Source organism: Globicephala melas, chromosome 6, assembly GCF_963455315.2.
Source record: "Globicephala melas chromosome 6, mGloMel1.2, whole genome shotgun sequence".
NCBI lineage: Eukaryota > Metazoa > Chordata > Mammalia > Artiodactyla > Delphinidae > Globicephala > Globicephala melas.
The window spans coordinates 48,261,246-49,207,476 of NC_083319.1; the positions used below are offsets into that span (position 1 = coordinate 48,261,246).

The 946,231-nt window shown below is 39.3% G+C and overlaps 3 protein-coding genes, 1 long non-coding RNA gene and 1 pseudogene across 10 annotated transcripts; 2 read left to right on the plus strand and 3 right to left on the minus strand.

The window, feature by feature from the left end:
* Window positions 1–253,437: 253,437 nt before the first annotated feature.
* TRPM3 (transient receptor potential cation channel subfamily M member 3) lies at window positions 253,438–776,625 on the plus strand. 7 transcript variants are annotated; one of them, XM_060300853.1, is made up of 28 exons: window positions 253,438–253,853; window positions 505,006–505,085; window positions 506,511–506,715; window positions 523,777–523,990; window positions 526,505–526,629; window positions 540,215–540,386; window positions 558,167–558,241; window positions 583,588–583,762; window positions 604,111–604,234; window positions 650,193–650,265; window positions 672,634–672,734; window positions 674,131–674,265; window positions 680,080–680,130; window positions 687,312–687,347; window positions 687,506–687,646; window positions 689,023–689,052; window positions 689,847–690,136; window positions 690,790–691,018; window positions 693,193–693,360; window positions 698,077–698,217; window positions 704,858–704,986; window positions 709,464–709,715; window positions 715,758–715,932; window positions 755,725–755,875; window positions 755,996–756,195; window positions 758,153–758,285; window positions 768,251–768,534; window positions 768,761–768,921. In XM_060300853.1, the coding sequence occupies exons 1-28, from the start codon at window positions 253,677–253,679 to the stop codon at window positions 768,778–768,780; spliced, it is 4,086 nt and encodes a 1,361-aa protein (XP_060156836.1). In that variant the 5' UTR covers window positions 253,438–253,676; the 3' UTR covers window positions 768,781–768,921. The 7 variants fall into 7 exon arrangements, with proteins under 7 accessions (XP_060156836.1, XP_060156831.1, XP_060156832.1 ...); XM_060300852.1 differs by lacking the exon at window positions 768,761–768,921 and adding an exon at window positions 770,198–776,625 and having other exon boundaries at window positions 253,439–253,853; XM_060300848.2 differs by having other exon boundaries at window positions 768,251–776,625.
* Window positions 556,373–556,800, minus strand: LOC115863824 (transcription and mRNA export factor ENY2 pseudogene; annotated as a pseudogene).
* Window positions 647,573–653,203, minus strand: LOC132597475 (uncharacterized). Its single transcript, XR_009564319.1, has 3 exons — window positions 653,163–653,203; window positions 652,870–652,962; window positions 647,573–648,311 (listed from the first exon to the last, which is right to left on the minus strand). It is a non-coding gene; the product is annotated as an uncharacterized lncRNA (long non-coding RNA).
* Window positions 776,626–873,611: 96,986 nt separating the features above from the next.
* On the plus strand, window positions 873,612–898,920 carry KLF9 (KLF transcription factor 9). Its single transcript, XM_030877018.3, has 2 exons — window positions 873,612–875,106; window positions 895,505–898,920. The coding sequence occupies exons 1-2, from the start codon at window positions 874,602–874,604 to the stop codon at window positions 895,732–895,734; spliced, it is 735 nt and encodes a 244-aa protein (XP_030732878.1). The 5' UTR covers window positions 873,612–874,601; the 3' UTR covers window positions 895,735–898,920.
* Window positions 898,921–929,000: 30,080 nt separating this feature from the next.
* LOC132597526 (small ribosomal subunit protein uS8-like) lies at window positions 929,001–929,420 on the minus strand. Its single transcript, XM_060301394.1, has one exon. The coding sequence runs from the start codon at window positions 929,406–929,408 to the stop codon at window positions 929,001–929,003; it is 408 nt and encodes a 135-aa protein (XP_060157377.1). The 5' UTR covers window positions 929,409–929,420.
* Window positions 929,421–946,231: the final 16,811 nt, after the last annotated feature.

The following is a 946,231-nucleotide window of genomic DNA, read 5'->3' on the forward strand; positions in this document are numbered from 1 at the left end:
TTAAGTCTGTTTGCATTTTTTTTAATAGTTCTGAAACTTGAATGTTTACCTCCTTAAAAGCATATTTTGGTAGCACCCTTAATACTTCTATTTATAATTTAGGAAAAAGTTTTTCTTATTAGGTTGTCTTTAACAGGTCTAGATAAGTAGAAAAATATTTTTTATATGTTTGAAGAATAATAATTAGATAATTATATCATATTGAAACTTAATTATGACTGTATCAGTTTCTTGTGGCTAATATAACAACCACAAAGACAACAGAAATTAATTTTCTTGTAGTTCTGGCGACCAGAAATCTGAAATTAGTATCACTAGCCGAAATCAAGGTGTCAACAGGGCCGTACTTCCTGCAAAGTCTTTAGAGGAGCATCTGTTCCTTGTCTTTTCCAGGTTCTGGTGGCTCTAGGCATTCCTTGGCTTGTGGCCACATCACTCCAATCCTTGCTTCCATGGCCATGTTCTCTTCTGTCTAGGTCAGATTTCTCTCTGACCTAGACAGACTTGTGACTTCATTTAGGGCCCACTCAGATAATCCAGAATCACATCTGCAACGACCCTTTTTTCAAATGAGGTAACATGTACAGATTCCAGAGATTAATTAGGACCTCATATCTTTGAATGTCATTATTCAGGCTACTGCAAAGACCTAAAAAATGAAGCTTGCTATGCCGATTATATTGCTCTTTTTCCTGTCATTTCAAAGCACATATGGTCTTTCCTACACATTTAGTAGTTTAAATATATTACTTATTTACCCCAAAAAAGACTATTTCTGTTGTATAACACACTGTCTGTTGTCATTTACAATAATCAGAAGAATCTTAGGTTTTCTCTGCCTTATGAGTTAGTGTCCTGTGTCTCCATTACAGTAGTAAAGATTTTGAGCACAAGACCTATGTGATACTATGCCGTGTATTGTGAACCTGAGAATTTCACTGATAGTATTAATTTAAAATATTCAGTCCTGTTGTTAACCAATGTGTTTATTACATGCTAAATTTTTGATTCAGAAAATGTGATTGCTGTATACAGACCATCTGATAGAGTAGAACTTTTAAAAATATCTGTTCAAGAGAATAACGGCATTTCAGTTTTTTAAAGCTAGTTCACCATATCCCATGTCTATTTTTTTTCATTTTGGGAAAGGAAGTAAAAAAGTAATCAATGAATAAGCTGTTAAGAGTGGCAATATCAACTCTGTTTCACAACATAAAATGATAACAGCCTATTGTTATGATGAAACGATTCTTGTAATAAGGCATTGATGTAGGAAAAAAAATCCATCATATTAAAATTTCATTTCCATGGTTTCACTTAGATGCTGACATCTTCCCTCAAGTGGTATAATATTTTTTTTCATTTTAACAATGTCTGTTAGCCTTGTAGGCCACAGAACATGCTGCTTCTGTGTGAGAGGTCAGAGCTACCCTATACATCATAAAGAATGGAGCTACAACAATTGCAGTACAATAGGACAAATTAAATTTTATTTTTACACAGCAAAATTAGAAGGTTATATTTCAGTTTAGCCTTATGAATATTACAAAGCAAAGGGTCATTCTTGGGAAGCCATTTTTAGAATAGTGTCCATCGATGAGGTGTGGTGAAGTACCGAAGAGTGAAAAGTGAGCAGACAGTATACAAGCCAGTGAAGAGTATGCACTATTCATTCATCCATTGAGCAAATATAAAGAGCCCTGTACAAGGTTGAGAGGCTTGTTAAGGGTGTAGTTTGGGGGGCCTGCCCGTATGCATACAAATCACATTGTGACTACTTACTAATTTTATGACCTTGAGAAAATTATTTAATCTCAGCTACCAAAGTCTATTTTCTTCTCATCTATAAAAAAGAAATAGAAATTATCTCATACTTTTAAAAGTTAAGTTAGATGAACTGTAAGAAGCACTTAGGACTGGCACATACTAAATGTTTAACAATATGAATTACTGATTTTCAGGGTCTGAACTAGATATAAACCATATAGGAGATAATAGCCAGTTTGATGAATTTAAGCCATGACCACACTCATACAAATTAATAAGTAGGCCATATTCAATGCATATGACCAACAAAAGTTTTTCCTTCACTGTGGATCAGAGTTTCTTTGCAACTTCCAAACTGGCCCTCAAATTCCTCACATCAAACCTAATCATTTCTCTAAACCTGCAGCCCTAAAGTCTGAGTTCTAAAACTCCAGACCACTTTATTGTCTTTGAGTTCAGTCCTTGATCCCTCAATCAATACCATTATTTCCGTTTTTAAAGAGGACTAAATACCTCGAAACAAAGTCCCCTAATCCAATGGAAACTGTTTGTTATGGTTCATAAAGGTAGTGACACAAATGACGTGACTGTAACAAAAATGGTGGAACAAAACAAACACATTTGGGTTGTGTTGATTTCAGGTCACTCTAAATATCTGGAGAAGTTTCAGCTACATTTTTTCCATGGACAGAATTTCCATTTTCTTTCTGTCAAAACAAAACTAATTTTTGCTTCCTGTGTATGTGTATTTATGTGTGGTGTGTGTTGTATTTTTTCTCTTGGTAAATTGATGTAAATGGTTTTCTTATTTAGGAAGGCAGGCTCTAGCTAAATGCTGATGTTGGAAATGTTTAAGTTAATTCTCTGATGTTTTCTTCCCTTGGAGTTACCCCTTTCTAATATATCTGAATGTTCTCTTATTCCTTGAGGAAAATTTTGGTCTACTTTTACTTACATTTTTCTTTTCTACAAACTATATCTCTGTAGACAGAGGCCATATTGTGTGCCTTCTTCCATGCTCTACATTCATCTCTTTAATTCAACAAATAGTAAGCACTGCCTATATCCCAGGCATTGTGCTAGGTGCTAGGAATACTACAGTAAACAAAATAGACAAGGTTGGATCTTTTTTTTATAAGGGGAGCTATTTACCAACTTCTTACTGTGTTAAAATAATGACACTGTATTCAGTAATGGAAGCCTTTATTTTTCTTGTTTTCCTCTGTTACCTTTTGAGTATTTATGCACTTAGGTGTGAGGCAATGAAGAATAGGTACAGAGATTTTTTCTTAGCCTTTGGCATCCTTTAAAATATATTTTCGTCTTGAATATGTATTAGTTGTCATCTGCCAACTATTAATTACTGTTCTTTGAAGCATGCCTGGTACAGAGAATAAAGACAAATAGAGTTGATAATTTTGCATAGCACTGTGAAAAAAGGAATCATCAGAAGGAGATGAAATGCATAAAAGGACATTTTTGTTATAAAGCAATTATAATTAGATCTCAGTATGTACAAAGCAAACAAAATTTTTCCAACAGAGCTCTCTGAACTTATGGTGGTTAGAGTGGTTTAAGCTTACTTTTGTCCTCCTCTCATTTTCCAAAAGGAAAAGACACAAATCTATTGGTATAACATTGACAAGCAGGAAAAAAAATCCATGTTTATGGTTGAAGTTTCAGGATAAGATCTTGTTTACATGGAAAGAAAACCTACCAATTATCTACTACTGTTGAACTACCTCTGGGAATTGGGAGGATGTGAGCAGCTGGTTTGTGTCTCCACCTATTCTAAACCCAACGTCTAATGATTATTTGTGCCCTTTCCTAAATTCCTAGAATTTAGCACAGGAGGAAAGATCCTATTTCTTTTTGACTTTGTATATTCCACTGGGCACAGGACAGGGCCATACATATGGTAAGGAAGTGCTAATTTCTAGTAGACTCAGAATGAAGTTGTTTTTATATGATGGTAGAATCTATGTTGACAGTAAGACAAGGAGTAATTATCACTACATTTGCCAGTCGACAGATATTTACTAGTAATTAGATAAATATACCAAGTGTGGAGGATATGAAGTCAAATGAAAAGAAACCTCCAATTTAGAGGTTCCCACAGTTTAGGTGTGACCCATGCATGTTAATTATAGTACAATACAGGAATACCAACATGTAGATATGTACAAAGTACTGCAAGAGCTGGAAGGGTCACGTACCAATGCTGCCTGGATAAGTTGGAGGGCCTTACAAAGCACAGAGATATTTGGTTTAGGCCTAGAAAGATTTTCTGGGTGTCGAACACGACAAGGGCCGATGAATCTATTTTGTGGGGAGGTGGCAGAAATTGAGGCAGGGTAGTTAGATAGGATGCGTCTTGGGGGTTGTGTGAAAAAGTTCAGAATTCAGTCTCCATACAACGAGGAGCCATTGGAGGTTCTAAGACGACCAGTGGCATCATTTTAAGACACCCATTGGTCAGTTTCGAGAACAGGCTGGAGGAGAGGAAGAGACTGATACAGCTAAAGCCTTCAGAAGGTGATAGCACCAGTCCAGTCAAGAGATGACCAGGATCTACCTGACATAAGGACAAGAAAGGGAGGAGAGATTTAAGATTTCATAAGGTAGCTTTGAAAGAAATTGGTGAGTAATTGAATTGTAGGAAAGGGAGTGATGAAAGATGGGTAAGAGAAAGGCAACTGGAATAATTTCAAAGTCAGAATATTCCCATGTTATGCTACGTTGCTCAAGTGGAATGCATCTGATTAAGGTTGATATTAGCTAAATTTATTTCCTAATGAAAGTCTATTAATGTAACAAACAATCATTGAACACCTGTTTATTTCTTATGTGTTGGACACTCTTTTATCCTTAAAAATCCAATAAGAAAAGCTAGCATTATTGAGCTACTACTTTGTGTTAGGCATGGTGCTGCACACTTAGATGTTTCTATCTAGATATCTTAGATATCAGATGTTTCTATCATTCTCACAGTCACCCTGGGTTGTGTGTATTATGGTCCTAATTTTATATATAAGGATGCTGAAACTCTGATATCTAGTTTTCTGTGTAATTGAACTTATAAGAGGTTTACTAGTTGAACAAAAACTGGACATTTCTGATTCTAAAACTGTTCTTTTCATTAGCTTACTCTGCTTCTCTGTCAGAATTTCATATACCCTGCATTTTCAGGATTTTGAAAGGAGAAATATTCCCAGTTGGTCATTAGGAAGCACCAACTTGCTGACATGCTCTAAATTCCTTTAAGTCTTATTCCTGTGGGTTCCTAATTCTTATTAGGAAAATGCACGTGTCCTTTATCCTATAGGAGTCTGTGGGGTTCCATAAGTCCTACCTCTTTGGATCGCATCTCCCGAAGACTTTGTGGTGATAACTGTTTCATACTTGCCTTACTAGTGGTATAGAGCTATAGGAGTTATACCGCCTGGGTTCAGACCTCTCCTCTGTCATTCATTAGCTATGTAACCTCAGTTCCGTTCTCTCTGCATCCATTTACTCACTTATAAATGAAGGTTATAGTTTTACTTCACAGGACTGTTGTGAAACTTAAATGAGGTAATGAATGTGAAAGGATTAGTAGAGTAGTACCTGGCAAAAAGCAAACACTAAAAAATGGTAGTCATTATTAACATTTTTTCAACTACCTACGCATGAAGTGCTTTGTAATCTGGTCCATGGTTATCCCTCTAGCCACATTCCTCCCCACTCCCCAAGCACACTCTGTGTTCTAGCTACTCTGAGCCACAAACAGTTTCCTTTGAAACAACCAATTTTTTTGTCACTCTGCTATCTTTGCACGTGGTTCCCTTCCAGGATGGCCAAATCCTATCTCCAAATCCTCCATAGCCTCTTTCTCTAGAACAAGAGTTGGCAAGTTTTTTTTGTTTTTGTTTCTTGCAAAGGGCCAGACAGGGCCTATTTTAGGGTGTGGTATGTGGTATCCATAGCAATTACTTAATGCTGCCATTGTACCATGAAAGCAGACATGACAGTAATCGAAGGAATAATTGAGGCTATATTCCAATAAAGCTTTCTCACAAAACAAGTGAGCTGGTTTTACTTGTAGGCATATTTTGCCAACCCCCTTTCTGGAAAGTTCTCTGGAAGCTCCCAGTCTGAGGTGGGTGCTCTTCTAGATGAGCCTTTACCCACTCATGCTACCTGTAACCAAGCATTCTTTACCCTCAGGAAATTATTTGTCTCTCTGTCTCTCATAAGACTGAGAAATGTGAGAGCAGGGATTACATCTTGTCTTTTCTGGCTTTTTATACCTTTCCAAGGGCAGAGAAGTCTCATTAATGTTTCTTGTGGAAATGGATGAATCTCATTAACAAGATGCTGTGCACTGACTTTGTGATTCATTTGCTCTTTACAAAATCTGGCCTAACCTGATAAGATTACTGTAAGGTTCAAATTGAGGCCAAATCAGCATGGCTCATACTTTCAGAAGGCGTGGCCTCTGTCTTATAGATAACATGAAATTGGCATATACCACTCCTTTCTGTTTGCTGTATTTTCCCTATAAAAGAGTACAACTTTCAGAGGCCATTGAAGTGAAACAATTTAATAAAAACTGTTTGTTCATTTCTTAGTAATGGGGTGATTCAGTTAAGTGCAATTTTAAATTTAATGATGTGGGGAAAAATTTGGAAAGTGAGTGTTGATTGTATGCTTTGGAAGTACCTGTCCTATAAGATTATTGAAGTAGGTAGAAGAAATACCATGGACCTTTGATACATCCATACAAGCCCTTAGGGCATCTTCAACATAGCTGACTGAGTAGGGAGGAGGTTAAAGATAGGAGTTACCAAAATTATCAAAGAATTATCTGGAGAAGATGGCAAACCAGATATCTTAAATTTGATAATTTTCTATCATTTCCAATTTCAGGAGATTGTGTACATTTCTTATTGTTGACTACTGAAGCAGCAAGGTTTTGTGGCATCTTTTCAAATTTTCATTAAGTTATCTTGACACATAAAAATGAATCCAATATCTAAAATAGCTTTGGATTTAAATTTATTTTAGCATATGTAAGCAGCAAAGTGACAGACTATGTAGACTTGCATGCTGATTCTAATTTGTGATAAGCAGTTGATGACAATTTGTTTGAGTGTTCATTTCTCCATTTCAACCTTGCTGGTTAAAAGGTGGCTGAAACAATTCTGGTATGTAGGCTAGCCATAACTTTATTGCTTACATATTGATCATGAAGGGTGTGCCCTTTTAGAACTCTTTCTCCTAGTAACCCATGAGAGTGATCTGAGGAGATAATATTAACTCGAAATTTCGATTTTTGCCTCTTCCTCCTAACGGCTGTTCAGCTGGTTAAGTCATTTACTTGAAATAATTCTTCAGTTATTCAATTATCTGTGGTCAGATTTGAGTCTAAGCTTTATTTTGACTTAGCCTAAGGAATCTTAGGCTGTGTCAATCTTTTCAAAGACTGTTTTGAAATGACAAACAGGGGCTTTGCCTTCCTCCCCATTATAGCTGTCATCACTCAAGTTCATCTCTTTAGCACTTCAGCCTTACAGCTCATTTCCCATTCTCTGATTACTCTCTAACCACCCTGTGTATTACTTCTGCTTTCAGGATATCATTACCTGTTCCAGAATATTCAATGAATCCTTGCTATGCACATCATCAAGAGCAAACTCTTCAACTCTTTTTTTTTTTTTTTAATTAATTAATTAATTTTTTGTGGTACACTGGCCTCTCACTGTTGTGGCCTCTCCCGTTGCAGAGCACAGGCTCCGGACGCGCAGGCTCAGCGGCCATGGCTCATGGGCCCAGCCGCTCCGTGGCATGTGGGATCTTCCCGGACCGGGGCATGAACCCGTGTCCCCTGCATCGGCAGGCAGACTCTCAACCACTGTGCCACCAGGGAAGCCCTCAACTCTGCTTTTAAGACTGCTAAAATCTAGCTCCATCCTGTCTGTCCAACCCTCAATTTTCTTTCACCTAACTTAAAGCACTATTTTTATATCTCAGCTATTGGGAAATAATGCTGCAGTGAACATGGAGTGCAGATATCTCTTGTCTAACTCATAGAAGTAGAGGGTAGAATGGTAGTTGCCAGGGCTGGCGGGGAAAAGAGAAAATAAGGTACAAAGTTATACAAGAGGAATGAGTTCTGGAGATCTAGCATACAGCACGGTGAAAATAGTTAACAGTACTGTATTGTATACTGGAAAACACACACACACACACACAATTGTAACTATGTAGAGGTAATAAGTTATTTAGCTTGATTGTGATCTTTGCACAATGTATGCATATATCAAAACATTGTTATATACCTTAAATAATATAGTATTTATACATAGAAGATATAATAAATAAAGTTGTTTTTTAAAAAAAACCCACTATTCCCAACAGATGAATTATTTACTGCCCCTTAGGCCTGCCAAAACCATGTCCCCCATCTGCTTGCCTTTTCTCTGTCTGCTCATATGAATCCTGGGTGCCCTCTGAACCCCTCCAGTTCCCCACATCCCCTAACTACCCCAGCCTACTCTGATATCCTTTTCTCATCTTTATCCTACTCTATGTCCATTTGTTTCAATTAAATGGAACTCTAAGTTCCTTGAAAGCAGAGGTTAGTGGCTATATCATTGATTCTTAATGAATATGTGATCTTTTTTTTTAATGAAAATTAGAAACCCCTTCTTTGAATTTTTTTTTTTTTTTTTTGCTGTACACGGGCCTCTCACTGCTGTGGCCTCTCCCGTTGCGGAGCACAGGCTCTGGACGCGCAGGCTCAGCTGCCATGGCTCATGGGCCCAGCCGCTCCGCGGCATGTGGGATCCTCCCAGACCGGGGCACGAACCCGTATCCCTGCATTGGCAGGTGGACTCCCAACCACTGCGCCACCAGGTTATAAAGTTTGTCTTTTTCCTTGTTAAGAGCTCTGGCAAATAAAGTATAGGAGTAAAATTAACACCTGTTTTCTAATTATCTGAAGATAACATTGTTCTCACTTTAGATTTCCTTGTATTCTTTATTTGAATACATATAATACATAACATAACTACAATCACTGTGACCATATGAAATCTACAATTTATCTAGTTATTTCCACTTCGACTCTAAGCTCCTTGAAGCAGCGAGTTTGTCTGTTTACTCTCCACTCAGCTCCCAGTGCTTTGAAAATTCTCAGCTGTATGCTGGGTGTTGACAAGGACAATCCCCTCTGCTTATTTCCACATTAAATAGTCTTCGAAGTCCTGATGGTTAATGGCTTCATTATATTCCTGCTTACAATTATACTATATTATTTTAACATCCCCTGTTTTTGTGCATTTAGGTTGTTGCCATATTTTTCCTTATAAAATTGCTGCTATGAAGCTTCTTGAACACAGATGTTTCTGTACATATTTGGGTGTTCTTAAATGGTAAATATTATTGTTTTAGAATTGAGGCAAAGCTTATGGCCAAAATTCTTCTATTTAAAGGCAAATTATGGGTATTGTTAATGCCCTTGATAAATATTATCACTTTTGAGATTGTTCTCTTTCTGTTTAATGAATAAAAGGAGAATTTTAAAGCCTTCATTTCTTATTTATGAAATTGAACAGTTTCCTAACATTTATGGATTATATTATCAGTTGCCTGTTCATGCCATGTGGCCTTTGTTTTATGAGGACGTTCCTCACATTTCTCACTGTACATTTGTGTAGTGATTTACAGACTCAAAGTACAGATGGTCCCTGGCTTACGATGGTTTGACTTACAGTTTTTTGACTTTACTGTAGTGAGAAAGTGATGCGCATTGAGTAGAAACCGTACTTCAGATTTTGGATTTCGATCTTTTTTTCAGGCTAGCAATCTGAGGTACAATGCAGCTTCCAGTTAACCAATGCTATCATGGGGTCAACAACTGATATTTAGAACCATTCAGGGACTTCCCTGGTGGCCCAGTGGTTAAGAATCCACCTGTCAGTGCAGGGACACGGGTTCGATCCCTGGTCCTGGAAGATCCCACATACCACGGAGCAACTAAACCCGTGTGCCACAACTACTGAGCCTGTGCGCCACAACTACTGAAGCCTGCACGCCTAGAGCCCGTGCTCCACAACAAGAGAAGCCACTGCAGTGAGAAGCCTGTGCGCAGCAATGAAGACCCAACGCAGCCAAAAATAAAATAAAGATTCATTACTATAAAAAAAAATTCAGTTTTTCCCTTTCAGTATAGTATTCGCTAGATTACTTTCGATAATCAACAGTTTATTATAAAATGAGCTTTGTGTTGGATGATTTTTGCCCAACTGTAGCCTAATTTAAGTGTTCTGAGTGCCTTTAAGGTAGGCCAGGCTGAGGTGTGATGTTCAGTAGGTAAGTGTATTAAATGCTTTTTTGACTTTATTTTCAATTTATGATGAGTTTATTGGGATGTAACCCCATCTTAAGTCAAAGATCTGTACACATAGCACCTTATTTACTCATTGTAACAACCTTCTTGGAGAATAGGGCCATGTATGAGCCTTATTTTATATACGAAGAGAGACTCAAAAAGCTAAACTGCTTGCTCAGGGTAATGGGCTAACAGATGCAGCTGGGACCAGAACGTGCCTTTTTACTGTTATCCTAAAGCTTTTCCCTCAACAGTACTCTGGCCTAAAGAAAACCTTTTCAAAGGAGAGATCCTTGAACTTGTAAAGAAAAATTAATACTATGTGAGAGTATCAAGTGTAATTAAATGTATCATGAAGCTTATCACGACACAGACCAGTGTTGGTCAACTCAACAGTCTTATGCCAGTGCCTGACACAGGTGATGCACTTCATACATGGTTGCTGAGTAAATAAATGGGCAGAGTCTATGTTGGATAAACTGGATAAAGTTGCTGGGAGCATGCTTGTTTTGATTGAAAATCTAACCTGTTTGGATGGGAGTTTGTCTTAGTAAAGAATCCATTCTATTTATCAGGCAATGTTCAGACCTACATTTGAAAGCAATTTTTGCCAATTTAAAGAATCTGTAATGTGGAGTTGATGAGGTTTGATGGACTCAGTATTCTGGAGTATATCTTATAGGTTCTCCATCTTTTTCAGTCTTTTTCTTTATGATGTAAAAATGAGTTCTAAAAATGCATTGTAATATTAGACTCATGAGTTCAGGTCACTGCATTTCAAATTGCATAATCCTCTTCCACAATTTCATTTCAAACTCCTCTAATTTAGGTGGGCGGATTTTTTTTTTAAATTTATTTAATTTTGGCTTGTTGGGTCTTCGTTGCTGTGCGTGGGCTTTAGCTAGTTGCGGCGAGCGGGGGCTATTCTTTCGTTGCAGTGCGCAAGCTTCTCATTGCGGTGGCTTCTCTTGTTGCGGAGCACGGGCTCTAGGTGCGCCGGCTTCAGTAGTTGTGGCACGTGGGCTCAGTAGTTGTGGCTTACGGGCTCTAGGGCGCAGGCTCCGTAGTTGTGTTGCACGGCCTTAGTTGCTCCACTGCATGTGGGATCTTCCTGGACCAGGGCTTGAACCTGTGTCCCCTGCATTGGCAGGTGGATTCTTAACCACTGCGCCACCAGGGAAGGCCCTGGGCAGATGTTTAATGCCAGGGATTTAACTCTTTTGTCATTCCTTGTGCTTCTGAAAAAAGGTATCAGAGAACTATGGGGGACAGAGGGTTTTTTTTTTTTTTTAGGTTTAATCTAACAAACATTCATTGTGATGTTTTATGTAATAATCAACAGACCTTAGGGTATCAGAAATCAGTTATTAAGGTATGGTTTATAAGATTATTTGATTCAGAAATACTATAGAGTAAAAAGGAGAAGCAAAAATCGAAGAGTGGTTATACCTAAAGGTCTTAAAAAACAGACAGTAGAATAGTATTAGAAAATATATGCCTTATAAACAAAACCTATTATCCCTGGCCAGTACCCTCCAGATAAAGGCTGTACTCTTCTGGCTGTAAAGGAAATAATAGTAGCTTGAAAAGTGGTCCTTCTCTAAATTGAGACACATTTCATCATTGGACGAGCATGGTTTTATCCTGGTTACCAACTGTACTATTTTATTTAGAAATATCTTATTGTACTACATGAATGTTATTGAATTTTCTACATTGGAGACACAGCTTCTATTTTATTTGTGATATGAAACTATTTTTCCTGCCTAATTAACATAAATTAGATGTGAACATTGGCAAAACAGAGCTTGTGTATGTTTTTATTCAACTGTATATGTTGAATTCTTTTTCTTACAGAAGGATTTTGTTCCAAAGATTGATTTTAATTTCCTAGACATGGTTCTTAAACATCTATCTTCTGAGCTCATACTCCTATGATTGGAATTTCCCAAGTGTAAGGTTATAATAGGATGACTCACATATAAAACTGGCCCTCTGACTTTAAAATATTCTGTCCCATAGCAACAAACCTATTGCTTTAAATGAAAACGAAATCAAAGTTTCTGTAAATTATGATTGTTTTACAGCTGTTTAAGACCAAACTGTATCACTCTCTGGACTCTTAAAAGTGGTTAAATAAAACTGTGCTTTGATGACCATAATCATTACTGATGTATAAACGTGTACCCCAAGAGTATCTTTTTAAACAATAGTTCTTAAAAACAATGTATAAAGTTAAATATAGGAAAAGTATATCTGCTAAACAGTCTGTGATTAATTCTAAATATCATGAGCCAGAGCAGAAAACAATTTGCAAAGTTATTTCTGTTACCAGCCTGCTTGAATCCATTTTATGGCTCTAGGAGTTGTTTTCCACTGGTCATGGAATTAAGACCAAATTACCAAACTCTTCTTCAACGTAATCCTCTTACTTTTGTTAACTTTTCCTATTTTCATTTTTTTTCCATTTTTGCTTTTCTAGGTGGTCTTCCTGAACATTTTCTTCACTTGATTTTTTTTTTTTTTTGGTTCCCACTCTTACCCTTGTTCATTCCCCAAATTCACACCCAGTGGAAATTGTTCCCCCTGCTTTCAGACTGTCAGCTTCTAAAAATTTACATTAATTCTGTAATTCCATTTCTCCCACTAAATCTTTACCAGTTAAAGAAGGGCATTACTTTTCCCTCCAGCTGTGTCTTTTCCAAAGCATGCAATTTCTTCTTTGTTCCCATCTTTTGCTTCAAGGCTCTCTCTCCTTGACCCCCTACTAAAAAACCTTAGGTCAATTTTAATTGGTATGAAGCTTGCCCAGCACATGAACCTAATAAGTTCTTCTGATCATAATGATAAAGAATGAACTAACCTAGAGTTTAAGACCTTAATCAAGATGTCTAATCCAAATGTTGAAGTAAGCTTTCATTAATTTTCTAGCAGCTAGAAAAATCAGAAAGGGAAATAGTTAATGTTTGATCATCTACTGTGGTACCAGTATTACCTCAGCACAGTACTGCTATTGTCAGTTATACCAAGTTAAGGTTAACAGTTCAGCTCAACATGTGCTTGTTTCTTTAAAAATAACTCTTCCTAGAAAGTCTGAAGTTTTTGCAGTATTTGACCTTTTTCTATATAACGTATTCTGATTTGTTGACATAGAGTTTAGCATTTCCTAGATGATAGTACTCAGAATTTTCCTAGGTGACCACACACTCAGGACCTCAAGGTTCTGTTTAGGAATGCAAAGCATTTATATATGAAGTTGTTAATCCTTATATAAAAAACATAAGTACCAAACTGAGTACAAGAGATGGAGATACAGAGAAGGGATGCGAATGAAGTGTTTGGGGGAAGTTTCATAGAGAAGATGGATTTGGACTTGAGCCCCATAGGAGAATAAGAGTGTATGGGAAGAACACAGACAAAGGCTTAGTGTTTCTCAGTAGAAGTGCTGTTGGCATTTTGGCAGTACGGCTCTTCATCATGAGAGACCGCTCTGGTCATTGCAGGATATTTAGCATCCCTGGTCCTTGGGTACTAAATGACAGCAGTATTCCAGTTACAGTGTAATCAAAGCACCCTACACAGGTCCAAAACACTTGCATGGGTGCTGTGCTGCCCTTGGTTGGGAACCACTGTGGAACATGCCATCCTCTTATGGATGGTCCTGATTTTGGCTTTCCCAGGCAGAGTTTATGATGCCAAGTAACAGGAAGTAGAGGTTTATTTATTCACACTGTAACATATTTTAGAAGGTGTAGACTTGAGTATTTTTAAAGGATAGGTTGGATTTTTCTCTTGAAGTTATTTCGAAATGAGTTTTTCAGTCACCCAGGAGAAACCTTTTTTTAGGTTAGAGAAAATCATGTGTGAGATAGGTAGATCATACATAATTTAAAAGACTGGGATGTGTGAGGACAACATAGACACCAATAAAATATAATTTTCTGAAATTGGTGAGTTTTGGGACTAATCATTTTTGGCTGATATATCTACACAGGGAAAATATCTTCACTTTTAATTCTGGAAGCCTGTACTCTCCATGTATCTTTATAAATTATGTACACATGTACAGATTAAGTCTAAAAAGGCTAAAGCAATACATGCTTACTTAAGAAAATTTAGAGAACACCAAACATTGTGGGGAAGAAAAAACTAAAAATTATAACCTCAATAATGAGGGATATTTTCTCAATGTTTTCTATGGTTCATACATACAATGTAGTTTCCTGCTTTTTTCCCACTTAAAGTTCTGATGAAAGTATTTTACATATATATTGAACTCTTCATAAGCATATTTGTCATGCATCAATAGAATATTTAATATGAATGATTGAGTCAGTTGTAGTACATTTTGTCTATTATCAGTTCTATGAAACCTCTCATGTTAAATGAATCCTGGCAAGTAGGTGTCATTGATTTTTTTTTTTTTCTTTTAGCAATGGTTCTTAATTTCTTGCATCCTACATCTCTTTGAGGGCCTAAGGAAGTCAGTGGATCTCCCCTCAAAAAAAGGCATATATGTATATGCTCAGAAATTTCTAGACCACCTGAAGACTCTCTGTGGGTCCTTTAAGGAAATATAAATATTGGATTACAAACTCCTATTTTTCAGCATAAACTTTCTCTCAAATGTGGGAAATGTCAGGGGAAGAATGAATGCCACTGTTGAGATGTCTGTCACTTGGTGGTCTCAGTGGAACTTAATGACATGAGTGTGCTGTGTGGTGTGCTATTGCCAACTGTTCTGAACCCTGAGGCCATCTAGAGTTCGCTTTTTCCAGGCCATTGTACCAGAACCTGTTTATTGATGGAACTGGCTGTGTAGTGTTGGAAGGGATATGAAGAGTCTCTAAGTTATTAACGTAGGAAGAACTGAAGTCCACATTTCCAAAGAGTCTAGAGATAAGGCTTTTTCTCTGAGCACTGCTTATTTGCTGCAGAATTGGGTAGTATCCAGATTTTTGTTGGTGACTTCCCACTTTTCCTTCAGGTGTTTTTGTTCCTTCTGTTTGACATTGCATCCTTAAGTTAAGCTCTATTGCAACTCTCCCCCGCAAACACCCTTAAGTAGCACTTACCAGCATCTCCTTTTTCATTTCTTGCCCCATCACAATCTCATCTGTTTTATTCTTTTCAACCTAGGCCAAATTCTGGAACACAAGAATGAAAATGGATACTATTTTCTCAATACGTGGAGCATTTCACCCCATATTATGCTATTCAGTATCTATAGAAATACCTAGAAAGTGGTGTTCTCAAACTTAACTCTGTGCTTCCCCTTGGCTGTTTTATTGCCATAGAAACTTTAACAGATTTAAAAGTTAATTCATTTATCTCACTCCCTTGGCTTGAATCTGTCTCTCCTTTTCTTACTGCTACATTATTTCAGTCCCCCCAGGCTCAACTGCCCGGTCATCTTTGACACCTTCATCTCACTGGCCGTTTAGAACTATGGTATCCTAATTCCTCCTAGAAAACAAATCACTTCCTCCTTTTAATTCTGACTACTACTGGCCTAATTCAGGACAATAATTTATGTCCTAGATTGGTTTCCTTTCTGTATTCTATATTCCTACCTAATCATGTTCTACAATATTACTTTGACCACATTACACATGTACTCTAAAACGCTTAATGGCTTTCCCATTTCCTAGAGGGTAAAGTGCTTTCAAGTGAATAATTATTCAACTAACATGTCTTAAATGCCTTTCTCCATGCTATATAGCGTACAAATGTGATATAGATATAGTCACTCAAGAAATTGTTCAGTAGGAAAACCAAGATGTGCATAGTTAACTATAATGCTAGATAGAAGATGCTCTAAATTTTGAGAGGTAGAAAGTTATAGTGAATTTGAGAGGAGAGTGCTGATGTTTCCCTCTGACTGAGAGAAGTAAGGAAGGCTTGTTAAAGCCAGAACTGAAAGAATGAATGGGATATAGATGAGGGAGAAATGGGGCAATATGCTTTGAAAACAGGGAGAATAAGAATAAAGACTGACACTGAGCCAAGGCACATTTGGGGAAATTCAAGTTGTAGTTTAAACTTAGTCTTGGATTGAGGGCCTTCCAGACCTTGGCTCAACCGTCTTTCTGGTTAACTTAACTCCTTTCATGTCCTTAAATGCACTCTTTGTTCTAACGAAATTGGCCTATACTTTATCCTATGACAAATGCCTTGATTTCCCTGTCTTCATGTCTTTGCCTTTGTGTTTCTGTTAGTAGGCTCTTTCCCATTTTCTCCATAACCAAAGTTCAGACTATCAGTTACAGGTCCTGACTCACTTCTGAAGATATGTCTTGTTTAGCAGGTACAATGTTTGTTTTTAAATTAAACTTGAATGCCTGAATGTGGGGCACATATGCTCTCATTCACTGCAGTTCCCCTAAATTCTCTCGTCATATTTTTTTAAAAAGGCTTTTCCTTTTAGTTCCCACCCAGGCCCTTGTCAGCATTTGAGTTTGCAATCCCTATGAACTTGTTCAAATCCCACTGATTTTTTTCTTTAATGATTTTCCAAATTACTCTAACCAATGGAAATGACTTATATCTTTAAATTCTCTTCCTTCTCTGAACTTACTGTTTTATCTCCTTCAGTTGGAAATTAGGTACTGCTTTAAAATGTCTATGGATTTAATGATTAAATTTGCAAAGATGTTTAACTATTATACCCAGTATCTTCAGCACTGGGTATGTAGGAGCTAGAAATGTTTTACAAGTTCTTCATGCCACATGAGTGGCATTCAGCATGAGTGCAACAAATATTAGGTTGAACCATATGAAATTGTTATTTGTGTTGGTCCAAATGGTTGAATATTAACAATTTCAAACAGTTCAACATAAGAAAAATCAAATTTGATTTTTAAATTTGCAAACTTATGAAACTTCCTAAAATGAATTTTTTAATTGTATAGGTTGATTTATTTATCATCCTTCATGTGGAAAAATTCCAGTAACACTTAATAAAGCTTGACCATTATATTCATGAATTAGAATTTTAAAAAGTCATTTTAATCTAAGTATATGCATAATAACCATTATTAACCTATACTTATAATAGGAAAAGTTTTGAGGAAAGGTAATATCATAGGAGAATCACTTTATATATTTTACCTATGTATAAATTTTTTTTCTTCAAGAAATAAAGAGGTAGATAGATGTAGTTGCTTTTGTATTATTGTAGAATCAGTTATCTGAACTTGATTTTGGGTTCTGAACAAGTCACTTCATCTTTTTAACCTCAGTTTTCTACTGTATGAAATAGAAATAATGGTAATAATACCCCTCACAGGTTTGTTGGGAGGATCAAATAAGAGAATATACATCAAGAGGCCAAGGATGGTGCCTAGCGTGTAATAGATGCTCATGTTGGTTTCCTTCCTTTTGATCTTCAGGCAGGGATGGTCTTAGGGAGTATGTTGATGATAAATGAGGGTAATTTGTAGTCATCAAGGCTATGGGGAATGTTTGCTTTTTTATTTATTCATATGTTATTCATTTGGATCTGCCGAATCTCTCTGGCCTTGTGTTCAACACCTTTTACCTCTTCATTATACTGCTGTTCCCTCTGTTCTAGCCAACTCGAGGTTATCTTTTAATCTTTGCTCGAACTATAGTCTTCCCCATACTCAATGAGGACAGTTCTCCCAGGACTCTGCTTTCTCCCTCGTAGCATGTAACCACAACTGCAGTGAAAAGCAACCATGTACTTCAGTGTTTATTATCTCCTCCTTCACTAGATTTAAATCTCCAGTACCGTGACCATGTCAGTTTAATTTACCACCATCACTACAGGGCCAAGCATGGTACCTGGTCCATAGTAGGGTAGGGTTCAGTGTATGTTTGCAGAATCTATGACTGACTGACATCTAATTAGTGAATGTCTAGATCTAAAGTGGTGCATGTACAATCAGGATGGAGGAAGAGTCTGTTAGGTGGTCACCTCAAGGTAATTTGCCAGCTTAAACTGTGTCTAAAAGAGGACTACTGATTCTTATTTATGGAGCTGGTAGAAAGGAGAGTCCTGTCTTTAGCCAAACCAATGATTGTGTTCTGCATTTCAAATGGTCAGAATTTAAAGATATGCAAGTGACTGAAGCTGAAATTTAGACAACTCCTAGAAATATAACTGCTGCTCAGATGACAACAGCCAAGTTCAATTGTTGATTGAGATGAAGAAAGTTATTTAGTTGTTTGTTATGCACATAAACAAGGGAAACTTAATACTCTCGACATAGCACACTCATTCCTTTCTCCAGGACACTCATTCCTTTCTCCCTCTCATTTCCTTTCTTCCTTTAAATAAATGGGCTCCTAATAGTTTTACCTCTTGTTCTCTTCTGTGTGCCAGTGAGATCTATTTATCCATCTCATATGGAGAATGTAGATGAATGTATGTATGTGTGTATACATGTCTATCTGTGTGTGTATATATGTCTATCTGTGTGTGTGTATATATAGTCAATGCTGTCTTGTCTAAAATATTAAGTCTTCTAGATGGGTTGTTTGAATTTTATATAGGGTTGAGATTATCTCTTATTTTTATCACATAACATTTTGTTCTCCTTTTTTGCTCTAAGAAGCTGTTGCTTTGCTATAGTTCTTACAGCACGATAAGACTTTTCAAGTGGCCAAATCTATTCACAGCAGTTCAAGTCCCCAGAATCCTCATTTTGATTTCTCTGAAAAACAGTAGACTGTTGATCCCTGGGCTCTGGACTGCAAATGTGCATTTCCTCAAACTGTTAAGAGTAATCTCTCCTGGGGAGCTGAAGCCACATTAGGGAAATTAAAGACACAAATTCTTTTTTTGTTCTTGAGTTTTAAATGACTTTGCTCTGAAGATAAAGTCTCCCTTGACTGGTATATGTGGAGAATTTAGAGGCTAGTAAAATATGCCTGTAGACCCTAATATACTGTGTCAGCTATTCTCTAGGCTGAAATAGGTGGATGGGGCAGGAGCATGGATTAATTTCTGCTTCAGCGGCAAATGACTTACATGTTCCTTAAGGGATTTTTCATACTGCCATTGGCTTTTCTACACATATCCCATATTATGAGGCCAAGATAATATACCAAGTGCCATGTATGTACTCTTAAGGTTTTATCTCAGAAATTTTGTGGGGAGGGATTTGTGGCAAGCTTTCCTTCTCATTTGTTCAATTTTTATTTTAAGTCTTTCTCATAGCCCAGACTTAATTTGATTCTCTCAGACAGACATAATTAAATAGCCAGACTTTATACTTTTCTTGAAAAAAGATGATGCACTTTGACTTTTTTTATTCCTCTAAATTTTGTATACCTATGTGTGTTTCTGTGTAAGCTTGTAAAAATTAAAAGTATGACCAAAAAAGCCCAAAGGCAAGGTTTTCCCCTCCTGGTTCTTCATGTAGAATGTTCTCTTCTAGCCATGTAAGATGGGTGCTGCCAAAATCTTCCAGACAGTGGCACAGAAATCGCTGACTAACGAGCCCTTGATTTCTGTGGCTTCTTTGAAGAAAGGAAAAGAATCCTTCAACTTCTTAGAACTGGAGCTGTCCAAAAAATATTATTTGGCAATGGAAAAGTTTTTGGAGAATATAGGTGAATATATATGTGTATGTTATATATATGGAAAATATGTTTACAATGTAGGATTGAGTGGAAAAACATTTTACAACATAGTATCTAAAGTATGATCTTATTTTTATCCAATGAGAGAGGAGTTATATGTGTTTGTATCTGTGTGTGCCTGCATGTGCATTTCAGTGCTAGTAGCAGTTATCTCTGGAGACGGTGCTTTGGTTTTTAGAAAACTTTTATAGTAGAAGTAGCTGCTGGTAGGTAGTCTTGACTACTATGTGTCAGGCATTGTTATGCCTTATCTAAATTATTTCACTTCTCATATTTTGTAATATTATACATATTTTAATAAGACACAAGTAATATTTAATGAAAACAATAAAAATTAATGTTTCTAAAGAATGCTACCTTTTTCTTTTCCCTATTTTTCCACCTATACTAAAAGTGATGTATATAGTTATCAAATATTTAACTTGGAAAGTTGTGGCACTAACATTACTTTTCATAAGGATTCAAAGTCTATCCTATTTCCTTGTAGTTTAAGAACCCTCTTCATAGACTCAATTTATGGATGTAAAATACCATGGTTATTGGTAAAAATAAAGATGGTATTTAGAACCCTGTCACTTCTACTTATCTTTGGATCTGCCCACACTGGGTCCTTCCCTGATAGATATCCCCCACAGATTATTTGTTATCAATCAAAGATTAGGTTCTAATATCTGATTTCATGTGACCATGAAGACTTAGAATTCAGAATCATGTTTAGCATGATGTTTGGCAACTGTCAGCTCTTTGGTGTCTGGTGGTCTACAATTCAGTGGTTGCTGAAGCTGTTTAGGAAGCTTCTGAACTGAGTTTAGTCATATATTCAACCCAGATGGTCTCAGCAACACCTTATTCTTTCAAGGCTATGTCCTTGAAATGGCTGCTAGCATGGGAACAGTAGGAATATATATCCCAAGGACAAGTGATGGGGTGAGGAGCCTCGATTGCCAGAGTCCAGCTCGTGGGTCAACCAGTAGTCACGTCCTCTTGATGACCTCCTCCAACACTAGTCATTCTGATGTGTAAGGTAACCTTAATGAGTGTAGGAACCATCAGTTGAGTAAATGCTGTCTCTGGGAAAAGCAGCCTACAAGTACATTTTCCAGTATTCTGATTGTTATTCAGCTGTGTGCTCTCAGTGCCACTGGAGAAATGGTGCTCTCACTAGAAAAGTAAACGTTTTTACTTTGTGTATATGTCTGTCAGTCAAGCCACATGGTCAACTAAGAATCAAATTGAATTTATAGAATATTTTCTATAAATTTTCTATTGTCATTTTCTTCAGAAATTCTGTAAGTTCCCAGGTTTTAAAATATTTAAGTTATTCCTATAAACTGAGTCCTTATCCATGGCTTAAGCTACAGGCCAAGTATATATTGAGTGATAGTATCACGATGAACAATATTATGTAGTATAATTTTCTAGGGATTACCATTACTAGCAGCATGAAAATTAATAAAGGTTAGCTATATATATACACACACTCCCAATATCCAATTGGCTACCTGATGTATCTGAACCTCAATATTGCACAGGTACTATAAAGCCAATGATTCTAGATTTATGCTCATTAATTCTGTTACCTCTGCCCCTCTGAATGTATCCTCTTCCTGTATTCTCTATTTTAGGTAGTAGTGTACCACTCTTCCCCTTTATCCCCACCAACCCAGAAATCTCAGTCATTCTTAGTTCCCCTCTTTCCCTTGTAAGTTCCAAGTGGTGGTAGTCCAATCAGCCACCATTTCTTACTGATTTATATGCCTATATATTCTAAGAATTACTTAAAAATAACAGATAATCTGTGAATGTCAGTGTAGTGACGAGTATGTTTTTATTGTAGATAGGGCTAGTCATTTAACTTGAGCATCACAGTTTGGTTGTAAAGTGATTGGGAATGGCAGGGATTGTGGCAAACTGAATAGTAGCCATGCAGAAGTGCAGACTCCGAGTTTTCAGATATTCCAGTATTTTAAGAGAAGCTGGAAATCTGAATCTTTGTGTCAACTCCTGATTTTTAAATGTAAGCTTCTAGTTTAAATAAAGAATATGCCAGGCTAGTTAATAAACTCTGTAAATCCAGTTTATCCTCTGGGTTGCCACCTTTAGATCTATGCATATAGATCATGTTGGGTACTATGTTTCATATACATTCAAATTGGGTTTTTTCCTAAATAGTTATTAAAGAAATAACTTCTTTTTCAGAAAAATTCATTTTTCTAGATTGATATTTTGAGAATACTGCAGAGACAAATGTGGAGATAATATTCTACCTCCTTATATTCTGGAACCATTCTCTGGGACTTCAAGGACAAACTTCCATAATCCAAATTTAGGGCTCTCCGTGTGCTGCTCAAAGTTTTTAGATATTTTCTTTGTCTTTCCTTTTATCAAAGGAAGAGTTTAGTTTCACTCTCGAAATGGAATGGGCGATAACTGTGTCCCCATTATCTCAAGAGATTCAAAATTTTATAATTCCTTGGTTACATTTTGCCAAAGGAGTTAGACTTCAAATTCTATTATATCAACTTTTCTTCTCCATTATTCAAGAGATTTTTATTAACTGAAGAATTAATACCTTTTATAACTGTTGATTCTTCTTAAATGACATTATAAATCTTCTATTTAACAATATTGAGAGCTCCTGAGCAGTTTTAAGGCTCACCTGGGATTGTATTAAAATGAATTCTTGCTCATACTGTGTTCATTGCACAGCATTCAATGACTAAAATTGTTACATTTAGGTACAAGATACCAACAGTGTTTTTTCTTTGTTTTCTTTTTATTTATTTTTTCTTTCTGGCATTGCCAGAAAGCCCTAAGACTGCTAAAGCCTAAGAAAATCAGAGCGGAAAATTCAGTGTTATCTATGAGAGAGTCAAGGAATAGAAAGGCTAGTGACTGGCAGTTTCCATGGCAACAACGGAATTTTCGGGCTAAAAAGATGTGTACGCTACACCATCAAATGTGCCAGAGATTGGTCTCCATGACGACAGCACTGTGAATGGGGAAATGTACGCTCATGAGATTTTGTTTTAAAAGCCTGTTGGGTTATTTTAGAAGAAAATCCTTGCCAAATCAATATATTTTTCTATTATTATTTCCCTAAAAAATACATAGTCAAAATAAGGAATTCCATTTGTTCCAATATTTGAGAAAGTAACATTCTTGAATATTGGTATTACGAAAGGGGTTACTGACGTACAAATAACTCCTTTGGCAGCATGTCTGAGATAAAGAACCCGAAGAGTACAGATTTTTCGAATGTATTTACTTTTAAATTTCAACATTTATTTCAGAGAGCAGTGCCTCCAAATGTGAAAATAACTACAGTTATTTAACTTGTTTCTGAACATAAATCAACAGCCAGAATGCATGATGTATTAAAGCTTTCCTCCTGTTGTATCAGAGAGACAGGATTTATTACAGCAGTCATAGAATAAAAGAATGCTCAAGACTAATTACTACTCAAGTTCTTATGCTTCGATTTCTAAGAGCTCTTGGCGAATTTTCCTTGTTGCTGCATTTTGTAATCTCTAATGTAAGCACTAGGGAAACAGACCATGCGGTTAGTGTGTTGTGTGCGTAATTAAGGACTCATATACATAGTGTTAGTTAAGGATCGATTCAACCATAGAAAAAAACACTGGCTTTCTGCCTAAGGTTTAAAACACTTGGTGAACACATTTTGTTTTCATTTCACGGGCAGATGCTTATGTAACCATTTTTTGAGACCTGCTTGGTAAGATTGATTTGTTTGTATTAGTGAGGAAATGTAAAATTTATGAAACTGTAAACAGGGTTGAGGAAAAAGGGATAGTATTCTCTGGGCTGGTACTAGCTGGAAGCATTTAGGCTAACCAGGACAAGAAGGCAATCCCAGAACTTGGAGAGAGGAGCTGCTGCACTTTTGTAGAGGGACACAGATAACTAACTTGGAGCAGCCTAACAGAGCAGGAGCTGAGAGTAAACACCCCGAACGCATTTTCCACCCTTCTCAATCTCTCATTCGTGTTTCCCATTGGCTGATCCCAACAGAGGTCAGAAGGCAAAAGTAGCAAATAGTCTCTGAAGGTCAATTGCCAACGGCACAGAACAGGGAAGAGAAGGGTGGAAAATGAATCTGGAGGGGCAAATACAAGATATCCAGCACTACCAGAAGTGAGACATTTAAAAGTGTCAAGAATAAAAATTAGCTTGATTTAAAAATATCACAACATACATGTATGTATAGTAGTTTGGGTTAATAGTGTTGTAAATATTGATGTAAAATGTTAGAGAAATCTTTTTATGCTCTGTTTTTTTAAAAAAGCAAAACTGAATAGTAATACAGAATATTGATGAATGTCTTTTTAAAATGAGTTCTATTTCATCATTGTTGATAGTCATTTATCTAGTATCCATATATAATATACAATATTATTTGGGGTTTATACAAAGTAAGCTAAAAAAGTCCCCTTTTTTAAAGATCAGTACTGTAGAACTGAAAAGGATTATCAGACACTATTTTCATGTTTGTTCTCTACTTTGAGACAATATGTAATATCAACTCTCAGTGAATTGATAAATAAAATGCATATGGTCATTTCTGAGTAAAGGTGAAAAAGGAAGTATGAAACATTGCTTTGCCCTTTAAAGAGCTAAAGATTTAATTGAGAAAGAAAAATGTGTATTCGAGAGACTAAAGGACATTAAAAGCAATATGGGATAAACTGCAAAAACTATGGCTTTACAGACATAAGAGTTCCATAACTGTTTTGAGGTGGTTTTTTTTTTAAGATTTTCAAACAAGAAAAATCAGGATATCACTCATTTCAGGGTTCATCTGGTGCTTTTGCTGGGTCTACGCAAGGCAAGCATTTTCTGTTAGTTCTCCCTTATATAGTCTTACGTGTGGATTTTTTTCCCCCCTCTCTTACTGTTTAAATTCAATTCTAAATACCACGGTACTTAGAGTAAAAAGAACCAAAACACAAATTCACATCTTGGTTTTACCATTTTCTTGTAGAGTGGTTTGGATTTTTAACATTAGCGCCTCAGTTTCCTTATCTGTAAAATGTGAACTTAGAAGAAAATAATAAATGGAAAGGTTTTTCACATGCAGCTGTTGCACAGTAAACCCTATAAATGAAGTGGAGCCTGTCCTTTTATTTATCAGTTAAGCACTCAGTCAGGTTTTTATGGAGGGTTAGAGAAGCAACCATTTCAAAAGTTTAATTAACTAAAATTCTCATTGACTTTTCTAGTCCATGACTCATTTCCCCCTAGGTGTGAAGCAAGTAGTTCCTTTCAAGGACTCAGTTTAATAACTGAATCTTTAGATTGGCTCCATGAGTTATACATACTTAGCTTCTTGTAAACTTACACAAGTATTTCGAGTTCCAAGTCTATAGAAACTATGAATTGGTTTTCTTGAATTCACTGACCAGTGTGGTAATTGTGTACATTCATGAACAGTGAGAAAGGTGGACATTTGTTCATGTTCAAACTTGTTAGTGCTTGTGCCTAGTGGCACGGAAACGCAGGTCTGTCTAGACTTTAGACCACAGGACACCACCACTTCTAACACCAGAATGACAGCAATTTATTGAGTGCTTACTCAATGTCAGATACAGCACTGAGTGCTTTACATACATGACTTCACTTAACCTGAATAGGGACCCTGTAACTCCTAGGCTTTTTGATCCTCATTTTATGGATGAATAAACTGGAGTTTTGAGAAATTACTTACACAAGGCTGCGTAGGTAATAAGTGACAGAAGTGGGATTCAAAATAAAGTCAGACACTAAAGCAATGTTCTTAACCAAAACCAGTTTCAAATACTTAATTGTGTTAAAGGGCACACATTTATTTATCCATCTATTCATTTATTCAATCAACCGTGGCATGCGTCACAGAATACTGTGATTGTTTATTTTCTCCTCTCTCCTGTGGGATCTGTCAGCACTGTGAGGTCAGGTCTAAGTAGAGAGGAGGTGCTCAGAAACTGTAGAATCACTCAGCATTTACTGAACCCAGCCTCTTCTCTAGTTGTTGGGGACAAACAGGAAGGATGAGGAACTTAGAATATTTAATAATCCCTCTGTCCAAGAACTAAAGCCATCCCAATATTAGAGAAAACCGTGTTAACATAATGAATTGCGTGGGCTCTGAAATAGACATACCTACTTTCACATTTTAATTTGCTTATTAGAGTGAATTTGCTTGTTTCTGTGAGCCTCAGTTTCCTTACCTGTAAGTTGTGGTTAATAGTGCCTACATCATTATGTTGTCCTGAGCACTTGTATGCTGACAAATATGAAGCATTCAATAATAATAATACTTCAGTGCCATATATTTTTCAATTCAGCCACAAATATTTTTTCAGCTTTGAACTTGGTAGTTGCCTAGAGTCCCACTTAATCACTGAGAGTACTAAATGACACATGGGGCCTTACCCGGCCCCATGAAATGGCCAGGTTCTGACTTGACCATACTTACAGGACTCCGGACTCCTATTTCTTCCTACTCTGTTTTCTTCGGGGATGTACTCACCTGCTCTCTTCTACCTCTGTGGTTTTGATAATATTCATCCTTATGTCTGGGATGATCATCTTCTCTGTTCCCCCATCTGACTGTTACTAGCTCTTTAAGATTTAATTCCAACTTTCATTCTTCTAAGAATTTTTTTCTATGCTCTAGTGTTTATTGATGGCTGAGTGTTCTAGTCTCTACCACATAATGCAACACTATTTTATGCTGTCTGAGGTCATCTGGTATCATTCCATATGCATGAGGCTTAAGGGCAGTGATTATGTCTTACATTTCTTTAGTCATGGTTGGTCCTTATTTCAACCTGGGGACTGACCTGACTCTACTTATCTAAACCTGTGTGTGTAACATCTTTCCAGTGGGTTACAAGATAGTTCCAGCTTTTCATTCTTCAATCTTCTATTCCCTCGTACCTAGGGGCAAGATGCATAATAACTTCTTCCCTTGTAAGTTTTAAGCAGTTCTGAGTTGAGATGTTGAGTGCTTCAGAGTCGTCTTGGCCAAAGATCAGGGGAGTGCATTCTCCCTGTCAGGCCCTAAGTTACTAAGTAGGTTTTATTTATGATGTAGTGAGTGAAAGATTTAGAAATCCAAGAGACAAAACTCAGGAAAAATGGATTTTTTTTTTTTTAGTAAAGTCACTTATTTTTTATGTAATAGAATGTTCAATAATAATAACCAGATATTGGCCATACAGTACTGGTTTCTCAGCTCTTTGCTGATGAAGGTTCTTTCCCTGGGAAGAATTGTCTTTCTTAGAAGGGGGTGCTTTAGGGAGGTTGATCCATGGTTCAGCCCTGTGAACTGAAGTTGGTTACTGCTTCTCCAGGGTCAAAATGACCTGCCTCCCTCCTTAGGCAATGAAATGATTGACAAAGATGAAATAAAGTTTGAACTTTTCCATTCTTAATTGTGGTGCTGAGAGTTGGGATTCTTTGTCTTCTAGTTGATAATATTACAAAATCACAAGCATGCATAATTTCTCATAACATAGGACAAGATTTAAAGTGTTTACGTGCTATTTCATATATTCTTCTTCTGCCTTGTATGTATTATCCTTTGGGATTGGAATGGCCAAGGACTTACTGTGTGAAGCACAAAGAACATCAATGACATTTTATAACCCTGTCTTTTCCTGGAAAGAAGAATTTCCCTAGGCAAATAACCAAGAAGACCACTGCACATTGAGGAAAAATGACAGTCCCTTCTAATTTTGGGAGTGTCGGACACTAACCTTTTAAATCAAGATTTGTACTTCTTGGGCTTCCCTGGTGGCGCAGTGGTTGAGAGTCTGCCTGCTGATGCAGGGGACAGGGGTTCGTGCCCCAGTCCGGGAAGATCCCACATGCCGCGGAGCGGCTGGGCCCATGAGCCATGGCCACTGAGCCTGCGCGTCCGGAGTCTGTGCTCCGCAACGGGAGAGGCCACAAGAGTGAGAGGCCCGCGTACTGCAAAAAAAAAAAAAAAAAAAGATTTGTACTTCTTGAATCTACACATATTAATAAATTGACTATGTTGAAGGATTGTGAAAGCAGTGAAAATTAATGCATTGCTTTTACAAACCTGGGCAATCATTATCTTGTCTTAGAAAAATTGATAATATTTAAAATATTATTCCAAATAATGCTCTTTATATTGGCATAAGACCTGCTTGAATAATGAAGATCTGTTCTGTCATGTCATAAAGATATGATTAAGCATTTATATCATTTATATTCTCATAAATATGCCACTTGATATTTTACATTTATCTAAATTGATACAGCCACTATGGAGAACAGTATGGAGGTTCCTTAAACTAAAAATAGAACTACCATATGACCCAGCAGTCCCACTGCTGGGCATATGCATATGCATATGGCAAAACCATAATTCAAAAAGACATGTACCCCAACGTTCATTGCAGCACTATTTACAATAGCCAGGACATGGAAACAACCTAAATGTCCAATGATAGATGAATGGATCAAGAAGATGTGGTGCATATATACAATGTAATATTATTCAGCCATAATAAGGAACAAAATTGTGTCATTTGTAAAGATGTGGATGGACCTAGAGTCTGTCATACAGAGTGAAGTAAGCCAGAAAGAGAAAACCGAATATCATATATTAACACATATATATGGAATCTAGAAAAATGGTACAGATGAACCTATTTGCCGGGCAGGAATAGGGATGTAGACATAGAGAATGGGCATGTGGACAAGGTGGGGATGTGGAGGGTGGGATGAATCAGGAGATTAGGTTTGACATAAACACTACCATGTGTAAAATAACTAGTGGGAACCTGCAGTATAGCACAGGGAGCTCAGCTTGGTGCTCTGATGACCTAGATGTGTGGGGTGGGAGGGAGGGAGGTCCAAGAGGGAGGGGATATAGGTATACATATAGCTGATTCACTTCATTGTACAGCAGAAACATAATATTGTAAAGCAATTTTACTCCAATAAAAAAAAAAGAAAAGAAAAAATAAACAATGTGCTTAGTGATTAAAAAACAAAACAAAACTCCAACATTTTGAAAAAAATTAAAAAGTCAAAATATTATTTAAGTATTATATGATAAAGAAAGAGAAACATGGTCTTATTTCCATGTCCTTTAAGTCACCCCAAGTAGTTGTAAATTTCTGTGATGCAATACTGTACCTAAAATGGAATTTAAAAAATAAGACAATTATTTTTGCTACTTAAAATTTATGCTCCTTTAATATTAATATCTTCACATTCATATCACATAGCAGTTCTAATTTTACTATCATTAGACTTTTAAGAACAAAGATATATCTAAATTACACCATTGACTGTTTCAGCGATAGTTGTACACACTGTATATTATTATTCAGTAATATCTAATGCTGTAATAGTATCTAAAGCAAAGATGGACATGCGTAGGTTCTAGCAAAGGGAATTTTTTAACAAACAACTTGTTAAAATTTTACATAGATGGTATTTGAAGATATTCACTCAAAAGGGCATCGTTAAAGTTATAGTCTAATGTTTTGATAATTTGAATAGTGACAACATAGAAACATCGCCCAAAGTTTCCAAAGGGCAGCAAGAGGAAGCATCTCAGCATGAAAATATGAGGGAAGAACTAAGTTGGAGTCTTATATCCTCAGAACCTGGTACAATGTCTACGACTTATTAGGTATTCAGTGTTTGACTGAATAGCATTTCCATTTTGCCCAAATCAAGAAAATTATGGCAAAGGTTTTCAGTGCCTTGGATGGCTCTAACTATAGCATTATTAAATAAGGAATATTACAGATGGTGCAACTATGAACACTTTTGCTAAATAGTTTTTTAAAGTAGTTACACCAATTTACAAAGTGGTTGTATCAGCAGTGTGCCTAAATTCTAATTGTTCCATTTTCTTGCCAGTACTTGGTATTTTCAGTTTTTTTCCACTTTAGCCATTTCAGTCTGTGTATAGTAATATCTTATTATGTTTTAATTTGTATCACCCTGATGCTTAGTGAAACTGTAAGTCCTTTTGACATGTTTATTGACTATTTGCATATTTTTTGAAGTACCTGTTTTAAATCTTTTGTTCCTATTTCTATAAGGTTATCTTTTTTTTTTTTTTTTTTTTTGCGGTACGCGGGCCTCTCACTGTTGTGGCCTCTCCCGAGGCGGAGCACAGGCTCTGGACGCGCAGGCTCAGCGGCCATGGCTCACGGGCCCAGCCGCTCTGCAGCATGTGGGATCTTCCCGGACTGGGGCATGAACCCGTGTCCCCTGCATCGCCAGGCAGACTCTCAACCACTGTGCTACCAGGGAAGCCCTATCTTTTTATTTTTGATTTGAGTTATTCATATATTCTGGATATGAGTCATTTAGACCTGTGTATGGCAAATATGTTCGCCCACTGTGAAGCTTGCTTTTTATTTTTTGAATAATGTCACTTGACAATCCAAATATCCATTAATAATAGAATGGATAAATATATTGTGGTAATTTCATACAGTTGAATATTATATAGCAATGAAAAAAAAGGGCTGCAGCTACATGGACAACATATTGGGTTGGCCAAAAGGTTCATTCGGTTTTTTTCCATAAGATGGCTCTAGTAGCACTTACTTGTCTTTAATTTCATTCGAAATAATTTTGTTAGATTGTATGCGACAGCTGTCATATCAGCGTGCATTTAAAAAAAGACATTGAAATTGGTGACTTTTTGTGTAGCCATTTTAATATTGAAGATGGAAGAAGAAAAGCAACATTTTCAGCATATTATGCTTTATTATTTCAAGAAAGGTAAAAATGCAACTGAAACACAAGAGAAGATCATGCAGTGTATGAAGAAGGTGCTGTGACTGATCGAACAAGTCAAAAGTGGTTTGTGAAGTTTCGTACTGGAGATTTCTCACTGGACAATGTTCCACGGTCGGATAGACCATTTGAAGTTGATAGCCATCAAATTGAGAACAATCAACATTATACCCTGGGAGATAGCTGACATACTCAAAATATCCAAATCAAGTGTTGAAAATCATTTGCACCAGCTTGGTTATGTTAATTGCTTTGATGTTTGGGTTCCATGTAAGTTCAGCGAAAAAACCTTCTTGACCGTATTTTTGCATGCAGTTCTCTACTAAAATGTAATGAAAATGTTCCGTTTTTAAAATTGTGATGGGCGTTGAAAAGTGAATACTGTACAGTAATGTGGAATGGAAGAGATCGTGGGGCAAGCAAAATGAAGCACCACCGCCAAGGCCGGTCTTCATCCAAAGAAGGTGATATTGTGTATGTGGTGGGATTGGAAGGGAGTCCTGTATTGTGAGGTCTTTCCAGAAAACCAAATGATTAATTTCAACAAGTACTGCTCCCAATTAGACCAACTAAAAGCAGCACTCGACAAAAAATGTCCAGAATTAGTCAACAGAAAATGCATAATCTTCCATCAGGATAACGCAAGACCGCATGTTTCTTTGACGACCAGGCAAAAACTGTTACAGCTTGGCTGGGAAGTTCTAATTCATCCGCCATACTCACCAGACATTGCACCTTTGGATTTCCATTTATTTCGGTCTTTACAAAATTTTCTTAATGGAAAAAATTTCAATTCCCTGGAAGACTGTAAAAGGCACCTGGAACAGTTCTTTGCTCAAAAAGGTAAAAAGTTTTGGGAAGATGGAGTTATGCAGTTGCCTGAAAAATGGCAGAAGGTAGTGGAGCAAAAGGGTGAATACGTTGTTCGATAAAGTTCTTGGTGAAATTGAAAAATGTGTCTTTTATTTTTACTTAAAAACTGAAGGCACTTTTTGGCCAACCCAGTAGCTGTGTCTCACAAACAAAATGTTGAGTGAAGGAAGCCAGATACAAAATAGTATGTGAATGTTATATAAATGGTCTGATACAATGCAAACAGGCAAAAGTAATCAATGGGAGACTAGTAATGTTCTGTTTTTATATCTAGGTGTTGTTCACATAAATATTGGTCATATTGGTGTGTTTACTTAGTTAAAAATAAACCTTATACTCTAATGATTTGTATACTTTTCTGTATATATGTATGCTTTTCTATATGTATGTTATAGTTCAATAAAAACTTTACATAAAAGAGGTACACACTAACCCCACTTATAGAAGGATAATATATCAAAAATAGAAACTCTTTAACAGATGAAGAGTAATGGGCGTGGTGATTTATTATAGATCTACCTTATGATGAGCTGGTTCTGGTCAGGGTCACATCAAAATTTTGGCTACTGAATACAAGCAATTCAATGGAACCAATATTTCATATTAAGCTTAAACTTGAGATTTGGTCTAAAGAAACTTAGATGAGAACCTCCATATGATTATTTCCTTCTTGTCAAATGACTCAAATGATTATCTTTGGATAGTGGTTAATACTCCATCTCTCAGGTTAAAGAATAATTAGAATGTTTTAATGCCCATATATCTCAGGTTTATTATAATAATCTGTTACCAAAATATCTTTGGTTAATAGGAATTTCTAATAAATGGCTATTATATTTAAATATTTTATCAGTACGAGGCAGTATAGCAGGGTGGAAATAAAAAAATGACTTGGCATCTCCAAAAAGTGGTTTGAAACTCATTTCTGTCATGTATCAGTTGTTCGCATTTGTGTAATTTCCTTAATTATTTGAGCCATTTTTCAGTTGTGTAGTACTCAGAGAAACACCTTCATAGCAAATAGTAGATACATGATAATTGGTAGCTATTATGCAATTTTTATAGACTTTTGAATTTAAATTCCATTCTTTGAGAGAATCTTAATTGCAGTGATATAGATGAAGATTACATTTCATAAATAGCATTGAAAAAAGAAAACACTTTCAAATTTAACTTAAATATTAAAGATATATAAATTTTCAATCCATGATTCACTGTGCCTTTGTGAATAGAAACACAGAATTTCAAAATTTTCGGTTTTCTTAGCATGTCATTAAATTCAAATAGCACTGAATGTAAATCATATTACCTATTTTTGATGACTAGAACCTGGATGTATGCATTTAAATATGGAAAAAAGGAGTTATGATTCTAATGATAAAGGTGATAATGATGATGATAAAATAGCAAGCAATTATTGAGCCCTTACTATGTGGCAGGCACTGTTTTATTAATTCTATATGCATTTTCCTATTTAATCCTAACAACTTGGGTAAAATAGAACATTTATATTCCTACTGTACTGACAAGAAATGAGTAAAGTTAAGACATCATTTAAAACATGCTATAAATATAGAACTCTTGGAAAATTGCTTATGTAGCCATTTACTGATAATTATGAAACAGTGTTGTAGATTTTAAATCTTACTCTATTAAGGAGTTTCATGTAAATCACTTGGAGGGGAAAGTTGTTTTCTCGAAGTTGCAAGAGTTGGCCTTAGAATTCTGTTATATTTTGTCTGATCTCCCATAATCCTAAATGAAAATGAAATATAAAAGTTTATTTTTTCCAGATTTCATTTAGTTTAATTCAGATTTTTTACTATAACTCCCACCCACTCACCACTCAGTGTTAGAAATTACTATCTGTGAGTTTGGGGAAAGAGATTGCACTCTTGTCAGGAAGTATCTAGTTATATAATTTTTTAAAGAAATGTTTTATTGCAGTGTAATATATGTGAACAAACAACAAATTATAGGTGTAGAGACTGATTGAATATTCACAAAGAACACATTTGTGTAACCATAACCCCAATCAAGACCATTATCAGCAAGTCAGAAATCCCCCACTAGCCTACTCTGGATGTAGCACTAGTATATCCCCCTAGATGTAGCACTAGTATATTGTCTGTCTTCATTTAGTTTCTCTAAGTTTTGATTTTTTTAAACAAATGTGTCCTTTTATTTATATTTTCAAATATATTGGCATAAAGATCATAATAGCCTCTTATTTTTTAAATATATAGAGTATTATCCCTTTTTAAATTCCTGGTATTAGACTTAGTATTTTCCCTCTTTGTCTTTTGATTAGCATTACTAGAAATTTTATTAGATCTTTCAGAAAAACAAAGTTAATTTCTCTTTTTATGTTTATCCTCATTTCATTCATCTGTGTTCTCTGCTTTCATTTTCATTATTTTTTTCCTTTTACCTTTTTAAAGGATTCAATTTGTATTTCTTTTTCTAAGTTAAGATGGATAGTTTATTGATTTTTAGCTATTTTGGTAATATACATATTTTTAAGACTATATCCCCAGTAAGCATGGTTTTTTCTATATCCTACATGTTTTGGTATGTCCTATTTTTATTATTCAGTTTACCACTTTTTAAAATTCTGTTGTGATTTCTTTATTGACCTGTTTTTTTGGGTGGGAATTTCTGCTTGTCATACATTTTATTTTCACTTAATATTTTATTCTGAAAAATTGAGTGGATTCAACAGAAGTCCATTATTACAAATTGTCTAGCTTGCTTGTTTTAGTATTTATCTGGTTGTTTTGTTATGGATCATATAGGAAATATTTGATTCTTTTCATGAACCAGAGCCAAAGCATTTTGTTTATTGCCTAAACTTAGGTGTGAAAGAACATTTCAGAACAGTAAATCACTAAAATTATTCGAAGCAATTACATTAAAGCTAGAGACAATTATACAACAAAGGTATTATAAATAATACCACATATTAAGCATTACCTATTTTGATTTGTTGTTTTAGAACCTTAATACTAATATGGAATAATGGAAGATTAAGCTCATTTTAGCCTGATATTGAAATTGGTGGGTATTTGGAGCTCTGCTTAGGGTACTAATGAAATTTAATTTATAAGGGACCAGAAAGAAACTTTATTTCAATGCTATGACATCTAGAAAAACATAGATTAAAATTAATATGTCATCTTTAAAGTGCTATTTAAATTTTACTAATCAAGTGAAACTTTTGGCCCCAAAAGACAGAGTGTTGAAAGTTATATTAAATGCTTTAGAGGAGCAATAATAACAGTAATTGGTGAGTCATGATCTTATATTTCTACATATCAAAGGATAGTTTAACAATTTTTATGAGGCAGTAGCATTTCAATAGTAAGAAAAATCTTAAAGGTAACCTAAAATCTTGACTCAAAATCTAGTATCATATTATATATTTTGACCTAAAGTATACAATGCCTACAATGAAGAATAACATCATTGTTAGGAAGAAAAATCAGAGGATCCCTACAACAGGGTAAAGTGATAAGACTCTAAAAACAGGTATATGGATATTCCTATAACAGCTGCATGTAGTGCATTTTCCAGTTCCTGGTGAGGAATTTGTGAATGTTCCCAAAGCAATACTCTAGGTATATGAGATAATAAAGTATACGGGAATTTTAAAAGTTGCTATTTGAGTAAATGAAAATCCTTTTTATTTTAAAAAAATGTGATGTTTATTTGTACTGTATTACCAAACCGAACGTCTTTAGAATTTGATAATTATGCCTTCTTTTCTCTTAGCTTGAAATTATTGGAACTTTTTGTTATACGTTGTTAAAGGGACTTACTGATATGTCTATGCAGGTTGTACTGTAGGCTCAGTGGGTGTTTTTTTTTGCGGGGGAGGAGGAAATTTCTTAAAATTAGAGATTCCATTAAAATAAGAGAAGGCTTCCATGAAATAAAACACTTTAGCTTGTATTTAGCATGTATGAAAGTGGGAGGTGGGACCTTATAATCCTCATACTGTGTTACTTTTTCCAAAGCACTTCTTGGGGTGACCAACTATGATTTTACTTTGTTGTGTTGTAGTGAGTTGGTTTCTTCATGATGAAATGGCTTCGGTTAGTTGAACTTGTGATTCTTAAACCTCTTTTAACTTTAAATTTTCTTCTAGCTTTAAGATCCTAGTAATTAATGGGTAAAAAAAATTTTTGTCTGACCTTATTTCCCTTTTTTAAAGGACAGTGGATTAGTAAATACTACCTGAAGTCTACAAATATGAAATTTTAAAACCTTTATTTACATGAGAATATGGTTATAAATATGGTTATATAGGTTTTTATTCTCTGGCTGCCATTAGATTGTATTCCTGTGACTACTGCAAGCAGGCATTATCTAGATAGCCAATGAACTAGCAAGGTAACCAACCAGCAAATTTAGCTACTGAAATTCTTTTCAAAGAGAAAATGAAAGTGAAAGTGAAAAGAAGAAGAAAAAATAAGTGAGTCAGTTAAACCAACAGTGTGGTTTAAAGTACACAGGGCCACATATGTGTATATTTTGTGGCACCTCTTGCTAAAGATGCATGTCATGTCTGCGATATGCAGTGTAAATACTCATGCTTCCCATTGTAGTAGGTTACAACATTATGTGATTTGATTAATGCTATTAAGCAGGAAACTCCAGGACACACAGAACTTAGGACAATTGAGAGTTGTAGGAATTCCTATGATTTGTGTCTCTAAACTTTATTGGAAAAAGTCATGGCATAGATAATAAAAATATTCATGTATTATTTATGAATTACCCTAGAGTACATATGGGACTCTAGCTAGCTATAATATTTCTTTGCCTTCTTTCCTCTTTTTTCCTTTTTTTCTTTTTAGACTCAACTTATGTACTTTCAGGAGCTCTGTATAGTATAGATGCAAAGGACCCTTCCCCTAGATATACATACACATTTTATTGCAGGTCTATTCATTTATTAATTTAATAAACATTTTCCAGACCACATCACTAAATGTAGGCCTTCTGCTCCACACTGGGCAAACACAATTAAACAAGATAGACGGGGTCCTTGTTGTCAGGGCTTTCCATCTACTGGTTGGGGGCACTGCTTTACTCCTTAGGTATCAAAAAAAAAAATCCAATCATGGAACTTTTTTCCTATAGGCTTTGGGATAAAAATTTCCTTGTTGTCACTAGGGTTCACATGGGAGTTCAGGCCTGGAGTTTGGCCAGGTGACTGAGGATTATTCTAATCCTCAGTTTGTCAGTAAAAGTTTCAAGGTAGCAGTAGCTCCCCTGAGCTAATGGATAAACTCTGTAGCTGTCAAACAAGTAATCAGAAGGTCTAAATCAGCTTCTACAGTTGTACTCACAATCAGAGGGAATAGCGCTGTTGGGAGTCTTCATCACATTTTACCAAAGAAAATTATTTTAAGGTCAGAGTGGCACATCTAAAATCTTGGTTCTCTCTTTAATGGTTGCAGATCCATCCCTGGTTACGGATAGTTCTTTAGTCAGTTAACCTAACACACACACAGACACCCACACACACACACTCAGAGGAAGATACTATGACAGCAAGTAGAAAGACCAGGTATTTAAGACATTCAAAGTAGGAGAAACATATCTATTAGGAGGATGTTAAAAAAGCAACCTCAGACCATCCTAAGAGTAACTGAACATTTGCCCAGGACCTGGGCAGACACTAATAGCACATATTCCCCAGGAGATGTGACAAATTCCCCATGGGTATTCTGCCAGTAACTTAGCAACATGGAGAAATTGCTAATTCCTCATGTCTGTTCTCATCTGTTTACAGAGCACTTTTTTTTTTTTTTTTTTGCCGTATGCGGGCCTCTCACTGTTGTGGCATTTCCCGTTGCGGAGCACAGACTCCGGACACGCAGGCTCAGTGGCCATGGCTCACGGGCCTAGCCGCTCCGCGGCATGTGGGATCTTCCCGGACCGGGGCACGGACCCGTGTTCCCTGCATCGGCAGGCAGACTCTCAACCACTGTGCCACCAGGGAAGCCCTACAGAGCACTTTTGCCTTTATCCTTTTATTTAATGGTTTTGGTGAGTTTGTACCTGCACTAGATCTTTTTGGATGAGAAAACAGGCTGGGGGAGAGTAGTGAAACTGTAACTAGAGCTCAGGTCTTCTTTCTCCTCCTATTACTGTTTTTCTGCTACGTGACTGTCTCTGATCAAAACGTCACAAAATGTTATAAACTTTTATTGTGTAAACTATAGACAGCTTATTGAACTTCAGAAAATTTCCATTTCCCTATCTTCCAAATGGAGATGAAAATAAAATCTTCATCATTGAGTTCTCCTGAGGATTAATGGCCTTATCCCCAGCACCTCGAACAGAGGCAAACACTCCAGAGGGGTCAGCTGTTATTATGCAACATGTTCCAAAATGCTTTACTGTGTGTAGTCTCTTTTCATTGTTTATATACATCCTTTTCGAGTTGTGCTCTTAGCCTGGGGTAAAGCATTGCTAATATCCCCAGATTTTTCAAACTGTTGTTTTAAGGAAGAAAATTTGATTCTGAGATTGCACTGAATGTTTTTCTTATGATCACTTTATTTTGTTTATCCATCTTGTTAGAACAAGACAGTTCTAAAAAAAATCTGCAGGAAATCCCTTATGAATTCTATTCATCATATACAAGCTAATGCCCTCTGTCTGCCTGGCACTTTGAAACAGTCAATTAAATAGGTTCATTCGCCTTGTAAAAATCTTCCACTTCTTTCAGTTGGTGGAATCTCATCTATAAGAAGTCTATTTGAATTTGTAATGATCTTTTAAATTTCAGAATGTGCAGATTCACCACTGCCAAATTATTTCTACTAGAGAGTAATCTAATCTGCGTTAGAAAGAAACTTCTTCTCATGACCCACTGCCCTATGGAATAAATTATTCGTAGGAGAATGCTCTCTTGGAGATAATACTTTAAGACAGCACCTGGCCCTGTGCCCTTAAAATACAAAGAGAATTACAGTGACTCTATAAGGTCAAGTCCTAAGCAAGTTGGTCACATAGGTGGGCTCAGGTGTGGACCCCATATTTCCTTCTGTCCTCCCCACACCACCTCAGCCTCTCTTCATGCTTGTTCCACAAGACTCCAGGCTGTCTGCTGAGCTGCTGAGCCTAACATGGTCCTTTCCTTCCTCGGCCAGTGTGTGTCTCAAGCCCCATCCACCTCCCTGCTCTTTTCCCTGGTACCATCACAAAGTGTCATTCCTTTAGGTTCTCTAACTCCATTTCTCCTGTTTTGCAAGGAAACAGTAAGAGGATAAAGCTGTCCATGGTAAGGTGCTTGTGCGTGCTTTTGTACAAGTAATAACACTTGAGTATTTTAATAACATGGGCCTTAATAGAAAAGAAATAAACTTATAGTTTTGTTCTGACACCTACTGTGTTTGAGTGCTTACTAGGTGCTAAGCGTTGACATACTAGTTCCTTTATTTGTAAAAATTTGTATAACGGTTAATCTTTGGAAAGCTCTTTTAACAGCTTTCACCTCACTTTAGTCACATTATAGTTCCAGAGTAACCTCCAAAAGACCTTCCAAAAGATTTTAGATAGCATGGCACCCTTTATCCCCCTTTTCTATTTCATTATGTTTTATATCATTTATCACATTGGTGTTATATCCAATATTGATCATATGTTTGTTAATATTCTGTCACATCAACTAAAATGGTAGTCCGATGAGGGTATGACCTTTGTTTTGTTTGCTACCATTTCCCTGTATTTATAACAATAGGTATTACATGCATATTTGTTGAATGAAGTTGGACATTATCCCTGTTTCCACAGTTGAAAAAAACTGGGCTTTGAAAAATGAGCTCAAAGTCACACACTTAGAAAGTGCATGGAAATGGGTGGGAATCTAGGCTTGTTTGGGCCCAAATCCTTCATGTCTTATTTACATCACGGTGCAACTTTTCCCACCCCCACATACCGAGGAGGGATCCTAACTAAATAAATGGCAGATGCCACTAGCTCTTCAAGAGACAGTTCTTTGTTAAGTCACACCGTTCAGAATCCCTAAAATCATAATGCTTAGGTTGTTATCAATTCTACTCGTATAGCTAGCCCAGTTCATGTTTCTATTGGGGGAATTTTAGACTCTAAAGTGATGTCTTGAGTGAAATGAAGTGAAAAGTAACATTACAGGATGAGAGAAATAATATGAAGATCAATATGTCACCTGGACATTGAAAATAGAAAAAATATCCCTATGGCCTCTACATGGGGTCTGGGGTTTCCTTAGTAGGAAAACAAAACTCAAAACCATGCTATTTCTCAAGAAAGAAAAACGGAGCTGGAGGAATCAGGCTCCCGGACTTCAGACTATACTACAAAGCTACAGTAATCAAGACAGTATGGTACTGGCACAAAAACAGAAATATAGACCAATGGAACAGGATAGAAAGCCCAGAGAAATCCACGCACATATGGTCACCTTATCTTTGATAAAGGAGGCAAGAATATACAATGGAGAAAAGACAGCCTCTTCAATAAGTGGTGCTGGGAAAACTGGACAGCTACATGTAAAAGAATGAAATTAGAACACTCCCTAACACCATACACAAAAATAAACTCAAAATGGATTAAAGACCTAAATGTAAGGCTAGACACTATCAAACTCTTAGAGGAAAACATAGGCAGAACATTCTATGACATAAATCACAGCAAGATCCTTTTTGACCCACCTCCTAGAGAAATGGAAATAAAAACAAAAATAAACAAATGGGACCTAATGAAACTTAAAAGCTTTTGCACAGCAAAGGAAACCATAAACAAGATGAAAAGACACCCCTCAGAATGGGAGAAAATATTTGCAAATGAAACAACTACCAAAGGATTAATCTCCAAAATTTACAAGCAGCTCATGCAGCTCAATATCAAAAAAACAAACAACCCAATTCAAAAATGGGCAGAAGACCTAAATAGACATTTCTCCAAAGAAGATATACAGATTGCCAACAAGCACATGAAAGAATGCTCAACATCACTAATCATTAGAGAAATGCAAATCAAAACTACAATGAGATATCATCTCACACCAGTCAGAATGGCCATCATCAAAAAATCTACAAACAGTAAATGCTGGAGAGGGTGTGGAGAAAAGGGAACCCTCATACACTGTTGGTGGGAATGTAAATTGATACAGCCACTATGGAGAACAGTATGGAGATTCCTTAAAAAACTAAAAATAGAACTACCATATGACCCAGCAATCCCAGTACTGGTCATATATACCCTGAGAAAATCATAATTCAAAAAGAGTCATGTACCACAATGTTCATTGCAGCTCTATTTACAATAGCCAGGACATGGAAGCAACCTAGTTGTCCATCGACAGATGAATGGATAAAGAAGATGTGGCACATATATACAATGGAATATTACTCAGCCATAAAAAGAAACGAAATTGAGTTATTTGTAGTGAGGTGGATGGACCCAGAGTCCATTATACAGAGTGAAGTAGATCAGAAAGAGAAAAACAAATACCGTGTGCTAACACATATATATATATGGAATCTAAAAAAAAAAGTCATGAAGAACCTAGGGGCAAGATGGGAATAAAAACACAGACCTACTAGAGACTGGACTTGAGGACACGGGGAGGGGGAAGGGTAAGCTGGGACAAAGTGAGAGAGTGGTAGTGTATATATGGACATATAAACACTACCAAACGTAAAACAGATAGCTAGTGGGACGCAGTCGCATAGCACAGGGAGATCAGCTCGGTCCTTTGTGACCAGCTAGAAGGGTGGAATAGGGAGCGTGGGAGGGAGGAGATGCAAGAAGGAAGAGATAGGGGGATATATGTGTATGTATAACTGATTCACTTTGTTACAAAGCAGAAACTAACACACCATTGTAAAGCAATCATACTCCAGTAAAAACGTTAAAAAAAACAAACCATGCTATTATGTGATTTAATGTAAAAAAGCAATTCATTAGGAACCAGTGGTGGGACGTTTTTGGTAGACTCCATTTGCTCATTTATTCCAGGGACCCAGGGTCATGGAATGGAGTGGGAAGAGGGGTCTTTGCCTGTTGTCTGCAGTGACCTCAAGGAGTAATCAGCTCTTCTTCTCTTATACCCCCTATCAGTTAGCTTATTTCCTTCTGTACCTTTTCTTCTTCTTTTCCTTTTCCTTTCTGACCTGGTGTCACTAATACTAGGTCTTTCTTTTTTTGTCAGTAGGTCTACATTGTTAAAATGAGCAGATTCTAATGAGAAATAAGATTGTATCTTATTATTCTATTTCTTTTCTGAAAAATAGATTCTTTTCCCCCAGGCAAATGTCTATGAACATTCGTGTGATTATTCAGTTAAAAAGAAGAGGGATGTATTCCTGTGTCTGAGTAGATCTTTAGTGATTCACAGTTCATGGTTTTCTTAATTGTAGCCTTCTCTGTCGTCACTTTTAGTACCCTGGGTCAGTAACTTCAGTCACCCAGGATGGTAAAAGACATTTTATTTAATGAGACCCACACACTACTCTCAAGCTGTAGGTATAAATATTCTTTTATTGTCTCATCCATAGGATCCTTACCACCTTCCCTCTCCTAGGATTTGTGAAGATTTTAAAATCACTTCTTTGTCCCAGTTTAGCTCTGAACCTCACGTTAAGTTCTAATAGGATTTATAATTGTTATAGTCCTTAGGAATAAGCAGTCGGTTCTGCGATAAGCAAACAAATTAGCCAAGCTTCTTCTAATGACTCTCTCCCTTTTGCACGGACACTGCCAAAGGCAGATGTGTTAAGGTAATCTGCCCACCACACACGTTTTACCCTGACCAATTAGTGGCTGAAAATGTTCAGAAAAATATCCCATTTAATTAGGCAAAGATAAATGATGACTGCATGTGTCTCATATCTTTGAGTGCTCAGGTTTCCTTAAGTGATTAAGGAATTAGTTTTCAATATTGTTTTTGGAATTGATGTATTCTAATAGTGGTGAACAGAAATATTAAGGCTGCCCCAGGAATGGACGATGTTCTCTTTGTATATGGGAGCCCAATACTTTATTTTTTCTTGGTCATATTCCATGTGCTCTGCTTCTTATTTATTTATTTTTTGCATAAAGATGTCTTACTATCCTACTACGAGATAGCACTAAATCTTTTTTCCAGTCCTATTATTTTTCCTGGTTGGCATTAACAAATAAACAGCTTTCAGGATTCAAATGAACTTCAGTACCACAAGGTTAGCATATTATTTCATCCATTTATTTCATAAATATTTTTGTACATTATTGTACGTGCTAGGCCTGGGCACACAGTGGGGTCTAAGCCGTGTTCAGGGTCTACTCTCACAGAGAGTAGCAGTTAATTCTGGTGTGATGTATTCTGGTAGTGCATGGGAGCTATGGGAACATGTGTCGGGGTCCTGTTCAGGGATCAGGAAAGAATTCCCAGAGGAGGTATGTTGTAGGCTGAGAAGTGATGGGTGAGAATAAGTTAGCTTAGAAAAAGAGATTGTTACAAAAATACATTTTTACTTTTTATGCTTATGAGCTTCTAGTTCCGACAAGTATATTTTATGAAGATGGCTAGGGACAGAAGAGTTGTTTCAAACGAAAAGCAACTCGAGTTGAAAAAATAAAACATAATGAAACCACATGGGGCAGTGTGGTGACATGAAAATGGAATGACATTAAAATGATGGGGGCTTGGGTTCAAATCGCACCTCTGCTGTTTATTAATTGTGTGTCCCTGGACACATTAGTTAACTATGGCAACCCTCAGTTTTCTCTTCTCTACCTAGGGTTTGTTTGGATATAATAATGAGGTATAAAGTATCAGCATACAGTAGCTCTTGTCTACATGGTATCATTTTTGTTACTGATTCAGGACTCAAAGCAATCTATCACATTAAACATTTGCAAATAGGGTGAGCAAACTAGTCAACTGAAAGGCATTTGATTTGAGTGACCATTTTTGCTCTCTTATTCATGACATGGCATGGGCACCTTTTTTTAAGGATAAAATTACCCAAGCCAGGAAAGATGGTGATGATCATTGAAATTTTCTTCAGTTAGTAGTGAATACAAATGAAGTTAGCTTTACAAACACAGTGAATTTTATATGTTCTTATTGGACTTAAGAACCTATGCCAACATTTTGGAGTTGTCATTGCTATGTGGTTTTCTGGAGCACAGCTTTGGAGTTCTGTGTTTTATTCCTTTAATTTAAAAATAGATGAACTTGATGGAATCAAGAGTATTTATTTAACAAGCTCTTAATCTAAATTCTGTGGAGAGCATTTTCATGGCACATTACATTTAAGCAATATGTATGGGCGTCTGCATGAGAAGCAGTCACTATAGTGCTGGGGACCAAGATTTCAGAGTTACCCTGACTGTTCTAGTTCTGGCCCTGCTACATATTTACTTGTACAAGTAAATATCACCAACCCTCTCTTTCCCCATCTCTACGGTAATAATTATAATAATAATAATAGCCATCTGATAGTAATTTCTGGGTCAATTAAGATAATGTAAGCATATACTACATGCTTAGCATAGAGCAAGGGCTCAATTAATGGTAACTATAATCTCTCAATTTGGTTTGTAACATAAAAATAAAAAGCACAACCCCAGGTCTATTGGCTGGTGGACTGCTTATATATCTAGTATAGACAGGACTTAAGACAAAATTAGTTATTCCATGATCATACCAGTAAAGGATGGTAGAATGGTGTTATTAACCTGGAAGTGATGGCAGGTATCCTCTTATTTAGCTGAGTGTTTCCCTTGATATAACTTTCCAGTAGTTATTTAAGTTCTAGCAGAACCCACATGCAGAAATTTTGGCATATGAAAATTTTATCAGAATGATCCCTCAGGAGTAAGTAGTACAGGTAGTAAAATGAATAAAATCAACATTTCTGGTTTCTTAATCATAGTACTGGCAAGGCTTCTTGTTTTCAAAGTATTGTTCTAAAGAAGATTTTGCTTTTTTAGCTTGCTTGTTTTAAATGAAAGAATTGCTCTTTATGATCTTAAGCAATTCCAATGAAATGCCAGTGTGTTTTCCCAAACCCATGCTTACTAAGCTTAATTCCTAAGATGGTTATTATTATTATCTTTATAAATTCTGGCCTAAATTTTATGCAGTTGTTAACTAGAGCCATAATCTGTGTTCCCAAGTCACTCAGCTTTAGTAGATACAGGTACTGTTTAATTTGAAACTTTAGATCTAATTTATTATGTTAAAGAAAATGTGTTTAATTAAGTTTCAAGAATTGTTATCCATTATGTTCAGGAGGTTTATCTGTAGTCATAGAGACAGGCAGTAATATTAAAGAGAGAGGATCATTCTGGATGTTGGTAGTTTGAAACTTTAATTTCAACTCGTATTTTTAGAATGTGTGAGTACAAGGGCTACCCTTGCTGAAATTTGCTTTAAATAGATAAGAGTAAAGTCCTTCAGGGCCAGCCGCAGGGGAAATAGTCAAGTTGACAGTTTTTCTTGGATCCAGTCACAGCTTCCTGTTCTACAACTCTTCTTGCTGTTCTGAAGAAAGCCCTGAAGTGAGCACTTTTGACTTCCTATTCACTGGACCCTGCCCTTCCCAAGGTCAGTATCCTTTGTTCTGGGCTGGCTTAATGGCTACGGGCACACCTCCTCCCAGGGGAACTGGGTTTGTAATTCTTTATTCCTGAACAAGGCAACCTTTAAGAAGCCTTCTCTGAAATGAAAGATGTTCAGGCTGTGAACAGGCCTAGACGGGGGATGGAGGAACCTTGCCTGAAGTTTCTCCAGCCATCCATATATACGTGTGTGGCCTTATCCATGGGCATCATTCATGCGGTGAAGAGCACTAGGGGAGTTTGTCCAAGGCCCCATCCCAATGTGGCTTTAAGTAAGGTGTGATGATCTTGAAGCAAATCGCCTCCTAGCTGAACCTTGGATCTTTTGCCGGCAAAATGAAAAAGCTTCAACTTGAACATCCTGTGATTCTGTAATCTCTTTCATGTCTTTTTGCACACTTGCTTCCATTGGACTGCAGGAAAAAAAAACAATGAAAATGTTTTATTTTTCAAATATATTTGAAACTGATTAGGGAGAAATGACTAGTCTTTCAACTCAACAATAAATCCAGTTTAATTAGTGTCACCTTTTGGGTAGAAGTTGTAGAGTAGTGTAGACTTTGAAAAAAAATTGGAAGAATTTCATAAAGAATAATTCATAGTCACTAGAAACAAAGAAAGCCATTTTTACACACCAGAATTTCTCCATTGCTGTGGCAGTGCCATAGGAATAACCACCAATAAGTAAGCAATCTGGTCAAAAGAGTGAGCTTGGGTGCAACACATATGTAAGAGAAAAACTTGCTCTCTTTTCCAGCTAGCTTGCTATACCTGAGCCCCTTGTACGTAAAACTTCTATAGCTACCACTGTCTAATCAACAATTTTGGTATGGTCAACCACAAGGACTGCACATGAACCAGTTCCTGCCATAAGTATTTCCACCTCAGGGAGGTAGTGTTTTTGGATAAATTTTTCCCGTCCCTTTTGTTTCCTCTGTCTCTAACTTGTCCCTTTCATTTTGCTGAAGATCTTTGATTGAGAGTTAAATTTATTATTCTGTGATCTTTCAAAACATCATAGGGACATTTTCATATATTTATCAGTTTTTGGAAATGCAAGGCTCATTTCAAAGTTACATTAGAGTTAAGATTTGTCAATGTCTAATTTTAAAAAAATTATTATGAAAAATTTCTAATATACCCAAAAGAAGATAGTATAATTACTCCTCACATATCTATCCTCTAGCTTCCACAATTTTAAACATGTTGGCAATTTGCTTTCTTCCTGACTATTTTTCTGGAGCATTTTTCTACAAACTCCACTGCTACAGTTAAAAGTGTTGTGATATAAAATGATGTTGTGCTGGGCTCTGGCTATTGAATCTCCTAAATTAGAAATTCTTCTAAATTAGAAAAACTCTGAATGTACAGAAAACTACAACTAGGCTGTGTTGTCTGATTCCAAAGAGATGATGTTATGATGACGCTATGCAATCATACAGTCTCTCAGAGTTGGTATATGAAACTATCCTGTTAGTGAATCATCTACTAGAATGCAAGTTTGTGAGAACAGCTTTCTTTTTTTTTTTTAAAGTGAGTTCACAGTATTTCGATTGTGGTTTTCAATTTAGATTAAATTTAGAAATTGAATGAGCTTTTGTTACCCTTTTACATCCAACTATAATACCTAATCCAACAATTTATGGGGAAATTCTAATTTATTTTAAAGCTGATTGCAGTGAAATTAAGATACCATTTTGAAATTCATAACATTTTTATTCATTGTTTTAGCTCTTGTGATCTTTGTACCCAGAAATGTTAATAGCAAAACTGTGATATTTATCATACCATTCTATCAGTTCATTGATTACCAAAATGGTAGAGACTTGTCCAAGGTTAAATAATTGTGTGTGGTTGAGTTAGAACTGGACTCCTGATCCCTGACTCTTAGGCCAGGACATTTACCACTATCTCATAGTGCTTTCTAAAATCCAGCGGGAAATTAGAGGTTAAATAACTACCTTGTGGTTACACAGCTAGAAAGTTAAGATTAGGACAAATATGATGATAAGAACAATACTGATGAAAATAACAACCAACAATTATTCTAGCTATGTGTCAGCTACTTTTCCACCAACATTGTTCATTCTTTCTCCTTTATTTAATAAATGTGTATTGAATTCCTACTAAGTGCCAGGTACTGTTCTAGCTGCTGGAATGTAGCAATAAGTAAAGCCCCAAATCCCTGCTCTCAGGCATCTTCTCTTGTAGTAGTATTCTATATAGATCATTCTATTTGAATTTATACAGCAACTTTACAGATAGCTACTCTTTATTTTTCCCATTTTATTGTTGGGGAAATTGAGTCACAGAGAGTTGAAGTATCTTAAACTCCAGGTCACACAGGTAGGATGTAACACGCAGAATCTGAATACAGATGGTTTGGTTTCAGAAACCATTATTATAAGCATCATGCCCTATCGTCTCCATATTGAGCTCCAAAGCCCTTATTTGTGATCCCTCTGCTATGCCGCACCTCTAGTTCTGCATTTCTTACTGAAGTTCTTAACTTTTTCTAAAAAGTGAAACATGGATGGCAAACAGATTTTATGTCCCTGTGATTCAACCTGTTTCCAGGGAACTTCTTTTGGAGGCAAGGGGACAGTTGTATCTCCGTACTTGTTCAGTCATTGGTATGTTATGTAAGATCCTCAATTATGATTTTTCTGATTGTAACACAGAGTGCTGGCTTCTTTCAAAATCTGAGCAGCTTTATTCCTTGGGATCAGTCTTTGAGCTGCCCAGCTGAGATGCCCTAAGTCAGTCAATATAAAATTGGATTTAGAGGGAAGGAAAATGGACTTCTTAAAATATCATTACCACATTTTAAGTACTTTTTTTTAATTTCTAAAAGATAGCTCTCCTATGGGAGAAGAAAGTAGGAAATAAGAAGAAATTTAGCATATTTCTAGTACTCACTCATAAAGAATATATCAGAACGCGAGAGACTTAGTAACCAGCCAAAGAAATGAATTAAAGCAGCCAGATATTGACAACATGGAAATTAAGAATTTGCTTTTAACAACAAAAGCATTTTCTTATAGTGTGCCTAGAAAATATGCCAACTGATGAGATGTTTGAACTTAAAAAGTAAAACAAAGGCCTTCAGAATCGAAAGTTAGGTTTGTTTCCCTATTAAAGGCTTCATACAGAGTAAGGGTAGTTTCCCTCCTTAGTGTGAGCTATTAAATATAAGTGTTAAGGACATTAAGTTGGGTCTCCAAGGCCCTAAATTGCAAAGGCTTCTATGGAAGAATCCATGGGTAGAAATAGCCATGAAGAGTTCTGAAGTGGATTAAAACCATTAAGACATCGAAGGCATTTGTGTTGTGACCAAAATCGAGGGTGGTGCCTAATTTAAAATTTTAACATCTTTCATGAGCCATCTTTTTTTTTTTTTTGCGGTACGCGGGCCTCTCACTGTTGTGGCCTCTCCCGCCGTGGAGTACAGGCTCCGGACGCGCAGGCCCAGCTGCCATGACTCACGGGCCCTGCCGCTCCGCAGCATGTGGGATTCTCCCGGACCAGGGCACGAACCCGTGTGCCCTGCATCGGCAGGTGGACTCTCAACCACTGCGCCACCAGGGAATCCCCTCATAAGCCATCTTGACACTCTTGCTTAGGAACCAAGAAATACTCCCTGTGTGCCCCTTCTATTAGCCTGAGTCCTGAAAATAATGAAATTTTCTTCTTAATGTGAAACTCTAGGATGGAAATATGCACTGAAAGAGAAAATTACTAAGAATATACAAGTTAAAATTTTAAATATTGGCATAATAAGAACTATGGGAGGTTAACCATAAAATTTGTCTCCAGCAATTAAATTGACAAGTTAATGCAGTGGGTTTAAAATTATTTATATCTTAGAATAAAAGCATTTACTTAGGTGCATTTCAGAATTTTCTGTCAAGGTTTCAGTGACTTCTGTTCAAGATTTCCTTTCTTCATGGGTGCAGCTATACTTGATCACAGATATAGCTCACAAAACAGGCATGTTTCCCTTTTTCCTTACTAACCATTTCTTGACTCTTCACCAAATGGATTGTTTAAATTCTAACAGATTTATTGCTTCACATTCAAGCACTAAGCCTCCTCTTTCTTCTGCATATTGATTGTTATCCCCTAATTCTCTTTCTTTGGGTAGAATAGGATAATTGATATAATTACTCCTCCCCTAACCCCAGTTCTTAACATTTAGGTAAATGACACCTAGCCTTCGTTTCAAGGCTCAATGAGGCACCATATCATCAAAAGAAATATGACTGTATTCTTAAACAAATGGTCAATAGAGTGATTTAAATTTATTTTGATGTATAAAAGTCATAAATTATTTTTAGAAAAATTTAAAAGGCCTGAGGTATAACTGCTGCTGGCAGAAAGTTTGGGAATTACAGGCTATATCTGTACATTCCTTTAGCAGTAGCATCTGTGTGTTACAAGCCATGATAATTCCCAAAGGTATGCAATTTCCATAAAACATAGCCTATAAATGTTCTTCTTAATGACTTGTGCATTACAGGTCTGCTTGAAGAAGTCTTTGTGACACCAAAGTCACAAATATATTCTCCTACATTTTCTTCTAGTAGTTTTTATGATTTTTTCCCCCTTCCACATTTATATCTTTGGTCTATTTGGATTTAACTTTTGAATTTGATATGTAGTATTAATCTAATTTTATGTTCTTCTGTATATAGAACTAATTTTCCCAACACTATTTACTAAATAGTTCATTCTTTCCAGATTGACACATTCTAAGTTCCCGTGTAAATGCTTCTGTTTCTGTATTCTATACTATATTTCCTTGTTCTATTTATCTGTTATTGTTCCAGAACTGTGCTCTTGTAAATTCTGTGTATTTGTTATATGACTTCACATATGATAGGGAAAGTCTTCTGCGTTTACTCCTCTTTGAAAAATTGTTTTATCTCTATATTAAAAACTTTGTTCTTCCATAAAAAAAAATTCTAGATCTGCCAGTTTTATTTCCTTCCCCTATGATCAGATACTTGGTAAAAGAGAGATGTCACATCCCAGTTTTAAAGCTTCTGCTGACTTCCCCATTCACCTTGCTTTGTTATCTGTTCTTTCTGGTCTTCTGACCACACCCTATTTTCTATTTTCAGTACCTTTACATTTAGGATCTGAAATTTGAAATATCTTGTAATTAGAGGGATTGTCAGTAGATTGTAAAACATTTCTGTTTATGGTCCATTTAATCTGAAGAGAACAGAAAGCTTGAGTAAATAGGGATGCTTGGAGCCCTTCATTTTGGAGTATATTCTAACCCACAATCTCTAGGGTAGACTCCTTTAGTTTATTTTAATCAATTTTTATTGGAATATAGTTGACTTACAATGTTATGTTAGTTTCTACTGTACAGCAAAATGAATCAGCTATATGTATACATATATCCCTTCTTTTTTGGATTTCCTTCCCATTTAGGTCACCACAGAGCATTGAGCAGAGTTCCCTGTGCTATACAGTAGGTTCTCATTAGTTACCTATTTTATACATAGTATCAATAGTGTATATGTCTCCTTTAGTTGTTTTGCCTTACTGGTGGTGGGTTGTGTTCATCTACCTGTGCATCTCACTTGGCCCTGCGGGACAGATAATGCACATTTTCTAAAAGATTGTTTTAGGCTTAAGTGTCTGTGCTCTTGAAAGTGATGTAGAGTTAACAGAACCATGTGGGGATTGAGCCTATAACCTTGGCCTCATTAATCCCTACCAATGAGTGAATTGTTTAGATAAAGAAAAGAAGAAAAAGAGAAAACAACAATAACAACAAACACTGTTGGGAATTATAATGTTTAATAACAAATTAAATGGATGTTCTGGTAATTACTGAACTTTCAGACTGTTTTGCCAAAAGTGAGATTTGAGCCCAAATTTATCTAGTTTATTGAAGATAAAATGCCTGCTACCTTCTTGTCAGTAATTAGGTTCTGTTGAGGAAGTATTGTATTCTCTTAAAATACAACAGATATTTTACCTCCACTGTATTCATTTGTTTCGACACTTTTTCCTACTCCCCAAGGCCCTTGTTGCATTAGGATATGGGACAGAAATGTGGAGTGAGTAATCTAGCCCATTTTGATAAACTGAAATTTGTTTGCAAGAGTATTATCTTTCAAATTGCTTTCCAAATGCTTTTGGAATCACTTTCCTTCATCACAGGTTCATGGGAAAAGCTTTAGAACTGAATAGTTATTTGACTCTGGATCTCTTTATAATGATTAAAAAAATTTTTTTTCTTTCAAAGATAGCATATCACTTGAGTATGAAGCAGTTAAGCCTGCTTTGAGCCTAGTTCCAGTGAACTGAGGGCATGATTTGTATTTCAGAGAAGGTCAGTCAGTTTTGGTGTGTGACATCACAATACAGACAGTGTTCCCAGTTCCAACAAAACAGCTGGCAAGTGCATGCTGTTGTTAGAGACTAGGCCAGAAAATGTTGATGGATGCAAATTCAAGCCAAAGTGAGCGCACAGTAGTGCTGTCTTTGTGAGTGACAGAGTTGTTATGAATGTCAGCACAATAAAACGTGTCTGCTTAGCTTTGCATTTGGAACTCCTGAGCTTGGTTCATTGTCATGTTACACATCTCTCACTGTTTGAGCAAGTGGCACTTGAAGAACGTGAACATGCTTTTTAGGAAATACTACATTTTGGTTTGAAGATAAATGACATGAAATTGTATCTTTACATGTACCATTTGCTTCTTTAGAAATAACAGACTACACAGAAAATATTGGTAATGCAGCAAGAAGTAAAGCTTGTGATGTTTGAAAATGAGTCAAAGAAATCAATTTTAACTGAGTAGTGTGTTCTTTTTTTTTTTTTTTTGCGGTACGAGGGCCTCTCCCGCCGCGGAGCACAGGCTCCTGGGCTTCCCTGGTGGCACGGTGGTTGAGAGTCCGCCTGCCGATGCAGGGGACACGGGTTCGTGCTCCGGTCCGGGGGGATCCCACGTGCCGCGGAGCGGCTGGGCCCGTGGGCCCTGGCCACTGGGCCTGCACGTCCGGAGCCTGTGCTCCGCGGCGGGAGAGGCCACAGCAGTGAGAGGCCCGCGTACCGCAAAAAAACAAACAATTTCCTTCCATAGCAAACCTAGCATTGTGGTAATCCTAAATGCAGTGGTATGCTGGAGGGTGGGCTCTCTGTTCATATACATCCTGTTGTCCCTGTTCACTATTTTGTTTTTCACGGGTGCCATCAACAACATGGTTTGCCAACTGCTCTAGAAGAATTTTCTTGTCTCCATTTGGTCCAATCATGTGGTTCCTGCCCTTCCACTAGCCTCTCTGCTTGGGGCTCAGGGTTGGGATACGGAAGGAGTAAGAAAGATTAAGAAATAAATATGCATGATAAACAAAGTGGTAGAAAGTCTCTGGGTTTTGTGCTATGTCAAAAAGTTACATTGTTCATAAGTAACAATTGAGCATCTCAAGCATCGACTGAGAATCTACTATGTGCTGGACACTGACTCAAGCAGTTCCCATGGATTATCTCATTTAATTCCCATAGCAACCTAATGAAATTGTTATCCCCATTCTATAGCTGTGAAAACTGAGGTCTAGCCAAGTGAAGTAACATGCCCATAAAGGTGGAAAGAACCTGAGATTTGAATTCAAGTACATCTTCCTAATCACTTCTCTATGCTACTATCCTATAGTATAGACACGTTAACCTCTGAATTTCCTGGGTCACAGACCTCCCATGAAAAGAGTTCAGTTAAAAGTACATGATCTTCTGGGCCAGTGTAGCTGTTTTCATTGGCTGAATGGGTAGTCACTTACTTGGCATGATTTCATGTGTGGCAGAGAGACCCACTTGCTGGTTATTGCCTGAAATTTCACAATTAGGGGTTTTCTCCAGGAGTGAGAACACATTGATGCCTAATGAGCTACTAACTGGCAGATTTTGTTTTTCCTAAAGTGTGCTTTTTCTAAGTGCCGTAGTTTAGATCATTTGGACTTTAATGTGTTAGCTCTCCATTAAAAATCTTAATTTTTTTTCAGTGTATTCTCTCCTTTCAAAGGCTTATAGTAAGTGTAGCCCCTAGGAAAACCAGGATAGCCTGCATTATGCTGTGATAAAAATATCCTAACTATAAGTGGTTTGCAGAGACAAAGGTTTTGTTCAGCTCATGCTGTGTGTCCATGTCCATTGTAGGATTTTAGGGACCCATTGTATGAGGGAATGAGAGATTCTGGAGCGTCTCACATCAGCAGTAAATTGCTTTTCCTGTAAGTAATACATGCACTTCTCCTTACAGCTTATTGAAGAAAAATAGTCACATAGCCCCAAATAGCTATAAAAGGGCCATATTAGTTTCCTACAGCTGCCATAACAATTACTACAAACTAGGTGGTTTAAAGAAAGAGCAGTTTACTCTCACAGATTTCGGCTAGAAGTCTGAAATCCAGGTGTTGGTAGGATTGGTTTCTTCTGAAGGTCTGAGTAAGAATCTGCTCCATGCCTCTCTCCTAGCTTTTGGTGGTCACCAACAATCTTCTTCGCTTGTAGAAACATCACTCTAATCTCTGCCTCTGTCTTCACATGGGATTCTTCCCTGTGTGGGTCCAGAATCTGTGTCTAAATTTCCCTTTTCTTATAAGAACAGTAGTCAGTGGATTAGTGCCCACCTTAATCCAGTATTACTTCTGCAAAGATGCTTTTTCCAAATAGTCACATTCACAGGTACTAGGGATTGGATTTGGACATATCTTTTGGGAGGATAAATTCAACCCTCAACAAGGGCCATGAAGTACAATTAGACCATGAGGTTAGAAAGGAAGAGACATGGAAATATATGGCAAAGGGCACTAGCGATGGCTGCACTGCTCTTTGAAATTTGAAGAGGAGACACTTCTTTTCAGAAATAGCTAGGAGTTTAAGAAAGGTTAGCAGCTCAAAGAACTAAGACTTGACTATGGATGTTAACCATACTGACCTGCTAAGAATGTATGAATAGCAGAGGGATACTATTTGGGAAAAGAACACAAAGATATTATTTATAGTCTCAGTAGTTTGATGCCTCTGCATTTCTACCTATGTCTGCCACCTCATGGAAGGAAGTGAATCAGGGCTTTTGTGAGCATAGGGGCAGAAATAAAAACGACGTCTTTTACCTAACTGGAGCGTTTTGTGTAGGATATGTGTGTTCTCTTGGTGGTGATTATAACAGAAGATAAATTAGAAATAAGTAAGATAAGACATTTTGGTGCCAGGGATGTCTCAAGATTGAGGATTTACTACAAAGAACACAGTTTAATTACAAACAATGACTGTATAAACTAATGATAAAAAAAATTCAGGATTAATTGAAAAGTTGACAAGCTGTATCTTTTGGTTAATTAATACTCAGGTATCTTTTAAAATAAAATTGCTTTGTGATTAAATTCTGCAGTTTAAAAATGAATTATATTTGGATAAATAAGCTGTGGGAAATGCATAGAAATAAATGCCTTTGGGGTTAAGAAGGACGCCCCATCAGAAGCTTGTTTAAAGTATCCATGAGTCAGTTCCATGGGGTTTGGATCATGAGTTTAGTGTAAAGGATGACACTGAATCCATAAATCAAAGTGGTAGCAACATCACAAGAATACTGCGTACCTAACCAGTATGTGGGTGGTTGGGATGCAGGGAGTACGCTTAGGATCTGCCAAGTGGCATGATACAGTCATTGAGATGGGGGCATCTGAAAACAACCTTTATCTAGGGCCATCTCTTATTATAGGATGAATCTTCCTGAACCCTCCTCTGTGGCCTTCTACAGCTTGACTGTGTATTTCCCGATTGCCAATCTCCCAGTTTTGGGGGCTAGGAATTGGTGGCGATGAGAACTTTCATGCATGAAAATCTCAAATGTCAGCAAAAAATGACACAGTATTTCAGAAGTAGAGAGGGTGAAGCATGTGGAAATAACAGAAGGGCTATAGCTATGGCCTATGGTGAGTGGCCTAGATCTTAAAGAAGTCAGCAGTTAATCAAAATGAGAGGCCAGGAGATGGAGTGGAAAGACTGGGAGAGAGAAGAGCTGGGTTCTAGGCCAAGCTTTGTCACCAATCATTTATGGCTTAGGCAAATCACTCATTTTCTTTAAAATTGAAACAGGTATTTCCTAAATTCCTTTCTAGCTGTGAAGTACTATGATTAAGGGCATTTTCATCTTTCTGTTCATCAATATACGTGGTCAGTGATTCACGGCAAAGAGGCAGTCCTCAACATTGGGGGAAAGCTTTCTTTCCTAAAACTGCCAAATGTTTGTAAAGGAGGGGTATCTCAGGTTTGGTATCAGAACTGCCATACAGCAAACATAGGAAAAAATAATATATTTACTGAGTGTAAAAATAAATACTTATTAACAGACACTGTTCTGTTTTCTCTGCAATTAATCTGCATACAGTCCTAGAAAAGGAAATGGAACTACAGAAGTTGCCCGAAATGACACAGCTAGTGATAAGGTGGCCTGACTGTTGAGGCTTCGTACCTTGCTCCTTTATCATAATTCCTGCCATGGATAAATACATAAACATTAGGTCAGGGGAAAAAGCCAGGGTTTCATAATGCCCTTGGACTTCACTTAAATATATGCATTCGCTTATTTACTAAACATTCATCTACTGTGCACTTGCTGAGTGCCAGTCACTGTTCTAGACACTAAAGATATAATTGTGACCAAGAGGAGCCCAGTTCCTGCCGTCACAGTATTTTCAGTGTAGTAGAGGAACACACAGAGTTAGACAGCACTTAGAATACAGTGCAAGAAGTGCTGATATGGGACCAGGTACAGTTAAGAACGTGTGTGTGTGTGTGTGTGTGTGTGTGTGTGTGTGTGTGTGTGTGTGTGTGTGTGTGTGTGTGTGTGTGTGTGTGTGTGTGTGTGTGTGTGTGTGTGTGTGTGTGTGTGTGTGTAGGGAGATCATCCCAGAAGTAACATTCAAGTTGTACATTGAAGGATGCACACCAGTGAAGGGAGAAGAAAGAAGGTAAAGAGAGAAAAGTGTTTGTAGCAGAGAGAACAAGTGAGAAGAATCTAGAGCTAGCCCTTAAACTTTGGACAGGTGCTGACGTAGCAGCTTAAGTTTCACTTGAGATTCTGATTTGGCAGGTGTGGGCCTGGGCATTCATAGTGTGAACAGAGTGGTTTGAATGTCAGGCTGGTTTGTGAACCCTTTTAGGTTTTGGGCTTCAGGAACCCCACATATTCTAAGGTCCTTCCTGGAGGTTCTGAATCATTTTGGAAAAGCGCAGGTAAAGAACCTGGTTGGATGCCAGAGATTACAACCTCCAAGGTAGCTTCCTGCTCTGGGTGGATTTGGGTCGTGTTTGAGACAGACAAAGGCTGGACCTTCTGAGGGCATTCTGGGAGTGGCTTGGACCAGCCAGAGGGCATAAGTTCAAGGAGTTGCTGAAGCAACATGAGAGGACCTTTTTTCTTCTTGTTTGAAAAACTGTATTTGGGGAAGTATTTCATTCTCAAAGACTTGTGGCAGAGTTAAGTCACATGATGAGTGGTGTTCTTTTAGGTGCCCTCTCTCACATGCGAACCATGTGGCAAGTGTCTGTTAGTTTTGTTACAACATTTGTAGATATTTTGCTTTAATGTCATAGGCCAAATGCTGTGATAGCTTATCCCATTCTTATCAACAAAAAACCATAAAGGAATATAAATGGGACCATCAGTTTTGGTTGTCTCAGTGACATCTTTATGCTATTCTTTCTAGGAAAAAGGTTCATTATGTAATCTAGTGAAAAAAATCTCTGAAGTTATACTGTATTTGAGTCACTTTCAAAGTATTCACGGGAGAAGTTCTTAAGTCACTTTTCTTTAAAAAACTGATTTTTTTCTTTCATATTATGGAACTTTTCTAATATATAAAAGGGTAAAAATAATATAATGAACACCTATATGTATCCTATTCACTTTAAAAATCTTCCTGATTTCACTTCCTTCTCCCTTCTTTTTATCACCCAACCCCTCCCATAACACTTCTTACTGAACTTGGTGTTCAGTTTCAGTTGGTGTTCAATTTAAATAACGTTTTAAAATGTCCAAATTACTACATATTTTATAGTTATACCCTTACATAGTAAATGATAACATCTAGGGCATTTAAAAATATTTTTCTATGTAAGTGTATGACCCTAAAAATATATAGTAATTTGGACATTTTAAAACATTTTTAAAATCATAGCTTCCTGTACGTATCTTTCCACAACTTTTTTTTTAGCCCAACATTACACTTTGAAGATCTATCACTATTGGTGTGTATCACTACTTCATTCATTTTCGTTGCTTTATAGTATTTCACAATCTAAAAAGACAATGATTTATTTATTCTCCTATTGATAGGCATTTAAATTAGAAACAACCTATCAAGTTCATGACTAATTATACCTATAACTTAAATTATTCAATCTTTGCCATTTATAGCTGCCTCCTTCCTCCATGTTTTCAATGATCATCTAATGTATACAGCCATTTTTCAGGAAGATTAAAGAAAAACAGACAACATTGCAATAACTAAATTTGTGTGAATCTAATTACAACTTGAACCTTGTGTGCCTAAGCTTACAATTGGAACTAATGATGACTTTCTAAATGGAGAGGAGCCAGTGAGCCATAATAAAGCTGAAGCTCTGGTCATACTCCCTAACTTAATATTTTCTAGGTCCAGTGAATTTGTTAGAGGCCAGTAAATTGGTAGGTATCTACAGGAAAATATTTTCATATCAGCTTCTTCAGGATTGCCCAGCAGATTCACCTTCATAGAATTATTTATTGTAAGAAATGGTCACCCAATCAGATCCTGTCACACTCTGGGTCTTTTCAGTCTTGAATTCTAAATTTTAAAAAGCCTGTTTTTAGCCATTCCTAATTCAGAAAATTTTAGAAATATTTGTTTCATGAGCATGGAGATAGCTCCATATGGTGATTAGGCCATATTGATATCTATCATCCTCTCCCCAAAATATCTTCAATATCAGTTATCACTGATGTTTCAAATGGTCTCACCAGAAGACACATCCTTTCTGCTGTATGACTAAAGATAGCACGTGTTAAATTTGAGTGATATAAATGTTTGTTAAATTTGGGTGACATAAATTTTGGCAAATGATTTGTAGGTTAGATGACAGAGGTGGTAACTTCATGCACTTGAAGGAGAAACCCAAGTCAACAAAATAAAATCCCATTTTAAAAATTGCCTTGTTTCTTTTTCTCCCAGTCTGTCGGCAGCCTTTTTCATTCTCTTAATATGGTATTTTTTGCCATGTAAATCATTTTATTTGTATATAGTAGTCAAGGTTATCAATCTATAATTTTATTGAATATAGATTTTTGAGTTATAGTTTGAGAACTTTTCTTACACTTAGGTTACAGAGGAATTCACTCATTTTTCCCCTTCTAATATTGGCAGTTTTATTTTTAAAGTTTAGATCACTTATGTTTGGAGTTTATTCTAGTATGTGGTATGAGGAATTGATTCGGTAGACCCAATGTTACCTTTTTCTACATGGCTATACAATAATCCCAATACTATTTACTTGAGTATGTTTTGCCCCAGTGGTTTGAGATGCAACCTTTATAATATGCTAAATTTCCATAAGTTGTTAGGTCTATTTCAAGGCTTTCTGTTCTGTTTTATTGGTTTGTCTGTTCATGCACCAGTACACACACTGCTTTAATTTTGGAGGCTTTGTAGTATGCCTAAATATCAGGTAGAGCTAGATTTTCCTCAGAGCTCTTTTTTTTCACTGTTTTCCCAGTTTTTATTGCATATCTATTTTTTCCACTTAAACTGTAGTGTCAACTTGTCTAGCTCCAGGAAAAAAAGATTTTTATTGTGATCAAATTAAGTTTATGAGTTGACTTTGAGAAAACTTACATCCTGATGCTATTAAGACTTTAAAACCAATAAAAGGGATGTTTTCCATTTACACAAGTCTCTGTTTATATGTTTTTTGGGTGTTTTTATAATTTACTTCATAAAGGTTTTGAAGTTAACTGGCTAAGTTCATTTCCGAGTATTTATCTTTATTGTTGCTACTGTGAATTGTTTTCTCTTCCATTTTATCTTCTTAGTTATTATTGGTTGTATAAAGGATATTGATTTTTGCTTGCTAATTTTGTATCTGCTACCTTGTCTAATTCTTTTATAATTTGAGCTAGTCTTAACATTGATTCTCTAGGTGTTTCTTGGTGTAGTGGTATGTTACTTACAAATAAAGATAGTTTTATCTCTTCTTTTCTCTTGTCTAATTGCATTAGTTAATACATCTAGTACAATGTTAAATAGTTTTGGAGATAGTGGGTATTAGAATCCTTGCTCTGTTATTGATCTTAATGGGAATGTTTATGCTGTTTCCTCATCAAGTAAAATGTTGACTCCAAGACTGAGGTAGGGATGGGTGTGTGTGTGTGTGTGTGTGTGTGTGTGTGTGTGTGTGTGTGTGTAAGAAAGTATCCATCCATTCTTCATCAAGGGTTTTATTAGAAATAACTGTTGAATATTTTCAAAGACTTTTTGGCTACCAATTAAATATTTTATTTCAGACAGTGCTTTTTTTTTTCAGTTCTAGGATTTCCATTGGTTTCTTTTATAGTTTTCATCTCTCTCCTGAAATCCCCATCTCTTTACTCATAAATTCATCTTTTCTTGGAGTTTAACATTGATCAAATGTTCTTTTTTGTTTTCTAATTCTTGTATGTTAATTCCAAAGTCTGCCTTGTCAGTGGATCTGTTTATATTGACCTTCTTTCTTTTGACCAGGAGTCATATTTTTTTCTCTGATAATATACAGGGCATTACATATGACACACTGAAGAGATTTGGGTTCTGTCATATCCCTCTGAAGAGTGTTGAGGGTTGTTCTCGCAAGCCCTTACATTACTGGCAGATCACCTTTATTTTCTGGAGGCTTGGTTTTAGGTTTTGTTGGAGTGGCCCTATATCAATTTTTCCCTTAATCTAAGGAACGTCTTAGTCATGGAATATGATTTATACTCCTCAGGTAAACTGAGACCTTCAGTGGAATGGCTGAGGTGTTTACTAAGCCCCTCTGACTTAGTATAGTAGTTCTCTCAGTATTCTGTGTTTTTTTTTTTTTCCCTTGGGCTGTTTGGGGTCTTGCCTTTAATCATGTACAGTGCAGTTAGAAGTCACCCAAACATCTTGAGAGAAAATTTCTTTTTTTTTGAGAAAATTTTATGCAGATTTTGGGACTCTCTACATTTTAGCTCCCTCCTCTCAGGGAGTTTCCTCCTTGATTTATAGTTTTTCTGGCAACCCCAAACTCTGACATTGGACTCTTCACTTCATTAAGATTACCGTTTTCTGCTTGAGTTCTGCCCTTGCTCTGGAAAGAATGGACTGTGTTTGCAGAGGAAAAGCTGTATTCATGTGGATCTCATTCAGTGTCATTTCTTTTTTCAAGGGATGGATTCTGTCCAGTTCCTATCTATTTTTCAGCCACTTTCCAGTACCTCCAAACACGTTAAAAATATTTTACTTAGTTTTTTTATCGTTATCGGCAGGATACAATATAGTCTGATACAATGACTCTGCCATTACTTGAATCCAGAAGTACAGAACCAAGATTAATCCCAGTGGAATTAACTCCACAGTGTGTGCTTGTTCCATTTTACCACACTTCACTACCTATTTTATTGGTACTTCCTAGGTGTGAGAAATGACTTTTATTATTTTCTGGTCATTTTTCAAAGCTAGATTGCCAGAAGTAGTCTTCTTGGAGTGTGGTAATAAGCCAACAGTTTGGCTGTTTTTTTGTTTTGTTTTTTTTTAATTATTTACTTATCTACATTTTGGCTGTGCCGGGTCTTAGTTGAGGCCTGTGGTCCCTGGTCGGGGAACTAGATCCCGCATGCATGCCACAACTAAGAGTTTGCATGCTGCAACTAAGAAGCCCACATGTTGCAACTAAGAAGTCCGCATGCTGCAACTAAATTTGGCTGTTTTTAATGAATTGATTGGTAGTTGTTTTTTTTTTTTTTGCAGTACGCGGGCCTCTCACTGTTGTGGCCTCTCCCGTTGCGGAGCACAGGCTCCGGAGGCACAGGCTCAGCGGCCATGGCTCACGGGCCTAGCCGCTCTGCGGCATGTGGGATCTTCCCAGCCCGGGGCACGAACCCGTGTCCCCTGCATCGGCAGGTGGACTCTCAACCACTGTGCCACCAGGGAAGCCCTGATTGGTGGTTTTGAGGAGTAACTACCTTGACTGTTTTCTCCTGTACTGATCAGTCTCACTGAACCCATGGTAATTTGCCTGACTTTGGTAAACCCCTCTCTTGATTTTATGTTGTTTATATGCAGAATCTGAAGTCAAAGAGTACCATATCTTGCCACTTCTAAAAGGGTTAAAGATATTTTGTACTGCAACCCCAAACTAGTTTACGAATGTTGTATTTGTTAGCATCTACTTGATAATAGACCTTTCCAAGATGTTCCTCATGTTTATAAATTTAATGTGAAGACTTGGAAAGTATATGGTATGTCTGTAAGAGAGAAACTCATTTAAAAAATGGTTATTTGCTTGTTCTTTCAAGTAACCCAGTTTATTGGTCCTAGAGCATAATACTGACTAACTTATGATTTCCTTCTCATTATTTCAAATGGAAAAGTGGTGAATTTAATTTTGGCAGTTGTCTTCAGAATTGTTTCATGTCAATGGTGAGGAGATACTTTCATATGCAGCTTCATCAAGTTATAAAGTGTTGGTATGAGTCCTATAATGGGAAGATTATAAAAGGTGTGTTCTGGGCTTCCCTGGTGGCGCAGTGGTTGAGAGTCCGCCTGCCGATGCAGGGGACACGGTTTCGTGCCCCGGTCCGGGAAGATCCCACATGCCACAGAGTGGCTGGGCCCGTGAGCCATCGCCACTGAGCCTGCGCGTTCGGAGCCTGTGCTCCGCAATGGGAGAGGCCACAGCAGTGAGAGGCCCGCGTACAGCGCCCCCGCAAAAAAAGAAAAAGAAATTGATTTGCCAAACTTCTACCCAGGGTTTTAGGGGAGAGTTTAGGTTCAATGAAATCTGTGATAATCTATGCTAAATAGCAAACCTTGCCAAAAAGCAGAGCTAACTACAAGTCCCCAGTGAGCCATGACTGTGACTCATGTCTGCAAACTTATTAATATGCTTTCATGTCACTAAAATTGATTATAGTTGCTGTTATCCATAATTTTTGGTTATCCATAATCTCCTTCCTAATATCTTATAGTTCATTTCATCCTGTTATGGTGGTTAAAAATTCAGTTGTGATTGCATTTTGTAATATGGGGCAAAATTCAATTATATTGTCATCAACAATTGATATTCAGTGACATTTTAAAGAGTTCGATATTGGTATGTATGTATAGTATAAATTAATAAAAGGGTGAACAGTTGGAAAGAAAAAGATGAATAGAAGAAAATGACATAGTAATTAGGGTGTTAGTTGGTGAGGGTTTGAACCCGCTGTCATTCTTGTAGAAATATAAAGGCAGTAATGTTTAAGATAATTAGATTAAAGAAATAAAATGAAGAATAATTTGACTTGGTAAGTGGATGAAAATGGCTATGGTGGAGTAGTGCAATGGGGAGGCAATTTGAGGAGAAAAATGAGTGTTGAATAAGAAATAGAATAGCTAAGAGAAAATACAATTCGAGATAAAGGATTGTAGTTTAAGGATCTGGCCAGGGATGAAATGCATATTTGAGATTCATGCTCATCGAAGTGATAGATGAAATGTTGAAAGTGAGTAAAATGGGATTAACCATCATCCATATGAAAGCAGATGATGCTATGGTAATTCTGTGGCACAAATTTATAGAAACATTCTGTCTTAAAATATTTTAGTATGACTTATATCCCTGAGTACATTTTTATATTAGAAATTGGCCTCTTTTTCCTAGCAGTTAGGAACTCATGTATATTAACCATAGTATAGGTTTTTAAATTTAAAAAGGAAAAAATAATCCCTTGGGTTTACTTTGCTGCTTGCTTATTACCATTCGGTAGAAACACATGAGCCAAATTTTAAGCAGCTTTAATATTAGAGCTTTGACTGATTTAAGGTCTTATCAATGCGTGTTCACTTTTGGTCATCATCTCTGGCATTTCCCTTGTTAGTGTATCAGAAACTGGAAATTTGTAATCCCCTCTAGCATTCAGATGTGGCTACATATTTATCTATTAAATGAATTGGTTTTCAAGTTTTAAAAGTTAGGAGATTTCACACACATGAATCTGAATTTCCAGCTACTTTGGAAAAATTGGAAAATCTGGTGACACTCTGCATTAGCTGTTTAACGCAACAATGTTTGTTATGTCAGTTTCTGTGGGTCAGGAATCCAGGTGCAGCTTGACTGGCCCCTCTGGCTCAGTGCCTCTCACGAAGCTGTACTCAAGGTGTGTACTCGGATTGCAGCCATTGTTAAGATTCCACTGGGAGGATCATCCAGGCTCACTGCCAAGGTGGTTGGAAGCATTGAGCTCCTCAGGGGATGTAGGTTTAAGGCCTCCGTCGGTTCCTTTTCATGTGGGCATCTCCATAGGGCAGCTCATCACACGGCAGTTTGCTTCGTCAGAACAAAAATGAGAAGAGACAGAGAGAGTACCAGCAGGACTAAAGTCACCATCTTTTGTAACCTAATCTTGGAAATGCCATCCAGACACTTTTTTTTTTTTTTTTTTTTTTGCGGTACGCGGGCCTCTCACTGTTGTGGCCTCTCCCGTTGCGGAGCACAGGCTCCAGACGTGCAGGCTCAGCGGCCATGGCTCACGCGCCCAGGCGCCCCGCGGCATGTGGGATCTTCCCGGGCCGGGGCACGAACCCGTGTCCCCTGCATCGGCAGGCGGACTCTCAACCACTGCGCCACCAGGGAAGCCCCATCCAGACACTTTTGCTCTTTTTTTTTCCCCACTGGACACAAGTCACTATGTCCAGCCCACGCTCAAAGGGAGGGCATTACCCAAGGGAATGAATGCTGTCATGAGCTGTTTTAAAAGTCATCCATTGCTTCCTGTTCATGAGTTTTCACAATACAAGCATGTGTTAGAGCTGAGTCGCGACGGACTCCTTATGAGTGGGTCATGAACTCTCTGGTCCAGAGCTGACCTCGTCCAGTCCCCTTAACCTTTTTATGTTCCCTACTGGGATTCTACGTGCAGTTGAGTTAGTGACAATGACATTAAACAGGAATCACAATCTTTTTTGTAGAGATGTTTTCCACAGTTCCAAATTCTTCCCTTCTCTGCTCTGTGGAGACAAAATAACCACATGAAGTCAGAATAGTAGATTTGAAAAGGACCAGATTTAATATAGACTAGCTGTTTAAAATATACCACTTAGTTTTTCAGAAGTTCTTTAGGTATTCTCCAAATTTTGAATTAAACTTTATTAATACAGATACTTCAATAATTTAAAAACTGTTTAAGTAAACTTACTAGAGGTATTTAGTAAAAGTTGTCACACTTAGAAACCAGTAAAGCTTCATTTGCACATACATTTTAAAGTATTCTAAATGTGTTATTAATTAGAAGCTTGTGACACTGCACTGATTTTTTTTTAAAAAGTTCTGTGAAATTCTGCATGAATGCTCAGTGGTATGAAGCATTTAGGTAGAATGGTATGAAGCAAGCTCTTCATGAAATTGTGCAACTAAAATATATTAATAAATTGATGATGAAGTTGATATAACACTAACTTTAATACTCTGATTTCACATTTTGGGTTTATCAGATCAATGTATCAATGTATTCTCATTGACTTTATAAGTAAATTTTTAAAAACATGAACTTATGTTAATAAAATGCCACTTTTAGCTCAATTACAGTACTGTGTAAGAATTCACTTGAGCAAAGAGTTTCACTCCTAAAAAGCATAAACAAATAACATTCAAAGCTACTGATGTGGAATAATTTTCTTTTAGGTTAAAGAAACTTTAGCAAGAGATATTTCCAGTAAAAGCTGTATTATTCCTAAACAAAATCATAAAATAGCCATTTAGAATAAAAGATATAGTGGAGCTGCATATTTAAAATACAAACTCGGAGGTGCAGCAAGCTTCTGAAGTGTCTTTTTTAATCTCCAAGATTTAATATTCATAGTATAGTTTATACCTTGAAGAGATTATCAGTTACCCAGATGTATTATTATGTTACCTGACTACCATATTCAATTAACCAGAATTTGCTATTACCTGACCTGTAGAGTTTATTTTATAAACACTTTGTCTACACAGTAACTTATCTAAATACTTATTTTATTTACCATGTTTATTTATTACTATTTTTAGGATATTACTTTAATGATAAACATAAAAAATATGCTTAGATCTCCTGAGATTCCTCTTAGGTATTTATCCCCCCTCCGGGTAGAATTTAGTAGAGAATTGTGGCAGCTATATGTAGTAACAATGTTAGCAAATCAAATGTTAGTTAATCATATTTATTATAAGTCTGTATTCTTCAAGGATATTTATTACTTATGCATCAAAATAAATATGTGGCTAGTTTATCCGAACATTAATGAAAAGTTTATTGTGCTTTTAAACATAGATATTTTAAGAGTTCACAGTATAACTTTTTTTGATACATTTCTGTTGCATAGTATTTGTTTTTATTTCACTCGATTTACCACTCCAATATGGAAATGGCTTTATTGTATTATCTATAGATGTGCCATGTGGTTAAGGAACCTGGTACCCAAAAGAATTTGCCTCATCCCGTCTTTCATGCTAACCCCCCTGACACTCATAAAAAGCCCCTCAGGAGGAGGCCACCACTAGAACTGGGTGTATTAGCAGCCTCCTGGTTGAAACTCTCGAGTTCTATCTGAAATGGCAGATAATTAGTGACAGGCATTTGTACATGGATATGGGAATCCAACTGCCATTTATAATCCTTTGCTACAGTAAAGTATGTTCTAAATGCTAGCTCAGAGTTGAAATTTTAGAAGCCCACCTATTAAAAGTTGAAGACTTGCTGGTACTCTGGTGTTCAAATAGGTGTGTTATTATCTCGTCAATCAATACTTCTAATACAGGCGGAATCCTATTCTCAGATTTCCCTTTTCCAATTTGAATATATTTGTTTTTATAAGAAGTTTTATAAATTCGCCTATTTGGATGGACAGTTGGGATGGTTTTCTTTCTTCTCACACTTCCCCTCCACATCCTTGTATCCACTGCAGCCTTTAGCACATGCCTCAGTGTTAGCTTTCGAGATACCCATCACCTTTGTTCCTGCTTCTATGAGATGGAGAAATCAGAAATGTATTCTGGGCTCTTTCTGTTACACCATATTGAGAATTTCCCAGTATTACAAAAATATTGGCAAGAATAAATTCTAAGATTTCAGGGATGTTGTGATCATTAGTAATATAATACTTGTAAGTGACTGGTATTCAGTAAATAATGCTCATTATCCTTCTATTAGTGCAACTAATTAGTATAAGATTCTGAATTTTGGGAATGCCATTTATGTATGAATTAATACAATGACTATAAAAAACACTTTTCTCTCATTAAAGCAGGTCCCACACTGAACTAAAAACCTTTTGTTAGACTAATTGAGTTACTGTGTGTCCTTAAGTAATTAAACTACATAACATAAAAAAATTCTGCAATTTAGTTTTTCAGAAATCCAGACTACAATTATTGCTCTGATTAGGCAACATTAGTGAGATGTTCCTGTTTGTGGTCTGACAGATGTGAGTTGCCTGCATGAAGGATGCACTAGGACTGTGCATAAAGAATGTATTTTTGGGTGCTATGTTGGGAACTGTGCTACAGCTGCTACCAGGCTATGATTTGTGAGGGGTTAGCTTTCTTCTATTGTCTTTCTAAATATGGGTCTTTTTTTCTCACTATTTTTTCCTGGTGTGCCAGCTTACCTCCAACAACTCCTTCAAATTAAAACTCGGAATATGATGCTTCCAAAAAGTTTTCTATATGTGTATAAAGGTTTATGAATACTTGTGTTTGAGGTATTGGATGATCAGCACATAGTAGGTGCTCAGGAATGCTCGTTTAAAAAATTCAGGACTATAAAACACATTTTTACCTTTTTATATAGGGAGACAGTATCCCCCAAATTCTGGGGTCGTGCATATATCTCTTTTTTTTTTTTTTCCTTGTGGTACGCGGGCATCTCACCGCCGTAGCCTCTCCCGCCGCAGAGCACAGGCTCCGGACGCGCAGGCCCAGCGGCCATGGCCCACGGGCCCAGCCACTCCACGGCATGCGGGATCCTCCCGGACCGGGGCACGAACCCGCGCCCCCTGCATCGGCAGGCGGACTCTCAGTCACTGCGCCACCAGGGAAGCCCCGTGCATATATCTCTTTTCCTCAGAATGCAGGAAGAGTATAGATGAAGATCACTCTAGTATTTAGAGATAAGTGGTTTGATGCAAGATATCTAAGGTATGTATTGATTTGTCTTTAAGGTGGCATATCATTTTGATTACCCATGGCAATGGTTTTCAACTCCTCTTTAATTCTTCCCCTTTTACCCAATTTCAATTTCATTCAGATCTCCACATTATAAAGCATATAAAATAAAGCTTCTGGAGTTGAATCTCCTTGGCCACTTTGAGCCCTTTGCTGTATCCCCAAGGTTCAGCTCAGCTATATGGCTTTGGGAGACTATGTACCCAACTCTTCTTGACCAATTGACGTATTGAAGAATCATCAGATAATTAAAACTTTTTTATTCTGACTACTGTATGTTTTAACTCATATTAGATGCTGTACAAAATATAGAAAATAAGACCCAGTCATGTTTCTCCAGATGCTAACTTAAGAGATGAGATAAACATACATGAAATAAGGGTGAAAAATCAAGGCAGTAGAAATTAAGAATAACTTTATCACAGTTCTGGGGGTTCTTGCTGTTGATACTCTTCATGGATGCTGCAAAACCCAAGATAACAAATAGTGGCTAACTTCTATTCAGTAGTGTCAGGTACTTTTCTTACCTTAACCTGTTTTATCCTCATAACAGCTCTGTTGTCACCTCTCTTTTACATATGAGGAAACTGAGGATCAGAGAGGTTAATGCCTTGCCCATATGCACCAGAGCTGAGTTTTAAAACCTGCTGTGTTCAAACTATTGATAGTTACACTTTGCTGGCATTTAGAGTTGTCCATATGTGAGTATGGAAGGTCTTGGCCTCTGGGGCATGGCGATAGGGATGCATTTCTTAGTCTGACAGCGTTCAAGGTAGCGTTAAAATATAAATGAGATCTGTGCTATAATGCAATGCATGAGACATAATAAAAATAACAAATCAGCTGAATAATCTTTTGAATTTTGAAAGCAGCTTTATATACATTATCATAGATATGAATTTTTCATGATAAGCTAATGTTGTAACAGGTATTGCTATGCACATTGGAAAGATGAGGAAGTATACCAAAAGATCTTAAATGACTTGTCCTAGGTTACAGGGCTAGGAATAGATCTAGCAATAGAAATCAGTATCCTGGACTCCTATCCACCAAGGTTTTCTTCAGAATTGGGAGACAGAGTAAAAAATGGGTATTTTTGTGGACTGCCTGAATATTTTTACTAATAGCAATTTTCAGTCTGTAACAATGATTCATGTTTGTCAAAGAAGTACTGGGTGGGAATTTAACATTAATTGCTTGGACATGGATATTTGATTCATACCTATTTATCATTTTTTTTTAGTAATCTTTCAAATTCTCCTGGAATTAAACTTGAACCTCTTAATATTTGATCATATTCTTCCCCAATAGCAATTGTAGAGGAATTCAAAACCTGCTTGCATGAAACCTAATTGCAGTCACCCAGCCAGTAGTAGTTACTGGCAATCTTTAGACTCTTGTGGTCAATCAGTTCTTGAATATTAGTAAATTAGTTAAAAAGATTTTTCCCCTTGGCTCAGAATTTCAGAGACGCTCCATCTCAGTCACATGTTGAGCTCTTGATCATTTGATACCCCATGGCCTGATAGAGGTGAGGAGAAGATCAGGGTGAAATATGAGGTGTCCTAGTTAGACACCCTACTCACAAACCTGACAAGTTGGGCTTCCAGAGAGATAACAAAGATGAAAGAGAAGCCAGAATATAGATAGGGGATTGAGGACCCTTTGGCCTCTTCATTCTGGTCACTTAGGTAGTTTTTACTCAGCAAAGCATATCTTTTCCTTGGCTAATGCATCTGTAGTCATTCCCCACTCTTTTTGATATTCAGAGACTCATCATCACTCCCAAATAAATCCACCTCAGTAGTGCTGTAGAGCAGCCAGCACAGCTTCAGACAGGAGGACTGCTCCTTGAAGGGCTGCATTCCCATTGTGCTACTTAATGTTAAATACCACACGTAGCTGACACTCATGAACTGATTCCCCTTACATCCTTTTTGGAAGCAGGGAAGAGATAATGATTAATACATTACAGCATTTTTAAAACATTGGTAGAACCTCTTAGGAAGATGTTAGTAGGTGCAGATTGTTTCCAAAGCAAAGCTAACTTCTGATGGGAATTTAGAGGTTGTTGGAGAGATAAAAGAAGAGTTGAGGGAACCTAGGAAGAGTGTGTGTTTTCTTTAAGATACACAGAATTAAAAACCAGGCTACATTATTTAAACCTTTTGAAACACTGATTTATAGCTTTTGGTTTGGAAACCAGTGGGTGACTTGTTCTGCACTCTTCCATTTGGTTATAGTGTTAATATCATATTTCATATTTATCTGGTGAATTTTGTCTCAGAAGCTGTAAGTGTGACTCTTATTGCGGATACAAATCCTTCTGTATCCCTGGAAAGCCAATACATCTCTGCTGGAGGCAACATTAGCTGGGGAGGCAGAGTGTATGGTGTGGCTGATCAGTTAGCTTGTTCTAGCATGCTAGGTGCTTAGACATCCCCAGAAGTACCACCATTGGATGGTTGTCCATTGCTCTCCACACTCACCTTTTTTTCAATGATCTTTTGACCCCTGTAACATTTAAACAAAATCCCAACTTTGATATCAAATCTTCGGCATTCCCTTAGTAAAAGCTGAGACCTCCAGCCTCAGTACCACAAGAAAGCAAATGTTGTGGTCCAAGGAAGATGAAGTAGTAACATAACTACAAACAGCAGGTCCTAGTCTCAGTGTAAAATCTTGGATCTGTAACTGAGGAGAGTTTTCCATAGTAGTAGATGCTCTGCCAATAGCACACACAATTGGTCTGGCCATGCAGCCTTATCTAGAGAGGCAGTCCTGATGTCATTATGCCAGGTGAATTCATCATCAGTGTGTTGGGCACCTGGAGTGAGAGAGTTGTAGATAGCTTGTTTTCCTACTGTGTGCCCTCAGGAGGACCAGGACTTGGGAGCCACACCAGGGACACTAGCCCTGTTTCTTGTCTGCTGGGTCAGAGGAGGTCATGAGAGGGGACCCTCATCCATTACCAGGGCTCAGAGTTACTAAGGATGTGAAGATATTTCTGGGTTTGGGAAAGCTCCAGTTGTCTATTTCTCCTGTTGATCTTCCCTGTCACAAAAGAGTGTTCTTGGGCTGCTTTGCCAGCCAATCAGGAACACACCATGACAGCATCAACCATGGTAAAAAATTGCATTAAAACAACAATCATCTCCTTATTTGCCTTTGCTATAACTCATGCTTGAGGAGTTTGAGTTGCATTTTACAGATTCTTGACTCATTCAAACAATACTTAATAGCACACTCTTGCTGAGTCAAGTAAGTTGTTGGGTGCTTTGGATACAAAATGAGTGAAATGCATAGTCCCAAGCTCATAGCCAGCTAAAGAAATAATTGCAATGTAAAGAGCACCCGGTAAGCATTACCAACCTGCCAGTCACCTGGGAAAGCTTTAGTTTCCTCATCTAAAATGGAAACGTTGTATAAAATGGTTTCTTGGTTCTTCTCTAGTTGGATGTTCCCTGATTCCTTCTGACCTGTTATCAATAAGTGTCATTTTTAGGAATGCAGAATATTTTGTTTGATAGCCTCAATTTGTTGGTTCAATTACTACATGTGCTCTTGCCCACAGTTACCAAATACTTGAACAACAATATTATGGTAATAAAATACAATGACTATATTTTAACACTTTAAAACCTGAGAAGTAAAGATATTTTCTCACATGGGCAAGTACTATTGAATTGAAGGAAATATATAAGTACCATGCAATATTTATCATATGGCTGGAATCTGATCTTTAGAATGGACTTCTGCTATAGTAGAAATATCTTCTGAAATGATAGTCTTAGATTCTGCCCAAGCTGGCCACAAATGTTTAAAATCCCTAAGTGAATTTGGTTATGGTTAGCAATTAAAAATATAAGCAGAGTGAGAGAGATAAAATCCCCAAGGAAAATCATCAAGTTACCATGCCCATTTTTAATGAAGTATGTGGCAGCATCTGGATCACTGTGTGCATGTGTGTGTGCATGCGTGTGTGTGTGTGAGAGAGAGAGAATATGAGAATATGGCTGGCGTCTTTGAGAACAAAGAAGGGAGAAGTTGCAGCTTTGTTGACTTGGTTATTGCCATGACCTTTCTGCCTAAGCGATTCTTTCATTCATTAACAAACTTAATTACCTGTTATGTGAAAGGCAGTTCTTCAAAAATGTGTCTTGTCCTCTCTCACATACGGGCAAAGATGTATTTGAAGTTATGTGATGTTTCTTCAATTCTTAGTTTTATAACTTAAAATTTCTGTGATTCTAGACTTGACATTTGCTCTCTCTGAGCCTTAATTTCCTCACCTATGAAATGGGGGGACACTTTCCTCCCAAGATTTTTGTGAGGACTTAACAAGCATATATGTGGGAAAAAAAGGTCACACATATGCCAGTAGCCTTCAAAGATGACATGTGATAATAAACTGGTGCTCGAAGACACGTCAACACCTTTTCTTACCATATCAGCTCTGTCGATGAAAAATTAATCCGTCGATCTAAGAAAAAAATAGAAAATTTTATTTGAGCCAAATTGAGGATTATAACCCGGTAACAGCCTCTCAGAAAGCTCCAAGAACTATTCTACCCGTTAGAAGTCAAAGCACAGTTATATAAGTTTTTCGAGATGGAGGACTGTGCGTTAAATGACGTGTTATTGACAGTTCACACAATCCAGATCTGCAAGTACAAAGTGGTAGGTCATGTGACCACTTACAAGATCAAGAAGGAACATTATCTTTAAAGGAGTTGTCTTGTTGGTGCTAGGAGAATGTTGCTCTTTATGGTTGAGCAGGTATTTCTGCCGATGGGTAAGTTTGTTTGATGCATACCACAGATATGCGACGCACAGTGAAGGGGAGAGAGGAGCCCAAAGGGCAGAGAAAATTTTTTGTTTAAATTTTTCTTGTCTTAGCATAAACTATGAATTTTTATTTCACAGCTCTAAATGTAGACATTGGCTTCTGTTGATATTAGTCCTGTTTCACAGTCATGTGGAAGCCTGTTTTAAAATTTTGTGCTAGGGAAGGTCTGCATTTATGGTTTGGGTTGCAGAAAATTGCATGAGTTTGGATCACATATTCAAGAGACCTGTGTTTTCCAAGACTCTTTTCATTTACATATTTTCCCTAATTATTTTCCGATTATTATTTTCCTAATTATTTATATATATAATAATTCTATTATATTAATAAATAAAACAACAATAAATCTATATATCTCTATATAGAAATTGAATAGAAAGTTATACCAGTGAGCACATTCTGACACTATTTAAGGCTATCAAAGAAATAGATTCCATAAGGAAGAGCAGATTCACAATTTTGTGCATGACAAAGAGCTGTGGGAATAAAATCCAGAGCATGATGGTTCCAGTTAGGTCTCTGTTTTTTAGTCAAGGCAGTTTGGATTGTGACAGAGCCCACTCTAGCTAGCTTAAGCAAAGGCATTCATTGTCTCTAGTAGTCAATTTCATTGTCATCCAAGATCAGGAAGTAAAGTACAGCCAGACCTCATGGGAATCAGAATTGGAAAGCCAGGTACAAGATTCTTTATCTCTTCTAGGTTGCATGGTTCCTTTCATGTTTTCTCTCTGATATCAGTGTGTCAACTTCATTTTATTTTCTTAACCATTTTCTTTGGCTTGCTCATATTTGATATGGCTTAACAAAGTCATTTTTTCATCCTTGAGACTACAGTGTGGACTTTGATTTTTGATGCCTCATCCAACTGACAACAGTCTCTTTGTATCTTGGTTCAGATTCTCAAGACAATCTCATGGGTTGTTTGGGGTCAAATATCCATGCCTGATCAGTTTAGTAGTTTTTGTTGGGAAGGGTACAGACAGCAAACCATATCCAGTAAAACCCTTACTAGTTTAGTAAACTTGGATAAGATTCAGATAAATTTTGTCATCTGAAAAAATGTGGATAACACTACTTCCTTCAAAGTATAATGTGAGAATCAAAATCAAATATTGATAGGTAAAGTGTAAAGACTTCTGTTTAGGGGTTAATGGATATTGGGTAAGTTGAAGTGTTTGGCAGCTAGTATTCGTGAATCTACAGCTGTTCCCCTTTACATCCACTCCAACTCATTTCAAGGACTTAGGTCCCAATCGTGCTATAAGACATGAAGGCTGATGAAATGGTATCTCTGAAGAATGAATAGAGACCACAGTGTGTTTAAATTACTGGGGTGTGAAAACAGGACAAATTAGCTTGAACTGCAGAGGAGAAAAAATAACTGTGTTCCCAAATGTTGAAGTATATTTAATATACATCCAATCTTGACATTTAGAATGTATCACCTTTTTTTATTATAAAAGGCAAAAAAGAGTTAGAAATATTGCAAAAAATGTGAATGGAGTGGCAGATCTTTCTGTCAGCAAACACACTTTTTTAGATGAACTATTACCTTTAACTTGAACTACTTCTTTTTATCAAGTCAATGTACTTAATTTGTGGTTTGCCTTAAGAAAATTTTTTTTGTTGTTTTTTGGCTTTTTTTGTTTTTTTTTTGTTTACTTTGGAAATGATGGAATCTAGGAAGAATTGCTTAACTGTGCAACTCATCATTTAGAAAATATATCAGAACTTAGAGGTCAGCCAAAAAAAAAAATAATTAACTGGTTGATATGGTGCTTTTACATGAAATCCTGGGCTAAATGTCTATCTAGTGTAGTTTATTTTTTAATCGTCTCCATTGACCTCATAAAATATAAATTGGAAAAAACTAACTGCTTTTTTTATGGCTTCTTCCTAAAATGTTCATGAGAGAGGACTTGACATTTTCATTGTAACCACCTCACTCACATAGAACATGCTGGCATAGTCTAACTCTGCTGTAACCTGAGGTAATATGACTGGCTGAGATGTCATTTGTAGTGTAATGTATCAGGTTGACTAGCTAGTTATATATGAAGATGCTTAACAAATTTACTGCCATCTTACAAGAAATATTTTGAATAATAATATTTCATCCCAACAACTATGACATGATCATCTGATTGTGTGAATCATTTGAATGATTTCTCCAGATGTGAAATATCTGGACAAATTCACAGGCCAACATTCATTTAACATATCAGTGGGTCGCAACCTTAGTGGTTGCATCGTTTGCAAATATTTTCTCCCATTCTGTGGGTTGTCTTTTCGTTTTGTTTATGGTTTCCTTTGCTGTGCAAAAGCTTTTGAGTTTGTATCAGTTTTCTGTTGCTGCCATAACAAACTCCCACTACCTTAGTGGCTTAAAACAATAAAAACTTACTACCTTAGGGTTCTGTAGGTCAGAAGTCTGATGCAGGTTTTGCTGGGCTAAAACCAAGGTGTTAGCAATGCTATGTTTCCTTCTAGAGGCTCTAGGGGAGTATCCATTTCCTTGCCCTTTTCAGCTTCTAGAGAGCTGCCCTGTATTCCTTGGCTCATGTCCTCCTCCCTCCATCTTCAAAAATAGCAAGATAGATTCTCTCTGTAACCTCTGACTCTTATCTCAGCCAGAAGTGTTCTTTTAAGGAGTCATGTGATTAGGCTTGAGCCCACCTGCATAATTTAGGATAATCTCCCTTTCTCAAGGTCCTCAACCTTAGTTGCATCTGCAGAGTCACCTTTGCAACTAAAAGTAGCATAGTCACAGGTTTCAAGGATCAGGGCATAGACATCTTTGGGAGGCCATTATTCTGCCTCCCATAGGGTGAAATTCTAGAACAGTTAAGGACTAAAACAAGGGCAGGGAGAGATTGAATTAATGGATATGTTTTTGGAGAGTATCTATTGGTGTGGTCTTCAACAGAAGAGTCAACAAACGAAAAAAATTATCAACAGATAGAAAATCAGGCATCAGGATAGCAGTTTGAGTTAGGAGTTGCCACACTTTGCACGTAAAAAGCAATCCTCTTTGTTCAGTCAATATTTAAATAAGCTAATTACACGAATGGGCCTGTTCTGTCATCTGTTTTTTAATCTGGTAGCAGATACAACTCCATCACTTAGGTACTTGAAGTTCTGTAGCAAACATTTATGAGAATGAGTTGACAATTACTAGTGTAAAAGCAAAGCTAGGTTAATACCATTTTTAAACCTAGAGTTTCTTGCTTAGGATGTATTAAAGATAAAGAAGATTAAACATTTAGAAGATGTTTTTTACTTAAATAGATAAAACTGATATGTGAACATCAATAGGAGTGCAAGATTAGTTCTAGCTTTTAAATTAGCAAAACAAAAAAATTCCAGTTTTCACAAAACTCAGTTGATGAGGAAAGGCAGATTATACTTCAGGAATCTTTTAAAAACACTGCTGGATAATCTTTTAAAAACACTTCTTTTTGGGTTAGTTGATTAAATACCTTTAATTCCTTACAGAATCCTTTCAAACTGTATTTTTCTTTTTTAAAATTGATTTTAATAAATGGGCTGGCTAAAATTAGTATTCAATTGAATCTAATAGATAGCTGTAAATATAGCTAGATTTGATGGTCTTAAAATTAATTGTAGTTTGAAATTTAGAGCTCAGGCTATAAAATCAGTGACAGGTGAGTAAAGCAGAGATCCAGACAGAGTGGAAAGATAATTTTGTGTGTCATGGGAAATTCCTCAGCTTTAAATATGTAGAACGTTTAAAAAATGCTCTCTGATCTTTATAAGGAAAAACTGGTTTTACATATAACAAATAGCTGAACTGTGCAGTAGAACTATTTGGTCTGTTTTTTAAAGTTAACTCTATGTAGTTGTAAATCAACACCATATTTACTTGTATAACTCTCTTATTCCACCTCCTGGAGTGGGCTAGACACCTAGAAAGAATCCAGACTTTGCTTGATTTCACTCTTCCTTGAGCCTTGGAGGAGAAATGGGAAAGATTGAGTGAAGTCGAGGCCACTGGAGGCAGGGAAGGGAATGAATGCTTCTTACCACCAACTGTGTACTAGGTACACTGCTTCATGCTTTACATGTATTGCCACAACTTTAGTTATTATCCAAGAAAGAGAAATGAAACTTACAGTGGCCAAGAATTTTGTCAAACATACCCTAGGCAATAAAGCCTGACTTGAACTCACGTACACTTGACTCCAAAGGTTTGTTCTTCTCATTGTCTCTATGCTTCCTTCCTGAACCTTGAGACCCATTTTTCTGATTCCTCTCCTTAAATAGAAGGCACTGTGTACCGAAAAGAAAGGCAGCTCCCTCAAAACCGGTGACACTGACAGGTTTACAGGATTCCCCAAAGTATCCCAGGGCCCCAAATCAGAAAAGCCTTCAAGTCAAGGAGCCATTCTTGTTATAGTTGTGTGAGCCATCTACTCCTTTAACCGAAGGCCTCACTTCCAAGTTATGAATCTTCTCCAGGAACAGATGGACTTTGAAGTCAGCCATGCTCTCTGCATGGTGACAGGGCATGGTTATACTTCACCTCGGATCTTCCTGTCTTATTGACTCCCATGCAATTTCTCGGAGGACTCCTGCTTCCCTATCTGTTGCTCCCTTCCTTATAATCATCAGGGGTTAACAGGATAGAATGTGGGGCCCAAATCATTTTTCCTTATTTTAAAAGAACTTCAATAATGTGGACTGAAGTTGAAACTAGAGAATAAAAGGAATTATCACACAGGCTACTGAAAGGGGATAAAAACCTCTTACGTGTTGTGGAGTAAGGAAGGCAGGAATATGTGGAAAATATGTTTGATGAAAAGGATGCAGATCTATGTGATCTTTGTATGTGATAAAAAATAATATAATTGTGTTCGTGGTGTATTTATCACAGATATATTTTATCTTTAAGGCCAGTATGGTATCATTTAGAAAATCACCTATGGGGGAACTTAAAATATAGGCAGGCTTTACTGTGAAAAGGTATTGATTACATCATAATGCCTAGCAACAAGAAAATGATTGTACCTCAATGTGATATCCTTAGTCTTTAACACTGATGTTTATAAAGAGTTAATAGTGATACAACAAAAAACCTTTAATATTTTAAAAACAAGATGGAAAGTTGGGGATATGATTTTTCTTAATTATGAAATTGCATAAAATTCTAAACATAACTGCTTAAATGTTAACAGTGTTTGCCTGGGGAATTCTGGTTTATTGCTGTTTTTTTTTTTCTTCTTCATTGTATTTTTTCCAACACTTACAAGCAGAAAAACAAATAAGTTTCCATGATGAGAAAAAAAAAAAGCAGAAGATTTTATGAGTATTCTCAAGTGACCAGTGAGGAAACAAAAGATCTTCCTGGCCAGATGAGACTTAATATTACTACAAGTTAATTGATTCAGTGATCCTTCTGTTTAGATTAAAGCTAGTAGAAATCAGATGGTGACTGTACACCTAATTATCATGTTATTTTAACAATAGGAAAAAATAATAAGCGAAGTTGTGCAACAGTTGTTCAACTATAATGAATCAAGAAAAGGCATGTCAAGAATCATATAAGGCACATGTTTTAGACATTAAAATGTTTGTAGAAACAATCATAAGTCAATTATGTAATTTTGAAGTAAAATATGAATAGTATGTAAATGCATTTGCTATGTTCTACTTTTTGTAATTTCCTTTGATATAATATTAGCTCTGTCTAAAGAACCACACAGGTCATGTAGAAATTTGGAAACCAGCTATCAGGTGTCAGTTCATCCTTTTTAAAGCTATTAAAGTACTATATTTAGGGATTAACATCAGTAAGCAATGAGTTAGATTATGTAAATTCATAAATATATTACTTTTTAAATTCTTAGTGTTTTATTTCTTTTAAATAGACTTTGTCAGAGCAGTTTTAGGCTCACAACAAAATTGAACAGGAAGTATGGAGAGTTCCCATATTTCTTTACACCCCTTTCCCCCACATAAATACAACCTCCCTCTCCCCACCATCATCATCCCACACCAGAGTGGTACATTTGTTACAATCGATAAAGCTACATTGACACAACATTATTACCCAGAGTCCATAGTTTACATTAGGGTTCTATCTGGGTGTTATACATATATATAATGATATGTATCTACCATTATTGTATGCAGAGAAGAGTTTCACTGCCCTAAACATCCTCTGTGCTCTGCCTATTCATTGCTCCCTTTCTTTAACCCCTGGCAAACACTGACCTTTTTACTGTCTCCATAGCTTTGCCTTTTACAGAATGTTATATAATTGAAATCATACAGCATGTAGCCTTTTCACATTAATTCTTCCACTTAGTGATGTGCACTTAAGTTTGTTCCATGTCTTTTCATCTCTGATAGCTTGTTTCTTCTTGGCGCTGAATAATATTCCATTGTCTGAATGGAGCACAGTTTTTTTGTTTGTTCACCTACTGAAAGTCATCTTGGTTGCTTCTGAGGTTTGGTAATTTAAAAAAAAGCTGCTATAAATGTGTGCAGGTTTTTGTGTAGATGTAAGTTTTCAAATCTTCTAGGTAAATTCCATGGAGCATGATCACTGGATCATATAGTAAGACTATATTTGGTTTTATAAGAAACCGACAAACTGTCTTCCTAAGTGACTGTATCATCTTGCATTCTCACCGACAGTGAATGAGGGTTCTTGTTGCTCCACATCCTCATCAGCATTTGGTGTTGTCCATGTGTTGGATTTTGGCCATTCTGTTAAGTGCGTTTTAACTTGAAGTTCTTTATTGACATATGACTTGGTGCATCTTTTCAATAAGCTTTTTGTCATCGCTATATCTTCTTTGATGAGGTGTCCAGACCTTTGGCCCATTTTTAATTGGATTGTTTGTTTTCTTATTGTTGACTTTTAAGAGTTTTTTGTGTATTTTGGATAATGGCCTTTGATCAGATATGTCTTTTGCAAATATTTTCTCCCAGTTTGTAGCTTGTCTTCTCATTCTCTTAGCAGTGTCTTTCACATAACAGAAGTTTTTATGAAGCCCAGCTTATCAATTATTTCTTTCATGGGTCGTGCCTTTGATGTTGTATCTAAAAGATCATCGCTGTACTTAAGGTCATCTAGATTCTCTCCTATGTTATTTTCTAGGTGCCTTATGGTTTTGCATTTTACATTTAGTCTATGATTCACATTGAATTAATTTTTGTGTAAGGTATAAGGTCTGTGTCTAGATACATTTTATTGCATGTGGATGTCCAATTGTTCCAGCACCATTTTCTGAAGAGACTATCTTTTCTCCACTGTATTGCCTTTCCTCTTGTCAAAGACCAGTTGACTATATTTATGCAAATTTGACTATATTTATGCAAATTTGACTATATTTATGCATATTTATGGGCTCTCTGTTCTCTTCCACGGGTCAATCTGTCTATTCTTTCACTAATACCACAGTGTCTTGAAGAGATACTACTTTGAAACTAAAAGAAGGTATTAGAGTTTTTTTTTACTTGACTGTGATACATATTTTCTAAAACATAATTGTTCTTAAGAACATGTTTCTCTAATGCTGAAATTAGTTCTCATATCCTAAAGAGCTTAAATTGTGTTGAAAAAATGAATTTACAGAAAAATACACTTTCCTAGTGACAATTTGGTTTCACTGTACATATTTGTATACAAGTTTTAAACTACTCATTTGTGCAAGGATAGACATGAAATAATTATCAGAATGACATTATATTTTCTTTTGTGTGTGTGTGTGTTTTCTTTAAAGTCACTCTCCAAAAAGTATGTAAGGAAAAATAGATGAAGAAAGAAAAAGTATAACATTGTGGTTTCTGTTCACCACAGTTCCAGAGTAATTGTTCTAATAATTTTTAGTAGAAATTTATATTGAAGAATAAAACTCAATTGAGGAACAGATTGAGAAGTTAAATCAATATCAGATTAGAAACTGTTTCAATGATTTATTATAATTTCTTAAAATTTTGAAAATTGTATCTCTTATTTCACCTCTTATTTGACTGGCTCTGTGATAAAGATAAACACATCAAGCTGTTTCAGGTTTTGCCTTCCTTGGTGCCAACATTTTGGTAAAGAAAGTTATTCAAAATATTGTTCTATGCTTGAAATCTCAGAGCATGTCTGTTCAGCTAGAGGTGATACAGCCTGAAAGATTGATTTGTATTAGCCAAAGTCACAAGAGACTGATTTATAAGTCTTAATGCCCACTCATTAATTTACAGTGGGAGCTACATTTAGAACAATAACTGGATCAGTTATACAAGACACTCCCATTGGGTGAGTAGATGTACTCTAGTGGCCAAACTATAGATAGGAAACTTTCTTGGAGGCTATGAAATTAGACCAATGGGAATTGAATATTAATAGATATTTCTTTCCAGTTAGAGGAGGCTGATAATTTGCCCTTTGCCCCTCTAGGAATTTTTCTATTATAATAAGAGATGTTGCTCAGATCTTTCCTTAAATTTTTTTTTGACCTACCTCTCCTTTCTCTAGATTGTGTAAGGTTACTGAAACATACTGTCATGAAATCATCCTTCATGAAATGTTGGTTTGTATTTCCAAGATTATAGTATGTTTCTCATTTGTTTAATTTTACTATGAGTTAGTTCTGCTGACTCCTGGAGACAGATCTTCCTCTAAAAATAAACTATCTGAAAATAATCGTATAGTTTGCAATGAATTCCAGCTATTGTATGTTGATTCTTACCTCCATTAATTTCAGAGATTGCTATACTTTGATTTAGGGTTCTGCCTTATTCTTTTGGCTTTTTCTTGTTTCCCTGTAGCATATTGAATGATAGATTATACCTATGATCTGAATTTTAATTTTATATTTTATTTTTATAGTTAAAAATATCAGTAGTATAGCATTTTTGCTATCTACCTTAATAATATGTTATACTCTTTCTTTTATGAAAGAAATTCTTTTTAAAGTTTTGTTCTCCATTATAAAGTTCTTTCATAATTTGGTTTATGGGCAGAATGATAGAAATCCTTCATTCAATTTTAAATTCCGTAAATCACCTTCAGAAAGTAAAAAAGTATGCTGAGGGAATTTTTTGCTGTAATATTTGTCAACTCTGCCATGATATTTTCATGATATTTTGATGAAAATGAATGTATATTTTAGTTGCAAATTAACATGTCAGTATAAAGGTTGTAGGAAGAATGTCATTCTAAGAAAATCGAAACAATGAATTAAATATTCAAGTTGTGTTTTCCCCTGAAGTATTATTAAATACAGTGTGTTTGTTATTCCTTTGTACATTATTTCAGAATTACAGAGTTGTAAAATCAAGAAAATAATGACAGATCCAGCATTTGAAAAATGAAGTTTGGTGGATCTTGCCAAGCATACTTTATTTTTGAGTGATACGTGTTTACAGTGATGGCTGGAATACTTTGTGTCTACTAAGTAATTAAAATGAATTTGTCTTTAACCATTTGTGCTGGGAAATGTCTATTTTGCATTCATTGAAAATGAAAGTATTACATTGGTATCTTTATGGAAAAAATATGAAAAATGTTTATTATTACTTTGAGCCTGTTTGTATTAAGACTGTTCATGAAACAAATAGAAATTTTGCCACGAATATAACACAAAAGTGGAATATTTATTAAACTCACCTCAGAAAGTTTAGATGTCCTAAAATTATAGCTGTAAGGAAATGGGCAATAGCCTAGAGTGTTTGTTGTGAGTCCTTTTGAAAAGGATACATAATCTGAGGAAGCTATGTTATTCAATGCCCATTAAAAAATTAAAAGTGAGTTTCAAATGTTGATGTTTCTATCTCTCACACTAAGTTCTGTTTCATAAGGTGACTCCTGTGATGCTTTGGAACATGTAGCAGGATCTTCAAATATTGACTAGACAAGAGTGCCAGTCAATCTTATAGTACGATGTCGCTTGATGCTAGAACAAAATAGTCTCTGGTAAACTTGAAAGAGAAATATTTAGGGAAGTATATAATTTAATACCAGTACAAGATCTCAGTTCATTAGAATGGGCTTCATAATCTTATGTTCCTAAAGACTGGGAAAATCGGTCTGAAGCCCATTGGTCTGTATACCTTTTCATTGAAAGTTTACCTTGGTTTTCTGCTTCTGTGGTTTCATGGTCTGTCTTTGAGCTTCAGTTACAGAGCGCAGAAGTACTGTTTATGTCAAAGCCCCCCATTACTTTGCTGAAGTGTAAAATAATTTTTATTCTGAGCCAGAACAAGTCCTACCTAATCTCCAACTGGCCTCAGAAAATAAAATGACTAGGTTCTTTAATTTAAGGGTGTTAAGTACTACCTTTAGGAGAGGAATTTTAATGAAATAACTGATCATTAAATAGTTTTGACAACTATACATTCTGACTGAATGTGCTAATAAGACCAGATAAATGTAGTAATCACAAATCGGTGTTTAAATTATATGTCTAAACAACCTTATTAATCTTCCCCTCGGTTCTACTGGATTCATGCTGAGAAAATCTCAAATAATTCTCTATGCTCAGATGGTGACAATGTGTAAAAACAAGTAATCTTTTTTTTTTCTGAGATAAATATTTCTCAGTTATCGTACTTTCATATAGACTAAGTATAAATTATTTTTATTGATTTTGAGAGGCAAGGATGTTAAAGTATATTGAGGCTTACATAAACCTTAAGCATTTAATTATTAAAATATGAGTAAAAGTTTTAGATAAAAACAGTTTTAAATAAATGGTGGTCAGTTTGGGTGACAAATTTAGTTAGATGCACATTTTGTACAATTTACTACAATAATTTCCAAAGAATTAAATTAAAATAAATACATAAATAAGAAAAAATAATAAAATTGAGTGTTAGCTCTTAGTTGAAAAAATAATCTGAATTTAAAAGTTCCAGAAGAAGTTTAAAAGGAAAAAAATTAACAAATTTAATTAAATAACTTTTTAAAAAAGGTAGGCACCCTAAGGAACCAAAATAATTAGGTAACTAAGTACAATACATGAGAAATGTTAAGAGCAAATAGAATTTTTCAAAAGACAATATATTTATATTAGTAATATATAAATATATAATGTATTTATAAAATAAATGTATTATGTAAATATCTAATTTGGTAAGAAAAGTATTTAATCAAGTAGATAAAGGACCAAGTCTAACATAAGATTCATAAAAGAGGGGCTATATTGAAAAATAAACATGAAAACAGAAAGATCAAAGCATTATTATATTAGGAAAAATTAAAAGAACAAAGCTAAAAGAAATTTTTAAAAAAATAAGAAAATGGTTTCTCCTGATGAGGTTGCCATGAAACCACTAGTCCCATGTACTGCTGCAACCAGTCCACATAAAACTAACTTCAACAATTATCAATATTCACTGAAGTGTGCATAGCCTTTGGCCCAGTAATCCCACTCTGGCATCCCAGATTAATCTAAATGATGATAAAGCCAAAATCATTAGACTTAAAGATGCATGAAATGTTTAGCACAGCAACATTTATTCTAGTAAGAATATTGGTAGCAAACTAGTGAACAATAAATGAATTGTTAAATTATGTTTCATTGTAATGTCAAGGGAGTCTTTTATGGACAGTGACAGTGATACAATATAGAGAATATCAAAATATCCTTGAATAGATACTTGAAGTTTTTTTAACTATCTCTATATTTGAAAAAAAATATAGAGAAAACTTAATAGATAGTAGAATAGTGCTTATATATATATCCCACTCTGTTTGCCAAATTGGATTTTGTAATATAAAAAGAATAAACTTTAAATTGAGAGAAAAAGGGAAACTTTCCAAATTGACTATGTCTGTTTATTACTTATAAAAATATGAAACTAAGCAAAAAATGAAAAAGTGTTCATATGGATGTTCCTCATTCAATTCAGGTAGGGTTTTCACTGCTGAGTGGTGCCAGTTACAAATGTAGGCCCTGGAGGCCAACAGAAGTCATGGCTGTTGAGTCTAGCAAGAACTTGTAAGAAAGGAGAGATAGATGGTCCAGTCATGTAACTGGAAAGTTAACAGATCTGCATGGATTTCCTGTTCAGTCCAGAATTTAGACTGCAGGATTATGATAAGATCTCAGTAACCAGAATGTTTCTTTCCACCTTCTAAACTATAACGGACCAAATATGTTTATGGTAATAACAAGTAGCAAAGCAAGGCTCCTGTGCATTTTTGCTTAAGAGACTATGCACTTAAAACAATTATGTATATGCATGACAATCAAACATCCTTTTTATTAATGGCAACCATAAAGCCCTACAAGAGGATTAAACTATCAATTTGAAATGCAGAATGGGAATATCTAGTATACATGAGGCACTTTTCTTGGATGTTCTCCTTACAGTTAGAGAAAATTGCAAAGAGACATTCTGATCAGGAATAAGCCATGATTGCATAAAGAAATTTCCAAAAGAAATAATACTGGCATACATAAATAAGGTAAATCCTCGTAATAAGATGATACAGCTGTGAAGAATAGTCACCATGATCTGAAGAAAGAGAGAAAGCAGGACCACACTAGCTCTTTGGAATTTCTAAAACCTAGTCTGAGAGCTCATATTCTATGTCCTCACGTATTCTGTAGAATGAGTCTCAAGCCTGACTGCACATGAGCGTCACCTTAGAGTGCTTAAGAATTCCTGACACCCAGGCCATGACAGAGCAATTAAAATGGAATCTCTGGAGGTGGACCCAGGCATCATTATTTTTAAATATCCACAAGGGATATAAATATGCAGCCAAGGCTGCGAACCAGTGCCTTAATGAAGTGTCAGTGGTTTAAGACAGTTATGTTTATTTGCAACCCCTATTTTATGAAATATCTATGGGGTCCTGATAGGTAGTGCAAATGAGTAAAGCTGACCAGGTTTTTTTTTCATAATTGTGTCTTCAGTAGTATTTTTTCAAAGCCAACAATTTGCTTACATATTAAATGTATAGGAATGCTTTGTTCTTCTACCCAGCCCCCTGCCAAAAAAAAAAATGTTTTCCTGTGTTTTTATTAAAATACATTTGGGTCTGTTTTTGGCTTGGGCCTATCTTTGGTTTGGCCAATTTTGATAGAGCTCAGCACAAGAAATATTTCACTTTTTACTTTATTGTATGAAAACCTAGCACTAGGGTGATAATAAAAGACAATCAACATTTGTAGACTATACCATGGCAGCTGCTCTTCAACCTTGGCCTTTGGTTACCATGCAGGAATGTAGATCCAATCATTGCCATATTTTTCGGATATTTCAGAAGACAGAGATTCAGATTTGCGTATGAAGTCACTCAGTATTTATATATTGGCAATTCAGTTTAAAAAAAAGACTCAGTGTACATCAACATTGCAAGCCAAAGAACACATCTGTGAGCTTTTTCTGCTCACAGACTAAATCTGGCCAGCAGGGTGGCAGTTCATATGTTTTGGTCTAAGGCAAATCTATTGAGGCTGCATAAGCAGTTGACCGTATTGCATCATTTCAGAAAGAATCTGTTATTGGCTAAGCAATAAGCAGGGTCCGGATTCAGTTACAAAAGATGCCTTGTCTCAAAAATAAGGTCAAGGCGCTAGACTTAAGGCACGTGGTCAGATTTAGACTACTGGCCAAAGAGATTTGATAATGAGTGACTCTATAGTAACATTAAATCAGCTCTTACCAGGGGCAGGCATATTCTATAGACTCTGGCAGGGTTTAGTGGGGAAGATGAGAACTGTAGGAACTAACATCAGTCAGGTCTGAGGCGTTGGAACAGATCTTTGCACTGTTGACTCATCCTGTGGCTTGTTGATACGGAAATCTTGTCTTCCTCTTGTTACCACCATGATCTAAACAGCTCACATAATCTGCCATATGGCCTTTTCACCAAGTTGGTTCTTGGAGAGAATTTGGGGAGAAAAATGTTCTCCTTTGGCTGGCTAGACAAAGATTGATGTTATATCTGGAGAGCAGTGGTTCTCAAACTTCAGTGCACATCAGAATCATCTGGGATGATTTGTTAAAACACAGATTGCCAGGCCCACCCCCAGAGCTTTTGATCAGTAGGTGTGGAATGGGACCTGAGAATTAGCATTTCAAACAAGTTCCCTGCTGGTGTTGATTGCTGCTGGTCTGGGAACTACATTTTGGATCCTTAGGTCTAGGATCTTTAATTCTCATTTTCCCACTAACCTGTTTTTGTACCTTTGTCTCTGATAGTGGGAAATGATGTTCTTTTGGTGTGTGTGTTAGAGTTCTCCTTTGAATAAAATAAAATACAAATGTTGAATAAATATTATAAAGTATTTTTTCATAGGGCCAGCACTGATCTTCAGGTTCTATTAATTGACAGTTGTAGGAGCCACTTGAGATCCTTATCCTTTAAGTTTTCTGTGGCAATCAATGGAAGCCGTTTCTGCACTTCCAAACTTCCTGGCATGTTGACGGGGATGGTGACTGGGGAACCCCAGAGCCTGTACCTCATATAGTCCAAATACGGGTTCTTGGATTGTCTGGTTGAAAGTGTGGTGTCTGTCTTTTCCTTGTCTTTGTGTATCTGGTGTTATCTTCTAAGACAGTTGAATCATGAGGCCCATCCTGGAAGCTGCTTATGATTTCCTTGTTATTATGATGTTACTTACTGGAGCTGCCATTTGTCAGGCATGGACCTAGTAATTGAACTCTCTGGAGGTCAGAATTACTGAGAGAGGGAAAGCATAAGTGTATTCAGTTCAGCCAGATATTTTTTCTGTATTATTTTCTGGGAAGGCTACCATTTGGAACAAATCTTAAAAGAAACAGGCCAGTGATTCTTAGCTGTGGCTGAGACATCAAAAAATCCTAGGCAACTTCGAGGTGAGAGGCTGAATGCTTGGACCCCCAACTCCCACCCCAGACTAATTAAATCTGATGCTCCACGGGTGGAACCTGGTCTTGTTATATTTTCAAATCTCCCTAGGTTAGTGGTTCTCAAATTTTGGCCTGCATCAACATCACCTGCAAAGCCTGTTGGAGATTGCTGGGTCCCACTGTTAGAATTTATGATTGAGTAAACCTGGGTTGGGGGCCTAAGAATTTACATTTCCAACAGGTTCCCAGGGGATGCTGATGCTACTGGTTTTGGAACCATACTTTGAAGACCACTGCTTTGATGATTACAGTGTACGACTCTAGATAGCATGGCTGCTCTGGGCAGAGGTTGCCTTTTCTCTGAGCTCAGCTGTTAGCTACTTCATTAACCGCGGCTTCCCTAGCAGGCTAAATAATAACTCTCAAATCCACTGTGAACCTTCTTTTTTTTACAGACTGAAGTATTTTTTGGGGGTTGTGCTCTTAGTTACATTGGAGCCCATTAAATTATATGGCAATTTAATTTTGTTAAACAAAAACTATATTTGTATCAAATATGTCACTTTAGTTGCTCTTAGCTGTATCAGTGAGCTTCAAAGAGCTCCATCTTTGCTGATATTTTTCATTATATTTTCCTGTAATTTTATTTACCAGACCCTTAAATTGAAGAAAAATAGCAACCACAGCATAAGCAGGCCTAAAATAAATTAGATCTTTATGGGCAGTTCTCTGCATTATACTCCCCTGGTATGATAAATTCAGTCATCATTTTATGAGGCTCACCATTCCTGGAAAGGTTATTTTTTACCAAAAATGTCTAAAGAGCATCTTCAAACCCAGTGAACCTTAGGAGTTCCCAAATCTTGGTTCTTGACCTGATCCTGCAGAATTCTGAATGTATTTTAATCATAATTATACCTTTTAAAACAGGTATGTACATTGGCTTTCTCACTGTACCAAATGTTCATGCCTCTCTTGCTAGTGTGATAAGAAGAGCAAGGCCTTCACAGACATACCTGTATTACTATTACTAGCAGAGTAGGTTGGGCAAATTGCTTGGTCACTCCCAGCCTTAGTTTTCTTATCTGTAAAATGGTTAGGAATAATCCCTGTCTCACAAGGATATTGCAAGATCAGATATGAGGAGGCCCAAGTCCCCAGCATAGTGCCTGCTAAAAAGTGCTCTATAAGTGGGAGCTGTTTTTTGTGGTGTTGATGGGGTCTAAGAAGCTCTTGGAATCCTCTGTGTGGGGAGAGGATGCCATGATCAAAACTGGATATTCACCCAAGCCACAGAACCAAATCAAACAAATCATATGTAACTCCATTGTGTCTACACATGAATTCACCACATGTCTACATTACTTTTGTACTTTATTCTAAAGTATTAAAGTGTGTCAGTGGAGAACATTGCAGGTCAGAGTCCTGCTCTAAAAAAAATAACTTGTGCAAATATGATTGTTGACCTAGTTTTTAGTACTGTCTTTCATTTTTACATGGTGGCGTGATATGTCTGTTAGGCACTATTTTTAATGTGGATTCTTGGCAATAATTCATTTAGGCTTAATTAAAAATGGAACTTGATTTAATTAAAGGATTACCTTCACAATAAAAGCTAGGGCGGATTTCTTTGAAGTTTGTAAATCTTCATTCTAATGATCATATGGCTGATGCCTTGTGAGACTGTGCTTATTTACAGCTTAAACCAGTCCTTGCAATACAGACTTCTCATTTCCGTGAACAAAAAGGGTTTTGGAACTTTACCCTCCATTGAATGAAGTGGGTGCACCAAGCAGGCTACTGTAGTTTTTCAAAGTCAGTGCTAGTTTGGAAGAAATAAAGTCCATGTGAAAAAACAAAACCAAAATCAAAACCACACCTGGAGAACTCTAATTATTCTTATCTTGATATGTTAATTTAACAAGGTTATGATATGATTATATAACTATATAATATCATTATGTAAATGTATAGTTTAGTTTAAGTCCATTAGGCTCAACTTGTTGCATCAATTATGTGTTCAGTTTCTTCAAGTTAGGAATTTTCTATAGTGGTTCCCAAAATGTGTGTGTCTCAGTCTTTACAGGTGTTTTGATGTGTGTGTTTTTGTATAGATCTGTGAGCATTTTGTTTGGTTGTTTTTATAATGCACAAAAACAACCCTTGAATAATCATTGTAGTATAATGACCATAAAGCATAATTTTGCTTTCCTTAAGTATTTCTGTTAAAAACCCATTTAAAATAATATAAAAATCGTTATATTCTACCTTTTCTCTTGGTCTTGATAATAAAAATTTCTGTCTCTTTTTATTTTAATAAGCTAGTGAAACAAGTTAGGCTCTTAGATTTAATTTTGCCCAACTCTAGGTAAGGGTTGAGCTTTCTTCTATAGGGTGACCATTCCTCTCCTCTCTTCCTCAAGGAGCTCATCTCTTCTTCTCACTGCTGAGCTAAAAACTTAATAGTGATATGCCAAAAAACACATGGGATTAAGACCCCTGGATGAGGATAGTCCCCACATCTTTTATATGTATCCACTGGGCCTCTTGCCAACCTTCTACTTCTCTAGAGATTCTTATTGAACATTTCTGCTACTCTCCTCCGCCAGTGTTCAAAAGTTAACCCCTAGGAAAGCACTGTCATCTATTGGGATTTACACTGTAGGATGTACATGTACAGAAACTTGACTTTGTTTTCTGTAATTGAACTCGATTTGATCATGAGCTCCCATATCTGCTGATGGTGGGGGAAAATAAACTTTTACTTTTTCAAAATAATTTGTTTTCTTCCTTTATACAATTTTGTCTTTAGATAAGGCAGTGGGTCCTGGATTGTTTCCTACCATCCCCTTTCTCTTTCCTTGTTTTGAGAAAGAGGGGAAAGCTTATCGAACCTTATAGTAGTGAGATGGAATGGGTGGAGTGTTTAGGATGTCTTGAGTCTCCTTCTGGCCACTGTGGGTGAGGTAACCAGATTTATTCACCTCTGAGTAGTGGTCAGCACCACTGCTAGTGTCCCTGGAGTCTGTGATAGAATCAGGCCTCAAAGTTCAGCAACTCTGTAAGCGTCTACTTTAACTTCACTGTGGCCACCAGGTATTCTCCTCTCAGGGCCCCAGATAGGAGCCAGGGCACAATCCCTCTCTAACTTCCCCTTCAATCTATCTGTAGTTTATACAATTTCCCCTTGGACCGTCATCTTCACCCCAGCCAGGGTTTCTCAGGGACATAGGTGGTATCTTAATGCTAGACTTCTCATTTTACACTCTCTTCATTCTGCAATACAGCTTGTAAACAGCTTTAAAAATACCTTTTTTTGGTTAAAAAAAATTTTTTTTTTTTTCCCCGTATTCTGCAGTTGACCTTATTTATCTCTGTGTTGAATATTCCAGCTTTGACTCATTGGTCCTCTGAATGCATCCTTGCAACAGTGCCTGGCTCTTACAAAATAAAAGCTTTTGCTCTCAAAAGTGTCATCTTTAAAATGGACATTAAGAGCCTTTTTTGGAATTCAAAAGTAGAGTATAATTTTATTTTCTCTGCTGGATTCTGCCTTTCTCCTGAACCAACCGATACCTCAGCTTTAGGGAGCACAGACTGAGGGTTAGCAATAATTAAATAAATGAAATTATATCAAATAACATTTCAGAATTATTTGATATTACTACTTCAAATAAGCTTATGTGCTGCAGATCTTACATAATGATTTTGTCCAGTATTGTTTCAGAGACTATTTTGGTGGGTTTTGGACTTTCATATCAATTAGATAGCCCTATTTACTCAAATAGTCTGTTGGCTTTTCAATTTGATCATAAAATAGTATGTAATGAGGATGCATAAAATATTTACTAATATTTATTGGCAAATTTCTATGATCCCAGACATATTAAGGAGTATCTGCAATGACCCTTATTCTCACTGTGTGATTTAAACAACTATGGTTTATTTTTTAACTGTGTAGGTTTTTAAAACTACAATTACATAGAAAGCAATTAAAAAACCTACTATGTAGGAGTTCATTGTGACACTAAATTATATATATAAAACAAAAATAAATGTGTATTTGGAATTTGCTCTATTATTCCAAAGCTATGGCAATTATCTCTAATGGTTCATAGTAAAGAAGGGCAGAAACACACAAGCCCCTAGGGGTAAGGCAGGAATAAAGACGCAGACCTCCTAGAGAATGGACTTGAGGTTATGGGGAGGGGGAAGGGTGAGCTGTGACGGGGCGAGAGAGAGTCATGGACATATACACACTAACAAACGTAGTAAGGTAGATAGCTAGTGGGAAGCAGCCGCATGGCACAGGGATATTGGCTCGGTGCTTTGTGACAGCCTGGAGGGGTGGGATAGGGAGGGTGGGAGGGAGGGAGACGCAAGAGGGAAGAGATATGGGAACATATGTATATGCATAACTGATTCACTTTGTTATAAAGCAGAAACTAACACACCATTGTAAAGCAATTATACCCCAATAAAGATGTTAAAAAAAAAAAAAGAAAAACACACAAGCCATTTCTTTTTTATAAATTTATTTATTTTATTTATTTATTCTCTGGCTGCGTTGGGTCTTCGTTGCTGTGCACGGGCTTTCTCCAGTTGTGGCGAGCAGGGGCTGCTCTTCCTTGTGGTGCGTGGGCTTCTCACGACAGTGGCTTCTCTTGTTGCGGAGCACGGGTTCCAGACACGCGGGCCTCAGTAGTTGTGGCACACAGGCCTAGCTGCTCCGCGGCATGTGGGATCTTCCTGTACCAGGGCTCGAACCCATGTCCCCTGCACTGGCAGGTGGATTCTTAACCACTGCATCACCAGGGAAGCCCAAAAATGCATGTTTCACAAGGATACAGTGAAATAACCTCAGCCCACATCCTCTTTCCTTTCCCTCTACCACTTATCCTTATTTACACTCTGATAGTGAATTTTTATGAATGATTTTTAAAAAAATTTTCTCTAATATAATAATCCCATTAAAGAGGCTGTTTCAGAGATTTTCTGTGGTTTAATATCACCCAGAATTTACTCCTGGAATACTGAAGCCATATCTGAACTATCCCTTTGTCTCCAGTTTTGGCATCTCCATCCTTTCTCCAGCCAGCTGCCAGGGTGATCTTTTTAGAGAGTACATCGGAATCATGTCATTCTCCTGCTTCACATCTTTCCATGGTTCCTCATTGACTATAGCCGTGGTTCCCAAACTGTGTGCTAAGGCACCCCAGGCATGGCAGTTAACTCACATCAGTACCATGGGATATTTTAAATATTTGTGGGAAACAAAGCAATCTATCCCTTAAACACCCTCTGTAATAGCTCGAGGTAGTTCAGTTTCAACATTAGATTGGCTCCATTCCTTTTGATGATGTCATATTTTACAAAGCTGAGTTTTCAGTGGTTGCTGTGATGTAAAACAAGCATTGTGTAAAAAAACAATGTAAAACAAAAAAGGTGGCAGTGTTCAATCTGATTCCAAAATCTGTGAAGATGTGCAGTGCCCAAGCAAGAATGTCCCATTGGTAAGTAATGTGGCTACTTAAGGATGAAATAAAAATGTTAATTTTCTTTTAAATTTATGTGTATTATGTTTTCAAATGGCTACTAAGTTTTAGGACATAACTATTTATTGGGTTTTTTTAGACATAACTACTTAAAGAGAACTGTTATTTATCTCTTTTGGCCTAGAGTCTCAATGAAAAAAAGTACTGACACTAAGAGTGCTGCAAACCAAAAAACTTTTCACATATCTGGTCAAAAATTAAAATTCAAACTCCATGGCAAGGTATGGCAGGCACAGTCCTTCAAAATCATTTTTCTGACCTTAAAATGAAGAAGTAGTACCATTCATGCTTATTACATTTCTAGGTTTCAAATTCCTTATCTATAAGGTTGGGATAATATTAGTACCTAATATATATTAAGAGAGTTGTTGAAATTAAATTAACATGTACTGGCACTTAGCACAGTGCCTGGCACATGGTAAGTATGCAGTGAAGTTTTGGTGATTAAATTAAGCACAATGATATTTGTTCTTAAAATTAACATCATCTCAGTCAAAACAGATACAGACTTAGAATCTGAGAGCCCTAATAGTCTTAAGAGTCCTAGTGTTGGTTAACTTGCTTAAGGTAGTTCAGCTAGTTAGTGGCAATGTGAAAACTTGAAGTCAGATATTTTGAGTCTGTCTCATCAGCCTTTCCTCTACTCTGCAAGCAAAATCAGTGGTTTTCATCCTTCAGAAGGTGTGCATTATGAAGTACCAGTCATGAGTAGAAATAAGTTTTCTAAGTTCAAGGAGGACATTAAGAAATCAAATCCAATAGTATCTTTTTATTTTTTACTTATCTTTGGACAAAGATTTATCTGGTATTACATTTGTGAAAATGGGAAGAATAAAATACTGAGTTGTTTGCCTTACCTAGAAAAGTAGGACAATGTGGGCTATAATTTGAATTGATTCTTATTCCCATATTGCTTTTTGCTTCTGTGTCTTTTTTTCCTTAAAAGGGAGGGTTCTATAAAAATACTCATATTTATTCTGCAGGTGGAAACACCTTGCTTTAGTGACGCAAATACCCTGAAGGTGGCCTGTTTTGAGCTAGAGGGAAGTGTAGAAAGATCGTAGAGGTGACATTGGAAGGTCTTTCCTGTGTTGCTACCTGCAGTTTGGTCTTGGGCCCTGGCCAAGCAGAGATAGGGCATCTGTTTAGGCTTTGAATTCCTAATATTGAGAGAAACAAAACTAAAACAAAAAGGAGTAGATGGTGGTGTCAGGATTAGTGAAGTACCATACTAAGCATTACTGCTGCTGAACAAACTTAAAACTGTGAACCCTGATTTCCTCATCTAAGTAAGAAAAAAATATATGATCAGATTATTTCTAAAGTCCTTTCTTGTTCCATGATAATTTGGAGGATCAAATTTATTGTCCACAGGGCCATAAACTCATATTCTACCCCTGGGGCTTAGAAAGGTCACTTAGCTCAGTGCATGAGTTTCCTGATCTGTTGGATTGATCCAGCTGGGTCTGCGGATTATATTTCCTGATATCATGCAAAACAAACAAGCAACAAAACCAAACAAATCCCTTATTCTAGATCAAATAAGTTCAGCATATAATACATCCTATATTCCTCTTAGAGATTCATAATACACATTATTATATTAAAGACTCAAAGTATCCTTCAGTAAAGATAGGTTTATTTTACTTACTGTCTTAAAAGAACTTTTTTGGTGACACAGTTCATTGACATACCATGGACTGACCACTCTGGACTAGAGTATTTCTAAATCCCAACTGTAAACATTTCGATGCTATGTTTCCAAAAAATAATTCGAGATCAGATGAGTTGGTAGCCAGCTCTGTAAGTCTGCTGAGCTATGCCTTTCACCTTTTATTATATGTGAGGGTCAATTACATTCTAGGTGTGCTAAGTAAACCATGAAATTATTGCAGTCAAGTGGTCCAGAATAAAGATAATGGAACCAGACTGCTTGGATTCAAAATTCAAGCCCTGCCTCTGCCACTTACTCGCCTTGAGAACTGGGACAAGTTAAGAAGCTCAGTGCTTCATTTTCTGTCATCAGTTAAACGGACATGATGATAGTACCTACATTGTAGGGCTCAGACCAGGAGCAGGGGCTGGTACATAATAAGTTTTCAACAAACGTTACTACTACTATGATGATAGTGATGATTGCTAAGGGAACCTGCAGACTTCTCTCCTGGAGATATTGAGAAGGAATGGAAAGAGTTTCATCTCAGGTTCACGCATTGTTAAATTTTTATCTCCTTAAAATTTCTCCTCTCCATAGTGTTTGCCATCTCAATAAATGGCATTAGCCTTCAGTCAGTAGTGCAGGCCCCAAACTTAGGAGGCCAATTAGTAAGTTCTTTGTCCTCCAGCTTCAAAATATCCTTCAAATTATATCTCAAAACCTGTTCTTTTGAGATATTTATTAATATTATCACAGTGCAAGCCACCACCATCTCTTCCCTGGAATCCTGCAATAACCATCTAATGATTTGTGATCCCCCATAGTCCCTTTATCAGTAGCAACTAGAGTGCTTATTTAAAACTTACATCAAATAATTTGCCTAGGGCCCCATTGCATTAGAATAAAATCCAGACATCTAACCATGATCTTCAGAGTCCCTAGCTGCCTCCCTAATCTCATCCCCTTCATTCCCAGTGCTTTGGACATCCTGGCGAAACACAGAAAGTTTGTTCTTACCTTGGTCTTTTGTATTTGATGTTCTTTTTGCCTACGGTATTCATTCCACAGATTTTTATACGCCTGGTTCCTTCTCTCTATTCTGGTCTGAGTCCAGTGTTACCTTCTCAGAAAGACAATCTGCCATCACTGTAGTAGCCCCCAACACACTATCTGAATTTTTAAATTTGTTTATGTGTTTATTTTTCCATCCTTCAACCAGAAAGTAAAGCTGCACGGGGGTAGAGATCTTGCAAGTCTTGTTCATGGGCATTTAGAATAAATTTTATTATTTCCATTTAAGTATATATTTAATGACTGAATGAAGTTTTGTTTGAGGGTCTAATGGTACCCATCTCACAAGCTTGTTTTGAAGGTTAAAAGAGAAACTACACATAAAGCAGCTGAATTCAGTACTTAGCAGATGGAAGCTGCTTAGTATCTGCCCTTAGTATTCCTTAGTATTTTTATGCCACTTCCTCATTTTCCTGTTCTGTCCCCTCAGAGGTACTGAGAAAGAGGCTCAAGAGACTCCCCTTCCCCCTAATATCTGGAGGGTGCAAAGAAGCAGAGTCAGGTCCAGGATGTCTCTCACTATGTCACCAACTTCTATGGTAAAATTTATTCAGCATTTAAGTTTTAAGAGACATTATATATATTTCATACTCCATACAAATAATTCTTTTTAAAGAGGAAGGAAACCACAAGAACAGATTTGAACCTATGATGGAATTAATTCATTATCCTGTAATCATTTAAAATGTTTAAGATATAGCTAATCATCTATATTTTTTCACCTCTTCTACGATCCAACATTTGGATTGATTTCTCATTCTATAGTGTTATACTCAGTCTACTTTAAATCCTAATGTAATTAAAATTTTTTATTTCCAAGCTGAAAGTGCTGACCATAATTATGTATCATTTTCCCTACCTAATCCGTATTCTACCCTTCTGAGCTTCATGTTATTTGCATACTGAATTAGCAAGATTCATATTCAGGTACCTATGTTACTGATTAAATTGTACACAATGAAAAGTGTTGAGATATATCATATGTACAAACGTGTGTAACATGAGCATTTATATACATATATATACACATATGTATATATATGTATATATATATAGTTTAAACAATAACAAATAAGCATCTTTATTCACCATGCAGGTTATAAAAATAGAACATGATCAGTACCATTGACATTCCCTGTGTGCCCCCCTCTATTTACAGAATTTGGTAATAATCATTTCTTTGCTTTCCTTTATATCCCTAAACAATATAAGTTTAGTTCTGCCTATTTTTGTTCACTTCATACAAATGGAATCATACTGTATATATTGTTTGGTGACTTGCTTTTTCACTTTATATTATGTGTTTGAAATTCATCCATGTTGATGAATACAACTGTGATTCAGTCAGGCTCACTTTAGTACAGAATTCCATTGTGTGAATAAATTAGAATTTATTTCTCCCCCCATCTTGTTGATTTGAACTGTTTACAGTTATTTGCCATTATGAACAGGGTTGCTGTGGACAATTTCTTATGCTTGTTAGTACATGTGTGCAAGGGTTTTTCTAAGGTTTATACCTAGAATTGGATGACTCTGTCATAGGATATTCTCATATTCAGCTCTCCTGTTTTAATACCAACTTGCTTTCCAAAGTGATTATATCAAGTTACATTTCCCTCCAGTGGTACACAAAAATTCACGGGGCTTTCTGTCTTCCTGAACATTGTCAGGAAGACTGTCAGGCTTTCAAGTTTTGCCAGTTTGGCAGGTGTGAAATGGTATCTCCTTGAGACTTTAATTTGCATTTCTTTGCTTACTAAAGTCACTGATCATCTTTACATATATTTATTTGACATTCCCATTTTCTCTTCTAAGAAATGTTTATTTGTGGGTTTTTTTTTTGTATTTGTCTTATTGATTTCTGAGTTCTTTTTACATATTCTAGGTACTACTTTGTCATATGTACAACAAACACCTTTTCCCAATTATTTGGATTGTCATTTCATGATTCCTTTTGATAAACAGAATTTTAAATTTTAATATCGTTGAATTTACCAGTATTTTCCTTTTCTAAAAATTGGCACATACAACATTCTCCATATTGATGTAATAAAGATATTCTCCTACCTTTTCCAAAAACCCTTAATGTTTAACTCTTCACATTAAAGTCCTTGAATAGATTTTGGTATGAATTCCAAGGAAGGAATCTTGTATTTTCATGTGAATTTGTAATTATTCAGGCATAATTTATTGAATACTGTGTACATTTCCCACAGATGTGCATTACCACTTCTATCATATATCAAGTCTCCAATTATGCATGAGTTTGTTTCTGAGCTCTCATTCTCATTTTGTTGGCCTATTTGTCTATCCCTGGGATAATGCTATAGTTTTAAAATTGCTCTGGCTTTATAATAAGTCTTAATAACTGGTAGGGCTAACCTTTTTTATCATTTTCTTGACTCCTACATGAAGATATTTAGAATCATTCTGTCAAGTCCTATAAAATGTCCCATTGGGATTTTTATTTAAATTGCATTGAAAGTGTAGATCAATTTGGGGAAGGGGGTTGATACCTTTACAACATTGGGTATTTCTATCCATAAAAATAGCATCTCTCTCCATTTATTTAACTCTCCCTTAGGGTTTTTCAATAAAGGTTTGTACTTCCTACATAAAGAATTTGCACATCTTTATATGAAAATTTTTTCTAGGTACCTCATCTCTTGGATTTGTAAATGATGTATTTTCAAATTGTATTTTCTAATTTCTTCTATTAAAAAGCAATGTACTTTTATTAATTTTGATAATTAGGAAATGCTTAAGTTTTCTATACATACTATGATGTTATCCTGAAATAATAGAAGTTTTATTTCTTAATTTACAAACCATTTGTATTTTTTTTTTTTTTTTTTTTTACTTATTCCACTGATTCAAAAATCAAAGGTACTGTTGAATAGAAGTGATAGGGGGCATTTTTTTAATGTAAATTCAAAAGGAATGATTTTGATATTTAACCACTGAATAAGATGTTTGCTCGAATTTTTTTGTAGGTATACTTTTCAAGATAAGAAAGTTCTTTGATTTCTAGTTTTTAAATAATTTATTATGAAGGGATGCTGAATTTTATAGAGTGCTTTTACTCGTTAATCAAGATGAATATGTAGATTTTTTCCCTTTGAACTGTTAATATGAAGTATGTTTCTGATTTCTAATGTTCAACCAACTTTACGTTCTTGAGATAAACACAATCTGGTCATAAAAATTTAGGGTTTTTCTGTGCATTGCTGTGTTTGTCATACTATTTTAAATACTTTTATTATTTATTTAGTTACTGAAGTATAGTTGATTTACAATGATTAAGGTTTACAACAAAGTGATTCAGTTTTATATATATATATATGTTTGTGTGTATATATTCTTTTCCATTGTAGATTATTACAAGATATTGAATATGATTCCCTGTGCTATACAGTAGGTCCTTGTTTATCTATTTTATGTAGTAGTGTGTATCTGTTAATCTCAAATTCCCAATTTATCCCTCTTTGCCCTTTCCGCTTTGGTAACCATGTTTTCTATGTCTGTGAGTCTACTTTTGTCTTGTAAATAAGTTCATTTGTATCATCTTTTTTTAGATTCCATATATAAGTGATATCACATGATATTTATCTTTTTCTGTCTGACTTCACTTAGTATGATAATCTCTAGAATACTTTTATTTCTACAATTAGCATTGGTCTGATATTTTTCTTTCCTATCTGCTTGTCTGGTTTCAGTGTCAAAAGTTACTCATAAAATTATTTGGAGATTGTTTCTTTGCTTTCTATTACCTAAAATTAATAAATACGAGATTATTGATTCCTTGAGGATTTGTAGAACTTGCTTTTAAAATGCTCTGGGTATAATGTTTTCTTGAAAAGAAGATTTTTTTTTATAGCTGTCTTTTTTTTTTTAAAGTGTTATTAGCATTCAAATTTTCTCTCTTCTTGACTCAGGACTAATAATTTGTACAGTTCTAAGACTTTATCCTTTCTACTTTCTTTTCATATTTAATTGTATTTTGTTGTTTATAATGTCCTCTTATCTTTTAAATTGTTTCTTTTAGTCCTAAAATTGTTTATTTGTGCCTTTCTTTCTTAAAAAAATCTGTCTTTTTCTGGAGATTACTCAGTTTTATTAGCCATTAAAAACTAAAAAATTTGACTTCTCTAATCCTTTCTACTGTATCTTTTTTTTCTATTTTCCATTCTTTATTTTCTATTTCTGCTTTTAATTATGTTGTTTTTTTACTGCCAGCTTTAAAAAAATGAGTTCCCTTTTTTACAACTTCTTAAATTCCTTAGCCTATTTTAACCATGTATATGTGTACATATATGCATTCTATACTTTTCCTTCTAAGTGTACTTTATAAGTTTTGATACATTGTATTTTTATCATCTTTGAGTTTTAAGGATTTTATTTTCATTATGCTTTATTTTATACATGTGCTATTTAGAAGTGTGTTTCTTTAATTTCTATTTTTCTTTCTCCTCCTTATTCTATTTGCTCTTTTTGTCTTCCACCTCTTTTTATCCCTTCTATTATTTGTTTCTACCTTGTTTATAGTAAGAGAACATGATCTATATGACACTGATCCTCTGAAATATGGTGAGATTTTCTTTGTCCTACATTGTGATCAGTTTTCCTTAAATGCCTCATGTGAACTCGAGAATACATACCCTTCAATTAATGATTGTCCATCAGATCAGGGTTCTAATTATGTTATTCAAGGCTTTACTGTTTTCACCAGTTTTGTTAATATTCCTTTATAGTATCAGTTATACTTCATAAGTGAAGTATATCAGAACTTCCCACTATCATGGCAGATTTGTCATTTTCATGTTTCTATATTTTTCCTTTTGTGTTTTTGAGGTTCATAGAAATTTGAAATTGTTACATATTCTTGGTAAGTTAAACAACTTACCAATAGATAGTGACAAACTTTTACCTCTGCTAAGATTTTACCTTAGTCTATTATGATTAGTAATAATAAATTGCATTAGCTTGGTTCAAGTAGTATTTTACTAATATAACTTTTGTTGCCTTTTTTCTTTTAACTTTTTATGTCTTTGTAAACACATATGTAAATTTTATCTTTTTTGAATCATCTGATATTTTTTATTAATTGGAGATTTAGTTCATTTATGTTGAATATTTCAGGTGTATTTGTCTTCATTTCTAACATATTACTTGTGTTTGTATATATTTTTTCACTTGTCTTTTTTTTCCAGAATTATTTTCTCATTCCATTATTCTCTTCCTTGAGTTTAGAATTTATGTATGCTTTGTCTATTCTTTTAGGTCAGTACACTTTAAATGCATATTTATCAGAGTCTAATGTTAATCCATATTTTATTATCCACCCAAATAATAAAAGGATTTTAGAATGATTTAGTTAGTATTTTCTTTCTGACTTGTATAATTGTCCTAGCTTATCTATATTTTGATTCTTTTAACACCAGAAATAAGGCATGCATTTTTTTTCACTAGCTTAAGTAATTTATTTTTTAAAGGGATCAGTATTTTGATTCTTCCTTTTTTTTTAAGGCGTGTATTATTATTATTATTATTATATACAGTGTCACACATATGTTTGCAAATTTCCTTTCTTCATCATTTCTTGAATCTTATATATTCCTTTTGAGATCATTTTCTTTTTTCTAACATATAAGCTTTAGAAGGGCCTATAGAGAGAGTTTCTTGATTCTAAACACTGTTTCTATCGATTAGTCTGTAAATCTTTATTCCACCCTCATTACACTGGACGTTCTTGGTTGACTTTTTCTCTCTCAGTATTTTGAAAGTATTATTCCAACTACTGGTTTCCACTATTGCATGTAAAAATCATCATTCAATGTAGATTTTTATTTTAAATCTATTTTCTTTGTTTATGGTATTCTGAAATTTCACTATGACATATTTAAGTATGTATCTCTTGTTTTTTCATGGGATATCTTGAACTTCTTAAATATATAAATCACTATCTTAGAAATACTAAGTTATTATCTCTTCAAATATTTCCTCTGTCCCATTTCGTCTTTCTTCTTTTTTGTGAACTTTGAATAGATCTGTGTTGCTGTTTCTCATTCTATTCTCTAGCCTTTTAGCCTCTTTTATATTTTGCCCCTCAGTGCTACCTTAGAGTAATTTCTTTAGATTTATCTTTTAGTTTCACAAATTTTTTGTCAGCTTTGCTCAACCTCCTGTTAAACTCATTTATTAAGGTTTTGATTTCTATTATAGGTTTTTATCTCTAGGAGTTTTATTGCTTTCTTTTGCAAAACTCTGTGGTTAATTGTTTTTTTAAAAAAATAAATTTATTTATTTATTTGGCTGTGTTGGGTCTTTGTTGCTGTGCGTGGGCTTTCTCCAGTTGCAACGAGTGGGGGCTATTCTTCATTGTGGTGCGCGGGCTTCTCATTGCAGTGGCTTCTCCTGTTGTGGAGCACGGGCTCTAGGTGCGTGGGCTTCAGTAGTTGTGGCACACGGGCTCTAGAGTGCAGACTCAGTAGTTGTGGCACACAGGCTTAGTTGCTCTGCGGCATGTGGGATCTTCCCTGACCATGGCTTGAACCCGTGTCCCTTGCATTGGCAGGCGGATTCTTAACCACTGCGCTGCAAGGGAAGCCCTCTGTGGTTCATTTTTGAAGGTCTCTTTTTCCTTTGAGATATTCTCAGTGTCATCTTCTATTTGTTGCACTGAAAGCATTTATAGATGCTAAATATTTCTGGGTTTTACAGGACTGCCCCTGCAGTTTGTGTTTTCTGCTGACTATTTGAGTCTACTGCTGCCTTACATGTTTGGTTAACTTTTTTCTTATGAGCTTCCTGTTCCTTGGAACTTCACCTGTGGAAATTCTCTCAGGCCTGGTTTTACAGTGTGTTCCTCTAGAGAGGATTTGAGTTTGCTTTGTGTGTGGTGTTAGAGACACTACTCATCCGTCCCTCTTTAAAGTAAATGTATACATTAGGGATTCTTGAGCGAATCAGGTTGTACAACAGGATGTGGGATTAGAAAGTCTCAGGGAAAAGTTTTTCTCTCATTCCCACCTATAGTTAAGAGCATGAAGGGATGATACCCACTGTTGCCCTCTGCAGGAGGTTTTATTTTTCTCTCAAACACTTAAGAGATTCCAGCTATGTGTACACTGGTCTTCTGTCTGACCTCCCATCTACTTAGGCCTTAAGCTTTTCCCCTGTATTTTCTGGTCATGCAGTCTTCAAAAAACCAGGCTCTGGGGAGCTATGGTTTGGCTGATACTCCCAGAGTAAACACTGGCTTCAGTGCTATCTTACCTCTCTGAATTCATCCTTTCTTGTCATTTCTCTCCTTCAATGAATTCTCTTCATTTCTCCATCAACTCAGCCCTGCACTGAAATTAATTTTTAAAAATCTATCATTTTTAGTTCTGTATTATAAAGATGTCTGTGTGTGTGTTTAAAACTAGCCTGCCATACTACTGGAAGGTAAATGTGCATAGTTTTCACTAGAGAACTTCTTTTTATATTCAGATGAACTTTATTTTTATTGTCTGTGTGTTTGTGTCTCTCTGCATATACATGTGTTTAACATATACAAATATATGTTAAACAATTTAAAGCTATGGATAAATAGCATCATAAATTTTTATTTTGCTAATAATCAAACAATTTTAGCTCTACATACAGAAAATAACATATACTATGGATGGCATTGTAGATTTAGAAGTTGTTCCTGTGCTAACATGTCTTCTCCTATCCCCAAGGTATCTCTCTTTTTGATTTCATAATTTAGATAAAATTTCAGGCATTTAGAATGAGGAATGATGGGGGGAAAAACCCTTCATTTTCAGGAAATAGCAAATCTTATAAAGTTTCCATCCAGCCAACAAAGGATAAGCCAATTTAACAAATACTTAGGATTGGACTTGGTCACAGAAAACAGACAGTTAACATAGGCCTTCTATCTGTTAGAAAGTTTAAGTTCAGGGCCATAGGTACCCATCCTTGGCAGTACCTGTAAATAAGCAAATTGGCAGAGGACTTCTCAGCAATGTGACCTTGCCTGCAGAGCTGGCTTCTAGAGTTAAAATGCCAGTTCTTATTATACAGGTGACATTGGATGCCTTTCTTAACCTCTCTAACCACCATTTCCTCATTTATTAAATGAATTTAATGAAAATAATAAATGTGTCTGTCTCATATAGCTGCTGTGAGAAATCAAATAGTTTATTCAGTTGGATATACATTTGTGATTAATGTAAAGTATTAATAGGCCAGTCTAATTTTTCTGAGTCAGTGACAACATGTTCTATGATTCTGAAATTTTAGCCTTTTTATGCACTGAAATCCAGCAACTGAATTTTGAAGGCCTTCCTGCCTATCCCCCAAATTGAGAACCTACACTTGTCATGTTCCCACTTTTCTGAGGTTGATCAGCATTCAAAAACATCTTGTCTATTACCAGGAGCACATGTAGATTTTTGTACCCAGGTTAGTGTTTTTTCTATACTCCACATAAGGTGGAGTTTGTGTGCCAACCCTATAGTGACTTCCAGTTTTAAAATCTGTTTGATATGCAGCCACGAAAGCACAATGGTGCATATTCCAAGATTTCTGAGACTCAGGAAGGAAAAGCAAGTCATCGTCTCTTCCCTGAATGCCTATAATTCTTCCTCTTGACATTTGTACAATGCATCCAGGTATTGTTTTTCTCAGTACTGTATTTCTCAAATTAGGTGGTAAATCTCTAGAGGGTGGGTATCCTGAAATGGTTTTCTTATGTTAATTATTCAATATATATTAAGTTTTTGAGAATAATCATATCCCTAATTCATTCATTTAACAAGTATTCATTAAGCACCTAAAAAAAAAAAAAAGCACCTAAAAGAAAAGTTCTAGGTCCTAGGGTATGCATGTCAGTGAACAAGAGATACAAGGCCCTGTTCTCATGGAATTTACATCTGCTTAAGAGAGACTGGAAAATAAACAAGTAAATTACAATGGATTATAAATAGTGGTAAGTGCTATGCAGTCATTAATGGATGTGGGATGGGAAGGATCACTTTGGCTAAGGTGGAGGGAAGGCCTTGGTAAGAGGTGATATTCGAGCTTTGAGTTAAACAATGAGGAGAAGCCAAGCATGTGAGGATATGAGAGAAGAACAATCAGGCAGGGGAAAGAGGTTGGCATTTTGAAAAACAAGAAGAAGGCCATTGTAGCTGGAACATAACAAACAAGGCACATAGACTGGTACTATATGAAATCTGAGAAGCTGACCAGGGCTGGATCATTTAATACGTGATTTTTACTAACAGTATTCCAGGTGCAATTGAATAGGATTTACCATATTGACTTCTGTTTCATTTTGTTTCTTCTCCCTGTAAACTTGCTGCTATTCCCTTTGCTTAAGCTATCTATGCCAGTGAAAGTCTCTTTTCCTGTCTCAGCCTTCCACACATAACTCAAATGGCCACAAAAGCTAGTTTGATTAGTAAGGGATTAAGGATTAAATGTATTAAGGTCTGGATTCTCTGGGAAGAGATTTTCCCTCTGAAAAGTGAGCTTTGCACATGAAGGGCAGATCACAGCAAGATTCTGGCTTCTTGCAATAAACAGATCACAAATCTGAATAAATTACATGTCCTCCCTTGGCTTAGCTTAATTTGAATTACTATTGTCTAATATGAGTTTCCTGAACTGTTAATCATGATTTATCAACAAGTTGATTGTGAAGCTATTAAACTATCTCTAATCTGATGACACAGCATTTCAGTGGTTACCACACCTTCCTACCCATAGGAAGAGCTTATGAAAGGGGATTCTTAGGAGCTTAGGGGACATCGTTAAACCTTCTCATAACCTTCTCATAGATGCAGGGCCCTTGGTCTTGTGGCTTATAGGTCTCTAGAAGTGTTGACATAGGGCCATTCTTTTCTGACAGTCGCATGGCTTTTTGCATTGGAAGAAATAAGTATTTGAAGGAAAATTGCAAGCAAATATGAATAATTTTGTCTGTGGCATTATCAATCTTCTGCTTTTGTAAAATGGATATGATTACTATTTTGAAATTATGGGCATAATGGTAATTTGCACCTGCAGGGTGACTGTCAAAGGGCGTCTAGTTGGCTTTGCTCCGTGAGACTTGATTTTGAAATTTGGTACAAACCCCAGCTGGGAAGTTAGGCTACAGAAAGCAGCAGGAGCAAGCTAAATGTGCATAGAAACTGGTGGTGTTGGCGCTTGTTCTCAGAAGAGAGAGCCTCGTATGATGTCTGAGCACTTGAGAGATTTGGACCAAACAGCACTGGCATTATTTGATTTTGACTAAGTAGCCCTGGGATGAAATGGCCTTTCATTCAACTTTGTTAAACTTAAGGGCATGCTGGGCCTTGCTTCACTCTGAGTTTGCCAAGGACAGGGTTGGCAGCTGCAGAACAGAGCAAGACATTTCTGCCACATCAATCTCTTGATGGCAGCTGTATGCAGTACGGTCTAATAGGCACCTTTTCAACTCTGAGAGTTAGACTGCTCAGTGTTTCCTTGCTTGTCTGGGTACACAAAAAAAGAATAGAAAGACAAGAGGCACGGAGCCTCTTTTTACATAATGTAGCTGGCGCCCTCTAGTGGGTGATGGTAAGTATGCAGGTAATTTGAACTGCAAGTCTGGAAAAATAGGATTATTTCTAGCCTTCAGATAAAATGATGCATACCCAGGCAGGATTGGGTTTGGGTTAGTGGGGCCTAAAGCTTATACAACTTAGGGGCCCCTTTTAGAAGAAAATGCAAAATATCTTGTTTAAGTTTTACAAAAACCGGCAAACATGTAAACACAACTAGGATTCCTCCCTTATCACCTAAACCTCATGAAGTTCATGGTAGATCCACCTCTGTATTTACTGGATTCTGTTTTTGCTGATTTTAAATAAAATATAAATTATGGAGAATATATTTTTTTAAATGTTTGGGAATTACAGCTTTTTAGTCTATAAAAGTTTGGACAATATTATAATATAGTTTTTAAGTACAATACAAAATTCAGACTTAATCCTTTCTTTCTTAGAATTAGTTAATCCAGGCTTTATAGCATTTCTCAGAATGACTATTCTTCTATTCCCTAGCTGAGTTCAGAACTATATGTGCTAAGTAATATATAACACATTAGTCTTTAACCTATAAAATCTTACTTGAGTATGGTAAAGTACAAAGTTAGTAAAGGTTAGTAAATAACTTTGCCTTCATTAACCTGAGGGGAGAGTATTTTAGTGAACAGCATATTCAACTTTGCTTATCCATTGGTAACTCTAGAAATAGATGAATCTCATAAGCAGAAATGTTGGAATTTGCAAATTGGCTTGAAGATCCGAAAAGTGGGAGCCAGAACCTGCCAAGTACAATGGAATAAGATTGATTCAGTCTTGAAGTGCAAAAACATTAACGAAAGACATTTCCCACTCAAACTAGGGCCTTAAAAAGTCCATTTTCTGAAACAAAATAAGCAATCCAGTTTTGACTGTTTCCTTGAATTAAAGGGGATATAGATTTGTGGTTTTGTGCTCAATTGCAAGCTCTTTCTTAAAAATTAAAGTGCCAAGTAAAGTTACTAAGTCACAGAGTTTTCTATACTAAAAAGTTCCTAGATAATGATTTATAGATAAATTTCCTTTTTCAAATAGTTGAATTTGTGAATGGGTTTTAAGCATATAATGTGCTTCTTTATCGCCCGAAATATGCAGTCTCACCACTCAAAAGGACCGTAGACTAATAAAACAGTAAAGAGTTTTTTGGAATCAGATTCAGAGAGACAAGAGCCGAAAAAGAACTTGTAAGGCCGTCTCGTCCAGTCTCCTTTTCCATTAGACAGGTCAGGAGTTGTGTTCTTCATGTTTTCTTCACATGTAAGGATGGCTGATTTTAAAGAAAAACTTAAATTGAACTTCTCTGTCTTCATAAACATTGAGGCAAGCTACCTGAAGTATTAAAAACCCTGGACTTTTAACCAGAATCACTAGCTATTTTTATATAGAAATATAAGTTGATTTTATTTTCTCAAAGATAATGTATTCCAATTTAAAATCTAAGGTAATAATGGCTAGCCTTTTTGTTTGGTTTTTAATATATCAGGCACTGGTCTGTGTATTACTATAGTGCTTATGCTTCTCGTGTATTATTTCCCTTTTATCCTTACGACAACCCATTGAGGCTGGTGTACTGCAGATGAGAAAACTAAGGGCCGTAAAGGTTAAAGAAATTGCTTAGGGTAATTTAGCTAGCAAGTGGCAGACCAGGGCTCATACCCAAGCAATCTGGCTTCCTGATATATTATCTCCCTGTCAGAAGACTTTGAGGAACCCACTGGAGCATGTGACAGATTAATGCATTAAAAAAGAAGGAATACAGATTGGATTATAAAACACAAACTTCGGAAGACAATAACTGTACTCACATAGATGTTGGTGTATTAGAAAGTGCACTCAGCTTGGAATCTTAAACTTCTGAATAGTGGTGGTAGTTAAAAATGGAGTAGACAGCCATAAAAAAAAGATGAAACCTTGCCATCTGTGACAACATGGATGGACCTTGAGGGTATTACGCCAGGGTGAAGTAAGTCAGACGGAGAAAGACAAATAATGTATGATTTCACTCGTATGTGGAATGTAAAAAAACAAACATAACTTCCAAATAATGAACAAACCAAACAAAAACAAACACATAGATACAGAGAACAGAGTAGTGGTTACCAGAAGGAAAGGGGTGGGGTGGGAGAGGGCAAAATGGGTAAAGGGGTTCAGCTGTATGGTGACAAATGAAAACTAAATTTTTGGTGATGAGCACTCTGTAATGTATACAGAAGTAGAGACATAATGTTATGCACATGAAACTTAGATAATGTCATAAACCAGTGATACTTCAATAAAAATTAAATTTTAAAAATATAGGAGTATGAGAAAACCATAATTCAAAAAGAGTCATGTACCAAAATGTTCATTGCAACTCTATTTACAATAGCCAGGACATGGAAGCAACCTAAGTGTCCATCAACAGATGAATGGATAAAGAAGATGTGGCACATATATACAATGGAATATTACTCAGCCATAAAAAGAAACGAAATTGAGCTATTTGTAATGAGGTGGATAGATCTAGAGTCTGTCATACAGAGTGAAGTAAGTCAGAAAGAGAAAAACAAATACCATATGCTAAAACATATATATGGAATCTAAGGAAAAAAAAAAAAAAGGTTATGAAGTACCTAGGGGTAAGACGGGAATAAAGACACAGACATACTAGATCATGGACTTGAGGACACAGAGAGGGGGAAGGGTAAGCTGGGACGAAGTGAGAGAGTGGCATGGACATATATACACTACCAAACGTAAAATAGATAGCTAGTGGGAAGCAGCCGCATAGCACAGGGAGATCAGCTCGGTGCTTTGTGACCAACTAGAGGGGTGGGATAGGGAGGGTGGGAGGGAGGGAGACGCAAGAGGGAGGAGATATGGAGATGTATGTATATGTATAGCTGATTTGCTTTGTTATAAAGCAGAAACTAACACACCATTGTAAAGCAATTATACTCCAATAAAGATGTTAAAAGTCTATATATAGGAGTAGATACAATTTCTAAGACAGGAATTCTTGCTAAAAGTGGAAGGGTCAGAATGTGGAAGCTTAGGGAACACCAGAGAAGAGGAAAGGTGGCCTGAAAGTGACACTACAAAGGAATGGTCAGTGGGTTGGGAGGGCTGCTGTCTGGCAGTGCCCCGGGGGAGGGAACAGACACTCTCAGCAGCTGAGGGCAGATGGTAGTGCTGGCCGTCCAACACACCACACACTGCCTCCTTGAATAAGAACACCTGATGCCTCCTTGAATAAGAACACCTGAAAGTGACCTAAAGGTGTCTGGTCACATCAGCCACATTTAGAGTCTGATTATACCCTATAATCAGACGGAGTCTTAGGCTCAGTCTGAAGTACCTGAGTTACTTCACAGGGGGTGGGGGCAGGGTGTTAGTATTCCTTAGATAAGAACACTGATACAACAGGTTATAAGTTATCCTGTTGGTGAGCCTCAAACAAGAAAGAGCGGGCTGCTACTTTTGATGTTGAATTCCTATACAGATGGTGCTAACAGATGTTTCCAAGCAACAGACTTCTAAAAATCACAACTCTACTTGAGGCTTCAAACACAAATACACACAGACTTTGTAGTACTTTGGCATACCTCGTTTTAAAAATAGTACCACACTCTCAACCCCTTGGGGTGAGCGGAACTCTGTATAATTACCCTTTTCACATTTAGATGTACCTTACTATGGTTGAGAATGTTCATGTACACTTAAACGTGGTTTTCCTGTCTTTTTAATGGCTTTAACGGGATATGAACAATATGATGGCTCATAGATCCAGCAAATTCTAGAATAATATGAAAAGCACACTTCCCCAGCTTAGAAAACTACAATCAAAGAGATGTAGATAACAAAAGTGACAATTAAAAAAGACTTTTTTTAAAACCTCCAGCAGGAGAATTCATGCAATCATTAAATATTTGAGTACATACCAGTTATCTATGTGGGGAGACAGCAATGAAGAAATGCATTCCCCTGGAGCTTTATTCTAGAAAATAAAATAGGTAAATAATGAATAGTATGCTAGGTGGAGGTGAGTGTTTTGGAGATAAGGGGACCCAAGTTTGTTCCTGATCCTTTAAGAGTCTCAGGGTGCTTTTTATTTTTTTAATTTATTTTTATTTTATCTGTGGTTGCATCAGCTTTTTTATTTTATTTATTTATTTATTTATTTATTATTTTTGGCTGTGTTGGGTCTTCGTTTCTGTGCGAGGGCTTTCTTCATTTGCGGTGAGTGGGGCCACTCTTCATTGTGGTGTGCGGGCCTCTCACTGTCGCGGCCTCTCATTGTGGAGTACAGGCTCCAGACGCGCAGGCTCAGTAGTTGTGGCTCACGGGCCCAGTTGCTCCGCGGCATGTGGGATCCTCCCAGACCAGGGCTCGAACCCGTGTCCCCTGCATTGGCAGGCAGACTCTTAACCACTGCGCCACCAGGGAAGCCCCTCAGGGTGCTTTTGTACTCTTTTTAAAGGTCATTCTGGTTCTATCACTGTCCCTGCTGAAGTTTGCCTCTCCTCTGTCCCCTGTGTCCTGAGTTGCTGCTGCCTTCTTGGCTTCGTCTATGGTGTAGGTTAACCTGGTAAGGTTACAACAAGCCAGGATAGGTCTTTATCATATTGATATACCTCTCAATTTCTCTTTTGGGGTCCTGATTTTGTCTGTAGTGGTTCTTCTTCCCCCAGTGTATTCACTGATCATTTCAGCAGATCTATATTGAGAACACATTATATGTCAGGCACTGTGCCAGGTGCTTGGGGGCACAGTGGTAAGACATACATGGTCCTTGCCTGCATGGAGCTTATTGTCTGGATAGGGGGAAGAGAAACAAACAACATAAACATGTAACCACTCAAGTGAATCGGATAAGTTCTATGAAGGAAGCAAAGAGACTTCTGAAATAGAGAATAATAAGACATGGTGGTCAGGGGACTCCTCCTAGAAAGTGTACCATTTATCCTGAGATTGGAAGAAGGAAAGGAATCAGCCTTTTAATTTATGTGTTTGTGTATTTGTGTGAGGGGAAGATGGAGGGTTGCTTTTCAGGCCGTGAGAACACCACGTACAAAGTCCCTTAGCCAAGGGGAGTAAAATCCGGCGCCTTCACGGATCTGCACGAAAGCTTTGGCAGGACTGAGTTGGAATTGGAATACTGAGTGCCCTGAATCTGTCTCTTAAAGCAAACCTGATGGTAAAGCCTTATTTGACTCCATTATTTACTTTTTCCTACACACCCCTCTTTCAGGAACTTGGGGGTTATTTCCATCCATGCTGGGTATTGGTGCATTTGACAAAGTATGAATCAGCACTGCTCCCAGAACCACCTCTCCCTGTCTAGCTTGAGTCCCACCACCTAGACTCTGTTCTCAGAGATTTGTTTTCTGAGCATCGGGGCGACCAATACTTCCAAATGTTCCCACCGCTGTTCTTCCTAGGAAGTCACTGAGTCCCCATCAGTCTCCCGTGTCATACCAGACCTCCTCAGAGGCTTGACGCCCTTCTGAGACACTGGTCACCAACACACATGTTTGGTAAAAAGAGACAATTTTAATTTTTTTCAGTTAGATAAAGTTTTCCTTTTAAGTCTAGATTTTGGTTTTCCTTTAAAAATACTGCATTTTTCTAAAGTTCCAGGTAGACAAATATTTAACTACACTCTGAATTGCCTTGGTAAATCTCAATTAGCCAACATACCTTGGAGCTCTGTTGTGTAACTGTCCATATTTGGGGTTTTCTTTTTTTTTTCCATAGTATATTTTTTACCCAGTGGGTAACACTCCAGCTGTTGATACTTTCACAGGAAGGAGTTACCCTCTTCTGCCTGTGTGAACATTTTGAGCTTAGTAGCTGGGGCAAAGGAAATACTTGTGGTAAAGGACAATCTGTTAAAGAAACTAAGTTACTTCCTTTCATTTCCACTATGGGGTATTCAGCAATTTGGAGAAACTGGAAGAAAATAATACACAGAAATGGTCATCGGGTGTTTTTTGTGCTGAAGCGGGATAAGTTTAGTGAGAAGAAAAATCGAGAAATAAGTGTAATCTTTGCCAATCTGATGTCCAAAAAGTAGCATCTTACTGTTTTAACTTGCATTTCTTTGGTTACTATTGAGATGAATTATCTCTAGGTTTACTTGTTGTGCATAGCTTCTTCTTGTCTCTTAGCCGTTTTTCTTTTGAGGCTTTACTTTTCTTATTGATAAGTAAGATTTCTATATATGTCACATATGGATATGTTAGTATGTAATCATTAACGCTCTTGTCATATATGTTTCCATGTTCTTATTTCTGGTCAGATCTATTTCTTTATATCAAGTTGAACCATATGCTGTTGCTGTTTCTGTACTTCAATCATGGTTAAAAAATAATGTAGAAATTACAAATGGTTCAACCTAAATAGTTTATGACTTAGAGTTTGTACTCACCCCAGATTATATTGTTTCATATGTACTTTTTTTCTCATGCCTAATAACCTATATAATCCTTTAAAAATTGTGTTTTTTTGAAAATAAGTACTTTATTACTCCTTAGTGTATTAAAAACTCTCTCTTCTAACATGGACTGCTTTTATCTGATTTGGTGCCTTTTGCTTTTGTTCTAATACAGTGGTGTTCATACCCTTCCTTAACTCTGTTTAGCTTCAGCTTAGGAGTTGCCCCCTCTGGGAAGCCTCCTCTGACCCCCTTAGCTTGGTTTGGTGCTAATGTTCTGTGCTTTGGTGGGACTATGTATATCCTTCTCCCCTGAAATTTACGACATTTACTGGGATTGTTGATTTCTCCACCTCCAATCTGTGACCACATTTTGTTTACTTCTAAGTCCTAGGATCCAAGATACTGGCTGCCTCATAATAAATTTCCAATTAATGTTCCTTTTACCTGAATTAAACTACTTGAGCATGAGTTTCCCACGGATCAAGGAATAGAGTCGTTATTTTTATAGCTGACGTGATATAAACGCAAGTAGCCTTTTCAGCGCAGCACTGATACACATAATAGGACCATGAGAACAAAATGTGCTGAATTGCATTGTGATCCTACACTCTTTCTAATTAGATCTCTCTTCCTTTTTCTTTCCTTCTAATTTATTTTCCTTTTTATATTTTCAAAATAACCTCCTTCCTTACATTGCTAGTCTCTGATCTTGTCTCTACATCCTTTTCCTGAAACCCATCTGTTGAGTGCAATGTTTAACTATTTCATGTGCATGTGTATTACACCATGATGAAGTGTTTTCCTATTTGAATATTTTACTCTTCATTTTACTTAAATATAGGCTAGATGTTTGTTGAAAAAAATGTAATTAGAAGAGTCATATCATTATATTCAGGCTGGACTGTAGGCATTTTCTATTTGGGGAGATGCTCTGCATTTTACCTGATCATAAACATATTGTAGGCCATTAACCTCATTCATAGACTTCAGAATTTCCCACTTTGTACTGTTCTTTGCTGACCACATCTTTCTTTTTCAAGCCTGTGTGAAAAAAAAATCACCAAATCCAGTCATGCTACTTTGATTTATCACACTAACTTTTCCAAAACTTTCCTCTCATAAATGTTGTCTTTTACATCAAGTATAAATAGTTAATCATAAACTCTTTTTATTTATTTTAATTTTATTTTAATTAATTAATTTTTTCACATCTTTATTGCAGTATAATTGCTTTACAAATAAACTTTTTAGAAGGCAAAAATTTTAAAAGTTTGTTATTGAGGAATAATGACTACATATGAAAAGGCACAGGAAAATATGAAGTTTAAATCAATAAAGAAATGCATATCTCTATATACTTTACTCAAAGCAAGAAATTTATTTACCATTTCCATCTTACTCTCATCTTTTATCTGTGCAGGCCTTTGTGGGGAGGGTCATTATCCTGAATACTATTGTGTTAATTATTCCCTTATTTTTCTTGATAACTTTTAGAAAACAACCTTTCTAGGAATTCTGACATATTATATTGTTTAGTTATCTGTTTTTGTAATTTAGGTAATTACAATAAAATCATACCACATGAAGTTTTAGGTGATTTGATTCTATCATTCAACGTTATATTTTTGAAATGTATCTATTTGATGAATGCAACTTACATTCTTTCTTTTTCATGGCAACATAGTATTTCATAGTATGGATATATCACAACTATTTTTCCATTTTCTTTTGAGGAACACATAGGGGTTTTCCAGTTTTATTGCTATTTCAAGCAGCATAATTGTAAATATACGTATTTCCTGGTGCACATGTGTGAGAATTTTTTCCAGGGTAAATACCTAATAATGAATTTTCTGAAGCATAGGCTAGGCAACAAGTTCAACTTTCCTACATGATTTTCCAAAGTAGTTTTACCCATTATCATACCTAGTTTCAATGGATGAGAATCCTCTGTGTATATTCATGACGACACTTAGTATTACCCTGCATTTACATTTTTGCCAACCTTGTGGGCATGAATTGTATCTCATTGTGCTTTTAATTTACACTCCCTTGATTACTGAAAAGGTTAATATCTTTCAATACGCTTTGGGGCCATTTGTTTCTTCTATTTTGAATTCATGTTCATTCCTCTTTCCCATTTTTCAATAGTGTTGTTTGACTTTGTCTTATTAATTCATAGAGTTCTTTATATACACTGCATAGTAACCCTTTGATTATGTGTTTTAAGTGTCTTATCCAAATTTATAGCTTGTATATTTATTTACATTATTCTTATATTTATATATTTATATATATTTTATATTAATTAAATTTTGTATTTCTTTTAAAAATATAATTGTATTTACCAATTTTTTCCCTTCATAATTTGCCCATTCTGTGCCTTGTTTAAGGAATAATTTTCTATCTCCTAAGGTAAAGAAAAAATAAATCTTTCCTAAATTGCTTCTAAAATCTTGTCTTTTACATTTAAGTGCTTAATTCATCAGGAATTGATTTATCTGTATGGCCTAGAAGGGGATATTTTTTCTTCCCACATATGTAGTCAGTTGTCCCAGTACAATTTATTTTAAAAAGTTCATTCTTTCTCCACTGATCTGTATTATAATCTCAGTCATATATTTTGACTGTGCAGTCATCATTGTATTTCCAGGCTCTCTATTTTGGTTGGTTGCTCTATTTGTTAATCCCTGTTCCAATACTTGACTACCTTTATTAATATGGCTTTATAATAAAGTTTAGTATCTGGTAGTCAAGTCCCATGATATTATTCCTCTTCTTCATTAGTGTATTAGCAATTATTGGAACCTTGAAATTCCTTATATATTTTAGAATCAGTTTTTCAAGTGTCACATATAAAACACACACACACACACACACACACACACACACAGAGTTGAGATTTTGATTGGAATTGAATTTATAGATAAATTTTTGATCAAATAATATTTTTGCAATACTGAGTATTCCAGTCTGTTAATATAATATTTCTACTTTTTAAATTATTCTTTCATGTCTTTCAATAAAATACTATAATTTCACCATAGAGATTTTGCATGTGATTTTTTATGCTACTCTAAGTGGTGACTTATTTTTAAGTTGTCATTTTCTAAATTTTGTTGTCAGTGAATAGAAATTCAAGTTTGTTTGTGTGCACTGATTTTTATATCCAGTAATTTTGCTAAGTGTGTTAAAAGTCAGTAATTTGTTGTTTGAATCTTTTTTTTATTGTCTACAACCATTATCATATCATGGTGAATAAAGATAATTTTGTTTTTCCTTTTCTAATTCTTATGCCTTTATTTTTTCCTTGCCTTACTGCTAAGAACTTAAGAACAAGGGCAAACAAAAATAATTTTGTTTTTCCTTTTCTAATTCTTATGCCTTTATTTTTTCCTTGCCTTACTGCTAAGAACTTAAGAACAAGGGCAAACAGAAGGGGTGATAACATGCATCTTTGCCTTTCTTTGCAAACTCAAGAGATACTTTCAGTATTTCAACATTGAGAATCAGATGGGCTCTCTCTGTCTGCACTAGATCTTAATATTGTGTAGGCCCCTAAGTTGAGATAAATCACTGGAGGCAAAGGAGAGAATGCCAGCTTAAATTTATATTTCTGCCACAAAGCATATTAGGACCTTAAAGTAAAAATTAATTTCTACCAGAGAAAAATAAAATGATGTTATTTCTTGTACATCTAAGTTTGTAGACTAAGGTACATTCCCACTACATAGTGAATAGATTCAAGAAAATGATACTTTTTCCAGTGAGGAAAATACCGTCAGAGCATTTTCCAGCTCTCTCAGTGGACAATTTCTTAAGGAATTCCTTTGCAAAAATTCTCCCTATTAGAGAGCAACACAGTGGGTGACAGATTAACTAGTCATTGCAGCATTTCCTGGAGGAAGGAAGGTGACAGGGTGCTTGCAGTTCCATTTAACTGTCCCAATAAGTATATGAGGGACCTGGTTGCTCTTTAACCAGTACTTTACTAGGTAAGTGTAAGTGATAGAAAAAAAAAACAGGACAATTGTACTACACAAATGTCTCATTCTAAAAAAAAGAAAAAAAACCCAGAGCCTCTGAAGTCTCACTCAGTAAAACCACTCAGTTCCATCCCAAATAAAAACAGAATACGTGATGCTGGTCCTGACATAAAGAAGGCTTTCTGTGTAGTAGACATTCATCCTCCTGAAATCCACTTGGAGGCTTTAGAAGTCAACCCCAGGCATAGCAAATCTAGGAGCACCTCTGGTTGACACACCCCTGTCTCAGTGAAAGTGCCCTGAGTCACAGGAGCAGCCTGTTGCTTGGGTGAATATGGACAAGGGAGATAGTTTATTCACAGCTCCAGGGAAGGAGAGGATGAACATTATACAGAAACCATTGGTTACAGATGAAGAAATATGTTGGTTGTAGCCATGGGCATATGTTATTCTTACACAATTGCTCAGAGATAAGAGATGGCATATCCAATATTGTCAGGAACTAGAGTTGAGACACACAGGTTAACTCGGGAGAGCATCTCGGGGAACAATGTGTAGGCTATAACTGGGATGTTGGTTGGCCTAGAAAACATGTTTCATCATGGCTAGTGGACGTGCCTCTTGGGCAGAGTAAGCCAGGCTTTGCTCCGGGCACAAACATGAAAAAGATGCAGAAACTTGAAATGTTTTTTTAGAGATTCATCATCTCTCCCAAGAGTTCCAAACCCATTATGGGCACAACATGCTTAATTGGCACTTTAGAGAGTAGATTAATAGTAAACATTGTAAAGTTCCCAGAATTACATAAAGTCTTCCTTTTGATATTGTAAACTTTTAATGTATAACTTTACTGACATCCTAATGACAATGCTAACAGGGAAAAATGCAAGGCATAGTGATACTTTATCAAGTTATCATTTATTGATATCAACTTGGCTTGCCAATGCTATCTCCCTGTTCTTGTGATAAGAGATGAAAGGGAATAGAAGACAGGAAAACAGGATTGGTGGTGAGAAGTCAGATGGCAGGGCCATCCTTCCTTTCTTCTGATAACGTGTTGTCATGTTTGTTGTCAATACCACAATGCAGTGATTGTGGCTTTGCTCTAGTAACCACTGTTGAAGGACTGTATAGATGGAACTGAACATGTCTCTGATGGTGAAGGGGGACATAGAACAAGTCAGATTTGATTTTTCCCTTTTAACTTTAAGATTGTGGTCATGTAAAATTATTGTTAGGGAATTAAACATGCTTCAATATCATTTCTATCTTATAAATTCATGTAAATTTTTTAGATCCTGGCTCTTTGCTTTCCTAGAAATGTACATCTGAGCTCTCTCTACATAGAGCATAATTATGAATAAATACTATGACTCTATAATAGATGATCACATAAAATGATAAAATATATAATATGAAATTTTAAATTTGTGTGATTCCTATTACAAATGGGCTAATTGCACAGCGTTAGACTTGAGGAATAAAGTCTAACCAAGTAGACCAAGCATGTGAGCTTGGTCTGCTGGATACAGGTGCATTTAATCTTTTCATTAGATTATACACTTCTGAGTCTGTTTCATCGTTGTACTTCCCAAGCTCCTTAAGTACTTATTGAATGAATAAATACATGGATGAGTTAGTAAATTAATAAATGAGCTAATACATAAGTACATAAATACTTGGTATTTCTCTAGGAAAAGTGGTTAGTACATATTGGCTTATTTGGGCTTTGTGCACTATATTGCCAAATAGACTTTCATTATTTTTATACCCCTTACATCAGTGTACAAGGTTTTGTATTTTTAACTTAAAAATTTTTTGTTATTGTTTAGAATCTAGCTATGTGAAGTTGTAATCACCTTTTAGAAATGTCAGTTTCTTTCTATGCCACTTCTACTTTCTTGATGTCTTCATCACTGAAAATTTAAAAAGAGAGAGAGAGAAAAATCAAACACTTCTCTTCCATACCCAGGCACTGTTTGAATAGGATGCTCTCTCATTCAGTTTACTACCTGCAGGGTTCATTTGCCAAGATTCCTTTGAAGCACAGCTCTTAGCTTTCTAAGTTGTGAATTAAAAGGTATTCCCTCCGTTACCCAAAATTATGTCTCAGATGATCCAGCTGGCAAAACAAGGCTGGGATAAGTGGTACAGGTCTGCTCTTCATAAGACAATGGATGAGAGCCACTAGTTTGGCCCCCCAGGGATAGAGAATGAATAGATCTTTATCCTTTTCCTCCTCCCATCACACTTCTGTTCACCCCTTTCTGTCATGTCTTTTGATAGAAGGAGACAACTTCTGTTACTGTTCATCAAGTGGAAAAATGGCTCAGTGTGTTTGGGACTTCGTTTCTAGGGCTCCGGGAGACAATAGTGACACCTCCCATTGAGAGGTGTGTTTGCCTGTTTAGTCATTTTCCGAATCAAACCAGGTCCCTCTGTGAGCCCCTTCTGATTCTTTTATTTTATTTTTGACTTTTGCTTTTGTTTTTTCCACAACCAGACACTCTTCTTCTGCCTCTTAAGTGGAACTTGTATTCCTCACTTATCATGGTCTCTCAGAAGCCCACTCTCCTTTTCCTTGTTGTAAGAATGACCTACATTTCCTTTACCCATGACCATGATAAGCTGGTGCTAAGTTGCATCCATGGTGGAGAAATCCAGAAAATATATTAAGTCAAAAGATAAGAGACCCTTTCCAACTGTGATTCTCTTAATTCAGTAGTTAAGTTTTGGAACTAAAATAGGCTTAATAATTTTGAATATAGGGAAATTCTTTGTCAACTTTGTTCTTAGGTAGGAAAAAGGGAAAAATACTCATACTTTTTTATACTTGTCAACTGGGACTCATTTTATTACTAGCACTTATTGTAAATTATAGGGTTAATATGTTTATTCAGAACTCCAATAGCTCCACTCCCTGCAAAATTTCTCTCTTAACTACATGGAAAATACTCTGCACATCAAATTTATGAGAACTGTATTTTATTTCGTCTTAAATTTTGATTGGAATTAGACACACTGGATGGTTTGTGTCTTTGTAGGTACACGAATGCCATTATACTTCCCACTGCAGCACGATTGGGAAGTCACACACACAGGAATGCATTGCAAGTATGTGAGGGTGTGAGGGGGTATAATGTTGCTTCATTTTTGAGAGCTCTGATTAAACAGACACGTTCTGTGGCTGTGACTTTGTACAGATGGCAGGACTAAACCAGAGAGGCTGAAAGCGCTTTCTAAAATGAAGCCAAGAAACAGATCTAGTTTTCTCCACTGAAAGTTTGGGGAAAACCACATGAAAGTACATGCTATTTGCATGTGCATGCATGCTGGATGTGTGTAGATCTTTTACCCCTATTTTTGGTCATGGAATTGTATATGCCACACCTACTACCTACTGGTGAAGTTTTAAACCATATACATATTATGTAGAAGTTTAAAAAAGGATGTTTTATTTAACAGAGAAAGTGGCTGGATATAGAGCAGTTTTCCCTGCCTTGGCTCTTTGAAACTGCTTTGGACAACTTGGGTACAAATCTTTTAGAAGGTCTAAAGACAGCCAAAAGATTACCTCTATTACATTTGTTTGAATTGTTTTCCACCTCATCATATTTTTCTTTTTCCTTTTTTCTTTTTTTTTCTGATGATCATCTCTTCTACCTTAGCTCTGGTCCTCTAATATTTTCCCCAGTTGGTTCTTGCTTAAAAAAAACCTTCTTGTCTACATCATGTACATTTCTACTAGATCTCCATATTCTCTGCCCTAAAATCTTCGCTAAATAGTGGCTATCACACAAAATAAAACAAAACAAAAAATTTTACCCTTTCTGCAGTTCAGAATGTGCAGTTTTGCTCGAGGGATAACCGAGCCCCTGGTTCCTCTTCTTGGCTGGGTTCAAATACTTCTCACTCTTGGATGGAATCTGAGCCACCACATAGGTTGGGAGAAGGATTCAACTCACCAACCTCTTATATGCCTTTGGAGAAAAAAGTGAAATCAAATTTTCACAGAGGGCTAAGTTATTCTCTCCACAGGTATCTATGGAGCATCTACTCTAGTTGACCCAATTCTTGGCATAAACATTGGTAAATCGGGCAGATAAAGTTTCTGTCTTCAAGAAGCTTACATTCCAGGACTTCCCTGGTGGTCCAGTGGTTAAGACTCCCGCTTCCAGTGCAGGGGGCGTGGGTTCGATCCCTAGTCGGGGAACTAAGATCCCTCATGCTGCGTGGCGTGCCCCCACCCACCCAAAAAAAAAACCCTAAAAAAAACCCTTACATTCTAGTGATGGGGAGACAAGCACTAAACAAAATAAAAATGAACAAGACAATAAGCTATGGATATGTGGAAGAAAGAAAATAAAATGGAGTAATTTCATGAAATGTGACAGGGTCTTATAATGTGTAGAGTCTTGGATTATATGTCAGGGGAGACCTATATGAGAAGACATAATAGTTATTATTGCTGTGTAACATATCACCCCACATCTAACAGCTTAAAAACATTTATTGTATCACATGATTTTTGTTAGACAGGAATTCAGTGATGACTAAAATGGGTAGTTCTATCTCAGGGTCTCTTAGGAGATTGCAACCATCTGAAAACTTGACTGGGGCTAGAGAATCTGCTTCCAAGATAGCTCACTCCCACTACTGTTGGCAGGAGGCCTCAGTTCCTTCCCCTGTGGATCCTTCCATAAGAGCACATGAGTGTTCTTGTGACATGTTGACTGATTTTCCCCAAACAAATGATCCAAGAGGGCAAAGCAGAGTAGCGATATATTTCTTAGCCTTGGAAGTCGCATGATACCACTTTCTGTGCTGTTGGTCACACAGTTTAATGCTGGAGGACACTACTATAAAGGTGTGAATACCAGGATGTGAGGATCATTTGTGGGGTGGGGGGACATTTTGGATGCTGGTTACCACAGGAAGGGATAGCTGAACTCAGGCCAGAATAATTAGAAAAAATCTGTTAGACGAATGCTCAGGGGGAGGGCATCCCAGCTGGCAGGAGCAACAGTTCGTATGACACTGAGGCAGAGAATACTTGGTATTTTCAAGGAATAGATACAAGGCTAGATTGAGTAAATGGGAGAGTTGCGTAAGATGAGTCCAAAGAACAAGGGCCAGATTACATAGGACCTTACAGGGGTTTGGAATATATTCTGAATGTGGGGAGAAATTGTTGGCAGGTTTTAAGCAGAGGACTAACCAAATCACATGAGTATGTGTTGAACAAAAGTACACTTTGAAGAACTGAATTGGCCCTGAAAAATTGTAATACTGAAGAGAATGAGTTTGACTAAGACTTTCGACTTTGACTCTTGATGGTCATACTGTGCAAATGCATCAAAGATGTGACGTGTATTTATTCAACTCTGTTGAGTAATAGAACAAAATTGATCCAGAGATTTAAGCATAAAGTGTGAGCGTCTCTGAATTAGCCCAAACTCTCTATTCTGTCATCAAAAGGAGGCTGTACTTTTGACCCCAACCATTTATAGGAACCAAAACCCACAGGGAATTTCAGGCAGGAATATACCTATTGAGGTATTTTATAAATGTTTCAAAGGCCAGGTTGAATTCCTGCTGAAGCAGTTGGGTGTTTTCCCCTTTGTTTGCCAGATAGAATGTCATTCACTCCGATTTCTCCAGTTCTTTTTCGTGCTGTTAAAAAGCAGGAAACTTTTCTAAAAATGTTCTCATTTTTAGAAAATTCACTTCAGACATAAAAGAATAGCTCTTTCTTCTCTTGACACCATGCCCCACCCTCTCAGCTCACTGGCCAGTGATGTCTTGCCCTTTAGAAGGTGATTCTAACCTACAGAGAAAACACAGCATTTTATTTTAAATGAGATTATTCTGCTCCGTTGCTCTGTGCGGGTGCTGAGATTCTGGCCATGGTTCACTGACTTGGAGGAGGGATGTATACAGTTTTTCTTAACTACCTGCCATGCCCCTCAAAACATTTCAACAGTAATAGAATGTATTTTATGCACATGAAAATGTTCATAGTCGGGGCGTCCCTGGCGGTGCAGTGGTTGAGAGTCCGCCTGCCGATGCAGGGGACACGGTTTCGTGCCCTGGTCTGGGAAGATCCCACATGCCGCGGAGCGGCTGGGCCCGTGAGCCATGGCCGCTGAGCCTGCGCGTCCGGAGCCTGTGCTCCACAACGGGAGAGGCCACAGCAGGGAGAGGCCATAGCAGTGAGTGGCCCGCGTACTGCAAAAAAAAAAAAGTTCATAGTCTCTGATTCTGATTATGTACACAAAATTAACCTTTGCTCCAGGTCTAATGGTTTGATGTGACATTCTTATCTCTTCACTGCTTACATTTCCTTCTTTTTACTTAAGAACAGGAACTTTTGACTTGCATATAATGTACCAGCTCCTCAAATACAAATCTACTAAATTTTGCGTGTCTTTATTAAATATTTCTAACAGTTGGAATGTACCTGCATTGTGGAACTGAAAACCCATATCTTGGTTCACTCTCCACCTGTGCCCACACCCTACACCCTATGCTGTTAGTCACCGATAAGTATGCCATGTACCTGGCTGTCTTCACTCCTTGTTCCTGTGGTTTGCTCTGCCTGAAATGTCCTCTAACCTTACTTCTGTCATGAATTTATATTTCTCTTTCAAAGTTCAATACAAATATCACTTCCCCTGAGAAGCCTTCTCTGATCCCTATAAGCAGATCTATCTCCAATTCCCACCATAAACCCACGCTAGGACATTCAGGTCTCTGCAAAGAGCATTTAGTTCTAAGTACCATAATTGCTTAATGACGTAATTCAATTCATAGTCTCTGATGTATCATAGGCTCATAAATATTTATCTTAACCAGTCAGCCCAAAATCATTTTAAGTAATCAATATAAAGTATTTCAGTGTTATCAAGCAAATATGCTTCTGTGTCCTTTGCTCATCAGAATCTTGTAACAGCTTCAAGAAAAGGAACAACTTCAGGGTGACTGATCTCAAGGGATTTTAAATCCACTGAGATGGAAAGTAATTCCTGACTTTTCTTATATACCCTACAAGCTTTGGTAGCAACAGTCAGGAAGATCAGAGGCTCATATTATTTGTGTGATGATTGTTCTCATATCATCATTTATCACCCCCTGGGAACATTATCAAACATGATACTCGCAAGTTCATCTTCTGTCATGTCCATTTATTTAGATTATGTGGCAGGAAACAAATGCCGACTCACATCTCTGGGCATTCTAAAAAGTAAGTATAATTAATCACACAGAAAGAGTGAGCCTTGGCATTTAAAGTGGGATACGGGCTGTGGAGTTTTAGGTCCTCTGAGGGGAAGAATGGCAGAGATGATGAATAGAGTCTGAGGCGTCTGCCTGGGACTTTTGAATTTCTCTGTGCCTGGGGGAGTGACAGGAAGCAGCTGCAGTACAGAGTCCTTAGGGAAATTATCATGTGTTTACTTATCTGTGTATGTGTTTATTCATGAATTCAGCAATCATCTATGGAGCTCTCTCTATGTGAAGTCACTGTGCTGGGTACAGTGATAAATGAGACAGAAGCATATTACCCTCATGTTGCTTCCAGTCTAGAAGGGAAGACAAACATGATTACATGAATAATTTGTCTACTATCCTTTTGATAAATACCATAAAGTAATATTCTGGGTTGTTAGAACATGTAGTAGCGGTTAGGGTCTTAACTTCTTGCGGTACGCGGGCCTCTCACTGCTGTGGCCTCTCCTGTTGCAGAGCACAGGCTCCGGACCCAGCTGCTCTGCGGCATGTGGGATCTTCCCGGACCGGGGTATGAACCTGTGTCGCCTGCATCGGCAGGCAGACTCTCTACCACTGCGCCACCAGGGAAGCCCAGGGTGTTAACCTAGTGGGGGCCCTTAGGAGGCCTTCCTAAGGAGGTGACAGTTAAGTTGAATTTTAAAGGATAAGGTAGTCAGGCAAAGAGAATGGGACATGGGGAGAAGGACAAGTAGGCCAGGATGGGGGAGAGAGATCAAGCTCCAGGTGGGTAGAACCGCCTCTCGGGCACTCTCCGTGGATTAATTTGCCATAAAAGATGGACAGAGTTAGGTTTCTTGCTTTTTTCTAAAGTTTGAGTTATGTGGAAGTAAAATTTACTTTTGACATGACTTTGCTTGGGGAGGGAGAAAGATATGATATTCAAAGGATTCAAATTTTGTTCGTTAATAAAAATACAGAACACACTAAAACAATTTTTGTTTATGCTTCTGTGCTCATTCTGCGATTTATGGAGAGAGTTAGGAAGGGAGAGAAAGAGAGAAAAAAGGAAGGAGAGGACTCCTAGAAGGAATTACTGGAGAGACAAAGGCAGAGAAAGAGAAAATAGCAGGATAAAATACGAATAGAGTGATGCATTGTTTGTATCAGCGATTAAAAAATGATTTTGTCCTTTCTTGCTGGAACATCAAGGTTTAGATCACTATTTTTTCTCATTCCTTCATGATATAAAAGTTACAAGGTTAGTCTGTGTTTACAGCCCTCAACTTTATTTTCACATCTTCAGATAAATTATTCTCCAGGTTTCAGTGCCCAGATCGCATAATTTTGAGAGCAGGACAAAATGGAGGCAGGGCTCTAGATGGGCTTCAGGTCACTAGTCCTGTCAGTGGAATTCAAAGGGGTGAGCTAGGATATGAAAATGTCCAGGAAATAGCAAATATCTTAGGATTCTGTCTTTGGCTGCAGTAGAGTCCCTAGGTTTGAGAGGCCTGATAGGCCTCAAGCACTCACAGTGTTGGCACTATTGAGAGACAACCATTCCCTTTTCTCTAGCCTGAGAGGGGACAAGCACAGCACGTTGGTTGACACTGAATGGTATGATAAGTTACTTATATTCAAAGAGAAATCACGGTGCAACATAAGTTGATAATAACCGCAACAGTTTTGAATTTTAATTGAGTGGGTCACTTGAATTTAGCATATGGGGAAAAAATGGTGAGAGAGGAAGAGAATAGTCACTGGTTAGGAGAGGTGACCGTGTAAAGGAAGAACTACAGCAGTAAATAGCCAATTAACTCAGCCAACTGTTGGGCATTAGAAAGAAAAATGTGAATACACAAAAGATGTTGTTTTTTAATACCAAGAGGATTTGTCCTTGATGCTTGAGCACTTGTAATAAACTTATGAATACCCCTAGGCTACATATCATGGAGGAGTGAAATCAGTTAAAGAGCTTTGAGCATCTTTTAAAAACATATGAGGTAGGTGAGGAGGGATTAGAAAATTAGTGAAACTGAAATCAAAGGTGTCTTGAACTCAGTTAACTTGATGTATGTACTCAGACAGGACAATAAAGCAATAGCTATTTAGCACACACATTCACTTACACCTCCCCAAATGTCACTCATTTCAAAGAAGGCTTTTAAAAATCAGTCTTACTAATTTTTAGTTCCATCTCTTATCCAAATGATTCTCTCTTCTAAAGGATGTGAGAGAAAACAAGTTTAATAAGCTGCATGAGGAAGTTAATGTCAGAAAGATAACCCAGGATGATAGTCTGTGTGACTACCATAGGACATCTCGGTATCATTATGCTCAAAGAAAATTTAAAATTACAAAATAATTTTTTATATTTTAAAAAGACATTTTATAAGTAGCATATGAGAATGGCTTTATTAACCTTTTTCTTTGTGTCAGAGAAGTTCTAATTCATGTTTTCCCTTAATTCATATTGAAATAATAAAGATCCCACACTTGGACTTAAGAGAGCTGAGTGGGTGTGAGTGTTGCATATTATAAAAATATCTTTCTTTGCTATCATCCAAATTAAATGTATTTCTTTGTTAAAACACCTTGTGGTAAGGTTTAAACATTCTTTTCTCTAGTATTAATGGAAATGATATGCCCACACACAACCAACATACTTCTAAGAATTTTTTTTTTAATTTGGAATTAAGTGGATTTTCAAAATATACCTTACCATAGAAATCTCTGCTTTGGGACACAAAGGCTAGAAGATGGAACACTTCTATAATGTGGGAAGAAAGGAAGACAGAAATGAAGCTTAAGGAAAGGCAGAGAGGCACGATGGATATGTGTGCAGGTCTGAAGTACACTTGTCTGGATTCTTACTGAGGCTCCATTCAAGGGCAACCTTGAACAAGTCACCCAAACTTTCCTAGCCTCAGTTTCCACATCTGCAAAATGGGCGATAGTGGTTCTCCCCTCATAGGGGTTTTGTAAGGATCAAATAAGTGAATGCAAAGCTCACATAGAGACTGCACATGGTACAGCCTCATTACTGTAAGCCTCATCTATTATTTTCTTCTAAGAGGAGGGCTGTTCCTATGCTGATTTGGGGACTTTCCTTTGGATCACTTAATGTGACTGTGGAAACAGCATTCACTTTGTTGTTTCCTGGGGATAGCAGGCAGTAGAGAAGGTAAGGGAGGTCAAGCCCACTTGTAGCAATATGAGTTCTCCTCTCTACCCTCTAGACCGACATACCATCCCACACTGTTTTTCCTTATTCAGCTCTTTACCCTTTTCTTTCTCACTTTTGTTTCCTTTACCTTCTCCTGTTACTTCAGAATCTTAACAGTTGGGTCAAAGGTAACAGCATTAATTGTGTGAGCCAGAACAAGGAGTTAGGGATTAGTTCAAATCTGAACAGGGGGAGAGGGTTGCATGTTTGAGATCTGGGGTGGTTATTCCCTTGGCTGGTTCTGTCACCCTTGTACATATTCATGGGCACAGTATTTCCGGACTCACTGTGATTATGCCAGAATTAACACACAGCTTTACTTATCTCTTCTATGCAGAATAATCTAAGTGCTAAGAGTATTAGAGAAGATAAATAAGACAAGATCACGTAGCCTAAGGAATGTGTCATCACAGGCATACATGTTAACTGACAGTGCCATGGAGATCTGTGATAAGGGCCATGAGAATTATGGCTCAAAGAATTGAAAGATGAAATAGATAGTTGTAGGCCCAGAAGTCATCTTATCTTTTGGGACTTTTTTTTCTCATGCTCTTGGAAGTAAATTTCAAGCAAAATATGCAGTCTTTTGACTGCATCATCTCCTGCTCATTTTTAAAGTTTAATTTTATAGAATTAACCCCAAAGAAGAAAAAAATATGCATAGATTTAGTTACTGTAACTTTTATTTTTTATTAAAAAAATTTTTTAAACATCTTTATTGGAGTATAATTGCTTTACATTGTTGTGTTAGTTTCTGCTGTATAACAAAGTGAATCAGCTATATGTATACATATATCCCCATATCCCCTCGCTCTTGCATCTCCCTCCCACCCCCTAAGCGACACCTCTAGGTGGTCACAAAGCACCGACTCATCTCCCTGTGCTATGCAGCTGCTTCCTACTAGCTATCTATTTTACATTTGATAGTGTGTATATGTCCATGCCACTCTCTCACTTTGTCCCAGCTTACCCTTCCCCCTCCCCATATGTTCAAGTCCATTCTCTAGGTCTGCGTCTTTATTCCTGTCCTGCCCCTAGGTTCATCAGAACCTTTTTTTTTTTTTTTTTTAGATTCCATATATATGTGTTACCATATGGTATTTGTTTTTCTCTTTCTGACTTACTTCACTCTGTATGACAGACTCTAGGTCCATCCACCTCACTACAAATAACAATTTTGTTTCTTTTTATAGCTGAGTAATATTCCATTGTATATATGTGCCACATCTTCTTTATCCATTCATCTGTCGATGGACACTTAGGTTGCTTCCATATCCTGGCTACTGTAAATAGTGCTGCAATGAACATTTTGGTACATGACTCTTTTTGAATTATGGTTTTCTCAGGGTATATGCCCAGCAGTGGGATTGCTGGGTCATATGGTAGTTCCATTTTTAGTTTTTAAGGAATCTCCATACTGTTCTCCATAGTGGCTGTACCAATTTACATTCCCACCAACAGTGCAAGAGGGTTCCCTTTTCTCCACACCCTCTCCAGCATTTATTGTTTCTAGATTTTTTGATGATGGCCATTCTGACTGGTGTGAGATGATACCTCATTGTAGTTTTGATTTGCATTTCTCTAATGGTTAGTGATGTTGAGCATCCTTTCATGTGTTTATTGGCAATCTGTATATCTTCTTTGGAGAAATGTCTATTTAGGTCTTCTGCCCATTTTTGGAATGGGTTGTTTTTTTGATATTGAGCTGTATGAGCTGCTTGTATATTTTGGAGATTAATCCTTTGTTAGTTGCTTCATTTGCAAATACTTTCTCCCATTCTGAGGGTTGTCTTTTCATCTTGTTTATGGTTTCCTTTGCTGTGCTCTTAAGTTTCATTAGGTTCCATTTGTTTATTTTTGTTTTTATTTCCCTTTCTTTAGGAGGTGGGTCAAAAAGGACCTTACTGTGATTTATGTCATACAGTGTTCTACCGATGTTTTCGTCTAAGAGTTTTATAGTGTCTGGCCTTACATTTAGGTCTTTAATCCATTTTGAGTTTATTTTTGTGTATGGTGTTAGGGAGTGTTCCAGTTTCATTCTTTTACATGTAGCTGTCCAGTTTTCCCAGCACCACTTATTGAAGAGGCTGTCTTTTCTCCATTGTATACTCTGGTCTCCTTTATCAAAGATAACGTGACCATGTGTGTGTGGCTTTATCTCTGGGCTTTCTATCCTGTTCCATTGATCTATATTTCTGTTTTTGTGCCAGTACCTTGTTGTCTTGATTACTGTAGCTTTGTAGTATAGTCTGAAGTCCGGGAGCCTGATTCCGCCAGCTCCGTTTTTCTTTTTCAAGATTGCTTTGGCTATTCAGGGTCTTTTGTGTTTCCATACAAATGGTACAATTTTTTGTTGTAGTTCTGTGGAAAATGCCATTGGTAGTTTGATAGGGATTGCATTGAATCTGTAGATTGCTTTGGGTAGTATAGTCATTTTCACAATGTTGATTCTTCCAATCCAAGACCATGGTATATCTCTCCATCTATTTGTATCATCTTTAATTTCTTTCATCAGTTTCTTATAGTTTTCTGCCTATAGGTCTTTTGTCTCCTTAGGTAGGTTTATTCCTAGGTATTTTATTCTTTTTGTTGCAGTGGTAAATGGAAATGTTTCCTTAATTTCTCTTCCAGATTTTTCACCATTAGTGTATAGGAATGCAAGAGATTTCTGTGCATTAATTTTGTATCCTGCTACTTAACAAAATTCATTGATTAGCTCTAGTAGTTTTCTGGTAGCATCTTTAGGATTCTGTATGTATAGTGTCATGTCATCTGCAAACAGTGACAGTTTTATTTCTTCTTTTCTGATTTGGATTCCTTTTATTTCTTTTTCATCTCTGATTGCTATGGCTAAAACTTCCAAAACTATGTTGAATAATAGTGGTGAGAGTGGACAACCTTGTCTTGTTCCTGATCTTAGTGGAAATGGTTTCAGTGTTGCTCCATTGATAACGATGTTGGCTGTGAGTTTGTCATATATGACCTTTATTATGTTGAGGTAGCTTCCCTCTACGCCTACTTTCTGGAGCGTTTTTATCATAAATGTGTGTTGAATTTTGTCAAAAGCTTTTTCTGCGTCTATTGAGATGATCATATGGTTTTTCTCCTTCAATTTGTTAATATGGTGTATCACATTGATTGATTTGCATATATTGAAGAATCCTTGCATTCCTGGGATAGACTCCACTTAATCATGGTTTATGATCCTTTTAATGTGCTGCTGAATTCTATTTGCTGGTATTTTGTTGTGGATTTTCACATCTCTGTTCATCAGTGATATTGGCCTGTAGTTTTCTTTTTTTGTGACATCTGTGTCTGATTTTGGTATCAGGGTGATGGTGGCCTCATAGAATGATACTGGGAGTGTTCCTCCCTCTGCTATATTTTGGAAGAGTTTGAGAAGGATACGTGTTAGCTCTTCTCTAAATGTTTGATAGAATTAGCCTGTGAAGTCATCTGGTCCTGGGGTTTTGTTTGTTGGAAGATTTTTAATCACAGTTTCAATTTCAGTGCTTGTGATTGGTCTGCTTATATTTTCTGTCTCTTCCTTGTTCAGTCTCAGAAGGCTGTGCTTTTCTAAGAATTTGTCCTTTTCTTCCAGGTTGTCCACTTCATTGGCATAGAGTTGCTTGTAGTAATCTCTCATGATCCTTTGTATTTCTGCAGTGTCAGTTGTTACTTCTCCTTTTTCATTTCTAATTCTGTTGATTTGAACCTTCTCCTTTTATTCTTGATGAGTCTGGCTAATGGGTTATCAATTTTGTTTATCTTCTCAAAGAACCAGCTTTTAGTTTTATTGATTTTTGCTACTGTTTCCTTTCTTTTTCATTTATTTCTGGTCTGATCTTTATGATTTCTTTCCTTCTGCTAACTTTGGTGTTTTTTTGTTCTTTCTGTAATTGCTTTATATGTAAGGTTAGGTTGTTTATTTGAGATTTTTCTTGTTTCTTGAGGTAGGATTGTATTGGTATAAACTTCCCTCTTAGAACTGCTTTTGCTGCCTCCCATAGGTTTTGGGTCATCGTGTATTCATTGTCATTTGTTTCTAGGTATTTTTTGATTTCCTCTTTGATTTCTTCAGTGATCTCTTGGTTATTTATTAGCATATTGTTCAGCCATGTGTTTGTATTTTTTACAGTTTTTTTCCTGTAATTGATACCTAGTCTCATAGCATTGTGGTCAGAAAAGATACTTGATACAACATTAATTTTCTTAAATTTACCAAGCCTTGATTTGTGACCCAAGATACGATATATCCTGGCGAATGTTCCTTGTGCACTTGAGAAGAAAGTGTATTATGCTGTTTTTGGTTGTAATGTCCTATAAATATCAATTAAGTCAATCTTGTTTAATGTGTCATTTAAAGCTTGTGTTTCCTTATTTATTTTCATTTTGGATGATCTGTCCATTGGTGAAAGTGGGGTGTTTAAGTCCCCACTTAAACTATTATTTAACACAATACTATTATTGTGTTACTGTTGATTTCCCCTTTTATGGCTGTTAGCATTTGCCTGTGTATTGAGGTGCTCCTATGTTGGGTGCATAAATTTTTGCAATTGTTATATCTTCTTCTTGGATTGATCCCTTGATCATTATGTAGTGTCCTCCTTTGTCTCTTGTAATAGTCTTTATTTTAAAGTCTATTTTATCTGATATGAGAATTGCTACTCCAGCTTTCTTCTGATTTCCTTTTGCATGGAATATCTTTTTACACCCCCTCACTTTCAGTCTGTATGTGTCCCTAGGTCTGTGGGTCCCTGTGGGTCTCTTGTAGACAGAATATATAGGGGTCTTCTTTTTGTATCCATTCAGCCAGTCTGTGTCTTTTGGTTGGAGCATTCAATCGATTTACATTTAAGGTAATTATCGATATGTATGTTCCTAGTACCATTTTCTGAATTGTTTTGGGTTTGTTTTTGAAGGTCTTTTTCTTTCTCTTGTGTTTCTTGCCTAGGGAAGTTCCTTTAGCATTTGTTGTAGAGCTGGTTTGGTGGTGCTGAATTCTCTTAACTTTTGCTTGTCTGAAAAGTTTTTAATTTCTCCATCAAGTCTGAATGAGACCCTTGCTGGATAATCTTGGTTGTAGGCTTTTCCCTTTCATCACTTTAAATATGTCCTGCTACTCCCTTATGGCTTGCAGAGTGTCTGCTGAAAGAGCAGCTGTTGACCTTATGGGGATTCCCTTGTATGTTATTTGTTGTTTTTCCCTTGCTGCTGTTAATATTTTTTCTTTGTATTTAATTTTTGATAGTTTGATTAATATGTGGCTTGGTGTGTTTCTCCTTGTATTTATCCTTATGGGACTCTGTGCTTCCTGGACTTGATTGACTATTTCCTTTCCCATATTAGGGAAGTTTTCAACTATAATCTCTTCAAATATTTTCTCAGTCCGTTTCTTTTTCTCTTCTTCTTCTGGGACCCCTGTAATTCATATGTTGGTGCCTTTAATGCTATCGAGAGGTCTCTGAGACTGTCCTCAATTCTTTTCATTCTTTTTTCTTTATTGTGCTCTGCAGTAGTTATTTCCACTATTTTATCTTCCCGGTCACTTATCCGTTCTTCTACCTCAGATATTCTGCTATTGATTTCTTCTAGAGAATTTTTAATTTCATTTATTGTGTTGTTCATCACTGTTTGTTTCCTCTTTAATTCTTCTAGGTCCTTGTTAAATGTTTCTTGTATTTTCTCCATTCTATTATCAAGATTTTGGATCATCTTTTCTATCATTACTCTGAATTGTTTTTTAGGTAGACTGCCTATTTCCTCTTCATTTGTTTGGTCTGGTGGGTTTTTACCTTGCTCCTTCATCTGCTGTGTATTTCTCTGTCTTCTCATTTTGCTTAACTTACTGTGTTTGGGGTCTCCTTTTCACAGGTTGCAGGTTTGTAGTTCCTATTGGTTTTGGTGTCTGCCCCCAGTGGGTAAGGTTGGTTAAGTGGGTTGTGTAAACTTCCTGGTAGAGGGGACTGGTGCCTGTGTTCTGGTGGATGAGGCTGGATATTGTCTTTCTGGTGGGCAGGACCGAGTCGGGTGGTGTGTTTTGAGGTGTCTGTGGCCTTATTATGATTTTAGGCAGCCTCTCTGCTAATGTGTGGTGTTGTGTTCCTGTCATGCTAGTTGTTTGGCATAAGGTGTCCAGCACTGGAGCTTGCTGGTCGTTGAGTGGAGCTGGGTCTTAGCATTGAGACAGAGATCTCTGGGAGAGGTCTCGCTGATTGATATTACGTGGGTTCAGGAGGTCTCTGGTGGTCCTATGTCCTGAACTTGGCTCTCCCACCTGTGAGGCTCAGGCCTGATACCCAGATGGAACACCAGGACCCTGTCAGCCACACGGCTGAGAACAAAATGGACAAAAAAGAAGAAGGAAAAATAAAGTAAAATAAAATAATTAAAATAAAAAATTAAAAAAAATTATTAAAATAAAAAAGTAATTAAAAAAAGAGAAACCAAACCAATAAACAAATCCACCAATGATAACAGGTGCTAAAAACTAAACTAAGATAAACATATAAGTCAGAAACTAGTCAGTTGCATACAGCAAACCCCAAGTCTACAGTTGCTCCCAAAATCCACCACCTCAGTTTTGGGGTGATTCGTTGTCTATTCAGGTATTCCACAGATGCAGGGTATATCAAGTTGATTGTGGACCTTTAATATACTGCTCCTGAGGCTGCTGGGAGAGATTTCCCTTTCTCTTCTTTGTTCGCACAGCTCCCGTGGTTCAGCTTTGGATTTGGCTCCGCCTCTGCGTGTAGGTCGCCGGAGGGCGTCTGTTCTTCGCTCAGACAGGACGGGGTTAAAGGAGCAGCTGATTGGGGAGCCCTGGTTCACTCAGGCTGGGGGGGGAGGGTGGGGTATGGAATGTGGGGCGAGCTTGCAGCGGCAGAGGCCAGCATGACGTTGCACCAGCCTGAGGCGCACCGTGTATTCTCCCGGGGAAGTTGTTCCTGGATCACGGGACCCTGGCAGTGGCGGGCTGCACAGGAGGGTGTGTGTGGATAGTGACCTGTGCTCGCACACAGGATTCTTGGTGGCTGCTTAGCAGGCTTAGCATTTCATGCCCGTCTTTGGGGTCCACGCTGATAGCCGCGGCTTGCGCCTGTCTCTGAAGCTCGTTTAGGCGGTGCTCTGAATCTCCTTGCGCACCCCGAAACCATGGCCTCCTGCCTCTTCAGCAGCTCCACACTTTCTCCCAGACTCCCTCCCGGCTAGCTGTGGCGCAGTAGCCCCCTTCAGGCTGTGTTCACGCCGCCAACCCCAGTCCTCTCCCTGGAGTCCGACCAAAGCGCAAGCCTCAGCTTCCAGCCCCGCCCGCCCCGGCGGGTGAGCAGACAAGCCTCTTGGACTGGTGACTGCTAGTCGGCACCCGTCCTCTGTGCGGGAATCTCTCTGCTTTGCCCTCTGAACCCCTGTTGCTGCGCTCTCCTCCATGGCTCTGAAGCTTCCCCCCTGCCACCCCCATCTCCGCCAGTGAAGGTGCTTCCTAGTGTGTGGAAACCTTTCCTTCTTCACGGCTCCCTCCCAGAGGTGCAGGTCCTGTCCCTATTCTTTTGTCTCTGTTTGTTCTTTTTTCTTTTGCCCTACCCAGGTACCTGGGGATTTTCTTGCCTTTTGGGAAGTCTGAGGTCTTCTGCCAGCATTCAGTAGGTGTTCTGTAGGAGTTGTTCCACATGTAGGTGTATTTTTGACGTATCTGTGGGGAGGAAGGTGATCTCCATGTCTTACTCCTCTGCCACTTTGAAGGTCCTCCAGCTACTGTAACTTTTTTAAAGTGTTTTTTAATTGTGAACAAACTAAGCCCAGATGTTTGGAAGAAAGTTAACTAAGTTATAATGTCGACTAAGTGAAATAAGATGACCCATTAAAAATGATAATTATAAAAACACATGACATAATGTTAAGTGAAATCAATATTATAGTTTTAGAAAGAAGAGGAAAAAAGACAATGCTAGTCAGTGTGAAATGTAGGATTATAGTGATTTTTAGTTTTTTCCTGTTTTCCTTAAGTCCACTAAAGTTCTTACAAATGTAGTTTTAAAATAAAATTGAGCTCAGGTACCCAACTACAAGTATCACCAGGAAATAAGTTTACAAAGACACCTTGATCCCTAAAATAGTAAGAAGTCTGTAATTTTTAAAAATTGCAGTATATTTTGTTTACAATATTGTGTACAGCATAGTGATTCAGGTGTACACGTGTACAGCATAGTGATTCATTTTTCTTTGCAGATTATATTCCATTATAGGTTATTACAAGATGTTAGATATAATTCTCTGTGCTACACGGTAAATCCTTGTTGCTTATTGTCTATTTTATATATAGTAGTTTGTATCTGTAAATCCCATACTCCTAATTTGTCTCTTCCTCCCCTCACTGTCCCCTTTGGTAACCATAAGTTTGTTTTCTATGACTGTGAATTTCTGTTTTGTATATAGATTAATTTGTATTATTTTTAGATTCCACATACAAGTGATATCATGTAGTATTTGTCTTTCTATATGACTTATTTCACTAAGCCTAATATTCTCTAGGTCCATCCACCTTGCTGCAAATGGCATATTTCTTTTTTATGGCTGAGTAATACTCCGTTTTATATACATACACACACACATACACCACATCTTCTTAAGCCAATCGTCTGTTTATGGGCACTTGGGTTGCTTCCATGTTTTGACTATTGTAAATAGTGCTGCTGTAATTTTTTAAGAGGACAACTTTCTGGATGCTGAGACCAGGGAAAATTTCTTTACCCCTTTGATTCTCAGATTTCTCATCTGTAAAATAATCTGTGGATGTTGGGAAGATTAAATATGATGATGCATGTAATGCAATTACCATGGTACCTGGAAGTCAGCAATCACACAAAGATCTTAATGAGTTGGTATATTTAGGAGTATTGATGTAATTAATTAAAATATAAAAACATTACTTCAAGGGATAGAAATTCAAAGTGAAAGTTCTGCAAGGTAAATACCAATTTATCGTTATCATGAAAGTCATTTATTTTTGAATAAGAAAATAAGAAATAAGAGGAAACTTTTTCTCAGTATAAAAAATCCAGATCATGGATAGATACAAAATCTAGATGGATAGATTTCCTACAATAAAAAGAATTCATGGGAACAGTGGGGACACCTGCTTGAAAGGTTAATGCTAGACAAGTACAAATAAGTGATGGCCAGGGGGTCAAGAGCTCAAACTCTTAGCCAGTTTGCCTGGGTTCAAGTCCCAACTTTGCTGCATGAACTTGGACACCCTACCTAACTTCAGTTTCACCATCTATAGAGCAGAATTAATAACATCACCTACTTGATACTGTTATGGTAGGAATTAAATGAGTCAATACGTGCAAAGATCCGACAGCAGCACTTGGTACATTAATGAGTGCCATGTAATTTACTTAGAAAATGTGATTATGAAGTTTTAAGCCTTATTATAAGTTTGTTTCCATAATTTTAGCCATTCATCCAGTTTTGATTGGATAAGAAACCACTTACGGTATTAATAAAATAAAATATCATTCTTGGAAAATGTAAGCCTTAATGCTTTTAGATGGTGAAAATCTTCAGATGTGTGTTCTCGAGGTGTAAATACTTATTGAATGAGTATAAGCAAGTCATTCCATAGAGCAGTTTAACACATAGTGACCATATTACACTACCCCCAATTTTATGTCTCTTATAAAGAAATACCACTTCATTCTCAGAAGTGAAGCCATAAGACCTCTGGATGAAAATTAAAACAGTTCACTCAGTTGCTAGGATATTAACTGGAATGGAGGAGTATTGACTGTCAAATGATATTATCAGAAGACTCACCAGCACTCTGCTTATCTCAGATTTAAAAATCAGCAAGCATTCAGGTGCAGACTTAGTACAAATGCATTCATTTGTGATTACAGGTTTTATGAAAGTATTTCCCTGAGGATTTCTATAAATAATTTCTCTTGGTGTAAGTCAACTCCATTTAGATAAGTTTGTATATATAAATATGTAAAGAAAATATGTCTCAAATAGCTCAGTCAGACCCATACCTTTGCTATTATGACGAAACATATTTCATATGTAATAATTTAGTCATCACTGTCACATGGTATTATTGACCAGCCATTGAGCCCATGGCATGAAGGTTTTCACCACATCAGCACAAGATCATTATTTGCTCCCAACTTGCTCTTATTTCCCTCTTTTATCAGATGACCCCACCATGTATTAAGTTACCCTGTTTGATAACACAGGGTCCATCTTCTCCTCATCTTCCTTACACAGTACCCACCTCCCATCCAGTCAGTTACCACACTCTCAGAAGTCTCTCCCCTAAATCTTTTGCTATCCTATTAAAGAACTTGTCATCTTCATCTGTACCATTATAGCACTTTCCTACCTGTTTCTTCCTCTAGTGTCTAATAAATTACTTTAGAAGATGACCTTAAAGCAACTCTTCTAAAATGCAAATTTAATTACAGTGCCAGACACTTCCCATATTGCTCTGCCCATATTCATTCTGAAGGATGTTAAAGATGTTACATTTGGGAAATTCTGGGTTAAATCATGTTGAAACATGATTTTTCATCGTAAGACTTATCAGGGCTTTGGGGATTTATACATTATGATATCCAAAGGGTGTTTTAAAAAATTTTTTTATTTTAATTTAATTCAAAAAACATTTTTGGCCTTGCGGCATGTGGGATCTTAATTCCCTGACCAGGTATCAAACCCACGCCTCCTGCAGTGGAAGTGCAGAGTCTTAACCACTGGACCACCAGGGAAGTCCCCAAAATGGTGTTTTAATGTGTAATTTTTCCTAAACTGTACTGACCAAAAACTTTTTGGAGGGGGGCTGGGGTATAGTACAGAGAGGACTGATGTCCTTCGGAATGGACTTTGTGAAATACCATTTTATTTGCCTCTCTAAATCCGCATTAACCTGTAAGATAAAGCACAAATTCCTTAACATAACTTATAAGAACTTCTACGGTCAGCCTCCTGGTATCACCTTAGCTCCATTTACTGCTCTTGCACACACACTTTTTGTTCTGATCCTGTCAAACTATATTTAGACCCAGTGTCCTGTGTATTGTTATGCCTTACATGCACTGCTCTCTCTCTACCTGAAATATTTTCTCTTACCTTGCCTGCTGGATGCACTCCTCTTTATCCTTCAAGATGAGGGATGGGGTACAAATGACACCTACTCTGTAAATGTTCCTGGACAGACCCAAGCAGTCAGTCTCTTTCTCCTCTATACTTGCTGGTACTTATCTCTCTTGTAATTCTAATCAAATTTTATTAAAAATAAAATATTTGTATATAGTCCCCCTTCTGTACCAGACTAGGGGTTCCTTAATGGTCAGTATTCTTTGATCCTGTGTCCTGGCATCTGGTCCATGATTGATGCTGAGTAAGAAAAGGAATGGTGCTTCTGTAGAGGTAAATGGACACCCTGTTGTCAGAGGAGAGACATACAGTGTAATCAAGTTAAGACTCTAATGAAATCACAGAGGCAAGACTGTGTTTGCTGATTAATACATGGCAACTTCAGACATGAAAACATTTTCAGCAGAAACAGCATCTGAATACCAGTGCCTTTGTCTACTAACAACGATGTCCTCAAATCAAATGGTAAGCATTTGTAACATTGAAGGTTACTTCCTACTTTTTTTCTGCTTTCCTGATCACCATATCTCTGAATAAAAGAGAAAAGAACAGAATGGCCTTCAGAGAGGCTGGAATCGTTATTGAATATGTCACATCTCAGATCTTGGAAGGAGATCAAAGGAGAAACAATAAATAGGGTTTCCCCCCTTTTGATTTAACCACTCACTCTTGCTTAGCTATATAGATCATTCATTTTTGAAATCAAGATAATTGTGGCAACAGCTCTCTGTAAGAAGCAAATAGCAGAGTTGGCTTTATCTCAGGACAAAGTATATTCAGAGAGTAAATTTACTCAGAATAATAGCATTAGAGTTTTTACAATTAAAAGGGGCAAATAGAACCCATATTATTACACGGAAGAAAATGATGCTGGAACAGGGTAAAAGACTTGCCCAGGGTCACAAGAACCAAAAATTTACTTTTTCTAAGTTGCAAAGGTATGTTTTTAGTCATGTTTAAAAATACAACTCACATAAGACTAGAGAAATAAAGCAAAGTAGACTTTAAGATCAGCAGGCAAAATCATATTGTCAAGCTTTTGTCTCTTTACCTTTCATTTGTGTAGAGCATACGTCTTTTAAGTAATTTTTACACTAACTGATGTTTTACAGAGATGCATGGAGAGGGTATCAAGGAAGGATTTAGGAAGAGACGGGTGGTGTTTGTAAATTGGGGCAGGGTGGGCAAATGCTTGGCCAGCCATTGGGGGTGATGGTGGATCACCATCTTGTAAAAGTTTTGCAAGATGAATCTAAAGCATTCTTCTTAAATTTTCATTCGTTTTCGTTTCCTAGTACAGAAGACCACATATTATTGACTCACCACTTAGCATTTTCTTTAAAGTGAGCATTTAAAATTTTGTTAAAAAACAACAGAAAACTTTACCATTTATGGAAGCAGGTTAACTGAGAGATGAGGCAATGGGAAGACAGACGTGAACAGAGATGGTCACAGTAGTAGCTTCTGGTCGTGTTTGCTTAGAGCAGGCCCAGAGATGGATTGGTGGTAGCTGTAAGGACTTTGACGTAATCCTTTTGTGGACTCAGTTGGCTGGCTAAAGGAAGGGCACAACTCCAGGGCTACCGAAATCAGCCACCAGGGTGTGCCTTTGCTGGGATGAGGGCTATCTATGAAGGAGGGAGGGGCTTTCTTTTGATACTTGGGAAGCTTCAGCCAACCTTATCTGAAGGAGAGGTAGGAGGGATAGTTTATCTTTTCTCCTTGCCCTTACCTCCTCTGCACTTTAGAGGCTGCATGAGATTTGATCTTACCATTGTTAGATCAAATCCAGCAACAGTAAAAATTAAAACCAGATCAACAAAATAGTATTTGTTAATAATTTATTGTGCACATAAGAAGAGTTCATGAACTGGGAGCTTTCAAACCCCAACCTGATGTGAAGCTTACAGAATGGCTTGTAAAGTGAAAATGAGAAGTTGGTTAACCTTTATAAAGATTGGTTATTACAGTGGGAATTTCTAGAAGGAAGGAGATTGGTTAAAAGTGTTTATCTTATACTTTAAGGAAGATGACTTTAATTTCTTTTATGATTGCCAGAAACATTTACCAGTGTTTACCTAAATTAAATTTTGCTTATGATTTAGTTTTGCTTACATGGCTTAAATGGTTTGTCTGCTCAGGGGATTTTCAAGTTGAGTCTCCACTTTATATTTTACTTTATTTATTTATTTATTTATTTTACATCTTTATTGGAGTATAATTGCTTTACAATGGTGTTAGCTTCCGCTCCACAACAAAGTGAATCAGTCACATATATACATATGTTCCCATATCTCCTCCCTCTTGCGTCTCCCTCCCTCCCACCCTCCCTATCCCACCCTGTATTTTACTTAAGCACCATCCACACATAAAGCTTTACAAACTATCTAAGGGTATACAAGGCCAGAATGCTAAAGTGCTTTTGCGTTCAACCTCTTAAAAATACTGTTTTGATAGATCATAAGACTTTGGGTAAAACCAAAGCAGCTTCTAGGAGGATAAATTTGGTGGCTGCTGTTTCATTTTAATATGTGTGAAAAGTAATTGAAACTTTAACCTAAAGGAGGATGTCTCAATCTTGGCACTAGTGACATTTTGGACCATACAATGCATTGTTGTAGGCGGCTGTTCTGTGCATTGCGTAATGTTTAGCAACATTTCTGTCCTCTACCAACTAGATGACAGTAACACAACCCCTGGCCCGCCCAGTTGTGACAACTAAAAATATCTCCAGATATTGGCAGATGCCCCCTGGAGGCCAAAATTGCCCCAGGTTGAAAATTACTGACCTAAAGCAGAATGTATTGTTTCCTGCTTACTATGAAGTGAAAACTTGCCTTTGAGTCAGGAAACGTTCAATTAGTGCTGAAATCTCTTTTTCTTTATCCATCACACATGTGTTGAACATCTTACAATTAATCAGATCCTGGGGATACAAAAATAAATAAGAAATTGCCCTTCTGGACTTACATTGTGGTAAGGAAGACAGGTATATGAAATAAATCATTACTGTATAGAGTTCGAGTGTAATTTTGTAGAGGTAAGTTGTGGTGCCACGCAAGCTCCAAGAATGCAGAACCAAGTTCGGAGTGAAGAACTCAGGGAACTTCTGTGATGAAAGGCATCTCTGGATAATTTCAGAGCTGTTTCTCCTGTGTTAGATACATTCCCTGGGAGGTGAGGCCCCTCTTAGCCCCATAGATGCAGGAAAGTCATTGATTTTAGTTATAAGAACCTGCTCCCAATAAAATTGCACAATTTTATGCTGGAAGAAGTTGGTCCTGGTGTGCGACTTTCACAGCACTGTTCTGTGTTGATGTGGCGAGTCATTGTGACAGAGGTGGTCGATATCACAGACTTTCATCATTTTGAGAAATGTGAAATAAGCAAAGTCAACATCAGGCAGTGTCATCACTTTAAAGACAATGAACTGAACTCATGTTACATAAATTCCCAAGAAAAACTATTGTTACCCTAAAATACTGTGTTTCCCTTGTTTAAAGAGCTGAGCGGTCGAGTTAATGAAAAATCATGTGTTTTACCTCCATTGACTATAATTAGAATATCTGAAAGAATAATGTTTTTCTTTTAAGTTAGAAAAGCTGACAGAATAAAGAAACTCAAAATAAAGTTAGCTTGTATCTGAGTTTTCCTTTGCGGAGGCGAACGTTCTAATTTTAAAAATTAAATTTCTGTGTTACAGTGAATTAGTATTATATGTAAAATTTTATTTAGTTAAGTATTTATTGTATAGCTACCAAGTATAAAGGACAGTATTGTGGGACTGTAAACAATGAAGAAGACAGTGTTTACTCTCAAGCACTTATCATCTTGTAGGGAAGATGAGCACTAAATAACCAAGCTAAGTCATCAGAAGGTAAGATTAGTGCTGTAATAGGGGAGTTCAGATGAGAAAGTGAAGAATTATAACTGGTGAATGAAGAAAAACGAGCATCAACCCTTTATCTTTCTGATTTCCTGAGCACAATAATATATATCAGGAATATTTGCAGGTCAAAAGTGTCATCCTTGGGCTTCCCTGGTGGCGCAGTGGTTGAGAGTCCGCCTGCTGATGCAGGGGACACGGGTTCGTGCCCTGGTCCGGGAGGATCCCACGTGCCCCGGAGTGGCTGGGCCCGTGAGCCATGGCCAATGAGCCTGCGCGTCTGGAGGCTGTGCTCTGCAACAGGAGAGGCCACAACAGTGAGAGGCCTGCGTACCGCCAAAAAAAAAAAAAAAAAAAAGTGTCATCCTCTAGTATTAGTAAAGCTGGTAGAAAGCTATGATATGGTTTTAGTAGATTGTTCTCAAATTCAGTTTTCTCTTCAAACAAAACAGTAACAGGAAACTTCCTCTAAAAATGCAAGAATACCCTCTCTTGCCTTCCATTTTTCCTTCCAATTATTCTGCCTTTTTCCCTATCTTAGGACCATTTCATATGCACCTTCAGTTCTGTCCCTCTGCTCTTGGCTCCCGCACGGCACTCTGCTGGCTCCTTCTCATGTTTTACATCACAGCTTAAATGTCACTGCCTAGAAAAGGTCCTTATTTACATTTATTCACTTCCTCCATTACACTTCAAAGCATTACGTGAAAGTAGGATCCTTGTCTATTTTGTTCACTAATATATCCTTGAACAAGGCACAAGAAATAGTGTATACTTTGAATGCGTAGACAAATACATCTCTTCAAGTGTTTATCCCTACACTAGATTACATATAAGCTTCTTAAGGGCAGGATAAATGTCTGTTTTGGTCACCGTCGTATAACCATTACCTAGATCAGTGCCCAGTTCAACGAAGATTTTAAAGAAATATTTTTTTAAAGATGGAAATGAATTAATCAAGGTCTAGTTCAGGTAAAAAGCAAAAAAGGAAAACAAGGGCAATAATAATAATAAAAACATATGATCCTACCAATAGCTTGCCAATAGGTATGGGAAGGAAAAGTAAACATTTGATTACGCAATTTTAAAAAAGTATAGCTTCAAGGTTAAATACATGTAATCATCTCAATTTGAATTTATTATGGTAAAATTCCTTAAACATCATTTATTAAAGCAGATGTAATAATTTTAAACATACTCCCTCTCCACCATAGAATTGCGGCTGATAATCCATTATTAATATTCCTTATGAATCTCTCATTACTCTAAGTTAAATAATCAGTGTTGTTAATGGGGTTTACTCTGTTAATGGCAGTGGGGAGTTACCAAGCCTTAAACTATGGACCACGTGAAAGACCGATATTCACATTGTATAGTTTTATCAGTCTAAAATGATTCTCAATATTGGCCACCAGATGGCAGTGTATGGGAAAACTTTCCCACTTCAAAAAGAATTCTTTCTTCAGCCACTTGATGGCATCTCTTCATTGTTTTCAAGAACTCTTGACCCACTCATCTTGATTCCTTTTGTGTTCCCTGTCTGCACCGCTTTCCTCCTGCAGTTCTTCCCTATCACATGGACTCCCACGTGCAATGCTAGTCATGCATATATCCCTAAAGAGAAGGTCTTTAGGACATTCCTTTGAATGATATTCATTGTGAAAAATTTCCACTCTAATTGTTTAAAATGTACTTTAAAGAAGAATTTTTTTCTTGTATTTTAAAGGCAACAGAAAGCTGCATAGGATTCTTTAAACATTATGAGAAAATTATATATATATATATATATACACACATATATACATATATACACACACACATGCATATTTATAATGGAAAAAATGTGTGTGAGCAAATGATGTTTTTGTTGAAAGGCTTTAGGATTAGCTTGTACAATAGCATCACGTTTTTGAACTATAATATTATGATTCCATATAGGGGCTTTAAGCTCTGCCCTTCATAGGAAAATATAGACTGTTTACACCTCTTTGGCCTATTAAAAATTCCTGATTAAAAAAAAAATTAGGGTGAAATGTAGAACTACATCAGCATTCCAGTGTAATTTAGACTTTGATTTTATAGTGTTTGCAGGCAAATTAACCTTTTAAAGTATGTATATATGTGTGTGTGTGTGTGTGTGTGTGTGTAGGTATTTTTGAGCCTAAGCCCCACCCTCCACAGCCCCCAGGGCCTTTTCCAGCCCTGTGGGTCCTGAGCATTGGCCCCACCCACTGTCCAAACCTCGGCCTTGCTTAGGCCCCGCTCTCCACAGCCAAGGCCTTTTTATCGCCCCCCATTTTTTTTCTTCTCCCTCCTCCTCTTTTTTACTATGGTGGTACTGTTGTACCTTCCAGTTGTTGATTCATCTATATTTTTATTTTTAAATTCTTTCTAACATATCTGTTAGTTTCCTAGTCTAATTTTATTTTTTCTTTGTTATTGTCTCTCTCTCTTTTTTTTTTTTGCAGTACGCAGGCCTCTCACCATTGTGGCCTCTCCTGCTGTGGAGCACAGGCTCCAGACGTACAGGCTCAGTGGCCATGGCTCACAGGCCCAGCCGCTCCGCGGCATGTGGGATCCTCCCAGACCGGGGCACGAACCCGCGTCCCCTGCATCGGCAGGCGGACTCTCAACCACTGCACCACCAGGGAAGCCCTCTCTTTTTTTTTTTTGCTACCCCACACGGCTTGTGGGATCTTGGTTCTTGAGCCAGGGCTCAGGCCGAAGCTCCTGCAGTGGGAGCTCTGAGTCCAAACCACTGGACTAACAGAGAACCTCATACCCCAGGGAATATCCATCGGAGTGAGGTCTCATGGAGTTCCTCATCTCAGCACGAAGACCCAGCTCTACCCAACAGCCTACAAACTCCGGTGTTGAAAGCCTCAGGCCAAACAGCCAGTAAGACAGGAACACAATCCCACTCATTAAAAAAAAAAAAAATGAGATGGCAAAAAAAGATGTCACAGATGAAGGAGCATCTGAATGCCTACCTTGTAGGCAAGGTAAAAGCCTACAAGACCAAATAAATGAAGAAAAAATAGGCAATCTACCTGAAAAAGAATTCAGAGTAATGATAGTAAAGATGATCCAGAATCACAGAAATAGAATGGAGGCATGGATTGAGAAAATACAAGAAATGTTTAACAAAGATCTAGAAGAGAACTAAAGAACAAACAAACAGAGATGAATAACACGATAACTGAAGTGAAAAATGCACTGGAAAGAATCAATAACAGAATAACTGAGACAGAAGAATGAATAAGTGATCTGGAAGACAAGATGGTGGAAATAACTGTCAAGGAGCAGAATAAAGAAAAAGAATGAAAAGAATTGAAGACAATCTCAGACACCTCTGGGACAACACTAAACACACCAACATTTGAATTATAGGGGTCCCAGAAGAAGAAGAGAAAAAGAAAGGGACTGAGAAAATATTTGAAGGGATTATAGTGGAAAACTTCCCTAACATGGGAAAGGAAATAGTCACCAAGTCCAGGAAGCACAGAGAGTCCCATACAGGATAAACCCTAGGAAAAACACACCAAGACACATATTAATCAAACTAATAAAAATTAAATTCAAAGAAAAAATAGTAAAAGCAGCAAGGGAAAAGCAAAAGATAACATGCAAAGGAATTCCCATAAGGTTATCAGCTGATTTTTCAGCAGAAACTTTGCAGGCCAAAAGGGAGTGGCAGGAGATACATAAAGTGATGAAAGAGAAAAATCTACAACCAAGATTACTCTACCCAGCAAGGATCTCATTCAGATTTGATGGAGAAGTCAAAACCTTTTCAGACAAGCAAAAGCTAAGAGAATTCAGCACCACCAACCAGCTTTACAACAAATGCTAAAGAAACTTCTCTAGGCAGGAAACACAAGAGAAGAAAAAGACCCACAAAAACAAACACAAAACAATTAAGAAAATGGTAATAGGAATATACATATTGATAATAACCTTGAATGTAAGTGGATTAAATGCCCCAACCAAAAGACACAGACTGGCTGAATGGATACAAAAACAAGACCCCTATATATGCTGTCTACAAGAGACCCACTTTAGACCTAGGGACACATACAGACTGAAAGTGAGGGGATGGAAAAAGATATTCCATGAAAATGGAAATCAAAAGAAAGCTGGAGTAGCAATACTCGTAACAGATAAAATAGAATTTAAAATAAAGACTGTTAACAAGAGATAAGGAGGGACACTACATAATGATCAAAGAATCAATCCAAGAAGAAGATACAACAATTATAAATGTTTATGCACCCAACATAGGAGCACCTCAACACATAAGGCAAATGCTAACAACCATGAAAGGAGAAATCGACAGTAACACAATAATAGTAGGGGACTTTAACACCCCACTTACACCAATGGACAGATCATCCAAGCAGGAAATAAATAAGGAAACACAAGCTTTAAATGACACAATAGACCAGATAGATTTAATTGATATTGATAGAATATTCCAACCAAAAGTGGCAGAATACACTTCTTCTCAAGTGCACAAGCAACATTCTCCAGGATAGATCACATCTTGGATCACAAATCAAGCCTTGGTTAATTTGAGAAAACTGAAATCATGTCAAGTATCTTTTCCGACCACAGTGCTATGGGACTAGATATCAATTACAGGAAAAAAACTGTAAAGAATATAAACAGGTGGAGACTAAACAATATGCTACTAAAAAACCAAGAGATCACTGAAGAAATCAAAGAAAAAATTAAAAAATACATAGAAACAAATGACAATAAAAGCACAATGACACAAAACCTATGGGATGCAGCAAAAGCAGTTCTAAGAGGGAAGTTTATAGCAATTCAATCTCACCTCAAGAAACAAGAAAAATCTCAAATAAACAATCTAACCCTACACTTAAAAGAACTAGAGAAAGAAGAACAAAGAAAACCCAAAGTCAGTAGAAGGAAAGAAATCATAAAGATCAGAGCAGAAATAAATGAAATAGAAATGAAGAAAGCAATAGCAAAGATCAATAAAATTAAAAGCTGGATCTTTGAGAAGATAAACAAAATTGATAAACCCTTAGCCAGACTCATCAAGAAAACAAGGGAGAGGACACAAATCAATAAAATTAGAAATGAAAAAGGAGAAATCACAACTGACACCACAAAAATACAAAGGATTATAAGAGTCTACTACAAGCAACTATATGCCGATAAAATGGACAACCTCGCTGAAATGGACATATTCTTGTAAAGGTGCAATTTTATAAGACTGAACCAGGAAGAATTAGAAAATATAAACAGACCTATCACAAGCAATGAAATAGAAACTGTGATTAAAAATCTTCCAACAGGGCTTCCCTGGTGGTGCAGTGGTTGAGAGTCCGCCTGCTGATGCAGGGGACACGGGTTCGTGCCCCGGGCTGGGAAGATCCTACATGCCGCGGAGCGGCTGGGCCCGTGAGCCATGGCCGTTGAGCCTGCGCGTCTGGAGCCTGTGCTCCGCAGCGGGAGAGGCCACAACAGTGAGAAGCCTGCGTACCAAAGGAAAAAAAAAATCTTCCAACAAACAAAAGTCCAGGACCAGATGGCTTCACAGGCGAATTCTATCAAATATTTAGAGAACTAACACCCATCCTTGTCAAACTCTTCCAAAAAAATTGCAGAGGGAGAAACATTCCCAGATTCATTCTACGAAGCCACCATCACCCTGATACCAAAACCAGGAAAAGATATCACATAAGAAGAAAATTATAAACCAATGTCACTGATGAACATAGATGCAAAAATCCTGAACAAAATACTAGCAAACAGAATCCAACAACACATTAAAAGGATTATATACCATGAGCAAGTGGGATTTATACCAGGGATGCGAGGATTCTTCAGTATACGCAAATCAATCAGTGTGATACACCACATTAACAAATTAAGGACTAAAAACCATATGATCATCTCAATAGATGCACAAAAACTTCAGACAAAATTCAACACCCGTTTATGATAAAAACTCTCCAGAAAATTGGCATAGAGGGAACCTATCTCAACATAATAAAGGCCATATATGACAAATGCAAAGCACACATCATACTCAATGGTGAAAAACTGAAAGCATTTCCACTAAGATCAGGAACAAGACAAGGATGTCCACTCTTGCCACTCTTACTCAACATAGTTTTGGAAGTCCTAGCCACAGCAGTCAGAGAAGAAAAAGAAATAAAAGGAATAGAAATTGGAAAAGAAGAAATAAAACTTTCACTGTTCGCTGATGACATACTATAAATAGAAAATCCTAAAGATGCCACCAGAAAGCTACTAGAACTAATCAATGAATTTTGTAAGATTGCAGGATACAAAGTTAATGCACAGAAATCTCTGGCATTCCTATACACCAACAATGAAAAATCAGAAAGAGAAATTAAGGAAACACTCCCATATACCACTGCAACAAAAAGAATAAAATACCTAGGAATACACCTGCCTAAGGAGGCGAAAGACTTGTACTCAGAAAACTATAGAACACTGATGAAAGAAATCAAAGATGACATAAACAAATGGAGAAATATACCATGTTCTTGGATTGGAAGAATCAATATTGTGAAGATGACTATACTACCCAAAGCAATCTACAGATTCAATGCAATCCCTATCAAACTACCAATGTCATTCTTCACAGAATTAGAACAAAAATTTTTACAACTTGTATGGAAACACGAAAGACCATGAAAAGCCAATGCAATCTTGAGAAAGAAAAACAGAGTTGGAGGAATCAGGCTTCCTGACTTCAAACTATACTACAAAGCTACAGTAATCGAGACAGGATGGTACTGGCACAAAAACAGAAATATAGATCAATGGTACAGGATAGAATGCCCAGAGATAAACTCACACACATATGGTCACCTAATTTACGATAAAGGAGGCCAGAGTATACAATGGAGGAAAGACAGCCTCTTCATAAGTGGTGCTGGGAAAACTGGACAGCTACGTATAAAAGAATGTTATTAGGACACTACCTAACACCTTTCGCAAAAGTAAACTCCAAATGGATTAAAGACCTAAATGTAAGACCAGACACTATAAAACTCTTAGAGGAAAACATAGGAAAAACACTCTTTGACATAAACCACAGCAAGATCTTTTTAGACCCACCTCCTAGAGTAACGAAAATAAAAACAAAAATAAACAAATGGGACTTAATCAAACTTAAAAGCTTTTGCACAGCAAAGGAAACCATAAAAAAGACAAAAAGACAACCCTCAGAATGGGAGAAAATATTTGCAAGTGAAACAACAGACAAAGGATTAATCTCCAAAATATACAAACAGCTCATGGAGCTCAGTATTAAAAAACAAACAATCCAATTAAAAAATGGGCAGAAGACCTAAATAGACATTTCACCAAGGAGACATACAGATGGCCAAGAGGCACATGAAAAGATGGTCAGCATCAGTGATTATTAGAGAAATGCATATCAAAACTACAATGAGGTATCACCTCACGTCAGTCAGAACGGCCATTATCAAAAAATCTGGAAGTAGTAAATGCTGGAAAGGGTGTGGAGAAAACGGAACCCTCCTGCACTGTTGGGAATGTAAACTGATACAACTGCTATGGAAAACAATATGGAGGTTCCTTAAAAAACTAAAAATAGAACTGCCATATGACCCAGCAATCCCACTACTGGACATATACCCAGAGAAAACCATAGTTCAGAAAGAGACATGTGCCACAATGTTCACTGCAGCACTATTTACAATAGCCAGGACATGGAACCAACCTAGATGTCCATTGACAGATAAATGAATAAAGAAGATGTGGCACATATATACAATGGAATATTGCTCAGCCATTAAAAGAAACGAGGGGCTTCCCTGGTGGTGCAGTGGTTGAAAGTCTGCCTGCCGATGCAGGGGACACGGGTTCATGCCCCGGTCCAGGAAGATTCCACATGCCGTGGAGCGGCTGGGCCCGTGAGCCATGGCTGCTGAGCCTGCGCGTCTGGAGCCTGTGCTCCACAACGGGAGAGGCCACAACAGTGAGAGGCCCACGTACCGCCAAAAAAAAAGAAACGAAATTGAGTTATTTGTAGTGAGGTGGATGGACCTAGAGTCTCATACAAAGTGAAGTAAGTCAGAAAGAGAAAAACAAATACCGTATGTTAACACATATGTATGGAATCTAAAAAAGAAAATGGTACTGATGAACCTAGTTGCTGGTCAGGAGTAAAGATGTAGACATAGAGAATGGACTTGGGGACACGGAGTGGGAGGGAGAAGCTGGGGCGAAGTGAGAGTAGCATCGACATGTATACACTATACCGAATGTAAAATAGCTAGTGGGAAGCAGCAGCATGGCACAGGGAGATGAGCTTGGTTCTTTGTGATGACCTAGAGGGGTGGGATAGGGAGGATGGGAGGGAGGCTCAAGAGGGAGGGGATATGGGGACATGTGTATGCATGTGGCTGATTCACTTCAGCGTACAACAAAAACTAACACCGTATTGTGAAGCAATTTTACTCCAATAAAGATTTATGTTAAAAAAAAAAGATGCTCCAGATAAGTTTAGCTATTAACCAGCAGTTTGCAAATAAATGACCAAGTTTTGCAAATGCTGTTTTTAAGTCAGAGAGTGTATTCCACATGAAACATTATTTGCATTGCCTACTGTTTAAAAGCAAATCATAAACATCTTAAAGCTCATTAGAGTTGATCTGCTTTGAAATAAATCTGTTTTCATATTCTTCCCTCATGAAGATTTTATCTGTGTATCCTCAAATGGCTTTTCTTTGTACTTTGTGCTATAAGGCTCTTTTTTTCCACAATTCACAGAACTTGTATTTATGATCTTGAGGGCTCTTTCAAAATGTTGGTGTTTAGGGAAGTTGACAACCCTAGGGAGCTATGTAAGTGCATAACAATAATTGGATGTGCATTATAACACAGACCAGGGCTCTGTTAAAAGTGCCTTGGAGACTTCCCTGGTGGTGCAGTGGTTAGGAATCCGCCTGCCACTGCAGGGGACACAGGTTCGATCACTGGTCCAGGAAGATCCGACATGCCGCAGAGCAACTAAGCTCGTGCACCACAACTACTGAAGCCTATGCACCTAGAGCCAGTGCTCCAGAACAAGAGAAACCACTGCAACCAGAAGCCCGCGCACCACAACTAGAGAAAGCCCGCGCGGAGCAGCGAAGACCCAATGCAGCCAAAAATAAATTTAAAAATAATAATAATAGTAAGTTTTAAAAGTACCTTTGCTGAATGGGAGAATCAATCAGAAAATGAGAGACATTGGTAATTAGCTGAGAATAGGAGCTTTCTCCTATGCCCCGCCCCTTTAAATCAGTTAAGATGGGATTTGCTTCAACTAACAACAAACAAAAACTTAAAGTAACGTGTAAGAAAAATGTGTTATCTCATATAGAAGAGAGGGCTGAGGTGTGATGTTTCCAGGGTTGGTTAACATAGAACCTGACAGATATCCTTTCTGTCTTCCCCTTCTAGCATTCCCAACCTGTCAGCATTGTCTTCTGGCTTGTCCCCTCACGGTTAATAGATGATTGTATCTTTCCAGAAGCCACATTCAAACACCAGAATGTCCAGAGAAAAAAAGATAATGTTTAACCATACCCAGAGGTCCTGCAGGCAACTCCCTCAGGTCTCATTGGCCAGAACTTGTTGTATGTATACTCCTTTCTAAACCAATCCATTCCTGCTATTTCCTCTGCAAAGCAATTTGATTTCCATGATGGCTCAGACTATTTAGTTTACCACTGAGTCACATAGTGGAGGGGAGAATTTTCCAGTGAGAAACAGACAAGAAGGGTGGATGGGCTTAGGGTAGACAACCAATAATTTCTGGTGCCCTACCTTTTTCTCACTTGGTGGAGGTGTGGGAGAGCTTGGAAAAATTCGGTAATCAGATAAGAGGGAGAGTTTGCTTAAAATCTCAGTAGTTGTAATGTTCTTGGCTCGTGGACCCTTTGGGAATGATGATCCATTAGCCTTTGAGATTGTGCTGTCAGCTCAGGAAAAACTGGTCTCCTATTTATTCCCTCAAATATTTCGCTATTATATCAGCTTTAAAATCTTCACTCTAGCTAGTAAAATAGAGTATTTATAAAATGAAGACTTGGGATTCTGGGCCTCCTTGTTTTAAACCCTAGTTCATAAATGTTGGATTTCATATTTCTGCCAGGAATGGTGATTCTAGACCATCAGTAATTATCAGGCAGGAGAAGGGAATCTATCCTGTATTCCACTAGCCAGTTTCCCACAGCAGCTGTTCCCTCACACTGGGCTGATTACCTTGTATCCCTGAGAAAATAAAGGTCAGCTCATAGGTTGATCCTCCCTTTGTCATTTCTGAGTCTCTCCTCCTTCCCTCTCATTTTCAAGTATGGAATACCTCTCCTCCCTTCCTATTTCCTCCGCTAGTGTTTTTGATTCTTTTCTTTCCTGACTCCTTGAGCTCTGTCATTCCAGTCCTTCTCCAGGTCACCTGGGCTGGACACTTTGGACTTTGACCCCCACATGCAATGAGGTGCCAATTTCTATTCTTCTCCTCAGGTATCACTCATTCCTTCCTGCTGCCACTGTTGTCTCGTACTGAAATAATTTTAGGTTCTTGGAGCTCAGATTATGTTCCTTTAATCGAGTTGTGCAGTAGTCTGGCATTTGAAATAGAGTTTCTATTTTGCTATTTTTTATCTTTATTAAGTATTCTGAGAGGTAACCTTTTGGTGAGCTATATTTGCTTTGCAGTACACTAGAATTGCAGGATGCACATAAAACCTGAAGAGGCTGAAATGGTAGCAACTAACTACCAAGTGCAGAGAGAGCACTGATTAAAGTGTCTTACAATTAAATCTTCCTTATATTAGGGTAGATAAATTAGAACTGTGTGAATTTACAGGGGCCAATTTTGAGATGACAAAATAAATCCCATTATTATTTACTCCCTAAAATTAGATTGATAGTATTGTAGGCAAATGTCAGTTAATTTTGTGAAACCAGCTATTTGTCTAAATGGCTATTAAATAGGGCCAATTCAATTCTGGGTGCTTTTCATTAAAGCCATTGTTTACTCTTCTTTTTTTCCTTTTAGTTGAAAATCTCAATCCATTTTATATTATTGCCAAGACTGAAGGGCTTGGGGAAACATCTCATTTTCCAGAACCATATGCTAAAACGTGTAAAGGGGAAGAACCTTAAGTAATTTTATTTAGTTTGTACACAACTCTCTGTTCACTGTTCTACTCGTTTTCATTGATTTCATCCATTCACAAATCCAAAATATGATCAGTCTTATTTGCAGACATGACAAACATGCCTTTTTTCTAATTGTTTCTAAAATATAAATACTTTGAAAATTAAAAAAAAATCATTTAAGTATCTACAAACTCTAGAGAAGAACATAAAACATTCCGGCAAAACCATTTTAGTGTTAGAACTTTTATTGAATTTACTTTTCCACCTATCAGTGGATCAAGTAAAGGGTACATTAGGCAACCAAATAAGGGTCCAAATTATTCAGCAATCCATTTCCCAAACCCTCATTCAAGTCCCATAATTTTAAAAGTTTTAAAACTATTTAAAACCCCAGCCCTACTCTAATCCCTTCCTTCTCAACTGATGATCTTGGATTCTGCTTCACTGAGAAAATACGAGCCATTCTTTATTAACTTCATGAGATGTCCTTACCACTTCTTTTCTGTAAATCTCTTTTCCATTCTTTCCCTCTCTGGGGAAGTTGAGCCCTCCTCTTTTCCAACATAAACTCCAAACCCATGTATTTGATAACATTTATTCCTGTCTCCCGAGCCTTTGGCCACTATCCTTCTAGTTGTCCAGGCTACACACTTCCAAATCATTGTCAGCCCCGATTGGGAGCCCCTTATCAAGTGATTACTCATCCCAGTTTATTCAACTTCTCCATAATTCTATCAAATTCTTTGCATTTCCACCACTACTGCCCTGTGTAAAACCCAGCTCATCTGCACATCCTTGGCACTACTAATTTATTCTTCTTACGAATTCCTTCAGCTATGTTCTCAAAACAATTAAAATTACGTTATTCCTTGCCTCAACAAAATTCATCAGTGCCTCCCTGTGGTCTAAAGATAAAATTCAGATGTCTTCACATTTCATTCATACTCTTGCTTAGTCTGACATAAAACTACTTTTCCAACATCTTCTCCCAGAGTATTCTTCATTCTACCCACCTTGGACTTGCCCACGATGTACCAGTCACTCTGACTGTCCTGCCTCTGCTCATGTTGTTCTAGCAACCCAGGAAGTCCTCCCCACCAACCTGAACTACTGAAGTCCTACTTACCTTTCAAGATCCACTTCAAATGCCATCTGGAGTTTCATAAACTCCTTCTCTTGATCCTTCGTTGAGAATTAACCCAACATTCCCTGTACTCCTAAACTAAATTTCTTATAGTGCTATCAAATCACTTCACTTATCCTGCTTTTTATTGTATCCAATAGTACATTTGTATTTTCCTCCATGAATGACACATCTTTTGAAGATGGTGACTATATCTGATTTATCTTTGTAGCTATTCTCACTTCCCTGCCCCAAGCACTTAGCAGAGTGTTTTGTACAAAGCAAGAACTCAGTAACATTTGCTGGAATGAAATTACCTGTTATTCAAATAGTCTGGCTTACATTTTGATGTGATCTTTATAATTTCATGGCATTTACAATGAAAAGTAAAGCACAGTGTTCAACCTTCTAGTGTTCAATGCACTGGTTTGCCTCAAATGATCTTTGATATGTCTGAATACTGATCGTCTTAGCATTCAAGGCAGCATGACAGGGCTTAGGGTACCTTGAATGATTTACCCCAATATGCATTACAAACATTGTCATTTGCTATGTTAACTGTGATTTGAAATGGTTGTCAGAGTGCTTAAAAGCATGGGTATTGCAATCAGAATGGCTGGATTTGAAATCAAACTGCCACTCACTCTTTTAAGGCTCCAACTTTTGAGTCTTAGTTTTAGTTTTAGACTCGGGTGAGAGGGGTCCCTGCTTTAGAAAGCTCTGCTTTTCCTCTGGCCACACCTTTCTTCACAAGATGAAGAGTTCATGCGACCAAAAGGATGTTCTTACCTGGAGCCTGTATCTCCACTTTTAGAACATGCTTCTGGATTCCTGAGGCCTTTTATGCACATGACCTTGTACCCACTTCCAGGTCCTGCAAAGGCCTCTCTCCTCACCTGTCTTCCCATGGATAGACCACAGGAACAAAGTGTCCGCCAGGGAGAGCTATTTGATGGGGCAGGGACTGAGCTTGGACATGGGAGCTGCGCTGTCCACAGACCCTTGCAGTATGGGACATGGCCTAGGGTGGGAGATAAGGGAGGTAGGCTGGGGAGTGGGGGTCCAGAATGATCTTTTCCCATATCTCTGCATTCTTGTGTGGAATCCGAGGAATTAAAAAATTCAAGCCTGATCTTACGTGTTTTTGATGTTATATTGCCAAGATAAGAGTAGAGAACGTATTTTATTTAACAGTTTATTAGCTTGGTTTATAACTTTTGAGTATTTGGACTCAAAGTGTCTGGGTCCCCATTTGTCTTCCTCCCTAAGCCTTGCATATGTTATAGGCTATAAAACTGAGATAATTAACACTTCTTCCCTTACAGTCTGACACTGCAGATTAATTATGATAATGTAATCACAGCACATTGGTTCTTAGTAAGTGATCAGTAAATACAAGCTCCCATTAATAATAATTTATTCCTCCATTTGTTTGTTCAAAATATTTTTATTGAGTACTTACAATGGATTAATCACAATTTTATGTGAAAACAGACAAGATTCCTGCCCTCATGAAGTTTATATCTTAGAGAGACAGTGAAAACTTGAACAGAAAAATTGCAAGTTATGCCAAAAGCAATAAAAAGATGAGATGATAATCTAGAGAGTGATAGCACAGCACTGGGCATCCAGGAAAGTACTCCATCAGGAGGTGACATTTGAACAATGGAAATGACAGTAGCTGTCAGGAAGCTCCACCCAAAGGCTGGGACGTGAGAATTCCAGGTGGTGGGAACAGCAGATGCAAAGGCTCTGGGACCCAAATTAGTTCAGTAAGATTGGGGGCATTGAGGGCCAGTGTACAATGAGCTGTGCCTTCCCCTGTACCCCAGCTACACTAGTGTGGTATGATATTGGTAAACAGGGACAAGATTATTCATATTTAACAGGATCAGCAGCTTGCATTTTACTTTGAGCAGATGGACAATTACTGGAGGACTTTCAGCAGAGGTGTGATAAGGTCTCATTCATACTTTTTAATTTTGTTTGAATTTAATTTATTTTTTTATACAGCAGGTTCTTATTAGTTATCCATTTTGTACATATTAGTGTATATATGTCAATCCCAATCTCCCAGTTCATCACCACCACCCCTACCCCCACCACTTTCCCCCCTTGGTGTCCATACATTTGTTGTCTACATCTGTGTCTCCATTTCTGCCCTGCAAACCGGTTCATCTGTACCATTTTTCTAGATTCTACATATATGTGTTAATATATGATATTTGTTTTTCTCTTTCTGACTTACTTCATCTGTATGACAGTCTCTAGATCCATCCACATCTCTACAAATGACCCAATTTCGTTCCTTTTTATGGCTGAGTAATATTCCATTGTATATATGTACCACATCTTCTTTATCCATTCGTCTGTCGATGGGCATTTATGTTGCTTCCATGACCTGGCTATTGTAAACAGTGCTGCAATGAACATTGGGGTGCTTGTGTCTTTTTGAATTAGGTCTCATTCATACTTTTGAAAGCTCAGTCTGGTTGCAGTATGGAGAATGGATGATAAAAGTGATGAGGGCAATGATGGATAATGAAAGTATTAGAGTAGAGCTAGTAAAATTAGTGGGGAGGCTATTACAGAAGGCCCAGGCAAAGAGTAGTTGTGGTAATGATAACAATGGTCATAGTAATAGAAGTAGAACTAATAATAATTATAAAAAGTAACATCAGCATTAATATCAGTAATAAGAGCAATAAATAACAGCAATGATGATAATATAGAATTATCTTTCTTTGTCAGGTTCTGAATTGAATACTGTAGAATTAAATTTTTAGGTAGCCAACTTAAATTGATTTCTGTTTTTATTGAAGTATAGTTGATTTACAATATTAATTTCAGGTGTACAGCATAGTGATTCAGTGCTTTTACAGTTTACATTCCTTTGAAAGTTATTACAAAAAACATAAAAGTTATTACAAGATAATAACTGTGATTCCCTGTGCTGTACAATATATCCTTGTTGCTTATCTGTTTTATATACAGTAGTTTGTATCTCTTAATTTCATCCCCCTGTCTTGCCCCTGCCCCCCTTCCCTCTCCCCACTGGTAACCACTAGTTTGTTTTCTATATCTGTGAGTCTATTTCTGTTTTCCTATATAAATTCATTTGCAATACTCTTTAGATTCCACATATAAGTGATATCATACAGCATTTGTCTTTCTCTGTTTGACTTACTTCACTAACCATAATATTCTCTAGGTCCATCCATGTTGCTGCAAATGGCAGAATTTCATTCTTTTTTATGGCTGTGTAATATTCCTGTGTGTGTGTGTGTGTGTGTGTGTGTGTGTGTACACATCACATCTTCTTTATCCGTTCATCTGTCTGATGGACATTTAGGTTGCTTCCACATCTTGGCTATTGTGAATAGTGCTGCTGTGCACATTGGGGTGCATATATCTTTTCGAATTAGCGTTTTCATTTCTTTTGGATATATACCCAGGAATGGAATTGCGTCAAGATCTAAGTTCCTTCATTGAAATGTTGTTCTGTTAACAAAAGTCAATCTTAAATGAATAGGTCATTTTCTCTATTTAACCCATTAAGGATCTAGACTTTTCAGAGCAGGGCTATACAGTTATAGAGGGTGTTTGGCTACGGGGAATCATACACTTCCTCAGCTAACTGATCATTTCACAGGGTCAGCCTTTTAGAGCTGAAACTCATCCTGTGGGTCCTGTGGATCATTTGCCAGTGAACAAACTGCCTCTGAGGATTTAGTGACCTAAGCTGGAGATGCCCCGATTTCTTTGTGGCTTCTAGTCTGTATCACAGCCACCCTCTGTACATAGCCCAGTACCTTGTGCTGCTGAAGGACAATGGAAACTTATGCCTGAAATATTGCTTTCCACATCTGTCTGCCACAAAAAAACTATTTAAAGCTGTTGAGAGGCAGTGATTTCCCAAGTTGACACATATGCAAATGTGAGAGATGCTTTTGTCTTAAAGTCTCCTTCCAAAAGCAATGTATATCTGAGTCATCCTGATTCTGTGTGCTCAGTGTTGAAATGAGCATTGCTGCTGGATGTCTGATGAAATGAATGTCCTGAATAAAGTCACATGAGATGGATTTTCGCTTAAGAATATTTTAAATCAACACTAATTTGCACAAAGTCCGTTTCTTAAACCTTTACTTTTAAAATGAGTCTGCATACATAATGTTTATTTCTATAACTTGTTTTTTTCCAGTTGAGTTTAGATTTCATAGCATATCAAATTAGTAAGCTTATGAGGCATTCATACATTGCATAATAGAATTCCAGTATATTCTGTAATGCATTTTTACATGAACCCAGGCTTCAAACCAGAATTATTTTCAAAGTGTTGAACCAATTGAATTTTCTGGCTAGATACGGTTAAGAAAAGGCCACCAGAACTATAGTGAAAAGAGCTATGAGGGTATAAGCAGAAAGAACTCTAGCAGCTTTGCCATCATTACCACTGAAGAGGATTTTAAATTTAAAGGTGTGAAACAAGAGAACTGGTGAGTGTGTGATTGCCTGAGGTTCAAGGTCTGTTTGAAGAACTGTGCATGTAGGTGAAGGAATGTATTCTGCTATTAACTTTAAATCTTACAAAGCAATCATTTTGAGGTATTTTCCTCCATTTGCATTTCTCTTGGAATCTAAGAAACTTAGAGCATTTTAAAAGCTTTTTATATCTTTGGAAATAAAAGAAATAGTTTAACAAAGACACAATGTTCAGAAAAGTTCTAATGATCAACTAATAATATAAAGCAGACTCTACATTGTAGGAAATTTTCAACCCAGAAAATTTGGTATCCTTCTAGGAACCAAAAACGTTCAATTAAAATGTTATTCCTGGCATGACCTAGATACTACTATGAATTCCTTGTAGCAGACCTAATCCTACAATGGGTAGACTACAGACTTCTGTTTTGTTTTATTTTGCTTTTTCTCAAAAATGTTGGTATTCCTCCCTCCCTTTCTCACTCTTGTGTCCTTTCTCTCTCTTTTTTCTTTACTCTATTCCTTCTCCAACTCTACCTTAAATACTAAAAATGTTTTTGTAAAAGCATTAAGCACAAGAAATTGTTTTTTTTCAAATTTGTTTTTGGTTCCAAAAATGAAAAAAATACACTTGTTGTTATTGTTGTTGTTTAATTCTGGGTGTTTAATGCAAACATTTAAACTTATATTGACACTTTCAGAAACTATCTATATTAGAGTAAATGTAGACTTAGATAAAAGATGTTAAACTAATGGGTAAAGTCGTATGGTAAAAATAATGCATCCCATTGGCTAAAAGTCATGGCTAGATTTACAATGCATTTATTCGTTCACTCATTCAAGATAACACTTGTTATTGCTTACTCGGTAAATGGGATGCCAGGGATAAAAAGATGACTATGACCTAACAGGAATTTGTAATCTGGCCAATCTCTTTTCCCCTGATGGTTATTTTGAAGAGTATGACAATAACTTAACATTTCCCTAAATGAATCCAAATAATTATTCAGTGTCTATGTAGAAAATTATTTTTAAATTTACAAAATAAATTTCCAAAAAAGAATCTGAAACAGGTGCAAAAGTTGGTATATGTAAGGCTCATCCAGTTCCAATGGGAAAAAAACTTTACATTTATGTAATGAATTTCAAGATGCGCTAAATTATTCCTCTGAGCTATATTTAGATGCTATAAAGTTCTCTTCAGCTAATCCTTGACAAAAGAATGAAACCTTTTAAGCGAATAAATTCTTACATAGCAAATGTGAATAAATTCCACAGGCTGCCCTAATTAATTCCATTTTCTAAATACAATGAAATCCCTCTTCTAACAAAGATCTAAATAGGCAAAGTAATCTTTGAAAACCCCAATCCATGAGGCTGAATCTTGGTGATATTATATAGTTTCAGTGCATAACTTTTATATTTGGCATATTTAAGGACTTGGAGTTGATAAATTGCATGAAAACATATTTTCCTCTTTCCTATTTAACTAAAAAGAAAAAAACAGGCCATCAATAACTTATTCTAAGAAATGCATAGTATATTATCATTCTAAGGAATGAATAAGTATATTATATTTCCTGTTGAATTATATTCTGAGTTTATGTCAAAGGAAACATGCAAATACTTCCTGTAACTAATTCAGTCCCTCTTTTGATTCATGACTTTTGATGTAGAAAGGTGATTTTGTTTTAAATTTATGCTACTTTTTAGTGAAGTTTATTTTCTTCAAAATATTTATTTGATGATTTTTGAATGACAAATTCATGGATCAGTGTAGTTGTATGTTTTCCTATAGAACATTGAACTATAGTGATTGTAATTTAATATTTCAGTGATTTAGAAGTGCCCTGAAGATGTTTGAATTGCAAGAGCTGTGCACTTTGAAATGTTCATCTGTGAGAAACTTTTCAAAATATACTAATAGTAGTGGTAGTAAACCTATTCTGCCATTCTGGTATGAGAAATGCTATAAATAAAAACGTATTAATATGGTTAAATTTTACTGCATGAAATGTTAAAAATTCCACATTGGATTTGTAGCACGAGATTTGTAAAATTCTGTCATTTTTTCCCTTCTTCAAGGGAAGGAGGTAGGGAAGGCCATCTCAAGAAGAGAAGTGCATTTGACACAATACAACCATATATATTTTAGAATATTCTAATCTGAGATATTTTGTACCACATTGTACAGTTGGTAGGGGGCCATGTCAAAGAGAATATTAATATCTCTTAGAACAAGGGTTGGAAGTTTTTCAAAAGTGTTCTTCAAAAGTAACGTTAATATTTTTGAGGTGTGCTAGGGAAAAAGAGAGCCCAATACCCTTCTACAAGGAAGAGTAGATGACTGTGAGTTGTGATTTAAGTAGCACCAAGAAGATCCGCCTTTCCCTAAGTTTTCTTGACAATCTCACATACTCTCATTGCTTAAAGTTCTACTGATTAGATGTACATTGAGTTTATGAGTAAACGGCCCTTGAAGAATAAAGATGTGTAATGCCAAATTTTATATTCATGGTACCTTCATTTAATCATAACTCCAGAAAGAGGGCTTCCTTAAACAGTCAGTAGATATTGGAGCATAGGAACTTAAGAACTGAAACCCGAGAAATAAAGGCGCAAAATGGTCAGAATTAACTGAGGACAAAATCAAGGAGGACATCAGAGCCTGGTTTCACTTTGAATGTTTTTCCTGTGGTTGAGCTGATAATTTAATTTACATCATTGTGTAACACTTGGATGGGGAGAGATAGTTGTCATTTTACCTGACTTTAGGGAATGATACATGGAGAAGGAAGCCAGACTGACTTCCTGAAATACTGGGCATCATCTTTGGCAGACATTGTTCATGATCCATGTGAGATGGAATAAAAGTAGGTTTACTGAGGAGAAAATGGTTATATTAATAATTTAATGCTGCTACTGCTTTTATTTTTCATAGAAATGTACTTTGGAAATGCAGAAAATGTGTTACTTTGAAAAACATGTTGAATTTCTGCTAACCCTTTATTGTAATGAGCCATTAGAAATTTGATAGGTATAACCTACATGTCCCAATGGGGAATATGAAGGTGAAAGATCTGCCAATCACTTTTTGGTAGTCTTCTAATCTTTTGCTTGGGAGATTCATCTTTATATTGAAAATGGCATCAAAACCTAAAGAATTAAATCCTATCAGAAGTGCCTAAAGACTTTACAATGGAGTTCATCTTCCAGACCACCTAATAAATAAAAGTATAAAATTTGGGCTTTCTATTGCTACCCATACCTCCTCCCCCAGCCACTTTGTAAGAAATTGAAGCAGGTTTCTGAAACAGTGTACCTGGATGAAGAAATACTACCTAAAATCCCAAGAGGGAAGTATTTTGAAAGGATATGATTTAGACAAATGTCAAAGTCATATTGGACATGCTCTAGAACTATGTTCACACTATCATCACCTCATTCAGAGAAAAGCAAAGAATATTTGATTCATGAATATACTAAGAAGGCTTTAGATAGGTCAAGTTTGTGAATCAGGAAGTGTGAAAACCACACAGCCTAATTGTATCCATTTCTGGTATAGCTCAGAATTAAACTATTTGAACATTTAGCAACTTTTATATACAGAATTTTTTTTTTTTTGCTCGGAATGTACGAAAAGTTTTGCACAAAAGTTGCTGTAGGGAGAAACACATTGTCATATTGTGAACAATTATTCAGCATTCTAGTTAGGTAATTGCTATAAGACATAAGATATATGATCCTGCCTCTATCCTGAGGGGACTTAATTAATGTTTGTGACTAGGGTGTCATATATGTGGAGAGTTGAAATTATGAAAGTCATCATAGCTAATTGAATGCCACCTGCCTTTGTTTTAACAGAATTAAGAGTGCTGCTTATTTTCCTCCAATTGAACCATCAATTGAATTGTGTATTGTATGACTACTCTTATGACATGAAGTGAGATAACTTAAACCTCCAGAAAATCTTCTAGGGATGAATTGGGAAACAGCAGTTGAAGAATGAATAGTACCTTTCTTTTGATTCTTATTAAGTGAAATAAGATTATTTGCTTATATACCACTGCTCTTCCTAAACTTTTCCAGTTACTTCTTTTTATTTATATCTGCAAATCTGAAGGTAATTTATTACATAATGATAGGTAATTAGTATAATAATTAAAGGAGAAAGGACTCACCAAGATAGCCATATTCCTTCTTGCGAATTTCAAAGTTGATCAGTGGGGTTTCATTCAGTCTGAATTAAAGGAAAAGACTTTTGAGCTTCACTGCAAAAGAAATCCGAAGCCTAGAATGACATTTAAAAGGGCTAACTGAATATTTGGCTAGGGTCTTGAAAGTTGAGGTTCTTAAAAACTCTGAAAGACCTTCTAATGCTAATAATAACACCTACAGTGTATTACCTGTAATTTAAAACACATGTTCACATGAGTTTAGTTTAATTTGGAAGGTGGCAATTATTTCTGCAATTTCCTAGAATTTGCATAGTGGTTTTCCAAAATTATCAAAGCTGCTTTCCCATGGGATGATGTATAAGATGATGTTTTTGTTTTTATGGCATAAATGATGCCTTTGCAAAGTAAAATAAGACTCTCTCCCATTTTAACATACCTTTTACTTTTGCATATACTACTTATACCAAGAAAGGAGCAAATGAAGATATCTGCATATAATTAAAGCAGATATGTTGATTGAAATATGAGTATTTGGTATTGAAACTCAACCTGAATTATCAAAGTGTAATTTGGAGACAAATGAGATGTCTGTTGGCTGTAAGTGATTGCAGCTTTTATAAAATGAAAGCATGGAGTCTGATAAAGTTAATATGGATTGATAATGCTCCTTTTGAATTTTTTTAACATCTTTATTGGAGTATAATTGCTTTACAGTGTTGTGTTAGTTTCTGCTGTATAACAAAGTGAATCAGCTATATGCATACGTATATCCCTATATCCCCTCCCTCTTGTGTCTCCCTCCCACCCTCCTTATCCCATCCCTATAGGTCATTGCAAAGCACTGAGCTGATCTCCCTGTGCCATGCAGCTGCTTCCCACTAGTGATCTATTTTACATTTGGTACTGTATATATGTCAGTGTTACTCTCTCACTTCGTCCCAGCTTACACTTCCCCCTCCCCATGTCTTCAAGTCCATTCTCTACGTCTGTGTTTATTTCTGTCCTGCCCCTAGGTTCATCAGAACCTTTTTTTTTTTTTTTTTAGATTCCATATATATGTGTTAGCATACGGTATTTGTTTTTCTCTTTCTGACTTTCTTCACTCTGTATGACAGACTCTAGGTCCATCCGCCTCACTACAAATAACTCAATTTCGTTTCTTTTTATGGCTGAGTAATATTCCATTGTATATATGTACCACATCTTCTTTATCCATTCATCTGTCGATGGACATTTAGGTTGCTTCCATGCCCTGGCTATTGTCAATAGTGCTGCAGTGAACATTGTGGTACATGTATCTTTTTGAATTATGGTTTTCTCAGGGTATATGCCCAGCAGTGGGATTGCTGGGTCATATGGTAGTTCTATTTTTAGTTTTTTAAGGACCCTCCATACTGTTCTCCATAGTGGCTGTATCAATTTACATTCTCACCAACAGTGCAATAGGGTTCCCTTTTCTCCACACCCTCTCCAGCATTTATTGTTTGTAGATATTTTGATGATGTCCATTCTGACTGGTGTGAGATGTTACCTCATTCTAGTTTTGATTTGCATTTCTCTAATGATTAGTGATGTTGAGCATCCTTTCATGTGTTTGTTGGCAATCTGTATATCTTCTTTGGAGACAAGTCTATTTTGGTCTTCTGCCCAGTTTTTGATTGAGTTGTTTGTTTTTTTTCATATTGAGCTACATGAGTTGCTTGTAAATTTTGGTGATTAATCATTTGGCAGTTGTTTCATTTGCAAATACTTTCTCCCATTCTGAGGGTTGTCTTTTCATCTTGTTTATGGTTTCCTTTGCTGTGCTCTTAAGTTTCATTAGGCCCCATTTGTTTACTTTTGTTTTTATTTCCCTTTCTCTAGGAGGTGGGTCAAAAAGGACCTTACTGTGATTTATGTCATAGAGTGTTCTGCCGATGTTTTCCTCTAAGAGTTTTATAGTGTCTGGCCTTACATTTAGGTCTTTAATCCATTTTGAGTTTATTTTTGTGTATGGTGTTAGGGAGTGTTCCAGTTTCATTCTTTTACATGTAGCTGTCCAGTTTTCCCAGCACCACTTATTGAAGAGGCTGTCTTTTCTCCATTGTATACTCCGGTCTCCTTTATCAAAGATAACGTGACCATGTGTGTGTGGCTTTATCTCTGGGCTTTCTATCCTGTTCCATTGATCTATATTTCTGTTTTTGTGCCAGTACCACACTGTCCTGGTTATTGTAGCTTTATAGTATAGTCTGAAGTCAGGGAGCATGATTCCTCCAGCTCTGTTTTTCTTTCTCAAGATTGCTTTGGCTATTCGGGGTCTTTTGTGTTTCCATACAAATGGTACAATTTTTTGTTCTAGTTCTGTGAAAAATGCCAGTGGTAGTTTGATAGGGATTGCATTGAACCTGTAGTATAGTCATTGGGTAGTATAGTCATTTTCACAATGTTGATTCTTCCAATCCAAGAACATGGTATATCTCTCGATCTGTTTGTATTATCTTTAATTTCTTTCATCAGTGTCTTATCGTTTTCTGCATACAGGTCTTTTGCCTCCTTAGGTAGGTTTATTCCTAGGTATTTTATTCTTTTTGTTGCAATGGTAAATGGGAGTGTTTCTTTAATTTCTTTCAGATATTTCATAATTAGTGTATAGGAATGCAAGAGATTTCTGTGAATTAAGTTTGTATCCTGCTACTCTACCAAATTCATTGATTAGCTCTAGTAGTTTTCTGGTAGCATCTTTAGGATTCTCTATGTACACTGTCATGTCATCTGCAAGCAGTGACAGCTTTACTTCTTCTTTTCCAATTTGGATTCCTTTTATTTCTTTTTCTTCTCTGATTGCTGTGGCTAAAACTTCCAAAACTATGTTGAATAATAGTGGTGAGAGTGAGCAACCTTGTCTTGTTCCTGATCTTTGAAGAACTGGTTTCAGTTTTTCCCCATTGAGAACGATGTTGGCTGTGGGTTTGACATGCTCCTTTTGAATTTTAAAAGAAGGAAATAAAATTGATTTGATTTGAAAGGATATCCCCTCTTATCTAGGTTTTATAGGTTTACTAGGTTTGTTAATTCAGTTGTCCTATGCTCTTTTAGGTAAGGATTATGTATCCTGTTGGAAAGTAAAGCAGGATGGTAAAATGAAGACTCTGGCTTGCCTTTTCTGGGCTACATATGGCACTTACACATGTAACCCCAGACAGAGCCTGGGGCTGGAGGCAGGCCACTCCTTGATAGAGGCTGAAGACAGACAGCTGATAGAGTCTGCTTATGGAAGCAAGGTGAACCCCATGTTCCCCCAACACAGTGGTGTGATAATGGGGGCTAGAGAGTTAGCACACCAAAGCAGAGGGGCAAAGACACTACAGTGCAGGGAGAAGAGACAAACTTAAGTTGTAGGCCAGGAAGAGAGATGGCACAAGTTAAAGAATAGGTACCTTGACACTGAATCCAATTTATAAATGCATTAGAATATGCATCAGGAAATGGACAGGGTAAGGAAAATGAACAGGCAACCTTCTCATGGTGAGTACATGGGAAGCAGGATGGTAGAGCATTGATAACATGCACATTGGAGTCATATCAGCTTCAGTTTAACCTCTGGTTCCACACTTTACTAATCAATAGTGTGATCTTGGCAGGTTGTTATACTAGTGCAACAAGATACCTAGCACAGGCCAGACTAACATGCAAGAAGTACAAACAATGTTGGTTCTAGTCTTATTCTAGATTGGAAGCTCAGATTGTTTATATTTGCTATATTCTTTTCCTTCTTAGCATCCACTCCACTTGGTATCAACATTTGCTTGAAATCCTGTTCTCTAAGGCTATTTATTTTTAATTTGTAAAATATGGTAGCTTATAACTAACAGACATCTTTTAAGTCTCCAGTGGAACACAGTGCCTTTGGAGTACTTTGAGTTGAGCTCCTTGAAAGGACTACTATAAATGTAACATTTAAATAATACCTGATTTTTAAATCTATTATTCAAATGTAATTGTGTTTATATAATATGTATGTATTAGTTTCCTATCCCTGCTGTTTGACCACCAACTTAATGGCTTAACAAAGCACACATTATTCTCTTGCAGTTCTGGAGGCCAGAGATCCTAAAATAAGTTGGCAGGGTCATGTTCCTTCTGGAGGCTCTAGAGGAGAATCTGTTTCCTTGCCTTTTCTATCTTCTAGCAACTGCCTCAATTTCTTGGCTCACAGATCGACCCTCCATCTTCAAACAGAGATGACAGCACCTTCTAATCTCACTCTCTACCTCTTTCTCTCTCACACTCTCTACCTCTCCGCTTCTATCATCCCATCTCCTTCTCTGACTCTAACCCTCCTGCTTTCCTGTAATAAGAACCCTTGTGATTACATTAGGTCTACTTGAAAAATCCAGGCTCATCCACTCATCTCAAGATCCTTAACTTCATCACACCTGCGAAACTTGTTTTGTCATGTAGAGTAACATATTTACAGGTTCTGGGGATGAGGACATGGGTCCCTTTGGTGGGCCACTATTCAGCCTACTGCAGCCCACTGACTGAAAGCAGTCAGGTGGAAGGAACTCTCGTTCTGTTCCATTCAGGCCTACAGATTTAAATGTTGATCTTTTCCAGAAACACACTGACAGATACAACCAGAATCACGTTTGACCAAATGTCTAGGTGGCCCAGTAGCCCAGTCAAGTTGACACCTAACCATCATAGTTATGAGTATAGTTCCTATTCTATCTTAATATATTTTAATTACCCATTACAATGTATGGATATAGTCTTTACTGTCCTAATCAAAACGCCTCCACACTGGAGAGGTTAAGTAGCTGCCATATTCCGTAGAAGAACACTGCTTTTTACCCTGTGTCACTCTTGGGGAAATTTAGCTAATACTGGTTAAACTGTGGCTCTGAAATCTAGTAAAACTGGAAAGCAATAAATAAATATTTTCTCCTGTTCTGCAACAAATACTTTCCTGTGATATGAGCAGTTTGAAGTTTGCCTTTCAAATGTGGAAGACAACACAGAAGCCAAAACAGAAATATGTGCTTTAGAGACACTAGGCTTGAGAAGTGACAGAACTGCATTTGCAATCCCCCAAATCTTGGAAGCTTGACTGTACCCTTAGGTTGTCTTCAGTTCATGTCCAATTTTGAATCTCACTGCCTGAAAGCTATGCTGATCAGGCCCCTAATTTACTCAGAGTAAGAGCATGAGCAATCTCGACCAAGTCAACTTTTTGAGTGCAAAATTTGGGACAGAAATTGGCTGAGTTGGTCTAGAAGCACCTTTGTATTAAGTTACTTTGCTATAATTGCCTGTCTTAATTATTGGAAATAATACATATGGGTGACTTATGGTCAGGACTCCCCACTGCCCCTCCCAAAACAATCAACCAAAAGAGTAAAGGGTGACTTCAGTTAACAGAATGTTTGCTTTTAGTCAATGGAACTTGATTTCTTTAGCTTTTGGACTCTGATACTTATTAAACTCTAAGCATCCTGGGGAGATCGAAACTATTGTCAGTCACTGAAAACTGGTTCATTATCATATTTTAAGTCATTCATGCAGACAATTTTTTATTCACTATCCATTTATCGACAGTATACTGCTTCAACTAATATATTTCAAGCACAAACTAAGGGCCAAGCACTGTGGTGGGTACCATAATCACATAAGAAGATGAATGTAACATAGCTTTTTCCTTTCAGAAGCTAATGATCCTTTAAGGATATAACAGATGTAAGAATTATTTCAAACCTAAGTGGTAGGGAAGTGGACATTTTATTAAACTGCAAGCAACTGTGCATACACACTTACTTGTTGCAGCTCTGGGCAGCTTCGTCTTCTGGGGCTATTATGTCCCTTCATCCTTTTCCCTCAGGCATATTCTAACTTTCTTGCTTTTAATCTTGCTGGGTTTTTGTTCCTTGATTTATCTCACAGTGTCTCCCGAGTTATCCATTGCCTGACGGGGTTCGCTGAGGTAATCTGCCTATGTTGAGATCAGTGACGTGGCCAAAGTCTGATCACACAGCCACTTTTATCCTCATGATGCCACTGGCACATGTGGACCTTTAGAATGGAACTGTGCAATATGGCAGCCACACGTGACTACTGAGTACTGGCAATGTGGCTGGTTCAAAAGAAAGTAAAATCTCTCACTAATAATGATTAATGCTTTTAAATATGTTGGATTAAATAAAACATTAAAGTCTGTTTTACTTTTTTAATATGGCTAGTAAAATTATGTATGTTTATATAATACCTATATTATATAACATTTAAAATTGAAAATTACACTGTGTTTCTGTTGCCCTGCTCTAGGACAGAGGTCAACCAACTTTTTCAGTAAATGGCCAGATAGCAGTGCTGTGGGAGCACAGAAGGATGTGGTGTGGGCACAGGGCGGTGCCGATAAGTTTGTTAGCTTTCCCTTGAGAGCACTTTTTGATTTTGATGGGTAATCACAGATTTTTGTGTGCAAGCACATATTATCTTATTTACTCTTCAAAACCTGTGAAGTATGTTATTAAGACCATTTTATAAGGAGAGAGTGGCTGAGAAAGGCTAACGCATTGTTCAAAGGAACATAGTTTGTGAGAGGCAGAGCTGGGGTAGGAACTGGGGCTGTCTGAGACCAAAACTCATATTCTTTTGTTGCTAAGTTGTACTGCTTCCTGTGACGGTCCTAAATGTCTGAAGTTGTGTTGAAATCTCAGAACAGGGCATAAACTAAGAAAATTTCAGTTGGCCCTTGAGTTAGCTAATAAATTAAAGGCTATTGGGAGCAGGTGGTGTGGGATCAGTTTTTCTTCCTTAACTTACCTATTTAGGTCAGTTGGTAAACTGAGTACCAAAAAAAAAAAAAATCAGACTTTCTCAAAATTAAAAAGCACTGCATGATAATATTCAGGACAGTGGACAAAGAAGGAAGTAATTATATCTACTATCAATTCTCTTAATATCCCCAGGGCAGGATTTTCTAATCTCGCATAGTGTAGACATGGCCTTGATAATACGGTGGCTGGTGTCAAATGTGAGATTAGTGATTCTTCTTAAACGATGGTTGACCTTTTGTGTTCAGTTTTGGGGTTTTTTTTCCTGTTTTTTTAAAGCAATACTGGAGAAGCTTTCAAACAGGGAACTTCATGTGTATATTTTATTGTACAGTGAACCAGGCAAAAATATATACAATAAGCAATGAATTCTGAAACAATGGAGACCTGATATCACCTTCTTTCTCACTAGTGATAACTGTTAGCCTGATGGTTTTTAACCTTTTGGGGGAGGTGGAGAAAGGAAATACAAAGATTTTAATACAAATCAGTCCTGGACAAATGTAGCTTTGACCACTTACACACAGTTTTGTACACAATATCAGGCAGTTTATAGATCCTTGAAGGCCACCCATAGATGGAAATTTAAGACACTCTGATGTGTGTTCATTGTCCCACATCCTCTGTTGGGCAAACTGAGTTGCTTAAATTTACCCAAGATTCCCTGGTTCCCAACTCCCACACTAATGTTGTTCACATATTTCAGAATCTAAGACACAGTTGTTGAGACTGGAAAAACGTATGTGATATCTTTTAGCATATGCTTAAATACTTGTGTCAAGAAGCATGATGGAAAAATAAGTGTGCAAGAGTACGTGATTTTTAGTTATCCTCAGTTAGTAGTAGATGACAACAGTTTCTTTTCTCAATTCAGGACAATTTTATTGGTTTCTTGGATGGCAGCTACTTTTCCCTGTCAGTGATATAAATATTTTAAGAATGACTAGGCTGGCTTAACGTATCCCTTGAAAACTTAAGCTATAGATTTAAATAGCACAGAGTATCATCAAACCCCGCTATAGCTAACTATAAAGAACATCAGAAATATGTACGCAATTTTAGAGATTAGAGAATACACTGATGTGTGCTATTTTGTGTCAAGTTGATGGCACTGTATGCATGCTCTAAATATTTTGGAAGGTGCTTAAATAACGATAATTCAGACCCATGAATTAATTTACTCTCTTACCAACATTTTTTTGACTTGGTTCATTTAAATAAATCCACTGCAAAGAAATAGAAATACAGCCTGTTCTCCCTGGAAAGTTTTGAGTGAAGTCATAACATAGCCAGGAAACCACCAGTCAATGTTTCTCATCCTTTTAGACTCGGTTAAATTATCACTCACTGTGTAAAAGTTTCCTTGCCTTGGCAAACAGTCACCGTTTTCTGTGCTCCTATAGCACTTTGAACAGATTATGCAGCATGTATTGGAATTATGAGCCTGCCTTTCCCAGTAGATTGCAAACAGTGTTGTCCATCCTTGTATCCCCAACTCTAAGCACAACGCTTGTGTATAGTATGTGCTCAACAAATGTGTGTTTAATGAATGAGAGAATGGGTAAACCTCTATAAGAAGGACCAAAAGCATATCAGGTAGCCAAATGAAACACTGAAATATCTATGCTGGGAATTAAAATTCACTGTTGGTGATATTCCTTGGCAAATTTTATAGATGACGAAGAGCTTTAGCAGTATAACTTAGTGGTTATAAACAGGGACTCAGGAGCTAGATTGGGTGCAAAGCCTGACACTACTGCTTACTAGCTGGGTGACCTTAGGTGAGTTATTTAACTACACTACATTTCAATCTATTTATCTGGAAATGGTTATAAAAGTATATCTACCTTATACATGGTGTTGGTTATGTTACTGTTTGATTAAATGAGTCAATATTTGTAGAGTGCTGACATGTAAGAAGTACTATATGTGTGTTCTTTTTGTCGTTAGTATTAAGTCTATGTATATTTGCAGTGACGAGGAATGAACAGACAATTCACATGCCCTGTTCCACTTCTCAAAATTCCCTGGATAAGTGGGATTATGTGGATGGGGAAAGTTAGAAATGTAAATGAAATGTAAATAACCAAGTATCTCTTCTCTTATTTTGTCTTATATAAAATTTGTTAATAGATGATGAAAATCAGTTAAGCAAAGCCATCCTGTTCTTATTGGAAAAATTTATTTATAAATAATTCCAACAGTCTGTGATCCAAGTGGACTAATTTGTAGTTTGGAAAGGAAATGTTTAGATGGAAACAGTGGTTCCTCCTTTTCCAGGTTCTAGTGGCTCCAGGGTTATAAGTTAGGTGGTAGAGGGGCTGCTGTCAAGTACAGTCCAGCAGAAGAGCCCTGGAGAGGACACTGTGGTCGGGACACACTGCTGCTTAAAGCATTGTTCCTCTGACGCCAAGTGTGCTGGCTTCGTTCCCAAGTGAGCTGTCTGGCTTGGGAAGCAGAATGATCTGGCCCAAAGAACATTGGATTTAGTTAGGAGAGCTAGATTTTAATCTAAACCTCAAAACCATTGCTTTAAACCTTTAGATGTCACAAGTTTTCCATTCATCCTTAGCCTGATATGTTATTAAATGGCATTAATTAATCAATAAATGTGTATTATGCATATTATAAGAATAATAATGTACAAAATACCATGGACATAAATTCTGACTTCAGAGAGGAGTGATGAAGGTGTCTGGGCAGAAGACTGCTCTGCTTAACTCTTTACTTGATCATAGAGGACACATATGAAACATTCGTCAGTTTTCTCTCCCTACCCTTGACACACACATTCTTTAGTGCCTGTAAAAGTATAACAGGATGACTGTTGCGTGGCATGTCTTTGTTAAAAGTATGACCATGAACTCCGTTACACTGTCTAGAGTCCATAGGAGAGACAGTGTTCTAAGAGAGGCCCAAAGAATATGCATGCACAAAGCGGATCTCACAAAGTACGGCTAGGGTGTGCTTATTGAATATTTTCATGAAGTAAATTTTCTTGGGTGTCAGTGAGGAAGTATTTGCTCTTCCCCAAGGGGTAAGGCTAGAAAGCTCATATTCAGTTCAATGCTACAGACAAGTATTGAGCTCCTAGTAAGATAGAGATTCATCATTTCTTTAAAAGAATTTACAGGGAAGAGGATCTAACTAAATTTAAATATTCCATGTATACTGGGTTCAATGCAAACATGTTCTTTGCTTAGCTCTTCACTTTCCATTCAGCCCTATAGAATAATTAACACATTAGTTACCTTTCCCTGTACACGTGTCTAAAAGGCATTATGGGCCTGTGTACTGGAATGTGAACACAAAGGTCCAAAGCATAATTTCAAGCCTTGTGCCAAAGAAAAGAGCTATATTTATTATTTTATGTAGATTAAAGTATAATAATTGGATTAGCCCTTTTAGGCAATTGCAATATGAAAGTGATTTATAATCTTTGATTCGTTTACCGTAACTCACCAAGAACTAGACAAATATGAGACAAATAAGCATAAATACCTCGGAATCCATTTTAATCTGTTTGACAGGTATCTGTGAGATCAACTCATTCTAAGATGTGCACAAATGAGTAGAAGAATGATTAGTATTGTAAGTTAATTGTTTGTAGTAATTACCTTTTAATAAAATCACATCTGTTATTAAACAACCAAGAATTTTTACAGGTCCCCTTAGCTGAGAGCAAAATTCTGTCAGTAATTTTATGCTTCAGTTACAGTCAAGGTATAAGTTCTCACTTAAAGCAATCAAATTATTAGCTTTCACGATAGATGCCCACTGGACCCTTTTTTGCAGACCTCTGCTGGCTTCAACCTATTAACTTCTGATCCATCCTCAGTATAACATGTGCCTCTACTCTCCCATCCTGTGAGCCCACCAGGGGTAGACATTCCCATATGTTACAAATAACTTTGAGGTGTCCCTGCTACTTAGCGATATTAACTTCCTTTGTTTTGCACTGAAATGCCTATTCATCCTGACATTAAAAATAAAAAAAAGAAAAGCCATGGAAAACTCTATTAAACAGTACATTAGCAAGTGCCTTATGCAATTAAAACCACCAAACAAAAGTCTTCAGTTCTTTCCCAAAGTGGAACTGAGTACTTTAGAGATTCCATTCAATTTTATTTCACACTTAAGTAAACCTGACTCTTAAATTTGCCAATTTATTTTTCTTTTCTTTTTTTTTTTTTTTTGCCGATTTCTTAATAGTAGTCTTACTTTGGACTACTATTTGAATGTCGAGAAAAGTTAGTGCATCCATTGGTAGTGGTCCAATAATACATTTAGTTAAGACAAGATCAAAGCAAAAAAAAAAAAATTAACTGATTGCTTCTTGAAGGAATCTCTTAAGCTGAAAAATAAGAGGCGTTAAAAAGTTCTGTAATTCCATGAATCCTAGCATTAAACTCGTGATCCTGGGCAAAAATGAATTGCAAAGCGGAGCCCCCAGTCTAACTTAACTTTGGAGGCTTTCACAGAGGAGGTGACAGAGAATGCCTATTGTAATAATACAAACAGATGCCAGGAAACAATGGTATTTGTCTTCACTGTTGGTTTATTGGCATGCTTGTTTGAAATGACTACTTTTCAATTGTCTCCTCCAATGCAAGCCAAATTCACTGTCTTAAGATACATTAAGAAGTAAGGTTTTTAAAAAAATGTTGCTTTCTAATGAAAATATGAGCTATGTTCAGGGATATTAGTCATTCAGCTGATACTTTATGAACCACAACTTTTTGTCAGGCATCTGTATTAAGCATGAATAAGGCATATTTCCTATCCTCATGGAGCTTACAGTTTTGAAGGTTTCGTGTGTGTGTGTGTGTGTGTGTGTGTTGTTGGCAACAGTGGACAGATAAATAACAATAAAATCTGTCATAAACAATGACAGACTTATGACAGTCATGAAGAGGCCAAGCTGTAGAAAAGGAAAGGTTTTTAAAGGTGGAAAGAGGTTGAAAAATAGGAAGTTACTAGCAAGGAATGCATTCTTTCAGAGAAGGTCACCCTCCAAAGGGGAACAGATTATCCTTACTAGTGCTGACTAGGTAATTCCAGGTTGATGGGTTAAATGTTACGTAACGGGAGGGACTGCAGTTAGGTTAGATATTAAGTCTTTGTTTGCTAACGTGGGATTTAGCACAAGTGACTCCATTTGGGGCCTGCTGTCTCCTTTTTCACAAGACTTAAGTTTTCAAAGTAAATACAAATTTGTACCAGGCTCTACTGTGGCAAACAGGTTCCATTGTGTGTTTGTGGTGTCAGAAAAAATGAGGCGTTCTTGACTTCTGGTCAGAATTTAAAAGTTGGAGATCTTTGTAATATCTCTTGAACGCACTCCCACTTCCTAGTAGCCTCAAGAACTGATGTTTCCCATCTGTGTCATATTCCTTTATGTTTATAAGAGTTTATAATTCATGTTTATGTAGTTATTTATTCTGAGCTTAAATGTAATAAAACAAAGAAAGAAATAAAGTGAATATCCAGTTTAGTGGTCGGCAAACTTTTACCTGTAAAGTCTCAGCTAGGAAATATTTTAGGATTTGTGCACCACACAATCTTGGTCATAACTGTTAAACTTTGCCATTGTAGTGCAAAAGCGGCCAGAGACAAAATGTTAACAGATTTACATGGCTGTGCTCCTATAAAACTTTATTGATGGACACTGACATTTAAATTTCATGCAATGTTTGTGTTGTGAAGTATTCTTTGTTTGATGCTTTTCAACCATTTTAGAATGTAAAACTCATTCTTATCTCATGTGCATACAAAACCAGATAGTGAGTGGGATCTGGCCTGTAGGCAGCAGTTTGCCTCCCCACCATGGACAGTTCCCCTCCTCCTCCATCAGCAGGTGTACTTAGCCTCTCCCACAGCTTTTGCCAAGCTCACTATTGTTCTTTGTGCGCCAACAGTACATATTTGGTAGATGTAGGGGAGCAAATAAGATGGGCTCCACTACCAGGTATTGTTTTGCTTGAGATTATTTTGAAAAAGTTTTTTTTCTTTTTGTCCAGTCGATTTATATTCATGTTAGAGGAGACAATGTGTTCTTGAGATTGACAGAAAGACAATGTGTTCTTGATTCTCTTGTTCAAGAGTGTCAAATTCTCTTCCTCTCCTCTCTCCCTCTTTCTCCTCTATCTCTGTCCCTAACTCTATCTCTGTTTCTCCAGTTTAAATTCCCTTGATTTGGTTAGATGTTTTAACTCAAAAAAATTACTTTTGGAACTGGCTCCCTTAGACAAGAGTTAAAACTTAAGAAATGAATAAACTTTGCTTATGAAAATATGAATGTTCACTTCCTAATATTGAGAAATTATAAGCTTACTCCTTAAAAACACAAGCAGTTAGTTTTAGCAACCATTATGCAAAATAGAAATGGGATATCAATTTGCTAATTATTCTTTCCCACTCTAACATCAGCTAGAATTCACTTTCTAGCTATGGCATATGAATAATTAAAAGGATTGAAGTTTCATGATTTACGTTATGTCTGGATGGGCTAAGATATATGCACTTAAATTCTTCACAAGAAAATAGTTTCAGGGACCACTACTAAAAGTCTTGATATTTTCACAACTGGACAGATTTTAGGTTTACTAGGGTTTCCAAGATATGTAATAAAACTTCATAGGAACTTTTAAATCACTGAGGGTTACATTTATGTTTATATTTTCCTGGCCATTTCAGTTTTTACCTTGGAAAATAGGACAATAAAGGGAGAACTGTAGTGCCTAGTTTAGCAGATATCATAAAAATATTTAGAGATGTTATTTTGACCATGAGATGTACTTCTATGATGGTAAGTATTTCTGATGAGATAATTAAAATTTTTTTCATGTTAATTATAGGATTAATAAATTTGATTGACTTCAAAGACCCAAGTAAATTCTTGGTTCTTTCTTGGAAACTGACCTCACAGTCAGTGTTAATGAATGCAAACCAAATTAGGCCTTTATAAAGCAATTTGAACTATTTATTCTTAACACACGCACCACCACCACCAAATGTTTCTATATCTTCTACTTGCAGTAATGTTTTCTATTGACTTTTTTTTTTTTTTTTGCTGTATGCGGGCCTCTCACTGCTGTGGCCTCTCCCGTCGTGGCGCACAGGCTCCGGACGCGCAGGCTCAGCGGCCATGGCCCACGGGCCCAGCCGCCCCGCGGCACGTGGGATCCTCCCAGACCGGGGCACGAACCCGCGTCCCCTGCATCAGCAGGCGGACCCTCAACCACTGCACCACCAGGGAAGCCCTCTATTGACTTTTATTCCAGGTTTTAGGTAAAGGATGAAAGTCAAGGTCTAGCATTTCACTCAGTGTTTCCAAAACTTTTTAATACCTAAATTATTGCTATATTTTGTGAATGTTTTATTTAAAATGAAAATTTTAAACTGCAACAGTAAGTTGTGTTCTCACCTTTCCCCTTACCCCAGCAATATCATTTTGTGCGATTATTCAGTGGTCAGTTCCAGCAAAGGTCAATATCAATTACTGGTTGGATAGGCATGCTAGATCAAATTAATTAGCTTAAAATACAAATGTGTCTACGCTGTTTTTCTGGAAAAACACCAAAATTCTTTTTTCAGGAGCTCATTCCTTGTCCTTTACAGGGCTAGAAGTGGAAGAACAAAATTGAAATAATTTTGGCCTTTTCTTGTTTTGTTAACTGCCCTCCCTCCTCCTTATCCCTTCTGATATAAGATGCCTTACTCTATTGGTCAAGTGTGGACCTAAGAAAGGGAGGCTTTGGTAATAAGGAAACAATTCCTATCAAAGAATGGATCAGCATAATTTTGGAGCAGTTAAGGAAAAATAAAAATTTAAGCTATATTGGAGAACTGATGAAAATTTAAAGCACTTGACATGCATCAACTCTTTTTGTTCTTTCATAGTGATTTTTTTCAAAAGGGCAATGAAGATCTGTTGAAAGGCATTAAAATAGACCAACGGGTTTTCTGTGACATATTTAAAGATACTTTAAAGTTCATTCTCATTTTGAACAATAACTGATTCAGGGAGTTTCTGTGATTACACTATCTATTACCGTATGGAAATTTTATAGTACCACACTATAAAGTGCCAAATTTCCCACTGAAGAATTAACCAAATGGTATGTAATATTTATTACAAAATATATGTTGAATATTTCACATTTATCTTTTATGCCAAAAATCAATTTAGGGAATAATGACCGATTTGACTTAATTGGGCACACTATTGAAGCATCTCAGTATATTTTTTTCATTTAAAAGAGGTAAGATACATAAGAGATGTATTATTTATTCCAGAAAGTAGGTCTGTAATTGTTAATAGCATGTTAGATGTCTTTATAGTGTCTTAATCCTTTTACTTAAGAAAAAGAAATTTTAGCAGAAATCAGCTGTTTATTCCATAAAATTTCAAGGAAGGAAACTATCATTCCTAATCAGTTTCCAAGTATATAGCATGGATTTAAAGATCAACACTTTATTTTATACTGGTAGCTACTTCTTCAGTCTTCTTGTTTAACTTCTGTACCCATTTCGACTGCTGAAAAGAAGAACATCCCAGTAAGACCATCTTTGAGATAGCTTCGGGGTCATGAATTATTCTTTGAGGTAAGTTAGAGAAACCTTTTGGTACCTACATAAACCATTTTTGCCCTACAAGGCTTTTGGCAAACTTGTGTACATTAGTTCCCCCTTATCTGCAGGGGATATGGTCCAGGACCCCCAGCAGATGCCTGAAACTGCACATAGTACCCAACTGTATACAGGTGACTCCTGAACACTGAACTAATAATAAAATAGAACCATTATAACACTATACTGTAATAGAAGTTTGTGAATGTGATCTCTCTCTATCTTTCAGAATATCTTATCGTACAAATTTAATGCGTTTTCCATCTTAACTAAGCACTTAATCACACACTGTGGCTGTAACTTGTAGTTTGAGGTGTGACAGCAAAACTAGCACAAATTTCCTTTCCCTTGAGGTGTGACAGCAAAACTAGCACAGTTTCACAGATAGAAGATTCATTCTGACCCTAGATCTTAGCAACCTCACCATACGATTTTTTTCCTTTCCTTATTAAATCAGGAACTTCCACCTTTTCACTTAAAGGAAGCACTTTACTGCTTCTCTTTGGCATATCCGAATTGCCAGCATCACTACTCTTGCGCTTTGGGGCCATTATTAAGTGAAATAAGGGTGACTTGAACACAGGTACTGTGATGCTGTGACAATGGATCTGATAACCGAGGTGGCTGGAATAGGCTGGACAAAGAGATGATTTCACATCCCAGGCATGATGGAGTGTGACTGCGCAGGATTTCAGCACTGCTACTCAGAACAGTGTGCAACTTAAAGCTTATGAATTGTTTATTTCTGGAATTTTCCACTAAATATTTTTGGATCTCAGTTGACCAGGGATAACTGAAAATGCAGAAAGTGAAACAGTGGGTAAGGGGGGGAACTATTGCATTTATTTTACTTGGTAAGCTTTCTCTTTACCCCAGCTGTCCAGTATCCTTCATCTTAAAACTCCATTTTCCTTTCAAGTTCCTGAAAGAGTGTTCTTAGAATGGCAGGCAGGGCTTCATTTGCTGTTTCCTTCCGCTGAGGTAACTCTTTCACATTCTTATTTTTACTGAAACCGTAGTGCGCAAACACAAGGATTCCTGTCATTTCTCATGGAAACTACCAGGAGATGGTTCAGTTTGTTCATTGCAGTCTTAGGTAAGAGATACTTGTTAATTCACGTGAATGAATCACTTTTAATGCTACATGAAATGTGAATTTGAGAAGGATGAGTAATTACTTCTTGAGCTGATATCGTTCAAACTACATAGTATATAGTTCAAAATGTATCAGCATATTTTTTAAGAAAATGCATAATTAGTAATATACCTTTATTTTGTCCTCAGACAATCCCTACTGTGTTTTAACGTTTCACACAGCATTGCATATAATTTTATTTTAAAAGTGTTTGCCCGACAAACGACATGGGTGCCATTCCGTCTTCCTCACCCTCCTGTCCAGCCCTATTCCTCCTCAACCACTGTCTACCCCACTAAGAAAAACCTGGGCAGGACACTCATAAATTCAAGCAAAGTAGAACAAGTTAAATTCATTTTGAACTCAATGAGTAGCTTTGTTTTTAAGCTTTGAGAATAAAGACTAATATGTATTTTCATAGAGGTGATCTTTTTCCTCCTTTTATACTCAAATCTTTGAAATGGTATTAGTAACAATTCTACTGCTATCTGTGGCACCAAATTGCATTTAAGATGATGATAGTTGATGTTAGCTGATACTTTCATAATGCTCTTCACACTGTACCAAGCACTATCCAAAGTACCATAGGTGTATTAATTCCTTTAATCGCACAACAACCCTCAGAGGTAGACACAACTATAATTGCTGTTTTACAGATGAGGAAACTGGGACACAGAGAGGTCAAGCAACATGCCCAAGGTCACACAGCTAATATAGTTGATAGCAGAGCTGGGATTTCAAACCAGACAATCTGTCGCCAGGGTTATTCTGCCTTTCTAATATCATTAGCACTCAGTTTTACCCAGCCCCTACTGAGACTTTGAGACGTAATTTTGGCTGAATAAACACATGAGAAGATAAACGCATAGACAGGAATTTGCGTCTGTTGCATTTTGGTACAAAATTAGGAATGGTAGGTTTGGCTGCAGCTTACTGAAACATGTTAAAAGGGAAAGGTGGGGGTAACAATAATACTGAATATGCATTATGAGCCACGATGGTCCAGTAAGGGGGTATTTTTCAGATTTGCAGGTAAGGGAGAAGGAAGCCAAGAAAGGTTAATAAATGTGCCCAGAGTGACACTAAAGTGGTGAAGCCAGCATTCTAAACAGCTCTGTCCTGCTCCAAAGCTTTCTGCTTCTCTGGAACTAGACCTTCCTCAGAGAGTATGTATCAGTGTCAACCAGAGAAGCAGAACCAGCTATATATCTATACTGGCTAAACCAAACACTTCTGGGGGCCAACCTGCAGGCCACCAATTTGTAACTTGGCCTTAAATAATTGATACTGTTTTCATACAGTCACTGCAGTGGGCCTACCATAGTATTACTTGCCTATTTGGGGATTTCTCTTTTACAAAAAGAAATGCGTAATTCAATATTTATAATGTCCTTACTTAGAGAACATTTTTCGAATACCTATTATGTATCAGACACTGTTTGAAGCTATTCACATACATTTTCTAATTTAACCCTCACAACACATTTATGAGGTCAGCTATACCATTAGGTTCATCTCACAAATGAGGGTACAAAGGAGGAAAGGACATTGTCAGTGGCATAGTTGGCATTCAGATCTGAGCAGTCTGGCTGCACAGTCTGAGCTCTTAAAAATGATTCTTTGCTAAAGTGTTACAACCAAGAACTAACACATAATCCTACATTGTCCAACTGAGTACCTGGGCCCATCGGTCTTCCCCATGAGGCTTATATGTACCTGCCACGCTATACCTGGAAAGACACTCAGAGCAAGCACAAAGCAAAAGTCAGAAAGTGTTAAAAATAACAGCCTGGGATCTCTATCTGCCTATGAAGTCTGTGCCGGAAAACTCTATAAAAAGATCGTTTTAAAATGTTAATAATCGAGTTCTCTTGTGAGATATACACAAGGACCTAACTGTGATCCATCCTGCCTCATAACAAAGTGCTGTGCAGTGTCACGTGTATGCATAAACAATGGTTTAATCCCCTGTTCATATCTTAGTTTTCTTTAGAAATATATGAAAGTCTTATAAGTATTACTAAATAAAATTTAAAGAAGAGGAAAGCTCCCTCTTAATGCATCTGATACTTATTTGGTTTACCAGGAATTTAATTGCCAGCTGTCAATGAGGAAACCAAATATTGGGGATGATTTGGGGTGGAGGTGGGGTGAGGTGACAGCAGCAGGATAGGTCAATATATAGGGAAAAAGGAGGCAATCTGGTGAAATACACATGACATTTGTAAACAGAAAATGTAGACTATAAAACTCCACTTATGATACTAGGGTAAAAATGTAAATATCAAATATGCACATGAACAAGGACCAAAGGATGATAAAGATTTTCAACAATGCAATTGAGGATGTGAGTATGAAGTAATTTTTTTTTTTTTTTTTTTTTTTTTGCTTTCTGTTATTTCAATACTATCTGAAATGAAGTATTAAAAAAGAAGGGAAGGGAGGGCTTCCCTGGCGGCGCAGTGGTTGAGAGTCTGCCTGCCGATGCAGGGGACGCGGGTTCGTGGTCCGGTCCGGGAAGATCCCGCATGCCGCGGAGCAGCTGGGCCCGTGAGCCATGGCCACTGAGCCTGTGCGTCCGGAGCCTGTGCTCCGCAACGGGAGAGGCCACAGTAGTGAGAGGCCCGTGTACGGCAAAAAAAAAAAGAAAAAAAAAGGGAAAGAAAACAATTAAAAAATAAAAATAAAAGAAAGGAAAGAAACATATATTAAAGATCAAGAAATTGGGAAGCCAAATAAATACACCACAAGTAGAGCAAATAAGATACAGAACACTATTTTGTGGGAATTTTTTAAATGCATGTATCTTTTATAGTAGTCTTTAAAGTGACAGTCGGTGCCTATTATAAATTGCTTATTTTTAGTTAACTCAATGAAATAACACATAGGGTGTCAGTGTTTCTATGGGTAATATACATGTCATTGCTCCTAGTGAATTATCTACTTAGAAATTGGTTCAGGGTGATTATTCTTGGTGGTTTTTGTTTGTTGTTTTGGGGTTTTTTTTTTTGATATTGTTGTATATAGTTTGGTAACATTTGATCCCCTTTTCAAGTCTAGCTGAGTTCTCAGAACTAATTGAAATCAAAGTGTTTTCTTTTTTTTCTAAGTAACTTCAGCACACTTCCAACTGTATACTTTTAATATGATCCATATACAACTGGTCCTACTCTAAAAATATTTTCTAATGCATGTATATTAGTTAAGGTAAAGCTTGCTGATGTGGCAGATAAATTTAGTGGTTTAGCACAATAGGAGTTTCTCTCTCACACGTGTCAGAGTTCAGTGAGGGTGTCCCTGGTTGGGTACCTCTTCTCCAAACAGTAATTCAGGGCCCAGGCTCTCTCTGTATTGTGATTTCACTGTCATCAGTTTGACACCAAGGCTCACCTTGGGGGCCATATTCACTCCAACCAGCCAATCGCCTGAAGGGGTTTTTCATGGACTGACAGGTTTTGGAAGTAGAATGCATTCTTTTGCCCAATTCTGTTAGCTAGAATTCAGCAACAGGGCCACACCTAACAGGAGGTTGGGAAACATGGTGTAGCTGTGTGTTTGTTAAGGAAGAAGAGAAGGATTTAGTGAGCACATAGTCTCTGTCACCATTGATCCTCTTGGTCACCATATCTTTATTTCACTCTTCCTCCCATACATGGAACATTCTCACCCCCTTCCCATGAGAAATCCTGAACTATTAGAGCCAATAATCACTTACTGAAAATTTCAGTGATCTGTAATTGTAAGTTCAATTTTCTAATTTAGCAGAAACAAAGTGAGGGAGAGGGGAACCTGATTCAAGCTACCGGTTACAAAAATCACAAAATTACAACTACCAAGTTACAAAAATTGCAAAAAATATCACCCCTTCAATAAAATGAGACAATTTCAGCATCAACTATACTTGTAAAATATATCTATCTATTCTTTTTCACAGTCTTTTCTATTATAGCTTATTACAAGATATTGAATATAGTTCCCTGTGCTATACAGTAGGTCCTTGTTGGTTATCTTTTTTATATATAGTAATGTGTATCTGTTAATAATGAATTCCTAATTTATCCTCCACCCCTTTCCCCTAAGTTTGTTTTCTATGCCTGAGTCTATTTCTGTTTTGTAAATAAGTTCATTTGTATCATTATTTTAGATTCTGCATATAAGTGATATCATATGGTATTTGTCTTTCTCTGTCTGACTTAACTTCACTTAATATGGTAATCTCCAGATCCATCCATGTTGCTGCAAATAGCATTATTTCATTCTTTTTAATGACTGAGTATTATTCCATCGTATATATGTACCACATCTTCTTTATCTATTCATCTGTCAGTGGACATTTAGGTTGCTTCCATGTCTTGGCTATTATAAACAGCACTGCGATGAACATTGGGGTGCATGTATCCTTTCGAACCATGTTTTTCTCCAGATATATACCCAGGAGTGGGATTGCTGGATCATATGGTAACTCCATTTCTAGTTCTTTAAGGAACCTCCATACTGTTCTCCATAGTGGCTGTATCAATTTACATTCCCATCAACAGTGGAGGAGGATTCCTTTTTCTTCATACCCTCCCCAGCATTTCTTGTTTGTAGACTTTCTGATGATGGCCATTCTGACTTGTATGAGGTGATACCTCTTTGTAGTTTTGATTTGCATTTCTCTAATAATAAGCAGTATTGAGTGTCTTTTCATGTGCCTATTGGCCATCTGTTATAAATTCTTTTAAAGAAACTTTCATTCATTTACTAGTCTCCTTTAGCCTGGACCTTAAACTGCCAAATTGCTTTCAGAGACAGAAACCTCATGCCTTATTTCAGCCCCATCCCCACCCTGAAGCCTAGATTTGGAAGAAGAGAACATTAAAAATGCTCTAAAAAGGAGAGAATCACCATGATACCCATTGGAATTTCTGTTCAATAATTTGTGCTTTTGCTATATTTACATAAAGATTAAAAAAATAGATTTAAGATAGTGTCTTCCTTTAGCTTAGAAATAAATGTTACCGTATATTAAATACATTTTTCTTAAAAAAATTTTTTTATTCCACTACTGAAAAGTCAGCACAATAAAGTAACAAATCTATCAGAATGTTGCATTCATTTCTATGTGAGGGAATAAAGCAGTCAAAGGCACCTTCTCACCAGCCCTCCAGGTCAGAAAAGGGAAAGGTACTGTGTCTCACAGATACTGTATTACCCTGAGGCCAAGGCTCCCAGCGGCTGAATTCACACTTCAGTTCTCTGATCCTTGATGATGTGGTGGGTTCAGAAATTTGCTATTCAGTTGTTTCTTAAGGAAACAAATACAGATTAAAGTTAAAATAATAGTTTGTCCATAACAAAGGATACAATGTTTACATGTGAAAAAGAAGTGCTCCAAATTGTCAAAACTTACAGTTTTTATCTCATAGTTACAGGCAAGTAGTCCAGCACAGAAAATGCCTGTATCAGTTATCACTGGGGGGCCAGACATTAAGCTAGATGGTGTAAAGAATTCAAAGTTTAAGAATTAATGAGACCATGAGAATAAAAATAAGTGAAACAGAAGGACAACAAATACATAAATGTTACAGGGAATTTGTGTATTAATTATGATTTTCTAGTATAGACCATGAATTAAGGAGAGATTGAGGTGAGCTGCTAAGCATTATGGAAGAATGTGAACTTGAGAAAGGGGTTGAAGGTTGTAGGTAGGTAGATGGGCATTTCCAACATAGTCAAAAAGCAAACAGACAAAACCCACAGGATCTTGTTTTATTTATTCAACAAAAATCTATTGAGTGACTACTATGTACCCTACACCACGCTGTCACTGAGGACAGAGACAAGTGTTGAAGTCAGAAATTACAGGCCTATTCAATACAGCTTTAGGCTTAAGAAGGCTTGGAATAAGTATTCAAACACTGGCAATGTTATTTTTGTTCTGTATGGCCTTAGAAAAGTTACCTTATCATTTTAGGCTTAAGTTTCCTCATCTCTAAATATATATAAAAAAAAGAAAAAGGCTCCCTCGCAGGGCAGTTGTAAGGAATAAATGAGAAGAATAAATGAGAAGATTTATCTCAGCTATTAAACAGTGCAGGGTGTGTATGTAATAAGAGCTCAGTAAATAAGAATTGCTCTTCCCTGGATTGAAGCTTATATTTAGTGGAATAGTAAGCAATGTATCCAGGTGCTTGGTTGAGAGACAATCTGTGAAAGGATTTCAATGCCAGTCTGGGAATTTGGGCATGTTCTATAGGTTGTGGAGAGTCTTGCTCAGGGAATATCATGATCACTGTGGTGTATAACAGGTGGACTAGATCAGAGGGGCAAGGTGACTGGCTGGGTGGCTTTTTTTTCAAGCTTGATGTCCCAGAAAAATGATATTGTGGTCTTCTGTGTTTAGGTAGATGTGGAGACTTCATAAGGAAGTGCATGTTATAAATGTGTGGAATATACGACATTACCTGTAGGAGTTTATAAACTGTTGAACATTCCCTTTACCCAGTCCTTCATTATCCTACCCATCCCCTCTTATAGAGAGGTCTCAGATGCCTGGAAGTCTTGAATGTTTTCAGATATTTCATACATTAAATAAAATAATTGGATGTGCAAAGAGGATTGTTGTCTTTGAGCTAATTCCATTAAATCTCTGTGGCAAGAGTTTCTTCAGTTTGATACTCGGATATGTGTGGGAGTACCTTCATTGGTGAGAATATGAAAAGGATGGGCGTTTACTCAACAGATATTAACTGAGTGCTTAGTACTTAGATTTTGTGCAAGTTCTTTAGAGGTAAGCTGGACTGAGCTGCTTTGTTCAGCATATTAGATATCACTTGTAGATCCCAAGTCAAACGGGATTTCAGTACCACTGCTGCCTTGTTTATATTGAGCAACTGTGCAAAATGACATGATGTGATTACTGCTCCTGCTTTATGTACTGAACTGTCAACACAGCCAAGCCCATGTACCTTTAATACAAAAGTCAAGGCAAAGGGCAAGGTGTTAGATTTACTCTTTCAAATTCTTACGTCCCTTATGGCCATTGGGGAAATCAATTTGTAACTTAAAGTCTATAAAAATGACACCAAAATCAGTCAAGAGGAGAAAAAAATCCTCTGCTGATTTTGCAAATTCTTTCCTAGTTATTGTGGGCCACGGATGGATTTTTATGTGGATAGTGCATGTGAGTGGAAGCGCTATATATGTCTGTTGATATGTAAACTCTTGGAGATAAAAGATTTAAAAATCCTGGACACCCCAGGAATCCCAGAAATCCTGGACACCAGAGAGAGGCTGTTGCTGATTACCTGATTTTTGGAAGCATCCTTACTGGCATGGTGTTGGCACAGATTGATTTGAAACCACTTCTAGGGGACTTCCCTGGCGGTCCAGTGGTTAAGACTCAGTGCTTCCACTGCAGGGGTCACGGGTTTGATCCCTGGTCAGGGTAAGATCCCACATTACACGTGACGCAGCCAAAAAAACAACAAAAAAAACCACTTCTAGGTATTACATGCTCAAAGTTTGGGGAAGAGAACAATCAGTCTCTTCCTTTCTTGAATTTGTAAAATAGGTCCTTTTTTTCTTGGTGGACATGTGTGCAAAAAAAGCACAGTAACATAAAAATATAAATTTTATACATTTACTGTATGCTAAGTGCTGTGCCTATTACTTTGTATACATTATTTATATAATTTAACATAAATTTTAAGAGATAAGTATCATTTATTATGTATAGTTTACAGAAGAAAAAAGCAAAGCGTAGGGATGTTGAGTAGCTTGTTCACTGGCACAAAGTTAGTGAGTAGCTACATAGATTCATGTGCAGGTGAGGTAGCATGGTGGCTCCTGGGTCATGACGGAATATACTGGGGTGTCTGCAGACCGTGCTCAGAGGTGGGCTGAGAGCAGTTCTGTAGGTGTTTGAGAGACAGGCACTTTTCCCCTAGCTCCTGGGCTCTCTAAGATCCTGTCTCCGAGCGCACTTCAAAGTCTACAATTAGGAGTTTCTACTATGCAGCGTTATAATAATAAATATCACATGGTAACATCAAAAGTATCATCTAGCAGATTAAACAAGGAGAGAAAATATGAAATTGCTTGTACAGTCTTGTTACAGGGATAGAAACCTATCGAGGGACATGGTTGGCCTATGCATGTCAACTATAGATGGCCCTGCTGTTGTGTCGATAGGATGTTTTAAATTAAGAACTTCTCTTTTCCTGATCAGATTGGAAAAGATGAAGATGTTGGTGGTAGCTGGTATGGGCAAGGATGTGGGGGAACGTGCACTCTCACACTGTGCTGCCAGGAGTGTAAACTGGTATAGCTTTAGAGGTTTCTCATTAAAATTAAAATGGTGCAAAACTTTTATTCAGTACTTCCTTTTCTAGAAAGTTATTGTATAGGTATACTTGCATTTGTGTCCAAAGGAAGGTGTATACAGATGTTGATTGCAGTGGTTTATAATAGAAAAAATGGAAGCAAACTAAATGTTCGTTGAGAGAGAAATGTTAAATTATTTTAACTATGTAATTGAATACTGGTTAACGTAACCATATCTCTGTCTATATATATGTAAAGGTTTGTGTGTATATGGACGTGAGGAGAGATGGTATGTTCAGAGAAGAGGGTATTGTAGAATAACATGTAAAATATATTCCTTTTTGTGGTGTAAAAAGTATGTGCCCTTGTATGATCTTATATTCTTGGAAAATGCCTGAAATAACAAAATTAGGAGTGGTCCGCTTTGGGTAATGGGGAAGCAGGGAGGGGAGCTTTTAAGTTTTGCATAATATTCTTCTGTATCATTTGAGTATTTTAACTTTATGAAGAGGATGTTGCTTTTTTTTTTTTTTAATAAAAATGAACATTAGGTTTAAAAAAGTCACTTGATTTTGTTATGATTTTCTCCCTAAGACGATCTGTGTTTCCCACTTGAGTGGTACAATGTGTATATATGCCTGGTTAGGATGACCAAGAGAGCACATCTTTCCTCCTTCTCCTTCCTTCCTTCTTCTAGCCTGTAGGCCTAGAACAATAAGAGGTGAAATAAGAGGTGAGCAAGAATTTGTTGCTGTTGTGACTGGGAATTTCCTGGAGGGAAGAGGAAACTTCATACTGTGTGTTGAAAGGTAGTTCAGTTGGAGCAAACTATGTGGAAACAAAGATTGTGATGCCAGCATATAACCTCTAGCATGTAGATTGACTAATTAGAAATGAGGGAATAATTTAACTTAAATTGAACTAAAGTTTAACTTTATGTGATCTATGAGAAGAGATTTGCCGAGCACAATAGTACTGTTATAAAGATAGCCAAAGGCTTGTTTTATCTGCTCTATAGAACTGTTAACAATTAAGTGAGCTAATTATTGGTATGCAAAGGTACTAGTAATTATAAATCAACCTTATCTTTTAATTAAAACTGGCCCAGAACTGTATGCTGGCATGATAAAGTATTATGCACTATTGCAGATGATTTTTAAGAAGAGTTTTTAACTGATAGGGGAAAACATGTTTATGAGATGTGTTAAAAACCCTGTGGCATTCTCAGATTTGCTCGTAGACGCAGCTGAGGTAGAATGAGATGGTTAGACTTTTGCTAGCTCATCTTCTTATACAAAACATTAGTCAAGCAGCAGTGCATGCGAGAAAGGGTTGAAGATTTTATAGACATTCAAATCTATTATTTTTAAAAGGAGCTAAGTATACCAATTAATAGCAAATTCTGCCCTTAATATATTTCCATTTAGGAATATTACAAATTTTTATAGGATTTTAATAGATCTCATTCCTGATCTTAGTCTGGGCTGACCACATAGTTCCATGATTCGTTTATATATTCTCTCAGTCAGACATAGTTCATCATTGGACATTAATCAGTTGCCTTTCTGAGGGATGATTTGCAAACAAAATACCTTGGAGATAGGAAGTTAAGGTAGGCAAAGAACTTGCCCTCAAAAAACATACAGTCTAAAGACAGAGAGGATATGAATTTAAGGAGAAGTAGAGGCTTGGGTGGCCTTTATAATATAATTACTTAGATTTTTCTAAGTTTGCAGTTAGAAAATAGTTTAAATTCATTGGTTAGTTAATCTCTGCAATGTTGTTAATATAGTAAATAACCTAGGAACTAAAGCATTTAATTAGAATGATTTTCCCATGAATGCGAGATTGTGATGCTTTTCACATGCACGTGCTGTTTTCTCTGCAAAGTTTTCCTGATACTCAGAGTGGTTAGTGATCCCAGGGATGAGTTACCTTATCTCTATGAGCCTCAGTGTCCTAATCTGTAAAATATTTAGACTAATACCTAATGGCATATTAGTCCACACATGTAACACGGAGGATGGAGCCTGGAGCCTGGCACATGATGGATGCTTCAGAGGTACATGTGAATTCTCGTGCATTCCCTCTCTGTGAGTTGTGCAGGGCAGAAGGTTACTCCCCAAGAGCCTTTGTCTGAAGTCTGTCCTAATTAGTGTCTGAGTAAGAGAAGCCAGGTCTATGTCAGTGATTGGGTTTATTCCCCATTGGTCCAAACAGCTTAGCAGGAAGCGTAGAGGGTCTATCTATACTTCTAAAACAAGCTTCTTTGGGTTTTGTGTTGTTGTTGTTGTTTCTGTTTTTTGTTGGTGGTGGTGGCGGTGGTCATTCCACATAAAATATATAGATACTTTTGGAATTTCTACAGGTTAATATCTTTGCTTTAGGTCGGATAGGATTATGCTTTCAGTGGTGAGAAGCAGAGAAGTAAAGGGTAGAAATGAAACAGCTGTGGTTGTTCTAAGTTTTGTACCCAGGGTTGCTCTGAATTGATTTCTTTCATAATGTCTCCTCTTTCCTTACATGTACCAGTTGTACAATGAATTTTTATTACTGTAGTTGTAGCTTCCCCACAGCAAGTTTTCCCAAAAGTTCCCTGTGGTTCGTTCGAGAGCACAGTCTTTGAAAAGTCACTTGGTTTCTCTGAACATTTGTTTACCCATCAGTGTATGTACTTTCATATCTACTTGTTATGAAAGACCAACAAATCTTAAGGCAGTCATCCTGTATCTTGATAACTGCTGTTGTAATCTGTGTGTCTGTTTGTGTGTGTGTGTGTGTGTGTGTTGACAGTCTTTTACTTTCTCCACTTTTTTTTGTGTGTGTGTGTGAGAATGAAACAAACTTCTTCATTAGAAATAGAACCTAAGTGTAGATTCTTCGGGAATGTGCAATGCATGGAATTAATTGGATGAGCATACAAAAGCTGGTGTCAGATCCTTACTTGCACTAGTGATTTTTTTTTAATGGATCAGAGACTGAAGTAAGCATAAGGATAAAGATTGGGTCAGCAAGACAGGAGGGGCTTCCCTGGTGGCGCAGTGGTTGAGAGTCCGCCTGCCGATGCAGGGGACACGGGTTCGTGCCCCGGTCTGGGAGGATCCCACATGCCGCAGAGCGGCTGGGCCCGTGAGCCATGCTCGCTGAGCCTGCGCGTCCCCTGCATCGGCAGGCGGACTATCAACCACTGTGCCACCAGGGAAGCCCTTGCTTACTTTTACTATCCTTAAAGAATCTGGGAGAAGATGAACAGGTGGTGCTGAGAATGAGAAAGCACAGTAAATGCATTGGACTTGACTTTGCAGGGCTGGTGGACTGTGCGGATCTAATTCAGGTGCACATCAATAGGTCCTGGATCCTGAATACTTATTTGATTTTGGGTCACCCAAGTGGTGAGTGATGGATAATCTCATAATATATCCTTCTATTTACTAAATTCTCTATTTACTGCCTTGCCAGGTACATTCTGTCTGTAACATCACCAGATAAATAAATGTCTTTTTTTACCCCACTTGAGGAATGCGTAAAATCATTCGATTCCTTGATGGAATGAACTGCTTGTTTTAAAACTTTTCAGTAGTGAGCATTTTTGGTCATATAAGTAAGCCATTATACTATTTTGTGTTTTGTTATGTTTAATTCGATCAAATAAGCTTCAGAGTTGCTAAAAATATCTTTTAGGACAAATTGACTCCTTTATGTTTTTGATAGATATGTATAAATTTAGGACCATTTTCTTCATTGAGGTTTACCTGCCATGTTAAGATAAATTTAAAAAAAGAAATGATCAGATTTACTTGGCCATGTAGAAATATTTAAAGACTCAGAGGAATCCAGATTCCTTTCAAAGCCTTGGAATCCTGGAGAGCTACTCTTCTTCCTGTGACTATCTTTTGAGGAGGGAAATTCAATGAGACCAGAAGTATTTACATCACTATTATGTGTGGCCTGATAGATTAGCAATATTTATCACACAACCCCCCTAATAGTTGTTTTCTTTCCTATTCTCTGCTATGACTTCAACTTAATCATCTCTGAAATCTTAGTACCAAATTATATTTAGGTGTGGAAAGAAAAACAATTGAACGTTTATTTAACACACACTCAAAGTGCCTGTTATATGCTTGTCTGAGTCTGGTAAAATATGGTCCGTATAAAAAAGAAACAAGAAAGCTGAGGATGATAGGCAAAAGAGAGTACAGAGCATGAATCATGTAGATGTTGTGGATTTCATCATTCAGTGTGCTTAAAAATGGCCTGTGGGGCTTGTCAAACATGCAGATCTCCATGCCCCCATTGATTCTGGTTCTGTATGAAGTGGCTCAGGAATTTGTACTTTCACAAACACATTGGGTGATTATGATGCAGGTGGTACAGGAGACACTGAGAGGGTAATCTTAAACTGTGCTTTATGTTGACCACTGTGAGATAATCTTTAAATTGTTACCTGGGGCCAGACATTTGAGCAAAAGTTATATCTAAGGATTACTCAGCAGCTAGTTCAGCTATAGCAATCCCACATGAGTGAGTGTGTATGGCAAGATACAAGAATATAGAAGTGAAAAATGACCTCTTATTGCTAAAGGACAATGGTAAGTTTGACATTTCGTTTGTAAGTTTCAGAAAGAAAAACTGATCTGTAGAAATGCAATATTATAGTATTTATCTCATAGGGAGGATTAAACATGATAGCGATTGTAAAATACTTCATATAGTATTTCACATAATGTCTAATACTAAGTTTAATAAACACGATATATTCTTCTTGTTATCATTTAGTTATTATATAGGCTATGCATTTCCTATTCTCTGTTTTATTTTTAGTAAAGTAAGTTGACCTAAGAGCTTGTTGGTCATCTTGTGGTTTGAAGAGCTAGGTTTTTTCTGCATCAAAAGAAAATAGCAGTTACTGACTCCATTATTCTTTTGAAAAATAACAAAAGTATTTTGATTAAAACAGGAGTTGGAGTAGAAAAAATGCTTACATGCTTTTACTTATAGGGTTCCAAGTTGTAGAGGGATGTGGTAATAGAAGATCAGTTTCCATGCAATTTAAAAGAGAACCTTAGATAGTCTGAATGGTGAATGACTGGGATAATGCCTTTGTTCTCAGGAAGATCACAAGCTCTTTCTTGCTCTATAAAGTAGGAGTATTAAAAAAAAAAGGCATATTACATTAATTTTAATGGAAATGAATCCAATTTCTGAAGCATCTGGGTCCTCAGGTAAGGGCAGTCTTGTCAACCCCCTGTGACTAAATTAGCATGATGGAAGTAAACACTAGAGCCTCTATGAACTGCTTGCTTCTATTCTAGCAGCTTAATTCACAGAGGACTGAAAGGCCAAACCTTTAAAGAGTACTTCTATCCTATAATTAGAAAATCCAATATGCCAGAATTTGGGGGGAGATGAAAGGCCTCTCTAGAAGAACTATTAGTCTTTTATTTACTCTAACTGCCTAATCTTGGGATTTAGACGTTTAGCTGGGGTCAAATCTTATTTTACACAAGAGAGAAATTCCTAGGGATTTATGCTTTCTTCTTTTTGGTAAAAATTTTCAGAATTCGTTAGGCAACAAAGAGAACACGTGGTCTAGGACGTCTGCCACTCACTACTAGTTTTAGTGGGGAGCATATAGCCACTCCGCCCCCTTCCTTTATATCCAATAGGACATGTTTTCAGAAATTAATCTGACCTTAGAATGTCTGTTATGGATTCCCATGTGAGGCATTGCAACTCACATTTCTCACTAAGTGTAGTACTTAACAGAGTGTAAGTTTCTTTCTGTTGATAGAAATGGGGTCAGGTCATGGCCCACACACCTTAGGGAATTATATCCAGGTTAAATTCCTATTCAGATGAACTGAATTTGAAGTACATTGGAAATGATGTCCCTTTCTAAGAAAGATGGATGATAAGGATCTCCCCTTCTGTTGTGTAATGTAAAATCTATTATATTCTACTGAGAGAGAGATGATTTCCAACATGGTAGTTCCAACAAAGCAATCTCCTACAACGACGAACACCAGCATCCCACACACATTAATGCCATATGGTGAGTCCTGCTGCTATGGCCAGGTGAGCCACTAAAATTTACTTCCTATTCTGGGAGGCAGATTTGATTAGGAAGTCTCGTTATGATTTTAGAATTTTGTTTACACAGGATGCTTATGGAAAAAAAATTCCCCAAATGGGAATATATGTTGGTGATGTTTAATTGGTATGACAAGTAAAGCACTTCTGGATCACTACAAATCACAGCTGTCTTCAGCTAAGTCAGCATCCTGCCCCTTCGGAAAAAGTGTAGAGTCTGGTTTCCTTACTGCCTTGCCTCCTTCAGGACAATTTTGTTTTATGGTCTCAGTATTTACTAAGTAGATGCCATTAAAAACTGACTTGTTCAAAATTATCTAAACTGATCAAATTCACCAAAAATTAGCAGATTCTCCATTTTATTTCACATAATATGCATTGGGATTTGGTTCTTAATAAAGCAAAGCAACGTCAAGAACAAAAAACAGGAATATGGGGCACTCTCTTTGCCTGCAACTTTGAATGTGGTGTACATTTTGCTATTTTGCTGGACAAATAAATGTTTGATGTCAAATAACTCCCTTTAGAATCATGAATGGTGATGGCCCCTGCCTTTCCCTTTCCCTCTTGATGATAGGCTCATCCTATCACTTCTTTTAGGCTCAGTCTAACTAGTCCAGTCCAGGCCCTCACTTTGGAACTAACAATGCATGGTTAGCTGGCACACTGCATTTCACATCAAATTGTTCTCTGTTTCAAGTGTGTTCGCTTTTTCTCCTAAACTGGGTTATCAATTCCTTGAAAGCAGGGGAAATGCTGGGATTAAGAACTAAGGAAAATCAAGGTTCAATATTTTCTGGAAGTTCTCCTTTATCTAGTTCATCATTCTAATGTATGAAATTTCTATTAATAAAAGTTTAAACTGTCCTCTTAAAATATTTTTAAACAAAAGTTAATTTTTAGAATCTAGGCTCCACGGCAGCTGCAGTGTCACTGAGGGAATAAAATAGGTTAATTACCTTGACTTCCTAGAAGTAATTCCTTTGAAATAAGAAAGCAGCCTTTGCCTGTCAGGGTTTCAGAGTGAAGGATGAAGGCGTTTTTAACAGCAGCTTGGAATAGCAAGGACCAAGGGATGATGACTCTGATATAGTTATGGATGCTATAATATTTATGTCTTGTATTTATTTGGGAAATATTCTTAGAAACTGAATAAATCTTATAAAATTGCTATTTCCTCTTCATGCATATTTTCATCTTATAATTTGCCTACTCTTAAGTGATTATTTCTTTAAATACTATCTTCTAATACCAGTAACATAATGTCTAAAAAGAAAAGGTGCCTACAGTCTTACAGAGTGAGAGAAATTATATTTTGTTTTTATACTCCTTTTGATTTTATTTATTTCCAGCATTATTGACATATAATTGACACATAACATTATGTAAGCTTAAGGTATACATGTTGATTTGATACATATAAATGTTGCAAAATGATTACCATCATAGGTTAGTTACCACCTCTACCCCCATCACATAGTTACCATCTCTTTTTCCTCATTTCACTATAAATTGCCTGGGTGTGTAACCTACTCTATACAGAAGCTTTTATATTAAACTACTATGAGAAACATATTATTATGTTTATACTACCTAAAATAAAACATATTGAATTTACATACCCGCTTTCTGTAATATTCTCCACTCTGTTTTATTTTAAGCTGTAAATATGTATAACACATGCATAAGAATTCCTCCTTGCAAGTCTTATCAATATAACTGCAATAATACACTGTAAATCATATATTACCCATTGCTACATTTGCCATGTGTAGGTTTATTGCACTCTTTCTACAGTGTGGCTATATGATAAAAATCTTATCTAGAGGAAAATGAATTCCAAAAATTACCAAACTGAATAATTCTTATACTGAGTTTAAGATCATATCTTGGTTTAATATAAAACATTTTCTGTTAGCAAAGGCAGGTTAGTTAGAAGCATTTTTGTTCCAAACTATCCTTTCCATTGTGGTACAAAAATACAATCTCCCGGGGGCTTCCCTGGTGGCGCAGTGGTTGAGAGTCCGCCTGCCGATGCAGAGGACACGGGTTCGTGCCCCGGTCCGCGAAGATCCCGCGTGCTGCGGAGCGGCTGGGACCGTGAGCCATGGCCGCTGAGCCTGCACGTCCGGAGCCTGTGCTCCGCAACGGGAGAGGCCACAACAGTGAGAGGCCCGTGTATAGCAAAAAAAAAAAAAAAAAAAAAAATACAATCTCCCTGTTAGCTTAAGGAACTTAAGGCAACAAAAAATGAAACCTCATAAAAGTCAATTAGGATAACCCTATGTGGTGCTTCCATATGACTAAAAACTAAGCCTTAGTGTGCTAGTCCCAGAGGCAGAGGAGGCAAGAGCTAAATTCTAAAAACCCAGTGACATTTGGGGTCCGGGTTTAGTAACTTTAAGAATATTTATAATATCGTTTGGGTCTTTTTTAAGTTGAGTATTTGTGTGTGGCAATAGCTGGGTCTCCTAATGCATGAATGACACTGAATCCTGTCTATGTGTGTGAAAACTTGGGTGTTCAGTGTGCTGATTGCTTTTCATACCTTCTGGTATTTCTCCTCATGGCTTGGATTTTTAATGCCTCTCTTATCCGTGTCCTTTACCTTTTGATGATTTCAATTTCTATGTTAAAAGCCATTTGATTCCTCCATCACCTGGCTTTATGCCTTCTTTGATAGCACAGCTACTTGGCAGCAGCCCAGACACTAAGTACAATGAGTATTGCTTTGCTTCAGAGATCTCTTCTTGGTCCTCTTTCTTTCCCTGTTATACCATCCTCACAGCCTACCACCACTGAGACCAGCCTGCCTGTCACATCTACATCACTGGCTGCCTGCCAGCTCATCACACTCCTCCCTCTCTTTTACCTCTAGTCTTCATTATATTAGAAATTTATTTTTTCTACCCACATTTCCCTTGGTCTGCCTCATTGTTTCCCAAATGTACTGATAACGCCTGCAACTGTTTCAGCTTATGTTCTCTGCTCTTCTGCTCCTCAACTGCCAGGCTTGATGGGAGAGAAGCATAGAATTGTACAGGCCGAGCCTATTACAGGTTCACACAAATGCAGTTTGACTATCATTGCAGCTCTGCAAGACATTTACTTCTCTTCTATGCAATCCTAACCTTACTCTCCCAGAGGCTACTTGTGACCTTTTTTCTCTTCTTTGAATCCCAATCCTGCCTTCCCTCACTTCCAAATTCATGGCTAAGATCATTACAGTCTGGCAGGAGCTGCTCTGCATCTTCCGTCATGTTTACCTCCATCGGTTGCGTCCTTCCTCCCAGTCCTCTTCTCCCTAAACTCCCTGTCCCCATGGTATTTGGCCCACCTGCCATTCTCTTAATGACTGCTTCAAGGCTCTCGGTCTCTCATCCAATCCCAGTAGCCCCAGCTGCTCCTCTTCTACTTTTAAGCAAGATTAGCCCTCAGTATCTGAAAACAAAACAGCCAAATGTGTTTTTCTTGGCCTCGCTCTCTAATCTTAGTACTCAAACATGGCTTTGTTCCTTCTGTTGAGCTGTTAGAATGGGTGGTCCTCACCTGATGGCTGCATCACCTTCATCAGCAGCATCTCTTAATGTTCTTGGACTCTGACTTCTAAACTTGCTTTATCCAGATTCTGCCCAATAAATAGTCCTGCCCTGTTTTCCTCCTGTTACCTGATAGCTCCTTTTTACCCTTTAGACTTTAAATATAAATATATTTTTAAAAAAGTTTATCCTTGATACTTTTCCCTCCTGGTTCTTTGCTTGGCATTCCCCAGTTCCAACTATCAACTGTATTTTCATGATGCCCCAAGATATGTCTCCACACAAATCTCTCTCTAGAGTTACAACTCTATTTTCAAAGGCCTACTGGACATTCCAACTTAATTTTCCTATGCTTGCTTCCATTTAGCTTGTCTAAAAGTTAATCAGTTATCTTTTTCCAAAGCCTTTCCCCTTTGACATTTTTTTCCAAATGGCTTTTCATTTCCAAATTTATTTTATTTTAATTTTTGAGGGAAGAAATATAATACTGGCAGAATCATACTCTTTTGACTTGGTGCCAAAATAATCATATGCAGACTCAGTTATCACTTCTGTAGATTATGAAATATTTTCCTTCATAGGAAGTACATTGTATTGCAGGTGATTATTGTGATCTGGTTTATCTTGGAGTACAGTGAATGTAGAATGATTTTATTTTTAGCAATTTATAATGTAATGCACTGCCCAGATCATGTCAGTTATTTGCTGATCAAATTCATTGTATTTTTACAAGTAAAAACTCACAAGTAAGAACAGTAATTTCCGGAAATAAATTGGTCTTCCTAGGTAGTACATCTAAAAACAAATTAAAAGGTGACTCATGCTGTCCTCCAGCTGTTTCAATATCATTCTTACCTTGAATGAAGGTAGAAAAAAAACATTTGGACAATTTGTGACATGCTTGTCTCCAAAGCTCATTTACAGGCAAGTAGTAATCTTTCTCTCCCCTCAGCACTCCATGGAATTTTCCATAAAGAACCCAGACACCTCCATCAGTGCACAGCCATGGACCTACCTTCTCCCAAATGTAGGGAGATACTTGCCAACTACGTTTTAAGGAATAGCATTTTTGCAAAGTATAACTTGTTTCTTTCATCACCACCAAATGTAAGATTCTAAGGTAAATATACTGCCTTTCCATATATGTTCCATAGGAGGGGAAAAAGTTTTCCTCTTTTCTCTTAGGGTTCCTGGCTAGATCTGAATATTAAACTGGCAAAGACAGATTAACAGGAGAAAAGCATGCACATTTATTTAATGTAAGTTTTATGTGACATGGGAGCCTTCATAAGGAAATAGAGACCCAAAGAAACAATTAGCCCTGAGTATTTTTATGCTAGGTTTGATGAAGAGTGGTCAGACGTGGAGAGATATGATAGGTCAAAGAGTATGAGGTAAGTATAGTAATCTGGGGAAAAATTAGCAAGACCTGTTTGTTCGGATTCTTCTGGGCATCCTTTGTCTCCAGAGATAAGGATGCTCCTTTCCTGGTATAGAGGAGCATCCTTATCTATACCATCCTCATCTGTACCTCTTACATGTGAGGATCTGTAGTCATAACCTGTTTCAGGGGAGAAGTTGTAGGGAAAGGTCAGAGTGACCTTCCTGCTTCTACTGTTTTCTTAAACTCCCTCAGCTTACAGTATTCAACATACTAAGGTGACATATTTTGGGAAAGTATGTACTGAACCCCATCATTTACAGTTTACCTCCTGCATTCTTTGTTTCTCTAGCTGTCCTTATTTTTCTGTAATTAGGAAAACTTACTTATAAGACTCTACCAAGGGGGCTTCCCTGGTGGCGCAGTGGTTGAGAGTCCGCCTGCCAGTGCAGGGGACACGGGTTCATGCCCCGGTCCGGGAAGATCCCACATGCCATGGAGTGGCTGGGCCCGTGAGCCATGGCCGCTGAGCCTGCGCGTCCGGAGCCTGTGCTCCATGGCGGGAGAGGCCACAGCAGTGAGAGGCCTGGGTACCGCAAAAAAAAAAAAAAAAAAAAAAGACTCTACCAAGGAAAATGGGTGTTTGGAACAGGAAAGTCCTTTTAAACTGTTGCAAAGTGTTTGTATGGAAATTTGAAGAATCTGGGGCAAAGTTAAATTGTGATGCATAAGAAAGTGGTAGCAGTATTAGGGGCAGAGAAGGAAGATCAGGGAAAAATGATAAATATATTGCCCCAGTATATTCCCCCAGTATGGGAAACCCCAGTAGGAGGCTGGGTGAAGGGACTGGAGGAAAAGGAACGTGTGAAATGAGGATTTAGGAAGTGGGCTATAGGGAATAAGACACAATGCCTTTCTCCAGTTATACTATAATATGTTCAGGGAAGTCAACTTTGATCACTAATCCTTTTCAGTATAAGTAGATTCTTTCTGGAAATGCAAAGAGTCCTACACACTGATGGCACTCCTAAAGACTGCATGGTGGTGGTTGCATAGGGTGGTGTTACACAACTCACATAGCAGAAAGCAGTTGTGATGCCATTGTTTTCTATTCATATTCATCATCAACATATATTCAAGGCACGGGTTGATGCTCGAGGCACTATGGAAAATGCAGTTATGAGAGAAGGCACTTACAAGTCTAGTTATGAAGAGAGAACAATTATAAAAGCAATTGGGTATCATTGACAAGTGGGTGGTCCAGTCAAAAGGTGTTCAGAGGAGGAAGACATGGTTTGCAGAAAAACCATGTCTACCAGCTGTTCCTTCCTTCCCACATCTATGTGACTTTCTACTTTGTCACGTATTAATATTTTGTAAATACCTTTGCCCTTTAGATACCTCTGTTTTCCATGTATGATGTCCTTGCAAAACTTTACACCATCTTTAGTTTTTGTGTTTCTTATGCTGCACCCTGATTCAATCCGCTTTAGTTCAATGAGAAGAACCTACTTAGCTATTCTGTTTGGGGAGTTCTTTTACGTACATCACATTCAGTAAATCTGGGCTACAATGAGAAAGCTTTGATTGTTCCTCTCTGAGACTTCACAACTAAAGATATGACTTGTTATTTGGTGGCAAATGTCCTTTAAGCATAACAATGATGAAACTCTTAAGGACTTGTAGTCTGTTTTTTTTTTAACATATTCATCTCACAGGAATGAGGTCATCCCTGTTCCCCTCCATCTCTCTCCCAACAAGTATCTGTGTAGCTAAATTCTTCTGATACTTTTTTTTTTTTTTTTTGCGGTACGCGGGCCTCTCACTGTTGTGGCTTCTCCCCGTTGCGGAGCACAGGCTCTAGATGCACAGGCTGCGGATGCACAGGCTCCAGACTCACAGGCCCAGCGGCCACGGCTCTCGGGCCCAGCCGCTCCACGGCATGTGGGATCCTCCCGGACCGGGGCACGAACCCGTGTCCCCTACATCGGCAGGAGGACTCTCGACCACTGCGCCACCAGGGAAGCCCCTCTTCTGATACTTTTAAGACTTAGTCCAGAAGCAGCTTCCTGAAAAAAGCCTTCTATGATGCCATACTGTTCTCATTTTGATGTTAGAAGCTGCCACGTTATGCAGTTCCAGGGGACGCCATTTACTTCCAGTCTATGTGAGTGCTACCTCCCGGATTTACGCAGCTCACAGCCTGAGCAGCAGTACACAGCAGCCTGGGGTGCTTCTCCCATAGTACCCTATGCCTCAACTATTACATTATTGTTCCTTTCTATTTATGATTCTGTCCCCTAACACACTGTAAGTATTTTAGAGACAGAAACTGTAACTTAATTCTCCACCCATAGTAATTACAGAGTAAAGGTTTATTTTATTAGTGAAAAGGAAAGAAAGAAGTTGAATGGAACCTCTTTGTAAAATTCATACCTTAATGATGTCTCTAAAGACCTATGCTTAACTCACACTGTTGTTACATATCCTGACTCATAGGTGTAGCAGTCCAGACTTTCTCCCCAATTCTGACTCCTGATCCAAAATACCAGGGTTTCCATTTTCTAAGAGCCTTGTACCCTTCTGACCCCATCTATTCCCCGTCCCTTTCTCTATCTGCTGTAATCTTGTTCATTGGCCATTATCACCTTATTCCCCTGACTCATTAACTTTATGGAACAAGTACTGGAGAATCTTTTGAAAACTCTACCAACTCCAGTTTCTCCTCCAGGTCTTTCCCCCTCTTACTTCTGTTGTGCATCTCTCCCCTCCTCCTCCACACTTGCCACCAAAAGTTAGAAATTCAGCAATAAAGGTTGAAATTAGATTTTTATATCACTATATATTTTTCTTCTCTGCCTTCCTCCCCAATTGGGAGGAAGGCAGAAGAAAAATCCATAGGTTTAGTAATATAAATTAGATATCAAATCTGTTTGTCTAACAGAATAACTGATTAGGGTGCATGCCTCTTAAATAGGTTAAAAATATTTTTTTATTTTTAGAAATAGGTTTTAGGTGATTTTCCTAATCCACCCTTGATCAGTATGTGTGGCCTCATTCTGCACATCATTTGTCTATTGCATATAAACAACATTCACCTACATACTCTCCCCTTTCAAGTCTGTGTTTCCAATTTTCTCTTACATAGAAGAGATCTGGGGGCTCCTGTTTCCAGCCACTGGTGAACATGAAGAGCAAGCCTTGCAAACTGGGGTCTTTGACCTGCAGATGTGCTTTATTTAGAAAGCATACTACTTGGAAAAATTGTTTTTTATTTAACAAATGAAATTGGAAGATTTCACATAAGAATTCAACTTTACAAGTTTTCTTTAAAACTTGTTTTGAAATCCAACAGATGATCCGCTTTACGACATGGTAAAAATCAGTGGGGCTTAGTAGCAATTACTTCATTTATACAGATATCCACTCCCCATAGACCACAGTCGTCACCACTCTTCATTGTCTCCCTAATGTGGAGATCCAATGCATCTCTGCTCTTCCAGTGTATTCTCTTATTGTGGAGAAATACTTCCTTGTATCCCTGGTTTTGTCAATTATAGGGAAATGAAAAATGACTGGAGAGGGCAGTTTATTTCATGCAAAAAGTGGAAGTAGCTTATGTCCTTGTGCCAGTGACACATATTTTTATATATCAAATGCAAAAAAAAATGTGTTTGTGGAACTTTAACCAGGCATCTTCACTCATTTAAGTTACTTTCTTGTTCTTGTATACATATTCTGTGACCCTTGAAAAATAAAAAGAACGATATTACTAAAATAATGACAACATTCCAGGAAGTAACTCATTGCCAATGGCATAGGAGAATCCATGTAGAAAGAAGGTCAGGGTTAAAGAAAGGTGTTGGAGATGTTGAAGTGGCAAACAACAGTGAAGCAAGGCTCTGACTTAAACTCTTGCAACTCTAGATCCCTGTGTAATACCCACTGCTGTCTCATCCTCTCCACACAAGTGGAATATGGGGCCTGGATTGGGAGAGGACAGATAGCGTAGGATCTGTCTTAATTTACCCTCTGGATACTTAGAAATCCAAGTGAGTGAAAACTAGACCACAGGGAAGACAGCACATAAGTTTTATTTTCAGAATCATTGTAGTCTGTATGCCATTTGGAAGCAGAAGTGTCTTGGTGGCTTCAAAGCCATATAAACAACACCAGTAAATAGTATACAGTGATGGGTGGTAGCTGATAATTTGGTTTGCTTTGCCCATTAAAATACCATTTTTGGCAATCTATTTTTGTATTCTCTGTTAGATGATAACAATATTTTTTCTTCTAAATGAGGTATGTCATAGTGCACTTATTTTTAGCTTCAACAAAAACAATTCCATAGCAGTCTGTTTGTCATGGTATTGTGCAGCTGTTGGTGCGATAACCATGTACCTAATAAAAAGTATTGTTTTATTTCCTCCATTCTCCCACATCCTGCCCTCCACTTACCCCTTCTAATTTCTCAATTTTTTCTTCTGCAGAGTGAAGCTAGAATGTTGTTAGAGTTTTAAAAAAATTATGCTGTCATGATTCCCTCCATAATTAGCTTATTGGGAAAGTTTGGGTAAATATCTCATAGCTCAGCAGGGAAAACATTAAAAAAACAAAAACAAAAAACTCTTACTCAACTCAACTTGTGCAAGGGGTGAACTTACTAGGGAGTTTTAATTGAAACCTCAACCATGAGCGTATAGTTCTCAGAATTCTGAAAACTGCTAATTAGGTTCAAAATTAACTTCTGCATGGAGTAGAAGACTATATTGAATTTAGGAATGTATTGTCACTATGTGGAAAAGTGATATCTATAAATAATCCAAAATGAAATGTGTCATGAGAGAAAGAAGTGTGTGTATGTTTTTGTTTTTTGTTTGTTTGTTTGATTTTTTTGGCGGGGGGGCAGGAGATAATTGGTGCTTTCATTAGTTTTATGGACAAAGGAGGTATTATTCTGGTAAGTTCACTCTTGTGTTCTAGAATAAAATATGGGCATAGCAGAGAAAAATAACAATGAATTTTAAATAAAAGATAACATCTTTTTACCATACTCAGTGTTCTTGAGGAAAAACACGTGAGGGAGTTAAGATAAATAAATGAGGAAATCATCCAGGTAGGTCAGACTGAAATGAATACATCTTTTTTCAGAATTATCTGGATATTGTTCTACTGCCTTTTAATCAGTGGCTTTATAACAACCACTGACTAGCCCAAATAATGTCTTTCATTTGACTCAAATTTTTGAAATAATAGCTGTAATAAATAAATTTTATTTTTGCTTTTCTTTTTATTTTAGATTTGTTTTATTCCTTGTGGTGCCAGATATTTGAGAGAGCCTAGTACATATGTATTGGTTGAGAAATATAGTTTGGCATAAGAGCGTAAAATGATGATCTCTCTGATATAAGGGGGAAACTTGAAAAAAAAATCATTGAAACAGCATAAAACATTTAAAGAAAAAATGTGAACCAACTATATTTTAGAGACCAACTGTGATACTTACTTGGTATAATATTGGAATATTCAATGGAGTTCTTGAATCCCTTCTGCAATTTACCTCATTTTTCTCAAACAAGATGATGAGAAGAGATTAAAGTGATGTGGACAGTACCTGGGGTATTTCCATGTTATTCACCATAATTCCTTTAATCAATTTAAATTAATCAGTGTATGATTCCAGTCATTTGTATGAACCTTCAGTCTGTGCAACACATTATTTTACATTGTTGCTGTCTTAAATAGTCAATTTCCAAATATTTTATGCTTGATAGCATGGCTAAATTTACTTTTTTATGATGAAAGATATATTTAAGTTTCACTTTTGCGCCTATACGTTGATGGTCCGTGAGTCCTTTTAATTCTTCTCTTCAAAACACTGTTTTAAAGAATATACAGGGCTTCCCTCGTGGCACAGTGGTTAAGAATCCGCCTGCCAATGCAGGGGACACGGGTTCGAGCCCTGGCCGGGGAAGATCCCACATGCCACGGAGCAACTAAGCCTGTGCGCCGCAACTACTGAAGCCTGCACGCTTAGAGCCGGTGCTCTGCAACAAGAGAAGCCAGGACAATGAGAAGCCCGCGCACCACAACGAAGAGTAGTCCCCGCTCGCCGCAACTAGAGAAAACCCGCGCTCAGCAACAAAGACCCAATGCAGCCAAAAATAAATAAATAAATTAAAAAAAAAGAATATACTAACATGGAAACATTATATTTTTATTTCTTTAGCCACAGCTGTCAACCTACTGTGTTTGTTGGATTTCCTGTTTCCTTCCAGTCCATTTTGGCCAGTCACCATCACTTTCTGGTCACTTTGGTTTATTATAATTAGTCTAATCCTGTTTAACTTCCAATATCATATCTGATTTCACTGTTTTCTTCCCTCCCCCCAGCTGCAGATTGTGATCTTGGCTACTTGGACTTTGGAGAGTAGGAGGGTCTGCCTTTTAGATCTTCATTACCTCTTCCTTTTCAAGGTCCAGTCTCTTGAAAGAGGGAGAGAGAGGAATAGTGGAAGCAAAGCTTGTCTGTAACTAAGCTGCTCTGATTCCATCTGTGATCTACTCAGAGAATGGTCTTCGTGTAGATGTTACATTTAGGTGGGGGTGGGGGAGTGAGGGCTTTGTTCATCCTCCTTTTGATGACCTCTATTGCTGACAACTCCTGCAGAGAAAGACAGCTAGTTTCCCTTGAGTGCTTCCAGAAGGCCATGTTCCCAGTTCCTTCTGGTACTTCCTCATCTGTCTCTGCCCTTCCTCTGTCTTCCTTGCTCTTTCATATGGGGCCACAGGAGTCATAGGCTTCTTCTGTCCCCTCTGATGGCCTCTGGGAACTTAGAAGGGGCTGCCCCACCATTTTTCTTCACAAGTGTAATGGACATTAGTCCTTTTAAGACTTGCTGACAATAGACTACTCTGAAGACCTTTCTGCTTTCGGACAACCCTAGCCCAGAAATGGGCACCAGGTTCTATATTTATTATTATCCTACATTTCAGGGGGTGGATATTGACCTCACCTGAGAACTTTCTCACTGTTCTCAACTCCAGCTCAGGAATCAGCCAGCCAGGTTTCCTCACCGACTGCTGTACATGAGTCTCCTCCTCCCCTGACATGCTTGGCTTTAGCAAAAAATTATTCTTGCCTTTCTCTTATGGTTGGGACAGGCATGAGTAACCTCTAACCACAAAGAGTGCATAGCCATTAAGTCTAAGGCTGACCCTCAGGATCGTTCATCTATGCACTTGGGGGAATAGAGGACAGAGAAAAAGTTAGTGAATGGGGGCTCTGGTAGCTGCTTCTGCCTCTCTGAGAAGAGGAACATATCTGGGGGGCTTGTTGTTAGTACAATATTGCGCCCTCCCTGTAATATAAAAGGTCCCTCTCAACATGCTGTTAGGGTGTATGTGTGTGTGTGTGTGTGAGACAGTCTCTCTCTTCCATGAATTTTAAGCTACTTTGAGGCAGAAACCATATATTGCAGCTTTTTCATCCCTTCTAACTACCACTTTAACAATAAAATTGATATCAAAATGGTAATAATAATAGTAAAAAGAGTAAATGGTGCTTACTTTTTAGGTCAGGCACTGTTCTAAAAGATTTATATATATTTATGCATTTAATCCTCACAAACCCTATGAGGCCGGTATTGTTATTGCTGCAATTTAGCTTGTGAAAATAGGTTATGGAGTGGTTAAGTAACTTGCTGAAAGTCACACAGCTGATAAGCGATGAAGCTGGGGTTGGAACCCAGGCAGCCTGGCTCTGAGGTTTATCAATACTGACTGTCCTCGTCACAAGCATATGGCCTTACTGTGAACAGGTGTTGGTAAAGTTAATTAGAAACAGGGATAATTTGCTCAGTCTGATTTAGTATGTGAAGGAACATATTAAATTTTAATTTAAGTGAATTATTTTACTTAAGAGAAAAATCAGATTATTATTTATGCATGCAACTTCATAAATTATTGTTGAACTCAGTGAATATGAAACTTTATAGATTAAATATAAGCAAAAATTAGTCCCGAAAGAATTGAGAACATTAAAACAATTCCTTCTAAAGATGAGTCAGAACAGTTACTTAATGAGTGACTGTCCCTGAATATATTAGATATGTTTGTAAAAGTAAGTTTAAAAAGTTCAAACCATATTGGTTATCTAGTCTCAGATGCTATCTGGTATCTCTTTGTTGGTAAGAAAATAAAAATCAGAGTTCAGAACGATGAAGTCCATTGTTCTCGCCTTGCATCTCCTTAAAATCACTGATGATCTTCTCCCAGATTTAAACAGATGCTTTTCAGACCATATCTCTCATACTCCCCTTCCCTCTCCTCCTCTGTCTCCAGCTCTGCCCCTCGTTCTCCACCCACTCATTTTCCCCTCAGTCTGTCCACTGCACCAGCTCTGAGGTGCACTGAGTCTCTTCTCTGCTCTCTTCCTGCTGTGTGTTCTTTGCCCTCTACCCCTTCTCTGGCCAGCTCCCTGCAGTTCTAACAATGGGTATCTGGGGCAAATTCAACTCTCTTGACAATGCTCTAATGGAGAAAAAGAAAGAAAACTGGTCAGCTAAAACATGGCATAAATTTTTCACAAGCTCTTATCTCTACCCTATCCAATACACATTTCTGTAAACCATTTCAGATTGTTAAAAGAAGCAAGTATTTCCCTTTCTGACTTACTTCACTCTGTATGACAGACTCTAGGTCCATCCACGTCTCTACAAATGACCCAATTTCGTTCCTTTTTTATGGCTGAGTAATATTCCAATGTATATATGTACCATACAAATATCGTATATTCATATATGTGGAATCTAGAAAAATGGTACAGATGAAACTATTTGCAGGGAAAGAATAGAGAATGCAGATGTAGAGAATAGATGTGTGGACGTGGGGAGGGGAGAGGGGAATGAATAGGGAGAATGGGATTGACGTATGTGCACTGCCATGTGTAAAACGGATAGCTGGTGGGAACCTGCTGTATAGCACAGGGAGCTCTGCTTGGTGCTCTGTGGTGACCTAGATGGGTGGGATGGCAGGGTGGGGTGGGAGGGAGGTCCAAGAGGGAGAGGATATATGTATACGTATAGCTGATTCACTTCGTTGTACTGCAGAAACTAACACATTGTAAAGCAACTACACTCCAATTTAAAAGAGGAAAAAGAAACAAGTAGATTCAGTGAACTTGTTATTTGGTGGATTGACTTTCAGCAATCCAGCCTTAAATGAAGTGGCCATTCAGTCAGCTGGTAAAATGGTGAATTGTCTTTTGAGATATTGGCCCTGAGGCTGCCCTGGTTCCTGCCTTTCTGGTTGTTCAGCTTGTCCTTTGATACCATGACCTATCCCAGCATGCTTTGTGCTTAAGCTGGTTGGCTTCTGTGACTTGATGGAAAGGACCCTGACTGCTTTGAACCTTAGTTCAGCTAGTCTCTGAGCAGGTCTGTTGGGAGTAGCAGAAGCAGAAAACTCTGGGGCCATCTGGCTCTCCTGTTTTCAGAGTTCCTATGATCACTTGTGGTCTGTGCACCTGTCTTGCTCACAGTATAAACCTGGACTTTTTAATATGTATATTATATTGTAGATACACACTGATGGGGTTAGGATTAGGGTTAGAGTTACGGTTATGGTTAGCTTAGTGCTGGATTTTGGATTCTCTGGTGAGATTCCTCTGGTCACAGAGACTATTGACCTCCATATGGCCAAATCCAGTAGCTACAATTCTGTCATTATACTTCCTGATAATCCTATTGATTTTTGCAATGTTGAACATTCTCTGCTACTTAAAATCTTTTTCTTTGGTTTCCAGAATCCTTCTTTCCAGGATTTGTGGTTTCTCTTTTAATAATAAATAAAAATTTATTTTTTAAATAAACTGTTATTTCTGTCATCTTTACAAATCTATCTTTAGCCACCCACTCCCTTTAATAATGTGTTTCTTCAGGACTCAGGCTCTGACGCTCTAGTTACCTTACCTTACATTCTATTTTTTTAAATTATTTATTTATTTATTTACTTACCCGGCTGCGCTGGGCCTCAGTTGCGGCACGCAGAATCTTTGTTGCCGCTTGCGAGATCTTTGTTGCGGCATGTGAGATCTTTTTGGTTGTAGCATGTGGCATCTTTTTTTTAGTTGCAGCATGTGGGATCTTTAATTGCGGCCTGCGGGCTCTTAGTTGCGGCATGTGGGATCTAGTTCCTTGACCAGGGATCGAACCTCGGCCCTCTGCATTGGAAGTACAGAGTCTTAACCACTGGACCACCATGGAAGTCCCTACCTTACATTCTTAAACACGCTTATCCATGCCCATGACTTCAACTGATACATCTCTACTTAAAATCCCCAAATTTCTATCTCTTGTTTTGGCCTCTCTACTGGTCTCTAGACACGTAACAACTGTTCACTCATTTCAATTTGGTTATTTCACAAGCACTTCAAACTCATCATCATCCAAATTTTCCTCTTCGACATTGCCCATCTGGTAAATGGCACCACTGTTTACCCACTCCACCCAGCCTTCTCTGTCATCCCATTCAGTCACCAGATCCTACCATTTCCACCTTCTTCACCACATCCTACCATTTCCACCTTCTAAGTCAGCATCAACCACTCTCTCCCTCTTTGCTTCTCCCTCTTCTTTTCCCCCTCTATCTTTCTTTTTCATCACCATTGCTCCTGCCTTAGTGCAGAGCTGCATCTTTTCTCTCCCAAATCATTACAACTGTTTCTGAATAATTATTTTCTTTCCAGTCTTAACCTCCCTTCAATCTGTCCTTCATACTGTGGCCTTGGAGGGAGCTTCTGAGGTGCTGTTCTGATCATATCACTTCCTTGGGTAAACCTTGTCATTGATGTCCATTCCCTTTAGAACAAAAAGTTATCTCATTAGCATGAACATGTAAGCTGGTGACATGTAACATGAAACCTTGTAACCTAGCCTCTGCTTAGCTCTCTAACATTTATTCTTTTGCCTTCTAACATGTATTCATCACTCCAGCAATAGCAAACATGGCATTTCCTAAATGTGCCATGTACCTTAATGTTTCGCACCTGTTTGTAAGACCCATGTGAAGCATCACCTCCCCAAGGAAACCTTCTCTGAACCCTCAGCTTAACATAGATGCTCTTCCTTTGTGTTCCTACAGCCTCGAATACACATATATCTCTGCCTTAATGCTTATCATACCCTTCTGGAATAGTCTATTTACTTTTCTGTCTCTTACACTAAGTCCAAACCTATTTACTTTATCTCCCCCAAACCTAGCTCAGTACATAGGAGGTAATCAATAATTGTTTATTAAATGATTAATATATTAATGAATGGGTGAAATATAATAAGAAAATTAAAACAGAAGAATTTTTCTTATTTAAAAATACAAGTGATTCCTCTGAACAATTTCATTTACGTAATGTTATTTCTATTTTAAAATACTCTTTTGCATGTTTGGAGGGCAGTTGCATTCTTGGTAATTACATATTTCAATTAATATTGTGTAAAGCTAGTTATGCCATGTAAAGTATGCCCATTCTATTGAATAAGAATATAATAAAATACGTGCTGCAAAATGTTGTAGTCCAAATGATTCAGTCTACATTGTTTTTCTGTCCTTTATTCATTGTTATGACTGTCAATTATTATTATACAGTAGATAAGGAACCTGTAGGTCATGAGAAAGTCAGAAGTATTATATTTTATTATGAACTAATCTTGCTCTAATCCCCAATGCAGCTACTTCCTTCTAATAACATTGTTTTAAAAGATCTTCTGACATCTGCATATACTCAGTAACGTGAATATAGCAAACTTTTAGGTATTTCACTCATCTCTGTGCAGCATATTAAATTACTAAGAATGTCCTTTTGGAATCATTTCCTGGAATATAGTATCTTTCTTAAAGTCTAAGCCTTTTTCCTAAAACAGTCTCCCTTTCCCCTAGAGGCTGAGTAATCAGAGGCTCCCCTATTCACCTTCTCCTTAGCATGGTACCAGATACTCAGCAAGTTCTCAGTGACTGTTTCTTGAGCCTACATCCTTGAAACTCTTCTCCCTTTCAATTGTACCACATTTAGAGGATTTTCAACCCACCAAAGCCCCTAATATATTCTCTACAAAGCCAAGGGTTTATTTAAGGGTATAATACAGCAGGGAACAGGAAGTAGAGTGAGTGTTTCTTCATCTCCTTGGAATTGTGGGCCCCTTGAGAATCTGATGTAGTTCTCTCTCAAGGAAAATGCACATACTCATATACTCACAAACGTTAAAAGTTCAGGGGGTCATAGAGCTCTAAAAGGATTTCATTGACTCTCCTGGGTCCATGGAACTCAGATTAGCTCTGAAATCAGGTTTGATTATGGCTGGAGTGAAGGATGTTGTGTTAGGACATGGTAGAAGATGAGGCCAAACCAGAGGTAACCAAGAGATGGAGAAGGACTTGGATTCCATGAAAGCAGTTGTGATTTCTTCCTAAGGAAGCATTAAAACTCATGATAACTAAATCGAAGGATATTTATAAAAGCAAGACTACCAAGCCAGAAAGTAAAATTTCCATTTATTTTATGGGGAAGATAAATATAATTTTGCATAAGCATCACGGGGGAAATAATGAGTTCCTAGTGTTGCCTCTTTGCTCAGTAAAATGCCACTAAGTTGGAAATCTCATATTTCAGCAGACCAAATCTATTTGCACTGAGTTGGCAGTAGTTAAGTACCTTTCTCTACAAAGTATAAGGCTTACTTATATCTAATATTTTGTCTAGTAAAAAAACAAAACCAGAAAGTTATGGCCAGTTCACTCTCATACATATAGTTGAGTGACTATAAAGGGTCAGGCACTATGCTAGGCTCTAAGAGGAATATATAGACAATTTTTAGAAGACTAGAGAGCTTCTTGAACAGCCTGAAAAAGAGATGCACAAATAACTGTGGTGAATGCTGTAACTAAGGTCCAGTTATAATGGGAAAGAAGAAAAGAGGATTTGATCCTCCCTAGTGGAATCTGGGAAGACTTCACAGAGGAGGTGGAACTTGAGCAGGCTTTGAAGACAGTTGGATTCTGACAAGTGGAAGTGAAGTACGGAGACCACTGTAGTTAAAATATGTTCAGAGGGAAAACGTGGAAGTTAGGGAGAGCAAGGAGAATGGTGAATAGGCTCCTTGGGTTGGCGCAGAGGTGTCAGGATGCATGGTAAGGAAATGCCCTATGTGGCAGAACATGCTCTGCATTCCACATTCAGCAAACCTTGAGCACTTACTATGTGCAAGTGGAGAGAGAGAAATGATAAGCCATAATTATAATAGGAAAGTTATAAAGGATTTGATAAGTGATAATGTGATTTTTAAAAAAAGAAAAAATAAAGCAGGGTAAGGGGGATTGTAGTGCCTTATAGGACGCAAGTTAACATTTTAAATTGGGTGGTCCAAGCATAATTCATTGAGAAAGTGACCTTTGAGCAAAGCCTGGAAAGGGATTAGGGAGAGAAACATTCAGATATCTTAGGGGAGAATGCTCCAGGAAGAGAGCGATGAGGCCAAAGTGTGCTTGGTTTGTTCAAGGAATGACTTGGACACCAGTGTAACTGGAGCTGAGTGCAGAGGAGAGAAGTAGAAGACACAGTCAGGTAAAGTGGTGTGTGATGCAGGTGGGGATGTGTCCTATAGGGTCTAATCGAAGGTTTAGGACCTTTCTTGCTTCCTCTGCCAATATTTTCCCCAAACACTCTAACAGTTCCACAGTTTTGGAATGTCAAAGAAAACATGGAGGCAGTGTTCCCTGGAAGGGATGTAGTGATTCATCTATTCATAGCACAGTGTATGGAATCAACATAGTCTATTTTATTTCACATTTTTTGACTCAACCATACAGATCTCTGGAAGGGAGATGATTTTGCTAGACTTCAAATAGGAAGGAAGCAGTACTTCTGATTGTTACACGTCCCCCATGATTGACATGGTTCTAAATACTTTCGCTGCAAGCATCTTTGCTGCAAACATTTTCACCACATAACTAATTGGCTGTAAGGCAGTTTTTCCATAAAAGATACAGTAACAAAAAATAAAAGAGGGACATTTAAAAGGATGTAATGAAATATGAGAAATGAATAACAAAATTTAAAAACTTGTGAAATATAAAATATTTGAATACATTTAAAATGTGTTGATTCATGGCAGTTCTGCATAAATAACTGATTTTATTTTGTGGGTTGTACCTAAGCACTTGTCTTCCAAGTATTTTCTCCTAGTATTTTCTGCATTTTTTTTTTCTTGTTGATTCATGTCCTTATCTGGCATCACACTTTTTCTTTTTTGCCAAAATTTTCATTGAGAGGTATCAGTTTCCAAATACTAGGATGTATATTTGTACCTGAGCTTTGTATTGCATTGTGAAAGCCTTCTACACTGTTGTTTGTTCTTGGCATATTGTCACATGTCCGTTGACAGACATTCTAAAGTCCTGTAGGAATCTGCATTCAACTCTGCACCTTGGAGGCCCTGGCCTCTTTCTCCTCCAATGTAGTGTGTTTCAAAATAAGAAACCAACTCTTGAGGCAAATCATCCTCATCTGTCAGGTGGACAAAGCCATCAGTAACGTCGCTAACTGGAAGAAATGCTAATGTATTTCAACCAATTGAAACCAAACTGTTGAAACAAAAACTGTCAACCAATTGTATCTTTCACGGCAAAATTGCCTTACGGCCAATTAGTTTTGCGGCAAAATGCTTGAGACAAACGTTTACGGCAAAGAAGCTTATGGAAAAAATACCGGGCTCTGAGGCACTCCCATGTTGCCTTCGATATAACAGGTAGGAGTTATTTTTCATTGGAAAATTTTGACTTCAAAAATATTCAAAGGGGGGCTTCCCTGCGTGGCGCAGTGGTTTGAGAGTCCGCCTGCCGATGCAGGGGACACCGGTTCGTGCGCCGGTCCGGGAAGGTCCCACATGCCGCGGAGCGGCTGGGCCTGTGAGCCATGGCCGCTGAGCCTGCGTGGCCGGAGCCTGTGCTCCGCAACGGGAGAGGCCACAACAGTGAGGGGCCCGCGCACCGCAAAAAAAAAAAAAAAAAAAAATATATATATATATATATATATTCAAAGGGAATTTTTAGAAAGAAAGACGGTAGTTATGAAATAAGTTTCTTGGGACTTCCCTGGCGGTCTAGTGGTTAAGACTCCACTTTTCCACTGCAGGGAGCGCAGCTTCCATCCTTGGTTGGGGAACTGAGATCCCGCGTGACAAGCAGCTCAGACAAAAAAAAAGAAAAAAACAAACAATTCTGTTAATAAGTTTCTTAAAAACGAAAGATGGAGAGAAAATATGTTTATAGGTTTTAGGTTCATTAGGATTTTTAAAAAAGCGTATATGTATTTTTTTTGGCCAGATATTGAAGTATGCATGCTTGATATAGGTTTTTTTTTTTTTTTTTTTTTTTTTTTTTTTTTTTTTTTTTTGCGGTACACGAGCCTCTCACTGTTGCGGCCTCTCCCGTTGCGGAGCACAGGCTCCGGACGCTCAGGCTCAGCGGCCATGGCTCACGGGCCCAGCTGCTCCATGGCATGTGGGATCTTCCCGGACCGGGGCACGAACCCGTGTCCCCTGCACTGGCAGGCGGACTCTCAACCACTGCGCCACCAGGGAAGCCCATGCTTGATATGTTTTATTCAACATAATGACATTTGGGTTTCCTCTTTAATTAACAGAGATGATGTAGTCAAGCCTTATTTCTTCACGTGACTCTATCTACGGCAAGGATGTACAAAAACATAGTTTTTGTGTTAATGGCCCTCTCTGGCCCATTGTGTTCACTACTGTTTGCACTATACTTTATTTCCTATCCTTACAATGACTCTATAAGACAGAGATTTTTAGTCAAATTTTCAAGAGTTACCTGAAGCTTACAGAGGTAAAATAATTCTGCCCAAGTTAACAGTCTATTCGTTGTGGTGCTGTAATATTAGTTCATATTGCTCTGACCCCAAATCCTTTGTAATTTCCACATGATTGAATTGTCATCTTCTTTTTAATTCCCTTTGAACCATATGTAGCTAGAGTCCGGAGAAGGAATAAATTGTTAATAGGGTAGTAGCTACTGGGTGTTTATCTCTGCCCGATATGGTATCCTAATTTAGGTAGTAGGCATTTAAAAGTCCTGGATTCAAATGCTACCTTCCCTCTATGAATGGTATGACTTCGGTCAAGTTACTGTACAGTTTTGAGCTTTCATTTCCTGATCTATAAAGTGAGGATTCATGGCTACCTTGCAGAGTTGTTGGCAGAATTGAATAAGTGCATATTTTGGACTAAGTAAGCTTTCCGTTTTTGCTAGTTGAATGTAAGACCTTTTCTTTGTGTGGTTGGCAGAGCGTATTTTTATATCAAGGATTAATAGTCCAAGCTATGTCACAGCTTTAAGATTGCATGTATTGCTCCCTGTGTAATATTATAATTAGGTTTCAATTAGAAAAGTTCACAACCAGTCTTGCATGGCAAGTTGTGTTAACCTCATTTAACCCAGTCAAATGTTCTGTGGTACCAAATGCAAAATTTTTTTGACAATCTGTCCTCATAGTTTTTGAAATAATTTCATTATTTCAGTTTCAACAATCTGTGTGCTCTTCAGCTTAGGTCTTCTCTTACTAAACTACTTGATTCCTCCTATCCATGAAAGAATAACTAAAAATAGCATATCTTTAACCCAATTCCTTTATTACTTGCTATCTACCCTCAAATATTGTCGCTTAAATATTAGGCCATCACAGATCTATAGTTCTTGTGTCCTGGTCATACTTAAAAACAAGAATGATGTAGCAAAGCATTTGTAAGCTAATAGCTTGGCCAACTTTGATTAGAGTTTTAAGTTTCTGAAAAAATGTATTAATGGAATACATATAGACATATATGTATTCCATTAATACATTTGACTTATAGATTTTGACTTATAGATTTTAATTGATATTATCTTTGTAGTGTAATAAGATTCCTTAGAGGGTGCCCTTGGTTTAATTTTATCTTGCTCTGACTATGAAAGAGGCAGGAGTTGGGTAAATGATACTGTAGGGTACTGTAGGTGACTGTAGAATAGAAAGTAGTAGAACTAACATTTTTTGAAATTAGTAGCTATAGCCTTTAAAACTTTTTGAAGTAAAAGGTAATACTTTTAAAGATGTTTAGATAGCATTATAGACACATTTATGGTAATTTGCTTCTGATATTTTTAAGCTATGATACTTTGCTATTTGTTTAGGCAAAATATTCTTTGCCTTCAGAACTGTAACATTTGTTAGCTAAGCAAACCAAAATGTTCCCTCAGCATTGTGTAGGTGTTATGCTTTTTGTTTATAATGTACTATTATTCATCTTCTATTTATATTTGGAAAATAAACCTGGAGTCTAAGAAAGTGTGTGTCCAATGTGGATTATTGCAGTCAGGGAAGCCCTCACTCATCCATGTGTGTGGGAAGCAGGCAGAAGTCAAACATTTAAATATTTGATCAGATATGCTTTATGGAAATTATACTGGACTTTGACATTCTTGGACACAATTTTCATGGAAGCCCCTTTGTAACAAGGGTTATGACTTAGAGCACTTTCAAGTGATTTGGCCTTGGAGAATGATTGTCTTGAAGATGCTTATTATGACATCAAGCTGTGATCATTTTTCTTTCCAAAGCAATTTGGAATGCGTTCACAAGTGACATCTAGCATTCTTGCATAAGGGTTTGCAAATTTTTAACAGGGTGAAATTTTCCTGATCCTATATTAAGAATAAGTCTACAAGTCTCTTAAGAATCCTGAAGAATGCTTATTATAGCAAGTTTTCTTAAGTACGGTGATGAGTAATTTAGAAATTTAAGTACATTTTTGTCTTTCTCATAACTTGAAAAGCATTTAATAACATCATATGGGATTATATGGGCAGCAACCTAAGCACAATCAGTTCTTCTCATTTAAATCTATAAAAGAGAGCAAGAAATTTGACTTGCTTTAAAAAAAAAAGTAGATTAAAAGACTAGGCTAATCATTTAATTATTAATAATCATAGTTGGTATATACTGATCAGTTACTATGTATCTGGTGCAGTGATAAGCTGATGAACAATGTATATACTGGTGGTATACTTATATTCTGTATAAAGAAACAAAGGCTTAAGAATTTAATGACTTGCCCAAGTCTGATGACAGTATTCAAACCAGGAATGATCTGACTGCAGAATTCAGGACCTCAACCAGCAGACGCCATGGCCTTTCTCAAACTCCCAATGTACCTGAACTAACAAACATCAGCCTAGGGTTGACCACTAGGGAGAAGAATGCCAACACACAGTCTGGTTACTAGATATGGCAGTTTCTAGATTAACTTAGAACAATGGCTTTCAACTCTCATTTTGTATTAAAATTATCTGTGCAATTTTAAAACATCCTGAGATTCTGATTCAATTGGTCTTGGGTGGGACCTGGACACTGGTATTTTTTTTAATTGCCCTATAATTGATGTTAATGTGTAGCCGAGATATAGATGCATTTATTTAGGGCAGACTGTGTCTTGTAAGACAGCAGCGTTCAGTGGAAATACTTCAATTTTGTTTCAAGTTTAATTTTTAATATATTTGAACTATTAATTAAAATAAAATATACAATCAGTTGTATTAACTACAAACCTTAAATCTCAGGATGAGCCAAGCTCATTTTAGCCTCAGGGTCTTTGCAGTTGGCCTGCAATACTTTGAAGCTTTGCCTGGATGGTTTCTTCTCTTTATTAAGGTTTCCACTCTGTTGTTCCTTTAGAGAGACTGTGAGTGTCTCCCAAAATACCTCCCCTGATTTTTTATCTCATTGTTTTTAAAGGTTTTCATTAAAACACTTTAATTTCCTGAAATTATGTTATTTTCATTTGTTTTTTGTTGGCTTCCTTGCAAAATGTAAACAGAGATCTTGTCTGTCTTGTTTTAACATGTGTCTATCCCTAGCACAAGGAGTAGAGTTTGGCATAGGGTAAGTACTCAATAAATGTCTGTTGAATGAATGAATGAACGGTGAAAATTTAGCATAGATTTTTGATTAGTCCATCTGTTTATAAGCTAAACTGACTCTCCCAACTTTGAACACAAATTCTGTGTACCTTACTTCCTAGATAACTGGAAAAAGAACACACCTGGTACACAGGTAGAGGTATTCTGAATTCAGTTTAAAATAAAGGTGATTTGATAAAGCCTTCATTCGTAGCTGGGATTGTGACTCTTACTTGATGATAAAACCATGTTTCTGGAAAATATTAATTGTGTTTTACAATAAATTGACATCTCTGATACGTAGCAAGTCTAGTTTTTTAGACTATCCAGCGAAAATAAAAGTCTAAGGTAATGCTTTTTGAGTATGTGATTAGTACACTGGATGTACTTCTGCAAGTCTGTACCATTTTGAAGGGAATCTTGATTTTGAATCCTAGACTGTATCATTCTTTTCTTTGATAACCTTGGCACAATATTCTTTGGATAAAATAAAACTATTGATATTTGGGAAAGTTGAGTTTCTAAAAATGGGAACTTGGATAACAGGGAGTTATTAAAATACCTCATAACTCTTGGCCTTTGTCTGCTTATCCAGGATGGCAGTTCTTAGAAACCGCTGAAGCAAGTTCTTAGAATAATATAAAAGGAAGCTCACTTCTTGATTGACATTGGCTTAGTACTTAATGTGAGAAGGGGAAGTTTTCTTCAGTTAGAATATTTTGAAGGAGGAAGGTCAGTTGGGTTTCATCCCATGCAAGTATCTTTTGACCTGCTGCTGATTATAAAGTTTGTTAGCTTGCAAAGTAGCAATAGACTTAAGAATCTTTAAATGTGAAGAAGACTTACGTACCGTTTAGTTCAATCACTTTATTTTACATCAGGGAAACTGGGGCCGAAATAGGAGAAGTAAATGTGGAACTCTATCTTCCCTCAGTAATTGCAGTGTAGCTACATGCTCTGCCTTTCTAGCAAATGTAGTGAAAGGTTTGCTCTTGTATCTTTTGGTGTTTTATCGAGAAGTGTTTTGCTTTGTACGTATAAAGGCTAAAAATACATGTTTTAAATATATTAATAATTATATATGTATAAATGCAAAATATCACTGGATAAGAGATCTAAGGCATAAGCAATCATTTGAAGTGCCAATTTGAAGCTAAAGTTTTTCTGTGGATCTATCTAAAATAGAATAACATTTACTTGGAGAATTCAAGGAAAATAAGCTCCAAAGTTTTTTTTGTTTTTGTTTTTGCTGTTTAAGACTTGAACTTTGCCATTGTAGCTTCCCTCAGGTTCACTCTCACAGTGCCAAACTAAATTTACTCCTGGTGTTTTTAACATTGGCCTTACAGAAAAATGGCTACATAAACCTCAAATTGTGAAACATTAAAGGAATTTGAAAGAAAATATTTTATTTGACTATGTGCAAGTAAATCAGGTTGCTAAATTACAAGAAAAAATGAAGGTGCTTATTATACTTGTTGGGTCCCATTTTAGCGGTATAGAATTCCAACTCCTATGGGAATGTAGTGAAAAAGCACAGACTTCAGTCAGGTCTAACAGGGTACAAGTCTCACTACTGCTTATGAGCCAGGGCTCTAGGGCAAGTGACAGAATATCCCTGACCCTCCTTTGGCTTAGCTGCAAAATTACCCTGAGATAAAAAGTACAGTGAAGTGAACTAAACAGGGAAGGGTGTGTCCCAAGGCACCAATGTTAAGGGAGTACAAACCTTTTAAAAATTGAAATTTTAATGATGTCATTTAAAATACTGTAACATTTGCATATTGACAGCATATGCACTGAGCTTAGTACCTAATTAGCAAGAAAGAGTAATTAAAACAGGAAGCTACCATGTGACAAGTATTGTTACCGATACCTGCACCTGAGGCACATTACCGAGATGATCTGATGGTTCTACTTTCTGTGGGCTCAGTATTGCCAGTGACCGCCCTGATAATGCCAACTTCACAAGGGCGTTATAAAGATTCCATGAGGTAAAATGCTGCTATGACTGTATAAATGGTAGTCATTGGCCATTGTGACAGGAGCTCTTTCTCAGGTTTCTAAGTTTAGTATTATGTTGACTTTCTTATCAACCTGATATCTCTTTTACTAGACTTTCTGCAGGGTAAGGTCATTGTACTGTTTTATTCTTTGAGTCTACCAAGTAAGTGCCTGATGTGGAATAGGTCCTTTTTGAAGAGTTCAAATGAATGTATACAGTCATCTAAAAGTTACTTAACTGGGGATCTTGTTATCATTTTGAGAGCTCTAATCTCTGTCCTAATAGGACAGATGAGCTAATAAAGGAGAGTTGAGTACCAATTCTACTCCCCAGATGGCCTCACCCTTCTTGGGCAGCAGTAAGGTCAGGAAGAGTCAGTGGTGATCACTCCATTGTGAGGACAGACTATATCTAATTCTGCTGGCTCTCCCCTCTGTATTTCTGTTCATCGGCAATATAATGGGTTGGAATTCATAAAATAAAGTTCTCACTTGTTTATATTACTTTCATTGGACATTAATGATCCAGTTAAATGGAAAATAGAACTTTTGTTTTTTTGGGGTTTTTTTGCGGTACGCGGGCCTCTCACTGTTGTGGCCTCTCCCGTTGCGGAGCACAGGCTCCGGACTCACAGGCTCAGCGGCCATGGCTCACGGGCTCAGCTGCTCCGCGGCATGTGGGATCTTCCCGGACCGGGGCACGAACCCGTGTCCCTTGCATCGGCAGGCGGACTCTCAACCACTGCGCCACCAGGGAAGCCCGGAAAATAGAACTTTTTTGAGCGGGGGTGTGTTAAAGGTGTATTTGCTCTCCCATTTAAGTATTTCCTTGAGATTGAAACCTTTTAATAATGGTTTACTCATATAAGTACAATACTGTTATAAAGAAATTTGTTAGGTCGTTAAGTCCTGAGGAGCAAGGTACAAGGCAGTCAACATCCAGCCCCTTTTTTGAGAATACGTAACATATACCCTCTAAAGTAACTTGGTTTTTAGCCGTGGCCTTGACTTGAGAAATAAATCTCCAAGTTACACTGTGCCACCAGGGAAGCCAACAAGCCATAGTTCTTATACCTCTTTTGAAAGGAAAGGCATATATATCACAGAGTGGTTTTTATAATGTACATTTTTCAGTTGTTGATGGCAGATAGTTGAAGCAAAAACCTCAGAACAGTCACACGAGAGTTTAACACATAATTTTGTAATAACGGAAGCATGGTTGTTTTCAACCTTTTTTTTTCCCACTGGGAGCCCATTCCATATTAGTGTGTATAGAATTACCTTTTACTTTTTAAGGGATAGTAAATTCCTTTTATTTGGATTTATATAATGTAGTCAACCATTCTCCTATGGATGGAAATTTATGCTGTTTCCAAACTTTTGCTGCTATAAACAATGATGCAAAGAATGTCTGTGTCCATGTCATTGAGCGTTTGGGTGAATACTCTGTAGAATAAATACCTAGCAGTAAAATTGCACATTTTATTGCATTTTTTATTTTTGATAAAGACAGCCAAATTGTCTTTCATAGAAGTTGTATTAATTTACACTCTCACCAGGGGTTTGAGAAGATACATAATTCTTCACATCAAGCTTTTAGATCTTTACCAACCTGATGGGTGAAAAATGGTATCTGAACACGTTTAATTTACACAGCTCTTGTTACAAATAAGAGCATTTGAAGTTATTTATATTTCATTTTCTATGAACGCTCTGTGTATTTTCTGTTCTTTTTTTAAATCTTAGATTGTTCTTTTCTGATTTGTTGAAACTCTTTCCATATTGGAAAACCTATGCCTTTGTGATAGGGTTTGCAAATATTATTTTTCCTCATTTGTCTTGAAGCAATCTAGTGATATGTTTTGTCATGAAGAAAATTTAGATTCTTTTTTACCTATTCAATTTATGAATCTTTAATTTGATGACTTCTCATTGCAAACTCTCCCCCCCCAACACACACATAACCTCTCTCTCTCTCTCTCTCTCTCTCTGTGTCTCTCTCTCTCTCTCTCCCCCTCCCTCCCTCCCTCCCCACCTCACTCACTCTCTTTCTCTCTCTCATTTGTTTGTAGGGTTTTATCTGGAATTTATTTTGTTATGAGATAGATATCCAACCTTAGTTTTTCCCATATGATTTCCTAGTTGTCTCAATTTCTAATCTAGTTCTCCTACATTCCACTTACATCATAAACTAAAGTCCCACATTTATTTGGTTTTATGTCTAGACTCTGTTCTGTTCCATCTTTCTGTCTTTCATCACAATATTTTAGAAGCAGTAGATTTATAATAAAACTAGTTTTCATTCCACCCCCTCTTCTTCATTAGAATTCTTTTCTAAAAATTTCCTTTTTGTACACATTTATTTTCCACATGAATTAAATAAACAGCTTGGTATAGGTCTAAAATATATGTTGCAGTTGTATTTAAGATTTGTGCATCTATTTTCTTAAGTGTTATTCATTTGTGATTTTAGTGGGAGGCTATTTCGTTGGATTTTAGCATCCATGTTATACTAAATTCATATAAATTAAAAGATTTTCTTCTTTTTTAATGCTTTGGAACTGTCTCAATAGTTTTGGAGGTATCTGTACTTTCAAATTTGATATGGTATCAGAGCTATTTACTCTTTATAGACTTTTTTCTCCTGGGAAAATCTGAGACTTGTGCTTAAAGGTATAAGAGGGGGTAGAGGAATCACTCTTCTGTGTTTCCTCGATTTTATTTTCACCAATTAAGATATTTATATATTCTGCTTATTTAGATTAGTGGTTTTATAAAGGCTTTATTTTTTTAAGAGCAGTTTTAATTTTACAATAAAATCGAGAGGATGGTATAGAAACCCTCTGCTCTCGTACACACATAGCCGCACCTGTTAACAAGATCATTCACCAGAATGGTACATTTTTTCACCAAGGATGAAGCTACATTGATACATCATCGTAGTTCACCTTAGGGTTCTTGGTGCTGTACATTTCAGTGGGTTTGGACAAATGTATAATGACATGTATTCATCATTATAATATTACACAGAGTATTTTCACTGCCCTAAAATCCTCTGGGCTCTACCTATTCATCTCTTACCACTCTAGCTCCATTTTTGTAAAATTATATTTTCCTAGTTAACCATACATTTTATACAGATTTTCAAATTCATTTTCAAATTGCTGAATATAATAGCAGTCTCTTATTCTAATTTCCTCTGTTGGGATTATTTCCCCTTTCACCGTGTGCATGTATATATGTATGTGTGTGTCTACATCTCCCACTTTTCCTTGCTTGTGTTTATTGTTTATTCAATTGTAGTTTTAAAAAAGACTCATCTTTTGTATTTTAAATTAATTCTAAAACATTTCTGTATTCTAATTATTTGGTTTTCATTTCTCTTTACTGTGTTTTTTTTCTTTTTTGTATTGCTTAGTTTCATTTTCCTCTTCTGTTTGAAAATTCTTATGTATTACCTGGATAATTATTATTCAGTAATTTTCTTTTTCATTATTACATAAACATTTTAAGACTAAATTTTTCTCTTAAACCTGACTTTAGCTATTTCTTGCCATTTTTAAGATAAATTTCATTATCTATGTTTGCTAAGTATTGTGTAATTTTTAATTTATTTCCTCTTTAACTCACATGTATCTGTACTAATTATATTTGGGGGAGATTTATTTAGGTTTTCTAAATGGCCTAATACTTGGTTAATTTTTTTGTGGCTATTCTGTTATTACTTTAAAAGAAGTTATTTTGTTTGTTTAAAGATTATAGAAATTTATATCAATTACCTTGTTAATTTTGTCCCTTAGGTATAAGAAGACCTTGTTTATTTCTGTTCTACTTGCTCTTTTGTGAGTGGGGGAAAGGAATTCAAATTCCCTATCACTGATGTGATTCCATCTATATCTCTTTGTTTCCACTAGTCTTTGCTTTATGAATTTTAATGTTATTTGATTCACAGATATCATAGCTGTAAACCTTCAGTTGGTTGAAATCATTATCACCATCATTGAATGCTTTCTTTGTTTTTATTTAATGTTTATGGCCCTGAATTTAATGTGTTTGGTACTAGTTCATAAACCCTTAAACCTCTTTTGTTTACATTTCTTCGAATACCTTTGCTCACCCTTCCATTTTCAACCATCCCTAATCACCTTGTTTTAAGTATATCTCTTGTGTACCTCATATAGCTGTTTTGCTTTCAAGAATATCTGTCTTTCAATAGACAAGGAAATTCTTTTTACAATTATATATAAGACCAATTTGTGTGGCCTGATTCTGTCACTATATTTAGTGCTATATGTGCTCCTTCTATTTCTTTAGACAATTTATTGGCCCTCCTCTGTATGTGGTCTTTAAATTCGTATACTTTCACTTTGTCTCACTTGCCTTCCCTCCTGTCATTCCCTTCACAATTTTGGGTGATTACATTTTAACTAGTCCTGAAATTTAAATTATATCTTTGAATATCTTCTCTTTCTGTTATTTGATTTATCAGCTGTATATGATGCATTTTGAATCTCCAGCTCTAAAAAGAGAGAATATCAGCATACATCTACTACCGTCTCCTTCTTTCTCATTTAAGTTTTGGTAGTTATATTATTTTTACATTTCATATTTCTATTACCATAATGGCCACAGGGTTGCATTTTTTCTTTATCCTAGAATTAGATGGCTTCAGTAGCCTCTGCATTTGCTGTTCTTACTCCATTTTCCTCTTCTTCAGCTGCAATTTAGCTTCTGACTTTCAAGAAATTTCAAACTCCTTCAAGAAAGCTTTCTTGGAACAATGATCTCTGAGTTCTTATATGTTCAGAAGTGTTTTTCTGTGGCCTTTATACTCAAATGATTGCTTAGTTGGGAGTAAAATTCTTGGTTCATGCTTTTCCTAAGATCTTCCCAGGTATCACTGTACTATGTGCTAGTTATATATTCTGCTCCGGAGAATCGTGTGAACAGTTGACAGAAGGACAAGAGAGGAGATTTTTAAAAATCATAAAAATCTAAAATAAATCCCCTCCATAGCAAAGCATTTCAAAACAACATCCAATACACCTCAGTTGTATCTAAAAACATTATTGTAGCATGTCATGTGATAATGATATACATTACCATGTCCCAGGGTGTTAAGAAAAATGTAAATTACTTTCAATGTTATTTATAAAAATTCAGGCAAATGTAAATTTGTTTATAAATATCCCTCTACTGATTAATTATATTAATTAGTATTAATTATATTAGTCTAATATTTTAAACATCTGGTAATTTTAGCTGATTAAAAAGTTTAGTTCTGTGAAATTAATTATATCGTAAGGACTGAAGAAAAATACGGTGCTTCTGCCTATAACAGTTTTTCTCAAATGGGAGTACAACTGTCATATTTACTTGAGAAGATTTTTAAACATTAGACAGTTCCACCACTCCCTGTCATTTCTGTTTGAGAATTGGTAATTTAGTACCAAATGAAATATGGTAGGGAGAAGGAGAGGGAACATTGTTGGACTAAATTTTTTAAGGCAAGCTTCTTGATGAGGTGACTCTGGACCTGTATAGATTTTTGTCAAGGTAGAAGGGAAAGGGAGCATATTTGTAGATCCCTGGAAAATGAAGTGTTGGTCAGAAAGTGCCACATAATCAATACTGCTTGTAAGGGTCCTGTTTATAGTGTTGCCACTTTTTCCGGCTGGTCTAAGATATGAGTTGTGTACCTACCTTTGTCCAGAGGCAGCATTTTCTGTCTCTGAGAACTTGAATCAGCAGGATTGGCAGCAAACGAAGTTATTTTTTCAGTCAGTTATGTGATTAGAGCACTTGAAACAGGCTAAATTCCAAAATGCTATCTTAACCTGATTTCCATTCAGACTGGAGGTTGGTTGAAAAGAATCACTGAGTGATTCTCAATTCAGATCTCTTGAGGGTTTCTGTCAAGTATGGGCCTAGGACTTCAGAGAAGCTCTGGGAAAAAGTTCCATTATGAGGAAAAACAGTTGAATTTGCTTTCCATTAACCAGCCAGCACAATTTTTATTGTTCTGGGTGTGTGTGGGGAGGTCAGGGGGAGTATTTAATGACAGGTGTGTATTTTGTTTTAAAGAAAAATAGTTATCTGAACTCCTGTTTAGTATTTGAACTACTATTTTAGTAGTTTCTGTATGGAATTTCTGTTCTAAAGGTTCCAAGGTCTATTTTTAACACATGAAGATTTTAAAGCAGGAGCAAATTAACCCATGCCTTGCAATACACTGTGAATCTTTACAGTAATTTCTAGGCTTTTCTGTTTCCTAAGGTACAGCTAAAGGTATGTTACATATTTTAATTCTTTATTTTATTCAACAAACATTTGTTGAGCATTGTGAATTGGAGAAACACAGATATATAAAATACCTCCCATATATTCCAGAATCCATGGAAGCAGTTGTCTACAGAGACCAAATCCATAGGAACTTTGGGAAGTACATGGAACTAAGTGGGGACTCTGTGGCGTGTTTGGTATTTCCTGGACTTAGGGATTCTTAAGCATCCAATATCCATTACCCAAAGTCTTTGGCCTCCCTGTGACCATCATTAATAAGTCAGGCCTGTGGCATGTCCTTCTTGCTGCACCTTTACTTTCTAATCAGTTCTCACTCAATACAAGAAAATTTTAAAATTTTCATTTATTTTAGGTGTAGTTTATGAAATGTTTATAAACTTATGATTTGTAGACAGAGGGATTAGAGACAAATTGCATCTCTGAGCCTTATTAACTGTGTGACATTAGGCTCTTAATCTGATCTGTAAAATGGGAATGATGTGAAGGGTCCTTATGAAGATTAAATGAGGTAACATAGGTAAAGGACTTCGCAAAGTGCCTGACATATAATAATTTGTCAATAATTATGTGTATGTGATATATATTCCTCTCACAATTATTGTTTTCAATAAACTATGAACTCCTTAAAGGCATGAAATAAGTCTACTCAGTTTTTTTATCTGAGAGTTAGGAACAGTGTGTTGCATGAGACAGTAATGAAACAAATGTTTGTTCATTATGAAGGAATATTAATAAATTATGCAAGCCTTCCAGCTGCTGAGATCTTCAAGAGAAAGCATGTGCTTTCAGGGTTCCAAGGACATGGGTGATGCCTCATTTCCTATAATCAGCAGTGTCCTCTAGGGTATATATAAGTCAGGTGCTGAGTTTGAAAGGCCTGGGGTTGATTGTTATTGTATCATTGTGTAGATTGTAAAAGAGAAAAGAAAAAAAATCCATAGGATTATAAAAGAAAAAAAAAATTCATCCATAGATGAATGATGATACATCCACTTCAGTGGAACTATTTAGCATTTAAAAACGGATGGATCAATATATCCTGACACTTAAAGGAGCACTGCAATGTATTGATAAGCAAGTGGAACATGATGCAAACACATACAACCATACATAAAAGGACTCAATTATTTTGAACTATATATAAACTACTTCTGTGTCTATTCATTTACCCACATATCCACTCATCAATCTGTTATTTTTATACCTACATCTATAGAAGAGGCTATATATCTACCTATTCATTAATCCAACTATCCATTTACCCTCTCTCTCTCCATCTTCTCTTTGTAAACATGAAGAAAAAGGAGTTCTGAGGATACAGACTAAACTGATAAAAATGGATATGGTGGATGTTGGAGTGGGCAAGGGAAACTTTTGCTCTATCTGCAACATTGTAATGTCTTATAAGGAGAATCATTTAATGAATTTCTTGTTTTTAAGCTCTATTGAGTATTAAACAAGAAATCATGGGGTTATCTCCTTGTTGAAAATATTGTATCCTGTGTCAGAAGATGTTTTGCCTATGTTCTCTTCTAGGAGTTTTATGATGTCATGTCTTATATTTAAGTCTTAAAGCCATTTTGAGTTTATTATTGTGTATGGTGTAAGGGTATGATCTAACTTAATTGATTTACATACAGCTGTCCAAATTTCCTAACGCCACTTGCTGAAGAGACTGCCTTTTCCCCATTGTGTATTTTTGCCTCCTTTGCCGAAGATTAATTGACCATAGGTGTATGGGTTTATTTATGGGGTCTCTATTCTGTTCCATTGATCCGTATATCTGGTTTTGTGCCAGTATCATGCTGTTTTGATTACTGTAGCTTTGTAGTATTGTCTGAAGTCTGGGAGGGTTATGCGTCTTGATTTGTTCTTTTTCCTCATGATTTCTTTGGCACTTCTGGGTCTTTTATGGCTCCATATAAATTTTAGGATTATTTGTTTTAGTTCTGTGAAAAATGTCATGGGTAATTTTTTTTTAATTAGTTAATTTATTTATTTTTGGCTGCATTGGGTCTTCATTGCTGTACGCGGGCTTTCTCCAGTTGTGGCGAGTGGGGGCCACTCTGTTGCAGTGCGCAGGCCTCTTATTGTGGTGGCTTTCTCTTGTTGCGGAGTATAGGCTCTAGGTGTGTGGGCTTCAGCAGTTGTGGCTTGGGGGCTCCAGAGGGCAGGCTCAGTAGTTGTGGTGCACGGGCTTAGTTGCTCTGCGACATGTGGGATCTTCCTGGACCAGGGCTCGAATCTGTGTCCCCTGCATTGGCAGGCAGATTCCCAACCACTGCACCACCAGGGAATTCCTGTCATGGGTAATTTGATAGAGATCACATTAAATCTAGCTTGCTTTGGATAGTATGGCCATTCTAACAATATTAAGTCTTCCTCTGTTAGAAAATTTTAATCTGAAATTTAAATTCCGTATTTTTTTAATTAATTTAATTTTGGCTGCATTGAGTCTTTGTTGTTGTACGCAGGCTTTCTCTAGTTGTGGCAAGCGGGGGCTATACTTTGTAGTGGTGTGAGGGCTTCTCGTGGCAGTGGCTTCTCTTGTTGCGGAGCATGGGCTCCAGGTGCTTAGGCTTCAGTAGTTGTGTCACGTGGGCTCAGCAGTTGTGGCTCCCAGGCTCTAGAGTGCAGGCTCAGTAGTTGTGGCACACGGCCTTAGTTGCTCCACGCCACGTGGGATCTTCCCGGACCAGGGCTCGAACCCGTGTCCCCTGCATTGGCAGGCGGATTCTCTACCAGTGTGCCACCAGGGAAGCCCTAAGTTCCATATTTTAAGCTATGTTTCTTTCAATGCTTTTTTTGGTATGTTACTCATAATAATATATTAACAGTAGTATACTTTTCCTTTTTGATTACACAAAACTAAAATTAGGATTTTACATGAAAAACTAGACTTTGGAATGCTCGTTCTGTCCATTCTTCATATTATGTCTGTTTTCTTTTCCCAGAAATGCAGTTTTTTCCTGCAGGTCACCTCCAGGCTTCACAGCAGTTTACTAGGGCTCTCAAAGTTGGCTGAGAAAATACAAAATCATGACGTGGTATTTAGTGCTTTCTTAACTTATAGAGTATTCCAGAATCCATTCTCAAAGTCCCGTATCTAAAGGAACCTACATCTCTTACTGGAAAAAGGAAAGAGTAGCAGAAGTCCTTGCCTGAATGCCCACATTCAGTCATTTTTCTATTGTTATTCTCCTCTGGAGTATATCACCTCTAGGGAAGTTGCCCTATCAGATTTCCAAATGGAGTTCCATCTGGTATCTAAGATAGCATTTACATTTTCTCATATTTTCATATCCTTTTTGACTTCACAGTAGTCTGAAGGATATGTGACCCTTGACTCTTTGGTCTTCATTATAATTATGATATTAAACAGCTTTTCTAGTTTCTCATTAAGAATGATAATCAAAACTTTTCATAATTTTGATTTGCTGTAAAGATTTTTTGCTGGACTATTAGCTAATGGATGTTTATGGAAACATAATTTTATCTTATTACAGTGTTTTAAATAATTTACATATTCCTGGTAACATAGCTATTTGAAACTCAAAAACGTAAACGTAGGTTGTCATGGATACATACATGAAGAAACTTACTTCATACATTTATTACAAAACTACCTGTTTATTTTTATATGTAATGTAGTGTAATCCAAAAAACTGCTGCTGTAATTGAGGTTCATTTTCGTTTTCACTAAGGTTATCTTATTAAGCATATTGCTCCTTGTTTTTCTTTTGATTTTTTTATTTCTCTAAAGACATTATATTGCCAAAGGGCACAGTTTAAACTTTGTGTCAAAATGACTGATCAGCAGTCTAGGTTGACTTTTGCTGCCTTTCGTTTCTCTGGCTGATATGTCAAGTCAGGTCTATATATAACCCTCAGAATAATGCTTATTATAATGTGTCAGACCAACTCACTAGGGAGCTCATAGAAATTTAATTGACCCAGAGGGGAAAAAAAATAAAACCCTAGCTCGCCCTAAAAAAAGTCAGCAAATCTCCCTGTGCTTTGCCTTTTAAGGGTACAATAACAATTACTAAAAACAGACCAGAAGCAAAAAACACATTGAAACAATTATATTTTGGGGTTTTTTTGTTTGTTTGTTTTGGCCGTGCCATGCGGCATGTTAGTTCCCTGGGATCTTAGTTCCCTGACCAGTATTCGAACCCATGCCCCCTGCGTTGGGAACACAGAATCTTAACCACTTGACCACCAGGGAAGTCCAAAAAACACATTGATACCTAAGAAAGTAGGGGAAAGAGAATGAATGGATGGGTAGGTGGAAACAGTATAGGTCAGGTTGCCCAGGAGCAAAGAGTTAGATAAAAAGAATTGGGAAAGGTTTTTTTAGTTTGTTTGAGTAGACCAAGATTGCGTAAGACTAAAATTAAAATGATCAGATGAAACTTTGTTGAAGTAACTTGCTTGGATAAAACATACTGCTGCTAGGTACACAGAAGTTTAAAAATCATGAACCTTATGAAATTTAGAACTCTTAACTCATTTTTGTACTTTTTTTTCCCCACAGGGTTGGCCATAAAGTAAGGGATATTTTGGTGAAACATAATGGAGAAAATATACATTTTGTTTGATAACTGACAAATATGAAAAGAAGTTTAGAATACATATTTTTAAAAGCCAGCTCTATTAACTAATATAATAGCTAATGGGACAAGGTTCTACCAGTGGAAAAATACAAAACTGCTTTGAAGATTGTGTACTATTTATATAAAGTAACAGAATCTGACAGTGTGTGAAAAATGCATCTTCACATAGGCAGAAGAGACAACTTTAATATAAATTGCAAGGCAAGCTTCTTTTTTATAAATTATCAGTGAAAAATAAATCTGAGAATGTTACCTTTGTTAAAGTTAGTGTGCTCAAATTGGTGTTTTTTGATAATCTGATTTTAATATTAAAAATTAAACATCTGATTTGATCTCAGGTTAAATTATACATATAAAATATGTAGAAAAATGGAAAAGTCTTAAGCAGCACAGAGCCTTAAACATATTAGGTAGACATTCAATATATGCTTGTTGGAGCTGCTACTGCTGGATGAATTTTACAGCGTGGCTCACCAAGTTTTTGGTGTTATGAATTTGATAACAACATTAAAATGTCAGCATAAACTGTTCCACTGTTTCAATGTCTAAATAATTTGAGTTACAGACAGGGATGGGTATTTGGCATAAGCAACTGTAGTAATTTCTGCGTGCTCTGTTTCCTCACAGAAATTAGGTAAGAGACAGCTTGGTGAATGTTAAATTTTTACAAAAGAACCACAGGCTTACCCAATAGCATTGCTCAAATAGATGTAGGTAGACTACTAAGCTAGAGATAGAAAGAACTTAGAGTTTAGTGGAGATAGGCATGCAGTGCAATCATTCCTATAATGATGTATGTGGTACGACAGAGCTCGGGAGTCAAGGGAAGCTGTGCACAGATGATATAACATTTGAGCTAGTTCAGAGGATGATTACAAGTCTGCCAGGTAGATTGGGAGAGGAGCATGGGAAGGAGTGGTGTAGTAGATTCCACCTATGTCCTTTCAACCCATTTTCAGTGCACTTTGCCTCAGCATAAAATTCCTCACATCTGTATCTCTTTGCTTGATAATGCTGGCTTCTAGAGCCCTGCATGGCAGTATGGAAGTGCTGGTGAATAGAACCCTCCCCCCTCAGTAGCCCCCAACCAGTGACTGACAGGCGTTGGTGTACAAATGCCCTGGCTCCCTCAGCCTTTGGGTAGGATAACTCTGGGAAGCAGGTTCGACATCATACAAAGCATCCCAGTGAAATGAAGCTCCAGGTACTCACTGTGGTAACTTAACATCCTCATTGTCTTTCCCCTAACTGGTTTCAATTCCTTCTTTCCTTCTTTGTTTCCTGGGATAACTACCAAACAAACTGCTTGGGCTCAAATTCTTGTTCCAGGGTTTGTTTTGGAGGGAGTTCAACCTCAAATATTTAAGACATTTCAGAACAAGTGGACACCATGTCCAAAGGCATTTAGAGATGCGCTGTCAAGAAATTTCCCAGCTTAAGCTCTTCTCTTGAGGAATAGGAAACTGGAGGTCTAGAGAGATTGATGCCTGGTCCAGTGTCACAAACATTAAAGAAAGAATTCTACCCTTTGGACTCCAAATTTAGTGTTTTGACACTAGTCAACATATATATATATAACAAAGGTAAAGCTTAATATAGAAATCCTGCAGTGGTAACAAAACACTTTCTGTTCAGTTTTGAAAACATTCAGATATTATATACTGGTGTTTTTGATGATATCCTTCACAGATAAGGACCTTGACTGTATTACAGACCCAGTGAATGGAATTTCAGAAACCATCAAAATACAAGTATAGTAACAGGGTATTAAAGATGTTATTGTGGATGAAGCAGCTTCATTTCATGGGAAATCAAAAGGTCATGCCAACATAATTGGGATTTTGCAGGAGAGCAACTAACAGAATTACAAACATGAGTGAAAATGGTATATAAAAAAATGTAGTCAGCCTATGAAATGTAATAAAAATTTATTGTAAGTGGTAGTAATATTATTAATTCCATTGTTCAAGACCTCACAGATATGCTTCAAACACTGTCATGTTTTATTGCAGATTCAGACAGTCAGATGTTGTCCAAGTAATCTCATTAACGCAGAATATTCCAGGTTTGTGTTTGAAAAGTCCCTTTAACTCAATAAATAATGCATGGAAAAAAAGGATGTCTTGGAACTAAAACATGAGTGAAGAAAGACCTACTTGAAATCATCGGAAAAAGAATAGAATCAGAATCAGAGGTCAAAAGGCAGAGTTATATCCATCCCCAAATTAAAAACTAGGTGTTCACAGTTTGTTACAATCATTTTGAACATGAAAATCCATCTTAAATATGAGTTTTAGTATTTTTTGTGTTTATATTAAGTACTCAAAGTATTTGTAAAATGTGCGACGATATCAGAATCCCAGTCAACTAGATGCTATTTAAAAAGATGTCTGAAGCTAAGTGCATTGGTAAATTTTAGTACTTTTAATACAACTAATTAAATTGTAGAAAGTAGCACATTAAGAACCAGAAGCTTAAGAACATGCTAATAGTCTAGCTTTCTTAGGTTTCTGTGGAAATTTTAATTTTACATGTCAAAGTTAAATGTATCATGTTCAGTGTACTTGATTTTGGATCTTGTAAATATAAAAAGGTAAAAATGGGATATATATAATTTTTACATTTAAACATTACTGAACACGTGACAAATGAGTTCGACATCAAGGGTGTAATCTGCATACTTCTGAGCATAGAAACTAATTACATTTGAATATGATATAGTCCAGCTCAAGCACACCCTCTTGAACCCCTGAGATGACCGCAGACAGAGCCAGTTGCTTTATTCCTCTGCTAAAATCATAGCTTGTTTACATTTATTTTATTATGTTTTTCATTGTAATCTGTTTATACAATATGTTAAAATACAGTATTTTCCTGTATAAGTGCATGTATGATTCAACTGTTAGACACAAGTCCTGTTACTCGTATCTCAGGGCCAGGCACATAGTGGAAGGTCAGTAAATGTTTGGGTGGATTGATGGATGGATGAATGAAAGAATGAAAAATATGCTAATTTAGAGCAGTCATTGAGGAACGTTATGTGCCTGTTGGCTTTAAAGGTACCATAACATTAAAATACTTTCAAACATTATTCTAGGGTGGCACAAAAGACCAAACTTGAGTAGATGTCAGGATGCCATATTGAGGAACAAGAGGAGATTAAAAGAGGTAGAATTGGAAAATATTAGGAGGATGAAGAAGAAAAGGGAAGTAACTCTGTTTTCAAACACCATGCAGTTTCCTTTGGAAATGAAAGGTGTTGTAGAGCAGGGATTTAAGACACTGGAGACAAAGTGCCTGGGTTGAAATCATGTCTCTGCCACTTCCTAGCTGTGTGACTTTGGGGAGGTCAGCTTTTCTGTCCTTCAGTCTCTTCATCCATAGTTTGCTTCATAGGGCTGTTTATTCTAATGCATAAAGCTGCAAGTAACAGAAGACTTACTAGCTGCTTAAATACTGAAGGCACTTAATTATATAGTATAAGTAGAAGTCTCAGAGGTAGTAGATTGTAGGTTGGCTCAACAGCTCAGGATATGAAGGCCCTGGATGCCATGTCTGTCTGTCTTTTGACCTCTCACTCATGGCTTCAAGATGATTGTTATAGCTCCAGGCCTCCCCTTCTCAAATGACAGCATCCCAAAGGTAGGGAACAAGTAGAGGGACAGTAAGTGACTTGGCATAGGGGCTGCAAGAGAACTTGGTGCCTTTCTTGTTTTTCATAAAGGGAAATCTTTCCCCTAACACGCACATCAGTTCTTTCCCTTTTTGACAAGAACTAAAGGTGAGGGAAGCTTAGAAAACAAGTATCTTTTTCTTAGCCTTTCCAGCAGAAGGACAAATAAGAAAGTGGTTAAGAATGGGAACTGACTTGCCAGCCAAGAGTATATGTCACTTTTGTTGTAAGGATTATTACTGCTTAGCACCATGCCTGGCACAGATTTGATGTTGTTATTATTACTATTATTATTGTTATTATTGAATACTTATTTGATACATATTACAGTTATTATTATAACTACTCTGGAATGCATTGAAGAGAATAAATCCAGTATTATTAAAGGTTTTCCAAGGGAATATAGACTCCTTTCTACCACTTACAATTATTTTTATAAATTATTTACAAACTCAGACATTACTATTGTTCTCCTCTTAGTATTATCCCTACCCCTACCCTTTCTTTATCACACCCCTACTCTGATTTGTGTAAATTGCCAACTTAGAGAAGTCATTTTTTCCTGTTTTCAAGACTGAAATGTAAACAGTGGTTTTTCTAACATATCAGTTAAGATGAATGGAAACTTTTGTTTTAATTATTTTTAATATCCTCAGGAATTAAGGTTAAATTTTACCTCAGAGCTTCACAACTAATAAAATTTTCATTGCAGAGAACCTCTTGAGGTAATAACTTGCCACACAGCCATTTCTATGTGGACTGTTTAGCTAATGGGAAAATTCATGTTATATGCTATTCTCATCAATTTAATTTTTGAGGACATCACTTATTTCAGTTACAACATGAATTGTAGTAAGAGAGGACAGCATTTGGGGAAGATTAAATAGCATGTATTCAGGGAATCAAGTAAGAATGCCAAAGAGGTTAACAAAACAAACAAAAATGAAAAATGACCTCTAGAGAAGAGACAGAAAGATGAAAGTAATAAAATCTACATCACAGTTTTTATGCTAGCAAATTAGGAGACCTCTTTCAATGTCCTAATCACTAGTCTTTTATATTAAACAAGTTATATACTAGTATAACTTGCAAAGTCAGAAGCCTTGAACAATAGTATTTTTCATGTTTCTATGTAGAAAAGCAAATAATCACATTTTAAAAATCAATTTTTATATTGGAGCAAGCAGAAACATACATGACTATTTGAAATATATGTCACAGGTATACGGAAGGATCAGAAGCCCAATTAGAGGGAGAGTATCTCCCCAGGGAAACCTGATGTGATTTCCGTTTAATAAATGGTTGAAATATGAGGAAAATGGCACTAAAACCCAGACCTGTTATTATTTGTATGCTGTATTGTTTCTTTTTTAAAAAGTTTTATTAAGATATAATTTTTATACCATAAAATTCACCCATTTGAAGTATACAGTTCAGTGGTTCATTCTATTATTTTTAAGCGAAGCAAACTGAAAAAAAAAAAGATAAAAGATAAAGAGAGAATGCTTGGAAAATGCTGATTTCCAATTAGAAGTTTATGTAAGTACTAAAAAATCAATTGGAAGACAAATTTTTCGTTTAAAACCCCAGAACAAATTAGAAGTAATATTTATGCATTGCATCATTCTCTGTATCCTGAGTTCAGGCAACCTTAATGTTAGCACAGGATCACCTGCCTGAGAACAGAAAACCACTAGTTTTTCTCCTCAGATGACTGGAAACAAATATAAACTAAGAGAAAGCTGGGAGGAGAAGGAAATAGGAGAGACCTTTGATGTGGAACCAGGTGTGAGAGTTTCAGAAAGGAGGTTTTTGTTGCCATGCTTCATTTTTATTTTTTCTTGATTTCTAATACTTCCTCTTTCCAAAGTTTCGTTGTCTATTTCTAACTGCAAAAGTTCCTTGAACATAGATTTTCAACTGTTTAAATGATGTAAAAAGGTTACTTTCCTAAAAATAATACTTGAAATGTGTCATCCAAGCCTGAAGCTTCCTTTTGGACATTTTGCAGAACTTGAATCTTTTGCATATGAGTCCTTCAGTGACATGTCAAAAGTAAGGAACTGATGAGGATTACAGCTCAAAGTCATGTGCTTCTCCGCGTGGAAAATTAAAGAGAAATAAGATAACCATCTTTTTAAAAAAAGGATTAAAATAATTGGAATTGCTTAGCCATTTTACTAAAGTTTATGTTGACACAGTTGCCAAATATGTATATTGTCTGTAATCCCACTAATGAATCTTCAAAACTCAGTTATCATTTCTTCATGTTACTGTGTTATGCTCAGACAGGCTTGTCTTAAGTATTTACTTAAGTGCTTAAGGTCATCTATTCACTTGATATTTGTTAGACTATTAGATTTTTATTTGATACTCGTTTTTTTTTTTTTTAAACAGAGGAGAAGCTATATCAGATGTAATAGAATTTTGCCTTAGTCTGAAGCTGTGAAAATGGGGGCATTTCATCTTTATTTCTTTGAAGTAATATCTTTGTCTATTTTGTGTGAATTTCAGTAGTTTTTTAAATTAAGTTTTAAGGAAAAGCCACAACATAAAAAATAACTTTTTGCATTATGAAGCACATGCTTGGAACATTATGTTTACCTCCATTCTATAAGAAAATTTTACCTTTGGGTCTAGAAGTTAAAGGAAAATTTGGTATCAACCACTAAAAACTGAAGAACTAATAATTTTCTATAATTGACATGGTTTGCTTTCCTTCCTCTTGTTTTGCCCCACTCTGATCTGTTTTCTACGGATAGTAGAGTCATTTTCTAAAACACAATCCTGATCACAAAACCTTAAAACCTCTCCCACCCCATCCAATTTAATGATACAGTTCAAACATCTTAGTTCAAACTGTCCCCATCCACCCCCAGCCTATTGTTGTGCTATACAACACTTCTTATATTCAGAAAGTACCATGGGGCCTCTTACTTCTTTGCCTTTACCAGAGTGCTATCTTACTCTCATATCTGTGGCTAAATTTGCCAAACTCTTTTGCTTCCAGAAATTTCGTTTCTCTCTGTGCTCCAGACTGAGAGGCCACCCCGAGATGCTCCCTTTAGCATTTTGTGTGTAGCCCTATCTACATCTGGATTAAGGAGCAAACCTGGGAGTACCTACCTGGTCCCTGTTCTGTAATGGGCATTTGATTTCCTTAGACATACATAACACTGAAAATGTCCCAAGGAGGAGGATATTACATTTATTAGAGCTCCTTTTAAGGAGACTAAGGTATGTGGTTGGGAAGATTTGATTGAAAAGTAAGTAGGGTTGAAGAATAAAAATCCCCAGGAAGTAGATTACAATCACAAAGTGGTCCTAGTCCCAAACTACCTTCTCAGGTATATGAGTCTAGTTACCTGTGACACTTTTGCGTTACCAGATGGAGCATCCATATTTGGTGTTAGAGCTGAACAAATCAGGGCAAAAGAGGAGAGGCTGGGCCTAGCAATCTTAAATCATTCCCCACATGACACTCACCTTACTCCAAAGTAAGGTTTAAATGATTAGCCCTTCTTGAGCCACTACGTAAAGAATTTATGTCTTGAGTTTGTCTAGGAGGCTGTCTCTGTCCGGTCTTGCCTTTAGTCTGGCACTTACCATGCTATGTGAACTGCTTGTTTTCTCAAGTAATGTGCTTATGTCATCATTGTGTGGACTATATACTAATCGTTTTATATCCTCAGCACCTGGCATAGTTCTGGGCACATAGCAGACATTCAGAGGGTAGTTAGATTAACAAATCTGTCCAGTGAGTTGGTAAATGTTAATTATATCACTTTTAAATGGTGTCTTCATAAATTTGCTAAAATCTTAAATTCAGGGTTAGGCTGCAAGTGTGGCACCAAACAAATTCTAGACCTAGGGATAGATATTTATGTAATTCCTCAGCAAACAATATGTAGTATTTGTATTATGTTAACAGCCCTTAAAATTCTGCTCTATTTTACTGAGAAAAATTAAGACATCTAAAACTTGTGGATGTTTTTCTTTTTTCCTGAAGATAAGCATATGCTGAGGTATATCCGGCCCAGATATTTCATAGCATAAACTCCAGTAGAATAAAACTCTCCAATTATATCTGTGATGCCAGTTGGCTCTGGGTGAGTTTATGAGGCTGTCCTATTACACAGACCCTATAGTAAGTGTTAGGCAGTATTCACTTTTTATTCAAAATGGGTAATGCTGAAAATGATTTATTTGTGGCACAATGAAATAGATGGAAACTATCTAGGAAGGAATTAGTATTAAAATCTAAAATGTTAGCTCTGGAAAAAACTCAGCACAGCATCAACATCACTCTTATTATATTTTAAAATTTATTTTATTGAAGTATGGTTGATTTACAATGTGTTAATTTCTGCTCTATAGCAAAGTGATTCAGTTATACATAAGTATATACATTATTTTCCATATTCTTTTCCATTATGGTTTATCACAGGATATTGAATGTACTCCCCTGTGCTATATAGTAGGACCTTGTTGTTTATACATTCTATATATAATAGTTTGTATCTGCTAATCCCAAACTACCAATCCATCCCTCTACCATCCACCCTCCCCCTTGGCAACCACAAGTCTGTTCTCTATGTCTGTGAGTCTGTTTCTGTTTCACAGATAAGTTCATTTGTGTCATATTTTAGATTCCATATATAAGTGATATTGTATGGTATTTGTCTTTCTCTGTCTGACTTACTTCACTTAGTATGATAATCTCTAGGTCCATCCCTGTAGCTGCAAATGGCATTATTTCATTCTTTTTTATGGCTGAGTAATACTCCATTGTATATATGTACCACATCTTCTTTATCCATTCATGGACATTTAAGTTGCTTCCATGTCTTGGCTGTTGTAAATAGTGCTGCTATGAATATAGTGGTGCGTGTACCTTTTTGAATTACAGTTTTGTCCAGATATGTTCCCAGGAGTGAGATTGCTGAATCATATGGCAACTCTAGTTTCGTTTTTTGGCGGAGCTATCATTCTGTTTTCCATAATGGCTGCACCAATTTACATTCCCACCAACAATGTAGAAGGGTTTGCTTTTCTCCACACCCTCTCCAGCATTTGCTCTTTGTAGATTTTTTTAATGATGGCCATTCTGACTGGTGCTAAGTGGTACCTCATTGTAATTTTTATTTGCATTTCTCTAATGGTTAGCAATGTTGAACATCTTTTCATGACCGTCACTCTTATTTTATACCATTATCCTGGATCCAGAGGAGGGGGGTGCCATCACAAAATTCCCCACTCCTACTTAGTGGTACAGCCTGGAGAAGAATCCAGCTGCCTTGGCTTCCATACTACTCCCATTCTACGTAATCACGTCTCTGTGGCTTCTGCTTCTCGCCCTCCTCTCTAACCCCAATCAGAACTGGAGGTGACAGATGGCAGATTTGTGTTGCAGAGGGAAATAGCTAAAGGGTGACTGAAAATTTGCTGTCCAGTATATGGGAAAGATGCCAACAGAAGATGACCTTACAGATGAATGCTTAAGGAGTCACATAATTCGAAGAGACTAAAAATTGTCATAATTGATAATTCCAGAAATTTTGGATTTAGCTAAGTATGTTTTTATAAGGTTGTGTTACGATGAGTTCCTTTTGTTGACTTTCTTCTTTGTCATTTTGCCTCTTGCCCATCTTTCCTATTGTTAAGGTTTAGTGAGTTTTCAAGTTGGATTTTTCCCCAACTGGTTTGCTACCAGTTGACAGCTCTTAGAAACAGATGTTCTCCATTTTCTGGCTACTAGTCCAGAGAGCTTAGTTTGAGGTATTGACTCTGATCCTCGAAGTCTCTAGTGGCTTAAGTTCTGGCAAACTCAGAAATCCATGTTACATTTATTCAGTAGCCAGGCAATAAGGTACATTCAATTCACTCATTGCTTTTACCAGTCATTTTTGTGGCAGAGATCATAGCCACATTGAATCTGCAGGATTGCATCTATCAGAGACTGGGATGACAGAGATTTCATGGCATTTGGATCCTTTTATTCTATGGAGATAGTGATTGTGGGAGAGAAAAGAAGCCTTAATACTTTGAAAATATGAAGCAATAAACTTCATTTAGAACAGATTGTGGATTATATCATAGAACAGAAGATCCCTTTAGTCACAGTTGCTGTTTAAGGAATTTTATCGCACCATTTGGATGGGCCTCTAATAAAAAGAGTGATATAGGATTGCAGTTTGGTTAAGTATCAGCAAAGAAATGTTACTCCAAATAGTTTAAATATAATGAGAAAGAAAGAACTTGAGACAGGCGTGCATGTGTGTGTGCATGTGCACACACACACAGACTTTTATAAATAGTACGCAAAATAATGAGGTCACAAAGGAAGGTGAATGGACCAGAGATGGTGTTGAGATGCTAACGGACTATGGAACAGCTATAAGAATGTATAAATGAGTATTTATTGGAACCTGGGTCAGGGATGACCTTCCTTTAGCCTCACGTGTATCATGGGAGCTACAAAGGAAATGACTGCTAGATTTGAATGTATAAATGTTAAAAAAATTTTATAAGTTAACAAAAAGAACATAAACAAAATTAAAAGACAAGTGGAGGGACTTCCCTGGCTGTCCAGTGGTTAAGACTACATGCTTCCACTGCAGGGGGGTGCGGGTTCGTACCCTCATCAGGGCACTAAGATCCCACATGCCTCGCAGCACAGCCAAAATATATTTATTAAAAAAAAAAAGTGGAAAACTGTAAAAATAATAACTCATCTGACGACGGGTCAATACCTTTAGTATAAAAAGAGCTGTTATGGCTTAAGAGGAAAAATAAAACTCTGTTACAAAGAAGAAGCAATTTACTAGAAGAATTACAATTGGCAACAGGAAAAATGGAGCTTTATAAGTTACTCAGTGAGTGCACAATACACTTCTTTTTCTGTGATCGACTTGGTATATTAATGATATACCTGGTTTTGTAAATGATTCAGTAATGACATTTTTATCTATTGCTGAAGGGCATGTAAAATGGTACATTTTTCTGAATAACAATTTGGAAATACCTATCAAGAACCTAAAAAAATATTCATCACTTATGAACCAGTTATCCTTCAACCTAATTGTATCTTAAGGAAATGATCAGAGATGTGCACAAAAATGTATGAGCAAGTTTATATATAGATAGAATTATTTATTACAGTGAAAATGGAATCAGGCTGATAACTTGCAGTGAATAAACACAATAGGGCTTCCCTGGTGGCGCAGTGGTTGGGAGTCCGCCTGCCGCCTGCCGATGCAGGGGATACGCGTTCGTGCCCCGGTCCGGGAGGATCCCGCATGCCGCAGAGTGGCTGGGCCCGTGAGCCATGGCCGCTGAGCCTGCGCGTCCGGAGCCATGGCCGCTGAGCCTGCGCGTCCGGAGCGCGCAGGAGAGGCCACAGCAGTGAGAGGCCCGAGTACCGCAAAAAAATAAATAAATTAATTTAAAAAAAAACCACACAATAAAATTCTATATACCAATTTAATATTATAATTTCTAAGAATATTTGATAACATGGAGGTCAATTTATGATATCATCATATTAAGTTATATATCAAGTATAATTCCTAAAATACTTGATAAAATTTTTTAAGTCACATCAATAGTTATTTATGGGTAGTGAAATTATAGGCATTTTTAATTTTTGATACTCCTATGAATTAAAAAAATTTTGTGTTGAAAAGTTCTTTTTTATAATCAGGGAAAAAATATATTTTCCCCAGCTTTATTACATACAAAAAATTCACTAATTGTATGGTTTGATGAATTGCAGTAATTATATGCAGTTGAGTTAACTGGCATTACATTCAAGATATAGAACATTTTCATCACCCTAAAAAATTCCTCATGTCCTTTTGCAGTCAATTCTATCCTCAAACAATTCCTGGCAGTCTCTGTTCTTTCTGTCACTGTTGTTTGTCCTCTCTAGAATTTCATATATCATTTTGAGATCCATGCTGCTTATATATGCCATTTTTTTGTTCTAAGGATTTTATTTTGAAAGAATATTCAGTATGTGGTTCACTCCAAGAATTAACCCAGGGGTGAAGAGGTGATGGGGCATAATGAAAAGAAGAAATACTGAGGCTGGAGAGTCTGGATAAGTCATCTACATCTTCTGATTCTCAGTTTGCTCATCTCTAAGATGAGGTTAAAAATAACATTTTCCTTACCTATACTTCAGCATCATTATGGATAACAAATTAGAATATGCTTGTTAAACCACTTTGTGAAGCATGTGTATCAGTTTCTGTCTTAATTATTATTGTGAGTATGATGATTATTGCTGATGTGTAGGTCAGTGTACCTATCTCCTTCAAAAGGAGATTTGCCTTTATGTGAAATAGAGGACTGCCTTCGTAAAGGTATATTCTGACATTAAGTTAAGCCCTAATAAATTGATATCATGGGAGATGTTTGAGTATGGACTAGACTGTCACAAGTGGTAAATGATTGAATTCTCTAGCATGAGTTATTTTCAGATTCAGGTCCTGATATCTATACTTTCCCCCTTTCCTCTTTCTCTTTTCCAAATCCCTCTACATTTAGAGCTTGGTCTCTACTAGCAGGTTAGAGTATAAGAATGTACTCCCTTTATTAACTTTTTTGATATCTAATAAGTAATTCTTAGACTTTTCAAGGGAATGGAGTTAAGATTTGGGGAAACAAAAAGCCAGTGAAACCCAATACATGTGCAACCCAGTTTGCAGATAAGCACCATGAAATAACTTTAAATAACTTGAAAGAAAGGATACAACAAACATGTCTAGGTCATTCATTCATTATTTATTCATTGTACAGTCACCAAATTTTGATTGAGTTTCCATCATGTTCTAGATGTTCTGTAAGACCTGGGATATAGTTGGTAATCGTCCTAATAGAAATTACAATCAAGTAGGAGACGAAGACAAAAAATAAACAAATCATTAAATAGTTACAGATTCTGATAAGAGTAAAAAGAATTCAAACAAAAACTGCAATGGGTGATGGAGTGTAAGGCTAGAGAAATCAAGAAAGGAATCTCCAGGGAGACTACACTTAAGCAAGACCTGAAGCATGAGAAGGAGCTAATCTTGGGAAGAGCTGGAGAAAAGAGCATTAGGAGGAGAAGAAGCAACACTATGTGTAAATACCCTGTGAGAAGAAATACAGGAACTAAAAAAAAAATCAATATGGCTGACACACGATAAATACGGAAAGGTCCATAGTTGAAGACGGAGAGTTAATAAGCAGGATCAGATCAGACTGAGATGAAGACTTTGGGCTCTATCCTAACTCCCTGGGGAGAACTGGATGGTTTTACTCATGGGGGTGCCTTAATCTGTTTTAATCCTGATTGTTTTCATAGAATCGAACTGATCATTCTCTCATCTGATCTGTAACGAACCGTTTAATTGCAAAGAATTTAATTAAGCAAAGAAAACTTACACATATTAAAGACTTACCTACTTATTTTCTTTTTTTTTTAATGGTCACTTGTTTTTATTTATTTAAAAAAGTTTTTTTAAATTTATTTTTGGCTGTGTTGGAACTTCATTGCTGTGTGCAGGCTTTCTCTAGTTGTGGTGAGTGGGGGCTACTCTTCATTGCGGTGCACAGGCTTCTCATTGCAGTGGCTTCTCTTGTTGCAGAGAATGGGCTCTAGGTGCGTGAGCTTCAGTAGTTGCAGCACGTGGGCTCAGTAGTTGTGGCACGCGGGCCCTGGAGTGCACGGGCTTCAGTAGTTGCGGTGGGTGGGCTCAGTAGTTGTGGTTCACAGGCCCTAGGGTGTGTGGGCTTCAGTAGTTGTGGTGCGCAGGCTCAGTAGTTGTGGCTCGCGAGCTCTAGAGCACAGGCTCAGTAGTTTTAACACACGGGCTTAGTTACTCCATGGCGTGTGGAATCTTCCTGGACCAGGGATCGAACCTGTGTCCACTGCATTGGCAGGCAGATTCTTAACCACTACACCACGAGGGAAGTCCCTATTTACCTATTTTCTAAAATAATAATTTAAGATTTTCGCTTTGAGATAATTTCAGGTACTATAGGACATTATAGTTCTTTCCTCTATTATCATCCCTCCACTTCCTTATTGGGGAAGGCTTCCCAGGAACAGCTGGGGGTCCCATGCAGTCAGCCAGATACCCCACGCCAGCACATGTATTGTTTAGGCTCCTGTGGGTGGCTTTGGCTAGATTTAGAATAACAGCAGTCGGAATCTGATTTATTAGCCAATTTAGAAGCTATTGTTAAGTCAGTTTTTTCTTTGCTACCTAATTTTCTAGTTTAACAGCTTCAGGTCAGTAGTAAAGTTTTGGTATTATTTTGTTTTCTCCCCAGATGCTTTTGTACATTTCATACAAGGGTCAAATAACTTTGAATAATCACCATAATTTTATATGATTACACAGATACCTTTGGTATTTACTTACTATGATAGTTATCAGGCCAAGTGTATTTTTTGTATAATTGAAACTTCTTATTACCCTAGTAAGTATCTAGAATATTGTCTTTCAGTCATGAAGACTGCTGGTTTTATGAGCTATCTAACTAAAGTATATGAAACTAATTCTATTGCCTTAAAAATAGATTTTATTTTTAATTTATATATTATAAAACATTACACAATATCTCAAGAGTTTATATTTGAATTAAAACCGTGGCTCTGTAACTTACTGTGTGAACTTGAATAAGTATTTAACCTTTCTGTGCCTCCATTTTCTCATCTAGAAAATGCATGTGGGGATAAAAGTAGGATAGTAATGAGAATTAAATGAGTTCATATATGTATATGTATATATATTCAGTATATGGAGAACTTACCCCACGTTTGCAAGAATCATGTGAATCCTTCAGAAAAATTCATTTTTCTGCTTAATAACTACTGTGTCCCAGGCCTTGTGTTAAAAATATTGGCATACCAAAGGAATAAGGAGAAATCATTGTCTCACCAGAGAGACCTAAGCTTCTAGCCCAGGACAGGCTGCCCCAGCCAGATGGAACAGGAGAGTAGGGAAGGAATGTGGATGTTAGCTGTAAGAACATAAGAAACTCAGAGCTGGGAAGATCCCACATGCTGCGGAGCAGCTAAGCCCGTGCACCACAACTACTGAGCCCGCGCTCTAGAGCCCATGAGCCACAACTACTGAGCCTGCATGCCACAACTACTGAAGCCTTCGTGCCTAGAGCCCGTGCTCCACAACAAGAGAAGCCACCACCATGAGAAGCCCGCACACCGCAATGAAGAGTAGCCCCTGCCTGCCACAACTAGAGAAACCCCATGTGGAGCAACGAAGACCCAACGCAGCCAAAAATAAATAAATAAAAATAAACTAATTAATTAAAAAAACAAAAAAAAGAAACCCAGGGCTATTGGGAGAACCATTGGTCCTCCTGTGCTCTGCAGGATTCTTACGTTAAGGTTAGATGCACAAGTTACTTCTTCTGTTTTCAGATTGTGTCAGTGATCAAATACCACCTTCCTTTTGGAATGCAACCAAAAACTTGTATAGATCTTTTTGTTTTTAATTGTAGTGGTGTAGTGTGAACAGCACAGATTATAGAACCAGATGCACAGATTTTAGAATCAGACCTGGATTCAAGTCCATTTACTACCCATGTGACTGTTGACAAAAATAGTAAATAGTCAGTAATAAGAATAGGAAAGGGTTTTATTTGAGCCAAACTGAGGACTAGCCTGGAAGCCCGCTTCCCAGATTACTCTGAGAAACCGCTCCATAGAAGCAGGGTTTTCAGTACAATTTTATATCTTGTCAGAACAAAGAACATTAAACATTTCTTCAGGGGTTACATTTCTTCAGGGTTTCAAAAAAAAAGAACAGACCAGCATGTACACAGTGAGTCAGTATGGCCTTGGCACCAGGGAAGGTAGCCTTATCATCAGAGGAGTACCAGCATTGGCATTCTAGGAAGAGGGGCATTTAATCTTTATTTTTAACATGGACATTCTTTATTTCTGGTCAATGTGCCCTTTTCTTTCATTAAAGCAGATGTACAATGTATGTTTGATAGGCCACAAACAGGCTATTTTAGTTAGCATAAAATTCAAATTAACTCACGTATAAGTCAGAGGGAGTTCCCTGTATCTCAATGTGTGAAAATTTCTTGTATTATGACTTACTGCAAGTTTCTTAACTTTTTTGAGCCTTTGGTTTTCTGAGACTACTTCCCCATCTGTAAAATGAAGATAGTAATGCTACAAATCTCATAGGTTTGTTGTGAAGACTAAATGAGCTAGGCACTTAGAAGGATTAACACACTTTAGCATATAATAAGTGCTCAAAGTTGTCAATCATCATCTTAACATTATTATAATTAACTAGTATGTTTATTTTAAAGATGAGGATTCATAAAAGTTGTATAAATTGCCCAGTGACTTAATGTGGATTCAAACCCAGTTCTTCCTGATTTCGAAATCCATGTTTGCATTGATTTTATGGTGCCTCATAAGAAAAGCAAAACAAACAAAACAAAAACTGGACCAGTCCCTTAAACACTAGAATCGTGTAATCCCCACCACTATTGTTAATTAAAATAAAAATGAAAGGCTCATGGTTGTTAAAGATGTGATTTCAGAATAAACATCAACAGTGATACATTTTATGGTAGGCTGACAAAAGTAGATAGCAAGTATGGTTTTCATTAGCTTTCTTTGTTAAAATCCTCTTTTGTGCAGATCTACTGCTTTGAGGATTTTCCAGATCACAGCATGTCTGTTTCCCAGGTGAGCAGACCTTATGGTTCAACACAGTGGTAGCCATTAGTGTCAGAAGCCCAGATGCACAAGGTGGAGTGTGCAGCTCAGGCAGTTTCTCTGCTCTCATGGGTGGGAGTCAGATGGTGTTTGAGAAGGTATATGTGAGGCATGAGCTTGAACTTGTATCATATTTGAGCATCCAGTTAGTCAAAAGATCAGACTTATGCTGCACTGTTAGCAAAGAAATAGTGAGCTTCCCTCCAATTCACATAGTTTATTCAAGCAGTAATTGGAGATTCACTGCTTAAATCCCCCTCCCAAAAGATATTCATTCACAAGTTTTGTACCAAGTTGGCCAGATTTGTGGTTTTCATAATGGAGGATTCTCTAAAATACCTATATTCTCTCTGTATGTGGTGCACTTGAGTGTGTGTGTGTATATGTGTATGTGAGATGTCTAGGCTCAGAATAGAGAATATCTGCAATAATCAGTAGCATTGCAAGTATTAAAAGAATGCAAATATTAAGTGGTTTAGAAATGCACATCTCAAATTCCTATAGTTTTAATAAGCCTCCATGGACTCATTAAAGTTTTTGGAATTGTACAAAAAAGCAATCCCCTTTGTTAATGAAAGTATTAGGGTTTCAAAGCTTGCATGAGGATGTATTTTAGCTCTTGGCCTTTGAATACTTGTTATACGTTTGTGTGTGTGTGTGTGTGATTTCTATTTTTGATGAAACAGAAACTGCTTATATACCTTAATGTTTTCCAACTGAAACATTTTATATATTAAAGCTTTGTACTCTGTTAGTGGAATATACGATCTCCTCCCAGCTGCAGAAAGGAAAGCAGTAAGTAAAGGCAGGTGTGTTTTCTTCTGTGTTTTCTGAAGCTTATCCTCCTACTGGAACAAGCAAAGGAGGAAATGAAGGCGTTTTGCTTTGCTTTTCCTAGAGCAGCAGCTTTGGGAAAGACAGTACATTTGACGTCATATTATTAATAATCAATTACTAATATTTTTTGAGCTTTTACCATGTGCTGGTTCCTCTTTTGAGGGTTCTGCATATATTAGCTAATTAACTTCACAATATTCCTTTGACATAGGTAGTAGTATTATCCCCAAGTTACAGATGAAAAAACTAAAGCATGGTAAGGTTAAGAAACTTGCCAAAGCTACATGAAATGGTAAAGCTGGGGTTCAAATCCAGGCCATTGGCTGTATGGCCTGTGCTCTTAAGCACTATGCCAGTGGTTTCAGTGAAAGAGGTAACAATCATCATCATCATTCATCATAATTACACTTAAATGTGTGTTTACTATATAAGCACTGTGCCAATTGATTTTAATCTTCACAAACATCTTGAGGTGGAAACTGCTGTAGACCCCATTTTACAACATGGAAACTAAGACTCTGGGAGGTTAACCGGCCCAGGGCTACACAGCTGTGAGAGGTAAGACTTGAGTTTGAATTAAATCTGACTGCAAAGCTAGCAAATAAAGACAGGGAGAAGGAAACACAGACTAATCCCTGCCCATTTCTAGATAACATGGCTTCTCATTAGCTGGAGCTTATCAGTACCTCCATTCCAGGGGCAAAAAAGAGGAAATTACATGCATTTCAGGCTTCAGATACAGTGGAGGTCGGTTTGTAACAGAGGTTCTATATGGCACACTTCACTTAGGGAGAGAGGGGGGAGTCAGTTATTAAACTGTAGGTTGAGTAAACTAATTAATTCATGAAGAAAAATTTTTAAAGAAACTAAATAATTAGTGAGTTTGCCCTCAGAGCTCCCTACAGGACCTTTATGAGAAGTAATTAAAGAGGATTAGACACCATTATACTTAAAGTGCCCTATGACATAATATTGACTATAACCATGAAGAGGGTTTTTACATAATGCTACTCCATCATGTGAAGAAGGATCAAAGGTCCAAGATGTCCAGTATGGAGAAGAGATTTGAGTGGAGCTTGTTGCCTGTCTTTATACTTTGGGAGAACATTCTCTGGAAGAGAAACTTGACTGGGAAGTTCCAGGGAGACACATTTTATCTTAGTTGTAGGAAGAACTTCCTCTCAACTAGAGCTGTCCACCCGTGGAATGGGATGCCTTAGAAACACACCCACTCCCTGCCACTGCATGCAGAGGGGGGGATAGCACTCAAGGAGCCGGGGAGAAGTGGAGTAGACAACTATTCTAATTTTGAAACCTTTTAATTTTATACAGCATAAATGTTTAAGCTACTTAACTGAGTGAGTCATGGGTTTTAATAGATTTTAATGTATGTTAGAATCTATTATCTATAAAAGATACCAAAAGGGGAAGAATAAATGTAGAAAAAAATTAATCTACTTGGAAAACATATTTGAAACTAAATTAAGAACTGTTCTGTATCAATGGAATCTATAAAGAGATTTAATACCTTAGAAAATATTGTTGAAGGATCTAAAATTTCTAAAAATTTTATTTGCGGTTAAAGCGAAGAGAGAGGAAAAGCATGGTTTTTTGATAAAAATGATAAATTGCCAGTGCTCACAACACAAGTGTTTTTCTGATAAAAGTGATGAATTATCAGACACAACAAATAGGGTGATGATATTGAAATTACAAAATATTAAGGCAAATGAAGTTATCTTGCAAAAGCTTACCCTTGGACTGGTTTCTGCTATTTCACTGGGATGCTTGAGTATCGTCCTTCTGAACTAGGTACACTACATTCACTGTGAGAGCCTCGAAATATCTGTTCATTTAACGTCAGATACCTATGAATTTCCGTGTTTTAACAACATTGTGAAAAATTACACTGGAGCATATTTTAAAAACACATTTTAGGCGGCAGATTTGGAACACTGAACCACCCGTATACTGTGTCATTTCCTTTCTGTTTTCTTAGGTTTCCATGGATCAGCCTCTTGTATATCTAAGAAATATAAGGGAAGACAGTGTGCAAAGTGGAGCAATGCTATGTAGAGGATGCCATGATTTTTTTAGAGAGGGAATGTGGTTTTCAAAAGGAAGGCAGGCAGCCTGTCTGTACTGTGGCTCGTCGTCAGCATTGAGACAGCTCAGATCTTATCATAATTCTTAAATTTAGCATCATTAAGACAGGAAGTAAAACACAAAGATGATCAGTGGGAAGTGGGCTTACATAGCATAGGAGAAAATTAGTTCAAAGGCAGGCTTCAGAGAGCAGAGATTTGATGCGCTGGGCTTGCTATTTTGGGAGATACTGAAAGCTGATGTGGTCATGTCAGGCTTTTAAGTCTGTTGGAATTTATTGTGTAGCTTTGTAAACATCCACATTCATAAAATTGGTAAACAAGCATTTTGGATTTATGAGAGGCAGACGTCTGGGGCTGGGCTTGCTCCCCTCTGCTCTTTCCTCATTAAACTCCTCTCTAAAAGCCAGGAAGACATCATTCCATGTGAAAATATCATTTCTTGAAGCAGGGTGGGATCCTGAAAACTGCTTCAGATGTTGTGATAGCAAACAGTTGTGGCCCAAACTATTCCAACAATGGAAGAAAAACCTTCTCTCATGCACTTTCATTCTTCTTTGATCTTTACTTCTTTTGTGTAGTCTCCAATTCTCTAGAGGTTTTGTGCTCGCTCTTCTAATTGCCATTAGAGAGGGCTGTGAATCCTCCTACTTCTCCATTCCGCAGAGTTCCAAACTATTCTCTTTGACCAAAGTTATTTAGTAAAAATTAAGGGGGCTAGGAGGATCAAAGGCTGTGTGTTTTCAGAATGATGCTGTCCTTTTTTTTTTTTTTTGCGGTACGCGGGCCTCTCACTGTTGTGGCCTCTCCCGTTGTGGAGCACAGGCTCTGGACGCGCAGGCTCAGCGGCCATGGCTCACGGGCCCAGCCGCTCCATGGCATGTGGGATCCTCCCGGACTGGGGCACGAACCCGTGTCCCCTGCATCGGCAGGCGGACTCTCAACCACTGATCCACCAGGGAAGCCCCGATGCTGTCCTTTTTGTGGGGTCCCTTAACAGTGAGGAACAGTTGGAGCAGGGGAAAGTCAACTGCAGTGTTTCAGCATTTTAACCAACCACTTAATAGCGTTTAATAGCTTAGGGAGGTTGGTGCCTGGTAGCCTAACCAAAGGCAACATCTTGCAATCTGATGAATACCACTCTGCAGTATAGCATGAGGAAATCCATACTGCTGTCTTAGTTTCCCACTTTTCTCTTTACCCCATTTATTAATCTCATGGTAACTCATAAGGAGCTGTCAGGTTTAATCTGCCTTGCTTGACTTCATTACTTGGTACTAAAAGTGTATACACTTGTGCATGCTTAAGGGAAGCATCAGCAGGTTCCCACCTCAGCATCAGTGCTTGCTACCTGGAAGATAAATCATGGTATAGGAGACTCAGTATACGCCAGGCACTGTTCTGAGTGCTTTACTGATCTCTTAGCTGACTTAGTCTTCACAGCCTTAGGTGTGTGGTTCATTTTTATCTCCATTTTACAGATGAGGACTCAAAGGTGCAGAGTAGGCCGGTAAATTACCCAAGGCCAGGGTCAGAATTAGAGTTTGAACCATGCAGCCTGATTCTAGAATTCATGATATTTACTATAGCAACGTCAAACCAAAGAAATAATTTGAAACAAATGCTGAGCATTTTTTCTTCATGGTCTTTTAGCTCAACTCTTATGTAGGGTTAAATCACCAGAAAACTGAAGCAGTAGCTTAAATGCTGTGGCTGCCATAACTATGAAAGAAATAGGAAAGAAGATAAGCTTGTCTTTATAGTCTTGTAGACTGGTTTCAGTCTAAATCCCAGTTTTATTAGTTATGTCATTACTAATTCTTAATTACTCATTACGAATTTCTCAAGACCTCAGTTGCTCAATCTGTGAAATGTGGATATGACAGTAGCATGTACTACATAGAGTTATTGTTGATGTGAACTTACGTAATGCATTTAGAGTGCCTAGCACAATGCTTGACACAGACATGTTAGCTGTTACTGTTTTAAGCTGCCTTTAATCTCTGGTGGAAATAGAATGGTGGCAGATAGTGAACCAACTGTGTGTGAGTGGGGTCTATAAAGTGATATTGGTTAATAGAAGGAAATCAGATGCATGAATTTTATTACACAAGGCAAGTCAATAGTCTGGATTCTACCCATGGACTAGATTTTCTATAAAAAAAATTCTTAGTGTCCTTAGATCTGTAACACAGGACTGTTGTGAGGGAAATACAGTTGTAATGTGGTGTTTCAGGTATATTACACTCCAGGGAGGATCCATGTTGCTCCAAATTCTGAATTACAGCAGCGTCTCCGTGTATCACATCTGCTCTCACATCTCCCGTTTCTGCTTCAGAATGCATAATAGTCATGGAGCTGGGATTTACCATTCTCTTCTAGTTAATTAAAAATTGAAAATCAGTACAGTCATAGGGAGGGACATAAAGAGGAAGAATAAGCTGGAAATGCTCTAAGGATGTGAGGGTTCTCCTGGGCAGCCGTCAGTCAGCTGCACTCACTGACGTCCGATTCCTCGGGATGGGGGCGTTTACGTGGGGCTGGTGACTTCCTCTTCCCACCCACCTCACTGCCTTCAACTGGGAGAGTTCCCCTTTATGCTTTCTCACCACAGGAGCCCTAAAGACTGTTCACACCACCGCAGCAACTCTCTCTTAAAGCTACCCGTAGGAAATGGTGGGGGTGGGTATCCCCAATTCAGGAAACTCCATCTTTTATAGAAAGCATTCCATGTGGCACCTTAAGGGTTAAACTTTTGTTGCAGATAGAGTATCAGGTGGCTTTTCAGGATGGGATAACCCCCAATTTAGAAACTGCCATTTCTAAAAGGTAAGCCAAAGATACATTAGTTTACACTGCTTTCTATGAAAGGAATAACTCACCGCTTCCACTGTGTGTGTTAGTTTGCTTCTCTCTCTGCCGTCTGCCTCCTCTAATCTATATAATGTATATATCAGGGTGAGGACTGTCAGTCACAGTTAATAAAAAACCCAGAACATGACAGAGATCTCTTTTATTGTAGATACATTTTACAATAGCTCTCAATTTATTGTGTCACATAAATCAAAAGTATTTATCTTATCATTCGGAGGCATTCCCTTCTGCTTCTGTGTCCTAGCCCCTCCCCCCTGTGCCAGTTTCCAGTCCCTCAGAGATGCTTTGTACCAGAAAGTGCAAGTTCCCCATTCTCGCTTTATTGATGTTTCCTTTTGCTCTCCTCCTGGCTCCCCCCCAAACCAAGTGAGCAGAACAAATGGCCAGGGTTTTCCCCCAATGCCTGACCTGCGTTTACTGGGAGGAGAGCAGGAGAGGGAGCGCACATTCTGAGCAGGCTGCTCTGACTCCGACCGCTGGCTGTTCCGTGCAGGCTGTCCCTCTCCTTCAAAACCGTGCATCCCCTCCCCGAAGCAGCAGGCAGTGTGCCTCCATTCAGCCACGTTTGGTATGCATGAGCACGGCTGCAGGGAGAGGGGAGGTGGCTTTCTTAAGAAGGTTCAGTGGCTCAGGCAGCGCCACTTGACTAGTCTCCCAAGTTGCAGGAAGCCTTTGCCCTGATGGAATTCTCAGGTGTGGAGATGACCATGGGATGCCAGGGCTGTGGGGGACCGTTTATTTTCTAGGCACTGCTCAGGTTTGCGGCTTCTGGTTTTCCCGGTGGAATTTGGACGGGGTCATGAATCAAACTGATGCTCCTCGACCCCTAAACTGGACCATCCGGAAGCTGTGCCACGCAGCCTTTCTCCCATCTGTCAGACTTCTTAAGGTACTGTAACTTGCTGCTTTGAATGGCTCTCATTGTGCTTTGCAGGTCTAAATACCCAACTTTGCACTTGGGCTGGGACACACCTTTTGGGGAGTATAGATGCCTTGTAGTACTGGCTCTGCTGCCCATGGCTGGAGAGAGGTTCTAAACGCCCCTCACCCCATGGTGTCAGGGAGGGAGGATGGTCTGAGCCACATTTGAGAATGAGATTGTGGTGGTAGAGAATGGGCTGCCGGAGTGCTCCCCACCCCAAATCCCTAAAATAGAGATAATTAACTTCTTTGGGAGGGTGGGAACAGTGGTGGGAGTGAAATCTCTTACTCCTGTGTGTTTGGCTCCTGGATTCTTTTCCCTCCCTGGGGAAGCCTTTCGACCCAGTTTTCCTTTAAATGGAACCTGGGAGAACAAAGGATTCTCCTTATTAGTTTAAAAGCCCTGTGTCCTTAGGTGGTCTCTCAGATAAAGACAAAGAACAAGCCTCATCAGATTGTGACTTTTTTGGTGACTTTTTGTTTTTTTAAAGGCATGATAATTTTAGTCTCTTAAGTGAAGTCGGTAGTGGAAAATTATTGTTAGATATATACCGAGTGTGTGCCTCTAGCTTTCTCTCTAGCTGAGTTACACAAAAGAATGGTAGTATACCTGAGCTAGGATGCTACCTGGTGTCTGCAGCACTCCTCTTTCTAGAAGCAAATACATTAAAGATACTGAGAAATTCCCCACAACTTCATAATAATTCATCTTCATCATCTGCCTTGTAGGGAAGGAAATACAAGTAAAATTTAAAAGGTGCAGAAAACAAGTATTATTTTCCCTCAGAAAAGAGAATGTGGTAATACTTATTTGGGAAAAGTGCATATCTCTGGATGTTCCTCCCACATCCATGTGGAGTTAAAAAGGCAAGGTGAAGTTCTTAATTCTCTTTTCCATATTAATATGATACTGTGATATAATGACCACTGGACCTTGAGTCCAGTGTCACAATAGAGGATTAATAAGTTAACCCTGAATAAATTACACTTGGAACATTTTTTTTTTCTGAGGCTGTGTTCTAGTTGGGTCAAATTTGATGTGGAAAATTAGTTCTGTACAGCTAAGTGGCTTCTTACAATGGAGTATTATCTTGTCTGAGTTTCCTTTATTCTGTTCAGCACAAACTGAGATTAACTTTCTCAAAGGCTACCCTCACGTACTGTTCAAACACCTATCATATTGTTGTTATGATGGTGGTTTGCTTCCTTTCTAAAAGAGTATTTTGGAGGAAAAGCAGGTTTGAGAGTGGGAAAGAAGTTTCCTTGCATATAAGGGTTTTTGCTGTATTGGAACAACATGCGTGATAGGGCATGAAAAAGAATGAGGCCAGGGAACCAACAAACAAATGTAAATTTTCTTCCAGAATTACTCCTGAATCCAGGATCTGGGGCGAAGAGTGTCTTGTCAAACCTAACTATGACTGAGAAAATTGACTTTAGCAATTCCATGTGCAATAAGAAGCATTTTTCAGTTAAATCATTCATTGGCTTTACCCCAAAGTAATGCTTTTTAACTTACATAATGATTTTTTAAACAGGTGTGTGTATACCACCTTCAATATATTATTCATTAATACTCTCATTTTTTTAATGGAAATGTTATTTATCATTTGCTAGTCACAGAACCAGCAGAGAAGTATCTCTTTGAGGTATATTACTTATTTTTAGAAGAGCTGTCATCTTTTTTAGCTGAGAGTACCATCCATGCTATATACCAGCAGACATTGTCAGTACTACACCAATACCATGGTTGGCATACAGCTCGGTCTTACCATGGTTTATTAACATGGTGCTTTATAACAATTCATTCTAATAAAGTACATTCATGAGTATCCTTCCAATTCTCTCAATATCTGAAAGATAGGATTTGTTTTACCTGAGAACTTTCTTTCCAAATGACATCTGTATTTTTTGAAAGATTATACCTGTCCTAGGAGACTTCAGATATTGAGCACATTTCAAACTAGAAAAAAAAAGTGCTACCAAATTCTTTCAGCAATATTTGGAAAGAAATAAAAGCTGCTTTTCTATATGAGTTATTGTATTATCAACATTCTGGATATGAATGCCATGTAATTTTTTCCCCTCTGGATTGTTGCTGTCATTGTCTTTGCTTTCCTAGTCCCTGTGTATTCTTGCTCTGCTTTTACATTTTGAGTAGAAGGGAAGTTTCTGAGTAATCATTTGCAACTGTTGCCCAGTGTTCTTCCTGGTTTAGTCTATAAATTAAATATTTAATAACCGCAATCCTACTGTTCTTTCCGTACTTTCTGCTGGTTCTCTGCCTCTCCTCCTCCTCTCTCAGTCTCTTATTCTCTCCCCTACACTACCCCAACCATGGTAGTATAGTGGATGGATTCTCTGGAGTCTGTTGAAATTGGAAGTGAATAAACCCAGTTCTCCTATTCAATAGGTAATGTTTGTTCCTCTTTCAAGCTTTTTCTGGTGTGATATGCCCTTTCCAATGCCCTGACTTGTCAGTAAATGCAGTTTAGGACATGATGGCATGATTAGATTTAACTAAACTCAGGTCGCTCACCATTTCTGACAGACTGGGCTCAAGCCAATTTCCCTCCCTATCCTTTCCTTGAAAATGTGTGTTTCTTTGCTAACTTACTTCAGTACCATGCTAATGTTTAGAAATGGCTTCATAATCCTGTTTCCTGTATTTCCCATTTCCTAATGAAAACGGGATACTAAAGAATTAGAAGGGAAAGGGCAGCATCTGAAGCATGAATTAAACCCAATGAGTGGTGGAATATACTTATTATTCCTTCTGAAAACATCTCATTTGTTGTTTTGTCCATCTCAGAGAAAATTTTGAACATGCCAACCAACTCACATTTTGAATTTGGGATTGCATTCAGAAATATCATTTGAAAATGAATTTTTGAACAGGCACATGACCATGATAGCCAAAAGTCAGAGGCTGTTTTCAAATGGATACATTTCAAATGGGACCCTTTCCAAAATGTTTCTCTTCAGTTGTCATTTGCTTCATTCTTATGTGTTTCAAGATTTCATCTTATTATTAATCTCCAAAAGTCTAATTTATTTCAGTGATAGAATGTTCTTAGCATATTTTATATTCATTGTAAGGTCTGTCTCTGACGTTGTTTTATTTGGGAGATTTTATTTTGGTTACTTCTGTTGAATTTGAATATCAATTTTAGAGCAGAGAGCTTTCTTTGTATTGACGTCTTGGTAGACTTAGTAAAGGGGCTTCTGAAAAGTGGATTGCTTTGGGGAAAAGGAAACTCTGCACTTGTAACAGACTTTGGATACACATGTTTAAGCCAGTTTCTTAATGAAGACCAAATGGTCTGTATCATTTTATGATTTTCAAAGAAAGAGTATGACTTTGCCACTTTGAGTAATGTCAGAAAGAGATTAAATAAATTATACTTTGGACAGTTAGGCCTAAACACTGGGTCCTAATTCCTTCATGTTCCTAATCACCTGTGTGACCTTGGGAAATTACTTAACCTCTCTGTAACTTGGTGTCCTTCTCTTTAAAATGAAGAGTTTAGGTCTTGACTTAGATTCAGTGCTATGATTCCCTGTGGTGAAGGCTGCCATGCTCTGTGGGCATGGAAGAACATAGTCTATTGAGGCTAAAAGTAGTTAATCTGTATTGAACATTAAACTGGAAGAACTAGAACAGTCAGCAGAGTTTAGATCATAAAGGGCCTTGTCTGCTAAGCCAAGGCAGTTGACAATGATCCTGAAAATGAGGGAGGGCCATTAAAGCGGTCTTAGCAGAGAAGCGATTGCTAGATTCAGCTATTAAATAGATTGCTTTGGCTGTAGTGTCTAGAGTGGATGGGAGATGGTAGGATTGGAAGCTGAGAGATTAAACTAGAGGCCTGACGAGTTCATGAGGACCAGGGCTAAGGCAAAAGTAATGAAGGTAAAATAAATAGGGACTTGTTAAATCGATCAGTTGTGGTGGAAGAAAGAATCTAGGATACCTTCAGATATCCTACTTTGCTGTCTCATGGTCCCAGTGGTGGTGTTTCCAGTGTCTGAGAATAAAGGTCCTGAGAAGGAAAGACAGAACTTCTTGATTGGTGGTTCTTTGGTGAGCTAGAAAGGGTATGCCAGTTACTAATTCTAGTGGGACTAAGACAAAAGTAAGGAATGTAACTTCATGTCATCGATGAGTAAGAGCCCCATTGGATGCCTGATAGCAGAACTCTTTGATTAAATAATATACAATCAGAAATATCACTTCTAGTTTTCTTAGATTGTTTTTTTTTGCTCTTATAAAACAATGCATAGTAAATTCCCAATTTTTTGAAATCCAGTCAGAAAGCTCAGAGTTTCATTTCATTTTTTTCCCTCCTTTCCCTCTTTTATGTTATTATGCAAAAGAGGGATAAATGAAGGTGAACTGGGTATGACACAAGAGAAATAATTGAAAGAGCAGTGATCAAGTTAGGCTACCAGATCACAAATTCTGCCCAAGTACCAATGTTTTCTACTCCTGTAATTTCGTGTCATGGTAACCAATATCCATTGTATTGTCCCTGAAGCATAGCAAGATCCTGATGACAAAATAAGTTGGGTCTGTCTTCTACAGTTGATGCCAGGCATTCCAGGAACTGACTTCCCTTTGCTATTCTCAAGCTCTTAGAAAACAATTATGTTGAGATTCATTTCAATTTGTGTGTTAAATTTATTACTTTTAATGTCTTCTTTTCACATCTAAAATTCTGAATCTTTACATGGCAGGTAGAATAATATTAATACACCAGAGCTTTTCCTTAGCCAGGACAAGGCACTCCTAAACCACATGCTGGTGAGTAGCCATTAAGTTCCCACAAGAAGAGAGGAAACATACACCTATTATATCTAGATATGTTTATGAATGGTGGTAAGTGAGGTCAGGGAACTTGTTATGGACCAATTCCACTAAGCACCTTAAAGATGGGAAGCTTGAAGAATAAATTGCTTTTAGGAAAATGCAGTGTGTGGTTAGGCAAATTTTAAGGGCTACTAATAAAGAAACTTCTGTCTTTCCATCTCAGTATGCCAGCCTCAGATTCCCTTTAAGAAAATAAGAAAAAGAAAAGAAAATGTGCCCAAACTAAAACCCAGGAGAGACAAAATCTGTCTGGTGTGTTTCAAGGGGTGGCTTCAACTCAGACTGCTGAACAGTGACCATGTGATTTGCCTTTTTGTGAAATGTTCCTCGGGCAGCCTGAAGGAAATTCCTGAGGCAACAAGAAACCTGTCTCTCTGGAGAGCTTTGTCTTCTGATGCCCACTATTGTGGAGTAAAGAATGAAAGTGTGTGGTCACTGCAGAATGAGGAAGGGCATAGCTGGGATGTCCAAGCTCAGGACCATCTGGTTCTGGGATGACTTGTGGAGTCACAGTAAAGTGGGACAAGGTCTGTGTCAAGGAAAAGGGTTCTGCCTTCCCTGTAGATGACTTCCTACAGGGGGCAGGTGGGGAGGCGGGCGGGGGAACACTGCCTCTCTAGCAGTGGCTTTACATTCCTCCCCCTCTCTTAGTCTGTTGGTATAATCTCAACTGGCTCCAAGCTCATCTGCGGACAACTAGATCATATCCTTTCTCCATTTCCATTAGCTAACATGAAAAAGAGTTTTAAAGACTGTGGCTCACAAAATGTATTCAGTAAATGTTTATTGAAAAATAAATGAGTGAAGGAACATGTGAATGATACATGATATGCTAAGAATGCTTAGGAATCACTTGGGGAGCTTGTGAGCAAAGCAGATATTCATGTCCACCCCTTGTGGGTGCTGACTCAGTAGGTAGGTTGTGGGCCCAGGAATTTTCATTTTAACAAGCTCTCTTAGTGATTCTGGTATGAACACCCCTTAGAAGGACCGCACACTGAGAAAAACTGCTGTAGATTCAACTGAGCTGGAGGGAAACTCAATTAAATGCCCTCTCTCTTTTGCTGGCATCTGGGCAGAACAGATTATGTGTTAGTTAACAGTGGGAGCAAAGGGTTTTAAGTGAACAGTTCACAGGTTTTCAAAATTTTTAATCATGAAATATTTATCTAGAGAAGTAATTGAGTTCAGCTGCCCCGTCTTGGTTTGTAGATGATATAACATCATAAAGTGAAGGAATGTTTGTCTCTATTCTTTTTCTTTTTCATTTATCTATTTGAGATTTCTCTGTGTATTATTTTCATGATGTTTTTCAGGCACATGACCTACAATTTTAGATTCTTCTATCCTACTGAATTTATATAGAGATATGATTGTGAACCAGAGCTCCCAAAGGTAGTGTCCATCGTCAAGATTCTGGAGCATCCTGCTTATGCCCCCTTTAAACTTCCCAATGATGGTACTTGGAATTGCAGTGGTCTCTCAAGTGCATGTCCCTTAGATTCCAGTAATATGTGATAGTACTAACTGAGCAGTGGTCAGTTCACTTGGGGACCAAGGCCAAAGCAGCCATAACTGATGACTACATTAGTAGAGATAATCCCCCCACCCCTGCCCCCTGTCTGCTCTACCCTACATCCTTATAAAACTAAGGAAGAGGTTCTGGACAGGGAGGGGGAGGAATAGAACATCCAGGGCTTTCATTTGAAAAAGAATGTTCAGGGGCTTCCCTGGTGGCGCAGTGGTTGAGAGTCCGCCTGTCGATGCAGGGGACACGGGTTCGTGCCCCGGTCTGGCAAGATCCCACATGCCGCGGAGCGGCTGGGCCTGTGAGCCATGGCCACTGAGCCTGTGCGTCCGGAGCCTGTGCTCCGCAACGGGAGAGGCCACAGCAGTGAGAGGCCCGCATACCGAAAAAAAAAAAAAAAAAAGAATGTTCAAACTTAAAATTAATTTTGTATTTGAATTTTTAAAATGATGCCCGGTATTAAATATTAAGTGTGGAAAATTGAGCTGAACAAAATTTTCTTGGCTCCTGAGCACTGTGAGAAAGATTCAATAATATAATTGCTAGAGTAAGGTGGGGGCAGGTATAACAAAACCTCTAAGACGGAGATGTTTAATTTTTACATTTGTCTCACATAAAATTTATGTTTAAAGCATTTGGGAATTTTGTTCCAGCCATTGGCTCTTCTCTACTTCCATTTTCAGAGGCACATGCATAGAAGTTTGCAGTTTAGGGATAGCATTGATAACTTTTGCTTCTTTTCCCCCAAATAATTAAAGAATTTCAAAGTTTAATATTTAGAGAGACAGACAGATAGGTGATAGTTAGATGATAGATAGGTGATAGACAAATAGAAAGATAGATAGATAGATGGAAGGAAGGAAGTTAGGAGTGTTTCTCAAAGTATGGTCTAAGACTGCCTGTTGTAAGTCTGACTGAGTCTAACTTTTTCCCTAATCATTCAGCCATTGCTGAAATAAGCAAGCTCCCTCACACCTGCTCCTTTTCCTCTGTTTTCTCCCAATTGCTAGAATCACCCATTCACCAGGTTGCCCAAACTGGAAAACTTGGGCTTATGCCTTTTGCTTTGTTTGCTCTCATCCCTTACATAATCAGCCAATCAGTTCTGCCATGTTTTCTCATAAATATGTCTCTGATCCACCTGCTTCTGTCTATTCCTAGTTCCCAAGACCAGTCTCTCTTTTTCTTGGGCCCAAAATACTACAGCTGTCTACTTCAAATTGATCCTTTCTACAGCCACCAGAATGGTCCACTTAAAATGCAGGTAAGGCCAGGATACTGCCATGTTTGACATTTCTTGTAGAATAAAATCCTAAGCTCCTTGGATTGGTATATAAGACCCTCTGTGATCTGTCCTCTGCCTACTTCTCTGCCTTTATACTTTGTTTTTCCCTTTCTCATATCATGAAATTCCTTTTAGCTGGGCTTTTTGCACAAGCTATTTCCATTGCCTGGAAAATCTGAACCACATCTTCTCCTACGTGACTCCTGCCCATATTTTAATACTCAACTCAAGTGAGTTGGATGAGTTCAAGAAGAATTTCTTGAATCTCTAAAGCCAGATTAGGCTCTTCTTTTTTTTTTTTGCGGTACACGGGCCTCTCACTGTTGTGGCCTCTCCCGTTGTGGAGCACAGGCTCCGGACGCGCAGGCTCAGCGGCCATGGCCCATGGGCCCAGCCACTCCGCGGCATGTGGGATCTTCCCAGACCAGGGCACGAACCCATGTCCCCTGCATCGGCAGGTGGACTCTCAACCACTGCACCACCAGGGAAGCCCTAGGCTCTTCTTTTATTCATAAAAAAATTCATAAAAATCAGTGGGTATTTCTGTCTTTGCTTTTAGCATGTTGTAGCATTATTAGCTCTTTCACGTCACTCTGAGGAGCTTCTTAAAATTAGCAACCATATCTTAGACAATTTCCCCTGTACCTCATTTAGCAGAGAGCACAGGATAATTAGGGTGCTAGATGAGCAGGTAAATGTTGGAGAACATGGATAACTGTGCTCTTGATACAGTGCTCTGAAGTCACTGCTTAGAAAAGCCAAATGGTTTTATAGGGTCTTGGCATTTTCGTCTAATTAAAGGATACTTTGAGCTTGAGTTGATATACTTCATATGTTCCCCAAATTGGAAGATTAGTTAGGGAATTGAACTAATAATTATTACTCAGTAAAAGTGATGCAGAGTAAAATATGTACTCAAGGAAGAAACTGTAAGTAGGTAGCACCAGATGTCTGCTTTGAAAATATTTACTGAAAGTGAGATGTTGAAATTACTTCATCTATTGCTTATGTTGGAGAAAGGGCATTCCTTAATTTAGTGATCTAAGAGACTTTAATATGTTACTTTCAATAATGTTGGCTGGGTTACACTGTGAATTAGAGAAAGTACTATTAGTAGAAAAACTATACTGTTAAACTCAGGCTATTCTTGCTTTAATCTTTAAATATGCCATTGGCTAATGTCTAGAGATAATTACGTAGACAATTATATTGAAGTATTTTGTCATTTTCATTTAAAGGCAAATGTGGTTTACGATTTGTTTTTCTGTTAGCATTAGGTTATTTAACTGTATCAGATATTATGGATAGAAATATTTTATTATATCAGGTATCACGGATAGCTGGTATAAAATAGAAGTTTTAGTTTATCCCATGTGACACCCAAAAATGTCTACGCACATGGTCAAATCTCCTTTTGGGGGCAAAATCATCCCCAGTTGAGAAGTGCTGCTTTTAAACATTTCCTCTTGAAGATGGAGGATAGGTAATTGATTACACTGGAAACCCAACAGATACATCCTAGTGATGTACAAGGGATGCTTTAACTTTAGACACACTTCCTTTTTCATTTTATAAAAGACTGAAATTTACATTTACATTTAAATCCCAATTTACATTTGGGAAATTAGCTGGTCAAGTTCTAGTCACTAAACACAGAAAGGCTAAGGGATTATTTTCTCATCTTGTTGTCAGTCATCTCTTGTAAGAAAGTTGAATGTGGCTAGTTTGTCTGAAAGTGTTTGAATTTCCATATATTACTGCTTTATGAATTACAAGCAGAGCATGTGTCAGTTGATTGATGTGTTAAGCAAAATATTTAATTTTTACCATTATTTTATTCTACAGTAACTTCTACTTAGAACTATTTAAGAATAATGCAATATAAAATACATTTCAATGAATAAATGAAGAAAATATTTTACTTCATCAAGATGAATTTTTTGTATAATGTTAGCTTATGTGAGCAAAGATTCTGAGATAAATCTAGTCATTAGCACAAGGAGGCTACATAATTTAAAGATGAGTATAATTAAAGCTAATTTTTAATCATTAAATTGAGCATGATCAAATGGACAGAAATACTGGGTTTTAGCCCTAATTCTGATTAATTAATATCCTAGCTGAGTTACCTAGAGTAAATAGATTTATCTTTAGTTTTCTCCTCTATAGAATGACAGGATTGGGTTAGATAAGGGTTGGCAAACTTTTTCTATAAAAGGCCAGATGGTAAAGTGGCTTTGTGGGTCATATAGTTACCGTGTCTGTCACAACTGTTCAGCTTTGCCATTGTAGTTTGAGAAAGCAGCCACATACAATACATAACAAATGAATGTAGTTGTGTTCCAGTTAGACTTACTTATGAACACTGTGCTATGGTGAGTGTTCATGTGCTGAAAGTCCATATATTGAAATCCTAACCCCAAAGGTGATGGTATAAGTAGGTGGGGCATTCGGGAGGTACTTCAGTCACGAGGGTGGAAACCTTATGAATGGTATTGGTGCCTTGTAAAAGAGGCTCCAGAGAGCTCACTATCTCCTTCCAGCAAAGAGAAGTCTGTGCCCTAGAAGAGGGCCCTACCCTGACCATGGTAGAACCCTGATCTTGAGCTTCCATCCTCCAGAATTGTGAGCAATAAATTTCTGCTGTTTATAACCTGCCCAGTCTGTGGTATTTTGTTATAATGGCCTGAACAGACTAAGACAGATTGAAATTTGAATTTCATATAATTGTCACATGTCATGAAATATTATTCTTATTTTCATTTTTTCAACCAGTTTTAAATGTAAAAACTATTGTTAGTTTATTGGCTATACACAAACAGAGGGCAGGTGGTAATTGGCCTGTGGAGTGCAGTTTGCCAATCATGAGGTGATTGTTAAGGTCCCTTATAGCTCTAATATTTTTAGATTAATTCATAATAATAGAAAGCCATTTCATGCTCCTATTTATTTTAAAATGAGTTTGATATTTGAAAGAGCTGAGAGTAAATCATTTATTATAATAACATTATCTCATGCTCACTGGAGAGCGGTGTGGAGTAGACTTACTATCTCGTGATGTAGCTCACATTTAGTAAATGTTAGTAGGGAATGCTTGTTTTCTATCTCCAGCAATCTGAATGTCTCTGTCCTTCAGAAGATGTCATTATTCACAAACTATTTTGAAAGGTGCAGAGACTACAAGTGAAATGATATTAAAACTTAACATTTAAAAAGTCCTTTTCAGTTTACAGAGTTCTTTGCTTTACATCAAACAAACTGAACTTCATAGCAACCCTGTGACACAAGTATAGAAAACACGGCTATCCCTCTTTCGAGCTGAAGAATTGACCCACCTAGGTTACCCACATCATTGGACTTCGCTGTTCCCGAGCTCAGAATTCCCTCTTTTGCGCGCTCCTTATGTCTGCCCCATCCCCACCACCTTCACTCTCTCTGCATCTGAAACCCAGCTAGATGATAGCGTTACTCATGCATTGATAATACACACAAGCAGAACATTTGGGTACTTGCTACCAAAATAATTAAATGGCATATTCTCAAAATGATCATTGACAAAATAGGAAAACTTCTCCAAATTTTAATTTCCTTAATTATAAATTAAATAAAAATATTGCTTTATGTTCAGAAATTAATATGTTTGGTGTCGGCATACTCTATAGCCAGTATTCAGTTAATATGAGTTCCTCCCTTCCAGCCTAATAAAACAGAAATGGTGCAGTGCAAATGAACAAAATTCAAGATGTCTTTTGTAATAATTTGGGTTTAGGTAATACATACTATTCACGTGCAGCTAATTACACGTTGTAGTTATTGTAGGTTGTATTAGTTAGGGTTCTCCAAAGAAACAGAAGCATCTGTGTGTGTGTGTGTGTGTGTGTGTGTGTGTGAATAAAAAGATTTATTTTAAGGAATTGGCTTACATGATTGTGGAAGCTTGGCAAATCCAAAATCTGATGATGGACACTGGCAGGCTGGAGACTCAGGAAGGGCCTGCAGTTTTAGTCCAAAGGCAGTCTTCTTTAGAACCAGGAATCACTGATGTTGCCGATGAATTTCAAAGTCAGTCTTCTGGAGAATTCCATCCTGTTTGGGGGAGGGTCAGCCTTTTGTTCTATTCAGCCCTTCAACCAACTACATGAAGCCCACTCACATTATGGGGGGCAGTCTGCTTTACTCAAATAGCGTTGATTTAAATGTAAGTGTCAGCCAAATACACCCTTACAGAAATACCCACAATAATGTTCAGCCAAATACCAGAGCACGGTGGCCTAGACAAGTTGACACATAAAATTGGCCATTGCATAGATGATTGTTACAGTTAAAGTTATTATTTTAGATGTAACAACATGGGCTTGAACTGTGCAGGTACATTTATATGTGGATTTTTTTTTCAATAAATATATACTGTAGTACTACGTGATCTGAGGTTGATTGAATTCAAAGATGTGGAACTGTGGATATAGACGGCTGGCTTTAAAGTTACATGTGGATTTTCAACTTTGTGGAGAGTCATTGCCCCTAACTCCTGTATTATTGTTCAAGGGTCAACTGTACTTTGCTTGCAAATAACAGAAATCCACTCATGCTAACTTAAATAAAGATTTTCTTCTAAGGCTAATCTCTGGGATATCTAGCAACTGGAATGGAAATACATCCAGACAACACAGGGACCCAAGCTTCACTGTAATGGGGCCCTAGAATCTCTCATTTTGGCTTCTTTTAGCCCATCTATTCTGTATTCCCATTTTTCTTTGTAGACTAGCTTCCTCTATCACTCTGTATTTCTCTCATACTTGCCACAGTGTGTAGGTCTATATGATCTTGCTGTTGCATTCCTTACATCTTACCAATTTGTCTCTCCCATTCTCCTGAGGAATCTCCCTGACTCAGGTTTGGTCAGATATCCATCCTTGCCTACATATCTTTGGTCAAGGAAATTGAATCACCTGATATAAATATGGCCACCTAGACACATTCTTCTAGTAGGTGATGTGGGCAGGGGCAGATTCTCTTAGCAAGGATAATTCACTTAGTATGAATCCCCTACACACACAATAGCTTAATGTTTCTGGAAGCCATCCAGGCCCAAAAGTTACAGCAAGCAATCCAAAACTAAAATTTCATCCTGCAAGTGCAGATAAACAATCTGCACCTTTTCGCTAGTATGTAACAGGAGGAAATGGATTCCAATTATAGAACCTGATTTTATGTGTACTATAAAGACAATATTTCTGAGGAAGGGGCTTAGAGAACCAGGGAAAATAGTAGGCTCTCCTCCATTAGAATCAAGAAGAAATGCTTTTTAGAGTCCACTACAAGATGGCATGATGGGCTCCAATATCCCCTTAAATGCCTCCTTGGGTTCTCTCATTTTTCAGGGTTTCACCACTGCTGAAAGGTCCTATGGAGCTTTTAATGGGGTTTGTCAGCTCTTCTGACTGAATGAAATTGCACCATCCCAAATGTATATCCCTGAGAAAAGCAAAATAGCACATTGTTTAGAAGTAGTAACATGATGGTGAACTAAATACGAGAAAAGTTTTATGTTTTAAAAAAATTAACCATGCTAAAGGAGATTCAGTCTGAGAGATTAGTGTTTTAATCAGAATATTCTTGTTTTCCTCAGTGTTCATTTGAAGGGGAAAAGTTCATAGATATTTAATGCTGTCAAAGTGAGTATTGTTTTGTTTCTAGGTGTACAGCAAGCAATTCACAAATCAAAACAGGAATATAAAATTAGCTCTTCTCCCCATTCATTTATTCATTCTTCACACTCTTATTGATTCTACAATTATCTATTACTATGTGTCAGAAACGTGCAAAGGTATTAGAAATTCAGAGAGGAAGAATACTAGGCTCCCCATCAAAAGGTGATAAAATGAAGTTAGGGAGACAGACAAGCAAATTGGAAGGGATACTGTGGTTTGATAATTGGTGAACATAGATAAGGGGCACCAAATAATAGCCTGGAAGGTACTAGAAAAGGTAACTCCTGAACTGAATATTGAAAGAGATACCTATGGGAAGTTGGGTAGAAAGAATATTCCAGATAGATAGAGTGGCATGTACAAAGGCAAGGCGATCCTGGAGAGTATAGCTCATGGAGAGCACTCCCGTGAGGGAAGCTGAAGTATCAAGTGTAAAGGGATTGTCATGGAGAGAAGTGGGCCAAAAAGAGTGCCATGTAGCTAAGGGACTACTTCTGGTGGTGGGTGTGGGGTGTATTTATATTGCTCTGGCGTGTACAGCTCATACTCATTTGACAGTCTGCCCAGTTTAGGCTGCTCACATTGAAGTGCAAGCTGCCACCTCCTCACCCTCTGCCTCAAAGAAGCTCTGTAGATAGTACCACTGCCCCCAGCTGCGCAAATGCAGAGGCGAACTCAGATTCATTAATCATTAAATGTAGGAATTGTTCAGCAGCTGCAGGATGCTCTATTAAGAGTGTTACACTGTAGGAGAGCTCTTCATTTTTCTTTTCCTTCTTCCTTTTTTTTGTGCCCCGGCAAACTCACTTTGCCTCATCATGGAGAAATGTTTTGTCCTGTTTTATACATTTTAAAATGTCTTCATCCAGAGTGATAATGGCCTTATGAAAATTATAGTAAACAAAAGCTATGACACAGAACATCTTTCTTTTGTTCCGGACAGCTGTAAAATGTTAGGCACAGGGGATAATGAGCTTACTGTGTAGTTGTCAATAATGGCATATCACTGAGTAGAGAGAGTAGGTGTGCCTTCAGATGTGTCCCCATTTAGCAAACAAGTGAACTCTGGACATCAAGATTGTTTAAATCTAAACTGACTACTCTGGGATTTCAGTCATCCTCCATCATCCTGTAAAAGCCTCTACCAGGTGAACTACTCAAGTGAACAGTTAAACATCAGAAGACTTTCTAAAGTTGAGGTAAACTTACATACAGTAAAATTCATGAGTTTTCATTCTAAGCTCAATAATTTTTTGGAAATGTAATCACCTGTGTGAGCACTACCCTTATCAAGTCTTGTTAGTTTACATCACTCTAAAGAATTCTTGGTGCTCTTTCCCAGTTAATACCATTACAACCAGCACTACCCAAGGTAACCACTGTAAAGCTTTTATCACTCTATTATTAGTTTTGCCTGACTTAGAATTTTGAATAAGTGGAATCATACAGTGTGTACTCTTGTGTCTGGTTTCTTCCACTCAACATAGAGATTCATCCATTTTGTTTTGTCTGTCATTCTGTGTAATATCACATTGTATGAATACTATAACTGGTTTATCCTTTTTCTTGTTAATGGACATTTGGGTTCTTTCCCACTTTGAGTTCCTATGGATAAAGGTGCTGTAAACATTCTTGTGAACCTATGCACTCATTTGTGTTGGCTATATACTAAGATTGGAGTTGCTGTGTTATAGTGTAGGCATATATTTGACCTTAGTAGAAACTGCCAAAGAGTTTTTCAGAATGGCCATACCATTTTGTACTCCCTTTTACACAATATACAAGAGTTTCAGTTGCTGCATATTCTCACCAAAATTAGCATTGTCTTTCTTTTAAAGTTTAGCCATTCTGTTGGGTGTATAGTTGTACCTTACTGTATCATAGTTTTCATCTCCCTGCTGAGTAATGTGATGTTAAATTTCACATGTAAACATATTAAAAAAATAATAACAATAGCAAAAATGTGTGGATAAACCTAGGGAAAGGGGAGGAAAAATAATTTTTATTGAGTTATTATTGTGGCTAGAAACCATGATGCATGATTTGTATCTTGTCATTTAATCTTTAATGAGGTATTATTATCCAGTTTTCAGGCAAGGAATTTATGATTAAGAGACATTAGATAAAGCAGGGATAGTTATAATATTAATTACTTTGCAATGTAGTTGGAAGAAATAAATGAATCATACACATTTATACACATTGTGTTGTATACTGTCAAGTACTGAGAATAGTGCTTGGCATATGAGAAGCACTCAGTATGTTTTTGTTGTTTTGAAACATAGTGCTACAAATTGTAAATAACAACCAATTAGTTTGTGGTTTTTAAGGAAAGTCAGGATGTGGTAGGCTATAGATCTACACATCTGAAGTCAACATGAGGAAGTTTCATACAGTGTTGGCTGTTCTATTAGGGATGTCTCAATATTAGTAGTGATGGTCACCCTTGAAGAGTTGCTGAATGGGTCTGATTATTCTGAGCTATAGTTATTCCACGCAGCTTGGTTTGGATGGAGAGTGTCCACGTTTCAGAAAGAGGGCATAGGATGTCATTCGTTGAGTGATGTGTTCACTGCTTCCACCAAACTTGTCAGGTGCCTCCTACACATGGGTTGTCATACTGAGTGCTGGAAATACAAACTTGTATAGTGATTATAGTTACATTTCATGGAGCTGAAGAGAAGAAAATACTATCTTTCCATACTCTATTTTCCCAGCCCATCACATCTAGTTCCTTAATCAGTTACATTTAGACCATGTCAGGTGCTTTTGAAGACTTAACAGCTTCCAAGACTCTGCAGTTAGAAAGATCTTTGTGTTTGGGGCAGGCTTTTGCTTTTGTTTTTGTTTCTGGTTTTGTTTTGAGGTCCCTGTAAATAAATATCAAAGATTGCAGTGACACAAATGACTATACCAGTATTTCATAATTTTTTATTCAACTTTGACTTCTGAAATCTCACCTTATTTGGAAGCCTTCTCAAATAACCATAATTTGACCTCGGCAGCTTGAAAGACTAGTTTTCATAGGATACTCAGGTGATAAGAGAGGAGATACTCATCAGTTTGCTCTAAGGTTCCTATTTCACTTTTTCTTTTTAGTAATTCTCATTTTGTAATAAAATTTAATAGGGGTATTTACATCGGTTACAATCAAGATTCAATGGAAAAAATAATACAAGTGTTTGAGAAAACTTCAAACAGTGCAGTTCAGCATGTGATTTATTAGGGATAGCTACTTTTAAATGACCAAAGCTGTTATCCTCTTTACTTACTTACATTCCTCTTACGTCAGAGAGGATTTGAGGTAATAATATCTTTACTTAAAACTAAAATCTTCTTTGGCTAGTTTTAAAAATTTTTTAGTTATACCTCAGAATTCTGTTAAAACACAAATATTGGGAGGAGGAGAAATGTCCTAGTTTGTCAGAAGGGGCAAAGCATATGTGCTGTTCTCATAATTTCAAGTCAATTCAGTAAATATTGTTGAGCATTTCCTATATTCCACGCTCTATGCTAAGTGTAAGCAATATGAAGATGAAAATGACATACTCTATACATTCTAGGCTCTGAACAACTTATGGGAGAAATCCACATGAACAATTAACCATAATGCTTTCTAATAAAAAATATAATAGAAAAATGTTCCATGTATTAAAAGAGAACACTGTGCAAAATAACTAATTTTTCCTGAAGAAAAAGGCATCAAAAATGGGTTATATTGGGCTCATATGAATCTTAAAAGTTGATTTCAACATCTTTTAAGGAGGGCAAGGACATTCCGGGTGGAGAAAAGAATATGTGGAAAAGCATCGTGGTGTGAGTGAGCATGGCATGTGTGGTGACTTGAAGTTGATCAGTGATTTGAAGTTGATCAGTGTATCTGAGCAAAGTGGGCTGGAGGGAAAAGGAGGCATTGTAGAAGGAACTAGGGCAGGAAATGAGAAGGTTTTCATGTGCAGTGTTCAGTAGCTTGGATTTTACATCTGAACTTGTTTCTAAAATGTTCTTAGGGGAAAATGTATTCAACAAACATTTACAGAAATCAGCTGTGTGGCAGAGTCTGAACTAGGCACTAGGAATACAGTAATGAATAAAAATTCATTCCCAGTGCTGAGAAATCCCAAGTAGAGCTAGACCGACATAGAAGTAATGTGGTTGACTCAAGGATAGGTGGTTCTCTTACCTCATGGGAAGAGAGTTGGGAGCAGAAGGGAAGGTGCTTGTTTTGCTTTACCTTTGAAAGGACACATACCACTCACTACCAAGACAAAAATGTTCAGGTTATGAACCAAAAGCTTAATAAATCAGTAATGTCATTTCTGATTTTGCTTTGGCATGGAGGGGATGCTTGAAATACATTTGAAAAGAAAAATTTATACTAGAACTCCACTTTCACAGATTTTGGCTCAAAACACACACATATCCCCCTAAAAGGAAAGCTGGAGTCTTGATTTAATTGCTGCTTCTGAAAGGCCCAGAGAGAGAGCTGTTGGGCTTCGCAGGCTTTTAACCAGTTTTGTTATCAATAATACAAGAGATGGGTGCTTAAATGTACCTTTCTCACAGGGGAAATGCTGCCACAGGAGCCAGTGACCTAAATTGTCTTTGAACATCAAACTTCCTAAAGTGAAGAGGACACATCTACCCTTTGAATATTAAACTAGTCACTAAACTGGGTCAGAATGCCTGCAGAGAGTGCATTTACAGTCTTCTCTCTCTCATAGAAAGTAATGTCTTAGGCCTTCATTACCGTGAAGAAAATAACTGTATTTCCTATACAAATTGCTTTTGATGGAACAAGTGTTTTACAATATTCATCTTTGACAGTATAGCCCTGCACCAATTTTTAGATTTTCTTAACTGAGTTTGAACTAATTCCTTGGGAATTACTTATCCCTTGCTACCTGTGTTCTCCACTTTTCTCCTCTATATCTGTCTCAGTTACACATACACACACAATTCAGCCCTCCCTTCAGACATTAGAAACAGTCTTAACAATTGTTTGAGACTGCTTCAGCAGTTTTCTTACATCAGCATCCTTGGAAGGAGGGTGTCAGTGAGGACTAAGAAAAGACGCTTGGATTGAGCGATTTGGAGGGTTCAGGGTGACTCAGTCAGAATCTATGGCAGGGTGTTCAAGGGGCAAAATACCCACAACCATCTCAAGAGCAGAGACCATACCTGGTTCATGTTTCATTGCACAACACCTACACTGAAGTCACAGATGCTTGTATGTTTCCTGAATGGATCAGTAAATGAACAAGTGGGAAGTAGAGGCAGTGGGTATACTATTTCAAGAAGATAAGTAGTGGAGGAGAGGAAACATATTGAGTTGGCTTCAGGTGCTTACATGGTCCCAAAAGAAAGGTATATTTAGCTTTTAGATACATGACAGAAACCAAGAAAAGAAAAGATTTAGAATTCAAGCATGATTTAAGAAGAAAAATGAGTCAATATCAGGCCAGGAGTTTTCCTTGGAGCTGAGAAGTCTAACAGTGGACACACAATAAATATTTGTTGAATGAATCAATGGGTGAGTAAAGACACTTCATCTTCTAAGACATAAAAAAGATTGGCTCTAGGTACAAAAATTTTGATGGAGATAAAAGGAAGTTGGAAACTCTTAAAAGATCTAATCATCTAAGATAATTGTAGTAAAGATTTAGGAAATGATCGCTCTATGCCAGGTGTCATGTACTTTCATATATTATTTCATTTAATCCTTACTCATAAGCCTACACTGTGAGTGGGGGTAGTATTTTGGTCATTTGTAGTTAAGGAAACAAAACTTAACCTTATAGTCTAGACGTAGGGAACAGTTGTAGCTGAGCTAGGACTTGAACTTTGGGACTCTGCCTCCAGAGGTCACTGCTTCCTGATGGCAAGGGAATGAGGCTGGAGGCTTGAGTATCCTTTGCTTTTAATTTTCCAGTGGTTTCTTATTTTCTTATGCTTATGTGAATCTTGCTATATGGATTATATATTCATTAAGCATGAAGACTTGAATTTGAATTTCCTTCAAATTCAAGATTTGAATTTCCTTCAGTGGCTAGCAAAATGCTTGGATTATCGTAGTCAGTTGGCTGCTTGTTAACTGATGTGTTAATCAAAGAAGTTAAATCAAAGAAGTTAAAATTTAGGATATGAAACTTAGGAATTGAAAGTCAGAAAGGAATTAATTTTTTTTTTTTTTTTTTTTTTTTGCGGTACGCGGGCCTCTCACTGTTGGGGCCTCTCCCGTTGCAGAGCACAGGCTCCGGACACGCAGGCTCAGCGGCCATGGCTCACGGGCCCAGCTGCTCCGTGGCATGTGGGATCTTCCCAGACCAGGGCACGAACCCGTGTCCCCTGCATCGGCAGGCAGACTCTCAACCACTGCGCCACCAGGGAAGCCCAGGAATTAATTTTTATAAAACATGATAAAACATAGAAATATACCAGTCCCTTGAAGTGTGGCCAATAAGATCTGAGGCTCTGCTATGTCAGGTAAAATTTCTAAAATAAAGGCACATAAAACTTCTTCCAGTGTTAAAAATAATGGACGAGGCTACAGTGCACTGTCCAGCACATAATAGGCTCAGTATACATCAACAGGGATGCAGGATATCATAGGCATTGCTTGGGTCCAAATCTCATCTCAGTCACTGGAAACTTTGGGTAAATTACTTAATCTCTTTAAACCTCAGTTTCCTCATCTGTAAAGGAAATAGATGATACCTCCTTCCTAGGGTTGTTATTAATATTAAATAAAGTAATGCACATAAAGCACTTACTTAAGGCATTACACATAGTAAATGTTCAATAAATATTAACAATTACTATTTGATGTTGAATGAGGGAAAGGGAGCTTAGAGTCATAAGACAAATATAGCATGGATCTCCTGGAGTCCAAGTTGCATTTTCTATCCTGGCATGTATGTAGTGGGTACAGTGGGCTTGCCCCAGGCTTTTTGGGAAAGAACTCATCTAGAGGTACAGTCATACATACGCTTGGATCATTGAAAAGGCCCCACACTAGAGAGGAGGGTTGGTTGTGGTATACAGCATTGTACCTACCCTGTGCATTTCAGGAGACAGGGATTATGAATTAAATATAGTGGGGAGATGGGAGAGTTCTTTTCTATAAAGTGCCTGAGATATTGGAAGCACCAGCTAACATTGCTTTGGCTTCAGTGTCATGGCATGAGGCCTAAGGAGTAGGGAACAGCACTTCCCCCCCTCAGCTGAGCAGCCCAGCCTGGTGCCTGCAGCAGCACCACTCTGACAGCTCTGGGAGAGAAGGAAGTAGGGATGCCCAGGGAGGCATGGGTATCACTTCCTGAATGGTAGGTCTGGAGGTGGTGACACTTGTGAGATGCCATCATCGGTTTCACCTGGCCACTGAAATCTCCAGGGGAGTCCAAGACATCTTTGGATAAGACTTGAGGAGGATTAGAAATCCTTTGGTTGACGTTAGAGACAGAGAACTGAGCTAAATTATATCTATACATTTACAACTTCCAGGCCATTGTGGTCAGGGGAATAGGAATTATGTAGAATTCTAGAGCTGAGAAGAATGTAACCGGTCATCTGGTTCAATTTTATCCTTTAATCTGTGGTCCAGAGAGCCTAAGTAATGTTCCCATGATCACCTGCCATAAGAATCTGTGTAACAAAGTTTGAGTGACAGGGGAGTATTCACCACTGCATATGTCCATTACTTACTAACGTTATGAAAAGTGTGAGTGAGCTAAATATATATGAGAGTGATGGCATTAAACCAGAAAACACCAGTATGAACAGCCAGGCAGCCTGCTTGGTTTGTTTCCCCACATATATCTGCTCCTTTATCTCTCTTTAACGGTTGCTAGCTAACTGATGATGTGAAAACAGACTTCCTTAACTCCTACACACTAAATCAATTAGTGTTGAGGTGCCACTCTGTTCACTGAGAACTGTTGATTTCTACCCCGTTGTTTTAGTTGTTGCTTTTATTCTTTTTCATTACTTTTTGGTTTGGGATTGTGTTGGTAGAGTGAGGACATCTGCATGATCCATGGCCCTATTAAAGGGGCTAATAGGAGATAAGTAAACATATTACAGATATTCCAGTGTTGACTACAGAGCGATCATTACACAATGAAACGCTCATGGCCTGAGCACAAATCAAAGAGGCCGTGCTGGTATTGGGTGAATTTTTGCATTTTCTTTTCTTCCTCTTTATAGAAGAATGCTCATGAGAGTCCTGGATGGTTTGAGGAGCTATCTTCTCTGCATCTTTCCCTTCCTGGACTGCTTTAATCATATGCCCCTTCCTTTCCCTTCATCTCTGTCTTCATGCCATCTGTGATACTTGGCAGCTGCTGGTATATCCAGAATACTCCTTGGCCCCAGCATCTGTTGGTTTGAATGAAGCTGGAAGTATTTTATCTATCGGTAATGTCTTTCAAAACCATAAATGGTCATTTTGTCACCTGTTATGTTGGGATAATCATTTCCTTTATATTTGGCACCTTTGGGCACTTCGACCTCTGTTTCTTTTCAGGCCCTAAAATGCAGAGGCACACGAGCTTGAATAATGGGAAATTTGATTTTCCTATGGGGTGTATATTTGGTTCTAGGATATTCAGTGGTGGCATTGAGAATAAAGAGAATACAGCGTTAGAAGAGTCAGAAAGTTCTCCGTGGTGTTTTTTAAGCTCAGAAAAGTTTGGAACCAAGAAACTAAAAAGTATATATATATATATATATATATATATATATATATATATATATATATAAATTTATTTTGTGTCCATAATACTAAGTATAAACAAATACCATACAGACATACAAATTAAACATACCCTCATTTACACCACGTATACATTTGTATCTATATGTGGCTGTGTGTACAAAAAGTGTTGGCCAGTTGTATATGTATGTATATCTGAAAGTGTTCATAATATTACTATATGGCAGAATTACAGAAAATATATATTTTCTTGTATATTTTCTGTGCTTTTCAAAGTTTTAACTGAGCTTGGAGGCCTTTTATAAAAAGGAACAACCAAACATTGTAAAGCAAATCCATGCTTGGAGTCTGACAGCACACCATAAAAGCTGCCAGAGTCAGGAAGGACATAGAAATTGCAAATGTTCCCTGGGCTCTGGCCAAATAGGTCACAGGAGTTGGTCCCTACCCCCCATCCCCACTCCCATCTCCTTCTTTGAGGTCCCAGCTGTTTTGAGACAAAACGATGTATGTGATCAGTGAGGTGACTGAGATGGTATAACCAAACAGATTACTCCAGCCTCTCTTCTAGAGACAAAGTCTGATTATGTTTGAATTCTAAATTTGTGTTTCCTCTCAGATAGTTCCAGAGAGTTCACTCACAGAAACTCCAGAAACAAATTAAGTTGACCACCAGCTGTTTTGAAATTTAGCATTTAGTTATGAAGGACTGTTTTTTTTACAGATAATGATTGTAGCACTCCAGGTAAATAAAATCTGCCACTGCCATTGTGGGTTCCTGTACTCCTTCTCCATTTTCTTTAATTGGGTGTGTGTGCACACAGGGGATGGGGGTTCCAACAATCAGTGGGAGATCCTGCAAGCTTCTCATCTGCTGGGTCCCGTTTTCACTCTTAACCTCTGGAAGAGTTCCATAGAGCGCAGAGGTAATGTAGTATGTAGTCTTTGCTTTTTCACAGGTTTCCTGACTGAGGTTACGCTAATGATTTTCAGTTAGAAATTTGACCATGGATATGACTGTTGTCTTCCTTTAGATCCTAGCAGGGTAGTTACATCAATTTTTAGTAAAGAAAGAGAAAAGCAACTGTATCTAAAAAAGTGCAATAAGAGTTTACCACACTCTGATGTTTTGATTCTGATAGAAGCATAGCATTTATAACATTATTTGGAATTTACATTTTTTTCAAACCACCGATCTATTTTTAGATTGGAGCAAATGAACTTATTTTTGAAACATTAACTTGACTTAAAATCAGATTTGGTTCTCCAGAATCAAGAAAGCTAATCTTGGAAAGTTATCCTGCTTGGATAAATACCTTTTTTAAAACTCTTAACTGGATAAAGCCATGGTGGTCTCCAGAAAAGAAAAACATAGGCCCACTTTAATTTTTATGACTGATCTATCTGAAAATGGAAGAGGAGAATTGTAATTCCTTGAGAAGTTAAATGCTAATGAAAATCTCAGGTGTCCATTCCATATCTCTGGCAGCTATCTAAGTGAGCAGTGGAAATATCCTCTGCTAGAAGTTATATCTTCTAATATAACTATTAGAAGAGAATAAATGTAAATGGAAAATTCTCATTCTCCTGCATTGGGAGAGTTACTTTTGTCTTCTGCTTGTTTTAATTTGTGGTTAAGAATTTAAACAGTCCAAAAGCATAAGTAAAGTGTTCTCCCTTCATGCCCCACATCATACCTCCCTCCAATTCCATGTTCTTTTATGAGAGAAGAAAAAGAAGGGAATCTGGAAAATGGTTCTATCTCTTATATACGATGATGGAGTCAGTTTGACCCCTTCTGTACTCATTTAATAAGCAAATCTTTTGTTAGTGAAAATAGGAGAGTTTTTGTTCACATGAATTTTAACAGCCAAATGTAATCAGAAACTCAGTCCAAGAAGCAAAAAAGGAAAAAGTAATATGTCCTTTGAGCCCTACTCCAGATAAAAGCCAAGGCATTTCCCAGGGCTTGGATTACAGTCCATTTTGTAGATACTCATCTGTAGGGATGATATAGTTCCTCTTTTGAATACGAAGTAGTTGTTTTGGATGGAGTATGCTAAGAGGACTTAGGACCTTACTGGCTGGAGCTGTGTGTACTTCCGAAACTTGAGAGTTTTATGGCTGTCCTTTTCCTGGTCCTCCCTGTAAACCCTGACTATATCCATTGAGATCAATGTTACATTTCTGAGTTGCAAGTATATGTTCTATTCTGAGGATGGATTTTTCTTTTTTCTTTTTTTTTTTGAAGTATAGTTGATTTACAGTGTTGTGTTAATTTCTGGTGTACACCAAAGTGATTCAGTTATATACACACACACACACACACACACACACACACACACACACACACACACACACACACACACACACACATTCTTTTTTATATTCTTTTCCATTATGGTTTATCACCAGATACCGAATATAGTTCCCTGTGCTATACAGAAAGACCTTGTTGTTTATCCATTCTACATATAATAGTTTGCATCTACTAACCCCAACCTCCCACTCCATCCCTTCCCCACCTCCCTTCCCCCTTGGAAACAACATGTCTCTTCTCTTTGCCTGTGAGTGTGTTTCTGTTTCATAGATAAGTTCATTTGTGTCATATTTTAGTTTCCACATATAAGTGATATATGGTGTTTGTCTTTCTCTTTCTACCTTCCTTCACTTAGTGTGATAATCTCTAGGTTCATCCATGTTGCTGCAAATGGCATTATTTCATTCCTTTTTATGGCTGAGTAGTATTCCATTGTATATATATATATCACATCTTCTTTATGAGGATGGATTTTTTTTCTTTAACAATATATATAATTAAACCAGAGGCAAAGTTTGATTTTTAGAATGTGCCTTGATGGCAACATCTAATGTATCACAGAACAATTACTGTATGACAGGCATGGTGCTTACTACCTTTCATACATTTATCTCTCTCATTTTCCCAACACACCTGTGACAAAAGATCATTCTTTCTACATACAGCTTAGAGCATTAGATATCATGCTGCTAGGAAATGGTAGGAAATGGTAGCTGAGGTTTGAACCTGGTCTGTGCTGTTAACTACTAACTGATTTCCTCCTATTATATTCCTCTTGCTGTGCTCTTCTGTCTCTTCCATGAAATACTATGGATTCTCTAAAAAGAGTAAAGCATAATACTTAGAAATGGAAGAGAAATAGAGAAGCAGTCAAGCTAATAAAATGAGAGTACACAGGCCTGGAAGAAAATGCAATTTTCCAGTCTTAAATGTTTGTCAGAGATGGTTTATACAACAATAAGAACCTTGTCTTCTTTTTTTTTTTCATTCTTGCATCCCTAGCACCTAGTACAGTGCTTGGCAAATGGAGGCAACCAAATATTTTAAAATAAATTAATGTTTATATTAAATTTATCACAGTGTTTAATGTAAAAGATACATTATAATAACGTTCAAGGAGCCGAGGACATTGATTTTATCAATTCAAATAAATGCTTCTGTATTGGTCTTAAAGATTCCGAAATTTAGAATCAGGGCAGAAAGAAGTAGAAAACTTATTTTGCCCTTGTTATTCTTTTTTTTGTTTGTTTTTGTTTCTTGCGGTACGCGGGCCTCTCACTGTTGTGGCCTACTCCGGTTGCGGAGCACAGGCTCCGGACGCGCAGGCTCGGCGTCCATGGCTCACGGGCCCAGCCGCTCCGCGGCATGTGGGATCTTCCCGGACTGGGGCACAAACCCGTGTCCCCTGCATCGGCAGGCGGACTCTCAACCACTGCGCCACCAGGGAAGCCCCCTTGTTATTCTTAAGTCAGTATTACAGTCTTAAGAAATATACTGACATTATTTGTGGATAACTTCCTAATCAGATCCTGAAATTTCAAATTGAGTCTATTTTATAATTTATAAAATGTTAAAGGAAAGCAGAAAAGTCTATACTTGGTAAGTGAAGAAGTTGGTCTTATGTCCATTAGGGGAACAAATTTGTGACAAATCACATTGAAATTTAAATAAATCCATTATCTCCTCATGTTTATGGTGAAGATAGATAATCAGTGTTATTTTATTTTCTATAATTTAAAAAGCTTGCTCAAGTTGCTTCACTGAACAACTCCAGAGGGCATCATTCCCAGTGCAGTGAATCTATGTGAATGGTGCTCTGGGCTAAAGGGATGCTGTAGTTTCACAGCCATTGGCAGCCCTGCCATTCCTTCTGTCCATATAGATGATTTAGGCCTAACCTAAATAGATTCCTATTTGCAAAAACGATCAATTTATCCAGGGATTTTTTTCATATTTGTGTGATGTGATAGTTTATTTCAGCATTTATTGAATACCTATGTCAAATTTTAGGCTAGAACCTTGCAGATAAGTAGGACATGATCTCTAAAAGAGATTTACCATCTGTCAGAATGAAAAATACTAAACTGATGTGATAGTATCTTTATCTACAGATAGACGTGATTGATGGTTAAGTGGTACAGATACAGAGGTATAGATGTATAGAGATATATATAATACATGCTTATGCTTGGATAGCTGCAAATCAAGGTTATTATGATGTTCTAAAATTGGGTCATCCATACAAAATTCTTCATCCCTCAGATACATCCTTGCTGTTCGCAATAGCCCAAACTCCCTGTTCCCAGGGGCTTTCTAGTACTAGAAAATGCTTGGAAACTGGCCTTTTTCTAGGGTTTATATCCTTGATTTTCTTTAGCAGTACATGTAACGAGTGATTTCATTTGTATCAGCTGTGGCTCTTTGTGAGCTGAAAATCACAGAAAATGCAATGCCAACCAGTTTAAAGCACAAAGTAAATTTTTTGGGTCTTGTAACTGAAAATCCAAGGAGCTATTTGGCTTCAAGTAGACAATGTCGCTAGTATTTGGTTTCCGTTGTTCCATCTTTTATTACACTTACTCTGGATTGTTTCCATTCTCTTGTGGCCCAAGATGGCGGCAACAGTTCTGGACTTAATGTGATCATGTTTCAAAGGCTGTGATCAGATCCTATGGCAAATCCAAACCAACCATTGTTGCAAGGGGAGTGTGATGCTCTGACCAGCTTACACCTACATTACACGCTCCAGCCCTGAACTGGGGTGGATTCTCCAGCTGAAGACTAGTGACTGAGACTCAGAGAGAGGGGTGGTTCCTCAGAAGTTTGAGTTTCAATTACCAGAAGTGGGGTGAAAGGAATTCTGGAACAATAGATGTCAATCACACAGGCACAAAGAGAAAATCGACCTTCTTTATCTATCCTTTACCACAATCAAGACAAGTTTTGTAATAAAAGCTGCCAGTATGCTAAAGAATGAGATGTCCTGTCTACAAGGGAATGGCAAGCATAGCATTTTTAAGTTTTGATATTTCAAGGTGTTTCTTATCAAGCTAGAGTCAAAGGTAGGGTCAAGAGCCATGAAGCAAAAATTAATTTAGAAAGTAAAAAGTGACAGTAAATTTTTGTGACTTGTTAAAAGAACGGGGTGAGGGGGTGTTAAAAAATTCCTACTATAGATATAAATCAAGAATTTGAAAGTTTCACTGGAGCTTTTAAAATCATTGCACAGTTAGGTACTGTAATACTAATAGTATCTAACGTGTATTTGGTACTTACTACATGCCTGACATTATGCTAAATACTTTTAATCCTCACTTAATCTTCTCAGGAATCCCATGAAGTAGGTAGGTATCCTCATTTTACAAATGAAGATGCTCAGTCTTGGAGAAGTGCGTATTTTAGAGGAGACCTTCCGAAACATGAAGGCATGGTATAGAAGATGGCCAAGATGGTGATGATTCTGGAAATTGGCAGATGAGAAGGTTCGTATCGAGGAAAAAGGACATGATTTGCCTCTGTCTTAGTTGAGGCTGTTATAACAAATTACCATAGACTAGGAGGCCTAAATAACAAATGTTTATTTCTCACAATTCTAAAGGCTAGAGGTTTGAGGTCAGGGTGCCAGCAGAGTTCTGGTGAGGATCCTCTTCCTGGTTCCCAGATGGCTGTCCTTTCTCTGTGTCTTCACATGGTAGAGAGCAGAGAGAGAGGAAGCAAGCTCTCTCATGTCTCTTCATATAAGGGCACTGATCCCATTGTGACGGCTTCACTCTCATGACCTGATAACCTCCCAAACACGCCATCATCTCCAAATACTCTCACGCTGGGTTTAGTGTTTTAACATATGAATTTTGGGGATACACATTCAGTTTGTACCGTCTTGTGAGAACTGGCTCGCAGATATGGAATTATACTTACCCTGCATAGAATGGTTGTTGGATGTTTCAGAAAGACAGTTTGCAGATAAGGTAAGACTTCTTAGCAGTTACCCATTGGCATATTCTGTTACTTCTGTCTACAGTGCTTCTCCATTCTCTTTACATGCCTAAATACAACCGATCCTTGAAAGCTTAAAATGCCATTTATTCCACAAGACCTTGCTTGATTGCCTTTACCACTGCCATCAAAGTGAGGTATCTCCTTCCAGTAACTCCCAGAGCACTAAGACACTTGCCTTAGGACCATGTGCTGTGCTTTATTAATGTAGAGCTCTTATCTCTGACTTGAGCCTTAAGCTCTTTGAGGATGAGTGCTTTGCCAGCCTCATCCATGAACCTTTCTAGAGTGCCCCATCTGGCCTTGCACGCAGCAGATGCTCAGGACACCTCCTGAGATGGCCTGGCTGGTGAGACGGGAGCTCCCGTTCCTAACCATCTTCAATGAGTGCTGAAGACAGTGATTACGGGGATAAATCCCTGCATTCAGTGGGAGGCACATGAAACCGCTTCCAAGACCTCATTTATTCTAATATTCTGTGATATTTATGGCATAATTTTACACTTATTTTTTATTTTTTTTTCACATCATTGTTGAAACATGACTTTATGCATCTGACAACAAAAAAAAATCCTAAATGAATTTCTGGCTCTTAAGTATCTAGATGTCTCTAGCTAGACAGAAATATTTTCAGGTCATACCAATATAAAGGAAGATACAGATAACATAGCCATAGTCTGTTACTTTTATCTATCCCTAAGTAGATCTATACCAGTTATATGGAGCTATAAATGCTATATTAAGAAAAGTATGTATTGTATTTATGTATTCTTTTTTAAAATTTATTTATTTTTGCTGTGTTGGGTCTTCATTTCTGTGCGAGGGCTTTCTCTAGTTGTGGCAAGCGGGGACCACTCTTCATCGCTGTGCGCGGGCCTCTCACTATCACGGCCTCTCTTGTTGCGGAGCACACGCTCCAGACACACAGGCTCAGTAGTTGTGGCTCACGGGCCTAGTTGCTCCGCAGCATGTGGGATCCTCCCAGACCAGGGCTCAAACCCGTGTCCCCTGCATTAGCAGGCAGATTCTCAAGCACTGCGCCACCTGGGAAGCCCTGTATTTATGTATTCTTGCATGTATGCTGTATCTGTGTATAGCATGTTTAGAGTTATAAAACCCTTCTGCAAAAATCATTTCATTTTATAGTTATATAAAAACTATATATACCTATGAGCAAATGTTTGTATATATAACATATATATATAACCATACATATATACATTATATATGTATACATGTATATATACAATGCATATGTATATTATCCACACACATACACACACTTACAGTGATGTATAAACTTGCCTTGATATTTGAGGTTGCCTTTTACCCTGGAAGGCAGCTGAAATAGTGCCGGGATTATTTTTCAGAAAGGATGAACTAGAGAAAGAAGGGAACAGTGTATCAGCAGCTGTCTCCTTCCCCCTCAAGTTTCCATTACACCTTCTTCCCACTTTCTTTCCACCTCTCTACTTACAAATCTTATCATCTGGTCTCAGTGTACTCGTGCAAATAACAAGTTTGAATGGAGTGAGTTCCAAAATCAAGAGAGCATAAAGAATCTTTCAAAGAGAGGAAAATTGTGTGAAGTGGTGTTGTGGATATTTAGTGCCTTGCCAACAACCGCATACCAATTATGTTACCTTGGGCTAGGTGAAAATGAGGAAACCTCATTATGCCTTGGAAATTCTGCTGCTTATACCTAGAAGTGTCACTTGGCTTTCTGGTTAGCACAGAAAATTTTGGACTTTCTGAAATTATGTAATGGTAGTTAGCTTGAGTCTAGAACAAGAGGAAAACATTGTTGATATATTTGGAAACATTTCGATAACCATATATATACAGTTTAGTTTGTATAATAAGCTGAATTAGATTATATCTGTATATTATGTTGCCTTCCAAAGATATTTTATATCAGTCTTTAAATTATGATATAATAGATTTTGTGGTATATCAAACCCATTCAGAACTCCATATATTTCTGTTCTTATTTCGTAGAGTGAAGTTCCTCCCTTGCTTTCTAAAGGTCCCACTCAGAATCTGTTTGAACAGCTTCAATCCTGAAATCCATTTTCTCTTTTCAGCTATAACCAAATATTCTATCTTCTGTATAACATGGGTTCATAAATGCTTCTCTCTACCAACACTTGTCTCAAGCTACTTTTCTTCCACAATTGACTATGGAGTCACTGTAACCTGATAGGTATAACTGTATCTCATTGTTGACAGGAGCTTACTGAAGAACATGTTTTGGTCTTATTTTATTTCTAGCAACTAGTCCAATCTCAAGCATAACGGAGACACATAGTAACCTCTTGATTAAAGAATGAATAACAGTATAAGGGTTAAGGCAGATCTACAGCCATAGATGCAATTGCTTTCTGGCAACATTTAAATCCAAAGAACATCATGTCCTAAAGAAAATGGGATATACATGCATATATATACATAATGGAAAAAAAAGATGAAATCTTGCCATTTGTGGCAACTTGGATAGACCTTGAGGGTATTAAGCTAAGTGAAGTAAGTGGAGAAAGACAAATACCATATGATTTCACTCACATGTAGAATATAATAAACATAAATATAATAAACAAATAAAACAAAAAACAAACACATAGATACAGAGAATAGAGTAGTGGTTACCAGCAGGGAGGCAAGGTGGGGGAAAGGTGAAATGGGTAAAGGGAGTCAACCCTATGGTGATGGATGAAAACTAAACCTTCAATGGTGAACATGCTGTAGAGTATACAGAAGTTGAAATATAATATTGTACACATGGAACTTATATAATCTTAGAAACCAATGTTACCTCGACTTAAAAAAAAGTAACAGCATGTGTACAGTTTTTTGAGCTTTTCAAATATTTGAGCTTCCAATACTTATTTGCTTTGTATTTATGCAGTTTGTAATTTTCGAAATACAATTATTCCATGTACTCACCCTGAAGTCATTTATTAGTTATAAGTGTTTTCCTAGTCTTTATACCCAGTAGAATTGGCCTAAACATGCAACAGCCTATGTTTAAAATCTACTTTGCTGATTAAAAGAAGGAAATGAGCTTGTACTTGCTTGCTTGCTCTCCCCCAAAGCTTATTAATCCATGTACACTTATTTTACTAAAGAGTGTACCCGGTCATGCAGTGAAGTGTAAATATATTGAGTGCCCACCATGTGCTGGATTCTGTGGGAGTACAGAGACAAATAAAATGGACACTTCCCTCCAGGAGTCTAAACGGTATTCACAGAACAGATATAACTGTAAATAATGTTTTTCATAAAGGATCCCTGAGATACATGCTCTCTCAATGTTGTGAACAGAAAGAGGGGTAGAACAAGGAAGGACAAAATTAATTGCCATGGGTGGGATCTGAAAAGGCCTTTCAGAGGAAGGGGCATTTGAATCAAGCTTTGAAGTTCATGATATAAACATTGTACAGTATAAGCAGTCTGAAGGAAACTTCCAAGAGGAAGAAATGTCTTGGTCAAAAGACTGGAAGCAGCAAGGTTAAAAGCTATTCTTTGGCACAGATGGGATATAGGAGTGGAGATGGGGTATCAGATAAGACTGGAAAGTCAGATTTGGGTCAGAAGTTCTTGGTAAGAGGTGAGGATCTTGCTTTAATTTCCCAGGCATCAGGGAGAAAATGAAAGTTTTTAAGGCAAAGAAAAGAAGAGACAAGCTGTGATGTTTAAAAGTTTTCAAGAATCAGAGGCATCAGAGCCAGTGGCCAGAGAATTTATAAGTAGGAGGAAACTTGATAATCTTCATAAGGAAATAAAATGCGCAGAAATTCCTCACCTCTTCTCAAGTAAGTGCTGGTACCAGGGCAAAGCATGTGAGGTGAGTAGGGTATAAATTTATAGGAGGCACTCATTCTTAGGGCCGTGAAAGTACATGAAATTGTACCTCTCTCACCTTAGTCTAGTTCTGACACTGCCTGGAATATTAAATTGGCATTACTGTAAAAGATACTCGTGACATTTCCTGTGAGAACTCGCTTCCTATGAGTTTCAAAGTGGTCTACTTTCAAAGTGGTCTACTGGATTCTTTCCTTGGGCCACCATTTTCAGTTTCTGTAAGGGGAGAGGAAGGCTAATTCACATAGAAAAGTTGCACTGCAATGAGATATTACACTGAACCAGGCCAATTAGAAGAAGAAGGTCTTACCTCCATGAGCCTGAAGCTCCCATTTATCCTGACAGGATATGCATAATGACACCCAGGTCTTTTGATTTTGAACTCTTTAATTTAGATTCTCAGTCTGAGGTAGAGAAAAGGACACCGACTGAATGGTGAGGAACACTGCACTCTGAGCTGTGAATTTGTGTCAGTGGGTCCATTAGGGTAATCCAGACCTTCTGCCCATTTGTAAGGTTGCTGAGAATTTGTGTCAGTGGCCCATTAGGTTAATCCAGACTTTCTGCCCATTTGTAAGGTTGCTGAGAAGAGGAGGAGAAAATTAGAATGAATCTCTTCTTTTTTAAAACCAAGAAGTAGGTGACACAGAACATTTGCTCATTTGTGGTCAAGATCCCTTCATGTTACTGCTTGTTCATTATCGATTGCCTGTTGTGATGCCTTGTACAATCATAGATTCTTAGAGCAGTTTTCATTTTATAAATATACTGAGTGGTCCATTGTTAAAATTAGTGTACACTGCATATGACTATCCATTCTACAGTCAGTCAGCCTGTTTCTCACCCATGAGAAACAAAGGAGATATTCAGGAAGCATCTAGCACAACATTGGCACATTGTAGGTCCTCAGTCAAATACTGGCTCATTTTCTTCCCCTCTCTCAAAAATCTCCTTCCTCTGTAGAATCACTCTCTCCCCCACAGACTGGGCCCACATCACTCAACTTCAAGATTCCACTGCTAAGATAATTTTTATAAAGTATTATTTGAATATCCTATGCCCGGCAATTAATTGATTGGTTTATTATATTGTACCCCACCACTTAGAAGGAAAGTTGGTTAAAAAAAAATATATATACACACACACACACACACTCACACATACATATATACACATACACATGCATGCCCTTCAATGTACAAGTCTACTGAGTCCAAAAACAACACATAGTATGTAAAGTCATAGTCGTTAAACACAGGGCTACATTAACTTTTTTTATATACGTTCCCATCCATCAAAAAAAGTGCCGTGTGCAGAGCATTGTGATGTTTACAACGTCAGAATATGTAGCTCTTAAGATTGGCTCACCCAGTAAGATTCAGAGAGATGCAGGATGCAGAATGGGAAAGAGCATGGGCTTTAAATCAGTAAGGCTTGGGTTTAAATCTCCTATCTACCAGCCCTGTGACCTTGAGCAGATGGCTTACTGTTCTGAATATTTGTTTAAGATATTAAATTGCCCCCCTGCAATTCTATAAGTATTAGATGAGATGATATATATAAATCATCCAGTGTAGTTTCTGATCCATGGTTGGCACTCAATAAGTGGTAACAATAAATGACATTGATTACAGTTTTAGGAAATTATTTCTGTCTCACACAATCACTCAGCCACTTCAATCCATGTATATTCTAAGGGATTTACTTGGAATTCAGGCTCATACCTCCTTTATGTGTTCAGTGAATTCTATGAAATGCAGTACCTGTCATATCATCCAAATGAAGGCTGTTCTTTGGAACACATACATAGAGATATTTGAAAGATTTCCCTATTCAGGACAAGCTAGACATCTCCATATGAAATCTCCATGTAAAGAATGTTTTCAGATTGTCTTCTAAGATGTTATCTGTCCTGTTCCTGCCTTTTCAGTTCCTTCCTGCTATCCCCAAATCTCGTACAACAGAAGTAAAATTTAGTACCTTACTGTGTTTTTGTATGACTCTTCTTGCCTTTACTACCACAGAGTCACTCTTCTTGTTAAACACACTCTCAGTGATTACATTATTAACCTTTGACTTCTTTTCCCTGACACAGATCATTTTTAAAATTTTATTTATTTATTTATTTATTTTTGCGGTACGCGGGCCTCTCACTCTTGCGTCCGCTCCCGTTGCGGAGCACAGGCTCCGGACGCGCAGGCTCAGCAGCCGTGGCTCACGGGCCTAGCCGCTCCACGGCATGTGACACAGATCATTTTAATTCCAGTAACGACCTGTTCTTTCTTCCTTGATTTGACAGGGTATCAGGCCATGTAAGATCACGTAATCCACTAAGAATCATAGACCATTAGAGCTGGAAGGCATTTTATAGATTATCTAGTTCACTTTGTTCTTTATATACAGGATAAAAGGGAAGTTCTGAGAAGTTAAGGCACCTTGTGAACTATCATTCAATGTCTGAGATTTATGTCTTGAAACCAAACAAAGATTCTCTTTAGGGCTTCCCTGGTGGCACAGTGGTTGAGAGTCCGCCTGCCGATGCAGGGGATGCGGGTTCGTACCCCGGTCCGGGAAGATCCCACATGCCGTGGAGCGGCTGGGCCCGTGAGCCATGGCCGCTGAGCCTGCGCATCCGGAGCCTGTGCTCTGCAACGGGAGAGGCCACAGCAGTGAGAGGCCCGCGTACTGCAAAAAAAAAAAAAAGATTCTCTTTAATTACCTGGAATGAAATTAGAACATGGCTCTAACTTACCTTATGGTCATCCTCTCTTTGTTCCTTGTCTTGGTAGGTATTACATGAGAAGACATGATAGAACAGTAAAATTATGCAGCCTTGTTAATAAGGTAACATTCCATCGATGTAAGGAAAATTGGCGTCATTTGAATGGTTTCCTAACTTTTATTTTCGACATCAGCTGTTTGGCAGTCTGTACATATACTATTAGGAGCGAGCACTTACAAATCCAAAGCAACCAAATGATCATCAGTAAACACCAAGGGAATTTCCCTTAGCATATTCGATATATTTTTGTGATCCTTGAGATTGGCGCTGGGATTAGTTGAGAGTATACAACTGTTAACACACAGTTAACTATATTGGTATTTCAGGAACACTGTCTATTACATGTAAAACATTCAAAGCTCGATAGATGCACTGTTGCTGCATTCTTTCCAATACGATTTATTTTAAAACATCTGTTGATGTTGTTACATCTGTGCAGACATAAAGTTCTGCTACGAGAAAAATTAAAAGATTGGTGAGTAGGCAGATGTGGCTGTTATCTTACTCAGAATCATCTGAAATTATAACTCCAATAAGTCAGTGTGGTAGTACAGCTAAAGGAAGAGCCAGAATGTAAGACAGATGTTTACACTTTTATTAGAACTGCTTGATACCAAATCAAGACTCTGAGTTTGGAAAAACCATTGGTAATCATTTCAGAAATAGCTTACAAAGCATGTAGTTAAACTAAGTCTCTTATTTCTAAGTGCTCCTGTGCGTGTGTGTGTGTGTGTGTTTTCAAATAAAAATGACGTAAGGCATTTTCATCTAGATATTCTACCAAAGATCCTTCTTACCAAAAGTTCTTATGTTAAGCTCACAGTTCTTTCTTAGCAATGGCATACAAATTTTCAGTAAAGGACTTTTGTCTTGGCACCTTACAAATCTTTCCTCGATTATCCTGAGTCCCTCAAAAACTTCCCTTGTTTGAACCCTTATATTTAACACTGGTGAAGCAGTTTTATGTGTTGAGTACTGTTCTAAGCATTTAATCCTTCCAACAGTTGCTAGAGAAGTTATTCTAATTATCCTATGTTTAAAGATGAAAACACTAAAATAAGAGGTCAGCTTGTCCAGAGTCACACAGCCTGTGAAAGATGAGGCAGGAGTGGAATCCAGGCAGTGCCTTCCTAATTACTTCTATAGATTGCCTCACTTGTTCACTATTAATTACCATTCTCTGGGACATTATATCATATCTTTCCAGGTAGTTTGTTAATGCTTTATAGGCACTGTTCCTCTTTATAGTCTTTTTTTTTTTTTTTTTTTTTGCGGTACGCGGGCTTCTCACTGTTGTAGCCTCTCCCGTTGCGGAGCACAGGCTCCGGATGCGCAGGCTCAGCGGCCATGGCTCACGGGCCCAGCCGCTCCGCGGCATGTGGGACCTTCCTGGACCGGGGCACGAACCCATGTCCCCTGCATCGGCAGGCAGACTCTCAACCACTGCGCCACCAGGGAAGCCCTATACTCTTAAAGGCAGAGTAGATTTTGTTTGGTAAAGACCAGTTTAGCTTCATGCCCAGAAGGGTAAGAGTAGAGGAAGTGTCCTGGACTTTCTGAGGGCCAAGCTGGAAGGGCCAGTCTTGCCTCCAACCACCTGGCATTTCTTGTCTCTTCCCTCACTTGCTCCTGGTCCTTGGTTTTATCCTTTGCAGGTGCAGGATTGACTCCAGAATGTGTATATACAAGGGGTTTAGCCACCCTGTGAGAGAAGGGACTTTAGGGACTTCCATGCCTACTGTGAAAATACAAGGCCAGTTACATAACTTGCTAGGTCTAGTGCAAAATAAAAATGTATGACCTTTTACTCAAAAATCAGGAAAAAGTTTATTCCTTTCTACTGTGGTCTCTCTCTCAACCTGTCATGGTGGTTTTTATTTGTTATTTAATGTTGTGCTCCCTCAGGCATGGGGAACTCACTAAGCGAATGCACCTAGGGCCCCTGCAGGAGGGAGATGGGGAGAGGGCAGTGGCTGAGTGGGGTTGTGGTTGGGGATGACCAAGAGTCCGCTCCAAGGAGGGAGTGGGAGATGAGACCATGGTTGAGCCTAGGCTCTGAAGGCCCAGCACATCCTTCATTGTCTCATCAGACCTTACAGAACACAAATTCAAAATAAAAGTACTAAGAATTTCAAGATGGCAGCTGCAGAGTTAACCCCCAAGGGTAGGCCCCCCTTTAGAGCACTGGTTGCAGACCAGACCCATGAAGCTGGTTCTTTATACCTATTAATTTGGTTTGACTTAGGGGTCAGAGCTGATGAAGAATATGGCTGAAGCCTGTCTAAGCTGTCTTTTGCTCCTTCCACTGTTAGGGTGATAGCATCTTTTGAGGTATTGTTGTCTCATCCCAATGACTAGATGGCAAATCTTTGAGATCAAAGCATTTCCTTTGTGTCTTTATGAACTCTCGCAAGGTGACCAGAGGACCACTGCGGGTAATGAGGGCACTATGGAAAGTCCATTTGAGGGTAGACAAGCCTGTGCAACCCAACAGAAAGATGACTTGTACCACTTTATGATGGCAGAGAGTCTTCACGTCCACTGGACTCACTGAGAAACATTGTTGACTACTAAGCAAGCTTTACACTCTCTATTGGGGAAGACTCTCATGCATTTTTAATAAAGAACCATTTACTTTCCAGCTTATCTCCAAATGGTACAGTCCTGAATGTGCAGACTGAATGGGACTTTCGAAATCATCCCTTCCCAGCCAGGCACTTTACCAAAGAGAAAAGTGAGGCCTGGGGAGGTGCCTTGACTTACCTAAGGTCACAGTCCTCCAGAGATACAGTTTTCATTCGGCCTGGTCTTTAACACAGCACACCTTTCCCTCGAAGTCTGACACAAGTTTTTGGAGACAGAAGCCAACCTGAGGGAACAGTTCAGAGTGCTACCCTCTCAATCATTCCTTCACTCCAAACCCCAACTTGTCAGTGTCCACAGATGATAAACTTTTCCTTCCCCAGAGAGCACATTCTTTTTTCCCCTTGTTCATTTTTCAGGTGTTCTATCCAATGTTTTGTTTCAGGGCAGATTATACTCAGAGACTGAGATTGTATTGCCAGTATTTTATTTAACAAAGATTCAGTGTACAAATTATAATTTCACAGGCCAATAGCATACAGGAAAATGTCTCTTAACAAGCCAATAAAGAAGTAACATACTCTAAAACGATGATAATTACACTGTTCTTCTAGGCAAGGGGAGGTGACAGAAATAAGTCCAAATTTAGTTGAGGTGTACCTTTTTATGAGTTAGTACTCTGGGGAGGCAGCTTAGTCAGTCATCAGCTGATGTCCAGCTGCTGGCAAAAACGAAAGTCCCCTGTTGTTGGAGCACGTTGCTAGGGAGTGATGGTGCTGGTTTGGGGGAGATGATCTGCTTCACGGGGCAACTGCACAGCTTTCATCACTGCCAGTAAAAGAGTGGACTTTACCAAGGCAGGAGCTAATGCCCCAAGGTCTTCCCAGAGCTATTAGATCAGCAACAGCAAAGAGCCGCCTTGCCCAGATGGAAGACTCTCAGTTGGTCCTCAGAAACTCTGAGTATTTATAGTCTAAATGTCCCACCACCATACTTGCCTCTGTGTATGTTCTTATTAATAAGCCCCAATGGCACCCCCAGCAGCTGAGCTACTGAGTGCTCGTCAGCAACCACACGTGTGGATGACAACATCCCCACATGCAACTTCACTTTTATATCAAAACAACTTACAAAAACAACTTCATTTTTAGACCAAAACAACTTTACTCTTAAAAACAACTTCATTTTAAAAATGAGTCGAGTTTTTTGTCATAAAAAACAAGTGTATTTGAAATTCTACTGTCGACTGAAAAAAATGCACAACTTAGAAGTTGAGAGTTATGTTTTATTTGGGTACTTTGCTGAGGGCTATAGCCCAGAGAATCAGCCTTTCAGATAGCTCTGAGGGACTGTTCCAAAGAGGTAAGGGATAAGGGATGAGACAGGATACATAGGCATTTTTTTGGAAAAAAGAACATATAGTTGAACATCAAAAGATAACTGCTAATTTACACACAAAAAAAACCCCCAGACATTTCAAGTTAATGATTTTATTGGTTTTCTGTATATGGGAAGATGCAAGAGTCTGGGCTCATTGAAATTACTACTTTGATTTGCATCTTAACTAGGCCCGGTATCCTGTTCTCTCCATCCTGAATTACCCTCAGGGCACACCATAGTGGGCCGCTGATGACAGGTAACATTGGTTGTTTACCGGAATGGCAGGCAACATTCTTTGTTTACAGTATCAAACCACTACACAACACCCACAAACCCATCACCAACTCTGATGGACACAGTAAAATCTTTCCTCTTCTTTGAGATATTTGGGTTATACAGACAGAGCCCTAGCCAGGCCAGCACAGAGGCTTCTCCTCTCTGCCTCCCCAAGAGTTCAAGGTGGATGAGAAGGTACACTGTTGAGGTCTGATGTGGAAAAACTGGTTTTCATTCTACTCAGCTGGCAGTGAGCACCTTGAGGATTCTGAAGTTGACCCAGGGGCACAGTGGGAAAGTGTACCTTGGCCTTTGGTAGTGCCTTCCCGGTGCCAGGGCAAAAAGGGTGGTAGTTCTGCCACCTATTTGCTTTGTATTAGCTTCTGTGCTTATTCTGGATTTCTTCCTGGATTTATTATGCTATAATTTGATGTGCTATTGGAAAATATTTTAGCTGAAATTCTAGGCTCATTGATGAGCTTTCATAACCGGCTCCTCCATTAGGCCCTGCCAGCAGAAATCCTCTCAGCATATATTTAAAGAAGCAAGATGATTAGGGGAAGAGCCTATTGGTAATCTTAACATTGCAAACTTTTAATTAACAAAATGTTATACCTACATATATGCATGTAAGTCTAAATACTTTAAAACTCTTTTTAGTTATGGTGATTTCTGTTTTTAAAAATTATTAATTGAAGAAGTAATATAGCTTATGGCAAAAATTTTAAAGAGTACAAGAAAGCATGCAATGAAAAATATTGTGACATCTCATCACCAATAATTAATTCCAAATTCTCCATCCCAAGAGGCAATTACTGTTAAGAATTCCTTCTGTATCTTTCTAGAAATTTGCTACATATAAACAAAAGTGTGTGTTTATACACTTGAGAAGATAGTTTACATATTATTCTGCATCTTGCTTTTTTTTCCATGTAAAATTATATCTAGGAGATAGTTACCTATCAGCACAAATAGATCTCATTTTTTAACATCTACATATATTTCCATTTCAAAGATGTATTTTAATTTATGTAGCAAATGATCTAAAGAGGATGCTTTCTAGATATTTGCAATTACAAACAACACTGTAAAAAACCTCATGACTATGTTTTTGCCCACATATGTATGTACATGTGTAAGGTGATTTTCTAGAGGTAGAGTTGCTGGCTCGAAAGATACATGCACTTAAAAATTGTGATGTTTCCAAACACTCTAAGAAGTTTGTGTGACTGGTTAGCATTTGAAAAACCGTGATTGAATAGAAAAAGACAGATATAAAACCAAAGTAGATGACTATGAATTGAATTAATATATTCTACTAAAAGCATAAAGGAAATAGTAATTTAAATGGAATCTAAAAACAATAAGTAGTTTAGTTCAGTTTATCAAGCACTTGTGCCTGTTGTGTACTGAGCAGTGTCAGGTGGATGAGAAGGAGCTGGAGGTCATGGGGAGGATAGTGGACACAGGTGAGTAAGGCTGCATGCTTGTCTTACCTTGACGGGGTCCCCAGTCCACTAGTGTAGGCAGTTGTGGGTGAAAGCACAGGTGTTAGAGAAGCACAGGTGAGAAGGTTTAAGATACGTGTGGGGTTGGTGGGGAGAGGGCTCATGTTTATAGTACTTTTTTGTACCTCAGATATCTTTCTGCTTCAGCCTATAGCATTTATGTACAATTCAGGAAGAACTGATTTACGGGCTGCTCCCTGTTTAACCGTGGGTTGAATTCCAGAAGTTGGTTTTAAGTCCATCTGGAGCTTAGAGGACCTTTCCTCACAGAAACATTGTCATAAATTGTTTCATTTCCTAAACCATATAAAAGCAATCTCACCCACAGTGTAGCAGAAAAATTGTGCATATGTGGTTAAAGAAGGCAGTAATATTCTGGTAAGATCAGGTAATTAAGCAAAAGACAAAACAAGTCAATTTAAATGAGTAGCTTACCATGAATGCCTGCACTTGAAGACTACTAGGTTTAGTTAGAGGAAGATGAAAAGGTCTGTGGAGATTCTGAAAAGTACTGGCTGTTTCTCTGGAAACTTTCAGGGGTTTTCGGAGCTAGCCAATCCATCCTAATTTCTACTTTTTTGTCCTCTGCACTCCCTTGGTTTTGTAATTCATGGAATGAATCAGAGGGAAAGGTTTTCCTGAGGTAAAAAAGGAAAGAGTTGGAAGAAAGAGTAGAAAGAAAAATGAATTCAAGTAGGGTGTGTATATCTCCGTGAGAAAGAGGTGTCCTGAAATGGAATTGAGGAGTGTCTGAATACTTGAGTGATGAAGCTTGGAGTCACACAATTCTACAGTCTGCCCAGGAGGTTATGATGTTTGTCCCAAATGCCTTGGCTGGTCTTTGAGAGGGCGGGTGGGCTTGGTAGTGCTTCCTTTAAATCAGTGGTTCTCAAACCTGGAAGTTCTTCACAGTCATTTGGAAATTTTAGAAATGCACATTCCTGGCTCTAATACTGGAGATTTGATAAGAAATTTCTGTTTTCCTGTCCAAGTGCATAATGTACGTAGGTGATTCTGATATTTAGCCAGGCCTGGGGACCACTACAGGGTCGGACTTCATAGCCTTGGGTGAAAGGGGAGAAAGACTATATGTAACCTGTTGATGGTGTAAAAAACACTTCTTTAAGCCAAGTGATTGTAATGTATGGAATGCTTATTTATATTTCAGAAAAGGGCAGTCTCCTCTTTTTGGAGCAGTGGAAGGTACGAATCCTCTGTTCCTGGGGACAGGATGGTAAACAAGATAGGTCCCTGCTGTCTTTGAGTTCATATTCTGTTTTTTACTCTATTCAGTGATTCTGGTAAGTGATTCTCAATCACACTGCACCTAGTGCCTGGTCCGTTCTTGGCTGTGATCCCCTGGTTCCAGGATGGGACTCAAGCACTGATATCTTTTAAAGGTCTCCAGGCGATTCTCAACAGTGAAAGTATTAAGAACCTTGTCTAAATTTGCATGAGGTTGAAGAGGGAACAGTAACCTGTCTCCAGTGTTTCTCCTCTCCCAACTTAGTTCCCCTCTCCTCCTGGATTTCTGGTGTAAGAAAAGATGCTAGTACTGTCAAAAATTTTTGAGATGAGCAGAGAGAGTGTTTTGTTCATCGTACTAAGAGATGGAGAACTCTAAGAGCAGCAGAGCTATGATCTTCAGTGACTCCCTGAGGATTTTCCCGTGTGTGGAGCTACTGTCCCTTTTCCAGCTGATGGTTGATGCAGGGAACTCCCCACCCAGTCCAAGCATCTGAGAGCAGATAAAAGCTTTTCTCCTCTTCCTAAGAATGGCTGCTTGACCCAGTAGCAAATTAGTCCATTGTTTTTATTGTAAGATTTTGTGATGTGCTAGTGAATGTTTAACAACCGGCTCTGGAAAGAAAACAGAATCCGCAACTGGTAGTGTGTGCTAATTTCATGGTGTAAATACTCTCCCATGGCTGATTTCAAGCTGACAGCAGTTAAACACCTCACTTGCAAGGTTCCTGAAAGCGGAACAAGTAGCAATCCTGAGCAGTTAGAAGCCAGCACACCACTAGATGTATCTTTCCTCCACCCCTCTGCATGCCAATCATTTTTTATTTTTGATAGTTTCTTTCACATAAATGTACAGTTGACACTTTATTTTATATAAGTGATATATCAATTATACAATAAAACAAAAACCAAAATGAAGTATTGAGGCTAAAGTTGTGCCAGTGATTTCCATCTCTGCCCTGCGTTTTTTCATTTATAGGGACAACTTATCTTCTTGCTAGTTAATATGACCTCTGAAGACTCTTCATTGACATGAACATCACAATTAAAAATAGTGTAAAATATTTTTGTTCTGAGACATCTTGTTATAAAGCTTATGCCAAAAAAGCTAGTTTTCCTTAAAGCAGAAAAAAATTTTAATATTTGCTTCTTTTCAAAATTTAAATAAATGGCCTAGATATTATTTATGGTTTATTTATGACCCACAAGACACTCATTAGATGGCTTTATGAGGTTGGCTTATAATGTGGAAGTTTTACAGATTTAAAAAAATAAAACAGATGTATTTTTAAATTAAGTCTATCAAGTGGTATGGGAGAGCGAGTGGTTGCCTTTTGAGCATTTATTATCCAAATCTCTAAGGGAATTAAGGTTGCATAGGGGAGCAAAGTTGAACATATCATAGAAATATTCACAAATGAACTGACCACTTATAAAATTAGCCCCCATTCAAACCACCCTCTCCACTTGACATCTTATCTATTTAAACACTGAACAAAATGCAATGCAAACTGGCTTCAAAGTGCATTGGAAATCCTTTAATATGAGGAATTTCTTTGAAGGCAGTGTTGGCTTGTGAATGGCTTGAATCTTGTGCAGAGCCGTAAACAAATGGTGATCTGATTGAGTCATCTGAATCAAGAGGTGAAGTAGAAAAGAAATCTGAAGATGAAGACAGGATAGGTTTTTCAGAAGTGAATTATTCAACATCAAAATATTGAGAGAGACCTCTGCAAAAGTTGATGATAGACATTTTTGCCAAAATGGCTCTCTTAATTATGGTGCTACAAAGTATCGTGTAATTTTGTTAGGAAAGTTAGCTATATTCCCATCCACCAAAAACAAAAAAAAAAAACCCAGAAAACAAGAACAATTACAGTAGAGCCACTTGTTCTTAGAAACAATAGCCTAATTCACTGTGGACAACAGTACACAGTGGGTGCAATTATAATTTAGTTTTTTGACGTATAACATATGTTATTTTAGTAATTTTTATGAATTTATCAAAATTTGCCAAAATTTTATGTCATTTTTCCTGGGTAAGGCTCCATTCAAACTTCACCCTCATTATTTATAATGAAATGTTTTTTCCTGCTTTAATTAGGGTCATTTCAAGTCAGCCTTTTCCAGGTAATGGTAATCCTTAAATAACCATATAATGATGTACTCCTGAATTCAATCCAGAACTTGCCAGGTCCCTACTTTTTTGGTAATAAGGACAACAATAATAATTATTGAGAATATGCTATGTACTATTCTATGCCTATGTGCTATTCTGAGTACTTCACAAGTGTCATCTCTTTTAATCCTTACAACAACCCTGTGAGGTAGAAACATTTATTAACAGCATTTTAGATATGAAGTAACTGAATTGAGAGGCTGGAAAGTAACTTTCTAAGGAGGGGAAGCAGACACAGGTAATCTGATGCCAGAGCCTGCTGCCAGTGTTTACCAGTGACATAACGGCCAAGAAATATTAAAATGCTTAACGCCTCAAATTCTAATGGTGAAGTGACCAAAAGTCATATTCTTATCTACTTTAAAACATAAGATGAATATTATATTAACAGGAGTTAATAAGTATCAATACCGGGAAATCCTCTCCCTAATAACTGGCTTATTCACATGTTAATCAGAGTTTAAAATGCTGCAAGAAACAGCTGCACAGACTGCTTGCCCCATAAGCAGAAAAATATTGTATAATATTTAGACAGTAACTTAAATAAGAGCTAACTATATATACCTTGCCTGTTCTGGTAGTTACTAAAATAGAATTAATTGCAGGCTATTGAATTATATTGTTAACAGTAATCATGGTGCTGCTAGCCTTTTAGGTGAAGAAAAAAGGCATGTTGTAGTTCTTAAAGTTATTTATTATTATTTAAAAGCTCCAAATTAATAGAATCAAAAGATGTATTCTTTACATAGAAGAAAAATGGTACAGCAAAGAAAGTTTAAATTAGAGTAGATTTGTACGCTGGAAGCGTATTTTTCTCCTTAGGTTAGTGACTTTCCAACTTTTTACAGCTTCTTAGGGAAATGAAATCAAGATAATGATAAATGCCTTTGTGTCACTATAAAATTCAGCACTCCTTTTTCAACATTATCTCAGCAGTATTTAATATATTAAATTTGTGCATCATGGAGTCCCTGCCATATGTAAGCTGCCAGCTTGAAAAGCAAAGCTCTCTGCTTTAATATTACGTGATACAAGAAATAAGATTTTCCAAATAAATTGGTTTATTGTTCATTGACGATTGGTGGAGTGGAATAGGGAAACACATTACATTTTACTTTAAAATAGAATTCAAGAAAATACAAATGGGTATATTAGAACATGGGCATTAGTTGAAGCTGCATCTCTGGCCAGCAAAATTAAAGCAATTAGACAGTGTCAGAGGCTAATTACTGATGAGACCTCTGTATTTTCTCAAGCTTGGAACCGGGAAATTAAATGCAGAGCTGAAGATATAGTAAGATACAGCATGTTTCTTTTTGAAAACTGTAATCTTCCTTTTACCATATAGTGAGAACCATGTCATATATTTGATCTTCCTTTTTGTCTTGATCTACAAGAAGTTCAGAGGCACAAGTTTGGCTCAAATACAGGATCTTGCGTTAAGCCTACATTTTTGACTGTTAAGCCTCACCTTCTCTCCACTCCTTCATTCTCATCCTTATTATTTCGATTTCCCTTTTTAGTCTTCAGTTCATAGTTTTACTTTTTTCTTGTTTCTATGCATTATACTATGTTTTGTTTTAGTTTTTGCAAGTTATTCTGAATCCTTGAAGAGACAGTGTAACTTTATGAGCCCTGGAGTAGGACTGCCTGGGACCAGATCTTGACTCGGCCACTCAAGAGCTGTGCGATCTCAGGCAAACAACTGAATTCATCTGTCATTTGTTTTTCTCATCTGTAGAATTGTGTAATTATGATACCCGACTCCTAGGGTTACTGTAAGGATTAAATGGGTTAATATATGTTCAGTGCTTTAGAAGGGAGTCTGGCACATGGTAACTTTTCAGTAAGTATTAGCTGTTGAAGCGATGGATGGACAGACATGCTCTAGGTGGAAGAGAAATAGGCAAATATAAGATAAAATGCTTTGTAGAAATGATGATAGGTTTAACTACCTGAACTTAAAAGAAAATTAACTGAAGGTGACCCTGAAAACAAAATGTGGCCCTGATACTTACCAACTGTAACAGCAAATAGAGAAATCTCAAACAGTGTAGACATTGTCATCAATGAAGGCATTCCATAAACTACTGGAAACTAGATCTGAAATGTTTGGGTCTCCGAAGTCAGATGGGGATATGTTTTGTGACATTAGTGTCAATTATTTCCTCTCTGAAGTTATGTCTTGTAATTCTGGGCCAAAAATCCTAAGATTACTACATTATTAAGAGATTAATCATACCTAATCAAGAGATCAAATGCCAAAAAAAAAAAATTGGAATCCCACTTTCTATTCTTTCTTCTTGCCTCCTTCATTCTTGCTTTCCTGGTGCTGAGATCTCTGTGATGTCCTTTGAAGGAGTAGAAGAAAGATAAATACACCTGACATTTGTTGATTCCCTCTGCATGAACCAGGTTATCTACTAGAAGCTCTAGCCTGCATCCTCATGCTGCAAGTAGGTATTAATATCCGCGCTTACGTTGCAGGTTCAGAGGACTTAAGTGTATGCCCCCAAATCTTACATTTAGTGCGTGACAGAGTTGGATTCAAACCCTGGTCTGTATGGTGCTAAAGCCCATTCTCTTATGGATACAGCCTATTCTATATATCTAATCACTCTACCACAGAGTCTGTGGATAAAGATATAGCTATAATGCGTTAATTAAGTCTTGCTTAATTAGGAATCAGTTGCAGTGGTTGTACAGTTTGGGTTACAATTCATGTTGTAAATTTTTAAACATTTTTTGAAAAAATATTATGTATTTATTTATTTGGTTGCGCTGGGTCTTAGTTGCAGCAGGTGGGCTCCTTAGTTGCAGCTCCAGGGCTCCTTAGTCGTGGTTCGCCGTCTCCTTAGTTGTGGCACACGGGCTCCTTAGTTGTGGCATGTGAACTCTTAGTTGCGGCATGCATGTGGGATCTAGTTTCCTTACCAGGGATCGAACCTGGGCCCCCTGCATTGGGAGCACAGAGTCTTATCCACTGGGCCACCAGGGAAGTCCCTTGTGTTGTCAATTTTTGAAGAGAGGTTTTCCTGGGTAGTTTAATATCACTTATTTCATTATCATGATTGAAGTTCTGTGGCTACAATCTTCTAACAACCTCTCATCCTTTATTCTTTGTGACCCTACCGATTCTTGATTACTCATTAGCTAAGCTAATTTCTGAAAACACGCTCCTATATGAGGTCAGGCTATGCTTTTGTAACCCAAAGACCCAAAACCATAGTGCGTCAAGCAAAAGAGTTTATTTCTGTCTCATGTAGCAATCCAGGGCTAGCAAGCAGCTCTGCCATCCTCAAAACATTGCTTTGAATGTTGCCTCTTTCCAAGAAAGTGGGAAAGAGGTAGGCCAAGGCAAGGAGATAGCCCAGAAATGGCACGTTACTGCCACTCACATCTTATTGGCTCAGACTAATTAATACAACAAAGCTAGCTACAAAACTAGAGAACCCTCTAACCAAGTGACTGTGGGGACAGATGTTCTATGCTAAAAGAAGGAAAAGAAAATATATTGGGGCACAATCAGTGGTCTCTGACTCATCACCCCCGACTAAAGAACCCCTGAGACTCCTCACTGTCTCTGTTATTGAAGCTGACCTAGATTCTAGTGTCCTCTGTAATGACGCCTCACCTTACCCATTCAGTTTTTTCCCCTGGAGCCTTGCCAACATAGGGCTATGTCAGCTTTAGAGCCGGAAAGAAATCTTTTAAAGCAACAGTTATGGTTTTGACATATGTAAAAGTCTGTATATCACAGGCCCATCAGCTGAGTTGGAAAAATGTCCAGCCCCTCCCCAGGATGAAGAGTGCTGCATGTGAGATGGGGAAAATGAGATTTGTGTTCATATTAACTAGACACGAAGGTTTATATTTGTATCATAAAAAGGCAATAACTACACTGCAAAGATAATTTCAGAATTGGATCTCTCTTCTTCTCTCCCTCTCCAAACCTCATTATTAAAAAAAAAAAAAGGTGAATATGTTGTTATTTGCATGGGTATCAGTTGACAGTGCATGTCTGGCAACTCAGAGTTTTGCAAACGTTGTCCTTCTAAAATACCTTGCTGTGGTTTTGTTTTGCTTTGATTTTTTTTTAAAAAAAAGAAAATACATCTGATAAGAAATCTGGCCCCAGAGAGTTTAGAGAACAAAGCTTAGAGAAATTGCAATGGATTTGTTCCACAAGCTGGTGCAAAGCTAAAAGCAAAGTGAAGCATATTTCTCTGCTTTCTAACAGTCTTCTCTGTTTCATTCCGAGTACAGAGCTGTATGGCTGAACTTCTTGTAGCACCATGCATCATTCATGACCTGATGGAGTAGACAGAGCGCATAACAATCAGTGCAGAAATCCACTGCATGAATAAGTTGACCAATAGGTTACAGACGTCTCCATTTTGTTTTCTGCTGATCTAGGACATTACCCCCTCCCATTTCAGGAGCAAATTACTGATACATTTTAATCATAACACTTCATCCCGATATGTTTCCTCTTAATTTGGAAGTTGATTTGGGTGATGAGAGTTTTGGCAACTGTTAGAGTGAAATATAATCATTGTATGGGCAACACTCATTAAAATCGAAATTAAACAAAAATGATAACACAGCATATTAAGTTACTAGACTGGTGACTTTAAATCCACTTTTCTTTGCTTAGAATACATTTATGTTAGGGGGAAGAGACTAAGAGGCATGCTTTTTTAAAAAAATTAATTTGGGTAAACAGGTCTTCCTGTTCCTAGCTACCTATCTCTCCCCACCATGTGAGGCCCTGTAGTAACCATTCTTATTACTGTCTTTATGCATTTAAATATAAATGCAAATACATGCTCCCCTGCCATTCTTATATAAAAGGTATATATTGGATTGGCTAAAAGGGTCATAAACCAGAACAAACCTTTTGGCCAACCTAATATATACCGTACTATATATACTATGGTGTACTTTGTTTTTCTTACATAAGATGTCTTAGAGAGCTTTTGATATGAGTACATAGACAGCTTCATCATTCTTTCATAGAGTTGCATCGTTTCTTTTTTGTGGATCTGTCAGAGTTTATTTACCAGTCTGAGGAGCATTGTTTAGTTAAATCCTCAGCTCTAAAGTAGGCATTATTAATCTGGATTTTCAGAGAAAACCAAGGCTCTAGGAGCTTCTACAGTGCTTCCACGGTGATCTCTATCTTCCAGGGTTTGGTAGGTGGATTCATATTACATCACCATGGTGGAAGCAATAGTATCGGTTCTTAAATATTGGCTATTCTTAAGAAAATCTCCTTCCTTCACATGCTCACAAGTACGTTTTCCTATGCCAGAGGTTCTCAACTTCAGAGTACAAGAGAATCATTTGCCGCCTCTGAGAATGCAGACTCCTGGGCGGCACTCTCATAAGTTCTCATGAGCATGTCTGGGGTGAGTTGCTGGAACACAGCTCTCCCAGGTAGCCCAACTCCATCATGGCTATTCACATAGAGTGGAACATAGAGGTTCTGGTCGGCAATACTCATTTGAACATACACTCCAGAGGGTTTGTGGCAGCGATCCCTGAGCCACACTCTAACACACAGCTGTAGATAGTCCCTGGGTGTGTATAGTATTTGTGTACAGCATCATGCTTGGTAGTCAGAAGCATTCCCTGACCCCATTGCCACCTGGTTCCCTGTGGTGCTTTGGGCTGGGCTTTGTTCTCCAGCTCACTTTGCACCCTGGCTGTACAGGCTGCCTTAGGTGCCAGTGGGTGCAGCAAAGCATGAGGCTGAATATCTCTTGTGCCTTTGGGATTGAGAAAGACTTTAGTTCTCTGTAGCAAATTAGCATATAAATAGGTGCTGTTGGAGTCCCAAATCCTGAGTGCACCAGGAATTGAAAATATGTGCAAGGGATTTAATTAGGAAACTCTTAGAATCTCCAATGAGACAGAAAACAGAGAAATCTTCAGTGAGGAAGAACTGCTTCCTGAACTTACCTTTCACTTCTTTCTTGTTTCCACCATAGTCAGGTCAGGAATTATAAGAATGAGACCATTTCTGTAGGACTGACCACGACAGAATGCCAGAGCTTGAAGAACCATGAGAGGTCATGTAACATGAGGATTCTTAACATGGAGCCTCTAGAATGGACCCTTTAACTTCCAGAGGTCAGTAAACCCCACAAAATCATAAAGTACTGTGTCAAAGGAGTTTCTGATCTTCTCAGAATGATAAAGGACCACCCATATAGCCTAGCACCTTCATTTTACCAATGATGAAACAATGATGCAAAGAATTGCAATGACTTTCCAAGGTCACATAAATATTTGTGGCAGGGATGGGGCCAGAATATGGGAATCTTCATATCTGGTGATTGATATCTCCAAGACTTTGAAAACAGCATATGAAGGTGGCTTAGTAAGAGCCCTTGGCAAGGAGCATGCCATTGCCAGGACTTGCAGTCTTTGTAATAGAAAATGCTAATTGACGGCTTACTTTGTGCTAGCCACTGTTCTAAGTACTTTACATATTAGCTCATTTGCTTCTCATAATCACTGCATAAAGAACCCTAAGAATGGATGAATTGTAGGAGTTAACTTTTGAGTACAGAGAGGGAAACAAAGACTGGACGTGATGGTGAGATTTAGATGAAAAGGGGGACAGGGACCAGGAAAGACTGGCAGCGGGAAAGCTTTATGATAAGCCACATAGGAAAAGGTGGTCAGAAGAATAAATGATGTTCAGCTGTGATTTTCCCCACCTTAAAAAAAAGTAATTCAATATGTTGTTGTTCTTATCATCCCATTTTATTTATGAGGAAAAGAAAGTACAAAGAAATTAATTTATCTGCTAGGATTTAAAGTCCAGCAGTTTGGTTCCACAACCATGTTCATCATTACGCTATGCCATTTCTTTCTTTGAAATGATGATTAATGTCAACTGGGAGAATGAGCACCAAATCATTTACAGATCCACATTTTCATGAGATGTGAGAGAAGGTAATCTTGGCTCTGTTCCCGGGAACTTCTGCACTTCAACATGAGCCCTAGAATGAAGAAACACCATTGAGACGCTTTCAGTGATAAACGACAAGATGGTTATACACTAAAACATCCACAGTAGTTATGTCTGAGTTCTCCAGTATGCAGTTTTATTTTTGCTTGGTGCTTTTCTGTTTTCCCAGTTTTCTACAAAGTATATCTGCCACTTTGATAGTCAAAAAGAAAATAAATATTATTTAAAAGATACTATACACAGTATAAGAAACCCAGAAGTTCATTGCCCCCTTTTTTGTCTCAAACCATTGGAAGGGATCCTTCTATAGACATTTGCTGTCAGGTTTTGGGCCTCTGGGGTGTATTCTTGTCTATCTTCAGAGTGCTTTTGTACAGTGGGAGTTTCAAGGGCTGACAGAACTGCTCTAATGCTTTCCTGGGTTGAAATATGGCACCATAGCACCAACCCCTAAAAGGAAACAGTTTTCCTTCAAACATTATCCAGAGGACACTTTGAATGGATGAATGGTAGGAGTTAACTTTTGTGTACAGAGAGGTAAACAAAGACTGGACATGATGGTGAGATTAAATGAAAAGGGGGAACAGGGTTCAGGAGAGACTGGCAGGGGGGAAAGCTTTAGGATAAGCCACATAGAAATAGGTGGTCTGAAGAATAAATGATGTTCAGCCCTGATTTCCACACCTTTAAAAAAAAAAGTAATTTAATATGCACCAGCCTTCAGTGCTATTCAGGAATGATCTATCAGTGTGTGTCTGTTATGCCGAAACTCAGAGTGGTTAATTATAGATAGAGCAGCATGAAATATGGCCTGCTCTGCATATAAGGCCATCAGGGACCCTCTCTGTTCCTTGCTGTCACTAAAGAGTGTCAGCACAGCTTAAAGATGGCACCCTATCTGCCAGCACCCCATTTACAAAACATTTTCAGAATAGATTTATGGCTGGGAAGTCTGTGTCATGGAGTTTGTTTCAGTTTCAAGTCTCAAATTAACGGATAATTCCTTGGAAAACCTACACGGAATTCATTTCTTTAAACTGTATCTGTTGGTATGAGCATCAGACCCTACCTTAGTCTTTCAGGAAACTTAACATTTCTCTAGTGTCAAGCTGCACCATAAGCAAGGTTGCCAATATTTTAGTAATAAAGTTCACAGAGTCAAGTCTTGCTTAGATATTACTGTCATCAGGATATAAAGTATTTCAGTTCGGTAAGTTTTTTCAGAAGACTGAGTTTCATAACTTTAAGGTGTTAAGGCTATTTTCTCTAACTTTAAACACATGGGAGGAACATTTCTCAAATATGTGATACATTTCTGTCCCTTTTGAAACAAAGCACTGTACTCTGGGTGGCTAGGGGGTCACCACTGTACATGCAATTGATAATTCTCAGAAAGTATTGGTGCATATGTAGCAGTTTCCCCTTGCATGTAAGTCCCAGACTGCCTTCCTGGGTCAGTTTGTGTGTCTACGTTTGAATTTGTGATCTCTTTGCTTACTATCCATCCCACTTCCAGATACCATTTCTTCCTCTTACCCGTGTGCCAGTCACAGACATGTTGTATGAATTTTGATGACTTTCCTTAATCTCCTCGGTTCCAGGATTGCTTTAGGTAGTTGAGGTGATTAGACAAATGTTTTTTAGATAAGTGATATTTTGCTATGAGCAGCAATAGATATTTTAATGTTTTTCCAATAAATTCCCTTAATGATATGCTCTCAAAGTATTTAGAAGAGGTTAGTGGTCCCATTGTTTAGAAAGGTGGAGTGAGTGACGGGAGTCACAGAATTCTGTGTTGGTGATTGCGGCCTAAGACTTAGCCAGTCAGCAGCAGCCCATCAGTAGCATCACTGATGGTCTCCTAAATCTCGCAGGGGTCAGAGCTCTCATTCATTCATTCATTCATTCATCAAAGTGGTAGTTTAAGAAGGATTAAATTTATACTTGCGTGTAGAATGATTTCAAAGCTATGGAGACTTAAGAGGGAACGGGGCTTCAAAGACATATAATGTTGAAAGCAATTGAAGCCAGTTAGAAGCAATTTCAATAATTTATCATGAAAAGTCACCCTTACTTGACAATCCTACTTGAACATGTTTTCTTCATCTATTAGCTTTGAGATTCTTCAACAACTATTACCTTTGACAATAAAACTCATTCATATGGTACAGTTCATTATTACAGAGATTTATACAAATGTCACCTGCAAATATCATGTAAGATCTGATATATCAATTGCTTACAAGCCTTACCACCTAAATGTAGTTGAATGTGTTATAAATAAGCTACTCCTGCTAGACATTTCACCTCTAATTCACCTTGCTTAAAATTTGATTTATCATATATTTTTTTCAAGTTATCCCCTCGTCCTAATATGCCTATATATTAATTCCAGTTTTTGAACAACTGCAGTATGCCACGCCCTACCCCAGGTACTTGAGACGCAATCACAGCCTGCAGATATTTATGGGCTATAAAAGAATAACAATAAGTCAAATTACACTAATAATTATTTTGTTACAATTATAATGAAGGCTATGAATTAGAATTTTAGCACATTATATGAGTGTAGTATTAAAACCAACTTTTTTAAACTTCATTTATGGGACCTCCATATCATGAAGTGTCTCCAGTGCTTATTGACTGTGCTGTCATTTAGCCTCTCATATGCATTTCTTTTTTTCTGTTTCCCATGTTTGCAAACTAATTCGACCTCTTCTTATTTCAGTAGGCATACTCTGCTGCCCTTCCATTCCAGGCCTTCTCCAATTTCTGTTTCAGTGACTTACAACCTCTTTCATACCTCTCTTCAGTTTTGTCTTATACCACACCTCCAGACGAAGCATCCACAAATGCCACATTGAAAGCAGAAGTACTCTGCTCTACAGACACCTTTGGTGGTCTTCCCTCACCAGCAAGATGAATGCCAGCCTTCTTAGACTGCATTCTAGGCTGTCCTCAGCCTGGCTCCAGCTGCCTACCCAGCCTTATTGTCTATTATTCCCTTAAACACAGTCTCCCCTCAGCCACCTTAGTCTACTCATTGTCTCCTGAATGTGCGTCTATGCACGTTATCAACTCCATCGGAAATGATCTCCCACCTTGGAGCATTCTATACCACCAAACTTCATATTTCAGTGTAGATTCTTCCTGTAAAGATGTTTACATCCTCAGAGGGTCCTTTCCTTTCTGAACTCGTAATAGTAATCTGCATTTCTTACTTAACAACATAGCCTTTCTATTGTTTCATTGTATTGCAATGTGTGATTACACACCTAAGGCTGATGGTTTCTAGATATCAAGGACTATGTCACTTTCAGGACATAGCACATGTTTTACATGAAGTAGGTGCCCAGTAAATATTGATTTCATAAAAGGATTCTAACTGTATTCAGCAAAGGTGAAGGCATTCTGTAGATCTATATCAGTGAGAATCTCCGTAGGAATAGCGTGCCAGGCTCCTCAGAGATGTCAAGTTTGAGAGCTTTCTGACTCTTCCAAGTGGAAGTTCATGGGAGGAGAGTAAGTGCTGTGATAGGAATTTATACTTGCTTTGATAATGTGAGTAAGATGGCCGGATTCCAGAGAAAGAAGACCAGTAGTGTTGTTTGGTTGTTTACTTTAGAAAGCAAGATTTGTCTTACATGCCAGTTCTTATCTCATCAATATTTTATTTGCTGTTTTCCTCTTCTGAGAACGGAAGAGTAAGTATATTGGATTTTCATTTACTCAAAGAAACAAAAGTATTTAGTAAGCAATATCCAGTTTTAAGCATTGCTCTACTGGAGATAGTGAAGTTGGCATATATTTTGTAAAATTTGCCTTTGTGGTTTTCTAGTATGTTTGTATTGATAGTTCTTGCAATTAACAGAATATAAAGTACAAAGAAATGACTAAGTTTCCTAGGTTTTGAATAATAAATTGAAAGTATAAGAGAAAGAGGCCATTCAGACCGTAACGTTGACTGGCTTAATATAAAGATATAAAATGAAAATGACCTTATTACACTCATTGGCACAACATGCATTTTAATAAAGGCAGATAAATTAAAGCTATAGAGCATTATGAAATTGGTTTTCTGAACTCCTGAAGGTAAGATGCCATGTTCCTGGGCAAATGCAGGGCAATGGCACTGGGGATTGCAGGTGGTTGTTTAATATCTATTATTAATCTTTGTTGGAAGTTAGTATATGTCTTTAAATTTTCATTACCCAGTTGTGGCTCACTGTAGACATTTCCAGACCTTAGAGTCGTGAAGCAACTGCAGAGGTGAGAGTTGCCCATTCTAACCCACCTTTGTAAGCTGTTCAGTGGTTGGAGGGGAAGCTTTGATTACATGGTCACTATAGGCTTTGGGGTCAGCAAGGTCACAAGCCCTGTATCAGGGGTCCCCAAGACCACCCTCCCCTGCCCCACTAGGTTTGGTGATTCACTAGGGACACTCAAAAGACTTATACAGTCATCCTCATGGCTAGGATGTGTTACAGGGAAAGGACACAAGGCAAAATCAACAACAGGATGAGATGCATGGGGTAAAGTCTAAAGAAAACTAAATACAAGCTTCTGTGCTTTCTCCCAGTAGAGTCATACAGGACATGCTTAATCCCCCCAGCAGTAGTTGTGAAAATGTTTGTGAAATACTGTCTACCATGTAAGCTTATTAGACTCTCAGTGCCCAGGGTTTTTACTGCGGACTAGTCATGTAGGCACCCTCTGCCTAGCACATACCAGAATTCCAGACTCCCAGAAAGAAAGCAGGTGTTCAGCAAAAACCATATTGTTTGTACAGTTTAGACACAGTGAGCCACTCTCATCAGTTCTGGAAAGGGTGGAATCTTCTCAATATCCAGGTGTCCTGTTGCCAGCCAAGGGCCAACCTTGCAAACAGGACTTCTAGGCATAGCAGTCTCAGGTCTGCTGTGCTGTTTGTACATACCACCCAACCTCCATGTGCAACTGCATTGAGGACTATGTGATTGGGATGTCCCAAGCCACCAAGTTATCTCTGTCCTTATGCATTCATTTGTTCATTTAGAAAATTACATATTCTACATGGCCTTGCATGAAGTGGCTTCTGTCCGCCTCTCTAGCTGCATCTGATGCCACTGCTCTCTTTATTAATAAGTCAGGCACCCAGGCTTTCTTTCAGTGCTCCAAGTGGTTTCCTGTTTCAGGGCCTTGCTGTACACTGCACCTAGCTGAGCACTGTACATCCTTCAGCTCTTACCCTGGCAATTACTTATTGAGGGATGTCTTCCCTGACCCTCCAGATGAAATAAGGACCCACTTGTTACTCTCTGAGCACTCTGTCCTCCTTCTCAGCATTGATGACAATTGTAATTAAATACTTATCAATACATTTTTTTAAATAGTAAAGTTTTTTTTAAATTTATTAATTTATTTATTTTTGGCTGCATTGGGTCTTCGTTGCTGCACTGGGGCTTTTGCTAGTTGCAGCGAACAGGGGCTACTCTTCATTGCGGTGCGTGGGCTTCTTATTGCGGTGGCCTCTCTTGTTGAAGAGCACGGGCTGAAGGCTCACGGGCTTCAGTAGTTGTGGCTCACAGGCTCAGTAGTTGTGGCTCATGGGCTGTATAGCGCAGGCTCGGTAGTTGTGGCACATGGGCTTAGTTGGTCCGTGGCATGTGGGATCTTCCCAGACCAGGGCTTGAGCCCATGTCCCCTGCGTTGGCCAGTGGATTCTTAACCACTGTACCACCAGGGAGGTCCATCAATACATTTTAATTTAATATTTACCTTCTCTGTAGATGTATGTATCTGATGGGGCTGGGCTCGTATCGGTCTTGTTTGTTGCTGTATTCCTGGATGACTAGTACCTGTGAACGACCAGCGTTTGTTTAATGAAAGAATACAATTCTTTCACTTTTAATGCTCTGAAAAATAAAGCATGGCCCCATCACAGATGAATTCACTACATTGGACTCAAGGCAGATAAACATATAATTAGGGTGCATGTACTAAGGATCGAACAGACAATGACTTGTGCCTCATGCATGAGATTTTGAGTCCTTCTATCACAGGGTAAGGAGAGTGTTTCCACAGAGAGTTGCCCTCTTCACAGTGGCTTCCCAGGGGAGTCTGGGGAGTCAGGTGGGCCTGGGTTTGAAACCTAGCTTTGAAATCTACTTACTGGATGACTTTGGGCCAGTTACTGAGCTTCCAAGAGACTTATTTTTCCTGTCTTTAAAGTGAGGGCACTAAGCCCACCTTAGAAGTTGGGAGGATGACGTTGTGAAATCAGATATCTAAGTGCTGAGCACAGTGTCTGGCACGCAGGGAGGACTCAGTAAATGGTGGCTTTGATCAGGGAACTGTCAAGCTGGATAGGAGCCTCCAGGTCATACTCTCTCCTCTCACCTAACCAAGAAGAATCTTTTTAAATCTCTTGCCACGTATCACAGTCCTTTTAGAAAGCTGGTCCCTGGGAGCTGATCCAGTTCAATTGCTTCAGTTCTTGCGTTTATTGATTGCCCGTCTGCCCACTGTAACTTCTAACCTTAGGATCCAGTTTTGTATTCTGGGGCAACACAGAACACGGCTATCTCTCTTCTGCATTTCGGACCTTCAGATATATGAAGGCAGCTGTCAGATCCCACTTAGACCTTCTTCTTCTAGACTGAATATCTGTAGTGCCTTCAACCTCTCCTCACATACTGTCATTTCCAGACCTTCCTGGTTTCCAGATCGCTTGAAGTCTTGGCTGCCTCCCTCCCCACACATGCTCCGTTTGGGTGGTGTATCAGTCAGGGTTCTTCAGAGAAGCAGAACCAGTATGTATATATTTTAAGGAATTGGCCCATGCAGTTGCCAGCACTGGCAAGTCCAGAATCTGTAGAGAAGGCCCCAGCAGGAAGCTCAGGCAGGAGCTGATGCTGCAGTCTGGAGGCAGAATCTCTTCTTCCTGGGAAACCTCAGTTTTTGCTCTGAAGGCCTTCACTTGATTAGATGAGGCCCACCCACCTACATTATCAACGGTGAGCTGCTTAAAGTTAACCACATCTATAAAATACCTTCACAGCGATGCCTAAGTAGTGTCTGATGAAATAACTGGGCACTGTCATCTAACCAAGTTGCCATAAAAGTAACTATCACAGATGATATACTTAAACTATGATGCCAGAACTGAGCTTGAAACATTCGCTCTGACTAGAGTCCAACACGGGAGAGTGTTAGCTCCCTGGATCTGAAAACTACTTTTGTGTTAATGTGGTCTAAGATTTTATTAAATTTTTAAAAAATAGCCAGGCCACACAGACTTGTTGGTGCTAAACATATCTGCTACCTTTGCATGCAGGGGGCATGGACCCTGCTGCAGAAGCTCCTGGTCCAGGTAAGAGGGTGCCTGACAACAAAGGAAAACCCCAGATCAGAGGAAGTGGGGGGAGGGAGGGATTCTGTCAAGGAGCCTGGAGGAGGGAAGGAGACAGTGTTCTTTGACACAGTCCTACTTTGTTTCCAGTAGCCTTTAACATACCCTTCATCTCCCAACCAACTCTTCTGTTCACATGTCCCTAACTGCCACCCAGAAGCTAGTAGCATAACACTAGTTAATAGTAACTTACAGTGTTATTTCTCCTATAGGTTATTTATAGCCTAATAGATGACTCTTGAAATTTGAAAAAAAAAGTCATAGCAATGTATTTATTGCAGCAGAGCTTCAGGCTCCAGAGGCAGGCAGGGAGGGAGATATTTTTGGAAACAGGCACAAGATCCATCAGGTGGACCAGCTGCTCTCCATTCCTGACATCTCTTCACTGTCCCTGTCAGGAGGCTGTGAAGGAGGTCAGGAGGCTGACCTCTGCGAGAACTGTGTGCACTCGGTTAGCCTTGCAAGGCCAGCCCTCCTACGTCTAGGCAGCTGTGCTGCCTCTGGCCCCGGGTTGTTTTTCTAATTCCCATATTAATATTAAGAGGGACTGAGCAGCTGACGAATCAGCAGGAGAAAACAGGAGAATAGAGCACATTACTTCAAAAATATTGTAGCCTGCAGTACCCATCAGTCAGAGCTCTGGATTTGAAGCTACTGCCAGGTGGCTGCAGAACTTGCTTAAAACATGTATATAGTAGCTTCTGGAAAAGCATCAAGGCTTGCAGTGGGCTATGCCCTGGGTTATTTTGTTCATAAGTGGTATCAGTTTGTAGTGCAGTATTTCACAGACTATGATACCCATACTATTGGTGACTCACAGATAATTTTAGGTGGTACAAGGATGATCATATTTTATTCTAGACTTGTGTGCTTATTTATTTTAGTATATATTCTTGTGAAATGTGTTGTAAGGTTATATTCATATTCATATATTTTAATGCTTATTTTAAAAGTATAGTTGTCTCACTGAGCTATATAAAAGTATAGCTGTTGCATACTGCTTAAGACAACATTAAGGTAAAAATTTGAGGCTATTTAAAGAAAAATGTTCAATAGATAATAGTACAGATAGTATACAGATATGGTAAAAGTTATGATAGTGACATGAGAATGACCACAATTAGAAAACACATGTCCAATGAGTAAAGTCTGGGCTTTACTATCCGACCTTTGTTCTGATATCAGTTCTATTATGGCCTCTTTATGGTCTTTTGTGTCTCATCGATAAAATGGAAATGTTAATACTTAACCTTTAGGATAGGTTTGAGGATTAGAGCTAATAATACTAAGTGCCAGGCTCATCATAGGTACTCCATAAATAGAAATTATTGCTTTCAGTATTTTAGATCTGTTAGAAGAAAATGGCACAATTATCAAAAAGATGAGATCAAAGGCTAGAGATCTAGCATAAGACATAAAGACAGAAAACTATTTAAGTTGTGAGACTGCATCAGTGTAGTAGTTCATTTGACTGTGTTTAGAGCACTTCATTATCTGACGCTAGCTTCAGATACAAAAGTAGAACATGAAGACACAATTGGGGAGGCCAGGCTAGACTCAGAAGTAGACTCAGTGGTATAGAAAGTGTCATGAAAGATTTTTCAGTTAAAAGTTCAGAGAGGAAGGACTGACAGCTCTCTGGCCCTTCAGAGGAAAGGGAGAAAGTGACGTGGACCCTCTGGTCCAGCAGAGGAGCAGTGAGAGGGGCATGGAGATCCAATTCTGCATCAGGGGTCTCATGAGCCCATTACATGGGTGTCTGGAGACAGTAAAATGAAAACAACAGTACAGACTGAATCGTTTATCCTCTTCCTCTATTTTGTTGAAACCTAAAATAGGACACTTTGTCACTAAACTCCCAAGCCTCCAAAGCATTTCCTTGTCACTGTTTTGTCCATCTTAGTCAATGCACTAATAAGCTTTTCCTCACAAGGGAGGTCAGGTTCTGGAGTGTGGATGAACCCAAGGATGCTATATTAGTTTGCTAGGCTTGCTGTAACAAAGTACCACAGACTGGGTGGCTTAAACACAGAAATTTATTTTCTCACTCTTCTGGAGGCTATAATTCTGAGGTCAAGGTGTCAGCAGGGTTAGTTTCTTCTGAGGCCTCTCTCCTTGGCTTGCAAATGTATGTGTTCTCCCTGTGTCTTCACTTTGTGCTTGTCTGTGCCCAAATTTCCTATTCTTGTAAAGACACCAGTCATACTGGATTATCGTCCTCCCTCATGACCTCATTGTACCTGAAGTACCTCTGTAAGGCCCCATCTCCAAATATAGTCACGTTCTGTGATACTGAGGGTTAGGACTTCAACGTGTGAATTTGGGGAGACACAACTCTGCCCATACACATGTTTGCTAACTGCTCCTGGAAGAAAAGAATTCACACAGTATGACCTGCTGACTAGACCACAAGCTTCATCTTCATTTCAATGAAGAGTGTCTAATTATCTGTATCTTTGCAGTGTTTCCTAAAGATTAGAGTTGAATAATCATCCTTCTCTGAAGTTTTAAAATTAATAAAATCAGATATCGTTTCAACACGTTACGAAAAGATTACAATAAGAGGCAGCACACTGTAATTGGTATCTTAATTTCCCTTCACAACTAATGAGTACTTTGTAAACACTGGAATATAATTTATTCTTCAATTTTTCTAGTCCCAATTCTACTCCCAGACATGTTATTTTAATATATCTTTAAGATGGATATGAATCATGACTCTGCCACTAGCTGCTGGAGTGGCGTTGGGCAATTTTGCCCATCTGGGTCACAGTCTATTGCTGTGTAGAATGGGGATGATAATTACCTGATAGGGAGGCTAAGGGGATAACAGGAGATAATGGTTCTAAAGTGCTTTGTACAATGCCTGGCATATAGCAGGCGCTCAATACATGATAAGTAAAGCTCTAAGGGTTATTTGTATACAGGGTATATAGAAAGGAGGGTGGATTCTTAGCTGTCGGATTAGGAAGAACTAAAAAGGAAGATGTGGTCCCCTTCAACTCATGCTCTCTGTCAAGAACAGAAGCTATTCTGGATTACTACCAAATCATTCATTAAAATCAACATTCATTCACAAGCTCAGAAGGACATGCTCACATTGAACTGTAGTGGCTTCAGCACATGTAATATTATCTTCAAGGAATTGGCATAAAGATCTGAATCCTTATGACTTCTATCTACATTATCCATTCCTTTAAGAGAGCAAGCAGCCAGGCTAGAGATTATATAATAGGTGTCAGAGCAGATAGCACAAAGCAGTAAGTGATACCGCCTGGACATGCATGCATTCTGATTCATCTGAAGCTACCTTTTTGGAAAAATGGTCCACTTGGATATAAGAAAGGATGTGTACTGAATGTTGTCCTGCTACTCACAAGCCCTGACTTTAAAAATATTTGCTGAAAAGTAGGGAATTGGACCCTTTGTCTTTCCCCTCTTGATTCTGTTGCTCACCCTGAATACTCTACTTTTCTAAGCACTATATTTGAAATCTTGTAGACACCTGTAATTTCCTCCATTTTATTCTCTATTTCCAATGGTGTCTAATTATCCTTAGACTGCTTCCTTGTTATTTTTATATGTCTGTTGTACGGACTTTACCTTAAGTTCTCACTAATTCTTGACAAGATTATTATTTTTATAACTAGTCTCCTTGACTTTATTCTCTTTCCTCTCCAATCCATCCACTTACCCAATTAAGTTTCTTAAAATGTGACTCTCTTCAACCCAGCACTTGAAAAAGTGAATATTTAGTTAGCAGACTGCCTCCAAAATGGTTTAAGCACAACCTAATCTCTGGCTTCAACATAACTAAACAGCACCTTACCTCCTAACTTGTGTTTCAAATGAACTGGAATCTCCAAATCTGTTCTGAACTCACTACTTAAACTACATATGTAGCAAACATTTGTAGATACGAGTGCTTAGTATCTACCACGCATTGTGTGGAGTGATTTATATGTATTTTCAAATCACCACAGTAACTCTATAAGAAATATTTGTAAGATACTGTTATTATCTTTATTTTATAGGCTGGAAGTGGGGCTGAGGAGGTTAAGTGGCTTTCCCCAGGTCACACAACTAGCAGTGATGGAGCTGGGTTTACCTGACTCCAAAGCCTGCCTTCTGCCCCAAATGCTGCTTCTTCATATCTGCCAGTCAGACCTTTAAGGTACATCTGAAGCATCTCCACTAGTTAAAATTGTAAGTTCCTTTATTATAGGGACCGTGGAGATGCCACTATATGTATGTATGTATGTGTGTGTGTGTGTGTATATTTATATATATATATATTTGGTGCTCATAAGATCTAGCATAGTGTTAGCCTCATAACAGATACTCAATACCTGTTTGAGTGGACAGAACAGACAATTTCAGATGAAGCATAAAACAAAAGTAAAAAAGTGGTATGCAGTGCTACTGTAAACATAAACAAAAGCTGAGCTGAATTAAATTTCATTTCAGTGCACAACTACCTCAGTCTGCCTCAAGGGCAGAATAAACAGATTCTGTGAACTTTATGAGTTCATACCTATAAAAGAACATTGCTCATGTGTGGCCTCCTCTGAGAGGGAATAAAGTTTCATATCAGGCATCCTGAATAACTGAAGATGCAGAACTCTGCACATGGAGAAACATCTTGGCCAGTCAACAAAATCAGGCTGCTGCCCTCCTGGGGACCATTTTGTTTGCTTAGCATCCACTCAACTTACTGGGTTGTTTTGGGCAAGACTTCACCTCTTTGACCAAGTTCCTCATCTCTAATGCAGAGGGGCTGGTGGAGATAGTAACAGCTACCGTGACATACTAGCACAGCTAGTATGAGCAGAGCTAGGGTTTAAGCCAACTAACTGAATTTAAAGCCTTAATGCTACTATTTTAAGTCCCTTGCATCTGTAAAATTCAGTGAATCTCCCACATGTTCTCTCTGACTCTGAGTTGGTTGGAGGCTCTTACACTCCCTTGTCTGAGGATCCTTTACTCTGTTTTGTGATGTTTGGTAATGATTTTTGTACTTCTAGCCCATGCGGGACCTGCTGGAGGGATCTCAGCCATTATGCAGCCTTGTCTGGCTCACATCTGCTGAGGGCTGCTGGCTGGGGAGGGTGTGCAGGCAGAGCAGACAGTAGAACAAAGCTTCTTTTGCCAAGTCCGTGTCACTGAGAGGCGATTCGATACTTAAATTAAAATTTTACATATTTCAAATTTCAAATATTTTCAAATTGTCACATAACCTCTCTAAAAGAACTGAAAAAAAACACATTTTTCAAAATTGGGTAGTGGAATTGTAGGTGGCATCTGCACCTCTTTTATAATCTTGTTTTCATACACAATCAGCAGGTTGACCCTCATCTTCTGCCACCGTGACCTTGAAAGAAGACCTGAAATTCTCAGGGCCACAAACTGTGTGTGTGTATTTAACAATAAATCTTTTTACTTTTGGGACACTTTCCCTTCACAATCTCTGGAGTGATATAAGAGGTACTTAAATGAATGCGAAAGGAAATGAGTGGACAGCACTGTATATTGTGAGGATAATGAGGCAGGATGAGTTAGCTTGAAAGGCCCAGCATTGCACAGACATCTGCAGAGGTCAGTTGTGGCTCAAGCTTTGAAGAGACTTTTCTTCAGCAGGGATTGGAAATAGATGATCTTGAGGTCCCTTCCAGGTTGTTTAATTGCAAGATTTACTGCTAGACTGGAAGATACTTTCCCTCTTCCCTCTCTGCTCAGTTTTTTTTCTTTTTCATAGCATGGTTCTATAAAAAAGGTACGTTAGTTTTCTCTGTGTTATAAAACTCCAGATGCATCGCTGATGCCAAGAGAGTTACTGAGATGCACTTTGGGTAGGTGTAAATATTGTTTTGTTATTGTATTTTTGTAATAGTGTGATTTTTTGCCATGAAAGTACAGCTTCTGATGGTCATTTCAGTAAAAAAGAGAAATAACTACCTCACATGAACTTATGGGAAGTTCATTTTATCTGGTGAAACTGAGTTTTGCTTTGTGCACTGAAGGAAGCAAATGATGGTACCTTGGCCATTTGCAGCAAACTCTTAGATACCTGGAGTTGTAGGTGTTTTTAGAAGGTTATATGTGTTTTGGCTCAGCTAGTGAGTAGAGGTGGAAACAAGCCTTCAGTATGACCTATAAGGTTAAAATTACTGTAAAATAATTATGATGAGCACTAGTTATTTTCTGCTGTCAATAGGTGGAGTGAAGGTCGTGAAGCATGGAGCATTCGTGGCCTCACTCTGGTGTGCACACCCTGTGTAGACATAACTGATGGAACTGGCAGTCTTTCCTGACTTGGATCAAGACCTCAGAATCCTTTCTCAACACAACAATTCAGGAAGTTGCTATCATCTAATGAGAATGATCTAGCACCTAAAACCCAATTGCTATTCTGAGATTCATCCCTGTGGGCATCCAAGAAATAGATATGGGTTCTAAATACAACATATTTAATTTAGCTTGATTTGCATTAATGAGTATGAATTCTTGATCTGCCATTTACTAGCTGTGTGACCTTGGCCAAGTTTCTTAACTTATCTCATTCCTTTAGTATTAAATGGAGATAATAATATGTACCATGAACATATAAACATGGTTCCTTAACATGAAGCCACGTTGTGCCCTAAATTTTCACTCTCCCCCATGATACAGAACCAACCACTTACTGTCTTTAAACTTTCTCCTTCACCCTGCCTGCTTTTCTTCTCCTTCTGATACAGTTCTTCCAATGCCAGGAATATGTTTGATTAAGAGATATAGTACAGAAGCAGATAAGACATGCCAGACCTGAACACTAATGAGGATGAAATTAAATGATAATGGATTTTCCTCTCCTATCCCCTAGATAATGATGAGACTGAAATGAACACCAAAACTGTGTTCTTCAGTAATCCATGGTGACAGTAAAAAGAAACAGCCAAACAACATATTGGCCTCAATATTCGGAGCACATTTGGAATGCAGAGTAAGACTGAACAATCCTCCATTTCCCTTTCTCTCTTCTTTTGTGTAGTATAGTCTGAGCAGGTATGTGGGTGAGGCAGTGTGCTCCCCCCAGGTGGGGGAGGGACACTAGGCTTGGGACTCAGAATACTTGTGCTCGGGTGTCAGCTCCATAACTGACTACCTGTGTATCTTTGGATACATGGCTTCCCAGCTTCCTGATCTTCATAATGGAGGAGAATGATGTTATCGACCTCACAGCAGTGTTGAAATGAGATAATGAATTTAGTAATGCATTTTGTAAACTGCAAAGCACTTAAACACATTTTAGAGTCTTAGTAGGGATGCTCAAAGACATGCTGAATGAATGCCAATCAGTTAAGCAGTAAAGGCTAAGATCACCATCCTAGTAGATTCTTTATAGTATAATACTTTGTTCAAAGAAAATCTTATTATGGAAAGCCAAGTTTTTGCTGTCTGCCATGGCAGGAGCTTCAGGACTCATCTGAGAAACACTTCCATTTCTGTCAGCAACATTGTGCCTTATCCCCGTCCTACCGAAAGGTACAAATTGTACTTTTTTCTATTTATTTTTTAATTTATCTGTTACCAAGGTGTATCTGAGACCTACATGAGTCTCACAAAAAATAATTGATGAATCTAATTGATGTGCCTAAATATTAGTTGAGAGCTTCCTAGGTCCCAAGCACCATGCCCTACACCAGCAAAACAATAATGAAAATGTCACAATTCCCATATAACAATTTCCTATATGCATTGTTTTCCTAGTATTTGCATGACACTGAGGGAGGCACAATTAATAGTTATAGGCTACACTTACTAAGGCTCTTGAGCACCTTCTGTGTTCCAAGTCCAGTCGTTATTTTACTTTACAGTATTCCATTTAAGCCTCACAAAATCTGGACGGGGATTTGTTTTGTTTGCTTTTATTTTATATTGTGGTAAGAACATTTAACAAGAGCTATACCCTCTTTTTTTAAATTAATTTTTATTGGACTATAGTTGATTTACAGTGCTGTGTTAGTTTCTGCTGTACAGCAAAGTGAATCAGCTATACATATACATATATCCACTCTTTTTTAGATTCTATTCCCATATAGGTCATTACAGAGTATTGAGTAGAGTCCGTGCTAAACAGTAGGTCCTTATTAGTTATCTGTTTTGTATATATTAGTGTGTATATTTCAATCCCAATCTCCCAGTTTATCCCTCCACCCCCTTTCCCCCTTGGCCATGTTTGTTTTCTACATCTGTGAGTCTATTTCTGTGTTGTAAATAGGTTCATTTGTACCATTTTTTTTGGATTCCACATATAAGCGATGTCATATATTTGTCTTTCTCTGTCTGACTTACTTCACTCAGTATGACAATCTCTAGGTCCATCCATGATGCTGCAAATGGCATTATTTCACTCTTTTTATGGCTGAGTAATATTCCATTGTATATGAGCTCTACTCGCTTAACAAATTTTAAGTGTACAATACATTATTGTTGACTCTAGGTACAGTGTTGTACAGAAGATCTGAAGGGAAGTTATTATTAACCCCTGGGTCACAGATAAGGGAACTGAGTCTCAGAGAGTGAGATAATTTTCCCAGACTCACACAGCTGGAAAGTGGGGGAAATGGGATTTTTTAACCTGGGCTGTTGGAACTCTAGAACCTATCCTCTTTTCCATTACACCACAGTGCCACCTCTGCCTTCAAAGAGCGACAGTTCAGCTGGGCAGATACAATCTACCTATAATGACCAGGAAAAGTAGAACTGGCTAAGGGCCAGTCGCTTCAAGGACCCTCTCATTTGGCCACTTCTTCCCTTCCTCCCTCAAACCCAGGTAATACATATGCCTCCTTACTGGCTTGGGCTCCTTGGGGCCACCCTTTCCTTTTTCCTCTCATGAACCAAGTAAAAGTTGGTTAACTTGGTTTCTGCATATAAAATGATGTTTTTAGAAACTAAAACTCACATTTCAGATTGGGACATGACACAGCATCATTTTACAGTTTTCTCGTGCCCTGAAAGATGAGTACTTAACTCTGGTTATGACTGAGCATTTTGGCTGACGTGGCTGTCATTGGGTACAAGACAGGAGCTACGTGCCTGGAGGAGGATCGAGTCATTAAGGCAGGTCAGCATAGCCTCGGAGGGAGGGAGCCAAGGTGTGCCTTGTGATAAAAAGGATAAGTGAGATGGAGTCATTGACAACGACTGTGACACATCAGCAAGAATGGTGCTAAAAGTGTTAGTGCAGCAAAGATGTGGTAAAGAAAGTGAGGGTCTTCAGCCTGCTCTGGGGAAAGACTCATTTATTGTTATTTCCCTGGAAGTAAAAGATCATGTCAAAGCTATTTTATTTTATAAAATGGCATTGAATAGTATGGATTTGAAGGAAATGAGTAATTTTCATCTGATTTCATCTCATAATGGCTAGCGTGGGCCAGAATGGAGCCATAGCTCAGGGTCCTGATGAAAAATCATATGTCTCCTTCACATTAGCAGTGAGGGATTTTCAGTCCCTTTCGTTACTTAATGCCCCAAGGAAATCTGTCTTGACATTCCTCTCACAGCAGCATCAAAGTGAGATTTTTGCTGTCTGTGGCCGTCTCAAAAATTGGCCACTGCTTTTCAGTCACCCAGTTTCTGTGCGTGGGTGTGACTGCCTGCAGTTGTCCATCCCTGCCCCAGTGCAAGGCTCAGATTCTAACCCATACCTAAAACACGGTAGATTCATGTCACAGAATTGAATGAGGTGAGGAAGACAAGGCTCTCCCCGCTGGCTGGAGCCATAAAGTACCTGGAGAGGAAACAGAACCCGAAGGGAATTGTCCTGATTTTATGGTAGGTGAGAACCATAGTATTGTTGCTGAAAGCACACTCTGACAAGCATTCCTGCTTGGGGAAGGTTCGGTACTTCATGGATGGCTAGTGAGTAAACTGTCCCCAAAGATATAAAGATCTGAGGCCAGTAGGCCTGCCCCTAAATGGAAGCTGACCTTCTGGGCAGTTGAGGCTAGAGGAATTACTTAGTTCTTTGGCATAAAGTGAGATAGGTAATTCAATAACTAAATGCTCTAAAAAGTTAAAAGATAGTTTTAGCCATTCTTTCATTTAACAAATATACTGAGCACCTATTCTGAGCAGAACACAGTCTAGGCTCTGTTGCGGATGGGGTAATGAAAATACTACTCCTCACATTTCAAAAAAAGTGTCAGTAACATATTAGATTAAATATCTATACTAAAGTTGAATGATGAGATGGCAAGAGTAGAAAATACGAAATCATTTATTCACTCAACAAATACTTACTAAGCACATAACCGTGTTCCAGGCACTCCACAAAGCATTGGTGAATCATTGGTGAATGAAAGTCAGATTCTCTGCCCTTGACACCCTTTTGTTCTGGAGGAATGCAACCAGTAGGCTTCCATTTTGAAAGCAATGATTTTCTCTGGTGATTGAATATCTGTAAACTTGCAGTTGTATAGTTTGTCTGTGGGGCAGATTTAGCCACTGTCAGCTTTCACTGATCATGAAAGAATGAGTTTTTTGCATGTGGTGAACCAGAAGACCAGGTCCTGTCTTCTCCAGATACTCTTCAAGTGAAATAATCAGATGAGCAAGGTGTTGACTTATCCAGAGGATAGCCAGAATTGCAGGAGTTTGGGACAGCCTCCTTTGTATCAGAAGATTTCAGCCCCTACACAAAATCAAGCTACTGATTGAATTCTTTCCAACATTATTTGTGCTGTGCCTAGGTTCTTAATGGTGGATCCTGATTCTGGGGCATTCAGGTAAAGTGTATCATAAGGCTTTCAGGAAAAAAAAAAAAATTAAAATGTTTTTACCTGATGATCAGTTCAGGCTAGAACATTTGAATGTTTAGAAGAAAACCAACAAAAACTGGAATAATAGAAAAATAATTGAAAGTCCATGAATGATTAAAGATTATACCATATTTATACATCTGTATAATCAGTATATAGTAATTCCTATTAATCTCTAATGATCTTGGTTCTAAATTGCCAGAAGATACCCACATATGAACTTTTATCTTGGGTTAATTTGGGACCCTCTTCATCTATTGGAAAAGCATTTCATTAAATGGATTTTACACACACACACACACACACACACACACACACAGATTTCTTTCCCTACAAGAACAGTTTTGAGGAATTCATTATCCTTAAACACTGCAAATGCAGCTTGCATTTGGCCTTTAAAATATTCCAAGGGGCAGTTCTTAGGGATTACAAGGGTAAGCCTATTTTGGCATGTGTGTGAAAGTCATGTGGTATTTGGTGCTTATTAATTTAAAGTATTATTATAGCCACAGGACCTATAATACTTATAAAGTATTATAAGTAAATGTCATGGCATTTAGGAAAAAAAATGGACCACAACTCTGAAATATCAAAGACCAGATAGAATATTAACTCTATTCCATTCTGATCAGTTTTTTATTCTGTGCCCCCAGGCAAAATATCTGTTCGATATATATGTTGCTCTAGCAACACTTTCAAGTCGTGGTAAACCTATTTTAAATTATGAGTCTGAGAGTTGTATGTGTAGTTAATTTTCTTTTTCCCACCTTGCTTGGATTGCTAAGAAAATCCCTCCAAAAACAAAACAAACAAAAAAACCATGTTTCACAAAGTGGGAATAGGGAAGAGGGGTGGTTGGAGGAGGATAGAGCTGGAAACAGGCAACAAATAACTGATAGTCTGAGAAATCCTCAGGAGAGGGGACTGTGGAGCAGATAACATTATTTGGATGCTTGAAAGAGAAGGGCCCTTTTTGCCATTTTATGGGCCAGCTAATTTATTTTTTCCATTTCTAAGGTACTGAATATTAGAATTGCCAGTTTCTTATTTAAAAGATCACAGAATATCAAATTGCAGAGGGTCAGTCATGTAGTGTTTCCCAACATGAGTTCCTCAGAAATGCTGTTCTTACAAGATGCTCTATGATAGAAGAATGTCTGGTCACATAAGTGCAGGAAATACCACAAGCTGCAGATTCTCCTGGAAAGTCATACATTAGTAAATGAAAGATTTAAGAAGTGGTACAATAAAGAATCCTTTTCATTTTTATGTGTCAGATTTTCTTCAATTATTTGACCATAGAACCCCCAATTTAAATAGCAAGCAGTTACTCATGTTACTCAGAACTAATGTTGCGCAAAGTATGCTAAATTCTATGGGAAGCACCCCTGTCAAGTATTCTTCCCTAAGAGTCCCTTAGCCTGCAGTTAGCACTCTCCACAATTGAAAACAAATCCACATTACTTCCTTAGAGCTCTGCTGGAGGATACTCTAGTCTTTGTTTCTCTAGGTCATAAGACTTCTTGTCTGCTTGCTTTATGCCTTTTCTGTTCCTCCACCTTCCTCTTTGGTTGCTTCTTTTATAAGACCCATCAGTCATCTCATGGGCAAATTTTACACAGAATTTATTCAATTCAAAAATATTTATTAAGCATCTGTAGCGTGACAAATTGTGCACTAGGAACTCAGATACTCAGGTGAGAAAGAAAAACTTAGAGACCAGCTCAGTACCTGTCTTTAAGGAGTTTACAGTCGAGCGAAGAAGAGAAGCCATTGTACACATTATCATAATAACTTACAGATGTGTCACCTGCGATAAGAAGGGTATAAAGAAGGTGAAAATAGAGGAAAGATAATGTCCTAATGGGGGCTACCTAAGAAGGAAACATGGAGGATAACTGAAATGGTATTCTAGGTTGAGTGAAAGCATTAAAAAATAAAATTACAGAAATATTCAAAATAGTGATGAAGCTCAGAGAGTCTTTAATGGAGAGTCTCCCAACTTGGCTAGACTATAACAGGGAGCAGTATGAACTAAGCCTGGAAAGGAAGTTTGGAGTTATATAATGTAGTAGATAATCTCATGTGTCAAGCTAATGAATGAAGATTTTATATGTGAGGTAGTGGCAAGTATTAGAGAATCATTGTATGTCTTTATAATGATACAATCAAAACCTTGAGATTAACTTAGTAGCAATTACTAGAAAAAACTCAGGTGAAAGCTGACTAGAGGCTGGGTCTACTGAGAAGTTGATGGAAATGCAAATAATATAAACAGACTCAACAAGACTTGGCAAGTAATCAGTTATGGAGTGACTGAAAAACAAGGATGAGTCTGAGTCTCTGAGCCTTCTTGTCAGAGTCTGGGGAGAGAAATAGGAAAGCTGAAGAGCAGGGGCTTTTGGGGGTGGTAAGGACTGGGTGTTTGGGTTTTGATGTGTTCCTTATAAGAAGCCATGGGGCACAGGGATGGCATTTCTAATCAAGCAATTGGAAAGGTAAACTTGGAGACTCTGTTAAGATTGCATAAAAGACAAAATTTTTAAAGTCCTGTGGCTAAAATGAATGATTGAGATCATAGCGATGCATCAGATTCTCATGGAAGGAAGTACGAAGTGAAAGGAGGCAAGGTTTAACTATGGAAAACTCCAGATAATAGGGAAAAATGTCACTGAAAGAGATAAAGGAATTGTGTGAGGTAAAAAGAGAATTAGTCAGGGTAATACAACCACAGAAAGCAAGGGAGGAGAAAGTCTCAAGCAGTGAAGTGAAATGGTACAGGGATAAAGAAGGATCAGGGCTAGGGTAAGACCCCTAGATTTGGTGAATTAGAGGTCCTTACTGAACTTTGAGAGAGTGGTTCCAAGAGGGCAGTGTTGTGACTATGGTGTGCGTTGGAATCTCTTGAAATGCTGGTTACAGCAGAGATGGCTGTTCAGTTCTCTTCCCTAACCACTCTCTGCCAAAATTTCGATTTTGTAGATCTACGGTGAGCCCGGAAATTTCCACTTCTAACAGATTTCCAGCTGATGCTGGTGCAGATGTGCTAGTCCAGGAACCATACGTCAAGAATCACTGTAATAGAGTGATGGAAGATTGTAACAGATGCAAGAGAATAAGGGAATAAAAGATAATCTAGATGTCTATGTGGCAAATGGAGGCAAGTTCAGAATACTTGCCTATGAAAAGAAGATGGGGAAGGGCAGTAGACTGTGGGCTAAATTTTCCTCCCATAGCACCCAGCACGGTAGCTTATATATATTAGGTTCTCAGGGACTAGCTATACACTGAAGATAACCAATAGCCATTTCTTTCTCCTTGCTCTAGTAGCAAAGACTTCTTAAATGTAGCCTTACGTGTAGTCACCTCTTCTAAACTCCTCCATCTCTTCTTGCCAGAAACTGCCCCCGAATTCCATCTTATGTCCAAAATATACCAGTTGTGTGACAATCACCTCAACTACCAAAGTTGGAGGATAGCTAGGTTTGAGGCTGTCTGCAAAGAGTTTAGCTATTAAAAGATAAGGAGAATATGTCAGATATCACTTTAGCCTTGAAAATGCCGCAGTGTGTGCATCCTTACATTTATGTGCTTAAAAGCTCAAGATCTGTTTTGCAGAGATATCAAATTTTCTGTTTCTCAGAAAACTGCAAGAACTTGGCAGAAAGCCTGTGCTTTGGACCAAATGCAGTCATGCTCGTGTGTAATCCCAAGAAATAAGAATGCAACTTTCGTAGTTTAGAAAAGTCATTTCAAAGTCTGTGTAGTGGTTTCCTTCATGACACGATGATTTTATTACTTATAATTTAAAACACCATGGTGCTTCCTGATGAAATGTTTATGGCCCTTTGATTTTTCCCAACTGCCAGGTATGTAATGCTTACTTAAATTAAATTTTTCATCTCCTATTCAAAACCTTTTAAGGACTCTCCTCTTTGCAAAATTGACTCTTAACCTGGGTAAGAAGAGAATGAAGAGTTACACAAATGTAATCACAGGGTGTCAGAAGGCTGAAGCTTCTATTAATGATTAGAAGTCAGCTTCAGGACATCCAAAGGTCACTTAGTTTGTATGTAAATATTAGCTTAGATAGAGGAAATTGGAGGGATGAAAATTCAATACCATGAGATACTATAAGAAGAAAAGAAACAGTATAAGAGGCTTAGTGTGTCCCTGCCAGTAATCATAGGATATTTATTGAATATCTACTATTTGCTTATCATGTAAAAGAAACTGAAATGTAAGGTACATCGAGTTCTTCAAGTAAATACTATCTTTGGGCAACTAAACAAAATTACATAAAATAGCTACAATTTTTTTTAAGTGGCTGTTGAGTGGCATGGTATACATTATGTGGGGAATGCTGTATAATGCATAACAGAAGAGTAGTGACATAAATTAGCACAGTAGAGGCTGAGTTGATTAATTTCATTTAATGCAATATATCTGAAACATATTTGACCATTATACTCTCCCCCTTTTTTTTCAAATAACAACTTCAACATTCTAAGGTGTATACTTTAGGAAGTGAGAATGGAAAGGACAAAGCCAGACAAATAAAAATTTGTCTTAACTTTTGATCTTCAGTTTTCTGAGCTCTAAAATGGGAACAATAATGCCTATCTCACAGAAGATGCAGGAGTTAAATTAGATTGTGTGTGTGTGTGTGTGTGTGTGTGTGTGTGTGTGTGTGTGTGTAGTGGCACACTTAAATACTTTACCCTTGAATACTTCAATGTATTTTCCCCTAACAAGGGCATTCTCTTTCATAACAATAGGACAATGATCTAATTCAGGAAATTAACACAAGTACAACATTATCTAATCCACATACCTTATTCAGATTTTGCCATATTTTTCCTTCTTCCTGGGGAAGTGCCTCAGTCTTCCCTTGTCTTTCCTGACCTTGACACTTTGAAGAGTTTAGGACACTTATTTTGCTGACTCTCTCAATCTTTGATCTTGCCTGATATCTCCTTGTGATTATATGCAGGTTATACATTTTTGTCACAGAAGTGTCATTGTGTCCTTCCCTGTGCATCATATCTGGAGGCACCTGATGCCTGTTTCTCATTGCTGGTGATGTTCATTTTCATCACTAGGTTAAGGCAGTACCTACTAGGTTTCTCCTGTTTGCCTCTGCTTCACTTTGCAATTATGTAAATATCCTGTTACTAATCAAAGTTTATACTACTTGTTTTAGCATCCACTGATGACTCTTTTTAATCAGTTATAACCATGATGGCTGCCAAATGATGGCTTTTTAAAGTCCACGTCAAAAGCAATTTTAAAAAATTATGTAATCAGAGAGATGCTACTCTATGTGAATGCCTCTAGTTTACAGAATGCCACCCTGAAATAATGTTTTTTATACAGCATGAGGAAACATCCCTAACACCCAGCTGTGACTGTTAATGTTGTGGGGATAGCACTGCTGAGAAAGTCTGGGAAGTAATATCAGGCTGATGAACAGCTATGCATTTCAAAGCTTCTGTTATAGAGAAAGCTTTGTCCACTAATGTTTATCTATAAAATATATTGAGAAATATCGTGTGCTTTGAGATAAACTATTTTTATGAAGAATTCTAGCTCTGGCCACCAGGACTTGTTTCTGCTTCAAGACATAAAGAATTTTTTGTCTTTTGCTTTTACTCAAGCAATAAACTTATTTTGTAAATGACTGAAAGCAGATTAGAAGCCTTTAAAGGCTTGTTTGTAACAGCTACAGGCTTTCTCTTTCCTGCATAGGGACTCCTGCTCCCTTTTCCCCTTACTTGAAAATTATAGCAAAAAATTAATGCTCATAGTACCTGTGAGATGTATTGGAAGAGAAAAAAGTTCATCTACTTCTAAATTATTGCCCTTATAAAATTATCAAGTATTAGCATTTCAAATATTGTATTTTGAAATGTGATCTTTGTATACCAGGAATAAAAAAGTATGACATCTATTGATCACTTATTATGCCCCAGGTACAGGATATACTAATAGTCTATATATTCTCATTTAATCCAAAACCACTCTCTGAGGTGGTATCCCCATTTACAGAAGACAAAACTGAGACAGAGAGTTAAGTGCTCTTCATTTCATTTCCAGTGTTTGTGAGTCTTACTCATAAATCCTGAGAATTAGAACCTATCTTTGTTCATTTGTGTTAATGAGAATAGTCTTGAGATTGAGTTGACCATACCTGTGGCCCAAAGAGGCTCACTGATATTTTCTACTTTTATGGCCACATGTGGCATTTCCAGACCCAATATGTTTTCTTGAAATAGCACATTCTTTCATTCCTGGCAGTATCTAGCTAGAGACTATAGATTTACATTTTTGTAAATCGTTGATATTATTAAAGAGCACCTATTGATATTATGATTTAAAACTTTTACTTTTAAAATGTTATATACCTTTTTACCCACATATTAAATATTTGTTGAATACTTAATATGCCTGGCACTATGCTGGGCTCTTTACATGTATAACCACCCGGTTCCATACTTCCTGGAGGGTAGTTTTTAATTCTGATTCTGCACATGAGAAAGCTGTAACTTAGAGACAGAAGTATCTGCTCAAGACCAAAACACCAGAAAGTTCGGAGTCAGGATTAAATTCCATGATTGTCTGATTTCAGAGTCCACAATCCATATAGTACCCTGACGACACTGGCTTTCATAAAGGTGCAGGGATGTGTAGGTAAGAAAAAGACCAACGTTGCATGGTTGAGGTGACAGGGTTTTAACATGATGCAAGGCACATTTTCCTCTATTTCTTTTTTTTTTTAAGTTTACCTCAAAATTTTTATTCCTGATTTATTAATGCAAAGTTCAAAATTATACAGAAATGAAAATATTTTAGAGGAAATTTTGGGCTGGGAATTGGGCCCATGACATTGAAGACAGTCAGATAATACTCTTCTGCCATTGCCTGATGTGTCAGTTCTGCTGAGATCCTCCAGTGGCCTCTTCTGGCAGCTTTCTGCTGTGGAACATTAGCACAAACCACGTCCTCTGCCTGGAATGTTATATACCCCCATTCTGTGACAGGCTGTCTCCTATCCCTAGGTCTCAGTGTGAATATGACTTCACCAGAAAGCTTCTCCTGACCTGTCCATGTGCCCGACTAGACTATAAGTTCCATGAGGTCAGTGACGCAACTGAAGCCCTAGTCCCTAACCCTATGCCTGGCACATAATAGCTGCTCAGTAAATGTTAAATAGATGGATGGATGGGTGGGTGAAAGAGAAAGAGGGAAATGAAAAAGACAAGGGGAAAGAGGTGGAGAGGAAAGGAAGGAGGGAGGAATATTGTTAAAGAGAAAGAGACAAGAGGGAAGGGGAGAGAGAGAGAGGAAGGCAGAGAGGGGAAGAAAGAGAAAAATTCTCATTCAGGTTATACAATAAGCATGTTGTAATGCAAAAACTTCCTGGACCTAAGGCCAGTAGAGATGAATTCAGATGCCCCTTTGTTCACTTGTTCCATAGCATTGAATATATTATTTCCCCTCTCTGAACTTCTAATTCCTCATCAGTAAAATAAGGATTTGAACTTGAAGACAGGAGGCATCTCAGATCCCTTCAAACTCTGTCATTCTCCAGAAATGCAATTGTTAGTGGATAAGTATTCTCAAATGCCTGATATGCACTTCTCCACTTCTCCTCCAACTCCCCAAAGACTAAAACAGCCCACGGCCTTGAACAATACAAATCTGTTTGAAAACACTTTATGCTCTGTCACTCCAGCTTTTATCTCACTAAGCTGTCTAAGACTATTGAAAATTCAGTAGGGTCATTAAAATCAGCTCGTCGATTTCTTTTCCCTTGTAATCTGTAAGCACTACTATATTTTGACTGAAAAAGACCGAAACAGCATGTAAAAGCATTAGCAGCAAGAATGATAGGCTGCACCATTTATTTGAATGCATGAATGTCCGTTTTCTAGGACGACTGATGTTATCCAGGTTTTTCTTGATTAGGATTCTCCTGTGGCATCCATGCTTGATGGGACTGTGTGGGTGGGCAGGAGGGAAGAACAGCAGACTGGCTTGTATTAAACAAGTAGTGGGCTCTGTACATGACTGATTAGATCTGAGGTGATCCATTTCACTGAGAGGCTTCTGCATATGCCTGCCACATCATACCAATGTTCTGCAGGCTGCTAGCTGAGAAATGAGGTAAACCACACAGTCAACTAAGGTGGGAAGACTTGAATAAGCAAGAAGTGCAGTTTTGTAACTTCATAATGGACAAGTTATGCTGAGTCAATGGGCAAGGGCCACTTTTCTGCCTGTGCACACACGCACACGTATGTGTGAGCTTGTCTCACTTGAAGCCATACATTTTATGCACACATATCACGTATATACATACAAATGTTTATGAACACATGAGACTCCACTGAGTTTTAGGAAACACTTGGATTCTACCCAGTAAAGTTAAATCCAGTCAAAACACTGGATTTGTGTTACATATTCAAACTTTAAATGTAGTATTTCCCATGATACCAAAACGTACTCTGAGGTTTAGGGGGTAGCTACTAATTGTTTAAACTAGGCTAGTCTTATATACCTAAGTATCCAAGTGTTGAATTCTCCTCACTATTGTAAGTTGAACATAATCATGATAAGACTTGAACATGGCTGGATGATCAAGATACAGTTAATTCTCAATTAACACCCCTAACAAAAAAATAAATACAGAGTTTATAGCGTACCTTTTCACGTGGGACGCTTTTTAAAGTTTTTCATTATTGCTGATGCTTCTCTTGTTGCTGCTGTCATTGGTCATGAGCTGAGTATAGCAACTCTGTCTCATATTTCTTGGTATCTCAATCATAGCTTTCTGTCATCATCGATGCTTAATAAATGCTTATAGTCATATTGTACTAGATTGTCCTAAATTTAGCATAATTTAAAAATGATCAATCTGTGTTAATTTTGAAATGTGTGTTTTCACTCATATTTGAGTGTCTATTGTCCCTCAACTCCTGTTGAACCACCTAATGACATCCCCAAGGCACAAAGGAGTTGTCAAGTTCCCCATGCTGCCATTCTTATAAGTTGCTTCATAATGGTAGGCAGCTACTTCAAACTAATGCAAACTTAGCCTTCTTTCAAAAATTCTCTTTATCTGGGCGTAGGGCCAAAAACTTCTGTTTCGAAGAGTTCCCCTCAGGCAAAGTAAATTGAGGGAGTTCCCTTGTGCATTCACCTGTTCCTTCAAAAATAGTGTGCCAAAAAAAAAAAATAAATAATGTGCCAACAAATGTGTAGTGAAGCCTTTGTACTGTTAACTTTTTAGTTAATGCCCATCAAATGAAAAATAAGTAATTTAAATGAACTGGAGTCTGTGGAAAAGCCACAAGGCAGTGTAGATAATATACCCACAAATAAGTGAAATTTGGTTGCACTGAGTTTATATGGTCTTAGTAAAAACCATGTCAGGGTGCCTGAGACATAAGTGCTTTCTCAAGAAAATTGAAGAGGCATAATTTACAGAGATGTGACCTGGAGGTCCCTGCTTCATGCATCCTAATTAAGTAAAGCAGTCACTGAAATTGCTTTCTGTCATCTGGATAAGAAGCAATTACAGTTACACTTCAGGTTGCTGGTTTGGTTAGGGAATAAGGTATTGTATTTAGCTGACTCCTTCAATCAGCTGAGGGTTAATAAATTAATGTCCATAGTTGTGAAAAGGTAATGTGGCAAAGAGGGAAATCTAACTTCTTAGAAGATGGAGACTTTAAAAATTCAGTCTGAAACCTCTTTCCAGGTCATAAAATTAGTGTTAGTGGTTATTTTTCTCTCTTACAGAAACTGAAAAAAAAATCCCAAAATTGTTTAAAAAATATTTCCATCACCAGGTTGAGTTTTAACATGGTATGGTATACAATAAATTTAGTTAGAATAGATTTCTGATTTTTTTTTCTTTTTTTTCTGATTTCTTTATAAAACCTCCTGTATACTTACTTATCTCTATTTAATAAATATTATAATCTGTGATCGGCTGCCAACTAGATGATGAGTTCTTCAAGTGTTGATACTGGAGTTTTTTCTTTGAGAAATCCTAATTATAGCAGGCCCGCATAAAGTTTGATGAAGGAGTAAATTTTTATACTATGTTTTATGAATTCGCAAATTTGTGTCTCCTAATGCCTGTTCTTGAAATATGCTAAGTCTCTAAAAGTAGTTTCTGGCTTCTTGTTGTTGTTGTTGTTATTAGAATATTTTCTGGAAAGATTTCAAAGTTCGCATTCATTTGTTTTTCGGTAGTTTCATCTTTCTCTTCCTGATCAGTCGGCACTCTCTGAATTGCTGGTTACTTGATGCATGCAGTTAGCTGAGTGCTTGTTAACCAAGTTTTTACTAATGAAGAAAAGCAAATGAGCTCAACTGCAAAAGCTTTTGGAATAATTCTAATTAACTTCAACAAAAGAGTTGGCCTACTAAAGGAAAGAGTGGGCTGGAATTACCAACAGGTTGAGATTAGTCCACTGTACCAACTTCCCACTGTAAAAAATGAATAAGCACGAGGAAACTGTTAAGAGATTTTGTAGCTGCTGAAACATATATCTGACCATTTTTAAATGCATGGGTGAGCTAGAGGAAGATTTAAAGTTATTTTGACTAATTTTCCAGAAACTAAATTTCCAGAATGTGTGCATGCACACACATACACAGACACACATTGAGTAGTGTGCTGATGTATGTTTAACAATGCAAAGCTCTCTGGAAAAAAATAATGATACAAATACCCTGATTTGTAGCATTGTTGATTTCCAGCATAAATTCTCCCATCATGGCCAATTTCAGCCTCCAAAGGTGATGTCACTGAGCACAGTTAGGAAGAGATGTGCACAATCAGCTCTTACACTGAAGCAAACCAGCTCAAACAAACCACTGCACACTCGGCCCCAGTATACCATTTAACTTCTAATATCTCAGATACTGAATCCTGTGAATCATATATAGAGGTGTGACCCAAAATCCAGTATGAAATATCTAAACTGGAAGAATGAAATATTCGCCTTTCTTTTCCCATGTTTCAGGCAACTAAACAGAACAATGAGGATTGCCACTTCATGGGAATAATAAGCTCATTTTGGTGAAACACATTCACTTGATAAATGATATCTGTCAGCATAAAGCCCTCACCAAACCTTCTATCATTTTGCTGATGACCCAAACTTACTGACCAAGCTGAGTGCTGACTGGATCTCTGCTATTCCAAGCAGAGCTGGGGCATGGCCACCATGAGAACCAGAAAGAGCAGCTTCAGAGTCCTGGCTTTGAAGATATTAAAGTCAGCCTCCCAGTGACCTTGCTCTCAGCCACAACCTGCTTCTTTGAACAGCTCTGTCTGTTTGGCTTCCCAGCAGTTTAGGACCCCTTCTCCTTATTTCCTGTGTTCCTTCTTGCTTCAGAGACTGCAAGCCCCAGCCTGCTTGAGATGGAGATATGGCTCGTGAATGGAGTATCAGACGGGTGCCAAAAGACTCAGATGGAAATAGGATCTGATTGTTTGACTCTGCTTAGAATCAATAATTGGCACTAAGTAAAGCAGGGAGTTTAATCAAGGTAAATGGGACGGTGATAAATAGATAGCTAAATGGAGTCCAGGAAGTAATAGAGTATAATTCCAAAAGAAAGGTTACATTTAATCCAAATAAGTAAAGTGCTTCTGAGAGGGAGGAAGTTAATAGAGGGATACACACTGAGAACCGTTGATGGTATGAATAGCTATGTACTACACAGGAGGAATCTTTATGGAAAAACTGCTATAAAACATTTAAAACACACACACTCATACACATACCCCTTGGTGTTGTGGTAGAAAAAAATAAATGCCACATTTTCAGATGTGAGGTTAATTGGACACAGGTGATTGTTGTTTCAATCTATGGGTCACACTTTTATATCATCCTTATTTAGTTAAAATGTTATTACGTTTATGGAGACTTAGAATGACTATCTTCTTATCCTCCCCCTCATTTCTGCAATCTCTTCTCTTCTTTCTCTTGTCCTATTAGCTTGTTTTACTTCTGCAATATTCAGACTGTATTTCAGTAATATGTTGAAATTAGTGGTGGGTTTATAACCTGATATTTATTTTTAAAAACCTTGGTGTTAGTAAATACATCAAGGATGGGTCCCAGTATCTTCCGTCTAGGTTAATATTTAGGAAGTGTCAAATTTCATTGGTTTTCAAATTATGGTTCGTGAAATATATTTTATGAAAGAATCAGTGGCTAAACATAATTCAGAGTAGGATTAGCCCAGTGTCTCCAGCTTTGACCCTGAAGTTAAGATGTTTACGTATGAAAAGGGAGTGTGTAAATGTCTCAGAATCTCAGAAATTGCATGTTTCAAGGCCCTAGTGGACTATAACTTGGCATGGTATTTTGTAATCTGACTAAAAATATCAACAACAGCCACAAAAGTAGTAATAGTGAGTATGCTTTCTTAAAGTATCTACATTGTGCCAGGCATCTGACTTTCTTAAGTATCACTATGTGCTGAGTATATACTAGGTATTTCATATGTATTGCATTCATTCTTTTTTTAAAAAATTTATTTATTTATTTATTTTTGGCTGCATTGGGTCTTCGTTGCTGCCCGCAGGCTTTCTCTGGTTGCGGTGAGTGGGGGCTACTCTTCGCTACTGTAGGTGGGCTTCTCACTGCAGTGGTTTCTCTTGTTGCGGAGCATGGGCTCTAGGCGCATGGGCTTCAGTAGTTGTGGCACACGGACTTCAGTAGTTGTGGCTCATGGTCTGTAGAGTGCAAGCTCAGTAGTGGTGGCGCACGGGCTTAGTTGCTCCGCAGCATGTGGGATCTTCCCAGACCAGGGCTTCAACCTGTGTCCCCTGCATTGGCAGGCGGATTCTTAACCACTGCGCCACCATTGCATTCATTCTTGAGAAAAACTTGACAAAGGAGTTATCACTATCCTGTTTTTATAAATGAAGAAATTGAAGCTTAGAAAAGTTTAGAGAGAAATATGAGGGAGAACCAATATTCAAACTCAGATCAAGCTGACCGTAATTCTGCTCTCTTACTACTATGGCCATCTGATTTTAAGCTCTGAAAGGGCAGAGACCATGTTGGTTGTGCTCATCTTTCTATCTCTAGCACATAATAATTTGCTTGGCATTCAATCTATATGTGTGAGTTGAAAGAATAAATGAAATCTCTCATTTAAATTCTTGTTAGCTGTCGTATTTTTTTCCATCTGAAAGTGAGAATTATAATGTTAAAAATTTTTGTTAAACTTTTCAGACATTTAATGAAGCCATATGACTTAGTGTGGTTGCAGCATTTTAGTGCTCAGCATGCAGCAGCAGGAGCCCCCAAGTGTAATCTATGAAAGACTACAGAGATGCTGAAATAAATTAAAAATTTTAATGAGTTCAACAATTCAAACTTTAACTCACATAATTTCTATGGTGATCAATAAATACCCTGTGCCTATGTAATTTCTTTTCATATGTTTCATGTCAATATCAGCATAATAAATGCAAGAATTAAAATCTCTAGGAGAAATGGCTTCAGATTCATTCAGTGTTTATAACCCAGATAAAACTACCAAATAGCATTGACTACATCCTGGGCATTGAATTCATGAATTTGCTATTACAACTTAATATACCCTTTATGTCCAAGCTCGCATTGCTGCACAAGATTCCAAAATGAATAATCTTGTCTATGCTAAAATAATGTTTTGTGTTTTTAAAATGCCATTTAGTCCGATTGGTCAAGGAAAACCTGAGTGTCATTTTAGCCATCTAAGCTTCATTAAAATTTATGCTTCTGTCATTAGAAGGAAATTGAATGCATCTTGTCAAAGAAGGCATCTCTGTTACCTCTGAAAACAAAATCATGGCAGATTTTTTTTTTTAACATTTATTTTTTATTATTTTTTTGGCTGTGTCGTGGCTTAGTTGCAGCACGCGGGATCTTCGTTGAGGCATGCGGGATCTTTATCATTGCAGTGCGTTGCAGGCTCTTCGTTGGGGTGCGCCGGCTTCTCTCTAGCTGTGGCATGCGGGTTTTCTCTCTCTAGTTGTGGCGTGCAGGCTCCAGGGCACATGGGCTCTGTAATTGTGGTGTGTGGGCTCCAGAGCGCGTGGGCTCTGTAGTTTGGGGCACGTGGGCTCTCTCGTTGAGGCACACGAGCTCAGTAGTAGTGATGCATGGGCTCAGTTGCCCTGCGACATGTGGGATCTTAGTTCCCTGACCAGGAATCAAACCCATGTCCCCTGCATTAGAAGGTGGATTCTTTACCATTGGACCACTGGGGAAGTCCCATGGCAGATTGTTTTTAAATAATTCTAATAACTTTCTGTAACTATAAAATATGTTTACTGAACAAACTTTAGAAAATATGATCAAAAATTTAAAAATAATTATACCTCCTTAGCCTTAGGTGACCACAGTGAATGTTCATTAACATTTATTTGTGTTTGCTAAGAGACTTTATACTTTATTTACAGATAGGTGAGTCAGTAGAAAGGGAACATGAATCAGACATTCTTGTCTTTATAGAAAGCTTCAGCATGTAATTTCAGGCTTTTGGACCCCTGAAGTAGCTTCTTTGAGCTAAGAGTTCAGTCTGTATCCTGGTACATGACTCAAATGATAAAAGCAGCCCACCAAAGTAATGTCATAGCCCTAATTCTACTCTAATTTTCCTACTAAATATTCTCTTCTGAATTCCAGTTATCTGTCTGACTATTGTTTATTATCAATATCTATAGTATCTATTGACATTTGAATGCATATCTATGTAAGGATATGGAGTGACCAATGTAGTTTTTTTGCTGAAGTTCTCTCATAACACATCATTATATACCTTAATTCTTAAAGACTTTCTAATTCCTGAAAGACTGTTCCCCAGAATACATGCATGAAAAATCTGTTGATTTTCCTTTTTTTGGTCATAAGCTTAGATTGTCTAAACTGTATTATGGTATTTCTCTTCCTTTATTATATCTTCACATAGTAATTGAATTTGGAATGGATAAATCTTGAACTTTTTATTGATGAATATTTACATCTTTATTTGGTGTCATTTTATATTTTGGTCACCTTTCAGTATGTAGCTTTTACTCCATACTGAATTTTGTATATCTTTGGCTCTAGAAATCTGTGAATACATAGAACATGTTAAAAGTCCCTCATAACTATTAAGCTAATTTCTGATAGCATTTTATTTTTCACTCTCTCTTTATGAGAATATTTTGGTCTTATTATAGGTCAGGAGTTTTTTTTTTTTAATGTTGTGTTTCAGGGGTACAGCAAAGTGAATCTGTTATATATATACATATATCCATTCTTTTTTAGGTTCTTTTCACATATAGACCATTACAGAGTATTGAGTATAGTTCCCTGTGCTATACAATAGGTCCTTATTAGTCATGTATTTTATATGTAGTAGTGTGTATATGTCAATCCCAATCTTCCAATTTATCTCTCTCCCCCAGCTTACCCCCTGGTAACCATAAGTTTATTTTTACATCTGTAACTCTGTCTCTGTTCTATAGATAAGTTCATTAGTAGCCTTTTTTTTTAGATTCCACATGTAAGTGGTATCATATGATATTTGTCTTTCTCTGTCTGACTTCACTCAATATGACCATCTCTAGGTCCATCCATGTTGCTGCAAATGGCATTATTTTGTTCTTTTTATGGCTGAGTAATATTCTATTGTATGTATGTACCACATTTTCTTTATCCATTCCTCTGCTGATGGACATTTAGGTTGCTTCCATGTCCTGGCTATTGTAAATAGAGCTGCAGTGAACATTAGGGTGCATGTATCTTTTCAGATTATGGTTTTCTCTGGCTATATGCCCAGGAGTGGGATTGCTGGATCATATGGTAGCTCTATTTTTATTTTTTTAAAGAACCTCCATACCGTTCTCAACAATTTACATTCCCACCAACAGTGTAGGAGGGTTCCATTTTCTGCACACCCTCTCCAGCATTTATTGTTTGTAGATTTTTTGATGATGGCCATTTTATAGGTCAGGAGTTCTTTACCTAGAATCCTCAGACTCCCAAGGGTTCAAGGATTTAATTCATAAGGTCTGTGAACTTGTATAGAAAAACATATACATATTCATATTCACTAACCTCTGACTAAAATTTAGCAGTTTCTTCAGTTATAAATGTAGACAACAAACCACAGTACTGTTAGCAATATCTGACTTTGTCACCACTGAAACTGACAGATATTTTCATGTCACTTTATAGTTGCTATAGATATCTTAAAATATCATTACATTCATCACTACTTAGAAATTATGGAAGTTATTAGATCTACTGCTAGATCTTGATATTTAGTATATTAATAAGGGCTTGCATATTTTTATAACAAATATCTGGCTTTAATTTTTCAACAATATTTAGTGTTTTAGTATTTCAATATAATAGGTTTTCTTTGTAAATAGATGTAGTTTATGCACGAAAAACTATTTTGATGATGCGACTGTATCTTTCACCTATTTATTTTACTCTTCCAAACATTAGGATTATATACCAACACACAGCGTAAGTATCTTTCTTGGTACTTAGACTTCAAAAATATCTTCTGATTAGTTTTCATACTTAAAAAATGACTATAGAACTTGGAAGAACTGGATAAGAAAGAAACTTCAAAACAAACAAAAGGGAATGATTAAACGATAGAAGGAGAAGAGTAAACAAGGGTGATCCCAGACGATCTAGAAGAGGAAATTTCTTATATTTCTATTTATACATGATGCTAATTTCATCCAGGTGATGAGCTGCCAGATTAATAAGGATCATTTCAAGAAGGCCTAGTAAGACATGGCAGATGTGCTTTCATAAGGAAAGGTAGTAAATTTGCAGAATATAGTTCTAGAAAGAGGACTTAAATCTGGAAGCCGTGGTTGACTGTTTCCCAAAGTGTAGTAGTGTCTGCAGCCAGAGATGCTTCCCCTTTCCCATTCATCCCCACCCTTGCAAAGCTGGGAAAATTTCCAGAAGGAAAAAAAAAAAAATCCTGTGCTGATTATCATTATACACTCTTGCCAGAGGTATATTTCTGGATCCTGTACTTCCACAAAAGAATGAAGAATATGGAGGAAGTTGAGTGAGTGGTAACTAAAATGATCAGCGGATGGATATATCCCTTGATTTGAGGAAGTGAGGACTGAACAAATGCAAGGCCTGTAAAAATTTGAAGATTACAAACAAGATGGAGATGGCTCTGTTAACCAAATTCTTGAACACAGAACTCTTTTTTTTTTTCCGGTACGCGGGCCTCTTACTGTTGTGGCCTCTCCCGTTGCAGAGCACAGGCTCCGGACGTGCAGGCTCAGCGGCCATGGCTCATGGGCCCAGCCGCTCCGCGGCATGTGGGATCTTCCTGGACCGGGGCACGAACCCGTGTCCCCTGCATCTGCAGGCGGACTCTCAAGCACTGTGCCACCAGGGAAGCCCAACACAGAACTCTTAAAAGGGATTTGATTCAAGAATTTGAATAAAAATAAATGACAGAATCACTATATACTGCAAGTAATAAACATATGGAACTGGTAGTCTCCAGTGGTGGTATTCATCAATATAAACAAAAAAGGGGGGCTGAAAACAGTTGAGTGTGTGAATAGTGGCTTTCCAATGGGATTTCATTAAGGGAATGTTAAAATGATAAACCCATATGCTTATTAAACTACTGAAGTTATTGACAGGACAACCACTGCATGTGACGAAATACCCTTCAGTGACATTAACAGGAGCCATACAATTGGACTGTATTCTGGTGTTCCCGCTGTGTGGTTGTTTTTGTTTCTCTGGCTGCATGTTGTGTATGGTATGCCAACAGCGGTGGCTGCTAAGTCAGTGCTTGTCCTTATTGAAGAAATGTGCCAATACCACCAACTTGGTATTTTCCCTGCAAATGATCGTATCCTGGTTCATTAGAAAATATGAGCCTCATATAGTTCATACCCATAAATATTTATTCCTTTTCTGTGCATCATGTATTCTTGCCAGTAAAGCTCAGGCTCTCGTAGAGTGGAATTCTCACAGCTGTCATCCTGTAGACTTCAGGGCTACTTCAGCAGCTCCTTCTGCACTACTCAGAGCAAGTCTATCTGTAGGGGATTTAGAGCCAACAAGTTCAGTCTAGATCATTACTGCCTGCCAATCTTCATCAGTCAAGAGGGTTGCAAAATAAGGAAAAAATTTTACCAGCAGGGCGGGAAAATGATGATTACAGTTTCTCTTTGGGGAATGAGTGTTTCATTACTTGTGATGCATTGTACTTTGTCAGAGAATAAATAGGTTGCTTGGTGCTGAGAAGGTGAAGAAACCGCAGAATTATCTCTAATTTGGGCTGGACTCACAAAACAAAGATATTATTGGAAATCAGTCAGGAAAAGGGGGACAGGTTTGAGGGAGATGTATTGAAGTGGTTTCCCTCTCCAAGTAACATTGTTTATACTTGGATGGGTAAGCAGCCACCTACACAATACTGTGCTTCTCTGGCCTGCTTTCAAACAACTTTAGAAATCAGAGATGCAGAGGTGTCAATTTCCCCAGCTGCTGTGGCATAAGCTCAGTTAGTAGAAGTATCAAAACACGGTCAGTAATAAGAAAGACACAGGAAAATTATAGCTTATGTTGCCCTGTGATCAGGTAATGATACAATCAGCTAAGACTGAATATCAGGTACTCTTCTAAGATGTTTATATACATTAATTTATTTGGCCCTCATAATAGGCTTATAGGATTCATATATTATAAGGAACCTGAGGCATAGAGAGGTTTCAATAACTTGCCCAGGGTCATCCTGCTAATAATTGACAGAGTTGATTTTGGGTCTCAGGCAGTCAAGTTTAGAGCTCACACTCAACAGTTATATTCTACTGTATATTTTGGGTGTATTCTGTTCAAGAAGGCACCACGAAATACTTGCCCTGGATTTTCATCCCTAGTTAAGTAGAAGCTTGTTACCTCCTCCTTAAAATCTCAGTTTCAGTCTTAACCAGTAGTTACTTCTACCTCTCTGATATCCTGTACCCAATTTGATTTTTCTTTTCCAGAAAATGATAACGGCTCAGTTTTTGATACTCTGCACCTCTGTCCTGTGTGTGTGTTGTGTGTGTGTGTGTGTGTGCACATATGTTTTTTGTTTTTATTCCAGTTTTATTGAGATATAATTGACATACAGTACTATGTAAAGTTAAGGTGTACAGCATAATGGTTTGACTTACATAACATCGTGAAATTATTACCAAAGTAAGTTCAGTGAACATCATTTCATATAAATGCAAAATTAAAGAAATAGAAAAGAATGTTTTTCTTTTGATGAGAACTCTTAGGATTTGTTCTCTTAACAACTTTTATGTATAGCCTACAGCAATGTGAATCATGTTTATCATGTCCAGTGCTGTACTGGAAGTTTGTACCTTTTGACGGCATTCATCCAGTTCCCCTCCCCTCACCAACACCACAGATCTGATCTCTTTTTCTAGGAATTTGTTTGTTTGTTTTTGAAGTATAATTTTCCTACAACATTGTGTTAGTTCCTGGTGTACAGCATAGTGATGTGGCATTTCTATACACTTCAAAATGATCACCACTATAAGTCTAGTTACCATCTGTCACTCTACAAAGACATTACATAATTATCCACTGTGTTCCCCACACTGTAAAGTTCATACCCATGACTCATTTATTTTTGTAGCTGGAAGTTTGTATCTCTTAATCTCCCTCAGGAAAGAAACCTGTTTCTACCCCCCTCACCCCCCCCCCACCCCTCTGGCAACCACTTGTTTGTTCTCTGTATCTTTGTTTCTGTTTTGTTATGTTTGTTCATTTGTTTTACTTTTTGGATTCCACATGTAAGTGAAATCATATGGTATTTGTCTTTCTCTGACTTATTTCACTTAGCATAATGCCCTCTAGGTCCATCCATTACATCTATATTCTTTCTTTGAGTTTATAGCTGAGGTATATTTTTGTGTTCAATAATTAATTAAACATTTTTGTTTTGAGATAAATGTAAATTTACATGCAGTTGTAAGAAATAATACAGAGAGATCCTGTGTATCCTTTATCTGGTTTCCCCCCATAGTAACATCTTGCAAAACCACAGTATAATATCACAACCAGGATATTGACATTATCCAATCCACCAATCTTATTCACATTTCCCAAGTGTTACTTTACTCATTTGTATGTATGTGTGTGTGTGTGTATACTTAGTTCTGTACAGTTCTGTCACATGGGTCTGTTCATGTGTCTGAACCATAGTCAAGATATGGAAGAGTTCTATCACCACAAGGATCCTTTGTGTTGCCCTTTTTATAACCACGCCATCTTCCTCCTGTACCTCCCCTTCCCTGTTCCTAAACCTTGGCAACCACTATCCTGTTCTCCATTACTTAAATTTTGTCCTTCCAAATGTTTATTATAAATGAAATTACTATATGTAATTTTGGGGGATTGGCTTCTTTCACTTACTGTAATACCTTGGAAACTCTTCCAAGTTGTTGCATGTATCAAAAAACCGTTCCTTTTTATTGCTGAGTAGTATTCCACAGTTGGTTTAACAGTTCACCTGTTGAAGGACATCTGGGTTGTTTCCACTTTGGGCTGTTATGAATAAGGCTGCTTTGAGCATTCACACACAGATCTTTGTGTAAACATAAGTTTTTATTTCTCTAGGATAAATGTCCGAGAATATTACTGGGTTATATGGTAGCTGATGCTTAGTTCTACAAGAAACTGCTAAATTGTTTTCCAGAGTGACTCTATCATTTAATATTCCCAGTAGCAGTAAATGAGTGAGCCAGGTTTCTCCCCATTCTCACCAGCATCTAGTACTGTTACTATTTTTAATTTTTGTGATTCTGATAGGTGTATAATTATAGCTCATTGTGGTTTTAATTTGCATTTTCCTGATGTCTAATTATGTTGAACAACTTTTTATGTGCTTATTTGCCATCTTTATTTCTGCTTCTGTGAAATGTCTGTTCATCTCTTTTGCTAATTTTCTAATTGGGTTTTTTTGTTTTTTTTTTTTACTGTTGAGTTTTGGCAGATCTTTATGTATTCTAAGTAATAGTCTTTTGCTGGATATGTAGTTTGCAGATACTTTCTTCAATTCTGTAGCTTGTGTTTTTATCATGTAGCAGAGTATTTCAAAGAACAAAATTTAAAAATTTTGATAAGGTCCAAATTATCAATTTTTCCTTTTAGGGATCGTGCTGTTGGTATCAAGACTAAGAATTCTTTACCTAGCCCTAGATCTCAGTGGTTTTTCTCAGTTTTCTTTTCTACAATTTTTATAGTTTTATGTTTTGCAATTTAAGTTTATAATCTATTTTGTGTTAATTTTTATATGAGGTGTGAGTTTAGTTTGAGGTTCACCTATTTATTTATTCATTTTGCCTATGGATTCCAATTGCTCTAGTATCATTTCTTGAAAAAGCTATCTTTTCTGATAAATTGCTTTTGCACCCTTGTCAAAAATCAGTTGGATATATTTGTGGGGGTCTATTTCTGGGTTCTTTATTCAGTTCCATTAATCTGTGTGCACATCCCTTTACAAATACCATATTGTCTTGAGTAATGTAGCCATATAGTAAGACTTGATTTTGGGTAGAGTGATTCCTCCCACTTTAGTCCTTTTCAGATTTGCTTTAACTATTTAATATTTAATTTATGATGTTAATTTATAATGAAAAACAACAGCCCATGCTCCACTTACATTCTTATTCCAACCTCCTGGAGGCAGCATCTGTGAGTAATTGCATTTTAGTTTCTTTTGGTGGTTTACCCTTTATTTCTTAATAGTATATATTGCTACCTCTTGATTTATCAGCTTTTCGATGCTTTGCATTACTTTTTGCTATAATATATAGTGTCTTAGCTCACTTAAATCAATCCCCACTCCCTCTCCCTCCTGCCTTTTGCTATTGTTAAGCCACTAGTTTTAGTTTGTTCACTGGTCATTTGTGTACCTTAAAAAGACATACCTGAACCTTCTTCTCTTGACTTCCCTCTTTGTTAGATGACAGTACTGCTCCCCCAACTCTTTCACCTCATGTTGTCTTATACATTATTGAACTTTTCAACATTTTCATTCTGTTTTGTAATGAATGATAATTGTCTTATTTCTTTGTAGTCTAATTTGAAAAGTTGAAAATCAGTAGATATTATTAGCTTTTTAAAACTGTAAATATTTCATCATAAATTTCTTGACTCTGCCAAATAGCCCTATGGACCATTCCCATTATAAATGTTCCTAATACCAAGTTGAATAGACTCTCCCCACCATCGTCAAAATTAAGTCACCTTTTAGATTACTTCACACTTGAATGATGCATTTCTTATTATTCCTTGAGTTGCATATTATCAATCTTTTTGGAATAAGTTTTCTTATTGAAGGATATGCATACATAAAAAGCAAAGATTATAACTGTATAGCCTGATATATTTTCACAATAAATAGAACATTAGCAGTACCCCCAAAACCTTGTTTGCACCACCCCAGTCATCACTTGCCCTTCTCCAGTCATTTTCCTGACTTCAAACACTATATGTATTTGTTTTATTTGATTTTGGATTTTATATAAATTGAGAGATACAATATTAATCTTTTGGTCTGGCTTCTTTTACTTAACATTAAGTTTGTGAGAGACATCTTTGTGGTTGCATTCAGCAATAATTCTTTTATTTTTGTTGCTGTAAAGTAGTTTTTGTAGTAAAATACCACAATGTCTTTATTCCAACTGTGATTGGGCATTTTTTTCCAGTTTGGCTATTGTGGATATGCTGCTTTAAATCTTCTTTTCCCTGTCTTTGAGTATATACATACAAACCTGCTGTTGGGCATATGTTAGGAGTATAATTACTGTGTTATAGAATATGAATATTTTCAAGTATAATGAATACTGCTAAACAGTCTTTCTAAGTTTGTAATCTCACTAACATGTATGAGAATTCTATTTGATCAATTTCTTCACTAACAATTAGGCTTGGCAGTTATTTTAATTTTACCCAGTTTGGTGAGTAGATGTTTTTACCTCATTGTAATTTTAATTTGCATTTTCCTGATGAATAATTGAGGTTGAATAGTTTTTCATATTTTTTGGCTAGTTCTTTAAATATTCTGGTTTTGAATATATTTTTGTTTATTCTATGGCTTTTCACTTTTTTAAAACTGTCTAAATGAGCAAAAAAATTGTAATGTTATCCAGTTAATCTTTTCTGTTTTGGTTAGTGTTTTTTGACCCTTTTAAAACGTATTTGTCTATCCCAAGTTTATAGAAATATTGCATAATATTTTCATCTAGAAGCTTTATTGTTTTACCTTTCATATTTAGACTTACTGAAATTAATTTTTGTGTATGGTGTGAGGTAGGATTCAAAATATATTTTTCCCATATAAATATCCACTAATTTGGTTCCATTTCTTTAAAAGGCCATCCTTTTCCCAAAGTTCTGCAGTGAAATCTTAGTCATAATCAAGTGTCCATAGATGTGTGGGTCTGTTTCTGCCCCTCTATTCTGTTACATTGTTCTATTTACCTATCTTTGTACCAGCACACACTTTAGCTTTTTACTGATTCTTGAAATGTGGTTGTTTAAGCCTTCCAGTTTACGATTGTTTTGGCTATTCTTGGCCCTTTGAATTTCCATATAAATTCTAGAATCAGATTATCATTTAAAAAAATTCTCTTGGGATTTTGACATTTATAGATCAATTTGCAGAGATATGACATCTTTACAATATCAATATTCCAACCCATGAATCTAATACATATCCCCCCAATTATTTAATTCTTTAAAAACCTCCTCTCAATATATTTTTTTCAGTTTTCTGGGTTCTTACACTTCTTTTACTTCTTTTGTTAGAATTATTGCTAGGTATTTGAAGATTTTTGATATAAACAGAAACTTTTTAAATTTTCATTTTTAGCTGTTGATGAAATATAGAAATAAATTGATTTTTGTATATTGACCTTTAGCCGATGAACTAAATGATTTCACTTACTAATCCTAAAAATGTATTTTTAGGTTCTTTTCTAGTTACTATATTTCTTTTAGTCACATAGTACAGGGTGTCAGTTTGGGAGGGTGATAAAAGTTCTAGAGATGGATGTTGGTAATAGTTGTGGAACTATTAGTGTGAATGTACTTAATGCCACTGAACTGTACACTTAAAAATGGTTAAAAAGGTACATTTTATGTTATGTATATTTTACCACAGTTTATATAAAAGAGATGTTGATGAGATCTGCAGTATACTCACGTTTGGCAATGTCGTCAGAATTTCTTTACCTCCCTCGTGATTTATTATTATTACTCTGAAGCAAGTGTGTAGGGAACTGTCCAAAACCTGCTCCTCAGTGTGACACATGGATATTCCATTCAAAACAAAAATAGACCCAAAACTCTACTGAATTAAACTAAACTACTCTGGTTCATTGGCTTTCTTTTTTGCTTAGCAGATTTTCATAAGGAAAGCTCTGATTTAATTGATAGAAAACACAAAACAAATGTAAAAGACCCCAAATGATAAACTCCAGAGTGGAATGGTAAGGGGACACTCTCATAGTACTCTGAAGTACTCTGAACATAAGAAAACACAAAGAATGAGGAAAATGTCCTTGAACTGCTATGGAATGATTTCCAGGATATACCGTCAAGTGGGAAAAAAAAAGCAAGATTCAAAGGATTCAAAATATTTAAACTAAATCTAGCCTTGAAACTATAGTTAGACAAGTCAGTTTGTGGAAAAATCATTAAAGATAACTAACCCTAGGACTCTTTGAAAATGTCAGTATAATGAATAACCAGAAAAAGAAATATGAAGGTAATAGGCTTATTCTAGATTAAAAGAGGGACTAGATGGTTGAGAGTTCGCCTGCCGGTGCAGGAGACGCGGGTTCGTGCCCTGGTCCGGGAAGATCCCACATGCCGTGGAGCGGGTAGGCCCGTGAGCCATGGCCGCTGAGCCTGTGCGTCCGGAGCCTGTGCTCCGCAATGGGAGAGGCCACAACAGTGAGAGGCCCACGTACCGCAAAAAAAAAAAAAAAAAAAAGAGAGACTAGAGAGACTTGACAACCAAATGCTGTTAAGTAATCCTTTAATGAGTCCTGGATCCAACAACAACAATTATTAAAGACATCTTTGGAAAACTTGAATATAGACTATATATTAAATCATACTTTTCCATGTTAAATTTCTTGGTTGAGATATTGGTATTGTGGTTATGTAGGAAAACATTCTTGTTTAGTGATACATGCTGAAGTGTTTGGGGATGAAGTGTAATGATATCTGCAACTTGCATTCAAGTAATTCTAAAGGATATATGTGGAGAACGGATCTAGCTGAAGGTATAGAGGTGCTCATTATACTATTATTTCAACTCAAAATCAGACTTGAAATTTTTCAAGTAAAAAGTTGAGGGACAAAAGGGATGTCCACGATAAAAAATAATTTAAATTAGAGCTATGCCATTTACTTATTTTGTAGTTCATTGGAGTTTGAGCTTACATTTAAGTAATGTTAAATGGTAATAAATTGGTCATCCTAACCAAATAAGCCTTCATGGAATGCCTGTTGTGTCTGAGGTGTGGTAGAGAATAGATATGTATAATGAAAGGAGAAAAGAGTCAAAGCAGAAAAACGATCAACACGATGGATGAAGTTATAGTGAAAACCTCAGTGTAGAATAATTGTGTTGTGTGTCTAAAAAGTTGGTCTTTCATTTTCTCTGAGACCTCTCATTAAAAAGAAATGTAGTCCCTTGTATTAGATGGTTTCCTGGAGACTGAGATTCCTTTTTAAAGTTTGAAAGCTAAAACCACTGGCTCCAGTTTCAGTGAAGAGAAGTATTTCTAGCAACTGATTGATAGCTTACGGCATATAGTACATAAAATGACTTAGTACATGGAGTCAGGGAATGCTTCCTTGAATTGATGTCAGAGGTGAACTTTGAAGAATGATAAGAGTTAACTAGGCAAATGGGATAGGTGAAAGTATTCTAAGCACAGGGAACAGCACGTACAAAGAACAAAAACGAGGGGAATGGTGCATTTGGGAGCTAAGAGAAGGTCAGTATGCCTGGAGCACGGAAGCGGAAAAGATGAATGTAGAAACAAGGTTGCAGCCCTCCATCTCCCACCCCTTCATTGTTCATTCCTCCATCTCTATTAGCTTGTCAACCACAAGGGGGCTCCCAAGACCCAATACCTGGTCTGTGGCCTGTGTGCCATTCCAAAGGTGTTTCCTTTCTTCCTTGGGGTTGTACAGAACCATCCTGAGCAGCTCCCATCTCTTTCACATATGCCCCTGCCAACTGAGTAGCAAAGGGGAAACAAGCGAATAAGTTTCGAGTTACTACTAACACACAATAGATGCCATGTGTCTCATACTCCCTCTTGGGTTAGAAATCAAAATAGCTGCCTAGACACACGGGGATCAACAATGCAGTCCTCCTTTCATTAGAATGATGTTTTGCTTTGGATTCTACATCAAAAAGGCTAATTTTTCAGGGTTAGGGACTTGCTGTTTTTATAGGAGGACAAAAAAAGAGGAGAGTGTTTGGCTTTATTTTTTACAATGTCTCTATTGTTCCTGGCTTTTTTGTCCTTAATGGACATTGCATGGCACCAAGGCATTTAGAAGTAACTCAGTATGCCTGTTCCGAAATCATGTAGATCAGTAAGAATATCATAACTTTTGAAACTAGAACTATGAGGTAGCAGAAATCTTAGGTTTGCTGAGATATATTTAAGCTTAAAATGACCTTAATGGAAAAAACAAATGTAAAAATCTAAGGGAAAATGACATGTGTGTATATATTTTTTTCTTTATCTCTATGTGTTAGTTATCCTAGGGTTGATAAAATTAATTAAAAGGCACAGTGACTGCTGAATTGGTTATAGACATAACCCCCAGATTGGGATTGCTTTTGGGAAGACTCAAGGGTTCTCATACCACACCACCTACCACAGTCTGGACTCCCAGGTCCTGGCACTGGAGTGGCTCAAAACTGGCTTTGGGTTCCAACAGCACTAATAATCAGAATTCACTCAATCACCCATCCACCAACCACCATTCAAATATGTTCTACACCAATGTTTCATCTATTGGAGTGGAAGGCAATTAGGTAGATCTGAGGAAATTCAGCAGGCCAAATCATTACTTTGCATTCTGCATGTAATTTGTTGAGACCCTTCTAATAAGAAAAGGTATTTTGTTTGTTTTCTAGCTAGAATTATATTTATAGGAACAAAACTTATCAGACTAGTATCAGTTTCTGCTATGAAAGTGGCAGGACTGATAAATTGCAATATGATTATAATTTATCTTGATTCTGTGAGGATTTTTATTCTGTTCATACTAATGAAAAGAACTGGAGAAACAGCCCACGTCCCTTTTCAGGGTGTTGTCAATCCTGTGGACTAAATAGCAGGTACGCACTTTATTGTCAGCTTCTCATGAACTGTGTGAGGGGTCTAGGTTAATGAGGTAAAGGGCAAGATCCCGTTCCTTTATGATGGCAGGTGATTATGTGATTTAATCAGCAAACTGTGTTTAATTAGCTCTAAAAGTAATAAAACTAGATAAGTTTGACAGCTGGAAGAGGAAAGTCAAATAAATTAAAAAGCAAAATCTAAGTTTTTCTGGATCCCAACTAGATTGAAATTTTATTTGAGTTTTATATATACACTTTAAAATTTATTTTTCATGTAAGCACCACAGCTCAGGGGATTATTTTTACACCAGGAAAGCCTGGTCATGGATCTGAAAACCAATTTAGCACTTTCTTTATTTTATTTCCAAAACTTAGCAGTACTTTGGAAATGGCTAAAGAAAAAATAATAACTACAATGAGATGGAATTCAACACTTTAACCTCAGTGTTCAGCCAAACAGAATCTTAAGGCTCTAAATTGTAAACTCATTCCATTTGACTTGATTTTAGGGTCACATGGAGCCAAAACTAACTTATGTGCCTTGAATTCACTGCTTTGAACTGAAAAGTAAGCTGTTTGCTTGCTCCCAATGGGAATACGTTATGCTGAAAGATCGCTTCCTGTCTGTCCTAGAGGGGCTTCCCTGCCCTGAAAGGAGCGGTAAGTTGGGCCAGCTGTCTCTGCAGGGGCCGCCTCTGACAGCTTTCTCAGGATGAGGTCAGGAAAGCACCAAGCTGTCGGAAGATATGAAGCCAAAGGCTTGGCACAGCCTCACCCCTCCCTTGCAGAGGGCTTTAACTTTAAGTGCGGCCCAAATGCTGAAGTCACAGAAAAGGGACACATTTCCCCCAAGTGACTTCTGCTGAACCACACTGTGGATTGTTTCAGATGCTCCTGAAAGTCATTAGGAATGCTGTCCTGCATGGATATTTTAGACCGTCTGTAGGAGGATTGCCCAGAGAGAGTTGCCCCTCTCTCTGGTGTGACATTGGAAGGTGCTGGAGAGTAAAAATAATCCTGGATTAGCATATTAGTCAGATGCAGTATTTATCCATTCTGCAGTTAGGGAACAAAAACTTAAAATGCCACCTTGCCGAAAATAACAGGCAATTAAAGTATGCCGAATCCATGATACTACTTGTGGTAGCCAAGAAGCATTATTGTAGAGGAATAATTATTAATGGGGTTTCCAGTCTTTCATTTCCCCTGATACTACCTACCTAACTCTTTACCCTTTTGCCTTTGAAAAGAAGTGAAGAGTTTTTCTGGTTTCATCCAGGGTAGTATCACCACTTCTGCTTATTATTTCTGATCACTGCCCCACTAAATTCTAAGTATGATGCTAAGTTCTGGCATAAACCACTGCCGGAAGGAGTCCAAATGAAGAAGTGTAAACATCCAAAGACTGCCCCATTCACACAGCTGGAAAAATCAATTCAATTGAAAGCACACATCCAATCTACTTCAGGTGTGATGGACAGCATATTACCAGGTCAATGCCTTCATAATTATTTCTTTCTAGTGAGGCCTTGTGGGAGATAGGCCAGATACTCTGACTCATCTTTACTGAGTGCTTTCATGCCAGCATGCTCCCTTCTCTGAAAGGCAACTGGAATTGAAGGAAAATGGAAAACTCATCTTGAGGTGAAATGGGAAGTGACCAAGGAGCCACAAGGCAGTGACTGTCAATAGGCAGAAATAAGTGGCTTTGCTACAATCATGTCTCGTAAATGTGCCTACCTTCCATCACAGTGCCTTATATCTAGCAAGTGTGGAACAAAAAATTCTGGAAAGTATGAAAATAAGGAGTGCACTGTGTAGTACTGCAGGGGACAAAGGGGTAGAAAGTAAAAGTGTGAAGAAGATGTGAAGACCATCATTGCAAAATAAATGGAAATGCAGTTCCAGGACTTCTAAAACCACGCTAGTGAAACTGTTTGTGTTGTAATCTGAGTTCTAAGAGTAAATAATGTATCCTATTCGTGGGAGAAGTTGCTAGTGGTGAAAGAACACATACTAGAAAACAACTAAAAAATAGTGATAATGATACAAGTAAAATTCAGTAAAAGTGGTTACATCAGGGTAAGTAAAAAACTGAAACTAAGAAGTAGAATTGAAGCATAATATATGGATTATATAGAGAATAAAATTAAAAACAATTTTTCAGCAACAGCGATAACCTGAAAACAATAGAAACAAGCTTGAAGGCATATGGGAAAGGAATTTCTTTTTGAATTTTATTTATTTATTTTTTTATTTTTTTTATACAGCAGGTTCTTATTAGTCATCCATTTTATACACATCAGTGTATACATGTCAATCCCAATCACCCAATTCATCACACCCTGAACCCCACCCCCCGCTGCTTCCCCCCCTTGGTGTCCATATGTTTGTTCTCTACTTCTGTGTCTCAACTTCTGCCCTGCAAACTGGTTCATCAGTACCATTTTTCTACGTTCCACATATATGTGTTAATATACAATATTTGTTTTTCTCTTTCTGACTTATTTCACTCTGTATGACAGTCTCTAGATCCATCCACATCTCAGCATATGACCCAATTTCGTTCCTTTTAATGGCTGAGTAATATTCCATTGTATATATGTACCACATCTTCTTTATCCATTCGTCTGTCCAGGGGCATTTAGGTTGCTTCCATGACCTGGCTATTGTAAATAGTGCTGCAGTGAACATTGGGGTGCATGTGTCTTTTTGAATTATAGTTTTCTCTGGGTATATGCCCAGTAGTGGGATTGCTGGATCATATGGTAATTCTATTTTTAGTTTTTTAAGGAACCTCCATACTGTTCTCCATAGACGCTGTATCAATTTACATTCCCACCAACAGTGCAAGAGGGTTCCCTTTTCTCCACACCCTCTCCAGAATTTGTTGGTTGTAGATTTTCTGATGATGCCCATTCTAACTGGTGTGAGGTGATACCTCATTGGAGTTTTGATTTGCATTTCTCTAATAATTAGTGATGTTGAGCAGCTTTTCATGTGCTTCTTGGCCATCTGTATGTCTTCTTTGGAGAAATGTCTATTTAGGTCTTCTGCCCATTTTTGGATTGGGTTGTTTGTTTTTTTAATATTGAGCTGCATGAGCTGTTTATATATTTTGGAGATTAATCCTTTGTCCACTGATTCGTTTGCAAATATTTTCTCTCATTCTGAGGGTTGTCTTTTCGTCTTGTTTATGGTTTCCTTTGCTGTGTAAAAGCTTTGAAGTTTCATTAGGTCCCATTTGTTTATTTTTGTTTTTATTTCCGTTTCTCTAGGAGGTAGGTCAAAAAAGATCTTGCCGTGATTTATGTCAAAGAGTGTTCTGCCTATGTTTTCCTCTAAGAGTTTTATAGTGTCTGGTCTTACATTTAGGTCTCGAATCCATTTTGAGTTTATTTTTGTGTATGGTGTTAGGGAGTGTTCTAATTTCATTCTTTTACATGTAGCTGTCCAGTTTTCCCAGCACCACTTATTGAAGAGACTGTCTTTTCTCCATTATATATCCTTGCCTCCTTTGTCATAGATAAGTTGACCATAGGTGCGTGGGTTTATCTCTGGGCTTTTATCCTGTTCCATTGATCTATGTTTCTGTTTTTATGCCAGTACCGTATTGTCTTGACTACTGTAGCTTTGTAGTATAGCCTGAAGTCAGGGAGTCTGATTCCTCCAGCTCCATTTTTTTCCCTCAAGACTGCTTTGGTTATTCGGGGTCTTTTGTGTCTCCATACAAATTTTGAGACTTTTTGTTCTAGTTCTGTAAAAAATGCCATTGGTAGGGCATTTGATAGGGATTGATTGAATCTGTAGATTCTTTGGGTAGTATAGTCATTTTCACAATATTGATTCTTCCAATCCAAGAACATGGTATATCTCTCCATCTGTTGGTATCATTGTTAATTTCTTTCATCAGTGTCTTATAGTTTTCTGCATACAGGTCTTTTGTCTCCCTAGGTAGGTTTATTCCTAGGTATTTTATTCTTTTTGTTGCAATGGTAAATGGGAGCGTTTCCTTAATTTCTCTTTCAGATTTTTCATCATTAGTGTATAGGAATGCAAGAGATTTCTGTGCATTAATTTTGTATCTTGCAACTTTACCAAATTCATTGATTAGCTCCAGTAGTTTTCTGGTGGCATCTTTAGGATACTCTATGTATAGTATCATATCATCTGCAAACAGTGACAGTTTTACTTCTTCTTTTCCAATTTGTATTCCTTTTATTTCTTTTTCTTCTCTGATTGCCGTGGCTAGGACTTCCAAAACTATGTTGAATAATAGTGGTGAGAGTGGACATCCTTGTCTTGTTCCTGATCTTAAGAGGAAATGCTTTCAGTTTTTCACCATTGAGAATTATGTTTGCTGTGGGTTTGTCATATATGGCCTTTATTATGTTGAGGTAGGTTCCCTCTATGCCAATTTTCTGGAGAGTTTTTATCATAAATGGGTGTTGAATTTTGTCAAAAACTTTTTCTGCATCTATTGAGATGATCATATGGTTTTTATTCTTCAATTTGTTAATATGGTGTATCACATTGATTGATTTGCGTATATTGAAGAATCCTTGCATCCCTGGGATAAATCCCACTTGATCATGGTGTCTGATCCTTTTAATGTGTTGTTGGATTCTGTTTGCTAGTATTTTATTGAGGATTTTTGCATCTATATTCATCAGTGATATTGGTCTGTAATTTTCTTTTGTTGTAGTATCTTTGTCTGGTTTTGGTATCAGGGTAATGATGGCCTCATAGAATGAGTTTGGGAGTGTTCCTTCCTCTGCAATTTTTTGGAAGAGTTTGAGAAGGATGGGTGTTAGCTCTTTTCTAAACGTTTGATAGAATTCACCTGTGAAGCCATTTGGTCCTGGACTTTTGTTTGTTGGAAGACTTTTAATCACAGTTTCAACTTCATTACTTGTGATTGGTCTGTTCCTATTTTCTATTTCTTCCTGGTACAGTCTTGGATGTTTATACCTTTCTAAGAATTTGTCCATTTCTTCCAGGTTGTCCATATTATTGGCATAGAGTTGCTTGTAGTAGTCTCTTAGGATGCTTTGTATTTCTGTGGTGTATGTTGTAACTTCTCCTTTTTCATTTCTCATTTTATTGATTTGAGTCCTCTCCCTCTTTTTCTTGATGAGTGTGGCTAATGGTTTATCAATTTTGTTTATCTTCTCAAAGAACCAGCTTTTAGTTTTATTGATCTTTGCTATTGTTTTCTTTGTTTCTATTTCATTTATCTCTGCTCTGATCGTTATTATTTCTTTCCTTCTGCTAACTTTGGGTTTTGTTTGTTTTTCTTTCTCTAGTTCCTTTAGATGTAAGGTTAGATTGTTTATTTGAGATTTTTCTTGTTTCTTGAGATAGGCTTGTATAGCTGTAAACTTTCCTCATAGAACTGCTTTTGCTGCATCCCATAGGTTTTGGATCGTTGTGTTTTCATTGTTATCTGTCTCTAGGTAGTTTTCGATTTCCTCTTTGATTTCTTCAGTTATCTCTTGGTTATTTAGTAACGTACTGTTTAGCCTCCATGTGTTTGTGTTTCTTACGTTTTTTTTTCCCTTAATTCATTTCTAATCACATAGTATTGTCAGAAAAGATGCTTGATATGATTTCAATTTTGTTAACTTTACTGAGGCTTGATTTGTGACACAAGATGTGATCTATCCTGGAGAATGTTCCATGTGCACTTGAGAAGAAAGTGCAATCTGCTGTTTTTGGATGGAATGTCCTATAAATATCAATTAAATCTATCTGGTCTGTTGTTTCATTTAAAGCTTCTGTTGCCTCATTTATTTTCATTTTGGATGATCTGTCCACTGGTGTAAGTGAGGTGTTAATGTCCCCCACTATTATTGTGTTACTGTTGATTTCCCCTTTTATAGCTATTAGCAATTGCTTTATATATTGAGGTGCTCGTATGTTGGGTGCATATATATTTATAATTGTTATATCTTCTTCTTGGAATGATCCCTTGATCATTATGTAGTGTCCTTCCGTGTCTCTTGTAATATTCTTTATTTTACTTTATTTTATTTTATTTTATTTTGCGGTACGCGGGCCTCTCACTGTTGTGGCCTCTCCTGTTGCAGAGCACAGGCTCCGGACACGCAGGCTCAGTGGCCATGGCTCACAGGCCTAGCCACTCCATGGCATGTAGGATCTTCCCGGACCGGGGCACTAACCCGTGTCCCCTGCATTGGCAGGCGGACTCTCAACCACTGTGCCACCAGGGAAGCCCATATTCTTTATTTTAAAGTCTATTTTATCTGATATGAGTATTGCTACTCCAGCTTTCTTTTGATTTCCATTTGCATGGAATATCTTTTTCCATCCCCTCACTTTCAGTCTGTCTGTGTCCCTAGGTCTGAAGTGGGTCTCTTGTAGACAGCATATATATGGGTTTTGTTTTTGTATCCATTCAGCAAGCCTGTGTCTTTTGGTTGGAGCATTTAATCCATTCACGTTTAAGGTAATTATTGATATGTATGTTCTTATGACCATTTTCTTAATTGTTTGGGGTTTGTTTTTGTAGGTCCTTTTCTTTTGTGTTTCTCAGTTAGAGAAGTTCCTTTAGCATTTGTTGTAGAGCTGGTTTGGTGGTGCTGAATTCTCTTAACTTTTTCTTGTCTGTGAAGCTTTCGATTTCTTCATCGAATCTGAATGAGATCCTTGCCGGGTAGAGTAATCTTGGTTGTAGTTTCTTCCCTTTCATCACTTTAAGTATATCATGCCACTCCCTTCTGGCTTGTAGAGTTTCTGCTGAGAAATCAGCTATTAACCTTATGGGAGTTCCCTTGTATGTTATTTGTCGTTTTTCCCTTGCTGCTTTCAATAGTTTTTCTTTGTCTTTAATTTTTGCCAATTTGATTACTCTGTGTCTTGGGGTGTTTTTCCTTGGGTTTATCCTGTATGGGACTCTCTCCGCTTCCTGGACTTGGGTGGCTGTTTCCTTTCCCATGTTAGGGAAGTTCTCGACTACAATCTCTTCACATATTTTCTCTGGTCCTTTCTGTCTCTCTTCTCCTTCTGGGACCCCTATAATGCGAATGTTGAAGTGTTTAATGTTGTCCCAGAGGTCTCTTAGGCTGTCTTCATTTCTTTTCCTTCTTTTTTCTTTATTCTGTTCCACAGCAGTGAATTCCACCATTCTGTCTTCCAGGTCACTTATCCATTCTTCTGCCTCAGTTATTCTGCTATTGATTCCTTCTAGTGTATTTTTCATTTCAGTAATTGTATTGTTCATCTCTGTTTGTTTGTTCTTTAATTCTTCTAGGTCTTTGTTAAACATTTCTTGCATCTTCTCGATCTTTGCCTCCCTTCTTTTTCCGACGTCCTGGATCATCTTCACTATCATTATTCTGAATTCTTTTTCTGGAAGGTTGCCTATCTCCACTTCATTTAGTTGTTTTTCTGGGGTTTTATCTTGTTCCCTCATCTGGTACATAGCCCTCTGCCTTTTCATCTTATCTATCTTTCTGAATGTGGTTTCTGTTCCACAGGCTGCAGGATTGTAGTTTTTCTTGCTTCTGCTGTCTGCCCTCTTGTGGATGAGGCTATCTAAGAGGCTTGTGCAAGTTTCCTGATGGGAGGGACTGGTGGTGGGTAGAGCTGAGTAAAATTTTGATCCGCTTGACTGCTGATGGGTGGGGCTGGGTGCCCTCCCTGTTGGTTGTTTGGCCTGAGGCAACCCAACACTGGAGCCTACCTGGCTCTTTGGTGGGGCTAATGGTGGACTCTGGGAGGGCTCACACCAAGAAGTACTTCCCAGAACTTCTGCTGCCAGTGTCCTTCTCCCCATAGTGAGCCACAGCTGCCCCCCGCCTCTGCAGGAGACCCTCCAGCACTAGCAGGTAGGTCTGATTCAGTCTCCTCTGGGGTCACTACTCCCTCCCCCGGGTCCTGATGCGCACACTACTTGATGTGTGCCCTCCAAGAGTGGAGTCTCTGTTTCCCCCAGTCCTGTCGAAGTCCTGCATACAAATCCCACTAGCCTTCAAAGTCTGATTCTCTAGGAATTCTTCTTCCCATTGCTCAACCCCCATGTTGGGAAGCCTGATGTGGGGCTCAGAACCTTCACTCCAGTGGGCAGACTTCTATGTTATAAGTGTTCTCTAGTCTGTGAGTCACCCACCCAGCAGTTATGGGATTTGATTTTACTGTGATTTCACCCATCCTACCGTCTCACTGTGGCCTCTCATTTGTCTTTGGATGTGGTTTATCTTTTTTGGTGAGTTTCAGTGTCTTCCTGTCAATGACTGTCCAGCAGCTAGTTGTGATTCTGGTGTTCTCGCAAGAGGGAGTGAGAGCACGTCCTTCTACTCCACCATCTTGGTTGAATTCCTGGGCAAGGTATTTCTTGTTATTATGTGGGCTGTGGGATGTGGGATATTCTATTTTGAGGCTTTGGGAGATCTTGTTGGGTGCTGTGTAAATTGGTATTAGAGCAGTGTTGAGACTTATAAAAGACTCTCAATTCAGAGGAGGTAGACAGAGCATATCAGAAAGGGCACAACAGTTCATCCAAGAAATGCAAAAAAAAAAAGAAAAGAAAAGAACTAGTAGAAATCCACAGTGCATTATAATTAACATTGATACCCAGGAACCGTGAACACTGAAGATTCTGTCAGATTAACTATACAGTGTGTGTGTTCTGAAGATCATCTGGAACTAGACATCAATGATGTGGCCTTCAAAAGAAGCTAGCCTACCTTCTTAAGGGGAAGGTGAAAATCTACTCTGATTGACTAGGTTCCAAACAGATTGGAAATGATAGTCTGGGAAAGACTGTGCAAGAATCAGATTTTGAAAAGGTGGAAGGAAGCCAAAGAAAGCATTCTGGTTAATGAGTATAAAAATGTGACACGGGGAGAAAAAAAGAAAAGAAAAGGGTATATACATTACTGAAGGTATAAAACAGTTTTGAGCTCTGTAATTGGAAAATATGTTGTCCATCTAGTCCTTCTTAAGGTGTAGACAACAAACCATACTCAGTAGAGCATTAAAGACATTAAGGCAGAAGAAACCCTAATATGGCCCACAGGAGAAAAACACAGGAGTCATAAACCCCCGTTAAAGGTATATTTATGACTGATTATAAGTTTACTCTCATTTATGAAAAAAAGGCAAACCTTCCCACAACTCCCGAGATCTAAAAAGTGTTCTTCCCATTTACCTGGTCATGGGTGCCAACTAACATGAGAAGAAATTTAATCCAAATTTCTCGTTACTTTGAGATACTAGGTACTACATGTTAAATCTTTTGGAGGCAGTTTAACTGGATAATTTACCTGACCCAACAGAAGAAAACTTGAGGCTACTGTTAAGGTGAAAAGAAAAGGAAATCCCAAATAAACTATTAAAGCAGATAGTATTCAGTACACTAGGAATGACCCAATGGGCTGACCTAAATGTGAGAAATTAGTGTGATTTAATATTGTGACTTGGCCAGTGATTCATTGTTAGCCTTGCATACAATCTGAGTGCTCTGGCCATGGGATGTACATGTAAGTGGAGCCATATATTTACCATCCCTGTTTGCTCAGTCGTTCATAAGCCAACATAACAAATGCTCCTGGGTATCTTGTTCACTTGGTTGGACTATCAGGATTTGTTTACAGTAGACATAGATGGCCCAAGTTCTTCGGTGTCATTGTGGAGCAGGGAACAAGAGGACAGAATTCCTCTATCAGATTCCCCGTGACTTTCAACAGTATTGGATCTATGCGTTTCACCACCTAGGACTTCACTCTCTAGATAGACTGAGCAAGGTGAGTTTGTGTCTATAGATCAAAGTTCTTAATCCCTTCAAATGGTAGGCAGGGTTCCGTTTCTATGGATATGTGTTTAGTTTTTCTAAGGAGAATGTATCATTGGCCATTCATCTGCCAAAGTTAAGAAGGGCCTTTCATTAATCCAACAATATATTGTAGTACCTTCAATGTATAAGACACTAGATTCTGTGATTACAAAAGTAAATATGACAGTAGTTGCCCTTAAGCAGTTTTCAGTCCACTGGGGTGAACAAGCCCCAGCCAATTTCAAAGATGCGGTAAAGACATGCATAGAGCTAATGGATCCAGAGAATTATAGAGGAAAAAGGGACAAGATTAGAGTTTCTTCCTGAAATTGCATAAAATTATGGCAATTAGGAACCAAAGTTGGGACACCAAGATAGAACAATTAAGTAAATGAGTCCAGCAGTATGCATGTGTGTAAATCAGTGTGCATAGAAGCAGACAGCAGTTGGGTTTTGCAGGGCTTTATTTTGAGCAATTAATTTTTAAGAGCCTGGAATGCTACATTTATTCATCATCTTGCCCACACATCTGGAAAGATGCTAGGAACCTCTGACCTAGCTAATTAAAACAAATGGCTCTTGTTGTGGCATTACGAATGGCTAGGCAAACGACATCGCACTGTTTGTTAGCAGATTCTGCCACACTAATGGAAGAAAAATGTCAGAAATCCTAGCAGATGTCTTTCCTAATTGCTACAAGGACACTTGATGGGCAGGGATGACAAATGCTAAAACAAAAGGAGATATAAAGAAAAATGGAAACAGCGTGTTGGGCGTGGAGATTAAGTTGATGAATTTTTTTTAAAAAAGGAATAATCTAACCTGTACACTTTTGCAAAGGTAAGAGTTAAAAGCAGTAAGTGATCCATCCCTCTTCCACTTTTCATCTGCCCTGATCTAGAGAAAATTTGCTTGAACTGCTGATTTAAATGTATTTTTTTAGTAGATCCTTTTAGGAAACCCTGATGAAGACAGTTCAAAGAGAGTTAAGTAGATTCCTTAACCTTAGAAAATGACTTTAAAAACTGGTCAGCACCCATGTACTGCACTATAAAGACTCCTAGACCAATTTTCAACCAAACGTAAGACAGAAAAATGTGATGAGGTTACACACAAACACGCATACACATTTACACTCATACAAAGGAGGAAGCAGGAATCGTGGAAACCTACATGCTCTGATTTCTGCAAGAGTCCTCTGTACCTGCCTTGATGGTGGTGGTTGTTCATTAGGAGCATCCACCTGGATCCAGTGAATCACCTGTACAAATACAAAGTGGGTTGGAGAGCACACTCTGCAGAAAACAAGAAAAGGTGTTTTGAAGATGATCATGCTAGACTGGGTCCATGTTTCTAATTGATCTTCAGGGATAAATTAACTGTCTCCCATCTTTTTTGTTTCTCATATCCACAGTGGTTGAAGATTTATTAAATAGAATGCACAACGAAAGCAGAGTCAGCAGGAATGTAGCTAATCCACATGTTTCACTGCAGTCTGGGAAAAGAGCAGTGCTTGTATGCCTTGCTGGCAAGCCCTGCATGCTGAGTAAGCTGGTGAGGTTCCCCTGGAGAGTAAGGTGGGCTGGGAGGAGGAAAAGGGGAAACATTGGGTTTCCTGGGCACACATTTACAAAGGCCATGTGAAATTACATAGTTCCTGCCAGAGAGCAGTAGGCAGAGCCAGTTTCTGGAAGCAGCACTTTCCAATTAAAAAAAAATGAATTAAATTAAAAAATTATTCTTAGGGAGCATTAGAGAAGTAAACAGAGAAAGAAGGGATAGAGCCAAAATCAGGTAGTTGTCAAGCACAGGAGTCGTGGCATGGCACAGCGGAATGATCACAAGCTTTGGAGTTGCGTACACCTGGGTAAATTTCTTAGGCACAGTAACGGAATTAGTAACACTGACCAAGGTATTTCATATCAACAGCTAACGCATTTGGGGCATTTATTATATGTTAGGCATTGGACTTGTATCCATTATTTTACTTAATTCTCCTTACAGCTTCACTTACTGATGAAATTTGGGAGACATTAAGTATCTTGTCCAAGGTTATGCAGCCAATAAAGAGTGGAGTCAGGATTTTAACTCAGGTCTGTATGACTGTTTGTATACCAGTTACATTCTCTGTGAAATAGAGGAGCTATTACTAATCTTCCAGGGTGACACAGCTAGTAACTGTTGGTTCTCCCCCTCCCTGACTGTAGCCATTTGCTCAGTGCAAAACTCAGAGTACACCTCTGTGGTGTGAACTTTGGGTCACTGATGGTTGGGCCCTTGGAATTTGCACATTTTGCCCCAAAGAGAAGTGATCCTAATCTAAAGAGAATAAACACTGTGCAGGTGCTGGTCAGCATACCCAGCCCTCCTGGAGCACTTTCTCTTTTCTGTCTGGGCTCATGCCACAGATGATTTCATCAAGTCCCTCAGCTTCAAAGACCATTTCTGTGCTGCTGCCTCCCAAACCCACATTCGCAGTTCTGACCTTTCATTAGAATTCCAGACATGACATTTCCACTTGGATGTCTCATAGGTATTTTATACTTGGCATATCCAAAACTGAACTCTTGATTTTTCACCCTTGAGCTGGGTCTTGAATTTACCAGCAGTCAATTAGGGAAAGACTTTTTATCAGAGAGAACAGTGTGCCCAGAGATAAAAGAGAACTGTGATGGTTCAGTGCATCTGGAAACTTGAAACAGTTTGGAACAGATAGAAAGCAGAGTACAAGGATCAACACACAGGCAGTGAGGCAGTGGAAGGAGACATGTAGATCATGGAAGGTCTTCTGTGAACCACAAAGGATTTGGATGCTATTAGGGAGATGGCTTGGTGCCACTGAAGAAGTTTAAGTTAAGGGAGTAACATTATGAAAACGTTAGAAAGATCCTTCCAGAGCAGAGGTTCTTAATACTTGTATGTGTGCCATGGACTGCTTTAACTGTCTGGGAAAGCCTAGAGATCCCTTCTCAGAAATGTTTTTTTTTTTTTTTTTTTTTTTTTTTTTTTGCGGTACGCGGGCCTCTCACTGTTGTGGCCTCTCCCATTGCAGAGCGCAGGCTCCGGATGCGCAGGCTCAGCGGCCATGGCTCATGAGCCCAGCCGCTCCGCGGCATGTGGGATCTTCCCAGACCGGGGCACGAACCCGCGTCCCCTGCATCGGCAGGCGGACTCTCAACCACTGCGCCACCAGGGAAGCCCCAGAAGTGTTTTTTAAATAGACCTATAGAATTTCAAAGGAGACCAATTACTTGAAACACAGTGATCAAAATATAAAAAAGAAACAAATCTGTAATACAGCTATATATGTGCTTCTTTATTAAATGCACTAAATAATAAGATCTAGGAGGAGGTCTAATAACTAAGATAATTTTGAATGGTGGTGCACTTACATGCTATTGGGGATATTTGCTGTAACTGTAGTGAGATATGAAAATGTCTGTGGTTTTGTTTGGCGACTAGCTCACATCCACTACAAATAATACTGAAATTTGTTTCATCGTAGAAGGAAATGCTGAATTTCGGTTTGAGATTAGGGAAAAAAAAAGATAACTTTATCCAAGCTTATGGACCACTGAATTCTATCCATGGGTCCAGATATAGAGCCCCTATTATAGGTGATACGGAGAATAAACTTGGGGGTGAGAAAGCATAAGGGTGAATGTGAGGCTTGTGATGAGACAGGGAAAGCAGTTAGAAAGATATTACCATAGTTCAGTGAGAGATGAGGAAGCTTGAAGGGAGCAATTCCTTTAAAACAGATGTGGCACAAATTCACTTCCAAAATAGATCATTTAAAGGGTAATTTTTCTATTAGAAATGATACATCACAAGTCCCTTATAAATAGGCTCCCCCTTACCTTATTTAAGATTTAATTTATATTAACTTTGAGATATGTAAGTTTCAGAGACACAGTATTTCTGGAGAGATAAAGTTATACTAGTGCTATTTTCTATTTTTTTTTAACATCTTTATTGGGATGTAATTGCTTTACAGTGTTGTACTATTTTCTGCTGTATAACAAAGTGAATCACCTATATGAATACATATATCCCCATATCACCTCCTTCTTGCATCTCCCTCCCACCTGCCCTATCCCACCCCTCTAGGTGGTCACAAAGCAGCAGGCTGATCTTCCCTGTGCTATGCAGCTGCTTCCCACTAGCTGTTTTACATTTGGTAGTGTATATATGTCAATGCTACTCTCTCACTTTGTCCCAGCTTACCCTTCCCCCTCCCCGTGTCCTCAAGTCCATTCTCTACATCTGTGTCTTTATGCCTACCCTGCCCTAGGTTCATCAGAACCATTTTTTTTCTTTTAGATTCCATATATATGTGTTAGCATATGGTATTTGTTTTTCTCTTTCTGACTTACTTCACTCTGTATGACAGACTCTGGGTCTATCCACCTCACTACAAATAACTCAATTTTGTTTCTTTTAATGGCTGAATAATATTCCATGGTATATGTGTGCCATATCTTCTTTATCCATTCATCTGTTGATGACACTTAGGTGCTTCCATGTTCTGGCTATTGTAAATAGAGCTGCAACAAACATTGTGGTACATGACTCTTTTTGAATTATGGTTTGCTCAGGGTATATGCCCAGTAGTGGGATTGCTGGATCATATGGTAATTCTATTTTTAGTTTTTAAAGGAACCTCCATACTGTTCTCCATAGTGGCTGTATCAACTTACATTCCCACCAAGAGTGCAAGAAGGTTCCCTTTCCTCCACACCCTCTGCAGCACTTATTTTTGTAGATTTCTTGATGATGGCAATTCTGACTGGTGTGAAGTGATACCCCATTGTGGTTTTGATTTGCATTTCTCTAATGATTAGTGATGTTGAGCATCCTTTCATGTGTTTGTTGGCAGTCTGTATGTCTTCTTTGGAGAAATGTCTATTTAGGTCTTCCATCCATTTTTGGATCGAGTTGTTTGTTTTTTGATATTGAGCTGCATGAGCTGCTTGTATATTTTGGAGATAATCCTTTGTCAGTTGCTTCATTTGCAAATATTTTCTCCCATTCTGAGAGTGGTCTTTTTGTCTTGTTTGTGGTTTCCTTTGCTGTGCAAAAGCTTTTAAGTTTCATTAGGTCCCATTTGTTTATTTTTGTTTTTATTTCTGTTTCTCTAGGAGGTGGGTCAAAAAGGATCTTGCTGTGATTTATGTCAGAGTGTTCTACCTGTGTTTTCCTCTAAGAGTTTTGTAGTATCTGGCCTTACATTTAGGTCTTTAATCCATTTTGAGTTTATTTTTAGATATGGTGTTAGGAAGTGTTCTAATTTCATTCTTTTACATGTAGCTGTCCAGTTTTCCCAGCACCATTTATTGAAGAGCCTGTCTTTTCTCCATTGTGTTTTCTTGCCTCCTTTATCAAAGATAAGATGATCATATGCGCATGGGTTTATCTGTGGGCCTTCTATCCTGTTCCATTGATCTATATTTCTGTCTTTTTGCCAGTAGCATACTGTCTTGATTACTGTAGCTTTGTCGTATGGTGTGAAGTCAGAGAGTGTGATTTCTCCACCTCTGTTTTTCTTTCTCAAGATTGCTTTGGCTATTTGGGGTCTTTTGTGTTCCCATACAAATTTTGAAATTTTTTGTTCTAGTTCTTTTAAAAATGCTGTTGGTAGTTTGATAGAGATTGCATTGAATCTATAGATTGCTTTGGGTAGTATAGTCATTTTCACAATATTGATTCTTCCAATCCAAGAACATGGTATATCTCTCCATCTGTTTGTATCATCTTTAATTTCTTTCATCAGTGTCTTATAGTTTTCTGCATACAGGTCTTTTGTCTCCCTAGGTAGGTTTATTCCTAGGTATTTTATTCTTTTTGTTGCAGTGGTAAATGGGAGTGTTTCCTTCATTTCTCTTTCAGATTTTTCATCATTAGTGTATAGGAATGCAAGAGATTTCTGTGCATTCATTTTGTGAACAGGATTTTATGTATCCTGTTACTTTACCAAATTCATTGATTAGCTCTAGTAGTTTTCTGGTAGCATCTTTAGGATTCTCTGTGTATAGTATCATGTCATCTGCAAACAGTGACAGTTTTACTTCTTCTTTTCCGATTTGTATTCCTTTTATTTCTTTTTCTTCTCTGATTTCTGTGGCTAAAACTTCCAAAACTATGTTGAATACTAGCGGTGAGATTGGGCAACCTTGTCTTGCTCCTGGTCTTAGAGGAAATGGTTTCAGTATTTCACCATTTCACCGACCTCCGAAGCCCGAGCCTCAGCTCCCAGCCCACGCCCATCCCGGTGGGTGAGCAGACAAGCCTCTCAGGCTGGTGAGTGCTGGTCGGAACCGATTCTCTGTGCGGGAATCTCTCCGCTTTGCCCTCTGCACCCCTGTTGCTGCGCTCTCCTCCATGGCTCCAAAACTCCCCCCCCCCCCGGCTCCACCAGTGAAGGCACTCCCTATTGTGTGGAAACTTTTCCTCCTTCACAGCTCCCTCCCAGATGGGCAGGTCCTGTCCCTATTCTTTTGTCTCTCTTTTTTCTTTTGCCCTACCCAGGTACGTGAGGATTTTCTTGCCTTTTGGGAAGTCTGAGTTTTTCTGCCAGCATTCAGTAGGTGCTCTGTAGGAGTTGTTCCACATGTAGATGTATTTCTGATGTATTTGTGGGGAGGAAGGTGACCTCCATGTCTTATTCCTCCGCCATCTTGAAGGTCCCTGCTAGTTCTGTTTTTCAAAGCTCATTTCTAACATGGTGGGAAGAAAACTGAGTAGTTCTAAATTGTGATTCCAGGAAAAAGATCCCTTCTGTGCATTTCATGCCTTTGTTTTGTTTTTCAACGTGTGTGTGCACGTACACACACACACACACACACACACACACACACACACACACACACACACACACACACACACACACACACACACACACACACACACACACACACACACACACACACACACACACACACACACACACACACACACACACACACACTGCTTAATATCCTGATTTCCGTGACAGTAACAAAAGCCCAGGACCAAGAGAGGTGAATTGTGCCTTCCTTCATTTCAACACAAGCATTTCAAGCACAGGGTGTTTTGGGCCAAGAACATGTTATAAAGGAACAGGGATCCAGGGAGTCACCTTCAAGACCTATTCATCTCATAACTTGAACTAAAAGCTTCTATCTTGTTATAAACTATTAAAGTATACTATTTGTTTTATGGTGCCTTACTGAATTTTTTAGGCTCTAGGCAGAAGCTTTAAAGTAGGCTTTTGTATCCTTCATTTTTCTTGCCAAGAGCAGTAGTGAAGGAGAGGGAAAGGTCTGGAATCAGTTACTGGTTTTTAGATGTTTCCTTGTTTCACGCCTGTGCATTTTGCCTCTCCAAGCAGAGGCAACATTCTTTGACACGAAGGTCCTGCGTCTTCTGCTGAAGGCTGCACTTTGCATGCAGTAGATTTGTCAGCTAAGAGAAGTAATACATCTCATCTCAAAATAGAGTAAGCATTATAGACACAACTCAAGAGCCAGAATTTCTGAGTTCCAGCTTCTCCACTTATTAGCTATATGATCTTGGGCAAATTATTTAAATATTCTATATATAGTTTCTGCATTGTACAAAAGGCATAATGTTAGAACTTATGCTACCTTTCTAGAAGAGATGTTATGACAGTTAGATTAATACACTTAGAGGGCCCACACAGGATCTGGCATACAATTGCTTAATAAATGTTGTGTATTATTGTCTACATGGGAAATGCACATGTTTCCTACACAAGTAGAAATTCCTATGTACACTTGCTTCAGGTTATAAAAAGGGGAAAAGAGATCATTATTCTCCTATTAGATCTGACCTCATTGAGATTGGAGACATGATTTATTTTTATTTGAAATACTTTAGAAGGTAGAGTTTGGTTGAATGTCTAAGTTCCTGGTCTAAATAATCCAAACCAATTGGGATTTAGTTTGAAGAACATATAAAGCTGCATGTTCTTACTGAAATCCCAAGACTTTAAAAAAAAATCTTGATCTTCTTGATCAGATCAGACGGCCAAAAGTACCAATTCCCTTCCTCCAACCATATAGAAGGACTAAGAAAATGAAAATTCAACAACAGTAACAAGGAAGGAAGCTCTTCACAGTTGTAAACCTTTGGGAATTGCTGTTTCTTCAAGTTAATAGTTCAGTTCCTGTCACTTCTAGATTCTTAGCTAAGCCTGTGGGCAAGATGGGAACGTTATTTCACTGTAGGGCATTTATAACAAACTAAAGGAGATGGAGTGAAAGAGATATGCATTTATGTAGTCCTTGGTAATATGTCAAAATAGTGAATATGTTGTTTCTCCTTCCATTTGGCCCTTGGAAGGTAAGAACTGTCACTTCTTATTTCTGTTACAGATACAAGCATAGGTATATGGTGGAAAAGGCAAGAGGAGGAATTTGTTCTTCAAATAATGTTAACTTTTAAAAACAATCAATAATACAATTCTGTTGTATATATATATTTATTGTCATCTAACAAATTATCACAAATTTAGAGATTTAAAAGAACACTTTATTATCTTGCAGTTCTATAGGTCAGAAGTCTGGCACAGCATGGCTGGCTTCTCTGTTCAGGGTATGGCAAAGATGATATCAGGATGTCGGCCAGCTGCATGCTCCTCTGGAGGCTCCTCTAGGGAAGGATCTCCCCCTTTGCTCCTTTAGGTTGTTTCAGATTTCATTTCCTTGCAGTCGTAGCACTGAGGTTGACAGTTGGGGACTGATCTCAGCAATTACTCTCAGGTCCTTGCCATGTGGCCCCATAGGCAGTTCACAACATGGATGTTGGTCTTCTTCCAGGCCTGCCTAAGTGCATCTCTCTGACTTCCTGTGGGACAGCCAGCAAGAAAAATCTCTCTGTTTTTAAAGGGTTCATGTAGTCAAGTCAGACCCACCAGAATAATCTTTCCATCTTAAGATCAACTGATTTGGGACTTTAATTACATAAGCAAAATTCCTATACAGAAATACCTAGATTTGTGTTTAACTGAATAACTGGTGGCTGGGAATTTGGAGAGGACCATCTTAAAATGTTGCCTATCCAAAAATACATATGCAAGGTATATAATGGACACTTAAGTAGCATGGTGAATACTTAACTAGCATGTACGAGGGTATGGTGGAGAACTGATTTTCTTGGGTTTCTTTTCTGGACCAAGTGCTGTTGGAAACTTTATACTGATTAGTGTTTTCATTCTCCTAAAAGCCCAATCATTTTACAGGGGAGACAATGAAGGCTGCGAGACTTTAAAAGTATCCTAAGTCACCCAGCTAGTAAATGGCAAGGCAAGATTTCAAACTTTCGAGTATGTGGATTCAACGTTTGTACATACTAGTGGTTCTCAAACATTAGGATGTATTTGAATCAAGGAAAACTGGTTAAACATGTTAATTTCTAGACCGTCCTCCCAGATCATGGTCTAGGAAATCTGGCTCTATAGCAGTGTTTCCCAGAGATTCCAAAGAATCTCAGTGGCTAACACAAGCTTGCCTACATGAAGAACAGATATTTTAACCCTGAAAAATTTAGAAGAACATACAGAATAAGAGATAATCTCTTAGGTCCTTATTTTTCACCCTTCTCCATAGAATGATAACAAAATTGTCATGAAATTTACTTACTAATCCCAGGTCTGGCATTTGGGAACCACTGTTCTATACCATAGTTGGAGTATTTTTAAATTAGTTATTTACATAACATACAAGTCATTAATTATCCATGAAATAAAATTTTACTGTAGTTTAAAACATAGGAATATTTTAATATAGTGTTAAAAATTTTTAACACTCTGAAGACATTTCAGGAACCAACAGAGAGTTAATCTTTGTTGTTTGGTTGATGTGCAGAAGGACTACTTAATGGAAAGTTCCAGCTGATAGATTACTAGATTAACAATATTTTATTCTGTATGTATGACTATAGCCTCAGGATGATAATATGACAGCAAGAGCCTCTCTGATCTTGTTTTCATACGTTCTTTTCCCAAAGAATTTTCATTGCTTGTAAAACACATAACTAATATATGTGGGTGTTTACCCACATATAACCATATATGTGCGAATATATATTCTGACTTATTAGTGACAGTTATTGTATCACATATACTTGTCTCTGGCTTTCAGGTTTCAAAAATACCAGAATTAGTCATTGGACATAATCTCTATGGCAACAAATTGATCATTTCACATCAGAAATAATATTGGTTCTTAAAATATTGGGGAATATAATAGATTTTAGAGATCTTAGAAAAGGACACAAGAAATGGAAGAATTAAGCGGAATTTTCCAAACAGTGAGTATATTATAATTACCATCTACATCAAATGTAGCACATGAAAGTTGCATCAGAGCCTGTGTTCAGAATTTAGCAGGAAATGCAAAAGTTACGTAAAATCAAAATTACCTTTGAAACCAAATAAAGGGATAGAACAGATCATACTTTCTTCAGTTAAGCACTAGTTCAAGTATTTGGCTTAAGTTTGGGACCCATTTTGTGTTTTAAAAACACATGTCGGTTTTTGTTTTTTGCTTTTGTTGTTGTTGTGTCATCGTTGTTGTGTTGATTTTGCTGAGTCCATGTGATTACACTGATGGAGTTTAATGGACATATACTATTCTCTTGTAGGACTTTTTAAAGCTTTAAAGCTCTTTGAGTTGGATTTCTATCTGTGACTGACTGAGGGAGTCACAGACATGGTGGTGTTTAAGCTGAATGTAACTAAATTTGAAAAAGTAGGAAAAGGAGGCAGATGAAGGAAGAAGAGATGAGCTGAGAATTTAAAAATAAAAAGGAAGTGTCCACATGTATTCCCTTCACTGTTTTAAATAAGCATCTTTTGGAAACAGCTTTATGGAAGCTAAAATAGTATTTTTCAGCTTTGTTGATAAGGAAACTGAGTGCTTGGGAATTCTTGCTAGGTTTACATTAACAAAGGTTGCAAACCCTTACATTTTTCTTTTTCTCATTAAACTTCCACCTTCACCCATTTCGCCCACTCCTCCCCTCCCCCACCCCACCTCTGTGGGTTTTTTTTTTTAATTCCATACAGTATATATCTTGAGATCATACAGTATATATCTTTCTCTGTATGAGATCATACAGTATATATCATACAGTATATATCTTACAGTATATATCTTTCTCTGTATGACTGTTCAGTGAGATCATACAGTATATATCTTTCTCCGTATGACTGTTTTCTCTTAGCATAATGCCCTCTAGGTCCATCCATGTTGTCACAAATGGCAGGATTTCCTTCTTTTTTATGGCTGAATAAGATTCCATTGTATATATACCACATTTTCTTTACCCATCCATCCTGAAAAAGATTAATGAGATCTGTAATCTGTGCCTGTACTGTTCAGTAAATTAAATGTAAATTAATTAGAATTAAATAAAATTAAAAATCCAGTTCCTCAGTCACACTAGTTGCATTTCACATGCCCAAGAGCCACATGTGGCTAGAGGCTACCATATTGGAAAGATACAGCAGAAATATAGAACATTTCCATCATCCGGAAATCTCTGTTGGAATATACTGACCCATCATTGGATAAATGATGCTCCTAGAAGGTTAACTACAGATAATAAGGGACTGATGTGACCTGTGCTCTTTTGAAGAGTTTTCTAAAACCAGAGATCTGAAGAGGCTCCACTAGATTAAACATCTGTTTTTGCACATTTGCCTGTATTCTATTTGCCTACATTTTTGGGAAATCACAAATGTTAAAGAAAGAGGCAGAGTAATATAGTAGAAGAAAAATAGTGCTGCTTCAAAATCTGGTTAATTCACTTGTGAATGCTGCTACTACAGAGCAGTCACCATACATTTGTAGGTCTCTCTTTCCTCACCTGTGAAATAGGATCATAATATTGACCTCACATGGAAATTGTCTGACTTGATTTATATAGTTCAAGGGGAAAACATCTCAAAGCACCAGATAATTCTGAATCATAACAAACTTCCTCTTGAGATGAATGTGTAGTCAAGTTTTGGGTTTTGGGTATTTATTAAAATATAAGTAATAAAATTATAATACTGCAAATAGAGTATGTTTCTCTTTCCCGCTTAGATTAAAGGTTCCTTGAGTATAGGGATCATATCTGGCCCACTTTTATACCCACCAGAGCCCAATACTGGAAAAAGTCAGTTCTCAGAAAACACTTGACTCGAGCTGAGATTACTAGCAAGTACTTTGGATGGATTTAGAAGCCAAATTTCATTTTTTAAGTAGCATTTTAGTTATAATACTTTTGACCAAAAGTAATAGAATAAATTCCTGACTAAAAACAAATACAGACATTTCATTGCTTGTACAAAAAGTTTGGAAATGTGCATCCCCAGGGCTGGTTCAGAGGCTCAGTGCTGTAAGAGCACTGGGTTACCCTCTTTAGAATTCTCTTGACCTCTTCCTCATGGTTCCAAAATGGCTGCAGAAATTCAGTATACATGTCCGGACATCAGGCACACCAAGCAGGAAGGGAGGGAAGGAAAGGTCCTCTCTTCATCCATCTCTCTTTAAGAAAAAATTCTTTCCCAGGCACTCAACAAAAGAGGTCTTAAATTAGTCAGCACTGGATGTTAGGGTTACTGATGACATTTTCAGCTTAAGGAATGTCTGGTACTGGCCCCAACAGCCTCTGCCACAGTAAGCTGTCCCTAAGCCCCATAGATAATAATGCCATAATTAGACCTTCGTGATCTCATTTCATTTTACTTTCTTCTTCTTTTTTCCCATCTGTTCTTTGGCACTCCATGCCATCTGCTGGGTGTTGTTTACATCTGCATCTTAAAGTGTATTTAATCTGAGATAACCCAACAGCAGAAAGCTGGAACCTAGGATACAGGTGCAGGAAGCTCCACATGACCCCAAATAATCTGTAGGTAAATGAGACAGTGGATGACATATTAGCCTCCTATTGTTTCTTTGGCAAATTACCACAAATTTAGTGGCTTAAAACAATACAATATATTCTCTTACAATTCGGGAAGTCAGAACTCGAAAAGGAATCTTAAGCAGCTAAAATCAACATGTCGGCAAGGCTTTTTCCTTCTGGAGCCTCCATGGAATGTTGTTCCCTGCCTCTTCCAGCTTTTAGAGGGGGTTGGCATATTTTGCCCCGTGGATTCCTCACTCCATTTTCTGCTTTTCTTGTCACATCACCTTCTGTTCCATTGACCCTTTTGCCTCCCTCTTATAAGAACCCTTGTGTTTATGTTGGCTTACCCAAATAATTCAAAATAATCTCACCATCTTAAGATTCTTAACACTATAAAGTCCCTTTCGCCATGTAAGGTAGTAGATTCCCAGGTTCCAGGGATTAGCACGTGGACATCTTTTTTGGGGGAGGGCAGGGAGAGGAGACATTATTCAGCCTACTACATATAGGCAGTTCAATTGTACACCATCAAAAATATGTGTAAATAGGAAACAAATGTCTGATCAGGAAACACAACTTATCTGAAGTCTTTATTAATTATAAGGCACTAAGTAAATGCTGTTCTTATGGAGTTTTGCATCTCCAAGCAGCAACGTCTTTTCTTTTACAAATAAGGTGACATGACTTACCTGAATTGACTGTTTTGGAATCTGGGGCAGAAAGCGGGTGTCTGAGTCATAATTTATAAGAAGGATCAGGCAAGAAAAATGACCCCTCAAATGCACCAGTACATTAATGCTATTATGCCTGCCAAAGCAGATTATATGTTATATGCACAAGAGCTTTATTTGTAATGTTTTAAGGGAAAGTTGATCCAGGAGGTCAAAACAGGAAAAACAGAAAAGGAAGCTTCTGTTTCACACTGCATCATGTCTCCTTTCTACTCACTCTAAGCGTCATTCTCATTTATTTTTAAGATGTCAGTTTGATACCAAAAAAAAAAAAAAAATGGTAGTGTGGGTACCAGTGCCAATAACAGATAAAGTATGATGTCATAAGAGAACAGTTTTCAAAAGGCCACTTTCTGAAGTCTTTTTCTAGTTTCAAAAGGAAATTTCAAAATCAAGGGAGTTTTAAGCATGAGATAAGGTTGTTTTGAGAGATGCCAATAACCACATAACCAGTATTTATCATGCACCTAAGGGCTGCAGAACATTACTGTGCTTTGAAGGAGCAGTTATAAGAATCCTGTGAGGGGGTCTCATGAATCCCTGCTATGCAAGGGGTTGAAGTATGAATGGAGCTATTTGGGAAAATTTTTCTGAGGATTGCCTGGAAATAGACTTTAAATAAAGGAAGGATGTAATACGGAAGAGAGGAAGAACAACCATAATAGCACCTCCTAGGTACTCTGTTAGGCCCTCTACACAAATAGTGGCAAATCCTTACAACCTGCATTGTCCCCATTGTATAGGAAAAATGCTGAGGCTCAGAGGTGACTCCTCGGGGTCATGCAGCTCATCAGCAGCAGGAGCAGGGTACGAATCAAGATCTTACTTTAAAGTCCATGTTCCCTATACTACTCTGCTATGCAGCCTCCAGGGGCTAAAACATTTATGCCTTTAGAGGCGAGGAATCTTTTAGGAAATAAAGTGCTACATTGACAACCCCCTTCCTTTTTTTTTTTTTTTTTGCGGTACACGGGCCTCTCACCATTGTGGCCTCTCCCGCCACGGAGCACAGGCTCCGGACGCGCAGGCTCAGCGGCTATGGCTCACGGGCCCAGCCGCTCCGTGGCATGTGGGATCCTGCCGGACCGGGGTGCGAACCCGTGTCCCCTGCATCAGCAGGCGGACCCTCAACCACTGTGCCACCAGGGAAGCCCCTGACAACCCCTTTCTTTTTTAATGTGAAGTAGGGAAGAAGGAATGATCTACCATGTATCTAATGTCAGAATAGACAAAAAACTTCTGTCTTGTTGAGATCATTGTTTACAATGATGTATAGTAAATATAAGGATGGAAGAAACTTTCTATGATAGCACATAACAAAAAAACTTGATCTGGACAGGGGTTTTTGGAAAGGCTTCCCTGACAATACCATACTTTAGCTAAAGGATGAGTAGGAGTGAACTCAGAAGGAGGGATGGTTCGGATGCATTCCACATAGATGGTGGGGACAGTATGTGCAAAGGTTCTGTGGTGAGAAGGAGCAAAGTTTATTCCAGGAACTGAAATAAGGTAAGCATGGTTGGAGTACGGGGAGCAAGGGAAAATGTAATGGAAAATAAGGCAGAAGAGCTAAGCAGAGGCCATGGAAGACTGTTGTAGGCCATGCTAAAGATTTCTATCTTCATCCCAAAAACAAAGCCAGGAATGGTTTTTAGTTGGGTGGAAGCAGAAAGACAGGTTCACCGTATGATAAGATTAGCAGAAAGACAGGTTCACTGTATGATAAGATTAGCATAGTGCAGAGGAGATATTATGGTAACTGATAGCAGCGAGGATGGAGAAAAGAGAAAGGGTGTCAGTGGTACTGAGGAGATGATGGGAAGACTTTGGTGATAGGTTGGGAAATAAGGAGGTGGATAATAACAACATTAGCTAACGTTTATTAAATACTATGTGCGAGATGTGTTGGTAAATAATTTTTTGTGGATTATCTCATTTTTCACAGTAACTAAACAGTAACATAGTATACTTTTAGCTTCAGGTGACAGAAATGCCAGCTTAACATGTTCTTATGTTGTAGAATGAAAGTCTACAGGTTGGGCAGTTTTGATGTTGAATTAATTCATCAGCTCTAATGTCATCTGGGACCCAGGTTCATTCTGTGTGTTCATTCTGTCATCTCCGTGCATACCATAGTGCTTTGGGTAGTCCCCCTCATGGTTGCAAGCTGGCTGCAGCAGCTTCAGCCATCACTATTCATACAGCTATGTCCAAAAGGAAAAACTTTCCATCCCTGTCTCCTTCTGTTACCTTCTTTCCTCTTTAGGTAGGCATGTGTTTTAGTTCGGAGGTTATTCTCACACTGTTTCCTTCTGAAAATAAAAACAAATATGTAGATGTATTTATTTCCTCTTTTCTTACAAAGGATAGAATGCTATACACACTCTTCTACCCATAGATTTTTATTGCTTAACAGTATATCCCAAAGATCACTAATGTAAAAAGATCTTCCTCACTCCTTTTTAGAGGTACATGGCACTAAGTTTATGACTGTACAAGAATTTATTCAGTTAATTCCTCATTGATAGACATTTAGATACATTCTAGTCTTTGCTATTACAAGTAGTGTTATATTGAGTGAACTGTTCATACATGTCATTTCATATTTCTTCCTGTGTATCTTCAAAATAGATTCCCAGAAGATGGATTGCTCTGTTAAAGGGTAAATACACGTGTAATTTCAGCAGTAAACACCAAAATCCCCTCCATAGTGTATGCTGTACCTCTTTGCCTCCCCACTAGCAACATGTAAGGCTGTTTGTTTTGTGTTGGCCTGGCCAGTGACGATTATTGTCAGACTTTAGGTTTTTGAAAATCTGATAGATGAAAAGTAGAATCACATTATATTTAATTTTACATCTATCTTGTTAAAAGTATGGCTGAACATCTTTTAGTATGTTTAGGACTATTTGTTCTGTGAGCTGCCTGGTCCTATCATTTACTTGTTTTTCTACTGGGTTGTTGGTCTCTTCTAAATTTTGAGGAAGCTTTTATAGATTACAGATTTAGCTGTTTGTAATTTAATTTGCAAATGTTTTTCCTATTTTGACACACTCTAGGTGGAATTCATCTTGGTGTACAGTGTGAGAAACCCACCCCATTTTATCTTTTTCCATACTTTTACTCAGTTGTCTCAACTTGATAAAAAGTCCATCATTTCACTTCACATCACTGATTTGAGAAGTTGTCTTTAAGTATTCTAAATTATCAAGTGTACTTTGATCTATTTGTGAATTTTCTCTCCTATTTCTCTTCTATTGGTTTGTATCTGTCTTCATGTACCAGTGCATACTATTTTAATTGTAGAAGCTTATATAATATTTTAATATGTTAGCCACCCCTGTCCCCCTTCCCAACATTGATTTTTTTTAAGTTTTCTTGGAAATTTTGCTTGCTAATTCTTCCAAATTACTTTGTAGCTGACTTACCTGGCTCCAGGAAAAAAATCAAATGGTACTTTTGTCAGAATTTTATTACATACATAAACTGACTTCTGAGAATTGACATCTTTCTGATATTGAGTCTTTCTTTCCAAGAACATGGTATATCTTTCTGTTTGCTCAGGTATACTTTTTTAAAAAAGACTTTATTTTTAAAAATTTTTATTGGAGTATAGTTGATTTACAATGTTGTGTTAGTTTCAGGTGTTCAGCAAAGTGAATCAGTTATACATATACATATATCCACTCTTTTTTAAGATTCTTTTCCCATATAGGCCATTACAGAGTATTGATTTGAGTTCTGTGCTATACAGTAGGTACTTATTAGTTACCTATTTTATATGTAGTAGTGTGTATATGTCAATCCCAATCTCCCAATTTATCCCTCCCCCACCTTATCCCCTCATAACCATAAGTTTATTTTCTACATCTGTAACGCTATTTCTGTTTTTTTAAATCATCCAGCTGGACACTTTATTTATTTATTTTATTTATTTCTTGGCTGCTTTGGGTTTTTGTTGCTGCATGCGGGCTTTCTCTAGTTGTGGTGAGCAGGGGCTACTCTTTGTTGCAGTTTGCGGGCTTCTCAGGGCTTCTCATTGTGGTGGCTTCTCTTGTTGCAGAGCACAGTAGTTGTGGCACTTGGGCTTAGCAGTTGTGGCTCGTGGGCTCTAGACCACAGGCTCAGTAGTTGTGGCACATGGGCCTAGTTGCTCCGCGGCATGTGGGATCTTCCCGGACCAGGGCTCGAACCCGTGTCCCCTGCAGTGGCAGGCAGATTCTCAACCACTGCGCCACCAGGGAAGCCCCTTATTTCTGTTTTGTAGATAAGTTCATTTGTACCCTTTTTTAAAATTCCACATATAAGCGATATCATATAATATTTTGTCTTTCTTTGACTTACTTTACTCAGTATGACAATCTCTAGGTCCATCCATGTTGCTGCAAATGGCATTATTTCACTCTTTAAAAAAGACTTTATTATTTTTTTAGAGCAATTTTAGGTTCACAGCAAAATTGAGAGAAAAGTACAGAGATTTCCCATCTATCTCTTGCCCTCAACTCATGCATAGCCTCCCCCATTATCAACATTCTCTATCAAAGTGGTACATTTGTTACAATTGATGAACCTACATTGACACATTGTAATCACTGAAAGTCATAGTTTACATGACAATTCACTCTTGGTGTTGTACATTCTGTGGCTTTGGTAAAATGACATGAATCCACCATGATAGTATCATGTGGAGTAGTTCACTGCTCTAAAAATCCTCTGTACTCCACCTATTCATCCCTCCACCCCCAGTCCCCAGCAACCACTGATCTTTTTACTGTCTCCATAGTTTTGCCTTTTCCAGGATGTCATATAGTTGGAATCACACAGCATATAGCCTTTTCAGATTGGCTTCTTTCACTTAGTAATATGTATTTAAGATTCCTCCATTCTTTTCATGGCTTGATGGCTCATTTATCACTAAATAATATTCCATCACGTGATGTACCACAGTTCATCTGTTCACCTACTAAAGGTCATCTTGGTTGCTTCCAAGTTTTGACAATTGTGAATAAAGTTGCCATAAACATTTGTGTGCAGGTTTGTGTGTGGACATGTTCTCAACTTCTTTGGGTAAGTACCAAGGAGAATGATCGCTGGATCATATGGTAAGAACATATTTAGTTTTGTGAGAAACTGCCGGATTGTCTTCCTTAGTGGCTTCTATTTTGCATTCTGACCAGCAATGGATGAGAGTTCCTGTTGTTCCACACCATCACCAGTATTTGATGTTATCAGTGTTCTGGATTCTGGCCATACTTTGGGTGTGTTGTGGTATTTCATTGTTGTTTTAATTTGAATTTCCCTGATGATATATCATGTAGAGTATCTTTTCATGTGCTTATTTGTCATCCATATATCTTCTTTGTTGAGGTGTCTTTGGCCCATTTTTTAATCAGGTTGTTTGTTTTCTTATTGTTGAGTTTTAAGAATTCTTTGAATATTTTGTCCTTTGTAAGATGTGTCTTTTGCAGATATTTTCTCCCAGTCTGTGACTTGTCTTCTCATTCTTTTGATAGTGTCTTTTTCAGAGCATACCCATATGTTTTATATTTAATTAAGTGTACTTATCAGTTATTTCTTTCATGAACTGTGCCTTTGGTGTTGAATCTAAAAAGCCATCACCATACCCAAGGTTATCTAAGTTTTCTCCTGTGTTATCTTCTAGGCATTTTATAGTTTTGCATTTTACTTTAGGTATTTGATCCATTTGATTTAATTTTGTGGAAGTTGTAAAGTCAGTGTCTAGATTCAATTTTTTTTTTGCATTTGGATGTCCAGTCTTTCTAGCACCATTTGCTGAAAAGATTGTCTTTGCTGTATTGTACTGCCTTTGTTCCTTTGTCAAAGATCAGTTGACAGTGTGTAGGTCTTTCTGAGCTGTCTCTTCTGTTTCATTGATCTATTTGTCTATTCTTTCACCAACACTATACTGTCTTGATTCCTGCCTCTTTGTAGTAAGTCTTGGAGTCCAGCAGTTTCAGTCTACCAGCTTGGTTTTTCTCCTTCAGTACTGTGTTGGCTATTCTGGGACTTCTGCCTCTCCATATAAACTTTAGGATGCACATATTAACTTGCTAAGATTTTTATTGGGATTATATCAAATTTATAAATCAAGTTGGAAAAACTGACATCTTGAAAATACTGAGTCTTCCTCTCCCTGAATATCTCCCCATTTATTTAGTTAATCTTTGGGAGGGTTGGGGGGGAGACGCAAGAGGGAAGAGATAAAGGGATATATGTTTATGTATAGCTGATTCACTTTGTTATACAGCAGAAACTAACACACCATTGTAAAGCAATTATACTCCAATAAAGATGTTAAAAAATAAATTAAAAGATTAAAAAAAAGAAAAGGGGGGAAATGAGAAGTAACACACCCACTGAAATATGGCATATATTATATCCTGTTACACAGGAAAGGTCAGGACTCTCTGATAGAGATCAGTCAGTCATTCTAGTCATCTCTGGTTCTGCCCTAAGGAAGGATCTTTCTTATCTGTTGTCATTCTGAGTGACATCTGAGACATTTATTGGGTAGAATGTCCTTCCTTTGAGCCAATTGTTTTAGCACTATAATTCTTGTAAGTATGAGTTGTAGGGCCCCAAAATCACTGTAGGGTTTGTTACAGATAATTTTTAGCCAAGCACGTTGTAAATTTAGCAGTGTAGTACTCAGAAATAAAAAATTACTAGCTTTCCATTCTGTTTTTTTTCCCCACAGGCAGCTCCATATTGTAAAACCAGCGCCAACAATCTCCTTGTACATAATCCTTAAGAATATCTGTCTTCTGGTCACTGGCGCATTTCCTCTGCTAAACCCAGAGCTTTGATTTTAATGTTAAAATATGGAATAGCATCTTCAGTGATATGGGAACACACCTCCTTTAAGCTTATTTTTGCCATCAGTCTTTTCCCCTTTGTCAAGCAGAGAATGATTAAGATGCCAGGTCCACTGTTTTCTCAAGTGTATATCCTACCTCTCTCTCTCTATTTAATTCAGGTTTGAGAATTCCATTATTCCAACACTGCAAGACTTCAAATTATAGAAGTCTTGGTTAATTTTAATTTCAGGCTATTGGCACAGAGAGCTTCTCTTAGCAAGTTTGACTCTTAAAATACTATACTGAATTCTGCGGGGCTGTAGCTAACACATATGAGTAGGCTGAATTTTCCTTATATTACCATCAGCCTTGTTAGTAAAATTGTCTTCATTACAAGGCAGTAATGCAATAACTAAACCAAGCATTTTGACCTTGAATGACAAAGCTTATCAACTTCCAATCTAGGAATAGCGGAATTCTCAACACCCTCCATCTCCTTTCGTCCTTCAATCAAATTCTCATTTTTAGGGTCTGTTACTTATAATGCACCATTCCTGATTATCATTGGACCAAGAACAAAGCCAGTAGTTAAACGTTTTTAACACTCCAGAAAAGTGTGGGTAATGGCTGTTGAGTAGGCAATAACTGTGTCGATGTCAGATAAGTCTCCCATTCTACTGATTTTTAGGTTAAGTAAATGAAAATTAAAACAAAATTTAAGTACCTTGTCCAGAGTTACAGAGCTCATGTGTGGTAGACCTATGAAATATAAACACAGTATGATTCCAGAGCTCGCATTCTTATTATCATGCTATATTGCCTCCTTAGTTTCTGGTTTACGAGACCGGACTGAGGGAGTTGAGAGACTGAATATACAAATGAACAATGGCTAGACCATATATAAAATAGAACTCTGACCCATAATCTGCAGCAACCAGCCCAGGAAGTGAACCTCCCATTTATATTTTCTCCAACTGGAGGAATCCAAATATATACCTCTAACCAATCACATAGGAGGCCCACTTCTAGTTAGCCCACGTCCAGCTTTCCCATGCCAACAGCTTCTAATCAGGGCATACCTGGAGCCCTTTTTTCTTGACTGTAAAGCATCCCCACTCCTCTCCCTGCCTTTGAGTCTCTGCCAAACACCGGTGATGGTGGCTGACTCCCTTTTTGTGAATAAATAGTCTTTGCTTGCTCTCATTTGAGTCGTCTTTTTGTTTATTTCCACAGAGGTATCTTTCAATGAGAGAGAAAGTGCTGAAATGAAAGAAAATGAATCTTGGATAGGATGTGTTTGATGCTTTTGAAGTATCAAAATACATGTGTTAAGTAGGCACTTAGACTTATTGGTCTGAAGGGCCTAAGCTATGAAGGGTGGATAAAGTTGCCTAGAGAAATATACAAAGTGAGAAGATATGAGGTATTAGAACCGATCCTGGAGGAACTCCCACGTCTAATGGTTGGAAAAAGCAGTATCAGCCTGCAGAAGAGTATGAAAGGATGAGAAGGGAATAGGAGAAAAACAAGGGCCATGAGGTCATGGATGTCAAGGGAAAAGAGCTTTCAGAAGGAGTTGATCGACAGCATCTAATGCTGATGAGAGTTGAGTGGATTTAGCACCATGGAGGTCAGTGTGCTCCTAGCAGAAATGCTACTGTGATAGCCTGGATTCCAGACTGGTGGAGATTGAATAGAAAGAGAGATGAGGAAAGAAAGACCAGAAGTTTAAAGAACTTTCAACAAGTTTGGCTGTGAAGAGGGGGGATGAAAATGTGCTGGGGGCTGAGGTAGAATGTGAGGATCAGAGAGGGTTACTTGAAAATATCTAAGGTTTGCGCGTGTTTAGATGCTGACAAGAAGGATTTGTTTGACAGGTATTGGTTGATTATATGCGAGGGGAAAATGAATAGTCATATGTCAGGTTCCTGATGAGACTGGAGAGAGATTAAAGCTTAGGCAAAGGCAATAAAAAGGAAGAACTCCTTTAATCTAAAAGGAAAGAAGATGAGGGCTGTTGACTAGGTCAGTGGATTTGTCATTTTCAAGTGAGTTCCTTGGGAAATCTTTGATTTTCTGAAAAATATATAATGATATTGGAAATATTTCAAATAGTCACTGTGGAAATTAGGCGAGGTAGTTTACCAGGGAAATGATGGGAAAATGCTAGGCATAGTTGAAGGCCCATTTGACGTTTATAATCTTGATTTTTTGTCACATCAGTAAATTGATCCAAGAATGTGAGGTTGTACAGTATAACTGACTTGGAGGAAATAATCACCAGAAAGATTCCATGCTGGGCTGAGAGGAAAAAGAGAACATTCATGATGGGTGAGGTGAAATTAGTCTGGAGAGTGTATATAACCCAGAACTGAGGCTTGGTGAGGTTTAGATGGTGAAATAGCCCCAGTCTTCCAAGGTTTCAGGAAGAACAAGAAGCTTTGCAAGGTTTGCTCAAGTCACACCAGTATATCAAGGCACTTTAGCATATGTCCTCTTGTGTTTTATAAATTAGTGATTAGTGTTTTACAAATCTAAGAATACTTTTAGTGCTTTATTGGGTGAAGTCCAATTTGTTTGGAAATAATGTAAAGATAATATTTTCTAAGATTAGGATGTTTCTGTGCTTTTGTATTACTTTTTTGAAATTTATATTACACATCTTAGATGCACGAGCTTCAAATGGAATGGGGAAAGAGATGCTATCATCCTCACATAATAATAATTATTAGCATGATTTGAGTATTTACAATAAGCCCAACACTGTGCTACATATTTGCCTACATTTCCACACTCCATCCTCCCAACAACCATGTAATTTAGATAGCATTCTTATCTCCATCTTACAATCAAGGAAACTAAGGTTTATAGAGGCTAGGTGACTTGCTGGAGGTCCCCCTACTGGGAAATGATGGAGTCAGGACCAGAACCCAGGACCTTCTCAGGCAAAATGGTGATGTCAGTGAAAGTGATCTTCAGGAAATTCCTGGTTCTCTTCCAGCTTTACTTTCTCAGACCTTGCCTAACAACTCCCACCTCCCCAAGATGACACAGCTTCTATCTCTTTTCCAGGTAAGGCAATAAAACATTCTTTGCTAATGGGTTAATCATGTACTCCCAGACATTGTATTCATTATTTATTAGGAAACTTTCTGGAGACACTGGCCTAAATTAGTGAGATCGCTCTAATGGTGCCTTTGCTCTCCCATTTTCAAGTCATTCTGTGCTGTAAAACTGCAGAAGCGGTAACTACTGTTTTCATTCACTAGGGCCCTAAAATCAAGACTCCTGTCGCTCTGGACCAAATCACATTGTCATCTTTCTCAGTAAAAGTGAGCAGGTCTGTGGGGATGGGAGAGCAGAGAAGTGACTCAGATTGTAGGTTCATCAAAGCTTATGCTAATTAGGAAGCAACTGATTTGATGTGACTCTTGAGCTTCCAGTCACCCAAGGAAAGAGGCATCTTGTGTATGCATGCATGTGTGTGTGCACGCACATATGTATGTATTGAAATTGCTTTAGATTTATTTTTTGTTTTTTAAAATTTCAGCTTTATTGAGGTATGATTGATAAAGTTGTAAGATATTTGAAGTATACATTGTGATAATTTGATGTGTATGCATTTTAAAACGATTACCCCTCCACCCATCTAGTTTATTAACACACCTTTTCCATCACCTCATATATTTATCTTTTCTGTTTCTTGTAGGTTTTTTTTTTTTTTTTTTTTGCTGAGATAGATTTCTTAAAACAAATGAATATAATGCATTTCCTGAGTCCTAAAACATACGGGAGGATGGAAAAAGGAGAGAAAAGGCCACAGCAGTGTGCCTATCTCTGGTGAAACATCTAGTTCGAAGTTTAGGCAAAAACAGCACAAAGTACCCAAAGATTGAGTTCCCTCATTTAAAAAATAGTTCAGTTGATTTTTAATCACTTCTGCCCACTTTTTTTTAGAGAGAAGCTCAAGGTAAGGCAGTTGAAGGGGGTATGTGTTGGCAGGGGCCAGGATGCTAGCGAACAAATAAATTGGACGTGGGAAGTAAAGGAGATGGAAACAAGATGAGTGCGTGTAGAGGGATGAGTTAATCAGTCAGCTTGATAGAGACTGGAGCAAAAGAAGAACATGAAACAGATGCCTTAGAACCGCCGGGAGTAGCCAACAGAAGTGAGCAGAGGGAGAAAGAAAAATGAACACCTACACATAGCCGACATTGATTAGCTTCCCTCCTCAGGAACATGAAGGAAAACCACCTTAAAACCACTTCAGAAAAGCAAAGGGAAAATACGAAAAGTCTCCCAGACTGCCCCCATCTTTCTTCCTTCTAACACTGATCTCTCTCATGCTACCGCTCCCTCTGGTCTTATTATCCTGTGTTATCACTCAAATCTTTCTTTCTGCCCTCCAAAGATGTCCAGAAATCCCAGTTCCTCCATAAAGCCTTTCCTGGATAAATGAAAAGAGGTCACGCTGACTTCTCCTCCCTCCAGCAGTCTGGCAGAGAACACTGCAAGGCCTGATTTAAGAAGGTTACCCTCAGTGTAAATATTTAATGACAGGTGCCCTCACCACAGCATTAGCTCTTGGCTTAGTGTGCTGTGTGTGCGTGAGCATGTGCACGTGCTATGGACTGAATTGCCTACCCCACCAATTCATATGTTGAAGCCCTAGCCCCCATGTGACTGTATTAGAGATAGCGTCCTTAGGAGATAGTTAAGGTTTAGTGAGGTCATGTGGGTGGGGTCCTAATCTGATAGGATTTTGGCCTTATAAGAAGAGGAGGAGAGACGTCCCATCCTCTGCCCAACCAATGCCGCACCCCTCACTCCCTGCTACCCCGTGAAGACACGGCAAGAAGGAGGCAGCCTGCAAGCCAGGAAGAGAACCCTCACTAGAACCTGAACCGTGCCTGAACCTTGATCTTGGACTCTTTGTCCTTCAGAACTGTGAAAAAAAAATATCTGTTTACACCACCCAGTCTGTTGTATTTTGTCATGGCAGCCCAAGCAGTCTATGGCAGTGTGTGTGGGTAGTGGCAGTTGTGAAGACTGTTAGTTGAATTTAGGTCATCCATTGTTAGAATAAAACTCCCATAAGGCAAGGATTGTCAATTTAACTGTACTTAAAATAAGCAAAGTGTTTATGTGACGCCAGTACCTAATAAATACCAGGAAATTTTTGCTGTTTCTTTTAATACAGAAATGACAAATGTCTTCTGCCTATTTTTCTTTATGTATCCGTTTGGCTCCCCCCTCCCCTAAATTTCTGTTTACCTGAAACCAGGGACCCAGATATAGCAATACAGGTATTCTTCGTTATATCACACTTGGCTTTACTGCACTTCAGAGATACTGCTTTTTTTTTTTTTTTTTTTTTTTGCAAATTGAAGGTTTGTGGCAGTCCTTGTCGAATAAGTCTCTTGGCACCATTTTTCTAACAGCATTTGCTCACTTTGTGTCTTTGTGTCACGTTTTGGTAAATTCCCGCAATATTTCAGACATTTTCATTATTATTATATTTGTTATGGTGATCTGTGATCAGTAATCTTTAATGTAATTACTATGACTCAGTGAAAGCTCAGATGATGGTTAGTGGTTTTTAGCAATAAAGTATTTTTAATTAAGGTATGTACATTATCTTTTTAGACAGTGCTGTTGTACACTTAGTAGACTACAATATAAAGTATAAACATAACTTTTATATTCGCTAGAAAACTAAAAATCTCATGTGACTTGCTTTATTGCAATGTTCACTTCATTGCTGTGGTCTGGAACCAAACCCGGAATATCTCTAAAGTATGCCTGTACTGGAACCTCTGGATTTTACAGGACAAGGTTGGAGTAAAGTTATCTAATACCCCAGAAAATTGAGAGGCTTTGCCAATTAGATGTAGATATTTCACACTCTATAGCATTTCTATTAAATTAAAGCTGTAGCCAGCTGTATGCATTTTTAGTTGTAGAACTCAACTCAGATAAATTATTTCAAGTAAGGACACTGGCAGTTATCAAGAAGTAGGTATTAGATGGCAGCTTAACTGAAAAAGCGCTTTCCCTACTACCGTAATTATTGTGCTGAAAAACTGCCTAGGAGAAGCCTGAAAGTAATTAGTTGCTGTTAAAAGCAAGTGGAGGGAGGATGCTTCATTCTCCTCCCTGGGCCAGCACACCCACATGGTAATTTACATCAAGGAATCCTTCCCTCTGACTCAGAAAGAGGGTGGTCCCTGTGGGGCTCTCCTCATGTGAGGAATAAATGTGCCCCTGCGCACTCACCCTTTTTAATCATTAGATGCTCCAATCTAGCAACATGGACCTCAGAAAAGAGTATTAGCAAGGTTGGCAAAAAAGCACGTTTGCCCTCTATAAGACTTCATTCAGAGACAGCCTGGAATGTAAAATGGCATTGGCCATTGAGCAGGAAGACTAATTCTGGTTCTCTTCCCATTACAAGGGTCGGGAGGAGGGGGACTATTAAGACCTTCCATTTTCTTGCATCTTTTTTTCCTACATGATACATCAGCACCTCAAAAGCCTTTCTTGCACCAGATTCTGTATTACATATATCAATGAGCAATGCTGATTCCTAACTCTTGCAGGGTGCTGGCCAGTTAGGGGGAGAGAAAGAGAGCCCAGGCTCAACATCCTCCCTCCCACCTCCATCCCTACCCGTATCCCCCAACCCCCATGAAAACCAAAAGGGGTCCTAAGGTCAGGAACGAGGACCTGGAACTCTTTCCTCCCCCAGGACCACACATCCTCCTAACTCACATCCCTATGCCCTCTCCTCCCCACAGCACTGTGACCTGGGTGGGATTAAAACCCCTGAGGCCCTGAACCCTGGAACCGTTATAGAACCTCTTCTCATATGTAAATCAAAAATGTAAATAAGTCTAAATGGAATAGCCATACACCTTGTCACCCAAACCTGGACACTTGTGAGAAAGGAGGAGCTATTGACAAATGTCAGGCAGCAGACACAAGCCAGGAATGTCCTGAGCAAATGGGGATGTATGATTACCTCAACTCAAAACCATAAAAGAGGTATAAGAAAGTTCTTTTTCTATGATGACTAATTTGATTTGGAAATATCAAATTCTTACCGCCTAAATTCTTTCTCTAATATAAATATAGTTTGTTTTTTCTTTTTCGAAAGAGTTGATGTTGGGCTGCTTATTGTTAAATCCACTAGTTTTCAAGTGTAGTCTCTGGACCAGTATCATCAGAATCATCTGCAAATGTATAAGAAATACAAATTCTGAGGCCAACCCCAAACCCACTGGGGGTGGGGCCCAGCAGCTTGTATTTTAACGAGCCCTCCAGGTAATTCTGAGCCATGCTGAAGTTTGAGAAACATTGGGATAATCAGTTCAGCTCTGAAGGCAGCTTGGTAAGGAAGTTCATCAGGGATTTGCTTGAAGTGGTTTCCCTTCCAGTGGAAAAGGAAAATGCCTGGATGGACCTAACCAGCATCTGCTGATAACTTATAAGCCTAGTTGTCTATCAAAGTCTTCACCTGTTGACTAGCTTTTGGATTCTGAAGAAGGCTGCAGCTGCACAGGCCATATCTAGGGTTTTGTAAAATGCTTTAGTTCCTTGGAACTGGATCTCAATATAAAGCATGCAGATATATTGTTTGACTTTCATACCATTGTGTTTCCAACACACTTTCAGAAATTTGTTATGTGTGCCAGAGAGGAATATCTGGACTTCCTAGCTGTGTGACATCAGGCAAGCAATTTCTCCATCTTTCATGTATCAGTCAAAGTAGCTTGGGTGATGCTGTGCTAGCTAACAACCCCAAAATCTCAGTGACTTAAGATGACAAAGGCTGATTTCTTGCTCATGCTTTATATTTATCATGGTTTGAAGCGGTGAGAAGGTCCTGCTCATTGGAGTAACTCAAAGACCAAAGTCACCATCCACAAACATTGCTGATCTCCATATAGAGGCAAGAGAGTTCTAGAGTGTCTCACATCGGCAATTAAATGCTCTAACCTGAAAGTGACACGTTGCACTTCGGCTCACGGCTTATTGTCAAAAACTAGTTACATGGCACAACCATGGGGGTATCATATATTAAACAAAAGACATAAGAAATGAGTTATGTAATATGTAAGAAAGGGATGAGTGTGATGCAGAAAGAAAACGTGGAGCAGATAAGGAGGATGGGATGTACTGGGTAGAGGAGAAAGGGAGGAAGGTTGTCAATTTAGACAGGGTGGTCGGGGAAGACCTCAGGGAGAAGATGACTTTCCAGCAGAGACTTAAAAGAGATGAAGGAGTCAACCATGCAGATACCAGGGGGAAGAGCATTCTGGGTAAATGAACAGAAGGAACCGCTAATGCCAGTGCAAATGCACATTGGGCATGTTCAGGGCCAGCAAAGAGGCTGCTGGTATGACAGAATGGAGTGGAGAGGGGCTTGGCTGTGTGTTTAGCGGGGTGTAGGAGGTAAGGTCAGAGAGGGAAAGGGGCCTCAGTCTTCCTAAGGACTTGGCTTTTACTCTGACTGCAGTGGTGGTGACCTATTATAGGCATTTGGGAAGAGGACTGATGTGATCTGACTTGCATTTTAAACTGATGCTCTGGTTGCCTTGTTGAAAATAGACTGTAGGAGGGCAACGGTAGAAGGAGGGAGACTTATGGGAAGCTACTGTCATAATCTGGGCTCAAGATGATAGTTTGGGCCAGGGAGGTAACAGAGAGGTTGGAAGCAGAGATCAGATTCTAGATACGTTTGGAAGGCAGAGACAAGTGAGATTTCCTGACAGATTGGACATGAGGTGTGAGAGAAAGAGAAGAAGAGTCAGGGACCCGCTTCGAGGTTTTTTGCTCAAGGAATCAGAAAAGTGGAGTAGCCATCAACTGAGGTAGGGAAATCTGAGAGGGGAGCAGGGTTATGGGGGGCAGACCAAGAGTTCTGAGTTAGTGTGAAATGTGAGAGAAAGCCTCTTGCAAAAGGCAGTTTCAACTGAAGTGCTATCAGTAGATGTCAAAAGTAAGAGAAATAGAAAATTCCACATGCTAGCACAGGCTAGCTTCCTTGATTTCACCAATCCAGGCAGATATGAGAGACCTGGGACAATCCTTTTGACAAAAGATGATGATTTTTACTGGTTATCATATGTTTCATAGAGATGCCTCAGAATGCAGTAGGATGACTGGGGTTAAAATTAGAAAGTTAACAATACATCATATTCATCTTTGCATTCACCATGAGTAGAAAATCCATGGTACATAAGCAAATGATAAATATTTGATAAATGGATGAATGAAATTACCATACCCACATCTCCCCAAGTCTGAGCAATGGAAAGGCAAATGGAGAGGTGTAACAGGAGAAAAGGAAAGCCAAGTGAAAGGCATGGGCTTGAAAAAACAGCCATTTGGCCCAAAGGGGACTTGGTATGTTGACCTATCACTGGTTTCAAGAAGTACTACACACCTAATCTTAGCAGTAGTTGTATTAGTTGGAATTCTTTTCTGCTCTAGAAAGGTATTCCTTTAAGATGACTCAGCTCAAGATATCCATCAGGGCAATAACATTCAATCTTCCAATTTTCTTTCTTCCTTAGGGAGGAAAAAGTCTCATTTTAACTTGTTTCTCTCTGGCATTTGCGGAAAAGGTATGAGTGTGGCATTTTGGAACAATTATGTTCATTTTCCTGGAATATGGATGGCATCCAACCTCGAGGTTTTATGTTGAGGACACTGGCAGGGCACCCAGTGAGCATGTAGCCAGGAGACAAACTTCCTCATATAAAACAGAGCCGTCTGACACCAAAACAAATGTGTTTCCATTCATGCCATTTATTTTTTATGAAGTTGTTTAAATTATGCTGATGGCAAATTAACACTAAGCTAAATGCCTTACCCCATGATGGGAACTACAGTATTTCCTCGTGGAGGCAGTGTTTCAGGAACTTATGATGCAAGCCATGGCATCGGAAATAACTTGAATCCTGACGATGTCTCTAAAGCATTAAAAGCATCTCTCGTAGATGTATGAAATAAATAGGATTGTTGCTGGAAAAAGAGAAAAAACATAAGTTTTGGGAAGGGAGAAACCTGTAAAGGGATTTTCTGAGCAATTTCAACTGACTGCAAAAGAGTAAAATACACTATATTGACAGACTGTGGAATATGCATGGGGCTGGTTTTTCTTACACTCAGTGGGCTGAATTGCATTTGCTTTGGTCACTAGACATAAATATCCAAGCAGGCAGCTGCCCTGAGAAGCATCCAAGACATTTTTCATTTCACCTGTGCACATTAGTCACATGCATTTGTTAAATATTTTTTGACCAGAAACAGTTTAACTTTCTCCATGTTATAAAATTCAGTTATCCATCCTTTCTGAAGTTATACTCTCAGGTGTAGCTGAGGAGCAGATGGGAAGAAAAAAAAATTTTTTTGACCTTCATAATTAAAGTAATGCTGTGCCTTTCTCTTAAAAAAAAAAATCCTTGGAATTAAAGGAGAATCACATTATGGTGATTCACAAATAAGAATATCATGACTCAGAAGAATCTTTCAGAGACTTGCCCACTGTCCATCTGTGGCTGCACCCAGGTTTCTTCATTCTCAGGCAGGAATTTTTATTATTAATAACTATTATTTACAAAGGACTTACTAGAATCCAGTAGAGTGATGCATTATCTCATTTAATCCTCACAATAATCCAGTGAGGTAAAAACTATTATTTGTACCTTTTTACAGAGAGAAAATTGAAGCATAGAGTGGTTAAGAGACTTACCCAAGGTCACACAGCTACTAAGGTGAGGATCCAAGCGTTAAATGCAGGCAGTCCGGTTCTCAGGTTCTTTGCCCTTAACCAGTGCACAGACTGCCTTTTTAAAGACATAAGCACTTTCAAAGAAATGAGCTTTGATTGATTGATTGATTTTTGGCCATGCCACACAGCATGCAGTATCTTAGTTCCCCTGCCAGAGATTGAACCTGTAACCCCTGCAATAGAAGCGTGGAGCCCTAACCACTGGACCACCAGGGAATTCCCAGGAAATGAGCTTTTAGAAGATGTTCTCAAATTATAGTATACATAAGAATCTCCAGGAACCCTCTGATTCAGAAGGTCTGGGCTGGGGCCCAGAAATCTTTTATGTTCAGGTGCTTGTGGCTGGGCCCGATGCTTTAGAACACCTCAGCTCTCTCTGGATAAGTGGTACCTGAGATGGGCTGGGGTGCTTTTGAAGCTCTTGACTTCAGTGTGTACTTTGCACATTCTGCCTAGTGACCTGGCCTCGTGAGAACGTTCACCTGGGTGTGGATGTTGGCGAATCAGGTGGAGAAATCACTAGCTGCGTGACCTCCTAGGCAGGAGAAGTTGAGCTTCCCTGTTTTGTATTTTCTTTCACAGTAGACAAACCCTTCACTTCCTGAGGTTTTAACTCATGACATAATACTCAGTTCACCTTGCTCCTTCTTGACAATGCCTCATGCTGAGTTGTTCTGCACCAGGAGTGAAGAGCGTATCTGTGTTCACCTTCCTCTTATTGTCCAGGAAATTTCACCATGGATAGTCTTCTCTACACTGGAAGCAGACTGATTCTCTCAAAGTGATTGCAATGAAAGTGCATGTTGAATACGGTGAAATGAGAGTCCCCTTGGATTCTAAGGCTGGGAATGGAGATCAGGCTTTAGAGAGCAGGGATGGAAAGAAGGGATACTAAAATAAGTGTCGTAGGCACTGTGCTTGATCATTTGGGTCTATGATCTTCAAGGTACCTGTTATCTACATTCTTACAGATGAGGACTCTTGGCACAGAGAAGTTAGGTAACGTGCCCAAGTTTGTTCAGCTAAAAGATTCTGGCCTATCTGATTCCAGAGAGTGTGTTCCTTCCATGATACCGTGCTGGCCAAGACAACGCAGGTGGCTAGCTGAAGTAAGCTCCTAGGTGATCCTAACATGCAGCTTACATCTTTAACCTTTGAGCTGAACCTGAGAGGTTCTCCAGGCCTAAGGTCTTACGTGGTATTTATCTACTGCAACTAATTAGAGAATCTTCTTTAGAAATTGTGACTATTCAGTGTTAGATAAGTGTACATATAAACACTTATTTTTTTACTGATATGAATCAAAATGCATTCTGGCTTAAGGCCCTGGGTAGTATTATGTATGTGCTCTAAGGCACATAGAGGTGTTCATAACATTGTAGACGTACAAAAGGTTTTTCCCCTAGGTATTTCCTAGAAATGGCTGTGGTGCAAGTAACAAGTTCTTTTTCCTTTAAAGAATCCTTTATTCATCTCTTATCTCTTACTCTTAAAATACATTTTGAAATAGGAGTAACATGATACTATAAGATGGCTCTACTCAGCAGCTCCTTTGCAGAAGTTATCTTTAGCTTCCTGAAGAAATTAATGGTCTTTCTTTCTCATGGAACTGTAATCAATTTTGAATTTTTGTCTTTATGTACATTTATTAACCTTTGTAAATTTCACGTTTCTCCTATTAAAAACAAACACAAAAAACCTTTCTCATTTATATCTGGAAATTATTATATGCATCAGAAAAATTACACATGTGAAAATGTTTCAGGAAATTTATCATGCTGTACAAAGAGAAAGAATTTGCTTTCAAACCATGGTGACTGGATTACATTTTGGGATTAGCCTGCTGGTTTCCCTGGTCGGTAGGCAGTTAATAACCTTTGTAAGTATCATTCCTTTTTACTTATGAAGTGCGTAAGTATACTTCACTTACTATGCGCCAAGCATTTTGTGAATAGGAACTCACCTAACTTATTCAGAATGTTGTCCTTTTAGGCATCAACTACTTTATAAAATTCCCTGTTTGTTAGTGAGGAACTTTATCACAGCTTTGAAATTGACCAGTTCTAGGCTATGCAATTTAAAGAACTTTATCTTAAAATTTGTATTCAGTGAAGTTTTTGTTACAGTTGGTAGTCCTTTTTTCAGTGACTTTAGTCTGAATTTTCGAATTTTTTCCAATGGGAGATAGTTTTGACCCAGTGGTGTGCTGTAAATGTTTAATAACCAGATGGATGATGTTTAACAACCAGGTTGGGGGAAGGGATTAAGACCTTAATTTGTATCATTGGCCAATTCCTATGGTGTAAAACTATGGCTGATTTGGTGCCACGATGTGGAATTGGGAAGAAATGCTAACAAGCAGCTCCCGTGAGTGTGGTCTTTTTATATCTTATCTTAAAGATGCTATAAATTTGAGTTTAGTGAGAATGACCTAAATTCCTAGATAAGGTTTAAAAAAGAAGTGTCTCATGAAATGGAGGATATTAGTTGCCAGACAGTTACTACCTTCTCATGTAGGTATAGTTGATAAGGTTTGAAATCTTATATAAATACAAACCAGTAGGAAGACTACATAAGAATGAGTCACTTTTACTAGAAATTAAATGCTTTCACAAATGAATGAGACCTCCTTGCACTTGGGCTAACTCAGCTTAAATAAGCAAAGTAAGCAGTGTCCTTGTCAGTATGATAAGAAGACTAAGGAAAAAAGATCTCTGCTAGTATTAACCACCCACAACCTGTCATTGATGTGATAAAGTCAGTCCTTTGAATTAAGAAATAATTGTACACAGTTAGATGTAAAGAGGACTAGACTATGATTCAGCAGACTCACATTCCATATATGGAATCTGTCCACATCTTTTTATCTATGTCACTTAAAATCTCATTTAGGCCCCAATTGTTTCATCTTTATATTGGAAATAATAATTATTGAAAGCATAAATACCAAGGTACTTTAAAAACCAAAGGCATTATGGGAATGATGAGGCATCTTATGTAGGGGTTAGATTTTTAAAGTGAGGACGTGAGAAGGTAGATCATATGTAACCTCAGTCCATGCTCCCAGTCCTTTCGATATCATAGCTTCCACAGAAAATAATAATAGTGGTGGGTCATACTGGGCCCCCAGCTGAATAATGCTTACCAGATGAAACCTTACAACTACTATAAGCCAGATACTATCTGGGGTTTCTTGCCCCTTGGGATGTAGAAAAAAATTCTGCACTGATACAAGTCCAAAGCCCTCTTCAAGAATCTAAAAAAAATTCCTAAAGCACTTTTTAAATAACAGCTTTGTTGAGATATTATTCACATACCAAAAAGTTCATCTTTTTTTTTTTTTTTTTTCCTTTTTTGGGCCGCACCGTGAGGCATGCAGGATATTAGTTCCCCAACCAAGGATCAATCCCATGCCTACTCCAGTGGAAGCAAGGCATCCTAACCACTGGACCGCCAGGGAAGTCCCAGTTCACCTTTTAAAAGTGTACAGTTAAATAGATTTTAGTGTATTCACAGAGTTGTATATCCATCAACACTATTTAAATCCGGAACATTTTCATCATTTCCAAAAGAAACCCTGTACCAGTTAGCAGTCAGTTCCCATTTCCCCTCATCCTACCCCTGACAAACACTAATCTACTTTATGCCTCTGTAGATTTGCCTATTCTGAACATTTTATATAAATGGAATTATATGTGGCTTTTTATGTCTGGCCTTTTTCACTTTACCATAATGTTTTCAAGATTCATCCATATTGTAGCATGTATCACATCTTCATTCCTTTTTATGGCTGAATAATTCCATTGTATGGTATACCACATCAACTGATGGGCCTTTGGATTGTTTCCATTTTGTATAATGAATAATACTGGTATAAACATCCATTTACACTTTTTTTATGTGAACATATATTTTCAATTCTCTTGGGCATATACCTAGGAAAGGAATTGTTGGGTCATATGGTTAACTCTCTTTAGCATTTTGAGGAACTGCCTCCAAAGCAGCTGGACTATTTTACATTCCCACCAACAATGTATGTGGATTTCAATATCTCCACATCCTCGCCATCAATTGTTATTGTCCACCTTTTTCATTATAGCCATCCTAGTGGCTGTGAAGTGGTATCTTAATGTGGTTTTGATGGGTATTTCTCTAATGACTAATGATGTTGAGCACCTTTTCATGTATTTATTGGTCATTTGTAAATCTTCTTCAGAGAAGTGTCTATCAAGTCCTTTTACCATGTTTCATTGGATTATTTGTCTTTTTATTACCGAGTTGTAAAGTTTCTTTATATATTGTGGATACAAGTTCCTTATCAGATGTATGATTTGAAGATAGTTTCCATCATTCTGTGGGTGTCTTTTCACTGTCTTGATGGTGTGCTTTGCTGCACAAAAGTTTTTAAATTTGATGAAGTCCAAAATTATATATTTTTTCTTTTGTCACCTGTGCTTTAGTTATCTAAATATCTGAGATAGATATCTAAGAAAGCGTTGCTTAATCCAGGGTCACAAAGATTGACCTCTGTGTTTTCTTCTAAGAGTTCTTACATTTAGGTCTTAGGTCAGTTTTGAGTTAACTGAGTTAATTTTTCTGTGTGCTGTGGCACTGATGCTTTTATGGTAACTCTACCCTCAGGTTCCTACTTTTGTACATAGTGTCTCTGTTCTCATATTGACACACAGGAAAACCAGGCCCTTCCTTGATTTCTACGCACACGCGCGCGCACACACACACACACACACACACACACACACACACAGATCCACACACATACACCTAAACTCCTCTTCTATAAAACATCCCCAGGATAGTATACTTCACAAAAATTTTAATAGTCACATCATATATCAGACAAACAACCTAAAATCACATTTTAGACATCTCTAACCTCCAGAGTTTTTTTGGCCAAGGGATATTCACTGTTAATTGTCCCAGTATGATGCAGTTTCTAAGTGGTTTTTTTCTTTGTTCAGTTCCTCTCTCTCTCCCCTGTACTGCTCTCCAGGCTCTTGAGAACCGAAACACAAATGTCTCTCATTTTCTCATGTAGCACAGCTTAACTTCTTCATTTCCTTACTTGAGTTCCTCATGGTTTCTCACTTGCTTTTCTGCAAGAATGTATTCCCCTACCCCCCAAAAAGGTTTCTCCCTAATGGAAATTCTGGTACCATTTTCCATACCATTATTCTAAGCAAGTTTTGGTAAGAGTAATGGATGGAGAGTGGTCCTAGGAGTGAGTAGAGAGCCCACATACCTGAATAGCAAAAAATAAGAATCACCAAATGAATAAAAGAAAGGCACAAAAGGGGAGACCAAGAACACTATGATGACGAGCTTCAACTATTCCAACATGTTGACAACAGTTGAGGTAGCAGAAAGGGTCTTATAGGTCAGCTCAATACAGTGGGGGAGAGATTAGGTTGTGGAGAGATTGGTCAGTGGAAGGGGGAAGGAAACCTACTTTTAAATATACAAAGTTATAGTGTTTTGATTATACGGATCCACAATACTTTGGGGCAGATACGTTTTATAATTAAGTATTTTTCCGATTTTAGAATATATTACAGTAGGTGTGTCATGTATTATATACAATATAATACCCAGGTAGGGTGAGGCAGCATCCCATAAGCAAATACAGCATCAAAAGTATATAACATGAAGGGGGAAGAAAACTCTAAATAGCTTTATATCGATTATTTAGTCTTGTCAAATGCGTTAGGAAAACAACTTTCTGTTTTTGGTTTGTTTTTTTTTTATTCTGAATGTCGTATCGTGGAAATATGAGATCTGTAGGTGATAAACCACTATTCCAGTGTTCTCTTTTGCTGAGACTATTCAGCAAGGCTAGTGATGATGAGGATGAAGATGAGGATGCTTCCCAAGTGCCAACATTCTTTCTAGCCGGTGCATATTTTGTAAGTGATTTGCCAGGCAGATCAGCTTTGCTGCTTAAAAGCATTCACTGTAGCCTCATTTCCTCCCAGCTTTCTTTTTAGCTTCAGTCTTACCGCAGTGAATATAGTTGGAACATAAGATGATGAGCAAATGCTGCTCAGGATAATAATGTGAGCTCAAAAAGGAGAAAGAAATCACTACAGAAAGGAGAGTAGCAGGGAAGAAGTAGACTAAAACAGTATAAGGAAATTGCTACCCACCCCTCAAGGGAAAAAAAACCTATCAGCTGTACTAAAGCTGTCTTTGGAAAACCTTGAATGGTAATAAATGAGCACAGGCATATAGAAGGAGTGACCGGCAGCCTTTGTGGACTTAACGGAGGAATTAATCTTAATTTTCCTTTTGCTTAAAGGAATTCTGATGCAGCTTTGATGCATGAAAAATGCTCAGGATTTGGATTCAAGATACTGGGTCTTAACCAGTCTCTTCCTGAATGTGACCCTAACCAGCATCATTTGTTTTCGTTAGTGAAGATTACCATTTTGTAAAAATCACTGTGATCGGGACATTTTACATAAATTAGTCCTAATATTCGTAACAGCTTTTCAATGAAAAAATACAGGTCTTAACATCTCCATATAATGGATGAGGAAATTGAGATCTGGAGAGTTTACCTGACTTAACCCAAGTTACACAGTGAAAGATCTGTTCCACTGGGATTAGACACAGTTCTGTCTGATGCTAGAGCTTATGTTCTTTCTGTTGTTCAGGATGCCTGTTTAACTGAGACTCTGGTTTAGAACGTGAATACTGATTTTACTGTATAGTGTAGAGACCTGCAGACCTAGCTTCAAATTAAGCTTATTATATGCTAGCTATTCAAGCTTGGAATAGTAATAATAGTAGTAGTGGTAATAGTTACCATCACTGTGTATCAAGCACTATTCTAAGAAACTTTATATAGATATAGCTGTAGGTAGATATTTAAGGGGTAAAGATACCAACTTGTTTTCTGTGTAGTTCACATGACATAACGTGGATCAGCATTCTCCACGGTACATTTTAGGAACTACTAGACTCTTGCAATATCCCAAGAGAAGTGGTTTTATGCTAAAACAAATTTGAAAAACCCTGACTATGTTTTTCTTTTATAGGTTCTCAATGTACATCCACATTGTAATGATGCTGAGAACTACTTAAGGTTAAAAAGAAATGGTTGAACCTTGTTTAACTTAGGGGTTTCCCCAATATTTTGACCACAGAACCTCTTTATTCAGAGTTTATCTGTTAACATCCTTAACTTCCATGGGACACAGTGTGAGAGATGCTGATACAAATGAAAGTCCTCTGTATACTGGTATAAAGTGATATGATCACTCAAGTGGGCTTTGCCCACTTGAATATTTTTTAAATAAAAATAAATTTTAGGGTTATGTCTTGCCATCCAAATTCAAGGCGCTCAAATCCTGGTCAAGGTTTCTCTCTTTCACAGAATCTTCCCAAGCCTCCCTCCCCTCTAGCCCATAGGGATCCCTCTGTTCTCTGCCCTGTCTCAGCACTGATTGTCCCCAAGGAACTGGGGCTTCAGAGTCGTCTCTAAGAAACTAGAATTATGCGGAATTAAAATGTTCTGCATTTGATGGAGCTGAATAGGAATAGATTGAAATTTGTGAGAAAGCCACAGTTTTAAAACAAAAGGCAACATTTCCTCATTAGCTGAGAAGAAATTCACAAGGGGAAACTAACTTTCTTGCTTTCTTCTTTGTGATCCAATCCTGAGTACGGAGTTACAGAAATTTTATTTACCAAAAACAGATATTCAGTTTGAGTCTTCTGAACTTGGACATGGATTTACATTTAAATTTCTCATATATCTTTTTTTAAAAATACAACTGCAAAAAGTAATGACTCTTCTCCCTGTGTGAGTCCTTGATTGATTTTAATTTGTAACACTTCCCAGCTATATGGAAATTGGTGAGTCTCTATGCAGAATCACTTTAAAAAAAAAATGATGAAGTGCAACGTTCCTAATTGAAATTTAGCACCTTACTTATTATTGGGGACCCCTTTTATTAAAGTTGTGAAATTAAAGTACAGTGTTTACTCTGTTTAAAATGTCCTAAATATGCTCAGTGCTGCTCTTGCAAGAGAGCCATCCTTTGGCCCTCTGACTAATGCACCAATGGAAATGTAATCTGTGCTAAAAGAAAATGCCCATGACCTGCTTCTACTATGAATTTTAAAAAATAAAGGATAGCTTGAGGGTGTGGCACTGTAGCTGTCCTTGGAAAAGCTGGAGTTAGGTAGGAGAGGGTGAACGAGTGATCAGCCACACCGGGGTGTAGGTACGAAAAGATTGTGTCAGGCACTAGTTTACTGTACTAACTTAAGAACAACCACAAGCTAAATGTGGTGCTCAGTCTGCAGAGAGAAAATTAAATTAGGCAGAGAAATAAAGATTGATGTAAATTTCTGTGGCTTCATATAACAGGAAAGAGAAAAGGTTTGATTTTGAAAATTCTCATGCTTCTCTAAAATAGAACTAGCCACCTAAGCAGAATCACAAAGGGTGATTTATTTGAAATCCTGTGGTTAATCATAATACCATTAGTCAAATTCAAATTATGATTTCTGAAAATTAGTCAAGGATAACAATTACACCTGTGGCTCTGACTTAAACTGGAGTTATTTATAATAATACAGATCAGTTCAGAATATAACTGGAAATTTATCTATGAGTTCCTCAACCACATTATTCCCACTGCACGTACAGAGTCTGGAATGTAGTAACTACACAGTAACTGGAACAGAATACTTGCTCTCCAGATTAGTCATGTGGGTAAATAAAACAGAATGAGAGAGATGGAAGCAGCTTAAGTGCCCATCAATAGATGAATGGATAAAGAAGATGTGCAAATATATACATACACATATATTGGAATATTACTCAGCCATAAAAAAGAATGAAATCTTGCCACTTGCAACAACATAGATGGATCTAGAGGGTACTAAGTGAATAAGTGAAATAAGTCAGAGGAAGACAGTGCAGGATCTCATGTATTATACGTGGAACCTAAAAAACAAAAACAGACAAAGAAAACAAAATGAAAACAGACTCGTACATACAGAGGACAAAGAGGTGATTGCCAGAGAGGAGGAGAGTGAGATTGGGCAAAAGAAGTGAAGGGGATTAAGAAGTACAAACTTCTAGTTAAAAAATAAATAACCCACAGGGATGTATAAGGAATATGGTCAATAATAATGTAAATAACTTCATATGGGGACAGATGGTAATTAGACTCATAATGGTGATCATTTCATAATGTATGTAAATGTCAAATCACTATGTAGTATACCTGAAACAAACATAATATTGTATGTCAACTGTATTTCAATTTAAAAAACAAAAACCAAAAAATAATTAGGAACCACAAGGAAAAAACAATGATAGTGAGATCGTTGCCTTGACTTAAGAAACGCACTTCTGTCATTTACCAGAATGCCTCATAGTTTTTAAACTCACTTTATTCTGTCTCCTCTCTGTTAGCTCATTCATTAGTTTAAGCATTCATTCATTCACTCAAAACCTCTTCTTTGAGCCTATTCTTTGTTCCAAGTACTAGGTATACACTCTGCCATCCTAGGGTTTGTGGTCTAGCAGAAGAGCCAAAAAACAAGAAAAAATATATATAAAATCATAATTGGGATAAATAATAAGACTAAAAATAATGATTGTGAATACTTCAGTATGACAGGTCTAGGTGAACAGAAATTTCACCTTCCTTTGAGAAATCACTGTATTATATTGATTGGTACTCACTGATTTGCCAGTAAAGCACTTGTGACATTTAAAACAAAGATTAGAAAGGTCTCTAACCCAAAAAAGACACTGCCAGAGAAAACACATTTTCCAAGGAAAGAATATAAAGTTAACAGGATCTTAAATGTCATAATTGTCCCTCATTAGCTAAAACAACACCAAAAGAATCTTGCTTTAAAACATTTCTTTCTGACCCCAGACAGAAACTTTCTAGACCAAAGCATGGCCTACTATTGATGCAAAAGACTCATATTTTATTCACTCTCTTTAAGGGCAGCAGACCTTGGGGAAGACTGTGGATTTTGGTGCCCACACTGAGAAACAAGTGTGTGAATCTGTACTCTTCCACACGTTTTCCATGTGGACATGGACAGATTATTTAACCACTCAGAACCTCGTTTTTATAAGCCTTTTAGTTGACACACAAAATGTGCAAAATATCAATATACAGCTCAATGAATTATCTCCAAAAGAAATTTGTGTAGCCAGGCAAACCAAGATGTGGGCCATTGCCAGCCCATCAGAATCCCCCCTCAGGCCACCTCCAATCACTTCCCCTCTCTCCTCTCTAAAGTAACCAGTCTTTTAACTTCTTACACTACAATTTAGTGTTGTACTTTCTTTTTTAAAACTTTATGCGTATATAGGATCAAATCATATGTATTGTTTGGTGTCTGGCTTCTTTCACAGAGGCACATTTCTGTATCTGTAAAATGGGGGAAATCATACCTACCTTATACTGTGGTTACGATAATGATATTGGAATTTTGCAGCTTGGAAAGTACATGGCTACCAACTAGTTGGGAGAAAAGGGGAGTGGTTTATCCTCCCTAGTTCCATGTTCACAAGCAGCAAGGTGAACATGCAGAAATGCTAGTGACAAGGATGGGTTGGATTTGGAAGCGTCTGATAGACCTGACCTTGCCTTGAGATCTACAGTTAAAACATGAACCTTTATCTTGGCAGTTAATTCTTTTCCTGATGCCATTTCCTCCTGTGGAGTAGCTGTTCCTTCTCCATTAGTCTCCAAATGAGCTCAATTGGTTTGTGCACCAGAAGCTTGTAGAAGTGACCCAAGCAGGTTTTCAGAGAGAACAATAGTTATAAGTAGTTTTTCCTAAAGACTCATTATGTGCCAGGCCCTCTACTGATCACTTCACATACTTTATCTCATCTAATCCCACCACAGCCGAATGAGGAAGGTATTCCTATTATCCCCATTGTAGAGATGAGGTACTGAAGCCAGAAAGACTTGAAAGTTTACCCAGCCTCTAGGAGATGGAGTTAGGATTTCAACCTAGGCAGTTCATCTCCAGAATGTTGGCTAGCTGCTGATGTGCAGGGCCCTGGTACAAACAGATCCTGTCATTTTTACACTACTTCTTTGGGAAAAGTTATCACATGTAGATTTCAACTTATTGGAGAGATTTGGTTGAAAAAATAATAAGAAAGTGTTTTACACTCTCCCCTCTAACCTTACTAGGAAATGTCCTCAGTGAACAGAGTTTGGAAGACACAGGCCACATATGCCTCATGAAAAGCCCTAAAATTTAAGGCCTAAATCTGTGTTTATTGTGTTACCCCTGCACTAGAGCGCATGTCATGTTATCTAGGAAAGTGCTTTTGGGGATTTTAGTGCCCTCTCTAGTTCTACTACCATTTCCTTCTTTTTATCTATTTACCTATTTCTTTATTTTCCATTATTGACCAATAATCACAGCCCTATAGAGTCATTCGTGATGCTACTTCAGAAATTTAGAGAGCCCCTGTAAAAAACCACTGCCAGGTTTAATCCTGTGAAGTTGCTGGTAAGACGTTTTGTAATAAATTTCTTATAGCATTATTTAATATGTCAAACCAATACTTATTTCGTATTTTTTTTGTGCACGATACTATTCTAGGGGGGTATAACAAAAAATTATATGACATAAGCCCCATCCTCAGAGTGCTTGAAATTCAGTTGGGGAAGAGGACAAAGGTGTAATCACAGAAAGTTAAATGTTAGTTCAAAGCAGTAGTAGAAATGTTAACAATAGTGCCTATGAGTAACAGGACATTTAAGGTGGTCTCAGAATAATTACCACAGATGTTCAGAGAAAGCAGGAATCACGTGGTCAGAAAAGCAGTGGGATTTTTTTTTTTTTAACATCTTTACTGGAGTATAATTGCTTTACAATGTTGTGTTAGTTTCTGCTTTTATAACAAAGTGAATCAGCTATACATAAACATATATCCCCATATCTCCTCCCTCTTGCATCTCCCTCCCACCCTCCCTATGCCACCCCTCTAGGTGGTCACAAAGGACCGAGCTGATCTCCCTGTGCTATGTGGCTGCTTCCCACTAGCTATCTATTTTACATTTGGTAGTGTATATATTTCCATGCCACTCTCTCATTTCGTCCCAGTTTACCCTTCCCCCTCTCCGTGTCCTCAAGTCCATTCTGTCCGTCAAGCAGTGGGATTGAAGGTGCTTCTAGAACATGAACAGGATCTGCAGAATGACTGTAAAACACCTTGGCTGATAAACATGGCTTTACTCAAGGATTCGGGAAGACGAGAAGAGAGAGGGTAGAAGATTGAGTGCATTTGTTTCCTATTGCTGCTGTAACAAATGACGGCAAACTTGGTGGCTTCAGATAACACAAATGTATTATGTAAAGTCTGCAGGTCGGAAGTCCAAAATAGGTCTATGGCTAAAATCAGGGTGTCAGCAGAGCTGCATTCCTTCTGTAGACTCTAGGGTAGAATCTGTTTCCTTGGCTTTTCCTTGGCTCCTGGCCCCTTTCTCCATCTTCAGAGCATATTATTCCAACTTCTGTTTTCCAGCTTCTGTTTATGTCATCACATCTCCTTCTCTGACTCTGACCCTCCTGCCTTCCTTTTATAAGGGCCCTGTGATTATGTTAGGCCCTCTGGAACTGTCCAGGCTTATCTCTAAGTGTATCATCTCTACACTAACTGAATCACATGTGCAAGGTTTCTTTTGCCGGGTAAGATAACATGATCACAGGATCTGGGGGGTAGAACCCAGACATCTGTGGGTGGGGGGGGGAGGCATTATTCTGTAGATTTCTCTCAGCACCATGCTGAGGAGGTTTTTGAGTGATAGGCTTTGAAGTTTACCTGGTGCAACTTGAAACCATTGAACATTTCAATCTGGGAAGTGACATGAGCAAAGCACAGAGTAAAAGGGAGAGCAGTGGTTAGAAAAGTGGTTAGAGATAAGGAGACCAGTGCAGAGAGTGCTGAGTCAGTCACTGGACAGTGTGCATGTGGTGTGTCATCTTTGCCTGTCTGTATGTCAGTCATGTGTGGGTGTGACAGACCACCCACATGTCTGTCTACACTTGTACTTGTGAACACTGCCTAAGCTTGTTCCAAATGGATATTTGCCTAGCCATGGGAAAGCGGCCACCCGAGGAGACGTGCACCTCTTCCTGCCTCCCAGTGTTCCTGTTAGAGCATGGGTGATGTGCAAGGATTTTGGTTTCTAAGTAATTGTCATTATACTTCAAAATATGGGACATTCAGAGAGCTGGGAGTTACCTCTCCAGACAACCATCCAGGTGTTCCAAAGGGGTTTCCCTACTTTAAGAAGATCTTTTAAAAAGTAGTCTGTGATGGGCTATTATACAAGCTGCAGTGATCTCCCAGAGAGACTGTTTCCTGGGGTGGCAGGGACTGTCACATAGTGGCAGCCAGGAGAAGTGATCTGATTAACAGGAAGTCTGAATGGTGTTCAGAGCAGAGCTGAGATGCTATTCATTAACTTGCCTCTCTATTGTTTTCCCTCTCTGTATTGTCCAAAATTTGAAATAAGTTGTCACACACAGTGAGTTTTTGTTCAGACACTGCTTTATTGGAATTAGCTGTAACTATGGCTCTACACGGGTTTGAAATTAGGCAAAAACAAAAAAAATCCCCAAATCCCAAGCATCAAATGAATTAGCATACTTGCAGCAGCCTGAGAAATTTTTAGAATTCTCACTGACATACAGGCAAAGGCTGGAGTTGCCTCTCTGGCCAAACAAATTCAGATAATTCAGGAGTGAGCAAGCCCAAATGGTTTATTAACTCATTTGGGGGTCCTGTTATCAGTGTAGTTGCTTATCTAGGGTAAAGCAATTAAGATGGGATCAGATAGCTGCACCCAACTGCCTAGTAAGACTTGATAACATGGAATTTTTGGAACAAAAGGGTGTGTTTTCAGCAACGGGAGAGAAAATTATAATGTTGGTATTCAGACTTTGAGGAATTACAACACAATCTGAAAGGGATGGATGTTATGAAGTGAACATGTTCCCCCTTCCCAAGGCTGAATGGTATAGCAGAGTTATTTTGGTGGCTTTTAACCATTATGGTGTTCAATAGCAAAGAAAGATCCTCAGAAATAAGCCCAGAAGTCTCCGAGGGAAAACATAAATATTCAGCATTGCTTTTAAAGACTTCTGTTTTCTTTCTTAATTGCGTTTACCTTTTAAACAACAGCAAACAGAAGCCAGAAACTTGGCAGAGGAATGCTTTTTAAGGAGAATGTATTCCTTGGCTGCTAACTGAATATGCCTCTTTTTTTATTTGGTTCTTTTTCCTTTAAAAAAGAAAAAAGTGATACTTCCCATTTTCTTCATTCAAGAACATCTTGCCCTTCAGTCATCAAGAGTACTCAGACTTCAGAATGGGGTCCCAAGGAGGATAAGTCCAGGGATGTGTTTATTATTATTATTATCATCATTATTGTTATATTGCATGAAATTATAAGACTCAGGGTTTGGAGTATTAGACATATACTAGATTAATAGAAACATATGCATAAACAACTAATGACTATACAACATAATAAGGCATTTGTACTTAAAAACTCAGTATGGGAGTGTTATTATTTTCAAGAGCGATGACCTCTAGTGAATTCATGCACGTGTTTGCCACCTTTAAAGAGTTCCTCACCTCATACAGCAAAACCAAACAAACTACAAAGCAGTAGCAACCTATCCTTTTTGAACCCATTTCCCATGCTTGGGGTATAAGACAGAAGAGGAGGGCTTCCCTGGTGGCGCAGTGGTTGAGAGTCCGCCTGCCGATGCAGGGGACACAGGTTTGTGCCCCGGTTCGGGAGGATCCCACATGCCACGGAGCGGCTGGGCCTGTGAGCCGTGGCCGCTGAGCCTGCACGTCCGGAGCCTGTGCTCCGCAGTGGGAGAGGCAAAAGACAGAAGAGGACCATGGCCTTGGAGTCACTGACATTAGGTGGTAGCCACTGTGGTAATCAGGAGAGACCCCAAGGGGAAGGTGACTCAAGTCGGTGCTCTCCTACCACCTAATGTCCCTTTCTGTGCTTCATTGGGAAGTTGCAGGCTCCATGTCTAGTTAGGTGTCTCATACATGGTATTCCGAATTTTCTGGTTGTTAAACCCTCTTCCCTGTGCACTCAGAGAATATCTCCACGGAAATGGGTTCAGAAAGCAAACCACCATCTTTTTTACGTAACATCCCTTTACAGAGACTAAAGCTTGGCAAGAGTGCTGAAGAACTAGAGGGGAACTTTTATATCGTAGTAGAGGAAAGTCTGTTTCCTAAATGGAAAAAGTTCTGCCTCTTCTTAATATATTTATGTGGACACCATGGACCAGTTGATGTTTGGGGAAGTTGGAGGAAGGGGGAGCAGGGTAGCTGCTAGGTTTGAAGACTTTGGGCCAAGTATTTGAATTATTGTGGGATTTAGAAAAACTGAGAGGAGTATTTATTGATGAACTATGAGCCTCTGCTAAATAATTTAAATATTCATTTCATTTAATCTTAAAACAAAGTATGAGGTTTACAGATATGGAAACTAAGGATTTGCAAGAAATTACCCAAATACATTATTGTTCCACAACCACTGAGTGACAAAGCTGGAGTTTGAATTTGGTCCTGCCAGAGGGCTTTCCACCTCAACAGTGTAAACACCTTGGGTAGTGGTAATACACTCAGGCCTACCTCTGAGATGTGTGTTCAGTTCCAGATGACTGCAATAAAGCAAGTCACATGAATTTTTTGGTTTCCCAGGGCATGTTAAAGTTATGCTTACACTATACTTTATTGTGTGCAATAGTATTATATCTTAAAAAAAAACAATGTATATACCTTAATTAAAAAAATATATTTTATTCCTAAAAAATGCTAACCATCATCTGAGCCTTCAGGAAGTTGTAATCTTTTTCGCTGATAGAAGGGCTTGCCGTGAAGTTGACGGCTCCTCAACAATGAGGGTGTGGTGGTTGCCGAAGGCTGGAGTGACTGTGGAAATTTCTTAAAATAAGACAACAGTGAAGTCTGCCACATTGATGGACCATTCCTTTCGCAAATGATTTCTCTGTAGCCTGAAATACTACAGAGCTTTTTAGCTACAGTAGAACTTCTTTCAAAATTGGGATCAGTCCTCTCAAACCATGCCACTGTTTTATCAATGAAGTTTATGTACTGTTCTAAATACTTTGTTGTCATTTCAACAATCTTCACAGCATCTTCGCCAGGAGTAGATTCCATCTCAGGAAACCACTTTCTTTGCTCATCCAAGAAGCATCTACTCATCTGTTAAAGTTTTACCATGAGATTGCAGCAATTCAGTCACATCTTTAGGCTCCACTTCTAATTCTAGTTCTCTTGCTATTTCCACCACATCTGCAGTTATTTTCTCCACTGAAGTCTTAAACCCCTCCAAGGCATCCATAAGGGTTGGAATCAAGTTCTTCCAAACTCTTGTTGATGTTGATATTTTGATCTCTTCCATGAATCATAAATGTTCTAGGATGGTAAATCCATCCCAGGAGGTTTCCAATAGACTTTGCCCAGATCCGTCAGAGGGATCACTATCTATGGCAGCTATAGCCTTACAAAAAGTATTTCTTAAATAAAAAGACTTGAAAGTTGAAATGACTCCATGATGTTAGCAGGCATGAAAACAACATTAATCTCACTGTACATCTCTATCAGAGCTCTTGGGTGAGTAGGTGCATTGTCAACAGGCAGGAATATTTTGACAGGAATCTGGTTTTTTTGAGCAGTATATATCAACAGCAAGCTTAAAATGTTCAGCAAACCATGTTGTAAACAGATGTGCTGTCATTCAGGTTTTGTTGTTCCATTTGTAGAGCACAGGCAGAGTAGATTGATCATAATTCTTAAGCGCCCATGAGGATTTTCAGAATGGTAAATGAGCATTGATTTCAACTTAAAGTCACCAGCTACATTACCCTCTAACAAGAGAGTCAGCCTGTCCTTTGAAGCGTTGAAGCCAGGCATTGACTTCTCCTCTTTAGCTATGAAAGTCCTAGATGGCATCTTTTTCCAATAGAAGGTTGTTACATCTACATTAAAAATCTTGTTTAGTGTAACCACCTTCATTAATGATCTTAGCCAGATCTTCTGGATAACTTTCAGCTTCTACATCAGCACTTGCTGCTTCATGTTGCACTTTTGTGTTGTGGAAATAGCTGCTTTCCTTAAATCTCATGAATCAACCTCTGCCAGCTCCAAACTGTTCTTCTGTAGCTTCCTTACCTCTCTCAGCCTTCATAGAATTGAAGAGGATTAGGGCCTTGCTCTGGATTAGGCTTTGGCTTCAGGGAATGTTGTGGCTGTGGCTGGTTTGCTCTTCTACCCAGATCATCAGAACTTTCTCCATATCAGCAATAAGGCTGTTTCACTTTCTTATCCTCTGTGTGTTTACTGGAGTAATACTTATAATTTCCTCCAAGAACTTTTCCTTTGCCTTCACAACTTGGCTAAGTGTTTGGCGCAAGAGACCTAGCTTTCAGCCTCTCAGCTTTTGATCACTAAGCTTAATCATTTCTAGCTTTTGATTTAAAGTGAGAGACATGTGACTCTTCCTTTCACTTGTACACTTAGAGGCCATTGTAGGATTATTAATTGGCCTAATTTCAAAATAGTAGTATCTCAGGAAGTAGAGGCCCAAGGAGTGGGGGATAGATGGGGGAAACAGCCAGTTGGTGGAGCAGTCAGAACACACTCAACATTTATGGATTAAAGTTGCTGTCGTATTTGCGCGGTTTCCACGCCCCAAAACAGTTACAACAGTAACATCAAAGTCACTGATCACAGATCATCGTAACAAATATAATAATAATGAAAAAGTCTGAAATATTGCAAGAATTAACAAATGTGACACGGAGACACAAAGTGAACCAATGCTGTTGGAAAAATGGTGCAGATAAACTTACTCAATGCAGCATTGCCACAAGCCTTCAATTTGTAAAACACACAGTATCTGTGAAGCCAGGTGTTCCTGTACTTCCTAAGTGCTTACTGGTCTAAACAGGCCAGGTGTTCTGCTCTTAAATTGATGTTGTCATTGCAATTATACACAAGTGCAGTTTAAAAATAAAACTTCAAAAGTTAGAAGCATTTTTAATGTAAGAAGTAAACCATTAAAACTTTCATTCATTTAGATATGATATACATATAAATGCATATACATATCAATACATCCCTATCTTTAGTCAATGCTAAGTTCTTAGAGATTTTCAACATCTTTATCTTTGCATTAAAAGCTTGCTACAACTATTCCATTTGCCTTGCTAATATGTTGCTTTTTTTTTGGGTCTCTGTTGCTGCGCACGGGCTTTTCTCTAGTTGTGGGGAATGGGGGCTACTCTTCCTTGCGGTGCGCGGGCTTCTCATTGCTGTGGCTTCTCTTGTTGTGGAGCATGGGCTCCAGGCGCACGGGCTTTAGTAGTTGGAGCATGCGGCCTCAGTAGTTGTGGCTTGTGGCTCTAGAGCACAGGCGCAGTAGTTGTGGCACACGGGCTTAGTTGCTGCTCAGCATGTGGGATCTTCCCAGACCAGGGCTCGAACCCTTGTCCCCTGCATTGGCAGGCGGATTCTTAACCACTGCGCCACCAGGCAAGCCCGCAAATTTATTTTTTCTTATTTTTTTCTATTTACTATCCTTAGGTAGAAATGTTGAATTAATTAGCAAACCTTTCTGAGGTGAAAAATGTGTGTTTCTCTAAGTAGAGTCTTGGCTATATTTACTCATGTGACTAAAAAATAAGATTAAATCCTAAAAGCTGTCCAAATTCTGCATTTATTTATATATTAAGTATATTATGTGCTATGCTCTTCTCAATATTGCCCAATTTCTTTATCTTTTTATTCTGAAAAGCTTATCTTGGAGTAAGCAAATATGTATATCTTTCTGATTCTCAGTTGGATGCCCTTCAAGTAACGCTGCCAAATAGTACAATTAGAACCCTGGGAGTGCCTCTGATATGAAAACTCATTGAGTAGATATTAGACCAGTGAGTAATTGGCATTGGCCACTGAAAGGTTGTCAGAGATGATATACTGTCACTCTCACTATTGTTATACTTTTCCAGTATACCAAATATATTAGATGCCAATTAATAATCATGGAGCTGCCCCCCAATGATCTTGCAGTTACCCATTGAGCTTGTTATATTAATTTGAAAAATGAGACTCGAAGAATTGACAAAGACTATTCACAGAAAAGAAACATGGTAACTCAGAATTCACAGGCTTCATTCTATAGGAAATTTTCACCAGTCATGAAAGATATATGCAGAGTCACCATCTTAGTGAGCTAGTAGAGTACTATCAGACACCCTGGAATAGTAGTGGTCAGAAATCATGGATTCTGGTTCTAGCATAATCCCTGATTTTCTGTGTGACCTTAAATAAATCACTTCTCTGGGTTTCAAGTTTCCCACCTGTTAACTAGGAAGATATAATGCCATTCCATTGTAGGTATAAAAGTACCATGAAGATCAAGTGAAATAAAATATATAAATATGAATTTAAAAGTGTTAAGAACAAGAGAGATGTTAACTGCTACTGCTACTATAATTATGTAGCCATGTGGAATAGTGAAGATATCTAAAGACAGGAGTATGAAGTATAAATATAAATAAAGATAATTAGATGAGGTAAGGGAACTAAATAAGCCAAAGAATATTCCTCATTCTTCCTGTAATGTCTTCTGCAGTGCAGAAACAGCCTCCAAAAAAAGACTACTCCCTAACTTTAAAAAAATTTTGATAGCTAAAGGCAGAGGGGTGTTACATAGGAAAAAGAAGAATGTGATTGTCACTTGTTTTCAATCACTCTACTTCAAGCAAAAAAGAATGTAATATAGGGAATTAGAGGCTGATATAACTGTTGGAAGGGCTGCAGAAGCAAAGGTCAGGGGGAGAATGCCGCTGGTTTTCAGGAACTCCAGAAGTGCAGGAAACACAGAGAAGCTGTTGCTGATGATCTTTAATTGCTGGCAATTCCCGAGTGACTTGCCACTGCTCACGTAATAAGCCCCAGGCAAAATCTGCTCTAGGCATCTGTCAGTGTTGCCTGGCTGCTGCTGGAGAATGCAGGCTTCTCCTCTTCTGTGCTCCAGCTTTCCTGCAAGGATTCCCACTGGCATAATTCAAATTGGAACCTAAAGGGTGAGGAATCCCAGGAAGTGTGGGTACCAGGCTTCTCCCCAAGGATGGGAGTGATGTGCAGTTGACAACACAAGCTGACACACTCCTGCTCTTCAAAGCCATTTCCTTAATAACACTTGCATGAAAAGACTAGAGTTAGAAAGCAAGGATCTCAAATGTTAAATCAGAATTATTTGAGAGTGAGAAACTAGACTATTTCTGTACTCTCTCATATGTTATACTATTGCCACAATTCTAAGTTTCCAACAATTAGGAGTTGCACCATTAATTTAATAAGAGCTTTTCAAAAAAAAAAAAGCAACATAAAAAGTACACATCCAATGGAAGACTTGCCCCCTCCCAAGTCACTGTTGTTGATAGTACAGAGATTAGTCTCAGAGATAAGGAAATAGGATGTTACTGTGATATTGAGGGGGGTTCTAGTGGGAGGAAGTTGGAAATCCCTTATCCTTCTCACATCCTTCTACACACTGACAACTGATCCTTTAATCAAATTGGGTCAGGATCAAGGCGTTTTCTTCTTCCACTAAAGAGGCCTGGTGGACATGCTCAAGGATGTATCATTGGTTATTGAGCTATAGGGGTAATGGAGAGAATGTCACTGTCCTGGGCAGAGAAGGAAGGGGGACCAGGGAGTGTCACAGTCTCTCCGTACATGGACTTCCTTACATTATGCTAGGGAGAAGTAGCTAGTTGTCTCTTTCTCTCTGGTTTCCTTCTGCTCCCTTCTGACCTTTGTGCCCATGTGACCAGGGTAGAGGTGGCCCATTTCCTCCTGGAAGAAGCCTGGTCTTCTCTGTGTATTTCTTTTTGGGATGCTATTTCTTCAGGGATGTTCCTGATGCCCCAGCCTCAGAAGATCTACCGAAGTTTCTCTAAACTAAATCTACTATAGGCGTTTCAGAAAATGTTTCCTCCATCTTCCTCTTTGAGCTCTTGGACTGGCCCTGGATGAGAGCCTTTGCAGTGGTGTGGCTGAGATTTGGGCTTGGGCCCAGTGGCGCCCTCTACTCTGGCTTGTGGTCTTTTCAGTCCACCTTGTTTAGGCCATAGTGGTTCTACCCAGGGCCTCTTCCACCTCACTGGAGAGTTCTGCATTGGAGTTTAGTGGTTATGTATATATAAATTTCCTTTGGAACCTGCTAAAGAGCGATGGCCAATTTATGACCTAGATTCTTGGACTCTTGGCCAAATTCTGTGGTGATCTCACTTTGCGTTGAATAATGCCATGTTTATTGCCTAGAAAGTAATTTTAAGTATTTTAGCATATAATCAGTGTTGAGCACCTGGCATATGTTGCCTGTTATCAGAAGTAGAAGTCCAAACACTTCTGCATACTGCATTTTGATACTAGAGTTGCCAAGGAAAACACAATGATGTCAAGTACTGGTTGGAATAGTGTTTTACTTAATAAAGAAGAGACAGAGCAATACCAGCTTCAGTAGTTTGGCATCCATCACCCATGGTGCCTACATGCACCCCAGTTGTGACACAGAACAGAAACCCCCGTCCCCTCCCTGGAAGGGACAGGTAGAGCTGTGGAGCTGACCAGGTGCCATATGACACATACACTTAAGCAGAACAAAGGAGTTCACATTGAGTCTGAAACAGAGAAAGATGCTCTTCTTTCTCAAGTCCAGCACAGGCTTTGAGGATTTTTTAATTTTCAGTGAGAATGTATTCTAGGCCCAAGGTCTACCCTGTGCAGCTAACAGGGTTGAAAAAAACTACATATATAGAACTATTTTCCTAACAATCAGGATTTTCAAAAAATGTATTTCCTGATTTCTGAAAAGAGTGTATATGTACTCATAAAAATGCTTGATAATGTCACAGATTTCTCTGGAAATGGTATTGTGTCCTACTTTGATTTTTTTTGAGACCAGAAGAAGATTATTACCTGCAATAATCTTCTCGAGGGCTGATTGGTTCACTCTGAACTAGGTTTCACTTTGGAAGAATATCTATGGACACCCTGCCCCAATCATAAATGCTAACATGACAGCCTTCTCATCAGAGCCTAAGCTGGTTAGGTGACCTTGAGAAGCAAAAGCACTTTGAAATTGGGTGACCAGTGCATGAAACATTGTCAGGCAAACTCCCCACCATGGGAAAAGAAAAGAGAATATTTGGGGGTCTGTCATAGACCTTGTCTTTTATTTGTGCCATAGAAGTTCTGTTGAGCAGCAATGAAGCATGAAACATTTGGGGTCCCAGAGCTATGGACCAGTATTCAATTTTAGCCAATATATCCTTTTAACCAGAAAAGAAGCACCCATTTTTGAGGTTATTTCTGTTATTTGGGTCAGTAGAGAAACATTTTTTTTAGTACTTGGCATGGTTGCAGGAAAAATGGTTTGAATGCTTTATCATTTCTTTGCTGAGTTTAGTTCAACTTTGTCACTTCTTTGCTTTAAAATTCCTTCAGTGGCTCTCCCTTATTTTCTGGATAAAGTTCAGATTTTTTCACATGACTTGACTAGGACTTTCAGTAACTGCTTCCTCCTTGCCTATCCAGATTCATCTTCCAGTGACCTCCCACAGGCTGCAGCTCCACTACAGCCTGACGAAGCTATTGTCATTTCCTCCGACACTCATGGTCACCTGCTAACCCCTCTGTCTAGCTTCCTATCTCCCCTAATCCCCTCCCTCCCTTCATCTTTCAGATGAATTGCTACTTAACCTTCAGGAGAACAGACTTTAAGTGCCTCCATAAATTGGCCATGTCCTATTCATCTCCAAACTCCTGGTGCCTATCAGAAAATTGGTACATCAGAGGTGCTCAGAAACAATCAGTGTATCTGAAATGAACTTTATAATTGTACATTTTCAAGAGTCTTCTGCTTAGGTAATGTGAACAATTACTAGAAATTGCTCATTTAATTTCCGTGACATCTCACTAGCAAGAATCTCTTCATTACCAAAGTCCCTATTAAGAGCTGTATTATGAATTCCACATATAAAAATGTGTCCTGGGCTTCCCTGGTGGCGCAATGGTTGAGAGTCCGCCTGCCGATGCAGGGGACACGGGTTTGTGCCCCGGTCCGGGAGGATCCCACGTGCCGCGGAGCGGCTAGGCCCGTGAGCCATGGCCGCTGAGCCTGCACGTCCAGAGCCTGTGCTCCGCAACGGGAGAGGCCACAACAGTGAGAGGCCCGCATACCACAAAAAAATATATATATATGTCCTAACACACCATTTAAGAATTCTACAAATTGTAGTTGTAGGAGTGAGACCATCCCCTGTCTATGGGTTCAGGCTATAAGATGAGCAATAGAACTTTGCTGCTAAAGAAAGGTGTGCTTTCATTAGTGCCACAAGTTCCATCAAATATTAGAATCTTAGTTGAAAGACTGTGAGCAAATCTTTTAAGGAAGCAATCTGGGCTCATTGATGGTTAGGAGATGATGCTTTTCTTTTCAGGGCATTGCATTTGTTTTCTGGAGGTAGAATCAAGGCTTCTTGGGTTGTGGATCCCAGGGAGCCTCCTGACCTTGAGCATTTTGGTCTGCCCTAGAGCAGCCATTTTTAGCACAGAGTCAGCTCATAGGTTTAGGGGAAAGCTTTGTTCAACTGATCAGTAATTCTAGAAGGCTGAAGTGCAGTGAAACAAGTCACAGCTTCTTTGAATGTGTATTAGTTGTTTTGCTTGTTTAAATAGAATTCCATCCTCATTACCAAAACATTTGTCATGTTGAGTGCTATTAGGAAACAGAAAAGAACAAGCAGCCCTTCCAGAAGACATTCCTTTAGCTCTGCAAAATCTGTATATCCCTGGAAGTTACTGCAGAGACTCAAGAACAGACTGTATAATGGAAATATTATCAATGAGCTTCACTGCCCTTGGGTATGTAAGCAACAGTACTCACATTCTGTCCTATTTCTCAAATTCTAGAAGGATCATAATGGTTTAATATGCCTGATTTACAGAGTGTGTTTAGTGAGGAGAAGCTAGTAATGTAATAAAATAAAATAGAATATGTTATATTTTAAAAGATTTAGTTTACCTCTTAATGTTGTACCTATATTTTCTTTGATCTTTTACATACATAATATATATTTCATGCCAAACTCCTTAATCCATAATTTGATTATTTACAGCATAATAGAATGTTGTCAAATGTACTTTTTTCTTTTTTTTTTGATTACCTTGGTCATATGGTTCACCAATTTAGAGAGTTACTTATATTCAACTGAAAATTACTCAAGAAGTTTATCATCATTATTTGTTGACATTCTCTCTTTCCACCTATTCAAACGTAATTCTTCATTAAGCATCTACTAAGGATGAATCCTGAGATGCAATATCTAGTCATTGTTTCCACAAGCTAAGTTGGTTAAATCATAATATGTTTTGTTTTGTTTTTTTTTGCGGTACGTGGGCCTCTCACTGTTGTGGCCTCTCCCGTTGCGGAGCACAGGCTCCGGATGCGCAGGCTCAGCGGCCATGGCTCACGGGCCCAGCCGCCCCGCGGCATGTGGGATCTTCCCAGACCGGGGCACAAACCCGTGTCCCCTGCATCGGCAGGCGGACTCTCAACCACTGCGCCACCAGGGAAGCCCCAAAATATGTGCTTATAAGAGATCAGGAGAACTTGAAGGCTGAATAATTGAAAAATAAATTAAATAAACCACAAGGTATATGTGCTATGAGAACAAACTTCAGTGCAGTCTGGAGAGGCTGCATAAGATTTAATAGGCCTTTTCAGATTTTTAATTTCAGTCAATTCATGGGTCATGCTGTTGGCTTTCTCCTCCTCTCTTCATCTTCGTTAATTCCATTTGCTTTAGAACGTGTCTGTCTGGTAACTGTGGAGGAACCCCCATTCTCAGTGCTTCAACTCAAAGAATCCTGTTCCCTGAAAAGGATGCCTTTTCCAAAGGATTCCCATGTAATAACAGGTGGTCTCAGTTCTCTTTGTTCTCAACCAGCTTATTTTTCCTTCTGTGATACTGTCAGGAGCCTACAATTAATATATCACCCAAATCCATGAAAATATTGAGGAGGTTTGACCATCAATTTTTGATGGACCAAGTTAAAAATGTTACCACAGCCACTTGAAAAATAACACCACGAGTGTGTGACAATGCTTTATTAAGAGCAAATAGAGAGTTCTTTGAAAGGTTTTTTGAAGCTACAAATCATGTTCTGGTGTGAATTTAAATACATCTGTACTGTGGCATTATTTAAAAAGAAAGCCGTTTTGCTAGTTAAATACTTTCTAAATTGTTTAAATAAGGCAGCTTTAAGAAGGTTTTGATAGAAATTGCAATACCACATAGACTTTGCCATCTCTATTTAAGAAAAAGACAATGACTGCACAGGGAGCATTTCAGATTTTTTTTTTTCCAAATCTTAGTAAACAACATATGAACAACTCATCAGTCAGGCCAAAGTGAATTGCATTAGTATCCTTCCCAACTGCAGTGCCAAGTTAGCCTTTGGGGAGCTTCCACGTGTCACATGGACTCCGTAACAGGAGTCAGTTTGTCCTATAGCTTAGGCACGGGAAAGAAAAGCAGACCTCGCTTGGCCAAGGCAGTGACTCCCATGTCACAAATGAAGATGAGTCCCATTACTAGAAATAAGAGAATGTTGAGTTTCTTCTGGAAACCTGCATCATTCTCTTTTTTTTTTCACTTTTTTTTAAAAAATTGAATTGTCGTTGATTTACAATGTTATGTTAGTTCCAGGTGTATAGCAAAGTGATTCAAAGTGATTCAGTTTTATATATGTATTTATATATTCTTTTTCAGATTCTTTTCCATTATAGGTTTATTACAAGCTATTGAATACAGTTCCCTGTGCTCTACAGTAGGTCCTTGTTGTTTATCTGTTTTGTTTTTTTTTAACATCTTTATTGGGGTATAATTGCTTTACAATGGTGTGTTAGTTTCTGCTTTATAACAAAGTGAATCAGTTATACATATACATATGTTCCCATATCTCTTCCCTCTTGCATCTCCCTCCCTCCCACCCTCCCTATCCCACCCCTCCAGGCGGTCACAAAGCACCAAGCTGATATCCCTGTGCTATGCAGCTGCTTCCCACTAGCTATCTACCTTACGTTTGGTAGTGTATATATGTCCATGCCTCTCTCTCACTTTGTCACAGCTCACCCTTCCCCCTCCCCATATCCTCAAGTCCGTTCTCCAGTAGGTCTGTGTCTTTATTCCTGTCTTACCCCTAGGTTCTTCATGACATTTTTTTTTTCTTAAATTCCATATATATGTGTTAGCATACGGTATTTGTCTTTCTCTTTCTGACTTACTTCACTCTGTATGACAGACTCTAGGTCTATCCACCTCATTACAAATAGCTCAATTTCGTTTCTTTTTATGGCTGAGTAATATTCCATTGTATATATGTGCCACATCTTCTTTATCCACTCATCCGATGATGGACACTTAGGTTGTTTCCATCTCCGGACTATTGTAAATAGAGCTGCAATGAACATTTTGGTACATGACTCTTTTGAATTATGGTTTTCTCAGGGTATATGCCCAGTAGTGGCATTGCTGGGTCATATGGTAGTTCTATTTGTAGTTTTTTAAGGAACCTCCATACTGTTCTCCATAGTGGCTGTACCAATTCACATTCCCACCAGCAGTGCAAGAGTGTTCCCTTTTCTCCACACCCTCTCCAGCATTTATTGTTTCTAGATTTTTTGATGATGAAACTTCAAAGCTTCTGCACAGCAAAGGAAACCATAAACAAGACCAAAAGACAACCCTCAGAATGGGAGAAAATATTTGCAAATGAAGCAACTGACAAAGGATTAATTTCCAAAATTTACAAGCAGCTCAATAACAAAAAAACAAACAACCCAATCCAAAAATGGGCAGAAGACCTAAATAGACATTTCCCCAAAGAAGATATACAGACTGCCAACAAACACATGAAAGAATGCTCAACATCATTAAGCATTAGGGAAATGCAAATCAAAACTACAATGAGATATCATCTCACACCAGTCAGAATGGCTATCTGTTTTATATATAGTCTTGTGTATCTGTTACTCCCAGACTCCCAGTTTATCCCCCCACCACTTTCCCCTTTGATATCCATAAGTTTGTTTTCTATGTCTGTGAGTCTGTTTTTGTTTTTTATTTATGAACACCCATCGTATCATCTTCATAATATATTTCCTTAAAATCCTTCATTGGCTCCCCTTCATTGTCTTTAGGATTAAGTTCAAACTCCCTGTCATGGTGAAGTCCAAGTCCTTCCAGGATGGCATCTCCCACCCCCAACCTCTGTAGTCTAGCTCACTCCCTCTCCCTGAAGCTGCAGCCATATGAATCTTGTGTGTGTCCACACTCACCACGCTCTCCAAATGTGGCTATATCTTCTTAGAACACTGTGCCACCTTACCTAAACCATTCCATTTGTCCCTACCTATTTATCCAGACTCACCTCATGAGTTACCTCCTCCATGAAGCCTTTCAGACATATTGGACCACTTTTGGCACCTACAGGACTAGAGTAATATAACTATTACTTTTCTGTTTAATTCAACTAGATTGTAAGCTATTTATGGGAAGAAATGTCATCATATTTATCACTGTATTCTCAGTGTTCAGCATCATGTTCAGCACAGCACATTAGAAAAACACTTCTTTTTAAAAACACATTTTGAAAGAACTCCCCCCATCTAGTTAATTAACCTATCCATCACCTCACATATTTATCTTTTTTTTTTTTTTTTTTTTTTTTGGTGAGAACATTTAAGTTCTATTCTCTTGGCAAATTTCAGTCCCCACAGTTTGTTTATTTTATAACTGGAAGTGTGTACCTTTTGACCCCCTCATTTTACCCACCTTCCAAATGCCCCACCCCCATCTCTGGCAACCACAAGTCTGTTCTCTGTATCTACGAGGTTGGTTTTTTGCTGTCATTGTTCTGTTTCTTTTAATTCCACATATAAAAAATAAGATCACACTTCAGTGGAAGACTTTGAAAATAGAAATACAAAAATGTATTTTTATAAAGGTGAATTGAGTTTTTTAGTTGATTTGATTATAGAAGTAATACAGGCTAATTGTAGAAATGTAATGCAAATAATACTGAAAATAAAAAGAAAATAAAAATTATCCAGATATAGCCACCATTAATATTCTCTATTATATTCTCTGTCCTTTTTAATGCAAAGGTATTTTTAGAGAATATATTAGATATGCTATTTGTGTAGTTGTGTAACCTTCATTTTAAACTTCATTATGGCCTACTTTCTCAGTCAATAAATGTAGATGATGATGAAAATAGTCCTTAATGTGAAAAGATACTTTTCTAAGTCTTTTACATATATCAACTCATGTAAATTTCAAAACAGCCCTATTGTAGATTGTCATTATCTTCATTTTATAGGTAACTAAAATACAGAGAAATTATGTAACTTGCCCAAGGTCACATAGCTACTAAGTAGCTGAACCTCAGTTTGAGCCTAGACAGTTTTGCTCTAAATTTATGTCTAGAACCACTGGACAACACTATCATCCATCTTCAATCTTATTTTTATGGATGCACAATTTAAAATTGTAAGCATGAACTTTATTTAACAGTTCCCTTATTGTTGGACATGGAAGCTATTTTTCTAGCATTCAGTATGATAAACAATGCCACAATAAATAGCTTTGTGCAATTTTTTTTTTTTTTTTTTTGCGGTACACGGGCCTCTCACTGTTGTGGCCTCTCCTGTTGTGGAGCACAGGCTCCGGACGCGCAGGCTCAGCGGCCATGGCTCACGGGCCCAGCCGCTCCGTGGCATGTGGGATCTTCCCGGACTGGGGCACGAACCGGTGTCCCCTGCATCGGCAGGCGGACTCTCAACCACTGTGCCACCAGGGAAGCCCTGTGCAATTGTTTTTGTACAATTACCTATTTATTGCCTTATGATAAATACCCATCTTCAATTTGTTCTTTTCTCTTTGGACACTGTACTCCTGCTACATGTGCTTCTTGTTAATTCTACAGACTCAGAAAGTCCTTCCCTGACTACTGTATCTAACTTAATCCCTACCTCTGTTATTCATTATCATTGCTTGCAGTGCATTTCATTCAAAGCACCAAAGTTCTGATAAAACATACATCTGATGGTCTACATATTTATTACTGCCTCCTTCACCCCCAGTGGCCTATGAGCTCCATGAATCCATAGGTCATGTCTATTTTATAGAACACTGCTTGCCCAGGGTTTGATTCCATGCTCAGCCTATGGTAGATATTTAAATACTAATTGAAGAACAAATAAATTTGAGTATAATTGCTGAGTCAGGTAGATGTCATGAAAATTTAAGCTAAGAGCATTACAGTTTCTTTCCCTAAAACCACAACATAGAGAAAAATTCCAGAATCAGCAAAACAGTAGATCAGTCTGTAATAAGGATATAATATGATCATACCTTTGAAGCAAAAAAGTCAGCATCTTCCTGCATTAGTTACCACTCTTGGCAATAGGGCAGATGGTTTAAGTAGTTCAGGGAAATCTGTGTCAAAAGTGGCTCCAGGTCCAATGTCATGTTGTGAATTCACTGGAAGCAGGGATTATCTTTTGGGCTGGCCACTTAGTGTGAGTAGTGGCTGGAATACCAACTGCTGAGAGCAGCAGAAATACTCTTTGCTGCTTGTAAATTCCTAACAGGGTCATGTTTGTTTAATAGTCTCTCAACTACCCAAGCCATGTTTTTGAAGACAGTCTCTTCAATTGTTAATAGATTCATTCATCTTTAACCTGCAACCCAGCCCACTGGTCACAGTTTCAATTTTTTATCGACATAACCAAACCAGAAAGCATGTTAAAAAAACCTATTTCAGCTGTCAAAAGCCTCTTTATTTTTCAAGCTTAATGTTTCATTAGAGAAAAAGACAAGGAATGCATACAGTTGGAACTGTTAAAGTATATTTTATTTTCTGCAGTGTTCACATTGGCACAAATGATTCAAAAATGTACCTCTCTAGTGTTTCCCAAGATTAAAAAAAAATTCTTTTAAATAATTTATATTTGAGAAGGATTCTAAAGGAAGAATATTCTTTCAAATCCAGGAGAGGAAAAACTGTGTGTGATTTGAACGTAAGCCAAGAAGGTATATTCATTAGCTGGAACCCTTTTATGACAATGAAGAACAGTTTAGTGTTCTATCTGAAGGCAAGAAAGGCTTTTGAGGCTGAGAATAAATATGTAGGAGCTGTATCCTGGATAATACTAATACTGTTATTTATTTATTTATTTTTGCGGTACGCGGGCCTCTCCCTGTTGTGGCCTCTCCCATTGCAGAGCACAGGCTCCAGACGCGCAGGCTCAGCGGCCATGGCTCACAGGCCCAGCCGCTCCGTGGCATGTGGGATCTGCCCGGACCGGGGCACGAACTCGTGTCCCCTGCATCGGCAGGCGGACTCTCAACCACTGCGCCACCAGGGAAGCCCTAATACTGTTATTTATAAAATCAAGTTATGTTAAGGAGTTTGGTGGTGTTTCTGTGCATTCTCATAAATATAAAGAAAAGCAGGAACAACTTAAGTGTTTACAAGAGATATATCTTATAATAGTAATTTTTCCCTATTTACTGTCCCTACAAAAGGCTTTGGAGGAAGTATGGGAGACTTAGGTATACCTGTATGTGCTAACAGTAAAAGTAAAACTTAAAACCCAAGCTGCGATCATGCATTCTCCTGCAAAATACTCACAGACATGCTGTACTGTCATTATTCTCACACATACACCCAATCTTCCTGCCCCCCACGCACCCCTGGCTCAGTTTCAAACATAAATGTCATGAAAACACCTTGCAGTCACTAAAAACGATGTCATGGAGCCTCCAGAAGTAGGTCATCCTTCCTTACTGTCTTCCCCTCCCCCCCTCCAAACGCTGAGCAGGACTGCAGAGCCAAGATAATTTTCTAATTCCACTTTGAATGGAAACAAAAGGAAGTGCAAGACAGTCTTTTATAAAAGACCCCCTTACTCCCCTCCATTACCAGAGGATAGTTCTCTAAATTACAAAAGAAAAAAAAGTGAATACAGAATAAAAATAGTGAATGCACTTGATTTCTAAATTGGACTTATAATTCTTTGAAAAACTTTGGAGAGAGGCAGTTATTTGTAAAATGAAGGGTGGGGATAGTTATTTATAAAATAAAAAAGAGAGAGCACAGGCTTTTGACTTAGAAAAACCTCAGTTTAAATCTTGGTGTTGCTTTATACAAGATATCCAAATACCCAATAAATAGGTGTTTAATTTCATTAGTCATCAAGGAAATGCAAAGTAAATCCACGATGAGATACCACTCTACCCCTCGAGAATGGCTGCAATGAAGAAGACAAAGTAGACTTTCCATATTCTCATGGGGAGTACTTATTTACAACTAATCTCTGTTTTACGCTATATTCTAAAGCTGACTATATTAATACCTTATGAGCCAGAAATTCCACTTGTAGATATATACCAAATAAAAATGTGTATACATGTTCACCAAAAAGCATTGTTGAAAGGTTTATAGCAGTACTATTAGTAATAGCTTAAATTTAGGAACTACTCAAATGTGGATCAGCAGTAGATTGGATATATTAGTTGCGGTAAATTTACAGATAAAATAACATACAACCATAAGAATAAAGGATTTTTGTCCACATATAACAACAAATACAAAGTTTAGTAGAAGAGGCCAGATACAAAAGGTTATACATTGTGTGATTCCTTTTATATAAATTACAAAAACAAGAAAGACTCTTCTGTGTGTTAGAAGTCAGACAGTCAGTAGTGAAGGGTTTGGGGATATGACTGGAAGGGAGCATGAGCAGAGCATTTGGGTGCTGGTAATCTGTTCCATGGTTTGGATGCTGGTTACATGAGTGTTTTCAGTGTGGGAAAATCTATCAAGCTATACATAAGTTTTAATAGCTTTTAGAAATTCTAGTGCCCCCAATAACTAGCTATGCATCCTTGTATATGATTATTACCCACCCTTGTGCCAGTATTCTGAGAGCTTTATAAATAGTGATGCATTTAATCATCACCCTGGAAGATAATTATGATTATTATCACCCCGGTTTTACAGAAGAGGAAACTGATGCATGGAAATGTTATGTAACCTGCCAGAGACCCCGTGGCTGGTCCATGTTGGAGCTGGGTTTCTGATTCTGCCTGCCTCTCTACAAATTCAGTGTTCTTACCACTACACTGCTCTGCTTCCGGAGGCACTTAATATCTATGAACTACCATTTTCCCTTTTATAATGTCAGCATAATAATACATCAAAAGTTGCACTAAGGATTAAGTAACATATCATTTGATGTAATATAGTCATTCCTCGGTATTTGCGGGTGACCCCCTGCAGATACCAAAATATATGGATGCCCAAGTCCCTTACGGTTGGCCTCCGCATCCGTGGATTCAACCAACCAAGGATTAAATCCATGATTGGTTGAGTCTGCGGCCACAGAACCCTCTGAAGAGGGCCAAATGTATATGACATTTGTCTAGCTCACAAGGTGTTTAACTAACGTTAACTAAAAGCATGTCTGCTCCACCTTTCTGACCAGAGTTGACCCAAGATCTTCCTAGTTCAGGGTCAACAAAATTTATTATTCACATACTTCCCTCTCCCTTTTCTGGTCCTATTGGACCCCGTGTCCTCAACACTCTGCTCCATTTCTGTCTTCCTCTGTACCTCTCCAGGCAGTTCTTACTAACTAGGGCTGCCCTGCCTGAATAGTACAGAACCTCCCTCAATTTTAAATTTAATTCAGAATTACCTTGCTCTATATTTTAGGGTTGCTAATGGTTGCCAAGTGATAATAACTCATCTAATTAATATTATTCCACCAAACAAGGAATTTACATTTTAACAATAGTCAGTCACAGCCAAATAAAGGAACCTAATGTTGAAAATTTCAAGCCAGGAGCTATACAGGGAAACATTTTGGGTTGGGTAGTGTTTTGTAGTAATAAGAATAACATTTCTTGGCATTTTACGTTATCCACATTAGTTTATGTGGCCATGATTTCACTGAATCATCACAGCAGTCTAGCTGGATAGGTAGTATTTTGCTCATTGTAAGATGAGAAAGCTGATGTTTAATGTATTTAAATTTATTTATTTGACAAATATATAGAGAGTAACTACCCTGTACCAAATATTGTTCTGGGTCCACAAGATCTTACATTCCTGAGAGAGGAGAGTGATCGTACACAAATAACACACAAGACAAGTATATAAAGATAATTTAAATGGTAAGTTAATGCTATGAAAAAGGAATAAAACAGAATGGTAAGATAGAGACCAGCAAGGCTGGGGCAGGAACTCTATTTTGTCCTGAGAAATTCAAGGCAGAGTCTCCTGGGCCTTCTCACTTTCTTGTAAACAGTGTTTCTCCACTTTGGCTGCACGTTAGAATATACTGCGAGCTTTTAAAAAAGTACCTCTTCACCTGCAGAAAGACTTTTTAATTAGGTGTAATACCTTTTAAAGCAAAAAACGAATGAGGCCCAAAGAATGACAGCACTTGCTTCTGTTGATGCTTTCAATTTAATACAAAACATGAACATGCCTACATTGATTTCTGATCCCTCACCTAGTTTTTATTGAGGCTTTTCTGTTGGTTTTTCCCCCATGAGCAGAGTAATCTGTCTCTATGCAATGGAAGAAGATACAACCTTCCAAACATAAATGAGCATAAACATTTCCTTGCAAACCACAAAAGATTATTGTTAAAAGTTTAAAGTTCAAGGGCTTAATGTCATCTTCCTGAACATTTTAATCAAGAAATCTTTGAAAAGACTGAAGGGAAATATGAAGTTATAATTTTTCTACTAAGCGTCTGTTAATCTACTGCTGGTATAAGCTGTCCATATGGAGGAATTTGAATTGGTGTCAAAAGACATTATCATCCACCTTTACCCATTAAGGTATGAGGGGTGTTTGTGGAGAAGGAAAAGGGCAAGTCTTTACAGGGAGAATCTAGAATAACCCTTCCTTTATGATCTCATTCCTTGAAGAAAAAAAGAGATAAGAGAAAAAGAGAAGGAGAAAAAGGAAGGAAAGGAATGAGAAAATAAGGAAAGTGAGAGTGTGGAAATGAAGGAGGGATGGGGACTCTGTGGTCTAAAGTGATGGAGCCGACTCAGAAGTCAGAAGACAAAATAAAGGTACATTAGAGAAACACACGCCTTGCTCCAAGGCTGCTTTTCACTTAGGCTTGTGGCTTTCTTTTTGCTTAATGAAGGCAGGATTGTTCAAGCAGGGTGGTCATTCATGATGCTGCTCCATGTTTTCTCTTCTCTGCTTTTCATTCATCCACCTCCAGCCCTCCAACTACTTCCTTTTCTGTACTGCCAACTAGAGCAGAGGCCAGACTGAGCTTTCTTCTGTGGTACTTGTATAACTCTGTGGAGGCAATTTTTTTACAAAAAAAATTACTTTGAAATCATCATCACCATTGTAATTACTCATGCACAATAACATTATTATTCAGTATCAGACATTTTTAGAGACTTTGAGGCCTATACAAAATCTTTTAACCAAATGGTAAGGGGTTTTTTTTTTGAGTTTAATAGAATGAAAAAATGGCTTAACTTGGAAGCATACGTTAGTAACTATGACCTTTGTTTGCCATTAGCTAGGATTTTGGTCATAAGTTAAGAGGATTTGCACACAGTCAATAAAAATAACTCCTAACCCAGTAAAACAAATATTCCCTCAGTCTTTTAGGGAAAGTTAACTCAGGTTATTGAACGGGTGTAAGAAACCAACCATACAGGAACTATGTGTTATGTAATCAAAGCATTTTGTGTCAGAAGTTTTACTTAGTATCATGGGTAAATGCAGTGGCAGTCATACTTTCAATTTCTACATTCATGGTATTTGTGATCTAAGTCTTGAGAAAGTTTTCATGGAGTTAAGCCATGTAAGTTTTGTGTCTAGAAGTTTCTAAATATGTAAAGAAATCCAAATGTGGTAAGAGATTTCTTCTTCAGCCAACATCTGTCAGTCACCTCCTGTGAGCCACCTTGTCTCATCCAACTCATGACCCCTTGATGTGGGCATTATCATCCCTGTTTAACAAATGAGGACACTATGGGTCACATAAGTTAAGTGACTCAGCAAAATTCCCACAGTTAGTAGGCAGTAGAACCCACATAGGGACTCAGATCTTGGACTCCACAAAGACAAAAAACTCCTTTCCATTTTACCACATGATCCTAGTTAAAAAACATTTATAGTGGGCCAGGTACTTGTTACATTAGCTAGTCTTTTATCTCCAAAATCAGTGGTTCTCAAACTTTGGTGACTATGAGGATCACCTGAGAACTTGATGAAACTACAAATGCCCAGGCTTTGTTCTCCTTTAATTAGTTTGACCTCTGTGTTCTTCATTAGCTCCACTGAAATTTGAGAAGCACTGGTCAAAGCCATCCATATTAGAGATGATCTACAGAGGTTAGTACAATAATTTGCCCAAAGGCAATGCTGGAGCCATTGGTGGAGCTCCAGGTGGGAGCCAGGACTCAACCCCAGTCTGATCCCAAATCATTGTTTCTGAAATTGCAGTGGGATGCCAGTGGAGATAGAAGGCAAGGAAGGCATATGCTACCTAGAACCAGTCTTTATTTCTGAAGAAGGTGGAAAAAATGATATCACTGATAAAGAAGAAAATCCCTGCCCAGTGAATTTTCCAACAAGGTTTTGATCTCCAAGAGCCAAAGTTGATTTGTAAATAATCTGTGCATTGTGCCAATAGGGTTGTTGAAGGTCGAGATGCTCACCTCTTCTTCCTGAATCTTGCCATCCTTTCCTTTTGCCTCTCCTATTGGACTTCTGTACATTTTTTGGCCTAAATGTGTTTGCCAATCTCTACTTCGCCTGAGACTCTCTAACCTGAATGGTTAATGCATTTGTCTGTGTATGTATGTGTGTGTGTGTGTACAAACCTACATAACAGCCTGTGTGAGATTCCCAAGTTTAACTCTAAAAAGAATGTCAAGAAATGGTCCTGGGGTAGATTTTTAAGAAGGAAGATTGTCTCTCCTCTTTCAAAAGTCTGTTGCTGGAAACTATCTCAGTTAAAGGTTGGCCAGTTGCTCCTGCTAGTGCCTGCCAAACTGAGCTGCATGATTTATTTGTCTCCCAGATAAAAATCAAATGGCATCCAAAGAGAAGTTGAAAACAGTATGTGGTAAGATTTAAGAGGAAAAAACTTACAGGTTTAGAACAAAATATAAGGGCCTCTACTGATTGTTTTTGGAACCGATAGAGACTGGTTATTTTTTTTTTCACGTAACAGATTTGGGGATAGAAAGTACTTGCTGAATTGTGGAGTCAAGATAAACAGTAATCAGATCTATTTTCCAAAGAGTCCAATGAGTTCTCAGAAGGTGCCTGAGATTCAAGGGAACAAAATCTTATCCAGATGCTCATTTGGTACAATTCACTCCCTCTGGGTCTTTTGCAGTGTAAATAGAAAGCTGACAGTTTGCCACCTTTAATGAAGTACCCCTTGCCTTGCTGAATCAGCCTGTGCATCAACAAAATCCACCCAGGGCAGATATCACACTGATATTTTGCCCCACCCTACACAATGGTTTTCAAATTCCATTCTTGCTTTCTTATATGCAAGCTGTTAAAAATCGTAAAATATTTATTATTTTAAAGAAGAATCTTAATTAATACTTAAGCTGCAATGATTTCTAAATAGAGAGTTAATTTTGTCCCTCACTAAGACACAGCAATGCTGGTTGTACTCCATTTTTTCAAATACAAACTACTTCTTTCCTCAAGCCCTTGCACACATGCTCCTTCAGCATGAAACACTCCCTTCCCTCCACTCTCCATCTCCGTCCCCAAACTTCTCATTGCTAACTCATCCTTCAGCCTTAGCTCCACGGCCACCTCCTCCGAGAAGCCTTTCCTGGCCACCTTATAAAAACAGGTCTGTCTGTGCCTTGGTCTTCTATTTGCTTCACAGTTGTTTCCTTCACACCATTTATATTGTATACTCTTATATATTTTTGTTTACCGCCTTTGTTATATATGTCTTTGTTTCCCCACCATACCATAAACCCCATAAGGGCAAGGAACACCCCCTGCCTAGCATCACACTTCGCACATAGTTCAAGAAATTTTGAATTGATGTACCACCAAAACTAAGAGATTGAGATTGAGCCACTTTCTTGTCTCCATTCCCTACCGAGTATTCTCTAATCATGCTGTTTTTATATTCCAATGGAATCCTAACAGAGTTTCAAAGAAACTTAGATAATGTAACTTGCTGATGAAAAACACAAGCTTAAATGCCAGCTTTGTCACTTCATAGGTTGGTGAACTTAGGCAAAATATTTTACCTTTTTGTGTCTAAGTTTCCTCTCTATATACTGAAGATAATACTTGTATCTAATTCAGAAGGTTGTAATGAGTCCTACACAAGTTGACACGTTATATGCATTTTAAAATAGTAGCTGGCAGATAAATTCTGGCCAGAATAGTTTCAAAAGCTCCATACAGGGCGGGGTTCCAGCACCTGCAGGAATTCTGAATTGATGATAGGAAGGTTGAAACCACCCAACTGAGAACCTGTGTTGTGTGTTTTAAATACTGAGATATCATCTGGATTCCTCACTTTAGCTTCTTAACTTTAGCTAGAGCAGCTGACTGTAATTATAATGGAGAATCTGCCTCATCAAGCTGAATTCTAAAGGACCCTGCCACCTTCACACTTCAAGGAACAACATCTTATGTCATTAGCAGTATTAATTAATTTTACTTAATAGATGGGTACATTGAGGAGAAGAGACTCCCCAGGGCCATAGAAAGAGTGAATAATAAAGGTGCTTGGAAAAGGTTATAGCAGCTCTGTTTCATAATTCACCACTCAATTCAAATGATTGAGCTGTCCCTCATTTAGATTTCCTGTTCTCTCTCTCAATATAAATTTTAGTTGGATTTATCTTAGGAAATTTCTCTTTCCAATCTTTCTCTTTTTTTTAACATCTTTATTGGAGTATAATTGCTTTACAATGGTGTGTTAGTTTCTGCTTTATAACAAAGTGAATCAGTTATACATATACATATGTTCCCATATCTCTTCCCTCTTGCGTCTCCCTCCCTCCCACCCTCCCTATCCCACCTCTCTAGGTGGTCACAAAGCACCAAGCTGATCTCCCTGTGCTATGCGGCTGCTTCCCACTCGCTATCTACCTTACGTTTGGTAGTGTATATATGTCCATGCCACTCTCTCACTTTGTCACAGCTTACCCTTCTCCCTCCCCATATCCTCAAGTCCATTCTCTAGTAGGTCTGTGTCTTTATTCCTGTCTTACCCCTAGGTTCTTCATGACCTTTTTTTTTCCTTAAATTCCATATATATGTGTTAGCATACGGTATTTGTCTTTCTCTTTCTGACTTACTTCACTCTGTATGACAGACTCTAGGTCCATCCACCTCATTACAAATAGCTCAATTTTGTTTCTTTTTATGGCTGAGTAATATTCCATTGTATATACGTGCCACATCTTCTTTATCCATTCATCCGATGATGGACACTTAGGTTGTTTCCATCTCCGGACTATTGTAAATAGAGCTGCAATGAACATTTTGGTACATGACTCTTTTGAATTATGGTTTTCTCAGGGTATATGCCCAGTAGTGGCATTGCTGGGTCATATGGTAGTTCTATTTGTAGTTTTTTAAGGAACCTCCATACTGTTCTCCATAGTGGTTGTACCAATTCACATTCCCACCAGCAGTGGGAATGTTCTCTTTTCTCCACACCCTCTCCAGCATTTATTGTTTCTAGATTTTTTGGTGATGGCCATTCTAACTGATGTGAGATGATATCTCATTGTAGTTTTGATTTGCATTTCTCTAATGATTAATGAAGTTGAGCATTCTTTCATGTGTTTGTTGGCAGTCTGTATATCTTCTTTGGAGAAATGTCTATTTAGGTCTTCTGCCCATTTTTGGATTGGGTTGTTTGTTTTTTTGTTATTGAGCTGCATGAGCTGCTTATAAATTTTAGAGATTAATTCTTTGTCAGTTGCTTCATGTGCAAATATTTTCTCCCATTCTGAGGGTTGTCTTTTCAACTTGTTTATGGTTTCCTTTGCTGTGCAAAAGCTTTGAAGTTTCATTAGGTCCCATTTGTTTATTTTTGTTTTTATTTCCATTTCTCTAGGAGGTGGGTCAAAAAGGATCTTGCTGTGATTTATGTCATAGAGTGTTCTGCCTATGTTTTCCTCTGAGAGTTTGATAGTTTCTGGCCTTACATTTAGGTCTTTAATCCATTTTGAGCTTATTTCCAGTCTTTCACTGGCAAAATCAACCCTTGTGGGTGTGTCTGATCACTATAACCCAATTAGGGATTTGTTGATTTATCTTAAGAAACTGTTCCTTGAATCATTAAAGTAAATCTCTCTGCAGCTTTTCAGATCCTGTATTTCTTTAAGCAATTGGGCTGACTAATATTTGCTGTGCTGCTGAAATCAAGTGATAACTCATTAATCTTGCTGAATAATTAACGTATGTGAGAAAAGGTGGGGAAGTACTATCAAGTTCTGAGAGAAGTTTCAGGGACTCTTGGGTAATTAGCAAAGCAGGAGGAGGTGGAAACTCTTGCTCACTTTGAAAAGTTCTATCATCAAGACAATCACTTTGGTGAGAATTTTGGTAACAGAACTGTAAAGGAAACAAAGCTCATTTTAGTGTTCTGTGCCACCCTTTCACTCTTCTCTTCCCCTTCTTACTTAGTTGCTTTGAAATAGCCATTATTTGTGATGCCTCCACCTTTCACAGAGGAGAATGGCTCTGAAAAGCAGGTGTACTTTAACCCATTAGTAGTTTAATAAGGTATCTCTTGCATAAGTTATTGCATTACACAAGGTAAACCATAAAGAAACAAATGCCTAATGATGGAATTTCAGCTGCTGAGACACCTTGGTAGAGGGAGAAAGGAGTAGTATTACTGATAATTGGCAACATTTCATGATATGAAGGGGGCTGAAAATGGGCAGCATCACTATTTAAAGAATGTTCAGAGGACAGGTAATCTGCAAAGAATGAGAAAGAATCAGCAGAGAGATAGAAGGAAAAGCATGATTAAATGGAGACATATTTACCAAAGGTAGAGAGAGCACCCAGGAGGACGTTGCGGTTAGCAGGGGCAGATGTGAGGAGGGCTCATAGAAGGTAACTCCCATAAAGCATGCAGGAGTTAGCAACAGAGAGTCATTGGTGCCTTGAGTAGAGTGGGCTCAGGGCTCAGTAAACTGAGAAGGGAACAGAACCTGAGGAAGTGGGGATGACATGGTTACTACATGTTTGAATTGCTGTTTTGGAATCTGTCCAGATCTCTGTATTTTTTGATGCACCCTCACCCATCAATTCAAAACTCACAACAAAAGTCACAGAGCACTTTAGTCCCTCTGCCCAGCCCTCCCTTACACCATTATAGTGATGCAGCCCCAGGTCCTCTTCCCCACCCCAGAACATTTAGAAGTCCAGAAAGTGGTCTTCAACTTCTGCTTACTTACTGGACAGAATATACTGAGAAATTATCATAGAAGAGGTTTCTCATAGGAAAGTAGCATATTTGAGAACAAATCCTCAGAAATCAACTAAGAGGTCAAATTTCTGAACTTTATTAAATTGTAAAGGGAGTTCTTTAGAAGCAACCCCCTCCCAAACCATTGATAGCTTTTAGTCTGAGAGTCTAGTTAGGCTCTCAGCTGATTTCTGCAGGACCTGCGAGAGTGACAAGGGCTCACGGATACAATTGCTGGAGGCCTCCTGCCCCAGGAACTTTGAAAGAGGATTTCACAGTCCACCTGGTAAACATTCAAATTTCTGTTTAGAGATGGCCACATTTTCAGTCAGTCACACTTCGAGGCTTCTTTTCTGGTGAAGTTTCTGTACAAAAGAGTCAATGGACTATGCTATGTATTCAGTTTCTTTTAACTCAAGAATGTTGTTAGTGAATTTTTTTAACGGTTTTTTGTTTGGTTGGTTTGATTTCTTTGTTCGCAGGAAAATTTGTAATGTCTCAGTAACTTTGGACATTTCTGTCTGTAATATGTTGCAAAGTTATTTTAGCAAGAATGAAATCAAATATTGTGTTGGCCAAAAGGTTCATTCGGGTTTTTCCATAAGATGTTATGGAATAACATAATATAAAAAATTACCATGTTTACTGATTCCAGTATAGTTCCTACAATTTAGATCCTCAAAAGATTGATTTTAAAGTCATAAATCAATCTTGTCATTTAGAGATGGCTACGCTGAGGGAGAGGTACCTAACAGATTTGCCCAAAGATGATAGTTTGTGGCCAAGCTGAGAAGAGAAACGAGAGAATAACATGAAACCTAAGTCTGATTCCATGCTTAGTGCCTGTTTCTATGCCTATCTATCCACTTTTAACTAACCACTTTTAAAACTTTTTCATTTTGAAATGTATAATTATGAAATTATCTCATCAACTCATGCCATGTGGTGAAGTTTCATCAAAATGTATAATAAAACAAGTTCATTAATTCTTTTAAAACTATTTTCAGCTCATGACATATTTCCTCATTGTGTTAATGTTGAACAAAAGTATGGTAATTGATGCAACAGGCTGATTTGTTTCCGAAGGCTTTTGAGATAGTAGAGATTAAAAACTGGTGATAAGACATGTATCTTTTGTATGGTCTGGGAAGCTAAAGGCTGGAAGATCTTGACATGTGCGTTATGGCACAGAAATCCTACTTAAATTTCCTCTTAGATGCTAAAGCCTGGAGTTAGCTGAGCTGAGTACAAATGAGGTTGATCTTAGTTTACTTCATCTATAAGAACAACTCTCGTCCTGAGCAAAGAGTATAGTCATCCCTCGGTATCCGTGGGGGATGGGTTCCAGAAGCCGATCCCCCACAGATTGGTACCAAAATCTGTGGATGCTCAAGTCTTCTATATAAAACAGCTTACATAGTACTATGAATACAGTTGGCCCTCTGTGTCTGCTGGTCCTATATCCCCCTGTTCTGCATCCACATATTCAACCTACCCAGTTTGCAGTTGGTTGAATCCGCAGACATGAAACTCTCGGATAATGAGGGTGGACTGTGTATCTCATTGAGTCATAATGAAAATCTGTTTACTGAGTCAACAGAACTCTAAGCATAGGAGGAGACTTGTGTGATACAGAAGTCTCACGAATACTTTTGAGGGGTAAAGGTTGTAGCTTTCAGTTCATCTGAACCATTAGGCAAATCACCCAGCAGCCTAGTAGTGATCACACTATTTCAGTTCTGATTTCCACTCCTCCGCTAACCCATTAGTGGTCTCTGAATATATCAGTTGCTTTCCCGCTGAGGTGTCCCATTTCTACCAGTTCAACATGAATTTCCTTGTCTGATCCCAAAGGATTAATTAAACATTCTGTCAAGAGCTATAGAGTACAGAATTTCATTCTTTGCCAAATTTCACAGAGGATGGACATAATTCTCTCCCTCAATGGAAAATTCTGTGGCTGGAGGTCTTCATACAGATTTTAGTGAATGGGGTTGAGTGAAGTTTTTGTTTTGCTTTGTTTTAGAAGTTCCTAAACATAGAATCAAAGCAAAGCAATACTGTTGTTCACATTTGAAGTTTGGTACAGTTAGGCATTTATTTACTTACCCATTTACTGCATTTATTGAACTTACAGTACATTTATGCCATACAATCAAGTTTTAAACCCTTGGAGGCTGAAGACTGGAAATTATAAAATTACTTCCATGGAGCAGTCACCCCAAGAAAGCTCTCTCTCCTATGTCTTTGCAGCCAAAGTTAATCCTATTGCTAAAGCAATGCCAGGTGTCTTTGGCATTATCAGAAAGCTTTTGAAGGAAGGGAAGTGCATAGATGCACAAGTATTTGCAGGTCTTTTGTTCTGTCAATAACTGGACCGCTAATACTCCTTTTCCTAATCTTTGTAGCTTTGAAGCACGCTAGAGGAAATTTGGAAATGGGTTACTGATTTGAATGAGCAGCATACCTAAAGACACTAGGATGTGGAGCGTTTATCATGCTTGGGGGGAAAATCTTTTTCTTTTTAAAAAGTTCACAAATATAAACAAGATAATGTTTAAGTCTCATCCAGAAAACATTTAAGTGTCTACCTACTCTTGGAATCAGACTATTAGATATAATTAGTTTGTCAGAGTTCCTAGTGGCCAGTGACCCAGACAAATATGTAGGACACACATTGGTGAGGGAAAGATGCAAAGTAGGTGCAGCAAAATGGTACTGGATAATATCATGCATTTTCAGTATGCACAGGCCAAAGTTTAGGTATATTTACAGGCAACCTGTAAAGTGTAAACAACTTCCTGTTTAGATGGTATTTTTTTCATATATATATATATATATATATATATATATATATATATATGTTAGATAATTGTGCAAGTCAGCCTTGCCATTAAAACTATCCCCAGGATTCATTCTTTACTTCATCTAACATTTATTGAGCACCATGGTACCTAGCCTGGAGTAAGCACTAACGTGGTTCCAAAAATGGATTGAATCCTTTACCCCTGAGATGCTCAAAGTCTGGTGGGGAAGGCAAATCAATTAACAGACTAATTAAATACAACCCAGTAAGTATTAAAATGGGGGTATGTTCAAAATGTCAGTGTTCTATAAGCCTAGAAAAGATACCTGCCTGGAGAATTGGGGAAATCTTCATAGGAAAGAATATTTCCATTGAGTGGGTGGGAGTTAATGAGGTAGATAAGAGATACAGTGGGTGGAAAGGGATGGGATGGGGACTGTGGTGTAGTTGCAAAGTAGGGCATAGGGAAGTGATGGAAGATGAGGTGATGAAGTACATTGGGGTCCAACTATGAAGGATTTTGTAAGGATTTGCATTTCATTTTCCAAGAACTTGATACCTTGGGAAAGGTCTTCTAGACTGCCAGTGTCTCTCCTACAAAATTTATATAAGCCCATGATTACCCAGTTGTTTTCTCTGGTCATTGTATGCCACAATTCATAAAAGCTCAGGTTAAATTTCCCACTAGTTACATGTAAATTACATTTCCCATGTACTTCAGCAGCACGCCTCCTCATTACAGACACACACAGGCAAAAGAAACAAAGATATTTGACATTTATTCTGAGGGAAAGAGGAATTTTATTGTAGTAGTCATTTTACCTACATTATCCTGTTTGATTCTTCCAAGTCTATGGTGGTAGGTATTATTAATACCTCATTTTTAGGATGAAGAAGTTGAGAAAACTGATACTCTTAGAGTAAATAGCCCAAATTCACCATCATAATAACTTTGCAAGTTACACTTAACATATTACAAATGTATTGCAAGTACATTTAATGCATACATCATATATATTTCATGTATTGTTTATTTTAATCTTCACAACCATATGAGATCTTTTTTTTTTTTTTTTTTGCGGTACGCGGGCCTCTTACTGTTGTGGCCTCTCCTGTTGTGGAGCACAGGCTCCGGATGCGCAGGCTCAGCGGCCATGGCTCATGGGCCCAGCCGCTCTGCGGCATGTGGGATCTTCCCGGACCAGGGCGTGAACCCATGTCCCCTGCATCGGCAGGCGGACTCTCAACCACTGCGCCACCAGGGAAGCCCTGAGATCATATTTTATTACTATTTAGTGATGAGGAAACTGAAGCTAAGAAAGACTAAATAAATTGCTTATGATAGAACTGGGGTTTGAACCCAAGTCTAGCTGATTCCAACACCTATTTTTTTCCCCAATACTGTCACTTATGCTTATAAAGCAAACCTGAAATGCTCTTTGATTTTCCCAGGCATAATCCTAGAATCATCAAATGTTATGTTTTCTTGCCGAATCCTCTCATTATCCTTCCATATTGTAGATTTTTCAACTGTGCCTTCTTTTTTATTCCTGAGTCTACCTGGGACTCAGCACATCTTGATACTGCTTTGTGTATTCCAAGGATTTTGGTACACTTATAAAAAGATTTTGACAAATACATGTTTTGGACAGCCAGGGGAAGTTTTTTTAATATCCAGCATGTTGGTACAGCAGTGGAAGCCGGGGAATGCAGTTTTGTAGCTTCCGTAACTTTAGGAATTAAGTTTAGTAAAAGAGTTTATGTGGGCTTCCCTGGTGGCACAGTGGTTAAGAATCTGCCTGCCATGCAGGGGACATGGGTTCAAGTCCTGGTCCAGGAAGATCCCACATGTGGCAGAGCAACTAAGCCTGTGCGCCACGACTACCAAACCTGCGCTCTAGAGCCCGAAAGCTGCAACTTCTGAGCCTGCGAGCCACAACTACTGAAGCCCGTGCGCCTAGAGCCCGTGCTCTGCAACGGGAAAGCCCACCACAATGAGAGGCCTGTGCACCGCAACAAAGAGTGGCCCCCACTCGCCACAACTAGAGAGAGCCTGTGCACAGCAACAAAGACCCAATGCAGCAAAAAATAAATAAATAAATATTTTTAAAAAGCTTTAAAAAAAAAAAGTTTTATGCATCAAGTAGAATGTTCAATTTTATGGTCGTTATCCTAGAAACTCCCAAATATATGGGATAGACAAACTTCAATGTTTATTACAAAAATTTGATTTAAAAATTTTTTTACAAATCTAAAAAGCATTGGTGAAAATATTAAAAGGTTTGTCATTTGGAGAAAATACACATTTCTTTAGAGAGCTCATTTTTCCATTTCTTTCTGATCATTCTCTATGCTGCAAAAAAAAACTATAGCACAGAAAACAAAAAGAGTAAAATAGTGATCAGTCCTGCCTTTCACGTCTTTAAATGAAATGTTTTCTTCAAACTTCATTTTATTTTTGTTATTGCTCTTATTGTTATAGCTCTATTTTCTGGGTTCTGTCTCCAATCAGTTTTAGTCATCAAGAGCTCACATTTATGAAGCCATTCTTATTTCTTAATTATGGACTTGTTTTCTTTGTGCATTTTCTTAATGGATTCTGAATACACTGTCTTAAAATTACATAACCTTTGCATTTTTATATTACTTCAGTGCAATCACAAAATAGTTTTTAAAATTTACTCTTACAGTTTTTTCAAATGCATTTCTAATTATTCTTAAATATATAACTTATACATGCATTTAAATGCATTTACTATAATTATCATTACACCAGAAACCCTATTGAGCATAAGTTTCTTCAGAGTCTGAACATTGTCTTCCCAAAGCTGCCTTGCTTATTATTATCCTTATAAAACTCATAAAAGGCAGAAAACAATTCTTTACATTAAAAAAATTACTTTTGGGGCAAAGTGAATATTATGCTTCTTTATCCAATCCAGAGCTTGGAAAATATGGTTATTGGAGCCCCAATATTCAAAGTTATCTACATTTTCTCTGCTTTGACTGTTGCATATGATACATATAAATGTGTGTGTTGTATTTTTCCTGCAGCTAGTTTCCTTTATTCTGCTTTTCCTGCTCCCAACTCCCACATCTCAACCAAACACATTGGCAAGATTTTGTCTTGGTTTTAGTGACTGTTTAAAATGAACAGTTTTCTTGCTTTTGCCAAAGTATTTATGGAAACCACTTTCGATATTTAAGTTAATTGAGTTGAAATCATATTTCATTACAAGAAAACAGCCACACAGTTATGTCACAAGACCTCATCGCTCCTTGATAATCCTGCATTTCATTCCTTAACACCTCCTAATGTAACATTAATAAGAATGTGTGCTGCTCTGCTCTATCCTTAACTTTTTGTTTATTGTGGATTCAAATATTAACACACTGTGGCTTAAATGTTAAGATTTAAATAAATGAAATAAGTCAATCATATACATGTTATTTTTTAATAATCAAAAAACAATTGTAAGAAAAACATAATGATGATAAAGGAAAGTATAAAAATTCACTCAGAGAAACAATTTCCATGGCATTGCTGAATCCTCACATAGGAACTTACATAATCTGCATTAAGTGACAACATGGACAAATTCTTGAACTACAGTTTTGAAAAAGATAATACTAAATAGCTACCATTTTCTGTATGCTTTCAGTGTAAGGCATTATGCTAGGTACTTTACAAATGTGACTATATTTCTATCTATTAATTTGTTCTTTCTCACCCCACCCCTGTCCTGCATTGTCTCCTGTGGATCTCTTCATTTCTCCCACCACCCTTAAACAAATATAGAAAGAGAAACTGTGGAAAACCAAGGATACTGCATCCCAACTCCACCGTTTACTATGTTTAGAATCTGTACTTTCTCTTTTTACGTTGTCTAAGCCTCAGTTGCTGCACAGGTAAAATGAGAATAAAAATATCTACCTCAAAAAATTGTTGTGAAGAGCAAATCATATGTACACCCAGTGGTTGATACTTAAGTTTCCACAATTTCTCTTGTACCAGACAGACTGAAGAGCTGAAATATTGAGGGCTAATTCTAATTGTATACAGGGAAGAAAGGCTAGACCGAGGGGCTGGGGAGGAGGACAGCAAAAGCGCGTCCTAAAGAAAACAAAACACAAAAAATTCTTTAAGCATGTTCAAGCCCTTAGAGAAGCTCTTGGTAAGAAAAGGGTTCTGTGCCAGAAAACCGTGGGAGGAAGCAATTTTTCCCTGACCGTATTAACGATAGACTTTCCAGTTATCAATGCCAGCCATAGCAACTCAGCCAGGACCCAGTGGAACATACGCTTTTGGATAGAACTGTCTTCAAGGGCCATCCAGAACCTGTGATTTTGTAAAACACTATTATCGTATAGCTTAGGCTCCAAAGACATGAAAAAGTATGAGGAAGAATTATATTTAAGAGATGATACAAAAAAGAAGTCAATGCTTGAAGACTCTTGGAACTTATCAGATATCAACTAAGTAAACCAAGAGGCTACTTTCTACCATTTGTGAATATGGCTGGAAAAACCACAAGGATGTAGAATCCTTTCTTTCCTGTACATGTGCTGGGTCTTTCCTGGAATGTGGAGGAAGCCATTGTTGGCTGGTCAACTAGGAATCATAGTAATTTTTATCATATATTGTGCTGTGCCAGAACAGGAACTGAGGGCTTTTCTTAGGGACAGCTTGGTTGCAAGCTACTGAAACACATTCAAGCTAGAATTTTTGATTATTAAAAATTAACATGTATATGATTAATCATCTGTATGGTTAATTGTCAGGGCAACCTCTAAAATACCCAAGAGCAAGGAGCAAAGGTCAGCCAGGTCTCTCATGAGGGTGCATGATCCTCGCTTCATCATCTTGCCACGTACCTGCTTTGTTCTCCCACATCTCTCTGAGATCATGTTTCTCAGAGCCTCCTGTCATCCGTGGCTCAGGTTTGCCTTGTTTCCTTTGGATCCAGCTGCCAGACCCAGTGAAGTAAATAGAGAGGCAACCCCATTTGATAGTCAGTGTCACAGAGTTCCAGTGCTCCATATTGTCGCAACTATATTTGGCATGTGTGTTTTAGATTGAATTTTCAAGAAAGACACTGTAATAGGCCGTACTTAATCCCTAGGTGCATTCTCTTGGTGTCACGTTTCCACATTGCTGTCTCACTTTGGCCAGAGGGTCGAGATCACCTGTATGAAATCCAGCTGTTCCTAGGATCACCCTTTTAGTAAGAATTGAAGAGAGAAAGTGATTTTTTAAAAGGGGTGAGGAGACCCGGTTTATTCAGACAAGTCCGAATATCTCTAATAGAGCTTCAGCCTGCAATCCTGCAGATATCATTATCTGCAGTTCACAGATGAAGAAACGGAGGCTCCAAGATATTAAAGCTCCTTCCTAATGTCACATACCTAGTAAGTTACAAAAAAAAAAAAAAAGGCATTTCATCCCAGTTGTATCTCTCTGACCCCGAAGCTCACGTTCTTCCGATTTTGCCTTAACAGCTAAATATCCAGATGACCCGCAAAAATGGGAGCAATTTGTTTGAAGTCATAAGAACTCAGAAAGAATTAAAGGCTCCAAAATAGTTTCTACACTTCCAAGCAGTGTATTCATTATCTTGGAATTAAGAGATGTCTCAGGAAGGCTCCTCATAAAAAGAAAAATACTGCATTTAAATGCTATTAGAAACTATTAATTAGTGGGAGGTGAGAAAGCTGCTCCCAAGCTAAAAATAGACAAAATAGTGTAAATTAGGGGGGAATGGACGATACCCAAAAGGAGACAAGAGACCCACTTGATTGTGCCTGCTTTTAGGGTTTTGCCCTAAAGCCCTCTGGCTGGCAGGTCCTATCAGGTGCTGTGACATTGCCAGATCTCCCTTTTATGTATAAAATGGGGCACCTCAGACTCTGTGCCCAAGCCTTGGAGAAACACTGAAAGGAAGAATACAGGAGAAAAGTATTCAGAAAGTCCTTGCGAATAGCAGAGATCATTAAACCAACCATTGGAAGCTGGCAGCCCAAGAAAGTATATAATAAAACATATTTTCTGGGCTTCCCTGGTGGCGCAGTGGTTGAGAGTCCGCTTGCCAATGCAGGGGACACGAGCTCGTGCCCCGGTCCGGGAAGAGCCCACGTGCCGCGGGGCGGCTGGGCCCGTGAGCCATGGCCGCTGAGCCTGCGCGTCCGGAGCCTGTGACCCGCAACGGGAGAGGCCACAGCAGTGAGAGGCCTGCGTACCACAAAAAAACAAACAAACAACATATTTTCTCTTATCTCCATGAGAAAACCTTAATGTACTTCTCTAAGTTACAAAATTAAAACGGAAGATTTGGATGCCTTTAAGCTTTTCCTAGTTTCATTGAGATTCCTTTACCTTTTCTCATGCTATGAATTTCATTAAATGTTGTTTGTTGGCCTACAGAACTGTCCGACAGTTACTTTGTGGATGGCATTTACCAATATCATTCAGGGAGCATTCAGTAATGTCTTATGTGCAGCTTAATGTATTTTCCCCTCTTATGTGCAGAACATAATAGCATGAAAGCACATCTGAATTTCCGTAAAATGTAAGGAGACATTCTTTCTCAAGCTTCCAAATAAGAGAACTTTTCTTTGGCCCCCTCAACATCCCTTGAAAAGAACTAGAGTACAGTAAATTCAGATACAAAGTGATGATGAACAGGAAAATGTTTCAGTTTGTCAGTAATAACTTATAGTATAAAACCCTGATAAGTAAGGCTGAGCCCTTCAACTATGACAGTCGTGGAGAATACTAGAATAAATTTTCATGTTACCTGAAATGTAATTTCCTTAGATGTGGTGCATTTTCAGGTTAGCACTTAACCTTTAAGCTGGAAATTTTCCGATTAAATCCAATGCCTGCAGTAGGGAGAGCTGTCAACACAGGTCTCCTCTGGTTGGAAGATTTTGTTGACATGTTCTTGCAGTGTGGGTATTTGCGATCTCAAATCTGCAAGGATGCTGACAACTTTGAAAATCTAGTCCTTAAAATGCCTTCCCTAAGCACACTTGGGACTGATATTTCCCACCAGTTATAGTGTGTTTAGGAGCAACACAGCATCAGATGGATGTGCAGAAGACTAAGTAAATTACGACAAAAATTTCAAAAGCTGCTTAAAAATAATAGGTCATAGAAAAATGGTTCTGGTTGTTAACTTCTATTATTGAAGTCCCAGACCAGGATGTGAGTTGAGTTAAAAAGTGCCCCTATGTTTCTTTGAAGCAGTACTACATGAAGAAAAAGTTGTAGCTTTTTTTCCAGGGTGTTTTAAGATCTAAAACGTAGCTCTGCCTTTGCTGTCTACCTGCCTCTTTTTCAAATGCTGCCTTTTGGGAGAGCCTACCTTTCATTTTCTGGTGAGTCTCTCTATGGAATCACATGTAGTCATGTGATTTTGCAAAAGAATATGGTACATACAGTAGTATCTCTGAATTATATAACCAGAAACCTTTACAAATAAATACAGATAACTTCATGAACAAATACATTAGTTTGGGCTAGACTTGAAATATTTTACAAATGCTTTGTCTCACTTTGGTCTTGGGGACACCTCACTCTGAAGATCACACAAGCCCCCAAACCCACATCTGTAATTTATTTCCATTTCTTGTCAAGTTACAGATTTGAGAAGGAAACCATTATAGGTGATCTCTTGTCAAAATTATTGGTCGGCAGTCTCTATACCAGCAGCCTATGGACCATGTTTGGTCTCCTTGAAAGAAGGATGACTTTTCTGTGTGTATTAATAATAGTTGTTTGAGATATGCTGTTTATAGATTGATTTTTAAAGGTGGGGGGAGCTTTAAGCTTTAAGGTGTTTCATTTTTTTCAAAGTCTTTTTCTTTTCTACTTATGAGAGGATCATAAAATGCCTAACTGAAACTGATTCCTCACCTAAACTGACGCTGTTTTCAGAGAAATGAGACTGGCCTTGGTTCCACACTGTAAACAGGAAAGGTGCTGTTCTCCTCCAAATCCTAACTGTGTTGAAGAGAACTTCTAACCTGTATTGACAGTAAGAAATTTATCTCCATTGTGCTGCCTAAAAGGACATATTGTGCTGCTTCTTCTATCTTAACATTAAATTATTTTGGAAAATGAGTCACTGCTAATATCCCAGCCATCCAATCCATATTCTACCAACATTTCTGTGAAGCTATCATAAGAAAAATATAGTCTGTATAATGACTCGTAATCTTTTTATAACTACCCTGTTTAAGACCCACCTCTGACTCCCACTGCCTCCCCAAAAACATTTACCTATGTGTCTTTAGGAAAAAGGTCTGGTTTAATACATCATTGCTATGAGGTGGTGAGTCATCGTTTATTTGCCCTCAGTACCCCCAAAAACACATTTCTTTAAACACTGAGCAAAGACTGGTTTTGTATTTGAAGTCTGCTGTCTCATTTTCAGGTTCAGTTTTGGACCTGTGAGCAATTTCAATAATATCAGTGCGCAGAGTAGACTTCATTGAACAGCCTTACGCAGGCCTGCTCAAATCAGTCAAGTTATAAATTTGCTGTGTAGCAAATTTAAATGTTGGAGAGACAGCACCATCTGCTGGAAGGGGGCAGGTAGGGAAACACATGTTAGCCAAGTGTTGGAGAATCTGAAGACCAAAATCCCTGACTGGCTCAAGTGTATGCATATTCATGTTCAAATAATTCATCTTTTGAACTGGCAATTGTGGTATTTCAATGATAATGACGTTTTATGGTTCAGTGGAAAGAGCACAGAGTGAAAATAGGATTTTGGTTCTGGTTCAGCCTTCTTCATCTTTTTGTTGTTTTTGTTTTTTTGGTGGTTTTGTTTTTGTTTAATCCATGTAACCTTGAGATCACTTCTTTCAAATAAGAGCTCCTTATATGGGTCTTGGGGTGTGTGAGTAGTAGTACCTAAGCTTCCTACCTCACATTAGTCAGCTGTAAGAATAGTTGTTAAAGTGCTTTGTACCCTCTAAGTCACATTAGAGTATAAGATATAAGTGTTAGTGTTAGCATATCAGATTTTAATTCAGCAAGATGCAGTAGAAGCAGAGCAGGCCTGTTGAGTATTCTGATACACTGCTGGAGAGACTCTTAATTGGGAAAGCAATTTGGCAAGAAGAGGAACAGCTTTAAAAACATTCATCTAGTTTGACTCAGTAATTGTGCTTCTAGGAATCCATCCAAAGAAGATCATTAGAGATGTGGAAATAGATTTATGGTCAAGAACATTCGTACTAACATTATTTATGATGTTGAAATACTGGAAATACAAACTGATGAATATCAGTAAGGAGTAAGTCCCATGATAGAATAGTGTGCAGCATTAAACATCCCATTTTGAAGAATAATGATATGAGGAAATATTTATAATTTAATTATAAGTAAAAAAATATGGGATTTGAATGTGAATGACCAGCGTGATTATAATTTTTGGAAGGAAAAAGAAAAGAAGGGATCAATAGAGGAAAAAAGATATTGACGGACACTCAGTGAGATGTCAACAGCAGTTATCTCTGTTAACACCGTCAATACTGTTGACATTGTTGACTATATAATTCTTTGTTGTGGATTTTGGGAGACTGTCCTCTATGTTGGAGGATATTTAGCAGCATCCCTGACCTCTATCCACTGGATACGATAGTAGAACTTCCCCCAGATGTAACCAAAAATGTCTTCAGACATTGCCAAATGTCCTCTGAGAGCCAAAAATCACCCTTGGTTGAGAACCATTGGTTTAACGGCAAGTAGTAAAAACATTACGAAGTTATTTCTGTGCTTGTACATATACTAAGCCCAGTTTGATCAATAAACTGGTTATAGGAATCAAATGGAGGAAGTAGAGAGTAACTCACTGGCTCTCCAGGATTTTGCCTAAAGGAAGTTCTTGGGAAGTGGATTGGACATCTGGCAAGAAAAACTCATAGGAGATACATATCTATGCACTGATTGAAAACAAAGATTTTCTGACATATGACCTTTAGGAACTTAGGCCTTTTCCCTTTGTACTAGCTACATTACTTTATGGTCGTTTCTTGGCATAAGAGACTGAGTTCTCATCACTGACAGGTGATGATGAGTAACTTTTTTTCTTTGCACTTTCTATATTTTACATATTTTTCTACAATTAACATGAATTAATTTGTTATCAGAAAAAGTAAATGTGTTTTAAGAAACCCTTGGAGCAGACCAGGAAGCAAATGCTTGAATCCTGGCTAGTGTTTTCCTCATGTAATTCTGATGAATTCATCTGCTTTTTGTATCCCTTCCATCATCTTAAAATCGGACAAAACCTGCATAATTGCCATAGTAAATATGAACATGTACTGAAAAGTTTAAAATGCCATGAAAATGAAAACACGTCGTTAACTTAATAACACTTACCTTCAGGTTTTCCTGGCTTCTTTTTCATTAATTAGTTTACTCAAATTGTCAAATTAATAAATCAAGAAATTTTTAGGCTCCAGTTAATTGTTCCTGGATAGGTAACATAGATTATCATAGGCTGAATTGTCTAATCCATTTAGAAAGCCAAAGTCAGAAAGACCAATCACTTTTATTCTTGGTGGACATGATCTTTGCCAAGCAGATCATTTGCACTGTTTCAGCTGAGCTCGTAGAAGGTGAGCTTTTGTGGAATGTGTTTACAGAGTCGATGCTCTTTCCTCAGGCCCCAAATATTACATTCTATATAACATGCTGGTTACCTGCAAAATCTCCCTTTGAAAAATAACCTTTTGGAGATCTAAGCTCAATATGTGGAGAAAAAATGAGCCTGAGACCACCTAGCAGCCCAGCAATAACTGAAATCAAATAAAAATGAGCGGACCGGTTCCCTTTCCAATTTTTCAAAATGAAATTTTCTCAGCAATGCAGTATCAGTGTGTGAGGGTTTAGCCACAAGCTAAGTTCAAGGAGTTGTAATAAATTCTGAAAGCAATGATTTAGTGGAAAAAATGGTAATCAAGGCAAAGTATTACGTATCTTCAAATACAGTAGAACGAATAAATATCTAGAAGACCTGCTGAGATGCAAAAATATAAGGGCTGACTTCCTGCTATTTAAACCCCTTAACAGCTTTATCAAAATATAATTTACCTAACATTAAATTAATTCATTTTAAGTGGCTGTTCAATAATTTTTAGGAAACGTGCAGAACTGTGCAGTCAGCACACCAATTGAACTTCTTTTTGAGGCCTAATATTTCATTGTCCAAGTCAAACCTTAATAACATGATGCATCACACGTGTGTGTGATTGAGGACAGGATTTGGAGAGATGGTATGTATTCAGAATTGAGTCTCTTTTGCCAAGAACTGACTATAAAGGAATGTAGTTAATGCAACGGGGAAAGGTTGCTTAGTTTTTAAGAGTTATATGTCAGGAAACATTTTTTCAATCCATGCATAGACATGTATCTTCTATGAGTTCTTATTGCCAGATGGCAAATCCACTTCCTAAGAACTTCATTGAGGCAAGGTCCTGGAGAGCCAGTGAGTTACCCTCCACTTTCTCCATCTGATTCCCATAACCAGCTTATTGATCAAACTGGGCTTGGCAAGGTAGAAGTACAGAAATTATTTTTTTTGCTACTTTCTTTTAAACCAGTGGTGCTCAGCTAAGGATGATCCTGCACCCCATCTTAGGGAACATTTAACAGTGTCTCCAGTCATTATTGGCTATCGCAACAGGGGGGATGCTATTGACATCTAGTAGGTGGAGGTTAGGGATGCTACTAAACATCTCACATTGCACAGGATATTTTCCCCAGCCCCCCATACACACAACAAAGACTTATTCTGCCCAAACCATCAACAGTGCCAAGACTGTAAACTCAATTCATGCATCTGCTGGTCCCCACCATGGACAAAGTGTCAGGCAGGATACATATCTTCTCATCAATCATTTTATGGTAATAAAAAGTCCTGTGGTCATTTTCAAGCACTTAAGGATTCACCCTAAGCAAATTATCAAATAATTCCAGTTTCATCTGGTCAAATATCAAAACTTAAAAGCTTATCTGGAGTGAACATTTTTCCCATGTAGTAGCTCAGGCCTGCTGGAAACCTGCAGCAGGAAAGGGGCATGGTTAGAGGATTCTTCCCTCCTATCTTGCCTAGCTTTCTGGTCCCTGAGCTGCTGTTTCTACGCCTGTTACAGTCCAGCCCAGGTGGCCAGGGAATTACGTGACTGGTACAGTTGTAATTTGGCATCAGTGCTCTCTGGTATAATGCTTGGACAATACAGACTTTTTCATTCATGGGATACTTTTGCTGTTTCTTTACAGCATACTCTCCACCCCAACTTACCAAGGTCTTCTCCAACTCCTTTGCTTCAGGCAGTGTCTCTCCTCCTCTGGCTGCCTACTTAAGATTCCCTGCTAGTATCTTGTTCTTCCACTGTTCATCCCTCTCCTGGGGGGTTTCACTCATCAATCCAGATGCTCTTCTGGAAGGAGATCCCTTTTTAAGACACTCTCAGACCAGATCCCATTCATGGGGTCCAGAGTTGGTTCCCAAGTGTATTTGTTATCTACAGCTATGTAACAAATTATCTTGGAACTTAGTTGTTTAAAACAATAGCACTTATTATCTCACAGTTTCTGTGGTTCCAGAATCCAGGTATGACTTTGCTGATTTCTCTGGCTCAGAGTCTCCCACAAAACCACAGTCAAGGTGTTGGCTGGGGCTGCTGTCTCATCTTAAAGCCTTATTGGGAAGGGAACCTCATCCAAGCTCTTTCAAGTAGTTGTTGGCAAGATTCAGTTTCATGCTGACTGTTGCACAAAGGCCACTCTCAGTTCCTTGCCATATGGGTCTTGCCTCATGGCTACTCACAACATGGCAGCTTGCTTCATCAGAGAAAGCAAGAGAGAAGAACCAGAGAGAGAAAGACAGAGCAAGAAGACCTTGGCTCTGCTAGTGTTTGAAACAGTCCCTCTCTGTCCAGCCTTCCTTCCAAGAGACACTTACCAAACTCTCCTAGGGGGCTGCTCATTGACCCACTTGGATCTATCACTTGGCTAAGGAAAAAGCAACCTTCTTTTCCCAGTGGAGAATTGTCAAAGCACCTCAACACCCTCCCCACAAATATTTTGTTTCTTGGACTGTTTAATATTGATCTACGTAGATTGTGAGAGTGGGAGGCCTGGATAATTGCTGACAGTACCAATCTGGAGCTTGCTTCTTTGCAAATGCTGTACTGATGAGCTAGCATTTTGCTATACAACGTGAAGGAAGTTGGCAATTATTTATAATTCAGCATTTAGAGCTCAGCAAAACTGAGGCAGGAAGTACTCACTTTTAATATCCTGCTACCTTTTAATCTAGAGGTAGCATAGAATAGAGAAGCAGATTATAAAATTTTATTTAAGTGCATTGTGGAAAACAGAATTTAAAATGAGAACTGTGATAAAACTGGAAGAGAGAGACTAGAACATCTTGTATAGAAGAGTATAATCATTCGTTCAATTAATAATAAAATAGGCAAAAAATGATGAGGACACAGATGTAAGAGAAATGAATCTACTTGTTAATAGAAAATCAGTAGGGAAGGCAATCAAACATTTGGAAGAACTAAGAAAAGGTGATTTGGATCTGTGTTTGATGCCTATTTTTCTCTTACAGCAACACTTCTCTGTCCACAGAGAATAGGAATATTGAACTAAGAGTGTGCAACCTGTATTTGAGGGGTCTGCTAAAAATGAATCCCTAGTATTGGTCTACAGCAAAATTTTCATCAGTTCAGGATGGAATAAGAAGTAAAGAGGTTATAGTAAGCATTTCATGTTTATTCAGTATAAATAAATATACTCTGGCATTTTTTATATTTGGGAATATAAATATTTCCTCTTATTTATGAAACTGTTGAGGGTAGATATCTGATTATTTAGATTGGAGGTTTCATGTTTTTTACCCTTAACCTTCAGAGATTTTTTTTGATGGTGTATTTCATCACTTTTTTTTTTTGATATTAACAAATATGTAGTTTTAGGAAAATACAGAGAAGCCAAAATCAGCTGTTTTAGCTCCTTGTTAGAGTTCTGGCCAGAAGTTTGATAGAGGAGACTTAAAATTCCAAAATTATTGACATTTTAAAATGGTCTGTCACTTTCCATTATTTTTTGTTTCTATTCTATTACCACATTTCATTATTTCCATTATTCCTATTTCATTACCACCGCATAAAACTAATAGACTTTTCAAAGTGCTGACCCCACTCACTAAATGGTGAAACAAAATTTTAGTAAGCACCTACTGTGTGCAAGGCACATAGGCATTGTGAGGGCTACAAATAAGAACGGCACAGTTTTTGCCTTCAAGAAGCTTGTAGTCAATGGGGAAGAAAAGCTTTTATCCCAAGTTTATTGATTTCTCACTAACAAGAATTGAATTCTCTTATAACAGGTACTAGGAACAAAGTAATAAAAAAAAACATGCTCCTTACCCTTCTTGAATAATCACCGAATGATGAACATGGGATAATTTATTATCCACAGTAAATATCTTTGTCTCTTATTTCAGGTTTTTTTTAACCTTGGACTTGATGTGACAGATTAGAGAAAGCAAACTGTATTCTTGAAGGTCAATTTAGTCAAACCTGGGGAGAGCCTGTTCTGTACTTTTGACCCCATATACACAAAAATATGTGCATTAGTTGATGGACAAATGAACACCAAGTTAGACCTTTACAACTAAATATCAGTCATGGACATACATAAATAAAAGATAAGGTAGAATATAAGTACTATAATAGGGAAATGAACAAAATAGCACAGGAGTGCAGACAGGTGTAAGATTAATTATGGCTGAGGAAAGTGATGAAAATAATTCTACTTGAGCTAGCCTTCAAGAAGCTAACAAACATACATAATGAGGTTTGGGTGGAGGATAAGAGACCTTCCAGACCAGGACAGGGTTTGTCCCATGATGAAGTCACTTGCCGAGGCCGGGCATGTTTCTAGAGCAGGGCTCAGTTTGACTGTGGCACCAGGTTCCTGAAGAAAAGTGACTGGTCAGGCTGGGAGAGCAGATTCCAGCCTGATGATGGAGAGCCTTGGTTGCCATGCTGAGCAGTTCGGACTTATTTCTTAGCAGATGGGTAGCTATTAAGGGATTTTTCACTGAGAGTGTGATAACCTGGTGCTTTAGGAAAGTTACTCTTTTGGAAGGATAGTTTATAGGATGAATTGGAAAAGGGGAAGGCAGTGGAGAGACAGAGAGCTCGCTTGAGAAACTATTGTCAGCTCCATTGAGAGACTATTGTAACCACCCAAGAAAGAGGTAGTGAAGGCTCATATTTAATGAATAGCAATGGAAGTGGAAAGGAACAAAGAGACTGAATAAATTGTGGATTGAATCTATAATACAGTTTTTAGGTTTTCTGTAGAAAATGCTACATTAATTTGGGTGGAACAATATAAATCTGCTTCATATGAAAAACATGAGCATCATCTTACTGTACAACAATTATTACATATTTGTCACCATAATTTATTTATTTATTTTTTATTTTTTTTATTTTTTTTGTGGTACACGGGCCTCTCACTGTGTGGCCTCTCCCGTTGCGGAGCACAGGCTCCGGATGCGCAGGCTCAGTGGCCATGGCTCACGGGCGCAGCTGCTCCGCAGCATGTGTCACCATAGTTTTTAACTGGGGACCTAGGAAATTTATTTTTTTAACTCAAAACTGCCCAAATGAATAATCTGTACACCCAAAGCTGACTTTTCTCTCGAAATATTTGATTTTCTCTTTATCGAGTAGGTGCTCCTCTCTGAGCATCCCCCAAATGGCATCATTTTATGTTTGTATAATGCCCAAGCCAATGTGCTCCTTCATTAGCTCAAGATTAAGGGTTTTACTGCACTGATCTGTCTTTAAAATAAAGGGTTTCTATTTTATTCTGGGGATGAGGGATGGATGAAAACATATACAAGAAGGAAGAATCACAGGCTCATCCACATCCAAATCCTAGAACAAAGCAAGTGACAGTCACTTAAATGCTTGAGTAGTGGTGGTCAGTTCCAACCAAATGGAATGAAGATTTCAAAACAAACGCAAGCCCCATTTAACTTGAAACAGAGGTGTTTTTGTAGATGTACCACTTTCTTCAAGACTAGAAATCATTAAAATATATTCTAATGGCATTTCCTTTCTTGAGGGTCTAAATGTTTTGAAAATTACAAAGAAACATGTAAAGTCATTCTTACACACTTTTAAAAGCATAGTCATTATTTAGTTGTAACCGCAGCTTGATCCCTGCCCTTTCATCATCACACTGCACGTGTCTATTCTGCTTCAGCATCTGTCTCTATAGGAAGTTTATTTCGACACCGCTTTTTTCTCATTATACCTCCAGTGACTCTAAGAGATACAGATTATGGTGTTTAGCAGCCATCATTAAAGACTGTGATCTAAGTTATTTTGCCCAGGGAACATGGTGAGAAATCTGTAACTTTATTTCTCTATTCTTTGACCTGGTCTTTCTCATGCGCAATAGAACATGTTGGTGCACTGGGGTCTAGGTGTGGTCGCTGGCCGTCACATAGAGGAAAGCAAGAACTTGTAAGCTCGACATGTTTTATGTTTTTAAGACTGATAAACAAGTCAATATTTTACTCCTGGGAAATTTGGGAGAGACAATTAGATGCTCAGAATACCACAGAGACTTAGGAAATTAGATTTAAACCTAAAAGAGCCTAATTCATCCATGGGTCTAGTAACAGCCTATTGTCTTTATGCTGGTACTACTGGACACCACACATTCTACTCTAGAACAGTTAATACTTTGTTTATTGAAGTATAGTTGATTTACAAAGTGTTAATTTTTGCTGTACAGCAAAGTGATTCAGTTATACATATGTATACATTCTTTTTTAAATATTGTTTTCCATTATGGTTTATCATAGGATATTGAATATAGTTCCCTGTACTATACAGTAGGACCTTGTTGTTTATCCATTCTATATATAATAGGTTACATCTGCTAACCCCAACCTCCCACTTCATCCCTCCCCCAACCTTCTGCCTCTTGGCAACCACAAGCCTGTTCTCTGTCTCCGTGAGTCTGTTTCTGTTTCATAGCTAGGTTCCTTTGTGTCATATGTTAGATTGCACATGTAAGTGATATCATATGGTATTTGTCTTTCCCTGTCTGGCTTACTTTACTTAGTATGATAATTTCTGGTCACATCCATATTGCTGCAAATGGCATTATTTCGTTCTTTTTATGGCTGAATATTCCTTTGTATATATGTACCACATGTTCTTTATCAATTCATCTGTTGACGGACATTTAGGTTGTTTCCATGTCTTGGTCATTGTAAATAGTGCTGCTATGAACATAAGGGTACATGTATCTTTTTGCATTAGAGTTTTATCTGGATATATGCCCAGGAGTGAGATTGCTGAGTCATATGTTAGCTCTATTTTTAGTTTTCTGAGGAGCCTCCATACTGTTTTACATAGTGGCTATACCAACTTGCATTCCCACCAACAGTGTAGGAGGGTTCCCTTTTCTCCACATCCTTTCCAGCATTTATTATTTGTAGAGTTTTTAATGATGGCCATTCTGACTGGTGTGAGGTGGTACCTCATTGTCGTTTTGATTCACATTTCTCTAATAATTAGAGATGTTGAACATCTTTTCATGTGCTTATTGGCCATTTGTATTTCTTGTTTGGATAAATATCTATTTAGGTCTGCTACCCATTTTTCAATTGGGTTGTTTTTTTGTTATTGAGTTGTATGAGCTCTTTGTATATTTTGGAAATTAAGCCCTTGTCGGTTGTATCATTTGCAAATATTTTCTCCCATTCTGTAGGTTGTCTTTTCATTTTGTTTATGGTTTCCTTTGATGTGCAAAAGCTTGTTAGTTTTATTAGGTCCCATTTGTTTATTTTTCTTTTTATTTCTATTGCCTTGGGAGACTGACATAAGAAAACATTTGTACGATTTATGTCAGAGAATGTTTTGCCTATGCTCTGTTCTAGGAATTTTATGGTGTCATGTCTCATGTTTAAGTCTTTAAGCCATTTTGAGTTTATTTTTTTAATATGGTGAGAGTGTGTATTATAATTAAATTGATTTACATGTGGCTGTCCAACTTTCCCAGCACCACTTGCTGAAGAGACTGTCTTTTCCCCATTGTATATTCTTGTCTCTTTGTTGAAGATTAATTGACCATAGGTGTGTGGGTTTATTTCCAGGCTCTCTATTCCGTTCCATTGATCCATATGTCTTTTTTTGTGCGAGTACCATGCTGTTTTGATTACTGTAGCTTTGTAGTATTGTGTGAAGTCTGGGAGAGTTATGCCTCCTGCTTTAGAATAGTTAATACTCAATAAACACTAAGCTATTCATTTTTTTAAATCATTGATTATTAGTTATTTGTGTCTTTTTCTGCTATAGAAAATCATGGAAATTTTAGCAGTGGCTATTTTCCTCTACTCCTTTGAATTTGAATATTGTAAATAAATGTACATGAACTTGATGACCTTTTTTCCTACATAATATCTCCCTCTAACCCACTCTCAATAGTGGTGATGTGAAAAATGTGAAATCCAGGGGTGATCTTCACCAATCCAGGGAAAAGGAGGACACTATACTCTGTACTAGTTCTAGCACTGACTTTTGACCCCCAAAGACTTTTAACCTCAGAGAGTACAGTAAATCATTTCTACGTAAACCAAATAAGACTATTGGGACACCTCTGTGTACAGGTGAAGTTTATAGTTCATACCTCTGAAATATGTCTAAGAAACAGAGGCCTGGAAAACAAAACCAAATACGTGGAAGTGACTCACTCACAAATTTTGAAAAGGGGAAAAAATGGCTGTTTCTACCATTTTGTTTTGGGTTAGACAATTTCACCATTGGGAGGGTAAGCATATGTCTACTCTACATTTATAGGTTGCCCACCCAGATTTTATTTTACAGGATGCCTTCTCATAAGTAGGATACCCATGTATACAAGTGGTTGCCTGGGAAGGGATGGATTATAAAGGAAGAGAAGGAAACTTTGGGGAATGGTTAAGTGTATGTCATCATAATTATGGTAATGGTGTCATGCTTGTATATATATGTCAAAACCCATTTCATATATGTGTAGTTTATTCAATGTCAATTGTATTGCAATTACTTTGTTTTTTTCTGAAGATTTATTTATTTATTTTTTATTTATTTATTTTTGGCTGCTTCTGGTCTTAGCTGCGGTAATGGGATCTTTGTTGAGGCATGTAGGATCTTTCGTTGCAGCACATGTGCTCTTTGTTGTGGTGCGTAGGCTTCTCTCTAGCTGTGGTGTGCTATTGCAATTACTTTGTAAACCTGAAGAATAGATTGAGAGAGAGAGAGAGGGAGAGAGAAGCAGACAGAAAGAGAGACAGAGAGGCAAACCTAAAATACCTTGCATAATGGGTGACTGCTGCAGAGTTGGTGCCCATTGCATTTCAGCTTGTTTTTCCTTCCCATTATTTATTGTTTTTTCCAGGCTTTCGTTCCAAGTTTGCAATCTCAAACACTTGTTAGGGGGCAATGTCCACATTTGTTTTGGCTTCCCATCAGCTGCTCCTTTCACTGAGCAGTATTTTCTAAATACTTCTGTTGATTTTCAGATAAGCAGCCCAAACATGTTTTTACATTTACTCTGCTGGGCTGCCCTGGTCTGTCCTCACTCTCTTCACCCACTATCTATTCTGTCTGAGAAATTAGACTAAGAAATTCCAATTTGTTTTAGCTGTTTGAGGTTACTTTGCTTTATCAAGCCTGTTGAGGCAACTATTTAGAATTTCGTAGAACACCTCAGAATTGCTGTTTTTGATTCTTTAACAGGTACCAATGTTTTTTCCAAACATAATATTTTACCCATGAAAGAGTTGTTTTGTTTTGTGGTTTTAACTTTGAGAAACTGTTTAACCTCTAGAAAACATTCTTAACTTTTAACCTTTGGGATAAAAAATACTAAGTGAGAATTTAAAAGTTCCTGGAAAACTAAAAATTAATATAATGATTCTCAGGGAAGATTGCATTAATCCTTTTAAATATTTATTTGCTTCCTCTTCCTCTCTTTGACTTTTCCTACCTATATTGTCCATAAAGTTTGTCCTGACGTCAACTTCTGATTGAGACAGTCATGGAGGAATCCACTTTGACTATTATGACTCTATTCTAACTCTTCTCTTTGGTTAGACATCATTCTGTTTCCTCAAGTCCAAGCCAACTCCTTTATTTTTGTATCCCAATCCTCATTCATGGCTACTCAGCCCTTGTCCCTCCAAGCTAGGTCTAGCCATGTCCAGAAGGGATAAAAGGGATGGTGAGGCTGGTGAGGGGTATTCAGGAGATACCTGTTAGTCGTAGGGAAGCAAATGAGGAGATGGGATGATGGGACTTGATGAGGCTTGCTAGGAGGCTGTTGCTGTTCTGCAGGAAGAAGAGATGAAGGTATGAACTAAAACAGTTGCATTGGCAATGGGAACCAAAAGGAGAGGACAGATTCATGACAAATTGAAAAACTAGAATCAGGACTTCCCTGGTGGTGCAGTGGTTAAGAATCTGCCTGCCAGTGCAGGGGACATGGGTTCAAGCCATGGTCCAGGAGGATCCCACATGCTACGGAGCAACGAAGCCTGTGTGCCACAACTACTAAGCCCACCTGCCACAACTACTGAAGCCTGCACACCTAGAGCCCATGCTCCACAACAAGAGAAGCCACTGCAATGAGAAGCCTGCACACCACGGCGAAGAGTAGCCCCGCTTGCTGCAAATAGAGAAAGCCCTTGCGTGGCAATGAAGACCCAACACAGCCAAAAAAAAAAAAAGAAAGAATAAAATTTAAATAAATTAATTAATTAAAACTAGAATCAGTAGGACTAGGTGACTTTTAGATGGTGAGTGGAAAAGTAAACAACAGAGGGGAGACTATTGGCATCCAGGGGAGCCTTAGGGAACACCAGTGTTTCAAAGGTGGTCAGAAAAACAGGACCTTGCAAAAGAAACCAATAAAGAATGGCCAGAAAAACCAAGAGTAACTGATCTAATAAAATGTTCCCCAAAGTATTGCTGCTGGACAGTACTCCTATGATTTGATGTCACATGGGGTTCATTTGTCAAATAAGTTCGCAAATGCTGCAGGATATATTCTTTCCTGGAAGAGTCCCCATCTGAGGAGTCTTCTGGTAAGGAGAATTGTTCAAGTTATATAATCTAGGAATTTCTCAACGTGTTGGGCCACAGAGCACTTTTCAGACACAGTACATCTCATTAACATTCAATACAACTACTACCATTCCCGAAACACACTTTAGAGGTAGTGTAATAGAAGTCTACATATGAGAACACCAAGGAGGGGGATGTCATCTGTTTCCATTGCTGCAACAAAATCAAGGACAGTTTAGGGCTGAGAGCCATCTATTGCATTTGGCAGTGACTGCAGTGGTTAAGAGCTCAGGCAATACTATTAATTACTTTGTGGAACTTTCTTAAAGATAGAAATAGAAAGTGTATGCAAACTGCTAAGAGCAGCTATTATTTGGTAACTCTTATTCTTAGCTTGGCAATTTTGGTTGCATTTTATGGCAGAATCTTTATTTCTAGAAGTTAAAAAGTGAGTAGAAAGTGATAAAAGTGATAAAGATTCAGCTTCTAAGGTGTATTTTTCCAATTATAATTTTACCAAGTTTTATTCTTTTTATTTTTAGAAATTTTTAAAATTAAAGTATAACAAGTAGAAAAGCACATAAACTAAAAGTATATATCTCAATAAATTGATACAAAGTGAACACACCCAAGTAACTACCAACCAGGTGCAGACAGCACACTAAAAGTTCTATTTTTGCCTCTTCCCAGTCACTATCCATACCCTTTTTCCTGAAGATAACCATATCCTGACTTCGAATACGTGATTAGTTTTACTTGTCTTCAAACTTTGTATAAATGGAATCATGTATTCTTTTCCATAAGACTTATTTTGTTTAACATTATATTGGTGAGAGTCAACCATACTGCATGTAGTAGTTTATTCTTTTTCATTGCTGTATAGTATTTTGTTGTGCCAGCATGCCACAATTAATTTATCTGTTCTATAATTAATAAAAATTGGAGTTGTTTCCAGTTTAGGGCTATTATGAGTAATGATACTGTATACATTGATTTATACATACCTTGGTGACCATATGTATGCATTTCTGTTGCTATTAGCCTAGAAATGGAACAGCTGGGTCATAGGGAATACATATATTCAACATTAGTAGAAATTCCAAGTAGTTATATCAATTTACACTCAAAATTGTAGCAATTTATACTCCACCCAGCATACAAGGGTTTCATTCTCATATCATCAGCATCACTCTATATTGTCCATCTTTTTACTTTTAGCCATAGGGTGGGAATATACTGGTATTTCATTGTGGTTTTAATTTTCATTTTCCTAATGACAAATGAGGTTGAATATATTTTAATATTTATTGGCCATTTGGATATCTTCACAGGACCTCATCAAGTCCTTTGGCACCTTTCCTATTAGATTGTATATCGAACCCAATTTATATGCCCTCCACCCAGTTCACTCCTTCTAACCCCAACTTTTTGAGCCCTTAGCTACTTGATCAGTGGACAGCCCAAGCTGCCAATGCTGTTGCTTTTTTTTCTTAACACCACAGACTGCCTAGGGCTTCCCCAGAATAAGGGCTGGGCTTCAGCATGGCCTCCTTCATGCCCACCTTGCCTGGGGCTACAGCAATTCTGGTTCCCAATCCCAACCCTACCAAACTATGGAGGATCTGGCTTCTCCCACCACCTCCCTAGGGGTTCCCTAGAAAGGCCGAGCGAATTAATCTGGAAATATAAAAATTTGACAGTGAAAGACATGAGCTAGAAGGAAACCAGCATACAAATTCTTTTCCTTCCCTCCTTTCCATACTCTAGGTATTTATGTCCTCTCTGGAAACTGAGCAATCAGCTAGGTTTTCTTATAAGGCTGTGGGGTAGCCAGGTATTTGCTTTCCCTTTTTCCCTGCCTCTCTTCCCTATTATCCTTTACTCTTGCTGCCCTGGACTTATAACCCCCCAATAAAGCATAATCTTGTTTTTCCCTCAGGGTTGATTTTAGGGAAACTGGATTATTGATTTAAAAGAGTTTATATATGTAAACTTAATTGGTTATGTGTATTACAGATATATTCTTCATTACGTGACTTCTTATAATGGAGTTTTTTGATTAACAGAAGTTCATATTTTCAATGTATTTTAATGAATCATTCTTTCTTGCTTGTGGTTTATGATCTGTGTTCGAAGAAATCTTTGCTTACTCCAAAGATATAAAGGTACTTGACTGTCTTCTCAAAGCTTTATTTCACATTTCACATTTTTATCTACAGTCCAGCTGAGATTGTCATTTGATGATGTGAGATCAGGGTATTTTTTTTTTCCCATATGGATATGTGGTTAACACAGCATCATTTGTCCTTTGTCTACTTCTCTGAGGTGTCATGTTGGTCATATATTAAGTGTCAACATATGTGAGGGTCTGTGTCTGGACCTCTGTTCTATTCCATTGGTCTATTTGTCTATGCTTGAGCCAGTACCACATTGCCTTAATTACTGTAACTTTATAATGAGTGTTCATATATGCTAGTGTGGATACTCCAAATTTGTTCTTCTTCAAGCTTGTTTTGACTATTTGGAGCCCTGGGATTTTAATTGAAATCACATTGAATACAAATCAGCTTGGGGAGACTCAACATTTCCACATGTTTGGATCATCCAGTCCGTGAACATGGAGTATCCCTCCATTTGTTTAGGTCTTTAGTTTCTTTCAGTATTGTTGTGCTTGCTTCTATGGACTTCCCTTTTGTCCTGGACCTTGGCGCCATAAGTCCTTGTTACCTTCACAGCTTTCCAATGTCTTCAAAACTTGATGTATATTTTGTCCAGTTCATATAGTTGTTCTTGGTGGGAGTGTTGCCTGAAGTGAAACTCTCCCTATCTGTATTAAATAATTAAGTAGTATTTAATCAGTTGATTCTCATTATCTGTAATTATTTTCTGTAAAGTCACCAGGAACACTGAATTAGCAAATATGGGATCATTGCTCCTAGGGGAAATACAGTGTTAGTTTCCTGTGAGCCTCTGCTCATAACATTTTCATCAACTGATCAATACATAACCTTGATTTATGTGTGTTTCTGTTTAAAGACATCTTATTTAATATATATTGCTTATTCATTAACATTGAATTCACAGCCAAAGCACTATAACTTATATCTGAATGAAGCTTATCTAACACACATTTTCTCTGTAAGGCAAATCACAGCCTTTGCATACTCAAGAACACTAGAAGACACTTAGGAATAATGTTAGGGGAATATTTTAAATAAAGAAATAACAAGCAAAAAGCACAAAAATGTAAAAAATGTGTCTAAATAGACCGTGAAAAGTCTACAGTATGAGAGCTGAAACAGGAAGCCAAGAGTCATCTTGTTCGACCTCAGCTGGGAACACACATGTCAGGCAAGTCAAAGTGTTTGCCCCTCTGCACAGGAATGACTGTGAACACGTGCCATGGGTACTGATTTGGGGTTACAAATAAATTATCATAGGTAGGCTAATTAAAAAATACAGAATCCATGACTAACAAGAATCAAATGTATTTATCTGAGTAAAATTTTATTGTTTTCAAAAGCTCTGCTATAATTAAATATAAATTTCAAAAGTAAATAGTAAATGTATACAGAACTCATACATTTGGGTATGTTTTAGTCCAATTGAGTTCATTATTTATCCCAGAGTTACCCTACCTTTCCTGTCTTGTATCTGAACTTTTTTAAAGCATCATTCTTATCCACTGTAACTGAATATATAAAATCCCCATCTAACCGTTTCTCAACCTGGAGGATTCTTCCCCAAACTTCCAGAAACTCCCCCAAACACTTCTGGCATTTACTTCCCTGAAATTTAACAAAGGGATGGCACTAGCTTCACCTGCCAGAGGTCACCAGCCCTCTTCACCTTTGATTTCCACCCTCTCCTCAGAGCCCAGGCCAAGTGAAGAATCATGCAGCTGGCCCCCTCACAGGCTCATGGCAGAAAATGAAACTATGTGTCATTCCCATTTTAAGATTTTCTTTTCTTTTGTACCTCTTCATCTCTTTTCTGTGATAGATGTAAACTCCAAAATCCCTGGCTACTACCTGGGATTCTTTGTATACAATAGGAAAGAGCTGCTGATTCACAAGACCTTTTCCCCTAAATATTATTACAGAAATAAATATTCAGAAAAAAAAGATTCTTTAAGTTATGAAGGAAGAACAAAGTCACAATTGTATTCTGTCTTCCTGTGAGCTGTTATTGTTAGTTTGTTTGTGATGAGAGAAGTCAGAGGATTCTCCAACAAAAAATGATTACTTTATCAGAAGTCAGGTCCAGGAAGTAGAGGATGCTTTGTCTTGGTATTGATCATCCCTTGGGTATATTTATTAATCACAGAGATGACAAATGCTTATTCATTGCATTTTTAATGTCCAGGTATTTATAAAATGTTGTAGCTTCTGTTTATGGCTATAAATCTTGTTGGTCTATTTGCACAGTGGTATATTACTCTTCCTAGTAATTAAATATACTTTATTGAGAGAAAATAGTATAGTTACAGTTAAATAGAGGCCATTCCCTTCAGCTGGTTTTAATGACACTTAGTGAAAATTCCAACACAGGCATTTTGGTACCTTCTGCAAGGTATTAAGAGTTGCTACTGGTCTGTAAACAAAGAGGAGAGGGACTTTTAATTTGTTTCGGAAATGTTGATTTAAACAAAGTTAAACAGCTTGTTTACTGCAGGACTTATGCTCTTTAATATGTCCACGTGTATTGGGCATCTCCAGAAGGAGATTATAGTGTACTGCAATCTTGAACATACTTAACTTCAGAACCATTTTAAGAAACAACTTGTGGGAATAATGCTATGAAAGGCATAAATTTGAAAATACTACTCTAGAATATGACCTACATTATTTTTGTAGACTTAGAAATTCTAGTGGAGGAAAATGGATAATTAGTGATTGGCAGGAACCATGTCTGTTTGTTATAGATGCTCTGGAGATGGCTTTTCAGGATTATTAGCACCTCCCCAGGATATCCTGAAACCTACCAAAACAATTGAGTTTTTGCTTACCTACTTCATTAAACCACACTGTGAATGAAGCAGATGTTATGAGATTCAGGGATCATTACAAGGAAAGGTTCCCCAGCCATAAGAAAAATTTAAACTCTGGAATATAAGCAAAAATTTTAGAAAAGCTACTTTCAAATTTTGTTAATCTCAAAAAAAGCCAATTGTCAATTAAAAGCTCTCCTCTAAGTCTTCTTTTAAAATGTCTTTAAATTAGCAAAACTTCATTTCAACACCTTTGAAGAGAAGATATTCTATTCGATTACCCTGTGAATATGTGTTTTCAAACTGAGTATGTGAAACCCAATTTAGCCCTTCCTTGAGGGCTGTGTCATTTTGTGACATTTTGTGTTGAAAGGCATTGCTGCTCCAGGCCCATTAATATATGCTGGCCGTTTACCCCATCCCTAGATGGGCCCAGGTTGCTCTGCTTTCTGAGATTACTTCTTATCTGCCTCTGAGTTCCTTCCTTCTTACCACTCTTCCTCCTTCACATTCTTCCCTGGGCTGTTTCTAATCTGCTGGGCTTTTGGAAACCACAATATGTATTACACTTGTTGGTTTAAGTAGTAAATTAGAGAAGGTGGGCCCTTGAGCACCTAATTTGCACTTCGTTGATTAGAAAGAAGTAACTTTTCAGAAAACTTTCTTAGTTTTATTTTTATCAAACATGTATTCAGCCAACAAATATTATTGTGGCTTGGGACTGTGTTTTGGATGGTCAGGTTTGCCAGAAAAGCGAAGAATCTTTATATTTTTATTAATTAATTTCAAAAATAAGCAAAAAAGAAAATATATGATAACTTCAAATCCTACATAATTCTGTATCTCAGAGAAAACATGTTCTCCTTTCTATTCTTGAGTATACACAATGGACTTTTAATTGAACAATATTTAAACAAACTCATTTATCATGTACCTCTTATATATGAAGAACCCTGCTGTTTGCAAGCAATACGACCAAAACTGTGGCAAACTATAATAGATCCTTGCCCTAACTGTCTAGTAGTTTTAGCCAATAAACAATATTCTGTAGGTAGAGTTTACCTTAAATCACTCTTTAGTATTTTATATGCACCATTTTGCTTTTTCATTTTCTTCATGATAAATAAACAACAAAAAAAGTAAATGTCTTTCAGTTCCCTTGTTAAGGAAAAAAGTATGTTGATTCCTCATTGTGATCTCTTTCTTTTTGCCAAATTCCCTTTTTTTTTTTAAATAGTACCCTTTTAATAGGAACACTTTTAACAGAGTACTTTAAGGGAAATTATCTTTTGGGGGAGGTGGATGAAGCCTCCATTCACACTTTACGAGGTCCAGGATGTTAGTGTAGGAGTGCCAACGTGGCATTTCCATATAATGGAGCTAATCCCCACACAAAATGTGTCAGTCATTTCACTGTGTATTAATGCCCCAGCTCTCATTTAAACAACCAGGAAAGCTCAGATCTTTGTTTTAAGTGCAAAACCCTGCTGATGCGCCAACTTTGTTCAGGCCTCCGGCACATTGTCTGTGCTTCATGACCTGGAAAAAGGACCCATTATATCTGAAAATGTTAACGTTTCAACACAGGAAAGGACAGTAAGGTACAAACCAACACGGAGTCATCTTTCCTTTGTACTGGATTTGGTTTCTGAATTCCTTCCTGGGAAAGAGTTCCGGCTGTAATTTTCCCCTGGCCAGCTACGTGGATAACATCTTCACGTTCCCCTCCACTTCGTGTCCTCTTTTACATTTACAGCAGGACACACTATGCTTGTATTACAGCCATCTTATGTGCTTGGGCAACCTCTGCCCAGACTGTAAACTGGAGGCTGGAACAAGGTTATGTCACTCTGCTATTTGTCCATGACACCGTGAGCTCTTTCAAAAGGTTCTGTGACTTATTCTAATAACAGTCAAGCCAACAACTTTCTCTTCCCCTGAAAGATCACTAGTGCAAGTCACAGGTACATATTTATTCACTTGTTCATTCATTCATCTAGAACTCCCAGCCTGGGGCTGAAAATGTCCTCAAAAACTGAATCAACGAGTGAATGGTCTGCGTTTTGCTCATTGTATCTTCTCTGGAAGAAGGAAGAAAGCAGCTGACATGATTCTTATTCAAATAATAGGTGAAAGATTGGAAGAAGAACTGAGCTAACCCTAACTTGTCTCATGCAGATGCAATGAATTTGTGTCTTGTGCAGAATTTGATATCTGTGTCCCTCCCTTATGCTCCCCGAGATTAAAATAAGTGGCCCACAGAGTAACAAAATAGATCTTAACCAGTTCCCATTCAGTCGTCAGCATTTATCGAATATGTACAGTATCAGGTACAAAAGAAATGAGGCATCCCAGATCTTGAGTGCAGTGAGGTCAAGTGTAACCGCAGCTTTGCAGAGTGTGAGGGATGTTGAGATGAAGGGGCATGCCTGAACTGGAGCTGGAGCCATGACCAGCCTTGCAAGAATCTGCTTATTTGCTTCTGGAACTTCTCTCATCCTGCCTTCGCTATGGGTTATTTGCTCACCAGTGGGGTGAATTTGGTTTCTTATTAGCTAGACATTTTAGAGAGAAGCAGGCCTTGTAAAGGAGAATTACGTAAAAATTGCTGTGTGTTGCTGGCTAGATATTCAATGTGGACCCTCACATTCTATGTGACTTCTCCCCTAACCACCAAAGAAAAAGAATGTCAGAACAGGGCTTCCCTGATGGCGCAGTGGTTGAGAGTCTACCTGCCAATGCAGGGGACACGGGTTCGTGCCCTGGTCCGGGAAGATCCCACATGCCGCGGAGAGGCTGGGCCCGTGAGCCATGGCCGCTGGGCCTGCGCGTCCACAACGAGAGAGGCCACAACAGTGAGAGGCCCGCGTACCCCCCCCAAAAAAGAATGTCAGAACATAAAGACTGCTTTGTGTGGCTACGGGTGTCTGCCCATGTCATCTTTCCTAATTCTACGACAAGCACAATAAATGACATTTAATAGAAACATAATTATGATGATGAACATCCTCAGCTGGTTTAAAATTTACAAATATATGCTCTCATGAACTTGCTTATAAATTGTTCTCTGGGGTCATTCATTAATTAATAGTAACTTGGAAGTTAATAACTTAGAAACAAAACTCGCCTTCTTTTTGTTCTTCTGTGCCATTAAGTAACATTAAACCTTTGATGCTTCAAATGTTTTAACTTGTCAAAGTCTAATAATTATTCACAGCTCCACATATTGCTGCTCCTCTCCTATTATAAACAACTAATTTTTTAAATTTTTGATGCTTAAATTTTATTTTCAATTTATTTGTTGAATATATTTCTGGATATATAATAAAATTCCTAAGTATGTTCTTTTCACGGTATATTTCAAATTCCATAAAATGTTTTACCACCATGGACACAACATCTACCATGTTGCTAACTGAAGTCAAATTTTTTAACCTACCTTGTTAAGGAAAAATAAAAAAGCTGAATGTTACATCTTGATAATTTTATTCATACAAAGTAAACATGCCTCCTCTTCATATTATTTGATGGTGTTTGGAGCTGCCTCAAGGGGATTTTCTCTCTAAGGACTGACTCTGTAGTATCTGGAAATGCTTATGGGGTCATTAATGAATGTGCCCTTTGAGCTCAATGATCAAGGGTGTTTCCTTTGGTTTTAATTTGTGTTACCATATCCACACTCATAACAATTGTGTAGGTCATTATACTATGCATTTTCGCCTAATTCCTGGTTACATTTTAGGTCTCCACCCTTATTTTTCTTTCTTTTTTCATGCCACTTTCATTTTAGTCTATCCTGTTCCTTGTGGAAGAAGAAGGAAGTATGTAAATAGTACTGAAACAAAGGACAGTTAAGGCAAACCAACCAGTGATTTCTGTTGAACACAAATGGGGGAAAAGTTGTCCTCTGCTCCCTGAGAATATCATAGAAAATAATTTTAAAAGCTCTTTATAAACTTCAAAGACATAAGTATTCATAGAGTCTCTGGCCCAGAAGGGAAACCTCCCTTATGAAAGTAGCGTGGTTGCCTGCCTGTGAGGCCAGACACAGATTCTTCCTCTAGATTGACCCTTCTCACTCATTATCAGGCCTATGACCATGACCACAATTTAGAGCAGAATCAGAATCCCTGTCAGACTGTATAGTAACTTTGACTTGGAGAAAAATGAAAAGAGTGTTTGAATAAAGGTTGATCCAAGTGAACGATCCACTTATAGTGGGAAAAGACTAGAAATTCTTGCTAAAAGATATTTGTGGATACTTCCCCAATTTTTTGCTATAACGTATAGAATGCGCTTTTTGAGGTAAGGTATTTAATTTGCTTCTCTTTTTAATTTTAATAACCTATTTTTATAATGCTTGTGTCCATTTTCTTCTGTTATTCCTTGTTTGTGCCCTTGAATTCCAAATTTCGCTACTGTTTTTTTTCCTTTTACTTTCTTAATCTCTGCAAGAAATCTTTGAACCATGACCCATGCTTGTACCTTGTATCATTTGATTTTCTAGAAATTTATTTCTTGACCTCCAATAAGTTTGATTTTATCTATGTCATTAAAGTTATGATTTCCATATTGGAACTTGATTTTTTCTTTTTTGATGAATTTATTGTTAAGGGTCCTTCCACCCCTGAGATTCTCTGAAATATTTCTTCTGTCCAAGAAAAAAGGATAATGAGAGTTTATTCAGTGCTAGTTTTTATATTCTTTGCAGACATTTTAAAGCAATTTTCATGCTGCAGTAGTATAATTAAAACCAGCCTCTTCAAGTATACATTTATCCAGTGATTGGTTGATTGATCCATTCATTCATATATTCTTCAAACATTAAGTGACTTATCTATATGCGAACAGGATGCTAAGAACTATTTCTACAGTGATAAAGCAAAGAGGGTTCCTAACCCAGAGAAGTTCACAGTCTTGTAGATATAAACACACAATTAAGCAAATGCCATAAAGTGGAATCATTACTATGGTCTAAGCATCTATAGAGGGTGCATTGGGGCACAAAAGAGTGTGTGATCAGTTCTCCCTGAGGTATAGGTAAGGAAAAGCTTCATAGATGAGATAATGATTCAGCTGAGTTTTTTTAAACTTTTTATTTTATATTGGAGTATAGTTGATTAACAATGTTGTGTTAGTTTCAGGTATACAACAAAGTGATTCAGTTACATATATACATGTATCTATTCTTCTACAAATTTTTTTCCCAACTAGGTTGTTAGCAACAAGGACCTACTGTATAGCATAGTTGAGTTTTGCAAGACAGTAGTTTCATAAGGGGGCAGGGGAAGGGACAAAAAGCAGTTTGGCCACAGCAAACAATACAAGAAAAACCAAGGAACATGAACCAATATAAGCAGTTTAGGGTTTTGGAAGTGGTTCTGTGGCTCAAGTGTGAGGTGTGAAGTGGAGACAGAGTAGAAGGTGAGGAAAGAAAGAGATGGAAGAGAGCTCAGATGATAAGAAGTTTGGACACAAATCCATAGGCAGTGAGGATCTGTTGAAGAATCTGATCAGATTGCCTGAGAGACCCTGTTTTAATAAATAAACAGTAACTGTAAGATTACCTCCAGGAATGACAAGTCATCTTTTAAGGCTACAACAAAATGTGGTAACAGGTTTACACTCAGTGATGGTAGTTTGTATTATGCTCTAAAATTAAATCTTTCTTTCCCTCTTTCTTCCGTCTTTCAATTTTGGTTGCCCTATTGCTTTCCGTTCCAGTACCACTGATGTCTCTGTCTTTGCTCTTGTCTTCCCTGCCCTGCTCCTTTCTCTGGAAGCATCAAATTTCAGGTTCTCTGAACACTTTACACAGGCACTGGCCTTGGCTCTGTTCCTTTCTCTGACTGTTTCCTACAGAGGGATAGTGCATTTCTTTCTGTTGTCCAAGCTGCATATTGGTAACAAACTTGCCAGTTAGGCACACATTTCCCAAAGCCATTTGGACCACCTTCATTCCTAGTAAGTCAGTCCAAATTCTATCAGAAGCTTCTGTTCTCCTCAGGCTGCTTTCAAATCGGTAGAAGTAGAAGAAAAAACAAGTAAATCTTTCAAAAACATTTACTTTTAAACTTATTGGGAGCTGTTGAGTGAGAATTCGTGTTCCTTCAATACCAAAATAAAGACTGTTCTAATGAGTTGCTCAATTCGTAGCACTTGTCAGGGATCTTATTCAAGAGGGGTATCCCCAGAGCTAGAAAAGCTCCAGAAATTGGAGTGGTGCTTTATTTTGTGTTGAATTATCTCTGGTTTAATGACAACTACCTAGACAGCTTCAGCCTTGCTGTAATTGATCAATCTGACTCTCCTTGACCTTCATAAGAGATGCTATTAACGGCCAGTGAGCTGGTGCACAGTAATAAAGAGAATTGTCTTTAGAAGCCATTGTTTAATTTTACAAACCATTAACATACTCTGAGTCTTCCCTTCACTAAATATAATCAGTTCCTTCTCCTATTTGTAGACATTTACCTACAGATTATCTAACTTTTCTAGGAATTTACCTCTGGGAAAATAATTTCCTCTTCAAAACTCAGCCTAGACTTTTTGGAGCTTTTAACCCCAAGACTTGCTGGAGCTTTCTGTAGCAACTGTCCAATATAATCAAAGACCTTCATAAGGAATTGTTAAAAAAAATTCAATGGCTATCAGGTTTGGAACTAGACCCTTTCCCTTGTGCACCTCAGTTTTCTCACCTGTCAAAAAAAATTAGAAGGTCTGCTTAGCTCTAAAATGCTCTTTGGTGTTAGGAAGTTCTTTACACTGCTCTGGCACGTAGAGCACTATTGTAAACTAGAGGAATTGGTTTTAATAAAACATAAATCTCCTGATTTAGGCATTAGTCCCTACAAATCTCATCATTGTTGTTTGTTAGTGGTAATCTTTTAATTAAAATCTGCCTAATTCAATCCAAGAATGAAATACAATGAACATGTTAGGCTTTTATTAATAAATGTTCAAATATCTTACTGCACAATGAACATCAGTAGTGATTAAACAGCTCTGTGGGGGTTTTTTTGTTTTTTATTATTGAAAGTACTCATTGTCTCTATCCATTCACAAATCAATTAGTACTTTTTGTGTAATAATTCGTGTACATTCACTTTTGAGTCCTTTTGTCTTCTAGCATCTGGTTCTTTATTTTCTGTGACTGTCTGTATCTTATAAAAGAAATTGAAGCTATGGCAGCTATCTAATTAGTGTAATCAGTATGTGTAGCTGAAGTAGGAGATTCATCCAGACCCTGGTATATTGTGAAGGGTTTTAGCCTTTGAGTGATCAGTTTAGCTAAATAAATTTGTAAGATTAAATCACCACTTTCCACTAGGCTATAGAACTATCCTGTGTAGCCTACTCCAGCAAGGCATGACAAGCAGATAGAAGTACACATCCCTAAAATTTGCCACTGTGCAGACACCTTACACGGCAAAAACATTGTAGTGTGGTAAATTCATTGAAAATGGGGAGTTTTTCCCAAAAGTATAGAGGTTAGCACAAAACAAAAGGTAACACCCTAAACCTTTTTTCTTAACTATATCTTTTTTTCCAGTTTTATTGAGAAATAATCGATTGACATACATCACAGCATAAATTTAAGGCATACAGCATAATGGTTTGATTTACATATATTATGAAATGATACCACAATAGGTTCAGCTAACATCCATCTTCTGATAAAGTTACAATAAAAAGAAAAGAAAAGGAAAAAAGGAAAAAACTTTTCTCTGGGATGAGAACACTTAGAATTCAGGATAAAAACTTTCTTATGTATCATAGAGGTGAGTTAGCTATAGTCATCTTGTTGTATAGTACATCCATAGTATTTAATTGTCTGATAACTGGAAGTTTGTACTTTTGAACCCTAAACCTTTTTATGAAATGCTGCTGTTCTAATCTTTATCTCTTTTTATGGGTATTGACCTTCATCTCATCTTTCTCTCCAAAAGTATTCTTAATTTCTAATTATCTTTCTTGTGACTCATCAATTATAATTGTTTTAGTTTCTTTTTGATCATTTAGGCCACCTGCTGTCTGACCCATTTGACCAGTAATGCATTTTATAAGAGGGGATGTTTTCCCTATGTGATGAAATTTCACCAGAGCCACTCTCCGGATAATCCCCTCATTCTTAATTTAGGGTTATCTAATACTTTTGCTGTCTCTACTCAAATTTGCTATCTCTTCCAGATGTGTTTCTTATAAGATTATCCCTTTTAGTTTCTGGGGCATTTTGAGGGCTAGTCTGTGGTCTGTCTCTTTTTGTAAGGTATAAATATTATTTAACTTTCTAAGTTTCTTCTCTATCTTTAAAATATATCCTCAGTGCAGATTCCCCCAAAATAGCTTGTAGTGTGGTAAATTCATTGAAAATGGTGAGTTTTTCCTAAAAACATAGAGGTTAGCACAATTGAAACATACACAGAAGTATAGAAAGGATTATACTATATTCAATAAGCCCCTGTTTATCCATCACCCAGCTTCAGTCTTACCAATTCATGGCCAGTCTTGCTTCAGTGACTTCACCACCCACTTTCTCCCTTCCTAATATTATTTTGAAACTATCCTAGACATATTTTATCCACAGTGTTTTTAAAATATATATAAAATATATATTAGAATATATATAACACATGTTATATAAAAATACATATTAGAATATATAGCACATGTCATATGTATGATATATACAACATGTATATAATACATATATAATATTCAGTAGAAAATTGCCTAAAAAATTCAGGGAATTTTCTGTAATCCATTTGTCTATATAAACACTGGGAGTTATCATAAGTCATCTCTAACTGATATGTTTGTAGTATTAGATCATTCTAATTAAAATATCAGATGTGAAGGAGAAGAAAAATTAGAATTCCATCCAGATATTAATTATATAGTTTCATTTCAAGTAGCTTGGGCAGTTAATATGTTCCTCTAGATTTTCAGTGGCACATAAGCTATTTAGTAGATGGAGGGGCCTATTCAGAGTGGGCCAGGTGGTCCTGCCCAGTTGTAGAAAATATTATGGATTTTAAAAAGCTTTTGCAGAGTTAATAAGCATTAAACATAGGAACAGGGCTTCCCTGGTGGCGCAATGGTTGAGAGTCCGCCTGCCGATGCAGGGGACACGGGTTCGTGCCCCGGTCTGGGAGGATCCCACATGCCGCGGAGCGGCTGGGCCCGTGAGCCATGGCCGCTGAGCCTGCGCATCCAGAGGCTGTGCTCCGCAGCGGGAGAGGCCACAACGGTGAGAGGCCCGCGTACCGCAAAAAACAAAAACAGAAACAAAAACAAAACATAGGAACACAATTCAAGGTGGTGTACACTTCAGAATTCCATAAAGAAGAAAATGCAGCCCTGGATCTCTGCAAAGCTCAGATCTGCCTGTGTTTGGACTGGCATACAGAATTGTCATAATACTACTAATGTTTATATAGCACCTGACACTTTAATATCTCATCTGATGTTCAGTTCACCTTAGAGCTGGGAACTCTTATCATCTTCCCTGGGCTCAGGAGGAAATAAAGGCTCTGAAAAGATAAGGCTTTCCCCAAGGCCTGGCCCTAGCACCCAGTAGAGGCAGCACTCAAGCCGATGTTGTCTGCGACTCTAAAACTTGTGCTCTTTTTCTCATTTAGGATTCTCATGGGTCCTGTTAAACCAGTGTAGCCCTGAGATGTAGGCTTCTTGAAGATATAGACCCTCAAGAAGGTCTATTGTAGGAAGTAGTATTGACATGATGTTACTAACATTTATGTAGCAAAATGTCAAGTACTCTTATTTAAATGTTAGTAATGTTATCACAATTCTATATGATGGCCCAAACAGATACAGGTCAGGGCCCTGGAGAGGCCTAATACCACATTTTCTATTCTTTACAGAATTCTCAAGTACACCTAACCTTGTATTTTATTCTCATGTTCAACGTTTTCTTGGTCAATACTATATAACCAAGTTCCTGAAATGGTGTGTGGTACATGGTAGATGCACAAGGAACATTTGTTGAATAAATAAATGGATGAAAAGTGATGACAGTATCCCTGGCTCTTGTACCAAACGCACAGACCTTGATTTATAGAGAGATATTCCATGAGTTGCAAACACTGAATATAGCAAACCAAAGTGGTGCAGTCCCAGGAAGCCCAGTTGATGTCCCGTGGTCCCCCTTGCCCAGGTATCCATTCGCCCCATAACTCAGGGCAAAACTCAGCTGGGTCCTAAGCTTGACTGCTCCTAGCTGACAGTGTCACCGGACAACGCCACTGAAAATGTTCCCTTTTGTTTGTTTGTGTAACAGTTACCAAAGTGTCTTCACATACATGGCGTCTGAGCCTCAAAACAACTCTGGAAGGAAAATCCCGGGCCCTTGCAGCTTACCAAGCTCCTTGGTCTCTAAACTCCTTTCCCATTCTGGTGCTGTGATTCTGAAGAACCACTCTTTCCTCACTTTTAAATTAGAGACCTTTGCTTATCTATCATGAAGTTACTTCCCAACTTTTAAGCTACTGTAAAGCAAAGTAGACTTTTTCTATGGTAATTTTCTGCATATCTTTTTTATTTTGATTTTGGATATTCCTGATTGACGTGTGTGTGTGCACACGTGTGTGTGTGTATTCTAAAGCTATACATCATAGTTAGATGACTGTTAACGTGCAAACATAGACATGCATCCACTTCATTTGCACATGATACCATACAAGAAAACTTACATCTTGGTAGCTCAACAAGGAGTACATATCAGTGTTGAAATTTGGTGGGATGGCTTATGAACACTTTTTCAGTCTGTCTGCTGTATGTGTTGTCCTCTACCTGTTCAAAACAAGATTCCCAAGTTCTTAGGCAGCCATGACCCAATTTTCCCTCCAATATAGTGCTATTTCCTATATGTGAGATAAAGCCTTACATGCATTATAACTTCTGGTATTTTCCAGTAGAAGAAAAATTGTGCTTACCTTGTCATATTTTTCAGCTTCTTTTAAAATAACTGAGAGGCTTAGAATGCTTTGCATAAGACTTCTTTCATATCCCAGGCCTTTCTGGGAGAAAAAAGAAAGAATCCTTTGATGTAAATCTTTTTTGATGTAATCCTTTTCTAATATTAATCTTATTCACTGTGTGTCAGTCTTTAATTACCATTAGCCCTTTAATCTGACCACGTGTGGGATTTGGGGTGGCGCTGGTGGCTTTGCTAGCACAGTAATGTGACTCCAGCTACATGAATTACTTTTCCCTTTTCTGTAAATAAGTTTATAGGGCCCTAACTGTTTCACGTCTAAGAGGTGTACTTTTAATCCCAAAGTTATCAAGGTACAACTGAAAATATCCATAATATACCATAAGCTGCTGGTGGTCACCATGGGGCATCTTGATATTTATGCTGTGCTATTATTATTTGTATTAGTCATATCATTATAACTTATATTTCTCTGGTACCTTACCATTTATAAAAGAGCTTCCTGTACAGGACACATTCATATTCTTTATTAATTTGACCCTAACAAAAACCTTGTGATGCAAACAGGGATCTCTTTTTATGGATGAGAAAATTTGGGCTAGGAAAGTTGACCAAGGTTGCTTGTGACAAAGCCAGCTCTTTGATCCAAGCCGCTGGTATGGTCTAAGTGACTTCACCAAGCAAATATCGACAGTATGGTTATGTAGCCCTTCCAATTTGGAGGACCTATGGGGAGTAGTTTCATTAGCCAATGTGTTACTGCTATCCCAGGCAATATCTGCATCAATATATTGTGATAGCAATCTGGTACAGGAGACTGTCCTTTGGGGAAATAGATCATCAGTGTTGCCTCTTTTTCAGAATAGGTTGTGCAGAGATGGTGCCTTGTGTTTGTTTAAAATGCCATCTCATGTTGCAGCATATTAATAACCTTGTAAGTAGTTGCAGTGGGTGGTATTTTCTCAATTTTATTTATTGACATATATGGTCATGTAATTAAGTGACTTTTCTAGGTATGTGAAGGTAACATCAGAACAAGAAAACTATAGTATTCTTTTTTGTTGTTTGAGTTATTTTCTTTTTTTCAAATTTTATTGAAGTATAGTTGATTTACAATGTGTTAATTTCTGCTGTACAGCAAAGTGATTCAGTTATACATGTATATATTCGTTTTCATATTCTTTTCCATTGTGATTTATCATGGAATATTGAATATAGTTCCCTATGCTATAAAGTAAGACCTTGTTGTTTAGCCATCCTATATATAATAGTTTGCATCTGCTAATTCCAAACTGCCAATCCTTCCCTCCCCCACCCCTCTCCCCCTTGGCAACCACAAATCTGTTCTCTATATCTGTGAGTCTGTTTCTGTTTCATAGATATGTTCATTTGTATTGTATTTTAGATTCCACATATAAGTGATACCATATGGTATTTGTCTTTCTCTTTCTGACTTACTTCGCTTATTATGATAATCTCTAGGTTCACCTGTGTTGCTGTAAATGGCATTATTTCATTATTTTAATGGCTTAGTAATAGTCCATTGTATATATGTACCACATCTTCTTTATTCATTCATCTGTCAGTGGACATTTAGGTTGTTTCCATGTCTTGGCTATTGTAAATAGTGCTGCTGTGAACATAGGGGTGTGTGTATCTTTTTTGAATTATAGTTTTTTTCTGGATATATGCCAGGAGTGGGATTGCTGGATCCAATGGCAACTCTATTTTTAGTTTTTTGAGGAACCTCCATACTGTTTTCCATAGTGGCTGCACAAATTCACATTCCCACTAACAGTGTAGGAGGGTTCCCTTGTCTCCTTTTTCTGTTCCACCACACAATATGGTTGGAATGACAATTACCAGTTTTAACCACTTATATCTTGGTATTGACTAAGAGTTAGAAGAGTCTCTTTAATTGGAAACCCTTGACCTACATGCAGAAATAGATTCCCTAAGTTTAATAGATCCCTTGAATAGATTCCCATCCATGAACATGATAGTTTTTCATAAATGTTTACAGATAGGCTAATTTTTTGTTCCCTTTTTTGAGGCCAAATAGGCCAATACAAAGCTTGAATCTAAAGAAGAAGGAGCAGTGTATTAATTTGGGATTTTTTTTTTCATTTCAAAAGCATAAAGGATTGAAGTAACCAGAATTGAATTGAACCATAGAATTTCTTTGAAGATAATTATTTAAAAAGTAAAAAGTGGCACAATCTCAGTAATAGCTAAGACTATTCCCCAGAAATTAATCAAATATCAGAAATTGGCTTTATCTTTAATCTCAAAATTCAAGGTCTGACCCCATTAATGTAAAAGAAGAAAAGCAAATTACCCTGTTTCTAGGTATTTCCACCAATTTATAGATGCCTAGCTTAATGTCTGACAATAATAGTGGCTTCTTTCTCTGAAAGTTATTAAGTATTATTAATTAATTTTACTTTTTATAGTGTATACTACCCTATTGGCTAAAAAAGTAAATTCTCTACTCCCATGAAAAATTAATTTCTAAATATAGTCTTTCAAAAGTTTAAGGCACAAGATGTTAAAATAGTGTGGATAATACATTCTGAAAATAAAGAATCCTCTCACATCTTGCTTTTTTTGTCCCTCTTCCTTTATAAATAAATTCCCCCAAAGAAGGATTAAAGTTATCATCTAGATGTCCACTTTATTATGAAACGCTATGAAGGCTAGAAGAAACATGCAGTCCATAACAATTTCTTAGAATCAAGCTTCCATATATAATTAAATGTAACTTCAGAATATGATGAGAGCATGGAACTCAGGGTGACAAAGGCTTATGGTAGGGTGTGACTTTGCTAGCCCTCTGACCTTGGACAAGCCTTTGGAACTCAGCCTGAGTTCTCTTATCTGGGATGTGGGGACAAAAATGCCTGCCTCATGGAATTGTCATTAGCATTGAATGAAATAGTGCCTAAGAGACTGCCTAACACAGGGGCTTGTAATAGATAATACAGGTTTGTTTTAATAACGACCCTAGGGGAGCTGGAAGGATAACTAAGAATCCAACCTCCTACTCAAGTTTTGTTGTAGTTGTTCATTTAATTCTTATTACATAATTTTATTACATAGCTTAAAAAATAAAATAGAACTACAAGATCTTTAACCCCAAAACTGAGTCCCTTTCCCACTCCACATTCGTGCTTCCCATTCACTTTCCACTCTTTTAGCGTCTTTTCCTGTTATTTATCTTTGTTTGTAAATAACATGCTTATATGTCTACATTTTTTATTTTTCATAGTAGATATTTTTACCCTGAAAGATAGGATTTAGCTATTTTACTCTCCTTCCCCAACATACACTTCCTCTTCCCCCTTACTCCCAAAAGACCATTGATAAATTTTTTTACAATCCATATTCAGTGTTTTTTATGAATATGCAAACTTTGTTCACTGCCGAGACAAGCAAGATTATTAAACCTCGTTTCCTGAACAGTATTTAAGGTTATCTGTGTTTGTTTGTTTTTGTTGTTTTCATATGCGTGATTTTCTTTGTACTTCTAGCCAGGTTTTCGGGTACCCTCAGCAGCTTTGTAAAATGTCTGGATCCAGTTTTCCCCATCTGTCCTTCTGCCCTAGTCTGGAATGGTTGGTCCTGTGTGTGCTGTGTAGCTGTCTTTTCAACCTGGCCCTTGATTTTTCCATCCTCCTCTCACTTCACTCTGCTCCTATCTCATGTTGGGTTCCCTGTTTCTTTCTTACCATGTTTTCTCATATTTATGGAGCATATTTTCCAGTAGCTTTCTAAGAAAGGGTGCATAGCAGGTTAAATTTTGAGATAGTTTAGATCCTAAAATTCCTTTATTCTATTCTTACACTTGATTAAGAATTACTTTCACTCACAATTTTGAGGTAACTCCCACCACTTTCTAGATTTCAGACTCTTGATCTTATTTATGAAACCCACTTTCCCCTGTCAGGAGGCTTATAGAACCTTCTCTTTTTCTCAGTCTTTGGAAATTCTACAGTGTTATACTATGGTGTAGGTCCATCTTCATTCACAGTGGCTCCTTCAGTTCGGAAATTTATGTTCTGCAATTCTGGAAGCTTTTCTTATATTGATTTTTGATAATTTTCTCCTTTAGTGTTCTCTATTCTCTTTTTTCTGCAAACCTTCACTACTGATTCTCTGATCTTCTTATTTTTTTCTCCTCTTTCCTCTTTGTTCTGTTTACTAAGAAATAACCTTACCTTTATCTTCCAGCACTTCTATTTAGGTTTTTTTTTTTTTTAAGGTTTTTTATCATATCTTTAGCTTCTAATAATCCCTTGATGTTTTTGAAATGCCCTTTGTTATCATCTCTCTCCTTTCATGCATGGGGCTTCTTTATCTCTCTGAGACTATTGTTTATACCCATTCCCCTTGTTCTCAGCACTGTTTCCTTTGTTGATTGCGATGGTCTCTGTCTTTCGTATTAGAGGCTTTCTTCAAGTCCTGGTAACCCTTGGCTATTATTATATTTAACACTGAGGCACTAAAATGCAAATTGGAAATTATTTGTACTGAGGTGGGATTTTTTTGACTGATGGCCTTTTCAGTGGGTTCCCAATATTTTGTTGGGAGAGCCCCCCCCAAAATCAAGATCATTAGGTCTCTGTTTGGTGCTCTTTAGTATTTCCAGAGGAAAGTCCTCCAATGTCCTGCCTAAAAGTGGGTACAGAATGGAGTAAGAGTGATCAGGGAGGGTGGTGAGGCTATTCAGCCAGCCTGCCCATGTGTAGCTGAGAGAGGTAAGGAACTTCTGGGATCTCACTGGTCTGTCTGTAGACTTTCACTCAATATTTTTGTTTTCAATCTGGTGCCTCATGCCTTGTTTCAGCTGTGCCCCAGAACCCAATCCTCTGAAGTTCAACTTCTCAAAAGATACACCTCTGGTCTTCTGCCTGGGTGGGACGGGGGCAGTTTCCTGGCTCTGTGGAGTGGAGGAGGAAATTTGGCTCCTTCTTTTAAATATTTTCAACCAATTATCCCTGTGGGCTTGGCCTCACAACCCCACCCACATCCCAGCCTTCAAAAATACCCCAATGTCTCTATTTCTAAGCCTGTTTGAGGTTCAGCAGAGTGAATCAGCTTCTTTGTTGTTGGCTTATGCCACCCTTTCCAGTCCCTTAGCTTGGAAGAGTCCCTCGTCAGCTAAATCAGTTATCACTCATCTACTTTGAAGCTTCCAAAAATGTTGTTGACATCCTTCATGTGTTCCCAGTTCCTTCTCCATGCTCCTGTTCTCATAGGCTATGCCTTTGTTGTTGTTCCTTTACTGTCATTGTAGGAGAATATTTAAGAAGAACCAGGAAAACTGCATATATTCAATCTTCCATGTTTGATCAGTCTCTTCCCATTCCAAAACAGACATCATCACTCCTTAACTTAAGCAAAGGTCAGCGCAAGGGAACCATATCTCCTTCCTCTTCTCATCCTAGGCCCAGGAGTCAAGTCAGTGTCTCTGCTGAGCCAAAGTAGCTAGACAAAAATATTAGTGGATTGTCACAACCTCAGAAGGGGAGGGTAAGGTACATCCAGCCCTTCCAGTTATCACAGAAATTGTTTAAAATGGTATGTAATGTACATTAACAGTGGAGGTAAGACAATAAGCAAAAGTTGAAAGCAAAACATGTATTTGTCAATGGAAAAATAAATTCAAAAATAAAATCTCCTAATCAGAGAGAAATTTTCTGAGCAAAATTTTGGAGAATATATACTATCTGGTTATTTCCAGTTTTATCTTAATTATCCAGAAAATTTTACATCTAAGATTGGATAAACCACACACACACACACACACACAAAAGCAAAACGTACTCTCTTAACTCCTATTAGCCCAATAAGAAATTTTTAAAAATGAAAATATTGTTATAAAAATTCAAGTTTTCAGGCAACTACTATGTGCTAAGTGGTTATAATAGTTCATAGTAAAGATTGAAGCTAAGCTTCCTTTAGTGATAGAAAGCCTCATCATTATAGTGATTTGGGGAAAGCCAAATCTTAATAATATGCCTTCTTGGTTCTATGGAGCATGCTACAATCTGTGCCAGATGCAATTAAAGAATGGTTCAAATGGCAATCTGTAGAGCTTTGAAGATATCCGTGGGAAATAGGCTGCTTGGCTGTTCATTACCATTGTAATAGATTAGAAGTGACATTGGTTTAAAAAAAAATAACAACTCATCATTCTGGTCCAGTTGACCAATTAGGGCATTCACACTTCTCATACTGCAGTTGCACAGTTGTTGACATTATTTTTCATCATATAATGGTTATGGGAAAGGAACACGGTACTTTATAGACCTTTACAATATCTGTGCTTCTGCCCAAATGTAAGTCTTCTTGCATATGAGAGTTAAATATGTTGTGTTTATGTACATAGATATAATGGAGGAAACCAGTGTCTGGTGATAAGGAATAAATGGATTGGTAGTTGAAAAACAGATGTTGAAACAAACAGAAAACCAGATATCAATAAAATATGAGATTTGTATGAGCTGCCTCGCTCACCCACATGTAACGTAAATGAGAAGAATTATAACTACCGAAATGGGAAACTTATAGTTTCCTGCCAGAAGTTTATTCTTGTCATTTCAGATATTCAGGGAAACTCTCTTCTGTAATAATTCATAAAAAGAAGGCATTTATACTGACATGAATATTATAGTATAAAATTATACCTGTTAGATTTGTATCACTGTATATTCTAAAATGCTCTAAAAATGGAAGAGAAAGCATTTTTATGTTTATATTCCTTATATTGATTCCCACTAAGTTTTATTAGCACTTTAGATGAGTAACAGTGTAGACAGTGAATAATTAGCTCTTTGAAGATCTTCCCAACACTTAAATAATCTTCAATTTTCCTTTTGTAACTTCAACATTGAAATTAGGAGGAAGACTGTGTATAGATGTGACACAATTTGGACTTAATAAGACCTGGAACAATGTAAACTAAGTCACCTGAATTCATATCCTCAGACCCCTTTCTTTCTAAGCAGGAGCCCGATCAGTTGAGCATAGGTGATATGAAAGAGCTCCAAATGGCTTAGGAGTTAGGTAGTATATATTGGTAAACTTAGGCAGAATGCAGTTACAGATTTCCATTTAGAAGAATGACTCTCCTTTAAAACTTTGTTTTGGTTTTGTCTTCTCCCAGTTATTAGTGATAAATAAAGACACCTTACAGGTAAAAAGAAAAACTCTCAAAGGACCTCCACCACCACCATCTTCCTCAGTAGTCCTCATTTCACCCTTGAGCTGTTGTCCCCATCTCCTCCTTCTGAGTTCAGGGTAGCTAAGGCGGTCAAAATAGGCACTTTAGATCTGGGCTGAGATTGGGTGTTTAGGATCAACTAGATGTATTTGTTATACAACATAAAGTAAGGACACAGGGCAATGAGGGGAGAATGGAGACAAGCTAATTGTTGTAAATTACTGTGATTGTTAGTCCATTAATAGAGTAATTCCTAAAACCTAGAACTTCTTGGGAGTCCCTTTGTAATAATTCTACCAAAGATGCTAACGTAGCACCTACTGAATCAGTGCTTTTCAAAGGTGATTTGAGGTATAATTTATATCTATTAAAAGCAGGAAAACACTAAAGTGAGCATTGCTACTTGGTTGGTCTGGGACTGGTTTTGTTTAATTTTGGGCTGCTTATGAGTAGTTTGGTTACTTTTTCTTACTGACTTTAACTTTAGTTAAGGGCTTACTGCAAATTAAATATTCTAAAATGTTGATAGATAATATCCTGACTAAAAATGTAATGCTGTAGGTCTATAGCACACACATTTAATTTTGTTTCCATCATTCTTGGTGAGTCAGTTATAACATATAGATTAAAAAACTTTTATTCTCTGTGGTGTGCTTTAAATGTCACTTTTATTCATTTGTGCAGTTACTAAGGGCCAACTTGTGCTTTCCCTATGCTCAGTGCTTATGACTTGGGAAGAAATACGTTTTGGTCTTTCCAATTGAGAGGGGAAGAGATGGGCAAAAAATTGGTTGTGGGACAAATCTGAATAAATAAGCTCTAGATAGAGGAAAAAAAAAAAAACTAGTACACACAAGGAAGGAGTGGAGATAATTAGGAAAATCAAGAAAACTTTGGAGAAGGTGGATTTTGAGCTAAGCTTTGAAGATGTCAGGTTTTCCTGGGAAAGCAAACAAAAAAAGAAAAGGATGCTTAAGGCTTGAGAAAAAGCAGAAGCTAATGTACAGAGTTGTGAATATCAATGGTTCTTGATATTGGGTAAACTAGAATGGCCTAGTTTGGTAGAGAGCAAGGATCATTGAGTAGTTTAGCAGTAGGCACGGCTGGAAACATGTTTTGGAGGCAGATCACATAGGTATTTGAATGCCATGGTAAAACATTTAGACAATAGAAGAAGAGACCTAAGGTTTAAGAGCAGTGGTGTTCAACCACGGTCTGTTTTTCCCCAAAGGGATATTTGGCAATGACTGGAGACAATTTTGGTTGTTACAACCAGGGATGGGGATGTTACTGGTTTCTAGTGAGTACAGCCCATAGATGTTGCTAAACATCCTACAAGGACAGGACAGTACCCACACCCAGCAAAGAATTATTAAGCCCCATGTGTCAACAGTACTGAGGTTAAAGAATTCTGGTTTAAGAAGATATTTCTTATGGCACTGTGAAGGATGGAAGAGGGTGAGGGAGTGGGGAACAGAGAGGCCTGTTAGGAAACCTAGAGTAATGATGTTGGAGTGAGAGAGAGGACTTAACCAAGGCAGTGGCAGTGGGTTTGGCATCTTGCAAATAAACATAAATAGCCGACTTCAAGAAACTCAGATTCCAACCAGTGGCCGAGAGGAAATCTTAGTGTTGCTCAGACAGTAGTTCCCGGAATTAACTGTGGTTATTATTTAAAAATTGGGATGCTGGAGACCCACTATCACCTACAGATGCATAATCTATGAACAAGGGACCATAATGTACATTTTTCACAAACTCCTGGAATAATTTTTAGCAGGAGTTCCACTTCATTGATTCTTAAACTTGTTTTCTAATACATCAGAATGCTATAATTATCTCCAAGATTATCCTAGTTTTTTTCATCACTTAAAGTAGCAAAATACATGTCCCCCAGCTCTGTGAAGCAGGGGCATAAATCAGGCATATTTAGGATATTGCAAAAACAAAGGCATAGCTATGTCCTCTGTATACAGGAACTATTGGGGGTATTTGTATAAAATGCCACATCTCTCCTGTAATAAGGAGCACCTTTGCCGCATGCCACTTGCACACTCTGCCCCATGCTGGGGCCATCACTAGTTCTGTCCTCACATGCCTGGTCAGCACATTCTCAGATGAATGGTTAATTCAGTTCTGCATGCTTTCACCAGGTCACTGTATCCCAGGGAGAAATCAGACATTTGCCTTGTAGGCTTCTGGGGTATCCTATACTTTTCCACCAAGAACATATGCCAACATGTTATCAGAGTTCTCTGTGGGTGGGAGTCAAGATTAGAGCAGTCAAGATTATTTTCTGTGGGTGCGAGTCAAGATTATTTTCTTCTCTTTGTGTAACTGTTTTCCAAAGGACCCTCAGTGAATTAGCACAACTTTTGTAAGACAGAAAGAATGTACAAAATAAGTTGTAAAAAAGCAAATTAAAGAGTTTGCATGTGGGCATTGTCCCTGCAAGTGATCATTGTAAACCACCCCTAATACAGGAAAACACCCTAGGAAGCTCTTCATTATGAACAACAGCAAAGGATGGAGACTGAAAGGGGATGAATCTCACTGTAAATACATGTCCCTAGATTTCTTAAGATCCCCAAAATATGTTTTTCAATATAACCAAGAAAACAACTACCCAAATGCCGAAAATTATTGGGTTGGCCAAAAGGTTCGTTCGTTTTTTTCCATAAGATGGCTTTAGTAGCACTTAGTTATCTTTAACTTCATTCGAAGCAATTTTGTTAGGTTGTATGTGACAGCTGTCATATCAGCGTGCATTTAAAAAAAGACATCAAAATTGGTGAATTTTTATGTAACCATTTTAATATTGAAGATGAAAGAAAAACAGCATTTTTGGCCTATTCTCTATTATTTCAAGAAAGGCAAAAACGCAGTTGAAACGCAAAAAAAAGATTTGTGCAGTATATGGAGAAGGTGCTGTGACTGATCAAACACGTCAAAAGTGGTTTGCGAAGTTTCGTGCTGGAAATTTCTCGCTGGATGAACCGCCACAGTTGGGTAGATCAGTTGAAGTTGACAGTGATCAAATTAAGACACTAATTGAGCTCAGTCAATGTTATACTACGCGGGAGATAGACGACATACTCAAAATGTCCAAATCAAGCATTGAAAATCATTTGCACCAGCTTGGTTATGTGAATCGCTTTGATGTTTGGGTTCCATATAAGCAAAAAAAAAACCCTCTTGACTGTATTTCCACATGCAATTCTCTACTTACATGTAATGAAAATGTTCCACTTTTAAAACAAATTGTGACAGGCAATGAGAAGTGGATACTGTACAACAATGTGGAACGGAAGAGATTGTGGGCAAGCGAAATGAAGCACCACCAACCACACCAAAGGCCGGTCTTCATCCAAAGAAGGTGATGTTTTGTATATGGTGGGATTGGAAGGGAGTCCTATATTATGAGCTCCTTCCAGAAAACCAAACAATTAATTTGAACAAGTACTGCTCCCAATTAGACCAACTGAAAGCAGCACTCAACGAAAAATGTCCAGAATTAGTCAATAGAAAACACATAATCTTCCATCAGGATAACGCAAGACTGCATGTTTCTTTGATGACCAGGCAAAAACTGTTACAGCTTGGCTGAGAAGTTCTGATTCATCCGTTGTACTCACCAGACATTGCACCTTTGGATTTCCATTTATTTCAGTCTTTACAAAATTATCTTAATGGAAAAAATTTCAATTCCCAGGAAGACTGTAAAAGGCACCTGGAACAGTTCTTTGCTCAAAAAGATAAAAAGTTTTGGGAAGATGGAATTATGAAGTTGCCTGAAAAATGGCAGAAGGTAGTGGAACAAAAGGGTGAATACGTTGTTCAATAAAGTTCTTGGTGAAAATGAGAAATGTGTCTTTTATTTTTATTTAAAATACCGAAGGCACATTTTGGCCCACCCATTAAGTTCCTTTAGCTGAATCCCATTAAAGGAAATGTTGGGACATCCAAGACTCTTGGTTGTCAGAGCTAACACTGTAACTGTTTCCAAAAGCAAAATAACAACTAGAATTGTGTCCTTGATACAAGCAGAATGTGTCAGCCTCTCTCTACTTATCCTACAAATCAGCCCCTTTTCAGAGATGAAAATGTTTTAGATGCCAGCTGACTCTGCCTTCCATGTGGAGGGGGTAGTGTGATGGGACTGGATTGCACAGGTGTCTGGATCAGAAGAGCTGGCTTTAGTTCTGCCTTTGCTAGTTGCTAGTGGTGTGACCTTGAGCAAGTCATATCTCCCTCTCTGAACGTCAGTTTCTCCCAACATGGAGCTCAGGTAGAGCAAATGAGATACAGCACTTGAGAGCTGGATCTGTGAACTATGAAAAAATAAGGTTTTTTGGTATCTTTTGGCTCATAAGATTTTATTGTTACCTTTCCTAGCTGTTCTAATGAGAATCACTCAAGTCATGTTAGGGAAGAAGAAATTATTGTGAGCCTAGAAATTGACTAGAATTGGAATGGGAAAATCATCAGGAAGCAGGACTACTCTCCCCATCTCTCTGTCTCTCATAGGCTACCTTGTTTCTCTCTCATACACAGCGTTTCTACTTCTAACTGCACAGGCACTGTGGAGTACTCTGATAATGCACATGTTTCCCTCTCTGAATTTCTACTTATACCTAAGTGTTGTTACCTAGTTGGAGCTTTCTCTGCCTCAAGACTTTTCTGCATTAGTTCCCCATGGTTCCTGGCTTCATTTTCTCTGAGTTTCTAAGTTCAGATTTCCAAGAAAAGGACTATGATTGATCAGCTTCCCTTTGGGGTCCTTCATAAGTCAAAGGTAGTGGCCAGCCTATGACTTTTTTGCTGTGATGTCAGGCACCACCACTGGTCTATACAGTTATGACCATGGTGCGGGGGGGGGGGTAGGTGAGGATATGGTATCACGATAAAAATGGCTACATATGGACAGGCAGGCACTAACTGAGATCTCTAGGAAGCACACTGGTTTGAGTACTTCTTTATAATCCATGCTTTAGCACTCTTATATATCTATCCTTTTGAGGTTTGTTACTATCATATTAAGTGTTATAGGGGACATATATGTCTAGGGATGTTGTCTTGAGGAATGGGTCCATGGTTTAAACGATACCCAGTCTAAAACAAAATCACCGCTCACTCAAATGAAGGACCAGAATCAGGTTTCATTCTTCTCTGCCCTTTATGATGTTGTGAAGTCATTGGGAACAGTCGCCATGACCTGCAGCCAAACATCCTTGCAAAGTCACTTGCAAGGGAGAACCTTACCAGTAAGTCAAGGTAGACCTCGTATGAAGTGGTAGACATAGGAGTGGGATTAAGTTTAAAACTAATTTTGAGGAAGGTGCTATGTTCCAGAATACTCAAAATGTCTCACTAACTTTGAAGTTCAGGTGTCATTCTGAAAAAATAAAGTAGCTATAAAGCCAATGGAGAAAATAGAAACCAGCAGTGATTCCTAAGGCCTGAGTCTCCACACCTGCAGTCTTGCTAATAATCTGATATCCAGGAATGGAAGAGAAAGAATACCAAGATTATTTCTAGAAACTTATTTCTAACCATTCCAAACAGCTTTGGCATTTCCTGTTAAGAAATGTTATTTATATCACCTTCCCCCCAGTGTAGCATTTTTCACTGTCTGGTTTGTGACTCTGTTAGAAATATGGCAGACCTAGGAGTCCCAGAGGAATGAGGCCTCTGTCTCTTCATGTTGTGATGACACCAAACGCATGTAACCAAATCAACTAAAGTGAGGACTGGGTCATGTCAAGACACTAAGTTAATTTATTTAGTCGACTAACAGGCTGAATGCTCTGTGTGTCCAAGAATCTATTGGGTAATAAATCATCATTTTACTCTTTCGTACAATCTCTTTCATATGTTGACTCTTAGTCTTTTGGCTAACACAACAACTTTATACTCTGGCTAAGACTAACTTCCTAGAACTCGAAAACTTGGTGATAATGTTATTTTTAGAGCATACTTTGGATTATTTAAGATAGTTCATTGTTTTTTAGGCAAACAGACTGAGTGCCTCGATATGCCAGATATGGTACTAATTGCTAAGGAATCAGATGAGAGACACGGCCCCCACCCTTGAGGTACTTACAATCTGGACAAGGGGATAGACAGAAAATTTTAGGAAATAGTGGAAAAGTTCTGACTTAAGGTAGAGAGAGCACAACTTGCTCTAACGTGAATCTTTCCATTCATGGCTTACATTGCATGTAACTAACCTTAATTTCTAAGTAACATAATTCACAGGTGATGGGTTTTGGTGTCACTTGAGAGAGATGCAGGAAACTCCAAAGGCAGTGCTCTAAAAGAAACTGCAAAAATGCAGAAATGGCCAAAAGCACCAATGTGATGTCGCCTTTTATTAGTCCACAGAGGAGATGTAATTATTCTGCTAAGTCTTTGTTTGCTATTTGAGAGCAACAAATTAAACCCCACTAATCTACCTCGCTGGATAGTACCTACTGAACCTAAGAGGCTTCAATTATCAACAGCTTAATAAACTTACTAATCTGCATTAAATGAAATCCTTTGCAAAATCACATTGAAACAATGCTTAAGTCGTAATCAGCCTGCCTGGTATCTATCTGTAGCCTGCTGTGGCTGAGCCCCAGAATGCACTGTGTAATCAAATTCCATGTTACTTAAATCTTAGAAAATTCCTAATAGTTGGTTGTGTTTGTGTGTGTTGTGTGTGTGTGTTTTGTCACATGAATTCATATAGTGTTTTTTTTAATCCAGAGAAAATTGACATTTAGGTATAAGTCAAGCAAGAATGTAATTTAGAACTGCTTAAATTCAACCACCTATTACCATAAAAAGGAAGCTTAAAAAGAATGTTCTATCCTGCATACAGCAAGCCAGCATTCTGTGTAACAAGTCTTCATATGACACTTAAAGAATCCAAGGTTGTCATCATGTTATCAATCCAGACCACAGTCCCTTACGAGGTAATAAGAGAAGTATTCTTTAGGTTTGCAAAAGGAGAAACGGAGGCAATGGAATGCTTTGTCCCCAGTCATAGAAGGGAACACCAGCAGGCTACCATTTCATTCCTCTTTCTTTTTCTAAGCAGTCCAGGTAAGGGAGGACTGTTAGAACAGAATCACTAATTGAGTGGTTTAGGATTCACATAGATATTCTCCAAGTGATTTGTATTGATGTCTGGCACAGAAGCTCAAGTTGATAGTAACAATGCCATGAGGAACTCATCAGTTAGTTCTTAAATGTTAAATAATGAGCAGTGCAGTACAGATGAGGGTAGGATTTGTGCACCTAAGAACAAGGAAAGGGAGCCATAAAATAAACTGAACAAAGCATTTCAGGATTTTGTCCTCAATTTTATGGACTAATTAATCATGTAAGCCTGTCCAGGGCACACACACGCAAATGCCAACTAAAATCTATCCATTTAGGATTCTGCTGGCACGGTTTTATTTTTTTAAGGTATAAAATGCAGAATTTTCTATCTGGGTAAAACAGAATCTAGCAAGGACTATCATTTAAAAGCTACCTAGGTAGTAAAAGTTCTGATCCTCTCTATTATTTTGAATTATGCTGACTAAAATTATTTTTCAGATCATCTTCATCAGCCTGTAGTTTCTAAGACTTGAAAATTTTTGAGCAGAGGGGAGGTGTAACATGTCTAAATTCAGTGGTAAAATATAATTGATGGGCAATTATACTGTTTAACAAGTGGCTGAATTTAAATAATGACATCTACTGACATTAAGAAAAGACTACATACCCCCAAAATAGCATTTGACAATCCAGAACTTTTCTAAGATTTTTATCCTTAGACTACAGAATATTAATTTGAAGGTCCAAGCATTCAAGAATGATCTATGAACCCATTGTCCTTAAAATGCACTAACAAGCTATAATGCCAACAAAAGGAAAGGTGGAGATGAATTACATTTTTATATATTTCTCCCTTTTCAGTGCTTTCCAGCATGTTTTTGTAATATAGAACTGGTAAAAGTAGAACTTGGTGTGTGCCTACCAGATTCCAACAGAAAAAAAGTGTGTGTGTGTGTTTCTGTGCAAACACCGTGTCTATGGGCATGTGATCAGTGTAATCAGTCAACTCAGTGGCAATGCTTTAAGTCTGACAGTTATATTTTGCTAATATTTTAAGGTTTGACAGTTCATGTTAAGGTTCTGGTGCAGAACGTGTTAGGAAAATAGAGAGCAATGAATATCTAAAAGAATGTTCCACCTGCAGCTGAACGATCTATTTTCTTGGTAACTTTATATTATTTTAACAAAGGTTTATTGAGGTACCAGGCACTTGGGGTTCAAGAAGAAGAGAGATGCAAATCAAAACTACAATGAGATATCATCTCACACCAGTCAGAATGGCCATCATCAAAAAATCTAGAAACAATAAATGCTGGAGAGGGTGTGGAGAAAAGGGAACACTCTTGCACTGTTGGTGGGAATGTAAATTGATACAGCCACTATGGAGAACAGTATGGAGGTTCCTCAAAAAACTACAGATAGAACTACCATATGACCCAGGAATCCCACTACTGGGCATATACCCTGAGAAAACCATAATTCAAAAAGAGTCATGTACCACAATGTTCATTGCAGCTCTGTTTACAATAGCCAGGACATGGAAGCAACCTAAGTGTCCATCAAAAGATGAATGGATAAAGAAGATGTGGCCCATATATACACAATGGAATATTACTCAGCCATAAAAAGAAATGAAATTGAGTTATTTGTACTGAGGTGGATGGACCTAGAGTCTGTCATACAGAGTAAAGTAGGTCAGAAAGAGAAAAACAAATACCGTATGCTAACACGTATATATGGAATCTAAGGAAAAAAAAAAAAAAGGTCATGAAGAACCTAGGGTTAAGACGGGAATAAAGACACAGACCTACTAGAGAATGGACTTGAGGATATGGGGAGGGAGAAGGGTAAGCTGTGACAAAGTGAGAGTGGCATGGACATATATACACTACCAAATGTAAAATAGATAGCTAGTGGGAAGCAGCTGCATAGCACAGGGAGATCAGCTCGGTGCTTTGTGACCACCTAGAGGGGTGGGAGGGAGGGAGACGCTAGAGGGAAGAGATATGGGAACATGTATATGTATAACTGATTCACTTTGTTATAAAGCAGAAATTAACACCATTGTAAAGCAATTATACTCCAATAAAGATGTTAAAAAGAAAGGAAGGAAGGAAGGAAGAAAGAAAAGAAAGAAAAGAAGGAAGGTAAAAACGTAAATAGATGTGGTCCCTTCCCTACGTGAGCCTGAGGACATAGGCTAGCTGCACATTGTTAATCAGGACAGAAGGTGTTAATGGGCCAGGAAAGAACAAAGTATAGGGAAGCTCAAGGAAGGAAACAAACACTTTCACTGTAGAGTTGGAAACAGAAGAAATAGGAGAAGAAAGAAAAATTTGAGCTGAATCTTAAAAAGTGTAGAGTTATGCGAACAGGTAATTAAATTGAAACCACCTCCCTGAAACTATGGAAATAGGGAAGGACAAAAGTTATGTAACTCAGCGAAATGCAACCAAAATCATTTAAGTGCCTACTGTATGCTAGGAATGCCAGATATGTGCCAGACCCAGCTCAGATACCTGTCCTGTCCAAAGTTGATCCTTCCCACATCTGAGCACCCCGTCAGTCAGTCTCAACTTCTCTCATGTCCCTGAAGCTCTTCTCATTCCTACATTCTGCTTCCTAGCTGTGTGACATTGAACTAGATGGTTAAACTCTATTATCTGGTGTCCTTACCTGCAAAATGAGCATAATAAAAGCACTTAACTTCACAGGTTTGTTATGAGGATCAGATTAGTTGATGATATATGATAATAATTAGACCAGTGTATGCATACTTCCGGTAAGGGCTATAAACCTGTTTGCTGTTATTGCTGTTATTAAATGTTATTGTAATCTTTCATTCGTCTGATTGATTTCCCTGCAGAACAGTGCTTTTCCCCTGTGGGTCTTATTAAAATGCAGATGCAGATTCGGTAGGTCTGGGGTGGGGCCTAAGAATCTGCATTTCTGACAGGTTCCCTGATGCTGCTGGTCCATGGACGACTCATCGAGTAGTGCCTTATGGTACACAAACTGATACTGGCCCACGAGCTGTTTGTGAATGATGAGAGAAGAGCAAAATTGAGAGTAAACATCTGGAAACGTTTAGAGCAACTTGCCACTGCCACAAAATGCAAGTGCCTAATCAATTCATGGCATTTTACAAAACTATGAGTTTGTAACAGATCGAAAAAAGTTTTTAAAATGGTCCTTCACCACAAATCATTTGAGAAGCTTTGCTCTAGAACACAGCATAAACTTAAAAACAGATAAGAGGTCTTTGTAAAGTTTTGTACCACCTCATCAACTAAAAGAACTTTGTACAAGGTTGGTGTTCAACAGATATTCTTGAATGCTTGTGAGAATTCATTTTAAAATAAGGGACTACAACTCTGATTGCCCATTTTCAAATTCTCCATGTAATGGCTGGAGTCAGAGCTCCAGGTAGCATCAACTTTAATGAAGTACAGTTAGCAGTTGTACGACTAAGCTTCTGTTTACATCTTATGCTTAATGATTGTTTAAAGACTTCTGTGTTAGAACTGTAAGCACAGGAAGGTGTTTTCTCTACCTGGTTCTCTCCTGTGAAATATTAGATTTGTACATTTGTAGAAATACATGCCCATGTTCATAATAACTGACTTTTAAATAACATTAGGATCTGAAGAGAGACAGAACACATACACACGTATGTTAATGTGAGTCTCATATTTCATCCTTGTTCTTCATCTACTATGGCCTCAGGTAGAGCAGTATTTAACAGTAGTATACATATCAGTATGTCAAAGAAAAAAGTAAAAGGGAAAAGAAATACCTGTTTGAACAAAAGAAATATATTATTATTGTGTGTGTGTGTGTGTGTGAGTGAAAGTCAGTATTACAGTATATTTTATGACTTTACCTGTAGTGGCAGTTTTAATGACTGGTTACAGACAGTATTCTAATGAAAGGGATCGCATCCCAGAGTCAGGAATTTCATGTGAGTGTGTGTATTTATGATTTTCCTTTGCAGTTATCTCACCAGCTAGAAACAAGGTGTCATTCACCAGAAGAACTTACTTAGTTTTCTACTAAATATTGGAGAGAGGACCTAAGATCTCTAGCAAACTTAGTGTTTGAAGTTTAAGTTAATAGATGAATCAGGATACTTGGTCTCTGCTCCATGATTTTCCAGTGATTAACATCTTTACTAATGACTTCCAAAATCATTATCTACTTATCTCTCATGTGCCAAACAGGAATCTTAAAATAAACTACATTATCAAATTAAACAAATCTGTGTTACGAAAACTTACATTCGAAATGAGGACATCAGATGATCCACAACCCCCTCCACCCAGGTCATGAATGTTATTTGTATCCCCTCAAAAAGTAGTATTCAAATTAAAGAGTAAATTCTATCATGACATTTTTACTCTTCCATCTCTTTTATGTGGAGAAGTTGCAGATCTGAAAGAAGGCTGGTATAGCTGGAGGTAGTGAGTTGGGATGTGACTGTGCAAGGCCTCTGAGGCCTGCTAAGGAATCTCGATTTTATTCTGGGAGTCACTGAGTGATTTAGAGTAAGGGAGATGGAATGCCACGAGCTAATACATCATTTTAAATGATCATCAGTAAAACTATTCTATATGATACTGCTATGATGGATACATGATATTATGCATTTGGCAAAACCATAGAACTGTACAACACAGAGAGTGAACCCTGATGTAAACTGTGGATTTTAGTTAATGGAAATATATCAGTATCGGGTCGTCATTTGGAATAGATGTAGCACAGCAGTGCAAGGAGTTAAATAATATGGGAAACCATGGGGATAAGTGGAGGGAGGGGATATTTGAGAACTCTTTGTACTTCTGGTCAATTTTTCTTTAAACCTAAAACTTCTCTAAGAAATAAAGTCTATTAATTAAGAAAAAAATGATCACTCTTGTTGCTGGGTGTAGAATGAATTAAAGGGACCAATTAGAAAGCCAGCACAGTCCATTTTTAAAAATAGCTTTACTAATATAGCTTCCATCAGAAGAATTTTGCTATCAGAATATCATTTTGGCATCAAATATCCAAAGAATGGAATTCTTTACATCAGAGTAAGGGTGAGGTGGTAAGAAAACAGGAGGAAAATATCATGTTGCCATCCAATGGAATACAACTTGAAAACTAAATCTATATTTTTGCACTACCTACTAACATTTTTTACACCTACTTCTGAATTTTTGTTCATTTCTATGTGCATCAAATTTAAATTAATATATTTAAAGAAAGCTAATAAATGTATTAGTATCTTCCAGGACCTGAAATCTTTCAGAGAAATTTTTTGTATTAACATACTAAGGTAAGACTAAATCAAAAAGATATAGGCTTTGGTAGGGAGTATGTAAGGAAAGGCATAGACAATATATGGAAGCTAATAACCTTGAACCATTTTAAAACTGTCACATTAGTACAACATAACCAGAGGCTTGAATTTATGTGGATGGCTTTATTTTCTACCTAAAAATCTAGTAATTTGACAGAGAAAGATGACTATCAGACAGAAATACATTTATGCTGCATTACCTTAATACCTAATAATTTTTCATTTCCAGAGAGAGAGAGGAATAGCTTTACAGTTACATCGCTGGACCTATCTGCTTATAACTTACTTCTGATGATAAAAATGGTATTGATTTGGCCTCAGTTTCTCCAGTTAAGTAATTCTTGATTGTTAGGTTAAAAAAAAATTACAAATCATGGGCAGACTCTGCATATTCTGACCAGAATGACCATCAAGATTTGATTTATCATTTGGTTGGGAATCAGGGCAAGAGAACACCAAGTTCTGGTCTTGAAAACTCTCTCGATAGCAGAAATAGAAATGTCAAGTTATTAATTAATTGCAATAATGTCTTAATAATACTTGAAGTCTTATTGAAACAGAATTAGGACTTGACACGTGTGCCAGATTGCTAAACCAGGGGCATTCTTAAGAATGGTTGGGGGCTTCCCTGGTGGCGCAGTGGTTGGGAGTCCGCCTGCCCATTGCAGGGGATACGGGTTTGTGCCCCAGTCCGGGAGGATCCCACATGCCGCAGAGCGGCTGGGCCCGTGAGCCGTGGCCGCTGGGCCTGCGCGTCCGGAGCCTGTGCTCTGCAGCGGGAGAGGCCACAGCAGTGAGAAGCCCGCGTACCGCAAAAAAAAAAAAAAAAGAAGAATGGTTGGCGTCTGGGGAGAATTCTTTCAGGGATTACTTATTAATTCAAATCTCCTTATGTGCTTTGTGCTCAGTAAGCACAAAACTGTGTGCTCTGCTACATTTTCATTGTCAAAAGAATAGTGGTTTCATGAATTTGTAAAAATTAAAATACCCTCTTATTTTTTTTATTATTTTTTTAATTTATTAAAAAAATTTTTTTTAATTATTATTATTTTTTTAATTTATTTTGGCTGTGCTGGGTCTTCGTTTCTGTGCGAGGACTTTCTCCAGTTGTGACAAGTGGGGGCCACTCTTCATCATGGTGCGCGGGCCTCTCACTATCACGGCCTCTCTTGTTGCAGAGCACAGGCTCCAGATGCACAGGCTCAGTAGTTGTGGCTCACGGGCTTAGTTGCTCCGCGGCATGTGGGATCCTCCCAGACCAGGGCTCGAACCCGTGTCCCCTGCATTAGCAGGCAGATTCTCAACCACTGCGCCACCAGGGAAGCCCCTACCCTCTTATTTTAAAAAAAACAAAAAACAAAACCTCTACATCTGTTTTGTACACATTAATGAGGAGCTAATGACAAAGCTGTCAGGTTCTGATTCCCAGAATCCTCAGCTCTGAGAGCTGGGGTTGACCATGAGATCACCAAGATTAAGTCCTCCCCCAAGTTTACACGACTAGGTGTCAACAAGACGTGGCAAGGATGCATATTTTGGGACCCCCTAATCAGTCATGCTTCCACTAGGCTCTGCCTTTGAATGGATAAAGAAAATCAGGATTTCAGAAATAAAATCCTGCACCAAATTTAAGTCTATACTTTGTGAGGATAAAGAGTTTGAACTGAACTAATCACTCATTGATTAAGATGAGTCTGTTTCTGTACCCAAAATACTTTAAGGTAATTAGGACTGATGATAAAGAAACTAAAAATAATAAAAATGAGAGAGAGAGAGAGAGAGAGACATTGATTTCCTAAGTAGTTAATCCTCATATGAGAACTCTATTACAACTAAAAGTACAGCTACTTATCCATTGTCCCCTTTTTCTTAGCATCTTCATCCTTCCAGGGCAAAAGAGGCAAACAAAATAAAAATCAGCCTCTGAATCTATGATATCATTTGTCACATAAACTCCACGTTTCAACATAACATAGAATGTTCCAATTTCATGACTCAGCACATTTCTTTGGTTCCTGACAAAATCAGAATGATGCGGGAATGAATTGTGAAAGCTAAACAGAATTAAGGACTTAAAGGATGACATTACATTTCCCCAGCTCCACAGTTACTTGACAGAAAAGAAGGTTGTATTTCCCATGTATGCGGCCTCCAGGAATATAAAAAGCCCTCCTGGTGACTTGCTCTATGCTGGCATTGTCACACTGTTGCTGCTTTCTAACAAATGATCCATCATTTTAAACTTTCTAGCTCTTGAATATGTCAAATCTCAGTCTTATAATTTTGTTAGTCATAATTTTGTCTTTCATTTCCTCCTTCTCTGGGTGAAGTTTATCCTATTATTATCTTCTTAAGATGTACACCGGTTTTATAGAGCTGGCTCCAATGTAGCTTTGTTTTTTGGTCAATGAAGGCAGTGAAGTCGCTAAAAGTATGTGTGGAGCTTTTAATTTTTTATGTCACCGTGTATGGAAATAGCTATTATATTCAAACAGATGTCTAATCCTTGATCATAATTAGGATACTTTTGAAATAGAAGCCTATGTCCTCATTTCAATTTTTCAGCAGTCTTTTAGGCTTGATGAAGTGTGTATATCTTTATTAAGATCATAATGATTAAAATGCACCTATCCCACCACAAAGAAGAAAAAGATGATTCAGCATTCCTAAGGTTAGTCATAGAATATAGAGGATGCAGAGTTCTCTGTACCCACTGTACCCTATGGAAGCACAAGGGCTTTGGCTCTATCAGGCTAAGCCAACAGCTGATGTACAACTTAGGAATGACACTAAACCTCTGTAGACCCCAGTTTTTAATTTGCGTAATGGAATTTTATAATACCTACCTTACAGAGTTATTGTGAGTATTGCATAAAATACTATGTTTGGAAGCATTTGTGAACTGTAGAATACTTTATAAATGTAATATATTATTGCCAAGCAATAATTAACTGATTCATAATGAAGAAACAATTTTCCAAAGAAACATGAAATATATTTTTATATTGTTTACAAATATTCTATGAGGTTAACATTCGTATATATTCATAGTACATCTATATGAAATTCTGCCTGTATTCAAGTGTAATTTACACAGTATGACCTACTGAAAAAAGATGTTTCAGTTATAATTATAAAGCATAGTTTATTGAATTTTTTGCAAATCTAGTGATAAAAATATAATCTAATTTAACTTTATGTTAAGGTGTATATGATTTAAGTTTAGGGGCTATAAGGAGGATTTTAGTACAAATAATTTGTATAATAATTTATATACTAATTATAGTAATTAAAATAATTTAGTATAAATAACCCACAAAGAATTATTCCCCAAAGATGACTAACTAGGAATGAGAAATTGATATTTCTGCAGAAACAATGTTAAAAATAGAAAAGGAGAGTGTTCTAGGCAAGGCTATGAAACTATAGTTACGCCATGATAGACCCAGAGTACTGTGTGTTTGCAGCAGAAATTGGCAGTGGATGATTATAAATCTTGAAATGAAAACAAATAATTATAAAATTATATGATTTTTCTCCTAATGGAAGTGTAAGCAAGGTATGGAAGTGGATCAGTAGTTGTGGTGATTCATTTTGTCTGGCAGTGGCCAGCCGAGCTTGTCAAAGAATACAATATTTTGTGCAGAGTTAGGAAGAACAAACAGGTGTTTACTAAGTACAGAAGGAGGAACCTAGCATTCCAGGCAAATGGGACAGCATATTCAAAGGTTGAGGAGTATGGCACAGCATGGTGCATTAGGGAAAGAATCAATAATCTAGTGTACTGGAGCATAATGTGTTTAAAGATTTAGAGGGAGATTGAGAGATTTGAACAGATAGTTTCAGAGGCAGATCCTGAAAGGTTTTAAATACTGAACTGATCTGATCTTGTTGGGGTTGGGGAGCCAAAGAAGGGTATTGACCAGGGGGTGTCCTGATTGACTGTTTTAGGAAAACCATGTTGGTGGTATTATGCTCCAGAGGCAGCTGGCTTTGTCATGTTCCTCTGGCATTGTTTTACTTTATAGGTCAAGGGCAATTCTGAATATTAGAGAACACAATACATCTACTTTCATGCATTAGAATAAAAACAAGGAGCCAAAGGGACATTTAAGAGGAATTGGTCCTGTATTTCCCAAACTTCATTTGCTTACGTGGTACCATCATTATCTACAAATCATTTTTAATCTAATTTATTAAATTTTTTATGGATTCATTTTTTCATAACTCCACAAAAGAAAATGTATGTCACCAAGCAATAATATTTATTAAATTACAGCTTTAGCCATTGCTTAAATATTATATATTATTATAAATCCAACTGTTAAAAGAAAAATGCATCTGGGTACCACCTTTAGGAAACACAGGTCCATCTGATGTCATCATCTTACAGGTGAGGATTTGATGTACAAGTAAATCAAATGTTGTCCCTAAGTCACCTATGTATGCTGACCACATCCCAAACACAGTTCTAGGTGCTGGGGTGACAGCAGTAACAAAATAAAATCGCTGCCCTCAGGAGCTTACATTCTAGTGGGGGCAATAGACAAAAAATAAATACGTGAACACATGTCATAATGCTAGGTAATGTGAAGAGCTGTGAGGAAAAGAGAGGGAAGTTACAGAGTAGAGAATGATGACACAGGTGTGCCTTCAGATGGGGTGTCTGGGCCTGTCAGTGTTCCTAATGTGCTGATGGAGCAAGTTGTGGGCAATCTGAGGATGGAGCTGTCCAGGTAGAAGGAACAACAGAAGCAAAAGTACCTGAGAACTTGCCTGACATGCTTAAGGAAGAGCCAAGACAAGCTAGTGGTGGTGCCATGGAAACCTGGTTTTTAGGACCATCACCCCTCGCCCCTGCTGCCCCATCAGACATACCCCCTTTCTCTACAGCAAGGGCTGACCAGTACACACCAGTTCCAGCCCACTGCCTGTTTTATTGGAATGCAGCAATGCTCATTTGTTTATATCTGGCCTATGAGCGCTTTTGTGCTGCAACAGCAGAGTGAATGTTGTGATGGAGACCATGTGACCCACAGAGAGCCTAAAGTATTTACCGTCTGGCACTTTACAGAAAATGTTTACTGACCCCTCCTCTATATCATGCTCTTGTTGTCATTGTTGTTATTAAATGTGGACATCACAGAAAGGAATGCTTTGGACATCTTTATAAAAATGAATACAAATCATCCATGTCAAAGTCTAGTTTCTACTTGTAGAAAATCTGATTTCATTTTTTAAAATTGAGTTGTGTACTAGTGGGAACTTTTTAGTATATTCTATTCAAGTGTGATCTTTTTTTCTTAACGATGAATTGGAAGAGTAAGGTAATCTGGGCTTCCCTGGTGGCGCAGTGGTTGAGAGTCCACCTGCCGATGCAGGGGACACGGGTTTGTGCCCCGGTCCGGGAAGATCCCACATGCCGCGGAGCGGCTGGGCCCGTGAGCCATGGCCACTGGGCCTGCGCATCCGGAGCCTGTGCTCCGCAACGGGAGAGGCCACAACAGTGAGAGGCCCGCGTACCGCAAAAAAAAAAAAAAAAAAAAAAAAAAAAGAATAAGGTAATCTGCCATTACATGAAGATAAGAGTGAAGAATAACCACAGTTCGCATTACCCTGTGGTTTCCTCTTGTTAGTATTCAAAGTATATTCTTTCTAAACTACATCTGAAACAAGATGGTGATATATCCTGTCAGGAGTTGGAGTTGCATTGTTGGGTAATGCATAGGAGTTTAAAAGATATGTGTGGACAGTGTGGCCCAGAGCTACAAGTCTCTTTGGAACTAATTACCTTCTTAAATCAAAGAGTCCTGAAGATCATCTGTGACCTCATATGAAAGAGATGCTGTGCTGATTTTACCTCAGGCTTCCTTGTTCACATAGACATAGAATGCTCGTGGTTCTGGTGACAGTATTTTTGTCTTTGGTGTAAAGTTCATAGAAGGTGCCTCATATTCTTTTCCCTATCAAATATTTCTCTCTGGGAAGGAAAAATAAGCAAAAAGAAAAACAGCAACAAAAAATGAGTAAGACTAGCGAGAATAAGGCTAAAAAAAATACATGGGCAATATTTAAAAGACTCAGTATGGATCTGATTGAACTCAAGATTTAAAGTAAATCAGATGAGGAACTGAAGTAATATCTAGTGAAGAAGGAAGATGAGAAAGCTGGATTTTTCAAATATTTCTTAAACTACTAGGTCAGTATCTCTCAGATGCCTGCCTGTCAGCCAGCCCCCCCCCACCCCCACCCCGGTCTTCTTCCATCTCCTCCTCCTCTTCTCTGTTCCCTTCCCTGCTCCGCTCGCTCACTCTCTCCTGCCTTTATACCCTAGGAAACTCACCCTGTACATTATAGAACGTCCCTTTCCAAATATTACCCACTGAGCCCTCTCTTTTAACTGAGCTCTTCGTAAGTCACTTCCTGAACTACTCTTTCCTAGTGACTTCCCATTATCATAAGGTCGAGCTTAACAGCTGGAAAAAAAATCTGGAAATCTTCTGACCACATAGAATATAGTTTCACGAGTATAAATGTATGGTTACAGAAGAAAACTTTGGAAAATATAAAAAAGCAAGAGGAAGAAAATAAAAATTAGCTACAGTTTCCAGTTTAGTATATTCCCAGTTATCTCTGTATCTATTTAAAATTTGTAATTGTTCTCTACTTACAATTTTGTCCTGCTTTTCTCACATAACAATGTGAAAATGTATATTTCTCTTTGTAATTAAATAGTCTTCTGAAACCTGATTGTGGTCATCAAACAGCATGAACCATAGTTTAATTAGCCTCCCATTAATTTTCATTTTTTTCCAGTTTTTCTGAATTATAAATAATGCTGTGGTGAACATCTTTGTGTGCTCACATCTCTGTTGATTCCCTAAGAATAAATGCATAGGAGTGTTACAGCTGCATAGAAGGATGGGTATCCTCATTATTAAGGCCATCACTACGTATTATTCTGCAGCCAACTTCTGAAGACTGTCAAAGGGACTTCTCCATCTCATGTTTAATGCTAACACTCAGTCTGATGATGATTCATTTGCATTTTGCTTATTGTAATGTTTCCTCACTTGAAAGTCACTAAGTAGTTTGTTGCCCCTTGTCTCCGGGGAAACCTTGGTAAGTGAGAGGCCAGAAGATGGGGGAGTTTGAAAGAGATCCATCCTGGAAACAGCAGAGAGGCAGGGAGAAGGCTATGGATCTGATCCAAGCTAGAAATAAGTCACCCAGTTCCCACTGTGACTCTCAGGGAGTGCCCACATAACACATACTAGGTGCTTTGACAGGAGATTGTGGGAAAATGAAGCTCAAAACGACACTGCCCTCAGAGGTTCACAGCCCACAGAGTTGATGATGAACACACCTCTCAGCTCTGACTTCCATCTGCAAGAAAAGTCTTTTGGAGATGAAGTGTTCACATAGTCACTTCTTTAAAAGTATTTTTGCCTTTTGTTGAAAGTTGAGCTCTCTTCTTCCCCAGTTCGTTCACTTATCTAGCTAAGAACTACTATTATCTAAAAAACTTATTCTTGGAAGATATTTGAAAGAGCCCTTTTGTGTTGTGTGAGCCAAAACCTCTAAGTTGCCCTCCACCCGCCCCAGATAAACACATCACAATGCCACTGCTTTCAGCCTGCATCCATGTGCTGTAATAGTCCCAGCTCATCTTTTTTTAATAGGGGAACAGGGGAGTGTAGGTTTCTAGTCACACATTTACAGTAGTGGGGGAGGGGCTGCAGGATAAGAAGTGTGATCAGTTTTATTATTATTATTTATTGACATCTCAGAAGTTGTGGAAGGTTACTGACAGACCCCAACTTTATTCTCCTTGGGCTCACATTCAGGGACCCAGCTATCCTTTTGAAACATTCAGAGTTTTTAGCAGTTCCTCTTTAAAGAAATGCTATCATTCCATCCTTTGGGAAGGAATGAACAATGCCGCTTGTGTGTTCAAACCACTCGGAGCATTAATATACTGTTTCTTTAGAAGGATTTGCTTTCCAAAGTTGAACTTTTCAGAACTCAGAACACCTTATCACACTTTCACAAGCCTTCTCTCTGAAAATGGAAAAAGAAAAGGGGGGAGAGCCTGTCAGGACTTGTGCCAGTTAAATCCGATCTCTCCGGGGATTTGTTTTTCTTCTGGCGTCAGATTAGATGTTCAAATCAAGCAGTGTTTGAGGGCTGCGAGGGAATGTCCATGGGATTCTTAGTGAGGCTAATCCCAAAGCAGCACATTCCAAGGGGCTAATCTGCCCAAATTCATTGCTTACTTGAAACGTCTCTTGGGGGAAGAGCCGGGCAAGTGACTTTTTTTCCAGTGGGCGGTCATAAGAGCATTATTAACGGGATGACCAGCCCCAGACACAGCAAAATGAAAGCAACAAGAGCCGCTCGTGGGACTGCCTTTGCCACCACCCAGAGTCAATGCTCAGGTAAAATGATTTCAGCTCATTTTCTTCTTGTTCAACTTCCCAATACTGGATCTGGGGATCTAGAGGAAGACCCAGGGAATGCCAGGGAGATGTTGAGGGAAAGCAAGAGGTAAAAATGAACACAGGCATTCAGTACCTTGGGGTCTTTGGTGTTTTGTTCTGATTAGGGCAGAGTGTACCTTTTAAACCTGAGAGTCTCAAAATGAGGGATGTAGTAAAGTTTTGCTTTATTTGTTCCTATAAAGTTAGTGGACTCCTTTTTTTCTAATTTTGCAATTACTGGACTGGATTGGTGTCCTGTTAAGTTGCCCTGCTAAAGGGTAGATTGCAGTAGCAGTTTCTGAGACTTTCTGTAGACAGATTTAATACATACTCTGTGTAAGTACTTGTAAATCATTGTTGCGCGGAGAAGGTCTTAATTCTGTAGCTAATGGGGAGTGGGTGGTAAGAAGAGTCAAAGAAGTTTGAGAGACTAATGTTTGTAGCAGAGTCTTTGTGAAAAAGAGTTGAAACCTGGTTAAATGAAACAATATTTTTTTCTTTTTTCAGTTCCAATTATTTTGATGCTTTATTGACTGTATATTTGACTTTCAAAATTCATACGTACTTTATTCTTTGAGAGTTATTATTATACTTTTCTTGAAATGTGAATGTCCTCATTTTTGTTTTGAATAAGATGTCCTTTAATTATTAGCCTTTGAAAAACAGTTCCCTATTACACATCACACATGACTGATAATGCAGAAAGACAAGAAAGAAAATAGCCCTTCACAAACTCAGTCATGGTGATGTGACTGTTCTACCTTTAGAAAAGTGATTTTCTAAGAGCTGATAGAAGCCACCTTTTCTAAGAGTACATGAGCCCTCCAAAGCATGTTTAGAAAGAAGAGATTTCAAGGCATGCTGCTGAAGTTTTGCGTTAGAAGAGAATTAAAGGGTCAGCTAGAAATATGGCATGTCAAAACTGCTTCATTCTTTCTAACAATAAGGTTAGCCATTCTGTGCTAACTTAGCTGGATGTTGCAACCAAGTATAAAGCTTCACACAGAGTAGTTCAAAGCCTTTGAACAAAAGAAAAGGGAATTAGTTTAGGGAACAAGTTAAATCATGATTATACATCAAATATGCCTTCTCCAAGAAAATGATTTTAAAAATCTAATATCCATCCACACTGAAGACTGAATAAAAGCACAATAAAGCAAAGCCCACAATAAATCATAGTAAATTGTGCATGATATTTGGTAGAATTCCTAATTCATGTGCTATACGTGCACTCTTCCTGTTATATATTATGCTTTTCTTCTCAAAAAGAGAATCCAACTCAATTATGAATGATGGAAAGATTTTTTTACATTTTCCCCCCTCAAATTTTCTATGCTTTTGCAAGAGAAACTGTTAGTTTGCTAATAATAAGAAATAACTGATCCTCAATCCCTTTGCTGACAGTGAGGTAGCTTTTCACCTTTGAGAAGGTAATTAAGTTGCTAAACTGCACATAAGTCAGATTACTTAAAGACTAACAAACAAGTTGGCAATCCATATGCAGTCATTCTTATTACACACCTTCCAGGGCCTTCCAAGTTGAAACCAGGATCCATGAGTGAGAGAAATAATGGAGGTGCCCTTGAAAAGTCTAATCTATTTGTTGCGGCCCCCAGATTCTCAAGTTGGGAGTCCTGTGTGATTACACTTCTTTGGGGTAGCCGTTATAATGATCCCCCCCTTCTTTTACGTCTTTCTTATATTCTGATGTCTGCCTAATGTCCCACCTCTATCCTTGACCCCAAGGAGAGAGGAACAGAGAGCAGAGTGTTCATTACTCCACTTGTGGGGACTGGAAGGGGGAAATAAGGAGGGGAAAGGTGCAGGTATGAACTGGTTCCCAGACATGCCTCTAGAAGGCACTCCCAGGCAAGCCCAGATGGCACTGCCCAGATCTAGGGTATTTAATACCAATAACACCTAATTTGGAGAGGCAGTTGAGTAGAGTGGGTAAGAGTGTGAACTCTGGAGTCAGACTGCTCACGTTCAAACTCTGTCTTCTAATCTGCTGCATCTCTGACTCAATTTTTTCATTGGTAAAATGGACATAATAGTAGTACTTCCCTCATGGGCTTCTTGTGTGGCTCCATGGAGATAATACGTATACAGCGCAATTCCAGGTACATGATGAACCCGTAATAAAGGTTAAGCATTGTTATTAACTACTGAGTGCCTACTATGTGCCAGGTGCTTTCTCTGAATCATTTGCTTTGATTAATACAACAACTCTCCAAAGTAGCTGTGGTACCCTCATGTTATAGAAAAAGCTCAGGAAAGTTAAATAACTTTTCTGTATACCTTGTTTGTGGCCAGCCAGGCCTTCTGGGAGCATATCATCTCCAGTGCAAAGTGAAATCAATTTAGGTCAGATCTGCTACAGCAGTTTCATAGTAATATCATCTAACCCTTTATCTGAACTTGTAGTACCAGACCAACCTAGGACTGGTCCCTGTTCTTGAGGTGAAAACTTGGTACCTAAATAATGATAACAACTCTGTGTCAGGCATTATGTTTGTGCCCATTTTATAGATGAGGAAAACCAAGGATCAGAGAAATTATACGACTTTGTCCGAGCTGCAGAATCCCATTCACGACAACATTTTCTAACTGCAAACGTCATTGTCTACACATGATACTGCCATTCCTGCTTTCTCTCAATGAGTATTGATCAGCACTCCCTGAAATTCCCAGATCGTGGGCCACAAAAAAAGGGAAAGTATGCTCTCCCTTTTCTGCTCCCCAAGGTGAAGGAAAAGTTGGTTTCAGATGTCCAGTGAGGAATATTTTTACCATCTATCTGCCAAGAGATGTTATCAAAGAAAGTGTTCAGTTTCTAGGAAAAATCACAGCCTATGAATAGTTTAACTTACAGGCTTTTTACGAAGATAAAGACTGGTTATCTATGCTGCTAAGCTCATTTCTGCTGCAAAGATGAACCCACTAGTTTTTCCTATGTATTTGAGAAGAAAAATCTTTAAGAATAGACACTGGGGCTTTTTCCATGCCCAGATGACAAATGACTGCAAATGTTAGTTTTGTGGTGTGAGGGTGCAGAGGGCCACCTGGACCCAGGGATCTCTGTGGCAGGGTGGGTGCTCCTTTTCACTTGGACAATGTTTATACACTCAGAAATTATGCAACCTGATTGTAACCATGACTGAAACAGGATGCAGGTCCTTTGTATCCCTCAAGCATCCCCCACGTTGCTACTTTTAAAATGTGCTTTGTCATGAATATAAGACAACTACTTCCTTCTATGCTACATGCTTGCATAGACTCCACTGTGAGAGAGGAGGCAGGTGCAATATTAAGGGGTTGAGGGCAAACCAGACCTTAGCACAACTTATACAGACATTTGGGTCCCTGGCAGAGTCAATATCAATTACAGCCAACAAGCAGGGGCTTGTAACAGTTAACACTGGTCACTGGGACAGGCCAGGTAAACAGCTTAGTTGCACTTTGGTCCTGTATATTTTAAAAGTAGGAATGTGGTCCTGATGCTGGGTTAGAGAGAAGACGATACCTTGTAGATATAACATTACATGTTACTCTAGCAACTTCTGTCTTAAACACGCGCTTAGAGAAGGTATCTTCTGAGTAGCTTACTGGATTTCGTAGGAGGCTCCTTTACTGTTTCAAATCCTGCTAAAAAAAGGGGTTAAGGGATGAAGGATGGACACTGCTTTGGAACAAAGATGGTACAGTTTGTTGAAACTTCCTTTATCCTTCTGGGAGCCCAATCTCAGTGGCCAGGCTTCTGGGTGGACAGTCCCAACAGTGTTCATTCTAAGAAGCCATGTTTGCTACGCTGAAAGGCATGTCAGTTGCCAAAAAATGTGGTATCTTCCTTCCAAAGGCATTACCTGTGAAATTTTGGACTGTGATGAAGACATTTATCTTCCTATGTTTCCATTTCCTTTCTTCCCCTCCATATTCAAGCATTGCTAATTTGGATTTTAGTAAAAACATGGTGATGGATTAGGGCTCGAATTATGTAATTTCCTCACCGTTTTTCTCTCTTTCTATAAGGAAAATATAATGGAAGTGTTAGCCATGAAAACCATATGCTTCTTTAGATATATTTCTTCCTACCACTGAATACTTGTTAACTAAAGGGTTATAAACATCCTGCTCTGTGGCTTTCATTTTCTCTGTAAATAGCATTATTTTTCTGTTCTTCAAAAGTCACTATGAACTTGTATATAGTTTCATTACTAACATTTTTTATTATGGTCATTTCCTTTAACTCTCATATTATAATGTTAAATAACCTAACCAGCAGATTCTGGTAATAATTGATTTTGTTATATGCAGTGTTTATGTGTGAAGTAACCACAATTTCAATTCAGTTTATGATACACTAGTCTCTTAAGTGATTATGAAATTTTGCTTTCTAGTCAAAAATGCTTAAAGGTTGTGTTCACCTTTCTTCTTCTTTTTTTGTTGTTTTTTTTCAGGCTCAGAAGTCCTGGATAGAAAGAGCGTTTTATAAAAGAGAATGTGTTCACATCATACCCAGCACCAAAGACCCCCATAGGTAATCTTGCTGTCTCTATAATGTAGCAAGAACTTGAAGTAGCAATTATGGGAACAAAAATATGATAGCAGTCACTATCCATTGCAAGAGAACAGATGTTAAAAGATCATTTTTTAATTGTTGCTGGACATCTTTGAAGCAATCTCATATATACACACCATGTAATATGCCATGCCTGCAGTTAATTGTCTGAGAGCCTGTACAAAATAAAAGCTACACCATAGGGAAGGGAATTCATCACTGTCTATAGGAATGGGATATATATATATATATATAGATAGATAGATAGATATAGATATAGATATATATAGATATAAAATATATGAATGGGATATATAGATATACGCATATACATATATATATATATATTTAGTGTGGTTACTGGTTTTCCCTTTCCAGCATTTCATCAAAATGCTTACTTTTTACCAAAATGTTCTGCTACAGTGAAAAAGAGACTTTTAAAGGAAATACTTCTAGCAGATTACTAATTAGACTGCAGACCTTCAGATTTCTATCCAATCACTGGATAGATTTCTATCCAATATTCTACTTACCTTCCTGAAGATCAACAGTATATAAGGTGGAAAGCATTTGGGATAAAGTAACATATGAATGTCTGGAAATGCCCTTATGAAAAGGCAGTAAAATGGAGTAGTTTAAAATATAGACTCTGGAATCTATAGACCAGCTGTATAACCTTGAACAAATTACCTAACCTTCAAAACTATAATATTTTACTCATAAAATGAATGTCACATTGTTAGTATTTAATAAATGATAGCTCTGTATCAGTATTATTGCTAATAGTCATAACAGTGCTAGTAGTAAAGTATGAAGGACATTTTCATGATATGAGGGGTGAATTTTGTTTTCAAATACCTTGTGAATAATTTTTTCATTGTTTCTTCAACAACACTTCAGCTGCAGATCTTCATTCTCAGAATTGGACATATGACAGAGAGTGTCAATTGGGAAAAGACAAGTTAGGTTGTGACTCACATACGATTGAGAGTCCTTATTTAAATGTACCTGTTAAAATTCTTCCCTCAAAGCTGTTCAGTGTCCTTCGTGCAAGATTTGATAGATGGGAGGAGTGAGAAGTAGAAAAATCTACATGGCATTCGTTCTTTTCGTTCCAATCTTGAACAGTGTGGCAGGTGTGAAAGGTGGTAGGTGCAGAAGGATGGGAGGCATGTTACAGCCTATACAGCTAGAGGAAAATGTGGAGGGGCCAGAAAAGAAAAGAAATGTATGTCAAGTAAATCCCGAGTTCACCATTTGCCAGGTATGGCCACATTATGGTTTCCACCTGAAAACTGACTCGCTGGCTTGCTACGGTTTGTAGGTTTCTCCAGCAGGTTGCCTTCAGTGTGTATTACAGTTGTCACTAATACAAGGGGTTCACTTTGACCTCTTATGTTATAGGTGTTGCTGCGGGCGTTTAATAGGCCAGCATGTCGGCCTCACTCCCAGTATCTCAGTTCTTCAGAATGAGAAAAATGAAAGTCGCCTCTCCCGAAATGACATCCAGTCTGAGAAGTGGTCCATCAGCAAGCACACTCAACTCAGCCCCACAGATGCTTTTGGGACCATTGAGTTCCAAGGAGGCGGCCATTCCAACAAAGCCATGGTAATCAGAAACCATTCAGTCACTTCTCAAATTCTATCTCAGGTCCTGCAAAGGAATGGTGAAGAGCTGGAGATTTAGTCTTTGGGCCGAATCCCAGCTTTGCCAGTCCCTGGCTGGGTGACCTGCTCTAACTGCATTGCTCCTGTGCCTCTCTGCTCTTCCTCTGTCAAATGGGGCAAACCTTCCTCTCAGGATTTTTGAAATGATTAGTATGAGATCAGACACAGTGACTCTTGTTTTTAATAATAATAACAAGTAGCTATCTACAGTTATCCACTGTTCATTATTTTATTTTCTGGGTCTCATCCATTGAGACATGTTTTTCTAACTCCTTTGGTAAAAAATATCTTAACTTTAAGTCTCTGTTTCATTCTGTTCGTAACTAGCATTTCTCTCAATTCAAGGTAGAAATTATCATCCCAGACTATTTCCTTCCCTGTTCTAACAGAGATCTTGTCATCCAAATTGAGTGCTTTTTCTTCAAGCAGCTGCGTTCAATAATGTTCTCAATAGAACAGCTCCATATGAAAAGCATTTTTTTTTTTTTTTTGGAAAGGAGACATTAGGAAGTATACAAATTTTACTTCTAAGAGTTGTTGCTTCTAAATTTTTTTTTTTTTTTTTTGCGGTACGCAGACCTCTCACTGCTGTGGCCTCTCCCACTGCGGAGCACAGGCTCCGGACGCGCAGGCTCAGCGGCCATGGCTCACAGGCCCAGCCGCTCCGTGGCATGTGGGATCTTCCCGGACCGGGGCACAAACCTGTGTCCCCTGCATTGGCAGGTGGACTCTCAACCACTGTGCCACCAGGGAAGCCCTGTTGCTTCTAAATTTTAGCTTTCATCATGGACCTCTCCCTACTTGGCTGACAGATTTTGCCAGGAGAAAAGTCTACCATGTGTTTTTGGAAATTCTAGAAATGCTGTATTCCAACAAGCTTGCTTCTAACTTTTGAGAGAGAGAGAGTTAGTTGAGGGTGGAGCAGTTGGAGATGACTGTTCTCAGGCATGCCATGGAGCTTTCTAAGTTTGGAGAGGAAATTTTTCTTAGAGAAGCATACTGCAAAATGCAGGGGAAGTCACTTCACACCAGTTACAGTCTAAAAATGTGCAATAAAGCCACCTCTCTTGTCTCTTTCCTCTTCTCTCCCCTTTCCCCCATCCCCCCCTTCCCACTGCAGTATTTTCTTCACCAAGAATAGCTGACCAAGCTATTCTCACAGTTCTTCCCTAAGAAAATTAATTCTGAGCAATATACTGAAAAGGAGGATGCTATGTGCAACCCCCAGAAAGGCCTGGGGAAAACAAAGAAAGGGTTAGGTAGTCTTGACCTGGACAGAACCAAGGGAAATGAAGATTTGGTAACTTCCTCATCCACTTAAGAGTTGGATATGCCCACACAAGATCCTTAAGGGTTCCCAATTCAATACAGTCCCCATTCACAGTATGAGATTGAACCATATGCAGTGTGGATCCTCTGGAACCGTGCATTAATTAAAAGTCACGAAAGTTCTCCCTATAAGAAAAGTGCTGCAGATGAAGAAGTGGTTTAGCGGTCAATAATCATTATAGAGTAGTATACCCAGTGACTTCATAGGGTGCTTAAATGATGCCTGTAAGCATGGTGCCACAAGCCCATTTTAGCCATTATTTCCTTCATTAATATGCAGTGTCTGTCAAATATAGAGCATAAATTTGGTCTTAAGTAGAGCATTTCTCCAAAGTCATCACCTAGGGAGATTCTAATTACCGTGATGCACGAGTGCACAGAACAAATTTTGGGGACTGCTTTCAGACAATTTATAGATCATGAGAGAAAAGCACTCTGTATTTTCTTCAAATGATGTTTTTGATCAGAAGTTAATCCCGAGTACCTAAAATTCAAAAAACTTAGGGCTTTGTCACAAACGGCTTCTGCTAGTTTTTAAAAATCAGGTCTGTTCTCAGAAGATAAAGTTTTCCACCACTAAAAATTCTGAAAGAATGGAGTACTAGTTTGGAAGTGAAGAATGTGGGTTTTGGATGCAGACAGTCTAAGATTATCCCAGAACCATCATATATTTGCTGTGTGACATGAGAAACATCAATTAAATTCTCTGGGCCTCAGTAATTTATTGTTATCTAGGAATAATAATACTACCATTATAAATGTTAAATAGATGGCATATGTAAGTCATCTGACACAGTGCCAGGACACATAATAGATGTAAAATTAATTTTAACTGCTATTTGTACTACTATCATCATTATTGTTTGCTTCAGGCTTTGAAAATTTTTAAAAATATTTTGATTAATACTCTGAAGGACATACATTTGGGTGCATATCTTGGTATATTATTTTAGAAAGTCAAGTCATAATTTTTCAGTTAACCCTTTGAAATAATTCAAGAGGGGCTTCCCTGGTGGCGCAATGGTTGAGAATCTGCCTGCCAATGCAGGGGACACGGGTTCGAGCCCTGGTCTGGGAAGATCCCACATGCCACGGAGCAACTAGGCCCGTGAGCCACAACTACTGAGCCTGCGCGTCTGGAGCCTGTGCTCCACAACAAGAGAGGCCGCGATAGTGAGAGGCCCATGCAGCACGATGAAGAGTGGCCCCCGCTCGCCACAACTAGAGAAAGACCTTGCACAGAAACAAAGACCCAACACAGCCAAAAAAAATAAATAAATAATAAAAATAAAGGAATTCCTTAAAAAAATTTTAAAAATAATAATAATAATAATTCAAGAAGTTCTGATTTCTTCACCTAGTTCTTAAGCCCCGAATCTGAAGCCACATTGCTTTGTTTATAGTCTGGCCTGTCACTTACTGGTTTAAAATCTGGCCCAGTTTATTTAACTTCCCAGTGCCTTAGTTTACTCATCTGCAAAATGAGGATAGTAATTCCTGCTTTATAGGGCTGTAGCAAGGATTAAGTGAGTCAATATATATTAAGTGCTTAGAAGAGTACCTGGTGTTAAAGCTCAATTAATGTTTGCTATGTTATCACTTCCACTAAGTGTTCACTTACTATAGTTACAGGAGAGGCTTTGCAATCAATTAAAATAAAATGCATAATCTTGAAGTCATATAGAACTGTGTCTAAACACTCACTCTCTCCGCCAGTTAAAAAGTCTTGGTTAGGGCTTCCCCAGTGGCGCAGTGGTTGAGAGTCCGCCTGCCAATGCAGGGGACACGGGTTCGTGCCCTGGTCCAGGAAGATCCCACATGCCACGGAGCAGCTGGGCCTGTAAGCCATGGCTGCTGAGCCTGCGTGTCCGGAGCCTGTGCTCCGCAACGGGAGAGGCCACAACAGTGAGAGACCTGTGTACCGCAAAAAAAAAGTCTTGGCTAAACCAATTAACTTAGCTGAGCCTCAAGATTTCTTATTTATAAAGTGGGCATGTCTTCCTTATGAGATGGTTACAAGGATTAGAGAGAATATAAAATCACTGGTATACAGCTAGTGCTCAATATATTTATGAAAATCATAGTAATGGCACAGTGAAGCAGCTTTGTTTACTTCCTAGGAATCCAAAGATATGTTAACATATTTCCACAGGAGTACCAGGCTGCATACACTGGTGTTAGTGACAGTCACTAATTGGAGGCTACCACTGTGGACACCAGTTCATCAGTGACTGGAGACATGTGGCTTGTAAACCACCACATTATACACTTTGACTTCTGCATTGAGTCAACCTCCTGTATCCACTTATTCTAGCAAAACGGAAAATGAGCTGTTACCTGGTATCCTCTTTACTTTACTCACTGTAGACTTCAAAAATTAGACAGCTACTGTAGGTGTGGCATTTGTGCCTTTTATGATGGACAAAGCCAAGATTCCTTCTCATTATACAATTTTCTTCTACCTGAAATTTTTCCCCTCCTAAAAATTTCTAGTGAATTTGAAATTTTTAAGAACCCTGGAGATTGAATCTCCAAATAAATTTACTAGAACATGTGTCCTTCAAAGTATCAATCAAGATACTTTTGCAACTGTTTTCAGGGTCTGTAGCAAATAATAATGACAGTCGCAATAATAATGGCAACTAAAACTTATTAAACATCTACTATGTGCCCAGCACTGTGCCAAGTACTTATCTGTGTTTGTATATTTCATGTTTATGACACTAGCATTATTATTCCTGCATGACAGAATAACATACTAAGGCACAGAAAAGTTAAGTAATTTTCTCTATGTCACACAGCTACTATATGATATGTGTATATTATGGTATCTAACAGTAGAGGAAAAACTTGAAGAGACAGCTAGATCTTTCACTCTGTTCCAGAAGAGTGAACACATTAGGACATTGAACCTTGACAGCCCTCCCCAGGCCCCACATAGCTCTGTCCAGCCCAGAGCTGTCTGTTGGCAATCAGGTTAGGCAAGGTCAACTACATGATTTGTGGAGCCCAGTATAAAATGAAAATGTAGGCCCTCAGCAGGGGTAGGGAAATCTATGCCCCTTTCCCATGACTGCAGCCCCAACCCGTCAATGGATTGCCATCTCCACACTGGGAGTGCTCAGTATCCAGTGGGGGAGGCTCCCCACAAAGTTGCCCACAACACCCACTGCGGCACTGCCAGGCCAAGGCAAGGACATCCTTACCCTGCCCTCCAGTGCTACAGGCCACATGCCCGACCCTGCCCCTGCCCTTGCCCTTGCCTGCACCCAGGTCCCAGCCAGAGATGGAGGGTAATGATGGAACACGGCCCTGTCAGCTGCCCCAGGCAGGGCTGGGGAGGGGAGGCTAGGCTGGCAGGGATACTAAAAGCAGGAGCGGGTATGAATGAAATCCCATTCTGGCGAGGCAGCAGGAGGTAGGACGTGCGACTGTGAATGACGTGTGAGCCGAGGCTCCAGGCCCTCTGCACATGCCCCACTGTCCCATCAGCCTTCACTTACAAAACACGGATTCAAGGGTAAATTTGTCAGGAATTTCAAGACAGCAAGTGCAGAACATTAAACCCTAAACACTGCCCTTCTGAGCAGTGTGACTGGGCTGGTGGCACGACCATGAAGCTGGCACTGAGGCTAGGTCTCGCCTGCCCTAGGTGGTCTCAGAGCAGTCACTTCAAGGGGAAACCTTTGTTTCTGAGTCTTAACCTGCCAAATGAGGACCACTTTTTCTTTTTTATTACAACCCAATATTTAACAAGTGGGAGTCCCCACTGTTCATCTAGGCACAATGAGCATTTTGTCCACTTTGGATACTTGGCCTTGAATTATTCCGATTCTCCTGTCTAGACAAAGGGGTGGAGTTATCCATAGGACAGATGACTTGTTTTATCAGGCAGGACAGTCATTTTGTGCCAACCTGTGCCTTCTTTACCTCTTGTTCTCTCCAGCAAACCTACATGCAGTTCATCAAAGGGAAAAATCAGCAACTACTGTCTGTTAAAGAGTGCCAGTCTTTAGATGGGGAAGCCATGGTTAAATATTCACCAAGACTGAAGTGAAACAGGTCAACTAACTTAATATGTCTTTGGTCCCCTTCTCCTGACAAGAATATTTGAAAGTTGAAATGATTTTTAACAAAGTGGTCAAAAAATTCTAGAGAGCAGATTAACTTTGACCTTCATTAATTTTTTAAAAAATAAGATATAACATTAACTTTTCCCCTCAAGACAGCCCAAAATAAAGCACTTAGGTCTTCAAAATGCCGATATGATCTGGACACAATTTGAGGCAGAATCTGCCATAGTTTGGTAGAAGATACAGATGGAGAAAAGGGACTCATTATTAAAATGTGGTGGGCTATGTGAGAACCATATCTCACATATGTATCTCTGTTACCACATAGACAGTACAGCATGACTTTGATCACACAGTCATCTTTGATGACTTTGATCACCAACGACCCTTGAGGGATCAATGCAGTGGTTCTCTACTTGGAGGCTCACAGTAACCTGTGAGGCTCACAGTAACCTGTGAGGCTACTGCCAATGCCCATGCCCAGGAGTCATTCCCAGAGAGTCGTCTTCATTGGTCTGATATAGAACCTGGACATCCAAAGTGTTTTATTTATTTATTTTATTTATTTATTTTTGACTGCATTGGGTCTTTGTTGTTGTGTGCAGGTTTTCTCTAGTTGCGGTGAACAGGGGCTACTGTTCTTTGCGGTGCGCGGGCTTCTCATTGCGGTGGCTTCTCTTGTTGCAGAGCACAGGCTCTAGGTGCACAGGCTTCAGTAGTTGTGGCCTGCGGCCTCAGTAGTTGTAGCTCACAAGCCCTAGAGCACAGGCTCAGTAGTTGTGGTGCACAGGCTTAGTTGCTCCGTGGCATGTGGGATCTTCCCAGACCAGGGCTGGAACCCGTGTCCCCTGCATTGGCAGGCAGATACTTAAGCACTGCACCACCAGGGAAGTCCCCAAAGTGTTTTAAAAGTTAGCCTGGTTAATCTACCGTTCAGCCAGGCTTAAAAAATACTGAATAATCCCAATCTCTCTACCTATTTTATAGATGAGGCAACTCGAGCCCAGAGAGGTTAAATTATTTTCTGAGAGTCACCCAATTATTTGACAAAGATAGTTCTCAAACTCAGGATCCTTAGCACTCTCCATCAGTTCTGTTTCTTCTCTGTCATGTATTCCTGGTGCAGCTTATAATAGATGTTTTGAAAGGAAGCTAATTACTATGATGTTTCTAACTCTTTATAAGGGTTTCGAAAACTTTCTAATAGAATTATAAAATCACTAGTATTTGATGAGGTTAATTACACTCAAAAGCTGTGAGCAGGAAGAGCTCTCTGTAAAATTATATCCTAGGTTAATGGAGCAATTTTCTGAGCCCTTCCCAGGACTCTGTGGTATTCTGTCCTCAGTTCTCAGACTTGACAAACCCCAGTGAGATAGCAGTGAAACCAGCGTCTCTCACTTTACGGAGAAAGAAGTTGTGACACAGAAAAGAGACATTCAGAGCTGACAGTGAGTGAAGGATTCTCTTTCCTCTCTCTTCTCTATACCAAGCCACATCTTACCAAAAAATTCATGCCCCCCAAATCCATTCCTGGGCTGTTAAACAACCTGGCAGTTCATGCAGATGCCTTATAAAAACCAGAACATGAGGACCAAGGAAGAAGGTACTAAGACACTAAAGCTCTGGTTTAGGCATTTTCTTACTAGACTGGGCTCCAGGTAACTTTTAAAACTGACTGAGAGAGCAATACCAAAATGGCCCAACAGCAGACATTGTTGGGTCCTTTCTCAAAGACTCTTCTTTATCTGGGGCTGAGTCTATTAAATTATTTAGAAAAGTAAGCAGTGCTGGACTTAATTAGACAGACTCTTATTTGCTTACTAATCATCTCTTCCAGTTAATGCTGAGCTGACTTATAGACCAGGTAAGTATAACCTAATTAAGGACTTGTATTTAAACTTCTCAAGTCACCCACATAATTCTCTTTGGGTTTTCCCTTGCTGTTTACTCAGCTTATTAGATCAGGTTGAGCCCCTTATTACAGTTGTTGTATAATTTAGAGAATTATCCCTGTGCTTCATTTTCACACTTAGAGCTGTAACTGTTGAGTCAGCCGGGATGTAAGCCTTCTTCTCTGAGCATTACCAGAGAGTGTGTGAGAGGGAGTAGGTAAAACTGAGGAGCTACTCAGGCAGGTGGGGAGGCTGTCAGCTGCATGACGTCTACAACCTTATACTCTTAAAATGCTTTAGGATTAAATCTGATTTTTTAAAAATTATCTTTCTTTGCATTATACAGATTTGATCTGGGAATCACTGACTGACATGCACAAAATACATTAAATAAATCCCAGTTCACAAAACAAAATAGCTCATCACTGGACTATAGCTAACTAAGAAGCTTTATATAGCATGGTATGGTTTTTGAGGGGTTTTGTAATTGCTCTGTTGCTTTCCAGTTGCCACCTTGAAATCTCTAGACCATTATTAGACTGGCAGTACCTTTGGAAAGCCTTTCTGAAGCTGGGAATAAAACTAGAATGTATCAATATCACTTCAACGTCTGATCTCAGTCACAGACCTATAGGGAAGGAAGAACCGACATTCCTCAAGAAACTCATCTTGTTCTAGAAAATTTTATACAAAAGCAATTCTGGCAGAAAATTCATAGAGTACCCCTGCAACTAGGTCATATGCTCAGTGAAGTTTTATATTATTTCTAAACCTTTAGCTTTGGCTTATCAGCATCCATCACCTGGAAGCACCTGTTATCTAACATTGAAGAACCACAAAAACAATATAGAATAAATTACAATGGCATTTTCACTCCCAAAGTTTTGTGGGTCATCAAACTAGGAATCCAATAACAGTGACACCTTACATTTGCATTCCACATATTTTCTTTCTAGGGAACTTTTGCATACATTAAACCACCATAAGCATTAAACATTTGGTGCAAAACCAACGGCTCCATGGACTTGGAAAGCTGATATCAGCAAAATGGTCTCAGCAGTCTGATGCAACATATTCTCCTTGGCCACAACTTTAATTTAAAATACTCATTTAAAATGGGGCTACAGAGAATTAGAAAATGAAATGATGCTTGTCACAGATCTCAACAGAAAGGAAAATGGGACAAATTCCCACTACAGGCTCAGAAGAAAGGCATTGAAAATACTGTTAAAGTAAATTTAGCTATAGTAGTTCCATTACTCAGAAAAAGTACTACTGAAATATACCAATTGGTTATTTCCCCAAATTAAAGATGGCTTCACAGTGAGAGTTAGAAAGATTTGTCATTTACCATTTCCTAGAGTGCAACCAGATTTATTGTTCTGTAAATATCTTCCCTTTTCATTTAAAAAGCTGGGCAAAATGATGTGAGTAAAAATTTAGGGCTGAAAAGGTGACAGAGTAATTATCAGAGACAAATTGCTCCACAGCAAGTCAAGATCAGAATACCAAAGGAAGATTATTATTATTTTAAATTAAACAACCCCAGCCTATTCTAAGTAGTGATGGCTGCTTCTCCACTTTCCAGCCTTCACCCGCCCTGGGTGTTGTAAAGGGAAGGATACTGTCTGGTTTGTGACACCTCTCTACCAGTTTAATGCAGTGAGGCCATAGTAAGGTTGAGTTCTACTTTGACAAGTGAATAGTAACATTTCTAATGATGAGGCAGGTTAGAGTGGCTTTAGAAAAAACTGCAGTGAAATCACCTCCTAAACAAAAATAAATTTAGCAACTGGAAGAAGCAAAAACTCAAGAGTTTTAGCTACCAAAGCCCTCTGCCATTCGAACAAAAGAAAAGCTCTAGTTTGCTCTTATAGTCTCACTTGCAAAATTTCATTTGTAAGTTTGCGGTTTGGAATTCAAAGTACGTGTTTTTGTGAAAATCATGCTTGTATGCATTGGCCTCCAAAGCACCTTAAGAATAGATCAAATAGTACTATTTCAAGTAGAGCTAACTTCTGTTTTATACAGTACATTCTTTAGATGCTCTTCTGAATCTCATTAGCTCATCACACAGGCTTTCTGCTGCCAGGCAGGGGCACTAATGGTCGCAGTGCAGGCATGGGTAACTCATTTGAGCTCAATTTATTTCTAGAAATTAAAAGTAAGGAGCTAAGGGCATGAGGGAGAAGGATAGGATAGGTAGCCAGACAGAGGTAACATTTTCCCTCTGGACAGGTACTTTTTATAACTTGCACCAGTCACTCCTCTGATAGCTCAGAGTTGAGAAACAAAGGGCTGCTTCGAAGGGGACATTAAAGAGCTAATGGCAAGTTATCTGGATCCTGTTGTATGCAGAAGTCATTTATAATGTGAGTGCTTGTAACTCTTATCCAATTTACATATACTGATTTTTTTCTAACGTTCCAGGCATTTCCCAGAATTTAATCTTTAGTGTTCTGTGTGGTGGTCAGGATCACCCTTATTTTACAAGAGAGGGTCTCAAACTGATCAAATGACTTACAGTGCCAGTACTGTAACTGTTGCTAGAGTGTGATGCCACACGTGATTGGGAAACCTGCAAATAGGAGCACACATCACCACATCAGAGTACTGCCCAGGTAACAAAATTTAATATACACATTAGGAAGATTTCTTGTTATTTGTAAGGTGATCCCTTGGCAATTAATGAGCTCACAAGTGGACAGTCAAAATTGCTTCTCTTGACAACCAGAATAGCTCCTAATTTCAAATCACATTGACCTTTGAGCAGGAATTGATTAATTGCTCTGGGTACAACCATTTATGACCTTGAAGCTGCTGATTCAGCACCTGAGTTAACTGTTATATTACAAGCACTGGGAGAATTACTGAATAACCTGATTCTTATGGGTATAAGAATATAATTTAAAAATTGAAATCTCCAGGTAATCATAAAGTGTCATTTTATCCCTTAGTTTTAATTATCCTCTTATCCCTAAACTGTTTCCTTGAGCTGCTAAACAATAACATACAAAAAGTAACAAATTGATTCATTTAAATGCTTCCTTTTTTTAAAAAATCTTTTATTCTCCAAGGGAAGGAAAAATAAATCTAAAATAATGGCCGACATTAAAGGAACAGGGACACCCAGTATTTATGTTATTTATCAGTTTCTGGATATCAGGGGTGGGCTGTCATTAATCATGTGTTCCTTTGTATAAGAATTAGTCCTGGTGAAAAAAAGTTAGGTAGTTGAAATTGAGTAGCTTATCAGTGGCTGCACTTTCCTACTTCTCATGGCCTGAGTAATTTTCCATTATTTCCTCCATTCTTCTGTTTGATTTTTGTGTAAAATATTGAGTGTTCTTTCTTCCCTCGGGCCCAGTGATAAACGCTAGACACACCACTTAGAATCTTTGGTCTGGGGAAGAGTTGTAATCCTTGCTACTCCTGTGGTCCCTGGGGAGCTAGTTAGAAATGAAAAACCTCAAGTCCCACCTCATACCTACTGAATCAGAACCTGCATTTTTGAGGTCCCCTGGGTGAGTTTTGCATGTTAAAGTTTGAGAAGCACAGCTCAACCTAGAGTTTTCAGTGTAACAGTAGCTTTAATAATGGGTTAGGTGAGTGGTTAATTACTAGATAACTAATTCTGACTCCCAGTCACTCACCTTCCCTGGGTCTCAGTGTCATCTGTAAAGCAGAAGAACTGAAATAGAGTATTTCTAGTTCCCATGATTGCTAAGATATTTCTAAACTCCCTTTTATTTCTAAGATTGTAACTACATCATAGCCAGTACTGAAAGGCTTATCCAAAATCGTAGGTCAGACCAAACATGATCCCTCCACTCAAAGATCTTGCAAATAGGGAGATAAAACTGACACAAACAAGAAACAACAGGAAAAAAATGTATATTAGACTGGGTTTGACTGAGAGTTATATTGAGTCAACATGAGCTTGCATTCCAAGGAGCAGTCAATAAGAGCCTTTGAAAGACAAGAATGATTTATGTAGATGAAAGGGGAGGGACTGGGTTTTCTAGGACTTGGGGAATAACATTAGCCAAATACAGAGAGAAGCGGGGGAACGCCTCTTAAATGAGTAGGGTAAGGCCAAATTGTGGGGACCATGACAGGCAGAATGGGAGTTTATGTATGATGTAACTATTTGAATTGAGAAATAATATGATCAAAAAGGAATTGGGGAAAGAAATCTGCCTGTTGGTGTCTCATTGAGAACACAGGGTTAGAGGAACCAGTAGGACTGTTGCCACAACCCAAAATGACATCCTAGTAAAGAGCATTCTTATTTATTCTTAAAATAACAACTGAAGCAATAGAAGGAAAGGCCTGGATGAGAGCACCATTTGAGAAATGGATCGTTAGGACTCGCAGACTGCTTGGTTGTAAGTGAAGGAAAAGGAGAAGTGAGAGAGGAGGCATTTATGTTTTTGAGGTCAAGAGCAAGGACCTGGAGTCAGACAGACCTGGGGTGTGAATCCTGTCATCACCACTTAACAGCTGTTGAACTTACTGTTCTTTCCTGTCCCCCGTAAATGTGGATGCCACCAACCTCGTAATTGGGAGGAGTCCATGAAATGATGCATGTAAAGCACACAGTATGTATGTACGTGGAACACAAGGGATTTGATTGTAGGTTTGGGGTTTTTTCTCAGTAGTTAAGAAATTGAGAGTAGAGAGAAATATGGATAGAGAGCCTGTGAGCAACATGACCTTACACAGGCCAGACACTGAATACCTCTGTTTGTTCGTCTGTAAGACAGAGAACCAGGGACAAGGTGATCTAAGGTCATTCATTCATTCCCCCACTGGAGCACTTATTAACTGAGTAACAAGTGTTTCGTGATCACCAGCAAGCTTTTCTTCGTTTCCTAGCTAGGAAAAAGATGAAGCTAGTTCAAAAGGAATTTTAACATATTCACTAGATTCGTTGGTCACTTTCCAGTGAACTACTTACATGATCAGTAAATTGGGTTCCTTATTGGTAAGTTGTAACTTTAGAAGCCCCAAAGAGAATTATTTACCAAGTGAGACTTATTCCTAAAAATGCATTAGAATTATTATTACTAATTACCATAAATAATTGAACTCCATAATATGTTATTTTTTTAATATTATTTATTTATTTATTTAATTTTATTTTGGCTGTGCCAGGTCTTAGTTGCGACGTGTGCAATATCTTCATTGCTAGCATGTGGGATCTTTAGTTGTGGCATGCGGGCTTCTTAGTTGTGGCATGTGAACTCTTAGTTGCAGCATGCATGTGGGATCTAGTTCCCCGACCAGGGATCAAACCCAGGCCCCCTGCATTGGGAGCGTGGAGTCTTACCCACTAGATCACCATAATATGTTATTTAGCTAGGTTACACATACTAAAATTATTACACAATCTCTGTAGTGATTTAGTATGATTGCCATATCTCTTCACATTGAGTTCATTAGTAATGTATGTGTGTCTGTTCCCAGACACTACCTGTGGCTCAGAATCTCACATTATTTACCTGGCTAAATGAAACGTGCAGGTAGGATTGCTCAGTGAGGCATCTTGAAGTTCCAAAAGCCATAATCACACTACTTTTCTTGTTTTTCAAAACATTTTACTGTTCTCATGTAAGCCTTCTCTAATCATTGGGACTACAGCTTTACAGTTCTTCAGAAATTTTAGGAACCACTATCTAGGCTTGCAAGGGGATTTTAGAAGGATGTTTTAATTTTAGAAGGATTTTTATACTTTAGATGTTTTTCTATATTTAGAAGTGTAATTTATATCTCACCTTAGAAGAATATGGATTCTTATTTAGTTGGGGTTTTTTGAAGGAATAAGAAAGTGATACTGGAATAAAGTTACTGAATAATTTGAGAAGCAGTTTCTTAGCATCTTCCACAATGAACATTCTTGGTTTGTATAGTTTGGAAGCCTTGTGAGTCTCAGTTCTAGTTTATTTTACTAAATATCCCTTTCTAGAATTATTCAAAATGGTATAAATTTAATCTAGTAAAGCTACCAAATTTTAACTACTTAAGTAGCATAAGTTCAGTGTAGGGGCACAGAAAACATTTTATTCTTTTATTTTATAGCGTTCATTATATAGATAGCTTTCTTATAAACAGTCACTCAATGAGATAATAAATATAACAATAGATGATTTTAAAAGCTTTTATTTAAGAAACCCTTGTGTTTGCTTCTACCACTGCAGTACCCTTTCTCCAGCCCCAAGGCTGGACAATAAATTGTCATCTCCTGCATAACCTTTTTTATTTATACATCCGAAAGCATATGTTTGTATGATTACATGCAAGTCTATTCTTTTTGTAGTTATGCAACTTCAACATTAATACTTCACAAATTCCAAAAAAAGCACGTTGTTGTTGAAGATTTCTGCTGATATCTGAAAGTTCTTGCCCTCTACATGAGTTTGTGTACAAAATATGCGGTTTCCCACATTGTAAACTCTAGTTAAATTCTATTGATATAAGTAATATAATTCTTTTTTTTAACATCTTTATTGGAGTATAATTGCTTTACAGTGGTGTGTTAGTTTCTGCTGTATAACAGAGTGAATCAGCTGTATGTATACAGATATCCCCATATCCCCTCCCTCTTGCACCTCCCTCCCACCCTCCCTATCCCACCCCTCTAGGTGGTCACAAAGCACCGAGCTGATCTCCCTGTGCTATGCAACTGCTTCCCACTAGCTATTATATCACTTATTTTATACACTACCAAATGTAAAATAAGTGATATAATTCTTTTGATATAATGTACTTAGCTAAAATTGCCAACCTTTATACTCTTTCCATTCTGGAATTGATTTTTGCTGAGTAGATTAAATCAATATAGAACCAGCTTGTTAGATTCTAACACTTCTTTGGATTTCTAGTATATGTATATGAGAAACTTTAGCTCTTCTGTATTTCTTGATTATGCAGCTTAATTTATCAAGCTACTTTGATATTTTGTATGTTTGTACCTCACATTTCTGCTAAATATATTTAAAATATAGTTTAACAAAAGAATTGACATATAATTTTTAAGGTTTTTGCAACAGTGGGGTCTCCCCGATCCAAAAAATATTACAATAAATTGTCATCTCCTGCATAACCTTTTTTATTTATACATCCAAAAGCATATGTTTGTATGATTACATGCAAGTCTATTCTTTTTGTGGTTATGCAACTTCAACATTAATACTTCACAAATTCCAAAATTAAAACTTTTCTCTCCCACATAATATATAGACTTTAGAATGCTTTGACTCTAATTACTACTCCCTAATTTATATGCTATATTATCCAGTGCTTTAGTTCTATCCCTTTCCACCATATATTAGACACTATTATCATTTTATATTTTACAACCAGTGCTTTTTAAGATTTACCCTGTATGTGCTAATATCTTTGTTTACCATTCTTTCTTGTATCTCAGATCATCCATCTGGGATCATGTAACTTCTGCCTGCTACATATATCTTAAAATTTCCTTCAGCGAAGTCTGCTAGAAGTAAATTCTCAGTTTTGGTAGTCTAAAAATGTCTATAATATGCTCTCATTTTGGAAAGATATTTTTGCTGAATTCTACACTGACAGATAATTTCTCTTTGCAAATTGAAGACACTGTTCTGGCATCCATTGTTGCTGTTGAAAGTAAGCCATCAGTCTAATGACTGTTTCTTTGTAGGTAATCTGTCTTTTATTCTAGCTCCTTTTGAAGGCTTTTCCCCCTACCCTTTGGTGTTCTCTATGAGGTATCTGTGCGTGGGGTTTCTTTTTATTTATCTTGCTTGGGATTCATTGAGCTTCTTGAATCTGAGAATTAGTATTTTTAGTAATTCTGAGAAATTCCCAACCAATATCTCTTCAAGTATTGCCTCTTCCACATTATCTCTTTTATTTCTATCTAGAATTCTGATTACGTCTTCTAAAATTCTCAAATTTTCTTCTATGTTTTCAATTCCTCTATTTTTCTAGGCTGCATCTGGCTTATTTCTCTGGATCTATAGTTAACATGTCTGATCTGTAGTTTCATTTATCCCCTGTATTTTTCATTTAAATTGTTATATTTTAATTTCTAGAAGTTCTCTTTTTTACTCTTTTTCAAATGTGTGTGATCATTTTTTATAATCACTTGTTCTTTATTCATATGTTCAATTTTCTCATTTATGTTTTTTAACATATTAAATGTAGCTATTTCATATTCTCTCTCTGAACATTTCAGTATCTTTGAGGATCTTATTCTGCTATCCGTTGTCTTTTGGTTCTCATTCATGTTGCTTTACTTCCTTTTGTAATTTGTGATTTTATTTTTTTACAATGAGATGCTTATTTTCCCATGGGAATTATTTGAGACCTGGATTGATGATGTATTCCTCCACAGAGAATTTGCATTTACTTCTGAGAGTTATCTGGAGCCATTACCCCACCAGAACCATCTTATATTAAATACTCTGATGTTTCTCAAACCACACTGAGAGTGTGAATGTGGACCAGAACCTGTATGAGGACCCACTTTTGTTTATAAATAACCAGAGGAGAATTTTTTTTTTTCCCATCTGCTGAGAATCAAGGTTGAGGCAGGCAAGTTTCCTTGCTCTATTCTTCTGACCATCAGCCTTATTTATTTTTCTTCCTTACACTTGAGAGTGGAGCCCTTTGAAGTATCCCAGCTTTATGTGGGGTCTCTCCTTAGGCACCTAGGCACCCCCATACTGCATTAAGCTACCAAAGCAGATGCTCATGGTCTTCCAGGATTCAGGAGAAAGCCTCAAGGCCAAAGCTTGCTTTGGTATTTCCTTACCTCCTGAGATTCCAGCTTCTACTTTGTTTAGCTATCTGAATGTTCTCTCTTTTCATGCCAGCTCAGCAATACATTTCAAAAGGCTTTCAGGTGCATTTGCCCAATATTCCAGTTGTTTCCAGCTAGAAATGGAATATTTATATAATTAAAGACCTAAATGAGTATGTGTGTGTGTGTATATATATATATATATATATAGTTATATAGATGTTTATCATTATATGTATTTATAGCATTTTATTTATATATCCTTATCATAACTTTATTTCCAGTTGCATCTGGTAATACCTTGATATCTGCTATGCACTTCAATTTTTTTCAACTATTCTACAAAAATAATTGGAATGACTTCTGTCACTTTTCTTTGAAAGATAAAACATTTGGTATGCAGTTATTTTTAGATTTAAATAAATATAATCAGCTGTTACCATATTTTAAAATTCTTGTTACATTATGTAGAATTGTAGAATTTTTCAAAACCTCTCAAAATAATAGGGTCACAGAAACAGTCATATCTAGGTCCAGTTGGTATAGGGGGATTATTTATATTGAAAATGTTAGCAACATTTGAACTGTTGCACAAATTTTAAGGTTGGTAAAATATAAATACGATTTCCTTTGAGCAAAGAACCCATCCCAGGGAAAGTTGTGTTTACACTGCATTTTAGAAAGTTAAATAATTTAAAAATTTGTAGTCATTCAGAATTTCAAGAAAATCTTTTAAAATGGTGAATCCCTTTGTCTAGAAGTCTCTTTTGGTAAAGCAATTGATTTGCCCCTTTTAAAAAAATCTAGTTTTTATAAGACGTTTTCTTCAAGTAACTATACATATCATTGCAATCAGTAAAGGTAAGCAGCCACAGTCAGCCCTGACCTGTCTCCCTAATCAATGGTCGTCCTTCTTCTAGTACGTACGAGTATCTTTCGATACAAAACCTGATCTCCTCCTACACCTGATGACCAAGGAATGGCAGTTGGAGCTTCCCAAGCTTCTCATCTCAGTTCATGGGGGCCTACAGAACTTTGAACTCCAGCCAAAACTCAAGCAAGTCTTTGGGAAAGGTCTCATCAAAGCAGCCATGACAACTGGAGCATGGATATTCACTGGAGGTGTTAACACAGGTAATTGGAAGTGGGACAGAGAAGGACAACATAAGGCCACGAGAATGTTGTGACTAAGGTCATTTTCTCCTGAGGTTAAATATATTTACATTCCCCCACCTCAGCCCCTACACCTGTGTGTCCACACCTGCTGGTTATTGCTCTTTTCACTGAGTCTCTCTCCTTCCTCTACCTAAATGATAACTGTACTGTCATTTCTCAACCAAGAAGAATTATTTACACTTAAGAAACAGATTGGGATATTTAATACTCGACTCTACAGAATTTATAACCACGACTAATGGAATTTCACAGGATATTTTCAATACCTCAATTTGCCAAATAGGCATCCAGTAATTTTTTAAGGAATAACTTTTGCTCTAAATTGGAGACTCTGTTCTTTAAGTGATTTTAAGTTTGATGCAAATAGCTTTAGAGTTTGCAGAATGCCCTTTCCATCTGGGGTGACAGCAAAGTCTGGAGTAACATGTGTTTATTATTTAAAGTATTTCATTGAATCAACTCTGCACCAACAGAAGACACACCCCACTCTGAACTCCAAGCAGTTTTTTCTACCTGCCAAATGAGTTTCTATATTGTGATCCAGGCAAGCTGTCAAATCAATTCTTACAAACCCACTTAGAGTTAAGTGCTTATCTGCAGAACATTATGAATGTGCAGCAGATAATGGAACGGATGCTGTAAATGTTTTGATGTATTTCCCCAGCCTGAGTCAGAAGTGCCAATTGGAAGAGACAGGTAAGGCTGCAGTAAATTAATTCAGACTTGTTTCAATACTCAAAGTCTGCGCATGTGGACACCTTTGAAGTTAGTGGGACATGCTGAACATCACCCTGGACCAACTAGTTTTAAATAAAATGTATCTCAATGTTGTTTATTCATTTGTTTGTAGTTTAGATGATGTCTGAGTGAGACCTGCACTCAGAAGTCTCCTCCATACCTAGAAGTTGTGAACATTCAGCTCACAACAATATAGGTTCACTTACACAGCGAAATCTGCATATTGGCCATGCCCATCGTTGTCATGTGAAACCCTGACTCAGTCTGTATAGTGACATGATCTTGGAATGACCTGCTCAGCCGGCTCTTTACTGTTTACTTTGTGATGATCAAATATCTACCGAGCAGTTTTATTTCGTGGCTGTTCAGGCTTTAAGCTCCAACTTTCACTCACAGTTTAACAGGCATCATTTGCCTATAATTATTCAGTCTTTTGCTTTCCTGGCATAACCTGCATCTCCTGTGGAGATCAACTCAAAGGTTTCTAAAAGAAATGCTTACCAATCTTCTGTTTGGGGGAACTTGGAACATTGTTTATTGTTTTTCTTCTTTTGTGAAATGCATCCAATATCAAAAGAAGAATTAACAGCGTAAATGTTGTAAACCAAAGAGTTCACCTCTGCCTCTCTCCAGGCATCGAGTTCAATCCAACACTCAAAGTGTGTTCGATTGAACACTCAGCTTGGGTAAAAGGTGAAGGCGGAATTGTGGCAGATGGAGGGAGGGGCTACCATGAAGTTAACCTTCTTGTCCAGGACTGGACCCCAAATGAGTTTTGCATATAAATAGGAAAAAACTTAACACTAATATTCACACCTTTACTCTTGTATTTGGTTTTCTTTATCAGTACTTTCTCTTAGAAGATCCATAGATGAGATAGTAAGTGAAATTGATATGCTTCCCAATGCTCCCAGCACAGCTCAGCATGGATTAGTGGCTATTTACACTACTCTGTTATTTGATTTTTTTTAAAGGAGGCTCTTTCTGTTTGATCTTATGAATATTTCAGAATTGAGTTGTTCACACATGTCTGTTGTCTCCTGTGATTAAATTGCCTGGTGTGTTTTGTGTGCTTAGTTAGTTCAGTGGTGCCCAGTTCCTGAGCCCTCGCTCTGTGCTGGCACCTGAAGAGAGTAAGATTACTCTATTTGCTGACCCTAACTCATACACAAACTGTGGTATAGATTTAATATAATATTATTTATGATGCTTTTTATAGGATATTGTCATGGTATTAGTACTTAGTCATAGTAACACATCATTATACTTACAATACAAGAAAAGATTCTCTAAGTTTAAAGTATCGTATTTATTCTTTTTTTTTAAATGAAGTTTTATTATTATTTTGGCCACGCAGCTTGCAGGATCTTAGTTCCCTGACCAGGGATCGAACCCATGGCCCTTGCAGTGGAAGTGCAGAGTCCTAACCACTGGACCACCAGGGAAGTCCCTGTATTTATTCTTTTTATAGATACTGTATACATCTTTTTTTTCATATGAGATAGAATAAGAAATGTATTACTAGAGTTCATATACAAGTCCAGCAAATGTATCTGGCATTAGAGGTGCAAGTTTATGTTCTCTCCTGAACATGTGTAGTTCATGTAGAAATGTGTCAAAACTTTATATTCAGTGCATTTAATCTTAGGAAAAACAGTTACCACAATTTCCTTTAGATCAATGGAAAGTAATTGCTTTAAAAGGCAAGAGTAATACTTCTCTTTTTCCTCTTAGGTGTTATTCGTCATGTTGGAGATGCCTTGAAGGACCATGCATCTAAGTCTCGAGGGAAGATATGTACCATAGGTATCGCCCCTTGGGGAATTGTGGAAAACCAGGAGGACCTGATTGGAAGAGATGTAAGTCCTGGGAGCTCCCTGTATGTGACTTCTCATAGAGGTGATATCAAAAGAGTAAAATAAAATTAGAATTCAAACTATGCATACTGGATTACTCTGTCAGTCCCCACCTCCCAAAATGAAACTGATGTTAGGAATAGTTATGGGAGACTATTTATTTTCCAGAATCTATCTATGTGAACTCCGTGTCAGTTCTTAGGATTAGGAAAGGTCCTAAGTAAGATTTATCAACTACCCTCTTGGTTTGAATCAAGCAATGGTCTTTTATCACCCATCAAATTTTGCAAGTGCTCTTGGCACAGTTATGTTAAGATTAATTAACAGCTTGAATTCATTGACTGATACATAAAATGAGGACTTTCCTCACCCCAGGTCTCCAGCTTCTTTATTTGAGTGCCCTTCACCTAGGACAGGAGGCTACAGAGGGAGATTCTTTCCATTCAAACTTGTGGCTTCCCTGGTTGGCCTTTCTTTTGCTAAATGCTTGGGTGAGGAGTGGCACAGTTGGGATCTTTATTTCCTGCTCTGGAGCTACTCAGAAGCCCTTGACCAAACTCAGCAGGTTGTTAACCTCTCTTTCCTCTTCTGATGTCAGGAGCCACACACTGACCAATCAATCAACAGTTTTGCCAGAGAGAATTTGGTCCTATTTTTTCTGAGTCACTGTCTTATTTCCAGGGTCTCTTTTTCGTTTGTTTAAAACCACAAACAGGTCATTCCCCACCTACCTTCTAGGGTTTTTCTCTCCTACTAACAACCAGACTTTTTCCCCTATGTAATACTTTCCAAAATTCCACTGGTATGAGTTAGACTATGTACACAGATTGCCATGCATTATTTATTTCTTTTGTCCCCAATAATTTTAGCAATTAATTATTTATCAATGCTTCTCTATATCAGATCAATACAATCCTCCATTCCCAATCAGGGCCTGCCATAGAGTAATAAATGTGCTTCGCAGTTCTCTCTAAGTAACATGAAGTCTGTCAGAGTCAAAAAAAAAAAAAAAAAATTTTTTTTTTTAATCAAAGAGGTTGAGAAGTAACTGGTCCTAAACTGCTTCTTCTATTGTGTTGCAGTATAATGAAACCATCTTATTTCAGTGCAACACAGTATGTGCAATTTTTTAAAATGCAATGCAAAATACTTTGAATTTAAAAATCAAAGATCATGAAATGGAAGCAGTAAATAAACACTCTTTGAATCCTTCAGAACTTTATTTAAGTGATAAATAACTTTATTTTAAGTGATAAGAAATGTCCATATCTATGCTTCCAAATTACATGTAGAAACACGAATTTATCCAGAATATGTAGAATAAGGAATGAGATAGTTTTATCAGTGTAATATTCTCTTAACTAAAATGTACTTGCTGTTTTGTATCATACAAAAATTGAATATCTCAAGCAGCAATTCCCAAAGTGTTATGCTGGCAGAACCGACTGGAAAAGTAATACTAATTTTTTCAAAGTATCTGGGACTAGTCTTTGATGGAACGTATTTGGGTTAATATTTGCCTTAGATTCCAAGTTGGCTTTTAAGTATATATCAGCTGCGAACTAGAACAAATACAGTTCTTAAAGAATTAGAATATGCTAAAATGCCCCCTAATACCAAGAGCATCTAATAGTTCATTTTATTAACAAATGAATTAACTATTTAAAATGTCGTGATGATTCAGAAGTCATTTTTAAATGTTCATAGTTTCAGCATCTCTCTTGTAAACCTGAGTTGTTATTATTCAATTTTGTGGGGGGAAAACCGTTTTGGAACTTTCTCATGCAGATGAACTATGAATAAATGAAGGCTGATTATTTCTTTATTCAAGATAGAGTAACCATATAATTACCTCAGTTGCCTAATCATTTGCAGAGAATGCTGGCCTACTGCCTTTCTGTGTCATTTTGTTTGTCTTCTATTTCTGTATGATTGTGGAAAGACAATACTTATATTGTATTTACTTGCCTTGCTGGGTTGGGTGAATCACCCCTAATTCATTTCCCTCCAATTCTAGCTTTTTTTCTCTGATTTCACCTCCTCATGTGCTCCTCTTTTTCATTCTTCTTTTCTTTCTCCCTGTATTTCTTACCTGTTCTGTGCCAATAAGAACTTACATACGCCTGTGCCAACGGGACTTACTTACATTGTCTGACTTCAAAACTAGACTTGATCCCAGTTCAGGGAGCAGAAAAAGCCACTTATAAGTTCAATAAAATGTGCACATTCATTGTCCCTGCTCACAGGGGTCCAATAAAGGCAAGCCATGGCTCACAAAGATCCAAGTGAACTTGCGGAGAGACCGAGAAGAGGAAGTAAAATTGGCAGGTTGTAGAGAGCACAGGAAAAACAATCGTATTTTCATTTTTTAGTAAATCTTTGACCAAGATCTGTTGAATTTCAACCACTCTGGCATGCTTTTCCCCCAAAATTGGGAAACCACAATACACATAGGACTTCTCAGGCTCTTATATAATAAGAGTTTGTTTTTCAAGTTGTAAATTATTTGGAGCAAAAGTGCTGTTTTTTGTGAGGTTTTTTTAATTTAATTTTTTTTTTTTAATCTGTGTACTGACCTATTTAGGTGATTCACTTTCCAATCGTAATTTTCTCTTTCCTATAGATTCTTTCCTCTTTTCTATTTATTTATTTATTTATTTAGCTGCACCACGTGGCTTGTGGGATCTCAGTTCTCTGTCCAGGGATTGAACCCAGGTCCTCGGCAGTGAAAGCAAAGAGTCCTAACCACTGGGCTGCCAGGGAATTCCCAAAAGTGCTGTTTTTGGTATACAGGATTTATGACATAGTTTGAGGGACATTTAAATATGTGTTTATTATTCTAATGTATAATTTAAATGATAGTTTAAAAGGAATATGATGTTAGGCTGTCATAAAAAGAAGTATTTGAGTGAAATATGTAGTCACTGGTAAAAATCTCCCTAAAATTCATTAAAACAGAAGTGTTGTCTGGTAAGCTTCTTAAGTAGTTACAATAATTTCCATAGCTAGCTTGATTTAATACCTTCTATCCTTTTTCTTCCATTTTATATAAACAAACACACATGTAATAAACATCAAAAAGGAAACCTTATAGGATCAGACATCAGGTAGCAGAGAAAAACAACCAACATACTATTAAAAATCCTGACCACTTCAGAATTCTATCAAAATGCAATCATTTGAAAAAATAGGATTGTTGCATTTTTGGTCAAGTCTATGTCTATGTTCCAGAATAAGATTGAAGTGGCACAAAGTAAATGTCAAGGGAAATCCAGGAAATTTACTTGAAATAAATTAAAAAATAAGGATAAAAGAAAGGCTCTATATCTTATGCCAGATATTTTGTTACAGTAGATTTATATCCAAACCAATAGAAAATATAGATCATTTTATTTCTGTGGGGCTGGCTCTCAGATGAGCACTTTTAGAAGCTGAAAATTCAAGTACTACTACAGTTATTTTATTGATAGGAGTAGTAGACATCACAGTTGCTATTCATTTTAGAATTTGAATATACCTTTGGAATGACACCATAAAGGCAAATACTAGCCCTAAAAATAAAGAAGAAAGATTAATTTGTCCTAGGGTGTGCTTCTAGATATTCTGAAAAATGTACTTCCTTTCAAGTCTGATCTCTTAACTAGGCTTTAAAGATATAAGGCATGTATCTTTGGATTCTGAGTACTTAGAGCCACACACATAGTAGGTACTCAATAAATATTGAGAGATGGATTGGCCATGATGAAATTCAGGCTTCAGGGAAAATAAACATTATGGAAAAAATATAATGATAAATTATATCTGGTTCACAACTTTACCACAACTTAATCTCTACTCATATTACAGAACTTGATCATACTATAGTAACTATAGTTGAGGGATTTTTCACCAAGTATCTGAATATAAAACTATTTTCTTATGTAGCAGCTCAAGTTGGGAGGTGGATGGTGAAGCCTCTACACGTTGGGGATGGAGACAAAGAAATGTGGAATGAGAAGAGGCTCTTCTGTAACCCCTTTGAAAGATGCATGATCCTCCCAACTCAGTGATAGAACTAGCCTTGATTCTTTAAATTTAAATACCTTCAACTCTGTTTAACCAAATCTTTCAATTAATAGATAAAAACAACAGACTTTGGTGAAGAATAATGCTATGAATACTGAGATAGTAACAATCTTTTGCCCTGCCATTAGACCTGAAAACGAATATTGTTCAGCTCTTAAGGTTAACTCCACCTCTGTGGTGTCTCCATATTATTCCTACTGCTCTTCTCTTCTATGGCAACCCGTAACCCTATACTTCCATCAAACTAAGCTCAAGGCTCCCTTCTACCAGACAGCTTCCCTGACTTCACCCACAATATCATATGCCTGATGGTAGTTCTCCCACAACTGTCTTTTTCCCCTACTTAATTAAAAACTCCTCAAAAATAGGGATTAAATTGTTTTCTTTGTTTGATGGTAACCACTAACATAATACTTTGCATGAACATAAGGCCTTGACATGTCACTTAAACTTTATAAGATTTGATTTCTTCATCTCTCAGTTGACTATAAAACATTTGCTCTATTTTATACAACTTCAATGAGCATAATCATAATAGTAATTGTAATTTATTGAGCTCATATTTGAGGAAGCTCTCTGTGATTGTATATATTAGCCTGCTGAGATATGTTTTATTCCATAAAAAAAAAACTAAGCCAAGATCCACTGTCTCCAAAGCCCATACTCTTAACTAGTATTGGGTTGGACAAAAAGTTCATTCGGGGTTTCCCATAAAATCTTATGGGAAACCCCGAATGAACTTTTTGTCCAACCCAATAGTATGCCAAGTGATATATAAGAAAATATTTAATGATATTATGTTTTTATTGTTAGTTGAGATACTGGCAGATATCTTATGCCTGTAAATTAAACTCAAAAGTAGACTCAATGAGAGTGACCTGAGCCCTTTTCTTTGTCCCTAAATACTCTCAATCTCGAATGATGATTATGAAAGTGTCACCAGTGTTAAGTCAAGAAAGAAATTCCAGTGAATTGTGATTTTTATATGACTCATTTCAGACTTAGATTCTTGCTTTAGAAAACAATCTGACCAGAATTGTTTCAAGTAATTGAACAGTTTATGAAGCCTTTATAATTTGTCTTTTCCCAAATTTAGATTAACAAAACACATGGCAAATGAAAAATCTAGGCATGATCACAAGAAAAAGCACTTTTCATTTTAGCCTGGGGATGAAAACACAAGGTAGATTTCCAAAGCATCATCTTATGTGGTTATTAAATTATCTTGACGTTCAATATATTCTGTCTTCCCTAAGCTGTAGATATATTCTCAGAATTTTATAACCTTTAAGAGTTGTTACATTTAATTGGCAAGTGTTCTTTTGATGTCATTTTTATATTTTAAGCCAAGAAAAATCAAGTTTAATAATGCAATTGATAATTCTAGTGTCATTTTCAACTCAGTACATTTTTCATTTACTTCAGATGCAAGCCAAATGTGACTTCATACTGTAAGCTCAGAAAACCTCCCAGGAGTGTTATTACATGGAGTTTATTAGACTTCTATGACTAGGTTAGATACGATATATTCAGAGGATGTGAGAGAAGTTGAGACAAGGAGACCCACCCAAGTCTTTACAGTCATGAAGGAGCCAATGCTAGCTAAACCTGGACCACACTCAGGTTCAGGGCTACATTCAGTTGCATGGGTAATACAGTTTCAGTAAACACAGTGTTGAGTTTGGATTTGGACATGTTGATTTCAAAGTTCCTTTGAAATATCTATGTGAAAATGTCCAGCAGGATAGTGAGAAAGATCTGGTTACCCGCTTAGATTCAGAAGATATCTGCATATAGATGATAATTAAAGCCACTGCAGTGGATGGATCACTACATACAGCAGAGTATGTAGAGTGATGAAAAGGAGGGCCTGATAATATCCCGGATCCTGGTGATAGCCAATATTTAACGGTTGAGCAGAGGAAAAGCAGCCTGCGAAGGAGACCAGAGGAAGGGCTAAGAGGGAGGAGCAAAACCAGGGAGTGTTTTAGAAGCCAAGGGAAGACTGTGTTTTAGAAGGACTGAGTGAAGGGCAATGCCAAGTACAACTGAGAGTCTAAGGAAGAGAAGGACTTAGAAGTGTTCATCGACTTGATCAAGACAGACATCATTGGTATCACTGGTCAGAGCTGTTTCAGAAGCATGATGGAGGATCAAGCCATATTTCAATGGGTTGAGGAGGAAAAAAAAGAAGTAGAGATGGCAAGTAGAAACTACCTTTTAGAGGTTTGTCTGGGATGCGGAGAAGGGACATGAGGAGCCAAGGGGAGCCATAATTTGAGGGATTTTTTTCTTCAAGATGGGAGAGACCTGAGTTTGTTTATAAGTTTATGGTAGAAATGGAGTTAGGGTTGGAGAGGAGATAATTAATGAAATAAGTCCTAGAGTGGCCCTGAGGTGATGGGGTCCAGAGCTAAAGGGGAGATTAACCACCTGTACCCTTGTAACCGAAGGAGACGAGGAAAGAATATGTAGGCAGAGAATTGATGGCAGGATTTTGAAGTTTAGCTGGAGGTTTATCATTTATCACTGAAATAATAATAACAACAATGATAATATCAACACAATTGTAGAGTTTAATAAGTATCGGCATCCATCTAAGCACTTTACACAGATAGTCATTTAATCTTCATAATGGCACTCAGAAGTTGCTATTTTTAGTATCACTATCATCCTTCCCATTTTACTGATGGTGAAACTAAACACAATGAGATTAAGTAACTTGCCCAATGTTATATAACTAATAAATTATGTAGCTGGGATGTAAACCTAGGCCATCCAATTCCCCAGATGATATTCTTACCTATTATGCAATATTACTTCTGCATATAAGAGCAACTGTCATTTTTTTGAGTTCATATGTGGATCATTTCATGCGTTTTATATCTCATTGAATCCTAAAAATGACCCAGTGAGGTAGTTATAATCATTATTAATCTCCATTTACAAATGGAGACACTGAGACCAGAAGGTAAATAACCTGCCTTGGGTCATCCAGCTGGCAAATGTGTAAACACAGGAGTCAGATCATCTGCCAAATGAGGAGAGATAGTGTTTGGGGTCAGACGTATGAGGAACGTGGAGGATGGTAGTCATAGCCCCAGTGTAGAATAGGAACCAGAACTGATCAGAGCCTAGGGATGGAATGCCAGGCAGCTTAGAGGACCAGAATGGGGCAGAATGGAGGTCATGCAATTATGATGCATCAGTGAATCCAGAGTAGAGGGAAGAGAATATGTTTTGAAGTCTCCAAGAAGATAATAATAATGCAGTATTATATTAGTTATCTATCACCATGTAACAGATTACCCCAAAACTTAACGACTTTAAACATTCATTATATCACCGTTTCTGCGGATCAGGAATTTGTGAGTGGCTTAGCTGGGTAGTTCTGGCTTGGGGTCTCTCGTAAGGTCACAGTCAGGATGTCAGTTGGGGCTGCATCATCTGAAGGATTGAATGGGGTTACAGTACCCTCTTCCAAGATGACTCACTCACATGGCTATTGGGAGGAGTTTTCACCATGTGGATCTCTCCAGGAGGCTGCCTTATTAACATGGCAACTGGCTCCCCCCAGAGTAGGTGATCCAAGAGAGAGTGAAGAGGAACCCTCTTATGACCTAGTTTTGGAAGCCACACACCATCACTTCTGTTTTATTCTGCTTAGAAGTGTGTCACTGAATCCAGCCAGACTAAGGGAAGATTTTCAAAGAATTTCTGAACAAATTTTAAAATCACCCCACTGATACATGGTGATTTCTAAAGCAAGTAACCCCTTTCAGAACTCAAGGCCTTTTCCCACAACCAGTAGGCCCTGTATCTGAATGGTACACAGTTCACCTCTGGACAGGGCAGAGGGAGGCGAGCCTATTCGAGCAGAAAGCCTGAAATGTGGACGGGGCAGCTCTACAGCCCATGAGGTGAAGAACACATTTTCAAAGTGCTGCAAAAAGATGCAGTTGTTTTCCTGTGGATTTGAGTGGGAGTCACGCAGCTAAAGTATCTGGGCATTCTTTAGAGATGGATCCCTGGGTTTGCTGGTTTCTTGTTTGGATTGCTGAGCTGAGAGTCAGCATCTGGGTTTCAATATGACCCTGCTTCATACCTAGACTTGCAGCTGAGCTGCCTGAATAGGAAACAACAAGCCAGTGTTCCCTCTAGCTCAGGCCTTGCTATGATTTTGAGGATACACAGTGCCTTTTTTTTTTTATTTCATTCTCTCATTCCCCTTGTTTCTTTACCTCAGACACAGGTTGTTTCCCACTTCTCTGCAGTATACCCTCATCCCTCCCAGAAACACATGCCTGATCCGAAGAGTACCTTGCCACTCCTTTTGTGTCGCTCTCTCCAAAGCACAAACCCCATTTTGCTGCCTGCTGGTGCCTTTCCTGACCTCTGTCTACTCTACAGTTCTGGAGAACTCATCTGGAAATAATCTGATCAGCTGTCAGCAGGATTTTAATGCCCGGCTGAGTCACTGACAAAAATGTCCAGCAGCAAAACCAACTATAATATCCTTTATAAATTTAAAATCAGGCTGGGTCCTCTGTCTTTCCTCTAAATGTCTCCTGCCCTGTAAAGGAATTTAAGGTCTACATGCGATTTATAGGAAACAGTGAGGTTAGTGGGGCAGATCTTGTCAAGACGCTTTACTTCTCTGAGCCTCTATAGTTTTGTCTTTAAAATAAGCATGAAATGGATTAATCCATGTAAAAGTGTCTATCACAGTGCCTGGCATACAGTAAGTAGTCAAAGAATGCTAATTTTCTTCCTGCCTAAATTATAATCATGGTGCTATTAGGAGGGAAAGAATGACTCAGTGGACTACACATCCCCTACCCTGGTATTGCCTGGGGCAGGTTGACACATACCTCACCAGGTAATAATGTCTGGGATTGCAGAAGGCCTGTGATTGATGACTCAGAAACCTGATTTAACTCAATTCAATTCTGTTCAGGAAAGAAGTCACAGATACCCAAACTGCCCTTGCGTCGTGGAAAGCACCACAAAATGGAGGAGACCCCAAGATATGAGCGAACTAATTTTTTTGTGGCCAGCACACACAGAAGGTCATTGTTCTGTGCTAACTCGGAAAAGGCAAATGTATTTTTTAATACAGACTGTACAGACTCAATTTTAGAGGTAGAAAGCCTTCCGAATTTATAGTCAAATCCTCTACCTTACAGATGAGAAAAACACCCTCCAAAAAGTTTCTTTTGATTAATATATTTTGAATATTTATTTGAGATAAGATGCAAGATTATATGTCTCCTCAAGCCAGTCCAATACTTATCACATACATTTCCTAGAGAAATTCTGAATTGGTGTGTGAACGAATGAATGAATAAATTTGAAGACTTGCCCAAGTTCACAAAACTAGTTAGGGGAACTAGAACTTGAAGTCCCATCTCCTGACTGCCTACTAAGTACTCCTGGGTGAGACCAGAACATGCATGAAAATAGCTAGGAAAACTCCAGCAGGTGTCCTAGATCAGCTCCCAAATGATCGATTTCAGCCCATCCAAGTAAAATAAACGCAGCACGCTGCACCAACACACAAATGATGTTAAGTTTCTCCGCAGTGTCTCTAGATCGGTTCTCTCCTGGCAATGATAATGGCCCTACAAGTATCTTATATAAAGGCCCTCCACCTCATTAACTTCTTGAACAGTTTCTGTTACATTCCCTCTTTGTTGCAAAGTCAAGGTACACAGAGGCCTTAGAACTAGAGCTTTACCAATCAGCCAATACAAAGCGTGTACAATAGATTAATGAGTGAAATACTAAGTATCTAAAATCCATTTCTAAGCAGATTTCCCTTCTAGCTATAGATACCAATGTAGTTACCAATCATGAAAGATCACTTGATATGTAGTCTTTTCAGACACAATTCAGTCTTTCCCAACCCAGATTCCTCATTTGAGCTACAAAACACGGAAAATTATTTGAATGACTCTCTTCTCAGTTCTCTCAAGGATGGTACATAACATGGACCATCCTATATTCTTAGGAGAGAAGGTGATCCATTACATACAATGAATACTGCAGAGCATTAGGGCTTGATTCTCCCAGGAAACACTGGCTGAGAAACGTGCTAGAGTAATCTGTATACCTACAGATCACAATTGTTCTTGCTATGCAAACATGCACATGCACACACACACAGACACACACACACAGTCACACATTTCCAAAAAGTCCTTTTTATGTTTGCTCTTAACAATAAAAGTTTTACATTACCTCTAAAATTTTGTCAGAAGGAAAAATTCATTTGTATTCATGTGATACAAAGGCATTATTTTTTTCTGTTTGAAAAACTTAACAGGAAGATCAGCAAATCTTTTGTAGAAATGCAAATTGTAACTTGAACAAAAATAGACTGCTGGTATGTTTGTTATGAAGAATATTAAGTGTATTTTGTAGACAAGTTAGACCAAAATGCATTCCTCTGAAGTATTTGGGAAGTTATTTCCAACTTTGCAGTTAATCAGCAAATATTTCCAGAATATCACCGTCTTAAATGACCTAGGAGGACATGCAAAAAAAACCACTTTGCATATTTTGGCAACTGATAAATTTGTTTTCTTTACTCATATTGATTGATTTAAATCCCTGTGTAAAACAAAAGTGACTGAATTGTCTCCCATCGTTTCATTTTGGTCACTAGTTTGCAACTGGAAAATCAGTTTATAGTTGTTAAGATAAAGCAGGACTTGAGAAGAAATTCACATTTGTAGATTGCCTACTAGGAGCCAGGCATGGTGCCAGGTACTTTGCACATATAATCTCATCTAACCCCCATGAGGTAAGTGGTTTTATCATTTCTCTTTTACAGATTAAAAATGTGAGACTCAGATTCACACAGCCATTGACAGAACTGGGATTCAAAGAGATTTCCATGCCTCAAACGTTCATGATTGTTCCAGGATTCAACATACCTTCCTCCAATGATGACTGGAAAATAATTTAGGACATTTAACTTATTTTTTGGATTTATATCCTCCATTATTCGGCAGAAAAAATCCCTGGCAAAATATAACTACCTTTAACTTACTTTAACATAAGATCCAAAGAAATGGGGAGCAGTAAGATGAAGACATTAAAATTCATGAGTGACACTGTAAACTTGATCCTCTTATCATGATTAATTCAAATGTACCGTATTCCCAAAGAGCTGGTGCACCGTGTTTCACAAGAAACGAAGGTCAAAACTCAGAAGGCTGAAGCATCAATGTCCTTAGAATCCTGTGGTGGGGGAAACAGATATATAGAATATAGTCAGATGATTTAATTGTGTTCTTTTATTCTCAGATTGTGGTGATTAAGTCAGGTTGACCCAGAATCATTTTCATTCCTTTATTTGTTTGAAAACATCACTTTCACTGGTGGTCTTTAATTAAGCTCCCAAGAATTCGAAAACGTGCCCCGTATCTCATCTAGAACAAGTGTCTGGAGTTCTCCATCACAAATAGTTTAACCTCTAGAAAATCCACTGTCCCATGCCCCTCACAGAACTGCTTTGGGGTTCCCTCCTTCTTGGCATGGAGCCTTGGGGAACTGCCGTTAGGAAAGAGAAAACAGTAAACTAAAGCTTTTTCTTTTATCCAAAAGTACAGTGCAGAGGTACTTTAAGAATAGGAGAAAGTCTTTCTGCTAAGCCTTTTTCAACAAAGCATTAATATTTATTAACTTGCACTCTGTTATAGAATGAATGTTTTATGATAAAAAATGCGTAACAGCAAAATGGGAATTTTAACCACAAGCAACCTACTCTTCCAGTGATAAAGAACTCAGGATGGGGTTAGCCAACCACTCTCTCTGTAGTTCAGGGGGTACTCTCATTCACTCATCTAGACAAAGGGGTAATTGAACACTGCTCCATGTGATTACTGGAAACAATAATCACAAATTTATAGGCTTCCTTTATAAATGAGAGCCATCTAGAATAAGCTGTGAATTAATGGTATATTAATGGTATATTAACAAATAGGGACATTTATTAAAAGGTCTGAAAGATATTTCAAAAGCTCAGAATTACCCATTTTAAATTTAGATTAGATCAATTCCCAAACAATTCAGATAAGAGGGGGTTTTTATTTTTCAACTTTTAATAAAAGCATGTCTGTCTCAAGTCTTTTGAATTAATCCATTCACTATTCATTGAGTAGATTCTGTTTGCCAGGCATACAGAAATGTGGGGTTTTGAATCAGCATCAAGGTGTAAAATATGGCTTTTATGAGATCTTTTCTACTGATGCTGTCTTTACTGAATCACTTTGTAATTCCTTTAGCAAACTACTTTGCTAAATTCCTTTAGCAAACTACAGCTTTGCCTGATGGGTTATTATATACTTAAAATGAACAAGTGCATCTCAACTCTATAATTAATGTATACACTGCATAAAGGCACAGAAATAAAAGTCCCTTAGCATTTATTTCTGTCTTGTCAATTTCAGTGATACAGTACAGAAATAACTGTATGGACACCGTGTAACAGTGAGTTGGTTAAATGTTCCTTTTCATAGTCTTGAGTGAAATTTCTGCCTAAATGTTTTAGGAGTAGGTTTCCAACACGTCATCTTGTTTCCACTGTGTCTAAGCAGTTTGGGAAAGGGGAATGAATAAGCATAGATTTTGGAATCAGGCAGACCTGGTTGTGATTTCTGGTTCTGAGCGTGGTAAACTCTTGTAAAACCTACTTAATCTCCATCTCTGTTCCTTCATCTACAAAATAAACATAACAACATCTACTTTGCAGGATTGTTGCAAGGAGTATAGATAATGTATATAAAGCAACTGGCGCACAATAGGTTTTGTTTTTCTTTTCAGATCAAAAGTCTGAAAGACCATACTAAGAATTGTTCTGTTTCAGGTAGTCTGATTCACCATGAAATTAAAATAACACAACAAAAATTTAAGACAGAGATGAACATTGTGAACCTGATTTTTATTTATATCATGATACAGTTATTTTACATTCAGCATTTCCACTTAAGGTGTCTAATAAGACACCTTAAGGTGTCTTAAGGTCTGTTTAAATAACAGACCTTCAGATTGCTGAATGGGCTTGACAAAGAAGATCACCCCTGACCCCATTCTCCACCCTCCACTCCCCATCCTCCACTGTACTCCAGAATCATGGTTGCTCTTCTCTGCCTATTAGATGTATGGACATGAAGGAGAGGAGAAAGAAAGAAACAAAATAGCTAAATTTAAAAATTATTTTTGGTTCATCAGCATATAAACAATCAACTTCAAAATGAAACAGACATTCACTTGCCAGTTTTTGAGTACAGTGAAAGCACAAACTCTCATTTCTGTATGAATCCAAAAAATTAATGGAATACTTACTGTAAATCTTGCTTCTACCCAAAACAGTATTAGGAGGAGGATGTAGACTATCCTTTCACTGTACCAAAGAATTGATTTCCCTTCTCTCTCTCTCATTCCTGTCTGTCTGGTTCTCCTTTTCATATTTTTCACTCTTTTCTCTGACTTTGCCCCTCTTTTTGAAATTCTGCAGGTTGTCCGGCCATATCAGACCATGTCCAATCCCATGAGCAAGCTCACTGTTCTCAACAGCATGCATTCTCACTTCATTCTGGCCGACAATGGGACCACCGGAAAGTACGGAGCAGAGGTGAAACTTAGGAGACAACTGGAAAAGCATATTTCACTCCAGAAGATAAATACAAGTAAGTTGGCTACTGTTCCCACTCAGCCTTCAAATAGGCTGAAAGTGAGAAAACTTGAGCAGATTTTGAGCACAGATCACTTTCTACTGGGCCAATGGTTAGAATTAGAGGAAGTCATCTAGAGGAGGATGATTGGAGGTGCAATAAGTGTTTACACAATTAGTGGACTCAAGCTCATTTATTATGTGTGAAAAATTCAACCCTGTCTGGGGTTTATAAATGCAGATAAGCTTTTCCTTCCAAACTTTTGTCTACATCTTTTACACAATACTCTAAGGAGGAAAAGCACCCTGGAGAAGTTTTTTTCTATTTATTAAGCTATTTTTGGTGGCTAAAGAAAAGAAAAAAAGAAAAAAAAAACAGGTTTTGATCTTAGCATAGATCTGGCTGTGCGAAGGCATTTCCAGGGAACTGACATTGTCTAAACTAAAGCATAATGTGTAACCATGTTGATGAAACTAATTCTGTCTCTTAATTTTATGTATGTATTCATTCACTGTCTCTAGATACCTATATATTTAGATATATGTGTGTATTTATGGGTACCACATAATACTTAGCCCATAGTTACACTGAAATGATACTATTAAGTACTTATGTGTTCTATGCAGTATTTATCGTGTACCCATTTAACTATGAGAAGGTAGCATTGTAAAAACAGCAACGCTCCCCAGCACACTCAGTGTCTTGCATTTAAATGTGGTAGAGGTATGAAAATAATCTACTGACCTTCCTCACAAAATAAAATTCAATTTGTTTTCACAAAGTAACACATGGCTTCGCGGCAGGCTCAAGCTTTCTGGTAATTGTATGTTCCATCAGGGAAACTTGTATTTAATTGATTAAACTTTCAAAGCCTGCAATTCCAAGTAACAAAAGATTCTCTTTGGCTTGATAAGCTTTCAAAAATTCAGTGTAATATGATTCAGCCTGTCCAAATGGCTTTTCTCATCTCCAGTCTTTTCTCTGCATCTGTCCCAAATGGATTTTGCTTGCTCTTGCCACCTTCCTCCCAGAGCTAGGATGTCCAACCTATCAGACCACAGCTTCTCTTTCCTGTACTCTCTTTTCTGGTTCCACGTTTTAGGAGCTACTGCTGTTTAAGCAGTCAAGTTTCATACCTTCATCTTTTTCACAGAGAATTCTGGAATAATAGATTTTGGTGTAGGCCTGAAGTCAACATTGTATTAGAAAACTCTCTTCTAAGAATCTTCAACTATCTTTGGAAAGAGAAAACACAGGATTACCCAAAGGTAATCTTTCCCCTTTCCCCTTTTGGGGAAAAAAGAGTAGAAAAGACTAGAAAATCCATCCAGAAACCAGCAGAGATCCAAAGTAACAAAGCACTATAGCCGATGGGTGGTAGGTTTTGTTAAACTAAAATTGAATTTTATTATAATATTTGACAGGAAGGACAAAACTCATATCATTAATATTATCCATTTAGGTTTTTATAGGCTACAGCATTACTTGTTTTACACCAGCAGGTTAAGAATGAGCCTAAATAGGAGTAACCTGAAAGCTGAAGAAGACGGGAGCAGGGTAGACAAAGAGCAAATGCAGGGTCAAGTTCAGTGCTCAATAGTGAGACCAAATTTGTCCAGACACACAAAGCATGCCATTGTGCCAGGTCCTGGTGGCAGCTGGGCCAGGTATTTGTTAGTGTTAGGAGAAGAGCTAGGTGTGCGGTTGTGTAAGTTTAAACACCCAGCTACGATGGTGCCAGCAGGAGTTAAAACCCAGCCAGGGCTCTGTCTGCCAAGCCCTGTGCCTTATAGGTGCCCAAGGAAAGGATACTCTTTTCTAATTAGTCATCCCAGAGGGGACATTGTTTTGTAACCTTTGTGCCTGGGGAAGCACCTGTCTCCAAAGCTCACAGAGTTGCTATGCGTGGGGATTGCCCTGAAGGGGAGGCTCATAGACAGTGGCCGGGCCTCCGTGAGGAGCAGAGCCCGGCAGCATAGAGTCCAGGAGAAGGCCAAGGCTGGTGGTCAGGGCATCAGGGATGCTGGAGGAGCCAGGACCCCAGGCACATGTCTCATGCCACTCGTGTGACACTGGACCCTTGCGAGCACATCAGGGCAGGTAGTGGCATGCAAACACATTGCCAAGTGAAATCCCAGTCAAGGGTCTAGGGCGCAAAGTAGGGGATAAACACAGACCCAGGTTCCAAGCTGAAGCACCAGGTCAGAGAAGCTGGCTTGAGACTCTTAAAATGTTCCGAGTCCACAAACAGGATTAGGCCTCGGATCTGGGGTAGAGGCTGAGCCCCTAGGTTGGGTTAAGTGATAGTAGCTGGAACAGGATGGGGGCAGAGAGAGGCAAATAGTCATTGCAATCGTCATAATTTATAAACACAATTTTCCTCTTTGTTTTGGGGACTGTATTTGAGGCTTAATAGGAATTCACAGACTCCCATTCAGTGCAAATAATTAAATAAGAAGAAAAAGGTTAAAGATGCCCAGAGGAGATCCCTGAGGTCACAGGAAGTTACAAGCTCAGGGCCAAGAATTTGCCACAAGCTGTAGTGAATGATGCCATGCCTTAGCTCTTCTACCAGTTCTATCCTTGAACTTAGTAGTGGGAGGGTGACCAACTTGTCCCAGTTTCCCAGGGACTTTCTCAGATTTAGCATTGAAAGTCCCATGTCCCTGGGCCACCTCCATCACAGGCAAATGGAGATTGCAGGTCGCCCTCCAAGTCAGACTCAGGAGTCATTAGTTCTACTTCTCTTTTTACTGCATTCACCCCACAAAGCAGGGAAGGAGCAGCGAGGGCCTCAGAGCTTAAGGAGTGGCCCAGGCTCCGGAAGTAGAGCAGGACCTTGAGATCTCCATTCAGTTAGCAGTAAAGCAAAGTGCCCACTGAGAACCTGGAAGTCTCCAGAATAGGACTGACTGAGAAAAAAGGAGGAAAAGTTGACCTGGTTAAAATAAGAAACAGCAGAACTAAGAACATAGGCCTTTAATGTAACTCTCTGTTCTAATCTGAACACTATTTTTTTCTTTATATAATAATTAGTGATAATGTAATTCTTCTTATTAAAATAAAATTTTATTCTATAACAATTCTAAAAATCTCACCTACTTCTTAATTTCCCTCTTCAAAAGTCTAAGAAATCTAAAATACAACAGGGGAACTCAATTTTGGGAAACCCCAGTTTAGCCTCCTGAAATTAGACCCTCCACCAGGATACCACAATAATACTATCACCACCTGTTACACTTAGCACGACCCTGGAGGTGTCTGAATACACTCAGCATTTTACTCATTAAAGTGCCATTCCTCTTCATCACTTAGGGATGACATGCATACCATAGGATTCTTTCCACAAGTCTATTTCTTGCATAAATAGCATAATCTTCTGAAGAATATTTTCAAGAGACCTTTAAGCCCTTTCTCATCAACATGACAATTATGAATAATAAAATATTATAAGCACCAGCATCTTAGACTTTTCTCAGCACTCTGGCATCCATTATCTCAACTCTCCCCTCCCTCCACTCATTCTTGCTGTTAACAGTCCTTACTGAAGTGTTGTCATTGGTTACTGAAGGACTTCTTTGCTGTTAAAGGAGAATCCTTTCCGACGTGAGCCACTTAGGAACACTCTTCCATCTGAAATTTTCTAAACTTCAAATTTAACATGCAAAGCCTCAAACAATCCCCATAATGCCTTTAGCAAACAAATATTTCTTGAACTCCTATTATGTACCAGTCATGGTTAAGGTCTAGAAAAGCAGCAGTAGATAATTCATTGAGTTTACGTCAAGAGGGGCAGAGTAGTAAGTAAATAAGTAAATAGGCAAATATATGTAGTAAGAGAGCTGTTAAAAATAAAGCAGAGGAAGGGATATATGTATGTGTCATGGGTACACATGTCTGCATGCATGCACATGTATGTGATGGGAGGATAGTTTAGATTAGATGATTGGGTATGGTGTAATATATGAGCAGAGACCTGAATGAAGTGAGGGAGCCAGCTCTGAAAAGAGCATTCTGGAGGGAGTGAAAGCAGGAACAAAGACCCAGGTATTTGATGAAGAGTACGACCTTTGTAAAGAGTTGAATTTTATTCTGACCGAGTTTTGATCTGGCAAGTTATAGGATCTCCCTTGTGGTTTAAAACATCACTCTGCTGTTCTGTGTAGAGATCCAACTGACGCAGGGGGCAAGATTAAAAGCAGGTAGATGTTTCAGTAGGCTATTGCCGTAATGCAGGTGAGAGATGATAGTGTTTTGAATTAGGGTGACAGCAATAAAAGTAGTAAAAAGCGGTTGGATTCAAATTTATACATATCTGTTTTCTTAACTGATCTTTCTTTTAATGTGGTAAAATATATATAGCATAAAATTTATCAGTTTAACCATTTTTAAGTATACCGTTCAGTGCTATGAAGTACGTTTACATTGTTATGTAATCATCACCACTATCCATCCCCAGAACTTTTCATCATTCCAAACTGAAACTCTGTACACATTAAACACTTTTATTCCCTCCCTTCAGCCCCCGTAACCATGATTCAACTTCATGTCTTTATGAATTTGTTCTAGGTACCTCACATAAGTAGAATCATACGATATTGGTCCTAAGATACATTTTGAAGGTAGAACTCAAGAGAACTTGCTACTGAGTTGAGCATTCAGGGGGAGGAATAGACACATCAAGGATGCTGAACAGTCATCCTTACAGACACCAGTATATTCTTCAAAGAATGGGGCTAGTGGGAGCCCCTAAGGAGTAAGTTTTTACAGAAAAGGGAGTTGAGGACTAATCTCTGGGGAGTTGAGACAAAGTCCTTGAGAAGGAGGGAGATGATGAGATTCAGTGCACAAATGAAGAACGTGGCCATAGGTAGAACAGGAAGAGTTTCATCCTGGGTAGCAGGAGGGAAGGCAGAGTTTATGTGCGCAGATGTAGGTGGGATGGAACATTTTCTGCTGGGAAGATCAGGTAGTTCTTTATAGATGCTTTCTATATCTGAAGAAAATAATACAGGAGGTCATTGGCTAAGAGTGTGGAAAGGGAAGAGGTGTAGAAGATTAGGGAGAAAATAGAAAAAACAAGTGTAGAGCCTGGGAGAGTGAGCTGACTAGGGAAATGTAAGACTGCCCACTTGATATTTGTGGTCATAAATTTGCAGTGGCGTGAATCATCAGGGATGTGTGTTTTTTTCCAGGCATGTTCAGCTTGAGTAGTAGAATAGGCAGAGACTTGGGTTGAGAGCCTGTTGGGATTTTGCTAGGCAAGTAGAAAAGAGGAAGAGAGAGGCAAGGGAGTGAGGCTATGTGTACTCTTTATACCTATATCCCAGGAGTATTGTCAGTGTCTGGATGAAAGCAGTGCTTTCCCACCCACATCTGTGCCCATTCACGAGAACATAAAATCATTCATCTAAAAGATCAGAATAAGGTGCAGAGAAGTGATTAAGAGAATTATCAAAGGTGACCCACACCTTTAGTTAGTATTGCCAAGCATTACATATGTTAAGTTCAAACCATTTAAGTAAACAAAGGTTCATAATAAGCAGTTCCTCATATTTTATTGTTGTTTACATATTCATATAAGTTGAATCAAGTTAGCACAATGCTGGGAACGTAGTAGCTGTTCAATAAACACGTGTTACCTGAAAGACTGAATACCAAGGGACTGCTCCAGAAAGACTGAATACCAAGGGACTGCTCCAGAAAGTAACGTGTAAGTAGCCTGATGAACCTATAAAATCCCAAGCATATTTTCTGCATACATTTTTGCTTTTAAAAAATTTCCAAAAAAATTAGAGAATATTATAATAACCCCCATAACTATCACCCAGACTCTACATTTATCAGCCTATAACCAATCTTGTTTTCTCTATGTATATAACCACCTACATCTTCTTCCGGGTAAGTTTGAAAGAAATCCAAACAGTGTATCATTTCATCTATAACTATTTCAGCACCAAAGCATTTCTTTAACTTGCGTGGGCCACACGCAAGGTAGATTTTTAAAGTATTTCCTTAACTTAGTAGCAACATAATGGAAAATACTGATCCAGGTATCCTTTAACAATTCTTTCAAAAAAATAAAAATTAAGAACTATGTTATCACATGTTAAAATTTATCTAAAATTTTGATAATCATTTTCTCTTGTCCCAAATTCTACACTAAGCTGGCCAAAAAACATTTAAAACAAATATTACCTTGCAGTTCTTAAAAAGGAAGATTAGAAAAATCCCCAGCAATTGTGGCTTTCTTGGAAGCGTTTGAAGGGAAGAACATAACTTTTGGGAAAAAAGGAAGGCTTTGCCTCTTGCCAGTGGTATAAGCTGAGAGAAACAGGGAGACCTGGGGGTTCAGATCTTCATGGCTCTGTGACCTTAGGTAAATTACTGTATTTCTCTCAGACTTTGTTTCTGTGTCTGTGAACCAGGGATGATAATTTTTCACAGTGTGGTGATTAAATGAGTCAACCTATGAAAGGATTCTGGCACGTGGCAGTTCAGAAACACTGATTCCCTTCCTGCCTTCTCGGTAGCACAGCGGTCCCCTAGTGGGAAACCATGTTCTGTGTTGATATAGCCTGATGGGCTGCCATAGATTCCAACCTGAGATCCAGACCTTCATTCGAAGCCCATCAGAGTCTAGGATGTCTGTCAGAATATCTTTACCACAAAGCGAACCTGTCTCTGCTTGTTAGGGAAAAGCCATGGATCTCTGGGGTTACAGAAAGGGTCCAAAGAAAAAAATGAGACTCAAAATTATATTCTGAAACATATTATCAAGCCTCTATTAACATTACTTCTTAAAGAGTAGTTCATTTAAAGTCTTGATCATTGCAGCAATAAACAGAAAACTCATGTTTTTTCATTGTTGAAAATACATTCTAAACTGTAGTTGTTCCTCTTGCTTGAGTGAAGAATATAATGGAGAAAATTTCATATTTCTTTAGAGAGTCAAGCTATTCTAGTGTCTTGGAGCAATCATTATGAATGTCAGTTAAGTTTGCAGAGAGAACTCTGTTTGGTGGAGGTGTTAGAATTTGGGCTAAATGTGAATTGGTCCCGAATATATAAGATAAGATTTATATGTCAAGTTTAGATTTGGGCCAATATCAGATTTCCTTCTTATAATTTACTGTTTTGTTTAAAAAGGAGATTGGAGGAAGAGGACAGAAATCTAGTTTGTTTGGGGCTCTAATTGATGAAAGTGTTATACTCCGTTGTGTTTGAATTTTATTTTAGGTTTGGCTAAATGCAAAGTTTTATTTGGATTACATATCTTAATTAATTTGTGAACATTAACTTTGTAGGAAATTTCATTATGAGGCTAGAATTTTCCAGCTTTGTCATCTTCATACTATAAAGTGAAATCTGTGTCAGACTAAATCTAGTCTAAGAGACTCTGTCCCCATGGTAGTCATTATAGATACACCCATTCTGCAGTACTAATGAATGGGGATGTCTGAGTAGGTTTAGATTTTTGTAACCATTGCTTTTGCCACTGTCAGGGTTTTCTTGAAAGAGAATTTGATGCTCTGCATTTTCTTTGCCCCAGAGTAACAACTGACATTTGAGCATAGCCTCATCTAATGAAGCCACAAAGAATACTTTCTCTAAAGCAGTAGATTAAAATCTGCTTGGCAGTTCTAAGCAAACAAGTAGCGGAAATGATCACAGAATTCATGAAACAATCAAATTTGGTATTTGAGGATATTGCTATTTAGAATTCTCTGGGAAAAAAGAACAGATGTTTTGTTATGCAGTCCCTAAGCCAATATACCAATTTATATATGACTGTGTGCTTACTCACACAAACTAACAAAAAATAATAACGATAATAATGTCACCCAGTAGCACCGAATGTCATCCCTGATAAGTTATGCTTTATGATGGGAGCAGATGTTTCTGATTTCCACTGAGTTGTTTGGTATAGGAGTCCCATGAACAGACTAATCCATAGAGTGAAGTCTCATGGGTTCCAGGACATTTTATTTTAAAAAGATCATCTTTGTGATGTGACACTCATCAATTTACAGCATTTTGTTTCAGTGAAATTTCCATAATCAGAAAAAATACTCATGACTGTATCCTTGTTCCATTACCACCATTTTTTGGTGATAATTCTTAAACATGGCTGTGGTAGTTTTCAACTAAGGTGACACTGCGTCCCGTAGGAGGTATTTTAAAATATCAGAGGGGTTTGGTTGATACAATTTCTGGTGCTCCCAAATGACACACAGAGGAGGAGGGAATGTTAATATTCTACCTTGTGCAGGACGGTTTCATATGCAGAATTGCCTGGACCAAATGCCAATCCATCCCTTAGGAAACACTACCCTGTATGTTTCCTTGAGTTTTGTTTTTCTTTTTTTTTTTCCCCAAATCTTTCCAATAGCCCACACCTGATGTGGCAGGGCCACACACTTCCAAGATACTCTGTCCTAGTCTAAAGACGTAGAAAAAGCAGCAATCATGAGCCAGCAGTGAGATTTAAAATATTGAACAACCTATGAAGACTTTAGTGTCCTCAATCCACATCATAGGCTGGATGTCAGCCCTGACATGTCCTTCAGATCCTAACATCCCTTGCTGTTGGGAAGTTCTCCCTTATATCCAACTTCATTTGCTCTGAATCAGTTCTCTTCTGGGTGAGGACCAAAGTCATCATCTGTGTTAGAGCTCTCAGCTTATTTGAAAACTGTAAATGGACTTGAATTGACCTTTCTGCCATAATGGCTGTAAGGAAGCTGTTTTTCATTTGAAGAGACACACTGACCTGCTTAACAGGCAGAACTGACTCAAGAAGTAAATCAGAATTTCCATTTCGGCAGCACCTGCTCTTAGCACCACTGCTTTGTATGTTTCAGGCTCAGTGACTCCAGAAATGTGCTCAATGCTGGGGGCTCTACTGTCAGAGTCCTTGATGTTCAGAGAAATCCTACAGTCCACCGTTATTAGCTGATTTGGGGGTAGAAACAGAAGCCCAGAAATGTGGTTGCTTTACCTGCAGGCCCCTGGAGAGCCTACTAACTAGAATTCATTGCCAAGGGAATATTTTAATAAACCAAGGTTCTAGGAGAATAAAGCGTTTGAAACTGAATACAAAGAGACCTCTAATTTTTAATCTATATATTACTGAGAATTATGTTGGAAATAAGGGAGCAGGGCAGTAATATAAATCTTGAGTGAGTGAATAAATTCATGTTGTAAAATGCCATAAAGCAGTGCTTTTTAAAAATTCACATTTCATTTCTAGTATATGTCTCTCATTTCCCTGGACTGTAATAGACCCCTTATACGTATTAGTATTTTTCTCTTGTTAAATTATGAAGCCAACTTACCCTGGAAATTTGACATAGATTATCTAAAGAATACTACTGACATCCTTACTATTAAATCCTTACTATTTACCAACCTCTCTGACACCAAAACTACAGTTAATGTCATGCATAGTAAGTGCTCAATAAAGAGTTGCTGATTTGGCATGAAACATATTTTAGTGATTTTGACCCAGTCATATTATTATAAGAAATGTGTGAATTTACAATTTCCAAAAAATTCCAAAAATATTTTAGCAACAGCAGCATTATTGAAATAAGCAGGTAGCTTCCTGGGAGGCTATTTTAAAGGATTGTAGTCATTTATATATAAATAAATAATTTGTATCATAAATACTACATAAATTATTTATTTTTATTCTTATTATGACTGTTAAGTAAGTCTCATTTCTTTGTATTTATACCAAATACAGAGAGACGAAGCCTGAGTGTCAACAATAGCACAGAGAGGGAGGCATATGACAAAGGGAAAGTCTAAGGTATGAGTCACATCAGAGTTTCCTTGGAAAGTTTTCCATTTTGGAGTAAGTTGGATAGCCATAGAGTAAGAGGTTAGAGTTGGCATGGAACCATCAGGTCCCTTGCCCACTATTGACATTGCAGACCTAGCGGGACACTTTTCCCACTGAGCCTTGTTACAGCTCAGGACCATTTTGCATTCATTAAGACACAGGTTCTGCTGCTGTAACAGTGACTCAAAACAATGGATGCCTCAATGAGACAGGAGTTTATTCCTTATGCATGTGTTATTCTGAACATGAGTCCAGGCCTTTTGTGGTAGCCTCACAATGTTGAGGACTCAGATTTCTTCTTTCTTTTGCTCTGCACATCCCTGTTTTCATGGTCTGCGGGAACTCACTGTCACATCTACATTCTGCTCAGAAGGAATCAGGAAAAAGTCATGACCTGTTCCCTTAAAGGCACAATGAGAAAGTCGTATACAGGATTTTGGCTTACATCCTATGTGCCAATATTTGGTCACATATTTACACCTAGCAAAAGGGGGATTCAAAAATGTAGTCTTTATCCTGGGCATACAGCTAAAATTCTATCACTATGAAGGAGGAAAATAGATATTAGGGTACAGCCAGCACTTTTTGCCACACCTTTCCAGCATAGCATTACAGATGGTTATTAAGAATTGGCTGGAGTTGGCACATGAGGTAAAACATACCTGCCATTCATAAATAAGGTACACCTACATGTTCTAGTGTGTTCATTGAGTAGCTTTGTCCATAAATGACTCCTGTAGCATATGCTTCATATCATGCCCTTTCACTCTTCACGTGTGTGTTTCTTAGTGATATGTAGCTGAAGAGTCTTCCACTGGTTCTGGAAATTGTAATTTCCCCTTGAAATGGGATTGAGACTAGCTGTCTAAAATTATATACATTACTTTAGACCATCCTGGTTTAGTTAACTTTTTAGGTTAACTCAAACAGATCCTCCTAGCCTCAAAGTAATTGCACAGGCTCTACTATGCATAATTTGTACACATTCCATAATGGATCCATAGCCACATATTTTCTTGCACATCATTTGTAACCTTTAAATGCCTAAATATTAAAAATAAATAGAAGAGATTCAGTTCCGTGTTTCTGTGACATTGTACTTAATATTAATTTTTCAAAGATAAATCCTAGGAAATAATTCTCATGTGACCTACACAGGACTGTACTCTTGGTAACAGGCAGGAGAATGGAGATTGCTCGCCTCTCAAATCCTTCCTGAGGGGGAAAGGTTGTAACTGGGCCTTGGCCCAGTTGGGGAAAAAGGACGAGAAACCCATCTTAGGGAGTAAAAAAGCAGCAGCGCATCCTCCAACTCTGTTGAGGAAACGTTTGAGGAGACCTGGAAAGCAGATGCATTTGTGAGGGATTTAAAGCTGTTTTATACCAGTTATCCAGTTTGACATTCCTACATTTTATAACCCCTAAGTGATAAGTAATAATTTGGCAAGATACAGCTGAAAGGCTCTTGAAACCTTCTGAATGCCTATAAATATATAATTAAGAGTATTTCCTGACACTGACAGTTATAAAAAGGTTAATTAGTAGAACTTCTCTTAACAAATGGTGAGCTGGGTCACCTTGTTTTAGAGACTGAGATACATGTGTATTACTGATCCAACCCTAGTTAGTTTTTCTTTTGATTTTAGCTTGTGTTCCTCAGTAAAACCAAAAAGATAGAGCTAAAAGCAGTTGGGGTTTCTTTTCTATCTTAAGTGAATAAAGCCTACGAGGATCTATTGCCGTACAGATTTAATGAAACCACAGGCCGGCACTTTAAAAATAAACCTTGCCTTTCCTCTCTGGGTATTCTTTGAATAGAACAGTTTCTTGGCCTTGTTTCTGTCTTGCCTATATCTTTTTCCCTCATCTTTTTATAGTACCAAACTCAGAGGTATTGTGACTTTTCCATTCAGACAAACTAAGTTTCTGTAGAAAATAGATTCAATGTTTAGAAACCCCATTAGAAAATAGTATAAATAAATTCAAAGAACAATTGGGAAAGCAAAGAAAATATTTGCAACCATGACAAAGAGCTTATTTACATAATAAGCAAAGGGCATCTACAAATTCTAAAGGAGAATCCTGTAAGAAAATGGGCAAAGTATATCAACAGGAAAATCTTGGGGAAGAAAATACAAATGCTCAACTTCACTCAAAATTAAAGAAATGGGGCTTTCCTGGTGGCGCGGTGGTTGAGAGTCCGCCTGCCAACGCAGGGGACACGGGTTTGTGCCCCGGTCCGGGAAGATCCCACATGCCGCGGAGCGGCTGGGCCCGTGAGCCATGGCCACTGAGCCTGCGCGTCTGGAGCCTGTGCTCCGCAACGGGAGAGGCCACAACAGTGAGAGGCCCGCATACCGCAAAAAAAAAAAAAAAAAAAAAAATTAAAGAAATGAAAGCTAAGACAACAATGAAATTTTTTTAACCTATCAAATTGACAAAAAACAGAATTTAAAAATATCTGGTGTCAATAAGTGTGTATGGAAATCTGTACTGGAGGGTGTGCAAATATGGGCAACCTTATCTGGAAGATAATTTGGCTACCCCTATTAAATTTTAAATGCACATACCTTTTGGCCCTGTAATTTTACTTCTAGGGATTTATTTTATGCATATTTATTGCCATATGGTTTATGGTAATAAAAATGGAAATAATTCAAAGATTCACCAATAAGTGACCAATTAAATTATAGACATACACTGTATGTCTTATAGACATGCAGTGTATGTCTTTCACTGTAGACATACAGTGAAAGACTGTGAAGTTATTATAAATAATGCAATAGCTCTGTTTGGGCTCCTATTGAAAGATACCCAATGGTAGTTTTTATGTCCTTTTCTTAAGTTAAAGCCTATTGTACAACAGTAGAACTGTGCGTTTATGATCACATTTATGTTTTTTAAAATTATGTGTGTGTGTGTGTATATATGCTTACAAAATATCTTAAAGGACACAGATGAACAATTATAGCTTCTAGAGAATGAGACTTTTGAGGTAAGGGAAGTAAGATGAGAACTGACATTTTCCACTAAATACCTTTTAAAAACCTCTCAGTGTTGTTTTTTAACAATGACCAAATATAGCTTTTATAAAAGGAAGGAAGGAAGGGAAGGAGGGAGGGAGAGAGAAAAGGAGGGATGGAGAGAGGGAGAGAGGAGGAAGGATGGATGAAGGAAGAAAACTTTTTGGAAGTAGTCAGCCTATCCATGTTCAGTACTTTCTTCCCACAAGTGTATGTTTATCATTCTTGACCTGTGGGTAAGGAGCCAACACAGCTGTGTTTGACACACCTTGATTTCTCTTGCTCACTGAGTCTGCTGGCAATTCTTTGCTTCATCTAAGACAAAAGGAAAGAGTCAAGTCAGGAGACCTAATGGAAGAGGCTGGTCAAAGACATGCCATGGAGAATAATATTCTCAAATCATATAAAGGATGTGTATAAAACAATAAGACAACATAACAGGTTTGAATCTTATATTTGATAGTGGCTGGAATCAGAGCCAAAATTATCTTCCCTGTTTGGAGTTGGTACATGACAAAATAGCCTAAATTTATTCCCAATCCTTAGCCATAACCAGGTAGCCTAGTATAATGGGGCTCCTGAAAATGCCCTACTTCTATACCTCTACCATGAGCACAATTCAGTAGAGCTAAATTGTTCATTTTCCTTTTATTAGGCTCTTGGGCACCCCAAAGTCCAGCTCCCCTCTCCCTGGATCCTACTCCCCGTGATGGAGTAGGCTCACACACAGCTCATTCAACAGCCATTTCATGTTGAGTATTGTCTGTGATGCTCACACTGGAAAAAATGGCTCCCACTATATTCTTGACTCCATTGTACTCTTTAGATGCTCTGTATGGAGCCAAAATACATGTCAGAAGTTCGTCAGCTTTTCAAAATATGGCAAGAACGAGAACTCAAAATATCTGTCATCTAAAATAAGTAGTGATCGCTCCCTCTGTTATTTTCCCCTTGATAGTTCTTCTGTTACTCCACCAGTATTTGCTTGTGTGCCTACAATATATAAAGCACTATAGAGGTGGCAAGATAAATAAGACATAATTGTGCACTTGAAGAACTTAGAGTTTTACAAATAAGTTAGCAATAACTAGCTATTGAGTGCTATTCTAAAACTTTACAAGGAATAACTGATTCAATCCTTACAACGACCCTATGAAGTGAGTACCATTATTATTCCCATTGGCCAGAAAGAAAACTGAGGCACAAAGGAGGTCAAGTAATAGCCCCCAAGGTCAGACTGCTAAAAAGTGGCAGACCCAAGAAGTCTGCCTGCGTCCATGCCTCAACTGTTGTGCTCCACGGGCTCTCAGTATGCAAAGGGCTGCATTAAACAGCAACAAGTGTCAAATGCCCTTGAATGATACGAAATACAACAGGAATTCAGACAGAAAGCATTTCTGGATGGAATGTTCATGGGGGCGGTGTAGTCAAGGTATTCTCAGGAAGATTTTGACAGATGGAATGTGGGCAATGGATTGCAAGCCATGCGGGTGAAAGCTTTCAACATTTAGAAAGGTAGTGCATAGCATGTGGTCTAATTACATTTATTTTACTTTCATTAAATTGTTTTTCCTATCTTCATAAGCAAAATTTCAGCTGCAAATATAAATAAGGTCTATATGCGAACTAGGCTTAGTTTGTTTCTTTAGGAAACGCGATCATCAAAATCATAAGGATAAGATATAGATGTTTCATTGTTTCCCTTTTATTGACCCTCCTTAATAGAATGATGTAAAGGTAGAATATAGTGTAATATGATAAATGGAACATTATTGTGTATACATAGATATAGATATATAGATGGGGCAGAAGCAGAGCTATTCATACTCATGGGATTCTATATATCCATAACTATATATTATCATTGGTATTATATATATATATATATATATATATATATATATATATATATTTCACCTAGTTCATTGCCTTCATTTTCCAGATAGGAAAGCCCACTTGGAAAAGGTCAATCAAGTGTCCTACCTAAATTCATACAGTGAATTAACTGGCACAGCTTTTACCTGAACTCACGACTCCAAACTCCTAACTGCTGCTCTTTGCTCAGCATTGTCATTACCTTAGTTTGGGAGGTACTTCTCTTATTCTGTTTAACAAAGCACCAGGGGAACTCAAATAAGAAAAGGTTCTCCAGGCACCTGAGCAAGGAATAAAAGCAGGGCACTTAGGATATCAACGTATTTGATGCAAAATCCTTAGCCCTTTCTTCTCCAGTTTTTCCCCTTGAGACCATTTCTCCACTGCATCTTGAAGGGTAAGCAAGGAAGTATCAAGAGAATTGGAATCACAATCAACAGACACTGGATGTTCAGACATTTCCATTTTTAGCTGTGCAACAAATCGGCAAAAATCTGGTTGATCTGCACTAAAATGTCATTTAACTTTTGTTCATTAGGACTTGGTAACTGTGGGGGGAAAGAAAGAAACTAAAAATACCAGTGTGCTGTTCAGTCTGCAGGAAAGACACAGCTAAGCCAATTTTGTGCTTGGTTCCTTAAACCAGTGCTTTTGTGGTAAATTTCCAGGAGGGTTTGTGTCATCAGCTCTTTGAGGGTTTGCTCGTAATATTTAACAAGCTGTCTAATTGTTGCACAAAGTAGTGGAGTGGCCTGGGGAGGTGTGTGCTCCCAAACTGAATTTATGTTCTCAGGAAGGTGCTAATTAGTAACTTTCTGGAAAATGTACAGTAGTTACTCTTGGCTTGTTACTTTTTTTTTTAATTCATGAGATATTTATTAAAATAACACATTTAGGGAAAAAATCAATACAATTGTATGCATCATTACTGAAAACTGTATACCATCATACAAAAAAAGGATTTTATTTTGGGAAATCGATTCCTAATTTATGGCAAGTTCCCCCCCACCCCGCCCCCGCTGCGTTGGGTCTTCCTTGCTGCGTGCAGGCTTTCTCTAGTTGTGGCAAGTGGGGGCTACACTTCATTGTGATGCGCGGGCTTCTCACGGGCTCTAGGCACACAGGCTCAGCAGTTATGGCGCATGGGCCTAGCTGCTCCGCGGCATACAGGATCTTCCCTGACCAGGGATCGAACCCGTGTCCCCTGCGTTGGCAGGCAGATTCCCAACCACTGTGCCACCAGGGAAGTCTGGCAAGTTTTACTTTCAGAAATAAAACCACAAAACAACACAATCTAATTCAATCTTAAAGGCTGGCATGCTGAGCAAGGAATGTTCTTATTCTTTGTAGGAGCTCCTTCTTTACACTGTCAGGTACCAGGGCTCTGCCTTTTGGTGTGATTTCAGCCACCGAGTCATCAACAGTAATGTGTTCTAGTCCTTTTTCTTTAATTACCTCTTTACAGTGTGCCTTCAACTGATCCTTCCAGCCACATTCAGTTAATTTAGCTCTCAGCCACTCTTTGAGGCATTCTCTTTCTCCAGTTTCTATCAACTTTTGGTTAATTGCTTCTCTCATCTGCGCATCTTTGTTCATCTTGCTAGCCACCATCACCGCGGGCAAGGGCTGTCCCTTCCCAGTGATGAAATGACCCTTGCGCTGACGACCATTACCTACCACACTCTTCGGCCGCCAGGACCTAGACCCTCCTTGGCTTGTTATTTTGTAAACTATTGATAATCCAGAAGAACCAACCCTTATATTTTGTGCTTCAAGTGATATTGCTTTGTGTTTTCCCCAATGAGTACATTCTTATGAAGAGGCAGCCCTGCCAAGTTATGGGCACTGAGGAAATTACCAAGTGATGTTTTATGAAAAGTGGGGTGAGACCCTACTATGCCTCTCACCAGCCAGCTATCCCCTGCCCAACCAACAACCAACAACTACCACCCCAAGCTGTGGCTGCTCTAGAAGTCTGGCTTGATTCTAGGACACTAGGGCTCGAACCTAACTCAAGGATCTGGGCCCCTCTGGAAATGCTGTTTTAGGGAAGGAGCAAAAAGGGGCAGAGGCAGATTCTCCTGAGGCCTAGATTTGAAATGAGATCCCGCCTGAGTCATCTAGCCTAAAACTAGCTTGTTAGTAAGTTAACAACTCCAGAGACATTACTTACCATTAAATTTCTCTCCCAGTTTGGGATAGAATAGCCAGAATTGGTAGGAAACCTGTTATAATGAAATGTCTTTGACGACTTTTTTTTGGAAGATAGATAGATAGAAAGGTAGGTAGGTAGGTAGATACATAGATAGATAGACAGATAGAAAGAGGTATATGATAGAGATAATATGTGACAGATAGATATAGATATATATGGTTCTATCTATCTATCTATCTAATTAGTCATTTTCTTGGCCCATGAGAGAAGAGAGGGAAATGTGGGGATCTCTTCAGTAAATAACATGAGCTATGTTGAGTGACACATTGGCAATGGTTTCAATTCCCTTTTAAAAAGAAAAGTTAAGTACATTAGCCTCTGAAAAAGTACTTCTTTTAGGTCAGAAGTAGCTAATTACCTGAGAATAAGACATGTATCTCTAGAAATCAGAAAAAAAAATGTTTTTAAAGGGAGGGAGGGAGGAATCCAGTACTTATTCAGCCTTGGAAGACATAATTATTGTTATAATTAGTATAACAAAAACAAACATTTCTTGAGGATTTACTAAGTGCCAAGCATTGTTACAAGCACTTAACATGGATTAATTCATTTAACCCTTTAACCACTACAACAGTTATCTAGGCTGAAACAGAATAATGAAGGCTATGTCCTCCAGCAAAGGGAATGTTGATTTTAAGGACCCGTTCATCTGGGGGAGCAGTGAGACAAGGCATAGCTGGTACAGAGTGCTGTTCGATGCTTTGCGTAGGTCTGAATATGCAGTTGGGTTGCCATCACATGTGTAAATTTATAAATTGGGAGATTGGTCTGCTTTAATAAAATGTGAATCCAACCATTGGGTTGTAGAAATTTCAAAGATTTTATTTTTTGACAGGATGCCTGCCGTTTTTCTCTCTTGATTCCCGCTTGTTTTATTCATTTTGGGGTAGTTGCCAATTAGACCCAATTGGTAAGTATAATTAATGGACAACATGAATTTCCTCTTAAACCCCAACCAAGAAAATTAACCATAGAAATAATGATTTCCTTTACAAATTCCTAACACTGTCCCTCCCTGTGACTGCTGTTTATCTCTTCTAAGACATCCAACTACACCAGAGATTAATTACTCCCTATTATTTTTCATCTTAATAATACAACATAAGACAGAGAAGAGAGAAATGAGCGTTTATTGAGGTCCAAGTATATTCCAGGCACTGTGCTAGCATTTTCATATATACTGTCTCTTTCAATAGTCACAAAAACCCTTCAAAGTAGGAATTATTATCTTCCTTCTTTATAGTAGATGAAATAGCATCTCAGAGTAGTTAAGCCCTTGTTTTATATCCAGTTAGTGGTAGTGGTACAGACAGGTACAAACCTAGGCTGATAAGATTCCAAAACCCTTGCTCTTTTCACCCCACATAAGGAAGCATTATTTCATTCAAAAAGACACTCCGCTAAAATTTTGTTACCTTGGAGGGTTTGGGGGTCATTATTTCTTTCAACAACTATTTGAACACAAACTCTGTGTCAGACACGGGTTGAGTATTGGTTCAGCTGGGAATAATCGTCAGCAGAACTTTGGGTGGAGGACAGTGGTTAATGGCAAGATGGTAGAGGAATTCACAGGAACAAGAGGAGGAGGAAGTAGGACAGGGTGGTGGCATGGGCGGTAGGGGTGAAGACAGAGGAGCTCCTGATCGTGTGCCCATGGCTACAGTCTTTCTTCATGTGACTCGTGGACTTCCCTTTGTCATCCTATGCCTGAGAATATATGAAGGAGGCTGGGAAGGCAAAGGGACGTTCAATTGTCATCACTGGCATCTTTTTGATCATTGCACCATCATCCAATGCATTGGGGTAACCCTGACATGAAGTTTTCCATCATTGAGCTCATAACTGTTCCATGAGATAAATAACAACTCTGTAAGTTAAAGGTCATAGCAGAGCTTCATCCAGGAAGCCCTGGAAGTAAGAAACAGTGAATTTATATTCTCAGAGACTGACAGCCCTGGATTCAAATCAAGTGACCTGAAAAGGATGTTAAACTTCCTCTGGGCAGGTTACATGCATATCAGGAACATCTCATTGTCTTCCTTGGATGCTGTAACATGTTCAGCCTAATCATTCAGACTTTTTACTACTGGTAGAATCAACCAATCAAGTAGAAGACCATCCAAAATACAAATACCAAATTCATGATCAGTTAACTTTGGACTGTGATAACTTGCCATTTTCCAGATGCTCTCAACTGAATGTGTTGTTTGAAGTTTTTCTGCCTTTTAAAGAATTTTCCCTTCAAAAGATAGGTTGTGTGAAGAAGACAGTTACAGTTTAAACATCTGCCCTCTCTTCATTTTATAAAGTGGCTTGACAGAAGTTGGCTGTGACACTGAACTGTTTGCCACGCTTGTTAATGAAAAGTCACCTTGTCAATCAAGAAAATAACAGAGTCAAAAGAATAATATTGAAGGAGTAGAACAAATTTAATGAAACCTGTTTCTTGGTATTTGCCTGTCTTGTTTATCTGACTTATTTTCCAATTCAAGCTAGGAGCTCTCTCTTTTTTAGGAAGGAACCCCATTCCACATTGGAACTCTCTGTTCAGGGACTGGGACAGTTCCTGTAAACAAATGAGTCTGAAACAGGTAACTGTCCACCATTCTGATAAGACTTAGGTTCTTTTACACGTAGGGAAGAATGCTGAGATCTCCTTTCAGATTAGAAAGATTTGGGTTGCAAATGTTTGACTGGCATTTTGGTCTCAGTTGCTGGTCAGAACTAATAGGTCCTTCTGGTGGCAACTTTCTTGGTGGGACTCAGTCTCTTCCTTGTTTCACTAACTGGAAGACCTTCCATATCTTCTCATTTGTTGTTTTTCTAGCTTTCCTCTCCTTCCTAATGCCTGTGGACCTTATGTCCCACCCATTCCAAGCTACTTGCAGTTTCTCTTAAAGGACATGCCCTGTTCGATGTGTTTTTGTCCCATTTTGACATTTGCTGAAATTCCAACCTCTCCCAACTCTACTTATTGGCAAAAACCTACACTCTTAAGTCTAGCTTGAAAATCTTCTTTTTTCTGAAATACTACCAGAAACCATACACACACACACACACACACACACACACACACGTGATCCTCTTAGGCTCAGTTATTCACCACATAACCCTCGTTTCCACAGCACTCTGTATAAACCTGTGTTGTAGCATTGCCTCTTTGGTAGAGCGGTTGTCTGCCTGCACCTCCTCCCTCACCACCTGTAGATTGTGAGCTCCATGTGAGCAGAGCCTGAGTCATACTCACTTTTGTCATCCTGCAAATCTAGCACAGTGCCTGACACATGCAGGTAGGTAGGTGCTCAATAAATTTTTATTGTAAACATCAATACTTGGTTTTCTGGCCTTATTTTTAACTCTCGTTTCCAGCCTGATGTAAAAATGTAATAGAAGAGTTTAGAAACTAAAAGCTATATGGAAGGGGACACATAATAAAACAATAATACATAGATTTAGGGAGGATAAATAAATAGGAACGTGTACAGGTAAAGACCATCATGCATACTTCCAACTGTCATGGGCATAAAAAGGTTTATTCTGGAAATTTGACTGCATTTCTGTTGACTTGTGCTTGTTGTCAAATCATTTCTATCTTGTGGATTTAGAGAGTCTAGGATATACATTTTTGTAGCAGCCAATGCCATCATGGCTTCATTATTTCCATTTACACAGAAAAAGAAATAAGTATTGATTTTTCTGCACTTATCTAAAGTGATAAGTGCCCATGGCTGCTTTTCAGTCTACATTAGGATCAACCATTCAGTAGAAATGCATAGCTAACTTTAGAAAGTTAGACAAACATAAAATAGATGGGAAAACTTGTGCTGACTGAGTGCTTTTCTGCCATAATCAACAATTTTACAGTAGGATATATTTGGAGACGATAAGGTATCTCATTCTCTAGGGGTCTTTTAAAAAAGCAGACTGAGATTTTAATTCACTGGAGATGGGTCAGGCCAGGGCAATTGTCATAGGGCCCTTCAAAGCCGCTTCCCAGGATTTAAAATAATTTGCCCATCCTTTGAAAATACTGTTTGGATCATTTCAAGCCATTTAAACTAGTGGAAGTAAGCCTATATTTCATATAGGCTAGGAAAATGACTAGAAGTAGTGCTCCCAGAATGTCAGTAATAAAGTTGTCATAAGTTTTAACAGAATAAATATCTTTTAACTTGAACCCTCAGCTTAAGATCATTAAGCCCTGAGAAATAGGAGGAAAATAGAGATGTTATGCCCTAATACTGGCCAAATAAGCATGCAGCTTTTTTTTTTTTTTTTTTTTTTTGGCATCCATCACTGAAGCAACAAGCACTCTTACCCTTACTGAACAGGCTGTCCCTGTTCTGCAAGGAGGCCAGATTTCACAAGCCTCACAGAGTCCCACGTGCCTGCAACCCTGCAGGCAAACACTCAAGTCCTAAATCCCAGGCAGAGGAATCAACAGTTCTTGTTGGCTAATGAGCCTTGACGTCTCTGGGTCCACATGGGGTTCTGTGGGCAATTTCTGGTAGAATGAGGCAGGGTGGAAAAACAGGTGCACCTTTGCTAAAACAGAGGGCTGAGGATTGAAGAGTCAGCTTTCCTGGTCATCAGCAAGATCTGAGCTGAACCCTTCCTCATTAGCAGCATTTCGTCCACCCAAAGGGAGAACACAGGAAGTGCATATTGACTCTGGTTAACATTAGAATTTATTATGAAATCATGGTGGAGTTTGGGGAGAAGTGGAGAGTTCATTACACCCTGTATTTCCATTTTTCTATCCTGTTTTCTTGGTTTGAGTGGAGCAGGGTTTGTTTTGTTCCATTGATTTATTTATTTCCATTATTCAAGTAATAAGAACCGTTGTTATGAGTATGAATTATTGTTCATAAACTTAGGTATGTAGGAAATGTCACATAGTAACAATTTTCCTTAATTCAAATAAATCCAATTCCAAGCCCCCTTTCCATATAGTTTTGGTAAATTCAATCTTTATCTATTAGGTGTCTCCCACCCTCTCCCTCTCTCTCTCTCTCTCTTTCTCCCTTCCTCCCCCTCCCTCCTTCCCTCTCCCTCCCTGTCTCTGTCATTCTTCTTCTCTCCCTCTTCCTCTCCTCTCTCCTCATATTCCTCTCTCTTCTCCCCTCGTCCTCTCCCCTTCTCTCCCCTCCCCTCCTCCCTCCTTCGCTCCCTCCCTCCCCCCTCTCTTCCTCTCTCTCTCTTTCTCTCTCCCCCCCCTTCCTCTCCTCTCCTCCCACCTCTCTCCCTCTTTCCTCTCCTCTCTTCTCTCCCCACCCCACTGTCCTCTCTCTCTCCCTACCCGCCTCTCTCATGCTTATGATGTACCTGGAAAACTGAATAAGAGCCTTTTAACCTCCCTCAGCCAAGGTGACCACTGATAAAAACAACTGCCCAAGCCTGCTTGGTCCCTCCAGGGTGGAAGGCTCTGGTGCTGCCTGGCCGAGTAAAGCCAGCGGTATCTTCACCGCAGCTGGCATCCCCGTGGCCAGGGCTCTGCAGCCCCGACTCAGCACCCCAAAGGCACTTCACAGCAGCCCCCTCAGACCAGATGGCTGTGCTAATCCCACCCTTAAGGAGCTTACATTTGAGTGGAAGGAGACAGAGAACAAACAAGTAAAATACATAGTGTATTGCATAGTGATAAGTGCTGGGGAGAGAGAAAAAGCAAAGAAGGCAGAAAGGCAAGTGCAGGGAAGGGGCTGCAATTTTCAGTAGAGTAGGGGGAGGACTCCCTGAAGAGGGGACATCTGAGTAAAGACTTGGAGGAAATGAGGGAGCAAGTTGTGTGATGTTTTGGAGGAGACCATTTCCAGCAGAGGAAACAACATTAAAAAGGCGCTGAGGTGGGAATGTGGGCAGGTTGTTTGAGGAGCATCAGGAGGCCTGTGTGACCACGAGGACGGAAGAGTAGGAGAGGAGTGCGGAGGAGGCCAGAGAGGAAACAAGGGCCAGGGCCAGGCAGGACTGTAAGGCCTCTGACTTTCACCTTCACTCTGTGGGAGGTGGGAGCTTGTGGAGTTCTGAGCAAAGGAATGAGTGGTCTTGTATGTTTCAATAGACTCACTGTGCCTGCGGAGTTGAGAGTCATCCAGATTGGGAACAGGAATGAAAACAGAGTTGCCAGTCAAGAGAAAATGGCACTAATCCAGGCAAAAGCTGATGGTAACTAGACTAGGGGTGGTAGCAGTTGAGGTGAGAAGTAATCAAATTTGAACCATGATATGAAGGTAGACCAGGCAAGATTTACCATCAAATTGGATATGGGGTATGGTTCCAGATTTTGGAGGCTGATCAGTAGAAGAATGGAGTTTCCATTTTCCAGTCTGGAGAAGACTGTGGGGATGGGGATGGCAGGGATGGGACAATGTCAGGAGCTTAGCTTTGGACATGTCAGATTTGAGAGGCCTCAGAGCACGCGTGGAGACGTCGAGAGGGGCACGGTTATGTGAGACTGAAGTTCGGTGGAGATATTTGGCCTCGAATTATAAACGTGGAAGTTGTCTGTGTGTCGACAGTATATGAAACCATGTGAGTGGATGAGATCACCAAGGTAGTGTGTGAGGAGAGGACAGGACAGGAGAGAACCAAGAACTGAGCTTCGAGACAGTCCTTCTATCAGAGGAGAGACCAGCAAAGGAGATAAAGAAGGAGCAGCTAGTGAAGTGAGAGGGAAACCAGAGGAGAATGCTCTCTGGAAGCCAAGCAAAGAACATATTTCCAAGAGGAAGGAGTGGCCAACTGTGTCAGATGCTGTTGACAGGACAAGTAAGGAGAGACCCGGGAACTGACCATCAGGGACGTTGCGAGTCTTTTCTGCCTGTCCCAGGAGTTGGATAATTTCCTCCCCATCTCATCCGCTTCCACCTCTCCCCATCAAATACACTTGTCTTTCTCCTCCTCCTCTTCAGAGCATCAGCGAGCTTAGTTCTTTAACAAAAACCATCATGAGAGCTTATCTTCAGGCCACCAGCGTAAACCTCCTGTGAGAAAAGACAGCCCAGTGGGCCTTTTGGAAATAAGGAGAAGAAAAAACAAATTTAAAATGAAATATGAATTAACTGATAATCAATGATCCCGCTACACAGGAAGATATTATTGACTTTTAGGCAAAGTACCAAGTAGAGAGTAAATTAAATATACGTAATTTCCAGCAGTGCAGTGAAACCCCTGTTGAATTAGGATGAAGTGGTGGGCCATTGGTTTTTAAACGGTTGTAGGTGTTGAATTGCAAGAAGAGTGCATATCTTCCGGTGCGGGCAATAGTCAACCAATCACATGCAGCTAAAACAGGTGTCAGTGCTTGGCTGACACAGGTTTCCAGCTTGGTTGGTTTCTCATTGATCATAGGCATACTTGGGCTCAACATACTAACAGATGTTGCAATATATGAATCATATTTATCACATTAGTTAGACTCAAAGGTTGGCAAATTATGGCCTGTGGGCCAAATCCAGTGCATTATTCGTCTTTGTAAATAAAGCTTTATTGGAATATAGTCGTGTCCACGCTCCATCTTTCATGCACCGTCTCTGGCTGCTTTCATGCTACAGTGGCAGAGTTGAGAACTTGCAGCAGAGATCATCTAGCCTGCAAAGCTGAAGATATTTACTGTCTGGCCTCTTACAGAAAATGTTTGCTGACTCCTAGTCAGACTTCAATAGACTATTAGAAGTATAACAGGGACATTTCAGTCCTACTCCATGGGCTTTCATCTTAATTTATTCCAGGGGGCACATCTTAGATTTCACTTCTTTTCACAGGTGCAAAGTCTCCACTCCCTACAGTTTTATGCTAGGGTGTTGGTTCTCAGAGTGTGGTCCGTGGACCAGCAACAATAGCATCATCCGGGAACTTGTTAGAAATGCACATTCTCAAGTCCCATTCTAGACCTACTGATCAGAAGCTCTGAGGGTGGGGCCCAGCAGTGTGTATTTTAGCTGATCCTCCAGGTGATTCTGGAGGATGCTAGGCTTGAGAGCCATCCCACTAGAGCACACACTGGTAAGAAGAGCTGAGAACTGGAAATGGGCATTTCCACACACCTCTTCTTGTGATAATTTTCAATGCACAAACTAGTTCTTTGCACATTAGAATCAGGATTTTAAGAGCAGTCCTTAGAGTGCCACGCTCTTCTGTGTAACATTAGGATAACCCATTTACGAGAATGATAGTATTAGCACTGAGTATTGATGTCAAATGACTCTTGGTGGCAGCAGTAGGAATAACTCAAGTGGCTGTTTCACACCAACTCAACAGAGCAGGGTAATGAGGTTAACCACCCCCATGCCCCTGGGCCTTGACTGTCTCTGATTCTTCATCATGACACTCCAGTGTGCTTAAGTGATAGAATGTAATGAGACATTTATTTATAAGAGAGAAGTAGAAGGCATTTATATCCAACTCCATCAAGGATATGCTAGAACTTTATGAGAAAAACTTTAAATTGATCTTTTCCCCCTACAGAATTTATGCAGGTGCTGTTGTATTGTTGCTATTTTCCTTTGCTTAATGATCTAATCCTTCCCTGGAGCTTCATGCCTCTGTGTGGCTGGAAGAAGAAATATCTCTGATAACAAACAGCTGTGATTTATTTAGATGGAGCTAGAAACTGGATCTCAAGAATCAGAGAGGGGCAACAAGTGAGTCTTAGCCTTTTTAAGCCAGGAATAGGTGAACAAAGGAACAGTGAACAAACTCAGGCCCCTTTCTAAATATCCAGAATTGGCGTCTATTTTTAAAAATCTGCTAGAAACGAGTTTGAGACCCTAGAGTGATCATATGTACAGATTTTTCCAAAACTAAATAATTCTGGTTTATAGTGATCCTTGTCATCCCAGAGTAATTATTAATGATGACCTCTTCACTTGCAAGAATGTCCTGGTTTTTGTATAATAAATCACCTGGTCACCCTAGTGAGAGACAAGCCAGTGGAGTGCAGAGTGCAGGCTCTGAATTTCCTAATAGGTCTCTGAAACCCTGTTCAGACGTGATTTACTCTCAGTGCCTCAATTTACTTAACTGTAAAATGGGGATGATAATATCTCTATCATAGGGTTGGTGAGCAGATTAAGTGAGCATATACAACTCGCCGGGCTGAGTGCCCAGCACCTGGTGGGTGCTTCGTAGCCGCTACTTCCCCTACAGGAATAAGAAACTGTCTTCAGTCAGTTGGCTGAGTGGATTTCACTACATGAAATCATTCACTGCGACCCAGAAATTCATAAGCCCCCTTGTTTGAGTTCCATTTTTAATAAGCTTTTTTTAAATCTGTGGCAATTGTTGTTTCCTTTTAAGGAGCTGTAAAGACATTAAGAAAAAACTGTCTTTCAGAAGAGGCCATATTTGCGTCTAAAAAATAAGATCACGTTCACAAACTTGAACCAGAGGTTCAAGTTTGTTAGATGCTGCTGCAAAATGAATGCCAGAAACAGAAGTGACTGCACTGTAATTCATGGTGTTGGAGCTTGAGGAAGTCGAGTAAATTATAACTCACTCTTGACAGGACAAGATTCAAATTGACCAAGAGTTGAACACTGGAGTTAGGCAGATGGAGATCAAAATATCACTTTTATTAATGATGAAGTAGTTGAAGATAATGACTTATTGTGAGGGCCAAATGGGTTTGCCTGCTTACCTCAGCCCTCAGACAGCCAACCAGAGGAGAAATTTGGGTCTACAGAAACAGTTTTACTAATATTACTGACTGGCACTGGTCCATAGAGGAAAATGAAAAAGGATGCTAAATCCTCCTCACTGAGAGACTTTTAGTAGACTCATCCTATCCAATCAAGAAACATGGACATTAGTCACCACCAACCAGGTTACTCAATTCTATATATAGAGACAAGAGAAGGACAAGGGGCTAGATGTGTCACATTAATGGAGCCCTCCACATGGAAACTTGACACCAGAGGAAAGAAGGTTTCCCATGACATTGTCACCATATTTCTCACTGAGGATTTAGTAACAGTGAAAATTTGATCAGATTGGACACATTATCTTTTGGAAAAGATGCCAGATAATCAAATAAAAATGTATCGCTTTTCCCAACCGCTGGTCAGAAATTGGATTACATACCATTACCAGCTCCCAAATAGTCAGTACCCTTCCTTTGTCTCATACATGATAATGGCAGTCAGTTATTTTAATAACTTTAATAACCTTTGTGATGAATGAAGGTCACTCCTGGCCTACAGCAAGTTAGCTGCTAAAACGCATCCATCACCTCAGAGAGAACAGAATTAGGTTTCTACTTCAGTCATATAGTTCCCTATTTATTTCAACTGGAGGAAATAATAGCTTTCACAGACATCCTTCCAGCAAGGGGAAGGGTGTAAACCTTTGTTCGCGTCTTTCTCCCCAGTGTCCAGGACACGTTGTCACTGCAGCTGGGTCCAATTCTGAGAAATAATAAGGCTTCAATTTAAAAGTACAAGACAGCTGAACTGTAATTGGCTATTCAAGTTCCTAAGAATCTGGACTCTTGCAGACTTAATCCAGATGGACAAGGCAATGTGTGAGCACCCACCCAGGTCACTCAGCGTGTTCTTTTCTTGGTCTCTGACCACCACTAAGCCAGTAGTGAAGGCCTGTAAAAGGATACCAGGGACCACTTAAATGGCTGTCATCTCCACTTTGAGCAGTTTGCATCAGTAGTATTGAGGTATGATACTTAGTCCCCTTATAACAACCCATCTATTCATGTCATTTCAGCTGTGCTAGTCCCAAGGTATAGACCCTAGGCATTGTACCTTTAATTTTACTTCACAAGCATTTATTTGAACTACCTTCTAAGTATGAGGCACTATGGAAACCAGAATGTTGTCTAAGAGGGGTGTGGGTGTTTCTGTCCCAAAGGGTTTACAATGTAGTGGATGAAACTTTCATTAAAGCAAGGCAGAATTTAAAAACTGCCAAAGGATATGTAGAAAAATAAATAAATAATGGGACTACAAAGGAATGAATAATTAATACTGCCTGAGGGAGTTAGGAAGGGCCTCAGGAATTAGTAACATTTGAACTGGACTTTGCAGATTGAGTTAGGGTTTCTGAGGGGCTACAATAAATAGCACCTCTTTTCCTCATCCAAGTTCTAAACACTTTGAGAAATAAAAGAAGTAGTTGATGGAACTCAGAATATCATTTTTAGTTGGGGGACAAGTTAGCAGACATGGCTTTTAGACTGTTGACCAAGTGGGATTATTGACTCCCCAGAATTAGGCAGAATTCCACAGTAAGCCTCATTCCCCATCCCACCACATACACCCGCAGGGACAGGGCCCTGGAGGATTTGGGAGATGTCAGGCTTCCTGCAGGCAGGAAGATGCCAAGAGAAAGAAGAGCGAGACTGAGTGGGCAAATCCAGTTATTATTCTCAAATCTACCAAGGAGTAAAAGCATAGAAAACCCAAGGATCTGCTTAGGAAAAATTCCTCCTCATGAAACCAAGAGTAGGGAAAGATACCCCTCTCTGAAAATTAGGATGGCTAAAGGGAAATTTAAAAATAGTCCTAGATGGAGGATAAGGAAGATAGTCTGGATGAGACTAGAATCAGAATGAACAGAAAGTTCTGGAGAGAGGGATGAGGCTGTGAATAAAGGTTGGGTCCAGAACATGGGGAGCCTTGTCTGTCATGCAAAATTATTTGGGCTTTTATCTATAAGCAATGGGAACCCACTAAATATTGTTACAGAGAAGACTGTATTTACAGATGATAACTAGCAGTTATGTGATGATTGTTGTAGAGGCAGAGAAATCAGTTAGGAAGCAATCTCAGTAGTCCACAGGAAAACCAGTGAGCACAGAAACTGGGCATTTGGCATCATTCCTGATTTCAGGAGAATTTAAATCAGATCTAAGTGCCCTGGATCTCAGGTCAGTTGATTAAGGGAAAATTGCTTATGTCATAAAACATTTGAAAATTTCTGTAGAAATAATTACATTGTCATATAACCTATGAGCAATCAGGATATACTTGAGGTGATTCAGTATCCTGCCTTCCTTCTGTACCCCAGATTTTAGTGAACTACATGTAGAACACTCTATGATATGCTGGGGATACAAAGATAAACCTACCTACAGAGAAAAGAGATGTCCAAACATGTAAATTAATGAGAGAAAACTTCAAGAGATATGTACGGTACTATGAGAGTTTTTTCCTTGATATCATAGTAGTTGATTGACAAATTTATAAAGTATATTCATTGGCATGGGCTTTTAAGAAAAGTAAATGCTATAAGAACACAGAAGTCAGAAATAAATGAAAAAGAAATGAAGGAAACAGTAACAAAGATCAATAAAACTAAAAGCTGGTTCTTTGAGAAGACAAACAAAATTGATACACCTTTAGCCAGACTCATCAAGAAAAAAAGGGAGAAAACTCAAATCAATAGAATTAGAAATGAAAAAGGAGAAATAACAACTGACACTGCAGAAATACAAAGGATCATGAGAGACTACTACAAGCAATCATATTCCAATAAAATGGACAACCTGGAAGAAATAGACAAATTCTTAGAAAAGCACAACCTTCCAGGACTGAACCAGGAAGAAATAGAAAATATAAACAGACCAATCACAAGCACTGAAATTGAGACTGTGATTAAAAATCTTCCAACAAACAAAAGCCCAGGACCAGATGGCTTCACAGGTGAATTCTATCAAACATTTAGGGAAGAGCTAACATCTATCCTTCTCAAATTCTTCCAAAATAAAGCAGAGGGAGGAACACTACCTAACTCATTTTACAAGGCCACCATCACCCTGATACCAAAACCAAAGATGTCACAAAGAAAGAAAACTATAGGCCAATATCACTAATGAACATAGATGGAAAAATCCTCAACAAAATACTAGCAAACAGAATCCAACAGCACATTAAAAGGATCATACACCATGATCAAGTGGGGTTTATCTCAGGAATGCAAGGATTCTTCAATATATGCAAATCAATCAATGTGATAAACCATATTAACAAACTGAAGGAGAAAAACCATATGATCATCTCAATAGATGTAGAGAAAGCTTTTGACAAAATTCAACATCCATTTATGATAAAAACCCTCCAGAAAGTAGGCATAAAGGGAACTTACGTCAACATAATAAAGGCCATATATGACAAACACATAGACAGCATCATTCTCAATGGTGAAAAACTGAAACCATTTCCTCTAAGATCAGGAACAGGACAAGGTTGTCTACTCTCACCACTATTATTCAACATAGTTTTGGAATTTTAGCCACAGCAATCAGAGAAGAAAAAGAAATAAAAGGAATCCAAATTGGAAAGAAGAAGTAAAGCTGTCACTGTTTGCAGATGACATGATACTATACATAGGGAATCCTAAAAATGCTACCAGAGAACTACTAGAGCTAATTGATCAGTTTGGTAAAGTAACAGGATATAAAATTAATGCACAGAAATCTCTTGCATTCCTATACATTAATGATGAAAAATCTGAAAGAGAAATTAAGGAAACACTCCCATTTACCATTGCAACAAAAAGAATAAAATACCTAGGGATAAACCTACCTAAGGAGACAAAAGACCTGTATGCAGAAAACTGTAAGACACTGATGAAAGAAATTAAAGATGATACAAATAGATGGAGAGATATACCATGTTCTTGGATTGGAAGAATCAACATTGTGAAAATGACTCTACTACCCAAAGCAATCTACAGATTCAATGCAATCCCTATCAAACTACCACTGGCATTTTTCACAGAACTAGAACAAAAAATTTCACAATTTGTATGGAAACACAAAAGACCCTGAATCGCCAATGTATTCTTGAGAAAGAAAAATGGCACTGGAAGAATCAGGCTCCCAGACTTCAGACTATACTACAAAGCCACAGTAATCAAGACAGTATGGTATTGGCACAAAAACAGAAATATAGATCAATGGAACAGGATAGAAAGCCCAGAGATAAACCCACACACATATAGTCACCTTATTTTTGATAAAGGAGGCAAGAATATACAATGGAGAAAAGACAGCCTTTTAAATAAATGTTGCTGGGAAAACTGGACAGCTACATGTAAAAGAATGAAATTAGAACACTCCTTAACACCATACACAAAAATAAACTCAAAATGGATTAAAGACCTAAATGTAAGACCAGACACTATAAAACTCTTAGAGGAAAACATAGGCAGAACACTCTATGACATAAATCACAGCAAGATCCTTTTTGACCAACCTCCTAGAGAAATGGAAATAAAAACAAAAGTAAACAAATGGGACTTAGTGAAACTGAAAAACTTCTGCACAGCAAAGGAAACCATAAACAAGACAAAAAGACAACTCTCAGAATGGGAGAATATATTTGCAAATGAAGCAACTGACAAAGGATTAATCTCCAAAATTTACAAGAAGCTCATGCAGCTCAATATCAAAAAAACAAACAATCCAATCCAAAAATGGGCAGAAGACCTAAATAGACATTTCTCCAAAGAAGATATACAGATTGCCAACAAACACATGAAAGGATTCTCAACATCACTGATCATTAGAGAAATGCAAATCAAAGCTACAATGAAGTATCACCTCACACCAGTCAGAATGGCCATCATCAAAAAGTCTACAAACAATAAATGCTGGAGAAGGTGTGGAGAAAAGGGAACCCTCTTGCACTGCTGGTGGGAATGTAAATTGATACAGCCACTATGGAGAACAGTATGGAGGTTCCTGAAAATCTAAGAATAGAACTACCATACAACTCAGCAATCCCACTACTGGGCATATACCCTGAGAAAACCATAATTCAAGAAGAGTCATGTACCACAATGTTCATTGCAGCTCTATTTACAATAGCTAGGACGTGGAAGCAACCTAAGTGTCCATCAACAGATGAGTGGATAAAGAAGATGTGGCACATATATACAATGGAATATTATGCAGCCATAAAAAGAAACGAAATTGAATCATTTGTAGTGAGACGGATGGACCTAGAGTCTGTCATACAGAGTGAAGTAAGTCAGAAAGAGAAAAACAAATACTGTATGCTCACACATATATATGGAATCTAAAAAAAAAAATGGTTCTGAAGAACCTAGGGGAAAGAAAGGAATAAAGCCACAGACATAGAGAATGGACTTGAGGACATGGGGAGGGGGAAGGATAAGCTGGGACGAAGTGAAAGAGTGGCATGGACATATATACACTACCAAATGTAAAACTGATAGCTAGTGGGAAGCAGCCACATAGCGCAGGGAGATCAGCTCGGTGCTTTATGACCACCTAGAGGGGTGGGATAGGGAGGGAGGGAGGGAGACACAAGAGGGAGGAGATATGGGGATATATATATGTATAGCTGATTTACTTTGTTATAAAGCAGATACTAACACACCATTGTAAAGAAATCATACCCAATAAAGATGTTTTAAAAAATAAAAAAAAATAAAAAAAATAAAAAGAACACAGAAGTGAGAATAGTTAATTCTGCCTGGTGGGGGTGAAAGGGAGGGGCCTAAGGAAGACTTTGAGCCTGGGAACTGCAGGATGCATATAAGTTCTCCAGAAAGAGTAAGTCAAAAAGAACATGCCTTAAAGAGGGAATAGAATTTTTCACATTTGGTGCAGGGAGAAGTAATTGCAGTCTCCTTCAAATGACGCAGAGATTTTTTTTAAAATTATTTTGGAAGGGCAAATTAATATACAATTTTGCCATTACCAGCAACATTTCCCTCTCTCTTACCATTTACCTCTCCTACCCAGCCGTGCCCTGCACTGTGGGCTAGGTCTTTCCAAATCATAATTCCCCTGGCTGCTCTGCTGCTTACTAATTTTGCCAAGAAGCCAAAGGATCTTGTACGAGCTGTGGACCTAGATCCTGGCACATTTATAGGGGAGTGTGGGCAAGGAATTATAAAGTAAAATGAGTTAGAATCACTTTGATTACCTTACATTTGAGAAGGCAAGGATGCCTTTTAATGTGGGTTTTGAACAGAGCAGAAACTAAGAAGACTGTAGCTTTGTTTGGGCGAGTTTTCTTGTAGACTTAGATCAATTACATTAAAACATTCAGCCTGCAAACAATGGCCCCAAAGAAAAAAACGCTGGCTCTTTCCTTTTATGAGAGTAATACTTGCCTTACAGCCCATGCCATTGGCCGTTCCCTTTCTTTTGAAACGATTCACGTGGATTGTTGCTTGGATGTCCTAGAAACATATGGACGTTAATAGCAGAACATTTTAATCAGAGCTGTCTGGCCATGAGGGAATAACTGTTTTCCATTGATTAAGTCAAAAGCTAAGTTTGTTTACTAGCATGTAATATACTTGGAGTCAACTTATGAGTTTTGTTATTTGGCATTTACATCTTTGTCCAACCCACAGAATTCAAGAGACTTAAGCTCATTGAAGCACTGAGGAGAGGCCCCTTGGTAGAAGACATCTGGGGAGTGACAAAAAGATCACCTACCCCAAAGCAGAAAGTTTTAGTGTTTTGGATAGGAGATAAAGGAATTTGCCTTCCTAAGCATATTACTGGTCTGCATGAGAGAATATTCAAACTTTGGAAAAGTGTGTATCAAATTATTTATTTGTCAGAGCATACTTTTGGTTTAAATCCATAAAATGCATTTGTCGTCATGAATCATTTATACAGTTAAAATAGAAACCTTTTACAAACCTAATAAATATATATAAGAATCTTTATATTTGTTTAATCATATAGTTCTCAGTAAGTGCCAGACTCTGTTCTAAATACTTGACAAATAACTCATTACTCAAAACAGTGCTATGAATTGTGTGCCAACTCTGTGTATTAGACACTGTGTAGAATTCTAAAATATATTGTTGGTTTATCAAGTCATATCAAGATGTATTTATGCCTTTCTAGGATGTGCATAGTTCCAGCTACCATGTTAGTAGTACAATGTCTAGACATGCTGTCAGAGTTTACAGTAGCAAGGCGGTACAATAGACTAGAGTGACCCATGCTGAGTTAGAAAGTAGGGGTCAACAGGAAGCAGCAGACAAATGAAGGTAGAGGCAGTCATGGAACTGGGAATCAGAGTCAGAGATCAGGACAGGACAGGTTCAGCCTAGTTCCAGCCAGGCAGCCCATGATCTAAAGAAAAGAGTCATCATCTGAGTGGGACAGGTCCAGGCTTCCAGAGTATAGGGCAGAGATGGTCGTGGTGTTGCATGAAGAAGTGCTTCCAGAAAAGTCTACTGAAATCAAGGCAAAACCCCAGTCTTGGGGCCCACATTGCCAGTGGGGGAGCAAGCAAATGTCCCAGGCTGGCTGGCTTATAGAAGAGGGTGCCACTCTCCAGGAGCCAAGGGTATTCAGAGAGGATGGATTGCTCTCTCTGCTCTTGGGCTTAGAGCTCTCTGAAGACCATCTGAATCCCTTCCGCTGTCTGAGTGAATTTCCTTGATCGACTACATGAGTGAGTCCTCTTCTCTTTGAGAGAAGCAGAGCAGCTCACCATGACTGGTAACCAGGTTTCCCACGTGAGCATCAGTTAAGCTCCAAAATCAAGGCCTGCCTGACACTGTGTAGATGGTAGGCTTACACCCAGTTTAGAACTGAATATTGCCTCTTAAAGCCCTACCTCAGGGCTTCCCTGGTGGTGCAGTGGCCAATGCAGGGGACACGGTTCGATTCCTGGTCCCAGAAGATCCCACATGCTGCGGAGCAACTAAGCCCATGCACCACAACTACTGAGCCTGCGCTCTAGAGCCCGTGTGCCACAACTACTGAGCCTGTGCGCCTAGAGCCCGTGCTCCACAACAAGTGAAGCCACCACAATGAGAAGCCCGTGCACTGCAATGAAGAGTAGCTCCCACTCACCTCAACTAGAGAAAAGCCCACGCACAACAACAAAGACCCAGTGCAGCCAAAAATAAAATAAATTTAAAAGAAGAAAGGCCCTACCTCAAAAAAAAAAAAAAAAAATCTCTGCTATCCTCCATTTTTCTCTTACAAAGAGCCCTCAACTACTGTCTTCCTGTGAGGGTCCTCAGGCTGAGAAAAGAGCATCTGAGGACTTTCCATGTTGTTAAGGACAGGCGAAGACTTCCTTGGAGTCAGCAGAGGTGAGGCTGGGGAGGGGAATGTTTGGTGGCAATAAAGAGAAACTCACTCAAAATATATAAAGGAGTATTTTTGATAAAGAGAAATGTGTTTAGAGGAAGGTTTGCAAACTATGGCCCACCCTGTTTTCTTATGGCTCATGGGCTAAGAATGTTTTTTTTCATTTTTAAATGTTTGAAAATAAAAGAATAGTTTTGTGACATATGAAAACTACATCAAATTCAAATTTCAGCCTCCATCTGAAAATTCCATTTTTCTCGTTAGTAGACCTGTAGTACAAAAAAAAATGTATTCAGTTGTGTTTTGCAATTTGTCCATAAACATTCTATATAATTTGTTTTCTCTCTTGTTATATAAGTACCTGCATGATGTCCTCTATTTTGCCCATTGTCCTACAAAGCCTAAAATATTTACTATATAGCCCCTTACAGAAAAAACTTTTCTACCTTTGATCTATAGGGGACTCTGTACGAACTACAGCCAAGTGACTGTATCTTGAACTGAAAAGTCACTAATAATCCAGGCAATAAATCCCTCTCTCTCTCCCACTCTCGCTCTCTCTCTCTCTCTCTCTCTCTCTCTCTCACCCCCAAACACACACACTCTTTCCCTCCCTCTCACTCAGGCCACGTGATCTCTCCTCTGTGATGCACTCAGTTCCCTTCTTTTCTTCCTGCACACAGACTTCTTTGCTTGTTTATTCACCCTGACATGGTCCCATCAGAGCCACCACTAATAGAGGCTTTACTCCCCAAATACTCATGCCCTCCCAGTCCCTCCCAGTTACTCACCTCAGGTTCAAGGTCTCCATTCAAAGTGCAGGAAGGCAAATCTGGCCCACTGCAGGTCTGGAATCTACCTCCATTCCAATCAGCTTTGAAAGATGCCAAGTAAGGCTGCCCTTCTGTGCTGCGGACAGTTCAGTTCTCTGATAGGCGAGTATGGATAGAGAGGACATGATGGGAGTTGCCAGTACACATGCCACAGTGACCTCTTTGGTTGGCTTTCAAGATTTTTACATTCAGTCCACTCATCCACTCCCCCAGTTCTGGCCTTTGGCCTTCAATCGCTACATGGGAAAGCAAAGCAAGAAGGCAGTGTCCAAAATTATAGTCCTCTGGTGGGGGCTGGTACTGAATTCCTAAGAAAATACCTGCAGCATTGATAATGTGAAAAATAGATTGGTTCAACAAGAGAAAAAAATGCATTGGAAACAAACAGAAAAAAAGGGGATTGGCCATATTAATTCAGTAGATTTAACATTCTTAGTCCCCAGGGTAAGAAATGCTATGCACCATCTGTTTTCGGTCTTTTATCATTGTCTCAGAGAGATGTTTCCATGAATTCAAACTCTATATCTTCAACGTCTTGACAACCTCATATCTTCAGCCAAATTTACTGAGATTTTAACTGCCAAGATAAAATATACATGTATGTTTATTCTGGAATATTGGCACTAGCTTTAAATATGGAAAGATTGTGTATGGATGGGGTCTGTTAAGTTAAATATCGACAAGGGAGTTGCCATAGGGATTAGTGTTGATAGGAAAAGACATTTAAGCAATTTGCATTATCTTTACCCCTGCCTAGTCCTCCAATGGGTTGGAAATTTATGCTTCGGGGAAAGACCCCAGTCCTTTTTCAAGGAATTTCTTCCCCACTAGAGAACCAAAAGTGTCTAAAAGTGAAGCATCTTGTTGCATGTGGTTTCCTTTTGACTGCTTAATAATTTGTGCAGTATTTTATATTTCCAAATGCTTTTCTAATCCATTTAGGGGCAGAATTATAGTGGCAAAAAAAATGTAGTAAGGATATACATAATTGGTTTGAACTGGGATTGGCATTTACCAATTGAATACATCATCAGGATTTGCTAAAATGAATGGGTTTATTACCCATTTCCAAGTGGGATCAGGCACATTCCAGTAATAGTTCTGTTGTCTTGAATAGATAATGTATTCTATCTCTAAAACATGAAGGCAATATCTAAAACATCTGCTTCCATTGAAGACTGAAGAGACATTCTAGTTAAAATGAGATGGATTTTTTTTCTTATGTCATTCCTTGATATTTTCTTGGGCTCACTCTGTTCCTTAGTAGCTCAAAGATTTCCAGTCACGTTTCTTTTTGCCAAAATAAAGCATATTAAAATATTGTCTTTCTATACAGTAATATTCTACAGTTGTACCTGAATATTCATGTTCTGGGAATCTTCCTAATTATAAGAAGCACCTTAAACTTAATAAATAAGAATAGTATCGAGTGTTGTCAGTTAAACACAGCTGATTACCAGCTTTATTTAATTTTCATAAATCCATCCCACAATTTGCAGACCATAGAAGAGATTCATTAAGGGGAGCAAGAACCTAATTCTCAAACTTTTGTGAAAAGCCGTGGTATTATGCAAACTTCAGCCACTATTTCTCAAGTAGAGAGTAAACTGGTGCCCATTAAAATGAGGCAAATAGCTTGACTGCTTCTTCTCCCATCACTACAGTAGTTGTTAATGCCCCCCAGGTCTGTATAAAGTTCTTTTTGTAAAATATAAGATCTTAAGGGGTTAGTGAGTTTTTACGGCCCCATTCTAGTCCAAATACAGGAGATGGTGACCAGTATATCTATTGGTCGAGTCAACCATTGAATCAAAGACCAGACTATTCAAATGAGAAATGGGATAAAGGGGACATGTTCAGTGCTTTTTTTTTTTTTGCGGTACGCGGGCCTCTCACTGTTGTGGCCTCTCCCGTTGCGGACCACAGGCTTCGGATGCGCAGGCTCAGGGGCCATGGCGCATGGGCCTAGCCGCTCCGTGGCATGTGGGATCCTCCCGGACCGGGGCACAAACCCGTGTCCCCTGCAACGGCAGGCGGACTCTCAACCACTGCGCCACCAAGGAAGCCCAGTGCTTTTTAATAATATACACATTTTAATAATATAAATTTAAAATTTTGCAACATAAAATATATTGACAAATTCTCACTGTATGCACACTTTGAAAGCATATGCATTCTCCAAACAAACTTCTAAATCATCAAGAATCACATAATCCCAGAACTGGCAAGGCCAGTGTGTTAACTGTGTTCATGTTATTGCTAAACAGCGTTAGCTGGTAAACAGAAATACCTACCCATCACTGACAGACTCATTCTCAAAGTGATTAAGATCTTCAAGAAGTCATCGCTCATGTAATGTTTGAAGCCTCCTTTCTAAATGACCTGTACTGTAACAATCACATGATCTGTGGCTTTGGTCATTAAGATTTAGCTAAATATCAATCTTCTATGCTCCATCTCCATGTAAATATAAACCGTTTTCCAACAGCAAAAAAAATTATTCCTTAGGCCCACTGGCATTTTAGATCATATATAATGATGTTGACAGTAAACCAAAGGATTAATTTGGTTTGATCAAAATTCTATTTATCCGGGGCTTCCCTGGTGGCGCAGTGGTTGAGAGTCCGCCTGCCGTTGCAGGCGACATGGGTTCGTGTCCCGGTCCGGGAAGATCCCACATGCTGCGGAGCGGCTAGGCCTGTGAGCCATGGCCGCTAAGCCTGCGCGTCTGGAGGCTGTGCTCTGCAGCGGGAGAGGCCACAACAGTGAGAGACCCATGTACTGCAAAAAAAAAAAAAAAAATTCTATTTATCCAAGCATTTCACTACAATACACCAAATATTTTTACAAGTAGCTGAACTGTTCGTAGATTATAGTCTCATGTTGGCAGAAAGAGAGAGAAGAAAAAGGTCTTTCAGAATTTTAAGACATTCTTCTCTCCCTGCCACCTCCTTCTTTACACCACCCAACCCAATCTTTGTTTACGCCAATTTTGACAGTATTTGAATTATTGGAAGCCCAGGCTTAACTGCATAGTGGTCATAACAAAATGGGACAAACGTCTAAGAGGTTATCTTCTGCAAAGAACCATTAACTGGGGTTCAATTTATAATTTGAAAGCCCAAGGTCAACCTGGAATCCTCTAGAATGTAGTTGCTAAGTCCGTTACTCAAGCTCACATTTTTGTAGGCTATAATGCTTCCAGTTCCAAAATTACAAAAACTAAAAAGTGTGGCAAACATCTTGCCTCTTCCTGAGTAAGCAACTCTGCGTTGCTCTAAAATTAAATTCTAATGGAAATCTCTAAGAAGTTTTTGGTTATAGTAGAAAATGAAAAATTATTGCAATCAACTAAGGAATTAGCCTACTTTCCCCAAAACCAAAAGAACAAGTATTGACCAAAAAGATCTCTGAGGGGCCTAGATAAAATGAGAACGTTTTGGTGATAATAGAAGTCATATTTTTTTAAAACTATAAATCTAAACTACTTTTTGTGAATGGTCAGTAGTTTCAGCTGAGCAAGGCTTACACTTGTGAGGCTCTTCAAAGGAATTTATGTTAAATTTTTTTGTGGGCATAAAGAAAATTGTAGTGGTCCTTATGAATCCAGCTGGATCTGCAGTGAATTCCCAAAATGTTTATTTCACTAATAAAGAATATACCATTCTTGTTTTTTTAAATGCTTTTTCTTTACTAATGATGTCATATTTGTAAATCTGTGGTTTTCTCTAGAGATTTTTTTTAATATCCTACGTCTAAAATGTAATTTAGAAAAGAAAATGTCAACAGAAGAGATAAAGAAAAACAAGGAAGAGAGAAAGGAATGAAGGATGGGAGGAGAAATAACCTATAGACAGTGCTTCACCTTGGAAACTTTGGCCAGTCACTGTAACCGGGTAGTAATAATGTGATATAGTTTCCCTGGACATAGAGTTTTGTTTGAAAACCCATTCTAGAACCTGTCTCAGAGGCCTCAGTGGGCTTCATAAAAGAACACAAACTGATGCTTTTTGCATATATAGTGGTCCCTCAGTATCCTTGGGGGATTGGTTCCAGCCCCACCCCCACAGATACCAAAATTGCGGATGCTGAAGTCCCTTCTATAAAATGGTGCAGTATTTGCATTGTAGCCTACACACATCCTCCTGTACACTTTAAATCTTCTCTAGATTACTTACAATACTTAATACAACATAAATGCTATGTAAATAGTTGCCAGCGTCCGGCAAATTCAAGTTTTGCTTTTTGGATCTTTCTGGAATTTTTTTCAAATATTTTCGCTTCGCAGCTGGTTGAATTTGTGGATGTGGAACCCACAGATACAGAGGGCCAACTGTATATCAATGTTCTTAATTTAGGGTGGGGCTTTGTAAGGGTCCATTAGCAAGATTTTTATGAATAGGCTTCAGGGATCCATGAACTTTTGAAATGCATAGAAACATTTTTGTGACTGTCCTTATGAGCATTTATTTTTCTGGGAAAAGGATCATTAGCTTTCATCAGATTCACAAAAGTTTTCAAAGATTCTTGTCTCCAAAAAATAGGCTAAGAACCATTGCTTTAGGTCATTACTAATTATTTGATATCATTTTCTTTTCTCAGAAAAAAGGTAATATGTGTGATGGGTGTGTGTGTGTGTGTGTGTGTGTTGACAAAAAGGCTTAATGTTACCATATATCCATATATTGGCATGTTTAATTTACACAAAGCATATTTTTAGGCACGGCCTGATTCTCTACCACCTATAACTAAGAAAATAAAAAATGCTTTTATTTTAGGCTATAAGGGTTTTTCATTGTCTATGGAACAAATTTCCATATATTATCACTAAAGGAAATGGGAGAGAATTTGGAGGCATAGACATATTGGATATATTCAGTTTATGAAAAAATAGATGGTATTTTGATACTTTACTCCAACCAGTTTTTAGCTCTGGAATATATATCTGAATTAATGTAGTTCTTTTCATCATTTCAGTTAATTACAGCTTCATTCCAAATATAGGAAATCTGACCATCTGAATGCTTCTGTATTTCTAGAGGTTATAACAATTTGATTTATTGATAAATATAACTGACAGCTTATTGCTCTCAAATCTTCCTATGAAAATTGATCCTTTGCACCTGTGTTTCCTCTCAAAGAGAGGAGAGTTTTCCAGCCATCTTGCCTATTGTCTGGTAGACTCTGGATCACTGGAACATTCCAGAAGATCCATTTTATGACTTCTTCCTTCATGAGTGGGTCACAGTTGGCCTGTGAGTAGGAGTAAAGATCCACTGATAGAATCAGTGCTCAAGAATCAGAATTTGGCCAAGGCCTCTCTTAGAAGATCCTAGAAATAGTCTAAATGATATCCTTTGGTATAAAACAGTAGGTATAGCATATTGTTCCTTGACATGAAACAATATGAGAGCATGTGCTAAAGAAAAGCAAAGGGAAAAACTAAATAGCATAGTATTTTGGAAATACCTTATAAAATCACTTTAAACATTTAAGTTTAAACTTTAAACATAAAATACTTTATAAAATAACTTTCAATGTGCCTTGGAAAAGAGTCTCTTTTCCAAGGCACATTAGAACATAAATCCATATAGGGGTGGGTATTTTTTATGTCAGAAAATTCTCCTCCAAAAGAAGTGTGCTGTATTAACATTTCAAGTTAGCCCTTAATCTTTAACGTGCCTTTCAACAGGAACTTACTTAATCCTCATAAACAATAGCAGTGGGAAAGTGGCTCTTTCATAGACACCCCAACAGAGCTTTAAAGTGGCCTTTTGTCTGAGTCATTAGAGCTTCTGGGTCAAAGGAGAACAGCATGACCTTTTACTTCCCTCTCCTTGGATTTGAAGGAGTAATTCTCAAAAACTCCCCATTCACAGAAAACTCTGATGGGGCTACAGGTCATCCCTCTCTCCCAGTTCCTTCTGGGGAAAAAAAAAATCTTGGCTTCTTGCCTTAATCAACAATTGTTATTTTCTTACATTTTTTAAATGTAGATTTAAAACAGCACTCTTTTTTTGTGTAACTGGCATTTTGGACCATTCTTTACAGATGAAAATCAAACCATGAAAAACACTGACTTATAAGAGATCAGGCCCTAGGAGACTGATGTACTTATACTTCAGAAGTAAAACAGGTCACACAAGTCTAATAAAATCTCTTACTAATGGAGCAAGAAATCAAACACCAAACTGTTATTTCTCATAGGGAAGCAGTTTCTAGATAAAAGATAAAACCATAACAGAAGGGGGAAGAGGAAGGAAGAACTGAGGTGATTAAGGGCTTTTTTCAGTTCATATTTACAGAAGTGGTACAGAATCTTGACTCTATTTTTTAAGATAACTGCTTTGTGTACCTTATAAAACCCTTTCATTTTTATGGCACTGCCCAATTTCCTAACTATTCTGAGAAGATGGAGTGAGAAAATACAATGTGGTACCAAACTGAGCAAAAAAACTTATTCAATGAACGATGATACTTGAGATGTCACTTGAAAACTAATTTAATTTCTTTCTCATCATGTCTCTCATGGACATTTGTTTTTAATACTTCTCTTTGTTAGGTTGAACATACGTAAGTGTTGATGTTAGGGCAGTTTTTACTTGAAAACAGCAATGTCTATGGCTCAGCATAAATAGCTGAAATCCCTTAATTCAACTGAATTCAGAAAATGTTTGCCCATCGTGTGCCTGGCACCTTCCTCAGTAGTGAAGGACACAATAATGGCAGAGGGCAGTTGCCATATCTCCTGAGTAATTTATTATAACTATTCTAGTGTTAAGAATCCATAATCAAGCTTATCACCTATGGTCAGAAATAGATAGACCCCTAATTTTGCCACTGGTTGATTCAACAAGTTAAAATATGCCCCCAGCTGATTTTGGTAGTCTTTAATAAAAAGAACCATTTAGGCATTTTCTTAGCACTGTGATGACTTCAGGGAGGTGGCATTTTTTTAACTTCCCATTTTTCATATAGGAAACTGACCCTTGGATCCATATGAGACTTGCTTAAGATCACATTTAGCTTCCAGTCTTTTGGCTGCTGGCCCAGCACTTCTTCTACTAACCAATTCCCTTCCCACCCTCCTCACTCTACGCCTCCCCTGTGAGGTATAGTCATCAGCTCTTTAAAACCCCGGCACCCTGGGAGTTGCGGGGAGAGGGCAGAGTCGAATGGACTCTCTAGTGGGAAAATTCTGCTAAAGGGTTTTCTGTACATTTTCGCTCCGTATGTTAGCCCTTCATATGTTGTTACCCTCCCCCATGCTCAGTAATTTTAGTTTGTGCTTTTTGTTTCTCTTTTTGTTTCTTTGGTTTGCTGGCTTTGTGTTCTTTTCTCTTTTTTTCCTTTTCTTTTCCTTTTTTAATGCAGGAATCGGTCAAGGCGTTCCAGTGGTGGCGCTCATTGTGGAAGGAGGACCCAATGTGATCTCAATTGTCTTGGAATACCTTCGAGATACCCCTCCCGTGCCAGTTGTTGTCTGTGATGGGAGTGGACGGGCATCCGACATCCTGGCATTTGGGCATAAATATTCAGAAGAAGGCGGGTAGGTAATTTTCCAGGCCCCAGAGTTGACCTGTGAGTGCTAAGCTTGTGTTCCAAGTTTGGAAGAGAGGGTGTGGGTTGATTGATCATTTGGCCTGGGAGGGAGGTGGGGAAGAGCAGGGAAACATATTCTACATGTCCTGTGAAGTGGGCAATTCCATGACAGCTCTACTAGTCCACACTGATGATACAGAGAACTAGGGGAATGGAGGGGTCATAGGATGTGGTCTCCTTTCTGTTCTCTTCATTTTCCTTCTCTCTTGTCCTCCTCCCACTGAGGAGAAACAGGAATTGGGTTTTAACACATGAAGCACAGCTAACCTGGACCATACAGTACAGGTTAGTAACTCTAGAGAAGCTATAGGATGTGCAGCTTCCAGGCTTGACCTCCAAATACCACCTTCCCCAAGCTGCTATGTGTGTACAAATGCTAAATGTTTACAAAAGCATTTGGTGGCCTGTCCCATCAGATCCCTCTAGACTGGCTTGGAAAGTAGATTCTCTGTAATGGTAACCACTCTGTCCTGTGTAACCTGCTCTTGAGCCCCTCACGCACTTTCCTTGGTCTAGCAACCCCCTGATGCTGCTCTCAACAGTACAAAGTACCCAACCCCATGGAGGACTTCCTTTCGTGGCCCTCCCCCCCAAATCTGAGATCCCCCTCAGTGAATCCTGAAGTGCAGGCACTCCTGCAGATGATTAGATCAAAGTAATTCATCTGAAGGTGTGAATGACTTTAAGGAAGAAAACTCAAGGGAGCAATTGAAGTTTTAAATAAGGAACTTCGTAACCTAACCAGTTCTCCTAACACACGAAAGTAGTGGGAGAAAGAAACCCCGAAGGAGTTGGGAGTCTTTTATTCATTCCTTTCATAAATATACAGTAAGTGTCTACTGGGTGCCAAGCACTAAGATATGAAAAAGAATAACAAGCTATTCCTACCCCAAAGAGTTCATAGCAAGTCTTGTAAGTAGACAAGCATATCATTATAATAATAGTAATAACAGGTGAGCTTGCCTACTCAGGCCGCTCCCTCCTCCACCTCTCTCTCACCCAGCCTGACTTAAAATAGACTCGGCATGGCAGCTTAATACCCTCTCTGTCCCCAGTCCTCCTCTTGTCTTTGCCAGCAGCCCAGCACTCTGGGTGAGCCATTAAAACAGCACACTTCCCTGGTTAGTACATGAACTTAGACATGCGAAAGGAAGACGGTTGGAGACATAAGACTCTCAGCTTAACATTGCAAACATTGACCGTGACTTTAGGCCCTGTTAAAGCTTTTGATACTAAAAGAAAAAAAGCTAATTTTTGTACGCACCAAGTTGGAGTTTGCTTACTGGCAAATTCGATGAAGTTACTGTTATCTTCTTCTTTAATAGTGAATATCAGTCACATTTGCCTATGTGTCCGCATGTCTGTTACCAAAAAGAGTTCGAGATCCTCAACTATGCTTTGCTTTTAGCCATAGTTCTCATTGATTTAAATATAGCAATTGGTTCTTTATTCAGAAATAGGTTAGAGAATGTACACTGTTTTTAGCTTTGCTGCTTCTTTTCTTTTTAGTGCTTGCAATTATTTTGCTGTATCCCTAAAAAATAGATACAAGTTTGCACTCAGAATGCACATTTCGTTTTCAGAAACCTCAGCATTTCAGGTTTCCAGGTCTATATACAATGAAAGTCTGGACCTAGTGCTTGTTTTTTGTCATTCTCTAGGGTTGGGTACCTTGAAAAATATTAAAATCTCTGATAAGTTGCTTTTCCTGATTCTGTTTTAATATAGGAGAAATGTTATACATTTTAGAGCTGGGTAAGACTCTATATATTATTTAACCTAGGGGAGAGATACACAGAGAAATTAAGTGCTTTCCCAAGGCCACACAGCCCATGATCCCAGGCCATTTCTGGTGTATTATAAAAATTCACTGAAATGTGTTTTGTGGTATGTGCCCTAGTGTTTCTCATATAGTACTTCAGTGATACTATCTTTTAAATATATAGGTATACTTAAGCTGCCTTCAGTTTCCTCTTTCTGTTATAATTTAATTTTTTTATTATTCTGTATATTCAAAAAAAGGTAAAATCAATGCATTTCTGGTTGTAAACCAGCATCCAAGCTGATCAACTCTACATCATGTAGATTCTTTTCTTTCTTACACCCAGACCATCATACTTCAACTCCAAAATTAAGAGTCAGAAATACCATGCCCTTTCATGCGTGTAACTAGTGTGAAGATAAAGAGTTAAGACATAATTTTATATCTTTGGAATTATTAAAATTAAAACTTCGGTAATTTTCAGAAACATTTAGAAATGGTTGTTAAGAATATAGAAGACTAAAAAGAGCATTATATTTGCCAGTCTAAATATATATGTATATATTTTAAAGTTATGATTAAAATATGCTCTGCTTCAGGAAAGCAGTTATAAGTTTAACATGGTAAAATGCATTCAGAATGTTTCTGTGTGCCGTCTGAATAACTGCCAGAATTAATCATGTTTATTTACCTTGGTAAGAAATTGTCCAGCCACACATGTGCAGCCAATTTTAAAAATCATTAGTGTGCTTTATTATATGCTCCTAAAAAAATGGCCCACCTGGACTTCATTCATCAATAAGGATTTCTTCTTTGATTTTCAACAAAGTCCAACAGAGTTGAGACATGTTTCACTGCAAATAAATATAAACGCATAACTATATATGTTCATATAAACAAATCTATATAACTAAATGTGTGTGATCGTACATATACTGTTGAACATAGGAAATATACATACCCTGTTTATTAAACATGAATCAGGATTTGACTTATTTTTCAGTTACTTTGGTAATTTAAATATGATTTTTTAAATTTTAAGTTCATTTATAAGTTGTTAAATAGTATAGGCCCAAGCACTATAAATTTTTATATTGAGCTGTAAAGCTTTTCAATTTTATAATCCTAGAGGAGTGAATAGGATTTACACACTTTGTAGTTTAACTTTTTTTTTCCGTTCCAGAGCACAGGCTCCGGAGGCGCAGGCCCAGCAGCCATGGCCCATGGGCCCAGCCGCTCCGCGGCATGCAGGATCCTCCCGGACTGGGGCACTAACCTGCGTCCCCTGCATTGGCAGGCGGACTCCCAACCACTGCGCCACCAGGGAAGCCCTGTAGTTTAACTTTTGTGAACTTGATATTTTGACTTTAAATTCCCTGTTATTAACTATCTTCCAAGGATATGAATTTGAAAGGGAATCGCTCTGGAAGCAAATTATCATTGGAAATACTGATTAACTTTTGTCGATGAGATTACGTGAGGCAGAAAAAGTCAGACTGTATCTCTCCCAATGCAAATGGGTTTGGATAGACTAGGAGACAATTGCAATTAAATTCTTATTTTTATCTTTTCTCCCCACCTCTGTTCTGTGGACTATACTACCAGAAAGAAATGGTCAAATTTTGTTTTTTTTCCTTATTGACATATTGGATTTTCTGTTTCCCATCTGTCATAGTTTAGAATGAGTCACAAGTCACTTTCCCTACCTAATTTCATTGCTTTAGAAATATTATCAAATATTATTTCTGAATCACAAATGACTCAACACTGCAGACATAAATAGATTGATGCTATCTAAGTAGCGTTAGATTCAGTTACCTCAGTTTTTTTTTGTTTTTTTTTTTTTTTGGCCTTATGCGGGCCTCTCACTGTTGTGGCCTCTCCCATTGCGGAGCACAGGCTCTGAACGCGCAGGCTCAGCGGCCATGGCTCACGGGCCTAGCCACTCCGCGGCATGTGGGATCTTCCCGGACCGGGGCACGAACCCATGTCCCCTGCATCGGCAGGCGGACTCTCAACCACTGCGCCACCAGGGAAGCCCTACCTCAGTTTTTAAATACTAGGATTCCCCTTTTTGCTGTGTTGACTAACCAAGATGACCAGCATTACCCATAGTCAGGAGCACCTTTCCGGCTGTAGGTTTCTGAAGTTGAAGTCAGAGATTACTTTGCTTGATAATTGTCAACCCAAGTCTCAGATTGCAGAGAAATGTGGTCTAGCCCCTCATTTATCAATTAGTGAGCAATGACCCACAGATGAAAAACATCAGCATGAAAAAGGCATCTGAATGAATGTGAGTCCTGAGATGATTACCCCCATTCATCCAAATTGTATTATCAGTGCTTATGTTTATTTTAAGTTTGTCCCAAAAATAATCTTCCGTATTTACCATTTTTAGATACCCTAGGCAAGAAGCAGAACTTGCAGTAACAGAAAGCCTTAAAGTTTTAAGTAGTCATAACACTTGGAAAGTTATTAATGGGGCAAACACCAATGGACTTCACATCCTTATGTGCCAGTGGAATTTGCATCAGGTATTGTGAAGAATAAATGAGCAAAGCCTTGCTCTTGAATACAGGAGATAAATATTGTATTTGAAATAAAAGTCTGATTTGCCTGTTTAAAGGGAGCTTAATAGGGTCCCTACATTTTTGGATTAGCTGAAATAAAGGCATAAATGGAACACAAAGTAGAAATGAAGAAGGAAAATTTTGCTGCATGGCTTCAGATTATATAACTGTATCCTACCAGAGATGTGACAAGTTTGTTTCTCTCCAAATACACATCAAAATGACCAAGGACAGGAGAAAGTCACCAGAAAACTAGTCATTTTAGAATCCCAGATGTTGGGCTTCCCTGGTGACGCAGTGGTTGGGAGTCTGCCTGCCGATGCAGGGGACACGGGTTCGTGCCCCAATCCAGGAAGATCCACATGCTGCGGAGCGGCTGGGTCCGTGAGCCATGGCCTCTGAGCCTGCGCGTCCGGAGCCTGTGCTCCGCAACGGGAGAGGCCACAGCAGTGAGAGGCCCGTGTACCAGAAAAAAAAAAAAAAAAATAGAACCCCAGGTGTAGACTGTATTCCCTAGGGCATATCATTCTGTGTGGTGGCCACTCTTTCCTTCTGCTGCTCAAGAGATTTCCAGCTAAAGCTGAAGGATGCCACAGGCCTATCATTTGTCTCTGTAAGATCTGCTGAAAGAAAGTAATTGATCTCGATGGTTTGTATTCCAGCATGATTTAGACATAATGGGAATGTCAAGTGAGAAGGAAGGAAACCAATAGCAGGCATGCCAACTTCAAGTGTCCATTTTATTTTTTGTTAATTTCATCTTGCCTTGTCTCTTTTCTAGAATTTTCTATAAAAAGCATGTCAAAACTAGATTCTGTTTTGTGACCTCAGAAGGGAAGTAAGAAAAATTGGAAACATCTTGTACAGGCACAGAATACTGGTGGCTTTATTTATAAAAAAGTGCTGGTTTTGTAAACTGTTTTCCAAGTTAACATTTAACTGTTAGAGGACGGGCAGGATGTGGCACTGTCGAGGACTTTGGAGTTTAAATGGAGATATCCAACACAGGCATGAGTACAGATAGCTAGAAGGTCATGTATGCTATGATAAATGTATAAAGTGTTACCAGAGCACAGAGCACTTGAGTGTGGCATTCCTCATGAGAATCTATTCAGTGGAAACATTTTTGTTAATTATCCCCAAAATGGCAATATAATAACTCTATTGCTTCTCTTCCCCTTTTCCATCAAAAACTATAAAGTGAGGGTCAGTATGAATGATCAAGGAAAAGATAACATACGAACTTCTTTTATGCACGTCAACACAGAAAAAAGAATCAATCTGAGTAGGATTGAAGGAAAGCTGGTAAAGGGACAAACTATATGAGACAGTATGGTGTTTTGTGTGGTGGTGTGTGTGTATAGATAGATATTATTAAACTGAATTTATATATACTCAAATTCAATGTAATGAAATTAATTGATATATTAATTTAATACTATAAAATTTAATTTTATATAATTAAGTATATATACTTGTATATAAATGATAATATGTGTATGTATGTGTGTGTTTAAATTTTAAGTGAAAACTTAAATGTAGGACTGATAACCTCACTTTTCAAATCAATCAATCACCAGGTATTTTTTGAATGCTTGTTTTAGGCCTTTCCTGGAGAGGTATAATCTCATTTGAACTAATATAATAGCAAATAATTTTCAACTAGTTGTTAGTTACTGAATTCTAAAAGGCAGAAAGGGGCAGAGGTTGGAGGAGATGGAGAAAGTTTCATAAAGAGAGTATTACTGCGATTTTTCCCTCTGTGGAATATATAAAGATATAGTTATATGGATACTTATGTCATTGTATCCAAGTTCCACAAGGCTAGAGTAGCTTCATTTATTTAGGAAAGTGCAAAATAAAATAAATATTTTTGCCTTAGAGTTTGCTATTTGGTCCCTCCATGTGTGCCAACATGGGGAGAATGAAGCATTGACTTAAAAAAAAAAAATCTAGATAGTTCATGGAGGAAAGTACCAGTGAAAACTTTTATTGATATAAATTAGCCGATAAGTTCTCTACATTGATTAAATTTACTTTAGAATTGCTCAACTCCAAGTTGGGAAAATGTGGTCTTGAACATAAGGAGCAAACATGAGAAAAACACAGAGCTGGGTAATCCATTACCGTAAAGAAATCCTTTTTAGGGAACCACTGCCCAGAACTTTTAGATACCCCATCAATGCAAGTGAAGACTTCAGAGGTACCAGTTGTGTTCCCCTGAGATTTGCTTAGCTAACTCTCGGCCACTTGTTATATAGAAAACTTTCAAAATAAGCATGTGGTTATCACATTCCAGCATGCCTGAGAATCACCTGGAGAGTGAAAGAAAAAGTCCCCTAAGCATCCCGATTCAGTGTAGCTGGGCTGGGGTGCAGGAAACTGTATTTGAAACCAAAACCCCAGATGCTTCCAATAAGAGTGGTCCATGGACCACACTTCCAGAAACTTTTTAAAAATTTATTTCATTGAAGTATAGTTGACTAACAATGTTGTGTTAATTTCTGCTGTACAGCAAAGTGATTCGGTTATACATATGTATATACATTCTTTTTCATATTCTTCTCCATTATGGCTTATTACAGGATACTGAATATAGTTCCCTGTGCTACACAGTAGGACTTTGTTGTTTATCCATCCTATATATAATAATTTGCATCTGCTAATCCCAAACTCCCACTCCATCCCTCCCCCATCCCCCCCCCCCCGCCCCCGGCAACAAGTCTGTTCTCAATATCTGTGAGGCTGCAGAAGCTCTTTTAAAGGTTATAAAAATTAGATTTCTCTTTATATTTCTCTGGTGTTTCCAAAAACAGCTTCTTCACTTTCTATGCCTCATGTGCATTCTACTCACACAAGTCATTGCATTGTTACCACAAGCACTTTGTACTCTCTGCCAAACTTTGTCTTTGGAACCCAGTTGACTTGAAAAGTGTATTTAGCATGAATCTCCTCATTTCTTCCTTTATCACAGCTGTTCTTGGTTCCAAACATCTGTCAGACTTGAAAATTCTTCCCTTGAAGAGCAAGCTATAGCTCTTCATACAGCATAAAATATGCATTTAGACAGGACTGGGAGACTTCTCTGTTAGTATTTTTATTTATATGGATTTCTTAAAGCTGTTCAGCTCACCTCCCTATTTCTCTTGAAAATTATTTTCTGAGTAGTTCAAAAGGTATGAACAATTTAAAAAGAGAAAGAAAAGCAGATGAGAAAAGCAATAGTACTTAAAAGTGAAGCAATGCTAGTTGGTTGTGAATGATGGCTCTCAGCTGTTTGAGAAGCCACTGACAGTCACTGGGGCCACTAACTTCAGCATTAGAAGGTATTACCTCACTTTCCTTTAACTTGACAATTGCAATGGATAACCGTTTAAGAGTCCCAATTTCCCACTTGCCTCTAGTATTGATTTTCACTTCTTTAAAGCCCCTGGACCCCTTCTCACATGAAATCTGTGGTACAAGTGCCATTTATAAAACAGACAAGACACAGGTTTACTCTGTTGAAGCTGGGGTGGAAGGCCTAGACCACTGGTTCTCAACTTTTACCTTGCATCAGAATTACCCAGAGGGCTTCTTAGAGTCTGCATGCCACAACTAAAAAAAGATCCAGCATGCCACAGCGAAGATCCCCGGTGCTGCAACTAAGACCTGGTGCAGCCAAAAAAAAAAAAGATTAAAAAACCATTAGCATTAAAAAAAACTACCCAGAGGGCTTCTTAGAACGAATTGCCCGGCCCCACCACAGATTTTCTAATTCAGTAAGTCTGGTTGGGGCCAGGTGATTTGCATTTCAAAGGAGCACCCAGGAGATACGGGTACTGTTGGCCCAGGGTCCATACTTTGAGAACCTCTGGCTTAGCCTCCTTCTCTCTGCCTGGGTCTCACCCACTAAAGCAGTTCTGAAGCAGCTCTGGAGCTCATCCTCAAAATTCCAGGGGCTTCTTTGTAGAACCCAGTTGAAGACCATTAATCTACAGGTTAAGTCCACATTCCTTTACTTAAACTCAGGACTCTTTGCATTCTGGCCCCAGCGTCCCTCTAAAGCCATCTCAGTGAAACTTCCATTTACCTGAAACCCAGCTGAACTGTCCGCCTGCACTGCTCTCCAAGCACAGCTTGCTGCCATAGGCCTCTCTGCCTTAGCATGAGATGTCCATGTACATTTCTTTACCCACTTAATTTCTAGGAAATTTTTCTTTCTGAAGTCCAATGCATAGTTTCTCTCTCATGAGAGCTTTAAAACCCACAAATACATTTAAAACTTATCTGGATGAGGTGCAGATAATAAATTCTCCTGGTATTTAATCCCTCTACCTTAGAGGAAATGAATTCTGAATCAACCTGGCTGACATTAGAACCTGCAGCTGCTAAAAATACAGTGTATTAACATCTCACCCAGTGATCATTAATAATAGATAATGTTTGGAATGTTCTTAATGGATTTCACTCAGATTCCCCATGCAATTCTCAGATGTTGATTATGAGCCACAGGGTTTATGAAAACTATTTACAGCAGTAACTACCTGCTTATAAAAGCTTCTTCACCCAGAGAAACACTAAAGATGCATTAAAGTAGGACTGCAAGGTTAACTCAAGTTTGTACTTCTGAAAAGTACAAACTAGAAAAGTCTCCATTCAGTTTCAATAAAGCCTGTCCTTTATTGTCCTAATTGCTGGACAACCATCCTAGAGTTAATATACATGTTCATTGTGTTTTCCGGGTTTATTCAATGTAAATGAAGTGTCCGTCCATGAGCAGTGACCCCCTAAAGGTCTTAAGTAAGCAATAAAGAATCGGTTCTTCTGACTCCATGGAAACCACAGTTCAGTGTCTTAGAGACAGGCCTAAAATTTGGAGCTCTTGGACCCTATGATCTTATTGGTTTTCACCATTTGACAGTATATTTGAGATTTATTATCTCTGGTAGAGGGATGACAAGTTTTCATCTTGAGTGCCAACAATAATCAACCAGTAGTGGCTTCCTAGGATGATGTGTTGAGTGATTCTGAGGCCACATCTGGACTCTGGAAAGATTACTGTGATAGATTAGCAATGATGCAAAGAAGGAAATTTATAGTCAAAATACCATGGATGTCTATTCTTATTCTTGAATAAAAACAAAATCTTTTAGCTAGCCTGCGTATATCGCTACCAGGCACGCATCAAGCAGCACATTGAATTATGAAACCAGGGGAAAAATAAGAACCTCATCTGCCTAAAAGATACTTAAGAAATACTCAGTTTTTTTATCAACACTGTGAATCACATCAGTCTTTAAGTTATCTGATGATATGAGCCTTTTCACACAAGCATAATGCATAGGATATGAGGGACAAGAAGCTCTTTATTGTGGGATGGTGCTGTTTGGAGCCGGACTGAGGGACAAAGTGCAATTGCCAATGGATAATGTATTAGAAAAAAGAATAACTTTTTCAAAAAGCTAGGAACTAATTCATCACAGAATACATACAAAAATAGAGAAAATTATATTTGCCCCAACATCTCATAGAGTAAGATACAGGGTTAGAAGGAATACTTTGACAAATGACTTTGAAAGAGAAGTGAAATTTACCACTCCCTTTTCCTCCACACCCGACCCTCCCCCCAATAGCATACTTGAGGAGTTGAAATTACTATTTTTTAAAGCTTCTACATGCAAGAGCCTGATCTAGACACTTTATTTCATAAATGCTGTGAGGTAGCTATGATAATTATCTCAATTTTATAAATGAGGAAATTGAGTAGAGAAAGGTTAGGAAAGTTCAGTATCGCATAGCTAGAGAGTGGTCTGCCTAAGAAGATTAGGGCTGGAAACTCTGCTTGTAGCAGCTGTACCATGTTGCCTCCTAGGAAAATGGGCCCCAGGAACTGCAGGAGGTTTACTTGCCCCAGAGCTGAGTTACTCCGAGCAACAGAGGAAGCTGCACCCAGCTTCCATCTTCTCCTTCTTGCTTCACATGCTGGTTAACTTCTCCTTTGAATTAAATGTTGGACCAACGTTTAAAGCATGTCAGTTGAAGAGGTGCCAGTGTTTTTGCCTGCCCGAGGAGCCTACACATCTCAGTCCAGCTCTGATTCTGTCTCTCATACAGGGCCTAAAACAACAAAAGTTTGATTATTCCTCTTGCCTGGCTATGTGCAATATTCACTGATGGGATTTCACTTGGAATGAAATCAGAGGATGTGTTTTCCTTACAGTTTTGGCAGCAGAGAAGCTACCTGACCATGTGGCAGTCCCCATATCCTCTGGCAACAATTCAGTTTCTACTCTTGGGCACATTCATAACCAAAGGCAAAGAGAAGAATAGGAATTGGAGAGATGCAGCCAACACTGTTCAGGATTTCTCACCTAATGTCCTGCTAGTCCCTGACTAAGGTTGAGGATTTGGCACCTCTGCCTCAAGAGCAGCGCTATCCAATAGAACTTTCTGTGATGATGGATATGTTCTGTATCTCTGCCGTCCAATCAGATAGGCAGTGAGCTCTTGAATTGTGGCTAGAGTGACTAAGGAATTGAATTTTAAATTTTATTTAATTGTAATAAATTTAAATTTGAATTGCCACGTGTGGCTAATAGCTCGCACAGCTCTGGCATTTCTGTAATGGGATTCTACCACACTAGGAACCCTTGAAAGTCTGACAGATTTCCAGTGTTATTAGAAATTGTTCCCTTCATTTTTAAATTACATTCTTTCATCCAACCAACATTATGTACTCAGTCATTCAATATTTTTGGACACCTACCATGTTCCAGGCACTATTCTAGGTGCGGGCAAAAACACACCTGTGAGCCAAATAGACAAACATTTCTTCTGTCGTGGAGCTTACATTTTAAATTTTAGCACGGTTAGATAGATAATAAGTAATATACATAATAAATAAGCCTGTAGAACATTTTAGAAGGTGATATACTATGGGGAAAAGGAGAAGGGTGAGGGGAATCAAGATAAGGAGGTAGAGGAAAAGCCTCTGTCTACAGCACGTCCGTGAACACTGAGAGAAGGAGTACGTAAGTAATATAACGTGTAGTCCATGCATCCGAGGAGTTAAGAGTTTGTTAGGATTTTCTTAGATTAATCTGTCTTTCTTTATGAAATGCCAAATACAAGATGCACGCACAAAGCTTGTCTTATAATAGGTGTTAACTGCCTCTCTTAGCACCACTCTCAACCCTACCTCACCACCTACCTTCTGTTTCCTTTTGTATGTGTATCTAAGCCTTCTGTTTTACTATATCTGGCTCAGGATTGTAGAGTGGGTTTTAAAAAGTAGATAGATATTAGATAGGTAGGTAGGTAGATAGATAATAGGTAGGTAGGTAGGCAGGTAAGTAGAAAGAAAGGAATGGAAGACACATCACTCTATGGTTAGTGGTAGGTGAAATTTGCCAGAGAGCAGACTGTACCATCAAGGTATGTGCATCTTGCCCAATTATAAGCAGCTTCTCTAAGATACGTCTAACTACCTCACATTGCTAGATGGAAACCTCAGGAAAAGCCCAGGTGAACAACTTTTCTAGGCCAGATGCTCAAACAAGATCAGAGGTACTATTTCTAACATGTCTTAGCTAATAAAGGCCATTTGTACCTGGAGTTGATCCACAGTAAAACTTGGGCAAAGTAGTTTGGTCACTTTTCTACATTCCATTCACATCCTCCCCAACTTTCTATCCAACTAGTGCTTCCTGAAAAACATCAACATCAGTCAATTATAGCTAAGTAGTTTAACATGAAATATCACGTTAGGCCTTCTAATTGTTGAGCAAAATAGTTGTTTGCCTTTTAATTAATTTTAAAAGGAACTTGGGGCATCTGCTAAGTTAAGGGAGTAACTCTGAGAAAGTAGTGGATCCTTGAAATCACATTACTCAGTCTTCTCACATATAAGATATATAACATCCTGTCTCAGGGATAAAACAGAAGAAATCTCTTGTATCCAATCGTTTAAACAAATCACTAACTTTACTACACTGAGCTGAGCCTATGTATTTAGGTTAGTATAATTCATTGTCAAAGGTTATTCCTTCTTATTCTCTTGTTCTCTAAGCCCAGCTCTGATGCTTTCAGCTATGTAATCTTTAACAAGTCAGTTTACCTGTTCAGGCTTCAGATTCTTCATCTGTAAAGTGGTTGTTCTGAAGTTGTATCATTCCTTTATCCTGAACTTCAAATTCCTCAATAGAATTTTTGGATTAGCACTTTTCCTAGAACACACAGACTCTAGAAATATCAAAATATAAGCTTCAGGAGGAGGTCATAGTCAAGTAACAGTTCTGATACTAACAGCAGTTTGACTTCAAGATGACATAAAATTATCTAGAGTAGTGGTTTTAGGGTGTCTTAGCATCACTTGTTTGTTTTTACATGACATTGATGAACATAATACAAGAGCTAATGAACTCTCTTCATTGATACCTTTCTAAGTGGTTTTGAATTATAGCCTTGGACTTCCCTGCTAGTGCAGTGGTTAGGAATCCACCTGCCAGTGCAGGGGACACAGGTTCGAGCCCTGGTCCAGGAAGATCCCACATGCCGTGGAGCAACTAAGCCTGTGCGCCACAACTACAGAGCCTGAGCTCTAGAAACTGCAAGCCACAAATACTGAGCCCACATGCCACAACTACTGAAACCTGCGTGCCTAGAGTCCATGCTCCACAACAAGAGAAGCCACCACAATGAAAAGCCCACACACCGCAACGAAGAGTAGCCCCCACTTGCCACACCTAGGGAAAGCCCACGTGCAGCAACGAAGACCCAACGCAGCCAAAAAAATAAAATAAGATAAAATTAATTAATTTTAAAAAATTTTAGCCTTTTCCATCCCATTCACAGACCTGCTCCATCCAACTTTTATAGAAATACTGCAGTTTTTCCCTCCTCCATAGAATTGGTCTCCTCCAGCTAATTTGCATATGCAATACCTTGCTTCAGCCCTGAGCTGGGCACATCATTGGGATTCCCTGCAGGTGCGAAAGCCCCTGGGGTATTTAATAATAAGAAAAAACTGCTTATTATTGAACACCTACTACATACCAAGAACAGTGCTAGGTGCTTTCTATACCTTATCTTTTTCCAAATACATCAACCTACAAAGACATTCTACCCTCTTTCAACAGATAAGGAGATGGAGGCTTAAAGAGATTGAATAACCTGCCTCAGATCCCTCAACTAGTAAATGAAAGAACTGGATTCCAACCAAAGGCACCATATCATAGTGCTTTAATTATAACATTCCATCTTCTATAGAAGATTGCAAAACTGATCTCACCCCTTCTATGTATGACATGGAATTAGTTGAAAGAATGTAGATGTATGTTGAGTTGATCTTTTTAATTTTAGTTTATTTTATTGTAGTATAGTTGCTTTACAATTTGTTTTAATTTCTACTGTACAGCAAAGTGATTTAGTTATACACATATATATATATATATAATCATTCTTTTTCATATTCTTTTCCATTATAGTTTATCACAGTGAGTTGATATAATTACTTCCATAAAAAACACCAAGATCTTTGTGAAGGAATTATCTTGATATCACTGAAGTCCTTAAAGTCTTTAAATAGTTATTGGGCACTTTTATGGGCAAGACATTGCCCTAAGCATTATGGGGGAGACACAGTGAATATGCATCTCCTCCTGATGAGCTACAAAGCAATTCAAAAGGGGAAAACAGTCTCCAGAAGTAGAACCAAATATAGATTATTGAGTTTGGTGGCCAATTAATTTCTAAATACCCTTTGAGTTTAAAGAAAAACTAGAATATTTCTTAGAGATGGATCTGATTGAATGAAAAACAATCAAGAAAATCAGATTGTTGGGGGGTGAAGGGCAAAACCCTATGCCACTTCTCTCATTCTCCCAAATAGGTTTGAAGTCCATCTCAGCATGAGGAGCAAAGGGGAATGGGGAAGACCACCTGGTTAGCTGCCACAGAGTAGCTAATGAGTAGGCAGCTACACATTCACTCAGTCAATACACAGATATGCTTCTAGAACCAACAATGAACTATGTACTCTTCTAGAGCTTAGGTACAGGAAGTGTGAAGATGCATTCACTCCTTCAAGGAGTTCATAATCTACTGGAGGGAGACATACATGTAAACAAATAATTCCCATACAATATAATAATAGTAGTAATTAATATGTATCCAGTGCTATGGGAACATCAAGAGAGTGGTAATCAGAGACTTTCACACAGGAGGTGGACTTGGAGCTGAATTATGAATGATGAGACTGAGTGACAGGATCAGATGTAGGGAGCATTGCAAGCAGCAGGTACAGCAAGTTCAAGGGCATAGAAGCATGCAAGAGTCTGGTGTGTTCGGGCAATAATAGCATTTTATAGAATATGTGTGAGAGAGTTGCAGGGGATGAGCCTAGCTGGGAGAGAGGCCATGTTAAGCCTTAAATGCCATATGCAAGTTGAGGTGTTATCTTGCTAGTGATGGGAAGCTATTGCAGGGTTTTAAGAAGGATATGATAGAATCTTACTTGCCTTGTAAGAGAACCATTCAATCAACACCGTGGGGAATATAGTAGAGGACATAGAGAAGAAACCAATTAGTGATCTGTTAGTACCATTTGCATGAGTCACCTCTGCCTGAATTCTTGGCCCACAAGGTTATCAACACAGTAAATAAATACTGTTTTACATTGCTAAGGTTGGGGTGTGTTGCCTATTAATAAATGACCAGAATATGTTGACACACAATCCTGTGAGTTCCTTGAGGCTAGGACTGAATAGTGTTCATCTCTGTACCTCTAGCATAGTGCCTGGCACATAGTAAACACAATATTGTTTGTTGAATGAATGAGTGAACGAATGTTTAGGTGCTGCCTGCATGGGATGTTTGCAAGGCTCCATTATAATTAAACCTCCAAATCTAAGTATCTCTGTCTCAAATGTAAGAAAGAATGGTGATCTCTGACCTCTCTGAAGTCAGAAAGTTATTTCTCTGACTGCACACCTGGTGAGCCCAGTGGTATAAGGATTGGAGTGTCCTTATACCGCTGGGCTCTCCAGGTATGCAGAGCACTGTTGATGCCAGGGGAGAGCTCTGCATTACACACAGAGGCCCTGGCCACTGGTTGTGCTACTTGACAAGAAGGGCTGGTCAGTGACGCTTTCCTAAGGAGCATTGTAGGACTGAGCTCTAATAATAGCAAATGTTTACATAGGACTTGCTGTGTGTCAGGCACTTTTCTAAGCATTTTGCAAAGATTAATCCATTTAACGTTCACAAGTCTATAAGTACTACTATAATTCCTATTTTACATATACAAAAAATATGACTTGGAAATACTAAGTAATTTGCACAAGATCACACAGCTAGAAGTGACATTTGAACTCCAGACATCCTGGCCCTGGTGACCATGATGCTTTTATTCATGATGCTCTCCTGCCTCTCTGGGAAGAGTCATGCTGCTACTTGTGACCTCAGCCATTTGGGAAGAACTGATAACTTTTACTAAAGAAGAAAGAGAAGGAGAAAGGGAAGAGAAAAAAAGAAAAATACCAGTCTCTGTGACCTTAGACAAGACATGTAAACTTTCTGTGCCCTAATTTGTATTTAGTACTTTGCTTTGGTTTGAAGCAAATGATAAAATTTCTTTTTTTTAGACCATTAGAGATTCCATGGGAAATGATGTTTTGTAAGTACCAAACAGTGGTATTATTAACAGTCATTTTTATTTATACAAGTAAAATTTTCTCACATTGTATCTGAATAGGTTAAGAGAGAGTGTCTGTGGGGGCATAAGAAGGGCTCCTCTCCTCAAAAGCCATTAGCCTAAGCCTAGCTGTTTGAGTCCCATTGAATTCTGAATGCGTTTTCCAATTTTTTTTAAATCTAGGAACAAAACTCTGATATTGCAGATAAATTCATTTTGAGAAAAATATGTACATGTGGGTTGAATTGCCAGCATTTGAACAGAATATTAGTAGCAAACTGTGGGAAGTTTTGGTTACTCTCAGCACTGGATGAACACTGACCTAGTTCAGATAACTCTGTGACTCATCTGAAAAGCTTCAGATCACAAGTACAGCATTTAAATGGAGACACAAATGCTGTAGTGTAGAGATTTTCCTCACTTCAATGACTACACTTCCTAATCAGAAAGCCTTCTAATTTGAAGTATACCAAAAATAGCATCGGTACATATGGAACCACAAATTAACAGTTTCCATAAATAGGCACCCCTTTGTCAAAGACCCAATTCTAAAACTAAAATTTTACATAATACTATGACCATGTTTTGGTGTCAAGAAATTTTCAGTCACTATTTTAGTGCCATAAAAAGAAATCTAAAATGAGCTTATTTCTATTTTTTGTTCATGATTAAATATAACAGTCAAGATTTTTAAATCATTCCAGTGTGTGCAGAAAAAAATATGCGAAGAGCTAGGAAAGTAATAATTTCAAGAAAGTAGGCCTCCCAGTATCATAAGTATAGTCACAAAATAAGAAAGGTGTGGTGGAGAAGACAGTAAGAATTTGTGCCAAATGGAAATCATCTAGGTCAGCACAGAAAATACTTGTGGAAAATTAGAAGCAAATGTAATCTTCAGTGCACTAAATGCACTTTTTCGCTGTCCTCATTTACCAGTTTCCCCTTATCTTCTCCAAACTTGTCTGATTTCCTTCGGATATTTTCTATGTAACTAAAAGGAAAAGCAATTTCCTACAACAAATACACGCAAATGTCTACCTCCAGTGCAGATGAGTAGGAAGGTGAAAGGCATATTTATAGATTACAATCAGGAAAAGCAACACCATGGAAGGAAGGCTGAATTCAGTAAGCCCAACTGAAGCACTGAGATGAGCAAGCTTTGTGACTTTGCACACATCATTTCACCTCTTTGGGCCACAGTCTCCTCTTCTGCAAAATGGAATTAATACCTGCTTTTCTCACAGATTGTTATGAAGAGCAAATAAGATTATCTCTGTGAAGCCCATTGTGTGTCATAAACACTGCTGCACTATGAACACATCAAACCATTATACAGTATCTTTTTAGAAACAGTATTATTAAACTCTCTGCAAAGAGTGTGGGACCTAAAACCTGTCATTTCTCTGTCAAAAGGGGGGATTTGTAAGTGTTTGTGAGCTGTGAAAGGCAAAGAAGCATCAAAAATGAAATTGTCCTCTTGATGCAATCAGAAGGACAGAAAAGGAAGTAAACCAGGAATAACAGTTATTTAATATTTAATGAGTATAACCTAATGCTTTGAAAGGACCAAATCACCTTTGTTCCACCTAAATTCATCTCAGCTCCAGCAGTGACAGTTTTCCTACACTCTGGAAAACACCAACCTAGAGAATTCTTGTACTTCTAGAAGTAGAATCCATGGCTTTTGTTGCTAAATGATTTAACCAAAGCCAGTTTCAGTCAGTTGCAAAATTGGACTAAAAAGTATAAGATGTTTAGTGTCTTTCAGCTCTCCGAGCCACTGAAGCCCACAGTCAGCTGAGTTGTACATCATTTCTGAATTGTTACAAAGTGACAGACTGGGTACAAGTGACAGACAGATCCCTCAAACCGTTAATGACCTCAGGGAACTGGGATTTCATTACAGATGTTTGGCAATAGAAAACAAATTTTGAGTAGTTGTCAAAATTAAACACCTGCAGATGAGTGATTGGATCTATCAAGTGGCTAATCAGGAGAGTCTTTTCTGTTGTTAATCATGTACAACATTTATGTGCACTTGATATTGCAAAAACCTCTAGACTGTCAAGTAGACACATGCCCAGGTATGAGTGCTCATGTCTTGACTCTTACAGAAAATTAATTGGCAACACAAATGTAATCATGTTACTCTCCAACTTAAATCCTTCAATGGTTCTCCTTGCCTGGGGGATAAAAATCCAAATCTCTAACACAGTCTTGAAAATTTCCCATGATCTTGCCCTTGCTTACCCCTTCTGCAGCCTCATCTTGTTCCATTCTTTCTTTTGCTCTCTGTTCTTTAGCCATACTGGCCTTCTTTATTTTCTCCAAACTAGTCCTATTCATGCGGTTTTGTTTGCCAAATATGCTCTTACCTAGCCCCCAGCCCCACCCCCATCCCACCCCCTTCAAGTGCTAAATGCTCCTCCATTCTTCAAGTCTCAGATGAAAGAGCACTTCCTCAAAGAAGTCTGCCCCGAACCCCTTAGATTAGATTGTATTCAACTGTCACAAGCTTCTCTGCTTCTTGACCACTGTAAATTATAGTTGAATTGCTGGATCGTGTCTTTCTACTCCACTGGTGTGTAAGCCCATTGAAGGCTGTGAGTGTGTATATCTCATCTATCCCTGTAGCCCTGGCATGCACCACAGTGTCTGGCACTAAATAGACATCACTAAGCAATTGTTGAATTAATGAATGAATGAATGGTTTCAGAGTGGTTCACAACTAAGAGTACAGAGTCCTCCAGAATAATTCAGTAATCTTGAGAGGATTTGGTATCATTTTTCAACTTTATCTGGATCATTCTCTTTTTCTGAATGTATATGTTCATGATATAAATCTTCCTGGGGGGCCAAAAGGGTAACCGAATCCTCCATCAAGGTGAGTGACATTCCAGGATCCTTGGTATAATTCTGTCATGGGGAGTGCAGCTGCCTCAAAGTAGGGCCACCGTAATATCCAGCCTCGTGGGTCTAGGTGAATCTTCACACAATCCTGCGGCACAGTAGGTCAGTGATATGAAGACATTCTCAAGCCTCTCATCTTGCTTTCTTTTAAGAAACAGATAAAGGAAATTTTATAATTTCCTGCTCAAGTAGCCACAGTGATAAAGAGAGGCAGTGGTATATTGCGAGGTGTAATACAAGGCCGCATGGTGTAGTGGAAAGAGCACCGGCCGAGGAATCAGAAGAACTAGGTTCTGGTTTTGACTGTGCCACTTGTTTTCTGAGTGACCTTAAGCATCTGGCTCTTTCTGGCTAAAATATCCTTCCCTTCTGAATTGGACAGATCTCTTGTCTATCAAATTTCTGTAGGCACCAAATGAGATAATAATTACAGTATACTATTTTATCTAGGAGTTGTTGCTTCATGTGTGAAGACAATTTGTAAACTGTAAAGTACTAGGCAAATTATGGTAATTTTGTCACTAGTCCTTAAGAGAAGTTTTATCTTCCTGATTTTGAATAGTATCTATTAATACAAAGTGAATTTTCTTTCCTGCTATTTGATGGCTGATAGAGATAGACCAGTTCTCAGCAGCCTCGTGGTAAAGGAGTTAAAATTAATTGTGATTCGTCCACATGCAAGAGATAATTGAGCTTTAACTTGACATGATGCACCTTCCTTGTTTTAATTCACTCCTCTATAATACGAAAACTATCTTTAAATAAAGTAGTCAATATAATACCTCTTTATGGGTCAGACTCTTGTTTGCACACAACACAGCAAAAGTTCAACATACGTAGTGAGGACCTGAATTGTGGGCCAGATCAGCTACTACCTTCACAGAATGATTTTAGAGGAAACATAAGTCATATTTCTCCTCACTGATACTCAGAAATCCCTTACTGAGACAAAATTTTTCTTTCCACAGTTAGACATGAAGGTGAAATTTAAACCTCCTTCAGATAAGTAATATATTAATAGTAAATTTTTACCAAGATGCAAAGGATTAATTGAAGGTATTTTTTTGAGAACAGCACTTGAGCAAGAGGGCATTAGACATATGCCATATGAAAGAAAAAAGGGAGAGCCAAAAAAGAACTAAATCCATCTTCTTCCTTTACTCATTTAGGTACTGAGATGTTGGAATGGATTTATTTTTAAACGCACTTTAAAAAAAAATTATCACAATCAAAATAACTGCTATAGAAAAAAAATATGGGAAGAAATAACTCCTATCTAAAGTAAATCCTCATAATGCTTTCTCGTGTTCTATATTTGTCAGAAATATGTACTAAATAGGAGCTGAGTTAACCCGCTTTCAACATTTTTTTCACTGCAGACTTATAAACGAATCTTTGAGAGACCAGCTATTGGTGACCATCCAGAAGACTTTCACATACACTCGAACCCAAGCTCAGCACCTGTTCATCATCCTCATGGAGTGCATGAAGAAGAAGGAATTGGTAGGTAACATTGTGTCCATGGGTGGCAGAGACCTCCCCACATTCCCTCTGTCTGTTTAACCATTTTCTTGAATCACACACCCACTGTTTCTCCTTTCCGGCCAAGCTCACAACCATCCTCAGCCTCCACTGGCCCCTGTAGCTTCCTCCCTTCAGTAGCTAAGAAACTTTTCTGCCTGGATCTAATGAAGTGTGGGCAGCAGGGTTCTAGCATCATTTGCTACTGAAGCTCACCTGAATGCTCCGATTGCCTCAACCCAATGAGGTGAAGAGAGAACATGGGTTTTCCTCTTGGAAAATGCTTCAGTTGATACTCTGTTAGGTTTGGAGTTTCACTTGACTTGTGAGACATGAATCACTGATGTGCTTAGTATCAATGATCTTAGTGACACAGGGTCCAGGCTGATCTGTTCATCTGTACAGGTGGAAAATGGAGAAACGTAGCCAAGGAAGGGTGGGAATTTCTGTAATTTCCGAAGTGTCCTTCAATAACTACTGAGACATTTCTTACATCTGGGGAAAATGTCTTAGAAGTGTGTCAGCACAGAGACCTTCTGTTACGGTGCACAGAAATAACCTGAGCTAACACTGAAGGAGTAGGCAGGGTGCCAGATTTTTCCATGTATTAGCTCACGTGATCTTGGTGACTGTCCCAATGTCAGAGGTACAGTTATTATCCTCACCTTAAGAAGCCCAAAGTCACCTGATGAGTAAATCAGGAACTAGACTAAAAACCATTGGTGGGCTTCCCTGGTGGCGCAGTGGTTGGGAGTCCGCCTGCCGATGCAGGGGACACGGGTTCATGCCCCAGTCTGGGAGGATCCCACATGCCGTGGAGCGCCTGGGCCCATGAGCCATGGCCGCTGAGCCTGCATGTGCGGAGCCTGTGCTCCGCAACGGGAGAGGCCACAACAGAGAGAGGTCCGCATACCGCAAAAAAAAAAAAAAAAAAAATTGGTATTTCATCTCTGTGGGAAGTATTTTTATTCAGAAATTGTCTCATTGAAGCAAATGCAGTGAATCACCCACTCTGGGTCAATTTGAGGTAGGCCTCAGTGAGCGGAGACTATTCTCAAAGGCCATGTGAGCCCACCTGCTGATGGGAGGCGAAGGAGCAGTTCAGACCTGAGCAGTAGCCTCACTCAGGCTTTGACGATCTCAAAGTCTGTGTAGGCATCCTGGAGTGATCATCTCCGGAGACGCAGGGGGACACAGCTCCTCCAGAGGGGCACCAGGGCCAGACCCTAAAAGGCTCAACCACAGGCAGGTAGGTGGTGAGGAGAAGAACTAGAGAGAGCTGCCTGCAGGCAGGGAGCTCCCTGGGCCTGGGCTGGAACTGTCTTGCTCATGATGGTGTCCCTGTGTATGTGACGGTGGCTGGCACGCACAGGTGCTCACTGAGGCTGCCAGGATGGAGGGAAAGAGGCAGTTTCTGAGTTTAAGGAACTAAATATTTAGAAAAAAAAGATTTGATTCAAATAAACAAGATCCAACTCCAGAAAGCATCACACAGCCTTTGTGAAAAGCCTTTCAGCAGCTTCTAGGTTTGGGAGGAGAGGAGTGAGGTGAGGAGAATGGGGCAACACCTCTAATCCTTGAGTATCCAATCTAAGTAGTCTGGCCGCCCTGCAGAGAGAAGCCCACGTGCAGACTGGGTTCACAGTCATGACCGCTGGTGTCCCAGCAGAGCCTCTGCCAATCCTGAAAGTGCCACTGGCGTCCTCCCATCTCGGAGGCAGTTAGCTCACAGCACTTCAGCCCATGTGCTTCCTGCACTCCCAAGGAGGGCATGGAACTGAGCTTCTGCATGCTTGCAGCAGGGATTTTCTCCTAACTGAGGATTAAGGATTTTCCAATGGTAAGGCCAATGACTGTGAAAGCTTACCAGAGCTATGCATTTCAGCAGTCCTGCAAGTTTCCTAGAAAGGCGGTGAGGCTTAAAATTCTAGGAACCAGTTAGAAGTCATAAAATCAAATGAGGCTGAATGTACTTTTCTGAGTACTTTACAGGGCTGTTCCCTGGGATTCTTTCTGTCTGATGATTATCTTGTTGCTTAATCATGGCCCCTGCTGTAAGGTCAGCTGCATTTTCATGCGAGATATTTATTCTAAGAAACGTGAGGTATCCCTAGCTCTAGGCTAAGGACATGTGATCTAAACAAGCAGTAAATTGTCCTGATTTCCATCCACATCTGGACAGAAATTAGGATTTTTAAAATCATAAATGTAATTTAAATAATTTCCATTTTTGAAGGACTATGTGTGTGGACAGTACTAGATGCTTTAGAAAGGAGGTGGAAGGAGGTAGGCATTATTTTTCTCAGGGAGGGAAAGAAAGAAACAGGGGAGGGAACTGAGGCTGGGGAGGTGAGGAGATGTGCACACAGCCAGGAAGAGCCACACTAGGTCTGTCCTGCTGCAGAGCCCAGGTACCTTGTCCAGGCCGCCTGGCTTAGCACACACAGCAGCATTGCACAGGGAGCTCCTCTTCACTTTTACATGCTTCAAGTTGCTTTTTTTTTTCTTTTCTTTTCTCAGTTAGGTAGTCTAGAGTTTTTATTCCCCCACTGGAGATTTAATCCATCAAGTATTAGGTACAGAGTTTCTTTGCAACTTTTTTTTTAATTGAAGTACAGTTGATTTCCAATGTTTCAGGTGTACAGCAAAATGATTCAGTTTTTTATATATATATATATATAAAGAATTTTCAGATTCTTTTCCATTATACGTTATTACAAGATATTGAATATAGTTCCCTGTGCTATACAGTAGGTCCTTGTTGGTTTATCTATTTTATATATAGTCCTGTATATCTGTTAGTCCCAAATCGCTTATTTATCCCTCCTCCCCTTTCCTCTTTGGTAACCATAAGTTTGTTTTCTATGTCTGTGAGTCTATTTTGTTTTTAAATAAGTTCCTTTGTATCATTTTTTTAAATTCCATGTATAAGTGATAGCATATGACATTGGTCTTTCTCTGTCTGACCTGCTTCACTTAGTATGTTATTCTCTAGGTCTGTCCATGTTGCTGCAAATGGCATTCTTTCTTTCTTTTTTTATGGCTGAGCAATATTCCCTTGTATGTATGTATATATATATATACCACATCTTCTTTGGTATACTTAGGTTGCTTCCATGTCTTGGCTATTATAACTAATGCTGCTATGAACATTGGGGTGCATGTTTCTTTTTGAATTAGTGTTTTTGTCTTTTCCGGGTATATATGCCCAGGAGTGGGATTGCTGGATCCTATGGTAGATCTATTTTTGGTTTTTTAAGGAACCTCCATACTGTTCTCCATAGTGGCTGCACCAGTTTACATTTCCACCGATAGTGAAGGAAGGTTCCTCTTCAAGTTTCTTTTGATTTCCTTTACAAATGAAGTGGGATGTCATATCCTGAGGTCAACCTAACCATTCATTGCCAAGTTCAATTTAGGGATTTGGTTCTAGAGCTGATCATACATCTTTCTCATCCCAGCATCCTATTAACTATGTCATAAAGATCTGCACTATAGATGCTTGTGAAACCCAGGCCTCTGGGCTGTGTGACCTTATGGAAAATACGCATTGATGGGCCCTTTGTGTGAGTGCTTTCTACTAACTTCATATTGTTCTTAAAGAAATTCACTTCTCCTCTGCTTACTTCCCAACTTGGGTCAAAACACCTGAAATCCTGTCACCTTCTGAGAAGATAAATCCCCCTAGAAACCAAGCCATGAACTAAATTCCATCATTGTTATTGAGGAAAAAATTTAAAGTAAAGCAATAAAAACTGTCCCCAGCCAGTATAGTAATTTGGGGGCAAATGTAAGGGATCAGTGGCCCTCCACCTCCTTCCTCTCAAGAGGAATCTGGTCATAAAGAACATCAGGACAGGAAAAGTGGGATAGCGTACTCTGAGGCTGATTGCGTGTGTAGAAACCACAGAGCCTTTTAGTTCCAGAGGACAGTGCCACCTCCTGCCTCTTGGAGCTCCTGCAGAAGCCTCCCCCCATCACCACTTCCAACCCACCAGTCCCAGGCTGGGCAGTACCTTTGCTCCTGACACTCCGTAGTGATGGGGTACTGGTCAGACTCAGCAGTGTAAGCCCCATGGTACGTGTGGCCCTAAACAAGTCATGGTGGAGGATGGCACCCGCCTGGCTCCTAGTTCACTACTTCCACTTACACACTGATGGCTCCTCTAATTTGCTACCCTTCTCTCCCAGCCGTTGGACCTGCTAGGGGCCAGTGCTGTTCGTCTGGCCACCACTTCCCAGTCACACCTGAGGATCATGTCTCCACTCAAGACTGATGCTGCTCTAAAATCCAAGACTTTAAATTCCATTCCCACCTCCAAATACAGTCACCCTCCCCTCCCACCACCACCATCACTTTATTCATATCAAACTTGAATGCCAAGCTTTTCCATAATTTGCTAGTCTGAGATCAAATTCTTGAGATCATCCATGTGGGAGCATAGTTTAGAGTGTGGTTTTCTTTGTCCTGCTCCCAGTTGAGAGTCCAAGCCATCACTCCCAAAGCTGAGTCATTGGTTCTAATTCAGTTAGGTCTTCAGTCATACTGGGCAATCTCTTTATTCATCTCTAGTCAATTCAGAATGTACAAGAATGAAGATAAACTGATTTTTTAAAGACATCAGATGTCAAGAATCTACCAAAGATGTCTACAGGTATAGAGAAGAGGTAGTTTGGGGAGAGTTGGAGGGGACCTGCTACCTACCTTTCTTTGGAAAATGATGGACACGTGCAACCTGAGAAGCTAAATTTAAGGAATAGGTCACTATTATGTCCTAGCAGCTGAAGCTATATAGCATCTCAATATCATCACATTCTCACTTGGGTAGGGCACCTTAAGGCAAGGAAAAGCCAAGGACATAGAAATGTGCTAATGGAATAAACTGAAGCAAAGATATTAGGTCATCAGGTTTGTGTCCTTTTCAGTAACTTCTCTGTAGCATTTGATGCTGTTAACTCCCCTTCCCTCTTTCAACTTACATTCCTGAGGAGTCAGTGATGTTAGACTCTGTAGATTCTGTTTCCTTGCCATTTCTCTTACAGTTCATATATCTTTCTATTGCTAGTTCCCCTTCTTCCTCCCCACACTATAAAAAGATGTTTATCAAAGATCAGTTCTTGGGGCTTCCCTGGTGGCACAGTGGTTGAGAGTCCGCCTGCCAATGCAGGGGACACGGGTTCGTGTTCCGGTCTGGGAAGATCCCACGTGCCGCGGAGCGGCTGGGCCCGTGAACCATGGCCGCTGAGCCTGCGTGTCTGGAGCCTGTGCTCCGCAACGGGAGAGGCCACAACAGTGAGAGGCCCGCGTAACGCAAAAAAAAACAAAGATCAGTTCTTGGCTCTTTCCCCTTTCATTCCTTATTCTGACCTCAGTTATCATTTTGAGACAATTCCCAAATTACACATATTAAGCCTTGTCTTCCTCCAGTCTCCTTCATTTCCAAAGTCCATGCTCTCAGACATTCCCTTTCTTCCTTTCCTATCACTCTTCCCTACTAACGTGGTTTCCCCTAATCCAGTATCCCACCAACAATCCATTTTATACACTGCAGAGGTTGGCAAACTTTTCTGTAAAGAGGCAGATGGTAAGTATGTTAGGTTTTGTGTACTACATGCAGTTCTGTCATATAATTTTTCTGTTTGTTTGCTTATTTGTTTTTAAACAAACCTTTAAAAGATAAAAACCATTCTCAGCTTACTGGCCACAGAAAAACAGGCCATGGACCAAATTTGACCCACAAGCTGTGGTTTGCTGACCCCTGCTATGTAGTAATGCCAGGTACTCTTGCTGGAGCAGAGAACCAATAATCACATCAATCATTTGAATATGAAGTATAACGTTTTGCTTATAGTTCCAGCCTTACATTCCATCACTTTTTTATGGACCCCTTACACTAACCAAACTAATCTTGCAGTCATTTTTTTATTTCCTACTTCCCTGAATTTGTTCAAGTTTAGAACCCTCTGTTTAGACGTAACCAGTTGCCAAACACATGCAAATACATGCATGTACATGCACACGTGCACACACACACCTAGAAAACACCTCACTCCTTTATTTGCAACTCTCTTGTGGTACTTATCATTTATACCTTAAGTTATTTATGTGTATCTCTAACTTCCCATGTAAACTCTTAAGAGCAGAATCTCTGTCCAATTCGTTATTCTCACTCATCCCTAGCTGTACTTAGTAGCATAGCATATATGTAGCAGATGCTCAATAAATCTTTGTTTAATGGATGAGTGAGTGAATGAATGAATTCAGATGAATATACATTAAGGCAGAAAGATACAGATTCAGTATCCATAAATTGCCCTAAAAATTTCATTTACACAGCAGCATGTCTCCTTAGGGCATCATAGATATGGTTTATGGACATAGATTTGATTCAGGGCCATCTGCTTAAGTTGCTGGACCTATGGGAGGTATCCCAATGCAGTGGTTATAAGGAGCAAGCTGTAGAAGCAGACAAACCTGGATTCCAATTCTGGCTTCAGTGCTTAAGAGACCTAACTTCCATTGAGGCCCAGGGCCCTCAGCTTTAAAAGAGACTGATAATAATACCTGTGTGTTCCAGGATCTGCCACATTTAGAGCTTCTTCCTTACTGGTACAGATTATGCTTTGATTCTTTTTTTTTCTAACCACAATGAGACAAATATCACAATACCAAAAGATTAAAACTGGCACGAGGATTTCACATGCCCTATGTCTATGCCCTACCAAGTCCAAGGCCAAGCAGTACCCAGACATCACTCACGTGGCTTCTTGTCCTCTGCTTGATGGTCCCAGGCTCCAGAGCTGATGAATATCCGCTAGACACTGGGGAAGGCAACAGAGGGGTGTTTTCTGTGCCTTACAGGTGAGTCTTTGGAGGCCCAACTCTGCTACCTTCCAATGCAGGGAGATGTATTACTTTTATGAGGGCATATGTAAAGCATATGCTGATGTCCCATCACAACTCTCTAACCACATTTGGGAAACTGAGAGACAACTCTCTACTTGTCATTTCATAGATTCATAAAAACCAAGCAAGCATGACTTCTAAACAAACAGGTTTCCTCTTCTTTCGCAGATGGGTATCCTATATCTGAGGAAGAACCACAAAGTGCAAGATGTTCCTTGCTTAGAAAAATAGATGTTTGTAAGACTCTTAATACCATAGACAGGAGCAGTTAGCGTACCTTGACGCATTGATACCTTAGCATCGTGTAGGAGATATTCCTGAAGATCCCAGTTACCCCTCCACCACCCTGGGATGCTGGGAGAGTTGAGTGTTTCAGCCTATGCAAAGAATGTTGGCACAGTTTGTGGCTCCTAGGAAATACTCAGTAACCTCAGCTATCATTACAGTTATGTGACAAGTCACTACAGATGCTAATCAGAGTACAAGCAGATACCTGCTCTTACCCTCGTTTTCTCCCTAGTCCTATCGATAGTTATAATTGTCACTGGGGCACAGTTTGACTTGAGTCACTTGTCATCCATCTTCACGTTCCGTCTTCCTTCCTTGCTCATCACCACGGATAGAGAGGACAGAAAAGAGGAAACATATTTATATGTAAACTCCCATGTGATAGGAGAGGAGTGAGCCTGCGCCTTCCCTGTTTAACACCAATGGCCAAACAAGTGCAGTAGGTCTCGTGTGGTCATGAATGAAATAAAACCTCTTAGAGCTGAAAAAAGGCTTTTTAGGCCAAACGGCTGAAAGTCAAAGTCATGTATCAAGTTTAGAAAACAGTTCTCTCTAACACAGTGTATGGGGAGAAATAGAAATGCTCTTTGAGATCAATGCTGAATTGTACCTAGCTCCTTTTAAGTTCATTTGACTATCATCGTAACAATTTAAATCCAAACGTCTTAAATGAGATGGAAAGAGGATAGAGGAGCAATATTGTTCCATTAAAAATGTTTTCATATTAGTTCTCAAAACACACTGAGTTACTGATTAATTTTTGGAAGTTCTGAAACTCTTTTAGGTGATAGACTATCACTATTCTAGGAATAAGGATGATGAAGGCTTTGGAGTCAGTTTGCCTGGCTTCAAATCCCAGATCTGTCATTTAATACATGCCATTAGCAAGTTATTTAATCTCTTTAGTTTTCTCCTCCAGAAAGTTGAGATAATAATAATATTTATGTTATGGGGTTAATTATAAGGATTAAATGAGTTAACATATGTAAAGCATTCAATAAATACTTTTATTGTAACAATGATGATGATGTCTATATAGCACTTTATTTTTAATGAAGACAATTTTCTTGTCATCTTATTTGATACTACAATCAACCTTGCTAAGGTCAGTATTAGAATCTCCATTTTACAGCGAGAAACCAAGACTCAAAGACTTAAGTGACAGGCCCAACGTCATGTAGCTTAGTCAGTGGCAACCCCAAGACTTGAACCAAGAACATCTTTCTGCAAGTCCTCTGCTCTTTCCACCATATTTCAGCTGATTCCATATTCAAAATATCAGGTATGACCAAGTTAAAATGACTTTAAAGTAGGAGCCAATTTTCTCTTTCATTCCTAGAATAATCTGAACAAATATTTAGTAGATTTTTAGAGTCCTGGAAGGAAAATAAAAGAATACATTGTTGGTTGATATTCCTGGAATGCCCTCTGCCCCTGTAGCCATTATATTCCTACAAGGAAAATGTAAGTACAGTGTCCAAATCACTTGAAATTTCTGCATCAAGGGCAAAGTGAAATTATTCTTTTCCAGCATAATATCTTAATCAGACTAACTAGAAGTCCCAATTAGAGATCAACTCTCCTATGTCTTCTCACAAAATATTCATTGAAATAAAAAAGAAATTTGAAGGAAATGTCATTTACACAATTCCTTGCCAAGACAGCTGATCATAATAACACCTTTCATTTAATGATGTATAATAACACTTTATAATAGACAAAGGTCTGTTGCACTCCTTGTGTCATTTGAGCTGCACAGCAATGGGACAAGAATCATGTCTATTTTTCAGCTAACCAGAAAAATGTAAAAAATTGGGAAAGACCAGAGAAGTATACAGAAAATGGCCATCTGATTTATAACCCCACTATCCAGGTCTCACATTCTCTCATAACCAATAAAAATGCATAGAACTTTAATGCTCCTGACTTTTTTCAACCATATTCATTAAATATTAGTAGATTAAGGCAAAGGGAAAATATAACAAGCATTAAAATATAAATAATTAAATATAAATAATGCACAAAAATAAACATATTATTGTATTATATTATTCCTTTAGGAGCTGACTTACTAAATGGTTTACATGACAATTGGTTTGAGTTCCAACTCTAGGAAGACTCCATCTCACCTCCAGTCTGCATTTTCCCTCTGCCTCCCTGGTCTAGGGTCTCACCATGTTCACCTAGACCATTGGTGTCTACTTGGTCTCACCACCGCCAAGCTCTCCATTCCAACTGACACTCAACTGCTGAAGGATTCCTTTTACAGAGCATCTCTCATAACATAACCTCCCACCCACTCAGAAGTCCCCATCGCACTCTCTAGTGTTTCCCAAAGTGAAGAATACCTACTGATGATTGCATGAGATCATTTTAGGTAGAATGCAAATTCATATTTTTATTTTAGGAGATATAGTTTTTTGCATATGTATTTGAAATGATTACAATAAAATGCAAAATATAAGTATATATTAAGCCTTTAAAAATATAAGTTTTAAAGGGGGATCAGTTTGAAAAAAAGATCTAATTGTCATGTTGGGATATAGATATGGCCAAAAGATGAAGATTGTACAAGGATGACTGTAGGCTGGAACATACTGGCTTTCAGAATTAAGGTGCAGCTTCTTAACCTAGAATTCAGGATCCTCCGTGATCCAGATCTAGTCCTCCTTTCCAGGCACAGCTACCAGTACTACTACTCTTGTCCCTTATACTCTAGCCTCTCCATACCTAATTTTCTTTGAGGAAAAAGACTGTGCCTTATACATCTTTCTGTATTTTGTGCAAGCTCTTGAATCCTCTCTCAAATGTTAAATGCAGTAGGCTCTACAAGCACCAGGATGGATTCTTCACCCCTACCCTACAGCCTATTCCCAAATAGGAATTTTTCTGTTGTAAATAGGAATACATGGGCTAGTGTTTTCCCTGAGTTCAATAGGCTAACAATTCTTAGCCTAGTGTTTAAGAACAACTAGAAGTCTCTAGGGAGTTCTGCGAATCCCCTGAAAATATACATAAGATTCTGTGTGTGTGTGTATGCCTTTAATGGAAAGAATGCATTCAATTCTCAGATTCCCCAAGGTACAAATAACCCCAAAGAGTTAAGAACCACTACATTAGAGACCTCTCCATGGTAGCAACCAAATTAGAATCATGGGAGCCATAAACATTGTCTCACATTCCTTTTAGTTCCTCAGAGATAATCCCATTTGGATAAATATTTAAACTCTGAGAAATTTTTAAATGTGTGAACCTCCACATTTCTCAATAAGAGTTTGTACACGTAATTTCTTCCATGCAAAACAGTCAATCATGCATCTCAGGAAGTCATCAGCTTATAAATGGGCTGTGATCCAAGGATCTATTTACAACCCAGAATCCATTTTCTCATAAAGCAATGTAAATAATTTAGCAAAATTCTGGTTTGCTATAAAGAGTCTGAGAACAAGAAACCAAGAAATGTAGTAGGAAAGAAGGAAAAGATTGTCATTCCCTTCTTTGGGACATCCCCATCTTGTTCCTCCATTGTGACCCATCTCCCACCTCCTACAATTCCAAGTCCTCCCTGCAGAGCATCTTGTCTGGGAACCTGGAATCCCAGCAGCAGGAGTGATAGTTCTTTGACCTCCATAACATACTTGAGCTTCCAATAGAGGAAACTTATTGAACCAAAGGAATTATTGATTAGGGGACTTTAAGGTACTATAACAAATGAAGGGGGAAATACAGGTGGGAAGGGCAATGAAGAGGTAGGATGTTGAGTCTTTTTTGGAAATCTTCTGATGTCAACTGTCATATTCAAACCATTTCCAAACTCTGCTTCCTACAGCATCTTCATGATGGGTAAAGGCAAGAATAAAAAGCATGCTGAATATGACAGACACCAGCCCACCCTTTCTCTGTTTTAAATTCATCTTAGTTCTGTAACCCTTCTCCAGTAACAGTTCATTCAACTAAAGATCATAGGACTAAAGTTTGAAAATCACTTCTCCAAAATAGGTGTTTCCCAGCTTATTCCCTTTTTCCACTTCTTTTTTTTTCACAGCTCTTTTGTAAAAATTTTATTGAAATATAGTTGATTTACAATGTGTTAATTTCTGCTGTGCAGCAAAGTGACTCAGTTTATATACTTTTTCATATTCTTTTTCATTATGGTTTATCACAGGATATAGCATATAGTTCCCTGTGCTATACAGTAGGTTCTCGTTGTTTATCCATCTTATGTATACTAATTTGCATTTGCCAACCCCAAACTCCCAATCTTTCCCTTCCCCACCCCACCTCCCCCTTGGCAACCACAAGTCTGTTCTCTATGTCTGTGAGTCTGTATCTGTTTCGTAGATATGTTCATTTGTGTCGTATTTTAGATTCCACATATAAGTGATATCATATGGTATGTGTCTTTTTCTGACTTAACTTCACTCAGTATGACAATCTCTTAAGTCCATCCATGTTGCTTCAAATGGCATTATTTCATTCTTTTTTATGGCTGAATAATATTCTATTGTGTATATATATATATATATATATATATATATATATATATATATATACACCACATCTTCTTTATCCATTAATCTGTTGATGGACACTTAGGTTGCTTCCATGTCTTGGCTATTGTAAATAGTGCTGCTATGAACATAGGGGTGCGTATGTCTTTTCAAACTATAGTTTTGTCCAGCTGTATGCCCAGGAGTGGGATTGCTGGATCAAATGGCAACTCTATTTTTAGTTTTTTGAAGACCCTCCATAATGTTTTCCATAGTGGCTGCACCAATTTACACTCCCACCAACAGTGTAAGACACTTCCTCTACTTCTGATTCCACAATTTTACTCAAACATGTAAGTTTTGGTTTTGACCCACAGTGTGTGCAGGAGGAAGAGGGGAGTGGAGGGTTGCCGGGGGCGGGGGGGGGCGGATAAATGGGAAGGAGCTAGAGAGGCTATTTGTATGTGTGGATTATTTGTAAACCAGGTTTCTGAAACCAGATACTTTCTGCTTTCTCTTCCATGCTAATCAATGTGTATAAAATACCTTCTATCATTTGATCTCATTCAGCCACACTTCCTTCTATATTAGTATTTATGCTTCTTATTAGATGTGAGGCTCAGTAAATGAATACATTCATCAAATTCCAAGGTTTCAGGCAGGGCCATTAGCCTGGTGTTGATCACATGTTGCCCAATATATCATTCTCCCAATTCATGATCTGCCTTCCCCAAACCCAAACCTTGACCTGAGAAAATTTTTCCCAATCAGAAGACAAACATACACTGCATAAAGAGCACTCCTACTACTATTATCTCTATCATTTATCTTTGGGTTTTTACTTGACCATCTTCTCCCTTAAAGGGAATTTAAATATTTTACCCACTAATCTCCTCCTTTACATTAAATAATACTTCCTTTCTTTTTCCTTCTCATTTGGCCTTTGTATTTTCTTTATTCTCAGCCCACTTCTACTGTTTGTTGTCAGCACATGGCTATCAACTGTAGGGCCAGTGCTCAGGCCTTGTTCTGGAGCTGGTCTGTCATCTTCATTCCATAGTAATGTGACTAACACTTCCCCCGTCCTTGTGGGCCTTAGCATTGGCCCATGGCAGCCACATTAGTTTCCTTACCCTACTTCTTCTCGTTTTTAATTCATAGAAACATAGACACATAGTTCACAGAAGTGTAGAGGCTCGGGGTGTTAAGAAACCGCTTAATAGTGATTCTCAACCTTGGCTGCACATTAGAATCACCTGGGGAGTTTTACAAACTGCTGATGTCTGGACCCCACCCCTGTGAAATAAATTAAAAGTTGCCTTATGTGAAACTCCTCCTTTTTCAAAGATACCAGCAAATGAAGTATCCTGATACAATGAGAGCAGGCCTGGTGGGGGGCTGGGCAGAGAAAGAGAAAATTATTAAGTAAAACTGGCCCCAAACTGACTTGATTTTAAATGTTGTGATCACATCCTCCTCCATGCGCTCGGCCATGACTAATAACAGTGGTGAGAATGACTGTTGGGGTCTCACACCACATCATGGGCTGTCTGCACATGCCAGCGACGAGCCATTCAGTGATAAAAGACAAGAGGCTCAAGGCGTCGCCGACTGGTGGAGGGAAGGGAAGAAAGGAGTGAAGTGGAAGAGGAGGGAGGAAAGGGAGTAATTCATCCCTAGCTTGCCAGTTGCTTTTTGCAATTTTATCTTCCCTACAGAAGAGGCAAATAATGCCATCCCTATTTTTACAGACAGAAAAGTTGCTTGGAGTGACTAGAGGTCACTCAGCTAGCAAGTGGTCTGATCAGGCTTCCCCCTACCACTCCTACCTTACTGTCGTCACCTGTTCAAAGTCTACTGCTCTGGTTTTGAAGGTCAGGGAACACAGAGCCTCCAGATCTGAGTGAAATAAAGTTCCAGGTGGGAGGAAGGGCAGCCTCCACCCAGGGGGAGGAGCATTACAGCTCTCAGCCCTCTGGGTAGAGGCAGGCTGACTTGGGAGCCAAGAAATGGAGTTTGAGTTTTTCTGGCAGTGGTTGGCCTCCAAGGGGACCTGGGTCAGGGGAAAAACAAATTCCACCAAGCAGGTTCCAGCAGGCGCTACATGAATGCAAAGTCTGGAGTATGAGTCCTTTTGCCAGGCTTCCCCAGGAAATGGGCTGGAGGAATTCTGTTACTGAGCTAATGGGGGGACAGTTTCAGTTGTTGTGGAGAACAGCAGAGCATAGAGTATTAACAAAAACCCACCATCTTCTCATCTAATGACACTAAGAAACAGTCAAATACTAATGATTCAAACATTTGGGCAAACTTGCACTTCCACCAAATGGCATCGTTTTGTTTCCATACTTGTAGAGGACAGAATGATAACCAAAGGGAGAAATCTGTTACAGCACAGCATTTAGGGGCAGGAGGTGGCCAACTCTCAAAATAGATTTTCCGGAGGAATGACTACCAACATTTTCACCCTGTTTTTCTCTCCTTGCTCTAGCACTGGTCTCTCATCTCAGCCACTCTGGTCTTCTTTCAGTACGTCAAACAACCCTGTGTCTTCTTTGGTCTCAAGACATTTGCTTATATCCTTCCTTTTGCCTGAAACCTTTCCCTCCAGTCTTCATGTGGCTGGTGCTTTCTTATTCTTCATTCTCAGCTTGACCATCACCTCCTCCAGGAAGCCTTCCCTGAACACCCTATATAAAGCAGTTCCCCCTTTCATTCCGCTATTTGTTTCCTATTAGCATTTATCACACTTGACAGTTCTCTCATTTGTTTATGTTTGCATGTGTTTTTGTCTATCTGCAACTTTAGCCTCGATGAAGGCATATCCATCTTGCCCAGCAAGTCACACATTTTTAGATATAACGTAGATGCTCCATTTAAATGTTTGCTGAATACATTAGCAAACAACGCCTACGTGTGCCATGTCTCATGCTGTATTTTCTCCCCTCACCCTTTTTTATAACTTTTTAAACTTATTCAGGGTGGGCTCTATTCCAAACCCTATGCTCATATTTCATTTAAGACTCAAAACAATCCTATGTGATAGATATTTCTCCAATTTTACAGATTAAGAAATTAAGGTTTGAGAAATTAGGTTTCTTGCCTAAGGCAGCATCATAATGAAACAGTCCGGATTCAAGCACAGATGTATCTAATTCCAAAGCTTTTGCTCTTTTCACTCTGTGACACTATCTCTAAGGAAAAAAGAGGGATTATTGGGGTGGATGAATAATCTTTCCAAAGAATTGAACAACAGTGCTTCTCATTTATCTTTCTTCCTCTCTTTTTATTTGTTCATTCCTTCCCCCCATGCCCCCATTTCACATTGCCAAAAACATGCACATCCATTGGCAGGAGACACAGGGAAGTAATCTCTGTCCCAGATAGTGCCTTTAGAAACACTGAAGTCAGAAAGCCACTTTGAATGGAAAGCTCCTTTTCCAGTCATGGAAATCTCCTCTTTTAGTACTTATATTTCTAGAGCCTCAATGCAGCAGACCTCAACGCACCATACTCAGCCCCTGCAGCTTCAGAGAGACGCCCTTGGAAGGGCTGAGTGCTCTGGGGAAAGGGTACAGGGCCCAGATAACACCCCCACCAGCATCCCCAAAACTCAGGGCTTGCAAGAACCAACTTGCAAGTTCTACTGTGGACAAAAAAAAAACGGATCAGGGTGTTGAAGGAGAGGACCCCAATCCTGACATAGATAAAGTTTGAGATTGCTAGGACTGTCACTAGCCTATGCATAGCTTTAAATGCCCATGTTCCAACTCAGCCTAAGATAAAATGTTTCTCAACAACTCATTTCCTAACCAGACCTCAACCATCTGCCGTCCGTGAGCCATAAGCTCTTTGTCTTCCTCTTTCATTGGTCCTCGGAAGCTCTCCATTTCCACTACAGCTGTTTTATCTCCTTGTGTGGGTTGATTCTGTCACTCTGCCAGCTTAGGAATACTTAGTAGCTTTCTCATCCCCAACAGAATAAACCAGAGAGCTCAGAGAGAATTTCTAACCCTTGTAACATGCCAGTCAGCTCCCAGATGCCCTGTGGGCACAGGCACACGGAGGGGCAGGAAGCAGAGCAGATGCCAGGCACAGCATACATCATATACACATAAACAAGGGCATTTGCAACTGAAGCTCACTGCAGAAAAATCCAAGTGGGAAATGCATCTCTTAAAGCCAAATCATTACACATACCAACAAATTATAAGCACTGAACAGAAGTCCAGAATGTGCTCAGGAACTGCCCATGGCATCCATGGGGTGGACTTCAGCTTGGAACATACATTCACATTTCCCTCAGGGTCTCCTTCAGGGAAAGGCAGTCTGTTGTTACCTGCAATAGATTTTTGCTGAACAGACTACTTTTGCAGTCATTCATTCCACACACCTTTATTGTATGCTTGCCACATGCCAGGCACTATTCTAGGGGCTAGGGATACAACAGTACCTGTCCTCATTTCAGTCTACATTCCAGTGGGGAAGAAATAGTAAAGAAATTGGTACTGACCCTTTCGAGTCTGGCCCCAACAAAGGTCCTCCTGCCCAATGTCATTTGAGCCAATACAACGAGACCGTGTTCAGTGCAGAAGCAAAGCAAAGTTTTATTCTTTGATCAGAGAATGGAGAGGCGTGAGCTCACGCTCTAGAGTACACGGTCTTTTGACAGGCTGTGGGCGGAACTCCTTTATAGGGATCGTGTCATCTGGGAGGGAGCGGAGTTCTGGTAGGTTGGCGGGGCCGTGCTGTTCCGGCTCCAGATAGCAGTGCCGGGCGCAGCGCCTCTGCACACAGCCCACTGCCGCCATCTTGAATTGCAGTGTCGGGCGCAGCGCCTCTGCACACAGCCCACTGCTGCCATCTTGAATTGCAGTGTCGGGCACAGCGCCTATGCACACAGCCTGCCCAGCTGAGGCGTCAGGACAGACGTTCGGCGCTAGGAACTCTGGCCCGAAGGGCCAGGCGCAAGGCCTCTGCCGGCGGCACCCTATGAGCAAGTGACACTAGACTAAGCACAAAGGAAAAAAGGTTAGACTTTATTACCCAGATTCTGTTTTTATTTCCGGGGACTTGTTAATGGGATTTGCTGGTGACAAAATAAATACATGGAAATATATATTATAATAAATGTATGATCTTGTGCATTTAACGCATCAAGTACTGTTAGACCTGTGCGGTCTCCTAGGAGTTTCGACTCGCCCAGGAAACAAGAGTCGGAAGTCGATGCAAAACGCAAGAGGTTTATTGAAGGCCGGTGCACCGGGGTTCCTTGGTCCTCACGCAGGAGGTCGAAGAAGGAACCCTTTTGGGCGCAAATATGTCAGTTTTATAGGTTCCCACTTCCCCGTATGTAAATTATAGATTTGGTTGTGTTCTCCTGCTGATTGGTCCCGGCTTAGGCTCGGACCAGAGAGGGAACTTGTCCCCAGCTGCCTGATTGGTCTTTGACAGACACCTTTTTTACATTTTGTTATCTCCCTCCTTCTCCCCAGCTGTCTGATTGGTCTTTGACAGACACCTTTTTTACATTTTGTTATCTCCCCTCCTTCTCGGAAGGGGGCCGGACATCCTGGAAATTCACCCATTGTCTAAGAAGCCCCTATTGTCTGGAGAGTTCTTAATCATTAGCTGGAACAATGTCCCTCGAGTCCCACAGTACTATAAGTATTAAAAGTCTGCCACCAGATTTAGCAAGATGGCGTACACTGGTGGCCTTAAGGAGCATGGTTTTGGTGGCGTTGTGGGCAAAAATCCTATGAATAGGGTACATTCAAGAGAGAATGAGGGCTTCCCTGGTGGCGCAGTGGTTGAGAGTCCGCCTGCCAATGCAGGGGACACGGGTTCGTGCCCTGGTCCAGGAAGATCCCACATGCCGCGGAGCGGCTGGGCTCGTGAGCCGTGGCCGCTAAGCCTGCGCGTCCGGAGCCTGTGCTCCGCAACGGGAGAGGCCACAACAGTGAGAGGCCCGCCTACCGCAAAAAAAAAAAAAAAAAAAAAAGAGAATGAGACTGAAAGGAATGAGACAGTGAGTAGAAACTGCTATGTGAAATTGAAATAAAGGAAAAGAAAAAGTGGGGAAGAAGCTGGAGGACAATGGAGATCAAGAGATGATATCACAATAACTTGTCCATTAAAAAAATATTCCATGACCTTAAATATTTATCCTATCCAGTACCGGAGACACAGGACAGAGATTTCAGTACTTATCTTCATTCTTTTCTAAACCCAAGAGAAATGGCATCAAAATACTTCTGGCCTGGGGGCCACCGAGGAATCAGAGAAGTCAAATAATAATGATAATGTTAAAAGCTGCCATTTTGAGGGTGCTTTAATGATTAAGCAGTTATATACATGTGTGTATATATATTTCCCTCTCATTTAAATCTGAAAAACACAGTAAGAAGTTGCCATTATTGTCACCTTCCCTCTCTGAAGTTGAGAGAGGTTAAGTAATTTGCCCAAGGCACACAGAGTTACGGAACAGCATTAAGATTTGAATCCAGACTTGTTTGAATAAAAATCTTGTGTTTTTTCTTCTCTCTTCTAATGTGAGAAGAACAGACTTTCAACTCTCCAGCCTAAAAATCTCACCTTAAAATGACCTGATCAGATGGAACACACAATCTAGATGATCTCTAAGTCCCTCTGGCACTGCTTTTCTTTTATTCTATGATTCATTTACAAAGAAAGACTCTTTCATATTTCAGATTCTTTTATTTTTTACAAATTAATTTTACATCTCTCAGTGAACAATCATCTTAAACTTAATTTTTAATGTAGTTTTGATTTTATTTCTTCCATTGTGAAAGTAATATCTGCTAATTGAAAATATGTTTTTTATAGAAAATTTAGAGACCACTGAAAAATGAAAGGAGGAAAACTATCACCCACAGCCCCACAAGCACCAGTGACTTTTATTGTTTCCTTCTATGTGTTTTCTATGTGTAAATTTTTAGATTTATTTTGTTTCAAATACAGTTGTAATTAAGCATATATTTTTAAAGTAAAAATTTTCATTTAACATTAAAATATTGGCATTTTTTCATACCATTCGTAAGTATACATTTTTAGGATTAAATTATTCATTATGTTACAGTGAGATTTCCCCACTGAAAACATTAGGTTGGGTTTTATTGGGAAAAGATATGGATAGTGCACTTAAGTCCCCCAGCCATGCTATTAGAAAAGAATAGGTGTCTGGTTATAAGGATACATGACTCAGTACTACTAGCAGCTTCTTCTACCATGGTTCTCCACTATGATTCTCAAAACTACTTTGAGTAGGGGATCCGCCTTGGCAAGTATAAATTTTGGGGTCATCCTGTTAATCAGTGTTATGACCCTGCTGAGAACACTTGAAAAAACTTTTGATTAAGAAACATGCCAACCCCACCTCTGCTTAACAAAGCCCTTCCTAAGCATTAACATTGCACATGAATGCTGTTTATGATCATGTACTGAATATTCCAGCATTTGAACAGAGGATAATGTAGAGACGACCTTTACTACTTGTCCCTTTTCACTTGTGAAGTTTATATAATACAATTAATTTGAATCCACTTAATGTCCAAACAGTTTATTGGGCAATTTGCAGACTTGGTGAGTGTCATGGATTCTTAGACATTATGGAATATAACCTACTAGAGAACCTTTGTCCCCTAAATAGACAGTCCATGTGAAGGAGCCACAGCATAACAAGAAATGGCGTGACGAAAAGAAATATGAAGACCCAGCTTGTACTTGACATCTGTGGTGAATGCAGCCTTTCACTGATGTACCCCTGCCAGTCCTACCTTGTTTGATTTTGCATTCTCCATGAATGTGGCTATAATGCTGGCCCTGGTAAAAGTTCCATTGTAAGCTTCCTGTTTCCTGGGTATAATACAGCCAGCAAGCTTACTTACATACCAGCTATTGACCAACAAAACAGTGACCTATTATTGAAGAGGTCTTGGGTCACTGTGCAGTATATGCTTTATGTTCAATGAAAGCTGTATCAGGGACAATGTTAGAAGCCAGTTCGAACCGCCAAAGAGAATCCTCTTTCATTCTCTCATATATGCTCTATTTATCTTTTTGTCTTTCTTTTCCTTTTGTTTTTGAAAGGGGTATTTCCAGTAAATCTATGTCTAATCGGAAGTGGTTGATTTTGTAAAATGCCATTGAAATCAAACTACTGATGAATAGCAACTTTTTTTTTCTTCTCTGGACTATTGTTCCCTAGAAAAATTGTACCTTCCTGACCGCTTTGTCTCTCACCAGGATTTTTTAATACTTTTTTTTAATGCATTTGGGTGCAATAAATATAGCCCTTGGATTTTGGTGGAGCCTAAATCCAGGGTAATGTAAGGTAAAAAATCTCTTTTTCAAAAGAGGACATACTCACTAGCTCAAAGCCTAATTGTAAGCAGTTTATAGCCCCCATGACTAGCATTTATTCTGCTTAGGAAGATATTTGAGAAAGAGAGCAACCATTTGGGGGAATGAAGGATTTACAGTAGCAGTTGTTGGAACAACTGGCCATCAGCCTGTCCAAACATTCTCCCAGATTTGTAACATAAAATTACCGTATCAGCACAAGTGAGCCTCCAGGGAGCTAAAACAACCAGTTGACAAGCTGTTCTACTCCCTGTTAAAGCTGAGCTGGGCCTCTCTCCTCCTGGATCCCAAAGCATTCAAAGCTAGGCCAAGTTTTTAAGCCCCCAGGAGAAATTACCTGCTTAATATCATTTCATCATTCTGGCATTATAAAAAAACAAACAGAAGTTATTTGCATGGAGCAAGACAAAACAGTTATTCTTATGCTTCCATTTGCTGCCATGAGCTCTTAATACCTCAGGGTAAATTTTCATTTGTGTTAAATGTTAACCTGATCCACTGATTTAGGATATTGGTCCCTCCATAGAAAATTGAAGGACTTTAACAGAGGTCGCCAAAACAAAGAAACTGTAGGGATCGTCAAGATTAAATCCACCCATCCAGTTTACAGATGAGGAAACTAGGACTTTAAATAATAACAATAATAACAATAAAACAAAAATAATAACAAACAAATAATAGGACTAGGACTTTAAATAATAACTTTAAATAATAAATAATAACTAATAACTAGGACTTTAAGTAATAACAATAAAACAAAAATAACAACAATAATAACAATAATAGCAACAGCATTTACTGAGCACTTACCTTTTCATTGGTCTGGTTTTTTTAGCTCACCTGTAAAGCCAGTTCAGTTTCTCCAAGAATATGCCAAGTTCTTTTCTGACTGCTTTACACGTGTTAATTCACTTTTCCCACAACAACCTATGAAGATGATATTGTTAGTGTTGTTGTTTTGTAAAAGTTAGATGACTTGCTTGAAGCCACAGAGCCAGTTAAGTGGCCTAATATATTATGTGGGTGTATATCATTATATTACATTGTCTATAACGTTATTTATATAACTGTCAAATGTCACAATACAATGATGTTATATAATAATAAATGTTATTATATGTTGAAACTTACAAAAATCCATTTTCCTGAAAGGTTCTATGCATTTTGTTTTTCACTAAAGAGGGTTGTAATAAGTCCATTATGTGCTGGTAAGGAAAACCAGGAAAAAATAATATGCCATATCCCACGTAATATAAGTCTTCTGATTTCACTAGATATTGAATTAAAACACCAGCCTTGCATCTGAAGAAGGTGTTCAGAAAATATCTGTTGACTCAAAATCTGACTTTCTCTCTTGGAGTCATAATAGTGGATAATATGGGTCCGGAAACCATATTTTCAGAACTAAAATCTAGACAGGGTGGCCTTGGATGTGAGCTATAAACTGGGCAGAACATTTGAAATAGGGACAGTTCTGGAAAATTCCATTTGCATAGTGAGTGTGTGTGTTTAATATGTGTACTTGGTGTGAGTGTAAAATGTAGGATGCCATTTTTCAACCTCTTTTGTTTGATGCCGAGTAAAAACATTTGTAAATTTTTAAAACCTGGCTATTTTAGAAACTGTAGGTAAAGCCTAATAAAAATTTGAGTTAGAGAGCAGGAATGTCTAATATTGTCTCACAAGTCAGCATAAGTAAGTCACCAAAGACAAGGAGGATGTCTTCTCCCTGGATTTTATCCCAGTTCCAGAAATGCCTCCTTTCCTTGTCCATATCAGAAGGTATAGGATCAGTCACTGTAAAAAGGTATGTTTAGGGTGCTTGATTTAGAAAGCTGCTAAAATATGCCTTTCCTTTAAGGGACTTTCCAGTTCTCTGCCAGCCTTTGTCACACTGGTCTGGGTGGTTCTGTGATTGCTGAGTGTGCTCAGTGAAGCAGTGCTTGAAAAGCAATTGAAACCTGAAGTTGACTGGGCCCATAACAGCAGCCAGTCTACTTGAAAATACACACTGAACTCCTTGAAATGGAACTTGTCATGCCCAGCAAAGCTGGTGACTGCCTGTCACATCTGGGAGTTCTTGGAGGAATTGAACTAGCCTGACAGATAGACTCAAAAAACCAAGCAACCTGGAGAAATGTTCCTGAGCTGCCCCTCCTTTGCAACATCAGGCATGCTGGTGGCTGTGGGCTGTCTTCCTCATTAGTTCCTGGTAGCATGGTGGTCATGTTTCTGGTGGCCTTTTGTAAAAGATGGTGAGATACTTGATAAAATATTGTCTTGAATAACTAAAGGATTTGTCATTCACATTATATTTCTTCTTTTGGAAAAAAAAAATTCTTCCTGTTGCCCAGTTTATTTTAGGGCTGCCACAGTTCTATTAAGTCTTAGACCCTTAGAATTATGGTATCTGTATATGGGGTAAACTTGGCCTTACATGCTTTTTCAGATTGATGACATAATTATGGAGAGCCACTAATGGTGTCATTCCGTCAAACACACTCTACTATTTAGTTAAAACTAGGTTTTTCTTTTCTGAAGGGTGAATAAAAATAAAACCTACTTTCTTTTCAAGGGATTAGAATTATCCATTGTACCTGGTATAAACCCACTAATTTCTTTTTTATTCACAATTTCAGGGACCCACTGAGTAGTACATAATTGTGTAATTTTTTCACACATCTAAATTTAGCTTCATTTAGCTGCTAATATGTTATATTGTTTCTTATTTTAAACAACTATGGCCAGAAAAACTCTCAGGTGCACTTTTCTCATCATCTAAGAACTATATTTGCTTTTTTAACTAATAAAATTACTCTTATGATGCTGTTTTTAAGGTTATAAATTTTGAACTGAGCTTCACCTAGCTACAGTTCCTATTCCATAGAAACAAATATCTAGAAAATATGTGTGTGTGTGGTGTGTGTGTGTGTGTGTGTGTGTGTGTGTGTGTGTGTGTGTGTCCCTGCACAGTGCCTGGCCCTTTAAAGGCTGCTAGTTAATATTTTTGGAAGGAAAGAAGGAAAGGAGAGAAGGAATGAGGAAGAAAGGAGAAGGGGAGGCTAAAAACATAACTGAAAGAAATGCAGTGTTTACATGAGAGGGACTCAACATTTGAATGTTTCTTGAATGTTCCCATGCATCTCGCCATACACAACTTTCAAGCTAAGGGATGTTCTGCTGCAATTGACTGATAAGGAAGAGATTAAAAAGGAGAGAAATATTTCTCACTGATGTCCAGAAATGAATAACGAAGTGACAGACTCAAAGACAGGTGCTGGACAGAAAATAATTACATTCTACTTTGCACCACTGTTACTTCAGTTTAATGCAGTAGCTTTATAATTGCTAGCTAAAAATATATGCCTTTCCATGCCGTTCTATCAAGCCTATTTTTGGGAACTTGACTTTCTTTAGCAGCTTGCTTTATTCCATGTTATTTCTACTTTGGGGCATCTAGGAAATGCTCTATTTAAAAAGCAAAGTCTAAAAGAGCTGATGATAAATGATAAAAATCTGTATGCATAGCTGACAATCAGTAAGTGCTCTTGCTGAAGCAACAGAGAGGAGGTTCAAGACTGAATAGTAATGCTGTCTCTTTCATCAACATCAAATATGGACACTACCTCTGACCTCAGTGCAGCTTCCATTCATTCTCTTTCTGTCCCTCCATAAAATCCAGGGAACTCTGATGAATCGTCCAGCAGAATGAGCGGCGAGGCCTTCAACAGTAGTGTTTGAGCACACCCCATGAGAATTCCAGCTATGTGACTTTGAATAAATTACTTTACCTTTCTAAGCTTCAGGTATCTCTACTGGAAAACAAGAATAATAATACTGAGGGTCATTGGGAAGATTAGTGAGTTGTACATGTACAATGTTTAGAGGAGTGCTTGCACACTACAGCTGCTGTTATTATGATTAAGAGCTTTCTTCTATTCTTACCTTAGGCAGATGTGCTAATGTCACTTAGCAACTGCTCTCCTTAAGAGGCTAGACATGTTCAATTCTTAACTCCCTAGTAGGGATTAGCAGAAATAGTTCAAATGAAATTAATTAGAAAAATTTCCTGCTATAAGTATGACAATGTCTAATTTATCTGAAGATCTGTTATACATAATCCTCAACTATGCAGAACCAGGAAATAAGAAATGAAAAAAGAGAGTTATTTGAATGCTGTCATTAATATCAGACAATCTGCACCAAGTCCCACACAGTCAAAAGCACTAAATGCCACAGAAACCACCATTCTTCGGTTCAGTTTTGGTCTGGTACTCCTGCCCTTTATGCCTCAAGGATGGTTCTGAGAAGAGTTAAACTGTGGAGTGAGGAACCAATAAATAGCAGATACATGAACTCTGAACATGAACGGTCTGAGGTCATTTCGATAGGACGAAGTAGTGCTACCTTCCTGACAGTCAATGAGAACATCACAAAGTCACACCAAAAATAAATGGATTTTCATTTTATTTAATGTTGTCTAAGAAGACAAATGTGTCTGTTCCATTTTAGAAACGTTTCCATCCAAGAGAACTAACTTGTTTTCATTTGGTGTCAAGCAATCACCCATACTTAACTAGAAAATTCACCTCTATAGAACAATTCATCATTCTTTAATATCTCCAAATAAGATAGACATCATCATATAACTGTACAATCAGTGTAACAGGAATATGTAAATACTGCAAGCATTTGATGAAAGTGGTAAATGTAAAGCTGAACATTTTTCTGAGGGTTCTTTGTGGGAAAGGCGATGCTGCTTGAAAGGTACATTCTTCCATCCAAGAGAACCACACTCAAATCGTACAGAGTTGTTTTCTGGGGCGGCAGTTAGCATATTTAATATTGCCAAGTCATGTGACTCACAAAACCACTGTGTGTGTGTGTGTATGTGTGTGCACGTGCACATATCTCCTTATTGTCGTGATAGGATGTAAGTAAAACATGCCTCTAATTTTGCTCTCTAAAGAGAGCAACTTGATGAGAGCTTCTGTTTTCTCAGTCCTGGGTATCTCCACATACATACATATTGCTCTGTGGCAGTTATAACCTGAAAAGCTGTTGACAGCTTCAAGTTTTGCCAAATCCTTCCCTTTTCCTACTCTTCAGAATCTCCCCAGGGCTTTGGTGTAGCTCTAGTCAAAGGCATTTTAACAAAGAGCTCATCTTTTGCTTACAGTGGGAAGATTTCGAGGGCGTGTGGGCAGCAGGGATTCTACTCATTTTGGTTTCACTGCCCGGCAGAGCGCTGTCGAAAATCACCCCCTACCTTGTAGTGTGCTGCCCTGGCCAATACTCAACTTCTGAATCAAAAAGAATAGAAGTTATGGAAAACTCTTCACTTTTCCTGGCTTTTCTGTTTCTCTTAAGAGCAGCCCCATGCTCTCAGCACCAAGGCTGAAAAATTAAGAGTCATCTTTGATTCCTTCCTGTCTCTTGACCCCTGAAAATCAACCCACCTTGTGATCCTTCTTGATGTTCCTCGCACAGAGCCTCTTCTCCATCACACAGCCATATCCTAATCCAGGCCCTTGTTACTTCACCTTAAACCTGCTGCAACAGCCCTGAAGCTGGGCCTCACCTCCAGTTTGTACCCTGAGATTAATTTGCATCCAGCAGTATTTGACTTCAGCAAGATAGCCTAGCAGGCTAAGAGCATAGCCTTTAGAGCTGAGCAGATCTGAGATCTAATCTTGACTGCCATTTACCAGCTAAGCGCTGTTGGGTACTAATCTAATCTCACAGAGCCTCACAGCGTTGATGTGAAGATTCACAAGGTAATATATATAAAGTGCTTGGCACAAGGCCTAGTACATAGTGAATTATGTCCAAATTCCTTAACACTGAGGGTGGTTCACAACTCGGCCCCAACCTTCCTTCACTAGTTACCTTCCCTTTACAGTGCTCCAGCCAAATGAATATGTAATGCTTTTATTTTTTTTTAAGTATTTCATTTTATTAGCTTTCTCGGAAAATGCAAACTTAAATAGCCATATGTGTTCTCCTGGGCAACACCAAGTCTCTCTTGTGTCTTATTTTTAGTCTTGGCAAGAAAACTGTCTTTGTCAATTTGCTCAGAACAGGTGATGGATGTAGTATTTATCCTCAAAGAAAGGAGTAGCAAGAAAAACAATAACCTACATTTATACAGTGCTTATACATATTTTATATCATTTGATTCTTTTTTTTAAAGTTAATATCTTTTTTGGAGTATAATTGCTTTACAATGTTGTGCTAGTTTCTGTTGTATAACAAAGTGAATCAACTGTACATATACATATATCCCCATATCCCCTCCTTCTTGCGTCTCCCTCCCACCATCCCTATCCTACCCCTCTGGGTGGTCACACAGCACTGAGCTGATCTCCCTCTATTATGCAGCTGCTTCCCACTAGCTATGTCAGTGCTACTCTCTCACTTCGTCCCAGCTTACCCTCTCCCCTCCGCGTATCCTCAAGTCCATTTTCTAGGTCTGTGTCGTTATCCTTGTCCTGCCCCTAGGTTCATCAGAACTGTTTTTCTTTTTTTGATTCCATATATGTGTGTTAGCAAACGGTATTTGTTTTTCTCTTTATGACTTACTTCACTCTGTATGACAGACTCTAGGTCCATCTACCTCACTACAAATAACTCAATTTCGTTTATTTTCATAGCTGAGTAATATTCCATAGTATATATGTGCCACATCTTCTTTATCCATTCATCTGTTCATGGACACTTAGGTTGCTTCCATGTCCTGGCTATTGTAAATAGTGCTGCAGTGAACATTGTGGTACATGACTCTTTGTGAATTATGGTTTTCTCAGGGTATATGCCCAGGAGTGGGATTGCTGGGTCATATGGTAGTTCTATTTTTAATTTTTTAAGGAACCTCCATACTGTTCTCCATAGTGGCTGTATCAATTTACATTCCCACCAACAGTGCAAGAGGGTTCCCTTTTCTCCACACCCTCTCCAGCATTTATTGTTTGTAGATTTTTTGATGATGGCCATTCTGACTGGTGTGAGGTGATACCTCATTAGTTTTGATTTGCATTTCTCTAATGATTAGTGACGTTGAGCATCCTTTCATGTGTTTGTTAGCAATCTGTATATCTTCTTTGGAAATACGTCTGTTTAGGTGTTCTGCCCATTTTTAGATTGGGTTGTTTCTTTTTTTGATATTGAGCTGCATGAGCTGCTTCTATATTTTGGAGATTAATCCTTTGTCAGTTGCTTAATTTGCAAATATTTTCTCCCATTCTGAGGGTTGTCTTTTCATCTTGTTTATGGTTTCCTTTGCTGTGCAAAAGCTTTTAGGTTTCATTAGGTCGCAATTGTTTATTTTTGTTTTTATTTCAGTTTCTCTAGGAGGTGGGTCCAAAGGAACGTGCTGTGATTTATGTCAGAGTGTTCTGCCTATGTTTTCCTCTAAGAGTTTGATAGTGTCTGGCCTTACATTTAACTCTTTAATCCATTTTGAGTTTATTTTTGTGTATGGTGTTAGGGAGTTAGGGAGTTCATTCCTTTACATGTAGCTGTCCATTTTTCCCAGCACCACTTATTGAAGAGGCTGTTTTCTCTCCATTGTATATTCTTGCCTCCTTTATCAAAGATAAAGTGGCCATATGTGCATGAGTTTATCTCTGGGCTTTCTCTCCTGTTCCACTGATCTGTATTTCTGTTTTTGTGCCAGTACCATACTGTCTTGATTACTGTAGCTTTGTAATATAGTCTGAAGTCAGGGAGCCTGATTCTTCCAGCTCCATTTTTCTTTCTCAAGAATACATTGGCGATTCAGGGTCTTTTGTGTTTCCATACAAATTGTGAAACTTTTTGTTCTAGTTCTGTGAAAAATGCCATTGGTAGTTTTATAGGGATTGCACTGAATCTGTAGATTGCTTTGGGTAGTACAGTCATTTTCACAATGTTGATTCTTCCAATCTAAGAACATGGTATATCTCTCCATCTGTTTGTATCATCTTTAATTTCTTTCATCAGTGTCTTATCGTTTTCTGCATACAGGTCTTTTTATGTCTTTAGGTAAGTTTATTCCTAGGTATTTTTTTCTTTTTGTTGGAGTGGTAAATGGGAGTGTTTCCTTAATTTCACTTTCAGATTTTTCATCATTAGTGTATAGGAATGCCAGAGATTTCTGTGCATTAATTTTGTACCCTGCTGCTTTACCAAATTCATTGATTACCTCTAGTAGTTTTCTGGTAGCATCTTTAGGATTCTCTATGTATAGTATCATGTCATCTGCAAACAGTGACAGTTTTACTACTTCTTTTCCGATTTGGATTCCTTTTATTTCTTTTTCTTCTCTGATTGCTCTGGCTAAAACTTCCAAAACTATGTTGAATAAGAGTGGTGAGAGTGGGCAGCCTAGTCTTGTTTCTGATACTAGAGGAAATAGTTTCAGTTTTTCACCATTGAGAACAATGTTGGCTGTGGGTTTGTCATATATGGCCTTTATTACGTTGCGGTAAGTTCCCTCTATGCCTACTTTCTGGAGAGTTTTTATCATAAACTGGTGTTGAATTTTGTTGAAAGCTTTTTCTGCATCTATTGAGGTGATCATATGGTTTTTATCCTTCGTTTTGTTAATATGGTGTATCACATTGATTGATTTGCATATATGGAAGAATCCTTGCATTCCTGGAATAAACCCCACTTGTTCATGGTGTATGGTCCTTTTAATGTGCTGTTGGATTCTGTTTGCTAGTATTTCGTTGAGAATTTTTGTATCTATGTTCATCAGTGATATTGGCCTATAGTTTTCTTTTTTTGTGACATCTTTGTCTTGTTTTGGTATCAGGGTGATGGTGGCCTCGTAGAATGAGTTTGGGAGTGTTCCTCCCTCTGCTATATTTTGGAAGACTTTGAGAAGAATAGGTATTAGCTCTTCTCTAAATGTTTGATGGAATTCACCTGTGAAGCCATCTGGTCCCGGGCTTTTGTTTGTTGGAAGATTTTTAGTCACAGTTTCAATTTCACTGCTTTGTGATTGGTCTGTTTATATTTTCTATTTCTGTTTTGTTTTGGGGTGCGTGAGGAGAGGGGTTTCAGAGCACCACGTAAACGAGCTCCAGAGACGGCTGCAAGCCGCAGCTGTCAGCATGGATACCAGAGGCGGGCATGAGACGCTAAGGCTGCTGCTGCAGCCACCAAGAAGCCTGTGTGCAAGCACAGGTCACTATCCACACCTCCCCTCCTGGGACCCTGTGCTGCCTGCCACTGACAGGGTCCCATGATCCAGGGACAACTTCCCCAGGAGAGCACACGGTACGCCTCAGGCTGTTGCAACGTCATGCCAGCCTCTGCCGCCGCAGGCTCTCCAGCAGTCTGTACCATTCCCTCCCCCAAGCCTGAGTGAGCCAGAGCCCCCTAATCAGCTGCTACTTTAACCACATCCTGTCTGGGCAGGGTACAGACACCCTCAGGCAACCTACATGCAGAGGCAGGGCCAAATGCAAAGGTGAACCCCAGGAGCTGTGTGAACAAAGAACAGAAAGGGATATTTCTCCCAACAGCCTCAGGAGCAGTAGATTAAATCTCCGTAATCAACTTGATGTACCCTGCATCTGTGGAATACCTGAGTAGACAACAAATCATCCCAAAATTGAGGCGGTGGACTTTGGAAGCAACGATATATATATTTTTTTCCTTTTTCTCTTTTTATGAGTGTGTATGTATATGCTTCTTTGTGTGATTTTGTTTGTATAGCTTTGCTTTCACCATTAGTCCTAGGGTTCTGTGTGTCCGTATTTTTTTTTTTTTTTTTAAGTATAGTTTTGAGCACTTTTTATCACTGGTGCATTTGTTTTTTGGTTTGGTTGTTCTTTCTTTTTTTTTTCTTTTTTCTTTTAATAATTTCATTTTATTTTATTTTATTTCTTCCTTCCTCCCTCGCTTCCTCCCCCGTCTCTTTCTTTCTTTCTTTCTTCCTTCCTTTCTTTCTTTCTTTCTTTTTTTATTTTTTATTTTTTTTACATCTTTATTGGAGTATGATTGCTTTACAATGGTGTGTTAGTTTTTGCTTTATAACAAAGTGAATCAGTTATGCATATACATATGTTCCCATATCTCTTCCCTCTTGCATCTCCCTCCCTCCCACCGTCCATATCCCACCCCTCTAGGTGGTCACAAAGCACCAAGCTGATCTCCCTGTGCTATGCAGCTGCTTCCTACTAGCTATCTATTTTACATTTGGTAGTGTATATATGTCCATGCGACTCTCTCACTTTGTCACAGCGTACCCTTCCCCCTCCCCATATCCTCAAGTCCATTCTCTAGTAGGTCTGTGTCTTTATTCCTTTCTTACCCCTAGGTTCTTCATGACATTTTTTTTTTTTAGATTCCATATATATGTGTTAGCATATGGTATTTGTCTTTCTCTTTCTGACTTACTTCACTCTGTATGACAGACTCTAGGTCCATCCATCCCACTACAAATAACTCAATTTCGTTTCTTTTTATGGCTGAGTAATATTCCATTGTATATATGTGCCACATCTTCTTTATCCATTCATCCGATGATGGACACTTACGTTGTTTCCATCTCCTGGCTATTGTAAATAGAGCTGCAATGAACATTTTGGTACATGACTCTTTTTGAATTATGGTTTTCTCAGGGTATATGCCCAGTAGTGGCATTGCTGGGTCATATGGTAGTTCTATTTGTAGTTTTTTAAGGAACCTCCATATTGTTCTCCATAGTGGCTGTACCAATTCACATTCCCACCAGCAGTGCAAGAGTGTTCCCTTTTCTCCACACCCTCTCCAGCATTTATTGTTTCTAGATTTTTGATGATGGCCATTCTGACCAGTGTGAGATGATATCTCATTGTAGTTTTGATTTGCATTTCTCTAATGATTAATGATGTTGAGCATTCTTTCATGTGTTTGCCGGCACTCTGTATATCTTCTTTGGAAAAATGTCTATTTAGGTCTTCTGCCCATTTTTGAATTTGGTTATTTGTTTTTTTGTTATTGAGCTGCATGAGTTGCTTGTAAATTTGGAGATTAATCCTTTGTCAGTTGCTTCATTTGAAAATATTTTTTCCCATTCTGAGGGTTGTCTTTTGGTCTTGTTTATGGTTTCCTTTGCTGTGCAAAACATTTGAAGTTTCATTAGGTCTCATTTGATTATTTTTGTTTTTATTTCCATTTCTCTAGGAGGTGGGTCAAAAAGGATCTTGCTGTGATTTATGTCGTAGAGTGTTCTGCCTATATTTTCCTCTAAGAGTTTGATAGTTTCTGGCCTTACATTTAGGTCTTTAATCCATTTTGAGCTTATTTTTTGTGTATGGTGTTAGGGTGTGTTCTAATCTCATACTTTTACATGTACCTGTCCAGTTTTCCCAGCACCACTTATTGAAGAGGCTGTCCTTTCTCCACTGTACATTCCTCCCTCCTTTAACGAAGATAAGGTGACCATATGTGCGTGGGTTTATCTCTGGGCTTTCTATCCTGTTCCATTGATCTATATTTCTGTTTCTGTGCCAGTACCATACTGTCTTGATTACTGTAGCTTTGTAGTATAGTCTGAAGTCAGGGAGCCTGATACATCCAGCTCCGTTTTTCGTTCTCCAGATTGCTTTGGCTATTCGGGGTCTTTTGTGTTTCCATACAAATTGTGAAATTTTTTGTTCTAGTTCTGTGAAAAATGCCAGTGGTAGTTTGATAGGGATTGCATTGAAACTGTAGATTGCTTTGGGTAGTACAGTCATTTTCACAATGTTGATTCTTCCAATCCAAGAACATGGTATATCTCTCCATCTATTTGTATCATCTTTAATTTCTTTTCATCAGTGTCTTATAATTTTCTGCATACATGTCTTTTGTCTCCTTAGGTAGGTTTATTCCTAGATATTTTATTCCTTTTGTTGCAGTGGTAAATGGGAGTGTTTTCTTGATTTCACTTTCAGATTTTTCATCATTAGTGTATAGGAATGCCAGAGATTTCTGTGCATTAATTTTGTATCCTGCAGCTTTACCAAATTCATTGATTAGCTCTAGTAGTTTTCTGGTAACATCTTTAGGATTCTCTATGTATAGTATCATGTCATCTGCAAACAGTGACAGCTTTACTTCTTCTTTTCCGATTTGGATTCCTTTTATTTCTTTTTCTTCTCTGATTGCTGTGGCTAAAACTTCCAAAACTATGTTGAATAAGAGTGGTAAGAGTGGGCAACCTTGTCTTATTCCTGATCTTAGTGGAAATGCTTTCAGTTTTTCACCATTGAGAATGATGTTGGCTGTGGGTTTGTCATATATGGCCTTTATTATGTTAAGGAGAGTTCCCTCTATGCCTGCTTTCTGGAGGGTTTTTATCATAAACTGGTGTTGAATTTTGTCGAAAGCTTTCTCTGCATCTATTGAAATGACCATATGGTTTTTCTCCTTCAATTTGTTAATATGGTGTATCACATTGATTGATTTGCATATATTGAAGAATTCTTGCATTCCTGGAATAAACCCCACTTGATCATGGTGTATGATCCTCTTAATGTGCTGTTGGATTGTGTTTGCTAGTATTTTGTTGAGGATTTTTGCATCTATGTTCATCAGTGATATTGGCCTGTAGTTTTCTTTCTTTGTGGCATCCTTTTCTGCTTTTGGTATCAGGGTGATGGTGGCCTCGTAGAATGAGTTTGGGAGTGTTCCTCCCTCTGCTATATTTTGGAAGACTTTGAGAAGGATACGTGTTAGCTCTTCTCTAAATGTTTGATAGAATTAGCCTATGAAGCCATCTAGTCCTGAGCTTTTGTTTGTTGGAAGATTTTTAATCACAGGTTTAATTTCAGTGCTTGTGATTGGTCTGTTCATATTTTCTGTTTCTTCCTGATTCAGTCTTGGCAGGTTGTGCATTTCTAAGAATTTGTCCATTTCTTCCAGGTTGTCCATTTTATTGGCATAGAGTTGCTTGTAGTAATCTCTCATGATCTTTTGTATTTCTGCAGTGTCAGTTGTTACTTCTCCTTTTTCATTTCTAATTCTATTGATTTGAGTCTTCTCCCTTTTTTTCTTGATGAGTCTGGCTAATGGTTTATCAATTTTGTTTATCTTCTCAAAGAAACAGCTTTTAGTTTTGTTGATCTTTGCTATCGTTTCCTTCATTTCTTTTTCATTTATTTCTGATCTGATCTTTATGATTTCTTTCCTTCTGCTAACTTTGGTGGTTTTTTGTTCTTCTTTCTGTAATTGCTTTAGGTGCAAGGTTAGGTTGTTTATTTGAGATGTTTCCTGTTTCTTAAGGTAGGGTTGTATTGCTATAAACTTCCCTCTTAGAACTGCTTTTGCTGCATCCCATAGGTTGGGGGTGGTCGTGTCTCCATTGTCATTTGTTTCTAGGTAGTTTTTGATTTCCTCTTTGATTTCTTCAGTGATCACTTCGTTATTAAGTAGTGTATTGTTTAGCCTCCATGTGTTTGTATTTTTTACAGATCTTTTCCTGTAATTGATACCTAGTCTCATAGCGTTGTGGTTGGAAAAGATACTTGATACAATTTCAATTTTCTTAAATTTACCAAAGCTTGATTTGTGACCCAAGATATGATCTATCCTGGAGAAAGTTCCATGAGCACTTGAAAAAAATGTGTATGCTTTTGTTTTTGGATGGAATGTCCTATAAATGTCAATTAAGTCCATCTTGTTTAATGTATCATTTAAAGCTTGTGTTTCCTTATTTATTTTCATTTTGGATGATCTGTCCATTGGTGAAAGTGGGGTGTTAAAGTCCCCTACTCTGAATGTGTTACGGTCGATTTCCCCTTTTATGGCTGTTAGTATTTGCCTTATGTATTGAGGTGCTCCTGTGTTGGGTGCATAAATATTTACAATTGTTATATCTTCTTCTTGGATCTATCCCTTGATCATTATGTAGTGGCCTTCTTTGTCTCTTCTAATAGTCTTTATTTTAAAGTCTATTTTGTCTGATATGAGAATTGCTACTCCACTTTCTTTTGGTTTCCATTTACATGGAATATCTTTTTTCCATCCCCTCACTTTCAGTCTGTATGTGTCTCTAGGTCTGAAGTGGGTCTCTTGTAGACAGCATATATATGGGTCTTGTTTTTGTATCCATTCAGCCAATCTGTGTGTTTTGGTGGGAGCATTTAATCCATTTACATTTAAGGTAATTATTGATATGTATGTCCCTATTCCCGTTTTCTTAATTGTTTTGGGTTTGTTGTTGTAGGTCTTTTCCTTCTCATGTGTTTCTTGCCTAGAGAAGATCCTTTAGCATGTTTTGTAGAGCTGGTTTGGTGGTGCTGAACTCTCTCAGCTTTTGCTTGTCTGTAAAGTTTTTAATTTCTCCATCAAATCTGAATGAGATCCTTGCTGGGTAGAGTAATCTTGGTTGTAGGTTTTTCTCCTTCATCACTTTGAATATGTCCCGCCTGTCCCTTCTGGCTTGCAGAGTTTCTGCTGAAAGATCAGCTGTTAACCTTATGGGGATTCCCTTGTGTGTTATTTGTTGTTTTTCCCTTGCTGCTTTTAATATGTTTTCTTTGTATTTAATTTTTGACAGTTAGATTAATACGTGTCTTGGCGTGTTTCTCCTTGTATTTATCCTGTATGGGACTCTCTGTGCTTCCTGGACTTAACTATTTCCTTTCCCATATTAGGGAAGTTTTCAAATATAATTTCTTCAAATATTTTCTCAGTCCCTTTCTTTTTCTCTTCTTCTTCTGGAACCCCTATAATTCGAATGTTGGTGCGTTTAATGTTGTCCCAGAGGTCTGTGACTGTCCTCAGTTCTTTTCATTCTTTTTTCTTTATTCTGCTCTGCAGTAGTTATTTCCACTATTTTATCTTCCAGGTCACTTATCCGTTCTTCTGCCTCAGTTATTCTGCTATTGATCCCTTCTAGAGTATTTTTAATCTCATTTATTGTGTTTTTCATCGTTGCTTGTTTCATCTTTAGTTCTTCTAGGTCCTTGTTAAATGTTTCTTGCATTTTCTCTATTGTATTTCCAAGATTTTGGATCATCTTTACTATCATTATTCTGAATTCTTTTTCAGGTAGACTGCCTGTTTCCTCTTTATTTGTTAGGTCTGGTGGGTTTTTATCTTGCTCCTTCATCTGCTGTGTGTTTTTCTGTCTTCTCATTTTACTTATCTTACTGTGTTTGGGGTCTCCTTTTCACAGGCTGCAGGTTTGTAGTTCCCCTGTTTTTGGTGTCTCTCCCCAGTGGCTAACATTGGTTCACTGGGTCGTGTAGGTTTCCTGGTGGAGGAGACTAGTGCCTGTGTTCTGGTGGATGAGGCTGGATCTTGTCTTTCTTGTCGTCTGGTGTTGTGTTTTGGGGTGTCTGTGGCCTTATTATGATTTTAGGCAGCCTCTCTGCTAATGGGTGGGGTTGTGTTCCTGTCTTGCTGGTTGTTTGGCATAGGGTGTCCAGCACTGTAGCTTGCTGGGCACTGAGCGGAGCTAGGTCTTAGCATTGAAATGGAGTTCTCTGGGAGAGCTTTCGCTAGGACCTAGAAGAACTAAAGAGCAAACAAACAATAATGAACAACACAATAAATGAAATTAAAAGTTCTCTAGAAGGAATCAATAGCAGAATAACTGAGGCAGAAGAACAGATAAGTGACCTGGAAGATAAAATAGTGGAAATAACTACTGCAGAGCAGAATAAAGAAAAAAGAATGAAAAGAATTGAGGACAGTCTCAGAGACCTCAGGGACAACATTAAACACACCAACAGTCAAAGTATAGGGGTCCCAGAAGAAGAAGAGAAAAAGAAAGGGACTGAGAAAATATTTGAAGAAATTATAGTTAAAAACTTCCCTAATATGGGAAAGGAAATAGTTAATCAAGTACAGGAAGCACAGGGAGTCCCATGCAGGATAAATCCAAGGAGAAACACACCAACACACAATAATCAAACTATCAAAAATTAAATACAGGGCATCCCTGGTGGCGCAGTGGTTGAGAATCTGCCTGCTAATGCAGGGGACACAGGTTCGAGCCCTGGTCGGGGAAGATCACACATGCCGCGGAGCAACTAGGCCCGTGAGCCACAAGTACTGAGCCTGCGCGTCTGGAGCCTGTGCTCTGCAACAAGTGAGGCTGCGATAGTGAGAGGCCCACGCACCACGATGAAGAGTGGCCCCTGCTTGCCACAACTAGAGAAAGCCCTCGCACAGAAACGAAGACCCAACACAGCCAAAAATAAATAATTAATTAATTTTAAAAAATTAAATACAAAGAAAAAATATTAAAAGCAGCAAGTGAAGAACAACAAATAACACACAAGGGAATCCCCATAAGGTTAACAGCTGATCTTTCAGCAGAAACTCAGGACATATTTAAACTGATGAAAGAGAAAAACCAACAACCAAGTTTAGTCTACCCAGCAAGGATGTCATTCAGATTCGACAGAGAAATTAAAACCTTAACAGACAAGCAAAAGCTGAGCGAGTTCAGCACCACCAAACCAACTTTACAGCAAATGCTAAAGGAACTTCTCTGGGCAGGAAACACAAGAGAAGGAAAAGACTTACAATAACAAACCCGAAACAATTAAGAAAATTGTAATAGGAACATACATATCAATAATTACGTTAAATGTAAATGGATTAAATGCTCCAACAAAAGACATAGACTGGCTGAGTGGATACAAAAACAAGACCCATATAAATGCTGTCTACAAGAGACCCACTTCAGACCTAGGGACACATACAGACTGAAAGTGAGGGGATGGAGAAAGATATTCCATGCAAATGGAAATCAGAAGAAAGCTGGAGTAGCAATTCTTATATCAGATAAAAGAGACTTTAGAATATAGACTATTACAAGAGACAAAGAAGGACACTACATAATGATCAAGGGATCAATCCAAGAAGAATATATAAAATTGTAAATATATATGCACCCAACATAGGAGCACCTCAATACATAAGGCAGATGCTAACAGCCATAAAAGGGGAAATCGGCAGCAACACAATCATAGTAGGGGACTTTCACACCCCACTTTCACCAGTGGAAACGGTCACAAAGATCAATAAAACTATAAGCTGGTTCTTTGAGAAGATAAACAAAATTGATAAACCATTAGCCAGACTCATCAAGAAAAAAAGGGAGAAGACTGAAATCAATAGAATTAGAAATGAAAAAGGAGGAGTAACAACTGACACTGCAGTAGTACAAAGGATCATGAGAGATTACTACAAACAGCTATATGCCAATAAAATGGAAGAAATGGACACATTCTTAGAAAAGCACGACCTTCCGAGACTGAGCCTAGCAAACAGAATCCGAGAGTGCATTAAAAGGGCCATACACCATGATCAAGTGGGGTTTATCCCAGGAGTGCAAGGAATGTGATACACCATATTAACAATTTGAAGGAGAAAAACCATATTATCATCTCAATAGATGCAGAAAAAGCTTTCAACAAAATTCAACACCAGTTTATGATAAAAACCCTCCAGAAAGCAGGCATAGAGGAACTTACCGCAACATAATAAAGGCCATATATGACAAACCCACAGCCAACATTGTTCTCAGTGGTGAAAAACTGAAACCATTTCCTCTAGTATCAGAAACAAGACTAGGTTGCCCACTCTCACCACTCTTATTCAACATAGTTTTGGAAGTTTTAGCCAGAGCAATCAGAGAAGAAAAAGAAATAAAAGGAATCCAAATCGGAAAAGAAGTAGTAAAACTGTCACTGTTTGCAGATGACATGATACTATACATAGAGAATCCTAAAGATGCTACCAGAAAACTACTAGAGGTAATCAATGAATTTGGTAAAGCAGCAGGGTACAAAATTAATGCACAGAAATCTCTGGCATTCCTATACACTAATGATGAAAAATCTGAAAGTGAAATTAAGGAAACACTCCCATTTACCACTCCAACAAAAAGAAAAAAATACCTAGGAATAAACCTACCTAAAGACATAAAAAGACCTGTATGCAGAAAACGATAAGACACTGATGAAAGAAATTAAAGATGATACAAACAGATGGAGAGATATACCGTGTTCTTGGATTGGAAGAATCAACATTGTGAAAATGACTGTACTACCCAAAGCAATCTACAGATTCAGTGCAATCCCTGTGAAACTACCAATGGCATTTTTCACAGAGCTAGAACAAAAAATTTAACAATTTGTAATGAAACACAAAAGACCCTGAATAGCCAAAGCAATCTTGAGAAAGAAAAACGGAGCTGGATGTATCAGGCTCCCTGACTTCAGACTATACTACAAAGCTACAGTAATCAAGACAGTATGGTACTGGCACAAAACAGAAATACAGAACAATGGAACAGTATAGAAAGCCCACAGATAAACCCACGCACATATGGTCACCTTACTTTTGATAAAGGAGAGAAGAATATACAGCCTCTTCAATAAGTGGTGTTGGGAAAACTGCACAGCTACATGTAAAAGAATGAACTCCCTAACTCGCTAACACCATACACAAAAATAAACTCAAAATGGATGAAAGACCTAAATGTAAGGCCAGACACTATCAAACTCTTAGAGGAAAACATAGGCAGAACACTCTATGACATACATCACAGAAAGATCCTTTTTGACCCACCTCCTAGAGAAATGGAAATAAAAATAAACAATTGCGACCTAATGAAAGTGAAAACCTTTTGCACAGCAGAGGAAACCGTAAACAGGACGAAAAGACAACCCTCAGAATGGGAGAAAATATTTGCAAATTAAGCAACTGACAAAGTATTAATCTCCAAAATTTACAAGCAGCTCATGCAGCTCAATATCAGTAAAACAAACAACCCAGTCCAAAAATGGTCAGAACACCTAAATAGTCATTTCTCCAAAGAAGATATACAGATTGCTAACAAACACATGAAAAGCTGCTCAACATCACTTATTATTAGAGAAATGCAAATCAAAACTACAATGAGGTATCACCTCACACCAGTCAGAATGGCCATCATCAAAAAATCTACAAACAATAAATGCTGGAGAGGGTGTGGAGAAAAGGGAACCCTCTTGCACTGTTGGTGGGAATGTAAATTGATACAGCCACTATGGAGAACAGTATGAAGGTTCCTTGAAAAACTTAAAATAGAACTACCATATAACCCAGCAGTCCCACTCCTGGGCATATACCCTGAGTAAACCATAATTCAAAAAGAGTCATGTACCACAATGTTCATTGCAGCTTTATTTACAATAGGCAGGACATGGAAGCAACCTAAGTGTCCATGAACAGATGAATGGATAAAGAAGATGTGGCACATATATACAATGGAATATTACTCAGCCATAAAAAGAAACGAAATTAAGTCATTTGTAGTGAGGTGGATGGACCTAGAGTGTGTCATACAGAGTGAAGTAAGTCAGAAAGGGAAAAACAAATACCATATGCTAACACATATATATGGAATGTAAAAAAAAAAAAAAAAACGGTTACGAAGAACCTAGGGGCAGGGCAGGAATAAAGACGCAGATGTAGAGAATGGACCTGAGGACAAGGGGAGGGGAAAGGCTAAGCTGGGATGAAGTGAGAGAGTGGCAGGGACTTATACTACCCAATGTAAAACAGATAGCTAGTGGGAAGCAGCCGCATAGCACAGGGAGATCAGCTCAGTGCTTTGTGACCACTTAGAGTGTTGGGATAGGGAGGGTGGGAGGGAGACGCAAGAGGGAGGAGATATGGGGTATATGTATATGTATAGCTGATTCAGTTTTTTATAAAGCAGAAACTAACACACCATTTTAAAGCAATTATACTGCAATAAATTTGTTTTAAAAAAACTGGTGAAATCCAAATAAACTCTATAGTCTAATTAAAAATAAAAGAAGGTGGTATAGAAACTAGAGTTTCCAATTATAGGAAAAATATATACTTTGAAGTTAAAAGTTATTTCAGTTACCATACAGGATCAAAATAAAGGTAGAAAACAGGAGAGGCCTGGGAGCAGAATCAGGGTAATGAATTAAAGAGCTTCTCTCAGATTAAGTGGGCCAAGAAATTCTATATCTACAAACTTTATCCTACAGGTATACTCAGCCATGTGTGCACAAGGGTATCCCCTGCAGTGGTGTTAATAATGACAGCAGATTGGAAACAACCCACATGTTCATTAATAGAAGTACAGGTATGTAGTGAAACATTAGGCACTAAGCAGATAAGGGTGCACATCTCTTCATGGTTGAATAGAATGGTCTCCAGGATAGATTGTCAAGTGTAAAAGAGCAAAGTATAAACTACTATGTAAAGCTTGCCACCACCTGTTTGAAAGGGAGGCATATGCATTTCTGTCCATATATGTGTAGAGCATCTCTACAGCTAATAATACTGGTTGCCTTTGTCAAGGGGTACTGGAAAACTGAAGACAGAAGTGATATACTTAATTTTCACCATATATCTCTTTCTACTCTTGGGTTTTTTTTTTTTGCCATGTGTATGTATTATCTATGCAGATATATGATTTTTTAAATTTATTTTTTTTTTATTTTTGGCTACATTGAGTGTTCGTAGCTGCACACGGGCTTTCTCTAGTTGCCGCAGCAGGGGCTACTCTTCATTGTGGTGCATGGGCTTCTCATTTCAGTGGCTTCTCTTCTTGGCGGAGCATGGGCTCTAGGCACGTGGGCTTCAGTAGTTGTGGCATGTAGGCTCAGTAGTTGTGGCGCACGGGCTTAGTTGCTCTGCAGCACATAGGATCTTCCCAGACCAGAGATCGAACCCATGTCCCCTGCATTGACAGGCGGATGCTTAAACTGCACCACCAGGCAAGCCCAATATATGATATTTTTAAAGGAAAAGAAAGGGGTAGAAGGGAAATGATAAGAAAATCTAGAAAACATAAAGTAAGATGGAAGAAATAAGACAAAAAAATCAATAATCATATTAAACGTAGCTGAACTCTTTTCTGCCTTTCAGAGAGAGATTTTATTTGAATTTTAGAAAAAACATCTAGCCTTGCTGTTTATAAGATACACACCTAAAACAAAGTGATCACAGAAAAGTGACAAATAACCAGATGGAATAATATACCAGACAAATCCTAATCCTCCATAAGTGTATGTGTGACAATTACAATATTAATATAAAACAAAATATAATACAAAGCAACAGCATTAAATAGGAAGAGGAGATATTATATGCTGATTAAAAGTTCAGTCTACCAAGAACAGATTGTCACAAACCTTTTATACATTTATAAGAAGCTTCAAAACATACAAAGCAAAGAGTGTTTGCTTTCAAGGAATAATTGTGACATGTATAATTAAAATAGGAGATTTTAACATGCCTCTCAGAAGTAAGAAACAAGTAAATATGTAGAGTATTTGAATCAAAAATTAGTATGTAATCTATATATAATATTGAACTCTGTACCCAACAAATAGAGAATAAACACTTTATTCAAACAAAATAATACATTTACAAAATGTTACATATATATGTACATATAGACTCTAATATTAAAAACAATTTTAAGTAAGAGAAAATAAATTACATATATTTAAAAGTGAATGAAAACTACATAATGCATATGAAAACATGTGAGATACATAATCTTAAATGTATTTGTTAGAAATAAGAAAGAATGAAAATAAATTGACCAAGAAGTCAACTTCTAGGAAAAGAGCAGTTAAGGAAGCAAAAGTAGAAGAAATGAATGAGCAGGGAATAGTAACTTCAAATTTAAATAATAATATTGGTCAATAAAATGAAAACCCTTTTGACCCACCTCCTAGAGTAGAGGAAATAAAAACAAAAATAAACAAATGGGACTTAATGAAACTTAAAAGCTTTTGCACACCAAAGGAAACTATAAACAAGACGAGGGGCTTCCCTGGTGGCGTAGTGGTTAAGAATCTGCCTGCCAATGCAGGGGACATGGGTTCGAGCCCTGGTCCAGGAGAATCCCAAATGCCATGGAGCAACTAATCCCGTGTGCCACAACTACCGAGCCTGTGTTCTAGAGCCTGCGAGCCACAACTACTGAAGCCTGTGTGCCACAACTACTGAGCCCAAGTGCTTAGAGCCCATGCTTTGCAACAAGAGAAGCCACCACAATGAGAAGCCCGCGCACTGCAGCGCAGGGAACTCCCCCTTGCTGCAACTAGAGAAAGCCTGCTCAAGCAATGAAGACCCAAGGCAGCCAAAGATAATAAAATAAATTTTTAAAGAAAGAAGAAGAAAACAAGACAAAAAGACAACCCTCAGAATGGGAGAAAATATTTGCAATGGACAAAGAATTAATCTCCAAAATATATAAACAGCTCATACAGCTCAATATTAAAAAAACAACCCAATCAAAAAATGGGCAGAAGACCTAAATAGACATTTCTCCAAAGAAGACATACAGATGGCCAAGAGGCACATGAAAAGCTGCTCAACATCACTAATTATTAGAGAAATGCAAATCAAAACTACAATGAGGTATCACCTCACACTGGTTAGAATGGGCATCATCAGAAAATCTACAAAAAACAGATGCTGGAGAGAGTGGAGGAAAGGGAACCCTCTTGCACTGTTGGTGGGAATGTAAACTGATTCAGCAACTATGGAGAACAGTATGGAGGTTCCTTAAAAAAACTAAAAATAGAATTACCATATGACCCAGCAATTCCACTACTGGGCATATACCCAGAGAAAACTATAATCGAAAAAGACACATGCACCCCAGTGTTCATTGCAGCACTATTTAAAATAGCCAGGTCATAGAAGCAACCTAAATGCCCCTCGACAGATGAATGAATAAACAAGTTGTGGTACATATATACAATGGAATGTTACTCATCTATAAAAAGGAATGAAATTGGGTCATTTGTAGAAACATGGATGGACCTGGAGACTGTCATACAGAGTGAAGTTAAGTCAGAAAGAGAAAAGCAGATATTGTACATTAACGCATATATGTGGAATCTAGAAAAATGGAACAGATGAACCGATTTGCAAGGCAGAAATAGAGACACAGATGTAGAGAGCAAACGTACGGACACCAAGGGGGGAAAGTGGGGGGGGGAGGGGGGGAATGAACTGGGAGATTGGGATTGACATGTATACACTAATATGTATAAAATAGATAACTAATAAAGTGCTGTATAAAAAATAAAATACAAATCAAAAAAGAACAGTAGATAAAGTATGTTATGATCATAAAAAGATAAATGAAACCTGATTCTTTGATATGACAATGATTTTGATGAAGTGAAAAAGAGGAATCAAAAAAGCTGCCATATAATGCTATACATAAAAGAGATTTTTTAAGTAATAAGAGAATTCTGTGTACAACTGTATACCAATAAATTTGAAAATCTAGATGAAATGTTTGATTACATAGGAGAATATATGAAATTGAGTCCAGGAGAAGCAGAAAATCTAAACTGATTAGTAACTGTTGAAAAATTTATAAAGATGATCAGTGATCTATCCTTAAAAATGCTTCATCCTACTAAACCTTCCGGAAGGAGAATTCCTTTGTTACGCTAACCGTTCTAGGGCATAAGTAAATTTTAAAAGATTACCAATTCATCCTGAAAAGTTAGTGCAACTCTAATACCAAAACTAGGCAAGAATGGTGACATGTACCAACCTCACTTACATTGTTGAAAAGATGCTAAATAAAATATTAGCAAATAATATTTTGCTAATTGCTGTTAAAGAATAATACATAAAAACCAAGGAATTTTATATCAATCTATCATACTCCAAAACTACTATTTCGATTCACATCCCCACCAAGAATAAGAACACCTGGTTTTCTGAATCTTTGCCAACACCAGGGGTGATAGGAGAAGACAATTCTGGTTTTCTTGTTTGACTTCTCTTTTTTTTCTGAGAAAGACATATAAATTGAGTAATTGATATTTTTAAATTTTTAATTTCAAATTAAAAAGTTTAGAGTAGGGCTTCCCTGGTGGTGCAGTGGTTGAGAGTCCGCCTGCCGATGCAGGGGACATGGGTTCGTGCCCCAATCCGGGAAGATCCCACGTGCCCCGGAGTGGCTGGGCCCGTGAGCCATGGCCGCTGAGCCTGCACGTCCGGAGCCTGTGCTCTGCAACGGGAGAGGCCAGAACAGTGAGAGGCCCGCGTACCGCAAAAAAAAAAGTTTAGAGTAATGGAGACATAATATCTCAGGTCAACTCAAGGGAAAATTATGAAATAAATTTCATCTTTGGATCCTCCAGCCTCCCTTTGGTGCTTCCTCTCCCTCTTTCTAGGATCCTTAGGTACTTCAGTCTAAGCACACCATGGGGATGGGGTGCCACAGACAGGTGGACAGCCATCCCCTCCACACCAGTTTTCCAGAAAATCTGTGAAGCCCCAGAGTACAATGCTATTTCAGGCTCCTGGACAAACAACAGCACACATATCTGCATCTCCACCACGCCCACCCTGAAATCCTTTAGCAGCTCCACACTGTAAACCTTCCTTTCCCCTCCTCAAAGCTGTGCCTAAGAAAACCTGATACTCTTATATTTCAGGGTAAATTTATCTATTTGCTACCTTGGAAGAATTTGCATCTGAAATGGGATCTCTAATTGGGCAGTGAAATTTAGGCATCTGCAGAACAAGTAGGTCAGATGTTTAAGGAATTCCGTTTGATGCCTAATTTCTGAATTCTTCTAAAACAATGAGAGATGTTATCCTGGTAGTCCACAGCTTGCTACCAGCTCAGCACACGGTTAATACCTTTCAAACCCTAGCCAGCCCTGGCTTAAAGAGTTGAAGATTTAGCCAAAATTCCACTTCTGCTCCTTGGTTCTTTCTCCAGTGGACCTGAAGTTTTCTTCCCAATTAAGGCACTTCTGAGTTCAGAACAGAGAAGAACTACCTCTCATCTCTGTTCTTGGTTCCAGTCACAGCTGTTCTTCTAACTTGATGCTGATACTCTGTCTCTGGATAGTGGACTAGAGGATTTCTAAGGCAACTGACAGTTTAACCGTGATTCTAGGTACCTGTTCTCTTCATCATGGTGGCAAAACTTAGAATTATACATTAGCAAATCCTACAAAGTTTACTTCCTATGTGGTTAGAAACAGGGAAGCCCTATTATTTTCCCAGTTTACAGATAAAGAAACGAAGTCTAAAGCAGTTGAGCACAGTAGTAATTCAACCAATGTATATATTCAAATAACCTTTTGGCTTCCTTAAGTAGCTTCCATCTGACTTGGAAAAAAAATCTTCATTATTGTTAAGCATGATGTGGGGACTTCATATTAATCCAACTTGTATTAACCCTTCACTGCTACATCTGTACTGTCCTCCCCATCATTCATCCCCAGAGAATACTTTTCTTACCAGAATTAAGAGGAAAAAATGTTATTTTATTGTGTGCTTTTTCATTCTTACAACCTGGATACTAAGTCATTCTCAAGAAGGTTTAAGGTTATTGAGAGGATTGAAGGATCTAGAGGCATCACAATATTGAAACCCTTGAATAACTATTGCTGAGGAGAGAGTGTAGTGATGGCTATATTGCACACGTGCATATACACAAAAACACATGGGCACACACACATGCATACATAGTGGGGCCACTTACTGAAGGGCATACTAACTAGCTATTTTTAAACACTTAATTTCTCAACTCATAGTTTAAATTATAGCTTACACATTTTTGCAAATCTGGAAAGTTTTAATTCTAAAACTGAAATGGTAGAAGGCGACATTTTCTTTGGTCTCTGGTTTCAGAGATTGTAACCATAATCAGTGAATTATCTAAGTTGGTTTCTGTTTGGAGGCTACTGAGGCAATTCCCTCTTAATGAGTTGCAGACCCCTCTAATTGAATTCTTGGTATGCATGCTTTTCCTGTGGTTAAGAATCTACCTTATAGATATTAAGATAGCCTGTGTTCAAATATGGTCTCATTGATTTAATTTCTCTTGAGAGAAAAAATGCATTGCTAATGGTCACCTTGTCTCAAATTTCAGATTACAGTATTTCGGATGGGATCAGAAGGACACCAGGACATTGATTTAGCCATCCTGACAGCTTTGCTTAAAGGTAAAGAGTTTCTACGTCCAGAGAGTGCAAAAATAATTTAAATGGATTAACACAGTAACCTTATGTCTCCTAAGAGTGGATATAATTCCAAATGATACCATAACACATCCAATTATTGATAACATAAGGGCTTCTGTTATAAGACATTTTTAATGCTATTAAATTCCCCTATAATAGACCTGTTACAGTGTGACTCAATTTCATAAAATTTAAGTGTACTACAGTTCATCCGTGTCCATTCAATCATAAAAATATATGAATTAAAAGGCTAATGTAGGGCTTCCCTGGTGGCACAGTGGTTGAGAGTCTGCCTGCCGATACAGGGGACACGGGTTCGTGCCCCGGTCCGGGAAGATCCCACATGCCGTGGAGCGGCTGGGCCCGTGAGCCATGGCCGCTGAGCCTGCGTGTCCGGAGCCTGTGCTCCGCAACGGGAGAGGCCACAGTGGTGAGAGGCCCGCGTACCGCAAAAAAAAAAAAAAAAAAAAATACCACTGGGGAATCTAAGTAAGACATGTAATGAATACAGAACTAACAGAAAACAGTTTGTAGGAAATCAAATGTCCTGTGGACTTATACAATCATTTCAGAGATAATTACCATTTTATTTTATACAGTTCACTTCTTCAGACATAATTAATGCTATCAGTAATTAATAAACTAATTACTTACCTATTCTTAAGCAGAGAAAGAACTCTTTTTAAGGTATGTATTTGTTAATTTGTTCAGACTATAAAGGAGAAAGTTTAAAATAAAAATTCAAATGCCAAAAGAAATAGTCAATATGTTCTAACTTTAGAAAATATTTCTAGTAAGAATGCTATTGATTAGATTAGATCATACAAAACAATGAAAATCACTGTTTTCAGAGTCATTTTCCTTTAAAACTGTATCTTTAAAAAAAACCTCTAAATTTGAAATAAAAATGGGTAAAATCTAATGTTTTTAAACTACTTCTGAATGCATGCCCCTCCAACTCTATTAACTAGAAAATGCAGAATTATTGTCACAAACTAGTACTGATATAAATACACAATTAGTCTTGCTAAATAACTCATTTTTAAATGGCTTAATTAATCCTTGATAAAACAAAAATTTTGACATATATTCCAAAGTAGTTTCTGTCCAATAATTCTCTGCACCAGATACATTTCGTAAGTAACTAACACCCTAGAATGTTTACTGAGAAGCTGTCTTTGCTTAAAATTGGATGATTAATGAATAGGTTTTATGGGAATTTACTGTGGCTCTGCTTTGAAAATTAAAAAATTATTTCTAATTATGTGTTCCATCTTTCCCACCCTTTTTTCTGTGTGTAGGCAGCTTAATACAACACATGCATGATTGCTTTCTTTTTAATATTGTTTTTTTTAACCCAGAACTGTTTAGATAGCTTTATTAAGGCCAAAAAAGACATTCATGTTGACAATTTCATCATTTATATGCAATGCAAAGTTATTAAATATTATGCAATGGAAATAGATGAAATTTTGTCCCAAAGATATCTCCAAAGTCAAAATGTGTGGCATATTTATTTTAGGTTTAAAAGGGCATAGGGGGTAAACTGTGGGAGAACGGTGAAATATTTCAGGTAGAGATGAAATTCACCCAGTATTTTTTACAGTGTAGATTCTTAACAAAAGTATTATTAAGCCCTTCTCTGTATGAGACCACTTTTAATCTTCCTTGTGTCCTTTGACTGTAAATCAGGCTCCCCCAAATGCACTTGTTTCCTGATGGTTCATTTTACCTCTTTAGCCAAATCTTTAACTTAGATGTCACGGAGCAGATTGGCCATGAGCATTAGAACCTTAGCATGGGCCCCCCAGACCTATGTCTGCTACTGGCCTCTTATTATTACTTCATCCCAAAGCCACCCTGAAGCCACAATACCCTCTTTCACCTTGCTACTCCCTTGCATTTTACAAACTTGGAAATTGAGACCAAAGAGTCTAAAAGACATTCAAGATCATCAGGCAAATCAGTGGCAGAGCCAAGCCTTAAACTTCTATTGTTTTGTTTACGAACATGTATGAGTGTTTGGGGCATCCAGGATTTCTTGGCTCTACACTGCCACAGAGATTTCAGGCATTTGCCCCTTTGACTCCACGGGTATCCGAGTGATAACAGATCAGGACATCTACTTCCTTAAAACTCTCAGAACACTTACCACGGCCCTCAGCTGCCAGACGATCTTAGCTGCACGCACAATATCTTAATGATGAAACTAGAATGCCCACAATTTAACCTAATGTAATGGAAGAAAAAGTATAGTCTGACACTTGTTTTATTTTTAAAGATTAGACCTCTGGTGAAATATTGACTTAACCAGGAATTTTTTTAGTTACATGTGATAGAAACACAGTTCAACCTAGTTCAAACAAAAAGAAATAAAATAGTTCACACAGCCAGGAAGTCTGAGGGTGAAGTGAGTTCAGGCAGAGTAGCATGCAGGACTCAAATGGTGTCATCAGGGTCTATACTCCATTTCTTAGACGTTAGTCTGTACACTTGTTATGCAAAACAGCGATCAGTAGTGCCAAGCTCACATCCAATCCACTGAGCAAACCCCAATTCAAAAGAGCCATCTTTCCTCGTACTTACAATGAGAAGTCCCAGGGAGCATTTGGATTTGCTTGCCTTGGTTCAGTGCCCATCCCTGAATTCATCACCGTGGCAAATAAGATGGGAGAATCCCTGTAAGCATGAAATACAAGATGGGATCAGCTTCATCTGAGTCTCAGAGTTATAGATTCCCAACAACACAAAAAAGAGGTTCTGTAGCCAGAAAGTAGAGGAGGAAAGAGTGCTGAGAAGACCAAAAGCAACTAAAAAATATACACGTCTCTGCAGTTGTATTAAAAGAAGTACTGAGGGTCAAAGAGTGTCAGATTTACCTCACATGCAAGCACCTCATGCACCTTAGTGGAATAAATTCTTCACTCAGTAGACAAAAATGGAAACTAGGTCAAATGAATACTAATCAGGGTTCAGACATTCTCCCAAGGCATTCTCATGCAGTTCACTTCAGGTAGACCTAAATATGCAATTTATGAATATTATTTACTATATATTGTTATTTATTACTATAATCATTATAACCTTTTCAGTTTTAATTGTCTGTACTTGATTATTTCTGCCAAAAATTTTAAAGGAGATTACATTCTTAACACTTTTTCCCCAAGACCAAAGTCTATCCCTTAGGAAAAAATGATTCTGGGAAGACCAAATTGTCCCAGGCTTTCCCCACTAGACACCATCCACCCCATCCTCCACTACCACCCCAACCCCTCAGAATAGTACTTACCACAGTGAGACCACCAGTAAAGGGCCTTATAATGGTAAGAATTACAGCCATACTCAAAGCATCGCTACTCCCTGATTGAACAAATTGCTTTACTTCATTGAGGCTTGGTTTCCCAATCTGTAAAATTGAGATAATTATCATACCTCACTTACAGTCATTGTAACAATTGTAATTAATAATGCAAGTAAAGCACTTAACAGTACCTGGAAAGTTCTGTTTAATAAATGATGGTTGGACAGATCATGATGATGATGATGCCAAACTAGAAATGAGGACAGGGACCACATCTGTTTTACTCATGACGATATACACATATACACAGTGCCTGGCACACCGTCAGTATTCAGTATGTTATATTTGTTGGATGCGTGAATAAATGATCAACAGGCTTTGGGATAAGTTTATATATATATATATATATATATATATATATATATATATATATATCCTAGTTCTTCGCTGGCTGTAGAATTGACCACATTATTTAACCTCCGTATGCCTCAGTTCCCTTAACTGTGAAAAGGGAAATTGTACCTTTCTCATGTGGGTTGGTTTAAAAGGGATGCATGAGATGGTTACAGTGGAAGCTCTTTGAGGGCAGGCACTCTGCCTTCTTCATGGTAAATACTGAACACTTAGTGCGTTGATACTCTTCCCCTTCTAAAACAGGCTTTAAAAATTCCTAGGGGATTAGGATGTCCCCCATGTCCAAAATCCAACAGAATCATAAAATGTTAATTTTGAAAGGACACATAAATTTGAAAAAACAACACCCTTGAGCATACATGTAAATAACCAGAACAGACCACAAAAGAAATTTAATCTTGAAAATGGTTGAGCACATGCTAAGCTGCCTTAAAATAAAGTTAATTTTCTGGCAAGTTTATTTTCTTGCATATCCAAGTAGATCTCAGAGCAATAATAGAGACCATGGTAGATAGCAATTTTGGACATTTCTGTTTGTCTCTAATAGGAGAATGCAATAAAAGAACTTAAATCTCTTAATCTTTTTATTTGTGTAACGTTTTACAATTCACAAAGCATTTTCGCATAAGTTTTATCATCTAACCTTTATAACAACTCTGTGGAATGGTTGCCAGTTTATCTCCAAACTGGGCCTTCTGGGGCATGAAAGTGGGAGGTATAGATAATTATGACAGAACAAGCAGAATGAACCAAGAATGTCCAGGTTAAACTGGGAAGAGTGAGCATCCTGATTACAACACCCAACTTCCAATTAGGAAGTTTCCGGAAGAAAAGTATTATGTCTTCTTTGCCTTCATATCCCAATACCAGGAAGAATGCTTGACATACACTAAGCATTCAGTAAATGTCCACTGATTGAAAGAAGTGAAGTTTAGTCCCAAGCCCATCAGTCACTGGCCAAAGTCATATAAACAACCTAGACATAAACTGGGCCTCCTTACCCCTTGAAAGTTCGTTGAGGTGGACTCCAACCTTTCAACTCAGTGATCCACAGAAATGCAAATTCCACATCCTCCCCAGGATTTCTGCAAATTCCTGGAAGATGTAAGTTCTCTTGGTCACCCCTGCCTTCAGGTTCCTGATTCCACATGTGTTATTTCTGTTTCTCATCACAGAAGGCAAAATGTAAAACTCAGCCTTGCCACAGTTTCAAAACAAAAAGCAAAATTCACTTACACAAAGCTTTTAACAGACATAGTAGACTTTTCTAAAAAAGTAGGGATGGAAGAGAAGTTCTCAATAATGCACAGCAGGCATCTCCAATGTTGACGTCCTTTGGCTGTTTCACACAGGGACTTTCCATGGATCCTTCACCCTTGACTTCCCCAATGTCACGCTGTCTCACAGTCTTCTCCCCCTCTTCTCCCACTGTTCTCTTCTTCATGCTCCCTTCTAAGAGTAAAACAAAGTCCTTCAAACAGAGCATTTCATCCCTGTTCTCTGACATTTTGGCCCTGGCCCTGAAGGGCTCATCTACCCTAAGCAGCTTTGCAGGGTATTTTTACAAACAAAGACAGTCTCCTTCCTAAGCAGAGTTCTGGTGCCAACTCATAGGAGAGAGTGATTTCTTCAGCTCCTTTGATGTAGGTAGTAAGTGAGAGAGTGGGGCTTGGACTTATGTCTCTAATCAGAAGATGAGAGTACGATGTTCTTTGCTCCAGGGCCATAATCACCAGCAGTACAAGTTACAATGTGTAGTAGGCTCAGGTGCTTGCAAGAACTGTGAATATCGGCCCCCAGGTCTGCAGCTGTGGCAGGCCATTTGTAGCAGATTTTCAAGATTATGACCGTGTCCGTAATATTGTCTCATTGTAGAACTACAAAGCTGGATAGAACCGTAAAGGTCTAGGATAGGGAGAGGCCTCTGCTGATGTTCAGACAAAGGGGAACTGGGATCCAGGTCTGCAGATGTCCGGGCCTGTTACTCCTTCCCTGCATCGTGCAGCCAGTTCTGGAGGCACATGTCATCATCCTTGGCCTCTTGTTACACAAAAGGTAAACACCTTTCACTCTGCAGCTCCCTCACGCATCAGGATTGGCACGGGAACAAAGCCATGTGCACGTTAAGCTAACTGCAAACCCAAAGCTCCTGAGCAGCTCTCAGCTTGTGAAGACATCATCACTGCCGACTGCCCAGCAGTGCTGTAGAATTATACCTTTTCTTCCTTGACTTGCCTGAGAGCAATGAATCAGCCATTAGTTAAATCACTTATTGAATATTCTGAATTACATAACCATGCAGATTGGTAAGAGCATGATTCCAAAATGAATAGTTTACATTAATAACAAAAGTAATAGTGATAACAATAGTAAAACATGTAACAATAACAACTAATATGGCACTTACTATAGTACAAGCATTAACTAATTTAATTCTCACACTACTACAGTAGGGCAGGTACTATCAGTATTAGCCATTTTACACTTGAGGAAACTGAGGCACAAGCAGGCTGCCTTGGCCAAGGTCACACAGCTAGAAACTGATGGAGTCTGGACATGAACTCAAGTTATTTGAGTCCAGAACACTTGCTCTGCATCCTAAACCTCTATGGCCAGGATCAGATATTAAGGACTACCCCCATTTTTTACATGTTCTGAACAATAAAGGGTGGCTAAACTTTCCTTGATGTATAAAAAAAAATACAGACTCCTAGTTAAATATGGTCCACTGAATACGTGGATCTACTATTATTAGTCTCCACTGAATCCCTCTAAAACAAGAGTAAATGGTATTTATTTATTTATTTATTTTTGCGGTACGCAGGCCTCTTACTGTTGTGGCCTCTCCCATCGCGGAGCACAGGCTCCGGACGCGCAGGCTCAGCGGCCATGGCTCACGGGCCCAGCCGCTCCACGGCATGTGGGACCTTCCCGGACCGGGGCACGAACCCGTGTCCCCTGCATCGGCAGGCGGACTCTCAACCACTGCGCCACCAGGGAAGCCCTGGTTATTTATTAAAAGCATTGGAGCAGAACAATATTTTGTGTTCACCACACTGATTTCTCTTCTTGCACACTGAAGATTAAATATCCTAGCTTTCCTTTGAGAGAGGTCGGGACCATGTGACTGTGCTTCAACCAAAGGGATGTGATCAGAAGTGGTGTAAGCCATTTCTAGACCTGGAAGATGAAAAGTCAATGTAAGAATGGAAAATAACACACCAAAGAAAACTGAATACTAAGCTAATACCAAGCTGACTTACACTTCAAAATGCTCAAAAGGCCCAGAAAAGTGGGGCACACAGAGGCTAAAGAAGTAGCCAGAATGCCATATCCACTCCCCTAGACTCCTGTACGCTCCAAAACCCTCTCCAATCAAAAAGCAAAGATTTATTCTCTGAAGAGGGTAAAACATATTCTCTGCACCAGGAGACACCAGGTGTAAGGTGAGGGCTAGGCTATAGAACTGACAATGGGGGTGCTAAATAAATTAATAGATATTGGATGCTGAGACCCCAGCCCTTCGCCCTCCACTTGGTTCCCAGCATGCTGGTGGCTGGGGTCTTCACCCTCCAGTGAGGAGACTGGAAGATCCTTTTTTGTAAAACCACTCCTAACACCCGTTGGCAACTCTGACATATATATAAGCCCTTGATAATTTAGGGACCTCAGTACTAAATTCTGAGAACTACTGTTCTCAGTAGTTACTGAGAATTACTGTTTCACTATACAGTTGGTATTCTGTGTGGTAATTGTTCTCCATCCAGGAGTGTCTACACGGCAATGGCATTATTAACCTGATAAAATTATTAAAATATTATTATTAACCTGGTAAATTTATTGTCAGGAACATGTAAGACACTCAAAATATTTGCACAGTGCTTTAACAAAACAATTTTTTCATGTTATTCTATTTAATCCTCAATCCCTTGAGGGAGATATTGTTGACCTTGTTTAACATGAAGAAACTTGGCCTTGGGAGAATAAGTAACATTTCTAAGCCCCCCAGGTAATATCAGGGATAAACAGCCTAATCACTGGGGCACCTACTATAAGGCATTATCTTAAGTGCTGCGAAGTCTTCAAAGTCTTAAAATATGGTAGAGTACACACCCCAATGTAAAATGTAAACAAAATGCTAAAAAAGTGCAAATGAAAGAGACTGCGGGTTCAGGGGAAGTTTTATTATAGAGGCAGCATTTGAAATGCACCTCGGCAGTTCAGAATACTAAGCCTATTATATTGAATAAACAGCCTAGAGAAATCCAAAATAAATAGTATGCCAATTATTTTTTCAGAGGAATTTAAAATCAAAAAGAAGATATATATTTTTTTCTTTTTCAAATTATTTTCCCATTTAGTTTATCACAGAACATTGAGCAGCGTTCCCTGTGCTATACAGTAGGTCCCTGTTGGCTATCTATTTTAAATATAGCAGTGTGTACATGTCAATGCCAAACTATCATCCGTACCCCCCGCCCTTCCCCTGTGGCAACCACAAGTTTGCTCTCCAAGTCTGTGAGTCTGTAAGAAGAAGATACTTTTTAAAAATCTTATTAAGACTGAAAATCAGAGCCTCCAAATAAACAGGATATAAGAATGTCCAAACAGGGTTTCTTTTGCCTGTACAGGTGTGCAACATTTTATCCAATCAGTACCTTCCTTACAATGTATTTGTAAATTGTATCTTTTGAACTGTATCATACTTTAGACACACTTGTACATTCCTAATTAAGGAAAGACTAAGCCCTTTTGCAAAAGAGAATCCTTTTACAAAAATATCATCTAAGTCACTGTTCTGTAAGTATTCATTTTTACAATATTGTTACCAAAAGTGGGGTCAGGCTGCTTGTCCCTCTGAAGCCGATAAAGAGGCAAGGCTGGTGGAAAGGAAAGTTTGCTTTATTTCAGAGGCCAGCAACTGTGGTGGAGGGTGGAGTCCTGCCCAAAGGCCGACTCCCTGCAACTGACAATCAGGGGGCAAGAGCTTTTATGGCGGAGGGAGGGGGCCACATGCAGAAACAGCACAGTCAGTTCTGCCAGTCCTCTTGAAGTTGGTCATGCTGTGGTCTGATCAGTGTCATCTTGATGTTTTCAGTAAAGTTAGTCTTCAGTTCCCGGTCAGTTTCCATTTCTTTGAGCCCAGTTCTCAGAATTGTGGCAGCTTATGTCATGGCTACAGTCTGGTCATCATGTAGTTCACTTCTTCCACCTGGTGGGGGTTTCAGTATCTACAAAACAGCTCACAGGATATGGCTCAGAATATTACTTATAGCCCTTGAGGAGGAACTAAAATAAAGGTCCTTGACTTTGCTTAATGACTAAACTTTTTTTTTTAATAAATTTATTTATTTACTTTTGGCTACTTTGGGTCTTTGTTGCTGTGCGTGGGCTTTCTCTAGTTGCGGCGAGCGGTGTCTACTCTTTGTGGCGGTGTGCAGGCTTCTCATTGCGGTGGCTTCTCTGTTGCAGAACATGGGCTCTAGGCACGTGGGCTTCAGTAGTTGTGGCATGCGGGCTCAGTATTTGTGGCTCACGGGCTCTAGAGTGCAGGCTTAGTAGTTGTGGCACATGGGCTTAGTTGCTCCACGGCATGTGGGATCTTCCCAGACCAGGGCTTGAACCCGTGTCCCCTGCATTGGCAGGCGGATTCTGAACCACTGCGCCACCAGGGAAGTCCCTTAATGACTAAACTTTTATTATTTTGTCCTGTTTGACTGTTTTCCTTTGCTTCTGCATTTTCTCACTTCTCTGATTAAATTTATTCTTTGACTAAAGTTTTTCTACAGATGAAAGGCAGGCAGTGGACATGGTGGGGAAAGGACCATAGGGTCCTGCTCCGTTTCAGCATGAGACTTTCAAATGGAGAACTCCTATTTATGACTATCAGGAAGGGGTGGCAGTAGAGGTGGGATAATTGAAATGAATGGAGCTGGTAGGGTAGAGTGGATGGAGCCCAATTTCGGACCAATCTTTTCTGTTCCAAAGGAAATGAAGAACACTGAATTCATTTTGGGTCACTTCAAAAACTGGCATGACTCTTAGGTAGTCTTCTAAGGACTCTATCCAAAATAAGAGACTCAATAATAGAATCCAAAGGAGGACTCAGGAGATTACATATATATTTATTTTATATATATATATATATATATATATATATTTTTTTTTTTTTTCCCTTTGAGAGTAGAAACTTTGGTTCAACCTTGTTTTCCCCAGGGCCTAAAAGAAAGGCTGATGGAGAATTGGAATTCAATAAAAATCTGTTGAGTAAATGAAAACAGCTGGGGATCCAGCTCTCTTCTCTAAAGTCAGCCCTTAGAGGCAGGGAAATGAAGACATCAAGAATTTCAGCAAGGAGTGGGAGGTGGGGGTAGGTGAAATGGGTGAATGTGGTCAAAAGGTACAAACTTCCAGTTATAAGTAAGTTCTTGGGAGGTAATGTATAGCGTATAGCATGGTGACTTTAGTTAACAATGCTGTATTTTATATCTGAAAGTTGCTAATAGAATAGATCTTAAAAGTTCTCATCACAAGAAAAAAATTTGTAACTATGTGAGGTGATAGATGTTAACAAAATTTATATTGTACACCTAAGACTAGTACAACATTTTATGTCAATTATATCTCAGTAAAACTGGGGGAAGATGTTTTTAATAAATAAATAAAACCTCAAGCCCAAATGGCTTGACTAATAATAATAATAATTAAAGAAGCTGATATGTGAATTTTAAGTAACATTTTACTGTCAATTTTGGACCTAATCATAGGGCATTAGAGAATATTCTGGCTTACTTCATTAATGCAATGTGGGTTATTTTGTGATAAAGGAAGCAAAAACCTGTTTGCCTGCTTCCCTTTTTGTTGTAGGTATGATGTTCTAAATTTCTATGAATCAGAAAAAAGAAAAGTTCAGCTCTTAAAACCAGATTGCCTGAGTTTGAATCTCATCTCTGAACCTCTTAGCCATCTCACCTTGGACAAGTTTCTGTGCCTCAGCTTCCTCATCTGTAAAATGAGGATAATGGCACCTCAGAGCTTGTTGTGAGAATTCAATACATTAACACTTAGAAACAGTGCCTGGCACAAGCTAAGCATGAAAGAAATATTAGTTATTATTATCTTTCTTATTTACTAAAGATAAACCAAGAAAGAAAACTCCATCTCCCCACAAAGGGCTCTTTCACTCAGCTGTCTGGGTTTTCTCTTACAAGCCAAATCCGAATTTCTTCAGCTAAAGTTAATCCAATTTTTCCTGATTCCTTTTAACTTTCTCCTGGGAGTCTACCTGAAGTTTTTTTTTACCAAGAGGAGATAGTTTTCATTCAAGGCAAGAAAATAGAGCAAAGAATAATTATCCACAGACCTCACATACTTTATATGTGTGTGTTTCAAGCCTTTAATTTGTTTTTTTTCAACATAGCAGCTGCATTCCTAAGAGAGGCTCACAAGGCTAGGTCATGTCTCTACTCTGAGAGATAACTGAAGGTGTATCCTAGCAACCAAGTCACATGGCAGGGCCTTTCAACTACTTTCCTTCCACCTTTGTGGTTTTCATGTAGGTAGAGAATCTGAAGTCTTTAAATGAATGGATGGATGGGTTTTCACTGACTTACTGCATTTAGTTGCAAAACTTACCAGTAAAGTAAATTGTTAGAAATGAATAGAATTCCTGGGAAGAATATTTAATCCAGACAAGATTCTTTAGATAAGACAAGGAAAGGCCCAAAGATCCCAGCAAGAAGAAATGTTCCTTAATTAATATAGGGATGGGCGGCATCATCCTATATATCACAGAATCAATGCACTACTAAGACCTTGCAAGGTCAGTACCTCCTGCCCTCTCCCACCACCACCCAGTCCATCAGCTATCCATGCTTAACTGTCCAGGTCAAATGACTCACCCAACATTTTTATTTGGAAACTCTCCCAAAGAGAGTCCACAGCTCTATTTACAACCCACTGAAGTGTTTAGTGACCCTCAGGGTAATAAAAAACAAAACAAAACATAACTTTCCCTAATAGTGATGCTCAAGTCCCTAAATAAATATTGCCTGCAACATGTACCCGTTGGTGCCATGACATATTTGGGATGCCTTACCTCAGGTGGGCTCTAACTCTGCTCCAAAACTGCTTCATTCTTTAAGCCTCAGCCTCAGACACATTCTCCATGTTCCTTCCTTCTCTTCAAGTCCCCACTTCCTCTCACTCACAGCAGATGGTATCCCCTCTTACTTAACTTACAGTATTTAGGTTCATCTAAGCTCCCTTCTTTTCCTCTCATGAATATGTTTCTTCACTCAGCCTCATTGCTTTTCCTCCTCTCCCTGAAGACCTCTCTTTGCTAAAACCAACTACTCCCTGGCATCCATTCTCCAGGAACTCAACCATCACGCACTTGCTCTTTCCTCTTACATTTTCAATGCCTCCCTCACCAGTGGCTTTTTCCCTTCTGCTATAAACACGCTCCAGGTACTTGTCATATAAGAAGACCTGGCTCCTCTCCACCAGGACCCTCAAGGAAGCATCCTACTTTTCTCATTTAACCATCAAACTCTGAAAGGTAGCCTGCCTTTCTACCAGCATTCCTCACCCTCCACTCACTCTAAATTCTTGACTTACTTACTCACTCTGCAAATTCTTACATTCCATATTCTATCCCAGCCAGTTTACTCACACAGCTTTCAGTGACTTGATGATGTCGTCTTTATCCTCATCTTACTGCAACTCTTTTCTATTTTGAGGGAAGGCCTCAATTTAAAGCCTAGTTCTACAGGTTAATCCACCTCTCTGAGCCTCTATTTTCTTTTCTTTTTTTTTAATTTTATAGTTGCTTTATTTAACAAAATTTATGCCAACTTCTCTATCTATATACATATGTGTTTCAAAATCAGAGCAGCAGACACACAAACTGTTAACACAGGACTTATAATAAATCTTAAAACATGTTACACAGTGTTTTGTTTTCTGCTCATACTGACATTGACAGATTCAAAATTATTCCAAAGGCTGAGCAGCATCATGTCTTCATTTTCTCGGGTGGTTTATATGGTATGTCCTAAAGAAAGAGGGATGGAATTTTTGAGGGTTAATACATTGTGTTCAGTTTAGTTCAACCAACAGTTCTTGACCCATAAGAGAGGCTCACAAAGTGTTTTGGACTAGGGATAAAAATTTGAATAAAATAGAATCTGAGTATACTTTAAAAAGCTTTTTTCACTGTCATATCATAAATATAACAAGGTCATCTTGTTTCTGATCCCCCAAAGTAAGAAAATCTATTTTAAAAAATAAATTAAAAATGATTTTAGTAGTAAGTACTATGAATAACATTTAGTGAGTAGAGATCCTTCAAAATCAAGGTAAGAAAGAGTGGACAAATACTCAACACAGTTCTGCCCCTACCTTCTCCAATTTCGTTGGAAATATGTTCATTTCATGACATGAAGCTACATGTTGACAGGATGTTTTCTAAAGTTCTTTATATGGGGAAGATAGCCATTTTCTGCTTTCTCATTTTTTTTACAACTTCCAGGAGCCCTCTTAATTCCTTAAAAAGTAAGTACTATAGTTCTGAAAATCTCAAAAACCTTAGCTACATATTCTATTCACAAAATTTTTGAGCCTCTGTTTTCTGATCTGCAAACTGGGGATAAAGATATTCACTGTACAGATCTTTGTGAGCATTAAATGAGATAATACATATAAAATGCCTGGCATGTAATTGTATATATGATGGTAGTTGTTTTTATTTTTCATTGGTGTCAGAGATACTGAATATTCTGCCTTTCTGACTACTCCTTTGTTTCTTTCATTAAACCCTCTTACTTCTTCACTCTGCCTCTGTCAAACTTTAAAAGTACCATAACTTTAAACAGCACATGTGCATGAATAACCTCCAGACTCACCTCCAACCCTAGCTTCCCTCCCTGCTCCCTAGGTAGTCAAATTCAATCAAATTAATTATCATAAAAATAAATATAAATAAATGAAAATAAATTCTTTGCCCAAAAAGCTAATTTCTACCATTTATGTTCATGTAACAGCCATCCTTTTGGCTATCGAGGTTCAGAGCCTTCATCAAGTTCTTCCTCCCTTTGTTCGAGCAAATCCTTGTTAATTCTGGACATTTTTACCACCATAATTTCCTTTATGTCTATCCCGTCTTTTCCCTCCTTGCTCAGTCAGCATCGTTAGGCCTTCAGGACTTTTGATCTGAATTATTGCAATGGCCTCTTAAGGGATCTTCCTGCTTCTTGTTGAACATATTCCTATCCATCTTCTATGCTTCAGTTAGAGGAATACTACTAGTGCAAAGATCTGATCAAAACACTCTTCTACCTACAAAATCCTTCAGGACTTCCAGTATAGACCTGCCAACATAAATTTATCATTATCTTCCTAGAAAGCTTCAAAAATCAATAATGAAAAAGGAAGACAACAGCAAACAAACTCCATTTTTGGTAAACTAGGAAAAATTCCAAAATATTTGTATATGTGGGACATTTGTAGGAGGAAAGGGTGAAAGCTGAGGAGAGAGAAACCAGCAGTGACAGTCCTCAGAAAGCACCAACAAAAATGTAATTCCTAGATGTGAGGAACACCCTAAGGTACAAAGTTCTCTCCTTTGTCAGGAACAGCATGTGCAAGAACAAGAGGGAGTTGGATGGTGGCAGGAGACCCTCCTGTTCCTGACTTAATACATATAAGTAGAGGAGGTGAGCCACATATGGAATTATTCAGATAAGCCATGTTTGCAGGAGAGAGTTTTCCTTCATGGTATCTGGGAAGAAAACCTTCCAGCTGTGAGTAATAACTGGCCTGGAATGCTACCCTGGGCCCATTATAACCCAACTCACTGAATGATAAATAATAAAAAAGGAATTAGCATAAGATTTATTCTAAGAAAAAAATAACAAAAGAGCAAAATGTATTCACAGAAGACTAATACTCTATAAAAATGTTTCCAGGGAACAGATGAACATTATGAGTAAATACTTTACCATGAACTTTAAAAAACTTAAATCTCAATGAAGCACTTATCTATGAAGAAATACTTCAGAGTTGGAATACCAAAATTCAGGTAAGAGTAGGTGAGGCAGCAAGAGGAGATAAAATGTGAATAGCACTCAGGAATAAAGTAAAGGGGGAAAAAATAAAATTATCACAGAATTGCCGAAGAAATGGAAAATGGTACAAGATCAAATACACATTGTGAAAACCCCAGTGCAGGACACAAAGAATAGAAATGAGGAAAATATTTATAGAAGATAGAAAAGAGATCCAACATAAACATACTTGGTGACTCCAAAGAAGACAACCAAAATAACGGATCAGAACAAATATTTTGAAATATAATTACTTAATTTAAAAATATAATTTAAGAATTTTTTTATTCAAAATTTTTAAAACTTTGACCTGGATATTGAAAGGGCCGCGTTATGCTAGGAAAAAAATGGATTCAGAATCCTCAACACCCACACTTAAAATCCTAGTAAAGTTACTGAACATCAAAGAAAAATAAAAGATACTTTGGGCCACCAGGAAAAGTAATCTTTTATGAGGTGAAAATCAAGCTGGCCTCAGACCGTCTTACAGTAACATTCAATGCCAGGAGTCCATAGAGGAATAGATTTTATATTGAACCAATGTCATTCAACTACAATGACTACTGAAAAAGCAAAACAAAACAGTTTAAAACAGTCTAGAACCCTGGCAGTATTGTTCCCTTAAGTTCCTCTTAAAAAAAACTATTGGAGAATTCAAGCTACCAACCAAGAGATGCTAGGTTGGTAAAATCACTAATTGTGAGCATTGCTACTAGAATCTAATAGAACTAAGACTAAAAATAAAAATGGGAATTTGAGTAACAGAACAGAATGTAAATGTTACTTTCATTTACATAACAACAAAAAAAATTAACAGGAGGAAAAAGGGTGAAGGTAAAGTTAGTAGGCTTTTTGCCCATTATTATATCTATGCCTTTTGCCTAAGGAACATAATTTAAGACACAATTCAAGTATTAGTAAAAGAAATATAAGCGTATTTGACAGCACAGAGTAAAACACTAAAAATACAATCTTATGTTCTAAAACTGAATGGTGGAGGAAAGGAAAGGGAGAAAGGGTCCATGCACTAATTTTATCATGATTGCAATAGAAAACTAATTAATGCTTGCTGTCTAGAGAAACATAATTAGGAGCCCACCCCAGACCAACTGAATCAGAATCACCATTTAAACAAGATCCCCAGGTAAATCATATGCACATTAAAGTTTGAGAATTGGTACCATAACAAATTACCACAAACTTAGTGGCTTAAAATAACAAAAATGTACTCGTAATTCTGGAGGCCAGAAGTCTAAAATTAAGGTGTTAGCAGGGTTATATTCCTTCTAGAGGCTTCAGAGGAGAATCATGTCCTTGCCATTTTCAGCTTCCAGAGGCTGCCTACATTCCGTGACTGTGGCTCTTACCTTGCATCAATCCACCTTGTTGCTTTCATTTTCACATGTCCTACTACTATGATCCCTCTATGTTCCTCTTCTAAGGACTCTTGTGATTACATTGCATAAGGCCCATCAGATAATCCAGGACAATCTCCCCATTTCAAAATCTTAATTACAGCAACAAAATTTTTCTGCCATATAAAGTAACAGCTTCACTGGTTCCCAGGATCAGGACGTTGACATCTTTGAGAGATGGGGGCATCACTCAGCCTACCACAAACTCCATTTGTTCAAGTCTCCCTCATCCTTCCCCATCTCTCAGAAAATTCTACTTCCTCCTTAAAGTTGCTCTGACTTAACTGACAAGAAATGCTCTAGACTTATTTGTATAGCTTTTACAGAACTTACCACTTTGTTCTTTGATACAGAGATTTGTATACTTGTCATATCTCTCCTTTTATTCCATTCCACCTCCATTCTTATTAGATCATAATTTCCTTGAGGGAAGAGTTAGGAGACATGCTTCCATTCCCGTACTCTGCTGACAGTGCACACACTGATTTCATCAAGGACTTCTTAATTGCCAAATCCAGTGCACACTTTTGGGTTCATTTATTCATTCAAAAAATAGTTATTAAACACCTATTATGTGCCAAGCACTGTTTTGGACTCTAAGAATACAACAGTGAATAAAGAAGACTCAGTCCTTGACCTCTTGCAGTTTACATTCTGGTGAAGGTAATAAGTAATAAACTAATAGATGCATAAGCTAGTGCTCAGTAATGAGAAGAGTTGTGAAGAAGGAAGACCAGTCTTTTCACTTGCTCTCTTTGCAGAATTTGCCCTAATGCCCGTCCCCTCTTTCTTGAGAACCTCTCTTTCCATAGTTTAGGACACCATGATCTCCAGTTCTCTTCCTATCTCTCTGTTTGTGTGTGTGTGTGCTTTCTTTCTAAACATTTGCTTTACTTTCATGCTTTTTAAGTATTGGTTTTTCAGTTACCCATCTTCTGCTGTCTTCTTCTTGTCACCTTCATGCTAATGTTTCCCAAATCTGTATCTCCAGGCCTGACCCCTCCCCTGCCGCAGACCTCAATATCTAGTGGCCTCTGGTCATTCCCACCTGGACATACCACAGGCATTTAAGCTCAACATCTTAAAGAATGAAATTTTTCTGCCCCCAAATGCTTGTTTTATCTTGCATTGCCAATCTCAGTTGGGTTCCCAAGCTGGAGACAGGGGATCACATTTGACTTCTCTTTCTCTCTTGCTCCCCACTTTAACTCTTACCCAAGCCTATCAATTTTGCTTTCTAAATATCCCTCCATCAAAGCTGCTTCTTCAGGTTCTCATTATCCCTTTCCTAGAATGCCGCAAAACTTTCCTAACTGCTTCTCCAGTCCACTGCTCTTCCAATCCATCCTTCACACTGCTCTAGTGATTTTCCTAAGTCATAAATCTGACTGCGTTGTTTCTGAGACAGAGTCCTCCAGTGGTTTCTCCATGACTTCAGGATAAAACAAAACTCCTCCACATTATTTATGTCTTTCTATTCTAGCTTCATCTCTCTCTGCTTCTAACTCACACTATACCCCAAGCATTGAATCTTTAATGTCTTCCCATGAATTTTCCAAATTCACTGAGTTATTTAACTCCCCAATCTTTGCATACATGATTCCCTTTGCTAGAACACTTTTCTTCCTCTCATTTGTCTAGTGAACTAATCCCTTAAAACCAGGTGTGGCCATTACTTATGCAGGGAAGATTACCTGCAGAAAGAGGAAATAATAAAACCATATTTTAATGTCTTATACCTACTTGTTTTCATTTCTATGTCAGGACCTTTGCACTTGATGTTTCCTCTTCCCAAAATGTTTTCCCCCCAATTCTTCACATGATGGCTTTTTCTAATCATTTAGGTCTCGGTTCAAGTGTTACTCTCGGGCGGGTCTCCTGTTCACTCATTTTAACAGAGCAGCTCCACCACCCTGATCATTATCAGTACCATCCTTAAACCTGTGCTTTCAAGGTCCTTCTCCATGGCCACCAGGGATCCCGCACCAGCTAGGGCTGTAGTACCATACGGTGGGGAGGGCAGGGACTGAGCTGACACCAGGACCTGCATAGACCCCAGACCCATTTCAATACTTCAGGGCATTTTTGAAACTTCTGTTTCCCATACAGGATCAACCAGATGCCCCAAAGTACTCCCAGACTTGTGCTATGAGGTTATCCAATGGCTCCATGTCCAGCCTTGGTTTCAGGAGGGCAGCCTGGCCAGAAGATCACTCCAGCTGACTGGCACAATACTTTTGTCCTGGGATCGTATGAAATGGGTTGCCAGAATGTTGCTGCCACTTTGATTTGGAATGACTCAAATTTTTTATATAGACACAGGTCCCATATATCCTGGGAATGACACTGCTCCTTCATAGCACTTACACGTTCTGAACGTTCTGCTTCTTCATAGCATTTACACACACTGTTTATTAATTCATTTATTCATTTATTTTCTGAGTGCCACTCCTCCACTAGAAGTAAATAGTAAGCTATGTGAAAAGAGTGACCTTAGATATCTTGTTCACCACCAGACATTCAGTGCTAAAACAGTTCCTGGCACCGAAGGTATTCAGTAAATATCTATTGAGCAGATAAATGAATGATTGCATGAAATAGTGTATTTAATTACAGACCTCTCTCCTTCTCTAGAATGTAAGCTCTCAAAAGACAAAGGATTTTGTCTTATTCACCTTGGTCTTCATACTGGCATAGTGCCTGCCGTATGAGAAGGCATGAGGTCAATATCTTTGAATTGATACATAAATAAATAAATGAGTGAATGAATGACCATATAATATCTAGACTCGAGGTTCTTAACCTTGTCTTCACAATTCTAACGTGTAAATGACGTTAAGAACCTCTAGTTCTTAAAAGCTGTTAAGAACCTCTAGTTCTTAAAAGCTGTTAAGAAACTTTTAAAACTGCAGTGCTCAGGACCAGTTAAATCAGAATCTCTGAGGATACATCCCAGGCATGAGTATATTTTAAACTCTCCAGGAAATTTCAGTGTTCAACCACAGTTGAGAATAGGGTGACCAGCCATCCAGGTTTGTGCAGGACTGAGGGGTCTCCCAGGATTCAGAAATTTCAGTGCTAACACTGTGACTATACCAGGCAAACTAGAATGGTTGGTTACCCTAGCTGAGAACCACTGATTCAAACTGTCACCCAGCACCAATCTTGAGTGATATATTTTCAGTTTTTGAAAAGTCAAGACTCATCAGTTTCATGCTTTCATTTGACACTTACCTGATTACATTCAGGCAGCTCACGTTGACCTCAATGACTGCTTTCTGCTATGTGTTCTTGTTCAGATTTGTGTGGCTACTGTTGACTTGGGTGACATACAAATTTGTGGCATACAAATGGCAAGGGAACGATTAAACCATCACAGCAGGTCAGCAAGGACCAATAGGGCAGCTAAGCTTCCTTAGCTGGAAGTTAGCATAAAGTGCTACCTTTCCAAATGCAACTCCATTGAGCCTTCACTTTTCATTCTCCTTCAAAATGTTGACAGTACGTTCTGACACATTCCTATTTATCACTTATGCATGTCAGTTACCCTGGTATGAGCTTGCAGTCCCTGCTGTTATCTGAGGAGACAAGAAATACTTTTCTTAATGGAAGAATCCCTATGTAAACTGAATTAATATTTATCATTCCAATTAATTTAATTCCTAATTAATTTACTACAAGTATGTGATTTATACTGAACCCATCAATATCTGGACACCAGAATAGAAATGCTCTTTGACCCTTTGACCTATGAAGGGAACATAGCACTGCAGCTCTCTAGGGCCTTGTTATTCAAAGGGTGGCCCTAGATCATCAGCCTCAGCATCGCCTGGGAGCTTGTTAGAAATACAGAGACTCAGGTCCCACCCCAGACGTACTTAATCAGAATCTTTGGAGGTGGGGCCCAAGAATCTGTGTTTTAAAAAGCTCTCCAGATTATTCTTACGCATGCTCAAATTTGAGAAGGGGTCATCTAGAGAACACTTCACTTACCTAATTCTTCACATCATTATCTCAAAGCCCAGAGAGAAGAGGTAAGGGTAAGCAGAGGAAAGAAACATGTGGCACAGTGGTCCCCAAACTCTGCTGCACATTGAAAACACCTGGAGATCTTACACACTATCTGCGCCTGGCTTGCCACCCAAGGCACCTTGATACCATTGGTTTGAGGTGCAACCAGGGCACAGGGATATTGTAAAACCTTCCCAGGTGATTCTAATGTACAGCAGAGATTGGGAATCACTGATACAGCAGCCATATCCCCAGCTCCTTGCTTTGGGCTTCCACTGATGAAGAACCCAGAGGAATGGGCAGCATCAGCATTTTCCATCCCTCCTTCCTTCACAAACATCGGAATCAGCAGGGACAAAATGAAGGGAAAACGCACTGAGTCTGAATCTCACCTCTGGCATAATGAATGCTTATTCTGTTTACCCTCTGTTAGTAGCTGTTTGATCTTTAACCTCTCTGGACCTCAGTATCATCTGTCAAATGGAGACAGTAAGACCAAATTCCCAGGATTATTTGGGACATTACATATGATAACATGTGGATGTGCCTAATACTTTGCCATTCGAAAACATCTGATGCAGGAAAGAGTGTCATCTCTTTATCCTGCTCCCCTGCAGGTGGGACATCCAGCAGCATGAAGTCTGACAAATATTTAGGGATGTGTCTTGCTCAGTGCACCAAGGATATTGATGAATTGAAATAACCCTGTTCACGTGTGAGTTCATTTATACAATCCCATTTCAGTCTCACATCTCAGCTGGGTAAACAGGATAACTTTATTATTTTTTTTTGCGGTACGCGGGCCTCTCACTGTTGTGGCCTCTCCCGTTGCAGAGCACAGGCTCCGGACGCGCAGGCTTAGCGGCCATGGCTCACGGGCCCAGCCGCTCTGCGGCATGTGGGATCTTCCCGGACCGGGGCACGAACCTGCGTCCCCTGCATCGGCAGGTGGACTCTCAACCACTGCGCCACCGGGGAAGCCCAACAGGATAACTTTTATTGTCCCCATTTTACAGATGATAAAACAGTGGCTTAGAGAGGTCCAGTGCCACACAGCAGTGAAATGGCAGACTCAGATCCTCTGACTGTAGCCCATTTTTCTCTTCATTCTCAATCTCACATCCCGCTGCTTGGCAGGTTGCATTTATGGACAGGATACATTGATTTAGACCAGCTCTGTCCCAGTAAACCATCTCTGTGATGATGGAACTGTTCTGTACTTGCACTGTCCAATTCAAAGGCCACCAGCCACATGCGACTATTGAGCACTTGAAATGTGGCTACTATGAGTGAGGAATTAAAGTTTTAATTTAATTTTAATTAGTTTAGATTTAAATAGCCACACGTAGACAGTGCAGATCTAGTGACAGAGTCTGGAGAATAATGGGAAACTGAAAAATTGTTCAGTGGTTTCTACTCACAAATCAAAGTAAACCTCAGCCACTTGTTTGCCTTTGTCTTAAAAGATCTTCTTAACTCTTTTTCTTTCAGTGTTAAAGCTGGCTCACTTTCTTGACAAGGGCACCATCACCATGCAATATATAATTCAAATGATGCCTTGAAACCAGTGATTGGCCAGCAGAAACAAAATGTGTTGTAGAGCAGGCTTCTCAAACTTCAACATGTATAGGAATCACCTGGGATCTTGTTGAAATACAGATTCTGATTTAGTAGGTCTGGGGTGGGGCCTGGGATTCTGCCTTTCTAATAAGTGCCCAGGTGATGCTGCCGCTGCTGCCCTGTGAACCACACCTTGACTAGCAAAGCTGTAGAGCAGCAGTTGGGTTAATATTGTCTCCCTTCACTCCTGGGGGCGTTTGGCAATGTCTGGAGATTTTTTTGGTTGTCATGGCTTGGTGGGAGAGGTGCTGTTGGCATCTACTGGGTCCTGAGATGCTGCTAAATATTCTACAATATATAGGACATGATAATTATCCTGCTCAAAATGGCGGTAGGGCCAAGTATGAGAACCCCTGCTGTACAGCCAAGTCTGCTCTCCAGGAAGAGGGGCTGGATGGGAGAGCGATGGAGTGGGTCTTCTTGGTATAATAACTGAGTGCTGTTTTCTCTCTCTCATTCTTCTCTCCTACTTATCTACACACAGGAGCCAATGCCTCGGCCCCAGACCAACTGAGCTTAGCTTTAGCCTGGAACAGAGTCGACATCGCCCGCAGCCAGATCTTTATTTATGGGCAACAGTGGCCGGTAGAGTATATGTTGTCACCCCTGAAAAGCCCACTTGCTTGGGCAAGGGTATTTGTTTAAGGAATCTCTGAGAGCGGCCCAGGAAACCGCTGCTTTTTCTTTAGGGTGGGAATGTTCCTTTGTAGCTGTCCTCATTCTCAGCTTCCTTTCTTATATTTAGGAAAACACTGTCATCTGGTGGAAGATATGACAAAGCACAGCTCCAAATGTTCCAAACATTTCCATCTCTCTGAGTGGCCTTTGATAGCTATGTTTAGCTGCAACTAATGCCATTTCTTTTATATGCCTGAAAAAATATATATAAGACAAAATTGTGTTCATTAAAACTAAGTAAGGAGCAGAGTTAGCAGTTTGTTTCTGGTTGTCCCGGAGGTTTCTGCTGCCATGTGGCGGCACCCCATGCTGGTGTGGGGCTGGGTCGCACCTTAGGATACAGAATTAGCAGGCTTCCACGTGCCGGTGCCATCTGGTCCTGGAGGCTGAGCACAGGTCCTCCCTGAACCCAAGAACAATACAGAGTCAACGAAAGCTTTATATAACTGCTCTTGGTTTGTTTCTGTCAACTGGCTCTACCAAAAATAAAATCTTGGAAAATTGGCCATTAGGTGGTGTATGCTTGTATGCCCAGGAGGCAGCCAACAGTCTGGGATTTGATTTCTGTGCCTGGAATCACTGCAGGGCAACACCTTCATGTACAGGTCTTTTTTAACCCTTCCTTTGCCCCAGAGAGCTTCTGCCTAGGATTGAAACCCTGGCTTCATTTAGTGCAGATGAATTGCTAGTGTGGAAAGATTTGTCAAGGAATCTGGACACTGGGAAATTTTTGTGAAAGAAGTTAAATAAAACCCTAGTAAACAGGCCAAATGACCTAAATAGTTACTGGGCCTCTGTGTAGAAATGGGCGAGGTGGAGACAAGGAGTATCACTTAACTAAAAAAAAAAAGAGCAGCCTTCTTTCTGGTCTGTTTACTAGGATCCCTCCTCTCAGGTCAGCCAGGAGTCCAATTTAGAGCCTAAGGAAGATGACAGTGAAGACAGTAAAGTACTCACTTTGGCACTTCACTGGTTTTGTAGAAGTTTGGTCAGAGAGTTGGAAGAGGGAAAGCCTTGTAAACCCTTCCACCTTCTCAGAATCTAGAACAAAAAAAGAGATTCAAGGAAGAATTAGCTTTTGGAACTAGAGATCCTTGTGTTCTGTTTGCAAAGACAAGCCCCAAAACATAGGAGAGAGTGTGACTGTCCCAGAAGTGGGTTTGGGAAACTCTTGCTAGCATGTTCTTGAGGGTGCTGAAGGTTTACCAGATGTCAAAGGCATCCATTTCTAAACTATTCAGGAGAATGCCAGAGAACTACATCCTTAGACCCTGGGTCAGACTAACTCTGACTTGATTTGCAGGTGGGGTCTCTGGAGCAAGCCATGTTGGATGCCCTAGTTCTGGACAGAGTGGATTTTGTGAAATTACTCATAGAGAATGGAGTAAGCATGCACCGTTTTCTCACCATCTCCAGACTAGAGGAATTGTACAATACGGTAGGACCAAGCTAAGGCACATTTTATTTTCTCTACTTTTTGTGTGTGTTTGTTTTACCTTCTCCTGCCCCCCACATGTCTGTGAGTCCCTCCCCTCCCCTTCAAATGCATGGATCATTTTCCACAAATGCTCCCTTAGACCTGTATAGACAACAAACACCAAGTCACCAAGAATCCACTTGTTTTAACTGCTCAGTTGTCAGCATCTAAGAAGCAGAAAGTTACGTGATCACCAAAAGGTAATGTTCTCAGGTTCTTACACAAAAGCATACGGCTCTGGAAATTAGAACACACTTTATTCTGTAAGCCCAGAGGGTGTTTGAGGCAATCAGCAGAGGAGGATTGATTTAACTCCAAGCATCAAAGGAGGCTGATTAACTATCCTGCACCATCTTGTTATCCTCAGAGCTATGAAGTTCATTCATTCCACTATAATAGGATAAAATGTAAAAACCTCTTGTTTGGAGTTACCCAGAAAGATTTTTTTTGTTTTGTTTTATAATGATTTGTTAATTCATTCACTAGGGATACCAAGAAGTAATCAAAAGAAAACCTACTCTTTATGAAGTTGTTGAGAGTATCCAGTGAGTTAAGTACATCAGCTCTGAGCTGATACTCACTAAAATACAATGAAGTTTAAAGAGTAGATATTGTTTTCCCCCATTTTACAGATGAGGAAACTGAGGCCAAGAAGAGAATTGGCTTATTCAAGATAACAGAATTTCTAAGTAAAGAAAGCAGCCAGTACTGAACCAAAGCTTCTTTCTCAGAAACTGTTTTCCCCTCATTTGTCACAGTGCCTCTTTGTCCCACCACCCACAGCACTAATGAGATGGAGCTTCTTGGCCTGTCCCCAGCCAGTGATAGGTATTAGCTGGTGCCACCCTGGCTCTGTAACATTCCCACTGCTGGAAGTAGAAAACAAGTTAGCGGAATGACCCCACGTTTCTGTTTTCTCTGCAGATTTTTCTCAGTTCCGGATACTAAGACTTTCAGTAATAATAGGCCAGAATGGCAGAGTGGTAGACCCAGCCTCTATCCCCGCCCCCCCCCACCCCCGACAAAGATCCACAATTAGACAGCTATCCACAGACAAAGACAGCTCTAGGAGAGCTCAGGAGTTCAATTAAGAAACTTCAGCAAAACAGTGGAACAAAAAATATCTGAAAATAACCACACAAAAAGGAGAGGAAGAACAGCTTCATTGTGTCTGTATCACCCTGTCCCCTGAGGCCAGCACAGCTCTGTGCCAAGAGGAAGCTCCTCAGCTAGAAATAGTTCCCCTCACTGGAAAAGAGAGCCAGTGAGCCTTTCAGGGCACTGCACAAAGGACACACTTCGGTTTCACCCCGCCCAGAGACCTGCAAAGCTGAGACGTACTGTGATAGCTAGCAACACAGTATGAGCCAGGCTGAAGGCTGAGTAACCACGGTTCCCAGGGACCTGCTCTGCAGAGGACCCCGGCATTTTTCACCAGTGAAGAAACCAATAGCCAGCACAGCTGCCACAGAGCCCTGCAGATTTCACTGGCTTTTGCTCTACAGATACTTGCGCTCATAGACACCAGTCACACAAGCCCCTCACCACTCCCTCTCCCCTCACCCCTGCTGGCGCCTGGGGTCCACACCAGCAGCCAGCCCAGGCCTCTGTGGCTACACGATTGCAAGAACCCAGCCTAGACCCCCATGGCTGACCTCCACTGCTGTGCACACTCTGAAAGCTAGCACCTCTGGCTGTGCACCTGTACACTGCTGGCCTGACACACACTGCCACGCCTGTGGAAATGCAAGACCCTAGAACTGCAAGACCCTGCAGCTACATGAGTACACTCCATCAGCCAAGGCTGCATGTGGACCAATAGCAAGTCAGGAGATTGAATCAGGAATCAAAAACCTCCCAACAAAGAAAAGCCCAGGACCAGATGGCTTCACAGGTGAATTCTACCAAACATTTAAAGAATTAACTCCAATTCTTTTCCAATTCTTCAAAAAAAAGTGAAGAGGAGGGAATGTTCCCAAACTTATTTTAGGAGGCCAGAATTACCATAATAGCAAAGCCAGATAAGGACACTGCAAGAAAAGAAAACTACAGGTCAATATTCCTGATGAATATAGATGCAAAAATTCTCAACAAAATACTAGCAAACCAAATTGAAGCACATTAAAAAGATGGTATACCATGATCAAGTGGGAGTCTTCCTAGATGCAAGGATGGTTCAACATATACAAATTAATAAATGTGATACATCACATTAGTAGAATGAAAGACAAAAATCATGATCATCTCAGTGGATGCAGAAAATATATTTGACAAAATTCAACATCCTTTCATGGTAAAAACTCTCAACAAATTGAGTATAAAAGTAACACACCTCAATGTAATAAAGGCCATATATGACAAACCCATAGCTAACATCATACTCAATGGTGACAGATTGAAAGCTTTCCTTCTGAGATCAGGAACAAGAAAATTGTGCCCACTCTTACCACTCCTATTCAACATGGTACTGGAAGTCGTAGCCAGAGAAATTAGGCCAAAATAAAAGGAGAAAAAGCAATAAAAATTTTTTATCCAAATTGAAAAGGAAGAAAGAAAATTGTCTCTGTTTGCTGATAACAGCATCTTGTATACAGAAAATCCTAAAGACTCCACCAAAAAATCTATTAGAACTAATAAATTCAGTAAGTTTCAGTACACAGAAGCAGCATACAAAAATCAGTTGCATTTATGTATGCTAACAATGAACTATCTGAAAAAGAAATAAAACAATTCCATTTACAACAGCACCAAAAACAATAAAATACTTAGGAATAAACTTAACCAAAGAAGTGAAAGATCTATATATCAAAAACTATGACATTGATAAAAGAAATTGAAGAAGGCACAAATAAATGGAAAGATATCTCATGTTCATGAACTGGAAGTGTTAATATTGTTAAAATGTTCATGCTACCCAAAACCATCTATAGATTCAATGCAATTCTGGTGGCATTTTTCACAGAAATAGAAAAAAAATTCCTAAAATTTGCACTGAAACACCAAAGACCCTGAATAGCCAAAGAAATCATGAGAAAGAAGAACAAAGGTGGAGACATCACACTTCTTGATTTCAAACTATATCACAAAGATACAGTAATCGAAATAGTATGGTATCAGCATAAAAACAGACACATAGACCAATGGAACAGAATCAAGAGCCCAGCAATAAACTCATGCATATACAGTTAACTAATATTAGACAAGGGAACAAAATATAGGAAACAATATGGAGGTTCCTCAAAAAAATTGGGGCCGAGGGGCGGGGGAAATGGGGAGATGTTGGCCAAAGGGTACAAACTTTCAGTTATAAGATGAATATGTTTCAGGGATCTAATATACAGCATTGTGACTGTAGTTAACAGTACTATATTGTATACTTGCAAGTTAATATGAGATCAGAGCTTTAATGTTCTCACCATAACAACAGCAAAATGATTATTAAGTGAGGTGAAGGATATGTTAACTAACCTTATTGTGGTAGACATTTCACAATATAGACGAGCATCAAATCATCACATTGTACACCTTAAACTTACACAATGTTACATGTCAATTTTATCTCAATAAAACTGGGCAAAAATAATAATGGGGTTTTCAGTAAAATAAATAAATGAAAACACAGAGTTGAATGACCTTCATATAAATTAGAGAATCAAGGGAGTAGAGTGATTTATTCCAATGATTGGAAAGAAGTAAGTAGGAAAGTTATAGATCAAGAAAGGCCAATAGATTTCATCACTCCAGTCAAGTCTAATCAGCGTTCCCTAGAGTACTCTGTTGAAAAGGATTATGGAACAGTGAATGGCCTCAGTGATAAGAATAGCTAGCATTTTCTAAGCACTATTTTAATAGTTTTATAAACATTTCATCATTTAATCCTCACAACAGCCCTACCAGATAAGTGGTAGTATTATCCTCATTTTATAGATAGTAAGACTGAGTCACAGTTAAGCAGCTTGCCCATGGTCACAGCTGGTAAGCAGCAGGGTCAGGTTTGGAGCCAGGCATTCTGACTCCAGAGTTTGCATGTTTAATCCCTACACAATACTGCATCCCTCAGTGGAAAAAGAGTTCTGATGAGTATGTCCGCCTGAAGGGACCAGTAGTTGAGGCGGTACACAGGGATTGTCTTGAATACTTGAATGTGTTCCAACAGTGCTTAAGGATTTGCCATCACTGTTCAAGATCTTCCAATACGGTCACCAGATTCAGCAAACAAAAATACAGAATTCCCAGTTAGGTTTGAATTTCAGATAAAGAACAAATAATTTTTAGTATGTCTCACATATTGCACAAGACATACTCAGAATTATTCATTGTTATTGGTCAAAATGTACAAAATTCCAAATTTATTTATAAAATAAATGTCATGAGGATGTAATATACAGCACAGTGACTATAGTTAATAATATTGTATTGCATATTTGAAAGTTGCTGAGAGAGTAGATCTTTAAGGTCCTTATCACAAGAAAAAAATCTAAGAACTATGTATGGTGAGAGATATTAAATAGACTTATTGTAATGATCATTTTGCCTCATATACAAATATCGAATCACTATGTTGTACACCTGGAACTAATATATGTCAATTATACCTCAATTTAAAAAAGATGAGGAAACATAAAAGCAAAAGAAGCTGTAAATCAAAAGATTAAGAGATATAGTTACATTTAAAACTTTTAATTTGATACATAAAAAATACATGAATACTAAAAAGAAATACAAAATAGGCCATCAGGGCTTCCCTGGTGGCGCAGTGGTTAAGAATCCACCTTCCAATGCAGGGGACAGGGGTTCGATCCCTGGCCCAGGAAGATCCCATATGCTGCAGAGCAACTAAGCCCGTGCACCACAACTACTGAGCCTGCGCTCTAGAGCCCGCGTGCCACAAGTACTGAAGCCAGTGTGCCTAGAGCCCATGCTCTGCAGCAAAAGAAGCCATGACAGTGAGAAGCCCACGCACCGCAACAAAGAGTAGCCACCACTTGCTGCAACTAGAGAAAGCCTGCACACAGCAACAAAGACCCAACACAGCCAAAAATAAAAACAGATTAAAAAAAAAAAAAAGGCCATCAATATGACAAATAAAAGTTCAACATTAAGAATTAATAAAATGAATGAAAATTAAAACAAAAAAAGAAGTTATTCATTGGCTGTCTGGAATTCAGATTTAACTAGGCATCCTGTGTTTCATCTGATATTCCTGTTCCTGAAAGACAAGAGAATGGCAAACCACTTCACTTTATTCTTACCTTAAGCAACGGTAAGGATCTTTTGCACAATGGCAGAGTTGAACAGTTGCGATGAAGACTGTATGGCCCACGAAGTCTAAGATACTAACCATCTAGCTATTTACAGAAAAAGTCTGCCAAACCCTGCTTTAGCCAGTTTCTCATGCATTATGGGTAATAAACAAGTTGTGATTGGCAGTGTGCCAAATTGTACTTCTAATGCAGTAAACTGGCCCTTTTGTCTCCCCCTGCTGCACAGCTAGCCTCTTGAATGATGTTTTGGCCCAGCTGTCAACAGAGTTGATGGCCTCCTTTGCAAAGTTTGAATCTAGAACCTCAAATGCTTTTTCTTGAGGAGCCACAATCCAAAAACCTGCCACTGTGTTTGTTTAGAAAAGACAGGTACAACTGAGCAACTAGAACAAGGTTCATCTTAATGAACTTCCCCTCCGCCAGCCAGAACCCTTCCTTCCAGATCCTTGTTGCCTTGCCAATGAGAGCCCCTGACTAGCAAAACCATTTGATTCTTCTTTATTGTTTTCAGAGACATGGGCCCTCAAACACATTGTACCACTTGGTCAGGGATGTCAAAAAGGTAAGAACCCTCGCGACTGCAGGTCGGAGGCCCTGTCTTGACTGCTTCCTGTGATTAGAAAGTGCCTGTTTTGCATGAGCTGCCAGAGTATTCCTGTCCCTGCCAGACCCCCTCATTTCAGGACACAGTGTGCGTGTATGTCTTTTAACTTTGACATCTCTGCTTATGATGCAGCTGCAGTATTATCGCCAGTCTCCATGGTTTTAGATGCTTTCATTGGACATAATGCTTTCGGGTAGTGGAACCCTAGGCTTTCCCCCCATGCCTTGTGGATTTATGCCATTACCTGTATTTTTTCATGTGCTCCTCACTATTTGGGGAACTCGTTTCCATGCTATCCAACTGACCATGAAAGGTATATTTATTTACTAGCTCCTGATACAGTGTATCACCGCCACATCTAGCATGACACAGAGCATATAGTAAGCGTAGCTCAAAAAGTCTCAGAGAAACAGAGACTACAACATATATATACATTCCATTCTGCTAACACTTTATTTTCTCCAATATATTTTTTCACATTCATCATCAAATTTGATGGGGGAAAAAGCCAGTTGGTTTGGATCTAGTAGATTTATGCCCAATTTAAAAATGAGGAGGTTGAAACACAAGGAGGTGAGATCTGTACTGAGTGGTTGGTAAGGAGCTAGAATTAGAACTCAAATCCTTTAATAATCATAATCATAAGTAATGGTACCTAGGATTTAGTGATGACTAGGTATGTGACACTAATCCTTCTATGTGTCTTAGCTCATTTCATCTTCACAACAAATATATGAAGTAGAGTTATTATTTTATTTTTTTTTTACTATATAGTGTTATTCCCATTTATAGATGAGAAAAATGAGGCAAAGGGAGGTTACATCTCATCTTAACCAAGTGCTTGTTCTGCCCCATAAAATCTCTTTCCGAGGTAGCTTCAGTTCTGAACGCTTGGCAGGGTTCCCAGAAAGTGATGTTTTAACAACAAAGGATAAAATAAATGGTGACGCTTCCCCTACCACATACACATGTACACACACACACACATACACAGGTATATCCACCTACCAGTTGGTAGCAATTCTTTGCCAAATTCCATAGGACATACTCGGAGAAAGCTACAAAGTGAGGTAAAAAGTAGAGTGCCATTCCTTCATCTCATAGGAAGTCATAGGCTAGAACTACCCTTTAGGTGTCCTGTAGCCGCTTACTAATTTTTCCTTCGAAAGGCCCTGGGGCTGATTATAATGTACCTATTAACCAGCTGGACCTTTGCTAATAATGAGTAAAGAGTACTAAAAAACCTCCTTCTGTAGGCCCTTGGGAACTTTACTCCCACCTCTGCACAACCTTACTGAAAAATTTCTCATCCGTGTGAGTGAGTGAAGCCTGTAGTTCTTTCAAAGCAAGGGAAATAGATGCTATGCCATCTGTATATTTTACCAAGATCACACCTTTGCCTGGTCTGCCTCATTTCAAGCCATAAACATACCTGCCCTCAACAAACCCACTTCTCTTTTCCTCAAGTCTTCCTATTTTGTTTAATTTATCTTGGCGTAAAATTTCCTGGTAACTAAACAGAAGTATCTCAGAAGATTAGATGTACACACCAAGCATGTATTCTTTGCCAAGGTACTTGTTGCTCATGTTCAAAACTCAAAATGTTTTGAGGTTTTCTAAAATAATAAGTAAAATATCCCCCTCACCTTAATCTAGTCTGTGTCACTGAAGGAATTATGAGGCTTTCTGAAGAGACAGCTGTGTGCCTTTGTCCCTTAGTCCCAGCCACTGGGCAGGCCAAGCCTTCATATAAAGTCACTCATCTACCTCCGTCACCAAGCTTCTCAATGTCTTGCCTGATTTTCAAAGAGATTTTTGCAGTTAGATTTTAATGAATATAAATGATTGAAATCCCTCCTAATAGGTTCTCTTCCTCGTAGGACTTTGCTTTGCATATCATTTTCTTTTTTCTGAAGTTCCATTAGCTGCCTCTTACATTTGCTTACATTTAGTGGAAGGCATGTAGAGTATTTTTAAGGTAGGGTTTTCTTTAACTTCTTAGCTAAAGGTATACCTCAAAAATAATATAGACTAACAAGACAGGACAGGATGGTAAGAATTTGGGAGGACTATCAGTTAGGAGCAGTTTTATTTTTCTTTCAAGTGTGATCCAAATACTAGAGCAAGAATATAGTTATATGAGGATTCATCTACTTACTAACTTAGTAGCGGGAAAAAAATAACAAATCATTCAGGATAGTACTGAAATGGCTTAGGAAAAATTTATCCTTTTTCTTGAGAAAAGAGACTGCCAATATGGTTGGGAGAAACAAAAGCCTATGTTTAGTTTCTTCCCTTGGGAAGAAATAGGGGCAGGAAATGCAGACTCCATTTATTTCTATGATAAAGGTGAGTGTCTGACTATTGGAGAGCAAGAAAGAATAACAATGGTAGCCAAAGGAGCTGTAAGTGTCTATGTTTTATGGATGAAAGTAGCTAAAAATGAGGGTTTTTTGTTTGTGTTTTTTTTAAGAAGTGAATGAGAGAGAAATTAATATTGGTAAACATCTTCCTCACAGTTTATGCCAATAAGATATGCAAAATCTACAAATCTAGGTTTAAAATGCTAAGAAAATCTTGGGCAGTTTAAACAGTTTTCAAAATTAAGGAACATAATAATTAGCATGTGCTTTGTGCTTTATGGTTATAGGACTTTATGTACATGTTAATTGATTTAATCTATGACAAAAATTAATCAGTAAGTGATAAGCCCTAGTATGAAACGAATGCTGTTCAAAAATTAGAAACACAGTTCGGGACCTTAAACGTAGTGTTTGATAATATGTCTGTAAAATAAAATGTAAATAACTGATGAACCCAGAGAATGCATTTAGGAATTATCAGACCATCATTAAGTTAACCAGCGTATCTCCAAGTCCAACTATCCTTTGAAACCAACAGAACTGAACGTGGAGAATTACTCCCAAGCTAGTTTCAAAACCTTAAATTATTTATATGAAGGGAGCAATCTAGGAGCAATGAGGTAGAGTTAGTATCAATCAGAAATTTAAAATATCAGCCAACCCAGTTCCCTGAACCTTTCTTGTGCATAAATCCATTGGATGTACCAATGCTCTCATATTAAACCAGAGTGGCCTGAGTCTGTCCGCTATTCCATGAAATCTAACTTGCCATTTTAGTAGCTAACTGTCTGCTCAATTTGTGCCTCTGTATGTTTTAAAGTAGTAGTTTTTCTTTCTTAAATGTACTAATACTTCAGATTGCCTCAATTATCCCTCCCCACCAAAGAAGGGTGATATTTGAGTATTATGTAAGAGTAGTGGTGAAATTATGATAACTTAAAATTCAGTTATATGGGAATCAAGACCCAGAGCTTTGCCGAATTTTAAAGAAAAAGCATTTCGGACACACTTTGGGGAAAAAAAGGACATTTTCATAACTCCATCTGCTGAATTCATGCAAATTTTCAAAATTCTTAATTTTTAAAAGATTGGTTGCCCAGTCTACTGCCATGCCAAACACTGAGGGAATGTCCTCTTTTCCCATGAATTTTCACCAGGTTGGTCTTTTCCCCACTCTCCCTTGGTAAATCTTACAACCAGCTATCATTTTATACCTTGCATACATCAGAAGGAAACAGTATTCTTTGAAGGCTTGTTATGAGTTTCAAAGAAAAAAAAAGTTTCCTAAACAGCTGAAATCTGATAGTGATATCATGAGCTGACATCTGAAAAACAGAGTGCATTTAGAAGAGCAGATCTAATAAGTGAATTTAAGTTATTCTTTTAATTAAAAGACATCCTTAGGCATGGCATGGATTAAAATTTAGCCTCAGAGTAGTATCTCATGGCATGAAAAAAAAGGAGACAATGTTTTCAAGTTGTAAAATTTACTTACCCATGGATCCAAGCCTCTCTATTTTACTCTGTGGATCAAATTATTTGAATCCTGTGGCTTGCTATGTGTTGTTAAGGCATGAAATGGGAAATAAGTGTCCAGATTTTACCAGTTACCAAAGTAATTACCAAAAACGGGGAGCAGGGAATAACAGAAACAGCAGGCAGAATGAATATTACTGCAGTATATTGACTTCCTATTCGAAAAGGAGACAAGCAAAGGAAGACTCCTCCAGAGGCTTTTGGACATTACTTGTGGAATATGAGGAGGCATTTTTCTCTGCTTTTTTTTAAAGGAGGTGGATGTTATGAGCACAAGCCCATCCCTGTCTAACCCTTTACCCTCTCTTTTCTCTAAGCCTCCATCTCTACTAACCAAATTCCAGCAGATTATTAGAAACTGCATCAACTCTGGAAGCTCTGGACAGGGGTCTTTGGCCAGTGACCTGGCAGCATAGAAATAAGAGCAGCCTTCCACGTAGTGATCAAACAACTGGACCTTTAGAAACAGACAGGACCTTAGAAGTAACTATGTCCACATTGCCTGTTTTCAGAGCATGAATTGAAGTACAGAGAGAGAACCCTCATTGCCTTGTATTAGGTGACCATCGCCCCCTTGTAGTCAAACAGAAATCAGGCCAGTTCCTTTCAGCCATCACTCAAAGCTCAGTAACCCAGAATGGTCACAGAATCTTTTCTCCTACTTCAGACCAGATCATACAAAAATCACTCCAAAATAATCAAGCTTTATATAAGAAATTTCTAGGAAAAGAAGATTCTCACACCTTCTTTGGTAGTATGTAAGCCTATCAGCCCTTTATGAATTTGCATAAAATTTTGCAAAACAATGTTGCCAGTGTTTGCAGAACATTTGTAAAAAGTGTTGCCCCTCTAAAATTTTTGTTTATTTTGGATTTTACTATTACCACTTTCCTGACAACCCACGCTTACAGAGACCTCAAAAGCATAAATATTGCCATTCACTATTGGTCTTCAGGCAATATTGGTTCTTGTTCTTAGAATTCAAACTGATGTTCACACATACGTTTCTCAAAAGGAAATATACAGGTGTTAGGCTCACTATTACCCACGTTTTAAATTTGGAAAATTGTTACAAGACTAAAAATAGGCACAAATTCATAGACCCACTATGATTGTTGTTCAGTAGCATCACAATAAACCTTTTGGGGATTTTTCTGAAACCTGGTACTTGAGCAATACAAACCGTAAAGGGCATGGAGTTTAGCCCCTTTTACTGGGAAGAAAACTGAGTCCTTGAGGGAAAGTGGATGATTTGTGAAGGATGGACAGAGTCCAGAGCAACTGACTCGCAGCCAGTACTCTTTCCCCTGCCAGCTTCACAGTGCCAAGGAAAATAGCACCGATCGGGTGAGCCTCCTCTGGAGGTCATCCGTGTAGGAGCCAAAGGCACAGGAGATGAGGCTGACCGAGATGTGCCCAGAGAAGCTCTGGGGCTCTTCTACTCTTGAAATAATAGCCTCGCCTAACCGTCCAGTAAGAGCCAGACAATACAGAAAGCGCAGTCTTGTTAACCTGCCCAAAATAATGGAGAAAAAGTGTTGCACAGGTAATATTTTTAGATTCAGTTTAATGTTTATGGAAAGGACAATACATAAAAAGTTACTACCTTAAAATAAATCTTTCTCTAAGTTCCCTTTTAAAGAAGTCAGACAATTGGTCTTTCTTGATAACCAGAGGATAGCTGGGGCTTTCCCACCCAGGAGTGACTCATAAACTGTAACTAGTTAGTTGTTACTGAGAACATAATACTGAAGAACCCCAAACTGAGGCTTGATCCCAAATACATTGATTAATTTCAGTGTTTTACTTATTCACATTTTTGACCAAAAAAAAAAAAAAAAATTGAATGCCTACCATACACCAGGCATTGGGAATACAAAGATAAATAAAACAATTAAAAATATGAAGTTATAGGTTTGATGGCAGGATACAGTGGGCCACCTGTAATCCTGAATCCCTTTCAAGTGATTGCTGTTGACCATAGGAAAGCTGATAAGGATAACTGAAAACCTACCTTCAGTTAATAAAACTACATAAGCTAATTTCCTAGAGATAATGATATCTTCATATACTATGAATTTCCCAATTCTGCTGTGTAATCCCACCTGAACTTTACTTAGTAGACCTCAGAATCACCTGGACAGCTCATAAAGTGCATAGAGTCTCATACTCGAAGCAGGATAGGGTCCAGACCTTTGCATTGTCACCAAGTTCCTCAGATGGTTCAGATGCCACAAAGTTGGAAAACCACCACTATTATGAGCCACTTCTGTGAAGTGGCAGGAATCTCACACAGCATCCTGGATGGATCCTCCATTAAAGACAAACCTCAAAGTGGACAAAGCCCTCAGGCCCCTCCAAAATGTATCTAAGAATGCAGTGTGCCAGGCTTCCAACACGGTGTGGTACCCCTGCCATTCATGGTATAGAGCACACTTCTGCATCAGGGAACTAAACCAGACAGTGAGACTTGATCATTTGTACCCCTTGGAACTCACTGTGAGCTCAGAATTTCCCACAAACAGAACTAATTCTTCCTTGACCTAACAGAATAAGGATTTTCTCAGACCCTATAGAGTTCCCTTTTGAAGTAGAAACCAGTAATGAGCAGATAATAATAAAAACGCTTGTTTTTGCATCTATATGTACAACATTAAACTTATACCATAGCTCTAGGTCCTTAAGAAGCACTATTCTGTGAAAGAAAATATGAAAAACCTCTTTAATTCTGAGAAAATAAATATTCTGTTGATAAAACTTCTCTTATTTCACCCCTCTTTCTCTTTAAACACAGGGGATGTTCATAAAGGACTTTGTCATGACATCCATCTTCCTGTCCTTTTATTAAAAGGGTGCCAATTTTTTAAAAAGTTTAATAGAAGTTTTGTATAAAAGATATTTGAGCTCTCATCATATTTCACCTGATGCAGTCCCTGGTAATCACAATTGTCTTCTGGAAGGAGTCTTCATTCAGTGAGTGTGAAGAAATAAATGATCAGCAAGAGGACAGCAACAGGCCTGGGTCAGAGGCAGAGCAGCGAGGGGGTCCAGGGAGAGTATCTGGGGGACATAGTTCCTAGTGGCTGGGAGTGGTAGAATTTGCCATATCTAGCCTTGTGTTTCTTTCTGCTACACTGGTGTTTTTTTCTCCCCAGCTGAAGACTTGAATAAATATTTTGATTTTCTGTTATTGCCGACGATTACTGCATCTTCTTATTTAACTTATGTCTTCTTTCCAAGCGAGAATATCCAGGTTTCGGTTGGATCTATTTTAAGGTGAATTGATTAACCAGAATAATAATACATTCATATGTTTCTTTTTTAATTATTATTATTATTTTACTCTAAAATAGTTACAGAACACATGGAATAGAATCCCTAGTAAACCATGCTGTCTTTTGGATGTGTCTGTTTGTTCCATTCTTCCGTGATAGGGGAACCTGCCCCCAGACTACAGAATCAGCCTGATAGACATCGGCCTGGTGATCGAGTACCTGATGGGAGGGGCTTATCGCTGCAACTACACGCGAAAGCGCTTCCGGACGCTCTACCACAATCTCTTTGGCCCCAAGAGGGTGAGGCTGGCAGCAAATCCCATTTCCTGGACTCTGGGGAGGACTAGTGTGCAGTAGATTTGGAGTGCGGCTGCTTTGTCATCTCCAAGGGGGAGATCAGATGACAAGGCAATTGCCCTGCCTCTTCTTCCCTCTGCCGTCAAATCTGTTGAAAAAAGAAAAAAGAAAAAAAGGAATATGCTGGGTGTTACACTTCTTTCTTTTCCTCACTAGATCCAATTCAAACCAGAAACTGGCATTGAAAGTGAACCTTTTTTAGCTTTTCTACATGCTATGAATTGAGATGACATGCTCAACTTCTAAATAAGTCATTTTGTATATTAAAAAAGTAATTTTTCTCATTTAAAAAAAGTGAACCTTGGGCTTCCCTGGTGGTGCAGTGGTTGAGAGTCTGCCTGCCGATGCAGGGGACACGGGTTCGTGCCTCGGTCCGGGAAGATCCCACATGCCGCGGAGCGGCTGGGCCCGTGAGCCATGGCCGCTGAGCCTGTGCGTCCAAAGCCTGTGCTCTGCAACAGGAGAGGCCACAACAGAGAGAGGCCTGCGTACCGCAAAAAAAAAAAAAAAAAAAAAAGGTGAACCTTAATGATCAGAGAATAGTAATTATATTCAAATAATCTTATTATCTACCACATCACTTTTCAAGGTTTTTGCTCTTGGGATCTATTTATAAAAAATTATTGAGGACCCCCCCAAAGATTTTTATCTGTATGAGTTCCATCTTGTTCTATAATTTGCTGAGTTGCCTTCTCTTCCGTCTTGGTCTGTGCCTGTTTTGCACATCCCCAGCATCACCGGTGGTGCTACTGTGTGTGCTTACACTTTCCATGCCATGAGTGCCTTTTGCCGTCAGCACATGCCCCTCTGGTCCCACTCACCCTTGCTCTACTGGACAGCAGCAAAGAGAGATAACCAGCGTGAAGCATCTCAACATATAGTATTTCTGAATAATATCCCAAGTCTCCAGATAATAGAGGTCTTTCAGAGGTTTGGGAAACATCTCATAGTTTGACTGACTGTCTCATTGTTCACTCAAGTGCTTGATGTCATGGAGAGGTCGGCCTAGCGGGATGGTTTTAGGATGATGGAAGAAATCTTGGTCCACAAAAGAGATTATAAACCTGCAGGCTCTACCCTCGGGCAATCTCATTATGCCTCTCCAGTTTCCTAATTTTCTGTAATTTACCAAAATCACTAAATCCCTAATTCTCTTAGAATTTCTATAAAGAGTTTCCCCTGTGGTGTTTTATTTAGTGAAATGAATACATGCTGTGTGGTACAATAGATTTGTTCCATTACCTGTTTAAGATACATTAGGATTCTTTTCTTACCTCTATAAAGAAATCTAACTTTGTGCATAACATTTTTTTTAACAGCCCAAAGCCTTGAAACTGCTGGGAATGGAGGTAAGTGTTTGCTCAAATTATTAGTGTCAATTGTTTATTCTCTTTATTACACATTTCAAAATATATGTATATATATAAGGTCATTCCAGTGGTAGAGCTTAGTACATGATTCTAAAATAAGGAGGTGAAATTTTTTCCAGTGTCGAGGGGGCAGGTCACAGTAGCTTTGAAAATTCTATCATGGGGTTATATTAGCATTGCAAACAAAAAAAAAAATCCTATTTGAAATACTGACTTGAAAACCAAGAAAGCATATAAATTCCAGTAAGTGAAATCTATTCATGGAAGTTTACAAATGGCAACAGATCCAAAGACCAGAAATTCTTCACAAATGCATCTAATGAAGTATTCAGAAACTCAAGAAAGATTATCTGTCTCCCATCTTCTGTTCATGTGGTTATTATCGTATATCCAATTGCAAGTATAGGATGTCCTTGTCTTTTCAGTGGAAAGGGTAGTGCTGTCCATCATGAGGTACAAATAACCCTACTTGTAGAGGAAAAGAATGGACAAAAGTTAAAAAAAAAAAGCCCATTTAAAAATACTGTTCTAAAATTAAAGTATAACACTGACATGTTCCCATAGGACTGTGCTTATTCATTTATTATAACTTGTTTTAAAGTTAGGCATTCAGGGGCTTGTGAGTTCTTTTAGAATAGAAGCTAGGAAAAGACAGTTCATTTTTTCTGTATCTATTCCAGAGCTGGGCCAGTAGTAGACATACAAGAACTATTTACTGAATTGAGTGGATTCATTTCTAACTCCATCTCTGTATTTTTTCCCTAAAATTACAGGATGATGTTCCCTTGAGGCGAGGAAGAAAGACAACCAAGAAGCGTGAAGAAGAGGTGGACATTGACTTGGATGACCCTGAGATCAACCACTTCCCTTTCCCTTTTCATGAGCTGATGGTGTGGGCCGTCCTGATGAAGCGGCAGAAGATGGCCCTGTTCTTCTGGCAGCACGGCGAGGAGGCCATGGCCAAGGCCTTGGTGGCCTGTAAGCTCTGCAAAGCCATGGCCCACGAGGCTTCCGAGAACGACATGGTTGATGACATCTCCCAGGAGCTGAACCACAACTCCAGGTTGGACGGCCTAGCAAATGGTGTGGTCAGGGGAGAAGAAGGGAAGGTGGTCCCCAGATACAGGTTTTTTGAGCTATCCAATACTTCAAGGGGAGACAGAATCAACCCAATGGTGCACACAGAGGGCGGACACAAACAGTTAACATTTACAGTGCACAGTGCTAGATACAGAGGTACATACAGATACATAGATTTCATTTCATCCTCTCAACTGCCTCAAGAGGTAGGTCCCTTATGATGCATACTTTACACCTGAAGAAAATGAGACTCAGAGAATTTAAGTAACCTGTCCAAGATCACACACTTGTGGTTGACAAGGCCCAGCTCTGAACTGAGGTCTGTCACATTTAAGAAGACATACTGCACTCTGAGTTTTGGGTCTGCCTTCCACATCCATATGCCTTGAACTGGGGGCCTTGAGTGCAGGGATTGTGCTTCATTTGACTTACACCCCCAGTTCTAAACATGGTATCTGGCACACAGTAGATGCTTAATGGGTGTTGGCTGAATGAATGAATGAACAGACTAGACCCCATAAGGAACAACTAGACCACTCAGCAACCACCCTTTGTGGCTTGGCCAGTGGGTCCCCACTTTCATCATCTAAGTCTCCAAGATGGCCAAAAGACAGTTCCTCACATTCTCTCATTCAGGGACTTTGGCCAACTGGCCGTGGAGCTCCTGGACCAGTCCTACAAGCAGGATGAGCAGCTGGCCATGAAACTGCTGACGTATGAGCTGAAGAACTGGAGCAACGCCACATGCCTGCAGCTCGCAGTAGCTGCCAAGCACCGTGACTTCATCGCACACACATGCAGCCAGATGTTGCTCACGGACATGTGGATGGGTCGGCTCCGGATGCGCAAGAACTCAGGCCTCAAGGTCAGTGAGTCCAGAAGGCCCTGTTGGCTATGAGGGCCAGAGGGCTGGTGGGAGCTTTCGAAGCCAAATCTGCAGTGGTAGTGGGCATTCTCTTAACTCGGGAGGGTGGTTCTGAGCCCCAACTGTGCATCAGAATCTTCTGTATAATGGGTTGTTTTTTTGAATACAGAGACGAGGGCCTACCCCAAGTTCTGCTAAATCAGAACCTTTAGAGATGGCATGCCTAGACAGTAATATTCTCAGAAGATCCAAGGTGATGGTCACACAGGGGTACCATAGGAGGTATCATTTGCTCTGTCACAAGCCATGCTGCACCAGGAGACACTTACTTAGGCAACCTTTCACCTCCATGTGAGCCTGAACGCCTTGGCCCCTCCTTGGCACCATAAAGAGACATTGGCTCTTATCAGCTGTACTTTAGAAATTTTTTAAATGAAATAAGAATGAGATAGATTTATATGTAAAGATGTTGCTAAATAATCCTGATCTATTTTTCATTGAAGGAAAACAAGTTGCAGACCAACAGGTAGAGCCTGAGTCCATTTCTTTGGTTTTTTTAAAGCATGTACATGTATAGTTCTATTTGTACAACTTCATTTTTTTATTAAAAAAAAAATAGAAAGGATACACAGTAAATTGTTTGTAGTGGTTACCCCTGGGGTTGAAAGTATAAGAAATAGGATAATAAGTGGCTTTTGATTTTTTGTTTTCTTCAGTGTTTTACAAGCAAAACATTAAACTGAGAGAATTTTTTAAAAGACCAAAAAAATGGGAAGGGAAGATGGAAAGAATGTTTTAAAATGCTTTATCTGTTTAGAGTCTGTGGCTGTTACAACTGAAGCCAGCCAGGCTTATACTTACCTAGAACTACCTGCTCTAGGTAACTCTGAGGTCAGCCCAAAATAAAAGGGCCACCAGACCAGAGCAGTCTGCTGAGGCCACCCTGATTGAACCAGCAACCCTCCCCAACTCCACCCTTTCTGTGGGCTCTTGGCCCAGAGTCACAGAAGGGTTCCATGAAGTGGGTCATGGGCATTCCATCACTACACTGCAAACAATGCCAAGCCTGGCTCTCAGCTCTGAGGACAGGGTGTCATGTCCCCTGAAGACTGCCAGGCATGCCACCTGAGCGTTCCCAGGCCTGCCAGGCACCCTTAGTCAGGGTCACCACTCTCCCCTTTCCCTTAGCTGCTCTCAAGTCCCTGGGCACTCGAGCAGAGACTGTCCCTGCCTCATTACTTGAGAATCATTTTTACTTATCCTTCATGGCCTCTCTTAGCCCCTCACCTTGGTATACTTTCTTCAGGGAGGGTTGTATTCAGAAGCCTTGTACACAGAACCATTTTAGGACTGAGGGAAGAGGTGAGAGAAGATTTAGGAAACACAAATCAGATGTCAGTATTATCATTTAGAAACTTGGTCCCTGGAAATAGAGAATGAAATTATTGCCCTCTCATGAGAAAAGCCAATGAATTTAGTGTCATCACGTGGAGATTTAAGCATGTGGTTTATAATGAGAGAAATACAGTGCTGAGCCTCCTGGGGCATTTGTGCAGAGGGACTCTCATAGTGATACAGAGCCCACGTGTGTGTGGGGGGGTTTCTGTTGGATAGTAGCAAATGCTGGGGGATGCTTTAAAATGAATACAGTTTTCCTACATGGACTTTCTCAAGGTCAACTTAGGACAGTATTTTTTACAGAGATAACCAGGTGACACATAATCAGTTCCACTTGGCATATTAATAAATAAATGCCAGTGGACGTAAGTATGAACTGACTTCACAAAGTGCCATCAAGTGACTCAATGGGAATCTGGATTTTTTCCCATTTTTGCCTTGGGTAGAATCTTTTTCCTCTGTTTCCCTCATGCAAAGTAGGTGTTAATTGGATAAGATGTATTTGGATAAGATGCTTTGTTTCTCCAATATCAGACTGAGCTACTGTGAGTTAACAGTTAACAGTTCCCAGTCATGTGGGCAGAAGTGACCCTCTTAGCATGGATGTTCTTAGTTATTCAGATATGCAGGTCCCCACTGTGGGCACACCCAACACTCATACACCCTCACATCACACACACACAGACCCCACCCCCCAGGCTCTCTGATTCTAAGCAACCACCCTTATCTGAATCCTTTAAATGTGATTATTATTATTATCATTATTATTACTTTAGGTAATTCTGGGAATTCTACTTCCTCCTTCAATTCTCAGCTTGGAGTTCAAGAACAAAGATGACATGCCCTATATGACTCAGGCCCAGGAAATTCACCTCCAAGAGAAGGAGCAAGAAGAACCGGAGAAGCCCACGAAGGAAAAAGACGAAGAGGACATGGAACTGACAGTAAGAAAAAAACTATTCAGTTATTGTCAGAGGGGAGAACCCCTAATCCACCTCTCCCATGGATATGGCTTAAGATTTAATAACTCTTGAGGTCAGCTTCCCACCAGGTACTTTCATTTAAGTATTGAGACCAGGTTATTACAAAAGTGTCCTCTCGGGGACTTCCCTGGCGGTCCAGTGGTTAAGACTCTGTGCTTCCAATGCAGGGGGCACAGGTTTGATCCCTGGTCGGGGAACTAATAAGGTCCCACATGCCTCATGGTGCAGCCAAGAAAAAATAAGTGTCCTCTCTGTGCACAAATAACATAACTAAAGGGACTGATTCGAATCCTTCAGCCAGGTAAGCGGCACTCAACAACCCAATGAAATTCAGAAGCAAGACACCCTGAATTTTCCAAACAGGCGACACTTTATAAACAACAGGTGATGTGGCAGTCTTAGCACACGAAGAAGGAAAGGGAATCTGATTTGGGAGCAGCTGGCTCCACTGAGCTGGAGCCGTTGTGCTGATCAGAAGCTAAGCCTTTATCTGTCTTCGAGGTCAGGCTCACAAATACAGCACTAATTGAATTTTGGGGTTTGTATGGAAGGCTTTTATTAGCTCTTCCTGGTATAATTATAGAGCATGGATGGTTTGTTCTGTAGGGGGAATGGGGCAGCTGGGCATGGGACAGCTTCCTGCAACCCCTGCTGGAGCAGCATGACTACCACTGGATTGTATCCAAAGTCTAAAAACATCACATGCTATTAAAGGGACAAACAAGGCTTCAGAGCTTTGGAGACATAAGGCAACAGCTCCACAGGACTTCCTGGATACCCCCCACCCTCCCCACCACCCTGACCAATTACTGTGACGAGCCAGAAGAAGCTGTTTGGGGAAAAAACAAAAATTGGTTTTGCTCAGGTGACAAAAGGCCTTGGCATTATTATCCTAAGTGGGACCACCCTGCGAATTGATTTTCCTCCAGATAAACACTATTTCCTTCAGTAGGTCCTTCCTAAAGATATATTTGCAGGCACATTCCCAGACCCAAGTACAACAGGGGCTATGCATCGGGCCACTCTTTGGATTGATTAATCATTCACTGCTTTTGACTCACTGAGTTCAAGTCCTATGTTTGCTTTCAGTTTCAGGATCCTTATATAAATTAGTGGAGGAGTCTGCTTTCCTCTATGACAGGATCAAATGACTGTCTTGCCTAAAGAACTTACCATAATTTTGGCCTCTGAACCCCTTCAAGGATAGGAAATGATATTTTGATCATTAGCAGAAACATTGGTAGTAGTAATACCAAATCTTCATTGAATGCTTCAGCAGAGGGGTAAAGAGTGTGCGCTCTGGAGCCAGAATCCTGCCCTGTCACCTACTCACTGTGGGACCTTGGGCACAGTTTCTTAACCTCTAACATGGGAATAATGACATTATTATTATTACTAGCTCACAGGTACATGTAAACTATGTAACAAGTGTGCATGTAACTAATGTAGACTGGTGCCTAGCACATGGTAGATGTTTGCTAATATTGCTATAATGGTGCTAAATGCTTAACCATACACTTACTCATGGAATCCTCACAACAAGCCCACAAGGTAGGTACTATTGTTATACCATTTTATAGATGAGGAAGCTGAGGCTCAAGAGAGGTTAAATGGTCCAAGGTTACCCACCTAATTAGTTGCAAAGCCAGGATTAGAACCCAGGCATGCAGACTCCACTGGCCATGCTTTTACCTGATAAAGCTAAGGGATGCAAAGAATTTCTTCCTAGTCTCAAATGTAGGAGCTCAGCTGGTTTGGTCCACCACGTAGTAGAAAGAATCCAGTAGGGACGCATGGGCCTCCTGTGTCAAGTATGACATGGCCTTGACATTGGTGTACATCCTAGGAAGGCTCAAAGAAGGAACCTAGGAAGGTAGCCAGAAGCTAAAGCAGTATCTTTCTGGTGGGTCTGAAGGAAGATAACTAAAGAGGCAGCTGCCTCTCCTGCTCAGTCCAGAGTTTTGAGGATCTGATCTTTCAAGAAGCCACAATAAAAGATGCATCTCTGGACTAAGAGCAGTCTACTTCCCAAATAGCCCCCGCCGTTGTCTACTGAGAACCCAAGTAGAAGACACCACAACAGCGTTACTGCCTGAGCTGATTCTCCACAGGCTGAAACAGCAGGGAGAAGGAAAGGAAGGAAAGGACTTATGGGCTGGCAAAGTCAGGGTTGGACAGCACTTGTTTTTAAGGTGGCACTTTCTTTCACCCTAATGACAAATTCTGTTACTGCTGGACCACTGGTCTCAGCTCACCCCAGACAGGATTGGAGAATACAGCTTGTTGACAACTCCACTCCCTTCATAGCATTGATATTTGAGCTTCTGTGTTAAACCAATATATCCTCTCTTGGAATGGAACATTTTCCCTTGGCCCTTCCAAAATTATACATGGAATATCAGCTTCAGTTTGCTTCACTTTAGTAGCCTTTAATAGCTTAGTTCACCTCAAAGGATCTTTCCCAGACTTGACATCTGTGTCTAGCCAGCAAAGATTCTGAAATCCATATCGTGCAGTCATGTCTGTATTTGACCCTGTTACAATCTGCTTTAAGAAATGTAGGCTAAGGAAATGTTTGACTACTGGGAAAAGAAATCAACAAAATCAGCAAGTTACGCTGCTTAAGCTGGAATTAATGAAATGTCGAAAATGCTTTACTTAAACCATGAAAGACAAGCCTCTTAAAAATGCACTCACTTTGAAATATTTTTGAACAATAAAGGCAAAATAGATTGTTCTGTTTTTCACTTTGTTTTACCTGCCTTGCTAGGTAAGTGTCTTGAATTTTTCCTAATAAAGCCTCAACACATCCACGGACCCAGGGCATTGTTACAACTCTGTTGGGAAAGCCACCGTCCCTAGAGGTTACCCCAAGATGCCATTCTCCAAGATGCCTAAAACCCTCCAAGCTGCCTTTACTCTCATCTAATTGTGTACCCAAATGGTCTTGTATTATTGAGCATATAAATAAGCAGAATAGAAGTAGGATAATTATGTTACATATATTATAAATTATAGAAGAGAAATATGTAACTTCAGAGTTTCCTGAGGTCGATGATCGATATTTATAGAACCCTATTGCTGTCTAGTGTGCTATATCCATCACAAAGATTGACTCAGCTCACTGATCAAAATAAATTCTTAGATGGGCCATAGTATGGAATCTTACCTATTCATTAGTTCAAGGTACTTTTCCAGCCAGAGAGTCCATAAAGGAATGGAAGTTACCCTTTCCCGAAATCCTATGGTTACAGGTAAATCATTTGTTGATTGTTACATATTTGAGTAAAGTGGATATTTGAGGCAATGACAAAAATAGTTGAAACTAATATATCTATATTGTGGGTAAGGTAGTTTGAAACCAGAATTATCTAGTTGTTGTCTCTGTTATCAACTTCAAGGTAAATTATTTTGGTAATTAGATCTGCAACTTTAAACCCATATTCCTATACTTTTTCTTCTCCCAAATTCTTATCTGTCTTCAGTAGTTATAAGGTTTTACCCTGTTCTCACACTTAATAAAAATTTCATTTCCCAAACATTGTAGAACGAACCTTGCTTAGAACAATATGGAAAGAATTAAAGCCAAGAAATTGTGCTGTAATAGGTGCCTAATATCATACTTTTTTTTTCTTGTGAGAGATCCCAACTAGATCATTTCAGTCACGAGTACCCGAGAAGGTCATAGTTCACTTTAAAGACCAGCTAATCTTTACCGAGCACTTATTACGTTCCAGATGCCGATTGATTTGTAAACCTACCCTCTATCAGGTGCTATTACTACCCTTATTTTACAGTTAAAGAAACTAAGTCTCAGAGAGGTTAAAAGAGTTGCCCAAGGTGCCACAGATTCTAAGTGTCCAGGGTAGGACCCAGTCCCTTTCTGTGTCCGCTTTTTCTCAAGTTCTGCCTTTTTTGTGATGTTTAATTGTTGTTGCCGCTTCTCCTGTCAGAAATGAGGAGGAAATAGTGAATTCTTAAGGAGACCTGTAATAACTTGGGAGATTAGGGCCTTTTCTGGTCAGCCCTGACTTCCAGTCCCATCTGGTTGACTCTGCCACGCAGAGGAAGGCAGTGTGCCCAGGAATCACCAAACTAGCACCAGCAGTAATTCAGGCTTTACAGGGTTTGAAATCAGGGAACCGAGGCATATGCCTAGGAGTTGGGTAGACATTCCTAAGTTCAGGCACTACAGATAACTTAACCTCTTGAATATTCAACACCTTCGGATAAATAAGGTATTACTAGTCCAATTTACCCTTGACTTAAGAGTCGTTAGCATGAGTAGAGAACCCAGACCTGCCTGTTTTATGATACATAAAGGGAGAGAGGGGTTGGGAGGAATGATAGATTCCTGGCCTTTCCAGGTTACGCTCTTTCTGTCTCTCAGAACTCTGGGTATCTTCCAACAGCTTATCTTCCAGAGGTTCCAGGCTGGAAGAGAAGAGAATGGTCAAGAAGTATCCCTAAGGCCTTCCATCCCAGGGAAAGGATACATAGATTCTATGTATAATGCAAATGCACACTTAGGGAAGGCACAATCTCTAAATCTCTGGGGGCCCTGAACAAAGCTGTTAGGTTCTATAAACACACTTTCCCCATCTATAAAATGAGATACATGTTGAAACATGTTCTGCAGAACCCTGCTGTGATGGTATTGGTTCTCTTCCACTGTAGGCAATGTTGGGACGAAACAACGGGGAGTCCTCCAGGAAGAAGGATGAAGAGGAAGTTCAGAGCAGACACCGGTTAATCCCCCTGGGCAGAAAAATCTATGAATTCTACAATGCACCCATTGTGAAGTTCTGGTTCTACACTGTAAGCATCTTTCCTTTTCTCCTTTTATTAAAGGAGAAAAGGCCACAAAGAGTCAATGTCAGTTTCTCACACACCTGGGTGGTTTCTTCTACAAGTCATTATATAAAGACCATACAGGCAGGAATAATGGCTCTGTGACCTTGCTTTTTCCTGTAGCTTTGCAAGATTTGTGGAGTCTGTGAGGCAGCTTCCACAGCTTCTACATTTCTCCTCCTTGCAGAAAAGAAAGGAAATGGTAAAAGTGAGAACTAGCAGAATAGAGGTGAGATGAATATGAGTCTAGTCTAGAAGGGAAGTAGAGGTCCTTCTACAAAACGCTTCCCTTTTCTGGATGGATGAGCAATGGATCAGAGTTGCCCATTTTAGACACCAGCCCTGGGTTTGGGGGGACATTTGGTGGGTAAGGGCTGAGCAGAGTGTTAAAAGGAAAACCACTAAAGATGGGGATCAAAAGTGTGTAATTACTCCCAATCCGGTATGTCATCAAACAACCTTTCTTGCTCTGACACCGTTAAACAACATGCAAACCAAAGCAGCAAAAAACATGCAAAGCAACCTACAATCACAGCAAATACTGTCCAGTAAGCACACCCTGCAAATATTTTCTGCCCACAAGATAAAAGATTATCCCTGAAATAGCCTCCTCATATGGGAGAAATGGCCCGTCTGCCCCTGTTTTTCATGATGTTTTAAGCTTAAGGTGAGCTTTGACCCAGGTCGTCTCTGCTGCTCTCCAGCCAACGGTGGAGCTGTGCCAGATGAAAGATAGTGCATCTGTATTTTTGGCCTTTTTCACAACCAGCTCCACACCAGTCACTTGAGTCAGCAACAGGATAATCTGAGTCTGAGGCTGAGATGATGCAAATGACCAGATGAGGTCCTTTTTGTGTGGTCCTGTATGCTAACACTCAACGCTGGCTTTAAGCCAGCCTTTCCCAGCCTCTGCACGATTGACATGTGGGGCGGAATAATTCTTTGTTGAGGAGGGCTGTCCATGCGCAGCAGCATCCCCGGCCTCTGTCCACTAGATGCCAGTAGCAGTCTCCAGCCCCCAAGTAGGAAACCAAAATGTCTCCAGACATTGCCAAATGTCTCCTTGTGGGGTAAAACTGCCACAAGTTGAAAACCAATACTTTAAAGTTTGGTCTTCAAAGAGGATGGGAAATTATTAAAATACAAATATGATCTTTTTAGTGAAGTAAAAATTTAAAGTTTAAATTTATTAGCATTAAAAAAAATCCTTCCCCCCTCCCCAAAAAAATAACTAAGGCATGCAGAAATCATTTCTATTTATCTATTGCATGCAGATATACACTATTTTTACCTTGCAGAAAACAACAGAGTGGTGGTAAGCATGGACTTTGCAGTCAGACAGCCTAAGTAGAAATCCTGTCTGGGCCTCTTTATTATTGTGTCATCTTAAGCAAGTTACTTTAGCACTACGTTCCCAGTTTTCTTAAGATGGGGATAGTAATAGTACCTACTTTATAAGGTTTGGTAAAGATTAACTGTGTTAAAATATGTAAAGCACTTAGAACAGGGCCTGGAACACGTAAGCACAATATAAATTTAACTTGTTATTCCTAGGCTGGTCCCATTGCAGAGCAAAGGTCAGTGTTTTATTCATCCACCCAGGCAACAATGATAAACTATCATTTATTGAATACCTACCTTTCTCTTATATTAGACTGCTTTAATTGTCTAGGACAGAGTGTGGCAAACTACAGCTAACAGGCCAGACCCAGCCCACTGCCCATTATTGTGGCCCGTGAGCTAAGAATGTTTTTTACATTTTTAAAGAGTTGAAATAAAATCTACTGAAGACTAATTTGTGACACATGAAAATTACATGAAATTCACATGTAATTCATGTGTCCATAAAAAAGTTTTCCTGGAATACAGCCAAACTCATTCATTTACCTATAGTGTGGGTGCTTTTGTGCTACAACTGTTGAGTTGATTACTTGCGATAGAGACCATCTGGCCCACAAAGCCTTAAAAATTATCTGGTCCTTTACAGAAAATGTTTACAGACTCCTGATCTAGAGCATGAAAGAAACCAGTAGTAGTATCAAGAATTATCTATCACCTTTACAAATAGAATACTAGCATCTCTTACCCTTCCAAGGCATCTTTTTTTTTCTTTGTCTGAGTTCAGTATTAATTTTACTTCCTTGATTCCTCTAGTCCCCATTTACTCAGCTGAGGCAATTTGTTAGCCCAGAATGTTTTTAAATCACAGATGCCTTGCCAGCGGTTCTGAGCCTTGGCTACGCATTAGAATCACCTGGAGTGCTTAAAAAAAAACAAACCTGAGTTCTATTTAATCGATACGTTTATCTACTTAAAAAGATGCCTGGGTTCTTTTCCTGGAGATTCTGTTGACATTGTTCTGGGGCACAGCCAGGACATCAGGATATTTCAAAGCTCCCAAGTGGTTGTAATGAGTAGCCAGGGATGAGAACCACTGCCCTAGACAAAGGGCTGAGTTTTCAGCCTGGTATTTCCAAAACTTCCATGATGATAAGGGATTGTGTTAGAAATGCAAATTCCTGGCCCTATCACAGACCCACTAAATGAAATCTCCAGGGAGGAGCCCGAGCGGTTGTGTTTAACAAGCTTCCCAGGTGAGTCTTGTGGTCTGGGAAGCTTGGGGCATACTGCTTTTCTTGTACCATATACTGCAGGTTGTAAGGCTGTCCCTTTGAGAAATGGGGCCCACGTGTCCAGCTCCCTTCTGTATGGCTGACTGGTTACCCTCCACAAACCCATCAGACTGGATGCTCCAGTCATGTCTGATTGTGTTTCCACAATGATTTTCAGAAATCCATATGTATTGACAAAGCCTCAAAGAAGTAAAGGGAGATGCGGAGTGTCAATCTTTAAAGTCCCCAGAGATGCTTAACAGTAAAATGCAGCTTTAGATCAAAGGGCCCATTTGCTTTTGGTTGTGTTTTTTTCTGTAAGAGTAGTTCCCAACTTGATTTCCCAAAGTGTCCCCTTCTACACTCCCAAGGTTCTGAAAGGTAGGACACACCTCACTTCCACATAACCTCACTTCCATGTCTTAGCAAGTTTCCAGAGGAGCAGGTTGAGTCCTCTTCTGTTCCAAGAATAAAGGAGGCAGGGATCCAACTGGCTCCCAGACCAGTTTGTGGTGAGGGCCTGTTTCAAGTGCCCAGCTGGAGAGGATGCCAGTTCAAGGTGCAAAGTGGTGCCAGGTCAGAGGGCACCGGGTGTGCTCTGGGCTTCTCCAGCAGGAACAGACTCCTTCCTCTGCTAACACGATGGGCCCCTCCACGCTCTAGTGGCAGTAGGAAAAGGCCTGGGAAGAAGCGGGGATGGCCAGGCCCCACCAGGGATCCCCAGGCAGCTTCAGCAGGCTTTGGTGCTCGCATTTCATACTTTAGGAGTCAGGCACCTTGGTTAATGGTAAATTTATAAAAATATATAAGCAAATAAAATACAAATTCTTATAGGATTCCCACTAACTTAAGAATCACAAGGTTCTGTTTCTTTTCGAAGCTATGGCATTCTACACACAGCTTGTTAAAGCTTACAGAATATATATGTGTGTGTATATGTGAATATATATTCACACACACACACACACATTAAAGCATGTCATGTTAGGGTTATCTGCAGCAAGGCCCCATGAATGTTAGCGAGTTCTAAGATAGGTTTCTTCCAAGGCAGCATCCAGTCCTCTGTTGTACCACTGAAACATGTTTAAAGCCCTATTTTTGGAAGTCCGTATTTTGAGAGTTGTCCCAAAATATTATATTGTAGCTTGTTTATGGAAAGAAAAGCATTGTAGAGTAACTGATTTAAGAAATAGGCAGGAGCTAAAAAGGATGTTCGTGGAGGAGGCATAAGCAATGAGGTCAATTTAAAAAAGAAAAAAGAAGAAGAGAGGTATGAGTAGTTAAGGGGGGTAAAAAAGGAAGGAAGGACTGAGGTAAGAGGAGGCGAGAGGCATAGAAGTTTCTTGAAAAAAGAGGTGTATAATAATATCAGTCACCATTCATTGGGCCTCTATACTGTATCAGAAGGTAGATGCATATTCCCCTCCCCCATCCTTCTGAAAGCTCTACAGGGTCGGTAGCAAACATCTCCATTTCACAGAAGGGAGGCCCAGGCAGGCGAAGTGATTTTACACAAAAAGATACAGCTGGGATGTACTTGAGCCAGGATTTAAATCCAAGTTTCACTGACTTTGCGTCTACATTCCTTCCACCAACACTAGTCCTTCTGCCAAACAAGTACATTAGACCTGTGTTCAGAGGAGAGAGGCAGATTGAAGGGGTTATTTAAGTACTGAAATGAAGAGGTTCTGGAAGAGTTGTGTGTGTGTCACTGGGCCTACCTGTGACAAGAGAAGATAACGCTTTGGAATGTTTTGTAATGAACTGAGTAAAATGACAAAACCTGGGCAGTTAACAAGGCCCACTGGAAGCAGTGGAATTTGGTCCAACAAAGAGAAGGAAGCAACTAGAAAGAGAGAAGGATTTCAGGTCAGAAGGAGGCTAAGAGCATATTTCACCGTTTATCCACTGAAGTCCTTTCCTTGTGTTTTGTAAAATACAGAACTCACAGGGACTAGAGAGTGGATGCCAGTGTATAATGGTAAACAGGAACCATATGAAACGATTTACACTCTAAACACCATCCTACACGCTTTCACATTGAGTAGACTCTTTTCAGGTGAGGTTTTTCACAACATGCTAATGATCCCGAAGAGGGTGGGGTAGGAACTGAGGCATGGTTATAAATGGTGGTCCTTGGGCGGGGCGTATACCAAAGTGAATCTCTCAGGATGGGGAGGAGGTCTGCTGATCCTCCAGCATCTATGCAGCTGCCATCTCACTTTCATACGTGATCTCAATTCAACTCTGATATATGCCCACCCTTCAAGAGATGAAAAGTTATATCTCTGTGTCTATAAATCCATCAGTGTAATAGTGTCTCAGAAAGTACCTTTGACTCATATTAAGGACCTATGTATTCATTTATTTTTTAAATGAGAAGGGGGAGAAAAAGGAAAAGGGAAGAAATAAGAAAAAGAAGAAAAAAAGAAAAGGGGGGAGGATAAAAAGGAAAAGGGGGGAGAAAAAAGAAAAGGGGGATAAAAAAGAAGGAAAGGGAGGAAAAAAGAAAAGGGGGAGAAAAGGAAGAAAAAAGGAAAGGGAGGAAAAAAGGAAAAGGGGAGGGTAAAAAGAAAGGGGGAGGATAAAAAAAGGAAAAGGGAATAAAACAGGAAGAAAAAGAGAAGAAAAGAAAAAGGAATTTAAAAAACAGGAAGAAAAAGAAAAGGGGAGAGAAAAAGAAAAGAAGGGGAAAAAGGAAAAAAAGCAGAAGAAAAAAGAAAAAGGGAAGGAAAGAGGTCCGTTAGTAGAGAAAGCAGTGTTTCTCTAGCTCTGCAGGGCCACCCGTTCCCCTGTCTCCCAGCCAGGCTGCATCTTTCTCCACCTTCTAAGCTGCCTCCAGGGCTCCAGAATCATGCTGTATCTCCAAAATTCTCAAGGTCTCAATCCTTTTGCCCACACCATATCCTGTTCTTTGCTACCTAAGCTCCAAAGAGTGCCGATTTCAATAAATTCACTCTTAGCTCCTATTCACAGCCCCTGAGGCCCCTAAAGGCAGCAAGTACCTTACTCGGCCTGAAGCCTTGCCTAGAAAAGGCTTAACTTCTATGCCATTGCCCCTAGGATGAGTTTTTTTCTCCAGAGGCTCCTCAGCCCCTTATGTAAGAACCTCACTAGCCCTCCTATACTCCACTCATCTAGACGTACCTGAGTTGTCCAGTGGCATTCACCAAACCTGAACCCTGAGGAGTTTTCCTGGGACATCCAGCAACTCAGCTAGTTCCATCAGGGCTCAACCTGCAGTGCTAGTGCCTCCTGAGGATTAAACCTTACTCCAAGCCACAGTCGGCCTTACAGACTCATTCTTTCCTATAAATTGCTTGTCTTCTCTTGTTTTGTTCAAAGAAGCAGAAACCAGGAAGGAATATCCCAGCTTGGATAGGGCAGGAAAGTAGTGCCTGGGATAAGAGGTAAAACCTTCCCAGGGTACCGCCAAACCAAGCACATTAAGATAGGAGAAAAAAGAAGACATTAACATAGAAGAGAATTAAAGTGGGGCTCCAAGAAATTCCGGGCTATTATTTATGTCGGTGTGACCAATTTACACGTATAGCATGTGTCTGCCTTTCCTTCTTACAGACATTTAATCTATCTGGCATTCATTAGGCAAAAATTCACTGTGCTGTCCTAGTTCAAGGACCCAAGGCTCATGCATGAGCAAGAGCAGCCCCTGAGAAAAGAGCTTCCATTTTTAGCCAAGAAAATACGAGAAACAGGGAATTGCAAAACAAAATGGTGCATCATGACACATAGGTACGAGCAAAGTACTGGGACGCAGAGACACGCAAGGATCAAAAGGAAGATTGTATATCAAATTATTTCAAAATCACAGTCTTTTAAACTTCTTTTGATCATTTAGAGCCTAGAAGTTCATTTCGTCGTGAATTCCTAGTCCTGCTTGCTGACCTTGTTGTGTCCTGACTCACAGTGGCCTGGCGCAAGGGCAGGGCTCCCAGGTCTTCGCAGCCAGAGCACTGTATTGTGTTTCCTTACAGCTGGCGTACATCGGATACTTGATGCTCTTCAACTATATCGTGTTAGTGAAGATGGAGCGCTGGCCTTCCACCCAGGAATGGATCGTCATTTCCTATATTTTCACCCTGGGAATAGAAAAGATGAGAGAGGTAACTGCTTTCATAAAAGAGAACAGAGGAGAAAGACAGTGGTTAGTTACATCTGTGGATAGAGGGGATCATGGAACACTCGGGATCCAAGTTAAGCCAGAAACTATTTCTCTAACACTGCCACAGAAATAAAGGACTTGGCTTCCACAGCTGCTGACAGACCTGGGAGGCTTCAGTGTGTGTTTATAGGTTGTCAGTCCATGCATGTTTGGGATCTAGTCTGTTTTCTGCTAGAGTTATCTCTTACCCCAAGAAACCCTCCAGTTGTCTTCAACACTGTTTACACCTCTCTTTCCTCGTCCTGATAAACATGACTTTAAAATTTTTTCTACTTTAAGAAAGTTTTTTTTAATCTTTAAATTTTCCACTTTTAACTCCCATTGCAACCCCTTACTCTGTGTCTCTTTGGACACAGTCCACCAATACCTATGATTCTGCAAATGCATTTCAGCAGCTCTAGGAGGAACTATGCTTTCATTCATTAATTTATTCCCTGGTTTATTCCTTCTCAACATTTATTATGTCCCTGCTGGGCACCAGCCTCTCTACCAGCCCTAAGTGAATTGAGCATATTTCTTGTCCTTCAGGTTGAGGATGTGGGTCCCTCTCTTCTCCCCCCAACGCCATCGCATAAAAGGAGCCATCAAAATGCCACCCTCCTGTGACTTGAAGTCAAAGCTAGCCTCGGGTCATCAGATTCAGAGCCATTAGAATAAATGTAGTCAAGCAATAATCCACCAGAGGGCTCTGCAACTCTGCCCAACAAGCTCCCAAAGCCCATTCCCAAGCCCACAGGGGAGGCAGGCTTGTAAGTTATAATGATTCCTCTGCATTTCTTACTCCCTGTCAAGTCCACTGCATTCTCGAGAGCTCTGGAACAACCCTACTTGCTGTACTACAGTGAGTAGGAAAATATATTGAGCTCCATAGAAAAAAGGATTCCTACAAACCCACAAATTCACCCTTGCCTTCATTACTAAGGTTAAAAGGGCTTTACTCTCTTAGGGCTTAGCTCTAGAATGTTCTCCAGAGAAAAAGTGGGATCATTTTTTTTAAAAAAAGCAAACATGTATAAATATTTAGAGCCCTTCCTTGGGTTTTTTAACTGCTTTGGGGATATTTAAATTCTAACCAGCATGCCCCTATCCTGAGAGTACCATTTTATAAGGGACTGGATTTTTTTTTTTTTTTTTAAGTGGCTGCCTTTGCCTCATTCCAACTAGTTGTCTACTCTTAGGCTTTCCCATTCATAATGTCTTCCACTTCCTGACCACTGTTGTGCATTTCCCATTTGTAAACTGAAAACAGTAATAAATTCGCTTTGGTCTTTGTGTAGCTCTCTGAGAACTGAGGCCGCAACTGCTGAGGGCTCTGTTGCTGTGCAGCGCCAGCTCACTGGCTTTGTGATTTAAAGCCCAGATGCCTATTCCTTCCCCAGGACAAGCAGAAAAGGGAGAGACTTGAGCAGGGAGACTGGAATCTCTCCAGGGACTAGACTGGAAGAAGACAGGGAGCAGTCTGTACTCCACGGACTGTTCTGGAAGAGGCTGCCAAGCCGGCGGGCTGCCAGGAATCTCCAGGCTGGCTATCCATTTCTCCTGAGGCGGCATATAACAGCGGGGAGAGCAGGCTTTGGAGCCTGGGGTCAGCGGGGGGTCAACCAAGAGTCCTTGTTTCCGAGGAAGCAGTGGGGCGGGAGGCACTGACCACCTAAGTATCTGACCTTCCCTTCGGCCCAATGAGGTTGCGCCCTGGTCCCTCACCCCACGTCCCTGAACCCATTAAGGACATGCTCAGGCGCCGAGCGTCCCGCCTGGTGCCTCCTCACAGCACGCGGGCCCTCCAGACCTCAGACGCAGGAGCCTGAAAACAGGGGAAAGTCTGTAGGCTTCCGCGCCTCCGGGGACATAGGCGGGCGCTGTGGTTTCTCCCGGGGCCCGCCCCTTCCGGCATACGTACTTCTGCGCGCAGTCAGCCAAACAAGCCCGGTCATCACGTGATAGCGCGTAACTACCCCCGGCTGCGGGTAGGCAGCTTCTCACGTGGGGGCTCCTCCCCGCGACTCGTGAGGGAGGTGGCGCGCTGTGAAGACATCTCCACTGCACAGGTATGGGAACCAAGACCCAGGAGGGATTGAGCAATTTTTCTGCGTCCCACAGCTAAAGAGGAGAGCTGGGTCTTAAACCCGACTGACCCGGCCCTAGGCCCACGGCTCTTTCCACTCCCCGCGAGGTTGCAAACTGAGACGCTCCCCGGATCCTTGGGATCCTAAGAGAGACCTCACCCCAGCCACTCTGCTTTTATCTCTTTTTACGTTGAGATTTCAGAAAAATACTTTAACTATTTAAAATACATATACATGTATACTATAAACCTTAGGCGGGTGTGGGCAAAGGGTTAGAGAAACTCTAAGGCATTCCCCACCTCAGCACGTACGCTTGTGCACAGACAGGTTTTTTCCCCTAGTTAAGGTGGAGCCTGGGTGGGAAGCCATCAGGACAATAGCTGCTGCAGGAATTCTTCATGGGTAGGACAGTGGCTCCCAACCTGTGGTCACCAGCATGACCTGGGAGCTTTTAGAAATGTAAATCCTCAAGCCCCACACAGGCATACTGAAGCAGAAACTCCAGGGGTGGGGCCCAGGCAACTGTGTTTTCACCAGCCCTCCAGGTGATTCCGATGCATGCTAAGGGCTAGGGTTTAGAAATGAGGCACTAGAGGATGAAGAATGAGGCTGCCACGTGGCTCCTGGTATCTTGCTCAGCCTTCCAAGCCCCAGTCCTGACTCACTAAAACCTCCCTTCCTTAATGTTTCAGGCCAAGGCAAGCTATTAAAGGCACCGTGAGGATTCAAATAAATAGCTGTAGATTAGACCTGGCCCCAGTCTTTGCACTCCTCTCCTTTGAGAGGTCCTGAGTCGGGAAAGGGGTGTGTCATGGTTTGAAGAGGTGGAAGTCTCAGAGGCAAACACAAGTGATTCGTGAAGGTAGCCCTACTGTATAGCCTCACCAGGTTCCTAACATCCTGTGGTGCAGAATGGGTGTCAACTCCTGCTATCCAACTGTTCATTTCATAGAGTGTGGAGCAGCAAAAAGCCCCTCTAGATTTAAGATAATTCAGAGTACCACCCAGCAGTTAAGATATACAAGGGAGTGGGGAATTGCTATGAGGTGTCTCTGCAACAATCAGTCAACACATATTTCTTGAGTGTCTGTTATGTAGCAGGGCCTGGGAAACAAAGGGTCTGTCCTCAAAGTTTACAGTTATAGATGAGAGGAGAGATGGATGGATGTTGAGAGGGATGCATGGATAGAAGATAGCTAGCTAGCTAGGCTGGCATGCGTACGTGTACGCACACGTATACATGCATGCAGAAGATTCCCGTATAGTGATAAAAATCTTCAAAAAATAGAGTAGGATAATGTATTAGTGGCTTGGGCGTGTGGAGACCACTGCAGGGAGGTGGTCAAGGAAGTTCTTCCTAAGAAGGGGAAATTTGAGTGGAGACCTTGAGTATAAGGAGAACCCAGACATGTAAAAATCTGGGAGAAGAAAATGCCCAACAAAAGGAACAAGTGCAAATGTCCTGAGTATGGAATGGATTTGTTATGCTTAAGAGCAAACCACTATGGCCTCAGGGTAGTGAACGGGGAGGATATGGTGGGACATGAAATGAGGCCACTGTAAGGAGTTTGGATCTTTCTGTATTCGTAATGGAAGCCATCAGAAGGCTTAAATATTCAGTTATCACAATTTGCTTTAGTTTTGCTGTTGTTCATATGTCTCTCAAGTCTCTCTCTTTTTTAAATTGAGGTATAATTCACCAGTAAGAAAACGAACAACTCATAAGGGTACAGCTTGATGAGTTTTTACCAACCCATACAACTGTGTAATCACCACCCAGCTCACGGCTTAGGCTTTTAAAGGTCTTTCTGTGTGCTGCTCAGAGAATACATTGAGGCTGGTCAGGCAACAGTGGTGGCAGGGATACCAGTTAGAAGGCTGTTGCAATCATCTGGGCAATGTAATGGGGCTTAGGATAGAGTGGCAACAGTGAAGGTGGTGAGAAGTGGTTGGACTAGGTCGTATTTGGAAATATAGGTAATAGGACATGTTGATGCAGAGGATATGGGTATGAAAGAGGAATGAAGGAGTCCTCCTAAGTTAGTGGCCTGAGTAGCTCAATATGGTGATACCGTTTACTGAGATGAAGGAGGATTTTGGAGATTTGCAGGGTATTAAGAATCAATAATTTTATAGCAAAACCCTAATGCGTGTCTTAGAATTGTAAGGCATCCCAAAGGAACAAACTTAATTGCTTATATACAACTGAGCTAAGCTTAGGCCATCCAGATGAGTAGATACAGGTAGACAAAACAAGCTACTGATATCAGCTAACAGACCAAGCACTTTGCAACTGGGCTGAAAATATAGACAGAAATCAAACCTAACCCCACTCTCTTTCCTGACTTTTAGATTTTGATGTCAGAGCCAGGGAAATTGCTACAAAAAGTAAAGGTGTGGCTGCAAGAGTACTGGAATGTCACAGACCTCATAGCCATCCTTCTGTTCTCTGTTGGAATGATCCTTCGTCTCCAAGACCAGCCCTTCAGGAGTGACGGGAGGGTCATCTATTGTGTGAACATCATTTATTGGTACATTCGTCTATTAGACATCTTCGGCGTGAACAAGTATTTGGGCCCATATGTAATGATGATTGGAAAAATGGTAAGCAGGGTCCTCTGATTCCATGTTATAAGTTCTCAGAGAAGGAGTGGTTATCATAGGAAGAGAGAAATAATTCATTTGGGTCTGCTGTCAATGTCTGAGATTGCCCTGGGGGTGTTTTATTTTTTAATTCCTTTTGAGTGTTCAGAAGTTTGATTACATCTATATATTACTAATACATAACTGGAGGATTAACTATCACTTACTCATTCACTTACTGACAAATATTTATAAACATCATCTATTTTGCGCCAGGCACCTGGGTAGGAGTTGGGTATATAAGGACACTCATTTAATAAGGTAGATGATGAGAGAAAGAGAGAAGTGATTACCATACAGTGTGAGAATGCTGTAACACAGTTGTGTATAAAATACCTCAGGAGCATAGAAAAGAGACGGTTGGTCAGGGAAGCCTTCACACAGAAGTTGCATTTTATATCGGAGAAGGTATGGATCTCCACTGTAAATTTTTAACAGATTCCTTTTTTCTTAATGAAGTTCTGGAAAAACATCTTTCCCTACACAGAGGGGAAAAAAACATAGTTTATTTGAGTTGAGTTAGGTTGAGTTTGAGTTGAACATTAAGTTCTGTCAATATTTTGTGTTTTGTTACATTACTGGAGAATGATATCTGTTGAAAACTAGATTCCAGAATGATGCTCTTACTTATCTTATTCTTTTAAAAAAAGAATCCCAAGTGCCAAGTTAATACGCTTCCCACATATGGCTGTGGACTTGTTCCGGTATTCCTGGACCATACACTAGTTTCCAGACTTTCTCCATAAAGACTGAGCCCTCACGGGACAGCATCGGTGTAACCCTGGGAAATGCACAAGTAAATCAGCCCCCTCTCCAAACTTACTAGAGGAAGAATCAGAGTCTGATGCTCAGTGCTTTTTATCAGTTACCCCACTTTTCTAAGTGTGTCCCCTTACTTAACCTTTACAGGGCATATATGGAAAAGCCAAGTACATCCATTTTACTATGGCAAACAGCTCTTACTGAAAAATCTCATTCCTAATGTCCTCCACTCCACTCCCATTGTATCAGCTCTTGAAACAGTTGAACAGTTGGTCCACAGATATCCTTCATCATTCTCACTCAGGTTTTACTATTTACATCATTACTGCTTACCTTTCAGTCAGCAAATCAATATTTATTATTATTTTTTGTGTGTGTGTATATGTAACTCTACTAAAATGAGTCTTAAATAACAAAAACTCTTCCTACAAAAGCACTGGCAAACTCATACGAAGAGAGGGAGACTTTGAATCTAAAAGGAAAGGGTTATAATACCTTGAGCAATTTATTAACCTCTTTGAGATGCAGTTTACTCATTTCCAAGTAGTAATAATAAATGCATATCTCTTCAGGTTGTGGTGATAGTTAGAAATAACACAGGTTAAGTGGTCAACAGTGTCTGGCTCACAGTAGGTAGTTGATAAATTATATCTGTTACCGTTGTTAAAGTACAATGGAAAAAGGAAAAATCGGTGAGCATACTTACTTGCTCTGTTCCTAATCCTTTTGTACAAAAGCTTGGTGTTTATAAAACCAGCATTGTTTAGGGAAAATATTACAAAGCCCACTCTAGAGTGGAAAAACTTGAATTCAATAAGCTTGAGTTACTTACCCAAAGCTGAATCCCAGTTCATTTGGGGGGTTTTTGAGTAGGAAACAAATGTGTATCTTACTGTATAACACTCTTACATCATCTTTGTACTTTAGTAATGAATTTGAGATGGTGGTGAAAATTTCCACATCTAAAAGCAGAGTCTCCACTTAGTCTATAGAAGAGGTTTAGGAGAGAGGATCTGTTGGCTTTCCACACAATTTATGTATAAAAATGTGTAGGTGTATGAATTTTCTGGACAGAGGGGACAGACATCTATGAGATTCTCAAATGTGAAATTCTCAAATATATTCTCAAATGGACCCAATGAAAGTGAAGAACTATAACAGCTGCAAAATTAAGCCAAGTTTTCTCATTCTTGACACTATTGCTATCTTGGACTAGATAATTCTTCGTTGGGGGGCGGGGGACTGTCCTGTGCATCATAGGATGTTTAGCAGCATCCCTGGCCTCTACCCACTGGGTGCCAGTAACGTGTGTGCATGAGCGCGCGTGCGCACACACACACACACACACAAACACTCACAACAACAAAAACATCTCCAGCTATTGCTGTATGTCCCCTGTGGAGCAAATTGCCCTCTGTAGAGAACCAGTACATTAGGTGAATACATTATCTGATTGGTTGTTTTTCTTAATTGATCATTACCTTATCTTATTTCAATAAATAAAATTGGGAAAGACCCAAACAAGCCAGATATATTAGTTTTAAGAGGTTGAGTCACATTTAAATCCTTGAAATAACTAGTCACACTAATGCAGTAAGATTATTTTCAAATTCATATCTATCTTTTTAATAATGGCATAATTATCCCCAGTTTTGATGAGAATGAAACCTTACCGTGGAGTGAGCAAAAGAGATTGTACTGCAGTTTTTCTACATTCTAACTTATTCTTGACTGATTAGTGAAGTCATTCATAAGTAGAAAATGAGTATATTTGGGGGCTTTGTTTGCTTTCATGGGGCTTTTAAGGTAATTAGTTCAGTAATAGAGGCACCGATCCAGAAGGTAGGTAAACTATGCCTATGGAAATTATCAGTGAGCTGGATGGACTGCCAGGATGGAGGCTTAACAAAATATGCCCAGATGTGGTTATACCGAAAGCCCCCAACATTAGAGAGCCCCTGTTAAGTACTAAACAGCCAAGTAACTCACTGTGCCCTGTGGTCTAGGGACTGCAGGCTGCTAAAGTACCTCGACTCATACTGATCAAGTATGATTCCAATTAATCTTCAGATGCAGAATCACTTAATGGAATTCCAACCCCTTTTCTTCATATTCCACTTCTCAATGGGTCTCTAAGCCTAGCACTAAGCTCACTTATATAATGTGGAATAAAAACAACAATAATAGGTTTCATTTACTATGTGCCAAATACCATGTCAGACTTGTCAATCATCATTACAACCCCATGAAATAGGTTTTAGTATCTTCATTTCATAATTGAACAAACAAACTAGGCAAGGAACAAAGGAAGGATTCAGACTCCTATCTATCTGACTCCACAGCCTGACCTCCTTTCAATTCTAATAATAAACTTTTACTGCGAACTACCCACATTAAGTGTTTCACACATTATCTCATTTAATCCTTACAAAAATAATATGCATTATTATTATTTTCCCCACTTTACAAATAAACAAGACCAAGCAACGTGCCCAAGATCACCTAGTTGTTTTTACTACCAGAGTCAAGGTGAAAACTCAGGTATTCTGACACCTGAGGACACATACTTAACCGCTACAGTATATACTCTCCTCTATAGAAACCAACCAAAGGATATTTGAAAGAATGAGACACAATCAGCTCTCTTCATATTGAACCAATTGGACAATTTAGCTTTAAAAACAGAGGTAGCCAGGGCTTCCCTGGTGGCGCAGTGGTTGAGAATCCGCCTGCCAATGCAGGGGACACGGGTTTGATCCCTGGTCCAGGAAGATCCCACATGCCGCGGAGCAACTAAGCCCGTGCACAACAACTACTGAGCCCGTGTGCTGCAACTACTGAAGCTCGCACACCTAGAGCCTGTGCTCCACGACAAGAGAAGCCACCGCAATGAGAAGCCCACGCATTGCAACGAAGAGTAGCCCCCGCTCATTGCAACTAGAAGAAGCCTGCACACAGCAATGAAGACCCAACACAGCCAAAAATAAATAAATTAAATAAGTAAATTAAAAAATAAGTAAAAAATAAAAATAGAGGTAGCCAGACCCAGTTCTTGCTAATAATGTCCTGTTTCTGCAGTTCACTCCAACAGATACCAGTTTTTGTATGGAAGCTAAGACTCTTTTGAAATGTATAAAGTTGAGTGTTTGGGAACAATGTTTCTTTGGTTGTTTTGACCCTTTGAATAGATATTACAATCAAGCTGAATGAAAACAGTCCTGAGAAATTAGAACAGTTGCTGTATTTACTGGCTGAGTTTTCTTGGGTCAGACTAGTTCCTAAGTCTCATAAGTATACACCTTCCTCTCCCCACCCACCTTTTCATCAGTCTAAATAAATATAACATGAAGGACCCATTTGTGTTTTCTCACTAATAGAACTTTTTGTAAATAAATGATGAAAGAATTTTATAAGAGAGAGAGAGGTTGAGAAATAGACCCACATTCCCTATAAAACTGTTTCAGCACAGCTGGCTTGTTTACTTTTAAGAGAGTTCTGAGGCCACTAAGTTGTGAAAAGAATAATTAACCAGCATATATTTTTAAGGACAGTGAACAAATGCAAATGAACATCAAATTTTGAGAGATTCTTATTTAGTTTCAAAGTCAGACAATACTTGAGAGATTTTTAAGTTGCCTTGGAAGTTGATTAATTGGCCTAAAATGTATTGAGCCCCCAGTGTCCTAAGGCATACAGGAAGGCTGTAATGTTTTAATTCCAATAACTGGCACCATGACACGTATTCTTGCAAAATAAAATTTTAAAACTAATTTAAAGCCTTCATTACTATTGATAAAATTATCATCAGTCTTTCTTTGTGGATGGACATTCCTTCAGGAAATTTGGTATCCAAGGGAAGATAGTCTTTTGTATTAGGTGGTTTTATGTAAGGGATAGAAACCAATCTCCAACTAGCTTAAGCCCAGGAGGGGTAGATTGATTTACAGCAGGGCATGATGGAACTGGGCTTAAAAGCTACTGCAGCCAGGCCCCCAACTACCATCACAGCACACTCTTTCTCTCCGGAATAGCTGCTTCATTCACTCTGGTCAGTTTCTCTAGTGGGAGACTCAGCCTCAGACACTCTGAATTCACGTCATTACAGAGAGAGTAAGGGAGCTTCTCTCTCCTGCTTCAGTTAAAAAAAAAAAAAATCTGAAGAAGGAATTCTGGTTGGCATGTCTGTGTCACATGCCTACCTCCTGTCACTGTTGCCAGAGGGCAAGGTACCATGATTAACCCAGCCTGGAAAAGACACCTGCCTTTAGGGCCAAAGTGGGTGGGAACTGTTTCTGAAAGAAGGAGGCAGTGGGTTCTGGCCAGGCAAAATAATAGTACATCCTCATCTACTTTCGGTGATAAAAGGAAAGTAATTTGGCATGTGAGAAACAGATCCCAGATAACATGTATCATGAAAACAAGCAAAAAAGAAAGGAATAAAGAGGAACAAGAGATAACGTTGTACTTGAATGGAGTGGAGAATTTTATAAACATGTCGAGATGAAAATCCAACATTTCAGCAGCAAACACAGGAATGGGCCATTAGGCTACCTGATTCTAATGCCTACAAAAACACCTTCCATAACTGATAGGATGCACTGCAGAAGAAAGCACAGAAGAAGTGGTTCTCTGAGAGACTGGTTTGTGATAGAATAGCATGCAATGAGGGAGGGGCCACAAGAATAAGATGGTATAAGGTAGATATTTGGGTTGTCCTAGCCTTGTTAACAAATGATTATTTTCTTGAGCTTTTCAGCTCTCCATAAGCCTTTCAGAATTTAGGGAATTTACAGCATTGCAATAGTTGTTGAAATAGTTCAACTATCTCAATTCCAGTTTTGCTAAGAAGAAAGAGACCCAGCAAGGGCATTTGCCTTTCCCAGGAGCAGAAAAAAAGTTAGTACTGCATTAATATAAAGACTCAAGCCTCTGTGTTATATGACTCTCATGCCTAGTCTTGACTAGGTCCCACAGAAAACAATGGAAGATGGAGGGGTTCCACTGTGCATGTGCTTTCTTTTTTTAAAAAATGATTTTTAAGTTACTGACAAGCTTGTATAGACATTGGCTTCAATAGACCAAGTGTTCTCTTACCTGAACACAGCTCCCTATGTCAACATCCCTTATCAGCAGTCTCAAAAGTGCACCTCCTTCAAAGGTTTCCTTCAATGTCAGCACCACAGGAATACTCGGTCATTCTGGTTTTCTTTTGTTTCTCCCTCTGCTTTCCCACCCTTCCAGATGATAGACATGATGTACTTTGTCATCATTATGCTGGTGGTGCTGATGAGTTTTGGGGTCGCCAGGCAAGCCATCCTGTTTCCCAACGAGGAGCCATCATGGAAATTGGCCAAGAACATCTTCTACATGCCCTATTGGATGATTTATGGGGAAGTGTTTGCAGACCAGATAGACCGTAAGCAAGTTTATGATTCTCATACACCAAAGTCAGGTATTTAACTTCATTTGGGTCATATCTTTTCCAAGTTTATTTGTTTGTTTTCAATAAATGGCTCAAGATAGAGGACTGATTCCTAGCTTGCTATCTTGGAGGAAAAAAAACAATTACAGAAGGTGAATATACAATTTTAGCAAAGTAGTCCTCGGGTGTTTTTTTCAGGTATGTCCTTTCTGTGACATCTGTTGTGCCAAATTTGATCAAGAATGAACCATTTAAAAAGGTCTAAATTCTTTGGGGATTCAAAATCCTAGGGCCATGTGTTGAATATTTCAATATTAGGAGTATATTATGTCACTACTCCCCACCCTACCCCAGCCCCCAGCCTTTAAAAAATAAATTCCTTGGGTTTGACTTCAGAACAAATAAACAATTCTCAATTTCGCCATCAGAATTCAAGAGGGCAAACATCTGCATGGTGTTTTCCTTGCACTGGAAACTATTCTCCAGCTCCTTTTCCCACTGTCTTAAATTATGTGCTATTGAGACTCAAAAGAAGCTAGTATTCATTGCCTGAAAGTATGGAAAATGCCTTAGGTTATAAAATGAGTTGCTTGCTTGTAAATGCCAGAAAAAAAAATAGTATCTATATCATGAAGTGATTCATTGTGAGGAGCGAGTGCCAGCAGGCCCCCGATGTTTCATGCCCTAATAGATGCTGATTCTCTGTAATAAACACCCTTCTTATATAGAGTTTGAAGATAGTTGTGTCCTAGGAGTCTGTTCCAGCATTTTATTTGGATCAAATGTCAGGGCACACCAGGCACTGGGAAATTATTTGGGAAGAAAGCATCAGGAAAGAAATATCTTTCAGTGTGGAGGAGTTGAATCCCAGGAGCAACCATTTCTCATTTTCCCTGAGGAGTTTAGCTCTAGAAATAACATCCTTCCAACATTGTTGAATTAACATTTTTCTAACATTTTTTGCTGACAGGCCAGCCATCTGAGCTCTGGACTATGGACATGGATTAGGATTATATAACTAGGTAGTATAGCTTATTAAGAACAGGAACAGAAACTAGTCAGCATCTCCCCCGCCCCACCCCCTCCCCGCCAGTCCCAGGTAGGACTGAGACCAGGAAAGTAAGGACAAAGCACCAAAAAGTGTGAGTCCTACAGGCCTGTGAAGAGCATGTGTACACTGGCCACAGAACACACCAGTCTCTCATTTTCCCTTCCATGACGGGTTTTGAACAAATACTCTTTCCTTCTCACAGTGAGTTATCTGAGGCAAGAAGGTTTTTTGGAACACCTAATTGGAACAAATACTCATTTCATGAGACTTAGCCATCTCACTGAGCAAGAATTTTAACTCCATCTCCCAGTTGGAATATCTTTGACAATGTGCAGCCTTCACCAAGACAGCTTTCCAGGGACTGGGGAAAACTCTTTTGAATTCCTTTTTTCAAATGGTCCCTAAAGGCAAAGCAACACTTAAAAAGCCCACCTATGATCATTCTCCTCAGAGATTAAATGTACTATTTTTCCCCAAGAAATTGCTTTTCCACTTACATTATTTTACTCTTTCTATCTTTCCTTTCTTTCCCCAAATGAAATTAAGCCCCTATGGGTCTTTTGACAGTGCAACATTTTGGGATGGGAGAAGGAGGGAGATGTAGGTGTACTTTATGAGTGGGATTCTGTCCGTCCGTCTACAAGTGGCCATTTATTGATGTTGTACTGTGAACCCAGCCTAGTGCAACAAACACCACCATCTGGCTGAATCAGAGGTTCTATTATTGTTATTTTAAAAGAAGGGCTGATTGTAGTTTAGAACTTGAAAAAACCCTGGAGATGGAAGTGCAGTGTTCTGTGTGAGTGAAGTATGAATAGAGATTTCCCACATTGTTAATTAGATCTGTGGTGCTCTTTGTGTGTGAGAATAAATTTCTACCCCATATCCCACATATCCCAGTATGTAGCCAACTCAGCCTTGGATGGATGTAACCTTCATGACACCCTTCCCCCCGACCACTTACCTTCCTTTTTGATATTCTGAAATTGGCTGCAATGGTGGCCACTGTTCTAAGCTAAATCAGCCAGTTTTCTGTCTAGAGTGTTAAAGAGTATTTGTCCTTTCTCAAATGGGTATAGGACGCTGCCCCCAAACCTGTCATTACACTTGGCCAAAGTCATTGAACATCCCTGTCCTCTAAATGATTTGGTCTTCATGTCATGGCACTGAGTGGGCCAAAGGGGGATTGGGTGATGGCCCTGCCCAGACGTTCAGAACTGCCCCGGAGACCCAAGTACCGAGCTATTTGAGAAAGGTACAAATCGTTTATGCTGCCCTGCGGTGTCTTGCCTCCTTTCTGTGCCGTGTGCAGGTTGGTTTGTGAAGCATGTGTTCAGGCTGATTGGATCTCATATCCCCCTGGACGCACAGCCCTGCCCAGGGTCCACCAGCCCCATCGTGTGGATGTGCCCAGTGGGGACTTCTCCAAGTGCTGCCCATCCTCGCACACCTTCTCAGAGCAGCTCATTGCTAACGTAACGCACGCGCTCCATGTCTAACTCTTCTTGTTTTTAGCTGCAAAATTGTCAAACCCATTTCATGTTTGCAGAAATAATGTTTCTTAATTAAGATGAGTGTATATGGCTGTATAATGGGGCCCTCGGGGTGGGTTAGTAACATCTGTCTCACACCTCAGAAGGGAGGACAGCTTTAATGCCCTCACTTCTGGGAGGCAGTATTACCCAACTACAGATTTTTAATATACATTCCATTTTTTTCTTGTAGTTAGTCCTAAACCCAGAGACTATCAATAAGGCCAAAAAAGCTAGAATGAGACTTCTAAGGTTACTTTCCAAATGTGCTTAAAGACTAAAAGCAAAAGGAAAAAAGAAAAAAAAAAAGAATGTAAATTTACAAAATGACGTATACTTTGACCTCTAAGCCAAGTTGGGTTAACACAAACGATAGTCCAGCCTTAATCTTAATTATCTGTAGAGGCTAAAACATTTGCGTTGGTGTTGGGAGCAGAAGTGAGTGCAAGAATGTGTTTGGAAACAGCAGATAATGAAACTCAGGAAGGAACAGTGATGATCTGCTCTTCTAGACACTTTGCCTAACACCCTGATTAATGGACGGGAATTGAACCTGCTGTCATTGTCTGATTGGTGGGTTTCTGGTTTTTGTTTTTTTCACATAGCCCAAAATAATCTCAGGTATTTATGTTATATATACTAGCTCTCTAAGACCCAATCTCTGGGCTACCGTGAGGGGACTTGGGTTCCAGGTTGCTAAAAGCATTGCTACCGAATGATGATATCCTTCTGGGCATCTCATTAAATGACCCATGTTGCATGGCTTCTGAGAGCTGGTCAGGATCCCACTGGAGCCTGAGGGGAAAAAAGCCACTTCAGAGTAGAGGAACAGCAGAATAAATTTCCAGCACATTCATGCCAAGGCGGGGGCAAAGCTAAAATTAGATGGATTTTCGCCAGCTGAGAAATCTGGTTCTACGTTTTTGTGTGTGAGGTGCTTGGAAGTTCACCTCTGTCGGCAGAGAAAACGGGGTCTCTAGCTTCCTCGAGCCTCTGAATGAATGAGACATCCCTTTATTTACAGGGCATCTTTGCGTTGCCTGCCATACACACAGATTCCCCAGGCTGTACCAGGGCAGGGGGAAAATGAATCATGCTCTTGAATACATTAAATCAGCATCTAAATTTAGTCCTTTTTTCTGTCTCTCTTGAGTATTTTCACAAGTTTGGTTAGTAATGTGGAAGCAGAATGTCCAAAACTTACTTTCTACCATGACAACTTATTATTTAGCCGTTTCTATTCTCCCTAAATTAACTATCCAACCTACCTAATGCATGGATCACATTTTATTTCCCTTATTGCCTAGGGCCTTTCCATCTGAAATTAATAGGTTATCTGGAGTAAGAGGGATATTTGTGTTGTTGTTTGGTTTGATTTGGTTTTGCTCATTTGTTTATTTAGTACTGAAGTTTTGCGGTTCAAAAACTCTATAGGCTTGTTGTCTCTGTGATGTTGACTGGATTTAAAGTGTTGTTTTTGTCAGGAAACAAGGAGCATGCATGGGCATGTAAAGCTCAGACATTCTCCTGTATTACTTTTCTGTCTCAAATCATTTGTTGCTCACTTCAGGTGTGGAAATTAGGATAGCTTAAGGCCGGTCTCTAAAATATGCCTACTTATGGTGAAGCTTAGAACAGCAAGAACACAGAAGATGACTGTTGTTATGCATTTCAAGCCATAGACTCCAGTTCTGGAAACTCAGGGCTCTGCATCTGTTTGGTATTCAGGACTGACCTTCTCTAATGGATTCAGAGCACACTATGCCTGACAGCTGTGGCGTGGGGAGTGTTCCCTGACGAAGGAAAGTATTTTGGAAAAGACAAACTCGAGCCTGTGCCAACTTTTGGGAAAGGGGGTATTGTTTTGCTGGGTTTTGTTTTTGCAAATTGCTAAGGAAGTAAGCCAATATGAGGCACCACCCCCATTTTCTGTCCCTGAAAGTCAGCTTACGCTCTAGAGAATCCCCACCCAACTTGTTTACTAATGCAACCTGAGGGTTAGCGGGCTTACAAACAGCAGAACTATCTGCAGACAGGCCATTGTGATGATTCATTTCACTGTTGTAACCAACATTTGTTCCACTGTCATCATGCTGATTTTAGCCTTTGCTCACAGGTTAGGCTCCATTTTTAATTTGTTCATTTCTCAGTCAATGAATATTTATTTTGTTCCTACTATGAGCTGAACATCGAGGTACAGAGATGCATGTGACAAAGACATTGTCTTCAAGGAATTTACAGTCCAGGAGAGACAGACTGACGTGGTCCATACATGTGGAGATGGAGCCCCAGAAAGAAAGTAGTCAGTTCTTCCTGGGGTGAAAGGAGGAGCACAGTAGATGAAGCCTTGCAAAGAGTGGGAAGGTTGAGCTGAGCCCTGAAATTTAAGTAGGTATTTGCTAGACAGATGGGAGCAGGGGGGGTGTGAAGGAGAAGAATGACATTCCAAACCGAGACTTAGCATGGAAAGTTCCAGGCACAGCAGGTAGTTTAATATGGCTGACTGCAGGGTGAGAGGCAGGAGGCAGGAAGCAGGACAGATGGGTCTGAAGAGAGACAGGAGTATAGATCTTAGCGGAGTTATACTCCCTGCTCAGGGTAGTACCATGATATGATATATGTTTTAGTTGGAGCTATCAAGCAAAATGTAAAGGGTCCATAAAAGGGATGGAGGTGGAAGGTGGGAGGACATTAGCTAATGCGGTAGCAGTTGGGATGGAGAAGATAGGCAGCATAAAACTTCAGGAAGGTAAAGTCAGAAGGACCTGGATGGAAGTCATATGGTGCAGAAGGTGGGAGTGCGGGAAGTGGAAGAGGATTTAAGATGGAGGAGATGAAGTTCACTCCAAGGTTTCTGGCTCAGTCTAAACAGTGCTGTCATCTACTGAGATAGAGGAGCAGGAAGGATGAACTGTGGGGGGAAGGGGACTTGTTCACTTGGGCTTGGATGGAGCTTGAAGTTTCCATTGGAATTCCAAAAAAATTATGAAGAAGACTATTTTGTATATAGAACTCTGGAGCTAAGTAGAAAAAGCTGGACTGGAGATACAGATTTGGGGTTCAAGAATATTACCACCAGTCAAAGCCATGGGAGTGGGTGAGCTTCCCAGAGAGCACAAGTAGAGAGAAGAGAAGGCCAGAGCAGAACACTGAGAATGGAGGAGTCAGCAGTATCAAATGCAAGAGAAGAGTGCAACTAGGTGAATATTTGAAAGAGTCCATTCAGTTTGACCTTTAGAAAGTCACTGGTGACTTTGGCCAGAGAATTTGCATTTCAGTGGGGAGTGCAAAAATCAATTACAGTGATTTAAGAGTAAATGAGTAGCAAGGCAAAGCATTTACCAGGGAAAAGGGAGGGAGAGAAGTGTTGTATATGTATGGCCTGGGGGTGTCCATGCAGTGAGGCTTGGAAAAGAAGAGTATTGTTTTGTAATCACCCCTCAGGAAAGTCACTGACCCAAACATATCAAAGAATTGCTTAGGGCTGCCTCTTTGCATAGTTAGGTTGTCTGTTTTCTCAGTCAAGACTCAGCAGCCCAGATCAGGAAAGACAAATAGTTGGATTAAGTCAAGATTGAAGATTTGTTGTGCCATTAAGGCAGAAAGAAAGGGGCCTAGGGATTTTGAAGAGGCTTGCAAGGGTTCTTAAAGTTATGCATTATAAGGTCTAGGATGGAGGATGAAGAAAATAAAGGTACAATGTTGGTAAGTACCTAGGAGGAAAAAAGAATAATCAAAGGACTAGAATTCTAACCTGAACACCAAGGGCACTGGGGACTAAGGATCCTGAGAGTAGTGATGATAACATGCTGTGGTCAGAGAATGGTAGACGGGCATTCAAAATGGAGAGGTGGAACAATTTAGGATAATGATAAGGTCCAGGAGTGGCTATAAGAATGGGTTCAAGGATGTGCTGGAATCAGGGTCCCACATCGTGAAGCTAGGTTCTTCTGTGTTTGTCACTTACAGATATTGAAGTGTCCATGGTAATGACAAGAGAGGGGGTGGACGGGAAGACTGAGCGGGATGATCTGAAACCCAAAGGAGAAGGGCTTTTTGCACAGCAGTGAACAACAGTGGTCTAGAAGAGGCAAAGAGTGTCAGCGAGAATGCACACGTTACTTATGGGAACCACACTGGCAGATGAGCGGAAATGTGGGATTTCCATTTGAGAAGGTTACAGGGAGGTGGTGTCTTCCTACAAAATGGGTTTAGCTAAGCCAAGAATATGGGGTATTGCTCTTACGATAAGGGTAAGAAAGCAGAGGAGTTTGTGTTCAGTGGTAAGCGTTTTCCAGAAGGCTCTGGGGAAAGGGAGGAAAGGGAGAAATGGGAAAATTCAGTGGGCAGAAAGCACAGCATCACATGAGGACAGTAGCATAAGGCAGGAGAGTTAACCAGGGGAGTTTGCATTGCAGATATAGAGGATCATAGGTAAGAAAGGTATGGTGGGAATAACTTTTCCTTAGTTTTGAGGCAGCTGGAGACTGGAGCCCTAGTAGCATAAGAGGCCAGATGAGGCTGATGAGATCTAGGTCTCAGAGGCAGACTAGAGTGGCCATTGCTCAGGCTTCCAAGATTGTGTTGGGGACAGATTGCTCTGGTGCCTGAGGAATGGGTGTGGCTCCCAGATCACAGATGGAGAGGCTGCCAGAAAATCAACTTTATTTTTTATTATAATTCTGCTTATTTCTCTTTTGAACACCTACCCCTTATCTGGGGGAGAATCATGACCTCAGGCTCAGCCCTCTCTACCTTCCCTGAGGTGGGTTAATGTTGGGGGTGGGAGCACGTTATAGTTTTGAGTAATCTGTCCACACAGTTTGCTGCTAAAATGTCCATTATGCCTGTCAGTGTGACCCTCCAAGTGTAGCTGACTTATGAGGTCTCCCCACAGTCCCAAATCCTAGACAGTTGCTCCCTCTGGGGTCCTGCTACCCACAAAAGAACTGCCAGGAAAACCACGCAGCCTGCGCCCACAAAGCACATGCAAGCTGGCGTTCACTCCCAGACACCCTCACACATACACACAGACACACATTTCTTTCCTCTCCCCTCCAGTCTTGCTCCCGCCAGCGTAATTTCATCTATTCCCCAAATTCCTCTCTCTGTTACCCCTTCTACAAATGCTTGAAAGTCCTGAGAGCTGGTACATCCGGACCACAGCAGCAGCCAGAGACTCAAAGGCTGTCTCTGGGTTGTGCCTTGCAACCCCTCCTTCCCTGATACAGAGCCATTACCTGCTTGCAAAACAAGCGGGAAATGTGAATGAGTATTTCATAATGCTATCCCACCACACTGATTTAACCATCTTGTAAGTAAAAACAGGATGCCCCAAATAAAAATAAACTTATTGGCGCCAGGCATGCTAGATGTAATCTCAGTGTTTCAAAGGAAATATGTAGGCATCATAATAAATCGTCTCATGGTGTTGCTGCAGGGATTTCCTGAAGTCTCAGAATGGTAGTAGGTCTTGCAAGTTCTTCTAGAATAGCCCTGTCCAGTAGAATCTTCTGTGATGGTGGAACTGATCTAGTCCTGCACTTTTAGTCACATGTGGCTAGCGGGCCCTTGAAATGTGGCCGGTGTGAATGAGAAACTGAATTTTTGTTTAATTTTAATTAATTGAAGTTTTAATTTAAAGGGCTGCACATTGCTAATTGCTACCCTATGGGACAGCTCAGTTCTAGTATATAAAAATCCTTCAGCACAGCAGCTCTGTGAGAGCTGGAAACACATCTGCCTTGTTCCCTACTGTAGCCTCAGCATCTCAAACTGTCTGGCACAAAGTAGGTGCTCAGAAAATAGTTGGTGCATGAAATAAACCCCTTGACATAAGGAATAGAAAGAAAGTAAGGTTGTTACCTGCTTTACATAATATAAAAAAAGATTTCAATGATACATATAAAGGAATTTGAAAATTTTCAATTGAGAGGATGAAAAGTTTATTATAAAGGAATTTAAAATTTGGGTTAAGTTAAATGTAGTGATCATGGATTCATACTTCAAACACACACACACAGAGAAAAGTGAACTCAAATGGGATCCTAGAGTTGATAACTTCCTGCAGTTTAGCTGAATTTGTATTCAAGAAGAGAATTACAGCCACATTCAAGAAATATTTATTGAACAAGTCATCATTCTAGACTGTGCAGAGATTGATTGTTGGGTAGCTAGAAGAGAGGAAGGAAGAGAGGGAGAGAAGGGAGGAGGGATGGAGGGAGGGAGGGAGGAAGGAAAGAAGGGAGGGAGGGAGGGTAGGCATTTGGTTGTTGAGGGCAGCTGAGGAAGGAAGAGAGAGCTGTGTGAGCCCAGCAGTGGGGCTGGATGAGACCCAGAGAGCCCTGCCAGCTCCACATTGTGCCACACTGGAGGTGGTTGCCATGCATCCTGTAACTACGGGCCTTTCCACAGGCACAGTGTCCTGACCAAATGCAACGAGGCAGATGGCTGATTTCCACTCAAAGCAGAGCAGAGTACATCCCTTCTGATAACGTGGCAAGATTTTAACTGATCTGTATCAACAACAACCAAAAAATAGACTGACCTCCACACAGGTTAACTATTAACAGACAGGGCCAGCAAGATTACATGTTAATTGTTTTTTCTCAAATGTGACGAGAATCCAAATAAGCCTGCAGCCTCAGTGAGGAGGGGAAGTTAGGTGCTCAGGATCTTTTACAAGATACTGTCCAGTGGAGTGAAGAGCTTCCTGCTGCTAGATTTCAGACTCTGTCTGGCAAGTGACATTTGACTGAATCGCGTGGCCTTCAGCCAGATATTTGGTGTCTAGAGTATCAGGCCTGAGGTTCAAGATGAGGGCATGCTTGGCAGAAGACCCCAATAACTTCAGCTCGGGTATAGAATTTTGAGTCCTTGCCATGGTGACACACCCAGTTCAAGTAGATGACATCCACTGATGGGTTAAAACCTGAGGGGCTATTTCTTTCTATTGTTGGTTTTTTTTGTTTTTTTTTTTTTTTGCGGTACGCGGGCCTCTCACTGTTGTGGCCTCTCCCGTTGCAGAGCGCAGGCTCCGGACGCGCAGGCTCAGCGGCCATGGCTCACGGGCCCAGCCGCTCCGCGGTATGTGCGATCTTCCCGGACTGGGGCACGAACCCGTGTTCCCTGCATCGGCAGGCGGACTCTCAACCACTGCGCCACCAGGGAAGCCCTGAGGGGCTATTTCTTGACCTGGGTTGTCGTTACATGGGTTTTCATTTTACACTGGGCATATATGTTTTATGGACTCTTCTGTATATATGATATATCTCACAATGTAATATAAAAAGGAATAAAACAGACAGGCTGCTATCACATTTTCTAGATTCTAGTTAGAATGGATTCATTCATTCAGTGACATTTACTGAGCGCTTCTGTGTGCCAGGCACTGTGCGAGGAGCTGGGGATTAAAAAGAAACATACATTATTGCCTTGGCTTCGAAAAATGTTTAATAGGGATGATTGACAAGTAAACAAATCAGTATGATATATATTTCCATAGATGTGATGTATAAGGACTTAACTCAAAGGAAAGAACATACTTTTATTTGAGGGGGGGTGGGGTGAGGGGGACGTGTTGAAGCAGAAAAACAAGAGAAGGCAAAGTACAGCCAGAAAAATTCTCCTGGAGGTAACAGTTAAGCTGGATCATAAAGGGTATTAAGAGTTTCCCAGACCCATCATAAGAGGGCATTCTAGACAGAGGGACCATCATGCACAAAGCTAGAGAGAGGTGACAAGGTATGCCAGGTGTAGGCATGTGGAGACAGCAGAGAAGTGAGACTCCCTCCCTGGACCGGTCAGTTAGGGTTAGTCCCCGTTACAAGGTGCTCCCAAGCCTCCTTTACCTACCCTGGGTTAACACATGGCACCATATTGGTTTTTTCTGGTTTCTTATGTGTATCCCCCACTGGACTATATGCATTTTGGGAGGGTGAAGGCCGGGGTTCGTGTCCATCTTTTTCACCATATTTGAGTGAATGAATGGAGAAGAGGTTAGAAAGGTAGATTGTAAAGCCTTTGTATGACAGGCTAAGGAATTTGAATCTTTTCATATGGGAAATGCACAGCTTACCTTGTATGGAGCTCATTTCTAAGTTAAGGCTGTAGTTTGTGGAATTCGCAGGTTGTGAATGCCAGTGGGGATATTGTGGCTGGAAAGTATACAACCATGATGCTCATTTCAGGGAAGCTCGGTGAGCCGTAGAAAAGCCCTTTGTTCCAAAATGTCTTTTAAAAGAGAAATAGCAAGTTTCGAAGAGTCAGAACATCCCCTGAATGGGTTAAACCTACTGACTCTTCTCCCCTTAGTGTGAAGTATTTGAATCTTTCATCTTAACCCCCCAAAAAAGCTGAAATCAGCATTCAGGGAAGGAAAGTTAAAATGGGGGCAGGTAAGGAAGGAAGCAGATGGCTCCAACGGAGGGCGAGGCAGACTTTGAGCACCCAGAGGGCACCATGAGGCGACTGTGTGCCTGGAGGGCAGGGAAAGTGAGGCGGGGTGTGTGGAAGGCTCGGAAAGAGAGCTGGTGGCAGAAACAGCTATGCCTACCTTGCAGTTTTGCCAAGGGCCCTGGCAGATGCCCGGCTTACCTCCAAAAACCATCTTCTCTGCTGTCTGCAATAAATTGCTGATGCCTGAATTTAAATATCAGGACTACTTGAAGTTCTAAAAGCCTCAGGCTCCCCCCAGTTCAGGCTGCAGGTGCTGGAGTTCCCAACTCCTGCTTCTCCAGTTCAGCCAGGTTTCTCCTCACCTACACCCCACCTCTCCCTGCTAGGAGACTAACAGATGCAAAAGAGAGAGAGGAAGACAGAGGAGAGGAGTCACATGCATTCAGGTACCACCCTCTCTCACCTTTTCCTTTAGTTCATCCTTTATTTATCTTCAGGTCCATTAAAAATCTATTTCCCAGGAAACTCAAATGTCTCAAAAAGCCCCGGGAAAGCCAACAGAAGCTGGAATACCTTCAAAGAAGTTTTCTTGTGACCGCAGGATCTCCCACAGTTAGGTCTGCCTCACTGATTCTCAACCGGGGGTAATTTTGCCCCCCAGCCCCACCCCCAGGGGACATTTAGCACTGCTTAGAAGTATTTTTGTTTGCCACAACTCGAAAGATGCTACTGGCATCTAGTGGTAGAGGCCAGGGATGCTACTACACAGGACAACTTCCCAAGCAAAAAAATCTTCCAACCCAAAATGTCAGTAGTGCTGAGGTTGAGAAAACCTGGTCTATTAGAATCCAAAATTCAACTTATTGTTGCTTCTCAAAAAAAAATGGCACAAGGTAGTTGCCGTCAACATCTGCAAAGTCCTAAAGGACAGATCTGAAAAGATCCCAAGTCCTCACAACCTGATGCCAGGAACAGTGTTCTAGGCCCCCATCTGCCATTGCTTACAGTTTCACATCTCTCTCCACTCTGCTCACTCATTTGATCTTCAGACCAAAGACCAAGTTAGGACATCATGCAATTATGGTGTCAGAATGGTCAACATGACAAGCCTCTTTTAGCAAACACCAGTAGGTCCCATCACCTGTTCTTGGGGACCAGTTTTGGATGGAATAAATCCAGCTACCATTGCAGTGAAGAATGAGGAGAACCCAGAGTTCTTATCATTCAGAATTCACCACGTGTTTTGCTGATCCAGGTAAAATCTAGCAAACTTCAACACTTCCCAAGTTTTTATCTGAGAGATGTCAGTGATTTTTTAATAGGAAAGGATCATCCTGCATGACCAGAGAAAGTGGCTTCAGTGACCTCAGAAGTCCTGTGAAATTGTCCAGTTCAATCAGTCTAGCTCATCATCTGAGATGAAGCAGGAAGGAGAACCACACTCCCCATGATCAGACTCAATAGTTACAGTTACTGACCAACTTAACACCACTGGACCAAACCCAAAACCATTTTTAAACATTGTGCTGGAGCCAGTGACTCTCTCCTGAGTAGACCACAGGATCCAGCTTTACAAAATCACAGTCCTTGAAGCAAAGGAATAGAGTGTGTGGCATGCCCTTTTTAATATTCTGAACAAGGGCTTTAGAAGTAAAACGCCACTGTGAACTAAGTGGTTGCAGTACAGTTGCAGGAAAGCCCGTTGCTGACAAGTACTTCAAAGTCACAGATGCCACCTGAGGAACATAGTGTTCAATGACCAGAGGAACTGTGTATGGCGCATGGGTTCTATTATACAGCGAGTAATTGAATATACAGGGTGAGGGACGTCTCCATTAAACAGGTCAGGCACTAAAAGACTAGATTCTTTTCAGTGGATTTAAGATTATACAACCTGTCAGGAGTCTGCATAAGATAACCAAATGTCGAAAATGTCACTGCTTTTTGAAAAATACACGGCAGTTGCACTTAAGCAGATTGTACTAAATATAAGGATGCCTGAGTGCTTTATTAGCTGTCAGGTGTGTTACAAAGGCTGTGTCATGAGTTTCATGGGTTTCTTCTGGCATTTCTAGGTGAAGAGAAGTCAATTAACATTTGTTGAGATCCTATTACAGTGGCTGGCACCAGACCAGGCACAGGATATACTGCAACCCACTTAATCCTGATTTACTGTTGATGTACAGAAAGAGCAGAGATTAAATAACTTCCTTACGGCACACAGCCAGGGTTGCAGAGGCGGAATTGGAACCCAGACCTGTCTAACTGCTAAGTCAGTGCCCTCATTTCTACGTTGTAACAGAAGGCTGCTTCCATCTGATTCCACAGGCCTCCTTTCTCCCCTGCACCTTGCTCCAGTGACTGGACCACAGTTATGCATTCATTTACTTAGCAACCACTTATCAAGTACTCTACTTGGCCCTGGAGAGAAAGTGGTACACAGGAGAGACCTCATCTTTCCCTTAGTGGGAGTTATAGTCTATTGGGGGCAGGAGGGTGGTAGACAATTAGTAAACAAATAAGATACTTTGGGATAGTAATAGGTTCCATAAAGAGAATAAAGCCAAGTAGTAGGCTAGGGAGTCATTGGGGCGAGGAATTAGGGTACAATTTTACATAGAATGGTCAGGGAAAGACCTTGAAGTGATAAGGTTGTATTGAAATATGAATGATGAAAACAAGTGTGGCAAGAACTGGAGAAAGAACATTCCAGACAGAGGGAACAGCAAGGACAAAAGCCATGTGGTAAAAATGATCTATTAGTTGTGCTTAACTAGGATCAGAAAGAATGCCAGTGTGACTAGAGTTTAAGGTCTAAAGCAGCTCAGTTTGGTATAACATGCCATATTGGAAATCCTGCGTTCAAATGTGTGGCTTAATTCTAAGTTAGGGACTGGATGTAAGAACAGATCAGCAACTCTGCAGTCATTCAGGAAACAGCACTCCACCATGTGCTGATAGGAGGGTAGGGAATCTTCCAGAAGCTGGTGGCTTCCAGGATCAGGAAGGGAGCTGCCTCCACTGTTGGAGCCATCCTTTGGCCTCACTGAAGGGTTGCTTCGACACTGGGATGGTGATACTTTGGACGCTCTCAGAAGCACCCATCATGGATGAATTAGACACCCACGTGAATAACACATTGTACCTCCCAAGAGGATATTGACCTGTCACTATGAGCATCTCAGCATCCATCATCAGAACTGTGAACATCTTAGTAATGTAAGCAAGAATACAGCACTTGTAAATGAGACGTGTTCACAGATGGGTCAGAAGATTACAGACTGGGAAGAGGCCGCTAAAAGTGTTAGCCCTGAGATACCAGCACTGTGCACTGGGTATAACATACTCAGTGAAAAAAATCTTACAGAAAAGTTTGCTTTGGGGAGTGATCATTAGTCCCATAGCAGTTCACATTTACTCATGAGTGCCTGGTATGCGTGTAGAACTCAGTTAAGAATGGTTTGAGTAACTGTAGCAGGGACAGCCCATGATGGAACCAAGAACCAGGCACTCTGAATCCCAGTTCTGTCACCTCTGATAACTCTGACCTTGAGCAAGTTAGTGAACCTCTCTATGCTTCAGTATTCCTAACAAATTAAGGACAGTAAGGAGGTCTGGCTTGGTAAACCTCCCCCCAGGAACACTGTTAAGAAAAAGAGCAGTCTTTCCCCAATGAGTATAATAAGCCCAAGAAATACAGGAGTTCATGCATATTAATGTTTATGATGAAGCTAAAATCTGCATCAATGTCAAGGTGTGGTGTGTTCAAAGAAAACATTAATGAATAATAACCCTGGTGATGTGCAGATGTGCCAAATTAATGAAAGTGATACCCAAAGGACTGGAAGTTTGGGAAAGAATGAAACAAAATTTGCACTTTATTTATTTATTTACTTATTTATTTTTGGCTGCGTTGGGTCTTTGTTGCTGCTCACGGCTTTCTCTAGTTGAAGCGAGCGGGGGCTACTCTTCGTTGCGGTGCGTGGGCTTCTCATTGCGGTGGCTTCTCTTTGTTGCGGAGCATGAGCTCTAGGTGCACGGGCTTCAGTAGTTGTGGCCTGCGGGCTCTAGAGTGCAGGCTCAGTAGTTGTGGCGCATGGGCTTAATTGCTCCGCGGCATGTGGGATCTTCCTGGACCAGGGCTTGAACCCATGTCCCCTGCATTGGCAGGTGGATTCTTAACCACTGTGCCACCAGGGAAGTCCCAAAATTTGTACTTTAAAAGGCACAATACCAAGGACTAATCAGAGATAAGGTGTTATTGGTAGTAAACAGGGAAAGGATGAAGTGTGGTTGCTTGTAGGGTCGAGTCCTATAAAGCCAAAGTTTGCAAATCTGTTCCCTTCCAGCAGGGAAGCCAGCTCTAAGTAGGTGCAGGAGCCTTGAGTCATCCAAACAACAAGGTGCTTTCCAGCATCCTCTATTCCACTGTGTTCTTGTCAAACAAAGCCCATTGAAACAGTTAAGCCAAAACAATCTGTCTCAAATAATAGTGTGCCTCTCTCTCTTTACAGCAAAATAGAACCAAGGTTCTGTTGTTACTGATCATAATGAAAAACCACGATCTTGTTTGCCCTATTGTGTCTGCCTTCTAGCCAACCCAAAAGTCATTTTGGACAGCTAACACAATTTCTCATCCATTCGTGGATTCAGCAAATGTTTAGAACCTACTCTGTTCCAGGCGTTATGATGGGTGCTGGGGGTACAGTAATGAGTAAAATCTGAGTGGGGGCATCAGATAACAAACATAGAATCACACAGATACTTAATCATAAGCTCTGTTAAGTGTGTGTTCAAGAAATAGAGGTAATATGAGAACATCAGACACGGAGACTCAGGGAAAGGCTTTCTGAGGAAGTGACTTTTTGAGCTAAGCTATGCAGAATAAGTAGGAGTTTGCCAAGCACCGAGTAGGAGAAGAACCCAGGGAGGGGGAATAGTCTGTGCCAAGGCCCTGAGGTAGGAAGGAGGTCATTCTTGTCAGTAACTGGGAGAAGACCAGCATGGTAGAAGCATAACATTCAAGGGAAAATATAGTTTGAAAAAAAACTGAAGAGCAAATGAAGGTCAAGTTGTCCAGGGCCTTCTAGGCCAGTGTAAGGATATGAGTTTTCTCTTGCATTTAATGGAAAATCTTTGAAGGGTTTGGTACAGGAATTTAGCTATAGTGTAATGATAGTGGTGGTTATGGTGGTGTATATATGTGTGCATGCTTATGTAAGTGTGTGTTTGTGTATGTGATGTGAATTGCATGATTTGATCAATCAGCATCAATCCAGCGGTTACCATGGGTACTGTTGAGGGCTCAGCAAGCACCAGATCATGCAGAACAGGAGCACAGACCTGAATTTCAGGTTAAGTTTTGCCCTTGTATGCTGGCTACGTGGACCTAAACCCAGCCCCTTGCTGTGGACTGAATTGATTGGACTTAAACTAGTTGAGTGGTGGTCTTGACAGGGCAGCATGGCCTCCATATTTTCTTTTTGTTGTTGTTGTTGTTTTTTGCAGTACGCGGGCCTCTCGCTGTTGTGGCCTCTCCCATTGCGGAGCACAGCCTCCGGACGCGCAGGCTCAGCGGCCATGGCTCACGGGCCCAGCCGCTCCGCGGCATGTGGGATCTTCCCAGACCGGGCACGAACCTGTGTCCTCTGCATTGGCAGGCGGACTCTCAACCACTGTGCCACCAGGGAAGCCCTCGAGGAGTGTTTTTGTTTGCCCTCCCTGATTGGGAGGGACCACTGGCATTCAGTAGGTGGAGTCCAGGGAGGGCCCCTGTCCTGCAATATACAGGACACTCCCACAATCAAGCATTGTTCTCTGTCCCACACAGTTTTCCAGAGTTCCTGCAGGCCTTCATGTAGGTGAAAAACCTGGTTATGATTATCTGAGCCTAGCTCTGTTTTACATTTAAAGATACAATATTTTTGCATGTTTTTAATAAGCAGTAAATTTTTCCAGGAATGAAACTACCATGAAAATTGATGGCAGTGGTATTTTGTTTGCTTTGGAACTTTCCCAAGGGTTGTTCACCCTTTTAGAAAATCAACTCACCAGTGACAATCCTGCCCATTATACTTGAGTCATCTGTCAGTCTACATTTGTGTCTGTCTCATATGTGGAGATTCTTCATGTAGGTGTAAGCATCTGACCACTTCACTGTGGCTTGTGGAATAGTCAGACCTGAGCATTTATATATTGAAATGTTTATTATTATAACTCACTTGCCTTTTTATTTTCCCTTTATTTTAAAATTAGGACATTATATTGATTTTTCTGGTTTTTCTGATTTTGCATACAGGTAAATTATGCCATCAATAAATTTCATTTCAGAGCAGTAAAGGAGGCAGTAGAAAATACTTATTATAAAAAAGAGGTGTTGGGTCTGATAAGATTGATAACAACTGAACAAGCATGTTTGGTAATTCAAAATACTATGATTTTAGGAATTTTGCTACTTACTATCTTTGAAGAGTCTCTTGGGAACTTTAATATGTCGAGAGTTCTATGTAAAAATTTTACTTTGTTAAATAACCCAGGGAGGTATCAAGGTTGACATCACCAGTGAGAAGTCATGTGGGTGTCATTTACCCTCAGTAGAATATGATGAGACAAACATTTGACCTTTGTGGTATTCTTCCCTAAATTTCATAACCCCAGTCTAATCATGAGGGGAAAGAAATACGACAAACACAAATTGAGTGATATTCTTCAAAACACCTGACCAGTACTCCTCAAAACTTTGTCAAGATCATGAAAAACAAGGAAGACTGAGAAATTGTCACAAACCAGGAGACTAAGGAGACTTGATGACCAGATGCAACGTAGCATCCTGGATGGGGTCCTGGAAGAGAAAAAGGACATTAGTGGAAAACTGATAAAGTATTGACTCAAGTCTGGAGTTTAGTTAACAGTAATATACCAATGTATATAAATTTCTTCATTTCAGCAAATGCACAATAGTTGTGTAAGACCTTAACATTAAAGGAGACTGAATAAAGGGTACACAGGAATTTTCTGTACTACCTTTGCAACTTTTCTATAAACCTAAAATTATTCAAGTTTTTTTTTTCAGGTTTCTGCTTTATTGACCAAGGTAGATCTAGGGGTCAAAATAAGCAAGGAGCTATATTTTTTTAATCTGCGTATAATAAATAAAATTTGCTTTTGGTAGTGGTGATTGTATACAGGTCTGTGGATCTTAATACATGCATAGATTTCTGTAACCAGCACCACAATGAGGATACAGAGTCATTCCATTACCCCCAAAAAACTCCTTTGTATCAGACTCCCCCTGACCCCAATCCCTGACAACTATATTCCAGAATATCACATAAATGGAGTCGTATAGTGTGTACCCTTTTGAGACTGGCTGTTTTCACTCAGCAAAATGCCCTTGAAAGTAAAACCATGGTGTTGCATATCAATAATTTGTATTATTAGTTCATTCCTTTTTATTGCTGAATAGGATTCCATTGTATAGATGTATCACAGTTTGCTTATTCACCTGTTGATGGATATTCTGGTGGCTTCCAGTTTGGGGCAGTTATGAATAGCGCTGCTGTAAACATTCATGTGTAAGTTTTTGTGTGAACATAAATTTTTATTTCTCTGGGATAAATGCCTAGGACCGAGATTTCTGGGTCATGTGGTAATTCTATGTTTAACTTTTTGAGTAACTGCCAAACTGTTTTCCCAGTGATCGTACCATTTTACATTCCCACCAGCAATGTATGAGAGTTCTGATTGTTCTACATCCTCTTTGGTATTGTCACTTTTGTTGTTCTTCTTCCTCTTTGTTTCATTTTTATTTTGGCCATTCTGATAGGCTTGTGGTGATATCTCGTTATAGTCTTAATTTGCATTTTTCTAGTGTCTAGTGATGTTGAGCATCTTTGCATGTGCTTATTTGCCACCCATAGGTCTTCTTTGGTGAAGTGACTGCAAATCTTTTGCCCATTTTAAATTGACTTGTTTGCTCTCTTGTTGTTGAGTTGTAAGAGTTCTTTACATATTCTGGACACAGGTCCTTTGTCAGATCTATCTCTGCAAATATTTTCTCCCAGTCTGTGGGTAGTCTTTCCATTCTCCTACCCATGTCTTTCTTAGAGAAGAGTTCTACATTTTATGAAGTTTAGTTTAACAGTTTTTTTTTCTTTTATGGGTTGTGCTTTTGGTGTCATTTCTAAGAAATCTTTGCCCAATCCAAGGTCACAGAGATTTTCTCCTGTGTTTTCTTCTAAAAGTTTTATGGTTTTACATTTTACATTTAGATCTGTGACCCATTTTGAGTTAATTTTTCATAAGATGTGAGATTTAGGTCAATGTTTATTTCTTTTGGCATGTGGATGTCCATTATTCAAGGTTTTTTTTTAGTCTTTTTTAAAAAACATAGGAAGACATTAGGGGTCCCACATTTAAAGATCACTTAATTTTTCTAAAGATATAAAATAATCATCACATGAAAAGATACAGTTAAAACAGGAGAAATGTCATAACCTTCCTGGACCCTCACACTCCAGGGTCAATATATGAAGAAGACAAAGACAACATGGGAACCACTGTCAGCTGATGTAAAATAACTTGTCCTTAGTGAATAAACAAATGCGAAGAGACATGGCAGAAATGGAATAGAGTGGGGGGGTCGATCACATGAATTGAGACCAAGCTTTGAAGGAGGGAGAGGGGCATTGCAGGCAAGACAGAAAGGCTGATCGACAGAAGCAGGCTATTCTTGGGAAAAGTTTGTGTCAAGCAGTAATGAGATGTGAGGGTAATAAAAATAATAATAGTAAATACTTAAATAGCACTTTCTGTAATCAGGCATTGTCCCACGTGTTTTATGAATGCTTACTCATGTATTCCCCATAACAATCCTATGAGGTAGGGTTATTGCCTCTTTTTAAAATTAATTAATTAATTTATGGCTGCATTGGGTCTTCGTTGCTATGCACGGGCTTTCTCTAGTTGCGGCGAGCGGGGGCTACTCTTCGTTGCAGTGCACGGGCTTCTCATTGCGGTGGCTTCTCTTGTTGCGGAGCATGGGCTCTAGGCATGCGGGCTTCAGTAGTTGTGACATGTGGGGCTTCAGTAGCTGTGGCTTGGAGGCTCTAGAGTGCAGCCTCAGTAGTTGTGGCACACGGGATTAGTTGCTCCGTGGCATGTGGGATCTTTCCAGACCAGGGATTGAACCCATGTCCCCTGCATTGGCAGGCGGATTCTTAACCACTGCGCCACCAGGGAAGCCCATTGCCTCTGTTTTTAATGGGTAAGGAAACTGAGGCACAGAGAATATTATGTTCATGCTAGGTTCAGCCCTGTGAAGCTGCCATTTTTGTAGGTCAAAAATGATCTACTTTCAGAAAGTTCATATGGTCTGACCTAATAAGTAACTTGCCTAAAGTGTATGGCTATTTTGAGAGGCAGAGCTGAACTTTGAACCCTGGCAGCTGGGTCAGGAGTCTAGACTGGAAGACTACCAGCTAGAGGGCCTCTTATAGACATGACCAGCACTTACTGAACGCACACTGTGTACCTGGCACTGTCTAAAGTCTTACATGTATCAACAACTCATTTATCTTTGCATCAATACTCTTGAGGGTAGGTATGATAATCACCCAATAATCTGGAGAGGAGAGTCTTTTCCTGTCAAACCTCGGTACAGCTGCTAGGGGCTTTGCATTGGAAGGACACACAAGAAGGGGACATTGTATTTTCTGGCCAGCTCAAAATGAATGACATTGTTATTCTGATGGAACAGAAAATTGACCTCATAATCTCTTCAAAAATAAGGACGTAAAAGAGAGAATGAATGATAATGGAACAGAAGGAGAGAAACATAATGTGAAGGACTGGAAGATGGACTACAGAAGGTATTTCAGATGTTTCTATGCTGGAGATATTTGGAATCAAGTATTTTATTTGCAAGTGGCTAGCTTCTTCCTACCCTTAAATGATTGGCTGGCCATTCAGTGGACATTTGGTGCTTGGATCTACTCTATCGAACAGTTAGTAGTCATGTCATAATGGCCTGATGTTCAGTCTACTTAATTTACACCCAGATTCTCTTAGGCAGAGAAGAAAAAAATACCCAAATGTTGCTCTTCAGCAAATTAACTTTTTTTTTTTTTTTTGCGGTACACGGGCCTCTCACTGTTGTGGTCTCTCCCGTTGCGGAGCACAGGCTCCGGACGCACAGGCTCAGCGGCCATGGCTCACGGGCCCAGCCGCTCCGCGGCATGTGGGATCTTCCCGGACCGGGCCACGAACCCGTGTCCCCTGCATCGGCAGGCGGACTCTCAACCACTGCGCCACCAGGGAAGCCCCAGCAAGTTAACTTTTTAAAGTATCGTTTAATAATATGACCTACAACTCTACTAAGTTTAACTATCAGATGAATCAAATTAGCAAAAAAAAAAAAACAACAAATCTGAATTACAGAATATTTTAAAATGCAGTTTTATTATTTTTACATGTACAATATCTTAAGTTAGGCTAGCTATGGATTGCCTAGCAAGACGATTCCACACGAATAAAGAGTCTAAGAATCTAAAGTAATTTAAATCTTGAGCATTAAATAATTCAGATCACCAAATCTACAAAAATATGGAAACATCCTTAACTTTATCTCTTTAAATCTCAAAATAGAGTAAATTAAGCCCCATGAACCATTGTTTGTGGGTCAATATTCTGGGTCAGTTCTGCAGAAATATAACGTAGACTAGAGCCAGGCCTAAACAAGGCATAAGTATAAAAAAATTATTAACTAATTCATATGAACATTTAATTAATTAAATGAAAGAGACTGCAAGGACTGTATTATTGGCACCACTCTGCCCACTTGGCCCTGTGTACCTGCCATAACAGTGGCAATTCTCTTGCATTTTGAAGCACATAAACATGACTGTGAACATCTCTGTTGGTCTCAGATGCTGACACACAGACTTCCACCAGTTAGTAAAGCCAAATCCCTTCATTTGATAGTCCTCGACTCGACATCACTGATTCCTGTTGTAATGTGGGACCAGCTGGAGCAGTGTATATCCATGGCAACTATCAGTATAGCCAATTCCTTCACTCACCTAGTAATATGAAATAATAGTCTATTCTTTATAACACATAGCAAAACAAGATTTGGTTTTGTTCCTTGATTGTACACTATTTTGGTCCTCAACCTCTTCTCAACAGAGATCCTACTGCAAACCCAACACTACTATGTTAAATGAAGCTATCAGTCATGGTGGGTGTAAACAGCTATGCCTAAGCAAACAGCTTATTCTTGGGCCCATCTACACACTCTAGTGAAATGGAGAAATCTCTGTTTCCATGGGTTAAAAACAGACTGTTTACACAGTTAACTGGGATAAATGAGGCCCAAGAAGGGCTTAAATCGAGTCTTCAAGCCTGTGGGATGAAGCGCCTTGCCCAGGGCACTCAAAATGATATTTCCTGGCCTGGAATTATTCATACCCCTTCCAAAGAATATTAGTTTACTCATTTTCAAAGGCACCACTGGACAACAAATAAAATAAAAACTGGGCTTTTAAATTTCTTTCATTATGTTTGTGGTGATAAATATACATTTTCCATTTACCCTGAATGTATTATCCACACAGATGTGGTTCTAAAGTAAGCATGTTGGCCAAAAGTCACTTCTGGTCCAACTTACTCTCAAAAGTCTTTATAACATGGAAAGAGTATTACTTATGGACATCACCACTTGAGAGCCACTGACCCAGACAAAAGAATGAAACACAAGGATAGTCTAAATACAGATGTCTGGACATTCAAACCTTCATGACTCTAATGTAACTTTCAACTCCCTGACCGTGAGAAATAGCACAATGCGGTAGTTAAGATGATGGAATCTTAGGTTTGAATCCAGGCTCTGAGGTCTCTTGCTCTTACTAGCTGTGTGTCATTGGGCAAGTTACTTGCCTATTTGCGCCTCAGTTTACTCACCTATAAAATGGACATAATAGAATCCACTTGTTATGGACTAAATTGTGTCCCCCCAAAATTCTTGTGTTGAATCCCTAACCTGCAATGTGACTGTGATGGGGCCTTTGGAAGGTAATAAGATGAAATCACAAGGGTGGGACCCTTATAAGAAGAGACGGCAGAGAGCTTTCTTCCTCTCTCTCTGCCTTATGAGGACACAGTGAGAAGGTAGCCATCTGAAGCCAAGCTGAGGACTCTCACTGGGGATCACTGAGAGATCAGCTGGCTGTTTGATCTTGGACTTCCTAGCCTCCAGAATTGTGAGAAGTGTCTGTTATATAAACCACCCAGTTTATGGTATTTTGTTTTATGGCTGTTTGAGCTAAGACACCACCTTATTTTTTTTCTCATATTTTTGTGAGCTGAAAGTTATAAAGCATGCAGAATAATGCCTAAAATATAGCAAGTGTTTTATTCATTGATTGTCAAATGAAATTTCTAAAAAATAAATGAATGGGCGGGAAATTCTAATGTGTTTCTTGCAGGGTTTCCACCACTTTGTCTTATGATCAGCCTCCATAATCTTAATAATCTTTTAAAAAATGTGTTTGTTATCATGACAAATGAGCTAATATATATGAAGGCATCTGGCATAGAATCTGATACACCCATCTCTAGGGTGTTTGTAACCACAGTTGTTTGCTGTATAATTATAAATGCTTGTTGTACTTGAGTTTGAAACTTGTTTCATCAGATCCATATCAACCCTGTTCTTTGCAAAGTTGTAGTGAAAAACCTGGCCATCTGCCTTATGTCTGTCCAAGTCCACATGTTCTGTTGTGGCCCCAAGGAACAATGATCACACTCAATCCACCGGACATTGGTTTTACATCGTCTTAAGTAGAATTGCATCTTGCACTGGGACTTGATTGTAGCCAGGTCATAAATGCATGTAGGAGACTGTTCCTTTACATCTTGTTAGCTAACTTAGCAATCAAGCTGGATTTTACCCCATAACTTCCTTTTAGCTTTTCTTCCTTTTCTCTCCACTCTCTCTCCTGCTGTCAACATTGAGCATGCAGCCCAGAGCCTGCATGTTAACCATCCTCTTTTTACTAAATAGTTGTATAAGATACAGAGAAAGAAAGACAGAACATTCACTTACAAACTCCCCAAGTTTGCAACCCACAAGCTGGTCCACCAGAGCCCAGAGAACAGCCTTTGTTTCACAATTAGGCAAGGGATACAGTGGAAAAAGCCCAACTTGTTTCCTTTCTGTGTAGGACCCAGAAACTAGCCAATTTTATACTGCTTTTTGGTTTAGTTTTCAGATTTTCTCACAGGTCTATTGAGACCAACTTGGCCAAAGGAAATGCCACTGCACAGCATTGCTTAGAGTAGACCTGCGTGAGGCATAAGCTTATGAAAATTGGGAAAGACTTTTAAAAAATGTGTGTGTGTGTGTGTGTTTGTGTGTGTATGTCGGCTCTCACATGTCACTAGTTTGTACTTTGTGCAGTGACAAAGTGAAGCCATCCAGTTTTCAAATACATGAATCAACACGGTCAACTCAGTTGATCATTTGTGGAAAAAAGCAACATCTTTGTATGTGTGAGTTTTGTCCAGGTACAGGAGAAAAATACAGATTTTATATAAACCATCTATTTCACTTTAAAAAGAAGTAACAACCTTCGTATCTTCACGAAGAAAAGAAATGAGAATTTAAATCCACCCTTTCTCTGCATATACTTTGTGGTGGGTAGGCACACTGTTGAATAAAACTGCCTAGAAGTTTTTCAGACTAACTGTTGACTACAGCCTTTGGTTAGGTTTCCTGCCTCGGGGAAAGGTTAGGATACTTAAGGAACAAAGGGGCTTTGCCTGTCCCTAAGCTTATTGTTCTTTGACACACCAGGTACAGCAAATAGTTTGCACTAAGCAGCAACCACTGAGGAGTTTAGCAGCAATGAGAAACGCTGGGTTGTGCTCTGAAGTCATTAGTGAGAACCTTGTTCCCTCTCCCAAGCCTCATACTGTGAGGACTTCTCCTATTTATAAAAGTTGATTTTGCTCAAATTAGATTAGAAATCAGCTTTCCCTCAGCAGGCTGCTTGTTTGGCCGATAAAGGGAGGATAGCTGTTGACGTGGGTAGGATTGAGAGAAAGGGTGAGCCCAGGCACCTGTTCGCATTAGCCTTCCATCCCTTTATGGTAGGTGGACGCAGAGGGAGTCTGAGAGCTACTGTTCATTGCAGATTGTGGAGGGCCAGGATTCAGCTGCCTTCAGTTCACCACCTGGGGACAGAGGGTTGGTCCCTATTTCATTTAAGGGCATCGGGGGTCTATAGGGAAAAACAGAAATAACGAAGAGAGGGCTTACTAAGTAAATCAAAAAACCATCCAGCAGGAGCCGGAATGGATGAAGGGGAATTACTCAGCTTCTTTAATACAGCCAATAAGGATTACAATAAATAGCAATGCCTTATTATCTGACTGGATCCTGGGAGGTCCTTCCATAGGCCCCACATGAAGTTCGACTTCCCTCCACCCCTCAGCACTCTTTTTTCTTCTCTGCTCTCCTCCGCATTAGGGCAGACACAGAACACAGCAGGAGCACTTCTGCCCCAGGGCCTTTGCCTTAGCCCTGCCTGCAGCTTCAAACACCCTTTCCCCAGATTGCTGCTTGGTTAACTCCCTCATCCAAGACTGGAGCCTGTTCCCGTCTCACCTTCTCATGGCTGTTCCCAGGCACCCACACGCCCGCCTGATCCTTTTTGCCCTGCCTTACTTTTCTTTTCTTCTACAGCACTTATCACCTTCTAACACACCACTTAGTTTACTTATTTTTGATGCTGCTGTTTATTTCCTGTCCACCTACCTCTCCCAGTGCAGGCTGAAGAAGACCAGGAATCTTTGATGCATCGTTCACTGGTGTATCCCAAACACTTAGAACAGTGTCTGGCACATCGTAGGGGGTTCATAAATACTTGTTGAATGAATGATGAGGGAGTCTGGGCATGTATCATCATCATTATTAACATTATTTCTATTACTACTATATTCTATTAACATTACTGTTATTTTATCCGGCTTAGACATTTTAATTGACGTACTTTATGACGTGCATAGATGGCAAATGTCAGGTCTAGGACTCAAACTGAGTTCACTAAGATTAGTAGCTTGTGTCTAGTGACTTCAAAGAGTGATTTAATAAGATGGGTCACTTATGGATAGATCCCAAAACAGGAAATGTACAACAAGGAGATTATTTAAAATATTCAAACCACAATTAACAGCGAAGTGCCTTTCCCATCTTGCTCCTTTCTATTCCTCCCATCCTGCTTCTCCACTTAATTGGCATCTGAGTTTCTTATTTTTAACAGATAAATCTTTCAAGATACAAGTGTTTATTTTATTTTCACTGATGTGTGCTAGCGTTGCTCTGGGAAAGAAAAAAGTTGGTAGTCCACACTGTACGAGGGTGTACTGTCACCCAATCTTTTGTTATAATAATAATAATGTTTATATTCTGCATACAGTTGGACTCCTATTCACAGCATGACAGCAAGTGATGGACCCTGGAATCTGAGCCCGCCCATAGCAGTTGAGGTTTAAGTAGAACACAAACTGACTATGGTCCGGATTCTTTGCTGTTTGAAGAGCAGGAGTTGAAGTGTGAAAAGCTCACATTTTAGCAGTAAACAGAGACAAGTGGGCAGAGGGGCCTTAAAGTAAAAAGAGAGAGGGCGGGGAGAACAGAGCCTGGGGTCTGGAGGGGGCAGTAAAGGGAGCCCAAGAGGGCTGTGTGCCGGGAGGCTGAGCCAGGAGCGTGAGTTCTGAGTACACATGGATTTCCTGCATTATCTGTCACTTACCAGGGGATTTGTAAATAATGTCAGCAGGAGCTTGTGTTTGCTTACAAGCACATTCCTGAATATTAGGGGCCACATTGATTGTTTCCCTTTATGTCCTGTAATCCCGGGGGCACAATCCGATGGGAGCTGGCAGGAGCTGTGGATCATTTCCGTGGAGCTGGTCCAGCCTAGTTTCCCTGATGTACATCCGCACAGAGATATGCATAGCCTGGCTCGCTGGACTGATCCTTCTCAGCGCAAAGAGCCCTGAGGTCAGCTTGCTAGTTTCTTTTCATAAAACACTCCCTCTTGAAGAAGGCCCTGGCTCCTCCCTCTTCATACAGCCAGCAGGACAGCTATATGGGTTTCTGAAAAATTATGCAGTCCCTTTTTAAACAAAAACAAGAAGAGTGTTCCTTAACGTGAGGCGTGGTGGCTCAGGTAGAATGGACCCACAGGGGAAGCCTTTTCCCGGTTAAGGCAATGAGAAGGGAATCACGCTCCCTGCACCTGGGATGGAAGGGACACCTGTTTCTGCCCTTGTAGCTCTGGAGAGTGTATTCTTCCAACATGAGGAGTTGGTACAAGAGCGTCACAGTCAGGAGTTACAGTGGAAGTGGACATAGCACAAAATCTAGGAGAGTAAATCATTTATTTGACTTCTTCTCTGAATGTTTTTGTTTTTGGTTTGAAGCAGAAAAAAGCTTATCTAATCCTATTTTTGCTTAGGCAAATATCAAAAGGAATGAGATGAGCCCTCTGTAAAATTGTAAGTTAAATGCTTTTTATTCCCACCTTTCCGACCCTTCCCTGGGTCTCTTTCCCGCCCCCCACCCCCCCCGTCCCCGGCCCTCTCCCTAATTGCCATAAGTTCCCAGCCTGCTGGATCTTGGCCTGCTCTGATGAAACTACCAGCCTGAGAAGCTGATTCTCTCTAAGGTGTTAATGGCTGTGCCCTCAACTAGAGAAACATTGCTTGCAAGAAAACAAAACCCACTCAAACTAGATTAAATAAAGAAAGATTGACTGTAAGTGTCTAAGAGGAAACCTCAAAAACATTCAAAGACAGGAAACAAAGCATGACATAAACTGACTGGAAATGAAGCTGGAAGTTGTTTTGGGAAGCCAGAATCTGAAGACATGACCACTCGTCTGCTTTTCTTTCCACTTCTTTCCAGGCTCAATCAATCAATCATCTCTCTCATTCTCTCTTGCTCTCTAGCTCTTTGTCTGCTTTCCTTCCGTTCCTTCCCCTCTCCTCTCTCAGATGGCTTGCTTTCCTTTTTTTTTTTTTTTTTTTTTTTTGGCGGTGTTGGATCTTCGTTGCTGCCTGCAGGCTTTCTCTAGTTGCAGCAAGTGGGGGCTACTCTTCGTTGTGGTGCGTGGGCTTCTCCTTGCGGTGGCTTCTCTTGTTGTGGAGCACAGGCTCCAGGCGTGCAGGCTTCAGTAGTTGCAGCATGTGGGCTCAGTAGTTGCGGCACGCAGGCCCTAGAGCAAGCGGGCTTTAGTAGTTGCAGCATGTGGGCTCAGTAGTTTCAGCGCATGGGCTCTAGAACGTGCGAGCTTCAGTAGTTGTGGCACGTGGGCTCAGTAGTTGTGGTTTGCAGGCTCTAGAGTGCAGGCTCAGTAGTTGTGGCGCATGGGCTTAGTTGTTCCATGGCATGTGGGATCTTCCTAGACCAGGGATTGAACCCGTGTCCCCTGCATTGGCAGGCGGACTCCTAAGCACTGCGCCACCAAGGAAGTCCCTGGCTTTACTTTTAAATGACCTAACTTGGTCTGATTCTATATGATCTTCAATTAAGTACCTGCCATCACCTAACTAAAGTCTCTGCATCTCAGTTTAATTTCTAAAAACCAAGTCTGATTCGCCGTTGGCCATTCAATGGATTTGCTCCTCGCTCCTTGGGTAATGATGGGATTTGATCTGAATTGAGGGGGGAGGATGAAGAAATTAGGAAAGGGTTTGTTAACCTGTGTGACCTAGGGCTACCTCTTCTAGCTGTGAGCAGGTCAAGGGAAGTGGAGCATGTATATCAGATATCTTTGACACACACCCCAGAAGGCAGTGGCTTAACGCTGTAAGCATTTATTGAGCTCAGGAGCCTGTGGGTTGCCTGGATGGTTCTGCTGTCTTGGCTGGGCTTGGGCATATGCCAGGGAGTCAGCTGGCTGTCAGCTGATCCAAAACAACCTTAGCTCCCACAGCAGAAATGACTGGGAGCAGAGGTTCCCGTGTTTCATCCTCCAGAAGACTAGCTCAAGCATGTTCCTCGTGGTGATGGCTGAAGTGGAAGAGTGGAAACAAAAACACTCAAGGTTTTTTCCAGGCTTCTATATGGGTCACATTTGCTAACATCCCCATTGCCAAAGAAACTCACATGGCTAAACTCAGAACCAAGGGGCAAGGGAATAGATCCTATCTGTTTATTGAAAGAAATGAAACTCTCAACTCACATGGCAAAGGAGGTTGGATACAGAGAGAGAAATTGGAGCTATTAATGCAATCAATCTGCTGCATCATGGCAACAAATTCACTGACACGTACAACAGGCTAGTATAGATACACATCCTTCGCCGGCAAAATTTGTATAGGATCTTACTGATACTAACTCCTGATCCCAAATAATGAACTACCAAGGTTGGAATTTTGAATCCTTCTCAAATAACAGCAAATAAATGACATGTTTGTCTCTAGGTAAAGCTAGAAGTTAAGAATAACTAAAATACAGAACCAAGATAACAGAGGGAATTGGATGTTCTCCCCTTCCCCCCTCCCCCGCCCACAATTCACACACAACATACCTAGGCTTATAACATCCTGCTTCATATATATATAATATATATATATATTATATATATTATATATATATGTATTTCTTTTTAGGGGGTGGGGAGCGGCTGCATTGGGTCTTTGTTACCGCGTGCGGGCTTTCTCTAGTTGTGGTGAGCAGGGGCTTCTCTTTGTTGCGATGCCAGGCTTCTCCTTGTGGTGGCTTCTCTCGTTGCAGAGCACGGGCTCTAGGCATGCAGGCTTCCGTAGTTGCACATCCTGCTTTCTGATTCACCAGATTAAAAAACAAAGCTTATTAATTTAATTGTGTTTCCTAAATAGCTGAAAGCTGAGCATGTGTAACCCTAACCCTGTGAAGAGTTAAAGGCTCTGTCATTGGTGAGTTTTTTCCCCCTTGGTGGTGGCTGGGTTCTCTGTTGTGCAGTGGGGGCTAGGTATTTGTTTGCTTTTCTGACAGGAATAAAAAGAATACAGCTTTTATAGGTGCCCTACAGTAAGCTCCTGGGATAGATAATCCAGCCTGGGGCTTATTCTGGTCTTCTGCTCCTCTTCTTAGATTCATAGAGTAATAAAATGTCTGGACTAGATGGGGCTTAGAGATCATCTAGCGTTTCCCAACCTTTAGTTAGTCACATAAACCATTCACTGTTTTGTAACATCTGTCCACTCTTTAATGTTTTTAGTTCAATTGGCTCAATTTTAAAACCTAAATTAATTTATTTTTAAAAATTTACATCATTGGGCTTCCCTGGTGGCTCAGTGGTTGAGAGTCCACCTGCTGATGCAGGGGACATGGGTTCGTGCTCCGGTCCGGGAAGATCCCACATGCCACGGAGCAGCTGGGCCCATGAGCCATGGCCACTGAGACTGCGCGTCCGGAGCCTCTGCCCCGCAATGGGAGAGGCCACAACGGTGAGAGGCCTGTGTACCGCAAAAAAAAAAAAAAAAAGAAAGAAAAGAAAAATATTTACATCATGGCCGTAAGTTGAAAAATCAGTGTGATTTGATGTAATAGAAAATGAGCATAAAATAAACAGAATGAAAACACCGCATTGTTAGGAAATTCTGTCCAGATGCTTGAGCCTTCAGCCTGCCCAGTCTCTACTAAAAAGGAAGTTTAGCAGATGTGAAGGAAGTGTTAAAGAAATATTATCCTCAAACTGACGCATTCTCTCTGATGGAGTCAGGAAGATGGAAAGAGGCTTGAAAAGGTCATCACTTTCTCACTATCCAATTCAGTGCTACTTAGTGAGCTGTTCCTGTATCCCACAATCATCTTGGACTTCCTGAGTTGTGTGGGCAGTGCACTGTAGGGGATATCAATAGTCCAAGTCCCTCCATTCACAGATGGAGGAACTGAGACCTCTTACTCCTTTCTCATGGTTGCCTTTGTACCATGTCACTACCAACTTGCATCTTGCCCAACACTTAGGGCAGGGGAAGGGAAAAGAAATGAACCACAAAAGAAGTAAAAGAGCTGGTGGGTGGTGCTTTTGACTCTACAAAGTTGGAGCTTACCTGGTATTCAATTACCTCTGTTCTTCCTGACCTCCATTTCTAGAGGACATTGACTATAGCCTATTAAAAGAAACAGAAAGAGCCCCTTACTTACATAAAGAAGACTTCTGCCTGGATGTACTGTTATCCAGGACTCTTAGATCAGGAGCTTCTAAATAGATACAGCCATACAAAAGGAGGCATCTCCAGTTCTCTTGCCAAGGAAAGCAGTGTGTCAAGAAAAAGGCCAAAAAGGCAGAGCTATCTGGTTCCTTGGAGTAAGCCATAGGAGCTGTGTAATGGCATTCTAAATCCTCCATGGCAAACTGTATGGATTTTCAAAATGAGGTGGGGAAATCCTCTTTGTCTCCTTAGCTTTTCAGGATGGATTTTTAGTTGAAAATCCTTTGTTTAAAAAAAATAGGATAAATGTAGTCATATGTTTAACTAAGCTCTTTATTCCATTGCCTGTGATTTGGAATAAGCTATTGAGACGTTTCTTCAGCCAGGTGAGGAAGAGATGATCTTCTGGAAATATCCTTCTTCTTCATATTTTTAAAGATGATGCTCATTATATCACATATTGGTGTTTCGTTTTTAATCTCTCATGCTTTTTGGAAACAGTGTGGTATGTGTATTAAGTAAACAAATGTTTCTTTTCCCCATGCCTTATAGGATAAAATCAAAAGGGCAAGTGTCTTAATCTTTGGGATGTGGGTGCCTACAGCTGGTACCTATTATATGAATCAAATTTCTTTCTCCACACTTCGAATTTTAGTGTTCTATACATTTGTACATGATCTGAACAGCTCAGGCTTTATTCGTGTTGATGGAAACAAGAAAAATGCAGATGTCTATCAATCTGTCTTTACATTTGTTCATAGTTGAGATTCCTCTCAACCCCATGTTGGCTCTTCCTTCAGAGGCACAGAGAGAAAAGATACTTTACAGTTGAACAGGTTTGTGTGGACATCCTGATTCTGTTCTTACTCTGAAATAACTGACAGAGATACTAAAATTTTCTGAGCCTCACTTCTTCACCTTTAAATGGGGCAATAAAATCCACCATGTCAAAGTATTATAAAGATTAAAATAAGGTGATATAGGTAAGGCTCATAGCACAGGGCCTTACACTGAAGCTTGCATAGGTAGTCAGTAGCAATATTACATTGGAAAGGCTGTATGAGATAGAGAGGCATACATACAGGCTTTGGGGTCAGAGGGGAGGAGGACCCATTTCTGCTTCATTCATAAGTGCATCTCCAGAGCCAATTCCCACTGGCATGTAGCAGGAACTCATTATTTTTTGGATGGATGAATGAATGGTTCTGGCATATTCCCTTATTAGTTGTGTGATCTTAGATAAGGCATTGCACCCCTCAGTGCATGTTTCTACAACTATGTAGCAAGGATAATACATTTGTTATGGAGTTGCAAGGAAGCTTAAGTGCAATGGCTGATGTGAAGTACACAGCACAGAGACTGCCACACGCTATGCTTTCCACAGTTATTTATTTCAAATCTCTATTGTCCTTCACTTTAGTGGATCCCAAATAACAAACTAGGATTAGCAGTTCCACTAGAAGTATCCATTTTAATTTAGTTTTGTTTTTTTGTTTTTTTGGCTGTGTTGGGTCTCTGTTGCTGCACGTGGGCTTTCTCTAGTTGCAGCAAGCGGGGGCTACTCTTCATTGCGGTGCGTTGGCTCTAGGCACACGGGCTTCAGTAGTTGTGGCCCACAGGCTCAATTGTTGTGTCTCGTGGGCTCTAGAGTGCAGGCTCAGTGGTTGTGGTGCATGGGCTTAGTTGCCCCACAGCATGTGGGATCTTCCCAGACCAGGGATTGAATCCATGTCCCCTGCATTGGCAGGAGGATTCTTCTCGAGCCTTTTTTTTTTTTTTTTTTTTTTTTGCGGTACGCGGGCCTCTCACCGCTGTGGCCCCTCCCGCTACGGAGCACAGGCTCCGGACGCACAGGCCCAGCGGCCACGGCTCACGGGCTCAGCCGCTCCGCGGCATGTGGGATCTTCCTGGAGTGGGGCACAAACCCGCGTCCCCCGCACCAGCAGGCAGACTCCCAACCACTGCGCCACCAGGGAATCCCTGGCAGGAGGATTCTTAACCACTGCACCACCAGGGAAGTCCCAGAAGTATCCATTTTAAAAGGTAACTTTTAAAATGGGCAGTGGGCAGTGTCCAGGAGCCCAGGACTTATGTAGGTGGCCCTTCATCAAAAGCGTCAGGGTCTAAGAAAAGCAGGATGTCTAATTTGACCCATTTTTGTTCCTGGGCAACTTCAAGGTAGTATAGGTTGGGCAAAGGCCAGGCCATGCGGGCATAAGGAGGATCCTGAAAAGAGGTATAGAAATTATCTTTCACCGAGACCTCATGTTCTCATTTTTGAAAGAACTAAGAGAAAGTTTCCATCTCTTGTGTCAACTTCAGTTGATTAGTCGTGCTTTGGGGAGTTTTGTCGTAAAAAGGATTCCAAGGCTACAACCTGACAGAAGAGTGTAATGATTGATTACCAAATGTCTGCCGTGAGTTTAAGATGGGGTGTTATGTCTGGTGTGCCGTGGAGATTTATGCAACAGCATTCAGAAGGGAGATTTTCTATAGCCTTTACCGAAGCCAGGCATGTTCCTTTGCAAGTTAATTGCAAAAACAAATAATCAAGAATCTATTTTTTCCCCTCTTTCAGATTTTTGCTCTTACAGGAACCATCTCATATTAGCAAGTCATGGTGGCACTTAAGATCTTGAAGTAAATAGGAAAACAACCACTGACCCAGTGAAATTGATCGAATGTAACCCTTACAGAAATGCCTGACATTGCAGGTCAAATGTACAGTATGTGATATTCCTGCCTGCATTCATTTGGCAAATATTTATTGAGCATCTGCTATGTGCCAGGCAGTGTTATAGCTGTTGTTTCTTTAGTGAACAAAACACACAAAAATGCTTTTCCACATGAAGCTTACATTCTAGTGAGGGACTCTGTTGACCCTTATTTTAGTTATTATAAAAATTTATGATAAAAAAAATTTCAGCCATTGGAAGGCTGCTCTCCAGAACATGTACAGAAAAGGGAGGACGTTCTTACTCTGACCTGCGTAACCTGGCTGGATTATAACTGCACAACCTATCATTGTTCTAGAGCCCAGTCATCCATTTCACTTCTACTCGTTAATGCACTTCCAACTTTCTGCCTTGTGATGTGTCATTGTGACCCACGTAGATAAACTGTAGAGAATCTGCATTTCCAAATGTTTGATCCCTTCTCATTTGGCCATAATTGCATAGATGTAGGCTTTACACTCTGTACCCGCACCCCCACACACACCGGGGCTTCTTTGGCCTAATCTATCTATGATCAGCTTCTAGAGCAAGGTTTTCTTCACTTTGGGAGTAGCTGGGAACTTTGGCCAGTTTCCCAAGTGTGTTTACCCTACTGACTTGATAATAAGTGAAATCTGTATCATTAGTTTCTGAGTCAGAGGACAATTGAGCTTTGAGCAGTGTAGACCCCTTAAGTTCTTCTATGTTTGGGGAAGAAAAAGAGCAACAGAGCCTCTGGCTCCTGAAACCCTGAAACTGTGATTCAACCTTGATGTCAGGTCAGATTTCACATTGCCAGTTGCCTCTTCCAATCTCTTCATGCTACTCCAAGGCTCCAGATGTTGCCTCCCAGGAGTGGTATAAACAAAATATCAACATCTTTAATGACCGTGGACAGGGGACAGGGAGGCAAGGGTGACTGAATTAGCCAGGACTCACTGCAAGTGATAGAAACCCAATTCAAATTGACTTAAGGAAAAAAGGAATTTTATGGTTCATATAACTGAAGAATTCTGGTTTTAGGCATGGCTGAATCAGGAATCTGTTTCTCTTCTCTGTGATGTAGTCACTCCTGGGCAGGCTCTCTTTGCTTGGTAGACTTATATCGCATTGTAAAAAGAGCTTCTCTTTAATACAAGTTCTAGCAAAAGGCCCAAGGTTTATGCTCATTGGCTCTGATTGGTCAGGCTAGGATCACATGTCCATCCCTGAACTAATCACTGCAATCAGGAGATAAAATACACTGATTAATTTCCTCAATATGGAACTGCATGCAGCTCATTTCACCCAAACTTCATGGACTGAGAGTAGGGAGGAATAGCTCCACAAAGGGAAACCAGGATGCTCTTAGCAGAGGAAGGGGAAATGTATATACTAGGCAGGTGGAACCACCAAACATCCACCAGAGGCACCCTGCACTGACTGTCATCAACGAAGAGGGAGGTGACAACATGTCACTTGGTATGAGGGTGGTAGTGACTGTGCATTTACTTCTTGCAAGAGGGTTGGGAGAAAAACCACTCGTGTCAGGTTCCAGAGCAGGGAAGGAGGAGGCGCAATGGCAGCCACCAGCCCACACGTTCCTAAACATCCACCCGTGGGCCATCTTGGGTTTGTGTGCCCTGGAGTATTTCCCTGGGAATATGAACCCCTAGATACTGGTTGGTACTATAACTTATATAAGTTATAACAGATAACTTATCCCAAAATCTGCTTGTCAGGGCTTTAAGGCACCCAGTTCATCTTCATCAGGGGTAGACATCTGTAAGTTTGAGTCATAGCACTTTCTAGTGCAGATAAATGCTCTGAGCAAGGACACGACTAGGAGCCATTACAAAGCAATGTTTTGCACTAACTGCTGCATATAATGTTCACTGCCTCTTTGCTGATATTACCAAATGAAGGCTGTTTCTTACTGGTTCATTTTTATTTTCATTATCACAAGGGTCATCTAATTCACTTATACTGCACGTGTTGCTGTAGAGTCTAGATGGTAGTCCTCAAGGCTAATCCTGAGTACCAGCCTGCTCAGTGTGACCGAGGCTAGAAGGACGGCAGCAGTTCTGCTGTGCTTCTTCAGAGCCCCCAGCAGAGCTCACGTCACCCGTTAAATGCAATGTTCTATTCCCTTTCTGTGCCCCTACTAAACTGTGAGTTCCTTAGCAACAGGGACTGTCTCTTTAATCCCCAGCATCTCCCGTACCCAGCATATTATAACCACTCAATGAATGTTTGTAGAATAAGTGCTATGCTTAGTGATTGTAAAGTAAAGAGGAATAAGACATAGTCCCTAACCTTGAGACACTTCAAGTCTATTAATTACAAAATAACAATACCAGTCATGACACCAACTAATGTTAATTAAGTGCTGTATGCTAGATACTGAGCCAAGTGCTTTCCATGCATTCTCATTTAATGATTTTGACAATCTCCCCCCCATATATACTATTACTACCCCATTTTACAGATGAGGAGGCTGAAATTCATGGAGTAAGCTAATGTCGCATCATTTGAAAATGGTGGCATTGGGATTTGAACCCAGGTCTGCCGGATTATAATGCATGTTCCTAACCACTAAAGTAATACTACTTCTATAAAGGCAGGATGAAAAAAAGGTGGGGGAAGGTGGAATAAATTAATACCCAAAGAATTGGCAGAGAGTTCCCAGAGCCAATCATGATGACATTAAATCAAATCAAATCTTGTATAAAGGTAATGAGTTGGTCCAATTTTCCAACTAGTAGGGGAATAAAGCAGAGATCTAGAGACATGTTAATGACACTATCTGAAGACCCATGGAAATGCGCACCGGCCACTTGAAACTAGCGAGCACCTACTATTCTCCCTGGGTTTTTCTCTAGGCTAGAAGAAGGTTTCTTCTCTAGTGGAGGAAGTGTCTGCATCTTCACTAAATACGGGGTCAAAAGCTGGATGAGCTCTGCGCCACACAAGTTTATTTTATGTTCTCCCAGAATGTAAAGAGAAATCTCAGAATGACATCATTAAATGGAAATCAGGGATCACACCTGTAAGAACTGTGTGCGCTTTGCACCCTACCCCAAGCAGTTCTTTCTCCTGCTCTTTGTCGGCTTCCCCATAGAGATCTGAGCAGGAACCAAAGAAAAGGGCAGCACAGGAGTGACAACCCCAAGGGAGGTCAAGTCAGGAGGAAGGGGGTAGGGTGGCCGGGCAAGCTTCATGAGGAGAGAAAAGCAAAGTGAGCCATTCCATGAGGCCTGCAGCCAAGTGGGTGTCAGAGACCCAGGTATCTGGTTGAGCCTGAGAAGCCTTCTTGCCAGACCAAGGGCAGGATTTCTGGGAAGAACCTAAGGAAGGAGCCAGCAACTGCTTAGAGCTAGAACTGTCCATCATGAGTAGGCTTGCAGAGCTGTGGGGAATGTTAGTGCTCAACAACCAAACTGTGTTTAGTGACCTTTATTCACTCAACAGTTTTCATGTGTGGATATGTGTGGATGTGCTGTGTGTATGCACTGAGCCAGGTAACTGGAAACCATGAAGAGATATGTTACCACTGGAAATCTTATGTAGGACACAGAGCCCAGTAAATTGGCAGCAGTGATACAGTGCTGAGAAACCCCCCAAAGGGGCAAGCAAACAGAGTTCTGGGATTATATGGAAGACAAAATTACTAAAGAAAAGATTATTTGTTAAAGAAAAAATTATTCATGACATTTGGTAAAAATGGTAAGGAAGACTTTGTTCAAGGGGGGCTACTGCAGTGGTGTTCTGTAATAGGAGAGAGAGATTGGCCCTACTCTGAGTGAAGAAATAAAAAAAAAAGGAAACTTATAGCCATGAGCTGGGTGTGGGTCAGTGGATGGAAGTTCACTAAGAGGAAACATCAGGAGTAAGGGGGGTTCTGGCTTACCTGACGTAATGGATTCTTACTGAAGACAGACCAGTGTGATCAGACTTCAGATGGAGGATGGTGGAGAATGAGGAAACTGATTAGATATCGATGGTGATTAGAAATTGAGGATGGGGATTCTGGCTAAACGTACTTAGCAGGATTCTTGCTAAAATTGGACAAATGCAGAGACAAGCATGGAAGTCCACAAGTTGAGGCCACAAAAGAGCTCAGAAGAGCCTGCCTGAGTGGAGTTTGGTCAAGCAGAGGATCTTTGTTAATACCTATCCCAGTCCCAGCTGGAAAGGAGCAGAAATTTAGCTGAAAGCTAAGTAAGCACTGAAAAGTGAATAGGATTCATCCAGGTGAAGCATGGGAGTGGGGGGAGCAAGGTGTCAGGGGGCCTTTGGGAAGGGAAAGAAGAAGCATGGCTCAAAATCAGGAAATAGGGCTTCCCTGGTGGCGCAGTGGTTGAGAGTCCGCCTGCCGATGCAGGGGACACGAGTTGTGCCCCGGTCCGGGAAGATCCCACATGCCGCGGAGCGGCTGGGCCCGTGAGCCATGACCACTGAGCCTGCGCGTCCGGAGCCCGTGCTCCGCAACGGGAGAGGCCACAGCAGTGAGAGGCCCGTGTACCGCAAAAAAAAAAAAAAAATCAGGAAGTAAGAGAGGGCGTGACAGTTCTAGGAACTGCAAGAAACTTGGTCCAGTTTGTGCTCAGAGGGAGAGGTGGGAAGTAGCAAGAGGTGGCACCAGGCTAGCTACCCTCAGAGCTTGGACTTCATCCTGGAGCCAATGTGGGCTCTATCATTGGGTTTTCCTTCCAAAGGAGGAAATGATCAGAACCTCTCACAGGGCTGTCTTGGGTGCATAGTGCCACAGCTGCCAACAACAAAAAAGATGCTGGCTCCTTGAGAACATCTGAGTCCATCAACACCTGATCATCTTACAGGCTGGTCCAAAGGAAGCACTTTGGCCATCTTTTTCTGGCTATAAAAACAGAGTCTTGGTGTCCTGATATTACTAAAACCCTCATAAACTGAGATGTATTTTGGACTTCAGAGCATGTCAAAAATCATATAATGTTTCTAGACTAATTCTAGTTCAGTAGACTCATGTTAGTGGCACCTGAGAATTACCTGGGAAATTTTGAAAGAAATGTTGATGCCGGGGCCACCCTCAAAGATTCTGGTTCAATTGACTGGGGTGGAGCTGGGCATTGGCAGTTTTTAAAGATCCCCACATGGTCCCCTGTGCAGTCAGATGTTTTATTTTTCTCTATTTGCCCATTTATTCAGTGCAGTTGGGTTTTGTTCCCTGTGCACTGGAAGCACATTTTTGGAATGGAAATGCTGCAGGAAAAAAAGCAGGTGGCTACAGGCTCCAGGGTCCTGGCCCATCTCCCCTCACTGCCCCTCCCCATGAAATGCCATCCATCAGGAGCACTGAGCAACAGTCCCCCTAAATACTTCCCAAGGTGCTGCCCTGTTTCATTCCTTCCACACTGAGACAGCAGATCGTTAACTCAAGAGTCCCTGGGTTGTTTCTTGAAGCAATTAACAGCTGCCCTGTGTTAATTCCGAGTCAATAGCCCCTCGAGGCTGCTGCTCTTACAGCTGTAGGCTTCTGGCCTCCACAGCACATTTTGAAAGTAACTTGACGGGGCAGTGAGACTCTGCCCCTTCTGCACTCCCTGGGAAAGCCTTCACCAGGCTTCCTTGGGGGGACACTAAGTGCCCCAGGGACTCAGCAAGCCAGCAGGGGGCTCCACCCACCTCTTTCGTGTCAGATGACAACTTGGGAGACTGGCAGAACCAACTCCCCTCTGCAGAGACAGCCCCTAGAGATATTCATGAAGCTTTCGTTTGTTTGTTTTGGCTTTTCTGGAATTCCTTTTTCTGTTTGTTTTGAGATGGCTGTATTTTTCCTTCATGTAAAAACCCCTCCTTCAACTCAGTCTGTGGTTTCTATCACAGAGCCACACGATTTCTGACATCTTGCCTGTGCTGCTTCCTCCAGCTCCCTGTGGACAGAATGAGACTCGAGAGGATGGTAAAATAATCCAACTGCCTCCCTGCAAGACAGGAGCCTGGATCGTGCCGGCCATCATGGCCTGCTACCTCCTAGTGGCAAACATCCTGCTGGTCAACCTCCTCATCGCTGTCTTTAAGTAAGAGGGTCCTTCTTCAGAGCCCTTGGAATGGAGTAGGGAGACTGAGGCAGGAGCGGGGCATGACGCTCCAGAAAGCAGCGGTTTTCCTCACTTGATTCTCTCTGGTCTCTATTTCAGCAATACATTTTTTGAGGTAAAATCAATATCCAACCAAGTGTGGAAGTTTCAGAGGTATCAGCTCATCATGACTTTCCATGAAAGGCCCGTTCTGCCCCCACCTCTGATCATATTCAGCCACATGACCATGATATTCCAGCACCTGTGTTGCCGATGGAGAAAACACGAGAGTGACCCAGATGAAAGGGACTATGGCCTGAGTAAGCTTTGAGTGACAACCCCCCGCAACTACAGAGCAGAAATCCCCACCACGTCTATACGTGGTCGTGCAGGACCACTGGGCACCTGGGTCCTCCTGCTCCCTGCCCATAGCTCCGAAGACTTGGGAGGGATGGGAGGGTATGCATGATGAGAAATGGTGCTGGAAGGGAGACAGGAGAGGCTTAAAGCGAGCACTCTTAGCCTCACACCTTTCTTAGTGAGATAAAACCAGGCTCCAGCAGGGCTGTTTTAACACCTTCATAGGTTCTAAGCTTCTTACTTTACAGACATCCCACCACAAGATATATCAACCATGTTAATATGCTCCCAATGCTGCAGTATATATAATTTAATCATCCTGACATGAGTTGAGTTGTAGGTGACTAAGTTTGATTTTCCATGGTCATTTTTGGATCTATCATGTTTTTAGGTCTTAAACATTTCCCAAGCCTTAAGGGTTGTGCCTATATGGCTTCATGAGGAAACCAATCCTGCTTTCCATGATTCCAAGGACAAAAAAAAAAAAGACCCTCCACCAACCACCTTCTAGCCCAGTGTTTCTGGAAGGAAATTAGATTGACATTGGGGTGGAATAATTCTTCATTATATAGGATTGTTCCACATATTGCAGGAGATTCAGCACATCAGGCCTCCACACATTGAATACTAATAGCTCCTGCAGATTCCTAAATATCCCCTGGGTACCACCCACAGTTAAGAACCATTGGGAATCCAGCCCCCATACAAGCAACCTACCGTGGTTTCTCAAAGTGTGTCAGATAGACCACCTACACTAAATCTACTGAACCAGAGCCTCTAGGATTGTGGCCCAAGAATTACCTCCAGGTGATCACTAGTGCAACTAAAATTTGAAACCAAAGCCACTTAATAATCAACTGCTTCTCTAAGTCTGAAGCTTTTAACAACTTCTCTGACACAGCAATGCCTGACTTCTTTCGAGACATTAAAATTGGAAAGTTGGAGAGGGGTTAAGAATTCCAAAATTCACTATTTCCATTTGAAACACCCATTTAGGCAAGTAGAAAGCTCAGGGGGAGAAAAGGTTCAGATTTCCACTGGGCTCTTTCTACCACTGAATCAGTTATGAATTTGTTTACCAGCTATAAATAGAAAACCAGACTAACAGTAACACAAATATGTAAGGTTTTACTTTTCTCACACAACAAAAAGTGAAAAGGTAAATAAATAGCCCAGAGCTCAACAATGACTCACTGAAGTCAAAGACCCCAAGTCAGCTATTCCTTGTCACACTGTCTTGTCTCATGGTAGCGAAATAGCTGCTGCACTTCCAGTCATCACATTCATGTTCAGGGCAGAAAGAAGCATGAAGGGGAAAAAAGGTAGAAAGAAGCAGCCACATACGTACAGTTTATCAGGAAAGCAAAATCTCTTCTCAATACACAACCCTTTCCTGCAGCAGGTTTTTTTTGTTCCTTGAGCCAAACTGGGTCTCATGGCTGTTGCTAGCTTGAACGGACACTGGAAATGTGTATTTGGCTTTCCAGTCTCAGTAGTGGGAAGAGGGAAGAGGGAACTTGGGTTGCAAAGGGCTTTTAGTAAGGTGAATGAACAATGTCTGTCTGCCACACTCCTCAGCCCAGAAGTTGAGTTTTTAAGAAACCTCCATTCTCTGCATAGCTTCCCTTTCCTTTATTTAGCTACATTTTTGTCCTTATGATATATATAGTTCTAACCGGTCTCTGCAGTAAACCAGGTGTACTCAGGTGAGCTTCAGAGACCCATAATGAATCTAACACAGAGAAAGAGGACAGTGACACAAGTTGCCTGACCAGATTTGGATTTAGTTTGAGACTCAGTGAAGAATCTGGGCCCCATTCCCTAACCTTGAGTTAGATTAGGAATGTCATTCGACCCACAAGTCAGGTGCCATCGCTTTTACTTCTCTGCCTCATATCTCTCATTTCTTTTCCACAGAGCTCTTCATAACTGATGATGAGCTCAAGAAAGTACATGATTTTGAAGAGCAGTGCATAGAGGAATATTTCAGAGAAAAGGATGACCGATTCAACTCGTCCAATGATGAGAGGATACGAGTGACTTCAGAAAGGTGTGTTCCCATGGGTACATGCCTCCTGGGGTTGTTTTATACCATGGCATGCCTTATCAATTGATTTTGTTTGCAGGGCCACAAAAAAACAGAGACCCCATTGTGCTTATTTTTATTGTCCAAGAAATCATCGAGCTTATGAGAGAACAGAATGTTGTCTGAAATGTCTATAGATCAAAGTCCCAGACTTATAGACCCTAAACTTCTCCAGCAGGCAGTAGCAGCCGCCTTCCTGGACACTAGAGATTGTTGAGTCCAGGACAGAGCAAGAGTTGCTGGCTCAGACCAGAAATTGGAAAGTTCTGACCCAGACATAAACCAAGAGAGACCCAGCCCAACTCAAGGCTTTCCATCAAGTTTGTGTTTCATGTAGATCACTGAGCATCTTCTCCAAAGTTGAGGATGGTCCTAGTGCCTGGCTTATATGGGTGCCCAATACCTTCTGAATAAACAATAGCAAGAGACTTGTGAATTAGATAGAATAATGGTTGAGGGTTGTTTTTTTCCAATTGTTTTGTTTTTTCTTCTTATAGAACAAGATAAAAGCAAAGAAATAAAGGCAGATTTTTTACTTACTTACTATATAATTTTAGATCTCATTGGCCAAATAGCTTTGTAGACCAGTAGGGCTGTAAGAAAAAAATCTCAAAATGAAGAGAAGAGAATCCTTTAAGGTTAATAAATCTAAGTTTATGTAAATGAACTTACATTTTCTGATTTTCCCCATTTTGCTGTAGACTAATACAAACTTCATTCCAGGCTGGCGCTCAAAACCCAGCATTTAGGAACTACTCTTCTAAAGAACACCCCAAGTGTTACAAAGCATTAGTGTAACTTTAAATTTTAAGCACTTTCAATATAAAGGTGGCAGAAGCAAATTATAAATAATGGGAAAAGGATGATATACTGATGACTTCAGATGATATATGACTCAGACTTCTAAGATTTGAGTCAGTTGCCTCTAGTTTTCATGAAATGACATTTTGTCTGCTTACCCATGTCATACATTTTCTCTAGTGGCTCTGTAGAAATTACACAAATGGCATTTTTCTGTCCCTGGCCCTTTATTTCTTGAAAGAATGCAGTCTAGATAAGTGAGTATATACACATATGCTATTGAGTGATTGTATCCATACGTACTCAGCCAATATTAATAAAGTTTAAAGCCATGCACAGATTTTATACACATCTGTCATTGCAAAATAGAGCATTTTATGATGATATGGTGTGAAGCAATTTTCCAGCAAACAGAGGAAGGAGCTGCAAATCTAAAGATCTCTCTCATGCTGAGGCCTTGAAAAAGCTATTTATTAATGGACATATAGCCATGTGGTTCCCAGAAAATTGTGCCCTGTGGACACATTGTCCATTGCTCAGACATATTTCCAAAGCATGTGTTTGAAATGCTTTTTGGATTCAGAAAACCACAGACCTGGGAGGAAAGAAAGGTAGGGGAAGGAGTGTTAAGATGCAAGGAAGTCTTTGTCTTTCTTTCTGGGGAACTAGAATGAGAGTTACAGACACCAGGGCATGTAAACTGTGACCTTGTCACCAATTCCTTTTGGATGGAAACATAAAGGAACTATAGCACCTCCAACTGAGGCTCTCACCCCACACCTACAAACGCTTCCAGGAGACTTCTTCCCCAAGGCCCTATTCTTCTGTGGGTGGTTACAGAGCCCCACCCTTCAGAGCATGACCAAGATGAACAATTCCCAGAAATCAGGACAGCGTGCAGGCGCACCCTCCCTGTGTCCCAGGCGTTAGCTGACCTCCTGGAGTAACACTGGCCTAGAGGACCAGGACGCGTTCTCGGCCAAGCCCAGGTGCCAGAGAAGTGAACTTAAGCCCGGGCCTCATTCTGCTTCTGTTGCTTCTGTCTGTGTTTATTTGAGGTTTTGCTTTTGTTGTTGGTGGTGGTAGTTTTGGTTTGTTTTGCATTTGTAATTGTACCCGAAAATAACATCTTTAAACACTAGGATTATACTCAGCACAATAGAAGCACCACGAGATGCATAAGGGAATCAACCAAGGGAAGAGTGGGTCCATGTTACCAATCTCACACATTCTCTAGGCCATGTCCTTTCTAAGTGGAGTGGCATGTGAAATCACCTGTCCTGTTGTACATTAGCTAGCTAGCTAGATGGATAGCTAGATGGATAGAGAGTGATAAATATGTATAAACACACATTTGAATACATATGTTAAATTTACATAAATTAACTGTGCACATTCTATATAGTATATAAAATGTTTTATAATTTTCTCTTCATATTAGATAACCTCAATACAGAGATTTGAAATCAGAAAAATTAAGAGCTGGTTCTTTGCTCTACTAAAAACTTGGGAAAAGGGTTTTTTCACATAGTGAGCCCCATGCTTCTCCCCCTGCTACTACCTTTAAAATACAATTTATTTATACATGTTCTATTTGCATGAATCTTTTTAGAAATACAAATATACTTCCATAATTGTCTATTTAAATGGATCATTATTAAATCATATTTTTGTCACCAAATGATATGTATAGGGCTCAATACAATATTCAGGAGATCATTAACACCTTGGAGGAACTTGATCCTGAAAAATCCTTGACTTCCCTTTTTTTTTTTTTTTTTTTTGTGGTACGCGGGCCTCTCACTGTTGTGGCCTCTCCTGTTGTGGAGCACAGGCTCCGGACGCGCAGGCTCAGCGGCCATGGCTCACGGGCCCAGCCGCTCTGCGGCATGTGGGATCTTCCAGGACTGGGACACGAACCTGTGTCCCCTGCATCGGCAGGCGGACTCTCAACCACTGTGCCACCAGGGAAGCCCGACTTTCCCATTTTTATATAGCAATGACCATGATGTATCTAAAGCAATACAGTTCCAGAATGTAATGAGCTAATTGATTGTAACCAGTGCCCTCACTTATTTGGGACAATATCTAGCTGGTGATAATTATATTAAAATAACCAAATTTCTAAACTATTAAGCAACATTGGTGACTGGCTTCTTTTCTGAGGATTTTTTGACTATTGGCTGAAGATAACCAATCCTTGGAGTTTGTTCCATCAAATTCTGTGCTCATCATCCTTTAACTAGTTCAGTTCTGTTTCAGTACATGCATACTGGATCTTTACTGTATACCAGACAATAAGGCAGGGCCCTGTCCTCAAAAACACAGTCTCATTGAGTTCCAGTGTACACCCAAGGCAGGAACAACCAGAAACATCTAACTCAGTGTTGTAAAACTTTAGAAGGCCTGAAAAATCATCTGGAAGGCTTGTTACTACATAGGTTGCTGGGCATCCGTCCCCACTCCGGGTTTCTGATTCACTGTGTCTAAGGTGGGGCCTGAGAATTTGCATTTCTAACAAGTTCCCAGGTGATGCTGATGCTGGTTCTGGACCACACTTTGGGGGCCACGAATAGAATACAATGGACAAGATAAAAGTTAAAGTAGGAGAGGACGGTGCAAACTTACTCACTGTGGAACATACAAAATTCTGCACCTTCCATTCAGAATAAGTTCGGGAGGTCAGTGAATACAGATTACTTGTACCCAAAGCAGTGTTTCTCCCCCACACCTGACCAACAGCACTTTGACAAGCAGGTACTGAGCAGGGCCTGGGTTGGGGTGGGGATATAAGGACTTTGCTTTGAAAGAATGCATAGTCGTTACACTCAGCCTCTATTTGAGCACCTCCTAGAAAGAGGAGAAACTGCCTTAGATACCAGCCTTATGAATAAATACAGAAAAAAATTAAATTCATTTCTCTCTGAGAAAGTATTTTACATAGGTGAAGATCACTATCATCTCCCCACTTTGCTTTGTCTTTTCTAAACTAAATATCCCAAGATCTTTTAACCACTTACCGTGCATACAGCAGGTCTCCCACTACCCTGCTCACTTTCTCAGTATGCACTTTAAATTGTCAACGTCACCCTTTAAATGTGGTCTCTAAATGGAACTTAATTCTGTGTTTTAGTTAGAGCCTAGATTCAATTCCTTTATTCATTCATTTACTGTTTTTGTCATCTACTATATGCTAGGCTAATAATCATAGAGTGCAATAGAACAAGCAGTTCTTTTCATGTTACAAGAGAAAGAACACAGTATAATGGAAAGATTTTAATACTAATTCTGCAGTAACTAGCTGTGTGACCTTGAACAAGTTACTTAACTCCTCTGAACCTATGTCCCCATCTGTAAAATGAAGTATTAATACCTAACTGTAGAATCTTAAAAGTTATTGAGATAACATATATGAGATATTATACTTTCAGTAACTGGTAGTTGTTGTTTGATCCATACATTTTATTTGCTGTGAGATTGCATTACAATCATAGCAGCCAAGTCACGTCTTTGGTTCAGAGTGAGACTACAGTTAATTAAAACCAGGGCTTTTTCACGTGAGCTAATTCAAATATCCTCAAACCTCTTCTTGTGAAATGTTTGTTTTTAACCTAAAATCAAGACTTAACATTCATCGCTGTGAAATTTTTCTTTAAGTTGTTCCCCCTTTGGCTCATTATTCTCGCATTTTAAGGACAATTTTGGATCCTGATTTTATCATCAGTCTATTAATTTTTCATCCTATTCTTTTTATATCATTGTTTGCTTGATAAGCATACCTACTATGCCTTCAACATAATCCACCAAAATGTCACCAGCACAGATCAGGTGAACCAAGACAGAACTAAGATATTGCATGACTCCAAAAACTACCTCTCTTCATGACATCGGCCCATCGGTTAATCAGCCAGCCAGGTGTCCATATTTCTCTAGTCACTCCAGTGTGTCAACCTCCCTGCCAAAATCACAATGTACTTCGTCAAAAGTATTATACATCTGTGTCTCTCTATTAGTCTAGACTATCAAAAGAGAGACAAGATTAACATTGAGCCCATGTAGTTGTGTGTTAACTAATCCTGTCTCTTTAAAGTACTCAAAAGATACCATCTGCTTAATTACCTACGACTAAGCCATTCAGTAATGCTGCCTACAATTGATGTCAAACTCCCATAATTCCTAGAATCCAGGAATGTTGAATGTCAGGAAAAAACATTTCCTATCTGCAGTCTCCTGGAATTTCTTTTCTTTTTTTTTTATTAATTTGTTTATTTTGGCTATGTTGGGTCTTCGTTGCTGCCCGCGGGCTTTCTCTAGTTGCTGTGAGCAGGGGTCTACTCTTCGTTGCAGTTTGCAGGTTTCTCATTGCAGTGGCTTCTCTTGTTATGGAGCATGGGCTCTAGGCGCACAGGCTTCAGTAGTTGTAGCACACGGTCTCAGTAGTTGTGGCTTGCGGGCTCTAGAGTGCAGGCTCAGTAGTTGTGGCCCACGGGCTTAGTTGCTCCACGGCATGTGGGATCTTCCCAGACCAGGGCTCGAACCCATGTCCCCTGAATTGGCAGGTGGATTCTTAACCACTGCACCACCAGGGAAGTCCCTGGCATTTCTTTTTACTTCCCTTTGGTTTTTAAGGGTCACGTACATTTTCTGTTGATCAGAAATGGAAGTTCTTTTCTGGTTCCTTTAACTCATTTAAAGCAGAATTTGCAAACTGGTTGCTCATGGGCAGCATCTGCCCACAGAGGGCTGTTGTGTTGAGCTTGCAATGATTGTTAAAATTCACTCCAAATGCCTTTGGACTGCGTGTGCTCTCTGCTGACACAGACTCCTTGACTCTGTTCTCTTACGCCTTGCCTGCTTCACCTACTCACTTGATCTACCCTTCTATAGGCATTTGATTCTCAGACCCCTAACTTAGAGCTTCCAGTTTATCCTCACCATCACCCACCCGCAGGGCCGCACCTGTCAGAAGTTTCAGTTTGAATTTTCTCCTTGACAGTAACAATTGGAGCAACTGGGCTATACATTATTCCTTGCTGTCATCTTTTAATCTAACATTATCTTTCCCAAACCAATGGGCTCTATGCCCTTTTTTCACTTCACCTGGATCTAAAACATATTAGACAATGACTATTAATAGCATATACAACTTATAATTTTTCATAACAAAGAGAGAGGAGTAACTTAGGATATATGAAATTTATAAATAATCCAAAAAATAATGTAAGCCAAAAAAAATGAACTTCACCCACTTGCCACCATGACCTTTTCTAAAACTGATCTTTGATATCTCCATTGATAGAACCAAGTTTAAACTTTTCTCCCTTTTTTTGGTTCCAGAGTTAGTGAGAAGGATAACTGGCCCAAAGGGAAGGGTAGGTGACCCTAAAGGACTTAAATAATTCACAAATTAGGTATCAGTCTGCGGATAAGCAAGAGTTCGCTTTAGCTGCTCTGCATCGTTGCCTTTGATCTGAAAACCTGTGTCAGTATACCCTCCCCCCCGCCCCCCCTGCAAGAGTCCCCACAATTGGGCTCATGCGTTCTGGGATTGTTTTTGCTCTTCATCCTACACCCATTCTACTGCTGGCACTCCAGGGAATATTTGAAATTTAGAGCAGGCATGGTCTGCCAGTTCTCTTTTTCCTTTTACCATATTTCCTTTAACTACATTTTGAGGTTATCAGAAAAGAAGATGAATTTCTGGAAGGTAATACAATAATCCTTAAGAAATTACATATTGAAGTTGAAATTTTCTGTGCCACCAGAATCTTCTTTTGAATGCCCTTTTCCTTATCACATTGGCTGTTAGAGGCTGGTTGTTTTACTACCTGGTTTTTGTTTGTTTGTTTCACCAGCCTATTGTGTCCTCTCTAATGGGCTTCTGGCTGTCACTTTCTTGGCCTCCCGGGAAGAGGAGCCACCTCACATCTTTCCAGGGTTCTGCTGGGTCCCTATTGTGATTGCCTTGTGAGTTATTCTGAAATAAGCCATGCAAGGTCTGGAGATTTGAAAGAAAGAAAGGAAAATAAAGTGTTCCTTCATACAACATCTTCCTTTCCACAGTTCCTTTTTCTTTTCTTACTTAGTCACTTCCCATATCTATCTCCTTAAGAATTCTTATTGATCCTTAAGTTCTTATAATTCTTATCTCCATTTTATCTCCTGATTTATTTGACCAGAGTCAGCTCCTAGAAACTGCAATCATGACTCGAAACTCTTGGTTTGTTCCTCAGACCTATTTTTATCTGTGATGCGTGCCCATTTGCAAATAACTTTTCAAGAATTCTTTTTTAAAGATTAAGAGAAGTACTCTATTTATGGAACAAGCATATGTAAACTTGACTCTGGGAACGTTTATTCTTTTATAACTCCTACATTAAACCCCTATCAGTTATATCCGTGCTCTAATTGATGATATAATTAGGTGGTTAAACACATCTAGAATTCTGAAAGGAAATGGATCAAACAGTCCTTTTTTTTTTTTTCTTTTTTTAAATTCAAATCTTACATTCCAAAGCACCTCAGAGCCCACAGGAGAATTAAGATTTGGTGAAGAATAGCTCCTTGGCCCTGTTCTAGCAGGCTTTCCTCCCCTACTTCCATCCCCTGGAGCCATGCTTCTTTATCTTTGCTCTTGAGGCTCCACTGGGCACCTCCTTGCTTTCCTGGACGACCCTCTTCCTCCTTGTACCTCCCCTCTCTTCCTCCCATCCTCTTGGGCTCCTTAGTTTCTGGGTTCCGTTTATTCCCCACAACCAAGGCCTTAGTCTTCAATTGCCTCTTGGTGCCTTAGCTTGGCCTCTCACCTGCTAGTTTTCTCTGCAGTATTGGATCTTGGGGCTAAAGCGAGGTGGGATGCACGGAGGGGAGGGTCCCCCCAGTGCAGGGAGATAGCTCACCATGCTCAAACTAATAATGGCATGCATTTATGCTCAGAGAGCATCTTTATCTCTTTCCATACTGACCTTGTATACACCAGGCTCCAGGAAAGGGCAGGAGAGGGAGGAAGAAAACTATACTGCCTTTTGTTACTCTGCCAACACTAAAAAGCTAGGTGGACCCAGTACCTAGGGTATGCCAAACAAAACTCCTCATTCTATAGAAATGTACCATCTGTCCTTCTCCTGACTTTAATGAAGAAGTATTTTTGTCCACTTACGCAAAGCTTATTGAATTACAAAAAAAAAATGAAATTGTAATACTTGAAAACTCCATAGGCTAGATGGTGAAGAAGTGAATTGTAAGTCTGTAAGACACACAAACTTATTATTGTAAGTAATTTGTTTCTCAGGCTATGTTTATACCACAAAACAAAGTGAAACAGAGGAAAGTTGAATTTTCCTTCTGAATCATCTGTGTTAGCTGGATGAATAGCATTGTGTTTGCCAGACACAGAATTGCTCCATTTATAAGTCTGCTGGAAATACACCTGGACATGATGGCAGAGTGTGCCTGGACCCCGGGAGGCTCTGGATTGGCTGTGGAGCAGCAGGAAGGAGCAAAAGAAAAAAATGTTCCCAAAGCAGGGCTCTCGAGAGCAGTCCAGAACCTTGGACCAGTGAAGGGAAGCTGAGAGGTAAAAGAGCAGAGTAGGTAGAGTGAGTTGGGAGGTTGTTGCTAAGAGAGGCAGAAATGGGCCCCAAGGCTGCAGCAGCAGAGGAGGAGGCTTTTAAAAGGCCTCAGGTTCCTCAGCGAGGGGGACCACATGCCTCACATTTCATTCTGGCACTGAAATGTACAGTCTTCTCTGATAGAGGCACTGCTACTGTCAACCCACCATCGCCATCACTACCACCACTACACCAGCTGGAGGGACCCAGCTCTGATGCCCACCGCTCTTCGTAAAGCATGCAGCCATGTTCCTTTTAAGGGTCAGCAGTCAGTGATTAGCTGTGCATATTGGAAGTATTGGAAAAGTATCTTTATGCTCCCCAAAAAAGTTGTGAATGGATCTTATTTAGATTCTCTAAAAGATTTGCCTTTGGGCACTAAAAGTGAAAGTTTGAGCTCAAACCAAAACTTGGCTTTGGTTTGTCCCTTCCAAGTTAATCTGAGCAGGTGAAAATATGGTACAATTTTATTTTAAATGTGTGGTCTCTGTCTTTATAAATAAATGGCTAGGCAACCTATTGGACAGTTGAAATCAAGTTCATCACGGTGATTGACTCAGTGAACCTTTATTGACACCTGGCATGTATTGGGCTGGCAACACAGAAATGGGAACAGGAATATGAGACAGGTCACACACCTAAGAATTTCCAGTGGGGAGGGTCAAGACCTGGAGAAATAACTGTAATATAAAGCATCTGTGATCAGCTACCCAGAGAGACAGAGACAGAGGAGTAGGACTATTTATTTATTGATAGCCACTCCAGAGTAATTTACCGTAAATTACTCTATGTAATCTTGGCTGAATTTCTTGATATTTGATTTTCCTTTATTAATGAAAGGATTCGGTTAAATTAGATCAGCTCCAGGTGACCCAGTGACAGTACTATATCAGTTCCTTTGGAGGCACTACATTCTAAAAGGATTGTTTTGAGTAACAACAACAACAAAAGATTATTATATAAACGCAAAATAAACATAATCCCAGTCCATAGAATACAAATTTAAATGTACACTGCAGTAAGAATAGCTACATTCTGCAATTCTACTACAAAAGTCTGGGTAAAGTGATCCAAATGTAACATTCTCATTTTGTTGGTGACTGATAAGCCAACACCCTAATACTTATTTAGGTCACTGAACCCTGCCCCAAGCCACAGCGAAGCCAGGAGGGTGGGAAAAGGTGGGGCTTCGGCCCACTTTACTTGAAGAAGAACTACTCAACTTTGGTGTTTATTTATCAGGATTGAGCATTAATTTTCACTGAGGGAAAAGGGGTTTAGTAGCTAAAAACAGCTGGATTCAATAATCTCTAAAGCCTCTTCCAGCTCTAGAAGGTGGAGATTCTGTGATTCTCAGTGACAGGGTCACTGCCATCCTCTCGTCCCCACCCCCTTAGTTTCCCTCCAGTGGGACAGCGAGGTCACCGAGTCTGGGTGCAACTCTGATCCCCTCTGTGCTCTCCAGCCTCCTGCAGAGAAACCAGCCCCAACTGACTCTGGCTCTCTTTTCCGTCCCAGGGTGGAGAACATGTCCATGCGGCTGGAGGAAGTCAACGAGAGGGAACACTGCATGAGGGCCTCGCTCCAGACCGTGGACATCCGGCTGGCGCAGCTCGAGGACCTCATCGGGCGCATGGCTACAGCCCTGGAGCGCCTGACGGGTCTGGAGCGGGCCGAGTCCAACAAAATCCGCTCGCGGACCTCCTCAGACTGCACAGACGCAGCCTACATTGTCCGCCAGAGCAGCTTCAACAGCCAGGAGGGGAACACCTTCAAGCTCCAAGAGAGTATAGATCCTGCAGGTGAGGAGACCTTGTCCCCAACTTCTCCAACCCTAATGCCCCGTGTGCGAAGCCATTCTTTCTATTCAGTCAGTATGAAAGACAAAGGTGGGATAGAAAAGTTGGAGAGTCTTTTTAAAGAAAGGTCCCTGAGCCTACACCGGGCCACTAGTTCCCACTCTGTAGCAAAAGAATCCAAAGTTCCTGCAGCCCCTGCAAACACCTTGGCCATTGTTCCTGATTCCAGGAGACCGTCTTCATGTATAGACATCTATGTCTCTGCCATGGATGAGCTCCACTGTGATATAGACCCTCTGGACAATTCCATGAACATCCTTGGGCTGGGAGAGCCAAGCTTTTCGGCTCCAGTATCTTCCACAGCTCCTTCAAGTAGTGCCTATGCAACTCTTGCACCCACAGACGGACCTCCAAGCCGGAACACTGATTTCGAGGACATCACCTCCATGGACACTAAATCTTTTTCTTCAGACTATACCCACCACCCGGAATGCCAAAACCTGTGGGACACTGACCCTCCAATGTACCACACCATCGAGCGTTCCAAAAGTAGCCGCTACCTAGCCACCACCCCCTTCTTTCTAGAAGAGGCCCCCATCGTGAAATCTCACAGCTTTATGTTTTCTCCTTTGAGGAGCTATTATGCCAACATTGGGGTGCCTGTGAAAACAGCAGAATACACAAGTATTACAGACTGTATTGACACAAGGTGTGTCAATGCCCCTCAAGTGATTGCTGACAGAGCCACCTTCCCAGGAGATCTCGGAGGAAAAGTGGAGGACTCATCATGCTGCCATCCCGAACGAGAAGCAGAACTGAGTCACCCCAGCTCTGACAGTGAGGAGAATGAGGCCAAGGGCCGGAGAGCCGCCATTGCAATACGCCCCCAGGAGGGTGATAATTCAGACAGAACCCTGTCCAACAACATCACAGTTCCCAAGCTAGAGCGTGCCAGCAGCTACTCAGCAGAGGAGCCAAGTGTGCCATATGCACACACCAGGAAGAGCTTCTCCATCAGTGACAAGCTCGACAGGCAGCGGAACGCAGCAAGCCTGAGAAATCCCTTCCAGAGGAGTAAGTCCTCCAAGCCAGAGGGCCGAGGGGACAGTCTGTCCATGAGGAGACTCTCCAGAACCTCCGCTTTCCACAGCTTTGAAAGCAAACACAACTAAACCTCCCAGTAAGCTTTGCAGGAGGCTCAAGAATCCAGCCCTAAAAGTCTCCCCCAAATTCACCTGTTCCCGTTTCTTGAAACTTATCTGCTTTATTCTTAGCTGAGCAAAACAAATATTGCTTTGGGAGGTGTTAATTCAAAGGTGACTTCTGGGCAGAGATCAAGAAAGCATTTGTTCTGGCCCAGTGCCAAACATGGGATTTAAGTCATGTTCACACTTGATGGGCAGGGAGGGGAAAGAGGGAGAAGAAGGGTTGAGATGAATGTGTATCACTAGTCACTTCAGAAAGCCATGAGTTCTGGGAATGAATGGGGCTTCAAGCACTGTCCGTGCCAGGAGTCATCTTTCCATTTCTGACCGTTATCGAGAGTTTTAGGATGCAGGGCTAAATTGCAAAAATAAAATAGAACAGCCAGCATACAAATGAGATATTCTAAACTTTCAATTCTGTTTTCTTTTCACATTGGCTCCATCACTGGTGACTGATGAAGAGCATCCTTTTTATTCAGTATAAGCCGGCAGCAAGCAGTTCTACCTAACGTCCCACATCCTTCTCATGCCAACACTTCTGTAATTGATCATTATAAAGAAAAAACAAGGTAACAGTCATAGTTCACCTGTCTCTTATATATTCGTTTCTGGTGCCACAACTTTTATCTTTTTTGAAGAAAATAAAGGGAAAAGAAATGCCTTTTTGTATTGCAATCAAAATGAAAGAAGAATTGATGTTAAAAACAGATGTCAAGTGGTTTATTATAAACAGTGGGCATTCAAGTATAGTCAAGCAAGCTCAGGATGAATGTAATTAAATAATTTTATATTTTTTAATTTATTTTGTATCTCACCTGTCATCAGTGAAGCCACTCACTGAATATGTAATAGTGAACTTAAAAAAATAGTAGGCAGAACTCACCTAAAACTGCCATATGGGATACTGTTATCTTCTCACCATCCATGTCATGTGTGATGCTGCTGTGTGACCTTCATCATTTGTATGAGTCTACCATGTCTTCTGAACGTCTCCAGGATGTAACTGCCAATTTTCCGCACCACTCATCACGCGAGCATTTTGTATATGAATATCTGGTTACATGTAGATATTTTCATACCTAGAGTTTTGCCATTTAATCTGAGCTCAGCGTAAATTTAATTGGAGTTTTTCAAGGGCTGGTATCTTTTTTATGGGATGTTCCAAGCACTTTTTAAGGAAGTTTCAAAACCATAAATAACCTTAGAATTGACTGGGAGTTTGGTATCAACCCAAGCCATCAGTTGCACGCATACCATGAATATTTTTCTTATACACAGAGTTATAAAAAAGATACAGTAGACTAAAATAGAAAACAAATAAACATGTAAAGAGTTCTGTAGTATATGCTGCTTATATACATATATATGCATTTACCCAGGGAGACATGTTAATATATAGTATATAAACAGACATATAGAGCTTTCTTAAAAGGCTTGGACTTTTCTATCACCTTGAGATATAACCAGGATTTTTTAATATCCAAGGAGTTCCATTGAAAGAGTTCATTATGTTAAATTTTGACAGATGTTGAAATTATGAATTTTTTAAATCCCTATGACCTCAGCTTTTCCTTGTACCAAACTAGAACATGACTCACTACCTTCCCTCTGCCCCTTTTTGTGCGGAAGCACTTGCTGTCATGACGTCTCATTTAGTCTGGTTTCTCCTACACAAAGCGATTATGCCAAGTACAATCAGAATAGACAAGCCAGTCTAAGCCAGATAGTATTACGGACTCGAGAATATAGGCATACGTTTCTAGATCCGAATCTGGATTTAAAGTGGGATAAAGAAATCTTCGGATTCCTATTTGGATCACTGATTTCAAAGCGAACAAAGATCTTTAAGGAAAAGGACTTAATGTCTCTGACCCCAAATACTACCTGGCTCTTTTGTTTCTCTGTAGTTATGAACTCCAAATTGTCTCATTATGTGAAATCAAGTAAGTACATGGACAAAATCTCTAGCCTTTAAATATTTAAACAAAACCCAAAACCTTCTGAACAAGCTTTTCAGTTGTAGAGATAATGATGTGGCCACATATAAAGAATTAAAGAATTCCTTCTTCACTCCTTGGATTTAAGTGAATAAGAAATAAGTCACCAGAGTCCCTCATATATAATTGCTCTAGAAACACTTAAATTTTTATTGAACTCCATATTGGCTATTTCCCCCTCAGCGAACACACATTTGAGAATAGATCAGTTGCCCTTAAACTTCCTTGAGTCACGAATCTCTATGAGGATCTAATGAAACCTCTGGGCCCGCTTCCCAGAAAAAAATGTACATACATGCAAAGTTGCAATATACCTTAAAGGGTTCATGCACCCCTGGTTCCATATTGATTGATAATGAGGAGGAGGAACCATGTTTGTTCATAATCAACGCAGTTGTAATAGGCACTTGACATTTCAAGACCATTCCTCGGTGACTCTCGGGAAGGCCAAGTCTCAGCACCAGAGTTTGAACCAAGATTTTGTTATTTTTGTTCCTTAGATTAGCTTTTGCTAGTTTGATGTACTTACATCCTAACACTTTGATGGTTTTACGTATGGAGCACATTTACAAAGCCAGAAGCCTCTCTAAATCTGTAGAGGAATCTAAGAAGGAGGTGAAATCGTTATTCTTTGACCACAGAGCAGGATATCACAGCACCTCCAGGGCCTCATTCTGGACCAGACTGAAAGTAGGGGAAAGAAATTATGAGCATGAGTGTTTCCATTCATCGTGATTTCTGGAGAGAACCGAGCAGAACCTGGGAAACAAAGTATTTAACAGCCCTGACCTTGTGACTACCTGGTCCTTTTGTTGTGCATGAAAATGAAGTTCTTACATCTTTTGTGAAGTGTGTGAAATATATAAGCCAAATTTAAGTGACTTTAAACACAACCTGTGTAACTTTCATGAGCCATTTCTTTCCTGTGCACTTACATGTGTATTATGTTTCCATCCATTTCTTTCCATTTCTGGGTGTTCTGCACACCGATGTGGCATTGATTCTGTGGCCTTGTACAGTCAGCTTGTGTCCAGCTCATTTATTTCACCATGTCCCTGATCGAGGGGACGTTAATTACCTGTCTCTGTGAATTAAGCAGCCCATGAGCAGCAAGTTATTGAGGAATGTAAATAAAGTCATAGAGCGCTCAAGGAAGTAAATAGCTTTGGTTTAATCATGTGCTTCTAAGGTGCCAATTTTTGTATACTACTATATGTCATGATTTGTTCTAAATTACTCAGTCCTTTTGAAAAAGAAAAGAAGTAAGGATGTTTAATGAAAATGACCGTGGAAATTCCTGATTAACCAACGTACTTTATACTTATACTTAGAAACCTCCTGCTTAATGGATTTCAGTGAAGCTGGAAAGCTTGAGTGTAATTGCCGTGACTAGTTTGAGTATTTCTCCAGCCAGAAGGTGTATTAGGGGTCAGAATGCAGCACTTTACAGAACTGGATTTTTTTTTAAGTCTAAGCTTCCAGGTCTAGGATATTATATAGCACTTTGAAAGTTCCCCCTTTAAAAAATATATATCAGAATAATCGAATGAGAAAAATGTACTTGCAAGAACACAAAATGTGTTTCTTCTGAATGTTTCAAATGTATTCTAAAAGATGGTTTCTATAGATAATATTATGGTAGATAACTGGATAGCACATGTATTCTAGTTTCTGAGGCTGTACAGTCTAATCTTTCTGAATGTTTAGGCTGTTTAACTTCTGTAATGATAATAAATATTATCCAGTCATCGATCATGCTATATCTATAGGCTATACCATTCAGTGTGTGTGGGGCAATGCTGTATTATAAAACACATGTAAACATATATGTAACCCGTGTTTAACTCAGCATAGTTGTAGCATGTGGTTGTATTAATGAACGTTACAGGACAGCTTTATAATCATTTACAAATCTGTAACATTCAATAAAGAAGCACATGTTGCAAGGATTAATGATGTTCCCAATTCCATGTTATTTAGCATCCTCATGAAATGGGCACTTTTGTTCCTGATCTGCTTTATGTTTTCCACATTCCCGTAGACCACTGTAAAATATTTGTATAAGCTGATGTGCATCTTCTAACCAGCCCTGTGAGCTGTGGTAGGCAAGTTGTGATTCTGTGAAAGACAAACTGGCATGTTATACAAAAGACTATATGACAAATGAACTGAAAATAGTATTTTAAGCTCCAGTTGAATTAGGTGTTTGTTTACATCTGCTAACCCAACGTGGAAGCAGTGTACAGTATTTTATAAATATGTTCATGTAGTAACCCTGATATGTTTGTTTCTAGATAAAGTGATGCTAGTGTGTAGGTGGTTATATCCTTGTTCTAGATATTGCATTATAGCTCACTATTCTTTAATAATAGTAATGTGACTTAAATGAAATAATCCCGCTCCAAATCCAGTCTTAATTTTGTGGCAACAAAATGCATGCACTGCTTTATGCATTTCTTTTGACTTTTTAAAGGCACTTAACATTTTACTGTTGCCTGCTTAGGAACAGCAGTTCCTGCTGAGTTCCTAAACCACTTAGGAACTCACTCAAAATGTCGGGCTTCTTACACTGTTTGGGGATTATGTCCAGTTTTTTTAATTAAAAACAAAAAAGCAACCAAGGATTTTTTATTATTTTTTTAAGCTCTGAACAAATAATATGGACTAAAGTATTAACCACAGGGCCTATAGCTATGCGAGACCTGGATATAGCTAGCCAATACCACTTGGGTTTACCAAGGTCTAGGTGTTGGTGCATCTGTGATATATGAAAGGCATGTTTCTGATTCTTTAGGGCCATTAGGTGCAAATTACTAAAACAGAGATGAGAGGGAGAAGTCCATTCACGACAGTGTAGAAATCCACATATCAGTATGAATGAATCCAGTGGACAACATATGACCACGCTCCTACCTTGGGGCTTTTTTCACCTTCTATGTGAGCCTGGCCCAGGGGAGGGTGAGAGATGTGTGACTGGGTGTGTGATTGAGCACTGGGTGACTCTGAAGAGTTTGCCTTGTAAGGAAATCACCATTTCATTGTTAGAAGCCATTCAACATCTGGACAAGAGAGGGACCAATTTGCACAATTTACACATCTTATAAATGATGGCTTCTCAACGAGTAGAGAGAACTTTTCTCTCAGCCTGCACTGGCCTAAGCTTTCGCTTCTTTTTACCTGTCAAACAGTCTCTTTCTCAGATTAGAGTCAACCAAAGGAGGGGTTGGTTCTGATTTAAGGAAAACAAGATTTTTTTTCCTTTTCTTTTGTAATTCGTTTGAGAATGTAGTTGTGTTACCTTTTCTCTGATGAATTCCTTGCACTGATCGCTGATAATGAAATCAACACATGACCGTTTCTACATGTCATCTAAGAGAGGAATTCGGTGGCCAAGTAATCCCGACGGCGGTAAGAGTGAGGTGAATTTTCCCTCCCCTAACTTACCTAGTCTGCTGGCCCCATTAAACCTTCAGGCCATTGCCTATTTACACAGTGTTGTGTGCTGGGAAGTGAAAAGGACATGTGTGGCCAGAAGGCCATAGGCTTTCTGATGAGCATCAATGCCAACCTTGACCCAGGCCTTCCTCTGGAGCAGGCAGGCTGCTGAGAGCTGTGGGACACAGAGGGGTGTTCAGCCTTGTGCCTGGATGCATAGCCTTCTTCACCCCCTTAACTTTCTTCCTTTCTCTTGGCCCAGCACAAGGTGTTTTTTGCCAGACCAGTTGACTCTTGCTTCTATTACCTCAATACCCTCTGGACACCGGCACAGTAAACTGAAACAGTGGTTACAAACATTCAGACTTTGTCCAGCCCTCACCGTCCCACTGACTTTTCATCCACCGCGCAACTCTACCCCACATGCTCCTAACTTGGCTGGTGTTTGCATCAGCCTCATCAGTTCTTTGCCTGTCTGAATCCCAACCCTCACATCTTCACCCCAGCTTCTCACATGTCATCAGCACCGGCCATCTGCATCTAGATTGTGGGGTTGCAAACTCAAATATGTGGAGGGACTGGATCCAGAACACAAATGTGTCAACTGGGCTGGCAAAAGACAACAGGAAGGAGTTGGGTTTGTAGGGCACGAGAGAACATGTGTCCTGCTGCAAAGACATTCACTTTCAGATGTGCAAACACTGTGGTAGCCAAACAAACGTGTCTGCCAGCAGCTTTCAGTCCCAGAGGCAATAGTTTGGGACCTCTGAATCAGAGCCAACCAGGATCATATTCTTGATTCCAACTTAGTGAGTATATACACAAAATACACTGAGAATGGAGGCGGGAGGGAAAGAAACTCACCCTACTCAGGGTTCTTTCTGTTCTCCCAAATGATATGTGCATGTATATTTGCTAGCTGCATCATTCTGTACCTAAACTCAGGATCTTTGTGAGGGAGATTCAGAAGAAGAGTACCGTAGCATTGTATCGAGGCTTGTCCGCTTCCTGTCACTACAGTGTCTGACCTGAGTTTTTATTGCTGCTCCTGCTGTGCAGAACAGTCCATGTAGTGTACTGTACTCACAGCCGTTTCATAACACAGAAGTTAGACTCTCATTTGTAAACGTTCTAACCATAGTTTATAATGGGGAAAATTATTCAAATATCATTTTTAAATGAACTCCTATAAACAATTTTGCAGTTGGGTTTCTTAAAGACATATACATCTTTTCGTTCTTTGTGTATAGATAGACAGTGGTTTGCATATCTATCGACATTATAAATATATATAAATCCTTAGAGGAATTGTTCTTTTTTAAAGGTCTCTTATTGGATTCACAGTGCACTTTGAGCTTGTTCATTTAGATATATAATTCAAAGCAAAGGTTGGCAGATACTATGGGAGAAACTTTCTGAAATTTCTGTAACAAATGTTTTGCAATAAAAAAAAAAACTCAGTAGTTCAAAACATGACTTGGACTTCCTTGTGCATTTATTTGCCACCATGTGATCTCTACCATTCTCATGCCAAGAATTGTTGGGGTACAGAGAGACAATTGCCTTGGGCTCCATAAATTACTTGTAGAGCAGAGGCTGCAACTGGTGGTCTGTGGGTCATATCTAGCCAGCAGAGAAGGGGTGTTGTTGTCCAGCACAAATATTTTCACTTCAAATAATAGTGGGAAAAGAAATTGCAGAACACATATATGTACAGTCTTTTATTTTAAAAAATATTTGCTGAGCACCTACTCTGTGCCCAGTAGTGTGCCAAGGTGAATAAAGCAGGCAAAGGCCCTGCCCCTGTGGAGTTTTAAATCTAACTGTAATAAAGTGTAATCATATATTGTTTTGTAATTACCATTTCGCCGCCTAAGAAATAGAGCATGAAAAGTAAGAATCTATAGGTTCAGAGGAGTGACAGTGCTCTGTGGCTCAGGGCAAGGAAGGCCCTATGGGGTAGGCTACACCAGAATGTGCCCTGAAAAACAAGGGGAGTTTAACTAGTCGATAGGAGGAGAACATTCCATGTAAGGGGGACATTATTTTTTTTAATTGAAGCATCGTTACTGTACAATATTGTATAAGCTACAGGTGTACAATATAGTGATTCACAATTTTTAAAGGTAAGGGGAACATTAATTTGATAAGCACCCAAATGTTACAGTGCTTCACCCTGGTTAGAACCTCTAAGCAGCCCCAGCTTCACGGGCTGCATCTCCAGCGTGGACCCTGATGTTGAGAATGAGGCTTTGTTCCAGTGAGCACCTTTATCTTTACATTTCCCACTGGCTCTGTCTGGTCAATTTTTTGAAAATGGAATGGCTGGCATAGCTTTCTGCACATTTATGTAACACATACAATATTCAATCATGTGCCCTCAGATTTCCTGTAAAATCAGGTCAACCATCATTTGCTGCCAAAATCTCAAATTTAGACCAACATGGGGCTTCCTTGAAGGATGTGTTAATGGAGGTAGAGAAAGACTAAATTCTCTAGAGATAATATATCATCATTTCCTTTTTTACATTACCCAATTTGATTAAAAGCCGGAAGACAGCTTACCATAGAAAGGCCTGGATTACCACACCCTTGTCTGTGGAAAGTTCTCAGTAATTATTTCCTTTTCACCATGGCTGATCCCTGGTCGTTAACTTGGCCTCTGCCCTAACGTACAGCACATTACTTTTTTATAGTATGAACCGTTTCCCAGAAGCCTTGGGCTGTGTCACAGTCATTATCTTACAATATATCATCGGATAGACATGATGACACAATGCAGACACCCTAGAAAGGCCTTCACTCAAATTCATGAACTGTTGCCCCAATATTCTTTACCTCAGGCACTAAACAATTTTTTTTTTTACAGACTGTATTAATCTGCTAGGACTGCCCTAACAGAACAGCACAAACTGGGTGGCTTAAACAACCGAAATGTATTGAATCTAGACCTGGAGGCTGGAAGTCCAAGATCTGGTATTGGCAGAATAGGTTCCTTCTGAGGGCTGTGAGGGAGAATCTGTTCCAGGCCTCTCTCCTGCTTCTGGTGAGTTTCTGGCAATCTTTGGCATATTCCTCGGCTGATAGAAGCATCACCCTGACCTTTACCTTCATCCTCACAGAATGTTCTCCCTGTGGTCTGTATTCAAATATTCCCTTTCTAGAAGGACACCAGTATGGGGCCCATCCCGCCCCAGTATGGCCTTATCTCAACTAATTGTGTCCACAATGACCCTATTCCCTAATAAGGTCAAATTCTGAGGTGCTAGAGGCTAAGATTTCAACGTATAAATTTGGAGGTGGCAAAATTTAACCCGAATTTGTGAATAGGAGTGTGATGGTCACACTATCAGACACACCTATCTTTTTTAATATCTTTTAAGGTAAAGAGATCAGAATTCAAGAATCAATTGGAAATATGTTGATCAATAGGAGAAAAATATAGATCAATTGTGCCACCGCATGGAGCCATTAAAAATAATTAAATCTTTGTACATTGACATGAAAAAGTGTCATTGGTATATTGTTAAGTCTTTTTAAAAGGAAATACAAAGCAGCATATAGAGTGTAATCCCAATTTTTATAAAAACTAAACCAAGTGTATAGATATGGATATATTTGTATATAAATAGTAAAAAGACTGGAAGAATACACCAAAAGGGAGAGAAAGGAGTAAAAGTTTTGCAGTAGAATTATTTTTTTCAAAAATTCAAATACTGTTTAATCTAAAGTGGCCTAAGTGAAGTTGGCTTAAGTATCAATAGACATCAACCAGGGACTTCCCTGGTGGTCCAGTGGTTAAGACTCCACGCTTCCAATGCAGGGGGAGTGGGATCGATCCCTGGTCAGGGAAGTAAGATTCCACATGCCGTGCACTGTGGCCAAAAAAAAAAAAAAAAAATAGACATCAATCAAGAGGGTTTTCTTTGCCTTATTTCTGCTCTAGGCATGGTCACAATAATCACAAGCCCTGTAATGGCAAGTCCTCTCCCCCCAAGAAATGGTGAAGGTGAAAGAAAAGAAAAAGTGGTAGCAATGGTTTAACTACTAATGTCATGAAATTGTAGGCACAAGTACAATCAATGCCTTTCCAGCTGGTACTTTGTTCCTCTGGAAGAACTGAAAATTTTATTAAAAAGGCAAGACTGTCGTGACTAAAAAGATAATTACACATTGCAGTTATTTAATTAGAGCTGCTGAAAAAACGGGATGAGCAGCCCAAGTTTAGCTCATCAACACTAAAAGTGTTCATGTAGAAGCACCATGGCCACCAGGAAGGCAACGTGTGGATGTTTTTCACATTAGGGCAGGAAATTGGGCTATTGGGCTACGTAATGTACTCTGACACTCTGCACAGAATAGAGGAGAGATGCCCTTAGAAGTAAGAGGTAAGAATGAGTATTTGTAGCCTAGCAGGGCCCAAAGTAATATGCAGGACTGAAAAGATAGGAGGTGAGGGTCAGATATTTCCAGGGCTGGAGTCCCAGGCAAAACAAACGCATAGCCATGAGAACACATAAGACTCACTGGGAGAGCCCTGGGCAGCCAACCTGAAAGGGCAGAGGGTTCACGCTGGAGACTTGTGGGAAAGGATAACAATCCCTAATATTCACTTAATCTTCTCAGTACATCAGTGAATCTGGCATTATTATTCTCCTGTCCCGAATAGGGAAAAGGTGACTCGGCACTTTATACATAAATGCCAGGTTAGAGTTTGGACTTTATTCTGAGATAAAAAAGAAAGTGACTGAAGAATTCTGGGCGAAAATGTGACATGTAAAGATATGGCATGGCCGAGGAAGGAGAGGTACAGTCAGAAGAACTGCAGGATTCCAGGCAAAAGGAGATAAAACCCCCTGGATAAAAAGACACTTTGAAGAAATTTCACAACTCTTCCTAATTCCAGAAACATTTCATGGATACTCACTGTTTGAAAAACACTTGACCAAGTGCTGGCACATTCTATTTGAAATGTCAACCTCTAACTTAATTCCCCGGTGAGTAACCAGTCATCCTTTCCAGAGGATTCTTTTTCACTGTGTGCCCAGCTGAGCATCCTTTGAGATGCCTCCCTGCTGGCAGTTGTTTTATACAATGTGGAAGAGCTGTACCCTTTCCCTCAGCCACAGTTTTGGCTACATCTTTGGCGAAAGGTGACATTGACCCAAGAGTGCCAATCAGAGCTTTTTCCTTGGGAACTTGGAATAGAGGTGGGGACAGTCTCTGGCTAGTGAAACCATAACTTACAGACTCAGGAATTGTCTACCATCGTGTTCCAACATATGGCTGAGCTGCAGAGGAAGTCAGTCTGAGGAGAAAGACAGAAACAAGGAATACAGAGACAGAAGCAATTATGGAAAACAGAAAAATTCTAGACTCTTCCTGGGACATGACTGTAGTTCACCTTTGGGGTCTAGAAACATCAGTGTCTTTAAATTCCTCGTGTGGTAGGCTAAATAGTGGTCTCTCCAAGATGCTCACGTCCTAATCCCCAGAACCTATGCATATTACCTAATATGGCAAAAGAGGCTTTGCAGATGTGATTAAGTTAAGGATCTTGAGATGGGGAGATGAGGCAGCCTCAGGACCCACCAGGCCCTTCTATCCAGGACCCAGATGCTTGAAGCCTTTCAAAAATTACTTAAATGACATTGCTCTTAGTTATAATTATTCTCCAATAATTCCCCCCCAACACACACACCCCTATCCTTCTCAGTGTTCAATTAAGAAACTTTCTGTCTTATTTGGTAAGCACAGCAGTGCTTCATCAAATACAGTGCTGTCTCTGTTTCAGAAAGAAAACTGAGGGACTTCCCTGGCGGTCCAGTGGTTAGGGCTCTGCCCTTCCACTGCAAGGGGCACAGGTTCAATCCCTGGTCAGGGAACTAAGATCCCACATGCCACGTGGCAGTGCAGCCAAAAAAAGAAAAGGAAAATCAAGCTTTCTTTTGCCTCTTTTGTGTCAATCCTGCCAAGGGACCCACATTTTTTTAAGACAGTGGGTGGAGGGGTCATGTGGGAAAGGAGGTGCGTGGAGGGATGGAATTTGTTGACAGAGATCTTTCTTAATGATAGTTTCTCTCAGAGATCAAATGTAATCCACACAAAAGAACCTAACTGGTCTCCCCCCATGACTCTGACTTCCAGAGACTGCAGGAGCTGCTCCTAAATTATGTTGCCTTCTTAAGGTTTTCGACCAGACTTGTCTCTGCTATTTGGGGTTTCTATGCTGACAGCAAAAGCTCCCTAGTGGCTCTGTTTCATTCAACCAATTTTACCGGGCCATTAGCTCAGTCTGCAGTGGGAGAAAACCAGGTCAGTCCTAAAGTATACAGACATTCCAAAAATTTTAATAACTGCTTCTTTTCCTAATTTGTTCTCTCGGTTTCTCTGTCTGTTATGTGGAGCTTAGAAGTTGGACCAGATCAGTGGCTCTTAAATTTCTTGAATTATAACCACTTATGGGATCTATTGAAAGCTAGGAACCCTTCTTAGGGAAAAAAGCTTAGATTTGGGAGACTGTTTAAAGGGGCTCCTGGAAGCCCTGAAAGCCACCCAGAGTCACCAAGGGAAGACTCTCTGAAACCCAGGTTAAGAACCAAATGTCTCTCCAGCTCTAGAGTTCTGAGACTCCATGGAGCCTGGCAAAGCAGAGAGCACAGGGTCATTTTGAAACATCTGTCTGCAGAAGAAATCAGGCTGACAGCTGGGTGAGCCATCATGCAAGCGTCAGGCGCTCACCCGTCCTCCCCCACAGCTGCTGAACAAATGCACTGAAGTCGATACAGAAAGATCCCGAATTAAGTCAGTCAATCTATTCCCGATGAAGGCAGTGCGAGCCATCTGTGCACTTTCAAGTCTCCGGCAAACCACAGATTCCCCAGCCCTCCAACTGGAAGCTCTGCCTGCAAATGAGGGTTCACCAATGGTCTCCTCAATTACCTCAGTATGTCTTGAGATCAGGCTTCCTGCCTCCACCTCATGAAGAACTGTCTGCTGATGAGAAAGCCACCCCTATCTAAGCACCCAGCCTTTCTCATCGTGACTTTATGGAGTTGACACGTAACTAGATTTCCTCTCTGTCGGGTATTCTAAGTGAACAGGCTTCGTCTGCTATTTTTTTTAAAGCGGTATGAGCTGCTATCCCACAAACATGCAGTACAACTATTGTCATATCTCTTTGAACCCTCACATCTTGTTAGCTGAGACAAGTTACAACTCTTGAGTCTCCCACTCCCTCTTTTTTCCCTCTAACTCTTAACTATGAAAATTTTCAAACATACAGAAACGTTGAAAGTACAGGACAGTGAAGACTTTCATACCCTCTACCTATGTTCAATGATTATTGACCTTTTGCTCTATGTGCTTTCTCTCTGTATATATTATTTTCCAAAACTGTATGAAAGTAAGTTGCAATAATTGAAACACTTTACTTACACACACTTCAAAATTTATGTCCTAAGAATACTGATATTCTCCTCCATAACCACAATGCCATTATCATGCCTAAGAAAATAAGCAATAATCCTTAATGCCATCTAATATCTGGTCCATATTCAAATTTCCCCAATTGTTTCCAAATTACTTCTGTGGCTAATTTTTATTCCCCAAATCATAACATTTGGTTGACATATCTCTTTAGCCTTTTAGCCTAGAGCAAGGCCCCAGCAAACACTAATTTTTCACAACAATGACTTTTCAAAGAGTCCCGGCCAATTGTCTTACAGAACGCCCCACACTCTAAATTTGTATGATTATTTCCTTTTGTCCTGTTCACGCTCCTCTGTCCCCTTTATTTCCTGGAAACTGAAAACTTGGTCTAAAGACTTTATCAGATTCAGGTTAAACATTTATGGCAGGAATACTTCACAAGTATCTTACATACTTTCACACCACACCAGGAAACGCATAATGCCAGGTGTTTCTGCTAGGAATAGTAGTGCTAAGTTTGACCACCAGATCGCTCCAATGTAAAGATATATTTTACCTCCACAATTCGTGAGCAACCTGTGGGGTGATACTTAGCTAACACGTGAATGTGCTGTTCCCCCACCGACCTTTCACCTAATGGTTTTAGTAACCATTGATACAGCCCTTGACTGAATCAATTATTACATAGCGGATTGCAAAATGCACCCTCCCTCCCTCCAGAATTACTCAATCCAAAGGATCAGTCCTACTTTCACATTCAAGTGAGGTGAGAATTAGGTCTGATCAGTCTGCCGCTGCCATGACTTCTTGTTGTCACAGGGTGTCACTGTTGAACACTGGCCCTGCACAGCCTCAAATGTCTGGCCCAGATCAGACCACTTCTCAGATCGCTGCCTACCATATTTATTTAAATAAAGTACTGTAAAATGATGTTTAGTTTTAGTCAGTGTTTATCTTCTCCAAATACTTTTGTGCCAAGCAAGTCGTTCTTTTAAAACACCTGAATAAGGCACTTTTTGTGTTAAAGTCAATAAGTAAAATGGGAGAGAGGCCTGGAGTCATGAATATCTATTTCCTGAGCTTGCTGTGAAGCTAAGGTGAAATGCTTAAATGTTTCCCACTTCCACATCACAAAAGAATGACCACAACATCTCATTGCTTTCTATTTTGACAATATGTAATCCATTTCATCCAACTCACCTGTTGGAAAGCAAATGGCTCCACTAAGCAAGCCAGAGATGATAAATGGGGAGCAGAGTCTTTGCTGGCTGTGGTTCATCCCTGATGTCTCCCAGGAAGTGAGACTCAGGGGGGCAGATATGAGTGAGGAGACCTCCCACGTGGCCGCCAGGAAGGAAGCGGCCACCAACATGGCATCTCCGTACCTGCGCAGCTTCAGGATACAGCATTGCCAGATTGCTTCCCCTCTTACTCAGCATCTGAGTCCTCTAATCTCACTCCTCTGAGGCAGCACCCCCTCTCATCAAGAGACACCGAAAAAGACAAACTTTCCATGTGCCGTCTTTCAGTTCTCTATTTGCCCACTTCGATTAAAGAGAAGAGGGCCAGTGTTTACTGAGTGCTGGCTCTGAGCCAGCCAGTTTGACACGTGTTCACATTGAACAGCTACCACAGCCCTAGGAGGTGGGCATTATTATCCCCCTTTTAGAGAGATTATATCTCTTGCTCAAGGACACGCAGATATCACATAACAGAGTTGAGAAATAATCCCAGGTCTGTGTGGCTGGTTAGTCTGATAACTCCTGACCCTCCTTCTAAGTATGTCCCTCTTCTGTTCTTTAAGAACATGTGTCAACAGGATGGGCATCAAACACTGTTTTAGTCTCTGGAGACTTTGAGCTGAAAGAGAAACTTACTAAGCTATCCTCTTTCGATGGCTCTTTGCCTCTCTTCTCTGCTATGATGACTTCTGCTCCCTGGGCTAAGCCATTCTGTGCCAGCAGTAGTCTCATTCAAGAGAGCACATCTGAACTCCAGTGAGTTGAGTGACATTATGACAGGAGACAGTGCTAAATCTGCTTTCATTTTTTTATTAAGTAAATGTGTACAAACTTTGCAACTTTATTATTTTATCTTTAATTACTGCTATACATATTATTATCTATTATTCTATAGTAATCCTGGGTTGAAAATCCTGATTTAGTTCAACCAACAGCCAAGCAAATTAAAGCCCCAGTGAAGATAAGTGATTTGCCCAGGTCACACCACTTCTAAGTGGCTTTGCTCCAGCAAGTCTTCTGAACCAGGTCTTGATTCCTGCCACTACATCACAATAACCAACGATCAGTCCCACGCAAGGACAAAGTCTCGTTCCTAGCTCTTCCTGACTCCCCTCTCTGCGCCCGCTCCTTCTCCTGAAGACCTTCATGCTATCTTCTCATTTCTAAGTCTGCATCCTCCATGGACAAAGGCCATCCTTCTCCCCACCCCACTCCCACACCCAGTGCCTTTCTTACTGACCTAATTTGGGTCCTCTCTCTTTTCTTCTTGGTGAAAAAGGAATTCAGCCGACACTCTGATGAAGATGGCTAGGCACCACACCAGCTATGCCACAGAGCAGTGGTTCTCAGATAGTTTGATCTCAGGATGCTTTATGCTCTTCAAAATTACTGAGGACTCCAAAAAGCTCCAAAGTGAAAAAAAACAAAAGAAAAAAGAAAAGAAAAACAGCATTGTTTTATGTTTGCAAACCTCTTTCATGTCTGGCTTAATAGAAGGCAACTGGATTCTCAAATCTGCTTCTGCATTTGATTCACTGTGATATCACCTATCATGTAGCCTCTGGAAAACTCCACCATACAATCATGAGAGAATGAGAGTAAAAAAGGCAAATACTGTCTTAATATTACTATGAAAATAGTTCTGGGACTTCCCTGGTGGCGCAGTGGTTAAGAATCCGCCTGCCAATGCAGGGGACACGGGTTCTAGCCCTGGTCCAGGAAGATCCCACATGCTGCAGAGCAACTAAGCCCGTGAGCCACAACTACTGAGTCTGTGCTCTAGAGCCTGCGAGCCACAACTACTGAGCCTGCGTGCCACAACTACTGAAGCCCACGCGCCTAGAGCCCGTGCTCCACAACAAGAGAAGGCACCACAAGGAGAAGTCCGTGCACCACAGCGAAGAGTAGCCCCCGCCCTCCACGACTAGAGAAAGCCCGTGCACAGTAACAAAGACCCAACGCAGCCAAAAAATAAATTAATTAAATAAAAATTTTAAAAAGTATAATTTAAAAAGAGAAAATAGTTCTGATTACACAGATAAACAGAAATAGTCTCTAAGACCCCAGATGTCCCAGGATCATACACTGAAAATCACTGCATGGAGCAATGAACTTGGAGTTAGAGGAGCTCCAATCCTGGTGACCGCTTACTATCTATGTAACCTTGAGCATGAATTTATGCATAAGAAACAGCCTGGCACATGCAGTAATTTTTTTTAAGCTTTTTAAATGCCTCTCCAAAAGATATTTATATAAGAAGAGATATGCCTGGGGATAGTGCCTGAATACAAAGAATGACTCTAATGATGGGCTGTCGGGCAGGCAAGGAAGCAGAGATAGAAAGTGAAATTTGAAACCTGGTGGTGGTGGTGGATATTCCTTGGATCATCTCTTCCCGACATCCTTAGGTTCACATAATGCATGCGACCACTTTTTGGAAAAAGTCTAGCTGTAGTTACATGCCACATCTGGGTCTTTCAATCTGCACTGACTCGTCTGAACCCACCTCCGCCCACAGCATAGAATAGGAAATCTTCTGAGAGATTGCCCTGCAGAAATGAGTCCCTTGGTTGAATGACCTATCTGAGCCTATTGTTGGGCCTCCCTTTCTCCTGACAGAGACCACCTGGGAAGCCCTCACCCTCCCACCACCCCATCCCCATGCCATAGGCATGGACGGAGTCTGGGACGCATTCTAATCTATTTTCTCTCTAGATGAGCAGGAATCCTTAATTTGACTTAGTTCGTTGGGAATTGTTTCTGTGGGTGTTATAAATATTAGAGAGTGGTCTGCATTCTGAATTGTGAAAATTATTTTTGGCGGCCTGGTGCACTCTGCTATTCCTACTCATCTTTCACAGCCACATAGGACCAAGAATGAGCTCTAAGGTCATATTCCTGCCACTGAGGAAGCAGGGTTTCTAGGACCTTCTGATCGTAATTTTAATTGAATCACACTGTCCAACGCCCCCTCCCCAAAACACAAAGACCTAAGGAAGGATGGTGAGGTCCTAGGTGCCCTGTCTTGCACACCCTTTGAGTTTCAATTTGAATTTAGTTTAGAAACACATGACTAAAATGTTAAGAGGGAGGAAAAGGTGTTAGGGGGAAAATACAAATGCCATTGTCTACTGCCCTAAACCAGGCATTACCAATCTGATAATCAGGCAGGTAATGTAAATAAGTGGCACTGTCAGGTGGGGACTGTGGTTAGCAGGAGAGCACATGTTCCACCTAAAGGGGGCAGCACCTCCAGGCAACGGCTCTCCGTTTCACTATACCGTGGACCCCGTGGTATCAAAGCTTTTCTCTTAAATCTCTCTTTTCAATAAATTCTAGAAATCTGGATTTTTTTTTTATGTGAAATCTTCCGAAACAGATGTTTATACATTTTCGAATAATACATTTTTTCTTTCAGTTTTATTGAGATATAATTGCCGTACAGCACTGTGTAAGTTTAAGGTGTATGGCATAATGATATGAATTACATACATCATGAAATGATGACCACAGTAAGTTTAGTGAACACCCATCATCTCATATAGATACAAAATTAAAGAAATAGAAAAAAAATATTTTTCCTTGTGATGATTTTTTCCTCTTAGGATTTACACTCAACAACTTTCATATATAACATACGACAGTATTAATTATGTTTATCATATTGTACATTACATTCCTAGTACTTAGTTATCCTATAACTGTAAGTTTGTACCTTTTGACCACCTTCATCCAATTCCCCCTTTCCTGTTTCACCCCCTACCTCTTGTAACCACAAATTTGATCTCTTTTTCTATGAGCTTGTTTCTTTGTTTTTGAAGTATGATTGACCTACAACATTGTGTTAGTTCCTGGTACACAACATAGTGATTTGATATTTCTATATAATATTTCAAAATGATCACCATGATAAGTCTAGTTACCATCTGTCACCATACAAAGGTACTATATACTTACTGACGATATTCCCCACCCTGTACATTTCATCCCCATGACTCATTTATTTTGCAACTGGAAGTTTGTACCTCTTAATCTCCCTCACCTACTTCTCTAATACTTAAATGTTCACAAATTTTTCAATAATACATTTTTTTATATTTTTCAGTAAAATTCAACAAATTATTTTTTCGAAATCAGTTTCAACAAAAAATGTCTGTGGGCTGCCAGTTTGTGTCCTGTAGCTCTGAATCTCATTTCTCATGGTGTAAGACTGTTTCCCCCAACCCAAAACACTGTGGCTCCTGCCTAACATTGCCCAGGGCTCAGTTTTTGTTTCTGTCTTCTACGATGATGAAAATTTGCACTTTACACTGTCATAGAACACATAACACTGTAACTGATATTTCACAATTTCAGGAGCTGATTTGGTGTACTTTTGACAGATCTGACATGTTGATACAAGAATATTCTTCCTTCTGGAAAGTTGCAGAGATAACCAAGTAATTATGGCCTTGGGGTTCTGTCTTACTTTAGCTACCACTGTTTCCTCCCCCTGGTCCCCCAGGATGCATTGCTGCCCAGCATGGTCAATACTTTTTTCTTGGTACCCATTGGCACAGATGAGTCGAAGTGAAAATATCAATCAATCAATCCTAAATCATCAGGGAAAGCTGAAAGGCAAGGCAGAGCAATAAGCAGAGGAACAGAGAGAAAAACACTATAAAACCACTTCAATTTACAAAGTACAACTCTCTGTTCCCTTCTTTCATGGAAAAAAAAGATGTTTATTCATGTTTTAATACTGTTACTATCTATTTATGTAGCCATACATGACATACAGTACTATTTCATAGATTTTAATTTTTCATAACTGATGTTACTGGATTGACTCTATAATGTTTTTTTTTTAATTTAATATTGTGTTTTTGAAATCTTTGTTGTTATATGTTGACCTAATTTGGGTCCTCTCTCTTTTCTTCTTGGTGAGCCTGGCCAGAGGATTGTCAATTTTGTTTACCCTTTCAAAGAACTAGCTCTTGGTTTTATTGATTTTTTCTATTGTTTTCTTAACCTCTATTTTATTTATTTCCTCTCTGATCTTTATTATTTCCTTCCTTTTTCTGACTTTAGGTTTTGCTTGTTGTTCTTTTTCTAATTCTTTTAGGTGGTAGTTTAGGTTGTTTATTTGAGGTTTTTCTTGTTTTTTGAGGAAGGCCTGTATCACTATGAACTTCCCTCTAAGAACTACTTTTGCTGCATCCCATAGATTTTGTATGGTTGTTATTGAACTAATTCATTCATTTTCATTGCTATATAGTTTTCTTTTTTTTATAAGTTTATTTATTTATTTATTTATTTTTGCAGTACGCGGGCCTCTCACTGTTGTGGCCTCTCCCGTTGCGGAGCACAGGCTCCAGACACGCAGTCTCAGCGGCCATGGCTCACAGGCCCAGCCGCTCCGCGGCATGTGGGATCTTCCCGGACCGGGGCACGAACCCGTGTCCCCTGCATCGGCAGGCAGACTCTCAACCACTGCGCCACCAGGGAAGCCCTGCTATATAGTTTTCTATCACTTAAACATATCATGATTTAATTTAGCCATTCTCCTTTTGATGGACATTTAGGGTTTTCTTTTTTTTTTTTTGCGGTACGTGGGCCTCTCACTGCTGTGGCCTCTCCCGCCGCGGAGCACAGGCTCCGGACGCGCAGGCTCAGCGGCCACAGCTCACAGGCCCAGACGCTCCGCGGCACACAGGATCCTCCCAGACTAGGGCACGAACCCGCGTTCCCCGCATCGGCAGGCGGGCTCCCAACCACTGCACCACCAGGGAAGCCCAGGGTTTTCTTTTTTTATTCACACTAGTATGAACGATGTTGTACACCTTCAACACTAAGTTTCTCTAGAAAGAGAATTGCTGAGTTATAGCCAGAACACTTTTGTCTGTTCCGGATTTTGTCAAATTGTCTTTCAAAGTGGTTGCAACAATTGACAGTTCCAGCAATTGTGTATGGAAGGTTCTTCTAATAGGGTCTTGTTTTTTCCTTTGTGGTCCTGAAGACTGTTAAGATTTGGTTAGTACATGAATACAGTGAAAAATATGCCCTTTTACGAATGTGGAATATCTCTATATGCTACTCAGGATAATCTTCAAGATAGATTGTTAAATACAAAAAAAAAAAAAACAAGAAGGGGAAAAAGTGTGTATGGTAGACTTCATTTATCTAAGAAGTAGGAGGATATAAGTAGATATATGCACATTGCTTATAATTTTTAATGGAATAATAAAACAATTTTTTAATGTTACCTATAGACAGAGGAAGAAATAGGTAGAGGGAACAGGAAAAAGGCTAGACTTCCTTGAATATACCTTTGTTTTGTAGATTTAACTTTGGAACTATTTACTATTTTGCATAATTACAACAAAGTTAATATAATACAAAAACAACCTGAGAAGTAAGAAGCAGAATAAAGCAAATAAACCTAACCATATGTCTAGTTGGTGGCAGAACCACATAGAGATGAACTAATCTAAATCATTTCATGATATAGAACTGCAAAAAAAAGAAAGACCCTATTTTAGTCATTAAATTATTGGTTGTGGTGTTGGTATTTTTATTTTTAGACTGAGAGGGGCAAGAATAAAGCAATTTAGCAGTTATATTGTATCATTAGAAATCATAATTTTTAACATGAGAGAAAGGAGATACAGACATAAGGCTGATAAATTAAAACCCTGTAGAACTGAATTTAAATTTGAAATTTCACTTTGAATTTAGAATGTGTCTTTAAAACAGAAATTAAAATTCCCTATCTCTGTCCCTTAAAAAACTTTGAAACAATGACCAGGCCAGTGTTAACGAACTCCTCTGGCACCCCTGACAGTAAAGTCTAAAGATCATTTTCCACTATAAGGAACCAGGCTGACTTAGAGAAATTGCTGATTCTGGTCTGAAGCCAAAAGTGTACAAGATGAACCTAGAACATTTTGTCATACCTGAAAGCAAGGAATTTACCAAAGATCACTGGGATCATACCAAAGACTCAGGACCAGCCTATTGGTCAAAAATGGGAGAACTTGGCAATCAATAAAGATAAAGATACTAAGAGATTGAAAACACAACAAATATGTTTATATCTATATTTTCATAGTGACTTTTTTTAAAACATCATCATTGATTACTTTTGGAAGATGCTAATGAGCCAACTCATTATCTTGAAAAATAACAAATAGAAGGAAAGAATCAAGCATTTATTCTGCTTTCCAAAGGAGCTGTATGTCAAGGCAACCAAATAGTTGACGTGGGAAAGTTTCTCTTCATAGATGTGTTCCAGCCAGTAAAGAAGGATAAAATTAGACTGCTACCATCTTGCAACCCCAATGAATTGATGCATCCAGGCAATCAATATCAATGGCTCAAACCCTAAGGGAGAGATAACCAAACAGAAATACAAGAACAATTCTGAAGTCTTAGCCAAGAAAAGGAAGAGGAGGAAGAGTGGGGGCCGTGGGGGAGGGGGCAGGAGGAGTATCTACTCAAATGTCTGTGTCTAACTATAAATTTGCACGCACCATGCGCCACAAGGGATAGAGAAATGCATTAAATGGCACCAGGGGAAGATGTGAAACAGGAGTATTGCAGGTTACTAGGTTGCTCTTGGATTGACATCTCTGTCAAACTGCTAAAACTCTTAATGAGTCCTAAGGATTATTGACAATGTGTCCATTTTCAGTGAAGCTGAGCCACCTAACTGCTCACATTGCTCCACCTCTTCTTGACTTCCACAGTCATATCCTCAAAATAAACCCTGAAGTTTCTGATCATGTCTTTCTTTCATAAGGAAGCATTTTACACAAGCATGAGGAAGGACAAAATTCCCTCCCTAGCCCTTATACACAAGTGTGTGTGTGTGTATATATATATATATATATATATATATATATATATACTTTCCACCATATTTCCACTGATGCACCCCCTGAATTTGGATAATACTTTGAACCTGTGTTGAATGGGAGACAGAGGAGATTATGTCTAAAGGGGCCTGATTCCTTAAATATGAAAGATGCTGTGAAATGTCCATTTCTGTCATTTCCAGACCATTAGAAAATATAAATTATAATTCATATATATTCTTTATATAAAAGTATATAAATCCTTTGTATAAAATATATATAAAAATATATACTCTTTATATAAAAATGGAAGCTCAGGGCTTCCCTAGTGGCGCAGTGGTTGAGAGTCCGCCTGCCAATGTAGGGGACACGGGTTCATGCCTCGGTCCGGGAAGATCCCACATGCCGTGGAGCGGCTGGGCCCGTGAGCCATGGCCGCTGAGCCTGCATGTCCGGAGACTGTGCTCCGCAACGGGAGAGGCCACAACAGTGAGAGGCCCGCGTACCGCAAAAAAAAGGAAGCTCAGAGAGCATCTCCAGAAACTGTGACCATGCCAAGGGCTGTGACTTTTGTACAGGGACGGAATTTCTGATATATTGTGAACACAGCATTAAAGGGATGAAATGATTTCTTAAAAGAAGGACTAAAAAAAGCAGAACAGCTCCCCTGCTTCTCATGGTGTCTCAATGTTTTCCATATTTAGTGAGTAAGAGTCAAAAATATCAAAACTCCTGGGAAATTCTCAGTAAAAGAAGTTATTTTTGCTCAGCATAATTTAGTTCCATTTGTGACTTTATCGTGCAAGGCTCAGGATCCCTTATACTTAGAGGGAGAGAGAGAGAGAGAGAGAGAGAGAAAGGTTGGAAACAGGATGATCCATGATTGTCAATCAATGGTCCAAAGATTCCTTTTTCATTTGGTCATTTTCTAGCACATGTATATGAAATTAAGAAAATGGGATCAAAAAGAACAAGAACGTGGCCTTAAATAACAATCCTTAGATGAAGAACACTAGGCTGTGATTTCATCAATGATAATAGAGATCTTATATCATCTATGACCAGAGTAAAGGAAGCAAATTTATGATGAACAATACAGTGCAATGAGGAGGATGTTGATTTTAATCGCTCTTAATTTATTCTGCAAGTCAGACACAAGGCAAGGCTTTGGAGAAATGAATGGTTTGTTTTTAAACCAAAACCCTGACATTGTGGAGTACATGAGGACAGAGAACTGGGTTCTGCTTGAGTCATCCTTTAAGAAGACATTCTTCCTTCTTCCCAAACAGCTTCTATAGCTACTATCCTGTAATATTGGCCTATGTCACAATCTTGGACCCGGAGCGAGACTTGCAGTTACTGTGAGTGTAGGATTCCAAGTCTCAGCTAAGAAGGGAATTCAGTGCCATGTAGCTGAAGCAACCAGATTTTTTTTAAGGTATAATACTTGCTCTAGGTGTTTGGCTATGCTAATTTTAGTCCATTAGTAATGGCTGATTTAAAAGTTAGCACATCCAGACTGGAATGAACCTTGGGCATAAAAATTACTCCTAAATGACATATCTGCTTGCTATGGACTAAACTGTCTGCCTATGTTCGTATGTTGAAGCCGTAACCCCCAATGTGACTGTGCTTGGAGGTTGGGCTTTTAGGAGGTGATAAGTTTAAAAGAGGTGATAAAGTTAGGGTCCTAATCCAATAGGACTGTGGAGTTATAAGAAGAGGAAAAGGGAAATCTCTCTCTCTCTGTCTCTCCATGCCCACACACTAAGGAAAGGCCACGTGAGAACAGCGAGAATCTGGGCTGTCTGCCAGTCAGGAAGAGGGCCCTTACCAGAAACCAGGTTGGCCAATACCCAGAGTTTGACCTTCTAGTCTCCAGAACTGTGAGAGGTAAATTTCTGTTGTTTAAACCACCCAGTCTATGGTATCTTGTTATGGCAGCCCAAGCAGACTAACACACTGCTACTTTTAAAGTTGCCATGCAGATGCTACAGATAAATCCATCATGTTTGATGATCTTGGGTTTCTAATCTAGTATACAATCATACAATTGGAGAATTTTTTGAGTTTAACAAAATTCTAAAAAGATGTCTAGTCCTGGGATGTATTGTATCATGTCACTGGTGGTATGTTTGGGGCACTGTGTTGAGGACTCTGGTTAGGGTTGAGCTCAATGGGAAAAGAGAGCTGAGATCAATTGGGGCTGCAACTGCCACCTCTCGGCCCCTGGAGTGTGTCTGGGCGGGGACAGAGGGAAGGGAGGGATGTGTGGATTACACATAACACAGATTTGCCACCCCTGCTCAAGACCAACAGCCCATTTGGAGGCAAAAGACCCAGATCTACTCCTAAACTCTTCCACTAGCTGGTCCGGGCCAGTACCATTAGAAAGCAAAAATAAGTCACCTAAAATATTTGAGCCAGGGTTTATTCATCAGCAGTCAAATGAGAGTAGTCATTAATGGTGCTGCTGCAGCTCTCGGAGAAGCCAGGTGATGAGATCAAATAAGAGAATGTCTATGCAAAGGCTTTGTACACCCAGAACACTATGCAAATATCAGTTTGATTTTTTTTAAAAAAACTAATCATCCCATATAGATGGCTACTTATCTTTCACTCAAGTGTAACTGCTCCTAGCTGCAATCCACACATGGGCTTTCCAATATAATAGGAAAATAAAATCAGGTGGAACCATTTTTAAAGAATGTGGGGTTTTTTTTAAGGGGTGGATATTTTGAAAAGTTTCCATTTATTAATTATATGTATTACTATATCCCTTCTTATCCACAAAGCCTTTGAGTCAGTGTTCATACCATATAAAAGTACATACAGGGGCTTCCCTGGTGGCGCAGTGGTTGAGAGTTTGCCTGCCGATGCAGGGGACACGGGTTCGAGCCCTGGTCTGGGAGGATCCCACATGCCGCGGAGCAACTGGGCCCGTGAGCCACAACTACTGAGCCTGCGCGTCTGGAGCTTGTGCTCCGCAACAAGAGAGGCGGCGACAGTGAGAGGCCCGCGCACCACGATGAAGAGTGGCCCCCGCTCACCGCAATTAGAGGAAGCCCACGCACAGAAACGAAGACCCAATACAGCCAAAAAAAAAAAAAAAAAGTACATACAATACATGATTAATAGAAGCAAAGGCAAAGGGCACAAGACTGTCAGACAAGATGGAAAGTTTGAATCTGAGCTTCCTGGCAACCAAGGGAAAATAAAACAACATAGTTATATAATTCTCATTTTCAGAAAGGAGAAAAAAGTTTTACATAGGAATTGTAATGAAAAGAAACTTTCTTCACCGTACAGATAAGCCAGTATTTTTCCATCAAGCCCCTGTTTGCCCGCATAAATGTGGATGCAGCTAACAGTGTCTCTCAGGAGAACTGTAAATATGAAGGAGTCCATGTCCCCAAGAGTGAGGATGTGCTTTGACCCTGGCTAAACATTCATTTCAGGAACGCAGGGCCGTGCCCCTGAGGCCGCACAGAGCCCTGTTGAGAATATGGAACTGAGAATCTAAATCTGTTCCAGCCCCAGTCTCCCCATCTCTTGGCTGGGTGGCCATGGGCAAATACTTTAATCGAGAGAGTCCCGATTCTCTCTCCTCTGAGAAGGGATAATTATACCTACCTTGGAGAATTGTGATAAGGAAAATGCAAAATCTATTTGGCAAACACTTGTAAAGCACTAATGACACGTTTGTTGTTATTAACCCTTGTGTTTACAGCCCATGAACGTACCTAAAAGCAATGCCCAGCATGTATTGAATGCACGCTAATGCCACATCTTCCCTCGTGGAGATTTAATGTATCCGACAGCATATTGCAGACCTGGGAAGCCCTACAAATAAAATGCTCTGTTTAGCTTGTTTTCATTCAGCATTTCCAGACTTACTGGACTATAGACCCCACTTTCTTTTTGTATGACCCCCTAGTCTATGCTGCATTTGAGGAGAACATTAAACTAATCCACGGGGGGCAATTTTGCACGTTAGGAGACATATGGCACTATCTGAACACATTCCTGGTTATCAGAACAGGGGTGGGTGGGGGAGGAGCTCCTGTCCTCTGATGGGCAGAGGCCAGATATGCTGCTGAACATCTTCCAATGCTCAGGACGAGAATCCGCACCCCGAACAAAGAATTCCCTGACTCAGAATGCCAATAATGCCAAGGTTGAGAAGCCCTAAATTAGCCCCTTCTTTAAAATATTTATATTTCCAACCTGCCTATTCTTACAGGGCTAACAGGCCCAGAAATATACTACCTTCTGTGAGCCATAAAATCTTTCCTTCCCTCCAATCTTATTTAGTCGGCCTGGTTTATATATCTACAGTGCTCCAGGAATTCACGAACAATCCATGGGGCCCTCATGGATTAAATCCTCACCTTGCCGACTCTGATTAAATCTCCTATCAGCGCCGTGCATTCCAGGCCACAGTCATAACTACACCGCTGTATTGGGAGTCAGCACTGTCCCCGCCAACTTTCCTGCTTCTCTCACCGCTGCCCATCCCTGCGTCTTCTCCAAGGCCGTACAGCCGTTCCTTCCTGGAGTGCAGGACCAGATCCACAGCCAGTACTACAGATACAGGGGAGCCTTGCCGTGAGCTGGACGCTTCCCACCAGAGACCACCGGTATGTTTCCCAGGCCACAGTCAAGAGCCAGAGAATGTTACCTCCTCCTCATTGTTTGAGGAGAGCCTTTCTATGTGTAACGCATACAGTTAGCAGCTAAACTGTGCCCACAGTGTATAACTCTCCTTTCTGTGATTAAGTTCCCCTTTTCAGCTCCCACTCTGCTCAATGGCAGGACTTTAATCTCAGTAAGTTCAGGATTCCTGGAGATCCGCATTCCTTTAGGGCTCCCAGGATTTCAGGGGAAGGCGTCGCCAGGTCCTCCGTGTCATCATCCACCATGCTGGCATCACAGAGGGGTCCCCACCCCCACCGTCTTCTGCCATATTGTTCTGGTCCCCCCTGCTCACTGGTTCCCTGAGCCTCGTCTGTGCTACTCTCAGAAGCACAGGGTCCAGGCTGCAGTTCTCACACTATCCTGGGCTTCAAGAAACTCAGAGGGTTTGTCTGAGGACCTTCATATTCCATACTCTGCTGGGCACTTCCTTGGGCTCAACCTTCATGCCCTGTGCCTCAGTTTCTCAAAACTACCTGGGGTGCCATCATTCCTCCCCCAGACTTGGCCCAAGGCCATACAGGGCACAGAAATTCTTCCCAAAGGCCCACCTCTCCCCATATTTCTTCTCCCCACTCTGACTTCCACGCTTGAAGAGCTTTTCGCTTTTTGCCTGTTTCCATTCTTTTTTCCTACTCATCATATATTCTCTGTGCTCTGAGTCCCCTTATGACACATGCTTTTGAAACTCCAAAACTTAAGCTTTTCTCTTTTTTTTTTCTCAAAGTACCATCTCTGCCAGGAGTTTCAAAAGTCTGTTTAGACTCTTAGCTCTCTCTCTGCCTTTTCAGAGTCATTCATTCACCAAGAGACTAGAAGCAGAATGTCATTAGCCTGAATTCAGGGAAGGACTAGGGGCATAATGAAATGAGCGGGAAAACTGTGGTTAACTCTCAAAATAATACAATTATCCCACAATAGTGAGCCCCTGGCCACTTGTGGGTCCACTTTAGCGGCCTGTCCGTGTCTTTTGTATCCATCTTGACAAGGTTTAAAGTTTTACTCCCTGGAAGAGCTGGGTGTAGGGGTAACAGATTTCATCTCACTTGCTAAGTTCAGTTGATTGGTAGGGGCTGCCTACAGTAGTGTTGAAAAGGTTTTTTGAGGCCTCCGTTGGGCTCACTGGGCAAATGTGGATTAGTCACATCTGCTATCGGGAGGGGAGGAGAAATGTGATCGCATGTGTGCCAAGAACTAGCCATCACCGGCTTACTCTTATCTCATCTAGAACTTCCCTTTTTTGGTACATATAAGTCATGTTGTTAGAGGACCTGATGGAAAGTCTAGGATAAGAGGGGGTCCCAAATGTAAAGGGTGTTTGGCACCGGCAGGAGCATCCCAGAACCAGCACCCCAAGTGGCACCCCTCAGAACTGGGAGTGGGTTATGACATATTGTCCCTCCTTCTCCTCAGCTCCCAGGCCTGCACTCAGGGAGGGGTGGCAGAATTTATGGGGTCTGTACCCTCTGGAGTTAAGCACGGGATACCTTGATTACACAGACTAATTATTTATACCACAGGATATAAGAACCACTGATGGTTTTTGAGTGGAGGAATAACAAGATACGACAGGGCTTTAGCAAAATGAATCTAGCAGCCACAGAGAGAATGGATTGGAGGGGAGAATTTAGAGGAAGAGAGCTTCTTGGAGAGTTGCCATAGAGGTCTAGGTGAGAAGTCTTTGTGAAGGGGAATAATGTTTAGCATTATTGAAGTGAAGAGATAATGTTTAGACAACAGAGGGCAGTGGGCCTCCCTCACCTGGATGCAAGCCAAGTCATAGGCCTTACAGAAGCCTGGAGTGTGGCGAACTTTCTTGAAACACCTTGTGCCTCTAGCCTCTGCCTTCACTTTTAGGGGAACAAGGGATTTGCAAAAGTCAGAGTGCCTCAACACAGAATGCTGCCAGCCTGGTCTGACGTAGGGAGACCTAGTTGGCTAGTTGGAACCCTAAAAGGAGACAGAGTGCACCCGGCCCCTGCAGGCTGTGGGGCAGCAGGCACCGGGCATGCCCACTTCCAAGTGCCTGCATGACCAAGGGCAATTTCTGGTCTAGGGTGGCTCTAGGCCATCCTGAGAAAGGTCAGACTGCACTGGGATGTGGCCATAGCTCTGGGCTAGGCATTTCTCCAGGGCTGGGAATAATTCCTCCAAGGCACAAGTCAGTCCCTCCCACTGAAACAAACTAAACCAGAAACACAAAAACAAAGCTGGGCACAGCACACAGAGGAGTTTGCCAAGGAGGAATACACTCTGGGCTGGGGCTGCTTTTTGACCTATCCTATTGAGGATAACTGGGGCAGAGGGACAAGGGTGGGGGGGTAAAGAGAGCCTTGAATGCCAAGACAAGCCTTTGGAATTTCTCCATTCATAATAGTGAGATATGGAAGTTCGAGGAGCGAGAGGAACATTATCAAAATGATGTATAAGAAGATATCAAACTAGGGCCTTTCTTGTTGCAGCAGGATTGGCGCTCGGACCACAGCTGAAAACAACAGCAGTTAAGTAACACATATTGTGAAAAATAAAGGAAAAAGATGGGCCAGATACCACACTCTTCCGCAACTGATTAACTGTGGCTCCACTCTAATCCCCCCCACTTTGAAGAGCTGTATAAGCACTTCCACTGGGGAGGGGCTGGGGGTCAGGAGGGATACGGACACAGTGGCTTTGCCTCCTCCGTGTAGCAGGGACACGCCTTCTTCCCCGCCCCACCTACCACCGGTGTCTGGGAGGGATTCCCATAGAGACTGAGGCACTTGGAAGACAGGGAGGCAGCCATCCTTTGCCTGCTTAGGCAGCAGGGTGCTGCTCTCCCTCTGAGCCAAGGAAAAGGAAATCTGAGTGACAGCAGGTGGAGAGAGAAGGCAGCTGTGGGGCACCTGCACAGCCACCATTTGGTACCACAGTTCTGCCTGGGCTTCCCGTGGTCACCAGGACACCTCAAAAAGTAGCTGTGCTTAAGACACAGAAGGTCACGTAGTGTATGGTTCCATGTATGTGAAATACCCAGAACAGGCAAATTCATAGAGAGCAGATTAGTGGTTACCAAGAACTAGAGGATATGAGAAATAGGGAGTTACTGCTTAATGGGTACAGGGTCTACTTTTGGGGTGATTAAAAGGTTCGGGAACCACGGCAAAAGAAATCATAAGCAAGATGAAAAGACAACACTCAGAATGGGAGGAAATATTTGTAAACGAAGCAACTGACAAAGGATTAATCTCCAAAATATACAGGCAGCTCATGCAGCTCAATATCAAAAAAACAACCCAGAAATGGGCAGAAGACCAAAATAGACATTTCTCCAAAGAAGATATACAGATTGCCAACAAACACATGAAAGGATGCTCAACATCACTAGTCATTAGAGAAATGCAAATCAAAACTACAGTGAGGTATCACCTCACACTGGTCAGAATGACCATCATCAAAAAAATCTACGAATAATAAATGCTGGAGAGGGTGTGGAGAAAAGGGAACCCTCTTGCACTGTTGGTGGGAATGTAAATTGACAGCCACTATGGAGAACAGTATGGAACTAAAAATCTAAAAATAGAACTACCATATGACCCAGCAATCCCACTACTGGGCATATAGCCTGAGAAAACCATAATTCAAAAAGAGTCATGGACCACAGTGTTCACTGCACTATATACAATAGCCAAGACATGGAAGCAACCTAAGTGTCCATCAACAGATGAGTGGATAAAGAAGATGTGGCACATATATACAATGGAATATTACTCAGCCATAAAAATAAATGAAATTGAGTTATTTGTAGTGAGGTGGATGGAGCTAGAGTCTGTCATACAGAGTGAAGTAAGTCAGAAAGAGAGAAACAAATACTGTATGCTAACACATATATATGGAATCTAAAAAAAATGGTTCTGAAGAACCCAGGGGCAGGACAGGAATAAAGATGCAGATGTAGAGAATGGACTTGAGGACACAGGGGAGGAGGGAAGGGGAAGCTGGGACGAAGTGAGAGAGTGGCATGGACATATATACACTACCAAATGTGAAATAGATAGCTAGTGGGAGGCAGCTGCATAGCACAGGGAGATCAGCTCGGTGCTTTGTGACCACCTAGAGGGGTGGGATAGGGAAGGTGGGAGGGAGACGCAAGAGGGAGGGGATATGGGGATATATGTATACATATAGCTGATTTGCTTTGTTATACAGCAGAAACTAACACAACATTGTAAAGCAATCATACTCCAATAAAGATGCTTAAAAAAAAGGTTTGGGAACTAGATAGTGGTGATGGTTGCACGACACTATGAATGTACTAAATACCACTCATTTGTATACTTTAAAATAAATTGGTATATTTCATGTTGTATATTTGACCACAATACTTTTCCTTAAAAAACAGTAGCTGGGCTTCAGCCATCTTGTCAGTCACCCAGGGCTGCCTGTGAGGGGAGGAGATCCAGAAGGAAGATGCCATGGAACGTAATCCTTCCAGTAATGTGAGGGGAGGGACAGTGGTCTTCAGCCAGGAGTTTGACCCTCCTTGCCAGAGAAGGAGGCCATGCTGAATCTTCTAGAGAACTCACACGGGTGCCCTGTTGTAATCATCAGTGCTGCTCCCAAATGTGCAAATGTTCAGGGCACTCCTTTTGGGCACGTGGTAAGATTGTACTTCCTGTTCCCATTCTGGTTGGGTGGGGCCACATGACCAGTCCTGGCCAATGAGATGCAAGTAGAAGTCATTCCAGGCCTCCGGATTCAGTCCTGGTGTCAGATCTTCTGCAAGCTCTTGTTCCCGCCGTAGTCTCTGACAGTGTTGGAGGTGAGGGCTGTCCCATGAGCCTGCGTCCGAGTGATCCGGTGAGCAGAGCTTCTCGTGGCCTGCAGTGGACATGTAGCAGGAAAGAGAAGTAAGCCGTTAATGATGTAAGTTACTAAATTTGGGAATGATGTGTTACCACAGCATAACCTAGCCCAACCTGCAAGAATCAGCATGTGAACTCTTGCTCCATAGACAGCCTCCATTAGCCAGAGACACTGGCAGAAAGACCAAACTATCTCAGCAGCTGGTTATGAAAAGAGAGACCCGTACCTTTTCCTCATCCTTCCTCCAGCACCTGCATACAGGAGATGCCTGGTAGAGGCGGCAGGAAGGGAAAGAGTACACCATGCCTTCCCCCTCAGGTCCCTATTCCTGAGGGGAAGAGAAGAGATGAGAATTAAGTCAGAGATGAGATTAAATTTCTAACCAGACTGGACCTAAGTGGTGATAAATTGAAATGACCAGGATACAATGAGAGCTCCCTCAGTGATAGGAGAGGGAAAGTCTGCAGAGCTTGACTGACAGCAGTGACTGGGGCCTCAGGACCAGTCAGGGTCCCAGCAGGAAGCACATGGTACCTTCAAATGGAGGTAATTTAAGAGAGTTTAATAGGACAGGACTATTTACAAGTGGTGGGCAAGTTAAGCCTAGCAGTAGCAGGGAGATGCTAGCATCCTGAGGTCCAAAGGCGAGAAAGTAGGTGTGGCTGTAGAAAGGGCTACCCAGCAGGGGGCTGTGGTCTATGTGAGAGAAATGTAGCCACTGCCGACCCTCTGGCCATCTGGGAGGCAGCCTGGGAGATGAATACCGCAAGCTTATCTTCCTCCTGCCCTTAGAGTCCTTGCCAGTGATTCTTAACTGGCTGAGCCCAGCGGAAGGCTAGAGGACAAGGGAGCCCTTTGCTACCTCCCTAAAGGTTTGTCTCCCAGGACTCAGAGCATGATGGAGAAGGAGGAATTGATCAAGAGGGGCAAATGGAAGCTCTCCAGAACGTCTCCATCCCGAGTGAGACTGCTCCATAAATTGTTTCCAGGGGTTTTGGGAATATTATTTTTTAATGGGTGATGTTCCAGATAGGGCAGGATGGAATGGAAATTAGAGGACCACTTAAGAAACAATTAGAGTAGTTCTTGTCAGAGAATGAGTGGAAAGGTAGAAGAAAAGGAGGATAGGGTAGCATCTAGGAGAGGAGAGGATAAAGAGGAAGAAATAACCTAAGCACGAGGGGTTAAAAAGAAGAGCAGGGAGGTTTTCTTGGGTACCTGTTTTGAGCGTCCCTGGTGACCAGCCAGGAAGCTCTTCTGGAAGAGTGGCAAGGACGAAGGCTGTATAGTTAGTGTCCTGGCAGGAAACAGATGGACACTCAAAAAAGTTGGACTCTAAAGAATTTCACGAAGGGGCTTTATAAGGTGTAGGCAGGATTAAAGGAGCCAGAAAGAGATAATGAGTCACCCAGAGACTCATGATTGCTGGAAGCTGTTTCCATCCTTGTGCCTGAAGGAGCAGGAGAGGGGGTGGTGACACTGGAGCCGTGGAGGAAACCCTCCCACCAGGAACTGGGGCTGCAGAGGGACACAGCCTCTACCAGAACCTTCATGAGGCTGCCATGGAGGGTCAGAGGCAGCCCCCACCTCATCCCACAGCCCTCACACCCTCCAGTTTCCTGCCATGCCTCCCATTGGGTGAACCAACCAGAAACCCCAGAGCAGAGGAGCCCAAGAGGGGCAGAGAATGGATCTGTGGAGAGAGGGAGACAAATGGAAAAACCATCTACTTGGAGGAAGGAGGAAGTAAAAGAGGCAAGGAGACAGTGAGAAAATGGCAGATAGCACACCAGGCTATTTTCTGGGTAAAGAAGAAGAGGGATGAGGGAAGAACAGCAGTGTCAAGCAAAGGTGTTTTCTAGGCAAAAGACACCTGAGCATGCTTTAAACTGAGACCCAATTTACCTAAACCACACCACCGATGTCATGGTGACCAGTTACTCCTGGCTCACATCACGTTGGAAAGTTTCTGTAATTTCAGGTGCCCCAAAAGATACCAGGGATGAAGTGAAAGGGGCAACACGGTCACAACAACATTGCAAGCTCATGCTGGCTCTAACTATCCATCTTTCACACAAGAGAAAGATAATCTTTTAGAATAGGAAGACCTTCACTCATAGTAACACAAAGGCATTCCCCGGCTCCCTGGAGGCTGGCTGGATCTAGTTCAAATAATTTCTTTCCGGAGTTGCTGTTACCAGGAGGATTTAGAATAGCAAACAGGGGTGGTCAATCTAGGTGAAGCTGCCTGTGTTTGCATCCCGTCTTCCTGAGCAATTCGGAGAAATCAGCATCTGACTTTCCAGCAACAGACAACTGTGGGCAAAGAATGTGCTGTGCTCATTTTAAAGGCTTAGCTATCCTCTGCAACATCACTCATCAGGACGGTTTAAAAGGAAGGATTCTCTTCCTTGCAGTTGGAGTGGGATGCGATGAGCATCTGAAAAGCCAGCAGAATCTGGATTGCTAGTGGGTAGTTAACTAAAAGAGACAGCACAGACTGCTGCATTCAGCATGAAGTGAAAATGTGCAGAAAAGGGGAAATTGATAAATGGCCTTAGAAGGTTAGGTGAACTTTGCCAGGAAAATGAGGAGTTAGGCTTTCAGAGTTCAACGTCCTCAATGGTTCATCACCAAAGTCAGGTCCACAGGGTACAGTTGTGCAGGTTGTGCACTGCACAGAACAACCCTCCACCCTTGCCTGCCCGCCCTCCTGTCAACGGGGCAGGGACAGTTGAAATCCAGTGTGCTTTCCCCTCACCAAGCCATGCAACCTAGCATGCAGGTGTCTACCGAGGAAGGGGTGGCTTTTTCTCTGCATGAAGATCCTATTCCCCTGCCAAGCCATGTTCCTTGGAAACTGCACCACTCAGAGATGGAGGAAAGGGTCTATTTCTGATTCTCACAGAGATTGTATATATGCTTATAGCAACCCTGGCCAAATTCTTTCTAGTTGCTGATGATGCATTTACTTTCCACGCCTTGCCTGAAAGAGCATTGCATCATAATCAGAGCATGAGTGGGAAAAATTCAGAAAAGATAATAGTAATAACAACGACAATCCCTCATTTGGATTTAGCCCTTAACATTTATTATGAAAGTACTTTCCTATACAGGATCTCATTCAAGCCTCAGGACAACACAGGGATCAAATTGGGTAAAGGTATTCTCTTCCATTTAACAATTGTGGAGACCAGAAAGACTCAGAGAGCCGGGACTGAAATCTCCATTTTTCTGATTTCAAATTCTCCGCTCTTTGCACAATATAAACCAAAAAAAATCTGCACATTTAGAAAAGCTTCTAGGTATTGAGCTGTTCAGCGAGAACCTATTCGCATGTCGTCTGGGTAAACAGAACAGTAATTTCCCCCCAGGGTATCTGCTGCCATTCTCAGTCCACTTTCTTCAATCCAGGGAGAGACTTGTAACTTAGGGCCGGCTTTTCAGGGCACTGCCCTAGTGATTGGTTCAGGAAGGGCATGTGATCCAACCAGAGCCAATGAGAGTCAAGAGTATATTTGCATAGGGGTTGGGCTTAAGATGGCGAAGCGGGAAGGTCTGAACTCGTCGGGGACCCACCAAATTCGAAGTTTGGAAGGATTTCCTCTGAGAAAAACTTAAAAACTGGCGGAGCGACCCCTTCACATCGGGCAAATGAGAGGAAACTCGCCTGGAAGCAGGTAGGAAACGCTGAAACACAATCTCGCCATAAATCCCACCCCCACCCCCTAGCGCCGCGACCCGCCGCAGGACGGAACTCAAAACCCGGAGCTTCTCCTTGAGGAGCGAAGGGTTCCTACCTCGCACTGGGCACTCCAACTTTTAAGACATTTGCCTCACCTGAGACTGGAGAAAGACCCATCTCTTTTCTGTTGGTCCTGAGCAGGCGAGATGGTGTGCCTGGGGGTTTTGGCTGCAGTCTTATCCCCGTGTGGAATGTGGGAATAAATAAAGACAGTGTGAGTGATAGGACAGCCAAAAAGTGACTAGAGGCAGGGTCCTAGTGACAGCATTTCAGCCTTTAGGTGAGTCACACGCCCAAGATCCTTTTTACTTAAGCCCATGTATTTCTTTTATTATTTAGACAGCTTGAATTGCATTATCTGTCACTTGCAACTAAAATATCTTGCCTAGGTCAGGTAGTTTCTTCCTCTTTTGTCCCTTAGCCATATGCAAATGCGGGCAGTGCCATTCACAGCACTGGGGACCAGCATAAGGTTTCAGTGGCCAAAGACTGAACTACAGAAATTCCCTCAGTGCCATTCTTTGGCCACTCACCACCTCTACTCAGCAGCCTGGAAAAGTTGGAAAAATTCCTTTTGCCCAGATGCCAGCAGAGTATTCTGAGCTACTAGTAATTGTGAGGCAATTGTGTGGTATAATGAACAGACTCACTTAGTAGAGGTTGAGCCGTGCTCTGATTGTGCTTGGACACCTGCATCAGATTGATCCCTGATGGTGAAAAGTTGCCTCTCAATGATACTGGAGGCTCCATGCAGGAGAAGGAGTCTTCTCCCCCAAGCAAAGGACACAATTTCTCTCCTTCAGTCTTACTGGTGCACCATAGGTCATGTACTCCCCTCTGGATTAGTAGTGGTTGCCAGGAGCATGCCATGCATTGATTGGTTTAGACTAATCAGGATCTACCCTGGATCTGGAAATGGTGTCACGTTGGTGATCCCTGAGTCACACTGGGGAAGGATAGATGCCAAAACTGGAATTCTGTTGAAAAGAAAGAAGTAGGGACTGGACGTTGGGTAAGACCAAGAGTGTCATTATAGCCACTACTTGATCATGTGACCCTGGGCGTATCTCTCTAACTCTTTGGGCCTCCGTGTCCTTGTCTGCAAATTGAAGAGGACAGAATGAAGGATATCAACAGTCCCTTTCTACTCGAATGTACTATGACTCTATTTGACTCCAAACACAAAATAGAAAACCCACATAGTATGGTGTCGAAAGGAAATTTGATGATGGTGGTAATTAATTACTTGTGTTCATTCATTTCAAAGTCACTTCACTTTGGGGGAGAGGTGTTGATAGGACACAGGTGTGTCCTACCTTAAGCAAACCCAAAATCAGATCCACAAAACACAAAAACTTAGGTGAGACTACACATGCTATTGATACATTTGCTTTACAAAGGGATTAACCACAGTAAATCCTCTTTCCTGATTTCTGTTTATTTCTAGATATTATGATGATATGATGTCTTAAGCTTGAAGAAATTGCTTTTACAACCTTTTGATATTTCTTTGGTTTTTGTTTGAGGAGTTCTGCTGTTTCTCCACACTCAAGAGGGCTTACAAGCGGTCTTGTGCAATGAGTATGGGAAGGAACTAAGGATACTTTCAAAGAAAATGTGGGAAAACAAGCTTCAGAAGGTGTGATTCAGTTCAGTATAAATCAGCTTAACATTTGTATGTTTTAGTAGCTTCTCATATCACTCCTGAACTCTATTAAGGACATTTATGTCCAAACAGTGGTTTTCTCCTTTCCCTCTGCATGCTCCAAAGTCATAAGAATGAGGGAGCATCATAGGTATATCAACTGGTCCCACAGGCAAAATTTCATCTCAAAATCTAGCAGCTTCTAAATGCATGAAGACAAATGAGTCTCACTCAAATCTAACTCTCAGCACCTCCTTTTCCCGTGACAAAACTCCAGTCTCCTGTCAGTGACCTCCTACCTTTGACTTTAAATACTCTCTACCTTTTTATTTTTTTGCGGTACGCAGGCCTCTCACTGCCGTGGCCCCTCCCGTTGTGGAGCACAGGCTCCGGACGCGCAGGCTCAGCGGCCATGGCTCATGGGCCCAGCCGCTCCGCGGCATGTGGGATCTTCCCGGACCAGGGCACGAACCTGTGTCCCCTGCATCGGCAGGCGGACTCTCAACCACTGCGCCACCAGGGAAGCCCTCTTTTCTTTTTTAAATTAATTAATTAATTTATTTTTGGTTGCATTGTGTCTTCATTGCTGTGTGCGGGCTTCCTCTAGTTGTGGCGAGCGGGGGCCACTCTTGTTGCGGTGCGTGGCCTTCTCATTGCGGTGGCTTTTCTTGTTGCGGAGCACGGGCTCTAGGAGCGTGGGCTTCAGTAGTTGTGGTTCGCAGGTTCTAGAGCACAGGCTCAGTAGTTGTGGCGCACAGGCTTAGTTGCTCGGCGGCATGTGGGATCTTCCCTGACCAGGAATTGAACCCGTGTCCCCTGCATTGGCAGGCGGATTCTCAACAACTGTGCCACCAGGGAAGCCCCCTCGTGCCTCTCTTGATACTGTTTACCGGACACAAGCAGGGCCATTGTGAGCAGGACCCGTGTTCCTCCATGACACTCCCCTCCTCCCTTTTGCCTCAAGACCCATCCCAGGGACCCTGACCCTGGCCCAGCCAGCCTGGTTCAGAGGTTTGCCAGACTACTGAAAACCACTTAATACAGCAGGTATGATTCCTTCCAGCTCAGAGCTCTTGCCCAGGCCATCTTCCCCACCTAGCATGTCAACTCCTTAAAGCTTAGGAAACTCCCAAAGAACAAACTAATATGTTTTCTAGTGCCTGTGAAAATAGAGAATGCTTCTTCCCCTAGCAAAGCAGCCTATAGATGAGTCAATCCATAAAACGATGGGAATAAAAGTAAGTTGTAGAAATGGAGTGATTTACTAAAAAACAAGAAACCTGATTTTAAACAGATTCCCACCTCTGTACAGTTTCAGAGTTCATAAAATGATGATCTGGTCCTCAAATGTGCTTTTTGGCATTCAGTGTTCTTAACACAAAGAGATTCTGCATACAAATATTAATGTGTGTATTCTCCCCCAAAGTTGTGGCAACGTTAAGACCAGATTCACTTGTCATTAATCAGCCAGAGTGGGGTCAGTGTTTCCCTTGAGAAAGGACTCCTGCCTCAGCCCAGGCCTGTGCTCCTGGCTGCCTGGTATCCTGCGCTTCGCCGGCACTCACCTGCCTTTCCCCAGCCCCAGGCAGGTGTGTGAGGTTGCAAATCCCGGTTTACAGAGCACTGCTCCCCGCACCGCCCCTGCTTCATAATCTGATTTAGGCTACACAGCAGTCCTGTGGAACGGGCAAGGTGAAGATGTTCCCCCTCCCATGACAATTCAAAGAAACAAAGTTTTTCCAAATTTCTTTATTATAAAATCATATTCTATGGCATATAGAAAGTAAATTCTAAGCAATGATAACCTGTTTAAACAGACTGGATTTAGCTTTTTTTTTTTTTCCTGGACCTGGTCAGATCATACAAACTACAGCACATTATAAATACTTGGAAAGTTGTTTGGTTTTTTTTTTTTTTTGCTTCTTAAAAATGGAAGTATAGTTGATTTACAGTATTATATTAGTTTCAGGTATACAGCACAGTGTTTAATTTTTTTAAGATTATATTCCATTTAAAGTTATTACAAAATAATGGCTATCAATATATCCTTGTTGCTTATTTATTTTATACACAGTAGTTTGTATCTCTTAATCCCATACCCCAATCTTGTCCCTCCCCCATTCCCTCTCTCCGCTGGTAACTGCTAATTTTTCTCTTTACCTGTAAGGCTGTTTCTGTTTTGTTATGTACATTCGTTTGTTTTATTTTTCAGATTCCACATGTAAGTGATAACATAGAGTATTTGTCTTTATCTGACTTATTTTACGAAGCATATAACTTCTAGGTCCATCCACATTGTTGCAAATGGCAGAATTTCATTCTTTTTTATGGCTCAGTAATATTCCTATGTATGTATGTGTGTATGTATGAGACATTTTTATAGTTTGCATATTAATCACTTGTTGGTCATGTCGTTGGCAAATATTTTCTCCCATTCCGTAGGTTGTTTTTTCATTTTGTTGATGGTTTCCTATGCTGTGCAAAAGCTTCTACATTTGATTAGGTCCCATTTGCTTATTATTGCTTTTATTTCTTTTGCCTTGGGATGAGGGAAGGATTTATACAGGAAAAAAGGCAGTGCTCCTCTATACCCATTTAGTCTTGCTAAATCAATAGATTCACTTTGATCTGACCCTCAACCCAACCTAAACTGGAATGGGAATCAGTCTAGGCTAATTAGGGAAACCTTTTTAGTTGTAGATTACAGAATCTTAACAGAAACCGACCTAAACGAGATAATTTATTATGTTAAGGTACAGTAGTGGCTGGATCTAAGCACCTCAGAGATGTCATCCAGAATCAGTCGCTTTCCATCCCTCCACTCTGATTTCCTCCATGTTGGCTTCATCTTCAGACAGGCCCTCTACAAGTGGTGACAGTAATAATTGCCTGAAGTTCCTGGCTCAGGTTCAACCAGCTTAGCATCCTCGGATAGTTCTAGCAAAAACCTGGGGTTAATTTCCAGTGGCCTAGCCAGAGTTACATACCATCTCTGAACCAATAGCTATGACCAGGGAAATGCAGTTCTCTCACTGGCCTGGACTGGCCTCTGTCATATGCCTACTCCTCATTCAAGGTGGGGAGGTCAGCCCTGCTCATCCAACATGGACCAATACTTAAGCAGGTGCCCAAAAGATAATTGGAGTATTTTCCTAGAAGGTGAATGGAAGCTGAGTATCAAAAACAACAACTCTGGACTATACTCTGCTGGCCCTGTTTGTGGATGCTGGAGTTATGACACCTCTTCTGACCTTCATTGTCGTTGAATTTCCTGTGTCTGAAACTTAATAGGCAATTCAATAATAAATAGTTTTAAAATGAATAAATGAATGAATCTGGATAACAGTATAAACATGAATCATTTAAATAGTCTACAGTATTTAGTGATGTTCCTAAGTGGATGCTACAAAAGCAAAGATGCAAAGATAAAAGAAGAGATCAGGGGTAGAGGCAAGATCTGAACTGGGTTGTGAAGGATGGATAGGTATAGAGAGGGGGAGGGGTAGAGGTGCATTCCAGGCAGGGGCACAATGGGGGCACAGCCACTGAGATCAGACAAGCGCCGCGCATCCAGGGACAGAGAGACAACTTGCCAGACTGAGCTTTGTGTGGGGAAATAGTGGGTGGGGCCAGGTGCAAGTCTGGAATGACCATCTGCAGAGTAGACACAGGGTGGGGTGAGAAGGGTTAGCATTGAAGGGTAGCACTGAAGGGAGGGAGGAAGCATTCAGTTTGGGACAGGATGAGTTGGCAGTGTCAGCAGGAAGCATGAAGCAGGATGACAGTGCTGCTTTGGAAAGATAAGCCTGGTGGAGATGGGGAGGGTGGAGGGATTGTCAGAGGTAAAGATGGAAGCGGGGAATTAGTCCAGACACTGTCGCCAGGTAAAGGTGATGAAGGTCTGGCCTCTACCCTTTCAGATAGCTGTTTGCAACCCAGCCTCAAAAGTCCATTCATCAACCTGCTCCACCCTTCCTCTTTCTTTCTTGCTACCTTTCCTGCCTCCACTTCCTGAATGCATGTCAGATATTTGATTATATTCAAGAAATTTTTAAACGCATGGAGGCTCCACCGAGAGGAGTAACAAGTGCCGTGAGAAAAGAACAAGCCCTGCCACACGAGGGACTGATGGCGATGACATGGAGGCCCAGGTAGACCAAAGAAGATATAGCTTACTGTCACTCGCTATTCTGCCAGCTGAGTTTGGATCTCAGCTTCACCATTCACTGGCTGGATGATCACGGGCATATCTGGGGCATATCTCCCTTAGCCTCAGTATTTCTCATCTGTAAAATGGAGGTAACAATTGTACTTTCCTCAGAGGCTTATTATGAGAATTGTGTTAACAATGTTATGTAAAGTGCCTGACTCAATAAATGTCATTATTGGGCTTCCCTGGTGGCACAGTGGTTAAGAATCTGCCTGCCAACGCAAGGGACATGGGTTCGAGCCCTGGTCTGGGAAGATCCCACATGCCACAGAGCAACTAAGCCTGTGTGCCACAACTACTGAGCCTGCGCTCTAGAGCCCATGAGCCACAACTACTGAGCCCACGTGCCACAACTACGGGAGCCCATGCGCCTAGAGCCCATGCTCTGCAACAAGAGAAGCCCATGCACCACAAGGAAGAATAGCCCCCGCTCGCCACAACTAGAGAAAGTCTGCATGCAGCAATGAAGACCCAACACAGCCAAAAATAAATAAATAAAATAAATAATTTTTTTTTTTTAATGTCATTATTATTAGCAACAGCAGCAGCAGCAGCAGTAGTAAGAGTCGTATTTGCATCTGGGAACCAAACAAGCAACACTGCTGGTAGAATTCACCTAGGCTTCCTCCCAAAGTTAAAAATCCTTACAGGAAAGGGAGGCCTTTGGAGATGGAGTTAAGCTTTTCTCCAGGGGTCCTCAGGCTGAGCTGAGACTAGTAAGCTCTGTTCTCTCCTGAAAGATGCCAACCACTAGAGGGAGAGTGGATTTCTAGAAACCACAGCCCCTTAATCCCATGTCTTTCACAGTGCAGTTAGCCATATATTAGCAGTTGTGATATCAACTTACTGGGACCCAACCAGCCTTTTTTTTTTTAATGGAATAGAATAAAATTGAAAATGGCATTAATTGCAGAAGATTCAGGCAGATATTCTTCCATAAAGCCCTTTGTTTTAGTTACATAATTAAGTATGTATGTGTAAAATGTATTTCTTATTGTGGGACATGATCAGCCAACAGTAGCATAAGAAACACTGCCTTAAAGGATATGCAAGAGAAAACTACCTTTTTTCTTTAATTCTCACACAGACACCAAACAAGTAACATCCAGGTGAGTCACTTTTCTGTATTAAAGAAGAATCAGATACACGAGTAGAAGATTAAACGAATGGTGCCCCATATTGTTAAAAACCTGTGTTATAAAGCAGAAACTAAACACACCATTGTAAAGCAATTATACTCCAATAAAGATGTTTAAAATAAAAGACTAATGGAATTAAAAAAAAAAACTTGTGTTATTTCTTGGATTCTTTTCCGCTGGTGTAAGCATCTCTCAAGGTATAATCAGGCCCTCTTTTCCACAGGTCTGTAAGTGACCTGCATAGCTCTTTTTCTAGGTGATAACATCAACTCCCAAGGCTTTCAGTGGTTCCTTTAATGTGGCTGAATCCTGAATTACTTCTTTAGCTTTTAACTGCAGACATGTATTTCCAAATGATGGCTCGAGTTCTCTCCATAAGATGTCCCATATCCCTCAAATTCAACCTATCTGAAGCATAGTGTATCATCTTCCCTTTATTTAAAAAAAAAAGTAAAAAACTCTTCCTGTATTCCTTCTCTTGGCCCCTGTCTTAGTCTTAGTCTGTTCAGGCTGCTATAACAAAATATCACAGGTTGAATAGTTTATAAATAACAGAAATATATTTCTCACAGCTCTGGAGGCTGGAAGTCCAAGGTCATGGTGCCAGCATGATTGGGTGAGGGCCCTCTTCCAAGTCTCAGACTTCTTGTATCCTCATACGATGGAAAGGACTAGGGAGCCCTCTTGGTGGTGGTCACTTTTCTAAGGCACTAATCTCATTCATGAGGGCTCCACCCTCATGACTTAAGACCCCATCTCCTAACACCATCATTTTTGAAAGCTAGTATTTCAACATATGGATCTTGGGGGACACATTCAGACCATAGCAGCCTCTTGCCTCTCAGTAACCCAAATGAGAAAACTCAGTATTGTCAAGTCTTCTTTACTTCCTGTATCATCACCAAGTCCTATCACTTCTACCTCCCCAGTGTTTCATCTGTCCAACCCACTTTTCCCTCCCACTCACACGATTCTAGATGATTTGTGTAGTCTTCTTACTGATCTCCCATGGTTTCTAGTCTCACCTTTCCCATGGATCCTTCCCATGGCCATCAGCTACCTTACAAAAACCCAGGTTGAATCATGTCATTCACTCATATCATCTTGATTCTTAGAAACACGCAATAACTTCCCAAGAACAACAAAATAAAATGCAAATGTGTAAGGATAGGATTTAACGCCCAAGCAAAGAATGACAGATGGTTTTATCTCAAGTGCCAATCCCAGCTGATTAGTGGTGGCTTTTTGGAGAATTGCGTTGAGAAAGATTCTGAGGCTTCCTACAAACTCAGCAAAAAAGACTAGCTGTGGGCATGAGATGGAAAAGTAGACATCCCCAATCTAGGCTCAATCTATTTTTTTTTTTTTTTTGCTTCTTCGTACATACTCTAGCAATAACTGCTCAGCCACAAGAACTACTCATTACTACCCAAATAGTGTACACAATTCTATTAACCACAAAGACCTTCCCTCTTCCTGATTTGTTTCTTTTTAAAAATTAATTAATTTGTTTTTTTATACAGCAGAATCTTATTAGTTATCTATTTTATACATATTATTATGTATATGTCAATCCCAATCTCTCAGTTCCTCCTACCACCACCACCAACCCACGCCCCACTTTCCCCCTTTGGTGTCCATATGTTTGTTCTCTACATCTGTGTCTCTATTTCTGCCTTGAAAACCAATTCATCTGTACCATATTTCTAGATTCCACATATTTGCATTAATATACGATATTTGTTTTTCTCTTTCTGAATTACTTCACTCTGTATGACAGTCTCTAGGTCCATCCATGTCTCTACAAATGACACAATTTCATTCCTTTTTGCGGCTGAGTAATATTCCATTGTATATATGTACCACATCTTCTTTATCCATTCATCTGTCAGTGGGCATTTGGGTTGCTTCCATGACCTGGCTATTGTAAATAGTGCTGCAGTGAACATTGGGGTGCATGTGTCTTTTTGAATTATGGTTTTCTCTGGGTATATGCCAGTAGTGGGATTGCTGAGTCATATGGTAATTCTGTTTTTAGTTTTTAAGGAAACTATATGCTGTGCTCCATAGTGGCCGTATCAATTTGCATTCCCACCAACAGTGCAAGAGGGTTCCCTTTTCTCCACACCCTCTCCAGCATTTATTGTTAGATCTTCTGATGATGCCCATTCTAACTGGTGTGAGGTGATACCTCATTGTAGTTTTGCTCTGCATTTCTCTAATAATTAGTGATGTTGAGCAGCTTTTCCTGTGCCTCTTGACCATCTGTATGTCTTCTTTGGAGAAATGTCTATTTAAGTCTTTTGCCCATTTTTGGATTGGGTTGTTTGTTTTTTTAATATTGAGCTGCATGAGCTGTTTATATATTTTGGAGATTAATCCTTTGTCCATTGATTCGTTTGAAAATATTTTCTCCCATTCTGAGGGTTGTCTTTTTATTTTGTTTATAGTTTCCTTTGCTGTGCAAAAGCTTTTAAGTTTGATTAGGTCCCATTTGTTTATTTTTGTTTTTATTTCCATTACTCTAGGAGGTGGGTCAAAAAGATCTCGCTGTGATTTATGTCAAAGAGTGTTCTTCCTATGTTTTCCTCTAAGAGTTTTATAGTGTCCAGTCTTACGTTTAGGTCTTAATCCATTTGGAGTTAATTTTTGTGTATGGTGTTAGGGAGTGTTCTAATTTCATTCTTTTATGTGTAGCTGTCCAGTTTTCCCAGCACCATTTATTGAAGAGACTGTCTTTTCTCCATTGTATATCCTTGCCTCCTTTGTCATAGATTACTTGACCATAGGTGTGTGGGTTTATCTCTGGGCTTTCGATCTTGTTCCATTGATCTATATTTCTTTTTTTGTGCCAGTACCATATTATCTTGATTACTGTAGCTTTGTAGTATAGTCTGAAGTTAGGGAGTCTGATTCCTCCAGCTCCGTTTTTTTCCCTCAAGACTGCTTTGGCTAGTCGGGGTCTTTTGTGTCTCCATACAAATTTTAAGATTCTTTGTTCTAGTTCTATAAAAAATGCCCCTGGTAATTTGATAGGGATTGCATTGAATCTGTAGATTGCTTTGGGTAGTATAGTCATTTTCACAATATTGAGTCTTCCAATCCAAGAACATGGTATATCTCTCCATCTGTTTGTGTCTTCTTTGACTTCTTTCATCAGTGTCTTATAGTTTTCTGAGTACAGGTCTTTTACCTCCTGAGGTAGGTTTATTCCTAGGCATTTTATTCTTTTTGTTGCAGTGGTGAATGGGATTGTTTCCTTAATTTCTCTTTCTGATCTTTGGTTATTAGTGTAGAGGAATGCAAGAGATTTCTGTACATTAATTTTGTATCCTGAAACTTTACCATATTCACTGATTAGCTCTAGTAGTTTTCTGGTGGCATCTTTAGGATTCTCTATATATAGTATCATGTCATCTGCAAACAGTGACAGTTTTACTTTTTCTTTTCCAATTTGTTTTCCTTTTATTTCTTTTTCTTCTCTGATTGCTGTGGCTAGGAGTTCCAAAACTATGTTGAATAATAGTGGCGACAGTGGACATCCTTATCTTGTTCCTGATCTTAGAGGAAATGCTTTCTGTTTTTCACCATTGAGAATGATGTTTGCTTTGGGTTTGTCGTATATGGCCTTTCTTATGTTGTGGTAGGTTCCCTCTGTGCCCATATTCTGGAGAGTTTTTATCATAAATGGATGTTGAATTTTGTCAAAAGCTTTTCCTGAATCTATTGAGATGATCATATGGTTTTTCTTCTTCAATTTGTTAATATGGTTTATCACATTGATTGATTTGCGTATATTGAAGAATCTTTGCATCCCTGGGATAAATCCCACTTGATCATGGTGTATGATCCTTTTAATGTGTTGTTGGATTCTGTTTGCTAGTATTTTGCTGAGGATTTTTGCATCTATTTTGTCAGTGATGTCGGTCTGTATTTTCTTTTTTTATAGTACCTTTGTCTGCTTTTGGTATCAGGGCGATGGTGGCCTCCTAGAGTGAGTTTGGGAGTGTTCCTTCCTCTGCAATTTTTTGGAAGAGTTTGAGAAGGATAGGTGTTAGCTCTTCCCTAAATGTTTGATATAATTCACCTGTGAAGCTATCTGGTCCTGGACTTCTGTTTGTTGGAAGATATTTAATCACAGTTTCAATTTCATTACTTGTGATTGGTCTGTTCATATTTTCTATTTCTTCCTGGTTCAGTCTTGGAAGGTTATACCTCTCTAAGAATTTGTCCATTTCTTCCAGGTTGTCCATTTTATTGGCATAGAGTTGCTTGTAGTTGTCTCTTAGGATGCTTTGTATTTCTGTGGTGTCTGTTGTAACTTCTCATTTTTCACTTCTAAGTTTATTGATCTGAGTTCTCTCCCTCTTTTTCTTTTTTTTTTTTTGGAATCTCAGTTACCTTCACCACCCAGTGCCTATTTCAGCCTTACTCACCTTTCAGGTCTCAATTTAGACATCACTTCCCATCTCTCCTCTCTCCCTGTCTCCCTGTCTCCCTCTCCCTCCCCCCACCCCATTTCTCCCTCCCCCGTCCCTCTCCTTCTCTCTCTATATATGTATATATACATATATACTTAGAGAGAGAGAGAAACAGTATATTCTCATAGCGCCTCATTTGTCTGTAGCTTACCTGATTTTCCCCACTAGATGGTAAACTCCCAAAAGGGAGAAGTCATTCACTCTTGGGGTTTAAAACACAGAGGGGACGTGTTTAACACGTTTTTTATTAGTGGATGCCTTTAGATGGGGCTTGCCTCTCATGTGCCACAGTTCCCCCAGCCCCGCCCCCAACTGCATCTTTTTGTCATAAGAATGCATTATTCGTTGACCTGCCTGACCCCCCAGCCCCCCACCTCCTGCATCCCAGACCAGAGTAGACCCTCAATAAGCATTTATCAGAGGGATGATTTTTTTCTTTTCAGGTTGAATAAAGCACAGAACAAGATGGGAGTCAGTATTTCTTTAACGACCCCTGCCCCTCACTAGCCATGACCCTCAAGACTGTCTTGACCTGCAGGAGTCCTGATACCAAAAGCTCAGCCTCTCTGTACACCTGTGCCAAACTGAATCTAAGAGACAGAGTTTTGGGCGAAGTAGAAAAGGATAGCTTTTCTGCTTTGCCAGGCAAAGGGGAACACAGAGGGATCCTGCCTCGAAAAACTGTGTCCCTCCCTCTTTTTCTTGATGAGTCTGGCTAAAGGTTTATCAATTTTGTTTATCTTATCAAAGAACCAGGTTTTAGTTTTATTGATCTTTGCTATTGTTTCCATTTATTTCTGGTCTGATCTTTATGATTTCTTTCCTTCTACTAACTTTGGGTTTTGTTTGTTCTTCTTTCTCTAGTTCCTTTAGATGTAAGGTTAGATGTTTATTTGAGATTTTTCTTATTTCTTGAGGTAGAATTGTATTGCTATAAACTTCCCTCTTAGAACTGCTTTTGCTGCATCCCACAGGTTTTGGATCGTTGTCTTTTCATTGTCATTTGTCTCTAGGTATTTTTTTTTTAACATCTTTATTGGAGTATAATTGCTTTACAATAGTGTGTTAGTTTCAGCTTTATAACAAAGTGAATCAGCTATACATATACATATATCCCCATATCTCCTCCCTCTTGTGTTTCTCTCCCACCCTCCCTATCCACTGCTCTAAGTGGTCCCAAAGCACCAAGCTGATCTCCCTGTGCTATGTGGCTGCTTCCCACTAGCTATTTGTTTTACATTTGGTAGTGTATATATGTCCATGCCACTCTCTCACTTCGTCCCTGCTTACCCTTCTCCCTTCCCATGTCCTTAAGTCCATTCTGTACATATGCGTCTTTATTCCTGTCCTGCCCCTAGGTTCTTCAGGACCATTTTTTTTTTTTAGGTTCCATTTATATGTGTTAGCATACAGTAATTTTTTCTCTTTCTGACTTACTTCACTCTGTATGACAGACTCTAGGTATTTTTTGATTTCCTCTTTGATTTCTTCAGTGATCTCTTGGTTATTTAGTAATGTATTGTTTAGCTTCCATGTGTTTATGTATTTTACATTTTTTTTTCCTGTAATTGATTTCTAATCTCATAACGTTGTGGTCAAAAGAAAGATGGTTGATATGATTTCAGTTTTCTTAAATTTACCACAGCTTGATTTGTGACCCAAGATGTGACCTATACTGGAGAATGTTCTGTGTGCACTTGAGAAGAAAGTATTATCTGTTTTCGGACGGAATGTCCTATAAATATCAGTTAAATCTATCTAGTCTATTGTGTCATTTTAAGCTTCTGTTTCCTTATTAATTTTCTGTCTGGATGATCTGTCCATTGGTGTAAGTGAGGTGTTAAAGTCCCCAACTATTATTGTGTTACTGTCGATTTCCTCTTTTATAGCTGTTAGCATTTGCCTTATGTAGTGAGGTGCTCCTATGCTGGGTGTATATATATTTATAATTGTTACATCTTTTTCTTGGATTGATCCCTTGATCATTATGTAGTGACCTTCCTTGTCTCTTGTGACATTCTTTATTTTAAAGTCCATTTTATCTGATAAGAGTATTGCTACTCCAGCTTTCTTTTGATTTCCATTTTCATGAATATCTTTTTCCATCCCCTCACTTTCAGTCTGTATGTGTCTCTAGGTCTGAAGTGGGTCTCTTGTAGACAACATATATATGGGTCTTGTTTTTGTATCCATTCAGCCAGCCTGTGTCTTTTGGTTGGAGCATTTAGTCCATTCACATTTAAGGTAATTATCAATAGGTATGTTCCTATTACCATTTTCTTAATTGTTTTGGGTTTGTTCTTGTAGGTCCTTTTCTTCTCTTGTGTATCCCACTTAGAGAAGTTCCTTTAGCATTTGTCGTAGAGCTGGTTTGGTGGTGCTGAATTCTCTTAGCTTTTGCTTGTCTGTAAAGCTTTTTTTTTTTTTATTTTGTGGTACATGGGCCTCTCACTGTTGTGGCCTCTCCTGCTGCGGAGCACAGGCTCCGGATGCGCAGGCTCAGCAGCCATGGCTCACGGGCCCAGCCACTCCTCGGCATGTGGGATCCTCCCGGACCAGGGTACGAACCCATGTCCCCTGCATCGGCAGACGGACTCTCAACCACTGCGCCACCAGGAAAGCCCTGTAAAGCTTTTGAGTTCTCCGCTGAATCTGAATGAGATCCTTGCCAGGTAGAGAAATCTTGGTTCTAAGTTCTTCTCTTTCATCACTTTAAATATATCATGCCACTCCTTTCTGGCTTGTAGAGTTTCTACTGAGAAATCAGCTGTTAACCTTATGCGAGTTCCCTTGTATGCTATTTGTCATTTTTCCCTTGTTGCTTTTAATAATTTTTCTTTGTCTTTAATTTTTGTCAATTTGATTATTGTGTGTCTTGGCATATCTATCCTTGGGTTTATCTTGCCTGGGACTCTCTGTGCTTCCTGGACTTGTGTGGCTATTTCCTTTCCCACGTTAGGGAAGTTTTCAGCTATAATCTCTTCAAATATTTTCTCGGGTCCTTTCTTTCTTCTTCTTCTGGGACCCCTGTAATGTGAATGTTGTTGCGTTTAATTGTTGTCCCAGAGGTCTCTTAGGCTGTCTTCATTTCTTTTCATTCTTTTTCTTTACTTTGTTCTGTGTCAGTGAATTCCACCATTCTGTCTTCAGGGTCACTTATCCGTTCTTCTGCCTCAGTTATTCTGCTATTGATTACTTCTTGTGTATTTTTCATTTCAGTTATTGTATTGTTCATCTCTGTTTGTTTGTTCTTAAATTCTTCTTGGTGTTTGTTCCGTAATTCTTCTAGGTCTTTGTTAAACATTTCTTGCTAAACATTTTTGTTAAACATCTTTGTTAAACATTTCTTCTCGATCTTTGCCTCCATTCTTTTTCCAAGGTCCTGGATCATCTTCACTATCATTATTCTGAATTCTTTTTCTGGAAGGTTGCCTACCTCCACTTCATTTAGTTGTTTTTCTGGGGCTTTATCTTGTTCCTTCATCTGGTACATAGCCCTCTGTCTTTTCATCTTGTCTATCTTTCTGTGAATGTGTTTTTTGTTCCACAGGCTGCAGGATTGTAGTTCTTCTTGCTTCTGCTGTCTGTCCTCTGGTGGATGAGGCTATCTAAGAGGCTTGTGCAAGCTTCCTGATGGGAGGGACTGGTAGTGGGTAGAGCTGGGTGTTGCTCTGGTGGGCAGAGCCCAGTAAAACTTTAATCTGCTTGTCTGCTGATGGGGTGGGGCTGGGTTCCCTCTTTGTTGGTTGTTTGGCCTGAGGTGACCCAGCACTGGAAGCCTACAGGCTCTTTGGTGGGGCTAATGGCAGACTCCTGGAGGGCTTACACCAAGGAGCACTTCCCAGAACTTCTGCTGCCAGTGTCCTTGTCCCTTGGTGAGCCACAGCCACCCCCCACCTCTGCAGGAGACCCTTCAACACTAGCATGTAGGTCTGGTTCAGTCTCCTATGGGGCCACTGCTCCTTCATCCTGGGTCCTCATTCACACACTACTTTGTGTGTGCCCTCCAAGAGTGGAGTCTCTGTTACCCCCAGTCCTGTCGAAGTCCTGCAATCAAATCCCACTAGCCTTCAAAGTCTAATTCTCTGGGAATTCCTCCTCCTGTTGCCGGATCCCCAGGTTAGGAAGCCTGACATGGCGCTCAGAACCTTCCCTCCAGTGGGTGGATTTCTGTGGTATAATTGTTCTCCAAGTTTTGCGTTACCCACCCAGCGGTTATGGGATTTGATTTTACTGTGATTGCACCCCTCCTACCGTCTCATTGTGGCTTCTCCTTTGTCTTTGGATGTGGGGTATCTTTTTTGATGTGTTCCAGTGTCTTCCTGTCGATGATTGTTCAGCAGTTAGTTGTGATTCTGGTGCTCTCGCAAGAGGGAGTGAGCACACATCCTACTCTCCCATCTTGAACCGTATCCTATCATCATTTCTTATTTGATAATCCATGATTTCATTCTTTTGCTGTCTAGACTGCACATAACCCAACTTCCACCTATTAGAAGCCTCATCTTGTTCCTGTGATACTCTACATTCACAGTTTATAGCCTTGTCCTTCCATTGGACATAACATCAACTCCTTTGTAGTACATATGTATACAGTATTGTGTGTGTGTGTGTGTGTGTGTGTATTTCTGCCTCTTCCAGTGGACAACAAACTCTCTGAAGGCAGTGAACATATCTTATCCATCTCCCAACCCCTAAGTCCCATCTAATAACTTAAAACATACCAAGTATTCAATGGGAGTTTATAGAATGTATGAACTAATCAACCAAAATTCTGATGGCATGTTGACTTTAAAAAAAAAAGATCACAGGGACCCTCCAGGAACTAGCATCATTTCAGAAGTAAAGACACTCTTGTAGGAATCTCCCAGTTGCCAGCAGTGAGCAGTGAATAAGATCTACAAGACAGCAGCCCCTCAGCTATGACGTAGGAGGTGGAGCTGTGAATGCAAGAGAACGTCTTTGATTGGCATAGCAGTGTAGCACTGGACACTTAGGAATGACTCTGTAAGTACACAAGACAAGCCCCTTTCACCAGCTGAGTTTTACAAGGCATGACTTGACCAGTATCACATGTGCACGCATAAGTAGAAGACTCAGACACGCAGCTCTCACAAAATTGTACTCTTCTGCTTTACCAGTGAGTTTTGGTTAATTATAGCATAAAGAAAGGAATCTACTGCTATTAAAAAATAGTAAGTTGGAAAACTACTGCAGCCTATCCTATAGAGGTCTCACATTCAGATCCTCCAAGCAGACCCCCTAAACCATTTATCAATGTGCCCCCAAATTTGAGGCTCGGCCCTAAGACCAGGCAAAGATTGTTTTCAAAGAGAAATTTCAGACCACCTTACCAAGCATTGGTTGTGTCTCAAGCTGGTGATTTATGTGGAGGCAAATGACTCAGAACCCTTACTATCAATTCTCTCAGGCCATACAGTAAATTGGGGACCACTGTTTGTAACATCATGATAGCCTGAACACCTGAAAGAAGTCACAGGCATAGGAGGCCTTTCCTTTCCCTACAGGAAAATATCTTTTATTGTTGTTGTCCCTTGAATGCCTAAGAGGAAAAAAAGAAAGAAATAAATAAATCTAGGAGAGATGGTGACAGACTTGTTCCTTTCCAAAGTGGAAGCTGGAGTACTGACTCAGAGAAAGGACATCACAGGCATCTTGTTCTTCCGAGAACTGTAATGCTTGGGATTTTTCATTTCGAGCAGTGAAAAGCAAATGATCAGGGCCAAAATCAGAGAGAACACAATGATTTCAACAATTTGAGGGTTATCTTCCCTGTTTTTTCCCCTCTGTGTCTGTATGATTCCTCAAACAAAGTGGGTTGGAAAAGTTCAAGCTCAGTTCACAGAAGAGAACATTCTGTACTCTTCACAACAGGCTGGGCTGCTCTCTGTAAAACAAAATCAACAGCGTGATCTCAGCCACCGCGGCGGCAGGCACTGCGCCGCCAGCCTATGGCCCCAGCGTTTGAATAGACAGGCTGTCAAAGGCACCCTGTGGACAGGACACGCAGAAGGTGCAGCCACACGCGCATGCGCCCCCCGCCCCCCGCCCCCCAAACACACACACACACGACTTTCTGTCCAATTGTTATTTCTTCTCTCCAGAGGGTCAGGAAAGTTGTTTGGATATTTCTCTTTGGAGAGTTATTATAGCTGAAACATTTCCAAGGAAACAGCCCCCTGCGTGTGCACTTCTGCTCTGGCATTGATTGGAGCTTTTCAATCTGTTTGGATGTTACTGTAATCAAATGACAGCATTAACACTAAATAACGTGGCTGCTTCCCTATTAAGGGGGAGTGAGGCCATGAAAGGAAAGAGTCAAGCTGGTGTTTGCACCCCTGCCCCACCCCCTCAGCTTTTCAGTTTTCTTTCTGGATCTGCAGCCTTTTCTTCTTTTGTCTAGAATTTAGCATGCAATTCAGTAAATATTTATTGAGTGCATATTTGGTGGCAGGGACTGTCTACAGAATTATACCTGTAGCAAGGTTGTTCTCGTGAAGTGAAAACCTGGCCTTGAAGCCAGTCAGCGGAGGAAGGAAAGAGAAGCTGTATGTGTCAGCAGTGGAAGGTGGGAGGGGAGGAGAGGGGGTTCTCCAGGAGAGCTGAGGGACTGAGGTACTAGAAGGCCCTGAACATGGGTGGGTGTTCTTCAGGATGACGAAACAGACATCTGGAATGGGGCTGCTAACCCAGTGCTCCTTCCATGCTGGATTCAACCTATTTGCTAGAGGAAGAAACAGAGAATGCACAACTGCCCGCAGCAGGGGAGTAGAATCGCTGCCCCACGCCTCCTTTAAAGTCACCCTTTCCTGCAGACGCTGCAGGACCCAGAGATGGGGAACTGGGCAGGGGTAGGGGGGAGAAGCGTAGAGAAATGGCAAGTGGGAATGCAGGGGCTTCCGTGCCTGTGAGGAATTTGGAATCCTGGCTTACTGTCTCTGTGGTCTCAGATGAGATTCTCAGACTTTGTGTCTGTGAGTCTCCTCCGCTGTGCCCTCCCTCAGGTGTTAACCGGGGAGAGAAATCCCTGTTTCGTAGAACTATTGACTATTGTAGAATTTAAGGAAACAATATATGCCTTTGCTTGGCATAGAGTAGGTATTTAATAAATAGTAACCATTGTTATTATTAATTTAAGTACTGTTCAGAGAAAGCTGTTAACTGGGGTGTCAGTTGAGAACTTCCACCAATGTGTCCTCTCAAATGTTTTCTTGCCCACGTAGTTCACAATTTATTGACTTACTGGGAGTCTGTTGAGCACCTGTACCCAGCACTGTGCTCTGTGTTAGGCACTGCAACAGGCACCGGGCCAAGAAAAGACTTGTCCTCAGGAAGCTTCCTCCCCTGACCGGAGATGGAGTTTACACAGGGCAGTGGCCGCCCTGGGGTTGATGGATGCTTCCTCACAGCCGACCTTACTTCATGTTCAGGCTCATGTCTTCCATGTCCCAGACCACCTTGGCTGTCACAGCCATCCCACAGAGAAAGCTGCTGGGGGGCAGGGATTGGTCGGGAATAGCCTTGATGTAAGACATTTCTCGAGACTGCTCTTCCAGAATGTAAACACCCTTTCTCACTTCAGGACCAGAGCTCCTGCCAAGGCTTTGAACAACAAGTTACACAAGCACCTTTGGGGTGGTTGGTCATGCCACATCACGGCTTCTACTTGGCGATGCGGGGGAGGGGTGGCCTCAAGGACTCAGTCAGGTGCAGTGCATAAACCTGTACACACAAGGCTCACTGAGCCAGGAGTTCAAGAAAACGCAAGCCCTTGGGCACCACAGCAAGCCCCGGCGTGGGGAAGGAGTCAGTCATGGCAGATCATTTCACAGACTTCCCTGCTGCCATCACTGAAACAATCCCAGGGCTCAGTAGAAGAATCATCTGACATTAGAGCCAGGCCCAGGCCAAGGTGGGGCTTCCCTGGAGCTGCGTACCGTGACGTCTTGAATTCTCTCTCCCCCACAGAGATCACCTCCCTGACTATACCCACCTCACCAAGGGTCCTGTTTAACATTTTCGCAGCAGACAGCCTGTCCCAAAAACACTTCCCCCCATTGGACCTCCTTTGCCAAGGGCTTCTGCCAACTCCAGCCAGTTGCAGATGGACTTTCTCAAAAGGGCAGAGTGTGCATGGGACAGCAAAAGGAAAACCCTGAGGATCTGAGGTAGACCAAGCTAAATCAATCCAGGGACTTAGGCAAGTAACCAAGATCTCAGAGAGAAGAAATGAAGGGAAGTGGTTCCAGGTTCATACCCACCCACACATACTTGATGGGAGGAGGGCCTAAGAGAGTGACATTAGTTGACCATTTATTATATGCCAGGTGCTTTACACACATTCTCTCATTTAATCCCCATAATAACCCTGTGTGATAGTTAGTGATGTTATCCCAGAGTCAAAGAGCTTAAATAACTGGCCCAAGGTCATGCAGCCAAGTATGTGGTAGAGCTCGCACTTGAACCCAGGTTTGTCCAGCTTGAAAGCCCAGGTTCCCTTCATTATACTAGTCTGCCTCCCTGTATGCAAGGATCTTTTTAGAACACTGTTGGAAGCATCGTGTACATTGATTTTGGTTTTTCAGAGACGGAAGTCTCCAAGTTCTGACGCCAAGTCCTACTATCCAACCTCTGATATTTTACTTTATCTCAGTGTATGTAATCAGTCAGCAATAATTATTGAACATGCATCGGGCATTGTGCTGTGTGCTCTGGGGGATAGAAAGGTGAGTTATGCATGAGCGCTGCCTTCAAGGAACTCATAGTCTAGATAGGATAGATTGTGCTGTAGTAACACACAATTATTTAATTTTTATTTATGTTATTAATTATTCAAACAACCTCTGAATCTAAATGGCATAACACAGTTTAGTTCTTACACCACATACCCATTGTGAATCAGCTGGGTCCTCTATCAGACTTCCATGACAGTCCACTAGATATCTCAGTCATTGCCAGCCACCAGTGTCGGGGGGAAGACCAGTCACCAGCTCTTACTGCTTCTTCCTCTGAGAGCTTCTTCCCTAAAGGGGCTCATGTCAGTTTTGCTCATATTTCTTTAGCCAAAGCAAATTAAACAGCCCCACGTAACTTCAGAGGTTAGATAAGTACAAACCTACCACGAGTCTGGAAATGGAGAAAAACCTGAAAAATCTGGTATAGAGACCTATTAATGACCACATTCTAGGAAGAGGAATGGCCTTAATGCTTCATGCCCCAAATTCCAAACAATGAAAGCCTGAAAGATGAAGTGCCATTGGCACGGATGCATTCAAGCCATGTCCTAAGGACTCAAGAGAGAATTATGCCTGGACCAGAGACCTCAGTGACGTATCCTTAGGAAGTGAAGGCCTGCATTGAACCTTGAAGAGTGAAGGCCTTGGATGGACCCACAGGAGCAGACCAGTTGCATCCACCTTGGCCTTCAGTAGGGTGAGGGTAATGCACCACTAGTCACGCTCATGAACTGCATAGGTAATTCCAGGCCTGGAGAGACCACCGAATGAGTGCCTGAAGGCGAGAATGCGGGTGGGCTTGAGGGGAAAGGGCCCATCACAGCTGGGCAGAGTGCTCAAGTCAGGGAGAAATGGCAGTTGGCCAAAGCATTGCTTTGAGAAGCCATGAAAAAATCTTTAAACAGGAGAAGCCATGATTACAGTGGAACTTTCTGGATTTTAATCTATGGCTATATTCTTTCATTTCACAAATATTTGAAATATTTTGCATAGAAATTGCAAAGGTAGATAAGGCTTGATTCCCACCTGTAAGTCTTTAGTGGAAGAAGAAATGTGTTTGGTTTTTTACCATTGCATTTTAAGAGAATTGATCTCAAAGAGATACTTTGTTTGATGAATAGGATCTAAAATTTCAAGGATGTGCATTTATGAAGCAGAAGGGGCTGAAATGGCTAGTCTGCTAACTGGAATTGGGATGGTGGTGAGGAACCCAGGGGTGGGAGGAGCATGGAAGTGGAGGAGATAGAGGGGATAAGGCAGCTGGCAACGCGAGAAAAGGCTTTGGGAATGACAGATTTTTAATGGGGATATTTATGAAGTTTCACCATATGGTGTTCAATGTAAGCCCTCCACTTTTCTCCCTTGTGAGCATTTCTGTAAAATATACATTACTCAAAAAAAAAAATATATACATTACTCAAAATACTTTGGGAGGTGACTTGAGAGGTCACAAGGGGGCAATTGAGTAGCAATGAAGTGTTGATTATGGCCTCAAACCGTGCAGAGTGTGAGCCAGAACTTCTGAAGCGAGCCCAGTCGTGTTTGTGTTAAATAGATATGTGCAGTCACATTTGTACAGGATAAAGTGGCAGTTCTAGCTGTGGGAGAGTTTGTCAAGAAGAGCTTCATAAAGGAGATTCACCTTTAATCTGAGGCCGGGTGTTGAAATATCAGAAAGTGTCCCCGGCCCACCTGGATTAATGCAAAGCGTTCCAGTCCAGTCACAGAGAGCAGCAGGTGCAAAGGTACTGGACAAGAACAGCCTGGTTTATTGGCACTAATCCGAGCAAACATTGATGGGTAGGATTTTGAGGGATAGGGTGAGAGGGGGCAAGTCCAGTAATCTAATCCAGTTGTCAGTGTTTGTGGAAATAAGGACATGTGTTTACCGTCAGAACTATTTCTTCAGCATTTATTGACTCTCAGATACTTTCCAGCTTTTATATTGTTGCAAAACTATTTTGTTTTAATTTGGCAAAAAAAACTGGGGAACTCATGATTTTCTATTTTCTTACCTATTGGTGAGACAGAAGGTGGATCCAGAGATGAACTTTTCTAAGGATATCCTGAGTTGTTTATATTCACTGCTCATGTACAGCATGTCAGTATTTACCTGGCGGCTAAGCACCCCCTCCCCATGTGCAGTGCAGAGAAGTGCCAAGATCCTTCAGGTCCTGTGTCCCAGGAGGTGAAGGATTGCCTGAGACAGCAGCACACAGAAGCAGAGAGCTGGTGACTGTTAAAACACACTTCTTGATTTACAGTCACCTGTCAGGTAGGAGAATTTATCCCTGCCGATTAGAGCAGGAAGTACCCTGAGTGTGGGGTGTGAGTGTATGTGTGTGCCTGGGTATATTTTAAGTATCCACATGGGAAATCTCTAAATCAGCAATTATTTCAATAATCTCATACATTCATATGGCACCTTTCTCCATAAATGCTTCCAAAGCAGTTTGCAAATTTTATGTAGCAGGGGAATCATCACTGCTGGAGTAGAAGGAAATAGATGCTTATCGGCTTCCTAATGAGAACTCGGGACTAACTGTACTTTTGTTAAGAAGTACAGAGATCCAAGAATGTGTGTGTTTTTAAATGACATTGTGTTTCTTTAAAATAGTATTCAAATTTCCTCTGAATAATCCATTCAGATTCTACCTAGCCTTCCAGGCCCACCTCTAGATTCAGCTCTGCAGTTGGTGCTAAATTTCGGTCCCCTAGAGCAAAGTACTCTCACCTTGCTCTGGATATGGCTCTTCCCTCAGTACCCAGAAGAACAGAATTGGGCAGGAGACCTTCGTCACTCTTAACGTTGTATGTTATGCTTTTCTGGCCCATTAGGAGGATGAGCAGTATCTGAGAGGCCAGGTAGCATCTGAAAGGAACTTCAGCTCATTCATTCATTCAGTAAATATTCATTGGACCATTATTATGTTCTAGAAACTCTGCTAGGGTGCTGGAGATAAAACTAAGAGCACCAGAGACAGGGCCCCTGACCTGGAGCCAGCAGTTTGGCAGGGGAGGTGGTCATTAGTGAAATAATCACACAGATCATTGTAAACTGAGAATCAAGATAAGTGCTACAAAGGATGGTTCTGAGAGCATAAGCAGGGAACTTCACCGAGACTGGGGAGCCAGGAAGGCTGCCTGAGAAAGTGAAGTTCAAGGCTTCAGCTCAAGGATAAGTAGGAGATAGCTACGAGAGAGAGAGAGAGAGAGAAAGAGAGAGAGAGAGAGAGAAAGAAAAAGAAGCGGGGGAAGGGAGGAGGGGAGGGAGAGGAAGGGAGGGAGGCAAGGAGGGAGAGCAGGAAAGGAGTGTGGATGGTGTGTGTGTATGTGACAGTCTCAGTTTCTTCATTCGTAAAACAGTGGTAGTAAGTTTTACAGTCTAAGTTTGGGGTCCCCAAAAGCAGATCCTGAGATAAGGACTCATGTGAACATGGTTTATTGGGAAGTGTCCCCAGGGGAAACTGCTAGAGAAGCTGAAGAACGGGAACATGAAGGGAAGGAGGCCAAGCAAGGTTGAGACGAAGCAAAATGCCACGGAGGGGAGAACTGGAGACAAGATAGGTGCCACTGGGAGCTGGGGCACTTGTCCCCCTGCACTGTTTCGTTACCAGTAAAATCCTAGGCACTTCTGCTCTCCGGGCTGGGAAGCAAGAGTGGCTCCAGTAGCTCAAGGACTGTCCCCCAACACAGAGCCAGGGTGCTGGCTGCTGGGAGCATAGCACATGGTGATAAGTGTACAGGAATACGGGGAAAGGCTGTGAAGGGATGCGGGCAGAGCACCGGCAGCCTTTGCCACACAGGATACAGGGACAGGTTAAAGGAAGCAACGCATATAAGGAACAGAGCTTAGTGCCTGACACGTAGTAAGTGCTCAGTAAATACTCTCCTTGTAAGTCTTGTTTATTGACTAGGCATTGATGTGGCCTGGAACAGGCTTTACTCTGCCCAGTCATCTCTGCCTGCTTCAATCCTGAAGGAAGCACTACCACCCACCACTCTCCGCCAGGTCTCCCGAGACAAACACGTGTATAAATATAGCAGTATATATTTATATTTCCCAGGATTGTCACATTTCGCTGAGCTCATAATAGAACTGAACAAATAGCCCCGTCATCCTCTGTAATACGTCCCATCATTCACTGAGGCCGCATCTCTCCCTGTCCTGGACTCCTGAAAATTTACGTGCCTGGCTACTTCTTAACTGAGATGTGTACCAGCCTGATGCGATTCTCAGGGCTGCGTTACCCGGACAAGTTGATAGAATTTTTATACCAGAGGGACTTCCTAGCTCTGCTCATCTTCCTAAGTGGTACACTGAACAATTGTTTGCTACTTCAAAAAGCAGCATTTTAAATAAAAAGGAATGAACTATGGATACACTAACAAGAATGAATCTCAGAACTATTATCCTGGGTGAAAAAAGCAGACTCAAAAGAATGTGTATGGTATGATTTCGTATGTTGGAAATTCTGTAACAGGCAAAATTAATCTGTGGTGACAGAAAGCCGGTCAGCGATTGCCTGGTGCAGGGCCTGGGGCAGGGGCTGGGGCAGCTGCAGAAAGGCGTGAGGAAACTTTTGGGAGTTGAAAATGTCCCATGTCTTGATTACACCAGTGTATACATTTGTCAAAACTCACTGAGTGGTATACTTAAAATGGGTGTGTTTTACTGCATGTAAATTATACCTTAGTAAAGTTTATTCAAAATCAAATAGGCGTTTTATTGCCTGACCAGGGGATCAGAAGTAGATCCAAGACCAGTCTCAGGGACCTCCATGTGGCCAGACATGCAGATGCCTTTGTACTGTTCCCCATCCGCCACCCCCCCCTATTTTTTTCTTTTGGCAAGAAGTTGGTCATTATTATTTGCACCAATGGAGGGGAACAATGGCCCAGAGAATCTAAAAAGGGAATAATCCACAAACCATTTACATCTGGTGGCTCTAGAATGTGTTTTGTTGCCTGTCTGGTATTTGAATAGAGGTGTGCCTGCTTGGCCTCCTGAAAATACAATTCAGGTGAAATAATGAAGTTCCCTATAAAGACCTGAATTGCTGGAAGCTTGGGAAGCACTTCACTTTCCCTGCCTGACCTCCCTTCTCCCTTCTCATTCCAAGCAGGAAATGCAGTGCTTCACCTGGGCCCAGACCTTCCTTCAGACAAGTTCTCTCTCAGTGGGTACCTCTACCTTGTGAGATTTGGTGCCTCTGTGTTAACATGCAGTGTACCTAGAGGGAGCTGAGATACTCAAGCCATTGAAGAACAGGCTTGAAAAAAGTTTTCTTGCAAACCAAGTGGAATCATCTATTTGCATGCAGATAATGGAGAACAGATTCTATAAAAATTGATTTCTTATATTTAGGGTACAGTTTAGCCAGCTCTGGCTCTGCGAACCCTCTGGCACCCCCCCACCCCGTCCCCCGCCCCTCCCAGCCCTGCCACTCCCAAGGCTGTGTTCGCAGCCCCTGCTATTTGCACCGCACCTCCCACCTCCAGCACCCTGGACTTTGTCCTTCATGGCACTCACCACGTGGAGGGCAAATGCCTGTTTACTAATCTGTGTCCTGGACCCGACTGAAAGCTCTTTGAAAGCAGGGTCTGCTGAGGTCACCAGTGTATCCCCAGCTGCTACAACAGTGGCAGGCTCATAGTAGGTGCTTAATAAATAGTTGATGAGTTGTTATGATTCTGAACACATCACAACAGAGTTTATTTAAGGCTTTCAAAATCAACTGCACAGACAGGAAAACTCTGGTGCTTCCAAAAAGAACTCCACCCAGACAGAGCTCCAGCAGGAAATACCAAAAAGTCAGTATCTAGCACAGAAATCACTGTGTGTGTTTCAGGGCAAACTCTTGTGATCTGATCTCTGAGAGGCTGTGGAACAGTCTGGAAAATCCAAAGCTTTAGGAACTCTACATAAGAATTCTCCTCCAGGGCTTCCCTGGTGGCGCAGTGGTTGAGAATCTGCCTGCCAGTGCAGGGGACACTGGTTCAAGCCCTGGTCTGGGAAGATCCCACATGCCGCGGAGCAACTGGGCCCGTGAGCCACAACTACTGAGCCTGCGCGTCTGGAGCCTGTGCTCCGCAACAAGAGAGGCCGCGACAATGAGAGGCCCACGCACCACGATGAAGAGTGACCCCCGCTCGCCGCAACTAGAGAAAGCCCTCGCACAGACACGAAGACCCAGCACAGCCAAAAATTAAAAAAAAAAAAAGCTCCTCCAAAGCAAGTGACAGTCCCTAAGTGGGGGTGGAGGGAAGAGAGGAGAGGCTCCCAGGAGAACACCCTGCGACTCTAGAGAAGCCCTGAACTTGGAGCCAGTGGACCAGACTGGGCACCGAGACTCTTAGAACCTCTGTAAATGACAGTAATGACACCTCCCACAGAGTTTCATCTGTAAGTCCTTAAGGATGGTACACATTTTAGCTTCCTGTATTATCAGGAAAAACAACAAAGTACACCCAGGACTTTAAAATCGACAGAACAAGAAGAGGAAGAATGAGGAAATTCTAAATAAAAGTCATAAGTTACTCCTCATTTTTCAAACATTGACTTCCAAGATATAAACCACCCCAGTCCTTTTTTTCTTCCCCATGGCCTCCTGGGTGCTCACCTTGGGCTCATTTCATTCCACATGAGTGAAGAGAGAGCCCGGAGAGCTTAAATTTACTCAGTGCTGCTCCATATTATCCACGTTAGAATGGGGAAAGGAACAGTGAAAATGAGCATTTGAGAGTATCTGAATGCCAACTTTCCATAAATTCACCTTGGTGGGCACCTAGGTCTCAACATACAAAGAGTTAAATTTGTTCATTGATTGATGGTGCCTCTTTCACTAAAATGCTTAGTTAAGAAGCGACTTCATGAACTTACCAGAGTACCGTGGCTTAGACCCATCAGATAACTTACCTTGAATTTAGATAATGAATCATGCCAACATTTGGGGGAAACCAAAAGAATTGCAGAACATCAACAATCAGGTCAACTCCTAGTGAAAGTCCAGCTGGTGCATGTCGTGATATCACCAGTCATCCATTCATTAAATCATTTGTCCAACAAAGGAAAAGATCTTCGAGTCTGGTCTGAATACTGGCTCTGCCTTTTATTAGTGATAGAACCTTCATCAAATTGGGTGTCCCTTCCTTTGTAGATTACAGGTCACAATTCCTACCTTGGAGATTTGCCATGAACATTAAATGAGTAGTTTTAATTAGTAATAATAGCAGCAATAGCTATGGCTCAGAGCATAATATGTGCACCAGGAACCTAGAGCCATTTTGCTTCTCCCACTTTAAGAATGTTCTTTCCAGCCTTAAGGCCTAGACTCCTGTATCTGGGAAACAGTCAGTTTGCCACTGGTAGACAGTAAAAGAAATTTTATACAAAGCAAGCTCTGCAAAATGCTGTGTTTCTAGTAAGACAGTCACAGTTCCATCAGACTAAGCCATCTGAATGTTTTTGGAGAAAGAGAAAGCTTGGATGATTAGGAACTGGAAAACAGAAAGCACAAAGGATCAAGGTAAATACATAAGAAACGCAGTTTAAGCATCTCAAATCAGATCTTTCTAGCACAGAGCTGTGATGAGCACAAAAGCGTCTCTAAGGTCTTCCCTGGTGGCGCAGTGGTTGAGAGTCCGCCTGCCGATGCGGGGGACGCGGGTTCATGCCCCGGTCCGGGAAGATCCCACATGCCATGGAGCGGCTGGGCCCGTGAGCCATGGCCGCTGGGCCTGCGCGTCCGGAGCCTGTGCTCCACAACGGGAGAGGCCACAACAATGAGAGGCCCGCGTACCGCAAAAAAAAAAAAAAGTTCTCTAAGTATGTCCCTGCCTAACCACAATTCAAGTGCAATGTTTTGTAAGTAATGTGTGCTGCCAGTACATGCAGTAAATATTCATCATGCTTCTATGGCATAAGCAAGGTGAGAGAACCAAACATGAATTACATGGGGCCCTCCCCTGAAGGAATCTGACGGTAGATGCTTGTTGACTAAAAAAGGAAGTTTTATATTTCACTTCTAGTTTATCAAATTCCATAGCACTTTACCTGTCCCACTCTTAGGGAGCAGTTTCTCCTGAGCCTATAGCTGACCTCCCTTGCCAGAGACGGCAAGCAGTTGGGATGGGACCATGGCTGGTCCACCACTGTGTCCCTCACAGTATGCAAAAGACTGCCAAACACACACACACAGCATATTTTCTCCTCTCTCTCCCTCCCCCACACTTTCTCTCCCCCCCCCGCTCCCTCCCTCCCTCCCTCCCGCCACCCCCCCCCCAACAGTACTAAGTCTGTTTACAGCTGTCACACCTATAAAGGCCTTTCTTTTGAAGGGTGCAAAACTGACCATCGTTTCTTATATCATTCTTGCGCTGATTGATGAGATGGGCAGTGCATTCAGTTGGAATGTCTGAACCCCTGTCGTTTGCCAATTGTATAACACATAGCTCTCCAGTGAATGAGGACTGTCATATTTCCTATTTCTTTAAACCTCACCACCTTCTCCCTCCAATCATATCTTCCTCTGGCTACCTATAAATCACTGGCTATTTGGAGCTAAAGGAGCCAGTACAGCACAGCCTCCACCATACTTACTATGCAGTGAAATTCAGATAGTGAGGCAGGAGGGTGATGCTCCAGGTCATACAGCCAGTGATGTGGTCAGGAAAAGGACCTGGCTCCTTAACTTCTTGTCTTCCATATACTCCCTTTCCAAGGAAATTAAATCCCAATTTGGGAGAGAGGCTTGATTCAGAGAGCTAACCTGGAGGGCAGCAGAAATATGGAAACAGTCCCTTCCTTACCTTTGTTGACTTTGAATTTTAAAGGCTATTGGGGAAGAGTTGTTCTGTTATATGTAGCAAATGTATGTGTACACACATATTTCTTTTTGCATATGTATGTTCACCTGTAGTGTTAAATCCTAAGATATATGTGTATATATAGCATTATTGTATATTATTATATATAGCATTATTGCATATATATGTCAGATTCAGACATGGCCCGTTCAGCTATTGAGATTGGCTCCAGAAGATTTTTATTTGCATGTAGAACCAAGATGCCTTATTGGAAAAATTTAACCTAATGAAACATGAGTCTCAGAGTATCTGCTTTGTTGAAGAAGAGTCAGTTTGCCTTAAAGAAGGATGCCTAGAGGGCTATTCCTTGGAGTGCTTTTGCCCATTCTTCCTGCTCTGTGTTCCTACAGTTCCCCCCTCTCTTTGATGATGTTATCATATGGTGGATGCTGGGGAAAAAATGTCTGCAGCAGCTGCATCAAAACAGCAACAGTGGAGTGTTACAGCTCATGTAGGGGAGGGAGTGACAACTATAGGAATGTGCTATAGCAGTCTTGGATGCAGGCACGCAAAGAAAGAAACTGGGATTTGTTCCATGCAAACTGGTTAAAGACTGAACCAAAGAAACATTGTCTGCTTGTCCCTGGTCCTTTCAACCACATCAGCACCCCTACACCCAAATACTAGACCTCAGCTGTTGTCATTTGAGGGAATCCCTTCCTCACCCAAGTTTGGAACCAATCAAGAAAAAGAGGAGTTAGGGAGATGGAGATGAAAATACCATCTTTATTGCTTGCTATAGGCTGACTGTGTGCCCCCCAAATTCACATGTTGAAACCCTAATCCCCAATGTGATGGTATTTGAAGACGAGGCCTTATGAGGGTGGGATATAAGATGGGATTAATGTCCTTATAAGAAGAGACATGGTAGAGCTTGCTTCCTCTCTCTGCCCTATGCCATGTGAGGACACAGAGAAAGGACAGCCACCTGCAAACCAGGAAGAGGGCCCTCACCAGAACCTGACCATGATCTTGGACCTTCCCAGCCGCCAGAACTGTGAGAAATAAATGTTGATATTTATGTCTATGATAATTGGTTATAGCAGCCGAAACTAAGACATTACTCAGAAAGGCTGGGTGGGAAGATGTGTCTGGGGTGTGCAGTAATAATGAGCTTTCTAATGCTGAATCCCAGAATTAGGCAGACTTAACTCACCCAGTCATAGGCAGCACTGAGTGATTACAAACCCCAACCGAGGCGAAGGCTGCTCTATGTAGACGATGCAGGAGCAGAGCAGAAGGGGGGCTGCCTGCCGACCGGCCAGTCCCAAGGATAGGGAGAAACTGAGCCACAGGACTCAATTCGCTGTCTCAAGCTCATCATTCTCTTACTTCACCTAGCCTCTCCTGGGAGGGATGAATAAAAGGGTATGGAAAGGCCAGGAATGTTGCCGTAATAAAAGGCCGTCCACATGGAAGGAACATCGTGAGTAGGGAGTAAGCATTCCCCAGCATGAGCCAAGACACAAGCCAGGCTTCAGGTGACAGTGGAGGTCCCCAAGAATGGCTCAGAAATGGTGCTCTTCTTCCAGAGTCGTCTTCTGTCCTAACTTTCTAGTTTCACTTTGTTTACAGCCCCTTGGGCCACTCCTCTGGATTTTTTTTTTTTTTTTTTTGCGGTACACGGGCCTCTCACTGTTGTGGCCTCTCCCGTTGCGGAGCACAGGCTCCGATGCGCAGGCTCAGCGGCCATGGCTCACGGGCCCAGCCGCTCCGCGGCATGTGGGATCTTCCCGGATCGGGGCACGAACCCGTGTCCCCTGCATTAGCAGGCGGACTCTCAACCACTGCGCCACCAGGGAAGCCCTCCTCTGGATTTTGAGTCATGGCGCTCTTGCATGAGGGAAAGGAGTAACAATGAAACCTGGGGGGGGGGGGGTTTGTTTTTGTTTTTCTCTTCAGTGACTTGGCTGGAGTGGCACTTCCCGAGGATAGAGGATGGGCTGGCAGGTCAGATTGGTGGTTGGTAAACAGTGCCTCTGCCTGATAACCTTTTCCTCCTCTTCCCAAAAAGGATGCAGAACATAAGCAAAATTACCCTAAAGTCATAGCCTTGCTTTATTTTACTGCCCAGTGCTAGAAAGGAATCAAACGAGTCGACCTAAGAGCAGACTTTTGGATTTACAAACCTCGTTAGTTCCCAGTAAGATTTACTCATGTGTTCATTCAGCATTTTGGTTGAGCACCTAAAAGGTATGAGGCAGTAGGTACGGGGGACACAGGCACAGTCCAAGCCCTAATGAGATTTATATCAATCCATTAGTCAAATAAGAATTTAGGAGCATTTATTATGCACCCCATTGTGCCAGACATTCAGCAAACCCCTGAGATTTGCCCCCGCCGACCTGCTGAATGCAGCAGTGGAAAGCGCTTACATGAAGTGTCCAAAAGTACGGTTTCCTTTGGGGAGAGATTTCTTCAGATTGCCTGAGAGTGGTGGAGGGTTTAGAAAACCAGAGTAAATGGCTGATTCAGTTAACTAAAATTAAATGTCTCTCGTGGAAGACTGCACAACTTCTGAAGAAGGGCTAGTGAGCATTACTCTTGGGTAGGTAAAACCATTCTAAAAAATAATACGTGGTGGCTTTAAAAACGTTAAAGGGTTGAGAGTCTGCATCCCACCCTTGACGGAGGTGTGACTGCTGACCTGACCATGGCTCTTACAGAGATGGATTTGTACATTTTTAGACACCATAGATATCTTTCTGTCTGGGTTTCTTCTGAGCATTGTACATTTGGTAAAATTTTAAAACAACACAGCAGGTAAAAGAATAAAGGCCTTTCTTTCCTTTAGTCTCAGTTTAACTGTGTATGAAGGGCAGAGAGCCAAAAAGTTCATGTCCAGAAACTCAGGTGCTATTTATAGCTTTCTAATAAGCAAAACTTTTGAGGCCATTTACTCATTCATTCATTTTGTTATTACAAAACCTAACATGAAGATAGGCACATAGTAGGTGTCCAGTGAGAGCTTATTGAATGAATGAATGTCCAGAGATCAAGCCACAGTCTGTCTAGCTTTCCACAAGCACAGAGTGACTTTGGGACTGGCCAGCGGTAACTAGCATGTTTATACCCCACCAGAGACTAGAAGCAGAGAAGTTCTTACATGCTGACCCCTGAAAGGAAAACAGGAAGTAGAGAAATAGGGTGGACTCATTCAGAAAGACTGCTGAACCCAAGAAGTAGAGCACTAGAACACTTGAGAGATGAGGGGACTGGGGGATTTATAGACCCAATCTTACCAGCCATTGCTTGAGCGCTGTTAGGGGACAAGAGTGTGTCTTCTGGGGCCCAGATTCCTGATTCCTCAGAAACTGTGAGATAATAAACGTTTGTGGCTTTCATCCACTAAACTTTGGTGGAATTTGTTACGTGACATGAGTAACTGATACAGTTGTGATAGCATTGGAAATCCACTACAAGGTACAAATTATTTTTGAGCCTAAGATATTGTGTTTCTTTAAAATGAGCTTTATTACACAAGCTGCAACTACTCTCCTGACCCACGTTTATATAAGTTCCCCAAAGCATAACATTCTGTTATTTCACATCTCCCCACCCCATCATGAATATTCAGACAAGGTCCCTGACTTCCTGTAAGTAAAAAACCAGCAGCTTCCCAGTGGGAAGTAATCCCTTCCTTTTCTGCCTCCACCAACCCTAGTGTGGAGCAACCACTGATGATGGCTGTGACCGGTGCAGCAGCTGATCACAATCTCACAGAATCGTATCATCAAAGAATCATAAGATTAGGAAGAGCCCCAATGAGATTTCTTTACTCTAAATTTAATAAAGGTAAAAATTGTATGCCCAATTAGAGAGGAAATCCTTAATACCTTTTCCCTCCCCTACCAAAGAAAGCTAACAGGGCCAAGAGCCCACTGAGTTCTTTCACTTTTAACTTTGCATAATGGAAATGTTCAACGTAGAGAAGTAGAGAGAATAATACAGTAAACCCAGAACTCTTGCATCCATCTTTCATCTTCAACAATTATCAACTCAAGGCCAACTGCATTTCATCGCTTGCCTCCCTTCCTTCACCATACACTTAACCCTCACCCTGACCCTTTGGGTTATTTTAAAACAAATTGCAGACATCGTATCATTTCATTTGTATACACTTCAATACATATCTCCAAAAGATGAGAAGTTGAGAACTCTTTTTGTTTAACAATCATGATACCATTCTCATGCCTAAATTTTTTTTTAAAGAATTCCTTAATGTCATCAAGTATCCAGTCACTGTCTTATTTCCTCCAATTGTCTCATGTTTTGTTTTACACTTGGTTTGTCCAAATGAGGATCCACACAGGGTCTACACACGGCGTTTGGTTGATATGTCTCCTAAATCTGTTCATTCTTCCTCCGTCTGTCACTACTCCCCACCTGCCACACCCTGCACTAGTGGTGCATTTTGAGGCAATCTTTCTAACCTTCGTGAACATTCTATTTTCGGATTTCCACTAGTGACTCATCTCTCCTGATCAACAAATAACAGCACACTGGACCCCCTTCTTTAAGGTGTAACTTTAAGAGGTATGCTTGAACTTGGGTCCATTTTAAACCATCAAAATTTATCAAGGAGAGGTAGTCTGATTACACATCGTACTGGAGGAGATAGAAGTCAATTTCACACTACAGTTGATGTAACACTTTTAGAAAATGCTACTATTGGGAGATATTTCACAAAAGTCAATAAATGTTTTGGTCCATTGATGCTGCCCTTGCCATAACTTGTAAATAATATATATGAAATGAGAAAGTATTTCAACAGCAGTACACATCACTTACATCAGGTGGCCTTCCTTCTAAACCTCCTTAAGATTTTTCTTATTTTCTCTGAAGTGGGATAAAACGAATAGCTTCACAGGAAAAATCTCACTGAGGCCTCTTCCCAAGTTTTTCCCAAGTGGAGACGCATCTGTGGAGAGTTGGTGTGAAGTGAAAACACAGGGAGTAACTGATATGTGTGAGTTTATTTGGGGCATCATGATGCTATTAACTGCAGGGTTTTGACAGGAATGCTGTGAAATCTCCTCCCAAGCCTGGTGTCGCTTGGGACCCAGGAGGAAACACATTCTCAGGGCCTGTTTACTCTTCAAACCCATCACCCTGGGCTCGCATTTCACCCCTGCACTTAACACCTGACCAGACAGAGCTGGGCACTGCAAACTTGGAGGTGTGAGCCTCATTATGGCTCTTCCTACGGTGCATGCCTGGGATTTGTCCAGCCTTGGAACAGGCAAGAGTTCAAAGCAGATGGCACCTTTTCATGACTTGAGTCAATTAACAAGTCATTCCAAGCCAGCCTGGAAGGCCTGGTTGCCAGAAGGGCCCTGGAGCAACAGCTGGAATAAAACTAATAAAAACAACTACAGAGCAATTTGTGAAAATGTCCAGGCCAGCACAAACACACTGACCCTCGTAAACCTTGACATGAACTTGGAGAGGATGGCCCAGCCTGCCTTCAGGATGGCAGAGGGGGTAGGGGCTGCTTGCCTTCTTGCCAATTCTGGGGTCTTTCCAAATCTTCCTAATGCCTCTTGCTCCACTGCCTGCCCCTCTCCCGATCTGGCTTGCTCCAGTGGACCAAAGATCTGCGCCGTCCACCCTTTCCCTCTAGGTAGACCCTCTCTCCATACAAAACTCCCTCTGCGATGAATGAAAGTGTCGGATGTATCAGTGGTGGCTGGAGCCGGTAATTCTAAGAGCCTGTTAAAAAACAAAACAAAACAAAACAACAGCTCCTCAAGCCTATAAAGACACTCAGGACCTAAATAAGTAAATGTTAGGATTCCAGACTTTTCTTTTCTCCTCCCTCCCTTTAAATGGTTTGGTACTCACCACTGTTTACACAGAAGCAAATGCCTCTCTCAAGATAAATGGACTTTCTGTAAACTCACAGCTGTATCAGCTACAAAAAGTTACAGAGATGATTAATTGATCAAGACCACAGCTTAGCTTACACAGACACAGGGCAACAGGCAGCCCAGATCACAATTTTGCAACTACTGTAGGTATTGAACCAAATAACTGTCTCAGGACCCCTAAAGTCAGACTAAGGTGAAGAAAAATTAACCTGTATTGGAAAAGGGAAAATAAGATTTGCTTTTATGTCATATTAATTTGCAAATGTGTGTTTTTTTTAAAGTACTTTCATGAGGAGAGTGGTTCTCTTTGCAGGGGAGGGTGGTAGGTGGCAGGACAAGAGGACATGAAAGGGGCTGCTGGGGTGCTGGCAGTGTTGCCCAGCATGATGGCCGCATCAAAATTTGCTTTGTGATCAGTCACAGAGTTTTCATTCCTATTTTGTATGCTTCTTAGTATGTGAGAGTGCTTCACAATTATTTATGTATTTTGTTTTCAAGATTAATAGACAGTCCATATAATGCACAGTCCCTAAAACCAGTTTACAAAAGTTTTTGTTTTTTTTTTTTGCGGTACGTGGGCCTCTCACTGTTGTGGCCTCTCCCGTTGCGGAGCACAGGCTCCGGACGCACAGGCTCAGCGGCCATGGCTCACGGGCCCAGCCGCTCCATGGCATGTGGGATCTTCCCGGACCGGGGCACGAACCCGTGTCCCCTGCATCGGCAGGTGGACTCTCAACCACTGCGCCACCAGGGAAGCCCCAAAAGTTTATTTTTAAGTACTTTCTTCTTATGGGCGCCTCTAAGAACTCCCTGTACCGTAAACTGTGTCCCTCGACTGCCTGCTTCTGAGTTATATGAGATGATTGTTATAAAAGCAGAAAGTGGGATCCCACCCAGCCCAACAGATACAGACTTAGGGGAGGGAAGGAAGGAGGGAGAGAAGTGGTTTCTCCAGAACCCATTATCCAAGCCAGAAAACCAAGAACGAGCCTTTGTGCATCCCTCTCATGCACCGCCCACATCCACACAGCTACCAGATCCATTCTGTGGCCCAGGACAAAATTGACGCAGCCTCTCTACTGCTGCCTTTCTTCCCTGACCTCCTAATACGTGTTCAATTTCTGTTCTTGCCCTCCACCCCCTCATCCTCTGTACTGCTTCCAGAACAATATTTCTGAAACACAAACATGACTATGATAAGAGACCCCCTTTGCTAAAGTCCCCCTCCACACACACAGCCCAGCTCCTTAGCTGGGTCTACAGCTGTACCTCTCCACCCTCCTCTTTCCCGAGTGTACCTAGGGCCCCCACACCTCCAACCTGCTCCCTGTACCTTCTTGCCTTTGCTAATTTTGTCTCCCCTGCCTAGAAGGCTGTCCACTCCCTTCTCCAAGCAAAGTCCTACTCAGATGTCACCTTATCTGCCTTCATTTCCTGCTGCCTGAGACCCTGTAAGCTCCTCCCTTGCCATGGCTTCACCACTAGAATGATATGTTGTGTCTGTTCTTATGGAGAACTTCTCTACAAGGTTATAAACACCTAAAGAAAGGGACCTTGCCTTGTTTCTCTTTGAATTCCTGAATCCTGGCACAGTTTGAGATACATAGTAGGTGCTCAACAAATGTTTTCTCCATTGAATTTAATTGACTCTAACAAAAACCCTATAAAACCTAGCACTTGCCTCCTCAGCCTTGGGCTCTCTTACCTAAACTGTTCTCTTTTGGTTCCTTTCCTCTCTTTTGGTTCCTTTCCAGTCAGGGTGAACACTTGATCATTTCTGGCCTACCAAGATGCTTCTCCTAATGCAAGTCTCTCTCTACTAAGCCTCCTCTCATTGGCCAAGCTTGGGCCTGAGCAGCTAACACTGGTGCCAGCAACTATAACCATTACACGCTTTTCCTGCCAAGAGCAGCCATGACCCAGGGGTAAGATGAGCATGGTCACTGGAAAGCATTCAGTCTTTGCCAGTTGATGGAACCTTCTCTGGTCACCTTCTGAATCAGCAAGCAGCAGATAGAATTACCCTCACCTGAGGCAGAGGTGTGTGGCAGGATACTTACCTTCCTCCAGACCAAACCACCTTTTCTTCCAAATGCCTTTGCAGTCTAGGCTTCTGCCTCCCTTCCCTGGAACTTGCCTTCTTGGAGGTTGATTTTCCAGCCTAAGGTGGCAGAAAGCCATCTTAGAATGCTTTGAGTTCTGTGGGCAATTGCACTGACTCAGAGGCTGAGCACAGCTTTCATTCAGCTGCTCGGGGACACCCAGGACTTGAAAACAATGGGACAAGCACTGGGTCCACAAAGCATTTTATTAAAAGATTAGGATACTGGGCAACATTTAGAATTAGCATGTTCACGTCGAAAAGGACATTAGGTAAATCTCAAAATGTCGTAGGAGCAACTTATAGATCAACAAGTCCATGGTCTCATTTTACATATAGGAAACTGAGGCACAGAGAGGGGGAATGGCTTGCCCATATCACACAGCCAGTCAACGCTGAGCCTCACTCCATTTGGGCTCTTTTCAGCATCCTTCCATACTTAAGTTGGAGGACTTACTGGCAAAAACAGACTCCAGGGTTTTCCACACCTCTGCCCAGTCCATCTTTTCATCTGCTCAATTGCTTTTAAATGGGTTGCATTTCTGATCCCCTGCTTATTTATTTACAGTGCACATTGACCCCCAGCAGCTGCAGACCATGTCCCCTCTCCTGTGCACTTGGAGGGCTTCCACTTAAGCCATGGTTTCTAAACCTGCACCAGACTACCTGGAGTGATTTTTTAAATATAGAATTCTGGTCCTCATATTGGTATTTTCCATTTCAGTAGGATGGGCTCATGAATCTGTTTTGTTTGTTTGTTTTTAAACTCCTTCACTAATTCCCTTGTAAGGCAAAATCTCAGGGCCACCCTGACAGCTGCCCTTTCTAGGTCCTTTCCAACCTGGAGGTTCTGTGCTTAAATGTTGTATGGAATACCTTACCTGTGATTTACTGGCAATCTGTCATTCCTAATTTTAAAAAAGAAAGATACAATCAGAAGTATGGGTTCATTGTCCAGACTTCTAGCAAGAAAATGAGCATCCAGAGAGAATGAAAGTCACTCAAGGTCACCAACAGACTGCCTGCCTCCGTAGGAGAGCCCAGCAGTTTTAACTCACTGACCACGAGGTGATGCTGTCCTATAGAATAAGCAGCAAAAAGGAGACCTGTGACACTGGATGACTCAGCCATTGCCCTGCAAGGTGAAAGTCAATTAATGTCTGTGCACCATTTCTTCATCCATGACATGAGAGTGGTAATGCTTGCCTCTATTTCAGGTGACAGAGATGCTTATAAAACACCGAAAGGATAAAAGTGTTAAGGGAAGACAGACTGTCTTTTTAAAATAACTCGCATGCTATTCCCTCTTAAGTGGCTGTGTTGAGTAAAATTTCCATTAGATCCAGCATGGAAATATGAACTATGAGAATACTGACATCTTAAACCACTGTTCATAGAACTTGGGCTGCATGGATGGCCTACTTGTGGCTACTTCAATTTATAATTTATTGAAATCAGCCTAACACCAAGATAAAATTTTATCTGGTCAGTTGATTCTTTTAGTCTCCAGTCAAATCCAAAACCCCATTATAGATCTTGCAGTATGGAAGGTGCCTCCAAGGCAAAAGTCATAAACCTTTCAACTGCAAACACTGGACTCAAGGAGCTAGAAGCTAAGAGCTGACTGAAGACCACTGCTTACTGATCCAAAGAAGATTGCTATAATCATTGTAGATCCCTGGGAGAACGTCTGTATTAGCCTTCTACTCCTTCTTTGTCCCAACTCTCACTAATCTAATGAACTGAAGGGAAACACTTAGGCCTGATCAGTAGAATGCCTTGGATAGAACTGAAAGCTTAAGAAAGCCTTGAGGGACTTCCCTGGCGGTCCAGGGGTTAAGACTCCGTGCTTCCGTTGCAGAGGGCATAGGTTCAATCCCTGGTCGGGGAACTGAGATCCCACATGTCACCTGGTGTGGCCAAAATAAAAAAAAAGAGAGAAAAGAAAGAAAGCCTTGAATAAAATTTCACTTAGATATATGGAATTTCAGTGGCTACTGTCTTGGGGGTTTTAAGACTCTACAATGCTAAAGTTGTTTTGCAATTTATTGTGATCTACTTCTGTCCATGTAATGCTCATACTCAGAGATTCCTATGGTTTTCCCATTGGTTTGTGGATAGGAAACTCTCACCAGTCTTCACATACATGTATTGGGAAATTGCAGAGGGAACAAATGGGCAGAAATACAGAGGAAACAGATCCAAAAAAATGGAGCACCAGGACAGACCAGAGAGAGCAAAGTGGACGCACAGTGAAACAATAAGGTCATGTGTGGAAACTAGAGAAGCAAATGCAAAAACAGAGAAGGGAGAAGAAGAAAAGGCAAAGAGGGGAGAATAAGATATCTACCTTTCAAGGAATCCACATGCCAGGTAGATGGTAGATGGAGAAGGAGACAGTTCTCTGTTCCAGATTGTTTTGAGATGAGGCAGTAGGAATAGAGATGGGACGTGATAGCAGTTTTGTTGGCTGCAAGGAGAGGAAAGTCATGTCAGCCCGTGTGCTGACCATAGCAACACAGCCCTGGGCCAAGGAAGCTACAGGGAGATCACATGAAGGCCTTCTGGACTGGTGTGCAGAGCAGGTCCTCAGGATGTAAAATCAGACCACCTGCCAAGGTTCTCTGCAGAGCCTGCATCTCTGGGAGAAGTCAGGTCTAGGGGAATCACAGGTTGTCCACTTGTCTGAGTCAGCTCGGGCTGCCATAACAAAATACCACTGACTGGGTGGCTTAAAGAACAGACATTTTGGACTTCCCTGGTTGCGCAGTGGTTAAGAATCTGCCTGCCAATGCAGAGAACACAGGTTCGATCCCTGGTCTGGGAAGATCCCACATGCCGCGGAGCAACTGAGCCTGTGCGCCACAACTACTGAGCCTGCGCTCTAGAACCTGCGAACCACAGCTACTGAAGCCCGCGCGCCTAGAGCCCATGCTTCGCAGCAAGAGAAGCCACAACAATGAGAAGCCCATGCACTGCAACAAAGATTAGCCCCTGCTCACTGCAACTAGAGAAAGCCTGCGTGCAGCAGCAAAGACCCAACACAGCCAAAAATAAACAAAATTTTAAAAATGGAAAAATAAAAATAAAATCTGTTTAAAAAAAAGAACACACATTTTTTTCCTCACAGTTCTAGAGGCTGGCAAGTCCAAGATCAAGTTGCCCTGCTGGCCAATTTGATTCCTGGTGAGAGCCCTCTTGCTGGTTCACAGATGGCTGCCTTCTCTGTATCCTTAACCTGACAGAGAAATAGATCATCTCTGTTGTTTCTCTTCTTGTAAGGGCACTAATCACATTCGTGAAGGCTCCACTCTCATGATCTAATTACCCCCCCAAGACTCCTAACTCCAAATACCATCACACTTGAGTATAAGGCTTCAACATATGAATTTTGGGGGGACACAAACATTCAGTCTGTAGCACCACTAGTATTTGTTTTTCTCTAATTATGAAAAATGTCACACCATAGGAAAGTATAATATAAGCCATAGTACCCACCACCCAGACTTAATAAATGTTAATACTTTACTGTATTAGCTTTAAATCTTTATTCTAAATGTTACAGCTACACTTGGAAACTTATCTGGACCCTTCTCTGATCCTGTTTCCTGAGAAGTAACCACAATCAGGAAAATCGTGTTTACCCTTTAAATCTATCTTTTTATTTATTTTTTTTACTACATATATATGCTTCCATAAACAGTAGCTGGCATTGTTTGAGGGTGTTTTTAAATTTTGCATAAAAGATAGTACATAGGATCCTGAAACTTGCTTTTTAAAATTTAAACATTATGCTTTTGAGATTCATTTATATTGCTACTTACAGGTCTAATTTATTCAGTTAGTTGTTGTATGCTATTCCCTTATCTGAATAGTCCTCAATTTTTTAATTCATTTTTCTTTTAATAGACTTGGTTTTCATTTTTTGCTGCTACAACACTGCAATAAAATCCTCGTGAGAGTTTCTCTAGGATATATGCTTGGTGGTAGAGTATATATATCTCCAACTTTCATAGATATTACCAAATTATTCCTGTAACAGTCCTCCCAATTTATGTTCACCAACAGTGTGTGAGGTTTCCTTTTTCTCCACACCCTCACTATAATTGTTGACTTCTAATTTTCGTTGATGGGTATGAGATAATATCTCATTTTAATTTTACTTTGTATTTCTGTGATGACTGGTGAGACTGAGCATCTTCCCCTTCAGGTCAGCATCTTCTATGAATTTCCTACCTGTATTCTTTTCTTGTTTTCCGTTTTCTTTGGTTAGTAGGTTTTTTCTCAGGTATTTACGGGAGTTCTTTGTGTATTCTGGATGCTAATCCTTTGGGGATTTTTTTTGTTTGTTTTTGGGTTGTTTTTTTTTTTTTGCTTATCTTTTGTATATTGTGTGTAATGCAAAAAGTCTTCTCCCAAAATATAATTATATTTTAACTCTGTTTTTTTGGTGTCTTTTATCACTTAGACTAAGTTTCTTCTTTTTCTTAGTATAGTTAAGTTTATTAATTTTTCATTTATGGTTGTAATTTTTGCTTTGTTTAAGAAATTCTTCCTTATCCTAAATGATAGTCTGCTATAATTCTTTTTAAAGTTTTGCTTTTTATATTTAGAGCTTTAGATATTCTAGAATGTATTTTTTTAGTATGATGGAATGTAGAGATATATTTTAATTCTTTCTCATATAAGATATCCAAATGCCACAGCAGCAACGTTGAATAGTTCATTTTCCCTATTGATTTGTAATGCCCCTTTATCATATATTATGTTTTCATGTATGTTTGTGTGTCTTTAAGGTCTCTCGGTTCTGTTCTATTAGTCTTTTTGCCTAGACTTCACCAGTATCATACTGTTTTGATTAAATAGCTGTATAATAAGTCTTGATATCTGCCAGAGCAAGTCTCCCCCCACCCACCTTCTTTAAGTTTTCAAAATTCTCTTAGCTTGTTCTTGGCCTCTTCATCTTCCAAATTAATTTTCAGATCAGCCTGTCAATTTCTATGAAATGCCTCTTTGGGACTGCATTAGTTAAGAGTTGCATTAATTAGGAATTGATCAGAAACACACAACCACTATGAATGATACAGAATAGGGATTTTTTTTAGGGCTGTGTCTTGTGTTGGACCTGAAGTCAACAAGGCCAGTAGTAGGGAAACAAGAAAAAAAGGACGGAGCAGAGACAAGTAGGAAACCACAAGGGCAAACCTGTGTCTCTCTCATTGCCCCCAACCTCCATGATACAGATGATTTTCAGGATAAGCTGGCACCCTTCACCATAGAATTGTCAACAGACTTGGTGCAGCTGCTACCTCATGAGTTGCAACAGGGCCTGGCCCTAGACAGAACTTCAGAGCATAAAAAATTACTACTGCTTTACCTCCACGTTCCAATCTTCACGCAGACTTTTCCTATGGCTCATCCTAACCTAGGACCATTCAGTGAAGGTAAGTCTGGGTAACAAAGTTCCTGCCTAGCTAAATTGACACTGTTCAAAGCTACCTCAGGGATTTTATTTGGAATGGCTTAAAGTTATAGAATAATTTAGACTAATTGGCATCCTTAAAATATTTAGTCATTCCATCCATGAAACCAGTTTATCTCTCCTTTTATTCAGATCTTCCTTTATGTCTCTTGACACATTTAATATATTTCTCCAGAACAGTCTTGCGCATATATTGAACCTTAAGTACCTTACAGTTTTGTTTGATATTTTGAATGGAATCTTTTAGTGTTACATATCTTAGCTGATTACTAATGATTTACAGGATTTGATTTCTGTAAGTCTGTTGAAAGTATACCTGCTACTTATAGAATTTCACCACTAAGTATCATGTTTCTTACAGATTTTTGGAATGTACTTTATATTAATGTAAAAACTTTTCCTTCTATTCCTAATTTAAGTCTTTTATCATGAACATACTTTAAATTTTAACTAATGTTTTCGTTTCATTTATTAGAATAATTATGAACATTTTCTCCTATATTCTGATTGTGATAGCCAGCCTCCAAGATGCCCCCAGTAATCCTCACCTCCTGGTATTCACACCTTTGTGTAATGCCTTCCGTTAGTGTGGGCTGGACCTAGTGATGTACCTCTAATGGTAATGTGGCAAATGGGATGATATGTCATTTCTGAAATTAGGTTTAAAGATATTTTTTCTGGTTTTAAGAAACGAAGTAGTTTTCTGTCTTTTGATGTTCTGTAAAACATTTGTACAGGAGGAATTATCTGTTTCTTAAAGATTTAGTAAAACCTGTTTGTAAAATTATCTGGGTTTAGTGTCATTTAAGTGAAGATTTTTAAAATTCCTAAGCCAACATCTTAAATAGTTACTGATAATTCTTCCTGATTCACTTTTTGGTGCATTATATTTTTCCAGCATATTGTCCATTCCATTTAAGTTTTAAAATACAGTGTCATAACCTAGCTCTTATTCATCACCTGTGAATTTTTAAATCTGTGTCTATAGCTATGATCACAATACTGTTTATTTATACATTTCTCTTTTATCCCTTGATTAATCTTGCCAGTAATTTGACTATTTTATTAAACTCTTCAAAAAGTCAGTTTTGGGTTACTTCCCTGGCGGTCCAGTGGTTAAGACTCCACCTTCCAATGCAGGGGACGTGGGTTCAATCCCTGGTCAGGGAACTAAGATCCTACATGCCATGCAGTGTGGCCAAAAAAAAAAAAAAAAAAATCAGTTTTGGGCTTTGTTGAGACTCTATATTGTTTCTTAGTTTTCTGTTTTACTTAATTTCAGTTTTATAATTACTATTTTCTTGATTCTACTTTCTTTGGATTTACTCTGTTATTTTCTCTTTACCTTCTCAATACAATATTTATTTTGAGCCTTTCTTCACATCTAATTAAGTGTGCTGAATGCCCCACTTCAAGCAAAAACTTTCTTTACTGCTTCTGCCTGATTTGGACCCAGGGCCTGCTGCTTCAGGCCTACTCACTATTTGTCTTTCTGCTCCATTTCTGATCAACAAATGTTTATCTTGCCTTTGAGCATGGCTATGTAGTTTTACTTTCTCATTTTATTTTTATCTATCATCGGTATCATTGGAGCAAAGATGCTGATTGGAGGATGAACTTACAATACAATCTTTACAGAATTCTCCAGCTAATTCTTATACCAAGCCTCAAAACACAAAAGCCTTTGTCTACATGGAAAAATTTAACCCTTATGGAAGGGACAGGGATGTTGTTCCAAATGTTGATTCAAAATCTGTGTTTGGAGGCCTGCAGCTTTCTTTTTGTGAATATTATTTTATTTTTCCCCATCCCATATGCTCTTTTTAAAAAATTTTTTTAAATCAAAGTATAGTTGATTTACAATGTTGTGCTAATTTCTGCTGTATAGCAAAGTGATTCGTTTATACATTTACACACATTCTTTTTTTCAGTATTCTTTTCCATTGTGGTTTATCATAGGATATTGAATATAGTTCTCTGTGCTATACAGTAGGACTTTGTTGTTTATCCATCCTATATATAATGGTTTGTATCTGCTAACCCCAGTCCCCCATTGTGTCCCTCCCCCTTGGCAACCACAAGTCTGTTCTCTATGTCTGTGAATCTGTTTCTGTTTTGTAGATAGGTTCGTGTCATATTTTAGATTCCACATATAAGTGATATCATATGGTATTTGTCTTTCTCTTTCTGACTTATTTCACTTAGTATGATAATCTCTAGTTGCATCCATGTTGCTGCAAATGGCATTATTTCATTCCTTTTTATGTCTGAGTAGTATTCCATTGTATATATATACCACATATTCTTTATCCATTCATCTGTTGATGGACATTTAGGTTGTTTCCATGTCTTGGCTATTGTGAATAGTGCTGCTATGAACATAGAAGTGCATGTATCTTTTTGAATTAGAGTTTTGTCTGGATATATGCCCAGGAGTGGGATTGCTGGATCATATGGTAGTTCTATTTTTAGTTTTCTGAGGAACCTCATACTGTTTACCATAGTGGCTGCACCAGTTTACATTCCCACCAACAGTGTAGGAGGGTTCCCTTTTCTCCACATCCTCTCCAACATTTTTTATTTGTAGAGTTTTTAATGATTGGAGGCTCACAACTTTCGGTGTTGTCCCACATATTCTCCCTAAATTTGTGTGTGTGGGGAGTGCATTTGTTTAGCCTTGCCAGTAATTGTGTTCCTGATCAACATCAGAAGTGATAGTGGCCATCACAGGGTTTACCCCAGCTGCCCTACTGCTTAATGATCCCTTTGTTTGGTAGAGAGATCCTCCCTGAGGTTTCCAGTCAAAGAAAGAGTTTACATACTGTTGGTAAGTAAACACATGTTTAAATTATTAAAACGAAACTCCAAAGATCAATTTACCCTTGAACTCATAAGGATATGCACCCTAATTAGGAGTATGTGGTCATGTGGCAGTGATGGCGGTGGGAACTACACATAAAGCCACTGAATAAGTACTATACAACCAGTCTCTCTGGGGGGACAATTTTACCATTACATTTGGGTAAGAAAAAAAAACTTTTATATTTTTATATTAAAATACATATAGATATGTAGCATCAATACAAAGTTCCTCAGTCGTTATAATAAAACACCAGTCTTCAAAGAAATGACAAGAAATTGCTGTTTTTCTTTGTGGCAAGCCCGTAGAATCTCAGTGGTTCACTCTTCTGGCCTATTAGGATATTTTGGTAGAAAAGTTGGAGAAGAATCATCATAAATGAATGAAGTAAAATATAAGGTGGAATGAACCCTCCGTTCCTTACTCATTCATTCACCCCAGATTCCTGTTTTCCCAACTTTGTAACCAAGGAGGCCAGGACTTAAGGTAAGAGTCAGTGGTTAGGATGTTGTTTAAAGCCTGAGAGTTTAGTCTTCTTTACTTCAAATATTTCTAGTTAATTCTAAAACAGGCACAAAAACCTGTGTGCATAGCAGTAAGGACACCCCATAGTTAAATATTCTACCCCAAAGTATACCAGCCAACAGTTGTTTCCTTCCTTTCTTTCATTCACACCAAAAAATTATTTTGCCCTGTCCCAGGTCTTTATAGTCTCCCTGTGAGCACCATATTTTCCAAAGTATGAAACACATGATCTGACAATAGAACAAAATATTTGAAATTAGTACTATCCTAGAAAATATTTGATTCATTGGAATTATACTACTGAAAAAGGCCGATGATTGAACAGTATACAGCTTTCCACAAAATGACAAGATGGAAGAATGAAGTCTCAAATGAGATCATCTTGTCACTACACCTAACATGTACTAAATGGTCAATAAATGGTGTCTGGAATTCTCCATGTTCCTCTGGGCATACCTTCACCTCCTCCCCCATCGTCTGCTCCCCAGTCTTCTCAGGCTTCTCTCATACAACAAGGGTTCCTACTGACAGAGAGCCTTACAGTTATTCGTTTATTGATTCAACTTCCATGTTTTCTTTTACATATTAACAACTTTTCACCATCCCAGCCTTTGAAAAGTTATACCACTTTATTATTTTTACTTTTTTAAATGTATTTTTTATACAGCAGGTTCTCATTAGTTATCTATTTTATACATATTAGTGTATATATGTCAATCCCAGTCTCCCAATTCATCCCACCACCACCCCCCGCCATTTTACCCCTTGGTGTCCATATGTTTGTTCTGTATATCTGTGTCTCTATTTCTGCCCTGCAAACCAGTTCATCTGTACCATTTTTCTAGATTCCACATATATGCATTAATATATGATATTTGTTTTTCTCTTTCTGACTGACTTCACTCTGTATGACAATCTCAAGGTCCATCCACGTCTCTACAAATGGCCCAGTTTCGTTCCTTTTTATGGCTATGTAATATTCCATTGTATATATGTACCATATCTTCTTTATCCATTCATCTGTCAGTGGGCATTTAGGTTGCTTCCATGACCTGGCTATTGTAAATAGTGCTGCAGTGAACATTGGAGTGCATGTGTCTTTTTGAATTATGGTTTTCTCTGGGTATATGCCCAGCTGTGGGATTGCTGGGTCATACCACTTTATTTTTGATATAACAACTTTTTCACTCAAAACCTTACTAAATAAATAATGAACAAGAAGTAATATTTCTTCACTGGGGTTTCAAGCAAAAAACCCACTCACCAGTTTTCTTGACACAGGTTTATTGTAGGGAATATTATTTGGAACCAATTTAAATTGTGAGCCATGTTTATATAAACTCCAAACATTTTGTTTTGTGTACATGGGCCCAATGAGAGGAATGAAGAGGTCGCAGCATCTATGACTCTTTGACTTGTTGAGTGCATGCACTATTTCCACATATTTCGAAGCACTCTCATGTTTGACTTTTATTTTGCCATAGAGGTATTTTTCTATGCTATAATTTTATTTTTAACCCCGTGTAAGTGCAAAAGTCTCCAAAGTGTTGAAAAATTGAACAAGAAAGAAGATAAAGAAGTACAGTAAGCCTTTAATACATTGTTTTATGTATAAACTGTATTGATTTAGCTTTCAAATTGCTGTTTATTACTTAACTAAATTTATTTTCATTGTTCAACTGATACATTTTTCTTTATCTGTAAAGTTGTTTGGTATCTTGGGATGGGATACAACGCAATTTTTCCCGTTAAAATGAATAGAGATTTTTTTTCATGTAATAGCTTTTCACATAGTAGCAGAATTTTCAGTACAAATTAAAGTCATTGAGTGAGAGATGGGTATACCCTGTTCAGGGCACCCTATAAGGCATTGGAAATCCAAAGATGAATTGAACAGAGATCCTGCTTCAAACTCATAATCTGATAAAGGACACTGGTGAGTCAACAGACAACTTGGAAAGCAATGAGAGAGTGCTACACTAGAGATTCAAGGAGAAAGTTTAGGTCAGCCAGAGGTAGGAGGATGAACTCTAGGAGGGCATATGAATTTGAGGTAGGAGATAGTTCAGGGCTTTTACTTAGCCCTCTCTCCTTCAGCAAAACAAAAGTACTTGTATCCTGTTCCTTTAGAACTTTAAGTTAACTAGGTTGTTAATCTGTAATAAAGTAATTTAAGGTGAGGAGTTAGTGGCTAATAATTAGCCAGCTGTCTACTAGGCTTGTCCACTGGACTGTCCCGCAGACACTGCAAAGTCAGCTCCCCCCAAACCTAATTCTTTATCCTCACCTACAAATCTGCTTTCCACAGTTGTTGAATCCGTTAACCTAGGAGACATCCTTACCCTCTCCTTTGCCCTTCTCCACCAAACCTGATTCCCAAGTCTTGTCAGTTTTTCATCCTAACTGTATCCAGAATCTGCTTACTTCTCTCCATTCCTTTGCCACAGTCCTATTCCACGCTACTTCCATCTGTTCCCTGGACTCTCATTTCCGTTCCTCTAATCTTGGCTCCTTTTGATTCATTCTTTAGACTGCAGGCAGAGTGGTATTTCTAAAATACAAGTCTATGTCTCTTTCCTGGATAGAGACCTGAATGGCTTGCCATTGCCCTTAGGATTAAAGCCATATGGGTATTCACAGCCATTTAAGATCTGACCCATGCCATCCTTCCCAGCCTCACCTCTCTTCACCCCTGCCTTCTCAGGCTACACTACTTTCAGTTCCTTATATGTAGCCTGATCTCTCACTTCAGGACCTTCATACTTGCTATTCCTTCTTCCTAGAACGTTCTTCCACCCAGTTCCCCTCCTTGCTTGCCTAAATCCTACTCAGCTTAGCTCTCAGTCCTTCTCTGATGCTCTGACAAGGTGAAGGACCCCTATTATGTTTTATTTGTAGCACCCTTTAATCCTCTTGTCATAACATTAATTACACTGTATTGCAATTGATTATCCCCCTCTCCCACCCCCGCCACTTCTGGAACATAGGATTGGGAAGACAGTAGTCATGTGTGTTCTGTTCACCATTATATCCCTTGTGCCAATGCTGGCATATATGGAGGCCCAATCTATTGAAAAATGAATGAATGATGAGTGAATGACTTGCTTCCTTTATGAGTAACTGTAAAAACTTACTTACGGGCTCCATGCTCTAGCTCAGGAAATGGATTGTTAAGGAGGACATTTCAGACAACTGTAGCCGGTATGGTAGTCCCCCTTATCCAAGGTTTTGCTTTTCATGGTTTCAGTTACCCACGGTAAACTGGGGTCCAAAAATATTAAATGGAAAATTCCAGAAATAAACAATTCATAAGTTTTAAATTCTGTGCCATTCTGAGTAGCGTGATGAAATCTTGTGCTGTCCCGCTCCATCCCACCTGATTCATGAATCATGCCTTTGTCCAGAGTATCCTGCCATCTTGGTTATCATATGTGGTATCTCAGTGCTTGTGTTCAAGTCACCCTTATTTTACTTAATAATGGCCCCAAAGCACAAGAGTAGTGATGCTGGCCATTCAGATATGCCAAAGAGAAGCCAGAAGTGCTTCCTTTAAGTGAAAAGGTGGAAGTTCGTGATTTAATAGTTAAATAAACGATTTTTAAAAATCGTTTGCTGACGTTGCTAAGGTCTATGGTTGAGAACGAATCTTGTATTCGTGATATTGTGAAGAAGGAAAAAGAAATTTGTACTAGTTTTGCTGTTGCACTTCAGACTGCAAAAGTTACGGCCACAGTGCATGATAAGTGCTTAGTTCAGATAGAAAATGCATTAAATTTGTATAGTGAGATAGGTTGAGAGAGAGAGAGGCCACATTCACATATGTTTTATTAGAGTATATTGTTATCATTTTTCTCTTGATTTGTTAGTTATTGTTAATCTCTTACTGTGCCTAATTTATAAATTAAACTTTATCATAGGTATGTATGTACAGGAAAATACAGTATATATAGTGTCTAGTACTATCCACAGTTTCAGGCATCCACTGGGATCTTAGAATGTATCCCCTACAGACAAGGGGAGACTATAGGGGGCGTATATCTGAAAGTGTCTTATCCCAGAGTGGCCTCTTCTTGGTCCCTAAAGGGCTGGAGCATTGGTTCTGAGCTCCTTGTGAGGTCCCTCTACTTCCTCTCCACATCACCTGCCCACTTCCTTCAGTGACATGGCATGCTCTGGTCATTGCTGTAATGTAACCACCATACCAAAATCTCAAGGCCCTTCTCTGACCACCTCCCCCATTCCCATACTGTTGCTGGGTTATTCAGGGCCAATGTGCAGACTGCTGTCTGCATCCAGGAGCATGTCCAGAGGCTCTGCATCTGGAAGTCGGCCTGCTGAGCCTCACAAAACCCCAACTGCTGCTGAGTATCTGACTCACCCTTTTCTCTGCTCCAACAAGACATAGAGAGAAGAGCAATAAAAGGTAAATGTAATGATAGACCAGATATGCAAATACAAAAGCAATTACATAATGAATTTTATCACAGTCAACACATTCCCCAGTCAGATCTGTTTCCTCCTTGAAGGGGTGAGGTAGGAAAATTACATACCAAATCTCAAAGAGGGTTACTAATCTGACTCTCTGAATTGAGAGGCCAGAGAACTAGTTCGACAACTTTTCTGCTTTCAGAACTGTTAGGAACTGCTTAGGGGAAACTTAGGAACTTGCCTATCAGTGCTGTAACTAATTTATGGTTGGTTTCCCAGACACCTCTTTACAGTACTAAGTTCAAATTGATATAAACTTGTGGAGAGCAATTTGGCAACACGTAGCAGTCCTGGCATTTTCCTCTTTGCTGTCAGCTCCATTTTTGCCCATCTGTGGCTCTGCAGAACCAAATCCATAATTTGCAGGGTCAGTGCAAAACAAAAATGCTAGACTGTTTGTTCAACACAAATTTCAAAAGAGTGACAGCATGGGGCTCTTCTAAGGATGAAGCCCTGTGCTGCTGCACAGATGGAATGGCCATGAAGCTGACCTTGCTTGGCCTTGTGTCTCTGTATCACATGGAGCTGGACTCTGTAAACTATTTTTCCAGACTTCTTTGCCATCTTGCTTCTGATTGGGTTCAGTCAATGGGAGGCATTGGTGGGGTGGGAGGGGCACCTGAAAGGGAGGAAGGAAGAAGGCATTTGTATCCCCCTCTGCTTCTGGCTCCATCTCCAGAAGCAGTGGAGCATCCCTTGGTTCCAGCAGCTGCAGTGGTGGTGACTGTGGTTCGTGCATCCTGCAGTGATTCTAGCAGTAGCGTGAGTGGTTTCAACAGTTAAGTACAAGTCTTCATCAGTGTCCGGTGTGAGAGTGTCCTGGGTTCTCGCAACACTACCTCCTCCTGTTTGCTCCTGTAATCCTGGTGTTGGTAGTGGCTTCTTGCAGTTACTAATGTAGCGGTTATCTCACCTTCCGCTTTTTGCTTCTTCAGTCCTTCCAACAATAATAATCATTCCTTAAATTAGGTACCCTGATTGAAACAATTACCATGGTTTTTATTTTCCTGATGGGACACTGGTTGAAAAGTAGCTAAATTCTTAAAATTATATCTACTCCTTGACCCAGCTATTCAACCTCTAAGGACTTATACTAAGTATATAATCATGGAGTGGGAAAAGATCTAGCCAAAATACTCTTTATTACAGCATTGTCTGTAGTAGCAGAACCCTGGAAGAAGCCAATTCCCAGATATCCAACAATGCATCCATTAATGATAATGAGGTAGGAAAGACAAATATTAATGAAACAAAATGTAACATAAAATCCAGAAATGGACTCAAACATTTATGGAAATTTAGTATATGACTAAAGTGGTATCTCAGGTCAATACATAGCAAGGACATTACAAGGAAAGACCAGTAGGAGGGATACTGATCAATATCCCTCATGAAAATAATATGAAAATCCTTAACAAAGTACTAGCAAATAGAACCAAGCAGTATATGAAAAGATAATAAATTATAACCAACTGTGGTTTATTCCAGAAATGCTGTTGACTTAACATTCAAAAATAAATTAATATAATTCACCACATTAACAGAATAAAGGCCAAAAAAAAGCACACGATCACCATAGATGTAGAAAAAGCACTTTTCAAAATTCATGATAAAAACTCAACAAACTAGGAATAGAAGGGTACTTTCTCCATCTGATAAAGTGTATCTACAACCTACAGCTAACATCATACTTAATGGTTATGGTTTCCTAGGCAACTCCATATACTGCAAAGTACTTCAAATTGTCATAAACTTTGTGGAGAGCAGTTTGGCAACACAGAGCCAGCTCGTCCTTTACCTGTTTGCTCTCAGGTAAGATCAAGAACAAGGCAGAGATGCTCACTCCCCCTACTTCAGCCAACATTTTACTAGACTTTTTAGCAAGTACAATGAGGTAAGAGAAAGAAATAAAAGGTATGAAGCTCAAAAAGAGGAAGAAAAACTCTTTATTCAGAGATGACATGATTATATCTTTAAAAAAATAAAATCAAAACAGGATTGGAATAGCTAGATATCATTTGGAAAAATTTTAATTGGGTACATACTTCACAAAGTACACCAGAAAAAAAAACAACAACATTTAAAATTGATCAATGAAATCATAAGGGCTCTAAAGGAAGCCATGGGACAATTATTTTATAATATGAATGGGGAAGGACTTTAAAATTATGAAATAACATCTAGAAGTATAAGAAACTGATAAATATAACAACAATAACAAAAAAAACCACTTCTGCATGGCAAAAACACAATAAGCAAAGATAAAAGGCAAATGACAAATTGGCCAAAAATATTTGTGATTCATACCAAAGACAAAGGGCTAATATCCTAATATAAAAAGACTCTAGAGGGAAGAAGCCTACAGTCCAAAAGAAAATGGACAATAGCTATGGGTTAAAAAAGGAAACATCCAAAGCTCTCAAACATATGAAAAAGTTCTCAACCTCACCTCTAATGAGAGAATGAAAATTTAAAGACTGAAATATCATTTTTATCAATCAGAATGGCAAAGGTCAAACAGCTTTTTAACCAACTCATTGATGAAGATGTGGAGAAACAGGCACTTTTATACATTGCTAGTTTATACTTTTATACATTGCTGTACGGAGTTTGTACATGTACATAGTACAAACTCTAGGGAGAGCAGTTTGACATCTATCAAAATTACAAATGCATGTACATAGCTTTTAACCCAGAATTACACTCTAAGAAATTTATCCTTCTAGTGTATTGCTCGAAAGTGAAAAAAGGTCATTTAAAGTAGTCTTTTTTGAAATTCCCAAAGACCCAAAGTAACCTAAATGCTGAGCAGCAGGGGACTCGTTAAGGTACATTTGTATTAGAATTCTATGGCAGTCCTTAGATGTGAGGAAACTGTATGTATTGATCTGTAGTGATCGTCAAGATATATTAAGTTTGTAAAGCAAGATGCAGAACACTGCTATGATATAACCATTTGTGTAAAAATGTGGGCAAGATATGTGTATTTCTTGGATATATATAAAATATCGCCGGAGGGATTTAAAAAAAAAAACTTAGTTGCTGCTGGAAAGGGTAACTAGTTAGCTGAAGGACAGGGTTGGGGAAGAGTTTTTTCATTACATATCCCTTTAAACTTTTTAAATTGAACCATGTGAATGCTTACTTATTCAAAAGATAATTCTTTTAAATAATAAGGTAGAAGAATGTAAAATAATGTGGAAAACATTCATAGAATTGTTAGCTGAAATTGTTCAGCTGACTTGTTAGCTGAAGAACAGGTTATACAAAAATATGTATGGCCTGATCTCGCTTTTATTTTTTTTTTAATGTATAGCTGTGCATAAAGAGGACAAAACCAATATATACTGAAATATTAACCACGGTTACCTCTGGGTTTGTGGGGTATGATTAATTTTTATTTCTTTTCTTTGAGTTTATCTGTATTTTTTAACTCTTTTACAACGAAAATACATTCATTGCGTAACAAGAAATAAAAGTTATTAAGAAAGCCCCGCAAATGCATGGTTTACCATCTCAGCTGGGCAGCTGTTGCTGTTTAACGATCCTATTACTCATATTGAGTCAATTCATTCTTCCAGCAGACAGAACCTGCCATGTGCCAGGCACGGTGCAAGGAGATATAAGTAAGGTGGCTTATTCTGATGACAGGTGTTCCAAACCCTTGCCACTTTCCCCGTGGCCTCTGTCACATTCCCCATCATCTCCCTTGCACAGATTACCTTGTTTCTACTTCACAAAGAAAACAGGCATGAACTCCCCAGGGCTTTCCTCTTTCCACCTCCAAACTTCTGCATTTCAACCAGGCTCACAGTCTTCTTTCTGCCTCAAAGGAAGACAGAGCTTTACACTTTCCTTCTGGGCTCTCGAGACACTTTTCCCTCTGTACCTTGTTTGATCGGTGATCTCCTCCTTCATATATTTTAAATTTGTGCCTAACCACTCTCTCCTTCTCGATGAAACGTATTCAAGTATTTGCAATCTAGAAAAAAATGTTCCGATGATCTTTCCTTCCCTCCATATACCCCTACATCTGCTTTTACCCTTAACCTTCCAACTTCTTGCAAAACCACACCATAGGCTCTGATGATATGTGTTTACCTATAGTTCACACCTCAGCTCATTTGAGTTTGATTCATGTGCCTCTAATCTATTGAAACATTTCTTGCTAAATGTGTCTGTTAGGCTGCAAATAACAGAGCATCCAACTGGCAGTGGCTTAAACACAAACACTATGATTTTCCTCATAAACAGGCCCAGAAGTAGGTCACTGCTAGCAGTTCAGCACTTAACCAATGACAGGGCTCTGGGTTGGTCTCAGATATCCTCTTGGCCTTCTTCTCACGGTCATAACAGATCTAAACAGATCTGAATGGCTCAATGAACAGAATTTCTTCTCCTTACACCCAGTTGTCAGAACCGAGTCACATGCCCACCTCCAGAGCAGAGATAAGCCTACGTTTTCTGAGATCAAGGGATCTCTGCCAGAAAGGAGAGGGGAGGGGTAGTTTTTGTTTAGGAAGTGAACTGTGTGACTCACCAAACTGCCCCATCACCTCTTAATTTTTAAATCCAGTCCCCATCCTATTTAATCACGGGTAACAACTCCCTTTCTCTGGACCCTCTTTTCCTCTGTCTCTTTTTTTTTTTTTTAATTAATTTATTTTTATTTTTGGCTGCATTGGGTCTTCGTTGCTGTGCGCGGGCTTTCTCTCTAGTTGAGGCGAGCAGGGTCTACTCTTCGTTGCTTTGTGCGGGCCTCTCACTGCAGTGGCTTCTCTTGTTGCGGAGCATGGGCTCCAGGTGCGCGGACTTCAGTAGTTGTGGCTCGCGGGCTCTAGAGCGCAGGCTCCGTAGTTGTGGCGCAAGGGCTTAGTTACTCAGTGGCACGTGGGGTCTTCCTGGACCAGGGATCAGACCCACGTCCCCTCTACCGGCAGGTGGATTCTCAACCACTGCGCCACCAGGGAAGTCCCCCTCTGGCTCTTGAGGCACACCTTTTCTCCTCTTCTCCACTTCAGCATGTACACCATCATTTTCTCTTTTCCCTTGACATTTGCTCCCTGGACAATCTCATCCACTACCATAACCCCAGTCTCAACCTAGATGGATAATTGACTTCTCTAAACCCTAAGACTCTTCTGAGATCCAGTCCTATCTTTCCAAATGCCTACTGGCCATCTCTGTCTAAATAGATCATTTGGGCTCTTTGTGTTGCAAACACCATAACAAAACTGGCTTTATAAAATAGAGTACTTATTTGTTCATGTACCATGAAAATACGCAGGTTGTATAAGCTTTAGGGTCAATTTGAGTAATTAACTCACTGGATCAAAGACCCCAGTTCCTTTCCAACTCTCTGATCTGACTTCTGTCTGTCCAACTCACCCTGTGGCTGGCTTCCCTCATGGCCACTGAATGCATGAAGATCTTCCAGACTCTGCCATCTCCCAAGAAATGGGAGAATTGATTATTGGGTGGACACCCAATGGCCCTCAGGCTCATCACACTCAAAGTGTCAAAACTAAGTTAATTACTCCAGTCTCTGCCCCCATGTTCAAATTCACTCCTCCAGTGTTTTCTTTCTATCTCAGTTAATGGCACCAGTCCCCACATTCATAAGCCTGGGGCTTACTGTGGACTCCTCCTAATATTCAGTTGGTTACTAAGCTTGGACAATGCTATTTTGTGACCATCTCTCTTTGTAATCACCTCTCAGTTAGTTTCCTGCCTCCAGGTTCTCTCTGCCTCAGTTGATCCTCCATATTTACCCTACAGTTATCTTTCTCTTTTAGGCCCTTCTTGACAGGTTCATAGTTCCTGCCACTCCCACAGGAAGAATTAGATGACTCTTGGTGCCCCAAACACATTCCGCACCATCTTGCCCTCACATCTATGCCAGGTGTGGGATGCCTTTCTTCCTCTTTTATTTTTTAATCATCCTTCACAACCCAGCTCAAATACAACTGCTACCATGAAGCCTTTACTTATCTACCCCCCAAGGAGGGCTAATTACTGATTCCTTGGAATCCCAGAGGTCTTTGTCTTTGTACAACCTGTTTTGTTTGCACATACCACACTATGTTGTAATTTTTTGGACATATATCTTCTTCCACCATACTGTGAACTCTTTGGGAAGATATACCATGTAGTCATTAATTTCCTGTACATCAGTATATCTACTTAGAGTTAATATTATACCACTTCACATAAAATTTAAAAATCTTGTAATATAGAGTTTCACTTACCCTCCCCCATCTTTTATGCTATAATTATTATATGTAGTACACACACATTATGGTGAACTTCACAAGACAATGTTATAATTTTTGCCTTAAATAGTTAATATGTATTTTAAAGAAATGTTTTAAGTCTTTCATATTTACCCACGTATTTGCCATTTCTGATTTTCTTTATTCCTTCCTAAAGAGCTGAGTCTCTATCAGAGTTGATTTTCCTTCATCCCAAAGAACTTCCTTTAGCATTTCTTGTAGTGCTGACCTGCTGGTGGCAAATTCTCTTGGTTTTCTTTCATCTGAAATTATCTTTATTTTGCCTTCATTCTTGAAGGATATTTTCACTAGATGTAGAAATCTGGTTTGACTGGAATTTTTTCTTTCAGTACCTCAAAGATGTCATTCATTGTATTCCAGTCTTTATTGCTTCTGATGAGAAGTCAGTGGCATTCAAATCATTATTCCTCTTTATACAATATGACTTTTTTCTGGCAGCTTTTATGATTTCCTCTTTGTGTTTATGTTTCAGGAGCTTGACTATGATGTGCTTAGGTGTGGTTTTCTTTGTATTAATGCTGCTTAGTGTTCACTGACCTTTTTGAATATGTCATTTTACGTCTATTATTTCTTCCAATACATTGCCTGTCCCATTCTCTCTCTCTCTTCTCCTGGGACTCTAATGACACATGTATTAGATATTCTGATATTGACCCACAGATCCATGAGGCTCTTTTTTCCCCCATTTTTTTCTCTCTGTCTTCTGATTGGGTAATTTCTATTGATACCATCAAGTTCACTGGCTCTTGTCATTTCTACCTGCTGTTTTTAAATTCTATAAATTTCCACTTGATTTTTTTGTTTGTTTCAATTTCTCTACTGAGACCTCCTGTCCATTCATTACAAGCATATTTTTCTTTCTGCCCATGAGCATGAGTATAATGGCTGCTTTAAAATTCATATCTGCAATATGCAACATCTGAGTTATCCAGGGGTTGTTGTCCATTGACTGTCTTTTATGATGTGAGTGGGTCATATTTTTCTGTTTCTTGATATGTCAGGTAACTTTGGAATATGCCCTGGATACTGTGGATAACAGGTTGTAAACACTGTGGATTCTGTTATATTCCTCTAAAGAGTATTGATTTTTTTCATTTAAGTGAACAGTTAACTTGGCTGAACTCAAACGGCAAAACTCCATTTCCCCTACAGTGAGTGGCTGCTCAGATTTCAGGTCACTTGTGTCTTTTTACCTGGGGTGCTTGTAGTCTGTCGCATGCATGTATGATTCAGCGATCAGCCAGAGATTTGGGCAGAGTTTATACCTAGAATTTGGGGCTCCTCCTCTCTAGCTCTCTCTTTTCTGGAGTTTCTTCCCTTACTTACCAGCATTTGTGGGTGCCCCAAAACTTATCCCCTGGCTCTTTAAGCCAGTAAGATTGTTGCCTTTCTGTCAGTATTTTAGCTACTGTAAATGATACAATTTGGGACCTACACACAAGCTAAAAGCCATAATAAACAGGAAATTCTCCTCATGTCATTCCCTTCTTCCAAATGTAACTCCCTTCCACTATCTGCCTGCTTTTGTTCACTCTTCAGGAGCCTCAGGTAATTTTATCCAGTTATATTTTATCCAGAGTTATAGTTGGTATCTATTAAGAGGGTTGGTCCAACAAAAAGCATAGTCAGTAATACTGGACATGGGCCCAACAACTATTTCTAGCTCTCTGCCATCTGGGCACATGGAAGGATTATGGTTCTTCTTGTTCCCTTTATGGATGAGATGTGACAAATGAGATGTAATTAGAAACTATGACTTGAATGTTCCAAATAGTGGCTGTTCCAGCAACCTGGGTCCTGAATTAAGAGACTCCAGTCAGTCTTTGTTCAAAATACATGGTGAACAAGAAACAAATCTATTGCACCACGCTGCCTCTGTTCTACAAATATGCTCAGCATCTTCATAAGTAGCCAAAATATTGTAGTGCAAGCTAAATACATGGCCATGTCCTTGCCCATCACCCTCACCCTTTCTTCAGCACGAGCATCTAGAGTAAGGGAAGGAGCCTGTGTGACCCACCTGGCTGCCACACACTCAGGTGACATCTGCATACGTCACAATGTGCTTCGCCACAGCTGAAAGAACTCACTGTTGCCTTACAGCTTCTACATATACAGGGGCACGATAATAGAGTGCTAAAGAGCATGCGCTCTGGATTCAGAGTACTGAGTTAAAATCCTAGCTTCGCCACCGTGTGAGCCTGGATTTGTCATTGATTCTCTCCTAACCTTAATTTCCTCATCTATAAACCAGAAGTACTAAGACCACACAGAGTGTATTTTGGAGTGCCTGGTATATAGCAAGGTTCAAACAGAATTACAGCTGTTTATCCCCTGTTTACATTCAGCAGAATTTACTGAGAGCTTATTATCTGCCAGTCCCTGTTCTAGACACTAAGAATACATCAGTGAACAAACAGCTTGTATTTAGTAGGAGACAGATAATAAACAACAAATATAACAAATAAGCAAAGTATGTAGCATGTGGGAATGATAAGTGCCATGGGAAGACAATGTAGAAAAGGGCAACTGCAGGAGTTGCAAGTACAAATAGGACAGCCAGGGCAGACCTTGCTTAGAAGGGGACATTGGCGCCAAGGCTTGGAGGAGGTGAGGGAGTGAGGCAGGCAGAGATCTTGGAGAAGAGGGTCCAGGTGGATGGGAGAGCCATTGCGAATGTTTTAAGGCAGGAATGTGGCTGGAAAGTTCCCAGCTGAGCAAGGTGGGCAGGGTGGCTGGAGCAGAATGAGGCAGGGGGTGCAAGAAGGAGAGAAGGTCAGACAGCCACCTTTCAGGTGGATGGTATGGGCCCCGTCCCCATGGTGAGGACTTCGGCAGTCACCCTGAGACAGGAATCACTGGAGTTTTGAGCAGAGGAGAGATGTGACCTGTCGTGTGTTTTTAAAAGAGCTCTCTAGCAGTTGTGTGGAGAAAAGGAACCAGGGCAGGGGTGGACGCAGGAAGCCCAGCCGAAGACCACTGAAGTTATCTATACAAGAGATGAAGGTGATAGCAGTGCTAGATTCTGGCTGTATTTGGAAAATACAGCTAACAAGAGCTCCTGATGGATCTGCTGTGGGGTATAGATTAAAGAGAGGCATCCGAATAACTCCTTAGGTTTTGGCCTGAGCAATCAGAATCACAGGAGTACCTTTATCTAAGATGGGGGGGGGGTCTTTGAATTGAGCCTTTTGGGGGGGAAATAATCAGTAGTTCAATTTTATTTCTTTTTATTGAAGTATAGTTAACTTACAATATTGTGTTTCAAGTGTACAGGAAAGTGATTCAGTTATACACATCTATATACTTTTTCAGATTATTTTCCATTATAGGTTATTATAAGCTATTCAGTATATAATTCCCTGTGTTATACTCAGTAGTTCAGTTTTAAAATGTTAAGTTTGAGATGCCTGTTAGATCTTCAAGTGGGGGTGAGGAATAGATGGTTAGTCAAGTGTGACGTTTGAGACAGGTCTGGACTGAAGATAAAGATTTGGCAGCCACTGGCATATAGAAGGTATTAACGTCTTCAGGGTGGATTAAGTCACCAAGAGAGAATATAGATGTAGAAAAGGGCAAAGGATAGGGCCCTGGGGCACCCCAGTTCTTAGAGAGCCAGGAGAAGAGCTGAAAGAGTCCCTCTAAGGAGACTAAGAAGGAATTAATTAAACTCTTTTCCTTGAAACAATTTCTCTTGGCTTCTAGGATTCCATATTTTCCTGTTTTCCTCTTACTTCGCAGCCCACTCTTCTTAGTCTTCTTTGATGAAGTGAAATAACTGTCCAATAGATTTCATAGGATGGAGGTCATTTGTGACCTTGACAAGAGTGGTCTTGGTGAACTGATGGGGGTGAAAGTCTGATTGCCATGAGATCAAGAGACAATAGGAGGTGTGGGCATACAGGCAACTTTGAGGTGTTTGCAGCCAAGGAAAAATGGCAAATTAGAGTAATATTAGAGGGGAATATGGGGCTAAAGGGACATATGTGTACATATAAAGACAGGAGGGTGTACACCATGTTTTTGTGCTGAAGTGAATTATTTAGGAGAGGACAATTGATGAGCAGGAGATGAGGAGATAATTTCAGGAGCAGTCATTAAATAGTCAAGAGGGGAAGGGATCATGGTGCCAAATGGAAGGGCTTGCCTTAGATAAGAGCAGGGACACTACATACATGAGACAGGAGGGAAGGCAGAGTCGAGCAGAGAGGCAGGTAGGATGGAAGCCATGGGGTGGGAAGATGAGGTAGTTCTTGTAAAATTGCTTTTATTTTTCTCAGTGAAATGAGAAGTAAATTTTTCAGCTCAGAGTGGGGAAGGGGAGAGGTGTTGATATTTGAGGATAGAGGTGCAATGCAGTCGTTTCAGAGTGTGGGAAAGTAAACTGACTAAGGAAATGCAGAAGGGCAGTGTTGAGAGCCCACTTGAGATTTATGGTCATAAATTTAGTGACAACAGTTAACACTGTTATTTTTGTCCAGCGTGTTAAGCTGGACAGAATCAGGGTTTTGCCTGGCAGGTAGTCCCAGGAACAAGGAAGTGAGGAGTGTATGCAAAGGGATGATATAGTGATGACTATGAAATCTAATGTGCGTAGGAGAGATATGAGAATATAAGGGCAATGAAGAACAGTGGGAAAGTAGATTAGAGGTCAAAATGGGGGCAAAGAATTGTTCAAATGGGGTTATTAGAGTAAATAAGCTGGAAGGGAAAGACGTGTTGATCAGGGAACAGGATGCTTGAAATGAACAGTTCAGCGGTGGTGCTGTTATTTGGTGATGCAAAGGTCCAGGGTACCCACATGACAGTAGGGTGGAAGGGGATATGGTTGCAGTTTAGATACTAGGGTTTCAGTTGGGTCATTATTCTACAAGGATGCTAAATTCACCGAAAATGTCAGCAGGAATGAGGTGGAGGTGCGGAACTCTGCTGTCAGATGCTAGAATCTCCGGGAATGGCAGATGGGGGGGGGGTGCACAAGAGAGAGATGTGGCAGAACATAGCAACAAGCAGGGCTTGGTATGGTCTTATGGCAGGTACTTCAGAGCAGCTGGGGGTTTACAGCTGGAGGGCAGAGGGGAGAACTAGTCTAACTTGGGTATTAATTCTCTGGGTGTAGGTGGACCTACTCTTCTGAATTCTACTCTCTAGTATCTCAATAAGCTCCCTTCCCTCCTTTGGCTCTGAGAGGCCAGCCAGGGTGAGGGATTTATTCAGGGTTACAGGGTCAGAAGGAAACCAGGGAACTGTCAGGATTTTCACTCTCTCTTCTCTGCTACCAAAATACCAAGGCAGTGTTTTGGATATTTAAAAGAACTTTTAAAATGCCGTCGTTTGTTTCTGCCTCTGTGCAACATTTGTGCTGCGGAAGGACAGGGAACTGGTAACCATGGTAGTGGAGCAGGGCAGTGGTGAAGCGGTGGTTTTTAAATGGGGTGAACTTCAGGCAGGCGGCACCCAGAGCTCAACCCTCATGGCCTCCTCAGAGATCTTTGTTCATTCAGCTTCCTTAGGGAGAGAGCTTGAATTCTTCCCCGCTGGGAAGCAAGCTTTGAAAGGGAAGGTTTTGCCAGATTCCCTATGGGGAGGGTGTGTCCCTGGGAGCAGGTTTCCGGGATCTGCCTGAAACCTTGGTCAGCAGGGAACTTTGGGCACCCTGTCATGAACGGGAGAGCCTGTGATAACAATAGTAAGCCAGCTCTGCGGCATCCTGGATGCCGAATTCCTACACACCGTCAGCTCTCTCACTACCTGTCCCTGGACAGGTGGCCACTCATGGCAGTGGCCCAGAGCCCTGGCCCAAAAGGCAACCCGGCAGGGCCCCCACAGGACGATACCTGGTGCCAAGAGGGGAGAGGAAGAGGGAGGGAGGCCTCTGCCACATTCCTGGATGGGGAGCCCCAAGAGCCTTTCCAGGACAAAAACGTGCCCCAAGTGGACACAGGGCAAGGCAGGGCAGGGCAAACCCAGGCCGCAGCTCGAGTCGCAGCTCGAGTCTCATGACTGCAGTGTTTTGCTGCAGGTTTCCCAGCTGCTCGGGGCGGGAGGCGGCGTGGGGTGGTGGGGGCGAGGACGAGGGAGGGGGAGAGGAGGAGGGAAGTAAACAGAAGACCACAGAGAGAGCCAGTTCCCTGCGTTCAGAGAACACCAGCCGCCTCCGGTCCCCGGTGGGTGGCTGTATGTGTGGAAATGAAACTGGGAGGGGAAAGGAGAGAGGGAACAAACAGTAAGCAAGCGCTCCTCGGCTGTTACCCACCCACCTCGCCTTTCCTGACCCACCAGCCCACTCCCCCTCTGGGGTGACGGGGTGGGAGGGAGACGGTTCACGAAGCGCCCACCCCCAAGTACTCGTAGCTGGTTCAGCTGTCGGTGAATCAGACACTGTCTAAGCAGCTGTCACCTGCGCTCAGGAGGGGAACAGGGGGCGGCCTGGGGAAGGGGGAGGATGGGTGAGTGGAAGATCCAGTACTGGCCTGGGCGTGGGGTGTCGCCTGGGGCTGGGGAAAAGGGTGTCTCCCTTCCAACACATGCACACTTCTCAACCCGGTCCCCACGACACGGGGGTATCGGGGGTCGGGGGTGGGACGAGGGCCTGGGGACACAACTTAAGTGGGAATTGGAAGCAAAGGAGGGGCTGGGAGGGAGGTTGGAGTGTACTGCGGCGGGAAGCGCTGGGGTGCAGGGCTGGCGGGGGCCGCGGGGCAGGCTGCTGCCGCCGCCTGCCCGCGCGGGGTTATGTGAGGTAACCGCGAGCCGGGAGAAGGAGGGAGGCGGCGGGGGCCGCGGGCCGGGGTGTCTAGCGCTCGTTGGACAAAGAGATGATGAAACGTGAGCGCTATATTTACCAAGGGGGTGGAGACCGAGCGCGGGGGGGGGGCGGGGGAGGAGGGCGGGGGGTTAAAAAGGACAAACTGTTCCACAACAACTACAGGAAACACAGCCCATCTGACTCACCGGGAGGGCCCGCCGACCCCCTCTCAGGCTTAGCCTGGAGGCCGGCGCGGGGCTGGAGGGCGCGGAGGGTCCCCGGACCGACCCAGCCCGGCGCTACGGCTACAGCTGGGGGATGGGTTGATTTATATAAACAAAGGCAGCTTAGTTCCAAGGGCTACGTGCGTGCGTGTGGCTTTTGTGGGGCAGGGGAGAGCGCGGAATGGCACGAATGTTTCCTAACCCCGTGGCGCCAGCATCCAGTGGCCCGACCACCGCGGGAAAGGCTTGCCTGCAAACTCCGTGAGCACGATTCCTGCAAAGTCATCTCCTCCCGCACAGCCTGGCTAGCCGGCCCGCCCCACCCCGCCGGCGGCCGGCAGCACACGCCTCCCCCGCTCTCCCCCCTCCCCCGCGCTAGCCCAGCTCGCGGCGCTCAGAGTTGGGGTGCGGTGCGGGCTATGTTTAGAAGCTGATGTCATCCGACACCCTACTCCGCAGTGTTCCCAAGGGGACCGTAGGGCAGGTTTTCCTCTTCCTCGCGGGCGTGGGTGATGGAGAAGGTGCCTCCTCCCCCCAGTCCCCCCCACACACACCTGTCTTCCCCCAGGGAATTTTTTTTTAATGCAACCCCGCCAGGGTTATGAAACGGGGGCCATACGCACAGAGGGCGCAAACCCTAGGGCTTGGGCCGCGAGGGCCCAACGAGCAGCCTCCGCCCACTCCCACCCCTTCCCGACCGGGTGCAGGGGCTAATTTCAAGGTTAGCTCACGCGGGCGCGGGCGCCCAGAGCTTCTTGCACGAGTTTGGGGCGGGTTCCTCATCCCCTAATCTAGGGCAGTTTGTTCAACTGCAGTAAAGGGAGCTTGATGTTCCAGCAGGGAAGGGATTTCTGAGAACTGGGACTGTCCTCAGATGAACTCGCCTCCTCCGGCTGCTGCTGCGGCGGCCGCCCGCGGAAGACTTTTTAAAAGGGCGACGCCAGGCCGGGGCGCGCGGCCGGCGAGTGGCTGCGCCGCCCGCCAGTCTGCGGCCCCAGCCGAGCGCCCGCCCCCGAGCTCGGGTGATTCACCGTGCGCGCGGCGTGGGGCTCCTCCGAGCGCGCGGGGCTGAGAGCTAAACTTATCCTCCTACATATGCATGAACGGGTGGCCTTTCGGCTCGGCAAAGGAGAGGCCTGGAGTTTTGCGGAAGGCTGCTAAGTGGAGCGAGAGCAAAGTAGGGCGTCGTGCAAGTTTTCGCGCGGGCCGGAGGCCCCCCTCCCTCTCCAGCACCTGCGTGTTAACTGTCGTTATGGCCACGGGCATTACAACAGATAGGGAGGGCTTTACCTGATTGCATTTCAAATCCAGGCACACCGCCATTGTTGGAAGCCCGATCCCTTCAGCCCCTCTTGCCTCCTCCCTTCTCCCCAAACTTGCCACCTTCCCCTAATTACCCAGGTTTCACTAAAATAAACACTGCTTCTCCTCCTGCACCCCCGCCCCCCAGTATGCCCTGTATGACTTGGTGGGATCAATGAAGCCGAAGGACCTGGGTCCTGAAAGAAGTCTGGAGCCAGCCCAGAGTGAGGTCCGACACGTGATCCCCTACCCCCAGCGGGCCATCTGTTCTTCTTCCTTCCAACCGGGAGGCTGGCAGCTCTGCCCAGCACCGTCCACGCCTCCCAGCAGGAAAGAGGGAGAAAAGCCAGCGTTGGAACCCACTACCTACAGAGTGCGATTTTAACCTAAAAGTCCCTGAGCCTTGGGCAAGGGGGAGACTGGGCAACGTGTATTTTAGATTAAGCTCCAGGTGACTAGCTCCCTCCATTTGAATTAAAACCTCCAGGGAAGGGGCCTGGGAATGGTCTGCGTGTGCCTGGAACTATCTCACTAAGAGCTGGGGTGGAAAACTGGCCTAGGAAAAAGGGTGGGATTCTGTGACCCCTCCCCCTCCCCACTCGCTTCCCACAAACTAGTTTGAAGAAAGCAGCAGCATTATAACAAGAAATTAAGGAATAAAGGATTTAAGGGATTTGGGACGAATTTATGTTTGTGTCTGCTAGCCAATTAAATTAAGACACCTTCACTGTCCTAAAGAGCTGCATTTGTAAATGCACAGCAGATGAGGTGGTGTTTAAAGAACCCAAGTCTTGCCTAGAATTTTTTGGTTGGAGGGAGGACCCCTGGAGTATCTGGAGTTTGGAAGGGACTACAGAGATGTATTCATCTAATCCCATTAATTCACAGATAAGGACGTAGCTCCAAGAGGTTGCCTAAGGTCACACAGCCACTCTCAGGCCCAGGAGGCCAGTTCCCTGCCCCTTGCTGGCCTAAACTGAAAATCAGCTCACTGTAGGCACTGTCTCTTAGGAGGGTGATAATGATAATAAAAACTTTAGGATGCACAGAAAATCAGACTTAGATGTTCTTGCTACAAGCCATTGTTCTTGAGAACTGGGAAAATAAAGCCAAGGTTTAGGCAGAAATTAGGGAGGAAAATGCATACTTACAAACTGTAAGCACAGTTCTAGTCTTCGAATGCCCGTGCTCCTCCCAGTTGGTTTGTGTGGATTTGAAATGTGTATTTACAAAGATTAACTTGGGGGAAAACAGACTTCTTATATTTATGTGGCATAATATATACTTTACTATAAATTATTCATTGCAATTTGGAATGATTCACATTGATCGGGGATAATTTGTTTTGCCAGAATTTTAATTGGGACAACCACATGCTGGCAAAACAGCATTAATTGGTTTAAATTATAATATGCACTCTAGTACAGAAAGGAAATCCTGTTGTTGAAAACACAAGAAAAAATCCTGATGTAGGAATTATTACTTGTGAGATATCTATATCTATCTATATCTATAGTTGTTTTTAACATATAAGCCTCATTGAGGACAGACTGCCTTTTCATTTCTGTATTCCCCCATGCCTAACTCACTGACAGAAACATAAATATCTGGAGAGTGAATACGTGGAAGAGGAGAAAAAGGAGAAAGCAGTCTACAGTTCTAGAATTGTTGGGTTTAAAAAGATATTCTAAATCAAGTAGTAGTTATGTTTTTAAGTGTGTGAGAGAAATTCATGTAAATGAAATCTGAGTTGTATTTTATTACTTTCTTGTATAGCTCTGAAATGAATGAGTTGGAAGAGTTCAGGGTTTATGTCCATTCCAAACAAAATTAAATTAAAGGGAGTTAAAGAGAAGAGGGCAAGAAGTAAGTCTATATAGAAAAAAACACAAAAACCTATGATGATTGACTTATTCAAGTTCCTGGATTACAATCTTCAAGGAAAGATACAAACTTTCCTTCTTTTCTGGAATAACCCCGATGTTAACTCTAGGGCTTTCTGCTCTCTGAAGGTGCCCACTGCAATGCCAGTTACAATGCAAATCTGAGAGACTGTATAGGCTGTGCTCATGGGAGTCCTGGAGAGATCTTGCTGGTATTTGTGGTGGACCTTAAAGAGGCAAGCAAATGTGAAATTTCTAACTGATCTTGTATCCTTGGGGACAGAGTTTGTCCCAGAAAAATCATGAAGTAGGCAGACTCCCTTGGGCTTCAGTGAATTCTTTTCTAAAATTAAGGGGATTGGAATACAAGAACTCTAAGATGGCTTCACTTTACATGTACCTACCACCTACCTTAGTAGGATGGTGACGATGATATTCTTAGTTGACCAGCACCCCCTTTCTAAGCTTCCCTTTCCCGTGTAGTCACCTACTGCAGGATCTTTCTGTACCACTTTAAAAGCAAAGTCGAAATAAACTACTGTAGACTTCAAACTAGAAGGGTAAATTTGAGACCCTTCCTTTAGAGACCAAGAACCTGATGTAACTTTCCCAAACCTTAACAAAGGCTAATCGCCAGTGGGGGGTATGGTTAGACCTCACTGGATCTACATCACAGAGAAACAGGTATCCCTCACACCCACTTAGGAAAATAAATGTATTTTTAATCAATTCTGCGGATAGTACACCTCCTGGAAGAGACATTGGCCCTAGATAGATTCTTTTCTCAGCTATCAAGATGGAAAACAACCCCATCATTCCTACAGAGGGAGAGGCGAACATAGTTAATCAGACTCTAAGAGTCATACTAATTGTTAATCAAGTAATGCCACAATATTCAATGGCTAAGGATCTCTGGCTGGTTCCAGTTCTTAAGAATCTGTTAAGCAGAGTTAATATTTCACAAAACCAAAAGAGTTCAGTTGTGAAGCCCGAAGAGCTAGGAATCAGATTTATGTTTTCAATGGAGTTCTGTCACAAGTCACTTTCTTGCGTCTCAGTCTTCATATCTGTTAAGTGAGGGAAGGGATACACGCCCTAACATCCCACAGGAGTCTGTGGAAAGAAAATGAGCTAAGAATGTTGTTTTTAAAGTTTTAAAAGTTATGCAGGGATTTTTGTCTCCATTTATTTTAGGGAGGTTACAATAGCGTCAAAACAAAACAAAAACAGCTTCCTTAGAATAAATTGCACGAGGGAAGGAGAGGAATTGAGGTATCACAAAAGAAAAGATGAAGCGTTTCAAAGTAAGACTAGCCAGACAGAAGAAGGACTATGCTTTAAAACAGAACTTTTGTCAGCTCTGCATTTTTAAGATGAATTAGTCATAGTTAATGTATTGGGTGGAAGAATTATTAAAAATCTGCCCCAAAGTATGCTGCATCCCGAAACGGAAAAACGAATTGATGCTTTCTCATTTGTGTTTATTCTTGAGCAACTTGGCCTGACATATTTAGTTGTTGTTTTTTTAAATTATTGACTCACTTTGCATTTATTTATCACCACTGCCCTCCCATACATATCTCGATTTTCCCATCAGCAACACAAAGTACAAGGATGTGTTCAGTTTCACTACAGCTCTTCGCGTTTACAAGTGTGCAGCGCTGGCCTTCGGAATGCCCTTCTGATTGGCTGAGCCAATGTCAGTGACATCAACCAACTTACTTTTGATTGGAAGACTGGTTGCTGGGACTGTAGCGTTTGCAGGAAGTCACTTAACTGTTTGCGAGCTGGAAAATGAAACTGAAGTTCTCTTTTGTCGTAAGAAGGAACGCAACCGAGTAGGGAAGGTGTATCCCACAGCTCCGCAAGCTGGAACGTGAGCCAAGAGGCCTGGACCGGCTAAGGGATTGAGAGACACTCCCAGAGATGCGCGGCTGCTCCTTTCCAGCCTCCCGGCTGTTACCCTTTTAAATGTCAGCGTTCGAGGCTGTAGAGGTAGCACGAGGCATCGAAACAGAACTGTCGGATTGGCCGCACGCCTCAGTTCTAGACGCACCTCTCCACCGAAAGACTGTTCTGACTGGCAGAGGAAGAAAGTAAACAGAGTTGAATCACCCTCCCCACTGGCCAATTGGAGGGGGTTTGGATTGTGACGTGATGGGATTCTGCGAAATTGTTACTGAGCGAGAGAATGCCGGAACGGTGCGCACCGGCAAGAGCAGGGGCTCAGAAGCCGTCAGTGGACTGGGGGAAAAGTGTCTCTTAGACCTGGCGCTTGGTCCGGCCCTTGCCACCCACGTCCGGGTGGTTGGGTGAATGTCCTAGGGCTTTGGCTGGACTGAAAAGGCGGCCGAGGGCGTGTACCTCTCTTGCAGTTTCCTCTCCCAGCGCCTCGGGGCGTTTTCGGTCGAATAAACTTGCGACGACCGCCACGTGTGGCATCTTTCCAGGGGAGCCGGCTCGGAGCAGACTGCGCGCCCGTCGGGCGGATTGCGCCCGGCTCTGGGCACCGGAGGCGGCGAGAGGCGGCAGCGCGGCGGAGCCCGGGGCCGTGGATGCTGCGTGCGGAGGCGCTGCCGGTTACGTAAAGATGAGGGGCTGAGGTCGCCTCGGCGCTCCTGCGAGTCGGAAGCGCCCCGCGCCCCCGCCCCCTTGGCCGCTGCGCCGCGCCGCGCCGCGCTCGTCGTCCGAGGCCAGGGCACGGCGAGCTGAACCTCCGCAGCCACCGCCAAGTTTGGCCGCGCCTCCGGGGCTGCTGTCGCCCGCACCATGTCCGCGGCCGCCTACATGGACTTCGTGGCTGCCCAGTGTCTGGTTTCCATTTCGAACCGCGCTGCGGTGCCGGAGCATGGGGGCGCTCCGGACGCCGAGCGGCTGCGACTACCTGAGCGCGAGGTGACCAAGGAGCATGGTGACCCGGGGGACACCTGGAAGGATTACTGCACGCTGGTCACCATCGCCAAGAGCTTGTTGGACCTGAACAAGTATCGACCTATCCAGACCCCCTCGGTGTGCAGCGACAGCCTGGAGAGTCCAGATGAGGATATGGGATCCGACAGCGACGTGACCACCGAATCTGGGTCGAGTCCTTCCCACAGCCCGGAGGAGAGACAGGATCCTGGCAGCGCGCCCAGCCCGCTCTCCCTCCTCCACCCTGGAGTGGCTGCGAAGGGGAAACACGCCTCCGAAAAGAGGCACAAGTGCCCCTACAGTGGCTGTGGGAAAGTCTATGGAAAATCCTCCCATCTCAAAGCCCATTACAGAGTGCATACAGGTTAGCGGCGTCTCCCTCTCCCACCCAACTCTCGGGTTAGTTAACCTTTGGCCGGGCAGCCTTCCTGGGCGTTAAAGGACACCACGCTCGGCCGAAAGGGTGCATATACTTAGGATGAGATGCTGTTTAACTCTTTAAAATGATTGAACCGGTTAGAGACGGAAAGCTCACTCCTTAATCGTCCCCAGCCTCTAGAAGCCACGGAGAGCCTTAACCTGGCGGGCAGAGTGAGTGCCGAGTGCCAGCCGATGTGCGTGGCTTCATGGGGAGTGGTACCGCCCCTCCCCTGTCCCGCCCCGCCCCCCCCCAGGACTCCCGCACCCGGCGACTCTGGGGCCACCCCACTTGGACAGACGCTGGCGGGGGTTGGGGGGCACAGTCAAATGGCGTATCTTTTATTTTACTGTCTTGTGGGATTGCCGCGAAGTGGCCGAAACCTGGAGAAGCGGCGCACATTATATGGAACCTTTTAGGGATGACTAAGGGCTCGGTTAGCTGTATGCTTGCTACTTTTCAGGGCCTGCCAAGGTGGTTTTAAATTTGGCCAAGAGTCCCCAGAGAGGTTTAAAATAACACTGCTTCAGGCAGCAGAGAAGTTTGATCAAGTGATGGTTGGTTAACTTCACAACTAGTTAGCTTTTTTAATGAGATTTCAGAGTGGATTTTTTCCCACGTGATTTAGGTCGCACCCGCCACCCTGAATAGAGCAGTTAGTGAGGAGGTGTGGTTCTTGCCGGAGGTCAAGGCTGATGATAATGAACGTTGGGATGTTCTGGAGGCCCCGTGGAAGGGTCTCTCCCAGGGAGAGCCAAAGGCAGGGCTGATCAGATGCATGTGGCTGGTAAGACATCTGCAGTATAAAATGGGCTTTGGAGACTTATAGGAACCTTGGTCAGCCAATTCTGTTGGTTCTGTTTCACATATTCAGAAAAAGTTGGAAAGCATTCACACTTGACCATGCTGTCTCCCCATCTTTAATAAGGTTCCTTTACAGCTGCTGTTCTGATAAGGAAGCACAGTGCTTGGTCCTCTCATGAACTCCTTTCCCTCTGTCCTATAACACCATGTTTAAGAGGAGGTTGTTGGAGTTACTTGGAAAGTATTGTCGTTTTTTGGTGTAATTGTTGGTACTTTTAAGATGAGGCCCTGGGCCTGTGGTTTCAAAATGATCATTGGCTGGTTTGGTTTGGTTTTGCTTATTTAAAGAGAGGCCACGTAACTGCATCTCATATTTTATTTCCTTTGGAAAGTGCTTCTTGTGGAGGTGGCTGCTGGCACAGGAGTAAAGCTGAATTTCCTCCTCATGGTTAATGCAAAATCAGGTTCTCTTTGCGGTTGTCATCTAGGTTGCCGTAAAACAGCACATTTTAAAGTTTGTGTCTGTAAGGTTGATGTGCCTGGCTTGGGGGATGTGACCTTTAGTGAGGCTCCCAGGGTGAAGTAGGGGTATATTAACCAGAGGGTGTTACTCACCAACAGCTGTTGGGCGGGCCTGGCTGTGTCAGCCATGTTCCCAGAGTTCAGCTCACAGGGACACCCACTGCCACCTTGAGCAAAGGCACTTTCTCCTTCAGGGAGCTGCCCAGTTGTGCAGTTGGGGAGGCCTGCGGAGCTCCTCTGTTAGCTCCCTGAGTCTGTCCAACTCAGAAGAGCATTCTGGGCCGTTCTGCTGAGTGATTTTCTCAGGCATATAGAAATGGCTGCTAATGTGTGCGTGCACGCACGCTGCTCTTTAATTCTCCACGAGGCAAGTGAGCTCAGTTGTTTCAGGAGAACCTTTTACACAGTCCGGAGTGGAAAACGAAGTGAAGTGTTAATCCCATTTTATATGCTACAGTCAGTCTTTTGAAACTAGTGATGTGGTAATTGCAGGTGTCTTATTTATGTTTGGGGGCTCTGTAATGCTAGGACATGGTTGGACAAAAACCTCAGCCTCTGTAAAGACTGTCAGAAGTGTACTCCTGCTAGAGAAGGTGTGTGCAAGGGATACTCTAAATACGAGACTCGTAGGAGGTCTCATGCATTTGGAAGTTTCCCATTCAGCTTCCAGTTAGATTGTCTTTAGGGTGGGGTAGCATCTTGATTGAAAAAATTTTTTAAAATTTTTCTATTTTTTGCTGGTATTAAACCCAGAAGATGGTCAAGAGATAGCAGTTGGAATGTCTGTATTTTGTGAAGACTTTTTAAGAACTAAAATTCCAGCCACACCCCCCCTGCACAATGTGGCCCAACCAGAATCCCTCCTGCTGCTTGCTCCTATCCTCCTAGAGTCTCATACAGATGCCACTTTTATAGAACCAGTGGCTTTATTTATATATTTATTTGTTTTGGCCACGCTGCATGGCATGCGGGATCTTACTTTCCTGACCAGGGATCGAAGCGCAGAGTCTTAACCGCTGGACCACCTGGGAAGTTCCAGAACCAGTGGCTTTAGAAGTTGAGACACTTAAAATTGTGTTTAGTTCAGTGCAGTTATTTCTAGAGTATCCTAAGAGAAAAGACCCCTTTGAGGTGGACTGAGGTGGGTTCTGATTTGTCCTTCTGTTTCCCAGTTGTGAGATGTTAACCTAGTTCAGAGTTTGTAAACTAGAGGTCTGCTGCGGAATTTGCTTTGCAAATTTGTTTGGCTTGACTAGCACAGGGTTTGTAAAGATTTTGTTACTAACATGAAAAAATCAGGATTTCCACACAAATCCAGATTTCTGGCTTCTCTGGAAAAATCGAATGAACTGGCAATACTGCGTCTGAATTCCTGCCCAGCAACAATTGGCTTGAACTGACGGTTCTTTATATGAGGCAGTTTCCCTTATTTTAATCATTTACATGGTCTCTGTTGGCATTTAAGTTTGCAGTCTCTTCTCTATTTGAGCCTCAGTTTCTTAATCCACAAGATAGGGTACCATCTCTGAACTTGGATTCTTGTGCAAAGATAATAGTTTGTGTGTACTGGGCAGAGCTTAAAATCAGGAAACATAGCAGAAACTTATTTTTAAGTAGTACAGTACTTTACGTTTTCTAATACTGTGTTCAGTTTGTTTTTCTTCACCCTCTAGATCAGATATCTTCTCAGGTGATGTACCTCTAAAATTTAAGCAGTGGATCCATGGTTAATCTGAGAAAAAGTACAAGGAATATGAACTTTTCTGTCTCCAGACCTTTTGGACACTTTAGAGTGTATTTATTGTTTCTGATTAAGTATTAGACCCATTGGAGTACTTTTCCTGAAAACATACTGAGCTTATTATTTGAAAATGCAACCCACTTTAAGTTTATCTTGGCACACCCCACATCCACACGCCACCCCCCACCTCTGAGCACACACCCCAAATTGGCCTCCACAAACCCACACCCAAACCCACTGACTCCCCAGACCCTCTCCCACGTCCCCTCAGCCTCTCTAGGACCGCGAAAAGAAAAAAGAAAAAAGGATTATCCCAAGTTTCCTAACTTTGTGGTCACCCTGCGCATGCACACAGGCACACCCACACACACATAGACACATGGGGGTATCTTTTGGAGAGGTAAACAACTGCATCCAAATTCCAGCTCAAAAGTCATCAGAACCAGCTGATGTAGAGTCATGCTAGGTTGCCATCGCAGTGATAGAAACCTTAGGCCTTACTTCCATGCCAGGTACAATTTTACTATCTTTTTGGAGGGTCTTAAATCAGCTGTCCCCAAATGGTGACAATGGGTTGAGCTTAAGGGCACTGCTTACAGGATTCTGCAAACCAGAAAGCCCTAAATCCCAATCAGCACACCCCAGTTTTGTGGGAAAAATTTTAAAACAATGTACTTTTTTAATAGGGCAGAAGGAAGTTCGTGAAAAACAAGGAAAGACAAGAGCTGCAAAAGCAGCCAGCAGTGGCTGCTTCTGTTTCTCTTCATCCTGTTTGAACATTTCTCTGGGCTACCTAGAATATCTGGTGGAGGGGACCTGGGTAGCTCCCACCATGGAAGTTATCCTCCAAACAGGAAATAGATTTTCTGGCCCCTCTAGCAACGTCCATCACTGGCTAGCTCTAACTCAGGCGGATTTCCTTCCCTGAGACTAAAGTTTTAAAAGTTTGCTTATACAGGAGCCAGGCCTGCTCTGTGCCTCGTGAACTCTTCTTCCTTAATTGCTACAAAAAGCTTTGGAGTCAACTTTTTGGTTCGGGAGAGTCTAGTACCATCAGAGGTATGAGAAGGACCCACTTCCGTTACCCAGGAGGCAGGGGTTGAGGGACAGGGCAGGGTGTTGAAATGGCCTCTGGGCAGCCCATTAATTCGCCCCTGCCCAGTCTTTCCCACTTGCTCTTCTCTTCCTGAGTAGAAGGGAGGCCCTGTGCCTTGGTCCTGAAGGAAACCACCTCTCTGCCCCCTTCTTCTTTCCATAATGCTCCCCAAAGTGATGTAGAGTGGTATTTCATAGCCTGACATGCTTCATCCAAGATGTATTTACAATTAAGTCTGAGTGGGGCCTGCATAGATCATCGTTTTGCCACCTTTTCTTCCACTTTGTCTCCCCTAAGGAGATTAGCCATTTTTTCCCCTATAATTGTCCTCCCCGTGACATTTTAGTACCACAGACATACTGTAGAGCTGCTTATGTACTGTGCCCCTTTATAAGGCCACAAACCATTGTAATAGCTAAGACTTTTATAACCTGCCAAAGAGACAATCTTTGCCCTGTGGGGGCGATTTCACCCCCATCCCCATCCCCAGTGAGACTGTCTAGACCCAGGCTCACGTAACCTGTCGGGGAAAAAATGAGAGCAAAGGACTGCAAACAGGCTCTAGCTGTGGAGGATGATAGGAGTCTAAGAATTGCAAAGATGTCCTGCAGGGTTTGCTTCTGGGTTTCAGACAAGAGGCTAGAGGCTCCCTTGCTTCCAAGGAAAGATGGCCCACAGCTGCTTGAGCCCCAGCTCACTGCTGTAATCTCACCCTGGGGACTGAGGCCTGTGAGGGGGCCTAACAGCTCGTTATTCCTGGTCCTGGAGGTAGGAAGGACCAGTTGCTCCCTCCTCACTTCCCTCCCCCCCCACCCCATCCTTCATCATCCTGCACCTAGCTGCCCTAGCAAGACAAAGCGGGGTTGCCTTAGAAGAACTGCTGCTGCTGGCGGGATTACTGTCTCACAACAGAAAATACAAGTGGAGTAGAATTACAGAGTGAAACCATTGTTTCCCGTGATTTTCCTCTCAAATCTGTGAGTGGTGAGAAGAGAGAGGGGAGGAATGCAAGTGGAGCCTGGGTCAGGGAGGGAGGTACCAGAGTCCACAGCGTGCTGTTTTGACGGTAACACCCCATTACCTTCAGACGCAAAGATGTAACCTGAGGGAAATCAGTTCTTGAGACTCTGAACATAAGGGTCAGATATACATTCCTGGCTCAACTGTTGACGCTTATCCTAGGAACTAGTCATTCTGCAATGTCTGTGGGAAATTCCCCGATTTAACTTCCCAGGGAGAAACATCATGTGACATATTGGGAAAGTGGCTGACAATGGTCTTCCTTAAAAAGCTCATTGAGAAAAAAAGTGGGTGGGTGATTTCCCAGTATTCACTCGTTCAGGAGCCCCTAAAGCAACCTGACGTGGTGCCCTGGTTAGAGTCGGATTTCTTGACCATCATTTTGATTTCAGAATGCCTTATGATCGTGAGCATACTTGATTTAAAAAAAAAGAAAAGAAAAGCCAGCTTTGTCAATTTTGTTAGTCTTCCAAAAATTTTTTCCAGTTACTTTTTAAATATTCTTTCCTCCTCTTGTCTGTTCTCAGGCTTGGAGAAAGAGCTTGCAGCATTCCAGGCCTCTGCTGCTAGAATCCTCCCCCACCTCCGACCCTCCCACCTTTTCCTAATGTTTCTCCAGCAAACCCCGCCCCCACTGAAGAGCGTAAATTAGTGCCTAGTAATTGGTACAAAGGCAGTTTCTGTTTCTATGCAACACATGCAAAAAGGAGGGGCAAAGGAAGGAGAAAAGCCCACAGACAGTTAAAAAGGGAAAGAAATGGGATCCTCTGCTGTGGTCTTTGAGCAGTCCTGTCTCTTGCTCTGCCCCACTTTTTGTTGGGAAGTTAGTCACAGGCCTAAGCCCAACTCAGAGCATTTGGTGTAAGCAGTTGTTAGTATCAAAAGAATAGAATTTGGATGTTGGAAGTGACCTTGAGAGGTCATCACATCCATCATTTTGTCTGTAAAAAAGTGAATGCTTTTTTTTTTTTAACCCTCTCAGATAGATGAGGATTGTTCCATTGAAGCATTGGGGGTGCTCTGGAGGGTTTGGAAGCACACCACCAGGGTTCAAAGTCTGGCTCTCTGCCTTGGCAGGCACGTAACGTTGAGCAGAGCGTAGAAGCTACCAGAGCCTCAGTTTCCTCAGCAGCACAATGAGGACATGGGGTCCTGGGAAGTTGAAGTGCTCCAGGCCGGAGTTTAGCCAAATGGAGATCTTCCTTCACTGTGAATTCTTTGCAGTTCTTAGGTTTGGATTCCTTTCCCCCATGGTCTCCTGAGGATTTTTCAATCTGGTTAACATTTTTTTGTTTTGTTTTAACCTTGGTTTAAAGAGCTGCTTTGCATTAACCAAATTAACGGAGTGAAAGGGCAGAGGGGGAGTCAGTCGGGGGGTGGGGGGGTGGGGGGGGTGGGGGTGGGGGAAGCTCTGCCCTTTTATTATGGGAGCGGCCAAGGCCATTGCTTGTGGGATTTCCTACTCCTGCCTTCCTGGAGCCCTCCCGAAACTTTAATACCTTTTTGGTGCTTTAAGGCCAGGAGTAGACATTTGTCTTATCCCAGCCTCAAATGGTCCCCTCAGCAAATAATAGGACTAACGTTAGTTATTATTCATAGAGAATGCCTTTCCCACTAAGGGAGTGAGAGGCATCCATCTTTCATGCGTGGGATTTTCCAAGGCATCCTTTCTATTTGTGATTAAAGCCCATGTTTACAACGGTGCACCCGCAGGCTTCCCTTGTAATCTCAGTTTATCAGCCTTTCGAGTCTTGAGATGAGAATTGAACGTCTGGATCTGAAATCTAAAGGTTCTAGAGCTGCAAGAACCAGTAAGCTCACCATCTAAGCCCAGGACCACTGGGCATGTGAATTTTTTTTTTAACCAAAATTGAAAATGATCGCAAATTTGAACAGCAGAATGGAATTCGGCCCTGATTGAGCCCTTTTTTTGTTTTTTTTTGAAGTGAGGACTTTATTTAAATAGATTAAAATAAAGAGACGGGAGCTTAAGTCATACAAAACTAATGACAAGGATTTGAAAAGCAGGCAGCAGTATTTTGTATTAAACAAAGTGTGAACGTTTTTCCATGGCGAGTCTCCGTTGTTTTAGAAGTGCCTCCCAGAGGACCTGACTTGAACCGAAGTGGGGCAGTGAGGCAGGCAATAGACAAAAGCACAAAAATCCTGCCTGAGAATTATGGACATTTAATAACTGGAAGGAATCTTACAGATCCTCTTTCATCAGAGAGATGGAGATTTTTACCATCTCTCCCTTCCAGGGAGCCAGCTTTGATGAGACAGAGGCAGTCAGAAAAGCAGAGTAAGGCCTGTGAGAAGGAAACCAGGCCACCCTAAGGAACTTGAAGATGAGGGGTCTCCAGAGAGGTCTCTACCTTCAGCAGGGAGGCAGTAGGTAGAGCCAGTAGAACACCGGCTTAGGGGTCCCTCCGACCTGTGTTTGAATCCTGCCTCTGCCACTTTCTAATTATGAGAACTCTCTGAGCCTCAGTTTTCCCATCTGTAAAATGGAGTTCAGTAATTATATATTCATAGAGTTTTTATGAAACTTAATTCAGATGAGGTATTTAATGCATTTAGCACAGTGTCTCCATATACTAAGTATTACAATTAAAAATAATCTACATGTGTTGGCCAGAAGCCCTTGAGGTGCTTAGAATTTTTGTTTACAGTTCCACATTAATCCAGCAGCAGCTCATTCATTTAAATAATACTTGTTATCGAGTAACTGTTACATGCAAAGAGGTGTGCTAGATGTTGACAGCAGGTACTGTGAATGTTGTGGATAATAATAGTGTTGATAGTAATAATAATTATAAATTATTAATACTAGTAATAATGCTATTGATAGTGATGATAATGAAGCATCCAGCATGTATTACACTCCAAGTTCCAAGCCAAATGGTTTACACACATTGTTACATTTAAACTCCCAGAAGTCCTATGCGATAGGAAGGTACTCTTATTCTCATTTTATAGGAGGAATTGGAGTTAGTTAACTTAGTCCAAGGTTACTCTGAAGTTTTCCTACTATGTTTCTAGGTGCTTGGAGTTGCACCGTGAATGGTTGTTGACGAGGACTCCTTGGGTTTTTGCCAGTAGTAAGAGACCCTGTGTTTTGCATGGCTCTCTTGGATTTGGCCCCGAAGCCACCATTGTCTATACTCTTGGGTTCTAGCTCTGGCTTCTGGTTTGTTTTTATGAAGCTTGGTGAGGAATACCTTCAGAAATCATGGACCTGGCCAAACCTATCCTGTATTTTCCAGTAGCTATCCAGAACCTTCATCCTTCCAATTGAAAAAGATCCCAGTTGTGGGTCCACAGCTGTTTTAATCAAGCCTCTTGGTTGTAAGGAACAGAACCCAAACTTGGACTGGCTTAGTAAAAATGAGAACTTCATAGGTTGCCATTTCCACCGCCTTTGGGGTCACTCTAGTGTTAGGGATCTCTGGATACAGGTGGTCAGTGCCTTCCTCTCTCCCTGGCCCAGCCTTGCTCTCCTCTGCTTTGGCTTCATTCACCCGCAGGCTGTCTCTGAACGGTGGTAAGATAGCTGCCAGCAGTTCGGACTTCCATCCTGCCAATTCAGCAAGCCCTGTGGAAAGACAGTTCCCCTTTTCTAGTGATTCCAGCAAAAGTCCCAGGCTTCAGGCTTCAGAACACAGAATTTTGTGCCTGTCCCTGAACTCAGTCACTGTGGCACAGCTGGGTCACATCCAACCTCTGGGCCTGGGGTGTGGGGTCGCCCGCCTGGAATTACGTAAACTCAGAGTGAGGAAGGAATGGTTTCCAAAAGGAAATTCAGGGTGTGCTGTTTATCACCCCAAAGAGGCAATAGGTGCCAGACAGGCGAAACCAGCAGCTGTTCATTCGATCCACCCATTTAGAACTACAGACAGGATATTCCCAAAGGCAGAGTTTGACAAAATGAGAGACAGATTAGTATGACAACAATTTCTCTCATTTTTCTCCCCTTTGAAGAGAAAGAGCTCTGAACTCTCTCTGGAGTTCAACCTTTAAGATAGCTGTATACTAAATAGTCTTTGTAAAAGATAGATTATTTCAACACGTATTTCTTATCGTCAGGATCAGCCCCATAGGCCCTGCTCAGTGGATGTTCTAGAAGCCAGTACCCAAAACCTCACACGGAACACGTATAGCGGCAACAATGTGATCATTGGCACCATTCACTTGGTCTTAATTCCAGTCGTCTATTTTAATGCCCAGAGAAATGAATTGTGTTTACGTGAACGTTTGTCACCCTGTGTGCTAATAGAGAGAGGCCTTGTCTTTACAAAGATGAGCTGTTTATATGGTGGTTCCCAATGGGATTCAGAAATCTATTCGGTGTACGTAATGCCCAACAAAAACACCGCAATAAATCGTAAGAGGCAAAAATTAGATCTTAAAAATAACTTTAAAAACATATAAAAATGACTTAAATCCCTATGCTGTCATAATTCTACAGTAGTTTTGTACCATTGCTGTTTTAATGAAAATAAGCAGAATGACAAGCAAACAGCTGCTTTCCCCCGTGGGTGTTGCAATTCATACCCATGGCCAGCCACAGGATGCTTGTCTGCTGAGCATTGCCCACCGAAGCGGGGGTTCCCAGTGTGAAACAGACACAGTCTGCACCTCTGACCTGAGTCATGTTTTCTCAGTGCCCTGCTTGCTCCCAAACTTCAAAGCGCTGTCCAGGAACGCCTGCCCCAGGAGGGCTGAGGGAGTCAGGCAGGGGCTGTTTGGTAAGAGCTGGACAGCTCAACCCTGCCGTTCTTCGTGGTCTTTGGTGACAAACACCAGACTGTATGAATTAGTGGCTCACTCCGTAAAAGCTGGAAAAATGATGTGTTGATGGCGCATGTGGCATGTGTGAGTAGGATCTGTGGTCATCGCAGCCTTACTCTCATGCCAGCAGTGTACAGAGGTTGAGCCCGGAGAGAAACAACTGGAAACCTGATGCTGGAGCACCGTCACTAGTCACTCTGGGTCACTGCGAGTGCCGTGACCTGAGTGGCAGGTAGAGGAGGCATCCACTAACCAGACAACAGCCTCCTGTGTCTTCCTGGTTTGCTCATTGTCTTTTCTGAGCCAAAGAGAACTGAGTTCTCTTGAGCCCCCCTGCCCCTGTCTTTTCTGAGCTAAAGAGAACTGAGTTCTCTTGAGCCCCCCTGCCCTCCCCACCATTTCTGCTGTTGGTGGACAAACTTTATCTTGGCAATTTGGGGTCTCTCAGTCTCTTTTGTGTTAAGTTTTATTCTCTTTTGGGTACATAGTCACAAAATCAGAGTTCTCTCTGTCTCTCCTTTTGCCTTTCTTTCTCCTGGGAGTGATCTGCTTGGTGGGCAAGAGCCTCACCTCTTCTTCCGGCATCATGGAAGGGCTGTCCGTGTTGCGTGCCATCCTTTGACCTTGCTGGTCTCCCCCAGGGTGCCCTATACCAGCTTGGGTCCTGGTCCTCAGATGAAACATTAGGAGGGGTGGAAACTTAGGCAAACACTTGAGACCCTTTTCTCAGCGTGGCTACCCAGCTCCTCAGGTGCCCTGCTGTGTGTGGCGACTTCCCTAGAGAGGCTCAGACAGGCTCCAGGCATGCCGTGGGCCAGGCAGCAGTGGTCGGCCTCTGGGACTGCCCAAGACTGTTTCTAATAGGAGAGTCCAGAACGCTTGCACTTCTCAGACCTCTGTATCTGTTCCCTAAACACAGCTCCTCCAGTTTCTCTCCCTATAGCTCAGGTCTTGCTACAAGCTCTGGCAAATTAAGAGAATTTGAGGATTTCAGGGTCTGCTTTACATTTTTAAAGCTCTATTTTGAAACCTCAAGCTTAGCAGCAACTTACTTGTTTTAAACTGTCTCTTCCCTCCCCGAGGCAATGCATCTGGAAAGGAGGGCCTGGGAGTAAGAGGATTAGAAAAACACGGAAAAGGCTGTCTCTACATTTAGTTAAGGCCTGTGTTCTGCTTTCACCTCTAATCTTGTTCAGTGCTCAGAACTGAAGCTAGAATTTGAAAACTGGTTCTAAGGATGTCCTTGGGCGAGTCATTGGCTCTCTGAGTTGGCTTCATCGGAAACAGGATGGGTTTGAATTAAGGTGGTCATAAAAATAACCCAGAATGCAAAGATTCAAAGAATCTACGTTCTCAGCATAGCTTTGCCATCAAACTTACATATCCTGTTCAATGTTTAGTGCCTAGTAGGTTATTTATTTACTATTTCTCTTTTCCACAAAGAACTGGGCAGAGGCAGTACAGGCTGGGGTGGGAGGAAGAATGCAGTCATGGGAATTGGCTAATCTGGGCCTGGACCTAGCTGTGTGGACGTGGATAGGTCACCTTACGTCTCTGCCATTTCAGAGTTGCTGAGCTGGGGGCCAGGTAATGGAGACATCAAGGCATAATGATATATCTCTTACTGGGTTGAGAACCTAAAGAGTCAAGACTCTATTGTCTGTTGTCTTCCTTTCTGAGGTCCTGGCACATGTGCCATCTCACAGATCAGTTGAGAATGTGGGAATGTGCAAGCAATATTCGGACAGGCTTGCTTCCAAATAGCTAGGCACCAGCTTCCGGTGAGGAAGTACTGCATGGCAGACGTTACGGACACCCACTTCCCAGTTCAGAACCTCAAGTATGGAGACAGGCTGCTTTCCACAGATAATCACAGGGACCAGGAAGTAAAATCTCACATCCAGACGCTATAATGAGTCCGTTGTATCAACAAATGAAATGTAAAAGGAAACCAAATCACAAGAGGGATTCAGAGAGAGAGGCCAGGAGCAAACCATAATGTGATGGGATGGCATTCAGGCAGGATTCTTCTGAAGCTATCAAGAATTTCTGTCTTTTTAGGACATCTACCTGTGTAGGTAGTAGCAACATTTCTGGCGAACAGGAGGCTTTTAATTTCTTGATTTTTGAGTTTGATATTAATTGGAATGATTTATGCAGGGAAATGTAGAATTGGCTGTACCCAGACGATGCAAGTGTATGGGTGCTTCTGCACTTGGGTGTGGAAATGAAAAACAGTAAAGCAAAGCTCACATTTTTGTACCTGCAGGTTAGCATTGCTTTCCCATGGGGAAGGAGGACCGATGATAATGGACAGTGGGGTGTCGATGGCTTCGGGTTGCGGCAACTGTGTGGGCTGGTGCTGCACCAGGAACACTGCGCTGGGCTCTGGGCTTTGTGTATCTGCGCCTCTTTCTCCCCCTGCTTCCTAAGGAGCCTGCTCCTTGGTGGGGCAGCCCTGCCATCGCTGCCTGTGTCACTTGGTATCTGAAGGGAGATTCCTGTCTCTTCTCAAGGGCCGTTTTTCTTTCACATATGGAAGAAGGAGAGGAGGAGGTGGGGGAGGAGTGAGAAAACACACGTAGCTTACTCTGAAAGTTTCTTACTTTCTAACAATTTGAGAAGGAAGCAGAAGGATTCTTTGCCTTTCTTTGGTCTTGGACACTGGAGTCTATTTCTCAATAGAGTGTAAACCACCCACCCCTCGAATGGAATCGGATCTTGATCAACCCATTGGTGGAAAAATTTGAACTCATATGCATCAAAACAGTTGTTACCTTTGTTTTGTGTAAGACTTTTCTGACTTCTCATTATAAAAGAAATTTGTACTTGCTTAAAAAACTCAGAAAACATAGGGGGAAATTACAAAAAGAAGTAGAGGTTATCCCCTCACCTGTAGATAACTATTGTTCATATTTTGCATATATTCTTCCAGGATTTTTCCTCTCCTTAGAAGTTCACACACATACACAGCAGATCACGCACTGCTCTTTTCACTTAGCCATGTATTGCTAACATCTTCTGTATAGAATAATCTAGTACCTTTTTAACAGGCACATATTATTCCACTGCATGGAACACTAAAGTATTAAACCAGTTCTTTATTGTTAGACATTTAGGTTGTCACCAAGCTTTACCTTTTATAAACAATGTTGGTATCCTTGTATATTTTTGTTTTCCTCCCTAATTGTTACCACAAATAATTCCTGGACAAATGTATTGCCAGGTGGTCCTGGAACAATTCTGATTTCCACCCATGCCTGTTTCCTCATGCCACCATCAATGATAGGTATATGAACATACTTTTTAACACTTTTACCAGCCTGATGTGTATTTCATTGGTGTCTTGATTGGCATGTTTTGATTACTTATGAGATTGACTATATTTTCATATATTTATTAATTGGATGTTAGTAGTTCTTATTTTATAGATTACTTGTTTGCATCCTTGCCCAATTTTATTAAGTTGGGCTATTCATTTTGATTTGCTAGTGCCCTTTCTGTACCACAGATTTTAACCTTTTGTCATAGGCTGCAATTTCCTTTATTTGTTCACTGTTTTGGTTCTTAAATTTTTTTTTTTTTTTTTTTTTGCGCTACACGGGCCTCTCACTGTTGTGGCGTCTCCCGTTGCGGAGCACAGGCTCCAGACGCGCAGGCTCAGCAGCCATGGCTCATGGGCCCAGCTGCTCCGCGGCACGTGGGGATACTCCCAGACCGGGGCACGAACCCGTGTCCCCTGCATCGGCAGGCGGACTTTCAACCACTGCGCCACCAGGGAAGCTCCCCTGGTTCTTAAATTTTTTTACTTACGTGTGTGTGTGTGTGTATATGTATCTTACCATGCAGAAGTTTAACATTTTTAAGTATTTTAAAACTATCCTTCAAATAGGGTACTGCCTTTGATTTCATGTTTGGGAAGTCTCTCCCTATTCCGGGATTCTAAAAATATTCACCTGTATTTTCTTTTACCTTTATGGTTTTATTTTTTACATTTACGTGTACAGTAAATGTAAATAATTCCATTTGGAATTTAAGTGTAAGGTATAAGGGTAGGGATCCAGATTTAATTTTTTTTTTTTTTACCAGATATCTATGCCATTTATTGAATTAAACATTCTTTTCTTCACTGATTTGAAATGCCCATCCCTGTAGTCTTGGGTTTATCTTCAGACTTGACTCTGCTCCACTGATTTGTCTTTTCCTATGCTGGTATCGCACTATCTTAATTTTTGCAGCTTTAATCATACATTTTAATAACTGGTATTGCAAGTGCTCATTTATTATTGTTCTATTCCAAAATTGTCTTGGCAAGTGGAGGGTATTTATTCTTCCCAATGAACTTTAAAATAATTTTGTCAAGTTCAAGAAAAAAGAATTTCTATGGTGTGTGTTAATTTCATAGATGAATTTGTACAGAATTGCCATATTCAGAACATTGGGTCTTGCCATCAATGGGACATGGGAAATGTCCCATTTATTCATTTCCTTTCATATCGTAGTTTTATGTTTTTCTTCATGCAGGTCCTGAACTTTATTGGTGGGCTTATCCTGACTGACTATGCTTAGCATATAAGAAAACCATTGCTCTTTTGTATATTTACACCTATGAATGCATTTTTTTCTTCAATTATTTTATTGAAGTATAGGTGATTTACAGTGCTGTGCCAGTCTCTGCTCTGCATTTTTAACTTTTGTTATCTTAGACTTTCCGAATAGGAAGTTGTATCAGTTGCAAGTAATTCTTATTTTGCCTCCTCCTTCCCACAATTTACTTCTTAATTTGTTATCTAATTGCACTCACTAGCATTTCCTGAACAACGTTAAATAGCTACAGTGATTGGGGCAGGAGTCCATTCCTGCCTTGCCTGACTTCCGTGGGAATGCGGCCTTCATTTTACTGTTGACCCTGCTGGGGAAAGGTCTGAATCTATATTTTCTATCCTGTTAAGGAACTATTTTGTTTTCCTAAAAGCTTTTATTAGGGATGGATGTTGAATTTTATCAGATATTGTTCTGCATTTATGAAGGCAAGATATGAGTGTGGGTGGGGGTGAATTTAACCTATTAAATGACATGTAATATCATTATGATTTTCCAATATCAAATTATCCTTTTATCTCTGGAATCCTAGTTGCTTTTTTGTAATTAAGAAAAACACTATTTTTCCTCAAGAAACAGCCTTGATTTTGTACATCTGTGCGAAGCTATGATTATTAATTGACATTTTTAGAGTTCTATTTTGAAAAGGAGGCCCAATTCCCTTAGATTTGTTTTACTAGATTGGGTTACTTTTCCTCAAAGCAGTGGAAGCTTCAGAGTTGGTATTTTTAACCCTCTTAAACCCAATTAAGTTTAGCCCATTTTGGGCTCTTCTGTGGAGTTGTGGGAGGGGAAGAGAGAGGATCAGAGGGGGGAGGGGGAGGGTCGAGACCCTAGGCCAGGACTGCAATGGCTGTCCATCTGAGCTCTGGGGAGCTTGGACAGGGCTGGATATATCCAGTTAGCAATCCCCGTATTTGTCCTCATTCTCCCTCTATATGGAAAGCTCACCACTGTTCACTTCACGACTTTACCGAGAAGAATAAGCTTCACTTGACATCATCAACTAATCACCGGGTAGGGTGGAGGCTCCTTAAAAGCAATGAGCCATCAAGTTAGCGAGTGCATAGCCAGAAGGCCCCCCCTCCGCTTCTCTTGAACCCACTGGAGACCCAGGAGAGTTCTGGAGGCCTGACCTGTCTCTGCAAAGAAAGCCTTTTACACGTTTGATGCAGTGTTCAGTAGCCGTTTTGATCCCGTATGTTTTATACTCAGAGCTGAGTCTGTCAGTGAGAGGCGCTGAGCTTGTTGCTGAAGGGGAAGGGAAGTGGTATATAAATAATGAGAATGCACAGAAACTTGTGCTGTTACCAGCTCTGCTCCAGTAAAGCAGACTTTATTGTGTCACTGCCTCTGGGTGTGTTTTCCTGTGAAGGCCAGAAATAAAGCACGAGTACATGTCTGTCCTTTTTTATTTTTTTCCCCCAGGAGGATGGTAACTCTCTCATTAATACGAAAGACAAGTTTAAATATTCTTTAACTGATAGTTGCTTTACCATATGATTTGTTCTGTATAAAGAAGGTTAACCATTCTTTTGGGGGCCTTAGCCTTGAGCTGAAAGGAAGGGCCTGGGGCTTCCCTGGTGGCGCAGTGGGTGGGAGTCCGCCTGCCGATGCAGGGGACACGGGTTCATGCCCCGGTCCGGGAAGATCCCACATGCCGCGGAGCGGTTGGGCCCGTGAGCCATGGCCGCTGAGCCTGCGCGTCCGGAGCCTGTGCTCCGCAACGGGAGAGGCCACAGTGGTGAGAGGCCCGCGTACCGCAAAAACAAAAAACAACAAAAAAAAAACACGTATCTTTTTCTAGATACCTTAATATGTGTCTATCATTAACTAACATGTGGAAATGCATCCTATAGTATAGGTTGTATGCAAACTCTCCACTGGGTTAAAGAGGTGGTTGATTTCATAGGGCTGCAAATTGCAAATCCCCAAGAAGAATCCAGGTCCCCTGAACACACACTGCTTGGCTGGCACAGTGTTTCATCAAGTGTCGAATTTGAATGCCTTTATGTGTGGAAAGCACTCCGCAGTTGGCCCCAGATTCCTCTACAATCCATGGTCTAATATACTTGGCATTTCACCCACTTTTCTTATGTGTCTGGCTCCTGAAGACATTTGGAATTACAGATCCTGGTGTACACTAGATAGAAATTCAGGCCTGCAGGTTGAGATCAGGGGTCAGCCAACTTTCTATAAAGGACCAGATAGCAAATATTCTAGGTTTTGTGGTCCGTACGATCTCTTATCACTACTCAACACTGCTGTCGTAGTGAAAAAGCAGCCATAGGTAATACATAAACAATGAGTATGATTGTGTTCCAGTGCAACTCTGTATGCGGACATGAAAACCTGAATTTCATATAACTTTCCCCTGCCACAAAATGTTACTGTTTGGTTTTTTTCAACCATTTGGTAAAAACTAAGTATAGGAATGGTGTTTATTCCAGCAGGTCAGATTTGACCTATGGTCCATAGTTTGCTAACCCCTGATTTAGATCATTGACCAAAAGCCCCTAATGCTTTTCCAAAGGATCTGAGAAAAATCAAAATGATTCTAGAGCTTTTAGACCAGCAACTCACTTCCAAGTAGATCTATTTTTAAACGCTTGGAAACTGTAAGCTTGAATTATACACGTTATATGAATCTAACAAAGGCTACTGTTGGCTCTTATTTGCTCTGGGCTCTGTGGGTGACCCTGTGTCTCTGAAGCACTCAGGGAAAAGGATGCTAGGTCAATGACAGCACCTGGATTAGAAGCAATGAGAACAATCACATGCCAACTGTGAGGGGCAGTGAAGAGTGTGTAGCCATAAGCTAGACCGAAAGGGAATCCGATGGGAATGGACCCTGATTACACTTGAAATCTTTGTAAATCATAAGCATATAAATGCTTAATAGATCTCCAGTACATGCAGCTGATTCAGGCTTCATGATGATTTCCCACTGACTATCACTTCCATCTTGTTAAAACAAGGGGTGCCTTATTTCTTTTCCAGTCTTAGCACACAGTAGAGTGGTCTTCTGACCCATTTTTCCCACAATGGACACAGATCCGTTCAAATAAATTAATCTCCCCTCATGACTCGCTTGAAAGAAACATGTGCCGGTGAATAACTAAACCACATTACCACTCCTTCAAGGAAACAACCTCTGATGGGTGTCTGTCCTAAGAAGTGTTGAGAAAACACAGAACTTTTCCTTGTCATTGTTTTCCTCCCCACCAAATCCTCAAGCAGTGGAGAGAGGGCTTCAGGAAAGGGACAACAGACAGGGGTTTTTGGTCTGTTGTTTTTTTTTTTTACAACTTATCACGCTATGAATTCTAACTATTCATTATATTTTTTAACATAACATGTTTAAAGAACACTTCTCCCATAGATTCTTCATTTGGGTTAGTGAGGACTTGGCTGCAGTCTGATTCAGAAATAGCCCGGAAATATTCCTGTGGTCTGGGAACTTCTGAGCAGGATTTGGTCACCTGCGCGACCTGGAGTTTGAGCAGACTCAGCGCGCACACGCGCACAGAGCTGAGGCCTTTACTAAATGCTTGACAGCACAAGTAGCACGGAGGTCAGACGGGATGCTGTCCTTGCCCAGCGAAGCTTAACCTTGTTGGGTTATGATAACCTGCATTTTGCCTTTTGCTCAAAAGTTCTGCTGAACTGGGTAAAAATGCTTTTTAATCCAACAGAAGTTGCAGAAGTGTAGTTTTCAACTCCGTCATTGGATTTTTCAGAGGCTTCAGTCTGAAGCTCCTTTTTTCCTCTCCCTCTCTTTTTGGCCCTCTGAGTATCCTCGTACAGCATCCACCTTGGGTAGGGCTCAGGGCTCACTGGCTTGCTATTGCCTTTTGCTGCTGTGGCTTTGCAGCTTAGAGCTCAGTGAGGAAATACTTATACTTAGACCTGTGTATAGTGAATCTGTTTATACAAATTTGTTTTGCCCACATCAGGTTTCCCATAAGAGCAGGTAGGTTGTACATGGCGTGATGGCTATATCTCTGCTTAGAGAACAGCAAGTAAAACCTTAGTCACGAAGGTGATAGAGGTATTTTGTTGTTATTATCTTTATTTTCACATCTCTGGCACAGGTTAGGAGAAGCTTAGGGAAAAGAATCATTTTTGGATGACTCAGATGCACCACGCTGGGCAGCTCCAGGCCCTTTGAGCCTCTCTCTGTGTCCCAGGAAGGTGGGAACAGGAGTGAGAAAAGATTCACTCCTCACACCTACCTAAGGAGTGTCTGGAGAGTTCTGTGGAAACCAGAGTCTGTGTCCTGAGTCTGTGAAGCAGCTGCTTTGGGCTGTGCTTGGAAAGGTGTGAGGAGTAGGTAGGCAGGTGCTCAGAGCTGGGGGGTGGTGACAGTCACTCACAAGAAGAGCAAGCAAGACTCTGATCTTAAGCAGCTCTTTCTGCCTTTCTGCTTGTGTGTGTCCTGCCCAACAAACATGGACACAGACTCTCCCCTGCCAATGCAGGGGTCAGGAGGCCCCCAGTGCTGGCCTGATCATGTCTGGAGGGTGGGCTTAGCTGCGTTTTAAGTGGGACGAGGAGACAATAGCGTGAATCTGAGGAGAGCAACCGTAATGGGAGGGATGTGGAAACTCTGACAAGTATTAAGCCTCATCTGTAAAATGGGCCACCTCCGTGGGGTGTCCTGTAAGAAGTCAGTGAGATAATGCGTGTGAAACCCTTAGTGCTGTGCCTGCGCTTATGTTATTATTTTAGAATTATGTGAGTTCTTCTTTTATGAGAAATATGGAAGAAACTGGGATTGTTTCAACTAGACCAGAAGAGATTAGAGAATGGCGTGATAGCAGTCTTCAGATAGTTAAGGGATTATTATGTGGCAGAGGGAAAAAACTAATTTTTAGTGTTAAGACAATATAACTTAAGATATGGCCTTCGCAGGAAGGCAGGTTTCACATCAATAAGAGTGTTTATTACAGGGATGCTCAGAAACAAGCAGGCTTCCTTGGCAGGTAAGGGGCTCTGCCACCGGAATTGCTCAGGCAGAGGTTGGGTGGCCAAACACTCAGGAGCTTAAGGGGAGATGCCTGCCTCTGGTGGGAGGTTGGTTGGATTAGATGCCCCAGTTCTCTTCCATCTGTACAATGCCAGGAAGTTTAGCAAAGGGCTAAGGTTTTTGACTCCTCGGAGAGAACTCGTGAAACCAGCAACCGTGTAGACAAAAACTGGAAAATATAGTTTCCAAGGCTCTTGGGGATCCATTGGGTACAAATAGCAAGCTCATTTACCTAGAGAAGATGACTCTCAGCAATTTCTTCATGGTATTACTTTGTTAGGGCTGCCATGACAAAGTACCACAGACTGGGTGGCTTAAACAATAGAAATTTATTTCTCACCGTTTTGGAGGCTGGGAGTCCAAGATTAAGATGTTGGCAGAGTCAATTTCTTCTGAGGCCCGTCTCCCTGGCTTGTAGCTGGCCGTCTTCTCCCAGCATCTTCACACAGCCTTTCCTCTGCAAGTCTGTGACCTAATCTCCTCTTCTTATAAAGACACCAGTCATTAGATTACATGACCTCATGTAACATTAATCACCTCTTTAAAGACCCTATCTCCAAATACAGCCACATTCTGAGGTACTGGGGGTTAGGACTTCAGCCTATGAATGGGGGGCACACAATTCAGCCCAGAACACAAAGGAGTTATTTCCTGAGTCATGGGGATGGTTGACCAGGACCAGCCTGGAGAATTTCGGTTACACGTTCTTTAACCTGTATCCCTGATTCTCTTCTTTTAGGTGAACGGCCCTTTCCCTGCACGTGGCCAGACTGCCTTAAAAAGTTCTCTCGCTCCGACGAGCTGACCCGCCACTACCGGACCCACACGGGGGAGAAGCAGTTCCGCTGTCCGCTGTGTGAGAAGCGCTTCATGAGGAGCGACCACCTGACCAAGCACGCCCGGCGGCACACGGAGTTCCACCCCAGCATGATCAAGCGATCCAAAAAGGCGCTGGCCAACCCTTTGTGAGGTGCTGCCCACCCGAGCCAGGGAGGGACGGACCCGGAAGGACGAACTACTCCCAGCGAACAGACAGACAGGTGGGAACCATGGCCCAGAAGAGGCGCGCTGCCAGCACAGGAAGTCGCTGTTCTTTGGTCACTAGTCTAATTTTCCTCTCCCTGCGTTGTTTTTAAAAAGCACATTGTAGCCTAAGATCAAAGTCAACACTTGGTCCCCCTTGCAGAGGCAACTCTGAACCGTCTCTGACTGTTGGAGGGAAGATAAATGCTTTTTTTTTTTTTTTCCTCTCCTTAATTTTCTTTTGGGGGTGGGTGGAGGGGTGGCAGGTGTGGGGAGGGGGTTAAAGCCAAGACTGGGGTAGAATTTTAAAGATTCAACACTGGTGTACATATGTCTGACTGGGTGAGTTGACTCGTAGCATCACGCAGTGATTCTGGGCCCTTTCTGCTTGCTGTCTCTCAGAATTGTTTTCTTACCTTTTAATGTAATGACGAGTGTGCTTCAGTTTCTTTAGCAAAACCACTCTCTTGAATCACGTTACCTTTTGAGATACGAAACGCCATAGCACAGCTGTCTTTATGCAAGCAAGAGCACATCTACTCCAGCATGATCTGTCATCTAAAGACTTGAAAACAAAAAAGTTACTTATAGCCAATGGGTAAGCAGTATGAATTTATACTAATCAAGACACACCTTTGAAAGGTTACTGTAAGTACAGAACTTTCAAACCTTGCTTTGTATGAATTGTACTTTTTGAACATAAGCTGCACTTTTATTTTCTAACGCAGAGGATGAATAAGTTAAATACATGCTTTAAGGATAGAAGCAGACATTCTGTTTGGAACCACGTTATAATCTGCTTATTTTACAGTATACACGTTTCCCTATGAAATCATGGCAGAGATGTGAGGGCAGAATATATACAACAGACGCTGAAGGAGAAGGAGGGTAGTATATATATTTTTTAATTTAAAAAAGAACAAACAATTTTAACTCTATTAACTTTTCCAAAATTTCCGGTCCTTTTAATTAACCTCTTCTTATTGTACCATAATGCCACGAAGGGCGAGGGCTTTGACTCTGTTGGGTTTTATTTGAATGGGTGCATAACAGTAACTAGCTCTGGAAACGTTTATTCTTTGGGGAAGAGGTTTGTCGGTTACCGTCCCATGTTCCTACAGAACCGCCACTAACAGGTGCAAGAGTTACGTAAAAGGAAAAGGGAGCTGAAATGTGAAAAGAAAAATAACATACCCCTATAAGTAGTGAGCGCTAAGGGAAGATACCACGATGATTTCAGAGGAGACTGCGCAAAATCATCCCTTTTGGAGAAGGAAGGCACATGGAACATATAGGAATGAAAACACAACACTGTATCTTTTACATCAGTAGCCTCACCACTATAAGATCTCGTATCCAGGGGTCTAAAATGGCCTCAACCACTATATGCATAATATGCCATTTACCTGAAAACTTAATTTTGGCCTTTACGTGGTCAGAAAAATGAACCGAGTTTTCATCATTGAGAAGAAACCTCAAATAGGGGAGTCAGCAGTGATCGTGGGGGAAATGTTTACATATTCTTCTTTTTCATCAGAAACAACGTTTTCTGACAATTTTATCTGATATTTAAAACAGGGAGTTATGGTGCACTCTAGTTTATACGTGTGCTATGAGATGTGTTGTGTAAACCTGGGGTGAATTCATCATTTCACCTGACACATGCTTGTTTCCAGTTCAGAACCAGTGTGGACTCCTGCAGCCGGCATGGGTCACAGCTGACTCCAACTTCCAATACAGTAGCCATCACTAGCACGGTGTTTTTCTTTTGTTTGTTTAACCAGCGTAGTTGTATTAGTAGTTCTGTAAAGAGAACTGCTTTTAACATTAGGGACTGGGAGCAGTCCATGGGATAAAAAGGAAAGTGTTTTCTCACGGGAAAACATGTCAGGAAAAATAAAGAACACTTTCTACCTCTGTTTCAGATTTTTGAAACGCTTATTTTAAACCAAATTTTAATTTCTGTGTCCAAAATAAGTTTTAAGGACATCTGTTCTTCCATATGAAATAGGTTAGGCTGCCTATTTCTTACTGAACTCATGGAATGGTTCTGCTTGTGACCCTCTGCATGCTGCCTTTTAGTGAGTGAGGAGTTTGGCGTTGCCTAGCAACCCACTAACTTGTACAAACTCATCTTTCCCTCACAGAACGAAATGAAGGAAAACCAAGCAAAGTCAGTGAAAGACAATCTTTGTAGTTTCAGGAGTAAATCTACATGTGGCTTTTGTCCAGCACTTAGATGGTTGTAAATGCAGCAACTTGTTTTAAAAAAAAAAATGCACAATTTACTTCCCCAAAAAAGTTGCTACTTGCCTTTTCAAGTCGTTGAAGAACACACATTTGATATTCTCTTCTATGTTATAGTAACATAACGTATAAACTCAAGGCTTTTTATTCCTTGTGATAACTCCTGTTTTAAAATGTCACAAAACAGGAACCAGCATTCTAATTAGATTTACTCTATCAAGATATGGTTCAAATAGGACTACTAGAGTTCGTTGAACACTAAAACTATGAAACAATTACTTTTTATATTAAAAAGACCATGGATTTAACTTAAAAAAATCCAAATGGAGGATAGTAATTTTTGTTTACTTTTTTAACCAAACTGAATTTTTTGAAAGACTGTTGCAGGTGTTTCAAAAGAAAGAAAAATTGTTTTATCTAATACTGTAAGTAGCTGTCATATTCTGGAAAATTTAATAGTTTTAGAGTTAAGATAACTCCTCTCCTTGGTTAGGGAAGAAGAAAGCCCTTCACCACTGTGGAACGATGCCGTGGCTTTAAGGTGTAGCCCTACATCATGCTTCTTTTGAGAATTATATTTGGTATAGTTATAATTACAGAAACTGACTCGTTGTCAGTTTGCAGGTAGATTAAGCACAGTACTCATCACTCTGGATAGATTGAGATGTTCTTTCACAACAGATGAATGATCTGTAACACTGTAAGATACTGATCTTTACAACTGTTTAATCAGTTTTATTTTTGTACAGTATTAGTGACCTAAGTTATTTTGCTGTCCCGTTTTTGTAAATCAAATGAAATTATAAAAGAGGATTCTGACAGTAGGTATTTTGTACATATGTATATATGTTGTCCAAATAAAAATAATAAATGATAAAGATTGAATTGTTCCAGCCATTATGTGTTGTAAAAGGGGCATGTTCTTGTCATACTGGGGGTTACTTCTTTAACTTGTGATGAGTGCAAAGATGATTTACCCTATAGGCCTTTCAACACGTGAGATATTTGTGTAGACTTGTGTGTATTTACTATTCACAGACCTCTGAGGAAGTAGGTGGAACGGAGGCCACGTGAAATCACTGTATTATACTGGAGGGGAATATTTATATTTCAGGTAAATCACTTAAAGAGGTTTATAAAGCTCATAACTGTTCTGGTGTGTGCCAGGAACTAGTCAGAGGATATTACTCAGATTGTTCTCTTGAGATATGGTATTGATAAGGACACACAAGTTGAAGTCTCAAAGGCAAAACAATAGACCCATTAAACCAAGTGAAGATGAACACCAAAGTGTGTGTGTGTGTGTGTGTGTGTGTGTAATTTAGTCTAGAGAATCTAAAACCTGTCATTGTAGTATAATCTAGTATAGATATATACTAGCTAGCTAGTGTTTGTTAAGGTTTTATTGTATGCTAGTCACAGTGCCGAGTGTTTAGGACTTTTTTCTCATTTTATCTTTTCAGCAGCTCTGTACAGCTGCTTACAGAAGATACCATTGTTATCCACATATTTCAGATGAGGAAATTACTAACTTGCTAAAAGATACATCTAGTAAGTGGTATACACCATATTTAAATCTGGATCTGCTGAATCCAACCCTCCATCTGTCTATGCCTGCAGCAGGTTATTTGCATTTGACTCATTTTATTGAGCAACTGTTAGTGCCACACATTGTTGTCACTGAGGACAGGAAGGTGACAAAAACGTACCAGCTCTCTGCATTCAAGGAGTTTATGTGTTAGTGGATGGAAACACATAAGCAAGTAAACAAATTACCCATGTGATTTTGGATGGTGATAAGAATTATGATGGAAATAGACTTGGGTGACTTGAGTGTTGGGGAAAGGCTACTTTAGAATGAGTCTCCCTGAGGGGACTTAAACATTTGAGCTGGGACCTGGGTGACACGGAGGAGCCAGGCCTACAGATGTAGAGGGAGTGAGGAGAGCCAGTACGAGGAGTTCGGCAGGACGGTGATCAGGATTTTGGAGGAACTCAAGGGGTGGCTGGAGTATAAACAAGGAAGATGAGAGGGGATGGGAAGTAGGGGTGGTTGGCACGGGCCATATCACGGGGCCTGGTATTGCAGGTTACAATGTGATGTTTGATTTTGATTCTAAGGGCAGGGCCGGGCAGTGTCATGGAAGTTTGCAAGCAGAAGAAGGTTATGATCAGATATATATTTCGAGAAGCTCTTTCTGAGTGCTGGGTGGAAAATGGATTTTAGAGGGGCAAGAGTGGAAGCAGGGAGACTAGCATTTGTCTGGGCAAGAAATGATGGTTATTTGGACCAGTGGAAGTAGGAAGAAGTGAATAGTTCCAAAAACACCTCTGAGGCAGAATCATTGGACTTGAAGATGTTAGGATGTCAGGGGTGAATGATGAAAAGGTCCCATCATGACCCTCAGGTTATTATGGCCTGAGCAACAGGTTAGTGAAGTTTGATAAGGTGGAGGAAAGGAGAAAGCTGGTGTGAAGGAAAGTCATGGACTCGTCCGGGGACATGTTGAGGTTGATGTGCCCGTCAGACATCACGTGGACATGTTGAGAGAACGATTGTGTATACTAGTTTAGAGCTCAGAAAAGTGGTGTGGAGTGGAGATTTGGAAGTCACAATCATGTCTGATGGTAACTGAAGCCACAGAAATGGGATCACCTGTGGTAGAATAGAGAGAGAGGGTTAGAGTCTAGAACAGAGGGGAGGGGAGATAGAAAGTTAGCTCAAGAAGTAACAAAACTTAGAAAACTGCAGGGTCCTAGGATAAGGGGCAGTTGGGGAGGCAGAGTAATCAATTATGTTGAATGTCACTGGGGTCTGGAGTAAGACTAGTACTGAAATGTGTCCACAGTATTTAGGTATTTGAGGTTATTGGTGACTTATTAGAATAGTGGAATAGTACATTAGAATAGTGGAAATAGACCTCTGGTTGGGTAGGGGGAAGAGTAATCAGGAGGTGGAAAATCATAAATAGGAAGTATAGTCATGTCTTGCACAATTTGTAGAAAATGAAAACAAAACAAAAACAGCCTTGATCAATACACAGCACAAGATAGGAAAAAGAAAGGAGACACAAGAAAACCAAACAAAATAAGGAAATTAGAATCCACGTGTCACCTAAATCTCCTTATTTAAAGTTAGATTTTTCAATTTGGATCAAAATATGAAAGTGTGTGTGTGTGCGCATGTGCGCGTGTGCATATTTCACTAGAGCCTCACCTAAAATGAAATGACAAGGATTAAGGCAGAGGCCAACAAAAAATAATTCAGCAGTAGTCATACTGAAAACAAAAAAGAATAGAAGTTAATGTAAAAAACACTGGATGGAAGAGGGGATTACTTTATACGGGCACATTCTATGTTGAAGATGTAACAGTGGCTAGTAACATTCCATCAAAATACATAAAAAGAAAAATAAAAAACAAACAAAAAACAGCAGGAGAATTTCATGAAAACTACAGTCTTATCCAAAAAAGAGAGGATTTTGGTAATATGCATATTCTTTTCAAATATTCGTGGAATGTGTACAAAAATATGATATAATAAGACTGTAAGTAACATATTAGAGACTACATTTTCTGACCACCAGGCAATAAAGTGAACAATTCACAATAAAAGGATAATTTTTAAAATACCAGAAATTAAAATATTGTCCTAATTCTTAGATCAAAGAGAAAATACAAATTATAATCAGCATTTAAGTCAATATAAATAGTGAAAACTGTATATCCAAGATATACCCAAAAGCTTTACTTAGAAGAAAAATTCAGAGCCTGATATGTTTTTATTATTATCCATGAACAAATAAAACAATCAATTCAAGAAGCCAGAAATTGAGCAAAATCTGAGAAAAGCATGAGGAGAGAATAAAATTAAAGTGAGATTGACATATAAACCCAAGAGGTGGATCTTTGAAAAGACCAGTAAAAGTTAATTTTGGAAAGCAAAACAAGAAAAATAGAAAATCTAAATAATGCATGATACTATGAATGAAAAGAGAGATTATAGATATAATGATCGAATAATTTTGGACATTTTGATTAAATGGCTTTCCCAGGAGAAGAACAATTTTGATGAATAGCACAGTATAGACCAAAAACTATAAAAGAAGTTGACAAATGTCAGAGAATTTCAGCACCCAGGTAATTTTATAGGCAAAATCTTTCAAATCTTTAGGGAACCAATATTTTCTTTAGAATTTAAACTGTTAAAACATAAAGCATAGAAAATGATGGGAAACGACTCAATTCACTGTAGGAAGCTAGTTTAACCCTGACTTACAAGAATAGTCAAGAATATTTTGTAAAAGAAAAGTGGGAGAATTTGCCCTACCAGGAATTACAGCCTGTTTTAAAGACATAATACTTTAATATATTTTGTAAGAGTGACAGTCCAGATCAATGGGGAAAACAGGAAGTATCCATTGTGTTTAGCCAGTTGATTATCTGAAAAAAATCAAGGTACATCATACTATATACCCAATTAACTCCTATATCGATTAAAGCTTTAAATAAAATGATTAAAGCACTTGAAGAAAATATAGATGAAGATTCATAAATCATGATTTGGGGGAGAACTCAAATATACAAATCTAAAGGTAGAAACCAATAACAGAAAGATTAATAGATTTAACTATTTTATAATGTGAAACTATTATAAATGAAAAATTAGCCTAAACAAAATTAAAAGGTACAGATATGGGAAAATGCACTTCAAAAGGGTTAGTATTGGGATTTCCCTGGTGGCACAGTGGTTAAGAATCTGCCTGCCAATTCAGGGCACATGGGTTTGAGCCCTGGTCCGGGAAGATCCCACATGCCAAGGAGCAACTAAGTCCATTTGCCACAACTACTGAGGCTGCACTCTAGAGTCCGCAAACCACAACTACTGAGCCCACGTGCCACAACTACTGAGCCCACATGCCACAACTACTGAAGCCCGCGTGCTTAGAGCCCGTGCTCCGCAACAAGAGAGGCCACTGCAATGAGAAGCCCGCATACTGCATCGAAGAGTAGCCCCCACTCGCTGCAACTAGAGAAAGCCTATGCGCAGCAACAAAGACCCAACGCAGCCAAAAATAAATAAATATTTTTAAAAAATGGTTAGTACTTTAATATATATAACTTCTTACAGGTCAATATGAAAAAACATATTTAGAAAAATCCAGCAAATGGTATGAATTGACACTTTATTTATTGACAAAAAGTCAATAAATATTTTAAAATGTTCACCATGCTTTCAATGAAAAACACAATATAAAAAAAATGAGGTACAGTTATATTTGCCTATGCATTTAGTGAAGATTTAAAAAATAAAGCACCCATTTTGTCAAGAACTGGGGGAGATGGGCATATTGTTAGTGGGAATCCAGATTGGTACATGTTTTCTAGGAAACAGTTGGGCCATAAGAATTTAAAAACTATAAAAATGTTCTTAAGACTTTAAGAAGAGATGTCTGGAAGGGAGGTGGGTATGAGGCATCCATGCTTCTTATATTGTCCCTCTTCCTCTTCCCTCCAGCTAACTCAGGCTCCCATCATCTCTCACCTGTATTCCTTGAATAGCCTCCTAACTAGTCTAGTTTCCTCCATGTTTTCCTCTTTTAACATCATCTTCCACTTTGCAGTGTCAGTGTCCCAAATATAAACTGTCCATGTCCTTCCTTTCACAAGGACCGCCCATATCCCCATCACTTACAGGATTAAGGTCAATCTTCTTAATATGGCTTTCAAGGTTCTCTATGTTCTGATCCCTGCCAAATTTGCTAGGCACACCTTTTTTCCCCACTATTTTGCCGTCCATTCATAATACCCGTCTGCTTATAATTTTTACAGATGTGTTACTTCTGTTCATATTATTCTTTAAATTTAAAATTCAGTGCTGTCCTCCCCTTCCTCCATCACTCCCCCAATACTTTGCAGTGAAAGCTGTACCTTCCCCCAGGAAGCTTTCTATGACTTTCTGGGCTGGGTTAGGTACCCCTCCATTTGCTCCCACAAAACACATTTATCTACTTACTCTACATTATGTTTATGAGATTCATTCATGTCATTGTAAGTAGGTGTAGTTTGTTCACTTTCATTTCTGTATTCAACTATAAGAATATTCCACAACTGTTGTTGAATAATTTCTCCAGGTTTTGCTTAATATGAATAGTGCTTCTATTAGCAATCTTGTGCATGTGTTTTGGTGAACATATGTATTCACTTCTGTTGGGTATATATCTAGGACTGGAACTGCTGAAATCATAGGAGGCTGTCAGCAGAATACTAAAAATAGCCCCCAAGAATCCATGCCCTAATGATAGATTTTCCAGGTGGGCTTTATTGGGAGATATCCAGGTGGGCCTAATATAATCACACCAACTGCTTTAAAAGCAAGAGTTTTCTCCAGTCGGGAGTAGAAGAGCACGTCAGATTTGAAGTGCAAGGGATCCTTGCTGCGTCCTTGGGGGCTTGACGATACAGGGGTCCACATGTAAGGACTGAAAAGTAGTCTCTAGGAGCTGAAGGTGGCCCTCCGCTGATAGCCAGCAAGGAAACAGGACCTCAGTCCTACAAACTCAAGGATCTGGATTTTGCCAACAAATAGGATATGGCTTTCTCCCCAAAGCCTCTAGATGAGGATGCAATCCTCCCAACGCTTTGATTTCAGCCTTATGATACCCTGAGCAGATAACCCAGCCACACTGGGTCGGACTTCTGATCTACAGAACTGTGAGCTAATAATGATTTTGCTTTTAAGTTTGTGGTAATTTGTTATACAGCGGTAGAATACTAATACATAGAGTTCGCATGTATTCATTTTAGTAGATGCTGCCATCAGCCGTGTATGAGTTTCAGTTGCTCTGTAAAATCAGTACATGTTGCTTTTAGCATAGTCACAATATAAAGCACCTAGTAAAAATTTGCCTGATTAAATGTCTAAGTATTAATCATTAGTGAAATGAAAGTGAAATGTAGCATTCACTTTCTCATGTGAAACAATTCTATAAATGATAACATCCATTTCTTAAAAACTATAAGAATGTTCATATCCTTGACCAAGCAATTGCATGTCCAAGGAATTATCATGAAAGTCTGCAGAGATTAAGTTGCAAAAATGTAAATGGTGGTATTGTTTATAATAGTGAAAATTTGAAAACAATCTCAATATTTAGTTCTAATGAATCTTTTTTTTTTAGAAATTTATTTATTTTATTTATTTATTTTTGGCTGTGTTGGGTCTTCATTGCTGCGCTCCGGCTTTCTCTAGTTGCAGCGAGTGGGGGCTACTCTTGATTGCGGTGCGCGGGCTTCTCATTGCGGTGGCTTCTCTTGTTGAGCACGGGCTCTAGGTGCGTGGGCTCGGTAGTTGTGACTCTCGGGCTCTAGAGTGCCGGCTCAGTAGTTGGGGTGTATGGGCTTAGTTGCTCCGCAGCATGTGGGATCTCTCCGGACCAGGGTTTGAACCCGTCTCCCCTGCATTGGTGGGCGGATTCTTAACCACTGCGCCACGAGGGAAGCCCTCAAATGAACTCTTTAAATAACAATGGAATATGGTGCATCCGTTACAAATGATATAGAACAGCTTTTCACCAAAGGATATTCTGTAGAACATTAATTTTCCAAATGTTACATTATAGAAGGATCCCATGATTAAATAAGTTAAATAAGGGATACTCTGGGCAAGGTGAACCAGGTTTCTCCAGTGGAGATCTTTGCAAACCTTTGCTCTAATCAAGCAGGCATTGTTAACATCTGAGGCGCTGACAGTGCAGAATTGCACAAACCTGTTTGATTATGATCAGTTTGCTTTGTTTTGGGGGACATTTTGCAAATTAGACTTTGAGAAATGACACAGAGACATGTTTGTGATATATTTGGTGCAAAGTGGTACGAACAGCGTAGTCCCACTTTAAAACATAAAGGAAGAAGGCTAGAAGAATTTAAATTACACAAAAATGTTAAACGTGATTATCTCGATGGGCAATTTTTATATTATCTGTATTTTTCTAAAGTTTCTAGAAAGTAAATATAGATTACAGTTGTAAAAAGCGGCAACATTAAAGCCCTAGCTCTTCAACTGGGGTTAACTTGTTATATGGTCTGGCCTTAATTAAATTAGATTTGTTAATGGTCTGCTTCTGGGCTGCCTCTCTTACCATGGCAGGCCAACCTGGGGGGGGTCACATCCTCCCGTTGGTTTGGGTTGATTTGGGGTGGCCTCTGGAGCTGCTGTGCTCTCGTCACCCCGGCATCAAAGCCCTTGCTTCTCGAGCTTCATCTCTTCCGAGTGCAACTTTTGTTCTTCCCATCTTCACTATCAACTCAGTTCTTCCCAGGTCACAATACCACATTGAAGGTTTTCTGAAAAGACCAACGCATGTTCAAACCCTACCTGGGAACCAGGTGGAAGCAAGGCACTTAAATTTTCTGAGTCTCACTTTCCTCAACTATGAAAAGTGTGCATGTACATGTAATACTATAGTATTAGTACATTAGTACACACAATGTAGTAGTATTGTTGTGAGCAGTAAATCAGTAAGACTTAAACACAGTACTAGATTTTCAAGAAATATCTGTTCTCTCCATCTCTCACCCCTAGAATTAACATGGCCTTCCATTAATCCTAGGAGTTACCACCTGGTTTCTCTCTCATGGGTGGGTCCCGTTTTCTTACATTAGGCTTTGTTTACAAAAGAGTGTGAAGTGGAATGGGCAGGTGGTGGTTGTGTGGCGGTCAGCAAACTATGGCCCCTGGTCAGATCTGATCCACAGCCCGTCTTTATAGAGTCAGCAAGCTAAGAATGGCTGCTACAGTTTTAAATGGTTGAAGAAAGCAAAAATTTTATATCAGACACCTGAAAATGATTTAAAATTCAAATGTCAGTGTTCATAAATAAAGTTTTATTGGAACACAACCACTCACTTATTTGCATGTTGTCTATGGCTGCTGTCACACACCTTCAGTGTTGAGGATCAGTGACAGAGACTGTACAGCCTACAAAGCCGTATTTCCCATCTGGCTCTTTGCAGAAAAAGTCTAGGCTCTAGACCCTAGGCTACGCTCTTATCTAGGCTCTAGGCTATTTCTTATTTAAGTATTTCTTAAAGACCAGCTTTAAATATGAGACATGGTGCTCACAGGATTGCATTTTGTAAGTAATCAAAATAAATGTCTCTTGAAGGCTTGAGTTTTGAAGTTTCCATTTCCACCCTTTTTCTTTAAATTCAGTGAAGTCTGTGATAGGTTTGAAATGCAAGCCTGGCACAGCTAAGGCTGCATGTTTCTTTCTAGATGCTCTGCCTGTGTGTTAGTTAAGAGCCACCAAGTTAGTGGTCAAGACTAGCTTTTAGGGTTAAGCTTTTAGGTTATATACCTATTTTTAAGTAATTATTTCAGATTTGTTTTTTATCATAGGTTTCAATTGATATTTAATCAGCAGTGCCTTAGAGCACTGCCTTTGTGGTTGGCCTCTCTTGTTATTTAGCTTATAAAAAAGCATCTGAGGAGATGCTGCTTTCAATGGACCCTATGATCTCTTTGTCATGTGAGGATTCCTATGCAGTGAGACCACTGTTACTGTCACGTTTCTCTGTAGGTGAGATGTTCAGATACTAATGGTAAGTATTCTGTTGCATAGTGCAAAGGGCAGTCCCCTAACAGGGACAGTAGGGTGTCTTGGGTAGAGCCTCTGCAGATTTTTTTTCCTCCTTTCTCCTCTGAGAATGGGTATTTTGGTGGAGACTATCTGCAACCTGGCCAGCTCTGGCTGCGTAAATTTTATAAATAGGTACAATGAGCCTAAATAATTGGAGGGTGAGTCCAACATATCGTCCATTCCGTTTATAGTTCTTTCATAAAGTAAAAATCTATTAAATGCAACTAACTAAGCAAAATGTTACACATGTGAGCAGGATTTAAAGGGCCACAGCCCTGTGTTTGAGTGATAATAACAAAGCCAAACCGAATTCGATTTGCTTATTCTGAGAGACCTTTGTGTTGTTCTCAGGCAGAAATACCACACCGCCTGGAGACTCAGCAGGCAGGTTTTCTTCTGTGGCCAGCTCTCAACAACCATATTTGACCAGTTTTAGAATACGCTTGCTTTCTGTTAGTCCTAGGAAAAACCTTAAGATCTTGTATCTTCTTTGCATTTTTACTAGCTGCAAACCATCAGTGTTGGCAGAATTTCCCCATTTTCCTAAAGCAACAGGATACCAGCCCTTCCCTACTCCCTTTAGCCCCTTGATTTCAGCGCCTTGTCTCTACTGGGGTCTTTTCCGAGAGGTTCCTGCAGACTTTAGACCCCTGCCGAGGCCAGACTTTTTACTCTTTTGCGTAACAGTTATAAATAGACAGAGATCTCCCAGAGAGGAAGTGCTAAATCGTCCGTAGCTTCTCCAAGCTTTTATTATTTTCTAGGATGCGCTGATTAATTTCATTATGTAGTGTTTATGCCGCCCAAGATTCCAGCTAACTTCCCCCATTTTTAAGGGAGCCACGGATAAATGCATTCTAAACCACTTGTTCTCTATCATCTTTCTGGGTCGAGATCAGCATTGACGTGAAAGGTAGTGTTCCTAAGTACCTCTGGTAATGGCTAAAAATGTTTTCTTTTTCTATAGAAATCAAAGTCACTTTTTAAAAGCCTACAATCACTTTCTGTGTTTCTCTGCTGGTCTTAGGTAATGAGCTTTGGGCATCCTAAAAAAATGATTTTCTTGTTATCACCACCCATGGAAATCCCAGCTGGCCTCTGAGAAATTTACCTAAACGAGTCATCCTTTATGCGTGTTTCAGTTTTATTTTTATTATCAAGTCTTATCATTTTTTTTCTCTTCAGAATCCTATGAAGGAATGTCTCAACATTTAAATATTTACGTTTTGTGTCGTCCAATTTAAATATCTGAGAGTTTACATGTACTCCAAAAGGCATTTCAAAATGAGGCTGCCTGAAGTTTACTTTTGAAACTGGCATTTATTTTTCCCGGTGCTTCTGTGCTCCCCCATCCCCCCAAATACTGTTTGAAATCTTGATAACATATACAGAAACACAATTGAAACAATAAGGTCAACATATTCTGGGGAAATAGACTAGAAAACGTCGCTCATTTGAAAGTCAGAATAAGCTTCTTTTCTTTTCTTGAGATGGGGGAGTGGTGGGTGGGAGGAAGGTGGGGAAAGGGGCTGAGTAAACTATACAGTTTTTCATGAGAAAATGTTGCACTTAAGAGAATTGAAGTAGAAACGTCAAAAGACTCTGCATTTACTCAGATGAGGCAACATTGTTATTAACCATGGAAGGTTGAGTCCATTTTTAAAAACAAAGATTTGGCTGCTCATTCTTCTGGGCTCCTGAGCACACAGCATCATGAAATTACAGCTTTCTGTTTACTCTTGTCTTTGCCCCGAAGCTCTCAGTAGCTTGACCTTATCTTCATGTAGCATCCGTCCAACCCAACCCCATCCTTTGAGGGCTTCCATACCTTGTCTCTCCCAGATATTCAGATTGGCCCCAACAATGTTGGGGAAGAAGTGCTTGTCTGCTGCATTTGCTAAGTTGGACTGTATGAGTCTGGGACGGCGAAGGGCCATCTTTCCTGGCTGCATGAAAAAACTGTGAGGGAGAAAAAGAGAACAAACGTACAGAGGATGAAGAGCTCAGAAGCAGAACCTGAGTGAACCCTGAGGATATGTGAAACCTTGGATACAGCTGAGCCTGTTTCACCCTGTACTTCCCAGTTGTGTGTAAGTGAATTGCCTAATTTGTCTCAGCTAGTTTAAATTTAGCTTCTAATGATATAACTTTGTCAACCTAAATAAAGAGGTAAACTAAGGCAAACTCGAATTACTAGAAATTGAGTCAGGAATAGCAGAGGAACTGCAATTTGGGAAATGCATGCTCCAGCAAGCTACAGGCCAGTCTATTGAGGGTTAGGGTGGGCTGTATTTATGGACAGGGAGTGCAAAGAGGGGGCATCCAGCCAGAGTCCAAGCAGTGAGTTCATTACCCTGAGGAAGGAGAGAGATTCTTTTTCTTTTTCTTTTTTTTTTTTTTTTTTGCGGTTCGCGGGCCTCTCACTGTTGTGGCCTCTCCCGTTGCGGAGCACAGGCTCCGGATGCACAGGCTCAGCGGCCATGGCTCACGGGCCCAGCCGCTCCGTGGCATGTGGAATCTTCCCAGACCGGGGCACGAACCTGTGTCCCCTGCATCGGCAGGCGGACTTTCAACCACTGCACCACCAGGGAAGCCCAGGAGAGAGATTCTTGGCGGGTGTTCATTGGTCAGGAGATCATCTTGGTTCTGTGAATCAGGCATTTATGGGGAATCAATCTCTCAGTTCTTAAGTTTCCTTCTTCGGAGGGCACATTGGTGAGATTCTCCATTTTGCATCTTCCAAGTATATTTCACATTTTTTTAGACTGTGTTACTTAGTTTATCCATTATAAATCAAACAGCATTGCAATGTTACATTGACCAACCGTTCTTTTAGGGTCTGTTTTTTCCAGAATGAGAGGGAGTCTGGGCCCCAGGTGGTAATTTTAATGTATCAGGGATTCCCTCCCAGACTTTTTTGTTCCTCTCAATCTGATATATTTGAGTTATTTTAAATTGTTTATACCTATTCTGCTATGTAAGCAATACTTTCATTGTTTACAATTATTAATCTCTAATTCCTAGTAAATTGTCCAAGAGCAAACTGGTAAACAAACAAAACACTGTCTCCTACAGTCAATTCACAGATAGATAACATCTGTTCATTCCAGGGAGCTTTTTTTTTTTTTTTTTTTTTTTGCTGTACGCAGGCCTCTCTCTCACTGCTGTGGCCTCTCCCGTTGCAGAGCACAGGCTCCGGACGCGCAGGCTCAGCGGCCATGGCTCACGGGCCCAGCCCCTCCGCGGCATGTGGGATCTTCCCGGACCCGGGCACGAACCAGGGGACTCTCAACCACTGCGCCACCAGGGAAGCCCCAGGGAGCTTTTACAAGTTAAAAATTTTTAAGCAACTGCTTTGTTCTAAACTACTTAAAATTTTTTTCAGTCAGGGATGCCACTTTGCCTGTTTGTCAACACGTTCCACATTTTCTATTGGGTATTTCTGTCACGTTTAAGCAGCTTTTCTTCAAAACAGAAAACCCCAAACCTCTAATAGGATGATCAGTTTTTTATGGCATATTCCTGAAAAAGTTTTATAAGCATCAGAGTGTAAAAGCAGCATGTGAGAAGCATTGCATAGTTTGTCATAAATTTAATCTGCTATAAAGAAAAGGTTGGAAAGAACCTAAATATCCATCACACAGCCTCAATTAAAAACATTATGACAAATTTAGAAAATGGAATAAAATTTGCTGTTAAAAAGAATGAGGTAGAACATACGTGTGATATGGGACACTTCTCAGGATAGATGTTGTGAATAGCATTATTCATTCATTCAAAAACTATTTATTGAGTACCTTCTAAATGCCAGAGAGTGTCTGAGCACTGGGGACACAGAATTTAAGATGGACAAGCTCTCTGATTCTCGTGTCCACGTTAGTATCACATATTTCTATTTGTGAGGTTTTTTTTAAGCGTATCTATAAGTATATATAAAAGTATAATTTAAAAATATGCTTGTATGTATATGTATACACATGTACGTATACACATACATATATGCACACACATATATGTACATATAAAATGTTTGCTTTGCAATCTTCTGGAAGTATACCTAGTAAACTGTTACAGTGATTGCCTCTGGGGAAGGGGAGGGAACTCTGAGGTAAGAGGGAGCCTTCCTTGTCTACTATATATGTACCATATACATATATTACCTTTCCAATTGAAAATAAATGACTTTTAAAGTATAACTTTCCAATAATTATAGGCAGTATTTGTAACCTTCACTCTACATATATAACCATTGTTTGTTAAGGTAGAAGAGTCATTGCTGGTTGAAAAATTGTGAAACCATGACTGGAAATACTCATTTCCCAGTAAATCTGTCTGCTTCTGTGTGGTCATGTCTGGCATTCGGTAATACTTGTGGGAAGTGAATAAAGAGTACAGTACAGAAACTGGAGCAAGAGGCAACCCAAAGTAGAAAAGCATAAACACAGAAGAAAGGGGGAATAATATTAGTAATAAAGAAGTACAAAATAAGGAATGGGTTGGTGAGAATTTTTGGTCTACACTAAGAAAACAAGGGGAAAAAAATCAGGAGATACACTGAGCTCAAGGGAGATTTAAGAGTCAGCATTAGAACAGCAGTGAGGCAGTCGAGCAATTTCTGGGTACCAAATATTATAAGGTAGCAAATTCAGAAGACAATTCATGAGAGGAAGAAGAACCAAGGCTTCCTTCAGTACAAGGTGTTGTGGAGACTCTGCAGGAACAGAATGGACCCTCTGCCCCAAATTTGGTTCAGACGTCAAGATTAATGATGCCTCCACCACAGCAAGAGGTATGGAAAGGTTTATTATTCATATAACAAGACTTTCTGGAGAGAGCAGAGGAGGCCCCAAGTTTATTCAAAATGACTTGAGAGCAAGGAGAGGAGAGTGGTGTGGGTTTTATTGTGGTTAGGGGCTGAGGTCAGGGTGAAGCTTTCTGCAGGTGGGTAGGGGCTTGTGAGGTTTGAACCACCTGCTGGCATCGAAAGAGGGGGCACCTGAGCTGTCTTGTCAACTTGCCCAGATGTGGGGCACAGGAGGAAGAGGCTTATAAGCCTCAGAAGTCAAATTTCAACAACTCAGTCAGGCTCTATTGCACAAGGTCCGATGAATTTAGAATAATTTTCCATTATTCCATTTCCATGTGAAAAAGATAGAATGGGAGAGAAAATTCTGAATTTCTACTGCCTATGTTTTAAGATTGGTAAGGAGGGAGTATGGCTCTGGAGAGAAAAAGATACCCAACGGACAAAGACAGCGTGAAAAAGTCATGAGAAGGATGATACAAGACATTTAAAATGCCAGGCAATCTCAAAGATGATTTAAGGAGTCAGTGGATTTGCAGGCAAGATTGCTACAATGTCAGAAAGTGGCTACAGGATTCAAAGTTAAAGATGGGAACTCATGGGACAGGTTTTGTACCAAAAAAAAAATTTAATTTCAGTGTTAAATTTGTTTATATCCATTTTGGCTTGGCAAAATATTTGAGGTGATAAGACCAATATAAAACCAAAGTTAGAAAATATATCTAAAAAAGAACAAGAAGGAAAATATGATCTCTCCAAAAGAAGGATATGGAGGTCAGTCAGATACAGAAATTCAGCAAAAAGGCAGTCAGTAGACCAGGGCTCGGGCTCTGAAACAAGAAAGGGGATGCTCAAGTCTCAGTCCTGCCACTTACCCACTGTGTAACTTTGAGTAAACAAGTAACTTGATTTTTTTTTTTAAGCCTTAGATACCTCCTCTGCAAGCTGGAGATGATACCAGGACTTATATAGTGGTTGTAAGGATTAAATAAGATAGTATATATAATCTACTGAGCACAGGGTATGGAGTTCAACAAGTGCTGGTATTAACATATTAATATAAAAAGATCCTGAGAGTACTTGGCAAAAAAAGGGAGGAGTGAGGGTGGCTGTTTCGGAGCGTGCATCATCTCATTTAATCCCCATAACAACCCTGTGAGGCGGATACCATTACTATCTCCACTTTACAGATGCTGAAATAGAAACAGAGGTGTTCTGTCACTAGTCCAAGGTAGGCATTGAAGCCAGCTTCCAAGTACAGGTCTCCATGGCTCCAAAGCCTCCAGGCTGTCCTATACCAAGATGCTTTTCTTTGCTACTCCTTAATGGATATTTTTCAAGTGAGAGAGGAGAGGAAGAACAATGGGTCTTAGAAAGAATAGAAATGTGAAAGTCTATAAATGACTATGAGTCAGAAGAAGGGAACCAGGATGTAAAATACATTTGAGAATTTAAAAAAAAAAAAAGGGAAAAATAATGGCCATACGTATATTGTGTTAAAAAATGCAATGTTGGTGGAAATTTTCTTGGCTAGGTGATGGAGGAAATTGTATGTAAATGTAAAGTGTTAAGATAGCTTTTATAATTAAAACCTGTGAGAAAGAGATACGAAATTGCTTTGGCAAAATTAAAGGTACTTTACCCATAAAACAGTATTAGAAATGAAGTATTCTTTAAATGCTTCTTGATAATGTTCTAACTAAGGCAGGTTTTAATGGCTTTAATCTTTTAACTGTTTTTTAAAGTTGAGTTTGGTGCACAGTAAGTGGAAGGAATGCATTTATCCAAACAGCTCCTCATTTCCATGTTCTTGTTTTTTGTTGATTTAGGCGGGGGTGTCTCTCTTAACTTCAAATGACCGTTCCAAGACAGTCTCAAAGGGTGGCATTATTATTTGGGTATACATACAAAATTTATGCCAATAGCAACCAATCCTGGTCCCAGTCATTAAGTTTTTAATATTCCATGCATCTCACAGGTTGCTTCATTCAGTATTGTCACTTTAAATTCGTTAACATTTAGTTTCTGAAGAGCCAGAATGTGTGGAACTGAGCAGCAGAAAGAATGTGATGAGAATATCACAAGAAGAAAACAGTAACTGTATACTACAGTTCCAGAATACTATAATGAACAGTCAAATGGCGAAGTCCAAGCAAGAAAACAAGCGTTGGTGTCCTGTCCTCTTGTTCACCTGCCTTTCATAATTCTCATTGAGACACAAGCCAGCCATCTCTCTATACTCCTCCCTTGTGTTCTCCTTAGACCCAAATCCAACAGAAAACTGTACTCCATGGTAACGCAGCCTCTCTGTAAAGACTTTTCATCCATTTGGAAGCTGTAGCTGAGGCAAGAGGACAGATAATGAACAGAATCTCTCCACCTGAGCACTATGGGTTCCAAAGTCTTCCTACTTATTTCTGTAAAATGAATCCAGGTTTATGCAGAGTAGTTTTTTTTTTTTTTTTTTTTTGGTATGCGGGCCTCTCACTGTTGTGGCCTCTCCCGTTGCGGAGCACAGTCTCCGGACGCGCAGGCTCAGCGGCCATAGCTCACAGGCCCAGCCGCTCTGCGGCATGTGGGATCTTCCCGGACCGGGGCACGAACCCGCGTCCCCTGCATCGGCAGGCGGACTCTCAACCACTGCGTCACCAGGGAAGCCCTGCAGAGTAGTTTTATATTTCCACATTAGGTCTATTTCTTCTTCTTTTATATTCTTATCTCCCTCAGAAGACACAATGGTAATCAATTTATCAAGCTGGGCAGTCTACTTCCCTCGTACTCAGTAATGATTTTTAAGACTAGACTTTGGCTATAACTTCTGTCAATTTTAATAATATGATAGCTATTTTACCAGCAAAACTAGTTTATTCAGGGGCAGTCGGAGGAGTTGGATTCAGAATATGTGAACTATGGTGGACAAGAGGCAAATCCAGAAACAAGGAAGGGGAACTTGCTTTTATAGGAAAAAGGGGAGAGTTGGAGCAGCTGTAATAAAGAATCCCTTGGAGGAAGTTGGGAGTCCCAAGTATGAAGGCTTCCCATTGGTTGGGTTGCTACAGTTTCTGATTGGCTGGACTGTCCCAGGGCAGAGTTTTTTTCTTCCTGCTGAATAGTAATATAGGTAACACTTTCCTGTCGGAGTTGTATCCGTAGGTTTCTTCCTGTTTGGAGTAACTGATGATACATGGCACCCATGACAGCTCCCCCTACAGGCTTGTCCCAACTCCAACTTTAGCTGAGGTTTCTTTAATTCCACAGTTCATAACAAGTTTGGGTTATAATCAGCCGAGAAACTCTTCTCCTCCCTCTGTAATGATGACAAATGGGTCATTTTTAATTTCAAAGGAGAGAATTTTTGCTCATTCTATATCAAAACCCTCTTTTGGAGACTCCAAGGAATTAGTATCAACAATAGATAAGGCAAAACAACCAACAAACATAAACAAGTAGGCAAGACTTTGCAAGAATTAACTTTCATGCTATGATTTGCTCTGGAATGAAAGTCTCTTTTTATCCCCCAATCTGTCTGTCAGATTGATTTTTTTTTTAAGTTCTCAATATTTTATCAAATCAATGCTTTTAATAGCTTTGGTGAGTTAGGATTGACATACAAGAAACTGCATGTATTTAAAGTGCACAATTTATTTTGACATACGTATACCCCTCATGAAAACCATCACAATCAAGATAAACTTACCTATCAGCCTCAAAAGTTTCTCACCCCTGTTTATAATTGCTCCATCCCATTCCTTTCTACTCACCTCTGCCACATACCCAGGCAACCACTGATTGTTTTCTAACACTAGAAATTTGTTTTTATTTCCAAGAATTTTATATAAATGAAATAATACAGTTCTGTTTATTTTGGGGTGGTGACTATGGCCTCATCTGCTCAGCGTAATTATTTTGAGCTTTATCCTTGTAATATTCCATTGCACGGATATACCATAGCTTACTGCTTATCCTTTCATCTATTGATGGGCACTTGGCTATTACAAAGACAGCTTCTATAAACATTTATGTAAAAATCTTTGCATTGACATGTGCTTTCAATTCTCTTGAAATACTTAGGAGTAGAATAACTGTATCATATGGTATGTGTATGTATAACTTTTTAAGAAACTGGCAAATTGTTTTCCAAAGTGGCTATGTCATTCTATTTTCCCAACACTTGTAGGAGAGTTTCAGTTCCTCTGTGTCTTGATTGACCCTTGGTACTATATCTCTTTGATTTTAACCATTTCAGTGAGTGTGTAGTTGTATCCAGTTATGATTTTAATTTGCATTTCCCTAATGACTAATGATGTTGAGAACGTCATAATGTGCTTATTTGCTTGTATATCTTCCTTAGTGAATTTTCTGTTGAAACTTTATGCCTATTTAAAAAATTAGGTTATTTTCTAATTTGGAAGTACTTTATATGGTCTGGATATAAGCCCTTTATCAGATATATGCCCTGAAATTATTTTGTCCAGTTCGTGACTTGTCTTTTTTCTTTTTCTTTTTTTGCAAATGTCAGATGGTTTTTAATTTTTTAATTGAAGTACAGTTGATTTACAATGTTAATTTCTGCTGTACAGCAAAGTAATTGTCATATATATGTATATATACACACACATTCTTCTTTATATGATTTCCCATTATGGTTTATCACAGATATTGAATATAGTTCCCTGTGCTATACAGTAGGACCTTGTTGTTTATCCATTCTATATATAATAGTTTACACCTGCTAACCACAAACTCCCACTCCATCCTTCCCCCACCCCGCCCCCCTTGGCAACCACAAGTCTGCTCTCTCTGTCTGTGAATCTGTTTCTGTTTTGTAGATAGGTTCATTTGGGCCATATTTTAGATTCGGGCCATATTTTAGATTCCACATATAAATGATATCATATGGTATTTGTCTTTCTCTTTTTGACTTACTTCACTTAGTATGATAATCTCTAGTTCCATCCATGTTGCTTCAAATGGCATTATTTCATTCTTTTTTATGGCTGAGTAGTATTCTATTGTATGTATGTACCACATCTTCTTTATTCCTTCATCTGTTGATGAGCATTTAGGTTGTTTCCATGTCTTGGCTATTGTGAATAGTGCTGCTATGAGCATAGGGGTACATGTATCTTTTCAAATTATAGTTTTGTCTGGATATATGCCCAGGAGTGGGATTGCTGGATCATATGGTAATTCTATTTTTAGGTTTTTAAGGAACCTCCATACTGTTTTCCATAGTGGCTGTACCAGTTTACATTCCCACCAACAGTGCAAGAGGGTTCCCTTTTCTCAACACCCTCTCCAGCATTTGTTGTTTGTAGACTTTTTGATGATGGCCATTCTGACTGGTGTGAGGTGATACCTCATTGTAGTTTTGGTTTGCATTTCTCTAATAATTAGTGATGTCGAGCATCTTTTCATGTGCCTATTGGCCATCTGTATGTCTTCTTTGGAGAAATGTCTATTTAGGTCTTCTGTCCATTTTTGGATTGGGTTGTTTGCTTTTTTGTTGTCGAGCTGTATGAGCTGTTTGTATATTTTGGAAATTAAATCCTTGTCGGTTGTGTCATTTGCAAATATTTTCTCCCATTCTGTAGATTGTCTTTTTGTTGATGGTTTCCTTTACTGTGCAAAAACTTGTAAGTTTGATTAGGCCACATTTGTTTATTTTTGTTTTTATTTCTATTGCCTTGGGAGATGGACTTAAAAAAAAGTTGGTATGATTGATGTCAGAGAATGTTTTGCCTATGTTCCCTTCTAGGAGTTTATATCATGTCTTATGTTTAAGTCTTTAAGCCATTTTGAGTTTATTTTTGTGTGTGGTGTAAGGGTGTGTCCTAACTTCATTGATTTACTTGCAGCTGTCCGACTTTCCCAACACCACTTGCTGAGGAGACTTTTTCCCATTGTATATTCTTGCCTCCTTTGTCAAAGATTAATTAACCATAGGGGTGTGGGTTTATTTCTGGGCTCTCTATTCTGTTCCATTGGCCAATATGTCTGTTTTTTGTCAGTACCACACTGTTTTCATTACTGTAGCTTTGTAGTATTGTCTGAAGCCTGGGAGGGTTATGCCTCCTGCTTTGTTCTTTCTCCTCAGGATTGCTTTGGCAATTCTGGGTCTTTTATGGTTCCATATAAATTTTAGGATTATTTATTCTATTTGTGTGAAAAATGTCATGGGTAATTTGATAGGGATCATATTAAATCTGTAGATTGCTTTGGGTAGTATGGCCATTTTCACAATATTAACTCTTTCAATCCAAGAGCATGGGATATCTTTCCATTTTTTTGAATCATCTTCAATTTCCTTTATTAATGTTTTATAGTTATCGCATATAAGTCTTTCATCTCTGTGGTCAGGTTTATTCCTAAGTTTTTGTTTGTTTGTTTTTGGTTAGATTTTAAAAGGGATTGTTTTTTACATTCCCATTCTGATATTTCACTGTTAGTGTAAAGAAATGCAACGAATTTCTGTATGTTAATCTTGTATCCTGCTCCTGTGCTGAATTTATCAGTCCTAGTAGTTTTTGTATGGAGTCTTTACGGTTTTCTATCTATAGTGTCATGTCATCTGCATATAATGATACTTTTACCTCTTCCCTTCCAATCTGGATACTTTTTATTTCTTTTTCTTTTCTGAGTGCCTTGGCTAGGACTTCCAATACTGTGTTGAATAGAAGAGGTGAGAGTGGGCATCCTTGTCTTGTTCCAGATTTTAACAGGAAGGCTTTCAGCTTTTCACCCCTGAGTATTATATTGGCTGTGGGTTTGTCATAAATGGCTTTTATTATGTTGAGATATGTTCCCTCTATACCCACTTTGGTAAGAGTTTTTATCATGAATGGATGTTGAATTTTGTCAAATGCTTTTTCTGCATCTACTGAGATGATGGTGTGGTTTTTGTCTTTTCTTTTGTTGATGTGGTGTATCACATTGATTTGCATATGTTGAGCCACCCTTGTGACCCTGGGATGAATCCAGCTTGGTCATGGTGTATGATCTATTTTATGTGTTGTTGGATTCAGCTTGTTAATATTTTGCTGAGAATTTTTGCATCTATATTCATCAAAGATATAGGCCTGTAATTTTCTTTTTTCATGGTGTCTTTGGTTTTGGTATCAGCGTGATGGTGACTTCATAGAATGTCTTTGGGAGTGTTCCCACCTCTTCGTTCTTGTGGAAGAGTTTGAGAAGGATGGGTAAAATTTCTTCTTTGTATGTTTGGTAGAATTAACCTGTAAAGCCACTTGGTCCTGGACTTCTGTTTGTAGGGAGATTTTTGTTTTTTAAATTACAGATTCTATTTCACTTCTAGTGATTGGTCTGTTCACATTATCGATTTCTTCTTGATTCAGTTTTGGTGGGCTATATGTTTCTGTATAGAAACTTGTCTAGGTTATGGAATTTATTGGCATGTAATTGTTCATAGTATTCTCTTATGGTATTTTTGTATTTCTGCAGTATTGGTTGAGATTTCTCCTTTTTGTTTCTTAATTTATTTACTTGGATTCTCTCTCTTTTCTTCTTGGTGAGCCTGGGCCAGAGACTTGTCAATTTTGTTTACCCTTTCAAAGGACCAGCTCTTGGTTTTACTAATTTTTTTATATTGTTTTTAATCTCTATTTTATTTATTTCCTCTCTGATCTTTATTATTTCCTTCTGCTGACTTTTGGTTTTGTTTGTTCTTCTTTTTCTAATTCTTTTATGTGGAGGTTAGGTTGTTTATTTGAGATTTTTCTATTTTTTGAGGAAGGCATGTTATCACTCTGAACTTCCTTCTAAGAACTGCTTTTGCTGCATCCATACTTTTGGAATGGTTGTGGGTTTTTTTAAATTTATTTTTATTTTTTAAATTTATCTTTGGCTGCATCAGGTCTTTGTTGCTGTGCACGGGCTTTCTCTAGTTGCAGCGAGCGTGGGCTACTCTTCATTGTGGTGCATGGGCTTCTCACTGCGGTGGTTTCTCGTTGCAGAGCAGGGGGTCTAGGCACATGCGCTTCAGTAGTTGTGGCATGCGGGCTCAATAGTTGTGGCGCACAGGCTTTGTGGCTCCGCGGCATGTGGAATCTTCCTGGTCCAGGGCTCGAACCTGTGTCCCCTGCACTGGCAGGCAGATTCTTAACCACTGTGCCACCAGGGGAAGTCCCTGGTTGTGTTTTCATTGTCATTTGTCTCAAGGTATTTTTAAATTTCCTCTTTGATTTGATCATTGACCCATTGGTCTTTTTAGTAGCATATTGTTTAGTCTCCATGTAATCGTTTTTTTTCTCATTGCCTTTTCTGTGGTTAATTTCTAGTTTTATGCTGTTGTGGTCAGAAAAGATGCTCGAAATAATTTCTGTAGTCTTAAATTTGTTGAGGTTTGTTTTGTGCTACAGTATGTGGTCAATTCAGGAGAATGTTCCATGTGCACTTGAAAAGAATCTGTATTCTTTTTTTTTTTTTTTTGATGTATTGTCTTTTTATTTTTTCTTTTACCAGTCCTTTCCATGAGCAAACGTTTTAAACTTTGATGAAGTCTAATTGAAAATTTTGATATTTTATAAATTGTGTTTTGGTCTCATATCTCAGAAATATTTACCTAACCCAAGATCACAAAAGTTTTCCCATTTTCTTCTAGAAGTTTTATGGTTTGGGATCTTATATTTAAGTCTATGATCATTTTGAGTTAATTTTTTATATATTGCAAAATATGGATCAAAGTGGGTTTTTTGTTGTTTTTTTGGTTTATTTGCTTTGTTTTTTTAATAGGACTATTCAGTTGTTCCAGATGAAAGGCTATCATTTCTCCACTAAATTCTCATGACAATTTTCTTGAAAATTAGTTGTTTGTATGTATGTGTGTCTATTTATAGACTCTTTATTCTGTTCCATTGATTTGTCTATTTTTATCTCCATAGCACACTGTCTTGATTACTTTACATTTATAATAATTATTGAAATCTTCTGGTGTTAGCCATCAAACCTTGTTTTTTTTCAAAGTTGCTTTGAGAATTCTCAGTCTTTCAAATTTCTGTATGAATTTTAGGATCACCTTGTCAGTTTCTATAAAAATGTCTGCTAGGGTTTTGATTGAGCTTGTGCAGAATCTAGAGATAAATTTGGAAAAATAATAACAATACTGAGTTTCCAACTTCTGAACAATATGTATTTCTCCATTTATTTAGATCTTCTTTAATTTCTCAGCAATGTTTTGTAGTTTTCAGTGTATGTCTTTCACATTTTTTGATAGATTTATTCCTAAGAATTCTGGGTTTTGATGACATTATAAACCATATTTTTAATTTTCAATTTCTGATTCATTTCTAAAATATGGAAATACAACTAGTTCTCTTTATAAAAAATTAATTGAGCTATAACTGACATATAATATGCTAGTTTCAGATGTACAACATAATGATTCCATATTGGTATACATTGTGAAATAATCACTACAATAAATCTAGATTACATCTGTCACCTTACATAGTTAAAAACAATTTTCTTATCTTGTGATAACTTTCAAGATCCACTCTTAGCAACTTTCAAATAATCAATACAGTATTGTTGACTATTCACCATTACTGTACATTATATCCTTATAACTTATTTATTTCATAACTGGAAGTTTGCACCTTTTTGACCCCCTTCATCCATTTCTCTCACTTCCCAACCCCCCTGCTCTGGCAGCCACCAATTTATTCTCTGTATCTGTTAGGTTAGTTGTTTTTTGTGTTTTTGTTTTGTTTGCACTGGATTCCACATAAAAGTGGGATCATATGGTACGAACATCACCCTTTAAATGCTTTCGCAGCAACCCATAAACTTTGCTATGTTGTATTTCCATTTTTGTTTGTCTCAAGAAATTTTTTAAATTTCTTATTTGATTTCTTCTTTTTAAAATAAATTTATTTGTTTATTTTTGGCTGCATTGGAGCTTCATTGCTGCACGTGGGCTTTTTCTGGTTGCAGTGAGTGGGGGCTACTCTTTGTTGCGGTGTGCAGTCTTCTCATTGCAGTGGCTTCTCTTGTTGCGGGCCATGGGCTCTAGGCACGTGGGCTTCAGTAGTTGCAGCATGTGGGCTCAGTAGTTGTGGCTCACAGACTCTAGAGTGCAGGCTCAGTAGTTGTGGTGCACAGGCTTAGTTGCTCCGCGGCATGTGGGATCTTCCTGGACCAGGGATCAAACCCGTGTCCCTTGCATTGGCAGGTGGATTCTTAACCACTGTACCACCAGGGAAGTCCCTTTGATTTCTTCTTGAACAACACATTGGTTGTTCAGTAACATGTTGTTTAATCTCCACATATTTTTGGATTTTCCAGTTTTTTCCATGTAATTGATTTCTAGTTTCATACTACTGTGGTCAGAAAAGATGCTCAATATAGTTTTAGTCCTCTTGTGTTTATCAAGACTTGTTTAGTGGCCTAACACTTAATCTATCCTGGAGAATGTTCCATGTGCACTCGAAGAATGCATATTCTGTTGCTTTGGGGTGGAATGTTCTGTATATTGTATATATCTGTTAAGTTCACCTAGTCTAATATGTTATTTAAGGCCATGCTTTCTTCATTGATTTTCTGCCTAGACGATCTATCCATTGATATAAGTGGGGTATTAAAGCCCCCTACTACTATTGTATTGCTGTCTATTTCTCCTTTTAGCTCTTTAATATTTGCTTTTTACATTTAGGTGCTTCTGTGTTGGATGCATATTTACAAATGTTATGTCCCTAGTTGGATTGACCCTTTTATCATTATGCCCTTCTTTGTCTCTTATTACAGTCCTTGTTTTAAAGTCTATTTTGTCTGATATAAGTATAGCTACCCCAGCTTTTTTTGTTTTTATTTGCATGGAATATCTTTTTCCATAGATTCACTTTCAGTCTCTGTGTGTCGTTACATTGGAAGTGAGTCTCTTATAGGCAGCCTATAGGTGTGACTTTTTTTTTTTTAAATCCATTTAGCCACTCTTCTCTTTTGATTGTAGAATTTAGTTCATTTACATTTAAAGTAATTATTTATAGGTAGGGACTTACTGCCATTTGTTCATTGTTTTCCTGGTTGTTTCGTAGTTCCTCTTGTTCCCATCTTCTCTTCCTCTTTCCCTTTGTGGTTTGATACCTTTCTGGTATACTTAAATTCCTTTCTCTTTATCTTTTGTATATCTACTATAAGATTTTGCTTTGTGTTACTATGAGGCTCACATATAATAAGAATCTTATTTAAGTCAATAACAACTTAAGATTGATCTCATTTTTTTTTTTTTTTTTTGCGGTACGCGGGCCTCTCACTGTTGCGGCCTCTCCTGTTGTGGAGCACGGGCTCCGGACGCGCAGGCTCAGTGGCCATGGCTTACGGGCCCAGCCGCTCCGCGGCATGTGGGATCCTCCCGGACCGGGGCACGAACCCATGTCCCCTGCATCGGCAGGCAGACTCTCAACCACTGCGCCACCAGGGAAGCCCAGATTGATCTCATTTTAAAGCTCTACACAATTACTCTATTCCATCCAACTTTCATGGTTTTGATATTACATTTATATCTTTTTATCTTGTGTGTTACTTATTGTTGTAATCATAGTTATTTTTACCACTTTTGTCTTTCAGCCTTCATACTAGCTTTAAAAGTGATTAATCCACTACCTTTTCTATGTTTACATTTCCAGTGAGATTTATTCTTTCATATGTTTTCTTGTTTCTAATTAATACCCTTTCTTTTCAGCTTAAAGAAGTCCCATTAATATTTCTTGAAAGACCAGTTTAGTGGTGACAAACTCCTTTAGTTTTTGCCTGCCTGGAAAACTCATCTCTCCTTCACTTCTGATTGATAACTTTGTCAGGTAGCGTATTCTTGGTTGGAAGTTTTTGTTGTTGTAATTTGTTTGTTTTCTTTCAGCACTGTGAACATATAGTGCTTTTCCCTCTGGCTTACAAAATTTCTGCTGAAAAATCTGCTGATAGTCTTATGAGAATTCTCTTGTATGTATCAAGTTGTTTTCGTCTTATTGCTTCTAAGACTCTCTCCTTGTCTTTAACTTTTGACATTTTAAGAAAATGTGTCTTGGTGTGGATCTCTGGGTTCCTCTTATTTGGAACTTGGATCCTGGGCTTCCTGGATCTGGATGCTCTTTCCTTACCCAGTTTAGGGACGTTTTCAGCCATTATTTCTTCAAATAATTTTTCTGCCCCTTTTTGTCTTTTCCTTTTGGGAGCCCTATAATGTTAGCCCATTAATGTTATGAATGTTAGCCCATCTGATGGTTTCTCATAAGTCCCTTAAGCTATCTTCTTTTTTATATTTATTTTTTCCTTTTGCTGCTCTGATTGGGTGAATTTTAGTACCTTGTCAACAAGTTAACTGTTCATTTTTTCTACTTTGTTTAGTCTCCTTTTGAACCCTGTAGTGTACTTTTCAGGTCAGTTATTCTTCAGCTCTGTAACTTTTGTTTGGTACTTTCTTATATTTTCTATCTCTTTGTTGAATTTCTCACTGTGTTCATTTATTTTACTCCCCTGTTCAGTGAGCATCCTTATAACCATTACTTTGAACACTTTATCAGGTAAATTACATTCTGTTAAGGTTTTCTTTTTTTCCTGAGCTTTTATTCTTTTGTTTGGAACATATTCATCTGTTTCTTCATTTTCTTGACTCCCTGTGTTGATTTCTTGAAGTAGATTAAACAACCACTTCTCTCAGTGTAAAAGGAGTGGCCTTGTGTAGATGAATCTTGTTCAACCCTGCCCTAGCCTCTGGTTGTCTCTCAAACCTTTGTGATTGTCCAAGCAACTATTATACTTTTAATAGCTCCCAGTAGTTAAAGGTGTGCCAAGACCTGTACTACACATCCCAAAAGGGGAGGCTCTCAGTCAACACTTAAATTCAGACAGATTGGAAGCCAAACCCCGAGACAGCAGATTTTAAAGTTTGCAAATATCTACAGTCCTGTGGGACCACAGGCTGGTCTACAGTCCTGTGGGACCACCAACCACCAGAGCCAGGTGATCTGGAGGTGTCCCCTCGGCAGAAGTCATACAAATCAGGGCTCCAGACAAGAATATAAGCTCTTTTCTGGGACGTACCACTGAGCCTTAGTGAGAAAGAGGGAAAGTGCAAGGATGGCATCCACTGGCCTGTGTTCCCTGAGATCAGCTCCATAGACCCCTAGATGTGTGCCAAACCTGAAGCTGCCCCTCAGGCCAAAGCTCCAGGAGATTGAACTAGGCCTCTTTCACAGAATGACCGTGGGTGTGTTTCAGTCTTCTGTCTGCGCAGTGTCCTGGATTTGGTAGCCTGCCAAGAACTACCTCTCCAATTCTTACAGTCCCTTGGGACCCAGGAACACAAGACCCTCTGGCCACCAGAGCAGAAGCAGTCAAGGTACGTCCCCTGGTTGGTAGCTGCAAAAACCAGAGCACCAGATGTAAAAGCCAGGGCACCTGACACATGTGAGAGCTCCCCTCTGGGAGATGCTGGTGTTCCGGAGGATGGCAGAGCCCCCCCTTCTGAGGTCTGTGGAAAAGATTACAGGCAGCCCTTAGATGTGTGTTTAATTAGAAACTTGCCCCTCAGGCTGCATCTGTGATGTGATGATTAGTTAATAGGCCTCTTTCACAGAGAGATTGAGCTCCTGGGTCTCTTGCTCTTGCTGTGCCCTGGGAATGTTAGCTATTTAAGAACTCTTTTTCTTTGGTTATAGTTCTACGGGCTACCAGAGCCAGATCATGTGGAAGTGTCCCTTGGCAGCAGCTACAAAAATGAGGGTGCCAGACAAGGGTATAAGCTCCTCTCTGGGAGATACTGGTGAGCTGGTGAGGCAGAGGGAGAGCACAAAGATTGTGCCCACCAGCCTCTGTTCCCTGAGACCGCTTCCTTAGGCCATTAGTTGTGTATCAAACCAGAAGCCCATCTCTTAGGCCAAAGCTCCTGGACCAGCAAATAGGCTTCTCTCACAGAATGACTGGGAGGGTGTTTGAGTCTGCTGTGCAGTGCCCTGGGCGTGGTAGCCTACCAAAAACTGTCTCTCTGATTGTTACAGCCCCAGGGGACCTAGAAATGCATGCTCTCCTGGCCTCTAGAGTCAGGCAATCAACGGGCATGCCCTAGACAATGGCTGCAAAACTCAGGGCATCAGACACATGTAAAATCTCCCTTCTGGGAGATACTGGTGCTCGAGATCACAGCAGAATTAAGAGCATGAAGATGATGCCCACTGGCTGTAGTGAGGAAGTAGGGGAGCATAAAAATGAGGCCTATAGGAATAAAAGAGAAAGAAAAAGAGGGCGTCTGTTGGCTAAGCAAGGCGGAGTGACAGCACATAGATGGCCCCCACCAGTCTCTGTTTCTGGAGAGTGTTTCAACAGCTCTTAGATGTGTGTGTAAAAATAGATGCCTGCCCCCCAGGCCAATGCTTTAATACATGAAAACGAACCTCTTTCACTCAAGGTCTAAATGCAATCTGCTGCCTCAGCTGAGCCCTGGGGAGGGAGAGTCTAAGTGTGCAAGCCCTTCTAGAGCCATTTCTCAGATTGCTACAGTTTTGTGGGTCTTGTGGATGTGAGCCTGGTTGGTTTTCAAAGCTAGGTATTTGGGGGTTCATCTCTCAGGTGCAAGTATTAAAAGTTGGAGTGCTTGATGTGCGATTGATACCCTTCAATCCTCAGGGAGAAGCTCTGGGTTTTGAATTCCCTCCTGATTTGGGGTCACTGTATCAACAGTGGTATGTATAGCAAGATTGTGTCCCAGCCATTCCTACCCCCTTTTTTTTAAAATTTTGTTTATTTTATTTTGGGCTACGTTGGGTCTTTGTTGCTGCGCGCAGGCTTTCTCTAGTTGCAGCGAGTGGGAGCTACTCTTCATTGCGGTGCGCGGCCTTCTCATTGCAGTGGCTTCTCTTGTTGCGGAGCACAGGCTCCAGGTGCATGGACTCAGTAGTTGTGGCTCGCAGGCTCTAGAGCGCAGGTTCAGTAGTTGTGGCACATGGGCTTAGTTGCCCTGCAGCATGTGGGATCTTCCTAGACCAGGGCTCGAACCCATGTCCCCTGCATTGGTGGGCAGATTCTTAACCACTGTGCCACCAGGGAAGCCCCCTACCCATTTTAATGTGGTTTTCTTCTCATTTGCCCAGTGTAGTCCATGCTCAGCCAACATTTAAGTTTTTTTCCACAGGAAGTTTATTCATATGTAGCTGTAGACTCAGTGGGTCTGTGAGAGGTGAGTTCAGGATCTTTCTATTTCACCATCTTGAACCGGAAATCGAATTCTTATATAGTGATCTTGTATCCTGTAAATTCACTTAACTCACTTACGGGCTCTAGTAGAGTTTTTATAGATTTCATCAGATTTTCTATATAGGGGAGCATGACATTTGTGAAAAAAAGGCAGTTTTACTTCTTCCCTTTCCAATATAGGTGTTTTTATTTCTTATCTCTTGACCTTATTGCACTGGCTGGAATCTTTAATGTTGAGGTTTGGCATCTTTGTCTTCTTCCTAATCTTAGGGGAAAATTGATTCAGTTTTTCAGAATTTAGTATGATGCTAATTGTAGGATTTTAAGTAAATGCCCTTTAATGCATTGAAGACTTTTCCTTCTATTCCTACTTTTCTGAGAGTTTTTGTCAGGAATGGATGTTGGATTTTCTCAAATGATTTTCTGCATCTATTGACATAATCAGAAATAATTATTTCTATATTTATAGATGAATATTCTTTAGTTTGTTAATATGATGAATTATACACTGGTGGATTTTCAAGTGTCAAAACAATCTTGCATTCTTGAGATAAACTTCACTTGGTCAAATGTATTACCCTTTTTATAAATTTTGGATTTAATTTGCTAAAATTTTGTTTAGGATTTGTGTGTGTGTGTGTGTGTGTTACATGGGCCTCTCACTGTTGCGGCCTCTCCCATTGCGGAGCACAGGCTCCCGACGCGCAGGCTTAGCGGCCATGGCTCACGGGCCCAGCCGCTACGCAGCATGTGGGATCTTCCCGGACCGGGGCACGAACTCGCGTCCCCTGCATCAGCAGGCGGACTCTCAACCACTGCGCCACCAGGGAAGCCCTCTGTTTAGGATTTTTGATATCTGTGTTTATAACATAGGAATATTGGTTTGCCATTTCTCTGTAATATCTTTGTCTGGTTTTGGTGTCAGAGTAATTCTGTAATCATAAAATGAGTTGGGAAGTATTCTCACCTTTTTAATTTTTTGAAAGAGTTTATGAAGAATTTGTAAATGTTCAGTGGCATTCACCTGTGCTGCCCTATGGGCCTGCAGTTTTGTGGGAATGTTTTAAACTACAAATTCAATTTCTTTAATAGATAGGCTCTTCGGGTTATATATATTTCTTCCTTGGTAAGCTTGGGTAATCTGTGTCTTTCAAGAAATTTGCCCATTTTATCTAAGTTGTTGGATTTACTAGCATAAGGTTGTTCATAATATTTTCCCAGATTATTATTATTACACTTATGTGAAAAATCTCATGGGTAATTTGATAGGGATCACATTAAATCTGTAGATTGCTTTGGATGTCCTCTGAGGCATTTTATTTGCATGTGTGTATTACATCCCTAGAAAAAGATCCAAGTATTTTCCCTCCAGTGTGTTTTCGTCTTGCTTCTTCATGGTCCATGATGCCAGCTGAGGTTGTCAGTACAATGAAAAGAAAGTGATGGGATGGGAGCACGTTATTCTGACATTTTTCTAGATCTTTGAGTTGCACATCAAGTCTGGGGCTGATCACTCCACAGTTATTTAGCCTGCCTATGAGGCTCACAACAATTTCCCCAGCCCCGTGATCATCGATGATTTCAAATTTGCCAATGTAACCATGATTCATCATCACAGTTAGAAACCTGACGATGACTTTGGAGCATGGCCTAATAAGAACCTGGCGTTTGCCTCTTTTTTTGGCTTTGTTGATACTGTTGAGCGTATCAGCCAGGACATTCATGCACACCAATATGGCGGCACAGAAAGATGGTGGAAAGAGCAGGATGGCCATTTTAACAATATTCTTCCAATCCAAGAGCATGGGATATCTTTCCATTTCTTTGAATCATCTTCAATTTCCTTTATTAATGTTTTATAGTTCTCAGTATATAAGTGTTTCACCTCTTTGGTTAGTTTTATTCCTAAGTATTTTATTTTTGGGGGATGCAATTTTTTTTAATATAAATTTATTTTATTTATTCTTGGCTGCATTGGGTCTTCATTGCTGCATGTGGGCTTTCTCTACTTGCAGTGAGTGGGGGCCATTCCTCCTTGCAGTGCACGGGCCTCTCATTGCGGTGGCCCCTCCTGTTGTGGAGCACAGGCTCCAGGCACGCAGGCCTCAGCAGCTGTGGCTTGTGGGCTCCAGAGTGCAGGCTCAGCATTTGTGGCACACGGGCCTAGCTGTTCCGCAGCATGTGGAATCCTCCTGGAACAGGGCTCGAACCCCTGTCCCCTGCATTGGCAGTCAGATTCCTAACCACTGCGCCACGAGGGAAGCCTGGGGGGTGTGATTTTAAAAGGGATTCTTTTTTTACATTCCTTTCTGATATTTCATTTTTAGTGTAAAGAAATGCAACCGATTTCTGTATGTTAATCTTGTATCCTGCTACCTTGCTGAATTCATTGATCAGTTCTAGGGTTTTCTATCTATAGTATCATGTCATCTGGATATAATGACACTTTTACCTCTTCCCTTCTAATTTGGATAGTTTTTATTTCTTTTTCTTACCTGAGTGCGTTGGCTAGGACTTCCAATACTGTGTTGAATAGAAGAGGTGAGAGTGGGCATCCTTGTCTTGTTCCAGATTTTAACAGGAAGGCTTTCAGCTTTTCACCCCTGAGTATTATGTTGGCTGTGGGTTTGTCATAAATGGCTTTTATTATGTTGAGAAATGTTCCCTCTTTACCCACTTTGGTAAGAGTTTTTATCATGAATGGATGTTGAATTTTGTCAAATGCTTTTTCTGCATCTACTGAGATGATGGTGTGGTTTTTGTCTTTTGTTTATGTGGTGTATCCCATTGATTTGCATACGTTGAACCATTCTTGTGAACTTGGGATGAATCCCATGTGGTCATGGTGTATGGTCTTCTTTATGTGTTGTTGGATTCGGTTTGCTAATATTTTGTCGAGAATTAGTCATTTAAAAAATATGGTAATAGACCAATGTAACCCAATACAGATTGGGGTTTAATAGATGATAAAGATGGAATTTCAAACTAATGGAGGAAAGGTAGACTATTTAGTATATGGTATTGGCACGACTGATTGGGCTTTTTTTTGGGGGGGTAGGGGTCGGGCTTGATCCCTCCCTCATTCTTATATCAAAGTCAACTATAGACAAAACAAAAATTTAAAAGCAAAAGTATAAACATAAGAAAATATGAGTAAATTATTGATATCATCTAAGAGTAGGAAAGACCTTTCTGAAATGACATAAAATACCAATTGAAAAATCTGATTAAAACAAAATTGAAAAAAAACCCCACAAAGCCAACAAGTCTTATCTAGAACAACTAAAAACACCATAAACAAAATCAAAAGGTATATTGGGAAAACTATTTATAACTTATATCATGGGAAAATGGAGATTATATATATATATATATTTATAGATAGATATAGATAGATCTCCTAAAAATCAGAATGAAAAAGTCCCTAGTAGAAAATAATGGGCACAGAACGTGAACAGATAATTTAAAGAAGAAATACAAATGATTGAGAAACATAAATATAGGCTCAACCCCAGTAATATAATGATGGTTTAAATTAGAGCAAAAATAAAATACTATTTTTCTTGCCTACCGGATTTATGAATATTAAAAAGATTTTCAATATCCAATAAAGTCAGCCCTTCATATACTTGGGTTCTGCATCTACAGATTCATCCAACCATGGATCACAAAAACTCAGGAAAAAAAAGTCCCAGAAAGTTCCAAAAAGCAAAACTTGAATTTGCGATGGGCTGGCAACTCTTTTTTTTTGTGTGTGGTACGCGGGCCTCTCACTGTTTGTGGCCTCTCCCGTTGCGGAGCACAGGCTCCGGATGCGCAGGCTCAGCGTCCATGGCTCACGGGCCCAGCCGCTCCGCAGCATGTGGGATCTTCCCGGACCGGGGCACGAACCCATGTACCCTGCATCGGCAGGCGGACTCGCAACCACTGCGCCACCAGGGAAGCCCCAAGGACTGGCAACTCTTTACATAACATTTACATTGTATTTACAACTATGTATTCAGTATTTGCATTGTATTATGTATTGTAAGTAATCTAGAGATGACTTAAAGTATCAGGGAGGATGTGCATAGCTTATATGCTAATACTACACTGTTCTATGTAAGGGACTTGAACATCCAAGGATTTTGGTATCCATAGGGTTCCTGGAAACAATCCCCCTGAGAATACCGAGGGACAGTTGTATATGGGAGTGTGATAATTCTGTACTACTGTAACAGAGACAAAACAAAGTGGTTTAACAAAGATGCTCAAAGATGATCTGTCTTCCTGCTCTCAGGGCTTTTGCAACTTTTGCTCCGTAATGCCAACAGCCCCTTCCAATTTATGTCCTGTCTTGCCTTGGATTGATGTGGCTACATTGTGCTCTCCCAGACTGGTCTTAAGTCATGCCCAACAAGGGTCAGACGTTTCTTGTCTGAATGGGGCTGCTGTTCTCATGTTGCACATGGGCCCCTTGCTTCTCCTCCTCTCCTGGCAGTACTGTGTGGAAGGCAGGCGTGTGGTCAACAGAGAGTGAGAACCTGGTCTAGGAATGCAGTGATTCTGGCCTAAAGAGCTCAAGAGAAGTCACTGCTGGAAAATCTGTTGTTCTATTTTCATGCTATAAAATTCCGAATGGTAAATTTTACATGACTAGAAAATGAATGATGGTTCTTGTTTTCCTGCATACTCAGGGTAAGACTTGCTCTCATCATCAAAGAGCACAGTGTCCCTCTCTGACAGTCACTGGAAGTGGCTGGATGCTGCACTCTAGGGAGCAATAATGTAACCAGCATTAAATAATTGGTACTGGGGGACTGCATAGGTGAGATGACCTATATTGTTTCAGTATAAATTCCCAAGAGTTATGGTATTTAAAGTAATAACACAGTTGCTACTTTTTTCTCCAGGTGGGATATAATATTAGCCAGAAAGGGTGATTTGTCAATAAAGAAGAGCTAGTTCCTGGACCTGAACAGGAAAATATGATGCATTTATTAAACAATAAACAAATATTTAAGTACTTTCTACTCATTATTCTAAATCTTCATCAATAAATCTCTGTACCTTACATGGACCAATAAATTTTGTAATACATTTAAAAGTTAAATTGTTTACTTTGTAACCAGAAAGAAGTACAGGTTTTTTAAAAGACTAGGAAGAATTACACCAAAGTTTTATAGTGATTGTGTCTTGAGTGTTGGCTTCTTAAGAGACTTTTTGGTTTCTTTTTTATATGTTCTATAATGTGGTCACAATAAACTAGAAAATAATAACTTGGACATGGCCACATAGCTAATTAAGTAGAAGAAACAAATTCTCCTTGAGTTCAGAGGCCATACCCTTTTTTTCTCTTAAAACAATTTAAAAAGTAATAAAAGGTATATAATTCAAAACATACAAAAGGACTAGTGAGAAATAAATCTTCCTCCCAATCTGTTGTTCAATTATCTAGTTCTTTTCCTCAGAGGCAGCCACTGTTAGTTTCTTTGTATCCTTCAAGAGACAGAAAATGTGTGTGTGTGTGTGTGTGTTTTCTTTTTAAACACAAATGACAAATACACACACACACACTCTTCAGTACTTTGCTCTTTTCATTGATACATCCTGGAGATCTGATCATGTCAGTATATAGAAAACAGACAACTGTACATTATTATATTAAATGGATATTTGCACCATGATTTATTAACTCATCCTCAACCTACTGCTATTTCAAAGAATATTGAACTTAATAATATTCTCACACATATGCTTAGAAATACATGTGAGAGTATATAGGTGGGATAAATTGCTATAAGTGGATTTGCTAAGTCAAAGGGGATACTTATTTAAAGTATATTGCTAAATTACTCACTTCAGAGGTAGTCCTAATTTTACACTTTCACCAAAAAAAGCATGTATATCTTTCACCCCAAGCTTGCCTACTTCCTAAACTTTGCCATTTCCCATGCTCTTTTTAGTGTAGCACACTGCCTGGCTCTGAGTCCCAATTCTAGCATTTACTAGGTTTGTGACTTTTGGAAGTCAATTTAATGTCTCTGAACCTTCACCCTTAATGAAGATAATATCCATTTTCCATAGTTTCTATCAAAGTTAAAGGTGATATGTGAGAGACCAAACATTACACACATGGTAGGCAGAATCAGTATTTTATATATTCTACATATAAATAGCTCTTGTACTTTTCTTCCACTTCTCCACTTCAGCAACTGTTGTGGCTTTATTATTCACCTACTTGCTTTCAGTATCTTTTTCACATGTCGTCCCCCCTTCCCTCATATCTGATGGTCAAATGAATCTTCCTGAATTCAAGTTCTAGTTGTTACTCCCCTGCCTTAAAAAACAAAAACAAAGCCAAAGCCAAACCTGTGTAACTAAGTGGAAATTCTGTACCGTATTCTCCATTATCTAGCCCCACTCTACCTTCCTAAGTGATTAGAAAGGTGCTATCACAAGTGCATCTGCTATCCATATATTGATTAATACCAGACAGATGCTTTGCTAATTAGTACAGCAAATGTCAGAAATGGGTTTTTATTAAATTGATGGCTTGTCATTAGCATGATGAATGTTAGAAATGGACTCTCACTGAGAAATTACAGATATTCAAGATATGTATTAATAGATTGGCTAAAATGTTCAGACACTCCCCATTATTTTGTGAACTGGGTGTAAGTTCTATGTGCTTTACCCTTAGAGGTGGTTCCCAAATTTTGAACACCCAGCAGTTCCATGGTCAGACTTCGGGTCTAACGCATTTCTGGTTGTTTCATGTCCATTTAAAGGAATATTATCACATCTGGTATGAGTGAACCTGTCATGCAAAGTGTGATCAAATCACCCAAACTGGTGAAGAGCAGGACTTCATCAGAGTTACCAAACAAGTTGTATGACAGTTTTGTGCTTGCTTGTAGTAATGCTCAGCAAAGGTGTGAGAGGCAGAATTTGATCTAAGACTGACTTTCATCATATCCTGTTAAACAAGGGTGCGGGGGAATAGCTAACTCTCATCCATGCTAAACTTTTTTTGCCAGTAAAATCCCTAAGAGTTGTACATGACGACATTGTCTTGGATCAGTTGGGAATAATTGGATGTACATTTATAACATCGTGAACTCCCCTCTCAATTCCAACAGTATTAAATCTGCATATCACTTAGTGCATTTCAAAATTTGTCTTTGTGGTCCACTTTATACCACTGGTAGACTAAGTTTCTTAAAAAAATTAAAAAAAAATTGTTTACCTTTTGACCCCCTTCACCCATTTCTGCTACCTCTTGCCCCAACTACCCCTGGCAACCATCAATTCATTCTCTGTATCTATGAGGTCGGTTTTTTGTTTGTTTGTTGTTAGAGTCAGTATTTAAGAGAGATCATGCAGTATTTCACTTGACATAATTCCCTCGAGGTCCATCATGTTGTCACAAATGGCAAGATTTCAGTCTTTTTTATAACTGAATAATATTCCATTATTCCATATATATATATATATATATATTCACATTTTCTTTATCCATACAACTATTGATGGACACACTTAGGTTGCTTCCGTATTTTGGATATTGGAAATAATGCTGCAATGAATATGGGGATACGTTTATCTTTTTGAGTTAGTGTTTTTATTTTCTTCAGATAAATACCCAAAAGTGGAATTGCTGGATCACATGGTAGTTCTATTTTTAATTTTTTGAGAAACCTCCATACTGTTTTTAATAGTGGCTGCACCAGTTTACATTCCCACCAACTGTGCACAAGTATTCCCTGTTATCCACATCTTTGCCAACACTTGCTATTTTTGTCTTTTTAGTAATAGCCATTCTAACAGGTTTGAGGTAATAACTCATTGTGGTTTTGATTTGCATTTTCCAGATCATTAGTGATGTTGAGATTCTTTTTTTAAAATTTTTTTTATTGAAACATAGTTGATTTACAATGTTGTGCTAGTTTCAGGTGTACAGCAAAGTAATCTAGTTATATATATGAGTGTGTGTGTGTGTGTATATATATATATATTTTTACATTCTCTTCCATTATAAGTTATTACCGATATTGAGTATAATTCCCTGTACTATACAGGGAGTCCCTACTATACAGCAGGTCCCTGTTGGTTATCTATTTTATATATAGTAGGGTGTATATTTTAATCCCAAACTCTTAATTTATCCCTTCCCTCCCCTTTGGTAACCATAGTTTGCTTTCTATATCTGTGAGTCTATTTCTGTTTTGTAAATAAGTTCATCTGTGTGATATTTTAGATTCCACATATAAGTGATATCATATGGTATTTTTCTCTTTCTGACTTACTTCACTTAGTATAGCAATCTCTAGGTCCATCCATGTTGCTGCAAGTGGCATTATTTCATTCTTTTTTATGGCTAATAGTCCATTGTGTATATATATATATAACCACATCTTCTTTATCCATTCATCTGTTGATGGACACTTAGGTTGCTTCCATGTCTTGCTATTGTAAATAGTGCTGCAATGAATATTGGGGTGCATGTATCATTTCAGATTATGGTTTTCTCCAAATATATGCCCAGGAGTGGGATTGCAGGATTATATGGTAGCTATTTATTTATTTATTTTACTTCTTTACTTACTTACTGCACCACGCAGCATGCGGGATCCCTGTTCCCCGACCAGGGATCGAACCCATGCCTCCTGCACTGGAAGCACAGAGTCTCAACCGCTGGACCACCAGGAAAGTCCTGGTAGCTCTATTTTTAGTTTTTAAGGAACCTCCATACTGTTCTTTGTAGTGGCTGTATCAATTTACATTCCCACAAACAGTGTAGGAGGGTTCTCTTTTCTCCACATCCTCTCCAGCATTTATTATCTGTAGACTTTTTTTTTTTTTTTTTTGCACTGCACTGAGCAGGCTGCGGGATCTTAGTTTTCTGACCAGGGACCAAACCTGTGCCGCCTGCGATGGTAGTGTGGATTCTTAACCACTGGACTGCCAGGGAAGTCCCTAGACTTTTTGATGATGGCCATTCTGACCGGTGTGAGGTGATACCTCATTGGAGTTTTGATTTGCATTTCTCTAATGATTAGTGATGTTGAGCATATTTGCATGTGCTTTTTGGCCATCTGTATGTCTTCTTTGGAGAAACGTCTATTATTTTTTTTGGCTGCATCAGGTCTTTGTTGTGGCTTGCAGCCTTCTCTCTAGTTGTGGTGTGCGGGTTTTCTCCAGTTGTGGTGCGTGCGCTCTGTAGTTCTGTCACACGGGCTCTCTCGTTGAGGCACACGAGCTCAGTAGTTGCGGCATGCGGGCTTAGTTGCCCCATGGCATGTGGGATCTTAGTTCCCTGACCAGGGATTGAACCTGTGTCCCCTGCATTGGAAGGCAGATTCTTTACCACTGGACCACCAGGGGAGTCCCTAGAAATGTCTGTTTAGATCTTCTGCCCATTTTATTATTGGGTTGTTTTGATATTGAGCTGTATGAGCTATTTGTATATTTTGGAGATTAATCCCTTGTGGGTCACATTGTTGGCAAATATTTTCTCCCATTCTGTAGGTTGTCTTTTCATTTTGTTTATGATTTCCTTTGCTTTGCAAAAGCTTTTAAGTTTAACTAGGTCCCATTTGTTTACTTTTGTTTTTATTGTCATTACTCTAGGAGGAGACAGATCCAAAAAGATATCTGCGATATGTTTCAAACAGTGATCTGCCTATGTTTTCCTCTAGGAGTTTTAAAATATCTGGTTTTACATTTAGGTCTTTAATCCATTTTGAATTTATTTTTGTATATGGTATTAGAGAGTGTTCTAATTTCATTCTTTTACACATAGCTGCCCAGTTTTCCCAGCACCACTTATAGAAGAGACTGTCTTTTCTCCATTGTATATTCCTGCCTCCTTTGTCTTAGACTAATTGGTCATAGGTGCATGGGTTTATTTCTGAGCCTTCTGTCCTGTTCCATTGATCTATGTCTGTTTTTGTGCCAGTACCATACTGTTTTGATGACTGTAGCTTTGTGGTATAGTCTGAAGTCAAGGAGTCTGATTCCTCCAGCTCCATTTTGCTTTCTCAAGATTGCTTTGGCTATTCAGGGTCTTTTGTGTTTCCATACAAATTAAAATTTTTTTTTTGTTCTAGTTCTGTGAAAAATGCCATTGGTAATTTGATAGAAATTGCACTGACTGTAGATTGCCTTGGGTAGTATAGTCATCTTGACAATATTGATTTTTTTCTATCCAAGCACACAGTACATCTTTCCCTCTATTTGTATCATCTTCGATTTCTTTCATCAACATCTTATGGTTTTCAGAGTACAGGGCTTTTGCCTCTTTAGATAGGTTTATTCCTAGGTATTTTATTCTTTTTGATGCAGTAGTAAATGGGATTGTCTCCTTAATTTGTTTCTGATATTTTGTTGTTAATGTATAGGAATGCAAGAGATTTTTGTGTATTAATTTTGTATCCTGCAACTTTACTGAATTCATTGATGAGCTCTAGTAGTTTTCTGGCAGCATCCTTAGAATATTCTGTTTATAGTATCATGTTATCTGCAAACAGTGACAGTTTTACTTCTTCTTTTCCAATTTGCATTCCTTTTATTTCTTTTTCTTCTCTGATTACCATGGCTAGACTTTCAAAACTATGTTGAATAAAAGGGGTGAGAGTGGGCATCCTTGTCTCATTCCTGATCTTAGAGGAAATGCTTTCAGCCTTTCACTGTCGAGAATGTTAGCTGTGGGTTTCTCATATATGACCTTTATTATGTTGAGATAGGTTTCCTCTTTGCCCACTTTCTGGAGACATTTGTTTCTTTGTTTTTTATTTATCATAGATGGATGTTGAATTTTGTCAAAAGCTTTTTCTGCATCTATTGAGATGATCATATGGTTTTTATTCTTCAATTTGTTAATGTGGTGTATCACACTGATTGATTTTCAGATACTGAAGAATACTTGTATCCCTGGGTTAAATCCCACTTGACCATGGTGTATGATCCTTTTAATGTATTGTTGGATTTGGTTTGCTAGTATTTTGTTGAGGATTTTTGCATCTATGTTCATCAGTGGTATTGGCCTGTAATTTTCTTTTTTTGTGGTATCTTTGTCTGGTTTTGGTACCAGGGTGATGGTGCCCTCAGAATGAGTTTGGGAGTGTTCCTTCCTCTGCAATTTTTGGGAATATTTTCAGAAAGATAGGTGGTAACTCTTCTCTAAATGTTTGATGTAATTCGTCTGTGAAGGCATCTGGTCCTAGACTTCTGTTTGTTGGGAGTTTTTAAATGATTGTTTCAATTTCAGTAGTTGCGATTGGTCTGTTCATGTTTTCCATTTCCTGGTTCAGTCTTGGGAGATTGTACCTTTCTAAGGATTAGTCCATTTCTGTTTGGATGTCCATTTTATTGGCACATAGTGGCTTTTCGTAGTCTCTTAATGTCTTTTGTATTTCCGTGGTGTTTGTTATAACTTATCCTTTTTCATTTCTAATTTTATTGATTTGGGCCCTCTCCATGTTTTTCTTGATGAGTCTGGCTAAAAATTTATCAACTTTGTTTATCTTTTTCATGTATCTGTTGGCCATCTGTATGTCTTCTTTGGAAGAATGCCTATTCAGATCTTCTGCCCATTTTTAAGTAGGTATATGTATTTTTTCCTATTAAGTCATATGAATGCTTTATACATTTTGGATATTAATCCCTTATCAGATATATTATTTGCAAATATTTTCTCCCATTCAGTAGGTTACCTTTCCATTTTGTTACTGGTTTCCTGTCCTGTGCAGAAGCTTTTTAGTTTGATCTAGTCCAACATGTTTACTTTTGCTTTTGTTGTTTTTGCTTTTGGTGTCAGATTAAAAACATCACTACTAAAACCTGTGTCAAGGAGCTTACCACCTATCTTTCTTCTAGGAGTTTTGTGGTTTCAGGTCTTATGTTTAAGTCTTTAATCCATTTGAGTTAATTTTTGTGTATGGTGTAAGATAGCGGTCCAGTTTCATTATTTTGCATGTGACTGTCCACTTTTCCTAACGTCATTTCTTAAAGAGATTGTCCTTTCCCCACTGTGTATTCTTGGCTCCTATGTCATAAATTAATTGATCATATATGTGTGGGTTTATTTCTGGGCTCTTACTTCTGTTCCATTGACTTGTGTGATTGTTTTTATGCCAATAATGTCCTGTGTTAATTACTATAACTTTGTAGTATAAGTGGGCCCTTGAACAACATGGGTTTGAACTGCATGGATTCACTTATACCTGGATTTTCCACTAAATACACACTACAGTACTACGCAAGCAGTGTGGAACTGCAGATATGGAGGGCTGACTGTTAAGTTATACACACAGATGACTGTGTGGCAGGTTGGTGCCCTTAACCCCTCCATTGTTGAAGAGCCAACTCTAGTTTGAAATCAGGGAATGTGATGCCTCCAGCTTTGTTCTTCTTTCTCAAATTTGCTTTGGCTATTCAGTGTCTTTTGTGGTTCTATACAAATTTTAGGATTGTTTGTTCTATTTCTGTGAAAAATGTCATTGGAATTTTGTTAAGAATTTTATTGAGTTAGTAGATTGCTTTGGGTAGTACGGACATTTTAACAATATTCTTCCAATCCATTAGCACAGGGCATCTTTTTATTTGTGTTGTGTTCAGTTTCTTTCATTAACATTTTGTACTTTTCAGTATACATGTCTTTCACCTCCTTGGTTAAATTTATGGCTAGGTATTTTATTTTATTTGATGTAATTGTAAAAAGGATTGTTTTCTTAGTTTCTTTTTCTGATAGTTCATTATTAGCATATAAAAATGTAAGAGAGTTTTTGCATTGATCCTGTATCCTGAAACGTTACTGAATTCATTTATTAGTTCTATCAGTTTTTTGGTAGAGTCTTAAGGGTTTTCTACATATTGTATTATGTCATCTGTAAATAGTGAGTTTTAGTTCTTTCTTTCCAATTTGGATGCCTTTTATTCCATTTTCTTGCTTAATTGCTCTAGTTAGGGCTTTCGATACTATGTAGAATAAAAGTGGTGGAAGTGGGCATCGTTGTCTTGTTCCTGATCTTAGAGAAAAAGCTTTTAGCATTATACTGTTGAATATGATGTTAGCTGTAGGTCTGTCATATATGTATGGTCTTTGTTATGTTGAGGTATGTTTCCTCTATCCCCACTTTGTTGAGAGTTTTTATCATGAATGGACGTTGAATTCAGTCAGATGTTTTTCTGCATCTAATGAGATGATCGTATGATTTTTACCACTCATTTTGTTAATATGGACATTGAAACATCCTTGCATACCTGATATAAATCCCACTGGATCCTTTTAATGTATTGTTGAATTTGGTTTGCTAATATTTAGTTGAGGATTTTTACATCTGTGTTCATTAGGGACATTGGCCTGACATTTTCTTTTCTTGTGGCATCCTTGTCTGGTTTTGGTATCAGGGTAATGCTGGCTTCATACATTGAGTTTGGAAGAGTTCCCTCCTCTTCTGTTTTTTGGAAGAGTTTGAAAAAGGGTTGGTATTATGTCTTCTTAGAATGTTTGGTAAAATTCACCAATGAAGCCACTTAATCCTGAACTTCTGTTTGTTGGGGAGTTTTTGATTACTGATACAATCTTGTTACTAGTAATCAGTCTGTTAAGATTTTCTATTTCTTCACAGCTGCCTTGAAAGGTTGTATGTTTCTAGTAATTTATCCATTTCTTCTAGATCATCCAATCTGTTGGTGTATAATTGTTCGTATTGGTCTCTTCTAATCTTTTGTATTTCGGTGGTATCAATTATAATTGATTATATTTTATAATTGATACCACTTTCATTTCTGATTTTATTTATTTGAGTCCTCTTTTTTCTCTTGGTATGTCTAGCTAAAGTTTTGTCAATTTTGTCTATCTTTCCAAAAAGCAGCCCTTAGTTTCCTTGATCTTTTTTATTGTCTTTTTAGTCTCTATTTCATTTATTTTTGCTCTCATCTTTGTTATTTCCTTTTACTAACTTTGGTCTTTGTTTGTTCTGCTTTTTCTAGTTCCTTGAGGTATATAGTTAGGTTGTTTGAGACTTTTCTTGTTGTGTGAGGTATGCGTTTATAGCTATGAACTTCCCCCTTTAACTGCTTTTGCTGCAACCCATAAATTTTGGTATGTTCTGTTTCCTTCTCTTTTTTTTGGTCTCAATGTATTTTTAAAAATTTTTTCAATTTTAATCTTTATTTTTGGCTGCATTGGGTCTTCATTGCTGCACGCAGGCTCTCTCTAGTTGTGCCACGTAGGAGCTACTCTTCATTGTGGTTCACGGGCTTCTCATTGCAGTGGCTTCTTTTGTTGCAGATCACAGGCTCTAGGTGCATGAGCTTCAGTAGTTGCAGCACATGGGCTCAGTAGTTGTGGCACACAGGCCCTGGAGCGTGCAGGCTTCAGTAGTTGCAGCACGTGCACTCAGTAGTTGCAGCACGTGGGCTCTAGAGTGCATGGGCTTCAGTAGTTGTGGCACATAAGCTTAGTTACTCCACGGCATGTGGGATCTTCCTGGACCAGGGATCGAACCAATGTCCCCTTCATTGGCAGGCAGATTCTTAACCACTGTGCCACCAGGAAAGTCCCTCAAGGTATTTTTTTTCTTTTGACTTCTTTGACCCATTGATTGTTCAGTAGTATCTTGTTTAATCTCTACATATTTTTGCATTTTCCAGTTTTCTTCGTGCAACTGATTTCTAGTTTTATACTGCTGTGGTCAGAAGGGATGCTTGATATGACTTCTCCTAAATTTACTAAGACTTGTTTAGTGGCCTAACATATGATTTATCCTGGAGAATGTTCCATGTGTACTTGAGAAGAATGTATATAGTGCTGCTTTGGGATGGAATGTTCTGTATATATCTGTTAAGTTCACCTGATCTAATTTGTCATTTAAGGCTGTGGTTTCTTCATTGATTTTCTGCCTAGATGATCTATCCATTGACATAAGTGGGGTATTAAAGCCTCCTACTATTATTGTATTGTTGTCTATTTCTCCCTTTAGGTCTTTAATATATGCTTTTTACATTTAGGTGCTACTATGTTGGGTGTACAAATATTATGTCCCCTAGTTGGATTGACCGCTTTATCATTTTGGAATGCCCTTCTTTGTCTCTCATAATATTCTTTGTTTTAAAGTCTATTTTGCCTGATATAAGTATAGCTACCCCTGCTTTTGTTGTTGTTTTCATTTGCATGGAATATCTTTTTCCACTGATTCATTTTCAGTCTCTGTGTGTCTATAAATCTGAAGTGAGTCTCTTGTAGACAGTATATAGATGGGTCTTGTTTTTCTTAATCCATTCGTCCACTCCATGTCTTTGATTGGAGAATTTAGTTCATTTACACTTAAAGTAATTAGTGATAAGTAGGAACTTATGGCCACTTGTTCATTGTTTTCTGGTTGTTCTGTAGTTCCCCTCTGTTCTCATCTTCTCTTCCTCTCCTCCTTTGTGGTTTGATGACTTTCTTTACTGGTAGACTTAAATTCCTTTATCTTTTATATATCTACTACAAAATTTTGCCTTGTGTTACCATGAGGCTTACATATAACAACTTATATCTGTAGGAGTCTTAAGTCAATAACAATTTAAGACTGATCTCATTTTAAAGCTCTACATTTTTACTCTATTCCAACCAACCAACTTCTATGTTTTTGATATTACATTTATATTTTTTATCTTGTGTTAATTATTGTAATCAGTTATTTTTACTTTTGTCTTTTAACCTTCATACTAGCTTTAAAATTGATTAACCCTTTTCTATATTTATCTTTCCAGTGAGATTTATTCTTTCATATATTTTCTTGTTACTAATTAATACAGTTTCTTTTCAGCTTAAAGAAGTCCCACTAACATTTTTATAAGACCAGTTTAGTGGTGATACACTCCTTTAGTTTTTGCTTCTCTGGAAAACTCTTTATCTCTCCTTTAATTCTGAATGATAACACTGTCAGGTAGAGTATTCTTTGTTGGAAGTTTTTTTTTTTTTCTTTTCTTTCAGCACTTTGAAAGAGTGCCATTCCCTTCTGGCCTACAAAATTTCTGCTGTAAAATCTGCTGATAATCTTATGAGGATTCTCTTGTATGTAGCAAGTTGGCTTTCTCTTACTGCTTTTAAGACTCTCTCCTTATCTTTAAGCTTTGACATTTTAAGAAAATGTGTCTTGGTGTGGATCCCTTTGGGTTCCTCTTATTTGGAACTCTCTAGGCTTCTTGTATCTGATTGCTGTTTTCTTCCTCAATTTAGGGAACTTTTCAGCTATTGTTTCCTCAAACAATTTTTCTGCCCCTTTCTCTCTTCTCCTTCTGGGAGCCCTATAATGTGAATGTTACCCTATTTGATGGTTCCCTAAGTCCTTAAACTATCTTTTTCATTTTTTTCCCCTCATGCTGCTCTGATAGGGAGAATTCCACTGCCTTGTCTTCAGGTTAGCTGATTATTTCTTCTACTTTATTTAGTCTCTTGCTGAACCCTCTAGTGTACTTTTCAGTTGTTATTATATTCTTCAGCTCTGTGACTTCTGTTTGATACCTTATGTTTTCCAACTCTTTGTTGAAGTTCTGTGTTCATTTATTTTACTCCCCTGTTTGTTGAGCATCTTCATAATCATTACTTTTAACCCTTTATCACATAAATTACTTATCTCCATTTTATTAAGCCTTTTTTCCCCCTGACCTCTTATCTTGTAATTTTGTTTGGAACATATTCCTCTGTTCCTTCGTTTTCTTGACTCCCTATGTGCAGTAGATAAAGCCACCACTTCTCTCAGTCCTAAAGGAATGGCCTTGTGTAGCAGATGAAAGTTGTTCAACCCTGCCTTAGCCTTTGGTTTCCTCTCAAACCTTTGTGATTGTCCAAGCACCTATTATATTGTTAATAGCTCCCAGTAGTTGAGGGTGTGCCAAGACCTGTCCATGTCCCAGGGGGAGGTTCTCACTACCTAGATTCAGGCTGATAGGAAGCCAGATCCTCAGGCAGCAGCTTTTAATACTATGGAAATATATGGAGTCCTGTGGGACTCCAAGTGTAAACCCTGTTGGCTCCCAGAGCCAGGAAATCTAGAGGTATCCCTGGGTGGCAAAAAAGCTGTGGCTCCAGACAAGTGTATAAGCTGTTTTTTGGGAGATACCAGCCAGCTGGAGCAAGGCAGAGGGAGAGCACCAGGATGGCATCCATGGCCTGTATCCCTTGAGAACTTCGTAGGCCACTCGCTGTGTGCCAAATTTGAAGCCTGCTTCTCAGGCCAAAGCTCCAGGACAAGTAAAGAGGCCAACTTCACAGAAAGACTGGGGTGAGGGTATATTTCAGTCTGCTCTGTGTGCAGTGTTCTGCCAAGAACCGTCTCTGTGATAGCCACAGTCCTGTGGGGCCCAGGAATGCAAGCCCCCCTGGCCTTCACAGCCAGCCAATCAAGGGCCGTCTCTTGGGCAGAAGCTGCAAAAAGTGAGGACCGGATATAAAAACCAGGGTACCAGACGTGTAAAGCTCCCCTCTGGGAGACACTGGCACTCTGGAGCATGGCAATGAGAGAACTTGAAGATAGTACCCCTCTCCCAGACCTCTGGAAAATATTGACAGCCCCCAGAAGTGTGATTAATCAGAAGCCTGTCCCTCAGGCTGCAGCCATTTTTTATAGGCCTTCTGCACAGACTGAACTCCTGGGTCTGTTGCCTCTTGCTGTTCTCTGGGGATGGTAGCTATTTAAGAACTCTTTCTCCATTGATTATTGTCCTGTGGGACCCACTGGCATAGGCCCCATGGCTACCAGAGTCAGGCAGTGTAGAGGTGCTTGCTGGCAGCAGCCACAAAAATTGGGGCACCGGATTTTTCTGGTGACACTGATTCTTATAGTCCTATGGGACCAGGAACACAAGCTACCGTGGCCTCCAGAGCTAGGCGATCAAGAGGTGTTCTCCAGGCAGTGGCCAGCAAAATAAGGGCATCAGATGCATGTGAAAGCTCTCACCCGAGGGACAGTTGTGCTCTGGAGCATGGCAAAGGGAGAGTATGAAAATAGCACTTGCCAGTCTCTGTCCCCGGAATGTCCTAGCCAGCTCCCAGATGTGCATGTCAAAGTAGATGCCTGCCCTCAGGAAGGCTGATGCTTCAATTCAAGCAGGTGAGCCTTCTTCCCTTTATGTCTGGGTGTGATATGTTGCTTCTAAGCTGGGCCCTGGGGTTGGTGAGTTTGAGCACACCAGCCTTTTAAGAGCCATTTTTCAGATCACTACTGTTTGGGTCTTGGACATAAGCCCCAGTGGTTATCAAAATTAGATTGTGGCTTGTCTTTCAGGTGTAGGTCTTAAAAGTTGGGGTGCCTGATGTGGGGTTCCAACCCTTCACTTCTCATCAAGAAGCTCCAGGTTTTGAGTTCTCTTGCAATTTGGGGCCCACCAAGGGTGGGGTTTATGGTGAGTTTGTGTTCCAGCGTCTCCTGCCCTCTTTGATGTGATTTTCTTGCTTGCCTGATGTGTAGTCATCACTCGGCCAGCCTTTAGGTTTTTTTTAAGAGGAATTTTCCATATGTAGCTGTAGACTCAGTGTGTCTGTGGGAAAAGGTGAGTTCAAGATCTTCAAGAT

Coding starts and splice junctions, on each gene's coding strand:
- KLF9 (XM_030877018.3), top strand. CDS start 874,602: ATGTCCGCGGCCGCCTACATGGACTTCGTGGCTGCCCAGTGTCTGGTT. Junction 875,107..895,504: donor CCATTACAGAGTGCATACAG/GTTAGCGGCGTC, acceptor CTCTTCTTTTAG/GTGAACGGCCCTTTCCCTGC.
- TRPM3 (XM_060300848.2), top strand. CDS start 253,677: ATGCCAGGGCTGTGGGGGACCGTTTATTTTCTAGGCACTGCTCAGGTT. Junction 715,933..755,724: donor GTTTGCAGACCAGATAGACC/GTAAGCAAGTTT, acceptor TGCTTCCTCCAG/CTCCCTGTGGACAGAATGAG. Junction 758,286..768,250: donor ATACGAGTGACTTCAGAAAG/GTGTGTTCCCAT, acceptor TTTCCGTCCCAG/GGTGGAGAACATGTCCATGC.
- LOC132597526 (XM_060301394.1), bottom strand. CDS start 929,408: ATGAATGTCCTGGCTGATACGCTCAACAGTATCAACAAAGCCAAAAAA.